At 42.2% G+C, this 1,153,433-nt stretch overlaps 1 protein-coding gene, 1 long non-coding RNA gene and 2 pseudogenes across 2 annotated transcripts; 3 read left to right on the top strand and 1 right to left on the bottom strand.

Moving 5' to 3' along the window:
* The first annotated feature begins 23,419 nt into the window (after positions 1-23,419).
* Positions 23,420-23,537, top strand: LOC126250389 (5S ribosomal RNA; annotated as a pseudogene).
* Positions 23,538-440,375: 416,838 nt separating this feature from the next.
* Positions 440,376-440,493, top strand: LOC126250267 (5S ribosomal RNA; annotated as a pseudogene).
* A 102,136-nt stretch (positions 440,494-542,629) lies between these two features.
* On the bottom strand, positions 542,630-1,054,287 carry LOC126249181 (uncharacterized). The gene is made up of 23 exons (XM_049950836.1): positions 1,054,148-1,054,287; positions 927,472-927,510; positions 844,067-844,124; positions 749,122-750,478; positions 735,074-735,330; positions 732,678-732,950; positions 732,295-732,517; positions 722,976-723,211; positions 711,512-711,628; positions 710,814-711,038; positions 695,565-695,727; positions 685,259-685,601; positions 670,030-670,195; positions 667,471-667,707; positions 650,695-658,959; positions 638,891-639,107; positions 611,585-611,783; positions 606,680-606,956; positions 603,794-603,987; positions 600,102-600,307; positions 592,059-592,307; positions 566,504-570,030; positions 542,630-548,395 (listed from the first exon to the last, which is right to left on the bottom strand). Exons 4-22 carry the CDS (start codon positions 750,404-750,406, stop codon positions 566,510-566,512), a joined length of 16,653 nt encoding a protein of 5,550 aa, XP_049806793.1. The 5' UTR covers positions 750,407-750,478; positions 844,067-844,124; positions 927,472-927,510; positions 1,054,148-1,054,287; the 3' UTR covers positions 542,630-548,395; positions 566,504-566,509.
* Positions 1,054,288-1,139,381: 85,094 nt separating this feature from the next.
* LOC126249743 (uncharacterized) lies at positions 1,139,382-1,140,212 on the top strand. Its single transcript, XR_007545651.1, has 3 exons — positions 1,139,382-1,139,502; positions 1,139,622-1,139,862; positions 1,140,030-1,140,212. It is a non-coding gene; the product is annotated as an uncharacterized LOC126249743 (long non-coding RNA).
* The last annotated feature ends 13,221 nt before the right edge of the window (positions 1,140,213-1,153,433 follow it).

The raw sequence follows: 1,153,433 nt of genomic DNA, 5'->3' as shown, positions 1-1,153,433 counted from the left end.
AACACGCGAGGCAATACTGACGCTACGGCTTATCTTAGAAGCTAGATTAAGGAAAGGCAAACCTACGTTTCTAGCATTTGTACACTTAGAGAATGCTTTTGACAATGTCGAGGGACATGAAAGAGAAGCAGTGGTTAGGAAGGGAGTGAGACAGCGGTGTAACCTACCCCCGATGTTATTCAATCTGTATATTGAGCAAGCAGTAAAGGAAACAAAAGAAAAATTCGGATTAGATATTAAAATAAGAAGAAATAAAAACTTTAAGGTTCGCCGATGACATTGTAATTCTGTCAGAGACAGCAAAGGACTTCGAAGAGCAGTTGAACGGAATGGACAGTGTCTTGAAAGGAGGGTATAAGATGAATATCAACAAAAGCAAAACGAGGATAATGGAATGTAGTCGAATTAAGTCGGGTGATGCTGAGGGAATTAGATTAGGAAATGAGACACTTAAAGTAGTAAAGGAGTTTTGCTATTTGGGGAGTAAAATAACTGATGATGGTCGAGTAGAGAGGATATAAAATGTAGACTGGCAATGGCAAGGAAAGCGTTTCTGAAGAAGAGAAATTTGTTAACTGCGAGTATAGATTTAAGTGTCAGGAAGTCGTTTCTGAAAGTATTTGTATGGAGTGTAGCCATGTATGGAAGTGAAACATGGACGATAAATAGTTTGGACAAGAAGAGAAAAGAAGCTTTGGAAATGAGGTGCTACAGAAGAATTCTGAAGATTAGATGGGTAGATCACATATCTAATGAGGAGGTATTGAATAGAATAAGGGAGAAGAGGAGTTTGTGGCACAACTTGACTAGAAGAAGGGATCGGTTGGTAGGACATGTTCTGAGGCATCAAGGGATCACCAATTTAGTATTGGCGGGCAGCGTGCAGGGTAAAAATCGTAGAGGGAGACCAAGAGATGAATACATTAAGCAGATTCAGAAGGATGTAGGCTGCAGTAGGTACTGGGAGATGAAGCAGCTTGCACAGGATAGAGTAGTATGGAGATCTGCATCAAACCAGTCTCAGGACTGAAGACCACAACAACAACAACAACATACTAGTATAACACATGTTTTTGTCACTCATAAACTACTTTCCCACTTATCAATAATAAGAGAGAACTCTTGCCTTTGATCGTGATGAAGATCATTCTATTGAGAACAAAATAACAACACTAATTATATATATATATATATATATATATATATATATATATATATATATATATATTTACGTTTGCGTATGTAGAAGGTACTTGCAGCAAAAGTAAATGCTTTGGTTGCATAAAAGCGCAGCAGTGATGCGATCATCTAATTTTTATTACTTATAAAATGCAATTTACATTTTGTAAGGATATAAAATACGCAGTGGAATAACAGTGAACGATGTGCGGCTCTAATTATGTTTAATACAAACAAACGAACGAACGAACGAACAAAAAGCAAAGAGAAGTCGTCAGCTCCAAGTTTCTTTCTCACACTTTCATTTGTGTTTCTTTCTCTATCAAATCTACTAATACTAACGGTAACCCTATAAGTTACTACATCACTTATGTACTGTGCCAGAACTTCCAAACCCTAGTTTTGGTAGAGCGCAGCTCTATCCAGTTCTGAATACAGTGAATAGTAGCTAGGGTCACTTGTAGAAGGTCCAGTCTGGCTATTCTTGGTGGTGACTGTAGACACGACGCTTATGCAGCCCTGAGGGATTGTTGATACTCCGGATACTGACGCTGGTACCGGGCCGTAATAATGAGTGAATCCGTGCGTCTCACTGTATCGGATGTGGGCTGTTCTATTTCAAATTGGAAGAAAAATGAGAAAATTGACCTCTTACTTTTAAAAATCATTAATAATTTTATATGCGACAATTACTGTCAAAGAAAACAGTTTTCACGAAGTTACCTCCAATTTTTATTAGTGTTCGATCTAAAATTCGGTAAATGTTGCGAAATTTTCCGACCGCGACAATTTGTCTGCCGTATAACTCGAGAAACACACTTCGGATTTCAGCAAACTACGATTCATTTTGTCTATTCTTATTGGAAGTACATAGCAATAACATAAGAATGATTAATATAATTTTTTAAAACCTTTTATTCATGTATTAAGCAAGAAACCAATTTTCATTAAGGTTAAATTTACCCAGACATGAACCCGTTTTTATTACACAAGGATTTCAGTTTTAACATTTATGGAGCTCCTTGTGCGAAACGTGGAAAAATAATTAAATAATAAAAAATTAGGCTCATAATGTACTTCATAATGCGATGGGCTGCAGTGAAACGTAAGTAGCAGGAGATTGACAATGGACTCGTCATGATTTACGAGTGTTGCCGCTGTTTCTATTTATTTGTTCTTTCTACAGCTCTCCATTGAAGATACCATAAAATATTTACTAATGTGGTTTTTAAATCAAATGCTGTACAATATGGCACTATTTTAATTCCATTTATAAACAGCATTTTTCAGAAAAAATATTAAAAATGATTAAAATTACTATTAAATTTAAGTTCTAAGAATTATGCAAGAATACCACCTCAAAATATATAATATTACCTATATTTTGAATTTTATTTGGAAATTTTACTTCGAATAGTATGAGAGATACGAGTCTCAGAATCGCGCGATTTTATTAAATTATGGTAAATTTGATCCTTCAAAACACCCGAAAACCCTTTAAAACAGCTGCGAGTTTGCAAAAATATCAACTTACAGTGTACTTTTAGATGACAGAAAATTGCGCCCCCACGAAATATGCAAGGTTTCCTGCTGTTCGAAGTGAAATAATAACTGCTCATGTACAGAAATGTACAGAAACTGCACCCAGTGAAATTTGCTCTCGTTCAGAAACATTTGAAATTTGTGTCCAGTATTCCTGGAGACTAGCTGCTCACTACGTCGCGGCCCACCTGCACACCCAGAGTCTCCGCCCACTGGGAATGCTCCCTACGCGCCCACCTTGGTGTTGTTCCGCCCTGTCCGAGGCGAGTCGACGCAGCCATGCAAATGTACAGCAACGTAAACAATTCTATGATATGCCTACTTCAATATGCATATGGTACTATTTTAATTTTCTTTACGTCTTCTCCTACTTTTATGATGCATACTTCTTCCAAATATGATACATCATTCTGCATAATCACATGAAATATTTTCGTTCGTAAATATTTTACTATGCTACTCTGTTCTCTTAAAGTGTATCTCACTTAATATTCACTACTGGCCATTACAATTGCTACACCAAGAAGAAATGCAGATGATAAACGGATATTCATTGGACAAATATATTATACTAAAACTGACATGTGATTACATTTTCACGCAATTTGGGTGGTAAATCCTGAGAAATCAATACCCAGAACAACCACCTCTGACCGCAATAACGGCCGTGATACGCCTGGGCATTGAGTCAAAAAGAGCTTGGATGGCCTCTACAGGTACAGGTGCCCATGCAGCTTCAACACGATGCCACAGTTCATCAAGAGTAGTGACTGGCGTATTGTGACGAGCCAGTGGCTCGGCCGATTGACCAGACGTTTTCAGTTGGTGAGAGATCTGGAGAATGTGCTGGCCAGGGCAGCAGTCGAACGTTTTCTGTATCCAGAAAGGCCCGTACAGGACCTGCAGCATGCGGTCGTGCATTATCCTGCTGAACTGTAGGGTTTCGCAGGGATCGAATGAGGGTAGAGCCACGGGTCGTAACACATCTGAAATGTAACGTCCACTGTTCAAAGTGCCGTCAATGCGAACAAGAGGTGACCGAGACGTGTAACCAATGGCACCCCATACCATCACGCCGGGTGATACGCCAGGATGGCGATGACGAATACACGCTTCCAATGTGCGTTCACCGCGATGTCGCCAAACACGCATGCGACCATCATGATGCTGTAAACAGAACCTCGATTCATCCTAAAAAATGACGTTTTGCCATTCGTATACCCAGGTTCGTCGTTGAGTACACCATCGCAGGCGCTCCTGTCTGTGATCCAGCGTTAAGGGTAACCGCAGCCGTGGTCTCCGAGCCGATAATCCATGCTGCTGCAAACGTCGTCGAACTGTTCGTGCAGATAGTTGTTGTCTTGCAAACGTCCACATCTGTTGACTCAGGGATCGAGACGTGGCTGCACGATCCGTTACACCCATACTGATAAGATGCCTGTCATCTCGACTGCTAGTGATACGAGACCATTGGGATGCAGCACGGCGTTCCGTATTACCCTCCTGAACCCACCGATTCCATATTCTGCTAACAGTCATTGGATCTCGACCAACGTGAGCAGCAATGTCACGATACGATAAACCGCAATCGCGATAGGCTACAATCTGTAGCACGTCATCTTCGTGTTGTAGCAATTTTAATGGCCAGTAGTGTAGATGACAACAGATAATATGCGTATTACTCGTACCTTACGTTGTTGCTGGGGTATGTGCCATATTTTGTTTTATTTTTATTTTAGAGTGTGCATTATCGAGTAGAAGAGAGATAATTTTTAAAATCCGTGTTTGGCAGTACAATTCTTGTTGGAGCGTCTCTAGTGATATTCATCAGACTACCACGAAAGAGCCCTCGGCTCTGCCACCTAGTGGACAAGTTGCAAAGTTCGGACGAGAGGATTCGTGGACTCTACCTGGATGAATGTTCGCTTGGGAAGTACTTGAGTGACATGATCAGAAGTATAAAAGAGATCTCGCTGCATTTTGTCCTCTCTGAACGCCAGCCTAAACTCATTGCTGCCCGTGGCGCAGGCGACATTGCGTCCTGCTATGTAAGGCTGTGTCTTGTATGCCTGGAGGACACAGAAAACTTATTTCTGAGAAATAGACGGGAAGGTCCATTACACGTTTGCCGAACAGTTACTGGATCAGTCAGTCCATTAAATATCTGGGAATATGCGCACTGTAACGACCACTTAAAATCAATCGTGGGAAAGGCAGGAGTCACACTGAGATAATCCTCAGGAAGTGTAGTTCACCTCGAATGGGGTAACTTAAAAACGGCTCGTTGGACCGATACTTGAATGTTGTTCTTCAGTCTGGACTCTTAACGGACAACATTGCTAGAGGAAATAGAGAAGATCAAAAGAAGAGTATCGTGTTTCTTCACCGGCTCGTTTATTAAGCGCTAAAGCGTCACGGAGACGCTCATCCATTTCAATGGCAGATGCTACAAGAGATATGTTGTCTATTCCGGTGTGGTTGCTATTAAAATTCCCAGAGGACATGTTCCTAGGAGAGTCAACCATTAAATTCCTTCCTCCCATGTATGTCTCGCACAAGGATCATGAAAGTGAAATCTATGTTACTAAACTGATACCCCGAAAACCAATCCAGTTGCAGGGTGCCTATCAAACGGCGTGAAAGGGAAACAAATTTTTGATTTCCAATAATTTGCGTAGTTACTGACCGAGTTAAAATATGACCCGGACATTATTCATGGGAGCACTTAGAAACAAAAAGCTTTACACGTAATTTTAGACCTTTACCAAACTTTTTCTCGCTGACACCTCCCTTAAAATGTTGAAAGGAGAAATTCTGTCGCTTACTACAGTTTCGCCGTTCCTACAGCCGAAATTCAGTATCAGGCATGGCGTTTTATTACTTGTTTACTACTAAATGTATTCACGACATATTTTGCAGACAGTATAAAACAGAAACGTATGGCATATGATAAGTATATTGAGCAGTCACAAAACAAACGCAAGGCTCCTTGGAGAATCAGCAGAGCGGAACTGCGTAATTCTAATACAACCGCTTGTGACACTATCACTATCACATCCGATGAAATGAACACCTTCTTTATTAATTCCGGTAACAAAGGACACCCGGATCAACAAAATCACAACTATAAATCAGTCCTTAATAAACATTTAGGAAATACAAAGCTTTCCTTATCGCAGAAGAAACTTGCACCACCCTTTTCAAATTGGCACAAATTTCCGTTCCTGATGTTGCAGTAGCTATAGCAAAATTCAGCAATTCAAAATCAGAAGATTGGTATGGTCTGTCAAATTTTGATATGGAAAAAATGACTGACATTATACTACAATCACTCTGTGTACTAATAAATTGGGTTTTTAATGAGTTGCTCTTTTCCAGCTTGCTTAAAGGTAACAGTAGTTATCCTTCTACATAAAAAATGAGACAAATCATGCACTGATAACTACCGCCCTGTTTCTCTTGTACCAATACTTTCAAACAAATTTGACCATTCCATTGTACCAGCAAATTTACAAACATTTCCCCTGCAATGGAACACTGACAAACACTCAGTATGGCTTCATAGGAAAATCATCTACACTGAAAAATGTTGAAAATGTTGTTTCCACAATCAGCGCCTCTGAAGCAAAATCATCCGTTGATGCTCTACTGACAGACCTAAGCAAGGCATCTCACTCAGCGAGTCATCGGATTCTAATAGATAAAATTAGGTGCTATGGTTTATAGAGTCGTATCTGGACAATAGGAAGCAGATAAGTACAATTTAATGGTATGTGCCCTGGATTCCTAGATGTTTCAAGAGGCGTACTGGAACCATTATTCTTAATGATCTGTATCAATGACTACCTAGTATGATGCCATGTAAAACTGTTCTAATGCTAATGATTCTACTTTCATTGCAACTGGAAATCACATAGAGAATCTAAGGGAACAAAGCAAAACCAATCTAAGAATTTATAATAATCAGTTTAAAGACAGTTAATTAACTGCAAATCCAAATAAAACCTAAAGTGTGATTCTTAGTTTATGCAATACCAGCAATGAATGTACGTTGGTTAAACTTCTTGGTGCACACTTGGACTACAGATTCTATATGCCTAAACTATCACGAGTCATTTACCTGTTACATAAACTTAGAGCATGTGTGAGTGAAAACATGATGCTCTGTTCCTATTCTGCGTGTTCTTCATAGCCACATGACATACTGCAGACTACTTTGGAGCCGCTCCACAGGGGAAAAACGAGTTTTTATGTGGCAGGAAAATGGTGTTAGATGTGTAACGGGCCACTTTTCAAGCAACTGGGTGTCATGACAGTCCCATCATTATTTATACTTAGTTGCCTAGTTTACAAAAAAGAAAACCAAGAGAGCTACAGTTTAAGGCAATCATTTTACTGTCACACTACGCGTCACAAAGAAGAGATTGACCATCCCTTTATATGACTAAGCAAGGCTCACAATAGCTATACGTACCTTGGTGTAAAACTTTTCAGTGCACTGGATCCAGAAGCACACACTACCTAATTAAAAACCTTTGGAAATGTTCTACAAATTTGCCTCAAAAAGAAGGCTTTCTATGCCCTGAGGGATTTTTGGTTGTGCAAAGGAAGATCTAAAATTTTAACGTACACTCATTACGTATTTGTATGCAAATCTACACGACTTAACTGTTATATTTCTTATTATACGTATCATTATGCATTATGCAATTTCTACAAACTCGCAACATCACTAGCATGCAGGATGCACAAAGATGAATTAAATAAATAAATAAACATGTACAACGGAATATACTTGCAAAATCATATCGTTATATGACACGTAGTTCACGAGATATAACTTCATAAACATTTAGATGCGTGAAAAACTAGTTTATGCTTAAAATGTAGCGAAGTAAAATTTCAACATCAGGCATGACGTTTAAATTTATTATTTCTTTATTACTAACTTTATTCGCAAAACGCTCAGCAGACAGTATCGACATATATCACTGAATACATGACTGAAAAATTATATCATTGTACGACACATGATTCTCGAGATATGACGTCATAAACATTGCAGTGGGTGAAAAACGTGCTTTCCATACAGCATTGGCGACTGTAACGGGGAAAAGGGGGGGGGGAGGGTGACAGTGACACGCGAAGTACCCTCCACCACACAACATAAGACGACTTGCGGAGAATCGATGTAGACGTAGATAAATATCTGCCTCCTCATCCTCATGCAATATGGACGAAATGTAGCAGATATTTCGTCTCAGTGCGTTAGTTAGTGAACTGCGCAAGTGTCAATCAGTGATACGCCCTTTGCAGCTTTCAGCTTTCTTTGGACTGAGATGCGGCAGGGTGTCTAATGCCTCGCCGTGTTCTTTGAAGTATGCTGCCAAATCTTGGTTTTGCCGGCGAAAGTTTTAAAGGGCGCTTGTGTTTGTGGCACTCGTGGTGGAACTTCTGAACTCACTGGAAGCAGATATAAACGGAGCTACGGACTGTTTTAATTGGTCAGATCGCCCAATGCTATTGTGTGTAGATAACGCATTGCTGTAATAGTTTTCTGCATTACCTAACAAGTATTTTACTTTCGATGCTTCTTCTAGGTGTAGTAAATTCATTCATTTATTGACATCTCGAGTGAACCGGAAGTCGGCGAATTGCAAATTGAGTTGAGCTTCGCGTCCATGTGGGCGAGGATATCTACTCAATCTTTCATCATCAGTTATTTTATAATACGTTTGTCGCCTTTCTCAGCTTGTAGCTACTCAGTTAATTACCTCGGAAGCTATGTGTCGTGCGTTACCTTTGGGTGTCGTAAAATGATGTCACCTGATAATTGCTGTTTGTTGAGGAACTTAAATCCACTTGTATGAGCAGTAGGTACAATCATTTCCTTGCCCCATGTATTAATGTTTCATAAATTACATATACTGTTATTGCAAACACTACCCTAATATTTGCATATTCATTATCTTGTTATAACGAAATTTCTTCTTCATTTCTCCACTGCCATTGGAATTTCGCATTCTTTTTGTGTGGGTTACTTAAAATGATACCTAATGGGTCGACTTAGCATGCTAGATTTTACTCATAAATTGTTGCCAGCTAAATATAAAGAATCGTAAACAGACTTCTTCCAGGTTTGGGTTATTTTGACAGAGATTTACTTCTGTGATTCTCACTGACCAACTATTCAAGCCCTTCACAAGGTGCTATGCCTACGACCATAGTTAACTGTACTTTCCTCTCCATATGTTTTGCACTAGTAACTGGATAGCTAATTCTTTTTATTTCAGCACCATAAGGTATCTCAACGAGCTGTGCTTCAGGTGACCTCGTGCACAATGTTTCTTTGGATTATAATCAAGTCGCATCTCATCAAATGCTGAATCAGAGTGCTGATATCTTACAGTCAGTGGAGTATAGTCTCTTTTGTTAGCTTTTCAATATTTTCACTTACAGACGCATGCTTAAGAGCAATACCTAGTAATGCATCCGAATTTTTTATGTGAAAACTCTTTAAAGCTTTTTAACTCAAACTAACGATATTAACATTCTACATCCTTAGTCTTCATGTGTAAATATTTATTTCTCAACATAGTCACCCTAGCGATGAATATGTTTCTGTCAACGAGAGACCAGTTTGTTGATACCGTCACTGTAGAATGTTTGACTTTGTTGACGGAGCCACAACATCACCGCTGCCTGCATCGACTCACCACTATCAGTATTAAGTCCTCGATAGTGCTCTTGAACTTTTTGTTACAAATGAAAATCAGATAGGACCAAATCGCGACTGTATGGAGGATGACTGATGATAGTGAATCCAAGGCGTCGGTTATTGCAGATGTCGCAACGTTCGTGTATGATCTGGCATTATCATGCTAAAGGAGATGGTGCTCCATATGTGGGAGAGTTCGTCGAATTCGAAACTCGATTACAGCACGCTGTGTCTCACGCACCGACATAATTAGGTTGCACACCGCCGTATTACACGCTACTATTCGGAGCCCTCTTGCGGCGGAGGGCTCCAAATACGTCAACATGACGAACAAAGGTGTAAAATGTTGATAACGTCTGTTCTTTAAAAAAATCTTTAAGAGATTTCAGACAAAAAAGTCACAGACTTCACTTTTCAGCACGCCCTCATATGTTTGTGTGTTATACGGATTGTACCCACATGTGTAACGCACAAATCATTCCGCTGTGGAAGCATCCAGTTGCATTCGGGTATTCAAAACCTAATCATTCGTATACGTAGTTAACTGATGGTCACTTGGTCTATCACAACACAATGTGAATTAAGTAGTGCTTCCCTTTGAGAAAGGTAGCTATCAAGAATCAAGCAGTCAGATGCGTAGTACCTGTGGTCCACTCTGCCTTAAGGTGTCTTCAGACAATCTTAAAAATGGCGTAAATCTCCAAGGATTCATTTCAAACATAGCTACAGCTACCTCACACAGATCCAAAACACTTCTGCAAATTTTTTATCCTTCATTTACCCACTCACCATTAGGACGCTATATAAGTGATTTCTTATCTCTTGGAAGCCTGCAATGCTTTTGCTCGGTCCATCTAGCATGTTTACGTGACCTGCTGCTATCCATTTCATTTTCATCGCAGTCATAATTATATTTTCCACTCCAGTCTTTTTCCTGATCCATATGCTTCCCAGTCTCTGCTAGTCCTTCAGGTTTTGAAAGGTTATGCTAATAAGTCTGTGTATTACCTCCATAATCCGGAGCTAACTTACAATGCCAGACACATAGAAATAATCCTTTTGAAAATTCTATTTGATTTACAAAGTTTACGTCGTTTTCACTCACCTCCCTTGTTCTTTTGTTAATCATCCCATTGTTACCCTCAACTTCGCTAAATACATCTACCGGCTCTACGATTTCATTTGTACTTTAATCTATTCGGAAGTAGGGAAGTGGTTTTGCAAATGGAAACTACAACAAAATTCCACATAATTGGAGGATTCCTATTTCTAACTAAATAATAAACTTGGTGGAAGAGAAGTGAACATACAGTTTGAAAATACTACAATTACTCACAATAAAACACCGAAGTACCTAGGAATAACCTTTGATAGAACTTTTTCTCAGAGGCATCAAATACAAACAGCCGAGAAACTGAAAACAAAGAACGTCATCATCCAAAGCTTTCTGGTACAATCTAGGGTGAATAGGCATCCACTCTGCGCTCTTATGCACTATGTCTTGTCTTTTCAGCCGCTGAGAATTTTGCTGCATAATGGCTAAACAGCCCACATGCACAAAAAATGGACGTCCAGCTAAATAACATCATGAGAATGACGACCGGCGCTACCGAATCAACCCCTGCACAGCGGCTACCAGCCCTAAGCCACATTTCACCCTATCAACTATGGGGCACAAATTCTCCCACGAAAGAGTACAAAATGAAAGCGGCTAATAGATATCTCCAAATCAATCAATATAGTGACCATGCCAATCATAGCTGATTCTGCTATCGATGATCACTAATAAAAACAGCAAGAGTCGCTGTGGAGGACGAGTTCAACCTTACCAACGCATGGGCTGGAGAACGGACAGGACAACAAAACAATAATATGTTATGTATCACCCAGAAACCACCGGAATATCACCTGCCACGCAGAACATAATCAACGTTAAACGTCATCGGAACGCAACATAAGAGATGTGCAAATTTTTTACACGAAGAGGGTAAGCAACCAATCAACCAACCAACATTAGGAGACCCACATGGTTCAATTGTAGATCCACTGCCCTCCCTTATATATATGAATGACCTTCCATTCAACATTCAACATTGAACAAGCAAAATTGCTTCTTTTGACAGACTATACCAGTGTTACAATAAATCTCATTAGATGGTGGTGGTGGTGGTGGTGGTTAGTGTTTAACGTCCCGTCGACAACGAGGTCATTAGAGACGGAGCGCAAGCTCGGGTTAGGGAAGGATTGGGAAGGAAATCGGCCGTGCCCTTTCAAAGGAACCATCCCGGCATTTGCCTGAAACGATTTAGGGAAATCACGGAAAACCTAAATCAGGATGGCCGGAGACGGGATTGAACCGTCGTCCTCCCGAATGCGAGTCCAGTGTGCTAACCACTGCGCCACCTCGCTCGGTAATCTCATTAGAGAAAAAGCAACAGAAGAACTGGTAAATAATATTTTCCAAAGAATTATAAAGTGGTTTCTTGAAAATGGATATCTCATATGAGAGGGAGATGGAGGTGGGTTCCTCAACGTCTCACCAAATCTCACCAACTAGGGAGGGGGGGCTAAAATTTTAAACAAAACCCCCTGCATAATTAACGGTTGACCCATTCCTGAATTTCTCAAGCAATTAAGTTCAGCTACTTTTGCTCTTCGTGCAACTGCTAATCTTGAAAACAAACGCATCATCCTCCTGACAAAGTTTGAATATTTCCACTCAACAATGTTGTACAGAATAATTTTCTGGGGCAACTCATCATTCAGAAAAAAAAGTTATGAGTGCACGAAAGCGAGCAGTAAGAATAATATGTAATGTTCACCCACGGACATCATTGAAGTACCCCTTGAAGAAACTAGGCATTTTAACTGCATCGTCACGATATGTATATTCGTTAATGAAAATCCTCATAAATAATCCATCACAATTTGATGTGCATACCTACAACACTCGAGGGAAAATGACCTTAAGTACATATTGTCAAATCTGTTGGTGCCTCATAAAGGAGTTCCATATACAGCAACAAAATTTTTTTATCATTTGCCCAATAACAAATATTGTAAGATAATAGTGTGTTCATTAATGTTAACACTAATCGTATCCCTAATACATATCCTGTAAACTAACTCTTTCCACATCATTTCAATAAAGAAATCGTTCAAATGATCTATGGAACATGTAACTAACAAAGTATTCATTTTTTGACTGCGGAAAGCCACAGTCCGTCAGACATATAACAAAAAAATGTCCCATGAGATCATACGATGATGACAAGAAGACTTCCTGCTGGCAACTCCAAAGTCGGTAGATTACATAAATACAACAGATGTTCGTTTGTGTTTATATTACTCACATCATAGTCTGCATTCTGTTACTAGCTCTACATATATATTTTAACCGTTTCAGACCCTCTGACTACAGTTGTGTATATGAACTTTTACTGTGTCTTAGCTGCAGCACTAGTATTTTTCCCAATGGAAACCTGAGGTACAAATTTGTGAATGTTCAGCCTTTTCATCATGCACAAGTGCTGCCAAATGTTGGGCACCACTATGAAAATATCAGCAAGTCAGTGTAGCAGTGTAAAGCAGCTCGCGACCACAAGAATACATGGATGTGGTTGGTTCGCTATATTCCACTGTACAATCGAGAATTGTTATTGTTATTTTGCATCGTAATTCTCGAATGATCATTTTACTATTTATTGCAATAGAGAATATTTCGTAATTAGCTATTTTAGTCCATAAAATGAAGTCAAGTGTACAGAGTATGTTTTGAAACCGGGTACATAATTTTTTATAAATCTTGCATCTAAAATCATTAAAAAGTCACCCAAGAACATTACCACATAAAAAAAATTTCCTTATTCCAGAAAAAATTCACGTCTGAAAGGGTTAAAGTGTCAAAACGCCATACGAATAATAAATAATTATAAGAGACGATCAATTACGAGGGTTGGAACTTTAATAATGGCAACTATTTATTTACAGCTCGTATAAAATAGATACGGGTTTCAAAGTTTTACTGACCTTCAAAGAAGTCACCAGCATCGTGTATAACCAGTTGTCTGCTATGTGGAAGTCGTAGGATACTCTTAGCAGTGCCAGTTGTGTTGACAGTTCGAGGGGCGCGGTCTACCGCCCGACGAATTTGCAGCAGTTCTGAAGCGAATGCCGTGAAGTGTTTCCTTCAGTTTAGAAATCGAGTTGAACTCACGAGGGCTTATGTCAGGGGAGTGCAGTTCCAACCCTCGTAGTTTCCGTTCGAAGGCCGTACGGTCCAGTTCGGTGTGCTAATGAGACCAAACCGCCCTGAGAATTGAGGTAATCATCCCACTGACGAAGAAGGTTGAAAATACACGTTTGGTAAAACACCGTGTGCTGCTGCTTGAAGAAGTCCGAAATTGTCTGCTGCGCATCCTCGTCCATCGACCACTCAAAGCTACTGTTAAAGCTACGAAGGCGTGATAATCACATGGTGCAAATGGCTCTGAGCACTATGGGACTCAACTTCTGAGGTCATTAGTCCCCTAGAACTTAGAACTAGTTAAACCTAACTAACCTAAGGACATCACACACATCCATGCCCGAGGCAGGATTCACACCTGCGACCGTAGCGGTCTCGCGGTTCCAGACTGCAGCGCCTAGAACCGCACGGCCACTTCGGCCGGCGATAATCACATGGGGAGAGATCAAAACTATAGGGCGGGTGCTCGGGTGTCTCCCACTTGAGTTGGCATAACTTATGCGCTACATTTGTGATATGGGGCCTGTGTTATCATGAAGCAGCTGCATCCCTTGGCGCAACATTCCACAACGGTGGTTTTCGGCAGACGTGCTGCCCCATACACAGTCTTCATTCTAAAAGAATAACGACAAGATGGTCCTGTTTGGACACATTTGGTAGTAACGTCCCTACAGTCCACGTTTTCGCGTTTACCGCATGCACGTCGCAGAGACACGGACGCCACACTAATCCCTTGCCTACACGTCAGTGCTTATATAATCGCATCGGAGTTGCACTACGTTGCTTATACGCAGCAGCAACTCACTCTGTCGGAAACTTTTTGATACCTCCTCATATTCTATTTAATTTTTTATACACTGATTATACATCATTTGAATCTATTTCCATCACTCTTTTAAATTCCGAAGCTAGCAGGGATGAAATACAGGCAGCGAAAGGTTATCTACAACCTACACTGACTCCAATTATAAGTGTCGAAAGACATCAACGGGAAGTTGCAGGTGAGAAGGCAGTGCAACAGGATCGTAACCTATCACACATGTTCTTCAACCTGTTCAAAAATGGTTCAAATGGCTCTGAGCACTATGGGACTCAACTGCTGAGGTCATTAGTCCCCTAGAACTTAGAACTAGTTAAACCTAACTAACCTAAGGACATCACAAACATCCATGCCCGGGGCAGGATTCGAACCTGCGACCGTAGCGGTCTTGCGGTTCCAGACTGCAGCGCCTTTAACCGCACGGCCACTTCGGCCGGCTCTTCAACCTGTTCATCGAGAAAGCTGTAAAGGAAACCAACGAGAACACGGGAAAGAAAATTTAAGTTCTGGGAGAAGAAATTAAAACTTACAGATTTATAGATGGCATTGTAATTCTGTCACAGAAGGCAAAAAATTTGGAAGAGAAGCTGAACGGACTGGGTAGTGTCTTGAAGAGAGGTTATAAGATGAATGTCAACAAACGTAAAACAGGGGTAGTGCAGTGTAATCCAATTGAATCAGGCGATGCTAAGGGAATTAGTATAGAAAGTGAGACACTAGAATTTGTCGATGAGTCTCGTTATTGGTCAGTAGAATAACTGGCGGTGTCCTAACAAGGGAACCTCCCCATCGCACCCACCTCAGATTTAGTTATAATTTGGCACAGGGATAGGCCTTGAAAAACTGAACACAGATCAATCGAGATGACAAGAAGAAGTTGGGTGCAACTATGAAAAAAATAAGCAAAATATACAAACTGAGTAGTCCATGTGCAACATAGGCAACATCAAGGACAGTGAAAAGTCAGGAGCTCCGTAGTCCCGTGGTTAGCGTGAGCAGCTGCCGAATATGAGGTCCTTGGTTCAAGTCTTACCTCGAGTCAAAAATTTAATTTTTTATTTTCATAACTTTTTGGGAGTGATTATCACATCCACAAGAAAACCTAAATCGGGCAAGGTAGAAGAATCTTTTTATCCATTCGCCAAGTGTGCAAGTTAGGTGGGTCGACAACATATTCCTGTCATGTGACGCACATGCCGTCACCAGTGTCGTAAAGAATATATCAGACGTGTTTTTCTGTGGAGGAATCGGTTGACCTATGAACTTGCGATCAAATGTTTTCGGTTCCTATTGGAGAGGCACGTCCTTTCGTCCACTAATCGCACGGTTTTGCGGTGCGATCGCAAAACACATACACGAAACTTATTATAGTGAACAGAGACGCCAATGAATGAACGGACAGATCGTAACTTTGCAAAAATAAAGAAAGTAAGATTTTCACTCGAGGGAGGACTCGAACCAAGGACCTCCCCTTCCGCAGTTGCTCACTCTAACCACGGGACCACGGCGCTCATCAGTTCAGATTGTCCTTGATGTCGCCTATCTTGCACATGGACTACTCAGTTTGTATATTTTGCTTATTTTTTCATAGTTCCACACAACTTCTTCCTGTTTTCTCGATTGATCTGTGTTCAGTTTTTCAAGGCCTATCCACTGTGTCATTTTTAACTAAATCTGAGGGGGGTGCGATGGGGAGGATCCCTTGTAAGAAGACAGTACACTGAGGTGACAAAAGTCGTGAGATAGCGATGCATATATATATAGACTACGATAGTACCGCGTACACAAGGTATAAAAGGGCAGTCCGTTGGCGGAGCTGTCACTTGAACTCGTGTGAAAGGTTTCCGACGTGATTATGGTCTCACGACGGGAATTAACAGACTTTGAACGGGGAACGGTAGTTGGAGCTCGATGATTTCGGAAATCGCTAAGACATTCAATATTCCAAGATTCGCAGAGTCAAGAGTGCGCCGAGAATACCAAATTTTAGGCATTACCACACACTAAGGACAACGTAGTGGCCGACGGCCTTCACTTACCGACCGATAGCAGCGGCGTTTGCGTACGGCGCTAACAGACAGGCAACACTGCTTGAACTAACAGCTGAAATCAATGTGGGACGTAAGACTAACGTACACGTTAGGACACTATGGAAGCAGACGACTGATGCGAGTGTCTTTGCTAACAGCACGACATCGACTACAGCGTCTCTACCGGGCTCGTGACCATATCGGTTGGACCCTACACGACTGGAAAACCGTGGCCTGCTCAGATCCGTATCGATTTCAGTTGGTAAGAGCTAATGATAGTGTTCGAGTGTGGCGCATACCCCACGAAACCATAGACCCAAATTGTCAAGAAGTCACTATATAAGCTGGTGGTGACTCAGTAATGCTGTGGGCTGTGTTTACATGGAATGGAGTGGGTCCTCTGGTCAAACTGAACCTAGCATTGACTTGGAGACCATTTGCAGCTATCTAGCATGTTCCCAAGTAGCGATGGAATTTTTATGGATGACAACGCACCACGTTACCGGGCCACAATGGTTCGCGACTGGTCCGAAGAACAGTCTGGGCAATTTAAGTGAATGGTTTGGCAACCCAACGAACATTGTCCGCCCTAGGTAGCTGAGTGGTCAGCGCGACGGAGTGTCATACCTAAAGGCCCGGTTTCGATTCCCGGCTGGGCCAGAGATTTTCTCCGCCCAGGAACTGGGTGTTGTGTTGTCCTTATCAACGTCATTTCATCCCCATCGACACGCAAATCGCCGAAGTGGCGTCAACTCGAAAGACTTGCATCATGCGAACGGTCAACTCGACGGGAGGCCCTAGCCACACGACATCATCACCCAACGAACATTCATTGGTAAAAATTGGGAGGTCAGTGCGTCGACAAAATCCTACACTGGCAACACTGTCCCATTTCTGGACGGCTGTAGAGGCAGCATTGGTCAATATTTCTGCAGGGGATTTCCAAAGACTTTTTGAATCCATGGAGCAAAAAGTTGCAGCACTACGACGGGCAAAAGGAGGTCCGATACGATTTTGGGAAGTATTCCATGACCTTTTCCCCCTCAGTGTATAGAAATTGCAGACTGACAAAATCTAGAAAAGGAATACCGAAACATCTGGTATAAATTTAAGTGTTCGGAAGATATTTGTCTGTATTGTAGCGTAACAATTAAGTGAAACGTGGACGATTTCAGACAAGAGGAGAATAGAAGGTTTTGAAATGTGGTGCTACAGAAGAACGCTGAAGAACAGATGCATAGCTCGAATGACTAAGGAAGTTGGCTGATTTGGGGGAGGGGACCAAACAGCGAGGTCGTCGGTCCCATCGCATTAGGAAAGGATGGGGAAGGAAGTCCGCCGTGCCCTTTCAAAAGAACCATCCTGGAATTTGCCTGAAGCGATTTAGGGAAATCACGGAAAACCTAAATCAGGCTGGCCGGACACGGGTTTGAACCGTCCTCCTCTCGAATGCGGGTCGAATGTGTTAACCACTGCGCCACTTCCATCGCTGAGTAAAGAGGAGACACTGAATAAAAGTAGGGAGAAAAGATATTAACAGCACAGCTTGACTAAAACAAGGGATCGGTTGGTGAGATACATCCTAGGTCATCCATGCATTCGTCTATTTGGTAATGGCAGAAAGTGTATGGGTAGGAGGAGAGGTAAACATTTCAGAAGGAAGTCAACGGTTGACTATAGTAACCGGGTTCAAATGGGTCTAGTTTTCAGTAACTGTGAAAATATGAGCAGGCTTCCACAGTACGGAGTATAGTGGAGATCTCATCAAAATAGTCTTTGGGCAGACCACATCAACAACATCACCGAATTTATTTATTTACATTTTCGTATGGGTCGACTAGTACCATGTTAAGCTTTATTGTACTGTGTAATAACCTTCGGTTTTCTATACACCTACAATTCCAAGTGGGTTTTTTGTACCCCTCTGTCCGTGGGTCAACACGACTTGATTTTGGTGCTGATCTTCATTTAAGTAGTCCCTTACTACCTTTGTTTGAGAGGAGTTGTTTGTCGAAAGTGTCTTCGGGCTTGATTTCGAATATCCGGAGAACTTCTTTGATTCCTGGAAACTAGGTAACTGCGGTTTGGAGTTTTGTGTTGGAAAAGTCGAATATCTGTTTCATGCGGCTGTTTCCTCCAAAGCGTTTGAGGTGACCATGAAATCGCACCCGTCTTTTGCGGATGTTTTATGTCACTTTTTCTATCTTGGAGTAAACATCTTTGTCAGATCTCTTGTTAACTTGCTCTGGTGTACCTCATTTATTGTAAATAAAGGTGGAATTTACTGTGTTATTGGGAAATACGACGTGTAGTTTCATTTGCAATCATATTGCTGCTGACTGAGAATTTCCCTTGTGCTAAATTTACTTTGGTTACTTTGAAAGTTATTCCTGTATTTTATATTTGGATCTTCCATCGGATCATTAATGTTGCAATTTGATGTTCATGGGCACGAGAAATCGCTGGCCAGGGTGAGCAGTCTCCCTCCCCCGCCCCCCCTTCCCAACCCTTATGATAATTTTTCAGCAGTGTCCGATTGCACGTATGATTTAAGATGTGATGGCCTGACTGCTGTGTTTAATGATTTTGAGGGTTCACTAAATTTTATTTTGGTTCTATGTATTGTTGGGACACAGGATTCTGTAGTCATACAATTTTCTCAACCCAGCCGTTTTGTTTTCCTTTAATGCCTGCTCTTTATCCATAGGTGATTAATTTGTGTCGTGGTGTTCATTATGTTTGATGGCAATAAGTTAGCTATTAGTGTTCCGATCCATTATTATACTGAAGGCAGTGTATGAACTGTCTGTGTAGAATGAGTCTTGAGTTTGAGTAGTAACCCACGTTTCTTTTTTCTTTTTTCAGAAGCTTTTAATCGGATTAGGTGTGTAACATACTATCGCAAGTGTCTGCGAGGATGAAATTGTGTTCTTGGTATTACGACAAAATTGTGGTGATGATGTTTTAAGGTTTCCCACCCTAGATATATGATCCTTCTCGATTTGCAGTGCTATTACATCTTAGAATAGTCTGACATCCGTTTGAGATGTTGATTCAACGTATATAAAGTTCATGGGAAGATTATTTTCCGTACTGTGTTTTCATCATTTGTGAGTTACAATCGTTGCCTCTGCTTGTGACACAGCGGGCTATTATGTGAGGTTGAGGTTTGGGTTTGGTCGCGAATGGCGTTTGTGATGCGCGCCCTTCTCTACGCGGACTCCAAGCGAGTTGTCTGAGGCGCAGTCTGTGTGTCGGCTGCTGAGTAGCGACAGCTCCGTGTACTGCGAGGTAGCGGCCCCGTGTCGCCTTTGGCTGGCTGGGACATTTGGAACTGTCAGAATTTGATATGCGCAGAAGTGACGTCAGATCCACTGCTGGTGCACACAATAGCTTGTTACATATTGTTCCTGTCTGCGCTCATACACCGTAAACTGTAATTGGCACAATGAAGGGCTATACGTCGTATTAAAGAGGGAAGCACCCCGATTTTACCGGTGTGCACATATTAATTGTAATCAGAATACGTAAGGTTTTTTGTAACTGTCAATCAGTATATGTTTAATAACTTATTTATAAGTTGATTTACAATAGAGAATGAGCACTCGGACTAGCTGTCGGCAAGGCGCTTCGATTGATATATTCACATGATTTGTGGCCCGATTAAATAAGCTGTGAGACGCAGTTTAACAGCATTTTAAATGAAAATTAATAAGAATTATGACACAAGACAAGCACACGTCCACCAAAGTAGCGTGCACTGGAGGAGGGCGCTGAGTACAATATTCAACCTTTAGCTCTTAAAATTTATTTTGTTCTTGTGTGTTTTTACGATTTGTTAATAAATCTGCGTAGTTTCGCTCATAACTCGAAAATTACACAGATTTCTTAGGTATGAATAAAAGACTGGAAAGAGGAGTGAAAATCCGATCAGAAAGTGGTGCCACATCTGTAACTGTTGCCGCGCGGTATTAGCCGAGCGGTCTCAGGCGCTGCAGTCATAGACTGTGTGGCTGGTCCCGGCGGAGGTTAGAGTCCTCCCTCGGGCGCGGGTGTGTGTGTTTGTCCTTAGGATAATTTAGGTTAAGTAGTGTGTAAGCTTTGGGACTGACGACCTTAGCAGTTAAGTCCCATAAGATTTCACATACACATTTGAACATTTCTGTAACTGTTGTAACATTTATTGGCACGAAGAGTAGGAAATGTTTTCAAGCACTGCAATGAAGTTCTGGAGTTGTTTAAACTTAAATATTGGACGAAGTATTGCACGTAGAATTAAATGTAATATATCGATTTTGCATATGTTATTGAATGGGGTCCGCCCTTAGCAAAACACAGTTATGTTTTTTTTTTTCCAAACATGTTTCAATGCAGTTACAGCATCATCAGTGGACTTTTATTTTATGGACGTTAAAGATAAAGCATGTTCTTTACTGTTTGTATACATACAAATATTAGTTTTTAAAATGTTAAATACAGATTTTTCAAAAAACACATAAAATTATGAATTCATACCTATTTACCACATGGTGTGGTTTTCCTGATGTATTATGTTTTTACAGTAACTGTACAGCATGCGGTACTAAAGTATGAATTCATAATTTTATGTGTTCCTCCAAAAATCTGTAATGACGTTATTAAAAACTAATATTTACATGTATACAAACAGTGAAGGACATTCCTTATCTTTAACAGCGATAAATAAAAATGGATCAAATGGCTCTGAGCACTATGGGACTTAACATCTGAGATCATCAGTCCCCCAGAACTTAGAACTAGTTAAACCTAACTAACCTAAGGACATCACACACATCCATACCCGACGCAGGATTCGAACCTGCGACCGAAGCGGTCGCGCGGTTCCAGACTGTAGCGCCTAGAACCGCTCGGCCACTCCGGCCGGCAACAGCGATAAATTAAAAGCCCACTGATGATGCTTCAACTGCAGTGAAACATGTTTGGGATTAAAAACAAAATTGTGTTTTGCTAAAGGCGGACCCCAACCAATAACATATGTATTGTTAAAGCAAACAGGGAAAAAGAGGTTCAACCCCAAGATGATTATATCGATTTCGACTAGAATTTTAGTGCGCGTCTGATGGCTCATTCTTAATCACAATATGACCAACGTATCAAAAGATGTGAACTAGGCTGGTGAAACTGCGGAACTCATTAAATGATGTACATGTGGAATTTTCGGTGGAGAGGTGGACGGAGACTACTCGTTGTTGTTGTTGTTGTTGTTGTTGTTGTGGTCTTCAGTCCTGAGACTGGTTTGATGCAGCTCTCCATGCTACTCTATCCTGTGCAAGCTTCTTCATCTCCCAGTACTTACTGCAACCTACATCGTTCTGAATATGCTTAGTGTATTCACCTCTTGGTCTCCCTCTACAATTTTTACCCTCCACGCTGCCCTCCAATGCTAAATTTGTGATCCCTTGATGCCTCAGAACATGTCCTACCAACCGGTCCCTTCTTCTTGTCAAGTTGTGCCACAAACTCCTCTTCTCCCTAATTCTATTCAGTACCTCCTCATTAGGTATGTGATCTACCCATCTAATCTTCAGCATTCTTCTGTAGCACCACATTTCGAAATCTTCTATTCTCTTCTTGTCCAAACTATTTATCATTCATGTTTCACTTCCATACATGGCTACACTCGATACAAATACTTTCAGAAACGACTTCCTGACACTTAAATCTATACTCGCAGTCAACAAATTTCTCATCTTCAGAAACGCTTTCCTTGCCATTGCCAGTCTACATTTTATATCCTCTCTACTTCGCCCATCATCAGAGACTACTCACAGGCGATGAACGTCATGCTTTAGGACAATGTTCGGTGAGACCTGGTTGAGGTAGGACGTGTGCTGGTCAGGGTAGTGTGCGAAACGAGTTTGTGTGTGAAACTTCCTGGCAGATTAAAACTGTGTGCCCGACCGAGACTCGAACTCGGGACCTTTGCCTTTCGCTGGCAAGTGCTCTACCAACTGAGCTACCGAAGCACGACTCACGCCCGGTACTCACAGCTTTAGTTCTGCCAGTACCTCGCCTCCTACCTTCCAAACTTTACAGAAGCTCTCCTGCGAACCTTGCAGAACTATCACTCCTGAACTAGAATTCTGGAAACATCCCCCAGGCTGTGGCTAAGCCATGTCTCCGCAATATCCTTTCTTTCAGGAGTGCTAGTTCTGCAAGGTTCGCAGGAGAGCTTCTGTAAAGTTTGGAAGGTAGGAGACGAGGTACTGCCAGAAGTAAAGCTGTGAGTACCGGGCGTGAGTCGTGCTTCGGTAGCTCAGTTGGTAGAGCACTTGCCCGCGAAAGGCAAAGGTCCCGAGTTCGAGTCTCGGTCGGGCACACAGTTTTAATCTGCCAGGAAGTTTCATATCAGCGCACACTCCGCTGCAGAGTGAAAATCTCATTCTGAGTTGGTGTGTGTCCGACTGGTGTTCAAGCCGCATTCGCTTAGGGATATTGAAGTGTTTCAGGTCGTCAGTAGCGGGGCTTACGACTCGATATCAGTCTGGAATCTACATTTTTTTCTGACAGCAGATCGGCAGAACTTGTGATTTTCGTGTGAAGTCAGTTTCGGCTCTGGCTCTCTACAGTAAGGATGGACTCAGTTTGCCTGAGATGGACAGAACATTTCGGTTGGATTCCGTTTATCCATAGTTCCGCGTGTAGTGCATAGTACCGCTGTTTCCATTGCGGCAGGCATTTGTTTTGTGGCTGAACAGCCACTGCAGTAGTTCCAGCCCCCAGTCGAGTGCTAGCTTTCGTTACTGCAGCAGCTCATCAGAAGACAGAGAGTTCGTCTGTAAGTTTGACATGGTTTCTCATAAGAGGCGACATATTTCAAATTTCCTCTGTGCTCTTTAGTTTGGGGCAACGGCCTTGCCGCAGTGGATACACCGGTTCCCGTCAGATCACCGAAGCTAAGCGCTGTCGGGCGTGGCCGGCACTTGGATGGGTGACCATCCGGCACGCCATGTGCTGTTGCCATTTTTCGGGAGCACTCAGCCTCGTGATGCCAATTGAGGCTCCGGTCAAAGAAAATCATCGTAACGACAGGGAGAGCGGTGTGCTGACCACACACCCCTCCTATAGTGCGGCCGCCCCGGGTACTGCCTGAACTGAGGGTGACCCCTCACCCGTAGTGAACGGGATGTTGTTCCAAGGTGGCAGGCTGCGAAAGACTTTCCGAGCGGGCGATCGGAGGGCCTCCACAGTTTACAAGTTGTGGGCACAGTCTGCGGCTGACGAAGTCCCTAAGCGAAAGGCAGTCGCTTGCCCTTTTCCAGAGGCAGCCTCTTGGCCCTGTACCTTTGGTACAGAGCCGAGTGGAGGGTCTGAATCAGAGGCTGAGACGGTTCTGCGACCGTGTGGGCTGCAGATTCCTCGACTTGCACCATAGGGTGGTGGGGTTTCGGGTTCCGCTGGATAGGTCAGGAGTCCACTACACGCAACAAGCGGCTACACGGATAGCGGGGATTGTGTGGCGTGGGCTGGGGTTTTTTTTAGGTTAGATGGCCTTGGGCAAGTACAGAAAGGGCAACAGCCTCAACGGGTGCGGGGCAAAGTCAGGACATGCGGGGACCAAGCAGCAATCGGTATTGTAATTGTCAACTGTCGAAGCTGCGTTGGTAAAGTACCGGAACTTCAAGCGCTGATAGAAAGCACCGAAGCTGAAATCGATATACACTCCTGGAAATTGAAATAAGAACACCGTGAATTCATTGTCCCAGGAAGGGGAAACTTTATTGACACATTCCTGGGGTCGGATACATCACATGATCACACTGACAGAACCACAGGCACATAGACACAGGCAACAGAGCATGCACAATGTCGGCACTAGTACAGTGTATATCCACCTTTCGCAGCAATGCAGGCTGCTATTCTCCCATGGAGACGATCGTAGAGATGCTGGATGTAGTCCTGTGGAACGGCTTGCCATGCCATTTCCACCTGGCGCCTCAGTTGGACCAGCGTTCGTGCTGGACGTGCAGACCGCGTGAGACGACGCTTCATCCAGTCCCAAACATGCTCAATGGGGGACAGATCCGGAGATCTTGCTGGCCAGGGTAGTTGACTTACACCTTCTAGAGCACGTTGGGTGGCACGGGATACATGCGGACGTGCATTGTCCTGTTGGAACAGCAGTTCCCTTGCCGGTCTAGGAATGGTAGAACGATGGGTTCGATGACGGTTTGGATGTACCGTGCACTATTCAGTGTCCCCTCGACGATCACCAGTGGTGTACGGCCAGTGTAGGAGATCGCTCCCCACACCATGATGCCGGGTGTTGGCCCTGTGTGCCTCGGTCGTATGCACTCCTGATTGTGGCGCTCACCTGCACGGCGCCAAACACGCATACGACCATCATTGGCACCAAGGCAGAAGCGACTCTCATCGCTGAAGACGACACGTCTCCATTCGTCCCTCCATTCACGCCTGTCGCGACACCACTGGAAGCGGGCTGCACGATGTTGGGGCGTGAGCGGAAGACGGCCTAACGGTGTGCGGGACCGTAGCCCAGCTTCATGGAGACGGTTGCGAATGGTCCTCGCCGATACCCCAGGAGCAACAGTGTCCCTAATTTGCTGGGAAGTGGCGGTGCGGTCCCCTACGGCACTGCGTAGGATCCTACGGTCTTGGCGTGCATCCGTGCGTCGCTGCGGTCCGGTCCCAGGTCGACGGGCACGTGCACCTTCCGCCGACCACTGGCGACAACATCGATGTACTGTGGAGACCTCACGCCCCACGTGTTGAGCAATTCGGCGGTACGTCCACCCGGCCTCCCGCATGCCCACTATACGCCCTCGCTCAAAGTCCGTCAACTGCACATACGGTTCACGTCCACGCTGTCGCGGCATGCTACCAGTGTTAAAGACTGCGATGGAGCTCCGTATGCCACGGCAAACTGGCTGACACTGACGGCGGCGGTGCACAAATGCTGCGCAGCTAGCGCCATTCGACGGCCAACACCGCGGTTCCTGGTGTGTCCGCTGTGCCGTGCGTGTGATCATTGCTTGTACAGCCCTCTCGCAGTGTCCGGAGCAAGTATGGTGGGTCTGACACACCGGTGTCAATGTGTTCTTTTTTCCATTTCCAGGAGTGTAGGTACAGAAAGCTGGCTGAAGCCAGAGATAAATTCTGCCGAAATTTTTACAAAGGTACAGAAGGTGTTTAGAAAGGATAGATTGCATGCAACCGGTGGTGCAGTGTTCGTCGCTGTTAGTAGTAGTTTATCCTGTAGTGAAGTAGAAGTGGATAGTTCCTGTGAATTATTATTGGTGGAGGTTACACTCAACAACCGAGCTAGGTTAATAATTGGCTCCTTTTACCGACCTCCCGACTCGGCAGCATTAGTGGCAGAACAACTGAGAGAAAATTTGGAATACATATCACATAAATTTTCTCAGCATGTTATAGTCTTAGGTGGAGATTTCAATTTACCAGATATAGACTGGGACACGCAGATGTTTAGGACGGGTGGTAGGGACAGAGCATCGAGTGACATTATACTGAGTGCACTATCCGAAAATTACCTCGAGCAATTAAACAGAGAACCGACTCGTGGAGATAACATCTTGGACCTACTGATAACAAACAGACCCGAACTTTTCGACTCTGTAAGTGCAGAACAGGGAATCAGTGATCATAAGGGCGTTGCAGCATCCCTGAATATGGAAGTTAATAGGAATATAAAAAAGGGAGGAAGGTTTATCTGTTTAGCAAGAGTAATAGAAGGCAGTTTTCAGACTACCTAACAGATCAAAACGAAAATTTCTGTTCCGACACTGACAATGTTGAGTGTTTATGGAAAAAGTTCAAGGCAATCGTAAAATGCGTTTTAGACAGGTACGTGCCGAGTAAAACTGTGAGGGACGGGAAAAACCCACCGTGGTACAACAACAAAGTTAGGAAACTACTGCGAAAGCAAAGAGAGCTTCACTCCAAGTTTAAACGCAGCCAAAACCTCTCAGACAAACAGAAGCTAAACGATGTCAAAGTTAGCGTAAGGAGGGCTATGCGTGAAGCGTTCAGTGGATTCGAAAGTAAAATTCTATGTACCGACTTGACAGAAAATCCTAGGAAGTTCTGGTCTTACGTTAAATCAGTAAGTGGCTCGAAACAGCATATCCAGACACTCCGGGGTGATGATGGCACTGAAATAGAGGATGACACGCGTAAAGCTGAAATACTAAACACCTTTTTCCAAAGCTGTTACACAGAGGAAGACCGCACTGCAGTTCCTTCTCTAAATCCTCACACAAACGAAAAAATGGCTGACATCGAAATAAGTGTCCAAGGAATAGAAAAGCAACTGGAATCACTCAACAGAGGAAATTCCACTGGACCTGACGGGATACCAATTCGATTCTACACAGAGTACGCGAAAGAACTTGCCCCCCTTCTAACAGCCGTGTACCAAAAAAAATGGTTCAAATGGCTCTGAGCACTATGGGACTCAACTGCTGTGGTTATCAGTCCCCTAGAACTTAGAACTACTTAAACCTAACTAACCTAAGGACATCACACACATCCATGCCCGAGGCAGGAATCGAACCTGCGACCGTAGCAGTCGCGCGGTTCCGGACTGCGCGCCTAGAACCGCGAGACCACCGCTGCCGGCAGCCGTGTACCGCAAGTCTCTAGAGGAACGGAGGGTTCCAAATGATTGGAAAAGAGCACAGGTAGTCCCAGTCTTCAAGAAGGGTCGTCGAGCAGATGCGCAAAACTATAGACCTATATCTCTGACGTCGATCTGTTGTAGAATTTTAGAACATGTTTTTTGCTCGAGTATCATGTCGTTTTTGGAAACCCAGAATCTACTCTGTAGGAATCAACATGGATTCCGGAAACAGCGATCGTGTGAGACCCAACTCGCTTTATTTGTTCATGAGACCCAGAAAATATTAGATACAGGCTCCCAGGTAGATGCTATTTTTCTTGACTTCCGGAAGGCGTTCGATACAGTTCCGCACTGTCGCCTGATAAACAAAGTAAGAGCCTACGGAATATCAGACCAGCTGTGTGGCTGGATTGAAGAGTTTTTAGCAAACAGAACACAGCATGTTGTTATCAATGGAGAGACGTCTACAGACGTTAAAGTAACCTCTGGTGTGCCACAGGGGAGTGTTATTGGACCATTGCTTTTCACAATATATATAAATGACCTAGTAGATAGTGTCGAAAGTTCCATGCGGCTTTTCACGGATGATGCTGTAGTATACAGAGAAGTTGCAGCATTAGAAAATTGCAGCGAAATGCAGGAAGATCTGCAGCGGATAGGCACTTGGTGCAGGGAGTGGCAACTGTCCCTTAACATAGACAAATGTAATGTATTGCGAATACACAGAAAGAAGGATCCTTTATTGTATGATTATATGATAGCGGAACAAACACTGGTAGCAGTTACTTCTGTAAAATATCTGGGAGTATGCGTGCGGAACGATTTGAAGTGGAATGATCATATAAAATTAATTGTTTGGTAAGGCGGGTACCAGATTGAGATTCATTGGGAGAGTGCTTAGAAAATGTAGTCCATCAACAAAGGAGGTGGCTTACAAAACACTCGTTCGACCTATACTTGAGTATTGCTCATCAGTGTGGGATCTGTACCAGATCGGGTTGACGGAGGAGGTAGAGAAGATCCAAAGAAGAGCGACGCGTTTCGTCACAGGGTTATTTGGTAACCGTAATAGCGTTACGGAGATGTTTAATAAACTCAAGTGGCAGACTCTGCAAGAGAGGCGCTCTGCATCGCGGTGTAGCTTGCTCGCCAGGTTTCGAGAGGGTGCGTTTCTGGATGAGGTATCGAATATATTGCTTCCCCCTACTTATACCTCCCGAGGAGATCACGAATGTAAAATTAGAGAGATTAGAGCGCGCACGGAGGCTTTCAGACAGTCGTTCTTCCCGCGAACCATACGCGACTGGAACAGGAAAGGGAGGTAATGACAGTGGCATGTAAAGTGCCCTCCGCCACACACCGTTGAGTGGCTTGCGGAGTATAAATGTAGATGTAGATGTAGATGTAGTATCTGGGCATTCATAGAGAGTGGGTTTACTGGTAGTTTGGGGCTCCAATGTTAGGCTCGTAGTCCTCATTCCAAAGGTGGAAAGGATGTTTCTGGGCGCCATGAAGATTGCGGGATGCAGTCAACTCCAGGTGGTGGCTCATGTCGGTACCAACGATGAATGTCGCTTTGGATCGGAAGAGATTATCTCTGGTTTCAGGGAGCTAGCTAAAGTGGTAAACACTGCCGGTCTTGTTTGCGAGTTGAAGGCGGAGCTTACCGTCTCTAAAATCGCCGACAGAACCGACTGTGGTCCTCTGGTACCGAGAAGAGGGGAGTGTCTGAAACAGAGGGTCAGACAGTTCTGCGACCTTGTAGGCTGCAGATTCCTCGATTTGCACCCTCGGGTAGTGAGTTCCCGGGCTCCTCTTAATAGGCCAGCTGCCCAATATACACAACAAGCGGCTACGTGGGTAGCGGGAACTCTGTGGAAGGGACTGTTCTGTTTTTTAGAAGCCGGCCGGAGTGGCCGTGCGGTTCTAGGCGCCACAGTCTGGAGCCGAGCGATCGCTACGGTCGCAGGTTCGAATCCTGCTTCGGGCATGGATGTGTGTGATGTCCATAGGTTAGTTAGGTTTATTAGTTCTAAGTTATAGGCTACTGATGACCTCAGATGTTAAGTCGCATAGTGCTCAGAGCCATTTGAACCATTTTTTGTTTTTCAGGTTTGAGGTTCTCAGGAAACTACAGAAAGGGGGTCAGTTTAAATGGGTGCTGGGCAAACAAAGGAATGTAGACCTAGTAACAATCGGTACTGTAGTTGTAAATTATCGTAGCTGTGTTGGGAACAACCGGAGCTCCAAGCCCTAACAGAAAGAAATTGAGCCCAAATCGTGATAGGTATGTAAAGCTGGCTGAAGCCGGAAATAAGTTCAGCCGAAACCTTTACAAAGGACATAACTGTATTCATAAATGATAGATTGAATACATTTTCTGTTCGAGTGTTTATTGCTGTCAGAAGTAGCTTACCTTGTAGTGAAATTTAAGTAGGTAGTTGGCTGTGAGCTAGAATGGGTAGAGATTATACTGCTCAACCGGAGTACATTAATAATTGGTTCCTTTTACCGATCCCCTTACTCAGATGAGTCAGTTGCTGGGCAGTTCAAAGAAAACTTGAGTCTCATTTCAAATAGGTACCCCACTCATACAATTGTAGTTGGTGGTGACTTCTATCTAGCCTCGATATATTGACAAAAAAACGTGTTTACAGCCTGTGGTAGGCACAAAACGTCGTCCTAAATTATACTGAATGCTTTCTCAGAAAATTATTTTGAACAGTTAGTACATGAGTCCACTCGAAATGTAAATAGTTGCGAAAACATACTAGCAACAAATAGTCCTGAGCAAATAGGGAGCATCATGGGGCATACAGGGATTAGTGATCACACGGTTGATGCAGCTAGACTGAACACCCAAACCCACTACAATAAACGCAGAGTGCATGTATTTAAAGAATAAGATCAAAATTCGTTTGGCACCATTGTAAGATACTGTCTCCACTCCTTTCGATCTGACTATGTAAGCGTATACGAGATGTGGTTTGAATTCAGAGAGATAGTATCGACAGCAGTTGACAGATATATACGAAATAAATTAATAACGGATGGTTGTGATTCTCCAAGGTACACAAAACGGGTCAGAACACTGTTGTTGCAGAAGCAACGACAAAAGCAAGCCAAATTTTAAAATAAAGCAAGATCTCTAACATTGGGGAAGTTTTACAGAAGCTTGAAATTTAGCACAAACTTCAGGGCGAGGGTCCTTTAATAGTTTCCACAACGAAACTCTGTCTCAAAATCTGACAGAAAACCCAAGGAGATTCATCATGGACAGGAGACATCAGCTGGTTAAGTAATTGTCAGTATGAATGAAATTCGCCAACAGCCGTGTAACTGAGATGCTACTTTATATTATTTTGACTACACGTTTCGGCTTTCAGGCCCCATATACATCTCTCAAAATAAATGATATTGTGATACAGTGTCATATGTTCCTGGATGTCTTGAATTCAAACCGTTTCACAAGTGTTCCATTCTAATACTTGATAGCAGTTATAGCACGATTTATTGACAAATAGTCAACACGTATTCAGAAGATATCGCTCTTGTGAAACGCAATTAGCTCTTTATTCTCACAGGAGACTTCATATTATTCCATGATTTTAGATTTTCAGAAGGCTTTTGACACCGTTCCTCATAAGCGACTCCAAATCAAATTGCATGCCTATGGAGTATCGCCTCAGCTGTGCGAGTGGATTCGTGAGTTCCTGTCAGAAAGGTCACAGTTCATGGTAACTGTAATTGACGGAAAGCCATGGAGTAAAACGTTCCCTAAGGATGGACCTTTGCTCTTCCTGATCTACATAAACGACACAGGAGAAAATCCGAGCAGTCCTCTTAGATTGTTTGCAGATGAAGCTGTCATTTTCCGTCTTGTAAAGTCATCAGATGATAAAAACAATTCCAACATGATATCTGAATGGTGCGAAAAGTGGCAAAGGACTCTAAATAACGAAAAGTGTGAAGAAGTTTCCGTTACACAATAAATCACACAAATCTAATGCCTGTGAATTAATCTGAATAGTTAGAGATTACAATTACGACTAACTTAAGTTGGAACGATCATGAAGATAATGTTGTGGGGAAAGAAAACCAAAGACAGAGACTTATAGGCAGAACATAATGCAACAGATCTTCTGAATAGACTGGCTACACCACGCTTGTCCGCCTTCAAATGGCTCTGAAGTTAATAGAATCAGGGGCAAATTTATTTATTTATTTTAGAATTAAAGTCCACTTAGAGGGCAATACTAACAAGCGTCATCCACAGGAATAGACAACTAGAGTAGGTGTAAGTTCGTTCGTATTTATAGCCATCACTCCTTTAGGACCCACCGAGCGAGGTGGCGCAGTGGTAAGACACTGGACTCGCATTCGGGAGGACGACGGTTCAATCCCGCGTCCGGCCATCCTGATTTAGGTTTTCCGTGATTTCCCTAAATCACTCCAGGCAAATGCCGGGATGGTTCCTCTGAAAGGGCACGGCCGACTTCCTTCCCCATCCTTCCCTAATCCGATGAGACCGATGACCACGCTGTCTGGTCTCCTTCCCCAAAACCAACCAACCAACTCCTTTAGGATCCCATTAGAAGTACTGACAGGCTTCGGAGAGCGGGCCCTGACACAACTCTACCAACTGGTGAGCAAGATGTATGAGACAGGCGAAATACCCTCAGACCTCACGAAGAATATAATAATTCCAATCCCAAAGAAAGCAGGTGTTGACAGATGTGAAAATTACCGAACTATCAGTTTAATAAGCCACGGCCGCAAAATACTAACATGAATTCTTTACAGACGAATGGAAAAACTAGTAGAAACCGACCTCGGGGAAGATCAGTTTGGATTCCGTAGAAATGTTGGAACATGTGAGGCAATACTGACCCTACGACATATCTTAGAAAATAGATTAAGGAAAGGCAAACCTACGTTTCTAGCATTTGTAGACTTAGAGAATGCTTTTGACTATGTTGATTGGAATACTCTCTTTCAAATTCTGAAGGTGGCAAGGGTAAAATACAGGGAGCAAGAGGCTATTTACAATTTGTACAGAAACCAGATGGCAGTTATAGGAGTCGAGGGGTATGAAAGGGAAGCAGTGGTTGGGAAGGGAGTGAGACAGGGTTGTAGCCTACCCCCGATGTTATTCAATCTGTATATTGAGCAAGCAGTAAAGGCAACAAAAGAAAGATTCGGAGTAGGAATTAAAATCCATGGAGAAGAAATAAAAACTTTGAGGTTCGCCGATGATATTGTAATTCTGTCAGAGACAGCAAAGGACCTGGAAGAGCAGCTGAACGGAATGGACAGTGTCTTGAAAGGAGGATATAAGATGAACATCAACAAAAGCAAAACGAGGATAATGGAATGTAGTCGAATTAAATCGGGTGATGATGAAGGAATTAGATTAGGAAATGATACCCTTAAAGTAGTAAATGAGTTTAGCTATTTGGGGAGCAAAATAACTGATGATGGTCGAAGTAAGAGGATATAAAATGTAGACTGGCAATGGCAAGGAAAGTGTTCCTGAAGAAGAGAAATTTGTTAACTTCGAGTATTGATTTAAGTGTCAGGAAGTCGTTTCTGAAAGTATTTGTATAGAGTGTAGCCATGTATGGAAGTGAAACATGGACGGTAAATAGTTTGGACAAGAAGAGAATAGAAGCTTTCGAAATGTGGTGCTACAGAAGAATGCTAAAGATTAGATGGATAGATCACGTAACTAATGAGGAGGTACTGCATAGAATTGGGAAGGAGAAATTTGTGGAACAACTTGACTAGTAGAAGGGATCAGTTGGTAGGACATATTCTGAGTCATCAAGGGATCACCAATTTAGTGTTGGAGGCCAGCGTGGAGTGTAAAAATCGCAGAGGGAGACCAAGAGATGAATACACACAACAGATTCAGAAGGATGTAGGTTGCAGTAGGTACTGGGAGATGAAGAAGCTTGCACTGGATAGAGTAGCATGGAGAGCTGCATCAAACCAGTCTGAGGACTGAAGACCACAACAACAACTGTGTGGTGTTAAGTGGTACAATGAGATGTAGTTGTGTTATTCGGGGATTATGTACCTTTGGTTTCAAAAATGGCTCTGAGCACTATGGGACTTAACTTCTGATGTCATCAGTCCCCTAGAACTTAGAACGACTTAAACCTAACTAACCTAAGGACATCACACACATCCTGTACCTTTGGGTTATTGAGTGGAATGAATACTAATAATTTGTTGTTTTTTGAGGAATTTCGCACTTAGTGGTTACGAGTTCTCTTTTTGTGTGGATGTGATGTGTACTTAGGTAAAAGTTGGTGGAAGTAATCTTCTCCCATAGTTAGTTTTGACTTTTGACTTTACGTTCGTTGTCCTTGCATTAAGCCAAGTTATAATTTCGGTAGCCGCAGACCCGGAAGTGGGACCATAAGGATAGTCGATGTAGTATCTGATAGTTCATCTGTGAAAGACATCAGTAATAGTGAAGCTACTCCCAAAGTTATGCATTTAAATGATGTAACTGTCACAGCAATAGAGGTAAGAAGAGACAAGTTTGGTCAGACAACTACCCTAGGAGAGACACATGAGAATGTATGAGGAAATACGTGTTTTGCTAAGTCTTTAGTACTACTTCCGAGTGTGAGTTATCCAAACGGTCATGCCACGTTGCTAACGATTAAAGTTGGAATTTCTTGGCGAAGACCATATCAAGATGTAATGATCCTGCCTCTGCTTCATGAAGTGCTCTGAGCGATGCTCCATAACTTGGATTAAACGCTGTTTTGGAACATATGCGAAAAATTAAATTAGGGAAGAACTGAGAGGGGAAATTAAAAGACTTTTTGGGAGTATTAACGAATTCACAGAAAAACGGGAAAATGGGGTAAAGCAATGTCAACAGACGATTCGAAACCTTGAAGAAAGTATTGACCGTGTGAAAAATGAATGCGTCGTGCAGTTTCAAAATCTTTCCGTGCAAGTTAGCGGAATTCGTGCCAGCAATAAATGGTATCAATGAGAGACTAGAGATAACAGAAACGAGATAAATTAGGCAAAATGACGGAGCCACAGATAGGAAGAGGAAAATGCAGGCGACTCTCAGAGATTTAAAAGAAGGAAAGAAAAAAAATAAGGAAGAACTCCTAGCGAAGGTTACTGGTATATTACTCGTCACCGAGATTTTCCAGCTTAAAGAACAGTAAGGCTGCCACTCATCCCGAAAAAATGGGACAGTTCCGGTTTTTGTGTGTGTGTGTGTGTGTGAGAGAGAGAGAGAGAGAGAGAGAGAGAGAGAGTGAGAGAGAGAGAGAGTGTACCGCGTAACCAGAACTTTTGTTAGAACGCGAATAGCTCCCGTAGTTTCTCAACACAGTCTTCGTAAATTAATGAGTGAACTATTTTTGCCAACTCTTGTTCTGAGAAATGCTGGATCGACGCTTATGCGTCTTACTTTTGTCCTTGTTTACCGCGTTCTGTGAACAATGAAAACGCACGAAGTTTGCTTGGTTAGCGTTGGCAAATTGCTGTGGTGTGTTGTTATTTGCAACGGCTAAGATATTATGCCTATCAGCAAACACGCCTTTTCTTCTAACGTAAAAGTGTAATATCCTTTCCCCGAAACTTTAACGAGTAATATCCTTTCCCAGAAGAGACAAAGACTAGTTATGAAGTTCACTACAAAATTTGCATTCCCACATTTTCGATTACACATGGTGGCAACTTGGATATTGTTCAGCGTGATAAATCAAGCCAACATAAGGTGGCTTCTTCTACTGTTGTTGCAGCAAGTTCTCAAATCAATGTCTCCTTCACGAAAAAAATAATGGGTAAGTTTGTTTCACACAATCCAATTAAATGCTGCGCACGTTGTTTCTATGTGACATGCACTTACACATGTAAAACACTGCAAGCATAAATACGTGATATTAAAGGGCTACCATCAAATCCTTGATACTCAGGAGTACTGATCTTTTACATTAATTATAATAACGAAATATACACTACTGGCTATTAAAATTGCTACACCAAGAAGATGACGTGATACCGACGCGAAATTTAACCGACAGGAAGAATATGCTGTGATATGCAAATGATTAGCTTTTCAGAGCATTCACACAAGGTTGGCGCCGGTGGCGACACCTACAACGTGCTGACATGAGAAAAGTTTCCAACCGATTACTCATACACAAACAGCAGTTGACCGGCGTTGCCTGGTGAAACGTTGTTGTGATGCCTCGTGTGAGGAGAAATGCGTACCATCACGTTTCCGACTTTGATAAAGGTCGGATTGTAGCCTATCGCGATTGCGGTTTATCGTATGGCGACATTGCTGCTCGCGTTGGTCAAGATCCAATGACTGTTAGCGGAATATGGAATCGCTGGGTTCAAGAGGGTAATACGGAACGCCGTGCTGCATCCCAACGGCGTCGTATCACTAGCAGTCGAGATGACAGGCATCTTATCCGCGTGGCTGTAACGGATCGTGCAGCCACGTCTCGTTCCCTGAGTCAACAGATGTGGAAGTTTGCAAGACAACAACCATCTGCACAAATAGCTCGACGACGTTTGCAGCAGCATGGACTCTCAGCTCGGAGACCATGGCTGCGGTTACCCTTGACGCTGGATCACAGACAGGAGCGCCTGCGATGGTGTACTCAACGACCAACCTGGGTGCACGAATGGCAAAACGTCATTTTTTCGGATGAATCCAGGTTCTGTTTACAGCATCATGATGGTCGCATCCGTGTTTGGCGACATCGCGGTGAACGCACATTGGAAGCGTGTATTGCTCATCGCCATACTAGCGTATCATCCGGCGTGATGGTATGGGGTGCCATTGGTTACACGTCTCAGTCACCTCTTGTTCGCATTGACGGCACTCTGAAAAGTGGACGTTACATTTCAGATATGTTACGACCCCTGGCTCTACCCTTCATTCGATCCCTGCAAAACCTTACATTTCAGCAGGATAATGCACGATCGTATGTTGCAGGTCCTGTACGGGCCTTTCTGGATACAGAAATTGTTCGACTGCAGCCCTATCCAGCACATTCTCCAGATCTCTCACCAATTGAAAACGTCTGGTCAATGGTGGCCGAGCAACTGGTTTGTCACAATACGCCAGTCACTACTCTTGATGGACTGTGGTATCGTGTTGAAGCTGCACGGGCAGCTGTATCTGTACACGCCATCCAAGCTCTGTTTGACTCAATGCCCAGGCGTATCAATGCCGTTCTTACAGCCAGAGGTGGTTGTTCTGGGTACTGATTTCTCAGGAACTATGCACCCAATTTGCGTGAAAATTTAATTACATGTCATTTCTAGTATAATATATTTGTTCGATGAATACCGGTTTATCATCTGCATTTCTTCTTGGTGTAGCAATTTTAATGGCTAGTAGGGTATAATATTGTCGTTGACAGTTGACCTGATACTTCACCGTAGTTGCTATAACACATTTCAGTAAAATCGGCTCTATACTGTAAAGTGAGAACAAAACAAGCTACAAGTATGAGCTTTAATTTGTATCAAGATAGAATGGGTATACAGCAAAAGCGTAATTTGTGAAATTCCAGGAAATGAAGATACTACAATGACTGCAGCTGAAGGAATATTTCTATAGCATTTCGTGCGTCATAAACATTGCTACAGTTCCATGGATGCCACAACAAATGTTATTGAAAAACTCTATGCCGTCAAGTTTAGCAGTAAACGAACCGAAGCTGAAAGCACGGTTAATAATGTATCAACTCCTTGGTGCAAATGACTTCTTAAAAAAGATCTTCATCTTTTAAATTTTGTAAGTTTATCCACAGATACTAGTAATTATAAATCAACGAAGTTTCTTGCAGTGTTTGTCAAATATTCAGTTTTAGAAAGCGGGGTGCATAAAAAATATTGGCACTAATTTCTGTTGAAAATGAAATTTCTAATCTAATACCTAAAGATATGGCGTCGGATCTGCACGATTACTGCCTAGAATGAAAGTTTGTTTGTTTACCTGCTGACATTACGAACAGTATGTTTGCGCGAGCAAACAGAAGCAGCAGTGAAAGTGTATTTGCTAAGTTACAAACAAGACTTGGTAAGGATTATCGTATAGGTGTGGATTGTATGACAGACATCATCCACAACAGTGTGGAAAGAGCCGTTGCGAAGTCGCCAATTTATATACAGAACACAATTTCCAAAGTTTACAAGCATTTTCATATTTATAGTGTAGGTGGAAAGACTCAAAAGAGTTATGTGATTTTGTAAATATCAGTTACCACCAATTGCTAGGTTACAGCAGTCCAAGACGGTTGGAATTAATTCCTGTTCTAGAGAGAATTTTGAATTTATATCCTGCTATAAAGCCATTTTTCCTCTCTGAATCAGGTTTTCCTTTACCTTTGAAATCAATTTTCAACAACGAGGAATTTGAATTATGGCTGCGGTTTAGGAATGCTCAGATCAGTCTTTTTGAAACAAGCATTCGAGAAGTAGAGAATCAGAATGCCTGCCTTGCAGACACAGTAATTTGTTATGAATTACTCATAAAAAAAGATAAACAACAGGAAAGAAAAAAATTTTCTGCATACTTGTTGTTCGATAGATTGTTACGCAATAAGCATTTATGCTAGAAAATTCAGTCCAATGAAAAATACAAAAAATTCTAGTAATATCATGGATTTGTAACTGCACTTTACTTAGGGTATTAATAAACATTTTTCTGAAGGAAAGTACATTTATTCATTATTATGTTTCCGTCATCTTAATGTACTTTTAACACAGCATTTCAGAAATTATTAATCAGTTGATAACAGTCTTCTCAGGTACCCTGTACTTTCAGGGGGAAAAATGGTAGGCTTAAAGAACAGGGAGATTGGCATGATTTATTAACTCGGGAATTGAGGCGTGAATTAGAATCCATTAACTAACTCTGAAAGTCAAGCACTAAACCGTAAAGAAGAGTTAAAACAAAGTTACGGGACACGTAGGGGAGCTTGCAGCCACCTTAGTGCAACTTTCCGCTAATTATGACAGAAATTCTGGCGTCACCCACGCAAGTTTCTGGAACTTTGGTAGCAGCAGCTCCAACTCCAACAGCAACTGTTTCCGGCTCCGGAGGAACGGTACCAGCAACCGATGTCACAGCAATAGCAACTACACAAAGAACAGCAACACGCGCTCCTGCAGACCATGACTCATTAGCAGCAACTACGTCAGTCGGTCTCCATGACTACACCCCCACCGCCGTTCGCTTCCGTCAAAGAGTCTCCGGAAACCTGGGCAGTCTACCTCCGCCGTTTAGTTTTGCTTATGGTGTTTCTGGTAGGGTGCAAAGTGCTACGTTCTTGCCTTACAATAGTCTTTTATACGAAGTGTTGGAGCAATACCAACAACTCTGGACCCAAGTGAATTGTCTTTCAGTGATCTTTGCGCTCTGTTAACCCAATACTAGGGCCAGGAACGCTCCCTGTTGCTGCTAGGCTACAGTTTAATCAGAGTCATAAACAACATGGACAGTTTTACGCAGCATTGGCTGCCAACTTGCGGGATCCCGCAAAAAATGGCTCTGAGCACTATGCGACTTAACTTCTGTGATCATCAGTCGCCTAGAACTTAGAACTGATTAAACCTAACTAACCTAAGGACATCACACACATCCATGCCCGAGGCAGGATTCGAACCTGCGACCGTAGCGGTCGCTCGGCTCCAGACTGTAGCGCCTAGAACTGCACGGCCACTCCGGCCGGCGATCCCGCATGTAAATGCAATTTCATGTGCTCCAACTGTCAGGTTTGTAAGCAGAATCATTGCTTCGAGATGTGATTGAGCTCCTTGCCCCTGACAAGATCCAAACTAAAGCTTTACCAAGTCCGATGCTAGCCTTGGTGAAGTGCTTAGAACTGCTAAATTTTTCGAGGTTGCATTGACAGCTCAGCATGGCTTTACAAACGACTTTCAAGTTTCCCAAGTAGTTAGTCGCCGTCGCAGGTAGCAGCCGTCTGATAATTCCGACTCAGCATCCTCTGTTTCTATCTCTAAGTCTCTCGAAAGTTCACGGGCATCCTAATTGCCGGCGTCTCGTGAGAGACGTAAGTACGTCGATCATAACGCTCTTCCCTCAGCGTCCAATGATTTTCTTTTTTTTTTTTTTTTTTTTTACTTCTTCTTCTTTACGTTATCCGGGCGGTGAGGTTCAAATGGCTCTGAGCACTATGGGACTTAACTTCTGAGGTCATCAGTCCCCTAGAACTTAGAACTACGGTCAGGAACGCCAGTAGAGAATCAGTACCAGTTCTAGATTTAAAGGGACGCTTATCTCAAGATAAGACTTCTGGTGATATAGTGTGTCCAGAAGAGGACTCCCTGCTTTCAGAATTAAATATCTATAAAACTAAAATCGCTAGATGAGTGCAAAAAACGGCATGTTAATTGTGAAAGCTGTAAGAATTTTATACAGAAGCTTAGAAATAGTTCGAGAAGCTGCTAACAGACGGCGCTGTATCCTGTGAGGCTCGTACAATATCAGTGTGTGTAATTATAATGGTCCTCTGCAAGCAGTCTTTGTAATCACATTACAATATTTTCGAAACTCCCACCACTAGCAGGACGGAGAGGGCGCAAAAGAACAATCAAATTTGGTCTGGGGCCATATTTACAGTTTGTTCTGCACTGTTATGACCGTTGTCACAAACGCGCGTGAGATACTTGGCTCTCTCGTTTTCTTCTTCTGTGTTCTACAGCTGCCTCTTCCCAGTGTTTTTCTCCAGTCTGTTTTTAAATAAATGGTTCAAATGGCTCTGAGCACTATGCGACTTAACTTCAGAGGTCATCAGTCGCCTAGAACTTAGAACTAATTGAACCTAATTAACCTAAGGACATTACACACATCCATGCCCGAGGAAGGATTCGAACCTGCAGCGGTCGCTCGGTTCCAGAGTGTAGCGCCCAGAACCGCACGGCCACTCCGGCCGGCAGTCTGTTTTTATGGTCCATTAATCAGTTTACTCCATTTTGTGCTCTACCTATTTTTTATGTGAGTTATCATAAAATTTATATTCTGTAAGCATACCACCTCCCATCGTAATTTGTTGCAATTTCACCGATTTTCCAAATACCCGCAGTTCCATCCTAATACATCAATACAATGTTTAGCGTGATACTCAAGCAAATGAGGCCAGTACTCCACGTTAATCAATTTCTGCAGTGTGTTATTAACAACAAATGTGCTCATGCTGTGACTTAAAATGGCAAACAAATAGCACAACACTATACTTAAATGGTTCAAATGGTTCTGAGCACTATGCGACTTAACTTCTAAGGTCATCAGTCGCCTAGAACTTAGAACTAATTAAACCTAACTAACCTAAGGACATCACACACATCCATGCCCGAGGCAGGATTCGAACCTGCGACCGTAGCGGTCGCTCGGCTCCAGACTGTAGCGCCTTGAACCGCACGGCCACTACGGCCGGCCCACTATACTTAAACAAATATCCTCTCACTACATACCAAACTTACGTCATCCTCACATTACTAGTGTGTGAGATATTATAGTGCGTATTAAAATGGATGCATTGTCCTATTGACAGAAATACTATAATACAAAAATATCACGACGTTTCCTGTAAACACTGCAAAGCATGAGCACTACCCAATATTCCAAAACAAATACATATACGAGGTACTTGAATGTTTAACAATCCCATTATTAGTGTGTGACGTCATAATAAAACCGCCCCTAGTAGCCTCTTAAATAACGACTGAATAATCCGCCTATGTACCATCACAACACATCGCTAAATGCACACTGTAAGCAATTACTGCCACCGATATTAAAAAAATGATGTCGTACTATGTTAAAACAATAATGTCACTAAAAGACTATCAATAGCAGACTTTTAAATATAGAGTGAAACTGCGAAGTGTATACACACACTCACGACACATCACTAGGATATATATAGAACATTGGCATTTTCTGTAAGTACTCCAATGGAAGACCACCTCCCATTGCAATTTATTACAATTTTGATTTATTTTCTCCTACTTTTTAAGGAGAGGCGTGTAAATACGAGACTGGACAATTAACACTCAAAATATTGTCGCTTACCAAGTGTACGATGAACTGGAATCAGGTGTACTGGCTCATGGCATACCTTCTAGTGTGCATGAAGTCAACGCCTTATTCCCACCACGTTGTAGCACCGCCAAATAGTAACTTTGAATTCATCCCCAAGAATGAGAGGCTTCTACTCCACATCTTGGCCACTAAACATGATAGCAAACGCTCTGAGATGCCAGCAATGCCTACGCTTATGATTATCACTAGTCTGTCAGCGAAAGGAGGAGCTCAATAACACCGACGTTAAGCGCTCAGTAGAGGAGGAGAATGAAAGCTGTATTAAATGCTCTAAGAAATTTTATTATGTGTCTCTCTCATTCTCAGGGATATTTTCCAGAAATTAATTGTCATTAACATTCTACATACTGTCGAAGGTCACCTGTGCAGTAACAGGTATTTTATTTAACTCGGCTGTAAGAAAAAGTTTTGGGAAATGGCCAATGACAATTGTACGATAAGATATTTCATGGTGAAAGAATGATCTCATGATGCAACATTAAATTTGAGGTTTGTTAACGTTTATAGTGCAAAACTATGATTGCTATATATCATGTCCAGAGTTGCGTTCTGCTAAAACTGTGGTTCGGTAGATTTCGTACAGTACAGAATTGTCGTAGTAAATGGTAGGATTACCGGCATTATTGGTAACATTAGTAAGGAAAGAGACAGAAATGAGTGTGTCCGACAGGAACTGGAAGCCGACGACTACTCTTTGTTTTGTTTTGTTTGTTTGTTTTGCACGTAATTAGAGCTGCAAATCGTTCACCATTAGTCCACTGTGTGTTTTCTATCGTTACAAAATACAAATTGCATTGTAAAAAGTACTAGCTTCTCGTAAAACGTTTGAGCTTTTATGTAACCAAAACAATTATTTCTAGTACAAGTGCAGTTTACATTCACAGATACAAAATAATCTATATATTTATTGTTGTTTATTGTACTCAATAGAACTTTCATCATGATCAAAGGCAAGAGTTTCCTGTTATAACGGATAAGTGCAAAAGTTGTTTAGCCCTAAGGGAAACGTGTTTTATGTAGGCTGAACGAAGTACTCAAGAGATGTTTGATAAAAGTTGTTTAGCCCTAAGGGAAACATGTTTTATATAAGCTGAACGAAGTACTGAAGAGATGTTTGATATGTTTTTCTTTTACATTTTTTATTTTACTATTTTTGGGGGAAATTGAGTTTTCTAGCACTATGTGATAAAAATATATCTCTTTTTCCAACAAAATACCTCTATTTCACATTACAAATCAACAGTCTGCTAATAAAACCTGAATTAAACAATGACAATTTCAATTTTGTCATAAATGCTGTTTATTTTGAAGTAACAGACAAGAGGATAGCTATGTAAAACAAAAATGTTCCATAGATTATGCGGCCCTACTACCGTATATCCACAGTTCACAAAGAACCCCTTGAGTGTGAGGTCGATATAAGCCAGTGATGCTTACGACATTCGACGCCACACGTATTGTCTACCATGCAACCACATTATTGGCTGCTAATGGCAATACGGAGCGAACTGAAGTATCCAATGGTTAGCATGGCATGTGGGTACGGAGCGCAGTTGAACAGCTTAGGCGACGGGTAACTCACAACAATGCTACATTGGTAGTGGTGTTGATGTAAAGCAGAGCAATCGCAACGATAAATAAAGCAAAAAATGAACTATATCCACAACGACAGTTGCCAAAATTGACATTTCGTCAGAAAGGAACCCAGGAAGTTTCGCAGAGTGAGAAAGAAGTGGAAGATGAAATATTAGCGTTCCTGCAAGATGAGTCAGTGGAATGTGTGGTGTCGCATACGCTCGACTGTGCGGACAATGTACATGAGGAATACAATTATGACGATACATGCTTAACAAGTGAAAGTGATATTCAAATAGGTCTCTTGTCAAACGTAGTAAAGATCAACCGTAGTCCATGGAGCGGGTACTAAACATAATAACGTACGTGGAAGATCATACGCAGCATAATAAAACATCAATTACGAACAGGTTTCCAATAAGTCCCGTGTAGTGCATAAGAAAAACTACAGATTTTCGAAGGAGGACAAGGAGCACTTGTAACAAAAACTAGTGTCTGCGCGTTCCAAAGGTGCCCAATACTTCAGTCCGGCACCACGTGGCTGCAACGGTCGCAGGTTCGAATCCTGCCTCGTGCATGGATGTGTGTGATGTCCTTAGGTTAGTTAAGTTTAAGCAGTTATAAGTCTAGGGGACTGATGACCTCAGATGTTAAGTACCATAGTGCTTAGAGCCATCTGAACCACATTATTTATGCTCGATACAATTTACAGGATGTGTGTGATAATGGCCTACTACGTCACGCACATCAAATTGCAACCGACTGAGATTACAATGATTTCAAGGGAAGCAGTAGACGATTGCATAACTTCAAACAATGCTACAGAATTGGGAGACGTAATACAACGAAATTTCAAATAAAACGTCAACTTGACGATGCACAGCGAACTGTGAAATCGGACCCAAAATTTGTAGATGAGATAAACAAACTTATCGCTTCGTTCAGTAAGGAATTTGTTTTCAACTGAGACCAGGATTTGAAGAGGAAATCCATGTGGAAGGTTCAAATGGTTCAAATGGCTCTGAGCACTATGCGACTTAATTTCTGAGGTCATCAGTCGCCTAGAACTTAGAACTAATTAAACCTAACTAACCTAAGGACATCACACACATCCATGCGCTCGGCAGGATTCGAACCTGCGACCGTAGCGGTCGCTCGGTTCCAGACTGTAGCGCCTAGAACCGCACGACCACTCCGGCCGGCCCCATGTGGAAGGAACCCTGGACATTAGAGATATCAAAAGAGTTGTATCAAGATCAACTAACAACAATTCCTTAACGCATTTGTATAAAATTACGGCTACTGTTAATTTGGATGGTAAATTGGCTGGAAAGTTATTTAGTGTGCTGCGGGAAGTTGGATGCGCTCTGCGCCCTACGATTCTCTCTCGTGTATCTTTGGAAAGGTGGTACGGAATATTTAAGTCACAGAAAGCAAAAGGGGGCAAATGGGTCTAAGAGAGCTACAACTAATGGGTACAGCTTCTGACCAATAGCTGGGCAAAATAACTTGCTTTTGCTTGATACCTGGCCTGCGTAAAAAATCATTTTCCGGTACAGCAAACTATCCCTCCTGTATAAAGTGTGTGACATTGCATTTCATACCACGTGGAACCAATGGACAAGTTCAGCTTCTGTATGTTTGTTTTTTCCGTCCCTATAACACATATTATTGCACTATCTGCAGTTACGTCTTAAAAGACAGAAAGTTTCACGATAATCTCCAGGACAGACTGTTTCGCATTCCGTTGCATGTTATCACAGTTCGTCAGTTCTCATCACCCCCTTACACGAATATGATTATTTATGCATTCTTTAAGAGTGGATACCTAGCTTAACCTCCTGCATGGTTTGTTACTCCCACGGGGTTCATCTTCGATCTTGATGATGTAAACCTTTGTGAACAATTTGCCGGGCCATTGTTCATTCGTTGTTCATGGTGCAAATTAATGGTTTCTTTTGAAAATTTTTTGAATGTCTACGATGTCCATTTTGTGAAGTGTAGTACACACATCCCGTGGAAGTTTGATCTTTGCACCTCACGGACACTCACATTCTGATGCACTTCTGATGCATATGGTCAGTCATAAGCAGCTAATATTTATCCAGTGATAATTGTTAACGCAACAATACCAAATGAGCCTTGCTAAAGATTGAACTTGCAACCTCGCACTCAGATGGTTCCTTGTCAGTTTCTAGACAGGTCACTGCTTCTGGTTTTTAGCGGAATTTAGTAAAATACTGATCTCATACGCAAATATAGCGCTCGGAATGAGGTAACGCCCGATTGGTATGCAACACGCCTAAAGGAAAGGTAAAGCAGTTACGATCTTAACTGGCCAAGGATACTAATAGAACTACCGTAGTCTACACTTACTTACAATAGTTTACTGTAGAATACGGTAGCTTTACAACTCCAATTATGTCATTATTCACGACATGACCTCACGTATGGGCAGTGCAGGAGTATGTAGAGGTATTTACGATTTTAGAAAACGATAAATCGCGAGTACCATGTTTTCTATCAGTGTTCATAGCTACCCGCAGCTGTGTCCCTGATTAACGAAATTTCTTATATAGCATAAGAAACTAGAACGATAACGAAAGTTACAACGGGACGAGAAGGACTTTTTATTTGGAGTTGTCATGTACTTGCATAATGTATGTGTGACAAACGAATAGACACCTTCGTATTATACGACAGTGCATGAAAAAGCGTTGGATGTTCGAACTGACATTCCATTTTATAAAGAAGTCAGCGTTTTGAAATTCATAGAGAAAGAAGAGAAAATCAGTCACTCATTCTATGATGTTTGCCATTGTGCATTATTTTGAGGGTGGACTAAAAATAGTAAGGAAGATTTTGAGATAACGTCCCATCTACGACAGTTTCACTGGAGACGAAGTACAAATTAGCAAATATCAGACTCATAGGGACCTACTTAAGTCTGTTCGATACAATGTATCGTTTAGATACAATGGATACAATGTAACTGTCCTCTTTAAGGATATGCAAGTAGATATTCCATAACATTACCAACGGAAAACACCAAGTTCCCTCCATCCTTGTGAAAGATTGCCACATTTTGGTATAATAATTACTCTGCTTTACAGAACATTGGACTCAGATTGCTTTTATTTGCAATATGGCATTGATTTGGTAGCAGTAAATCTACTGTCGTTTCTGGAAATCTGGAATGCTATAACTCACTACTTAAGTACTTATCTCTGAAACTTCCTGACAGATTAAAATTGTGTGCCGGACCGAGACTCGAACTCAGGACCTTTGCTTTTTTCATGCAAGTGCTCTACCACCTGAGCTACCCAAGCACGACTCACGACCCCCCCCCCCCCCCTTAAAGCTTCAATTCTGCCAGTACCTCGTCTTCTACCTTCCAAACTTCACAGAAACTCTTCTGCGAACCTTGCAGAACTAGCACTCCTGGAAGAAAGGATATTGCGGAGACATGGCTGAGCAACAGCCTAGGGGATGTTTCCAGAATGATATTTTCACTCTACAGCGGAGTGTGCGCTGATATGAAACTTCCTGACAGATTATAACTGTATGCCGGACCGAGACTCGAACTCGGGACCTTTGCCTTTCGCGGGCAAGTGCTCTACCAACTTCTTCTGCCTACTTATCTCTGAGTTTATCGAAGGATTCTTCTAACAATGAATGTTCAGTAGGCCTAACGTTTGTGCCTGATGCTGCCATAGAACGAAAGTTGTGAACAAATTGCATCTATAATGCTTTTTTGGGTTCCCTTCATGTCTGTTCCGGAGCGTGGATGTTTGGAAGGGGTTGTTTTAATCTTGCTAGTACGATTTTCGAGTGTGTACGTAACAGTGTTTTCGGCCAGAAATCGGTTATTCTTTTTTTCATTGGGAAACGAGTAAAATTATTCAGGATTCTTTTTCAGAGTATAAGTCTCCATAACATTATTTCTCCCTCTCTACTAATTCCTGATGATCATTTAGAAAGTTTTATGACGGCCATAGAAATACTTTTTCTTTGGCATAAGTTTTATTATTTCTTCTATTTCTTTTTTCAGATATTTCTCCTGACAAAGTATAATACTTCCGTGTAATAGATATGCGTACAGCATTGTAACAGCTAAGCTCTTTTTTATATCATCAGATGACTGTGCTCCATACAGCCTCTCGCAATGATCTTTTATCCCCTCCTAGCTAACATACTGATACTAATCTGCAGACAGAATATAATCTATATATCTCTGTTTACATCTGAAAACGAAAAACAGCTATATGCATTTATATAGCTTTATTTGCTAACTCCACAGTAGCGCCTCTAATGCAATGTAAATTATGCAGAATGTCCTGCATTGCCATTCTGAATTCTTTTTTAAGATATTTCAGCAAATTCTTGCATTATATACGCATCCAAAAGCTGATAAATGTCTGAAGACACTTGATCCATTAGACATAGGGGAATATGGTACTTTCGTCTTCACACCATATCTCTAGATTGTCCCATATTTCTGATATTAAAACACATGCATGTGGTGTCATCCCTCACATCCATCTATCTAGTGGTTACATTAAAAGGCCTATCATAAATTTCTGTTAATACCTCTGTATAATGCTTCTTTCTCTAAGTGTATGTGCATTGTGACTCATCTTCTATACATCCTGTGCTTATACTGCAAATTTCGGTTACTTCCCAAGTATAAATACCGAACATCCTATATTTCCAATTTGTGTCCATATTTGTACAATTTCTTTCATATTCTCCACATTTTTTCCATATTCTTTCATATTTTCCACAGCACCGTTGCAGCTCACCCTACTGCTTCCTATGATCCTGACATGTTGTGGTATCAAGCTGGTTTGTGTTTCGCCCTGCAATTATCACCATATTTCCTGAGTTTTGAGTCCCACTGGCTGCTTCAAGGTCACACCAGCAATGTCGTGTTTGACTCCGCTAGTTATATGAACAGCTGTAGAGTAATAACTCCCAGCGAGAAGCGAGCAGCGACGCTGCAACGTAAATGAAACAAGCCTGCTGGCGAGCAGCGACGTGCGATGTACCAGCAAAGAGCAGCGAGCAGCTGCAGTGTCATCACTTCTGTCTGTATGCTGTTCATTTTCGGAACACAACCTACGACCAGCTTAGAGACAGTAGTGATGACACTTTCTGCAGGACCTGACCATCATTTTGCAGGACAATGCTCAAGCACGTACAGTGCAAGCTGTTACTGATTTGTTAGACTGATGGGGCTGCTAAGTGCTATACCACCTACTGCACTCCCCTGACTTAAGCCCTCGTGAGTTCAACTCGATTTCTAAACCAAGGAAACACTTCATGGCATTCGCTTCAGAACTGCTACAAATTCGTCGGGCAATAGACCGCGCCGCTCGAACTGTCAACACAACTGCTAAGAGTATCCTACGACTTCCAAATCGCTGGCAACAGGTTATACACAATGCTGGTGAATACTTTGAAGGTCAGTAAAACTTTGTAACACGTATCTATTTTGTACGAGCTGTAAATAAATAGTTGCCACTATTAAAGTTCCAATCCTCGTATTTTGCTGAAAACCATTTTTCATGTTTAAACATTTATGTCTACGCAAGTTGTGGGGAAATGTGAATGATGACTGGTCAAACGGAATCTGCACCACAGTCTGTTTTTTGAGCAAATCATTTAATTACGAAATTTCATTTCATAATCAAAACTAATTTGCAGTCCGTTCGCCACCACGCAGAGCGCCGCAATAGACTCACTGCTACTTATAACCACGACGCAGAATTCTGAATTAATATCGAACGCTTTTAATAATGTACTATAAGTAGCACAATTCAGCTATGACGCAGCACTGCTTCGCTGAACGTATGAAATCACATTCACGTAAAGAAAAGGTATTCAGATCGGATCTAAATTGACAGAACAAGGTTTCAGTGGTAATTCACTGAACTGAAGTGATGAAATTTCTTTGCTCTGCTAGTCACAGAAGACAGAAATTTTGTTGCACCAACTTAATTAAATACCATTAAAATTGCTATTTCGTTCTAATTGGTGAATAATGTAAGCAAAATAGTTAAAGTAGTATTGAGAAAAGGAAATACCTTTCACTAACAGTTTTATTGAATATTCAGTCACAATATTTCACGAAAGTTAAAGAATTTTCAGAGTTCCATTTTCAATATATGAACAATTATATAACATCTGCATCAGATTATATAAAATATTATTGTAGAAATGCAATAAGATAGATAATATTTAAATTATTATTAATTATTATATGAACACATAGTGAGCTCAACACTCTTTTCGAACAAAGTGGGCAACTTGAAGCAGCTATGATTTTCGTGTTAAAAAGTAGAACTGGCAGACATTATCAACGTTTATCAACATGGACGTTCATCTGCAGCGTTAAACCGACGTCATTTAATTCTTCACAATATCACCTGTTAACAAGTGATTCATAATGTACATATATCATATCAGATTTTAGTAGCGACTTGATACTGATGTGCAGCTGTCTCTGTTGTTCACCGTATTGACTATTTTTAATACATTTATCACAATTTTAGCCACTTTTTGGGTTTTACTATATCCACTTAGCTTACATGATACTTCGGACATGATGGAACACAGATGATACATTGGGTATTTGGATATTCTACAATAAAATACACATTTGCAGTTCGTCAGAGACGCCTAAAGATGTTGTCCGCGGGAACATCCTCCATATCGCATCGCTGTATGATAGGTCAGGTATGCCTCTGCTGAATCGTTAGAGGCACCTGACAGTGCTATCTGTCTGGCAGCTTGGGAATACATTTCTCATTCTTATGGTTTTAATGTTTATCAGGTAGCACAGTGCGACGAAGAAACTCTTATTATAAGAAGCGCACATGCAGTGCTACTTTCGTTCTTCAGTAACAAGGGCACACGAAAATGGTGAAAAACGCAGTGCTGCACAAAGCATGACTCTTCTAAAAAATAGAATAGCACTGTAAACTACCCCTCGGTGGGAATCTTTGTTACAAATCTGATTCCATTGTTGTACTGAAGGACTGGATAACGTTGTAAGCAAACTGAATTCCAAAATCATAATGGGGTGAACAGTGCCTGGAAAAAAATATGGAAGCACCGCAAGATATGCATGCTTGGAAATAACTGCAGCCGGCCGCGGTGGCCGTGCGGTTCTGGCGCTGCAGTCCGGAACCGCGAGGCTGCTACGGTCGCAGGTTCGAATCCTGCCTCTGGCATGGGTGTGTGTGATGTCTTTAGGTTAGTTAGGTTTAAGTAGTTCTACGTTCTAGGGGACTTATGACCTAAGATGTTGAGTCCCATAGTGCTCAGAGCCAAATAACTGCAGATGCTAGCCCAGACTGCAGCTTGCGCTGCTGTATCTGACCATGAACCACGCCTTTGCAATGTCAGTAAAACGTTTCAAGTGTCTGTGGTTGTTAGAATAGGGTTATGTGTAGTTGTGAGTGCATCATGTAGAAGTCATGGGAATACGAACGTGCACAAATTGTTAGTACTCCTAAGGTGCAAGGTACCATAACAAAATTAGCCGAAGAGTTTGGTGTCTCGAGAGGCAATATATCTAAGATTTATATAGCATACAGGGAAATAGGAAAATACACTCCAGGAAATTGAAATAAGAACACCGTGAATTCATTGTCCCAGGAAGGGGAAACTTTATTGACACATTCCTGGGGTCAGATACATCACATGATCACACTGACAGAACCACAGGCACATAGACACAGGCAACAGAGCATGCACAATGTCGGCACTAGTACAGTGTATATCCACCTTTCGCAGCAATGCAGGCTGCTATTCTCCCATGGAGACGATCGTAGAGATGCTGGATGTAGTCCTGTGGAACGGCTTGCCATGCCATTTCCACCTGGCGCCTCAGTTGGACCAGCGTTCGTGCTGGACGTGCAGACCGCGTGAGACGACGCTTCATCCAGTCCCAAACATGCTCAATGGGGGACAGATCCGGAGATCTTGCTGGCCAGGGTAGGTGACTTACACCTTCTAGAGCACGTTGGGTGGCACGGGATACATGCGGACGTGCATTGTCCTGTTGGAACAGCACGTTCCCTTGCCGGTCTAGGAATGGTAGAACGATGGGTTCGATGACGGTTTGGATGTACCGTGCACTATTCAGTGTCCCCTCGACGATCACCAGTGGTGTACGGCCAGTGTAGGAGATCCCTCCCCACACCATGATGCCGGGTGTTGGCCCTGTGTGCCTCGGTCGTATGCAGTCCTGATTGTGGCGCTCACCTGCACGGCGCCAAACACGCATACGACCATCATTGGCACCAAGGCAGAAGCGACTCTCATCGCTGAAGACGACACGTCTCCATTCGTGAGTGAGGCCCTGCACGGTTTCAACAAGGATGTGGAAACTAAAGTTCCGTGGCAGGAGTGTTTGGTTTCTCAGTTGAGGATCCATGGCGTACACAGCCCTATCAAGGTGGTCCCACAGATTCTCGATTCGATTTAAATCAGGTAGTCTGGTGGCCACGAGAGTGTGGTAAACTCATTCTATTCCTCTTTGAATCGCGCCCGTACACTGTGAGCTGTGCGATACTTTGCATAGATTTGCTGGTAGATGTCGTCGTGCCACGGAAAAACAGCCACTTGTATTAGTGGAAATGGTCTCCAAGGATAGATGCATACTTGTGTTGATGCAATGTGCCTTCCAGAATGACTATACCAACCAGGGAATGCCACGAAAACATTCTCAAGGCCCTAATGCTCCCTCCTCCACCCTGGAGCCTTCCGACGATTGTTGCAGGGCCGTACATGACAAAGACCATTTTCCTGATGAAGCATAAAACGTGGTGAATCTGGCAAGGCCACTCGACGTCATTCAGTGGACGTCTAGCTGCGATATTGACATTCAGATACAGCATTCATCGCCAATAGACAGCTGTCAGCATGGGTGCATGAACCTGGCGCCTGTTGCGGAGGCTCACACGCAGCAACGGTCGTTGAGGAGACACTGTTGGTAGCCCTTAGTTCATATTGGAGGTTAACTATTCAACAATTGCACATATATTCACCTGTACACATCCCCACATCCGTCGTTCACCCATATCATTTATGACCCGTGGTACACCGCAATTGCCTCGGCGCAAATTTTGAATAACCCAATTTCCCAATGTATGGTATACTTTAGCCAGGCAGGACGCAAACAGTTTGCAAACTTAGCCGTTTCGGAAATGCTTCCACCCTTGATCCAAAAACCATCGATCATGCCTTTTTTGAACGTCAGGTGAATCGCTATGTTTCCACATTATGACAACGACTGCATTGTTTTCCGCATCCCCTGACATGCTTCATATGTCCTCCACTGTTGGCATTTCAATCTGCCGTCAGTGAGTGGTTATCGCACGTTGACGTCGAACGTAGGCGGTGGTCATATTATTGTATCTGGACCGTATATGATCTTTTGGCAGATCATGTCCATTATATTATACAATGTTGGTTCCTCCAATGATGACGCTATGTTCCAAGACGACAGGCCCCCTTGCTTACATAGCTCTCATCGTCTACGGTTCGTATCTTTAAGCACCCTGGCCATTACAGTCATCAGATTACAATATTATTGAGCCTTTGTGATCTACTTTTGAGAGAAGTGTGTGTGATCACTATCAAAATGTTCAAATGTGTGTGAAACCTTATGGGACTTAACTGCTAAGGTCATCAGTCCCTAAGCTTACACACTACTTAACCTAAATTATCTTAAGGACAAACACACACACCCATGCCCGAGGGAAGACTCGAACCTCCACCGGGATCACTATCCACTTTCATCATTTTTACATGAACTTTCCGCTCTTTTGAAGGAAGGATGGTAAAAGTTTCCCTTCAAAATCATAGTTTTTTATTTATTCGCTCCCAAAATGACTGGAAGCTGTTTTGGACGCCAGTGTGTTCCCTACTCTGTATAGGGTATGATAATATGTTGTGTTTTTGGTATTTCCATCTCTTATATCCAACCCCTGTGTATGCTATTGGTTTATAATGGAACATCTCGTAATGGGTGCAGGCAGCACAACACACTATAATATTATAGTTTTAAAAAACGACTAGTGACAAGTATATTGTTACCTTCAGAAGAAGAATGATCACATGTAAGTACTATGGGCACCTACCAGACGAGAAGTGGAGCATTTATCATTTATATATATCCCGTCACCACATGGATATCAATGTGTTATCTGGGAGAGGATAAAAGACCAATCCTAGACGCTGTATTGAGCGAAACCGTCTGAAGATACAAGAAAGAGAATAGCTGTTGCAAGATTGTACATATATCTATCAAACTAAAGTATGACTAATTTTTCAAAAGCAATGTCTGAAAAACGAAATGGAAGACATAATATAAATCATGGCCAAACACAGGTATGTTATAAATCTTTCTGACATAACCTCAGGAAAGAGTTCTCTAAGGTAGAGAGTGAGAAACAATGTTCAAAAAATGGCTCTGAGCACTATGGGACTCAACTGCTGAGGTCATTAGTCCCCTAGAACTTAGAACTAGTTAAACCTAACTAACCTAAGGACATCACACACATCCATGCCCGAGGCAGGATTCGAACCTGCGACCGTAGCGGTCTCGCGGTTCCAGACTGCAGCGCCAGAACCGCGCGGCCACTTCGGCCGGCTAGAAACAATGTTACGTGCACTCGCATTATGACAAAGGACATTGAATAATTGTACTCTTTTCCCCCCCAAAAAAAGATGAATATCGGATTTTCTTCCTATAACACTGTTATGCGTACAATGGAGAACCATAGTAGCAACATTAACCCATCATTTATTGTAACTGTAAAAAATATAAAATCAGGGTTCAGAGTTGATGAACTGCTATTGAATTAATAGGAAATTACTTTATTTCGAAAATGATTAAAAGTCGTTAAATTAGAAAAAATGTTCAGAGAACTTGTAAGTCCCAACAGTATTATACAGGTGAAGTACATTACGGGACTAAAAAGTACCGAAAGAATCACATAGCTAGGGTTATTACTTCTGGTAATACTTTCAAAAAGAGTTCTTGTTTTTCACTAATAAACAAAAAAATATTACGCTCTGAACACATAGAATGGGATCTAGATTCCACCTTTGTAGATGAGCAAAGTTCACATTTGCCTCTGTAACTGACAAATATTGGCCAGTAATATCCTACATAAGGAAAACGTACGTCGTTTAGAACTGAAAATAGTGTCTTTCTTCTACATGGAGTTGAAAGAGAAGAATTTTGACCCTTTTTGGGCCCTCCCCGTTTTTTTCACATTCGCTTTCTATGTGTGAGTAGACCAAGTGTAGTTCTACTTTAAAATCAATCAGTGGAAGTATCCCTTTTACGTCACAGTATGAAACACAAAAATTCACTAGGGTCGTTTCCACCATTGCACGAAACAGTCTGTATCAGCACTTTTTCGTCTTTCTGTCTATTTCATAAAGAGACCTCAGCATAGCAGCTTTTATCTACGCCACTCACGTTTGCATTATAATCTTGTAAAATCGTCAGTACCCCCACTTCAATCTTTGTTCCACTGTTGCACCTTTCTGGGTTCTGGATACACTACATACTTCATTTCTATCATCATCCGAAAGAAAATGAACTGCTCCATTGTCCAGTTACATTCTGTAAAGTATCTAACATTCTGCGTGGTGTCTGTTTGTTCTATATCGTGTCTCCCTACCACTTTCGCGCAACGACGCTCTGAGCGTGTTTTTTAGGGAATTGTCTAGTTTGAACCTGGGACCTGTTGCTGGTAAGGAGACGCCAGACCACACATGACATGTAGAATTCAGAAGAGTTCAGTGAGACTAGCGATGATATAACCAAATACTTAATGATTTCAGCATCAGCTCCACTGCACTCCCTGTAAAAGAATCTTAATACTAACTAAATTTAGTGGAAGGGGTTCAAGGCTTTCCTATTTTTAGTTAGCTGGTAAAATAACGTCGAAAAAGCAGTTAAGTTTACCATTGGAAATTTTATTCTACTCAGAAAACATCGTTTATAAATTGGACTGTTGATAAAAGGAAATGTTTTAATACAGGATGGTAAAAACCAACTGCGTTCAACAAAAATGTGAACGAATATTCCCTGAATGGGTTTCCAAGTTCTACAATGGATCGAAGGATGACCTATGCCATATCACATCTATAATCTAGGTTTAAATTAAGTTTCACAAAAGAGAAAACTATCAAAATGGTCTACAGTGACCGTCAATTATCTTTAATTACTTATCTAACTTGTCGTAAATTACAGTGGCTGATGTGGCTTCTCAATAACTATATAACAGAAAAATCATCGCGTTTCAGATTTTTACTTCAAGTGGCAAATGTGAACACCATGAGCCTTAATTGACGATCGACACTAGTATTACGCAAAAAGGGGATGTAACAGATGAGACTTCTGCAGTTCTGAGTGAAGCCTTATGCGCTCAAAAATGCGGCATCGCGTGCGTTCATTACCTTGTCGGTGTTCGTCAGGGGGCGGCGAACAGCACAGCTCCGCTCACCTCGCTGTCTCGGAAGCAACTCTCTCCTAACTTCTCCTTACTACAATTTACCGAAGTTGGTTTAAAAAAAAAACTATCTGGCTGTGTTTTCATCTGACCAATCTGGGTCTCAATTTAACCTTAAGCTCCGCCTACAAAAATTCTGTCTATCCAATGAGAAACGTTATACTTTTAGTGGTGGGGCAATGTTTTTAAAGTTTGCAACGTAACAGAGACGCGAAAAAGTCTCACGCTAAAACTTGCAGTTGGTGTGGTCCTAGCGGTTAGCTGGCGACGTGGGTGTCCGTGCGTCCCTTATCGTAGGGCCTTCCAGCTTAACACGGTTCTGCTCTCGACTTCTGTTCTCCTTTCTCCCCTCGGAACTGCGTCTGTCTCATGGTGGGAAGGTAAGACATGCATTTAGGTATTCTTGTGTTAGTCTGTGGTATTCCATTTCCTCACTCGTTACTCGTATTACTTTGGTTAATTTAATGTCACGATTTATTCGGAGCTATGTGACATACTACTGGATTTGCTTATCATGTCAGGGTTTTCATGGAAGGTGTTGGATTTGCCTGACACCTTACAAGTACCAGCACATACCCGAAAAGATACAGTTTGGACATTTTCTCCATTCTCTGTCTTCCTCATTGGCACATAGTTTAGGTTTTGGAATATTTTGTGAAGTGCTACTACAGCCTGAGGAGTTTTTGCAGTATTTTTCCGGGGAGTACTACGCATCATTTCACCTTCGCTCGCATCACTACATTTAGATGGTGTATCAATATCATCTGGAAAATTTTGTAGTTGAGCACGGATTTGTTCTACCTATTCCGTAATAGGTAGCCATAGCCTGAAAAAAATTCTTACCAAATTCATTACCGTTTTACATCTTTTCAATTGTTTTTCATAAAATGCAATTCCATATTGTCCTGAGTAAGGATATGTTTTTATTCACAAAAGATCCTGAAAACAGAAAAAGCCATAAACATAGTAGCAAAGCAACCAAAAGTCTATGTAACCTCAACTTGCGAAGTTACTGCCCTGAACGTGAAGGGACTGCAAAGACCCAGTCATATTTTACATTATAATTGAATATTACAACGGTACTGTATCGATATTTTATCCAAATTAACATTAGTATGTATAAAGGTAACTGCATAGAAATTATCACTCACATCAGTTCACATATAAATCTTACTTTTATTTACGTAACCTTGCACCGTTGTTTCACACATCAAGCAACCAGTTGCAATGCCGCTGTTCACATTTCAGTCTGATGTGCAGGCTTCGTAATGACGTGAAGGCTGCAGTGACATCCATATAGAAAGCACAAACGGTATGGAATGGGACTTTTCGGTTCCTGCAAGTCTGAAGGGCTGTTGAATTATATAATTCCAGAATCTGCCGGGATTCCTAAGTCCCGCCAGTAAAAGAAAGACAAGACAAACCCTTCCATACATCCACAGGCAGGAATGGGCGTGTAGAATACCCAATAAAAACATTATAGATGTAATTAGTTCAAAGCCTTCTTTCCACAGTGGAATCAGGCGCAAACATTAGGGCTACTGGACATCGATTGTGAGAGAAAAAAAATGGTTTAAATGGCTCTGAGCACTATGCGACTTAACTTCTGAGGTCATCAGTCGCCTAGAACTTAGAACTAATTAAACCTAACTAACCTAAGGACATCACACACATCCATGCCCGAGGCAGGATTCGAACCTGCGACCGTAGCGGTCTCGCGGTTCCAGACTGTAGCGCCTAGAACCGCTCGGCCACACCGGCCGGCGATTGTGAGAGAAATCCTTCGATACAGTTGGCTATCAGTACCTAAGAACTGCGTTACAGCATTTCAGATCTCCGTAAGTGACAACAGATCTCCTGCTACTAATCAATACCAATTGGTTTCCAAAGTGCAAATAAACGGAAATACGCATGCAATCCCAACCCACTGTTCCGTCAGACAGAGTAATAGTTATGTCAAAATGTGGCAATCGTTCAACAAAAATGTTACAAATGGCTCTAAGCACTCTGGGGCTTAACATCTGAGGTCATCAGTCCCCTAGACTTAGAACTACTTAAACCTATCTAACCTAAGGACATCACACATATTCATGCCCGAGGCAGGATTCGAACCTACGACCATAGCAGCAGCGCGGTTCCTGACTGAAGCGCCTAGAACCGCTCAGCCACAACGGTCGGCAATCGTTTAACAGTGTGTAGGTTGTTTGGTATAGATTTTCTGTCGATAATACTATAAAATACGTACTCAGATACGCTTAAGGAGGACAGAATTATATTGTATCTAAATGTACATACTGTTATTCCACAGGTATTAAGAAAATGATGCAAAGCAGTGAATAGACTTTTGTAGGTCTCTGTGACTCGGATATTAGCCGATTTATGTTTCGATTTCAATAACACCGTCCTAGATGGAACGATATCCTACAATCTTCCTTACATTTTTTAACTATCTCTCAAAGCAGTGTAGCCATCATACAGTGGTCGATAGATTTTCTCTTCCCTCACTACGAGTATGCGTAATGCTTCCATTTTTATAAAATGAGCTTCATGTCAGACATCTAACACTGAGTTCATCCACTGTCTTTCGACACCATTTTAGTTTCTTGCCCATCACAGGAAATTTCGTTCTACAAGGAAACGGTAGGGGTAACTACGAACAATGACAAAACCACAGCTCCTACGGTTCATCGTTTCTCTAAAAAAAAGTACCACTACATATATGTGCACAATTACATGTTACATAACAATCATAGTTTACCACTGTACATGTTAACAAAGCTCAAATTTAATCATTACATCATGGTGATCAGCCTTTCGCGGTGAAATAACATATTATACAACTGTCATTGCCCATGTCATAGCAAAATTAAACAAACCTTTCCAGACATTCATGGACTGGAACAGACATGTAGCATGCCCGGTTTTACAGTTGATGCAAATAAAAAGCTGTTTCTGTATAAGCGAACTTTGCCAGTATGTGGATGTTAATAACAATTCACATCTGGTAAGTACCCTCTAGAGTTAGAGAGATATATAATAAATTGTTTTAGCTCGCTTTCTCCTCCAGTTCTCACTGCTTAACATCTGTGTTACTCAGTTCCCTCCTCCGCCGGCAGACTAACGATATTCGCAATCGTAAGTTTTGCTGGCATCGGAAACTGTTTGCTATCACGTTTAACGGCCAAGATGTGAAGAGGAAGTCCCTCGCCGTTGGGGATTAATTCAGAGTTATCGTTTGGCAGTGCTACAAAGTGGCTCGAGCGATGCGTCACAGCTGTGTATTCAAGACAGTAGCGGTATGGCAAGAGCCAGCATACGCGAGCCCAATTCCTCATACACTTGCTAAGTAGCATTACTTTGTGTGATAATTGTCTAGTCTTCTATTTAAATGCATCTTCCTTAAACGTGGGAGGAAATCAGTCAAAAATGTAATAAACTGCAGTTGGAGGTGATCTTACCTTATTCCAGACATTTCCTAGCGATGTGTTCTGAACGTGTGTATTTACTTTGGAGTGTCATTCGATATTTACAAGTCTGCTGCGGCCAGTCTTATAGTGGCGTTATTGTTTTAATATACAGTGTTTTGTTAATACTGGTGGCAGTAGTTGCTTGCAACGTGCATTTAACGAAGTATTGTGATGGTACATACTCGGATTATTCCATTATTATTTACAAGTCTACTTGGGACCGTCTTATAGTGACGGCAGAGACTAATAATGCAGAGATAATGTAAATTTGGTACTTAGCAAGTGCGTATTTGTTGTTAAATAATGCTTATAGAAATTGCTAAACGTTCAAGCGTCTTATAGTTATTTATGTGTTTTGGAGTACTGGGCTGCAGTCATACTTTGTTGGCCGGCCGAAGTGGCCGTGCGGTTAAAGGCGCTGCAGTCTGGAACCGCAAGACCGCTACGGTCGCAGGTTCTAATCCTGCCTCGGGCATGGATGTTTGTGATGTCCTTAGGTTAGTTAGGTTCAACTAGTTCTAAGTTCTAGGGGACTAATGACCTCAGCAGTTGAGTCCCATAGTGCTCAGAGCCATTTGAACCATACTTCGTTGTGCTTACAGAAAATGCCATAACGTTATTATACAAACTCATGATCAGAGGAAAACAGAAGACCTATAACAACTAGAGGTAGTACATTCATATTTACAAGAAATGTACATTGGTATGTTCTACAGAAATGATTAGCATTTGAACCATGTCGACTCGCCGGTTCAAGATTAACATAATATCGCAGCGCTGAGAGGAAAACCACCTACCGGTAAAATGTGCCTGTGGCTCCCGTTGCGGCTATAAACCGAAAGTAATGGATCAGTGTGATTTGAGCAGGCGTGCAGGATGTCTCGCAGACATATGCGCCATCCGTACCGTCAAGTCAGTGAGTCTGAAGAAAATGGCTCTGAGCACTATGAGACTTAACATATGCGGTCATCAATTCCCTAGACTTAGAATTACTTAAACCTAACCAACATAAGGACATCACACACATCCACGCCCGAGACAGGATTCGAACCTGCGACTGTGATGAGTCTCAAAGAGGGCCCATTATTAGCATGAGAGAATATGACGCATCCATCCGGGAAATTGCTGCTCGTGTGGGACGAAGTGTTTCGGCAATTCAACTGGTGTGTGCCGAATGGTTCACGGAAGGCCATAGAACACCACGAGATGGGTCGGGATGCAGCACCCAGACCACCTCCCGACAAGATGGACACCATATCCGAATGGCATTGCAATAAAGATCAGCAATGAAGTTTCCTCAGATTGATACATTCCTCCTTCTCCACCATCCTAGAAAGTTTGTGACATCATCACGGAGTCACCCTGTATACAGGGTGGTCCATTGATCGTGACCGGGCCAAATATCTCACGAAATGAGCGTCAAACGAAAAAACTACAAAGAAGGAAACTTGTCTAGCTTGAAGGGGGAAACCAGATGGCGCTATGGTTGGCCCGCTAGATGGCGCTGCCATAGGACAAACGGATATCAACTGCGTTTTTTTATACAGGAACCCCCATTTTTTATTACATATTCGTGTAGTAAGTAAAGAAATATGAATGTTTTAGTTGGACCACTTTTTTCGCTTTGTGACAGATGGCGCTGTAATAGTCACAAACATATGGCTCACAATTTTAGATGAACAGTTGGTAACAGGTAGGTTTCTTAAATAAAAATACAGAACGTATTTACGTTTGAACATCTTATTTCGGTTGTTCCAATGTGATACATGTGCCTTTGTGAACTTATCATTTCTGAGAACGCATGCCGTTACAGCGTGATTACCTGTAAATACCACATTAATGCAATAAATGCTCAAAATGATGTCCGTCAACCTCGATGCATTTGGCAATACGTGTAACAACATTCCTCTCAACAGCGAGTAGTTCGCCTTCCGTAATGTACGCACATGAATTGACAATGTGCTGACGCATGTTGTCAGGCGTTTTCGGTGGATCACGATAGCAAATATCCTTCAACGTTCCCAACAGAAAGATATCCGGGGACGTCAGATCCGGTGAACGTGCGGGCCATGGTATGGTGCTTCGACGACCAGTTCACCTGTCATGAAATATGCTATTCAATACCGCTTCAACCGCAACGGAGCTATGTGCCGGACATCCATCATGTTGGAAGTACACCGCCATTCTGCCATGCAGTGAAACATCTTGTAGTAACATCCGTAGTACATTACGTACATTGCAACATTTAGATTGCCATCGATAAAATGGGGGCCAATTATCCTTCCTCCCATAATGCCGTACCAAACATTAACCCACCAAGGTCGCTGATGTTCCACTTGTCGCAGCCATCGTGGATTTTCCGTTGCCCAATAGAGCATATTATGCCGGTTTACGTTACCGCTGTTGGTGAATGACGTTTCGTCGCTAAACAGAACGTGTGCAAGAAATCTGTCATCGTCCCGTAATTTCTCTTGTGCCCAGTGGCAGAACTGTACATGACGTTCAAACTCGTCGCCATGCAATGACTGGTGCATAGAAATATGGTACGGGTGCAAAAATGTTCGAATGTGTATGAAATCCTATGGGACTTAACTGCTAAGGTCATCATTCCCTGAGCTTACACACTACTTAACCTAAATTATCCTAAGGACAAACACACACACCCATGCCCGAGGGAGGACTCGAACCTCCTCCGGGACCAGCCGCACAGTCCATGACTGTTGTGCCCTAGACCGCTCGGCTGATCCCGCGCGGCGGTACCAGTGCAATCGACGTTGATGTAGCTTTCTCAACACCGACGTTTTTGAGATTCCCCATTCTCGCGCCATTTGTCTGCTACTGATGTGCGGATTAGCCACGACAGCAGCTAAAACACCTACTTGGGAATCATCATTTGTTGCTGGTCGTGGTTGACGTTTCACATGTGGCTGAACACTTCCTGTTTCCTTAAATAACGTAACTATCCGGCGAACGGTCCGGACACTTGGATGATGTCGTCCAGGATACCGAGCAGCATACATAGCACACGCCCGTTGGGCATTTTGATTACAATAGCCATACATCAACACGATATCGACCTTTTCCGCAATTAGTAAACAGTCCATTTTAACACGGGTAATGTATCACGAAACAAATACCGTCCGCACTTGCGGAATGCTACGTGACACCACGTACTTACACGTTTATGACTATTACAGTGCCATCTATCACAAAGCGAAAAAAGTGGTCCAACTAAAACATTTATATTTCTTTACGTACTACACGAATATGTAGTCTAATAAAAAAAGGGGGTTCCTATTTAAAAAACGTCGTTGATATCCGTTTGACCTGTGACAGCGCCGTCTAGCGGGCCAACCATAGCGCCATCTGGTTTCCCCTTCAAACTAGACGAGTTTCGTTCCTTGTAGTTATTTCGTTTGATGCTTATTTCGTGAGATATTTGGCCCTGTCACTATCAATGGACCACCCTGTATATATACATTTACAGGCCCGGCGCCTATAACTTTGACGGTCTGTAACGCCACTGGATGAAGTTTACGGACATGGATTCCTCTGTAAATCTTGATCTACTAAGTCCCCCCCACAACCTCTAGAAGTGTGTAACATGAATTATGAAACAGCAACTGCCACCTGATGATGCCTCACTTCAGTTGCTAGTATTAAATACGCCGTTCGGCTTACACGGGTACAACCGCTTACCGTCTGGGGTTGCAAGTGCGCCCAACATTTTCCAAAAGTATTTAGAAGAACTGATTCAAGATATTGCGCACTATTTTAATTATTTTGACAATATTCTTGCTACGGGTCGACACACGTAGAACATTGCAAAACTCTTGAATCCCTGTGTCAACAGTTGCAGGAAAATAGTTTACAGTGTCAGTTCGAAAACAACAGTTTTTTCAACTACATTTCAAATACCAGGGACACATTCTTTGTCACAAATATATCAAGCTCATGCGCGACCACACTGAAGCGGGCATAAAAATACTGGCCCCTAGTAACCTCAGACAGCTGCAGTCGTTTCTGTGTAAAATCACGTACTATTAAAATTTATTCCCCATTTAGTGCAGATCGAGCATTCCCCAAACAGCTGCAGAATAAGGGCATCACGTTTGTGTGGTCAGCCACCTGTGAACGGGCTTTTCTCCACCTTAAGGACAATTTCAAGACGGCTCCATGTCTGATGCCTTATATGGCGAACCTGTCATCGTCACTGGCATCGGACGCGCTACAGTACGGCATTGCAGCAGTCTCCCACAGGTTGTCAGAAGGTCCTGAGCGCCTCCAAAATGATAAAAACTGCACAGTTCAGCTACTCCTTCATTGAGAAGGAAGCTTTAGTAATCATTTATGGGAAAAAGAAATTTCTTATGTATTTATAGGCTCAGTGGATGGTTCGCACATTGAAAACCCATTTGCGGAAGATCTTCCAGACATCATCGACTGAGGCCACCGTACACAGCTCCTTCCTGACGTATTCGTCCACCCCGTCAAAGGATCAGTCCAACAGAAATCCTGCACGAGCATCTAGGTCAAAGAAGCAGGACTAATTGCTGGCATGGTCAGAATGGTGGCTGCTATGACGAATAACATTATTCTTGGCGCGAAGACGAACTGCCCCTTAGCATAATCTTTCTCAGAGTCAAATATTCGTAATTCAGTTCGAGAGGTCAGGGGAAACTTGTGAGAAGAACAGTCTTGTTACATCGACTACTAACACCTCTTTTCATCCTGGAAGTTTCGAATGTTTCGACACTCTAGGAATGATACACGTTCACGCACTTGGATAGAAGAGTTGGAGTATTTGTTGCAGTGTTCATGGCCTACTGCTCACAAGCTTTAGATTTTGTGCGGTTATTTAGAATAATGAGCACAAATGCTCAAAATTAAAAAGCATTGTACAATACCCCTTAGACACGTATGCGCTGAACAAAATTATGAGGGATGGGAAAGACCCGCTGTAGTTCAACAGCTGCGTTAAAAAGCAAAGAGAGGTCCACTACAGATTTCAAAGTAGCGAAAGTCTCATTGACAAACAAAACCTAAGCAAATCCAGAATTATATTGAGGAGAGCCATGTATGAAGTGTTAAATGAATTCGAAAGCAAAATTCTATCTACCGATCAAACAAAAAATCCTATGAAGTTTCTCTCTCATGTAAAATCGTTAAACGATCAAATCCACCAGTCTGATAGTTCAGGACATAAATCGCAGATGGTGTTTAGGAAGAAAATTTTTAACAAGACCAAGAAGGTCTTATTGCTGGATAGTAGTCACAGGAGAGGAATCTCAGCACTGGTTGAAAACGCATTGGGAAATGATTACCAAGTAACGGGTATCTTTAAGCCAAGTACAGGGCTCTGTATATCATCTGTGATTTAGGATCTTTGGGGAATAAACGTATATAATAATAGTGAGGTTGCAATTAACAGTTTGGTTCTTAAACTTAATTATTCAACTGAGAATGTCATCAGACACGTCTCCTCACAGTAGTATCAAATTGTTGATGGTGTTAGGACAGCAACCAGCCACAAATTTACTTTCAATTCCTTTATTCAAAGGATACCGTTACCGGTTTCGAATCGTTGTGATTCATCCTCAGACGGTTCACACTCTTCGTTTATGACATGTGGTGTGTATTTTGCAGATTAATTGTCCTAAAATATAAATAATACATAATTATAAACGCGCTACATCCAGATGGTTGCGTTACAGATTTTCGTTGCATGTGACTTACGTGAAACGTCGGTTTCGAGTGTTTGTTTTCATAAAATTCGTCCAACAGATGTAAATGCATTCCCAATGCATCCTTGTTGTTGCACATGTAAATAGTTACGATATATCACAGCATCTGTGATACTCATATGTTTGTAAGCTTTTTGTATGTATCGAAACATGTGGTGCATGGTAGAAATCATCTCAGTGACAAATCTAAAGTGTTCAGTGAGAACTACTTACATGTGCAACAACAAGGATGCAGTGGGAATGCATTTACATCTGTTGGATGAATGTTATGAAAACAAACACTCGAAACCGACGTTTCACATAAGTCACATGCAACGAAAATCTGTAACGCAACCATCTGTGTGTAGCGCGTTTATAATTATGTATTATTTATATTTTAGGACAATTAATCTGCTAAAAACACACCACATGTCATAAAGAAAGCGTGTAAACCGTCTGAGGATGAATCACAACGATTCGAAACCGGTAACGGTATCCCTTGAATAAAAGAACTGAAAGTAAATTTGTGGCTGGTTGCTGTCCTAACACCATCAACATTTGTCTTCAAACAACAGCCACGGTCTCCATCATGTCATCATATGACAAAATTGCAGTATGAAATTGTGTCATTCTGTGCGTGGTGTGGTAAGTCCTGAATCAAGCATTTTGTGGAAATTTTGATACAGAGTTCAGAAAGTCGTTGGCTGAGAGGGACATTTGATTGACGCTTCGCCTCCCACTTGGTCACAGGACACACAGCGTAGTTTTCATCTTAATGTTTCTGGTAAGAGGCTACTTATATGGCATTGTTTTAATGGCATACTAAAGGTATACAAAGTTTGAAGTAAACCAGTGATGCCAACGTCGTGCCCTTCCCTTGTGAGTTCAACGTGTTATGCTCCTAGAAACACTTATTATTGAGTTTATCCAAAAACAGGTGTGTTGTCTTATTTTGTAAATTTTCACTCTGTGTTGTGTTATGGAATTACATACTGGAACACTGCATCACGCTAGTGAAGATATGGGCTGTAAATGAGGAAATCCATTGAGATAAGCAACTTTGACAAAGGCCAGGTTATTATTCCGTACGGCTTGTGAACGAGTATCTCGAAAACGGCGAAACTGGTTGAATGTTCCCGTGCTACTGTTGTAAGCATCTACGGAAAGAGGTAGAACGACAAGGAAACTGCCACTAGTCTCTAAATGGTTGGACGTCCACGACTCTTCACAGAACGTGGGGTTCGGAGGCTTGTCTGCTCTGTAAAGTAGGATATATAGTGATCTGTGACATCTCTGCCGAAAGAGCGCAACGCTCGTGCACGCACAAGTGTTTCGGAGCCTACCGCTCATCGTACGTTGTTTAACATGGAGCTCATCAGCAGATGAGCCCTACGTGTTCACATGTTGACCCAACGACATCGTCAATTACGATTGCAGTGAGCTCGGAACCGTTGGGCTTCGACCGTCGATCAAAGGAAACGTGTCGGCTCTTCGAGTGAATCACATTTTGCCACAGTAGGTCGATAGTTGTCTCCACAAACGACGTCATCGAGGTGAACGGCAGCTCGAAACGTACAGCGCGACAAGGACGCAGGAGGTTGGGAGCAGTATTATGCTACTATAGACATTCTCCTGCACCTGCATGGGACCTGTGGTAGTAATCGAAGACACGATGACAAGTGCGAACCACCTGCATCCCTTCATGCTTGATGTCTTGCCCGACGGCGATGTCATCTTTCAGCAGTACAATCCTCCGTGTCTCAGAGCCAGAACCATGCTACAGTAGTTTGAGGAACATTATAGTGAACTCACATTGATTTCTCAGCGACAAAATTCCTCTGTTGTAAATCCTATGGAACCCATCTGGGTCGCTATCCGTCGCCATCACAGCGTACGCAAATCAGCAGCCCGTTACTTAGTCGAATTTTTCATGACCCGTGTGTAGACATCTAATGCCACATACCTCCACAAACCTATCAACAAACTGTCGGATCCCTGATACGCAGAATCAGTGATATATTTCGTTCCAAAGACGGATTGGGTAATCCCAAAAGTAAGGCTCCTATTGTTTTATAAGTACATAGATCTGTTTATTTCTACAATGGTTTACATCAATTTACAGCCTGAACATTTAGCTATTTTTCGACATAATCACCATTTCTGCCGATGCATTTTTGTAGACGCTGTGAAAGTTTTTGTATGCTCAGGTCATACCAGCTCGCCGCCATGCTGTTCAGAAACTTATGAAACTCTTCTTTAACCTCGTCGTCGGAGCTGAGTCGCTTTCTGGCCAAATGTTCTTTCAACCTAGGGAACAGGTGATAGTCACTGGGCGCCAAGTCAGGACTATAGGATGGGTGGGTGATTATGTTTCACTGAAACTGTTGCAGGAGAGCAACGGTTTGCGGGCGTTGTCATGGAGAACGTGTACGCCCTTGCTCAACATTCCTCTTCTCCGGTTCTGAATTGCCCTTTTGAGTTTTTTCATAGTACCTGTCAGCGTTAATTGTGGTCCCAGCGATTCAGCTCCGACGACGAGGTGAAAGAAGAGGTTCATAACTTTCTGAACAGCATGGAAGCGAGCTGGTATGACCTGGGCATACAAAAACTGCCACAGTGTCTACAAAAATGCATCGACAGAAATGGTGACTATGTCAAAAAATAGCTAAATGTTCAAGCCGTAAACTTATGTAAACCATTGTAGAAATAAACAGGTCTATGTACTTATAAAAAAATAGGAGACCTTACTTTGGGATTACCCTCGTATTAAGCAGGTGATGATAATGGTCTTGCTCATCAGTTCACATCTTGCAGAGGCTTGTTTACACTCACTTCCCGCCTCATTTACTCCTTAATGGTATTTGTTAGTCACAATAAAAAACAGTTTCAACTTAACTGCGGTTTAAAGAGTGACAAAACAAGAACAAAAAAAATTTTCATGTACACATTGTCTCTTTGCCTAGGGCTCAATATGGAGACATGTGGTGGGAAGATTGAAACGTCCCCTTAGAAAAATTTATGAATGACTGTGCTGATAAACCTCTTACATTATTTGATTTTCAAACAGCTGAGTAGAACTGAACGTACTCAGACATTTCGCTCTTTACCTATTCTGATCAACACTAAACTGACACACTATACTTTTAGCGCAACGCGATCTGACTTTCAAAAATCCATACAAAAGAATGGCCCTCAGTAACATTAACCTATACCTTTCACAAATCACTTACCTCACAAAAATCTTCGTTACTCGAACTACTGCAATACAGCGAGCGCCACTACTGCCAGCTAAATAAAAGATTTAAACTACTGAAGGCACTAACTACTGATAGACATAGTTAGCAAATGAAAGATTTTGATAGAGAACAAACAATGTATTTACCTTAATAGTGTTCTAAAGTCATAATATATATAGTAGTTCATGACATCCAGTCTCACAAATTTACTGTCTCTGATGGACACACGTCCAGATCACCCGCTCTCAAAACTCCGCCATTTCTCTCCCCAAATCCACCACTGCTGGCGGCTCACCTCCAACTGCGCAACGCTACGTGCTGTTAACAGCCAACTGCCCAACACTACAATAGTATATAATGCAACAACGCAAACCAACCACAGCCTTCACACAGCACAGTCAGTGATTTTCATGTAGAGCGCTACGTGGAGTTACCAACATAAACACCTAAACAGCCTACTTACATAGCCCCCATGCTCCCCACAAAAAATTTTACAAATTGTTTTGGGCACTGGCCAATACATATTTGTTAAAATTTTTCATGTAAGTAGGCTGTTTAGGTTTTTATGTTGATAACGCCACGTAGCGTTCTATATGAAAATTGGTTTGGTTGGCAGGAGAGCCAACACTGTGTTACTAGAGGAGGCCGAAAGGCACGCGTTTTAGCTCACGCAGGCTGGCGTGAGGTCTGGAACAGGACAAGGAAATTAGAATTTAGAAAAAAGGACGTAGCTGGTGGAATACTTAACTTTAATTCATTAATGAAGAACGTCGGTCTTGACGGTACATGAATCAATATCAATAGTAACTGATAATGGCGCCTTGCTAGGTCGTAGCAAATGACGTAGCTGAAGGCTATGCTAAACTATCGTCTCGGCAAATGAGAGCGTATTTAGTCAGTGAACCATCGCTAGCAAAGTCGGTTGTACAACTGGTGCGGGCGAGTGCTAGGAAGTCTCTCTAGATCTGCCGTGTGGCGGCGCTCGGTCTGCAATCACTGATAGTGGCGACACGCGGGTCCGACGTATACTAACGGACCGCGGCCGATTTAAAGTCTACCACCTAGCAAGTGTGGTGTCTGGCGGTGACACCACATTCCTCCCCAGCAAATCGGCGTACGGTTGTGGCATATGGCTTCCGCCCGCCGTGGGGAGGACCCCATGTTGACGTATGCGACGAGGTGGGGAGCCTAACAACAGGCGAGGCTGTGCCACCCGCACCCTGCCATTCGGACCGCAGGGAGCTAGGAAACGCCTGAAAACCCGCTCCAGGGTGCACGCCAATATGCGGTGTATGCGTCCGCAGACAGGAGGGGCCGAAGGGTCGACCTCCATCGGGTCGGGGCACCCGATGGGCGAAGACGACATATGGTCCGGAGCGGGCAAGAGTTCCATGTCGGAGGACATCCGGTCACGGGAAGCGATCGGCAGCGCGTGACCCAGGGAGGCGCCCGGAGGCTGCAGCGAAGCGTCCACTGCGGGCGTCGCCGGCGGGAGAACAGGCGGCGGCGGCGGCGGCGGTGCGTCGCCATGGGGCAAAACGGAATGCAGCGTCGGTAACACCTGGGGCTGAGGCGAGCCAGTAGATGGGTCCCCAGGGCGCTGACCGGACGGCACCGTCGCTGAAAGCAGACGGCGAGCGGCAGATCCCATGCGACGACAGAGGCGCAGCTGGTTGAGATGCCGGCGCACCTCACCAGAGGCCCCCAAAACCACATACATAGCGCGTCCGAGGCAGCGAAGAATGCGCCCTTCGAGCCAACGCCGTGAACCTCGGTAGTGACGATAGTAGACAACGTCGCCTGGAGCAAAAGCAGGTGTCTGCCGCTGCACGGGAACCTGATGCGGCAGATGTAGCAAAGACATCAAGGTTCGATGATGACGACCGTGGAGCAACTCAGCCGGCGAGCGACCAACTCGGGGCTGAGAGCGATACAAGGACAAAAAGAGCAATAACACGTGCTCCCGAGAATGCGACTCTTTTTACTTCAACATCTGTGACTTGAAAGTCCTGACCAATCGTTCAGCGGCACCGTTTGACTGTGGCGAAAATGGCGCGGACATTAGATGTTGAATACCATTGGCCTTGCAGAATGACTGAAATTCTGCGGACATGAATTGTGGGCCATTGTCGGAGACAATAGTCTGTGGAAGACCTTCAATGCAAAATATAGCAGATAACGCTTGGATGGTGGCAGATGACGTCGTGGAAGACATCCGGACAACAAAAGGAAAATTACTGAATGAATCTACCACAACCAACCATCGAGCATTCCAGAATGGACCAGCAAAATCGATGTGTAAGCGTTGCCAAGGGGAAGTGGCTTTTGGCCATGCAAAGAATTTCCGCGGTGGTGCTGATTGTTGTTCAGCACACACCATGCAAGAAGAGCACATATTCGTAATCGCGGCATCGATTCCGAACCAAGTACAGTGCTGACGAGCAAGTTGTTTCGTTCTCACTATACCCCAATGTCCTTGGTGGAGAATCTGTAAGACAGAGGACTGTAACGAATGTGGGACCACGACCCTGGACTGATCATTATCAGAACGCAACAGCAAAACACCACGTCGAACAAAAAGTCTCTCCTTGTGAGTAAAACGTCGGCGAACCAACGTATCCCCGATCCGTGACTTGGACAAGGGCCATTGCGTAGCAACAAAACGCAGAACGGTAGCAAGGACAGGGTCGGCAGCTGTGGCAGTAGCTACACGACGAAAATCAATCGGAAACGATTCGACCACGGCATCGGTGTCCGAATCAATGAACATGCAAGCAAGTTCGGAGGAATCGAACGCTCTATCCTCAGCAACAGGCAAACGGGACAACGCATCGGCGTTTCCGTGCTTAGCAGTGGACCGATACAAGATATCGTAGCGGTACTGCGAGAGGAAAATAGACCAGCGAATGAATTTCTGCGCTGTACGTGGAGGTACAGGCTTGTTCGGATGAAAAAGCGATGTCAAACGTTTGTGGTCTGTGATGATGGTAAAGTGACGACCATACAAGAAATCATGAAACTTTGTAACACCAAATACGAGAGCCAATGCTTCTTTCTCGATCTGTGAATAATTTCTTTGCGCAGACGAGAGTAATTTGGACGCAAAGGCAAGAGGGCGATCGTGCGATCCATCTTTGTGCGCAAGCACAGCACCGATCCCGAAATCCGATGCATCCACCATCAACAAAAGGGGCTTCTGGGGATCGAATGGCGTAAGGCAAGTATTGGAAAGCAACGCCAATTTCAACTGGCGAAAGGCGCGCTCGCATTCCGTCGTCCAGACGAACGAAACACCTTTACGGCGTAAGCGATGAAGTGGAGCTGAAATGGAAGAGGCATGCGGGCTATAACGGTGATAATAATTAATTTTTCCCAGCACACTCTGTAGCTGCTTCAAATTGCCTTGGGCAGTGAGTACATTTCCCAGGTAGGGCAAGTCACGAGCAAAAAACACACATTTGTCCTTCCGCAAGCGAAGACCATTTTGTCGCAAGACCTGAAATAATGTTCTGAGATTGGCCAAATGTTTTTCGTCCGTCTTTCCGGAGATCACAATATCGTCCAGATAGTTTGCTGCAGTAGGAACAGACGCACAAACAGTTTGGAGATATTGCTGAAACAATGCAGGGGCGGATGCACACCCGAATGGCAGTCGTTTGAATCGATACAAACCAAGATGCGTGTTAACCACCAAAACGCGCTGGGATTCTTCGTCCACCAGTATTTTCAAGTACGCATCTGCTAGGTCCAACTTCGAAAAATATTTACCCGGGCACAGTTTGTCAAAAAGATCTTCCGGGGGGGTAAAGGAAAAGTTGCAATCACTAGTTGTGGATTCACTGTTGACTTGAATCCACACAAAGTCTCAATTTTCCCGAAGGTTTTGGCAAAATTACTAAGGGTGACGCCCAGAGAGAAGCCTGCACACGTTCAATTACACCTTGTGATGCCAAATCGTGTAATGGTTTTGCGACCTCATCACGCAATGCGTGGGGAACATTGCGCGCTCTGAAAAATTTCGGTTGCGCGTTGACTTTCAGTTCCAAATGTGCTTTATAGTTCGTAGCGTAACCAAGGCCCGGTGCAAAAATGTCTGCAAATTCTTCACATAGACGAGAAACACTGTCGGAAGGCACAGTCTGGTTCACTGATAGGATCTGATTTACTATAGACAAGTTAAACAACTGAAATAAATCGAAACCAAACAAGTTCACTGCAGAAGAAGAACGAAGGACGTAAAAAGATGCAATCTTTGTTTTTCCTTTGTGTGTTGCAAGAAGGCTGCACTGTCCTAACACAGGGATCTTTTGACCTGAATAGCTAGTTAACTTAACATTTGTGGCACGCAACAGAGGTGTGCCCAGCAGTTTGTAAGTGTCTTGATTGATCAGTGAAACTGCAGCTCCGGTATCGAGCTGGAATGGTATCACATCGCCGTTAATGTCCAAGTCTACAATAAGTTTATTGTCCTGCTGACGACAAGAGCGACTGTCTCGTGCAACGTGAACTGCCACTGGTACATAATCACTTGCGACTTGACGGGATTTCCGGCGATGTCGACACAAACTATTTGTGGGACGAACACAGTCACTGTTAGAGAGAGTGACACTGAGCGGAGTGGAATGAACTACATGAATTTCCATGGACGAAGTTTCACGAGCCTGAGTATTCTTGGTTCTAATTCGGTGCGAAGCAAAGGGCGTGGAATGGTTGTGAATTTCCGATCTGAGCTTTTTCTGGCAAACACTCTGAACATGTCCTTTTTTATGACATAAAAAGCAAATAGCCTGGCGTGATGGGAAATTCCCACGCGAATGTCTAGTAGCACACTGCGGGCACGATTTTAGCACTGCATTTGCTTGCCTGTGCGGCAGCGGCGCGGCCGGGCGCGAGGGCTGTTTACTGCTCCGTGCAGCTCGCCCGGCGGGCCGGTTAACCTGACACATGGCTGGTGAAGTTTCAAATGATTCCTGAGCAAAGTCAAGTGTGTCCTGCCGATCCAATATGTCCATCACTTGTTGAAGGGAGGGGTTGACTAGTTTCAACATCTGTTCCCTTATACAAACATCAGAAACGTTCTGTGCAACTGCATCACGTACCATAGTATCTGAATAAGGGAGTCCACATTGACACTCAAAAGCACAATCCCTAGTAAGGACTTGAAGGTTTCAACCCACTCCCGATTAGTTTGACCTGCCGTACGTTTTGTACGAAAGAAGGTATACCTTTTCGCAACTACATTGATGATTCTTTGAAATATGCATCTAATGCAGACAAAATTTCGTCGTCGGACAGAGTTGCTACGTCACGTCGGGGAAATAATTTGACTATCACACGGTACGTTTGTATGCCGACCGATGATAACAAATAAAGCTGCCGCTCGTTACCTTGAATTCTGTAGGCAGCGAGATGGAATCCAAATTGGCGTGACCACTTCGTCCAGCTTTCCAGTGCAGCATCAAAAGGTCGAAAAGTTGGTGCAACAGCGTGTTGTGGCGACATTAGCGGTGGAGCGGCGGCTGCCGCATCGTTTTGCATTGCACGTTGACCCTGGACGAGCTGTCCAAGGGCATCCAGTAAGGCCTGCGTCTGCTGATTCTGTAAGCGATAAAATTCGGACAGTACATCTGGAGATTGTGGCGAAGCCATTACACAAGCAAATCAGGGCAATATCGATAAGAACGCGGGATTGCCTCGTCGCCAATGTTTTGGTTGGCAGGAGAGCCAACACCGTGTTACTAGAGGAGGCCGAAAGGCACGCGTTTTAGCTCACGCAGGCTGGCGTGAGGTCTGGAACAGGACAAGGAAATTAGAATTTAGAAAAAAGGACGTAGCTGGTGGAATACTTAACGTCAATCCATTAATGAAGAACGTCGGACTTGACGGTACATGAATCAATATCAATAGTAACTGATAATGGCGCCATGCTAGGTCGTAGAAAATGATGTAGCTGAAGGCTATGCTAAACTATCGTCTCGGCAAATGAGAGCGTATTTAGTCAGTGAACCATCGCTAACAAAGTCGGTTGTACAACTGGTGCGGGCGAGTGCTAGGAAGTCTCTCTAGACTTGCCGTGTGGCGGCGCTCGGTCTGCAATCACTGATAGTGGCGACACGCGGGTCCGACGTATACTAACGGACCGCGGCCGATTTAAAGGCTACCACCTAGTAAGTGTGGTGTCTGGCGGTGACACCACAAAAATCACTGACTGTGCTGCGTGAAGGCTGTGGTTGGTTTGCATTGTTGGAGTATATACTATTGTAGTGTTGGGCAGTTGGCTGTTAACAGCACGTAGTGTTGCGCAGTTGGAGGTGAGCCGCCAGCAGTGGTGGATGTGGGGAGAGAAGTGGCGGAGTTTTGAGAGCGGGTGATCTGGACGTGTGTCCATCAGAGACAGTAAATTTGTGAGACTGGATGTCATGAACTACTATATATATTATGACTTTAGAACACTATTAAGGTAAATACATTGTTTGTTCTCTATCAAAATCTTTCATTTGCTAACTATGCCTATCAGTAGTTAGTGCCTTCAGTAGTTTAAATCTTTTATTTAGCTGGCAGTAGTGGCGCTCGCTGTATTGCAGTAGTTCGAGTAACGAAGATTTTTGTGAGGTAAGTGATTTGTGAAAGGTATAGGTTAATGTTACTCAGGGCCATTCTTTTGTAGGGACTTTTGAAAGTCAGATTGCGTTGCGCTAAAAATATTGTGTGTCAGTTTAGTGTTGATCAGAATCAAATAATGTAAGAGGTTTATCAGCACAGTCATTCATAAACTTTTCTAAGGGGACGTTTCAAGATATTCAACAAGATCCCGTACGACAAAGCAATAAATTGGGAATCCTTATAAGTTCCAGAGAAATTTATAAACATGCCTCGTTAGCCACGCTTGCTACAAATTATCTGAATATCTAGAATAGGGGGTTAAGAAGTTTTGTTACATACATGACAAGTAACAGCATTTGTTATAAATTTGCACGACAAGTAGTAATTAACTTGAATAGGACTCTTTATTAACAGAAGTAGGAAAACATTTTCTTTGATAAATAAACTTCATTTCTAACTTCCTCGATGTAAGTCTAAATACCTGGAAAAAAGTAAGACGCCCTACGTTTGACACCAAAATGTATCAGGCCAGAAGTATCTAAGGAGAATCAGGAAGTGTTCGAGACTCTCTTGGGCGTTGTAGGTTCGTAGATGGCTTGGGAGACAGGTGTAACGTTGTGCAGAAGCTGCAGACAAGAAAAGAGAGAACATAAATAATTCCCTATCAATTTATTCAGCTTGGACAGTCATCCAGATGCGCCCTATGGCGCGGGGTGGCGTTGTCTCCTGTATTCCCTCTTACAGCGTCGGGTGAGGAAGTGTGCAGTCAACGCGCGCTGCCGGGAAGGCGGCGTTCTGCCCTCGCGTAGTCGATATGCCAGGGATGGCTTGACAAGAGGCGGCTAAGCACCGCACGTGGCCCACTGCGGCACGAGGCAGCTGGCGGAGTTGACAGGCACTGCACCGCGAGTGACTAAAGCTGTGAAGTGCGTCTGGCATCCGGCTGAAATCGGAAAGCGGTCAAGTGACTTCCCTCGCAGAGGTTGGAAATGCGCTCCCGGAACTCGGTTTACACTCGCGCGACTGGTACTCTGACGTCATCTTCGAACTCGCCGCCTACGTGTGCTAGGAGACTCGACTGCGCCAGCGTGGAAGGGGGAACGAGTACACTAGTTCGCGAATATAACGGGAGCGCCGCTACACGCATATGGTCGGAAAATAAATCGCAAAAGCAAAAAAATAATTAATGTAGAGTAATGAAATTTCTGGAATACATTTGTCTAGGTAATATACACTACTGGCCATTAAAATTGCTACACCACGAAGATGACGTGTTACAGACGCGAAATTTAACCGACAGGAAGAAAATGCTGTGATATGCAAATGATTAGCTTTTCAGAGCATTCACACAAGGTTGGCGCCGGTGGCGACACTTACTACGTGCTGACATGTGGAAAGTTTCCGACCGATTTCTCATACACAAACGGCAGTTGACCGGCGTTGCCTGGTGAAACGTTGTTGTGATGCCTCGTGTAAGGAGGAGAAATGCGTACCATCACGTTTCCGACATTCATGAAGGTCGGATTGTAGCCTATCGCGACTGCGGTTTATCGTATAGCGACATTGCTGCTCGCGTTGGTCGAGACCCAATGACTGTTAGCAGAATATGGAATCGGTGGGTTCAGGAGGGTAATACGGAACGCCGTACTGGATCCCAACGGCCTCGTATCACTAGCAGTCGAGATGACAGGCATCTTATCCGCATGCCTGTAACGGATCGTGCAGCCACGTCTCGATCCCTGAGTCAACAGATGGGGACGTTTGCAAGACAACAACCATCTGCACGAACAGTTCGACGACGTTTGCAGCAGCAGGGACTATCAGCTCGGAGGCCATGGCTGCGGTTACCCTTGACGCTGCATCACAGACAGCAGCGCCTGCGATGCTGTACTCAGTGACGAACCTGGGAGCACGAATGGCAAAACGTCATTTTTTCGGATGAATCGAGGTTCTGTTTACAGCATCATGATGGTCGAATCCGTGTTTGGCGACATCGCGGTGAACGCACATTGGTAGCGTGTATTCGGCATCGCCATACTGGCGTAACACCCGGCGAGATGGTATGGGGTGCCATTGGTTACACGTCTCGGTCACCTCTTGTTCGCACTGACGGCACTTTGAACAGTGGACGTTACACTTCAGATGTTTTACGACCCGTGGCTCTACCCTTCATTAGATCCCTGCGAAACCCTACATTTCAGCAGGATAATGCACGACCGCATGTTGCAGGTCCTGTACGGGCCTTTCTGGATACAGAAAGTGTTTTACTGCTGCCCAGACCAGCACATTCTCCACATCTTTCACCAACTGAAAATGTCTTGTCAATGGTGGCCGAGCAACTGGCTCGTCACAATACGCCAATCTCTGTTCTTGATGAACTGTGGGTTGGGTTGTTTTGGGGAAGAAGACCAGACAGCGGGGTCATCGATCTCATCGGACTAGGTAAGGATGGGGAAGGAAGTCGGCCGTGCCCTTCCAAAGGAACCATCCCGACATTTGCCTGGAGCGATTAAGGGAAATCACGGAAAACCTAAATCAGGATGGCCGGACGCGGGATTGAACCTGTACACGCCATCCAAGCTCTGTTTGACTCAATGCCCAGGCGTATCAAGGCTGTTATTATGGCCAGAGGTACTGATGGTTCTTGGTACTGATTTCTCAGGATCTATGCATCCGAATTGCGTGAAAATGTAATCACATGTCAGTTCTAGTATAATATATTTGTCCAATGAATACCCGTTTATCATCTGCATTTCTTCTTGGTGTAGAATTTTAATGGCCAGTAGTGTATTAAAGTCATTAAAATTGAAAGATCGCAGGTTAATGCAAGTGCGAGAGAAGACATTGCAAATGTGACATGCTGGTACATTAACAACCGGTGTAACCGCCAGAATGTTGAATGGAAACATGCAGACGTGCATGCATTGTGTTTTACAGTTGCGGATATCAGTTTGTGGGATGGAATTCCATACCTGTTGCACTTGCTCGGCCAATACAGGGACGGTTAATGGTGTTTCTGGATTACTCTGTAGTTGTCCTTCGATGATCTAGTCATCGAGCAGGCCAAGGCTACTTGTCGACCCTCTGTAGAGAATGTTGGGGTACAACAGCGGTATGAGGGCGAGCGTTATCTTCTTGGAAAGTATCCCCTCGAATTCTGTTCAAAAATTCTGCCCAAAACCACCATATACAGGGTGAGTCACCTAACGTTACCGCTGGATATATTTCGTAAACCACATCAAATACTGACGAACCGATTCCACAGACCGAACGTGAGGAGAGGGGCTAGTGTAATTGTTTAATACAAACCATACAAAAATGCACGGAAGTATGTTTTCTAACACAAACCTACGTTTTTTTTAATGGAACCACGTTAGTTTTGGTAGCACATCTGAACATATAAACAAATACGTAATCAGTGCCGTTTGTTGCATTGTAAAATGTTAATTACATCCGGAGGTACTGTAACCTAAAATTGCCGAGGAACATCTCATGTGGCAAATCCGTAGTGTACATGTCACAACAGGCTATAATGAGTAACCTAGTAAAAGTCAATCAGTGCAGCTACACATACCACACCATAAACTTAGAAATGCCCATAAGAAAACCGAGGAGAAACGTCGAGCTCTCAGGCGTTAGAACAACTGCAAGGCAAAATGTGTGTTGAAGTTTGTGACGGGTACATACACTGATGGGAAAAAAATCACAACACCAAAAATAATTAATGTAGAGTAATGATATTTCGGAAATACATTTGTCTAGGTAACGTACTTGAGGAATTAACAATTGAACATCACAGTTTAAAATAAGTGCCAAATAAGTCATTGCAAATGTGAAATGCTGACACATTAATAACCGGTGCAACAGCCAGGATGTTGAATTCAAACGTGCAGACGTGCATGCATTGTGTTGTACAGGTGTCGTATGTCAGTTTGTGGGATGGAATTACATGCCTGTTGCACTTGCTCGGCCAGTACAGGGACTGTTAATGCTGTTTGTGGATGTCTCTGGAGTTGTCCTTCGCTAATGTCCAATACGTGCACGATTCGAGACAGATATGGTGACTGAGCTGGCCATCCCAACATTTTGGCACTCTGTAGAGCATGCTGGGTTACAGTAGAGGTATGTGGGCGAGCGTTATCCTGTTGGAAACACCCTCTGGAACGCTGTTTATGAATGGGAACATAACAGGACGAATCATCAGATTGACGTATGAATTTGCAGTCAGGGTGTGTGGGATAACGACGAGAGTGCTCCTGCTGCCATACGAAATCGCACCCCAGACCACACTGAAGGTGTAGGCCCAGTGCCCACATCTCGTGGTCGTGCGGTAGCGTTCTCGCTTCCCACGCCCGGGTTCCCGGGTTCGATTCCCGGCGAGGTCAGGGATTTTCTCTGCCTCGTGATGGCTGGGTGTTGTGTGATGTCCTTAGGTTAGTTAGGTTTAAGTAGTTCTAAGTTCTAGAGGACTGATGACCTAAGATGTTAAGTCCCATAGTGCTCAGAGCCATTTGAACCATTTGTAGGCCCAGTGTGTCTAGAATGCAGACAGGTTATTTGCACGCCCTCAGCTGGCCTCCTTCTAACCAACACAACAGACCTACAGCCTACACCCGAATAAGTTCTCGTTCCACACCACTAATGTCACAAATGGCGGTAGTTTGGGCTCAGTGAAATGCACGCTACAGGGCCTCTGGCTCGGAGCTGTCGTTGAAGTATCCGATTTGTAACAGATCGTTGTGTCACTGTGGTGCCAACTGCTGCTAAGATTACTGTTGCCATACGCCGAATACAATGGTCTTCCTTCTCGGTAGTGCCACGTCACCGTCCAGAGCCCGGTCTTATTATGACCGTACATTCTAGTGACTATCGCTGCCCGCCATCATCTTTGTGCAGTGTCGCAGAAGGAACATCCAGCTTCTCGCAGGCCTATTACACGACCTCAAATTCAGTGTGATGTTGATAATGGTATCTTTCTTGCCTTAAAGGCATTCTTCACTAACATTTGCACACCACGTGCAGTCTCAAATGAAACTAACGCTCACGACCGTTACAGCTTGTATTTAAATCAAACTTGATTTGTATCCCCATAATGGCGCTACTAGCTCCACTTTTATGGGACCGACGCGAAATTCAAATAGACATCATCTTTCAGATTTAGAAAGACGCCTACCAACTTTCGTTTATGTCGCAGAACTCCTCCTTGCTGTTGTCATTTTTTTTCCGTCACTGTAGTATAATTAGAAGTCCTCCACAACGGTTTTCTGTCTTATGTTATGAAAACTCTCAGAAAATACTGCAGGGATTTTGATAAGGTTTCACTAACAGGTAGACTGATTCATGAGGACGATTTGTGTTTATAGTGTGTTACCGCTATGCCAGACAAGTTTTCCGGTCACAAATAATCAGTGAAGTGGAAATCAGTATGAAAGCAGGGTTGCTACGAAAGTACTAGTACAACGTCTGTAGCAAATTGTATCTAATTTATTATGAAAGTAGTAGATACATATAAGACATAAGCAATCATGACCAAATTACAAAGTTTCTTTCGTAACACGAGAAACAAAATTTGGTGTTTGCATTTCCTAGATGGAAACTGTTATAAAGGCACTCCCTGACCTGTTATGGTATTGTATTGTTAACAGTTTGTCCAACCTCCATTCATTCTAATTACCTCAGAAATTCTCCTCGGTATTAATTTTGTTAGGGTTTGTAGTTCTTTCAGCGAAATTGTTGCCCACTCTACTCGTATCACACTTTTCAGCTCACACGGGGCCTAAAAATGCCTGTCATTGCGGTAAGCACGCCTTGCAAGTATTCCCCAAAGGTTTTACAGGGGGTTAATAACAGCTACGTGCAGGCCAGAGCAAGATATCGATATCTTTATCTTCAAACTACTTTTCGGTTGTAGCCGAAACAGGCACAGATGCATTGTCTTGCTGAAGAAGGAAGGAGTCAAGATTGTGTTTAACGTCCAGTCGGCATCCAGGTCATTAGGATCATATTACCTTGTTGAAACATTATACTTTCGTTCTGTAGGTCCTCATACATTATAATCATTGATGTCCTTAGCATCTCAGTATACATGTTAGAGTTAATTCTAGTGTTCAGCTAAGCAATGCATGATTTAGCTATAGAGCAGTACTCAGCCCAAAATATTTCTGCTCATTCTTTCGTGCTGCTCTGTTCTCAGTTAATGCCAATAATATTAAATCCATTCGGCCCATCTAATTAAACTTACTCTCATCAGTGAAGATCATATTATCCCATTCCGAAGTCCATGACATACGTTTCTCAGCAAATTCCCATCTAGGCTGTTTATGTCTCGGTGTTAAGAGATGATTTCTGCAGTCGTTTCTTGAATGTAAAATGTTTTTCGTTTGACAAAATTTGTTGTACACGTCTAGCAGTTACTGACAACTGGGAATGAACAAAAAGTTGAGAAAAATAACGGTTGGTGGCCCTTCCATGAGGCAAAAAGAACAGTTTCGATGTCTCAAATAATTTTCTACCGAGCCCACATTTTCCATTCTGTCCATATCGTACGTCCAGTCTACGGAATTACTAATCACTGTAGTTGAACGACCTACTTCTTGGCAATTTGCCGATTAGAGAGTGCCATTTTGTTGTACACGCCGTTTTTTTTTATTTTTCATCTCATGATAAATGTTTTTCACGTGTCACTGTCAGAGTCGCGGAGATCCGAAATGTGAAATGATTTGGGTGGAGGTCACGGTTAAAGCAGGCTCAGACATGGTAATTGGATGTCTCTATAGGCCCCCTGGCTCAGCAGCTGTTGTGGCTGAGCACCTGAATGATAATTTGGAAAATATTTCGAGTAGATTTCCCCACCATGTTATAGTTCTGGGTGGAGATTTTAATTTGCCGGATATACACTCCTGGAAATGGAAAAAAGAACACATTGACACCGGTGTGTCAGACCCACCATACTTGCTCCGGACACTGCGAGAGGGCTGTACAAGCAATGATCACACACACGGCACAGCGGACACACCAGGAACCGCGGTGTTGGCCGTCGAATGGCGTTAGCTGCGCAGCATTTGTGCACCGCCGCCGTCAGTGTCAGCCAGTTTGCCGTGGCATACGGAGCTCCATCGCAGTCTTTAACACTGGTAGCATGCCGCGACAGCGTGGACGTGAACCGTATGTGCAGTTGACGGACTTTGAGCGAGGGCGTATAGTGGGCATGCGGGAGGCCGGGTGGACGTACCGCCGAATTGCTCAACACGTGGGGCGTGAGGTCTCCACAGTACATCGATGTTGTCGCCAGTGGTCGGCGGAAGGTGCACGTGCCCGTCGACCTGGGACCGGACCGCAGCGACGCACGGATGCACGCCAAGACCGTAGGATCCTACGCAGTGCCGTAGGGGACCGCACCGCCACTTCCCAGCAAATTAGGGACACTGTTGCTCCTGGGGTATCGGCGAGGACCATTCGCAACCGTCTCCATGAAGCTGGGCTACGGTCCCGCACACCGTTAGGCCGTCTTCCGCTCACGCCCCAACATCGTGCAGCCCGCCTCCAGTGGTGTCGCGACAGGCGTGAATGGAGGGACGAATGGCCGGCCGGAGTGGCCGAGCGGTTAAAGGCGCTACAGTCTGGAACCGCACGACCGCTACGGTCGCAGGTTCGAATCCTGCCTCGGGCATGGATGTGTGTGATGTCCTTAGGTTAGTTAGGTTTAAGTAGTTCTAAGTTCTAGGGGACTTATGACCACAGCAGTTGAGTCCCATAGTGCTCAGAGCCATTTGAACCATTTGGAGGGACGAATGGAGACGTGTCGTCTTCAGCGATGAGAGTCGCTTCTGCCTTGGTGCCAATGATGGTCGTATGCGTGTTTGGCGCCGTGCAGGTGAGCGCCACAATCAGGACTGCATACGACCGAGGCACACAGGGCCAACACCCGGCATCATGGTGTGGGGAGCGATCTCCTACACTGGCCGTACACCACTGGTGATCGTCGAGGGGACACTGAATAGTGCACGGTACATCCAAACCGTCATCGAACCCATCGTTCTACCATTCCTAGACCGGCAAGGGAACTTGCTGTTCCAACAGGACAATGCACGTCCGCATGTATCCCGTGCCACCCAACGTGCTCTAGAAGGTGTAAGTCAACTACCCTGGCCAGCAAGATCTCCGGATCTGTCCCCCATTGAGCATGTTTGGGACTGGATGAAGCGTCGTCTCACGCGGTCTGCACGTCCAGCACGAACGCTGGTCCAACTGAGGCGCCAGGTGGAAATGGCATGGCAAGCCGTTCCACAGGACTACATCCAGCATCTCTACGATCGTCTCCATGGGAGAATAGCAGCCTGCATTGCTGCGAAAGGTGGATATACACTGTACTAGTGCCGACATTGTGCATGCTCTGTTGCCTGTGTCTATGTGCCTGTGGTTCTGTCAGTGTGATCATGTGATGTATCTGACCCCAGGAATGTGTCAATAAAGTTTCCCCTTCCTGGGACAATGAATTCACGGTGTTCTTATTTCAATTTCCAGGAGTGTAGACTGGGAGGCTCAAACGTTCATAACGGGTGGCAGGGACAAAGAATCCAGTGAAATTTTTTTTAAGTGCTATATCTGAAAACTACCTTGAGCAGTTAAACAGAGAACCGACTCGTGGCGATAACATATTAGACCTTCTGGTGACAAACAGACCCGAACTATTTGAAACAGTTAACGCAGAACAGGGAATCAGCGATCATAAAGCGGTTACAGCATCGATGATTTCAGCCGTAAATAGAAATATAAAAAAGGTAGGAAGATTTTTCTGTTTAGCAAAAGTGACAAAAAGCAGATTACAGAGTACCTGACGGCTCAACACAAAAGTTTTGTATCAAGTATAGATAGTGTTGAGGATCAGTGGACAAAGTTCAAAACCATCGTACAATATGCGTTAGATGAGTATGTGCCAAGCAAGATCGTAAGAGATGGAAAAGAGCCACCGTGGTACAACAACCGAGTTAGAAAACTGCTGCAGAAGCAAAGGGAACTTCACAGCAAACATAAACATAGCCTAAGCCTTACAGACAAACAAAAATTACGCGAAGCGAAATGTAGTGTGAGGAGGGCTATGCGAGAGGCGTTCAATGACTTCGAAAGTAAAGTTCTATGTACTGACTTGGCAGAAAATCCTAAGAAATTTTAGTCTTATGTCAAAGCGGTAGGTGGATTAAAACAAAATGTCCAGACACTCTGTGACCAAAATGGTACTGAAACAGAGGATGACAGACTAAAGGCCGAAATACTAAATGTCTTTTTCCAAAGCTGTTTCACAGAGGAAGAGTGCACTGTAGTTCCTTCTCTAGATTGTCGCACAGATGACAAAATGGTAGATATCGAAATAGACGACAGAGGGATAGAGAAACAATTAAAATCCCTCAAAAGAGGAAAGGCCGCTGGACCTGATGGGATACCAGTTCGATTTTACACAGAGTACGCGAAGGAACTTGCCCCCCTTCTTGCAGTCTCTAGAAAAGCGTAGCGTTCCAAAGGATTGGAAAAGGGCACAGGTCATCCCCGTTTTCAAGAAGGGACGTCGAACAAATGTGCATAACTATAGACCTATATCTCTAACGTCTATCAGTTGTACAATTTTGGAACACGTATTATGTTCGAGTATAATGACTTTTCTGGAGACTAGAAATCTACTCTGTAGGAATCAGCATGGGTTCCGAAAAAGACGGTCGTGCGAAACCCAGCTCGCGCTATTCGTCCACGAGACTCAGAGGGCCATTGACACAGGTTCACAGGTAGATGCTGTGTTTCTTGACTCCCGCAAGGCGTTCGATACAGTTCCCCATAGTCGTATAATGAACAAAGTAAGAGCATATGGACTATCAGACCAATTGTGTGATTGGACTGAGGAGTTCCTAGATAACAGAACGCAGCATGTCATTCTCAATGGAGAGAAGTCTTCCGAAGTAAGAGTGATTTCAGGTGCGCCGCAGGGTAGTGTCATAGGACCGTTGCTATTCACAATATACATAAATGACCTTGTGGATGACATCGGAAGTTCAATGACGCTTTTTGCAGATGATGCTGTGGTGTATCGAGAGGTTGTAACATTGGAAAATTGTACTGAACTGCAGGAGGATCTGCAGCGAATTGACGCATGGTGCAGGGAATGGCAATTGAATCTCAATGTAGACAAGTGTAATGTGCTGCGAATACATAGAAAGATAGATCCCTTATCATTTAGCTTCAAAATAGCAGGTCAGCAACTGGAAGCAGTTAATTTCATAAATTATCTGGGAGTACGCATTAGGAGTGATTTAAAATGGAATGATCATATAAAGTTGATCGTCGGTAAAGCAGATGCTAGACTGAGATTCATTGGAAGAATCCTAAGGAAATGCAGTCCGAAAACAAAAGAAGTAGGTTACAGTACGCTTGTTTGCCCACTGCTTGAATACTGCTCAGCAGTGTGGGATCCGTACCAGATAGGGTTGATAGAAGAGATAGAGAAGATCCAACGCAGAGCAGCACGCTTCGTTACAGGATCATTTAGTAATCGCGAAAGCGTTACGGAGATGATAGATAAACTCCAGTGGAAGACTCTGCGGGAGAGACGCTCAGTAGCTCGGTACGGGCTTTTGTTAAAGTTTCGAGAACATACCTTCACCGAAGAGTCAAGCAGTATATTGCTCCCTCCTACGTATATCTCGCGAAGAGACCATGAGGATAAAATCAGAGAGATTAGAGCCCACACAGAAGCATACCGACAATCCTTCTTTCCACGTACGATACGAGACTGGAATAGAAGGGAGAACCGATAGAGGTACTCAGGGTACCCTCCGCCACACACCGTCAGGTGGCTTGCGGAGTATGGATGTAGATGTAGATGTAGATGTAGATATGTACACAACACGCACTGTCACCAAGGGTGTCTGTTTCGTATTTGCAGTAAAGACACATATACACGCACTAACACCATACGGAGCTGATTGCCTTTATACAGAGTTCCACCCTGTACCAACTGAATTGTTGATGTCATGTTAAACAGAGGGAACATTAATAAAACCGACAAACGGCAGGACGGTCTCCTGATTGGAAATGGAGGAAAAAAGGTCCCATGAACACGTGTTCGGAAATACAGAGGGGTCCAAAAAAATGTATCCACTGTTTAAAAGTCCATAACTTGCAAACTAATTGACATTTTTGGTTAAAGTGTAGCTTAAAGTCCAACTTAAATATATCACTGTAGGTGTTCTAAATGGTCACCATTAACATCCACACACAAACGATGCCGCCGAACTGCAGCATGAACTACTGGCTGCAACGTGAATGTACGATGGATTCTCGAAGTACATCCAATGTGCGTGGCTTTTGTCAATAAACGACATCCTTTAGTGTTCCCCGCAGGTAAAAGGCCAGAGGAGTTAGATCTGGGGAACGTGGTGGATACTCCACAGCACCTGTACGGTCTATCGATCTTCCTGGTAGATTTTCTTCGAGATACTCCCTAACACGATTTTGGTAGTGGGCTGGGGCACCATCTTGTTGAAAGTAAACTCTTGGGTCTCCATACAAGTCTCGGATGGCAGGTAAAAAAATGGTTCAAATGGCTCTGAGCACTATGGGACTTAACTTCTGAGGTCATCAGTCCCCTAGAACTTAGAACTACTTAAACCTAGCTAACCTAAGGACATCACACACATCCATGCCCGAGGCAGGATTCGAACCTGCGACCGTAGCGGTCGCGTGGTTCCAGACTGTAGCGCCTAGAACCGCTCGGCCACCACGGCCGGCATGTCAGGTAAAATGGATGTCTGAAGCTACTGAAGGTACACCTCACCGGTAACTGTGCCATCGTACATTCATGTGTAAATATCCAACTGAACACGTTACAGTCAGTAGTTCGTGCTGCAGTTCGGCGGCATCGTTTGTGTGTGGATGTTACTGGTGACCATTTCGAACACCTACAGTGATATCTTTAAGTTGGACTTTAAGCTACACTTTCACCAAAAATGAGACAACTCCGTCAATTAGTTTGCCAGTTATGGACTTTTAAACAGTGGATACATTTTTTGGACCCCTCTGTATATCGTTGCCATAGTAGATGGCGCTGACGAATGAAAGTTCCTCTGATCACGTGCCGTGTGTTCCTTGTGTGTTGCCGTCTGTGTGGTTGACGCATAGTACAGTAGGCAGTATAACGGTCCGGTATTTACTTCCGGTCCCCCAAATCTGGTATCCGCACAGCCCGCCGCCTCCCTGCGCTTTCGTCTGTCTGAAAGGACCCATGGCAGACACCCAAAAAGAGCTTCAAATTTTGTGCGATGCGACTGGTGTAGTGAGGGTAATCGTTTTGGTATAGCCGTGCTGCTTCTCGACCGTTCCCATCTGCTTGGCCGTACACAAACACCATCTCGGCTTGTTCCCGACATAAATATCGGATCATTCTACTGCTTACAGTACGTAGCGTCAATCACACAGCCTGCAACACACAAGGAGCACACGGCACGTGGTCAGTGGGAGTTTCATTTGTCAGCGCCATCTAACGTGGCAACGACGCATTTCTGAACACTTGTTCATGGGACCATCTTTTCTCGATTTCCAATCAGGAAACCGTTCCTGCAGTTTGTCGGTTTCATTAATGTTCACCTTGTATACTGTATAACTGATAAAAAATGCCATGCCATTTGACTGCATTTGTACTGAATCTCATACTATTGCACGTACTTGCTTACACACTGCGCACAACTATTCCTGTCGACAATGTTAATTTTCCTACAAAAGCCATGCCTGTATAGTATTTTCCGTCAAAAAATAACGGAAATGAACTAGGAGTTCCTAGGAACCCGTTGGAAAGAATCATTGCCGGCCGGAGTGGCCGAGCGGTTCTAGGCGCTACAGTCTGGAACTGCGCGACCGCTACGATCGCAGGCTCGAATCCTGCCTCGGGGGTGGATGTGTTGTAATATTTCTGGCTTAGTCAGCCATCATATTAGGCTCCAAGAAGCTGTTCCCAGAGCAGTGGAGATGCAAGAAGTATATAGATGACGAAGTGTGGTCTGAGGTACCTGTGACAGATGTTAGATTCGGTACCATTCCCGTGAGAAAGACCGCCTGCATGATGCTACTGCTCTGTCATTGGCTGCTGTGTTCCGAGCAAGGGCGCCAAAACGTTAAGCTATAGTTATTATTATTAGTTAAACTACTCATTGGAATGACTTCACTTTTTAATATAAGTATCTCTCAACAGCTGACTATCAATCAGTCATGTTGAAATTATTAAAAACAATTTAAATCAAAAACCAAAGACTGACGAAATTGCAGACGAAACACATCGGAAGCGTTCGGGTCACGCCTTTTCTGGTATGGCGCGCGAAGTGTTTCGGGTGTTCGTCACTCTGGATTAAGCAGTCGAGAAGAACAGACGTGTTGTCTACCGTAGAATGTGTTTCCAATTTTTAATTAAGTTCCTGTTCCTCACTCTGGATTAGGCAGTCGAGATGTATAGTCATGTTGTCTGTGGCAGGATGTGTTTGCCAGTAATCAGTATTAAAAGATTCACTCCGGTAGTCATGAGGCACAGACACGTGCCACAAATAGGGTAAAGATACATTTTCGTAAACATTGTGATTGATCATGTACTTTGCTGTATCAGAAGGTGTTGTATTAAGATCATGTAGTCTTCTCGTGTGGCTATATTAAAATGCGCAAGTGGCATCCCAAAGAAGTGATACATTATTTCAGAAGAGAACCTCGCTAAAAGTCAGTTTCAGCCTCAAGATACAGAAACTACGACCTGCGTGCTGTTTTCTACGCTGGGGACATCAACTTGAAGACAGCAGGTTAGTGAACTATAACAGAATCTTTGTATTCCACACAGTGCAGTGGAAACAACTAGGCGCCCACGTATACTGCATGCACAGAAAAAATGTGCTCAGTGACACGTCATCTGCAGTAATGCACTGCAGGTAAAGGAGGATGATCGTTATTAAAACCTACAGCCAATTCCGTAGCGTGTGATGTCCTTAGGTTAATTAGGTTTAAGTAGTTCTAAGTCCTAGGGGACTGATGACCTCAGAAGTTAAGTCCCATAGTGCTCAGAGCCATTTTTTGAAAGAATCATTAAATTAAAAAAAACGTAATGTCGTAATACTACTTTAATATCTTAACAGTATCGACATCAATTAATCTACGTCGGAAGTAGTTAATAGATCGTTGTTATTGTGAACCAATGAAATATCATCCACAACATTAGGGTCCAGAAGACTGCGACATACGGAAGCAACCACACCTGCAACACACTAGTTTCTCTCACTGGATCCACTTGAGGCTGGACGCATGGTATCCTCTTAGCTGCACGTGCCAGAAACGGTACTGTAATTTCATGTTCTTTTCAACACCCGGTAACATCAGTTTCCGCCTTTCCATCTTTTTCGGTAGCGGCAGTTGAGAGGTACAACGATACTTCACTGTGTTTGTCCGTATGGTCCAGATTTCTCGCATATCTCTGGAACTTCAAAGACTGCGGCAGTTTCGATGGGCCCGGTGTACTTTCATGTGAACCAAGACTAACCAGAAAGAACGGATGTCGCAACTTGTAGCAACACTCACTCGTAATCGTGTTCCACGAGCAAAGAATATTAGGTGTATATAGTTGTTCACTCACTTGAAATGTTTGCACTCAGAGCACCAATCTCTTTGGTAATATTGTCTTTATCTTCAGTGCTCACCATCGAAAGACCGCGCTATGGGGGACACAAAAATGTTGCGATCTTGTGGTACAAATGCAGTTTGATCGTATCATTACTTACATACGTGTGACTTCTGCATCTTAAAGTACAGCCATAGCATCACTATTTCATTATGACGCAAGTGTTCATACAGAAGTTTACAAAAAACGGTTCAAATGGCTCTGAGCACTATGGGACTTAACATCTGTGGTCATCAGTCCCCTAGAACTTAGAACTACTTAAACCTAACTAACCTAAGGACATCACACACATCCATGCCCGAGGCAGGATTCGAACCTGCGACCGTAGCAGTCGCGCGGTTCCGGACTGAGCGCCTAGAACCGCTAGACCACCGCGGCCGGCCAGAAGTTTACAACGACAGAGAAGTACTAAATGGAGAGCTGGGTGATTGTCACGTTCTACATCATTACTAGCTTCTTTGAATGGCCTGAGGAACATGGCAAGTTCATTTAGGGTATGTTCATTTATATTCTGAAGTTTGCTTAACTCTTTTTGTGGGAGCAATTCCTCAACCTCGATCAAAGTATCATGCACTGAAAGTAGTATGTCTAACAGGCGGTTCGATCGGACTACGATCTCTTATTTCAGTGATTTTGTGAGTCTCATTGAAAGACCACCTCTCTAACAATATGTCACTAGTGTTTTACACTAGTTCATTGTCTCCTACATGAGTTAGTACCGGATGCAATGTTAAAAACTTCCGACTGAAATATATATGTGAACAAAGTGCTAAGACCATGAAAAGCGCAAGAAGTCTTTTGGCGTCTTTCAGACCTGCCACTATATTAGAACATTCATGTGTTACGAAAGGTTCTGACTTCACCAAGTCCTCAGAAATTGTCAGGGACTCGAAACCGAGAACAGGCTCCGATAAAACGATAACTACTCTTTTTTAGTCATCAGGAAATGGGACGGTGAACATTACTCTGTTCTCCATGTGCCACTTTTCAGTAATAGGCGATACAATCAATGTAATGTATATTATTTTACATATATCCTCAATCGATATACCAGTTTGGAAAAAGGCTCTTTTATCGGTAATAGCAGCAATAGCTCGTGGAACCAGGAACTTCTTAATAGCGACTGTAATTGCAATGACTCTATTCGTAACCATAGTCTGATGAGGTAGCATAGCCTCCACATCAGCGTCACAATCCACTTCAGCTCCTACAGATATGGTTGCTTGGGCTACCATTTTGAAACCAGAGGCGTGAACCATACTGAATGGCCTAATATCTTCGCGGAACGTGAGTGCAACTGTATCACAGGTTGTGCCCTTTTTTGGTTGCAGGGACATGAAAGTGACATTTATCTGTGTCCTGTTTTCTTTTGACGGATCACGTAAGTTTACTCATGGTGGAAACAGAATAAATAACAATCCAACCATTCTGTTTGCACTATACAAACTTCGTATGTTTTCGTCTGCAGCGTACAAAACAGCATCCAACTTTTTCCAGTCATCACTCTTTCTCTGCTGGAGAATATTTGATGTTATGAACTCTCCATCGCGTATTTTAGTTCTGCGTCCTATACAGTCTCAGAAACCGCAGCTTCGTTAAAGTTGGTCATTTTCGCCCTGTCAGTGCTACACAACAGAGCATGATCGTGCGCTCACCTTCCATAATTCGTCATGGCTAGACTTACATCCCCACACTCTTCAGAAAGAGCGAACGAGTCGACGAGTATAAAGCGACCGCAGCACCACACTCTCAGACTCTTCACGCTCGCGGAATAAGAGCGGTAAGGGAGGTAGGAGGTGTAACACCGAAGTAACAGGGGTGCCTTGATTTCTAGCGTATGCAACCCGCGACGTTGTGTTCGTACCCGATCTGTGGTCCCTCCCTACTCTTGAGATGCCATATGACGTTCGTCATATTTGGGTTGTTTCTGTATAATAACTTGCATGTTATGACAGTATGACATTTTAAGGTAAAAGCGCAATAGATATTTTTCACTAGAGGTGCGATTTGTTGTAATTAAATAACACATCGTCTGTAAATGTCCAAACAAAATTCAGTATGAATAATTTTCAAACATCAGCTTACATGCCTTTCATGTGGACCTGTGGTTAGAGAAGTGATGATGAAGAATCGAAGGTAGTAGGTCGAAGCTATGTGCATGCTAACTTTTCATTTTTCACTTTCGCGTTTGTGACACATTCTTGATGTTTCTCATTCATCTAACAGAAGTTTATTCTGCAGTATTCGATGTTATTTACACCTAAGGGTTTGCTTTCTCAGTTATTAATTGCTTCTATTTTGTAACTTCAGTCTGATTAAAAAACGAAAGATGAATTTGCTGTGAGTGAAATAACCAGCAATGACATTTATGTTCCTTTTTGTCACAAATATTTGACAATTATTTCCAAGTATGTTACGATTTCCGATGGTGTGGTTAGGCACAAACCTTAGAGGACAGCTTAAACTGCTGCGAAAAAACGGGGGGCAGTCTTGCTTATAGTGTTGCATGTCGCCAATACTTCGCTGTATTCGGAATACGTCGAGATTTTCGAGGATGCGGTTAGGCAGGTCTAAGAGCACAACTTAAATTCCTGCGAATCGAATGAGTAGAAATCATATTCATGGTCTTGCTTGCCGCAAATATTTAGCTGCGATCGAATCCTCAACAACGCTTTCGTAAATTTGTTGGTCAAGACAGCGATTGAACGATTGTGGCATATCGCTATGCTGCCTAGAGTCTAGCTTTGAACCGATGGCTGGAGAGCGGCGGTGGACTGCCAGGGTCTGGGCAGCCAGGCAATGACCCCTTCTGCCGGCCTGTGTGGCCGAGCGGTTCTAGGCGCTTCAATCTGGAACCGCGCGACCGCTACAGTCGCAGGTTCGAATCCTGCCTCGGGCATGGATGTGTGTGATGTCCTTAGGTTAGTTAGGTTTAAGTAGTTCTAAGTTCTAGGGGACTGATGACCTCAGATGTTAAGTCCCATAGTGCTCAGAGCCATTTGAACCATTTGAAGAATGGGCTGCCACTCCTCCACAGACATTCAGACGTCTCAATAAAACTGTCCCCAGCAGAGGTCTAGCCGCCATAAAGGAGAAGGATGGACACACCACATATTAGCGTCCAGCATTAGGTGTCTGGTTAGGGTACTTCACGCACAAAGTCAACAAGGACGAGATGGGAGACATTAGGGATAGTACAGATTTATTTATTGATTTATTACAAAAATATATTTTACTTATCACACTATTATGGTGCATAATTTAAAGTAATCTGCATTATACACTGAAGAGCCAAAGAAACTGGTGTACCTGCCTAAAGGGTAGGGAGAGCCCCCGTGAGCACGCAGAAGTGTCGCAACACGACGTGGCTTGGACTCGGCTTATGTCTGAAGTAGTGCTGGAGGATATTGACACCATGAATCATGCAGGGCTGTCCATAAATCCCTAAGAGTACGAGGAGGCGGAGATCTCTTCTGAACAGCACGCTGCTAGGCATCCCAAATGTACTCAACAATGTTCACGTCTGGGGAGTTTGGTGGCCAGTGGAAGTGTTTAAACTCAGAAGAGTGTTCCTGGAGCCACTCTGTAACATTTCTGGACGTGTTGCGTTTCGCATTGTCCTGCTGGAATTGCCCAAGTCTTTCGGAATGCACAATGGACATGAATGGATGCCGGTGATCAGAAAGGATGCTTACGTACGTGTCACCTGTCAGAGTCGTATCCAGACGTATCAGCGGTCCAATATCACTCCAACTGCACGCGCCCCACGCAATTACAGAGCCTCCACCAGCTTGAACAGTCCCCTGCTGACATGCAGGGGCCATGGATTCATGAGGTTGTCTCCATGCCCATACACGTCCGCCCGCTCGATACAATTTGAAACGAGACTCGTCCGACCAGGCAACATGTTTCGAGGATTCAAAATGGTTCAAATGGCTCTGAGCACTATGGGACTTAACATCTGAGCTCATCAGTCCCCTAGAACTTAGAACTACTTAAACCTAACTAACCTAAGAACATCACACATATCCATGCCCGAGGCAGGATTCGAACCTGCGACCGTAGCAGCAGCGCGGTTTCGGACTGAAGCGCCCAGAACCGCTCGGCTACTCGCGACCGGCATGTTTCGAGGAGGCGTAAAGCTTTGTGTCTTGCAGTCAACAAGGGTGCACGAGTGGGCCTTCGGCTCCGAAATCCCATATCGATGATGTTTCGTTGAATGGTTCGCACCCTGACACTTATTGATGGCCCAGCATTGAAACTTGCAGCAGTTTGCGGAAAGGTTGCACTTCTACCACGTTGAACGATTCTCCTCAGTCGTCGTTGGTCCCGTTCTTGCAGGATCTTTTTCCGGCCGAAGCGATGTCGGAGATTTGATGTTTTGCCGGATTCCTAATATTCACGGTACACTCGTGAAATGGTCGTACGGGAAATTCCCCACTTCATCGCTACCTCGGAGATGCTATGTCCCAACGCTCGTGCGCTGACTATGACATCACGTTCAAACTCACTTAAATCTCCATCTGCCATTGTAGAAGCAAAAACTGATCTAACAACTGCACCAAACACTTGCTGTCTTATATAGGCGTTGCCGACCACACCGTCATTTTCTAGCTGTTCACATATCTCTGTATTTGAATACGCATGCTTATACCAGTTTCTTTGCGCTTCAGTGTATATTCTACTGCAGTCCGTATTTTACTAATTAGGTAATTAAATTTTCAACAAAACGTGACTTTCTGTATGTCATACCGGTGTAGGCTGTATATTTCTGCAAACTGTGAGTGACATCTAGAACTATTGCATCTGGATCTCAGGAACCAACCGTTCTGGATCCAGAGAGTTTAAATCTGGCTTCAACGTATGATGAGCTTTCCATACTTAATAACCAGCGAGAATCACATAAAACGTACACCTTCTTATTTCGTGAATGGCGCAGGATATCGAAACGAAGATTTTGGCAAATGATAGTAGGCAGAAGAGGACGTAATTTTATTGAATGAGTAATATTCTTGACTCTTGTAGAATATCAATAAAAATATTTTTTAAGGGGACAAAATACTATTTAACAACATTCAAAAGCTCGTGAAAATGTGAGTACAGTGATATAACGCTCGTTATTGTTGGCACTGAAACATTTCGCACAAGTATCCATTAAATGCGCTTAAGTTGAAAGGTGAGGCCACTACTGCGGTGCAAAAACCCCTTTTGGAATCTCATACCAGACACCGTCGTTATGTGCTGCAAGAAGGTAGGCCTACACCATTAACAAGGGGACCATCAGATCTGTTAATCACGTATTCTGCCGAGTCTTAGTTATGTTGGGGCGGTACCTGTCCTCAGTACCTGGCTAGCGGCTTTTCATGCGACGGCTCCTAGTTTCCGAGAAAAACGATGTTGAAATTTTATGCGTATCTCCTACACCCGTAACGTTAGTCATGTTTCGACCAAGCGAGCGTAACTTAGCGGTTGTTCGACACTCGTTCAACCATAGTTGCTTCCATCATCTGAGTAATGTTTTTTATGTCACCATCGTCGCAGGCGGAAAATTAGAGGAAAAACAGGTAACCTGGTCGCTTGTAAAATGGAGGCTGCTATGGCTTGAAGTAAAAAGAAGGAAAAAAGCGGTAAAGTATCTGGCTGGAAACTGAAATATTGTTTCAAAAAAAAAAAAGCTGAGGTTGAGGGTTTCTACGCTGGCGGTACGGGTTCTAATCCTGACTGTGTCCATTTCCTTTTCTGTCAGTTTAATTGTACAGAATATCAATAAATAGTAAATGCAGCGGTGGAAGGATTCCAGATGCAGACCAAAGTACTCGTCCCTAACTTTGACTTCGTTTATGTAATTAATACCAATCGAACTAGCTGCCAGTAACATCGACGTAAATTAGATCCCTTGCGGAACAATGTGTGAAAATCGTTCATGCGCGAAAAATGATTTGTACAAGATTAGTCATTTCTTTACAACAAATTATACTGTAACTACGTCAGGAACTTTATTCCCACATGTTTTCTTATGTATGCAAGAACCATCCGGGAAATTTGGTCGGATTCTTCAAAAAAGAGTTGACGAGTTGACTTACAAACGAAAGAAATGTAATTGTGCGCTGCACGAAGTCAGGGAAGTTGACGAAAATGCTCTACGAGGATTTTTTAAAATCTGTCGCTCTTCTCTGCATGGGAAAAGAAAAATTTATTCACATTTTACTTATGTGGGATGGTCAGACTGATCAGGCACTTCACGACCAAATCTTTGTTGATGGAATAAAGGTACGCACCTGCACCATAAAAATTATCCCATCCAATTGTACTCCAATTTGAAACCCTTACTGTTTACTTTTGCTGACAGGTTAAAATTTTCACGAAAAAATTCACAATGCTCCAGAGTAGCTAAAGACTAGGGAAGATTACATAAAAATATATTAATTCTGCATCAGTTTTGCGCACCTGCTTTCACAGGAAAGATACACGTGGTTCGCATCGAAATTGATCGACGAAAGAACAAGCTTTTTGAACTGAAACGAACTGTGGCTTCCGGTACCGCTTCTAAAAAATCTTTTTGTCTGCAAGGCAGTAGTTTTCATAAAAAGTGCATGGTGCTCTGCGAATTTGCGTTTCTGTTGCTTCTATGACAAATGCCATCCGGAATTCTGTGCTAGCACGGCATACGATGCAATCGATAGCAAGTAAGAAGATTCTATAATCTATTCTGTAATGAAGACAATACACGTTTGAGGACATTTTGCTGTAATTACTGATTTGTTAATGATATTACCACGGCGAAAATGACTACTTTTTAATAATTTTATATGACATGTACAGTTTAATGATATTCAGTATGATAAAATTGAAAGAAAGATAAAAAGACAAAGCACACAAGCAGGACTGTAATCCGTACCGCTAGCCTGGTGGCCGCGAACGTTAACCGCTGCGCTATATTCGCTTTTTTTTTATCGTTGTGTTTGGTCGTTGCGGACGTCACATGACATCCGTTCAAGTTCGTTTGTTCATCCTTCGACTCAGTTTTTTATTACAGAGGCCAATCGGCTCTCTGACCGAACACGCTGAGGTATCGTGCCGGCGATGTGTGCCCCGACCGGGACACTAGCCGCGAACGTTAACCGCTGTGCTATATTCGCTCGGTCGAAAGACGGTTAGCGGTACGGGTATAGGAGGTATGCATAAAACTTCAACATCGATCTTCTCGGAAACTAGGCACCGTCGCATCAAAAGCCACTAATCTGGCACTCAATATACATAAGATTCATCAACATCCGTGATTAACAAGTCTAATGGTCCCCTTGTAAGATAAAACGTATCTCCTCCGGGGTCAATTTACACGACATAGATACAGTTTCAAGTAAAACTGTTGCAAATGGAGTTGCATGCCAACTTCTAGCGCATCGGAATGGGTGAGGAAAACTATTTCAAACATGTGTACATGCTCATGTGTAGGTGAACAGCTTCTATGGAGAAGAGTGAACAGTCGAAAGAATTGCTAAAAAGGATGAGCCTGTTATGAGATCCACCCTTGGCGGGAATTACACCGCGGTAGCTTCCGTGTGCTAGCAAATGTTACTTCACTCCCATATCCTCGTGACATGGCGACTAGTGATCTGTCTTTCCTCAGATAAAGATACCATTCCGTGGCAGACATTTCCATTATTTTCTAGATACAACGTTTTCTGAACAGTCCAAATGCAGATATCAACAATCTAGGTGTCCTCTAAGTCATCCACCGTCGGAAAAAACCTGTCGCATTGATGGATGAATATTCAGAGAAAGACTAAATCCATCACTATGTTTCATAATCGCAAGTAGATTTTTTAAACTTCATGACTATCTTCCGTAGATCTGCATGCAGGAAGGACCTCTCCAGCTAAACGTGCAATTTCAACTATCTGTATTAATAAATAGGTTATGACGACTTGTAGGGATTCCTAAGGTCTTCTGTTCAAAGATAAATATAGAGTCTTACTGTCATGATATATTACTTATCCGAATATTCATACACTTTAAGGTATAACTTACGTAAAGTTGCATATAAAAGGCTACGCTGCATAAATTGCAACAGTAATTCCTAACAATCCGAACTCGATGGTTTGCTGCGTGGGAAGACACCTGCCAACCTTATGTCTTCCAAAGATGCCTTATTATCCCCATTATAACCCTACTCCATAAGTCACGGCTTCTGACACAGCTATTTTCAATAGCGAAAATCAGTATGGTCACTGGGATCAACACTAAACTCACCACATCAGTGTTCAAAATCTGTAATTTGAAAAAAAAAAGGATGATACCGTACCTTACTTATCAGAGCAACATAAAATTGAAACATTTATATACAGAGGAAAAATATGCCAATATGTTCCTGTTTATTTAAAATACTCTGAAAATTGGAGTACCAGCTACCTCGTTCTACCTTCCTCAGCACCTTTAAAATTTTTCCCAAAAATTGCTTTTTGTAACATGCAGCTCACTTCATTCCCAAAACCTCCGCACACTGTAACTCACTCATACCCACTAGTCCATAGTTTTAAGTCGCTCACATCCATCCACTCCCAGTTCACCTTCCTCATTCTCTCATTCAGCTCAACTCATTGCCATTATATCTTTGTATCTCTCTGTCATTGTCTCCCGTATCACAGCCACAGCCCCCTTCATTGTGTCCTCTCAGTGTCACTGTCTCCATCTTGCTCTCTCCTACTTGTAATACCTCATTCCTTCCTTCCTACTACTGCTATCTCTTCTCACTGTCACTACTCACTCTTTCTCGGTCTCATTGTCATATACTCTGTCTCTCATTATCACTGGCTCTTACCTACTTCACCTTTCTCTTTCTCTTTGTTTTTGTCTCCTTCAATCTCTTCAAAAAAAAATTGTTCAAATGCCTCTAAGCACTATGGGACATAACATCTGAGGTCATCAGTCCCCTGGACTTAGAACTACTTAAACCTCACTAACATAAGGACATCACAAACACCCATTCCCGAGGCAGGGTTCGAACCTGCGACCGTAGCAGCAGCGCGGTTCCGTACTGAAGCGCCTAGAACCGCTCGGTCACAAGGGCCGGCTCACTCCTTTCCTAGTACTTTTCTGTCACGGTAAATTATGTTTCACTGCCACTGTGTGCCTCTTTTTCTCTCGCATTGGTTTTTTTTTCTTTCGCAATTTCTATAACACAAACACTGCCTGCAATCTTCCATTGTTTATTACTTTTCCGTCTCTTTGCCACTGCCACTGTCTTCCTCTCTCTCAGCAGCAAAAACTGCAAATATGTTCGCACGACATGCTTTTTGGGAAAATTTTTAAAGGTGCCGATGAAGGTAGAATGAGGTAGTTGGTACCCCACCTTTCAGTAAGAGTCTTTTAAATAAACAGGAACATATTCGTATTCGCATATGAGTATTCTTCATCTGGTTCCCTTCCTTTCCCCGATGCAGCAGGGTATGTAACTCATATGAAAATAAGTGTAGTGGTCAACGACATTTAGGTAGTTCACTGATAAGGAATTGGAATAACGCAAAATTAATTTTGCACCTCAGACCGGCTTTTACGTCCAAAAAAGTTTTGTATGTGCTTCAGTACTACAACACTGGGCTCCCAGATGATGAAGGAGATAGTTTACAGCATATTTTTCGTGCTACGTAACTTTATGAACCACGTTTTTCGCCTCACGCCAGATTTTACGTGAGTATTTTACGTGTACAAGTAGGGTAAATTCTAACTTTTGTATCTTGAAAACGGATGAAAATATGAAGAATATTTTCAAAGTTGTTAGAGATCGGGATCTTAGTAATACGTCTAAAAACTTACTGTGCATAGCCATCTCGGAATCCATGGCTGGGTTTTGATACCCAAAAGACAAGATTTTTTGGTGTTTCTCGAGAATGGACAAATAGTTTTGAATACAGAGAGAGAGCTTTTCTAGATAAACGCCTAAATAATATACCGTTAAAAATTTTGTACTGTGCTGTGGTTATTTGTTATTTATATTCTGCCTCATACCGGATTTAGGTGTAAGAGTAGGGTAACTTTGAACCTCCGTATCTTGCAAACGGATAAAGATATCAAGAAAACTTTCTAGGTTGTTCGAGATCGGGATCTTAGAAAAATATCGTAAAAATTTCAGCCATTTTCTGTGCATAGCCGTCTTTGAATCCGCGGCTGGGTTATGGTCCGCTGGTGACGGAGAAAATATAATAAAAATACCTTTTTTGGCGTTTTCCCAGGAACCGCCCACCAACTAATAGTGCCTCCATAAGTTGCATTAACCCCTCCATAGATCACATATAATGCAAAAATAACAAACCGATTTGCTTCATTTGCTTAGCAGGAGGAAGTGTGTAGTATTTTCTTTGACGGTGTACTGCAGGATAGTGACACTAAGACGATCCTTCTGCTGAATACTCAAATTATCCACAGACCAAGGGCTATCCAAAACACTTGACCCAACCTTTTTATCACCAACATAACCCGAGGTGTGAGCACCGAAAAAACCCGTTTTTATGCGCGCCGTTTTGTAACGTATTATGTATGCATGCTATCAGATTCATACCTATTTCAATACGCAAAATCAGTGCCGTGTGGGAGCCAATAAAAATCCATAAGCCAATTTCATCATCGCGATCATACTATCGTGTGTCGCATCTATTGTACATAACAACATTGTCTGTTCTTAAGAGAAATTTAACATCAAATCCATAGTTACCCGAGGCACTTTTAACAACTATATCAGTTTCAATCGTGGGCATCCGCAGGCAGGGGCTGTGGGAGTAACTGCTCATAGTGGGAATTCATGTAGTTCACGAATGTGAAATTGGATCTTTAATAACTGTAGGGCCCCAAATACGTAAAGTACCTGTACATTTATCAGCAAAATGACCTGAAAATATCTCTAAATGGGGCAAAAAACATATGTAAAGTCGAATATAAAGTGAGCTAAAGTAATGAAAGGCTTTATAGGAGGTTGAAACTGAAATTACAAAAAGGACAATGACTTAAAAACTGCTATGCTTTTCACTAAGAAATCTCATTCTTTGAAGTTGCACGAACGTTGTATAATATTTTACAGTTATCGCAGTGTATGACAACCAGTATGGAGTTGTTCTCGAAAGTGAGGGGTTCAAATGGTTCAAATGCCTCTGAGCACTATGGGACTTAACTTCTGAGGTCATCAGTCCCCTAGAACTCAGAACTAAAACCTAACTAACATAAGGACATCACACACATCCATGCCCGAGGCAGGATTCGAACCTGCGACCGTAGTGGTCGCGCGGTTTCAGACTGTAGCGCCTAGAACCGCTCGGCCACACCGGCCGGCAAAGTGCGGGGACGTATATTGTTGGAGAACATATGTTTGTACTTAGAAGAACACTGAACGTTTGCGGAAACAGCTGGAGTGTTCGTTTTGATATTTGCCTTTAGTTTCAGAAACGAATCTAAAAAATCAACAGACTAATATCGATATTTCACAAATGGACATTACGTTTGATACAATATCGAAACAAAATACAGATGTTTTTGTTTCAGTATCCGTACCTGGCACAAGTTAACAGTTAGTGACATGATAATGACAATAAGCAAATGCACTGTTCATATATTTCCAACAAGTACGAATACATACTTGAGCAACATCATTGCGATTTTCCTACAGTCAGGTGCTTTGTTCATTCTGACCAATATTAAAATAATTAACTGTTGCATTATAAATCGACGTTGAACACAAAAAGGTAATCATGGAAGTAAAATCTGGAAAATGACATCATCCTTGAAAAATTAAGTAAAGTATGACTCCTACGTGGCGAAAAACGCAAAATTATATTTAAAAATGTTATGATGACGACGAACGAGTCGTCGCCAATGTTGACTGGTGGCCAATGCTAAATAGAAACATACACGGTGTTACAAAAAGTTACGGCCAAACTTTAAGGAAACATTCCTCACACACAAATAAAGAAAAGATGTTATGTGGACATGTGTCCAGAAACGCTTAATTTCCATGTTAGAGCTCATTTTAGTTTCGTCAGTATGTACTGTACTTCCTCGATTCACCGTCAGTTGGCCCAATTGAAGGAAGGTAATGTTGACTTCGGTGCATGTGTTGACATGCTACTCGTTGCTCTACAGTCCTAGCATCAAGCACATCAGTACAAGTTAGTGTTCATCACGAACGTGGTTTTGCAGTCAGTGCAATGTTTACAAATGCGGAGTTGGCAAATGCCCATTTGATGTATGGATTAGCACGGAGCAATAGCCGTGGCGCGGTACGTTTGTATCGAGACAGATTTCCAGAACGAAGCTGTCCCGACAGGAAGACGTTCGAAGCAATTGACTGGCGTATTAGGGAGCACGGAACATTCCAACCTATGACTCGCGACTGGGGAAGACCTACAACGACGAGGTCACCTGCAATGGACGAGGCAATTCTTCGTGCAGTTGACGATAACCCTAATGTCAGCGTCAGAGAAGTTGCTGCTGTACAAGGTAACGTTGACCACGTCACTGTATGGAAGTGTTTCCGTACCATGTACAGCGTGTGCAGGCACTATCAGCAGCTGATTGGCCTCCACGGGTACACTTCTGCGAATGGTTCATCCAACAATGTGTCAATCCTCATTTCAGTGCAAATGTTCTCTTTACGGATGAGGCTTCAATCCAACGTGACCAAATTGTAAATTTTCACAATCAACATGTGTGGGCTGACGAGAATCCGCCCGCAATTGTGCAGTCACGTCATCAACAAACATTTTCTGTGAACGTTTGGGCAGGCATTGTTGGTGATGTCTTGATTGGGCCCCATGTTCTTCCACCTACGCTCAATGGAGCACGTTATCATGATTTCATACGGGATACTCTACCTGTACTGCTAGAACATGTGCCTTTACAAGTACGACACAACATGTGGTTCATGCACGATGGAGCTCCTGCACATTTCAGTCGAAGTGTTCGTACGCTTCTCAACAACAGATTCGGTGACCGATGGATTGGTAGAGGCGGACCAATTCCATGGCCTCCACGCTCTCCTGACCTCAACTCTGTTGACTTTCATTTATTTGGGCATTTGAAAGCACTTGTCTACGCAACCCCGGTACCAAATGTAGAGACTCTTCGTGCTCGTATTGTGGACGGCTGTGGTACAATACGCCATTCTCCAGGCCTGCATCAGCGCATCAGGGATTCCATGCGACGGAGGGTGGATGCATGTATCCTCGCTAACGGAGGACATTTTGACCATTTCCTGTAACAAAGTGTTTGAAGTCACTCTGGTACGTTCTGTTGCTGTGTGTTTCCATTCCCTGATTAATGTGATTTGAAGAGAAGTAATAAAATGAGCTCTAACATGGAAAGTAAGCGTTTCCGGACACATGTCCACATAACATATTTTTTTTCTTTGTGTGTGAGGAATGTTTCCTGAAAGTTTGGCCGTACCTTTTTGTAACACCCTGTATACACCACAGCAGGTTTGTCAGTAACGTCGATAAAGTGCTGGCTGCATGGTCTTGATCTGAAACGACTAAAATAATTAGAAGTCGTTGGTAAAAAATAATATATATTGTGCTGAACTGGTTGTACGGAATTTTTCTTGGCTGCATACATATAATTATAAACAGATAGCTATTGAGGCCTGACTTAGGCTATACGTTACTAAGCGCCTTGTTAGAGGTTGCTTCCTATCAGCTGAAGGCTATGCTACTTCACTACTTGACGTCCCGAGCAAGAGTAGACGAGAGCTCGCTAGCGGAGCGGCGGTAGAGGCGCTGGTCGAGACTCGAGGGTCCAACGATACTAATGCGGACCGCGGTCGATAACTGCAACCCCTAACGAGTGTGGTATCGAGCGTTGATACCACAGCTAGAATTTCCAGGTTTTGGTACATGTGTACAACACCTGTCTCATAAGGAAAGAAAGATTACATATCGAGAAACAATAAACAACTGGGGCGCGCTGAGAAGTACTGCCTCTGAATTTTTTATGTGAACTCTCTTAAAGCATTTTAAATAAAACAAACTTTATTAACATTCCACATCTTTATTCTTGATGTCTACACACTTATCTCTCAACATAGCCACCTTGGCAAGGAACACATTTCTCCCAATGAGAGACCAGTTTGTTGATACCGTCACTGTAGAGTGTTTGTCATTGTTGACGGAGTCACCTCTGCCTGCACCGCTTCATTACGATCAAAGTGAAGTACTTGAAAGTGTTCTAATGTTTGAAGGTGTTTTGGAAACGGATGAAAATCTAATCGGGCAAAGTCGGAAATGTATGGAGGAGGATCGATGACAGTGAAACAAAGGCGTCTAATTGTTGCAGATGTTGCAGCGTTCGTGTATGGTGTGGTATTGTCATGCTGAAGAAGAGGTTGCTCCGTGTGACGACGAACCCTTCGAATTCCTGCTTTCAGTTTTCTGGGCGCCTCGCAGTACCTTGCAGAGTTTATGGTGGCGCCTACAGGAATGAATTCCATATGCAACATACCTTGAACATCCCAGAACACCATGAGGGTGCCTTTGCCTCAGTGATACTTAATGACGGAACTCCAATATTATTCTCTAGTTTTTGGGGTCAAAACGGTGAATCCAGCTTTCATCATTTGTCACAAGGTTGTTACGAGACCCACCATTCTCACGCTCAAAATCCAATAGAAACTGTTGACATATATCCAATCTCCTCTGTTTCATATTCTGAGCGAGCATTCGAGGCATCCACCGTGCACGTAGTCTTCTGTAGCTGAAAACTACAGTGATGATAAAATGGTTCAAATGGCTGTCAGCACTATGGGACTTAACAAATGGTTCAGATGGCTCTGAGCACTATGGGACTTAACATCTGAGGTCATCCGTCCCCTACAACTAAGAACTACTTAAACCTAACTAACCTAAGGACACCACACACATCCATGCCCGAGGCAGGATTCGAACCTGCGACCGTAGCAGTCGCGCGATTTCGGACTGAAGCGCCTAGAACCGCTCGGCCAAAGCGACCGGCCAGTGATGATCTGTACACTCTATTGTGATATACCACACTTACCTGATAGCTGTGTCTATGTTATCTGTCAATTTTTTCTGATGAGTTCATCACCCGTTACCAATGACTCTCGTCGACTGCTTTACACGGTCGTCCACTACGAGCTCTGTCACACACATTGAGGTTAAAACCACCGTTTCCCTCATTACGCGCATGAACAACCCGGTGCCGCACGTTACTAATATCGATATAATCATCACTGCACGCAGCTTTCATTTTTTATGTACACTACTGGCCATTAAAATTGCTACACCACGAAGGTGACATGCTACAGACGCGAAATTTAACCGACAGGAAGAATATACTGTGATATGCAAATGATTAGCTTTTCAGAGCATTCACACAAGCTTGGCGCCGGTAGCCACACCTACAACGTGCTGACATGAGGAAAGTTTCCAACAGATTTCTCATACACAGACAGCAGTTGACCGCCGTTCCTTAGTGAAAGATTTTTGTGACGCCTCGTGTAAGGAGGAAAAATGTGTACCATCAAGTTTCCGACTTTGATAAAGGTCGGATTGTAGCCTATCGCGATTGCGGTTTATCGTATCGCGACATTGCTGCTCGCGTTGGTCGAGATCCAGTGACTGTTAGCAGAATGTGGAATCGGTGGGTTCAGGAGGGTAACACGGAACGCCGTGCTGGATCCCAACGGCCTAGTATCACTAGCAGTCGAGATCACAGGCATCTTACCCGCATGGCTGTAACGGATCGTGCAGCCACGTCTCGATCCCTGAGTCAACAGATGGGGACATTTGCAAGACGACAACCATCTGCACGAACAGTTCGACTAAGTTTGCAGTAGCATGGACTATCAGCTCGGAGACCATGGCTGCGGTTACCCTTGACGCTGCATCACAGACAAGAGCGCCATCGATGGTGTACTCAACGACGAACCTGGGTGCACGAATGGCAAAACGTCATTTTTTCGGATGAATCGAGGTTCTGTTTACAGCATCATGATGGTAGCATGCGTGTTTGGCGACATCGCGGTGAACTCACATTGGAAGCGTGTATTCGTCATCGCCATACTGGCGTATCACCCGGCGTGATGGTATGGGGTGGCATTGGTAACACGTCTCGGTACCTCTCGTTCGCATTGACGGCACTTTGAACAGTGGACGTTACATTTCAGATGTGTTACGACCCGTGGCTCTACCCTTCATTCGATCCCTGCGAAACCCTACATTTCAGCAGGATAATGCACGACCGCATGTTGCAGGTCCTGTATGGGCCTTTCTGGATACAGAAAATGTTCGACTTCTGCCCTGGCCAGCACATTCTCCAGATCTCTCATCAATTGAAAACGTGTGGTCAATGGTGGCCGAGCAACTGGCTCGTCACAATACGCCAGCCACCACTCTTGATGAACTGTGGTATCGCTTTGAAGCTGCATGGGCAGCTGTACCTGTACACGCCATCCAAGCTCTGTTTGACTCAATACCCAGCCTTATCATGGCCGCTATTAAGGCCGGAGGTGGTTGTTTTGGGTACTGATTTCTCTGGATCTATGCACCCAAATTACGTGAAGATGTAATCACATGTTAGTTCTAGTATAATATATTTGTCCAATGAATACCCGTTTATCATCTGCATGTCTTCTTGGTGTAACAATTTTAATGGCCAGTAGTGTATTTCCCTCGGGCCTGGCGACGCTATAAACAGCAAGATATCGACACTTACACAAAAAGGTCTACAGCTCAGAGGTTCAAGTGAGCTGTAAGGTGCTTCAGTTATGTCATATTGGCACCAAATTTCGCCAAAATTCTGTCTTTTTTACGGGAAGATCGTCACAACCCCTCTTACCGGCATTTTGCCCATTCTTGTGACACCTCAACGATGGAGATCAGAATCGCGACATACAGCGTTTAAATCAAGAGGTTTTCTTATGGGTGGCTGAAGTAAGCATTTAAGACACACCGCTGCTTAGAATCAACACGAAAACGCCTCAGTAGGTGGTATAACGACGTCAATGAAACCATCCCTTCGCTTAGGGAGTTGATTCCCACACATTTCGCAGTCATACTTCAAAAAGTGTCGAGCTTCAGGACGACGTTCTTCACAACGTTCCACACTGCTGCCAACGCCTGGGCGTTTCAATCCTACTCTAAACACAACGTGGACTCCAACGCCACTGAACATGATTTGACCCCTTTGGAGTGTAGTGTGACCACAATTTTTGCAGCCGGCCGGAGTGGCCTTGCGGTTCTAGACGCTACAGTCTGGAGCCGAGCGACCGCTACGGTCGCAGGTTCGAATCCTGCCTCGGGCATGGATGTGTGTGATGTCCTTAGGTTAGTTAGGTTTAATTAGTTCTAAGTTCTAGGCGACTGATGACCCCAGAAAAAAGTCGCATAGTGCTCAGAGCCATTTGAACCATTTGAACAATTTTTGCTCTACTGTACAACCTGGAATCACTAGGGCTGTTGGAAACCATTTGGCGAAGTCTGAATGTGAACCGAAGTAGCAAAGGGTTCATATCCTTTTTCATGCATCATTTGTCGCACCTTCCTATGGCGTGATCACGGAGGTGGAGGGCGGTGGGCGCAACGTTAAAAATTGCGCGAATAAAACTGCAACGAGCCCCTCTAAGATCCTCATTCCCATCCCTCCCCCCCCCCCCTCCCCCGTACAACTCGTACGGCAAGATCCTCGACTCCACCAATGAACCTTAGTTGAGCACGTTACAAATGTACCTACCAGAAACTTCGACACACATTCAAGCTCGTGGCTCCTCTAGGGCTGGCCCCGACGGAGGTTCGAGTCCTCCCTCGGGCATGGGTGTATGTGTTTGTCCTTAGGATAATTTAGGTTGAGTAGTATGTAAGCTTAGGGACTGATGACCTTAGCAGTTAAGTCCCATAAAATTTCACACACATTTGAACATTTTTTTTCCCTCTAGGGCCTGAGGATTAGGTAGCCCATTAGACATCTTTCAGGTAGTATTTGCCTGCCCTCAGACGTTAGAACAGCCGCAAGGCAAAATGTGTGTCGAAGTTTCTGACGGGTGCATAAACTGATGCAAAAAAATCGCAACACCAAGAAATAACTAATATAGAGTAATGAAATTTCGGAAATACATTTGTCTAGGTAACATATTTAAGTTAGTAACAATGCAAGATCACACCTTAATGTACACTCATGTTCATAAGTTAAAGATAATGCTGATACATGGTGAAACAGCGGTCTGGTGGGCGGTTTGCGGGTTTTAATCACCTCAGGGTATGACCATGCGGCGCATTTGACATGCGGTCGTCGCACGGTGGCGCTGGCAGAAGTCCACATACGCAGAGGTGTGTTGGTGCATGTCAGAGTACGGTGCAGCGAGTAAGTGTGCAGGCGTTTCCAGACGTGCTTATGATGACTGTGTGTTGAAAATGGCTCAAAGAACACATATTGACGACGTTATCAGGGGTAGAATACTAGGGCGACTGGAGGCTGGTCAAACACAGCAGGTCGTAACACGGTCGCTCCGTGTGCCACAAAGTGTGATCTCGAGATTATGGCAACGATTCCGGCAGACAGGAAATGTGTCCAGGCGCTACAGTGCGGGACGTCCACAGTGTGCAACATCACAAGAAGACCGATATCTCACCATCAGGGCCCGCAGACGGCCACGGAGTACTGTAGGTAGCCTTGCTCGGGACCTTACCGCAGCCACTGGAACAGTTGTCTTCAGACACACAGTCTACAGACGATTGAACAGATATGGTTTACTCGCACGGATACCTGCACGGTGCATTCAACTGATCCGTGGTCACAGGAGAGCCTGTAAAGCCTGGTGTCAAGAACACAGTACATGGTCATTGGAACAGAGGTCCCAGGTTATGTGTGTGAAATCTTATGGGACTCAACTGCTGGTTCCAGGTTATGTTCACGGACGAGTCCAGGTATAGTCTGAACAATGATTCTCGCCGGGTTTTCATCTGGCGTGAACCAGGAACCAGATACCAACCAGTTAATGTCCTTGAAAGGGACCTGTATGGAGGTCGTGGTTTGAGGGTGTGGGGTGGGATTATGATTGGTGCACGTACAGCCCTGCATTTCTTTGACAGAGGAACTGTAACGGGTCAGGTGTATCGGGACGTCAGTTTGCACCAGTATGTCCACCATTTCATGAGTGCAGTGGGTCCCACCTTCCACCTGATGGATGATAAACGCACGGCCCCACCGAGCTGCCATCGTGGAGGAGTACCTTGAAACAGAAGATAACAGGCGAATGGAGTGGCCTGCCTGTTCTCCTTATCTAAGCCCCATCGGGCACGTCTGGGATGCTCTCGGTCGTCGTATCGCTGCATGTCTTCAAACCCCTACGACACTTAGGAGCTCCGACAGGCACTGGTGCAAGAATGGTAAGCTATACCCGAGCAGCTGCTCGACCACCTGATCCAGAGTATGCCAACCCGTTGTGCGGCCTGTGTACGTGTGCATGGTGACCATATACCATATTGATGTTGGGGTTCATGCGCAGGAAACGGTGGCGTTTTGTAGCACATGTGTTTCGGGACGGTTTTCTCAACTTATCACCAATACCGTGGACTTACAGATGTGTGTCGTGTGTGTTCCCTATGTGTCTATGCTATTAGCGCCAGTTTTGTGTAGTGCCACGTTGTGTAGCACCACATTTTGCAAAATGGTTCAAATGGTCTGAGCACTATGGGACTTAACTTTTGAGGTCATCAGTCCCCTAGAACTTAGAACTACTTAAACCTATCTAACCTTAGAACATCACACACATCAATGCCCTAGGCAGGATTCGAACCTGCGACGTAGTGGTCGCGCGGTCCCAGACTGTAGCTCCTAGAACCGCTCGGCCACCCCGGCCGGTCACATTTTGCAATTATCCTTAATTCATGAGCATGAGTGTAAGCACAAAATAAGCACTTGCAAGTGTAAAACGCTGGTACCTTAATAACCAGTGTAACCGCCAGGATGTTGAATGCAAGCATGCAGACGTGCATGAATTGTGTTGAACAGGTGCCGGATGTCAATATGTGGGATGGAATTCCATGCCTGTTGCACTTTCTCGGTTAATAGACGGACAGTTATTGCTGTTAGTGGATGACACTGGAGTTGTCCTTCGATAACGTCCCATGCGTGTCCGATTGGAGACCGATTTGGTGATTGAACAGGTTGTTGAGTTACAATAGCGGCACGTGGGCGAGCATTATCTTGTTGGAAACACCCTCTGGAACGCTGTTCATGAATGGCGCACGGCAGGTCACCTCACCAGACTAACGTACCAATTTACAGTCGGGCTGAGTGGGATGACCGCGAGAGTGCTCCTGCTGTCATACGAAATCGCATCCCGTAACGTAACTCCTCGTTCGAACTCAGTGAGAAGTTGATAATGGCGTCTTTGCCGCCTTAAAGGCATTTTTGAACAACGTCAACTCACGACGTCCAATCTCAAAGCTAACTAACGTCCCCGACCGTTACAGCGTTTATTTAAAGCAAACCTGATTTTGTTGTTGATAATTCTTCCGGTTTATATGGCCGTGGTCCATGGAATACTTCTGTTCCTAACGTTTCGTCCAATACTACGTTGGACATCCTCAGAGGTATGGCTGGTCCTGTTGAGTCCTGCCGACTGACGAGTCGGGCGTCGGAGAGCGGCCTAAATCCTGAGGAAAGTGGGCGTGGTCTAGCTTGCACATAGTAGTAGAGAGAAAACTAGTCAAAGATAAAATGTAACTATCGATAATAGTCCGTCATAGATAAAAATCACTTACCGATTCTGATTTTCCGCCTCATAGTGGTGGCACTAGCGCCACTCTTATGCGACTGGTGCGAAATTTAAATAGACATCATCTTTCAGATGTAGAAACAAGCCCACCAACTTTCGTTTATGTCGCACCACTCCTCGAGCTTGCGATTTTTTTTTCCGTCAGTGAATGTAAGACGCTCAACTAAGCTGCGTGAATGGCTGCGAGGGTGCTGCCGAACTGAGGAGACTTAGAGGGAGCCTTAGTCGTTTATCTTAATATCTCATCCTCCCGTGATCACGCCTTAGTAGGGTGCGAAAGAGGATGGATGAAGAAGCATAAAAACGTATTTCTGCTTCGGATCACTTTCAGAGTTCGTCGAATGTTTTTCAATGATCTGTCGTTTTTCCACCCTGTGTACCGGAACAAAAATTGTACACACCACACTCCAAAGGGTTTAGATATTTACACCGGTTTGTCGTCCTTACGATGTCCTTAGCGTATGGCTGACAATCCAGTGGGTGGTACCAGTATCGTGCGTTGTCAAGAACATCGTTCTGTTACTTACCGCACTGCGGACTGTTTCCGACCGCGAAGTGTGTGGGAATCGACGCACCAAGCGAACCTTTATGCAATCTCCTAAGGCGTTTCCGTGTCGATTCCGAGCGGCCGTGTGTCTAAAATGTATTCCTCAGCAAAACAGCGTTGATTTCAACTCTGGTTGTCACGGTTCTGGCTTCCATCGGAGAGGTATCAAAAGAAGGGGAGAAATGTGGGTAAGAGGGAGTGTGACGCCCTTCCCATCGTGTGACACGTGCATTGTGGTGTTGGGCAGAATTGTGGCGAAATTCAGAGTCAAGCCGACTTCATTAAACCACGTTACCGCTCACGTTACTTCTGAGCTGTTGTCCTTTGCTTGCAAGTGTCGACATTTCGCTATTCCACGCGTCGCCGAGCCCAGGGGTGACGTCAGAGGGTGCCACGGTTTTGCACCATTACAGAAGAAGATTGTAGGATCGTTGAGCCGAATTTCAACCGTAGGCGTAGGAGTGGGAGACAATTACGGGGTTTCGATAAGTGATCCTTGAATTTTGTTGCGCAGCGTACCTACCTAGCCAGTATCTCCGCTGGTTTCGAGTGCCTTCATGACAAGGATAGTACTTTCCTGGTCAGTATTTTCGATGTTGAAAATTACGTTGAAAATAAATAAGAGATTAGGGAGTCGTCAAAGTATAAGATTTTATTAAATCCGTAAGAATCTGACAAAAATTATAATTTCAAAAATTGCGTAGATGGTGTAAAAACAACATTTAGATTGTACGAACTGTGTTTATATCCATGGTTGGTTTATTCTAAAACATTTAAAGGTGCGTTTTGTAAGTTGTGTGTGCCGTTTTGGCCACCTATCATGGCGCATTCATTAGCCATCCATTCACCAGTTTCAAAAAGTTTCACGAATCTACAAAAATGAATGTGACTTGCGAATGGCGATAAAGACCCAGTTGAAAAGTCAAGTAATATTGTTAATGTTGTGCCGGCCGCAGTAGCCGAGCGGTTCTAGGCGCTACAGTCTGGAACCGCGCGACCGCTACGGTCGCAGGTTCGAATCCTGCCTTGGGCATGGATGTGCGTGTTGTCCTTAGGTTAGTTAGGTTTAAGTAGTTCTAAGTTCTAGGGGACTGATGACCTTAGAAGTTAAGTCCCATAGTGCTCAGAGCCATTTTGAACCGCTACGGTCGCAGGTTCGAATCCTGCCTCGGGCATGGATGTATGTGATGTCCTTAGGTTAGTTAGGTTTAAGTAGTTCTAAGTTCTAGGGGACTGATGACCACAGCAGTTAAGTCCCATAGTGCTCAGAGCCATTTGAACCATTTTTTTTTTTTTTTTGTTAATGTTGTGACAAACAAAACTAAGACAACAGAAGAACTTGTTCGTGAGAATCCTGCAAAATCAGTACAAACTAATTGCACTAAGTTAAATTTTTTTCTTGCATATTGCTTTGTGCATTACATGACCTGCCTTTAAGAGGAAAAACAAATTTAAATACCGTCTTTGATGATTTGTTGCAGTTTAGAGTACAGTCAGGTGACGAAACAACGCGAAAACTTAATGGAAGTGCCCCTAAAAATATCATTTATATTTCTCTTAGAATCTAAAACGAATTAGATTCGAAGACGAACTGTACAATTTTATGTTGTGCACTGTCCTACAAGTCGTGTGTGAGCGGGAACGCGATGTACACTGAAGAGCCAAAGAAACTGGTATAGGCATGCGTATTCAAATACAGAGATATGAATATCAGGAATCCGATAAAACATCTAATCTCCGTCATCACTGCGGCCGGAAAAAGATCCTGCAATAACGGGACCAACGACGACTGGAGAGAATCGTTCAACGTGACGGGATAAAATAACGTAAATGATTGGTAAACGTAAAAACTGTGAGCGTAAAACCAGGTCTTACGATAAGTATACTGTTACCTTGTTTATAGCATTGACCAGATAATAAAAGTCCACTGTAGACCGAGCGAGGTGGCGCAGTGGTTAGCACACTGGACTCGCATTCGGGAGGACGACGGTTCAATCCCGTCTCCGGCCATCCTGATTTCGGTTTTCCGTGATTTCCCTAAATCGCTACATGCAAATGCCGGGATGGTTCCTTTCAAAGGGCACGGCCGATTTCCTTTCCCATCCTTTCCTCACCCGAGCTTGCGCTCCGTCTCTAATGACCTCGTTGTCGACGGGATGTTAAACACTAATCTCTTCCTCCTCCTCCACTGTAGAAGCCAGTAGGAGACAACGATAAGCAAATAACAAGGTCCTCAAACTTTATAAATCTCATGAAAGGATAAAATGCATTACCTCTACTGACATGAAAAACTGCGGTCGCCCCTGCGCTCAACTAGTTCCTTCGACAGCAGGTTACGTGTTCACATCATTGACCATTGGACGACCACACATAACCCGTTTGTCACTTGTCCACTGAGGTTGTACTTCCTTGAGATCTTTCGCCGTTGATTGTACGTTTCTTTAATCCAATTCAATTGTTATCTTCCGAAAGTTAACTTTTAATAAATTATGTTGCGTTTGTGAAACGTTTATATGACTGAACGGTCCCAGTACGGTCAACTTGATTTTTAATAAGTTACTTGTTAACTGTTATTACTTGGGCTATACTTCTTGCCCCCAATTTTGTTCGGAAATTTCTGTAGCCCGTTGTAGCCCAAGGACAAAGCCTTCTGCCGGCTTAAGCCTTTCCACACTTCGCGCCCAGTTGCGTGGCCGTCTCACATAGCGGAGTGTGTAACCTGCCTCCCTTCCAGCACGCACAGCTGTAGTAGTGAATGCCACGAGCAAACAAATCGTGACCAGCGACGTGGCACAAGCTCCCCAAATTTTCCACTACGTTCGGTACGGCCCCTTTATTTACCAACCACCTTAACAAGCACACCACGTGGCTCAGTTCCGCGTTTGCGTTTCCGATAGCTCCGACGAGAAGGCGTCGGTCTATATATAGCAAAGTGATTCCCTGCAGCCCGAGAACGTGCTGCAGCCGGCGTTACGGTGGCTCCACTGCGTCCAGGCAGATTTATGGAGGCCTTAATATGGGCCAGCCACACGTCTTTTTATCGTTCCGGGCGCGCGGTGAACATGCCGCCGGCTCAGCACGAATATCGGCTACGTGCCGGCCCGTCCGAGTGAGGGATTACGTCAACCCGCTCTGGCCGCTCGCGTGCCGCTTCTAATCTCCCAACGATCGCTCCCCTTCTTCCTACTGTAGACCATTCCAAACATCATTCCTAATGAATCGGTACCAAAATGGTATAAAAAGAACTCTTACAAAATAACAAAAAGAACGTTGAAAGAAGGTGTATAGGGTATGCAGATTTAGACGCCTGGTAGCATGTACATTGATAGACCAGAATAGGATTTGGCGGAATTGCCATGAAAAATTTTCTACTGTCAGAGGTGATTTCCATATGTTTATATGCATCAGGTTGGTGCAGAAGTTCTCATCCTTTATTCATAGGTTAAAGAAATAAGAGAGATTCACATAACAGATACCTTAGTCATCATTAATATATTCTTCTTCACTATTTACAACAGTGTGCCAAGGTTGGGGTCAATTTCGATTCCACCAATGTACGCTACTGGCCATTAAAACTGCTACACCAAGAAGAAATGCAGATGATCGGACAAATACATTATACTAGAACTGACATGTGATTACATTTTCACGCAATTCTGGTGCATAGATCCTGAGAAATCAGTACCCAGAACAACCACCTCTGGCCGTAATAACGGCCTTGATACGCCTGGGCATTGAGTCAAACAGAGCTTGGATGGCGTGTACAGGTACAGCTGCCCATGCAGCTACAACACGATACCACAGTTCATCAAGAGTAGTGACTGGCGACTGGTGAACGAACCCGATAACTTCAGATGTGTGGCCTAGCATTATACCACTGAGCTTCCTTAGTAGCCGTCCTTCTCTCTTCAGTTTTGCCTTCAAAGGCCATGGTTTGTTAACCATCTCTTTCTGACAGCTTTTTCCCTTTCTTAATTTTTCTTGTTTCTCCTCTCCAAAGGTCTTTCTTCTTGTGATCTGACTTTTGAAGTGAAACAGTTCATCCTGCTTAAAAAAGTAAATTAAAAAACAGGATGTCCCTTCTCTGGGACTGGGATTCTCTTTCTGGTCTATTAAAGAGCATTAGCACACCAAGAGCGTCATAGATCTTCGTTGAATCCATATTGCATTTCTCGTTAGTGCAAACCAAGAGAAATAACTGAAAATATTTGCAACTCCTAATTAATTTTCTATCGAAACGTTGTCGCATGATATAGTGAGGCTCTTGCACTTATGATTGAAAGTCCAGTACGTCTGTGATTATACAGTAGTGAGTGAAGTGAGTCACACACCAAATATTTAATAAGCATTTGGTTCCTGGGAACATGTGCAGTTCTGGCTGGAGAATGACATTCAGGTCCATGGTGGTGAGGCTCGTTGTGATAAATAAGGCCATGACCAAGTTATATTTCAGTCAGGGTAAATGAATCTATATCCTAGTGTATCCTGTAACTGACACTTCTTGCATATAATGTCTGGTGTTAAACTAAGGTTGTGTAGCTTCTCTCTTCCCATCCACAAGATGTTCAAATAGTATTACATATTTTAAGAGGTGGTAGTCTGAACCAAAACAAGAAGAAAATGTCCCGTAAACAAAGGCTCTAAAATTCTCACTTTAAGAGCTATGAGCACTTCTTCATCTTCGTTACTGTGAAACACATCGCTTTTATTGCCAGCTCTTTCCTATTACGAAAGACCTAGAGAATGCAGTAAACGAATGAAGAGACATTCCTCGGTTATTGTACAGGTATAAATCATGTAGTAAACACCTGTTAATGTTATTACTGTAAACCTTATTTACCTTTATAAGTAAGTGCAGTTCATATATTAGTTCTAATTCCTGTATGGAGTAACAGGCTTCTATCTTGGTGATAAGTGCAAACATAAAAGTATTTCACAAACTTATCAAAACACAAACTGATTCCATTACAACTAATCTATGCTCTGCCCATATCCAGAACTGTGAACACAGTTAAATGCAACAATATTAACAGATGTTTACTGCATGCTGTAACGATCGATAAGAACAGAGGAATGTGTCCTCACTCGTTTAATGGATTCTGTTGGCTGTTCGTAACAGCAAGGAGCTTACCGTAGAAGAGATGTGTTTTACAGTAGCGAAGATGAACAGGTGCTCATATTTGTTAAGTTACATATTTTAAATTCCATATTTACTGGAGATTTTTTCTTGTTTTGGTCCGTGCTGCCACCTCTGACATATGGAAACTTTTTCTTAACACCCTGTGTTATTAGGTTTGTGGGTTGGTGGGTACGTTCGTAGCGTTTTTGTTTTATTTGTTGGTATTCCGGTTGTTATGGGTTTATTTATCGATTGTCATTTTTAATTTGTAGTTTACTGTTGCTATTTGAGTTTACATATTGTCATTTTGTCATTTGGAGATAGTGCGTGGAGCTGTGGGCGCTAAGACAAGGAGTCCGAAATGGAGAAATCGAAACATATTCAGCGTATTCTTCTGTTTTAGTTCAGTAGAGGAGTGGCATCAGCGGAGGCAGCCAGAAATATTTGTGCTGTGTGTGTGTGGATAATGTCACTGGACAGATCAAGGCAATAAAATACTTTTCTCGTATTAAGGAAGACTGTTTAGACATTAGTGACTCTTCACTATCAGGAAGACCTTAGGGGTTTAATGAAGATCGTTTAAACACATTAATCCAAATTTGGAAATTTGGAAATTTGTGGTAAGGTCTTATAAGACCAAACTGCTAAGGTCATCGGTCTCTAAGCTTACAGACTACTTAATCTAACTTAAACTAACTGACGCTAAGGACGACACAAACACCCATGCCCGAGGGAGGACTCGAACCTCCGACAGGGGAAGCAGCGCTGACCGTGACAAGACGCCTCTGACCGCTCGGCTACCCCGCGCGGCCACATTAATCCACAAAAATCAACGTCAGTGTACTCTAAAACTATCAAATGTGATGAACTGTGATCATTTCACCGTCGTGCGACATTTGTATGCAATGGGGAAAGTTCAAAAATCGGTTGTATGGGAACCGCATGCTCTAAGACAAAATTAGAAAAATCTGCGGGTAGACATATGTGCATCTCTGTTTCCTCGTCATGAACTCGCTCGTGAACAGCCTGCATCGTTACCGGTGACGAGAAATTGTGTCTTTATGTGAACATAAGGCAGAGAAAGGAATAGTTGATCCTAAACAAAGTCTTGCAGACGCAATCTAAGAACAACGACCAGGAAGACTGCCTCAAGTGATGCTAGTCCACGACAACGCCTGCCCGCATTCTGCTAGACTGACAAAATATACTGTACAGGAGTTGGGTTGGGAAGTCATTCCGGACCCACCTTATTCACCTGATGTTGCTACCTTAGGTTTTCATCTATTCTGATCTGTATCGAACAACCTATAAGGAAGTTCGTTTCCGGATGAAAATACCCTCCGAACATGGCTCGACGAGTTGTTCACCTCAAAACCAAGTGATTTCTACACTACTGGCCATTAAAATCGCTACACCGCGAAGATGACGTGCTACAGACGCGAAATTTCACCGACAGGAAGAAAATGGTGTGATATTCAAATGATTAGCTTTTCAGAGCATTCAAACAAGGTTGGCGCCAGTAGCGACACCTACAACGTGCTGATACGAGGAAAGTTTCCAACCGATTTCTCATACACAAACAGCAGTTGACCGGCGTTGCCTAGTGAAACGTTGTTGTGATGCCTCGTGCAAGGAGGAGAACTGCGTACCATCACGTATCCGACTTTGATAAAGGTCGGACTGTAGCCTATCGCGATTGCGTTTTATCGTATCGCGACATTGCTGCTCGCATTGGTCGAGATCCAATGACTGTTAGCAGAATATGGAATCGGTGGGTTCAGGAGGGTAATACGGAACGCCGTGCTGGATCCCAACGGTCTCGTATCACTAGCAGTCGAGATGACAGGAATCTTAACCGCATGGCTGTAACGGATCGTGCAGCCATGTCTCCATCCCTGAGTCAACAGATGGGAACGTTTGCAAGACAACAACCATCTGCACGAACAGTTCGCAGCAGCATGGACTATCAGCTCGGAGACCATGGCTGCGATTACCCTTGACGCTGCATCACAGACAAGAGCGCCTGCGATGGTGTACTCAACGACGAACCTGGGTGCACGAATGGCAATACGTCATTTTTTCGGATGAAACCAGGTTCTGTTTACGGCATCTGATGGTCGCAACCGTGTTTGGCGACATCGCGGAGAACGCACATTGGAAGCCTGTATTCGTCATCGCCATACTGGCGTTATCAGCCGGCGTGATGGTATGGGGTGCCATTGGTTACGCGTCTCGGTCACCTCTCGTTCGCATTGACGGCACTTTGAACAGTGGACGTTACATTTCAGATGTGTTATGACCCGTGGCTCTACCCTTCATTCGATCCCTGCAAAACCCTACATTTCAGCAGTATAATGGACGACCGCATGTTGCAGGTCCTGTACAGGCCTTTCTGGATACAGAAAATGTTCGACTGCTACCCTGGCCACCACATTCTCCAGATCTCTCTCCCATTGAAAACGTCTGGTCAATGGTGGCCGAGCAGTGGCTCTAAGCACTATGGGACTTAACATCTGAGGTCATCAGTCCCCTAGACTTAGAACTACTTAAACCTAACTAACCTAAGGACATCACACACATCCATGCCCGAGGCAGGATTCGAACCTGCAACCGTAGCAGCAACCCGGTTCCGAACTGAAGCGCCTAGAAACGCTCGGCCACAGCGGCCGGCGGCAAGCTATCCTCGGCTTAGATTGCAGCAAGATGTAATGTCCGCCCGCACAGGGCGAGAGTTTCTGCTGCTTGTCTTCGTGCCTGCCAGATCCTACCTTGACCAGCACCGTCTCCGAATTTCTCCCTAGTTGAGAACTTTGGAGCATTATGGGCAGTGGTCAGCAACCACCTTGGGACTTTGACGATATAACGCGCCAGTTGGACAGAATCTGGTATGATATCTCTCAGGAGGACATCCGGAAACTCTATCAATCTGTGCCAAGGCGAGTAACTGTTTGCATAAGGACCACAGGTGGGCCAACGTATCATTGACATGCTCAATTTGTGAATCTTTTTCTCTTGGATAAATCAATCAAGTTGTGGTTGTTGTGGTCTTCAGTCCAGAGACTTGTTTGATGCAGCTCTCCATGCTACTCTATCCTGTACAAGCTTCTTCATCTCCCAGTAAGTACCTACTGCAACCTACATCCTTCTGAATCTGTTTAGTCTATTCATCTCTTGGTCTCCCTCTACGATTTTTACCCCCTCCACGCTGCCCTCCAATACTAAATTGGTGATCCCTTGATCACCCGATTTAATTCGACTACATTCCATTATCCTCGTTTTGATGTTCATCTTATATCCTCTTTTCAAACACTGTCCATTCCGTTCAGCTGCTCTTCCAGGTCCTTTGCTATTTCTGACAGAATTACAATATCATCGGCGAACCTCAAAGTTTCTATTTCTTCTCCATAGATTTGAAGTCCTACTCGGAATTTTTCTTTTGTTTCCTTTCCTGCTTGCTCAATATACAGATTGAATAACATCGGGGATAGGCTACAACCCTGTCTCACTCCCTTCCCAACCACTGCTTCCCTTTCATGCCCCTCCACTCTTATAACTGCCATCTGGTTTCTGTACAAATTGTAAATAGCATTTCGCTCCCTGTGTTTGACACTTGTCACCTTCAGAATATGAAAGAGAGTATTCCAGTCAACACTGTCAAAAGCTTTCTTTAAGTCTACAAATGCTAGAAACGTAGGTTTGCCTTTCCTTAATCTATTTTCTAAGATAAGTCGTTGGGTCAGTATTGCCTCACGTGTTCGTTGCTACGGAATCCAAACTGATCTTCCCCGAGGTCGGCTTCTACCAGTTTTTCCATTCGTCTGTAAAGAATTCGTGTTAGTATTTTGCAGCCATGGCTTATTAAACTGATAGTTCGGTAATTTTCACATCTGTCAACACCTGCTTTCTTTGGGATTGGAATTATTATATTCTTCCGGAAGTCTGAGGAAATTTGGTATGATATCCCTCAGCAGGACATCCGACAACTCTATCAATCTGTGCCAAGGCGAGTAACTGTTTGCATAAGCACTGTAATCATCTGAAATTGTAATCATTTGTTTATTTGTAGATGTATATCACATCTACATTTTTTCTCCTCATTCGGATAATTCCTTCGAGGCATGTATATTCCTGTTTTTCCCTTCGAGTATGTATTGATAAATGCTAGTCATTATAGAAATACGTGTGTAACAAGGATGGTGAGACGAAACATAAATTTTAAATTTCAACACATTTGCAGGATCTCGTGGGTTATTATGTCAGTAATAGTGATTGTGTAAGGACTTGAGGAAAAGTAGTGCAATGAGAAAGAAAAATGTTACTAACGGAGTTTGTATTTCCATTAATAATACACAATACATAGACATAGTGACGCGCCGCGATAACCGCGCGCGTTGGCAGGCCGCTTCCGGATTCAATTCGCCCGGCGAATTAACGACGAGTCCGACTGTTGTTTGTAGGCTGTTTCCCACATCCGGCTAGCTGAACAGAGCGCTGGTGCCTAGGTTCCACATAGTTACAAGATTAGCAAACATTTCGGAAACAATCTCACAGTTTCACATGGGATAACACTTGACGAAGACAGACGGGTACACAAAAGCCGTCCTGGGTGGGAATGGGATTGACAGGAAGGCCATCCGGCCACCACCCTCTACCACTAACGCTGCCAAAATACAAAATAGCATGCCGAATCTGTGAAGACCTAGTATAAGACCAGAATATTTGATACAATTTCCACAAAGATCATCATTTATGTGGAAATCGTATAAAGCATTCTAACAGCATTGCACAAGTTGCGCATTCTTGTAAAAACTTCAAAAAGGTTTCTATGACTAACCCAGTATGAAGAATTGTGAGTATATAAAGGACATAGTGAAAGGACGTTTAGGTAATGTATTCGCTTCGCAAATACAAAGTGCAAAGTGGTGATGGTATCATAACTGTGATTCATTGAAAACCTGTAAGTAATTCCAGTGAAATAACAGTAATCAAAGCTTTCTCTCTATAAAAACACGAACTCACTGACATGTTTCAAAGTTGCTTCACACCAAACCTGAAAATATTAATACGTAAAACCTTTTCGTACAGTTAGCTAATGCTGTAAGTGAAGCTCAAATTTTGGAAATGTAAATAGTTTTTATGACACAGCCATACATATATCTTCAGGAATTATGCTTGTAGCGGTGGAAGCTAACATTTATGTGTATTTGCAACAAATGCTATTACTCATGCATTTTAAGTCACCAACGTGGAAATTATTAATACAAAGCATAGGCATGTATTTTCATACACCGTCCGTCCAAAAAGCTCCCGAAACTGCTTTCATTCCTGGCGTATAAGCGACGTCAGTACAATGACAGCTTGATGTGCTTTCGATCAGTCAGTTGTGAGCAGGCTGTATTAAGTAATGGACGTGCAGCCATAATATGTCAGCAATGATGTATCACAAATCTCAAAGCAGCAGCGACTATAAATCACGTGTCAAAGATATTCGCTAGAATTTTTTGAAGAAGAGAAAAAAGTGGTCAAAGTTTTTCCCGCGTACCTTGATTCCCGAACAAAAACAACGCCTGCCGAAATTTGACTGAAACGCAATACGCAGACAATTCTTTTCTGGGAAAAATCATAGCATCTGACGAGGCTTGGTGTTATTTAATGTAATCAGTACGAACCTACCACAAAATGACAAAGTGCAGAAATTCACATGAACTGTCAACGCTTTGACAACGTAACCTAAATTTACGCCAGTGTGACGAGCGACTTGAACGACACCGCAAAGAGGATTTTTCTGAGAGTTTCGCTTGCATATACGAACGTTCTGTGCATTGTACTCAAGTGGGGGGGGGGGGGGGGGGGGCGGAGGGGGGAGCGGGGAGCGGGGAGAATATATAGAACAAGTGAACCATTAAAGCTACCATCCTATCATTTCTCTATTTTGTATGAATCCAGTCTCGAAGCTAATTGGACTGACGAGTTATTTTGTAAAGTGAAAAACGGGAATAAGAGATTTTCTTGAAAAAATGTTAAACCAATTTTTTATGGCAGACTGTTTGACATTTATGTGAAATTTATGGATTCTAAGGAAACATTTTTATGTATCATTATGTATTATATAGGACTGCTATTGTTTATAAAATATGTTTAAAAAGAGCTTCACGTCAATACAGGAGATATCCTGTCCAAAATAGAAAAAGGTCCTATAAACATATGCCTGGAAACAAATAGTTACTGATATATGGGGGTTATCATTGTGTCCAGAATAGACAGAACCCAGCGGTATGGGCTGTCTTTGTGTTGAGGTTCATCGCATCGCTCATTTTGAATGATAACTGTCGTTTTTTTACTACTGCAAGGTGTCTTTGTGTTGAGGTTCATCGCATCGCTCATTTTGTATGATACCTGTCTTTTTATTTTACTACTACAAGGTTCTGGTAAATATCTCTTTACTGGCTCCCTAACTCCCAAGAATGACTCTTCAAAGAGGCTACGTCTGCTTGCCTGCAACAAGCACCAAACGGAAAATTTATTATTAGTGGGCCAAATTTATTTAAATATTAATTAATTAAATTGATAAAAAGGCGCCACCTAACACATCATTTGATGATTTAATGAAACACCAATCCAATAATCATGATAAAGGTTATTGAAACATTGCTAAGAGGAGGTGCAAACTGATTGATTTTAAGGATCCTGATTAGGGAGCGGAATAGCGCTGTGAGATGTAAGAGCAAAGAATTAACAATAATTCACATTTTTTTCATTAACAATAAAACACACACACACGCAGAAGTTAAAATACAGTTACTTGGGATGCTGGCGCGTACATGGACACATGGCACATTATGCAGCGCAGTATCTCGACCGACATATGTGGCGCAAGACTGCTAAATTACTGGATACGATTTATCAAGATCACACACGCCACGTTCACACTGGTCACTCACAGAACGAAAGACAGAATTTAGGAAAAAGCTTCCCTAATCCACATGTAAGCTCACTGGGGCATAGCGCGACTGCCTTTAACTGTCAATTTTAGGGAACAAAGACAACGTCTAAAATACCGCACAAATCTGTAATTTTGTAAATAAATTTACCAAGCCGAATACATCTACTCCGTTATCAAACTGAGGCTTCAATTGGAACACGAGAGGTGTTTACGTTGAACTGGAGCTTCATGGGGTACAAAGAAACACACGTGGTGTCTTCATCTCATTTACGAGCACTTACGTCAATGTGTGAGCTTATTAACAGATAACACATGTATTATCCTCTATTATGTTATAAATAAATATTCCCATCCTATTCTACTGCCCCTTACAATCATAGCACTATTTAGAAAGCTGTATGATGTCGACAGATTTTACGATGTAAAGCTTATAAGTTGAATCCTTGGTGTGCACTATCTTTGCTACGTGCACAGGCAGTATCTTTAGTAAATGTGATTCGCGCCAACAGACTTAGCTCCACATGTTGTCAGTGCACCTGAGCTATATTTGTGACAGTTTATTAGAACGATGGTAACATTGACAATTCAGCACATCTTTAACAACATTTTACGACGTAATAAGTGTCGTACTCGTCGGATCTTGTGGGACTCTCACATTCAGAAGGCTGCATTTTGACGACGACATGTACTCATGTCAGATAGTTTTATATTCTGACAGAATGTAAGTTGTGTATATTTCTCAACAATTTTTATAGTTACGCTACTATCTTAATGAAATGTTTGTTTAATTATGTATATACACCCTGTGCTTCATTTTTGTATTTAGGTAACTTTCGCTGTGTTACTTGAAAATGGACCTAAGGCCGAAATTGCAATCGTAATAATAAATATTTCATACAGTCAACGGCGACTATGACGTCTTTTAAGAAGTAAATGATTAGAGTTGCAGTTCTCTGTGACAGATAGAACTGCCACCGGGGTGCATTAGTTTTGTTCTCGTTTAGTGCTGCTACCCGTCCTGGTAGAGTATAAAGGGTCGGGAACAGCCTCAGATGTTGAGTGATCAGTGTAAAGGACACTGGGATGCCGCATACTCGTCTGAGAGAGAATTATTAGCACCTGACAGTGTGCAAGAGATCTCATTGTAGGTCTTCCTTTGGAACGCTGGTCGATTCGTGCAACATCCAGATTTGTGAAGCGTTCAGATGTGACAGTGGATCGATGGAGGACTGCATGAGAAATTGAGAGCAGGCATACTCGTCAAGGTTCAGGTCGACCACAAGGTGGGATCGCCCTACCGTCCACCAAGCACACCGCAACCCTTTCACATTTGCGCATGCCATCCAAGAACAAGTAACGTCAATGATCAGAGACTACTAGTTACCGCAATAGGGCATTACCGTCCCACACATTGGCTGCCGTTAATACCACCTAGCATTTGATGTGGTGTCGTGAGCGGGAAGCTTGGATTGCTGATTTATGGCCTCACAGTGATGAATTACGATTCTTCACAGCGGAAATGACCAGGGTTCGCTAGTATGGCGGAGACCTGGGGAGATATTCCATCCTTCCAATGTTTTGGAGATGCGTATTGGTGTTACTCCTGGCACCAGGATGTGGGGGGAGCCGTCGGCTATGGCTTCAGGTCGAGGCTGGTGGTGACGGAGGGAACTATGACGGCATAACGATACCTCACGAACATCCTGCATCCTCATGCGACATTATCGTGGCACCATTTCTCAACAGGACAACGGTCATCCTCTCATTTCACACGGTCCTATGAAAAGTGTCTGCTTGATACTGAGATACTACTCCAATGGCCAGAAAGATCTCAAGACAGATAGAACCGAGCGAGGTGGCGCAGTGGTTAGACACTGGACTCGCATTCGGGAGGACGACGGTTCAATCCCGCGTCCGGCCATCCTGATTTAGGTTTTCCGTGATTTCCCTAAATCGCTCCAGGCAAATGCCGGGATGGTTCCTTTCAAAGGGCACGGCCGACTTCCTTCCCCGTCCTTCCCTAATCCGGCGAGACCGATGACCTCGCTGTCTGGTCTCCTTCCCCAAAACAACCAACCAACCAACCAACCAACCAACAGATAGAACATGTGTGGTACGAGTTCGGATTTCAACTTCATTCCAGTGCCAGTATCCAGCAAATCAACAGCCAGTTACAACAGCTGCGGCAAAGCTTAACTCAGGAGAGAATACAACGGCTTTATGACATCCTTCCCTTCCGAATCAGTGGAAGCATCCAGGCCATAGGGGATGCAACTTCATACTGATATGTGGACTCATACTGCCAAGTTCCTTGTAAATATGACTCGATTTCGTGTCCACTGAAACAACATCCCATACCCCCTCAAACCGTGACTGTCCATATCATTTCCTCCTCCTCTTCTACGTGCTTCATCTTTTTTTTTTTTTCGGGCGGCGTAGAAGACAGGGTGTTCTCCTATAGTTTATCCGAAGGCGTTAATCAGAAACCATGTGTATGTATGCCGAACGACAGCATCAGTGCTGCATTCCACATGAAAGAATATATTTCTGCGACTTGAAGACACAGGATCATTCATAATAAGAATAACTACACACGACTATTTCTCTCACATTTGGCACGCCAAATGAGAAGGAGCAACTGTTGGGACGTGTAGAAGATGAACCTGAAATTAGTGTGCCAAAAATCTAAGCTACTGAAGTCATAAAAACTCACTTTCGTGGTCAATGCTGAACCCATCCACCATCCGTTCACATCTATAGCTGACAGCTGAAGTCTTTCATCGAGACTATCCCTCCACCTCTTCCTTGGTCTTCCTGGGGTCTCCCACCTGTGGGAATGAAATCTACGAGTTTCCGTGGCCACCCGTTGTCTTCCATCCGAGCCACATGTCCAGCCCACTGTAGTCGCTTGCACCAGATGATTCCTTCTATATTGGCTTCTCGGTACAGCTCATGTCTGATCCTCCATTCACCTGTGTCTGTGTCCAACAACGGAACAAAGATCTTCCGCGGCATTTTTCTGTCAAATACGAGAATTTTATGAAAGTACCACGGGTTGGATCAAAGTTTTATACAGTCAAATTTTGGACTGTATCGAGAGACACCTGAACCGTAGCAGTTGTCTTAGGCTGTAGAAGAATCGGTTCCCTGCCTGGATCCTGGTATTTTTCTCTACTTCGTATGATGAGTTCTCGGTGGAAAGAGCTCACACGTATTTAAATTCGCGAAATCTCGTGTTCTTCGCTCACTCACGCGCAGCCACTGTAGTTTCCAGTATCTTGACCTTGTCGACGACTCATAACGAAGTAATCCGTCCTGGCTTCGTTTATCAGTAGCCCTAATTTGCTGGCGACCATCTCCAGTGCTCTAGATTTTTGTTTCAATTCTTCTTCAGGGTTGCTGCTAAAACGGATATCATCTGCATAGGCTAGATATGTCAGGTTCTTCCTTTCGACTTGAATCTCTTAGACGTTCTTTTAAAAGTTTCACGTATTATCTTCTCAAAGACAAAACTGAAAAGGGTAGGAGGTAAACCATCTCCTTTCCTGAGACCCGTCACAATTTCAAAGTCCCCTCTTACTCGGTTTTCCATCTTCACCTTACCTCGTGTTTAACTCAGGCAGATCTTCTCCAGGTTGATGAGTTTCTGTGGCATCCCGAAGTCTCTCAGCCAACTGAACAGTTTGTTTTCCACAACACAGAATTTCTCAGGTCTGAAGACCGCTACACTAGATTACAGATCAGCCAGTAGACTCTAAGATGAAGCACTGAAGATCCATAATTCACAGATCAGTTTCTATTTACGTATGTGGTGCGCTTCACTCAGAGTAAATAACCATGTGTGGAGAAATGTAAATCCTCGAGAAACAAGGCATCAGGTTCACTTTCGTAGTAATGTATGGAGCATGAATTGTGGGTGGCAAAAAGGGTTTTAGTTATCATAAATTTCTTCACGAGAAATTGCCCAGCCTATTGCAGAACGATATGATTTTAGAAATACAATGGATGTGGTTTATGTAGGATAGGGCACCACTTCGGACGATGGTACTTTACACAAACTTGTGCACTGGATTAGTCGATGAGGTCCTGTAGCATGACCAGCCCTGTTCACCTCACTTAGCTTGCTCCATATGAGGACATGTTACAGTGGCGTGTGCCCCACACTTATGACTAAATCGGTGGACAGTCAGGTATGTTCAAACGAGTTTGAGATTCTCTGACCAAGAGAGCTACAGTTTGCGCAAGAATGAATGGATAACCAAACAAGTACTTTTTCTTGTGTGAAAAGACAGAGGGCTACTATAGGACAGTTTTGCCTGTGTCTGAAAGTATATTTGTTTCCGCACATATCTTTGTACGACTTTTTTCTAGATGTTACTGCTGTGGCTGAAAATTCGCAATTTTTCACAAAAACAACTTTTATTGATGTAAGTTCACAAGGTTGATGACTGAACAACAAACGAAAGGTAACAATAATAATGGTGCCAATAAAAGTCTCCTAATTGAGGCAAACAAAAGTTCACTTCTAATATTCCACAAAGGTTCGCGGTAACACACACACACACACACACACACACAACTAGTACCAGTCCAATTCAGAGACGAAGACGTAATCTTCATCGGTCGCAGCACACGTGGTCGGCATCCGGCCTAAACTGAACTTCAGGGCTGGTTTCGGCGTAGTGATACTTCCTGCGGGCCGTGGCTCGAGCTCTCCCTACAGGAAGTAGTGCTCGGAATGTCTGTTTCCATTATCTTGTATGTAAATAGCCGGTGTTTACCATGATGCTTTTGGTACACCTTGGGCACAGACAACCTCGTCCTCTGTGGTGTAATATGGGTTGCCGGTCCTCAGGGGCTACCTTGGCTCCGGTATAAGTTCCCAATACGATTTCCGGTAAAAAACGAGACACTATCTTGTAAGTAACCTGTATAAGCAAGAAGTGATACACACCATGTCAAACATCATGAAAAATCATGTAAGAGAAGTATCACAGGTATCTCGCTTCAGTTCGCCTACCTCGCTCCTTGTTTTTTGCGGTAGCACTAAAGAAGCCTTGTCAAGAACTTTAGGCAACACGTTCACTGTCAATCCCATCCAAAACACAGACGTGTAATTAAAGTGCAGCTGCTCACAGAGGTCCAGTGCGGGCTGTAATTTTTGTATGCTGGCAAAACTTGGTAGATATTGCAATGCATTAACACGGAAAAAATTAGTTTCAGTTTTGGCCACAAGGTGAAAATCTGACACTGTGAAAGCAAGAAAGTTGTATAGAAATGTTTCCGTTCATATTGGATTAGGAACGGGACATGGACGAAATAGGTCAAGAAAATGAGAAAGGCAAAACGTTGATTTCATTATTAACTGCCACTTACACAATTTTTTCAATATGAGCAACGGAGGCGACAAAATACTGTACAGCGCCAACGGATTGGAATATCTAGCCACGCGGAATTAGCCGAGCGGTCTTAGGCGCTGCAGTCGTGGACTGTGCGGCTGCTCCCGGCGGAGGTTCGAGTCCTCACTCGGGCATGGGTGTGTGTGTTTGTCCTTAGAGTAATTTAGGTTAAGTAGTGTGTAAGCTTACGGACTGATGACTTAGCAGTTAAGTCCCATAAGATTTCACACACATTTGAACTTTTTTTTTTTAATATCTACCAAGTCTCGCTGCCATACGATAGTTATAGCCCACATTATGGCTATTTTTTTTTTCAAGGTCCGATTCGTCGCAAAATTAAAACCAGAGTGAAAATCCAATGAAGAAATGCACCCGTCGATCGCATCACGTAAGAGTTTTCGAATCTGAGCATTTTCATGCGCCATCATCTTACAGCGAGCGATTGAGCGGCACTCTGGTAACTACAGTAGACGGCTGGGCAATTCGAGAGTGCGGCTCTCGAATGAGCGTCATGGAAATCGAGTACGGCTGCCCCTCAGGTCAAAGCGGCTGTATTGACATCTGGCGGAGTTACGCGGAACCACATACACCGAGCAATTTGAGCGATCATAAACGTCAGATGAAGACCTGTAGTGCACAGGACAAAGGTAGACAATATAGTTGTTTAAATCTGTATGTATTAGCTATCTTTTGAAGCTGGATCTTTTATTCGGTTCTTTGATATAGAGTGGGGCATCATTCAAGAATCGGATTCTTCCTACTGACAAGAACTTAGAGTAAGTAGAAGCTGAAGTGGGGCGAAAAGGACGTTGCTCTGATGGGAATGAGTGTTTCTGCTATGTTATTCAGAGAACAGCGTTAAGGACTAGGACTGAGATGAGGGAGTGTATACGGTCCCTGATCAAAAGTATGCGGACACCTATTAGTGCATGTTAATATGAGGTATATACACATTTCGCCTTTATGCCGTCCTGAATTCTTCTGCGGACACTTTCAATGACGTGTCTAAATTTATATGAAGAAATAGCAGCCCATTCTTCTTAAAAACACGAAAGCAAAGAAAGTAGTGACGTTGGACTCTGTGGCCTGGAACAAAGTTGACATTCTGACTGCTCCCAAAGGTGTCCCATTGGGTTCAGATCGTGACTCTGGGCAGTCCATTCCATTTCAGGAATGTTGTTGTCCACATATCATTGCCTCACACATGCTGCTTTATGATAATGTCCATTGCCATGGTGGTACAAACATCGTGTGCGAATTCTTCCTGGTACAATACGCAGTACTATTGGACCAGAATTACAAGAAGCAGTGGGGCTGACAGAAAAGGAATGAGATGGCTCAACAGGAAATAGGAGAGAAGAAGGGACTACTGAAAGTCATAGGCTATCACAAAGAAAAATTCGTCGGACACTTAATCAGACATGATATTATTGTACAAAACTTTTTCTAAGGCAATATCGTAGAGAAGAAAACAAGGGGACGACCGATAACACCTGTTCTAAAAGCATGATCAGTTAGATGGGACGTTCATAATATATAGAGATGAAGTGGATTACTGAAGAGAGGAAGCTTGAAGTGTGGAGACAATGCTTATCCTCTTCAAAGAAAAAGAAGTACGCAGGACACAATGCTGTGCATGTGTTCATGCTATGCCCCATTTAGTGTTTTCTTAAGCAGAATAACAGGACCAGACCCTAACCATACTGTAACACCACCTCCGCTGTACTTCACGGTTGGAAATACACATGACGGCAAGTAACGTTCTCCAGGCTTTCGACTGTTATGGCTTCTGCACCACTTGTTAGCAGCAGACACAGTGGCTGCGCCAAAGACTGAGACGTTGTGGAGTTTTACAATTATTTATTGAACTTTCTTTACAATTTCTCCCTCGTCGTCGCTGCTCAGCCCTGCGGATCCCTCCGCCTGGCTGCTGCTGTGTAGATTCTCCGACAATGCGCGCAACGCGCTCCGCCGATCGCACTCGGAGCCTCAGGCGACCAGTGCTCCGCTGAAGCCAGGATGCCCTGTGGTTCAGATGAACTCGTCGCCGCTCGGCGCCCCCCGTACGGGCACGCCCACGGAGCCGCGTCGCCGTGAGGTCAGCTGCCGACGCCTGCTGCACCGGCGGCTGGGAAGCCGTCAGTCGCGATGTCCGCGAAGTCCCGTCACGGACGGACCACGCGCCATGGGGCCGGGTTGCCGTGAAGTCCGGGCGTCAGTCCCCAGCGGCGCCTGTGGCCGAGACCGTGCTGCGGCCGGTCCTGCTGGAAGTTCTCGCTGTAGTTAGTCAGCCACGGTGCCGACCGAACTCGGCCCGACCTCCAGAGCTGAAGTGGACATCTGGCGGGGAACGGATGACTCTTGCGAGCTGGAACAGACTTCCGGAATCGTCACCTACGAAGATTGAACATTCGAACACGGACCACGTCTGCCCTCAGATCCGAACTGCTTCCTAGTTGCTTCTGTCAGTTGCTGCCTGCGCTCCACTATTTATTGTAGTGTCGGCAGACTTGCCAACACTACGCACACTAATTGAAAGAGGCGGCCAAGATGCACGCGCTAACCCACGAAGGATGGAGTGAGGTCTGAAACAGGAGACTTAATGAATGTGATAAAGAGAATACGTATCTTTGGAATATACTTAACTTTTAATACATCCTTGTATACATCGTTCTTGATGAGACATCTGGAGATTGTGGCGATACAAGTGACTCTTTATATACAAGCTATTTAAGGCTAATGGCGCCTTGCTAAGTCGTAGCCATTAACTTAGCTGAAGGCTATTCTAACTGTCTCTCGGCAAATGAGAGAAATGGCTTCGTCCGTATAGTCGCTAGCAACGTCGTCGTACAACTGGGGCGAGTTCTCGTACGTCTCTCGAGACCTGCCGTGTGGTGGCGCTCGGTCTGCGATCACACAGTGGCGACACGCGGGTCCGACATGTACTAATGGACCGCGGCCGATTTAAGCTACCACCTAGCAAGTGTGGTGTCTGGCAGTGACACCACATTTATATCTGGTAGGAGGACGTTTTTTACCCTCGGTGGTAGCTTTTTGTTATTACTCCCACAGTATATTGCAGCGTAACTTAGCGTGCTGGCCTCACTTCCCCTTACTCAGCACTATCCAGGCTTCGCTAGGCGCTCGGTCTGTGTGCGTCCTTGCGTCAGTCTGTTGGTAGACTGCTGCTGTCAGCAAGGCTATCTGTGAGTGCTGATTTCGCAACGCCTCGGTCGCCGGCGTGCCTCTGTTTTGCCATTCTCCACTGCGTGAAGCAACGCTTACTATATGTGGCCGCAACACGACATACTCCACCCTTCCGTCGCATTTCCACAGCTTATAGCGTGATTCGTCACTGCACTGTCCAGTGCCGTCGCGCTTTACACCACCTCAAGGGTCGCTTACCATTGATCACGGGAATGTGTGGTTTATAAGGAGCTCCTCGACCAGTGTAACCCATTCTTTTGAACTTCCTGCGCACATTAGCTGTCCTAACTGAACAGCTGGTAGCATTTTGGAACTCAAGAGTGATTCCCTTCGCTGTCTTCGTGCGATCTTTTACAACCACCCACAATAATGTTCGACGGTCCCTCTCTGTCAAAAAATGAGGTCTGCCTCGTCTTGGTTTAGCTGTGGTCGTTCCTTCGCGTTTCCACTACACAATCATATCAGCTACAATCGACTTGGGCAGCTTTAGAAGTGTTGGAATCTTCCCGATGAATTTGTCACTCAGGTGACATCTATGACTGGCCCACTTTCGAAGACGTCTCCTGGCCGAGCCTGTACTGCTAACACAATACTCTCATCCTCCTTTTCTGCTGGCAGGTCCGCCTGTCGTGACTTACCTTACAGCGTTTGTGCCACGTCGCAGGCCACGATTTAATTTCAGTACAGAGTTACATTCAGTGCTGTAGCTGTGCACTTAGAGTAGATAGGCTGCTTAGACACCCCACTGTGACATGGTTAAGATATTTGGACCAGGAGTGTGGGAAACCTTCAGTGATAGCAGATTTTGTTCTTAAGCAAAAATGCACCGTAGAAACACCCGTAACACTAGCGGTAATATTTATAGCTTTAAATTATAATAATTAAATAGTTAATAACATACTGAAAAAAGTAAAAATGGCTACCGTACTGAAATCCTTATGTGGTGTCACCGCTAGACACCACACTTGCTAGGTGGTAGCTTTAAATCGGCCGCGGTCCATTAGTACATGTCGGACCCGCGTGCCGCCACTGTGTGATCGTAGACCGAGCGCCACCACACGGCAGGTCTAGAGAGACTGACTAGCACTCGCCCCAGTTGTACGGACGACATTGCTAGCGACTACACGTACGAAGCCTTTCTCTCAATTGCCGAGAGACAGTTAGAATAGCCTTCAGCTAAGTCCATGGCTACGACCTAGCAAGGCGCAGTTAACCATATCTGGAGAGAGTCTCACTTGTATTATCAAGAGCGATGTACCGCAGAAGTGAATAAAAGTTAAGTATACGAGAAGCTCCGTTCTTTTCTTTATAGCATTCATAACGTATCCTGTTCCAGACTTAACGCAAGACGGCTTGAGTTGACGCGTGCCCTTCCGGCTACTTCTCGGTGTGGCGTAGCTAGCTTGTTACGCCACAACACCTTACACATACTGACGTTTCATATTTTCAACATTATTTATTAAAAGGAATAATCGGAAGATAAACAAATGAATCAAATTAACGTGACGAATGTTGGCAGAGATATTCCATCTCTGACACAAATACGCCCTGCGCGGGGAAGAGAGAGTATATTTCTGATCTTACAGCCATCGTATTCAGCTACAAGAAGGGCTTCATAGAGCATTTGAGAAGGCAGCAGTAGAAATATGACGTAATGTGGTGCGAGGTACAGGTGACAGATGATTTATTCGGTATGTGCATCATGAGGAAGACCGCCTACATTGTGGTCATTCTCCATGCTGCTATGTTCGGAAGTAGCACGTCAAAATGATAAACTTCCGTTATTAATATTACACTGAAGAGCCAGAGAAACTGGTACATCTGTCTAATTCGTGTAGGGTCCTCACGAGCACGCAGAAGCGCCATAACACGACGTGGCACGGACTCGACTAATGTCTGCAGTAGTGCTGGAGGCGACTGACACCATGAATGCGTAAGACTACAAGGGTATAGAGATCTCTTCTGAACAGTGCATTGCAAGGCATCCCAGATATGTTCAATAATGTTCATGTTTGGGCATTTTTGTGGTCATCGGAAGTCTTTAAAATCAGAAGAGCGTTCCTGGAGCAACTCTGTAGCAATTCTGGATGTGTGGGGTGTCGCATTCTCCTGCTGCAATTACCCAAGTCCGTCGGAACGCACAATGGACACGAATGGATGCAGGTGATCACACAGGATGCAGACTTACGTGTCACCTGTCAGAGTCGTATCTAGACATATTACTCCAACTGCACACGCTCCACACCATTACAGAGCCTCCACCAGCTTGAACAGTCCCCTACTGACATGCAGGGTCCAGGGAGGTTGTCTCCATAACCGTACACGTCCATCCGCTCAATATAATTTGAGACGGGACTCGTCCGACCTGGCAAAATGTATCCAGTCATCAACAGTCTAATGTCGGCGTTGACGGGTCCAGGCTAGGGAAAACGCTTTTTGTCGTGCAGTCATCAAGGATACACGAGTGGGCCTTCGGCTCCGAAAGCCCATATCGATGATGTTTCGTTGAATGTTTCGCACGCTGACACTTGTTGATGGCCCAGCGTAGAAATCTGTAGCAATTTCGGGAAGGGTTGCATTTCTGTCACGTTGAACGATTGTCTTCGGTCTTCTTTGGTCTCGTTCTTGCAGGATCTTTTTCCGGCCGCAGCGATGTCGGAGATTTGATGTTTTACTGGATTCCTGATCTTCACGGTACACTCATGAAATGGTCGTACGCGAAAATCCCCACTTCATCGCTACCTCGGAAATGCTGTGTCCCATCGCTCGTGCGCCGACTGTAACACCACGTTCAGACTCACTTAAATCTTTACATCCTGCCGTGGTAGCTGCAGTAACCGATTTAACAAACGCCCCAGACACTTGGGTCCCCATAGACATTGCCGACCGCTGCGCCGTATTCTGCCTGCTTACGTATCCCCGTATTTGAATACGCATGGCTATACCAGTTTCTTTGGCGCTTCAGTGAAGAAAAACTAAACAGTGAATTTACTCACATTTCATATAAAAGCATCTCTCAATAGCAGGCTATCATTCCATTATTTAAAAAGTGCCAATTACTAGAAGAATAATAAACAACAGCTAAACGAAGAGGCAGACGAAGCACTTCGGAGATCTTCGCATCGTGCCCCACTTGGATGGCGAGCGAGGTGATTCGGCTGTCGGACCAGAGCTCAGTCGGCAATCTCGGAGAACAAACATGTTGTTTGCCGCGGTCGGTATCAGTTAAGACTTAATTAGCAATCCCTGGTTTGTAAATGTTTTAGCTCGATCGGCAGTTAATGAAGACACACTTGTTGTCTGCCGCGATCTGTATCAGTTAATACTTAATTAGCAGTCTCTGGTTTGTACAAGTAAGAGTTCGATCGTCAGTTAAGGAGGACAGACATGTTGTCTGCCGCGATCGGTATTGTTTAAGGACTTAATTAGCAATCTCTGGGTTTTGAAACTTTAGCTGAGAACTAGTTTGATACTAACTACGCAAACAAGCAGTTCATTATTTTGTTTATTCTCTGTAAAAGTTTTAAGAATAGAAATTATTTGTGATTCATACAGTGGTCTATGATTGTGCAGTTTTTCGTATTCTGCTAATAAAAAGCGTGTGGCGTCTCGTTTCAACAATCCAATTCAAAATTTAATTATTTAGACAGCACCAGTTCCTCATTAACAGATTATTACAGCCTCAACATAATTTATTCACGACCTACGCGCTGTTTTCTGTGCAGCAGACAACAACTATAGAAGACTGCAGGTTGTTAAAAATTATTCAGAACTTATGCTTTCTACTGAGGGCTGTGGAAGGAATTAGGCCCTTCGCGTGTACTGCAGTCTTAGTGCAAATCACTCATCTGTGGTAACACGGAGGAGGTACGAAGGAAGGAAACTTTCGAGGAAAGGGGTTTATCATTTAAACGTAAATCCCTCTCGCTGTCTCTCTCTCTTTCACTTGCCATAGTTTGAAGTGTCCATTAAGCACTTCACCTCGGTGCTCTATGACGTTAACGCGTAACTCGTTATCGAAAGAACAAGTTATAGTTTTGATATTAAAAGTGAAATAAACGTTAAAATTGCCTCTGAAAACGTTTGATGAGATGTTACATGACTCACGAGAAAAAACAGTTATTACAGGTAAAATAGTATCTAGACATCGCTATCATAACATTGACTTACGGAATGTAACTCTCTCTCACACGGCAATGGTTTTAGCATATCGCCAGATATAAGTATTTTTTCCTTAATTAACACAAGTGGACAAATAAATAAAGTGGCATTCGTTTTTCTCAAATCAAATACTTTGAACGTATTGTGGTGACAATAGTAACAATCCTAAACACCACACTGACTTGACTGGTGATAACAGTTATGTGAGAATCCGCGACCTACGTAGAGGAGACCGTTAGGAACCCCGCAGTTTATCCAATACAGCAACTTCAATTACGGAACATCTTGCAGACTTAGCATATTCAAGTGGAGTAATATGTCGTGGCAGGAAGAATCAATTATTCTTTTTGCGAGTTCAGGAATTTCTACAGGCCGCGAATTAGTTTGCATGTCCACGAAATAGACGAACGAAGAAATTAGGACATAAACGAAATCCAAAGAACACAAGTAAAGTTAGAATTGCGTAAAAATTTGAATACAGTAGTTCCGAAATCCGTGAAAAATAGCTTCCTATTTTTCTCGGTGGTATCGCATTACCATATTAGAAAATGATGAAGAACGTTATTGTCATTTTGGTACAGCACCTTGCAGCGTTTCCCTCTTAAAAAATTGTTACATTAAAGCAGATAAAGGGTTCCGTCGTGACGTGTTACAGCATTGAACATGGAGAGGTTGGATAAAAACATAGAAACACGATGAGAAATGCATTCTTGGACATAAACGCTAGCCAAGTCTGCAGGTTGTACCGTTGTATTTGACCTTGAACGGCACCTCTGTAATATCCTGAATACGTTGCAAGTGTCAGCCTTGGCCAGAACAGTGTACTTAGTGGCTGTATGTCCATTATGTCAGAGCTAAGTGAATTTGGACGTGTGGCAATTGTTGGTCCTCGTATGGTGGACGCTTCCATATCCAAGATAGTCGAAGTGTATAGTGTTTGAAGGGGTACCGTATCAATGGTTTATACCACATACAGGGAAAGCGGAGAAAAATTAACTGCTAAGTCACAACGTGGACGAAAATGTGTGTTGAGTGATCGTGACAGTCGGCCATTGAAGAGGACCGTGATGAAAAATAAGAGGATGACAGCTGGAAAAGTCACTGCAGAAATGAATGTCGTAGTCGCACCACAAGTCTGTGACGCAAATGCCAGTAACAGGGAAACATGGTGTGGAATCCATAAAACCTGGACTATGGACCAATGAAAGAAAGTCATTTGGTCAGATGAGTTTTCTTTCTCAGTGTTTACAACTTCTGGCCGAGTTTACGTCTGGCGTGCCCCGTTCCAAGCCCAGGATGGAGACAGACTGCTACCAAGAGTGAAACACTGTAGGGTGCCACGCGGGATTAGCCGAGCGGTCTCAGGCGCTGCAGTCATGGACTGTGCGGCTGGGCCGGCCGCGGTGGCCGTGCGGTTCTAGGCGCTTCAGTCCGGAACTGCGGGACTGCTACGGTCGCAGGTTCGAATCCTGCCTCGGGCATGGATGTGTGTGATGTCCTTAGGTTAGTTAGGTTTAAGTAGTTCTAAGTTCTAGGGAACTGATGACCAAGATGTTAAGTACCATAGTGCTCAGAGCCGTTTGAACCATTTGTGCGGCTGGTCCCGGCAGAGGTTCGAGTCCTCCCTCGGGCATGGGTGTGTGTGTTTGTCCTTAGAATAATTTAGGTTACGTAGTGTGTAAACTTAGGGACTGATGACCTTAGCAGCAGTTAAGCCCCGTAAGATTTCACACACATTTGAACACACACACACACACACACACACACACACACAGGAGGGTGCTGCGCTAATATTAGTCTTAGTCGTAGGAAAGAGGAAATTCTATTAAAAGTCAATGAACGCGCGGTTGGACGATGGAATCTGGGGCAGAGTGTTGAAACAGTCAACAGCTAGTAGGCCAGGAAATGCAAACATGGCACTCGCGAGCGCAGTGCTGCGGCGGCGCTATTGTGCGCACAAATTGGTTTGTGTGAAGCAGCAACGAGGCAGCAAACCGCAGCGTTGCTTGGAGTTATTGCAATATGAGGCGAGGAACTATGCCAGAGCCAAGTGAAGAGTTGTAGATGGCTGACGTTTGGGAATTTATGCCTGCCATAGTCTCTGTCTCTCTCTGACACTACGACGGAAGCGAAGGGAAAGGCAGTTAAAATAGTGAGGTACTTCTTACTTGGGACAGAGTGTGCCAGGTCAGTCGAGCGTCGGGACGGACCTGTGCTGATCTACGCTTATAGGGGCCAGTTTGGCAGCGATGTTGTAAATATTCTATGTAAATCTGAACTTTATTTCTAAGTACTTGTTCGGGTTGTATTCCGCCTCCAGGGACGCAACATCTGGGTGGGACGGAACGGCGGAGAGTGTTGCCAACCGATAAGCACCACTAGTGGCAAGTTCCGGCACAGCATCCAGGAGGGCGCGGGTTCGAGTCCGGTCCTGTCCTGGGAGCAGCAGCTGCCGAGGGCCACGGGTGACCAGTGCAACCACCTTCGTCCCACGGTCGGACAGAGCAGGCCAAACGGGGCGAAGGGCGCCGAGGACCGGGGACTGTAGCAGTCTCCGAAATAGCGCGCAGCGGCGCGGCGCCAGCCGCTAGGCCTTGGCAGTTGGCGACCGGGAGAGTGGCGGCCGACTTACAGTGGCGGGCAGCCTCGTTGACACCAGCAGCGGCGTCGGCATACCAGGAGTTGCTGAGCCGGCTGGACTCGCGGGACAGTGCGCTGGCGGCACACCGCCGCCCCGCTGCACTCTCCGAAGCACTGTAAATGATCAGAATAAAGTAATGCCACCAAATACAGCTGTATAACTCTGCACTGCCCCTCGATGCTCTTGATCTTGCTTGACCTCCTGACGAAAGACGGCGGTGGGTCCCGGCTTCAGCTCGGCCATCTAGAGTCCCAGGTTCGACCATCCCGACCACCCCTTAACAAGGGGTTCGGCGATGGCATGGGCAACCATATGGTGGTATTCCATGGGCTCCACGGTTAATCTTCAAGGTCGCACTTTTGCCAAGGATTATGTGACGATTTTGGCTGATCAGGTCCATGCCCTGGTACAATATTTTCTTCCCAATGGTGATGCTGCATTCCAAGACAGGGCCCCTGTTCACACATATCGCATCATCCAGTACTGGTGTTGCGTGCACGGGTCTAAACTGTCGCATCCCACCTGGCCACCATGGTCACCAGATTTCAATATTTTTATCGCCTTCTTTGGAGAGAAGCATGCGTGATAGCGAGCCACCTCCATCATTGTTACCTGAACTTGCCACTATTTTGCAGGAAGAATGGTATACGATACATTGAAATCCATAAATGACCTGTATTATACATTCCGAGACGACTGGATGCCGCTTTGGATGCCAACTGTTTTCCTACACCGTATGAAGCATGATTATTGTGTTTTTCGTGTCCCATGTATTTGTTCCCTGTACTAACTGCGCAAGTTGTTGTCTGGGGAGAGTTGCATATGGAGGGCTACATTGGATGAAGTGCCAAGGTAAATTCTAGCAAACTGCAATCCTAGGTTACCACGTGGAGGCTTCCTTACTTCAGATCTTCTAAATTTGTCTCGATTACGTCACTGAATTTCTTCTCCTTATGTCGCAGCTTCTGGCATGTGATTTGAAACAGTGAAGTTGGGAGTGGCTCTTTGTTGATGCTACAATAATCTTTTGTGTTTCTGGTGTTTCCATATACGAGGGTCGAAACTTAAATAGTGGCAACTATTTATTGACAACCGATACAAAGAGTTACATGTTTGCACCTGTTACTGTCCTTCAGATTGGCGTTGTGTAGAACCCATTGCCAGCGATGTGGAAGGCACATCACACCGTTATCAGAGCCTGTTCTGTTGATGGTGCGAATGGAGCGGTCTACCGCCTGTCGAATCTCTGGAACAGTTCTGAATCAAATGCCACGATGTGGTTCCTTCATTTTCGGAATCAAATCAAAGTCACAAGGACTTAAGTCCGAGGAGTATGGTAGATGGTACAGTACTTCCCAGTCCAATCGACCGAACAGAGCAGCCACAGCTTGCGCTATATGTCCGCGCATTGTCGTGCAAAATGATGGGTGGGTTGCGCATCTATATCTACATCTACATCTACATACATACTACGCAATCCACCATACGGTGCGTGGCGGAGGGTACCTCGTACCACAACTAGCATCTTCCCTCCCTGTTCCACTCCCAAACAGAACGAGGGAAAAATGACTGCCTATATGCCTCTGTACGTGCCCTAATCTCTCTTATCTTTGTGGTCTTTCCGCGAAATGTAAGTTGGCGGAAGTAAAATTGTACTGCAGTCAGCCTCAAATGCTGGTTCTCTAAATTTCCTCATTAGCGATTCACGAAAAGAACGCCTCTAGAGACTCCCACCCGAGTTCCTGAAGCATTTCCGTAACACTCGTGTGATGATCAAACCTACCAGTAACAAATCTAGCAGCCTGCCTCTCAATTGCTTCTATGTCCTCCCTCAATCCTACCTGATAGGGATCCCAAACGCTCGAGCAGTACTCAAGAATAGGTCGTATTAGTGTTTTATAAGCGGTCTCCTTTACAGATGAACCACGTCTTCCCAAAATTCTACCAGTGAACCGAAGACGACTATCCGCCTTCCCCACAACTACCATTACATGATTGTCCCACTTCATATCGCTCTGCAATGTTACGCCCAAATATTTAATCGATGTGACTGTGTCAAGCGCTACACTATTAATTGAGTATTCAAACATTACGGGATTCTTTTTCCTATTCATCTGCATTAATTTACATTTGTCTACATCTAGAGTTAGCTGCCATTCTTTACATCAATCACAAATCCTGTCCAAGTCATCTGGTATCCTCCTACAGCCACTCAAGGACGACACCTTCCCGTACACCACAGCATCATCAGCAAACAGCCGCCAATTGCTATCTACCCTATCCAAAAGATCATTTATGTAGATAGAAAACAACAGCGGACCTCCCACACTTCCCTCGGGCACTCCAGATGATACCCTCACCTCCGATGAACACTCACTATCGAGGACAACGTACTGGGTTCTATTACTTACGAAGTCTTCGAGTCACTTACATACTTGGGAACGAATCCCATATGCTCGTACCTTAGTTAGGAGTCTGCAGTAGGGCACCGAGTCAAAAGCTTTCCGGAAGTCATGCAATATTGCATCCATCTGATACCCTTCATCCATGGTTCGCAAGATATCATCCAAAAACGAACAGTAACACTGTGCATTGACGGTCTGCCGTGGAGGAACGTAATGCGTTAGGATAACACCATCAGAGTCGTACACGTGAATCACCATTACTTTAGACCACTCCATTCGCACCATCAACAGAAAAGGCTCTGATAACGGTATACTACGCCTTCCACATGGCTGGCAACGGGTTCTACACAACGCTAGTGACTACTTTGAAGAACAGTAACAGGTGCAAACATGTAACTCCTTTTTGTGAGTTGTGAATAAATATTTGCCACTATTTAAGTTCCAACCCTCGTATTTATTCCCTGTACTAACTGCGGAAGCTGTTGTCTGCGGAGAGTTGCATGTGGAGGGCTACATTGGATGAAGTGTCAAGGTAAATTCTAGCAAACTACAATCCTAGGTGACCACGTGGAGGCTTCCTTACCTCAGAGCTTCTAAACCTGTCTCGATAATTTCACTGAATTTATACTTCTTACGTCGCAGCTTCCGACATGTGATTTGAAACAAAGAAGTTGGGAGTGACTCTTCGTAATACTATTGGGACGCTACAGTAATGTCCCAGTAAGTGGGATACCAGTTCATTTATTAAACCAAGCCAAAATTAGATAAAACTTCTGTATCAATGTCACACTTATAGGAGAGTCAGCCTTAACTCGTTAATCAGAGTAATGATTATGGAATCTGGTTATAACATTTAGAGCACCACAACATTCACAAAATAATTCACAGTAGCTCTTTTCCTGTTTCTCCCGTTCAGACATAAGTTTCCTTATCCGAAATTATCCTTTAAAGCATTTTCTTAAATTAAAGACTCATGATTCATACGTCTTCACTCCATCTTCAGCACTGCTAGACAGCCTGAGACAGAGTCTTACGTTTCCCGCCTGCTTGCGAAGAGTGCACTTGCGTGGTACATCGACAATGTCCGCCAACGTTTTTATCATTAAGTTAAGTCTTTTGGTAGATTCTGCGGATCAGTTTGTTATACATAAATTTGTACCTCTGTAGCCATCAGTGTGGGTACAGTCTTCAGCACTGTCTGATTGATTCAATAATTAGCTAAACCTTAAATGTTAATAATGCACGCTATGCATCTTGGCACCAAATCCGATACCAGTTTTCCTGCGATCTGTCGTCGTTCAAGGACAATTTATCTTACTCGCATCGCATACCCACACTCCCGGTCAATATGACATTGTCATCTGTCACTTATGGAGTTGGTTGGGTTAAAGATTAAAGGGACCAAACTGCATAGGTCATCGGTCCCTTGTTTCATAAATACACCGAGCACAGTGAAACCATCCATTAGTCAGTCGAAGCACAAGATAAAAATTCCAGGGGAAGAAAATCCCAAAGGTCAATAATAAAGCACCATGGAAAACGGAGCACAGCAACAAAAACAACATAGGTTGGTTGGTTGGTTTGAGGATGAAAGGGACCAAACTGCAGAGGTCATCGGTCCCTTGTTTCATAAACACACAGAGCACAGGGAAACCATCCATTAGTCATTCTAAGCACAAAATAAAATTCCAGGGGAAGAAAATCCCCAAGGTCAATAATAAAGAAACATGGAAAACGGAGCACAGCAACAAAACAACGCAGAGAAGAAAGGCAGAAGGAATTAAAACTGCACAGCAGAGGACTGTGGCTGGCTGATCACGAAAATAATAGGATGAACCAGCCACGCTGCAACACGTTAAAACCTCCAGCCTAAAAGATTAGGGTGGAGTCGAATTACAACACAAAAAGTAAAAGATACAGCACAAAAAAGGGTGATATAATAAAATTAAATGGACCTATAAAAGCCGCTTGCGCGAATAAAACTTAAAACCCGATCTGCCACAGAGACATTGTCACCTAAAAGAGATGATAAATCACCCTGGAGATTAAAAGCACGCCTGAGAGCGGTTAAAAGAGGACATTCCAACAACAGATGGGCCACCGTCATGGTTGCACCACAGCGACAATGAGGGGGGTCCTCTCGACGCAGCACATGACCATGCGTCAGCCAAGAGTGACCAATGCGGAGCCTACAGAGAATAACAGAATCCCTGCGAGAGGCCCGCATGGAGGAACCCCACACATTCGTGGTCTCCTTTACTCGCCACAGCTTGTTGGGCACAGACAGAGTGCGCCATTCATCTGCCCACTTCCCAAAGACCCGACGGCGCAACACCGATTGGAGATCAGTTGCCGGGAGACCGATCTCCAACGTCAGTTTTCGGGTAGCTTCTTTGGCTAACTTGTCGGCGAGTTCGTTTCCCGCTATCCCAACGTGTCCCGGGATCCATATGAACACCACTGAACATCCACGCTGTTCAAGAGCATGAACGGACTCCTGGATGGCAACAACAATGGGATGGCGTGGGTAGCACTAGTGGTTGGGTGGTGCTGGTTGGTTTGAGGATTAAAGGGACCAAACTGCAGAGGTCATCGGTCCCTTGTTTCATAAACACACAGAGCACAGGGAAATCATCCATCAGTCATTCGAAGCACAAGATAAAAATTCCAGGGGAAGAAAATCCCCAAGGTCAATAATAAAGAAACATGGAAAACGGAGCACAGCAACAAAAATAACACAGAGAAGAAAGGCAGAAGGAAGTAAAACTGTACAGCAGAGGACTGAGGCTGGCTGATCACGATAATAATAGGATGAGCCAGCCACCCTGCAACACGTTAAAACCTCCAGCCTGAAAGTTTAGGGTGGAGTCGGATGACAACACAAAACTAAGTAAAATATACAGCACAAAAGAAGGTGACGCAATAAAATTAGAGGGACCTATAAAACCCACTTGCTCGAATAAAACTTAAAACACGATCTGCCATTGAGACATTGTCATCTAAAAGAGATGATAAATCACCCTGGAGATTAAAAGTTCACCTGAGGGCGATTAAAAGAGGACAGTCCAACAATATATGGGCCACCGTCATATTCGCACCACAGCGACAATGAGGGGGGTCCTCTCTACACAGCAGATGACCATGCGTCAGCCAAGAGTGGCCAATGCGGAGACTACACAGAACAACAGAATCCCTGCGAGAGGCCCGCATGGAGGAACCCCACACAGTCGTGGTCTCCTTTACCTGCCGCAGCTTGTTGGGTGCAGACAGAGTGCGCCATTCGTCTCCCCACAACCCAAAGACCCGACGGTGCAAAACCGTTCGGAGATCAGTTGCCGGGAGGCCGATCTCCAACGGCAGTTTGCGGGTAGCCTCTTTGGCTAACTTGTCGGCGAGTTCGTTTCCCGCTATCCCAACGTGTCCCGTGGTCCATATGAACACCACTGAACGTCCACGCTGTTCAAGAGCATGAACGGACTCCTGGATGGCAACAACAATGGGATGGCGTGGGTAGCACTAGTCAAGAGCCTGTAGACTACTGAGAGAGTCAATGCAAATGACAAAAGACTCTCCAGTGCTGGTACGAATACGCTCAAGGTCACGAAAAATGGCTGTTAGCTCTGCGGTGTATACACTGCAGCCTTCCGGCAAGAAGCGCTGGTCTACATAGTCCGCATGAGCATAAGCATACCCCACACGGCCGTCAACCATTGAGCCAACTGTATAGATAGCCTCCGAGTCACGGGATGCGTCGAGGAGAGCAAGAAATTGGCGGCGCAAGACTGCAGGAGGAACTGAATCCTTTTGCCATCGTGAGAGGTCCAGCCGAAGCTGCGACCGACGAATACACCAAGGTGGTGTATGTGGGTGGACCTGAAAAGCAGATGGAAGAGGCAAAGACTCGAGTTCACTAAGGAGTGACCTAACACGGATCCCAATTGTATGGCCTGATCGCGGCCGCCGGTGTGGGATATGGACTGCCGCATTAGCGAAAAGGAGACGGTAGTTAGGGTGATGGGGCGAACAACGGACGTGGGCAGCATAGTTGGCTAACAATTGTTGACGCCGAATGCGAAGTGGAGGAACCCCAGTCTCAGCAAGTAGGCTATTAACAGGGCTGGTGCGGAATGCTCCTGTCGCCTGTCGAACCCCACAGTGGTGAAAGGGGTCCAACAGTTGCAATGCTGAGGGCGACGCTGAGCCATACGCCACACTCCCATAATCCAGTCGGGACAGCACGAGGGCTTTGTAGAGCTGCAGCAGCGTATTACGATCTGCACCCCAAGTTGTGTTGCTGAGGCAGCGTAGGGCATTCAGATGCTGCCAGCACTGACACTTGAGCTGACGATTATGTGGAAGCCAAGTAAGCCGGGCATCGAACAGCAATCCCAGAAAACGGTAAGTGTCAACAACCCTGAACATGGCATCCTGAAGCTAGAGCTCAGGGTGGGGATGGACAGTTGGACGCCGACAAAAGTGCATAACACAAGTCTTCGCAGGAGAAAAGTGAAACCTATGGGCTAGGGTCCACGCCTGCGCCTTGCGTATGGCTCCCTGCAACCTACGTTCTGCAACACTAATGGTGGAGGAGCTGAAAAAGATGCAGAAATCGTCAGCATATAACGTGGGTGAGACAGACGGCCCCACTGCTGCTGCAAGGCCATTAATGGCCACAAGAAAAAGTGGCACGCTCAATACAGAGCCCTGTGGAACGCCGTTCTCCTGGACATGAAGTGATCTATGGGCTGTGCCAAGTAAAACGCGGAATGTCCGAACAGATAAAAATTCTTAATAAAAATGGGGAGAGAGCCCCGGAGACCCCACTCGTACAACGTGGCGAGAATATGGTGCCGCCACGTCGTGTCGTAGGCTCTGGAGAGGTCGAAAAAGACGGAGACGAGGTGTTGGCGCCTAGAAAAAGCAGTGCGGATTGCAGACTCAAGGAAGACCAAAGTATCGGCGGTGGAACGGCCCTGACGGAAGCCGCTCTGGCACGGAGCCAACACAGCCGTCGACTCACCATACGTTCCAGTAGCCTGCACAGAGTGTTTGTTAAGCTGATGGGCCAATAGCTATCCACATTAAGCGGGTTCTTACCAGGCTTCAACACCGGAATGATGGTACTTTCTCGCCACTGCGACGGAAAGACACCATCACCCCATATGCGGTTGAAGATGGCAAGAACACATCGCTGACAGTCCGGGGACAGGTGTTTGAGCATCCGATTGTGGACGCCATCTGGCCCAGAAGCTGTATCGGGGCACTGTGCCAGGGCACTTTGGAGTTCCCAAGAACTAAATGGGGCGTTATACGCCTCAGGGTGGCGAGAAGCAAAAGAAAGCCGTTTGCCTTCCTCCCGGCGTTTTAGCGCGCGAAACGCAGGTGGGTAATTCCCCGTCGCAGAGTCCCGAACATAGTGCTGAGCGAAATGCTCGGCGATTGCATCGGCATCGGTGCATAGCGCCCCGTTGATGGAAAGCCCTGGGACACCTGTAGAGTGCTGCAATCCAAAGATGCGCTGAATTTTCATCCACACCTGGGAAGGTGAAGTACGGGAACCAATGGTGGAAATTTACCTCTCCCAGCACTCCTGTTTCCGCCTTTTGATGAGCCGCCGGACCTGAGCACGGAGACGTTTGAATAAAATGAGGTTCTCCAAAGACGGGTGCCGCTTATGTCGCTGAAGAGCCCGCCGACGTTCTTTAATGGCTTCAGCGACCTCCGGAGACCATCAATGCACAGACTTTCGCCGGGGGCACCCTAACGAACGAGGAATGGTACGTTCCGCAGCGGAAGCAATCGCTGCAGTCAGTGTCTAAACCGCCACATCGATGGTACCGTGGGGGAGAGATTCAACAGTGGCAGCAGAGGAGAAAGTTTCCCAGTTTGCCTTGCTAAATGCCCATCTAGGCAAGCGTTCATGGGAGCGACGTTGGGGTAGTGAAAGGAAGATGGGAAAATCGTCACTACCACACAAATCGTCATGGACTCTCCAGTGGACCGATGGTACAAGCCCTGGGCTGCAAAACGACAGATCTATGGCCGAGAACGTGCCATGCGCCACACTGAAATGTGTGGCGGCGCCAGTGTTTAAGAGGCAGAGGTCGAGTTGGGAGATGAGATTCTCGACATCTCTGCCTTGGCCAGTAATCTTCGTTCCACCCCATAGGGGATTGTGGGCGTTAAAATCCCCCCGGAGAAGAAAAGGCGTGGGAAGTTGGGTGACAAGTGCAGGCAATTCGGTCAGGGAGACTGTACCGAATGGATGGAGATAGACACTGCAGATGGTTACGTCCTGGGTAGTCCTTACGTGGACAGCCACAGCTTCCAATGATGTTTGAAGGGGCACAGGAGCACTATAAATAGCTACGGTTGCAGTAATAACCCCTGTATCCACGAAGGACAGGGGTCCGCATTGCCGGGAACCAGGTTTCCTGGAGGGCAATGCATAAAGTAGGTGTCATGCTTAGAAGCTGACGTAGCTCAGGTAGATGGCTAAAATAACCGCCACAATTTCACTGGAGGATTGTACAAAGCGTATCCTGTAGGGGCATGCAGGCACTGAAAAATCAAATTACTTCGCAGGGTCACATGCTGCCATCGACTGAGAGACGGACGTCGCTACATCCATCGTTTCTGAGAAGACGGCGAGATCTAGGTCATCAGGGGTACGCAAAGAGCTCGACCTCATCCTCAGAGGCTGAGCTGACAGGAAGCGGTGGCGCGGGAACCACTGGGTCCTTAGGCTTCTTAGAGAGCTTCCTCTTCTCTCTCTTGTCTTTTGGGGGAGGGTTTACATGCTGGGAGGGCTTTCCTGACGCATTATCAGGAACAGACGAAGAGCGTGAAGCCCTTCGACCAGCAGCTGGTGGCTTCTTCAGCCACTGGCTAGTGTCTTGTGAGACACTGGGGAAGTCCTTGGAAGGGACTCCCCCAAGGGATCCCTTCCGAACAAGTGAGGCCGGAGGAGGCTGTTGCGTCTCCGGCTGAGGAGCCGGAGAGGGCTGTCGTCTCTCCAGCTGAGAGGTGGGGACTGACGTCCCCGGTTGTTTGGGGCGCACTGCTCCCAAACTGGGTGTTTTGGGAGCAGTTGGAGAGAGAGGGGCCTCCACCAGTGGTGGGACAGGCGTAACGTGACTGTTCTGTGGGCCAACTGTGAAAGGAGTCTTTGCAGGAACTGGTGGCGGCAGTGTGACAGCAGCATAACTCCTCAACATAGGTGTGGGGTTGAGCTGTTCTAATTTCTTCCTCCCCCTCTTGGTAAGTTAAACGGTCCAGGGTCTTAATTTCTTGTATCTTCCGCGCTCGTTGGTAGACTGCACAGTCTGGCGAGCAGGGAGAATGATGCTCCCCACAGTTAACGCAGGTGGGAGGCGGAGCACACGGAGCATTGGGATGTGAATGTCGTCCACAATCTCGACACGTGGGGCTGGCAGTGCATCTGGAGGACATGTGTCCGAATTTCCAGCACTGGAAGCATCGCATAGGGGGCGGGATATACGGCTTGACATCGCACCGGTAGATCATGACCTTGACCTTCTCGGGCAAGCAGTCGCACTCAAAGGCCAGGATGAAAGCACCGGTAGTGATCCTATTATCCTTGGGTCCCCTAAGGACACGACGAACGAAGTGTACACCTCTTCATGCCAGGTTCTCCCGTAGCTCGTCATCAGACTGTAGCAGAAGATCTTTATGAAAGATAATCCCCTGCACCAAATTTAGGGACTTATGGGGAGTGACGTTAACGGGTATGTCACCAAGCTTCTCACAGGCGAGTAATGCCCTTGACTGTGCAGATGAAGCTGCTTGTATCAAAATGGCCCCGCTCCGCATTTTGGAAAGAGATGCCACTTCCCCGAACTTATGTTCAAGATGGGTCACAAAGAACAGAGGCTTAGTCCCCAAAAATGAATCCCCATCAGTTCTGCAGCACACAAGGTATCGCGGTGAATACGGCTCCTGTCTGTCCGCAGCCCTACGTCCCTCCCAGGGCGTGGCTAGGGAAGGGAACGATTTGGGGTTATATGCCACAGCGTTAAAGTCTACTTTACCGTGCTTAGAGACGTTGGTGGTCGTTCGACCACCGGATTGAGACTTCATCCGCTTCAGTGCGGATCATCCGCCCCAATGCCACCCACTCCGACCAGGGGCTCTCCCTACGGGCGCCACCCAGATGCAGCAAAGGCCACCTGGCAGGATGGCCGTTGCCGGGAGTCCCGATGCCCCAGAGAGACAGGCTGCTACTCCTTGGCTTACGTGGGGAGGTGGCAGCTCAGGCATCGGCAGTACGATCCCTGTGTTGTCAGGGGGCTACAACCTAGAGGGTACATGACGATCCCACCACAACGGGCTGGCTACCGTGCTGGATGTTGGGTGCCATGAGAAGTCCATAATTATCGTGGGTGCAGATGGCGACGCACTAAGGGTGTAACTTACGCAACCCACCAGGTGTGTGTGCCCAAAGTGATGGATGGTGGGAGCAGTTACAACGCCAAGACGACGAAGAGCGCCAAGGTCTTAGGGCACAGAGGACTTACGGTGCACCACATAAGGTGTCCTTCCCCAAAAGGCTCGTACTTCTGTGGAATTTGGAACAATGGAGGTCAAACCCTAATGGGGACCAACACATAAAAGGCCGAAGTAGTTGAAACTCCGTCTAGTCGCCTCTTACGACAGGCAGGAATACCACGGGCCTATTCTTACCCCCAAACCCGCAGGGGGGGGGGGGGGGGGTATTAGATTGGGAGGACCACTCACGCCCATCTAGAGAACGAATGGTAGGAAGACACGTCCTTTGAGATCGCCTGTGAAGCCAGAGAAGATGATAGAGAGAGGACAACTCATCCTGTACGATTCAACGATGCTGGGAACGCAGTCGGACCCCATCCATTTGCCTACGTTTGAGGTGGAGAAGTTTTACCTTCAAACGGTGAACGTCGACGACCCTCAAGGGGGCATCACGAGCATTATCGTAAGGATCGCGAAGGACTGCATAATAAAATTCCTAAGTGCGCCTTATTTCAGCCGCTTTTTCAGCGCTAAAATGCTTGAGTGTATTTCTGATCCGGTGTTTAGCAAAGGTAACTCACCATTCGAGAAGTGAGGAATAACGCGTCTGGGACTAGGTTGTCCGCCGCCATACGTCTGCGATGATGCCTTCCAGAGAGGGGTCCGTGAGATGTAGAGTGTTTAGCTTCCATAAAGGGCGCGAAAGATGGACCCGCTGCGGTACGTGGTTAAAAGTCATTGGAACAGCACAGTGATAAGTGAAACTGGCAGGAATTACATCAATCGATAGAAGCTGACTACATATGGGGGCAGATAAATAAAAGCGGTCCAATCGACTACTTGAAGCAGCTGTAAAAAAACGTAAACCGCACCAATGTAGGATATCTGCAAACCCAAGCATCCTGGAGATGCAAGGGCGTCATCATATCATTAAGTTCACGACAAAATGTATAATTGGGGGTCTGATCAACACGGCGTAAGGCGCAGTTAAAATCGCCCCCTAACAAAACCTTGCGCGGGTTCCGTCGGAGTAAAGAAACAACTTATTCAAAAAATGGTTCAAATGGCTCTGAGCACTATGGGACTCAACTGCTGTGGTCATAAGTCCCCTAGAACTTAGAACTACTTAAACCTAACTAACCTAAGGACATCACACACATCCATGCCCGAGGCAGGATTCGAACCTGCGGCCGTAGCGGTCGTGCGGTTCCAGACTGTAGCGCCTTTAACCGCTCGGCCACTCCGGCCGACACAACTTATTCCTTATAAAACCGCGCGCCATCGGACGAACGACCGGATCCAGTGGAAGCGTAAAGAAAAATTAAGGTGAGGTCATAAAAACTACAGCCTATACCGCGACCATCATCTAGCGTTTCGAAGTCCCTCAGCGGGATTTCATGTCGATAAAGCAAAGCCATACCGGTAGAATTTTCAGGTGCGACATTGAAAAACATAGAATATCCAGGAAGACAAAACACATCAAATAGTACCTCTTGTAAACACACGATATCAGCTTGGGAATCGAAAATAAACTGGCGTAACGCAACAAGCCGTAATTGGGAACGTATCCTATTAACATTGAGGGTTATAAATGTAAACGCCTGCATCCGTTAACACATGTAAGATCAGTAAAACAACATTAAGGAAAAAACACTATCACGTCCGTCTCTTCCCAACGTCCGGAGGCGGGGAAAAGAAGGTATAATGCTAGTCCTCCCCACCTGAGGGGAATCCTCGCTTTTCTTTTTACGACGCGCCGCGGCAGGGGCAGGTTGAAAACGCTATTTCACACCACTCCGTGAAAATATACACTCTTGATGTGGAGGGGTTGGGGGCACGTCAAGCTCCGATTTGACATAGGAGCCATCGTCACCGCACTTATCGGAAATCGGGGAACACAACTCAGAACGACCAACAGCAACATCAGGTACAGAAGAGACAGGTAATGCAGTGCCGGTGTCGGATGGCATCTCCTGAACATCAGGAAGAGAACACGTAGAGTCCTGTTGCTCGAACGTCTCAGCGTGGAGGATGGGTGGTACTGCTCTGGAACACTGTAAAGGCTGGCCAGCAGGCGACGTCTCTTCGGGAACAACGGAACCCACGGGAACCGTCACGTCGACGGGTGAAGTGTGGGACGCAGATTGAACGCACATTTCAACATCAACAGAAGCAGCTACATCCTCTCTGGTAATACTGGAATCACAATGAACATCAGTAGACAACGCATTACCGCCAGAAGGTGCACCCTCTGTCAACGCCGTGTCGGGAGAACGAGACTGGAGTGGGGCGTCCTCGAAATCTGTACCGTCCTCAGTCCGCCTGCGTTTGACGTGCGCTGCAGGAGCCGTCGTCCCCTCGTGGACAGAGGCCGCACTGGTAAGCGTCGGTAACGGTGGAAATTCGCGAGGAGTAGGGGTAATGTTGCCCCTACATCGCTTAAGGCTGGAGACTGACTGACAGCTGACTGCGAAGTTACTATGTCTGCTAACGTTAAAGGAAGACGTTTCTGATAAGACGACGTCAGAACAGTAGTATGGCGCGGGCAATCAGGTCTGAGATGACCGCTTTCGTTACACAGAAAACAAGTTCCTTCTTGCCCTGTATACGTAACATGGATGCGGTAACCAGAAACAGTTAAGTGGGAAGGAATATTCTTTTTAACGCACATGTCCACAGTCCGGATACCATTCTAACACTGGAAGCGATGTTGTGCTGACCAGCGTTCCCATCGGATATGCCGTATTACTCCAAACGGAAGCAACGCTGTTTTAAGAAATGAATCGTCCACTTCAGGAGGAAGGTTATAAATTCTAACCGGAGTATACTCGAGTGCCACATTTTCAAAGAGAACTTGACTAACAGAACCATCGCGATGTGTAAACAACACTTTAAAACCAACCCGGGAGAGAAGTCTTTCTACTTGAACGGGACCATAAAACTTCACAAAGGATGCATACAAATTAGAATCAAACTAAGCAGTATCTACCTGATCAGGTGTAACACGGATAACATCAGCCAACCAATCGTGAATTTCTAAGGAGCTAGATTGAACACGACGCGTACTCTTCTCAAACCTGAAATGAACAGTAGGTCGACGAGGAACAGATTTAGGGGACTCGACAGACACCATGGCGCGTGCAGAAATCACCGCTGCCAAGAGGAAAACGACAACAAACTCCGCTACGCAACTACGATGTGACTCCGGCCGATACACCAACAAGACTGAGTAGCTTCGACACAAGCGGCGCTGCGGCACAGGCGGAAGTTAACGACAACCTGCTGGCTCGACGTGCAAGGCGACATTGGAGACACTGGACAGCATGTACGACCTAATATAATATATGTAAGAATATAGGATGAAGATGTAACTCTACGTCAAGAGTGAAGGAATATATGTCATTTGATATCACGCCGCACACGCACACACTACACTGTTACAAAATAAAAACAGCAGTGCAACAGTAGGAGAATTAGGCCTGACACAGAATACAGCTGAAATAATTAGTGTTTACATTTACGCATGATTAGAATAATTAGCGTTTCCATAATCAAATTAGTCCTTAGTGGGAAACTAGCGAGGCCAACCACAAATGATGATCACGTTACATCAAATATGATCCGTAATAGTTCTTTGGATGTGTAGATAGTATAATAGGTGTGAGTAACATAATTTAGATTTTAAGAAAATTGTGCATCACAATTGTGCACAACTTTTATTTAAATGCTGTTTGTTGCTCATATAAAAAACACCTACTGGGAGGTATAAATACGATCATCGCCTACTTTTAATGTTCGGCTGATCATATAACATTTTGTAATCAACAACCACTAACAAATATGTAGTTTTTGAACGGTAACACGACAAGCAACTGCTATTGGCAGAGCTATTACAGAAGAAAAGTATGTCCGATTATTGTCTGAAATTGAATTGAGTGATTTGAAGCCATATTGACCATTAATCGGCCGTGAGTGTTTCAAAAATACTACAAGGTTTTCAGATACCGCTACCAGTCATAAAATTTGTTGACTACAATTTATCTAGAGACGTGTCTCGAGGTGATACCGCATCGTCAGGTTATATTTCCATTACAAATGGAAATATCCGTCCACGGTCATAATTCGAAAAATACATCCTAAATGAAATGACAGTGTTCAAAAATTGGCATGTCTTTACGAATTTCAATTCAGTACTCTTATAATAGTGAGTACATGACATTAAGAATTCCGCCGAAAATAGAGCGATTTATTTTCGCCTTGTTTGTTAACCATTTGTAACTTTCAGAGAAGAGTTACGAGTGGGGAATTTTGAGTAAAACCTACACATTTCTCTTGCTACCATGTTAAAATTTGCTTCTTTTGCCAAAGCTCAGCGGAGTTTACACAGTCTCGCCTCAGTAACATGTTGTGCAGACGCAATTGCGAAAAATTCTGAAGCAGTGGTTTATTAAGTGACGAACTGAGGAAAAGTAAGGTCAACACCTTATAAAAAAGGGCATCCTCGGCACAAAACAAACGTGTAATGACTTCACTTATGTTGTTACAAAATCCACAGCATTTCTCGTTTCACCAGCTATCGATAACCCTTAAAAATTACAATTTTGCATCGGAAAAGTCGCTAGTTAGTGGAATAACATGGTAGATAATGAAGTTTTGGAAGGTAACCATACAGAAAAATACTCTCCTCTTTGTGTGCTGTCATTTGCCAAAATCTGATTTCGATATCTCAAACCATTAACGAAATATGAGGAATGTTGTGGATATTTCACTCTGGCTTTATCGCTGGCGCTATGCGATCGCAAAGGAGTGCACTACGTCAGATAAATTTCCTCGAGGTTGGTGACGGATAGAAACCTAAACCCAAGTCTAAAGAAAAATTCCACATATCGGCTAAATTTCATACGCAGCAACACATTATGTAATATGAACCAGACACAAAATCATAGCGACCCCTATTTTTCATTGCAAACATTTTCGAATTTCGCGCAGTGTTTTACTCCCACGTAAATATCCCAATAACTATGACCATTAACGAAATGTTGGCGCCGGCCGCTGTGACCGAGCTGTTCTAGGCGCTTCAGTCCGTAAGCGCGCTGCTGCTACGGTCGCAGGTTCGAGCCCTGCCTCGGGCACGGATGTGTGTGACGTCCTTAGGTTAGTTAGGTTTAAGTAGTTCTAAGTCTAGGGGACTGATGTCCTCACATGTTAAGTCCCATAGTGCTTAGAGTCATTTGAACCCTTTTTTGAGATGTTGGGCACGTCATAATGGACCTGACATATAAAGCAACAAGTGCAGCAAAAGTGATTTTTTTACCGAATAGTTTCTGTAAAATCGTTTGAGAAAGATTGCTGGGCGTGCGTGTCGATTCTGTCATCGCCGACAGGCCGAAAGGTGGCAAACGCTCTTGGCCGCCCCTCCTGAACAAACGAATGAACTCGTCCAGCTCTTTGGACGAAAACTGTTCACTGCACACCGACAACCGTATCCTGCGCGAGCTATAGCGTGCCTATGTCGGCGCCCTTAGGCAAAGTTGCCGCCATCCCTAAGCTTGACATAAACATATCGTGGTTATATTGTTTACATCTGCCGCATTGTCAACCCCACAGACAAGGCTGTACCACTGGGAGGTTCCAGTGCCCATTAGATACAGCATATTGTTGTCACTTGTCTCAACAGCCCACAGCTCTTCATTAATTTGATGTTCTCTATTTGTTGTAGTCATACGCAGATCCATTCGTCACAATTACTTCATTAAACTGTGATTACAGTTCAAATCTTTGTCACATCCACAATAAGTTACATCAGCACTTGTGGCTATGTTAGTCTAATATGTCTCAGCTCGGGTCCCAACCTGCCCCTCTTGGGATATTGATATTCTAAACTTCCCTCCTTTCGTATTGTGCTTAGTATCATTTGATTTCATTGTCTCACCGTCCATTTAATTTTTAGGATTCTGAAGTAACACCCAACAAGTTCCAAATGCTAGGAAGCACTTCTTTTCTTTTCAGATTTCTCTGTTGTCCGTGTTTCATTGTCATCCATTTCTGTGGCATATGCCAACGGTTTCAGTATCCTGTACCTCAGCTACTAGACACCAGTAGGTTTCCACTGAGGGACTCTTTCTTCACATGTGCTATCAGTTTTGTTGTAACTTCTTAGACATAGGTGTTTTTCACTCATTCTGTGGTACCTCAAATAAATTTCATGTTGTTGGCCATGTAGATAGTTACAAAACGAAAGAAGGAAGTATGAGTTGCAATTTTTCTTAAGTCTTTCAGGCCACCAAATATACTGTTGACTATGACTTCGCAGACTTTCCCGGCGTTATAACTGCTGATACTCTTTGTGTCTCGACGACGACATGATCCGGCTGCATACCCGTGAAGAATATCGTACTGTTGACTACGTGCGAAGTTGAAAAATACATAAATAAATGTTTACTCAAATTAGAACGACAAAAGTCACTAGATAAAGGTATATTAAAAGTAGTATATGATTCGAGACGTTCTACTGTCTAGCCTCTACTAGAAAAGGTATTTTTGCTAATAACTTTCCAGTAATGTGTTATGCACGAGCAGGAGCAAAGGTAGAGTTCCTAATGCGGGGATGGAACTTCAGCAGGGCGTGACACTGATTCCAGAGCATTCGCTTGAAACATAAGGTTTCCTCCAGCAGGTCCTTGTGCTATGCCGTAGCCCAGCCCGGCCAGAATTCACGCGGGCCGAGTGTGCGCGCTGCATGCGGCCCACAGCTCCTTCTGTCTCGGCTTTGCTCGTTTCTTCCCAGAAATACTCGGCACAGTGCGACATTCCATTTAGTGTCTACAATTTGTAATCCTCTGGGCCTGATGGGTAACAACGGTCGTTCAAAGACATAACAAATTTGTTGAGCCACTTACGCCGCTTTGACTATTACTTTTATTTGAACTATAGCTCTATCTCAGCTATACGGCTGCTCGCATGGTCGCGCGGTTAGAGGCGCCATGGCACGGATTGCGCGGCCCCTCCCACCGGACGTTCGAGTCCTCCCTCGGGCATGAGTGCGTGTGTGTTGTTCACAGCGTAAGTTAGTTTAAGTAGTGTGTAAGTCGAGGGACCGATGACCTCAGCAGTTTGGTCCCTTAGGAATTCACACACATCACACACAGCTATACAGCTATCATCAAGCTGCCTGTAATAGAACATTTTATAAATTTTCGAACATTTGTTGTATTACATGTGAGTTGTTTATGAATAATATGATTTTACATACGTTTCCAAGTCCTTCCTTCCATGCAGTACCGATTTCCTGTTATTTGCTAATGATTATATTTTACGTTAATGTAGCAATAATAATTAGTTTTGTAGTATGTTCTGACTTTCCTTTTTTAGTGGTCAGAAATAAATCTCAGTCTGTAGTTGAAATTTAGTGACAGCAGTTGTGACAGATGACCAGAAATTTCGTTATTCCTGTTGCTGTCTATTTTTTTTTTACTGAGAATTCTTTCTTTCGTATTCTAGTAATAATCAGTTGTTTGATATGTTCTCATCATTGTCAATGAAATATCAGAACATGACACACAACTGCCGGCCGGTGTGGCCGAGCGGTTCTAGGCGCTGCAGTTTGGAACCACGCGACCACTACGGTCGCAGGTTCGAATCCTGCCTCGGGCATGGATGTGTGTGATGTCCTTAGGTTAGTTAGGTTTAAGGGGCTCCGGAACGCCCTATACTTACAATGTTAAAATAACGCTTATAAATTACATCTTTCCTCACAAAGTATTTGAGGTAGGAAGTTGAACTTTTTACAGATTATTTATTCGAATATGGGCTACAACTTAACACAGGGATTTTACAAAATTTTAGTTCAGTTATTAAAGATGATTTTTTTTCAATTGTAATGAAAATTCATAACATTTTTTTGCAATTTTTTATTTATATATTCAAAAATATACAGTTTTTTGGAAAAAGGCTGTGTTAAATTATGCAGAAGGTACTGTGTAACATTTACTGAAAGTTTGAAACAAATATGTTTGGAAGATCCTTAGAAAACATGTAATTAGTATGAGAAAATAAAAGTTTTGGGAATCGAGCAACAAAGATTGGAATAACTTTTTAGTGCATTCCAGGTCCATAGGATGGATTATCTTCATCCTCTGCAAACTCCTCCTCCAGCTTCCTTTTGTTCCTCCTCCTGTTTACTCTTGCTTGTATTTCTAGACTCTTTACAGCCCTGTCTGCAGCCCGAAGGCGTTCATTGTCTAAAGCAAGCATCGCTCGTATCATGTTAGAACCTATCTTCATTCCCATATTTCTAAATACCTTGCACCTTAAAATGTTGCCAGCATTGAAAGTCGCAACAGCATCATACACACCAAAGTGAAGTGTTTCTATTCCAACAAATACAGTCTTGGGGATTCTCGACCATATAACACTATTTACACTTTGATTGGGGTTTTGAGTTTTTCCGTGAATACACTTTTTCAACAGTTCAGGTGCTGCTAAGTCTCTGAAAATAGGTTTTATCACCTCCATTATTGCATGAGGCAGACTATGCTTATGAGTGTACACTTCACCAGTTAGCAATCCTTTGTTATATTTACACCAACTGTCTTCTTCTTTGGGACAGAAGCTATGTTGGGGATTTTCATCGTCTTTATTGTTTACAGTAATAACACATACCTTTGGCTTTCCAACATTTCTCCTTTTCTTAAAAGCCTTCAGAGGATTTCTAATAACTTTACTTTTACTCATTATTATACTTCAACAAAACAGAGACTCAAGAAACAGAATTAATTACGAATATTTTCGAGATAACGACAGAGTAAATAAACATGAAACAATCGACAATCACACCATCGATATATATTGAACCATCACAGGTTAGCCACAACACATACTTTATCTCACATCACTAAAATGTACCTGATGAACACGGACGTTAATAATAACACCATTTGACAGCAGTTTAACAGCGCCACAGTGGGTCACGCCTATGTAGAACACATTTCAAAAAAAATTTTAAAATAGTTGTAGTCTTCGGAATTGAATACATTATATATCTATTAAAAGGTAATAGTCTGCAGATTCAGAAAACGCAAAAAAGTAAAAATTGAACTTTTCATGATTTTGAGCCTTTCCGGAGCCCCTTAAGTAGTTCTAAGTTCTAGGGGACTGATGACCTCAGATGTTGAGTCCCATAGTGCTCAGAGCCATTTGAACTATTTGACACACAACTCATTACTACCAGAATAAAAACGAAAGAGTACAGTAAACAAACAGAACGCAACAGAAATAACAAAATCGTTGATCATCAGTCACCCCTGCTGTCACTAAATGTCAACTACAGACTGAGATTTCTTTCTGGCCACTACTAAACGAAAAGTCAGAACACACCACAAAACTGATTATTATAACTACATTAACGTAATATACAGGGTGTTCCATTGATCGTGACCGGGTCAAATATCTCACGAAATAAGCGTCAAACGAAAAAACTACACAGAACGAAACTTGTCTAGCTTGAAGGGGGAAACCAGATTGCGCTATGGTTGGCCCGCTAGATAGCGCTGTCATAGGCCCAACGGATATCAACTGCGTTTTTTTAAAATAGGAACCCCCATTTTTATTACATATTCGTGTAGTACGCAAAGTGATATGAATGTTTTAGTTGGACCACTTTTTTCGCTTTGTGACAGATGGCACATATGGCTCACAATTTTAGATGAACAGTTGGTAACAGGTAGGTTTTTTAAATTAAAATACACAACATAGGTACGTATGAACATTTTATTTCGGTTGTTCCAATGTGATACATGTACCTTTATGAACTTATCATTTCTGAGAACGCATGCTGTTACAGCGTGATTACCTGTAAATACCACATTAATGCAATAAATGCTCAAAATGATGTCCGTCAACCTCAATGCATTTGGCAATACGTGTAACGACATTCCTCTCAACAGCGAGTAGTTCGCCTTCCGTAATGTTCGCACCTGTATTGACAATGCGCTGACGCATGTTGTCAGGCGTTGTCGGTGGATCACGATAGCAAATATCCTTCAACTTTCCCCACAGAAAGAAATCCGGGGACGTCAGATCCGGTGAACGTGCCGGCCATGGTATGGTGTTTCGACGAGCAATCACCTGTCGTGAAATATGCTATTCAATACCGCTTCAACCGCACGCGAGCTATGTGCCGGACATCCATCATGTTGGAAGTACATCGCCATTCTGTCATGCAGTGAAACATCCTGTAGTAACATCGGTTGAACAGTACGTATGAAATCAGCATACATTGCACCATTTAGATTGCCATCGATAAAATGGGGGCCAATTATCCTTCCTCCCATAATGCCGCACCATACATTAACCCGCCAAGGTCGATGATGTTCCGCCGGCCGGAGTGGCCGTGGGTTCTAGGCGCTACAGTCTGGAACCGAGCGACCGCTACGGTCGCAGGTTCGAATCCTGCCTCGGGCATGGATGTGTGTGATGTCCTTAGGTTAGTTAGGTTTAATTAGTTCTAAGTTCTAGGGGACTGATGACCTCAGAAGTTAAGTCGCATAGTGCTCAGAGCCATTTGAATCATTAGCCATTTCGCTGATGTTCCACTTGTCGCAGCCATTGTGGATTTTCCGTTGCCCAATAGTGCGTATTATGCCGGTTTACGTTACCGCTGTTGGTGAATGACGCTTCGTCGCTAAATAGAACGCGTGCAAAAAATCTGTCATCGTCCCGTAATTTCTCTTGTGCCCAGTGGCAGAACTGTACACGATGTCCAAAGTCGACGCCATGCAATTCCTGGTGCGTAGAAATATGGTACGGGTGCAATCGATGTTGATGTAGCATTCTCAACACCGACGTTTTTGAGATTTCCGATTGTTGCGCAATTTGTCTGCTACTGATGTGCGGATTAGCCGCGACAGCAGCTAAAACACCTACTTGGGCATCGTCATTTATTGCAGGTCGTGGTTGACGTTTCACATGTGGCTGAACAATTCCTGTTTCCTTAAATAACGTAACTATCCGACGAACGGTCCGGACACTTGGATGATATTGTCCAGGATACCGAGCAGCATACATAGCACACGCCCGTTGGGCATTTTTATCACAATAGCCAGCCATCAACACGATATCGACCTTTTCCGCAATTGGTGAACGGTCCATTTTCACACGGGTAATGTATCACGAAGCAAATGCCGTCCGCACTGGCGGAATGTTACGTGATACCACGTACTTATACGTTTGTGACTATAACAGCGCCATCTATCACAAAGCGGAAAAAGTGGTCCAACTAAAACATTCATATTTCTTTACGTACTACACGAATATGTAATAAAAAATGGGGGTTCCTTTTTAAAAATACGCTGTTGATATCCATTTGAGCTATGGCAGCGGCATCTAGCGGGCCAACCATAGCGCCATATGGTTTCCCCCTTCAAGCTAGACGATTTTCGTTCTTTGTAGTTTTTTCGTTTGATGCTTATTTCGTGAGATATTTGTCCCGGTCACGATCAATGGACCACCCTATATAATCAGTAACAAGCAGACAGCAACAGAAACAACGATAATGCATGGACGTCAGGACTTGAAAGCCTATGTAAAATCATATTATTCGTAAGTAACACACACGTAATTAAACAAATATAGCAAAATTTATAAAATATAGTATCGCAGAAAACTTGATGATAGCTGTATAGATTAAATAGGCCTGTAGTTCAAACGAAAATAATACTCATGGCAGCTTAACTGATTTTACAAATTTATTATTTCATTTAGTACTACAGTGTGGCAGTAGTCGATCGCCAAAACTCTCTTCACATCAAATGAATTCAAAGTTGCGAATAAGGACTACCCTCAGCTGTAGAATGGAATGACGATAATGAAAATTTGTGTTGCACCGGGACTTGAACCCCGATTTCCCGCTTATCGCGAGCGGTCACCTTACCTCTTCTGTTTTTCTCATTTTGTTCGTTATTGATCGTTGTGCTTGCCCGGGGCAGACGTCCCATGGCGCTTGTTCAAGTTCCTCGTTGACCCATTTACTCAGCTTTTCATTACAGAGAGCAGCTAACCCCTCCGACAGAACACGCTGAGCTTTCGTGCTGGCATACCATGCCGCTCTCCGTGCACCACTCATGACCTAAATGCATGTCATACCTTCCCACCGTGAGACAGACGCAGTTCCGAGGGGAGAAACGTGAACAGAAGCCGAAAGCAGAACCGTGTTAAGCTGAAAGGCCCTAGGATAAGGGACGGACGGACACCCACGTCGCCAGCTAACCGCTAGGACCACACCACCCGCAAGTTTTAGTGTGAGACTTTTTCGCGTCTCTGTTACGTCAAGACCACCCCCCAGCCAATGTTAAAAGCTAGAGCCCGCCAGAAGAACAGTATAGATCTTACAATAACACAAAAAGGGCTACACAACCCGCAAGTTTTAGCGTGAGACTTTTTCGCGTCTCTGTTACGTTAGGACCACCCCCCAGCCCATGTTAAAAGATAGAGCCCTCCAAAAGAACAGTATAGATGTTACGATAACACTAAAGGACCACACAAGCTGCAAGTTTTAGCGTGAGACTTTTTCGCGTCTCTGTTACGTTGCAAACTTTAAAAACATTGCCCCACCACGAAAAGTATAACGTTTCTCGTTGGATAGCCAGAATTATTGTAGGCGGAGCTTAAGGTTAACATTGAGACCCTGATTGGTCAGATGAAAACACTGCTAGATAGTTTTTTTAAACCAACTTCGGTAAATTGTAGTAAGGAGAAGTTAGAAGGGAGTTAGTTCCGAGACGGCGAGGTGAGCGGAGCTGTGCTGTCCGCCACCCCCTGACGAACATCGACAAGGTAATGAACGCACGCGATGCCGCATAGCAGCGCATAAAGCTTCACTCAGAACTGCAGAAGTCTCATCTGTTACACCCCTTTTTGCGTAATACTAGTGTCGATCGTCAATTAAAGCTCATGGTGTTCACATTTGCCACTTGAAGTAAAAATCTGAAACGCGATGATTTTTCTGTTATATAATTATTGAGAAGCCACATCAGCCACTGTAATTTACGACAAGTTAGATAAGTAATCAAAGATAATTGAGGGTCACTGTAGACCATTTTGATAGTTTTCTCTCTTGTGAAACTTAATTTAAACCTAGATTGTAGATGTGATATGGCACAGGTCATCCTTCGATCCATTGTAGAACTTGGAAACCCATTCAGGGAATATTCGTTCACATTTTTGTTGAACGCAGTTGGTTTTTACCGTCCTGTATTAAAACATTTCCTTTTATCAATAGTGCAATTTATAACCGATGTTTTGTGAGTAGAATAAAATTTCCAATGGTAAACTTAACTGCTTTCTCGACGTTATTTTACCAGCTAACTAAAAATAGGAAAGCCTTGAACCCCTTCCACTAAATTTAGTTAGTATTAAGATTCTTTTACAGGGAGTGCAGTGGAGCTGATGCTGAAATCATTAAGTATTTGGTTATATCATCGCTAGTCTCACTGAACTCTTCTGAATTCTACATGTCATGTGTGGTCTGGCGTCTCCTTACCAGCAACAGGTCCCAGGTTCAAACTAGACAATTCCCTAAAAAACACGCTCAGAGCGTCGTTGCGCGAAAGTGGTAGGGAGACACGATATAGAACAAACAGACACCACGCAGAATGTTAGATGTGTAATAAGGTGGACGTTCCCTGCTGTTTTGGGGTGGTATTATGTGGGGCCGACGTACACCGCTGGTGGTCATGGCAGGCGCCGTAACGGCTGTACGATACGTGAATGCCATCCTCCGACCGATAGTGCAGCCATATCGGCAGCATATTGGCAAGGCATTCGTCTTCATGGACGACAATTCGCGCCCCCATCATGCACATCTTGTGAATGACTTCCTTCAGGATAACGAATCGTCCGCAGCTCGTGGTCGTGCGGTAGCGTTCTCGCTTCCCACGCCCGGGTTCCCGGGTTCGATTCCCGGCGGGGTCAGGGATTTTCTCTGCCTTGTGATGACTGGGTTTTGTGTGACGTCCTTAGGTTATTTAGGTTTAAGTAGTTCTAAGGTCTAGGGGACTGATGACCATAGATGTTAAGTCCCATAGTGTTCAGAGCCATTTGATAACGAATCGCTCGACTAGAGTGGCCAGCATGTTTTCCAGACATAAATCTTATCGAACATGCCTGGGGTAAATTGAAAAGTGTTGTTTATGGACGACGTAACCCACCAACCAATCTGAGGGATCTACGCCGAGTCGCCGTTGAGGAGTGGGACAATCTGGTCCAACCTGGACCTTGATGAACTTGTGGGTAGTATGCCACGACGAATACAGGCATTCATCAATGAAAGAGGACATCCTACTGTGTATTAGAGGTACCGGTGTGTACAGCAACGTGGACCACCACCTCTGAAGGTCTCGCTGTATGGTGGTACAACATGCAATGTGTGGTTTCATGACCAATAAAAAGGGCGGAACTGATGTTTATGTTGATCCCTATTCCAATTTTCTGTACAGGTTCCGAAACTCTCGGAACCGAGGTGATGCAAAACATTTTTGATGTGTGTAATTTCACTACCCGTGCCTAGCACCGATTTTGTTTTACATTGAGGCATTCATAGACAAACTTTCTATTTTTTCCTAAGAATTTACGTTTTAATTGCTGTGTGTGTTATATTTCACGAGCTAATCGCCGGTGGCTCCTGTCTACAAATTCAGTATATTGCCTGTTTAGTTTTTCACTTGATTGTTACATTTCATTTAAATAAAGTTTACTTGCTAAAAACCGGTTACTGCAGACTGAATATCTATGCTGATACCAATATGCCAAGCTGTTATGTTATTACGTTGTGAAAAATAAATTTGGTTGTTGAGAATCCTCTATGATATTCACTCCCCACAGCCTTCAGGCCTATTAACAACATACCATACTTCTTCTTCTTCCCTATCCGGGATACTTAAACAAACTGGCTGGGCACATTACAGAACATGGCACAAACTGCTGCTTGTTAGTATGAAAAAAATACGTAGCACCACCACCACAGAGCTATAAATCAAGAGAGGAAAACTATAGTATATCCATCCAAAACAATCATACAAGACACTATCAACCACGCAACGTGATTTTATAGTTAGTACTGTTTGGAAACCATATCTTTCGTGGATAAATTACATTTCTCTTAACCAGGCATTTACTTCTGCCATCCTTCCCACTTTAGGTACGTTATTTCTACCTGTGGTTTACGGTAATTATTGTTTCTCACAGTAGCGTAGTACTAGTAGTAGAACAGAATCATATATCTTTCCCTATGTGTGCTACATCCAATGACCACTCGAAGTCTCTCGGCAATTCGCTACAGTCTACATGCACTACTCCTTCACAACGGCATCTGGCCTCTGTGTGTATTGCGAGAAATAAACTATGTCCTTTTCTAACCTAAGCTAAGCAGAAAAACTATGTCCACTTTATTATTTACCACCACCCAAACCTCTTCCTTGTTTGCAGTTCATTTCTATATTTCTCCCAGAGCAGACTCTATATATCAAGACAACTGAAAATGTGTGCCCCGACCGGGACTCGAACCCGGGATCTCCTGTTTACATAGCAGACGCTCTATCCACTTTTTTTTAGTTGATCTTATTTTGTTCTGTATTGTTCGTGGAATTTGTTGTAGGCGGACGTCCGATGACACCCACTCAGGTTGTTCGTTGATTCGTTCACTCAATTTTTTTTTTTTTTTTTTTTTTTTTTTTTTTTTTTTTTTTTTTTACAAAGGTAACTGTGTGCTGGAGCTCCATCTGAGCCACTGAGGACACTGACGAACAGCGTGACTGCAGGGACTTATCCCTTGCGCGCCTCCCGTGAGACCCACATTCCCAACTGTCCACAATCTACATACGCAATGTTCCTAATAGATATTTGCCCATCCACTCATTACTCCCGCCAACTAAGGTGACGATTCCCGTAAGAGGTATATCAACAACACCTGTCGGCAGCTGAGGGTTTCAATTAATTATCATTTAGTCTAAGGAAGCTGTACGGTCATCAATGGTATCTATTGTTTCGAGAACATTTACTATCTTCATATATAGTCAAAGGCTACCCGGCCATTGACCTTCGTCTGTGCGGATGGGCACAAGTTGCTCGAACTCTTACGGGAATCGTCACCTTGGTTGGCGCGAATAATGAGTGGATGGGCAAATATCTATTAGGAACATTACGTATGTAGATTGTGGACAGTTGGGAATGTGGGTCTCACGGGAGGCGTGCAAGGGGTAAGTCCCTGCAGTCGCGCTGTTCATCTGTTTCCTCGGTGGCTCAGTTGGATAGAGTGTCGACCATGTAAGCAGGAGATCCAGGGTTCGAGTCCCGGTCGGGGCACACATTTTCAGCTGTCCCCATCGAGATATATCAACAACACCTGTCGGCAGCTGAGGGTTTCAATTAATTATCATTTAGTCTAAAAAAGAATGCTCCATCAATCAGTCCAGACTGACAGGTATCAACCTGATACTGACCACCCACCACCACCACTAGGCCGTTGTGACTGGTGGATACCAGTAGGTGTACAGGTATATATGAACCTGTCAGTCCATGCACAACTTAACTACACTGCCGGAAAAAATAGTATACCCTTTTAGAGGTTTCCAATTCACTCAAGATTTATTGTCGCAACAGTGCATATGGAGTACATGAAATGATTACATTGACACATCAATAGCACAAGCGGTTCTAGGGTACCATGTATTGACTCATGCTGAGACACCCGTATTATTATGTGATTAGCCTCCATGGGTAGCAATGCAGGTGTTGACTCTGGCATCCAGGCGATCGTACAGATCGGCGAACTCTGTCTTGGGATTCATTATGCCACGCCTGATCGACCTATTCAAGTAGTATTGTTTCTACTTGAAGCAATTGGTTGGTTGTTGGTTGATGAGTTGCACGAGTCAGTTCTCGTCCCATCCAACAAGTGCTAGGCTGGGGACAGGTCCTGAGATCGTGCTGGTCAGGGAAGCTGCTGCACGTCTTGCAGAGTGCGTTGAGTTTCACAGGCAGTGCCTGGACGAGCATTGTCCTGTTGGAACAACATATCTCCTTCGTGTTGCAACAACGGCAAAAGAAAGGGTATAACAACATTCTGCACGTACCGAGTGCTGGTTAGCGTCCCCTCCAGAAACACCAAAGATGAACTAGAGTTGATGCTTGTCGCACCCCAGACTATAAGGCTTGGGTGGAACCAGTGTGTATTGGATGAATGCAGTCTACGAGACAGAGCTCACCTGGTCTACGTCGTACACGAGAACGACCATCCGTTACAGTCAGGCAGAATCTGCTTTTATCGCTGAAGACCGCGGCGCGCCGTTCCATCTTTTAAGTGATCTGACGGCATCAGTCGAGGCGTACACTTCGATGCTGTGGCGTGAGTGTAAGACAAGCTAGAGGTGTGTGTGCCGGTAGACCACTGCTAATAATCGGTTCGCAGCAGTTCGTGTTTGACACGTTTGGGCTCTTATCTGCACTGTAGTAGCTGTACGATATGCAACTGCTGTCCTTACAATACAACGACCCTGGTGGGCGTCTGTGCTGTGCGGATGTCCAGAACCTCGTCTGTGGCTGTGAAAATGTTCACGTGTCCACTGATGCCAGCATCGTTGCACAACTGACGCAGCACGTCCAACTTGGGTGGCAGTTCTCCGAAAGGACCATCACGCCACTCGGGAGGCCACAATTTGGCCCACTTTTAAACTCGTTCAGTTGGCTGTAGGAAGCACGACTGCGTCTCCATTGAGTGGTTGTTTTCTTGTTTCAGACGTTCGCACAACACTTAGCCTTCTGGCTGAGAGCATTCCTTATTAAAAGCTAGATACAGATGGCGCTCTGATAGCTAGTCACTAAGCTATCTGTTGCAGACGTTGAAATCATTATCAGTATATCTACTATCCCACAGGTTGCATATGCCATCATCAGATTAAAATCGTAAAATCGACGTCGTCCCTCCAGGTCTACTCTTTTTTTTTTTTTTTGGAGGGGGGGGGGGCTGTATAGTACGCCGTCAAAGAGAGATGTGCTGCTCATCAATACCTATTATCCGGAGATTGTTAATGACGTGTTAGCACCTACCAATGACCTCCATTTTATTTACGACGAGGTACGATGGTGGGACTCGTTCAAGAGCGTGAACAACTGTACAACTGTGCAGTAATCTTTAAGCTTTAGTAATGCTCCAAAATTCTACTTGGACAAACAGGTACACGCATTTTTACAGACACTATACAAACAAAATGAAAACGGAAGCCTAAAGCACTCAAGTGACTTGATATAAAAAAATGGAAACATACCACAACCAGCAACATTAATGTCATTTGACGTAGTTTCAATGTACAAACACACTCCAACAGAAGAAACCGTGAACACCATTTAAAGATAATTGCAACTACAAGGAAACATACTTTCAACAAACATACAAGAAAAATCAGCCCTACTCAAGCTCATCACAGAGTAAAACTACTTCACATTCAACAACAAGTTCTACCATCAATAAGGACTAACTATGAGATCCCCAAGGTGTGGCCTCCCAGTTGACATTTTCATCCGTCACATAGAAAATCAGATCTCCGACAAAATAGTTAAACCAAAGCAGTACAAAATAAAATACTGGTGTCGATATGTAGACACGGTGGGCAATATACTAAAGCGGCAATGATTCAACAAAGTACACGGAACCAACAACGCAATACAGAACAGACTTGAAAGAAATACCACCAACACTGACAAATACAGCCAGTCTAGTTAGTATATATCAGCTAACTTGCAACTGCTGTCAAGCCGCCAATGTGGGTCAAACAAGAGAGAATTTTAGAACCAGGTATACAAAACATCTCAGAGCACTGAAACGTAATAGCGCACACTCCATCAAGAGCCCAAGGAAAGAAAGCACGAAACGAATACACATTTGTAGATCCCCTAATGGTACAAAATCACCACCCAACGAACATACAAACTGATATAAAATTTCTTAAAACTAGTAATGGCCCATACTAAAAATTAACAATACAAGAAAACCATCACATCCAAGGATCACGAGCCCAAGGAAAGAAAGTACTAAACGAATACATGCTACTATGCAATAAAACCTTCTATGCCACAACAGAAGTATATAAATAATCACACTCCAAAACTGCGTATGATCATCCAGTACAATTAAATTCCCGCTCCCCCCATGCTTCACACCATTCACTGTACCTCTCTTTCCCTTTCCCTTTCTCTTCCTCTCTCTCTGTTTCTCTCCTTCTCTCTCTCCCACCCTATGTTACACACACGCGCGCGCGCGCGCATGATTTAGAGATCACAACCGTCAACAATACTTCAAATCAGCGCGCCTCATTCCATACAAACATAAAATCTTGTACTTGGCTGCACGTTCAGAGACCGTGAATAGTTACAACTGAAAGAAAATCATCCCTCGGTCACTAATTTTAAACAAATTAACCTGGTTTCGACACTGCTAGAAGTGTTTTCCTCAGAATTTAAAACAAAGAATGATCTATATTCTATAACATGTCACAGAATTATGACTAAACATGTATGATAGATTATAAGTACGGAAAAGTCGTGAAAGACTGGCAGTACTTATATGTCATTTATAAAATAATAAATATGCCAAAAGGGCATTAGTCACAAAGATATTTAAAATAAAGAAAACTGTGATGGCGAGCCACTAAGGGCTGCTCGTTACTTGCGTGGTGAAGGTTGCGAAACGGACTGAGGTACCTCAAAAAAATAGTTCAAAGGGCTCTGAGCACTATGGGACTTAACTTCTCTGGTCATCAGTCCCCTAGAACTTAGAACTACTTAAACCTAACTAACCTAAGGACATCACACACATCCATGCCCGAGGCAGGATTCGAACCTGCGACCGTAGCAGTCGCGCGGTTCCGGAATGAGCGCCTAGAACCGCTAGACCACCGCGGCCGGCTGAGGTACCTCAGAAAGTAAAAAACATTTTGCTCTTTGCGGATGACAAGTCGTAAATTGTGTAATATATCTAAAGCTACCAGCATAAACAACAAATAGCTTCAAGTGAAGTATGTAAACAAATGTATACATCCACTTTATTTCGAAATTTACTGTAAAACTGGAACCTCATAGATATATCGCATATGAACAACATAGAATGCCTCTACTCATTAATGCATGTCGCAACACCTTTTTAAGTTCTACTCGTCAGTCTGGAGCTCTTAACAGCTGAGATTAATAGAAGATTCGACGAGGCGTGACTCTGACGCACTCGTTTAGCCGATGCGACTTGTGTGGTATATGCCACAAGAGAGGTGTTATGCGTTGCAAAGATGCTCTACTGTTAAAAATCCGGTGGAGTACATTCCTGGCAATACATATATTGCCACCTAGCACACGTGTCTCGCGAAATGACGACAAGGAGATGGCTGGCTCAAAATGGCTCTGAGCACTATGGGACTCAACTGCTGAGGTCATTAGTCCCCTAGAACTTAGAACTAGTTAAACCTAACTAACCTAAGGACATCACACACATCCATGCCCGAGGCAGGATTCGAACCTGCGACCGTAGCGGTCCCGCGGTTCCAGACTGCAGCGCCAGAACCGCGCGGCCACTTCGGCCGGCTCGACAAGGAGAAATCACACCACACGACGTAAGGTGATATGCAGGTATTGCACATATGGTTTTTAATATAAACAATGACACCGTCCGGGAAAGCTTTATGGAGCAGGCTCGTGTTAAGATACGCATATTGAACGAATATCGGACAAAACTAATTTGAGACATTTTTATCGAATTAAGTATCATTTTGTTTGTAGTGGGAAACAAACTATCACTTTCCATCACACTGAAGACGTGATGTGCTGTATTTCTCTGTGCTGAGTGCTATTAAAAATTGAAATATCTACCGAATCCCCGCGCGGGAGGTCTATCTGTCTAATGGAACAGTGTTGTCGCAGTGTGATGGGATTTGCAGACAGTCAGCACAGCTCTGTGACCTGGGTAAGGTGTATCTAGAGCCATCATTACATTTCCAATACATCATGCCCTTCCCTGCTAAATACGCCTCTATTATGGCGTACACGACTGAACGGTGTCCTATATTTAACAGTTATTTGTTTGTTAAGAGTGACAGAAACTTTATTTCTGTACAAAAATTATTTATTTATTGATTTAACATGATCTAATTAGATGATGATGTTTGGACTGTGGGGCGCGCAACTGCGCGGTTATCAGCGCCCGTACAAACTCCCAACCTTTGCTCAGTCCAATCTCGCCACTGTCATGAATGATGACGAAATGATGAGAACAGTAAAAGCACTCAGTCATCTCGAGGCAGGTCAAAATCCCCGACGCCGCCGGGAGTCGAACCCGGGACCCCGTCCTCGGGAAGCGAGAACTCAACCGCGAGACCACGAGCTCCGACCTCTGATTAGAGCCTTTAGGCCTTCTCTTACAGGGATCTAGGGTTTCACACATACCGTACCTTTGTCTCACACCGCAGTTGCCTAAGAAATAACGATTTTAATACGACAAGTAGTATAAAATGATCTGGGTGTCTATGGTGACAATGTGAGTAAATAATACTGATTATGCACTAATAAATTTTATGCAGGTGGTACTTCTTTTACTGCTGCTGCTGCCACTACAGCGATAATAATATTATTATAATAATATTATAATAATAACCATTAAATATTAATAATAATGGCAGATATAAAAAGAATTTATAGGGTACAAATACAGATCATATAACGAGTTCTGAGGAGAGGAAATTTGGTGTGGAAATGTTGCTGGCCTGCTCCAAACAATATGTTTGTTCTGTCCGTGTTTAGTTTTAATTATTATGCCTTTATGTTGGTTAATGTGCTATTTTCTCGCTGTGATACCTCTTTACATAGCCAGTAATAGGTAGACACACATCTAATGGAACGGCGCTTTCATAACTTGATGGGATTCCAAGTGAATTAGCACAGCTCTGTGACTTGTCCGGGGACATCTACAGCCAGTATTACTCGTCTTCGTAATGCTAACACTTACAGAAATGTCGGTTGCTGGGTTGGGCCGGGCCGTGCTGTTGCGAGAGGGTAGCTAGCAAGCGCTTCTTTGCCCCAGGCATGGGCTGCCGGGTAGAGTGGGAGGATATCGGGAGGAGGGGTTAATGTTATCCCACGTGCTCTTCGACCGCTTTCGGTGCGGCTGGGACGCAAGTTGGAGTGGGATACTTTTAATCAGGTAGATTATGCAAAAATATAGATTTCACGTCGGTAAGAGCTTGTGCTTTACTCGAATAAATTTTATAATTAAACTGGCAGTTAGCGGGACAGGGAACGACAATACTGTTCCCTTATGGCAGAGGCGTGAAACGAGGTCACGTAATCTCGTGATAACGACGTCAATTAATTGTAGTGTAGGATGCTGCGCTGTGCTATCCCAGGAGGCGGCGGCGGCTGTGGTGCGCCTATGGCCACTTCCTATAATGCCGAGTCAGCAGACGGAGGCGTGGTGTAGCGCAGAGAACAGGCTTATCTTGCTAGCGGGGGTTAATTGGGGGCAAAGAGCTATCTCCTCTGGTGTAAGCCTCCGGCGGCATTTAATGCATCCGGTCACTGCTCCCGTCTACGGAAGTGTGCGGGACACTGATTGGCACGGACGATGGTCAGCACAATAAAAATTTCGAATCCCTCTTATTCCGCAGTGAACCACAGTGTTTAAATGTCTATCGTGAAGAGTTGCGCTCCACCAAATGTACGGATCGGTAGTTTTGGTACAATACATAAACGAAGTAGAAAATGGTAGCATTAGCCGTAGTATTCTTAGCCCTGGCAGTGAAAGAAATGAATGTATGAGAGAGAATTTAGCTGACGACTTCTCTTTGCTTCTTCTTTTTTTATTTGGTTTGCACATACGTTGAACAGCACATCGTCCAATGTTAGTACAACATGCATTCGATATCCTTACACAATACAATTTGCATTCTGTAAGTAATAAACATTAGTTGATTGCCTAACTTTTGTGCTTTTATGAAACCAAAGCAACTGCTTTTCGTGCAAATACAGTTTACATGGGAAACATAAATACATCTGTATTATTATTGCTTTTCTTTGTGCTCAATAGAAAGTGCTTCATCATAATCAAGGACAAGAGTTTCCTGTTTCATTGATAAGTGCGAAAGTTGTTCAAGAATAAAAGAAACATGTTTAATATAATCCCGACGAAGTATTGAAGCGCTGTTTGATTTGGTTTTGGTTGTTTCATTTTTACCTTTAGTTGAGGAAACCGCATTTTCTAGCGAGTAGTAAGTGGGCATGTTGTGCGCAACAGCAGGCTTTCTCGTGAGCCTATTTTCTGTGAGCACAGGAAACAGCTAATTAAAATAATTTGGGACACGAAAGATTGTAATTTCTTTCACAGCGAAGTGGACGGACGTGACTAGGCGGGGTGCAGCAACAGCAAACAGCTCCAAAATACGTCGTTAAAAAGCTACAAAATCGAGGGTAAATTTTAAGTTGAAAAAATACACTAGAAATTCCAAATCATGAAATTCATAATCATTATTTTCAAGTTTCTACATTCCCTTGTATCTCGGCTTAATATTTCCGTATTCAAAAGATTGAAGATCCCAATTTATAATATCTGTTTGGCAAAATATTTTAAAATCGATATTGAGCACTGCACAAATTTTCTCATCAAATCTACTATGCACATCTACTAATGTTATATAAGACATGTACTTGTAGCTCATTAATTATTTTAAAGAAATTAGAATTGCAAGCATTGTTGAGAGTCTATGTACAGTATGCATTTACACAGAGAACATTTTTATTCAGATTTTTAAAAAATTATATGTTGTGAATGCAGAGCAGCGTCAAAACTTGGGTAGATCTCATCAAAAACAATATTATTCAAACTATCAAGTTGTTTAAGCTATATTCTTTTAAAGAACATAATTATTTTGTTGAAAAACAGAATACATTTGCAACTATAACTTGTTTTAAAAAAGAATTACACTGCGATATTGTGGTGAAAAAATAGAAATAGAAAACATTTCTTATTCTCATAAAGAACAGAAAAAGCTCTTAAATGTATTAATAGAAACTTATCAGTAACTGAACACCTTCTGTATATGAAATATGAGTATTTATATAATGATTACAGCTTTGTCCAAAAAGTGTTAGGTAAAGAACGAAGGGAGCATTACAGAAATTCAAGAAATTCTGAAAAATTAAAAAATATTTCTCAGATTTCTGACTTTCTGATCCTGATTTTGATATTTATCATGATTCTCAAAGTTATGAATTATGAAGGGAAAATAGACAGAAATATATTTAGAAAACAGAAAATGCAATAAAAGACAGTTATCGCATCTACATAATTGTTTTAAAAGAAATCACAATACAAATTTTATTTTTACATTAGAAGATACAGGAAACTTATTTAAATTTCATATACACATGGCACTGTATCATAATCTTCTAGAACTACTATTTTATCATACTGAAATGAGAATTCTTTCTTAACTTCACTGTTGATTAAAGTTTTGGTGTCAACATCTCTGGTTGTCCATTAATTATAGCCATTCTCAATTAATCTTATTATAGATTCGCCATTCAACTTTTGAATATTCTCATAGTTTAAGGTAAGTCAATTTATTTTCATCACAGCATTTTTATCATTTTTCTCAAAATAGCAACTTTTAGGTAAAGTTGATGCCCGATTTTTAATACAGTTGTTTTCTAACTCATCAGTTCATACACACAATATAAAACTTGTTTCCACAGTATTTTTCCGGTATATACTATACTGTCTGTATCAAAATATATAACTGATTCTCCAAGCTTATCTAACATATCACACCACCTAAGCTTTGTGTTTGATGTAGTTAATGCTGCGAGATTATCTGAGAATGAAGTGAAATAAAGGACACAATTACAGGTCAACCAGATAACCAGAGATGTTACCACCAAAACTTTAATTAACAATGAAGTTAAGAAATATTTCTTAAAATGGTTCAAATGGCTCTGAGCACTATGGGACTCAACTGCTGAGGTCATTAGTCCCCTAGAACTTAGAACTAGTTAAACCTAACTAACCTAAGGACATCACAAACATCCATGCCCGAGGCAGGATTCGAACCTGCGACCGTAGCGGTCTTGCGGTTCCAGACTGCAGCGCCTTTAACCGCACGGCCACTTCGGCCGGCAAATATTTCTTATTTCAGTATGATAGATAGTGGTTTTATAACATTATGATACAGTACCATATCGATGTTAAAATTAAAATAAGTTTTCTGTATCATCCAATGTACAAATAAAATTTGTATTGGGATTCTCTCTAAAATAATTGTATAAATGTGATAACTGATTTTTATTGTAGTCTCTGTCTTCTAAATTTATCTCCTGTCTAGTTTTCTTTTTTAATTCGTCATTTTGAGAATCACAAAGAACGAAATCTGAGAAATATTTTTTAATACATCAAGATTTCTTAAGTATAAGTAATCCTCCTTTTCTTCTTTATCTAAAATTTTTTAACAAAATTAAAATTATTGTAACAGTACAACACATCAAGGGCGGCTAACCCATCTCTACGCAGTATCATTACTTCCAGGAGTTGAAGTTTGGAAGGTAGATGTTGGACGGGTGGAAGTAAAGCTGTGTTGGCGGTCGTGAGTCGTGCTTGGAGAGCTCTGTCAGTAGAGCACTCGCCCGCGGAAGACAGAGGTCCCAGGTTCGAGTCCCAGCCCGGCACACAGTTTTAATCCTCCAGTAAGTTTCAAGATCAGAGCTATTAAACACACAAGTTCCGTATTTAACTTGGCAGGAACTCTATATGACTCTGGAACTTTATAGATGCAATATTTAGTGAAACATGGGTCTTTCTGTTTGAAATATAGAAGTTCTCTCAAGCGACCCGCTACTTATGGTAAGATTTAATTCTGGCTATGTGGGTTTGCTTCCTTTGCTGCCTCAGCGGCAATGAGTGTCGGGTTTAGAAGTATCTTCTCATGTCACATGTTTTTTACACCAGCGCGACCGTCGCAGCTTCTCTAGGTCGATATGAGTAGCTGCGCCTTGATGAACGCCACCCAACGCTGTACACGTGCCCAAATATTTGCTCAGCAGCCCTGCGTCAGAGCTGCTTGTTTTTTAGGTTTTCTTTTTCAGGAGATCCATCCGTGAGTAGAAATTTGCTGCCCGCATATCGCACCGTGGCAGCTCTCTCTACGGAAATGAAGTTCACGTGAGACTCAGATTTTATATGAGATTTCCTCTTACGGTATCCTTTAACGTTCTGTCGACACGGCTGTCACTTAGATGGATCGTCGCCATCATGGCACGACGACGAGCGGATGAGGTCTTGCAAAAGAAACCACCACGTTAGCCGTGGAGCTGTCGAGAAGTCAGACGACAGAAAGGCATGGAGCAGTTATAAACGTGCCTTCTTTTGGATAAGAACTCACTGACTAACCTAGCATACCTCTTCCAGGTGAGATTTTAAAAACAATAAGTAAACTATTGTTGCTCATATTCGAATTTTCAGCTCATTTTCTTGTTTTCTAACAATAATCCCGTCGCTCTAATAAGTCTAGTACAATAAACAAGTGGAAAAAGTATCATGAAATATCTTCACTGTCTTTTAAATAGCACTAGACATCAAAGGGTCTTCATAGCAATGTCAACACGAAAAAAGTGCGTATCTGTGAGAGTCATCTACACTACATACATACTTCGCAAGCCACCGTACGGTTCGTGACGGAGGGTAACCTGTACTCCTACTGCTCACTTCCCTTTATGTTCCACTCGCAAACAGAGTGAGGAAAAAACGACTGTCTATATGCCTCCGTACGATTCCTATTCTCTCTAATCTTATCTTTAAGGTCTTTGCGCGAAGTGTACGTAGGCGGCAGTAGAATTGCTTTGCAGTCAGCTTCAGATGACGGTTCTCTAAATTTTCTCCAAAGGAACGTCGCCTTCCCTCCAGCGATTCCTATTTGATTTCTCGAAGCATCTCTATAATACTTGAATGTTGTTCGAACCTACCGGTAACAAATCTAGCAGCCTGCCTCTAAATTACTTCGATGTCTTCCTTTAATTCGACCTGGTGCGTTCTCAAACATTCCTAACAGTACTCAACACTGGGTCGCACTATTGTCCTATATGCCGTCTCCTTTACAGACGAACCACACTTCTCTAAAATTCTACCAATAAACCGAAATCGGCCATTCACCTTGCCTATTACAGTCCTTAAATGCTCATTCAATTCCCTATTGCTTTGCAGCGGTACGTCTAGGTATTTAATCGAGTGACTGTGTCAAGCACCATACTACTAATACTGTATTCTAACATTATGGGTTTGTTTCGCCTACTCATTTGCATTAATTTATATCTTTCTACATTTAGAGTTAGCTGCCATTCGTAACACCAACCAGAAATTTCGTTTAAGCCGTCTTGTATCCTCCTGCAGACACTCAACGACGATACCTTCCCACAGACCACGGCATCATCAGCAAACAGCCAAAGACTGCTGCTTACCGTGTCCGCCACATCATTTATATATACAGAAAATAACAGCGGTCCTATCACACTCCCCTCGAGCAGTCCTGACGGTCCCCCTGCCTCTGATGACCATTCACCATCGAACACAACATACTGAGTTCTGTTACTTAAGAAGTCTTCGAGCCACTGACTTACATGGGAACCTATTCCTTATGATTGAACCTTCGTTAACAGTCGGCATTGTTGCAATGTGTCAAATGTCTTACGAAAATAGTGCATTTTAATTGCCATTTCTGAAACTGTGATACAGAATTACAGAAGAACTCATGCAGATGTTTTGTAGGATTCCGTACCGTAACTGGTAAGAACGGAATCGTTATAGGATCACTTAGTTGTCCGTCTGCCGGTCGGTCTGTCCGTCTCACTGTTCAAAAGCCTTTTTCTCAGGAACGGATAGGCATATTAAGTTGAAATATATGTCATATATTCAAGTCAACGGTCTCTTGGCGATGTTAAAAAGTGAAGCTTCTAAATGCAATCGAAAGATACGGCCATTTACGTCACATACGTATTTTGATACTCGCGAACTCACTCATGAAATCCTAAAGGGTACTTCCCGTTGGTCTAGAAGTATGAAATGTGGCAAGAAGCAATGTTTCACACTAAAAGTAAAGGAATAAATACGGAAATTGTTGATTTCTAATTATATCACACAAAAATGATTTTGTTATTTGTATATGAAGATGGTATCTGTTCTTTCGGACATGCCCGAAAGAGCAGATACCATCTTCATATAGTTAAGGCTAACCGGCCATTGAACTTCTTCTTCTGTGCAGATGCACACGTATTGCCCGAACTCTTACGGGACTAGGTATGATTGTCTGCCGCAGGTAATAAGTGTAATGGGCAGGGGCACTACGAATATAGTGTGTGGACATTAAGTTGGGAATGTGGGTCTCACGGGGAGCGTACAAGGAATAAGTCCCTGCAGTCGCACTTTTCTCTGTGCCCTCGGTGGCTCAGATGGACAGAACGGCTGCCATGTAAGCAGGAGATCCCGGGTTCGAGTCCCGGTCGGGGCACACAATTTCAACTGTTCCCGTTGATGTATATCAACGCCTGTCGACAGGAAAGGGTCTTGTATTAATTGTCATTTCATTTGTTATTTGTTGTCAGTCCGTCCGTCTGGTAAGAGCCCTTTTTCTCAGGAAAAAGTTCACGTGTCCCGTTGAAATTTATGTCATATACCAAGGTCTATAGTCACTTGATGTGTCAAAAATGTAAGCTTATTACTCAATGCACCCAGAAGACACGGACATTTATGTAACATATTTTGATACTCGCAATCTTACTCATCAAAACCTATAGGGGTAATTTCCGTTGGTCTAGAATCAAGTAATTTTTCAAGAAGCAAGGTTTAACAATGTAATTAAAGGGGAAAAAATCTTAAAATTGTTAATTTGTAATTATACATCAAGAAAAAGTTTTGTCATTTTTGGCAAATGGTTCAAATGGCTCTGAGCACTATGGGACTTAACTTCTGAGGTCATCAGTCCCCTAGAACTTAGAACTACTTAAACATAACTAATCTATGGGCATCACAAAAATCCATGCCCGAGGCAGGATTCGAACCTGTAACCGTAGCGATCGCGCGGTTCCAGACTGTAGCGCCTAGAACCGCTCGGCCACCCCGGGCAGCTTGTCATTTTTCATCGGCCTTCAAACGCAAAATTAAAACTTACACTAAACCTACGAATTTTGTTAATTTCTTTTGGATATATATTCCCCGAAAAACTGTGACAGAACTAACAGTAATCAGAAAATCGAGTCAAATTTACAAATAACTTGACAGTATAAACCCGATTTGTAAAACAATACAACACCTCTCGCCTGGATGCATGCACTGATTCGGTTGGGAAGAGCGTCATAATGCCCTTGTATCCTCTCTTGAGTCAAGCTGGGCTACAACTGTTGTAACTGGTCCTTGATATCCTGGATACAGGTACTGGGTCAGAGTTAATATCCAAGAAGGTACCACACGTGTTCTATTGGGGATAGCCCTGGTGATCTTGCTGGCCACGCGACTACCTCAACATCACGCAAACAATTCATAGAGGCACGTGCCGTGTGTGGACGGTTGTTATCCAGTTGAAAAATGGCACCACGATATTGCCACATGAGAGGCAACACATGAGGTCACAGGATGTCCATAAAGTACCGTTGCGCCGCCACAGGTCTTGTAATTACTAATAGTCGTGATCTGAAGCCATACTTGATGGCTCCTCGTATTATGATGCCTTGGGTAATACCGCTGTGCCTCTTCAAAACATTGGAAGAATGGAAGCTCTCCCCAGATTGCTGACATACTCACCGACGATGGTCATCCTTTGTAGTACAGAACTGTGACTCCTCGCTGAACGTACTGCGACACCACTTATCAGTACCTCATGCTTCCCGCCTACGGCACCTTCCCAAACGCAGCTGTTTGAGTTATGCTGTTCACAGCAGCCTCTACATGGCATGGTGATTCGCTAGTGCAGCTAGTGCTAGTCTTCTATTAGTGCTGCGGTTTGACACAGAATGTTGCGTGCTCTCCATCACTGATTCTCGCATAGCAGGTGGAGATTTGAAGAATTTACGATGTGCTTGGAGCACTGTATGGTGATGCTCCCTTGTGGTGGCCAGACTTGATCGTTCTGAAACATGACGATGAGTATTTATGCCTGCACGTTCCCTTGCAGTCCAACAACTGACCACTGAAGGTCCAAATGTTCACAGATGTGAATGTTGTTGCCGGCCGGTGTGGCCGTGCGGTTCTAGGCGCTACAGTCTGGAACCGCGTAACCGCTACGGTCGCAGGTTCGAATCCTACCTCGGGCATGGATGTGTGTGATGTCCTTAGGTTAGTTAGGTTTAAGTATTTCTAAGTTTTATGGGACTGATGACCACAGCATTTAAGTCCCATAGTGCTCAGAGCCATTTGTGAATGTTGTTCATTTCGACCAGTTGGCCAAATGGTGGCCCAATATGAGGCCCTTTTAAAACTCTGTCAGGTGCTGAAAATGCTGTCTCACTCGGGTATGTGGCATCTCCGTGAGCTTCAAAGTTATCAGTCAACATCTGACATTGTTCATGCCCCTTATATACTGGTTCAAATGGCTCTGAGCACTATGGGACTTAACTTCTGAGGTCATCTGTCCCCTAGAACTTAGAACAACTTAAACTTAACTAATCCAAGGATATCACACACATCCATGCCCGAGGCAGGATTCGAACCTGCCACCGTAGCGGTCGCGCGGTTCCAGAATGTAGCACCTAGAACCGCTCGGCCACCCCGGTCGGCCCCTTATATACTCCACCTGGCTGGTAAGAGCAGAAACAACACTAATGCACTCTCTCACAGTGAACTGCAACTCTAATCATGTACGTATCCGCAATTGGTGTGTCAGTGTATGATGTTACACTGACATCCGACCATGCATTCTGGTTGCACGCTACTTATGTCAGGCCATGTACCAATCCCATCAAATACGAAAAAAATGTGGAAACATATAGCTAAAGCAAATGTTAAACGTTAAACTGTCTGTAAGAAAAATCTTCTTCTTACTCCTATGTTAAAAGAAAGCATATTATTTAATAAACTAATCTATATAGGTAACTATGTTCAAATGTGTATGAATTCCTAAGGGACCAAACTGCTGAGGTCATCGGTCCGTAGACTTACACACTACTTAAACTAACTTATGCTAAGAACAACACACACACCCATGCGCTAGGGAGGACTCGAACTTCCGACGGGAGGGGTGCGCAGTCCGTGACATGGCACCTCAAACCGCGCTGCCACTCCGCGCGGCAGGTAACAATGGATCTCAACTAATTATAATTTTAAGGAAAATACTGGGAGCTAAAAGAAACGATAATGCTGAATACAGGTTAAGACCAAACAGAGAGCTATATCTGAAAACGGAGAAACTAACTGATGTAATGAGGAAGAGGAGACTACAGTTTTTTGGACATATATTCAGAATGGATAACAACAGACTAACCAAGCGGATATTACGCAATAGCTACAAATCCAAGCCAGCATGGTTCATAGCGACTGAAAAGGACATTGAAAATGCTGGAGTTACAATAGACACAGTAGAAAACAGAACACATTTCAGAAAGGCAGTTCAAAAGGCAGAATTTCAAGAGAGAAAGAAAATAACTAGACGAAAGTGGACTCAAGAAGAAAGGGAACAACACTCTAAAAGGATGAAGGAAATTTGGAAACTAAAGAAATCTAATACAATGAAGAGTAGCCAAAGTTGATTCATCGTACCCTCCAAATGGGTTATTCGAAAGAAAAAAAAAAATACAGGTGTCAGGGATATAGGTATAGATATTGTGATCATGCATACCTTAATATGTACCCACTTCAGTGTGTTAGTTATTTTTTTTTCTCTGTGTCTAACGGTCTTCCTGCAAACACGCCACATAATTTCCTATTTGATGTTTTCTGCATGGTCGTAACTGCGCCATTAAGTGAACTACAATTCTCATTGTAGCCTAACCGTTTTGCACCCATGCATCCACGCTTCTTCACCTGACCTGCTGCCTAGTGGAAAATAAACATTAATGACTTCCTCTTGCCACGTGTTCTTGTGGTTACTAATCAACCTAAAAACATACTACTCCTTATAGCTATAATTATTTGTCTGCAAATGAAGTAAATACTGAAATAATGTTGTTCAGCACAGTTTCCTCAGTCACCAATAAAAATATCTTCCCTTTACATATACGATTCAGTATTGCAGACATATCAAATAAATCGATGTATGTAAGCTGCCTGTGTAGTTTCAAATTCGGATTACATGCAAGTGTGTAGCCGGAAATATACGCTGTATGACATGATGCACTCGTACACACAAAATTTAAGCCCAAAAAATTTAAACCAATGATGATAACGCTATCTGATTATACCCACTAAGAACATATGGCAAAAGAACGGGTGAAGCTTACATTGTGTAAAGTACTAATAATGGACATAAAACTGAAACTTGGCTAAATCCCACGAAGGTGTTAAATGTTGAGAGTTACATGTTCTAACGTCAATAATGCGTAAGAAATTCAGTTATAGCCACATCACGTGCTCTGGGCATGTGTGACCCACTATGTTATCCTAGCCTTTTTATTTAGAAATCTGAACACTCAAGGGTACAAACGATTATATTATATATCAACACGTAATGATCTGCCAGCCTCCTCTGAAACGCTGACGAATGACTTCCCTCTTGTTCTGAAAAAGCATGCAAGCAGAGTAAACGGAGTGTAATGCTCACTCAAACTATTCGAAAAGTATAGATGTTTGTTGCCTCATATAATGCTAGATTTTGTTATCTCACCTGAAGTCAGAATGACAGTTTCATAGAAATAGGCCAATGCCACTTGCAAAGCGCAGCTCGGTCGTAAATATATCAGAATTTTAAGTTTGTAACAATGGATCATGAGTGAAGTTGAGAATCTTTTAGGGAGACAACATTTAATTGCATTTAAACGTGGATACAACCGACACTGACCACACAGCATGAATTCATAAAACACGTGGAAGAAAGAATCACGAGAGATGCAGTCTTTGAGCACAAGGAAATCTATATCCACAAGAAAGTATTTAAAAGTGATTCCTAAGCGCGGATGTGACGAATTCAAATCCGTTAATATTCCGATGGTTATGTATAAACCCGATTCTTTACCATGCTTTTCGGGTTGTATATCTCACAAAACCACGAAAGTATTACCTTACCGTAGAAACTGCTCATTTGAATTCTCTAAATACTGCAAATATCGCCATCCCAGGCGTTGCAATACGAATCAGAAAATAGTCACCCATTAATAGTTCGATGTTTGCGAATGTACGACAGCCTCTGACTGCAATACTACGTAAATCTTACCCAGGTATCACAGCCTCTTCCCATTGCATCTCTCGACCGTCAGCCACCGGCTAGCCATGCTTTGTCCATTCAAACCCAACGTTCTTCACCGGCCACGAGCAGTATTCCGCTCATTGGCTCTCCTGACTTGACTTCTCAAAGAGAGTCTTACAAGCATCTTTCTGAGGATGACAAAGGATAGTTACGATTTCAGAAATCAATACCTAGGTGCATAATACAACTTTGCAAAGGATATCCGATTTGAGAATACGTAAGGAAACATCAGTACTGAAAGTTCTCATTTGACAGACTACTTTCAAGTATAATGAAGCCAAGGTATTATGTCATGTGGATACAGATATATTTATATTACACTGCCTGAAAAAGGTGAAGCTCTCAGAAAATATGGTAGGATGTCATTGTAACTTTGTCACAATTAATAAAATATTCCGGGCTATTATGCCGTGGTCGAAGGCAATTCAATTCAAAACCCGACGTTTCGTCCCCATCGGCGGAAAACATTTTGAAGTGGTATTGTAGCTTTGTTGAACGTCCGATTCACACCCTGGCTCGCTACTGACTACTGCGCGGAAGCTGCCGGAAGCGGAATTTTGCTGTAGTCAGTAGCGAGTCAGGGCGTGAATCGGACGTTCAACAAAGCAGTGATCGGGTATTAAATTGAATTGCCTTCGACCACGGCATAATAGCCGGGAATATTTTATTAATTGTGACAATTCCGCCCGTGAAAGTTTACATTTTACAATGTAACTTTGTACACGTACACCCAATTATCGGGTACGTAAATGAATAGAGTTACAATTCTCTATGAAAAATAGAACAGCCACCACAGTTCGTTGGTATTTTCGTGTTTACTGTCCTTACCGGGAGTGGTAGGATTATAAGGGGCTGGAGCTGTGTTAGATGCTGACTGGTCACTGTGAAGGATACAGAGATGCCACATATTCGTCTGGGACAGGGATATTACCACCTGTCAAAGTTTGAAAGCGGCCTGTATGAGAGTCTCCATTTGGCAGCCTGGTAGATTAGCGAATTATCCATATTTGTAGGGAGGATCGCCATATAGTGCACCAAGCACATCGCAACCCCTTCAAATCTTCGTCTTCCATTCGAGAACCAATGATGGACGCTTGTAAATTGACTGTGGCATCCCGCACCATTTTTAGGAGATTAGTACAAGCCGGACTAGGGAACTACTGTCTCATGCGCGTGCTGCCACAAACAGCAATATACAAACTGCTGCTTCTGGAGTGGTGCCGTCACCAGGTAGAACAGACAGGTGATTAATGGCGTTCAGCGAAGCACCATGCTTCTGCACTATACCATCGTCAGTGAATATGGTAACGCCCTGGGCAGAGGTCCCATTCTTCCAATGTTTTGGAGGGGCACAGCGGTTTTATTTCTGGTGCCATTGGGGAGCCACTGCGCATCAATTGAAATACCGGCTGATAGTGCTTGTGGGTACTCTGACGGCACATCGGCACATCCTGTGCCCTCATGTGTTACCTCTCATGCCGCAGTATTGTGGAGCCATTATGCAATAGGATATTGCTGGATCATACATGGCCTATATCTCCATGAACCGTCTGGGTGACGTTGTACTCCTGTAACCAGCAAAATCGCCAGATTTCTCCCTGACAGAGCATGTAAGGGGACGAGCTGTGACGCAGCTCTGTCCCAATGTCAGTATCCAGGACATCAAAGACGAGTTACAATAGTCGTGGGCCAGCTTGTCATAGGAGAGGACACAATGGCTTCATGACACCCTCCCATTGCAATCAGAGTATACATCCAGGCCAAGAAGGCTGCAGCGACCTATTGATAACACTGGCCAACAATGAAAATGTTTTGGTCTCAAAAATAGTTAATTATTATGTATTTCCATATGCTGAATTAAAATTGACAGATTAACTCTTGCTTTGGAGATAAAGGGACATTTCATTTTTATAGTCAATCTTTTCAGTTTGGGGGAAATTTTGTTTTCGGAATTGGCACACCTGTCCAATAACAAAATAAAAGTGTTTTTAAGCTGTTTGTAAGTCATAAACATAGATACAGTTGCTGTGACTGTGTGTTTCATATAGTTTCTGCTATAATTAAAGCAGAATTTCTGGTTTGAGTGTGCCTTTGTAGTGTAAAATTCGTAAAAATGCCACGAAAATGCTTAAATAAGGTGAATAATTTTTATTACATTTGTGATGAAATAACATTTTCCTCACAGAACCGCAATCTGACGCCTCTTGTGAAGACTACCAATCAGCTTTATTTCGGTATGAAAGTGGGGGCCAGAATAAGTCTTGGGCTCCACATATATGTTGCAACGCATGTTCCGTTACACTGCGAGAATGGCTGAAAAATAAGAAACTAGCTACGGCTTTTGCTGTGCCTGTGCTTTGGCGGGAGCCTACAAACCATACAGATGACTGCTATTTCTGCTTGACTCCACCTATAAAATCAGGATTTTCTATGAAGAAAAGAAGAACATAAAATTCTTCTCGGGTATGCAGCCGGATCATGACGTCTTCAAGACACAATATTTCTGCGGTCCAACTGGCCGCCATCATCAGGTGAGAGCGCTGGTGCACAATCTCGCCGGAACTGACTTCCCAGCGCAAGCGGCAGCCCATATATAGGCCGCAGAAGGCCCACGACGCGTGCGCGAAAAGGTGCCGTAGCTGCCCTCTAGTGCAGTAAACATGCCGCGCCGCCGGTGGTGGAAAGAGGCGAAATCGAGATATCGCTGTCAAAAATAAAAGAAAATTAAAAATTAAAAAATTCTATTCCGACGATTGAGACGCAGACCGTTGTTTTTTAATGTCGGATAACACCGGATCCCAAGTCTTACTTAAAAGATAGCCCTTGTCTCTATTAATAAGATTCTCAGATAAACGAATCTCTATTGATTCTTTTAAAATACAGTCCCAATATCGAGATGCAGGGGCAACCATTTGTGTCGCATCATATTGCATTCTGTGTCCCTGGGTGAGACAGTGCTCCGCCACTGCGGATTTCTCGGGTTGAAGCAGCCGTGTGTGCCGCTGATGCTCAACACATCGGTCCTGAATGGTCCGGATCGTCTGACCAATGTAAGCCTTCCCACAGTGGCAAGGGATCTTGTATACACCGGGCTTCCTCAAACCCAAGTCATCCTTAACAGAGCCAAGAAACGCTCTAAGCTTGGCCGGCGGACGAAAAATACTTTTGATGTGATATCTTTTTAGAATTCTTCCTATCTTCGAGGAAATGCTCCCAGCAAAAGGCAGAAAAGCCACCGATTTGCAGGTATCTTCTGGTGGTTCAGGCGATGGTCCAAACTGGAAAGCACGACGGATCTGTTTATCTGTATAGCCATTCTGCTTGAACACAACGTTAAGGTGGTCCAATTCTTGTGTCAAGCTTTCTCCATCTGAAATGGCATAAGCTCTTCTCGCCAACGTTCGCAGGACCCCTGTACGCTGGAACGATGGATGACAGCTAGAAGCATGCAGGTAACGGTCCGTGTGCGTAGGCTTTCGATAAACACTGTGTCCCAGTGTCCCATCATCCTTTCTGTACACCAGAACATCCAGAAACGGAAGCTTTCCATCACTTTCCACCTCCATGGTAAACTTGATGCTAGGATGCAGGGAATTAAAATGATCTAGGAGGCGGTCAAGAGCCTCTCTCCCATGAGGCCACACCATAAACGTGTCGTCAACGTACCTCCTTAAAACCAACCTGTTTTTGGATCTAAAAGTCATTGTCATACTCTTGGCAATGCAACTGGGGTAAACAACTGGGCTTTTTATGTATGTGTGACAGTAGGGATAGAAAAATCGCATTGTATTAAAGCAGACTGGCTGAGAAGAAATCTTAACCCTAGCGAGAAAATGTCGTTGCCGAGCCTCTCGTGGACTCAAAAGATGTTCTTCTTCCACCCCTGCATATCATGAACCAAGAAGAACGGGCCTTTAAGTAGATAAGAGAGAAATGTCCGAAATTAAATTATGCAAAAGTTAAGGAAGGTATTTTTATTCTGGCCCCAAATTCAAGGACTTGTAAAAGATCCTGCATTTGACCAAGTTTGGAGAGGAACGAAAAGGAAGCTTGGGAAGCCTTCAAGGGAGTTGTTCGTGGATTTTTAAGCAACAAAATAGATGATAACCACAATCAGTTGGTGACTGTGCTCCTGCAAAAATACCATAACCTTGGATGCAACATGTTCCTAAAAATCCAGTGTCTCCACTCGCACCTAGACTTTTTCCCTTCTAGTTGTGGAGCTGTCATTGATGAACAGGGAGAAAGATTCCATCAGGACATTTCTGTTATGGAACAAAGATATCAGGGCCATTGTAATGAAGCAATACCTGCGGATTACTGTTGGTCTTTGTGTAGGGATGCTCCGGAACTCCGTTACAAGAGGGAAGCCAAAAGGCGACGTTCTCATGCAGCCACCAGATGATCCTCTTCAGACCCAACCGTTGTAAGGTATTCTTCCAGCAATTCAGAACTCTTAAAATGTAACTACCATTTTAAAAAATTCAAATACACTCTCAATGTTGTTAGCACATGTAATTAAAATGTATCTTTTCCTTTTAATCCGTTAATATGAAATATTTCTACCTAACGTGTATCACAGAAACTAGAGCTAAGGAAAATTTATCATTTTAATATTCGTTTTTCTCGACCTAGAATTATTTATAATTCACTCAGGAAGTGCAGGAAATATTCAAAAATTGTTTTTGTGGTCCAATATAATTGGTCTCTTACTCCCAACTTCTTTATAAATTTGACTCGATAGCAAAATTATGAAACCAGAAGTACGTGAAGTAACTAAAACTGCATTAAATATCTCAAAATATTGAAATTGAAAACATCGTAAATATAATGCTATAAAAAGTATAAAACAATAAAATTACAAAAGTGCAACTATGTGAAGCAATTAAAATCACAGGGAAAAGGATGTGTGCTGCACAGTGTGTCCACACAACGGCCTGCCATGCCGCTTAAAAAATGGTTCAAATGGCTCTGAGCACTATGGGACTTAACATCTGAAGTCATCAGTGCCCTAGAACTTAGAACTACTTAAACCTAACTAACCTAAGGACAGCACACACATCCATGCCCGAGGCAGGATTCGAACCTGCGACCGCAGCGGTCGCGCGGTTCCAGACTGAAGCGCCTAGAATCGCTTGGCCACTCCAACCTGCCCTGCCGATTAAACGTATGTTCAAGTTGACTATTGGAAGAGGCCTTCAAAGTTTCTAAAAATACACTGGTAACAAAATTGTTTTGCTGGTTACCAATCTCTTTAATCCTATTGGGTAAATTGTTAGATAATTTTATTCATAGATAGAAAACGCTCTTTCGAATTTTGTGTTTATTCTTTCTTGGTAAATATAAGTTGAGTCTGCCTTTCATTCCATGGTCTTGGACACAACTATTTGTGCAGTAATTATCAAGATTACTTTTGGTATACGTAACAATGTATTAAATGCACTCATATTGTGTAGCTGATATCACAAATGTTTTGAACAGATCGTTACAAATAGCCCGATTGCATTTTTTATTACTATTCTTAAGGCCTTTTTTCTGGCATTTGTTCTCCAAATAAGAATTGCATAGCTAAGAATTGAGTTTACATCTGAATAGTGTGTAATAAAAATACACCGGGTGTTACACAGTGATTACATGACTCGTAGGGCATAAGATGCTGATGACATACTTCTTGCAAGTATTTTCGTAAGTTCACACTACTTCAGCTGAGAATCAATATTTATTCTGAGAAGTTTTGTGTTTAGCATACAGTCTACAAAAGCAGCATCTGTAATTAAGTGTCTTTTTCCTTCTTAAAAATGAATGATGACAAACAGCTGGAGACAGCGTCTGCCCTAAAATATCTAGGCTTAACTATCCAGAGCGACCTTAAGTGGTATGACCACATAAAACAGATAATGGGAAAAGCAGACACCAGACTCTGTTTCATCGGAAGAATCTTAAGGAAATGTAACTCATCCATGAAAGAAGTGACTTATAAGGCACTTCTTCCCCAGATTCTTGAATGTTGTTCATCTATCTCGGTTCCCTATCAGGTGGGACTGATAGAGGAGAAAGGGAAGATCCAACGAAGAGCGGCGTATTTCGTCACGAGATCGTTTAGCTGGCGAGAGAGCGTTACGGAGATGCTAAACTCCACTGGCAGACATTACAAGAGAGGCATTGTGCGTCACGGAGAGATTTACTATTCAAATTTCGGGACAGCACTTTTCAGGAGGAGTCGGACAACATATTACTTCCCCCCACATACATCTCGCGTACTGACCACGAGGAGAAAATTCGAGAAATTAGAGCCAATACAGAGGCTTCCGACAATCATTCTTCCCATGCACTATTCCCGAGTGGAATAGGGTTGGAGGGATCGGGCAGTGGTGCCGAAAGTACCCTCCGTCATACACCATTAGGTGTCTCGCCGATTATGATGTAGATGTAGATGTAGAAATTCATTGGATTTTTTTCTCATTGTGTTCAGTGTACCTTTATTGCATATTGACTGATCTTAAATTTCCTTAATGGTTTCATTTGTCCTTTCTCCAAATAGTTCTTTTGTTTTCTCTGTGACTATAATATTGCTGTCGTCAGCAAAGAGAAAGTTTCTCTATCACTAACACTATTGAAAATTCGTTTATGTGTATCAAGGTCAGTATTAGTCCTAATATGCTACCTTGAGGAACTCTTACATTAGTATATTTTGGCTCACTGAGACATTCGTTTTGTAAATAAAAACCGCCTTTTTATTTCTTCCAGATGCGTTTCGCCTTTCACTGTAAGACATCTGCTGTTGAATCTAGAAGGATAGAGTTTTGTTTTGGTATGCGACAAATGTAGATTATAAAATAGTTCACATCTTTTTTATTACGTAAATAAGTGATCACTTACTTTTCTTCGCGTGTTTGGTTGGCCTCTGCGTGACCAGATGAGAGGGAAAGCAAAGGTCAACCAAAAACGCGAAGAACTTTAAGTAATCACTTATTTTCGTAATAAACAAGAAGTGGACTGTTTTATAATCTACAAATATCGCATGCCAAAACAGAACTCTACCATTCTAGATTGCACTGAAGATGCGTTAAAGTAAAAGGCGAAACGTCTATGGAAGAAATAAAATACATTGCAGCAAGAAAAGGTGATTTTTATTTGAAAACGAATATTTCTGTGCTTGCTGCGGATGATGTCAAGCAAACAAACTTGTGTTTCATCGAGGGTTTGACTTTATTTGAGGTTTTTGGTGTCTCTGCTCTCCGTAACAATTCTGCTGGCTATGGTCGGAACCAGTCATTTTGTGCACTTCTTATTCTTTTGATTCTCGCTTACTTAATAGAATCATATGCTCAGCAGTATCAAACGCTTTACAAAGATCTAAGAATATGTCTGTTACGAATTCAACCGTATCAAGAGCATCAAGTACCCCGTTTGTGAGTTCTACTATGGCTGAATCTGTACATCACTTTGTAAACTAAACTATGATTCACTTAGATTGTCTATATTCACGTAATTCGCTGATCTGTATTTCAGAATCGATTCTATTGCTTTTGAGGACGATAACTGCAGGAAAATTGGAAGATACCTGCAGGAAAATTGGCCTGTAGTTTTCTATGTCTTTTGGATTATCTTTCTTTAGCACAGACACAACTCATGCCAGTTTTAAATAATCTACATGTACACCTACATACATACTTCACAAGCCAGCATATGGTGTATGGCGGAGGATACTTTGTACCACTACTAATCATTTCCTCTCCTGTTCCACTTGCAAATAAGGCGAGGGAAAAACAACTGTCTATATTCCTCCATACGAGTCCTGATTTCTTTAACGTTGCCTTCACAGTCCTTATGCGAAACGCACGTTGGAGGCTGTAGAATCGTTCTGTAGTCAGCTTCAAATTTTCTCAGTAGTGTTTCGCGAAAAGAACGCCGTCTTCTGTCCAGGGATTCCCATTTGATTTCAAGGTGAATCTCCATAATACTCGCTTGTTGATCGAAATTACCGTTAACAGATCTAACAGCGCGCCTTGGATTTCTTGTATGTCTGCCTTTAATTCGACCTGGTGAGGATCCCTTGCAAGGTGGCTATAATTTCCCACCTTACAAGCACCCATCCACATACTTTGCCGTAGTCGACAAACACTATTAGGTATCATTTGATAGGTTGTACATCGTATATATGAGTACATAAAGGAGACTGACATTGTCACGTACGCCTTGTAAATAATTATTAACGTTTGTTGCATGAAAGGTGACGGAGTGTCTTTATTATCAGAATGAATGATTGCGTATACTAGTAGAGGTTGGAACGCCAGTGGAAATGAAATGGCAGGCGGACCTCAAGCCCTGGGTGGAAGGCCCACACAGGTGTGTTGGTCCTGCTTAAACACAGGAAGTAGCAAGACAGATGTCATAGCACCTAAGTGCTGGAGCACAATAGAGTCGCGACCGACCGGTTTTGAAGCCGAACCGGAAGGATTACACTTCGGAAACGCTGAAAATCTTGGACGCAGGTGAGAGGAACGAAGAAGCGGCACCTGGGTTATTTCCAAGGATTTTTACGCAGAAGCGTACCATTGTACGAATATAGGTTTTTTCCTCGTAAACTTTCCGCACTGGACGACAAAAGACTAAAATATGGTTGGTCGGCGTTCGGAAGAATCTGTAGAGAGGGAAAATATTCCGTGGCTTTGGGAATATGATTGGTTTTCGGAATGACGATGGTGGGGAGCTGAGCCTTGCTGGGAGGCCAGCGGTGGAGAGACGAGATCTTCCGTGGTGAGCGCCCGTGTGTGACGGTCGCTCGGTATCATCTTTGTTGGTACAGACGGACTTGCTGTCTTTGCTCTCTGGTGAGTTTACAGTTAGAACAGTTAGGCATTGTACTGTTGTGAACCTATACCATTCTGGACTTCACCTCCGGGATGGAAGTCGTCGTTGAGTACGCAACGTTCAGTAATTGAGGGCACTTCTTCTGCCTATACGTTATCTGAACTCTGTCCTTGTGGCTGGGAGTTCGCGTTTCTCGTCTGTAGAACACAGAGAGGAGAAGACAGTATCAGAGTATATTAGTCAGAGGACCGCCTTCTCCCGTCCTAGTGTTTGGAAGATTTTATTTTGTGGCTGGAGTTCTTCCATCGACGCAGACGTGTACCAGAACCAGGACGCTGACGCGCCAGACGTAGTACATACGGTGATATCGCAAATTGCTTCAGCTTATTAGGGCTATAAAACTAAACAGCTGTGATCACGTTAGTTCATTTCCACTGAGGTTGCACATCGCTATAGATCATTTTGGAAGTAGTGTCTTCTAGTGTTTGGTACGTAGATAATGTCAGATATTTCGCGTTATTTATGTTACATCGCGTGTCCTTAAAAAGGGGCAGAGTGGGCAATTGATCTGCAATTTTAGTTAGTAAATATAGAGAATTGTACTTAAAGGGTTGATTTTAATCTATAATAAGAAAATTTTGAGCAACATCGTTTATAATTTAGTACTATTAGTTGCCTTCCACATTCATTTATGTCTAGATTGTAACTGAGATCTTAAAAAAAATTAAGAGATTCTAAGATCTGCTTCAGGGGCTAGTCAGACGGGGCCAAATCATCATTCTAGCGTTTATTATTTTCCGTTGCGCACATTCATTTCACATCCGCCTGGAGTAGCATCTTGGACCCTAACACTCAAGTAGTACCCAAGAATGGGCCGCACTAGTGTTCTATACCTGATCTCCTTTACAGACGCGCTACACTTTCCCAAAATTCTCTCAACAAACTGAAGTCGACTATTCGCGTTCACTACTACCATCCTTACGTTCTCGCTCCCTTTCATATCACTTGGAGACCATATGCCTAGATATTTAATCGACGTGACTGTGTCAAATACTGTATTCGGTAATTGCAGGGTTGTGTTCCGCATTCATCTGCATCGTCTTTGATTTTTCTACATTTAGAGCAAGTTTTCATTCACCATACCAAACAGAAACTGTGTCTAGGGCATCCCCTACCCTTCTACAGTCACTCAACGTTGATACTTTCCCTTCCATTATAGCGTCTTCAACAAGCAGTTACAGATTACTGCTGACCGTCAGGTCATTTATTTATATAGATCACAAGAGCGATCCTATCACACTTGTGTGTGGCACGCCTAACGATACCCTCGACTGAAACGAACACTCGCCGTCCAGGACAACGTACTGGGTTCTATTACTTAAGCAGCCTTCAAGCCACTCTGATGTCTAGGAACTCATTCCTTATGCTCGGACCTTCGTTAAAAGTCTGTAGTGGGGCACCGTGACAAACGCTTTCTGGAAATTTGGGAATATGGAATCTGCCTGTTGTCCTTGATCTTTGGTTCGCAGGATATCACGTCAGAAAAGGGCAAGGTGTTTTTCACACTTGAGGTGCTTTCTAAACCCGTGCTAATTTGCCTACAGAAGCTTTTCTGTTTCAAGGAAGTTTATTATATTCGAACTCAGAATAGGTTCAAGAATTCAGCAGCAAACCGATGTTAAGGTTATTAGTCTAATTTTGTGGGTCAGTTATTTTACCTTTCTTATATACAGGATTCACATGCGCTTTTCTCCATTCGCTTGGGACTTTCTGCAGAGCGAGAGATTCGGGATGAATGACAGCTGAGTAAGTGGCCAATGCCGTCTTTGTAAAACCGAAGTGGCATTTATAACACCCCAACGACCCCCTTAAAGTCAATTAAGACAGAATATCATAATATGAAGTCGGGAAGAGTTGTCTTTGGAAATACGACATATTTGCCGATAAGCTAACACCAAGAAGTTTTGATAACAACAACATTATAGATCACTGAGAGCCGGCCGGAGTGGCCGAGCGGTTCTAGGCGCTACAGTCTGGAACCGCGCAACCGCTACGGTCGCAGGTTCGAATCCTGCCTCCGGCATGGATGTTTGTGATGTCCTTAGGTTTGTTAGGTTTCAGTAGTTCTAAGTTCCAGGGGACTGATGACCTCAGAAGTTAAGTCCCATAGTGCTCAGAGCCATTTGAACCATCACTGACAGTTTTTGTTATGAAAAGAGGAGGAAGAAGCCTCAGATTTAATTAATGGACAAATATCCAAGTGATAATTGCAATTAATATCTTGAAACCTAAGTCCAAGGTGATGTTAGTCAGATATAACTTTTATGTGGAAGAGAGTTGTAAGCGCAACGAAGAAATTCAATGCGCCTACAATACTCTTTCACAGAAGAAATCGCTTGCTCGCTCTCATCCTGTAAAGACGTGCGAGAACAATTCTTGTCTTAGTTATTGAGAGTACGGAACCCGACGAGATTCTTTTGCGTTCAGAAGTGTTCCTTGCGTGACGTGATTCACGAACTTCGGAAACTGATTTTCTAAGCAGAGACAGGAACTGATAGACGCGTTTAACCGTGCATAACGGGTTAATTGAACTTTATTGACGAAACTAGTGAATATTGGATTTGACTTTCAAATAGTTGGAACTAAAAGAAGAGTGGATAGTATATCAAAGGACTACACTCAATTAGTCTCGAGTACGACACAATTACACGACTTCACGAAGATAATACAATTACGCTGAAGAGTCAAGTTGTGGTAATTGTCAAGAAACTTAATTTTAATAGAACTGACTTTACCAAGCAACTGCGTGTGCGTGTGGTGCGAAAGTTATAAAGCAGGGCTTCCCAACCTGTGATCCGTGGATCCCTTAGGGGTCCGCCGGCTCTTTCTAGGGGGTCCGCGGCCACCTTTCACCAAATCGTGTAAAATAATGAGTAAAATTATTGAATAAAAATGTGAAAATCAAATTCATCACTATTTTTTTTCGTGTGAAAAAACGTGTACTTTTACTTCAGGTCGTATCCCCAAGCAGCCTTTGCGGTTCCTAAGGGAGAACGTATACACAGTATAGTGCCGGAGAGTGCGGCTTCTCTGATCGACTGTTTTGCAACAATACGGGGGTCGTTTGTGCGCCGGCTCACGGCACTAGATGCGCAGAAACCTTTTACGCATGCGCGGAGCGAGCTTTGTCGACCAATCACAGCGCTCGCTGGCACGTATGCGGCCTCAGGCGTCATTAAATGTTAAACTTGCCTTGTCAGTGCACTACCTATTTCACGTCCACATCTCGTGGTCTCGCTTCCCGCGCACGGGATCCCGGTTTCGATTCCCGGCGGGGCCAGGGATTTTCTCTGCCTGGTGATGACTGGGTGTTGTGTGTCTTTCATCATCATTTCATCCCCATCGACACGCAAGTCGCCGAAGTGGCGTCAACTCGAAAGACTTGCACCAGGCGAACGGTCTACCCGACGGGAGGCCCTAGCCACACGGCATTTCCATTTACCTATTTCATAAGCCGATTTTTGACCAGTTTATTACTTCTAACATGAATCGGTGGCTGAAGTCAGGATCACTGAAGAAGGGTGCAGTTTCTCCATCGCCTTCACAAGGGAAGCTTCCAGTTGAAAAGAATGAGGAGGGAGGACGATCAAAGGAAGACTTTACATACATTTGAATATTTTTCTTCGGATTTCACGAAAACACACACACACACACACGACTGTTACGAAATATGCATGCTCCTTACATAACAGTAGCAAATAGTGGAAGTGAATAGACCATAAGCGACAGCTTGTCAATAGCGAACAGTTTGGACGTGACGTTGATTGCTCTTGGAGGAAGACAGGTCCATCGTGTGAAATTTCAGTTACCAAGTAATTTTAATCAAGATATTGTGTGTTGAACAAAGGGAGTAAATCCACTAGTAAGTGTCTGGATACAGTTAGAATTCCAATTGGATCGTCAATTTCAAGTTGTTTTCATTCATCTCTAAACAAAAGACTATTGATACTTCGGGGGGGGGGGGGGGGGGGCGGTCATTGGGAACGTGGCACGTGCATTAAGAAGCTTTCAGTTCCCATGGGTTTCGCTCTGAAATTTGGAGTTACTGTGCTCTTGACTGACTAGGGGTCCGCCATGGATTTTCGACTGAAGAAGGGGTCCGCCAGCTGAAAAGGTTGGGATGCCCTGTTATAAAGTATTTAGTGGCCAAGGAACAATAAACTGTTCGTTACAAGTGAAATATCAAGCGTGGACTACATTATTAAGTGATTTAATCAATGATAGTTAACCAACGACTGTTCAGCAGGGACAATTTTATCTGAATATCAAAATACCTACTTCAGTAATTGAAAAGAGAACTTTTGATCTTTTTTTTTTTGACATTACGGCGTAGGCTCACTCAGAGGTGATCAAAGAGTATCTGTGGATCTCGCTTCATGCAGGTTCAACAACTCCATAGCAACGAGCCAACAACGTACGAGAAGACTGATAATTACAATGTTTCCTCGCAATTGGTGGTGTGTACGATGCGGATGAGATAAGATTTAACAACAACTGCATATCCGGGCAATGAATCGTTCAATCTTAAATCAGAAGAAGCATCCATCGTACGAGTTCGCGTTTCTGTCTCCCGTTCACCAACGGGGACCTACGTCAACGCGCGTCGTGTCTCAACTCCACTACGAGAGCTGTGGCAGTAGCAGCTCTACGGCGTCGACGATATCAGCACGCGGTTGGAGTGCGGGGACGCCATACATTCCATCCGGACTCGCCGACTTATCTGTTCGCAGCTCTTTCAGTTTCCTCTACGTGAGAGATGCCTATAGTAACGCCCTCGGTACGGGACTCTGTGCGACGATCAACCGACGGCATATCTATGCGATCCCTTTGGTGAATGATATCTTAAACCATAAATTTAGAACTTCAGCTTTCCTTTTGCTATTTTCTATTGCCACACTGGGCTCGTCGACGAATGACTGGATAAAAGTCTTCGACACAGTGATTTTATGTAGGACCAGAATTTTCTCAAGTTGTCCGCAAGATCTTTCGCTAAGATATGGTAGTGTTAGTTGTATGCTATGCGCACCGATATTTTTATAGACGCTCGAATTTCTACTAATTTTTGTCGTAGATATTTTCACGTTATTTTTTTTAACTTAGTGTGCAACGATCTCTGATTCCTCAGCATTTTATGAATTTTGTTATTAAACAATATGGTTTTTTTCCGTCTTTAACCCACTAACTCGGCACATAGTTCTACAGCGTACGATTTACGATCAGTTTAAACTTCGTCCGTAATTGCTCTACGTGCATCACATTGGAATTGAACAACGTCCATTCATAATCTAAGTAGGATACTGACAACTGCGTATTTGCTCCTGCCAACGTAAATATCCTCCTACCTTTCGCGATGAGTTTATTAACTTTAGCAACTATCATCGCTGTGATGACATCGGGGTCACTAATCCCTGTCTCTACACTGACACGGTCGATGAAGGCAGATCTGTTTGTAGCTACAATTTCTAAAATATTTCCATTGCGTGTGGGTCGTCGCACCAGTGGAAAGTCGTCAAGACTGTGGCAAGTTCCCTGATGCTAATGCCTCATTTGCTACGTTTGTTAACAGGGCTTGTACACTCTGTAGGTATTGTTCCATCACATATATTGATACTCCATCTAACAAGGGAACCATCAGACTTGTAAATCACGAATTTCGATGTATCTCAGGTATGTTGGAGGCGGACCTATCCTGAGGACCTGACTAAGGGATTCTCATGCGACAGCCACCAGTTTCGAGAAATTCGATATTGAAGTTTTATGCTTTCCCCCTGTACCCCTAACGTCACTGACGTTCCGACCAGCGAACGTAGTGCAGCTGTAAAGGCTACCACACGGCTGGTCCGACTTCCAATCCTGCCCGAGATCTTTTTTTAATGTCGTCGTACATAATACCATTAAATGGTATACGTAATGCAAATTATTCAAAAACAATCATTTTCGCCGTAGTAATTTCATTAATAAATTAGTTTTTACAGCAGAGTTTCTTCAGATGTGCAAGCCGTTTGTTACGGAATAGATTAGATAATCGTTTTACACCCTATTGCTTGCATCGCTTCCTGTGCTAGAACAGAAATCTGAATTATACTTGTCGTAGAAGCGACCGAAACGCAAACTCGTGGAGCACCAAGCACATTTAATGAAAGCTACCGCCTTGCTGGCACGCAGATTCTACAGAAGCGATTCCGGAAAATACAAAATTCAAATTCAAAATATTGCTCATCCTTCTTTCAACTTAGATGCGAACCACGCGTATTTGATTGTTCCTGTGAAAGAAGATGCGCTAAACTGACGCAGAATTAAATAATGTATTTTTATGGAATCTCCTACGAAGCGATTTCGATATTAGTTTCTAGCAAGTAGGAAGAATTTTTAATTTTTTTGGTAAAAATTTTAACTTGCCTGAACAAATAAACATCACAAGGTTCGGAAAGTGGAGTAAATTTTGCCGGAATATTTCATACGGTGCAGGTGCTTGTCTTACGAAGGTTTGATCGTAAAGTGTCTGATCAGTCTGCACTCCCCACTTATCAAGGGAACGTTATCGAAACATTTTTCATTTTAACTACGAACCACAATCCTAATACACATATAAAGGAAATGTCCTATAACGATTGGTACAGTAATGAAATTACTATAATGGAAATGTCTACTTTTGAATGATATTGCACAAAATATACTATTTAATGATATTCTATACGATTAAATTGAAAGATGATAAACACCGGGTGATCAAAAAGTCAGTATAAATTTGAAAACTGAATAAATCACGGAATAACGTAGACAGAGTGGTTCAAATTGACACACATGCTTGGAATGACATGGGGTTTTATTAGAACCAAAAAAATACAAAAGTTCAAAAAATGTCCTACAGATGGCGCTTCATCTGATCAGAAAAGCAGTAATTAGCATAACAAAGTAAGACAAAGCAAAGATGGTGTTCTTTACAGGAAATGCTCAATATGTCCACCATCATTCCTCAACAATAGCTGTAGTCGAGGAATAATGTTGTGAAAAGCACTGTAAAGCATGTCCGGAGTTATGGTGAGGCATTGGCGTCGGATGTTGTCTTTCAGCATCCCTACAGATGTCGGTCGATCACGACACACTTGCGACTTCAGGTAACCCCAAAGCGCCGGCCGAAGTGGCCGCGCGGTTCTAGGCGCTGCAGTCTAGAACCGGGAGACCGCTACGGTCGCAGGTTCGAAACCTGCCTCGGGCATGGATGTGTGTGATGTCCTTAGATTAGTTAGGTTTAACTAGTTCTAAGGTCTAGGGGACTAATGACCTCAGAAGTTGAGTCCCATAGTGCTCAGAGCCATTTGAACCATTTAACCCCAAAGCCAATAATCGCACGGACTGAGGTCTGGGGACTTGGAAGGCCAAGCATCACGAAAGTTGCGGCTGAGCACACGATCATCACCAAACGACGCGGGCAAGAGATCTTTCACGCGTCTAGCAATATGGGGTGTTTTTTTCTTGGTTCTAATAAAACCCCATGTCATTCCAAGCATGTATGTCAATTTTTACCTCTGTATCTACATTATTCCGTGGTTTATTGAGTTTTGAAATTTATACTGACCTTTTGATCACCCGGTAAGTACACGGGAAGGACTTAATCCTGTACTGTCAGCGTGACGCCCGTAAACCTTACCCGCTGCGCTACTTTCGCTTAGTTGAAACATTAATAACACAACAGATACACTTATAAGACAAAACTTTATCACGACTTCCCACCACGAGGCTAGATGCCGCCTGTGGCGTTGCGGGCACGTGACGCGGTAACAAAAGTATGTAATAGGAGCAGACACGGGCGAAGAATCGCCCTAGCGGATATATATGCTGTAAATGGGGAATTCCATTGAGATAAGTGACTTTCACAAAGAGCAGATTATTATTACGCAGAGCCTGTAAGCGACTATCCTAAAAATGACGACGCTGGTCGAATGTTTACGTACTACTGTCGTGAGCATCTACGGAAAGAGGTAGAAGGACACTGAAATTTTTAGTGGGAGCTAAGTAGTTGGACGCCCACGACCCTTCACAGAACGTGGGGTTCGGAGGCTTGTCTGCTCTTTAAAGTAGGATAGGTGATGATCTGTGACATCTCTGCCGACAGAGCACAATGCTGGTGCACGCTCAAGTATTTCGTAGCGGACCCTGAAGCAGACCACCCCTACGTGTTCACATGTTGACCCAACGATACCGTCAATTACGATCACAGCGGGCATGGAACCATCGTGATTCGACCGTCGATCAACGGAAACGTGTCGGCTGTTCAGGTGAATCAAATTTTTTGCTACGCTAGGTCGATGGTCTCTCCACAAACGCCGCCATCGAGGTGAACGGCAGGTCGAAACGTACAGCGCGCCACGGACGCAGACGCAGACAGAGCAGTATTATGCAGTGGAAGACGTTCTCCTGCGATTGCATGGGACCTGTGATACTGTAGTAATCGAAGACACGCTGATAGCTACGTGCGGCGCGTCGGCTGGCGTGGAGGTGGCTGGCGAGTGGCTGCTAGACACCGATCCTTGTTGTCGGCCCTGGCGCAGACGCGGCTCCCGCGTGACGGCAGCCGCGAGGCGTCTGGCGTGCAGGCGGCGCTGTGTGTTGAAATGGCGACGGACTCACGTTCACGACGACCCACGTGTTTCACACGTAGCACTCCTAGTGTCCCTGGCCTTCGGGTCTAGTTGCGAAGCATGCTAAATCCTGGACAAGTCCCCAATTGCGACGGTCGGCGGAATGAAATAGAGCTGAAAGTAAGAACCTTCAACATCGCAGCGCGTCAGCAATCGTTGGTTAATATATTAAAAAACTAAAAACCCGCCTCGATTGCGAAAAAAGCACCTAGTGGTAAGTGTTAACCCAGGTTTCGGCGTAGATAACTACACCTTCTACAGAACAAACTAAAACCCACAAATTTGGTTTGTTTCGGGGGAGGAGACCAGACAGCGAGGTCATTGGTCTCATCGGATTAGGGAAGGATAGGGAAGGAAGTCGGCCGTGCCCTTTGAAAGGAACCATCCCAGCATTTGCCTGCAGCCATTTAGGGAATCACAAAAAAAACACAAGTGCCTAAGAAGAGCTTTGTCAATGGCTAAAAGAACACCATGGCTATACATTTATAAACGAAAAAGAAAATGAAAACACAAACAGTACATATGTACAAAGTCAAAACCACTACTTAACTTAATGGTGTACGCTCCACCTCACACCGGCCTATGTTCGATGGGCCATGACCCGCCATAAACTGCAGCTACAAACAAGAAGAAGGGGTAGTTATCTACGCCGAAACCTGGGCTAACACTTAACACTAGGTGCTTTTTTCGCAATCGAGGGGGGTTTTTAGTTTTTTGATATAGAGTTGAAAGTGCTTCTGCTGGCTGGCTCAAGTCGTCTAACTCTGGGATGATCTCCTAGCCCTTCTACCGCCAGACACGTGCGCTAAACACCTGTTAAAGAGCACAAATAAAATTCTCTCGATGCTGCTGACTGTCAAGCACAAATGTTACGGGATACAGCCAAGGAGACTGATGTCAAATGACGAATCTAATGCGTGTGTGAAGTTCATTAAAATTCACAAGTTCTTAGTCATAATTATACACTCCTGGAAATTGAAATAAGAACACCGTGAATTCATTGTCCCAGGAAGGGGAAACTTTATTGACACATTCCTGGGGTCAGATACATCACATGATCACACTGACAGAACCACAGGCACATAGACACAGGCAACAGAGCATGCACAATGTCGGCACTAGTACAGTGTATACCCACCTTTCGCAGCAATGCAGGCTGCTATTCTCCCATGGAGACGATCGTAGAGATGCTGGATGTAGTCCTGTGGAACGGCTTGCCATGCCATTTCCACCTGGCGCCTCAGTTGGACCAGCGTTCGTGCTGGACGTGCAGACCGCGTGAGACGACGCTTCATCCAGTCCCAAACATGCTCAATGGGGGACAGATCCGGAGCTCTTGCTGGCCAGGGTAGTTGACTTACACCTTCTAGAGCACGTTGGGTGGCACGGGATACATGCGGACGTGCATTGTCCTGTTGGAACAGCAAGTTCCCTTGCCGGTCTAGGAATGGTAGAACGATGGGTTCGATGACGGTTTGGATGTACCGTGCACTATTCAGTGTCCCCTCGACGATCACCAGTGGTGTACGGCCAGTGTAGGAGATCGCTCCCCACACCATGATGCCGGGTGTTGGCCCTGTGTGCCTCGGTCGTATGCAGTCCTGATTGTGGCGCTCACCTGCACGGCGCCAAACACGCATACGACCATCATTGGCACCAAGGCAGAAGCGACTCTCATCGCTGAAGACGACACGTCTCCATTCGTCCCTCCATTCACGCCTGTCGCGACACCACTGGAGGCGGGCTGCACGATGTTGGGGCGTGAGCGGAAGACGGCGTAACGGTGTGCGGGACCGTAGCCCAGCTTCATGGAGACGGTTGCGAATGGTCCTCGCCGATACCCCAGGAGCAACAGTGTCCCTAATTTGCTGGGAAGTGGCGGTGCGGTCCCCTACGGCACTGCGTAGGATCCTACGGTCTTGGCGTGCATCCGTGCGTCGCTGCGGTCCGGTCCCAGGTCGACGGGCACGTGCACCTTCCGCCGACCACTGGCGACAACATCGATGTACTGTGGAGACCTCACGCCCCACGTGTTGAGCAATTCGGCGGTACGTCCACCCGGCCTCCCGCATGCCCACTATACGCCCTCGCTCAAAGTCCGTCAACTGCACATACGGTTCACGTCCACGCTGTCGCGGCATGCTACCAGTGTTAAAGACTGCAAAGGAGCTCCGTATGCCACGGCAAACTGGCTGACACTGACGGCGGCGGTGCACAAATGCTGCACAGCTAGCGCCATTCGACGGCCAACACCGCGGTTCCTGGTGTGTCCGCTGTGCCGTGCGTGTGATCATTGCTTGTACAGCCCTCTCGCAGTGTCCGGAGCAAGTATGGTGGGTCTGACACACCGGTGTCAATGTGTTCTTTTTCCATTTCCAGGAGTGTAGTTCGCTAAAACACGATCCAATCCCGAAGGTCTAAAGTTCACTCGACACTAGCGTGAATTTCTAAGTGTGGGATGCCACAAAATACACTACTGGCCATTAAAATTGCTACACCACGAAGATGACGTGCTACAGACGCGAAATTTAACCGACGGGAAGAAGATGCTGTGATATGCAAATGATTAGCTTTTCAGAGCCTTCACACAAGGTTGGCGCCGGTGGCGACACCTACAACGTGCTCACATGAGGAAAGTTTCCAACCGATTTCCAATAGACAAACAGCAGTTGACCAGCGTTGCCTGGTGAAACGTTGTTGTGATGCCTCGTGTAAGGAGGAGGAATGCGTACCATCACGTTTCCGACTTTGATAAAGGTCGGATTGTAGCCTATCATGATTGCGGTTTATCGTGTCTCGACATTGCTGCTCGCGTTGATCGAGATCCAATGCCTGTTAGCAGAATATGGAGTCGCTGGATTCAGGAGGGTAATGCGAACGCCGTGCTGGATCCCAGCGGCCTCGTATCACTAGCAGTCGAGATGAAAGGCATCTTATCCGCATGGCTGTAACGGATCGTGCAGCCGCGTCCCGATCCCTGAGTGAACAGATGGGGACGTTTGCAAGACAACAACCATCTGCACGAACAGTTCGACGACCTTTGCAGCAGCATGGACTATCAGCTCGGAGACCGTGGCTGCGGTTACCCTTGACGCTGCATCACGGGCTGGAGCGCCTGCGATGGTGTACTCAACGACGAACCTGGGTGCACGAATGGCAAAACGTCATTTTTTCGGATGAATCCAGGTTCTGTTTACAGCATCATGATGGTCGCATCCGTGTTTTTCGACATTGCGGTGAACGCATATTGGAAGCGTGCATTCGTCATCGCCATACTGGCGTGTCACCCAGCGTGATGGTATGGGGTGCCATTGGCTACACGTCTCGGTCACCTCTTGTTCCCATTGACGGCACTTTGAACAGTGGACTCTACATTTCAGATGTGTTACCACCCGTGGCTCTACCCTTCATTCGATCCCTGCGAAACCCTATATTTCAGCAGGATAATGCACGACCGTATGTTGCAGGTCCTGTACGGGCCTTTCTGGATACAGAAAATGTTCGACTGCTGCTCCGGCCAGCACATTCTCCAGATCCCTCACCAATTGTAAACGTCTGGTCAATGGTGGCCGAGCAACTGGCTCGTCACAATACGCCAGCCACTGCTCTTGATGTACTGCGGTATCGTGTTGAAGCTGCATGGGCAGCTGTGTCTGTACACGCCATCCAAGCTCTGTTTGACTCAATGCCCAGCCGTATCAAGGCCGTTATTACGGCCAGAGGTGGTTGTTCTGGGTTCTGATTTCTCAGGATGTGTGCACCCAAATTGCGTGAAAATGTAATCACATGTCAGTTCTAGTATAATATATTTGTCCAATGAATCCCTGTTTATCATCTGCATTTCTTCTTGGTGTAGCAATTTTAATGGCCAGTAGTGTATTCAAAGTACCAACTGGTTTAAACACAGTTAATATCCAGTGGCACTGTATCAGAATCAACACTTCTGGAACCGCGAAAACTATCACCAAAATGTCGCGTTGAGCAAAACAGGTCCGTCGTCGTCAAAGGCGTGAAGAAATCTCCCCCTGGAGCTTTGTGTCAGCTCCGCTTAAACACCCTAGATCCGAAATTCCCCAATGTGCGTCACGTAACACCTTTCCATTGATCACTACTTCTTTGCATAACTTTTTATACAGAAGAGTAATCTTAATTCTGTTTGCACCATTATATGTGTGCTCAAAAGCTCATCAAAAAACATGCGGCACACAAATTCGTAACTGCAATAGTTTGCCCAGAATCAATGTTTCACGTTTTAGAGTGCAAAAATAGTTTTTGTCCATTTATGCAACTAAAAAACATTATATGTATTTGTCCTGTATTATTTGTTTTGCTTAAGTATTGGCAACAAATTAATAAAATTGGTGTTTTACCAATGAAATAGTAATACTGAAAATTATACAGGGTGGTCCATTCATAGTGACCGGGACAAATATCTCACGAAATAAGGGTTAAACGAAAAAACTACAAAGAACGAAACTTGCCTAGCTTGAAGGGGGAAACCAGATGGCGCTATGGTTGGCCCGCTAGATGGCGCTGCCATAGGTCAAACGGACATCAACTGCGTTTTTTGTAATAGGAACACCGATTTTTTATTACATATTCGTGCAGTACGTAAAGAAATGTGAATGTTTTAGTTGGGCAACTTTTTTCGCTTTGTGATAGATGGCTCTATAATAATCACGAACGTATAAGTAGGTGGTATCACGTAACATTCCGCCAGTGCGGACGGTATTTGCTTGGTGATACATTACCCGTGTTAAAATGGACCGTTTACCAATTGCGGAAAAGGTCGATATCGTGTTGATGTATGGCTATTGTGATCGAAATGCCCAACGGGCGTGTGCTATGTATGCTGCTCGGTATCCTGGACGACATTATCCAAGTGTCCGGACCGTTCGCCGTATAGTTACGTTATTTAAGGAAACAGGAAGCGTTCAGCCTCATGTGAAACGTCAACCACGGCCTGCAACAAATGATGATGCCCAAGTCGGCGTTTTAGCTGCTGTCGCGGCTAATCCGCACATCGGTAGCAGACAAACTGCGCGAGAATCGGGAATCTCAAAGACGTCGGTGTTGAGAATGCTACATCAACATCAATTGCACCTGTACCATACTTCTATGCACCAGCAATTGCATGGCGACGACTTTGAACGTCGTGTACAGTTCTGCCACTGTGCACAAGAGAAATTACGGGACGATGACAGATTTTTTTCACCCGTTCTATTTAGCAACGAAGCGTCATTCACCAACAGCGGTACGCAAACCGGCATAATATGCACTATTGAACAACGGAAAATCCACGATGGCTGCGAAAAGTGGAACATCAGCGACCTTGGCGGGTTAATGTATGGTGTGGCATTATGGGAGGAAGGATAATTGGTCCCCATTTTATCGATGACAGTCTAAATGGTGCCATGTATGATGATTTCCTTCGTAATGTTCTACCGATGTTGCTACAAGATGCGGTACTGAATAGTACATTTCATGACAGGTTGATTGGTCGTCGAAGAACCATACCATGGCCCGCACGTTCACCGGATCTGGCGTCCCCGGATTTCTTTCTGTGGGGAAAGTTGAAGGATATTTGCTATCGTGATCTACCGACAACGCCTGACAACATGCGTCAGCGCGTTGTCAATGCATGTGCGAACTACTCGCTGTTGAGAGGAATGTCGTTACACGTACTGCCAAATGCATTGAGGTTGACGGACATCATTTTGAGCATTTATTGGGTTCTCAGAAATGATAATTTCACAAAGCCACGTGTATCACATTGGAACAACCGTAATAAAATGTTCAAACGTACCTACGTTCTGTATTTTAATTTAAAAAACCTACCTGTTACCAATTGTTCGTCTCAAATTGTGAGCCATATGTCTGTGACTATTACAGCGCCATCTATCACAAAGCGAAAAAATTGGTCCAACTTAAACATTCATATTTCTTTACGTACTACACGAATATGTAATAAAAAATGGGGGTTCCTATTTTAAAAAAACGCAGTTGATATCCGTTTGACCTATGGTAGCGCCATCTAGCGGCCCAACCATAGCGCCATCTGCTTTCCCCCTTCAAGCTAGACAAGTTTCGTTCTGTGTAGTTTTTTCGTTTGACGCTTATTTCGTGAGATATTTCGCCCGGTCACTATGAATGGACCGCCCTGTATAAGTACGTCAGTCACTGTGTTTCGACGAGAACTTTAAAATGAGCACTCGCTCTACTCTGAATCTTCATTGGTTCAAAAGTTACAAATTATTCAGTAAATTGCATACAGTGCAGATTTAATACCTTTTGTTATAAAATTCGTATTAATCGTAGCAGCGTGTCGGCTGATTCGTCTGTAACTCCTCTTTCATATACCGTACCATACTTTGTCGTACTCCTTTGTTTTTGTGTGTAATCAGTTCAGACGTGGATAAAGCATTGTCTTGAAGTAATGCCTGGGACGCGTGTTAACTTTCGTGAAGTCACGTAACCACCAGCCGTTTGAAACTGACGGTCCACGTGGAGCGATCTGCCGCTGACCACTCACTCGTCGCCTCTTCCATCTCGCTCTCGCTCACTGCCTGTCATTGGTCGCCTTGCGGGCGCCCTTCAAATGCGACCCGCCATAAAACTTCTCTCTCCAAATGACTAAAAAAGACTGTCGTGTGGCAAAACTGAGGACTTCTACTGTCACGGCGTACATCATTGGGAAAAAAATGTTTTTGCCGGCCGGTGTGGCCGTGCGGTTAAAGGCGCTTCAGTCTGGAACCGCGTGACCGCTACGGCCGCAGGTTCGAATCCTGCCTCGGACATGGATGTGTGTGATGTTCTTAGGTTAGTTAGGTTTAATTAGTTCTAAGTTCTAGGCGACTGATGACTTCAGAAGTTAAGTCGCATAGTGCTCAGAGCCATTTGAACCATTTGAAAAAATGTTTACACTTGGGCAGGGATCTTATATAGAGAAGGACTAATATGTAAGATATGAAGGAATAATATGTAAGATATGAGCTTCAGGAATGCGCCTTTGAAGAAATAATAAATATATTAGAGAGGGTAGAGGTCGAAAGTAATGATCCAATTGGATTGTCGCTAGCCTTAGCACGCCGCTTCAGGGATTTGGCGAGTCGCGCCAGAAAAGGGATCAAACCTGCCCGGGGGTTAACGATGAGGATAAGAGTGGCGGCCAGCCTGGATGTGCTTTTCAGGCAGTTTCCCACATCTGACTAGGTGAGTACTGGGCGGGAACCCAAGTCCCGCCTCAGTTGCACGATTCGCAAACATTTCGAAAAACGTTTGTAATGTTGATGCATTAATTTGTTCTGAAAACGGTGCTGATATTCACGACGATAAAAGCAGGTTAAAAGCTGTGAGCTATCTGGGGAAGTTAAGCTTGCATTCTGAGCAACTGTTTCACCAGGTATCCAGTCTAGCTTCGCAAATTCCCAACTAAACTAACATTAATTATAATCTTTTAGTAGTCATCTTACGATAACCGGTGATATATATATAAAAGGACAATTTAAATAAAAAGAAATAAATCAGTTTATATTTGGAAATTTATTTTAACATTGATCATTGTTCTGTTAAAATTTCAGCATATTAAACTTGATTCATAACTAAACTGGTGCCTTATTTAGGATTGTGAAAATGTGAGTTTGTAATCTTACAGAACACATCAAATATGGAGCCAAGATTGGGAGACTGCATACAACACTGCATTCATAAAATAACACACGAAGAACGTTGAAACATATGCAAGAGGAAATTAGCCACAACCAACCGATTCAATTTTCACCCAAAGAAGTTACGTTCGTAACGCAATCCTGTCCGTCATGAAATTACCACACACTGGTACACTAAACTCATACTAACTCTCTGTGAAATCTTCCCGAAAAGAATAGCTGAGGGCTACTTTGATGATTATACCACATGCTTCACATGGTCAACATGGTTTACACAAAGAGTGTAACTCCATAATAATTTTGATAGTTAAAATAAATTACATCGAAACACAAATTACAAAAGAAAAACCTCGAACTGGTTACTATCGTCTTACTATTAACCTGATGGGTCAAATAATTGTATAAGCACATGGTACTGGTCTCACAAAGTACACCCCACATGGTTTGAACATAAAGAAAAGTTGCTATATTGAAAAATATTATCAAGACGAGACGTTATAATCTCACGCAAATTCGCATTTAAGATTGATGATCTTAGTTAGAGTTACGGATCATCCTCACGTGGTTCCACTTTACTCACAAAGTAGTGACAAAGCAACTACTGGAAGATATTCTGAACTTCACACTCGAATTACACTGCGTTACAATTTAAGATAACATTAGATATTTTAGATCTAAACCTGAAATAAAGGTGATTAAATTTTCAGTTAGGCTGAACTTAAGAAATCCATTGTCCTACGGACTTAGCAGAGACGCGCTTAGCCGGAGATCTTACCACTTCAGACGCTCGCCGCGGACAGACTGGCGTGGGCCCCTACGGAGGGTGCTTCCACAGATACAAACGGAAGTGACGAGAGAGGCAGCTTCCTATACCAACATGACAAGGGACGGACCTCTTTGCTTTTAGAAAGCGTAGCTACCTGTTCCGACGTTGGTCCTACTGTTCTCTAGCAGACAGGCTTCTCTGCTACCATCAAGCATGCAACTAGAAATACATTTGCTCATTCATTCTTTCACACAGAAGGGAAGGGGGATGCCAGTATCTTATCATATACAGTATATAAAAGAAAGCGGATGTAGGTTCCGTATGCGAATGTGTGACATGAATTACATATCAACTGTATTTTAAAGTGTAGTAGTGTGACAGATCGTTCTTGTTTATGTGTAAAAGTAACGCGTTCCACTGCTCAGTCTCCTCCCAGATAGAGTCAGAAACACCACAGTAAATTTAGAAGAGGAATTTATGTCGTAAATGACAAGAGTTTTAAGAAATTAACATGAAAGGAATCCAACAGAGACCTTTCACGTTTTCATACTGTCATTTGGGATAACACTAAACGCAGGCAGACAGGGGTACACAAATTCCGCCTTGGGCGATGGGGCAGGGTGTGAGAGGGTGACGTGGAGGGAGGTTGGGAGAGGGGAAAGGGGAAGGGAGAGTGGAGGGGAAACTAGAGTGGAGGGGGTCGGGCTGAGGGGAGGAGAGGGGAACGGGCGCAGAGAGGAAGGGCATCTGGCCACCACCTACCACTAACTAAGCCAAATCCTCATTAACATGCTGATCCCGTGAAGATACGGATTAAGTCCGGGAGAAAGCAGAAAGGCTAGATGGAAAGCAGTATGTGACGTAGCATAATCACACGCTGATCAGCTCGTAGTGGCCGGAGCTGAGGCGGGGTTTCAATGTGGAGCGCTGTTTAACGATGTCGTTCGGTGTCGTTCGTGAAGAGATTAGCGTATGACAGAAGAAAATTGAAAAACAGCATCAGACCAGTCAAAAAGCTGATAGTTACTTAAAAAAAAATACAGGAAGCAACCAACACCTTCCAAATTTTAACATATTTTACAATCGACACACATTTGTTTAAAATTCGTTAATGGTTCTACTTGTATAAATTTCTTCTCAAATAAACTAAAGGCTTCTTGAGTAGGTCTGCTTTGTTTTTTCTCAGTCAGCAAATCAACAGCTTGTTTTGAATATAGCAGGAAGCTCTTTCCTTATCAGCTCCCAAACGTTGCTCTTAAGCCCCAGAAGATTACAATCATCAAACAGTAGTCTATTTTGTGCGTATTTATCCAGAGCGTGTTAAACAGCCTATTTGAACTTAAGACATACTTACTTTACAATTTCCTGAACAGCATATAATGTTTCCACCAACTTGTAAAGCGATTAGCAAATAATGGCTGTCAGATTTTCAAAACAAATGATCTTACCCAGCTTTATAACAAATCGGAAATGATACACGCTTTACAGAAAATGTGTGGGACATACTGCCCAAGGCTAGCACGCTAATCGTCTCGTAATGACACAGTTAAATTATTTTACAGCATCGGCTTACAAAGATAGTTCCATTCTTGCTTTCGACTTCTTAGATAGAGCTTATTAGACGACCTGTCAAAAAAAGATAAAAAATATATAATAAATAAGATAAAAAACCTTCCACGATCAGGCCTTGAAGACATCTGTCTACATCTACATCTACATGGATACTCTGCAAATCACATTTAAGTGACTGGCAAAGGGTTCATCGAACCACCCTTACAAATCACTACTATTCCAGTCTCGTATAGCACGCGGAAAGAACGAAGAAATATATCTTCCCGTACGAGCTCTGATTTCCCTTATTTCATCGTGGTGATAGTTTCTCCCTATGTAGGTCGGTGTCAACAAAATATTTTCGGTAAGGATCCCACACCGCGCAACAGTATTCTAAAAGAGGACGGACAAGCGTAGTGTAGGCAGTCTCCTTAGTAGACCTGTTACATTTTCTAAGTGTCCTGCCAATAAAACGCAGTCTTTGGTTAGCCTTCCCCACAACATTTTCTGTGTGTTCCTTCCAATTTAAGGGGTTCGTAATTGTAGTTCCTAGGCATTTAACTGAATTTACGGCCTTTATATTTGACTGATTTATCGTGTAACCGAATGTAACGGATTCCTTTTGGCACTCATGTGGATGAACTCACACTTTTCGTTATTTAGTGGTGGTGGTGGTTAGTGTTTAACGTCCCGTCGACAACGAGGTCATTAGAGACGGAGCGCAGGCTCGGGTTAGGGAAGGATTAGGAAGGAAATCGGCCGTGCCCTTTCAAAGGAACCATCCCGGCATTTGCCTGAAGCGATTTAGGGAAATCACGGAAAACCTAAATCAGGATGGCTGGAGACGGGATTGAACCGTCGTCCTCCCGAATGCGAGTCCAGTGTCCTAACCACTGCGCCACCTCGCTCGGTTTTTCGTTATTTAGGGTCAACTGCCAATTTTCGCACCATTTAGATATTTTTTCTAAATCGTTTTGCAATTTATTTTGATCTTCTGATGACTTTATTAGTCGATAAACGACAGCGTCATCTGCAAACAACCTAAGACGGCTGCTCAGGTTGTCTCTAAAATCGTTTATATAGATAAGGAACAGCAAAGGGCCTATAACACTACCACGGGAAACGCCAGAAATCACTTCTGTTTTACTTGATGACTTTCCGTCAGTTACTACGAACTGTAACCTCTCTGACAGAAATTCACAAATCCAGTCACATAAGTGAGACGATATTCCATAAGCAAGCAATTTCACTATAAGCCGCTTGTGTGGTACAGTGTCCAAAGCCTTCTGGAAATCCAGAAATACGGAATCGATCTGAAATCCCTTGTCAGTAGCGCTCAACACTTCATGCGAATAAAGAGCTAGTTGTGTTTCACAAGCCCCCATCTCGTGGTTGTGCGGTAGCGTTCTCGTTTCCCACGCCCGGGTTCCCGGGTTCGATTCCCGGCGGGGTCAGGGATTTTCTCTGCCTCGTGATGGCTGGGTGTTGTGTGCTGTCCTTAGGTTAGTTAGGTTTAAGTAGTTCTAAGTTCTAGGGGACTGATGACCATAGATGTTAAGTCCCATAGTGCTCAGAGCCATTTGAACCATTTTTTTGTGTTTCACAAGAACGATGTTTTCTAAACCCATGTTGACTGTGTGTCAATAGACCTTTTTCTTCGAGGTAATTCATGATGTTCGAAGACAATATATGTTCCAGAATCCTGCTGCATATCGACGTTAATGATATGGGCCTTTAATTAAGTGGATTACTCCTACTACCTACTTGAATATTGTTGTGGCCTGTGCAACCTTATGGGGGAGCGTGAGGTCACAACACTCCTCTCCCGGCCGTTTTCAACTTTTGCCGACCATGGAGCAGCTACGTCTCATCCATTTAGCTCCTCAGGTGGCATCACAGGACTGCGTGCACCCAGGAAGAATCACTTGCAGCACCGGGAATCGTACCCGGGTCCTCCGTATGAGAGACGTGCTGACCACTCTACTACGGCGGCGGGCAGCTGTTTAAAAAGAAAGGAAAAATGTGAGTGGGGTAAAAATTCTCTCTCGTATATCGTGCAAATAGTAAATATTCCATCGTGCAAATACACTCCTGGAAATTGAAATAAGAACACCGTGAATTCATTGTCCCAGGAAGGGGAAACTTTATTGACACATTCCTGGGGTCAGATACATCACATGATCACACTGACAGAACCACAGGCACATAGACACAGGCAACAGAGCATGCACAATGTCGGCACTAGTACAGTGTATATCCACCTTTCGCAGCAATGCAGGCTGCTATTCTCCCATGGAGACGATCGTAGAGATGCTGGATGTAGTCCTGTGGAACGCTTTGCCATGCCATTTCCACCTGGCGCCTCAGTTGGACCAGCGTTCGTGCTGGACGTGCAGACCGCGTGAGACGACGCTTCATCCAGTCCCAAACATGCTCAATGGGGGACAGATCCGGAGATCTTGCTGGCCAGGGTAGTTGACTTACACCTTCTAGAGCACGTTGGGTGGCACGGGATACATGCGGACGTGCATTGTCCTGTTGGAACAGCAAGTTCCCTTGCCGGTCTAGGAATGGTAGAACGATGGGTTCGATGACGGTTTGGATGTACCGTGCACTATTCAGTGTCCCTCGACGATCACCAGTGGGGTACGGCCAGTGTAGGAGATCGCTCCCCACACCATGATGCCGGGTGTTGGCCCTGTGTGCCTCGGTCGTATGCAGTCCTGATTGTGGCGCTCACCTGCACGGCGCCAAACACGCATACGACCATCATTGGCACCAAGGCAGAAGCGACTCTCATCGCTGAAGACGACACGTCTCCATTCGTCCCTCCATTCACGCCTGTCGCGACACCACTGGAGGCGGGCTGTTCGATGTTGGGGCGTGAGCGGAAGACGGCCTAACGGTGTGCGGGACCGTAGCCCAGCTTCATGGAGACGGTTGCGAATGGTCCTCGCCGATACCCCAGGAGCAACAGTGTCCCAAATTTGCTGGGAAGTGGCGGTGCGGTCCCCTACGGCACTGCGTAGGATCCTACGGTCTTGGCGTGCATCCGTGCGTCGCAGCGGTCCGGTCCCAGGTCGACGGGCACGTGCACCTTCCGCCGACCACTGGCGACAACATCGATGTACTGTGGAGACCTCACGCCCCACGTGTTGAGCAATTCGGCGGTACGTCCACTCGGCCTCCCGCATGCCCACTATACGCCCTCGCTCAAAGTCCGTCAACTGCACATACGGTTCACGTCCACGCTGTCGCGGCATGCTACCAGTGTTAAAGACTGCGATGGAGCTCCGTATGCCACGGCAAACTGGCTGACACTGACGGCGGCGGTGCACAAATGCTGCGCAGCTAGCGCCATTCGACGGCCAACACCGCGGTTCCTGGTGTGTCCGCTGTGCCGTGCGTGTGATCATTGCTTGTACAGCCCTCTCGCAGTGTCCGGAGCAAGTATGGTGGGTCTGACACACCGGTGTCAATGTGTTCTTTTTTCCATTTCCAGGAGTGTAGTAAATATGCATCTAACATGCCATCGACATGTAAACACCATCCGACGGTTTCGCGATACAACACTAATAGGAACGGTGGTGTATTCCTTCGAAGAGAAAGTCTATATGCTTCTCATTTACGGAGAATGCAAACGAAAGCCGGCCGGGGTGGCCGAGAGGTTCTAGGCGCTACAGTCTGGAACCGCGCGACCGCTACGGTCGCAGGTTCGAATCCTGCCTCGGGCCTGGGTGTGTGTGATCTTCTTAGGTTAGTTAGGTTTAAGTAGTTCTAAGTTCTAGGGTACTGATGACCTCAGAAGTGAAGTCCCATAGTGCTCAGAGCCATTTTTTTTTAAACGAAATTCAGTGAGAGCTAGAGACTTATACGCTGAAAGATATCCTCAACGTACTCACCCTACACGTCGTACATTTAAATATGGGTATGATAAATTGAGAACAACTGGATCTTTAACGCATCGGAAACATATTCAGCAAAGGAAAGTTACTAACGAGGAAACGGCAATTGGTGCTCTTGCCACTGTGGTTCGAGATCCTTGTGTTAGTGCTCGTCAAATTGCAAGGGAATCTGACATGCGCCAGAGTTGTGTTGTTCGTGTTCTGCACCGCCATAATCATCACCCTTACCATATCAGTCTCCACTAAGAATTGACTGGTACGGATTGTATTCATCGCATTGAATTCTGCCGATGGGCTCAAATTCGGATTTGATTTTATTTACTGACGAACCACGGAAATGTTAATTTGCGTAACATGCGTTATTGGCAACTGAAAATCCATGTTGGCTACGCAAGTTGCACACCAAAAACCGTGGTCGGTGAATGTATTATGTTGGATTCTGATGTATGGTGTGGGATTCTGGAGGACAGAATTATAGTCCCCTATTTCATCGAAGGAAATCTTAATGGTAGGATGTACACCCCATTCCTGCAAGAAACATTAGGTCTGTTATTGGAAGAAATACCTTTAGGAACAAGGGGCAGAATGTGGTATCAACACGATGGGTGTCTGGCACGATTTTCGCTGATGCCTAGAAATGAGTTGCAGAGACAATTCCCAAATCGTTGGATTGCACGCGGAGGAGATGTGTCGTGGCCAGCTCATTCGCCAGACTTCACGCCTCTGGATTTTTTCTTGTGCGGATTCGTAAAAGACATTGTTTATAAAGACGTTCCAGCTACACCTGAAGATATACGAGAGCGAATTGTCAGAGCATGTGCTACGATAAGTTCCAATGTAATAAGGAATACTACTCAATCCATTATAAGAAGATTGCAGCACTGCATTGATACCAATGGTCATCATTTCGAACACTTTCTGTAAATGGACGTTCATGCCACCTTTGTGGCCTTCGTTAAACTTACTCTTACACATAATCGGATTCGTCTCGACAGCCGCTATCAGAAAATAAGTACCAAGCTATAGCATCCCATTTGAAAAAAAAAAAAAAAAAAAAAAAAAAAGGTTGACCCTATACATCTCTGAAGCAACCCCGCCTAGTAACAAAACACCAACGTCATACTATGCTCCCCGTTGTCCCATGCAACTTTTGTCCCACAAACTTTTCAGCTCCTATCATACTTTCGGAGTTATTCTTGGTGGCAATAGTTAGTGACTCACCCTGTATAAGCCCATTTGTTCTAGTTTTACTTCATTGATTAAAAAATCCAGTAAAATTTTCAAACAACTTGGCAGTATGAGCCCACTTATCAGTATGACGTTGCATCCCCTTTGCAGGGCCGGCCGCGGTGGCCGTGCGGTTCTGGCGCTGCGGTCCGGAACCGCGGGACTGCTACGGTCGCAGGTTCGAATCCTGCCTCGGGCATGGGTGTGTGTGATGTCCTTAGGTTAGTTAGGTTTAAGTAGTTCTAAGTTCTAGGGGACTTATGACCTAAGATGTTGAGTCCCATAGTGCTCAGAGCCATTTGAACCACTTTTGAACCCTTTGCAGGGAAGAGTGTCATAAAGCAGTTCTATCCTCCCCTGAGGCAAGCCGTTCCAAAGCTGTTGTAACTGGTCCTTGATATCCTGGATACTGACGCTGATACGGAGTTATCATCCGATCTGGTCTCACACGTATTCTGTGGGGGCCAGGTCTGGGCATCTTGCTGGCCATGGAGGTTTCACAATATCAAGCAAACACTTTATAGAGGCACGTGTCATGTTTGGCTGAGTATTGTCCTGTTGAACAATGGCACCAAAATACTGTCACATGAGAGGTAACACTTGAGGACGCAGGATGACCGTTTTCCCGTCAGAATTACAGGGAGTCCCCTAATAGCAAATGCAGGTGTGAACGGGTTACAGCGCGGCTGGGTCACAATATGACGATTATCTTCTTATGATTGTCAGACAGGATTGACCAGAACCTTGACGACGAGTATGCCTGCTCTAAACTTCCTACGCAGTGCAACACTGGACACATGTCATATCCGGATGTTCCACAAATCTGGACATTGCAGGAGTCGCCCAGCTGGCTAAATGCAGACCCGCAATGAGGCACCTATCAAGCTCTGTAAGGTGCTCGTAATGCTGTCTCACACGAGTACGCAGCATCTCCGTGTCTTTCACAGTGATCACTCAACATCTGACGCTGTTCAAACCCCTTACACGCGCTACCAGGCCTGGTAACGACACTAAACATTTACCTGCCCGCCGATGGTTCATACGTGTACGAAGTTACACTGACATCTGACCATGTTTTGTGGGTGCATCACTTCTTTTGCCCGGCAGTGTACGTCTCATGAAGTTTTTCGCTTGGAATGGGATATTCTCTTTCTTTTTAAACAGATCAGCTATTGATGAATTTCCAAGTAGTGTAAACCGTAAATGAAACTCTTTGTATGTCCTTAGGCTCTAAAATACAATAGAATAATACATGTGTGAATGAATTCTCTTAAAACTACTAGAAAATTACTTTCGTTGTGCAAATACAAAATGTGGGGTTCCTCAGTATAGTGAGTTGCCAAAGATCAAAATACAGTCTTATTCGTAAGTACCGCTGCTTTTTCCGAAGATCACTACATAAAAACCACAAGAGACAAAAATGTCACATATCAGTGGACAGAGCATCTCCAAGTTTCGATTCGTAATACGTGCCGTGACGTAGTTGGAGACTGCTCCAGTAGGAGGGGCAGGTGTGTCAGAACATGTAGACAAGTCACCAGCTGCATACAGTAGCATCGAATCAGAACGCATCTGTAGATAGGCAACCCAATCAACAGATTTGCAATGTGAGCTGCTGTCGTAGCGCACACACGGACGTCGCACGCATGTATTGACTTTTGCACTGTCACTAAAGGTGCCCATATTGAGCACCCGTAATGTGAGTTAAAAGCTCGGAGAGATGCTCTATACGCTGATATGGGTCTACTTTATAGGTTCCGCGCAGTCGCCTTCTGAAACCCCGACGGTACTTTGAATAACTCTCTATTACTCTTGAGAAAGTGGATAAAGCAGAAGAGGTACTAAGGTTTACTATCAAACCTCTCTTCATTTTCCACCCACGTATCCATAAAATTGTGCGTGGCAGTATGACGTGAACTGGTAGCGGCCAACCGTGTCGTCCCGCTTCAAGGACTCAGCACGATGACTTACGACTTAGTTCCCAATTACGAGCACGGTAGGGAGAGGCCCCATTCCCTGCCTTCGAATGTCCCCTAGAGTGGAAAGCATGAATAACATCGGAGAGTACTGCGACGCTTAACGTACCACGACTTTGACGTCACCAGAGAAGATTCTGGGATAGTTTGGGAGGAAACGGCCGTGACCGCCCTCAAGGAGAATAGCCTGGAACAAGTTGCCGGGACCGTGACGTCATAAACGGTGGCAGCCATCGAGCGAGGTTTCTGGAATGCGCCGTGGCTGTTCGCGGTGCGGCTTCCCAGTTTATTTGACAAGACGCTTATTACAACAGATGCACGTCTGATCGTAGATAACACGTCACATGATATCAATGGGATGACTTGCCCATTCACTGTAAACAATACCTTTAAAGCACGAGTGTAACGGAGTCAGAAAATCATAAATTTAAACTGAAGGTAGGTAAAGTCTACATACGCAAAGTATGTGCATTTAACCAGACATGACATGTCGTATTAAACACAGAACGAGCTAATGTGAACATACCTGGCAAGGTTTAGAAGCAGATACTATAAGGCAACAAGTATTGTACGAAATTTAAAATGTTGAACAGTGCTGATACGGACACTGGAAAAATATTTAATAGTCACTAGATATAAGGCAAGTGCTTTATTGACGCGTTTAGAATGCACTCTTTTCAGTATATCTGGCAAAGGTTACAAAAATCAAGAGTAACAGAGTGATGATAACTAGAAGACAAAGACAAACAAGAAACAACAATTAAGAGCTCATGAAAAACACGTACCAATTCATGGAGAAGAGCTTCATGCAGGCAGTATAGGGTCATGTGAATACGACACATTCCGAAACGAAAATGAGTGCACAATACATGACATAACGTATAAGATAACGAAGTGGCCAATAGATGGCCTTAGTTGTATCATAACGTAGCGTTGAATGCATTAGAGAAATATAGTTCAACACTACACTACGATTCCACTAGCGCCATCTATTGACCACTTTGTTATCTTAGACGTTATGTCATGCCTTGTGTACTCAGTTACGTTTTTGGAATGTGTCATATTCACATGGCCCCATACTGCCTGTATGAAGTTCATCTCTCTGATTTTGTATGTGTTTTTCATACACTCTTCTTGTATTTTCTTGTTCGTCTTTTAGCTATCATCACTGTGCTGCTCTTGATTTTTGTAACCTTTTCCAGATATTCTAAACATGTGTATATTCAAAACCCATCAATAAGGTAGTTGCCTTGCATCTCGTGACTATTATATATGTATCCAACATCCCTATCAGCAGTGTTTAACATCGTAAGTTTCATAAAATGGGCGCATATCTCTTGCGTGACTACATGTCACATCTTTAAAATATAGCACGGCCAAACACACTTACCAAGCCCATCTAGTGCGCAAAATCCCATCCGTATCTAAATTCACCATCATTATCCTCTTGGATGTTTTAGAAAGAACATAAGAATCTCCAATTTTTGAGGTCTGTCTGGTCACTCATCTGTCTCCTAAGTGCACTGTAAATTTCGACCTTCTATAGGTAGTTGAGTTTTCTTCCCATCTCGCTTTTATAAAAATTTCTGAGCAATTTTCAGGTCATCCTATTTGTCTCTGGCCGCCTGAAGGTGCTTCTCAATCAAAGATATACAATTATCACCGTTGTTAATGTGTTCCCTAAATATAACGACAAAATTTCTAGCTTTTTGTCCTTTATAAAATTTTTGCATTCTCCGCAGTTAATTTTATAAGCGCTTGAAGTTTTGTATTGTTTGGTGTGCTAGGCTCTGTATTGTATGATTTTACCTGGCGTATTGCTGTTCCGAAGCACAGTAGTACTTTCGTGCTGCGGAGCTGTCTAGCTATTTTAGGCAAGTCACTTTATTTTTAACACATAATTTGCCACTTAGCATCAGATGCACGTGTATTTACACATGTAGATTTACCTACTTTTAATTTACCTTTATGGTTTTACTTATGTTAGTCCTGTTACATTGTTCTACATACTTATTAATATGTTGTTCAGCGGATTCCACAGATATTATAAACAAGAACATTGCATAAATTTGTTTTTAATTTCTAAGTGTAACACATTTTTGTCTCTTATTAACCAGCCATATTGCTAGTAATCGCCCTAAATCTTCGAAGACTGAATTAATGTCTTATCCCATATCGCTGCAATAGCCCTCGGACTGTTTCTTGAATGCATAGCAAGTAAGCCAATGTTTGTAATTTTTCTCTGATATTTAAACTGGGTGATTTCTATTTAAAGAGAGTACGAATTTGTTACAGAAGAATGGAAAGCGTGGTAGGAACCAGCCTCGGGAAATATCAGCTTTCCTACCCTCGAAATGTAGGAACACGTGAGGGAATACTGACCCTACAACTAATCTTAGCCGGCCGCGGTGGTCTCGCGGTTCTAGGCGCGCAGTCAGGAACCGTGCGACTGCTACGGTCGCAGGTTCGAATCCTGCCTCGGGCATGGACGTGTGTGATGTCCTTAGGTTAGTTAGGTTTAAGTAGTTCTAAGTTCTAGGGGACTGATGACCACAGCAGTTGAGTCCCATAGTGCTCAGAGCCATTTGAACCATTTGAACTAATCTTAGAAGATAGGCTAAATAAAAGTAACCCTACGATTATAGCATTTTTACATTTAGGGACAGCTTTCGACAATGTTGGCTGGAGTACTCTCTTTGGAATGCTGAAGGTAACAAGGATAAGGAAAAGAATAGGGAGCGAAAATATATCTACAAGTTCCATAGAAACCAGATTCCAGTTGTAAGAGTTGAAGGACATGAAATTAAAGAAATAGTTCAGAGGGGAATGAGGCAGCGTTATAGCCTGTCTCCTATTTTAGTCTGTCTACACGTTGAGCAAATAGTAAAGGAAACCAAGGAAACATTTCGAAACAAAATTAAAGTTCAGGTAGAAGGAATAATACCTTTGCAGTTTGGCTATGAGACTGTAATACTTTCAGAGATGGCAAATGGACTCGGCATAACAGCTCAACGGAATGGAGGGTGTCGTGCAAAGAGGTAATAGGATGACTATCAACAAAAATAAAAAAAGGGTAACGGAAGGCAGGTGAATTAAATCAGATGATGCTGAGAGAAACGTGAGAGTCGTTCCGAAAGTGATGCCTCCTGTTTTTATTCATGGAAACTACAGGAGATACGTAAATCACAACAGCACAGCTAAATAGAGCAATATTTCATATACAGACTGTTATTTTTCCACACAGACACCATCATTCGTTATACACTTTTGGCAACAATGAAGCAGAGCCGGCATGCCGCGCTGGAAAAAATTGGAACCAACTGAGGCTAATCACTTCCTTACAGATTTGACAACAGCATCCGAGTCTTGAAAACGTTTGTCACGTAGTTCTTCTTTCAGAAGCCCAAGGACATGGAAGTCTGAAGGCGCTAAATCGGAACCGTACGGTGGATGTGGGAAGACTGTCCAGCCAAATTTTGTGTTAAGTTTCGTGATCGCAAAACTGGTGTGGGACCTGGCGTTATTATGTTTCAAGTGAAAGTTGGCCTTCTTCTCTGGCCTTACCCTGGAAATTCATGCTTTCAACTTAGTGTCGTCTTCAAGCGTGTTGAACTGACAGTTTCTCCAGGCTCGAGCAAATCCAAAAGAAGCACACCATCACAGAAGACTTGGAACATCACTTTGCCTGCGGACGGCTGTGTCTTGAATTTCTTCTTAGACGGAGAATTCGCATGTCTCCATTCCATGGACTGTCATTTGGATTCCGGCTCGTAGTGGTGACACCACGTCTCATCTCGGGTGACGGTTATATCCAGAAAATGGCTTGAATTCAAAGAAATAGTGTCGACAGAAATTGAGAAATTTATATCAAACAAATTAACAAACGACGGAGCTGATCCTCCTTGGTACACAAAACGGGTCAGAACACTGTTGCAGAAAAAACGAAAAAACATGCCAAATTTAAACAAACGCAAAATCTCCAAGATTTGCGGTCATTTACGAAAGCTAAAAATTTAGCGCGGACTTCAATGCGAGATGCTTACATTTCCACAACGGAACTTTGTCTCGAAACCCCACTGAGATTCTGGTCGTATGTGAAATATGCTAGTGGCAAGACACAATCAATGCCTTCTCTGCGCGATAGCAATGGCGTTACTATCGAAAACAGTCCTGCCAAAGCAGAGTTACTAAACAGAGCCTTCCGAAATACCTTCACAAAAGAAGACGAAGTATTTATTACAAAATTCGAATCAAGAACAATTGCCAACATGAGTAACGTAGAAATAAATATCCTCGGAGTAGTGAAGCAACCTAAATCACTTAATAAAAGCAAGTCTTCTGGTTCAGACTGTATACCAATTAGGATCCTTTCGTAGTATGGTGATGCAGTAGATCCATACGTAACAATCATATACAGCCGTTCGCTCAACGAAAGATTCGTACCCAAAGACTGGAAAGTTGCACAGGTCACACCAATATACAAGAAAGGTAGTAGGATTGGTTTTGTGGTAAGTTTCTATGGGACCAAACAGCTGAGGTCATCGGTCCCCAGGCTTACACACAAAGTAACTTAAACTAACTTACGCTAAGGACAACACTCACACCCATGGCCGAGGGAGGACTCGAATCTCCGACGGGGGGAACCGAAAGGTAGTAGGAGTAATTCCCTAAATTACAGCCCCATATCATTAACGTCGATATGCAGCAGGATTTTGAAACATATATTGTGTTCGAACATTTATGAATTACCTGGAAGGAAACGGTCTACTGACAAACAGTCAACATGAATTTAGTAAACATAGTCCTTGTGAAACACAACTAGCTCTTTACTCGCATGAAGTGGTGAGTGCTATTGACGAGGGATTTCAGATTGATTCCGTATTTCTTGATTTCCGAAATGCTTTTGACACTGTACCACACAAGCGGCTTGTAGTGAAATTGCGTGCTTATAGAATATCGCCCAGTTATGTGACTGGATTCGTGATTTCCTGTCAGAGAGGTCACATTTTGTAGTAACTAACGGAAAGTCGTCGAGTAAAACAGAAGTGATTTCTGGCGATCCCCAAGGTAGTGTTACAGGCCTTTTGCTGTTCCTTATCTATATAAACGATTTGGGAGACAATCTCAGCAGTCGTCTTAGGTTGTTTGTAGATGACGCAGTCGTTTATTGACTAATAAAGTCATCTGAATATCAAAACAAATTGCAAAACGATTTAGAAAACTTATGTGTATGATGCGAAAATTGGCAATTGACCCTAAATAACGAAAAGTGTGAGGTCATCCACATGACTGATAAAAGTAATCCGTTAAACTTCGTTTACACGATAAATCAAAAAAGGCCGTAAATTCAACTAGATACCTAGGAACTACATTTACGGACATCTTAAATTGGAAGGAACACACAGAAAATGTTGTGGGGAAAGCTAACCAAAGACTGCGTTTTATTGACAGGACTCTTAGAAAATGTAACAGATATACTAAGGAGACTGCCTACACTACGCTTGTCCGTCCTCTTTTAGAATACTGCTGCGCGGTGTGGGATCCTTACCACATAGGATTGACGGAGCACATAAAAAGTTCAAAGAAGGGCAGCACGTTTTGTATTATCGCGAAATATGGAAGAGAGTGTCCTGAAATTATACAGGATTTGTGGTGGACATCATTAAAACAAAGGCGTTTTTTCGTAACGGCGGAATCTTCTCACGAAATTCCAACCACCAGTTTTCTCCTCCGAATTCGAAAATATTTTGTTGACACCGGCCTACGTAGGGAGAAACAATCACCATGATAAAATTAGAGAAATCAGAGCTCGTATGGAAAGATATAGGTGTTCTTTCTTTTCTCGCGCTATACGAGATTGTAATAATAGAGAATTGTAAAGGTGGTTCGATGAACCATCTGCCAGGCGCTTACATGTGATTTGCAGGGTATCCATTTCGATGTAGAAGTAGATAGAACTGTCTTCCTGTACGTCTCGCAGCGGTACGCGTTGCGAAAGCTGGTTCTTCAGCGTTTTGACTAGACAGTGTACGTGTTTTGGCAGCTTTCGCTCATAATCTATATGTTAGTTCCAAGGAAACTGCGAGTGCCTCTGAAATAAGTCCGCGCAGCGCTGTTCGCATTTGACACTCTAACGGCTTACATCCGTATCATGTGTAACTTCCTTAATGGATTAACCAACGTGCTTGCAGAAACTAAATGGGATTGGTTCAAAAAGGTTCAAATGGCTCTGAGCACTATGGGACTTAACAGCTATGGTCATCAGTCCCCTAGAACTTAGAACTACTTAAACCTAACTAACCTAAGGACATCACACAACACCCAGTCATCACGAGGTAGAGAAAATCCCTGACCCCGCCGGGAATCGAACCCGGGAACTACATGGAATTCTGTCGCTCAGTTCTGATCAGAAAAAAGGACAATATGTTCTTTCATTAAAGAACTCTCTTTACCGGTGAAGCTACCGTTACAAATTGTGGAAAACTGAATGTAAGACATATGCGTTATTGGGCAGCTGAGGATCCTGACTAGGGCCGTTGAACATCAGAGGCAGTGGAGTTTGAATCGGGGTTATTGGAGACCACGTGATTGGTCCTTAATTCACTGAAGAAGCTATAATAGGTAAAAGATATGCAAAATTTATTTCCATAGTCCTACCGGCTCTTCTAGAAAAAATACCACTTAAAAGACGTGGATGTGCGAGGTACCAGCAGCACGGGTTCCTGGCTCACTACTCGCATGTGGCTAAGAAAACGCTCACCCAGCTCCTTCCCGGTCACTGGACAGGACCTAAAGTTGGTCTGCACGTTCACCTAATTTTACGCCAATGGACTTTTTCCTCCTCTGGAATAAACTCAAAGATGAAGTCTACGCACAAGTTCCGACTACACATGACTGTCTAAAACGTTGCATTGTTGCAGCCTGCATAAAGATGTCCAAGGAATTTCTTTAGTTTGGCCAGAAGTCCTTGCACTAGCGACTGCATTTCGAACGCTTGATGACAAATGAAGTTTTAAGAATGTTTTTATGACCACCTTCTTTGATTTCCTTTTCCTTGCTCTTTCTGATATAATTTTGCAATTTAAGTGTGTATATAGACATTAAACTCGCGACGTGAAGGTATTATTTAACAGTCTTTCCCTGTTTTATGAGTCCGTGCTGAAAAGTAGTGCTCCTGAATTTCTTATGTGAAAACTCTTCGAATTCGAAACTCGTTTACAGCACGCTGTTTCTCACGCGTTGACGTTGCTAATCTACACACTGCCATGTTGCATTCTACAATTCGAAACCCTCTAGGGGCCGAGGGCTGCAAATACGGTACGTAGCTGTAAAGAAAAAAAAACCTTTAAGAGTTTTCACATAAAAAATTCGGAGGTCTTAATTTTCAGCGCGCCCTCGTACAAACCGATTCAAGTTTTGAGTTGCACCTTTCTTTTAAGGCTGTGGCAGAAAAAATAGTTGGACTGCGCCCATAACGGGTGAATTATCCTTACGTGCCATGTACTTTACCTTCCAGTTGGTGCGTCGTTCCAACTACATGTAGCCAAGTGTGATCAGTATCAGTTTTAAATTAAACGTTTCTCCTCTATTCCGCTTTTGTAAGTAGACTGTTAGCTGTGTGAAACTTGAGTGAACCATCAGCCTGACGCGAAAGGCCCCTATAACAACAGGAACATCCGATTAAATAGGAAACGGTTTCATCTTAAAAACAGATAAATCCTAACTTCTACATATTGCTATTCTCCGGAACCATTAACTGTAATTTGAGCAATGAAACACCATTGAATTGGCTTCCTTTAGAGCTACGACACCAGCACAAGATATTGCTATAGTTTCCGTTTAAAAACAAAAGTTGATACCGATAACTCTATAGTTAATGCTGGCGTGAAAAAGGTCTGTAGTCACGTGGTGAGGACTTTTTCATAATTATTTTGGGTGAAAGCAAAGGTATGACATCTTAAAAGGTTCATTAAATACCTGGAGTGAAAAGTTTTGCTGAATCACACCATAAGGGGAGTGAGTTTGTCCCATTTTGTAAATGTGCCAGAGAACATGGGTCAGTGAACTGCGAGACTGCTGTCTACGCAAAATCAAGGTTCGCTCGCCATTGAATGTTGATTTATTTCTTCATCCAAAAGTCTTTCCAGATTTTTGGATACATCACTCAATTATAATTATTGTGTATGAAGGTGTGCATGCATGCATATGCGGGTGCACACGTGTACAACCCCCCCCCCCCCCCACACACACACACACACACTTACTCTTGCATAAAGTTCAGAAAATTTAACGTTAATATTGCTGTAAATAAATGATTTTCAGCTTTATCTACCTGAGGTCTCACAATACTTGCAATAAGAGGAGTTGCAGTTTCTTGTTACAAGTCTCTTGCATTTCATATGTTCTGAAAATACCTCCACTGAATAGAAGTAGTGATCCCGTAATAATATCCTTAGAGCTTTATTAGAAAGAGTGAATGATGAAACAATGTTTATCTTATGTGTGACGTCTATTGTAATTTTCTTTCTGTTTGATGTTATTTCATCCCCTTTGCCCCATATGTCCGGGGTTGGGCTGTCAGCGGTACAATATTCCGCTCTTCAGCCAAAGTCATTTTTAAACGTATAACAAAGACGACAAAAAACGGTTTTTCTTTGGTCAATTAAAAATCAGAGATGGACAGCTAAAATCTGAAGGACCTGCACTCGGAGGGAAGTATTTTGGTAGGAGAAATAGTGTTCCATAGATTGAGTGGTGTGGTTAGAAAAAAAGGGATCTGTTAGCTAGGAAAGCTATGGAGATGGAGGTAAGTGTTGGAGTGCATAATGGAAAGAAATATGGTGGGAGAGACAGAGAGTAAGCAGGAGTTTAGTGTGTGGGTAGGGTAGTGATAACAAGAGGAAAGGGATGGGGATGGATGGAGATGAAAAAGGAGAGAGAAGCCCTGATAGGAGTGGACTGGATCGGAAAGAGTTAATTTGGTAGTAGGGATAAATATTGGGGCAGATCTTCTTGTCTGAGAGAGGTAATTGGTTGAAGCTATGTTGTGGTAGGATATGACGTGTGTGTAGGTGTAGGGACGGTGGGACATGTTTATAAAGCCATGACAGCATATAAGGGTTGATGATCAGAGATGAGAAAATGGGGTTATTCGACTCTAACTTGTGGGTAATATTTGAGATATGGAGTTAGATGTGGGTGATGGGGGTGGGAATTTGATGAGATAGTAGAGGATCCATGTGGGAAAAAGTAAACGGATCTGAAAAGTGAGACAGAGCGCTTGGCTCAGATTAGGATTTCGTAGGTGTCAAGAATAATAGAGGGCTGTAATCCCCAAGTTCGGCCTGTTAGTAGTTTTAATTATCAGCTTTTTGTTGGATGGTTATTAGGTTTGGTTCACATGTTAGTTGTCAGTTGAGGGTTAGTTCAAGGTATTTTAGTGTATTAGTTAACGGGATAGGGCGGTAATAAATGTTAAGGTAAACTCATGGAGACGGAAGATGCGGCTGGTTCGTCCGACAATTATTGTGTGGGTTTTGGGGGGGTTGATCGTGAGGAGCCATTGATTTCACTGGGATGTAAACTGATTGAGGTGGACTTGGAGATATCGTTGGGATTTCTGGAGGATAGGGTAGATGGCGAGTAAAGCAATGACATCAGAATACTGAAGGAAGTGGGCTGGTGGAGGTAGTTTGGGCATATCAGCATTGTAGAGGAGATAAAGGAGAGGAGAAAGGATGGAGCTTTTGGCTCTCCTGCAGTGAGATGAAAGGTGTGGGAATTGATGTGGTTAACAGTGACAAAGGATGGGCGATAAGATGTGGAGGATGTAATAAGGCATACATTGTTATCTGGCAGTGCGTATCTCTAGAAATGGAAAAAGAGACCGAAATGGCGTACACAGTCGTAGGCTTTCTCTAGGTCGAGGGAGTTGAGCGGATGGATAGGTGTGTGCAGGAACTGGTCATCAGAGGAGAAATTGGGACGGAAGCCACACTGGAAGAAGATGGTGTTAGTTCAGGTGTTGATGAATGTGCTAGGAAAGAATGGATTCAAAGACTCTGATGAACCCTGCGGTGAGGCAGATGGGGTGGTAGGAGGAGGCATCAGTAGAAAGTTTTCGCAGTTTGAGGAAAAGTAGAATTCTGGAGGTTTCCCATAGTTGAGGATAGTAACCTGTTGAGAGGATAGTGGTGTAAATTGTTGCATGGGTAATTAGAAAGGAGAGAGGTCATTCTTTGAGGTGTCATTTCAGTAGATAATGCAGTGGTGATCAGGCGGTGGCGGGGGGGGGGGGGGGGAGGATGTGTTGCGCTTTTTGTGGAGTATTTCTTTATGTCATATGATGTGCTGTGACTGGTGTATTTAATTCTTTTTTCGTATGTTGTCCAAGTACTGGAAGCTGGAAGCCAGGGGCCGAACAGCAGTGTATGTACTTTCATGGATGGTAGGAAACAGGGAGTAATCAAAATGTGGATAGAGAAGATGTTACAGAGATAGGGTACAAAGTGGTCAGCCTTGTTCATATTGTCAGGTAAGGGATGGTTGTTGTATAGGAGTGGGCAGTGAGGGATGGGGTTGCTGCCAGAGTCGATGGAATTCTTTCCAATACTTGGAAGAGTTAATGGGGAATGTAGTGTTGAGCCTGCTGGATTTCTAGCGCCAGTCCCAAAGTTTTTCATATTTAATAAATTCTTGATGTGTCTCTGTATTTACTGGTGGCATGTAAGTGTATCCCATACACAAGTCTGCAGGAAGGAGTGGTATGAGTGATGTGATTCTTGAAGAAGGACAAGGCTTGTGGGTGGAGAGGGGAGTGATGAAGATATATGGCCTTGGTAGAAATGTGGGTGGTCTGACAAGGTCTGCTGCAATAAGGACGTGGAATGAAGGGCACCATTAGGTTGCTGGAAGATCAGGTGATAGCTTTCAATCAGTGTTTCTATGGATTTTTGGTTGGCATTCCAGGTGACACAAGGGCACAAGAGCAGAGTTGGAGAACTCATGGGCGGAGACTGGGATGGTGTACATGGGGATGAGGTAGTGTGTAGAAGGTAGTGAGGAGAACAGGTACGTAGTCACTTCCAACTGGATCGAGTATTCCCGCAGTGAGACGGCCAAAGAGATTGGGAGATGCTAGGACAACGTCTTGGTTAGTGTTGCTTTCAGGATTGGTGTAGGAGAGATGGTGACCATGTTGCCCTGCAGGGAGTCCATAAACTAACGCTACTGCTGGACATTTACAGGGGATCTGCTATAGATGTTGAGGTCAGCGGCAACAATAGAGAAGGAAAATCTCTGATCGATATGGGTGAAAAAGTCGAATGGGATGGGGTGATTGTTGGATGTAGGTAGTAGCACAGGTACTGGTTAGGGTCTAACAAGAATAGGGCAAGAAGAGGGTGTTCAGTGGCAGTATTGTATAAGGGCTGTGGCCGAACAGGGATGTCCTTGTGGTGGCCAACTGTGGCACCACTTCAGGCCAGAGGAACTGACTATCTGTATAGTGGAGGGCACAAGGAGATATTCGAATCGCATGAGGGAGAAGCTGGCCTCAGTGTTGAGATGGAAGATATAGTGGGTACCAAGAGAGATGTTTTGGAGGTTGTGTGGACGTTGGAATGGATGAATGTTTTGGAGGATGATTGTCATGATTTTGATGACGTCTTTAGCAGTGGGCGTCAGGTGGAGGGAGTTGGGGTTAATGGGGGTATCAGTGAGATGGATCAGAACAGTGAGTTCATGTTTGGTTAGTTGAGGCTTAGCTTTGCAGTTTGCAGACCAGGTGAAGTGAAAGTCATTGCAAGTGTTGTAGGTAGAAGGGGAAGTAAGACTTGGGCACTGTTTAAAAAATGGGAGTCTTTGCAGCATGGGCAAGTGGGTGCGTTTTTATAATCTGTAGTTAGGTGATCAATGTAGCGAAGGCACTTTTGACAGCAGTAGGTCTGAGGATGGGATTTGAAAAATTCAACCTTATGGTGATTATGGTATATCAGGGCTCCCTCTTTAAGGAGTATATCTATGGTGGGGGCAGATTCAGTGACAACTGGCGAGTGGCACCAAGGCCACTGTTGATCAGAACGGTTTTTCAAGCTTCTAAATTTTTTTCAGTTCAGATTCCACTTTCTCATCTGTGATCTCAACGTCGACTTCGGCGATTACTGCAGGGAGGACGGAAAGTAGGCAGGGAGGATGCCGTTGTTTGTCATGGAGTATTGTGGTGTTAGGTGTTGAGAAGGCTTTGGAACCAAAGGTAATGTGAGAAATTTTGGAAAGGAGATCATTGTGAAAGTAGGTGTTCTGTGACCTTAGTAATACAGAATGTTTTGTTGGGCTAAGTTATTGCTTGTGAATGCTTGGTTGGTATTTTTTGATTTCGAGGGTGAGGGATTTATGTTTGAAGAATTTTGGGTCTCCGTTGGAGAGGGGAAGATGTTGGAAGGGGAGGAGCTGTGTCCACATGCCAAGTGTCATCAGGTTCAGCTGGCGAGTTTTCTGTGTGGTAGTAGGAGAGATATCGGCGTTTTTATGTTTTGTTGGTTTTTAAATGGCTGTTGAAGGGAAGGATGGTTGTAGGATGGGGGTTTGCGTTGTAGAGGGTTACCTGAGAGTTGTGCAGGTCCTTCAGCACGGTAGCAGTGGTGGCTGGTGAGTCATGGCTGAAAGATAAATCTAGGGGGAGCTGGCAACAGTGAGAGATGCATGTTTAGCTGCTGTGGCGGGAAAGGATACCGTAGGTAAGGGAGGATAGATGTAGACAGGTGAGTTAGAAGTCATACTCCATGTGGTGGCAGTGAGAGCAGGAGACGGTGGACAGTGATGAGTATGTTTGATTGGAGTGAGCAGCAGCCGAATAGTGACGGTGACGATCTGCGGTGGAGTTGTGAACGATGAGATTGTCTCCAGTGTGACGGGGATGGCCACAACAATGTCTGGGTGATGTGGTGTTGACGACAAAGAGATTGAGGTGGCGGCGGCGGGAGGGCTGTTGATGGATGATGGATGGTTGACATCATTGATGGCGGCAGCGGTGAGAAGGAGACGGCAGCAGTGATAATGATCCACAAAATAAAGTGACGATGAACACACACGCACACACTCAGTAGAAGTCTCGATGACACAAATAGGACACACAGAAGATAGTCTCAACGACACAAGCAGACCACACAGATGAACAGGTACAGATTCGAAGCGTGGGGGAGTACCCATATCTGTCTATGCCACATGGAGAGTAGCAACAAGCAGACAAGTAATAGAGAGTATCCTAGCCGATCTAGTCAGTTGGTGATGGAGCTAGTGTATCGCACTGTTCGTATAAAACAAATACACCAAAAAAACCGCAACATCCCCCCCCCCCCCTCCCAGTCACGACTGCATTATCTACTGAGATGACACCACAAAGAATGACGCCTCTCCTTTCTAATTACCCATGCAACAATTTACACCACTATCCTCTCAACAGGTTACTATCCTCAACTATGGGAAACCTGTGTGTATCTAGCATGCCTGCGTCAGTAATGTGGGCTTGCCCTCTGCTGCGCCCCTGAAGGAAAATGTTTTATACAAATGAGCCTAAGTTATATGTATTTGCGAAGTTAATTTTTCAGATATGTTTTACATTTTTAATAAAAAGCACTACTTCCGAATAGCGTTTTTTATCAGCTATGCAGTCAGTCTCGTATAGAATTAAAGAAATTATTCCATAAAAAGTTCGTTCTTCCGCTTATTACAGTCTCGTATGGCCGCTTGTTAATGAATCGGCTATATTTTCGGTACTGCCCGTCAGTCAAGTAATTTAAGGATCGATCCTTTACAGTTAGCAGAGGTTGAAAATATCGCTTCAGTTGTAAGGTCCTTTTTATCTATAAAACGACCGGTTTCCGGCTCTTATATGCCCATCATCAGATGTTATACTGAAAATAAATAAGAGATCGAACTAATCTACTCTACATCTACATACATACTACGCAATCCACCATACGGTGCGTGGCGGATGGTACCTCGTACCACAACTCGCATCTTCTCTCCCTGTTCCACTCCCAAAAAGAACGAGGGAAAAACGACTGCCTATATGTCTTTGTACGAGCCCTAATCTCTCTTATCTTATCTTTGTGGTCTTTCCGCGAAATATAAGTTGGCGGAAGTAAAATTGTACTGCAGTCAGTCTCAAATGCTGGTTCTCTAAATTTCCTCAGTAGCGATTCACGAAAAGAACGCCTCTAGAGACTCCCACCCGAGTTCCTGAAGCATTTCCGTAACACTCGTGTGATGATCAAACCTACCAGTAACAAATCTAGCAGCCTGCCTCTCAATTGCTTCTATGTCCTCCCCCAATCCGCCCTGATAGAGATCCCAAACGCTCGAGCAGTACTCAAGAATAGGTCGTATTAGTGTTTTATAAGCGGTCTCCTTTACAGATGAACCACGTCTTCCCAAAATTCTACCAATGAGCCGAAGACGACTATCCGCCTTCCCCACAACTGCCATTACATGCTTGTCCCACTTCATATCGCTCTGCAATGTTAGCCCAAATATTTAATCGACGTGACTGTGTCAAGCGCTACACTACTAATAGAGTATTCAAACATTACGGGATTCTTTTTCCTATTCATCTGCATTAATTTACACTTATCTATATTCAGAGCCAGCTGCCATTCTTTACACCAATCACAAATCCTGTCCAAGTCATCTTGTATCCTCCCACAGTCACTCAACGACGATACCTTCCCGTACACCACAGCATCATCAGCAAACAGCCGCACATTGCTATCCAACCTATCCAAAAGATCATTTATGTAGATAGAAAACAACAGCGGACCTACCACACTTGCCTGGGGCACTCCAGATGATACCCTCACCTCCGATGAACACTCACCATCGAGGACAACGTACTGGGTTCTATTACTTAAGAAGTCTTCGAGCCAGTCACATATTTGGGAACCAATCTCATATCCTCGTACTTTAGTTAGGAGCCTGCGGTGGGGTACCGAGTCAAACGCTTTCCGGAAGTCAAGGAATATGGCATCCGTCTGATACCCTTCATCCACGGTTGGCAAGATATCATGTGAAAAAAGGGCGAGTTGCGTTTCGTAGGAGCGATGCTTTCTAAAGCCGTGCTGATGCATGGACAGCAACTTCTCTGTCTCAAGGAAATTCATTATATTCGAACTGAGAATATGTTCGAGAATCCTGCAACAAACCGATGTTCAGGATATTGGTCTGTAACTTTGAGGATTGCTAATAATAGTTTATACACGCTGTAGTACACATAACACAGCAAAAAAGAAGTTCCACATAACATCTTAGAAACCAGCGGTCGGGCTAGGTGCGTTAAAATAAGTCAATGTCAAAGTGACACCAGACAATACTACTGATGACTGCCTGGGTAAAGAAATATGCAATGAACACCAGGAAACGTATACTTTGTGCTGTGACCCCGAGCGCCGCGATCGACTACTACTGGGCGCGGTTTATCACTTCTTTTTTGCTCTTTTATGTGTGCTATTGGATGTAAAAACCGTTATTAGCCGGTGTCTTGTTTATTTTCAGTATAGCACCTGATGATGGGCATATAAGGGCCTGAAACCGGTAGTGTTGTAAATAAAAAGAACCTTACAACTCAAGCGGTATTTTCAACCTCTGTTATAATGCGCAGTTGCGGATGTTCCTCCGACAGGATTGTTTACCTTTACAGTTAATTTTCATTTTCAATCAACGTTAATTTTAAACTTACAATGTTATCACCGTTTATTTGTATGGAAGATGATCGTATGTTTACTTTCTGTTGCAGCATAGTTGAAACAATTTTTGACAGGTTATTTCTGAAATTAAATAAAAATTAAACAACTCCATTATTTCATTTACAAAGATAAAAACTAGTCGTCAGCTGCACAAAAACTTTACTGAATTCACTTTACCAGTTTCAAGAGATTAATCTGTCATCGTCAGAAGTTTGATTCAGGTTTTAAATCATAGGTAAAGCGACGTCACATAAGGATAGGACGATAAAGGCGTCCTACAAAATATCAGTGAAAAAGTTTAAAAAGTTTGTTAAAAGTAAATGTAGTAGATTAGAATTAAATTTTCACTCTGCAGTGGAGTGTGCACTGATATGAAACATCGTGACAGATTAAAACAGTGTCCTGGACCGAGACTCAAACTTCAGACCTTTGTATCCCGCGGGCGTTTGATCTACCGACTGAGCTACTCAAGCAAGACGCACGACTGCTCCGCACAGCCCTGCTTCCCAAGTGTCTCGTCTCCTAGCTTCCAAACTTCACAGAAGCTCTCCTGTGAAACTTGCAAGACTAGTACTCATAAGTTTCGCACCCACCCAATTCTCGTTAGGCTCTTGTTAAATTACTCCTTGGAGTGACTAGCTGTAGAAGATCAATGTATGCTGTGTTTCCTGTAAAATGTGTGTGTGCGTGTGTGCGTGCGTGTGTGTGTGTGTGTGTGTGTGTGTGTGTGTGTGTGCGCGCGCGCGCGCTTGCGCTCAGATTTATTGTTCGATTTAATATCCAGGCACCCTTTGCCCACAGCTAGGTGCTAACTTCACTACACTGAACACGATTCCCACAGACAAAAAGTGATATCAGTCTTAACCACTCTATTTATACTGCGTTACGCGTTTCGGTCTTACCCAGTCCCGAAGGCTCAAAATATCTGTAACACATTCCCAGGTCAAACGAAACTGAACTTCTCAAGCATGGACACAAAGTATCTGGTCTACAATACTTGAGGACATTTGAGTGCCTTTCGTGGTCGTGCGGTAGCGTTCTCGCTTCCCACGCCCGGGTTTCCGGGTTCGATTCCCGGCGGGGTCAGGGATTTTCTCTGCCTCGTGATGGCTGGGTGTTGTGTGCTGTCCTTAGGTTAGTTAGGTTTAAGTAGTTCTAAGTTCTAGGGGACTGATGACCATAGATGTTAAGTCCCATAGTGCTCAGAGCCATTTGAACCATTTTTTTGAGTGCCTTTGAGAATGGCGTAAGGCAGAAACGCGTGAGACAGTATAAAATTAATAAGTACAGTGGCCAAGAGTAATATTAGTTTTTCATTGCATTACAAATGGCAGTATCATCTCTCAAAGCATCTGTGCATTTTGCTGCTGTGATTCTCGTAGGCCAATTTCAGCTATCATCTCACTCATAAAGGCATCAATAAACTCCTTTATTTGTTTTTCTCATAAAAATATTAATTTTTGTTATTTTGAGTAACGGCAGCAAGAAGAAGAGAGCTTATCACTTGCAAAGAAGATGAAAATCTACCACGTCTCTCTAAGAACCCTGAATGCAAGTTAAAATACATTTTTAATGGGTTTCGACCCGAATGTTATCAGTTTTCGGATATGCACCACTGGATAACGCTAATCTGACTCCAACAACATATACAGGATGTTTCAGAAGTATTATTATAAGCTTTCTTACACCAAAACAAGAAAATAACCTCAAATGAACATATATACAAAAATCGTTCATTTTCGAGTTATTAATGAAAGTTTAAAATTTAGGTGATTGGAGCTCATCAACACATAAACACATAATAAATGCTCAAAATGTCCTCTTATTGCTTCTAAACACTCATGCTATCGTCGAAACACGGACTGTCGCACCCTTTCAGGTAGTTCCTGGCGATCTCGAATGGTTTCACAGGCTTCCACGATACGTCATTGAAGAGTTTCTGCTTGTGGGCGGTCTGCTGCATAGACCAAATTGTTTAAGATGCTCCCAGAGGTAATAATCGAAAGGACTGAGGTCGGAATGTAACGATGCAAGGAGTACCAAATTTGTGATAGAAGTCCGTAAATTTCTTAACTGATAGTATTTCTCAGTACAGGTATTTCGTTCGTTCCAAGCAAGTATCAATTCGTGACGTCATCGTCCAGACATGAGTTGACAGTAATCTGAGTCTGTTCCAGCAGACTAATAGATCCTTTCACGGGATGAAATTTTATTGATTATGAAATACAAGTTCTTGAAGTTTTTTTTAGAATAGGGAATGTTTAATTAGTAATTGCATGTCATAATTTATCTGTTTAATACAAGGGTGTTTTAATTTTTGTATGCATGTAAAAAGTGTAAAATTATGTGCGGCTTTTACTCTTAGACAAGTTACCACTTAGAGTGCTAAAAGTGCGCGTGTGCAGTTTGCTGACCTGTGCGGTAAATTTCATTTTGTGATTTTCAGCCGAATAGAGACAAATCCAGTTTCATTTAGTCTTTACGTGAGATATACACATCACGTTATTACAAAAAGTCGTTAAGCCCATCAGGGAAAATTGAAACCTGCGCGCTCGATCTGAAACATGTTACACGCTAGTGCGTGATTGAGCTTTCCATTAAATCGCATATAATAATTGCAAACGTGCTTGGACTTAATGCATGAAGTTTGAAATTACTTTTCGAGACAGATACTGATTTTTGATAAAAACGATCCGAAAATTTATTCAACATAACGAGGTTCTGTTTTAATTAGGACACACATCACCTTGTTGATCACGTTGCTTAACAACATGGTAATGCAAATCAATTCATTCATTAGAACGATTAATAAGTCCCATTACACGGAATTTGCTGATCGAATGAGAGTATAAGAGTGTTCTTTTCCAGAAATATCAATAATACTCACCAAAACTGCCAAGCAGCAGTTCACATCACAACCAGTAATAAATGCCAATATAACTGAATAGGCAACACTTCATTAAAACAGAGCCATCGGCTTCCAATTCAATGATAAACTGTACCAGGTGGAATTATTAAAATCTTGTGGAAGTGTAATAAGGTTTATCTGCACACTTCTATCATATATCATTATTTCACATTAACTGGACAGACTATTAGTCGGAAACGAATTCACTCACAACAGATTGTCCCACGCCACTAATAAACTTTCATCGCGACTCCTCACAAGAGATCTCAAGAAACCGGGATCAAGAAACAAGAAAAGAAGAGACATCGGTATAGGGGAACGGACAGACCATGGAACTGCCCCTCCTCTACTTATCCGTCTGTCATGATAGATACCAGTCAGTGCATGTCGAACACTGAAGGTTGCTTCACGCACATTAGTGACGCAACAGTGCTGTGACATGACCATTATACCGCAGACGTATTGTTCTCAGAATTTAAAGGGCAGTGTTGACACTCGCCCGTGGCGTGACCGTGACAGCATATACCGTCTTCTGCCGAGGCCGTACCCTCATCGCCTATCTGTTGCAGTCGATATTTTCTCACTTGAGGGCCGTGGTACGGTCAGGTTTTTGTGTTTTCGAACAATATCATGAAGATTGATGACGAGAAACTTACTGAATTAGTGCGCAACTGTCCTGTGTTGTATTATCTCTCCAATTCCAAAGAGACGGACACACAGCTGAAGAAAACACTGGAATAATATGGGAGCAGAAATAAAACCAACTGGCAAGTACATAAGTGTGTATCTCTGAATTTTAAATCGATGAACACAACCAGATAGGTAAAAGATCATTGTCTGCGAGCGTTGGCTATAGCTGTAACATTTTCTTTCCATATATTCCGACGTCAATAGCATTGTGCGTCCACAAGAGGTGACAAAGTTACGAAGAAAATCTTTGTGTGACTAACATATACAACCGTTCGCTCACCGATAGATCTGTACCTACAGATTGGAAAATTGCGCAGGTCGCACCAGTGTTTAAGAAGGGTAGTAGGAGTAATCCATCGAAATACAGACCTATATCATTGACGTCGGTTTGCAGTAGGGTTTTGGAGCATATACTGTATTCAAACATTATGAATCACCTCGAAGGAAACGATCTAATGATACGTAATCAGCATGGTTTCAGAAAACATCGTTCTTGTGCAACGCAGCTAGCTCTTTATTCGCACGAAGTAATGGCCGCTATCGACAGGGGATCACAAGTTGATTCCAAATTTCTAGATTTCCGGAAAGCTTTTGACACCGTCCCTCACAAGCGACTTCTAATCAAGCTACGGGCCTATGGGGTATCGTCTCAGTTGTGCGACTGGATTCGTGATTTCCTATCAGGAAGGTCGCAGTTCGTAGTAATAGACGGCAAATCATCGAGTAAAACTGAAGTGATATCAGGTCCTGGGACCTCTGCTGTTCCTGATCTATATAAATGACCTGGGTGACAATCTGAGCAGTTCTCTTAGGTTGTTCACAGATGATGCTGTAATTTACCGTCTAGTAAGGTCAACCGAAGACCAATATCAGTTGCAAAGCGATTTAGAAAAGATTGCTGTATGGTGTGGCAGGTGGCAGTTGACGCTAAATAACGAAAAGTGTGAGGTGATCCACATGAGTTCCAAAAGAAATCCGTTGGAATTCGATTACTCGATAAATAGTCCAATTCTCTAGGCTGTCAATTCAACTAAGTACCTGGGTGTTAAAATTACGAACAACTTCAGTTGGAAAGACCACATAGAAAATGTTGTGGGGAAGGCGAGCCAAAGGTTGCGTTTCATTGGCATGACACTTAGAAGATGCAACAAGTCCACTAAAGAGACAGCTTACACTACACTCGTTGGTCCTCTGTTAGAATATTGCTGCACGGTGTGGGGTCTTTGCCAGGTGGGATTGACGGAGGACATCGAAAGGGTGCAAAAAAGGGCAGCTCGTTTTTTATTATCACGTAATAGGGGAGAGAGTGTGGCAGATATGATACGCGAGTTGGGATGGAAGTCATTAAAGCAAAGACTTTTTTGGTCGCGGCGAGATCTATTTACGAAATTTCAAAAAAATGGTTCAAATGACTCTGAGCACTATGGGACTTAACATCTATGGTCATCAGTCCCCTAGAACTTAGAACTACTTCAACCTAACTAACCTAAGGACAGCACACAACACCCAGTCATCACGTACGAAATTTCAGTCACCAACTTTCTCTTCCGAATGCGAAAATATTTTATTGAGCCCAACCTACATAGGTAGGAATGATCATCAAAATAAAATAAGAGAAATCAGAGCTCGACCAGAAAGGTTTAGGTGTTCGTTTTTGCCGCGCGCTGTTCGGGAGTGGAATGGTAGAGAGATAGTATGATTGCGGTTCGATGAACCCTCTGCCAAGCACTTAAATGTGAATTGTAGAGTAATCATGTAGATGTAGATGTAGATGAAGAGTAGTGATCCGGTGTTCCGAGGAGCCTCAATAGAAACGTGTTTCCCATCCAAAGCTCGTACAAAGTTGGCAAAATTCCACGCTTTATAAAAACCCTCAGCGATGTCCTTCCACATTCATTTTGTCGGAGTGGGCCTCAATTCGTCAATCACATTGCTTGTGAGAGTGATTAACTTTAGGTTTCTCGTACGATCTTGTCAACTGTCCTATGCCTCATGCGACAGCTAAATGAAATCTTGTTTACCGCGTCTCCTGGGGCCAAATATCTGAAAAAGGTAGACAGTAGCGCTATAACGAAGGAAGATTTCACAGGTGGTCCTAGCAGTAATGTATCAGTATCGCACGAAACAGAAGAAAACACTTAAGACTATACAACAGAAGCCAATAATGAAGAATGTTGATTTCATATATTTAATTACCAACAAACTGTCGAAGTGTGTGTTAATTATACGAGGTCTATTGACTAAGTAATGCAACGTACTTTTTTCTAGGCCAGTTTCATTTTAAAAAACGAGAAATTTGTTGTGGGATATTGTCGGATATTTGCGCTTCAGCCACTATGTTTCATGAAGTTCCGATAGGTGGCAGCGTTGTACTTAACCTTCAAAATGGCGTCTATAGCGGAGATGCGCGCCAAGCACAGAGCTGTCACTGAGTTTCTTTTGGCGGAAAACCATAGCATCGCAGATATTCATAAGCCCTTGCAGTATGTTCACGAAGACCTGGCAGTGAACAAAAGCACTTTGAGTCGTTGGGCGAGCTGTCTGTCATCATCGCAACAAGATCTCGCAAATCTGTACGATTTTCGGCGTATCGGCCGGCTGCACAAGGCTGTGACTCCTGCAATGTTGGAACGTGCGGACACTCTCATTCGAGGTGATCCACGGATTACAATGAAACACCTCGCTGCTCAACTGAACATCTCCGCTGGTAGTGCTGACACACTCGTTCATCATTTGGGGTACTTAAAAGTGTGTGCTCGCCGGGTTCCTAACCGCTTAACGGAAGCCCATAAAGGGCAACGAAAGACCATCTGTACGGAATTGCTTACTTATTACGAGATTGATCGTGACAATTTTTGTCGAACATCGTCACAGGTGATGAAACAATGGTTCATCACTTCGAAGCGTAACGAAACGGCAATCCATGGAGTAGCGCCACACAACCTCTCCTCCGAAGAAAAAGTTCAAAGCCGTGAAGTCATGGCGATGGTCTTCTGGGGCTCTGAAGGGATTATCCTGATTGGTGTCCCTCATGGTGCAATAATCAACTCTGAATTGTATTGTGCTACCCTCAGGAAACTCAAGAAACGACTTCAGCGTCTTGAAAGTCTCTTCGGGTTTGCTGCCGGATCCTAGAATCAACTTGACTCGATATTTCGGCGATCCAACTGGTCGCCATCTTCAGGAAAATGCTGCTTCTGCTGATGAGTCCCACTGAGAACTGACGCCAGGTTGCAAATCGACGTCCTATATAGGCCACTGTTTAGTACACGGCGCATGCGCCGCCCATCATGGTTTCCGCCTTCCAAGACAGGGAGCTGGCGCCGCCTTTAGTGAAATACTGCTGGCAACGATATATCGCACTGAGGGCCGCACCGAAGAACGTTCAATTTTGATGCGAGATAATACAGGATTCCACGTCTTGCTAAGAGGAAACCCATTGTCTCTGTTGATTAAATTATCAGCCAACCTAATTTCAATCGCCTCTTTATAAACACTGTTCCAAAAACCGGAAATGTTGGCTACTACCAAAGTTTCATCAAATTTCATACTGTGCCCCTCATTTAAGCAATGTTCTGCTACTACCGATTTTACCGGCTGTTGTAGCCTCGTATGACGGCGATGTTCCACACACCTGTCACGCACTGTGCGAATCGAACGGCCAATGTAAGCTTTCCCACACTGACACGGAATTTTGTACACACCGGGTTTCCTAAGCCCCAAATCATCTTTCACAGAGCCGAGCAGTGCCCTAATCTTAGAAAGTGGACGGAAAACACTCTTAATGTTAATTTGCAACCTGGTGTCAGTTCTCAGGGGGACTCATCAGCAGAAGCAGCATTTTCCTGAAGATGGTGACCAGTTGGATCGCCGAAGTATCGAGTCAAGTTGATTTTAGCATCCGGCAGCAAACTCGAAGAGACTTTCAAGACTTATTACGCCGGGAAAGCCTACGTAATGACTTCAGCGTGTTTCGTCACCACAAAAATGCAAACGAACATCTCCTTCTCCATGACAACGCAAAGCCTCACACAAGTCTGCGCGCCCTAGAGGAACTCACATAACTAGGCTGGACTGTTCTTACTCAACCATCATACAGCCTGGATATTGCACCTTCCATTTTCCATGTATCTGGCCCAAGGAAGGGTGCACTCCATGAGAAGCAGTGCATGGATGATGAGGAGGCGATTGATGCAGCAAGGCGTTGGAACCGACGTCGACCAAATGATTGGTACCGTGTGGGCATACAGGTCGTCCCGGTAAGATAGCGTAAGGCCGTCGTCTTGAACGGAGATTATGTTGAAAACCAAGGTTTTGTAGCCAAGAGTGGGGAATTATTTGGTGTATTGGAATCCTGAACAAAACCAACCTGCTTTCAGAAAAAAATGTGTTGCATTACTTATTGAACACCCCTTGTATCATTTATTAACTAACTTCAAGCAAACGGCGAGCCGGGCTCTTGGTGTGACGTGTTGTCTCCAGTGCGTGTTTCGCTTTTTCAGATCCGCTTCAAACTTGTTCAGTAGTAAGTTGAATGAATTTTCTGACATTCTTTAGTATTAATATAACTTTGTTCCATCGTTCAGCAATTCAGTGACAGAGTGGAAAATTCCCTCTCTGTTGGTCTATTTTTCCTCACCTGATGTCCGCCCACGGTAGCTGACTGGTCAGCGCGACAGATTGTCAATCCAACGGGCCCGGGTTCGATTCCCGGCTGGGTCGGAAATTTTCTCCGCTCAGGGACTGGATGTTGTGTTGTCCTAATCATCATCATTTCATCCCCATCGACGCGCAAGTCGCCGAAGTGGCGTCAAATCGAAAGACTTGCACCAGGCGAACGGTCTACCCGACGGGAGGCCCTCGTCACACGTCATTTCATTTCCTCACCTGATGAATCCACTTCCATTTTTTCACTTTTTTCTACTTCTTCATCCAAAATAACAGCAATTAGTGTGAGATCGTCATCCGAGAACTGCGCCATCCCGGCAGCTCAAGTGCGCTGTTACACGCAGGAAGAAACACTGACCACTCTGAACAGGCGTCTTGTGGCATCACGGCCAGTGTAATCAGAGGCCGCTCACAGCACAGTCGCGTCACTGGTGTGTATGAAGCGGCCTTCAGACTGAAATTTGCTGAGGCTCCATCACGCATGAATCGCATGGTTCTTCTTACTTGTAGGAGCACATCTTCTACTAGGCCTTGGAAGGTGTTCTGGGGACATGCTGGAAGAACGTATGGACCTACCAGACAGTCAACTATTATTCCAACCCACCCTTTAATCTTAAACTGATGCTGATATCTAGCCTCTACTCGTCTTTAAGGGGGGTAGAACGTCTTCAAGCAGGAGAGGCACTACAGGACATTTTAATTTCTACTGGTTATTCTTTTACAAATAAATTCATAATACTTTGTCAGCATGACCAGGAAGGATTCAGGATTCACATTCACAGCAGTGGAAGCTCAAAGTCACACTAAAATAATTTTTTTACATGTGAAATTTCATAATTTTTTGGCTTATTATTAGCTGCATTTGTTGCTATAGGTACACTTTTCTTCATAAGTAAGAAAGATTCTTCGATGAATTTTGCACAGCATAAAAACTATATTTACGGGCGTATGAAACTATAGAATTTTCCAAATCTATTAAAAACTGTGATAAAAATTGAGATAATTAACTATAACATTTAAGTTTTTTTCTAAACGTGAAGTTTAAAATGTAACAGCTTAAATTATTATTTTCATAAATTAAATAAATTCTGGAGTAAGTATGGTTTGTACGCTGTGCAAAATTCATCGAAGAATCTCTCTTAATTATGAAGAAGAGTGTACCTATAACAATAAATGTAGCCAATAGTAAATAAAAAAATGATGAAATCTTACATGTAATAAAATTATTTTGATATGTTTTTGAACTTCCACTGTTATGAGTGTCAATCCTGAATCCTTCCTGATCATGCTGACAAGCCGCGCGGGATTAGCCGAGCGGTCTCGGGCGCTGCAGTCATGGACTGTGCGGCTGGTCCCGGCGGAGGTTCGAGTCCTCCCTCGGGCATGGGTGTGTGTGTTTGTCCTTAGGATAATTTAGGTTAAGTAGTGTGTAAGCTTAGGGACTGATGACCTTAGCAGTTAAGTCCCATGCTACGGTCGCAGGTTCGAATCCTGCCTCCGGCATGGATGTGTGTGATGTCCTTAGGTTAGTTAGGTTTAAGTAGTTGTAAGTTCTAGGGGACTTATGACCACAGATGTTGAGTCCCATAGTGCTCAGAGCCATTTTTAGTTAAGTCCCATAAGATTTCACACACATGCTGACAAAGTTTTATGAATTTATTTGTAAATTTGGAAATCAAAACGTCCTGTGGTGCCTCTCCTGTTCCAAGTCGGCCTACCTCCATTAGACAAAACTGGAGAGATAGACAAAATAGTTCAAATGGCTGTAAGCACTATGGGGCTTAACTTCTGAGGTCATCAGTCCCCTACACTTAGAACTACTTAAACCTAACTAACCTAAGGATATCACACACATCCATCCCCGAGGCAGGATTCGTACCTGCGACCGTAGCAGCATCGCCGTTCCGGACTGAAGCGCCTAGAACCGCTCGACCACAGCAGCCGGCAGAGATAGACAACTGATTCGTAGTTTGTGCAACAAACCATCGGCAAACGTTCTCCCGTAATGGGTGATCAAACGTAAGGCCACTCACACGTTGAAGATGATACGGATAAATAAGTTGCTCGTGAAGTATTCCCCATGCCGAACTTCGCGATGTACCACATGCCAGGTCATCTTCACTTACGCTGATACCTAGTGCTTTTTCTACAGCTCGTAGAATATGCTCTTCGCAGTCAGTCGTTTGAACAACATGTGGTCTTCCTCGATCAATAGCCTGTGGCTCTACGGATCTTGTTTCGGCAACGGGATAATGCACAGCACTGAAGGTTGAACGACTCGACTCTCTTCGGTCTGGAGACACCGTCTGGTACATCCGTGTAGATTCGCGTCCATTACCATTCGTGCGGCCACACAGAAAACCATGTCTGTCTGCTCACCAAATTAATATCCTCGCATGTGTGATCAGAGCACTTTCAGTCAGCTTGCTCCTTGTAGTTCATGAACACAATGGACACGTTGAGGACAGACGAATGACGAATGTAAACAATTGTCCAAAAAAAGTTCAAATGTGTGTGAAATTTTATGGGACTTAACTGCTAAGGTCATCAGTCCCTAAGCTTACACACTACTTAAGCTAAATTATCCTAAGGACAAACGCACACACCCATGCCCGAGGGAGGACTCGAACCTCCGCCGGGACCAGTCGCATAGTCCATGACTGCAGCGCCTTAAGCCGCGCGGCTAATCCCGCGCGGCAAACAATTGTCACTGGCAACACCACACCATCTAGGATACAATGAGTCAAAACGGTGCGTGGATGAGTGAAGTTATTGGGTTGTACCCGAAAAGCAGCCGAACGTCAACTTTCATTATAACTCGAAAACGAATTACTCTCGGACTATGTTTATATGAACACTTTTTTTGTTTTGGCGTTAAGAACCTGCCCCCAAATTTGGTAAAAGTATCTCTGAAGCACCTTGTGTAATGACGTGCTAGAACCTTCATAAGTACAACTGGTTTTTTTTTCTGGAAAGCATTTCCAACTAGCACTGATTAAATATTATGCGTACTTGTTGCCTAAACAAAGCCTCATGAGCTCGATTCGTGACGCACAAACTTACTTGTATAAAATTACGGTGCAATGAGGTGTAGTTAACCTGAAAATTACTAAGCTAACACTCCAAACTGTGTTTCAGGATCTGCTTCAAGATGTCCTTTCCTGATCGCTGAAAAACGATGCAAAAAATAGCTGCGTGTGCACTGCAAATCGTATAAGTGTTTCGGGACTTAAACAAACTTTCCAGGAAAATGTGGTTAGGTGGCATGAGGCCACATGGTATAAGTGTGTATGAATAATGCCACATAACCATACAGGAAGACAAAGACCTGACTTCACGAAACAGAGAACGAAAAGTCTGAGAAAATGAACAAAATAATCCTTGAAAATAAAAATGCAAAAATTTGAGTCTCACATGGACATGCTAGCTTACTTGTCTGCACAGACTTAAGCGACCCGCCAGAGTCGGTGCCGCCAAATGTGTTCATCGTTTGGTTTCCTAAAGCCGAACAAAAGAATGATACAAAAATTGGACATGGGATGTAGGAAGGATCGGACCCAAGCCAAAGGCTGTGCAGTCTCGTGCGCTATCTCTACGCTATGACCACAACTGACACTAATTGTGCTGGGAAGTTTTTTATGAACCAATGCACTTATACGATTGGAGCGAATGGTGTCGACATGTTTCATAGTTCGAACTGCTAGTGCTAAGGATAAATTATATAATCATTGTCGTTAGATGTGAATTAATTTCACACGCACGGCAATGTCTCCTAGAAGATTATTTCTTCCCCATAGCTACTACCACCGTCTAAACTCCTCACTCCGGCATAACTGCAGCCCGTTCCCGGTACTTTACCACGTGGCGACGCCGAGAACAAAGAGTGGTTCCCCTACGACATAGGCGGTATTGTTGCTGGTAGAACTGGAGCTGTGAGGATGACTCATTCGTTAAGAGCAATGCCCGCAGAAGACCGGGTTTCGGCTTCGAATCCCGTACCACCACAAAGCTTTAATCTGACAGAAAGTTTCAGAACAGTGCACGCTCTGCTGTAGAGCGACAGGTTAGTTCTCAGAACTTTTTAAGTGTTTTTTATGCTATTCAACTCTCATAAATTTGGCTTCGAGTCTATTTGAGGATGTTTGCCTCGACCAGAAGTTGTGCTTTGACCTGTATGTCGAACATGTAAGTCACAAGACACTTGCCTTGTCTAACAAAGTAACAAGGATGCTACAGGCCCACTCCCCAGGAGAAGATCTTAGCGAGCCACACTTGTAGACAGCGTGACAACGCGACCATGGGTACACTGAGCCTAATGTGCACCAGCAGAAATACCCATCTAGCGAAAACAGTGTGCACTCAATAAATAAAAACTTCGTTTTAAATTTATTTATTTATCTCGACAAAGTGCCTCATGTATGAATGTTACGTGTATATGTTCAGCAGGTTATCAGCTTTAAATTAGTTCTTTAGACAATAACTTTGTTAGATTTTAATGAGCCGGCCACTGTGGTCGACCGGTTCAAAGTGCTTCAGTCCGGAACCGCGCTGCTGCTACGGTCGCAAGTTCGGCATGGATGTGTGTGATATCCTTAGGTTAGTTAGGTTTAAGTAGTTCCAAGTCTAGGGGACTGATGACCTCAGATGTTAAGTCCCTAAGTGCTTAGAGCCATTTGAACCATTTTTTTACATTTTAATGCTGTATGTTACTAATTTCCTAGTCACTCTCTCCCCCAGCTCCTCCCGCCCCCTCCCCATTTACCAATATCAATTACGTCTGCATCTTTAGAATACAGAATGGGATCGGTAACGTACTGTAAACAACAGAATTCTGTCATAAGTCTAGTAGCGAAATTCCTATTATTCTACAGTTTATGACTGAGTTCCTTCAAAACAGTTTGTTTTAATTGTCATAACTCGTATGTGAGTGCTTGTCGGAGGTGAGGGTATCATCTGGAGTGCCCCAGGGAAGTGTGGTAGGTCCGCTGTTGTTTTCTATCTACATAAATGATCTTTTGGATAGGGTGGATAGCAATGTGCGGCTGTTTGCTAATGATGCTGTGGTGTACGGGAAGGTGTCGTCGTTGAGTGACTGTAGGAGGACACAATATGACTTGGACAGGATTTGTGATTGGTGTAAAGAATGGCAGATGACTCTAATTATAGATAAATGTAAATTAATGCAGATGAATAGGAAAAAGAATCCTGAAATGTTTGAATACTCCATTAGTAGTGTACCGCTTGACACAGTCACGTCGATTAAATATTTGGGCGTAACATTGCATAGCGATATGAAGTGGGACAAGCATGTAATGTCAGTTGTGGGGAAGGGGGATAGTCGTCTTCGGTTCATTGGTAGAATTTTGGGAAGATGTGGTTCATCTGTAAAGGACACCGCTTATAAAACACTAATACGACCTATCCTTGAGTACTGCTAGAGCGTTTGGGATCCCTATCAGGTCGGATTGAGGGAGGACATAGAAGCAATTCAGAGGCGGGCTGCTAGATTTGTTACTGGTAGGTTCGATCATCACACGAGTGTTACGGAAATGCTTCAGTACAATGCTGCAGTACAATTTTACTGCCGCCAACTTACATTTCGCGGAAAGACCACAAAGATAAGATAGGAGAGATTAGGTCTCGTACAGAGGCATATAGTCACTCATTTTCCCTCGTTCTGTTTGGGAGTGGAACAGGGAGAGAAGATGCTACTTGTGGTACGAGGTACCCTCCGCCACGCACCGTATGGTGGATTGCGGAGTATGTATGTAGATGTAGATTTTAACAGTTTTAAGTATTTGAGATCTGTGATATCTACTTAAAAAGATACTTATTAAAGTTTTATTTTTACTTTTATTTATCGATCTGAAGATAATCATTTGGTGATTCTAACTAGCTATCATTTGTGATAATTTACAACTAAGACTGTTACAATAAATAACATTTAAAGTAATAGCTTTAGATCGCATGAGGGTTCACCTCCCTACCAGTCTCGTTAAAGTGTATCATAACAGCTACCTTGTTTGCTTGCTTCGATTGTAGGTTATAGGGCTAGTATCTGGACCAACAGACACAGACTGTTGAGCCATTCGTGGCTCTTCAGAGAGTTCAGCGTAATATACACTATCTGATCAAAAGTTTCCCAACACCTGTTAGTAGATATCAATATGGGACGTGTCCTCCATTCGCATTTATGATGGCTTGAACTTCACTGGGGACACTTTTAAAGGCCGGTCGGAGTGACCGAGCGGTTCTAGGCGCTACAGTCTGGAACCGCGCGGCCGCTACGGTCGCAGGTTCGAATCCTGCCTCGGGCATGGATGTGTGTGATGTCCTTAGGTTAGTTAGGTTTAAGTAGTTCTAAGTTCTCGGAGACTGATGACCTCAGCAGTTAAGTCCCATAGTGCTTAGAGCAATTTGAACCATTTTTTTAGATTTTAATGCCGCTTTCAAGGAGGTGTCCGCATGTCTGTTGAGGAACAGCAGCCCACACTTCCTCATGAGCCGAAGCCAGAGCAGGTAATGATGTTAGAGATTGGGATCTGGAGTGAAGTCAATGGTCTAACGCATCCAATTGGGTTCACGTCGGGAATCTTGGCAGGTCAGTCGAGTTCATGAATGTTGCCCACAAAACATTGCTGACAGATATTGTTTCATGACAGGGTGGATTGTCATACTGATACAAAACATCTCGTCTTCGGACTGTTCCTCTACTGTACGCAGTGCACAGTGCTGTAGAATACGTTCGTATCCTTCCGCGTTTATCGTTTTGTGTAAGGGCAATAAGCGGACCACACCCTAACCACGAAAAACACCCCCATGTCGTTACACCATGAGAAGCTTCTAGACCATTGTACCCCACTCGTTCCGACTCCCTGCTGACAGTCACTGTGAGAGCTGGACAGCTGTCAGCACTTTGGATCTCACGAGTGATTCTTTTCACTGATTTCTTACGGTGTCTTATAACCGCCTTCGTAATGCTCAACGGTCCTTGTCCGCCAGTATGTGTTTCTGCCTGATCTTGATTTCGCTGTGAATGGTCCTTCGCGTTTCCATTTCTCAATCACATCAAAAATAGACGACTTGGGCATATTTAGAAGGGTTGAAAAGTCCCTGATGGATTTGTTGCTCAGGTAACATGCTATGACTAGTCCACTTTCGAAGCAACTTAGCTCTCTTGACCGATCCAGTCTCCTGTGACTGTTCACTGCTGACAACAGAATATTCCCCGCCTCTTTCTATACAGTCTGGACCGACTCTCATGACATCTGGCGGTCAATTCCACATTATATAATGGTGTTCGGATACTTGTGGCCAGATAGTGTATCTCAGCTCGTGTTTTAACCTCCTCCTCTTCACATATTGCTATCCCACAGAATTCCTTCATTTTGCTCTTTTCTTGATATCATTTGAAACGTCCCCTTTGAACAATTATACATGACTGTGCTTAAACTGACACACAATATTTTTAGCGCAACGCAATCTGACTTTCAAAAATCCCTACAAAAGAATGGCCCTGACTAACATTAACCTATACCTTTCACAAATCACTTACCTCACAAAAATCTTCGTTACTCAAGCTACAGCAATACAGCGAGCGCCACTACTGCCAGCTAAATAAAAGATTCAAACTACCGAAGGCACTAACTACTGATAGGCATAGTTAGCAAATGAAAGATTATGATAGAGAACAAATGATGTATTTACCTTAATAGTCATAATATATATAGCAGTTCATGACAACCAGTCTTACAAATTTCAAAACTCCGCCATCTCTCTCCCCACATCCACCACTGCTGGCGGCTCACCTCCAACTGCGCAACGCTACACGCTGTTAACAGCCAACTGCCCAACACTACAATGGCAGACAACAATGCAAACTAGCCACAGACTGCACACAGCACAGCCAGTATTTTCATACAGAGCGCTACGTGGCGTTACCAATATAAAAACCTAAACAGCATACATACATAGCCCCCATGCTCCCCACAAAAAATTTTACAAATTGTTTTGGGCACTGGTCAATACAGATTTGAAAAAAAATTTCATAATCATAATCGCAATAACAAAGAAATCAAATGCACACACTTATTGATACAATGTTGGTCAAAAGCTAAAATTTTCTCACAGTCCATAAAGACAGTCCTGATCATTCATTACAGTAAAATTGCAGGGTTTTTTTTTCTCAAAGTCTGAGCAGTAAAAGCGAATGCACACGGAAGTAGTGGATTTCCATGCAGTCTTGAAGAAGTAGTGTTGTCCTTCCAAAGGAAAGACAGTGCTGACTCTTGACATGCAGACAGGTAATGCGCCACAACAGAGCAAACCCACAGCAGAGTCATTCGAAGTTTTGAAGAATATTGGTAGGTAGGTCATCACAGAGCAGACCCACTGTAGTCCTGGTAGAGATTATGATATTGGTGGGCCACCAAAGGTGCAGACCCACTGCAGTCCTTGTAGAAATAATGGTATTGATGGATCATCAAAGGTGTAGACCCAGTGTAGTCCTTGTAGAGATGGCCAGCAGCCATCTGCTGCGACTGTGCAGGTGCACAATCACCATCGAAGAGTCTTGCGGACAATATAGCAAGTCCATAAACCACCACTTGTGCACTCACAAAGTTTTTGGACTTGTCCTTAGAACCAGCAATGCTGTTATCCAGCCCCTTGCTGAATTATCAACACACGTGCAAACACTAACAGTCCCTACTTCTCACATATTGTCTATATACTATGACCAACAGAAACGTGTGCAGTGAATTGTAACTTACAAGTTACTTAATTTGATGAACTGGTATCAATTACAATTTTTCTCAAAGTCTGAGCAGTAAAAGCGAATGCACACGGAGTCTTACAGGGTGACCCAATGAGCCCTTTGCTGTACATTCTTGACACTGAAGAAGTACTCCGAATTGGAGAAAATGAAGAAGATGTGTATGTATATGCATACGCTGACGACATAGCCGTAGGATCAACAGATATACAGAAGCTGCAGAGAATCATTGAGAAAATAGACAGATGGTGCAGTGAACACAAACTACACATAAACATAACAAAGACAGAAATGGTAATTTTCAGAAAAGGAGGCAAAACACCCAAGAATGCGGAAATCAGTATCAGAGGACAAAAAATAAAAATCTCATCAGACTTTAAATACCTAGGAGTGACATTGCAACCAACAGCCAAATGCTTCACAAAACATACAACAGAACGCGCAGCCCAAGCAATAATAGCAATACAGGACATCAAAAACATCCGCCTACTCAGTCTAGAATCAGCCATGAAATTATTCAACACAAAAATCTTACCAATCCTGGCCTATGGGATGGAGGTTATATGGGACCACCTGACAGAAAAAAATCTGGAAACACTAGAAAAGGTAAAATCGACCTATCTAAAAAGAGCACTAGGTCTCTCAAAGACAACAAGATCTAGACTAGTGTACCTGCTAGCGAGAGAGACATTCCTAATTGAAGACATCAGACTTCGATATATGATGCCACACACCAGGGCTTCCAGAAAGCAACTGAAGATCATGGAGGACAAACGAGAAAAAATATGGCCGGAGTTTTATGGCACCGAAGCAATGACGAACCGCTCATGGACAGCACCAAACTTCGAACAGCGACATGTCGTAACTAGACTTTCTATTCACGGCTTTCATCATCTAATCTGCAAAAACAAAACTTATCACGACCCAACCGCAACATGTGTATGTGAACTGTGTAACGAAGCCTGTGAACGATATCACATAGAACTGTGCAGTAAAAGAGTGAAATCGATAAATGAATATGCAAAAATGTAAAATGTAAATGTAAAATGTTAAGCAAAGTAACTGTATATGGCTATTTGGCTGCAATTTTATTAAATAAAATTACAATTTTATAACATAAGAATACAATAACAAAGGTGCAAAATACATCATTAAAGAACATAACAATACAGATAACATTTGTGGCAATGCAGGCTTTACAAAAGAATAGAAATAAACATTTACACCAGTGTTACAAGAATTATGACATAAGTACATACATAAAAGATCAGAATAACTTTTGAAACATCAACTGCACACATGAGCATTAAAACAAAACAGAATAAATAATGTCTAACATCTTTACAAAGTAAATAACATATTATTAATGCAAATTATATTTGAGGATAACAGTATTCATCATAGTTCATGTAGCCTGGCAGGGTCGCCATATGAAACGTCCCCTTTGAACAATTATACATGACTGTGCTTAAAATGACACACAATATTTTTAGCGCAACGCAATCTGACTTTCAAAAATCCCTACAAAAGAAGGGCCCTGACTAACATTAACCTATACCTTTCACAAATCACTTACCTCACAAAAATCTTCGTTACTCAAGCTACAGCAATACAGCGAGCGCCACTACTGCCAGCTAAATAAAAGATTCAAACTACCGAAGGCACTAACTACTGATAGGCATAGTTAGCAAATGAAAGATTATGATAGAGAACAAATGATGTATTTACCTTAGTAGTCATAATATATATAGCAGTTCATGACAACCAGTCTTACAAATTTCAAAACTCCGCCATCTCTCTCCCACATCCACCACTGCTGGCGGCTCACCTCCAACTGCGCAACGCTACACGCTGTTAACAGCCAACTGCCCAACACTACAATGGCAGATAACAATGCAAACTAGCCACAGACTGCACACAGCACAGCCAGTATTTTCATACAGAGCGCTACGTGGCGTTACCAATATAAAAACCTAAACAGCCTACATACACATTAAATTCCATTGTTTAACTGCCCGCTAAATTTTTAGTATGGTGCAGTAACAAAAACAAGTTCCAGCTGCTTTCAAGTACTTTTTTTCTGGTTTCTCCATAGTTCATATTTCATTGTCATGCCTTGCTGTGGCACATACCAACAGTTTCAGTAGCTCCTTCGTTAGTTTCTAAACGCTACCACATTATTTTTGCTGAAGCTCGCTTTCCTCGCTTGTGCTTCCTCCTTGGTTGTTACAGTATAAAGATCAGGTTTTTTTTAAAAAAAAAGAAATTCATTCTATGGTATCTCAAATAGTTTTGATGTTGTTGATCGTGTAGGTGGTGGTGGTGGTAAGTTCCTATGGGACCAAACTGCTGAGGTCATCGGTCCCTAGGCTTACACACTACTTAATCTAACTTAAACCACGCTAAGGATAGCGCACACACACACACCTATGCCCCGAGGGACGACTCGGACGGCGGGGGGAGCCGAGCCGCGCGAATACTATGAGTTGTACTTTTCTTAGTTCTTTCAGTCTCACAAATTGACTGTTAAGTATATGTGTAGTTGCAGGATCCAGATATAAAAGTTTGCGTTATGTTAAAATGAGCCGGCCGGGGTGGCCAAGCGGTTCTAGGCGCTGCAGTCTGGAACCTCGCGACCGCTACGGTCGCAGGTTCGAATCCTGCCTCGGGCATGGATGTGTGTGATGTCCCTAGGTTAGTTAGGTTTAAGTAGTTCTAAGTTCTAGGGGACTCATCACCTCAGATGTTAAGTCCCATAGTGCTCAGAGCCATTTGAACCATTTGTTAAAATGATAGATGTCACTAGATACAGGCAAATTAACGCAAAATCTCCCAGAAATGCTGCGTCCGACCCTTCTATAACTGGTATGTTAACTAATAATTTGCTTCCAAAGAAGGTATGTTTATTAATAATTTAATAATTTTCCGCACATGTGGTATCCACCAAATACAGCAATGTTAAGAGTTTTCAACGAAGGAATGGAACTTAAAGCAGGGAGTGACGCTGATTCCAGAGCATTCGTACGCGACGAGCGGTTTCCTCTAACGGATCCTTGTGCTACGCATTACTTCCACAATAGCGATTCCTACGTGCGGGCTTAGATTATTGCGAGAGACAGCCACATGAAGAGTTAGAGTAACTCTAAATCAGGATGGCCTGAACGGATATAAACTTTTGTGTTTTATATTTTTAAGAAGAGTCTGGCTGCCGCCAAATTTTGAAGCAGGCCTAAAAAGGAATTTGTGTTGATGTCCATCTACATCTCCACTCTAGGAATCACTGACATGTATCTGATTTCATCCACATAATCTCTACAAGATCAGTATCTCGGGATCTGACGAATACTCATAATTTTTTGCACTGAAATGCGGCGATCCATTTTTCTAAGCAGATTCCTTTTTTTCAAATGTCTGCCAGCCAACCTTTCTGTTTCCATATCTCGCAAGTCGAGCAAACCTGTAACCATTCACACAGACCTTCTTAAAGCTCGCTTTCTCATTGTAGTTCAAGCTGTTGACTCTTATCAGCCTTTTTTGTAAATAAATTGCAGGTCTTAATAAAACAATTTTAAATATGGCTGTGAGCCAGCAACCGAACAAATACAGGGTGTCTCACGAAAGACGTTCGGGGGCGGTCCGAGGGTAGCGCGGCGCGTTTGCCGGGTGTTGCTGCTGCGTCTGCCGGTTGTCGCTATGCGTATTTCTCGGACACGAATACTTTGTGCGTGCGCCCTACACTCTGCGAATAAGTGTACTGGTGTTTTCTTTTGCGTTTTTTTGTCAAGTTTAATCGCTTAAAATATTGTTGCTAGACGTCATTATTGCAACTGCGTTGAGTCCGGGGCTTTCCTTGCCCGCATGTCGCTGGGCCCGGTCCTCAGACAGAAACTCCGTGCGCGTGTCATTTATACAGGGTGTTTCAAAAATGACCGGTATATTTGAAACGGCAATAAAAACTAAACGAGCAGCGATAGAAATACACCGTTTGTTGCAATATGCTTGGGACAACAGTACATTTTCAGGCGGACAAACTTTCGAAATTACAGTAGTTACAATTTTCAACAACAGATGGCGCTGCAAGTGATGTGAAAGAGATACAAGACACCGCAGTCTGTGGGTGCGCCATTCTGTACGTCGTCTTTCTGCTGTAAGCGGCCGGCCGAAGTGGCCGTGCGATTAAAGGCGCTGCAGTCTGGAACCGCAAGACCGCTACGGTCGCAGGTTCGAATCCTGCCTCGGGCATGGATGTTTGTGATGTCCTTAGGTTAGTTAGGTTTAACTAGTTCTAAGTTCTAGGGGACTAATGACCTCAGCAGTTGAGTCCCATAGTGCTCAGAGCCATTTGAACCATTTTGCTGTAAGCGTGTGCTGTTCACAACGTGCAAGTGTGCTGTAGACAACATGGTTTATTCCTTAGAACAGAGGATTTTTCTGGTGTTGGAATTCCACCGCCTAGAACACAGTGTTGTTGCAACAAGACGAAGTTTTCAACGGAGGTTTAATGTAACCAAAGGACCGAAAAGCGATACAGTAAAGGATCTGTTTGAAAAATTTCAACGGACTGGGAACGTGACGGATGAACGTGCTGGAAAGGTAGGGCGACCGCGTACGGCAACCACGGAGGGCAACGCGCAGCTAGTGCAGCAGGTGATCCAACAGCGGCCTCGGGTTTCCGTTCGCCGTGTTGCAGCTGCGGTCCAAATGACGCCAACGTCCACGTATCGTCTCATGCGCCAGAGTTTACACCTCTATCCATACAAAATTCAAACGCGGCAACCCCTCAGCGCCGCTACCATTGCTGCACGAGAGACATTCGTTAACGATATAGTGCACAGGATTGATGACGGCGATATGCATGTGGTCAGCATTTGGTTTACTGACGAAGCTTATTTTTACCTGGACGGCTTCGTCAATAAACAGAACTGGCGCATATGGGGAACCGAAAAGCCCCATGTTGCAGTCCCATCGTCCCTGCATCCTCAAAAAGTACTGGTCTGGGCCGCCATTTCTTCCAAAGGAATCATTGGCCCATTTTTCAGATCCGAAACGATTACTGAATCACGCTATCTGGACATTCTTCGTGAATTTGTGGCGGTACAAACTGCCTTAGACGACACTGCGAACACCTCGTGGTTTATGCAAGATGGTGCCCAGCCACATCGCACGGCCGACGTCTTTAATTTCCTGAATGAATATTTCGATGATCGTGTGATTGCTTTGGGCTATCCGAAACATACAGGAGGCGGCGTGGATTGGCCGCCCTATTCGCCAGGATGATGATGAGGACAGCACAACAACTAATCCCTGGGCGGAGAAAATTCGCTGACCCAGTCGGGAATCGAACCCGGGCCCAGAGGATTGATAATCCGTCACGCTGACCATTTTATTTTTCAGAATGGTGTAACAATTACAAACATAAACTGCTTCTAGCATTTTTTTAAAATATATAAGACGATGACTTTTATAAAATAAAATTTTTCTGGGAAACGTAAATAAGTGGACCTTTTTTTTACATAATAGTGAAAAAAATATCCTGCTTCTGTCAGTACAAAACAACAACGGTCTACGTACCTCTTTTTGGCTACGGCCACACGAGCGTTTTTTTCACGCGCGTTTCTGCCGGCGTTCACGCCGACATTATAGACCACTGCGTGTTGAATGGGGCTGGCCACACAAGGCGTTTTCGCACGCCGCGGGCCCGCGAACTTCGGCGTTCACGCTGAGCGAACGCTCTCGGGTGCATTCGTTCTGCGTGTTTTTCACGCTGGGCGCTGGCCGCACGGGCGGAGACACGCTGCGGCACAGTCCGGAACCTCAGCCCTTTCCTCCGACGCTTACCGACAATTACCGAACTGAAATCGTAGCGATGCCAACATATGCAACAATGCGTGGAGCGGTATTATTTCAATAGGTATTTCATAATAAAGAACATATGCAGTCTAACAATGTGTGGTGCGATATTGTAAAAAGTAGGTATTTCATAATGAAGTAGCCACACATGTCTTATTTTTGGTATTATAACATGTCAAATGCATGATAAAAGTACGTGGTTTGAAAGCCAAAGTACGAGATTTTAGTTGTTTATGTACGAGGAAAAAAGTTCTATGGTTGGCAACCCTGCTCGGCAGCTCGCTGTTCAGTTTACGGACAGACTTTGCCGTCGTCGCTTCGTTGTCATTGTAGCAGTCTTCTTGTATTTTATAAAGTGCCAGAATGGAGCGTCTGGACAGTGAAATCATTATTATGGAAGTGCAGAAACATCCATGGCTGTACAATACAAGGGATCCGGAATACAAAATTAGAAAAAGAAAAAGAGAACCGTGGCGAGCAGTTACAGCGGCCGTTCTGGGAGAAAAATGGGATGGAATGGATAACAAGCAAAAATCAGATCTAGGTAATTACAGACAGTAAATATTTTATTAATTGCTATAAACAATGTACAATGAAATTGATACATGAATAAAATGTTAAAAAGCCAATACAAAGAATAGTCTTCATCCGAAGAAGTTTGCATAATGATCTTTCCATGGTACAGATCCTTGAGGGGAACAGAAGTAATCAGCAAAATGATCTCTGACACTTTTGCCACTGACCGTTCCTTTTGTCCCATGTGCCGGAATACTTTCCATTGTGCAAGTCAGTGTGTTTGTGTGTTTTCAAAATTGTAACCATCATGTTGTCTCACAAAATTGTGAAGTACACAACATGCTCGAACAATAGTATCCGCCACATCCACGTTAACATCGATTGGACGATGGAAAATTCTCCATTTATTGGATAAAATGCCAAATGCACATTCCACATAACGTCGTGCTCGTGACAGTCTGTAGTTAAACACTTTTTGTTTATTCGTAAGGTTTTTTGCGGGATATGGTGTCATTAAATGTTCACTCATCGCAAAAGCCTCATCAGCCACAAACACATAAGGAATTTTCAGTCCACAAGGATCATTCGGAAGTGGCGCAGCTTCTGGCAAATTCAAGGCTAGTTGGTAAAGTTTTTACCCAATTCAGTTGCTTTGAATATATTGGAGTCTCCTTGATGACCAAATGCCCCTACATCTATGAATCTGAAGCAATATTTGCTGTCTACTATGGCCATCAATATAATAGAAAAATACTTTTTGTAGTTATAAAATTCGCTGCCTGATGTCCATGGTTTAACGATTCTAACGTGTTTTCCATCCATGGATCCCACACAATGAGGAAAGTCTGCTGTCTTCTCATAGTGGTCGCTGATATTCTTCCACTCTTCTGTAGTCGGGGGTTTCATATACTCCAATTTCAGCATCTCCCATATGGAAGTGCAAGTATCTCTAATAATATCAGCAATTGTGGATCGGCCGAGAAGAAACTCAAAATTCAGTGAACGCATCGAATTTCCAGTCCCCAGATGCACGTAAAATCTGATTTCATCAGTTAGAAATGGTTGGGGAAAGCCAATGGATTTTCTCTTTATTTATGTTTCAGGAAATGGTTCTCACTGCCAAACGTATTTTTGTGTGCTATGCTACTTTATCGTGGTTTTTTCCATGTGTAAGGTGCTCCGTTGTCCTGTTGTCTTCATTGTAATATATAAAACCAAGAGGAATATTGAAATAATTGTCTGTCTTTATATATAGTTAATGGTGAAAGTCTGCAAAAACGTCGATCATTAGTTAAAAACTGCACATGGATATATACATTATACTAAAGACAACACAAGACTGCAGTACCGGACAGCACGCAGAAATTCACTTGAAAATGGGAACCATTCATAAAACACGTTGTGGAAAATATAAATGGAAAAAATCGTTCTTGGTAGTAGAAAAATTGGCTTGGTTCAATGGTTCAAATGGCTCTGAGCACTATGGGACTCAACTGCTGTGGTCATTAATCCCCTAGAACTTAGAACTACTTAAACCTAACTAACCTAAGGACATCACAAACATCCATGCCCGAGGCAGGATTCGAACCTGCGACCGTAGCAGTCCCGCGGTACCGGACTGCAGCGCCTAGAACCGCAAGGCCACCGCGGCCGGCAGAAAAATTGTTTCATACACAAACCTGTTAAATGATTTCATTTTAAGTAGGAGAAATTAAATGAGCTCCAGGTAATTACATAAATCTAAAATACTTTTATTCGTTATCTTTTAGGGTTAGAAGTTCAGAAACGGTGGAAAAGTATGAGAGATTCCTATACAAAATATATGAAAAGCAAAGGAAGAAGTGGCGATGCTGCTACATCCAGTAAACCATATGTATACTCCTGGAAATGGAAAAAAGAACACATTGACACCGGTGTGTCAGACCCACCATACTTGCTCCGGACACTGCGAGAGGGCTGTACAAGCAATGATCACAAGCACGGCACAGCGGACACACCAGGAACCGCGGTGTTGGCCGTCGAATGGCGCTAGCTGCGCAGCATTTGTGCACCGCCGCCGTCAGTGTCAGCCAGTTTGCCGTGGCATACGGAGCTCCGTCGCAGTCTTTAACACTGGTAGCATGCCGCGACAGCGTGGACGTGAACCGTATGTGCAGTTGACGGACTTTGAGCGAGGGCGTATAGTGGGCATGCGGGAGGCCGGGTGGACGTACCGCCGAATTGCTCAACACGTGGGGCGTGAGGTCTCCACAGTACATCGATGTTGTCGCCAGTGGTCGGCGGAAGGTGCACGTGCCCGTCGACCTGGGACCGGACCGCAGCGACGCACGGATGCACGCCAAGACCGTAGGATCCTACGCAGTGCCGTAGGGGACCGCACCGCCACTTCCCAGCCAATTAGGGACACTGTTTCTCCTGGGGTATCGGCGAGGACCATTCGCAACCGTCTCCATGAAGCTGGGCTACGGTCCCGCACACCGTTAGGCCGTCTTCCGCTCACGCCCCAACATCGTGCAGCCCGCCTCCAGTGGTGTCGCGACAGGCGTGAATGGAGGGACAAATGGAGACGTGTCGTCTTCAGCGATGAGAGTCGCTTCTGCCTTGGTGCCAATGATGGTCGTATGCGTGTTTGGCGCCGTGCAGGTGAGCGCCACAATCAGGACTGCATACGACCGAGGCACACAGGGCCAACACCCGGCATCATGGTGTGGGGAGCGATCTCCTACACTGGCCGTACACCACTGGTGATCGTCGAGGGGACACTGAATAGTGCACGGTACATCCAAACCGTCATCGAACCCATCGTTCTACCATTCCTAGACCGGCAAGGGAACTTGCTGTTCCAACAGGACAATGCACGTCCGCATGTATCCCGTGCCACCCAACGTGCTCTAGAAGGTGTAAGTCAACTACCCTGGCCAGCAAGATCTCCGGATCTGTCCCCCATTGAGCATGTTTGGGACTGGATGAAGCGTCGTCTCACGCGGTCTGCACGTCCAGCACGAACGCTGGTCCAACTGAGGCGCCAGGTGGAAATGGCATGGCAAGCCGTTCCACAGGACTACATCCAGCATCTCTACGATCGTCTCCATGGGAGAATAGCAGCCTGCATTGCTGCGAAAGGTGGATATACACTGTACTAGTGCCGACATTGTGCATGCTCTGTTGCCTGTGTCTATGTGCCTGTGGTTCTGTCAGTGTGATCATGTGATGTATCTGACCCCAGGAATGTGTCAATAAAGTTTCCCCTTCCTGGGACAATGAATTCACGGTGTTCTTATTTCAATTTCCAGGAGTGTATTTTATACGCAAATGACGTTCCTTGAAGGAGGATGAAACAGTAGGTTTAATATGAAAGGATACTGTTTTAAATTATAAAAGAAAGTTATTTTTTCAGAACTGCTGGGAATATGAACGTCATTGAGAATGACGACAGAACAGAGAGCGTACTAGCACCAGAACCTCGAAGTGCATAAAATATTTCAAGGCCAAAACCAAAAAAGCGGAAACAAGATACGTTCGAGGACGAAATTGTGAAGGTCTTAAAAGGGCATTTGGAACAACCTCCACGTCACGTGCCTGATGCGGATGAGATGTTCCTCATGTCGCAACTTCCTGTTATTAGGAAGCTTAAAACGGAGGACAAATTAGATTTTCAAATGAAATTCCTTCAAATTTTAAGGTCTTACTCAATTCCGACGTCTTCACCTTCACCATCTTCATCAAGTGGTACCGCAATTAATCAGTCTTTTGTACATCACTACGAAAGCTATTCGTCACAGTCCACAGAAGAACGAGAGTCCACAGAAGAAAGAGAAGATGCTTTTGTGACACTTTTTGACTTGTAATTAAAAACTATGTCAGGTCTTTCAGATCTAGATTTTTTTTCCTTGGCATAAACATTTTTAATTAATATTAATGTCTAAACAGAGAAAGAATTAAAAAATAAAACGTACCTTAAGGTTACTGCGAGTTTTTCTTCTGCACTGATACATTCCCTCATGTTCGTGTTCTTTTTAGAAATTTTCTCTCCAATCATATTCAGAAGCATTTCAAATGAGTTAATCGACATCCTGTAGTATTCAAAGAACTTGTCTGGATTTGCCTTCAGTTTGTTGTGTAGAAGCACGAACTTTCCTTTAGTTGATCTGTCGCTTAATATGGGATGAATCCAGTATTTTTTTTTTCCTGCCGTCGTTTCCCACTCCTATGTACAACTAACGCAGCACATACTGCAAGAACCGCGTTCTTGTTTAATGTATTTCCGCTCATAGTTGATACTAAACTGTGCACAGTAGATGTTGTCACAGCTTGCACCAAAGCACTACTGGCGTTTCGCTGGGCTTCACGCCGCGTTAGAGAGGCGGCCATGTGGCCGCGCGTGTTGCGTGAATTCTGGCAGAAACGCGCGTGGAGAAAACGCTCGTGTGGCCGTAGCCTAAAGTCGGCGTGAACGCCGGCAGAAACTCGAGTGAAAAAAACGCTCGTGTGGCCGTAGCCTTAGGCGCGTACCTCGCTAATCCCGTCATACCTCGCGTTGGTGTCGGGTACGTCTTCACGTGTGTTTGTGGATTCTCTCCACTGTCCTGGTCCTTTCTTGTTCTGATACTTATAGACAATAATTACATTCTCCTACCCGGGACACCCCAACTGGGTGGGGGATCAAGCAAGGCACTCCCTAAAAAATTTGCGTAATATGTTCGATATCTCGGATGTCTCATAAGCTGTGAGTGATGATCTTGTAGTAAGGCCCAAAAGTCGAGCACATTCTTACTGCCGTCTCCGAAAAGATAATGCACAGTCAAATCTCGAATCCAAGTCACTGCGTTTGTCTTTGTTTGGGGATAATATGTCCTCTCTGGGAGAAGTAGTATCCGTGGTTCTATTGCTTGCGGCCCCACCCGAAGGAGGAAGGCCATCATTTTTTTGACCAAACACCATACGTCCGCCGAAGGTCCGCATATCGGACGATGCTCCTCTATGTCTATAACATTGGACTGCGGACACAGTGGCTCGTCCGCCACATGAATTGTATGCAACCTGGAACGAGTCACGTATTTCCCATTTACCACCTGATACCACAGTGCGCGCGTTCCCGTATCAAGGTGTGGGTGGTGCACTGTACGCCATACCACTGACCACGTAACTGTTGGTTGGCGGCGCTCTACGGCATTATTCGGCCGTCGTCGAGTCAAAATGTGATACATATCACGTGCCGTTGCCGTCCTGGTAGTCGGTAGTTCCATATGTACGTAACTGTGTTCTACAAAAAAGGTTCGCATATGGGCAAGCGATGGTGAGATGTGAGCCACCGCTACCGGAGCCGAACGAGAAGGTGGAGCGAGTACGTCTATCAAGGTGCCCGTCAGACTTGTCTGGTGTCGTGTCCACATCTTTATCATCGTGGTTACATAAATAGCCACTGCTCGGTCGCGTACGTGGACTAGTCCAAGACCTCCACGACTAAGAGGAAGGGTGAGGGTTTCGTATCCTACCTTAAAAAGCAGACCTGTGCTCACAAAATATCCTAGTGCCGCCAGGATTCGGCGGGCCAACACCACCGGCACGTCCATTCAGCTACCGGGAACGGACAAAAGACAAAGTGTATACAACCAGAACTCACGCGCTCGAAGATTTGGAAGACAGGGTGCGGCTAGTCATTTCGAAGATTTCGGTAGCCGAAATTCGTCGAGTGTTTGCTAATGTATTCAGAAGATGTCAGACTGCTCTTATCACAAGCGACATCATTTCGAGCACCTACTGTAAGTAAAGGTAAGCGTAAGGCAGTGAGACAAAGCCTTCTAGATACAAGGCCTACGCACAGAAGCCATATTGGCACGTGACGTCACAAACTGTTGGCCACCTTATCTGTAGTCAGCAGTCCTGTTGGCGTGTATGTTGTGTTGAAAGTGTGTGCCACGTGAAAGTGATCTATATTTCATAAAGTATTCGCCTACAGTTCTTCGAAGTATGGGATACAAGTGTTGCGTTCCCTTTTGCCAGGGAAATAATAAATCCCAAAAAGGCATGAAAGTGCAAAAAAATGGTTCAAATGGCTCTGAGCACTATGGGACTCAACTGCTGTGGTTATCAGTCCCCTAGAACTTAGAACTACTTAAACCTAACTAACCTAAGGACATCACACACATCCATGCCCGAGGCAGGATTCGAACCTGCGACCGTAGCAGTCGCACGGTTCCGGACTGTGCGCCTAGAACCGCGAGACCACCACGGCCGGCATAAAAGTGCACATGTTTCGATTTCCCAAATGTGTGAAGTTGAGAAATCGCTAGATTACAGCTATTCCCAGACAGGAATTTGTGTCTATGCATCATTCAAGGGTAAGTAAATGACAAAAAATTTATAGCGTGTTATTTGTTTCCATTGCACAACATTTGCCAATTGTTTTTAAAAGCAGTTATGTTTCATGTACCAGTATAATTTGTTTCTTAATTCTGGACCATTGCTGCGAGGTTAATACGAAGCAATTATTGTCACACAGAATAGTTATATTAATTAATGTGGCTCGAAAATGGTTCAAATGGTTCAAATGGCTCTGAGCACTATGGGACTCAACTGCTGAGGTCATTAGTCCCCTAGAACTTAGAACTAGTTAAACCTAACTAACCTAAGGACATCACAAACATCCATGCCCGAGGCAGGATTCGAACCTGCGACCGTAGCGGTCTTGCGGTTCCAGACTGCAGCGCCTTTAACCGCACGGCCGAAAATGTTTAGTATTCCTTTTCATTCATACCGGATTATTGAGCTTCCAGTACTTTTATTTGGAAGAGCTACAGAATGATTTTGTTCAGTTTTACATATACAGCTATTCGGAAATAATTTCTATTTGAGTAAACTACCTTGGAAAATTTCTTTAATGAATTCAGTGTTCGACAGATTAAGCAGTATAGAAAGCAGAATTTTGATGTATGTGCATTGTGATTAAATTAACAGCACTCTTTGACACGAATTTCAGTCAAGGATATAGGAGAAACGATCTTTTCATGTTTAAGGTTCTAAAGTTCTGGAGAAACGGGGAAATAATATATTTTTTCGGGTTTTTTGATTTATTAAGCATTACGTCAGGAGGGGCTCCATTTCGTCGAATGATTTGAGTTTCGTGTGAGGTCAGCAAATCTTGAAGTGCAGAGGAAAATTTACGATAATAACCAGGGAAATAAATTCTTATATTCTGTAGAAGCTCCAGCTGCTTTATTTAAAACCGGAAACGTCTGCTTGTTATTGCATATTGCCGATTTTTTTCTGCAAGAAAACACAGCTCCTGAGGTAAAAGACAGAATTTAAAATTACAGTTTGTATTCGAGCCTAGAAACGCGTATTTAAGGCAAATCTTCAAAATAATTTTACATCTTGAAATATCATAGGGCAGTTTTGTTTAGTTACTGTACGCAGTGATATAAATTTCCATACTTTCATTACAAGGCCATGTAGAAGAGGAAAGCACGAGAATGTCTATGCGGTCTCAGCTCTAAAACTCGTGAAGTATAGCTGCAGAGTGCTTAACAGGAGCGTTCCGATACAGACCCGGCCATCAGTATGTGACGTCACAAGTGTGCGCATAGGCCTTAGTCTAGGTGGTGTTGAGTGAGACGGCAACGTTGTTTATGCACAACTGACGGGAAGCGTGCGCGCAGCCGACTGCCGGCGCACTAGGGTCCGACAGTCGGGCACGGCGGCGGCCGGCCGATGCGGTGGCGGCGGCCGGTTACCACGCCGCGCGACCCGCGGACCAATCCTGGGCGTCATTCGTGAGTAGGGTTGCCATTCGTCGCGGATTTCGCGGGCAGCCCGCGATTTTATGCTCGATGACGGGTGTCCTGGGCGAAGAGGAAAATGCCCGCGAAAAAAGTGGCTAGTAAGTAAAAAAAAATTTACGCAAGTTTTGCGAAGATAACGGCAATTTGGAGATAATGCCTCATAAAAAGTGGGTTAAATTTTTTGAGGATTGTGTTTCTGAAGAGCAGTATTCAGAACTGCTTGCTATTGTGCAGTACTATTTCTCCATTCCAGGGCATAATGCCAATGTGGAGAGTGTTTTCCCTAGTGAATGCACAATGGACAGAAGAAAAAAACAGGCTAGCTTTATCATCAGTCAATGCAACGCTCCAAATCCAATATAACATGAAAAACACAAATTGCACAGATTTTCATAGACTGATTCAGAACCGGGGCGAGTTTCTTTCTTCTGTCCAGGGCTCAGAGAAATATGACTGGTTTAAAGCATAAAGTGAAAGATATATATCAACTGTAGCAGCACGATTGTGTACATGTTAATAATTTGTGTTCAGTGCTTTAAAAAAAAGTTGTTTAATGTCAATTGCAATTAATTTTCTTCATCATTGACCACTCCTTTATATACACCATTAATGCTTGGATTAAATTTCCTTGTTAATTACAACTTCTTTTCTGACAGAATTACTGTTTGAATTATGGTAATTATGAAGATTTGGCTGACGTGCAGAAAGGTGAAACGACATTGCGGAATTCCTGGTTTCAACCACATCCTCATAATTACCACTGTAAAGTAATGATGAAGATTCAACTGAAATGCAAACCAATGGTCACTTGCACAACATATCGGTCCGTGTTTCAACCAGATCTTTATAATCACCGAATTTTGTCCTTGATTTTCGTCCTTCGCTTATGGCAACCCTATTCGTGAGACACCCCGTACTTGTCAGTAAAACTGATAGCTACATGACGTAGCACACTGTACGCCGCTAAGGGGTGCACGAGGAAACAAGAACTGAAGGTGGCATCATACTCAGCTTCTCACAGGCCGAAGTTGCCACAACGTGGACACGAAACAAGTCGCCCCATTTATTGACAATCGAAGAAATCAGCTGCTTGCATTAACAAAAATATTTTAAATAGCACATAAGAGTTCATCTCGCAAGTCAACAGCCAGTATTACGCAAAATAAATTTTTATACAGGACAATGCAACAGTAAATATTCTACACTTTTTTTGTGAAAACTAATTACAATGTAATAAATGAAAATGAAACAGGAAAACTGTAAGTGGGTTGTTTAGGTGTTTATGTTGGCAACTCCACGTAGCGCTCTGTATGAAAATCACTAACTGTGCTGTGTGCAGTCTGTGGCTGATTTGCATTGTTGGAATATTTGCTATTGTAGTGTTGCGCAGTTGGATGTGAACAGCGCGTAGCGTTGCGCAGTTGCAGGTGAGCCGCCAGCAGTGGTGGATGTGGGGAGAGAGATGGCAGAGTTTTGAGAGTGGACGATCTGGACGTGTGTCCGTCAGAAAAATGAAATTTGTAAGACCGGATGTCATGAACTGATATATATATTATGAGTTTTGAACTCTATTAAGGTAAATGCATTGTTTGTTCTCTATCAAAATCTTTCGTTTGCTAACTATGCCTATCAGTAGTTAGTGCCTTCAGTAGTTAGAATCTTTTATTTAGCTGGCAGTATTGGCGCACGCTGTATTGCAGTAGTTTGAGTAAAAATGGTTCAAATGGCTCTGAGAACTATGGGACTTAACTGCTGAAGTCATCAGTTCCCTAGGACTTAGAACTACTTAAACCTAACTAACCTAAGGACATCACACACATCCATGTCCAAGGCAGGATTCGAAGCTGCGACCGTAGCGGTTGCGCGGTTCCAGACTGTAGCGCTAGAACCGCTCGGCCACTCCGGCCGGTGCGCAGTAGTTTGAGTAAAGAAGACTTTTGTGAGGTAAATGATTCATGAAAGGTATAGCTTATTGTTAGTCAGGGCCATTCTTTTGTAGGGATTATTGAAAGTTAGATTGCGTTGCGCTAAAAAAAATATTCTGTCTCAGTTTAGTGTTGATCAGAATAAGTAAAGAGAGAAATGTCTGAGTACGTTCAGCTTTGCTCGGCTGTTTGAAAATCCAATGATGTAAGAAGTTTACCAGCACAGTAATTCATAATTTTTCTAAGGGGATGTTTCAAAACGATATTTTAGAGTCTACGCTAAGGAAAATGAGAAGTCAATTTCAGGCGCTTAAAAGTAAGGGCTTTGCACCAGTAAAGATTTTTTTTACGTAGCTGCAACTGTTCATTCAGAATGAAATCGTCATTAAGAGAAAGGTGTTTGAAAATTTCTAATTCTTCGAGGATATCAAGTCTGAAGCCTTTTTTTCTGTTTTCAGGCTACTGACATCATGAGCTTCTTCAGACTTATGGCCTGTAAGTAACTGATGATCAGCAAAGTACGAGTTACGTATATTTGTACCTTTTCTTCCAAAGAGCTTTTCTTCAAACCTTACAGCAATTGCTCGTTCTGTTTATCCTATGTAATCAGCTCGACATGTATCACAGCTAATTTTTGGATACCTGAATTTTTAAAGGGGAATGCACTGGTTTCAAATTATAAGATTATTTTTCAAACTATTGTTGGTAGAAAATGCTACTTTACAATCGTACTTGTTTTGGAGGAGGCGCTGAATCCAGTAAGATACAGACCCTAAAAATGGTATAGTACTTTTTCTTTTCATTACGTTCTTATTATGAGCAGTGTCAAGAATGGTGATTCTATTATTGGTTTTATCTCTGAAAATATTGTCCGCGATTGACTGCGATAGTCTAAATCAAATTAATCTCAGCATCGCGATTTTCATCAGATGAAGGTGTGGAAATAGCTCAATGGATGGAAAAATGTCAAAAACATTTCTTGTGAGAATGAGGATGTTTTGAACAAGACGGTACTATTTGCTGAGGTCTCTTTGCGAAAATTATTGGAAGAAATTTGGTTACCAACTATTGCTAATATTAGCTCCAAATAGATTAATTGACGGAATTCTTTTTCGAGCTCACACGTGAAAGTAATTTTTTCGTGAATTTCGTTAAAGATTTTGAAGAGATGGTCAATACCGCTCTCAGGCCCCTATAAATAATCAAAATGTCATCTACATATCTGGAGTAAGAAGGAATACCTAGAGTGGCGGCTGAAAAATTTTTACTCAAATTTTCTTCTGAGGAATTTATGAATATGTCTGCGAGAATACCAGCTAATGGTTACTCATTGCAAGACCGTCGGATTGCTGATACAACTGTCCATTGGAATCTAAATGGTTATATTTGACTACAATCTGAATAAATTCATGAAGTCAGTAATCTGCGTATAATAAATCTCTTTTTTATGAAGACGCCAATTTTTTCTGTTATATCTAAGGTTATTTGCACAGGAACTTTCGTGTAGAGATCTCTGACATCAAACGATAGCAGCCTGGCATTTTGTTCACAACGTAGGTCTTATTTTACTAATGAGATTTTAACTGTTGTGAGCTGAACAATTATTTTGAAAAAAAAAAAGACTTTTTTTAACTTCTCATGAAGCAGCTTTGCTTGATCGTGATAAGCACTGTTCATACTATTCCAAATCGGGCGAATCGGATGATCTATTTTGTGGACTTTAAAATGAAAACGTAATTTTGGAGGTTGAGAATTCATGTTAATCGGCGTCTTATATGAAATGGTCTGCGTAGAAATTTAGCATCATTAATGGCAGATGTAATTTATGTTATTTTGTCAGCTGCACTACTGTCCAAAACAATCTTCAATTTGCTTTCAACAGTAATACTGCTGACAAGATGACTCTTGTATATACCATTATTTATATACATTTGACGATGCTGGCGCTGATTTTAAGTTTAGCACTTAACGGTGCCACTATGGCCCCAGTATATTAGGACATGTTTTTATAAAACAGATCAGAAGATGGCCATTATACACAGAAACCGGTAGTCTGATGACAAAAATTTTTTGACCATAGACGTGAAGTAAAGGAAATTTAATCTATGTTTGGGTCACTGTTCAGTTCGTGGCTATGTCGCAGCTTGTGAAACATAATCGTATTTTTGCGCATGAAGATTCTATGTTTGGCAACAGCAGATTTATCAGCTATTAACGTAGCGTCGACGCTGTGTGCCACGTTCTGAAATCTCAGTGATCTTGAAATTTATAAAATTCCTTGTGAATGCGGTAGCAATTACATTGGTCAATCAATAAGAACGATTTCAGAACGCTGCACACAGCATCGACACCCCACTGAAACCGTTATTTCTACAACAGGAGCAAATGTAAACTCACCGAACAAAAGAATTAACCACTACTAGAGAAATCATTACAAGCATCATTTAACATCGTGTAATTCCGACTTAATAACCACCTGGACTGTATTAGTAAATGAGTCCACAAGGTAGTGGAGGTCACGCCGAATCCAGATTCAGCCATTCGCAGAGGATTTGATCGCGCAGCTTCACCAAATTGCGGTGATGTTGATGTCGACGTTTTACCTGCTATTCCAACATGTCCCAAATATTTTCTATGGGATTTAAGTCAGGTAATTTTGCAGGCCAGGTAACATGTAAAAGGTTTGGAGAGTGTTAAGGAAACCAGTCACATAATCTTCCAGCGCGATGGACTTCGCTGTTGTGTTGAAAAATAGGGGCACGCAATGGCCTCTTGCGCAGTGGCCGACTCCAAATTTTCATTATACACAATTCCTGTCGAAATTTTCTCTCGCTAATAGGTTGAGCTGGACCTCCATTCACTGCCTGCAGAAATTTCTGTGAGGTTTTAAAGGAATTTTGATTTATAACCCTTGAAATAAGAACTCCGTGAACCATTTATCCAATGATTGTGCTGCGAAAAATTTCATTCTCAAGTAACGGGAAGAGTACAGAATACAGGGCTAAATCCGGACAAATGAAACTTTTTTTCAAAAGCAAATTTATTAAAACAAAATATAAATAAAAATGAAAATGTCCATTCGTTTCAATTTTTGACAGGAGCAGCGATAACGTCAGTTCCACCGCTACTGCACAATAGCTCCTCACACAATGTTCGCGTTTGCACTCATGAAGCGTAAACTGTAATTGGTACAATGAAGGACAATGCGTCATATTAGAGAGGGGGCGCCACTATTCTGTCGGTGTGCAGATACTAATTATAATCAGAATATGTAAATAGGTTCACCACCGAGAACTTTTTCTAACCATAAATCAGCAAATGTTTAATAACTTTTATATTATTTAATGTTCAAAAGAAGTCTAACACTTAATCTATAGGTCTCAGTGAGGTGCTCCGATTCATGTATGCACATGATTTGTAGCACAATTAATTAAGCTGTAAGACGCATTTTAATTGTATTTTAATTGACAATTGATGAGAATCTGATACAAGTACACATCCAGCAAGGCAGTATGCAGTGGTGGAGGTCATTACACACCACATTCAACCTTTAACTCTTAACATTTATATTATTATTATTTGTTCTTATAACTTGTTTATAAAATTTCGTGAACTATTACAGATGTCTTAATTCTGAATAGTGCACTGTGAAGAGTAGTAAAAATCTAATGAGGAAACGATGTGACATCTATAATTAGTGTAATATTTGATGACTTGAAGAATATGAAATGTTTTCAAGCGCTGCATGAAGTTTTGTAATTGTTTAGACTTAAAAGTGGGCGAACTATTGCACGTAGAAATAAATGTAGGATATTGATTTGGACTAGAATTATAGCGTGCATCTATTGGGGCAATCATAATCACAATGTTAATTATGCATAAAAAAATGTAGATTAGCCTGATGGAACTACGAAACTTAGAAGTTGGATTTTCTGTGAAGGGGCGGCCATCGTGCTTGAGGACAGTGTTCGAAACGACTTGGTTGGGGCGCCGTCTATGTGAGTCTCAGCGGTGATCCAGCCTCGCTCCTTTTGGAGGATAGTTTTTCCGATCGTCGGCAGCGGGACTTGGAATTATTTCGCGCCAACTCACTGTGAACTTAGAACAATTTGCCACTGGTCAGGACTCTGATTATTTTCTAGTAGCAGGTCAGCAGAACTTGCGATTTTTCGCGTGAAGTCTGTCTGGGACTCTGATTCAGTGCACTGAATTAAACATGAAAAATTTAAAGCTAAACTAAGGACTGGTGCACTTTCTGTATGTCCATCCTTGTGATTGGAGGCTTGAGCGACTACGGCCGTTCACTTACATAATAAAATGGAATACCTACAGCCGTCCTTTCGAGGTTATTTATTATATGGCTACCAGTTTCGGTGCTTCAGTACATCAGCTTCTGGCCTCAACTGACGCTGAGAGGGTTAACTCAATCCGTACACATGATTCATCAGTGGCCAACGTCTATGAACTGGTTTCGCAGACTATTTGTAACAAAGATGTTATGTCTCCAACCATCAATTACCAACTGAATTAACTATCAACAAAACGTGTCGGATTTGTTGATAACAGCGGGTACAGCCTGCGAATGTGCAGTTTTACCTTGCGGAAATGTTATCAGTCAGGCTACAATAACAATCTATCAAACAACATAATAGTATTGTGTTAAACGTTGCTTGTAATTTCCACAACTTCTTGCAATTTTCGAGACACTTAGTTTAAATGCTACTTTTTTCCCAAAAAGTTGGCTGTGAAGATTAAAAATTAATTTACTGGATGAAACACCTAAAACTTTCACCGCAAATATTGCGGAAATGCAAACTGCTATCGATATGAGGTTTTAGCAGAATGGATTGATAGTCAGGGGCTCGAACTGTTAGCCAGTTAATAGATTATAATAACATTTAGAAAGTGTATTTTCTGTGCAAACATACACATTTTTAAATGAAATAATGCCTATTGGCATTGTTGCTGTGGTCTTCAGTCCTGAGACTGGTTTGATGCAGCTCTCCATGCTACTCTATCCTGTACAAGCTTCTTCATCTCCCAGTACCTACAGCAGCCTACATCCTTCTGAATCTGCTTAGTGTATTCATCTCTTGGTCTCCCTCTACGATTTTTACCCTCCACGCTGCCCTCCAATACTAAATTGGTGATCCCTCGATGCCTCAGAACATGTCCTACCAACCGATCCCTTCTTCTAGTTAAGTTATGCCACAAGCTCCTCTTCTCCCCAATTCTCTTCAATACTTCCTCATTAGTTATGTGATCTACCCATCGAATCTTCAGCATTCCTCTGTAGCACCACATTCCGAAAGCTTCTATTCTCTTCTTGTCTAAACTATTTATTGTCCATGTTTCACTTCCATACATGGCTACACTCCATACAAATACTTTCAGAAACGACTTCCTGACATTTAAATCTATACTAGATGGTAACAAATTTCTCTTCTTCAGAAACTCTTTCCTTGCCATTGCCAGTCTACACTTTATATCTTCTCTACTTCGACCATCATCAGTTATTTTGCTCCCCAAATAGCAAAACTCCTTTACTACTGTGTCTCATTTCCTAATCTAATTCCCTCAGCATCACCCGATTTAATTCGACTACATTCCATTATCCTCGTTTTGCTTTTGTTGATGTTCATCTTATACCCTCCTATTAAGACACTGTCCATTCCTTTCAACTGCTCTTCCAAGTTCTTTGCTGTCTCTGACAGAATTACAATGTCATCGGCGAACCTCAAAGTTTTTATTTCTTCTCCATAGATTTTAATACCTACTCCGAACTTTTATTTTGTTTCCTTTATTGCTTGCTCAATATACAGATTGAATAACATCGGGGATAGGCTACAACCCTGTCTCACTCCCTTCCCAACCACTGCTTCCCTTTCATACCCCTCGACTCTTATAACTGCAATCTGGTTGGTATTAACAAACTAAAAGTAGGATAAACTAGCATGTCAGCGGTGTTTGTTGCAGGAGTCTGGTGCGAGTTGTTTACGGGATACCGCATTTTGAAAAGTTCCCGCACCGACATTATTGCAATACCTGCGGCAGCACACACTGAAGAACACGAGTTATATGGATTCCGATCAGTAACGAGAAGTTGACCATCACAGGTTGTGTTCAAACTGACCACTGTCAGCGGCAACACACGCATCTAGTCTGGTAAGGAACGACGGCTGCACACCTGATAGCATTTCAGCGGAGATGTCTGAAAGGCTGCAGCAATACGTCGTTGCAGATCATCGAGTCCTTGAAGACAGTATCTTTCAGCTTTCCCCACAAAGAAGTCTACAGGCGTCAGATCCGGTTAATGGGTTGGCCAGGGAACAGGTCCTCTGCGTCCAGTCCAACGATCTGGAAACAATTCCTGAAGACATGCTGTAGTACTTCTTGAAGTATTGGACTATGGGCTGGACAGCCATCGTGTTGGTACTACGGGTTCCTCCTAGTCTTTAGAGGAACGTCTTGTAGCATCCTTGGAAGATGGTGCGGTAGGAGGCTGCGATACATGTACGCGTTCAGTGTTCCGTCTATGGAAATGTGCCTGTGGCCTGATGGCTCAGTATCACACACTACACGTTTACACTTTATGGACGCTGACGTTTTACCTGATAAAGCCAACGGAGGCTGTAAACAGACCAATAGTGTATGTTTCGGCGGTTTACCTGGCCATGAGCCGGCCACGGTGGCCGAGCGGTTCTATGTACTACAGTCAGGAACCGCGCGACTGCTACGGTCGCAGGTTCGAATCCTGCCTCGGGCATGGATGTGTGTGATGTCCTTAGGTTGGTTAGGTTTAAGTAGTTCTAAGGTCTAGGGAACTGATGACCTAAGATGTTAAGTCCCATTGTGCTCAGAGCCATTTGAACCATTTCAACCTGGCCATGACTGTTCAAATGTGTGTGAAATCTTATGGAACTCCACTGATAAGGTGATCATTCCCTAAGCTTACACACTACTTAACCTAAATTATCCTAAGGACAAAAGACATACACCCATGCCCGAGGGAGGACTCGAACCTTCGCCGGAACCATCCGCTTAGTCCATGACTGCAGCGCGTCAGACAGCTCGGCTAATCCCGCGCGGCGCCATAACTGTTGAATGTGGCGTCATTACTAAACAAAATGCATGATACATCTTGAGTTGTTGTTGTTGTGGTCTTCACTCCTGAGACTGGTTTGATGCAGCTCTCCATGCTAATCTATCCTGTGCAAGCTCCTTCATCTCCCAGTACCTACTGCAACCTACATCCTTCTGAATCTGCTTAGTGTATTCATCTTTTGGTCTCCCTCTACGATTTTTACCCTCCACACTGCCCTCCAATACTAAATTTGTGATCCCTTGATGCCTCAGGACATGTCCTACCAACCGATCCCTTCTTCTAGTCAAGTTGTGCCACAAACTTCTCTTCTCCCCAATCCTAATCAATACCTCCTCATTAGTTACGTGATCTACCCATCTAATCTTCAACATTTTTCTGTAGCACCACATTTCGAAAGCTTCTATTCTCTTCTTGTCCAAACTATTTATTGTCCATGTTTCACTTCCATACATGGCTACACTCCATACAAATACTTTCAGAAACGACTTCCTAACACTTAAATCTATACTCGATGTTAACAAATTTCTCTTCTTCAGAAACGCTTTCCTTGCCATTGCCAGTCTACATTTTATATTCTCTCTACTTCGACCATCATCAGTTATTTTGCTCCCCAAATAGCAAAACTCCTTTACTACTGTAAGTGTCTCATTTCCTAATCTAATTCCCTCAGCATCACCCGACTTAATTCGACTACATTCCATTATCCTCGTTTTACTTTTGTTGATGTTCATCTTATATCCTCCTTTCAAGACACTGTCCATTCCGTTCAACTGGTCTTCCAAGTCCTTTGCTGTCTCTGACAGAATTACAATGTCATCGGCGAACCTCAAAGTTTTTATTTCTTCTCCATGGATTTTAATACCTACTCCAAATTTTTCTATTGTTTCCTTTGCTGCTTGCTCAATATACAGATTGAATAACATCGGGGAGAGGCTACAACACTGTCTCACTCCCTTCCCAACCACTGCTTCCCTTTCATGCCCCTCGACTCTTATAACTGCCATCTGGTTTCTGTTCAAATTGTAAATAGCCTTTCGATCCCTGTATTTTACCCCTGCCACCTTTAGAATTTGAAAGAGAGTATTCCAGTCAACATTGTTAAAAACTTTCTCTAAGTCTACAAATGCTAGAAACGTAGGTTTGTCTTTCCTTAATCTTTCTTCTAAGATAAGTCGTAAGGTCAGTATTGCCTCACGTGTTCCAACATTTCTACGGAATCCAAACTGATCTTCCCCGAGGTCCGCTTCTACCAGTTTCTCCATTCGTCTGTAAATAATTCGCGTTAGTATTTTGCAGCTGTGGCTTATTAAACTGATAGTTCGGTAATTTTGACATTTGTCAACACCTGCTTTCTTTGTGATTGGAATTATTATATTCTTCTTGAAGTCTGAGGGTATTTCGCCTGTCTCATACATCTTGCTTACCAGATGGTAGAGTTTTGTCAGGACTGGCTCTCCCAAGGCCGCCAGTAGTTCTAATGGAATGTTGTCTACTCCCGGGACCTTGTTTCGGCTCAGGTCTTTCAGTACTCTGTCAAACTCTTCGCGCAGTATCGTATCTCCCATTTCATCTTCATCTACATCCTCTTCCATTTTCGTAATATTGTCCTCAAGTACATCGCCCTTGTATAGCCCCTCTATATACTCCTTCCACATTTCTGCTTTCCCCTCTTTGCTTAGAACTGGGTTTCCATCTGAGCTCTTGATATTCATACAAGTGGCTCTCTTTTATCCAAAGGTCTCTTTAATTTTCCTGTAGGCTGTATCTATCTTACCTCTAGTGAGATAAGCATCTACATCCTTACATCTGGAGTATCCTGTCTTAATGCCCATTTGCACAAGTTAGCACGATTCTCATAATCGTTTCCATGCAGCTCTTGATGGAGAGAAGTGTGATAGGGATGAAACCTATATCGATGGAGAACGGGTAAGACACTTGCCTGATTCATGCAATTTCCTCGTGCGACTGCGCGAGAGCTAATGTGCGGATCAACTGCAACAGCAGCAAGAACATTAATTTCCCCTCTTCTATCGTCATTTGTTTCCTTCTGCTACTTTTTCTAGTTGTTATACTACTTATTTCACATAACTGGTTGAAGAGGTTCCCAAGTTGATAAATGATTGCCGAGATGGTTGACGTCTATTGGAATATCTTGCGCATACACCGTGCAAGAACGAAATGCGTTCTTCCTACACTCTCCATACACCATGAGCATGTCGGCTTTTTGTGCATTCGTAAATCGTATCGTCCAGTGACGTCCTACTCGTTGGTCTGACACACACTGACTGACTGGAAATCTCAATGCACTCAAGGAACGCACAAGCACACTGTAAGCAAACAACAGCATCATACACTCCTGGAAATTGAAATAAGAACACCGTGAATTCATTGTCCCAGGAAGGGGAAACTTTATTGACACATTCCTGGGGTCAGATACATCACATGATCACACTGACAGAACCACAGGCACATAGACACAGGCAACAGAGCATGCACAATGTCGGCACTAGTACAGTGTATATCCACCTTTCGCAGCAATGCAGGCTGCTATTCTCCCATGGAGACGATCGTAGAGATGCTGGATGTAGTCCTGTGGAACGGCTTGCCATGCCATTTCCACCTGGCGCCTCAGTTGGACCAGCGTTCGTGCTGGACGTGCAGACCGCGTGAGACGACGCTTCATCCAGTCCCAAACATGCTCAATGGGGGACAGATCCGGAGATCTTGCTGGCCAGGGTAGTTGACTTACACCTTCTAGAGCACGTTGGGTGGCACGGGATACATGCGGACGTGCATTGTCCTGTTGGAACAGCAAGTTCCCTTGCCGGTCTAGGAATGGTAGAACGATGGGTTCGATGACGGTTTGGATGTACCGTGCACTATTCAGTGTCCCCTCGACGATCACCAGTGGTGTACGGCCAGTGTAGGAGATCGCTCCCCACACCATGATGCCGGGTGTTGGCCCTTGTGTGCATCGGTCGTATGCAGTCCTGATTGTGGCGCTCACCTGCACGGCGCCAAACACGCATACGACCATCATTGGCACCAAGGCAGAAGCGACTCTCATCGCTGAAGACGACACGTCTCCATTCGTCCCTCCATTCACGCCTGTCGCGACACCACTGGAGGCGGGCTGCACGATGTTGGGGCGTGAGCAGAAGACGGCCTAACAGTGTGCGGGACCGTAGCCCAGCTTCATGGAGACGGTTGCGAATGGTCCTCGCCGATACCCCAGGAGCAACAGTGTCCCTAATTTGCTGGGAAGTGGCGGTGCGGTCCCCTACGGCACTGCGTAGGATCCTACGGTCTCGGCGTGCATCCGTTCGTCGCTGCGGTCCGGTCCCAGGTCGACGGGCACGTGCACCTTCCGCCGACCACTGGCGATAACATCGATGTACTGTGGAGACCTCACGCCCCACGTGTTGAGGAATTCGGCGGTACGTCCACCCGGCCTCCCGCATGCCCACTATACGCCCTCGCTCAAAGTCCGTCAACTGCACATACGGTTCACGTCCACGCTGTCGCGGCATGCTACCAGTGTTAAAGACTGCGATGGAGCTCCGTATGCCACGGCAAACTGGCTGACACTGACGGCGGCGGTGCACAAATGCTGCGCAGCTAGCGCCATTCGACGGCCAACACCGCGGTTCCTGGTGTGTCCGCTGTGCCGTGCGTGTGATCATTGCTTGTACAGCCCTCTCGCAGTGTCCGGAGCAAGTATGGTGGGTCTGACACACCGGTGTCAATGTGTTCTTTTTTCCATTTCCAGGAGTGTATTTAGCAACTACGCATTCTGCCTGACACAAATAAGTGGTGTGGAAACTTTTCAAAATACGATATCTAGTAAACGACTCGCACTAGAATCCTGCAACAGACACCATTGACATTCTAATTTACCCTAATTATGTTAATGTCAATAGGCATTGTTCCATTTAAAAAAGTGTATGTCAGCACAAAAAGTACACATTCTAAGTATTGTTACAGTCTGCATTTTGGCTAACAATACGAGCCCCTGACAACCAATCCGCTCTGTAAAAACCGCCCATAGATAGCACTTTATATTTCCCTAATATTTGGTGTGCAAGTTTCAGGTGATTCACCCTGTACATATAAAAAGATTTATTTTAAGTGTCGTAGGTCATTAGACAATGACACCTCACCCCTTGCATCTGTGGCATTTCTCCCCAACTTCCACATGTACAATGAATGTGATTCCTTTAAAAATTCGCTGAATGGAAGCTCATCTGTCTTCAGTTGTTCTAGTACGACGCCAGTTAAATTTTGGTGCCAGTTAGCTGCCGCCAGTAGCCAGCCCCGTGCAGCAATAATGCAACTGCAGTGCACCCTGTTAGACACGGCGGCGAGGTAGCGCTGCAATATTTAACTCCCTGAAATTATACTCCCGCTCATGGAAATTATGCTCTGCTTCGAGTCAGTTAATATAACGGATCATTTCTACTACACGTGATAGTGGGTCGGGCGGTTAGGGTTGCACGAGTGGCCACGGTCGGTTGCGTTATGTATACTTAACAGTGTGGCTTATCTCTGGCCGTTGGTAGCCGCTCGGGAGTTCACACACACGCACGCAAGCACACACACACACACACACACACACACACACACACACACACACACACACACCTACAAAGCGCTAACCAGAACTGTAACACTCTGTGCAAATAATTTACGAGACAAGAACAGAAAAATCGCATAAACAAAACAGATAGGAAATCTGCTCAACTTCCCATAATTACAATGTCAGCGACATTACATGCGTAGCAAGTCGTAAGCAGTCTGGTCATGGTAACATAACAATGTGGAGTTAGAAAAGGAATATGATGCTGTGATGGCTATTTTTCATAGGAATTGCTAATAAAATACCCTAGAGAATTCAGTCTAGAAACACACATTGCCTTCGTCGACATCAAAAACGCTTTTGATAAAATCAACAGAGAAAAACTGTTACAGATTCCGTCAGATAATCATGTTCCTCGGCAACTTATCGATAATTTATACAAAATTCACAGACAAAAATCTATGTCAAGAAAGACGTCAGATTATCAGAGTGGTGCAGAATACACGCAGGAGTACGACAGTGATGTGGCGTTTCACCATTATTGCTTATTATTTACGTGAATAAAATCATCCAAGAGTGTTGACAGATCCCATACGACTTCATTCAAATCAAGAGAAACGCAAAGTCCGGTGCTTTACTTTTTATAAATAATTTACCTCTTGCAGCATCTTCAGTGGATGACCAGCAGCTTTCTGGACACAATTTACATACTATATCCGAGAAATACAGCATGGACCTCGACACACAAAAAAAACTATGGTATTCTGAGAAAATGTACAAAGAAAGACCTGTTTTAAAAATAAAATCCTGAAAGAGTGAGTATGTCCTCATACTTAGGCTATAGACTATCCTTTCTGGAAGAAACAGACCGAGCTGAAATAGCGATTAGGTATACAAAAATAACGGGAGTCGTTAATAATGCAAAGAAGCCTCCCCTAGTCCCGAATCACGCCACAATATGCCTTTATAAGACCTTAGCAAGACCTGTGCTGTGCTATGGCAGTGAAGCTTAGGTAATAAATTCAGAAGATACCAGAAGAATAACAGTCTGTGAAATGAAACTCTTTGAGACGAACAGCTGGGTACGCCAAATGGGATCACAAAATTAACGAAGATGTGTAAATGGAAATTAAAATGAAACCCATTATAGATTAAATTTAGAACTACTAAATCAACTGGAGAAAACACCTACAATGAATGAGCCCAAAGACGATGCCAAAATCCGTGGTACAATACCACACCAACGGTGTAAGAGCCCTAGCCTAATTCTTGGGTGGGTGGTAGTAGTACTTGGTTCAAATGGCTCTGAGCACTATGCGACTTAACTTCTGACGCCATCAGTCGCCTAGAACTCAGAACTAATTAAACCTAACTAACCTAAGGACATCACACACATCTATGCCCGAGGCAGGATTCGAACCTGCGACCGTAGCGGTCGCTCGGCTCCAGACTGTAGCGCCTAGAATCGCACGGCCACTCCGGCCGGTGGTAGTAGTACTAATAGTAGTAGTAGTAGTAGCAGCAGCAGCTGTTGTTGTTGTTGTTGTTGCGGTGGTGGTGGTTGTTGGTTTCATTCACCCATAAATCACTTTTACAAGGATATTTCACACGTCGTGTTATTGTAATTTAAGAACAAAAACATAATGTAATTCATATATACATGGCCAGCCGCGGTGGCCGAGTGGTTCTAGGCGCTTCAGTCCGGAACGACGCTGCTGCTACGGTCGCAGGTTCGAATCCTGCCTCGGGCATGGATGTGTGATGTGTCCTTAGGTTAGTTAGGTTTAAGTAGTTCTAAGACTAGGGGACTGATGACCTCAGATGTTTAGTCCCATAGTGCTTAGAGCCATTTGAACAATATATACAAGCATTTACATACATAAAGACCTAGTTTGATAAGGGCGGGACGTGTAGGCGGCCGTGACCTCATGGTAGGAACCACACCAGCATTTGCTTGAAGTAATTTAGGGAAACCAAGGAAATCCCAAATGAGGAAGACCAGATTAAGGCCCTGCTGAATACAAGGCCAGTCTTTTTAAAACAGTACTACCTATTTCGGTTTCTCTCTTGTGTACAAGACTGTTTTAGAAAGAAGTTATTTAATAATGTATGAGGCTAGGGCTGCACTGTTTATTAATTTCTCACCTCGTCACAGCACGCACTACACGTGCACACATTGTTTGACAATTTCACAATACACGCACTATCAGCTGACGTTAGGACCATAGCGACGATGTTTGACTTACATTTTATGCACCATAACTTACAATTTGCTAGGCTTAAAAATTGCGTCAGAAATCCTCTAAATTCAATGACACGTTGAACTCAAACAAAGATAAGATGTTTGTATTATACACTGCGTAGCTTTGGGAGTAAGATTGTCCAGAAATCAAAAAAAGAAGAAAAACTTAGTGTGAATGTGTACTGCGAAATGATAGATGATTTTTATTATCATTATTATTCATTTGCGTTACATTTTTTACCATTCTCTTACTGCCTGTCGTCTACGTAATCCTCCATTGTATAAAATATATTACTTAACAGGTACTTTTTCCGCGTTTTTACATAAGTTTCTTCTTGTAAGCTATTCAATATCGTATGGGAATATATTGAGCAGTTTTATTCCTTGGTATAAAATGCTGTCTGGCGTTTCATTTCCACTCATGCTTGGTAAATATAATTTCAGTACACATCTTGTCACATGCTCATGAACAGTGCTGTTTGTGTAGTATTTATAAATGTTATTTTTGATGTGCACAATTGATTGTTAAATGTACTCACACACTGTAGTTAAAATCCCCAGATCTTTATAATGAACTCGACTACTATTTTTGCTTATTCTTCTTATGGATCTTTTCTGCAGTTTGAAAACTATGTTTATATTTTGTGTGTTTGTTCACTAGAAAAAAATTCTTCAGCTAAAAAATGAGTGCATGTGTGAATAATCCTTGTGGTCTTAGTTTCCCCTTTATTCGGCATTTGGCTGGGTTGGTACATTTATGACACTTATCCACTTTCCTCTGTCTTTCCACAATTCTTCTGCTAGAACTCTTCTAATGCAGATTCCTTCTTCTTAAACTCGTCTTTATTGATTCAGTCCATCTTGCTCTAGGTCTCCATCTTGCCCATTTGCCCTAAAACGTCGCCTTCATAATTGGTTTTCGTACTGTTCCACATTCCATCCTCTTTACGTGTCCAATCCGTTCTCAAGGGACGTTATCATAAGCCTTCACTAGGTAAATAAATAGCATCATCAGATCTTTCCCATAACCCCAATGCATTTCCATCAACTGTCTCGTACTAAAAATTGAGTCCACTGTTGATCTACCATGTCCAAAGCCACACTGCTCCTTTTCTGATCTTCCATTTTTTTCTCGCAGTCATCTTTCCTGTAACCTCTCCTTTATTTTCGCCGCTGGCCGCTGTGGCCGAGCGGTTCTAGGCGTTCAATTCGGAACCGCGCTGCTGCTACGGTCGCTGGTTCGAATCATGCCTCGGCCATGGATGTGTGTGATGTCATTAGGTTAGTTAGGTTTAAGTAGTTCTAAGTCTAGGGGACTTATGACCTCAGATGTTAAGTCCCATAGTGCTTAGAGCCATTTGAACCATTTCATTTTATTTTCGCCACTTTTGATATGAGTATGACCCCTCAATAGTTACAACTTTCCTCTCTCCCTTCTTCAACAGTGGAGTTATTATTCCCTTTCCCATCCTTCAGGTAAAGATTTATGAGTCCATATGCATCTTAGCAATCTATATAACCATTGTGTCCCAGAAGGTCCAGCTGCCTTTATCACTTCCACACTTATTTCGTCTATCCCAAGTCCCTTTACTGTTTTCATTGTTCTGAGTTCAGTACTACTTCTAACACTGTGAGAGTATGCAACTATACGAGCCTGGCAATTACACACTGACAGAATAACATGCTGATGACATTCTGTTTGCATTCCTTAACAGAGGCACAGCTCTTGCCTGTTTTAAAAACTCTGGAAATTTCTCTTATGTGGATGACTGATTTATTTTGTTTTTTAAGGGAACATCTATTCCCTGTATGCATTGTTGTCAGTACACACATTGGTACTTCATCTAAGCCTACTGACGATTTATTTTATAGGTTTTGTATAGTCTTTTGCCGATCTCTGAAAAGACTGATATTATTTCATTCGTGTGGCCTGTACTCCCCGGGCAGCTGAAGCTGTGTGCAGCTACAGCCATTGTATTATTTCGTTGGGGTAGTCATCTTATATGCACTCCAGAGGTATATTCTTCAGTCTTTTATGCTGAATGTAAATGCCTCCACCCTCTTCACTTTCACCAGTCAAAGCAGTTCTAATTATATTCATGTATTTCCTGCTGTTCGTCCATTTCGTCCATCTGCGGTGTTGTTATGCATGTATTCGTTAGTTATACTTAATATTTAAGCATACGTTTCTTTATATTTTGGCAAATACTTGTCAAGGTTCGAAGTTTTTAAGAACATTAGTTCTACTAAATCTGTAAGCTTGATTAATCGTATACGATGCTTTTCCTGGATATATGGCTGAGCAAGTGTCACCTCATACGTCCTACCTATTTCGCTAACACTAACCAGTAATAGCATATCCTTCTTCTTAGTCTCCTCCTCCAACTCCGTCCATCAGTAATGTGGTACAGCTGTTTAATACTTTCTGTTGCTAGTTCAAACGTTACAGAGAGAGACTGATGTAATCATAGGGGTCGTAATATGTGGTGAATAGCCTCCTGCATCTTGATGACTTTACGTTTTGTCGACACGCCTTTCAGTCAGTTTTCTCGTTTTATCAATAACCAGAAACCATACTGCATGTGATTCCAGCAATCCCTACACATAATGATAAATTCATTGACTGTTGTATTGGCTCCTATACGCACTTGGTAAATATGTTTCAAATTCATATTGTGCTGTTTGAAAGTGATAATAAGATTAGCGATATCCCTCACCTACTGCTTTGGAGTGCTGTAGTATGATTTGTAGGACCTGTCAGTTACTACGAGGCTATTATGAAGGGGTATTTCGTCCACTTGGTCAAGGTTACATTACATTAATTTAATACTTTTTGCAAAGATCATGAATACGACTTTTCGTAATGATGTGGAACTTGTCAGCTTAATATAAATTTTCTTTACACAATATAATTTTGATTCCTTAATTCATATCTAAAAATTTATCTAATTTCTTCTTTTTGTGAGGGCTATGTGTTTTCATTTGTATATAGGGAATTTTGAAGAGAATTAACAACATACATGTGGCTCCTACTATTTTTTATTTATAAACTCTTACATATAATAGGCCGTATAGCACATTTAAATAACAATGTAGTTCTGTGCTTACATCTGACTCAATTGGTTCATACATTTCTACATATATTGATGCACAATATGAACTGTAAAGTTGGGCAATGGTTTCTTCCGATGGACAAAGAGTTTAGCGCGCTGATTCCGACAGATTGCACCTTATACTCTCGTAGAATCGGTACACACATGGTTGCCAGCTTAATCGACTGTCTGGTGTATGTTGTATCGCATAACTGGTATACATCAGATTTTTAAACAGTATGGTCTTGTAGATCAGTGCACTGTCTCTCGTTAAACAGGTTAACTGTGCGTGGGAAGTCCCTGCGGAGATCATGTGGTCCCTTAGTATAACTGAGGGAGAGTGAGCATTTCTATAGAATGTGGGGGCAATTTGCATATATGTGTCACATAGGTGAATCCACTCATCCAGAGATAATACGACTTTATTATCACTATATCGAGGATTTTCGAAAATCATAAAAAGATAAAACTCTAGATCCAACATCCTTCTGGCACTGACACAGTTTTATCGATGATGTTCAAACTATAAGAAACACTTTCACATCAGCCGGCATCTCCTCAGCTGCAAGGACACTGAAAAAATTGAGTTACACTTATATTTACGATTATATTATTATTCATCATTACTAATACTTCACTGATTGATACTTTTGCTATGCATTTCAAAGTGTTTACGCTTTGAAAGTTCTCACACGACTGGGTGAATGATTTATCGAGCACCTTAAATATATATAATATTAGCAGCAGTGTATTCAACTTAAAAAATATTTATTCATTTATATAATCTTTGCATTTTCTAGTATAAAAGACAAGTGCGCTGGCCTCTACAGTCAGTTCATCACAAAATGAACAAGGTTATTATCCTTCATGATTAACCTGATACATATTGCTAACCCGTGTGAGGGCAGTGAACGTATAGTGCAAGTTATGACCGCTGAAGCATCTGCCTGTACTCTGAATATGTCCATGAACTCACTTTTAAAGGAGAATGGTGACTGCACAACATTGGCGTACTCAAGATTTCTGTTTATCCAAGACATCCTAAATATTGTGGAATTTGTTAATGCTTATTATATGTTCAAGTGGCCTATATCTAAATATGTGTGTAAACTGCCTTTATATGTTTATAAGAAACTCACTGAAGGACGCCATAACCTGAATACCAGTCAGTTTTATTTTATACTCAACTTATACGATTGTCATAAAATATTTAACACGGATTTTAATGGTTACCTCACGTCTGATGACCCTCCTATTAAAATTCGCGGTGAGAGTCGTAAAAAGGAAAAGATAAAAAATTTATTTCTCAACGTCTCTTTCTTTCTTAGAAAAATATTGTAATTGTATTGTCACCGCAGCTTAGGGAGGTGGTTGAACTATTATCTGTTTGTGAATCTAACACTGTACGCACTCAGCCACAATGAGCGTGAGTTTATATTAATCTTATTCACATTTGAATACTGAGAGAAATAATAATTAAGTCGACACCCCAGCTGCAAACAGGCGTTGATATATATCGTTGGGGATATGTTGAATATGTGTGCCCCGACCGGTACTCGAACCAGGGATCTCCTACTTACATGGCATACGCTCTATCCATCTGAGACACAGAGGGTACAGAGGATAGTGCGCCTTCACGCTCCCCGTGACACCTACATTCCCATCATGTCCACACCACTACATTCGTAGTGCGTCTAGTAGATGTTTGCCCATCACACTCATAACTCATGGCAGATTAATCTACCAAGTCCGGTACGAGTTGGGGCATAGCGTGTGCGTTCACACAAGAAGGTCAATGGCCGGATAGCCATATTTTAACTCTATATGAAGGTACTATCTGTTCCCGAAAGAACAGATACCACTGATGACCGTGCAGCTGCTCTAGAATGAAACGATAATTAAATCGATGATTAAATCGATCGGGGTACACATTTTCAACATGTCTCCAATGACGTATATCAACGCCTGTTTGCAGCTAGGGTGTCGATTTAATTCTCATTTCATTCTAGAGAAGCTGCACGGTCATCAATAATATCTGTTCTTTCGGGAACAGATACTACCTTCATATATAGTGAAGACTGAGCGTTCTCAGAGAAGGAAGTGACGTGACTGTTATACCAGTAAGGTACGTGCTGTAGGTGGCTGTTATGCTTCATAGCTCCTTGGGTGCAATGTGGGCGGTGACATCGGCACGTGTCCGTTTCATCGCCTGTTGAGTCATACTCATTCATTGACCTAAATTCAGTTACGTACTAGACAGTGGGGACGGTGGCAGTGCTGGAGTACGGGTCTTCATGTGTATTTTTAATTGTCGCTGTGTGCTAATTGTTTACATTATTTGGACGAAATCGGTAGCATTGTGAGTCTCTCTCTCTCTCTCTCTCTCTCTCTCTCTCTCTCTCTGTCTTAATGAGACGTGGCTGTAAAACATTTTGGTGTCAGGGCAGGGAGGAAATAGAAACTATTTTATAAGAAACATTCATTTATACATTGATATATACGTTGTTATTAATTTGTAGTCATTCTGTTCTCCAACATTTTGCAAAAAATTGATTTCTATATGCCTTAAATTCAGCCTGAATCCTGTTCAGCCCTACAGGAGTAATCTCCTACAAGGGCATCCCATCCATAAATTCTGTTTCTACGGATTTTATGTTTTGGCGTTAACTCTTGTAGACTTTGACGCTGGATGAATACAGGCATTTATACATTGTTCTAACGGGCCTACATTTACACTATGACTGCGTGGGTAGAAAGTCATATTATACAGCTCTGACATTTGGGCGCTAGAGACACAATCTGTCTATAGTGATTGCTAATGAACAGTATATTTCACGTAAATTCATGACAATTGAATGTTTAGTGTAAATGACAGTGTCTCCAGAATTTAACTCCAGAACTACTTCTCCGTACATATCGTCTATGGACACCTTCATTCTAAACATATGGATGTTGACAGATGTGTGTAAGATAGATTGTAATCACTCGTCAGTTTCCTCTCGATGTAATCTATAATACAGCACAGAAAGTCCCACCCTTCGTGCCACGTATATTGTACTCTAGTACCAAGCCAATTAACTCTCTCCATTTCAATAATACTTAAAAGTCATTATCAATTTCCAGGTCTAGGTTCACACATTTAGATCACCTAACAGTCAAATTATAGATACTGGCGAGTAGCAGTATTCTAAGAGGAAGTTCCAGCAGTTGCAGCTGTGGCGGTACAGAATACTCGGGTAAATCTGGAAGGCTGACTGTGGGATACTGCTGTTGTTGTAGCGCAGACAACAGTAAGTCGAACACCTGTGTATCCTGGTCTATTATTTCCAGTAGTGCCACATCCGGGATGTGTTGCGCTATTAGGAGAAAAATAACAATATGTTAATATAAACACAAAGGACATTAATTAATTAATAATGTTAATAATAATATTAATAATGGATGGGTATATACTTACTCTCAAATATGATAGTCTTACTCTTTTTATTTTTGCCAGAGGCCCATCTCTCCTACATCTGCCACTTCATTGTGATTCTTTCACTGCCTCATGCAGAACAACAATGAAGATGCTCATGTAATTAGATCTATAATGAGAAAATGAGAAGTGAGAGTGTAGGAAACTTGATTGCTATTGGCCTACGGGCTTGGGGAGAGAGAGTGACCTCGACATGTGCTAACTTCATTTTCCTGCCAATTTAGTGCCCCAGTCGTGGGCGTGGCCTCGACAAGTGGAGTCTTATTAGTAACCTTGGGATAAGATCGATACCCTACTACCGTCGTCTGAAACAGTAGAGTAGCAACTGCACATAGGACAGAAATAGTGACCAAACTCGCTCTCTGATTCATTGTTGCTACGGCAGCTGTCCTGTCAACAACTAGCTGCCAGTTACTTCGTTTCTCTGATCCAGCGACACAGCACAGTGAGAAGATTGCCCTCTATGAGTCAGTGGACCTGTAACGAAATAATCATTACAATTTAATTTTTGTCGTCATTTTCTGCCATAAAATTTCTTTTCTTGTTGCACTTTCTTCTTTTTTTAGAGGACCTTGGAATCTTTTCTGCAATTAAGTGTTTAATCATAGTCAACGATACACACCATCCCAAATACAAAAATTGTAACTGGCTTTGCATACAAACAAACTTTTAACAATCAAACCATATTTGTCTTATTTTCCATATATAGCCCTAGAAGTCTCTCTAACACTGCCGTTCTTTGTTTGTACTGTGCATGCGCCACTGCACATACACAGCCTGCTGCCACCATTGTAAATTCAGCTTTGAGTGAGGCTTAGTAGAGGAGAGACGTACCACGTTGTGAGACATTGTTGTTGAATTAATTTTATAGAAATATTTTTTGAAGGGTCACTCTTACCTTGGAGTGCATACGGTGTAACTGTTCTTTCGCTGAGTGTGAAGTAAATTTATGAGGAATTGGCACGTAGGAATGACATTTTACTTACGGGAGATCCCATACGGGAAGCACTGTTAGAACAATTCAGTGCCGTAAGTGAATTTCATGATGAATGTGATCCTGCAGCTGAGGCACCTGCAGCAGCTACGGACAACGGAGAAACTGATTAGTCTGCCGAATCTTCAGACAGTGGTGAAGAAAATATAGTCGGTCACGGTAAGAATAGTCTTTGTTGGAATTCAACTGCCCCCGACAGTAGTCAATAACATTGCAATCCACATTCGAAGAGTGTCGAAATAATGTACGGATTTATGAATATATGGAATGAATGGATTTATGAATGATTAACAAAAAATGGCTCTGAGCACTATGGGACTTAACATCTGAGGTCATCAGTCCCCTAGAACTTACAACTACTTAAACCTAACTAACCTAAGGACATCACACATATCCATGTCCAAGGTAGGATTCGAACCTGCGATCGTAGTGGTCACGCGGTTCCAGACTGAAGCGCCTAGAACCGCTCGGCCACAATGGCCGGCTGAATGATTAACACCTCAAAATATTTTTGTAATATGTACATTTCATTAAACTAGTAGTATTTTTATCTAACTAAACTGCAAATAGAGTACTTAGATCTGGATCACTTTCTAGTTTATCATTGTTAAGTTTCCATGATAGATTTTGGTTAGTCTCGAATTTTAGATGCATTAATAATATTGATGGAAAAAATACATGACACAGGTCGAATAAAATGCTTTTAGTGTCTGAGACTCATTATAAAACATCATATATTCGGGAAATTTCTCCAGCAAATAATGGAGGGTCACTGTGACCCTGGTGCACAGCTCAGAGGTATACACTACTAGGGATAGTAATCCCCTGAAACCCACCTATACGCAATACAGACATGCATTGCGGGCTGCATCCTATCCAGGCGCTGTCGACACTACCGCAGATGGAGGGTAAACGGTACGACCGCAAACATAAGCACACAGTGTCTGTCGACAACCGCATCTCCTGCAAGCTACACAGTAACATGTGGTGCCAGCTTATCCACTAGATAGAGGCGCGAGAGCCTCCGCAAATAGCGCTACTATCCCGGGCACGTATTATCCTGATCACGTACCCGCCGATCTAGCAGAAGTATTCTTCCGCCGGGGTGCTATGAAGGAAGTCGTTCGGCCGACAAGAGTCAGTTCGCACTGGGAGGCGTTCCGGGCCAAAGCGCTAACTGCCATCGCCAGTCCCTCAGTCGGAGCTCCTGTTACCCAGCACTGCTGCACGCCCGGAGTCGCGTCCGAGTTTTCACTGCACGTTCCGTCTGTGTACTCCGAATCGGCCGCCGACATCTCTCCGAGCCGCGTCCTGACTCGTCACTCTAGGCCTCGTTCAATTTCTCTATATGGCCGCCGATACCTTAACTCTGGCGCCCCAGTCGTAGCTCAGCGTTTCGTCAAGCGTTCTCCATGCTGAGCCCAACCTCTGCCGCATCCGCCGTCCGTCTGTACACAACCACCACCACCTAGAAACAAGGCCGTGGCGCGAAATACGTAGCAGGTCGTGACGTCACTCAAAGCGGGCCAGCATTTTGTGTTTAGAAGCGGCTGTGTATCTACACGTTTGTTGAACTCCAGTGCTACATTCGTGCTTAAACTAGCGATTTTAGTGTTTACTTCCAGTGAACTTCTAGTGTACCAACGTGTCGTGGGAATTACGGAACTTGACCGAAAGTAACGTTGTTTTCCTTTCCGAAAGATTCAAATCTGCGTCGGAAATTGCTTTCAGCGATTCATCGGGACAGTTTCCAGCTCACTCAGCACACGAAGGTATATAAAAACTATCTACCTACACTACTGGCCATTAAAATTGCTACACCAAGAAGAAATGCAGATGATAAACGGGTATTCAATGGACAAATATATTATACTAGAACTGACATGTGATTACATTTTCACGCAATTTGGGTGCATAGATCCTGAGAAATCAGTACCCACAACAACCACCTCTGGCCGTAATAACGGCCTTGATACGCCTGGGCACTGATTCAAACAGAGCTTGGATGGCGTGTACAGGTACAGCTGCCCAAACAGCTTCAACACGATACCACAGTTCATCAAGAGTAGTGACTGGCGCATTGTGACGAGCCAGTTGCTCGGCCACAATTAACCAGACGTTTTCAGTTGGTGACAGATCTGGATAATGTGCTGGCCAGGGCAGCAGTCGAACATTTTCTGTATCCAGAAAGGCCCGTACAGGACCTGCAACATGCGGTCGTGGATTATCCTGCTCAAATGTAGGGTTTCGCAGGCATCGAATGAAGGGTAGAGCCACGGGTCGTAACACATCTGAAATGTAACGTCCACTGTTCAAACTGCCGTCAATGCGAACAACAGGTGACCGAGACGTGTAACCAATGGGACCCCATACCAACCCCATACCATCACGCCGGGTGATACGCCAGTATGGCGATGACGAATACACGCTTCCAATGTGCGTTCACCGCGATGTCGCCAAATACGGATGCGACCATCATGATGCTGTAAACAGACCCTGGATTCATCCGAAAAAATGACGTTTTGCCATTCGTGCACCCAGGTTCGTCGTTGAGTACACCGTTGCAGGCGCTCCTGTCTGTGATGCAGCGTCAAGGGTAACCGCAGCCATGGTCTCCGAGTTGATAGTCCATGCTGCTGCAAACGTCGTCGAACTGTTCGTGCAGATAGTTGTTGTCTTGCAAACGTCCCCATATGTTCACTCAGGCATCGGGACGCGGCTGCACGATCCGTTACAGCTGTGCGGGTAAGATGTCTGTCACTCGACTGCTAGTGATACGAGGCCATTGGGACTAGCACGGCGTTCCGTATTACCCTCCTGAACCCACCGATTCCATATTCCGCTAACAGTCATTGGATCTCGACCAACGTGAGCAGCAATGTCGCGATACGATAAACCGCAATCGCGATGGGCTACAATCCGACCTTTATCAAAGTCGGAAACGTGATGTTACGCATTTCTCCTCCTTACACGAGGCATCACAACAACGTTTCACCAGGCAACGCCGGTCAACTGCTGTATGTGTATGAGAAATCGGTTGAAAACTTTCCTCATGTCAGCACGTTGTAGGAGTCGCCACCGGCGCCAACCTTGTGTGAATGCTCTGAAAAGCTAATCATTTGCATATCACAGCATCTTCTTCCTGTCGGTTAAATTTCACGTCTGTAGCAAGTCCTCTTCTTGATGTAGCAATTTTAATGGCCAGTAGTGTAGTATTTTTTTTCTAGTGCAATATCTTAAATTTCGAATGCATTTGACTAAAATTGTGAGCCAAAGTTTGCAGTAAATAGTATTCGTTTTCATTCAAGTGGCTTTCTTTTAATTTTTAAAACAGAATATAAATTTGTGGCTCGTGTTACATTCTGTTCGTGCCTAAATTTCTCTGCAATTTCTATTTTGTTACACATTACCGATACGTTTTATTCTCTATTTGTGAGTGGGTGTTGTTTTTCTCTCTCGCATTAGTTAGCATGAGTGCTAACAAATGTTGAAACTGCTGTTTTCATGTTTAAAAAGTCATCTCTCTGTAAAAAGCATATCTACGTTGTTTTTCTATGTGTTAGTTTTTCCCGTTATTGGGAATTCACAATCATTGGCTTCGCCAACTCACAACCTACGCTTCAAATTACGCTGCAGAATAGATGTCATCATAACCAGATTTCAGTGGCGACCTGTATCACTTGAGCCACCTCACATACCGATATTCACATTAATAACGCATCCAGTTACTTAATTTGTCTGGTATCTTAAATGTTCCAGTTGGTTAACTGAGTTGTCAATTGTCGTTTAGTTCACACAGCACAGCATGGTACGGAATGTTTAGTTGATATCTTTATAACATACTTCCATTTGGATGGTCATGACTGTCTTACTTACATGTGTCATTTATGTTGGCATCTGCTCAACTTTATTTTATGTTCGGCATGCGTTTGCTTTGCAGTTGTTCTTCTATCCAAACATGAAATTTGTGCTATATCAAGTCCCTCATGCAGCGTTACCTTCAATGACACAGTTTTAATATGTGCTGGCATAATAACACCCACAGTGAAATATTATTCTGCAGCTGTTGACATCTCATATACCATGACAATAAAGAAACTGTAAAGTCAAAAGTACAAAATAATTGCTATGTTAACATGCAGAATCCAACAGCTCACTGAAATTTCGTGACACTTAATCCATAAAACACTCCTGGAAATTGAAATAAGAACACCGTGAATTCATTGTCCCAGGAAGGGGAAACTTTATTGACACATTCCTGGGGTCAGATACATCACATGATCACACTGACAGAACCACAGGCACATAGACACAGGCAACAGAGCATGCACAATGTCGGCACTAGTACAGTGTATATCCACCTTTCGCAGCAATGCAGGCTGCTATTCTCCCATGGAGACGATCGTAGAGATGCTGGATGTAGTCCTGTGGAACGGCTTGCCATGCCATTTCCACCTGGCGCCTCAGTTGGACCAGCGTTCGTGCTGGACGTGCAGACCGCGTGAGACGACGCTTCATCCAGTCCCAAACATGCTCAATGGGGGACAGATCCGGAGATCTTGCTGGCCAGGGTAGTTGACTTACACCTTCTAGAGCACGTTGGGTGGCACGGGATACATGCGGACGTGCATTGTCCTGTTGGAACAGCAAGTTCCCTTGCCGGTCTAGGAATGGTAGAACGATGGGTTCGATGATGGTTTGGATGTACCGTGCACTATTCAGTGTCCCCTCGACGATCACCAGTGGTGTACGGCCAGTGTAGGAGATCGCTCCCCACACCATGATGCCGGGTGTTGGCCCTGTGTGCCTCGGTCGTATGCAGTCCTGATTGTGGCGCTCACCTGCACGGCGCCAAACACGCATACGACCATCATTGGCACCAAGGCAGAAGCGACTCTCATCGCTGAAGACGACACGTCTCCATTTGTCCCTCCATTCACGCCTGTCGCGACACCACTGGAGGCGGGCTGCACGATGTTGGGGCGTGAGCGGAAGACGGCCTAACGGTGTGCGGGACCGTAGCCCAGCTTCATGGAGACGGTTGCGAATGGTCCTCGCCGATACCCCAGGAGCAACAGTGTCCCTAATTTGCTGGGAAGTGGCGGTGCGGTCCCCTACGGCACTGCGTAGGATCCTACGGTCTTGGCGTGCATCCGTGCGTCGCTGCGGTCCGGTCCCAGGTCGACGGGCACGTGCACCTTCCGCCGACCACTGGCGACAACATCGATGTACTGTGGAGACCTCACGCCCCACGTGTTGAGCAATTCGGCGGTACGTCCACCCGGCCTCCCGCATGCCCACTATACGCCCTCGCTCAAAGTCCGTCAACTGCACATACGGTTCACGTCCACGCTGTCGCGGCATGCTACCAGTGTTAAAGACTGCGATGGAGCTCCGTATGCCACGGCAAACTGGCTGACACTGACGGCGGCGGTGCACAAATGCTGCGCAGCTAGCGCCATTCGACGGCCAACACCGCGGTTCCTGGTGTGTCCGCTGTGCCGTGCGTGTGATCATTGCTTGTACAGCCCTCTCGCAGTGTCCGGAGCAAGTATGGTGGGTCTGACACACCGGTGTCAATGTGTTCTTTTTTCCATTTCCAGGAGTGTAGGAACTTCAACGTTACAGTTCCATAAATATCACAGTACTGCTGTAACACAAGCAGTTCACAGGTATATTCATCATATACTGATGCATGTTGGGGCATGCTCCTAGTGCTTATAGTATTAATTAATAAATAGTATATAATTATTAGGCCTAAATGATTTATGTACTTCCACTAAGGTGTGGCCTGTCAAGTTGATATTGGTGGAAAATGAACGAGTGTCCAGCGGTTTTTACTTTCACATACAGACACACATCTCTAGAGCATGCTGTATTTGTACTGACTCACACTACTTTCTTGTTGGTTTGTGAACTTCACTTCACCGAATCTGACATCTGCCGGCATGCAGAATGCTATAATGAAGTGAAAGGCACAAAGCTTATTATCAACCATTCAGGACCAAGACTTCTACATCTACATCTACATCTACATACACACTTCGCAATCCACCATACGGTGCGTGGCGGAGGGTACCTCGTACCACAACTAGCACCTTCTCTCCCTGTTCCACTCCCAAACAGAACGAGGGAAAAATGACTGCCTATATGCCTCTGTACGAGCCCTAATCTCTCTTATCTTATCTTTGTGGTCTTTCCGCGAAATGTAAGTTGGCGGCAGTAAAATGGTAGTAGTGCAGTCAGCCTCAAATGCTGGTTCTCTAAATTTCCTCAGTAGCGATTCACGAAAAGAACGTCTCCTTTCCTCTAGAGACTCCCACCCGAGTTCCTGAAGCATTTCCGTAACACTCGCGTGATGATCAAACCTACCAGTAACAAATCTAGCAGCCCGCCTCTGAATTGCTTCTATGTCCTCCCTCAATATCCGACCTGATAGGGATCCCAAACGCTCGAGCAGTACTCAAGAATAGGTCGTATTAGTGTTTTATAAGCGGTCTTCTTTACAGATGAACCATATATTCTCAAAATTCTACCAATGAACCGAAGACGACTATCCGCCTTCCCCACAACTGCCATTACATTCTTGTCCCACTTCATATCGCTGTGCAATGTTACGCCCAAATATTTAATCGACGTGACTGTGTCAAGCACAACACTACTGATGGAGTACTCAAACATTACAGGATTCTTTTTCCTATTCATCTGCATTAATTTACACTTATTTATATTCAGAGCCAGCTGCCATTCTTTACACCAATCACAAATCCTGTCCAAGTCATCTTGTATCCTCCTACAGCCACTCAACGACGACACCTTCCCGTACACCACAGCATCATCAGCAAACAGCCGCCAATTGCTATCCACTCTATCCTAAACATCATTTGTGTAGATAGAAAACACCAGCCGACCCACCACACTTCCCTGGGGCACTCCAGATGATACCCTCACCTCCGATGAACACTCACCACCGAGGACAACGTACTGGCTTCTATTACTTAAGAAGTCTTCGAGCCACTCACATACTTGGGAACCAATCCCATATGCTCGTACCTTAGTTAGGAGTCTGCAATGGGGCACCGAGTCAAACGCTTTCCGGAAGTCAAGGAATATGGCATCCGTCTGGTACCCTTCATCCATTGTTCGCAAGATATCATGTGAAAAAAGGGCGAGTTGCGTTTCGCAGGAGTGATGCTTTCTAAAGCCGTGCTGATGATTGGACAGCAACTTCTCTGTCTCAAGGAAATTCATTATATTCGAACTGAGAATATGTTCGAGAATCCTGCAACAAACCGATGTTAAGGATATTGGTCTGTAATTTCGAGGATCCGTCCTTCTACCCTTCTTATATACAGGCGTCACCTGCGCTTATTTTCAGTCGCTCGGGACTTTAAGTTGGGCAAGAGATTCGCGATAAATGCAAGCTAAGTAAGGAGCCAATGCAGTAGAGTACTCTCTGTAAAACCGAATTGGAATCCCATCAGGACCTGGCGATCTTTTTATTTTCAACCCATTCAGCTGCTTCACAACCCCAAGGATGTCTATCACTATGTCCTCCATACGGGAATCTGTACGAGACTCAAACGGCGGTATGTTTGTACGATCCTCCTGCGTGAAAGATTTCTCAAATGCCAAATTTAAAATTTCAGCTTTCGTTTTGCTGTCTTCCGTTGCCAGGCCAGACTGATCAGTGAGTGACTGGATGGAAGCCTTCGACCCGCTTACCGAATTTACGTAAGACCAGAATTTCCTTGGGTTTTCAGCAAGATCTTTTGCTAAGATATGATGGTGGTAGTGGTTGAATGCTTCTCGCATCGCTCTTTTTACAGCAGCACGAATCTCTACTAACTTTTGCCTTTCCTCATTCTCCCGAGTACAACTGCCTTTGCTTCCTGAGCATTCTCCGAATTGCGCTGTTAAACCACGCCGGCCGATGTGGCCGAGCTGTTCTAGGCGCTTCAGCCTGGAACCGCGCGACCGCTACGGTCGCAGGTTCGAGTCCTGCATCGAGCATGGATGTGTGTGATGTGCTTAGGTTAGTTAGGTTTAAGTAGTTCTAAGTTCTAGGGGACTGATGACCTCAGATGTTAAGTCCCATAGTGCTCAGAGCCATTTGAACCATTTGTTAAACCACGGTGGGTCTTTTCCGTCCGTAACCCACTTTTTCGGCACATACTTGTCCAATGCGTGATTTACAATGCGTTTAAAATTTGTCCATAATTCTTCCACGTCCATCGTACCGGAAGTAAATGAAGTCGATTCATTTACTAAGTGGGATGCTAACAACTGCTTATCTGCTCTTTCTAGTAAGAATACTCTCCTAGACTTCTTGACCGACTTTTTAACTGTTGTAACCATAGTCGTAATGACAACATCGTGATCACTAACCCCTGTCTCAACACTGACATCGTCGATGAGGTGAGGTCTATTCGTGGCTACCAGATCTAAAATATTTCCATTACGCGTTGGCTGTCGACTTAGATCCTCAAGACAGTTTTCGGATTATGTGTTCAAAAGTAATTCACAAGACGGCTTGTCTGTACCACCTGTAATGAATCCATAGACATCCCAGTCTATACTAGGTAGGTTGAAGTCGCCTGCGACTAATATAGCATGATCCGGGTACTTCTGTGATACAGAATATAGACTCCCTTTGAATGATTCTAGAACTGTCACGGTGGAACCTGGGGCCGGTAATAACACCCCACAATTAACTTTATTTCCCCTAGCCCTGTTAAACGTGTCCAGATAACTTCACAATCACACTCTACTTCGATCTCAGTAGACACAATATTATGGTCAACTGCAATGAAGACACCACCTCCTACGGTGTCTAATCTGTCTTTCCGGTACGCGTTCCAACCCTCACTAAATATTTCAGAACTTCCTATCTCAGGGTTCAACCAGGTCTCAGTCCCGAGAATAATTTGCGCGCCACACGCTTCCTGGAGGGCAGTAAATTCAGGAACTTTCTTCCGAACACTCTGAAACTTTACTGCTAATATCTTGATAGCTGAAGTGTCTTTATACTGAGCTTGTCCTGATTTCCCTGCCTGCACGTCGACTGGTGAGTGTTCATCAGGCCACCTCGCACTACCGCCTAGCCTAAAAAAAAAACCATGTGCACGCCACAAGTACTCTGCTACCCGAGTAGCCGCTTCCTTTGTATAGTGCACCCCTGACCTATCTAGGGGCGCCCTACAATTCCTCACCCAATAGCGCAAGTCTAGAAATTTGCAGCCAAGACCGTCACAGAGTCGACGAAACCTCTTGTTGAGGAGACCCTCCACTCGGCTCCAAACCAAAGGACCCCGATCCACTCTGGGAACGATGCTGCAAATAGAGAGCTCTGCTTGCACCCTGCGTGCAAGGTCAGCGGTCTTCACCAAATCCGCCAGCCGCCCGTACGAGCTGAGGATCGCCTCAGAACCCACGCGACAGGCGTCATTGGTGCCGACGAGAGCAACTACTTGCAGACGACTGCACCCCGTACGCTCGATAGCCGCAGGCAAGGCCGCCACCCCATCTTGGATGAGGCAGACAAAACGAGTGCACGTTGGATTTCTTTCCAGCCCTGTACGCTATTTCCCTAAGGGGCTTCATCACCCTCCTAACGTTGGAGCTCCCAATAACCAGCAAGCCTTTGCCCCCGTATGCCTGCTCGGGCCCTGCTCAAGGAGCGGCCACCTGCCCACTGACAGGATGAACGGGCGAGGCCAGCCGGCCAGCCTCCACATTGGCCCTCCGCCTCGATCGACGCGAACGCGTTGCAGTCCGCCACTCACCCTGAGGTGAGGCCGGCCCCAACGCGCAGGGTACACTAGAAGGTGCCTCGGCGGCTGAGTCAGCGGACACAGCAAGCGACACCTGGGGTGTCTCAAGCGACGCGCCAGACCCTCCGCCGTCGCTGAACCTCGAGGCAGCAGCCTGAAGGCGGCTGACCGTGGCCAAAAGCACGCTCAGCTGCTCGCGAACCGCGGCCAGTTCCTCCTGCGCCCGCACACAGCACACACACACACCCTATCCATCCTACTGCTAATATCTAACGACTCCGCGAATTTATACTCTACAGCTATCAATAAGCAATATTACTCCTCTCAAATACGAGAATAAGCAAGGATTTTATGTAATTAAATATGCAAGCGCACAAAAACTCGGAAAGAAATTAAGAATCAAACAACAAAACAAATATGAAAGCTAAATATGCGACTCGCTACTGCACTGCTGCTGCACTGATACTTCACCAGCGGCTGCTCAAGGCTCAGAGGGGGCGCAGTTCCATCAGTGTTACCAGGTTGCCCAAGCTATTTGTCTACTCCATCCACCAGCTCTCGAGAAGGTGCAGATGAAAGGTGAGCTGGATTAGACAATGAACGTCTGCTAAAAACAATTAATGATAGTGTAGTGACCAAAACAGAGTATGATTCGAGGAAGTTATTTTCTACTTTTCAAGCATTTCTGCAGTGCTTAGAAAGAGACACAATTCCCAGAGAGTGGACCATTGTTATGAGATGTGACTGTATCCTATTCCTATTGCTTACTGTATTACCTGCTCAATCTGTGTCCCTATCTGTTGTAGTGACAAATGGGTTGCAGTTGTGCACCTATCGAAGTAACACTGACATAAGAAAGACAGACAGTAGCAAAATATCAGACAAACTTTCGAATATCAATGATTTGTTGTCAGTATTAGACAAAGTGAAAGAGTTAGCCAGTGCAAAAGAAAATTCATTAAAAAGCCAGTGCCTTCTTATACAGGACATTATAAATGATATGTGCGGTTTTTTAGATGAAGAAAAACAGAAACACATTCAATTCTTAAGTGAGCAAGTTAAGTTGCTATGTAGCAGTGAGGAACTCTAGATTTAATCCTCACTTTTCTGTATTTTGTTGTATCCTGCATTCTATCTCCCCTCGTGCCTACAATTTTTTCAGGTCTTCTGGCAATCTTATTCTTCCTGATGCAAGAACTTTACAGAAAATGAGTTCCTCATATAGTAATGGTCCTCATAACGAAGAAAATGAAGATGCTATGCTCCTATGTATTAAGGAAAGATTTAAATCTTTGCAGGAAAGTGATTGTACCATTTCTTCAATGATGGATGAAATTCATATTAAACCTTATTTTGATTACAAGGGAGAAAACATTGTGGGGGCAGCATTTGATAGTGACAAGGCTGCTTCTACAGTATATGTCTTTATGATACAATCATTGTTGTCTTCTTTTAGAGACGTAGTGCATGTCCTTCCAGTGAGAAACCTTGTAGATGAACAGTTACACAGGCCAACGATGGAAATACTTTTTTGCTGAAAATACCTTATTCTTACGTTTTGTAGAGGGGGTGGGGGGGGGATCATAATATGATACTTAAAAAACTGTATCACCCACCATTTCTTCACATTTTATAGTTAAATTTATTAAATTAAGCGAATTTTTAAAGAATTTAACAGCTTTTATACAGTTAAAACAATTTAAAAAGGAGTAGTAATGAATGTAGATGATATTGGTAGCTCTGCTGAAAAACATTTGTTTGCAAAAAAGGTCGATTCCATTTTTGTGCTAACAGATGGGGTTTTGTTTACTGTCAATCAACCTCACTTTCCCATTTCCTGCACATGTGCTCAGTACAATGACTAATCGTGGTTGTAAAAACTCTACTGACAGTTCTTGTTATATTTGTGGTGAATTTGTGATTAAAAAATACCAAAGAAACATTGCAGACTTTGTGAAAAAGGTTTATCTATCACACTTTGGATCTAAACTTGGTGATCAAGATAAATCTTGGGCGCTGCATAGAGTATGTTAGGTGTGTGTTGGAGATCTGAGAAAATGGTCCAAAAAGGAGAAAAAAGGCTTTAGATTTGCTGTTCCTATGATATGGAGGGAGCCAAGAAATCATTCTGATGATTGCTACTTTTGAAGTGTTGATATTACTGGTCATAATTCTAAAAACAAGAAGATAATAAGCTACCCTCACCTTCCTGTCCGCCATCCGACCAGTAGGGCGTGGTGTAGATTTGCCGGTTCATGAACCACCAGATGATTTAAATTCTATTCTAACAGAAGTGTTTTCTGATGTACAATCTGATTTAGATGAACCAGATGATGATGAAGTCCATTGTAATACAGAAAGTCTAGAGCCCAAACTGTTTACTCAGACCGAACTGAATTGCTTGGCTCTAGATTAAAAAAAAAGAACTTATTGGCATTTGGAACCGGCATATACATGTACAGAAAGAGAGGGCAGCGATTTTTCAAGCTTTTTCAACGAGAAGGTGATTTAGTGTACTGCACAGACATTCCTGGTCTGATGAATGAGTTTGGTATTGAATACAAAAAGGAAGGCTGGCGACTGTTTATTTATTCATCCAAAACTAGTTTAAACACTGTTTTATTACACAATGGTAATATGTATGCATCTATACCTGTTGGACATTCTGTACATATGAAAGAAAGCTATGAAAACCTAGAAATAGTGCTAAATAAAATAGAATATTCTGCTCATGGTTGGATGATGTGTGGCTATCTAAAAGTAACATGCATGCTCCTTGGTCAGCAAGGTGGGATTACCAAATTTCCATGTTTTTGTGTGAATGGGACAGTAGGGCTAGGGATCAACACTGGTGCAGAAAGAACTGGCCTGTGAGGGAGTCTTTAAAACCTGGTGAGAAGAAAATTCTACGCAAAAACCCTGTAGATCCGAAAAACGTACTCCTACCACCTCTACATATGAAGTTAGGCCTAATGAAACAGTTTGTAGAGGCTTTGCCTAAAGATGGACCATGTTTTAAGTATCTGTGCCAAAAGTTTCCACACCTTTCAGAAGCTAAACTAAAAGAAGGCTTCCTTGTCGGACCTCACATTAGAAAATTGATGTTTGATGTTAACTTTGAATCCACGATGACTTTAAATGAGGAAGAAGCATGGGTATCATTCAAGCAAGTCGTTACAAAGTTCTTAGGACATGAAAAAGACCCAGAATATGTTAAAGAAGTTTAAAACTTTAGGATGTTTAATGAGACTGAAAGTTCACTTTTTGAACAGTCACCTTCATTACTTCCCTGACAATATGGGAGATGTTAGCGAGGAACAAGGAGAGCGTTTTCACCAGGACATTAAAGTGATGGAAAAACGCTACCAAGGCCGCTGGAACACCAACATGATGGGGGGACTACTGTTGGTCACTTCACCGAGAAGTTCAGCAAGCAACTCATCGTAGAAAAAGCTACACAAGAAGCTTCAAAGAAAAAAGAGAAAGAAAATACAAACCAATTCCAGTTGACAAGTGAAACTTCTATTAACACATATCATTGTTTTAAGTAGCTTACTGTAAATACAAACCATGCTTATGTTGTAGCAAAGTATTTCATTAATTTCTCCATTTACCGTATAGCATAGGATTTTTATACTATATTAAAAAAAGCATATTGCTCGAAAACTATGGGTGATACAAAAAAAGCTAACGCTAGATTTGGATTCAGATCACAAAAATCTATAAAGTAAAAAAAGTTTTTCAAAAATTTTTCGTTGGCCTGTGTTATTTTTATGTGGCCTTCATGACATTGGTTTCAAAATTATCTGCGTAGTGAGTGACAACAATGCTATAAATAAGAAATGTGTGGCACTTTTTAGCTCACCTCCTAAACTCAGTGTAGTTTGCCCACATCCAGCTAATCCAACTCATCCACTATTTTTTATAATTGATTCTGTCCACATGTTTAAGTGTATGCGTAATAACTGGGGTAATCAAAAGGACTCAAGTTTTGCTCAAATATCCACAATTTGATGGAAGCAGTGATGACTGTCAGGTGTTAATGGAATCTTTTGAAGCATTGAGGCAGCTTCATATGATTGAATGTAATGGTCTACTTAAGCACTCTTATGGCCTTACTTTGAAGCCTCTTTATCCATCTTTACTTGAGAAACAGAATGTGAGCCTTGTTTTGAAGGTATTCAATGAATATACAGCTGAAGCCGTTTCAACGATAGGGCAACAGAAAAACTTATTACGTTATCATACAACTGCAGAATTTATTAAAATTATACTTACATGGTGGAAAATTGTAAATGCTAAGACAGTTTACAAAGGTATTCGACTAAATGATACCTTCCAGTGTCCTCTGTCTTTAAGTAATAATGATGAAAAATTAGTTTCTCTGGAAAAGTTTCTTGTGTGGCTCGATAGGTGGAAGGACTTAGGCCTGAAAAATAATACCCTTTCAAAGGAAACTCATAAAGCTCTGACACACTCAATCTATGGTTTGATTGAGATGGCAAGGTACTATACTAAAGAATTTGGTTTCACTTATTTTTTGCCTGGAAAAATTCAGACTGATTCTCTAGAAGCAACGTTTAGCAGTTACCGATCAATGGCTGGCTCTCAGTATCTTATATCGGTGAGACAGATTTTTGAGGTGGAAGCCAAAATGTGGATGCAGAACGTGTTACCACTCATGCTGAATTCAAGTACTTTTGGTAAACTGCCTGTTGTTGAAAGGTTCACCTTTAATTGTAATGATGACACAAAATAGACTATACAAACGGACTCCGAGTTTATAGTTGGCGTAATGTATTTGGAATAAGATTTCAGGCAGAAACATACCTTCCAATATTAACATATTTAGCAGGATATTGTGTTCGCAATGTGCTGAAGAAACAGCAGTGTGAGGTGTACAGCAAATACCTTCTCTTAGACAAAGAAATGTGCCTGCATGGTGACCAATATCTTAGTTCAATTAAAAATTTGGACAGGGGTGATATGTTTTTCCCTCATCCTGATGTTGTGAATGTTGTTATTTACAATTATATTACTGCACAGAAATTAATATCTGCCCCTAATGAAAAGAAATTTTTGTCATCCAACAGTCAATAGGTGCTCGTTCAAAATGTAATCATAAATGCTGTTCAGAAGAAAAGTTTCTTCTTAACAGACTATGTTTGCAGTAATGGTCATTCGGCAGACAAAATACTGAAGTTGTTAGTCAAGGCATCCACCAATGCATTGTTAAACAATTACATCAAGAAAAAGAATGACACCTTTACTGCTTCTTTTAAGAAACAGAAGCTTAGCACATTTTAATTAAGTATAGTTTACATGCTAGGACTTTTGTCAGATGTCACAGGAAATTCAGTTATACTGTATTTGGTCCAGTGAAAGCAGAGGAAGGTTCTATGATCCATATTGGTGTAGTACCTTCAACTGAATGCACACTAATTGTCATTTGGTCCATATAGCTGAATTTTTTGGGATAGTTTGCTTCCAGATGTCAAAAAGTCATAACTGTTTCCATGCAGGCTATTCAGCTGAAATAAATACATTGTCCATCACTAATGGCTAGTTTCAACCTCATTATTGTCAAATGCTATCAGATTGTGTTCACATCCATCTGTGCACTTGATATTGGCCTAAGGTTGAAACTGGGCCAGTTTTTCCTAGTAAAGTCTTTATGTCTTCCATCTATTCTGTGCAGAAATATTTACATCTTCCTTTCAATTTGTTGAGCCTGTGCTGCCCAACAAGAAAAAATCTGTTAAATTAATTCTGTATTAAACCTCATGTAGTTCATTGTAACTATGCACGTAATTAGAGGCTATATTTTGGCATGCAGACATATAAAACTTACAGTAGCATATTACAATACTACATAGGGAAACCCAAAAATGGACTGCTCCCATTTTCATGAATCAGAATGACACCAGCGTGTTTCCTAATGTAGTTATTTCTCACAACAGCTGTCTATCTAAATTTTGATACAGACTGTCAGTATTGTTGCATACGTGCAACAAATAGTTATTGCTTTGCTTATATTATTTTACTGAGCACAGTTACATTCTAGTTGTTGCTTTTTCCACTCACAGTTTGGAATAGCTTCATATCAGACACAGTAGTTGGTCTCCATTTCCAAATTTGCATCTCATACAGACTGTGATCCTTAGTTTGTTACTAATCTTATTCTTGTTTTAAAACTTTACTCATAAAACTATTTGGCAGTGTGAGGCTGTGTGCACATGGGTTTAATCTGCTAGAAAATTTCATAACAGCACACGCTTTGACACTGAGTGAAAAGTTTGTTTTTGAACTGCCATATTAGTGTAAGCTGTCATATTAGTGTAAAGTTCGTCACTCTCTTAGTTTTAAGCGACACTCTTTTAGTAGAATGCAATGTAAAAGTAGTTTCTGCCAGTAACTGTAGAATCATGTGTTACAGAAAATCTCTTTGGATCAGTCCCTTCACAGCATTAAAATACATATTATGTGTTCCATACACTCAGTTCAATTGAAACAGTTTATTCTAAGATTTATGCAGCATGAATAAAGTGAAAGAGTGCTACAATTTCTTTTCTTAAGGTGGTGTTTAGATAGTAATTCAGGTAAAGTTCTTCCCACCTATTTACATGGGGAGTATTCTTGCAAACATTAAGGAGTGTTTTGTTGCTGCATTTTATTTGAATGTCTAGGATGTTATATCATACACCACTCAGTTTAATTTGGAATCAACTTAAAATCATTACAGTTTTTATTTATGTTGTACATCTTTAGTTAATCCCAGAATTACTTCCTCTGATTTATTTTGTTTACACATAAGTTCATAACAAGGAAACTGGCCTGCTTCTAGCTTATGGCAGGATTTTCAACAAACGTTGCATAGCTGTACAGCAACGATATAAAAGATTTGTTTCAGTTGTGGATCAGGTATTCAGCTGTAATGTGAGGTTGCTCTGATATGTCATCATACTCAGTATTACCATTATTTATTAGTTCCCAATGACTAGCTACATTTTCACTTTGCTGAATGTCCTTCGGTAGTGCATCATATCAGTGACACCTTTATATCATGGCGCATACATTCCAACAAATATTTGTAGCTCTTTTACTCTGTCTGAGTTACTACACTTGTCAGCAGCATAAGTCATCTTTAGTCACAATTATTAAATTTTATAGACAGTAAGACAGGTAATGTAACTTGTTATATGCTTTTGATATGTTTTGCAAATGTCTCATTTTTTCCGAAATACAATATATCAAATGTGTACAACAAATCAATCATTCTGTTTAATTCCACTGAACGTAGAAAAGGCTTGCTGCCTTTTAAGATGGAAATTGTGACAATTGTATTTCTACAATGGAACCAGGTTGTGCCCTGGATTCTGTAACAGCTTTTTCAGGAAGTACGTGTACATATGTCTGACTTAAATAAATTATTGTTCATTACTTCTAGTGTTTTATACATCCTACATTAACATAAACTATTAATAATCATATTATTTGAAGCATGCTGAGGACGACAATTCTCATGTTACAGCAATTTCTCTACATATTACGTGCTGTAGTCACAAACAGTGATTTCTAATCTATCCCTGGAGTTACTAAAGTGCAAATATGAATTGCAGTGTCTCTTATCCAGAAGTTTCATAGAATTGTTCGTATCATATACAGCATTCCCTTTGTTTTACAGGACGGCTTGATTTCCTTAGTGATTCACTGTCTCATGCAGTTACTTAGATAAACAGTTAATGAAATTCTCTTAGGAAATACAGCTTCAAACAATGGAAGAAATTAATCTAGAAATAGGTTATAGCTTCATACCTTGTCCCATTCCAACTGTTACAAATGTCTGCCGAAGGAATTCAGATTTTCATTGTTGGCTTATATACAGATCCTATTGATAGAACTACTGTTGTCTGCAGTGCTTACAGAATGCATTTTGAACAGCTGTTCATCATGGTCAGGAAGACATCCAAAATTTCACTTACACTTATGTTGCTAATTCTTTTATCTGCAGAGTATTGCCAATCAGGTTTGTAAAGTTCTCTGCAACTCTTGTGAGAAGGTCAACATCTGTACTCGGCTCATTACATGCTCAAAATCTGCTGTATTTTTACAGGAAAGAAAATTTACATACAACAACAAAGCATGATTACTTTTGTTTCTGAGAACAGGTGAGTTAAAAGTGATTGTTTGCTTGAGAATGTCCTCAGCTATCCTGAGGGAGCTGTATAAACAGCTACCACATAAAAAATGGTTCAAATGGCTCTGAGCACTATGGGACTCAACTGCTGAGATCATTAGTCCCCTAGAACTTAGAACTACTTAAACCTAACTAACCTAAGGACATCACACACATCCAAGCCCGAGGCAGGATTCGAACCTGCGACCGTAGCGGTCTTGCGGTTCCAGACTGCAGCGCCTTTAACCGCACGGCCACTTCGGCCGGCAGCTACCACATAAACAGGCAGTGTATTAGCAAGGAATTAAACACAACAATTCTCAAACTTTTGAGCAATACAATTTTTATGTCCGTAGGTTTAGATGCTAACTTTTACGTGCTAACTTATACGAAACTTGCAAATGTAATCCGGCAAAATGAAACAATATTTAATTTAGGATACTGAAGGGAGAAGAATTTAATATTATACACAGTATCAGCGCAGAATGTTTCAACTGAGTGCAAATATTGGTCGTCTGGTCCAGAAAGACTGTATATCGCAATATTGTTTACATCCCGCACTCGTACGTTTTCACTGGCTATTGATAAGTCTTAAGCAATTACATTACCAGTAAAAAAATTATAAACTATAGCTTCTGCTATATCGTGATAGATAAAGATCCGTGTAACTATACGGCAAAGTACTCTCCTGTTTGTGTGGTACCATTTGCCAAAATCTCGTTTAGATATCTCCAGCGATATACGAGATATGAGAGGCGTTATGAATATTTCATTCTCGCGGGCCGACGACCGGAAGTGAACTTGCTGCAGATGCTCAATTTTTTAGAGATTGAAGGCAGATACTGATCTCAAGTTTTACGAAAATTTGAAAATCTCATCTGTATTTCATACTCATCAACAGAATGTATAATATGCACCAAACACAAATTCATAGCGACCACTATTTTTGATTACAAGGTTCTCGAATTTGATACTCATATGTGAAATACCACAATAGTTATGACAGTTATCGAAATGATGGGTACTCCGGCATGAAGTTGGCATATAAAGGTACAAGTATTTCAGAAAGCAATTATATTTTACGGAACAAATTCTGTAAAACCGTTTGACAAAGATTGCTGCCTGTGCGTCTCGATTCTTTCAGCGCAGCGCCACGCCATCCCTGGCCCCCTTTGCGTGACGTCACAAGAGCGCGCTGCGGCCTTCTCTGTAGGTGGTGGTGACGCAACTCACTTTCGCTCCCTCCTCAACCGGCTGCGTCATCGGCGCCCGAGGGAGCCATCTCTTCGCACCCACCACTTTTTTCTCCGACCGGCTACGAACTTCCGCCTCCCCAAAACCTCTTTCCTGGGCCGTCCTCGATCCTCATCTCTCTCCGCCGATACGGCGGCGCCGACATCGCCCTAGTGCAACGCCAGTGACTATCAGTGTATTGGATCCGAATCAATGTTTCGTTGGATTCAGTTTGTGTGTAAATAAAGTTCATTTCTTTCTCGCTATCTGGGCGCACACGACTTGGCGTGGCTTCGTCGGCCACAACTCAAAAACATATTCTAAACATTGTTCCTGGGACAATGACGGATATTTCAATACAGACACATTTTCACATTTCACTTTGCCCACGATTTGAATGTCACTTTATGGTATTTTCACATTTATATGATCATTCAGGTTTTTCTAACAGTTTAGGTGATGACCCATAACAGTTGCTGTGACGAATTTTTGCTACACTGATCAGCCAGGACATTATGACCACGTACCTAATAGCCGGTATGTCCACCTTTGACACGGATAACAGCAGTGAAGCGTCGTGGCATAGAAGTAATCAGGCCTTGGTGGGTCTCTGGAGGGAGTTGGCACTACATCTGCACACACAACTCACCTGATTCCCGTAAATTCTGGGGAGGGGGAAGAAGCTCTCTGACATCACGTTCAATCACATCCCAGATGTGTTCGATCGCGTTCAGATCTGGCGAGTTGGGGGGCCAGTACATCAATTGGAACTCGCCACTGTGTTTCTCGAAATACTCCATCGCGCTTCTGGCCATGTGACATGGCGCATTGCTTTGCTGAAAAGTGCCACGGCCGTTGGGAAACATTATAGTCATGAAGGGCTCTACGTGGTCTGCAACTAGTGTACGATACTCCTTGGCCGTCATGGTGCCTTGCACGAGCTCCACTGGAACCGTGGATGCCCACGTGAATGCTCTCCAGAGCATAATGGAACCGCTGCCAGCTTATCTCCATCCCGCAGTACAGGCGTCAAGGAGCTGTTCCCCTGGAAGGCGGCGGATTCACGCCCTCCTGTTCGTGTGATGAAGAACGTATCGTGATTCATCAGATCGTGCAACGCTCTGCCACTGCTCCAACGTGCAGTACCGATGGTCAAATGCCCATTTAAGTCGTAGTCGCCAATGTCGTGTTGTTAACATTGGTACGCGCATGGGTTGTCGGCTGTGGAGACCCATCGTTAGGAGTGTTCGCTGCACTGAGTGTTCGGACACACTTGTACTCTCTGCCCAGCATTGAAGTCTGATGTCAGTTCTGCCACAGTTCTCTGCATATCCTGTTTTACCAGTCTACCCAGTTTACAATATCCTACATCTGTAATGAGGGCTGGTCGTTTAATCCCACGACGTCTGGACGTGGTTCCACCTTGGTTTCACCACGAGTTTAAGACACTCAGCACAGCTCGCCTCGAACACCCGACAAGTAGTGTAGTTTCCGAAATGCTCGTGCCGACCCTCCAGCCCATGACAGTCTGCCCTAGGTCAAACTCAGACAGACAGCGCGCCTTCCCCATTGTACACACGGACAGTACGCTCACCGATACTACATGCACTGTCCGTGTGTATGACTAGCAGTCAATCCTCACCAGGTGCTGCTGCTATCGCCTGGACGGACTTATACCGATAGTAGGTCGGTGGTCGCAGTGTTCTGGCATATCAGTGTATTTCGTTTACTTTATTCTGATGTCCGATACATTTATTGTATGTAACATAGCCAATTTTAACATTTTAACATTAATTTGTAGAGATGAAGATGTCTTATACCGGCTCAATCTGTTATCCAAAATATAAAAGAAATTATGATGAGGGGAGGGCCCAAGTAGTGTAGCACTGCCGTTTCTGGTCAAAACCGCTGACATCAGAATGAGCACTTTCTTAAGATTATGGGAACCACACATTCCTAGGCCAAGAAAGAAGAGGGGGGAGTGCCCCCACGCCCCTCCTCCCCTTCCCCTGCCTTGCTTTAATGCTCTTGGCATATGATGTGCTATTTTAGATTTACTGATGCAGTTGTGCATGTCATATTTCGCTAAGACCTCCAGCCCCCATGCCAAATGCCCCCAATCAACAGGCAATGGTGTGCATGTTATCAGCATGAAGCACAGCTCAATGTTCGCTTTTCATAGCAATGAGAGGTGACTGTTGGTCGCAGGTGCAACGTGATGCCCATAACTGCTGATGTAAAATGCATAACTTCGTCAGTTCATCATGTGTTCAACTGATGTGATGCTTGTATTGAGCAAGGAAGAATCTGACAAGTCTATTTGCTGCAAACATCAGACAAATGTACTCACAGCTTTCTACATCAAGAATGGAAGGGCATGATAGGAGTGTAAGACTGTAAACTGGAGGAATACTGCTCAGGAAATAATGGCCATGCAGCAGAATGGCAAGAAGATACCATTAAATTTCTTATCCAATCTGCCGCTATGCAAGAAGCATAAGCAACTGCAGTATGTAATCATCTATCTACCTATAACTGTTGTTATTTTTTTATGATGTTTTAGTTAGGGTTTATTTTGTTGCTATTACAGAGCTAATGGAGGTGTTCACAGCAGCAGCAGCAGCAGGAGGAGGAGGAGGTTGCAGGATTTTAAAATATCCATGAACAGCACTCTCTCACTGCACCTGTGTCTTGACAGTGATGACGATTAATGAAGACACCGCCTATGAGTATTTGAAAAAAAAAAAAAAGAAAGAAAGAAAGCCGCCATTCTCACATGACTGTGCCAAGCATCCAGTTTTCTGTATTTACATTGTTCTGACACGACGACGTGATTTGAGTGCTTGCGAAAATACAGCAAAATAATATATATGTTAGTCTGTAATTTCAAATGATGGCTTTTGTCTTCACTAGAGATGATAAATTCAGCTTCCCTTTCCCATGACCATTAGTCATTTAAATAAATAAAATTGATCGTGGTGTTATTAACCAGTAATACAATTAATCACCAGGCATTATCCAGGTGTAAATTACGTGAAATGACAACCCAGAACCTGAATGTTTCAATTTTCAGTAATAAAAATTTGTCTTTAAAATGATCACAAAAACGCAAAGACTGGTGAAACCAACTGGTAAAATCTATTTGAGCCCTCCAAATAGCTGCAGGTAAGCTATCTATGTAAAATTTAATGAACTGAAAAACAGCTGGAAAACAGTAACTATTTTCACTGCCGCACCTAGTTAGTCAAACCGACACACGACGCTAAATTCTAAGTGCTAATCTGCGGCAAAAATCATGAAAGCCCAACGCAGGTAAAACTGAGACAAATTCCAACGTCAGTGTTCAGAAAAAGTCCGAAATCCACATCACAAGAGCACCACAAGTCCAGGCAATCACCTGGCAGAAAATAGATACCTAAGTCCACTTACTGGACTAACTGTAAAACTTTTATCCTCTTAAGGCGTGAGCAGCAAGAATCACCGCTCAGCCTGACCTAGATGTTGCTTCAACTAGAACACTCGCTGAACAGCACAGGTCCACTTCCTATTGAACTCCGTCGCCATCGTTATGGTCGTCACACTTCAATAGCCTCGGTCCATCCCTTCTGTTAAATGCTCATGCGTGTCTCTTAATGAGGTTCGCAGTTTCACCAGCCTCGATCCAAAAAAAATGGCTCTGAGCACTATGGGACTTAACTGCTGAGGTCATCAGTCCCCTAGAACTTAGAACTACTTAAACCTAACTAACCTAAGGACATCACACACATCCATGCCCGAGGCAGGATTCGAACCTGCGACCGTAATGCCTCGATCCATCCCTTCTGTGAAGTTCCCATGTGTGTCTCTTAATGAGGTTCGCAGTTTCACCAGCCTCACTTACATTCTTTGATATAGAGTACTTATGAATGATGTGATTCCACCATTAGCTGCACGCTGAAATTATAGTGTAAAATTACATAGTAAGTTGTACTTGTAACAGTTCGCCAACTAACTAAAGTTGAATAATTACAAACTACGTTGCAGTGTTCAAAAGGAGTTCGTTCTCTTTGTGACGTTAGGTATCAGTTTGACACCTCTTCCCTAAACGGTTGTTTTCTGCTCTTTTCATTGCACTACTCAGAATTTGCATATCTTTAAAAGTTCAGTAGGTATGGACGAAACTAGGCAAAATTATAAACAAACAAAAGCAAAAAACCATAAAAATTATAAATCATAAGCACTAAAGATCGTAAACTGCATGTCACACCTCTGCCAATGCATACTGCCTTCCTGTATATGTACTCGTTTTGCAGTAGATTTTATACAAATTTTCCATTAATTCCCATTAAAATGAATCACTGTTGAATTAATTATGGTATAAATCGTGTGTATGTACCAGTCAAAACTCCTTGCTCAGCTACAATTTGAATTCCATATCTTCATTCTACATGAGCTAGTAAACAAACCGTTATACTTTTCCACACTGACGGTTACAGGAAATCTTCTCCAAGGTGTATGTTTTTATATACGATGATTATAAATAATGTCTTCTCACTGGCAGAATCGTGGTGTTCCACTCTTTCATATGACGTATCGTTCTTCGTTGCATGTTTAACTGAATGCTTTGTATGAGCGCAAACGCGAACATTAGCGTGCGTTCAACAGCAGAGGTGACGTCACGTCCGTACTATTTCAACTCATCAGATACGTGTGGTGCAGTTACCAAAGAGTAGTGGTCAGCACGAAAATGGTGCCAGCCTGTGTTTGTTTTCGGTAGCTTCTCTTTGAAGGTGTGTTTTGTTTGTAGGTGTAAATTGTTTTTGATAAAACTTATATGTAATTTTATTTCACTTACTGACGATTGGTCTGTAGTAGAGAAATAATGTAACAGATAGACTATTAAATAAGGTACTGAGAACATTTTGTCGATTGCAGTACTTTCAAATTTCAATAGAATAGCTACACTATTAAAAACAGTACTGAGAATATTTTTTCGATTGCCATACTTACAAATTTCGAGAGAATATTTGTTCCTGAGTACATGACCATGCTGTAACTTGTAATTCTTTTTTAACTTTTAGAACAATTTTTCCTTGCCACAGTAATTATTGCAATTTCGGAAAATGACTACAGCAGCTAAAAAATTGAAGACATCATTCAAGAATGGAATAAGAAAATACATTGAACTTTGATTACAGGGCTGGCTAGAGGCAAAGTTTGAAACGTGCTGCTCACTATCATTATTAGCAGAGTTAAAATAGGTTATACATCTGTGCTGGATAAAAACGAATGTGTATTCTGTGTCACTGTGCAATGTAGTGTTCTAAAATCTACTGTATGTGTAGAAGAACGGTAAGAATGAAGTAGGATAAGGAAAAGTATGACCACTGAAGATGCTTTGAAATGAAGTTGTAAAACAGCGACTGCTGAAAAGAGGCCTAACTTCAGCACTGTAGCAGTACATACACACAAGCTCAGCCCGCAAAAGTCACAGTGTACGCGCCATACAAACACTGCTCGTAACTAAACCCTATATGTCACACATAAATACAGTCTCTCGTGTCATACGCCGATGTGACTAAGGCATCTTGCAGTTGTTGATGTTGTTGTTGTTATTGTTATATTCTAGAAACTGTAATGATGGTAAGTAATTATGTAATAATCTTCTGTAATGAAATACAAATTGCTCCTATAGGAGTTTGGTGTTTTATTCTGATTGATACATTTCGGCTAGATTACAATCTCCAGACTATCTACGAAAGTTACATAATATTTTTATTTTGTTTCATTATAATGATGCCAGTGGTCGCTGCCACTCTGTATTCTACTACAGTGCGGTGTACATTTAGGATCCTTGCGTTGTAAGCTGTTTTGTGGATTCCAGAATGAGATTTTCACTCTGCAGCGGAGTGTGCCCTGATATGAAACTTCCTGGCAGATTAAAACCGTGTGCCGGACCGAGACTCAAACTCGGGACCTTTGCCTTTTGCGGGCAAGTGCTCTACCACTGAGCTACCCAATCACGACTCACGTCCCGTCCTCACAGCTTTACTTCTGCCAGTACCTCGTCTCCTATCTTCCAAACTTTACAGAAGCTCTCCTGCGAACCTTGCAGAACTAGCACTCCTGAAGGAAAGGATTGTTGATGTTAATCGTCCTATCTCGTACTTTTTATAATTTGACGTTCTATCGTCAGCATTTGACAGATTGACATTTGTGACAGCTGGCCAAAGATTTTATATGGTTGCAGTTACTGTGGTGTATTTATATCATTTTGGGCTGCATGTACGACTTTGTAAGAGATGTCTCTGAGGGTAGCTGTTTGTATCTATCCATTATCTTTGGTTAGGAATTCATTAAAATTTTATGTAAAATGTTTACGGTTTAAATCTGTTTGTTCATTTAAAATGTCGTCAGGGCGTTGTATTGAGTGCATGTAGGTTTCAATCTCTTCAAGTATATTCATTAATAAAATATGTGTAAAATTTTCATTGCTAACTTCATTCGTCCTGCGTTGTGGTTATGGTTCTTTAAGTGAATGGAGAATGTAGATGGATTATTCTCGTTCATTCTCGTATGCTGTCGATATCTTATACAGACGTTGCACCCAGTCTTCCCTATGTAAAACTTATTGCAATCCTGACATTTTATTTTTTTTTTATACCCCAGGGTTTGTGTATATTGGTAATTTTTTCCCTGTGTGAAGTTCACGGCAGATATTTCTGTTGATACTACATTCGAATTGGATATTTGTGTTCTTCGTTAGTGTGTTTAATTTGTTTGATATTGTACCTTAATACATTGTTGATATGTATGTTTGTTTAGTCATTTTTGGTTTCTCTGCATAATTTTACGTCTTTGTAAATTTTCTCTGTGGATGAAATAGTAGTATGGAAAGGATAGATTGCTACTCACCACATAGTGTAAATGCTGAGTCACAGAACGGAACGAGAAAAATACTGGTAAACAAGTATGCTTTTGGTCAAAACCCTTCTGAATTAGACCACACACACACACACACACACATATATATATATATATATATATATATATATATATATATATCGTGAGGCAGCAGAATGGGACGCTCCGCGGAACTCACGGACTGCAAAAGTCGTCAGGTGATTGGGTGTCATTTGTGTCATACGTCTGTACGTGAGATTTCCACACTGTTAAGCATCCCTAGGTCCACCGTTTCCGATGAATTGGTGAAGTGGAAACGTGAAGAGACACGTACAGCACAAAAGCGTACAGGCCGACCTCGTCTGTTGACTGACAGAGACTGCCGACAGTTGAAGAGGGTCTTAACGTGTAATAGGCAGACATCTATACAGACCATCACACAGGAATTCCAAACTGCATCAGGATCCACTGCAAGTACTATGACAGCTAGGCGGGAGGTGAGAAAACTTGGATTTCATGGTCGAGCAGCTGCTCATAACCCACACATAGCGCTGGTAAATGCCAAACGATGCCTCGCTTGGTTTACGGAGCGTAAACACTGGACGACTGAACAGTGGAAAACCGTTGTGTGGAGTGACGAATCACAGTGTACAATGTGGCGATCCGACGGCAGCGTGTGGGTATGGCGAATGCCCGACGAACGTCATCTGCCAGCGTGTCTAGTGCCAACAGTAAAATTCGAAGGCGGAGGTGTTATGGTGTGGTCGTGTTTTTCATGGAGGGGGCTTGCACGACTTGTTGGTTTGTGTGGCATTATCACAGTACAGGCCTACATTGATGTTTTAAGCACCTCCTTGCTTCCCACTGTTGAAGAGAAATTCTGGGATGTCGATTGCATCTTTCAACACGATCGAGCACCTGTTCATAATGCACGGCCTGTGGTGGAGTGGTTACACGACAGTATCATCCCTGTAATGGACAGGCCTGCACAGAGTCCTGACCTGAATCCTATAGAGCACCTTTGGGATGTTTTGGAACGCTGACTTCGTGTCAGGCCTCACCGACCGAAATCGATACCTCTCCTCCGTGCAGCACTCCGTGAAGAATGGGCTGCCATTCCCCAAGAAACCTTCCAGCACCTGATTAAACGTATGCTTGCGAGAGTGGGAGCTGTCACCAGTGCTAAGGGTGGGCTAACATCATATTGAATTCCAGCATTACCGATGGAGGGCGCCATGAACTTGTAAGTCATTTTCAGCCAGGTTTCCAGATACTTTTGATCACATTGTATGTATATATACGATCCGATGTGGACCCATTGCATCGTAAATATTATGATAATAAGTAATTATAGCTTAAATAAGTGTGTACAATTTCGTCGAAAGTACTGGTGCTCGCAGCAATCGGGAGGAATACTGTGAAAAATATGACCCACACACTTTCAGTTTTAACTTTAAATGCATGGTGCACCACTTCTGTATCTTAGGCACTTGTCACCTGCGCAGTGTACGTCAGCACACCACCAATAATACCGTCCTGAAAGTCTTTACCACACAACCATAGACACAGGTAGCTGTACCATAGATAATAACTATAGCAGTAGGGGTCACAAATGTATTTACAGCAACTGATAAATAGTTCAGCCACTTGTGAGAGAAACGTCAAAGGGTATCGACGTCAAGACGTACATCAACACTCCCTGCAGTGAGGCAATGCAAGTATTAAAGTTGGGAATGTAGACGAAGAAAGAAGCCAATAAACTTAACTAATGATTCGCGTTTCCATACAGGCTAAGTGAAGTCATTACAGCACCAGCCACCTAACGTGGACAAAATGCTGTTCAGCCAAACTTCTTATTTGAACACCGGTAGCTGTAAGTTCGTCAGTGTTAGTGTGATATCAAATAGGAGTTCTACTCGGTGGTAGTAATTTAAAATACCCAATTTAGTAATGTCAGAGTAATATTATTCAGAGATGTACGGCGTCAACTACGTGAAATGTCAATGCAGAATGGTTCAAATGGCTCTAAGCACTATGGGACTTAACATCTGAGGTCATCAGTCCCCTAGACTTAGAAAGTACTTGAACCTAACTAACCTAAGTACATCACACACATTCATGCCCGAGGCAGGATTCGAACCTGCGGCCGCAGCAGAAGTGCGGTTCCGGACTGAAACGCCTTTAACCGCTCGTCCTCAGCGGCCGGCTAAATTTCAATGCAGATCGCGGCCTTGTTCCACAGGACACTTTACTCTTTGTCACTGATACTGGATGAACGCACGATCTCTGTAGTGGACTTCCCTGGAAAAGTTAAAACATTGAACAACAGAGAAAGTATACATCTAGAGAAGCAGAGTTTTAAGAGTTTAATTAATGCCAGTTATGCAATACAGGATGAGCTAAAGTGTCGACTAAGATGGCAGTCATGTGTTCACCGATTCTATGAGTCGTTGTGGATTAATCTGCTTGGATAAGCTCGCCAAACTCTCCGCCCATCGGAAGAAACCACAGCTCAAGTCTAAGACCACTATTGTGCGTCGATGGAGATGGAAGCGTATGATTCAACATTACCAGATGAGAGCACGAAACTACTATGTTCTTTGTTTATATAACCAGCTATATGTAAAAGTTTATGAAAAAAACCAGCATCCTAATGTAAACTAACAGTTACCATCATGACTGAGTGGACGAAACAACTTCGCCACAAGAGCCTTGTAGCAAGCGAATGGTCCTCCAGTTATGATGCTGGAAACCGGAAGAAGAAGACAAATAAGTCAGTACTTACCAATAACGTAAGTGCTTCGATTATGTGTTCTCTAGGTTGGGAGAAAACTAATCTTGTTCTAACACTTTTTCCGCATCCTGAGGAAGTCCGCTTAGCGCATGTATATATTTTTTCGAACACTCTGTTTCAGCTTAAATATCAGCTATTTCAGGAGATTTTACATGGCATTGAGGAAATAACACAACAGAAATGCAATACAAACAGTGATATTCCATCGCCTGAAAATAAAGTCAAACAGCGTATTCATAGTTGGCAACGTTACAGCGGAAAATCAGGATGGGATCTGCAGATATTTCTGCTTTGGTCGCCGTATCCGGCTGACTGCAGTACAATTTTACTGCCGCCAACATATATTTCGCGGGAAGACCACAAAGATAAGATAAGAGAGATTAGGGCCCGTACAGAGGCATATAGGCAGTCATTTTTCCCTCGTTCTGTTTGGGAGTGGAACAAGGAGAGAAGATGCTAGTTGCGGTACGAGGTACCCTCCGTCACGCACCGTATGGTGGATTGCGGAGTATGTATGTAGATGCAATTAAATATGTTTTGAGTCAAGCATATGCAAGGATCCCAAAGCGGTTAGTCTGGGATAAGGCGAGCGTTATTATTGGTTTCAGGCAGGATGATCTTAATTTAAAGCTCATTTACGAAGCACATATAGGAACAACATGTCATTCAATCAATGCGTTACCGTATTCAGGGTTTACTGGAATAAATCACGGTATGGGGTTTTGGTGAAAGATAAAGCTAGAAAACTGAATGATGGCCGATATAGACGAAGTTTTGACGAGATTCTGTATAACAACAGTGTATCAAAGTGTGACTTCATCACTGTAGACTATGGACAAATTTGTACTTATGTTGCCCACTCGTTCGGAGTGTGCAAAGCACACGCATCTATACATTGACAGGAATTTCGAGGCAATCAATGTTAATTAATGAAACTGGAAAGTATAATCGAGGATGGGGCTATAAAAGTCAAGTTGTTGATTGCTAGACTACAGCAAGGTGAATTATATTTAAATGAGAAATTTGGAGAAGTCAACGCAACTCTATCAGATATACGTTGTTACATCAAGGCAATAGTTAAGGCACTTGACTCCTATCTTTACCAGTAGTCTGAATATGTAGAGAGTGTGTCTCCTAATCAATATTTGTTATTAATCAATATTTATTATAAAAGTGAGTGCTAAAAATCTGGTGGAACAATTAAGGGAGTTATATGGTTCGGCAGCCCTCTATTCCCCCTTCCATGAAGAAGATTTCAGTGTTTACCTGAAGCGTGTGCTTTTGAAGATATAAGGGCTGGAAAGTTTCGCTCTCTAAAAACTTCTGGAACATTCCAGAACATTCTAGAGTATTCGAGAACATTCGAGAGTATTCGAGAGCATTCCACAATATTCCAGAATGTTCCCGAATGTTCCACAGTAATCCGGGATGTTCTGTAATGTTCGGGAATAGTCTGGTACATTAGGGAGGATTCCGGAATGTTCGGGAACATCTTGGAACATCCCAGATCATTGTGGGAGGTTCCAAAACACACTCTAATGCTGCGAAATGTTATGGGACATTGTGGACCATTCGAAACCTTTTTGGTATGTTCTGGAATTTGCCACTGATGGAGCTACTCATTGTTAGGGATATATAAAGCAAGACCCGCAGTGTGTTAGAATGTCTGGCTGTGTAATGGGTACAAATACACGTGAAATACGTTAAAAATGTGTGAGATATATCTGACATGTGCTCATGCGTGCAAAACCATGGGTAAAAAGTTCATCGTAAACCCCTCGAACGATTTCAATCAAGTTTGGTACACATATTAGTTACAATCTCGTAAGAAATACTGTAGGGTTAAGAACCATCAGGCTTCTTTTTGTGATAACATGGAGAGAAAAGGGAAGAAGAGGAGATGGTCAGACAGCGAAGGGGAAGGAGGAGACAGACATAGATAGGAGGAGGAGGAGACTGACAGTGACAGAGGAGGAAGAGATAGGTCGAGAGGTGGGGCAGAAGGAGATGAACAGACAGAGGGTGAGGAGGAAATGGACAGCGAAAGGGAAGGGGATGGGACGGACAGAGAGATAGGAGAGGAAGACATGGTTACAGAAAGGAAAAGGTAGAAAATTAACAATGAAAGGGGGCAGGGATGGACAGAGAGAAGGGGGAGAAGGTGGAGATAGAGAGTGGGAGAAGGAAATAGAACTAGAGGTAGGAGGAGAAGTTGGACCGAGGGAAAAGCAGCAGATGGACAGAGGGGGAAGGAGCAGATTGACAGAGACAAGGAGGAGGAGGAGGAAGAGGAGATGGACAGAGAGAGGCGCAAGAGGAGATGGACAGAAAGTGGGTGGTGGAGAAGGTCGATAGAGAGGGGGCGGGGTGTAATGGAGACTGACAGAGAGAGGGAGGAGTGGAGGTGAAAGATAGGGCAGGAGGGATAGCTAGAGACAGGAGGGAGGATAGGTAGTTAAAGAGACAGGGAATGGGTAGGGAGAGGAGGAGGTGGAATGCCGTACACGGTCGTAGGCTTTCTCTAGGTCGAGGGATATAAAAATTAAGGACTTGTGAGAGTTAACCTGGCGGAACAGCAGATCGATGAGGTGCAGGAGCTGGTCATCAGTAGAGAAATTGGGACGGAAGCCACACTGTTTAGCAGGAAGGAGGTGGTATTTCAGGTGTTGATGGATGCGTCGGCAGATGATCGATTCGAAAGCCTTGCTTAACACTGAGGTGAGCTAGATGAGGTGAGGTATGAATTAACCAAAATAACGCAAATTTACCTTAAATGAAAGATATGTAAAGAAATACCGCATTGTGTTACCATCTATCGGACTCTAGCTGTTTTCTTTAGCAACGGCTGTAGGTATTCCAAGAGCGAAATGAAGAAACCGTTTTTAGAAAAATCTATTTATTCATTTAATATTTTTAAGGATGTTTTTTCCTGTTAAAAATTTCTAGCTTCTCTTGAGTATCAAGGAACTGCTCTTTAAAATCCTTAAATTTTCCTGAACACCACCAATAGTTTGGTTACTCCGTGGTAAATGCTTTCCAACATTATCTGCATTACTGTGTGCGTTTGTTCCCAAAATCTCTTCTTGAAAGGCCTACCAGTCTTCTCCAGGTAAACGTTTCCACAACCATTACAGTTGTTTCTGTATATGCTTGAGGTTTCGTATTTATCGCCTGTGGATTCTACTGAATGATGTGAGCTATTCCAAAGTTTATTACCGGTTTGTGGCCCTATCTCTACGTTTAGTTATTTAAAGTGGTTCACTAGTCTCTTAACAAAACCATCATGTGTAATACACATCCTCACTCTCTTTTCTTCTATAGGCTTCTGGGTGACGTTATATTTCCGTCTGTTACACAAAACTCGAATCTCTTTGCTATTGTAACAATTACATTTTGCAGGTTGCTCCAGTATTTTCAATTAGATTTAAATATCGTTTAATTTTAAGGGGAATTTTATTAATCTGTTTAACATAGACCGAAAGTAAGCACATTTATGTGTTCTCAGGTGACACGAATCTGCTGGTATGGTAACATCTGGATATGTTGGTTTCATGAAAATGCCAGATGATATCTGTCAGTAGATACAGTTAAACCTAGGTAACTTAAGGACATTTTAACTTCATGTTCTACGGTGAATCGAATGTCTCTGTGCACAGTGTTAAGTTTGTTCTGGTAAATGATGAATTAAATTGTAACCACTGATAACTAAAAGAAAAGTATCATGAACGTATCTACACTCCTGGAAATGGAAAAAAGAACACATTGACACCGGTGTGTCAGACCCACCATACTTGCTCCGGACACTGCGAGAGGGCTGTACAAGCAATGATCACACGCACGGCACAGCGGACACACCAGGAACCGCGGTGTTGGCCGTCGAATGGCGCTAGCTGCGCAGCATTTGTGCACCGCCGCCGTCAGTGTCAGCCAGTTTGCCGTGGCATACGGAGCTCCATCGCAGTCTTTAACACTGGTAGCATGCCGCGACAGCGTGGACGTGAACCGTATGTGCAGTTGACGGACTTTGAGCGAGGGCGTATAGTGGGCATGCGGGAGGCCGGGTGGACGTACCGCCGAATTGCTCAACACGTGGGGCGTGAGGTCTCCACAGTACATCGATGTTGTCGCCAGTGGTCGGCGGAAGGTGCACGTGCCCGTCGACCTGGGACCGGACCGCAGCGACGCACGGATGCACGCCAAGACCGTAGGATCCTACGCAGTGCCGTAGGGGACCGCACCGCCACTTCCCAGCAAATTAGGGACACTGTTGCTCCTGGGGTATCGGCGAGGACCATTCGCAACCGTCTCCATGAAGCTGGGCTACGGTCCCGCACACCGTTAGGCCGTCTTCCGCTCACGCCCCAACATCGTGCAGCCCGCCTCCAGTGGTGTCGCGACAGGCGTGAATGGAGGGACGAATGGAGACGTGTCGTCTTCAGCGATGAGAGTCGCTTCTGCCTTGGTGTCAATGATGGTCGTATGCGTGTTTGGCGCCGTGCAGGTGAGCGCCACAATCAGGACTGCATACGACCGAGGCACACAGGGCCAACACCCGGCATCATGGTGTGGGGAGCGATCTCCTACACTGGCCGTACACCACTGGTGATCGTCGAGGGGACACTGAATAGTGCACGGCACATCCAAACCGTCATCGAACCCATCGTTCTACCATTCCTAGACCGGCAAGGGAACTTGCTGTTCCAACAGGACAATGCACGTCCGCATGTATCCCGTGCCACCCAACGTGCTCTAGAAGGTGTAAGTCAACTACCCTGGCCAGCAAGATCTCCGGATCTGTCCCCCATTGAGCATGTTTGGGACTGGATGAAGCGTCGTCTCACGCGGTCTGCACGTCCAGCACGAACGCTGGTCCAACTGAGGCGCCAGGTGGAAATGGCATGGCAAGCCGTTCCACAGGACTACATCCAGCATCTCTACGATCGTCTCCATGGGAGAATAGCAGCCTGCATTGCTGCGAAAGGTGGATATACACTGTACTAGTGCCGACATTGTGCATGCTCTGTTGCCTGTGTCTATGTGCCTGTGGTTCTGTCAGTGTGATCATGTGATGTATCTGACCCCAGGAATGTGTCAATAAAGTTTCCCCTTCCTGGGACAATGAATTCACGGTGTTCTTATTTCCATTTCCAGGAGTGTATTATAAATGATCACTTTACTCCAGATCTCAGGATATTCTTTGATGAAATTATTCTCAAATTTATTTATTCTGCTGGATAAGCTATTTCCCATCGCAAAACATGATGTTTGGTGATAATATTTTCCATTGAATTTAAAGTAGTTGAAAGATAACCAGAATTCTTACATTTCCATCAATTCGATGATCTAAGATTGGTTCAGCTCGTTGTATGTTAATAAATTGCGCTTGATGAGTACTAAGGTTTCATGAACAGGTACGCTGGTGTTAAGATTCGCAACATCGTAAGAGACCAAATATGTATCCTTAAAGTTAGTACAGTTGGGGGCATTAGTCATGCTCATTTCATCTTTATCTGTTGCATATAAAAACCTCCTGAAGTTTTGTGTTAAGAAGTGCATTGAACTTCGATACTGGGTTGTACTTTTTCATTGACACCATTATTTGCAAAGAATTTAACAGTTTTGTTAATACAATTACAGTCATGTATTCAAATCACTGAACTGCCATATCCGATTTAGTCACGATAATCTCGTTTTCATAAAGTTTCTCATTGAGTTACGTAACTGTTTGTAATAAAACTGGGGCTTTCCGTGTATCCTGTTTGGCTCTTTCTGTTGTCCTATTTAAATTCAAGGATATACGGGCTTGTTGATCTCTATTGAGTTTAACAACATCACAGATAGTTTCCACTTCAGCAACAGTATTTTAATGAGTTTACTGTCAATTTAGGGGGAAGCTCTTCTTTATATTCAAGCTCTTCTTTATATTCAATAGATAAGGATAAAAGAAGAATCACTCTAATGAACCCAGTTGTACAAACTTTCAGGTCACAGCTCAAGCTACACAAAAAATAGCACCGTGTTTGTCCAATAGTTAACAACCGTGCTACGCCTACTTACAAACTAAACAAGCACCTTCATAAAAGGCTTAAAGCTGTTTATACTTACGAAAAATCATTTTCAATGAAAACCTCTTATCATTTTATACAGGAAGCAGAAAATTTGTTAGTGCCGAAGGATGTATATCTGGGCTCTTTTTATATTGTAAGTCTTTACACGTGGATACCTGGTCACCTACCATAGAAATCATCAAGTAAAATTTCTTAACATACAAGAAACAGATCCAAGGTTAAATCGTCGAATTGATGGAAACGTCTGAATTCTCCCTGTCTTTCAATTACCTTAAAGTCATTGAAAAATATTATCCCTTTCTCACAGAATACCCACCCCAAAAGCAATTCCAGTCCTGATGTTAGTCTCGTACCTTCTAACATCGTTGGGTTCATTACTGCAGCAGCCCTATATGGTACCCTACTGGAAGTGACTATATCCCTGTCCTACCCACCATCCCCTACACAACACACACTATCTGTGTACCCACTCCTCCAGCCTTTCCAGTACACATAAAGAACTACTCACATGCCAACTCTGATGCCTACAGAGAACTCATTGCTACCCAAATCGGAGTCTTTCCCTTGTCCTTCCAACACACGAGTGACACCCACCATGCTGCCACTTTCCTCCAACAAAACTTGTCAAATGCCATAACTCACCACATTCCAACGAAACCCATCTGTCCAAACTCTCCCTCCACATGCTCTCCTACTCCTCCGTGAATCCTGTCGCTTATACCCAACCTTTCTGTAAGCACGTGACCGGAACCCACATACACGCTACCAACAACTACAACGACACATCAGAAATCTGCTGAACGCAAAGAAACGAAGAGTTTGGCGCCAAACACGCACCACCCTCAACGCTACAGTGCCCGTAAACCCTTCCAGATACTGGAATGCATTTTCCATCTTACGTCTTATTAGGAACAACCTTCCACCTTCCTAATCCCTGCTGCACAATAATCACGCCCTACCTGACAACCTAAACAAAGCCAACCACTTCCCATTCTACCTCTCCGACACATTCACATCCATGATGACCCTCACTTAGATTACTTATTATTTCCGACAGTCCATGAGCGCACCAATATCTCCCTCCAAACTGTCACTCCTAGATTTCTATACCTTGACAACATCCCACAGGCAGAACGCAATACTCCGATAACAAAGCAAGACGTTAAACAGGTACTCCATAACAGATTCAACACTGATCCTGGTCACGACTGAATAATCTACAGACACTTGAAAGAATGCCCCCTCTCCTTCCTGGAAATCCTAGCCACCCTTTACGGTATAATCCTACACATGGGTTACCATCTTGAGCCGAGAGAAACCATTCGAATCCTCCTCTTCCTCAAATTTAATAAAGCTGACACTGGCACCTTGTTCTACCGCCCCATCAGCCTCACCTCCATGTTTAGTAACATTTTGGAGTCCATCCTATCCAAAGCATCCATGCATACCTTACAACATCACCCACCCATTCCAATCCATCAGTGTGGCTCCTGTCCCAATTTCTCTTCCAATTCCTATACCTTACTGAACTCCTCATCAAAAAAACCGCAAATCGGCCTTTTTTGTCTCCCTTGATCTCGAAAAGCATATTACTCTTATGGTATTCCGACTTCCTCTCTAAGCTCCAGACATATTCACTTTCCATAAATTATGTCTAACTTATTGCATCCTTTCACTGTGACTGCCCATCTGATGTCACCAACAACAACACCAATGCCTGTATCTTTCATCCCACTGCAAATGTGCCTCAAGGATCTGTCGTCTCTCCTCTATTGTATGTCCTCCACACCGCCGATATGTCAAAGCCACCTCGTCCTCTTCATTTCCTGCAGTATGCCGATAACACTACCTTCCACGCTCTCTATGCTACTCTCCAGAAATGCCAACGTTCCTTCCAGCTCAATCTCAATCAGTTCACCTCCTGATGTAACCAGTGGCTCCCGAAAATCAACCCTACCAAAACACAAGCAATACATATGGGCCAAATCTCCTGCAGCTTCCGCTCCTACAACCTTTACCTTACCATTTACGACCATCCTATACAGTCGACTAATACACTAAAAACAACTGATTACTGACTAACATGGAAGCCCCATATACTAAACATTCAACAGAAAGCCCACAATACACTAACACTTCTAACTGGCCAAACATGTAGACTGCACCCTTTCACACACCTTTCCACACCTGGAAATCCCTGATCCAACCCATTCCCTGCTACGCAAATGTGACATGGACTTCGGCTCCTCCCCCTATCACTAGCTACAGATCCTCGAACACCACATTCTCCGTCTAGGCTTTTGGATATGCTTCTCTCCTCTATCCGAATCCTCTACCAACTTATAAAATTCCCCATCTTATTCATCCATCTTCAACACCTCTGTGTATCCCTACATTACCTACAAACTCAACACTAACTACCTTATAGCTTCCTGCCCTGCTCTCTGATTGTGGTACTCAGCTGTATCTCTACCACCACGTTCCCTCAATACCACATCTCCACATCTCTATGTCCTCTCCCAAAGAAACTTAAATCGCCTCCCTTACCCAGCCATGAAACCCATCCTACCACATCTAGGAGAACCCATCCCTCCTCCCTATGTCAGGACTCCCTCCTCACCACTCCCCAGCACTCACGTCCTATAGCTGGGTTCGGAACCACATCCCTCTTCACTCTCCCAAATCACTCCTCCAAACATTTGTCTCACAAATTCCCTTGTCTGAATAACCCCAAATGCTATAATTCACTGACAGCCCCATCCTTGGCAGTCTGCATCCCCTCATCACTTTCACTCCTCTCTGTATCTATTTTAATTAAGCAACACATCGGCTTTTTGTCTTTTAACTTCTACACCTGGCGCTGTCTTTCATATTTGTGTGAAACATTCATTTTCCATTCATCTTGGTATATATATATATATAGAACTCCACCTTTTGTCTTTTAATTTATACAACTGTTCTCCCGTCTTTCAATTCTGCATACCATTCGTTTTTTCTATTGCCATGTACAATTTTATAATAGATATTAAAATTTTATAACCATGTGGCTGAAGAGCGGTGAAATGTATTCGCTGGCAACCCACCTTCACCCATACAGGGTGAGGAGGTTGAAATAACAATGAAGGAAAAAAGATGTATCTGTGTATTTCGGCAGTCGGTTGACATCAAGCAGTTTGTGCTGGTATATTAGTTATTCGTATAGCTCTGCAATATTTTTTGGAAAGTACCTACGGTGGTTTGAATACCGTATTTTCCATTGTTTTCTTGTATTAGACAGCAAGCAGGTATTTGTAAAGTACCTGTTACTTAATATGACACGCAACCACCGTATTTTTCATGATTAGTTTGCCACAAGTCAACGACCGGATTATCAAATACGTGACACCTTACAAAATTTTCGAAATATAAAAAAAAACAGTAAATAAATCAATTTTTCGATCCTTATTTTGTGCAACCTCCTAGGACTTATATGTCACAACACATTGTCACTGTGGTTTATCTGTTGCATCGTACTTTAATGTAGTGCTATTTTGGTGTTACTGAATAGTACTGGTTCTCCCACACACTGACCAAACAGAACTTTGTGACCTCCTACCTAATAGACAATATGTCCACTTTTGGCACGGATAACAGCGGCGACGCGTCGTGGCATGGAAGCAATGAGACCTTGGTAGATTGCTTGAGGGAGTTGCCACCTCACCTGCACACACAAGTCACCTAATGCCCATAAATTCCAGGGAAGGGGCGATGACCTCTGATGCCGCACTCAGTCACATTCCAGATGTGTCCGATATGGTTCAGATCTGGCGCGTTGGGGGACGAGCACATCAATTGGAATTCGCCACTGTGTTCCTTGAACCACTCCATCACACTCCTGACGTTGTGACATGTCGCATAGTCTTGTTGAAAAATGTCACTGCCGTTGGGAGACATGACAGTCACGAAGGGGTGTACGTCGTCTGTAACCGATATACGATACTACTTGGCAGTCATGGTGCCTTGCACGAGCTCCACTCGACCCATGGATGCCCAAGTGAATGTTCCCCAGAGCATAATGGAGCCGCCACCAAGTTGCCAAGTTGCCTCTGTGCCATAGTACAGGTGTCAAGAAGCTGTTCCCCTGAAAAACGACCGATTCGCTCCATCCCATCGGCATGATAAATAGGGTATCGGTATTCATCAGGCCATGCTACGTTCTGCCACTGCGCCAAGGTCCAGTGCCGATGGTGATGTGCACATTTCAGTCGCAGCTGCCGCAGTCGGGGTGTTAACATTGGCACATACATGGGTCACCAGCTGCAGAGGCCCATCGTTAGGAGTGTTCGGTGCACTGGGTGTTCAGACAAACTTGTACTCCGCCCAGGATTAAAATCTGATGCTAGTTCCGCCACTGTTTTATCAGTCTGTCAGCCTACGACGACCGACAACTGTAATGAGGAGTGACCGCCCACTCCCACGACGTCTGGACACGGTTTCACCTTGGTTTCGCCAAAGCACTCCTCGAACACCCGACAAGTCGCGCAATTTGCCAAGTGCTCGTGCAGAGACTCCAGGCCATCACATGCTGCCCTCGGCCAGACACAGAAAGATCGAGCGCCTTCGCCATTCTACACACGGACAGCACGCTCACTGATACTTCATGCACCGTGCATGTGTCTGACTAGCAGTCATTCGTCGCCAGGTGACGTTGCTGTCACCTGGACGAGTTTGTATCGATAGTCGGACGGTGATCTTAATGTTCTGGCTGATCAGTGTAAGTTGAATAGTGTTACATAATACTGCTAGGTTTTCAAATGTGCGCTCACACTGTACTATGGCTTCCAATCTTAAGCCGTTAAAGTAAATATTGCATACTGACCTTTTATTGCTTTATCTATGAGAGCAAATTATTGGCGTTCAAAGCTCGTCATATCAGATCACATTATGTCAGTCATATGAGAACAAAAAACAATAATTTGTGGGTGATTTCAAGATTTCCCGCAGATGCTAATGTTTCACTACATATCACGAGCTCGAATGGAATGTAGATTAAGTACACATTCATCTTCTGTATTCCTATCCTTATATATATATATATTCTAGTTGGCATTATATTTTAAACTGATTATTGTCCCTGCAAGACTGTTACCTAACTAAATACGCATCCTGGCATTTTGCGTTAACTATTTAACTTTGCTTTATGTTATGGTCTATGTTTCCAGCAAACTAATTACAGTGTTTTATATATGTATTTTTGGACACTGAATTTCTTATCTTTCGTAAATCTTTTCATTGAACAACTAGCTGTTCAGTTATTGTACATACATCATTATACATTGACGCCAACGTGTGCTGATAATTTTGCCAAACTCCTTGCATCAGATGAACATTTGTTAAGTAATGAACTGAATTATGTAATAGATATACACTCCTGGAAATTGAAATAAGAACACCGTGAATTCATTGTCCCAGGAAGGGGAAACTTTATTGACACATTCCTGGGGTCAGATACATCACATGATCACACTGACAGAACCACAGGCACATAGACACAGGCAACAGAGCATGCACAATGTCGGCACTAGTACAGTGTATATCCACCTTTCGCAGCAATGCAGGCTGCTATTCTCCCATGGAGACGATCGTAGAGATGCTGGATGTAGTCCTGTGGAACGGCTTGCCATGCCATTTCCACCTGGCGCCTCAGTTGGACCAGCGTTCGTGCTGGACGTGCAGACCGCGTGAGACGACGCTTCATCCAGTCCCAAACATGCTCAATTGGGGACAGATCCGGAGATCTTGCTGGCCAGGGTAGTTGACTTACACCTTCTAGAGCACGTTGGGTGGTACGGGATACATGCGGACGTGCATTGTCCTGTTGGAACAGCAAGTTCCCTTGCCGGTCTAGGAATGGTAGAACGATGGGTTCGATGACGGTTTGGATGTACCGTGCACTATTCAGTATCCCCTCGACGATCACCAGTGGTGTACGGCGAGTGTAGGAGATCGCTCCCCACACTATGATGCCGGGTGTTGGCCCTGTGTGCCTCGGTCGTATGCAGTCCTGATTGTGGCGCTCACCTGCACGGCGCCAAACACGCATACGACCATCATTGGCACCAAGGCAGAAGCGACTCTCATCGCTGAAGACGACACGTCTCCATTCGTCCCTCCATTCACGCCTGTCGCGACACCACTGGAGGCGGGCTGCACGATGTTGGGGCGTGAGCGGAAGACGGCCTAACGGTGTGCGGGACCGTAGCCCAGCTTCATGGAGACGGTTGCGAATGGTCCTCGCCGATACCCCAGGAGCAACAGTGTCCCTAATTTGCTGGGAAGTGGCGGTGCGGTCCCCTACGGCACTGCGTAGGATCCTACGGTCTTGGCGTGCATCCGTGCGTCGCTGCGGTCCGGTCCCAGGTCGACGGGCACGTGCACCTTCCGCCGACCACTGGCGACAACATCGATGTACTGTGGAGACCTCACGCCCCACGTGTTGAGCAATTCGGCGGTACATCCACCCGGCCTCCCGCATGCCCACTATACGCCCTCGCTCAAAGTCCGTCAACTGCACATACGGTTCACGTCCACGCTGTCGCGGCATGCTACCAGTGTTAAAGACTGCGATGGAGCTCCGTATGCCACGGCAAACTGGCTGACACTGATGGCGGCGGTGCACAAATGCTGCGCAGCTAGCGCCATTCGACGGCCAACACCGCGGTTCCTGGTGTGTCCGCTGTGCCGTGCGTGTGATCATTGCTTGTACAGCCCTCTCGCAGTTGGTTGGTTGGTTGGTTTGGGGAAGGAGACCAGACAGCGTGGTCATCGGTCTCATCGGATTAGGGAAGGATGGGGAAGGAAGTCGGCCGTGCCCTTTCAGAGGAACCATCCCGGCATTTACCTGGAGTGATTTAGGGAAATCACGGAAAACCTAAATCTGGATGGCCGGACGCGGGATTGAACCGCCCTCTCGCAGTGTCCGGAGCAAGTATGGTGGGTCTGACACACCGGTGTCAATGTGTTCTTTTTTCCATTTCCAGGAGTGTAATAGAAAATAGCTTATTATATTAATGAGTTGTGTCAATATTTCTGTATTTAAAAATATGACTTTCATAACAGGCATATCGTACTGCCTTGTAGCGGTCTTCTTTACGTAATACTTTGGCGTGTACAGTTAGTTTGCACACAGTCTCATCACGTAAGGTAGACCAGGTACTTCGTATTCATATTTTATAAATCCAGTTTAGGTTTTACACACGATTGTATTATGTATGAGTTATAACTTCCTTCATTTGTTTAGGATGTGTATTTTGTGTAACTTTATCAATGTTCTTTCACTGAGTGTTTGCGTCTTCTGTTTTTACGATGTACATTTCACATATTTTTGTTGTAGAGTCTAGAGAATGGTGTAAGGCCGAAACGCGTAATGTAGAATAAAATTAATAAGTACGGTGGTGAAGACTAACATCAGTTTCTGAGTGGTTAAAAAATGGCCGCAACGTATAAAGCATTTATGCGTCTTCTGCTGAGAGAATACAACAGCATTACAGTACCTTTCCCCTACGGGATGAGTGCGTGTATCTCGGTAAAGGGGGTGCAACGACACACTGATAAGCGGTGTCTTGGATCTATTTCTTGGTAAGTTTGTCTCGATATGTTAATCACTGAAATAACATCACATATTCCCTTAGCCAGTGAAGTTTCATTTTGTTTCCTCCCTCCTTTCAGAATATTCATTGTTTTGGGCATGCAGTTTATTACTACTCACTTAAGAGTTTTTCCTTTGCATATTAAATTTATCTGAATAAATATTGAAGTTATAGCAACCATACCTGTGTCCACTATTATTTCCACAGCCCTGTCTGCTATCTTAGAAAAATAAATATAAGTGCAGTCGGCACGAAACTTTAAACCACTAAAATTTGATGCTGATTCGAAAAATACTCTGAGATTCTGTGAGTCTGTAATATTTCAAAATTTTGGGATTCTTTAATATTATAATGTATATTTTAGTAACATTTCTTCAGATGATGGGTATGTATTGCAGTGGTGTTTGTAAAACGCTATCTTTTGTCCTCCAACATCATTTTAATAAACGGTATCTCTCAAAACATTCGTTTAATTGAATTTTAATATTGCGCAACAGCACCCTTTGTTAACATGTGACATAATTTTGGAATTAGCCAAATAAGGAGGTGTCCCATGGAATCTATTACCATATTATGGTAATGGTGTTTATAGATCCCCAAATCATGGTATCAAAATCTAGGGAAATGCGTTTTACTGGTATCAACATTCGAAATATGAATTTCCTACAGAATTCCCAGACTATACTTTCAGGAGTATTGTACGGTATATATGGAATTAGCAAGCAGTCAATAATGCAGTGATGTTATAAATGAGACGCTAGGGAGCTTGATCACTGGAAGTGGCACGTGCTGGTTTTTAACATGGACAAGTACTAAATCCAATTTATTAGTGAAAACAATCAGAAAAATCACACCCCCTTGCAATAAGTAAATTACAGTCGGCCAAAGAGCTATAGCTCAATAATATGCTCAGTCACATCAGTGGTGAGACAAATTAATTTTGATCTTCAAAACACAAAAGGCATTTACTAAAGGTAAAAGCTTACAGTTCTTTTTACAACAAAGCTTCAATACCAACTCCTTATGCACATGATTACAAGTATATATGAATACCTTTTAAAATCATATAACCGTATTTTGAACCAGTCTTGTGGTAATCATGAGTCAAAAGTGACCAATTCTTTTTAAAACAAGTCAATAAATCCCTCTCTATAACACAGTATGCATATTGCCAGCAATATCAATCTGAATATTTAAAAACCACTTTAAATAAATAATGCCTTTGGTAACATATTACACGCTGAAAGGCACACAACAGGAACGTAAGTAATCAATACTAAAACGCTAAATTCATTATTAATTCATCAGTAGAGTGAGGAACCAAGATCTTCATTTGTCGCAAAGCCAAAACTTTCTGAAATTATGCTAAACACAAAACCAAACTGAGTGTGCAGCTTAAGGATAAATATACTGTTTTATTCTAGGAGGCAACTAGACTTATAAATCCAAGGGAGCAATTAAGAAAATAATTCTGTACGGAAACAAGAATGTTGGATAACAACGACGTTCAGCGCCAGTAAAACACTGAATAACGTTGCAGTCTCACTACTGTGCTCCCACAAGCCGTAATAACGCACTGGATAGTATTACTAGTAAATGGAAACACATGATCACTGTAGCATGTAGCCGTCACTCCCACGCTTATAGCCTTATCGAAAGTGACATGCATAGCCCACACTATCGCACTATCCGTCGACTACAGCCGTGGCCGGATGCCTGTCATTTATAGAGTTGAGCTCTACCTAAGCTACGGTTCGGTAGTTTTGGTACAATACATAAAGGACGTAGTAAATGGTAGAATTGTCGGCAGTATTGGTAGTATTGGCTGCATTGGTAGGAAAAGAAATATAAATGAATGTGTATGAGAGGAACTGGGAGCCGGCGACTTCTCTCTGGTAGTTTGGGTGTTTGTTTTACACATAATTAGAACTGTACATCATTCAGTGTTAGTCCACTGTGTATGTTATTTCCTTACTGAATATAAGTTGCATTTTGTAAGTAATAAAAATTAGTTGTTCGCTTAAATTATGCGGTTTTATCCAACCAAAGCAATTAGCTTTGATGGAAGTGCAGCCTAAACATAAAGCATCTATATAATTGTTATTTTGTACGCAATAGAATGTTCTTCGTCATGATCAAAGGCAAGAGTTTCCTATTATTAATGGCAATTGCGAAACTGGTTTATGAAAAACAAACATTTTTTTAGGTAACAGACAGGAGCATAATTATGCAGAAAAAAAATTTCTGTCTGTTATGCTACCCTTTATATATTGTCAGTCATTTTCTGGATGGTTCAATGCTGCCAGTTTTTAGGGAGAAAAGAAAGCGAACGCTATAAGGTAACGCCCAATAGGTATGCAACACACCTAGTCTACAGGTAATGCAGGTACGACCTTCACTGATCAAAACTCCTATGAAAACTACCGTAGTCTACGCTTACTTCTGATAGCCTATGGTAGCATAAGATAGTTTTACAGTTCTAATGCCACTCGCTAACTCCAGCTGCTGTTTGCCCACAGAACTCCGAGACCAGACCTCTGTCGTTCTTTCAGCATCAGACCGACTGCTCTCGCTGCCACCAGCCGACGTCACGTATGTCCTTGCTGACCAAAGAGAGTCTTCAGCCATAACAGTACTTGCAGCGACACTTCTCTGGAATCGATCCCCAGAGTCGTCCCTCGAATGGCTCAGTAAATATGTCTTAGGTATAAGAAAAAAGTGGTATTCGTATGATATAAATTTAGAATAGGGTCAAGGAGGTTGCTGCTAGGTGTAGCCTTCGACTTTGCTTTCATAATCGATGATCAATTATGAAATTATATTACAAGCAGAGACTGACGAGGAATTATCCTAGCGAGGGTGCGGTCTGCAGATGGGAAAATCAACTGATATCTGACAAAGATGTTTATGGCCTGGTTCATGGGATCGAGCATTTCGGAAACTGCGAAACTGCTCAGTTGCTCCCTCGCTACTGTCGTGAGCATCTGTGAAAAGTGGTGAAGGGACAATGAAACCATGAGTAGGTGACATGGTGTTGAACGTTCACTACTCCCCACAGACGGAGATGCCTGCTCTGTAAAGCACGACATGCGGCGATCTGTGGCAGATCTGACGACAGAGTACAATTCTGGTGCAGGCAGAAGTGTTTCTGTACACTATTCAGCCGACAGGCTTCACCATGATGTTCCTTAGCAATGAATCCTGCCTGTTCACGTGTTAACTGAACCACATGGTCAATAGCGATTTATGGGGCACAGAATCATCGAGATCGGATTGCAGTTACACGGTCCTTCGCCAAAGAAGACGAAGTAAGTATTCCTGAATTCCAATCAAGAACAACTGCCAAGATGAGAAACATAGAAATAGATATCCTCGGTGTCGAAAATCAGCTTAAATCACTTAATGAAAGCTACGATTCCAGTCCAGATTCTATACCAGTCAGGTTCCTCTCAGAGTACGCTGATACAATAGCTCCATATTTAGCAATTATATGAAACCGCTCGCTCGCACAAAGATCAGTACCTAAAGATTGGAATATTGCTCAAGTCACACCAATACCCAAAAAGGGAAGTAGAAGTAATCCGCTGAGTTACAGGCCTATATCACTAACGTCGATTTGCAGTGGGTTTTGCAACATATACTGTATTCGAACATTATGAAGTACCTCGAAGAAAACGATTTATTGACACGTAGTCAGCAGGCATTCAGAAAATATAGTTCTTGCGAAACACAACTAGCTCTTTATACTCATGAAGTAATGAGTGCTATCGACAGGGAATGTTCAAAAGGTTCAAATGGCTCTAAGCACTATGGGACTTAACATCTGAGGTCATCAGCCCCCTAGACATAGAACTACTTAAACCGAACTAACCTAAGGACATCACACATATCCATGCCCGAAGCAGGATTCGAACCTGCGACCGTAGCAGCCGCGTGGTTACGGACTGAAGCGCCTAGAACCGCTCGACCACAGCGGCCGGCGACAGGGGATGTCAAATTGATTCCATATTTTTAGATTTCCAGAAAGCTTTCGACACAGTTCCTCACAAACGTCTTCTAACCAAACTGTGTGCCGATGGAATATCGCCTCAGTTGTGCGACTGGATTCATGATTTCCTGTCAGAAAGGTCACAGTTCGTACTAATAGACGGAAAGTTATCGAGTAAAACAGAAATAATATCCGACGTTCCCCAAGGAAGTGTTATAGGCCTTCTATTGTCCCTGATCTATATTAAGGACATAGGAGACAATCTCAGTAGCCGTCTTACGTTGTTTACAGATGATGCTGTCATTTACCGTCTTGTAAAGTCATCAGATGACCAGAACGAATTGCAAAATGATTTAGATAATCTATCTGTATAGCGCTAAAAGTGGCAATTGACCCAGAATAAAGAAAAGTGTGAAGTTATTCACATGAGTACTATAAGAAATCCGCTAAATTTCGATTACGCGATAAGTCACACAGATCTGAAGGCTGTAAATTCAACTAAATACTTAGGGATTACAATTACAAATACCCTAAATTGGAAAGATCACATAGATAATTTTGTGGGTAGAGCCAACGAAAGACTGCGATTCATTGGCAGAACATTTAGAAGGTGCAACAGACTGCTTACACCACGCTTGTCCGCCCTATTCTGAAGTATTGCTGTGCGGTGTGGGATCTGCATCAGGTGGGACTGACGGATGACATCGAAAAAGTGCAAAGAACGGCAGCTCGTTTTATATTATCGCGAAGTAGGGGAGATAGTGCCACAGACATAATACGTGAATTGGAGTGGCAAAGGCGTTTTTCGTTGCGACGGGATCTTCTCATTAAATTTCGATCACCAGTTGTCTCCTGCTGCGAAAACATTCTGTTGGCACCCACCTACATAGGGAGAAATGATCATCATGATAAAATAAGAGAAATCAGGGCTCGCACAGAAAAATTTAAGTGCTCGTTTTCCCCGCGCGCCGTTCGAGAGTGGAACTGTAGAGAGACAGCTTGAAGGTGGTTCATTGAACCCTCTGCCAGGCACTTTATTGTTAATAGCAGAGTAATCACGTAGATGTAGACGTAGACATGGAAATGTATCGCTTGGTCAAGTGAATCATATTTCTTATTACACCAGATCGACTGTCGTTTCCGAATACTCTTCCATCCAGCCCTTAACGTGTGCTGAGCCGCAGACGCGGGCGGGTGGGGACAGTATTACGCTATTGAGGATACTAACGTAGGCCTCCGCTCGACTTGAGGTACAAATGGCAAACCCCATGACGGCTGCGGACGATGTGAACATTATCGCGGCCTATCTGCATCGCTTCATCCTTGATGTCTTTCCCGATGGAGATGGCATCGATCAGCAGGACAACTATCCGTGTTACTATAAAAAATCGTGTTACAGTGGTTTGAGGATTATGATAGAGAACTCATGTTGATGTCTTAGCCACCGAATTCGTCTGACCTGAATGCGATGGAACGCATCTTTAACGCTATCGAGCGCCAGGTCCGCGACCTCAAACCACCGGCCCCTTTATGTACGGAAGTTGCTTGACAGGAACGTAGACGTCCTGTGCCGAATACCTCTGGAAATATACCAACAAGTAGGTAGGAAAACTAACAATCAGCTAGTAGCGTATAGATTAATAACTGTAGTCTGCCTATTAACCTGTACTGTTACGCTGTCTGTAGCTCATAATAAACACTGTATCATTGTAATAACAATAATAATAGCTGCTGACAATATATAATACTGTAGTAATATTACGACACACTAATCGCTAAGGTGGTGGGTTAATTTTGTATAAATATTATAGATGTTATTAAATAAAGATTTTTTAACGACTTGTCGAACCCACGCCATGCGGATCGCTGCTGTATCGCGAGCCAAAGGTGAAATCAAGATGTGGTGAATATGTTTTAGCTCATTAGTATAGGTTTCTTTCGGCTAAACTTGTACCGATATCTGAGGAAACTCTGGCATAAACTTTTTTCCTTTGCCTGCAGTGTTGTGCATTGGTCTCTGGCTCGACGTCCGACAGACAAATAACAGTTTGAGAAACGCAGCTACTTATTCACATCCCTGAAGGGAAACATCTCACTTAGACACGGGAAGGGCAGATAAAGAATTTTATAACTGGCGGCATCCCCGGTATGCAGATCGAAGTCGAAAGAACGCGAGCAGCTGCTGATGCTAGTTTTGCAAAGAGTTGGAAGTTTTCAAGCTCTTCGCCCAAGTACTTGCCAGACAATGCGGCTAACTTGTTTGATGCTCAACGCTATAAGATAGTGGCCGTTTACTCGAGAGATATACACAGCCTGACGGGAAAATTTTCAGAATAGGTTAGTAGAAAAGCACAAAGCTGTTTACCTAATCACTACATCTGTTACCAAATGCATTGCTATTTTTGAGAAGCCGCTGGAACATATTTTAGAAGCCCTATTTTGGGATGCATTTCATGTGATCGGTCACAGCCTAATTAGTAGCACTCAGTGATATATGGGAATGACTCGATAGTAAATCCTTCTATTCTAATTCATCATTAATTTCAAAATCATCATCTTCAGGTATACGTTACTGAAATATATATTAGTCGTGCACTATACACCCATCGAAAATCTAGCTACAAGGGGCAGTCAAATAAAATCCGAACACCCGCCACAGTGGGACCATGCAATGGTTCAATTCAAAAGTAACCACCACATTCATTAAGACTTTTATTCCACTCGGAGACGAGACGATAAATTCTTGTTTCACATAACACAGTCAGCCACTGATCGGTTCTTAACCACACCCGCTCTTGCATTTCCCCGTCTGACAGAATCTAGCGTCCTCCAATGTCTTTTTTAATGTCGCCAAAGATGTGAAAGTCACACTGTGAAACATTCGGGATGTACGCTGAAGCGTGGCCCTCGTCGGGGCGGGTGATATCGTGCAACAGGGTGATTCCGTCCGACAGCATTCCTGGGCGTTTTGAGTTTATGGTGCCTCGCAGTTGCTGCAAAGTGTCTTCATAGCGCTGCGCTTTGATTTTGATTCCAATCTCGAGGCACTCGACGAACAGAGGGCCTCTGTAGTCGACGGAGGATATCGCCATGACCTTAAGGGAACTTGTGTGAACAGCTTTGGATTTCTTTGACAGGGGAGATGTGGGCTGCTTCCACTGTTGGTCTGCACTCGGGCAGTCGGAATGCTGTCGGGCGGAATCATCCTGTTGCACGATAAAGCCCTCCTCGCAGTACCAGTCGGACGAAGGTTACGCTGCAGCGATTTGGTTGGGAAACGCTGCTGCGTAGTCCATACAGCACATCTTTTTCGACCTGAAGAGAGACATGAATAAGACAGACATGAGTAGACATCGGTTTCAGTCTGACAGAGAAGTGCAAGAGTGGATGCGGCTGTGGATCCCTCAGTGGCGTTCTACGAAACAGGAATTGATCGTCTCATCTCCCATTGGGTAAATGTGTGGTGATTACTTCTGAATGCAGTCATTCCATGGTCCCGTTGTGGCGGGTGTTCGGTTTTCATTTGACTGCCTCTCATAAAATGGTAACGTTAAGTAACATACCTGGTGATCAAAAAGTCAGTATAAATTTGAAAACTTAATACACCACGGAATAATGTAGATAGATAGGTAAAAATTGACACACATTCTTGGAATGACATGGGGTTTTATTAGAACCAAAAAAACACCCCATATTGCTAAACGCTTGAAGGATCTCTTGCGCGCGTCGTTTGGTGAGGATCGTGTGCTCAGCCGCCACTTTCGTCATGCTTGGCCTCCCAGGTCACCAGACCTCAGTCCGTGCGATTATTGGCTTTGGGATTACCTGAAGTCGCAAGTGTATCGTGATCGACCGACATCTCTAGGGATGCTAAAAGACAACATCCGACACCAATGCCTCACCATAACTCCAGAAATGCTTTACACTGCTGTTCACAACATTATTCCTCGACTACAGCTATTGTTGAGGAATGATGGTGGACATTTTGAGCATTTTCTGCAAAGAACATCATCTTTGCTTTGTCTTACTTTGTTATGCTAATTATTGCTATTCAGATCAGATGAAGCGCCATCTGTAGGACATTTATTGAACGTTTGTATTTTTTTGGTTCTAATAAAACCCCATGTCATTCCAAGCATGTGTGTCAATTTGTACCTCTCTATCTACATTATTCCGTGATTTATTCAGTTTTCAAATTTATACTGACTTTTTGATCACCCGGTACTACACTACTGGCCATTACAATTGCTACACCAAGAAGAAATGCAGATGATAAACGGGTATTCATTGGACAACTATATTATACTAGAACTGACTTGAGATTACATTTTCACACAATTTGGGTGCATAGATCCTGAGAAATCAGTACCCAGAACATCGACCTCTGGTCGTAATAACGGTCTTGATACCCACCTCTGGCCGTAATAACGGCCTTGATACGCCTGGGCATTGAGTCAAACAGAGCTTGGATGGCGTGTACGGGTACAGTTACCCATGCAGCTTCAACACAAGACCACAGTTCACCAAGAGTAGTGACTGGCCTATTGTGACGAGCCAAATGCTCCGCCACCATTGACCAGACGTTTTCAATTGGTGAGAGATCTGGAGAATGTGTAGGCCAGGGCAGCAGTCGAACATTTTCTGTATCCAGTAAGGCCCGTACAGGATCTGCAACATGCGGTCGTGCATTATCCTGCTGACATGTAGGGTTTCGCAGGGATCGAATGAAGGGTAGAGCCACGGGTCGTAACACATCTGAAATGTAGCTTCCACTGTTCAAAGTGCCGTCAATGCGAACAAGAGGTGACCGAGACGTGTAACCAATGGCACCCCATACCATCACGCCGGGTGATACGGCAGTATGGCGATGACTAATACACGCTTCCAATGTGCGTTCACCGCGGTCGCCAAACACGGATGCGACCATCATGATGCTGTAAACAGAACCTGGATCATCCGAAAAAATGACGTTTTGCCATTCGTGCACCCAGGTTCGTCGTTGAGTACACCATCGGAGGCGCTGCTGTCTGTGATGCAGTGTCAAGGGTAACCGCAGCCATGGTCTCTGAGCTGATAGTCCATGCTGCTGCAAACGTCGTCGAACTGTTCGTGCAGATGGTTGTTGTCTTGCAAACGTCCCCATTGTAGACTCAGGGACGAGACGTGGCTGTATGATCCGTTACAGCCATGCCTGTCATCTCGACTGCTAGTGATACGAGGCCGTTGGGATATCGGACGGCGTTCCGTATTACCCTCCTGAACCCACCGATTCCATATTGTGCTAACAGTCATTGTATCTCGACCAACGCGAGCTGCAATGTCGCGATACGATAAACCGCAATCGCGATAGGCTACAATCCGACCTTTATCAAAGTTGGAAATGTGATGGTACGCATTTCTTCTCCTGACACGAAGCATGACAACATTTCACCAGGCAACGCCGGTCAACTGCTGTTTGTGTATGAGAAATCGGTTGGAGACTTTCCTCATGTCAGCACGTTGTAGGTGTCGCCAGCGCCGCCAACCTTGTGTGAATGCTCTGAAAAGCTAATCATATGCATATCACAGCATCTTCATCCTGTCGGTAAAATTTCGCGTCTGTAGCACTTCATCTTGGTAGTGTAGCAATTTTAATGGCCAGTAGTGTTATACGTAAGTAACAGCAAAATATATAAACTTCCAACTGCTTAATCTAATTTCAAGTTTCTCATTATATTTGCAACTGCTCAACAGTTCCAAGAGGCGCCAAAGAAAAATATAATAGCCACCAGGTGGCAGGTGCGTTACGTCCAAACGATACCATACACACTACTGGCCATTTAAATTGCAACTCTGGAAATGATAGTAAATAATGAAAGTTGTGCTTATATGGTACAGTAAGAAAAATACATGATAAAATTTTTAGATGATTTGCGGGCATACATGGCGCAGAATTTGGTGTACAGAGCTGCCACCTCTGGCAGCATCAGTGACTCAAATCAGGCGGGCATAGAGTCGAACTGAGTTTCGGTGAGACACACGAGCACGTCATTTAGTTCTACCCCATCTCAGTGCCAAAGTCCATCTATCGTAGTGGCTAGTGAGCGATGGCGTGCAAGTCTCTCGGTAAACCAAGTCCAGCTGCTTTTGGTGGGTGGGAGATCAGTAGAACAGCCTGGACGTGCTAGCAAGGAAACAGTCCAACATCCTCATAATAAGATACGTCAAGACAGTACGGGCTGTATACAGTCTTGAATTATCTTGTTGAAAGATAACGTATCGGAGATCTCGAAGATAGGGCACAATCACAGCGCTTCACACGCCAGAAATGCAATGACTACTGTCCATATTACAGGGTACGTGAATCTGAAGTGATTATGTTCTACACTCAATGCCATCAAGTACCAAGTACCATCAAGCCATGTGGTGAGTGTGACTATGACAGATGGAAACTGGCAGATACGTTGTCCCTCCAAGCTTCTACACACAGGTATGTCCACCACTATGCAGAACTAGTTCTTGTCTGTAAAGGCAAAGTGGTACATTTTTGCGTAGATCTCTCTACTGCAGCATTAAGGAAAGCTGCAAAGAAAAGTCGCCATGTTGACAAACTGTGGCACTCTAAATGTCGTTTCACACTCTGTGTGGATACTTGTCTCGCTACAGACAAGCTCTACATCTACATGACTACTCTGCAATTCACATTTAAGTGATTGGCAGAGGGTTCATCGAACCACAATCATACTATCTCTCTACCATTCCACTCCCGAACAGCGCGCGGGAAAAACGAACACCTAAACCTTTCTGTTCGAGCTCTGATTTCTCTTATTTTATTTTGATGATCATTCCTACCTATGTAGGTTGGGCTCAATAAAATATTTTCGCATTCGGAAGAGAAAGTTGGTGACAAACTTCGTAAATAGATCTCGCCGCGACGAAAAACGTCTTTGCTTTAATGATTTCCATCCCAACTCGCGTATCATATCTGCCACACCCTCTCCCCTATGACGTGATAATACAAAACGAGCTGCCCTTTTTTGCACCCTTTCGATGTCCTCCGTCAATCCCACCTGGTAAGGATCCCACACCGCGCAGCAATATTCTAACAGAGGACGAACGAGTGTAGTGTAAGCTGTCTCTTTAGTGGACTTGTTGCATCTTCTAAGTGTCCTGCCAATGAAACGCAACCTTTGGCTCGCCGTCCCCACAATATTATCTATGTGGTCTTTCCAACTGAAGTTGTTCGTAATTTTAACACCCAGGTACTTAGTTGAATTGACAGCCTTGAGAATTGTATTATTTATCAAGTAATAGAATTCCAACGGATTTCTTTTGGAACTCATGTGGATCACCTCACACTTTTCGTTATTTAGCGTCAACTGCCACCTGCCACACCATACAGCAATTTTTTCTAAATCGCTTTGCAACTGATACTGGTCTTCGGTTGACCTTACTAGACGGTAAATTACAGCATCATCTGCGAACAACCTAAGAGAGCTGCTCAGATTGTCACCCAGGTCAGTTATATAGATCAGGAACAGCAGAGGTCCCAGGACGCTTCCCTGGGGAACACCTGATATCACTTCAGTTTTACTCGATGATTTGCCGTCTATTACTACGAACTGCGACCTTCCTGACAGGAAATCACGAATCCAGTCGCACAACTGAGACGTACCCCATAGGCCCGCAGCTTGATTAGAAGTCGCTTGTGAGGAACGGTGTCAAAAGCTTTCCGGAAATCCATAAATACGGAATCAACTTGAGATCCCCTGTCGATAGCGGCCATTACTTCGTGCGAATAAAGAGCTAGCTGCGTTGCACAAGAACGATGTTTTCTGAAACCATGCTGTTTACGTATCAATAGATCGTTCCCTTCGAGGTGATTCATAATGTTTGAATACAGTATATGCTCCAAAACCCTACTGCAAAACCGACGTCAGTGATATAGGTCTGTAGTTCGATGGATTACTCCTACTACCCTTCTTAAACACTGGTGCGACCTGCACAATTTTCCAGTCTGTAGGTACAGATCTATCGGTGAGCGAGCGGTTGTATATAATTGCTAAGTAGGGAGCTATTGTATCAACGTAATCTGAAAGGAACCTAATCGGTATACAATCTGGACCTGAAGAATTGCCCGTATCAAGCGATTTGAGTTGCTTCGCAACCCCTAAGGTATCTACTTCTAAGAAACTCATGCTAGCAGCTGTTCGTGTTTCAAATTCTGGAATATTACATTCGTCTTCCCTGGTGAAGGAATTTCGGAAAACAGCGTTCAATAACTCCGCTTTAGCGGCACAGTCGTCGGTAACAGTACCATCAGCACTGCACAGCGAAGGTATTGACTGCGTCTTGCCACTTGTGTACTTTACATACGACCAGAATTTCTTCGGATTTTCTACCAAATTTCGAGACAATGTTTCGTTGTGGAACCTATTAAAGGCATCTCGCATTGAAGTCCGTGCCAAATTTCGCGCGTCTGTAAATTTTAGCCAATCTTCGGGATATCGCGTTCTTCTGAACTTTGCATGCTTTTTCCGTTGCCTCTGCAACAGCGTTCGGACCTGTTTTGTGTACCACGGGGGATCAGTTCCATCTCTTACCAATTTATGAGGTATGAATCTCTCAATTGCTGTTGCTACTATATCTTTGAATTTGAGCCACATCTCGTCTACATTTGCATAGTCAGTTCGGAAGGAATTGAGATTGTCTTTTAGGAAGGCTCCTAGTGACACTTTATCCGCTTTTTTAAATAAAATTATTTTGCGTTTGTTTCTGGTGGATTTGGAAGAAACGGTATTGAGCCTAGCTACAACGACCTTGTGATCACTAATCCCTGTATCAGTCATGATGGTCTCTATTAGCTCTGGATTGTTTGTGGCTAAGAGGTCAAGTGTGTTTTCGCAACCATTTACGATTCGCGTGGGTTCGGGGACTAACTGCTCGAAATAATTTTCGGAGAAAGCATTTAGGACAATCTCGGAAGATATTTTCTGCCTACCACCGGTTTTGAACAAGTATTTTTGCCAACATATCGAGGGAAGGTTGAAGTCCCCACCAACTATAACCGTATGAGTGGGGTATTTATTTGTTATGAGACTCAAATTTTCTCTGAACTGTTCAGTAACTATATCATCGTAGTCTGGGGGTCGATAGAAGGAGCCAATTATTAACTTAGTTCGGCTGTTAAGTATAACCGCCACTCATACCAATTCGCACGGAGTATCTACTTCGACTTCACTACAAGATAAACCACTACTGACAGACACAAACACTCCACCACCAATTCTGCCTAATCTATCTTTCCTGAACACCATCTGAGACTTAGTAAAAATTTCTGCAGAACTTATTTCAGGCTTTAGCCAGCTTTCTGTACCTATAACGATTTCAGCTTCTGTGCTTTCTATTAGCGCTTGTAGCTCAGGGGCTTTCCCAGCATAACTACAACAATTTACAACTACAATTCCGACTGTTCCTTGATCCAAGCACGTCCTGCATTTGCCATGCACCCTTTGAGATTGCAGCTCACCCCGTACTTTCCCGAGGCCTTCTAAACTAAAAAACCGCCCAGTCCACGCCACACAGCCTCCGCTACCCGTGTAGCCGCTAGCTGAGTGTAGTGAACTCCTGACCTATTCAGCGGAACCCGAAACCCCACCACCCTATGGCGCAAGTCAAGGAATCTGCAGCCAACACGGTCGCAAAACCGTCTGAGCCTCTGATTCAGACCCTCCACACGGCTCTGCACCAAAGGTCCGCAGTCGGTTCTGTCAACGATGCTGCAGATGGTGAGCTCTGCCTTCATCTCGTAAGCAAGACCGGCAGCCCTCACCAAATCAGATAGCCGCTGGAATCCAGAGAGAATTTCCTCAGATCCAAAGCGACACACGTCATTAGTGCCGACATGTGCCAGCACCTGCAGCTGGCTGCACCCTGTGCTCTTCATGGCATCCGGAAGGACCCTTTCCACATCAGGAATGACTCCACCCGGAATGCACACGGAGTGCACACTGGATTTCTTCCCCTCCTTAGCCGCCATATCCCTAAGGGATCCCATTACGCGTCTAACATTGGAGCTCCCAACTACCAATAAGCCCACCCTCTGCGATTGCCCGGACCTTGAAGGCTGAGAATCATCCTCTGAAACAGGGCAGGCAGCTGCATCTGGCTCAGCCAGAGACAGTGCTCATTTCCTAACTCAAAGTACACTCCAAGAAAAAACAAAGACGACGTACCACAAATAATTATCCGAATCGGACGGAAATCGGTAGATGTGATGTACATGTACAGACAAACAAATGATTACAATTTCAGAAAAACTGGGTTATCTAGTCAAGTGAAAGAGCTGTGAAGATTCATCAAGTCAATAACGTGTTGATCCACCTCTGACCCTCATGCAAGCAGTTATTTGGTTTGGCACTGATTAACAGAGTTGTTGGGTGCCCTCCTCGGGTATATCGTGCCAAATTCTGGCCATTTGGCGAGTTAGATCGTCAAAATTCTGAGCTGTTGCAGGTCTCTGACCACAATGCTGCAAACGTTCTCGATTGGGGAGAGATCTCGCGAACTATCTGGGCAAGGTAGAGTTTGGCAAGCAGTGTATTTTATTTGTTACTTTTAGACAAATAATTTCATTGATTCTCTCTCTTTTTTTTTTTTGTAAGACTTTCTTATTTTCTCGTTTTGTTCAGAAAGCGCAAAATATAATATATTTAAATACCAGTTTTCGTTCTATTGTTATTAAGAGTATATAGGTCAATAAAACGCAGGGAAGTTTAAATTTATGCTGTAATTTGCTACTTTTTCACAATGAAAGAAAGAATTCGACAATTTCTGCACCAACGTAACTTTATATGCGCAAAATAGCTAGTCCATGAAGAGATTAACTTTATGACACTTTATTTACATAACTATTTGCAGACGTTCGTGTAATATTTCAGTTTTCCCTCAAACCACGCGCTGAGTTCGTCTTAATTACTCTTATTAATTTCAAGCAACTAATTACGTTTTTGCAAAACTGGACGTCATGCTGGTCAGTTTGGTACACCATTTGTCCATTACATGGAATTTGCAGGAACAAGAAATCACAGCGGATCTATCAGGTTATAAAAAAATTAATAAATAAATAAATAAAAAACAGGAAACGTCTCTTACAGTTTTATGGTCACTTTTATACAATCTACAACAGAATCACAAAGAAAATTCTCAACGTATCGCTGAAAGATCACAACAAGTGCCTAACAGAAGTTAATGAAGACCTAAAAGAAACTGACATTTATGAATAAATCATTCGGGATAGAATGAAATTTAGTACCTCAGTTCACAAACACGAATATGCTGAGTAGGCTACCGGAGCAAATTCAAGATGGGAGGATAAAAAAGAAGAAACACAGTGTTTGAATCAGAGGAAAAGAAGAAATATTTCTAAATAAGTTCAAACGCTCTTCTTAGTTTGACACAACGCATAAAAAAGATAAATAATAGTTTTTATCACAAACAATAATACTGTACATGGAGTCACTGGGCATCATGCAGTTATACCGCCACGTTCCAAACGGGAGCTGCATCTTCTGCTCCAGGTAGTTGCTCATAGCTTGCCTTTCCATCGTTCTTAGCAAGAAACATTCTTGCCAAAACTGAGAAATGAATCAATGTCCTTCACATGTCGATGGCACATGCTGACGGTTTCAGCTACGTACACATATTATCCATCTATCCACTTCACGCCCCATCATAGAGGGTGGCAGCTATAGGTGAGACACGGGAAATTGGGGCAAGTATGCCGTTAGACGGAAACTGGACTATTCCACATTCCAGTGGTGGTCGGAATGTGAGAAACATGCGATAATAGCAGCACAAATTGAAGAGCTCTCTATCGTGAATCCGCAGGATGCCAGTGGGGCTCCTCATACCATGCTTGTTGTATCTCTTGTTAGATTTGGCTAGCTGGAATGCAGTGAACACAACAGCTGAAACATAGTTCGGACTCACAGTTACCTTAAGGCAAGAAAGTGTATCGTAGTCAACAATGTGGGTCTGCTGAAGAAACAACAGTAAATAACGGTGAGAATCGTTTGGTTATCCCTTCTGAGCAGACAGTCTAACTATGTAATACCTATGTGACTGGAAAGCGCTGTATTGCATAACGCCTAAGTCAGATATCCCATTAATGTTTTTGTTATGAGATATCATTCTTGCATTACAAAACTGCAATTGTATGACAAACACAAGCTAGAAAAGCAATATGAATACAGTATGTGTTACGAATATTTACTAGATTAGAAGTTTGGGACAAATTTCCCTGATATTGATTCAAAATATTCTAGCAGAATATTAATATCCTGTTGTTTTGAGTTCTTACAAATGGTATCCACAACGACAACATTCTCTTCTTCGTCATATTTGCTAATCGGTTATACAAAAAAAAAAAAAGAAAAAAGAAAGAACAGGAAACGTCTCTTAAGACGCTAACTCGGTTTATCAGACATTCAGAATGGAAAATACTAAGAACATCATATAAAGGCGGAAGTATCTATGGTCCTAATTTCAGGCGGTAGTGTGTATGTATCCTGTGCAGTATATATACACACATGAGCCACATAAGACGTAACACACCTTTTACTTTGTGAATGGTTACACATATCGAAATGCGGTTTTCGGCAAATGTTAGCGCGTCGAGGGGAGCGTGTATTTTGTTTGGTTAATGTTTTTAGCGCTCGTATCAACGGAGGTGTTGAAACAAGTATTTTTTTTTTCAAGTGGAACCGAAAATTTTTTATAACAGCATTCGATAGCTCTTGAGAAGACAATTACAGTGTAATAGCGTTTGTTAACGTTGTCGTTGAAACCCGTCGTAAAAATTATGTTTTGTGATTTGGGTGGTTGCCAAATCATTGTTAGTAAATTGTTTATTTCATTTGCCTGTGTACGAAATTGCACTGCAGTGTCAGGTAAGCCGATAGCGTGTATTGCTCGCAGCTGGTAACACTGGCATTATGCGCTTACGTTCAACATGAAACGACGTCTTGTTTAGAAGAATATTTGTTTTTCGGTGTAGAGGTGATCACCAAAGTATTTTCAGTAAAACGTTTTATATATATATATATATATATATATTCTTATTTATTCTTAAATACAGTCGTATTACTACAGGCAGTTTTAGCTGAAAAGGGATTTGCAAGTTGTGTAGAACCGACCAATAGTCTCAAAAATGTTGATACAGTATTTATCTATTTATGCATTTATTCGCACTGCTTTCTCTCTCTCTCTCTCTCTCTCTCTCTCTCTCTATATATATATATATATATATATATATATATATATATATATATATATATATATATATATATATATATATATAGTACAAAAAATACATAAATACTGTATCACCATATTTGAGATTATTGGTCCATTTATTTATAAATGTGTACATCCAAAAGCATTCTACACAACTTGCAAATCCCTTTTCAGCTAAAACTGCCTGTAGTAGTACGACTGTATTTAAGAATAAATTAGTATTTTTAATTACCCTTTGAATTAAGATGGCCGGCTGAAGTAGCCGAGCGGTTCTAGGCGCTACGGTCTGGAGTCGCGCGACCGCTACGGTCGCAGGTTCGAATCCTGCCTCGAGCATGGATGTGTGTGATGTCCTTAGGTTAGTTAGGTTTAAGTAGTTCTAAGTTCTAGGGGACTGATGACCTCAGATGTTAAGTCCCATAGTGCTCAGAGCCATTTGAACCTTTTTTTTAAATTAAGATGACGTGAAAGTGATCTGTGGACTTATCAGCTACTCACACACTACTTAAACTAACTTATGCGGAGAACAGCACACACACCCATGCCCGAGGGAGGACTCGAACCACCGGCGGGAGAGGCCGCGCAATCCGTGATATGGGGCCTCAAACCGCGCGGACACGCCTCGCGGCGGTCATATTGTGGGGTGAAATATTAGCTACGGACCACTGTCAATTTTAAGGCACAACACACAGTAAATCCTATTACAAGCTAACAAATAATGTGTTTTTCCACAATTTGAGCGAATTAAATGCTCTCTTCATTACTGAGCACTCGATTGGTTGGGGTCCATACAGTGACCAGATTAGCGTCCTAGCTAAGAACATAAAGGAATACATTTCATTTTTGAAGGGATCTACGAAGACCCGTGGTCTAGGGGTAGCGTCTCTGATTCATAATCAAAACGTCTTCGGTCCCGGGTTCGATCCCCGCCAATGCCTAAATTTTGATAAATAATCAGCATTGGCGGCCGAAGACTTCCGGCATAAGAAGTCAGCCTCATTCTGCCAACGGCCTTGTCAAAGAGGGCGGAGGAGCGGATAGAGGTTCAGGGCACTCTCTTGTCCTAGGGGTGGGAAATTGGCCCTAAAGGCGGAAGAATCAGCAATGATCAACGACATGAGGATGCAGAAGGCAATGGAAACCACTGCATTAAAGACACGTAACGTGTATCCACAGGACATGTGGCCTGTAATTGAAGAAGTGTCATGATGATCTCTCCATTGGCGAAAGATTCCGGAATAGTCCCCCATTCGGATCTCCGGGAGGGGACTGCCAAGGGGAAGTTACCATGAGAAAAAGATTGAATAATCAACGAAAGGATAACGTTCTACGAGTCGGGGCGTGGAATGTCAGAAGCTTGAACGTGGTAGGGAAACTAGAAAATCTGAAAAGGGAAATGCAAAGGCTCAATCTAGATATAGTAGGGGTCAGTGAAGTGAAGTGGAAGGAAGACAAGGATTTCTGGTCAGATGAGTATCGGGTAATATCAACAGCAGCAGAAAATGGTATAACAGGTGTAGGATTCGTTATGAATAGGAAGGTAGGGCAGAGGGTGTGTTACTGTGAACAGTTCAGTGACCGGGTTGTTCTAATCAGAATCGACAGCAGACCAACACCGACAACGATAGTTCAGGTATACATGCCGACGTCGCAAGCTGAAGATGAACAGATAGAGAAAGTGTATGAGGATATTGAAAGGGTAATGCAGTATGTAAAGGGGGACGAAAATCTAATAGTCATGGGCGACTGGAATGCAGTTGTAGGGGAAGGAGTAGAAGAAAAGGTTACAGGAGAATATGGGCTTGGGACGAGGAATGAAAGAGGAGAAAGACTAATTGAGTTCTGTAACGAGTTTCAGCTAGTAATAGCGAATACCCTGTTCAAGAATCACAAGAGGAGGAGGTATACTTGGAAAAGGCCGGGATATACGGGAAGATTTCAATTAGATTACATCATGGTCAGACAGAGATTCCGAAATCAGATACTGGATTGTAAGGCGTACCCAGGAGCAGATATAGACTCAGATCACAATATAGTAGTGATGAAGAGTAGGCTGAAGTTCAAGACATTAGTCAGGAAGAATCAATACGCAAAGAAGTGGGATACGGATGTACTAAGGAATGACGAGATACTTTTGAAGTTCTCTAACGCTATAGATACAGCAATAAGGAAGTGCAGTTGAAGAGGAATGAACATCTCTAAAAAGGGCCATCACAGAAGTTGGAAGGAAAACATAGGTACAAAGAATGTAGCTGCGAAGAAACCATGGGTAACAGAAGAAATACTTCAGTTGATTGATGAAAGGAGGAAGTACAAACTTGTTCCGGGAAAATCAGGAATACAGAAATACAAGTCGCTGAGGAATGAAATAAATAGGAAGTGCAGGGAAGCTAAGACGAAATGGCTGCAGGAAAAATGTGAAGACATCGAAAAAGATATGATTGTCGGAAGGACAGACTCACCATACAGGAAAGTCAAAACAACCTTTGGTGACATTAAAAGCAACGGTGGTAACATTAAGAGTGCAACGGGAATTCCGCTGTTAAATGCAGAGGAGAGAGCAGATAGGTGGAAAGAATACATTGAAAGCCTCTATGAGGGTGAAGATTTGTCTGATGTGATAGAAGAAGAAACAGGAGTCGATTTAGAAGAGATAGGGGATCCAGTATTACGTAGAATCGGAATTTAAAAGAGCTTTGGAGGACTTACGGTCAAATAAGGCAGAAGGTATAGATAACATTCCATCAGAATTTCTAAAATCATTGGGGGAAGTGGCAACAAAACGACTATTCACGTTGGTGTGTAGAATATATGAGTCTGGCGACATACCATCTGACTTTCTGAAAAGCATCATCCACACAATTCCGAAGATGGCAAGAACTGACAACTGCGAGAATTATCGCACAATCAGCTTAACAGCTCATGCATCGAAGCTGCTTACAAGAATAATATACAGTAGAATGGAAAAGAAAATTGAGAATGCGCTAGGTAACGATCAGTTTGGCTTTAGGAAAAGTAAAGGGACGAGAGAGGCAATTCTGACGTTACGGCTAATAATGGAAGCAAGGCTAAAGAAAAATCAAGACACTTTCATAGGATTTGTCGACCTGGAAAAAGCGTTCGACAATATAAAATGGTGCAAGCTGTTCGAGATTCTGAAAAAAGTAGGGGTAAGCTATAGGGAGAGACGGGTCATATACAATATGTACAACAACCAAGAGGGAATAATAATAGTGGACGATCAAGAACGAAGTGCTCGTATTAAGAAGGGTGTAAGACAAGGTTGTAGCCTTTCGTCCCTACTCTTCAATCTGTACATCGAGGAAGCAATGATGGAAATAAAAGAAAGGTTCAGGGGAGGAATTAAAATACAAGGTGAAAGGATATCAATGATACGATTCGCTGATGACATTGCTATCCTGAGTGAAAGTGAAGAAGAATTAAATGATCTGCTGAACGGAATGAACAGTCTAATGAGTACACAGTATGGTTTGAGAGTAAACCGGAGAAAGACGAAGGTAATGATAAGTAGTAGAAAGGAGAACAGCGAGAACTTAACATCAGGATTGATGGTCACGAAGTCAATGAAGTTAAGGAATTCTGCTACCTAGGCAGTAAAATAACCAATGACGGACGGAACAAGGAGGACATCAAAAGCAGACTCGCTATGGCAAAAAAGGCATTTCTGGCCAAGAGAAGTCTACTAATATCAAATACCGGACTTAATTTGAGGAAGAAATTTCTGAGGATGTACGTCTGGAGTACAGCATTGTATGGTAGTGAAACATGGACTGTGGGAAAACCGGGACAGAAGAAAATCGAAGCATTTGAGATGTGGTGCTATAGACGAATGTTGAAAATTAGGTGGACTGATAAGGTAAGGAATGAGGAGGTTCTACGCAGAATCGTAGAGGAAAGGAATATGTGGAAAACACTGATAAGGAGAAGGGACAAGATGATAGGACATCTGCTAAGACAAGAGGGAATGACTTCCATGGTACTAGAGGGAGCTGTAGAGGGCAAAAACTGTAGAGGAAGACAGAGATTGGAATACGTCAAGCAAATAATTGAGGACGTAGGTTGCAAGTGCTACTCTGAGATGAAGAGGTTAGAACAGGAAAGGAATTCGTGGCGGGCCGCATCAAACCAGTCAGTAGACTGACGACCAAAACAAAAAAAAAACTAAGCATATAACGCTGGATTCTTTAAGATCTATGCAAGCACCACTCTAGAAACGTGCACCTCTCACGAGCATCTCATCCCGGTGATTATAATTTGATTACGAAGGAAGGATCCTTCCTCTGCGATTAATTGGATTCGGTGGAAAGGCTCTACTAAACAGCGCTACCAGACGTATCTGCACTCTCCAGTACAGTTGTAGGTGATGCCGTATCAGATGCACCATTTGAGCACACTATGCGGTTTTGGTAGAAAGTCAGTATCCCTTACTTAGGAGCATATGCAAGGCTTTACACGGGCAAAAATGTATGTTTCCTTGCACATGTATTCGATCAATACCGTAATATATGCCTAGCAACATATAGTATGGATCCTGGCCACAACTAAACTGTACCGTGCTGAAAAGCACATGTGTCTACCCCAGGCGTTTAATGTATGTCAAGATGTTTCTGTACATTGAACTGGTATTCATGGGGGACTTTGCCAACATATTCATAGACACTTGAGAGAAACAACCTGCGAATGTGGCAAGCATTCAGCGACATTAGGGATTCAAGCTAGAGCCTGTAGTTGGTTGTTAACTTGTTGATTGATGCTGAAATAGATGTATGAATTTTTCGAGTGTCAGATGATTCTGGTGTAGGATATGTCTTGGAGGTAGACTTGACATTTGTAAGCGAGCACTACAATTTGCTTGTATGTTCAGAGCATATTCTGCGACATGGTTTCCTCGCCAAGTTGATCATAACGCTGGGGTACTTGAAAAGATGTCATACCATATAGAAATTTCCAACAATACTCCAACTTGTGGGTGCAACTGATTAGAGTCATCAGCAAAATTAAATTCAACCTAAACCCCTGAGTGGAAGAATACATTGATTCGACCACCTGTGAAAGATTTACAACGATATGTAATTTTAATTTCTTTTTTAAATTAAGGAACAAAGCGATATTTGCTAAGACTAAAGTATTCGAAAACACCGTGACTTTAAACTGGTCAGTAGTTCGGATGGGTTTGTGTGTGGGAAGGAGAGGGGGGTGGGGGGGGCGACAGTTCATCGCTAAGCCAAATTTTAAATGGGCTATCCTCTGCCATGGAGAACTTGTGGCTGTCAAGACGATGAAGGTTCCAACACAGCTCATAAAACCTGTTTATCGTGGTTTGTGTGTATTGAACCCATCAACCCTTCACATGTACCGTTTTCATTATGAGTTGGCGAAACTCATTTTGAAGACCCAAAGTGCTTCGTATGAGTGCAGACAGATTCACTCATAGGGTGAAGAACCGCAATCCATATAGCATGACAAGGTACCATCCCAATGCATTCTACATTTGTGGATACAAAGCTGATGAGCTGTACGTCATAAAACCCACCAACAATAAAGTTATCAGCTTCATGAAAGATGTGGCATGTGGCTCACAGACTGTGGAGTTTGTAGGCCTGCGAACCAAAATGTATGCATACGACATGTAATCGGTTAACACCTTAAGGTAGGCTAAAGGTGTGTGACATCCTGCTGCATAGGTTCTTATTGTTCACAGTTACCCTACGAGTCTGCGTGTCTGCATAGTGGAGCAGGTGATGCTCCACACATGGTGCGTCAGGCTAATTTTGCATACAGCAGCATGTGATTCCTATTGTCACCAAGCTGAAAATCGGCCTGTATCAGTATAACGATAAATGATAACGCAGTTGTACTTGCACTATTCACTGAAGTGAGAGAGCGAATGTATGCAGAACAAATGTGCGTAATTTAGGGCCTATCAGAAATAATATGACCTCTTTATCATAGTGTTTCTGTATACAGGGTGGTCAGAAACAGTCTGAAAAGCTTGTAAGGATGTTGCAGAATAAGATGTGCTGAGAAATATTTCTTAAGAAAACATTCGATACGTTGTGCAGTTTTCGAGTTAATTAGCATTGAAATCAGCCAAACAGGTTCGCAGGAGAGCTTCTGTTAAGTTTGGAAGGTAGGAGACGAGGTACTGGCAGAAGGAAAGCTGTGAGGACGGGGCGTGAGTCGTGCTTGGGTAGCTCAGATGATAGAGCACTTGCCCGCGAAAGGCAAAGGCTCCGAGTTCTAGTCTCGATCCGGCACACAGTTTCAATCTGCCAGGAAGTTTCATATCAGCGCACACTCCGCTGCACAGTGAAAATCTCATTCTCAATTATCCTAGTATACACAGCCCTTTCAATAACTTTAGCAAACACCGATGGCACCGATGGCATAGAAACAGGTCTAAAATTGTCTACAGTATTGTGGTATACACCACTTATAACAAACACCGAACAACGCGCTCCAGTACGCGGCCGCCAAATACATCGCTGGCCGCACTTCTCTGGGCGGCCCGCTGCTTCCATCGCTGGCCGTCTTCACACGCACGCTCCCTTACGTGGCCGAGAAATACACTCCTGGAAATTGAAATAAGAACACCGTGAATTCATTGTCCCAGGAAGGGGAAACTTTATTGACACATTCCTGGGGTCAGATACATCACATGATCACACTGACAGAACCACAGGCACATAGACACAGGCAACAGAGCATGCACAATGTCGGCACTAGTACAGTGTATATCCACCTTTCGCAGCAATGCAGGCTGCTATTCTCCCATGGAGACGATCGTAGAGATGCTGGATGTAGTCCTGTGGAACGGCTTGCCATGCCATATCCACCTGGCGCCTCAGTTGGACCAGCGTTCGTGCTGGACGTGCAGACCGCGTGAGACGACGCTTCATCCAGTCCCAAACATGCTCAATGGGGGACAGATCCGGAGATCTTGCTGGCCAGGGTAGTTAACTTACACCTTCTAGAGCACGTTGGGTGGCACGGGATACATGCGGACGTGCATTGTCCTGTTGGAACAGTAAGTTCCCTTGCCGGTCTAGGAATGGTAGAACGATGGGTTCGATGACGGTTTGGATGTACCGTGCACTATTCAGTGTCCCCTCGACGATCACCAGTGGTGTACGGCCAGTGTAGGAGATCGCTCCCCACACCATGATGCCGGGTGTTGGCCCTGTGTGCCTCGGTCGTATGCAGTCCTGATTGTGGCGCTCACCTGCACGGCGCCAAACACGCATACGACCATCATTGGCACCAAGGCAGAAGCGACTCTCATCGCTGAAGACGACACGTCTCCATTCGTCCCTCCATTCACGCCTGTCGCGACACCACTGGAGGCGGGCTGCACGATGTTGGGGCGTGAGCGGAAGACGGCCTAACGGTGTGCGGGACCGTAGCCCAGCTTCATGGAGACGGTTGCGAATGGTCCTCGCCGATACCCCAGGAGCAGCAGTGTCCCTAATTTGCTGGGAAGTGGCGGTGCGGTCCCCTACGGCACTGCGTAGGATCCTACGGTCTTGGCGTGCATCCGTGCGTCGCTGCGGTCCGGTCCCAGGTCGACGGGCACGTGCACCTTCCGCCGACCACTGGCGACAACATCGATGTACTGTGGAGACCTCACGCCCCACGTGTTGAGCAATTCGGCGGTACGTCCACCCGGCCTCCCGCATGCCCACTATACGCCCTCGCTCAAAGTCCGTCAACTGCACATACGGTTCACGTCCACGCTGTCGCGGCATGCTACCAGTGTTAAAGACTGCGATGGAGCTCCGTATGCCACGGCAAACTGGCTGACACTGACGGCGGCGGTGCACAAATGCTGCGCAGCTAGCGCCATTCGACGGCCAACACCGCGGTTCCTGGTGTGTCCGCTGTGCCGTGCGTGTGATCATTGCTTGTACAGCCCTCTCGCAGTGTCCGGAGCAAGTATGGTGGGTCTGACACACCGGTGTCAATGTGTTCTTTTTTCCATTTCCAGGAGTGTACATCGCTGGCCGCACTTCTCCGGGCGGACCGAGCGAGGTGGCGCAGTGGTTAGACACTGGACTCGCATTCGGGAGGACGACGGTTCAATCCCGCGTCCGGCCATCCTGATTTAGGTTTTCCGTGATTTCCCTAAATCGCTCCAGGCAAATGCCGGGATGGTTCCTTTCAAAGGGCACGGCCGACTTCCTTCCCTAATCCGATGAGACCGATGACCTCGCTGTCTGGTCTCCTTCCCCAACACAACCAACCAACTTCTCCGGGCGGCTCGCAGCTACCATCGCTGGCCGCCTTCGCGCGCGCGCGTTTGTCAGCACACAGCAATTGGCTACGCCAGGAAACATTGCGATTGGTTTTCCCTGGAAAACAGCGACCCCAGCCGACGGCTCCATTAACTAGCAAGCCTTATATAAACCCGGCCGCCGCCGCAAACGACAGTTCTCATCGGGAAGTGCAGTACGCCGTGTTCCAGCTGCTTGTGGATGACTCGCCGCACCACTCGAGGTTACCTGGCTGCTCGGCGGAAATCTTGCGACTTCACTTGGAGAGACTGAACTTCACTGGACTTGGGAATAATTACGGGTCGTGCACCCCACCATGCACATTTGGACATTGGTATAACCAAACTTTAATTATGCATTACTTCTGAGTGTGAGCCTGGGTAGACGCTTGGCTAACATAATTGTTAAAAAGTGATTTGTGATTTAACAAACCAGACTGAAGAGGTTATTGTGTTATTCCTGGTTATAACAATTATCACTTTCTTCCTTTTCATAAAGCGGCTTTACTACTGACTACTTTAATCGTCCAGGAAACTTACCATTCCTAAAAGAACAATTACAAATATGGCTAAGTACAGGGCTAACATGTGCAGCACAGGGCTTTAATACTCTGCTAGGCCCTCCATCATATCCGTGAGAGTCCTTAGTCTTCAGTGATTTAATTATTGACTCAATCTCTCCCTTTCCTGTATCACAGAGGAGTATTTCAGACATCAATCTCGGAAAGGCATTTGCCAAGAGAGTTATATGATTCCCTGTAGAAACAAAATTTTTATTTAATTCACCAGCAATGTTCAGAAAATTATTGTTTAATACTGTACATATATCTGACTTATTAGCAACAGAAATAATTTTACTGCAAACTGACTTTATATCGTCGACCTTTTGTTGCTGACCAGACACTTCTTTCACAACTGAGCACATGGGTTTAAGTTTATCCTGTGAATTAGCTATTCTTTTTGCGTACCACATACTCTTTGCCTTCCTAATAACATTTTTAAGCACCTTACAATACTGTTTGTAATGGGCTACTGTAGCTTTATTGTGACTACTTCTAACATTTTGATATAATTCCCACATTGTTCCACACGATATCCTTATTCCACTAGTCAGCCACCCAGGTTGCCTTTTAGTGCTAATACCCCGTTTACAAAGTTCTAATGGAAATCAACTCTCAAAGAGCATGAGAAATGTGTTATGGAAAGCATTATATTTGTCACCCATGCTATCGGCACTCATGTTCCTTGACGAGGTTTAAAAAACTCTCTAGTGACGTTGGATTAACTTTCCCCCATACTTCGTAATTATATGTGACATATGTTTGAGTACAAAAGTCTTTTAGTGTTAAAATTTTTGCATCATGGACTGAAAGGCCATTCACACTTTTACGAGCAGAATGCCCATCTAGTAGTTAAGAATGAAGAAAAATATTGTCTATCGCTGTGATACTGTTCCCCTGCATCCTGGTTGGAAAAAAACACAGTCTGGATCAGACCATATGAATTTATGAGATCTACCAACATCCTTTTTCTTGCACAATCAAATACAAAATTAATATTGAAGTCACCACATATAACTAATTTCTGGTTGTTCTTATAAAGTGAATCAAGAACCCTCTCTAGCTTGAGCAGAAATGCTCTGAAGTCAGAGTTAGGGGACCTATAAACAACAAAAGTTGGAAGTTTAGTTTCACTAAATTTAACTGCCCCTGCACAATATTCAAATATCTGTTCAGTGCAGTGCTTCTGCTAGATACGTCGACCACACACACATAAGAGGCTTTCAGGCTGTAGCGGTGCGCACCCGTTTCAAGACTTTAGACTTCTCCATAGTGGCACTATACTGTCCTCCGAGAACCAAAATGGAAATTGATTAGTGGTATACATTGGTTAATTAGCTCTATTCCCCTTTTCTGTTCTGTGGAGACTTCAATGCGCACCATACGTCCTGGGGATGCGAGATGAACGATCGATATGGCGCAGCTGTTTTGGACAACATAGATGAATTCAGTTTATTTATCCTGAAAAACGGTTATCCAACTCCCATCCTGGCGTTTGGAAGACGCTCATCTGCAATAGAGATGTCCCTGACTTCTTCGAATATCTCCCAAGAATTTAAGTGGGAAGTCTGTTCATTTTGCTATTCGAATAGCTACGATAAAAGAGAGTGATCCTGTTGTGGATTGGCAAGACAGCCAACCCACTATAAGGAAGCCGAAAGTCACGCGTTTAAACTCACGCAGGCTGGCGTGAGGTCTGGAACAGGACAAGGAATTGATACTAGCAAAAAAACCTACGTATCTTCTGGAATACTTAACTTTAATCCATAATTGGTGAACATCGCTCTTGACGGTACATGTTTTACAGCATCAATAGTAACTGGTAATAGCGCCTTGCTAGGTCGTAGCAAATGACGTAGCTGAAGGCTATGCTAACTATCGTCTCGGCAACTGAGAGCGTAATTTGTCAGTGAACCATCGCTAGCAAAGTCGGCTGTACAACTGGGGCGAGTGCTAGGAAGTCTCTCTAGACCTGCTGTGTGGCGGCGCTCTGTCTGCAGTCACTAATAGTGGCGACAAAATGGCTCTGAGCACTATGCGACTTAACTTCTGAGGTCATCAGTCGCCTAGAACTTAGAACTAATTAAACCTAACTAACCAAAGGACATCACACGCATCCATGCCCGAGGCAGGATTCGAACCTGCGACCGTAGCGGTCGCTCGGCTCCAAACTGTAGCGCCTAGAACCGCACGGCCACTCCTGTAGTGGCGACACGCGGGTCCGACGTATACTAACGGACCGCGGCCGATTTAAAGGCTACCACCTAGCAAGTGTGGTGTCTGGCAGTGACACCACAGATCCGGGCCCATACATACCGCCATCAAAATGTAACTTGTGCAACTCAAACTGGGAGGGATATGAAACATATATCAAGGAACACCTTCACGCACGTTTATTGCAAGGGCCCGCGTTCGAACGTTACAATCTGTTCATTTTCCCAATAAACGAGGCTGCCGTATTTTCAAATGCCAAGTCAAACCGATCCGGAGGCCGAAAGGTCTTTTAGTTCCATGATGGAACAAGGACTGCACAAGACAAGTTGTTAAACGAAAGCTAGCTTACAGCATCTATACACGAGAACGCACCTGGGCGAATTTTCTCAAATACAAACATGTGGCCGCCGCTACTAAACTGTTTTTGAAGCAACGAAAGAAACAGTCTTGGAAACAGTTTTCACCAGAGAAACTCCGTTGTCATCGGTTTGGTCCACCATACGCAAATGCTAAAACAGGTCCCAGTTAAGTAATGGTTTACATGGTTGGCTGGATGACTGCAAAACTCACGGCGCCCTCGTCAGTCAGCCCTGAATCACTGCCAAACTCGGATGCTGTTTCTCCTTCGTTCCTGGGTTCGACGCAATCTTAACTGACTCCATTCCAATACTAAGAACTGCGAAACGCCTTAAAAGGTACCAACAATGCTGCTCCATGATAGCACGATATCCACTACAAAATGCTGGCCAATTTGGCGGACGAAGCCTTACACATATTGCTCGACATCTACAATCATTTACGGAAACTAAGCAAATTCCCGGACGATTTGCGCACTTACGTAATTGTCCCCATACTTAAGCCCGACAAAGACCCCGACTTGGCCAGTTGATACTGTCCTATCACTTTTTCTTCTTAAGTGTTTAAAACATTAGAAAGTATTATCAAGCGCCGTTCGGAATGGTGGTTTGAGAGGAACTCCCTTCTGCCCCGCTCTCAATAGGGTCTCGAATAGGAAGAGACACCACAGACAGTTTAAGTCTCTTAACTACCGCTATAGAACGTATTTATGCTTCGAATGGTCACTTAACGGCACTGTTTATCGACGTATCCGGTTCGTATGACAGTGTGGACCTAAACGTCCTGTACAGCTCCAATCAATGGGTGTTCCAGACCTCATTACGTACAACCTTTACTCAGACCTTAGCACAATTTTTGGTCCTTCAATAAAAGTTCTAATGTACGTCGATCACATCTGCATGCACCGCTTGAGGATGACGCTACGGTGGTTGGATCGAGCAGCGTGCGTACTGTATTCGTGGACGTACAGAACTGGACTGAACCTGGCAGGTACCAAATATTCGGCAGTTGTCTTTACATGGCAGAGATGGACGACAACAACGCTCGAGATACAATTAGTACCTTTTAAAATTCCAGTAAGGAGCTCAGCCAAATGGCTTGGACTCTTTGTCGGCAGCAGACTAATCTGGGCAGGCCATGTGAAATATTTGATGTCCAAGGTCGGTCGATCGCTCAACATCCTCCGATAGGTATCTCGCGTATGGCAGCGAGCTGATGTTACTGTTTACCGTGACGTGATTCGGTCTATACTGCATTATGGATGCACGTTGTATGGCAATGCCTCGACATCTCTACTGAGCAAAATAGATACTCTGCAGTACCGTGTCATCTGCTTTAGTCTTAGGGCACTGAATTCGACACCCGTGAATGCGCTTCTAGTGGAAGCAAGGGGGAAGCCTCTTCAACTCCGGAGAACTATTTTGGCTCAGAAATTCTTCCTTAGTAGAGCAACCCAAACAGTTCATCCTCTTCTCCAAAATCTTAATTGCTTCATTGACGACAACAGGTACGTCGATAGGATTCGAAGGGTGAGGGGACCCCTCCTAGTTCAAAGTTTCAGGCAGAAAAGAAATGTGATTGATACCCCTAGTCCTAAAAGACTCTCTGCCACCTGCATTTAGTTTGGAATATGATGTACTAAACTACCAGCCCACAATCTTGCATCAGCCCAGAGGGTCGGATCGAACTTTCACTACTTCTACTGGCGTTTCCAATTTGACTGCATCAACGTGGCACTCATCGGCCAAAATATTCACTTACGGGAGAGAGGGAGTCGCCCTTGCTTATTTCTATGGAGATCCACTATTTTGGGCTATGTTTAAGCTACCAACGGAAGCCAGCATCTTCCTTGCAATTAGTGAAGCCCTTCAATATGGGGAAAATCAGTTCAGCGATATCCTTATTGTCATGGATCCGAGGAGTGCACTAGTACATTGGAAAACCTGGAAAAGCGTTAATGGCGCTCCAGCATTAACCGTCATTTACTCGACATAATCAAGTTACTCTCTCAGTGTGAACGTCCACATAAACGTGTCCTATTATTATGGATCGAGAGACATTGTTATCTCATGTAACAAGATGGCGGACCACTTGGCAAAACAAAGTGTGGCTGATGGCCAACTTTACTACACCTGCCTTCCACATGACGATTTTGTTGCTGGCGTGAAGGAAAACGTTCATCAGGAATGGTCCCATACGTGGGAGATCTCACAGCAGTCCAAAGGAAGACATTATGCCGCAATACAGCCGAGTATTCCGCGAACTACCTGGCTCTCCTAAAAAAAGCTAACTAGACGTCATACCACTACCATAACACGCATCCGACTGAGTCACGGCTGTTGCCCTTCACATCTTTATAGGATGAAAGTCCAGTCATTTCCATACTACGATATCAAACAACTGAAACTGAAAACCTCAGACATGTGATACTAGATGTTCACGCTATGACATACAACGTCCATGTTTCTTAAGGCTTTGGCCGGCCGCGGTGGTCTAGCGGTTCTGGCGCTGCAGTCCGGAGCCGCGGGACTGCTACGGTCGCGGGTTCGAATCCCGCCTCGGGCATGGGTGTGTGTGATGTCCTTAGGTTAGTTAGGTTTAAGTAGTTCTAAGTTCTAGGGGACTTATGACCTAAGATGTTGAGTCCCATAGTGCTCAGAGCCATTTGAACCATCTTAAGGCTTTGAACAGAGCAGCAATTCCTCAACCTACATTTGTGACGGACCTCTTTCGCCAGCTGACCACAACGGACTATGTCGGTATTGCCCAGTTTCTGCAAGAATCGGATATCCAGTTATAAGTCAGACTCAAAAGTTCCAGCGTAAGAAGTTGCGATATGTGGACTGTGTTGAGTGCGTGAATGTACAGCCTGTGCCATGACGTTTACTTATAATTAATGTAATTTCTAATGTGTATGCTGTATGTGTGGTGGTGTATACCAAATCTGTGGCTACTCACTTCTCTGGCTAAGTGATTAATGCCAAAAGCAAATAAGTTACATATTTTTTTAAAACAGTCGCTGGCTACCACGATCACCTCATCTGTCGCCAATCGATTTTTCCTATGGGGAGTATCTGAAGGGTCTTGTGTGTGAAACACCTGTTACATCGCCATACAACCTAGTGGGCAGGATTGTTGCGACAGTAGGATGTCTTCGAGATGCACCAGGTATCTTTGAGAGGGTGCGCCGTTCAGGGCAACGTTGATGTCAGGCGTGCCTCAATGCATTTGGACAAAACTTTGAGAATCTCCCGTAATGATTGTCCATTTGTCGCATGTGACTAAATAACTGCAACGCTGTTTAAGCATTGGCTGGCCTTCGCGACCTCTAGTTCCTATATGATTACCGATCCTTTTTCCATGATGCATAACACAATCTTCCCACAACCGACCACATTTCAAATGTGATTTCTGAATGAGAATCACACTGCATAATCCTTCCATACGCGCAGAATGTCGCACGGGGTAACGTTGCCACGAATCGCGCGGCTGTTCCCGTCGGAGGTTCCAGTCCTCCCTAGGGCATGGGTGTGTGTGTTGTATTTAGCGTAAGTTAGTTTAAGTTAGCTTAAGTAGTGTGTAAGTCTAGGGACCGATGACCTCAACAATTTGGTGCCATAGGAACTTACCACAAATTTCCAAAAAAAAAAAAAAAATTATACGCAGAATGTGCGGGCTGGACAGAAATATGGAAACACCATGAGAAATGCAAGCTTAGACATATCTAGCCAAGCTTGCCGGTTTCGTTGTTGTATTTGACCACGAACGCCATTTGTACAATGTCCTCAATATGTTGCCGGAATGTGTGGGCGAGCGGTTCTAGGCCCTCCAGTCTGGAACCGCGCGACCGCTACGGTCGCAGGTTCGAATCCTGCCTGGGGTATGGATGTGTGTGATGTCCTTAGGTTAGTTAGGTTTATGTAGTTCTAAGTTCTAGGGGACTGATGACCTCAGCAGTTAAGTCCCATAGTGCTCAAAGCCATTTGAACCATTTTCCTCAATATGTTGAAAGTGTCAGTCGTGTTCAGAACAGTGTTCTGTGTAGTTTTGAGTGCACTATATCGGAGCGAAGTGAATTCGTACCTAGGTAAATTGTTGTTGCTCGTATGGTGGGGCCGCGAGGGATTAGCCGAGCGGTCTGAGGCGCTGTGCAGTCATGGACTGTGCGGCTGATCCCGGCGGAGGTTAGAGTCCTCCCTCGGCATGGGTGTGTGTGTTTGTCCTTAGGATAATGTTGGTTAAGTAGTGTGTAACCTTAGGGACTGATGACCTTAGCAGTTAAGTCCCACAAGATTTCACACACATTTGAACATTTCGTATGGTGGGTTCTTCCATAACAAGATGGCCTAAGTATTTGGCATTTCAAGAAGCACAATATCGGAAATTTATACTGCTTAGAGAAAGAGTGGAAAACCATCATCCGCTAAGTCACAATTCTGACGAAAGTGTGTGTTGAGTGGTCGTGACAAACGGCCGTTGAAGTGTATAGTGACGAAAAATAAGAGAGCGACAGCTGCCAAAGTCACTGCAGAACAGAATGTCGCACTCGCGAACCCTGTACCAAATCAACACGAAGGATGCTGCAGAAGCAGTAAATTACAGGGCGAGCTGGAATTCCAAAGGCAACGGCCTTGCCGTAGTGGCTACACCGGTTGCCGGCAGGTCACCGAAGTTAAGCCCTGTCGGGCGTGGCCGGCACATGGATGGGTGACCATCCCGGCCGCCATGCGCTGTTGCCATTTTTCGGGGTACACTCAGCCTCGTGATGCCAATTGAGGAGCTACTCGACCGAATAGTAGCGGCTCCGATCGAGGAAAAGCATTATAACGAGCTCCTATCCGCGTCCTCAGCTGAGGATGATAACGGCGGTCGGATGGTCCCGAAGGGCCTTGTGGCCTGAAGACGGAGAGCTTCTGGAATTCCAAAACCACGCATCAATGATACAAATACGATCTTCCACTGCCTGTGTTGTTAAGAATTACCAAAGACCTTGTAAAAAATAACTAGACTCACTGATGGCGCTGCAGTCGCGGGATAATTTGAACCTTCGGCTGGACGCCATTATAGTGGTTGTAGTCCGATGTGTTGTGTAGTATTGTTGCTTATGAAGACCCTGATTCAACGTTGTATATTTTTTGGGGCGTACATACAGTATTTGTTACTCGTAATTCTACTGTCTGTATGTTCCAATCAAAAGAAGTGCAATGGTGAAGAGTTGTGCAGCGATTAATTGTACAAATAAATTCGAGAAAGGAACGAATATTACATTTCACAGATATGTGAATATTTTAAGTTGTTTGTATGTCAGTGCACTTGATTAATAAATGTTTTTGTAACAGGGTATTAGCATAATGTCTGTGCATCTATTTTCAGGTTTCCTTTCTCAAAACCACAGCTGTTACAAAAATGGTTACACGCTGTCAGGAGGCAAGATTTCCGACCGACAGAATACCATTTTATATGTTCTGATCATTTTGAAGAAAGTTGGATGATCGGTACTGTTTTCATGGTCTAGATTAGGTTGAAACTTGATAATTTGGTCGTGAGTTGCCGAAGCACTATGCCATATATAACGCACTTCTCGTCATAAAATCTAAAGCAAGGTAGAGTCAGAAAATATCTATTAATATAGTGGGGAAATCTTCGAGTATTTTGATGCATTTTGCGTATATCTATCGTAAATAAACTACGAAAAATGCTAGGGGTCCCGTACATAACTTTTAGCGACGGCAGATTCCATGTAGTACGTAAGATAAATTCATAATCAGTGACTAGTTGCTGTTTGTTAATAAATTAAAAAGTATATTGTAGTAACGTATTTAAACGAGGCACTATGTTTGTGACCTAACTCAAGGGAAGGCATTTTATAACCAAAATCGATGTATAAACATTCGAACTCCGCGCGTCAGTTTACCACTCTAACGGCCGCCGCCCAGCTATTCAATTTGTCCGCTCTTCACAGTCGACCACTCGCGGAGTTGTGGGGGCCTGAGAATTACGGTGCAATGTTATCTCGCAGTTGCAAATACGGACAACCGTCAGGTGTATAATGGAATGACGACAATGAAAACTTGTGCCGGACCTGGCCTCGAAGCCGGATTTCCCGCTTATCGCGAGCTGTCGCTTTACCATTAAGGTATCCAAGCACGCTCCACGGCCAGGCCCAAACTTACGAATGTCGTCAGCCATGTGTATAAAACCCGACCACGTACATTCATTATGTATATTTCCGTACAGGGGAGATATTTTAATTGAATGTCGCTTGCCCGTGTCGACGAATAAATACGATATTGCAGTGTCTGTGTTGATCAGAATTGCGGTAGAGGACTGCAGCACCATTCCCCCTTTCATTTATCGAATAAACGCAAGGATGGCTGCCATAGTGTTTAGTGTATCTGGGATTGTAAAACAGTTAAGATCCTTAGACGGCAGGAAGGCATCTGGCGCAGGAGGTATCCCCGTAATATTATATGTTGACTATGCTACAAATATAGCACCATTCTTATCCATCATCTCTCAGAGATCATTGGAACAGCGGAAAGGTCCACGGGACTCAAATGATTCAAATGGTTCTGAGCACTATGGGACTTAACTTCTGAGGTCATCAGTCCCCTAGAACTTAGAACTACTTAAACCTAACTAGCCTAAGGACATCACACACACCTATGCCCGAGGCAGGATTCGAACCTGCGACCGTAGCGGTCGCGCGGTTCCAGACTGTAGCGCCTAGAACCGCTCGGCCACTCCTGCCGGCTTCCACGGGACTGGAAGAAGGCCCAGGTCATAGCAGTCTTTAAAAAGGGGATGCACATCATTACCGGCCAATTTCACTGATTTGTTGTAGAATCATAAAACATATTTTGTGTTCAGACATAGTGACCTTTCTAGACTCTCAGAAGCTCACTTGCAAAAACCAGCACGGGTTTAGGAAATAGCGGTCATGCGAGACACAGATGGCCCTCTTTATGCATTATATACAACAAGCTCTAGATACCAGCTCCCAGGTTGCTGCCATATTTCTCGACTTTCGAAAGGCGTTCTACTGTCGCTTGCTCCAAAAAGTACGTACTTACGGTCTATCCGATGACATATGCGGTTGGGTAGAAAGTTTTCTAACAGACAGAGAGCAGTATGTCATCCTGAGTGGGATGATTTCAACAGAAATAAGCGTAACTTCAAGTGTGCCCCAGGGCAACGCAATAGGTCCGCTGTTATTTAAGATTTACATAAACGATCTGGTTGGTGGTATTGACAGCGACATTAGACTGTTTGCTGATGATGCTGTAGTCTGCAGGAAAGTAGTATCACACGAAAGCTGTGAACAAATCACTGAGGATTTGCAGAAAATAAATGTGTGGTGTAATGACTGGCAGTTATCTCTCAATATTAGTAATTGTAACCTATTGCGTATAACAAGGCGAAAATCCCCATTAATGCACGAGTACAAAATAAATGCCCAGTCTTTGGAAGCGGTAACATCCGTCAAGTATCTGGGTATGACTATTCGAAATGATCTCAAATGGAATGATCATATTACACAAGTAAAGGGCAAGACGAACTCTAGATTGCGGTTTATTGGTAGAATCCTGAAGCGATGCATTCCTTCAACAAATAAAATTGCTTACAATACTTTAGTTCGTCCAGTCTTGGAGTAATGTTCGTTTGTATAGGACGCTTACCAATTGGGTCTGATTCAAGAGATTGAGAGGGTCCAGAGAAGAGCGGCAAGGTTCGTGACTGGTACATTTAGCCATCGCGAGAGCGTAAAAAATCTCACAGGAAGTTTGAAGTGGGACACAATTGCAGATAGACGACGCACTAAACGGAAGGGGCTGCTCACTAAATTCCGAAATCCGATCTTCGCCGAGGATGAAGAGCATATATTATTACCACCAACTTTCAAATCGCGCAATGATCACTGTTCAAAGATAATGAAAACTAGAGCTCGTACTGAGGCGTTCGGACACACTTTTTTTTCCCTCGCGCGATCCGCGAGTGGAACAGAGGGGGGAAATATGACTTTGGCGCGAATTGTGTCCTCCGCCACACATCGATTGGTGGCTAGTGGAGTATATATGAATATGTATGTAGATGTAGATTACAGCAGTTATGAAATACACTAAAGCCGGCCGGAGTGGCCGAGCGGTTCTAGGCGCTACAGCCTGGAGCTGCGCGACCGCTACGGTCGCAGGTTCGGATCCTGCCTCGGACGTGGATGTGTGTGATGTCCTTAGGTTAGTTAGGTTTAAGTAGTTCTAAGTTCTAGGGGACTGATGACCTCAGAAGTTAAGTCCCACTAGTGATCAGAGCCATTTGAAATACACTAAAAGCTTTCGCAGTTGGCTGATCAGATCCATCCCACGGTACATTGTTTGTGTCGATACTTTGTTCTGCGACGACAGGGCTCCTGTTCACGCAGTTCGCATCTTCCAGGACTGATTTTGTGAGCACAAGGATGACCTATCGCATCTCCCTGGGACACCAGTCATCAGATCTCAGTATTATTCAGCCTTTACGGTCTAATCTGGAGAGAAAGATGCATAATCGCTATCTACCCCCCTCACCATTAGCTGAAATTGCCACTATTTTGCAGAAAGAATGGTATAAGATTCCCTTGCAAATCACACAGGACCTGTATTTATCCATACTACAACATATAGTTTACAAAAACAGCTTTGACCATAATATTGTCACCCAACTATATAACAAACGAATAAAGCCAAACCAAGACACACTACACAAAGACATCCACCTAGTTAGAGAATACAGGACACACACTAAATTTAAATACATGCCCACAATACAGGGTGAATATAATTAAACTTTCAAAACGCTGTAGAAACAACACCACTGGTCAGAAGGACGTCAAATTGCAATGGGATATTACCGGAGAAGGGGGGAACGTATGGCAGAAGAAAAAAACTAGTGTTAAAATTGATCAATAGATGGCGCTGTATGTGTCAGAATACGTAAATAAGCCGGCCGCTGTGGCCGAGCGGTTCTAGGCGCTTCAGTCCGGAACCGCCCTGCTGCTACGATCGCAGGTTGGAATCCTGCCTCGGGCATGGATGTGTGTGATGTCCTTAGGTTATTTAGGTTTAAGTAGTTCGAAGTCTAGGGAACTGATGTCCTCAGATGTTAAGTCCCATAGTGCTTGGAGCCATTTCAACCATTTTTGAATACGTAAATGAAAACACCTGTCACGCGCACCACCCACTGAAGCTGGCGTAAACACGCCAGCTTCACAGCTCTTCCTCCTTTTGCGTCTGCGACTTTCGCCATGACTGTCTCAATGCAGGATCGCGCACTGCTTGTAAAGCTGTATTACAAGAATGGTCACTGTGTTCAAAATGTTCAAATGTGTGTGAAATCTAATGGGACTTAACTGCTAAGGTCATCAGTCCCTAAGCTTACACACTACTTAACCTAAATTATCCTAAGGACAAACACACACACCCATGCCCGAGGGAGGACTCGAATCTCCGCCGGGACCAGCCGCACATTCCGTGACTGCAGCGCCTGAGACCGCTCGGCTAATCCCGCGGGGCTGGTCACTGCGGACACGTCGCTCTGCAGAAGTTACGGATACTGAAGGGGTTGAAAATAGGCGTTGGTCCGGTGACTGCCGTGGGTCTGGAGAAAATTATTCGGAAATTCGAAAAGACGGGTTCTTTTCGTGTGCAACCCGGAAGAGGAAGGAAACGATTTGATTCGACGTAAGTAGAAGTAGTGACCACAGCAATCGAGGAAGAGACGAATGGCGGTGTGCAAACGTGTAGTGCACAGAGAATTGCCCGAACACTGGACATATCTGTGAGCATGGTGCGTAAAATCCTACGAAACATCCTTCTTTGCTATCCATTTAAAATTAACCATGTGCACGAGTTGCTTCCAGTTGACCTGCCGGCAAGAGAGTCCATTGATTTAGAATTTCTTGCTCTCATGGAAGTGGACAAAGATTGGCCGAGGAAGATTTTGTGGACAGACGAAGCCCACTTCCATCTGACAGGATATGTCTATACACAGAACTGTCGAATATGGGCAACGTAAAATCCACACGCAAATCAGCCAGTACCACTTCATCCTGAATAGGTCACTGTGTGGTGCGGGTTTACGGAATCATTTATCATAGGGCCATATTTTTTCGAAGAGATAGGTGCTTCCGGTCCTGTTACCTGTACCGTCACTGGTAAGCGGTATGAGTGTCTTTTACGCAACCACGTCATTCCAGGTCTCCAACAGCGTGGATGTGTGGATGGGATCATTTTTATGCAAGATGGCGCATCTCCGCACATTGCAAATCCATTTAAGCAGCTGCTGAAGCGCCATTTCGGAAATGCTAGAATTATCAGCCGCCATTTCCCTACAGCCTGGTCGTCCCGATCACCTGATCTTAACCCGTGTGACTTCTGGCTGCGGGGCTGTCTGAAAGACGTTGTGTTCAGTGTTACGACTGCAAACTTAGCTGCATTGAAGGCACACATTGTGCAATACATTCTGAACGTGACTCCGGAAACACTTTAATCAGTCGTGAAACATGCTGTTTCTCGATTTCAACTTGTTGCAGAATACGGTGGACAGCATATTGAATATGTTTTGCGCTAGTCACACGGAAATTAATAATCCGATTTGATTTTGATTGGAGCTTTTTATGCGGTTTTTTGCATCAGGACAATTAAAAATCGATGTGATTGATGTTTTTTATGCAGTTTTTGTCCTCAGGACAATTAAAAACCGATGTGAGTGATGGTTTTCATGCGGTTTTTGGCCTCAGGACAATTAAAAACCGTTTTTTCCCATCCTATGTGATATGACCTTGCCATGTTGAATGGGCTTATGTAACTAATAGTACCACACCTGAACATCCATGCACACTGAGTAGTTTGAGTTTGAGTTTGTTTAACGTCAAACGTACACCTTACGCACTGTTGTATGATTCATTTGTAGTCGACCACTACTAAATTATGATTCTTACAGCGCCATCTATTGCTACATTTTGTAATTATTTATTTTTCTTCTGCCATACGTTTTCGACCTTCTCCGATAATATTCCGCTGCGTTTTGACGTCATTCTGACCAGTGGTATTATTTTTACAGCGGTTTGAAAGCTTAACATTAATCATAATCACATTGTATTTTTAGGAATCATTTCCAACAAAATTAACGCACTTTTCAAAAACACGTTAATTAAATTCGTTTTACACACTAAGAACAATTTAAGAACGAAACTACATTTCACAACCACCAGAAATTCCCACTACTCTGAACCAGGAATTTACAAACTCACATGCGATAGCTGCAATAACTTCTACATCGCTCAGACAGAACATAATTTCATTACACGATTCCGTGAACACGTAAATGTTAGTGAAAACAGCCAATCACGTTTCTATCTACATCTAAAAACCGAAAACCACTCAGCACAAAACGGAGAAACCGCTCTAACAATATTACATAAAACACCAAAAGGATTAGAAATGAATATTTTGGAAGAACTTGAGATATATATTCACATAAAAGAGTATCCGGAGGAAATTCTTAATGAACACACCGATTTCAAACACAAAAATTATTTAGAAAACTTTGTTGACTTAATTGACAAGACTGAAAGCGAAAGAGTGGATACACATGCCAGAGATACCTAAATACACCGTCATCTCTGACCAAAGTCGGTTCTCACATAAATGTAAAGCATCTGTATTGCCAACTGTCATGAACTACGCTAAATATTTACAATTTACACTAAAAAGTCAAACCCTGCGTTATGAAACCTAACAGCATAAAACCAACGTGACACCGAAGTTTCTCGATTTTCACATGAAATGTGGCAAGAACAGTAACACCAGATATTATTTATATGTCAGAAAAACGTTTACGTAAGTTAAGAACCAAAGATAGGATATACATACTTGAGATACTTAAAGATAGTCATTGTGACCATAATCTGTTACATCTCTAGAGTGAACTGTCAAAAATTACAGGAAATATTTTATCAAAATATTGCACCACACAGTATAAATAGTACAAAATCGACGTGAAATCGATATTTTAGAATTTCACGTGAAATTTAACTAAAAACATTCACCAGTTACAGTCACACCAGATTTTATACATACGTCAGGAGGACATTGACGTAAGTGTCCCTCTTACTTACATAATTTTGAAAAATAAAAATTTTAGTGTACTTCGCGATAATGAAAATTACGACTGCAGTTCCTGTTATACCTCAACAACTCACGAAGTTCTCCACTTATAAAAATTAAGTCTAAAATTCCTGTAAAACCATAGCGCATTTTAATTTTCAAACCTTGTATACGCAGGTGCTTGAAAATGGAAATCTTCCGAAACAGCTGTCATAATGCTCAATAAATGTTTTAAGCTGTGATAGTGGAACCTCATGTATAACGTACCGAATTTATCATGGAAGTAGTAGATACGACTAATACACACATCAAAAAAGGTTTTGCATCACCCCGGTTCCCAGAACTCCTGAACATGGACGTTGACTGTGGATATTCCATCACAGACACAGTCCCTTTGACTGTTCAGAGATGTCACTAAACACACCCAAAGATGTAAACAAGCGTGCATGAGCAGCGTCTATTAGACGAAGGTGGTCCGACAGCCCATCAGTTCCAGTCATTCCACCATGAAGGAGGTACACGGTTCGTGTTGTCTGTAGTTCAGCCATGCCTAGACAGTCAATACCGCGATTCGATCGCGTCCGCATTGTTACTTTGTGCCAGGAAGCGCTCTCAACAAGGGAAGTGTCCAAGCGTGTCGGAGTGAACCAAAGCGATGTTGTCCGGACATGGAGGAGATACAGAGAGACAGGAACTGTCGATGACATGTCTCGCTCAGACCGCCCTAGAACTACTACTACAGTGGATGACCGATACCTATGGATTATGGCTCGGAGGAACCCCTTCAGCAACGCCACCATGTTGAATAATGCTTTTCGTGCAGCCACAGGACGTCGTGTTACGACTCAAACTGTGCGCAATAAGCTGCATGATGCGCAACTTGACTCCTGACGTCAGTGGCGAGATCCATCTTTGCAACCACGATACCATCAGCGCGGTACAGATGGGCCGAACACCATGCCGAATGGATCGCTCAGGATTGGTATCACGTTCTCTTCACCGATGAGTGTCGCATATGCCTTCAACCAGACAATCATCGGAGACGTTTTTGGAGGCAACCCGGTTAGGCTGAACGCCTTAGACACACTGTCCAGCGAGTGCAGCAAGGCGGACGTTCCCCGCAGTTTTGGGGTGGCATTATGTGGGGCCGACGTACGCCGCTGGTGGTCATGGAAGGCGCCGTAACAGCTGTACGATACGTGAATGCCGTCGTCCGACCGATAGTGCAACCATACCGGCAGCATACTCGCGAGGAATTCGTCTTCATGGACGGCAATTCGCGCTCCCATCGTGCACATCTTGTGAATGACTGCCTTCAGGATAACGACATCGCTCGACTAGAGTGGGCAGCATGTTCTCCAGACATGAACCCTATGGAACATGCCTGCGATAGATTGAAAAGGGCTGTTTATGGATGACGTGACTCACCAATCACTCTGCGTGATCTACGCCGAATCGCCGTTGAGGAGTGGGACAAACTGGACCAACAGTGCTTTGATGAACTTGTGGATAGTATACCACGACGAATACAGGCATGCATCAATCCAAGAGGACGTGATGCTGGGTATTAGAGGTACCGGTGTGTACAGAAGTCTGGACCACCACCTCTGAAGGTCTCGCTGTATGGTGGTACAACATCCAGTGTGTGGTTTTCATGAGCAATAAAAAGGGCGGAAATTATGTTTATGCTGATCTCTATTCCAATTTTCCGTACAGGTTCCGGAACTCTCGGAACCGAGGTGATGCAAAACTTTTTTGATGTGTGTACATAAACAGTCAAGACGGAATTAGTTTCTCTCATAACACTATTAACAAAATAAGCCGTTTGCACTTCCTGGATTGAAGTTGCTATAAAGGCACTCATTGTCCTGTTGTGTTATTGCATTGTGAGTACTTGTTCCAATCTCCGTTCTTAGTAATTACCTCAAAAATTCTCTTCGGATTTGATTTGTTAGGTTTTGTAGTTCTAGCAGGGATATCATCGCCCACTCTTCTCATATTGCACTTTTCAGATCACATACGGTCTCAAATTGCCTTCCATTGCGATAAATACACCTTGCAAGTATTCCACAAAGATTTTCCACAGGGTTCACATCCGGGCTATTTGCAGGCCAGGCCAAAAAATTGGTAACTTTATCTTCAAATCAATTTTTAGTTGTAGCAGACACATGCATAGATGCATTATTTTGTCGAAACATTAGACTTTCGTTCCCTAAGTCCTCATACATTCCAATCAGTTCTGCCTCCAGCATCTCAGTGTACATGTTAAGAGTTCATTCTAGTGTTCAGCCAAGCAATGCGTGATTTATCTTCAGTGCAGAAGGCTGTCCAAATCATAACACTTCCATCACCAAATTTTTCCGCTCGTTCTTACCTGCTGCTCTTTCAAATTCCTGTGGAACTATAGCGCATTGTAATTCTAAAATGGTTCAAATGGCTCTGAGCACTATGGGACTTAACATCTGTGGTCATCAGTCCCCTAGAACTTAGAACTACTTAAACCTAACTAACCTAAGGGCATCACACACATCCATGACCGAGGCAGGATTCGTACCTGCGACCGTAGCGGTCACGCGGTTCCAAACTGAAGCGCCTAGAACCGCACGGCCGCACCGGCCGGCATTGTAATTCTCAAACCTTCTATACCCAGGTGCTTGAAAATGGAAATCTTCCGAAACAGATGTCGTAATACTCAATAAATGTTTTAAGCAGTGATTCTGGAAGCTTACTTACAATATCCTTTCAAGACATATATTTCGCTGCAGGCCCAATCATCAAGAAAATTCCATACAGTATGCTACCTACATTGTACTATTACCTTCGTAGGAACCCTGCCTTTGTGCTGACTTCCATTACTGTAGTTGTAGGGGCAACAGTCTGGATGGTCCACTTGTCTGGCCTTGTAACATTAGCGCATATGGATTAGCTATGCTGCTACTACGACCATTATTGCCCCTCCCAACAGTATTTGGCGTATGGGCAGACTCTAAATTGGCAACCTATAAAAACCACAAGAAGGGTACTGTGAAAGGATGAGATAATCCCACACGCCAACTCGGCAACTCTATACGCAGGTAGCAGAACCGCCTGCCCGAGGTACGAGTCGAAGGATCTGGTGTTCCTTAGCCTTAGTTAGTCAGTTCTACGAACGACAGCAGCTTTCTAATTTCTGTGCAGAATCACATAGTGTTCCGTTCCGTAGTTTCTGTTAGTCACTGAAGCGAAAACTATGGCAGAAAGACAGGATTTGTAACCTATTTTTAGTGATTGTGGAAATACACATTTAACCTGCGATGGTTGTAAATTCAAACCTTACAGAAGAGTTCTGGGAACTGAAGAAACTGAATGGCGATGCAGAGGTAAAAATTGGCGGTATTATGTTACATTATGTACAGTAGGTGACGAAAACTTGTTTTCACGTTTGGAAGGCACTCATGACCGCACATCAGATCCAGAACACTTACACTTGTTAAACAGGAGAATGTTATCGAATTCTTTTCAAACAAAAGGTGAAGCCTTGAATGAAAGACCATCAAAGCTTATACGCAAAGAAGTAGGTAGCAAACGGACAACCGTGAACCATTTAGCGAGGAAGGATGTAAAGTACCATGTATTCGCAACAATATTACTCACGTTCGTCTGAAGAGTATGCCGAGACTGCTTAAATCCGCGATGGCAATTCGTGTTGCGGAGTGGCCGTGCGGTTCTAGGCGCTACAGTCTGGAACCGAGCGACCGCTACGGTCGCAGGTTCGAATCCTGCCTCGGGCATGGATGTGTGTGATGTCCTTAGGTTAGTTAGGTTTACTTAGTTCTAAGTTCTAGGCGACTGATGACCTCAGAAATTAAGTCGCATAGTGCTCAGAGCCATTTGAACCATTTGAACCAATTCGTGTTGCCCTATCGTAGATGGAGGCGAAGCCTTTGTCCTTAATAATGACATGGAAAATCGTCATGCTCCTTTTTCAACCATTTCCAGTCGACAACACTCATGTCAGCAGGAACTATATTGGTGGCTGGCACTTTTAAACATGAAGCAAAACACTTTCTTCGGTTAGTCACGGTCCACAGTTACTCTTGAGGTTCTTACATTCCACAGTGTATAAAGGATAAGAAGAAGGAAACATACTTGAAAATTATACAGTGTTCAAAAATACTGGTAATTCACTTCGAACAGTCCATCCTTGGGTTCAAATGGTTCAAATGGCTCTGAGCACTATGGGACTCAACTGCTGAGGTCATTAGTCCCCTAGAACTTAGAACTAGTTAAACCTAACTAACCTAAGGACATCACAAACACCCATGCCCTAGGCAGGATTCGAACCTGCGACCGTAGCGGTCTTGCGGTTCCAGACTGCAGCGCCTTTAACCGCACGGCCACTTCGGCCGGCTCCATCCTTGGGCCTAGGCTTGGTACTACAATTGTAATTGTTACTTTAAGAAAACTGTACTGCTGTTGCACAATAAATGGACATAATTAGTACAGAATACCATTTTCCAGATGTTATTCAATCTGTATATTGAGCAAGCAGTAAAGGAAACAAAACAAAAATTCGGAGTAGGTATTAAAATCCATGGAGAGGAAATAAAAACTTTGAGGTTCGCCGATGACATTGTAATTCTGTCAAAGACAACAAAGGACTTGGAAGAGCAGTTGAACGGAATGGACAGTGTCTGGAAAGGAGGATATAAGATGAACATCAACAAAAGCAAAACGAGAATAACGGAATGTAGTCAAATTAAGTCGGATGATGCTCAGGGAATTACATTAGGAAATGATACATTTAAAGTAGTAAATGATTTTTGCTATTTGGGGAGCAAAATAACTGATGATGGTCGAAGTAGAAAGGATATAAAATGTAGACTGGCAATGGCAAGGAAAGCGTTTCTGAAGAAGAGAAATCTGTTAACATCGAATATAGATTTAAGTGTCAGGAAGTCGTGTTTCTGAAAGTATTTGTACGGAGTGTAGCCATGTATGGAAGTGAAACATGGTCGATAAATAGTTTGGACAAGAAGAGAATAGAAGCTTTCGAAATGTGGTGCTACAGAAGAATTCTGAAGGTTAGCTGAGTAGATCACATAACTAATGAGGAGGTATTGAATGGAATTGGGGAGACGAGAAATTTCTGGCACAACTTGACTAGAAGAAGGGATCGGTTGGTAGGACATGTTCTGAGGCATCAAGAGATCACCAATTTAGTATTGGAGGGCAGCGTGGAGGGTAAAAATCGTAGAGGGACACGAAGGGATGAATACACTAAGCAGATTGAGAAGGATGTAGGTTGCAGTAGGTACTGGGAGATGAAGAAGCTTGCACAGGATAGAGCAGCATGAAGAGCTGCATCAAACCAGTCTCAGGACTGAAGACCACAACAACAACATTCTGTTGTGAGGGTTGACAAATGGTTCAAATGGCTCTGAGCACTATGGGACTCAACTGCTGAGGTCATTAGTCCCCTAGAACTTAGAACTAGTTAAACCTAACTAACATAAGGACATCACAAACATCCATGCCCTAGGCAGGATTCGAACCTGCGACCGTAGCGGTCTTGCGGTTCCAGACTGCAGCGCCTTTAACCGCACGGCCACTTCGGCCGGCCGAGGGTTGACAGCTGTTCGTTTTAATAACGCCGTACGATGGATGTTCACCTTGCTGATTATTGCTATTCAGGTCTCTATTGTCGTGAGTAGTCATCTTACTCTCCCCATATAGGTGTGTCGAGGTGTCCTGCAAGAGTATTCCATATCTGTGTCGTTATTCGTGCTATTCTTGGAACGCTTATTGCGGTCTATGACTGCTCGATTGGGTTGTTGGTCATTATTGGGAGAAAGGTTAATCGTCCACTCGTGTGCCTATGACGTTATGGTGCTTCTTCTTACTCATGACGATATGCCCGTGCAGTAGGTACTGGGAGATGAAGCAGCTTGCACAGGATAGAGTAGCATGGAGAGCTGCATCAAACCATTCTCTGGACTGAAGACCACAACAGCAACAACCATTTTCCTTTCTTAAAAACACAGTATATGATACAGTTATTACTAAACTATACGTCATTGACGTTACCAAGGGTTGTGCACATTGCTCAAGTCACAGATCTTAAAAAACTTTTGCCTTTTAAATTTCAACAAAAATTATTTTTTCTATATATTTCAGGAGGCGAAAAATAGAAACACTTAGTTTGGGTTCGATGTAAAAAATCCAGAACAGTGAGAAAGGTCAGTGGTTGCATTACATCTTTGGGCTTAGTCACTTAAATCTTTAACACGTTCCTGATGTTTTTGCTGACCTGGTCAACATACAGCCACACCAAATTAGACTATTATGTAACTGAAAATTACATTGATATAGAAGCAGATACCCTATTTCCTCCTTACATTTGGGCAGCAGATTGTGCTTCTTTATGGAGACCGACTAACGCTTGTGAAAGCTTTCATTCCCGCTTCAATTCTTCGTTTGAATCCCCTCACCCAAACATCTTCAAGTTTATGAAATGTCTGAATCATGAACGAACTGATATTTACATGAGAACTAACTCTACAAAAAAATGACTACATCATCAAAACGGATTAAAAAACCAGGAACAGGTAAATTTCCTACAATGGCTATGAGCACTATAGGACTTAACTTCTGAGGTGCCGGCCGCTGGTGGCCGAGCGGTTCTAAGCGCAACAGCCTGGAACCGCGCGACCGCTACGGTCGCAGGTTCGAATCCTGCCTCGGGCATGGATGTGTGTGATGTCCTTAGGTTACTTAGTTTTAAGTAGTTCTTAGTTCTAGGGGACTGATGACCTGAGCAGTTAAGTCCCATAGTGCTCAGATCCATGACTTCTGAGGTCATCAGTCCCCTAGAACTTACAACTACTTAAACCTAACTAACCTAAGGACATCACACACATCCATGCCCGAGACAGGATTCGAACCTGCGAACGTAGCGGTCGCGGGGTCCAGACTGTAGCGCCTAGAACGGCTCGGACACCCCGGCCGGCCCTCCTACAACATAAATTAGATGTACTTAAAAATCTGAAACTGGGAAAACTAAAATTTGTAAAGTACCTTTCATACTAAGCAGCCGTGAGCAGAACATAAGATAAAAGAAATGCAGTTATTTCAAGAAATATTTTTGTATGTGCATTTGTAATAAAATATTCGTGTTAATGTATAATTTGTTTTCTTTTAGATCTTGTTCAGTGGTCCAGTATTTAGAATATTCTTTAACAACGATGCAAATATCGGCAGAGGCCGTGCACTTCCTCCTTTCAGATTTGGAAGAGTTTGCGGAGTTGGTGCAGTTGATCTGCCGCGAGCAGGCATAAGTTGCCGAGTTCGTGCGTAAGCTCAGGAGGCGCTTTGGGAAGGGCGTTCTGTTTTCCACCAGCAGGTAGCAGTTGCCGAGTTCGAACTGTGGAGGTTACAGTGAAAAATGAAATGATCGTATGGCATTGTTGGCCGTGTACTATTTGTACGACGGAGGATATAAGGAGACGTTGGGATGGTGTGATAGCGTTGGAGAAAGGTTTCATTGAGGATGAAGATATGGACGTTGTGTTGGGATAGGGTACTAATTAATAACGGTTTGTTATTTATAGGGGGTGGATGTTGTGCAACCGGATGCTGTGTTGCTATCGTGCCATTATGAAAGACAGGGAACGGGTTGTGTGGGCGAGAGGTTGTGAGGGCTTAAGGGGGGTAGGACGTCAAACGGGACGACTTGGAGCAGGAGAGACACCACAGGACATTTTAATTTCCACTGTCTATACTTTTAAAAATAAGTTCATAAAACTTTGTCAGAATGACCAGAAAGGATTCAGGATTTACACTTATAGTGGTGGAAGTTCAAAAATATAAGAAAATAATTTATTTTTTTGACATTTGTATTTCACCTTTTTTTCACTTACCATTGGCTGCATTTGTTGCTATAGGTACACTTTTCTTCATAAGTAAGGGAGATTCTTCGATGAATTTTGCACAGCATACAAACCATACGCCGCCCACGGTGGTCTAGCGGTTCTAGGCGCTCAGTCCGGAACCGCGCGACTGCTACGGTCGCAGGTTCGAATCCTGCCTCAGGCATGGATGCGTGTGATGTCCTTAGGTTAGTTAGGTTTAAGTAGTTCTAAGTTCTAGGGGACTGATGACCACAGATGTTAAGTCCCATAGTGCTCAGAGCCATTTGAACAAACCATACTCACAGGTGTATGAAACTCTAGAATTTTCCAAATCTATTAAAAACTGTGGTAAAAATTGAGATAATTAACTATAAAATTTGAGTTTTTTCTAAACATGAAGTTTAAAATATAACAGCACATTCATGTTTTCATAAATTAAATAATTTCTTGAGTTTCATACACTTGTAAGTATATTTTGTATGCTGTGCAAAATTCATCGAAGAATCTCTCCTACTTATGAAGAAACGTGTACCTATAGCAACAAATGCAGCCAATAGAAGTGAAAAAATGATGAAGTTTCACATGTAAAAAAAATTTATTTTGTTATGTTTTTGAACTTCCACTGCTATGATTGTGAATCCTGAATCCTTCCTGGTCATTCTGACAAAATTTTATGAATTTATTCGTAAAAGTATAGACAGTGGAAATTAAAATGTCCTGTGGTGTCTCTCCTGCTCCAAGACGGCCCGTTTGACGTCCTACCCCCCCCCCCCCCCTTAAACAAGGGTGTCGAGGTGGGTGAATTCGAAAATGGTGCAATACGGATCGGGCTGCAAGGGAAATTTGTTGGAGGGTGTGTAGTCGCTGGAAGGTGTGGTTATTTTGAAGGACGATGATTAGGAATTTGATGATATCTTCAACAATGGGAGGTGGACGAAGGGAGGTATTGGCTTGGATAGAATTGTCAGTGGGTCTGGTGGGCTAGGTTAGCGCTGACACTTCCTGGTAGATTAAAACTGTGTACCGGACCGAGACTCGAACTCAGGACCTTTGCCTTTCGCGGGCATGACGAAGGATAGGGAACGCGTTTTGTGGGTGAGGGGTTGTGAGGGCTTAAACTAGCGTGTCGAGGTGGGGCACTTGCTCGCGAAAGGGAAAGGTCCCAAGTTCGAGTCTGGGTCCGTCACACAGTTTTAATCTGCCAGGAAGTTTCATATCAGCACACACTCAGCTGCAGAGTGTAATTAGAAATTCAAGACTTTATAATCGGGACAGGTGGACGGATTTTTGCGTTCGGTAGTGTGATTGTCGCCAACGGCCTTACCGCAGTGGTAACACCGGGTCTGCCATGTGCTGTGGGCAAGCGGTGTGCACTCAGCCCTTGTGAGGCCAATTGAGGAGCTACTTAGAGTCTTATAATGGCCAGGAGAGCGGTATGCTGACCAGATGTCCCTCCACATCCGCATCGAGTGACACCTATAAGCTGAGGACAACACAGCGATCGGTCATTACCGTTGGGCTTTTCGAGGCCTTTTCAGATGGAGTTTTAGTGTGATAATCATCATAAAGAAGGCACTTTCGAAACGGTAGAAATGGGAGAGGTGTTTTGAAGGTTCGACTTCGTGACGGTGGCAGTAAATCAAGACTCCCACGACAAGGAGGTGAGAGAAAACCCAGTGAAAACGCAAATGAGGAGAGTGGGTCCTAAGTCATTTCAGATGCGGAGGTCCTTGTGGATTTCTACGGCAGGATTGAAATTTACTTCAGATACCACCCTCTCTGCCGTGATATCAGGGTCAACCTTCGTTCTTACGGCAGTATATCGTTTATATTCGTCTACGGAATTCAGACGGTTGCATTCGCTTGCGAAATACGATACTTCGAAATCGTATGTTCCCGTCATCTTCAGGTGATAATTGTAGAATGAGTGTGTTTGTGCCTCCTTTATACTCATGTTGGTCCCCACTGAACCCCTCATTTCCCGGCCGGATGGTGTGGTGGAGTGGCGCGATCGCCGAATGCCAGTCCCTCATACTTCCGCCGCCCCCTTCGAGTGCGGAGTTGCTCGTGATCAGCGCCGTGACTGCCGTTGCCTGAGCGCTGGGTCGCAGCCTTTACTAAGCGGGAAACCACTGCATTGATTTCAGCAGCCTTCTTTAGAACACAATCCCAAAAAGACAGGTCTGTCTCAACACTTCCATTTGTTCACATTTCAATGAGTCCCTTGTAGCTATTCAGTGTTCCGCAGTGTTTCTTGTTAGAGATGGATGTGTCTCCTGTGCTCCTGGAACCTTTCTTCGACTGTCCGTACAGCACGACGCCATTTATGCCACCGCCTAATGCCTTTTCGTGTGAGTTCTGAGCAGCGGTGTGTCTTCTTCGGCCACCCATAAGAAAACCGCGTGATTTCATCGCAGGACATCGTGGTTCTCACCTCAATTTTGGAGGCGTGAAAAGAAGGGATAAGAACTGACGACATCCCCACCGTGTGAAACGTCCAAGGCGTTGGGCATAATTGTCGTGAGACTCGGTGCCAATGTGACACCATCAACCCATCTTACACCTTACATGAACTGCTGAGCTCTGGCTCTCATTCCACATGTGTCCTTGCTGTTTGAAACGTCGCCGAGCGCAAAAGTGACGTCGCAGGGCGCAACTCTTTCGCGCCATTATATACACTCCTGGAAATTGAAATAAGAACACCGTGAATTCATTGTCCCAGGAAGGGGAAACTTTATTGACACATTCCTGGGGTCAGATACATCACATGATCACACTGACAGAACCACAGGCACATAGACACAGGCAACAGAGCGTGCACAATGTCGGCACTAGTACAGTGTATATCCACCTTTCGCAGCAATGCAGGCTGCTATTCTCCCATGGAGACGATCGTAGAAATGCTGGATGTAGTCCTGTGGAACGGCTTGCCATGCCATTTCCACCTGGCGCCTCAGTTGGACCAGCGTTCGTGCTGGACGTGCAGACCGCGTGAGACGACGCTTCATCCAGTCCCAAACATGCTCAATGGGGGACAGATCCGGAGATCTTGCTGGCCAGGGTAGTTGACTTACACCTTCTAGAGCACGTTGGGTGGCACGGGATACATGCGGACGTGCATTGTCCTGTTGGAACAGCAAGTTCCCTTGCCGGTCTAGGAATGGTAGAACGATGGGTTCGATGACGGTTTGGATGTACCGTGCACTATTCACTGTCCCCTCGACGATCACCAGTGGTGTACGGCCAGTGTAGGAGATCGCTCCCCACACCATGATGCCGGGTGTTGGCCCTGTGTGCCTCGGTCGTATGCAGTCCTGATTGTGGCGCTCACCTGCACGGCGCCAAACACGCATACGACCATCATTGGCACCAAGGCAGAAGCGACTCTCATCGCTGAAGACGACACGTCTCCATTCGTCCCTCCATTCACGCCTGTCGCGACACCACTGGAGGCGGGCTGCACGATGTTGGGGCGTGAGCGGAAGACGGCCTAACGGTGTGCGGGACCGTAGCCCAGCTTCATGGAGACGGTTGCGAATGGTCCTCGCCGATACCCCAGGAGCAACAGTGTCCCTAATTTGCTGGGAAGTGGCGGTGCGGTCCCCTACGGCACTGCGTAGGATCCTACGGTCTTGGCGTGCATCCGTGCGTCGCTGCGGTCCGGTCCCAGGTCGACGGGCACGTGCACCTTCCGCCGACCACTGGCGACAACACCGATGTACTGTGGAGACCTCACGCCCCACGTGTTGAGCAATTCGGCGGTACGTCCACCCGGCCTCCCGCATGCCCACTATACGCCCTCGCTCAAAGTCCGTCAACTGCACATACGGTTCACGTCCACGCTGTCGCGGCATGCTACCAGTGTTAAAGACTGCGATGGAGCTCCGTATGCCACGGCAAACTGGCTGACACTGACGGCGGCGGTGCACAAATGCTGCGCAGCTAGCGCCATTCGACGGCCAACACCGCGGTTCCTGGTGTGTCCGCTGTGCCGTGCGTGTGATCATTGCTTGTACAACCCTCTCGCAGTGTCCGGAGCAAGTATGGTGGGTCTGACACACCGGTGTCAATGTGTTCTTTTTTCCATTTCCAGGAGTGTAGGAATGTTGTACGCACCTTTGAGACAAATTACAGTGTTTCGAAAAACCGATTCTTTAATTGTGTTGCGCAGAATGTAACGTAGCAAATTATTACGAGTTGCCAACTTGCATTCAAAGCGTAGCTTGCCGTGGAACCGAGTGGACAGCAGATTTTGGTTCTCACGCTGGCACAGCTCACGCTGGCAACTACGCCGAGCGAGTCGTGTCTTACTTAAATACGTTACACATGCTCTATGAATCTGATGAAATACTATTAAATATTAATCAAACATGGTTCAGATGCCTCGAAGCACTATGGGACTTAACATCGGAGGTCATCAGTCCCCTATACTCACAAGGGAACCTCCCCATCGCACCCACCTCAGATTTAGTTATAAGTTGGCACAGTGGATAGGCCTTGAAAAACTGAACACAGATCAATCGAGAAAACAGGAAGAAGTTGTGTGGAACTATGAAAAAAATAAGTAAAATATGCAAACTAAGTAGTCCATGCCAAAGATAGGCAACATCAAGGATAATGTGAGCTGAGGAGCGCCGTGGTCTCGTGGTTAGCGTGAGCAGCTGTGGAATGAGAGGTCCTTGGTTCAAGTCTTCCCTCGAGTGAAAAGTCTACTTTCTTTATTTTCGCAAAGTTATGATCTGTCCGTTCGTTCATTGACGTCTCTGTTCGCTGTAATAAGTTTAGTGTCTATGTTTTGCGACCACACCGCAAAACCGTGCGATTAGTTGACGAAAGGACGTGCCTCTCCAATGGGAATCGAAAACATTTGATCGCAAGGTCATAGGTCAACCGATTCCTCCACATGAAAACACGTCTGATATATTCTATACGACACATGACAGGAATATGTTGTCGACCCACCTAACTTGTAAACTTGGCGAATGGGTAAAAAGATTCTTCTACCTTGCCCGATTTAGGTTTTCTTGTGGATGTGATAATCACTCCCAAAAAAGTGATGAAATCACAAGAGTTTGTCTCATAAACTGCAACGAATGAATGCAACAGTTTCACAGTCGCACAGTTTTCCCTGTGCTCTGTCAAAACATATGTTTTTAACGTTTTCAAATTTTTCCGTGTGTACACCGTCAAATCCTGCACATGTCCAAGCAAATCTGAACATGTCCTGGAACTTTGGAGAGCGAAGTTGATTGTGTGTGTGTGTGCCTGAACTTTGATAATTGTCTGAAAATAAAAAATTAAAATTTCTACTCGAGGGAAGACTTGAACCAAGTACCTCTCGTTCCACAGCCGCTCACGCTAACCACAGGACCACAGCGCTACTGAGCTGGTACACTCCTTAATGTTGCCTATCTTAAGCATGGACTACTCAGTTTGTATATTTTGCTTATTTTTTTCATAGTTACACACAACTTCTTCCTCTTTTCTCGATTGATCTGTGTTCAGTTTCTCAAGGCCTATCCACTGTGCCAACTTGTAACTAAATCTGAGGGGGGTGCGATGGGGAGGTTCCCTTGTTAGAACTGCCAAAACCTAACTAACCTAAGGACATCACACACATCCATGCCCGAGGCAGGATTCGAACCTGCGACCGTAGGGCGGCGTGGTTCCGGATTGAAGCGCCTAGAACCGCCAGGCCACAGCGGCCGGCAAATATTAATCAGTCCTTTCATACTCAGTATACCAAATTCTATGTATAACACAACTACACTGTTAGAATTAACAATCAATAACTTCAATGCTTTCGGAGATAAATTTTTACCTAAAACACATAATAACCGCGCTGGCATTGTGAAACCGAGTTAGGGACTGTAATGCATTCATCTATAGTATCACTGCAACCAAGAGAATAGGATCAGATAATCTAATTTTGTGGAATTTTCTTTAGTTTCATTACCACAGATTTCTGACGTAATTAAAAGTACTTTTGGAAAATTATTTGATTGTGTTTTGGTTGTGTGACTGTTTTGAAGAGCCTGATACAGTAAATGGAGAATATACGTAAAGTGAGAATGTGATACTTTATTACAGCCGGCCGGGGTGGCCGAGCGGTTCTAGGCGCTACAGTCTGGGTCCGCGCGACCGCTACGGTCGCAGGTTCGAATCCTACCTCGGGCATGGATGTGTGTGACGTCCTTAGGTTAGTTAGGTTTAAGTAGTTCTACGTTCTAGGGGACTGATGACCTTAGAGGTTAAGTCCCATAGTGCTCACAGCCATTTGAACCATTTTGAACTTTATTACAACGATGTAAATATTTGCGCGAGAGAGTTGTTGTGCAACATGGGAATTTGTGACGTATGTCCGAGTGAGGTTGATTCTGTAAAAGGTAGCCAGAAGGGGCATTGAGTATTAAATTTACTAGTAATTTATTTTGTGGAAAGGAATTGTATTTTGATTTCATTAAATTTTCTTTCTAGTCTAAATTACTTGTGGTAATCTGATTGGTTGACAGTAGAAATACCGCGAGTAAAAAGTGCTCGAGATGATCTGATTGGTTGTTTAACATACACAAAAGCGCCAAAGAAACTCGTATAAGCATGTGTATTCAAATACAGAGATATGTAAACAGGCAGAATACGGCGATGCTGTCGGCAACGCCTACATAAGGCAGCAAGTGTCTGGCGCAGATGTTAGATCGGTTCCTGCTGCTACAATAGAAGGTTATCAAGATTTAAGTGAGTTTCAACGTAATGCTATAGTCGGCGCACGAGAAATGGGACACAGCATCTCCTAGGTAGCGATAGAGTGGGGATTTTCCGGTGCCACCATTTCATGAGTGCACTGTGAATATCAGGAATCCGGTAAAACATCAAATCTCCGATCATCTCCGCGACCGGAGAAAGATCCTGCAAGAACGGAACCAACAGTGACTGAAGAGAATCGCTCAACGTCACAGAAGTGCAACCCTTCGGCAAATTGTTGCAGATTTCAATACTCGGCCATTAACAAATGTCAGCGTGCGAACCATTCAACGAAACATCATGGATATGGGCTTTCGGAGCCTAAGGCCCACTCGTGTACCCTTGATCACTGCACGACACAAAGCTTTACGCCTCACCTGGGAACGTCAGCACCAACATTGGACTGTTGATGACTGGAAACATGTTGCCTGGTCGAACGAGTCCCGTTTTAAAATGTATCGAGCGGATGAACTTGTACAGGTATGGAGACAACCTCATGAATCCATGGAACCTGCATGCCAGCAGGAGACTGCTCAAGCTCATGGAGATTCTGTAATCGTGTAGGGCGTGAGCTGTTAGAGTGAAATGGGATCCCTGATACGTCTGGATACGACTCTGACAGGTGACACGCACTAAACATTGTGTCTGATCACCTGCATCCATTCATGTCCATTAAGCATTCCGATGGACTTGGGCAATTCCAGCAGGACAGTGCGACCGCCACATGTCCAGAATTGCTACAGAGTGTCTCCAGGAACACTCTTATGAGTTAAGACTCCCACTGGCCACCATAATCCCCAGACATGAACATTATTGAGCATGTCTGGGATGCCTTACAACGTGCTGATCAGAAGAGATCTCCACCCCGTCGTACTCTTACGGATTGATGGACAGGCCAGCAGGATTCATGGTGTCAATTCCCTCCAGTACTACTGCAGACATTATTCGAGTCCATCCCATGTCGTGTTGCGGTACTTCTACGTGCTCGCGGGGGCCCTACACGATATTAGGCAGCACCAGTTTCTTTGGCTCTTCAGCGTACTAGCCAATAGGAATTCAGCGTTTCCCGCGCGTTTGAGTAAGGCTTTGTGCCCCCGATCTATGAGTCGAAATAGCCGCTCGGAATCCGTCTTCTGGTAAACACTTACGTTAAATCGCGCTGATTGAATTTGTACCAAAATGAAGAAATTCGCGCGTTTGATCGGTTCTCGCGTCTCTGACGAAAAGCGACTACAGTGTTGAATATCTTATGAAAGTTCGAGTTTGCGAGTGGCTTATTTTAGGAGATTATCGCATATGAACATTTCATATCATCCATAAACTCCGCGTGGCGAATTTCCTGCAGATAACGAGACATTTTGGCGAGCACTTCTTTACAAGAAGCCTACTGAACGACTGAATACGTTAACTCGTAAGTAGTCGTGGGTCAGTGACTGTTTAGGACGTTCAAAATATCGGATCGGACTAAATATCTTATGGATGCTTTCGGGTGTGAAGCTGTAACAGAGACGTCAGCAACATTGCACAATTCTACATCTACATCTACATATACACACTGCTAGCCATCGAGCGGTGTCTAGCGGAGGACACAATTCGCGCCAAAGTCATATTTCCCCTCCTCTGTTCCACTCGCGGATCGCGCGAGGGAAAAACGACTGTCTGAACGCCTCAGTACGAGCTCTAATTTCCCTTATCTTTGAATGGCGCACATAGCGCGATTTGAAAGTTGGTGGTAATAATATATGCTCTATATCCTCGGTGAAGATCGAATTTCGGAATTTAGTGAGCAGCCCCTTCCGTTTAGCGCGCCGTCTATCTGCAAGTGTTTCACACTTCAAACTTTCTATGAGATTTGTAACGCTCTCGCGATGACTAAATGTACCAGTCACGAATGTTGCCCCTCTTCTTTGGACCTTCTCAATTTCTTGAATCAGACCCAACTGGTAAGGGTCCCATACAGACGAACAATACTCTAAGACTGGACGAACTAACGTATTGTAAGCTATTTCCTTTGTTGAAGGACTGCATCGCTTCAGGATTCTACCAATAAACCGCAAAGTAGACTTCGCCTTACCCGTTACTTATGTAATCTGATCATTCCATTTGAGATCATTTCGAATAGTCGGTATATTAAATACGGGCTTGATAGCCATCTTCTGTGTTCTTAAAGCCAATAAACCAAATTTTAGACATTTTTTCAAACGAGTCATGCAAGAATCCCGAGCGCTCCACAGTTTAACTAAGTTTCAGCTATGGCCATGGCCTTTTAGTGGCAGGTATTTAGTCGAATTTTCTAAAGCGTTGCTTTAGTCGGCTAAACCAGTATCTACCGTCACAGAGTGAAGGGGCAGGCAACCTGAAACCTGTCCATGTAAGTGGAGTGATTTTTTAAAGGACAGTGAGAGACCAACCCGCCCCGCCGCAAGTGGAGAGTCCTGCATGTCTGACCACTACTTTTTGCTGCTTGCTTATTTTTCACTTTGCCTAAAGGCATAATACCTTTAAGAATCAGATAATGGAATTGTGTCTCCCGGGACCGTGTTTTTAAATTAAATTTTTAAATTAAATAAATCAGACAGCTCAACAACTGGCGTATCATAATCTCCGCGCTGATATTGTGATGCAGCTGAGCTATGGTTTCACAACAGATAAGTAAAACTGATCGTGCTCCTCCCATTTGGGACTTAGAAGTGGTCACATAATTTTCTACTGAAAAGGGAACCTCTTGTAGAGTGTAGCTTCCTGTGTAGATAGCTCAAGAGGTACACAGCAATACCACGAGAGGCCTCCACCACACAGCCGCATCACTGCGTTCCGAGCAGCAGCCTCATCCACATGGCGCTCGACAACCGGGTCTATCTTCAACTTCAGCAAAACGTCAACCGGTGACTCATATCCAACCGCCGATACCGCCGCCAACCGTCTCACGCTGCCAACCTCGGACTACTTCGCTTCCGCCATGTACGGGTGAGGATGGATATCCATCCGCCATAAATACACTACTGGCCATTAAAATTGATACACCACGAAACTGACGTGCTACAGACGCGAAATTTAACCGACAGGAAGAAGATGCTGTGATATGAAAATGATTAGCTTTTCAGAGCATTCACGCAAGGTTGGCGCCGCTGGCGACACCTACAACGTGCTCGCATGACGAAAGTTTCCAACCGATTTCTCATACACAAACAGCAGTTGACCGGCGTTGCCTGGTGAAACGTTGTTGTGATGCCTCGTGTAAGGAGGAGAAATGCGTACCATCACGTTTCCGACTTCGATAAAGGTCGGATTGTAGCCTATCGCGATTGCGGTTTATCGTATCGCGACATTGCTGCTCGCGTTGGTCGAGATCCAATGACTGTTAACAGAATATGGAATCGGTAGCTTCAGGAGAGTAATACAGAACGCCGTGCTGGATCCCAACGGCCTCGTATCACTAGCAGTCGAGACGACAGGCATCTTATCCGCATGGCTGTAACGGATCGTGCAGCCATGTCTCGATCCCTGAGTCAACAGATGGGGACGTTTGCAAGATAAAAACCACCTGCACGAACAGTTCGACGACGTTTGCAGCAGCACGCACTATCAGCTCGGAGACCATGGCTGCGGTTACCCTTGACGCTGCATCACAGACAGGAGCGCCTGCGATGGTGTACTGGACGACGAATGGCAAAACGTAATTTTTTCGGGAGCATCCAGGTTCTGTTTACAGCATCATGATGGTCGCATTCGTTTTTGGCGACATCGCACATTGGAACCGTGTATTCGTCATCGCCATACTGGCGTATCACCAGGCGTGATGGTATGGGATGCCATTGGTTACACGTCTCTGTCACCTCTTGTTCGCATTGACGGCACTTTGAACAGTGTGTTACGACCCATGGCTCTACCCTTCATTCGATCCCTGCGAAACCCTACATTTTAGAAGGATAATGCACGACCGCATGTTGCAGGTCCTGTACGGGCCTTTCTGGATACAGAAAATGTTCGACTGCTGCCCTGCCCAGCACATTCTCCAGATCTCTCACCAACTGAAAACGTCTGGTCAATGGTGGCCGAGCAAACTGGCTCGTCACAATACGCCAGTCACTACTCTTGATGAACTGTGGTATCGTGTTGAAGCTGCATGGGCAGCTGTACCTGCACACGCCATCCAAGCTCTCTTTGGCTCAATGCCCAGGCCGCTATTACGGCCAGAGGTGGTTGTTCTGGTTACTGATTTCTCAGGATCTATGCACCCAAATTGCGTGAACATTTAATCACATATCAGTTCTAGTATAATATATTTGTTCAATGAATACCCGTTTATCATCTGTATTTCTGCTTGGTGTAGCAATTTTAATGGCCAGTAGTGTAACAAAGGCAACGTACCGCCGACACCGGGATCCTGCCTCTCCGAGATAGGATTTGCGACACCGCCAATAGGTTCTACGAGAAAGCGGGCCACTCCCGCAACCGGTTCATCCGAGGACTGGGCCAACAACCTCACCACAGGCCAACCACGCTTCGGCCTGACCTGCTGAGAAATTAAGTTTTACTAATCCCCCATCAGAGTGGGTTTACCTCTTTTTCAGGCTCCAACAGCAAGGACAAATCAACAAAAATGGTAAGATCTATTCTCTCCCCCCTAGGAACCGCGGGAATGACAAATTTTTGTCTAAACTGCATCATCTCGAGCCAAGGATAGGCTCGTCTTCTCAGCGTCAGCCGACACTCGCACATGTCCGTGACCGCTTCCCCACAACTTCTGCAGTAACGCTACGGGGCACAATTCCGGCAATTTCGTACCGAGACTACTACAGTTCCGTCTCTTCTACAGACAGTTACGAAATTCTGCAGTGACTACAGTTCCCAAACCGCAGTCGCTATGTACGGAACAATAGGAACAGTCAACTACGAGTGTCTGCATAGTAGCGGGTGGTTATAATTAAACTTTCGCTACTTGAGCCAATACACACCGAAAACTGTTTACCGCACGGGTACCAGTCTTCGTAAGATTGATTCTCAGAATTTGCGTTGCTGGTAGTATTAGTGTTATAACTTACCGTTTGGCGCCGTAGGGTCGAAACACAAGCATTACAGTTGTAGACAATCAACACGGGTCTGGACATGATGAGTAGGGCTTTACTCTTAAGCTGTTTTATCAAAACAACAGCAACAGTGCCGCTGCTCTTAGCGACTATCGACGTATTAAAGGAATTCGGAGAGTCCTTCCTCCGCCCAGGGATTGACGAACATGATTCGGAAGTTCGAATTAACTGGCGATTGGGAACTGCTCCTGGGAAAGGCCGACGGCCAATTGCAGCACAAATCTTTGAAGAAGTTACTGTTTCCATGGCTCAGAACTGCACGAGCTGTGTCACGTTAGCTGAACATTCTATGGTTGACCGCTCGAGACGTGCTGCTAACAATTGTGAAATGGTATATCTGCTGCGCTTCCAGGCTGTCATGGGTGCAGATGGTCGTTACATTGAGTAACGATTGTAACCTGGAACGTAAACATGATATACAATTAACAACTTTACCCTCCCATTTGGAAATTAAAGCGTGTTTCTTCCAATGTTTTATTCGTTATTTCTCTCCAGTATGTCCTTTCAAATGTTTCCACAAAGTTTCACTCTGAGCACTATGGGACTTAACATCTATGGTCAGCAGGCACCTAGAACTTAGAACTACTTAAACCTAACTATCCTAAGGACAGCACACAACACCCAGTCATCACGAGGCAGAGAAAATCCCTGACCCCGCCGGGAATCGAACCCGGGAACCCGAAATAGTGAAAATATAGGCGGTGAGGAGACAGTAAAGTTATTAGTTTCAATTCTATTAGGCAGTGGCGGTTCGCAGAGGTTTTGATTGTGAATCCACTGGAACATGGTCTACGAAGTTCCAAATAACTGACATAAATCTCTATTCTTCTCCTCCCTTCATCATGAGTCTCCCTCATACTCCCTGCTGCCAGCACTCCTATATAAAATCTGTCTCTTCAATAATGTCTAATTATAACAGTACTTATGATCTACGAATATAAACTCTATATGTATGTATTTTTCCAGGTGTACCTTTCTAATTGTTTATTTCACTTTTTGTACTAGATGTAGTTTAACATGCCTACTAAAACATATGAATGTAAAATAAGTAGATGGTGGTTGGTGGTGGTTAGTGTTTAACGTCCCGTCGACAACGAGGTCATTAGAGACGGAGCGCAAGCTCGGGTTAGGGAAGGATTGGGAAGGAAATCGGCCGTGCCCGTTCAAAGGAACCATCCCGGCATTTGCCTGAAACGATTTAGGGAAATCACGGAAAACCTAAATCAGGATGGCCGGAGACGGGATTGAACCGTCGTCCTCCCGAATGCGAGTCCAGTGAAAATAAGTAGAATGCCTGGTTAGATGTAAGAGAGGGCCTCATGGCCCTAATCTTGCCAGGTTAAATAAATCAATAAATAAATAAAAAGACTAAAAATACATAATAAAATAATTGCTATGTGGAAAATCGCTTATCGAACGACGAATGTTTGTATGAAAAATCCCTCCGCGTCTCCTTAAAGAGCACGGAATCTGTCATTGAATGCTTCAGTTTCAACATTTTTTTTGACAGGAAACCAACAACTGTATTAAATTCCTTAAAGAGTTCATTAACAGTACAGTCAACAGTTGCAGTATGTACACTACTGGCCATTAAAATTGCTTCACCAAGAAGGAATGCAGATAATAAACGGGTATTCATTGGGCAAATATATTATACTACAACTAACATGTGATTACATTTTCACGCAATTTGGGTGCATAGATCCTGAGAAATCAGTACCCAGAACAACAACTTCTGGCCGTAATAACTGGTTGTTGTCTTGCAAACGTTCCCATCTGTTGACTCAGGGATCGAAATGTGGCAGCACGATCCGTTACAGCCATGCGGATAAGATGCATGTCATCTCGACTGCTAGTGATACGAGGCCGTTGGGATCCAGCACCGCGTTCCGTATTACCCTCCTGAACCCACCGATTCCACATTCTGCTAACAGTAATTGGATCTCGGCCAACGCGAGCAGCAATGTCGCGATACGATAAACCGCAATCGCGATAGGCTACAATCCGACCTTTATCGAAGTCGGAAACGTGATGGTACGCATTTCTCCTCCTTACACGAGGCATCACAACAACGTTTCACCAGGCAACGCCGGTCAACTGCTGTTTGTGTATGAGAAATCTGTTGGAAACTTTCCTCATGTGAGCACGTTGTAGGTGTCGCCACTGGTGCCAACCTTGTGTGAATGCTCTGAAAAGCTAATCATTTGCATATCACAGCATCTTCTTCCTGTCGGTTAAATTTCGCGTCTGTAGCACGTCATCTTGGTGGCGTACCAATTTTAATGGCAAGTAGTGTATATTAGGCGACTAGTTTCGAACTTTACAGTTTCATTTTCAAATCTGTTCTACCGACGCTGCACTGACAGTGCCTGATCTTAATAATAAACATCAAAGTGCCAACTAATGCTTTCTAAATGTTTGCAAAAAATGGTTCAAATGGCTCGAAGCAATACGGGACTTAACACCGGAGGTAATCAGTCCCCTAGATTTAGAACTACTTAAACCTGACTAACCTAAGAACATCACACACATCCATGCCCGAGGCAGGATTCGAATCTGCGACCGTAACAGCAGCGCGGTTCCAGACTGAAGCGCCTAGAACCGCTTGGTCACAGCGGCCGGCAAATGTTTGCGTAATGAATTGATTTTGACTTGGTAAAAGGCATGTGCGGATTATGGCATTCATTTTGCAACCATTTAGACTGTATGTATTGCCTCTCTGATGTTTACTACTAAGATCAGGCACTGACAGTGCAGCCTCAGTAGGCCAGACTTGAAAATGAACGTGTAAGGTTCGAAACTAGTCGCCTAATATAAATACTGCAACTGTTAACAGAATAGTTAACGAATACTTCGAGAAATGAAACATTCGTCGAAGTCTACGATGCTGAGTGCAAAGTCTTTCTCGCAGGATAGCACTGCTAGTGCTGTTAGCCGTTCTTGACCCATAATACTTCACAGAAAAGCTTTTATTCTGTTCAGGGTAGAAAAAGATCGCTCCTTCTCCGACATTGTCGTCGCTATAATAGAAATTCCTTCCAGGAATTCCGTTGTTTCAATAAAAAGCTCCTACAAATTATTTTCTCGCAAGGGTTGCAGGAGTGGAACAGCATCTGTGAGAGTTCTAAACCCGTTTATAGTACCTGAAGCTCCGTTATTAGCTTACTGTATTCAAGGAAGGAATGTATTTCGTGTATTTCGCGAGACCTCTGAAGTAACGTGTGTGGAAGCTGACTTGCATACGAAACGAACTTTTCAGAATTAAATAACTTTGCAGCGACGAGATGCTCTGTGAGATCAAAGCGTTTACGAGCCTGAGTGTTCATTGTGTCACACACTTTCTTTGTAGTTACTGTTTTTGCAGTTTTGTTTCCCTGCCTCTGTCTCTTCACAGTATGCAGCAGCTATCTGCACGTGAAAATCGTGTCAATGATACTTCAGTACCTCGGGTATCCTATACAGTTCTTTTGAAATGTTCTAACCTTGTTGTACAACCGGTGGGTCAATTGCTCGTTTTTGTAACTGGCTGTACGATATGTCAGTGCGTGGCATACTATAAGTGAACACAGATAAACCAAAACCGAAATTCTTGACGCTCTAATTTCAGGTGAAGTCCTCTCGCTTGAGTAATTGTAGCAGTTTGCTGAGATGTCAGCTCAATTTGCACCAGGCATTCTGCAAGTGACACAACTTTCACAGACCTTTATTTACAATTCCATGGCGTGTTGGAAATATATTGAATTTTTCTGTTTGCTGTGTCAATTATCATCGCACTTCACAGCAGACTACTATGTAAAAAATGGGCATGTCGCTGAAGTAAGTAAAAAAAAAATAATAACGTCCGCAATTTGAATCGTTGCCTGGGCTAAAATCAGATTCAACCTGCGGGCATAACATTGAATAAAAGAGGCATTTTTGAAATGTTCTCTCAGATGAGTCTGTACATTTAAACACTCACAACTGTTGCACGGCTCTGAGATATAACCTTGTCTGAATTATGTACAATATGCAGTAAAGTTTCTTTTAGCGATTCTGCTAAAGTTTTTGCATCATGTTCACGAGGACTGAGGAAAATCTAGAACCCTTCTACAACTTTACCCTCAGACAAAACACATCTGATTATTACGACAAACTGTGAAATTGTTGAAGTGTCATTATCTTAACTGCGATAACTGATACGCAATCGGTCGCAGCAATTTCCTTTCTTCCTCGGTCATGGTAAACCTCCAGCGTAAAAGCAAGTACATCATTTTGAATATGTCTACATGTTCGTTTGAAAATCGTAGTCTTCAAAAAGTGGTCGTTAAGAACAGCATCAAATTCAGCATTGGAATTCAGAAGACAGCGGAAAATTTCTGGATTTGATGAGTCACTGCATTCGCTACGTCCACGGAGTACGAGCTCAGAACCACAACAAACTTTAATACAAAACACAATTTTAGAAAGCACGTAACGATATTTGCGAATCTGATCATTGTGTCTTTCAATTTACTGCCTATAATCACTATCCGTTTGCTGTCTAATACCCTGTTTCCCTAAAACATCGTGCTCTGGATGTACAGTCATATGTGATACGGACTGTTCACGTTTTATCTTCTGTGATAAATGTTCGAGATAGGCAACGCATCATAGCATCCAAATCGTTTCGCATCCAGCAATTTGTTTTGGAAACAACAAACAAGGAAAACAGTACATTTTGTTTGTAATCTAAAAACTGCATATCCAATTTACTTTCTCGTAAATGTCTTGTCTGAAAAATCCTATAATTTCTTTCCTTTTTTTTTAGTTTTGCTAACTAACTTGATTTCTGGCGGCGGTCTTCTTAAGCACTTGATAGATAGCTTATCTTCATACGACAGGGGAAACAGATAAATATCCCCAAATCTCTGCACAGAAATGTCACACACATTATTTCAGTTTCAGAAATATGACTGCTCGCAGGGCTCAACGAACAACAGATATTAAAATTTGCAGAGGAGTGAGAAAAATACCCTCACGGAAAACATATCTGATAACCATGACAGCCTGTGAAATTCTTAAAAATATCCGTTGTCTCGTCTCAATAATTAATACAAATGCAGCGGCAGCAATTTCTTTCCTTACTCGGTGAACGCTAAGCACAGAATCGAGTTCAGCAGTGAATTTGTAAGATCAAGGAAGATTCCTGGATTTCATGAATCACTACGTTCATGGTGTCCACGGACTGCGAGGTCAAAAGCAGCACAAAAATACAGTCCACAATTTTAGAGTGGCTCAAATCGCTCTGAGCACTATGGGACTCAACATCTTAGGTCATAAGTCCCCTAGAACTTAGAACTACTTAAACCTAACTAACCTAAGGACATCACACACACCCATGCCCGAGGCAGGATTCGAACCTGCGACCGTAGCAGTCCCGCGGTTCCGGACTGCAGCGCCAGAACCGCTAGACCACCGCGGCCGGCACAATTTTAGAGTGCTTAACAATTTTGCGAATATGACCACTGTGTCTTTCAACTGACTGCCTATAAGCACTGTCCAGTTTATGTCTAAAGACGTGTTTCCCTAAAATATTGCGCTCTGCCTCTTAGATTCTGAGTCATTGCACACCCAGCGTTTCCTTTTGCAAATAACGAACACGGAAAACAGTACAGTTTGTTTGTAGTATCACAACCACATGTCCAGTCTACTTTCCCAAAAATATCCGGTCTCAAAATTCTCACAATTTCCTTACTTTTATTTATAGTTTCCTTGCCTAACTTAATATCCGGCGTCGCTCCCTAGATCCTTGCTTATCTTCAGGCGACAGCAAAGAGAAATTAGTTTCCCTAAGCCTCTGCACTGAATTACTACACACATTGACTTCACACTGTAGACACTGCACACTTTAGAACTCACGTCTTCAAACTCACAACTGTATATCGAATTCTCCCTAGTGCCAAACTGCAAAATATGGCCACAGTATTTGCAAATTGACTGCAACAAATAAGAGAAAACTCCTGCCTATCGTTACTGACTAACCCCTTGTTGTTATTGCAGTTTCAGAAATACAATTGCTTGCAAGGATCAATTTGTTTATTTATTTACACATCAATTTCTGTAGGACCAAATTGAGGAGCAAATCTCCAAGGTCATGGAAAGTGTCACTACATGAAATTACAACATAAAAGCAATAACAGATAAAAATAAATGTTTATGAACACGAAAAAAGTCTGTCCATAAGTTTAAGTAAACGCAGTCAACAATACAACGAGAATCAGCTTAGTTTATCAAGGAACTCCTCCACAGAATAGATGGAGTGGCCTATGAGGAAGCTCTTCAGTTTCGATTTGAAAGCGCCTGGATTACTGCTAACATTTTTGAATTCTTGTGGTAGCTTATTGAAAATGGATGCAGCAGTATACTGCACACCTTTCTGCACAAGAGTTAAGGAAGTCCGATCCAAATGCAGGTTTGATTTCTGCGAGTATTAACTGAGTGACAGCTGCTTATTCTTACGAATAAGCTAATATTGTTAACAAGAAATGGCAGTAAGCAATATACATATATATTGAGAGGCCAATGTCAAAACACCCAGATTAGTGAACAGGGGTCGACAAGAAGTTCGCGAACTTACACCACTTATTGCCCGAAGCACCCGTTTCTGAGAAAAAAAATATCCTTTTAGAATGGGAAGAGTTACTCCAAAATATAATACCATATGACATAAGCGAATGAAAATAAGCAAAGTAGACTAATTTTCGTGTCGAACGATCACTTACTTCAGATACCATGCGAATAGTAAAAATGGCAGCATTAAGTCTTTGAACAAGATACTGAACGTGGGCTTTCCACGACTTTGTACTATTTGAGCACCTACAAAGCTGAATTGTTCAGTTTCATTAATCATATGCCCATTCTGTGAAATTAAAACGTCGGGTTTTGTTTAAATGTGTGTTAGAAACTCTAAAAACAGAGTCTTACTATGATTTTGCGTTAGTTTATTTTCTACAAGCCATGAACTTAGGTCATGAACTGCACTGTTTGAAACAGAGCCAATGTTGCACACGACATCCTTTACTACCAAGCTAGTGTCATCAGCAAACAGAAATATTTTAGAGTTACCCATAATACTAGAGGGCATATCATTTATATAAACAAGGAACAGGAGTGGCCCCAACACTGATCCCTGGGGCACCCTCCACTTGACCATACACCACTCAGACACCACATAACAGCCATTCTCAACATTGTGAATAATGACGTTTTGCTGTCTGTTGATAAAGTAAGAGGTGAACCTATTGTGAGCTACTCTCTGTATTCCGTAATGGTCCAACTTCTGGAGCAATATTTTGTGATCAACACAATCAAATCCCTTAGTTAAATCAAAAAATATGTCTAGCATTTGAAACCTTTTGTTTAACCCATCCAGTACCTCACAGAGAAAAGAGAATATAGCATTATCAGTTGTTAAACCACTTACAAAGCCGAACCATACATTTGATAGCAAATCGTGTGATATAAAATGCTCAATTATCCTATTATACACAGCCTTTTCAATAAGTTTAGCAAACACTGATGAAATATAAATGGGTCTAAAATTATCCACATTAACCATTTCTCCCTTTTTAAAAAGCGGCTTTACTACTGAGTACTTTAATTGTTCAGGAAACTGACCATTCCTAAGGGAAAAATTACAAATATGGCTAAGTACAGGCTAAATTGAGCAGCACAGCACCTTAATATCCTGCTAGGCACACTATCGTTACCACAAGAGTCCTTAGTCTTCAGTGATTTAATTATTGACTCAATCGCCCTCTTGTCTGTGGCCAGATGTCCTTCCTGCCACCACCCCAAACCCCTTGGGACGGAATTAGTGTACCCCAGCTGTCTGCATCTAGTGTAAACCGCGGAGTAGTGTAAACGTTTTCAAATGTATGTGAGTCGTGTAACTGAGGCGGAACGTGGGGACCAGCCCAGTATTCACCTAGCCAGATGTGGAAAACTGCCGAAAAACCACATCCAGGCTGGCCGGCATACCAACCTTCGTCGATAATCCATCGGGTGGATTCTATCCGGGGCCGGCGCGCCTACCTGAGTCCAGGAAGCAGCGCATTAGCACTCTCGGTTGAATTAGTATTCTATATAAACTTTCTTCTGTTTTGACTCACATTTTTCAAATTTTAGTATGTTACATAGTAAAGAATATAATTATATGGATTGGTTTTGACTGTTATATGAAAAGTAATCCAGCCGCAGTTCGAATCTGAAGCAATCTTTCACACCATACTGGCGTTCCCATGACGTCTTTAAATAAATTCTTTTAGCCTGTAGCTTGCAAGACAGGGTCGTATTTTTTTAATGGGTCATGTTGTAACAGAAGGTTACTATCAAATCAGCCGAAACATACATGGTAGCAGAAAATGAAATTCCTACTATTGCTCTCTATAAGGTGGCATTATATACAAGCTAACAAATATCTAAACATACACTGTTGTGACAGGATGGCATTACAGTGCAATATGGCAACACCTCTTCCTTGTAGCTTAATGCATGGCGCTATACCTAATACCAGCGGTGGTTCGCAACGTGGCAATGAATATCACAGAAATATTTGTGTCTTAAAAAAATTTACAGTGCATAAAGATTTTAAACTTCAATAAGTCATTCTCCTGCCGATGTGAAATATAATTATTTAGAAACTAGCTGAGCACCTGGTGTTGCCTGAGTATGGATTTATTCCAATCTTCTATTAGTCCATCTCCTTCTTCCCTCTCTCTCCGTCTGTATCCTCCTTCCCCCCTCTCTGTACATCTCCTCCTCTCCCTCTCGCTGTCCATGTGCTGTTCTCTCCTCTCTCTGTCCATCTCCTCCACCCCACTCACTCTGTTCATCTGCTCCTCCACCCTCTGCTGTTCTGCTTCTTCCCCTCTGTCCATCTCCTGTTCACATGTCTAAGTCCATCTCCTCCTGCACCCTTTAATCCTCTTCACCCCTCTATCTGCTCTTCCCTCTTCTCTCTGATTGTCGCCCCCTCTCAGTCGATCTCCTCCTGTTCCCTCTCTCTGTCCACCTCCTCCTCATCCCACCTCCTCGTGGCCTCCATTCTCCATCCATCTTCTCCCTTTCTCTGTCAACTTCTGCCTTCCCCACCCTCTGTCATTCTCATTCTCTTCCCCTTCTCTGACCACATCCTCCACACTCTCACTATGCACCTTCTTATCCCCCCTTTCTCTGTCCATCTGTTCCTACCCTGTCTGTGCACATTTCTCTTTCGTTTATATGTACATCTGCTCCTCCCCCTCTAAGTCCACTTCTTCCTCCCCCCTATATTTTCTCTTCACCTCCTGTAATCCCATTTCCTTATCCCCCTCTTTCAACAGATCTTCTACATCCTCTTCTCGCTGTCCATCTCCTCCTCCACCTCTCTCTGCCTGTCTCCTCCTCTCCCCTCTTTCCATCCATCTCTTCTCCCCTGTATCGCTGCCCATCTCCATCTACCCCCTCTCTCTGCTCATCGCCACTTACATCCTCTCTCTGCCCATCTCCACCTACCCGCTCTCTCTGTCCATCTCCACCTACCTCCTCCCTCTGTCCATCTCCTTCTTCTCTCTATCAATCTCCTCCTCTTTCCTTCCTCTGTCCATTTCCTTCTCTCTGCTTTCTGTGTGCATCTCTTCCCTTTCTGTCCATTCAATACTCTCCCTCTCTCTGTGTCCATCTCCGCTTTCCCATTCTATGTCTGTCCATCTCCTCCTCTCCCTTCTCTCTCCCACCCCAACAGGACGTTCGTTACTGGTCTTTTCACCCACACTACTCCTTCCCAGACAGTAAGTGATATATGTACCAAACTTGTTTGAAATCGATCCAGGGGTTTGGGAGGAGCCTTTTATCCACGACTTTACCAACACACGCACATGACACGTACATTTAACATAATTCACACATATTTGTACACATATTTCATCTGTTTCTGTAGCGAATTTCGCCTTGCAGTTTCGTTTTCACGCAGATGAATGTTTATGACATCATGTCTCCTGAAGTATGTGTCGTACAATGATGTAATTTTGCAGGCACATCCAGTGCTATAAGTGGTTACTTTCTGCGAATAGAGTTCGAAGTAAAGAATAATAAATTAAAAGGTTATGCTTTACGCCACAGTTTTACTACATGAATAGCGAATATGTAGCTTTTCCTTTCATCTTTTGTGGGGGTTGCCAGAGACAAGAGGTCTCGTAAAGCTCTGAAATTATGTGTAAAATTGGTTGCAAGTCACGAAGTGCTCTCATTCTCAAATAGTGGATGAATATAATCTGGCAATTTGCACACCGTGAGCTAGTATTACTTTTCACCTCCCCCCTCCCCCCCCCCCCAACTTTTGAGAGGCAGGTAGTTCTTACCCTCACAGCGGTTCTTATCAGACAGTAAGCGATTTGTGTTTGAAGTTTGGTTGAAATTGAGCCAGTGGTTTAGGGGGAGATGTGTAACATACATACGTATAGACATACACCCACTTTTAATATACGTGTGGATATATATGAACTTCCTCGCCGATATCTACACTCATGTTTGAAATTTGTGGTAACCGTAGACGTGATTGGTTCGACCCAGAATTCAGTTCTGCATCCACGGAGTCCACGTTCCAGGCACTGAGTTCGCTGGAGAGGGTTGGCTAAGGGTGTGAAGGCTGGAGGGGTCACCTATTCTGAGCATTGGAGCAACGCTCCGGTGTGTATCCACCAGAACAACCGCTTCCCATAGTGCTGCTGAACTGCACCAAAGCGTGGTTCCTTATCCTCCCAGTAGTTCCGCCAACATGACACATAAATACCAGATTCTGAATCTAAGTCACATCTGCACTACTCTGTAACTTATAAGATCTGCTGGGTATTCCAGTGGCCGTTTCAATTTTTGTTTTTAGCTAATAATATTGTGAAGTTTTTTTGGTATTGGTATTAGCTATGATGTAGTACTATTAATACAAGTACTTGCTTTCTTAGTAGAAAGAGAATTTCGAAACCGCTATTGTTAGTTCTATAAATAGTTTCACTGGAGTAACTGAACTTTGGTAACGTAGACGTGTAGTTTTTTTTTTTCAGTACTTGTAAAATTTTACCATGAGTGAGAAATGTAGGCTCTGTCGTAGGTTTGTGAGTAGTGGTTTACGGTTTGGGGGAATTTGGGGGGAATTCAGTGGGGAAGCCAGTGGGAATTCTAATGACATCCTCTCCTGGAAATGCAGAATCTGTAGTAGAAATAAGTTGATAGAGGAGCAGGAGCGTAAGATCTGTGCCCTTCAGGTGCAATTACAACACGCAAAGGAGGAACCAGATAGGTTGAGGAGGGTGAAGGGTGGCGGGGAATGGAAACTGGCAGTTGGCAAGAAGGCAGCTAGGAAGAGGAGGTATTCAGACAGTTATCCTTTGCGTATATGCAATAGATTTGACCAACTGTCAGAGTTGAGCGGAGAGGAGCCTCGTGTGGTTGTAGATGTAGGGAACATGTAGCAGTCCTCAGCAGTTAGGAGGCCTATGTCAGTTGCAAAGTCTAACAGAAAGAGGAAGGTTGTGCAGCTAGGTAGTTCGCGTGGTAGAGGTGTGGGCCAGCAGTTGCAGGAAGTGTTGGGGAGTGAGTACCAGGTCTCCAGCATTGTGAAGCCTAGTGCAGGGTTGGCTCAAGTGACTGACAGCATAGGGGAGTTACGTAGGAATTTTAAGAAGTAGAATCAGGAAGTGATAGTGGGAGAGGCAGGGAGCAGTTTTGATAGGGACGAGGAATATGATATAGGTGGTGACCTGGTAAAGATAGCTACTCAAACTAGTGGCACTAATGTGCATTTCGTGCAACTGTTTCAGCATGATGATCGGCCTCATCTGAATGCGGCTGTTATGTGCGTTAACATGGGTCTGGGGAGGGCGCTGATGGCAGAGGGCATGGGTCACATATCAGTGGTGCCAGTTGGGTCTATCAGTAGATTAGGATTCACTAGGCATGGCCTGCACTTCAATACGTATGGGAAGGGGAGGCTGGCAAAGCTTATAGGTGACAGTGTAGTGGGTGGTTGTGGTGGGATCACTCATGGAAAAATTGCTGTAGTAGTTGGTGTTAGAGCTGCACTTCCTTAGATTGAAGTCATCTGATAGGTTAAAAGAAGTCCTTCTAACTAAGTGCTCACCTTCAGAGGTTGTAATGTTTCCAAGCAGAGAAGGAATTAGCATATTTCATCAAAATATAAGAGGTATTAGAGATAAAGTTAGTGAACTGCTTATAGATATTGACTCTGAAATTATCGGTATATCAGAGCACCACTTAAATAATTTTACAGTTCAGAGGCTCCCTTTACCGGGATACAGATTAGCCGGCTGTTTACCAAGAAGTTCCTTCCAGGGTGGGGGAGTGGCTATGTACGTACAAAACAGTATTCCATTTGAGTCCATGGACGTATCACGGCACTGCACTGAACCGATATTTGAATGTTGTGCAGGGGCAGGTGAATTTAGTGAAACTAAACTTCTACTTCTTGTTGTTTATAGGTCCCCTAACTGTGAATTCAGAGCATTTCTGCTCAAGCTAGAGAGGGTTCTTGATTCACTTTATAGGAAGTACCAGAAATTAGTTATATGTGTTGACTTCAATATAAATTTTGTATATGATGGTAGGATTTTGGTAGATCTCATAAATTCATATGATCTGATGCAGTCTCTTCCAACTAGGGTGCAGAGGAACAGTATCACACACATAGACAGTATTTTTATTCATTATTCGTTACTAGATGGGCATTCTGTTAGCAAAAGGGTGAATGGCCTTTCATACCATGATGCACAAGTTTTAGCTCTAAAAGGCTTTAGTACTGAGACAAATGTCACATTTAATTACGAACTATGTAGGAAAGTTAACCCAACACCAATAGAGAGTTGTCAAGGGACAAGAGTGGCAGGGTGTTTACATTGTCGATAACATAGACGAAAAAGATAATGCTTTCCTTAACGCATTTCTCATCCTCTTTGAGAGTTGCTTTCCATTAGAACGTTCTAAACGGGGTGCCAGCAGTAATAGTCAGCCCGGGTGGCTGACTAGTGGGATAAGGATATCATGTAGAACTAAGTGGGACTTATATCGAAATGTTAGAAGTAGTCACAATCAAGCTACAGTATCCCATTATAAAAAGTATTGTAAAGTGCTTAAAAATGTTATTATGAAGGCAAAAAGTATTTGGTATGCAAATAGAATAGTTAATTAACAGGATAAAATTAGAACCATATGGTCAGTTGTGAAGTAAGTGTCTGGTCAACAGTACAAGGTCGACGATATAAAGTCAGTTCGCAGTAAAAATATTTCTGTTACTGATAAATCAGATATATGTACAGAATTTAACAATCTTTTTTGAGAATTGCTATCTGTGATCCTCCAGTATTCTGTTTTCTAATGCAAAAGAAAATAAAACTTAGGTTCGGAAACTCTTTGTACATTAATTTAATCACTGCGGAAAAACTGTCATTGTTCATTTTTTAATATTTTTAACGCTATTACAGTAACAGCATTTTGTTCGCTCTCATGTGTAGCGACTCTAGTATACTCCTGTTTTATGTAACATAGTAAAAGTCATATTCTTTGTCAAAATTTTCCAAATACTTTTTGAGGAAGACAATGCTAACCGAAAATAGTAGGGACAATGTTATAAGTAAACAGTTTTCTAGTATTTACTAACAATTCTTTGGCCTATTTAACAGATTAAATTTCTTTTTCGTAGCGAAAGTTAGAAATAAATCCATTGTAATGAGCGATTTACAGATTTAACCGAACATATAACAAACAATTACTCCAAAGTATGCCCTCGTGAGTTAGCGCTTTCTGTCGCTGGCCCTTTCAGTTGTTAGTTCCAGCTATCACCGTAGTCACAGAGCTGACGGCGCTTGTGTGACAGAAACAAAATCAGTCTCGGAACTTTTTGGGCGGACAATGGTTTTTCCCGAACCGTCATGTTCGTCTCTTTTTCTCGATTTTAACCCTACTTTTGAAGTCTTGTTTTGCTTCGTCGATCGCTTCTTCAATATACAGTTGAAGACACACAACGGAAGAGGACGCATGGTAATTGTTTTGGAGACCGTGACAGAGATATTGCGACTCTGTGGATGCGGTGCAGTGCCGCTTGTGGTACGGCGCAGATCGGCAGATTGAACTGACGTGCAGAGCGTCAAAGGGGTCGCAGCCGGACAACGGCGGACACGAGACATGCAATATCTCACGGCACCGCAGCGGGAGCGCAGCCAATACGGACGCAGCCGCCCGCCCTCTGCTCACTCTCCGTACATACATGTGCATCTGCAACAGCGGAACACTGTCAACCTCTCTGTAATGACACAGCGCTGTTGCATTTGTGCAGAATACACATCTCACTTCATATTCACTAGTGTTATTTAGATCTTGGTTCTTATGCTATGTTTTCTATGAGTTCTAGTAATGGTAATGTATGCTTTGTACCATATCTTTCATTATTTTCGGTATACAATCGCACCAAAAAGTATTGGCACAGTTACATTTTATTGGTTGTAGGTTAAACGTAACATATATTTCAGAACAGAACCCAGACACGTGCCACCTTATGTAGAGAAGCAGCCTACTCACGCTGCAGCAAATTCACATCAGTTTCCATTGTGTGTTAGTCAGTCTGCTAGCTCTGACGTCATAGATGTTGCGCAATACCTTAAAAATCAAGCAAATGACATAAAACTTTCCTAGTATGTCTGGAATAATGATAAACTAATGTGTGTTAAATATCAGCTTGATAACTTCAGCCGTTTCCTTTATTTGGACGTTTTTCTATAAAAATAATTGGCGGCACAGAAAAGAGCTAGAGACTGCAAAATTTGTATTTAGATTCAGCTTTCATAATCATTTAATAAAAATAGTACTTTGGATTTCACAAATTAAGATGTTAGTGTAAATTCATGATTTTGTGGTTTTCATCTCAAAACTAGAGGAAGCAAGATAGATTAAGTGAGCTTATAAATCATACTAGGATGTTTAGATTTTAATAGGTTGGAGGTCCGCTATGATGATGAAGCTGTAAAAAGTTTCTTTCAAATATCTATTAAATTATAGCAATAGCGGATCTCAGAAGGGACAGTTCAGAGCCCATCTGCTGCGTGCAGTGCAATTAAATTAATTCTCTCGCCTAAGTTATTAAAGTTAGCCACGTCAAAAATTTATTATCAATACTTCCCTGCGTGCTGAATGCACAGTTAAATTAGGAGCTTCATCGGCCTTCAGCAAGAGAAGCTAAAATTTATTATGCAACTTGAAGTGGTGCGTTACTAGCACAGCGGCTAGTCGAGACAGCCGATTTGATCGAGCGTTTTCTCAGCGGTCCGCACCCCGGCTTTATATATAAGAGCACTGTGCGAGGAAAAAAGAAAAGGCCCCAGTTCTCTCCAGACGCTGAATGACACGCCATCTGTGTCGGGAATCGCGCCGCGCCAGGATCAGTGCTACTAACAGCCTCGGGTGCCGTATTCTGTTATTCGAGATGCGCGTAACCAGTAAAGCGTTTCAAGTAAAGTGTTAATTCGGGAATGATTTTCATTATCTAACCTCAGTGTGCGTATTGTCGTATTTTCACGTGCCGTCGCGGGACAGACATTCTACTACTTATATAGCGTGGCGTTTGATGAGATATTTCATCAAATTATGGCGAGCATTCATTTCAACAATTAATTCGGACATTTATAGTTGCATTGGCGCAATAGACTCTGAACTGTTCTGTTAGTTAGGTTGGAGGGATATTTGTGTGTATATTTGTGATTTTGAGAATATACTCAACTATTTTGGAAAGTCGTCTTTGATTAGAAATCCCGAACAACTTCCTGACTCTACAGAGCTACAGCTGCAAGCTATAATTGTAATCTCAAGAAAGTGGGCACTAGGAACTCTATTTACAGGCTTCAGGTTTTGTCAAATCGCTTTCTGGGGGTCTACAAAGTAAATAGAGAGCCAGTGTTGAGAACGGCGAAAGACAGTATTAACAACATCCTATAAGCTAGAAACTGACAAGATTTAAACATTTGAACAACAATATTTTTCTCCAATACCATCCGCCGCCCCACATATGGTGCATCGGCCGGGAAATTAACTAAGTGAAAGTGATTTTTAACCATTCGAATTCGCGAGTGGAATGCGACACGCAGCTGAGTAATAGAACAGTGAAAGTGTTACGTGTGCGTGTGAGCGACGCAATTGGATTAACATCGCATCTGGATTCACGGAGCTGGCACTGAGTCTAGCGGTGCAGCCGGCATCGCGAGAAGCCAGTTTCACCTCACCGCAGTCATCCGACGCAGCAGCCGGAGACGCGCCTGCCAGTGCGGGCTACGCAAACACACCACAGCCGTCGGAGTGTCGTCTGCAGTTCAGCGAGTTGCGTCGCATCAGTAATCCTGGTACGCCGCTCCGACAACGTCGTGCAGAAGGAACTAAGTTAAGTGAAAAGTTGTTAAAAATTTTACTAACCTGCACTAAAAGACTGTCGGCGATGGAACCGCCAAAAGAAACCGAGTTTAAAATTAAATTAGAACCTATGTATGTTGAGGGAAATGTAAATTCAGACCACGATTCAATTGTAAATATGCATGGAAGTAATGTTCAAGTAAAATATGAAGTATTGTCTCCTGACAGTAGTGTGGGAAGGGGCAATGATTCAGTGATAGAGACACCTGTAGTAAAGCCGAAAATTGAAATTGTAAATTTATTGGATGATAGTTTCTCTGGTGAATTAAAAATGAAACAGTCATCAGAGATAGTTGAATTTAAACGGAAGAAGTTAGACATGTCTGATCAATCAGATGTTTCATTTAGTTTTGATGGTTCTGGTATTGGAGCTAGTTTTTCGTCACCTGAGTGTGAAAAGAAACCAGCTATTGAGCAACCCAAAGATACTGGGGCTGTTGATTTAAATGTTATATTACAAGCAATAGCAGCCTGTAATTCAAAAATGTCAGCCAGTAATGCTCAAATGACAGCTGATTTAAAAGCTGAAATAACTGAGGTCAAAAGTAGTCATGCAGAAATGTCAGCTAGAATGAATGCTGAATTAAAGTCTGAAATAAGTGAACAGGTCAAAAACAGTAATGCAAAAATGTCAGCTGAGTTAAAATCTGATATAATTGAGGTAAATAACAGAATTGTGGCCAGCCAAACTAATTTTAATAAACGTTTGGAGGTAATGGACGATACCTTCAAGGCTGGTTGCAATAAGTTGAAAGAGGATCTAGACAGTTTGAATAATAAAATAGATTGCAACCATGAGGATATTAAGAAAAAGGTTGCTCAACAGTTTTCTGAAATGTATAAAACAGTTAAATCCGAAGTTGCTGAGGTTCGCAAAGACTTCCAAATGGAAGATGCGAAGCTGGAGCACAAGTTAACAGAAAAGATCGAGGCGGAATCTGAACTGTGCTCAGATAGATTTAAAGACGTTAATATAAAAGTAAACATATGTCAAGCTGACATAGATGCAATCAAAAATGATACTACTCATATTGTACAAAGAGTAGATAATGTTGAGATGAAAGTAGAAAATATCAGTACTAACATTGCTAACATAGAGAGTAAAGTAGCTTCAGTAACTTCTGGTAATGGTAGTATTCAACAAGTGGTAGCTGCAAACGCCGCTTTTATCGGGTGTCGGCAGTTCTTGCGGTTCGATCCAGATAAAAATATCCACCCGCTAGATTTCTGGAACGATTTTGAAGATGTGATTCCACCGACTTGGTCTGAACGAGAGAAAATCTCCTTTATTAGAAGTCATTTAGCAGGTGATGCCATGCGTTGGTCAGCTGATGTCATGTTAAAGTGTAAAACATTAGCGGAATTTAAAACAGCTTTTATTAATGAGTATTGGTCTAGCCATAAGCAAAATGATGTGTTAAGAGAATTTTGGAGTGGGAAACGCTTCAATGCAGGCAAAGAATCTATTAAAGAATTTGCTAGGTCATGGATTTCACGGTTGTCACATTTGGACGAAAAGCTAAAACCAGAAATGATTATACTAGGTCTTGAAGCCAAACTGCCATGGTATTGGCAAACTAGAATTATATCTGCCCCTAGAGACAATCTTGATCGTTTCATTGATTATTTGGAACGTGTGGAACGTGTTGCTGCCAATGAGGAGCAAGCACGTAATAACAGAAATGCCAATAACAATAATAGTAATTTTAGGAACGAGCAAAATGGCAATGTAAACATCAGAACAGTAGGTGTTCGCCATCCTAAGGGAAGTAGAAATTGGGGAAATAATTATCAGAACCAACAATGGCATCCAGGGGATAATAATTTTGTTTCAAACAGAAATATGCATGTAAACCACAGTACGGAAAGTAATGCTGTGCCAGTTAACTATAATGAAACTAAAGGAAATAGCAGTAGGCCGAGGCAGGAAAACTAGTTCCCGTCTATGAGGACACTGGCGCTCACCAGGCGGTTACTTTTCCTATGCCAGTAGTTAAGGGAATTGGTAAGATAGATCAAAATACTCAAACTGAACATGTGGATGAAGAGTCGGTAGCACCTAAGGATACAACAGAAATATTAGATCACTCACAGTATTTGATAGATACCGTGTTAGAGACGCTTTCTAAATGGGAAGAGAAAGAGAAGGCGCAACAGTGTAATGATAGGGAAGAGCTACAAAGTACGGAATTGTCAGGTGAGGAAGCAGAAGAAATTCACGCTTATATTTATGATGAAGATGATGTGCTCTTATCTAAAGTGCCTGTGCAGAATGTTGATAATGTATTAATAGATTTAGGACAGGAGATAAGTGAGAATGTAGAGGGTGGGCTGTTGAGGGTCGATGAACCCAGTAGCTGTGACCAGTTGTCACTTGAGAGGGAAACCGACGAAGATAGTAAAAGTGGTTTAGCTGTAACTAGTGTTATGCCCGGTCTGGAGGCGCAGAATCGCTCAGACTATAGTAATTTGGGTCACGTTCAGCAAACTAAATGTAATGAAGTCGTGCAGTGTTTCGATTTAAAATTAATAGACAGACTGGAAAAGGCAGCTGAAAGTGTAAGTCAGGAAACCCCTACTCACTGTGACCTAAATGTAATGAAGACAGATGTCGATCACTTTAGTTGGAGAAGAATTCAAAAGGAACTATTAGATGAAATTGAGGAACCACCTGTACAACCTAGAATAAGCCACCCTATAATAATAGTGAATATATTGGGTATCAATGTACGTTGTCTCTTAGACAGTGGAAGTGAGGTGAGTGCAATATCTCAGTCCTTCTTTGACGCATTACCTGGTAAGGACAAGCTTACAGTAATGAGGGTATCAGGACTAAGAATAATTGGTGCTACTGGCAAAGTGTCAAAAACGGTAAAGCAAGAAGCTTTACTGCCCTTTAACATTAATGGTAATTTAATTGATCATCCCTGTTTAATTGTAAACAATCTCAGTATTGAGGTTTTAATTGGCATAGATTTTTTGTCAAAATATCAGAGTGTTGTTGACTTTGAAAGAAGTCAGTTAAAAATGGTCTTGCCAATAACAGGAGTAATTACAGTCCCTTTTAGTGATAAACATGTAGTAACTGATGATGAAACTTGGGAGCTGCCTATACGAGTTCTGAAAAATAGGAGGTATTGGGACGAGGATGTTAACCTTAGTACAAATAAGCTAACTACAGAAGAAGAAGAAGCAATTATTTTAGACAAGATTTAAACATTTGAACAACAATATTTTTCTCCAATACCATCCGCCGCCCCACACTTACATTACATAGGTTACAAATATGTTCAAATCACCTGTCCGTAAAGTAACGTACAGTGTTATGAAAATAAACATCGCTCTTCTGCATCCAAAAAAGTATTGGCACACGCGAATGAATCGGACAGTGTGCTCGTTTTCTTCATTGTTGTTCACCTTCTAATAGCTAGTGTGCATCCCTTTAACATCTATAACACCACGTAAACGCCTAGGAATGCTTTGTATTAAATTCCGGGTGATATCAGGGGTAATTTTCCACCATTCCTCCAGGAGCACTTTCTCCAAGTCGTTTTTACCGGACGGACGCCTTTTTCTGACTTGGGTATCAAGATTGAGAGGTTCCATACCCTCTTTTGCATCTCTCCTCTCATTTTCACCAATTTTATTAATGTTCTATGTCATTGCACGGTAGTAACAGACCGAATAAGGTTATTGTTATGAGAGTATTTGTACTGAGAGCTCAAAAAAAATACTTTTCACTTGATTCCGAAACATGTTGGGTTACTTCCCTGGGTGGCCTGTGCGAGGCGAACATCGGAGGACGCGGCACAGTGCGTTTCCGGCTGGGGGCTGCACTTCCCTGAATTCTGAGAGGTTCGTACAATAGGCTTAAGCGCCTGGTGGAACGACTGACGTCGGTCGAGTTTCGCCTATTGTATGCAGGGCGAGACGTCTGAGTGTCACCGCACTTTATGTGTTTACCGTTACGGACACACCGACTAACTGCAGGCCCGCATCTCGTGATCCTGCGGTAGCGTTCTCGCTTCCCACGCCCGGGTTCGATTCCCGGCGGCGTCAGGGATTTTCTCTGCCTCGTGATGGCTGGGTGTTGTGTGATGTCCTTAGGTTAGTTAGGTTTAAGTAGTTCTAAGTTCTAGGGGACTGATGACCATAGATGTTAAGTCCCATAGTGCTCAGAGCCATTTGAACCATTTGACTAACTGCATTGTCCTCTTGATTCGGAGAATACTTTTGGACTGTGCCCTGCTGGGTGCGGCTGTCTGGCGCCGGATGGCCTGTGGTCTAGGCAGGTTGTTTTCGTAGCCGGTCAAACGGCAAGTTCAGTGCCCTCAGCTGAATGGCAGAGGCATGATTGGTCAATTGAGGCTAGCAGAGGCATGATTGGTCAACTGAGGCTAGTTGACGTTATAAAGCCCTGCTGGAAATTGGAGGGAACGGTCGCTATTGGCGCGAATGATGTTCTGAGACAGTGTGGGGGAATTTTGGAATCATAACTGAATGCTGATTTGCAGTTTTCGAGCCGGCCGAAGTGGCCGTGCGGTTAAAGGCGCTGCAGTCTGGAATCGCAAGACCGCTACGGTCGCAGGTTCGAATCCTGCCTCGGGCATGGATGTTTGTGATGTCCTTAGGTTAGTTAGGTTTAACTAGTTCTAAGTTCTAGGGGACTAATGACCTCAGAAGTTGAGTCCCATAGTGCTCAGAGCCATTTTTGCAGTTTTCGAGGAGAGTAGAGCGTAGAGCAATGTTGGCTTCGCTCTTGCATTGCGTAGGCAGGGGATTCTGGATCTGATCTTCATCGGAGTCGGACAGTCTAGCGACTTGGTCGCTCTTTTTCGGAAGAACTTAGAATACTCGGACAGCCTTCGAGGGAGGCCAAGGTTGCTGCACGGCAGAAGTCGGCGCCTACATCATCAGGAAGCTGCCTACCGACGACGTGCTGCATATTTCAGTACTGGTACAGTATTTTGCGGCTCCGGCATTGTAGTACCTTATCAATTTTATACTGAATCCCTCAGCAGCATGCGCGCTCGCTTTGCTACAGGTCCACCTTCCTTGTTTCTCCATGTGATCCCATTTAAGCTATCAGTACTAATTGTGATACTGCTATATAGACAGGAGATTAATGTTTGATTCATTAGGACCTCCAGTCATTATCGTCAATCTATTGCATCACAGAAAGTAGGAGCCCCTTATTCTCAAAAATGGTTCAAATGGCACTGAGCACTATGGGACTTAACTGCTGAGGTCATCAGTCCCCTAGAACTTAGAACTACTTAAACCTAACTAACCTAAGGACATCACACACATCCATGCCCGAGGCAGGATTCGAACCTGCGACCGTAGCGGGCGCGCGGTTCCCGACTGAAGCGCCTAGAACCGCTCAGCCACACCGGCCGGCCACTTATTCTCGATCCAATTCTTATTCTAACAATATTTCAGTAAACCGTATCCTTTAACCTACGGTTTGTGTCAATAATCATGTGTATTTATGTTCTAATGTATAATAAATCTCATTGTAATATTTAATCGGCATATCATTTCGTAGATATATGCAGAATCCCATTTCCTGTTGTTTATTATGATGAAGTTTTTTTGTGAGAAGATTACGATTTTTTTATTAAATTATTGAGTGTGCACTCCTTATTTTACCAACTAGCAGAGTCCACCATCATTTTCTTCTGTTACCATTGTGCGCGTAATTAATTAGGTGGTAGATAAGGAGGAGGTCGTGTGCATGTCTCGTTCTCATACAAAATTCGTCTTAATTAAAGAGGTACAAACTCGTCTCCACCCTGGCACCTTGCAAGATGAGCCCACAGGTTCTGAATGGGGTTCAAATCAGGGCTCTGAGGTGGTGTTAGAATCCTTTTGGGGGCATTGTAATGTAATCACTCCCGGGTTTTCATGGCGGTATGTTTTGGGTCGTTGTCTTGCTGGAAATGAAACACCCCAATAAGGCCCAATGTCTGTGCACTAGCGTGTAAATTACCTCGCAACACGTCGATGTATCTCATATGATCCATTGTACCGTGGATTACAGCTAGATTTCCAATGTCGGACGCCGCCATACAGCCCCAGACCATGATACCGCCCCCACCGTGTTTGACTGTGGGATGCATGTGTTTGATATCGAGGTGCGTATTCGGCTTGCGCCAAACTTTCTTTCTTGAATAAAATGCGAACACATTGAACTTCGATTCGTCGCTAAATATCACAGTGTTCCAAAACTCCATCGGCTTGCTGATGTAGTCCTTGGCAAACTGCAGACGTTTCTGCCGGTTAATTTCCGACATGTATGGCTTTTTCCTGCGAGAATGTCCATGCATGTCAGCCTCATTCAACACATTTCGTATAGTTTGAACACTAACCGTGTTGTCGGACGTTGTCTGAACAACCTCAGCAATAGTTGCTGTACTTGTAGCAGGTTCCTTCCGAGAAAGTGCGATGATATGGTGACGCTCTCGGGTTGTAAGCACTTTTGGACGTACAGGACGACACCTATTCATTATTGTTCCAGTCTCTTTATATTTATGAATGATGGCTCGTACCGTGGTGTAGCTAATAGACACCTCTGCTTCGATTTGTCGATAGTTTCTCCCTCGTGAATGGAGCTATACCACTCTCTCACGCAACGCCACTGAATGTTCCTTCTTCTTCGGCCCCATGCTGACCACTATCGCGCAATACAGCAACATACTAGCGACTGGGCCTTCAACAACACGCAGTGTCTATTGCATCAGCAAATGGCGTTCCGGTACCTGAAAACCCAGCAATATACCGATTAGCCACGCTCTGTGCCAATACTTTTTGTGTGCAGAGGAGATACATGTTAGCCCTTAACACTGCATTTCTCTGTTAATGGCAGGCACTGTGGGCAGAATTGTAATGTCTGGAATGTGACGTAGCACGTACATGTGCTGTGCACCGGAAGGTGCGACGTTTGCAACCAGCAACGATAAATACACACGTGTGCTAATACTTTTTGGTGCGATTGTATAACGATTGAATTTTGTAAACATTTATTATGTACTTCGAATTTTGTAATATTTATTATGTAATAGCTGTTACCAGCAGCTGCACTCGCACGTCATAGTTTTGTTAAGATGAGTGATGGTGGGTAAGTAAGCTATTGCACGTGCAGTAACGTCAGCTGCCCTCACTTGTCTCCCTGTTGGGTGAGCGTATCTTGTGATGTGCGTCCAACCCCTCACCTCCCTCCAACTACCCCAACAAATGACAACGAAACACACACATAGCGTTTCTGCCTAACAGTGCATGTGGACAATTGAGGGCAGGAGCGTGCATTCTACATCATCGTACATTATACAACGTGAACATTATGCAATAAATTTAATAATTTTTGACATAGTTTATGCCGGCCGCAGTGGCCTAGCGGTTCTAGGCGCTTCAGTCTGGAACCGCGTGACCGTTACGGTCGCAGGTTCGAATCCTGCCTCGGGCATGGATGTGTCTGATGTCCTTAGGTTAGTTAGGTTTAAGTAGTTCTATGTCTAGGGGACTGATGACCTCAGATGTTAAGTCCCATAGTGCTCAGAGCCATTTGAACCATTTTGACATGGTTTATGTTCACTGATGTAACAAAGGTGTTCCATTCCTACTGCACACTTTCACATGCCGATTTTTTTTTCTTTTTTTAACTTTCTAAAGTAGCTTATGTTCTTCCTCAGGGTTCAAGCTATCACCATACCATATTTCTTCGAAACGGATCCAGCAGTTTACTAGTGAAAACGTAACAGAGTTACTCTGGCATGTGTTATAGTATGTAAGTACGGATTAAACACAGTCATGATTGTACAATCATTGTATTCATTATGTTGAATCATATTACGTAGAACGTATCAACCAATTAACGCATTTTCAGAAATATGATGAAGTTCAAAATCCAAACAACAAATAACTTCTTCAGAGACCAAATAAAAAAATGGTTCAAATGGCTTTGAGCACTATGGGACTTAACTTCGGAAGTCATCAGACCCCTAGAACTTAGAACTACTTAAACCTAACTAACCTAAGGACATCACACACATCAATGCCCGAGGCAGTATTCGAACCTGCGACCGTAGCGGTCGCGCGGTTCCAGACTGTAGCGCTTAGAACCGCTCGGCCACCGCGGCCGGCACAGACCAAATACTTCTCCCAAATTCGTGTAATATTCTTCAAACCAGTAAATATCTTGGACTACACACTTTCTAAAATAGCCTATATTCTTCCTCAGCACTCAAGCTACGTGCTTACCAAACTGCATCAAAATCCGTTAGGCGGTTTAGTCGTGAAAAGATAACAAACACACTTTCGCATTTATAAAATTTTAAATTACGTTATTTATTTCTGGTCCGCCCCGATAGCTGAGTGGTCAGCGCGGAGGTCTGTCACGCCAAGGGGCCCGGGTTCGATTCCCGGCTGGGTCGGAGATTTTCTCCGCTCAGGGAGTGGGTGTTGTGTTGTCCTCATCATCATCAATGGAAGGCAACGGGAAACCACCACTCGAATCACTTCCCTAGACGCTCATGCCGTGGACCTCTCTGACGAGGCTTCCGCCATGACAAGAGTTGCCGTAAGGCAGAACACAAAGATTTTTCTTATTTTTTCTTGTTATCTGACTTTTATTAAATAAAACTTACATTTGCCCCAACTTATGCTCATGTTACCTGTGAAAACTCAATGAAAATTAATGTAGTAGTTTCGGAGAGCAGCGTGCTCAAACAGACAGACATAATGGTTTAGATAAAATTTTAAATCATGATATCTTTTTTTGCTATCAGATTTTGATTAAATAACACCTACACATTGCCTTAATCTACGCTCAAGTTACTGCAAAAACTCCATGAAAATTCATCCGATAGATTTGGAGATTACCATGTTGAAACAGGCAAATAGATATACACTATGGCTTTAGATAAAATTCTAAAACACTATATCTTTTTTTCTTGATCCGATTTTGATTAAATAAAGCCCATACTTTGCCCCAAGGTACGCTCACGTTACCTATGAAAACCACACGAAGATTCATCTAGGAGTTTGGGTGATTAGCGTGTCCAAACATACATACACAACGGTTTTACGGTTTTATTGTTAATATTGACTTGGAACACTGTAAAAGATGAAACTTCGTGATCTCACTCTGAGTAGGACATTATTTTGTAAATATCTGTATTTCGTATAATGTTTTTAGGGGTGCACTATTTTGATCCATCACTACATTTGTTGTTGCATTGCAGTATCGACGTAATCATTTTGCATTTTTCGTTCCTGGGACTCAGTTATATCCTTATAGATTCCTTTTGAAGTAAAACATGCGAAATAATGCATATGGGTCACGTACATATTGATTGCAGGAGTTACGCTGAAAAACGTTCCCCCGAAATTAATTACACGCTGCTTCTGCCTGCTCTAAGAGAATATGGAATCTAGTCTGCAGCTGACGGTACTATGTGTGCTGCAGTCCAGTTTCAAGGATTTGAGTTGGACTGGCCAGCAGTCCAAAGCCACGGCAATTGCTTGCCAGCTGCGGATGACAGGACGATGGAACAGCGCACTCCGATTGTCGGCGCGCTAATCCAACTGCCAGACCAGCCTGCGGCTCCAGGAGGCACGCTCGGCGTTATTACTGGAACGTCATAGGTGACCTCTAGCCCACGCCCTGGCTCACAGAGGCTAGCAGGTAGCCCCAACACATTACACACACTACGTTATATTTACAGCTCGTGGAGCGAGTGATATACAACGGGAGTATCTACAGTGGTTTGACAAAAATATGGAAACACTGCGAGAAATATATGCTTGAACATAAATGCAGAGGCTAGCGAAACCTGCGGCCTGCGCTGTTCTATTTGACCACGAATGGTATCTACATTGTCATCAATACGTTGCAATCAAAAAATGGTTCAAATGGCTCTGAGCACTATGGGACACAACATCTGAGGTCATCAGTCCCCTGCCGGCCGAAGTGACCAAGGGGTTCTAGACGCTTCAGTCTGGAACCGCGCGACCGCTACGGTCGCAGGTTCGAATCCTGCCTCGGGCATGGTTGTGTGTGATGTCCTTAGGTTAGTTATGTTTAAGTAGTTCTAATTCTAGGGGACTGATGAACTCAGATGTTAAGTCCCAAAGGGCTCAGAGCCATTTGAATTTCATCAGTCCCCTAGAGTTAGAACTACTTAAACCCAACTAACCTAAGGACATCACACGCATCCATGCCCGAGGCAGGATTCGAAATTGCGACCGTAGCAGTCGCGAAGTTCCGGACCGAAGCGCCTAGAGCCGCTCGGTCGCAGCGGCCGGCTACGATGCAAATGTCAGTCGCGGTCATAATGGGTTCTGTGTAGCTGTGAGTGCATTATGTCGGAGCTCAGTGAATTGGATAATGACCAAATTGTTTGTGTTCGTATGGTGAGTGCTCCAGTAACTAAGGGAGCTGAAGTGTTTGGTGCTTCAAGGCGCGCGTACCTCGGAAGGTATACTCTGCTTGCCATGTATCGCTCACATACGCGAACAGTGACTTTTACAGTGCTACAATCACGCGATTGTGAGAACATATTTGGTCTTGATTCATTTGATTTGATTGTCTTTAACATTCAGGACAATGTGCTGTCAGTGTCTGCATTCCATGCAAAAGACAGTGTAGCTAGCTTACTAAAAAAAATCACGATACTCTTTTCTGACTGTTTAGGCAAGGCCGAAATTTTGCCAGGCCAGAAATGTTCCGATTGCATTATGGGACAAAGTCGCTGCTGAACTTAAGGAATTAAAAGATGGGAGAGCTATTGCGCCCATACAAGCTAGACAGTGGGTAAGTCAGCTGGTTTTGCTCCACAAACCTTCAGGTCGCATTCTCCTCTTTGTTGACTTTGAGTCTACAGTCAACCCACAAACTATGATTGATACTTAACCATTCCCACGCCTAGATGATCTCATGGACAGATTAGGCGCTGGTCGCTATTTTTCAAAGGAAAGCGAAAAACATCGTCCGCTAAACCACAACGAGGACGAAAGTCAGTATTGAGTGATCGTCGCGGACGGTGAATAAGAGGATTGTGACGAAAAATTAGAGGGCAACAGATGAAAAAGTCACTGTTGCACTCGCGAACCTTGTCACCACAGTAAGGGAGCTCCAGAAGCAAAGAACTGCAGGCCGGGCTGATTCAAAATCACTCATCAGTGATGAGAGGAAAACGTGGTGCTGAATCCTTTAAATCTGGACTGTGGACCAATGTAAGAAAGTCATTTGGTCGGGCAAATCTTGTTTCACCATGTTTCAAACTTCTTTACGTTCCAAGAGTGAAATATGTGGGGCAGGGAAGAGGGGAGGGGGTGGAAGCGGGGGGGGGGGAGTAGAGGTTCGGTGATGATTTGGACAGACATATCGTGGCATTCCATGAGCCACATTGTTACCCCGCAAGTTCGCATTACCGCCAAGGTTTATGTGACTATTTCGCCTCATCAGGTCCATCCTAGGGTGCAATGTTTGTTCGTCAATGACGATGCTATGTTCCAAGACGGCACGCTCTTGTTCAGCTCGCATCGTCCAGGTCTGGCTTTGTGAGCACGAGGATGAACTATCGCATCTCCCCTGGCTACCACAGTCGCCGGATCTCAATGTTATTGAGCCTTTGTGTCTACTTTGGAGAGACGGGTACGTGATCGCCATCCACTTCCATCATCGTTAGCTGCACTTGCCAATATTTTGCAGGAAGAATGGTATAAGAGCCTCTTTAAAACCATACAGGACTTGTTTTTATCGTATTTATCCATTCTGAGAAGATTGGAAGCTGTTATGAATACAAACGAGTTTCCTACACCGTACTAGGCTTGGTAATGTGTTGTGTTTTTCATGTTTCCATATTTTTCTCCATACCCAGTACATCTGCATACACATTTTGCAAGTTCGCTATAAAGCGTGTGGCGGAGGGTACCTTGTTACCACTGCTGGTCATTTTCTTTCCTGATCCACTCTCAAAACAGAGCAGAGAAAAAACGACTGTGTAAATGATTCCGTACGAGACTTGATTTCGCTTCTCTTGTCTTACATGGTCTTTATGTGAAATTTACGTTGGTGGAAGTAGGATAGTTCCGTAGTTCGTCGCAAATGCCAGTTCTCTAAATTTTCTCAGTTGTGTTTTAAGACGCAATTGTGTTTCGCGGAAAGAACGACTTCTTCCCTCCATGGATTCTGTGGGATTCTGCCCACTCGTCTAATATAGGGTGCCTAAGAAGCTGTTTTCTCATATAGCTAGACAACATTCAAGCAGATCTTATTAATGGAGTTAATTACAGTAAACTGAACTGAAATACTTAACTTTGCCTTTTCACAAACAGGTGTTGCAAGCAATTGGTGACATGCAAATAATCAATGTCCTTCGACGCTTCCCACGCCCGGGTTCCCGGGTTCGATTCCCGGCGGGGTCAGGGATTTTCTCTGCCTCGTGATGGCTGGGTGTTGTGTGCTGTCCTTAGGTTAGTTAGGTTTAAGTAGTTCTAAGTTCTAGGGGACTTATGACCACAGCAGTTGAGTCCCATAGTGCTCAGAGCCATTTGAGCCAATGTCCTTCGATATATACACTCCTGGAAATGGAAAAAAGAACACATTGACACCGGTGTGTCAGACCCACCATACTTGCTCCGGACACTGCGAGAGGGCTGTACAAGCAATGATTACACGCACGGCACAGCGGACACACCAGGAACCGCGGTGTTGGCCGTCGAATGGCGCTAGCTGCGCAGCATTTGTGCACCGCCGCCGTCAGTGTCAGCCAGTTTGCCGTGGCATACGGAGCTCCATCGCAGGCTTTAACACTGGTAGCATGCCGCGACAGCGTGGACGTGAACCGTATGTGCAGTTGACGGACTTTGAGCGAGGGCGTATAGTGGGCATGCGGGAGGCCGGGTGGACGTACCGCCGAATTGCTCAACACGTGGGGCGTGAGGTCTCCACAGTACATCGATGTTGTCGCCAGTGGTCGGCGGAAGGTGCACGTGCCCGTCGACCTGGGACCGGACCGCAGCGACGCACGGATGCACGCCAAGACCGTAGGATCCTACGCAGTGCCGTAGGGGACCGCACCGCCACTTCCCAGCAAATTAGGGACACTGTTGCTCCTGGGGTATCGGCGAGGACCATTCGCAACCGTCTCCATGAAGCTGGGCTACGGTCCCGCACACCGTTAGGCCGTCTTCCGCTCACGCCCCAACATCGTGCAGCCCGCTTCCAGTGGTGTCGCGACAGGCGTGAATGGAGGGACGAATGGAGACGTGTCGTCTTCAGCGATGAGAGTCGCTTCTGCCTTGGTGCCAATGATGGTCGTATGCGTGTTTGGCGCCGTGCAGGTGAGCGCCACAATCAGGACTGCATACGACCGAGGCACACAGGGCCAACACCCGGCATAATGGTGTGGGGAGCGATCTCCTACACTGGCCGTACACCACTGGTGATCGTCGAGGGGACACTGAATAGTGCACGGTACATCCAAACCATCATCGAACCCATCGTTCTACCATTCCTAGACCGGCAAGGGAACTTGCTGTTCCAACAGGACAATGCACGTCCGCATGTATCCCGTGCCACCCAACGTGCTCTAGAAGGTGTAAGTCAACTACCCTGGCCAGCAAGATCTCCGGATCTGTCCCCCATTGAGCATGTTTGGGACTGGATGAAGCGTCGTCTCACACGGTCTGCACGTCCAGCACGAACGCTGGTCCAACTGAGGCGCCAGGTGGAAATGGCATGGCAAGCCGTTCCACAGGACTACATCCAGCATCTCTACGATCGTCTCCATGGGAGAATAGCAGGCTGCATTGCTGCGAAAGGTGGATATACACTGTACTAGTGCCGACATTGTGCATGCTCTGTTGCCTGTGTCTATGTGCCTGTGGTTCTGTCAGTGTGATCAGGTGATGTATCTGACCCCAGGAATGTGTCAATAAAGTTTCCCCTTCCTGGGACAATGAATTCACGGTGTTCTTATTTCAATTTCCAGGAGTGTACAATTTCCACGCAAGCAAAACATAAGTCACGATTAAAGAGTTAGGATGACAGCTCGTCTTCAAGTGTGGCTCTTCTAGTGCGGCCAAGACTAGCTGGAATGGCGCTTACATTCTCTTCGCTCCTGTCGTGGTGTCGACCTAGTCAGCGTTCCATTGGCTGACGTCGTCTGACAGCGTTCTCTATTGGAACGTTTCGGGCCGACGTGCCGGCGCTTGATGGTACGCCGGAACAGATTCCCATCGAATTTCAAATGTTCAAATGTGTGTGAATGCCTAAGAACACACACACCCATGTCCGAGGGAGAACTCGAACCTCCGACGGGAGGGGCCGCGCAGTCAGTGACATGACGCCTCAAACCGCGCGGCCACTCCGCGCGGCCCCTTCTGATGGCACAGAGCATTTACAAAATACTCCTGTGTTGATCGAACCTGCCTGTAACAAATATAAGAGCAAGCCTCTGAATTGCTTGTTGTCTTCCTTTGATGTGACCTTGTGGGGATCTGAAACACTCAGGCAGTACTCAAGAATGGGTCGCACAAATATTCTATACGCAGTATACTTTGTATGGGACCTTAACTTTCCTGGAATACTTCATATAAACTAAAGTGGCCCATTCAGCATCCCTACAAACGATCCTACGTGGTCGTTCCATTTCATGAAACTTTGCAACGTTACACCTAGATATTTATTCAATGCGACTGTGTCAAACATCATTGTCACAAGTAAATCACATTTAATCATCGTCTGATAAATTTATACATTATATAGGTTAAAATGTTCGATTAAGATATACCAAGAAGTTAAAAGTGATTATACGTAGACATGTACCAAATACAGTCAATGGGAATAAACTCTGCCGGGACCAGCCGCACAGTGCATGACTGCAACGCCTGAGACCGCTCGACTATTCCCGCGCTGCTTGCACGATGTCTTCGTCCTGAAATTTTTGTGTCATCAACATATTTGATATATTCCAGGTTTAGTTTCATCATGAACTGTGCCTTCTTTTCTGAATTTTTGAAGAAATATTTGTATATCATTCGGAAGGTTCGTTAGTTTGGCTCATTGTCCTAGATGAGCGTTCATAAGAATATATGGTAGGTTTTTAAGAAAAAGCCGTCGTCTGTCTTTATTGTCTGGGTTGTTGTCGCTAAAGATGACGCTCGAATTTATTCCTGCGATATGAAGATGTCGATAGAATAATGCCAGTGGTCATCTCCTGGTTATTCTGCCTGCTGTATATGATACATACATCTGATCCACAGTATCCACTCCTCTCTTGGTTCTGTTATGGTCCAAATTTATTGCTGATTAACCACTTTCGACGTCAATTTCGTTTCTATAATGCATCGTAGAGAGGAGGATCACAGCTTTGTTTTTTATTTTTTTAGTGACAGTTAAAGATAAATAGAAATCGTTCTGAAAGCCATTGAGTGTCGATTTGCTTTCCCTTGTGTTACTAGCCTGAAATTCAGGCGTAATTTCCTTCTTGTTTTTGTTTTTTTCGAAATGCCGATGGTGGTCAACCTTATCTATTAGATTCTGAGCTACACTGTAACTGGTGTAATAGTTATCAGTCGTAACGTTTCTGTTCGTCCCCTCTATGGAAGTTACCAGTCTTTCGACAACATCTTCAGGTTTATTTGATTTTACATATGGCCCAACGAACTGTTTGTCACAATACGCTTCGAAACTGAGGGTATAAAATGTTTTTGCGTCACTAAGGGCGTATATTTTGATACCATACTTCGCAGGCTTATTTGGAATGTACTGTACACACCCACAACGACCTCTAAAAGCCTGCAGCGTTTCATCACTTGTCACAAATTCACTAACATTATAGTGAGCGATACAATTATTTACAAATTCTTGGTGAAACTCACGAAGAGGTGGCAGTTTATCTCTAGACCTTCGCTCAATTCTTGTTTCTGTATTGCCAAACCCAATTCCTCTAAGAAGAAAACCGAAGCGTTTATAACTGAAAAGCGATCGTAAAATAGTCATACCAGTGCCATCAGGTGCTCACAGTTTAACTGCAGTTGGCATGGTGTCCTTTCTTTATGCCAATCAAAAAATGTGCTCCGAAAAGACCATGAATTTCTTCTGGTGAAGTATCTTTGCAATCTCGAGCTCTAGAATAGCTGGTATCATTAAGTTTTTTCTCAATCCATCTGTTGGTATAAGCTACGATGTCTTCTATCATGTTTTTAGTGATAAAAAGATAAAATGCATCTAAAGGTGTAAGTGCGTTTCTGACAGTCCATTTTGGGCTCGATGATAATGTTTTGAGCACTTGTTTCCCCTGCAGTTAGGGGCTGACTGATCCAAAGAGCTTTGCCGTCTTTTCCAATATAAAATGTATAGTTACCTTCCGTAATATCATGTGCCGCTGTTTCCTAGGAGACTGTCATCTTCTTCCTGTGACTGTTCGGATTCACTACTGTGGTTGTCAACTTCAATAATTTCCTCTTTCATATCAAAGTTGTCTTCAGATTCATCACACGTCAACTCATCTTCTGAAATTTCCGCTACAATTCGTAGGATCTCTTCAGGATCCCTTACATTATCACTTCGCTGGAAATAAATATAGTGTACGCATAAAACAACAAATTAACGCTCTAAACGAGAACAAATGGTGAAATTATGTGCAACAAATCGTAAACATATAATGTTGAACAAATACTTACATGACTAAGCCCTTGGCGGCAACCATATCGCAGAAGCAGAACTGAAGTTAACAATGTTGTTGCAACAGAAAAATGGCCAGGTCTAGTTTCAAACGAGGTTACACACATTCCATCTATGATGATGACTGCATACTAGATTCCATCGAAACCAACAACTGGCATCAGCCAGTGGACACTCAGAAAATTAAAATTTGCGGTGCGTATTTCGCGGTGTGTGCAGCGGAGGGTTAATAAATCTGTGTTTCCCTTGCCATGTTTACATTCTTGTCTATGGACGAAAACTGTGCTATGCCAAACTGTCAACATGGCAGTGACATTGAAATCTTGTACTCGAGTGTGGAGATGGATGCTTGGCGAGGATATAATCCATTTTTGATTACAGTGATGCAGATGGTGATTACGCTCCAGGCAAAACATCCGATGTTGAAGATACTGCAAGTGTGGCTTATCATTTTGCTGTATTGCCACCAGTCTAACCTCGAAACTTTTAGCCACAGCATTTGTTAAAATTTTGCGAATTCTTTAATATTAGAAACATATAAATACAATGCAATAAAAACGTCTGTGAGGCTGTTTCAGTCACTGTTCCGTTTTACGTTGCAAAAATAGGATATGAAGTCGAGTAAGACAAAGAAAAACTGTAGTGATGGTCAAGACATCAACTTCAGGCGTGATGTTTGCCTTAAATGGGAATACATAAACCCCACGTCAGATCACATCAAACATCAAGTGAATACAGACTTTTTAAATACTTCATTCTGAAAATGTGGTAGAGAGGCACTTCCTACTGTATTAGAGCTACTAAGAAAAATACGACACACCACATTCCATCAAGAAAAACTATGTGGTGTAAGGCAAGTACTACCTATACATCATTATTGTTTTGAAACCTTTCAAGTGAATAATGAGGAAAATAAAGTTCCAGAGCTGTTTCATTAAAGTGTGACTACATGTAACCGTAACTTACATAGTTCTTTGTTTTAGAAATACTGAATTATGTTTATTTATCAGAGAAGCTTTGAGTCTTTAGTATTCTGTTTCCTAATGCAATAGAAAGTGAACACTTAAGTTCAGAAACTCTTTGTATATCAAATTAATAATTTCAGAAAAACTGACATTGTAGCTTTGTGAATAAAATTCGTACTAACGGAAGATTTAAAATGATTTTAATTTTGACATAAATCTAGTGTAACTGAGTGGAAATTAAAAGTTTATCTTGAAAGTTATTTTTTTTAAATATGGTGTCACTCAGATGGCGTCCTTGGTTTCGGTCATGTTGACACGGCAACACTATGGCTTGCTGCACCAACCCCTTAGAAGAGACAAGTTCTGCACTGTGTCGTCTAGCCGATTTTCACAGACTTCTTCATGAAGATTTACACACATCCTCAGTATTCCATTGCGTGCGGCTTGTTTTTACACTACCATCTCCTTTCTCTGTAGTGCTACCAGTGATTTCAAAGTTTGTTACCCAAAGGTTGATAGAGTAGGAAGACGGCGTGGGAGACCGTGGGATACATTAAACTCTAGATGGAAAGTGCGTTGAGTTCCAACAGAACTATCAGTGCTGTTGAAATACGCCATTACAGCAAATGTATGTTGTGTACTTGAGCGATGATCCATGGCTACTAAACTTTCCACCTATCTACACAACCAAAGTCAAGTCCCTCACTTCTACAATCCCTCACCGTGGTAGCCAGTCAGTTCTCAAATCTTCCCGTTTCACTGCCTTACCCTTCCTTATGTTCACCCCCACAAAAATAAGCATAGTAAAAAAAGCCTCAAACTTACATGGGATCCCAGTCAGGTAACAGTACCACTGAAAGCATTATTGCTAACACTTAAGTGGCCCAACTGGCACCACATGAGCAAACAACATTACTTGTAAATCGCGAAAATAATATGCACGCATGTAGAATGATAAACTGTAGGCAGAGTAGGGTCAAAGAAAGGTAATGAAGTCATATGTAAAATCGGTAAGAAGCTTAAGTAACATAGCGCAGTCAGTATTACAGCAAATAAGAGAAATACACTGGCTATAATGTGGAGGAGGATTACGGTAGTAAACTACTGCACTTTTTAGAATCAAACAGTATTAAAAGAATTTACTGTGACGCCAATAATAAATTTAATAGACAGCTGAAGAAGACACTAACGATGTGTAACTGTATATTAACGTATGATGACGTCACAGAATGCATTATAGTGAATCTGTAAACACATTCATTTCACGCTCGTGACCACGCTCGTGGTATTGCGGTAGCGTTCTAGCTTCCCGCGCACGGGGTTCCGGGTTCGATTCCCGGCGGGGTCACGGATTTTTGCTGCCTCGAGATGACTGGGTGTTGTTGCGTCGTTTTCATCATCATTCATCGCCATTACGGTCGGAGGAAGGCAATGGCAAACCACCTCCACTAAGACCTTGCTTAGTACAGTGGCGCGGGTCTCCCGCATCGTCCCTTACGCTCCTAGGAGTATGGGACCTCGTCATCATCATCATGCTCAAAAAATAAATAAATAAAAATAAAAAAAATTAACCCAGAACACCTATTTGACCTACCAATAATATGATTAATAGCCCAGTACATGGTGTTAGCAAAAAAACTAATGTATTCCTTGTGAAACAGTACACACTGACCATAAAACTGAAAATATAAAAATTCCACGTAATCGTAAATTTATATAACTTAACACATCAAACTCTTATATAAACGGAAGGAGAGGCACACAGCAATCAGTCGGAATCCCATTAGTTTTCATTACTCTTGTCTATCTAGATTTCAACTATAAATGACCATCTTCAATGATAAAATGCAAGGAAAATTACAGAATCAAAATTAATTTATTTTACGTAGAACAATAAATAAAAGACCATGTTATCCAGTAGCAGCTATCCATTCTGGTCAACATATCATTTGAGTTACAATCCAACAAACTCGTGGCAGTACATGTCACCAAACGATCTTACAGGTGCATAGGCAGAAGGAAACTGAGGCGGTTGCTCACAGCAAGTACAACAGCCTCAGTTTACATCATGTAGTGCAAGAAATGTCCACTGTGTTATGAATTAACTAACAGACTTTCATTTCAATACAATATTTTAAAAATCATTTTTTTTTAATATCTAAGATCAAGAAGTATGTTTACATATCACTTTGAAATATTCAAGAACTGCCAACTTACAACATGCTTGCTCATATATTAGTGGTGAAGCGATCCATCAAAACCTATGCAAAGGATCATTAATAGGTCCACACAATTATCGTATACATGATTGTTACATCACTTTAGAAACAAAAATTTAAAAGATTTTGTTGAAGATCATCTTGATAAAATATAGTTACATAAATATATAAACATTTAACATAAATATATAAATATTTCAGAACAGAGACCATTCAAATCATTAAAAAATAACCACTTCAGGTATAAGAAAATCACTCAAGCTAAAGTTTATGAAACAGTAGAACGCCACGAGTTGATCACTCTATACAGGTACTTCTCATTCCAGAAAAAGATTTATCCCCAAGAGGGTTGAGTGGCAATGGGTTCATGACCTGGTGGGGACTTTGGTTGATATATTATTAATGCTCTGGAGCAAAAGCATTTCAGTAGGCTCACTCGAACAGCCAAGAAAGCAGTTTATCATCAAATGTATGTCAATGACATTTTAGTCTTATTTGACTGCACAACAGATGAGAGTAACATATTATGCGTTCATGATTCAACAGATTGCATCAAAAGGTTATATTCACAATGAAAGCAGTAAAAAAGGAAACAATAATTTTTTATCTAAAAATGGACCAACAATTAAAAACCTTGTTGCTAAAATTGGTACAACATGGGCAAATCAATATTACTTGCGAAACAGAATCTTGAAATGTTAACTTCAGCATAGCATCACCATACAACATTGTTGCTTAAGCTATCAATGTCTCTAGGAAATGGATAATACTCTATTGTCATCATACCCTTGATATATTTTAGTTTGCTGTACAGTTGATCCCATTCCATCTCACTGAACTGCACCATTGTACTGCACTGCACTTTCTACATTCTTCTATAGCTTTGAAGTCTATGACAGGTGCTATCTCAATGTTTACATATTTTGAACCATTTGCAGTAAACTGATAAGTAGTGGCGAACAGCAGCTAGATGGATGAATGCCAAGTGCTATACACATACACATGTAAAATCACCTCCTATGGCAATGATGATGATGATGTGGACTGATACCATATAGTCACATTCTAAATTATTTATGGTAGTGGGGACAGTGGTAATTATTTAAACATTAATCATGGTTGACCAACAGCACTCACAGGAGCAGTTCTTCACACAAGAGGTAATCTTGGACACATGGGGAACAAGATGGGGTAAATCCTTTGTCTGCATAAGACCCGTGTAGAGTGGTGACATTGGTGGAGGGGGGACAAGAGAAATCGTTTGTCTGATCAAGAAATGTGAAGAGGCTGGCAGCGCTGCAAGGAGAAGGAAGTGGAGAAAAAAATCCTTTGTCTGCACCAGAAATGCCATCCATCCCCTAGTGTAGGCTCTCCATTGAAAGTCACATAGGGAGAGAAAGACTGGGTAATAATTCCTATTAAGAAGTTCTTCGTGGATATTCCATGAGATCAACTGGGCTGGAGGGTAGGAAGGACCAATACGGATCACTAGATCTACGTGTTAATAATAAGCTGTTCAGTGCGTCAGTTTCCATGTGCCTTTGTACTGTTTTGGGAGGTTTTCTTGAAATAGGGTGGGGGGTGGTGGAGTTAACACCTACTAATAAGGTTGAAGTGAGCAGCTAAATATATATTCCAGTAAGATCTCCTTGCCTCTAAGAGGCATACAGGATGAGATGGTTAAGATAGGCCGTCCTAAATATATCCCCAGGACCAGTAAATATATGGATGTGATTTTTTCTCTAAATTATAGCAGACAATGTGTCGAATTTTCTGATGTCATATGAAATATCAGCTGCCGACTTTATGAAACCGACTTTGTTTTTTAACGAAACTATATACTTCTTTCTCTGGCGCTTGAAAGAGCCTTCAAAGAGTCCTTCGGAGATATATAATAAGCAGAACAGCGCCACAAACCACTGTCACATCTTCACGAAAACAGGTACCATATTCATCCACCCTACTGTACCCAGGGGCAGACCCAGTGTTCGACAATAATAATAATAATAATAATATATTGTTTACTTATAATACAATATAAAATGTGAAATGTTTTACTGTAGTTGTAATTTTTATACATCAGTGTTTGGTACATTGCTTTAGCAAACTTCCAAGACACTGAAATTCAGGGAACTACAGCATCTGAAAAGTATTCAGCAAAAAGTTTGAAAAGTACATGTCATGCATTTTATATGCAAACTACGGGCGTATCCAGAAAGCAAGTCCCGATCTGTCGCGAAATGGAAACCACAGTGAAAATGCGATGAAGCTTTGCATATATGTGTTGAGCACTGTCTCTAGTACGACCTTCGATCGCGTCACGTCGCTCTTTAATGTTTTGGGAGCACAGTTATCACGTAACGTTGCTTAGCGCAATAACGTCTCCAGCCAAGTATGGGTGCCTGCCGATAGGTTTCGCCTGATTTTATGCAACCCACATAGCGTAACCGTCATGCACTTCCTTCTTCATAACAATTCTATCCCGCACGCTGCAGGAGCAATAAAGACCCTCCTTGTGAAATGTGATGTCCAAATTTACGTAGTATAATGTCTCTTATTCTATCCATATCCAAATAATGATAGAGAAACTTATGTACTTCATATCTCGAACGCTTTTTACCAGGAGCGCAAAGGGGCCATACCTGTGGAAATTAAACCTTTCTACTTTTTGTAACAGATAGTAGAGATACGTCAGCACAACAGGCAGCAAGTACATAACCTTGTTATACTTTCCTGCCTTGCTTCTAGATCACATGATTTTATAATACTCCTTACTTCCTTATTCACTATTCTTACCATGAATCGTCTGTCCCTTCTTGCGAGCTGGAAACATTGTGGAGGCAGAGGATATAATTCCAGTGCCTAACGGCTCACCAGTTATTGAACTGTGTATTTTTCTTGACAAAAGAATAAACACAACAAAAAGGTATACAGATATATGTTAATGAAAATGATTATTTACTAACGGAAAGAAATGGAACGCTTGAACGGCAAAAACGAGAAACGAAACACTACTCACTGACAATAAAATTCAGTACACCGTAAGGCTGATTTTTCGGATGGGCAGTACTTTCGCTGCCCATATGCGCCATGCCGAAGTGAGCATATGACAGGACTACCTTCTCCCACTCTCCGCCTCATCCCTCGCACAGTGCTCGCGTGAGCACGAGAAACTGCCAAAACCACAACGCTGCGCGACCTGATGCAGGCGCGTGTCGCGTCCCAGTCGCGTCGTGTCGCAATTGGCGCGGTCCCATTTGAATCTGTGAAGTTTGCGCGGCCCCATTTGAATCTGTGAAGTTACAAAAAAGCGCGTTGCGCTGTGCCTCGCCACACGCGCTATACGCGTCTCAATTTGCGCCTAGCCAGTGTGGCATTGGTGTCTTCCGCGCTTGTCGCGATAGGACACACGACTCTTTTCGATCGGGAGGCCAGCCTCATTCTTTACATTCATGAGAGCTAGTGCCATCACTGGGAACTGGAGTAGAGATTGTTAACGATTCAGTGGTGTCATCTATCGTTCCTAGGAAGTGAAAGAAGCATACATTTGTTGTAAAAGTGGTGGTCATCCTGTTCTTTGATTAATGGGTCCTATTGCTTGTTGATTTCAAGGGGCCTGGTGTCTCCATCACAAGGGTTCAAAAAATGGCTCTGAGCGCTATGGGACTTAACATCTGAGGTCATCAGTCCCCTACAACTTAGAACTACTTAAACCTAACTAACCTAAGGACATCACACACAACCATGCCCGAGACAGGATTCAAACCTGCGACCGTAGCGGTTTCGCGGTTCCAGACTGTAGCGCGTAGAACCGCACGGCCTCTCCGGCCGGCCCCATCACAAGGGGACGGTACTGCACAACACTGGAAAAGTTGCGACTTGCAATTAAGGTGAAACGTCCGGGAAAACTGCGACAAAGGCTGGTGCTGCTGCTTCATGTTAATCCACATCCCCATATTGCAAATGTCGTAACGCAGGAGTTACGCCAACTCAAGTGGGAGGCTCTCGAGCACCTGCCCTATAGTTCTGATCTCTGTCCATGAAATTATCACGACTGCGGCCTCTTAAAGATGGCCTGGAAGGGCCGACAATTCCTGTCGGACGAGGATGTGTGGCAGATAGTTACAGACTTCTTCACACAGCAGGACACGGTCTTTACCGAACAGATATCTTGGGTGGAATGGTTGCGTCAATTCTCACGGCGGTTTTACCTGACTGGCATTCTGATTGTGGACTGTATGCCCTTCGAACATAAACTGTTTGATCGCAGTTTTACATAATTATAAATTTTTGGTCGAATAAACAAAACCAGAATGAAATAATACTCGTATGAAGCCTAGATTATACCATGCTATTTGCTTAATGAGAAATAATGCGAACTGAGCTTGCCTAAAATGGCTCGAAGCACTATGGGACATAACATCTGAGGTCATCAGTCCCCTAGACTTAGAACTACTTAAACCTAACTAACCTAAGGACACCACACACATATCCGTGGGCGAGGCAGGATTCGAACCTGCGACCGTAGAAGGCGCGCGGTTTCGGACTGAAGCGCTTAGAACCACTCGGCCACAGAGGCCGGCGAGCTTGCCTATGTTTGATGCTAAATTAGGTTATAATTAGAGGTTTTAGGAAAAGATATCTCAAATATTATTTTGAAATATACCTCACTGCATATATCACAAAAATAATTGCATGTTAACAACATTCATAAAAAATCACATGTGTTCATGCTTTCTATGTCTATATCACTCGCTACTACATGCTATGTTTCTCTTACAGTGTAATCTTCAGTCTGTGTAACTGCTAAATACCGTACACGTTGATACAGTCAGCTCAAGTGTCTAATTGCTGTGTTCTCTAATTTCTTCTAGCATTAATGATGTAGCTGAAATCTAGCTAGATCTGCAATAAAATACGCGACTGTTTGCTGCGTTCATCCCTGGTTATAATCATTTCACAGTCGGTGGACACAACGGTTCCTAAACGCATCTAACCATGCGAACAGCGGCGTTTGGAATGATACGGTGATTGGGAAGCATGGGCTGCTGACGAATAGCGTTGCACTGTGTTCAGCAATAAATCGCGGTTCTCCACTAATCCAGACAACTGTCGTCGGCAGGTATAGTGGGAAGCCGGCCGGTGTGGCCGTGCGGTTCTAGGCGCTGCAGTCTGGAACCGCGTGACCGCTACAGTCGCAGGTTTGAATCCTGCCTCGGGCATGGATGTGTGTGATGTCCTTAGGTTAGTTAGGTTTAATTAGTTCTAAGTTCTAGGCGACTGATGACCTCAGAAGTTAAGTCGCATAGTGCTCAGAGCCATTTGAACCAATTACAGACTTGTCAGTTTGCTAAACGCATTACCATACAGAACGTGGCCTATCGGTGTGGCTCGCGCTGCAGCAGATGACCGGGACTTTCAGCTGCAAGGGACGCCACACAGCGGCTGCTGCGTCAGCTGTCACATTGTGGAAGCGGCCGAAACCTCATTACCAGTATGCGTGCGAACCGCGGCACGACGGAGCTGCCTTCCGCCACTGCCGTCACACAGTAGTCAGAAGGTGCGAACAGCCGCTCCGACATGCGGCGCATCTGTAATCTGACACAACTCCTCGTCTGCCGGTGCAGCGTAGAAGCCTGCATTAAGCCTGTTCAGCAAAGGCTCTTCACCTCATCGTCCTTCTAAAAATGCCTGCCACTCAATGGATTCTGCTACATCTACATAGATACTCCGCAGCCCATCGTACGGCGGGTGACAGAAGGCATCACGTACCACTACCAGTCATTTCCTTTCCTGTTCCACTCTCAAACAGAGCAAGGAAAAAACGACCATCTATGTGCCTCCGTATGAGCCTTGATTTCTCGCCTCTTTTCTTCGTGGTCCTTACGCGTAATGTACGCTACTGGTCATTAAAAATGCTACACCAAGAAGAAATGCAGATGATAAACGGGTATTCATTGGACAAATACATTATACTAGAACTGACATGTGATTACATTTTCATGCAATTTGGGTGCATAGATCCAGAGAAATCAGTACCCAGAAGAACCACCTCTGGCCGTAATAACGGCCTTGATACGCCTGGGCATTGGGTCAAACAGAGCTTGGATGGCGTGTACAGGTACAGCTGCCCATACAGCTTCAACACGGTACCACAGTTCAACAAGAGTAGCGACTGTCGTATTGTGACGAGCCAGTTGCTCGCCCACCATTGACCAGACGTTTTCAATTGGTGAGAGATCTGGAGAATGTGCTGGCCAGGGCAGCAGTCGAACGTTTTCTGTATCCAGAAAGGCCCGTACAGGATCTGCAACATGCGGTCGTGCATTATCCTGTTGAAATGTAGGGTGTCAAGGGATCGAATGAAGGGTATAGCCACGGGTCGTAACACATCTGAAATGTAACGTCCACTGTTCAAACGGCCTTCAATGGCAACAAGAGGTGACCGATACGTGTAACCAATGGCACCCCTTACCATCACGGGGGGGGGGGGGGGGGGGGGGATACGGCAGTATGGCGAAGACGAATACACGCTTCCAATGTGCGTTCACCGTGATGTCGCCAAACACGGATGCGACCATCATGATGCTGTAAACAGAACCTGGATTCATCCGAAAAAATGACGTTTTGCCATTCGTGCACCCAGGTTCGTCGTTGAGTACACCATCGCAGTCGCTCCTGTCTGTGATGTAGCGTCAAGGGTAACCGCACAGACATTGTCTCCGAGCTGATAGTCCATGCTGCTGCAAACGTCGTCGAACTGTTCGTGCAGATGGTTGTTGTCTTTCAAACGTCCCCATCTGTTGACTCAGGGATCGAGACGTGGCTGCACGATCCGTTACAGCCATGCGGATAAGATGCCTGTCATCTCGACTGCTAGTGATACGAGGCCATTGGGATCCAGCACGGCGTTCCGTATCACCCTCCTGAACCCACCGATTCCATATTCTGCTAACAGTCATTGGATCTTGACCAACGCGAGGAGCAATGTCGCAATACGATAAACCGCAACCGCGATAGACATTATCAAAGTCGGAAACTTGATGGTACGCATTTCTCCTCCTTACACGAGGCATCACAACAACGTTTCACCAGGCAACGCCTGTCAACTGCTGTTTGTGTTTGAGAAATCGGTTGGAACTTTCCTCATGTCAGCACGTTGTAGGTGTCGCCACCGGCGCCAACCTTGGTTCAAAATGGTTCAAATGGCTCTGAGCACTATGGGACTTAACATCTGTGGTCATCAGTCCCCTAGAACTTAGAACTACTTAAACCTAAATAACCTAAGGACGTCACACACATCCATGCCCGAGGCAGGATTCGAACCTGCGACCGTAGCAGTCGCGCAGTTCCGGACTGAGCGCCTAGAACCGCTAGACCACCGCGGCCGGCCGGCGCCAACCTTGTGTGAATGACTTGAAAAGCTAATCATTTTCATATCACAGCATCTTCTTTTTGTCGGTTAAATTTCGCGTCTGTATCACGTTATCTTCGAGGTGTAGCAATCTTAATGGCCAGTAGTGTATGTTGGAGGCAGTAGAATCTGCAGTCAGCTTCAACTGCCGCTTTTCTAAATTTTCTCAACAGTGTTCTTCGAAAAGAGTGTCGAGTTTCTTCCAAGGATTCCCATCTGAGTTCTCGAAGCATGTCCGTAACACTCGCGTATTGTTCCAACTTCCAGCAAAAATCTAGCAGCATACCTCTGAATTGCTTCGATCTCTTCCATTAAGCAGACCGGATACTCGAGCAGTACTTGAGTACAGGTCGTACTAGCGTCCTACACTCCTGGAAATTGAAATAAGAACACCGTGAATTCATTGTCCCAGGAAGGGGAAACTTTATTGACACATTCCTGGGGTCAGATACATCACATGATCACACTGACAGAACCACAGGCACATAGACACAGGCAACAGAGCATGCACAATGTCGGCACTAGTACAGTGTATATCCACCTTTCGCAGCAATGCAGCCTGCTATTCTCCCATGGAGACGATCGTAGAGATGCTGGATGTAGTCCTGTGGAACGGCTTGCCATGCCATTTCCACCTGGCGCCTCAGTTGGACCAGCGTTCGTGCTGGACGTGCAGACCGCGTGAGACGACGCTTCATCCAGTCCCAAACATGCTCAATGGGGGACAGATCCGGAGATCTTGCTGGCCAGGGTAGTTGACTTACACCTTCTAGAGCACGTTGGGTGGCACGGGATACATGCGGACGTGCATTGCCCTGTTGGAACAGAAAGTTCCCTTGCCGGTCTAGGAATGGTAGAACGATGGGTTCGATGACGGTTTGGATGTACCGTGCACTATTCAGTGTCCCCTCGACGATCACCAGTGGTGTACGGCCAGTGTAGGAGATCGCTCCCCACACCATGATGCCGCGTGTTGGCCCTGTGTGCCTCGGTCGTATGCAGTCCTGATTGTGGCGCTCACCTGCACGGCGCCAAACACGCATACGACCATCATTGGCACCAAGGCAGAAGCGACTCTCATCGCTGAAGACGACACGTCTCCATTCGTCCCTCCATTCACGCCTGTCGCGACACCACTGGAGGCGGGCTGCACGATGTTGGGGCGTGAGCGGAAGACGGCCTAACGGTGTGCGGGACCGTAGCCCAGCTTCACGGAGACGGTTGCGAATGGTCCTCGCCGATACCCCAGGAGCAACAGTGTCCCTAATTTGCTGGGAAGTGGCGGTGCGGTCCCCTACGGCACTGCGTAGGATCCTACGGTCTTGGCGTGCATCCGTACGTCGCTGCGGTCCGGTCCCAGGTCGACGGGCACGTGCACCTTCCGCCGACCACTGGCGACAACATCGATGTACTGTGGAGACCTCACGCCCCACGTGTTGAGCAATTCGGCGGTACGTCCACCCGGCCTCCCGCATGCCCACTATACGCCCTCGTTCAAAGTCCGTCAACTGCACATACGGTTCACGTCCACGCTGTCGCGGCATGCTACCAGTGTTAAAGACTGCGATGGAGCTCCGTATGCCACGGCAAACTGGCTGACACTGACGGCGGCGGTGCACAAATGCTGCGCAGCTAGCGCCATTCGACGGCCAACACCGCGGTTCCTGGTGTGTCCGCTGTGCCGTGCGTGTGATCATTGCTTGTACAGCCCTCTCGCAGTGTCCGGAGCAAGTATGGTGGGTCTGACACACCGGTGTCAATGTGTTCTTTTTTCCATTTCCAGGAGTGTATATGCGGTCTCCTTAACAGATGAACCACACTTTCCTACAATGCTCTCAATAAACAGAAGTCGACCATTCGCCTTCCCTACCACAATCCTCATTTGCTCGTTCCATTTCACATCACTTTCATTATGCCCAGATGACTGTGTCAAGCAGGACACTATTAATGCTGTATCCGAACATTACGGGTTTGGTTTTCCTGCTCATCTGCACTAACTTAAATTTTTCTACATTCATACCTAGCCGCCAGTCATCATACCAACTACAAATTTTGTCAAAGTCATCTCGCATCCTCCTACTTCGACATCTTATTGTCCACCACAGCATCATCAGCAAGCAACTAAAGACTGCTGCCCACCCTGTCCGCCATATCATTTATGTACGCCCATCGCACTTCCATGATGCACTCCTGATGATGCCTTGCTCTGATGAACGTCCGGCATCGAGGACAATATATTGGGTTTTATAACTTGATAAGTGTTCGAGCCACTCAGACATCTGTGAACCTACTCCATGCTCTTGTACCTTCTTTAACAGCCTGCAATGAAGCACCATGTCAAACGCATTGGAAGAGAGGGGAAGAAGTCGATGGGTGCCATGTTAGGAGAATATAGGGGGCGAGACAAAATTGGATGTTCAAATAAACAGAAAATGTGACTGCGTCCTGTGCAGAGTGAGCTGGGCTTTGTATGCAAAATCATCCCTTTGGACAGCTTCCCGCGATGCTTACTCTTGACAGCTCCAAATAAACTCGTCAGGAGATTTCGGTAATATGCTTCTGTGACGGTTTGCCCCTTACAAGTACAATATGTCAGCATCACACCACTGCAGTCCCAAAAGCACTTAGCATCAGATGATGGTTAGGGCATTGTCTTTCTTGCCCATGGTGAGCCCACATGGCCTCGGGCATGGATGTGTGTGATGTCCTTAGGTTAGTTAGGTTTAAGTAGTTCTAAGTTCTAGGGGACTGATGACCACAGCACTTGAGTCCCATAGTGCTCAGAGCCACTTTTTTGAACCCACATGTTTCCCTAAGTTCTCTACTCTGCTTTTTCTCTGGGTTGTGGAGATGCACTCAGATCATCCATGGTGATTAGGCGGCTTAAGAAGCCTTCTACGTTCGCCTCACATAGCTGAAACATTTCTGCAACTACCTCGGTTCGGCAGGCTTCCTCTTCATTCCCGGTTCCTCACAGACGGATGATCTGCCACTTTGTTCTTTGTCATTCAGACTTGGTTGACCACTCTGGAGCGTCTGCACCGCCTAATGGTGTACTGTTGTCGTACCTTTCCAACAACTCAGCATGGATGTAGCTTGTTGAAGACAGCAACCAGCTACTGTTAATAATGCTATTTATTTAAGTACGAGGGCTATTCCGAAAGTAAGGTCCGATAGGTCGCGAAATGGAAACCACGGTAAAAATCAAAAATGTTTTATTTGCAACAGTTAGATACACCTTGCAGCTACTTATCTCCATAGTCGCCGACCCGACTTAGACGTGTATCGTAGCGTTGTACCAACTTTCCCATACCCTCGCTATAGAAGGCAGCCGCCAGTGCTCTCCGCCAATTCTCTACGCTGGCCTACGGCTCGTTGTCTTGTGCCGAAATGTTGTCTTCATAACCAGCGGTTCATGTGACCTGAGCTGAAACTCAGAGGGAGACAATTACGGGCTGTATTGTGGGTAATCTCACATTTCCATTTGAAAACGATGCAGGAGCATCTTCATTGCCCCTGCAGAATGCGGCTGAGAATTGTCTTGAAGACGAAACAGCACGACAGTTATGTAATGTTAGCTGCATAGCTTCAGGGGAAATTTCTCACCAGGCCCCCGTACTTGGCGGCAGACACTATTTTCTAGACATCTTTACGCACTCACTGCGAGCTCAGAAATGAGAAGAGCGACGTGATGCTAACTGGGGTTATACTAGAGACACTACCCAACACATCTGTGCAAAGCTTTATCGGATTTTCATAGTCGTTTCCATTTCGTGACCGATCGGACCTTACTTTCGGAATAGCCCTCGTAAATAGCACCGTAACCGATTTCGAACTGACAAGTTCATCATCAGACGGCTGCTCAGAAGACTTACAAGATGCAGTTTTAAATTATATGCACACCAGCCAGCGTCGACACACAGTTGGGCGGGTCGCGGCTACGGTCTGCGAGCGGTTCGCCCGACCAGTCGGGCTGTGAATCGGCATTGTTACAGAGACTCAGATGGATCAGTCATCAGTATGTGGGATTGCCAGCTTTCGTCCAGGATTCATCCATGGCAGTCCAGTCGTGTGACTGTAAACGGTGCACTCTAAACGGTGCACACTAGGCAACAAAAGCTTCTAGCACTCTGCCGTGGATAGATTGCGCTCGATAGTCAGTCACTTCTGATTTCTTAAAATCTGGTTCTGGCGAGAGTTGTCACTCCTTAAGTCAAAAATTACCAATTTATTTATTTAATCTCTCTTGTTGTTGCTCAGACCATGGTGGTTCACTGTCTGATTCATTAACTTCACTCCATGGACAGTGTACATTTCATTTCATTATTTATTTACAAATAACTACTCTAAGTTTCATACATTAACATATATTCATCACAACAGTAAACTATGAAAACTAGTTTCTAGGAAATTCTTGCCTCTAGGACTTCCTATCACATTCAGTGACTCACAAAGATAGTGGCCCAGACAATTCGGAAAACATATTTAAACAAAACTGAATTTAAATGTGGAATTAAGTTCCACTCTCCTAGGAACTTGAAACGTTCTACTGCTTCACTACGTCTTTATTAAGACTTAAAGTAAACCTAACATCTTATGCCTGTAAATTAATGATCATACCAGCTGTCTGTACAGAAAACATCACCGGTCATCATCAGTTTACTTAAAATTTAACAGAAGCAGACATGAGCCCTTTGCCCTGGCAGAGGAAATAGTAAAGCGATCTGCGCTTAATTGTTTTACATATTCACTGATATGCCGACACGTAAACCTTTCTATAAATAACTAGTATGTCTTGGAACGCAAAAACAAAGAAAACTGTAATGCAAGCTCGTTCTCTCATTGTGATGACTTAGCAACAGCTGATACTACTAATCATGAGGCACGGGAGTACATACTGGGTCCAATAAGTTACTGTAGAATGGCGCGAAATGGATCATTGTGCTAATGAAAGTTTTCTCTCTTCCCTATTGGTTTCTGGACGGTGTCAGTTGAGCAAGGACCCCTCTCTGACATCAGTAAAATGTTTGTAGGCTCGTGTCAGAACGTATTTACGCCATATCACTTTCACAACGTGTCATTTACCTCACGGGCAAAAACATACGTTTTTCCGGTTTCCTGCAGCACACTGGTCTGTTACAACGGTTTCACACATTTGACGGATCCTACACCATTTGGCAGAGTCATCTCTGAGAGAGAAGGACTACCTTCAGCTATTTGGGGTATTTGCTGGAATCTGAACAGTATACAGTACTCTGCCTACTATCACTCATAAACAGAAACACGTTTTGTGGGACATTAACCCTTTCACGACTGGAATTAGTGAAATCAAGTTGGGATTTGCATGACCACCAATGGCCTGGGACGACACAATGGCTGAATTTCAAGACTCAGTCTCACCGCATTCTCCAAGACCTAATGCCTTATAACTATACTTCAAGTAAAATACTACACGCTCAGTGCATTATAGCCCCATTGAAATAACACGTAGATAAATAGACATTTCTTTAAATAAACCATAACTCTAGTGCAATATAGCTAGAGGATAAAAGGAGTATCTAATTTAGATAATTCTTTCTTTGCTTTATTGAAAAATTTCTTCAGGTTAGTTATGTCCTGAAATTCTTTTTCAGAAACGTTCTCCAGATCTTCAAACAAGTTTGAATGGTCAGCTACGACTTTCTTGATTTTGTAAGGATCATCAAATGGAAAACAGAATTTTGCTACTTTGTTCCCAATAAATCGGACCATGGATGGTTCCGAACAAGAACAAATCCCACAAGCAGTACCATCTTCTCCTCCCAATCCATATCAGATGGCTGTAGTGGACCCACCATTTCTCCATTCAGTACTGTAATCTGAGTGATGTACATTAATTTGTCGGGAGGGTACATTGTTGAATCAAGAGCCAACTTGTTAATTATTTCTGCAGGATGAACTCCACCCACTTAGAATGTCGTTCATTGGAACTTATTCAGGCTAATTTTCCAATATCTCAGAAACACCATTCTCGTGGGTTTCTGGCAACATGCTAGAAACTAGTCCTGTATACTATAGTGTTCCATTATAGCATATAATTGTAGGTGCAATTCAAGATCAATATCAGCAGGAACACCTTCACATCAGGCCAGAAACCTAAACGAAAAGCTGAGAAGTACTGGCTGGAATCTGAAGTGATGCTTCTTTACAAAAAGAAAGATCTACTCAACAAAAAACTTATGAACATAAACCTAGAATTAGCTAATCATTTTAACAATTATATTTTACTTACAATTCTAGATGGCAACGGCCTTGCCGCAGTGGATACACCGGTTCCCGTGAGATCACCGAAGTTAAGCGCTGTCGGGCGTGGTCGGCACTTGGATGAGTGACCATCCAGGCCACCATGCGCTGTTGCCATTTTTCGGGGTGCACTCAGCCTCGTGATGCCAATTGAGGTGCTACTCGACCGAATAGTAGCGGCTTCAGTCAAGAATACCATCATAACGACCGGGAGAGCGGTGTGCTGACCCCACGCCTCTCCTATCCGCATCCTCCACTGAGGATGACACGGCGGTCGGATGGTCCCGGTAGGCCACTCGTGGCCTGAAGATGGAGTGCTTTTTACAATTCTAGATTATAATGAATGAATATATGATCACTCTTAATCAGTCCCAATAAACATCAAATTGAAATTGAGCAGCCACACTCTCAAAATGCAAACTACAGGCGTATCCAGAATGCAAGTCCCGATCTGTCGCGAAATGGAAACCACAGTGAAAATGCGATGAAGCTTTGCATATATGTGTTGAGCACTGTCTCTAGTACGACCTTCGATCGCGTCACGTCGCTCTTTGATGTTTTGGGAGCACAGTTATCACATAAAGTTGCTTAGCGCAATACCGTCTCCAGCCAAGTATGGGTGCCTGCCGATAGGTTTCGCCTGATTTTATGCAACCCACATAGCGTAACTGTCATGCACTTCCTTCTTCATAACAATTCTTTCCCGCGCGCTGCAGGAGCAATAAAGACCCTCCTGCAGCGTTTTCGATGGGAAGTGTGTGATAACCCACCGTACAGCCCGGACGTGGCTCCCTCTGATTTTCGCCTCTGCTCACAAGAACCGCTGGCTATAAAGGTAACATTTTGGCACAGACAAAGAGCTGCAGACCAGTCTAGAAAATTGGTGGAAAGCACAGGCGGCTGCCTTCTACGACGAAAGTGTTGGTAAGTGTGTACAACGCCGCGACGAAGTCGGAGTGGCAACTATGTAATGAAATAGCTGAAAGTTTTACCTAACTGTCGCAAGTAAAACATTACTGATTTTCACTGTGATTTCCATTTCGCGACCGATCGGAACTTACTCTCTGGACAACCCTCGTATAACAGTGGCAAACTCTCAAAACTTGAATGTTATTGTCTAGAAGAACTGCTGGAAGGAACAGACTTAATTGCTAAAGCCATAAAAGAGAAAGTTTACAGAAAAAAATTTGATGTATTTGGAAATTCAAGAGCATCCCTCCGTTGTATCTGTCAAATTACTGGCTGGAGAAAGAATTAGAAGAGTCCACTGTAGATTTAGGTTATAAGATAACATTAAGGTGGATGTTATTAAAACCACACCAGACAATAATAAACAAAGAATGGTTTTCTGTGTGTAAATGCACACTCCTGGAAATTGAAATAAGAACACCGTGAATTCATTGTCCCAGGAAGGGGAAACTTTATTGACACATTCCTGGGGTCAGATACATCACATGATCACACTGACAGAACCACAGGCACATAGACACAGGCAACAGAGCATGCACAATGTCGGCACTAGTACAGTGTATATCCACCTTTCGCAGCAATGCAGCCTGCTATTCTCCCATGGAGACGATCGTAGAGATGCTGGATGTAGTCCTGTGGAACGGCTTGCCATGCCATTTCCACCTGGCGCCTCAGTTGGACCAGCGTTCGTGCTGGACGTGCATACCGCGTGAGACGACGCTTCATCCAGTCCCAAACATGCTCAATGGGGGACAGATCCGGAGATCTTGCTGGCCAGGGTAGTTGACTTACACCTTCTAGAGCACGTTGGGTGGCACGGGATACATGCGGACGTGCATTGTCCTGTTGGAACAGCAAGTTCCCTTGCCGGTCTAGGAATGGTAGAACGATGGGTTCGATGACGGTTTGGATGTACCGTGCACTATTCACTGTCCCCTCGACGATCACCAGTGGTGTACGGCCAGTGTAGGAGATCGCTCCCCACACCATGATGCCGCGTGTTGGCCCTGTGTGCCTCGGTCGTATGCAGTCCTGATTGTGGCGCTCACCTGCACGGCGCCAAACACGCATACGACCATCATTGGCACCAAGGCAGAAGCGACTCTCATCGCTGAAGACGACACGTCTCCATTCGTCCCTCCATTCACGCCTGTCGCGACACCACTGGAGGCGGGCTGCACGATGTTGGGGCGTGAGCGGAAGACGGCCTAACGGTGTGCGGGACCGTAGCCCAGCTTCATGGAGACGGTTGCGAATGGTCCTCGCCGATACCCCAGGAGCAACAGTGTCCCTAATTTGCTGGGAACTGGCGGTGCGGTCCCCTACGGCACTGCGTAGGATCCTACGGTCTTGGCGTGCATCCGTGCGTCGCTGCGGTCCGGTCCCAGGTCGACGGGCACGTGCACCTTCCGCCGACCACTGGCGACAACATCGATGTACTGTGGAGACCTCACGCCCCACGTGTTGAGCAATTCGGCGGTATGTCCACCCGGCCTCCCGCATGCCCACTATACGCCCTCGCTCAAAGTCCGTCAACTGCACATACGGTTCACGTCCACGCTGTCGCGGCATGCTACCAGTGTTAAAGACTGCGATGGAGCTCCGTATGTCACGGCAAACTGGCTGACACTGACGGCGGCGGTGCACAAATGCTGCGCAGCTAGCGCCATTCGACGGCCAACACCGCGGTTCCTGGTGTGTCCGCTGTGCCGTGCGTGTGATCATTGCTTGTACAGCCCTCTCGCAGTGTCCGGAGCAAGTATGGTGGGTCTGACACACCGGTGTCAATGTGTTCTTTTTTCCATTTCCAGGAGTGTATATGTAAAAGCTGCTGAAAATTCTGTAGAAGAATGCTTGTTTTCAGATCCTCTCTACCCTGCCATGAAATACAAAAAAGACTTCTGTTTTGATGATCTATGTGTATAGGAGGTGGGTGGTTAGATGATCTTGAAAACTAGTTGTGACTAGGTAACTGAAGGACAAGGTAACCCTCGTTTCTAACGTACGTGACCAATCGCTTGCAAAAGTCCTAAACATATAATTCTATTATGGAAGTTCCAAAGGGCGTACAAGCAGGAGAGGTGTTCACCCAGGAAGATGTGCAATATTATAACAATAGAATTATGCTATAAATAAGCGATAAAATTAAAATCACTGAATGCTCGCATGTAGAAGAACTGCTGGAAGGTACAGAGCTAACATTTAAAACCATAAAAGAGATAATTTACAGGAAAAAAATTAGAAATGTTTTGAAATTCGAGAACATCCCTCCTTTGTATCTGACAAATTATTAGATGGAGAAAGAATTGGAAGAGTCCAATGCAGATTTAAATTAGTAGATAAAAATTAAGGCGGATGTTCTTGAAACCACACCAAACAAAATTAAGAAATAATCGTTTCTTGTGTGTAAATGTATATGTAAAAGCTAATAAAAATTTAATGTAGGAATATTTATTTTGATATTCTTTCCACTCTGCCGAAATATACAAATACAGTCTCCTATTAACGATGATCTGCATGTATGGAAGAGGTTATTTGGATGAGTTTGAAAAGGAGGTGAAACTAGGTAGTTGAAGGCAAGGCAACTCTCTTTACTTACCTATATGAATTTAAATAGCACAAGTGCCTGGATGTTTCCCTGGTGACCTTGATCAATTCCTAGTGGTCCCCAGGGGACAAGAAGTGGGGAAAGGAAGGAGCCCAAGTTTGTAACCCTACACCAGATGTGTGACATCACACCGCATGTGATAAGATGGTTATCTGTGCTTCGATTCCCACAGAATAACTACTATTTATCTGCTGTGGCGTGCCGCATCGCAAGCCAGTATTGATAACATGGCTGCGGGCTACCGAGAGTCTGTTACTTTTCTCGGCGTGCGTCAATGTGTTTGGGAAAGTATCGTCACTGGCCACGATGCGACTTTACGCACCGGAAGTGATGCGTCGTCCCATATTTAACTGTCCTCTTACCCGCCTCCTTAACTACTGACCAGTCATTATATGACGTTGTTACTGTTCGATACTACCATTACTGGTGCCAATATTGTTAATATTACTAGTTGTTTTATCTACTGAAACTTAATGTAGTGGCTTTTTTCTGTGATTGAGTGATGGCGTTCCCAGATGGCTGATTTAGAATCCAGAACAAATGAATTAGCTGAGGAAACATTTGGATCTGGTGTAAATGTAGAGACGGCTAGTCCGCCACAGGATATTTTAATAGTTTTTTTTTTTTTTTTTGCACGAGTTGGACGCTATCGCAAATCAGCAGAATAAACTTGCGACTGAGCAAAGGACAGCTGTAGCTGAGATTACCGGAGTTGCGAATCGGTAAAGTACAATCACAATTGAGTTTACGGAACTTGTGACACAGCAAGGTGACAAAAAGAAAGTGGAATGGCTCAAAAGCGGAACGATATCGTAGCTGAACCTACTGAGATCGCGAAGAGCCAGGATAAACTTGCAGGTTTAAATGATGAAATTAATGTGTTAAATCAGGCTTATGCTAGTGGCCGGAATCCGTGCAGTAGCTCTACACAGAATTAGGAAATCTTCGGAAAACAATAGAACGAATTGTCGAACTCAGTTCAGCGTCTAACAGGTGGCATGGAAAAACTCGCTGTTGGACAAAACAATGCGACTGCCTAGCAAATGTATTTGCAGCGTAAGATGTTGGCAGACCAATACACTATTCGGTCTGCAGTAAAGGAAACACTACTTACGCAGTTAGTAGAAACAAAGGTATAAGAATCAATAGCACAAATCTCCGCTGAAGTTCCCGACACGAAAACAAAGACGGAAACTTCAGTGGAAAGTTAATTACTGAAAGTTAGTGAAAAATGTAACCAGCAATATTCGCGCTGGAGAGAAGTAGTCAACGAACAACTGGGGTAAATGAAAAAAGATCTAGCAGCAGTGAAAGATTGTCCGGGATGACGAATCGGGGTCACGTTTTGAAAGAAACGTTTATGCAGAAACGATACTCGGAAATTTACCACGTACACAGAGCGATTTGTTAACTAATGCGTCAACGAGCGCGGCGCGGAGGCAGTGCCACATTTTGCTTATATGATGCTAGAAGAAAATCCTACTAGGCATTGCCAATTCCAGTCTTTTATTCCGCGTAAGACCCCGTTTAGCCCCGCACGGTCGAGAAGGGTGGTGATATCCGAGGAGGATTAATTTCTGACAACAAAAACTGTGAGACTCGATGACAAATCGTGTTGCATTCGTCTATATATGTCATAGTGGGAAACAGACTGCCGTAGTGCCTTAAGACATGGGTGTTGCAGAGCGCGTTAACTTCCATCTACTTATTTGAACGATTACGTCAGACGATTAAGCTCCCCACTTTGCCAATCAGTGGTTGTACGATTGCAGGAGCTATAGGCACACGATGTCAGATAATTAAATAGCACACCCACGTTTCTGTGATAGTAGGAAATGTAGCTCCATGTTCTGTTCAGAAAAGCTCTTAAGAACAATGGGGCTGATTGATAATAAACCACTATAGACATTAAATGAAGCTTAAAAACTGTGAAATTTAACTGAGTCTAATGCTAACTCTAAATGCAACATATTTCTTAATGCGATATTGCAGTGCCTGTGTTATTTAGAATTATAATGCATGCATGTTCGCAGGAACAAGATCTGCGGCGATTGCAGCCCTTATGAAATACAAGAAATGTCTTCGCTATTGCGAATATGGACAACCATCAGCTGTACGGTGGAATGATGACAATGAAAATTTGTGCCGACTGGGACTTGAACCCGGATTCCACGCTTATCGCAAGGGACGCTTTATCTTTTTTTTTTTAATACCAACAATGAAAATTTTTGCCTGGTCGGGACTCGAACCCGAAATTCCCGTTGGTCGCGAGCGGTCACCTTAGCATTTTTTTTAATTTAATCGAGTCTCCTTTTTATTTCATTTTATTTTAATTTTAAAGGAAGTGGAGCACTCATCTTCAGGCTGGTGGAGGCAGGGTGGGCAGGGGTCGTAACCCGAGGGTTGGCCACAAAGCCTCCCTCTTTCTGTCCCTGAACAACTCCCCTCCTTTTTTAGTGTATGTGGAGTAGGAAGGCAGCTTAAACAGAACATCTGTATTCTTACAATGGTGTCCTTCTAGGGCTGAAGAAAGTAACTAAAAAAATATTAAAGCATAAATAGACCGCCCTACTGACAAAACCAACCTTTGGCACTACATCCGTGTTACCATCGATCAACGTGTCCATGGATCCATCTAACCAGCCATTAAGGCCAGGTAAGTCTTCACGAAGAAAGGGTTCATATGGTTCTGTCACTTGTGCCAGTCCGTTTCGTAAAATTAACATGCACACCAAAACTGTAGAATATGGCCAAACCCTTGAGCAATATCACTGCATTCATCTTAGCATGTGGATGAAACGTCGTATCTGGTATAAGAAGGGATGTCGGCGTCACTGCTATAGATGTTCGTTGAGTGAAGGCCAACATCAGTCTCGTTAAACTCCGCTCCTCCACAGGAGACCCACATTCGAGGCGATGTTCATCTATACCAGGTTTATGGCACTGGGGACATAAAGGAGAATCTGCCATGCATATGGAATGGAGTCTCTGGCGATTCATATATTTATGGTTGACCACCACATACCAAGCCGCTGTGGCGTTGGAGTCTAGAAGAGCACCATGCACTGAACACCAGACCACCGTCCAAGTAACTGAGGGTAGACAACTTTCAATCGGATTTCGGAAATGGCCTCAAATCACACGGCAATAAACATCATGGGCCCTCTGCAGCTGCTCACTCGGCAGATCGGTGTTGACATAACTGAAGTCCACAAAAAACTCCTTTAGGTGAGACAGTGTTGGCGAAATATGCGCCACTGAAGTGGGTGGTTCGTGACAGGTGGGGGTCAGTTCTTCAATCAGAGTTCATGTGAAGCAGAGCTGGCGGTGGTTCCACATTCATAATCGTGCCAAAATTGTGGCTAAGCCATGTCTCCGCTATATCCTTTCTTTCAGGAGTGCTAGTTCTGTAAGGTTCGCAGGAGAGCTTCTGTAAAGTTTGGAAGGTAGGAGACGAGATACTGGCAGAAATAAAGCTGTGAGTACCGGGCGTGAGTCGTGCTTCGGTAGCTCAGTTGGTAGAGCACTTGCCCGCGAAAGGCAAAGGTCCCGAGTTCGAGTCTCGGTCGGGCACACAGTTTTAATCTGCCAGGAAGTTTCATATCAGCGCACACTCCGCTGCAGAGTGAAAATCTCATTCTGGAAACATCCCCCAGGCTGTGGCTAAGCCATGTCTCCGCTATATCCTTTCTTTCAGGAGTGCTAGTTCTGCAAGGTTCGCAGGGGAGCTTCTGTAAAGTTTGGAAGGTAGGAGACGAGATACTGGCAGAAGTAAAGCTGAGAGTACCGGGCGTGAGTCGTGCTTCGGTAGCTCAGTTGGTAGAGCACTTGCCCGCGAAAGGCAAAGGTCCCGAGTTCGAGTCTCGGTCGGGCACACAGTTTTAATCTGCCAGGAAGTTTCATATCAGCGCACACTCCGCTGCAGAGTGAAAATCTCATTCTGGCATAATCGTGCCGTCAAATAAAGCAGCTGCTCTAACTAGCACAATGACTATTCCAAGAGCACCCTTTGTGGCAAGGATGGTTAGCGTGTCGTACCACACTTTGAAAATCTTTCCTACACTGGCAAAATAACCAAAGACTGCCTAACCTAAACTGCATGTTATTGTCTTTGGCAACAAGAGGACGGTGGCCAGATGGGGTACTGGAAGCCAGATAGATGTTGACATAAGTCACTCACTGTACCATGTTCGAAGATCACAGCAAGTTACTACGAACATCCATATGTATGTCTCATAGGAGACGAGTATAGGTAAGGTATACTGTCCATCGACTGTCACTGCATAAAGATAACCCCCAAAATTTGATTTAATACTGGAGTGGGTATGGAGCCAACCTCCCTTCTGGGAAGCCGCTGCTGATGACCATCGCTCCAGACTTCTCCAAGCTTAAGCGGCTTCTGTCTATGGCCCCATATTGGGCACTCCAGTCCAGTGATCTTCGAACTTTGTCTGTCGTGCGCTCTAAAAACACCAAATCATTTGCACATGCACGGCAGACAAAGGAATGGTCTCTCAACTTGAGTCCCTGCAGGTGAGATCGTAATTCGTGTAACAGTGGCCCGATGGCAATGGTATACGTAACGACTGACAGGGGGTAAACTTGCCTCACAGATCGGTTGATAGTGATCTTGCCCACTATAAATCCACTGATGTAACCTGTGAAGCCATGCGACACAGAAGGCGCATGACGGTGTGCACGAGGCCTGGGAGAAGACCAGCTGCTGCAGCACCCTCTCAAGATAATCGTGGCAAACGTGTTGAAAGTACGGTTGAAGTCCACTGACACTAAGGCTCCGCCTGCTTAACTGAGTGGTTACATGTCTGCCTACCATGCAGCAAGCCCGGGTTTGATTCCTCGCGAGGTTGGAGATTTTCTCCGCTCATGAACTGGGTGTTGTGTGGTCCTTATCATCATTTCATCATCATCACCGACATGCAAGTTGCCCAATGTGGTGTCACCTGAAATAAGACTTGCAACCTGGCAGCCGAACTTTCCCGGATGTGGCCTCCCAGCCTTCTTCCTAAGGCTCTGCATATGCAACACGTCACCACTCCTGTATGTTGCTGTTACCGCTGGTCTGTAGGGACGACTTGGTACAGGATACTCTGAATGCGGGCAGCCAGAATTTTCGTAAATATCTTGAAATCGCTGTTTAACAGCGTAAGAGGCCAGTAATGGTCAACTTCTCTTCTGGCAGACGGCTTGGGGACCAATATAAGGATGCCATTAACAAAGGCAGGTGGCATCTACACTGCAGAGTTCATCAATTCTTGGTGCATAGTAACCCATCAGGGAATCATAACATCACGAAAGGTACGATAAAACTCTATCAGGAGACCATCTTGGCCTGTCGATTTTTTTGGTCATCCCTTTCTTCAGGGCCTCGGCGACGTCCTCCGCCGTTATGGCGTTATGGGTTTCGCGAGAGTCGCCACCACGTTTCCATCGAGGGTCCGAGGCAGCAAGTGGAAGACTTCATCCATCGCCATAGCACCCTGGTCTTCTGCAGCATAGAACCACTAGTAATCATCCAAGAAGGCATTGGTGATATGCTTTTGGGCCGTCAGGCACCTGTGATCCAGCATATCTGGCACAGCGTTCAATGCTCTTCGAGATTTGCGACGTTCTCGGATAAGGTGATGCATGACCGGCAGTTCATTCTCGATCTGTTGTTGACTACATGCATGTACAAGCATGCCCGCAAGACAACATCATGTAAGCATTGTGATCCTTGCTTGCAATCGACTGACCTTAGCCTGACGTTCTGGTGATGGCGGTTGGGTGGCTATCTCCCGTAATAATATAAAATAATATTGTATGGTATGCCATTGCCAACACATAGCCTCTCGACCGCAATTCATCATCACATGTCGCAGTGCAGGTTTTGCCAAATTGATCCACCACTGGATCGTGGAAAGAAACGTTGGATGCCATCTCTCACAGTTCCTCTAGGTCTCCACAGTCATCTACCAACACTCTGCATCCCCAAGGAGCGCTACATTCATCTACCATGTGCTTCTGCTCCACCACACCCCTCTGTCGTGGCAGGGAGATGGTGCAGAGTAAGGCATCACGATCCATATAGGCTGCTGGCCATATCTCAGCTTCAAGCGCAGCTGCTGTAAGTCCCTGAGAGACATAGACGTGGTCAAGGTGACTCGCCATATGACCGGTAATGTATATGTATCCCTGTCTGTTGGCATACGTACTCTGCCAGGTGTCGACGAGGCGAAGATCTTGCACCAAATGTTGCAGTTCCCAGCATGTACTAAATTGTGGTATTTCATCCTGTGGTGACAGGACATACTTGAAGTCGCCCCCAAGGTTGGTATGATCATAGAGTCCCTCGACATCCTCCACATAAAATCTCCAACAGTCTCTCCTCTCGTTCATACTGGAGGAGCCATACGCATTCACAATCCTGACGCCCTGATAAGTGATAGCAAGTCTTCATGCTGACAGAAGGTAGGTCACACCATCGATCATAGTGGCTGCTTCACAAGAATGGCAGTACCACAGCAATTATCCATGTATGGCACCTTGTAAGCGCTGTATCTATAAATAGACGGGAACTGGTCGAGGCCCACCTCCTGGAGGAGTGTGACGTTGAGATCTGAGCCCTCAACAGGTCATGAAACATCTGCAGCTTGACTACATAACTGACGGTATTGAGGTTGATGGTGCCAATACGGTAGGCCTGGCAGGGGGTTGCCTGTTGGGAGAGGTGAAGCTGGGATACCTGAAGGAGGCCCCACCATTAACAACGGTTCCCTTCCTATGTCCACTGGCATTTCACTGTGGTGATGTGAAGCAACTGCAACCGCTTTAGTGACATGAGTGCAAGTCGCGCCCTTGACATCGTTGGGCAGCTGAAGGTTGCAGTACATCTGTGGTAGGGTCAGATACTGAATCGATCGTCTGTTCATCATCCAGAAGCATGACCATCATGGGAACAAACAATCATATCATCCAGCTGGGGATGGTAGTCACCGTTGAGATTGTTGTTCTGCTGTTGACATCGTCCTGCAGGTATTGGATGGAGCCAGTCGACATTTCTTCTGTCACTTTGGAGCCTGTTGTTTTCGGACATGAGTGTCAGTGTCCGATAACGAGTGGGGGTCGTTGCCATCAGGGACAAAAGCGTCGGTTCTCATCACCAAATCTGCAGTGGCCAACCTCTCTTGTAGGGCCGCTCCCCCATCGCATTGCAAAACTGATGCAAGGGGCTGCTCTGGTAGTGAAGAATATTCGTCTGTAGTACGCTGACACTGCATATGAGGCCGCTCAGTGTCGACTTAAGGCGTCCTCTCTGTCGACAGTTAGTAATCAGAAGAAGCAGTTTGAAGGAGCCCCACATATGTCAACAGGAGCACCGTTAGAACAGTCGATGACTTCTCCTCTCCTGTTGTCAGTTGTGTGATGCGCCGTTGCATACTGCTTGATCTGAGACGTCCCTCTTGCCCGCATCCTGAACAAACCTTTGACTGGCCGTCATAAATTACTATAGCACGTCATCCACAGATGTTCAAATCGGATGGTACATGTTTAGTAAGTTCTATGCACACCTGGCGCATCCCATTCAGAACTGGGTACGAGGTAAATTGTTCTCATTTTTCCGTCGTATAGCTTATAACAATGCTATAGGGTCTCAACGCTGCGATCACTATCTCTGTTGGCACCTCAAAGAGCAAATCAAACACACAGACCGTCCTCTGGCATAGACCCACATGTTCTACTTTCACGGGGCCAATGTGTCCATCTGAATGTCTGAATTCAAGTTTGGTCATCTTTTTGAGAACCCTTTCACAAGCTGCGCCAACCACCAGTTTCATGTAGACCACGCTCCTCAACATGGAGAGGTGAATCCCTATTAGTCTGTGATAGTCGATGTGAACGTCATCTCGTAAAAACGTGTTCAATTTTCATTGATTTCAGCCGCGCATACTCAGTTGTAAAACTGAACTTCAATGTCGACTTTTGTTGTCAATATGTCATGGTTTGACGAAGGAAGTCAGCTGCACAGAGAAAGCTGTAAATCACACACCGCACGCATACTAACTCGGCATGGATGTAAATATGTCATACAAGCCACTGCCCTGCCAAAGGCAGACTCTCAACTTTTTGGCTATCCGAACATGAGTCACAGCCAGACCCACCATTAAATATGTCGTTAACGATGTGTCTACTACTTGTACTCGCACACCCATTATGGATGTTCCCGTACAGGGGAGATATTTTACTTGAAAGTGACTTGGTCAGTGTCAGTGGACAAATATTATATATGCAAAATTCCTTCAGACATGCTTTGTCATAGTCCGTCCTTTTGTATCTGCACAGTGAGTGTACTTACGTGTGCAAACTTAGCTTACCACTTAGTGCGCAAATGGACAAAACATCTGAACTGTCTTCTCAAGCCCAAGGTGTTAAACAGACATTCTAAATAAATATGAACTTGGCCCTGCAAGGCAGCTAATATCAGGTACGGATCATAACAAACATCATTAGAAATGCTGCTGTCATGTAACTGGAATGCATGAATTGATAAAGGTGAAAGTTTAGGGTCTATTCTAGAAAGACAAAACAGCTATTCCCTATTTTATTCTACATATAATTTATCAACTGTGCTTTCAGGGGTCAAGTCATGCACAACAACCATGTTAAATTACTTTCAACACTCAATAACAAAATATTTAACTCTTGGACATATTGAAATGACGATTATTAAAATCGTTATCTCTATGCATCAAAAATTTTTATCACAGGAAAGAATGCTTAAAAATCTTCATCAGCTCATTTACATCTACGTTGTTGTAGTTGGTCAATGCACTGAGCTGGTTGAGAATAAATTTACTTTTTGTACCAATGAAAAAACTCTCAGGTACTCAATGTGTGGGTAGGTTAGTATCCCAGCTTTTGATATTCAATGCTCAAAGCGTACACAAGCTAGAGTGAACAATTCTAGACTCAACATTTACTGTGGCCTAATGTGCAATGGTACTTTACCAAGCGGCATCTGCAACAGCGTTGTCTCTGTGCTGGATCTGAAACGCTAATTCCCTACTCTGTCCTTGACTGAATTCACTCAGTCTCAACTTTCCTGCGTTCTGTAGAACGTTAATCTTTCCCTAGTCGAAAATGGGTTGGAGCGACATGAACAATTTCTTTGCCTGCAAAAATTACTGCAGCAATAATTATTTAGCTCTTTGCTGTCTGTTGTCATGATATGTGAAGTGTATCGTCCCCACTTCGCAGAAAGCAAAGCTCTCAACACCCTTCTTTATTTCCACACACTTGTGCGGTCTACCATGAGATGAGAGAGAGAGATCTAGACATTTTAATTCTCCAAATGCTTTTATATAATGGGAATCTTCCCACTGTGTTGTGTCTGTGTCGCCCAATATTGCTTCAGCCAATCACCGCCTCGCTAGAGGTGAAATTTTTTTTTTTTTTTTTTTTTTTTTTTTTTTTTTTTTTTTTTTTTTTTTTGCTGGGTCGTAGTCTAGCCCTGTTAATGCCATGGAGCCACTTTCTCTCAGACCTGGCCGTACTTACATTAAAAGGAATAATGTACTGTTTTGGTCTTATCCATTTCTGGGCTGAAGCTCGCCATTCTCTTGTTAAATGGGGTTTTCTGATGCCATTAACCACCTGCTCGGTTCGCCTCCAAAATTCGTTTCACTTTAACTTGTTTATCCATGCCCCTGTCCATATATTAGTAGATATTGTTTTGTTAGTTTTTGGTACATGAGATTAACTGCAATTGCCTTTTGTTGATATAATGTAATTATTATTTTCTGAGGGTCTCATATTGAATCGTACTGTCATTATGGATCAAGCTCATGTAAGGAGTGTAAAATCTGGACACCTTACACATGGGGCCCTTCCGAATTAATTTTGTGCTGTTGTGATCAAAGGTTGAGGCATTGCTCATTGCAGTGCAAAATTATAAATTCAAATAATTCAATCATTGTCCAGTTACTTGTCTATCTTACACTAGATGATGTAGTTTTAACATTATAATTTTTTTTAATTTGAAATGTATTGTTTACACAGCATTTTCTATTTAGATTATAATATGTGGCTTTACAGCCCATTATAGATAGTTCATTGACTAATCTTACAACATTTTTCTCTCTAGTACTAGCGGTTAAATTCTATTAAAATGGTTCATCCACCCTTTAGATTCTCTCTTTACAATAACTTCAGGCACTCCACAGGTCTCAAACATTCGTGATACTGATGACTGTGACAGATGAGTGAAGTTAAAGAAGCGTTTGTTTCTCTTATATCTACTCTCAACTCTTAAATGCTACATCAATAGTACAATTTATTCTCATAGACAGACATGTACTTAAGTGGCATTATCTATGTAAAATATTTAATATTTTTGCATTTTTTAACACAAACTTTATATTCATTGACATTATTTATCATTAAAACATGTTTCCAAAATATCTACAATACACAATTTCTTATTAACATATATTTAGATTGAATGGACATTTGCAAATTACACATAAAATACAAAATGCACAGTACATTTATGAATATAGTTTAACAATTTTCAAATGGAATTATAGAATACAAATGAAACACATAATTTACAAATTCTCAGTGGTACAGGTGCGACTGCATATTTAGGCATCTCAACCCCCTGCTGAAGTGATTATCTTTTGCACTCTTTACAATATTACAATGAATTTTTCACATGCATCACTTCCTTTCTTCATGCACTTTACACTTTAAAATTTGGGCTGAGTTTGCTTCCTGATGCTGCTGTCAATCACTGGTGATTGTTGCTGCTAGGCAGTTGTAGATCCTGCACAATGTTGATGAAGATTTTCGACACGTACAGTTCTGAGTGTTCGATCACGAATGCCATTACATGGTCAATTCCATGTTGCATTGTTTTGATGACAAACTGCTCGTCCAAGGCAACGCCATGATGTGATAACATAGGTGGCATAGTCCTTTATTGGGGTCGTTGCCATCGAGGTTGGTGAGTGTAGCCTCTTAATGGTTGCCGCATTTTGATGTCCCCATCATATGTACTCTGTTTGACGGTTTGACCACCTTTGGTTGGTTTGATAGAATGAAATAATTGCCATGGGTTTGTTGAATATTGCATTGTGTTGATTAGTGTTGATTCTGCCAAATTCCATAATCATTTAAGGTATAGTGTGATGCTACAACGCAGTCCTTGCTATGAATTTTTTCGCTTACTTAACACATGAAACTGTTTGTATACCATGTATTGTCTAGTTTAAATATGTATTGTAAATACTATGTTTAAATTATGTAATATTTAACACTGGCAAGTCAGGGCATATTTAGTTAACGTTGAAGTCAGAGAGATTGTTTTGTCGCGCCTCTGGGCGCGGAAGCGCGTCAGCGGGTTGTAGTAGCAGTAACGCCATGCTCGGAGTAAGACGTACAGTCGAGTGCTGCTAGTCCTAGCTGTGTTACATCTAAAGGCTAGTGTGTGGATCTAAGTACGACGGGAAAATAATGGTCGGCATATCTGGAAGAATGGCAGGGCAATTTATTATGGATTAATTTGCATAGTGCTGAAGAAACGAGGACTTAAATGTGAAGTGCACTGTGGGCCCAAGTCGCAACAGTAAAAGCCCGATGCCACATTGTGCCGTTGCCGTGGACTACCGTCGATCCACCGACAACAAGGGAAGTAAGATATTCGTAATTTTCGTAGGATAAAATTGTAGTAGGCTTGCCAGTGACTGTGCTTTTCTATGAAGTTGAACAATTAATAACAAGCACTTTATAATCGAAGTGTTGCAGTTACATTCCACCCGACAATAACACCAAGTAGGTTACTTCCAGTCCTTACCTTATTGAACCGAGTGTGTCACGCCATTACCAAGAGAAAATATGTTAATTATCAAATTATTTGCATAGACGGTGAAGTGTAAATTTCAGACTGGTTATCGTAGTTAATTGTTGCACTTAATAAGCTTACGCCAACCATAGTAACTTAATAATAGACTGAAGTAATAAATTTGATTATTAAGATTTATTTCAATGCATATTCAGCTGAAGTTAATTCAAGGATATTTCATGAAACTATAAACCTTATTCCACCTGACAATCCCCCAATTAATGAATTATTATCAGTCAAAACATAGTTAATCAATTATTGGCAATATATTTCATTATCAGTAGATTAAACTATGCAAAGCACCTAATTTTAAAGACAGAATGACAGTCCATTATTCAAAATCTCGATAGATAATTATATGTGTTGTCAGCATTGCACTTAGCTGACAAATTATGAACAAAATAAGTGTAGTTAGATTGTTATGACATTATTTTATATGACTACTGAGCCTGACACAGCACTTACGTAAAAGTTCCCGTTCCACCTTCTGCGCTACAAACAGGTCAACTCTATTTTTGACACATTATTCACGTACTTAACAGTACTGTCGCTCATCAGTTGAGCTGACGACCGATTTTTTAATTGCTTTTACAACTTAATCATTTCTTTCGGCAAAATTTCCACCGGCAAAATTTATTTCCAAATTATTTCCATTATTTCATTTACCGATCGTTATTGAATGAAATTATTCATTCAATAACGATCAATTTATAACGTCTCCTGTTTCCCGCGGAATAATCATTATTTACTTCGGATTCGGATGCCTTATCCCGACGCGGGTCAAAATTCATAATTCACGGTCATTGTCAACTTGTAATTTCGCAAATCTCGGGAAGCACGGGGGTGTTATAATAGGATTTAGAAAAGAATCTCGTTGTCTTCTGCCCTCATCTTGGGACTCTTTCTTCTCTTCATTACTTGCAGGGTACTCTTGTGTTATTTCTTGGAACTTGCAACTTCTCGGGCATAGGGATAGGATATGTCATTCAGCGAAAGTTATTCTGAAGGACTACCAGTAATGTTGCTATGAGATACGGTCAAGTTTGAATAGATAATTTCTGGAGTGATATCTCTGTTTTCAGTTATCAGCTTCTCCACGTGGAATTGAGAGAAATATTCTGAGTTCTATTTTTCCAGGCAGTTGTACTAATGAGTTGTTGCCGATGGTTTGCTATTGTGCGTCACTGCTATTGTGCGTCGCCGGTAATGGGGTCGCTTCGCCTTCATCACCGGTGTGCATCTTTTGTCCCTCGCTGCTACTGGGTTTTTCCGTCCTCTCGCTATTGGGGTGAGGCGTGGGACAATATTCTTCAACATACACGTGGCTCGGTCTCCACACTAATGTGAAGCGTGGGACAGTGAATTCCTTAATTCGGTCTCTGGTTTGTCGTCAATGCCATATTGTGCAATCGTATAAACTCTCACACTCAAACCGTAGCTTCCCGTCGACTTTCTGCTTCTGCCATTAGCTTGGCTTCCTTCCCTAGACAATTGTAGTGACATTGTTTGTATGTCTTCTTTGTTTCATTTGTTTACAATGACTTTTACTTAATGCTACTACTTACAAGTTTCTTTATCTAAATTTACAATGAGCTTTACATTTGAATATTTACATGAATAATACAAAATGAATATTTAAGTAGTTTTTGCCAGTAATTTACAGAAGAACTATATCATTTACAAATTAAGTTACTTCATTTTATAATGGTTGCTTTACTTCTTGAATGAGCATGGCTTGATGATGTGTAGGTTAGTTAATTAGTACATCATGAAATTAGTTTTCTTTTATTTTTTCTTTCTAACCTACTTTGATGATTTAAACGATTAGTATTATTGTACCTATATTTGAATATTTACACGTTCGTAGCTCGTCGTGTCTGCCTCTTGAGATCTGCAGCTATCTGAAACATATCTGCATGCTTTTGCTGTATCATCTGTGATCCATTTATATTTTAGTTTTCATGGCTGATTGCTGTATGACTACTTCAAGAATTCCTATCCAATGTATCTGTAGAACAGCAAGTTTATTCTTCAGCAAATAATGCTGACGAATGTCAACCTCTGGATCTTTGTTCTGTTCGAATAAGTCATTGTTACCATTGCAACGATTGACTAACGGCTCTGATATCGCCGTTCACTCACTCCCACTATCTACTATTGCATTACACGAAGTATCCAACTTAACTCTGAAGTACTCTCGACGTCGACTTCCTCCATTAATATGTCCTCAATTACTTCGTAATTTAACCAGTGCATGTGTGTCGGTTCTGTCACAACTGGATGTTTATGAGTATGCATAGTTGCGTCATTTTCCATTAACATTTGATGGTCTACATCGAGAGTTTGGGGAGAAGTACTTCCCTTTTTTAAATTGTCCAACTTTAGTCTCACTGTTTCTAGATCAGTATCTAAAGTAATCAATCTAGATTTTAAATCCTCATTTTCACATCTTGCTACTTCCTTTAAGTTTGTCTCCTAGTCATACATCCATGTAATCGTGTTTAATTTGGTTTTTAGAGCCTTGCAGGCATTCTTTAAGGGTGACAGTACTTCACACTTAGATTCTGGGGAGTCGTCCGATTCTACTTTAAGTGTGTCTGTACTCGGACCCTGATTCAGCTCGTTATCATATTTGTTATCTGCCACTGAGAGTTGTAGATTCAAATTTGCAGCTGTGTCGTCATTTATTACGACTCTATTTTCTGTGTCTGGTGTGATGATTACATGCAGCTGTGTCGTCATTTATTACGACGCTGTTTTCTGTGTCTGGTGTGATGATTACATAGTCTCGGTAATACTGCCGTACTATGTCCTCGTATGTGCCAAAACTGTATACATTTAAATATGATTTATCACACTGCTCACATACTTTATAATCTGGTTCATTTTCCGATCCAGGCGGGATATTTTCCCTGTTATTTTCCTCTCCATTATCGACTTGTTCTTCCTGATTTTGTTCGATTTCCGCTATCCGCAATGCCTCATACTCTTTCTGCTTTTCTTTCAAAGTTTTGTGGAAGGATTTTAGTAGATCCTGTAGCGTGTCGAACTTTTGATCAGGTGTACTTATCCGTACTTTCTTCTTTTGTCTATGTCTTGTATTAGCCGTATTTTGTTAGTTAATACTATCATCTTGGTCAATGGTAACGTCACAGGTTACAGTAGGATATGTATTATCCTGCTGAAAATCATTTTTCGTCTGTGCAGAATCAAACATCTGCACCATATACATTAATGCTTCGTCATAATCAAATGGTTTATTACTAGGTAATGCTGTGAGTTCATCCTCATCGTCAGTGTCAATTCAATCTATCTCGTCCCAACAACTCAGTTGTGACTTCCTCCATATTTGTAGTATCTGTGCGTATACCTTTGATGATCTTTCTGTCGTTCCTGTTCCCAATTCCGACTCTTGTACGTCACACATTAACCTATTTATTGCTGTGGTTGCCTTCTAATCCGTTTCAGCTTGAACTCCTGCAATACCTGACGTCAGTTAATCCTCACGCTTCCCAGGATTTCGTGGTCGTAATGCAACCTCCATCTGTGGTTCGTTTCTCCAGTAATTACCCGAAGTATCTGCATGTGGCTGCGTTCTCGCACCACCTCCACATCTGCTTTCTCTCCATGGACCTGTAGATCGCTGATTAAAGTCAGTCTGTCGGTTATCCCGAGTTCTCCAGTTTCCATTCCTGTTTTCGCCAATATTCCGCCTGTTCCAACGACTATTAAAACCATATCCATTACGCTGTGGTCTAGTGTTTCCACTACTCCCATTTCCGTAAGTATTCCCATTCTGTCCAGAATTCAACCCCAATAACAGCCTACCATCGCTACCATTATTATTATTATTCTTACTATTACGTGTTCATTCAAAATTATTCTGTCCTGAATCGCTACGTCTTTGAGCGTCGTTTCCACACATGAATTCTACTTCTCTCAAAACATCTTTGAAAGTTTCTACATTATCGCCCCCACGACCTATCAAGGCTTGTTGATACTTCGTTGGCAGTTTCATTTGCATATTCCTCTGAGCCTCAGGCGACCAATATCTTGCTATAAAGACAGTTCTGAAGGAATCATACGAATCGCAAGTTTCTGCTATCTTCTGCATAGTTTCAGCAACACTTCCGTCCATATGTGCGCAAATGGAATCTAACTTATGTTTCAATGTCCAATGTGTCGGTATTCCTACTTTAAATTGGTCAATAAATGTACGATTGTGGAGAATATTTGCATCTTCCTTTTAGTGCTGGTATTTCTGCACTGTACGAAAGTGGTTATCATCAAAACCTCTCCCTTCTCTCTATAATGTACCTGCTGGGTTTTGAAGGCTGGAATTCTGTCCTTGGTTTGCGTCAAATATACGCAAACGTGTGTAACGTGGTTCATTCTGTGACATTTGTGGAGTAGAATCACTTGCAGGTCTCACTGCGCAATATGCGTGCATAACGCCCGCTACCGGCTCTGTATCTTGACGTGTAAGCTATTGTGGCTCGTTAGACGACGTACTGTAACCCATCGGTATTCGTCCTACAGGTTGTGGCGTTGCGTAGCGCATCTCTATGGTTTGATCAGCGTATGTCACGCTTTGTGCTTGACGTACTGAACCTTGCTGCAACCCTCGTTAGACGCCGTACTGTAACCCATCGGTATTCGTCCTACAGGTTGTGGGGTTGCGTAACTCATCTCTGTGGTTTGATCAGCGTATGTCACGCTTTGTGCTTGACGTACTAAACCTTGCTGCAACCCACGCTCTTGTATTCCCGATTGAGCCTTTATCCTTTCTTGAACAAGTGATCGCAATTTACACTGTTCCCTACGGTTACCGTGATGTTCTGGCATACGCTGGTTTGGACTAATTTCCCGTTTCGGACTGGCATCCACATGTGCCTTTCCGTCTTACATCACACGTAATTTCGGGTACTCTTTCTGTCGTATTATCGGCAACTGCTGATTTTGCAGTCTTCACAGTAGTATCTACCGACATTAAAGTGGATTCTGTCGTCGTCTGCGACTCCTCACTAACGCACTCTACTTCACTACGACTTTCGATCGAACGTAAAACTTCTGATCTCAGCCGATGAAATTGGTGTTCGTTTTTCTCTTGAATTTTGAAAATACGAGCATCGAATTTCTTTAATGCTACTTTTGTCGTTCTACTGTGAGACATGGTCTCAGCAATAACATGTTTCGCCTTCGTCGTCCCTATGATGGCAACAGCTTCGACCTGTTGTTTAGCCTTTTTGACGCTTTGTTGCGTCACTTCACGCAACGTAATCATGTCTGTTTGGACAGCGTCAATGTCTGTTCTCAATTGTTTGTGCCCTGTAACGAGCGTTTGAAACGTGATTTGCGCTTCCGTAGCTTCAGTTCGCATTTGATGTAATTGGCCTTGAATATTATCACGCGTTTTTTTTTTTTTTTTTTTTTTTTTTTTTTTTTTTTTTTTTTTTTTTTTTTTTGCCCCAGTGTTAGTTGTTTCTGCCCTTGTGTTACGCGCTCTTCTATACGCTTTTTTGATTCTTGAATTTGTGCTGTTTGATGTGTTATGCGCCCCTCTATACGCTTCTCTGATTCTTTAGATTGTTATAATAAACGCTGCAACATTCCAAATATGTTGGCGTTTTCATCTACACCATTTTCGCCAGTTGCCATCTGATGCAACCCTTCCCTGTCTCGATTTTCGTGAACCGTTTCCTTCACTTTCAAACATAGTGTAGGAGCACTAACACTCGTTCTTGCATTCAATTGCAAGCCTACCTGATTCAATATGATTACGTTTGGTTCAATATGCTGTAAATCGCTTTCTACAGACTCAGCGTCTGATTCATTAGCAACTCCGTTCTCATGTCCATTCTTTGGACCATATCGAACATCATGTGCTGCATTTTCTGTCTCACTCAGTATACGGTATTTCTACGTGTTCTGTCTTGTGTTATTCACGCTGATTTATTGTTGCGTGTCCGATTCGATCCTATCAAGATTTTCCATGACTGCTCTTTATCTTAATCGTTTATTTTCTGTCATTTTTCAGCATTTCACTAAGCGTTGCAGTTCGCAAATTTTCCGAACATGACTACTCGTTAACATCAGATCACAAGACTTGATTCTACCCCAAAATATCATCCACTGTTCTATATTCAATATTTGAACCCATTTCCTCGTCTTTTATATAGCCTTTTGGTTAATGGAGTTGAGTCAGAACTCAACACAACGCAATTCAATGATGTGGTGCGCCAGCAGGTTAGAAATACAAGAATACAATTCTATCTACACGTACTACACAGCTGAATCACGTTTACATTTACATTTTTTTCTCCAATTTGCTTCAGCTTACTGTTTACGAGGTTTATGTGTTTTGTGCCTATCGAAATCAAACCCTCAATCTATCAGAATGCTGTAATTCTCTCATTTTCCGACCTTTGTATCTGCACAGTGAGTGTACCAATGTGTACAAACTTAGCTTCCCACTTAGTGCGCAAAAATATCAGGGGCAGATCGTAACAAAAACCATTAGAAATGCTGCTGTCACGTAACTAGAATGCCAAGAACTAATAAAGGTGAAAGTTTGGGGTCTATTCTAGAAGTCAAAACAGCTGTTCCCTATTTTATTCTACATATAATTTATCAACTGTGCTTTCAGGAGTCAAGTGATACACAACAATCGTGTTCAATTACTTTCGACACTCAATAACAAAATATATATCTCTGGCACATATTGAAATGACGATTATTAAAATCGTTATCTCTACGCATCAAAAATTTTTATCACAGGGAAGATTAAAAATCTTCATCAGCTCATTTACATCTACATTGTCGTAGCTGGTTAGCTGGTCAATGCACTGAGTCGGTGGAGAATAAATTTACTTTTTGTACCTATGAAAAAACTCTCATGTACTCAATGTGAGGGTAGGTTAGCATCATAGCTGTTGATATTCAATGGTCACAGTGTACGGAAGCTGGAGTGAGAAATTCTAGACTCAACATTTACTGTGGCCCAATGCGCGAAGGTACTTTACCAAGCGGCATGTGCAACGGCGTTGTCTCCGTGCTGGATCTGAAATGCTAATTTCCTACTCTGGCCTTGACTGAATTCACTTAGTCTCAACTTTTCTGCATTCTGTAGAACGTTAATCTTTCCCTACTCGAAAACGGGCCTGCAAAAATTTCTGCAGGAATAATTATCTACCTCTTTGCGATCTGTCGCCACAATACGTGAAGTGTATCGTCCTCACTTCGCAGAAAGAAAAGCTCTCAACGCCCTCGCTTATTTCCACACACTTGTGCGGTTGCCACGAGATGAGAGAGGAGATCTCGCCATTTTAGTTCTCAAAATTTTTTTATATGATGGGGACCTCCCCACCGTGTCGGGTCTGTGTCGCGCAGTATGGCTTCAGCCAATCACCGTTTCACTAGAGGTGAATTTTATTTTTCTTGCTGGGTAGCAACTTAGCCCTGTAATTGCCATGCAGCCACTTACTCTCTGTCCCGCCCATATTTACGTTAAAAGGAATAATGTATTGTTCTGGCCTTATCCCTTCCTGCGCTGAAGCTCGCCATTCTCTTGTTAAATGTGGTTTTCTGATGCCATTAACCACCTGCTCGGTTCGTCTCCAAAATGCGATTCACTTTAACTTGTTTATCCATGCCCCTGTCCATATATTGGTAGATATTGTTTTGTTAGTTTTCGGTTAAAATCCGGACGCCTTAAAGTATGCATGTATGCTTTGCATCGTAATTCAGAATAACACAGGCTCTGCAGTATAGTATATATCCCCCGACAATGGGCAAGCGACTTTCAAGTAAAATGTCTCCCCAGTACGTAAACATACATAATGGATGTACGAGTACAGGTTGTAGACACGTGATTGACGACAAATGGAAGTTTGGGTCTAGCTGTAAGTCATGCTGTCATAGCCAAATGGAAAGGCGGCCCCTCACAACAAGTGGGAAATCCGGGTTCGAATCCTGGTACAGCACAAGTTTACATTGTCATCATTCCATTGTACAGACATGGTTGTCCATATTCGCAACTGCGAATATATTTATTGTATTTGTTAATGAGTTCGTATCCATTTTAAAAACATTTTTCCTAAAAAGGTAGTTAATTGTAATAATAGTAAGTCAATAAAGAAACCTTGGATCACTACCGGTATTAAAGTCCCTTCACAATGTAAAAAGGATTTGTACAAAATAGCCAGAACAAATAATGGCCCAGAAATACTTCCTTATTATAAAATTACTGCAAATAGTATGCACATCCCTTTGTAAGAAATTGCAGATCAGACAAAATAAAATCAGTATGAGATATTGTTAAAAGAGAGACAGGGAAAGAATTCATAGAAGGCGACATAATTTCTGTTAAAAAGAATGGGACGATTGTAAACGAAAGTTGATGTGTAACAGACTTTTTAACAATAACTTTTTTTAAAAAAATCGGTGAGAATATTGGTGCTCAAAAGATAAATCAAAACAGCACGCTGCAGAAGCAACATATAGAGGAAAAGTAGAAGTTGATATGGGATGGAAAAATCTCCTATAAGAGGCTACAAAGTTGTGGGCTAATAATACGTAATGTTCTTAGTCACTTGACGTAGTGCATCATTAACGCAGGAAGACTGAAATATACCGTTGTCAGGCGTCTCTATAAAAGGGATGACTCCATGGATGTCAATAACTACTACCCAGTGCTATTCCTTACATCATTTTCGAGAAGGTAATTTCCTCCTTGGTTGTCACCAACATGCATAGTAATAGGATACTTAGCCAATCACAGTTTGGATTTCAAAAGGACCATTCTACTGAGTCAGCTAGTTATTCATTTACTGAGCTCATAATAAAATCTTTGGGTCACTTATCAAAGACATCTGACTGTGTCAATTATAATATTCTACAAGGGAAGTTTTTATGGAATGCCTAGTTTAGTTCTTATTTTAGAACAAGCATGCAGAAAATTACCTGAAGCTGTTCGAGTAATAAAAATAGCGACGCCACATCATGCACATGAGGGAAAATTACAGTGGGAGTCCCCCACGTATCGATCATGGACCCACTACTTTTCTTTCTTTATATTAATGATCTGTCATTTTATTTTGATCAGGAGGCAGGATTAGTCCCGTTCACAGAACATAAAAGCATTACTGTGAAGCTGAGCAAAGAAGCATCAACAGAGGTTAATAAATGATGTTTTTTGCGAAAGTTCCTGTACTGAATGGGTTTGCACAAATGGGCTACTTTTAAACTGTGTAAAAACACAATTCACCATGTTTTGCACTGTCAAAAATATCCTCGTTCCTATTAACCTATTACACCAACAAGAAATAATAAACAGAGTAGATAATTGTAAGTTCTTAGATGTGCACATTGACGAAAACGTAAACTGTAAAAGTGGTGTGATAGATCTGCTTAAAACGTTTAGGTTTGGCTACTTTTGCCATAAGAATGATTGCCAACTTTTTGGATACAGAAGTTAGAGAAAGTTTACATATTTAGCATATTTTCATTCATTGACGTCTTCTGCGGCAATACTCTGCGCTAATTCCTCGCTCAGGTAAAAAGTATTCATTGCAGAAAAGAAAGTAACATGTGTGAAGTTCACACCTGTACATCTTGCAGGTATTTCTTGAAGCAGCGGGGAAAATTAACCACAGCCTCGCAGTACAGCTATTCACTTACGACATTTGCTATCAACAGGCCATCTAAGTTTGAGAGTAGCAGAGATATTCACAGGTACAACACTAGAAGGAAAAATGATCTGAAATGTCTTTTAATGAATCTAAATTTGCCATAGAAGGGGTAGAATATGCAACTATCAAACTCTTTAAGAATCTACGTACGTATGTCTGACAGATTGCAGACGTGTTTTCAAACAGATTAACGAGATTCCTCGTGAAAAACTCCTCCTATACCATACAGGAATTCTTGAGTAGAGATAATTAGTAATTTAAAAATTATAAATGGTCAGCGTGCAGCCATATAAATATTTTTTATTTTTTATTTGGCTGTATATAAGTGTTCTATGTTTTTTTATGTTGACACTTTCCGCATCATAACTTTTATCGTGAATCTGATCTATGGAACGAATAACTAAATATCAAGCAGCCTAGACAGATGATCAGGCACTACATTTTCAGTCCTCGACACATGACGCAAATCAGTTGTGAACTGAAAAATATATTGGAGATAACAGATTTTCAATGTTGAAGCAGTTTCGTTCTTCCACCTGAATGCTTAGGTTAATGGAGCATGACGCGTGTAGACAGATATTTGAAACATTTTATTGCTAAATTAATACTGCAAAGTTCTTTGTTATAAGCTGAGTAATTCTTCTCGCCAAGGTAATACTTCTTTGAAAAGAAACCAATAGGCTTCCAGATTCAATTCTGTTTCTGTTGGAGGGCTGTTCTTGCAGCAGATTTTGATGCATCCACACTTGGTAATGTTAATGGTGCAACTTGAACCAGATTTTCCTTGCACTTTTCAAATTGTTCGGTTGCTTCTGAAGTCCAGTCGACTTTCCTTTTGTGATTTTTCTTACTTCCCTTCAGACAGTCATTTATAAGAGATTGGTTTTGTGCAGCATGTTATTAGATGACAGTGACGTAAGTTGAGCGTAGCAAGAGATACAATTGTTTCTCAATTTCTGGACGAAGTGTCTTTGCAAAGGACGTTACTCTCCTTAAATATAGTTTGGTGCCTTTTGATGTAAGGATATATCACAAAAAGCTTATTTTCTGAGTGCCAAACATAAAGTTTCCAAAATTAATCCACTGACCATACTTACCAAGACGTTCGAAAAGTTTGGTTAGGTGCTGTGAGCGTTCTTCTACCAAACTAAATGCAAGTGCAAGGAAACTGCAAGGAAAATCTGGGGCAAGTTACACTATTAACTTTACCAAATGTGGAGTATGAACTTGCAGTGTTTGTGGATGCATCAAAATCTGCTGTAATCATTTCTTTCACATTGCCGATATGGCGATCTCGGCTTTTAGTCGTATTTAAACAGTTTTCGCATCATACGATCTTCAGTGCAAGTTAAAATAGGCTATAGGTGTTGCAAATGACGTTATGCACAGCAGGCACATTTTAACGTACCGTGCTGTGCTAATGAAGGCTAATACAGTGGCAGGCACGAACCACGTCCAAACATAAAGTCCTGTATTTGATAATAGCTATAAGATCGAAATCGCGTTAGTGAGAATTAAATGAATAACATAAAGCGCGCAGTCAAATCGCAGCAATTTCATTCAAGGAGTACATTATGACTGCGGTCCCCAAAAAAGGGGAAAATCATTAAGAAATCTAATCCTTGTAGCACTTCATTTACAAATCTTTAAAAAAGTGCTAGATGTACGAGGGTTGCCCAGTAAATAATGCCCCATATTTTTTTTCTCCAGAAGTATTTATTCCACAACAATCAAATTTACATATGTGAAAGACTGATGTTTTGTCTACTTGCTTTATTTTTCCACATAATCTCCTTCAAGTTCGACGGCCTTTTTCCACCGAGACACAAGAGCGTGTATTCCCTGCCGGTAAAAATCTTTACTCTGCCTACGGAGCCAGGTTGTCACTTCGTGAATCACTTCTTCGTCATCGGCAAAACGTCTTCCACGAATGAAATTCTTCATTGGCCCAAACAAGTGAAAGTCTGAAGGAGCCAAATCGGGGCTGTAGGGTGGATGGGGTAACACTATCCAACCCAGTTTCGCGATGTGTTCACAAGTCCTCAAACTTGTGTGAGGACGAGCGTTATCATGCTGAATCAAAACATCCTGTGAGTTAACATGACGCCCGAGGCGCCGGAAGCGCTGCTTAAGTTTGTCTAATGTTTTGACATAAGCCTCTGAATTAATGGTACTGCCTTTTGGCATCACATCAATGAGAATTACGCCCTCGCAATCCCAAAACACAGTCATCATGACTTTTCCGGCTGAAGGACCTGTTTTGAATTTTTTCTTCTGTGGAGAATAAGCATGACGCCATTCCATCGATTGTCTTTTTGTTTCGGGCTCAAAATGATGCACCCAAGTTTCATCACCTGTCACAATCCGTGACAAAAAGGCCTCCCCGTCAACGTGAAAGCGTCGCAACAAATCGAAAGAAATGTCTTTTCTTTGGGATTTGTGATCGACAGTAAGACACCGAGGAACCCATCTTGCACACACTTTTGAGTATCCAAGCTGATTGATAATCACATCCACACTTCCTTTGCTTACTGACAACTCCAGTGCCAATTGTCGAGTCGTAATGCGTCGATCCCGTCGAATGAGAACATCAGCCCGCTGCAACATGTCAGGCGTGACAGCCGTGGGAGGCCTTCCCGACCGCGGCAAATCTCGGAGCTCCGCAGCACCGCCCTCTGATGCTTTCACCCTCTGTGCCCAGCGACCAACAGTACTCCTATCGACTGCAGATGTTCCGTAGACGTTGCACAAGCGTTTATGGATATTGCCCACGGTTTCTTCCTCTGCTACGAGAAATTCAATCACTGCACGTTGTTTCTGACGGATGTCACTTGCAGACGCCATTTTAGAACATTCCTACACCACCGCTCTCTGTCGGAGGAAATTGAAACTTTGCGTACACACGCGGGAAACTTCAAATAACTCGCACCTAAAGTTTCACATTTCTAATATTTTTTATTTCGGAGAAAAAAAATATGGGGCATTAATAATCAGAATAGCATGAAATGAAATTCATAAAGGCCAAATGGATTGATAACTGCCCGTTTTTTGTTTATCTTCTTCCGGAAGGTTTGATTATAAACTTTCAAGACGTTTATCTCCGAAAATATTTTCTTGACATCAAGGACCAAGTTAACATCATCTATTCGTGGAACTGGATAGCGATCTGGGAAGGTGCGCTCATTTAGGCGGCGACAGTCTCCTCAAATACGCCAGCGGCCATCTGGTTTTGTAATCACCTGTATTGTGAAGAGGACTGGCCCACTGCGAGTAAGGCAGTTGAATATGTATGTGGTTTAACGTATGCTGGAATTTTTGCTTCCCAATACAGAATTTCTGTGGATCTAATATAATCTAACCTCTTTCACATTCAGCTGAGTGTTGTTGTGAATCGATATTTTCTTTTTGGCATTAATCAGAAAGCTGCGTGTTCAAATCACGTCGGTCTCACTACTTAAGGGAGCATGCTCCTTATGTTCAGTACGAAATCTAATGAAACCAAATACTGTTTCCGATTATAAAATTTCTTATTTCGTATTCACAACTCAGTTCTTACGGTTTTACTACCTTTCTTCTTAACAGATAAAATGTAAACGCAGTAACAGGCAGGAAGTTTCATACAATTTTTTTTTCAGGAACGTGTTCGTTAAACAAGTCAACATACAATCTGGAACTGCTTGAAATAAATAATTTACTTTTTTGTCATTGTTTCCTTATTTATACGAGGGTTGCCCAGAATGTAATGCACAGCATTTTTTTTCCTTCAACAATTCTTTATTGAACATAATGAGAAGTACACACACGAAAGAATGGTGTTTTATCTACACACCCTAATTTTCCACGTAATCTGCATCCCGTTCTACGTCCTTCCTCCAGCTCGAACCAAGGGCGTGTATGCCCTGTCGGTACCAAGCCTTGTCCTGGTGGTGGAGTCAGTGCTTCGCTGTGTGAATCACCTCCTCATCGTCCTCAAACCTCCTTCCACGAATGGCATCCTTTAATGGCGAATGACAATATCAGCTTTGTGTCAGGTGTGACAGCCGTGAATGGTCTACCCGACCGCTGCAAATCTTGGAGCTCCTCCGAACCACCTTTTGATGACCTCATCCTCCGTGTGCAGATACTAACTGTACTTCTGTCGACAGCAGATGCTCCATAGACTTTGCACAAGCCTTTGTAAATATTCCGCACAGTTTCTATCTCTGCAGTGGGAAATTCAATGACAGCATGTTGCTTGTAACGTACATCACCTACAGACGCCATTTTGAAACCGTCCTGCAGCTACGCTATCAGTCGAAAGTGACGGAAACATGGCGTGCTCGCTCAGGAGACTCCAAATAATACATACGTAACGTTTCGCATTCGTAGCATTGTTTTCAGCTGAGAAAAAAAGTGCGGTGCATTACTTCCTGGGCAACCCTCATATGTCCCCACATTCATAACCCACGTATTATGCCAGGTTTCCAGACACATGAATTACTTACACTTGAATACGCCCACCACCATACATATTGTTATTGGCCTTCTGTCCGAAGACTGGTTTGATGCAGCTCTCAATGCTACTCTATCCTGTGCGAGCGTCCTCATCTCCGAATGACTACTGCAACGTATATCCTTCTCAATCCGTTTATTCTATTCGTTTCTTGGTCTCTCTCTACGGTTTTAACCTCCACATACTTCCCTCCAACAATAAATTAGTGTTCTCTTGATGTCTCACAATGTAGCCAGTCAACCGATCCCTTCTTTTGCTCAAGTTGAGTCATAAATTTCTTGTCTCCCGAACTCTATTCAGTACTTTCTCATTAGTTACATGATCTACCCAAGGATTTTCAGCATTCTTCAGTAGCACCACATTTCTAAAGCTTCTGTTCTATTTTTATCTAAACTGTTCATCGTCCATGTTTCATTTCCTTACATGGCTACACTCTAGACAAATACCTTCAGAAAAGACTTCCTAACACTTAAACCTATATTCGATGTCAACAAATGTCTCGTCTTCAGAAACGCTTTCCTTGCCTTTTCCAGTCAACATTTTGTATCCTCTCTATTTCGGCCATCATCAGTTACTTTACTACCCAAATAGCAAAACTCATGTAATACTTTAAGTGTCTTGATCCTAATCTTATTCCCTTAGAATCACCTGATTTAATTCGATTACATTCCATTATCCCTGCTTTGTTTTCGTTAATGTTCACCTTATATCCTCCTCTCAAGATATTGTCCATTCTGTTCAACTGCTCTTCGAAGTACTTTGCTGTCTCTGACAGAATTACGATGTCACCGGCAAACCGCAAAGTTTTTATTTTTTTTCCTTGCACCTTAATTCCTACTCCAAATTTTTCTTTGGTTTCCTTTATTGCTTGTTTAGTGAACTTATTGGATAACATGTGAGATAATCTACAACCCTGCCTCACTCCTTTCTCTGGACTCGCATTCGGGAGGACGACGGTTCAATCCCGCGTCCGGCCATCCTGATTTAGGTTTTCCGTGATATCCCTAAATCACTCCAGGCTAATGCCGGGATGGTTCCTCTGAAAGGGCACGGCCGAATTCCTTCCCCATCCTTCCCTAGTCCGATGAGACCGATGACCTCGCAGTCTGGTCTCCTTCCCCGAAACCAACCAACCAACCACTCCTTTCTCAACCACTGCTTTCCTTTTGTACCCATCAACTCTTTCGGCTGCCATCTGGTTGCTGTACAAATTGTAAATAGCCTTTCGCTCCCTGTATTTTACCCCTCCTATCTCCAGAATTTGAAAGAGGGTATTCCACTCAACATTGTCAAAAGCTTAGTCTGAGTCTACAAATGCTATAATTGTCGGTTTGCCCTTCCTTAATTTATTTTCTAAGATAAGTCGTAGGATCAGTATAACCTCGCTTGTTCCTACATTTCTCCGGGATCCACACTGATCTTTCACGATGTTTTCTTCTACCAGTTTCTTTTTTCATTCTTCTGTAAATAATTCATGGTAGTATTTTGCAACTATGACTTATTAAACTGATAGTTCGGTAATTTTGGCACCTGTCAGCAACTGCTTTCTTTGGAATTGAATTGCTACATTCATCTTGAAGTCTGAGGCTATTTCGCTTGTATCGTACATCTTGCACACCAGATGGAAGAGCTGTGTCATGGCTGGCTCAGCCAAGGTTATCAGCAGTTCTGACGAAATGTTGTCTACTCACAGAGCCTTGTTTCGATTTATGTCTTTCAGAGCTTTGTCAAATACTTCTCGCTGTATCACATCTCCCATCTCATCTTCTTCTACGACCACTTCCCTTCCTATCATATTGCTTTCAAGTTCATATCCCTTGTATAGACCCACCATATACTCCTTCCACCTTTCAGATATCCCTTCTTTGTTTAGGACTGGTTTGCCATATGAGTTCTTGACATTCATATAGCTGCTTCTCTTTTCCCAAAAGGCCCCTTTAATTAATTATCGCCATGTGGGGTAGCCGCGCGGTCTAGGGCGCCTTGTCACGGTCCGCGCGGCTCCCCCCGTCGGAGGTTCGAGTCCTCCCTCGGGAATGGGTGTGTGTGTGTGTTGTCCTTAGCGTAAGTTAATTTGAGTTAGATTAAGTTGTGCGTAAGCTTAGGGACCGATGACCTTAGCAGTTTGGCGCCATAAGATCTGACCACAAATTTCCAAAATTTCCAGTTAATTTTCCTGTAGGCGATTTCTATCTTTCCCCTAGTGAAATATGCTTCTAAATCCTGACATTGTCGTCTAGCCATTCCTACTTAGCAATTTTGCACCTCCTGTCAATTTTATTTCGTAAACGTATGTATTCCCTTTCGCCTGCTGCATTCGCTGCATTTTAGTATTTTCACCTTTCATCAGCTGAATACAGTATCTGTTGTGATACCCAACGATTTCTACTAGGACTTGTCTTTTTACCTATTTGATCCCCTGCTGCCTTCACTATTTCATCACTCGAAGTTATCCATTCGTCTTCTATGACAATCCTTTCCACGTTGTAGTCAATCATTGCCTAAGTTTCCTCAAAAACTGTCAAGAATTCCGGTTCTTTCAACTTATCCACGTTCCGTCTCCTTAATTTCCTACCTTTTTCCAATCTCTTCAGTTTTAATCTAGAGTTCATAACCAATAAGTTGTGGTCAGAGTGCACATCTGCCCCTGGAAATGTCTTACGATTTAAAATCTGGTTCCTAAATCTCTGTCTAACCATTATATAACGAATCTGAAACCTTCCGATCTCTCCAGGTCTCTCCCACGTATACAACCTTCTTTTATTATTCTCAAACCAAGTGTCAGCGATGATTAAATTATGCTCTGTGCAAAATTCTACCACGAGGCTGCCTCTCTCATTCCTTTCCCCCTGCCCATATTCACCTACTATTTTTCCATCTCTTTCTTTTCTTGCTATTAAATTCCAGTCCCCCATAACAATTAAATTTTCGTCTCTTTTAACTGTCTGAATAATTTCTTTTATCTCATTATACATTTCTTCAATCTCTTCATCATCTGTGGAGCTAATTGGTATGTCAATTTGTATTACCGTGGTAGGCGTGAGCTTCGTGTCTATCTTGGCGTCGAAACGTGTTCACTAGGCTATTCATAGTAGCTTACCCACATTCCTATTATCTTATTCATTATTAAACCCACTGCTGCACTACCCCTACTTGACTTTGTATTCATAGCCCTGTATTCACCTGACCAGAAGTCCTGTTCATCCTGCCATCGAACTCCACTAATTCCCACTACATCTAGCTCCAACCTATTCATTTCTCTTTTTAAATTTTCTACCCACCTGCCCGATTAAGGGATCTAACATTTCACGCTCCGGTCCGTAGCATCCTCATTTTCTTTCTCCTGATGACATCGTCCTGAGTAGTCCCCACACGGAGATCCGAATGGGAGACTATTTTACCTCCGGACTATATTACACAAGAGACGCCATCATCATGTAACCATAAGTAGAGCTGCATGTCCTCGGGAAAAAAATTACGGCTGTAGTTACCCCTTGCTTTCAGCCGTTCACACTAGCAGCACAGCAAGGCCGTTTTGGTTGATATTGCAAGGCCAGTTCAGTCAATTTTCCAGACTGTTGCCCCTGCAACTTCTGAAAAGGCTTGTGATATTCCTGGCTGTCGCCGCCAGTATTTTATTTTGCTAGAAGTTCGCCTTGATGCAGGTTGAGACACGTGAAGTAGCTTATGGTACAAAAGAGGAGTGAGGTACAAGCGACAGATGGTACAGTATGTATCAATCCCGTGGAAGAGTCCGCCAGTTGTGGTCCGCATCTCGTGGTCGTACGGTAGCGTTCTCGCTTCCCACGCCCGGGTTCCCGGGTTCGATTCCCGGCGGGGTCAGGGATTTTCTCTGCCTCGTGATGACCGGGTGTTGTGAGCTGTCCTTAGGTTAGTTAGGTTTAAGTAGTTCTAAGTTCTAGGGGACTGATGACCATAGATGTTAAGTCCCATAGTGCTCAGAGCCATTTGAATCAAGTCCGCCAGTTGTACTGAACTTGCTTCTGGTTGGTAGGCACGGTCTGGTGCTAGGCGCCAAAACGCCTAACTTCTCTTATTAATTATTTATATACTTTTCGTTGTATTTAACCTAGTTTTTAGTATGACAATCTCTCATGGTTACCCTACGAGTCTATCGTTTTTGTTTATTAAATTTCACTAGTTTTGAGAAACATAATAGTAACGATATTGCATCCGAAGTGCTTCGGACACCTTAGGGTCGTTTTAGCGATAGTCACTCCGTTTCGGGCGTTCTGCAGGGCCGGACACGTATCTCTGCTTCGTGCGTTCTAGAGGGTCGGACACATATCTCAGTATCGTGCGTTACTTAGATGTGAATATGTAATAGTCACTCCGTTTCGGGAGTGGAGTACTTCGTAGCCGGACATGTTGTACTCTATATTGGGCGTAACTTAGTCGTGAATATGTAATACTCACTCTGTCTAGTGCGTAACGGACATGTGTATCATATTTGAGGAAGTTGGATGGAAAAGTTACCATACAATTAAGAAAGCCACGTCGAGTGTTGTAAAAGACAGTGTAAATGTGTGAATATTTGAATAATAACCATTAATAATAAGATCGCCTACCATCATTATCAGTACTACAGTTCTTGCCCTCTGTTCATACAGACACTAGCCTGGGCAAGTGGCATCCCGCAAAAAGCACAATCACAGATTCGAATTAACAGCGTAGCAGCCTCCGTCGAAGAAGATTCCACGACCGATGGTTCCAGATCTGACTTCCAAAGGGACACACAATTTATAGCTTGCTGCCCTTTTCAGGAATCGCACGTTTGTCTGGCCTCTCAAAAGATACCCTTCCGTTGTGGTTGTACGGCTATTTGTATCGCTGAGACACGCAACCTGCCCCACCGCCGGCAAAATCGATGTTCATGGGGTAAGTCAAGTCAAATGTCGAAACAACCTACTTGCATAGAGTCATGTCAACTTACGTGTAAGTAACGAAAGTTAAACGGTGTTAACTTTCTTGTACGATGTTGCTCCTGATCTGCTCTCATTCTGCTCTCGTTGGTTGGACAATACACGTCTTGAATCATTTATTTATGTACGTCAACATTTAGTGTCTTCACAAAATAATGGGTGTGGTCTTCAACTAAGTAACTAAATGCTTCATAAAGTGGCAAAATGTTCTTAAACCGTGTTAGAGGAATCTCATTGTAGCATTCAGCAATTCCTTATAATCACTCATTTTAATAAAGTAACATACCAGTGTTTTAAGTGACGTATGGAATAGAAAAAGATTGTAAATGAGAGTGTGCTACAGTAGAACAGTCAATATTGTAGACCTAAATGGTTTTTTTTATTTCAGTATAATTATTACAATTTATTGCTTTGGTCATTGGGGGTAATATTACGGTTAAGTGGAAATACTATATTTATTTGTGCTTTTAGATATTTAAAACCTACTCTTGACTGTAATTAGTATCTTATGTAATTCAACAGTGTTTTGTCCGCAATCACTGAGTAATGACTGTACAAAGTTTGGTTATAAAATTGAGTGCCTTTCCGGTAACGGGAACGTCATATTTACAGTATTTTTGACCTATCAAAAAAATGGTTCAAATGGCTCTGAGCACTATGGCAACTACTGCGGTCATCAGTCCCTTAGAACTTAGAACTACTTAAACCTAACTAACCTAAGGACATCACACACATCCATGCCCGAGGCAGGATTCGAACCTGCGACCGTAGCAGTCGCACGGTTCCGGACTGCGCGCCTAGAACAGTGACCTATCAGTATCTTGACTATCGCTAACTTAAAGAATAAAAACAAAGCATAACTGTTGAGACAAAATCTCACTTTCCGGTATACCTTCAGTAGATTGTAAATATCAGCCAATTACTTAATAGGAGAGGCGTTCAATAAGTATGATAAAACATTGCTTCTGAAAGCAGGATTCCAATACACCATATTATTCTCCATTCTTTTGGCTGTTAAACCCTATTTTTCAACGTAGTGTCCGTTCAATGCGACAACCTTACGCCGCCTTACTGGGAGGGCGTCTTTGCCCGCATGGAATCATTCTGCTGATCGACGCCGGAGCCAACGCCTTGCTGCAACAATAACCTCCCCATCATCCATGTACTGCTTGCCGTGGAGTGCGTCCTTCATTACGCCAAAGAGATGGAAGTGTTCTGTAAGGTCATGAGAAACCCAGTTGGCACACACCTTTGAGTGTCCGAAGTGATGGACCAGTGTGTCAGCACTACTAGCAGAGACGTTCAGTTGAACAACGAAGTGTTCGAACGTGATCCGTCGGTCACGACGAATTAGAGTGTCCGCACAGTGACCTATCAGTATCTTGACTGCAGGAGGCAGCTGTGTGCGTCCGGCCGGGACGCGGCAGACCGAACAGATTTGCCGAACTTTGTTGCTATGTTGACAGACGCCTCATCCAATTACTCACGGTGCTTTTGTTTACTGTTAGGTCTCCGTAGAGATTCTGCAAGCACCTATGAATATGTGCGATGCTGTGGTTGTTTTCCAAAGGAAACTCAATGACAGCTCTCTGCTTGGAACACACCTCCGTTAAAAACGCCATTTTGAAGGCTACATACAGCGTCGCCACCTATAGAAACTTCATGACACTATAGAGGTAGAATCGAGAATATTCCGCATTTTTTCTACCGAAATTGGCTGAGAGAAAAAAGTGTTGCATTACTTGTTAACAGCCGCTCGTATAAAAATTTAGAAATAGTGCACTCCGGAATGTGATACGTGTCTTGCAGTGATGATAGCGTGTCCAGTTTCCAGTTATCGCAGTGTTAGTCGTAATTTAATGGGAGCTGGCACGGCATTCGCATACGTGTATTAGATTTTAGTCCCGAGACAAAAATGTGGCTAAAAAAAAACTCAAAATTGATTTTAATCATCCGGAGATGGTTTTAGTCCTCGGCAGATAAGTCCCTTATTAGAGTATTGGATGTCTCCAAACGATTCCTGCGAGATAGCCGTCTCCATACCCAACATTTGTGGGTCCGTTTTTCCTTCGTCAGTGTCAGCTTCGGCTAAAAGCTCTCTTACGAACAAGGGAGAAGCGAGTTTCATCCGCAGGTTACTGGTAAGTTTCGGCTGTCATCAGTTTCTCTCCACGAATTCACTTGCCCCCATCTCCAAAATCGCGTAAGTAGCGTTTCCAACTTCGGCGTGCGGCAATGCTAACATCTCTCCAAGGATAATGACTGGGTGATGCACAAGTAAGTAATTCATGCGTGTGGAAAGCCGACTTCAGCTCCAGAGAATAGCGAGTGGCTTTGGAATAAGTCAGCCAATCGTTGTTTTCATTTTGCGCGCAAACTTTGCTTCCACCTTTTTATCTCGAAGTTCGAGGATTTATTTTGAAAAATGTACAAAACATTTACTATTCAAATAATTGGCCATCGCTGACCACTAATTTCTCCCATCTCTCGGGCAGCATACGAGTTCCGCGGCAGCAGAACTGGGCGTGTTTGTGAAGATCCACGAATCGACCCAATTTTGCAGTTTTTCATATGGCGAGAAGTTCTGTTCACCCAGGCCGCGTGCCATTGACTAAAAAAGAAAAAGTGGTAATCGGAGGAAGTATTGTCTGGAGAATACGACGGGTAGGGTAAGACTTCCCATTTCAACGTTTCCAAGTATTTTATGACGGGTTTTATGACATGGGGTGGAACAATATCATGTTACAAAATCAGCTGTATTGTAGCCGTTTGTCTTTCAGTGCCCGGCCCAAACGCATCTACCGATTTCGATAACGATCTCCTGTGACTGTTTCCGTCAGTTTCAGTACCTTTGAAAATCTTCTCTCTTCCACCGCCATGCCGGCCTTTGATGCCAAAATCACCGTTCTTGAACGTTGAAACTTTTCTCTGCCCGTTCTTTCACTAATAGGTACCTCACCATCGGTCTTACCCAGGATTTTATGGGCCTCAGCCATAGCTTCTTCACGTTACAGCAGAAAATTAAATCCTCCCTCAACTGGCGAAAACTGGGCTTGTAAGTTGTCATATTCAATCGAAAATGACTTTATGACGCAATCGCAAATGGACTAATATTTTGATGGCATTATGTTTACCAAAGCATGACACTTACGACCGACCACCTGCACCGTCATTTGCCGCTACTGGCCTCCATTGCGGAAGCAGAGTTGTAGACCTAATACCTTTACAAATCGGGGAAAGCTGACTGTAAGAAACATCCTTTATTGAGTAACTGAAAACCCGCACTGATTGAGGTGGGTTGAACATCAGAGACAGTAGAGTGTGAACGTTTGGTAGGGGATTTTTCCAAGACTACTTGACTGGTCCTTACTTCATTGAAGATCGTAGTGCTACTGGCTCTCCTAGAGAAAGAACCACTTTAAATACGTGTCTATATATGCATGATACCAGCATAATGGATGCTTGGTTTATGACTAGGAAATTACACACTCGGCTCTTTTCTAGTCGCTGGATATGACATGAAGGCACTATCAGTAAGCTGTGGCTGAGCGGTTCTAGGGGCTTCAGTCCGGAACCGCGCTGCTGCTACGGTCGCAGGTTCGAATCCTGCCTCAGGCATGAATGTGTGTGATGTCCTTAGGTTAGTTAGGCTTAAGTAGCTCTAAGTCTAGAGGACTGATGACCTCAGATGTTAAGTCCCATAGTGCTTAGAGCCATTTGAACCATTTGAACTATCAGTAGGCCTTCCTCTTCGCCTGACTTGACGTCACTGGACTTCTTTCTTCGGGATAAATTCAAAGCTGAAGTATGTACACAAGTTCTGATAGCCCAATATAAATTTAAAAAATCTCATTACTGAAGAGTGAGCAGTGATACCGATTTAATCTCTTCAGCCTGTCCAGAAGTCTTTGCACCAGCGATTTCTAAGTTGTATTGCAGCAGACGGCGAGCATTTCGAACACTTATTGACATATCTGGAATTTTAAGGAAGTATTTATGAGCATATTCTTTTGTGATTTCCTTTTGTTGCAGTTGCCGATGACATTTTGCAGTGGAAGTATGTATTTTGACAGTAATCTCTTGACCGAAGTTATTATTTAACAATCTTTATACGTCAATTCCCTGCTTCACAAATCCATTCAGTTTTCAACCTGCACCTATCTTTCAAGGGTCTGGCAGAAACAAGAGCCTCAGCCTGGCGTGACAGTTCCATATAAGAAGAACTTCCGCGTAAGACTGAAAGTGGTTTCATATTGAAAGCAGATGAGTCCTAAGTGCTAAATATTGCCATTTCTCCGAAACTACTATTCTGAGTCTGAAGAGTGAAACGCTCTTGAATTCATCTCCTTTAGAGTTACGATACTAGCAACAGAAATTACTACAGTTCTTTCTGAAAAAGCAAAATTGATACCGAAAACACAGCAATTACTACAGTGGTCAAAATGAATATTACTTTATTCTCAATACTGGACATAATAGGAAACAAAATTGATTTTTTTCTGTCAGGTACAATCATAAGAAGACAAAAATAAAGAAGATAAATACATTTCCACTTGATAACCACAAAGAAAAACAAGAACAAACAAAAGATTCAACTGCAAAAACAGCAGTTCCTCCTCACTGTCATTTTGCATAACACATGTTTACTAACCAACTGCTCCTTCTCCTAACTGGAGACCCTCTTGAATGTGGTTGCGCATTCTCCTTATCAAATTGTTCACAAGAGCCTGCAGGATATTGTCCCATTCCTCCACAGCAGCCTCTATGTTGCCGTGTAATGTCTCTGATGGGATGTAGCTACTGCAAACCGCACGTTTTAGCATAGCCTACGCTTGCACGATGCAGTTGATATCTGGGGAATATGGAGGCCATTCCATTCAACTGATTCTGTGCTCCACTAGGAAGATGTTCAGAATACTCTGAAAATGGAGGTGTGCGTTGTTGTCCAACATTGTCCCACTCCATTATGTTCACCAAATGGAGCCAGAGTGCTTGCAAGGATGTTGCCCTGATATTACACAGCAATTGTTCTCCTATGTATTCGTACAAGGGGTGTCCTGTGGCCATACATGATTAGTAGGCACATTTTGTAGGTTCTGGTGCACTAACACAATGTTAAAATAAATTCCATAATTTATAAGTAAATAAATAAAATAAATTAGTTAACAAAGGTAAATTATCTTAAAATGTTCAGAAATGTATATAAGCATGAAGTAAACACCATTCTAATTTTTTTAAGTTTTTCATTCACTTATATAGAAGCAAATATTAGTAATTAAAAATTTTCAGTAAGTAATCTATGTTGTGCATCCTATGTAAGATTCCTTTTACCACACATAATTACATAAGCAAGTGTATCATTTGGAATTTTATCATTAAAAGTTGCACAAAGTCTCATATTTGTTTCTTGTGTAGTTATAACATTTTTGCTAAGTGTCATATTTATTACATCAATTGGATAATTAGTTATAAAAATAAATGGATTAATATCAATATATGATTTTAGTAATGTAATTCTTTTAAAATCTAAAAATGCATCATATGCTTTTAGAAAATTATTTATTGGATTAATATTCCACATTTCGTGTGGAAAAAATTCATTTTTACTAATTTTTAAATATATACTCTGTAGTTTAATATGATCAAATAATGATGAATCAATTAATTCACTATTTTTACGATGTGTCTGAAATACAAAAAAATATGACATCAAATTGTATAGAGTTACAGTAATTTGTTATAAATAGTTCAAAACTGTTTTTTCCAGATAATCCAGTAACTTCTGTTTGAAGTTCACAAAAAGAAATAGGAATTTTATGACTTTAAAAATATTTTCACATTGTTCAAATTCATAATTTGGTTCATATTTAACAACAGGTACACGAATTTCCAAACATTCTATGACAATTTTTCCTTCTTTAGGAAATATATCTTTTATTTCAACACCAGTATCATTCTTATCACACCAACGTGAAATTGCATCTTCAGAAGATGAACTACGTGTAAAAACTACAGTTAAGTTTCCTTCAAACATAATTTCTTTATAATCTTCAAGAAATCCACCAAGCATTGACAAAGGATAAAGTACTTCATTTCTTTTACTATTTATTTTTCCTGTATTAAGAATATGCCCTTCTAAACTTATTTTGTCAGTAACAGATGAAGATAAATGTAGTAAAACTGTTGATGAAATAAAAGGATATACATATGTAGTACACTATTTCCTTTTTTATTGTTATAAAGTCAAACAATTTATTTACATAGTTATCAATTAAATTTTTATTTGAGTTTCCATCACCAGTTGGATAATATATAGTCATTTCCAATAATACTAAAATTCATGTATAATTGTGCATGATTTGGATGACGCCAACAATCCCCAATATTTACTTCAATTTCTGTATCACTGTTAGGGAAATTTTAATAATTTTTAGTTTTTTCATTAACAGGAAATGGATGAAACTGATAACTTTCAATTATATTCATGATTGTTTTAGCAATTATTTATTTATTAAGGAAAAAATTTATTAACATATATACATTACAAATAACTGTTACAATAGCACCGCTTAAGTCATTTAAATTATCATTTTCATCTGTTACAGTAACTTCTAAGGCTTGCATTGTATTAAAAATAGGAACATTTACAGGATTATTTGCTTCATAAATGTTTGGCCCACCTAATTCTACATTATGCTCAAATGGAACAATAGTATTATTTTCTTTATGAAAATGATCATTATGTTTTACATACTTTCCATCTCCAAGATTAAAATTTATATTTATTAATTCAAAAGGAATTATTTTAGGATCATCTTTAGCTACAGCTTTTTCATTAGCTTGAACAACTTGATTATTAATACCAAGCAAACTTCCAATACTATCTGCTATATCCATATACAATTTTACACCACTTTCAACAGCAATCCTGACTTAAACTCCTTCTGCTTTAATGTGAATATTAGGATTTTTCAAATGTAAAATTTGTTTTTAAATTTTTAAAACTACATTCACCTATAATAACATCTATTGTATCTCCATCACAATAAAGTTTAAAAGATTTTGTTGTAATAATTGTGTAAAGAAGTTGAATAATAACCAACTAATGGAACATTACTATAATTATCATGTACTGGAACAGTTAATCTTTTTCTAAGTACAGAATATTTATCACTAAGTTGAAATAATCTACTCACGTACCTTGAAAAATTATTAATAAATCAAAAACTAATAATAAATGTAAAACATAAATAAATCAAAAAAATTTTAATAAATGAACAAAACCATTTGGGAAACTAAAGTACGAACTCCAGAAAATATTGTAAAAAACAAACATGGTAAACTTTTACCAAATTCTATAAGATGTGCAATAATTGGACCAAGTGGTAGTGGAAAAATAACATCAGTGATTGATAATTATATTTTAGCTCCAGGATGGTTAAATTGGAACAAAATTAAACATTTGTATGTTTAGTCAATAATTTTAGAACAACCAAAATATCAATAATTAATAAAACAATGTACAAAATATAAAGATAAAATTAATGAAAACATTTTTGGCTTTATTGAAAATCATTAACAAATTATTCCCTTAGAGGAATGTGAAGATAATTCAGTTGTTGTAGTTGATGATTTAATTCTAGAAAATGAAGTTATTGTAAGAGAATATTTTACTAAAAGTAGGCACAAAGGTACAGATTGCTTTTATTTAGCACAATCTCATTCCAAAATACCAAAACACTTAGTTAGACACAGTTTAAATTTTCTAAAATATTTTTAGACAAGGCGATACAAATTTAAACCATATTTATTATGAATTTGTTGGTGAAACTTCAATAATTTTAAAGAAATGTGTAGTTAATGTTGGAATGAAAAATTTGGTTTTTTAACAATAGATATTTCTAGAAAATCAAACAAAGGAAAGATTAGATATAAAATACAACATTTGTTAACACCATAAACATAAAATAAAAACATTAAACATTAACATTAAGAGTAACATTAACTTTAAACTTAACATTAACATAAATATAAACAAAAATATAGACATTAACATAAACATAAGCAAAAACATAAATACAAATATTAACATAAAGATACACATAAACATACTTAATACTTTAATTTCATTAATAAATGTTTGCAAAATACAATGAAAAAGTTGTTAAACAAGCTAAAAAATATATAAAAAAAGCTGAAGAACTGAAAGAAAAATTTCAACTTTGGAAATCGCAACCAAGAATATAAAAAGGAAGATCAACCTGTCATTGATGATACTGAAAAAGAGAAACAAGGTATTCAAGGTTTAGGTGATAATGTTTTAAAAGCAGTTCAAGAAAATCGAAATGTTGGAAAACAAATGATTCCATATCTTCAACTAGAAGATTTTGAAGACTTATAACCATATAAAAAAACAAATTGGTCTGATGAGATTCCTGGAAAATATTACTATAGATTAAGTGAATCAGAAATTAAAGCTGGATTTAACAAATATGAAGGAGAAAAGGAATCAAATATTCGTCAAAATGAAAGTAAAAGATAAATGAAACTTAAAAGATAAATGTTACTGAAAGAATGGTAAAGTATATTAATCATAGTGAAGATAAAGTATTTGGTTTAAAACCTTTTGGTATGTTTAAATATCTTGGAAATTTACCTGTAGAAGTAAATGATGGTAAATTAAAAATTGGTGAAAACGCATATGAAGGTACATATGGATTAATGAGACTTTTAAAGCAAAAACAAAGTACAATATATGATTTAAATTAAAAAGTGAATGGTAAAGATTTATCAAATTATGCCGATATATTATTAAATTCAGGAGCATTATATTCAGATAATAACCCTAATAAAAAAAGATCAAGTAAATGTAATAAATTTTTACATTTAATGAAACTAATTGTTCATGATTATTTTCCAAACTTAAGAGGAAAATCAACTATAGATTATTTATAAGTAAATTCTCCTGAAAAAAAATATAGGTGGGGTCAAGTCAGAAAATATACAGATAAATCGTTGAATATATTTGGTTAAATTATCTTAGACGAGTAATTGATAGATTAGCAGCTATTCATGGAGAAGAATTAGCTGGAATTAAAAGTTATCACAATGAAAAATTAGTATTGCACAAATGTTAACAAATGATTTAAGACATTTTATAATAGATAATCTAAAAGGAATTCCATATTTAATTAGATTTTCAAATAATCTTCCACATACATATTGAAAACACGATAAACATGGAAAAGAATTAGTAAATACTTTAATTAACAAATTATCATTGGAAATGCATCTTCCAGGTTAAAATTATTCTGGTCCAGGTACAAAATTAGAAGAACCATTAGCCAAAGGTGATAAAGGTATAAATACATTAGATGAAGATTGTAGAAAACTTTATATTTGTTATAGAGGTAATAAAGATTTAGAAAAAAGACATATAGCTGCAAAAGAAAGGATGTATGCAAATGATGTATCATTTGGCGAAAAAATGCAGCAACCACTGTTAGAGGAATAATGTATGGAAAAAGAAAATTAGGTATGGTAATTAATGTTAATATTGATGAAAATGGTTGGGGATTATAAATATCTTCAAACTATATAAAAATGTTTAGATATTATTAAACTATATATAAAATCAACATACATTTTGAAATATTTAAAAAATTTAATATTTTAAACTATATAAGAAATCTTTATTAATTATTAAATATATAAAAAAATCTTAATTAAATTTTTAACTATATAAATGAACAACCTTAAATTTGATTATACTTTGCTACCTAGTGACAAAACTAAGCCAAAATCAATTACATTAAAGTAAAATAATAAACAACTAATGTTAATTAAACCTTTTTTCACTGAACCACAAGAATGTAAAAAAGGTAAAACACTGGTAGAAATTTACTTATAATATTAAGTATTCATTTTGTAACAAAAATTAGTGAATATTTAACAAAAAAGATAGATCGTAGAGGATTTAAACAACATGAAGTTGGTTTTTTATTGTTTTTATTAGCTGTATTGTCATATTTAGGAACAATTGGTTCATTAGCTGGAGGATCTGCAGCAATTGCGAATGCAGTATTAAACAAAAAGAAAAATGATAAAGAATTAGAAGAACAAAATAGTCATAACTTAGGACTGGAAAAAGTTAGTAATGGATTAAAGACAACAAAGAAATTCTCAAAAAGTAATTGTTTAATATCCTAATGCATTAAGTAATTTTGATATAGAAAAACGTATTAAACAATTAAAAATTAAACATTTTCGTGGTGTATAGATGATTGATGAATTAGTAAATAAACCATTAAAAATTGAATCTGGTATAGTAAAATTAGATACGTCTGATAATCCTGGTACTCATTGGGTTTCTTATTATAAAAATAATGGTAACAAATTGGTTTTTGATCCATTTGGTGGTAATATACCAAAACAATTAGTTATTTATTTAGGAAAAATGAATGACACTACAATGCAGAAAGAACAGAAAATTTTGATGAAGTTATATGTGGTCATTTATGTTAAATTGAATTAAAACTGCTTTGTGAGAATTATAATTTCAATGATATTTTAGATTTGATAACATTTTTGAAAATAAGATACATCTAACTAAACAAACTGAACAAACTGAAGAAAAATTAATTACTACATTCAATTTAGAAAAAATTGAGAAAATTGGAAAAATTGAAAATATTGTTGAACAACTACAATCATCATCAGATTTAAAGTTGACTAATGCAATTAAACAATTTCAAAAAGAATTTAATACTATTTTTAACATAACTAAAGGCTATATTCGTTATAAATATAGAAGACTTGATAATATAAATGATCGAACTCATGTAAAAGATGTAGTTAACAAACAATACAATTAATGGAAAAAGAATATGTTACAAAATACACAAGCATTTTAAAACAGATCAATAATTATTTATCCAAAAACGAAGTAGAAAAAGCATTTTCAGATTTCTTCTCAAAAAAAGATTTAACTCCATACTTAAATAAGTTAAGTAATCTTAAAGACAAAGTATATTATACAAAAATAATTGAATTTAATTTTGTAACCGGTTGTTGTTGTTGTGGTCTTCAGTCATCAGACTGCTTTGATACAGCTCTCCATGCTACTCTATCCTGTGCAAGCCTCTTCATCTCCCAGTACCTACATACTTCTGAATCTGCTTAGTGTATTCATCTCTTGGTCTCCCACTACGATGTTTACCCTCCATGCTGTCTTCCAGTACTAAGTTGGTGATCCCTTGATGCCTCAGAACATGTCCTACCAACCGATCCCTTTTTCTAGTCAAGTTGTGCCACAAGCTCCTCTTCTCCCCAATTCTATTCAATACCTCCTCATTAATTATGTGATCTATGGTGGTGAACAAAAAAATGTACATTTTTGAATATGATTTCGTACTTAAAAGTATTATTGTTATTGGTTAATAGATAAACAGTGATTTCAACATTGCTGATTTTGATATTACAGTAAGTGTAGCTGATAGGTTATATCAAATATATAATAATAATCAATCAATAATGGTACACAAATCAAATTTTGTAACTGTAACACTCAAAGATTTAGTTAAAACTGTTCCTGTAAATGTAAATGTAATTCATTTGGTGAAATATCTTAAACTAAATAAATTTAATATTTATATAATTTTTTTATCTAAATAAATTATTTAATCTATATAAATTTTATAACCTATATCAATTTTTTATCCATATAAATTTTTTATTAATAATGAAAAATCACTATTAACATTTAGTTGTTAAAACGATCATACTTATTGTTTGAAATGTAAAAAAATTACAGAAACACATGATCCACATAGAATAACACCTGAAACGGATGAAAAAGAATTGAAGGTATTTGTACCATTTTGTAATTAAAAAATAGCAGATTCATTAAAAATATATATTTTGATATTGATGATTTATGGCAAGCTGATGTAATTGAAATGGATCGTGGTAATTTAAAATTAAATTCAAAAATAAATGAAAGATGCATTTCCTGTTCCCATTAAAAATAAAACAGCTAAAAATGTAGTTGATGCTTTTCAAATATATTTTATAGTTAGAAAGCCAAATAATTTACAAACAGATAACATTAAAGAATTCTATAACAAAGGTGTTCAAGAATTAATGAAGAAATATAACAGTAATCATTATTCAGCTCTTTCAGAAGTTAAAGCATCTGTTGTTGAAATATTTAACTGGACACTTAAACTAAAAATGTGGATGAAGTTTGTTTACACGAAATTATAAATGGTTAAATTTCGTTAAAAACCTAATTGATGAATACAATTATACAAAACAGTCTACAATAAGAATGTAACCAATAGAAATTAATGAAACAAAATTTAAAAATAAGTAACATTGTTTCGTATGAAGAACCTACATTTAAAAAACGGTGTTAAAATTAGTAAAATTAAATGTCTTTTGTGAAAAAGGATATACAGCAAATATGTCAACACAAATATTTGAAATGAAGATGTTATTTATTCTAATCCAGTTATATACAAATTAAAAGATATAAAAGGAATTTTTTATGAGCAATGACTGCAGAAAACAAAATATCTACATGTATACTTAGTTTTAAGAAAAAAAGGTAATAAAGTCTATGTTACATGGTTAGATTTTGATAATTCACACAACTGTTGGATAAATAACGATAAAGTAATTTTATAGAGAATTAGTTTACTATTTAGTTTAACAATCAATTAGTTTTTAAACAACTAGATTATAAAAGAATTAGATTATTATTTGGTTCAACAATCAAATAGATTTAAACAATTACTTTTCAAAAGAATTAGTTTACTATTTAGTTTAACAACAATTAGTTTTTCAACAATTAGTTTTTAGAAGAATTAGATTACTATATAGTTCAACAATCAACCAGTTTTTAAAGGATGTAGTTTACTATTTAGTTTAACAATCAACTAGTTTTTTAATAAGTATCAAATATTTCCATCAAATTTTAAATTTGAACATCTTGTGATTTAATTATCTTAGCATTTACTTTAATTCTTTCATGTCCTACTTTAATACTTCCATCTATCATTTTAATTTTATCATCTTTTAATTTAATTATTTCGTTGTTTATTTTATTCACTGTTTGTGGTTTTTGTGTACAAAATTTTTTGTGTTTTATTTGATCTAAGAAAAAGGTTTCCATTTATATAGAAAAAATTCTGTTAATTTTATATAGAAATAATTTGATTAATTTCATTACATTTTAAATAGCTTATAATGACCATATCGTACTGTATCTATTTTATTTTCCAATACATATATTTTATTATCATGATGACTTAGTGCATTTTTATTAACTTGAATTGTATATATTTCGTGTTTGTAACTTTTAATTAATTAAATTTTCTGTATTGTTCTATATTGTTAAACAATCAATCTTTGTAATCTTCTAAACTTATTTTGTTTTTAATAACACATTTCTTAATTCCTGGTGTAATGAATAGCTAACACGCCGCAGTACATCTGGTATAATGTCGCCGCAGGCTACCACAATACGTTGTTTCATATCCTCTGGTGTTGTAGGCACGTCACGGTACACATTCTCCTTTAACATACCCCACAGAAAGAAATCCAGAGGTGTAAGATCAGGAGAACGGGCTGGCCAATTTATGTGTCCTCCATGTCCTATGAAACGCCCGTTGAACATCCTGTCAAGGGTCAGCCTAGTGTTAATTGCGGAGTGTGCAGGTGCACCATCATGCTGATACCACATATGTCGACGCGTTTCCAGTGGGACATTTTCGAGCAACATTGGCAGATCATTCTGTAGAAACGCGATGTATGTTGCAGCTGTTTGGGCCCCTGCAATGAAGTGAGGACCAATGAAGTGGTCGCCAATGATTCCGCACCATACATTTACAGTCCACGGTCGTTGTCGCTCTACCTGTCTGAGCCAGCGAGTATTGTCCACGGACCAGTAATGCATGTTCCGTAGATTCACTGCCCTGTGGTTTGTGAAACCCACTCCATCGGTAAACAGGTATAACTGCAACGGATTCTCTGTTAATGCCCATTGACAGAATTGCACTCGATGATTAAAGTCATCACCATGTAATTGCTGATGTAGCGTCACATGAAACGGGTGAAAGTGGTGACGATGCGCATGACACTACTTTGTCTCAGTCCACCGGCTGTCGCAATGTCCCGTGTACTCATGTGTGGGTTCACGGCAACAGCAGCTAACACACCAACTGCACCCACTTCTCCTGTGACGGGCCTGTTACGGACCCGTTTGCGTGCTACGACCATACCTCTTGCATACAGTTGGTGGTAGATGTTTTGCAATGTGCGGCACGTTGGATGCTCTCTGTCCAGGGACCGTTCTTCATACACCCTGCAGGCTTCAGCTGCATTTCGTCGACACTCGCCATAGATGAGTATCATCACCGCCTTTTCACCATGGTCACAGTTCCTACAACACTACACTATCACAGACATCTGGTAACATGGTGTACTACAGTTGGTCTGCATGCAGAGACAAATGCAGCTAGACCAAACCACAACAGTGCACTACAGCCACACTCAAGAACACGGTCTTCATTGTAAACATGTCCCTGCAGATGCTGCTCGCCGACCGTGGCCCGTGTTTGTTACAACACGCAACTGAACGTCGGAGGCTTCAAGCGTCAACTTTAGGTTACAATATCTCCGGATGTAATTAACATTTTACAATGCAACAAATGGCACTGATCACGTATTTGTTTATATGTTCAGATGTGCTAACAAAACTAATGGGGTTCCATTTAAAAAAACGTAGGTTTGTGTTAAAAAACTAACTTCCGTGCATTTTTTTATGGTTTGTATTAACCAATTACACTAGCCCCTCTCCTCACGTTCAATCTGTGGAATCGATTCCACAGATACAGAATTATATATATATATATATATATATATATATATATATATATATATATATATATATATATATTATCTGTTGGATTATCACTTGCATCAAAACAATCAATTATTGATTTTATATCTTCATAGAAATCTTCTGTTAATTATTGTAATTATAACTATCTCTATCTTGATAAAATAATTCAATATTTTCTGAATATCTACATTTCATTGCTCTATAGTGAAAATCATACATTAATTCTTTAGATAAATCATGCATACTTAATGCAACATAAGTAAGTTTATCATATGTTATTGTAGTTTTATTCATATGAATAGCAGCAAGATTCTCATTAAATATAGTTGTACATTTAAGGTTTGGTTTAGCTAATAGTTATCACATACTTTACTATTTGAAACTAATTTTATATCTTGTCTATTTCTTATATTTTCCATTATTTTACCAAATACAGAATTATTCAAAAATATATAGATATCTTTTTCAAAAGTATTTGTAGCTTTAGTTCTTAACTGTGTGGTTACATCTAAATACTTCTTTAAGCAATTTCTTTGTTTAAATTTTTAAACTTTATGTAGTTTTGTAAGTTGCAATCCTAGAGATAAACATTGTTTAAGATTTCTATAATGTACTACATAAATATATTTTTTACCTAAAGTAGTCATTAATTTACTATCATTTCTACCTGGATCAAGTTTTGATTCAGGAGCTAATGGTAAATCTTTATGTAAATCATGTATTTCTTTTAGATATGCTAAATCAACTTCAAATATTTCGCAATTCTTTGAAATTTCATTTATTTTTGTACAAATAAAATTATTTGGTTACTCCCATTGAAATCTACCATATGACAAATATTGATTCATAGCATCTGCATATAAGTTATGTGTATCTAAAAATATTACATAATTTGATATTTCTTTAATATTAAAGGATTTTAAATATTTCTTATTTCCTTTTACATATGTTTTACAACATTGTGAAATTCTTCCTCTTATTCCATTTTCAGCCAGTAAAAGCATATCATACTCATATAATAATTCAAGTTCTTGTTCAGTGATTTTTAACATTGCATCCCATGATAAACCTGGTGCTGTAAAATACCATGAAGGATCTAGATTATACCTTTTAATACATAATTGTCTAAAATTTTCGAAAACTGCACTTAACAATAGCACATCACTTTTAAGATGTTACAATCATTTAACTTATGGTAAAATTTATCTTTTGTTGGTAATTGTGTTTCTTCAAATTTTTCCAAGAATCCATATAATCATATGGATAAACACCTTTTCTAATTACTAAATTAAATAATTCTGGAGAAAATTACTTTTTAATATGTTTTAGTTGATTTTTCTTTAAAGTTGTTGAAAGTTTATCAAATGAAGAAGCCATAAAGTTAAATGTATCAACAAATCTCATTTGACTTGATACAAGTCTAGATAAATTTTTTATATAACAATAGTGTGAATTATTATCTTTCTTGAAATAAAGTAGATATCCATGGTTTTCCTTTTTAGATTTTGTAATTTGTAATGGATACAGTTAATATTTTTTATCTTCATCATCAAACATTAATAGATTCAATAATTATATATTCTATTTTTGGAATATCATCAACTAATACAGGAAATTCAATATTTTCAAGTTTTTTTTATCAAGATCAAGGCCAACACTTTTATATTTTGTTATTCTTTCAGCATCTTTATCTGCAGGAAACAAAGCTTATTTTATAGCCAATGGAAAACATTTTTCATTATTATTTTTTTCATTAATACAAGCTTTATTGTTTTTTTATTATTTTAGGTAAAAACCTTAAGATGATCCTTTTAGTGGAATATATTTATAAAATGCTAGCTGTAAACGAATAATTCTATTTAATGACAATCCTGATCTTGGTGCTTCAAAATTAGATATTTTTTCTAAAATATTTCTTTTACCCATTTTAAATTTTTTACTAAAATCTTTTTCTGTAAAATAGTATATTTTCGGGTTTTTTATCCAAATTCTTACACTTTTTCATTTATTTCATTTGTTTGTAGTTTATACTCACATATATTAATTAAATTTTATCTTTAAACCATGATGTACTTTCAAATCGTATTCAACAGTTTTTTAAATTTTTGTTTTTACTGTAGTTAAGAAATGATTTGGATCAAGTACATCTATCCTATTTTCAAAATTTATAGTTTGTAATCTATTTTCAAGTCCTTTTTCAACTAAGTAATCTCTAATTGTTTTTCTATGTCTTGGTTTCAGTTTTAGAAATAAATTTTTAAAAAATAGAAATTTTTTAATTGTTTATCTACTTTACTTAGAAAAACATCATAAATATGATAATGTGGTAACTTTTTCCGAAAATTATCACTTACTTCAGACTATCATTTTTAATAATATTTGTATGATTTTCACTTACTTCAGGCATAAAAAGTTTAACAATATTTGTATAATTATTGTTTACTACAGTTATATAGTTTTTATGATTTTCACTTACTCCAGTGACAACCGTAGAAGTCTTAGAACTGTGTTCAGGTCTATAATTTCGAACAATATTTGAAAGATTTATAACAATAATTGAACGATTACCAATAACAAATGTAATTACATAATTTTAAATATCCATGTAAATGATTTATTTTGCAAAATTCACGAAGTTTATCAACAGTAAATTGTTGTAGCTGTTGAGCAGCAATGTAACTTTCCATTTTGTTCTTTTATTTATTACAAAAAAAATTCATTAGATTTGTAAAATATATTTTTAATAAAATGACAATTATTTAATAGATGGATAAAGATTATTATTTAATAGGTAATAAATCAAAAAGGTAATTAGTTTATTTTTTAGTTTAACAATTAGTTCTCAAACATTGGTTAATCATAGTTAAAAATAAATGAATTTGTTTTTAAAATAATTAGTTTACTATTTAATTTAACAATCAATTAGTTTGCTATTTAATTTAATCATCAATTAGTTTACTATTTAGTTTAACAATCAATAAGTTTTCATGATTTATTTAATTAATCAAAAAGGATTGTTATTTAATAAATCATAAAGTTAAAGCTTTCTTATTCTTAACATAAATTAAAGTACAATTCTTACATTTATTATTATGTTTATCTTTATGTGAAGGATTTATATTTAAATCGTTAATTTCTTAACAACTTTGAGGGTGTTTCTTCATTTATAACTTCTTCATTATTCAATGTAGATGTAGATCTTTCTTCATTATTCATTGTTAATAATATTTTTGAATATTCTTCACTTGGATTTCGTTGTAAATGTTCTTTGAAATAATATTTAGCAACACTTTTTCCACAGACATCAGGAATTCGATTTTTATTGTAATTTTTCACATGATATTTATTTATTCATGGTCTACATATAGTTCTATCATTTGTATATTTTTGTAAATCAAAATTAACAGTTGATTTCTCTGTATTACAATGTTTACACAATTTAGAATTCACAGAAGGCTTTTGTTGAACTAACTCCATTTATATATAAAAAATTTATAAGAGTAGTGAAAAAGTAAATTTTCTAATTTTTAATATTTTTACATTTTAAATATTTAATTAATCAAAATCATAATAATATGCTGCTTCACCATAATGTGCCACTTCATCTTGAGCATCGAAGATAGCAGTAATACCAATTTTTTCAATTTTTTCTGGTTCTTTATTTTTAATAATAGTTTTACAAAGTGGACAGATTTCTTTTTCCTTTAACCATTCATCAATACATTTTTTATGAAAAATATGATTGTTACTTGTTTTTGCAAATTGATTGTTTTCATTACTTAAACAAATTGGACAATCAATATCTTTTTTATATTGCTCAATTAGTTCATAAGTTTCTGTTAGTTTAGTTCGCATTTCATTTACTTTCTCCATTTATAAGAAATAATTTTTATTAAATTTATAAAAAAATAAAAAATTAAATTAATCATTTAGCTATAAATTCAAATTTTTTTTAAAAATATGTTGAATACAAACAAAAAATTTATTTTTGTAAAACTAATAAAAATTTGTTCTATATAAATGGAAGCTACTTTAATCAAGAAGCTTGACAATGTAAATATTTCTAAAGTAATTAAAAAAGTAAATGAGCTAGAGATAAATGTGTTATATAATATTACAAACTGTGAATATTTAAATACTTGCCTTGGAGAACAACTTTCTCTAGGACTCAATAATAATTTTAAAGTTATTTTACCAAATAGATTTTCTAAATTAATTGATGATTTTATTTTGAAATAGTTAAAAAAGGACAAATGAAACTGAAATATAAAGGAATGAAGAAACTTAAAAATAGAAATAATGAATTGCATGATATAGACTTCACAATATGATTTTTTTTAAATAATTTACTTTTGTTATCTAGTACATTCAAATTATTTACTTATATTCACATTCTGATTTTTTAAAATTATGTACTTTTGTTTTAACTAATATGTTTTAATTAATTTACTTATATTCAAAATGTGATTTTTTTAAAAATAATGTACTTTTATTTTAACTATTACTTTTTATTTATTTACTTATGTTCATAATGTGATTTATTAAAAAATAACTTACTTTTTTTAACTAATACATGTTAGTTTGCTACAATCTCGCTGTAAATAGAATAATGTAGTTAGAAATCAGTTGTTTATTTATTTAGTTTTGTTATTGCAAAAAATAGGTATTTAGTTAACATTTTAAAATCGGTTTATTTAATTAACTATACCGAATTTTTAATTTAATTTTTAAAAATCTGTTGTTTTACTTATAAAATACAGAATTTATTTTTACATTGCGTCAGAGCACCAGAGCGTACAAAATGTACCTACAATGATTCCAAGCAAAACATGACTGAACCCTCTTGATAAGTGTAGCGGTCTGCGACACAGTTGGGGTGTAAACGTTGCCCTCCTTGCCTCCACACGCAAATATCAATATTGTTCGGTGGTGACTGATACGGGTCTCGTCAGAAAAGAGCGTTGTGTCCTGCTGCTGCTTATTCTACAAAAAGTGGTTTCGTGCCCACGTGACACGAGCCCCTCTCCGAACCGAACTTGGAGTATATGCCTTTAGAGGTTTTCAGTACCTAATCCCTGCTCATGGAGCGTATTTCGTATCGTTTGTGTTGACACCTGTACTCCTGTAGCTGTTTGGAGCTGCTGCCGTAGACATGTAGCATAGTGTGGAGGGTTTCTAATTGCTGTTATTCGTAGATATCGGTACTGCACACACGTTTTTCTTCCGCTTCCACTTTTGTGTCTATCCTTAACTGATCCCGTCGCTAGAAATTTGTTCCAGATTCTAGACACATCACATTGCCTCACAGTGACATTCGCTGTGACGTCCATCTGTCTGATTCCCTGCTCCATTAGAGCGACTATTCATACCCTCTGATCATAGATTATTGTCATAGCACTACAGCTTAGTGTCGAGCCCCACGTGCACATTAAAGCCCATGAGCTTGTTTGGCTCACAGACTTGTTCTTTGCTGGTTCTCAGCTATGTCTGCAGCCAAGATCAAGAGCAGTGGCTTCTTCTTATTGGGTCTGTTATACAGCCTTATGGCCGCATCACCGAACCTGGCATCTAGCAGCCCTCTGCAGACTGACTTCATTTCACAGCCATGATAGTCCTCCGAGGCGCACCTTTAATACTGCCACTCTCTTCTCCATACCCAGAACAATATATTGGCCAAGGAGAGACTTGAGAGGCTCATAGTTGGCCCACAATTCCATTAAAACCTCTAGTAGAGCTTCACTGTCAAGTCATTTGAAGCTGATTTCTCCCTTCACGGCGCCTTCGAGTGTGCCAAGAAAGTCCAATCAATCTTCGCCCTGATATTAGGTGAAGATAGATGGTATAAGAAAATCCCGGATACAGATGGTGTCCTTTATATGGTGTGATCGTCGGTCTTCTGTCCGTCCTCTCTGGAGCTGACAGAGGTGTCGATAATGAGTCAGTTGAGTCAGTTGCTATTGGGGCCGCCCAGTTTATCTTCCTGCACTTTACTCTCGGTCGATTCCTCAGTTCGCGCCACCTATGCGCCTTTGGTCGTACTTGCCCTCTTTTGCTTTCCGCCTCTTCCTTTGCTTATGGTGCATGCACACTGACCTAACAATGTGACTTCGATGTTATAACTACAAACACGACAAATTTGACAGGTGTGCGCAACCCACGAGCTCGCCTACAAGCCTTCACACAGTAGTAGTGGCTCTCAGCAATAACGCTGCGACTGTGCGCACCCTACAGCTGCCCAAGCGGAATTGGTCACTTTGTCTGGCTGTCGTGACTTCTTTATGAATTTCTGACTTTGGTGATTTGTTTGTTTAGCAGCTGGACTACCTTTCCTACTTCCTCCTCAGTTTGCTTACTGTTACATCTCTTTGCGGTTTTATTCTGCGTAGGTCACTTGTTTTCTTCGTCTACTTGCTGCTGATGCATGTTGACGCTACTCCCATAGCAGGTCCAGCCATCTGGTCGTCATTCCCCATCGCACCTGGTTTTCTAAGCCACTGACGAGTTAGTTGTCAGAGTTCTGTACAGCTGTGTAAAATTTCCTCACTAACTGCAGGATTTGATCTCTGAGCATCGGAATTCCAGCAATTTGGTGCAGCTCAACGGTGCTGTACTCTCGAGCTACGCGCAGAGCCAGCCGCAGCGCCTTGTTTTTTTTATTGCCTGCGGTTTCTTCAGTGATGTAGCAGTGACCATCCCCGTCACTATGTTGGCGTACTCCAGCACTGGCCAGTACAGAGCAATGTTGCAGTGTAAGGGCAGTGTCGTCGTGGAGTTTAGCAGGGGGTATAACAAGTGTATCGTGCCCAGCACTTAAACCCTGACTTCCCTGATGTGCACCTTCCACGGTAGGCAGCGGTCCAAGGTGAGTTCGAGGACTTTGCCAGTGTTGGACCAGGGTATGTGGTCTCCCATGATCAGCACTGGTAGGAGCTACACCAGAATCTTCTTTCTTGTGAAGATAAAAACCTGACTCTTCACTGCCATTTGGTAGGCCAAGCTCCCAGCTCATTACATGCCAGCTGCAGACATTGTCGCATCAGGTGGACGCTAATACTTCGTGAAAACAGAGCGGTATCGTCCACATAGAGAGCCAGGTGGACACTGGAGTCTTTGGGACGTCTGCAACGAACAGGGAGTACAGGAGGGAGCCGAGGACAGACCCACATGTTACTCCCGCTCGAATGTTGTGAGCTGTCAAGATGCCACCATCTCTCATGAGTCGAAGGTGCGCCCATTCAGATAGGACTGGAGCAGGCAGACATGCGAGACCAGGACCTCCAGCACATGGAGCTTGTACAGGAGGCCATCATGCTATATGCCGTCGAAAGCTCTGGAGACGTCATGGAGTACCTCCCCTAGACATTCACAATGCTCCAGTGCCCCCATCGCCTACTCCACTACTTGAAGGAGTTGCTGCTGCTTCGAGTGGACGCTAAGGCAGCTGAATTGTTTGTCAGGAAACAGGTCTTTCTCCCTGACGTGCATCCCCAGCCACTTTGCGTAGAATCACTCGAAGATCTTGGACATCAATGCCAGCAGGCTTATAGGCTGGCAATTTTGCACCAGCCTGTTGTCCTTCACTGCCTTTGGAGTAGCTACCACCACCGCGTGTTTCCATGCAGGGGGATATCTGCAGATCCTCAGGACGGAGTTGAAGATGGCCGTCGGAACCTGCACTGTGACTGACAGCAATCGTTCCAGCAGTACATTTCCGACCTTGTCGCCTGCCCTGGTTTCCTGGGATGAAGTTGTGTGAGTTGTTGCTGGAACTCATCTTTCGTGATGGTGTCGATAGTGTCGTCTTCTGCACAGTTGTCCAGGAACACCGGTAGCTGCTCCCCGACCAGGTGGACATGGTCATCATCAATGACGTCTTCCACTGGTGTGAAGCCTTACACGCTGGCTTTTATGTCCGGCTCTGAGACGACATCACATCCCACATGGAGTGGAGAATGCACTGGCGTCGCCTCAGGTGCTGCTGTGTAATCTTCCACACACAGCTGTCCTAAGGATGGCAATCTTACTAGTCCAGTCTTGGTTGCGGTGGTGTACGACTGCGGGCAGCCATGATGTTGCGCCGAAATCTGTTCAGCAGGCGTTTTGTGGCTGCGTTTCTTGTGATCTCCCTCTCACGAAAAAGCCAATTTTTCTCCCTGGTGCGTTGCAGGATGACTAAGGGAAAACAGCGAGGGTACTCCTTCTGCTTCCATAGTCGATGTGGCATAGCTGCATCGGCTGGCCCAGGGTATGGTGTGTGAATGCTGTTAGTGCTGCTTCAGTACCTTCGATATACTGATCAAGTGTGGCGGCGACTGACTCAGCTAAGTGCACTTGGAAGTGCTCCCAGTTGCTTTCATGGAGTGGCCTGTGGCTCTCTAGTGATTCCACCCCCTGTGTGTCCAGGTCGAGGATCACTGGCAGGTGATCGGACGCCAATGCACAGCAGGTGATCACGACTGCATTGTGTGCGGCTCCCCTGATAATGGCAACATTGAGGATGCCTGGAAGGCCGCGTGATGGGTAGATTTTGTGGTAATGTGGCTATACCACAATCACATCGTGGTTGTTGGCCACTCCAATCAGCTGCCATCCACTGGTATTGGTGACGCTGGAGTTCAAGTCAGAGTGATGGGCACTGATGTCACCGCCTATGAATACACTGCCACACATGGACAGCAGTGCCTCGACGTCATTTGGCTGCAGGAGACATCACAGCAGCCAATACACAGCAATGAACGTGGTTTGTCCCATTGATGTACTGGTGGTGACACCAGTTACTTCCGTGGCTGCCATCTCTGGGTGGTGGCACAGTGAAGTTCCTATATACACTACCAAAACACTGCCTGCCGTTTCTCGATTGGTGTGGTAGCAGCAAAACTTTACTGACTGCACATTCATGCCACGTTTCAGATCAGTCTCACTGATGAAGCGGATGCTCACAGCCTCAACATGCACCAACTGCTGAAACTTGCCTTCCTGAACCCTGATGTTTGTAGCATTCCAAACGCGAACAGTGAGCCTCAGTATTTGTGCTCTATTCATATCTGGGTGCTGTTGCTGCTGTTGCGGTGATGGCCTGGATGGCCGACTGCACTGCAGATGCGATCATGTGCGGTAATTGGGTGATAAGGAACTACAACTCCTGCAGCACCACCTTGAGCTCAGCAGCATTGCTTGCTGCCAGTGTCTCTTCTTGGTGTGAAGTGGTTGCCATTGCCTCCAACAGTGGACTGTGGGGCAGCAGGTATATGAGCTGTGCATTAGCTCTGACGTCTGCACAAACAGTCAGTCTGGGCTGGTTCAGAGAGTCCTGTCGGTGGCTGGCTCCTGTGCACAACTATCATGGTGGGCACAGGCTGGTCCACACTCCTGGATGTCTGGGAATCCAAATGGCTGTTGCTCAGTTGGTATGACAGGCACCTTTCCACCAGCCGCTGCAGCGAAGCTTCTTCCTGACTGTACCAGCATGAAAGGCGTTGGTCGTCCTCTCTCCTTTTCAGCCTCACGCTTGTGGTTTTTATTTCCAATTATAAGGTTTTCCTTTACTCCTGAAGCAGGGGCAGGTTGGTTGTGGTTGGAACCTCTCTTCGTGTTTTCTGAGACTGGGACACATGACCACTCCACCTCGAAAAGACCGCTCTTTTATCCCTCTGTTTTTGAAGAATTTAGATTGGGCCTACCATTTTATGCCTTCTACTGTGTGTGACTTTAGCTTCCTCGCTTTATAGTTTGACCCCTTTGACTGGATCCACCCATTTTTAGCGGACAGTTGTATCTTACGCAAGTAACTACTTATAAATCGCGGGATTGATGATCTCCCCATTTACTCTCATAATCCCCCTCAATCAATCAATCATCTTGTCTCCGTGGAGAGCCTTTGATTTTCCAGGGTCAAGTAGTTTCAGAGTAGAAGGAGCCACCAAGCTACAAACCTGACAATCATAATCTAGTCTGGACAAAACCAGAGTGTGGTAAAGATGGAGAAGGGTAGCATGGTCTGCGCCCCAAGATGTGTGGGCCAGGAGGCAGACAGTATTAAGGTTCCTCATTCAGGTAGCCTTCAGGTGGTGAATATGGGACAGCCACATCAGCTTTCTATTTAAAATAAGGCCCAAGGAATGGGACTGTGCCACAACATCTAGGCGCTGCTAGCCTAAATAAAGTTCTGGATCAGGTTGTAGTGCAGATCGACAGCAAAAATGCATAATCCGAGTTTTGTAGGGAGAAAAATGGAAGCCATGGAAGAGGGCCCACGCAGTGGTCCGTCAGATGGCTCCTTGGAGCTGGTTTTCAGCAGATGCTACCGAGTGGGAGTTGCACCAGGTTCAAAAATCGTCGACATACAACGCCGTGATAACCAGAGGCCCAACAGAGGTTACAAGCCCATTCATGACGACAAGGCACAGTGTGACTCTTAACATAGAACCCTATGGTTTACTGATCTCCTGGATCCGAGGAGTTGCCAACTCGAACCTTGAAGAGCCAGTGGGATAAAAACTATGGGATAAAAATCGGAAAGGGCCCACGAAAGCCCCAGTCATGGAGAGTAACTAAACAGTGATGGCGCCAAGCCGTGTTGTATGCCTTATGTAGGTCAAAGAGGACTGCAACAAAGTGCTGGTGGTTAGCAAAAGCCTGTCGGATTTCTGTTTCCAATCTGAGTAAATGGTCAGTTCTAGATTATTTTTCCTGGAAGCCACACTAATACAGGGACAAAAGCCCCTGACATTCGAGTACCCAATATAATCAGAAGCTAACCATCCTTTCGAACAGTTTACATAGTACATTGATCAGGCTAATGGGTCGGTAGTTGTCAAGAGACGTTGGGTTCTTATTGGGCTTAAGTACGGGGACAACTGTGGTGTGCCGCCACTGCGAGGGGAAGCCACCTGTGAGCCAAATGCATTTGGAGACTCTGAGGAGATGTTGCCTTTGGGTAACGTCAAGTGTTGGATCGTCTGGCTGTGGATGGAATCCAGGCTTGGGGCCATGTCATGTGATAAGGAGAGCCTACAACAGTTCCCATTCAGTGTAGGTTCATTACAGGATTCAGCTTGGTTAGGTTGAAAGAGAGGGGGTTTTTCCAACTCGGCGTTTCTGCCAGAGAAAGGTAGCAGGATAAGAAGAGGCCACCGATGCTATCGCAAGGTGTGTCACGAGACGTTCTGCGGACAGATGGATCAGTACACAGAGCACCCTGTAGGATAACACCCTGGACAGTTGATTGTTGTTGGTGGCCCAGAAGGCTACAGGGCTTGAACCAAACCTATGATGAAGAGGCATACATGCCCAGGGAGTAAACATGGCGCTCCCAGCATTCCTTTTTACTCTACTTAATAACGCAGCGAACCTTAGCACAGAGACGCTTGAAAGCAATAAGGTTAGTCTCCGAAGGGTGTCGTTTAACTCGTTGCAGCGCCAGTCGGCGGTCCTGGATAGTGACTGCTACTCCCTTCGTCCCCCATGGTACCGGTCGACGACGAGGGGCCCTGTGCGTAGGGGGATAGCAGTGCCATCGGCACGAAGAAGAGTGACAGAGACGTCTTGCACGACTGCAGCAATGAAATCGGAGAGAGAGGTGTCGAAGTGCACAGCAGACGCATGTAATTGCAATTTGGCTCTGTGGAATGCCTGATGTGGGACTCTGTCTGCCTGTTGGAAGCAGGAGAGCGATAGAATCACTGGAGAGTGGCCACTGCCATAAAGATCATTATGGGGTGTCCAATGTAGGTAACCCACAACAGCATGGGAGGAGATCGTGAGATCGATGGCAGAAAGGTGCCATGAGTAGCACTGAAGTGGTTAGGGGAACCGTCACTTAAGAGACACAAACCAAAGTCTGTAATAAGCTAGTCAATTAGAAGACCCCTACCCATCAAACTGGCACTCCCATAGGAGGTGGTGTGCACTGAAGTCACCGAGGAGGAGGTACGGGAGCGGGAGTTGCTGTATTAAGGTAAGCAGGCCAACATAAGGAAGTGCCCTACCAGGATGGAGGTGGACGTTGCAAATGGTGATTGCTGTGCTCGTTCGCACTTGTATCGCTATTGCTTCCACGTTAACACAAAGAGGGATCCAGTCACTAACATCACTAGTGTGAACCAAAGTGCAGACTTCTCCAGACGCTATCCCGGGTCCGGCACAGTTCTGATAGAACACCCGATAACCGCGAAACGTTGGAGGATGGTCTTCACAGAAGTTCGTCTCTTGAAGAGCAAGACAGAATGCAGAATAAGAGGAAATAAGTTGTATTTCCGGTAGGTGATGGTAATATTCGTTGCAATTCCACTGGATTATCGTGTGGTGAGAGCCCAGGTTAGACATAAGGAAGCCAAGGGCAAATCATGTCACCAGGTCAATATTCGTCTCCGACGAGGATAGGATGACATCCACAAAGAAGGTATGAGACTCAAGTTGTGAAGGGGGAGACGGCACCTAAGAGGACACTGGGGGCGGGGGGTGGGGGGCTGGTCCTTATCCTGGGACTTACGTTTCTTCTTCTTCTCTTTTGGAGGTTGAGGGGACAGGGCACAGAGATCCAGAACCGAAAAAGCACGGGCTACCTTGCGGTGCACAAACGATGTGTCCCGTGGCCGAGTTGTGGTAGCAGGCCTCCGGCCTGAGAGACAGCAGGGGAGAGGAGTCCCAAGGGCGAACACCAGGGGCGAGCGGCACCAGGAGAGTTGGGCGTGGGAACTGCAGGAGAGGGGGAGGTGAGAGGAGGACAGGAATGGGGTAAGGAAGAGGCAGGAGGAGGAAAGGATGTAACAGACGCAAAAGTAGAAGAAATGAATAGTGGGTGGAGTCAGTTATATGTTTGGCGAGCCTCAGCATAAGATAGATGATCCAGGAACTTGTACTCTTGGATTTTCTTTTCTTCCTTGTGAACTGGGCAATTTGGCGAGCGTGGAGAGTGACACTAATGACAGTTGACATACATAAGTAGCAGAACACAGGTACTTCCCTCATGGAGCGGGTGGCTGCAGTCACTGCACAGGAGGTCCACCATACAGAAAAAAGACATATGCCCAAAACGCAAGCACTGAAAGCACCTCATGGGTGGCAGTATGCACGGCTTCACATCACATCGGTAACACATAACCTTGACCTTCTCTGGGAGGGTATTCCCCTCGAAAGCCAGAATAAAGGCGCCGGTATCATTGTGGTTGTCTTGACGTCCCTTCTGCACATGTCAAACAAATTGAACACCACGTTGCTCCAGATTTGCCTGCAGTTCCTCATCAGTTTTCAGGATGAGGTCCCTATGAAAAATCACTCCCTGCATCATATTCAGAGACTGGTAAGGGGTAATAGACACTGGGCCGTCGCCAAGGCGATTAAAAACATGAAGGTCTGCAGATTGGGTGGCAGAAGAAGCCTTGAGCAACAGGGAGCTTGACTGCATCTTACTGATAGACTAGACTTTGCCAAAATTGTTCTCGATATTCCCCACAAAAAACAACGATTTTGTGGCGCTAAATGTTTCTCCAGCCATCCTAGTACAGTCCAGGTATTGAGGAAAGTGTTTCATCCCAAGACGGCGAGCCTGGCCCTCCTCCCAAGGTGTAGCCAGGAAAGTGAAGACTGCAGAGTCATACGAAGCATCATTCAATGACCCGCTACCACTCGAAGAGACGGCTGTTTGAGAATGACCAGATTTTTGTAGCTTGATACGCTTCATACGCCAAACATCCTCCCTGCTACCACCCACTCCAGTCAAGGGCTCTCCCCATTGGCGCCACCCAGCCACAGCAATGGCTGTCTGTCACATTGGCCATTTCCAGGAGTTCCAGTGCTCCAGCATGACAAGTAACCACACCTTAGCATACATGGGCAGACAACAGCTCAGGTATCAGTAGTGTGATCCCTGTGTTGTCAAGAGGCTCAGCCAGATGAGTACATAACAGCCCCACCACATGGACTGGCTAGATGTTCTGGTGACGTAGTGAAGCAGAGGGCAGCTATGGCATGGAAGGAAGAGGGGAAGGAAGGGAGTAGAGGGATCCACGCCATAGACGCTAGTGAAGGATTTCTTCCCCAAATGGCTCACACTAAATTCAAAAAATTTAGAAGTTAAGGTCAAACCGTAAAGGGGGACCAAAAACGCCAAAAAAAAAGAAAGAACAATCAAGAAGAACGAAATTGTAAGGAATACAGGGAATCAGGTGGATAGCTAGGTCGACATGAATAAAAACACCAAGAGAGGGGAAGAAGGGGGCAGCGGGGAAGGAGCCATGATGGGGAGGGAGGGATGTGGTAAAGGAAATGCAGCACAGAAAGGAAGAATTGGCTGCAATAGCTTGTGGTTCCGTATGCGACATGCTCGAACTCACGAAAGAACTTTGAGCCCCCTGGGGGATGAGACAAGATGAAGAATTGGCCATGGTGGCCCAGATGCTCCTTTGTCACTCATCCAGGCTCGTCGAAAACTGCTTTCAGAAGATTAAAGGACCATGAAATCAGGTCCCTTCGAGCCCTTATCAAAGAACCGTTGTCTGATGAACAAGCTGCGGATGGGTTAGCAATATTGAGCTCCTGTGAAGATTTCGACTGGAGGAAAAGTCACGTTCTCTGCCGAGTGCACAATCTAGTCCACTAGCAGAGGTCCTACTCTTGTTTACCACAGCGATGAGCAATGATATGACACGCTCTTCGTGGCCATACGCACTAGAAGAGGAAGCACAAGTGTGAAATGTTGGGGCTGGATGTCTTATATGGCTGCAGGAACTTTAGAACGTATCCAAACCAAGTACACTTCAGCATGCTATGAACATTTCCTTAAAAATGTAGTAATCCATGGAGCTCGACCTTGGTATCCCGAACGACGTCTCACTTACCAACATGATAATCATCCCTCAAAGGAGGAAGAATGTTATTCAGTGCCTTCCGTCGCGTCCAAAGTCACCTGATGTCAATCCCATAGAACACGTATGGGCTCAGCCTAAGAAGTCTCGGCCGCGTGGGATTAGCCGAGACGTCTAAGGCGCTGCAGTCATGGACTGTGAGGCTGGTCCCGGCGGAGGTTCGAGTCCTCCCTCGGGCATGGGTGTGTGTGTTTGTCCTTAGTATAATTTAGGTTAAGTAGTGTGTAAGCTTAGGGACTGATGACCTTAGCAGTTAAGTCCCATAAGATTTCACACACATTTGAACATTTTTTAAAAAGTCTCTACAAAACAATTGGCCAGATTATTCTCCAGAAACTGTGAATGCCCTATGAAATTTGGTTCATTCTTCCTGGGAAAGAACTGCCATGCACGATGACTTTTTCCGTAGGCTTGTCAGTTCTATTTCACGAAGGATCAAAGCTGCTCTTGATGCCAGTGGTATGTGGACAAAATACTGTAGCTATACGTAGTCTACTCTTCATTTTGTTTTATTTCATTTCTCCTCTAAAAGGCGTACATAGTTATTAGGACAACAATATTTATTTCAAAATACAAATCTATCTGGTGCTGTATTATTTGTATTTTTATGGGAGTTGAGATGAATGTCATCCTCCAAGGAAGATTATTTTTATTGTTATGGGAGGTCAGATGAATACTACCTTTCAAGGAAGAGTACTTTTAGACATCAAGTTCACAAACTATCATTAGCTATTTACTGAAGAGAATACTGAAAAAAGCAAAAAAAGAAAAGATAATTTAATAACAAAAAGTAAATAAAGCACAAAACATTTGCGAGGCGATTAAAAAATGGCTGTAGTGGGATTCGATCCGACACATACTACAGCTTCCAATACAGTACGTTGACACGATACCAATTTTTTTTTCCAACAGGCTACTGACCTCTTCTTTTTAGCATAATGGTCGAATAGGCCTACCGTACTTGAAGAACTAATATTAAACTGGAAACAATAAGTATTGGAAGGCACATCAACTCGCACGTGTAAACCGCTCGTAAGGACTTAGAAAAATATGCCAGTCAGCTGATATGTTTCTCTTAGCTGAAAACTATAGAGGCACCAGGTGGCGGTCGAAGTAATTACAAATGCATAAAACCATTTTCAACATTTTTAATATGGCCATTTGCCTGTTTGTTTAAAGATTAGACTATTATAAAATGGAATCGTATGAAAGAATGTGAAACATAGAAAAGCCCAGAACTGCACAATCTGCAGCGAATTACGGTTTAAAATATTACTTGTACAAGTCTAACTTTAAAAAAATGACAGCTGACTCAACTTAAATTCGAACGCTAGTCCTCTACGTTCGTAAACCGTCAGCCTATCCACGTAGCCATTTTTCTTCTTCTTCATTTTCTTTGTTGTTATTCGTTGCATCTGATCGGGGTGAAACCCCACAAGATACCCGTTCAAGTCAAGCACTCTAATCGAACACGCTGAACTACCGTACCGCCCAAAGATCAAAGGGAAGACACGCTACTGAAAGAAGAGTTTGACAGAGCACTGAAATACCTAAGTCGAAACACGGCCCCAGGAGCAGACGACATTTTGTCAGACCTACTGATAGCCTTCGGAGAGCCAGCCACGACAAAACTCTTCCGTCTAGTGTGTAGATGTATGAAACAGGCGAAATACCCTCAAAGTTGAAAAAGAATATAATCATACCAATTCTAAAGAAATCAGTTGCTGCAGGTGCGAAAATTACTGAACTATCAGTTTAATATGTCATGGTTGCAAAATACTAACACGAATTCTATACAGAAGAATGGAAAAAAACTGGCAGATGTAAACCTCAGGGAAGGTCGGTTTGGATTCCGGAGAAATGTAGGAACAATACTGACCCTATGACTTATCTTAGAAGATAGGTTAAAAAAAGGCAAACCTATGTTTATAACATTTGTAGACTTAGAGAAAGCTTTCAACAAAGTTGACTGGAATACTCTCTATGAAATTCTGGAGGTACGAGGAGTAAAATATAGGAATTGAAAGGCTATTTACAACTTGTACAGAAACCAGATGGCAGTTATAAGAGTCGAAGGGTATAAAAGTGAAGCAATGATTGAAAAAGGAGTGCAACAGGGTTGTAGCCTATCCTCGATGTTATTCAAATACAATGAGCAAGCACTAAAGAAAATCAAAGAAAAAATTGGAGTAGGAATTAAAGTTCAGGGAGAAGAAATAAAAACTTTTAGGTTTGCCGATGAAGCAGCTGAACGTAATGGACAGTGTATTGATAGGTGAATGTAAGGTGAACATCAACTAAAGCTAAACAAGAATAATGGAATGTAGTCGAATTAAATCAGATGATGCTAAGAGAATTAGATTAGGAAACGAGACACTTAAAGTGGTAGATGGGCTTTGCTATTTGGGCAGTAAAATAACTGATGATGGCCGAAATAGAGAGGATATAAAATGTAGACTGACACCGGCAAGGAAAGCGTTTCTGAAGAAAAGAAATTTGTTAACATCGAATATAAGTTTATGTCTTAGGAAGTCTTTTCTGAAGGTAAAGGTCTCGAGTGTAGCCATGTACGGAAATGAAACATGGACTATAAACACTAGATAGAAAGAGAATAGAAGCTTTTGAAATGTGGTGCTACAGAAATGTACGGAAATGAAACATGGACTATAAACACTAGATAGAAAGAGAATAGAAGCTTTTGAAATGTGGTGCTACAGAAGAATCCTGAAGATTAGGTAGGTGGATCACATAACTAATGAGGAAGTACCGAATAGAACTGGAGAGAAAAGAAATCTGTGACACAACGTGACTAGAAGAAGGTATCGGTTGATACGACATATTCTGTGACATCAAGGGACACCAAGTTAGCACTGAAGGGAAGTGTGTGGGAGGGGGGGGGGGGGGTAAAAATCGTAGAGGGAGACTGAAGGGTCCCAGCTTGGGGCACTTGCGCAGTAAGACAATGATTACACTCACAAATCAATTTATTGACACAATCAGTTTAGCCGGCCGAAGTGGCCGTGCGGTTAAAGGCGCTGCAGTCTGGAACCGCAAGACCGCTACGGTCGCAGGCTCGAATCCTGCCTCGGGCATTGACGTGTGTGATGTCCTTAGGTTATTTAGGTTTAAATAGTTCTAAGTTCTAGGGGACTGATGACATCAGAAGTTAAGTCCCATAGTTCTCAGAGCCACCTGAACCCATGCACAGTAGGCAAAAATTAAAGTCCCATCTCACGATCAATACAAGTAATTCCAGCCTCAGAGTCCATAGCCGGAGCAGCGGGTCGCGATACGTGGTGGTCCCGGGTGGCAAGGGCGACGTCAGTCCGAATGGCGGCGTGGTTCTGGCGAATTTCTGCTTCTGCCGGCGGAAACGGGACTGTCTGCTGCTCGCCGGGCAATGTGTGTGAAATCTTATGGGACTTAACTGCTAAGGTCACCAGTCCCTAAGCTCACACACTATTTAACCTAAATTACCCTAATGACAAACACACACAGCCATGCCCGAGGGAGGACTCGAACCTCCGCCGGGACCAGCTGCACAGTCCATGACTGCAGCCCCTTAAACCGCTCGGCTAATCCCGCGCGGCGGCAGTTATACCCACGTGGCAGATGACTACTAGACAGCTGTTGGTCTAGCGATGTAGATTCGATTTGGCTGAGGAAAATGGCCCCGCGGATGTGCCAAAAGGTCCGTATATGTGGCGCCCATAACTACGCTTGTGTGCTCCCTCGGAACTACAGTAGCTTGCTTCCTGCAGACCAGGCGAAGTTCGGCTGGCTTCGGCCGGTGCGCCTGCGCAGTTGGAGCGATGACCCGCACAGCGGTGCTACGTTGAGGGTTGGTGTTTTTGCAGGAGACCCCGGATACACGACAGAGACCAAGAGATGAATACGGTAAGCAGGCTCAGAAAGATGTAAGTTGCCGTGATTATTCGGAGATGAAGAGGTTTGCTCAGGAACCAGTCTTCTGACTGAATACCACAACAACAACAGAAACAACATGTGTGAAACAATGTACTGAAGAACCAAAATTTGACGCTCACAAAAGTTTATCTAGGGGCCCACGAAATCTATGGATGTCCCTGATGAACAACACAATACAACAATAAAGAAACATATGACTACATCCTGAACGAAATTACAATAAGTCTTAGGACTTCCTTATCAATTTAGATTGTTTCTATCAGTCTTCAGATTATCGGTGTATGTGAAAGAACCATTTTCCTAAAGACATTTCTGTGTTTTATTTTTAAAGACATACACTATGTGATCAAAAGTATCCGAACACCTGGCTGAAAATGACTTACACGTCCGTGGCGCCCTCCATCGGTAATGATGGAATTCAGTGTGGTGTTGAACCACCCTTAGTCTTGATGACAGCTTCCACTCTTGCAGGCATACGATCAATCAGGTGCTCGAAGGTTCCTTGGGGAATGGCAGACCATTCTTCACGGAGAGCTGCACTGAGGAGAGGTATCGATATCGGTCGATGAGGCCTGGCAAGATGTCGGCGTTCCAAAACATCCCAAACGTGTTATATAGGATTCAGGTCAGGACTCTGTTCAGGCCAGTCCATTACAGGGATGTTATTGTCGTGTAACCACTCCGCCACAGACCGTGAATAAAGAACAGTTGCTCGATCGGGTTGAAAGATGCAATCGCCATCCTCGATTTGTTCTTCTACAGTGAGAAGCAAGAAGGTGCTTAAAACATCAATGTAGCCCTTTGCTGTGATAGTGCCACGAAAAACAACAAGGGGTGCAAGCCCCCTCCATGAAAAACACGACCACACCATTCACCACAGCCTCCGAATTTTACTGTTGGCAACTACACACGCTGGCAGATAACGTTCACCGGGCATTCGCCATACCCACGCCCCGTCATTGGATCACCACATTGTGTACCGTGATTCGTCAACCCACACAACGTTTCTCCACTGTTCAGTCGTCCAATGTTTACGCTCCTTACACGAAGCGAGGCGTCGTTTGGCATTTACCGGCGTGACGTGTGGCTAATGAGCAGCCGCTCGACCATGAAATCCAAGTTTTCTCATCTCCCGCCACAGTACTTGCAGTGGATCGTGATGCAATTTGGAATTCCTGTGTGATGGTCTGGATAGATGTCTGCCTATTACACATTACGGTCCTCTTCAACTGTCGGCGGTCTCTGTCCGTCAACAGACGAAGTCGACCTGTACGCTTTTGTGCTGCACGTGTCCCTTCATGTTTCCACTTCACTATCACATCGGAAACAGTGGACCTAGGGACGTTTAGTGACACCCAATCACCCGACCACGTTCGAAGTCCGTGAGTTCCGCGGAGCACCCCATTCTGCTCTCTCACGATGTCTAATGACTACTCAGGTCGCTGATATGGAGTACCTGGCAGTAGGTGGCAGCAAAATGCACCTAATACGAGAAACGTATGTTTTTGGGAGTGTCCGGATACTCTTGATCACACAGTGTGTAGCGCATCGTGATGGACCTATGAAAATAATGAATTAAATAGCTTAATTTCTATATATCCATAACTACACTGTGGTTTCGTAAATTGAGTTGAATGTATATCTGTGGTTAATGCTTGACAAATATTGTGTTTATCTGCAGAATGCATTAGGCTATACCTGCTACAATCTCAATATATGTTATTGACTCCAAATTGTCGTTGCTATGTGGAGCTCTCAATCTTGTGATTACCTAGTCATGAAATTAGCGTTACCGTTTTATATGCCGTTTTCGGACTTCCTGACACTGTAGCACAACAAACTGTATCAAAATCGATGTGTTTTGGAGATATCTTAAATGCGCTTTATCACTCAGACTATATTTTCGTAACACGCAAATGTAAATACGAAATCCACCAAATATGGTACGTTAACTTCGGAAGCATTGAAATGATGCTCGATTTCTTTCTCTCTAACGATCTGGGTACGTGATCTAGTCAGCCAATCGCCACATATCCAGAAATATTATGCTGATAATTATTACAGGGCTACTCACAAAGAAAGAACAGATTTCAAACATTTATTGCTTCCAAACTACAAAAGATAGAAACACAATTACAACGTTCCTGGAAAGAAAAAAGTTCAAATTTTAATGCATTCAATGCGAGCACCATGTGTTACACGACAAGTATCAAAACGGTGCTTCATTTCCTGCAGCACACGAAACCGTTGATCTCTCGTAATCGATTTCACAGCATCAACAATGCGATGTCACAGACCTTCAACAGTATCACACAAGGGGGGGGGGGGGGCGTAAAAACGCGATCTTTTGCGTAACACCACAGACAAAAGTTACAACGTGTGAGGTCTGGAGACCTGGAAGATCACCAGCGACGAAGTTCATCCTCTGCTCCTCCTCTTCCAATCCAACGTTCTGGAATGGTGTCACTCAGGTAACGCCGGACGAGCTTAGAGAAATTCTCTAAGCATTTCCGAAGCCATGTTCTGCAATGTTAAGATTATTCTGCGAAAAAGGCGATGCAATGAAGCAAGTTCACCAAATGTAAGTAAAATGTAAGTAAAATATCCGATTTCGAGTTGAAGGCTACTCACAAATTTTAGTGTGACATTTTATGTGGATTTTAATATTTAAAAACTTCCATGTTATAACTTCGTTGTTCAGTGTTGTATCACTACTAATACTAGTCTGATGTAAAAAAAATGTTGTAATACTTACGTAATCATCATCTTCTTATTCTTATTCTTCTCTGCTGTAAGTTATAACTGATGATTTATGTGGGGAATGTTCTGAACTCATTCCAGTGTTCAGAATACTTTCAGCTGATGATACTGACAAAATTCTCATCATTCTCGATTAATCTGTGTTGAACTTTCCGAAGGAGATGAATCAAATGATCCAGATGAATCTGTTATTGTTGACACCCCAGTTCCTGTAGACGAAAGTGATGACACACAAGATGATATACCTCTCACCACGTTAACAACAACATCAAAACCACCACCAATCCACCAATGCCCATCTTACGGTCAACACCATCAACATCAGCATCTTTCCGATTTCGATGGAGACAGATGACAGATTTCTCGCTTGAACATCCAGAGATTTCCCAACCAACTTTATCTCCAATAAACACAATTGAGTTCAGATGTTTGAAATACTTCGAACACTACGCTGATAAAAAATTCTGGAGTTAACAGTTGAAAAGTCGAATGAAATAGATTGATTAAAGTAAGGCCACCCTCTGAAGTTAAATCTCAAAGGAGTTTTCATTGGAATGAGTATGATAATGAGTCACTTATAGTATTCCCACGTAAGAATGCACCGCTACTGGGAGAATAAAAGACATGTTCCTGTAATTATTGACAACATGGCACGCACAAGATTTTTCACACTACAAACATCTCTGAAAGTAATGTTTTATGAAACTGTTCCAGAGAATGAATGTAAAAAAGATCGCCTCTGGAAACTATTACCACTTATTTGCAGAATCGGAAATGGATGTCTGATGCAAAGCAGAGACCAATATGTGGGTGTAGTTGAGATTATGGCGCCTTTTCTGAGGGATACAATCTCAAACCAATATGTTCCAAACAAACCAAATTCAGTTGGCCTGAAAGTATTTGTTTTGGCCAATTCAAATGGACTTTCCTTAGATTTAATTTTCAACCAGGCCGAAAGTGCTTTCCCAGAATTAACAGCTTCTAGGTTTTCATTGGGAAAATCTTCTGTACTCAAATTTACTGCCTTACACCTGGTAACATTATTTATCACAACCGGTACTTCACAAGTGAGAAATTAGTCAATGAACTTCTGATTCAAGGATTCCTATCTACTTATCCAATAAACAATCTTATCGTTCCGAAAGAAGCATGAGTAAAAACTGATTAATAAATGAGAAAGGAAGAGGTTTCTGTGTTATGTTGGTTCGGTGTTAAGAGAAAATTTGCATTCTGAAGTGGCTGGATAGAAAAAGTGTGACCATGATGTCACTGGTCCATGGCACTGAACCCATGTATCCTTGCACAATATATATTAAGAAACGAAAGAATTCAAGTCAAAAGACCAGCTGTTGTTAAAGAATATAATAGAAACATGGGCGGAGTGCACCTTGCTAGCACAGTGATATCTTACTGTCCATGCGAGCCAGGACCAAAAATATGGGTAATAAGGACTATTTAACATATTCAAGTGTTTCCAATTCATGGCTGCAACTTCGGCAGAATAAATTGCACCAAGAAGTTCCTAGAAAGAAGTTTTCTTCGCTGGGAAAATACAAGCTTTCTTTGGGAGACATGCTTATCTACAGTAATGAGGAAAACTCCCTTGAACTAACTGAAGATCCAAAAATGAAAGCGGACTTCAAGAACCATCTGCCAAAGGAGGTGCAATCGAATTCCCACGCCATGTGACATCAAAAGGAGGTGCAGTGTGGATGCTAGAGGCAGCTCACATAAAGGACTGGACAAAATGCATGAAGCCAATCTACAACAAAAAAAAAAAAACAGAACTTCATGCCAAATGTGCAGTTTTCAAGTGTATGATACTGAATCGAAACTGTATTGACGAATTCCATCGGGAAAACTGAGTATGATTTGCAGTACAGTTGTAGTACCAGTAGTTTATATTCCAATCGGTTTTTCTAGGAAGACGTACATTCATGTTGTATTTGGATAGTTCTGATTAATTTTGATTCGAGTATGGAATATGTTAAGAAAATTATGTTATTTATGTGTATATGTATAGAAATGTAACTGTAAATAGTTCCGATCATTAACAATAAATTTACCACATGAAAAAATTTTAAAATGGAGTTTAATGTTTTACTAATACAAAAATAATGCTTGAAACCCAAAGTATAGTATACTGTACCGCCTTTTCTGGAAAAAGTAGCACTGAAAATCTTTGTTTTCTTCTTTTCATATATACTTTATGTATATTTGGCTCAATAAAGAATATGTTTTTAAAAAAATTAAAGAAAGACGCCTGTGAGCCTCAAGAGTCGAAATACACTCTCTGAAATCATGACATATTCGTCTGCTGCAATTTAAGCTACACTCTTGGATCCCAGCCTAAACACATCCTAGGAAATCGTGACACATTTCGAGAAAAAAGGAATATTTGTTACAAGCAAGATTATAAACTTCATTCCTATTCACTAACCTACAGCTCAGTCAATCACCACAATCAGATTTTTCACTTTAACATTCGTTGGCTTCACCAACTCACAATCAAACTGTTAACTTCGAACCTAACCTAGATCTTGGGATAAGGTGCAGATCAGTCTGTCACAACAACTAGATTTGTTGCTTTCACATTGGTTGGCATTGCCGACTCAAAACAGCAGTTGACCGGCGTTGCCTGGTGAAACGTTGTTGTGATGCCTCGTGTAAGGACGAGAAATGCGTAACATCACTTTCCGACTTTGATAAAGGTCGGACTGTAGCCTATCGCGATTGCGGTTTATCGTATCGCGACATTACTGCTCATGTTGGTCGAGATCCAATGACTGTTAGCAGAATATGGAATCGGTGGGTTCATGAGGGTAATACGAAACGCCAAGCTGGATCCCAGCGACCTCGTATCACTAGCAGTCGAGATGACAGGCATCTTATCCGCATGGCTGTAACGGATCGTACAGCCACGTCTCGATCCCTGAGTCAACAGATGGGGACGTTTGCAAGACAACAAGCATCTGCACTAACAGTTCGACGACGTTTGCAGCAGCATGGACTATCAGCTCGGAGACCATGGCTGCGGTTACCCTTGACTCTGCATCACAGACAGGAGCGCCTGCGATGGTGTACTCAACGACGAACCTGGGTGCACGAATGGCAAAACGTCATTTTTTCGGATGAATCCGGGTTCTGTTTACAGTATCATGATGGTTACATCCGTTTTTGGCGACATCGCGGTGAACGCACATTGGAAGCGTGTATTCGTCATCGCCATACTGGCGTTATCACCAGGCGTGATGGTATGGGGTGCCATTGGTTACACGCCTCTCTCACCTCTTGTTCGCATTGACGGCACTTTGAACAGTGGACGTTATATTTCAGATGTGTTACGACCCGTGGCTCTACCCTTCATTTGATCCCTGTGAAACCCTACATTTCAGCAGGATAATGCACAACCGCATGTTGCAGGCCCTGTACGGGCCTTTCTGGATACAGAAAATGTTTGACTGCTGTCATGCCCAGCACATTCTCCAGATCTCTCACCAACTGAAAACGTCTGGTTAATGGTGGCAGAGCAACTGGCTCGTCACAATACGCCAGTCACTACTCTTGATGAACTGTGGTATCGTGTTGAAGCTGCATAGGCAGCTGTACCTGTACACACCATCCAAGCTCTGTTTGACTCAATGCCCACGCGTATCAAGGGCGTTATTATGGCCAGAGGTTGTTGTTCTGGGTACTTATTTCACAGGATCTATGCACCCAAATTGCGTGAAAATGTAATCACATGTCAGTTCTAGTATAATATATATTGTCCAATGAATACCCGTTTATCATCTGCATTTCTTTTTGGTGTAGCAATTTTAATGGCCAGTAGTGTAGTTTTTAATTTGAGATTTCAGGTGTTATACAATAGACAAATAAACTACTTTATTAAAATTTACATGGTCCAGTCACATTAATATAACCACCGCCTGTGTTCGACGTCAATGTGCAGTTACTACTCGCTGATGACAGCAAAAAATAAATAAATAAAATAAAAATAGAAGTTCAAGTGGCTCTGAGCACTATGGGACTTAAATTCTGAGGTCATCAGTCCCCTAGCTTGGAACTACTTAAACCTAAGTAACCTAAGGACATCACACATACCCATGTCCGAGACAGGATTCGAACCTGCGACCGTAGCAGTCGCGCGGTTCCAGACTGAAGCGCCTAGAATCGCTCGGCCACACCGGCCGGCTCAGATGGCAGCACTAGCAGTGGATCGTATATAAAGTTTGTCGGGGGAGGCGGGGGTGGGGTGGTGGTGAAGTCCGGGGGGGGGGGGAGGGGGAGGTAGTTCATCAAGTTTCTGACAGGTAGTCATATTAATTTGACTGGAACGTGTATAAAAGGCTGTAGCTATCTCTTGCCTGGACGTTTATGTTGATAATGCCTGTCATGAGTAATCATGGAAAAATTAATATAGGGGAGCAGCTGATTTGTATAGCTAAGAAGTAAGGATGACATGCTTTTGTTGTGATCATAGAAAAAAATAGATATTAAATTTTAACATGATAACATCCATAATACCCTGAATTCACATATGATTCTGTATTTACATTCATATGTTTCACCAACTCCCAACCAAGCTATCACCTTACCTGCAAATTGGTTTCTCACAACAACAGAGACCCTGTATTATATACAAATTCATTAATAACTATTTGAACGTTCAAAGTGACATGGGTTTATATACGGGGTGGTCCATTGATCGTGACCGGGCCAAATATCTCACGAAAGAAGCGTCAAGATTCCCGGCGGGGTCAGGGATTTTCTCTGCCTCGTGATGACTGGGTGTTGTGTGATGTCCTTAGGTTAGTTAGGTTTAAGTAGTTCTAAGTTCTAGGGGACTGATGACCATAGATGTTAAGTCCCATAGTGCTCAGAGCCATTTGAACCATTTTTAAGCGTCAAACTAGCTTGAAGTGGGAAACCAGATGGCGCTATGGTTGGCCCGCTAGACGGCGGTGCCATAGGTCAAACGGATATCAACTGCGTTTTTTTTAAATAGGAACCCAATTTTTTATTACATATTCGTATAGTACGTAAAGAAATATGAATGTTTTAGTTGAACCACTTTTTTCGCTTTGTGATAGATGGCGCTGTAATAGTCACAGACATATGGCTCACAATTTTAGACGAACAGTTGGTAAGAGGTAGGTTTTTTAAATTAAAATACAGAACGTAGGTACGTTTGAACACTTTATTTCGGTTGTTCCAACGTGATACATGTACCTTTGTGAACTTATCATTTCTGAGAACGCATGCTGTTACAGCGTGATTGCCTGTAAATACCACATTAATGCAATAAATGCTCAAAATGATGTCCGTCAACCTCAATGCATTTGGCAATACTTGTAACGACATTCCTCTCAACAGCGAGTAGTTCGCCTTTCCTAATGTTCGCACATGCGTTGACAATGCGCTGACGCATGTTGTCAGGCGTTGTCGGTGGATCACGATAGCAAATATCCTTCAACTTTCCCCACAGAAAGAAATCCGGGAACGTCAGATCCGGTGAACGTGCGGGCCATGGTATGGTGCTTCGACGACCAATCCACCTGTCATGAAATATGCTATTCAATACCGCTTCAAACGCACGTGAGCTATGTGCCGGACATCCATCATGATGGAAGTACATCGCCATTCTGTCATGCAGTGAAACATCTTGTAGTGACATCGGTAAAACATTACGTAGGAAATCAGCATACACTGCTACATTTAGATTGCCATCGATAAATTGGAGGCCAATTATACTTCGTCCCATAATGCCGCACCATACATTAACCCGCCAAGGTCGCCGAGATTCCACTTGTCGCAGCCATCGTGGATTTTATGTTGCCCAATAGTGCATATTATGCCGGTTTACGTTACCGCTGTTGGTGAGTGACGCTTCGTCGCTAAATAGAACGCGTGCAAAAAATCTGTCATCGTCCCGTAATTTCTCTTGTGCCCGGTGGCAGAACTGTACACGACGTTCAAAGTCGTCGCAATGCAATTCCTGGTGCATAGAAATATGGTACGGGTGCAATCGATGTTGATGTAGCATTCTCAAAACCGACGTTTTTGAGATCCCAATTCTCGCACAATTTGTCTGCTACTGATGTGCGGATTAGCCGCGACAGCAGCTAAAACACCTACTTGGGCATCATCATTTATTGCAGGTCGTGGTTGACGTTTCACATGTGGCTGAACACTTCCTGTTTCCTTAAATAACCTAACTATCCGGCGAACGGTCCGGACACTTGGATGATGTCCAGGATACCGAGCAGCATACATAGCACACGCCCGTTGGGCATTTTGATCACAATAGCCATACATCAACACGATATCGACCTTTTCCGCAATTGGTAAAAGGTCCATTTTAACACGGGTAATGTATCATGAAGCAAATACCGTCTGCACTGGCGGAATGTTACGTGATACCACGTACTTACACGTTTGTGACTATTACAACGCAATCTATCACAAAGCGAAAAAGTTGTCCAACTAAAACATTCATATTTCTTTACGTACTATAGAATATGTAATAAAAAAGGGGGTTCCTATTTTAAAAAAACGCAGTTTATATCCATTTGACCTATGGCACCGCCATCTAGCGGGCCATCCATAGCGCTATCTGTGTTCCTCCTTCAAGCTAGACGAGTTTCGTCCTGTGTAGTTTTATGTTTGATGCTTATTTCGTGAGATATTTGGCCCGGTCACGATCAACGGACCACCCTGTATATAAAAACATGTTACTTTTTAACGTTCAGATAGTTATTAATGAATTTGCATATAATACACGGTCTCTGTTGTGACAAACCAATTTGCAGGTAAGTATGAGGTCTAGGTTAGATTGGAAGGTGATAGCTTGGTTGGGAGTTGGTGAAACATATGAATGTGAATACAGAATCATATGTGAATTCAGTGTGTTATGGGTGTTATCATGTTAAAATTTAATATCTATTTTTTCTGTGATCACAACAAAAGCATGTCATCTTTACTTCTTAGCTATACAAATCAGCTGTCCCACCATAATAATTTTTCCATTACTCATGACAGGCATTATCAACATAAACGTCCAGGCAAGAGATCGACAGCCCATTATACACAGTCCAGTCAGATTAATGTAACTACCTGTCAGAAACTATCAATGGACCACCCTGTATAAATCAAGTTTTTGTTGAAACGAAAAATTTTAAGCAAAGTTACAAGTAAGTTTTGATTAGTTTTATGAAATGCATGTTTGTTAAGCTTGACACATAGTTAACAACAAAAATGAGAAATGTCCCTTTGCTCATAAAGAAGCAAATTGATATGGTTCTCTGTCATTTTCGTATTTTGACTTTCTGTATGGATTGTCATCTACAAATGAAGCAGAGATTTGGTACACTGGAGAAAGAAACAGAAACATTTCTGATTTTAATTCCTTGCATTTACACAAACTTTCACGTTTTGAAGTTTTTGTCAGTTCACTTTACGAGGAGCCTTGCAAAGGTATATATTTATTGACTGCTGTTTGAAACACAATAACTTCCTTGAGACATTGCAATGTTTGTTAACACAAGTCTTTCAGCACTCATAAAACTTCCTGGTGCCTTTCTCTTGGGTAACTGTATCGTTTGAATGCTTGTCTTAGATTGTTATTAGGTACTGATACCTTTACGACACAGATTAACTTTGTACTCACTCTCAGGGCACTATGGTTCATTGGCAGAATGAGATTTTCACTCTGCAGCGGTGTGTGCGCTGATATGAAACTCCCTGGCAGATTAAAACTGTGGGCAGGACCGAGACTCGAACTCGGGACCTTTGCCTTTCGCGGGCAAGTGCTCTACCAACTGAGCTACCCAAGCACGACTCACGACCCGTCCTGACAGCTTTACTTCCGCCAGTACCTCGCCTCCTACGTTCCAAACTTTACAGTAGCTCAGTTGGTAGAGCACTTGCCCGCGAAAGGCAAAGGTCCCGAGTTCGAGTCTCGGTCCGACACACAGTTTTAATCTGCCAGGAAGTTTCATGGTTTATTGGGTTTGCCTTCTATCAACTCAGCCAAATCATGTTCAATAGACGAGACAAAATATGTTAATTCTATCAGGTTTTTAGTATTTTCGGTATCGGAAGTTAAAAGTCTGCTTTAGAAAGACCTCTAGATCGTTTGCTCTCTTTTATTTTTATTTATTTTTCTGTGCTTTTCACATCTGTTTGTAGAGAATGGAATATATTCTTTTTGCATTTCTACAACAGAAAATGGAAGTGTATCAATATTGTGCTAACATAATATTAACTCAACAAGAAATATCTTACGGTAATCCTGATACAAACATCTTTCTGTATTTTATAACAGTCTTTTACACCGACAGATGTAGTTACTAGAACTCTCATCCTGTTGAGATTTGGAGTTCTGACAATTGCACTCCCTGTTCTGTCAAAATATTATTTAATTATTGTTAAATAATTTCTACTCTGACTTTATTTTTAAGTTGTATTATTTTTAAGCATATTCTTCACTTTCTGTGGAGCAATGACTGCAAGAGTAGCAACCCAGAAGAGATTAATGATGAAAATGGCCAGGTGCCTGTGCACATGTGTGGCATATGATTTGAATTCAGAGGATGCATTGTCCACTGGCAGGGAGAAGTTACTGAGAAACATTATTATTTAATTTTAAAATCTATGCAAGGCTCTGAAACATCGGATTGCTTCTGCCACATTTTGCTTTTGGTTTTTATCACATCTTTCCATTGCTTCAGAGAATGCAGAAATTTTCAAGAAGTATTATGTAACATGTCTGCTTCATGAATTAAGCCGGCCAGAGTGGCCGAGCGGTTCTAGGCGCTACAATCTGGAACCGCGCAACAGCTACGGTCGCAGGTTCGAATCCTGCCTCGGGCATGGATGTGTGTGATGTCCTTAGGTTAGTTAGGTTTAAGTAGTTCTAAGTTCTAGGGGACTGATGACCTCAGCAGTTAAGTCCCATAGTGCTCAGAGCCATTTTAACCATTTTTCATGAATTAGTGAAGCAGGTTGGACGATCCACTAGTAATCACTCCCCAGTTCCTCTACTTTGAAAGAACCAACAGGCTTCTCTGCAGATGTGACTTTGCAGCTGTTCTTACTAGCGCAGCTACTGTTGCCTCTCTTTCCCCTTGGGTAGGCTGTTCGAACGCTGCCCGATTCGGCCAAAGCCTTCTAGATACAAGACCTACGCACAGCAGCCATATTGGCTTCTTATCTGTAGTCGGCAGACCTGTTGTCGTGTATGTTGTATTGAAAGTGTGTGCCACGTGAAAGTGGTATATATTTCATAAAGTATTCGCCTACAGTTCTTCGAAGTATGGGATACAAGTGTTGCGTTCCCTTTTGCCAGGGAAATTATAAATCCCAAAAAGGCATGAAAGTGCACATGTTTCGATTTCCCAAATGTGTGAAGTTCAGAAATTGCTGGATTGCAGCTATTCCCAGACAGGAATTTTTGTCTACGCATCATTCAAGGGTAAGTAAATGACAAAAAATTTATAGCGTTTTCTTTGTTTCCATTGCATCACATTTGCCAATTGTTTTTAAAAGCAGTTATGTATCATGTACCAGTATAATTTGTTTCTTAATTTTGGACCATTGCTGCGAGGTTAATAGGAAGCAACTATTGTCACACAGAATAGTTATATTAATTAGTGTGGCTCGAAAATGTTTAGTATTCCTTATCATTCCTACCAGATTATTGAGTTCCCAGTACTTTTATTTGGAAGAGCTACAGAATGATTTTGTTCAGTTTTACATATAAGACAGCTATTCGAAAATAATTTCAATTTGAGTAAACTACCTTAGAAAATTGCTTTAACGAATTCAGTGTTCGACAGATTAAGCAGTATAGAAAGCAGAATTTCGACGTAAGTGCATTTTGATTAAATTAACAGCACTCTGTGACACGAATTTCAGTCAAGGATATAGGAGAAACAATCTTTTCATGTTTAAGGTTCTAAAGTTCTGGAGGAACAGGGAAATAAAATATTTTTTTGGGTTTTTTGATTTATTAAACATTACGTCAGGAGGTGCTCCATTTCGTCGAATGTTTTGAGTTTCGTGTTAGGTCAGCAAATTTTGAAGTGGAGAGGGAAATTTACGAAAATAACGAGGGAAACAAATTCTTAAATTCTGTAGGAACTCCAGCTGCTTTATTTAAAACCGAAAACGTCTGTTTGTTATTGCATATTGCCGATTTTTTACTGCAAGAAAACATAGCTCCTGAGGTAAAAGACAGAATTTAAAATTACAGTTTGTATTCGAGCCTAGAAACGCGTATTTAAGGCAAATCGTCAAAATAATTTTACATCTTGAAATATCATAGGACAGTTTTGTTCAGTTACTTTACGCAATGATATAAATTTCCATACTTTCATTACAAGGCCACGTAGAAGAGGAAAGTACGAGAATCCCTATGCGGTCTCAGCTCTAAAACTCGTAAAGTTCGTATAGCTGCAGAGTGCTTAACAGGAGCGTTCCGATACAGACCAGGTTATCAGTATGTGACGTCACAAGTGTGCGCGCAGGCCTGTAGTCTAGGTGGTGTTGATTCGGCACGGGCACCCGCGAATTTCCTTCAGCTCACCGCGGGCAGGTGCTGGTACGGCAGGCACCCCGCCAGACGGTCTGATAGGGCAAATTTTGTGCGTGCACGACCTGCCTGGCTGCCTCAGCTCGGCTGGCCGAGTACGATTGTCTCTGCTAGAGAACTAGGTCGTTTACAAATGAACAGTTCGAAAGAAACGGTCCACTGAAGTGAACGGACAGTTTGAGGAACGACTTTTAGGGAATGGCTGTTCACAGTTCACTTCGTTAGCGTTCGGTCTCGTTCCCGTAAACGGTCGTTCACCACCATCTTATACACGGTGACACACGGACGGTTTTTAATGAAATAATACTCAGACAACTTTAAAATTAATGCATGTTTATTTACACAAAATCAAAGCTCATTATTTGCCATTTTAATTAAAGTTATTTGTGAAAAATAATGTCGTCAAGGTGATGTCCATCATTTCGAATGCAGGACTCAAGTCTCTTCTCAAAATCCTCCATCACTCATCCAAATTACGTGGTTTGTGGTTATAGACACAGTTCTTAAGGTACCCCCATAGAAGAAAGTCACATACTGTCAAGTCGGGAGACCTGGGAGGCCAAGGAACATAGCCAAAACGTGAGATAGTCCTGCCAGGAAACATGCGTCTGAGAACTGTCACTGAAGTGTTTGCGGTGTGCGATGTTGCCCCATCCTGATGGAAACAAAAGCGTTTTAAAGGGATTCGTCGCCTTCTTAGTTCTGGTTTCAAGAATGTTGCAAGCATACGAATGTAACGAACCGAATTAACAGTAACTGTGGCTCCTTTCTCATAAAAAAAAAAAAAGTCCAATAATGCCAACAGAGCCAAGAGCATACCAGACTGTTAATTTTTCTGAGTGTAGAGGACGCTGGTGTATAAGGTGTGGATGCTCTGGAGCCCAGTACCGTAGGTTTTGCTTGTTGACGGTCCCGTTTAAATGAAAATGAGCTTCAACGCTCATCAATAAAATTTCTTTTTCATTCGATCCCAAAATCACTTGCACTTCTCGTACAGCAAAATCAGTTTCCTTAAGTAGTTGGACAATGAGCATTTTGTATGGATGGATTTTTAATTCTTTATTCAAAATTCGTCTAACCGATTCACCATTGATTCGTAACTCACTAGCATGGCGTCTAGCTGACCGTCCTGGGCTTCTGACTGCCGCTTGCCTTACACTTTCAACATTTTCTGGTGTCGTTACTCTGCGTCTCGGGCCAGGATGCTTCTTATCCAGTATGTTTCCAGTTGATCTGAAGTTTTCCATCCATCTGAGGATTGTGTTACGGCTCGGAACAGCTCCATGGCGACTGACATTAAACCGCGCACGAAAAAATCGCTGCGTAGCAATAATAGACTCACCACTTTTCACGAAACTGTCATAGACAAACACGCGACGTTGCAAGTCCCACTGCTCCATAGTGACTGAGTAAATGAAATGGCGTCTTGTGTGGTTCAGAACTATTCCCACCACGAGCACCTCCCACCACCGCGCCCTCAGTATTACACAATTCAAAACCGACCGTCTCCCGTGTGCCACCCTGTAGAAATAAACTACTGGCCATTAAAATTGCTACAGCAAGAAGAAATGCAGATGATAAACGGGTATTCATTGGACAAATATATTATACTAGAACTGACGTATGATTACATTTTGACGCAATTTGGGTGTATAGATCCTGAGAAATCACTACCCAGAACAACCACCTCTGGCCGTAATAACGGCCTTGATACGCCTGGGCATTGAGTCAAACAGAGCTTGGACGGCGTGTACAGGTACAGCTGCCCATGCAGCTTTAACACGGTACCACAGTTCATCGAGAGTAGTGACTGGCGTATTGTGACGAGCCAATTGCTTGGCTACCATTGACCAGACGTTTTCAGTTGGTGAGAGATCTGGAGAATGTGCTGGCCAGGGCAGCAGTCGAACATTTTCTGTATCCAGAAAGGCCCGTGTTGGACTTGCAACATGCCATCGTGCATTATCCTGCTGAAATATAGGGTTTCGCAGGGATCGAATGGAGGATAGAACCACGGGTCGTAACACATCTGAAATTTAACGTCCACTGTTCAAAGTGCCGTCAATGCGAACAAGATTTGACCGAGACATGTAACCAATGGCACCCCATACCATCACGCCGGGTGATACGCTATTATGGCGGTGACGAATACACGCTTCCAATGTGCGTTCACCGCAATGTCGCCAAACACTGATGCGACCATCATGATGCTGTAAACAGAAACCTGGATTCATCCGAAAAAATGACGTTGTGCCATTCGTGCATCCAGGTTTAACCGCAGCCATGATCTCCGAGCTGATAGTTCATGCTGCTGCAAACGTCGTCGAACTGTTCGTGCAGATGGTTGTTGTCTTGCAAACGTCCCTAGCTGTTGACTCAGGGATCGAGACGTGGCTGCACGATCCGTTACAGCCATGCGGATAAGATGCCTGTCATCTCGACTGCTAGTGATACGAGGCCGTTGGGATCCAGCTTGGCGTTCCGTATTATCCTCCTGAACCCGCCGATTCCATATTCTGCTAACAGTCATTGGATCTCGACCCCGCGAGCAGCAATGTCGCGATACGATAAACCACAATCGCGATAGGCTACAATCCGACCTTTATCAAAGTCGGAAACGTGATGTTACGCATTTCTCCTCCTTACACGAGGTATCACAACAACGTTTCACCAGGCAACTCCGGTCAACTGCTGTTTGTGTATAAGAAATCGGTAGGAAACTTTCCTCATGTCAGCACGTTGTACGTGTCGCCACCGGCGCCAACCTTGCGTGAATGCTCTGAAAAGCTAATCATTTGCATATCACAGTATCTTCTTCCTGTCGGTTAAATTTCGCGTCTGTAGCACGTCATCTTCGTGGTGTAGCAATTTTAATGGCCAGTAGTGTATTAAGTTGTACATTATATATACAAATTTTTCAGGTAACAAAAAGATAAATCCGCTGTTCTCTTCGTTGTTCTCATTAACTGCACAACACATACTTATTAAAGGCAAGTAATTCTTTTGCTTGACTAAGAAAATGAGCGCAACTATTTCCATATATGTTTTAACGACAGATTTATAAACTTATTGTTAATAAAATTATTAATTTAGTATAACAAAGTTTACATAAAACTTGCGATTTTCGCATTTATTCCAAAAATAAAATTTGGCATTTAGGGAGGCTTTTATTTTTCAAGTTTAGTTGTTTCTTTGTGGTACGTCCTGGTTTGGTTTGTTTCCACAAAGAAATGAGTTGGCTTAGAATGAAAAGGGGAAGCGGTGCCTCTCCATTTGAAATATCGTAGAAATGCATAAAATAGTATTTACGTTTTATCTCAACAATTATTGTTCATAGGTGGTTCGTTAGCGAAATACATTTTTACTTCCAGCTTCATTACTAATACAATGCTGTTGCATTAATTTTAGTAATCGCCGCGCGGGGTAGCCGAGTGGTCTGAGCGCCTTGGCACGGCTCGCGCGGCTCCCCCCGTCGGAGGCTCGAGTCCTCCCTCGGGCATGGGTGTGTGTGTTGTCTTCAGCGTAAGTTAGTTTAAGTTAGATTATGTAGTGTGTAAGCCTTGGAGCGATGGCCTCGGCAGTTTCATCCCATAAGAACTTACCACCATAATTAAATTTTTGTCAGACAACCAATAAACCTACTATTTACTAAGCGTTTGAGGCACATACGATGAGAAAATTATAACATATTTTAAGCATACTTACATTTCGATAAAATCTCTTTTTTACAGTATGTCTGGAATCCTGTGCGAATACGCAGACATAATCTGAAGTATATGTATAGATTCATGCCACTGTGAAGAATCTGTCTTAAGGAATTTGTCACTCAAATAAAATCTGTTTCTAAGTATTTTGTGGTGTTGTGATAGAAACTAACGATTTAACTAGAAAGCCATTCAGCACAGGTTTCATGAATAACATTTTCCTCCCCTTTCTCGTAGTTCGTTAAATGACCAAAACACGCATAAAATTATCAGCTTTGAGTTAGTATTGGATTCTCCTATCCTTTTCTTTTCTTTTAAATACATTTGTGTGTAAAATTTATGTTTTCAGTACATTAATAGGTATTTAGTGAATTGTTTGAATTTCTTTTCACTCTCGGCGGTTAATGGGTGCCTCTGCCCGATCAGAACTTCTCTTTCTCGAATAACTGATGACTGATTCCATACATGAAGATTGGGGCCCCTTTCGACTGCTTACTGGTCAAAAACTGGTTATCTTTTTCAATTGTAAAGATCTTCAAAGCAGTTCTGTGTGCTACGTCATCAAGGTGCTGAAGAAAAACTCTTTTGTTTTCACTTAAGAAACTCCCACAACCTCCGAGCATATTTATGTAGCTGATCTCCGTTACTGATACACTATGTGATCAAAAGTATCCGGACAACCCCAAAAACATACGTTTTTCATATTAGGTGCATTTTGCTGCCACCTACTGCCAGGAACTCCATATCAGCGACCTCAGTAGTCATTAGACATCGTGGCAGAGCAGAATGGGCGCTCCGCGGACTTCGAACGAGCTCAGGTGATTGGGTGTCACTTGTGTCATACGTCTGTACGCGAGATTTACCCACTCCAAAATATCCCTAGGTCCACTGTTTCAGATATGACAGTGAAGTGGAAACGTGAAGGGACATGTACAGCACAAAAGCGTACAGGCCGACCTCGTCTGTCGAGTGACAGAGACCACCGACAGTTCAAATGGCTCTGAGCACTATGGTCATCAGTCCCCTAGAACTTATAACTACTTAAACCTACCTAACCTAAGGACATCACACACATCCATGTCCGAGGCAGGATTCGAACGTGCGACCGTAGCAGTCGCGCGGCTCCGGACTGAGCGCCTAGAACCGCTAGACCACCGCGGCCAGCCCGCCGACAGTTGAAGAGGGTCGTAATGTGTAATAGGGAGACATCTATCCAGGCCATCTCACAGAAATTCCAAACTGCATCACGATCCACTGCAAGTACTATGACAGTTAGGGGGGAGGTGAGAAAACTTGGATTTCATAGTCGAGCGGTTGCTCATAAACCACACATCATGCCGTTAAATGCCAAACGACGCCTCGCTTCGTGTAAGGAGCGTAAACATTGGACGACTGAACAGTGGAAAAACGTTCTGTGGAGTGACGAATCACGACACACAATGTGGCGATCCGATGGTAGGGTGTGGGTATGGCAAATGCCCGATGAACGTCATCTGCCAGCGTGTGTAGTATCAACAGTAAAATTCGGAGGCTGTGGTGTTATGGTGTGGTCGTATGTTTCATGGATAGGGCTTGCACCCGTCGTTGTTTTGCGTGGCACTATCACAACCCAGGCCTACATTGATGTTTTAAGCACCTTCTTGCTTCTCACTGTTGAAGAGCAATTCGGGGATGGCGACTGCATCTTTCAACACGATCGAGCACCTGTTCATAATGCAAGGGCTATGGCGGAGTGGTTACACGACAATAACATTCCTGTAACGGACTAGCCTCCACAGAGACCTGACCTGAATCCTATAGAACAATTCTGGGATGTTTTGGAACGCCGACTTCGTGCCAGACCTTACTGACTGACTTCGATACCTCTCCTCAGCGCAGCACTCCGTGAAGAATGGGCTTCCGTTCCCCAAGAAACCTTCCAGCACCTGATTGAACGTATGCCTGCGAGAGTGGAAGCTGTCTTCAAGGCTAAGGGTGGACCAACAGCATACTGGATTCCAGCATTACCGACGGAGGACGCCACGGACTTGTAAGTCATATTCAGCCAGGTGTCCGGATACTTTTGATCACTTAGTGTACAAAACTTCTAATTTTAGAAACCACTTTCTAAATTTCTTTGTAGGAAATCGTAATTTTTCCAAATAAACTTTCCCTTCCCACATTGATAGTACGGCGTTTTGATGCATAGTTTATTTACATTCCAGCTCAATATCAAATAAAACAGCCATGTCGGTTTGACAGATGACAGTTTACACTGAGGTGACAAAAGTCCTAATATCGTATCGGACCTCCTTTTGCCAGGCATAGTACACAGGTCGATGTGGCATGGACTCGACAAATGATTGGAAGTCCCCTGCACAAGTACTGGGCCATGCTGCCTCGATAGCCATCCATAATTGGTTGCCGATGTAGGATTTTATGCACGAAATGTTCGATGGGACTCATGTTGGGCTATCTGGGCGGCCACGTCACTCGCTCGAATCGTCCAGAATGTTCTTCAAGCCAATTGCGAACAATTGTGGCCAGGTGACATGGCGTATTGTCATTCATAATAGTTCCGTCTTTTTGCTGTAAATGGTCTCTCAGAAGCCGAACATAACAATTTTCAGTCAATTATCTGTTCAGGTGGACGAGAGGACCATTCCACGTAAACGCAGCCCATACCGTTTTTGAGGCACCACCAGCTTGCATAGTGCTTCGTCGGTTCTGCGCCACATTCGAACCCTACCACCAGCTCTTACCAACTGAAATCGGGGCTCATCTGACCGCGTCACGGTTTTTCAGTTGTCTAGTGTCTAACAGGTATGGTCACGAACCCAGGAGAGACGCTGCAGGCGATGTCCTGTTATATAGTGGAGTCGTCGTGTGACAAGGGCCTCCCGTCGGGTAGACCGTTCGCCTGGTGCAAGTCTTCCAATTCGACGCCACTTCGGTGACTTGCGCGTCGATGGGGATGAAATGATGATGATCAGGATAACACAACACCCAGTCCCTGAGCGGGGGAAATCTCCGACACAGCCCCTTAGGATTGACATTCTGCCGCGCTGACCATTCAGCTACCGGGGGCGGACGCCCTGTTAGTATAGGCACTTGCATTGGTTGTCTTTGCCATGGCCCATTAACATCAGATATCGCCGCACTGTCCAAACGGATACGTTCGTCGTATGTCCCACATTGATTTCTGCGGTTATTTCAGACAGTGACAACTCTAACAAGGGAACCTCCCCATCGCACCCCCCTCAGATTTAGTTATAAGCTGGCACAGTGGATAGGCCTTGAAAAACCGAACACAGATCAATCGAGAAAACAGGAAGAAGTTGTGTGGAACTATGAAAACTATAAGCAAAATATACAAACTGAGTAGTCCATGCGGAAGAAATGCAATATCAAGGATACTGTGAGCGCAGGAGCGCTGTGGTCTCGTGGTTAGCGTGAGCAGCTGCGGAACGAGAGGTCTTCAGTTCAAGACTTCCCTCGAGTGAAAAGATTAATTTTTTGTGTATTTGGACCGCAAGTTCAGCAACAAGTGAATAGGGTACTTGCGCAAACGCCGAATGTCATTGTGAATTGCAGTGCGTCAGGAAAAATGGAGAAAAGACTAGTGAAAGACTTTAATGAACGTGTGATTGCTCCTTATGCGAACAAACATTTTGCCTTAATTCTTGACAGCTATACAGGACAGAAGGATCTGGCATTGTACAGTTTTAGTGTGGGAGTAGACGTGATTACCATTCCTCCAGGTTGTACACCTCTTGTGCAACCGTTAGATGTGTTTGGTTTTCGGTAAGTGAAATACTTTGTGAAAAGATTCTCTGATTTTGCGAAGCTGCACAGGTACACAGAGCAGTATGGTTTACGTGATCGTGTGTCAATTATCAAAGTTCAGGCACTCACACATAATCAACTTCGCTCTCCAAAATTCCAGCACATGTTCAGATTTGCTTGGACATATGCAGGATTTGACGGTCTACACACTGAAAAATTTGAAAACGTTAAAAACATATGTTTTGACAGAGCACAGGGAAAACTGTGCGACTGTGAAACTGTTGCATTCATTTGTTGCAGTTTATGTGACAAACTCTTATGTTTTCATCACTTTTTTGGGAGTGATTATCACATCCACAAGAAAACCCAAATCGGGCAAAGTAGAAGAATCTTTTTACCCATTCGCCAAGTGTGCAAGTTAGGTGGGTCGACGACATATTCCTGTCATGTAACGCACATGCCGTCACCAGTGTCGTATAGAATATATCAGACGTGTTTTCCTGTGGAGTGATCGGTTGACCTATGACCTTGCGATCAAATGTTTTCAGTTCCCATTGGAGAGGCACGTCCTTTCGTCTACTAATCGCACGGTTTTGCGGTGGGGTCGCAAAACACAGACACTAAACTTATTACAGTGAACAGAGACGTCAATGAACGGACGGACAGATCATAACTTTGCGAAAATAAAGAAAGTAAAATGTTTACTCAATGGAAGACTTGAACCAAGGGCCTCACGTTCGGCAGCTGCTCACACTAACTACGGGACCACGGCGCTCCTGAGATCACACTATCCTTGATGTTGCCTATCATGCACATGGACTACTCAGTTTGTATATTTTGCCTATTTTTTGATAGTTCCACACAACTTCTTCCTGTTTTCTCGATTGATCTGTGTTCAGTTTTTCAACGCCTATCCACTGTGCTAACTTATAACTAAATCTCAGGGGGGTGCGATGGGGAGGTTCCCTTGTAAGCAAACATCGCTGCTGTCGGTCATTAAGGAAGGCTGTCGGCCACTGCGTTGTCTGTGGTGAGAGGTAATGCCTGAAATTTGATATTCTCAGCACACTCTTGACACTGTGGATCTCGGAATATTGAATTCCCAAATGATTTCCGAAATGGAATGTCCCATGCGTCTAGCTCCAACTACCATTCCACGTTCAAAGTCTATTAATTCCTGTCGGGTGACCATAATTCTGTCGGAAACCTTTTCACATGAAACATCTCAGTACAAATGACGCAATACTACCGCCATCTGTATATGCGCATGTCACTGCACCGTGAGTTTTGTCGCCTCATTGTATATTATAGCTACATTATAACTTACGTCCTACGAATATATGCTGTTCCAAAACACTAGTACAGTGAGGATCCTCGAAAAGGTTCAGTTTGTTGCAGTTAAACGTCAGATAATGGGTTAACGGCGTTTAAGGATTTCAAATGCTTCCAGAATGAGATTTTCACTCTGGAGCGGAGTGTGCGCTGATATGAAACTTCCTGGCAGATTAAAACTGTGTGCCGGACCGAGACTCGAACTCGGGACCTTTGCCTTTCGCGGGCAAGTGCTCTACCAACTGAGCTACCCAAGCACGACTCACGCCCCGTCCTCACAGCTTCGCAGAAGAGCTTCTGTTAAGTTTGGAAGGTAGGAGACGAGGTACTGGCAGAAGTAAAGCTGTGAGGACGGGGCGTGAGTCGTGCTTGGGTAGCTCAGTTGGTAGAGCACTTGCCCGCGAAAGGCAAAGGTCCCGAGTTCGAGTCTCGGTCCGGCACACAGTTTTAATCTGCCAGGAAGTTTCATTTCAGGAGCTGTATGACACAGGACAAAGTTACAACTCGCATCTCATTGCTGTAGTGCAGTGGGTACAGAGATGGAGTTACTATTACGCAAACTCCAGTTCGCGTCTTGCCACCTGTAAAAATTTTATTATTCGCATTCGTGTGTCTGATAGATTGTAGGACTTTTGTTATTAATTTATTACAAGTATTTTCTGTAATATTCGATGTTATTTACATATGAGAGTGCTCTCTCAGGAGCTTGTTGTCATTGTCAATAATTTACAAATCAAGCATGAAACACGGAAATGCGAATGAATATTCAAAACACATTGATTATCTGGTCATCTATGACGTCATCAATGATTTCCTCACTGCCATCTCTACCTTGTCTGACAAAGGCCAATTACACTATGTATAAAGTAGCGTCAAATACAAATTTTGGCAGGATATTCAAATTTTGCAGCAAAATTAAAAAAAAAAAAGCCGGCCCAACTGCGCTAGTGTGTTTACTACGGAAGCAAGGTTGTTCTATATATGAATTGGTGGGAAATGCAAGGTGGTGCATTGCCAAGCTGGCTAACTTGGAAAACTGAGACAGGCTCCGTGATGTCAGAATTTAGCTCAGAACTTGTTGGACTATTCATAACAGTGGAAAATTCTGGCAGACTCCCCCAGAGCTAGAACACTGGCCTGGGCTATGACGACACAATCCGAGATTTGGAATGCTGATGGTGATTGAACATGGCGTCTGGAGCATGCTGGTGCATCTCTATGACATCAGAATCCGAGACCCAGAATACTGATACTATATCTGTGACATCAGAACCCAAGATGGCTGACCTGGAATACAGTTTGTCGATTGAACATGGCGATCGGGGCATAATGGGACAGGCTCTATGACGTAAAAATCCAAGATCTGCAATACTGACTCTGGCTCTATGGTGTCAGAGAACAAGGATGTTTATGCAGGTCCAGGCTTGTCTGCTGTTCACAGGATGTCCTACTGAACATGTTTCCCCAAGCTACTCTACACTGAGGTGTATGATGGCCCCTTCTCCTAACGCAAAGTTTAGATCTCTCCACTAGCACCATTATTTAAACAAACACTGGAAGGGGCTTCCGGACACACCCCCGTGCCACCGCCCAAATTACTCCCCTGCGTCTTTATTTCAACAGATACATTTTCAGGGAAAGCTCCTTTACCATTGTCGAGTCACTTCACATCACTGCTGCTCCCAAAAGTTGGGCAGGGCTGTCAGCCTCCCACGTCTGGTCACCGGTAGTCAACTCACCTCTCTGCAGAGAGACACCACACACATACTACTGATTCGACAATCTAGTGCGGAATGGAGTACAGCGACATTGTAACCAGTGTCTGCATGACCTGAATCAAAATGATGGGGAACATGAAAAATGCAGGAAACATGGAAATAATCTATAACTCAAAATAAAAAAATTACGATATGAACATTTGTCCTCCTCTTGGCGGGCCTGAATCTGGAAAAAAATTATAAATTGAGGTACTATGCTTGTAAAATTCACCATAAAATTTGTGTATAGGATGAACGGTGACTATTTCACACACAGTACCATAACCAACATTACAGTGATAGCCAACACATTAACTTGTGTGTACCAGGTATGTAGCAACAGCATTTCAGAATGAAACATGCTTGTTTACAAGTCGAATCGTAACCATTAAAAATGTGGCAAATACATGTGATGTGTAAGTATAATATTTTTTGCAAGAATAATGGTCAATAATATACTTTCAAATCACATATCAAGACAAAAAACATAAATACAATCACGAGACGAGTCTCACATCATCTTCTGGACGTAATTTGCACCCAAGAGCTTCCACGCTAGCACTGGAAGAGAGAAAGTTACTTGCATCCATAAATACAGGGTGTTTCAAAAATGACCGGTATATTTGAAACGGCAATAAAAACTAAACGAGCAGCGATAGAAATACACCGTTTGTTGCAGTATGCTTGGGACAACAGTACATTTTCAGGCGGACAAACTTTCGAAATTACAGTAGTTACAATTTTCAACAACAAATGGCGCTGCAAGTGATGTGACAGATATAGAAGACAACGCAGTCTGTGGGTGCGCCATTCTGTACGTCGTCTTTCTGCTGTAAGCGTGTGCTGTTCACAACGTGCAAGTGTGCTGTAGACAACATGGTTTATTCCTTAGAGCAGAGGATTTTTCTGGTGTTGGAATTCCACCGCCTAGAACACAGTGTTGTTGCAACAAGACGAAGTTTGCAAGGGAGGTTTAATGTAACCAAAGGACCGAAAAGCGATACAATAAAGGATCTGTTTGCAAAATTTCAACGGACTGGGAACGTGACGGATGAACGTGCTGGAAAGGTAGGGCAACCGCGTACGGCAACCACAGAGGGCAACGCGCAGCTAGTGCAGCAGGTGATCCAACAGCGGCCTCGGGTTTCCGTTCGCCGTGTTGCAGCTGCGGTCCAAATGACGCCAACGTCCACGTATCGTCTCATGCGCCAGAGTTTACACCTCTATCCATACAAAATTCAAACGCGGCAACCCCTCAGCGCCGCTACCATTACAGCACGAGAGGCATTCGCTAACGATATAGTGCACAGGATTGATGACGGCGATATGCATGTGGGCAGCATTTGGTTTACTGACGAAGCTTATTTTTACCTGGACGGCTTCGTCAATAAACAGAACTGGCGCATATGGGGAACCGAAAAGCCCCATGTTGCAGTCGCATCGTCCCTGCATCCTCAAAAAGTACTGGTCTGGGCCGCCATTTCTTCCAAAGGAATCATTGGGCCATTTTTCAGATCCGAAACGATTACTGCATCACGCTATCTGGACATTCTTCGTGAATTTGTGGCGGTATAAACTGCCTTAGACGACACTGCGAACACCTCATGGTTTATGCAAGATGGTGCCCGGCCACATCGCACGGCCGACGTCTTTAATTTCCTGAATTAATATTTCGATGATCGTGTGATTGCTTTGGGCTATCCGAAACATACAGGAGGCGGCGTGGATTGGCCTCCCTATTCGCCAGACATGAACCCCTGTGACTTCTTTCTGTGGGGACACTTGAAAGACCAGGTGTACCGCCAGAATCCACAAACAATTGAACAGCTGAAGCAGTACATCTCATCTGCATGTGAAGCCATTCCGCCAGACACGTTGTCAAAGGTTTCGGGTAATTTCATTCAGAGACTACGCCATATTATTGCTACGCATGGTGGATATGTGGAAAATATCGTACTATAGAGTTTCCCAGACCGCAGCGCCATCTGTTGTTGAAAATTGTAACTACTGTAATTTCGAAAGATTGTCTGCCTGAAAATGTACTGTTGTCCCAAGCATATTGCAACAAACGGTGTATTTCTATCGCTGCTCGTTTAGTTTTTATTGCCGTTTCAAATATACCGGTCATTTTTGAAACACCCTGTACATCACAGCAATATGACACAATCGGCTTGACGCGCTGTTGCTTGGAATGCTATGGCTCCTTATGTGACTCCACCAGCCAGCATCGGTAAATGGTGTGTGTAAAGGCTTGCAGGGTATACATAATCGCTTTTCTAAGGCTTGTATCAGACGTTTCCACTGAATTTCGAAGTTGGATGTCGGAATACTACGAGAAAAGTGGTATCGTTTCTGCAGAAAAAAAAAAAAAACTATATTTGCTGCCAGTTATTGAAAAATAGGAATGGCTGCTAAATAGCATATCGGTATACATTGCAGCGTTGATTCTGTGTTACAGGAGAAGAGAATGTTGCTGATGGCACAGACATATTTCAGACGTGTCAGGCAAAACGTAGAATCCATCCTTTATTGCGTATTATTTTATAATGAAAGTTGTAGTTTACAAAACCAAAGAACTGTGCTATCGTAACGGCGAAAAGTTTCTGTGGTCGTAATCATCTGAATTGAGATGGGACTTCTGTTAGGTGGCAGGCTATGCTTTTGAAGGGGTTGTATGGCAGAAGCAGATGTTATATTTTCAGGGTCGTTTGATGAGCAGGCAAGAGTCTAATTTCAGCTCACTATTCGTACAGTAGCAGTTAGATTCCGAGGCAGGATTCGAACCTACGACCGTAGCAGTTGCGCGGTTCCAGACTGAAGCGCCAGAACCACTCTGCCACAATGGCCGGCGTAGAACAGTTCACACCTCACTAAAGAATCGTTAGATGTGAATGGTAGCAATTGCAGAAGTTATGCAGTTTGCTGTAAATGGTGACTTCAGAAGAATTATAGAAGAAAAATTTAATGTGGCGTTCCACAAACTTGGGGGCTGGTGTCGAAGTGTTAAATTGTCACTAGCACCTCACAAAACGACATGCCTCCTGCTGAAAGGGAACCTAGTAAGAAACCCTAAAAAATTAAATGATTTAACAGTTAGGAGAAATACAGTAACAAGATATCTACCGATATTTCTGGACAAATGTCGTAACATTGCACATCATATAGAGGAAGCAGGCAGAAAAGGTACAAACGTGATGAATAAAATTATAAACATTGAGAATAGGCCATTTCGGCCTCCCTTGAAAACAATCAGAGCAGACCACCAATCTATATTAACATCAATCGTAGGATATGTTGCGAGTGTTAGGACTCATGGATAGCAGCTAGTGAAGCCAGCCTCAGTAGGGAGAAGAGTTCAACGAGGCATGCTACTAAGATTAATGGGCACCTACTGCACTATGCCAAATGATGCTTTCTTAGTAATTCTAGAAATATACCCATTGGACTTTGCAATTAGGAAAAGGGGAGCTTTTTATTTGTTAAAGAAAGGCAATCAAATAGAAGTACGAAGGGTGCTTGGAACTGACGTAAATTCGAAAAAGGCAATAAAAGATCACATATTACAACTGTGGCAAAATGAATGGGACACTTCACGCATAGGCAGGAGAACGTATTAATTTCTCTGTAACATCAGGGAGAGATTAAAAATGTGATTTCTTAACCCATCAAGTGGATTGATACATTACCTGAGTGGCCATGGCCCACATGCTACGTATCTATTCAAATGAATGGTAACTGTGCCTGCAGCAGTTTGGGCACACCAGGACAAACAATGTGGGACTGCGCGCACTATGAAGATACGGTGGGTAATGGACGTCAGGTATTAAGGATGATGCATCCCGAAGCAGCACTAAGGAGCAAGTTGACCTGGGGCATCTTGGCCAATACTGCAGCCTCAGTATCCAGGAAGGCCAAGGAAGACATCACAAGGCATTAAACCATAACTCAGCAGATAAGTGAGATTAGAGACTACCAAATTAAAGTGTTCCAAGAATCTACATTGCATTGGTGCAAGTGATCCTGGAAGTGCAGAAATGGTTCAAATGGCTCTGAGCACTATGGGACTCAACTACTGTGGTTATTAGTCCCCTAGAACTTAGAACTAGTTAAACCTAACTAACCTAAGGACATCACAAACATCCATGCCCGAGGCAGGATTCGAACCTGCGACCGTAGCGGTCTTGCGGTTCCAGACTGCAGCGCCTTTAACCGCATGGCCACTTCGGCCGGCTGGAAGTGCAGACTTTAAGATGTAACAGTGATGACTGGAATGGCTTGCTATAGTGGGAACACTGCTGATGTGCTGCCTGATGCCCAAGGAATACAGCAGACAGTGCCTGTTGATCAGGGCGGATCCAGTAGTGGAAACAACCATCTATTGACCAAAATGAATGAACAAACATAGAACAGATTTTGTAGTGCTTATGGAAGCATTAGTAGTTGGACAACTGGTTAAGGGTTTTATTGTAGTAGTAGTAGTAGTAGTAGTTGTTGTTGTTGTTGTTGTTGTTGTTGTATATTAAAAATGAGTAACAGAAATAAATAGTTAATAAATAATTTATTACTATTCAAGGAAATGTGATTTGTATGGCTTATTTTAGCTTTTCAGATAATAGGCTGTAATTGTGAAGAATAAACAAATAAAACAAACAAATAAAAAAAACTCACCACCTTCTCTTGTTTTGGTCCTTAAGGAAGAGACCTGTACAGACATTCAGGTACCTCATTGAAAGCGTCCCCAACAGAGTTCAAGACATCATAAAGGTAAAGGGTGGGCATACCCCATATTAATATCCACCCATAGGTGCTCAGAAACTTTTGTTTGATTTAGTGTACATTTCTCCACTTTATTAAAACTACATGTCATTTACATTTATCATGTGGCCCTACAAAAATGCCACATCAGTTTCCAGCTGCACCTCTGTTGAAACTTGAATAACAGGGACCTGACTGCCAACATGTGCTGTGACTGGTGATAATTAAGTGAATTGCCAGAAGTGTTCAATAACAGATTAAACACACACATCCCACTAATGAACTTTGTTATGGCACAGTGGCAGTGGTGGACATTGAGAGCATTCATTGGAAGAAAAAGCTTGATGGCATTTAGTTTCAATCACATTATAGTTTCTGTTTGAGATTTAACATTATCGAATATTCAAACACGTACATGTGACGTATTCTGCATCTGAAAACAATGAACCTATAATTTTCTAAACCTACAGCTTACTTTGTAAGGTCTCATCCTACTACTATAATGCAACAGGAAATCCTACGTACTGATAAAAGTATATTCAAACACGCACCTTAGTGTCTGTTCTACGGTTTCTGAGTAGTGAAGATTTATTAGTACGATGTTCAGCAGTACCTGTCATTTCAGCTGTTGTGTGGGTGGTAAGGTAAGTTAACAAATGGCAGTACCTCTACAACAAGCACTCATTTTGAATATTGATGTTAGAAAACATTGCAGCAGTAGAAGAGAATGTTAATCAACGTATTACTGTAAACAGCAGAGATACGGGTTGTAGTGTCAGTTAAATACATCTTACTCTTCATGATGCCAAGCGGGTCCATGCAATGTTTGCAAGATAGGTGGCACATTATTAGACTGCACAGCTAAAACACCATATTTGCTACATGTAAAGAACTTTGTGCAGTTTCCATCGTAAAAGTAATAATGCCTAGGCATACTTGTTATGGGAAATAAATCCTGATCTATTATCATCCACCTGAAATCAAAGGAGCAAACAGGAAGATAAGCCACCGTGATTCCTGAAAAAAATCCAAGAAGTTTCACACTGAACCAACCACTGGAAAATGTATCTGACCAGAACTGTCAGTTAAAGAACTGCCTTGTCAAGTGACACACACACACACACACACACACACACACACACACACACACCTGCAGAGATTTCCCCATCTCTAGATGTCTTGATGGAGGCATCGGGACATGATCTGTACGGGATAAGCTGCACCATAAGCACCCACATACTTAAGAAGCGCTAGAGAACCTGCAGTACATGACTGGCATGATTATGCTGGGAAGTAGTGTAATTACAGTGGTTTTTATAAGTAAGAGAAAACTCACAGTTACAACAGAACTTAAAACATGATTGATATTTCAGCTGTGCACTCCAACGATTAAGACAGCACCCCCCCCCCCCTTTCCTCTTTGGCTATAAGCCTGAACCTATTATCATCCATTAAACTTCCAAATCAGATACTGTCTTCAGTTGAGGCACAGATCTCCATGCATTATCATATGTAACTGTGACAGTGCAGATGACATCCTCAATGTTTATGCATGCCCTTAACCAAAGCAATACGATAATTTCATCTGGTCAATGCATGTGTGCAGACAGTTTGTCTTGCAAACAAATACCTACTCAACAAAAGATTATATATTTTTTAGTTTTCCTTAGTTTATGGAAATAAGTGTACATTAATTCTGCAGGTAAGCCTCCTTCCAATACTTAGAGGTCAATGTGAACATCTGACCACCACAAGTAGTCCACTTGACAATCCTCAGCACTGTCATAGTTTTCCTTAGTGGGAGGACTAGTATCAGCCGCTTGCCACTGTACAGACGTCTGAGCTATTTTGATGAGAAGTAGGGTCTGGCTTTGAAAGCCAACATTCACTACTGGGAAAGCAGTTTGCTAACTACATGCATGTCCAGTGATGTCTTAGGCAGATGTCAGCATCTACACTGAATTTGTTTCTGAAGGAAATGCTAATTGAGGTAGTTGTTTGAAATATCTCCACATTACAAAAAAATATACAAATATAATCACATTGTCGACAGCACTGAGTATTTTGGGCCATAATGTTCAAACAAAACATAAAATACAGTAACAGCTCAATACACTACCGTCTGAAATACTGCAAATTCAGATATAACACTGTGTAAAATTTTATTACAGTTTGGAGGTAACATTTGTATAGTACCATTTACCCCACTAATCTTCGAGCCTTGAAAAGAATAATCAAAAGGGATTGGGATAACCAAACTCAAACTGAGTTTGTCTTACCATTATATTGGGATTGTTGGTGGACAGAAACCCAAATACTTGTCTCACAGTTAACAATTTGGTGTAGTCAATGAAGTGATTGTGTAAAAATGCTTGACAATAAAATGAGTGCTACTGTAATGCGCATCATGCCTGATTCACTCAGTCTACAGATTTCTGTATGCTTGTTACAACATTGCTGAAGCGAAAAATGTATTCTATTTGTGATAAAATTACTGATCATCTGAGGAATAGTGACACAAAAACATGTTCAGCATGTGAGTGTTATATAACTGAAGGAACAATCAGGGATGAATGAGAGACAAGAATAAATTTAGAAGTTTTGTAAGTGGGAGTGGACAGAAAAAGGATGAAACTAAGAAATGGTTAGCACACTGGACTCGCATTCGGGAGGACGACGGTTCAATCCCGTCTCTAGCCATCCTGATTTAGGTTTTCCGTGATTTCCCTAAATCGTTTCAGGCAAATGCCGGGATGGTTCCTTTGAAAGGGCACGGCCGATTTCCTTCCCCATCCTTCCCTAACCCGAGCTTGCGCTCCGTCTCTAATGACCTCGTTGTCGACGGGACGTTAAACAACACTAACCTAACCTAACCTAAAACTAAGAAAAATAGTGAATTTGACAAATGTCTTTATAGACGATTTTTAGTAAAGCAAATTGAAGCTGTGCCACCTTTTGGTCCAACCTTTAAAGCCCAAGCTGCAAAATTTCACTTTGATTTACAGAGCAGAAAGACTTCATTGCCTCCGACAAATGGTTTTCATAGTGGCAATGACACCACGGGATTAGCCAGCATAGAAAGAGACGAAAGGTCTTCAGATGGTGAATGTGCTTCATGATTTCCTAGGATTCTACACAAATTATTACTAGGTGAAAATTTAAATGATGATCAAGTGGATAGTTGAGATGAAATGGCAATTCGTTTTCAACTTCTCACAACCAGAACTCTTGCTGTGAAGCATCCAGGAAATAGGATGGGTTTCAAAATGAATAAAGACAAATTACCCTCCTCTTTCCTCCAAATAAATGGAGCAGTCATACACTGAAATCTCTTTGTATAGGTAAAAGTAAAAGCCCAGAATGTTTTCAGTCTATAAACATGTGTTCATTACAGATCACTTACACGCAGTCAAAGCATGCTTTGATGACATGTGGCAGCTTCTTAAACTAGTTTCAAGTAGATTTTGTTCTGTTAGTGAGGAAGCATCAGTGATCACTTAAGCTGACAGAAGCAGCTCATGGAATCCTTGATCACTGATACGCTTCAGCCAGAAGACAGAAAAGTGAAAAAAATTGTTTTTCACAATGGCATTAATTTGCCCATTGAAGAGCATTTAAGGCTTAATATTGCCATGAACTGCTCACTTCAATAGTACCATTGGAGAACATTTAAGGCTTATTATTGCCATGAACTGCCCACTTCAATAGTAAATTACAGATTTCAATACCATTTCTATCTCCTTATCTGAGACTGTTGCATATTCAACAGAGCTGGTGTGACTACTATTAGGAATTGCTGAAACAAGTGTACCATTGAAGAAAATGCAACTGGTAAGGAATGTAGTGATGCAGGTTTCAACAGTAGTGCATTATGTCCTGCAGTACAGTGCAATACTGATCTCGAAGACTTGAACCATTCTGCAATCACTGACAAAGAGGACTCCATTTCAGAATCAGAGAGACCAAGAAATTATTGATGCTCTATGAAATGAGAATGGTGAAGTGGTTGATGATGATGATCCCAGCACACCTGAAATATTGGATAATGTACACAAAGTAGTTACATGGCTGGAGAGACAAAGTGACGCAAATCATATTAAGTTGTTACGACTGATGAAAAAAAAAAAAGTGAAATGAGCCGCCAAAAATAACTAACTAACTTCTTTAAAGTAGTAGAAGAATGAACCTGCAGTAGCTTGTACATCGTTTTGCACATAATTATGTACTTTGAAGTGTATTTTAGATACCATAGTGAAGTACAGTATTTCATTTGGAACTACTGTAGTATTATTGTTTGGTTACTGTTTGACTGAATTTATTTGATCACTGTATTTGGCATTTTTTTAATGTTTCACTTCTAATATTCTTTAAAATTAAATACTGTACAAAATACAGTACATATAACATTGCATTATTACTCTTCCAAACTTTTAATGTGTCATTTGTCATTATCCAAACTTTAAATGTGCCACACAGAATATACTGCAGTTACACTACAGTGTGAGGGTACAGCATATTCCCCCCCCCCCCCCCCCCCAGACAACCATATTATATCTACCTTTTACTGTATGTTCTTCAACATTACAGTTGCACTAACATGATACAGGCACCAGCTACTTACTAAATGAGTTCATGGTGAAACACTCAGTATCTGTGTTTATAGATGCGAAATATCACTCACTCTATTTTTATAATGACATCTACCTTCACCTGGGCCACCTTAACAGAAAATTAACTATTTAGTCATTTTAGGAAAATGAATTTTTTTTTTTTGTCTTACCAGTATTTCGATACTTCTACAACTGGAAAGCAAAATTCACATTCAAAATATCACATAAATGTTTCTTGAATTATGCATTAGCTTTCATTGCGCTTTGAAGTATTTCTTATGGGGTATGCTGACAAAAATGCACAAGCAATAATATAAATCTCTTATACGGAATTCTGGTGTCATGGGATGACTAAAGAAAAGCATGATGTTACAGTAATATATTCTTTGGCACAACTAAATCATGTTATAAACTGGGGTTTTTGCACCTACGCATCTCAAACAGTAATTTTGAAGTATGTCTTGAGTCGTATTCACACTATCAACTCTGAAATGAGAGAACACCATTGCCAGGTTTGTAAATATCAGTTCAGCTGTTTTCTCACAGCAGGACAAAAATATTTCTGAGTGATAGTCCCTCCCCCCTCCCCCACTACACACATACACACACCACATGTATAACTTCCTTTGTAAATGTCATCATATACACAGAAAATATGAGTTATAGTAGGATTTCTAGCATATAAACTTTATTTTGTTTCTGTACCATAATAATACATCTAGGAGGAATGCACAGACAAAATTAACAGACAGATAAGTGCAGATAGCTATATTTCAGGTTTTTCTATGACTAAACAAAGATTACAGTGAGCTACCTACATTATATACATTTTAGGAGTAATTAATGGAATTATCTTCACAAACAAATACTTAAACAATTAAAATTTCATTCTATCATCATGTGAACACACAGGTTTGTAAATTATGAAAGTCCAGTGGAATATACATTACAGTTATACAGCTCAAACGAACATCAAATTATGAATCTTCAAAAAAGAAAAGCAGTCGAAGTGCTTATACATAGCTTAACAAAGTCCTTTTCAGAGAGCAGTGAAATGAAGTCCACACAGTATGTTACCAACTGTCAGATGATATACAACATTCAGTAACAACATTATACATGGTCATTTCAACATTTTAAAACAGCTGATTCATTAAATGAGAAAGTAGTGTGTGAACTATATTTTGATTCATAAATCATTTTGCAAAGTAACACTCAAATCTGGGATGGAAATACAAACAGAATTCATTCAACAATTAACAAACGTGCCTTGAATGTTTAGTCAAATATCATTAATCTTGTGCCAAAGAAGAGAGCAAACTGCATATAGATCAAATGTTTTCAAATGCAACCCAGCCAATGAATACTAATTTCTCCTGAGGCATTATCTGCAAACTATGAAACATTAACTTTTCCTCATATCTTGACTGAATGGCATTTTTCATATTAATAAACTAAAATAAACTGATTATTAAAAACAATACCAATTTTATTTCATCTTGTTAACTGATAATCCTAAGCAGGAATCACAGCTATTGTTAAGGTTGTAATTTCTTTTGTTCTGTGTATCCTTGGTTACTGTCTGCAGTTTGTCACATAGTTCAGGATGCTGTTTTACTGCCGTGGAGACCTTTGTCTCAAAAAATGTAAGAACTGCACTAACACTACCCAGCATTTGAAGAGATCTTGAGCGTGTCCTGGGAAATAATTAAGAATAAGCAGCAATAAGAAGCAATAAACCTACAACATTTTGCTTTGAACACAATTTTAGCAATGAAAGCTTTGAATAAAATGTGTACCCATGTAGAACATGGATTTGGCAGTCACAAAGGAGGAAAGGAGAGTGATCACAGTGTGACAAAGGGCAGCTTTTGTTCATATATGTGTTATGCATTTTGCATACAAACAGGCTATTTCACCCAGTGAGAAACAATAGAAGAAAACAGCACTGATAACACAGTAAACGATCAAGGTTTGGATCCTGCAGCGTAAAGTCATATATTAGTCTTTCATATTTAAATTTTAAGAAATTTGCAGTGAAACTTGTATGATTCTTACTTAATTCAGAGTGTTGGTCAGCTTCAATATGTGTTACAAGTATGCACAAAACCAACATGAAGTGTTTAAGTGAAGCAAGGATTCAGATCTCTCAATCAACATCACATAAGTGGGCAACAGTGTGTGAAACTGCAAGTGAGCAGGAAAACTATCACTTGTCAAAGAAGGTTCTATCATTTTATTTGAGTTCCTCAGTGCATCCACAGACATCGACAGTGCAGTAATGCAGAGCGAGAGTGCTTCAAATATGCTGACATATTTAGTTATCAATGGTAATCAAGTACTTTTATTTATAATCAACAGTTCAATGAAAATAAAGTAATAAAACACAGAGCACTTATTTTAAACACACAACTTGCACAAAAATCTCAGAATAAAACACTTCTTGGTGTATCATGCAAGGAACTAATCAAGACTCTGACAGCTTTATGCTGCATGTCCCTAACGAAAATTGTCAGCACACTCCTCTCTGCCATTTCTGAACGTATTTTCAAACTGTTTTGTGGTGTAAGTGGAACAGCCCAAACAAAACTTGTTAATCAGGTATTTCATTTGATGCAAGTGGTAACGCAAAATTTGATTTCGGATTCCTTTATAACAATTGTCGTCTGCACTGCACCATTAAGTCTCCAAATTATACAGTAACCTCAAATTGGTCTGGAGCTATATTCAGTTAATGAATATATGATGAAAGTCAACAAAACAGAAGAACAATAAGCTTCTGCAGCATCACAAGAATTCAGCTGCTGACACCATGGCACAGCTCAGTGGCGTAATGGGACTGCAAACTCAGCATGGTGCAGCACAGCTGTCTTATGCAGTTGCTGCTGGAAACACAAATGTTTCTCCTTGTTTCGTGATCACTACCAATAAATACCTTTATAGTTAACACTGTACAACATTAATCCAAGGTTGCTCTAGTGATACAGCAAATCTGCTATCAATTTGGACAACTCTTTGTGTATAATGATAAACTAACTCACATTTTCTGTCAAAATGAATGTTTCCAGGTGAACAAACTTAGACATAACAGAAATTAAACTGCAAATAAGGAAAATGGCACCACACAGCTCTTAGGAGGGACACACTGCAGAAAAAAGGAAAAGGTAGCTTATATTGCATGACTGTTCTCATCTTCGGCATTTTATCAATGTAATATCGTATATAAACATTTCTTGTCTTAAAATATCTTCCCAGTGAAGCAATAGATGCTACAGTATTTCATATCAATCCAATAAATCCTCTGTTTCCATGATATGACTGTAATCTATAGTCTAAGAACACAGGATAGTTTTCATAATTTACCTTCAGCCACATTCTCTCTCTCTCTCTCTCTCTCTCTCTCTCACACACACACACACACACACACACACACACACACACAAAACAAAACAAAACAAACACACACACACTGTCCATACACATATGGGCATAACAAATAGGGTAAAAAATTTAAATACTATTTCAGTAAATGTCCATTAAATGCACTTAGATATCTAATAATACTTAAACATATTCCTTCCATACTTAGACTCTTGCATACTTAGACTCTTGCACTTTTCAGTTACGTTTATATCTGCCATGGTATTGTTTAACTGGACATGAGAATTTTTACAACAAACATCTTCCATTTAGTACATTAATCTATAACCAGAATCTCTATGCCTTGTAGCTTTTATTCACAAATGAATTTACAAACACCTTAAATGTATAATTAACATAATATTTGCACCACAGAAAATTTCTAGATAATTGCCTACTCCTTTGTGACATCAAATAGTTTTACAAAATTTCTAGTTTTCAGCTATTCATTCTGTTCTGCATTACACCCTCCACTGCTTTTATATGTAATGATCTTTCGTAAAAGGCAGAGAGGTGTTCTTCAGTAACAAGGTATTAACTGTGAACTGATATCCAAATGGAAATATGCCACATCAATTCAAACTGCAACAAAACTGACAGCATATTAATACAATATGAACAAGAATGTAAAGTATGAAGGTCTAAAAATACTAACAACAACAACAGCATGTCAAAACAGCTGTACATATGAAATACAATCAAAAGGTCCTGGCTGACTGATACACTTTTAAATACTCACTCAACTATGTGCTTTCAGAACCAAAGTGTCCCACTTCCACAGATGCAGGTTAAGTGTTGTCTGAAGGTAAGAAAGTGGTGGCAGGTAACTGAGAAATACAGATAAAGAAGAAAAGCTCAGGAGATGCAGCAGAGGACAGGAGTAAAATGAAAGGAACACTGATAATACAATATCAGATTGAATAACTGTGAACTTGCTGATATATGAACAGTGAGATGTAATGAAGTGGAGGAAAACATAATTAAGAAATGAGTAGAATAAAAATATAAGTGTATATAGTAAAGATTACAATATTCATGATGGTAGTGGTGATGAAAAATTAAGATATCTGAGTAACCAAATTTGGAGCACAAAAAATGAAGGTTGCGTGAAAGATCTGGAAGCAGTGACAAGTATTAACAAATTTAATGACACATAATTATTATTTTAGGAAGCAAAGACAATCCAGAAAAAGTGAAACAACAACATGGGACATCTGGGCTTAGCTGTCAGTAATCATTGCATTCTTTATTTCAGATTCTTTTTAATGCTCTAGATTTGGTATTGTTTCTAGTAGCCTGACTGTACTGATACAATGTTGATAAATCACTGCACAAAATTCTTCACCAGATTCTTGCTGTAAATGATGTGCATAGCCAAATCATAAGACAGTGTCCAATTTCTACACTATTTTGTAAATCACAGTCAATTACATACTAAAAATAACAGTAAAAAGGGAAAGTGTTCTTTCAACAAATTTTGTAGTGCACTGAATGTAGAGAGAGAAAGGGAAGGGGGAGTAATCACAATAGAGCAGTGCTAATATGCTATGCCACACACTTTTTGTTTCTATACTGGTTTATACATAACTGTACTGAAGTATTTTGTTTTGTTTTTTTATATACATTTCCTTAATTTAAATAACATTCAGCAGTGGAGGTTTAAATAAATACACCACAATTATAAGATCCAATTGACTAAATGTTCGTTCATAACACCACAGTTGACACAGCATATTTTGCTAGATCTGGGCTATCTGAATGTATCCGTAGAACAACTGTCATTACGACTGATTTTGTGAACACTTTCATCCAAAATGGACACATATGGTATAAATTTAGGATTTCGAGAGCAATAAATGCAGCAAATTAATAAATAGGTTAATTTGAAAATTTCACACTTCCCACAACAAATGAGCCAGATCAATCAGGAATTAACCATCATTTTTAGATCAGGTTTACAGCCCAGATTTTGATGAGGCTGGTAATACGGATATTTTGTATATTACAGCCCAGACTTCAATGAGTCTGGTAACACAGATATTTTGCTTATTCAGAAACAATATTTTCTGAAGTATTAGCACCCCTACTACAAATCTCTGGTTGTCTTTAATTACAAAGATTTTTTCATTTGTTGTATTAATACATTCCAAACTTTTTACCAATATTCATCTTACCATCATATTAATTGCACAGAATTTTAGTTTTGTGTATCTGCTTGAAGAGCAAGAATTTGTCAACTTGTTGCCTAAGTAGTTCTGAAGCTAAATGAAGCAATGAGTTCTGGCAAAAAGATAGCATTAACATTAGTCATAAAGAGTCACTCACACACTTCGTATTTGTGATAATTCGCATACCAGTTGCCGCCTTGAAATGTCTTTGTTTACTAAGAGATTACATTTACAGCTTTTCCCAAGACCTGTCCAGCATGAATCATCTCTCATAATTACATAAAATATTACACATTTATACAATACAATACAGCTTTCTCTTTTTAACTTGCAAGCTATTCAAAGTGTTCGGTACCCACTGTCAGGACATTATTTTTTTTCACATTTGCTCTTATAATAATAATTTGTACAAAAGATTCACTAAAATGTTTGTACTATTTCACAGTTTTTTGCAGTCACAATCATGCACCAACCACAAGATTTTGCTGAACTGTTAGCTGCTCTCAGTCTATACCATTTTTATTTACTTGCTTTGCTTCTACTAACAGGTATCATCAGATAGTGAAGAAAGACCAAATAACATAAAATCTGGTGAACATCAAATAGAAATTATTTCAGATATTTCGGTGGGGTTTGCTTCATTCCTTCAGAGAGGATTTTAGCTATCAAATGATAATGGGGATGAAAAATAGAAAATTACATGATTCTTAGCAGCAATGTTTGATGCCGTCACTAACGTTCTTTGTTATACACACTATACTCAACAAATTTCCAAAGTCCCACACTCTACATCACTGTGTAATCCACCATATCCCAATCAATCAGCTACAGGCTTGACATTTTTAACTTCACTGCAATCTGTAAATAAATAAGTGCATGAGTAAATAAAAAGTAAAGTATTACATGAATTATTTACAAAATTTAGAAAAAGTCCTTTTAAATTAGTTAGTCATGGTCAGTAGTTCCAGAGTAATCAACAAGAATGAAATTATTTTGTTCCAAAAATGAACTTTTGCTTATTAAGTGTGAAACCAAATCACAAGATAAGTCAAATAGGTGTTACTGCCAAACAATGCGTACTAAATAATTTTACACTCTTTGTGGAACATTAGTTTGATTAATTGTGCAACTGAGATAATCTGATCTTCAATTCAGTTGTATTCCTCTGTAATTTACACTCTAATTTCCTTGTTCACAAAACATTTCCAACAAGCAAGCTGCCCGACATAATTATAAGCTGAATCATCATAACTGATGGTGCAAGACTGAAGATGATACGTAATCCTCAGGACTGTCTACTGGAAAGGAAATAAAGGAAGAAACAATGACAGACAAAATAGGAAACAAGAGTTGGGAAAAAATTACAATGATAAGGTCTTTGCTTCAAGTCTCTTGATTTACTTTATTTAAATTTCATTCAATTGGGTGGGTGGGGTGAGACGGGAAGGGGGGAGGGGGGCAGGCGGGATTATGCCCAAATGTTTGTCAAAATGTTTTGCCTAATCAGACTAATGCTGAATGCAATTATTTGATAGTAAATTAATATGCGTCTGACCGTTACAAATGTATAAACCCAATGGAAATTTGATACCATATTTAAACATAAATATGCACATAGATCATTTGTGAATACTGGAGACAATGCTACTATTTACATTTTTATGCTCTATTCAACCACATATTGGATATTCTGACAGTGGCAACAACAGTGCTAGCACATCATTGCAGTTTTGCAACTGTGTAAATACAATTGCATCATCCAAATGTGAGAAGTTTCATTCTCACAGTACAACTAAATGACCATGAATTCATTACGTATCATACTTGGTACTTTCTGGAATAGAACAATTAGGAATGAAGAAATGATTAACTAGTCAACAAAATCTAAGCTCATAGTTAAAAAGACAGATACATCATTAATATATAACACAGAAAACACAAGAACAGAAAGCCCTACATACATTTGCCATGAAGGCAATGTTTTGCAAAATGAAAATAAAAACGCGAACTTGCAACAACTAAATCAAATATACAGGGTGTTACAAAAAGGTACAGCCAAACTTTCAGGAAACATTCCTCACACACAAAGAAAGAAAATATGTTATGTGGACATCTGTCCGGAAACACTTACTTTCCATGTTAGAGCTCATTTTATTAGTTCTCTTCAAATCACATTAATCATGGAATGGAAACACACAGCAACAGAACGTACCAGTGTGACTTCAAACACTTTGTTAAAGGAAATGTTCAAAATGTCCATTGTTAGCGAGGATACATGCATCCACCCTCCGTCGCATGGAATCCCTGATGCGCTGATGCAGGCCTGGAGAATGGCGTATTGTATCACAGCTGTCCACAATACGAGTACGAAGAGTCTCTACATTTGCTACCGGGGTTGCGTAGACAAGAGCTTTCAAATGCCCCCATAAATGAAAGTCAAGAAGGTCGAGGTCAGGAGAGCGTGGAGGCCATGGAACTGGTCCGCCTCTACCAATCCATCGGTCACCGAATCTGTTGTTGAGAAGCGTACGAACACTTCGACTGAAATGTGCAGGAGCTCCATCGTGCATGAACATGTTGTGTCGTACTTGTAAAGGCACATGTTCTAGCAGCACAGGTGTATCTCGTATGAAATCATGATAACGTGCTCCATTGAGCGTAGGTGGAAGAACAAAACTAAAATGAGCTCTAACATGGAAATTAAGCGTTTCCGGACACATGTCCACATAACATCTTTTCTTTATTTGTGTGTGAGGAATGTTTCCTGAAAGTTTGGCCGTACCTTTTTTGTAACACCCTGTATATCACTTATGTTATCATACCCTTTAAGAGTTACATAAATCGTACCCTCTTTAATCAAACCAACCCAAAACACCTCAACGTCTCTAGCCCACAGGTGGCACACAAATCCAAGATATAGTAATACTTTGGCTTATCGTGCATTAAAGAGTAAAAGAGGTTCAACCAGTGAGAAACTATCAACTTTAAATTAATTTCCAAAATTGATAGCCATGACAAAAAATAAGAAGGGATATGAAAACCAAGGTAAACTGTCACTCTTGGGTGCACAAGCTGAATATCACCGATGTACTGCAGCACCAGCGGCGATGAGGTCTGTGGCAGGCTCTGTCCCAGCAACCAGCCTCTCCTTTGGTAGTCACCACATCAAATGCCAAACACCAAATGCTGCAAGCTACCCATGGGGCCAGCAAAACAAACTGCCAAAAAGATTGGCATTGAACTGTCACATCAACTGCAGAGGTAATACTACCATCTCGTTGAACCCTTTCATCACCTCCCAACTGTCAAAATGAAAATGCTTTTGATGTGTCCTGCTCACACTATAGCATGGTACATCACAGCATTTCTGTCATTTAACAACAGTGGTTACATAGCACAGTGAAAACATTGGAATGAGAAATTTAACCAAACACTTTTCAAGCATGTGTAAGAATGTTTCAGAAAAAATAAAACGAGTTCTCATAGCTATCAGATTCTTACATGGCTCACAGTATACAACCACTGCCCAAGCACACAGCTGACAGATGGCATGTATTACACATAGGACACACACATACCCGTAATTACAATTAAAGACGTAAACATGTAGTGCACACAATTTTCTGCTTCTAAAGACTGATTTATCAGCATAAAACTATTTTGCACTTGTTAAATTGTATAATGATAATGTTGCTTCATAGTAAGAGATGTCAGTTTAGTGCACAGAGTCTGGTAACAGCAGGACATAGGTGTATGCTAGGCGACAACATAATCAGTCAAACACATCCACTAGAGATGAGAATCTGTGCAGTACTGTCAGTCCAAATCAGGTACACCATCACATTTGCCTTAGCAATAATGCTGGGAACTTAACATAAATTTTAATTTACTACTGAAAGAGATGTTCCAACAGTAAAAGCCACTTATAGATACAATAGTTCACGATTTTTGCCTTTTGCGCTTCATGACATTTTATGAACAAGAAGTGTTACCAGTTACGGAACATTATAGTATCGTGAGATGCTAGAGACAAATAAACCATGGGTGTGGAGTATAATCACATCCCCACTGACAGAAAAATTCACATCATCTCCATCCTTTAAAAAATTCTAGTAATTAATTTACTGAGTCCTTGAGGACATGATCCTGCTTGAATCCTTTACCAATGGAGTGAATGTGAATGCTGACAATTAATATGAGATTTGCCCCATTTACATTGACAACTTTTCCAATGCTTTTGCTACATACAGTACAGGCATGCACAAACACCGTGCGTGCCAATGTAAGATGCCACAAATGCTAGAAGTTCAGTCTCTACCCTCACTTCTCACCTGTAGTTGTGTTCTGGTCCAAAAAACTATTTGTAAATGCATGACTTAACAAATGCCCACAGTGTGCTCTCAGCTATTGAAGTGTGGATGCATGGAAGACAAATGGATAGTCTATACTGACAGGCGTAGTCCATTTTGCAGCACAGTTACAACCATGGGAAAAAACGTCAGATAGTAAATTATGTGATACATTTGCACAAAGACTATTATACATAGATAAAAAGTAACTGACACACTGAATTTGGTACATATTATGATACCAAATATTACAATATCCGTACCTATAATCCTAACACCCTGTTAATCAGGATGCAACCAAAGACTTTGTGGGGGAAGAGAGTTCTGAGTACATGCAGTTCCTTTCTAAAGGAATTAAAGAAAATGTATTAATCAAGAAGTAGAAGATGACTTGTACAAGCCAAGCCTGTGGTATTCTGATTTACTGGTATTTACAAAAGATCAGGAAGAACTAACCAACAGCATTAGTAATATTCACTGCAACACTAACAATGAAGAGCAAGATGCAGAAACAGTGACGGATGAAATTTCCAATAAAGAGTGCATTGGACAGAAGCTAAATGAAAAAAAAGGAGAGAGATACATTGTCGTAACATACGTAAAATTGCATTTAGTTGGTAATGCTGCACCTCCTCCAACCGTATCATCTTTCGATGCTAGTTCGACATCACTACTGAAGTACACCACGTAATCACTGTAACTCCAAATAGTATCTGGCTCTACATAACTTGGTCATATTTCCTCATAAAGGTATTTCACTTTGATATCAGTGGCACAATTAAGTTCGAAATATAGTCAAATCAGGCACCATCCATCCTTAAACAATTTTTAAAATCATCATGATCATTCTCACATAGTTTGCATAATGGAGGCATATGTCTCAGTCTCTGTTCTCACACCTTTTAACCTGTATTTCTCTCTCTTTACATTCTCTGTGTTGAAATCAACATATAATGTGACACAAGCAACCACACAAGTTTTTAACTTTCCCAAAGACACAATGTACAAAACTACACATTCACAAACATACACACAAGTAAAAACATCCTCTGTTAGCTTGGTGCACAGAGAAAACATTATACCTCAGCAGGAAAGTCATGTTCCGCATCAAAACCTGTTGTTATTGGAGCATCCACTCTTCAGCCACAGTATGGCATGCAACCTTGCAGTGGTTTTTGTTTTCTGCACACGTGCCACACACACATTGCTTGTGCTCCCAAGTGTCAATACAGAATGCCGTACCAGAACTGACAGTATGGAGCATGCGCGTAAATGGAGCTATCAGGGTGGTTGTGAGCGTCAGTTTGCTGCAAATGCCCTGGTTATCCCTCGACCCATTTCATGCTGCTGCATAACATCTGACCACTAAGATAATAGCACTTCCTTCCTGCAATTCCCAACTGGCACCCAGATATGAATCTGATAGAGATGTGGATTCAGTGGCAAGGAAGGCAAACGGAAGACTTAGATTTATTGGGAGGATAGTTCATCTGCATCTACATGACTACTCAGCAATTCACACTTAATTGCCTGGCAGAGGATTTATGAAACCACTTTCACACTATTCCTCTACTGTTCCACTCCAGAACAGCATGCACGAAAACATCATTTAAATCTTCCCATACAATCTTTGATGTTCTCTCATTTTATTACGATTATCATTTCTCCCAATGGAGGTGGTTGTCAACAACATATTTTTGCATTTGGAAGAGAAAGTAGATGATTAAGCTGCCCTTCTTTGAACTTTTTCCATGTCCTCCATGAATAGTATCCAGAAAAGGGCCCATACAGTGCAGCAATTCTCCAGAAGAGGACAGACAAGTGAAGTGTAGAGTAGTGTAGGCAGCCCTGTTGGTACACCTCCTGCATCTTCAAGTGTTCTGCCACTAAAACATAGTCTGCGGTTAGCCTGCTCCACAACATTTATGTTATCTGTAATTATAATACCTAGGTATTTAGTTGAATCTACAGCTTTTAGATTGGTGTGATTTATTGTGTAACCAAAATTATTAGATTCCTTTTAGTGCTTGTATGGATGACCTCAGACTTTTCATTATTTAGTCAATTGCCCCTTTTTGCACCAAATAGATCTTTTGTCTACATCATTTTGCAATTGGTGTTAATCTTCTGATGATTTTACTAAACAATAAATGATGGAGTCATCTGCAAACACTCTCAGAGAGCTGGTTGTATTGCCTCCCATATTGCTTACATAGATTACAAACAGCAAGGGGCCTATAACACTTCCTTGGGAAGCTTTCCAGTCTTAAGGTACTGATGTTTTGTTAAGCGGGCAGTTGTATATGATTGATAAGTATGGAACTATTGTATCAGTACACACTGGAAGGAACCTAACTGGTACACAATCTGGACCAGAGGCCTCTCCTTTACTACGTAATTTAAGTTGCTTCGGTACAAAGAGGGTATAGACTCTTAAGTTTCTCATGTTTGCAGCTGTTCTTGACTCGGATTCTGGAATATTTCATTCATCTTATTTGGAGAAGGAATTTCCGAAAACTTCATTTATCAACTGCACTTCAGTGGCGCTGTCATCAGTAATATTACTATTGCTATCACACATTGAGGATATTGATTGTCTTGCCACTGGTGCACTTCACAGACGATCGGAATCTCTCTGCATTTTCTGCCAGATTTTGAGACAGTGCTTTGTTGTGGAAACTATTAAAAGCATCTCGCTCTGATGTCTGTACTACATTTTGAGCATATGTAAAACATCACTGATCTTGGATCGTGTGTTCTTTTAAATTTAGGATGCTTTTTTCATTGCTTCTGCAACAGTGATCTGATGTTTTTAGTGTACCATAGGGTCCAGTTCCGTCTCTTATTGAGCTATCTGGTATAAATCAATTGCCACTATTTCTTTAAATCTAAGCCACATCCAGTCTAGTGGAGAATGTCTCTTAGGGAGGTATTAAAAGATTTTTTACTTGATTTTTCAAACAGATATATTTTGCATTTATTTTTTATGGATATGGATGTTACAGTATTCGGTCTCGCTACAACAACCCTGTGGTCACTAATCGCCATATTTGCCATGATACTCCTTTTTTGTTCATGATTATTTGTTGCTAAGAGGTCAAGTATGTTCTCGCAACTGTCTCTCCATCTATTAAAGAATGACAAATGAGATGCTAAAAGGATCTGTTTTCTAGTACTGTTCCAGTGTTTGAAAACCTTATCAAGCAGTCCTGACAGCAGATGTAACTGTAAGTCAGAACTGTATTTGTATAATTGCAAACTACTGCTCAAGGAAATTACACAGGACTTATGGGTACGACAGTATTGTTATCCCAAAAATCTTTGAGGTAATTTAGAAAACAAGTATTCAAAGTACACACAGACAACAATTATATGATTCAATTCCATCTAGTGTAGCAATGAAGAGAGTAATGTTAAGGGCGATTAGGGCATGTATATAAGCAAAGACGTAGTTACATTGCTTGCCAAGAAAAGTGAAGTATCCAGAAAAGGAGGAAGAAATGAAATGAAATGAAACTTCAGAGGTTGAGAGGGCGTGTGATGTTATTTCAGTGATTGCAAAATCAAGTGAAATGTACAAAGAACTTGGCAATGAGCCCACTTATCAATAAGACAACATATAGGAGATCTGTTCAAAAGATTCCAGAACTTTGTTCACAAAATTTTTCTACGCTTACCTTTTACTTATTTTGCTTGGTCTCCTTCATAATACTCTCCTCCACAATCGATACACCGCTCCCAATGTCATTTCCACTTCCAGATGCAGTCTTGGTATGCCTCTTGCTGGATCATGCAAACCACAATCTAATAATTTTCTTTTATCTCATCTATCATCACAAATCTTTGTGCTTTCAATGGGGGTTTTCAATTTTGGAATTAAAAAAAAAGTACACAACAGGCCAGACCTGGAGAGTATAGAGAATGAGGCAGCATAGTGATTTTGTTTTTTGTCCAACAGTCACACACCAACTGGGATGAATGTGTGAGTGTGTTATCATGATGCAAGAACCATGAATTGTCTCGCCACATTTCAGGCCGTTTCCTTCTCACATTTTCTCGCAGGTGTCGTGACATGTCCCAATAGTACCATCGATTAACAGTTTATCCCTGCAGCACGAATTCACGATGAACTAATCCTTCAAAATCGACGAAAACTATCAGCATGAAAACATTTGACCTGACCTTAACTTTTTTTGTCTTGGAGAACCTTTCCTGACCCATTGTGAAGATTGAACCTTGGTGTCAACATTATAACCGTAGACCCATATCTCATCACCAGTTTTGATTCTCTTAAGGAACATCTCGTTCTCATTTGCCTGATTTAAAAGTGCTTCACAGATTGCAAGATGAAGGTCTTTCTGGTCTTGACTCATGAGGCATGGGCCAAACTTGACAACGACACAATGCACTCCAAGATGCTGTGTCAGGATTTCATTACATGATACAACTGAAATGTTACATTCTTCTGCAATCTCCCAGACAGTCAGTCTTCAATTGGCATATGCAATTTCATTGACTCTTCTGATATGAGCATCATCGGTAGCCGTCGAAGGGCATCCTGAACAAGGGTCATGTTTAACTTCCATCCGGCCATTTTTAAATCATGTGAACCATTCCTAACACTGTCTCTCTAAAGGGTTTCTTGAGTTTCATACAAAATTTAATGCAGATGCATTGCTCTTCTAACTCTGTCATCTCAAAATTTACAAACTGTGCAACACAACATTCTACTCAATGCAGCAATGAAGAATAACTAACAGACATGCAAGAATGAAACTTACAGCAGTTACATATTAAACACAGCTGTATGCAGGGATGACAACCGCATTTCACTCCAACTCACCACTGGTGCGAAATTACGAATGTTCCGGAATTTTTTGAACAGACCTCATACATATCCTGTAAAGTGACTCGTTCCACATCAATTCGAGGGAAAAACAAATTATATATATATATATATATATATATATATATATATATATATATATATATATATATATATATATATGACAGTAGCCCAAATGATCTATGGAATATGTAACTAACTGACATACAAGGTAGTCACACACCTGTTCTACCAGGGACAGGTATGGGGCCTTGCTGCCCATGAGAATAACTCAACTTCATTCAGACAGCTCACAGAGACATGTGGCACACATGGATGAACACTGATCCACTGAAAAATGGAGGCACAACACTGTTGCACAAGGGGTAACACATTAAGATGCTAGGTGTCCATGACGTACCACTGGGCTGTCAAAGTTCCCTGTTAGCAGTGACCTGAAGTCATACCTGATGACTATCCCAAACCACGATGCCAGGAGTAACACTGATGTACCTCTCCAAAAGATTGGAAGAATGGGACCTCTCCACAGGTCACCACCATCCTGGCTATCCGGAGTAGGGCAGAACCCAGATACATTCCTGGACACGACATGGCACCATTCGTCAGCAGTCCATGCTTCCTGGTCATGGTACCACTCCATAATGCAGTTGATAGTGTTGTGGTTTTAACGGTAGCCCATGCGCTGGACAGTAATTCCCTAGTCCAGCTGCTGCTAGCTGCTGACCAATGGTGCACGACAGCACAGAATGTTACAGGGCGTCCGTTACTTACTCCCAGATGGTAGGTGCAGTTGCAAAGTGGTTATTATGCACTAGAGCTATTGTATTTCCCCTTCACTCCATATAAAAAATGGCGTAGAGCTACTTCAAGAAGGAATTTCATTCAGTTCTGCAATGTCAATTAGTGAACAAAATATTAGCTTGCCGAATATCTGACCAGGTTTGTGACTGGAAACCATTATTGTTTACAGTAAATATAAATGATCTAGTGGATAATGTCAGAAGCTCTAAGTGGCTGTTAACAAATGGACTGATGACCTCAGATGTTAAGTCCCATAGTGCTCAGAGTCATTTGTTAACAAATGATGCAGCTGTATATGAGGTGTAGGTATAAAATAATGGGACTGATTCTGTCACAGAGTAAGTACGCATAAGCCAAAAATGAACTACAAATAGCTGGGTTGCATGAAGTCTTCTCAGTTGACTGCGGCACCTCTGGTGTCTGTAGACAAATCAGTGTGGCTGTCACCTTTTTTTGTGTAAGACCTGTTTTTTGTTTTGCTGGAAAAATGTGAAGTGTAATAATAGAGAAACGAATTGTCATGAAGTTTCACATGAAACTTGGAAAAACTGCTACTGAAACCTACCTTTCACTAAAAGAAGTGTATTGGGAAGACTGTTTATCACTTAGCACGTCTTCGAGTGGTTCAAGCATTTCCAAAATGACTTAAATGATGTCGTTGATGACTCATGTGCAGGATGTCCTTCAACATCAAAAATGGATGAAAATATTGAAAAAGTAGTACTCCGATTCAATCTAAGCATCAATTGCATATTCAATCGATTACTGAATCTGTAGGAATAGACAAAGAATATGTAAGGCAAATTTTACCTAACCAGTTTAACACAAGGAAATCGAGTGATGAACTGGTGCCAAAAATTCTCGCAACTGAACAAAAAGAAGCTCATGAAAATGTTTGTACTGACACTCTGAAAACCACTGACAATAGTCCTAATTTCTTGGGAAGAATGATAACATGTGATGATTCTTGGTTTCTCACTTATGATCCAGAAACTACACACCGACCATGCACTGGAAGGGCCCAACTTCACCAAGAGTGAAAAACGCTCGAATGAGCAAATCAACATTCAAAACAACAATAATTGTTTTTGCCAATATTCACAGCATTTTGTATATTCACTGGGTTCCTGAAGGTCAAACTATTAATCAACAATACTACCTTGTGATTCTTGCACAACTCCATGACAAAATAAATAAAAACACCCGGATTGTTGAAGAACAAGTCATGGGTTTTGCATCAAGGCAATGCACTAGCTCATACCACATTGTCTGTTGATTTATACAGGGACTGGCAGTTTTCCTGGACAGAAATATATGTAACATATCACACATAAATAGGTGAAGAAATGCACTACTGTTCAATAACACTACTGATAAAAAATTACTGGAAACAGTAGCTACCATAAAATACCTATGAGTAACCATGTGGCCCTCAAGTGGAATGACCACATATAACAAACAGTAAGAAAATCAGATCCCAGGCTGAGATTCATTGGAAGAATATTAAGGAAACGTAGTTTAGACATGAAAGAAGTGGCTTATAAAACACTTGTATGGCCGATTCTTGAGTATTGTTCATCAGTCTGCAACATTTATCAAGTTGGATTAATAGAAGAGGGAGACAAGATCCAATAGAGAGCAACATGTTTTGGCATAGGATTATTTAGTTGGAATGACAGCATTACAGGAGGTGCTGAACAAACTACAGTGGCATACACATCAACAGAAGTATTGCGTATCATGGAGAAATTTATTGTTGGAAGTTCTCAGAGACCATGTTCTGGCAAGGGTCGGACAACCTATTACTTCCTCCCACACATTTCACAAAATGGCCACAATGAGAAGATCAGAGAACTTAGAGCTAACACGAAGGTTTACCAAAAATCATTTTTCCCATGCACAATTCATGTATTGAACAGGGAAGGGGGAAATGACAGTAATAGCAAAAGTACCTTGCACCACACACTGTCACGTAGTTTGCAGAGATTAGATCTTGATGTACAAGCACAACATCTCTAATGTAGCATTTTCTACTTAAGTTTGATGAGCATCTCTGTGACATTCTAATGTCTATAAAATGAAACTGGGATGAAAGTTACTCTTCTTCTTTGAATCTGCTATATTAATACTATATGGTGATGACCCCTTACAGTACTAAAGAACACTACAAAGTAGCATTGAAACTAGCCTCTTCATGAGTGAAGTACATTTCCTTAGGATCATACAATTCTTGCACCTAAATTGGAAGGGTAGCAATGGTGTACAACAGTATATTAGTACCACTGGGTATGGTATAAAAGTTTTTCAAGGGACATACGGTTTAATTCTTTCAAGAAGCATGTTCATAAATCCCAAATCTCATGTCTGTTCCAAGATTTCAGCAATGTTTTGAGATATTATGGAGCACATCAAAAGAATTATAATAAAGTAAAACCTAGTGCATTACATGCAGCTTTATGTGGTTCTCTGTTCACTTTCACATTGTGATTTACTGATTAAGCCACATACATCAAGCCATTTCTACATAAAATTACCAACATTCAGATATACTAATGGTTGTTCAAAAACCATGTTGCAATGTTGTCAAAGTGCAGGTAATATGGCATGTTAATGAAATCAGCATGAGCATTTGACTGTAAGCAAGCTTTACTACTACTACTACTACTACTACAACTAGTACTACTACAAAACATCTCTGTCTTATGTAATGCGTTTGACTAAACTGACAATTAACACTGAATACATTGAACTAAAGCTCACTGAATGATGGAAAACTAACTTACATTGTGACAGATACAAAGCTGGCCAACAAACACGAAAGAGGAAATATACATGTTTAATAATAAACAGAAGACTGAGTGGAGGGGGGGGGGGGGCAGGAGGACGAGTTGAGTGGGGGTGGGAGTGTAGGAAACAAAAAACAACAAAATAAGAACAACATAGAATTATGAGCAAAATAAGGCTATTCAAGAGAACCATAAATAAATTTCATCTACAAAGTGCCAGCACTAATTCTCTGCCCGTACTGTTTTCCCCAACATCAGCCCTATATTTTGTGCACCCACTAAGCTTGCACAAAGCACATAATTGCTTTTATCTTTCTCAGTAAATGTTTTTTTCCTCTTTATCTTTAGCTTGACACTGTATTATGTCACGATCTGCATTCGAACTTATACTTCCAAAATCTCTCTCTCTCTCTCTCTCTCTCTCTCTCTCTCTCTCTCTCTCTCTGACTGTCAATGCCATCAAAAATTATTCAGTTTGTAAAAGTTTTATGAGAATCAAGTTTGATAAAGATTGATCATTTGCTCAGTTTGGCACATACGGAAGAAGGAATCAGTAAGGTGATTGTTCACAGAACTGTTACAGCATTCAGATAAAGCAATTCTGGGAAACTGTGGAAAATGTTATGACCAGTTATTAGAAATGTATTCCTCCCAAATAAAGGTTCAAAGTCTTAACCACTGCACAACCTTGCTAGTTAAACTGATCACTGGCTACCCTAAGAAGCATTTCACATTATGTCTCATATTCGCGGAATGGAACTACATTAAAATTATGAGGGTACTAAACCAAGCCTACTTAAATGATTAAAAACAATGTATATAACCAAATAGAAACTAAAGTAACTACCATTTACAGTACACACAAACCAGACTAGACCACACCAGAATTGGTCATGCCAGAAACGACTAGGCCTCTGGAGCCAAGCTGTTTGCTGAGCTTCTATCATCATCTCAGTTTCCAATTTCTAGCCATCTACAGACACATTAAGCTGTGTAGTGAAGAACATTATCTTGCAAAGTGATGAAACTCCTCATGAGGATAATGACTGCATGTGGGTGAATGACATCTCTGAAGGAGGAGTCATAAAGAAATTAGTTGAGGAAACCTTTTACACAAATTAATCATTCTGGAGAATGCCACAAAAATATTCACCAGACTGTAACACTGTACCCTTTCACCTCCACCACAATTTGTTATTCCTACAGCAATCGTTGAGGTGTGTTTCACCTCCTATGTTGTTTTGCAAATACTCATCAGACCCGCAATGAATAACACGACTTAGTCGAGCACTGTCCTTGTCAATCGGTAACAGTCCGGAATCAACTGTTTCACAAATCTTAGAGGATGTACGACATCTAGCACCAGTACAGACACAATTAGGCAGCCTTGGATGTCCATATGGAAATGGGCTCAATGAACAGCTGTGATAAGCACTTGTTTGTGTGTCTCCTGGTGTATTTGGAAGGTGGACTGTAACCGTAAGGCATGCAGGCTCACTTTCATGAACAGTAATCAATGTTCACTCCACAGTATCAACAACGGTTATTTATACGATAATGTTATTCAAAATGCAATTTCCCCACAGAGGTGCACAATATGTTCACATACTTTGTATGATCAAAAATACTGCTGCCATTGGTGCCAAGCCAATGGATTATCCCTTCCTGCAATTCTGACGATTTTTTTAAAAAAACTTGAGGTAGCAGAGATCTCCACAAAGGATCATTAACCAGCTTCACAATCAAAGTAATGTCTGCCACTCTTCAGTACCAAGTGGTGAACCATTCTGTATTAAATTTCAGGATTGTTCTATCATATCATTCTTCCTTTACTTTTCTTGTGCATAGTTGGGTTAAATCAGTTATATTACTGTTTTCCTCTGAGCTGCAAATAGTATTCTCATAACCAAATTTAATATACACATGACTGTATTTCTTATTCCAGTCTCACCCCAACTTGGTAAAAGGTCTTGTGGAAAACAATATTTCAAATAACGTGGTCATTTGTGTCTGACAAAAGGAGTCCAGTTTTCAGCTTAACAGACAGTGAGACTTTGTGACAATAAAAACGGTAACTCAAACGACAGTTCTGTAAATGAACCGTGCTCTTCTTCCTCTGGCACAATGCCAGAGGGGGGTTATGGTGCTTAGCGTGCAATCACTGGCGGCTTTCGGAGAGAAAGGACGTACTAGCATACAGGCAGTTGGTGGCAGGTGGCCCGCGTGGACAGCCGCATTTCGCAAGTGAGATTGTATCATATGGTGAGCTGTTTTGAGGTGGGTGGGAAGCCACGCCTCATAGCGGTTTTCGATTGCGACTCATCCAGAAGTGCGGTGAGGCGATGTGCCTGGAGGCACTATGTTCTGCCATTTGTATTATCGAGTTCCTGGCTTCTTGTGGTAAGATTGCTCTTTCCTTATGTATCGTACCCCCCCACCCCCTTAAAGAGGTCTTGGGGGTTTAAACTGTGGTCGTTGCTCTGTGAAACTGTGGTCGTTGGTATTCAAAGCTGCCTCACGCCGACTAGACGCTAGTTGCGAGTATGTGCCGGTCGTTTGCTATTTATTTTGCTGCCCGCCAGGTTGCACTGACGAGATTGCCTCCTGGTAGAGTGATGCTCACCTTTTGACAGTTTCAGACATGCCAACTTTCAAAAGTGAAAAATCAGGAGAATTTTAGCGGTGTACTATTGCTAATTACAACACATCCCTGACAATTACAGTTGCAATAATTCAATACCTGTAACAAATCAATTACATTTGATTTATTATTTACATATAAATAGCAAATAATGGACATACCTGAGCTTCGGACTGTATAATTTATCATTCAACATGCTGAACAACATGAATGATGAGCTCTGCAGGTTTCTTTTGGGTTCACACACATTCAAGTGAAGCACTCTCGAGAGAACTACAGTTCGAAATTACGATCCGAGGAAACAAATTAATGTCTATTAGATTTCTGTTTTGACATTGGCACAGTTTTTGCATGAATAAATCACTGTTAAATGATCAAACGTTTTCATTTCATAATGCAACCCATATTTGCATGGCACCAAAAGCTAGACAGTTTTTTAATGGAATACAGAATTCCCGTAAAGTTGAAAGTACATGCTCAGCGATATTAGTTCCAGTGGCATCCCCTTTTAAATTAGGCACAGAGAGTAGGCAATTTTGAATTTCACAGAGTTCAGGGCTGAAGAACGATATGATAATAGGATATAACCTAATTCCGTTATATTACTACCATCGGTAGCAATAGTGAATGGATTTGACTGCAAATGCGTAATAATTTTCGCTTTTTCTTCCATGCACATTTCTGTAAGGATAGCGGTTGTTTTTGTTCTGGCGCACCCATATCGTTCCACAATTTCGGAACTGGGAAACATTTTGCGAAACACAGGCCCAGTGTGGTCGGCACAGTTTATAGTCAAGTTATGCTCTTCAATAAATGAGGTAAATAAAGCCTCTGCATTCGTCACAGAACCTACATTTTGGGGTTTACACAAGAAGTTGAGTTTCTGGTTCCGTTCTACACAATGGACACTCTCCTTGTGTTTTTTAGTTTGCACATGTTTAAGAAAGTCGCATTTCCCGCCATGAGCCACTTCCTTATACACGTTTCTGAACACTGCATCGTATTTCTTCACCATTCTGCACGAAAAAAATAATCAATACCTCCAAGATACGCAGCAAAAAACCCGAGCGGGGGTGGGGGGGGGGGTACATACAAGGGAGTCAAGAATGAAATTGTCGAGCGGAGGGGTGGCGAGGGGAGGGTAGTAACCCTAAACATTTTTCCCCATCGTGAAACATATATCCCTCTAACTTCCCCCTAGGCAGCTTAATTCCCCCTATTTTGGGGGAAATCCCCCAACTTGGCAACACTGCCTTGTAGACACAACAACGCTAATCACTTCGCTTGGAACGACTATTGACTACTCCTTGTCCACAATAACTTTACGATTGCGCTGGTGCTACCAGAAGCGGATGAAATTAGCACTAGTTGAAAGATATTCATTCGTCTCCAAACACTGCCAACGATAAGTTCCTTACTTCCTTATAGATGCGAAGCGCGAGCACCACCTACTGCCGCTCCCGACAGCCACCGCACAAATATTCCAAGTTAACATAGACAAGTAGCAGCCACACCTTGTCATCCACCAATATATCGAAGCCGCAGGATTTTCAAATAGTACGGAAAGTATTGAAACTGCTCTGAAAATCGGTAGATTGGTCATCACGGTCAGGAGATCGGGAGGAAGAAGGAAAAATCTGGAGTCTCCCGCTTAAATGGGAGAGTTGGCAGTCATGCCTGTTGTTGTTAACATGCACTGTTGAATGACAATTTGTTTAAGCCAAGCAACAAGAAGAGCCTTTCAACAACACGCCATTGAGTGTTCAATGAGCATACAGTTGAAATTACTGTTATAACCAAACATGTTGTTGCTCTGTGATTATTAATAACTTGGCAAGATTACTACCTTTCAACAGATCGCCGCTGATATTTCCTGTTGTTATTAACGTGCACCATTGAATCACATTTTGTTTAATGGCAAGCCACAAGAAGAGCCTTTCGACAGAGCGCTGTTGAGTGTTCAATCAGCACACAGTTGAAAATACTGTTATTACCAAAAAGTTTTACAGCCACTATATACGTATAATGTATGTATATGCTGGGTCGCAGCAGGTCGGGCGACTAAGTATTACTGTTGTTAGTAACACCTGCTATTTGTTGCTTCAATGATTATCTTGTTGTAGTCCTTTATCTATGTCTGTTAATATTTAAAAGGTAAAATAATTCTGCACATTTAATAATCTTACCCGCAGCAGGTTTACCTGGTAGCTTACAGCCATCAGATGTAGTACTCCTGGCTTGTTGCTTGGTTGATTACATTGTTCTAGTTTTATGTACATACGTACTGTTTAACTCTTTTATATACAATCTTCCGACTTAAGGTTTGGGAAGACAAGAAACGTCTGTATTTATGATAATTGCAGGGCCGACATTGGTTTCTGATGTTCTGCACCCAACCATGATCTTGTACCCTGTACCTTGGTCGCATATTTTGATTGAGAGAGAGTTGCCTATTCTGAGGCGTGCCACTCGCTATCTCTGCCTGAGCCCATATTGCTCGATCCCCCGGAACTTGGTGTAGCCCTCCTACTCCCATACCTACTTAACGATAAATCTAGACTTGAGTAGGACTGTATTAGTAAACACACAGAAAGATGCATAAATACTGTATTTGTGATACCAACAGCACTTCTGTCATCTGCAGTGTTTAATATCTGAAATGCTCTGATCAAAATTGTATTCAGTTTTTTATACTTATCACTCCATGACGTGTATTCCATACAATGGGCACTTTTGCTCTACTTATCTAACTTCTTTAAACATCTTCCCCATAACAAAACATCATATTACATATGACGCTTGAACACTCAGTGTTGTTTTAAAATATAAAAACAAGTTTGTTTATAATTTGTTTTAAAATTAAATTTCAGTTTATCTACCTTTGTCAAAAGTTAGACACATGTAATTATTCCTACATTCAAAAGACTTCGGTTAACAAATTTTTGTGAGACAATCTAATACTAAATTACCTGTTTTGTTAATCAAAAACAATACCGAAATGCCATTCCATGTAACATAGAAGATGGAAACTATACAGCTTAAAAACATTATCAACATGATGTTACATTATTATTTTTTGACCTTATCAATACAAAATTACATAACTGAGTACATACAGTTAAATCAATGGCTCCTTCCATTTAAAACAATAGTTTAATTTGTTAAAAACAGGTGCAAATCTACTGAACTACATAAGCAAGCTGAAAACGATAGATTAACACACCAGTTAGAGAACACATGCACTGGGTATTGTCGTGTGAAGCACAACATGCTCTTTACGATGGCATACTGCACATACTAAAAAGAAGGCATGCTGGTCAGCTTATAAAGCATTATTCAATAAATAAATATCTGTCATGCATCTACTACTCTAAATAGATAGTGTCTATAGGAGTTCCCAATGATCAGATAAAGCAATAATTTCCTCCTCATGTGATAAAAAGCAACAACAAATTTCCAGAATTCAGGAAGCGGTTCAATTCAATTACAAAGATTTTAGTTAGCATCTGTGGTAGTGACATGCATGCCTGAGAACAAGCTCACCGAATTTCAGTGTGTTGAGCCCGTTCCTGGGCCTTGTGTGCCAGTAGGAGGAGGCTGCATCGTAGCATATGGATGCTGGTGGAGATGGTGGTTGAGAAAGGGACCAAAACCAGGTGTGGCAGGTCCTCCATAGTATGCAGGATCCGGGCCAGGATAGCTCGGCCGTGGGCCATACGTGGTTGGTCCATAAACATTCTGCGTGTAGAACCCACTGGCAGTACTTGCAGTGTCAGATCCTGTAGCACGCTGATGAGTGCCAAGAGCAAATGTGGATGGCTGTGGTGGTTGTGGAGGTGGTGGTGCTGGGAATGTTGGACCCATGTCAGTAGGAAAGCGCTGAGGCTCTGGTCGGTGAAATGCACTGTACGCAGACGCACTGGTGTAATCTGTGGCACCATAGCGAGTGGCAGGATACCCAGTATATGTCGTTCCCGGTCCTCCGTAGGTTGACGAAGGTCCACTAGGCCTTAATCCTGTAGTTGCATAGCCAAATGGATCAGGAGTAGTTGCTGGACCACTATAACGACAATTTGCTGTCCCCGGATATGCTTCATATGGATTTTGGTGACCACTGTACGGTTGAAAATTTTGAGTTGCTGCCGATACTACAGAACCTTGGGCAGGAGGCATTGGTGTTGTTGTTGTACCAGCATTAGCATATGACGGTGTCATTTCTGGAGCAGGTGTTGAACGAGCACTGTTGTTGCCGCTTCGTGTGCCGCTAGCAGCACCCGGACTGCGAGCGTCATCTACCGTAGACGATGGTGACTGCTTCATGTCACGTTTTGAATCTCTAATCTCTTGATCTTTACGAATTGTTGATACTGCTGTTTGCTGGGTATGACTTGCACGTCCAGACATGTGCTGCATTTGTCCAGCAGGTGACGGCCTGTCTCGTAAAGTGCTATCCTTCACGCTCTGTTGAGCATTTTGAATGGTTCGATCAAATCTGTTGTCATCACCAAATGAACCCCCAAATTGGTTGACGTTCACTGATGATGCTTGTTGCTGACCTCCATAGTATGACTGACTTCCGAGATACTGCCCATAAGGTGCACTGTTATAGGTTTGGACATCCTGTGAGGATTTTGAGGCGTCTAACGTTTGATATGTAGATTTTGTTTCTGAAGAACTATAATTCTGTCTAGTTTGCTCTGATGACTGGAAATTTTGCTTGTTAATGTCTTGCTGAAAGTTGGATTTTGACGCATCCCCATGTGAATAAGACATTTTGGGTGATGCCAACTGCTTGAATACAGGTTTCTTCATCTCATGGCTTTGATAATTTGATTTAGAGTGTTCTGTGCCATGATACATGGATTTTAGTTGACTAGGCACTGAGTAATTTGCTTTAGCTGAATCCGTATTATGAAAATTGGACTTTGATGAGTCAGGTTGGTGTTGCTGATAACTAGACTTGATACTGTCAGTACTGTCAGGTTTTGTTGAGTCAGCTGCACTGTACTCAGGTCTTAAATGTTCACTGTTTTGGTATCTCTGTTTTGAAATACTTAGGGAGCCTGTCTGTCTATCAGTCAGCAAACTAGAAGAGAAATTTGTAGTTGTTCCCATATGTTGTTGGTTGTTTCCATAAGGTCTCATCTGCATTTGAATTTCAGGTTCGTAACTGCCTGTGCATTCTGAGATATTTCTCTGGACAGATTTTGAAACTCTAATTTTTTTATTAGGTGGGCTGTTATCCCCCAGTATTTGTGTACTACTTGGGAAGTTTGTTGCAAACTGCTTACTCTGTGGTTGCTTCCCACATACATATTCTACTCTATCTTTCTTCAGTTCTCTGTCATCACATTCACTTTCTTTGGATTTGCACTCACTCTGGTAAGTTGTAGAATGGGAACTCTGAGATCCAATTTCGTTGAAGTTTTCAATGAGACTATTTTGCATGTGATTTTTATGAGAAGATTCTCCTGAATGGCATGAAGAGCTTCTACTTCTTTCCTGTCCAGAACACATACCAGATTGTTCCTCTAACTGTGGCTGAAAGCCTAGAGATGACCTCATTTGCTCTGTACGGAAGCTTTTTGCAAGTGTTTCAGACATGACAGATTGTATACTGCTATCTAAAGTTGTATCTCTTTCCTTTGTCTCAATGGGTCTTTGTGCTGCAGTAAATGTACTTTCATAGTTTTTAAAAGAACTCATTCCCACTTGTGAACTGGCACTGGTGTTTATTGTGCCTGAAAAAACTTCACTTTCTTTTCTCATGCTCTCTGCAAAGGACTTCGTAAGTTCAATAGAGTCACTGAAACATCCACCATCCTGATTTCTTTTATTCACATACTGATCTTCTTTTCTTCTACCTATTTGCAGAGCATCGCAAGCACTTATTGCATTTTGCAATCTATCATCTTTTTTTCCTCTTTCCGTAAATGCTCTATGAAGTTCTGCAGTTTCACTAAAGCACTCTGAGCTTTGGCTGGTTTTCTGAATATCAAGGTCTTCTCTCTGCCTCCCTAATTCCAAAATCTCATTTGAATTCAATGCTGATTCAAACTGATCATCACCTCTTGTTGTTCTAACTGTCATACCTTTCTGAATTCCAAGAGCTTCACTAAATTCCCGGTCTTGCGACTGTCTTTGCATATTATAATCCTCCCTTTGCCTGCTGATTTGAGAGGTAGAGTTGGCTGGAAAGGAAGCACGGAATCTTTCATCATCGTGCTCTAAAGTGCTAGTGTGTGTACCATGCTCTTCTCTCTGTGCTTTTGTACTAACAGCATTACAGTGGCCATCATCTTTTTGCTTCCGTACTGATTGTTCTCCAATCTGATTACTATTGGGTTTATTGTTATCTGTGGCAAATGAAAGGAAGCCAGCACCATTTGTGCTAATATCTTGTGGTGCCGTTTTCCTAACATCATCTGAACTGGAATTGTTTGGTAAGTTTCTTCTGTCACTGTGCTGATCGTGACTTGATCTCCACAAATCTCCCTCTGATACAGAACTATTCCTTTCGGATGCATTTTCATTGGTATTACTAACTCTTCCTTTACCAGTATTGCCAAATGACAAATCACGTTCCCGGCATATGCCATCTTGATTATCAGGACCAGCCATTCCACGTAATTCTAGTGCTGGTGACGGACTGTTGGATGTACTGCTACTCCCTTCGGCAGGTTCTTCTCCACTTTCACGAAGCACAGGTGTTACCACAGCAGGAGTGCAGGTAGATCCACTGTTATGTTGGGAACGATTTCCAGATCCATCACGGAAGAATGGTTTAGCTGTTGCAGTTGGTGCAGAAGGTGTTGCTTTCTGCTGGAAATATGGCCTCGCTTCACCTGTTGCCACAGGCTGAGTTCTTGGGCGCGCACGTCCTGCCGTTCCACCCCCTCCCCAGGAGCCTTTGCTTCTACCAGCTGAGGTTCGCACCCCAGAAATGCCAGTAACCCCACCAGTTGGACTGACACCCTTTGGGATGATTGTGATGGCCGAGTTGTTCTTCAAGGGCAGCACGTTGCTCACCTTTTGTGCATTACGGTTTGCTTGGGCAGCCAGGTTGGCCTCTGCAACATCATACTAGTACTTCAAGATCTATAAGCATTCACGCAGATTATTGTTACAAATCTCCCATCTTCTTTCTACACGAACTAAAATAATTTCATTAAACTATTTACTTGCACTGAGTTACTGGTAACAGCAAGGAAATGAAAATTTCTGATAATATGTTTTAATTTCACAACTAGAAGGAAAGAACATAACAATAAAAATTAGGCATTGGTAACCTGGTCTGACAATTGGAGTATGTGATAACTCTCACTATTTTACAAATCATGTCATGCATCCCTAAATTAACAATTCTCAGTATATAAATGGTACAAAACAAATTCCTATGATATCACAGAGTAATACTGAATGTTTTCTGTATTTTTGGAGATTCATCTTTTATCTACTGTAAACATTTCTTCAAAACCTGTAGTAACGACTATACACTAATCAACAAAATAACAGGGAAAACTAAATAAATCAATGTTAAACTATAACATCATACACACATAAGAAATTTATTTGCTAAAAACAATTACTATGCAATCTTAAGTTGATTTGTACATTTCTCAAAACCAACAGCAGACTCGCAATCCGATTTAGAATAACTGTTTGAATAAAGATGGTCAATTTTTGCCCATAATTGTCTCACACCCAATAAACGAGCTAGATTATCAGATGATGAACAACAGGAATTAAACATGCAATTGAAACTAAAATGTTGTTACGAGATTACACAGAAATTGGGTATACTTTTCCACTGTCTGTAAGGCATTTGATAACACTCATTCTCTCTTTATACAACATTTCATAAAAAGAGTAAGAACATATCATTAATACAAAGATAATGAGAGAAACACAAACTGAGAATGTAGTATGGAGGGAGTAATTGCTCAAAACCTTACTGAAGGAGCCATAAATATAGTAACGGAAGTTCTGGCAGAATATAAATAATGTAGGCGTAAAGTAGAACACTCACCAAATAGCAGAACCATTGAGTCATCAATTCACACACCCAAAGGGAAAGAGAACTTGCTAGCTTTTGGAAGAAATTCTTTTTCGAGCACACACACCACTTTAGGAAGGGTGTGAAGGATCTTAGGTAGCATATCTCTCGTTTATAGGCATGACAACAGGTAAAGCCCTGACAAACGATCTGCTTCAGTTGTTTCAGTCCAGGATGATATTATGATATATTATGTTATGAGGGAGGGGGGTGGGAGTTGCTCCTTTGTAGCTGGTTCTTGGATGTGGTGAGAAGATTAAGGGTGTGTGACATTATGGAATGGCAAATCTATTTGCAAACTAGGTTTAGGAGGTAGTGTCTGCCTGTGAAAGCCCTACTGAGACCTTCAGCATACTGGGGAGGGAATTCTCATCACTGACAGCTGTCAAAATGAAGGCACTGTTGGTGGATGTAATAATCAGATTGGTGGAGGTCAGCGTCCATGAAAGTGGCATATTGAGTCAAAGAGAACCAGATGAAGCAGAAGGAAGAGATGGTGTTGAGGTTGTGGAGGAATGAAGATAAGGAATCTTGGCCATGAGTCCAGATCATAGAGTTATCATCAATGAACCAGAAAGTGTTTGGGAGGCTATAAAGGTTTCCTTGAGATGATCCATAAAAAGGTTGGCATACAAGAGTAGCACGTGGGTGCCCATGACTGTGCCACAGATTTGTTTATATAACTTCCCCATAAAGGGGTAATAGTAGGGTGTAAGGATTTAGTTGTAGGGTGCACGAGGAGAGAGAGTGCTCAATAGTGACAAGGCCATGGGCATGATGGATGTTGGTGTATAGGGAGATGGCATTAGCAGTGAAGAGTAGGATCCAGGTGGTAAAGGAGTGGGGATGACAGAGTGTTAATGAGGAGGCTGGCCTTGCCCATTCACCCTGTGAGTGGTTAGGTGGCAGCTTCATCAGCAGCACCTGAGCAGATACACTGGCATCAGTGGTTTGGGGTCGTGGGGTGTACTACTTATCGAGAGCTCCAATGTTAGTGGAATAGTGTCCAGGGCTGGAAAGAAACCCATTGTGCACTCAGTATATCTGCCAGGGGAGGGGGGGGGTGAATAATCTGGGATGTGGAGGTCATGCCTGTGGCTATCAAGGGTGTAGGGTTAAGTCTTGTGCAAGTGGTTGCTCATGTTGGCACCAATGATGTATGTTGCTTGTGTCCTGAAGTCACCTTCAGTTCATATGGGTGGCTGATGGAAGTGGTGAATATTGCTAGCCCTGCTCAGAGTGTGGAAGGAGAAATCACAATTTGCAGCATCATTCCCAGAGCCTGATTTGGGTCCTTTGGTTTGGAGTTGATTGGATAGTGTCAACCAGAGGCTCCGTCAATTCTGAGTCTCGGCTGCAGATTTCAAGACCTGCATTATGAGGTGAAGAACTGTAGGACTCCCTTTGATAGGTCAGAGGTGCATTACACAAATGAAGCAGCTTCACGGTTAGCAGAGTACACGTGGAATGCACATGGGCTCTTTTCTTTTCTTTTAGCTAGGCAGTAGTCCTCTTACGAATGCTCACCAGTTAATACACAGAGAGCAAAATCAGACCACTTACAAAGTAAAGACACTTTGACTGTCAAAATTTTAACAGTAAACTGCAGAAGTATTCATAACAAAGTACCTGAATTTATTGCGCTCCAAGAAAGTTGTCGTGCTCAAATTATTCTCAGAACCGAGAGCTGGCTGAAACCCCAAGTAGAAAGTTCTGAAATATTTAGTGAGGCACGTAACTTTATTGAAAAGACACATTAGGTACCATAGAAGGAAATATTGTGTCTATCGAGGTCAAAACTTAGCCTGAATGTGAACTCAAGTTAATTTCACTGTGACTTTTACAAAAGTCTACACTCAGCAGGGGATAAATACCTAGAGAATGCAATATTTGCTGAAGGCAACTTGAACCTACCATGTATAGACTGGTAAGTCTATGGATTGATTGCACACGGCATGGACAGCTAGGCTTGTGATGTATAGGTTGGTGTATAAGTTCTTATCATTTTTGTTTTGCATGTTGGTCTTCTGGTTGCCACAGATTTACTTATCAACTGTCATTTTTTATTTGTAGTTAACTATTGCCATTTGAGTTTAAATTTTGTTGTTTTGTCATTTGGAGATAGTGAGTGGAGCTGTGGATGCTAGAATGGTGTGCCATGTGGAGAAATTGGCACATTTCCGACATATTCTTCTGTTTGAATTCAACAGAGGAATGATAACAGCGGAGGCAGCCAGAAACATTTGCGCCATGCATGGGAATAATGCCATTGGACACAGCATGACAAGGAAATTGTGTTCTTTGTTTTATGGGACATCATTCTGACATTAATGACTCTTCACATTCAAGAAGACCTTCGGGGTTTGATGAAGATCATGTAAATGCATTAATCTGCAATGATCCATGTCACTCCGCCCTAGAACTGGCAAATTTGGTGAACTGTGATCATTCCATCATCACGTAACATTTGCATGCAATGGGGAAGGTGCAAAAATCGGGGGTATGGATACCACACACTCTAAGCCAAAATCACAAAAATCAGCAGGTCCCATATGTACACCTCTGCTTGCTCATCACAGATTGGTTCATGAACTACACTGACCATCCCTATACTGTATCATTACTGGTGACGAGAACTGGTGTCTTTATGCTAACATACGGAAAAGAAAGGAATGGTTTGAGCTCAAAGAGACCAGCACCTTCCTGTACAGAGACCTGTGTGCGTCCACAAAAGATAATCTTATGTATCTGGTGGAACAGTGACAGTGTGGTGTACTACGAATTGCTTCCCTGATGTGTAACCATCATTGCTGACATTTATTGTCAACAACTGAGATGTGTTGCAGATGCAGTTCGAGAACAACAACCAGGAAGAATGAATGAAGTGATGCTGCTCCACAATAATGCCTGCCAGCATTCTGCTAGGAATACAGGAGTCAGGTTGGGAAGTCATTCCTCACCCTTCTTATTCACCTAATGTTGCACCCTCCGAGTTCCACCTTTTCTGTCAAATAACCTTCAAGGAACTTCCTTTTTGGATGAAAATGCATTCCAAACGTGGTTCAAAAAAATTCTTTGCCTCAAAACCAGATGATTTATACAGTCACAGAACTGAAAAATTACCCCTGCATTGGCCAACTGTTGTAAATAGTGAAGAAGAACATATTATTTCCATTGTGTGTATCTGTTGTGCCTATTAAACTTGTGGCAAAATGCTACAAACTTATGCACCAACCCAACAGTTTCGAACACATTTTCCAAAAACTGTCTTGAGCAGTTAGTTCAACAGCTTATACGAAATGGAAATATAACCTTGTAGCTACAAATAGGCTGTCTTTATCAACAGCATAAGTATAGAGACAAGGATTAGCAATCACAACATCATGATGACGATGGTTACTAAAGTTAATAAATCTATCAAGAAGGTTAGTAGTGTATTTTTGCCTGAAAAGCTTCATAGGATCCCAATTGGACAATGAATGGACATCACTCACTTCCAATATGATGGACATAGAGAAATTATGAGAAAAGTTTAAACTGATTATAAATAGACCTCTAATAAGTGCCCGAGTACGTGGAATAAAGACATAAAAAATCCACTGTGGTTTAATAACATAATGTGGAAAATGCTGTAGAAGTACTGCGTGTTGCACTCTCAGTTCAAAAAGGAACACGCGAGTGATGACAGGCAAAAGTTAGTAGAAATTTCGGCATCTGTATAAGGATCAATGCACAAAGCATACAACAATTTCCACTGTCTTACATTAGCAAGAGATCTTGCTGAGAACTTGAGAAAATTCTGATCCTATATAAAATCTCTTATGTGGATCAATGGCTTCTATCCAATTGCTCACTGACCAGTCTAGTATGGCAACAGAAGACAGTGAAAGGAAGCTGGAGTTTTAAATTCCACGTTTAAGAAATCATTCACAAAGTCATACCACCATTCGGCCAATGCACAGACTCCTGTATGGAGGATGTAGCAACAGGCATCCTGTGCATTGATAAGCAACTGAAAGAGTTGGAAAAAAAAGAGTAATCAGGTCCAGTTTCACAGAGACTACTCTGTGGCATTAGCCCCTTACTTAGCTTGCATTTATCAAGAATCTCTCATCCGTCATAAAGGGCTAAGCAAATGGAAAAAAGTGCAGGTGACTCTTGTATATGAGAAGGGTAAAAGAACAAACCCACAAAATTATGGACCAATATCCATAACACTGGTTTGCCACCGAATTCTTGAACATATTCTCAATTAGAATATAATAACTTTCCTTGAGAGGGATAAGATCTGTCTGCACATCATCACAGATTTAAAAAGCATCACTCGCGTGAAACTCAGCTTGCCCTTTTCTCACATGATATCTTATGAACCATGGATGGAGGGCAACAGGCAGATTCCATGTTCCTAGATTTCTGGAAAGCATTCGATACAATGCCCCATTGCACATTGTTAACAAAGGTCCAAGCATACAGACTCGATTTCCAGATATGTGTGGCCTGAAAGATTTCTTATGTAATAGAACACAGTGCGTGTTCCTAAATGGCAAGTAATCATCAGAGACAAAGGTATCATCAGAAGTGTCCTAGGGAAGTATGATATGACTGAACGTGTAGGAGGATACATGAGGATTTGACAAAATTTCTAGTTGATATGATGAATGGCAACTTGCTCTAAATGTAGAAAAATATAAATTAATACATATGAGAAGGATAAACACTCTCATAACGTTTGAACATAGCATTGGTAGTGTGTTGCTTGATACAGTCATGTCGATTAAATGTCTAGGCACGAGGTTGCATGTGAGAGCAGTAGCAGGGAAAGCGAACAGTTGACTTCAGTATACTGGGAGAATTTTAGGAAAGTGTAGCTTATCTATAGAGGTGACTGTGTATAGAACATTAATGTTTAGAATCCCCACCAGGTTGGATTAAAAGAAGACATCAAAGAAATTCAGAGGAGAACCGCTAAATTCTTTACCAGTAGGTTTCATCAACACACAAGTATTATGGAGAAGCTTTGCGAACTCAAATGAGAATCCCTGGAGGGAAGATGATGTTCTTTTTGTGAAACACTGTTGAGAAAATTTACAGAACCAGCTTTTGAAGCCTGCTGCAGAATGATTCTACAGCCACCAACATACATTTCACATAAGAACCACATAAACAAGATAAGAGAAATTAGAGCTCGTAAGTAGGTGTAAGAAACAGTCATTTTTCCCTCACTCTACTTCCCAGTGGAGCAGGAAAGGAAATGACTAGCAGTGATACAAGGTAACCTCCACCACCCACCATAAGGTGGCATGTGTAGTATGGATGTAGATGTACATGTAGAAATGGTTACCATCTTTGATGTGAGAAGCTACCTAATTCATCATACACTTCACTAATAATATCCTTATGCATAAGTACTTTGCCTTTGAGGGGAAGGTATAGAAACAAATCTGGGGCACAGCCATGGACAAATGCATAGTACCCTCCTATGCCTATAGCACCCTCCTATGCCAAACTTTTATGTGCCATTAAAGGGAACATTCCTCACCTGCCAAAACCCCAAACCCCTCGTCTGGTTCACGTTCAATGATGGTATCTTCATGATACGGACTCAGGGACTGGACCTTATCCTCATTCCTCCACAACCTCAACACCTCTTTCACTCATTTCACCTGGTCACACCAACGTGCCACTTCCCTGGACACTGATCTTCAGTTCTTTGACGGCTGCATCCACAGCTCTGTCCATATTAAGCCCACTAACCAACAAGAGTATCCGCATTTCGACAGCTATTATCCCTTCCACACCACAAAAGCTCTCCTATACAGTCTGGCCATATGTGGCTGGCATATTTGCAGTGACAAGAATTCCCTTGCCTAGTATACTGAGATACCATGAAGGCCTTCATAGATAGTCACTACCCCTTAGCCTAGTTTGCAAGTAGAGTTCCCATTCCAAAACATCACACACCCCTAATCTTCCCACCACTTCCTAGGAAAACTCTCCCCAGTAACCCAATATCACACTGGACTGGAACAACTGAACCAGATCCTTTGCCAGGGCTTTCATTATCTATCATCATTGCTGGAAATGATGGGCATACTACCTAAGATCCTTCACAGCCCTCCTCAAGTGGCATTCTGTCGCCAACCCAGCCTATCCCCAAACCATGGTCCATCCCTATGTCACTCCCAACCCAACCCTCTGCCACCAGGGTCATATCCCTTTAAAAGACCCAAGTGCAATACATGCCCAATCCACCCATGCAGCACTTCATACTCCAGTCGTGCTGCAGGCATATCCAATCACATCAGAGGCAGGCCAACTTGTGAAAGAAGCCATGTCATATACCAACTCTGTTGCAATCACTGCACAGATTTTTATCTCGGTATGGTAACCAACCTGCTGTCCACCACAGTGGACAGTCCAGACTGTGGCCAAGAACAAACGTGGCCACCCTGTGGCACAACATGAAGCTGAGCACCACATGTTTAAGTTCAATGGCTGCTTCATAACCCTGGCCGTCAGGATCCTTCCCTCCAGCACCAGCTTTCCTTAACTACACAGATAAGAGTTATCCTTGCAACACACCCTTGCTTCTGCATCCCTCCTGGCCTCAATCTCTGCTAACCCACTGCACCCACACTCTCACCCAACAGCTTCCCCTTCTTTTGTCCTGTCACCCACTCCCTTTCCATGTCCCACCTCACCTTCATCATGTACCAACAGCTTCCCCTTCTTTTCTCCTGTTACCCATTCCCTTTCCATGCCCCACCTCACCTTCATCATGTACCACAAATCACAGGCTCAAGTACTTGTACATTACATGTTTAGCCTGTGCACTTGCCACTATTCCTTTAGCATTCCTAGCCAGCAGACCTGCCGCCTCATTCCCAGCCACTCGGTACCTCCCCCCATCCCCTCCTCCCCCCTCTCCCCCACCTCTACCCACCCCAACTGACACAACCCCAACCCCACCCTAGTCCATCTGCTGAAATGAAATATTGGCATGTATGTCCAACCAGCACAGTCTAGGGTTATCAAGTTTTCTCTCTCTTTTGTGTGTACCTGTTGTCAACTCAATGCCTCCATTATTTGGTGAATGGTCTAACTTACTGCTATTTTATTTATTGCAGGTTCTCTCAATAAACAACAATTTACATAAACAGCAGAAAAAACATAATCAACGTCTTTAGGTGGGGATTTTTAAGATAGAATCGAATCTTGTGGCCATTGTCTCACTTCATATTTTTATCTATTATCTGTGTGTTTAGCAGAGCATAAATGCACACTGGAAATTATCCTTTATGTAGAATTTCAAACTGTCACTGATTTACAAGAAGTGTATGTGTCACCTACTCTCAAAGATGAAAATAACAACTGTACACTTGACAGCACAAAAATTGGCTGGCAGAAGCCACAACCACGGTTAAAGACCAATACAACACTGACATGAAATAAATGTGACATGCAATAATTTTCTGTTTACCATGGGAACATGCAGACAAGGAAATATTACATCAAAAATTACAGGAAACTAATCTTGTCAGGATTCCACATGTGTTCAAAGAAGTCACAAAATCTGTTCTGCAAACACAATATGCTGGTATTATCTATAGATGTAGTGTATGATAACTGAATAGATAGAAGTTTGTAAATGAACACTGTAGCTAAATAAACAGCTTTGTCCCATGCTCAAATCGATGTGTATTTCTTTCTTTTTTGCCATAAGATACACGTCATCTAGTTCAACAATTCATTGTCTATGAAGCTTTCCATTTTATTATATGAAGCACATGCTGATGATGTGCAGCTAATTTGCCACAGAAGACAAGACAGAATATCTAATACAAATCAATGAGATTCACTTCTGGTGGAGAATGAGCTCCCTGGAGTAAAAAAACTGAATCTACTACCTATTTTGACAAAATACGTGAGAATTATTTGCACTGTTTTATTGCTACTAAACATTAATAGACTGACAGTTTGTTATGGAGAGTTAAGTCTGCAGGTGCACCATTCGCTCTATAATAGCCAATCACAGTACAAGGGCAAGGTCAAATATCTGCACCCCATCGCTTTCAGTTCGGTCACATTATTCATGCGCCATGCCTCATAATCAACAGGCTATTTTTCCCGCATCATTCCTCTTGTGAAGGAAGGGAATTTGACAGTGTCAAAGGCCAGAGCACAGTATGGCATTCATGGACATCCTGTGCAACGATGGATAAAATATTATCAAGATACTGAAGTATCAAGATGAGGTAGGGGAACCAGACACTGGTATGCAATACCACCTGTCCAGGATACTGAATTTGTCAACAAATCATGGCAAATCCTTTTTTAACCTCGAGAGTCTAGACTACTGAGCAAGTGTGTAGAACTTGTGTTTTCTGAGGACAATGTCAATCATGACTGGCGGAACATGATATTTTCTGATGAATGGGTATTGTCTTCAGCAAATCATGGTCCAGTACGACTATACACGTGTGTCCATCTCCACCCCCAATACATCCACGAGTCATCTTGCATTTGCACCATTTCGCCATACCAGTTACACATGCATGTGCACTACCAAGAGTTCTGATTGGTGCTTATTTCCGACTAAACAACTGCCAGAGTTGAAATCAAATTGTCATCATGCATTGGCACACCACTACGTCAGAAATGATGAAGCCAGTGACTGATGTGACATCAACACCTGGAGCTGACAACGTCCCAATCCCACACATTCTGTTGAAATATACGGAGGATAAACCATCGGCCATGCTGAAAGCCAACATCATAGCTGCCACACAAAGAGGTTGCAGTGGTGCGCTACTGCAGGGGGTGATGGCAGCCTGCTGACACCGTTCTTCGCCACTTGAGCAGCTCACAACACAGTGAAGGAGCTTCTGTACAACTTCACTGTCACAGAAGGCACCTTCACAGGAACGAAGGTAGGTGATGTGAGACAATCAAGGTCACCATCCGTGGCCTCCCCTGGCTCATAAGAGAAAGAAGTAGTCAAGGATTAAACCGACTTGTCTTCTTCAGAGTTGTTGACCTCCGTCAGGTCAGCAGCAAGACACAAGCACCTGTCTACCTGTCCGTGAACACGGCCTGGCACCAGAAGAGCAGGAGCAGCTATCAAGTCTAGTGGTTTCGGCGTATCGATGTCGCAGTCTCACAGATGTCCTCCAATGTGGATAAAGAAGAGCAATGCTTTTCATGTCAGCAACTCAGTCATGTCACCAAGTACTGTGGCAGCGAAGTGGCATATGTGAAGCGCACACAAGCACACGAGATGCGTGCCTGTATCAAGACAAGTGACATCAATTAACCTAAGTAAACTGCTGCAGCATACAAATTGTAAGCTTTTTTGGCTGCAACTATATCATGGGCTGATACCACGTAAAGAAGAAGATGAGGCAACTGATACACCGCAGAGGGTTCCCCCCTCGACCCAGTAAGAGTAGGGCAGCCCACTGCCACACTAGTCAGCCACGACAACCGAGATGACAGGGTGGTGAGCCCCAGTACACCACAGAGAGCAGCAGCACTGACCTCCACGTAACAGACGTTGGCAACAATGTGCGAGACGTGTGCTGCTGCCAACAAACCCATCACCACCTTCAAAGCAGCCGTGGCAGTGGATAGGAGTGCCCTGACAGCTGCCCCAGCACCAAGACGAACGAAACCTGCCACCAGCTGCAGCAACTGCACTAGACGCTCGCACACAAGCTTTGAGCTGTCACAGAAGAAACATCCCTGTCATTATCCCCTCTATGGAGCCAAAGATAGGGGGTGGATACCACCATGCAGACAATCACCTCTTTGGCCACTGCAGAGATGCAGGAAACTACAGAAGTGACTACACAGACAAGAGAGGGGCCAGCAACCATGCTGCAGGCCATTCCCAATGCCATCTGTGCCCAAGGACAAGAGGCCAGTAGCCTCATGGTGGGTGCTGCCAGAGCCGTGTGTTGTGACATCATTCTCCAGAGCATGATCACAGTGCCACCACCCACCTGCCTCCCTCTCCCACACAAGGAGTCCATGTCACCAATGCTGAAGATGACTGCCACATTCGTGACGATGGTACCTATCCCCATTCCTTCAATCCTTACTCGTTCAATTCTCCTGACCAACCGAGACTTTCTTTGCTCGTCAACCCTATCCATTCTTTTCTGAAGAGCTAGAGACACTGCTCTACATCTTCCCACTGGAGACAGTGAAGATCACCAATTCCTGTGCTGTTTTCACTCATACTGAGTGAGAACAACTTCATCAACAACACAGATGCGACCAGCAGTGATGATGAAAGGCTACCCCAGCCGAAACTTCCATGAGGCCACTTCGGAAGCCGTCAAAAGAAGAAGATGATGATGATGATATGGGCCAGGCTGGCTACTAAACCCTAGTCTTCCCTTCCCACCACACAACCATCAAATCACTCATTCACCACCACCACCACCAACAACAACAACAACAACAACAACAACATTTACCAGCCAAATGACTGGCAGCAAAATTTCATAGGAAACACTTTATATTCATCACCAGAAACTAATTCATCTAGAGAAGCTATAAGAAAATCACTACAACAGGACCTGCAGTAATAACAACAAACTGCTTAACCTGTGGCACTACCAAGCCAAAAGGTTCGTGAATTTCTGTATCAATATCAGCATCTTACAGAGGTTGTGTTTCTGTGACAGTTTGGGGCTGTATGTATTCCCTTGGAGTTTGAATGTTTCACAGGCCAGATGGTTGAATTGATGCTACCTAATACACCCATATTATGAGTAATATTACTGTCCCATCAATGCTACAAATAATCCTCAGGGAGTAATCTGTTTCTAAGAAGATCAGTCTCCTATACACAAGTTAGTGATGGTGCAGGAGTGGTTTGCACAACAGAATGAGATTTCACTTTTCAATTGGCCCCCTGCTGCACCAAACCTAAACCTTACTGTAAACGGATGGCCAGAAACGAAACAAATCTTGCGAGAAAACTGGCCTGACCCCACGCCAAGAATCCATAATGACCTATGAAATTTCACCCTAGCTACCTCCGAGATGGTGACAGAAAATGAGAGATTTATTACCCACCTCACAGATCCCCTTCCTCATAGATTGTAGTCAGTCATTTACACTGGAAGCATTATGATTAAGTGGTAATGAAGCCACATGCTGTGCCCTTTTGAGGGTCAAAAATATCTTAATAAGAACCGTGAACTGTTTGTTTAATTTATTTCACAGTTTCTACTGATTAAACAGATTAACAGAGCTACACAAAACAATTGCACTAAGCCAGATACAAGCCAAATATTGTTGTCAGGCAGCTGCCTATCAGACATTTAGATATTCATTGCCAATCTTGACTCCACACCATGAAATTTAGTGCCTTTACTATGTCTCCAATGTTATGAATTGAAAGGGTTTATGGGGCCGCCGGCCGCGGTGGTCTCGCGGTTCTAGGTGCGCAGTCCGGAACCGTGCAACTGCTACGGTCGCAGGTTCGAATCCTGCCTCGGGCATGGATGTGTGTGATGTCCTTAGGTTAGTTAGGTTTAAGTAGTTCTAAGTTCTAGGGGACTGATAACCACAGCAGTTGAGTCCCATAGTGCTCAGAGCCATTTGAACCATTTTTATGGGGCCAAACAGCTAGGTCATCAGTCCCTGCACAATTGTCCTGCATGTTCTTAGAAGGTGCATCCTTCGCTATCTATGTATCAAAAAGGTTTTAATCCTTCTTCTACACTCACAAGCATTCTTTACTTTTCTGGGCAGATCTGTGCACACTTATAATGTGATTGGCTCCTGCATAACATTACTGGTAAATCAAATTTCAGCCACGGACATTTTTTATGCTGTCAAATGTACCTCGAGGTAAAGAAAGATGTCGACAGCAGTTCAATAATTAGGCCGCTTCATCAATTCAATACTAAATTATTGCTTTCAGTTAGTTCAAATAATAAAATCAAGAAAATGACAATGATAAGTTTTTGATTTGCCACTGAAATAAGGTAATTGTCATGAGTTTGTTATTTAAAATGGAAGTACATCTGAGGAAGAAAATGGTAAAACTATATAATTAACTGGAGATGAGGCATTCAACCAACTAGCATTCACACTATGAGGGAACACATTTGTGTGAAAAGGCATGGAATAACTCATGTTAATTCCCTAAATTGTGCAACAAAAACCACTGCTTTCAGCAAATGAAACAGTTCAACAAGGAGGAGGAGGAGGAGGGAAAAGGTGAAGAAGAAGAAGAAGAAGAAGAAGCTGAATATCACTGAGATTCAAACACTGATTTTATTGAGAAACTGATCATCCTTGTGTACCCAAAGTCCGCCAACATTAGCACACATTTTACACACAAGGTGTCAACGGCAGGTCGCTGGTATTTTAGCTGTGTCATCAAGCTGATTCATACAAATACTCAGAATACAACTTCAAAGGAACAACAACAAATTAAGCAGTAAACTATTATAATGGCAGATAATAATGATGCATAATAAGACATGACACAATCTTCAACATGTAGTTTGTATGTTATCTACAGTAAGAAGACCAACTCCATTAAAAGTAATTATAAAAAATACAATATGCAGATATGAAAGTTCGTAACCTTTAAATCTAAATTGGGAATACAAAAGAATGGCATGGGAATAAAATGAAACCCATTGGAACTATGCCCTTCCAATTGTCTTGAGCTAAGGGGGAGAACCAACTGTCATAAAATGAGTGATCAGAATTCAGTATACTTTCCAATATTATACTAATAAGCAGACTTTCTTACAAAATCACTGAGAACTTGAAAACTTACTCTGGACCCTTCTCAAGAACACACAAACTAAAGTTGGTGAACTGCAGACCATCATGTGGTGCTATTCTGCACATATACTACACTGAAACTACATTCACCCATTGAAGTAAAATTCAGTTAAATGATAAAAACTTCAAAAGAAGTAATCAATTTTACCTATGGCTGGGCACAGAAGCCATAACTGAGTCGAAGTAAATTTGAAAAGCAAAGTTGTGTTGTGTCCTATAGTATAATGAGACAGGAAAAAAGTAATAATTAAAATGTAGATAACAATACATCAAAAAAGCTCATGTACTATGCAAGTACATCATCAGCAATAAATGGTCATAGTCAAACACTTTGTAAGACCACTAAAATGACACAAGAGTTATAGCCTGCAATTCTTTGTGTTAAGGTCACACATCAGAAAACTGAAAGGAACTGTATCTTATGTACAAAAGAAATAACTTATGACACAGTTGTTAAACCTATCCTGAAGCATTGCTTGTCTGTATGGAATTCTTATCGATTTCCAATGATTGAGGCAACTATAAACATTCCAAGGTTAGTGCACAATTCAAAATGGGTGAATGTTGTGTTTCCTTTCTTCTTCCATTCTACAGCACCACAAAGGTTTTTCCTTTTAAATGGTGAGAGCTTGCCTTCACATGGGATTCTAAAAGACATATTAAAACTTCCTGGTAGCATTTCGCTTAAGTATCACAATGATAAAACTGGAGAAATTACAGGCACTCATTTCTCCCATGTGGCACCTGTAAACTGAACAAGAAAGTGACCAAATAATATTAGTACCAGATACACCCTCCCTCCCCCCCCCTTTTCCTGCATGATGGCTTGTAGGATACACATCTAAACACAGAAAATTATTAATTCATACACACAGGACTTCACTGCACCAGTTTCTGAAATATGACACTTCAGATTTTATTTATTCCAGAAAAAAATTCATGTTGCAGTTGACCTCTGCACTGTAAAAAGACATCAACAAGTAGGTCACATACTTGAAAAATAACTTGTTACATTCATTTTCACAGCTTTACATGCATCTAATGTTTCTGAAGCCATTTCAGAGTTATAACCACATTATTAAAAACTGTGAATCTCAAGTTTACTGCATAAGGGTCATTTGGCTACGCACAGTGGCTTTATAAGTTCTATATAGAGTAACCTTCCATGACAGATATTTAAGATTAATAAGACCATTTAATCAGTAGATTTATTCAAAGCCTACGTCACACGCGTTATACAGGGCTAAATAAAAGAAATTCCAAAACTCGTGTAACAAATGAGTCAATTGTTATAAATAGATAAACCCTCTATACAGATGAAGTATGGAGTGGTGATGATTTTACAACACAAATTATGTTCATGGCCGAGTCACAGTCGAATTCGGTGAACACAGGAGGTAAGGTGAAGAGCTAGTATAAATTTAATTATTTATTTTATAAATACAAAATAAATTTAACAAATAGACTGAATTGAAAAAGAAATCTTACAAGTTACTGAAAGAGTTTAATCAAAAAGAAAACTAAATTACAAAAATGCAATTCCAGGCTGAAAATTTCTTCTCTCTGTTTGGATGTGTTCCACATCCCAAAAACTAAACTACAGATGAAAACACTGCGAAAGCAAACTATATGGTATTTTGAATTTAACCGATAATTACATGTGTATTAAACAGATGATGCTACAAGCAAACTAGAAGATAGTACACAGTACAATTTACACCAAGAATTAACTATGAGAAAGCTTTGTGCATGATGAGTGACACACTTGTCAAATGCTGATGAAAAGCACATCTGAAATTGAATTTAGTTATGGGTGAGACACAAACCATTAATTTAACTGAGATATGGTACATTAATCAGTGACACAACACAACAAACTATTCCGTAGAATCAGTTGCTAAAACTTGGACATATACACAGTCATTGCCATTCATATGTCTCTGCAGCACAACAGAATGTCAATCCTAAGGGCACGAGTTCAATTCTCGGCTAGGTTGGAGATTTTCTCCACTCAGGGACTGGGTGTTGTTTTGTCCTAATCATCATCATTTCATCCCCATCGAGACACATAAGTCACCAAATCGAAATACTTGCGCCCAGCGAACGGTCTACTCGACGGGAGGCCCTAGTCACATGACATGTACCTCAGGGACTGGGTGTTGTGTTGTCTTCATAATCATTTCATCCACATCAGCAGCGCGCAAGTCGCCCAATGTGGCGTCGAATGAAATAAGACTTGGACTTGGCGGCTGAACTTCCCCAAATAGGGGCCTGCCAGCCAATGATGCCATATGCTCATTTCCATTTTTTGTGAACTAAATTTTATTCTTTTAAAGAGAATCCTTTGCAGATTGAAAGTCTACCATCATAAAAATTCCTAAGTTCAAAACCTTGATTCTCCAATATTTTACATAGAACGGTTGTCATGTAAAGACCAAAATGTTTGTACAGGCAGATAATATTGTTTCTCCATACTGATGACTACTATATATGAGTAACATTAACTGATGTTAATGTTTCATTAGCACCCTCACAATGCTTGATCCATAACTGGTATGACAGATGATGATGAATTTGGATGCAGGGCACTGAAAATCATGACCATCAGCATCCTGATGAAAAGTCAACATGCCATTCTTTCACGTGTGTGTGTGTGTGTGTGTGTGTGTGTGTGTGTGTGTGTGTGTGTGTGTGTAAGGGGGGAGGAGGGGGATGCAGAGTAATTTACAAAGCTTTAAAGTCTGCCTCCCCTCCCCGGAAATTTAGGAATGATGCTGACAGTTCACAGAATTCCAGGACCCGTGAAACACTGGTGTCATTATTGGCAGGGCTGGTCAGAAGGTCTCCAGCCAAACTGAGGGCTGCTCTGATGTCAGTATATAATACACACACAGCCGAAATATGCAGCACTGAAAATGGCACAGCGCAAACTTCACACAGTGGCGGATTCTCCTAGTGGAGGACGAAACGGTGTGTTAACATGCTGTGTCCTATGTGTAGTCTGGTGCGTAGCATTTCCTTCCATCGGTGAAGTTTGCATGAAGTCCGTCATGCTTGTGTGGTCAACTTGAGTGACCACAGTTTGTTTTCCACCATCTCCAACCATTCAGTTTCCCACTGATGCACAATTTGTCTGTCAGATAATGATAACACAGCTTCCAAGGGGACAGCACATCAATGTACAACAGCGATCCGACATGCTTCTTTGGATGTTTTGTCGACTATGTCATTTCCTTATATCCTGCTGTGTCCAGGTACCCAGCAAAAGATCATCTTCTTGGCACAGTGATGGAGCTGCTGTGAGGAGTCATGGATAAGCTGAATCAACTGGTCCACCAGATACACTTTTAGCACACTGAGCGAGTCAAACAGATGATAAATCTTGTACTGTGAAGCCTGCGAATCCACTCCAGTGCCATTATAATGTTGTGTAACTCTGCATCATAATTTGTAAATTATTCCAGAAGGTGCACTTCGAAAGCCCGATCAGGGAATACAGCTGAACAACCACTGGCATTCTCTTGCTGGGAGCCATCCATATACACAATGATAAAACTGGAGTACATACTTAAAATTGAAGAAACAGAGTTGTAAGAACTTAATTTGAAGTATAAGCTTTCTTGTTCTGTGTCAAGCTTAAAATCACTTTGGGTCTCTGAAGACACCAAGGTGGAAATTTGTTCCATCCCCGGCTGTGTATTCTGAAGTCTGATCAGATTCTCGAGCCAGTGTGAAGCATTTATCCAAATGGTTTGGTTACATGGGGCTGATTTTTGAACAGCTACTCAAAGCTGGAGTGAACTGCTGCACTAAATGCCACTGACTGACACAGCGTTGACATTTTCAGGGCCTTTCAAGTCAAAAGGAGGCACCACCGAATCCAGAGTGGTGTTTCACCAGACAATGCACACAGATTCTGAACTGGGCTGGACCAGTCGATATTTGGGTACCTCATGATAGACAGTGTCTTACACCTTGAGGTAGAAATTTGGCATGATCCAAAAGCCAATCAGCTGTAACCTAACTGTGATTCGACGAATGCCTTATAAAGCTGCAGAAGGCAGGACCTGTCAGCTCCCCATGCCTCCCTGCTTATGTATTTCAAAATATTCAATGATTTGAAGCCCTGTGTTCGCAGTTCATTCAGGTGCAGGAGCCAGGATAATTTCAAGTAAAACAGCTGTCACATAATGGGTATAGTGTACTTACAATGCAACATATTCTCCCGATAATGAGCTCTGGCTGGTTGAAACTTTGACGAGCACAGTTTGAAACACACAGCCTTCTCTGGTACCAGTTTTATTGGTGCAAGCTCCCAGTCTCCTGGTAGTCAGCTGTAGTTGTCTTGTTGTCGAGGTAAGACTGGATGCAGAGTAGAAGACTGCGACATCATCCACAAACAAAGAGAATTTAACAGGGCTCCTGAATGTGGAGAAGATACCACTGACAGCAATGGCAAACAATGTGACACTGAGTACACTGCCTTGCAGGAACCCATTCTTCTGGACACAGCAATCACACAAGGCATCAACAACGTGATAACAAAAGCACCTGTCCTCGAGGAAGGACTGGATAAGAAATGACAGGTGTCCATGTAATCACCATTCATTATGTTGGTGAAGGATGTTATACCTCCAAGGGGGGTCGTACACTTTTTTGAGGCCAAAAAACACACAAACGAAACAGTTTCAGCTTTAGAAGCAATCCTGTATTGCCATCTCCAGTGGAATTAAATTGTCAAGAGCAGAACGGCAGCACCTGAAAATGCACTTGGAGCAGCACAGGTGACCTCAGGATTTGAGGAGCCAGACGAGGTGGCGATAGACCGTGCACTTGAGGGTCTTACCCATACAACTGGTAAGGGCTATGCTCCGATAACTGTTAGGGTCGGCATGATCCTTGCCTGGTTTCCATAATGGAATTAATATGCTTCCTTTGAAGTTTGGGGGGGGGGGGGGGGGTGTTGCTGTCCATCAAACCAGATCTGATTGAAACATGATAGAAGCTTGCCTTTGGTTTCAGGGCACAGATGATGGAGCACAGCATTATGAATCTGATCAGGTCCTGGAGCTGTCTCTGGCCATGGACAGAGTTGATTCCACTTCCCACATGAAGAATGGAAGATTGTAGACCACCTCATTACAGGAGAAGAAGCAGAACATTCTTATCTCAACACACCAACTGAACATCTGGAATGCAGAAGTTTGGCGGGACGATGCAGTAACGATAAAAACAAAAATGTGTTCAGCTAAGACCTGAGCCACTTCTTTCAGCACGTCCACCAAGACCCCATTTCTCAATAAGGCCAAAAGGGGACACGTATACTGCCCTTGCCTGAAATCCTCCTTATTGAATCTCAAGCTTGTGCAGTGGAAGTTGACCGATTAATGGAAACTGCAAAATTTGTTAAGAGTTCCTCTTCTGTTCTTTTATCACTCCCCTAACTTGTGCTCTCACAGATCTGAAGGCACACAGGTTTTCTTTGGTTGGATGGTGTTTGAATTTCCACAAAGCTGCACGTCTAGCTCTGATTGTAGAGGAACATTTGTCATTCCACCAAGGGACATGCTGTCACCTGAGGGGGTTGCTGCTGGACTGGGAACTGGAATCTGCAGAAACTCATTGGATCTCACAGGTTATATGATGACCTTCTCCTGAACACAATACTGTTGTTCAAAAATGGTCTGCTGACGGTGTTGCAACCAATTTGCCCTTTGAACCACCCACCTTTGTGAGTCAGCAGACGAATCTACACTGGGAAGTGGTTATTAGAATGCAAATCTGTGGCCACTTATTGCTAAAGCAAGTCTGAAATAGCTGGGGAGCAAAATCAAAGGTCAGTGGCTGAAGATGAGTAGAATTCAAAAGGCATATTTCTCTGAATGGATGAGTTGCTCAATAATTCAACCTCCAGAGAAATGGTAGCTGAGCCCCATACCACATTGTGTGCACTGAAGTGTCCCCTCCCACCCAAGGTCAATTAGGTGGGTAACTGCCTAAAAGAGTTGTGTTAGTACACAGATCATAAGGTGGAAGATAAAAAGATTTTAACTGGTGTGAGACCTTCCATTGCAATTGCTTGTATGACCATGGTAAAAGGGACAGGAGAGGAGTGGCATCTGCCATCAATGAAAACAGTCATGCTAATCTTAGCCCTGTCTCCAGTAAAATTGTCCTTCCTGTAGTGATGGTGACCCCTTAATGCACGTGTGTCAGTGACTTTAAGATGAGTTTCTTGTAAGCAGAAGCAGAATAGTCTTTCGTGAGCTGCAATTCTTCCAAATGAGATTGGCATCCTTTTAAGTTCCACAGCAACAGAGAAGTCCATGTGGAAGCCATTGATTAGCAATTGTTGCCCCTGTTCTTGGTTGGTGGTGGTGATTTACACACGACATCAGGGGGAACATTAGACAGTGACCAGCTCTCTGGTTCCTCCATGTAGATATCAATATCCTGAACAGTAAAATCACCACTAGAAAGGGAGCATGCTCAGCAATCTGAACAACTTTTTGTGTGACAGTTTTCCTTACTTATGGGAGGAGTTGCAAGCACAGCTAGAGAGAATGGCTTAGTGGGCTTCAGACTGTGTGCAGCAGTATGTGGCCGAGGCCCCAACCCTGTCGTCACCAGCTTCCAAATAATTTCGGGTTCAAATGTAGCTTTTCTCCCCCCAAGTACACTGACAAGTGCATATACTCTTACTTGAATCTGTGGTCTGGAACTGTGTGGAATTATCATACTTAGTGACTGGTTTCTTAATGGTCGATGCAAAAGAGGTATCAAACACTGCAGGTTATATGGTTTTGAAAGCTTTCTTAGCTTCACCGTAGGGTACGCATCTCATAACATTCAATTCTTGAATTTTTCTTTCCTCGTTACAAACCGCACATTTCCTGCTTCACACTGGATGATTCCTGGAGCAGTTTATACACTTCAGAGTAAGTATACAAGAATCGCCCCATTCATGAGCTGCATCTCCACAATTTCCGCATGTAGTGCTCCCATTACATGCCACAGTGGTATGACCACATCTATGACATTTGAAGGATAATTTTGGGTTGAAGAAACTGTCAAACCTTAAGGTGAATATAGCCTATAAGAACACATTCAGATAATTCCAGTGTTGAAAGTTAGAATAAATGTTGCAGTTTTTTCCTATGTGCTACTTACTCTTGTCACATAGTGCTGCACTTCTGTGAAACTCATATTTTTCCAGTCTTCATGTAATTTCTCAGGGTCTATCTCCATTATATAAGAGCAGGTAGCCACGTATTTACAGAAGTTAACAGGGTTACGCAACTAAGCAACAACACGGTATTCACCTAAGGCCTTACATCTCAAAAGTTTAAATACCTGGTTTGACATGGCAGTTTCAACAACAAGTGTTCCATTACAATGTCATATAAAACTTATTAATGATGAGTCATCTACCACTCAGTCAATTTTCATTATGTTGTTGTATACTAAAGAAACAGAAGGGATATTTTCCCTCCAATCCATTTTATATTTATGGCTACTTTAAAGAACTTATTGCACTTTGAGGACAGTGAACCAAAATCTGTTACCTATAACACTAATCTGGAACGAGCATCACAATTTTAAACTAACATGAAACAAGGTCATAAATCTGAAAGTTACAGCGACTTGCTGAGACCTGCTCAAAATTGTTGCCAGTGATGAAAAATACAATCAGAAGTTTCGTAAATCTGAAGTTACACATAACATTTATTAAATAACCATCAGGATATATTTTGGAAGTAAAAAAAAAACTGTGATTTATGACCAAACTAATGATCAAAAGATACCTGATAATTTGTACTAATGGAATTTGCATACAAATTACTGAACAGGCAAATGGGAAAGTGGACAACATAAGTTCCCCATCAAGATGTATTTCTTGAGAATAATATCCAGTAACAGTTCAAGATAATATATTTAAAAATGGAGACAGCTGAAGTATTAGACAGAGACAATTAAAGTGAACACAATGTTTTCTACTTCAAATTAAAGAAGCAGAGAAGAATTGATCTGTTGCCAAAGAATATCCCACAATATATTTCAAATGTATGGCACAACACTTCTGTCTCCATTCTAATGTTTATATAATCTTGAGGAAAAATACCAATTCCATTTTAAAATTTTTCCATGCATTATTTCGCATTATTTGTTTCACTGTGAATAACATCTTTTTATTTATTTATTTTTTTTTTTTTTCATTCTACGTACCTTTCTTTATATCTGCAATTTTTGATTCAATTTCAGCTTTATCTGCCTGCATGGCTGCCGTTGATTTGTAATCTTGGCCAGCCGCACCTTTCCCAGCACCACCAACCTTAAAAGCAGTACGGATTGCAATTATCTTTCCATTTTCCAGCTGCATGTAAATTCCCTTGGGGCTTTTCAGCACCATGACCCTCTGGCCTGCTTTGAGGACTATTGAAGCTCTATCTGGTGAATTTGTGGGTATCACAACATCTGTAAAGGAAAGAACACACAACTGTCATTCCGAAATCTTAATCAATAATTCAACTGAACAAAATAGGATTATAAAGTCTTAACATGCTCTCAATTTTGAAATCACTGGAGAAGAAACACAAAATAGGGGACAGCAATGATGAGGAAAGGAAATTGCTCATGTGCTTTTTAAAGGCATGCAGCTTAATTTTATTTATTTATTGGATATATGTTCAATGAATCCATACAGTGATTATTGGCCATGGATACAACCACAAGTGACCTCAAAAGACTGTGAAACTGTTGTAACTTTACAAGTCAAATAGAAATAGGAAATAGAAAATTTGCAGATGCTGGATGTAGGGAAATCTGTACTACAAATGAAAAATGGCAAAGCTCCTAGAGTACAAGGTATCACAGCTGAAATGGTCAAAGCCACAGGACCTAGCAGAATTCAGTGGTAGGATAGAATAATGAGGACAGTGTGGACATATGGAATGATTCCTGATGACTGGACAAAGGCAATTATTGTACCTATCTTTAACCTTTCGTGAGCCTCGGGAAACATGCTTCCCACTACAATGAACTCGCTCCTAGCCCGGTGGGATTCATAGTTCCCACCTCTGTATGGTGCTACCACCTAGTGAACAGTATAGGGTACTATTTCCAATTGGAAGTTCCGGTCATTTTTGCTGTACCTTCGCAGATACTTTGTATGACTGTGTGTTGCTCTGTAGAGGAGCCTTTCAGTGCTGTTTGCATGACATTTTGTAATTTTTTCCTCGAAGTTATAGTATAAGGTAAATACTTTTGATTTCTGCTATGGTGTCTTATTATTTGGTGTTCCCTGTTTTTTGTAAAATATGTTTTACTTACGTTACTTGTGGACTTGACTTGTAGTATTTGATGTCGGTGGTGGGAAGGATACTTCCCACTGCCTCTTTGGTAGCCCATTGTTTTACGTCTCTAAAACCAATATTTCTATATTTTGTTACATTTATTTGACTTTTTTACTTAGTGGGTTTCAGAAATAATGCACAGATCATTATGTTACTAAAGAATGTCAAGTTTACCATACCAAACCAAGTGCTTGCTTCCACTGAATCTGTCATATTATTTTTTACAGTCTCCAGTTCTCTATTTCTTTGCATTGCTTTCCTTTCAGATGTCTCACTCCATAGACGTCAGCAATCCTAAACATGTTGACGAAATTTACAATATATTATTTTCATTACCTGATGAAAGTGATTCAGAAACTTAAGGAGATGAAGGGGCTGCAGATGAACTGAATGTTCTAGATAACACAGTCACCAGTGATTCAAGGCATGTTTGTATGGAACAAGACATTTATGGTGATGAACATGACAGTGAATCATTCGTGCTTCCGACTGTTGCCAGTAGTGATACGTTAGACAGTGAAAGTGAAGAAAAATGGAACGCCGACTGTTCTTACTTCTAAAATGTAAAGAACAACTTTTTAAACACGAATGGAAGGAAAACCAAAATTTCTCTGTAGTGCCTATGATCGGGAGCTCACTTACTTTTCTAAGTTCTTTGGTGACGTTGCTTTCACTCTCATTGTAAATGAAACAAACTTGTATGCAAAGCAAAATCTTGGTAGTAGATGTCCATCAAAAACCTGGGTGGACACAACTACTCAAGAAATGAGAGCTTATATAGGTTGTCTTATTCTAATGGGAATTCACCAACTTCCTGCTCTCTTTAACTTCTGGAGTTCAGACCCGATACTAAAAGTAGAGCCAATTGCTAATGTAATGACAAGTAAAAGATTTAAAAAGATTGTAGAGAATGTTCACTGTAATAACAACGAAACTGCAAAGCCAAGAAATCATCCAGAATATCTGCATCCGGCCATCCTGATTTAGGTTTTCCGTGATTTCCCTAAATCGCTCCAGGCAAATGCCAGGATGGTTCCTTTGAAAGGGCACGGCTGACTTCCTTCTCCGTCCTTCCCTAATCCGATGAGACCGATGACCTCGCTGTTTGGTCTCTTGCCCCAAACAACCCAACCCATCCAGAATATGATAAAATACACAAATTACGGCCATTGATTGAAAAGCTTTTGCAGAGCTGTAAGAATAATTATGAGCCCTCATCATTTTTGTCAGTGGATGAATTGACAATTCCTTTCAAAGGACGATCATCTATGAAACAGTATATGCCAATGAAGCTGGTGAAACGAGGCTACAAGGTGTGATGCTTGTCAGATTCATCCACTGGATATATAATGAAGTTTGATGTTTACACAGGCAAGTGTAAGGCAGATAGTGACTTGACATTGGGCGAAAGGGTTGTAGTAGATCTAACAAAGGAAATACATAATAAAAATAATGTAGTTGCATTTGACAGATTCTTCATCACTGTGAAATTGATGTCAACACTTTTGAAGAAGGGTGTGTATGGATGTGGAACAGTGAAGACCAACAGGAAAGATTTACCCAAATTTATGAAGGAAAATGTAAAATTGGAACGAGGAGAATTCCAGTTTGAAACAAAAGGAGCCATTTATGCAGTAAAATAGATGGGTAACTGTCCAGTCACTTTCCTGTCCTCAATTCATGACCCATGGGAAACAGCCACAGTGAAAAGGAAAAACAAGGATGGTACTAGTACAGAGATTTCTTGTCCTAAAGTTGTGGCAGAATACAACAAAATAATGGGAGGTGACGATAAGTTTGATCAATTACGAGAAAGGTATGCTCTTGGCAGACGTTCTGTAAAATGGTGGCACAGAATATTTTATTTCCTGGTGGATGTTGCTATAGTGAACAGTTTTATCCTGTGGAAAATAAGCAAAAGAGAAAGTTGACAGCATCATCAGCTCACATACAGGATCCATCTAGCCAGACAATTGATCGCTGGCTTCTCATCCCGAAAAAGGCGTGGACAAAAACCTGTCTTTCTGGCAAAAAGGGGTCAAGTACCTGAAGATGTTCGTCATGTGGCTGTAGGGGAGCATCAACCCATTTTAAGAGAAACCTACAGGAGGTGCCGTCATTGTAGTACCAAAGCTGCAGAAAAGCGTACTCGTTGTGTTTGTACATATTGTCAAATACCACTTTGCATAGACCCATGCTTCAGAAAATTTCATGGCAAGTAATTGTGAACAATCATTGTAACAAAAGAAGTAAATTTATCAAATAAATATGACATATATTGAAAAAGTTGTTTTTGTCATTTAACTCCAAGGAAGGGCAGTGGGAAGAATACTTCCCACCTTGTTGTGTGACCTCACTTTCACAGTTGTAGCAAATTTGATATTCTGTTAGATAAATATACCTATTTGTTAATTACTATCAGCTCTCCATTCATTAAAAAAAAATTTCTCAATAATTTTGCCCACGAAAGGGTTAAGATGGGTAAAAATGCACCCTGTGAGAATGAAAGAGGAACAGCACTACCATGCCACTGCATGAAGATTTTTGGTAAGATAATTTTACAGAAGATCAGGAATAATATAGAACCACAATTAAGAGAAGCACAACAAAGATTTCAACCTGGAATATCAACTACAGATGTCATATTCACAGCCAGACAGGTTGTGGAAAAGAAATGGGGATTTGGGAAAGACATAGGTATACAAAAGGCCTATGACACTATTACAAGGAAAGAGGTATAGCAAGGTCTGAATAGACTGCAATTGTCAAAAAGAAAGCAACTGAGCATCAGAAACATCTACAAAAAACAAGCCCGTATTGTGTTCTAATAGACAGCACAAAATGAGGATGGTTTATAACAGACAATGGGGTTTGGCAAGGAAGTGTGCTCTCACCAGTGCTTTTTAATATAGTCATGGACAAAATCATAAGGGAAGTTAGCAAAGGGTCAACAGCAGATGATATAAAAAGCACAGCATGTGCAGATGATGTGATGATTTGGGAAGAAGATGATAAGAAATTGGAAGAACAACTAAATATTTGGCAGAGAGTAATCTCAGAAACAGGCATGGAAATAAGCTTAACAAAAAGTGAAGTAATGAAAAATGGAAAAATGAAAGATGAAATTGCGGTGAGAATAGAAAATTTTTCATCAGTTTATTATTGTGTATCACACATAATTAAAAGTTGGAAAATACCTGCCAAAGCAAAGATTATGATTTACAAGCCATATTATCTGCCGATTTTGACCTATGGACCAGAATGTTGGCCTTGGACAAAGAAAGATCTGAGCATGATACAAGCAGCACATATGCACTTTCTAGGAGGGATTCTGGGTAACACGAAAACAGACAGGATAAGGAATGACACAATACGAAACACCCTGCAGATCAACTCCCGAAAAGAAACTATGGAGAGTAATAAGCTTCAATTGTTCAGCTGCATTAAAAGAATGGGACCAGAATGACTTCTGAGAAGAGCCCTATGATGGACAGAATCTGGACAAAGATCTATTGGAAGACCATGAACAAGATGGAGAGACCAGGTGAAGGATGATGTGAATCGAACAGGAAAGCAACTGGAGGAGATGCTAAATGATAGACTGTGGGAGGAAAGAGCCGCTTGGAAGAGGCTCTGTGAACGACCTGCATAAGCAGAAATGTTTCGGGGGGGGGGGATGAAGAAGAAAATAAAAACACATGCATACCAACATAATCCTTAAATGGTGCTGACCATGTACACATGGTTCAGGCACATGACATGCTTATGATGACAAATTATCTGATAAACTCACATACACAAACTCATCAACCACTGGAAGAATGGTCCAACAGAACTGTTTCAATTGCAACATGTAAAGGCATTTCTGACTTCTTAGGCTTTTGAACCCCGTGAGAAGTTTTTGGTAGCAGCAAATTTCATGACCATAGACTTTTGAGTTACTTCCATTCCCACAGCGCAAGAGAATACATACTGGGACTACCTAAATTTACTTTCCAACTGTGTGACAATATATTTAAAAATGGAGACAGCTGGAGGAGATGCTAAATGATAGACTGTGGGAGGAAAGAGCCGCTTGACAAGGTGTTCTTTGACTGTCTTCATTTGATTATAATTACTCTTCTCTGGACAATAAAAACTTTCTGTGAATAAGTAGAGCTTCCCCAGAAAATGACTCCATATGACACAACAGTGTGAAAAACAACCAAAGAAACCCATCTTCATCACAGACATGCCCCAATGTAATGTTGTTAACATGAAAGTAGATGAGATTTACCTCTTAACAGTCTGTCATACATGTAGTTCCCAATGCAGTTCGCAGTGAAGAAGGATACAGAGGAACTTGAGCCTCTGTAACTATTGATATTATATGTCATTATCATTATGTTGGCCGGCTTTATGATATGTGTAACTGAATGAAGCTGATGTTTCTAATGTTGGATGAAAGAGAATTAACAGGAAACCAGTTGAGGACTTTTGGACAGGATGTTATTGCTGTCTATAGTCAAAACATTTTCCACCAATGTGTTAATGTCACCAGCAAACATGACAGATTTATATTATTAGTAACTGGTAGAAGGCAGATCATTAATATAAATGTGGAATAATAAGAGTTCAATGAGAGTATCCTTAGGGACTCTGCGGTGAATAACTCATCAGTCAGACACAACAGTTACACACACTTTGCTGTCCACAGCTTCCAGCAATACACTTAGCTTCCTGTTGGTGAGGTTGCTCACCTATTGGACACCTGATGTCATATTGAAAGATCTTCTCTAATAGTAATTTCTGATGAACACAGTCAACTGCTTTTGTCAAATCACAAGAAATGACCCAACACTATCACCCACAAACAAATGTAAAGATTGTGACATTTAAAACTTGTTGAGTGACTGTAGAAAGATATAAGGCGACTTAGACAAAATTTTCAATTGGTGTGGTGAATGGCAACTAGCTCCAAATGTGGAAAAATGTAAGTTTTTGCAGATGGGTATGAAGAACAAACCTGTAATGTGCAGATACACTATTACTAGTGTCCTGTTTGATACAGTCAAGTCATTTAAATATCCTGGGTGTAACGTTGCAAAGTGGTATGAAATGGAACGAACATGTGAGAACTGTGGTAGGGAAGGCGAATGGTCAACTTCAGTTTATTTGGAGAATTTTAGGAAAGTGTGGTTCACATGTAAAGGAGACCACATATAGGACACTGCTGTGACCTATTTTTGAGTACTGCTCAAGTGTTTTGGATCCATACCAGGTCGGATTGAAGGAATACATTGAAGCAATTCAGAGGCGGGCTGCTAGGTTTGTTACCAGCAGGTTCAAACAACATGTAAAGGTCGCGGAGATGCTTCAAGAACTCAAATGGGAATTCCTGGAGGGAAGGCAACAATCATTTTGAGGAACACTATTGAGAAAATTTAAGAGAACCAGCATTTGAAGCTGAAAGCTGAATGATTCTACTGCCGCCAACATACACTGAACGTAAGGACCACAAAGATAAGATACGAGAAATTAGGGCTCATACACAAGCATACAGACAGTCGTTTTTCCCTCGCTCTATTTGCAAGTGGAACAGGGGAGCGAATGAGTAGTACATGGTGCCCTCTGCCTCGCACCATATGGTGGCTTGCGGAGTATCTATGTGGATGTAGACGTAGATGTATGATACATGTTAAACTTTTTTTAATTTGCTGTTCTGGAACAATTATAGAGTTATTGCTTTATTTCATTTTTTACTTTATTTATTTATTTATTTTTACACATTATCTTGATGCCAATGGCTGTCCCTGGCTTCAGAACACATTATTTGCCAGGCACCACGTACTTTTTCCCAAAAAAGTGATAGAATTTCATCACTGAACATGTTAAATTTTGTGTTGACATCTGGCTCTGTATGAATAGGCTCCCAGTCAACTTGGAGAAAGTATTTAAATTTAAAACTGCTGGAAGTTATCCCAGAAAAGGAAGGGGGAAAGAGGGACACCAGTAAGTAAGAGGAGCGGATCTGCATCTACAAGAGGGGGGACAGGGGTATCCAAGAGGAGGACAGACAAGGGCACGCAAGAATGGATACCAGCAAGAGGTGGAGGGGCTACTCGAGAGAGGGGGAGGAGGTACCCGTGACAGGGGGTCGGATTACCCATGAGTGATGTACGCATGAAGGAGGCACACATGAGGGAGGTACACATGAGGGGAGTTCTCAGTATTCATGAGTGGTGTAATGACAGTTGAGGCAATGGTAGTTGGGGGTACTCACAACAGTTTGGGGGGGGGGGGGGGGGTCCAATAACAGGGTTGTTAGGGGTACCTATGACAGGGCTGATGGGGGTACCTATGACAGGGCTGGTGGGGGTATCTATGACAGGGCTGGTGAGGGTACCTATGAGAGGGTTGCTGGGGGTACCTATGACAAGGATCAGGGGTACCCACGACAGGGTTGGTGGGGAACCTACATCAGGGATCAGGGGTACCCACAACAGGGTTGGTGGGGGCGTATCCACTACAGGGTGGAGGGGTACTTATGAAGGGCAGAAGGGGGCTAAACCAATGGAGGCAGTGTGTGTGTGTACCCCTGTGGTTGGGGGCTGGAGGGGAGGGGAGGCATCAACCATGGGGAAGGACGGGGAACACAGACCACAGAGAAGAGAGTGAACTATGTGGAGGGGAACTGATGACAGAGGAGGGGTACAGACATGTCAGAGCATATTTTCCTCCTAATTCTTCTTCTGTAGTAATGATTGAGTAAAACCAAGAATTACATAAAACATGTGCAATTTTAAAATTACACAAGATCCTGAAGTGACTATGTACTGCTCATGACAACCAGGAGATAAAACTCTGGTAAATAGTACTAGTCTATTGTAGTAATTATTGTAACTGAAGTTCAAGATTAACAAATGGCACATCATACCCAAAGGCAAAGTCATTTCTTGTGCACTCATGCCCTGCCGTTGCCACACTTCAGCAGGAATCCAACGTGACCGTCCAGTACTAATTGTTGAAATCGTGGAACGGGTCTGGCTACGCTCCAGCTGTCCACTCAATTCAGCCTGCATTGGTCGAACACTGGCCACAGGTTTTGGCACAGTACCCCCTGTGGCCTCAGTCCGGATTGCTCTGCCACAGGTAGTAAAGAAAAAGAACATTACAACACTTTTAACAAGTTATATTACACTATATAACAAACAAAAATTAAGTTATCATTGTCTTTTAAGTTATGATATCCATAAAATCATAAATAGGCAGAATATTTTTGCAATGCCTCTGAATGTTAGCAGTAAATCACAGAAAAAATTGTGTATAGGTCCCGAGGTTGATGTGAGCAAGATCCACAGACAGCAGGTTATCCTAATCACATTTAAACCTTAATTTTTAAATAGAAATGGAGAAAATTACATAATTTTCTTCAGCAGAAAGTGAATTTTTTCAGCAGGTAGGCAGTGTCTTAATTACTTATCTACACATTTTTTTTTGAAAATACTGACACCTGGTTTTAAATGTTCAGAAATGTTTAATTGTGCACTTCGCCAAATTAAAAATGTAGTACCCAATGACAATACCAATGAGTCATGACTGGAATCTGTCAACTTGTGATAGGTAGGGTAGTAGGAATATGCAGTTAGTCTAAAAAGGAGATTTCCTTACAAAAAACTACTGCCGCTCATTCGAGGATCTAGGATTTTTAAAGGGACCAAACTACGTGGTCATCGGTCCCTTGTTCAGTTGAAGCAAGTCTATGGTATAAAACAGAAAACAAACAGTACATGCCACAGGAGTTCTAGTACTAGGGTAGAAAGCACAGGGAGACAGAGGACAGGAACTACAACTTAAACCGAAGAATAAAAACCGGTGTCAGTAGAAAATGTAAAACCAAGTTAGCTGTGGAGGCATTGTCTCCTAAAATCGAAGGAAGGGAGTCAGGGAGATTAAAATTCTGTCTCAGAGCGGCTAGATGTGGACAGTCCATCAAAAGGTGGACCACTGTCAAACGGGAACCGCAGTGACAACATGGTGGGGCCTCACGCCGGAGAAGATAGCCATGCGTCAGTCAAGTGTGGCTGATGCAAAGGCGGCATAGGACCACAGAGTCCATGCGAGAAGCCCGCAGAGAAGACTTCCACTCATTTGTGCACTCCTTGATGGCGTGGAGTTTATTGGGCGTAACTAAGCTGTGCCACTCAGCATCCCAAATACCGAGAACTTTGTGGCATAACACTGATCAGAGGTCAGGTTTGGGTATACCAATCTCCAGAAGTGGCTTACGACTGGCCTGTTTGGCCAGCCTGTCAACGAGCTAACTTCCCAGAATTCCAACATGCCCTGGGGTCCATACAAAGACCACTGAATGACCAGATCGTTCGAGGGCATAAACTGACCCCTGGATAGTTGCTACCAGAGGATGGCGTGGGTAGCACTGATCGGTAGTGAAGACACTGCAGCCATCTGGCAAGGGGCGCCATTTGATATGCACCGAGTGAGCATACACAAAGCCTGCACAACCATCAACCAGCGAGCCATCGATATAGACAGAACCCCAGGACACGTCAAGGATTGAAAGGAAGTGACTGCGGAGTGCTTCAGGAGGAATGGAGTCTTTATGGAAATGCAATAGATCCAGAAATAGTTTCGGCCGAGGCATACACCATGGAGGCGAATGTTTATGGAACCACACGGGATGCTGTAAAGGAAAGGACTCGAGTTCAGGTAATAGAGTATGGACACGTACAGCGATGGTTATCCATGACTGAGGTCGCCGTTCCAGGAGATGAAACACTGTGTTCGCGAACAAATTACGGTAATTCGGATGCTGAGGCAAGCTATGGATGTGTGCTGCATAATTGGCGAGCAGTTGGCAGCACCTGATGTGCAATGGAGGGACTCCAGCCTCCACTAGTAGACTGGCCACTGGACTCGTTTGAAAAGATCAGAAAGTGGTCACTACCACACAAGTAGTCATGAACCCTCCTGGTCTGCAAAGTGATAGGTCAATGGCCGAATAAATGCCATGAACCACACCGAAGTGTGTGGGGTCTCCTGTATTTAAGAGGCAGAGGTTGAACTGAGAGAGAAGATTCTCGACATCTCTACCCAGGCCAGTAATCACGGCACCACCCCACAAAGGGTTCAGGGCATTGAATTCCCCCAAAAGTAGGAATGGTGGGGGGAGTTGGGAGATCAGAACAGCCAATTCGTTAAGAGGGACTTCACCATCCGGAGGAAGATAGACATTGCAGACGGTAATATCCAAGGTCGTCCTTATCCTCACAGCAACAGCCTCTAGAGCTGTATGAAGAGGCACTGATTCATAATATACAGAGGCAAGGACATACAGACATACGCCACCTGACACGCTGTTACAGTCAGTCCGGTTTTTATAAAAACCCCGACAGCCACGAAGGGCAGGGGTCTGCGTTGTTGGGAACCAGGTTTCCAGGGCAATACAGACAGCAGGTGTTGAGCTTAGAATCTGTCTTAGTTCAGCCAAGTGGTGGAAAAAAACGCCGCAATTCCAATGGAGGATAACACTTTCTGTGATCTGTGAAGGCATGAAGGAATGCAGAAAGCAGGTTACTGCCTAAGGTCAGCTGCTGCCACCAGTGGAGGGCTAACAGGTAGGAGCACTGCTTCAGAGGCATCGGAGAGAGCTAGGTCCTCGGGGAACTCTAGAAGCTCCACCTCGTCCTCAGACGCAGAGCTTGTAGGTAGCGGTGCTGTGGGTCTATTTGGTTTCGATTCCTCGCGCTGTTCCTTGGGTTGCCCTAGCTGGGAGGGCTTCTTTGATTCAGTCTCAGGAACTGAAGAGGACCACGAAGCCCTACGACCAGTGACCTGTGGCTTCTTCAGTCACTGGCGGGTGTCTGCTGTGCCACTGGTAGGAACCTGGGAAGGGAGTGACCCAAGGGACCCCTTCCTAGCGAGAGAAGTCGAAGACGACTTACGCTTCTCTGGCTTAGAAGTGGGGACTGATGTCCCCAATGATTGGCGGGTTGCACACACACACACACACACACACACACAAAACAACAACAACAACAACAACAACAACAACTGTGTGAACTAGCCTGGCAATCAGTGTGAGAAAGGGATACAGAGAGGTCATATTACCGGAAATTGAGGTCAGGAGGATTTGGAAACTGAAGGATGTATTAATGGGACAGTTTTCACATGGGAAATTAGGAAAATTTCATGACAAGGAAAGGGACCAGATAACACGTATTGAGAGGCAGCCATTTTTAACATGATGACACAAATTTATTACAGTAAATAATTCCACAGAAGACGGGCACATGCAGTAATAACAGTCAAAAAAAAACATTTGTTACCTATTCTATGGGCAGAAACATATACGAAACAAATATCTTCAAATTACAAGACACTGACAATCAAAACACACGTACAAATGTACTTCCATGCATAATATGTGAACTGCTTCATTTGGCAGCTGTAATATGATGTGATTCAAAAACCATAAAACACCAATGCACACTGTGCACAGAGAGTAATAAACAAGAAAAGTAAATATTACAAACTGCACACCTTTGTGACAGCTATATAATAAATAATAATAATAATAATAATAAATGTTAGCAACAGATACAATACCTTATTTGAAGACCTGTTTGTAAATTTGTTGAGCTGCTACCACCAGATCCCTGGTAATATGAGTACTGAGGTCTGCTATAATTTATGTTGGCCTGTTTTTCTAATTCATAGCTTCGCTTTGCCAATCGCTTTTCAGCCTGGGAAAGTTTCTTCTCCTTTCGATCAACTAACAGTGATTCATGCTGGAAAGGCTCCTATAATGAGAAGAGGTAACAATTGTTGTAATTGTTTAGACTAAAGTTTTACTTTGTTGCTCGTATTCCCATAATTTCTCATTTTACTGAATGTAAGGGAGATTGAAACTACATTACAAATCCACTGGTTCTCCATTATATTCTCCTAGAGATAATTCCAATAGTTTTGGCCTACATTTATCTTTCATATAATTCGACAGTCCCCATCTGCATTTTGTGTATTAAATGCAACAAGGGTTTAACATCTTGTTTTCTGCATGTCGCAGTATGTGCTAGTTGGTGGGACACTTTATGACTGGATGCAACTCTCTACCATTATGCCACCATCAGCTGATTTAAGAGCAGTGAATTTTGCGACCAAACTGCATTTTTTTAAATATTTGTATGTAAAGAGAAATGAGAGAACAAGCCTGCCATTCACATAAATTGTTCACCTGTAAGAGGCATGATGTCAACAATCTTTAATTCAGTCTACAGATACTATGGATGAAATCACATTTCACCATATGTACTCCCTCATTCAAGTTACAGTGACTTACTGTGCACATTAACTACAGTATACACAAGCAGGCAACCAGTAAGACAGATATAAATTTGGCCAACATTTGGGCATTACTTTTGAGACAGCTGATCTGTAAAACTTCACCAAATACTTTAAAAGCTAGGTGTCATATTCATATTTTGTTTTGATGACTAGTTTTTGCTGAGTACTATGATCCACAACGATGTAATCAGGAATATCATAAAATTTTGTTTTAGGTTTCTATCACCCTGTTCACTGATGCTCTGGATGTGCCATAAACTCTAAAACACATTGTAACTGTTATCAAATAATCTTTCCAGTTTGTAAATCTGGCAGAGGTATTGCTTTCTATGATTTATTATTGAGGACACTTTCCTGACAAAGACTCATGACAAGGACAACCTCTGCTCTTTCCTCACAACCTCAACACCTATTCCCAAATTTGCTTCATCTGCTCCTTTTCTCATCTCAATGAGCCATCTTCCTAGATATCAAACACTACCTCTGAAATGGCTCCATAAATACTGCTGTTTCCGTCAAGCACACCCACCACAAACAACACCTCTACTTTGATGGCTGTCACCAGTTCCATGTCAAAAACACTCTCACAGTCTCGCCACCCATGGACGTGGCATCTGCAGTAGAAAGCAGGAGTTGTTGAACTATACCAATAACCTTACCAGAGGTATTACTAACAGGCAGTATCCCATCCAACTCATCCATAAATCGATCTCCTGTGCCACCTGCTCCTCTGACACCAGTAAGCCCATTAACCAGCAATCGACCAACACTCCTCTGATCACCCATTATCACCCTGGGCTTGTAAAGTTCAACCACATCCTTCACCTGGTCTTCGACTACCTTTCATCGCACCGTGAGATGAGACGTATCCTACCCAAAATCCTGCCCACAGTCTCAAAGTAGTGTTCCACCATCCAACCAACCTACAGAATATCATTGTGTATCCCTAAACCTGTTTAGCTCCCAATCCTGCAACCTATGGGTTATTCTTTTGTGGTTCACAATGGAGAGAGACCTGTCCCACACAGCTACCCACCACTTCCTACCACAGTCCAGTCATCTACATTTCCTAACCTATAAAAGGGACGCCATGAATGAAAGCAGCCATGCTATACAGGATGTTTCAAATATACATTTACAAACTTTGAGGACATGTTCCTTACATCACAACAAGAAAAAAAGTACACATAAATATAGGTCTGAAAATCCTCTTTTTTCGAGTTATGAATGAAAGCTGATGTTCAGTGGCTTGCAAGTTACAACCCGTTTGAGTTATTGTATCCTGCATGGTGTTGTGTTGCCAGGAAGGTTTGTTTACATTTGTCATTCATCTGTGCATGTATGTAATGCCAACAGAACAGAGCACAGAAAAAACTACCAGAATATACAGGGTGGTCATAAACATTCTGAAAAGCTTGTGAAGGTGTTGGGGGGTAGGTTGTGCTGAGAAAAAATTGTTAAGAAAATAATTCAAAATGTTCCACCACTTGAAGTTAGCCAATCAGGCCATTGTGCATGCATATTCAGATGGCCTGCCAGACACAATTAGTATCAGTTGTTTTCATAGCGTAGATTTTAGCAAACGAGACAGCTCAGCCTCTGGCTTGGATTCAATCCTTACTACCATCCCATGTCCAATTGCTGTATTGCTCTCTCGTTAAGTTTTAGGAAACCGAACAAAGAATTTGTTTGGTGACACCGACTCTGGCGGGCTACTAGAATTTGCATGCGCAACAGTCTGACCAGCTAACCTGAATGCTAATTAACTTGGAAAAAGTACAATGTATGAATTTTTTTCTTAACAATTATTTATTAGCACAACCTACCCTGCAACACCCTTACAAGCTTTTCAGACTGTTTCTGACTACCCTGTACATCATTATATCAAATCTTAAGTAAAATACACCAACACTCAAAGGGGAATGGTAGAGTCTACTGAGGGCTCAAGTCAAGAGGTTAGTTACAATAAACACATTATCATTAAAGATATATCTCATTTTTATCCAATACACTTTTCTGTACAGTCCTCCCAGTACATTCATTAATCTTTTTAGCACCAAAAGTATCTATAAAATACAAATTAAGAAAGGTATGTAAGTGAGGGCCCAATAAAGCTAGAAACACAAGTGCAATTAAAGCGTAACTTACCTTCGACAGTACGTTGCTATGTTTGTCCAAAATTTTTTGCATCACTACATCAATATATTTGTCCTTCTCTTTACTAAAATCTTTTACATCTCCATCTTGTTCATTGTCCCAGCACAAGTTAGTCACTTCTTTGATTGATAAATGGGCATCAGGATTACATTCGTCAACTACTCGATCTGCCATACCTTGTTTGTTTATCTGGCGATCGTATATTTTTTTCTCAAGACAGTTATCCATAACAAGACGATAAACAAAACATGGCTTCTTTTGCCCATATCTGGAACAAAAATTTATATACAGTGGACATAACCACATTTACTGTGCACCAAACAATTGAAATATCAAACACTAAAATTCTCCCATTAATCCTCTGTAACATGGTTTGTCACATTTTTACATACCCTTGGGGTACTGAAATACTACAGACATGAATTTTCTTACCAACAACAAAACAGATGTTTTTATTATTTAGTCTAAGGAATGGCCCATAAAATAAACTTTTAAGTTGCAACTTTACCAAACAAATATGTTGAATAGAGAAATGCAAAAATATTTTCTTAAGAAGAGACCAATACTGAACTTCCAGGCAGAGCCTTTGATACTTAGAGAAAAGGAGGAAGATTATGATTTAACCCACCACAGGTGACAAAATCATTAGAGAGTGCATGTGAGTCCAGAAAGGAAAGATGGGGAAGGAAATTGGCCATGCCCTTTTCAAAGGACCAATCCTATCATTTTGTCTTCCTAAGTTTTGGGAACCAACGGAAAACCTAAATCATCAGAATGGCCACATGAGAATCTGAACTACTCTCTCCCAAATATGAGTCACATGGGCTCATCATTGCACCACCGTGCTCATCTTCATATTTGTTATGTACTATAAAAATATATGAGACATGATTTCTTGAGACAGTTCTCAGTTGTTTGTTTCCTTTTTACCCCCTTATTAATGTTTGATATTCTATGAACATCAAGGTTTTGTACTCTACATTATGAAATAATGATTATCAGCACCAGCAGTAGTCATTTATCATTCAATGCTGGATACCAGCCTATTCTATACTTCTCTATACATGACCATCTTCCATCCAATTTTGCACTGGTTGCTCCTTTACGCTGTCAGCCCATGTTTCATTAGGTCATCCTCTATGTCTTTTCTCACCATGAGTAATCCAACACAGAATCTCTTTAGTCTGTCTCCCATCATTTCATCTCACTGTATGTCCAGCTCATTTTCTCTTCCGTTTCATAACAGTCATTATCGCTTCCTCAACTCCTTTCTTTTCCCCTGTCCATTTGTCTGCTTTTTTGTCCCTCCCTTGTCATGCCCAAAATGCATCCTCCAAATACTTGTCGGAAAATCCTCAATTTCTGAATAGTTAAAGTATTTGCTGTCATGTTTCTCTTTCATATGTTAGTACTGACTGTGTAACACACTGGGAATTTACTTCCATATACAGCACCACATTTCCCAAAATGAGCTCAAAGTCATTTTTACATTACTGCTTATTTCTTTAAGTGTCCATACTCATATCTTCTAGTTGTCTTAGTACAAAAATTCTTCATCTGTTTCTGTAACTTGATCATTAATATGTTTGAAATGTCTCTCAGTTATAAACAGTATAATGGAGAGTGAAACAATTCAAATGTTTGCCTATGTCCCCTATGTTAGCATGAAACATTTCTATAGACTTTTCTTTGGTTTCTGTCCCACTTTCCAAAAGATTTATCATTGGTGTAATACTTATTATTTACATTTTAATGTTTCTAATGATATTTGTGAGTCTAAAATTACAGTCTGTAACAAACATGTTTGAAGTCCACACTTTTTTTTTAGTAACAATGAAAAGAGGGCTGTGTTTAACTTACATCTACTACTTAATGACACAAAGGTTTTATGTACAGGCACATTTGTATTCTTAGGTCACAAATGATCTGGCAACCCTACCATGTAGTGTTAAGTTGCAGACAGGCACAATTAAAAGACATTTACACATAAGCTTTTGGCCACAACCTTCATCAGCAAAAGAAACCACACACCACTCATTAACACAAGCGAACATACCCCATACACATGACTGCCAACTCGGGCAGCTCGAGCCACAAACATATATTCAGACATGTCATCAAATTATATGGCTGCTACCAGAGGAAAGAAAGATGTAAGCATTCTTACATAAGGGGGTGAAAAACAGCAGTTTTCCATCATGCTTGCTTGCACAGCAGATGGGACATAAATTACCTCCGTTCATATTTTCAGGTGAAAGACTTTACCGAAATCAGAAGTTTCCAAAAAATGTAGTTGTACGAGCAAGTGAAAGCGGGTGGTTTTCAGAGGACATGGAGCAGGAATGGATTAGGCTTGTATGGAATTGTCATCCTGGTGCAATGCTTACGCAGTCTGCTTGTGTTACATGCATACACAGGCTACACAACATCTGTGGTAAAACGAAAATTATAAGAAAGAAAAATGGACTCTACAGTAATTCCAGGCAAAATGACATTAGTTCTGTGACCACTTGAAGTCTGTTTGAATAAACCATTTAAGGACAAGCTTAAAAGCATGTACAGGGTAACAATTATTGAACTACGTGAAATAAAAGCATCATAACTTCTGAACAATTTGTGTTAGGATGTTCTAACTGCACAGTTGGCCATGGGGCATGATGGGAATTAGTATGCACCGTATGGTTTGGTTTACCGATGAAGCTCAATTTCATTTGGATGGGTTCATTAATAAACAAACCTGGCACATGTGTGGGACTGAGAATACACATTTTGCGATCGAGAAGTCTCTGTGTAGCGTGCAGTTGGTGCTATATTCCTTCATGGCACGGTGACTACCAAATGATACATGTATGTTTTGAAAGATTATTTCATCCCCAATATCCACAATGATCCTGATTTCGACAAGATGTGGTTCATGCAAGATGGAGCTTGACTCCACTGAAGCAGGAGAGTGTTTGAAGTCCTGGAGGAGCACTTTGGAGACCGCATTCTGGCTCTGCAGTACCCAGAAGCTATTGGCATTGGCCGCCATATTATCCGGATCTGAACACATGTGACTCCTTTTTGTGAGACTATATTAAAGACAAGGTGCAGAGCAATAGCCCCAAAACATTGCTGAGCTGAAAACAGCCTCAGGAAGTCACTGACAGCATCGATGTTCCAATGCTTCAGCAGGTCATGCAGAGTTCCACCATTCATCTGTGCCACATCCTCGCCAATGATCAAATATGTCATAACCTAAATCCGAAGATCTGTAGTGATGCTTACATGTTGAATAAAGCGTGTGCACATCATAGTTTATAACTAATTTATTTTTTTCCATATAGTTCAATAATTGTCACCCTGTACAAGGGCTGGCTTTCGAAAAACGACAGACAACTGATACCTACAGGATGCGTTAAGCACTCAAGTTTGTCGCAAGTGTGCCAATGGATTGATGATTCATGGAAGTGTGTTCCAAATTGGATTGTGCAACAAGTATTTCAAAAATGTTCAATACTGAATGCACTATGTGGTATGGAGCATGATGCTGTGTATGAAGAACTGAGCAACAAGGAATCATGTCATTGTGATTCAGAATTATCTAACTGATATTTTAAACAGTTTGTAAAATTTGTACTATTAATCTGATTTCATTTTGTTTTATATCTCCTCTTTTAATTTCTAAAAATTATTTTTATTCTTTTTTTGCAAGTGTTGCTAGTCATACATTTGAAGTCTTCACTACAAATCTACTATGAAAAGCCAACTGGCAACCCCGTGTTTATGATTTACATCAATATGGCCGACACTATGTCTTGGATGTTTTCTTAATAGTGACAAGAGATGGTTCCTATGAACTGTGAATCACATACTCTCTTTGTCATAAGAATAATATGAATGTAAACATTATGCCATGTATTCTTCTGTGTTATCTGTTACCTCATTTAAATCCTGTCCACATAACTTGTTGAGGCAACAGCAAACATGGAAGAAAATTCATACCGTGTAATGTTTTTATTTGTATTATTCTTATGCAGAATAGTGATACAGTCAGAAATGAAGCACAGCAACTGACTTCTAGAATAATTTTTTAAATCTTCTACAACTATAAATTATGTGCAGCCAAGTTATGTGGTTTTAAATGCTTCAAAAGGTAAATTAATATACAAAATAACCTTGCTTAAGCGGGACTGCTACACTTACAACCTGAACCCAACTACTGCAGTCATATTTTCATCCGTTCTATCCAATTTGTATCTTATGTTAGAATGAACCAACTTTATTTCAATTTTGAAGTGTGGCTTACAATTTTTTCCCCCTTGAATTTTAAGTCTCTTTTTTTTTCAGGTGCTGCTTAGGTTCAAATGCAGCTTCGATTTGGGTAAATACAGTAAATCAGCCTCCACTTGTTGAGGAGCTGTGCATGGTACTCCGTGTGTAAGCAACTGAAGCATTTTGCAGTGTTGTTGCATTGTCTTTCTGTGAAAGCAAGTTAAAATGGCTGCAAAAACAAACAGACCTATTGTATGTAAATTATCCTATAAGATTTGATTTCCCAAAGTGAAGGGTATATTCAGCTGGTGTGGAAACAGCATTTCCTTATACTAACATGGAACTTCAAAGGCAAGCTTCAATGGAAATGTTCAAACACATGCAATTGGCCTAGAAAATAATTGTTATAGAGTTTTGAGATAAAAAATGTGTACTGTACACAAATGTTCCGAGAACTCAGAAAATATTTATCTTTCCTTCATTTCATGTACAATATTTCTGGATTACTGGATGAACTGCTTTAATGGATCCAAACATTTATGACATAATTCATTTTTCACAAGAAAATACAAGATAATGTAAGATAGATACAGCACAGAATAAATGTCAACACCAAATGTAAAAATCCAATGTCATACTGACCTGTACACACGACAAACAGCCTGTGTATCATGACATGGATTCCACGATGCATCAAACACTACAACCCTATTGGCTCCAACAAGGTTGATACCTAAGGAACCAGCTCTTGTGGAAACCAGAAATAAGTGTATGTTTGGATTCGAATTATATTCATTTATTAGTTTTTCTCTTTCCAAAGCTGTTGTGCTACCATCCAGTCCTGTAAACACAGATGCAGTTTAGCCTTGACAGAAATAATAAACCTATAACTTTAAAAACAAACTGAAAAATGTTCACAAATAATATTAATTTACTGAAAAAATTGAAAAACCTAATGATAACTGAGCATAGTTGTAATTTCTCTATTCTTGATTGTTGTTGAAAAGGCAAACACACATCACAAAGCAATAGAAAGACACTGTAAGTTAACCTTTACAAAACTAAGTCTCGAATTTTTTATTATTTTCTATATCAAACAGTGGTGAAGGTGTATATTACATTCATGTGTATACCAGGATGGAAACGAATTGGGAAGACATGACAATAAACAGCGTTTATGCAGAGTAAGGTAAAAGGCAAGATTTTAATTTTCACTGGCGGAGAAAACCTAATTATCAGTGTTTAATAAATCTCGTGGAAAACAGAATTAGGTTCTCTAATTTCACTGTGGTGAGCAACTGTTTATTCACATACTCTTTTTATCATTATGGAGGAGGATCACAACATTTCCAAGAAACATGGCTGCCATGTATACACAGGGTGTATACGCGGACAAGGAAAAAAAAAAATTCCTGGATTTCTCCCAGATCTCCCGGTTAAAAATACACTTTCTCCTGGGTGAAAACATACTTTCTCCCAGTTAACTGACAGTACATTTTGGGATGTAAATTTTCTTGGAGTACCAGTACTGTGTTATCTCATGTTTGGCTCTTTATTATGGCATAATGCCATACGTGCTATAAGATGAAAACGTGCACTTGAAATGCAGTGAACAGTTGAAAGTAGCCAATAGTGTGGAATTAAACACTTCGTTTCAAATATATTGACTGCCTCAGTGGAAAAGATTAATAAAAGAAAATTTCTTTCAAACCGACAAAAATAACTTCACTGTTTTGCAAAGGAATTAATGCTGGACTGTCAGAAACATGGAAGTAAAATAAAATCTGAAACTAATAACATATTTTAGCCTTCCATAATTATGTGAATGAATTTTTATTCACTTGATAGCTCCCGGCCATAGAAAACCGTTTTGTTTTCATTTGACGTGAGAGCTGTAAACGAAGAGGAAACAGCGAAACCACTAAATGCAAGCAAGGGCCACGTGGAGACTACCCACTTCCCCACTATAACTCAGACTGCTCTGCGCATCAGCCCCGGATCTACAGTATTTCCAAACCGGGGCAATACTAGATAGTGCCCCCCCACCAACCATCCCTTTCTGGAGCATTTGAGAAAGGACGTCAAAATTTTTAAAAAATCAAATTTTTAAAAATACGTTCATTTTGTAGGGCACATCTTTCTGAAAAGTGTGATGCATAAAACGTGTGTTCAAGGAAATGTAAGACATGTTATTTGGTCTTAAGTGTGCCAAAGTGCAATGCCATGCCTCTTCACACAGCAGTCTTCTATCGCACGTCACTGTATTTTGCTCTGTGGAATTGAAACGTCCATATTTTGTAATGAATGCCATCAAACTATATTCAGGACAGTGGAAATTAAAATGTCCTGTGGTGCCTCTCCTGCTTCCAGTCGGCTGGTTTGACATCCCGTTCTTCTTTTTTTTTAAAAAAAAAAGAACTCTTCAGAAAATTTGCACTCTATATTCCCTATTAGCCAACAACTTGCTGCTTTGTGTGACCAGTACAGACAAGACAGGATCCATTTCTTCAATCCTTAGCGCCTAGACTTTTTTTTTCTTCTTTTTTTTTCCTAATCTTGCTACAGCTTTACATAGCGTGCTTTTCTTTCTGTGAAAGAATCTATTACTTCATCAAAGTTTGTAAATGTTTTGCTACATGAAAAATGGAAATGTCGTTTAATACTGAAAAAGCTGTTAATAGAAATAGGACCCAAGATTGGTGTGGTTTCTTGATTTGATTACGTCTGTTTTGTCACTGTTTGCTGTATAAAACAAAATAGGCTTTTCTAATACTGCAGCTATTGTAACAAACACCAAATAAACGGGACTGTTTTGGCACAAATGGTCATTTTTATAACACGACAGAATATAATTCACAAAGTACCAATATCAAATGTCTATTAGACCTACTACAAACAAAAAGTTTGATGTTAGGAAATAGTTTCACACTTCATTCATATGCTCCAGTTTCTCAAGCACAAGATCGAAAAGTAGTAGTACGAAATTTTTATACAAATTTTAAATCGTCATATTGTTCCATAATTTGTGTGATATTCCCGTTTCTTCTCCTTCCTCGTTCTAATGAACAGTCCTGTCATCACTAATTCTGTAACTATTCCTGCCAATGTCAAAGCTTATTTGCCAGTTGACTTCACTAACTCTGCCAGAATCATCAGTTTAGTTATCCCGCAATTATTCTCCAGTTAGGCATTGTTGCATGTTCGTTCAACGCGTTTTTATTTATTTAGTTTTAGTTTTGGTCCTGTGACATCTTGTACAGATATGGGACAAGTCAATAAATGATACAGAGAGAGTGCCTGGTGAAGGGGAAGGCCACAGGCATAAATACTGGACCAGGTCCACTCGAGTAGTAGTCTCAGGTCACACCTGATGAAGGTAACAAGTTACGCTACCGACATATCGTGCAAGTACGACACTGATATGCGGCAGAACACCCGACAACCCGAGATGTCATTAGATCACTGGGAAAGCCTGAAGAATTACATCTTGTTTGGTTTATAACACAATATGGAATCTCATCAAAACCACATGAAAGTTTCTTTAATGGGCTCATTGCCAGTATGAGTTCACTCTGTGTGACCTGCTTGAGAAACATAGACCCCATGGGAGGTTTACAGTTCTCAATGAAGTGCATATTAGCATCCTGAAAGCTGCTTCGGTAAGATCATTTGCAGCTTTGCCAAAGTACTCATTGAAAATTTTAGCTACAGAGGTAGATTAGATTAGATTAATACAAGTTCCATGGATCATGAATACGATATTTCGTAATGATGTGGAACGAGTCGAATTTTCCAATACATGACATAATTAGGTTAATTTAACAACATACTTAAGTTAATATAACAACTTTATTTCTTTTGTGTTTTTTTGTTTTTCTTTATTTTTTTATTTTTATTTTTTTATTTTTTTATTTTTTTTTTTCTTAATTTATATCTAAAAATTCCTCTATGGAGTAGAAGGAGTTGTTGTTGTTGTTGTGGTCTTCAGTCCTGAGACTGGTTTGATGCAGCTCTCCATGCTACTCTATCCTGTGCAAGCTTCTTCATCTCCCAGTACCTACTGCAACCTACATCCTTCTGAATCTGCTTAGTGTATTCATCTCTTGGTCTCCCTCTACGATTTTTACCCTCCACGCTGCCCTCCAATGCTAAATTTGTGATCCCTTGATGCCTCAAAACATGTCCTACCAACCGATCCCTTCTTCTAGTCAAGTTGTGCCACAAACTTCTCTTCTCCCCAATCCTATTCAATACCTCCTCATTAGTTACGTGATCAACCCACCTTATCTTCAGCATTCTTCTGTAGCACCACATTTCGAAAGCTTCTATTCTCTTCTTGTCCAAACTGGTTATCGTCCATGTTTCACTTCCATACATGGCTACACTCCATACAAATACTTTCAGAAACGACTTCCTGACACTTAAATCCATACTCGATGTTAACAAATTTCTCTTCTTCAGAAACGATTTCCTTGCCATTGCCAGTCTACATTTTATATCCTCTCTACTTCGACCATCATCAGTTATTTTGCTCCCTCAATAGCAAAACTCCTTTACTACTTTAAGTGTCTCATTTCCTAATCTAATCCCCTCAGCACCACCCGATTGAATTTGACTACATTCCATTATCCTCGTTTTGTTTTTGTTGATGTTCATCTTATATCCTCCTTTCAAGACACTGTACATTCCGTTCAACTGCTCTTCCAAGTCCTTTGCTGTCTCTGACAGAATTACAATGTCATCGACGAACCTCAAAGTTTTTACTTCTTCTCCATGAATTTTAATACCTACTCCGAATTTTTCTTTTGTTTCCTTTACTGCTTGCTCAATATACAGATTGAATAACATCGGGGAGAGGCTACAACCCTGTCTCACTCCCTTCCCAACCACTACTTCCCTCTCATGCCCCTCGACTCTTATAACTGCCATCTGGTTTCTGTACAAATTGTAAATAGCCTTTCGCTCCCTGTATTTTACCCCTGCCACCTTCAGAATTTGAAAGAGAGTATTCCAGTTAACGTTGTCAAAAGCTTTCTCTAAGTCTACAAATGCTAGAAACGTAGGTTTGCCTTTTCTTAATCTTTCTTCTAAGATAAGTCGTACGGTTAGTATTGCCTCACGTGTTCCAACATTTCCACGGAATCCAAACTGATCTTCCCCGAGGTCCGCTTCTACCAGTTTTTCCATTCGTCTGTAAAGAATTCGCGTTAGTATTTTGCAGCTGTGACTTATTAAACTGATAGTTCGGTAATTTTCACATCTGTCAACACCTGCTTTCTTTGGTATTGGAATTATTATATTCTTCTTGAAGTCTGTGGGTATTTCGCCTGTCTCATACATCTTGCTCACCAAATGGTAGAGTTTTGTCATGACTGGCTCTCCCAAGGCCATCAGTAGTTCTAATGGAATGTTGTCTACTCCCGGGGCCTTGTTTCGACTCAGGTCTTTCAGTGCTCTGTCAAACTCTTCACGCAGTATCTTATCTCCTATTTCATCTTCATCTACATCCTCTTCCATTTCCATAATACTGTCCTCAAGTACATCGCCCTTGTATAAACCCTCTATATACTCCTTCCACCTTTCTGCCTTCCCTTCTTTGCTTAGAACTGGGTTGCCATCTGAGCTCTTGATATTCATACAAGTGGTTCTCTTCTCTCCAAAGGTCTCTTTAATTTTCCTGTAGGCAGTATCTATCTTACCCCTAGTGAGACAAGCCTCTACATCCTTAAATTTGTCCTCTAGCCATCCCTGCTTAGCCATTTTGCACTTTCTGTCGATCTCATTTTTGAGACGTTTGTATTCCCTTTTGCCTGCTTCATTTACTGCATTTTTATATTTTCTCCTTTCATCAATTAAATTCAATATTTCTTCTGTTACCCAAGGATTTCTATTAGCCCTCGTCTTTTTACCTACTTGATCCTCTGCTGCCTTCACTACTTCATCCCTCAGAGCTACCCATTCTTCTTCTACTGTATTTCTTTCCCCCATTCCTGTCAATTGTTCCCTTATGCTCTCCCTGAAACTCTCTACAACCTCTGGTTCTTTCAGTTTATCCAGGTCCCATCTCCTTAAATTCCCACCTTTTTGCAGTTTCTTCAGTTTCAATCTGCAGTTCATAACCAATAGATTGTGGTCAGAATCCACATCTGCCCCTGGAAATGTCTTACAATTTAAAACCTGGTTCCTAAATCTCTGTCTTACCATTATATAATCTATCTGATACCTATTAGTATCTCCAGGATTCTTCCAGGTATACAACCTTCTTTTATGATTCTTGAACCAAGTGTTAGCTATGATTAAGTTATGCTCTGTGCAAAATTCTACAAGGCGGCTTCCTCTTTCATTTCTTCCCCCCAATCCATATTCACCTACTATGTTTCTTTCTCTCCCTTTTCCTACAGACGAATTCCAGTCACCCATGACTATTAAATTTTCGTCTCCCTTCACTACCTGAATAATTTCTTTTATCTCGTCATACATTTCATCAATTTCTTCATCATCTGCAGAGCTAGTTGGCATATAAACTTGTACTACTGTAGTAGGCATGGGCTTTGTGTCTATCTTGGCCACAATAATGCGTTCACTATGCTGTTTGTAGTAGCTAACCCGCACTCCTATTTTTTTATTCATTATTAAACCTACTCCTGCATTACCCCTATTTGATTTTGTATTTATAACCCTGTAATCACGTGACCAAAAGTCTTGTTCCTCCTGCCACCGAACTTCACTAATTCCCACTATATCTAACTTTAACCTATCCATTTCCCTTTTTAAATTTTCTAACCTACCTGCCCGATTAAGGGATCTGACATTCCACGCTCCGATCCGTAGAATGCCAGTTTTCTTTCTCCTGATAACGACGTCCTCTTGAGTAGTCCCCGCCCGGAGATCCGAATGGGGGACTATTTTACCTCCGGAATATTTTACCCAAGAGGATGCCATCATCATTTAATCATACAATAAAGCTGCATTTAATAATACTAGGAGAAAGGATGATCTTCACTATTCAAGATTAAATCTAACTTTGGCACAGAAAGGGGTGAATTATACTGGCACTAAAGTCTTTGGTCACTTACCAAATAGTATCAAAAGTTTGACAGGTAACCAACAAGTATTTAAGAAGAAATTAAAAGAATTTCTGAATGACAACTCCTTCTAAGCTGCTAAGCTAAGAAATGCAGCTTAGAAGGAGTTGTCATTCAGAAATTCTTTTAATTTCTTCTTAAATACTTGTTGGTTACCTGTCAAACTTTTGATACTATTTGGTAAGTGACCAAAGACTTTAGTGCCAGTATAATTCACCCCTTTCTGTGCCAAAGTTAGATTTAATCTTGAATAGTGAAGATCATTCTTTCTCCTAGTATTGCAGTTATGCACACTGCTATTACTTTTGAATTGGGTTTGGTTGTTAATAACAAATTTCATAAGAGAGTATATATACTGAGAAGCTACTGTGAATATCACTAGATCCTTAAATAAATGTCTGCAGGATGATCTTGGGTGGACTCCAGCTATTATTCTGATTACACGCTTTTGTGCAATAAATACTTTATTCCTCAGTGATGAATTACCCCAAAATATGATGCCATATAAAAGCAATGAGTGAAAATAGGCGTAGTAAGCTAATTTACTAAGATGTTTATCACCAAAATTTGCAATGACCCTTATTGCATAAGTAGCTGAACTCAAATGTTTCAGCAGATCATCAATGTGTTTCTTCCAATTTAATCTCTCATCAATGGACACACCTAAAAATTTGGAATATTCTACCTTAGCTATATGCTTCTGATTAAGGTCTATATTTATTAATGGTGTCATACCATTCACTGTACGGAACTGTATGTACTGTGTCTTATCAAAATTCAGTGAGAGTCCGTTTACAAGGAACCACTTAGTAATTTTCTGAAAGACAGTATTGACAATTTCATCAGTTAATTCTTGTTTGTCAGGTGTGATTACTATACTTGTATCATCAGCAAAGAGAACTAACTTTGCCTCTTCATGAATATAGAATGGCAAGTCATTAATTTATAATAAGAACAACAAAGGACCCAAGACTGACCCTTGTGGAACCCCATTCTTGATAGTTCCCCAGTTTGAGGAATGTGCTGATCTTTGCATGTTATGAGAACTACTTATTTCAACTTTCTGCACTCTTCCAGTTAGGTACGAATTAAACCATTTGTGCACTGTCCCACTCATGCCACAATACTTGAGCTTGTCTAGCAGAATTTCATGATTTACACAATCAAAAGCCTTTGAGAGATCACAAAAAATCCCAATGGGTGGTGTTCGGTTATTCATATCATTCAAAATTTGACTGGTGAAAGCATATATGGCATTTTCTGTTGAAAAACCTTTCTGGAAACCAAACTGACATTTTGTTAGTACTTCATTTTTACAGATATGTGAAGCTACTCTTGAATACATTACTTTCTCAAAAATTTTGGATAAAGCTGTTAGAAGGGAGATTGGACGGTAATTGTTGACATCAGATCTATCCCCCTTTTTATGCAAAGGTATAACAATAGCATATTTCAGTCTATCAGGGAAAATGCCCTGTTCCAGAGAGCTATTACACAGGTGGCTGAGAATCTTACTTATCTGTTGAGAACAAGCTTTTAGTATTTTGCTGGAAATGCCATCAATTCCATGTGAGTTTTTGCTTTTAAGCAAGTTTATTATTTTCCTAATTTCAGAGGGAGAAGTGGGTGAGATTTCAATTGTATCAAATTGCATAGGTATGGCCTCTTCCATTAACAGCCTAGCATCTTCTAATGAACACCTGGATCCTACTATATCCACAACATTTAGAAAATGATTATTAAAAATATTTTCAACTTCTGACTTTTTGTTCGTAAAGTTTTCATTCAATTTGATGGTAATACTGTCTTCTTCTGCTCTTGGTTGACCTGTTTCTCGTTTAATAATATTCCAAATTGTTTTAATTTTATTATCAGAGTTGCTGATTTCAGACATGATACACATACTCCTGGATTTTTTAATAACTTTTCTTAATATAACACAGTAGTTTTTATAATGTCTGATAGTTTCTGGGTCACTACTCTTTCTTGCTATCATATACATTTCCCTTTCCCGGTTACAAGATATTTTTATACCCTTAGTAAGCCATGGTTTGTTACAAGGTTTCTTACAAGTATATTTAACTATTTTCTTGGGGAAGCAGTTTTCAAATGCATTTACAAAAATGTCATGAAATAAATTACATTTTAAATTGGCATCAGGTTCACGGTACACCTCATCCCAGTCTAACTGCTGTAGGCTTTCCCTGAAATTTGCAATTGTTAAATCGTTGACTGAACGTACTACTTTGGAGGACTGTTTAGTATTGCTGAATGGAGCTATGTCATATATTGTAACTAGCTGTGCACCATGATCAGAAAGACCATTCTCAACAGGCTGAGCATTTATCTGGTTAAACTTATCTTGGTCTATAAAGAAGTTATCTATCAGTGAGCTGCTATCCTTTACCACCCGAGTAGGAAAATCAATAACGGGTGTCAAATTGAAAGAACCAAGTAATACTTCAAGGTCATTTTTCCTATTACCCTCTTTAAGAGAATCTACATTGAAGTCCCCACAAATAATAATTTGCTTCCCTCTGTCTGACAGATAGCACAACAAGGAGTCCAAATTTTTCAGAAATAGATGAAAATTTCCTGATGGGGACCTATATACAGTTACAATTATAAATGTGCCTTTATTTAATTTAAGCTCACAGGCACATGCTTCTATATGTTTCTCTACACAAAACTTTTTTGTTTCTATACTTTTTCCACAATGATAACTTTTGACAAATATGGCAACTCCTCCTTTCTCCATATTTTCTCTCATTACATGGGCAGAGAGCTTATATCCACTTACATTTACCTTATCCATATCAGTAACAATGTGATGCTCACATACTTGTTTGTTTTCCAGCTTTAGGTTAATATTTTTTGCCACTGGTTTTGTGTGTGTTTCAGATCTGATAATGTTCCATGCGGCCTGTTTTTTGGTTTTTGACTTGCAGATATATTCATCATTTCCTCTTTTATTTGCCTCTTTAACATCTTTGTGCTAGATCTCACTGTATTCTTTGATATAATTTTGCATTTCTAATGATATATTATTTTGTTTTTTATACGAATGTAGAAATCTTTTCCTTGCACAAGAGATTTTTATGCTCTTAGTAATCCAACTTTTGTTTCTGGTTAGTTTTAATTTACATTGCTTTAGTGGGGAAAACTATGTCAAAATAGTACTTACATGAGCCATGAAAGTTATCAAACATTCTATTTACATCGGTTTCATTGAACACTTCATCCCATGTTTCTCGGTTTAATATGTTTCAAAAGTTTGCTATATTGCCATCGCTGAAGTCCCTGCACTCAGTTATTTTAATGGGAGATATTTTCTCTGAACATAATTCCAGTGATAACAACACAGCCTCATGATCACTGTATCCCACCTTAACTGCTTCACTACTGTATGGAGAAAAGGTTTCTTCAATAAAAATTTGGTCTGGTGCAGTTTTACTATGTCTAGTGATTCTTGTTGGTGTATTTACTGTGGGGATTAAGTTGAAACTCTGTCATATATAGTAATTCATCTTTGTAGTTTGAGGGTTTCAAAAAGTCTATGGTGAAGTCTCCACAAATGATTTTCATTTTCTTCAGTTCGAAAATATTTATCATCATTTCAAATTTACACACGTATTCTTCTATGTCAGCATCAGGGGATCTGTATATAGTCACAGTAACTAGTTGAATGTCAGTAAGTTCAATAGCTGCCATTTCAAAGACTCTTTCTTTATTCAGTTCAGGGTATGTTTGGATTGCTTTATACTTAAATTCTGCTTTGCAAAGATAGGTATCCCTCCATGTTTATAATAAGACCTGCAAAACGAAATGAGTAGGGAAAAACCAGGAATATTTAGTGTTTCTATTTGCGGTTCTTCTAGCCAATGTTCTGTTATGCAGATAACATCAACATTTAGGTCAGAACACAGTATTATTTCTAGTTCTTGCGATTTGTTAGTCAGAGACTGAACATTATGATGCATTATATGAAATGCACCAGAAAATAAGATACCAGAAGATTGTCTCAGAACCATACAGGACCTCCGATTACTGAAGTTATACTGCTCAAAAATATGTAAGCTTTACAAGGGTAAGTGTGAAGAAGAAAATATTTTGCCAGTGAAGGCCTGCATTTACTGTCAGGTGTTCAACTCAGAATTTCATCTATCATTTTATAGGCTAAGAAGTGACACGTGCAATTACTGTGACAGATTAGAAAATTTAATCAAAGCAGAGGAGGACACCATTAAAAGAAACAGACCAATGCTTGAGAAAAAGCTCCACCTAAGAAAGGAAATGCACAAAAATCAAAAGAAGGTTCATCACATGTAACTACTTTCAATCTTGAAAAAAATATTGCCAACTACAATGCTAACATCCAGTGTTATTTACTACAAGATACAGGTGAGGACATTTAATTTTTGGAATACATGAGTATAGCACAGATCACATTTTCATGTACATGTGGTCTGAGAATATAGCCTCGTGTGGCCCTTCAGAAACTGGTTCATGATTGCTGAAGTATGTAAAATCATTGCCACCTGATATTAAACAAGCTAGTGGCTGCAGCAATAGTTGTGGTGGGCAAAAAAGAAATCAATCAATTGCCCAATTTTGGCTGTACATTGTTGCTCATGCATCTATTGAAACTGTTGATCTTAAGTTCCTCGTGCCTGGTCATAGCAATATTGATAATGATTCTGATTTTGGTCACACTGAGAAGAAGAAAAACAAAACCCAGGTTATATCTGTGGCACAGGATTGGCTGAAGTTTGCAGAATATGCCAGGACGACGTTTAACGTGTATGAAATGATATATTGAAGACTTCCTTGCAAACAGAATTCAACACGAGATAATGTGGTTGTCTGTAACAAAGTTGCAATGCCAGAAGATAGTAACGATTTTCAGAATGACCACCAGAAAATTTATGAATAGTGCAGGCTCTGGCAGTTAACCCTGAACATAAATAAATGTAACATACTGCGCAAACACAGCAAAAGAAATCCACTACTGTGTAGCTACACTATTGATGACAGACTACTAGAAACAGTATCTACCACAACATATCTAGGAGTAACTATCAAGAGTGACCTTAAGTGGAATGGCCACATAGGACAAAGGGAAACGCAGATGTCAGACTCAGATTCATAGGAAGAATCATAAGGAAGTGTAACTCATTTACGAAGGATCTTATGAGGCACTTGTACAACCAATTACTGAGTATTGTTCATCTATCTGAGATCCCTTCCAGATAGAACTGATAGAAGAGATATAGAAGATCCACTGAACAGCAGCACATTTAGTCACGGGATCAATTAGTTGGCAGGAAAGCGTTAAAGGAATACACAAGAAACTCCATTGGCAGACGTTACAAGAGAGGTATTGTGCATCATGAAGAGATATACTATTGAAATTTCAAGAGAGCACTTTCCAGGAAGATTCGAACAACATATTACTTCCACCCACATACATCTGATGTAATGACCATGAGGAGAAAATTCGAGAAATTAGAGCCAATACTGAGGCTTACTGACAATCATTCTTCCAACGCGGATTTCATGAGTGGAACATGGTTGGATGGTTCAGCTAATGGTACAAAAAGTACCCTCAGCCACACACCATTAGGTGGCTTTCAAATGTAGATGTAGATGCACAAAATGATTTCCTATCCACAGAATCAACTGCAGAACTTCTGAACAACAGAAAAATAGACACTGAGAAGCAAAAGGTTAACTGGTTGACTATGAGACGGATGCAGCACAGGGAAGTTGAGCCAAGAGCTTTCTTCTTCACGGAGATGTTGAATTAAGACATGCAATTTCGAAAAGTAAACCTTGCGCATCCATGAAGGCCTGGTACGATACCTGCGCATCTTCCACCTACTTGACATGGACAGGGTGTTTGAAGAAAGCAAATATTGATGACTTGATGTCATTACTACAGTTTATTCCGCCTTTGTGGTGGTGGTGGTGGTGGTGGTGGTGGTGGTGGTTGTTAGTGTTTAACGTCCCGTCGACAACGAGGTCATTAGAGACGGAGCGCAAGCTCGGGTTAGGGAAGGATTGGGAAGGAAATCGGCCGTGCCCTTTCAAAGGAACCATCCTGGCATTTGCCTGAAACGATTTAGGAAAATCACGGAAAACCTAAATCAGGATGGCCGGAGATGAGATTGAACCGTCGTCCTCCCGAATGCGAGTCCAGTGTGCTAACCACTGCGCCACCTCGCTCGGTCCCGCCTTTGTACAACAACTTCTAAAGAAGTCTAACACTGATACAGAAGTCTCTAGAAATCCAACCAGGATGTCGTGGTCATCCTCATGGTTGCAGTAGAAGTCAACAACATGTTTCATACTTTCCTCAGTACATTTTACAGCCAAATGATTCTGCAAATTCAAGTGATGAAGAATGCTACTCTGCTAACTGTAAAAGTAAGGAAGTGAACGAAAGTGAGTATGTGGAAATAGCGTATCCTTTAAAGCTATAGTGATGCAAGGGACATTTTACAGATACAGAAAGTGCACTTGTACCATGCATCTATTGAAACTGTCGATCGTAAGTTCCTCGTGCCCGGTCATAGCAATATTGATAATGATTCCGACTTTAGTCACACTGAGAAGAAGAAAAACAAAACCCAGGTTATATCTGAAGTGAAGGATTGGCTGAAGTTTGCAGAATTTTTTATGCAATAATGCCTTACACAGGACCTCCAGCTACCTACCTTATACACTGAAGCACCGAAGAAACTGGTATAAGCATATGCATTCAAATAAAGATATATGTAAACAGGCAGAATATGGCACTGTGATCAGCAAGGCCTATATAAGACGACAAGTATCTGGTGCAGTTGTTAGATCCGTTATTGCTGCTACAGTTGCAGATTATCAAGATTTAAGCAAGTTTGAAACTGGTGTTATAGTCAGCGCACAAGCAATGGGACACAGCATCTCCGAGGTAGCTATGAAGTGGGGATTTTCCTGTACCACCATTTCACGGGTGTACCGTGAATATCAGCAATCCGGTAAAATATCAAATCTCTGACATTGCCGCAGCAGGGAAAAGATCCTGCAAGAAAAGACCAAAGACAACTGAAGACAATCATTCAACATGAAATAAGTGCAACACTTCCGCAAATTGCTGCAGATTTCAAACTGGCCCGTCAACAAGTGTTAGCATGTGAACCATTCAATGAAACATCACTGATATGGGCTTTTGGAGCCCAAGCCCCACTCATGTGCCCTTGATGACTGCACTACACAAATCTTTATGCCTCGTCTGGGTCCATCAACACCGACATTGGACTGTTGATGACTGGAAACAGAGTGCCTGGTCAGACAAGTCTTGTTTCAAATTGTATCGAATGGATGGACATGCACAGGTATGGAGACAACCTCATTAATCCATGGACCCAGCATCGACATTAGTAAGTGGTTTATAGCTAATTCACTGTCATTAAACTTTGAGAAGAACTATATGCAGTTCAGAACCTGTAAGAAATTTCCTTCCAGCATGTGTATAACATATGAAGACATGCAGATCGAAGAGGTTGACAGTATTAAATTTCTGAGATTACAACTCGATAATAAATTCAGTTGGGAAGGGCATACCACAAAATTGCTTAAGCGCCTAAACAAGTCTGTATTTGCTGTGAGAATGATGTCAGATGTAGGAGATATAAATGTAAAAAAAAACTTGCATACTTTGCTTACTTTCATTCTATTATGTCATATGGGCTCATATTCTGGGGCAGCTCATCAAATCGAGCAAAAGTTTTTAGGGTGAAAAAGTGTGTGATAAGAATCATTTGTGGTGTAAATTCAAGATCATGTAGAAACGTGTTCGAGGAACTTTGTATTCCAACCACTACTTCTCAGTATATTTATTCCTTAATTAAATTTGTTGCAAGTAATACATCTCAATTTCCAACCAATATCTAAATACATAGTATCAATACTACGAACAAGAACAATCTACATAAAGGCCTAAAATCACTAACACTGGTCCAAAAAGGGGTCCAATATTCAGGAACACACATTTTCAATAAATTGCCAGCAACCATTAAAAACTTGGTTTCAGATAAAGCACGGTTTCAACAGAGTTTGAAAGACTTTTTTATAGGCAACTCCTTCTGCTCCATAGATGAATATCTTAACAGAGACTGTTAAGCCAGCTTAACCCTTTGACTGCTAGGGACATGTTATCTTGTCATACCTTGCCGTTCTGATGGCGCACCCAACTTGTTTAAGCACAGCCCTTGGGTCTTCACTACAGCGCTAAGGATGTGTCGACGCGTGCCGTGCCACCAGCCTTCCCACACTAGGGACGAGTTTAAGTGCACCAAGTCCCACCTACTTGAGTGTGACAGACGTATAAACACACAGAGCTGTTTTTCTGCCTTGCTCTTCCAGTAGCTGTTCAGTGGTCTGACTGTATTGTTCCAGAGTGCATATATGTTTGTTGCTGTGTTCCCTCTTTGCAGAATTCTTGCACAATTCGACTTCACTTCCTGTGTTTTCATCAGTTTTCTTGTTCTCTACGGGAGAAATGTCACATCATCATGTTTGCACAGGTAGTAGTGATGAGTCTTCAACAGAGTCTCGAAGCTGTAGTCCTCAGCCCTTTATACCAGAGGGAAGAGCAAGAATTACAGTCAGCAGTTCCTCTGAATCCAAGGAACCAGAAAGTGACTGTGAAACGGTTCGCAAAAGAGCGCACTTAAGTGACATATTTGACTGGAAAGAAACCAACGGTTCGCAAGAGAGCACACTTAAGTGACATATTTGACTGGAAAGAAACCAATTTCCAGCTGTAAAACCATTACTTTGAGGACTCGAGTTCAGGACACAAATGTCAACTAGATACGGACCCAAGCGTTCTTTCATTTTTTGTGATATTTATGTCTGAAGAACTGTTGCAATTTACTGCAGACAAAACAAATCGTTTTTACGTTCACACCAAAGAAAATACTACAGAATCTATGAATTCTTGACTGTCAGAGTGGGCAGACAATGAATTTGAGGAAATGTATTGTTTTGTTGCTATTTGCCTTCCAATAGCGCAAGTTAAGAAGTTAAAATTAAGTTATTATTGGTCCAGAGATACACCAGTTTTCAGTGAAATTATGTCCCCAAGACTGTTATTGTCTACTTCTGAGAAAGTTACACTTCAGTGATAACTCTGTGAGTACTGGAGGTGACAGTCTATTGAAAATTAGGACGATTGTTGACAAAGTTCGTAAGACATTTTATAATTCATTTCGTCCACATCACAAGCTTTGTATAGATGAAAGTCTCTTGCTGTTCAAAGGATGATTATCTTTTAAGCAATTTATTCCAGCCAAGCGCAGTAGATTCAGAATAAAGACATTTGTACTGTGTGACTGTCAGAGTGGCCATATTTTGGATTTTATTGTATATACAGGCGCAACAACAGAAATTGGGTACCACAATTTAGGAAAAAGTGTTGTGGCAACTCTTATGGAACCATATTTGAAACAGGGTCATATTCTGCGTGTCGATAATCGGTACTCCAGCACAAACCTGTTCCTCTGGCTTCATAACCATGGAACAGCCGCATGTGGCACTGTTCCTAAGAATAGGCACAACATGTCAAAACTGCAGAATAAATTAAACTAGGAGGAAATGAGTTTAAGTCCACTGACAAGATCCTTGCTATCAACTGATGCGATAAGAGAGAGGGGTGGGTGTTGACCACAAGTCACGGAACACAAATGGTTGAAACAGAGAAGACTGACAGAAATACTGGCAAAAAAAATAAAGGAACCGAAATGCAAAATGTATTGTAGATCACAATTCGAGTGTGGGTGCAACTGACCATTGTGACATGTTACTGAGCTCAGTGGGATCAGTGAATAAGACTGCGAAATGTTACAAGAAATATTTTTTTCACATTCTGGATCTGTGCATTCTAAATGCTCATACTCTCCGTCGGATGGTATCAGGGCGAAAAATGGCACTCACTGAGTTTACCTTTCTCTCGTAAGGGAGATTGTATAAAAATATGCTACAGAACAGAAAAAAAACTGGTAGGGGAAGGCACAATGACAACGAGAATCCTCTGAGATTCACAGGAAGACATTTTCCGCCTGTTATCATGAGTGAACATTTGCAGAAAAGTATGCTAATGCGCAGATGCATGGTTTGCACAAAACAGAAAGTTTCCCATATACCAATGGAAAACTTGCAATGTTTCCTTATGTGCTGTATCCTGCTTTGACACTTATCATACAAAGAATCATTACTGATCATTGAGAACTAAAGGTGAGAAAATTTATTGACACTTCTGAATGAATTACAAATAAAAAAGGCAAAAAATAAAAAAGCAGACTTTCGCTTGTGTCTGTGTATGTGCGGATGGATATGTGTGTGTGTGTGTGTGTGTGTGTGTGTGTGTGTGTGTGTGTGTGTGTGTGTGCGCGCGCGCGCGAGTGTATACCTGTCCTTTTTTCCCCCCTAAGGTAAGTCTTCCAGCTCCCGGGATTGGAATGACTCCTTACCCTCTCCCTTAAAACCCACACCCTTTCGTCTTTCCCTCTCCTTCCCTCTTTCCTGATGAGGCAACAGTTTGTTGCGAAAGCTTGAATTTCATGTGTATGTTTGTGTTTGTTTGTGTGTCTATCGACCTGCCAGCACGTTCGGTAAGTCACATCATCCGTGTTTTTAGATATCTCTTTTTAACTTTGCCAGTGGCAGTCCAAAGCCCAGATCGAAAAGAAGGAAAGGAAATGGATGCAACAGGTGTAAAATTATTCAAACAATGCCTGACTTTTTCATATGATTGAGATGGCACAATATGTGTACAGTGGCAAATGTAATTACGGCGAGTACATTGCGAGAGTATAACAAAACCCATATAATCTACGTACGATACATTTAAATTATTAACACGTAACAGATATAGTTATGTTCTTTTATCCTTAGTAGTACAAAAATAGATCACATTCGGTCTACTTGTACAAAACCTGTTTTCCATAACTGATTTCAAATGCCCTTGATCAACGAGAAACAATATGCCAAAGTAAAAACTCTGTTCTCAGTGCAATTTTTCTTGCTACTTTGCCTCTGTTGTTAGCCAATATTGGAAATTAAACTCACTGTTCTGGGGAGGGAGGGTGGGCTTAAAATTGGTTGTTCGAAACATTGCATTAAAACAAGCGTTCAGTGCATAGTGCTGCGGAATGCGGAAAAAACAGCAAATTGGCGCTCATAGGAATTCAAATGTTTTATGTATTTATGTTATACTTTCTGACATGTTCCACACCCGCGAGAATCCTCTCATTTTTTGGGTCGATGGAACGAAAATTGAATCTAATCTAATCTAATCTAATCATGTCAGCATAAGACTGTTAAAGCTGGTGGAAGCTCTGTAATGGTATGGGGCATGTGCAGTTGGAGTGATATGGGACCATTGATACGTCTAGAGATGACTGACGGGTGACATGTACATAACCATCCTGTCTGGTCACCTGTATCCATTCATGTCCATTATGCATTCCGATGGACTTACGCAATTCCAGCAGGACAATGTGACAACCAATACCTCCAGAATTGCTACGGAGTGGCTCCAGGAACACTCTTCTGTGTTTAAACACTTCCGCTGGCCATCAAACTCCCCAGTCATGAACATTATTGAGCTTACCTCAGATGCCTTGCAACATGCTGTTCAGGAAAGATCTCCATCCCCTCGTACCCTTATAGATTTATGGACAGCCCTGCACAATTCATGGTGTCTATTTCCTCCAGCACTACTTCAGACATTAGTCGAGTCCATGCTACGTCATAATCTGGCACTTCTGTGCGCTCGCGGGGGCCCTACATGATATTAGGCAGATGTACCAGTTTCTTTGGCTCTTTAGTGTATATGTACTCGAAGTGAAAATCATTGTGTAAATTCGTTGTTTCATTTAGTATAACCTATTACTATATATTAACACTGAAATGTTTAAAATTGTTTTTCTTGGAATAAACTCCACGCTACCTACACCGTTCTGATTTTTACCCTTTCATTTATAAATCAAATATTTGTGAGTATGACAAATGTGATTGTATGTTATCAAATGGCTCCACTATTAAATATTTGTGTCTTTACAAAAAAAAAAAATAAATAAATAAATAAATAATAATAATAATAATAATAATAATAATAATAATCTCTTAAAATTACAGAAAAAAACTGTGGCTGCTAAACTCTGTTTCTTCATTCAAGATGTTTTCTGAAGATTTTTCTTTGTGTAACATTATTTCTAATGGTTCGAGTAGATCAAGTGTTTTACCATGTTTCTCTATGTGGAGTACCGTTAGGCTGTTTTGGATGCCACTTAGCCTGTGCCCGTTAAGATACACATGGTTAACTATTGTGGATTTGTCAAAGTGATGAAGTCTAAAAGCATTGGTGTGTTCTTTGTAACGCATATGAAAAGTTCGTGCTGTTTTACGTATGTAAAATGCCGGGCAACTGTTACATTGTAACTTTATATTTCACTGTGTTCTGCTATTGGGGCGTTTGTATACACTGTGTTAGAAGTTCATCAAGTTCATCTTTTGTGCCATCAAATGTTTCTGTAATAAACAATTTTTATCAAGTTTAGTTTTCCATTCAAAAAATTTATTTTCCAAGAGGCTGATGAATATCCACCCACCACTTGATGAAATTCTTACATTATTCAGTTCACTTCACAATAAAATGAAGTTCACAACTGAACATGAAACAAATCAACCCATAAATTTCTTAGACCTCACAATTGTTAATGAACAGCAAGAACATACTTGTTTTGTAAATAAAACTGCCTTTTCCTTCTGCTACTTAATTTATTTTGCCCAGACGTGTTTCACCTTTTCCTTGCTCTAAGGCATCATCAGTGGGATTTACGATTTGCTGTGATCTGTGTTTCCTTTCATCTGGTCCGGAGGTCGCACTACCGCTTTATTAATGACATGTAGGCACAATTTTGAGTTCTGGCCTTTTTCACACTGTTTACCATGTTTCTAATTCTTTTTCATGCTGTACTATTATTCTTTTGCCACTCAATGTAACTATTTCTTCAGACACTGTGCTTTTAATAATGTAAATATTGTAACTTCATTTCTGTGCTTGCTGTGGAGGATACGACGAAAACAAACTTGTTAGCAAGAACATAATTTTTACATTTACAGGAAACCAACCTACACTGATATCACAATACACATATCATCACACCATCCGAACACACAAGCATGCTGCATTTAGATCCATGTTGAGCAGAGCACACACATTACCTATGAAGCCCAAAACATAAACATAAGAAGTAGATACGATCAAAACAATTGCAATAAATAGTGGATATTAAGAAAAGTCAATTGACAAACTAACCAACAAAATACAGGCCAGCATCAATAGTGGAAGCACTACTGCAATAACAACTGACACAGCACATATCTTCACAATTATTCCCTATTTATTCGCACCATTATAAAAAATTTCTAACTCATTTACAAACACCAATATTACAACAGCAAACTTGGACATCACTTACCTCACACTGTAAACACTAGTATCCCAATAACAGAACACAGTGGAATACATAAATTATGATGCAACCGTTGCCCTCCATTTTACATAGGCAAAACAGAATGAACTTTCCATAAACGTTACCAAGAACACACCGATTCTTTTAGACTTAACCACTTTGACAAATCTACAATAGCTAACAACATGTACCTTAATGGATACAGACTAAGTGATATCCACAACAGCCTAACAGCACTCCACACAGAAAACCATGGTAAAACATTTGAGCTACTAGAACAATTAGAAATAATGTTACACACAGAAAAACCTTCTGAAAACATGTTGAATAAACAAAGAGTTAAGCAGCCACAATTTTTCAATAATTTTAAAAAGTTTATTTTTTCATAAAGAAACAAATATTTAGTAGTGGAACCACTTGATAACATGTAGCCACATTTCACACACTCGCATGTATTTATTTTATAAATTAGATCTCTGTGTAATTAATAATACAACAACTTTCTATCTTCTTTGAAATACTAACAACTGGGTATTCAAAGAAATGCATCTTTACATTCAAAAGTCTTTGACTTGATTTGACTTGGGTTTACAAAGGAGATGTAGAATGGAAAATGTATACATGTAAATTAACATGTCTCCTCATACTGTGCTTCAAAACCATTTATCCACTACTGGAAACAGTAAGTTATTTTTCGTTCTGTCACAGTTTTGTAACTTACATTCACAATGTGCCACTTTGTAATACACAAATGTAGTTTTACCACGACCAGAATTAACCTCATTCTGGAAGAAAATTGATGTAGATAGTCAATGCACCTGAAGATGTGCCCCCACAGTTCTAAAATGCATCATGCATTGAAATAAAAATCACGATTGTGACTGAAGATGGTTGTTCTTTATTTTACAAAAGTAATACAGCCATAGAAGAAACACTGACAGCAATGGATAAAATTAGGCAAACAAAACTGATTTATATGCAGACGGCTACAAGAAAAACACTGCTACTAAATTTCACAATAGAGAACACCACAAAAAATCACCAGTTACATCGGGAATGACATTCAGTTCTGTAAATGCAGTCAACTGTGGAAACATTTTGCTGAACTAGGCAAAAGTGACTTTTCTGTCTCTCAAAAACGAGGGGTGGTGGAGGGGGGAAGGTGAGATACCTAGTGATCATGCTAGAGATTTAAAAAAAACTACAAATGTAATCGTTATTTTCTGCTCCACATTATCATGGTTTACCAGAATGGTCAAGTCTAAATAAAGTAGTAGTTACTTCAAATAAAGAGGTACAAAGCATGTGTGATTTAAGAACACACAATGTGTTAACAAGAGTAATTTAGCAAGAATATTTCACAATGCCCATGGCCTCAATCTGAACACATTACAGAAGAATTTTGCGATTACAAATGTTTCATAATAATGGGTAAGAAGTTAAATTGTCAGTGTGACAGCAACACAATTCATTCTTCTTATGGAAAAGAGCCATGTATTTTGAGGACAATAGGGTATGCAATTTTGCATCACACATGTGATTTTTGTTGTGACCAGCAGAGTTGTTTAAACACAACAGTTTTAACCAAGATGGTTTGAATGTGTGTAAGTCTCACGTGCCTCAAAAACACTGACACATTTGTTGCTTGTGACTATAATTTTTTTGGGTTATAATGTACAAGGCGTAGAGAGCTGAACTGAAATTTTTGAAGTCTTAATTATGGAACTGACTCCTCATGCAGTTTTGAAAGAGTATCAGCAATCTGTAGGTAATAGTAGTTCAATGTAATAAATTTTAGACTAGCCACATTTTATAGGATAAAGCTGTTGGTAGCTTTCCCTTTTACTTAAGGAAAACATAGAAATAGTTCCATCGGTATCCCAGTTTTTCATCCACAAGGACTTGGAAATTTTAGTACTTAAATTATATTTCCTTCTGTTCCTTCCTTTGCAACCTGGAAGCAGTTGATGGTCACAGAACTGCAGCTGCTGTGATACTGCGAAACCTTAACATCAATATGATTCCTCCATTTCTCCTGGTGTAATTGAGGACAAAATAATTATTGGATACACAGCCAGATCTCAATGTCCAACAGACACAATATTTCGAACAATGACCAGGTGTCATTACCAGATGACTGGCACCAACATCTGACCATTCTCCCATTAATCATTTTTCCTTCAATTACACAGGGAGACACACATTTTATGATGTCCCATGATTAATTTTGCCTTTAATTATGCTGGGAAAAACATACTTGATTATAGCAACATGGTTGTTTGCTGAAATATCGTGGCTGTTTGACAGCAAGATCCAGTCATACACCCACAAATTAATTTGTTAGTATCAGTATTTTCTATGATTATCTGGAATGCAATCATTTTATGGACTGGATCCTCAAATACAGGTCTACAGATTTCCCTCCTCTTGTGTCCACTGGAACCTCTATTATACATAACAAGCTGACAGTTCATGCCATGACTTTGTTGAGCAGATGGCATAAACAAAGACATTTCATATCATTTGGTAGCAATTTTAGTACTAAAAGAGACTAAAGAATTTAAAACAAAATTGACAAATGAACTTCAGTGAATAATGTCACAGAGGAATGCTGCCATATTAAACCAAAGTTTAAAACAGGTTTCTGAGGACTTGGTCAATAGAGCTGTTGGAGTCAATGAAAAATGGAAATTTACTTACAGGTTTTAGATTTTCATAACACAATCACATTAAAGAAGGTGAATCTCCATTAGAATAGGGTATTACAATCAAAATTTGATGCCAAAATTAAAGATATGAAAAAAATGAAAAGTGTACAGCTCGCACAGACAAAATTCCAAAGATTTACACAGAGAAATCTGCAAGCAGTAAAAGCATCAGTTTTGGAAGGAAAATAAGACACTGAAAGTATGAGTCATAAAACACAAAGTTCATACAATGTTTAAAAAACCTGCTGGTTTGCAGTAAATGACAGAAAAGAAAATGTAATCAAATCTAAATTAGTGGGATGACAACTGTTAACAGTGACATTATTTGAGACCCCTATTGTGTTAAAAAATTCCAATTATTAATTTGAAAATGCTGTAGAAATTGATGTCTGCATAGAACAAGATATAAATATCGATATGAGTTCGGTAGGGAAGCAAAATCCAGTAAACTATCAGCAGTAGGAATTAAAGACACACTGAATCTAATTGACAGCCTAAAGAGCAAAAACACTGCTGGCTGGAAAAAGCCATCTTACAATACTATCATTACTTGGCCTTCATTGAACATCTTACAAAGGCTACAATTTTTGAAAATCATCACTAGATGGCAGTCCGTACATCTGCCCAGTCAGTTTGAACTAGATGATGTCTGCTCAATGGAAGGTGATTTGTGTACTAAAGTTTAGCAAAACATGAGTCAGCAATTACAGTCCAGCTCGAGTTTCGTTGGCATTTTAGGACCAACTTGGCTTTACTGAAAATCATTCTCATATTAGTGTTAAAGTGGACTGACGGAAAGTGCACAAGACCGTCAGAACCCTCGCGCAATTGTTCAGCATGAAAGAGACTCATCTAAAGTGAATATTTTTTGCGCCATTTCTTTTTCAAAAGTTTATGGCCTCTTATTTTTTGAAGAAAACACAGACACACAAATGAGCCATTTTCGAATACTGCAGACTTTGCTTTTCACACAACTTGAGGAGGACACTATTGACTTCATATTCCATTGGGGTGGAGCACCACCACAGTGCCACTATATTGCACAACAACTCTTTAATGACATCTTGCTTCAATGCCTAATAGGGTGCACAAGACCTGGAGTCACTGCCCTACATTCTTGGCCTCAAAGATGTGCAGACATGACCCCAGGTAATTATTTCTTGCGGTGACATGTGAAGAAAATTGTTTTCATTCCCCCTTTACCTCATGACACCGACGAGCTGTAGAACAGAACGAGAGCTGCAGTGACTTTGTAGATATGTTACATTGAGTTTATGATGATGTCTAGATGTTATCTGTGCTGATGATTATGAATACATAGAATATTTGTAATTACACAATAAAAATTTTAATAATTCGTGAGTATTTTTCAATCTGTCTCTATTTTGTAATACATTTCCATCAATAAATATTGTCACAGAACAAACTGAGTAGCAGCGTGGTGTAGTGGATATGATACGAAACTGTTGCATCGAGGGTCGTGAGTTTAAAACTCACCTAGACTGTACAATTTTAATTTCTATATTCGGTTTGAGTACATTCTAGAAGTATCCACAAATGGCAAGAATCATTGTACTGGAATGTTCTGTAGCTCAGTCGGTAGAGCACTTGTCCGCAAAAGGCAAAGGTCCAGAGTTCGAGTCTCGGTCCGGCACACAGTTTTAATCTGCCAGGAAGTTTCATATCAGCGTACACCCCGCTGTAGAGTGAAAATTTCATTCTAGAAACATCCCCCAGCTGTGGCTAAGCCATGTCTCCGCAATATCCTTTCTTCCAGGGGTGCTAGTTCTGCAAGGTTTGCAGGAGAGCCTCTGTGAAGTTTGGAAGGTAGGAGACGAGGTACTGGCGGAATTAAAAGCTGTGAGGACAGGGCGTGAGTCGTGCTTGGGTAGCTCAGTCGGTAGAGCACTTGCCCGCGAAAGGCAAAGGTCCCGAGTTCGAGTCTCGGTCCGGCACACAGTTTTAATCTGCCAGGAAGTTTCATGAATTTTTTAGTTGGACAACTTTTTTCGCTTTGTGATAGTTGGTGATGTAACAGTCACAAACATATAAGTACGTGGTATCACATAACATTCCGTCAGTGCGGACGGTATTTGCTTCGTGATACATTACCCGTGTTAAAATGGACCATTTACCAACTGTGGAAAAGGTCAGTATCGTGTTGATGTATGGCTATTGTGATCAAAATGCCAAACGGGCATGTGCTATGTATGCTGCTCGGTATCCTGGACGACATCCTCAAAGTGTCCGGACCGTTCACCAGATAGTTACGTTATTTAAGGAAACAGGAAGTGTTCAGCCACATGTGAAACGTCAACCACGACCTGCAATAAATGATGATGCCCAAGTAGGTATTTTTGCTGCTGTCGCAGCTATTCCACAGATCAGTACCACACAAATTGTGTGAGAATCGAGAATCTCAAAAACCTCGGTGTCGAGAATGCTACGTCAACATCGATTGCACCCGTACCATATTTCTATGCACCAGGAATTGCATGGCAATGACTTTGAATGTCATGTACAGTTCTGTCACTGGGCACAAGAGAAATTATGGGACGATGACAGATCTTTCGCACGCGTTCTATTTAGCGACAAAGCGTCATTCACCAACAGCGGTAACATTAACTGGCATAATATGCACTATTGGGCAACAGAAAATCCACGATGGCTGCAACAGGTGGAACATCAGCAACCTTGGCGGGTTAATGTACAGTGCGGCATTATGGGAGGAAGGATAATTGGCCCCCATTTTATTGATGGCAATCTAAAGGTTGCAATGTATTCTGATTTCCTATGTAATGTGCTACTGATGTTACAACAAGATGTTTCACTGCATGACAGAATGGCGATGTACTTCCAACATGATGGATGTCTGGCACATAGCCCGCGTGCGGTTGAAGCGGTACTGAATAGCATATTTCATGACAGGTGGATTGGTCGTCGAAGCACCATACCGTGGCCTGCACGTTCACCGGATCTCTTTCTGTGGGGAAAGTTGAAGGATATTTGCTATCGTCATCCACCGACAACCCCTGACAACATGCATCAGCGCACTGTCAATGCATGTGCAAACATTACGGAAGGCATACTACTCACTGTTGAGAGGAATGTCGTTACATGTACTGTCAAATGCATTGAGGTTGACGGACATCATTTTGAGCATTTATTGCATTAATGTGGTATTTACAGGTAATCACGCTGTAACAGCATGCATTCTCAGAAATGATAAGTTCACAAAGGTACATGTATCACATTGGAACAACCAAAATAAAATGTTCAAATGTACCTATGTTCTGTATTTTAATTTTAAAAACCTACCTGCTACCAACTGTTCGCCTAAAATTGTGAGCCATATATTTTGTGACTATTACAGTGTCATCTATCACAAAACGAAAAAAGTGGTCCGACGAAAATATTCATATTTTTTTACATACTACACGAATATGTAATACAAAATAGGGGTTCCGATTTAAAAAAAAACACAGTTGATATCCATTTAACCTATGGCAGGGCCATCTAACGGGCCAACCATAGCGCCATCTGCTTTCCCCTTCAAGCTAGACAAGTTTTGTTCTTTGTAGTTTTTTCATTTGACACTTATTTCATGAGATATTTGGCCTGGTCGTGATCAATGGACCACCCTGTGTATATATTAGAAAGTGCCAGATGCTCTTTAAGACTATTTGCAGACAATGCAGTTGTCTATAACAAAGCATCAGTGCCAGATGATGATAATGATTTGTAGAATGACTTCCAGAGAACTGCTGAATGGTGCAGGCTCTGACAGCTGACCCTGAACGTAAATAAATGTAACATATAGTGCATACATAGGAAAAGAAATCCACTACTGTACAGCTACACTATCAATGACAAACTACTGGAAACAGTATCTACCATAAAATATCTAGGAGTACCTATCCAGAGTAATCTTCAGTGGAATGACCACATACAACAAAATTAGATGCTAGACTCAGATTCACATGAAGAATCTTAAGGAAATGTAACTCATCCACAAAGAAAAAGGCTTATAAGGCATTGTTCGACCAATTCTAGAGTCTAGTTCATTTATATGGAATCCCTTCCAGGTAGGACTGATTGAAGAGATAAAGGAGATCCAATGAAGAGCAGTGCGTTTAATCACGGGATTGTTTAGCTGGCATGGGAGACTTACGGAGATGCTCAACAAACTCCATGGGCAGATGTTACAAGAGAGGCAGTGTGCATCAGCGAGAGATTTACTATGGAAATTTCGAGAGCACTTTCCGGGAAGAGTAGAACAACATATTACTTTCCCCCACATACATCTCACGTTATGACCACAAGGAGAAAATTTGAGAAATTTAGAGCCAATACAGAGGCTTACCAAAAATCATTTTTCCCACGCACTATTCGCGAGTGGAACAGGTGTGGAGGGCTCAGTTAGTGGTACAAGAAGTACCCTCAGCCACACACCATTAGATTGCTCAAAGGGTACGATTTAGATGTAGTTGTAGATACTTAGCCCCAACCAACAAAAGATACTTATAATTACCACTTGGAAGATATTTAGTATTGGCAATCTGAATGACGTCTGCAGTCCCTGCGATTAACTTTTCTGCATGCACTACCAAAACTATAAAGGCTGAAAATACTTACTGTAGTAGTTCCAGTTCCTTGCCCAAGTTTCCTGCCGTCCAGGAAGATTTGTTCTTTGAAGGAAGTCTTCAATTAGGTTTAAAGTAAATAATGACTGACTGAACACTAAAATACGATCACCAAGTGCCATTGATTCTTCAAGAATGCAAAAGAATACTGCCATTTTTGCTGAGCTTTCTATAGATCCTGGAACATAGTTCTTCAGAAGCTCTGTAGCCTGTAAGGTAAACAAAGATTCAAAAGACTGAAGAACACAAAAAGTGGCTAAAACAGTATTTGAAATATGATAATTAAGACAATATCTTTTTGAAACAATAAAATACCTGTATATAGGATGGTAATTTTATTCCATCAAACAATTTTCCTGAGATTTCTATGTCTGGTCAGACTGAAATTCCAAATCTCCAAGAGCCAAATTTTGTTGAGTGAAAGCAAGTTTTGCATGAGCATGTACAAAGTTTTCATTTAACGCACTGCTAGCTACTAGTGATTATTCAGAGTTCAGGCAGGATTGGAAAAAGGTAAGTATTAAACTGATGTTCAAGAAATAATATTCTGTTGTAAAACTGTATCAAAGCTACTGCACAAAATTTAAAACCTTATGCTGCAAATATTTTCACTGAGAAAACTAACTAGATATGGCATTCTCAGAATTGTTGATATGCCACTATTCAATGATTCTTCTTTTCTATTCTCTCACACAAATATTCTGTGTTCACAGAGATACCACACTCTTTGTAATACTATGTAAGGAGCAGGAAACCATTTTAACAGTACCAATGAGGTATGAAAATTGTGTGTTCCCCCCCCTCCCATGATGCCTCTCCTGAAATGACTCAACTGTGTCTGACTGTAGGTTCTCCACTGCATCACAGGACTTGTCCATTACTGCATCAACTACGTAATCAGAAAATCAGATCTTTTATACAGATATCGAGCAAAGTTTTATCCAACTGTTTCTGGTTCAGACTAGGATTGGTTCCAAAAAGGTTGAGAAGAAGACTACATACGGCTTTTGTCAACAGATGAGTCACTGAAGATGGAAAGATTATAAACAATCTCCTTGAAACCAAATTGCTTCTGCTGCTTCAACATTTTTAACCATCTTCCATTCCTTACGAGTTTCAATTCCTACAGAAATAAGCCTTTCACTAACTAAATTACTGTTGTTTTGAACATCTTAACTGAGTTACCAATGTAGTGATCACCCATATTTCCAACTTCAGGAGAGATTCTATTAAATTTTTCAAGGTAGAAGCCAGGGCAGGACGTAAAAACGGCTAACTCAACCGAAATTCTAAGAGAAAAGGTTCCACATCAGATGTGCTGAAATATACAAATTTGTATTTAGAATGCAACAGTGGAACATAAGCAAACTTTATGAGTACAATGTAGCTATTCCACTTACGTTCAGGTTTGCTCTTCTTCATTCCCTTGACAAATCTCACTGCACAATGTCACAGCCATTATCCTTTGCATAAAATTTCAATTCTCTAACCATCTGATACAACAGAACTCGGGACAAAAACAGTATCAGACCCAAATTATTAAGAAGAGCAGCTTCCCTACACTAGTACATCTTTGAATACTTTGTAACATGAGCGTGTTGCACAATAAAAACAGTCAAGCAATGGAAATCCACACACAATATTTCACACTTCCCTGAATTTTCCAGGTAAAACATAATTATCTAAAATACCTGGTTTTTCAGACAAATTGAAACCCTAGTACACTAATAAAAACTAAACACACAGCTCAAAAATTTCAGCAATGTGTTTCTAGAGGCTTACACACACGCACTGAATCTTTAGAAAGAGCCATGTTGGTACCCCACCACTGTCCGAAGTGTCTCCAGATGCATCTTCGGCCTGGGATCTTACTGACTAGAGAGGAACTGTCTTCAGTGATGATCCCCACTTCGAACTGAGTCCCAATGACTAGCAAAGGTGTTTCTGGAGACACCCTGGACAACAGTGGGATACCAACCTGACTGCTGGCTGCCATACAGCCCAACAACCAAGACTGATGTCTAGGGTGCCTTTTCTTTTCATAGCAGGAGCCGTTTGGTTGTCATCTGCAGCACCCTTTCAGCACAGCAGTACGTCAATGATATTCTAGACCCCATTTTGTTGACCTTCATGGCAAGCCATCCTCAGCTTACATTTCAGCAAGATAATGTCCACTAGCACATGGCAAGAGTCTCTACTGCTTGTTTTTGTGCTTTCTGAACCCATCCTTAGGCAGTTAGGTCAATGGATCTCTCTCCCAAACTAACAATGTCTACATCATTACGGGCAAAACCCTCCACCCGCTCGGGATTGTGACTAACATTCCAACTGGACAGAATTTGGCATGATATCCCTCAAAGGGATGTCCAGCTACTCTGCCAATCAATGCCAAGCCAAATAACTGCTTAAATAAGAGCCACATGTGGACCAACATGTTATTGAATTCCTCTAAGATCTTTCTCTTGAATAAATTACCCTATTTTTCTGAAATTGTAATTTTTTTTTCTTTTCTTTTCTGTACATGTACCATACATCACATCTACCAATTTCCATCCCATACAACAAGTATCCCATGACTCCCATGACCAACTTGGTTATCTAAAAAGCCATATTCGTCCTTGGAGAGTGCAGATGCAACCAAAATAATAGCTCGAAATTGTGGGCCACACCATATCCGTGTTTAATAGTAGAATGGTATGCAATCTAATTCACAATTGTATTAAGACATCTGCCATAAATAAACCTAAGGCTGTCTGAACAAATGTCTGGACAGTATCACTGTCTTCCACAACAGGTTATTTCATGTTGTTTCATCTTAACAATATCTGCAGTGTTCAAACAAGGGATGGGCAATTTGCTTTAGATCTACATCCATACTCCGCAAGCCACCTGACGGTGTGTGGCGGAGGGTACCCTGAGTACCGCTATCGGTTCTCCCTTCTATTCCAGTCTCGTATTGTTCGTGGAAAGGATTGTTGGTATGCTTCTGTGTGGGCTCTAATCTCTCTGATTTTATCCTCATGGTCTCTTCGCGAGATATACGTAGGAGGGAGCAATATACTGCTTGACACTTCGGTGAAGGTATGTTCTCGAAACTTTAACAAAAGCCCATACCGAGCTACTGAGCGTCTCTCCTGCAGAGTCTTCCACTGGAGTTTATCTATCATCCCCGTAACGCTTTCGCGATTACTAAATGATCCGCTAACGAAGCGCGCTGCTCTCCGTTGGATCTTCTCTATCTCTTCTGTCAACCCTATCTGGTACGGATCCCACACTGCTGAGCAGTATTCAAGCAGTGGGCGAACAAGCGTACTGTAACCTACTTCCTTTGTTTTCGGATTGCATTTCCTTAGGATTCTTCCAATGAATCTCAGTCTGGCACCTGCCTTACCGACGATCAACTTTATATGATCATTCCATTTTAAATCACTCCTAATGTGTACTCCCAGATAATTTATGGAATTAACTGCTTCCAGTTGCTGACCTAATTTGTAGCTAAATGATAAGGGATCTGTCTTTCTACGTATTCGCAGCACATTACACTTGTCTACATTGAGATTCAATTGCCATTCCCTGCACCATGCGTCAATTTGCTGCAGATCCTCCTGCATTTCAGTACAATTTTCCATTGTTACAATCTCTCGATACACCACAGCATCATCTTCAAAAAGCCTCAGTGAATTTCCGATGTCATCCACCAGGTCATTTATGTATATTGTGAATAGCAACGGTCCTATTACACTCCCCTGCGGCACACCCGAAATCACTCTTACTTCGGAAGACTTCTATCCATTGCGAATGACATGCTGCGTTCTGTTATCTAGGAACTCCTCAATCCAATCACACAATTGGTCTGATAGTCCATAAGCTCTTACTTTTTTCCATTAAACGACTGTGGGGAACTGTATCGAACGCCTTGCGGAAGTCAAGAAACACGGCATCTACCAGTGATCCCGTGTCTATGGCCTTCTGAGTCTCGTGGACGAATAGCACAAGCTGGGTTTCACACGAACGTCTTTTTCGAAACCCATGCTGATTCCTACAGAGTAGATTTCTAGTCTCCAGAAAAGTCATTATACTCTAACACAATACGTGATCCAAAATTCTACAACTGATCGACGTTAGAGATATAGGTCTATAGTTCTGCACATCTGTTCAATGCCCCTTCTTGAAAACGGGGATGACCTGTGCCCTTTTCCAATCCTTTGGAATGCTACGCTCTTCTAGAGACCTACGGTACACCGCTGCAAGAAGGGGGGCAAGTTCCTTCGCATACTCTGTGTAAAATCGAACTGGTATCCCATCAGGTCCAGCGGCCTTACCTCTTTTGAGCAATTTTAATTGTTTCTCTATCCCTCTGTCGTCTATTTCGATATCTACCATTTTGTCATCTGTGAGACAATCTAGAGAAGGAACTACAGTGCAGTCTTCCTCTGTGAAACAGCTTTGGAAAAAGACATTTAATATTTCGGTCTTTAGTCTGTCATCCTCTGTTTCAGTACCATTTTGGTCACAGAGTGTCTGGACATTTTGTTTTGATCCACCTACCGCTTTGACATAAGACCAAAATTTCTTAGGATTTTCTGCCAAGTCAGTACATAGAACTTTACTTTCGAATTCATTGAACGCCTCTCGCATAGCCCTCCTCACACTACATTTCGCTTCGCGTAATTTTTGCTTGTCTGCAAGGCTTTGGCTATGTTTATGTTTGCTGTGAAGTTCCCTTTGCTTCCGCAGCAGTTTTCTAACTCGGTTGTTGTACCACGGTGGCTCTTTTCCATCTCTTACGATCTTGCTTGGCACATACTCATCTAACGCATATTGTACGATGGGTTTGAACTTTGTCCACTGATCCTCAACACTAACTGTACTTGAGACAAAACTTTTGTGTTGAGCTGTCAGGTACTATGTAATCTGCTTTTTGTCACTTTTGCTAAACAGAAAAATCTTCCTACCTCTTTTAATAATTTCTATTTACTGCTGAAATCATCGATGCCATAACCACTTTATGATCGCTGATTCCCTGTTCTGCGTTAACTGTTTCAAATAGATCGGGTCTGTTTGTCACCAGAAGGTCTAATATGTTATCGCCACGAGTCGGTTCTCTGTTTAACTGCTCAAGGTAATTTTCAGATAAAGCACTTTAAAAAATTTCACTGGATTCTTTGTCCCTGCCACCCGTTATGAACGTTTGAGTCTCCCAGTCTATATCCGGCAGATTAAAATCTCCACCCAGAACTATAACATGGTGGGGAAATCTACTCGAAATATTTTCCAAATTATCCTTCAGGTGCTCAGCCACAACAGCTGCTGAGCCAGGGGGCCTATAGAGACATCCAATTACCATGTCTGAGCCTGCTTTAACCGTGACCTTCACCCAAATCATTTCACATTTCGGATCTCCGTCAATTTCCTTCGATACTATTGCACTTCTTATCGCTATAAACACGCCTCCCCCTTCACTGTCCAGCCTGTTTCTGCGGTATACATTCCAATCTGAGTTTAGGATTTCATTACTGTTTACGTCTGGTTTCAGCTAACTTTCTGTCCCTAGTACTATATGGGCGTTGTGACCGTTTATTAATGAGAGCAGTTCTGGGACCTTTCTATAGACGCTCCTGCAGTTTACTATTAGCACATTAATATTGTTATTCCCTGTTGCATTTTGCCTACTCCTACCTTGCCGTGTCTGAGGAGGCGTCTTGTCGGGCCTAGGGAAGGAATTCTCTAACCTAAAAAACCCCCATGTGCACTCCACATGTACTCCGCTACCCTTGTAGCCGCTTCCGGCGTGTAGTGCACGCCTGACCTATTCAGGGGGACCCTACATTTCTCCACCCGATAGCAGAGGTTGAGAAATTTGCACCCCAGATCTCCGCAGAATCGTCTGAGCCTCTGGTTTAAGCCTTCCACTCGGCTCCAAACCAGAGGACCGCGATCGGTTCTGGGAATGATACTACAAATAGTTAGCTCTGATACCACCCCGCAAGCGAGGCTTTCCGCCTTCACCAATTCCGCCAACCACCTGTACGAACTGAGGATGACCTCTGAACCCAGACGGCAGGAGTCATTGGCGCCGACATGAGCAACAATTTGCAGTTGGGTGCACCCAGTGCTCTCTATCGCCGCCGGTAGGGCCTCCTCCACATCTCGGATGAGACCCCCTGGCAAGCAGACAGAGTGAACACTGGCCTTCTTCCCCGACCTTTCCGCTACTTCCCTAAGGGGCTCCATCACCCGCCTAACGTTGGAGCTCCCAATAACTAATAAACCCCTCCCCCCGTGTGCCTGCTCGGACCTTGCTGAAGGAGCAGCCTGAATTTTTCAAAGAGCTAGTGCACATTTCAGTGCACACAGCTGGTCACGTGGAGAGAGAGAGGGAGGGAGAGAGAGAGAGAGAGAGAGAGAGAGAGAGAGAGAGAGAGAGAGAGAGAGAGATATTCAGTCACAAGTTGATTCACTGAGTCACACTGTCAGTTTCTCTTTGCACTCTTTGACCTTCAAGCGATCCTCTCAACTCCCAGTTACTTCCACCAGATAGATATGTAATGTAATTTACCTAGGTTGGTAATGTCCAAAGGGACAAAATTAGCCAATCGTTAAATGGTGAAGTAAAGAGGTTATTTCAAAATAAATAGCCTTTGTAGAAAAATGATTTCACTCAAAATATTCAATTAGGTTCTTTGTAATCCTGACTCAGTTCTCTCTATTCAAGTTCGGCTTGTCGAGAATATTATCCATTACAATAATATTGATACATATCACACATGTTTATTTTACTTATACGTCAGTGCATTTTATATGTATGTAGACTATGGAATACATTGAGCATACATTTATTGGAGATTTTATGTTTTTGCTTTGACACAATGCTAATTCATCCCACAGCAAATACGTGAACTGTGGAAATACACTACTGGCCATTAAAATTGCTACACCACAAAGATGACGTGCTACAGACGCAAAATTTAACCGACAGGAAGAAGATGCTGTAATATGCAAATGATTAGCTTTTCGGAGCATTCACACAAGGTTGGCGCCGCTGGTGACACCTACAACATGCTGACTTGAGGAAAGTTTCCAACCGATTTCTCATACACAAACAGCTGTTGACCGGCGTTGACTGGTGAAACGTTGTTGTCATGCCTCGTGTAAGGAGGAGAAATGCATACCATCACGTTTCCAACTTTGATAAAGGTCGGATTGTAGCCTATCGCAATTGCGGATTAATGTATTGCGACATTGCTGCTCGCATTGGTCGAGATCCAATGACTGTTAGCACAATATGGAATCGGTGGGTTCAGGAGGGTAATATGGAACACAGTGCTGGATGCCTAAGACCTCGTATCACTAGCAGTCCAGATGACAGGCATCTTATCCGCATGGCTGTAACGGATCGTGCAGCCACGTCTCGATCCCTGAGTCAACAGATGGGGATGTTTGCAAGACAACAAACATCTGCACGTACAGTTCGACGACGTTTGCAGCAGCATGGACTATCAGCTCGGAGACCATGGCTGCGGTTTATTAGACCATCATGCTGAAACCAAATGGCAGAACACATAGCAGCGCGTATGTGTCTGTCATCCAATAGCTATATGGATACTTGCTGAAGAGAGATGAGATAGGTTGCACCTGTCAAACAATTGGAGGCAACAAGTATGACCTGTTGAGGTGGTCCCTGAGAATGCTGGCCCACACATGAACTAAAAATTGTCTCTGGGCTCCACAGGTTCTTCTTGCACTTGGGTGTTGTATGTCGTACATTTCCTCCTGTGTGAGGGTCGTCGCATTGGTGAACAAAATGGTGGCTGGGAAATGGGGATTGTATCTGTAAATGTCACTGTGCAAAGGCAACTCATGGACCAAAATCGTCTTCATCAAGGAAATGCACATGCTGAGTGTGATACGGGTGCATGGAGTTGTCATGCAGGATCCGCCAGACGCTGTTGTTGGAAATGTCAACAGGACAGGTGATAGCTCACGTACTGGCAGCGGGGCTGTTCTGTACCAGCCCCAGCACCGTCTCCTTGTTGGCTACCACTGTTACTGTTTGCTCATGTTGATGTTTCTCCTCGCTGATGGAGCCCCTTTCAGAAAACCTCCTGCGCAAATATGCAAAGAAGGTATGGCAGGGACATTGGCTTGTGGGGTTACTTTGCCGTACAACTGCTGTGTGCCTTGCCCACTGAAATCAGAGGCCTCGTATACCAGACACATATCAGCGAGCTCTGTCTTTGGGTAACATGCCATTCTACTTCCCCGACATCAGGCAAAATGAAGCTTAACCACGAATGTGGTCACAACTGATCATGCACATCAAGGGTGCCCATATGATACTTTGTGGCGAGGGGGGCACAAGACTTAGGAGCGTGGAATTTTTTAATATTTTGAATGATGAATGGCGGATTGTAAGTAGCCATAAAAAGTTCTATTTCTGACCCTATAAAAAGCTGTTTTTTCTTCCCTCAGAGCTCGGTAGAGGGATGGGGGGAGGGGGGGGGGCTGCAGCCCCCCATTGCCCCAGGGTATTGGCACCCTTGGTGCATATGCTGCATCATATGAGGGTTGTTTTTTAAGTAAGAGCCGTTCGCGCGTATAGTCCCGTAGTTCGCGCGGACGCCGCAACAAACCACCGTGCCACTTGCCGGCATCCTTCCCGTTCACACTGCTGCAAGTTGCAGCTCTGTAGCTGACGTGTACGCATCACTGTGCTACTTTATAATGTTTACGATTATTGAATCGCCCGCCGCATTTGAGATACGGTCAGTGATACGTTTTTTGACCGCGAGAAGCCTATCAGCTGCAGAAATTCATCGTCAGTTAACAGAAGTTTATGGCTTGAATGCAATGAGTGAAGGTAAAGTGCGTCAATGGGTTAGAGAGTTTAAAAATGGCCGTCAAAACGTCCATGACGGAGAACACTCAGGCCAGCCCTCTGTGATCACTGATGATTTGGTGGCTGCAGTCGTGAGGACAGAAGATTCACAATTTCCACTCTTTCTTTGGAATTTCCACAAGTTTCAAGATTGGTTTTGTACATAATTGTGTCTGAAAACCAAAACTTTAAGAAACTGTGTTCTCAGTGGGTACCCAGACTCCTCACAGAGGACCACAAAGGGAAGAGATTTGCCACTTCATTGGACTTTTTGATTCGTTACGAGGAAGAAGGGGATGACATGTTGTGTCAAATTGTCACTTGAGATGAAACATGGGTATCCCATATCACTCCCGAAAGCAAGCGACAATCAATGGAATGGCGACACACAACCTCACCCATCAAGGTCAAAGCCAAACAGACGCTGTCAAAGCGCAAGATTATGGTAACTGTGTTCTGGGACGGGCGCAGTGTTTTGCTAGTGGACTTTATGCCACGAGGAACAACAATCAACTCAGATGCCTACTGTGCAACTCTAAAGAAGCTCCGCAGAGCAATTCAAAACAAAAGGCGCGGCATGCTGCAAAAGAAGTTTTGCTCCTGCATGATAACGCTAGGCCTCACACCTCTCAAAAGACTCTGGATTTGATTGATTCTTTTGGCTGGGAAGTTTTGGACCATGCACCATACAGCCCCGACCTTGCTCCTAGCGATTTTCATTTTTTCCGGTACCTGAAACATCATCTTGGCGGGCAGCACTTCAGTGACGACGATGAAGTGAAAGCGACCGTGAACTCTTGGCTGTCGGAGCAGGTGGCCGAATTCTTTGAAGAGGGAATTAAAAACTTAGTTGTACTGTATGACAAGTGCTTAAACAAACAAGGCAACTATGTAGAAAAATAGGTAAAAGTGTGTAGAGTCAGAAGATAGAAGTTTCTTTACAAAATTATTTGTATTTTTTTTTTTTTAATAAAAGCGGCCCTCACTTAAAAAACAACCCTCGTATGATGTTCCAGTGTGCATAGTGCAATCTACCACCTACACCAGCCAAAGCCGTCCCAGCATTTTAGCTTTACTAAATATAATTAACATGTTTTCGCTCCCTGTACATATACTTCCTTTCCTGTGTTTTGTGATGTCACTACAGAGCTGGAAAAGTAGTTTCCAACCATGCACTGCTCTGTGATTTTCCATCCCCTAGGTGGACTATTTCTCATGAAAGTCTGTAACTGCTGTGTTGAAACACCCTCTACATAGAGTTTATATTATAGAATCTGAAGAAGAATTAGGTGAAGATGAGGTAAGCAATATGATACTGGGAGGAGATGTTTACAGAACACTGGGAGACCTAAGTGGAAACAAGGCCCTTGGAGTTGTTGACATTCCCTCAGAATTACTGACAGCCTTGCGGAAGACAGCCATGACAAAATTATTCCCCAGGTGTGCAAGATATATGAGACAGGTAAAATACCCTCAGACTTCAAGACAAACATAATAATTCCAATTCCACAGAAGGTAAATGCTTAAAGGTGTGAGTACTATTGAACCAACTGTTTTAAAAGTCAAGGTTGCAAAAAACTGACACAAATTATTTACAGATGAAAGGAAAAAACTGAAACGAGCTGACCTTGGGGGAGATTAGTTTGGGTTCTGGAGAAATGAAGGAACAAGCAAGGCAATATTGGCCCTACAACTTATCCTAGAATACAGGTTGAAGAAAAACAAACCTTTGTTTACAGCATTTGTAAATTCGGACAAAGCTTTTGACAATGTTGACTGGACTACACACTCTGAAATTTTGAAAATAGCAGAGATAAAATATAGCAAGCGAAAAGTTATTTACAACTTGTACAGAAACCAGACTGCAGTTATAATAGTAGATGGACATGAAAGGAAAGCAGTAGTTGAAATTGGATTAGGACAGAGCTGTAGACTATACCCGAAGTTATTCAATCTACTGTATCCTGAGCAAGCTGTGAATGAAAAAAAGGATAAATTTGGAAACCAAATGAAAGTTCCAGGAGAAGAAATAAAAACTTAAAAGGTTTGCTGATGACATTACAATTCTGTCCGAATCAGAAGAGCAGCTGAATAGAATGGATAGTGCCTTAAAAAGAATTTACAAAATCAACATAAAAAAGAAGAGTAATGGAATGCAGTCAAATGAAATCAAGTGATCCTGAGGGAATTACATTAGGACACAAAGACATTAAAGGTAGAATACAGTGTTGCTGTTTGGGCAGCTAAATAACTGGTGATGGCCAAAGTAGAGAGAATATAAACTCTAAATTTCAACAGTAAGAAAAGCATTTCTGAAAAACAAATTTGTTTACATCTGATATCAATACACGGGCTAGGAAGTCTTTTCTGAAGGTATCTGTCTGCGGAGTAGGCTTGTATTGAAGTGAAATGTGGAAGACAAACAGTTCACATGAGATGAGAGTAGAAGCTTTTCAAATGTGAGGTTACGGAAGAATGCTGAAGATTAGATGGGTAGATCGAACAACAAATGAGGATGAAAAAATAATTTTATGGCACAACCTGATTAAAAGAAGGGATTGGTTGATAAGACACATCCTGAGTCATCAATAAATTGTCAGTTCGGTGACAGAAGAAAGTGTGAGGAGGTAAACATTGTAGGAGGAGACCAAAGCTTCAATACAGCAAGCAGGTTCAAATGGATGTAGGTTGCAGTGGTTATGCAGAGATGAAGAGTCTAACACAGGATAGAATACCATGGAGGGCTATGTCAAACAAGTCTTCATACTGAACATGACGGCCACAACAACCAGAACAGATCCCATTTCTTGTGGTGATAAAATAGTCACACAAGTGATGTAACACATCTTGTCACTAAAGTTGCAAGCAATTTTTTTTATCCAACTTAATTACTACATAAAAATTTTCAAATAACTCACCCAGTCATAAGGAATGCCAGGATCATCTTTAAAGCTTCTTCCTAAGGCAGACTCGGTCATTTTTGCTGCATCTGGCATGTACGTGCCTTGGACTGGTCCAATTTCACCATTTTCTGGTTCCGTTGACTTTTCAGTTGGTTCACTCTGCTTCTCCTTATTCTCACCTTCGCCACCACAGTCCTTCTTGGAAGAAGTATCAAAGTTACTGGATTGTTTTTCATTCCCTTTCTCACTTTCCTTTCCTTTCTCCAAAACACCAGTATTTGCTATGGGCAATTTGCTGTGGGAGGAACTATCAACTGTAGTATGAGAATCATCATTTTCAATCTTCAGTTTAGTTGCAATATCATCAGATGCTTGCTTCATTTCATTTATATTACCTTCCATTTTTAGCTTTGAGTATTCTGTCCCTATTGTTTCATGCTTTAGTAGACTGTCTTTAGAACACATATCACTAAACTTTATTTCAGAATATGGGCTCTTATTTCTGAAACATTCTTCAGATTCAGTTTTCAATTCACATTTGGTAACTGGTGAACAATTATTTTCGCTTTGGGTATTAATTGGTCCACTACTGTCAACAACTTTATCCGATGATTGAATAGTGGAAGAATTCTCTGTCGTGGGTGTCTTATCAGAACTGGAAGACTGCTTCTCAACGTCACCACCAACCAGTCTTTCTCCATCACAAACATCATTTCTCTGCTGTCCCCACTGATTCAAAGATTTATCACATGTCTGAGCACAAGGTGAAAGTGTAGGTGAAAGTGTAGTTGCAAACTGATTGAAAATACTACCAGATGTAGAGTGGAAGTCTGGAAACATCAGATCCTTAGTTTCTTGTTTTAGTGTCTCTTCACAAAATGATTGCTCTGCTGATGTCGAATTGAACACAGGGCTGTTATTTTCACAAATCTTCAAATCGATAAAATTTGCAGCATTAGTGCTAGTTTGTATCAGTTTACTACCATTACTGCTATTAGTGTCAAGACTTGTACTGCTTAAGGTACCACTGCTGCTACTGCTGCTGCTGCTACTGCTGCTACTACTACTGTTATGACAGCTAACTTCAGAATGCACACTGGAGTTCAATGCGTTGGTATCTTCTATGTGACGATTTTGTTCTATCCCAGCAACAGACGAATGATCACAATACAGTGACTGTATGTCATTCAAATCATTACTTTGATCTGGACATTCAGAATATGGGGGCAAAAGTTTACTATTTAAATTTGTTGACATATCTTTCCTTTCATCTGATGCCTCATTACTTACACTGTGTGCAAGGTCTCCCACAACTTCCTGTGCATTAGTAATGCTGTTACCAGCATTTTTTGCTACGATATTATCTAAATGAGTTGTACAGTTTTCAACATTTCCTTGACTTTCAGTTCCAGAATGATTTTTTATAGATTCTATCTCTGACTGGCAATCTTGAGTCTTGCTGGATAATTTGTCAGAGGTTTCCTGTGAGTTTTGCACACTTGTAATTTTATCATTAAAACCTTGTATCTGACCCATCTGGCTTGTGACAATTCCATTTTCATTGCTTATCTGATGGTCACTTATGATGACATTCTGCAAATTCTCTACCTCTGTTACTTTACTGTGATTTTGAACTGAAAACTGATTACTTTGAAGTATCTGAGTTTCCAAATTAATCAACTCACAGTCTGACCCACTTAAGTGCAATTGAGGTGTCGCACAATTGTCGTGATGTGAATTTTCATCTTGCTGGTTCTGCATGGATTTTTCCTGGTTTCCAGTTACCAGACTAGATTGGCCTACAGCTTGACTTTGTTGCCCAGGTGGTACAATGTTTTCTGTGCTGGAGCCAGTATGTTGTTGAGACTGATTAACCTGACTGCCCACTGCTGACTGCTGAATAGTCCTCTGATTTTGTTCCTCACTCGGGTGGCCAGGTGGTGGTGGTGGCACAGGCTGCTGCGGCTGCTGCTGCTGCTGTTGCTGACTGTTCACCTGCAGAGGTATGTGCAGTCCGGCAAGTGGCTCACAGTGATCAGTTTGCTGCTGGGTCTGAGTCCCTTCTTGATGCTGCTGCGTGTGTGTGGGGGACTGATTGTCACACACTTGAGACTTCTGGTTCACTGAATGTGTATTCTGATCAACAGATATGGCTTCTTGTGACTCAGCTTGTGATTGGAGGCCTGTCTGTGTTCCCACCTGTGAATGCTGATTCAGATTTGGTTGACAATTCATAGGGTTATCAGAATTAGACAGATTTTCCAGTGACGTCTGCTGGTTCATGTAATTTCCCATATGTGAATGATGCCCCATTTGCATATCAACGTGAGGCTGCTGCTGGTTTGTGTTAGACTGCTGACACGTGTACTGATGCTGGTTCACTTGGCTCTCCAACTGGGTTTGCTGGAAAATATGTGTTTCAATTTGTGACATCTGACTAAGGTGAGTATCTGCTAGTGGTTTTTCACATAACTGCGAAGTCTGGTTGCTTTGGTTTCTAACACAGTTTTGTGTATCTACTTGAGTTCCTTGGGAATGTTGGCCTGTTGGTAATTCTGTACAGTGTTCATTATCTGCCATTCTTTGATGACTTGTTAGAGGCTGCAGAATTTGACTACTTGCCTGGGACTGCTGACCCTCAGCTTGAGGTGTCATTTCAGGCTGCTGAGCATCTACAAATGCCCCCATAAGTGGTGATGTCTGTTCCTGCCTTTGGCACTGCTGGCTTTCCACTGGATTGTGCTGTTGTGACTCAGATATTATTCTATGCTGGTGGTTATCTAATTGAGTTTTCATGCTAGAATGTGATGCAAGTTTTAACATCTGTGACTCTGATTCTGTTATTTGTTGTGATATTTGGGAAGAGTGGGTTCCAGTCTGAGTTGCTCCATTAGATTGGTGAGAAGCAATTTGTCCTAGTCTTCCATGCATATTTGATTCCACTGGAGGCAGCTGAGAGTCTGCTTGAGACATCTGCGATCCCATTTCAGATGCACTGGGAGACTGGCATTTCGTCATATCGAGCGTTGTCCGATTCTGCAGTGTTCCAGTCTGCTGTGTCACTGGAGCTTCCTGAGATTCAAGCTGTTGATGATGTTGGGAGCCTTCCTGGACTTCTGTCTCCAGTTCTCTCTGGTTACTATTTGCAGGTTGCTGACATGTCATAGGGGCCAGTGACTGATCCTGTTGAGATCTGACCTCTGATGTAATACATGACTGATCAGATCCCACCTGTGATGTCAACTGAGCTGGCTCAAATTCTATTTGAGAATGTTGTTGAACAATTTCTGTTAGTTGGCACTGCTGTGTTGTCAGGTGAGATGACATTTGTGATGGCTGTGATCCCACCTGTTGCAACTGTACTTGCTGTGATGATACCTGAGAGCTCATTTGAGGTTCTGGGGTGGTAATATGTAGTGACTGTTGACAGTTCATTAATGGTGTGATTTGTGACTGCTGAGAATTCATCAAAAGTTGCATGTGAGAATGCTGAGAGGACATCTGAATAGCAGCCTGAGACAACTGTGAGGTCATCTTCGGTCCGGTGTCCCCATCTTGCACTGCCCTCTGAGATAATGTTTGAGGATTCTGACACCCAACTTGTGTAGCCACAGAACCATGCTGTGTTCCTGGTATCTTCGAAGACTGAGATTCAATATTTGAAATCATTTGTGAGTGATGAGACCCTGTATTAGATGTCATCTTCGAATTCTGATGTCCCATTAAAGCTGGCAGCTGAGAATCCTCAGAATCAATATCGGATGGCAGCTGTGGGTCCTCAGGACTCATACTGTGTGAAATCTGCGAATCCTGACAGGCTCCCTGATGAGGCACCTGGGAGTTTTGAGATCCCACTTGCTGCAGCTGTTGAGTGTTCTGTGGTCCTCCTGAATGTGATGACATAGAATTCTGAGGACCTACAGGTTGGGACTGCTGAGTGTGCTGGGGCATAGTCTGACAAGGTGTCTCTGCATTCTGAGATCCACTGAGATGTGATGACTGAGAGCTCTGTAGTCCCATTTGAAGCTGCAGCTGAGAATTCTGAGATCCCACATGATGTGCCACACACGGTTCCTGAAGTCCCATATGATTTGGTACCTGCGAGTTCTGAGGCTGCAACTGATGTGTCATCTGTGACTCCTGAGGGCCTACCTGGTGTGCTGTTTGAATATCCTGCGGTCTCATCTGATGTGGCAACTGAGTGTCTTGAGCTCTCATCTGATGTGACACCTGGGAGTCCTGGTGCCCCATTGGATGTGACATTTGGGAATCCTGAAGCATCATCTGATGTGGAGGTTGTCCATCCTGAGGTTGCATCTGGGGAGCTGCGTGTGAATTATGAGACCCCAGCTGAGGAGGCAACTGGGAATTAACAGATCCTATATGATGATGCATGTGGGAATTCTGAGATACCATCTGTGGTGGCATTTGAGAATTCTGATGTCCCATCTGAAGATTTGACTGAGTATTTTGAGGCATCATCTGATGTGACCCTTGCATGTTCTGCGATCCCATGTGATGTATTAGTTGGGTGTTCTGAGCACCTGACAGGTTTGATGTCTGGGGGTTCTGACCTCTCGTCTGATGCGAGATTTGTGTGTTCTGAGATGCCATCTGATGCTGCATTTGGGAGTTTTGTGTTGTCATATTATGAGACATCTGGCAGGTCTGATGTCCCATGTGGTGTGGAACTTGGCAGTTTTGAGATCCAAGCTGATGTGACATCTGTGAGTTCTGATGTAACATCTGTGAGCTCTGAGAGCCAATCTGATGTGATACTTCAGAATTCTGTGATCCCATCTGCTGTTGCAGTTGATTACTTTGAGATCCCATTTGGTGTGGGATCTGGGAGTTTTGTGGAGCAACTTGATGTGGCATCTGTGTATTCTGGGGTCCCATCTGATGTGAAATTTGAGTGCTCTGGGGTCCCATTTGATGACCCTGTAAATTCTGTTGCACTGTTTGAGATTGCACTTGCGTATGTTGAGATACCATTTGAGGTAACATTTGTGACTGTGAATCTGGCCGAGGTAGCAGCTGGGACTGCTGATCACTTGGATGGGGAAGTATCTGGGTAAACTGAGCTCCCATATGACATGAAACCTGATTCTGTCGTTCCATTTGCTGATTTCCAATATGAGATGATTTCTGAGATTGTTGAGGTGCCAGCGTCTGTTGATTTCCAATCTGAGAGTGAACCAGAGAATTCTGAACAGTATGTGTATGCATCTGTGACTGCTCATTTTCTGCCTGAGTGGGGGCATGCTGTTGCTGAGACGCTGCATGTAAAGATAGCTGTGTTTGCTGAGATGTCATATGAGATACTTGTGAGTAATGAGATCCCATCTGAGAAGAAACCTGAGAATGCTCAGATACCATTTGTGACTGTTGAGATCCCACTCCTGGAGCCACATGAGACTGCTTCAGATCTGACTGTGGAGACAAATTAGACTGCTGCGATCCAGCCTGAGACTGTACCTGGTGCTGCTGGGGATCCAGGGATGGCATATGGGACTGCTTTGAACCCATCTGTGTTGGCATCTGTAGCTCACGTTGTCCAAACTGAGATGGGCCTTGAGTTTGGTGAGATTCAGTTTCAGAAGTTGTTTGTGACTGCTGTTGCCCCATCTCTGGATTATTCTGAGACTGAGTAGATCCTATTTCTGAAACTATTCGAGAATTCAGTTCTTCGATCTCAGATGTCATTTGGGTTTGCCTAGAACCCATTTCAGAATGTGATGACTGCTGAGACACCGACTGTGTTAATATGAGGGTTTTTGAAGTACCTAAATGGGGAGGCACCTGTGATTGCTGAGATGCCATTTGAGACTGCATATGAGTCTGCTGAGATCCAATCTGAGACGACATCTGTACATTATGGGAACTTGCTTCATGTGGCATCTGGGAGTGCTGAGTTCCCATCTGCAAAATCTGATGCCCCATCTGTGAGGATGATATCTGACAATGCTGATGTCCCATTTGCATTGGCACTTGCAAATGTTGTGGTCCCATTTTCTGAAGCATCTGGGAATGCTGTGATCCAACTTGTGAATGTGACTGGGAATGATGGGGTTGCCTCTGAGATGAAATCTGTGATTGATGACTCTCCAACTGAGACATCATCTGGGACTGTTGGACTATAATCTGTGGTGATGGTTGCACTTGCTGTGATCCTAGTTGAGGTGACACCTGAGGCTGTAGACTCCCAATTTGAGACATTCCTTGATTCTGCTGTAGTCCAACATTTGGCTGCATCTGTGAATGCTGTGATCCAATTTGACTTGGCATCTGAGGCTGCTGAGATCCCATCTGATTTGACATCTGGGGCTGCTGAGATCCCAAATGATTTGATATCTCTGAAACTTGTGAACTCATATGGGTTGCAGTTTGAGACTGAGGATTTCCTACCTGATGTGTAGCTAAGGGCACCTGGCGATTCGTTTCATGATTAGTGAGGTTCTGTTGAGAACCAGACTGGAGGTGGTGTGTTTCCAACTGAGACACAGATGGTGATAATTGTGACTGCATATTTTCTTGGGTTTGCCGGTTCATCGGCTGGGTCTGTTGGTGACTCACATGTGTTTGCTGCCCAGACTGACTAATCTGTCCAACTTGTGTTTGTTGTCCACTTTGGTTCTGCTGACCACCAATCTGTTGTGATACAATTTGCTGTTGTGGGATAATCTGATGCTGTTGACCACCAACCATATTTGGATGAATATTTGACATATTTTGATGATTCTCTGTTTGTGGTATTACCTGCTGCTGTTGATTTAGCATCTGGTGCATTCCCATTTGATTCTGTTGACTTGTCTGATTTTGTTGACATCCTGCTTGATTTTGAAAGTTATTCATTTGGTTTTGGTTCGTACCTTGATTTTGTAAATTAACCATCTGAATTTGCATCTGCATCTGCATTTGCATATTGGTGATCTGGCTTTGATTTGTCATTTGATTCAATTGGTTTCTCATTTGCATCTGCATTGTTCCAATTGTACTATTTATACTCCCTGTTAAACCAAGTGAATTCATTTGATTCTGTCCGTTATGGGAAACATTTAATTGGGGCTGGGTAGTCATTTGATTTTGCTGATTCTGCATAAAATTTTGTGATCCATCACCTTGTGTCTGACTAGAAAGTTGACTGCTCTGATTCCTCATAAGGGGCTGTGGGCCACCAATATTTGCAATCTGGTTTGAATTATTATTAACAGAAGTGACTGAGTTCATTACTTGATTCTGAACATTCATGTCTAATGAACTACCCACGCCATTCCGCAAATCTCTCATTTGGTTTTGTGATGTTTGAGTTGGAACCTGCATTACCATTTGGTCACTTTCTCCCATAAAATACATATTTCTGTCACGATCTGAGTTTCCTTGGGTCATATAACGGTCCCCATTCACTGTATCAGTATAACTGGAGCCTAAAAAGTATTGAGAATTATTAGATGTTCCATAAATATTATTATCTGTGTTCCCTGTACCATAATACTGACTCTGATTATTCTGTTGGAAGTAATTTGGCTGAGTATTTTGCCAATACGTTGACCCTGCTGTGTTAGAACTACAGTGGTATGAATTACCACTAGTGTTCTGTTGGCCTGGTGCATGCGAGTAGTATGGTGAGCTGAATGTTGAAGTCTGACTAGAACTATTCGTCTGGTAATATGATACACCTGGGTTATTTGCATAAGACACAGCAGTATTTCCTTGATCAGGGCAGTTATTGTAGGCAGTCTTGACAAAGTTTCCAAATGATGCATTAGTTGCATTGGGCCCAAATTCTGTAACTCCATAGTTTCCCTGTGAACCATAAGAATGCGTAACATTATGACTAGAATTATGGTACTGCATATCGTGATAGGAGCCACTATGGTCATTTACAAAGGACTGGTTCTGGTTCGCATGCCCCATCATGGCAAAGTTCTGATTATGAAGCTGCTGCTGCTGTTGCTGTTGTTGATGATGTTGTTGCTGTTGTTGCTGCTGCTGCTGCTGTTGCTGTTGTTGCTGCTGCAGCTGTTGTTGGTGTTGTTGGTGGTGTTGTTGTTGCTGCTGCTGCTGCTGCTGCTGCTGCTGATGGTGGTGGTGTTGATGTTGTTGTTGTTGATCTTGCATCTGAGATTTGTGGTCAGATGGTGCTGCACCACTGACTGAAATTCCAGATGACAAGCCCAAGTTTGATGGGTCTGTACTACCGATTTCTGTACTACTTGGTGTGACAGATGCAGCTGGTTTATTTGGTGATCCACCAACATTTTGCTGTGCTGCACTGGTCTACAAAAGAGAAAAACAAGAGATAATACAATTATGATAAGATTCTCGTTTGTAATGTGTGTTCATTCTATTAGTTTCAGTGGTGAAAAAATTCACTGAGATTATTGACACCATCAGATGATAATGTCAGTTTGTGAGGAAGTATTCTAATGCTTGTTCTATGAAATTTTGTGTGAATTACCAAATGTCTGTAGCTCATTGCCATGATACTTTGGCACAGAGTCTTCTGGCCATCTTCAGGTGAATACTTGCAAAACTATGCTAAGCTCACCTATCCTCCTGACACATGTGTGAAGTGGTATAGTCAGTTGTGACTGTGCATGCACTGCTTGAGCACAGTCCTTCTGCTCCTTGTCAGTGCGCTGTGTTGCATGCCCTCGTGGTGAAATCTACAGGATTCTGTGTAGACTCTTAACTGAAAGCCACCATTCCAATTGACAAGGGACTGAGACAGTCATATTTTCACTGATTCATTTATGATGGAGCTCCAAAAATTTGGCGTATGGGGCACATATTTTTTTCATTGTATTTCACTCAATGACCAGCAGAAATAGTGTTCATTAATAGGAGATCTGCTGGCTTGGAGGAGGCAATTACACCACTGGTGGTCAATGACACATATCTAAACAATGTACGTTGTTTGTCATACATAAGATTTGCCCCAATAACAGAATCCTATAAACGTCTGTCCAATGTAACTCTGAGCTGTATTTGGCCGATCTCACAAACATGAACATTTTGGATGTAGAATTTGTTCGAAGTATTTTCATTGGAGAGAATGCAATGGAGAAACCAGTGGGCATTCTAGTGAGATCCTCTCCTGGGACTGCAGAATCTGTAGTGGAAGTAAGTTGGTAGAGGAGCAGGAGCATAAGAACTGTGCCCTTCAGGTGTAGTTACAATATGCAAAGAAGGAACTAGATAGGTAGAGGAGGGTGATGGGTGCTGGGGAATGGGAAATGGCAGTTGGCAAGAAGGCAGCTAGGAGGAGGAGGAGGTATTAAGACAGTTGTACTTTGTGTATATGCAATAGATTTGACCAAGTGTCAGCACTGAGTGGAGAGGAGCCTCTTGTAGCTGTAGGTGAAGGAAACCTGCAACAGTGTTCAGCAGTAAGGAGGCCTAGGTCAGTTGCAAAGTGTAACAGAAGGAAGAAGTTTCTGCTGCTAGGTAGTTCACAGAGTAGAGGTGTGGGCCAGCAGCTGCAGGAAGTGTTGGGGAGTGAGTACCAGGCCACCAGCATTGCGAAGCCTAGTGCAGCATTGGCTCAGGTGACTGACAGCATAGGGGAGTTACGTACGAATTTTACAAAAGAGGATCAGGTAGTTACAGTGGGTGGAGCAGGGAATAGTCTTGATAGGGACGGGGAATACTATGTAGGTGGTGACCTGGTAAAGATAGCTACTTAAACTCGTGGCACTAATGTGCACTTTGTGCAACTCTTTCAGCATCATGATCGGCTCATCTTCATGCAGCTCTTAGGTGCATTAACATGGGGCTGGAGAGGGCACTGATGGCAGAAGGCATGGGTCACATTTCAGTGGTCCCAGTTACGTAAGTCTATCAGTAGATCGGGTTTCACTAGACATGGCCTGCACCTCAATAAGTATGTGAAGGGGAGGCTGGCAAAGCTTATAGTTGACAGTGTAGTGGGTGGTGCTGGGATCACTCATGGAAAAATTCCCGTAGTAGTTGGTGTTAGAGCTGCACCTTTTTTGGATTGAAATCAGCTGATAGGTATGCCTGCTTAAAGCAAGTCCCTCTAACTAAGGGATCACCTTTAGAGGACACCATGTTTCAAAGTAGAGAACGGGGTGGGGGGTTGTCATACCTCCTTATAATACACTATTTATAATACAATGTTACATCACATACAGTCTTTGCTGTCAGGCTCACTATTAATGTACCCTGTCTACTCCTTTGCTGTTCTCGTAATGACATAAATACAACACCTCGCCTTCCCCCTTGTAGTTTATTACATACAATTGTATATGTGTACCTCATTAATATTATTACAACACTATGTGATTAAAAGTATCCGGACACCCCCAAAAACGTACATTTTTGATATCACGTGCATTTTGCTGCCACCTACTCCCAGGTACTCCATATCAGTGACCTCAGTAGTCATTAGACATTGTGAGAGAGCAGAATGGGGTGCTCCGCAGAACTCATGGAGTTCAAATGTGGTCAGGTGATTGGACGTCACTTGTGTCATACGTCTGTACGCGAGATTTCCACACTCCTAAACATCTCTAGGTCCACTGTTTCTGATGTGATAGTCAAGTGGAAACATGAAGGGACACATACAGCACAAAATTGTAAGGGCCGAACTCGTCTGTTGACTGACAGAGACTGCCGACAGTTGAAGAGGGTCATAATGTGTAATAGGCAGACGTATCCAGACCATCACACAGGAATTCCAAACTGCATCAGGATCCACTGAAAGTACTATGACAGTTAGGCAAGAGGTGAGAAAACTTGAATTTCATGGTCGAGCGGCTGCTCATAAGCCACACATCACGCCGTTAAATGCCAAACAATGCCTTGCTTGGTGTAAGGAGCGTAAACATTGGGCGACTGAACAGTGGAAAAACGTTGTGTAGAGTGACAAATCACGGTACACTATGTGGCGATAGGGACCGATGACCGTCACAGTCTAGTCCCTTTAATCCCCCAAACCAACCAACTATGTGGCGATCCAGTGGCAGGGTGTGGGTATGGCGAATGCCCGGTGAACGTCCTCTGCCAGTGTGTGCTGTGCCAACAGTAATATAGGGGGCAGTGGTGTTACAGTGTGGTCGTGTTTTTCATGGAGGGGGCTTGCACCCCTTGTTTTGTGTGGCACTATCACAGCACAGGCCAACATTGATGTTTTAAACACCTCCTTGCTTCCCAATGTTGAACAGCAATTTGGGGATGGTGACTGCATCTTTCAATATGATCGAGCACCTGTTCAGAATGCACGGCCTGTGGCAGAGTGGTTACACGACAGTAACGTCCCTGTAATGGACGGGCCTGCACAGAGTCCTGACCTCAATCCTACAGAACACCTTTGAGATGTTTTGGAATGCCGACTTCGTGCCAGGCCTCACCAACCGACATCGATACCTCTCCTCAGTGCAGCACTCTAAGAAAAATGGGCTGCCATTCCCCACGAAACCTTCCAGCACCTGATTGAATCTATGCCTGCAAGAGTGGAAGCTGCCATCAAGGCAAAGGGTGGGCCACCAGCATATTGAATTCGATCATTACCGATGGATGGGACCACAATCTTGTAAGTTATTTTCAGCCAGGTGTCCAGATACTTTTGATCACATAGTGTAGGTCTTCAGTGTTAAAAAGTAGTATAGAATTAATTTCTTGCTTTCACTGTAACATTTTCCAGAAGAAGTTAGATTTCACTGCGAATCCATTGAATAGCATTCAGCTATTCCAGGAGTTATAACGTAACTCATGGTCCTATGAGCCAATGTTCCATTGAAGGTACAAATTTACAGTAGCTTCTATTTGATTAGATCATATTTTATAAAATGGTTATAATTTCTCCCCTGTTGCTTTACATTTAGTATGTTAAACATCCAACGATTCTATTTTTAACTTTTATTATATTTGACATGGACTTCTACTCTGAGATGTTGTTCTCATTTAAATGAGCAGTGGGTCATATGTTTCCTTCTTAATTAAAACTGTTATTGTCAAATGCTATTATATGCGTAACTTTCATGAAATGATGTATTAGATAAGTCATCTGTAGCCTGAGGTCTACATTCTGCTTAATGTTTTTTATGTCTCTAGACATGCAAGTACATATTTAGTTTAGTAATCACTTTCCTGGATTAGGTGAAAAGTTTTTTTCTATTTACCTCTCAAAATACACCCTTAGTGGCTGAGCCTATAATGCTTTTTAACTAAAGTTTTACTTTGGCAAAGAAAGTTACTCATCACTACCACTATTTTGTGGTTATGGATACGATTGGTTATGCTGTGGTTATTTACCCTCCTCCCCTTCTTTATGGTATTAGTATTACTGATATACTGGGCTTCTAATTAAGCATGTTAACTAACCTTTACTTACATACGACATTTTCCTCTAAATGTAGTCAATATTTTACCTTAATGGTTCACTACTGTAGCTCAGATGTATATGAATGTGGGGTAAATATTTCAAGCTATTTCTTAACACTCTATTTTGGCTTTTTTATGTTATGGATATTATTTTCAGTATGTTTATGATAAAATTGACATTTGATTATCTACATTTCATCGAGTATATGCAATGATTATGCTACTGTTTAACATTAGGGTTTTATAATGATTTCTACCCTATATTGAAAGAGTGATGTTATTCTACATTTTGGGGATAGCAGCTTCTTTTCTCTTTTTACGTGTGAAGCTATACCAAAGATGTTCACCAAAGATACTCCAGTCCCCTTTATTTAACATGAAACTTATCAAGATTTTTTGTACCATATGACGAAAATACTTTCTAAAGATCTTTGACCAACTCCTCAATATTTTGCACAGTTGTAAGACTTATCCCTCTGATGATCTCTTCAGTGCTGCTCTGTTTGCACACATTAGTGGTATGTTTGCCTTTAAAAGTCGTGTGTGGTATACTGTGACGTGACCATTATTTAAGTAATAACAGATGTGATGTTTTGGCTTTAACTGTTTCAACCCTGTAAGTACCGAGGTATATTTTACACTTCCTTGGAAAAAAATTTGTAAAATTTCCTGTATACTACATGTATTTTTTTGTATCTTTGAATAGAATCTGTGAAGATGGTCTGTGACTGAAAAAAAAAAAAGAGCAGCTGATGGTCAAACATACATTTTATACATTACTTGACGACTGTTAATGGTCACCTTCCAAAAACGTTTAAAGTAATTTCCCATCCTCCACCAAAAATTGACATTTTTGGAATCTATCGAAGCCAAGTTGCTAAAGTCAAGTGTTTATAGGATTTCATGTGAGTGCAGCAAATCTTATGCAGGAAAAATGATGTCTCAGTCCCTTATCAACTGAGATGGAGGCTTCCAGTTTCATTCCTCACTGCAATTTTATGCAGTGAAGATGATTAATCTGATATTGATTAAGTGAGCTTTCACCACAGATGTTACACAATGCAACACACTGATACGCAGCAAAAGTGCATGTGTTCAAGCAGCACATGCACAGAGACAACTGGGTACAAATGCAAATGCCAACAGGGTCTTATAAAGGCAAGTTCAGTGTATTTTTGCCAGTATTCACCAGAAATTAGGCAGAATATTCTGCACTGAAACATCGGGAAGCATTTTAAATACATTCGGCAGTTCATCCAAAATTTAACAGAGTAATCTATACACCCAGACAGTTTTACGTTTCACATTCCAGTGCTGCTTAACATACATACATTACTAACAGTTTTAAAATACATTATTAATAATGCATAATACTTTTCTCATGAATAATATGCACAGAAGTCATATCAACAAACCTGTGCAATGAAAATAAAAACTTCATTAACATAACAAGAAATGCTTTCCCACAACTTTTATAACTTTTTTCACAATAATATTTACTAGTTGCATAGGATTTACGACCTATTACAGCCACAATTCATGTAAGTACAATTTCTTATTAAGTAAAATATCATGAAAATAGTAACAACTGAATATAAATGGAGAAGTAAAGCTTATAGCTCATTACATAAAAAACTATGGATCAAAAAATGTGGAAAAATGACGAATACAGATCAAACAGTTCTTTTTTTAACACTGCCAGCTGCAGATTGTCAATATAAAATTGAAGTGCAGGTCAACACACATTAATAACAGGATATCAGTATAACACGTAGTACTCCAATTCTGCAGCACAGGTTTCACTACTGAACACATGATAAATGTCAGTGAAGGTTTCCTTCAGTTGTTGGTACACAAGAGTCAGTTCTTTCAGTTCCATCAAAGAAACAGTCTACAATACATTAATGACAGACTTCTACCAGGGTAAGAACACACAGTTTAAAAGTCCCATCACCAAGAGACTAAGCACGAACTCAGACTGGCCAATGATGGAGAATAAAATGGGATATGTCCTCTTTTGACAGGAACCAATCCATAAATTCACCAATCCGATTTAGGAAGATCATGGAAAATGTCAGTCCACCTCCGTAGCTGAGTGGTCAGCGAGGCTGACTGATATACAGGGAACACCTGTTCAATTCCCGGTACCACCAGGAATTTTTCCTCAGTGGGAGGACTGGTATTGGGTGCACTCAGCCTTATGAGGTTAGCTGAGGAGCTACTGGACCGATTAGTTGTGGTTCCGAGGTCAAGAAATCCGATGACAACTGGGAGAACAGTGTGCTGCACCATGTGCCTCCATACCACATCCAATGATGCCACCGGCAGAGGATGAGCCCAACTGGCCTGACAGGGCCAGAGCTCAGAACTGCATTTATTTTTTATGGAAAATGTCAACTGTGACAACTTGGTAGCAATTTGAAAACTGATCAGCACAAAAAAGAACTCTACATTTTAGCCACAGTGGTGACAGGTGAAGTATAAGGGACAGTCAAATGAAAACATGATGGACAATATAACGAGCACAGTGCTTTCGTTGGTAGTGCAGGCAGGTGTGTGTATAGGAGTGCCCTCTGTTGGGAATTAGGAAGGAACAGCACGAACATTCACTGCTGTGCCATTTGTCTGTTAGATAACGTGAGGTCAGCATCTGACTTCACTGTGGAGGCCAGAAAAGAGAAACAGTGAGATGTAGTGTGGTTTTTGACTATGAAAGGTCACTCAGGAAGTGAAATTCATGCCCAAGTTTGTGCTATGTATGGAGAACACAGTATGTCACATGCACACATATTTGCACAGAACAAACAACAGCTGGCACCAGTAGTACCATGACTGATGCCCAACATGAGCTGAATTACTTCCACCATCTGCTGTCAGTCATTTATGATGGCAGCATCCACTGTAGCAATGACAGAAGGGGTAATGAAATGAGTATATCCCGCTTGGCTGCTATCTTTCAGTGACATCTGACCACCTCAACATTGTTTTGTTCTGTGAGGGAGTGCTGTTCACTGATTTCCAGGAGCACGGTGCCACAATTAATGCACAGCAGGATGTGGAACTGCGAAACATTGAAGTGTATCATTGAGTCCAATGGCCAAGGGATGTTCACAGAGAGCAACTTTCTGCTGCAAGGTAATGCTACCCGCAAGTTGCCAAGGCTGTTTCATCTAAGCTGTAGAAGTTTCACTGGGAAGCACTTCCACATCCTCCATGCAATCCCAATCTCTCCCCATGTGATTTCCATAATTTTTGAGCCCTGAAGAAAGACATTAGGCAAGCGCAAACATTTTTCCATGAAAAGACTGACTGTCTTGTCTCAAAGTGGGATAAGTGTATTAACAGTTTTGGCAATTACTTTTGAAACCATAAACAGTTTACTTGATTTTTTCCATCTGTCTCATTTTCATTTGACTGCCCTTACACTAATTCGTAATTCCAAAGTGACACATTTACCTCCCTTTGATGACTAAAAAATATGACTGAAAGCAACCAAATTACAATTTCATTTGTCCAAAAACCAACAAATTAGCTGCTCACCCCGCCCTTTTTTTTTTTAAAAAAAAGTTATTGCATGAGATAGGAAATCATATACTATATGATACTTGAGTTGAAATTTACCCAAACTAAGTTAAAAACAGCAACAACAGTAATACATGCACATTAAAATCTAAAGCAGGCATAAATAGTCACCTTCTGCTAGCAAATAGTAGAACAGGGCACTATGCACAAACCCATATGCGGTAACTGATTGCAACTCCAGCTACAGAGTAAATAAATCATTAAAACTATAAATTAATGGTAACTCTCATTTAATGTCAGCACAAATTATGGAAACTGATACACCTCCTTCCTGCCAGATTATTACAGTTAACACATATTCAAACAACTTAAAAGATTTTCTAAACACATGAGCAAAAAAACTTTGGTTCAATAACAGTGACTGTTCTTTAAAAACATGAATCACAGTATTTCCTTGAATCCAATCAAAATTCACTCCAGCTGACATATTCGTCCCTTGAGAATCAGCAACTGCATTGGTATTTAAAATAATTCTCATTTACTGTTCAGTCTCAGTTGCACACTTTTAATTAGATTACATGTGCTGGTTGCTCAGGATCATCTACAGGTCTAAATAGCCGTGTCAGCACTGTCTTCTCTATTCAGAACCACATGTTGGAGTAATCTGATATGTGGTTCTGAACAGACAAGACAGGTTGCTAAGCATCTACTTAGATCTGAAGATGATCCTGAGCAACTTAAACTTATAATCTAATTAAAATTGTGCAACAAACACTCTGTAATAAATGAGAATTATCTCCAATCAGAATTATTCGACTACAAACACACACTATGAACTACATTATTTTAGTGATACACAGTTTTCTGTAACTTTTACAGATTCCGTCAACCTAAAATTATCAGGTAAAGGAAAAAACTTACCTTCTTATCACGTTTATTTGCACGGCTGTTAGGATTGGCATTTCCACGTACTCGTCCCCTCTTTGCTGGTGGTCCTCGTGGAGAACTCGGCTGTGTTGCAGTTCCAGAGTTGCTACTGGGAGTTCCAGGTGCTACATTAGCTGCTGCAGCAGTTGCTTCATCTAAGTCTAAATCCACATCTTCACCACCAGCACGTTTTTTCAGAAAATAGTACAAAACATCTGGATGGTTCCATATCTGGAAACAAGAAAATTCTTTTCAAGAACATTCAACACATGTCGAGAAAACTCGAGGAACAGAGTAGTTCAACCAACAGTCAGACATAACAGTACTGAGCTTTCTGTTGTTTGTCAGACTGTAAGAAGAATTCTAACAATGTATTTGCGGTGTTGAGCACTGTAATGAACACCACTGCAGATGGAGAGTATGTTATAAGTAACCACACATGTGTATACCATCACCTGTTCAGTTCCGTTCCTAGCACTTTCATTCTTGTGATAATATAATATACTTTCCCATCAGCATACCATTATTTATTTTAAGATGGAAAGGACAAGTGTAAAATATTTGCTTGAATTGTGTAAACTTACGGTGTTTTTGTGTTTCAACTGTTTGTGTTGTTTCTCTGAGGTGGAGGCTGACTGTTTATTACTTGTTTAGTAGTGTACTGTATTTACCCAATTTGAAGTCTAGGATTTTTTCAAAACTTGTCATTCAACAAAGACTTTAACTAAACTACTGCTGCTGAGATCAATGGTTGTATGTTGTGTAATAGATTAATATAGGAGTCGTCTTACATTTACAGCTGAAGCTTTGGCAATAATGGTCACATGCAGATTCTCTTAGTGGCGCGTTTCATCACAGGGTTATTTGGTAAGCGTGATAGTGTTACAGAGATGTTTAGCAAGGTTTGAAGAGGGTGCGTTTCTGGATGAGGTATCGAATATATTGCTTCCCCCTACTTATACCTCCCGAGGAGATCACGAATGTAAAATTAGAGAGATTCGAGTGCACACAGAGGCTTTCTGGTAGTCGTTCTTCCCGCAAACCATACGTGACTGGAACAGGAAAGGGAGGTAATGACAGTGGCATGTAAAGTGCCCTCCGCCAACATTGTTGGGTGGCTTGCGGAGTATAAATGTAGATGTAGATTCATTGTCAAGAATTCAGAAAAGTTGGATGGGAAGCCGTGATGCCAGCTTGGCTGGGGACTAGGATGAATGAGCAACTAAAATGAGTATGGTAGAGCTGGGATTCAGCTGAATTTGGCAATGTTTCATTATGCTGCCAACTATACTGTGTATCTTGGCTTTTTATGAACATCTACCACATTTAATACACAATCTGCCTGAATCCATTTGTAGGTGCAATTGAAATAACTTTTAAATTGGACAAATGTTCAAGGATAGTATGTATTTTTGCAGGATATGTTAAACATCTAGATACATTCCACTAGAATACTTACATGATCATGCAGCTATGATGTCGACATTCGCTGCAAGGTATGACTAGAACGAAAAGGATCTGTCAGCTGTTGGTTCTATGCAGCCAGTGAAAGAGTAGAGGGCAGACAACAAGTTTGGAAGTGAGAAAAGAAGGAATACTGTCACATTCTCACATCAATGTAGGTGCAAAATCTGATATGTATTTGGGGTGGGGTGGAAGGGTGGGGTGTACTGTGTCCTCAGTTCCCACAGTAACCACATCGGAAATTGCAAACGTATTTGGAAGAAACAGCCAAATATTTGTGACAGCCAAGATTATAAATTTTACTGATGCTTCTGTATAGAAATAGATTGCCCTTTGCTCACCTTTAATTTTTTAGGTGAAACTATCATGGTAATGATGATAAGGATGATTAAAAATAGTGATACCACAAATAGGCAAAAGAAGGGAGTGAAGATAAAAATTAATGTAACTTCTTTATTTTCATTGCTGTTTAATTTTCTCCTTGTATAATCAAAATGTAATGACACATGCTACTTTGTATCAATAAAACAGTTTGTCATTTTTATTGGCCAGAATACCTGTGAAACAAAACTTTCCCATGGGACCCCTTCAATAAAAGGGACTGCCTTACTATCGGTTAAATAGGCATATGTCTGCATTGTGTGTGTGTGTGGGGGGGGGGGGGGGGGGTCCTTATGTGTGGGGGTGCGCGTGCGTGCATGTAGATGAGCACACGCACGTGTGTGGAAGGGTGACTGCATAAATTCATTATGTATAGTTTGAAGGTACCCTTGGGTCTTCAATGATTCTCATGGGGGCAGTGGTCTAGGTTTCATAGTGTTCATTTCTGTCCCTTGGAAGTTTTCCTTCACAATAGGCTCTGCAGGGAATGAATAAATCAAGTCATATTTTACCTCACTGAAATACTAATTCTCAGAAATACTTTGCGAATGTATGTTGAGTTTGAGGGATTCTAAAGTTTATAATAACTAAACATACAGTTGAAATTTGTGTATCAATTTTTTACCAAACGTATCAGTTAAGTACAGATATACTACACTGCATCACATTAAGAATTCCTTTTTATTGCAATAATGGCAGATAACCCACCTTACAACACACAGCAAAAGCCTTCAATGGGTTAGGTACAGCTTTCTTTCTCACAACTTCATTCATAAACGTGTCATACAGCTTACGCTGAAATGGAGTCATTCTGAGAAGCAGTACATACTCTTCTTTTTGCGGCAGAGACACTTGTAATACAGAATGACTGCGCCTAGAATGAACCATACATATTATATTCTCATCAATTATTCATACAAAAGACAACATTAAAATCTAACCTCTACACTTCAAATTTTTCTTCTGCAAGCAATAAGTATAGAGCAAGAAGCTAGCCTGTGGTTTGAATTCCATGTGAAGTTGGCAGAAAAAGCTACTTTTTTTCAGATCTTTAGCTTCAATAAGCTAATGAAAGATTACATTCATTTTTGTCTCTAGAACAGTAATTTCCTGAGATAATTTCTTTACTCATGAACAGCTATACATCAGTATCCCTTTATGGTCTGTAACAACAATCTTGAATGTCACATCATATTACTTATAGGTTTACAATTATTCCACCTAGCAACTGTTTCACTGCACTATAGTGTAAGGAATTGAGATTAAACACACCCTTTCACCCCAGCACCCTACTGGGCTCTATCTACACTAGCCTTAATCTCTCCCCTGCCCCATCACCCTCCATGGTTCTGAGCAAACTGCGAGACATGGTTGGCATTGTGCCCAAATTTAAAACACTTTCTAACTGAAGGAACCCACTATTCTCTTTAATATAACTTTGTTTTCCTGCAACCACACTGTTATTCTGAGAAATACATATCTCCTTTTATCTTTCAGCTCACAAACGGAGGTAATATGCAAGATATTAATAAATTGAAGGCCAAGTCACAAGCCTCCCTCAAAATGAAATGTCTACCCCTGCTTATAATGTTTTCCGACAACATCATTATTTCAGCAGTCTGCTTAGTTATGCCATCATGGCAACAAAGAGGCTGCTTTGGATGTATCTCACTTCAGGATCGTACTCCTGGCACTGTTTGGCAACAACAGTTAACCATTTTATTCAACTGTTTTAATATTTCTTGCACTTCTCCTCTACTGTTTTGGACATCTGTTACATATACGACATAATACATTGATCTGGAATGTGTCACAAAGCAGACCTTTTATCTTTGTTAGCAGGAGTACCATGCATCAGATAGTGACTGGGCCAGAACAGAGCAGATGAAATGCACACTAGGTCATAATATTAATGAGGACCACAAAAATTAAAACTGTCATTGCATGGCGAGAGATACTATCAAAAGCCATCAAACATTTTCAATGGCTTGCAAAGTCATCAGATTTGAAACTGGGGTAAAGCTGAATCAGTTGATACTGATCCAGCATGTCAGGGAGACTATGCAGCCAACATGGTCACCCTGCATAAGTTGTCAAGGAGGGAATTATTGGACTCTGACGTCACCAACAACCATAGTTTGTCCAGTCAATGTCACAGAAAATGACAGTAAATCATAGTATTCAAATAAGCTTATCATTGTTTCTTCACAAAACAAAACAAAATATAGTATCCTATAACTAGAGTATCAATGGACCACAATTAGAATCAGTCAACTCGAATACATAGATGCAACAATATGTAGGGATATGAGGCTTCAGCATAGATAAGCCAGACTTCAGTTCATTGACAGGATACTAGGAAAACGCAGCTTGTCTACAAAGGAGACTACTTACAAACCACTTGTGTGTCCTATCTTAGAATATTGCCCAAGTGTGTGTGACCCATGCTGTATAAGGTCAGTATTAAGTGAAGAACCTAGAGATATTCTTTAGACTCTTTTAGGAACCATGACTACAAAATAAGACTGTCTGCAGGATGCACAGAGGTATTTAACCATAAACTCTTCCCACAATCCATATGTGATTTGAAGGGTAAGAAACTCTAACACGTGGTTCCGTGCTAAGTACTAGAGCAGGGCAACAGCGTGCCCAATCCATATTGCGTGCACACAGCTACAGAGAGAGAGAGAGAGAGAGAGAGAGAGAGAGAGAGAGAGAGAGAGTGCAAGTACACTTCAGATACTTTGGCAGAAGTTGCCAAAGATTACTGACATTGCTTTGCCTAATGGCAGTTGAGTGAGCACTTGTATATGGCCACGTGAATGGCACATCTGAGTGTGCGGATGTCACGCATTTGCGTTCACATGCACATAGGCATCGAATCTGCAGTGTGCACGTGTGCAATGCAGTTAGCGTACCACCAGAATTGGACAAAATTTATTTGAATGCAAATAACGAATACAGATAAAAATTGTTATCCATGCATAACATGTTATTCAAAATATTGTTCACTTATTTGAACAAAAACATCTATTCATCATATGTGAATAAAACGTGTTATGAATACTAGAGTAATTGGAAATTCAGTGACATTTATTACTCTAATTCTTTCTCATTTATTAACTAAAAATACTTTTTGTTGCTTTTAAATTAGTTTTCAGAACAACTATTTTTGTCAAAAACCTCATTAAAAACTGTAATTGATTTTCGAAGATTTGTCATTGTGACACAACAGAAAATACATTCACACAAGCAAAGAGGATATTGGTGCATTATATTCTCTGACTTCATCTTCATTTCATGACATCATCATATGACTTTCAACTAACAATCTTCTAAAAACACAAACAGGAATCATCAGTTCCATTGTACTTTTTGGCAAATAATTTGTTGCAATTCCATGTTAGCTTCACTTCACAAATTACATTAAAAACAAAATTTTCTTTTTATGTCATAACATCATTCAAAATTCGTGATCCAATGTCTTTGAAATTTCTTTGGCTGTTATGTGCCTGTAGCTCGTTGTAAGTCTCTCTCGGTCATGGACAACAATACAAGTGAGCTATCTGTGTTTAAATCATGGGTAAGACATCACTGCAGTAATCACATTTGGTGTAGAAAGACAAGGAAGGCTTTCCAATCATCTCTTGACACTTTCTCGATAAAAAAGTTGCCAGTGTCCTGCGACATTATGAACTCTTTTATGGACTCAAACCCAGTGTCTCGTCCAATATTTTTGAATCCTAAAGTTCAATGTAACTGCATAGAAGCATGGAAGATAAAAAAAACTATTCCATATTCTAATGGAAAGCTTACTAAGGGTTAATCCAAAAACACTTTCGGATGGATTTGGACATCCAGGAGGTTTTTAGATTTAAAGTCTGTTGACATTAGCCATCATCAACTGGGTTCTAACTTGTTCAAAGAGATTTTGGGGTTGCAGCCGATCATCGTAAACTTCACTCCACGATAGTCCAACTGGACACTTGCCAGTCATCTTCAGGTGAGCCACCAAAGACGGACGAAGATGTTCTACGCTCCGCCTTATACAGTGCACTGATAATATTGCCACGCACGCATAACAATCATACTGACAAAAGGACCATACCACCCAGTGGCTCCATCTTCACTGTTGGAACTGCGAAGATCAGCTGTTTGAGCAAATCCCAGAGATGATGGGATTCCACACATTATCCAGCTGATAGCTGCTGTCACGGTTCGTCAGATTTTCTGCAATGCATATTTCAACAGATTCTTTTATAATGGAGTCCCAAAAAGATATTACTGTGGCCAAAATTAAAGTGGGGAGTTTTTTTTTCCTCCTCCCCCCCCCCCCCCAGGCTTGTGGGGTTGCAGAAGGCAAGTACAACATTTACATTTTGTGCAAAGTTCTTCGACTGCGCGTGTTATTTGTCCTATACGGGCCATACAACACTGGAAAGGTATTTTGTAGGTTCCCACCTTCCGCAATAAGAAGTCATCCTTTACTGATCCCAGCAGGTCTGAAATCTTAGAACGACACCAGAACAGTCCAATGACAGTGGCGAGTGGCAATGTCGATGACAGCTGATCTTTGCAGTTCCACCAGTGAGGGCACTGTCACCGGGTGGTGTGGTCCTCCTACCGCTGTGGCTCTGACGCATGCTTGGCAATACTATCAGCGTGCTATATAAGGCAGAGCAGAAAACACTGATAGCTCACCTGAAGATGACCGGCAGGTGTCCAGTTTGAAATATCGTGGAGTGAAGTTTACGACGACCAGCTTGAATACCGAAATCTCTTCAAACATTTAATTTGCCAGTAAAATTTTAAGTTTCACATCAAATGCCTTTAAGGAGAGGAGATGCCCTCACATTGAAGAAGTTTTGACAAGCTACGTGGTAAGAGAGCAAAACTTTCAAGTTCTTTAAGGTTTTTAATGAGCTGTCGGGACCATGGCATAAATACCAAAATATGCCAGAGTTGCACACTGTATTAAGACTGCCACTACATGGAAGATAACAGAGAAGGCCAGTCATGCTACTGTTGAGGAGAGAATCCGTTACACGAGACAAAAGGTGGGATTCCATTTCAAAAGAACTGTTCCACCTACATCTGAAAATTGCAACTCTTGTCTCTCCTGTATCATGAGATTGAGCTGATGTGGTGCCTTCAGGTGAGCTTGACTGGATATATAAGAATGCAAATTTGATCGTTTGGCACCACAACAACCATCGCCAAAGGGAATAACTGCACAACGATCCATTGTTAACTTCACGAAGAGGAATTTGGACAATATGACACGGTCTGTTTTGCTTAAAGGACTCAATTTTGCACCTACACCAAGTGTACTACCTCTGATAAGTTTTGTGAGTGGTTGTGAAGAAGCCGCACGACACCTTCCTATGGATGCTGCCAAAGAAATAAGAAGGGAAACCTGTAATGCTCTTTTGATAGCTGCTCCTCAACTCAGTAATATAACAGAAATATAACCTCTGAAAAAAAAGGCTGCATGACAAAATCTTCAAGAGGATCCGGACATGGTGGTGCCGAAGGCTGATAAAGTTAACTAAACTGTTTTGTTACCTCATAGTTTGTATTTGGAGAAAATGCACAGCCTACTCAATGATATTATATACAGGATTAATGATCATGACCCTACAGCACGTGTGCAATGGAAGACATGTACACTCCTGAACTCTTCCTTGTTACCTCCAGGGACCATCAAGTTATTGAAGACCACATGACAGCATGCCACTCTATGATCTTCCTAAAGTGCAGAAAGATGGTCTTCCCTTACAGCCTATAGTTAGTAATGTTGACACACCACATATGATTTAGCCAAACAGCTTGCTTCCTTGCTCAGACAATTGGTTTGCAAATGTTTGCATCATATATGGAATTCAGCAGATTTTATAAACAGATTGATAGGTTGGTTGGTTTAAAACGGGAGAGGGGGGAGGGGGGGGGGGTGCGTGGACCAAACCAAGAGGTCATTGGTCCCTTGTTCCCAGTAGAACAATTACCCAAGGGAAAGAAGAAAACAAAGAAGATGTACAGCACAATAACAGGAGAAAGTGAGAACCAGAAGAATGAAAGAAGGATTAACAAACACTACAATGGACAAAACAGGACAAGAAAACCACAGAGAGATGCAATAAACATGGGAGAGAGATTAAAAACAAGAAAGCAAATTACCGTGACTGGCTGACCCTGAGAATTTATTCATTTTTATTTATTTATTTATTTATTGTTCCATGGGACCACATTAAGGAGAAGTCTCCATGGTCATGGAACGAGTCAATACATGAAATTATAACACGATTGTAGAAACAGATAAAATGAAATATAAGAAACATATTCAGGCGACACGTCGTTAGTTTAAATAAAGAAAATCAAGAATGTAACACTGGAATTTGCTTAATTTTTTAGCTCTTCCAGGAGCTCCTCGACAGAATAGAAGGAGTGAGCCATGAAGAAACTCTTCAGTTTGGACTTAAAAGTGTTTGGGCTACTGCTAAGATTTTTGAGTTCTTGTGGTAGCTTATTGAAAATGGGATGCAGCAGAATACTGCACTCCTTTCTGCACAAGAGTCAAGGAAGTGCTTTCCACATGCAGATTTGATTTCTGCCTAGTATTAACTGAGTGAAAGCTGCTAACTCTTGGGAATAACCTAATATTGCTAACAACAAACGACATTAAAGAAAATATATACTGTGAGGGCAATGTCAAAATTCCCAGACTATTGAATAGGGGTCGACAAGAGGTTTTCGAACTTACACCACACATAGCTCGAACAGCCCGTTTTTGAGCCAAAAATACCCTTTTTGAATCAGAAGAATTACCCCAAAAAATAATACCATATGACATAAGCATATGAAAATATGCGAAGTAGACTACTTTTCGTGTTGAAATGTCACTTATTTCAGACACTGTTCTAATGGTAAATAAAGCGGCATTTAGTTTCTGAACAAGATCCTGAACATGGGCTTTCCACAAAGAATAAAAAGAAGGAGAAGCCAGCCGCTCTGCAACACATTAAAACCTCTACCCTAAATGTCCTAGGGTGGAGGAGACAGAGGGACAAGAACATGCGCTAAAACTCAGATCAAATGATAAAACCCATCCTCATGAATCAAACGTAAAACTAAAGCTGCTGTTGAGGCATTGTCGCCCAACACCGAATGTAGGGTGCTAGGAAATTTAGAAGTGGGCAGTCCAGCAAGAGGTGGACGACTGTCATTTGGGAGCCACAGCAACACTGAGGTGGGTCCTCGCGATGGAGGAGGTAACCATGTGAGAGCCACATATGGCCAATTCAGAGACGACAAACAACAATTGATTCCCTGCAATAAACCCGCAGGGAAGACTTTCACACATTCACAGTCTCATTATTGACAAGCAGTTTGTTGTGCATACTGTTATGCCAGCCACCTCCCAAAGCCAAAAAAACTTGCGGTGTAAGACAGAACGCAGGTCAGTTTCAGAGATGCCCATCTCCAGGAGCAGTTTCTGCGTAGCCTGTTTGGCCAGCCTGTCAGCAAATTCGTTGCCTGGGATTCCGACGTGTCCTGGGGCCCACACTAAACACCACTGAGCGACTGGACCGTTCCAGGGCAGAGGGGGACTCCAGGATGTTGGATACCAAAGGATGGCAATGGTAGCACTGGTCGATAGTTTGTAAGCTGCTCAGGGAGTCAGAACAGAGAAGGAACGACTCACCAGAACAGGAAAGGATGTACTGAAGAGCACAAGATACGGCCACAAGCTCTGCAGTGAATACACTGCAGCCAGCAGGCAAGAAATTCTGTTCAATATGGTCTCTGTGGACATATGCGAAGCCAACATTACCATCAGCCATTGAGCTGTCGGTGTAAACAACTTCAGAGCCACGGAACACATCAAGAATCGAGAGGAAGTGACAGCGGAGAGCGATGGGGTTAACGGAGTCCTTAGGGCATGCAAAAGATCCACACGAAGCTTCGGCCGAGGTGTACACCAGGGAGGTGTATGTGAATGGACCTCAAGTAGAGGTGGTAAAGGGAAGGACTCCAGTTTGGAGAGAAGGGATCGCACACGAACCGCAATAGTGAGCCCTCACCTGGGCCGCTGGTGCAGGAGATGAACTGCCGCAGGTGGGGGAAAAGGAGACTGTAATTTGGATGCTCAGGAGGACTACAAATGTGTGCAACATAACTGGCGAGCAGTTGCGCATGTCAGATCCGCAATGGATGGACTCTGGCCTCCACCAGGACACTGGTCACCGGACTCATTCTAAACCTGCCACTAAGCAAAAGCCACAGTGGTGCACTGGATCGAGTAAACTCAACGCTGAGGGTGCTGCTGAACCATAAACCGGACTCCCATAGTCAAGGCGGGATTGGACAAGGGCTTTGTAGAGCTGCAGCACCGTAGAGCAATCTGCACCCCAGTTGGTGTTGCTCAGGCAATGGAGGGCATTGAGGTGCTGCCAGCACTTCCATTTAAGCTGACAAAAGTGAGGTAGCCAAGCCAATTGGGCATCGAAAATCAGTCCTAAGAATCAATATGTCTCCACTACAGTGAGAGGATCGTCATTAAGATAAAATTCTGGTTCCGGATGAGTGGTACGATGCCGACAGAAGTGATTGACACATGACTTCGCGGCTGAAAACTCGAAGCCGTGGGCTAGAGCCCATGACTGCGCCTTATGACTGGCTCCCTGTAGGTGCCGCTCAGCAACACCAGTACTGGAGGAGCAATACATAATGCAGAAGTCATCCGCATACAGAGATGGGGAGACCGACGGCCCTACAGCTGCTGCTAGGCCCTTAATGGCCACTAAAAGTAGAGATACACTCCATACAGAGCCCTGCACAACGCCATTCTCGTGAATACACCGGGAACTATGGAAGGCACCAACTTGGACACAGAAAGTACGGAGCGACAGGAAGTTTTGGATAAAAATCGGGAGGGGGCCCCAGAAAGCCCACTCATACAATGTGGCACGGATATGAAGGTCATGTCGTATGCTTTACGTAAGTCAAAAAAGACAGCAACTAGGTTTTTGCATCTGCAAAAGGCTGTTCGGATGGCAGTCTCAAGGAACACAAGATTATCAGTGGTAGAGCGACCCCGGCTGAAGCCACCCTGACAGGGAGCCAGTAAGCTACATGACACCAGGACCCAACCCAACTGCCGACACACCATATGTTCCAGCAGCTTACAGAGAACACTGGCGAGACTGATGGGCCGGTAGCTATCCACAACAAGCGGATTTTTACCAGGCCTTAGCATCGGAATGATGGTGCTCTCCTGCCACTGTGATGGATAGATGACATCGCACCAGATCCGGTTGAAGATGACGAGGAGATGTCACTTGTAGTCAGATGAGAGATGTTTAATCATCTGACTGAAGATCCGATCTGGCCCAGGAGCTGTGTCGGGGCAATATGCCAGGGCACTGAGGAGCTCCCACTCTTTAAAGGGGGAGTTATAGGGTTGAATGTGGTGTGTAGTGAACGAGAGGACTTTCCTTTCCATCCGCCATTTGAGGGTGCAAAAGGCTGGGGGGTAGTTCCCTGATGCAGAGGCTCGAGCATGGTGCTCAGCAAAGTGCTCGGCAATCGCGTCTGCGTCGGTAGAAAGCACGCCATTGATGTTAAAGCCGGGGACACCTGGTGGGGTCTGGTACCCAAAAAGATGTCTGATCTTCGTCCAGACTTGGGAAGGTGATGTATGGCACCCAATGGTCGACACATACCTCTCCCAATACTCCTGTTTCCGTCGTTTTATAAGCAGGCAAACACAGGCACAGACCTGCTTTTAAAGGATATCAGGTGCTCTAGGGAAGGGTGGTGCTTATGTCACTGTAGAGCTCACCGACTCATGGAACTGATGGGGTTACAACTGTTCTCGTAGCGACGGCATAAGAGGAGGTCACAGCCACATGATGTCGTCACTCAAATTTCCTATTATCCCCAGTGTAGGTCACTCGGTCCAGGGTCTTGTATTCCACGATTTTCCTTTCTCGCTATAAAATCCTGCAGTCTGGTGAGTGAGGGGAATTATGCGCTCCACAGTTGACACAGATTGGAGGTGGGGCACATGGCATACCGGGATGGGATGGGATGGGATGGGATGGGATGGGATGGGATGGGATGGGATGGAATGGGATGTTGGAAGTACAGCGGAAAGACACATGGTCGAGCTTCCAGCACTTAAAGCACCACATGGGGAAAAGATGTATGGCTTGGCATCACAGCAGTAGACAATCACCTTGAACTTCTTGGGTAATGTGTCACCCTCGAAGGCCAAGATGAAGGCACCGGTGGTAACCTAATTTTCCCTCGGACCCCAATGGATGCACCATAAGAAATGAACTCCTTGTCATTCTAAGTTGATATGGAGCTCATCATCTGACTGCAAGAGAAGGTCCCTGTGGAATATAATACCCTGGACCATATTTAAGCTCTCTTGAGGTGTGATGGTAACAGAAACATCCCCCAACTTGTCACAAGCAAGTAATGCCTGTGATGTGGAGAGGATGACATTTTTATAGGCTGCGTCAAGACAAAAGAGTCCCTTATCAGCTCTCGTACATACAAGGTATCGGGGCAAATAATTTTCATTGCCATCCTTAGCCTGGCATTCCTCCCATGGTGTGGCCAGGAAGGGGAACGACATAGGATCATACTTCCTTGCATTTTACTGAGACTTGGAACGCTTAGAGACTGTTGGCGTTTGATCACCAGCAAGCGGTGACGTGGTATGCTTCATCGTGCATCATCTGCCCTGATGCCACCCACTACGAACAGGGGCCCTCCCCACAGGCGCCACCCAGCCGCGGTAAAGGCCACCTGGCAGGACGGCCATTGCTGGGAGTCCCGATGCCCTAGGGTGATGGGCATGTACGTCTTGACATACATGGGGGTTAACGGTGCAGGCATCAGCAGAGCAATCCCTGTGTAGTCAGGGGGCTACAACCAACAGGGTACATGGTGGCCCCATCACAACGGACTGGCTACTGTGCTCGATATTAAAGAATTCTGTGTTCATTATCGGCACAGAAAATGACACTGCACAGTGGGTGGAGGAAAGGCCAAAAGGTGTGAGACTCCTTTTAGTCACCTCTTATGACAGGCAGGAATACCTCGGGCCTATTCTAACCCCCGGACCGGCAGGGAGGTTTTATCAATGGACCGGGGGCTTTCCACCTAGGTAGTTTGGATCTTTTAATGAGTTTTGATGTAGTATCTCTTTTTACAAAGGTACCTCTTGTTGATTCCTTGGCACTAATTGGTAAACAGTTTCAGTCGGGCTACACTGCTTTGTTTCGGGACGCTCTTTCGGCAACCTATTTTATGTTTAACCAACTCTCTCCTTTAACCATTCTGCCTGTAGAAGGAGCCACTGACTTCAAAAGCTTGACTAATTATAACCTTTCTTTATGTGTGTGTTCTGCCACGGCTTGGTGAGTAGACATTCATTCAATGAAGTATGACAAGACATTAATTTTAACCACAGAAACATCTTTTTGGGACTCCATCATAAAGAATCTGTTGAAGTATGCATCATGGAAAATCTAATGAACCACGACAGCAGCCACCAGCTGGATAATGTGTGGCCCGTCATCAACGGTATTTGCTCCAGATGAAGACGCCAGAATGCTATGATGATTGTGGCGAGCGGCAATGCCCAAGACAGCTGAGGTTCCACCACCGAGAGCGCTGCTGCCATGCAGTGTGGTCCTTCTGTCAACATTACTCTGACGCATGCGCCGCAATACTATCAGCGTGCTATAAAAGGCGGACCGCAGAATACATTTGTCAGTCTTCGATGGCTCACCTGAAGATGACTGGCAGGTGTCCAGTTGAAATATCAAGGAGTGAAGTTCATGATGACCACCTGCAATCCTGAAATCTCTTCGAACATTTAATTCACCGTGTTTTAACTTTGTTCACTGATTTTGTGACACAAGCAAACTATGTAATTATATCAATGAAACACCCATATCCGATAGTGGTAGCAATTTTGGTGCAATGTGGAAGATGCTGCAGATTAGGAGTTTCTGTTGGCTGCATTCTCACCTTTCACTACTTATGTACCATACTTACACAAGTTGGCAAGATGAAAGGGGAATTATTGGCAAGTGCAGATCAGTTAAATTGGGTCACGTTGGTAGTGCAACTGCTAAGGCCATCCACGTATGAAGCATTTTCGTATTGCATTTGTTATATTGTAAAGCAAGCACAGCTGTGTTTAACCTGAAGGTTGGTTTAAAGGCTGCAGCACCTTACTAGACATGGTGGTGGTCCCCATACATTCCTCCCACCTCTGAAGCAACGTAATACACCCAATTAGAAGAAGACCTACAGTTCAACATATACTCTAAAACATAGTGCAACTTGACTTGGCATTTATCTCATTTTTAGAGATGAAATAAGCAATAAGTAACAGAAAAAGTCATAGAAACAACAGGGTACTGAACCAAAACCTTTAGCTTTTTGGTGTGGAACTTAACCTATCTTTTTTTTTCCTATCCTCTGTCTCTTGACCACTTTTCATCAGCATTTCTGTGCAGATGTCACTTGACATTTCTTTTACTCTATCCATGAAAACTTCAAAAACTTCACTCAGGTTCTTTTATTACAGAGGGTGGCCAGCCCATCTGCACACGCTGAGCTACCGTGTCCGTAACCAGCTGCTTACTAACTCACCGATCCACTGAGGCACATTAAACTTTTTTTTATACCATGTTTGACAATGTGTCTTGGGATAATATTGTCACAGAAACTAAGAGGTATGCAGAAAAAAATGATCAATGAAAATACAAAAAAGAAAACTGATGAGACAAGGATCCCTGTTAATTGTAATGAAATGAAAATATCCTCTGTGTTATGCATAATAATGGCTGAAGTAAAAAAAAATTAAAAAATTCAGATCTACTGGTCTTAAAGTGTCATCATGCCAACACACAGATTTTTGCATATCACTACATTTTTACATTTTGTAAATACCAATATGACTGACAAGATGGATAAATTATGCGAAGTCACATCACGTTCAACTATTTTAATAAAAAATTCAAAGAAGTATATGTAATGGAAGAGAACATTGCAATCGATGAACCGTTAATGAAATTTAAGGGACATGTGTTATAAACAATTTAATTCCTCAAAGAAGGTGAGATATAGGGTAAAATTTTATAAACGGTGCAAGTCGGCAACTGGGCTATTGCCATAATTTTAAAATATATTAAGGAAATGACGAAACACATCATGCTTACAGTTCATCTGAAACAGTTGTGATGAAGTTATCAAAGTCAATACTAAATGAAGAACGAATTTTGTACACAGATAATTCAATTCTTCGCTGAAACTATTTCTAACTTTGGTTGAAAATGGAAAAAATGTTGTTGGGACAGTACATTTCAATAAAACAAATATGCCAGCAGATTTTGTTAGAGGAAAATTTAAGAAGGGGGAATGCATAATGAGAGGCTGCAATGGCATTTTAATGCTGAAGGATAAACAGGACGTCCATATTATTTCTACACAGCACAAAAGAGTAGAAATGACTGAACGTAATGGAAGACAATGAAACCCTACTTTCAAACCAAAATGTATTGTTGATTACAACAGGGGAAAGCCTTGCTTTATGTTTAATATTGCACGATACAATTCATATATTCTGTACAACAAAAACACTATGAAAATGAAACAGAATTACCCCGGATATAGACGGCAAATAGCAGAGGCATTATTAGAAAATGTGTAGTCCCAAGTTGAGATGAGGACTATTTTTGGAGATGTACCAATGAGACTACATGCACAATATTGGAGTCACTTTCTGAAACCTATAGATCCCACACCAATGAAAATTCATCGAACAAGAGCTTGCAAATTATGCACAAAAAATAAGAAATGGAGTGAAACAATGTGGGACTGTGAAAATTGCCGTGTTTTGTTACATGTACCCCATTGTTTCAAAAAATATCTCACAGTTGAAGATTACTAATTGTCTAGAAGTTTTCTCTTCACATTTCATCTGGGAATTCGAAACCAACCATTATATCAGTTACATACCTTTTTGAAATGTGTTCTAACTGCCTTTCAAGTATAAATTTACAAAGAGTTAGTGATGTATTATCCACTTGCAAATGACTAATCATTTTTGTTCACTGATGAATCAATCACATTTACTACCCAGACATCTTAAAATTATTGGTTGTATCCAAATGACATTTATTATTTCACAATACCTTATGTTGTGCTGAAATATACATGTTATACATCACACACATTTTGCACAGGTTCGAGCAATGACTAAAAAGCTCAATGGCTCAGTCATGCGAATGACTGCCTGGCTTACTGTGGTCCGAGCAATGAGGTAACCTAAAATTTCGTTCCAAACCTTTACAGCTCTTTCTGATGAAATTGTCAGTCACAACCCACATTCAAATACTTGTCCCATTGTCAGTAGTTTGAATGCTAAAAAGGTTGCACCCAATTTTAAATTTCATCCAATTAATCCTATTGAATCTACCCATGGCAGTGATTATAATTCTCCAGTGTTGCCAGGACACTTATTCGGAATAAATTAATATTTTAGGAGAAGGATTTCACCATTTTCACTATTTACTTCACATTTCATCTGGGAATTAAAAACCAACTATTATAATAGTTTCATATCTTTTTGAAATATTGAATTGCCTTTAATGTACATGCCAGAAGACAAATTTTCCACAGATTCCAATGTGTTTTCCAATTAATGCACCAATGGTTAAGAACAGTTTGTATTTAACAACAAATCTTTCTGCTTGGCTTCTATTCAACATAAAATTTGGTTTTCATTCCATTATGTGATGCTGTACTCTAGTTCCACAGCTGACAAACATTCTATTTCATAGATGAATACTGATAGAACTTGCATTTCCTTCCTCTTATTTCAGTCATAACAACTGATATTAACACCTGCTCAGGTACCCGAGCCCATTAAAGTACCCGCTTCCAAGACATGAGGAGGTGCACTAGCCCCCCCCCCCCCCCAAAACGAATACACCTGACAAATTAACGATGGGGACCAATATGCTGGCCACCTTGACATTTAGGCAGTTTTCCACATCCATTTACGTAAACAGGTGCTCTGCAAATACATGAGTGAGTGATGGTATTAAATTAAGACAGTCTGTGACTATGATCATAATTACAGACCATTACATTAAGACCATCACTTACTTATGTATTTACAGAGCACCTGATGGTAGTAATATGCTGAAATGAGCTCACTGTGAATGATATAAAATAAAAACAATTTACAGAGCAAAGTAGCTGGCTGATATTCGTAAGAATCATATAGATTGATTTGATTTGGTTTATTTATTCATCCAATTATCACCTCAGAATGATATAGGATTTGTCACTGTAATACAATGAAAATAAATAACTCTAAATACATACACACATAGAATATATAAAAATGTTTTCATGAGAACACGGCAAGTGGTTGGCCGTGGAATTTCTGAAGGAAGCATCTCAACATTTGCCAGAAATGATTTAAGAAAACCATGGAAAACCTAATTTAGGGACCCAAACAGAGCATACTCCATGCTCCTGAATATGAGTTCACTGTCATAACAACTGCACTTCCTCATTTGGTTAGTCCCTATGGTCAGACAACTTATATTTACATTCGGAAAACATCATCTACATTTAAGGTTACCAGGATCACAGGAAAGATAGAGGGTCATATCCCCTCATTTTTTTGCAAAAAGACACTTGTATTACTGTATTTGTGACATTTTACTATAGAATGAATTGTGGTAAATACTCTAAATCTGATCAGCTAAAACACACAACTATTACGTCAGTAATTATTTCATATAAACAATACTTTTTTTACTGTTTATGAAAGCAGAACTTTTCTATTACTTAGCAGAACTACAAAAAATCCACAACATTGGTTGAAAGCACATACCTCTGTACAAACCCCTCCAGTAAGGAATGTAAGACGTGAGCTCGGTATCGCATCAATCGGATATCTTGTGGTGTTGAATCGATACACTGGCCATTTTGAATGGGTCTTTCAAACATATTGCAAAACTCAGTTCTGGACCCTAGATAATTTGGGCGCACAAAGTCAACCATGCACCAGTATTCCAGTAAATTGTTCTGGAGTGGATACCCAGTTAACACTACTCGCCGTTTGCTACGAATTTGTTTCAGGGCTTGAGATATAGACGCATGGCTGTTTTTGATACGATGTCCTTCATCACAGATGACTAGGTCTGGTCCAGGCTTCACCAATGCGGCCTGCATTTCTGAAAAGAAAAGTACCGCTGTCATATATTTTCTTTAGGAGTGAAAACAATGTGGTTAGGGAAAACAGATCCAGAAGAATACTTATGCTGGCACAGGCAAGTGTAGCAGCATGTTGTAAATGGTAAAACAGACTGTGAGGATAGGGAGGGGTGCTGTAGTAGTGGTGGTAGTAGTTATGGTGCTGGTGTTGGTGGTGGTGGTGAAGCTGAAACTGAGTAGGACTGCTGGGAGATGGACATTCACAGTTTTACAATACACACTAAAGTGAGGGGTAAGAAGCTGAATGGGAGTGGAGGGGGATTTTCGGGCAGGAAAAGCAGTGGAGGAGGGTGAAGGACAGGGACATGCAGAGATTCAGACCAGTGAAATAGCAAATCTGAACAATATGTTGGAGACATCCACACATTTCCGAGAAGCTAGTGTCAGCAGAGTGGCAGAGAATCAGATGCGAAGCAGCAGTTGACAATGATGGTGGTGTGGTCAGTAGCCTGCTCACCCAACAGGTGGTCAATCTTTGTCTCACACACAGTTATGCTGTGGTCATTCGGCAATATACAGTTGAGTGATCCTCATGCCCACATAAACGGCAGTGTGGAAATTGGAGTTAAGCTGATATATTAAATGGCAGCTTTCATAACGTATGTTGCCTTTACGCTAGGTGACTGCATCGGTTACATCTCGTAACTGGGTCTCTCACACGGATATAGCTCATAGCGGAAGGGATTACAAATGGAAATGGCGTAAAGGAGGAAAGGTATCTTTTAGGACAGGTGAACAGCAGGAAACAATTTTAAGGAGATGCAAACAATTTTGGGGAAGATCTTTCTCATCACAGGGCATGGCAAAGGAACTCAAAATCCTGACAAAGGGTGTGGTTCAGTTGTGGTAGTCCATTAACATTTTAGTCACAAAATACATGTAGCAGGAACAAGATTGGAATTTATTCACTGTAGTAAGAAACCCTCACAGTCATAACAGGAATTGGTAGCAAACTTATGAGGGTAAAGCCTCCACTGCAATTTTCATTGTGGAAATCCCAAATGCCACCAGTCATACATAGCGACTTTAATAACTTGGTACGCGACATATCAGCCCTGGGCAGAGAAGTTTACTCACAGCCTTTAATATCAGGAGACTCCACATTAAAAAGACTGATGAAAAAATGCTTGTTGTTTCAAATTTGCTCAAGCAGCATGAAAGTACTTGTCATACAATCAGGAACTGTCGACCCTACTTACAAAACCGTGCCTGGCAAGTAAACAAATACTGCCATTGCAGCCAGTGGAGTCACGTTGGCACCGTTTCAAATCAGTATGTTGTACACAAGTGTTTCTAGGGTGATACAATTCTTTGTAATACAGTCAGCTAATACAGAAAAACACTTTTGGTTTGGACACTTAACTCAATTGTCATGCACCCACCTGATTCTACATGTGTTGCATGAATCAGTCAAAGCAAAACTCATCTGTTTATAGTAGCAAAATGTAATCAGTTCAATCTTTTCAACTTCTTGGTCTTCATCATTAGAGGTTATTAAAAAACATAACAGGTCTCTCAGGCTTTATGGTGGTTTTATAGCAGTGAATGTGTGAACTGAAGTCAAATCTTTTTCCAACATTGCAGCCAGAAGATCTGGTATCACATCCAAATCATAGCGAATTCTTCTGGAAGACTGACTTATGTAATGCACATCAACAATTCTCATTAGACATTGTCTCTCCAGAATGTAAGGTTCTAAAAATTTCTTTCGGGTTGTAGAAGTACCTCCCTCTACATTGTGGCATTGTAAGTGCTACATCAATTTTTTGAAGATTTTTAGAATTGTTAATCAATGCTGTTCTAATTACATTTACATGGGGTCAAATTTAATCACTTAACAGACCATAAAACCCTGATCAGTTTTCAGCCCTAAATAATCTCTCCCCAGTCAAACAGCTTGAAGGCTCCAGTGGCAGGCCATATTACTAAGCGTCTATTTATATTCAGTTCAGTACATACAGGGTAGCCAATATCTGGGTGCAGATACCTCCTATCAAACCATTGGCCCAAATCCACATTTGGACAAAACCATATTAGCATGTTTTGAGAAAGTTAACCCAATTGTCAATGCATTACAAGAACTCCAGATTATCACATCCAAAATAGTATCAGAAACTTCCAAACATCTTACTGCAAAGTTGTACAATGGGTTCAAAGAGGAAAGCCCAATCATCTGTCCTCTTGCAAGGACAAACGCAGTGGCATACTGCCATGTTTACATATCTGGAGGGAGGGAGAAAGGAAGGAAGGTTAGCATTTAATGTCCTGTCATTAGAGGCAAAGCACAAGCTCAGATATGAAAGGATGGGGAAGGTAAACTGGCTATGTCCTTTTCAAAGGAATTATCCTGACATTTGCCTAGAGTGATTTAGGGAAATGGCAGGAAACATAAATCTGGATGGCCAGAGGGGATATGAACTGTTGTCCTCCCAAATGTGAGTCCATTGAGCTAACTGTGCCACCTCACTCAGTTCCACTGCTCTGTAATAGTCGAAGACATCAAGTGTCCAGTCAAGAAGTGAACAATGCATCTCGCAACAAGCAGCTCCATATAAAATGTTCTCCTTTTGGCCCCAAATTACATAACTTTGGTACAACTTAAATTTGAATTTTCCTTTAGCATCTACTGATGTAAGTGACCTAATGCAAGGTAGCTGTCAAATTACAAATTCAACTTTTGACAAAACTGTGGAAGTTAAGTTCTATGACAGGCAGTATTCAAAAATGTGACACTGATTATACTGCAAAGTGCAGGCTGTAATGCTGACACAATAAATGTACTGTAATTGCTCTATGATGCAGCCAGTATACCACATTTACCTGATTATAAGACAAGGTTGTTCCCAAATTCATCATGTGAAAAATACAGGGTCATTTTATATTCGCAGACTAAACTATTGCTGCTGAGGTTAACACATTTACATTGTGTAAGGGAGTATTGAGGGATCATCATCATACATGTAGAACTGAAGCTTTGGCTATCGAGGTTACATGAAGATTTATTTTGAATAATTCGGAAGGGCAGGACGGGTAAACGTTATGTTTGAACAGGCTCAAAGCTTCCCAATACACCGAAGCACTTGATACGGTATCAATGTTGCTCGAACAATCACATGACATTTGGCTTGCATGGCACTAGTGGAAGGATACATCAAAAACTACAGACTGGGCACTACAACAGTCTATTGCTCTGCTTAAGACTTGTCAGTTTTGTGAAACACTGGAGGAAATACCACTAAATTCTATCATCTTACAAACTCTTGCTGTATCTGAACAGGTTTGCAATAAAAGTTCTCATACGTGTATGGAAACCGTGTACAAACATTAATGCTGCTTTTTAAATAAAGGTAACATTCCAAAGTGGAAATGTTGTGCTTCAAAAAACATCACTTGATTCTGAATCCAGATCAATATTTTATTTGACTGTGAAAGACTGAAATGATTTACTAAGTGGGTTGCAAATGAGAAATTTAGTCGCTGTTCACGTATTAGAATAACGTAAAAATATGACCAGCTTTTAATCATTTTAGTATATGATGGTTACATTCAGATGAAACAAGAAGGAATATTAATTCATAATGACATGTCTAATAAACAAAATAAATCATATTGAACTGACTGAACTGTTGCCATGAGATAAATTACAGTGCCAATACATATCGTGGAGATAATACTAAGAGACATCAATTGATCATGGGACAAGCAAAAGTTTGAGAACTGGACTGAATAGCATTTGCAAATATTTTATTTATGTATTAGTTGCTGTTGTTACATATCACTTGTGCACCACAGTAGATACCACAGTCAGTATTTCATAGCTGCTCAAGCACAGCACTATGGAAGGGCTGGAAGGGGAACAGTGATACCACCTTGGCTGAGAACTAGATAAGTCCGGGGAGGGAGTCATGAGCGGACAGCAAGTTATGTCATGCGCCAACAATGGGAATGAATACAATGTATTTTGGCTTTTCATGAACACCTACCATGTTTAAACTGCAGTTTTCCTTAATCCATTTGTAGTCAGAATTGAACTGACTTTAAATTGGACAAATACTACACAATATCAGTCATTTCTGCAGGGTACGGTAAAAGTCTAGATAGGGGTCAGAGTGTACTTATGTGTTTCATGCAGCAATGTTGTTGACACTCGCCGTGACATTTGATGGAACAAAATGGGGTATGTCAGCTACCAGTTCTACGTAGCCAATGAGAGGGCAGCGGACAGATGATATGTTTCGAAGCAAGAGACATTGTAACATTCTCATGTCATATAGAAACAAAATTCAAAACGTATTCAATTAAAAACAGCTGAATTCTTAGGTCCTACAGTAACCAGAACCTCAGAAGTTGCAACATATCAGGAAGAAACAGCCAAATATTTGTGAGAAATAAGATACAGATTTCACAGCTGTGCTAACAGGACGATGGTGATTAAAAACAGTGATATCACAGATGACAGAGCTAGTATGCAAAAGAGATAGAATAGAAAACAGTCCACAAATTAATGTAAACCATTTCTTTCCATTTATTTCATTCCTCTTTGTATTATCAAAATGCAGACAATCAATAAATGGCATAAATTTAGAATAGGTATAACAGGGTATGGGTGGGGGACAGTAAAGTGGTGTCTGAGGTAGCATAAAGGGGCAAGATGGAGATGGAGGGAAGGTAGGACACCTAGGATCAGTCGGGAAGTTAGACGGATGGTGGGGAGAGGGGGCGGAGATAGCACAAAGGACATGAGTAAAAAGACTGTGGGTTTTTGGTGGAATAGAGGCCCATGTAGTGCTGCAATAAAACAGGGAAGGAGCTAGATGGGTAAGGACAATGACTCACAAAGGTTGCGGCTAGGAGGGTTATGGGAATGCACGATATATTGCAGGGAGAGTCCCAGTCTGCACAATTCAGAAAAGGTGGTGTTGGTGGAAGGATCCAGATGACACTGACTGTGAAGTAGTCACTGAAATGAAGAACATCACGTTTGGTGATGTGTTCAGAAATGGGGAGGTCCAGCTGTTACCTGGCCACAGTTTGTCGGTGGCCATTCATGCAGACAGACAACTGGTTGGTTGTCATGACCACATAGAAGGCACCACAGTGGTTGCAGCTTAGCTTGTAGATCACATGATTGGTTTCACAAGTAGCCCTGCCTTTGATGGGATAGGTGATGCTTGTGACCGGATTGGAATAGGTGGTGGTGTGAGAATGTATGAGACAGGGTCTTGCATCTAGGTCTATTACAGGGATATGAACCATGCAGCAACGGATTGGGTAGGGGTTGTGTGGGGATGGACAAGGATATTATGTAGATTTGGTGGGTGGCGAAATACCACTGTGGGAGAAATGGGAAGGATAGTGAATGTGGCATTCTTCATTTCAGGGCACAACGAGAGACAGCCAAAACCTTTGTGGAGAATGTGATTCAGCTGCTCCAGTCCTGGGTGGTACTGAGTCACGTGGGGAATCCTCCTCTGTGTGTGGATGGTGGGACTCTGGGAGATGGTGGGTGACTGGAGAGGTAAGGTACATGAGATCTGTTTGTGTACAAATTCCGAAGAGTAATTACAGTCTGTGACGGCCTCAGGGAGACCCTTGTGGCTAGGCTGTATTGAAGGGACTTCTTGGTATGGAATGGGTGGTAGCTGTTGAAATGGAGGTACTGCTGGAGGTTGGTTGGTTTGATACTGATGGAGGTACCAATGTAGCCATCTATGAGGTGGAAGTCAACATCAAGGAAGGTGGCTTGTAGTGTTGAGGAGCACCAAGTGAAAAAATGGGGGAGAAGGTGTTGAGGTTCTGGAGGAAAGTGGATAGGATGACCTCACCATCAATACAGGTCACAAATATGTCATCGATGAATCAGAACCAAATGAGGAATTTGGGATTCTAGGTGCTTAGGAAGGATTCCTCTTGGTGGTCCATGAACAGGTTGGCATAGGATGGTGTCATGCGGGTATCCATAGCTGTATCCCAGATTTGTTTGTAGGAGATACCTTCAAAGAAGAAGTAATTTTGGACAAGGATATAGTTGGTCATGCTGACTAGGAAGGAGGTTTTAGGTCAGGAATGTGTCAGGTGTTGGGAAAGGTAGTGTTCAATAGCAGTAAGGCCATGGTCATTAGGCATGTTAGTACAAAGGGAGGTGGCATCAATAGTGACAAGCAGGGCATCATGTGGTAGAAGAACAGGAACTGTGGAGAGTCGGTGGAAGAAACAGTTGGTATCTTTTATATAGGATGGCAGGTTGTGGATAATAAGCTGGAGGTGTTTGTCTACAAGAGAAGAGATTCTCTAAGTGGGGGCACAGTAACCAGCCACAACGGGGCATCCTGGGTGATTGGGTTTGTGAACTTTAGGAAGCATGTACAAGGTAGGAGTCAGGAAGTGGTAGGTGTGGAGAGGGAGGGAGGGAGGGAGGGAGGGAGGGAGAGGAACACTCTGGGGAATGGTTCTGCGATGAGCCTAAGGATTTGAGGAGAGACTGGAGATCCTGATGGATTTCTGGAATGGGGTCACTATGGCAGGGTTTGTAGGTGGATGAAGCTGACAGCAAGCAGAGTCCTTCTGAAAGGTAGTCCTTGTGGTTAAAACAACAGTAGTGGAGCCTTTGTCAGCAGGTAAGATTACGAGCTCTGTTCAAAAAATTCCAAAACTTAAGTCTATAAAAATTTTCCACGTTTACCTTTTACTTATTGTGCATGTCCTCCTTCGAAATACTGTCCTCCACAATTGATACACCGCTCCCAATACTGTTTCCACTTCCAGAAGCACTCTTGGCATGCCTCTTGCTGGATCTTGCGAACTGCCATCTGAGAATTTTCTTTTATCTCGTCTATCATTGCAAATCTTCATCCTTTCAACGGCGTTTTCAACTTTTGAAATACAAAGAAAGTCCACAGGGACCAGGTCTGGAGAGTACGGAGGAAGCAGCACAGTGACTTTGTTCTTTGTCAAATAGTCACGTACCAACAGGGATGAATGTGTGAGTGCATTTCCATGATGCAAGAGCCATGAACTGTCTACCCACATTTCAGGCTGTTTCCTCTCACATTTTATCACAGACATCACAACATGTCCCGACAGTGCCATCGATTAACAGTTTGTCCCTGTGGCACAAATGTGTGATGAACTAATCCTTCAAAGTCAAAGAAATCTTTTAGCACGTCCTTGACATTTGAACTAACCTGACAAGTTTGTTTGGTCTTGGAGAACCTTTCCCAATCCACTAAAAATATTGAACCTTGGTCTCAACCTCATAACTATAGACCCACATCACATCACCAGTTATGATTCTCTTAAGGAACATCTCATTCTCATTTGCATGATCCAAAAGCTCTTTACAGATTGTGAGGCGGAAAGTCTTTCTGGTCTTGACTCACGAGTCGTGGGACGAACTTAGTGGCAACACGATGCATTCCAGGATGCTGTGCCAGGATTTCATGACTTGATCCAACTGAAATGTTACATTCTCATGCAATCTCTCAGTCAGTCTGTCTTCAATTGGCATACATAATTTTGTTGCCGTTCCTGACATGAGTGTCAGCGGTACACATGGAAGGGCGTTCTGAACAAGAGTCATCTTTAAACAGTTTGAGGCATTTGTAACACCAAGTATGGCTTACGCACACACACACATCACCGTACGCTTCCTGCATCTATTTGTGTGTCTCTGTAAAGGTTTTATTGAGGTTCATGCAAAATTTAATGCAGATGCATTGCTCCTCTATCTCTGCCTTCTCAAAATTTGCAAACTGTATGACCCAAAGTTCTAGTCAATACAACACTTAAGAATAACTAACAGGCAGGCAACAATGAAACTTCTGGCAGTCACACATTAAACACAGGAGTGTGCAGGGATGCCAACCACGTATTGCTCCAACACACCACTGGCAATAAATTACGAATATTACGGAATTTTTGAACTACCTCATATACTGTCAGAATCAATTTTTAGGTGGTGGACTGCAGTTCTTTCTGCAGATGTAAGGTTAGTTTGCAGTTGAGGAACTCAGGGATGAAGCTGAGGCAAAGTTCAAGGCTAAAAATTTCTGCAAAGTTTACAGGGGGTGATTTGGGAGCAGTGGGGTGGATAACGGTTAGATGGAGGTTTAAAATGAGCCAGGCAGGGTTCAACATTGGTCTTTGGTTGAGTCTCGTTGGTAGGGTTGATGGTGAAAAGTGTTTCCACTGCAAAGAGTAGGAGAAGAACAGAAGGTCTTTAACAAATCCTGATTGAACTGGGGAGTGGGGCAAAAGGTGAGGCCAGGACTGGAGCAGCTGAATCACACTCTCCACAAGGGTTTAACTACCTCTTGTCATGGCCTGAAATGAGGAATGTCATGGCCTGAAATGAGGAATGTCCTACCCAATATTCTTCCCACCCCACCCACAGTGGTATTCCACTGCCCAATGAACCTACACAATATCCTCATCCATCCCTACCCAACCCCTGCTCCTGTCCCCTCACCTCATGGCAAGGTAACAGACCTAGATGCAAGACCTGTCCCATACATGCTCCCACCACCACCTACTCCCATCCGGTCACAAGCTTCCCATCAAGAGCAGGGCTACTTGTGAAACAAGTCATGTGATCTACAAGCTAAGCTGCAACCATTGTGCTGCCTTCTACGCGGGCATGACAATCAACAAGTTGTCTGTCTGCATGAATAGCCACCGACAAACTGTGGCAAGCAAACAGCTGGACCACCCCGTTGCTGAACACATTGCCCAACATAATGTTCTTCATTTCAGTGATTGCTTCTCAGCCAGTCTCATCCCACCAACACCAGCTTTTCTGACTTGCACAGGTGGGAACTCTCCCTGCTATACATTCTATGTTCCTGTTACCTTCCTGGCCTCAACCTTTGTTAGTCATCGTCCTTACCCTCTTAACCCCTTCCCTGTTCCCACTCCAGCACTACACAGCCTTCTATTCCACCACACATCCAGTATTTTTACTCATCTCCTTTTCCACTACCCCCAGCCCCCACTCCCCTGCCATCTGCTTAAGCTCCCAACTGTGCCTAGCTGCCCTAAGCTCTCTCCACCTTGTCCCTGTATGCTCCCACAAGCAGTACTTTACCGTCCCCCACCTTTTCCCTGTTATCTGTCCAACTTCCTGCACCAACCTCCTCCTTACCCCCACCACCCAGTTGTTTCTCCCATCATGCGCAGGTTCTCGCACTCTGGCCTCAGCAGCCAGACACTGTGGTCATGTGTCTGCGAGTTGTGTTTGCGTGAGTGTATATGTGTATGTTGTCTATTTCTGATGAAGGTCTTGTTCGTCAAAAGCTAAGTTTCTGACGATTTTTTTGTTGCGCGTATCTGTGACTCAGCATCTCTGCTATATGGTGAGTAGCAGCTATCCTTTACATAATATTGTCACATTACATCCTGGATTTTCCACTGTTTGATTTTAGACAGAAAATGAAAAAATTAGACCTTAAGACGAGGAACAATAAACCTAATTTGTTTTGAAATACCTGAGAATAAATTACAATTTAAAATAAGCAAAATGTACAAGTAAGATTTCATTGCATACTTCAGCAGAAATATAAGAACATCAGTTAAAAAGCATTAAAATAAGAAATTATGAAAGCAGTTGCAGTTATAAGTGAAATTTTAATTTCCCAGATATCACTAGAATTTTTTGATGTACGCAATAACAGAAGCTCAAAAAGGCAGAATTCGTCAGAGTTTCTTAAAATTATAAATTAAAGCAAGAAACAAAGAAGCAGAAACAATATTGATTTACCGTACTCTCCAAAAGCGTTACTCGGGGGAGGGGGGTGAGATCTTAAATTTATTATCATGATGTTTTTTAATATTATTACATAATGTCCGCAGAAGTGATTTGCTCCAAGCAGCAAAACATGAACATCAAAGAAGCCATTATTTTTACCTTATGCTGATAAGGAACTTACCATCCAGTAACACTTTAGTCTTGTCATCTTCATCAACATCAACAATATCTGCAGACTTTTTTCGACGCTTTTTTGTCTTATGTGCACGTTTCAGACTTAACTGTCGATATAATTCATAGCCAATGAGTAGAACACCACCATTCTTCGACCATTCTTGTATAACCTGCAAGGAATTGATAAAATTACTTTCAAAATAAGCAAATCAAAAGATGTATTTCATTTTGATGACTTTTTAACTGATGTAAAGCAACTCAAATATGAGATCAGCCCCATGTTTGTGTTGTGTGAAGTAGCAACATACCAATGTTTACTGCCAAGTTACCATTTCTTTCTTAGCACTGACAATTTCAATGTTTTGACAAATTCTACTATATGTAAAGATCAGCCAGAACTCATGTTAACAACCAAATGATGGAAAGAGTACAGAATGCTGCTTTTATATTTTGTAGTCAACTTACTTGAAAATGAAATGGGCAATAGAACTGTGCTGTATCACCTTCTATATGTAGTGGATGTTTGTCTGTGGGACAGAAGCCAATTATCTAGTGTGAAGGAAGGATAAATTAAGCCTCACAAAAGAAGTCAAAGACAGAAAAACTACATAAATTACATATGTCCATTGTAAAAGGACAAAAGAAGACAGGACAAAATTCTCACTGATTACACAAGCAGAAAGTGGATGTGAAGACTTAAGATATAAACTCTCCAATGCAAAATGTTATAGCATCCAGTTTTCTTTCCCCTATTACTGACATGAAGTGAAGTAAATAAAAACCTATGGTGAGAGGGAAGGAGGACGAGAGTGTGAGTGTGGGTGAGGAGGTGAGGGGTAAGGGCGGGGAGATGTGAGGTGGGACGGGACAGGTGAGGGTAAGTGCAAGGCAGAGTGGGAAGGGCAGGGTGAAGGTGAGGCAGGGCGCTGTGGAGCAGGGTGAGGGGCGGGACGCGGCGGGCCATGGGGAGGGCGGGACGCGGCGGGCGGGGTGAGAGCGGTACGCGGCGGGTTAAACATGGAGAAGGAAAGGTTGAGACACAAATGGAGAGGACGAGCGGGGAAGGGCGGCAGGGGTGAGACTGAGAGGACTGGATCGGCAGGGGGGGGAGGAGACAGAGAGGGTGTGAGGGGGTCCGAGAGGGGGGTGGGAGAGGGGAGTTAGAGGGGGGTGGAGAGGGGAGTTAGAGGGGGGTGGGAGAGGGGAGTTAGAGGGGGGTGGGAGAGGGGAGTTAGAGGGGGGTGGGAGAGGGGAGTTAGAGGGGGGGTGGGAGAGGGGAGTTAGAGGGGGGTGGGAGAGGGGAGTTAGAGGGGGGTGGGAGAGGGGAGTTAGAGGGGGGTGGGAGAGGGGAGTTAGAGGGGGGTGGGAGAGGGGAGTTAGAGGGGGGTGGGAGAGGGGAGTTAGAGGGGGGTGGGAGAGGGGAGTTAGAGGGGGGGTGGGAGAGGGGAGTTAGAGGGGGGTGGGAGAGGGGAGTTAGAGGGGGGTGGGAGAGGGGAGTTAGAGGGGGGTGGGAGAGGGGAGTTAGAGGGGGGGTGGGAGAGGGGAGTTAGAGGGGGCAAGAGGGGAGTTAGAGGGGGCCAAGAGGGGAGTTAGAGGGGGCCAAGAGGGGAGTTAGAGGGGGCCAAGAGGGGAGTTAGAGGGGGCCAAGAGGGGAGTTAGAGGGGCCAAGAGGGGAGTTAGAGGGGGCCAAGAGGGGAGTTCGAGGGGGCCAAGAGGGGAGTTAGAGGGGGCCAAGAGGGGAGTTAGAGGGGGCCAAGAGGGGAGTTACAGGGGGCCAAGAGGGGAGTTAGAGGGGGCCAAGAGGGGAGTTAGAGGGGGCCAAGAGGGGAGTTAGAGGGGGCCAAGAGGGGAGTTAGAGGGGGCCAAGAGGGGAGTTAGAGGGGGCCAAGAGGGGAGTTAGATGGGCCAAGAGGGGAGTTGGAGGGGGGAGAGGGAGGGGGGAGGGAGGGGGGAGTTGGAGGGTGGGCGAGAGGGGGAGAGGGGGGAGTTGGAGGGGGGAGTTGGAGGGTGGGCGAGAGGGGGGAGAGGGGGGAGTTGGAGGGGGGAGTTGGAGGGTGGGCGAGAGGGGGGAGAGGTGGGAGTTGGAGGGAGGCCGAGAGGGGGGAGTTGCAGGGGGCCGAGAGGGGGGAGTTGGAGGGGGGAGTTGGAGGGGGGAGTTGGAGGGGGGAGTTGGAGGGGGGAGTTGGAGGGGGGAGTTGGAGGGGGGCCGAGAGGGTGGAGTTAGAGGGGGGCCGAGAGGGGGGGTCAGAGGGGGGCCGATAGGGGGGGTCAGAGGGGGGCCGATAGGGGGGGGGTCAGAGGGGGGCCGAGAGGGGGGGAGTCAGAGGGGGGGAGTCGGAGGGGGGAGTCGGAGGGGGGAGGCTGAGGGGGGGAGTCAGAGGGGGGAGTCGGAGGGGGGGAGGCTGAGGGGGGGAGTCAGAGGGGGGAGTCGGAGGGGGGGAGGCTGAGGGGGGGAGTCAGAGGGGGGAGTCAGAGGGAGGAGGCTGAGGGGTGGGAGTCAGAGGGGGGAGTCAGAGGGGGGAGTCAGAGGGGGGAGTCAGAGGGGGGAGTCAGAGGGGGGGAGTCAGAGGGGGGAGTCAGAGGGGGGGAGTCAGAGGGGGGGAGTCAGAGGGGGGAGTCAGAGGGGGGAGTCAGAGGGCGGGAGTCAGAGGGCGGGAGTCAGAGGGCGGGAGTCAGAGGGCGGGAGTCAGAGGGGGGCCGAGAGGGGGGGAGTCAGAGGGGGGCCGAGAAGGGGGGAGTCAGAGGGGGGTCGAGAAGGGGGGAGTCAGATGGGGGCCGAGAGGGGGGAGTCAGAGAGGGGCCGAGAGGGGGGGAGTCAGAGGGGGGCCGAGAGGGGGGAGTCAGAGGGGGGCCGAGAGGGGGGAGTCAGAGGGGGGCCGAGAGGGGGGGGAGTCAGAGGGGGACCGAGAGGGGTGGAGTCAGAGGGGGGCCGAGAGGGGGGCCGAGAGGGGGGCCGAGAGGGGGGCCGAGAGGGGGGCCGAGAGGGGGGCCGAGAGGGGGGCCGAGAGGGGGGCCGAGAGGGGGGCCGAGAGGGGGGCCGAGAGGGGGGCCGAGAGGGGGGCCGAGAGGGGGGCCGAGAGGGGGGCCGAGAGGGGGGCCGAGAGGGGGGCCGAGAGGGGGGCCGAGAGGGGGGCCGAGAGGGGGGCCGAGAGGGGGGCCGAGAGGGGGGCCGAGAGGGGGGCCGAGAGGGGGGCCGAGAGGGGGGCCGAGAGGGGGGCCGAGAGGGGGGCCGAGAGGGGGGCCGAGAGGGGGGCCGAGAGGGGGGCCGAGAGGGGGGCCGAGAGGGGTGGAGTCAGAGGGGGGCCGAGATGGGGAGAGTTAGAGGGGGGCCGAGATGGGAGTTAGAGGGGTCCGAGATGGGAGTTAGAGGGGGCCGAGAGGGAAGATGGAAAGGACGAGAGGAAGTGTGCGAGAGTGGATACGGAGAGGTCGAGAGGAAGGGGGTGGGGGGAAATGGAGAGGACGAGATGATGCAGGAAGGGGGGAGGGGAGGATGAGAGGAAGGAGGGAAATGGAAGAGTGCGAGGAAATGGGACAGGGAGATAGGAGGAAGAGGGAAAGAGAAAGTGAAAATGGACAGTGAAACTTTCAACTTATGGTGGCTTCAATCTACCCTCCATATGTTGTTGAAAAGACATACCTAAAGTCGGTGATAGGCATAAAACTTCATCTAAAATTGTACTATATGCTTTGTCCTAAAATGCAGTTGAGGAGCCCACTCGAAGTGCAAATAGTTGCGGAAACATACTCAACTTCTTGGCAACAAATAATCCTGAGTAAATAGGGAACCTTATGACAAATACAGGGATTATTGATCACAAGGTTGTTGCAGCAGGAGTGATACCGTAACATTCAAACCCACCAAAAATAAATTAAAAATATATCTATTTTTAAAAACCGGATAAAAATTTGCTTGGTGCCTTCCTATGAGACAGTCCCCATTCATTCCAAACTAACTATGAAAGTGCCTACCAGATGTGCCTTAAATTTAAAGAAATAGTATCAACAGCAAGGGAAAGGTTTATGACAAATTAATCATAGATGGTACACAAAACAAGTCAGATCACTGCTGTAGAACAAAATTGCACATCTAATTTAAAAGAATGCAAATCCCCATGACTGGCAAAGTCTTACAGAACCTCATAATTTAGCATAAACTTCAATGTGAGATCCTTTTAATAGTTTCCACACAAACTCCGTCCCAAAATCTGGCAGGAACTCAAAAGATCTTTTCGTCGGATATGAAGTACTCAAGTCGCAGGACTCAATGAATACCTTCACTGCAAAATAGCGACGGTAAAATCACCAATGACAGCACCAATAAAGCGGAGTTACTAAATATAGTTTTCTGAAATTCCTTCACCAAAGAAGACAAAGAATAGTTCACTTAGCACTGCTCATTGTAACCTGTCTACTGTGTGCTTAAGTATCTGTATTATCATTTGTATTATTAGCTATGGTCGTTCCATGCATGCCCACATAACTGTAATCAATCACTTACGAGGACAGATGGTTTGACAGTGGACAAGCCCAAAACTATTCAGCATCAATAAGTAAAGGAGACATCCTAATGCAACTTACAATGGTATTCCAACCATTTTGTTCTTTAAAGATGAATCTACTGCCCACTTCACCTCCACCATGCTGGGGATCAGTAAACAAGTAAATATTCCACAGTTCGAATGAAGAACTGCTGCCAAGATGAGTAACTTAGAAGTAGATATTATCAGTCTAGCAAAATATTTTACATCAGTTAAGGCAAATCCTTTAATCCAGACTCTATAAATAAGATTCCTTTCAAAGTATGCTGATATAATATCGCTGTACCTAAATATCAGATACAACCACTCACTCAACGAAAGATCCATACCTAAAGACTGGAAAATTGCACAGCTCACACCAATGCTCAACAAAAAAAAGTAAGAGTAATCTGATGAATTACAGACCCATATCATTTACGTTGATTTGCTACAGGATCCTGGAACATATATTGTGTTTGAATAATAAGAATTACCTCACAGAAAACAATCTGTTGACACACAGTCAGCACAGATTCAGAAAATATCAATCTTGAGAAATGCAACTAGCTCTTTATTCTCACAAAGTAATGAGACTTATCGACAGGGGGATCTTAAATCAGTTCAATATTTCTAGTTTTTCAAAAGGCTTTTGATACCATTCCTCAGAAGTGGCTTCTAAGCAAATTGCATGCCTTTGGAGTATCATCTCAGTTGTGCAATTGGATTTGTGATTTCCTGTCAGAAAGGTCACAATTCATAATATCTGAGGGAAGTTGTCGAGCAAAACAGAAGTGATATCTGGCATTCCCCCACTAAGTGTTATAAGCCCTCTGCTGTTTCAAGTATTTATAAATAATTTAGAATACAATCTGAGCACCCCTCAGATTGTTTGCAGACGATGCTGCCATTTACCATCTAGTTAAGTCATCAGAAGGTCAAAAAGAATTGCCAATCAAGGAGAATTGCCAAGTGATGTATACAATATATCTGAATGGTGAGGAAAGTGGAAATTGACCCTAAAGAATAGAAAGTTATGAGGTATCCACATGGGTACTAAAAGGATCCAATAAATTTCAGTTAGACAATAAATCACACAAATGCAAAGACTGTCAATTTAACTAAATACCTGAGAATTAAAATTATGACCAACTTCATCTGGAATGATCACACAGATAATGTTGTGGGGAAGACAAACCAAAGACTGCTTTATTGACAGATGGCTGAATAAGAATTTGAAGCGCCAATCTCCTCCATGTAAGTCCACTGTCTTACCGCTATGCCACCCCACACGGTGACAGATTTACAATCTTTATATTGAAGTACACAGGCAGCCATGAACTATAATTCGACCCCGTATTAGTAATGGACCGTGAAAATTTCCTGCTAGTTTTATGATGAACAACTGTGAACCTCTACGCACATTCTAAAGAACCAGTACTAATATTCACATAGGATTCAATTGTATTACTAATACAGGGTGTATACACGGATAAGGAAAAAAAATTCCTGGATTTCTCACAGATTTCCCGGTTAAAAAAACACTTTCTCCCGGGTGAAAACATATGTTTTCCTTGCTGACTGACAGTATATTTTCTCTCGGAACTGTATAACTTGTCAGTCTGTTGAATGATTACAGTTTTATACATGGGTGTAGAATTTCCTGGTGGTTTAGAAAACTAAACACAGGAAAAAAAATGCATTTTGGAAAGATCTTTTAAGTGCAGCAAAATGTACGCTGCATATTTTCGTATTATGGAAGTATAAATTCGAATTCCACCAAACACCGCATGTTATTTTCCGAAACATTGAAATAGAGATTGTGATGCGCTTTTGTAACCCAGTCATAGCTCATGTCAAGTGATCTCTCCAGCCGATGACAATGGGTATTCTGAGCTTAGGATGTGTGATGTAGTAAGCCAATAGCAACATCACTGTTAAGTAGCGTGAACACATAAACAGAAAAAGTTAAAGGTTTAAATTAATATACATAGTGTTGCTACACGATACGCAAGGCTTTCACATATAATGTTGGTCTTTTATGCGCGTATTACAATTTAAGATATATCACACAAATGTGATCGTAAAATTTTTAATAACTACATTAATGTCTGACCTTCTGGGTTTGAAATTCATCTAAATGGCTCGTCATCAAAGAGTTGATTTTTAAATGAGTCAAACGCTCTGAGATTTAAGAAATTCATTGTACATTCTCGCACATAGCTCCAGCGTAACTGCCAGAATGGTCGTTGATGGTATCGCTTTTCAAACCACTATTCGGAATATTTTCCCGCAACCTGTTAGAAAGAGGTTCGTTTCTGCAGTTGCCAGAGAGCACCAGATGACAGGCGTCACCACACTTGGGCAGCTACGATGTCGGTATCGTAGGGATCCCGTATGTTCGTATGTGTAAAACATTAAAAGATCTTACATTATGTCACAAAAGAAACAAGGCATCAGAGGATACTCGAAGAGCATCGGAATTCCGTGACCCATACTAAAATGTGCACATTTAAAGTGCACATTTGTATGTCCAGATTCCTAGTGAAGTAGGTCACGACCTGATATTAAGCTTTTTGATGTGGTTTTCGACATGTAAATTTTCTTGGAGTACCAGTACTGTGTTATCTCGTGTTTGGTTGTTTATTATGGCATAATGCCATACGTACTAGAAGTTGAAAACGTGCACTCGAAATGCAGCAAACAGTGTGTGGAATTAAACACTTCGTTTCAAATATACTGTCTGCCCCAGCAGAAAAGATTAATAGAAGAAAAATTTCTTTAGCAAACCGACAAAAATAACTTCATTGTTCTGCAAGGCAATTAATGCTTGACTGTCAGAAAGGTGGAAATAAAATAAAATCTGCAACTAATAACACATTTTAGCCATTTGTAACTATGCGAATGTATTTTAATTCACTTGATAGCTCCCGGCCACAGAAATCTGTTTTGTTTTCATTTGACGGGAGAGCAGTAAATGAAGAGGAAACAGCAAGATCACTAAATGGAAACATGGGTCACATGGCGGCTACCCACTTCCCCACTGTAATTTTGACTGCTCTGCACATCAGCTCCAGCTCTACGATATTTCCGAACCAGGGCAATAACCCGCCATCCCTCAAGCATTTGAGATAGCACCACAGAAAATATATATATTTTCTGTGGTGCCTCTCCTGCTTACAGTTAGCCGGTTTGACATCCCGTCCCTCTTTAAAAAAAACTCTTCAGAAAATTTCCACTATTTATTCCCTATCGGTTCAGCTTTACATGACGTGCTTTCCTTTCTGCGAAAGAATCTATTATCTCATTAAAGTTTGTCAAACGTTTTGCTACATGAAAAGTCGAAATTTCGTTGTCTAATACTGAAAAGCTGTCAATACAAATAAGACCCAAGATTGGTGTGGTTTCCCAATCTGATTACGTCTATTTTGTCACTGTCTGCTAGATAAAACAAAATAGGCCTTCCTAATTCTGCAACGATTGTAACGCACACCAAATAAACGAGACTGTTTTGGCACGAATGGTCTTTTTTGTAATGACAGAATATAATTCACGAAGTACCAACATCAAATGCCTATTAGGCCCACTACAAGCTAAAAGCTTTACGTTAGGAAATAGTTTCACACTTCATTCCTACGCTCCAGTTTCTCAAGCATGAGATCGAAAAGTAGTAGTAGGAAATTTTTATACAAATTTGGAATAGTCATATTGTTCCATAATTTGTATTATGTCCCCGTTTCTTCTCCTTCCTCGTTCTAACAAACAGTCTTGTTATCACTAATTCTGTAACTATTCCTGCCAATGTAAAAGCTTATTCACCGGTTAACTTCACTAACTCTGCCAGAATCACCGGTTTAGTTATCTTGCGATTATTCTCTGGCTAGGCGTTGTTACATATTCGTACAACACGTTTCCCGCGCTTCTTCCAGAATAGAACTTAAAGCGGCTCCTAGCCAGGGACTGTACAACTGGCCCTTACTAGTACAGCCATCTGGCCAAAAATTTTCGGTAAAAAATTTCATTTTCTTGGATACACTGGGAAGGTAATATGTAACCTTTTTTACCTCTTATTCGTTTATTTCCATTCTGGTAGTCTGAATATAATTATAACAACGCTGATCATTCGCAAACCCAAGCAACCACACAATCAGACAGCAGTTGGCATTCATCCATTTGGCCTTAATCCGTTCAGTTCCTATAGCCCCGTCCCCTTTTGTCTGTAGGAAAGTTTGTTTCTACATGCGACGAGGATTCCCCTGACGGAGACATCATGTACACTACGAACGCATTCACAAATCAACTTACGATTCATTCAGAAATCCACATATAATGTGTTCAAAAATGTTCAAAAACTGATAGGAATGCGTTTCAAAGTCATATGAATAATTGATAGACCCCTCCTAGATCTGGACCTGATGTGCATGCATGGATCTGACAGCTTGGGCGCTCCAGTAAAATTTTCCCGGTAGCATCTAACTGCTTGCTGTGACTGATTAAACAGACAACAGCCACATTTCTGTAGCCAGAAGCGGGAGAAGGTACTACTCAACTGCGGATGCGCATATTCCGCTCGTAACTGCTAATACATATCTAATGTAAACAGTTGTGAAGTCACGCTCATCGGAGGCAATTTGTTTTTACGAAGCATTGCATAGTCTTCCTAAAGCCTTTGACACCTTTTGCTGTTGGTAGACACTTGTATGAGCACTGTGTTTTGTTGCTTTATATGGTGCATTTCCTTTGAAATCTAAGTTTTATTTTCGTTTTTTCTCTCATTCATGTTTTATTGCTGCAGTATTATTCTGCAGTAGCGGAATACATAATATCCTTTGTCAGAGTATCGGTTCGTACCAGTCAAAATTACAAAAATTTAATTGAAAACAAAAACAATGGAAAATTCCCAGGTTTCTCCCAGTTTTCTCCCGGATGAAAAAATTCCTGGGTTTTTCCCGGATCTCCCGGTTGTCCCAGGTCATATACACCCTGTAATAACACATCTTGCCTCAACCGGATATCTGTCATCACTGTAAATACAGTAAAATGTCAAATGCTTGCAACATATTTCAGAATAAATACAGTTATGGTTTTCTTGACTGCCTCATCAACAGTTACCAAAACATTCTCCATATTCTGCAAACTGATAAAATGATAAAAGCTTATCGTCATCTCTCTCATGTATAACCAATACTGCTACACTAATCTCTCTCAATTTAGCTTGCAAAGTTACACTGTGTTATTTCATTAATATTACTGAGTCGGAGTCTGACAAAATAACAATGAACAAAAACTTCCTTGTTTTATTTATTTACTTTATTACATTTACAGATGCATAGTAGCAGGTATTGCTCTGTTCACAGTTCATTATAAACAACTTAACTACAAAGCTGGAAGTCAAACTACATTCGGATTATCAATTATGTCATCTCTCTAGCCTCAAAAGACATAGGTTTGGAAAAAAATAAAAATAAATTAAAAAAATGGCAACATATACACAGGGGCTTCAAGTCACGCTAATGAATGTGAAAACAGATTATCAACAGCAGTTACAAATGGCCTTATTTTCATCAATTGCTTGGATTAATCTGAATATGCAGTTTTATGCTACATATGTAAAACCACTTCTGTATGCAGTGCAGGATTGTGTAACTTCATGTCATGTTGTTGTTGTTTGTTGTTGTGGTCTTAAGTCCTGAGACTGGTTTGATGCAGCTCTCCATGCTACTCTATCCTGTGCAAGCTTCTTCATCTCCCAGTACCTACTGCAACCTACATCCTTCTGAATCTGCTTAGTGTATTCATCTCCTGGTCTCCCTCTACGATTTTTACCCTCCACGCTGCCCTCCAATGCTAAATTTGTGATCCCTTGATGCCTCAAAACATGTCCTACCAACCGATCCCTTCTTCTAGTCAAGTTGTGCCACAAACTTCTCTTCTCCCCAATCCTATTCAATACCTCCTCATTAGTTACGTGATCTACCCACCTTATCTTCAGCATTCTTCTGTAGCACCACATTTCGAAAGCTTCTATTCTCTTCTTGTCCAAACTAGTTATCGTCCCTGTTTCACTTCCATACATGGCTACACTCCATACAAATACTTTCAGAAACGACTTCCTGATACTTAAATCTATACTCGATGTTAACAAATTTCTCTTCTTCAGAAATGATTTCCTTGCCATTGCCAGTCTACATTTTATATCCTCTCTACTTCGACCATCATCAGTTATTTTACTCCCTAAATAGCAAAACTCCTTTACTACTTTAAGTGTCTCATTTCCTAATCTAATTCCCTCAGCATCACCCAATTTAATTTGACTACATTCCATTATCCTCGTTTTGCTTTTGTTGATGTTCATCTTATATCCTCCTTTCAAGACACTGTCCATTCCGTTCAACTGCTCTTCCAAGTCCTTTGCTGTCCCTGAAAGAATTACAATGTCATCGGCGAACCTCAAAGTTTTTACTTCTTCTCCATGAATTTTAATACCTACTCCGAATTTTTCTTTTGTTTCCTTTACTGCTTGCTCAATATACAGATTGAATAACATCGGGGAGAGGCTACAACCCTGTCTTACTCCCTTCCCAACCACTGCTTCCCTTTCATGTCCCTCGACTCTTATAACTGCCATCTGGTTTCTGTACAAATTGTAAATAGCCTTTCGCTCCCTGTATTTTACCCCTGCCACCTTTAGAATTTGAAAGGGAGTATTCCAGTCAACATTGTCAAAAGCTTTCTCTAAGTCTACAAATGCTAGAAATGTAGGTTTGCCTTTTCTTAATCTTTCTTCTAAGATAAGTCGTAAGGTTAGTATTGCCTCACGTGTTCCAACATTTCTACGGAATCCAAACTGATCTTCCCCGAGGTCCACTTCTACCAGTTTTTCCATTCGTCTGTAAAGAATTCGCGTTAGTATTTTGCAGCTGTGACTTATTAAACTGATAGTTCGGTAAAATTCACATCTGTCAACACCTGCTTTCTTTGGGATTGGAATTATTATATTCTTCTTGAAGTCTGAGGGTATTTCGCCTGTGTCATACATCTTGCTCACCAGATGGTAGAGTTTTGTCAGGACTGGCTCTCCCAAGGCCGTCAGTAGTTCTAATGGAATGTTGTCTACTCCCGGGGCCTTGTTTCGACTCAGGTCTTTCAGTGCTCTGTCAAACTCTTCATGCAGTATCGTATCTCCCATTTCATATTCATCTACATCCTCTTCCATTTCCATAATATTTTCCTCAAGTACATCGCCCTTGTATAAACCCTCTATATACTCCTTCCACCTTTCTGCCTTCCCTTCTTTGCTTAGAACTGGGTTGCCATCTGAGCTCTTGATATTCATACAAGTGGTTCTCTTCTCTCCAAAGGTCTCTTTAATTTTCCTGTAGGCAGTATCTATCTTACCCCTAGTGAGACAAGCCTCTACATCCTTAAATTTGTCCTCTAGCCATCCCTGCTTAGCCATTTTGCACTTCCTGTCGATCTCATTTTTGAGACGTTTGTATTCCTTTTTGCCTGCTTCATTTACTGCATTTTTATATTTTCTCCTTTCATCAATTAAATTCAATATTTCTTCCGTTACCCAAGGATTTCTATTAGCCCTCGTCTTTTTACCTACTTGATCCTCTGCTGCTTTCACTACTTCATCCCTCAGAGCTACCCATTCTTCTTCTACTGTATTTCTTTCCCCCATTCCTGTCAATTGTTCCCTTATGCTCTCCCTGAAACTCTCTTCAACCTCTCGTTCTTTCAGTTTACCCAGGTCCCATCTCCTTAAATTCCCACCTTTTTGCAGTTTCTTCAGTTTCAATCTGCAGTTCATAACCAAGAGATTGTGGTCAGAATCCATATCTGCCCCTGGAAATGTCTTACAATTTAAAACCTGGTCCCTAAATCTCTGTCTTACCATTATATAATCTATCTGATACCTTTTAGTATCTCCAGGATTCTTCCAGGTATACAACCTTCTTTTATGATTCTTGAACCAAGTGTTAGCTATGATTAAGTTATGCTCTGTGCAAAATTCTACAAGGCGGCTTCCTCTTTCATTTCTTCCCCCCAATCCATATTCACCTACTATGTTTCCTTCTCTCCCTTTTCCTACTAACGAATTCCAGTCACCCATGACTATTAAATTTTCGTCTCCCTTCACTACCTGAATAATTTCTTTTATCTCGTCATACATTTCATCAATTTCTTCATCATCTGCAGAGCTAGTTGGCATATAAACTTGTACTACTGTAGTAGGCATGGGCTTTGTGTCTATCTTGGCCACAATAATGCGTTCACTATGCTGTTTGTAGTAGCTAACCCGCACTCCTATTGTTTTATTCATTATTAAACCTACTCCTGCATTACCTCTATTTGATTTTGTATTTATAACCCTGTAATCACCTGACCAAAAGTCTCGTTCCTCCTGCCACCGAACTTCACTAATTCCCACTATATCTAACTTTAACCTATCCATTTCCCTTTTTAAATTTTCTAACCTACCTGCCCGATTAAGGGATCTGACATTCCACGCTCCGATCCGTAGAACGCCAGTTTTCTTTCTCCTGATAACGACGTCCTCTTGAGTAGTCCCCGCCCGGAGATCCGAATGGGAGACTATTTTACCTCCGGAATATTTTACCCAAGAGGATGCCATCATCATTTAATCATACAGTAAAGCTGCATGTCCTCGGGAAAAATTACGGCTGTAGTTTCCCCTTGCTTTCAGCCGTTCGCAGTACCAGCACAGCAAGGCCGTTTTGGTTAATGTTACAAGGCCAGATCAGTCAATCATCCAGACTGTTGCCCCTGCAACTACTGAAAAGGCTGCTGCCCCTCTTCAGGAACCACATGTTTGTCTGGCCTTTCAACAGATACCCCTCCGTTGTGGTTGCACCTATGGTACGGCCATCTGTATCGCTGAGGCACGCAAGCCTCCCCACCAACGGCAAGGTCCATGGTTCATGGGGGGACTTCATGTCATAATATTTCAAAAACTGGCATCAGTTTTCATATATAACACATGTGAGAAAGACAACTTGCTGGTAAAAGCACATGTTGCACTATATGTCAATCACACGTCTATCCAAGTCGAATTGACAATGAAGCATACACTGAAGTCCTGTTACAGATGAAACAGCACACACTGCAACTACTTTTTTAACTTTTGAACAAAAGCTCATCAAATCATGAGGCAAATAGCTACAGAAGATAATCTTTATACAAAAACAACTAAGAAATCTTAAAATTCATGTTCAGCAAATTCTCTCTCCAACAGCTCACATAACATTTTTAAAAACCTGTTAGGCCTCACTCTGTCACAATGGTTCGGGGGTGTTTGGATTAAATACTACAGTTTATATTGTTGTTTGTTCATTTCAAATATCTCCCCCCCCCATCCCCCCCCCTGTCCCACTGAGTGTGGGAAATCTCGTCAATGATGTGCATGAAAGCTAGGGAATACAATCATTAAGTTGAATGATTCCAATACAAAACGCCTGCCTGTAAAATCCAGGAAACAGGTGAACTTACTTATGACAGCGAAGACTGCTAGAATGTAATTGCTCACAATCAGCAGCAGACAGAGGAAGCACCAAAACGGTTAGTACAGCATGCTACATAGTGAAACAAGTATGTCCATTGATTACTAGTTAAACAACACACAACTTCAGTGCATTGTCAAACATCTAGAGATGAAATGAAATTAACCTTACTTAAAAAAGACTGGCTCAGACCAGCACAGAAGCCATTACATAATCAGATTTTAGCACAAAGTCACCCATAGCACATTCTACCGAAAATAAAATCTCAGTCCCATTCAATTAGCTGTAGAGCACAAGAAAAACTTAAAAACAGTAAACAAGCTACATTTCTCAAGTTAAAATATGACCATTTTTCTGTTATGCTACAGCATACATTAGTCAGCTTTTGCTTGGGGCAGTGGCTAAACTAGAAAAAACAGTAACATGCAGCGAGATATGACCTCACTAGATTGAAGGTATACACAACTGGTAGGAACACGTAAAAACAGTATGCCCATTTTATAAAGCGCAGCAAAGAATACCAAAGTCCATACAACAGGTTAACATCAAAATAAGCTACTCCATAGTCATACACAGAGAAACAGTGTTGTCATCAGAAATCCAACTTTATATTTTACAGAAACATCAATACAGCAGATATATGATTTAAAACATAATTTAACAATGTAAGGAAGAGACAGACTGCTACTTACTGTAAAGCAGACATGTTAAGTTGCTGACAGGCACAATTAAAAGACACTTACAAATCAGCTTTCAGCCACAGCCCTCATTAGAAAAAGAAAGAGAACCACACACACACATTCATTCACACAAGCAAGCATACCTAATGTGCAAATGACTGCAGCTTGGACCAGAATGTCAAAGTTAAAGTATTATTTATAAAGTATAGTTTATTCACATGACCAAAGCTGATAATGAGCACAAAATAATAGATGCCGTTGGATGATAATCTTTTCTTCGAATTATACAAAAATTTGAAATTTAATTCAAAAATTCTGACAAAGAAATGAAAACAAAAGACCTGATTCTGCCACTGATTACAGTCAGATATTAATACAGCATCACATTTTGTCGACATATACTGGTAAGCCGATTACCTGTATTTAATCACTCAGCTGGCACACACTTCGCTACCATCTGAATACGTTACTGCAGTTTGAAAGTAGAATAAGTTATCCACAGCAGGCCAGAATAATAGTCACGAAAACTCACCTTGCTGCGAGCTACCATTGATTTATGAGAGTCATTCAGCACATGTAACGGGAAGTTTCTGGTTCTAACTTCTCCATGAACAGCCAACGGGGAATTTTCTGGATCCTTTTCTGGCAGCCACATGTTGAACTCGGCCAACCAGTTTTGCAGAGTATTAATTGGCATGATGCACAGTACTGTTCGCGCATCAGTGTGTCGTAGGAATACGTCACAGAATGAAACCACCTGCCATGTACAAGCAAAATGTTTTTCAAGAATAATAATTCATTTTAGTATGACTATTTGAATTAAAATCCTGTCATGGTTTTGCCAGATATTATTTCTATTCACATTCATTCTATTAGTTATTTATTGCAGTGTTTAAACCGCATTTTTAAGTACAAGGAAGAGTAGTCGATATATTGTTGTTTGAGGATGGTATCGTGAACACTTTGAGGAAAGAAATGTGTGTTCCGATTTTACAAGTTGTTGTAAATGTACTCAAGAAATCTAAAACACACACTCAAATAGTGCCCAGCATAATCACATAAAAATAATGCCTTCTGCAATGTGGAAAAGTGTTTCTGTGACTATAATTTTCCAAATATATATTTGTGCATTGCAAAGCACATTACATAGAGGTTTTAGATTTGGAATTAATAATGTTTATCAACACATAGTGAAATTTATAAATGGAGCAAATGAGGATGAAGATATACCTGTAATGTCTTTCCAAGACCCATTGAATGTGCCAATATACAACCAAATCCAGTTGATGTATTGAAGCGATCAAGAGATTCAACAACATTGTCATACAAGAATCTCACACCACCAATCTGAAACAGGAGAAAAAGGGCATATGATAGCAATTATATGAACTGAAACATGATGCAATACAAAATGCTGTACAGACTGATGTGTAGCACATTTGCATGTATGGAAGATTAGGGTTCAATGTGCCCTCAATGATCAGATTAGTCATTCATCTGTTTATGGAATGAGTCCATTTATAAATTAATTGAAAGTAGTAACCACTGAAGCCTGCTTCCATGAAGTATAGTACATAACAATTATGACTAGTAGCAAAACATGCTTGCACATACCTGCCTCCCCCCCCCCCCCCCCCCACACACACACACTATTATGTAAATTATTTCAAGATTACTCCATAACCAGAAAATCAATAACTTTAACATTATTTGGCTACTGTTTTTATCTAACACTAGATATAAGAACTTGTGTACTTTTACACACAACTGGTAAAATTAATAGGAATGCAATGGAAGCTTAAGGTTTAACCTCTCAAACAATGACATCATCAGAGACAGAGCACAAACTTGGATTAGGGAAGGAAATGGGCTGTGCCCTTTCAAAGGGACCATCCTGACAGAATATGCCTTGGTTGGTTTAGGAACATCGCATAAAACCTACATATGACTGGCCAGATGGGGATTCAATCTGTCATTCTGCCAAATAAGAGTCCAGTGGGTAAAATCACAGCCTATTTAATAGAAACATTGGTGTTAAGTGGAATTTACTCCCCCTCTACCAAGTTAAAGCATTATAGGACACGGAGCTAATAAGGTACATTATTACTTTGGTTTTGAATATCTGGGGATTTACAATTTTCTGTCTGGCATCTGCCAACAGCCTGTTAAGAGACCTTTGCAACAGAATGCAGAACTCCTCTATGAACCCTACACAGGGATATACAGTCTACATGGAATATTGTTATTACATAGACTTTCTCAGCATAATGACTGACTCTTCTTGGATATGCAGCCAGATATTTAAGTCATCTTGACACAATATTTCAACGAACCAACTGTCCACCATCTTCAAGTCAGTACACTGATGCACAATCTCGCCGGAACTGAGTTTCCTACAGGATCAGTGGCTCCTTTATACACCGCAGTTGGCACACCTTGCATGCGCAAGCAGCAAAACTGCTGCCATCAAGCGTAAGTGAAATAGTAGTGCACTAGTAGAAGGAACAAGTAAAAGGCAAAATAGCAACAGATTTTAATGTTTACTGGGATTATATCCTCAAAAATTTCAAGAGTTTTAAGAAGATATGGCATCGAAGGTGTTTTTATGCCATCAGCTATGATAAGAGTCCTTTTTGGATCAGTAAAGGATGACTTGGGATGGAGGAAATCTGGAGTATACAAACTATCTTGTCATTGTGGGATGGCTTATATTTGCCAAATTATCCCCACTATTCAAGACTGATGTGTAGAACACCATTGCCACACTCGTTTATTCCAGCAAGAGAAATCTGCAGTGGCAGAACACTGTCTTAATGAGGAACATGAGACAATGTGTAATGGGACGTAAATGATCACTCCTGCTTCCCACTATTGGGAGTGTGTTCTAAGGGAATCTATTGAAATTCAATTATCTGTTAATATTATTAACAGTAATAAGAGTTTCTCTTTAAGTAAGACAGAACAATATCCCTAACTTCATTTTGCTGCAGAATACTTGAACATATTCTTAGTTCGAATATGATAAACTTTCTTAAGGCTGAGAAGCTTATGTCCACCAATCAGCATGGTTTTAGAAAGCGTTGCTCGAGCAAAACTCAGCTTGCTCTTTTCTCACGTGAGATACTGTAGGATGAAGGGCAACAGGCAGCTTGCATATTTCTACATTTCCGGAAAGCATTCAAGACGGTGCCCCACTGCAGGCTGCTAACAAAGGTACGAGCATATAGAATAAGTTCACAGATATGTGAGTAGCTTCTGAAACAATAGAATCCAGTATGTTGTCCTCGATGGTGATGGATCTTTGGGGATAAGGGTACTGTCAGGAGTGCCCCAGGGAAGTATGATAGGACTGGTGTGTGTGTGTGTGTGTGTGTGTGTGTGTGTGTGTGTGTGTAAACAAAGATGATGTGACTCACCAAATGAAAGTGCTGGCAGGTCGACAGACATACAAACAAACACAAACATACACACAAAATTCTAGCTTTCGCAACCAACGGTTGCCTCGTCAGGAAAGAGGGAAGGAGAGGGAAAGAGGAAAGGATTTGGGTTTTAAGGGAGAGGGTAAGGAGTCATTCCAATCCCGGGAGCGGAAAGACTTACCTTAGGGGGAAAAAAGGACGGGTATACACTCGCACACACACACATATCCATCCACACACATACAGATGGATATGTGTGTGTGCGTGCGAGTGTATACCCGTCCACACGCTTGTGTCTGTATATGTGTGGATGGATATGTGTGTGTGTGTGTGTGTGTGTGTGTGTGTGTGTGTGCGCGCGCGAGTGTATAGCCGTCCTTTTTTCCCCCTAAGGTAAGTCTTTCCGCTCCCGGGATTGGAATGACTCCTTACCTTCTCCCTTAAAACCCAAATCCTTTCGTCTTTCCATCTCCTTCCCTCTTTCCTGACGAGGCAACCGTTGGTTGCGAAAGCTAGAATTTTGTGTGTATGTTTGTGTTTGTTTGTGTGTCTGTCGACCTGCCAGCACTTTCATTTGGTAACTCACATCATCTTTGTTTTTAGATATATTTTTCCTACGTGGAATGTTTCCCTCTATTATAATCATATATATGATTTGGCAGACGGGGTGGGCAGCAATCTGCAGTTTTTTTTGCTGGTGATGCCACGGTGTACGGTAAGGTGTTGAAGTTGAGTGACTAGGAAGGTACAAGACGACTTAGGCAAAATTTCCAGTTGGTGTGATGAATGGCAGCAAGCCCTAAATGTGGAAAAATAGGAAGGTCAAACCTGAATGTTCGGATACAGTATTGCTAGTGTACTGCTTGACAGTGTCAAGTCATTTAAATATCTGGGCGTAACGCTGCAAAGCAATATGAGGTGGAACAAGCTTGTGAGAACTGTGGTAGGGAAGGCAAATGGTTGAATTCGGTTTATTGGGAGAATTTTAGGAAAGAGTGGTTCACCTGTAAAGAAGATCCCATATAGGATGCTGGTGTGACCTATTCTTGAGTAGTGCTCGAGTATTTGGGATCTGTACCAGGTCGGATTGAAGGAAGACGTCAAAGCAATCCAGAAGCAGGTTGCTAGATTTGTTACCAGTAGGTTTGAACAAACCACAAGTGTTACAGAGATGCTTCAGGAACTCAAATGGGAATCCTCGGAGAGAAGGCGACATTCTTTTCGAGAAACACTATTGAGAAAATTGTTAAGAGGAGGCACTTGAAGCCGATTGCCAAACGATTCTATTGCCACTAACACATTGTATGTAAAGACCACGAAGGTAAGATACAAGAAATTATGGCTCATATGGAGGCGTACAAACAGTTGTTTTTCCCTCACTCTATTTGAGAGTGGAACAGGAAAGGAAATGACTAGTAGTGGTACAGGGTACCCTCCGCCATGCACCATACAGTGGCTTGCAGAGTATCGAAGTAGATGCAATTGTAGATGCTGAAACCAATTTTATTGGATATTAAACAAAAACTGTCTTCATTTATACCAGCAGGTTCTTTTAATTAGTAATCTGCTAGTGATGTATCGTCTGCCTATTTCTTCCACTGGTGGGCTACTAGTTCACATGCACTCAAGGGAAGCATTGCACCGATTCTGTTGGAAACTCAGTTCCAGCAAGATTGTGCATCAGCACACTTATCAGAATATGGCAGCCATTGAAATAATGTGTCAAGATGACTACATTATCCTGCTGCATACCCGAGCAGAGTACTATATATGGAGTATTACTTTCATTTTTATTATTCTGGTTGGGAATTTTACACTTCATGTTAAATTCACTGCTTTAACTGTAAATATCATTAGGGAGTAAATGTACACAGCCTGACAAAAAACGTAAAGCACCCTGTGGTCATTGTCGGATGTTGAGGTAACTTTGTACACGTACACACAACTGGTGATTGTGTAAATGATCAGAGTTGCAATTCTCTGTGACAGGTAGAACGGCCACCAGAGTGCATTACAGTTATTTGTGTTTAGTGTTGATACCAGGTGTGGCAGGGAGTATAAGTGGTGTGAACAGTATCAGATGTTGAGTGATCACCGTGAAGGATACTGAAATTCCATATACTAATGTGAGACAGCGTTATAAGCACCCGACAGTGTTTGTAAGGGGCTCATTGCGGGTTTCCATTTGGCCAGCTGATCTAATCTAGCAATATATAGATTTCTGCTGCATTTGGATATGACAGTGGCCTGGCGTTGGACTTCATGGGAATATGATGGTAGGCATACTTGTCAAGCTTCTGGTCAGTCACGTCTGACCACTACAATGGATGATCACCATATTGAGTACCAAGAACATCACAATTCCTTCACATCTGCTATTGCCATCCGAGAACCAGCAATGGTTTCCCTGCAACAACCTGTGTTGTCATGCACCACTGGTCGAAGGTCAGCAACACCGGATGAGGAAATTACCATGTCATGTGTATTCTTCTGTTAACACCATAATAAAAACTGCTGCATTTGAAGTGATGTCATGACTGGGAAGCAAGTACTGCTAACAAATGATGTTACATTGTGTTCAGTGGTGAAACACAGTTCTGCACTACACCAGATGACTGTCATCAACTAGTATGAAAGTGACCCCCTTCCAATGTTTTGCAAAGCACAGCACTGCTACTCCTGGCATTATGATGTGGGAAGCCATTGGTTATGACTTCAGGTCATGGCTGGCAGTGACTGAGGGAACTTCGACAGCACAACGGTAGATCACAAACATCCTGCATCCTCATGTGTTGCCTCTCATGTGACAGTATTTTGGTGTCATTTTTTCAACAAAACAATGCTTGTCTACATATGGCACGTATCTCTGTGAACTGTACGTGTGATGTTGAGGTACTCCCATGGCCAGCAAGATCCACAAATCTTTCGTCACTAGAAGATGCGGGACCAGCTCGGACGTTAACTCTGTCCGACTGCTTGTATCTATTACATCAAGGGCCAATTATAACAGCTGTGAGCCAGCTTGCCTCACGAGATCATACAATGGCTTTATGACACCCTTCCCAACTGAATCAGCGCATACACCCAGGCCAGAGGATGTGCAACGTCATAGTAATAAGCGGGCTCAGACTGCCATGTACTTCGCAAATTTGACTGATTTAGTAATCACTCAAATAACATCACACAACCTACCAACCCGTGAAGTTTCATCCTAACACATTTGGTTGCATTACATCACACTAACCCTATGAGCGTTAAAAGATTCTTCTGAACACTAACAAAGATATATATTCTACCACTCATTCACAGACCAGTCTTGGTATTGTTGACTCCATAACAAACTGACTCATGTTTGTATTGCCACAAACGAGGCACACCTTATTAGGTGTCTCGCATAGAGACCATTGCTCAGAAAATTAGATACCCAGTTTATTGGGAAAGTGTAACTTCTGAGCCTATTAGGACAATGAAATTGCTAGCATCACAGGATTTCGGCGGTCAGGTAAGACCATACATGAGTCTAGCTGTGCATCAGTTACTCAGTCAACCTTGTACGTACCTACAATGAATATTTCCTTCCTCTTGGAATGGTTTCCAAAGCATTGGAATAACACTTCATAATACGCTCAATGACGTTGAGACTGTGGTCTGTGTCAGACATGCTTCCAAGCATTTGTGGCTTCTACCCTGCAAAATAATGTCCAAACGGCATCTTTGTGGCACTGCACTGTGCACTGTACACTGTACACAAGTGTGACATTATGATCATAATGCACTGCTTTTTGTTACCCTTTTAATCACGTGTCTACACGAAGGAAGAAGAGCTCAATTCCAGTTTCCATGGAAATCTTGAATTCATTTACAGTGACTGCTCACTTTTCCTCTTTCTGTTTTCCTCTTTTCTAAATTTAGTACAAAATATGGACATTACTTACACTCTGGTTCTGAAAGTTATGTGAAAGTCCGTCTGTCAAGGGTTGATATTTTAAAAATGCATGCTGGACTTGACCTTTAATCTAAACTTTTCATTTTCCACTAACTAAGCCACAGAAGCTTGCCTCTAGCACCTGCACTAAGGTTTGTACTAACTCTAGCGAATTACTGATGGAGTTATCTGTTATATCCAGCACAGAGCACAACTCTGTAAGAAGCACCCTAATGGAATCAAAGTCTTGACCATTTCACTACCAGAGAGAGACTAATATGTACCGCAAGGTGGTTACAAATTATTGCTAGAACAGAATTCCATAGAACTATGTAAAGATGGATTCAATATTAAAACTATTTGTAGTGTCAATATCGCAGATGACATCAACAACACATACACAAATTTTATCAGTGTCACAAAAGATGGTAAAGGAAAGCCATTTCTAAAAAAAAAAAAGTTCTGCTGATTTCTGTTTTAGATTCACAAAATATCTCACTCCTCTTGCTGAGCAGATTATAATGAGGGTTAAGGCCAATGCCTACACAAAAACAAGAGTATGTCTGGTTGAAGTATTGCACCTCCAAAACTTTTCTTAAATGTTGGAGATCACTAACTAGTTGTAGGCAGTACCAGATGGAGATGTGTGAGGTATTCCAAACAACAAATGGAGACAAGATTGAGAACCATATGCACAATGTGCAGCAACTACACTCCTGGAAATGGAAAAAAGAACACATTGACACCGGTGTGTCAGACCCACCATACTTGCTCCGGACACTGCGAGAGGGCTGTACAAGCAATGATCACACGCACGGCACAGCGGACACACTAGGAACCGCGGTGTTGGCCGTCGAATGGCGCTAGCTGCGCAGCATTTGTGCACCGCCGCCGTCAGTGTCAGCCAGTTTGTCGTGGCATACGGAGCTCCATCGGAGTCTTTAACACTGGTAGCATGCCGCGACAGCGTGGACGTCAACCGTATGGGCAGTTGACGGACTTTGAGCGAGGGCGTATAGTGGGCATGCGGGAGGCCGGGTGGACGTACCACCGAATTGCTCAACACGTGGGGCGTGAGGTCTCCACAGTACATCGATGTTGTCGCCAGTGATCGGCGGAAGGTGCACGTGCCCGTCGACCTGGGACCGGACCGCAGCGACGCACGCCAAGACCATAGGATCCTACGCAGTGCCGTAGGGGACCGCACCGCCACTTCCCAGCAAATTAGGGACACTGTTGCTCCTGGGGTATCGGCAAGGACCATTCGCAACCGTCTCCATGAAGCTGGGCTACGGTCCCGCACACCGTTAGGCCGTCTTCCGCTCACGCCCCAACATCGTGCAGCCCGCCTCCAGTGGTGTCGCGACAGGCGTGAATGGAGGGACGAATGGAGACGTGTCGTCTTCAGCGATGAGAGTCGCTTCTGCCTTGGTGCCAATGATGGTCGTATGCGTGTTTGGCGCCGTGCAGGTGAGCGCCACAATCAGGACTGCATACGACCGAGGCACACAGGGCCAACACCCGGCATCATGGTGTGGGGAGCGATCTCCTACACTGGCCGTACACCACTGGTGATCGTCGAGGGGACACTGAATAGTGCACGGTACATCCAAACCATCATCGAACCCATCGTTCTACCATTCCTAGACCGGCAAGGGAACTTGCTGTTCCAACAGGACAATGCACGTCCGCATGTATCCCGTGCCACCCAATGTGCTCTAGAAGGTGTAAGTCAACTACCCTGGCCAGCAAGATCTCCGGATCTGTCCCCCATTGAGCATGTTTGGGACTAGATGAAGCGTCGTCTCACGCGGTCTGCACGTCCAGCACGAACGCTGGTCCAACTGAGGCGCCAGGTGGAAATGGCATGGCAAGCCGTTCCACAGGACTACATCCAGCATCTCTACGATCGTCTCCATGGGAGAATAGCAGCCTGCATTGCTGCGAAAGGTGGATATACACTGTACTAGTGCCGACATTGTGCATGCTCTGTTGCCTGTGTCTATGTGCCTGTGGTTCTGTCAGTGTGATCATGTGATGTATCTGACCCCAGGAATGTGTCAATAAAGTTTCCCCTTCCTGGGACAATGAATTCACGGTGTTCTTATATCAATTTCCAGGAGTGTATTTTGCATTATTATATACATGACTTTTTTTACATTGCATTTTGTTTACCATACTTTGTGGATTATATTTTGCCATAAGTGAGAGTTGATATTTCTCAAAATATTACCACTAGACTGCATATATTTCGAACAAAAATATCCCAACTTCCCCCAAGGACTCAGTACCACTGCAGCCCTGAAATTATGTACAATACTAGGTCATACCAAGAAGTAGCTACAGTAGAAAAGTACTCAACAGAAAAATAAAATTGACAATGAAATGGTTAATAATCCATTATTAAAAAGATAACCCTCAATTTAAATACCGTCCAAAATAGTAAACCTCATTACAGGAAGAGTGGAGTGTACCAAAAAGAAGACTCCACAATATTCTATTCCTTGTGAACACTTTCTCCTGCATGCACTAGATCTCCTGGTGATTTTAAACAGGCTTGTGGAAGCTGACATTGGATGATGCAAGGAACTGGAACTTTCTAAAAATAAAACTCAACAAAAATATTTTATGGACAGGAACCGATTGATTTTAGCTTGTCTTTTAAAAGACTATAACGCAAATTATCAGTGCGTCGTTTAAGATTTTGTCAGCATAATAAATGTTTATGAGGGTCTAATAGTGCCAATTAAACTTTGCAATACTTTGGCAGAGCATCTGCTCATCAAATTTATGTACTGATGTTAACTGTTGGTGGAAGATACCCAATATGGCAGAGGTTCCCAAGCTTTCTGAATCTACAACTCCTGCCCACTCTTGCACTTGACTGAGTACATTGTGTGTGTGTGTGTGTGTGTGTGTGTGTGTGTGTGTGGTCAGTCATTAAAATTTATCAGTTGTTCGGCACATATGTTCATAGATGTAGTCAGAAACATTTTCTAGCTAATATGTGGAGCAACAAAATAAGAGATTTGTAGACTTCGGGGAGACAAGTCTGCCCCAGAGCGAATCTGTCACGCAGATTATCGATGAGCGCTGGTGAGCTGGCCATCCTGGGTGCAGTTTCTTAGGCAGTTTTCCACATCCAACTAGGTAAATATTAAATTGGTAGCCCTGTCTCGCCTCATATCACGCTACACAAACATTTAGAAAACATTCTCACACTTGAACACAAAATGTACTCTAGATGCAGACACATGTGGTTCACAAATTCTGCCCTGGGGGGAGTGGCAGTGTCAGAGTGTCAGAATGAACTTCCTGTAACCAACTGTACTGACATTACCAAAACCTGTGTAACAATGCTGACCCTGTGTAGAAACGGGGAAAAGGGCAAAGAAAAATAATGTAATAGACTGGAAATCCAATATCATGAATTTTTAACACCACTAGATGATCAGGAATGCAACTTTTCAAACACACTGAAAACAATGGACAAGAGTAGGGAACATATCCAAAATGTCATTTTGAACACAGGTGTTTTCCCCCCAAAAGTGACAAAGTTACGCGCTGAGGTTATAGTAAGATAGATCATTTTAATCAAAAATCAATATTCTTGAAACTGTTACAGGGTGGTCTTCCCCTCATGAAAAAGAACACACATTGCCTGAACACAAACACACTGTAATACCTTGCCTTTTGAAAGGTATCTAAAATCGGAGGAGGAGGAGGAGGAGGAGGTGATGTATTAAACACCCACTTGCTCAAATAGGATCTTAAACACTCCCAGTTTCAGAAGCTTTGTTTCGTGTTCACAAACCTCTCCCTAGTCTGTATCCCTTCATGTATGGATTAACCGAGTTCTTTTGCTGAAAAAGCCTTCCAATTCATCATACAGCGAGTGCTTAAAAGTTTCCTGAGCCACAGCTTTATCTTTTAGTTGTAACCAGTACAAACCAAAGATACTGTATGAGCACTATCTACACAAATTCCAATATATTTATCCCAAAATATTGGACTTTCTGTATTGAAAGTACCTAAAACTGTTTCAGCGGTTGTTTTTGGAGTAGACCAACAGAACCAAAACTCTCTCCACACACAGCTCTCATAAGTAAAACAAATGTCTTATCAAAAGAATGTAATTAAGAACATGTCACCTCATGCACTTTAAAGGGACAGCAACTGTTGCTTAACTTCTAAGTCAACTGCTGACATAAATCTTCTGAAAACAATGAAAATCTTGCACTGACTGTCATAGGAGAATGGTATATTCATTTTACTGTTGGAAGAAGAGTTATCAAACATTGTCAATACCGTGTCAATAGCTGCATGAAAGGTAATAGTTTTCCCTGTTACATTGATTTCTTTGCATTTAGCATTCTGTAAGAAAAAGGGTAAGAGATTAACAGTATCTTATATGACCTTTACTGAAGGTTTTTTGTGTGCACTTAACTGTAAGCAGTTTTGCTATAAAAACAACTTTTGAATTATTTGTGAATCTTGTATGTTTATGTGATGATTTTATTTTGATGATACAAACATTTGCTAAAGCTGTGAATTTATTAAAAGTTGGTTTGGAAACAGAGTGTTCTACTGCATGGGCATCTGAAAGTTGGTTTTAAAACTGCTTTTTAAGTACAGTAGGGCAGTGTCTGAACTTTACAGTGTCTGTAGAGATTGATGCAATGTTCATACATGCATGTCCAAAGGAAGATTGCAGTGAACTACACAAACACTGTCAAATACAGACACTGCCCTACTGTATTTCGTGCCAAGCAAGGCAATATGATGAGCAAAATAATGTCTATCTGTGTGTGAAACTCACACTATTTGTGTGTGAGCATTATGGGTAGGAAATATGGAAGTTTGGGTCGGTCCTCAAGGCATGCTCGGATGGTCAAGGCACTCAAATCGATTGCTCACTTAAAGTGGGAAATCTGAGTTCAAGTTCTGGTACAACATAAATTTTCACATGTTACTAGTAAATCGTATAGCTGTTGTACAATCTCATTCGCAGTTTGTAAATGAACTTCATACACTACAAGTATCATAAGAATGTTTTGGTAGTGTTATTCTAGAGCAGATGCTCATTTTATTATAATATCCTTGAGTAACGAAGATATTCAAAGATGAAACAACGTTCCAATGTCCCCTTCTAAGCACACATTCACAAATTCTCATGTGACGTACATTTCACCAACAGCATTCCGTTTCTCACAATTCTACTGATTAATTATCTTTAAAAGAATTCTAAATAAATGGAAAAACATGTCTAACTTTCAGCAATGAACATTCCCGAATACTTTTTACATATACGTGCTATAAAACAACCAAAAGATGGTTTGGAGCTGCACACCTGATGTGGTTTGATGACTCTGGCAATCTGCGGTGCCAGGAAAATATCTGGCTCAGTAGAAGGATGCCCCACATTCACAAGAACACGGCCTTGTTCATCAGGAACATTGTAAAGGTCATTTGTATGCATTCCTGAGTTAGTAGGATCATCCACAGGATCTGCTTCATCTCCACTGGAAGGTTCCGATAGTAATATGCAATCATCATCATCACTGCTGCTGCTGATTGTAACAACATCTGAAAATAAGAGCTTTTGATTAATTTCTCATTACTTACGGAAAAAAAGGATTACTGCACAAAAAATGTGCAAGTCACTTGGTAATCAGAGAGTAACAACTACCTTTCCTTCAAAATTTACAGAATTAGCTTGAAACATAAATCTACACATAGCCATTAACACAATATAGAAGAACTTGTTCTGTGAACAGTATACTCAGAGACATTCATTTTAAGCACCAATATATGTTGATATTTACCAGATTTGGGTTTTGCATTAATTACATTTGTGCTCAATCCAGAGTTGTCAAAAACATTTCTGTAATATCTCAAAAAGGTGGAGTGTAGTAACTGGAGAACAAGAGGGAAGCAGCAACCTAACGTGGACAACAGGTAGAAAAATTTAAGCCCTGGTCAAATAATAATCTTTATTCACCCACCTGTAGCAGGTGAGATCAATATTGTGGCATCCAGTGCTCGAACCCTAATAGTCGGAAAGCCCAAGACAAAGAAAGACTCTAGCTAAATCTTAATGCATTATTAGCAATATATATTGTTGATAGAAGAAGTCAGTAAGTATCTAACTGGGTGCAACACCATCAGAAACATTACAAAGATGTCAAAAAATGTATATGGTGCACCCATTTTACACACTTCAAAACCTTTGTCTTTCGTTTCATTTCTCATCATATTATTCCCAAAAAATTAGAAAAAAAAAATTATTTTGGACCTGGAGAGTTAGAAATGCTGGAAATGAAAATGAGCGCACGATGCATGATGCATGATCTGCAATGCACTAATTGTTTACTGTTTTTTCTTCTAATATTTTTATTTATGCAATACCTTTATTCCAAGTTTGAGTGTTTAAAATATTTATGATAAAAACAAATGTATATTATTAATATAATTTTATATTTATATTTGATGATGAACAACAGTTTCAAATATTGAAATTTGTTCCTGAAATTCAACGTAACTGTAACATGTATAGATGTACTGCTTAAAACAACATATGAGAACAGCCCCGGACTGGGACTCGAACCCGGATTTCCCATTATCGCAAATGGTTGCTTTACCACTTAGAGGCTATCTGAGCACGTGATAAGCAAGAAATTCAGATTAAATTCAGATTCAAGTTCCGGTACCACACAAATGTTCATCTGTCGCTTTAGGTAGTAAATTGATACTATTACAGTTTAGTTGACTTTCAGAAACAAATTTTAATATAATTTTATCTTTTAATATTTACAATGTAATATTGCTATTAACAATAACATTAATACCTGTACCTTTGTCTGCGTGTTTGTGAGACAGGGCAAAGGGTAAAACAGAGAAATATGGTCTTGTAAAGTGCTTCGAAGGGGCATCAACAAAAACATCACCAGCCACTTTGGTGTTACTTTAATTGATGGTTTTTTCATTTACATTACATGAAAAATGTGCAACAAACTTTCAGCTCTATTTCTCAACTAGTTTTACAAATCATAATGTCATATTAGGTAAATGGTATCACTATCATTTTTATTGGCACAAAATGCCTTCCACAGAAGATATGGAGCACTGTCTTCACAAAACAGATGAATTACAAGACTGCCACAACAGCAGAGCTGATCAAAATCGTCCTCCAGATTTCAGCATGGAACTGAGGAACATTGAATTCAAGGAAGCATTTGTTAATTTTTTAAGTAATCATTGGGAGTACAATGAATAATACCATTCCTTGGTATGAAACGAGTCAAAATCAATTATGATAAATCCTATTAATACCACATATCTGAAGAATGAATTGTAAAAATGGTACTAGACAATTTTGAACGTAGTGCACACGAACAAGCAGACACTGGGATTGTATATCACACATGCAATATTAATAGTGACTCTAGTGTTTTGATTTGTTATTCAGAAACTAATTTTTTTACAGTCACGTTACGTAACATAGCCAACGCAACAAGCAGTTCCACTATTTGAATGGAAATAGGTGGGAGAAACACACAGAGATAGATCAACTTCACTAAATTACACAAGAAACAGGAAGAGTTGTTTTGTAGCACACTTGCTACTGGTTACACATTCACCGGGTGTAATTTTAACCTTGTATTTTACAGAAAAGGGAGAAAAAGGCACTTTAATATATAGATAAATACAGAAAAATATCAAGTGGCATTAAAAAATCTAGGCCATTTACCTGTGGAACTTGAAGTTTCTGAAACTCTGGAAAACTTTGTATGCCATCTGTACAGTTTCAAAAATCTCAGCTGCATTAATGAAACAAAATTATAAACCTTTTTGAAAATGTATAGCTTTAGAAGTACCAGCGATAGTTTCAAAATTAGAACCTGGTATGCTAATACCTCAGATTTTCCAACAAATTGAAAGAGCTACATATATCTACTGTATATGGAGAAATGCTAATTTGAAAAGCCCAACACTTCAGTCACCTTTAAAAAATGGATCGCTAGAAGTTAATAATTTATATGAATGCCACTGGTTCGAGGGGACCAAATACCGACCTCAATAAACTATTTTGTCATTCAATCCGGTCGACAGTTAGGTAAATATTTTCACATAACAGAGTTATGAATATTTGTTTCATACATATCTTTAATTTTTCATAATTATATTTTCGCAGAAGATTCAGAAACAGTATGCAAAGAAGAAAGTGAAAGCCTTTGCAGTTCTAGTAATGATCAGAGTGATTCTAGTGGGGGTGAGAGCAATTAATTATTACATATTTTTACAGATAAGTCAAAAACGTTTACTTATTGTGAAAATTACTATTCTAGTTTTTTTGTAAAACAACATCTATATAAACAAAAACTGGAATGAAAAAACATGGCATGTGCATTTCCACTTACAGCTTTGGTGACTTTCCAGGTCCCAAAAAATTTCTGTTTCCTAATTCTTTTAGTGTGATATGATGGAAATGAAGTAAAAGACAAAGGTTTCAAAGAGTGCAAGATGATAGCGCCATACACATTGTTTGACACCTTTGAAACATTGCTGACGGAGTTAGTCCCAGTTAGAGACTTGCCAAAGTTTTCTATCAACAACTTATATTGCTAATGATGCATAATAAAGTTTTAGGTAGTATAAGGCAGTTTTCAGACATTACATTTCATGACAAGTTTGAAACTGAGTGGGCACCATACGTTCCTGAATAAAAACTTTATGGCAGCAAGCATTTTTTGTTAAGTTGTCAAGAACAACGACGAGTAGGATAAAATAGGTGCACCTTTCTGCCATGAGCTACTAGACTATAAGACTGATGATGAGACCGTGTCAATGGTTAGACCACTGACAAACATGACAAACTACTATTTTCCTTTCCATTTAGCTGTATTTATTGGTGTTAATTTTACATGCTATAAATTTCAAAGCTACCTAGCTGCTTCTTTGGTTACCTCAATATGGGGTGTATGAATCAACTGAAATCTGCAGTCTTGTGCTGTCTCAAACAAACCTGGGATATACACACACTCAATCCACGTGTACCCATTTCACTTGAAAAATGATATAACTAGAAAACTACTGAACAACCTCCAAACAAACGAACTATAACAGAGCATGTGTAAGAAAGACAAAAAGTATTTCTGTCCGTATGAGCCAAAGCTACTCTGGTGTGGAATGAGTCACTTCATAAATAAAAAATGCTCATAAAAAAAAGAAAAACAGGATACCAAAATTAGTAACAAATTACAATGAAAGGTTCTGAATTACTCTGAGGAACTACTGCACCAAACAAATGGTGTGTTTCCTAAGAAAGCCTCCCAAGTTTTGTTTCGAAATATGAGGTGTCACATTCACAATTTAGCTCTGCTAAAACATTCCAAACCTTACACACCTGTCTGAACAATGGATAAGAAAGTGTTAACTTACTACAGATCATTTTACTGCCTAATGTTTATTGAGTGAATTATTAAGCACAAATAAAACAAGAGTTTACACATACACTGACAGCAGAGTTAAAATTCCAAAACAGTGTGTAGAAAGTTTGTGAAGTCATACCAGGAATCATTCTGACTACGCTTTTCCCCACTAAGAATATTCTTTGTGAAGGCACAGAGTTTCTCCGAAACATAAGATCAACATACATAATAAAGTGAAAGTAAGACAAATAAACAAGCTTTCAGATTTGAGTACCAACAACAGTGCAGACTAATATTATTGTGAAGACAGCAGCACTATTTCTGAACAAAATTTTGAATGTGATACTTCTAGGAAAGCTTTTCCTCTTCTTTTGCAGTAGGAATGTTAAAAGTTTTGTGCAGGAAAATGTGTTCACTGTGTTTTGTTACAGTTAAAGTGACCTTGTGTTCTCTGTCAGCCGCAAACATTTACATCATATCCCACTTCTTCTTTGACAATGACAGTAGGGTAATCTGCAAATAGACGTTTTCGAATCTGTTGGGTTTACTGACAGAAGGTCCGCCCCCGGTAGCTGAGTGGTCTGCGTGACAGAATATCAATCCTAGGGGCCCGTGTTCGATTCCCGGCTGGGTCAGAGATTTTCTCCGCTCAGGGATTGGGTGTTGTGTTGTCCTAATCATCATCATTTCATCCCCATCAACGCGCAAGTTGCCGAAGTGGCATCAAATTCAAAGACTTGCACCCGACGAACGGTCTACCCAACGGGAGGCCCTAGTCACACAACATTTTATTTACTGACAGAAGATTTATATATACTGAGAAAAGCAGTGGACCAGCAACACAAACTGCAGTACTCCCCCATTTTACTGCCACATCCCAATCAAACCTGTTGCCTGTTTATTTGTACTGGAGAGTAACATTTGCTTCTGCTGTGCTATATATGAAAGGCATTGTTAGTGTGTGTTTCCCCCAATTCCATAATGCTCCAACTTCTGCAAAACTATAAACTGGTCCACACAATCAAACGATTTTTGTTAAATCAAAGAAGATACCTAATGTCCTCGATTTATCATTGAGCTCTCAAAGTGTCTCACATGGAAAAGAAGAAATTACAGTTTCTGTTGATGGCCCCTTTTCTGAAGCCAAACTGTCAGCCCTGCCTGGAAATTACTTGTATGTGGGTTCATCGTTACCCTGCTTTATATTGCCTTCTCAAAAACTATCTCAAACACCAGTACACAAGAAGCTGGTCTGTAGTTGTCTACTCACTCACTCTCTCTCTCTCTCTCTCTCTCTCTCTCTCTCTCTCCCTCTCTCTCTGCTTATTTATAAAGCAACTTTATGAATGAGATTTTACTCAGTCTGAAAATGTTCTGTATGCATAAGGTATATTACACAGGTGACTTAATAATGCAGTAATGTCCAGTGCACTAATCATAAGTGTTTTTGTATGACCGTCCTTTTAGCACGACGTCTCTGGGATGACAGCCATTTACTATCGTGACCTACAGCTGTCCTTATGATTTTATTTCATTTTGTCACTACCAGTTTCAACGCTTCATTGCATCATCTTCAGGCTGTTTTGATGCGGTACACGTTGATACGATACCCATGCATAACCATCAACTCATGATGGTTGGAGTGCTGACACAAAAGTTTCATATTATCTGCGAATCCAGTAATGCTGGCAACTGATGAGTTATGCGTGGGGATCGTATCAACCTGTACCGCATTAAAACAGCCTGAAGATGATGCAATGAAGTGTCGAAACTGGCAGCAACAAAATAAAATAAAATCAGAACGACGGCTGTAGGTATTTTATTTTTGGCACAATCATAAGTGTGTTCAATATTTTGCCAGAGTCATTTGAGTCTTTGTCCTACAGGAAATAATTTAGTAATGGACTGAATTTCACTCTCGCTTGTTTTTTTGTGTCTGCATGAAAATCTGTCTGTACCATTACCAACAAAATTTTCATCTACCTTCCCAACTACTCCCATGAAGTAGTTATTAAATTCTTTGCCTGGCAAGTCAATGACAGTTCCCTTCTCCCAAGAAAGAAATGAAATATGCTAGGCACCCACTTTATGAACTGATATACCACATAACTGATTCTGTTCTGAGAGCTCCATGTTCTCTTGGTGTGCTGTGTGCTGTTTTAACATTTCTGATTACATTCATAAGTACTTTGCAATATTGTCTGTAGTGAAATTCTGTGACTGAGCTACGACTTTCCTTCATATTGACTTTGAATAGATAGACAACAGAAACAAAAAGAAGAGTCTGATGGAAGATTTTTCACCAAAAACTACTGAGAAATATACATTAAACATAATTGCTGGCAGCATTTGTGAAGCACTGAATGCAAGAATTTGCATTAATCTGAATAAAATATTGAGATTGTGATAAACAACCAAATTCTTTAAACTCTAATAAGGAAATGAATCAGGGTGGCCACTCTACTGGCTGATTATATTTCCCTGGTTTGTTGAGGACTTTTCCAGAGTTTTATACTGTATTTTTCCTCACATCTTCTTTCTAGGTGTGGAAACTGAATGTTGAGCATGCTTTAAATATTCAGTATTTTTATTTCCTTTTAAAAAAGCAACTGCTCATTTTATATGTTAATGCATAACTGAAAATATCTAACATACTCAGGCCAATTGAAATGTCAGTGTACTGTCAAATGGCAAAATGAACTGCAATACACTGGGTATAGCAAAACATATCAGACAAGATATGTCGTGCACACACTTCGAACTGATCCCTAAAATAAGATTAAATTAACTGACTTGACCATCAAAAACAGTGATAACAATTGAAAATAACACATCTATTCACTGTGTGAAAACAGCTGAGGAACGACGTACACATAAATTTTATGTTTAACTAATGACTTACTACTTAAATACAAAAATTCTGAGAAAATACTTACAACATAAAGCAAATCCAAAATTCACACACTTTTTGGAAGACTTCTTATGAATTGGTATTTAGTAAACTGAATCCGAAGTTTGATGATGTGGAAAGTGTAATTCCTTATATTTTACAGTTATACAAATGAATATTCAATGGAACAATATACTAGTCACATTAACACACATTTAATTCTGTTATGTGTATATAATCTTCTCCATACACTGATTTAAAGAAAAACTTGAACACAATTTTTAAATTACTCTTCAGTAAATGCCACTTCCCTTTCAGTGTCTGCAGATATCTATAACTTTTTCATTGTAAGAAATTTTATTTCTTCAGTGGCTCTGCCATTACCTTTTGTTCTCTCTCTTTTTTTTTCTTTTTTATATCGTGTTCCAGTGACCCCACACAATGAGAATGAGCATTTTTCACTGCATGTATCAATCATTGCATTATTTCAACTTTTGCTATCCCTCCGGAGGAAATAATAGCACCAAGACATGCTGTTGAACAATCAGCATTTTTTTCTTTTTCATGTTCTATGATGCATTCTGAATTCACAAAAAAAAAACCGTCCCGATGATGCACGCCCATGAGCAAGTACAGATATATCCAGCCAAAGATCTGAAATCAGAAAATTCCTCTTCTTCAAATGAGCTTAAAAGTTTGATCCAGTGATGATCCAGTTTACTTTCCTTTTGTTTGTGCAGGGGCATTTCTTCTTTTGTTCTTGGTAGTGAAATAAACTCTTTGCTTAACATTAGCAGGCTGCATTCCAGAAAGCCGTTTTTCCTCAACCAGAAGTCGAAGATGTAAGTTAAATTAGTGTTTGCTTCTGCTGATTTGAATGTCATCAAATTTGGATCTAAAAATGAGACTGCCTTCATCAAACGAAATTTTAATGGTGACTTCTACATTAACTTCTGTAATGGCATCTTCATATCGGTCAAACAGTTAATTCGGAACTGCAGCATATGTAAATTAGTGATGCCTTTAACCTTATTTTACTTTTTGAAGGAATGAAATTATCTTTCTGTGTCAGGTCAGTTGACAGGAAAGAAGATATGCTGTTCAAAACACTTTCTTTTATGATACATTCCATAAAAATCTTCACAACATTTGCCAATACACCATAAAGAAATGAAGCTAATGACAAATCCGTCTGGAATTCTCTTAAAAATGGTTCAAGGTGTGAAGCAACAGATATAAAAAGTGTGAATTTTGTGGCAAGTAATTTAACTTGGATGTGCTCGAAAACTAGTATAAAACTATGACTAGTCTCTGACACTTTTTGATTCTGAACATCTGTAACAGACACTGATAAATTTGACAAGATAGAAATAGCTCACTCAGCTACATTTACATTTCCAGCCACTTCACTGAACACAACCTAAATGGAAATGTTTTGGAACCAGTAGAGTTAATTTAATCAGTTCTTCTTGCTGACAGATCCTCGAATAAATAATATGATACTCATAAAAACTCTGTTGTATTCCAAGCAGTGTTTTGAAAGCCTTCTTTAAAAGCATTATGTAGTGTGTGTAATCCACAGGTACCAATGGTTAAAAGCACTGTAACCTGAGATATCTCACGCAGACCTATTTTTTTCCAGTATTCCAAAGTCTAAGTACCAAGTACACAAAAAAAACTGAAATTCGAAACTTATCTTTCAACATAGACTGAAAAGAAAATGGTGATGTGAAATAATGAAGCACGGACCACTAAGAAAGGTTTTGCAAAGTGCATAAATTGGGTATACTGTCATGTCACCTGGTTCAAAAAATTAACAGATGCCAGCCACACTGCAGAGCAAATACTTTTCTTCACATGATGTGATATGGTTGGAAGGCTCACATGTACAGAGTATTTTCATTTGCCACTCAGAAAAATCTGTCTTGATGAGGCATGTAACGTGAACATTGTTTAGCATCTTTTACACGAGATCTGTATGAAATTACAAAAGCACGTTTTCTAAAACTACAAACTAAAATCCCAGAAATATGTGAAAAAGCCCTGATTTACAATTCTTTGGTATTTCCCAGTTTTCCTGGTTTCCAGGTTGAGTGGCCACCCCACAAATACTTCATTTTGGAAGGAGAATATTGATGCTGATCAACTACATGTTGGTGAGTCCTCAATCACATAATATGTTTCTAAAATAATCTTAATGCATTTCAATCAAATAAGCTGTCAAAAGGACAAAGGCTTCTGAAATCAAAGTAAAAATGTAATTGACGATTTGTATAACCTTATTAATATATATTCTTTTCTGAAATGCACAGATCTAGTTTATAAACAAATGTTGACACAACACTCACCTTTACCTTTCGGCTTGCCAGAGACCTTGCGTATAGCTGTCTCCTCACGATCTGAATCGTCATCAGCCTCTGTGTCAGTTCCTGACTGCTGCCGGCCCGACACGACAGGTGCAATAGACACTGAGGGTGTCATCATATGTACGGGTGCACGTGAGCTGCTGCGAGACATTGCACGAGATCCTGCTGCCGTTGCTTCTTTGTGCACTCGCAGCAATTCATAAACCTGAAGTCATTGCTCTGATTAATGAAACCCTTGTAGACATCGAGATGACTAGATTTAGAGGACAGTAAGACTACAGAATGCATATAAAAGTCTAGACTCAGTCACATAACTGGTAGATTATTATTTTACTAATGTAGCTTACTGAATATAAACAACCAACCTTCTTCGTTGCAGTAGCAGTTTGTGAGCTACTGGCAGATCCAGAACTGGAGGTGGAGAGAATGGAGCCCGATCCAGACTGTTGGGAAGCAAGCTTGACCAGGACAGTACTAGGAAGCCGCAATTGTGTGCTGCCACTGCTGCTGCTGGTTGTCGTACTTGTACTTGAACTGGACGATGTTTGTCTCAACAGTGATGTGTTGCCTTGAAGTAGTGAAATAACTCTCGTCTGAGTCTTATTGTTTTGGCGATTAAGCACAATTTGGCGCTGAACCTTAGGGTAATGAAATTCAAGATTAAGGCTAAGTTACTCGAGAAATGGAACAGAATTTAAAAACTAGCTCCTACTTCAAAAAAAAAGTGAACAATCAATCCTCATAATACAGAAGTGAAATATTTGAAAAAGAAAAAAAAAATCATGTATGAACCAATGAATCTAAAGGTTACCACACTTTTAACGCACTTTCCCTGAAGTGGTTAGAAAGCACATATGAACCATAAATGAACTTTTAACACCTAGTCACCACAAAATGGAAAAAAAACATGAACTATATTCAAAAATACATATAAAACAAAGATTTATCACTTTTTAGTTTTCTGCAGTGTCGTGGTACTTTTCTGTGGGAAGAATTATGTATTTCTTACACAACCTACATTAAGAATATTGATCATTCCCAAGTAATCAATAATGACCACACAAATCTATCAAACAATGTGAATTCTTTCCTTCAGATATTTTTAAGCAACTCTATCCTAATAGCAATCCTACAATCCACACGGTATTACAGAAACTGTCAGAATTTGTCCTGTATGTAGCCTCTTCTGCAGACATTCTTTTCACCTCCAATCTTGTTTACTTATTTTGAACTGCACTTCAACAATTATCATTAATATTATTAGTTAATGCTACAATTTTGTTTTAGAAATACAAGCACAATCTCAATCCTACACTTATGTTTGCATACAAAACACTACAAATATATGTGCAGTAGTTTGTTCAACAATATGCAAAACTTCGTCAACTACGAAAAGTATCGCACTTTCCCATATCCCATTTAGTAGGAACATTTTCATACTAAGGAAGCTCAATGTTATTATGAATGCCTGAAAAAATATTATCAGTGACCCTCAAACCTGAGTTGAGCAAGGACAGTAATCACTATGAGGCCTGATATGGTTTCCACTAACAGTGATCCATTCACAACCTAATTAAAAAGTATGAGAGAGAAGCACCATTATCCATTTTTCCCAACCAGGTTGAAGACAGAAATTTGCTACTGTTGGTGACATCAGTTTTCTGAGAAATTTGTAAGGGTCTAAGGTATATTTTTGTGTATAATGTATCATCCCTACCTCAGGAGAGATCCTCAGAGGTAATGGATGTGTAGTTAGCTGAGTCACCAACATAAACCTGCTCAGCTATCCTTACTGTTTTGACTAGCTCAGCATGTTTAGGTTAGAGAATCAAATAACGACATGTCCGTAACCTCTGACGATATCTGCTGCAGTATGAGATCCACCATTAAGCACAAAAGATGGCTTACACCAATGCCTAATTACAAGAATACCAATTTCACGTAAGCAGAGGCCATAAAAGTCTACAGTATATGATTTGCTGCTGTTCCTAGAGCAGAATGTGCAGAGTTTGTTGATAGTAATGCTTTATACTGTTTTGCTAGTAGTACATACCAGAAATAAAGGGATTCTGTGACAGGAAATCTGATGGGAGTTTATTTTTCTATGTGTTAGCAGTTTGTTGCTATTTGTTGTGTATCTTCACTCGTGTATGAAGGATGTCAGAGAAAGTACATCAGTTCACCATCACAAACTGCCTCATGCAACAGATGCAACTGACTACCATGTTATCCATGAATGGTCTGATAGCCTCCCCCAAAAAACTGAATTTGCAGCATAATGAGTGGTTATAAGAACTGAAGAAAAAAGCAGCTGAGGTAATTGCAGAAAACATAAAGACTGGTAATCAGCAAGAACAAGTAGAAGTATATCATCTAATTTAATGATAAGCCAATGGGCAGATCACCAAATCCAGCTACCTTGGTACACTCACTGGCTCAGCTGGGGAAATGGAGGTTGAGAGCACTGTAAGAGTAGGAGTGGTAGCTCATCTATTCAGTGACAATGGAAAAGAGTTTGCACAAAACTAACGAAGAGGGGAGGGTGGAGGGGGGTCAAGGAAACTAAAGGATTAAGACAACTGTAGAAGATCGAAGAAGCTGTAACTCACATGAGACTGAAGTGGTGAATGTCAATGGTGACAGAAAGCTTCTGCAAATGCAGACAGTAAAAACTGAAATTCTTTGTAACCTGTGAGGTACAAAAAAGAGGGTTAGTAAACAATGTAATTAATATTTAAGTAAGTAATGCAAAAATAATTACCTCTCTAATAATACGCTGCTGTTCTTGTACTCTCCGTAACCTCTCCATTTCCTGGCGTTGAGCTGCTAAAGTCTCTTCATCTAGTTGACTTTCACTCATCACTTCACGGATATTTCGTCTCATATTTGAAAATTTTCTTTCAACTGCTGTTTTATTCTGCGTATCTTCACTTTCTGATGAGGAGGCAGATGAAGATGATGAAGAAGATGATGATCTGCTTCTCGATTTACTGACGTCTTTGTTACTGCTATCCACACCTATCACAAAGACAAAGCATTTTTTATCAATGTAAGTTTATTGTAGTCAGCATTTGTCCTAATAAATTTAACATGTAAAGTAGGTGCAAAACTTCTTGAAACCTATGCCTCCACTTTATTTCCACACAAAATATTTCTCACTTTTATACAATTAATCACTAAAGTATGATGCACTTCAGCATGCAAATAATTACATACATATTTCCTCAAGTATTAGAAACCAATCTATAGAAAGAAAATACTATATTTTAATTTCCTAGACATTGGTGTTATTTTCTGTTAGTATAGTCAAAAACCTACTTTTATTCATGTGAAAGAGCTTTCCAATTTCAGATGCATAGTTCATTATAAACACAAATACTTAAATTGTGTGAATAAATTTATGCAAATAACTGAAGTGGTCTGTGAAGCTTTTGCTTTCTCATCTTTCACAAGATTTTCAATATTCTTACTCAAACATCTACAATTATAGATAAATGAGTATGAAACAGATTGAAAAATGTAAGCAAACTTTATTATTTCAGACGTAATTGCCATAACTGTTAATACATTTGTCCAACTGTGAGACAAGGTGCTCAATGTCTTCGTAGAAAAATGTTTGCAATTACCTATAAAACCACAGTTTTACCCTGGCATGCACTACTTCATCTGAAGCAAATTGATGGCCACAAATGTCTTTATTCAGGGAACCAAAAATGTGACCGAGCGAGGTGGCGCAGTGGTTAGCACACTGGACTCGCATTCGGGAGGACGACGGTTCAATCCCGTCTCCGGCCATCCGGATTTAGGTTTTCCGTGATTTCCCTAAATCGTTTCAGGCAAATGCCGGGATGGTTCCTTTGAAAGGGCACGGCCGATTTCCTTCCCAATCCTTCCCTAACCCGAGCTTGCGCTCCGCCTCTAATGACCTCGTTGTCGACGGGACGTTAAACACTAACCACCACCACCAAAAATGTGAATGTCACATGGGGAGAGATAGGACGTGTAAGGGCTCCCCAGTGAAACTTTTGCAGCGCAGACAAAACAACCTTTGCAGCATGTGGATGGGGATTATTCTACAACAGAATGATGCTGTCCGTCAACACTCCAGGGCCTTTGGACCTGATGGTGTGCTTTAATTTTTGCAAAGTGTTCACGTTCTGCTGTGCATTAACTGTGGTGCCATGTTGCAGGAAGTCGATGAGCAGTAGGTCCTTGCAGTCAAAGAAAAATATCATAATGATTTTGCCAGAGCTGGCGTACCTCTTGTTCCAACGATGCTGCAGAATTTTCGCTTAGAAGCCTTTACACATCCTCTATATAGTCTCACTCTCCCCCTATGCAATTTCCATATTTTTGGAGACATGAACACACACATTTGCGCCCATTGATTTACTTCAGACAAAGAGGAGCACAAATGGGTACAATTGTGGTTCTGTAGGCACCCACAAACATTTTCCTGTGAAGGCACTGACTGTCTTGTCTTACAATGGGATAAACTTATAAACAATTATGGAGATTATTAACAGTTTACTTACTACTTTTCCACCTGTCTCATTTTAATTCGAATGCTCCTGAAATGACATTCCACTCATCAGACATTGTATCTCATAGAAACACAAAAATACCTCAAATTGAAAGTACACTAAGTATTACACTCCCATTTGAAAATCACTTCCCTTAAGTTAAATTAAAGTTAAATTATGGGGGTAAAATTCGCATTAATTTGACAAACCACAAACGTAATGATGATCAACTATGGGGATGCAATGCATATAAATTTTACTGTCATACCACAAATGTTACTGGAATCTTTTAAATACCACAAGCCACTTAAAACATACAACAATGAAGTTTTTCCAATCATTACAATAGAAATGCATAAAAATCAAAAAAGTAACACGCACAAAAGAGTGAGAATTCCTTCAACAAAATATAAATGGTGGCACCATTTATCATGTGGCACTAAGCAGAAGAAAAATACTGAGTTATTAGCACATATAATAATAAGAAATAAGAGATAGCTTTCACATCTGAGAGACAGTACTTTCCAAGTAGATTCATTCAAACAATCCAAAGGAAGCGTGATTCCTCTTTGAAAGAAATCGTTAATGAACAGCCGATTCTTGGGCACTGTTTGACTATCTGGGTCACTAACCAAATTGCAATGAAGGAAATGGCAGGGAAAATTTAGATTATAACTGTGTGTTTCATTATGGGTTTGTTTATGATATGTGGATGCATTGAAGAAGTTCTCAAAGACCTTCAAAGTGGGACACTACAGTAAGCACAAAACATAAAATGAATTAGGGCTTACACAGGGGCTTACGAACAGTCATTTTATCCCCCAGACCATCCAGAAAACGAACTGGGAGGAGAAAAATAATACCACCACACCGTCAATGTTCCTCCATATACTGCATGATGGCTAGAGACAATCCCACACACGATGGGCAGAAATCAAGAACACAGCAAATTTTATCACAGCTATTTTATAGGACAACGAGTATGAAAAACAATCTCATCAAATCATGTAACCTTTAGTTACAGCATCTACAGTGAATTTTATTAAAGCTACTACTATCACATTCATGTTTCATAGTCACCAATATAAAGACAACAGGGACAAATTTGTATACACAGGATAAACTGATACCAGGGGTGCAAAATATCCACCACCTCAGTACTACAAAACAAAATATGCAAGCAGTTTTATAATCCTGAGCCACCTTCTTGTTACTGCACACAGACGTTACTATTCCACATAAGTATCCCTGAGGTACCATCATATCATTGGGGTACAAATTATCATGGTTGCACAAGTAATGCCAGCGAGTTGTCTAAGCATAAAAGAAGTCCACATTGACCAGTAAGTTGCAATACTTGTTGTTAAAAGCTAATGGCAGTTAGCCGGAGTGCAGTAAGTTGGTCCAATTGTTATGAAGATAGTGGATCTGTTAGCTACACGAATTGAGACAACAATGTCGGAGGTATTAACAGTATACACAAAAACTTATAAACTGAGAGGTTCTCAGTGATCAAAACTGCCAGGCACTGAAGTAGGAAGGAAGATAGATTAAGGTTTAAAAGTCCCATCAATGAGAACTTTATTAGAGACAGAATAAAAGCTCAAGTGGGATCAGGAAAGCAATCCGTTGTATTCTTTATCAAAGGAATCATACCAGCATACAACTCGATCGGTTCATGTAAAGCACAGAAAATCTAAATCCATCAAGCCAAACAAGTAGTCAAACTCTGCTCCTGCCAAATGTGAGTAAAGTACCTTAACAACCAATGCAGTAAGTGCTGATAAAGATTGTCACAAGAAACCATAGCTACAAAGCAATATCAGTGGAATCTTATCTCAGTCTGCATCTTTAAAAACCTGCCTGTGTTTTCACTAAATAGCCAGTACAACTTTCTCACCAATGTGTAAACCAACACAATAAAACTAATAGCAGAAGCACAAGATTTTTGCTGTAGTGTTAACAAGAACAGGAGATCGTAACTAATTGTCAACCTGGGCCCTCAGAATGTAAGACTTAACTATAAACATTTGTAGTTCAGGATTTAATGTGTTTCAGATATTTGTGACACAGCTCTACTATTTGCACATCGTAAACAACAGACATGTTAAGAAACAACAAACAGAAGCAAGGATCAATCCTGTATCCAAAGTGTCTCATTCATTCAACAAATTACAGACATTCATATTTTTTCAAGAGAAGCTAAAATAAGGATATATAAAATGTAATCAGACCAGTGTTACGATATGGGGCAGAAATACACAGAATAGATAAGTAAACAGAGAGAAAGATACAGGTTTTTGAAAATACAATCTTGTGGAAGACATTTTGACCGATCTGTGAGAGAGGAGAATGGCAAAGTAGAAAGAACAGAGAACTCGGAGAGATACACAAGTATAACCAGATGTTATTGCAGAGGCCAAGGCAAGGAGAATGAGTTGGGCCAGCCATATCTATAAAGGAAAGGAGGGCTCAAGATTGAGAGAAGTGCTAAAGAACCACTGCGAAGGATGAAGTCATTTAGACAGACTAAAAATAACATGGAAAGGCCAGGTGACCCAGGATCTTCAGATACTAGGAGCAAAGGAAGAACATTGTGGACAAGCCTATCTGACAAGGACAAAAGCAGACTGTGGGTTGTCGAGCCAGAACAGCAATAGTATTCTCTTACACATCATATAGATTGAAGCAATTTTTACTCTTTTTTCGTCACTGAGCTGATGTACAAAATCGAGAGAAATTCCTTATTGTCTATGAAAACTGCAACACTGTGAAGAAAGTACGTAAATAATACGAATGCAACAGAAATCACAAACCACAGTATGACTCGCAAATAACTGGATTATGCAACATTAATGTGTGCATTAAATGAATTCACAACTGCAAATAGGCAAAAGTATCACCTGTAGAATGGAATGATGGGAATGAAAATCTGTGCTGGACCTGGACTCGAACCCAGATTTCCCACTTATCACGAGCAGTCGCCTTACCATTTGGCTATCCGTGCATGACTCATGGACAGACCCAAACTTCCATATGTCATCAACCATGCGACTACAACCTGTACTTGTACATCCATTATGTATATTCCTGTATAGGTTACATGTTGTACCTGAAAGTCACCTGCCTGGTATCGGCAAATAAATACGACATTGCAGTGCCTGTGTTATTCTGACAAGCATGCATGTCCAAAGGAATTTTGGATCATAATCAGAACAACACAGGCAATGCAATATTGTATTAACATGTGCATGTCCATTGAATAAAAGTCTATCACTGCCTGGCAAAACAAATGATGCATGAAAGATCATCATGTCTTTTTGACAACAGATGAGACTATATTACCTGGGCATGGAGTTTTGGACTCGTTTGTTGAATCAGTCTGTGTCAGCTAAAGTGGTACTATAGGAAATGTTTGGATCATAGCTGAAGAACGGAAAACAACAGTTACATCACACAACTTCAGCACAAAATGACTGGTATCCATCCAAATGGTACTGATAGGATGCACGACTCCACTGCATGTGTTGACACAATTCTGGAGCAGCACTTAAGGTATGCCACTGTCTGCCTGAAAGTTTCCTATCTGCTGTTGGAGTTGTGAATAGATGAATGCAATATCAACAATGCCAAGAAAAGACCTCTCTACCTGAAATGTGTTCAACAATACAGAGTTAGAATGCTGATTAGCAATCATCTTGGATGTTGGGTATCACATTCATTTGGATTACATGATGAGTAACTACACGAAAGATACTATGCAGATGAGCACTGTCTCACTGTCTATTTCTTCTATGGTTGTATAAAATAAATGTTTAGCATGATCACCTCTGGACTATAGGTACTCCACAATAGTAAATCTTAGAGCAATACATAATAAGAAATTAGGACCACCAGCCAAGAATGAAAAGGTGCCAAATGCAAGCACACAGGCATATTAATGCAACAGAAATATAGGAAAAGGAATGGTCAAGTACCATCCTGTGTGGAATGGAAGATAATAAGATTAGAGCAATTCAATGTGACAAGTACACAAGGGCAGTTGTCACATACTTTTAAAAAATAAATGCAACATATATGCAAAGGGCTAAAACTGGTAAGTAAATGAAACAAGATAATTAAAAGAGAGCAGGGAGGAGGAGGAAGAATTTTGAGACTGTATAGAATGTTTTACCTCCTATTTTAAGTAGTTAAATTTGACTATAATTTGTGTGCATAACAAATACAGGAAGCAAGTTGTCACAAGATAACACATAGTTAATTGATCTACTTTTGATACATTTCAGTCAGTGTCTCAATGGGTTAAGTTAATAATAACAAGAAATAAGAGCATGATAAATAGAATGGTCCAACGGAAAGGTATTTTGGGAATGAGAAAGTAACAAACATACAAAAATTAAAGTACATATGTACATCACAAAACGAGAAACACGTACTTTGTGAATAGCAACAATGAAAACTGGAAGACTGGGCAAGGAAATGAAATTACGGAGACAGAAAGAAGTATGAACATTACATGAGCATCAGGTGACCTGTCACACTTGAGGCACTTTGATAAAAAGCCAGCTATATTAGTCACTTATTTACAGCTTCAGCACTGTGTAGCTTTTTTCTTCTGCTAACAATAATATCTAACCTGATAATCTATTCATCTGTCAATATTTCTGTTAGACAAGCTGATAAAAGAACAAGAACAGAGACTGGAGAAAATTTATGCAGAGTGGAAAGACAGAAAGAGAGGAGTACCTTAAAACATACTTTCTCCAGTTGACTATTAATAACACAGATTTTTTTTCTCAGGTGGTTGGGCATTTGAAAAAACAATGTAGCTGTGAGGTTGCTATAGAAGACAGCAGTAACATTTGGTGGAAATACACTCGGATATAAAGCGAATGGCACACACAAGACAATCAACCAATCGCGATCACTGAAAACTGTCATCATGTCACAAAGCGTCACAACATGGAAGTCTGTCTTCCTCAAAAATCAGTGATGCAAGAACTGCAGAAACTGATTAGTCATCTAATTATATTCATGTCAACATCAAGACTGAAAGAGTGTAAGAAACAGTGCACTGCAGAGATTATTAGAAAGTGTTTTGGAGAACTTGGACTGTATGAAGAAGCCCTACTACTGTTGTTGGGAAGTAAGTATCATACTGGCAACAACTTTTCCAGTAAACAGAACAGTGATACCAGGAGCTTGCACAGTATGTTAGAATACATGATTCAAGAGGGCTCTTGGTTCTTGAATGTGGATGAACCCATTAGACTTGACTGACAAGATGACTGTGTTATTTCTGTCAAGCGTATACAAGTCACACATTATTACTCCCTGCTGTTTTGGAATAAGGCAGTTCATCAACAAGTAATCCCGTATCAACCTGTACATCAACATGGACTGTAAATTCTTTATCTGCCATTAACACCATAAACGCAGAGCAGCACTTGTGAGCAGTTGGTTTCACTGTCTGCACAGTGCTAGAATGACTGAATTTCTGAACAGAGATGTCCCAATGAGACTGCATCAAATGATGTGTAACAATGGTTAAAGCACTAGAATCTTACTCAGAAAGAGTGGACCATAGGAAATTCATTACAAGGCATGTTTTCTGAAGCACATGTCCATTTCCTTCCCATTCTTGCCTGGTTCAGTCCTGAATTGGTGACAAAGCAAGGCTCTCTATGTACGATTAGCACAGCATTACAAATGTGAGGCACGAATATGTAAATCCCAAAGCAAATGATTCGCATTCATATAATCTAGGACAACAACTTGTCCATGAAATTCTGCAAAAAAATGTAACTCGCCCTAAAATGTTCCTCTAACATGATAATATATGCCCAGACAACAACCAAATGAGAAAAATATTAACAGATTCTATGGGATGCTTTCCCAAACCCCCAGACTCTGCTAATCTTGTGTCCTTACACTTCCATCTGTCCCATTTCTTAACAATCAATAACCCATTACAACTTTCTGAATGGTAGAAATTATCTTAAGACTTTTGCTGACAGATCACCTGGCGATGAATACCACCTCCAAAAATTGCCACAAAAGGAACAGATGGCATAGTGAACACCAGACACCATGCAGGCATCAATATGGGACCTGGTCAGCTTGTTACAGAAATTGTTTTGAATATGTAAAATTACTTCAACTGTGCTGTAATATTTTGCTTTATATCCACAGTTGTTCTCCACCTAATATACTGGGACATCAATAAAAGTCTAGTACATCTGGGGCAGCAGTGTAAGATCATTTTTCAATGATACAACACAACTGACAAGAATTCTACAAAAGACATTGTGATCTTATACAAACAGAATTGGAATTTTGTATGAAACTCCAGAAAATTAACAAGAAAAGAATTACTAAATGAAAAATTTAACATGAATCTCACTCTCCTTCTTTCACTTGAGCTTTTGTCCCGCAGTTTGCGAAGGGTCGGAACTGTTACAATCGGATTTGGCATGGTTAATTCAAAGGGGTGGCCGGATGCCCTTCCTGCTGCCAACCCGTACTCCTCAGGATGGAATCAGTGTATCCCAGCTGTCTGTGTCTAGCGTAAATCGTGAAAGAGTGCGAATGTGTTTCAGATGTCTGTGAGGCATGTAACTGAGGCGGGAAGTGGGGACCAGCCCGGTATTCACCTGGGGGATGTGGAAAACCACCTAAAAACCACATCCAGGCTGGCCAGAACACTGGCCCTCGTCGTTAATCCGCCACACGGATTTGATCCGGGGCCGGCACGCCTACCCAAGTCCAGGAAGCAGCGCATTAACGCTCTCGGCTAACCTAGCGGGTAACATGAATCTCACTCATCTTTCAAAAATTTCTGACACTCTCTTAGAACAGATATGAAAAAACTTGTTACATGGGTCAATTCAAGTGAAGTGATCCAACAAAAATGAAGTTGGCTGCTTGGCCATTTTTAAATATTTTGGTTTTTTATGTGTGATTACCGTGTAATTGAGAAGTTCAAAACAGTATTCAAAAAAATTTTTACTTTGCACACTTACCCACTTACTGAATGGTGGCCATTTTTATTTGTAAGTGCACAACATTTTTTCAATTTGGAGACAGTAGAATTTATCTGAATATCTGCGCTGGGTTAGGGCATAACATTGCAACTGACATGACTGTTTTTAGGAAAGTCTCCTCTACAGCATTGTTTATTACCCACAATACCCTACATTCAAAAGTAACCAGTCAAAATTACCTCCAAAGTTTGGTATTGAAAATTTGGAAAATCCACTTTTTAGAGCCAAAAACAACAACCAAGGAATGGTTTGTCAGAGTATATTTTTTATCTCTAGTTAGATATCATACACTGCTAGCCTTATGACACGCAAGAACACTGGCAAATGTTTCCTTAGGTTTTTTAAGTTTGGGGCTAGTTATTTCTGGTGGGACTGAATATAACATTTGATTTTTGTACACCTATATGATAGCAAAGTAATGTAAAAACTTCAACATTGATATCTGACTGTGAACAAAGATACGAATTTTTGAAAACGAGGAAATAATTCACATTATACTACAATTGGTGTTATTACTGTTGCCTAACTCGTATGTGATACTGACTAGTAATCAATTATTATTAAAGTTAAGGTCCTAAATTATATGCAAAAGTTCGAAAAATTACTGAGCTAAACATTTTTATTTTTGTGACAAATTTAAAATAAATATTTTCAATTAATACATTTTCGAGACATGGTGCTTCTAAATTCTGGTGGTGATTAATTCTTCGGACAGCTTTTGTGACATAGAATAAGACCTCCCAGTTGCTGTGGTTAGTTCAAGCACTGAAAACTTCCTTAATATATTTTTCATTGGTATCCAAACTTGGTCAACAGTAGATTTCTTGAATGACATTCTTGGATCAGGAGGGTGGCAAAAATGCACAAAAACATTACCATTTTCCATATTTATTCTTTCAACCTGTGCAAGCCACCACTGTCCATCATACACACATGCTACCATGTCATTCAGTGTTTAAGATAGATAAAATTTTACTGACGCAATGAGCCTCGTAAAATTCGGTTTCTGATGTTACATAGCATCAAACTAAGTTTTTCCTGCAATGCCAAGGAATTTGTGGAATTACTTTGTTTCTTTTATTAATACACTGTTTTCAAATTGGGTTTAAAGTGTTTTTTGATATGAAGCGCTACCTCTTCCTTCTTGATGAGTAAATAAGTGATGCCTTTAATATTAACCTTGCAAAAGGCATACATTTCCTCTATTGTAAGAATTTGGTCTGTTGTAAGAATTTGGTCTGTTGTCGTTCTCAGCAGGCTGGCTTTCCTCACTTCACATTTTGTTGTACCTGCTACTCCATCGCTTGCATTTTTACAATGGCAAGAGGCAAAAAAAAAAGTGCCATTCAGCCTCCAATCCGCAGTCTACTTTGTGGTTGCAAAGCTTTGAAAAATTCTTTTTGTACTTGTATTGACTATCACTTCCATCTGAAAAGTATACGAGCTTCTCAACCTAGAGCAACTTTATTTTTCTTTTATGTAATTTTTTTACATACTTTTGAAATACATGGACAAACAAAGTGTTGTGCTTCAACTCTTCACTTAGAATGCAATTGAAGAACTGCAAACTTTGTCTTTCTCATTTTCGAAGTACAGAACAAATGGACGCACTGTGTGCGTAGTCATTGACCCACTGTTACCCTTGTATTTCATTCTGAACCACAAATGTAAAGTTTTCTGCAAAATCAGCTACGACTATGGATTTAGTTTCATAAAGTTTTGCTTTTTTGTCCTTAAAAAAATTTACTTTGGATAGTGGTGATTTCTGAGATTTTATAAGTTATCAATTAAAGATTCGAAGTTATCTTCCTGACATTTAACCACTGTTATTGTTTCAGCCCTGTTGGTTGTGACCCACTGTTTGAAGGTAACACTGTTGGTCATTTCCTCCTCAGATTCATTAAACAAATCAAGGGAAGTTCCTTTACCATGGCATTTATCAGGCAAACTTGTCATGCAGTCATAACTGTTAGTGTCACAGACCATTAAATCTAGTATCTCTTTGTAGTTAACATCGCTGAGTCTTGCACTCGCAGTCATCAGTTTCACATTCAAATAATATACACAAACCCATACTCAGTGTTTTCCTGAGGTGCTGGCCAAAATACGCAACTTAGGATGACAGTCACAAAATTTTGACCTTCAAATTTTGCATTCATGATGAGCATTTTTGAAAGCTACATAACATTCATTTAAATTTGACAGTACTGGTCATTTCTGCTTTGTTACTTTGGCTCCATTTATAGCAGTCTTTTGTTACCTTTGCTATCTGGTCACATTCTACTGTTTTTATCACCTTCAAAAAAGTGCTGGATCTTTTCAATTGTTTCTTCACTTACACCTACTCCTTCCTTCTCTCCTAAAACTGGTAGAATGCCTTGCCCTTTCACTAATTTTCGGCTTAGCCAAACCAAATGATCAGAAATGATGAACTTGTGAACTATTTTTTTCTGTTGGCCACAAGTCAGTGAGCAAAATTAAAATTTTAACTTTTTCCTCTTTAGGTGTCACTGAGCACTTACATTTTAATTTCTCAATTAGGCTCAAATATTCAGTGTCAGATGATTCTGGAGGTAGGTTTCCTTCTTTTTTAGAAACACTGTTGGTATATGCATTATTAAAGCATGATTCTAAGTCTTTTCTAATTTTGTCTGAAATTCATTGTACCTTGCTTTCAACAGCTGCTTTTGTTTTTCCACTACTCAATTTTCTTATTTTTCAAAGCAGGAGACCTCTAAATTAGAGCAAGCAAAATCAAATTTGCTTTCTAATTAGGAATATAAATGTCACTAACAAGGTTACATGATTCTGGTCCTGTATTCATGATAAATACTCTTGGGTAACAATTTGGGCACAGGGAATTTCCAGGAATCACATTAAGTTTCACTTGGGAACCTGTTTTACTAGCACTAAACAAGTACAAATGATCAAGTTTTATTTCCCTCAAACCTTTAATAACTGGCTTTTTATGAACTTTGGATAGATCGGAGCATTTTTTCCAAAAATGTGACTGTAATTGAGAATATATTTTTTCTCATGATACTCACAAACTGATGATACAGATGAACCAACTCATAATTTAAACAAAGTTTGCCTATCTTCACCAAAGTCATTAACATTTCTTAATTTTTTTGAAACTGAACCATAAACTGTTATGTGACACACGACTTACTATATGTCCAACAGAGCACTGTTCATCCATTTTATTGAATTCGAATTAGTCTTTCAAATTTATGTATTATTATATTTTTATGTTATTTTAGTTAATTACAAATTACACTCATGACAAAAGCACATAAAATATTACACACTCTTAATGAAGAATGTACATCCACTCTAACAGTCATTTCTGAACAGACTGACTACAACAATGCCACACCCAGCAAATGTAGTGGAGGTACACAGTTTATGTACAGACTTGTCACTGACTACTGGGCTCCTTTGTAGAATTGTAACTCTCTCCACTGAGCTCCTGTACACACTTGTCTTGAGGGCTAAACTCATGCACAAAACTGTAGCCTTCTCAACAATAAAAAAATTTCTCATGTTTATTATTTCTCTTTTGTCATTCTGAACTTGTAATAACGTGCTACTCAGTTGAGAATAAATCTAGATGTAAATGGGCTATTTTTTTTTTAACATAGACTCAAAGCAAGAGTTCCTATTGTTTAATATTTTATTACTAAAATAAATAATACTAACTAAATGTAGGAGGACAGTGCTAACAAAACACAAGTTACAACTAAATTTTACTACAATGAAACAACAAACCATGTAAATAGGCAACAAACATAAGATCAATTGTAGTGTAATGGGAATTATTTCATCATTTTCAAAAATTGATAGCTTTGCTCACAGTCAAACATCAATGTTGAAATTTTTACAGTTCTTTGCTATCATGTAGGTGTACAATATGTACAAAAATAAAATTTTTATAATCAGTCCCTTCAGAGGTAATTATCCCTAAACTTTACAAAAAAATAAAGATTTTTTAAATTTCAAAAATTAATAAAAATATCCAGGAAATATTTGTTGGTGTTCTTGCTCTATATAAGGATACTAATTTATGATATTTAACTAGAGATAAAAAGGTAGGCTACTCTGATAAATCACTCCTTGGTTGTTATTTTAGCATCTGAAATGTGGATTTTCTAAATTTTCAGTACCAAACTTAGGAGGTAATTTCGTCTGGTTATTTCTGAATTTAGAGTAATTTGGGTAATAAACAACGTTGCAATGTTAGGACTTAACCCATTGCAGAGATATTCAAATTAATGCTAATGTCTCCAAATTGAAGAACCATCGTGCACTTACAAATAGAAATGGCCGCCATTCAGTAATGGTGCAAGTTAATTTTTTTAAACTGTTTTGAACATATCAATTACAGGTAATTACATGTAAAAAAATCACAATATTTAAAAATGGTCAAGCAACCCTTACTGGATCACTTCATATGGGTTGACCCACATGGAATATTTCATTACTATGGCCATGAAAGAAGTACAGATATCTGCCAATTTTTAAGTGGCATGCTTATCACTACCTCTCTAAAACAGTGATGCATTGTCACATCTGCTTACAATAAATTCAACTTTCAAAATAAACCAGATCACACAAAGAAACATTCTATTCCAGAAAATGTAAAATAATAGACTATGGCCATTGGTGAGGACACAGCCTTAAAAACACACTTGGAACTAACTCATGTTTACTCTACATATCTGTGCAGATGCTTTTAAACATCTTTTTTTCTGCTACATATGTGGAGTCAATCCAAACAACACTACTGACTGAAGTGCTACCTGTGATGCCAAAATGTCAGCGGATATGTACTTTTGTCCTCACTACAATAAACAAGCCTCACATTAAGTACAGATCAATATTCATTTCTAGGAATAACAGCTAAACACTAAGAATATTCAGTATCTCTATCAGCAACAAATTACAGTTTCCACGTGATAAGACGGGATATACTTCTTAGCACAAGCTTACTTGTTTGCTGCTGGAAACACTGACTCTTTTCAGTGGTTTCTTATCACTGCCAATAAAATTCCTTGAACCGTATATCACACCAGACTACCTTGTGGCCAAGTTAACTCCACACATCTTAAAAAGCATTTTGTCTGCAATAATAAACAAAGTGACTTTTCCACTGACACTTGAGCATTACATGTAACGACCCCTGAGTATTCTTTGTCCGGACTGACTCCATACTGAGAATTCTAAGCGAAGCCAAGTCTTACCTGAACCTTTATATTTCTTTTTGCTGTGACCAGTGGATGATGAATCTGGTGCCTTACGCTTTACACTACTGTCTTTGACACTAGTTACTGTAGTATCTGGTACCTTCCTTTCTTGATGTGAAGAACTATCCCTTGTGCCTGCCACCTCTTCCACATCACTTGCACCTTCAGCTGTCGTAAGAGGCCTAACTTTCCCTACAGTACCCTTATTTCCCATTTCTGACAGTTCTTCCACATCACTACTTTCTTGTTCACTTTCACTATCATCTCCTTCCATTGTTTTGTCAGTAATTCCCTGCGAGTGGTGTACACGACTTGACTGATTTTGATGACTTTGTTGCTGAATCATTTGCATGTGGGATGGTAGCGCACTGTTCAAATGTCCATGATTCATATTTGGATTACCACTTGGTATATTAGTTAACTGACTGTGATTTAGCTGCATGTGGCTCATCTGGGATGAACTTACAGTCAGCTGGTTGATTTGTTTGCTCATCTGGTTCTGCCCATATGGAGCTTGATTTTGGTTTGCCTGATCCTGACAACCCATATGTCCCGGATGAGTCTGCTCTTGCTGGCTGCTAAGCTGCTGACTAGAGCTAACCTGATGCTGACTAAGGGGCTGGTGGCTTTGCATTTGTTGCATCTGATTAGACACTTGTTGTGGCAGATTCATCTGCATGTGATTTTGTTCATGCTGGACCAGCTGATGATTCTGTGTAAGCTGTGCATTCAGAGATTGGTTAAGGCTTTGGTTTTGCTTGATGCTATCTTGCAAATGACCCATACTCGACTGATGCTGTTGGTTCACTGGGTTCGGCATCATGTGACTGTGTTGATTATGGCTGATTTGTTGTTGGTTCACATGTTGCTCACTCTGTGTCATTTGATTCTGCCCCTGTGATAACTGTTGTTGCATTAGAGTTTGCTGGTTTTGGTTTAACTGCTGAAAACTGTGGGTTTGCAGGTGCTGATTCAGTTGTGAATGCTGAGTGTGCTGCTGATGGAAGCGGTTTTGTTGCTGGATATGTTGCTGAGGCATATGGAACTGAGGTTGACGCTGCAGGAGTTGTTGATCTCGTAGCATTCCTTCAGGTGGGGGCTTTAAAAATATTTGGAGGTCTTCGCTGACATTGATGCCCTCTGCCAAAGCCTCCTCACTCCCATTGGCTTCCCTCTTCGCGAGGCTGACGGATGGTACCGGGATGTGCCCATCCTTTGCACATCCTCGTGGTACCACCCTTTCAATCGTAACATCGCCGATGCGTGTGACAAATGGGTCCATTGCACATGTATGACAGCTCTCAGGCGAACCTGAGGTTCTGCCTTACTTATCGCGTTCCACACCACACATGACCTGCAAAAGAACCAAATTATAATCAAAAATATGAAACAACACAGTACCTTAAAATGCCTAAGATAAGGCTATGATGTCTACATAGTAATGTCCATATCTTTTTTGCTCATTTAACAACAAGTAATAGTCCCAACTCTCCAGAATAGTGGAATGTATTAACATAAATCTCAAAATATTAATTTTTAAATGCACTTTAGATTTCAAAGCCTATGAAGAGTGGCACCTTTATTTACATGTACAGAAATGTAAAACTGCCCACTTCAGGAAATACAGAGAGTAGTTTCATATGAGCAGACAATAAATGAGTCACAACTGGAATCAGTCAACTCACACAAACATCTGGTTGTAACAGTTTGTAAGGACATAAAATCGAATGATCACATATGCTCAGTGGTAGGTAAAGCAAGTGACGGACTTCACTGATAGGATATTGGGAAAACGTTGTCAGTCTAAAAAGGTGCAAATCGCTTGTGCATGGAATATTGCCCAAATTTATGGGCCCCATGCCAAATAGGGCTAATATGGAATATTGAGCATATACAGAGGCGTGCAGCACAAATGGCCACAGGTTTGTTTGACTCGATGAATGGAGTCTCAGAAATACTGAAAAATATGAAGTGGAAGACTCATCAAGATTAACATCAATTATCCCATGAAAGCCTACTTACAAAGGTTCAAGGACTGGTATTAATCATTTAACGCCTATACCAGTTATAAGACAGAGAGAGAGAGAGAGAGAGAGAGAGAGAGAGAGAGAGAGAGAGAGAGAGAGAGAGCATGTCATCATTACGAGACGAAACAAATATTTTAAGCTGTTCCGCCTAATCAAAGTTTTGATCCCTCCCATCTTTTATTCTTGATTTTTTAACTTCGTTCTGACAAGGGAACCTCCCCATCGCACCCCCCTCAGATTTATTTATAAGTTGGCACAGTGGATAGGCCTTGATAAACTGAACACAGATCAATTGAGAAAACAGGAAGAAGTTGTGTGGAACTGTGAAAAAATAAGCAAAATATACAAACTGAGTAGTTCAAGGGAGGATAGGCGACATTAAGGACAATGGGAATGCAGGAGAGCCGTGGTCTCGTGGTAAAGTGAGCAGCTGCGGAACGAGATGTCCTTGGTTCAAGTCTTCCCTCGACTGAAAATTTTACTTTCTTTATTTTTGCATAGTTATTATCTGTCCGTTCATTGACATCTCTGTTCACTATAATAAGTTTAGTGTCTGTGTTTTGCGACCGCGACCGCACCGTAGACGAAAGGACGTGCCTCTCCAATGGGAACAGAAAACATTTGATCGCAAGGTCATAGCTCAACCGATTCCTCCACAGGAAAAAACATCTGATATATTCTATACGACACTGGTGACTGCATGTGTGTGTCACGTGACAGGAATATGTTGTCAACCCAAGTAACTTGTACACTTGGCAAATGGGTAAAATGATTCTTCTGCCTTGCCCGATTTTGTTTGTGGATGTGATAATTGCTCCCAAAAAGTGATGAAAACATAAGAGTTTGTCACATAAACTGAAAATAAAAAATTAAACTTTTCACTCGAAGGAAGATTTGAACCAAGGACCTTTCGTTCCGCAGCTGCTCAAGTTACCACGAGACCACAGCGCTCCTGCGATCCCAATGTCCTTAATGTTGCCTATCTTCCCTTGAACTACTCAGTTTGTATATTTTGCTTATTTTTTCACAGTTCCACACAACTTCTTCCTGTTTTCTCAATTGATCTGTGTTCAGGTTTTCAAGGCCTATCCACTGTGCCAACTTATAACTAAATCTGAGGGGGGTGCGATGGGGAGGTTCCCTTGTGAGTGAAATGGCATACAAACACGTCTTTATTGAAACCAACTACTGTGACCATACTTATGTTAAATTTTCTTCAGTTTCTAGACTGTAATGAAATGAAATAATAAAATCATAGTTATGATGGATTTACAACAGTGCATATATAACACAGAAAAACTAGTGAGTCAACCGCTCATCGCATAATAATTATGGAAAAACATTTTTATAGTTGAATGTTCTTCTTTCAAAACGGAGGTGTAGTGACATGTACTCGACTATGTTACGCAAAACTAATTCTATATTTCTTGAGAAGATTAATAATATTTAAGAATTTATAAGTTAAAATCATAACAATCCACAGAGTAATTGCTTTAACTTAAACAGCGTCGGTCCCGTACCCGGAGCCAAAAGTATGATGGAAAATATGAACTTTATTTTGTAGCACCTAGTCTCGTTTCGAACATCCACTCGTTATCGTTATTTCCGCGTACAACGGATTTACCAAGACTGTCCCGGAAGTACCATACCTGATCTATGGCGGTTGTTTTAAACAATTGACTACGATAATAAGTACCAACCTTATAAAGCTTAAGTTTTAACTTTGACGATGTTACTTTTTTTTCCCTTTTATGTCGGGCAGCCGTTAAAAGTGAACGCTCTCAGCGGATTTGTTAACATGGATAAAACTGACCATTTGTGTGTGATACATTTGAAAGGTCTTAGCCCAACAAATGTTAATGCTGAGCTAGATTACATTCTGGGAGAGTCTGCTCCCTCGCTTACAACAGTAAAATATTGGGTGGCAGAGTTTAAGCGACGCCGTACGAGGTGCCAAGATGAACAGCGCAAAAAAATTGTGTTTGTTCAAGGCAGAATCCTTTTTCCAAAACATATTTATTTGAAAGCAAGCAGGGGCAAAAAGTGAGCTTTAACCTCAAGCGAATATGAGCTACAGTGCTAAGTACCCCCTGCTAAGCACTTCACACTCGTTTGAACAATATTTATGCGGATGTAAAACTGTGTGTACTATCTTGCAATCCCACATCTACATCTACGTGACTACTCTGCAATTCACATTTAAGTGCTTGGCAGAGAGTTCATCGAACCACAATCATACTATCTCTCTACTATTCCACTCCTGAACAGAGCGCGGGAAAAACGAACACCTAAACCTTTCTGTTCGAGCTCTGATTTCTCTTATTTTATTTTGGAAACAACGTTCAAACTCGACGCACCGCGTTCCACATACGACGCGTCTCAGGGTCCAGAACCTGAAAATATCTTTAAGCACACTATTCATAACAATTGTGAAATCTGGTAGAAAAATTAATTACAAACAATAAATAAGATTAAAAATATTAAAGAATTAAGTAACTGGCTAGAATACAATATTTTCAAAGACGTTCAACTGTGCCCTAACACTGAAAAGATTATCTAAATCTGTCAAAACTCCGTGTCAGTGGACGCGTTCTTACGCTTCACGGGAAAATATGCATAAGATCTAGCAAACATGACTAGGGACTGATGTCATACACGTGTATACATGTGCATGACGTTCAATCCGAGTAGATGCCACTCCAGACTAGAACAGAACTGCTCATACAGTGCACTGACAAAGGGACCTTATAGACTGACCCTGTTCAATATTTTTCAACTGTCTACGTTTTCAGCTTCTGTGCCCGGACATCGACTTGCTAAAGTAGTACAACGTACTTTTCAGAAACAGCCAATGAAAAGCAGACTTAGAAGGTCTCCAAGCGCAGTTAAGAATTTAAAAAGTGCAGAATTTTAACAGAGCTGTACGTAGTTGCGTGCACTGCATTCCAGTCTTTTGTGATGCTGATGGTTAGATTCTCGTTAGACGCAACTTTTCTTACGTTTATTTCAGTTCTACAATGCATGCAGCTCGTGGTCTAGTGGTTTGAGTCGTCATCTCTAGCTCGCGTTTTTAGTGTTTTTAATATTATGTTTGTATTTATTCGTAATCTCCAGAAATAAAGCAATTATTTTGTCTTTGATGTTTCGCTTGTTTGTACCAAACTTAAATTTATTAAGAGTAATAGAACTGTCGCGCAATTAGAAATAAAGAAAAATTACAAAATTTGATCAATATTTGTTAATTTACGTTTCTAATCAATAATAAATGAAGAATTCAAACGAAATCCACAAAAAGTGAAAGTTGCATGTTGCTTGATTCTAACCATTTATCTCGCGATCACAAGCCTGGAACGACCCGCACGCAGCTACGAATAGCTTGAAATTTTTTTCCACTTAAAAGCTTTCGGAAATGTTCGAATACTATTTCTTCGAGTGTTTTTTTTTTTTTTTCAACTGCATCGCACTGCTTTGGTAAACTGATGTGCGGGTACTGTCATTTCAATCCTTTAGGTATGGCGAGCATCTAAGGGGTCAGTCAGTCAGTAACACACCCTTGCGACACAATCAACACTGACGAAACCATACCGGTCATTTTATAATTTCTGTAAAAGAGAAACGTCTGTTACAAAAACTGAACGAATTATAATCATTTTTACCTTAACGGACGGCGGCCGGTCATTCTGACTAGTGACACAGTTTTTGCGTTCCATGTCTGTAAAGGCGTAACAATGGATTTCTATTATCTGCTTAGCTTACTTTATTTTATTCTTGTGATATCGTTCCCTCTGTATCTCCTTAATTTTTCTTTATTTAGTGGAAGAATGGACACACTTTAGTTGCTGTTCTCTGTCAATAAGCTGTTGTGCTCTGCAGAAGATAAGCACTCTTTCTCATTATTACTGTGCGGCAGTGTTTCCTTTCAGATGAAAAATTATTGAATTACGTGAACAGTTTGCCACAAGAAGATATACTGAAGGAGAAGATATTTTTGAATCTGATGAGATGGACGATGAAGATGACAAAGAGTATGAAGATGACAAAGAGTATGAAGATGACAAAGAGTATGAAGATGACACGTAATATTAGCCCCACGAAACAGAACATCAGAGTCGTAGATGAAAATTCAGAACTTGTACAACAACACATGAATAACCCAGTGCTTACACATTCGATTCCAGTGGCACCACAAATTTCTACTCGCAGCCGAGAAAAAAAAAACGGAAAAAATCTCTCCGTCTCAGCAGCTGGACGTTGGAAGTGCAGACACTGCAGCCAACGGAACAGTGTGGACTCGAATTGCGCCAGGACACGCATTTGAAAGATTAGGGCGTCACAACGTGATGGTAGAAACTGCTGAGCCTACGTGGAACGCCAAGAAACTTATAGTCGCAGTAGTTATTTGAGTGCATGACGAGTGCTGATAGACAGTAATAGTAATATTCTACAGAACGTAAAAAAAAACCTTAAAGAAATTAGGATGACATATGGATAATTGATATTGCCCAATTAGAAGCTGCCGTAGCTATAATCTATACATGTGGAATGCATGGAGGAAAGAATCTCCCCGCGAAACTTCTGTGGTTCAAGCGTGGGGGCCAGCATTTTTGTAGTTCATAGAAGTCACGCAATTTTTAATATTGGATGACAAGCGCACTCGTGCCGAGACTCCAAGACCGATGGCCTCTAAGCAGCTATGCCAGTATGGAATTCATTTGTAGCTAACTGTATCCCGAACTATAAACGAAGTGCATTTACAACCGTAGATGAGCAACTCTAACCATGCAAAGCTCGGTGCCGGTATGTACAATACATTAGTAATAAACCACACAAATTCAGTTTGAAGTTCTGGCTTGCAGCAGATGCCAGTAGTAAATATATGGTGAATGTATTTCCTTACTTGGGTACACAAAGTGAGAGACGCACTGACATACCTGTTGCAGAGCATGTGGTTACACGTCTCATGCAACCTTACACTTCGAAAGGAAGACGTGTAAAATGTGGCGATTTCTTCACAGCCAAACACCTTACAGAGTAGCTGAAGCAGGAAAACACAATCGTGGTGGGTACACTGAAGAAAACCCGAAGAGAAGTTCCTCCATCAGCGAAGTCTACTGCCGGATCTTTGTATGATACCATTATACAAATCTGGTGACCCGACAATTACTTCTTGTCTGGGGAAGACCAAGAAAAATGTTCCTCTATTGAGCACAATGCACCAGTCAGTTGCAGTGGACGAACAAACACAGGAGAAACTCGCTGAAACTCCATTAAATTTGGAGTTAATATTCTGGACCAGATGTGTCGTCTGTACACTGCCATGTTTGCCTGCCGCAGATGGTCTATGTACAGCAACGTCCCAGACCTTGCTGGAATCACCGTCTGGATCCTTTGTAGAGACACAACGGTAGAAAAGTTAGCCGGCGAACGTTTCTTTTCAAATTAGCAGAAACTGTCTGTACAGTCAAGGAAAGAATCTATTCATTCATTCATTGCGACCACTGAAATATGTAAGGTAATCGGTATGGAAGACCTGCCAGATAGGAGGATGCAAAAGTTCGGACTAAACTGAAAATCTCTGGGTGCAGTGCAAGCAATTCGTATGTGGACCATGTGCTGGAAGCGCTCAGTATGTATGTGCGAAGTGTTTTGGCGAAGATGGTGGCTTTGACTGAATACATGTCACAGAGAGAAAATGTTATTTTCCCGTTATTGCTACAACAGTGCTTGTCCATTTTACTTTATTTTTCGTACTAAATATGTGTTTATGACTTTTTTTGTGATTTGAATAAGTACAAGTCACACAGATAAAAAATATTATTGTATAATTATGTATTTATTTGCATTTATGAGTTTAGTTAAAATTGATTTTGTATTTACAATGAGTTCTTTACTTCGATCATTTTATTTAATTAAATATACTTTCTATATAAATTTTCAAGCATAACGCATTTGTACAGTAAGCATAATGCACTACTGACCTACAAAGACGCCGTACTGAAGTAACTTAAGAAGTAAAACTGAAAACAAGGAAGTAAAACTTCACCGATCAAAATGAGCGGTAGCGGTACTTATACGTAGTACGCTAATGCCAGTCCTCCTGGTGTTAAAACGGGCGCATGTGCGTGTGTTGTCATACAATGAGGTGACAAAAGTCATGAGATACCTCGTAATATCACGTCGGGTCTCCTTTTGCCCGGCGAAGTGCAGCAACTCGACATCGCATGCAGAAATATTGCGCTACGCTGCATCTACAATCGTCCACAATTGCGAAAGTGTTGACGATTGTAGATGCAGCGTAGCGCAATATTTTGTGCACGAATTGACCTCTCGATCACGTCCCATATACTCGATGGGTTTCATGTCGGGCGACCTGGCTGGCCAGATCACTTACTCTAACTGTCCAGTGTGTTCTTCATACCGATCTGACATTTCGCATTGTCATCCACAAAAATGAAGCCCGTGAATGGCTGCAAATGGTCTCCAAGCAACCGAATACGACGATTTCCAGTCAATGATCGGTTCACTTGGACCATATGACCCAGTCCATTCCATGTAAACACAGCCCACACCATTATGGAGCCACCACCAGCTTGCACAGTGCCTTGTTGCCAACTTGAGTCCATAGCTTCGTGGGGCCTACACCACACTACAACCCTTCATCAGCTCTTACCAACTGAAATTGGGATCCATCTGCCCAGGCCACGGTTTCCCAATCGTCTAGGGTCCAACTGATACGGTCACAATCCCAGGAGAGGTGCTGCAGGCGATGTCGTACTGTTAACAATTGGCACTCCCGTCGGTCGTCTGCTGCCACAGCCCATTAACATCCAATTTCGCCGCTTTATCTTAACGTATACTCGCCATACGTTCCACATTATTTTTTGCGGCTATTTCACGCTGTGTTGCTCGTACGTTACCACTGACTACTCTGCGCAAACGCCGCTGTCATCGGTAGTTAAGTGCAAGCCTCGGCCAACGCTTTGTTCGTGGTGTGAGGTAATGCCTGAAATGTGCTATTCTAACGCATTGTTCGTGGTGAGAGGTAATGCCTGAAATGTGCTATTCTAACGCATTGTTCGTGGTGAGAGGTAATGCCTGAAATGTGCTATTCTAACGCATTGTTCGTGGTGAGAGGTAATGCTTGAAATGTGCTATTCTCCGAACACTTCTGACACTGTGGATCTAGGAATACTGAATTCCCTAACGGTTTCCGAAATTGAATGTCCCACGCGTCTAGTTCCAACTACCATACCGCGTTAAAAGTCTGTTAATTCCCGTCGTGCGGCCACAATCACGTCGGAAATCTATTCACATGAATCACCTAAGTACAAAAGACAGCTCCGCCAATACACTGCCCTTTTTGCCCTGTGTACGCGATACTACCGCCATCTGCATAAGTGCATATCGCTATCCCATGACTTATGACCTCGGCGTACAGTTAAAGTTTTGAACTGCACTTAATACAGTGGTCCCATGAGTAATGATTTTGCCTCTTTTCAAGGCAAAGCTTTGTGTGTACCGACGACCCAATCAAGTGTTTAACCCGCAGCGTGACGAAGGCTTAGTTCAGGCTGAAGGTGGTTCTGCAACGTTCTGGCGATGTTTCTCTTATGACGACTTGGGTCCATGCATTCAGTTTACAGTGAAATCGAAACAGCAAGTTTATCTCAACATTGTCTGTGAACGAGTGTTAGTCTTGTTTTCATGGAGAGCATGCTGTGGATCTAGCATTTCCTAAGATGGCAAAAGTCATGTGCGCAGGGCAAAAGGGAAACGTCGTTGATTTGACAAACACTCAGGTATATTATTGCACCTCGAGTGGTCCGCTAAATCACTCAAACTTATCCCCACACATAATGTCTGGGTCTATTTGGTACAGAGTCTGAAACGTGGCAGCTAGAGGCGGTATTAGCGTGATGTCTCCTAGGGCGGCCTATTTTTTGCCCAGTGCATTTACACACTTTGTAGGCGCAGCACTAAGGAAATAACAAGTTTCCGTGCGAGACGTTATTACATTTACGTGTTCCCTCCAATGAGCCCCAAACAGAAGGTCAAACATTGCAGACGTCTACGGACTCAGATTCGTATATTCAATAATGACGTCCCTAAATTGAGACTTGCTGGAAGGTTACGATAATACATTTATTTTTCAACATATACGCTTTCCCTACTGTAAACCAATATTTTCATGTTATGCCTCAAAACTCTGTTTCCGTTATGAAAACACTTTCGTACTTAGGTTACCATTCAATGTCAAACAGGGGCTTTTTCCTCACAAGATAACATTTTTGGTGACGGGCAGAAGCTCAGAGATGATTAACTCGTGAGGCACGGAAAATGGAAGTGGTAAATCTACTGTGGCAGTTTATTTCAAGACATTCAACCTCTGGAGTGAAGTATTTAGCTAATAATATTATTTCACCTCGATGTTTTCAACAAATATGAATTCTTCGAGAAACTGTTTTACTTGAGTCCATTATTCCTGCAATTTTACAAATTTACCTTTCATTATTGATAAGTTTCACTGTCCTGACTGTGGTTCATACTCCCAGCTAGGTTGGATACGCCCACATAAGGCACGCGATCTCCACACGATGTGCTTACTTCATCGATTTCTTAGCCACTGGTGCCCCCAATACTTATCTTCTCACATTAAACACCTATCATCATTCCACAACCGCAATACCAGATCGGATACGTCTAGCATCTTGGCTGTGCCTTTACATAACACAAAATCTTTCTCCGTGTCCTTCTCCATCTCAGCCATACGACTATGGAATGCGCTCCCCTGTGATCTGCGTCTTATCCAGAACCACTCAACATTCAAGAGCGAACTCAAGACTTACATACTAGGGACGGTATAGCCACCATTGTTGTGCCCCTCTCATCTCTTTCTTTCTCCTCTCCATCATAGCTTCAAATTTTACCATTCTATTTCTCTTCCTCTAACCTATCTACCTCTTCTATATCTCTTTCACCCCATTCTATCGCCTTATGTGTCTGCTTGATGAGAATAACTCACAAGCTGCAAGAATATAACGAGAAAATTCCCAACTAGCAATAGGACTGACATTCATAAAAGAAAAAATATGTTTACTTTCATATACATAGTCATTATTATTATTATTATTATTATTATTATTATTATTTATTCTTGACTGTTATACTTATTTTTTGATTGTTATAATTATCATTGTACTACGTTTATAATCTCTATTTTTTTTTCTTTAACATTAATACTGTATAACATGTTATATGTCCTTAATGTTCTGTAGAAACTGAAATTTGTTGAATCTGAGTATCCCTAGTTAGGTGTAAGAGAGGGCCTGAAGGCCCTAATCTTGCCAGGTAAAATAAATGCATAAATAAATAAACTGTGATGTGTAATATTTTTGGGTGACTGTTGTAATTTCATGAGCGCAAATACAGTCTTTTTCAGAAGTTTAAGTGTAGTATTTCAAGTTATTTTGAATTTTATAGGTATACTTGCGAACACGGCAATGCTTCGCAATTGCTAAATATGTCTACGACTTGAATGCACGTCCCAATCTCCTCCTCCTCCTCCACCCCCCACCAACTTTCTGGCGCTGAGCCTTGTTTATTGTTATTGCAAACGAAATTTTCACTGGGAACCGAAGTCGCCTTAAAAAAAAAATGGTTCAAATGGCTTTGAGCACTATGGGACTTAACTTCTGAGGTCATCAGTCCCCTAGAACTTAGAACTACTTAAACCTATCTAACCTAAGGACATCACACACGTCCATGCACGAGGCAGGATTCGAACCTGCGACCGCAGCGGTCGCGCTGTTCCAAACTGTAGCGCCTAGAACCGCTCGGCCACCCCGGCCGGCAAGTCGCCTAAAATGAATGGGTAAATTGGTCGTGATGGGGTATGAGAGACACTTCTCCAGCTGCTGGATCTGTGAGGATAGTTGCGTCAGTGACAGTATTTCGCGAAGTTTTAATCTACGAACGGGTAGAATTATAAAGTTTCGGACGATTCAGATTATGTAGTAGCATTTTAATAACAAGCCGATGAGCCATAAATATCAATTTCTTATATTCTGTTACAACCGATAAAACAAAACAGTACATTGGTATATTTTTGTTTAAAATTATTTATGAGGAAGGACATGGTTTAAATAACCCGATATCGTGATTGCGAGAAAGAAAACTAAACCGGAATATTTCACAGAATGGAATTTTTTTTTTTCGCAGTCAGTTTTAACAGAAAACCTGTACATTGTTGCTTAAATGGTTCAAATGGCTCTGAGCGCTATGGGACTCAACATCTGAGGTCATCAGTCCCCTACAACTACTTAAACCTAACTAACCTAAGAACATCATACATCCATGCCCGAGGCAGGATTCGAACCGAGCAGATCCAGACTGAAGCGCCTAGAACCGCTCGGCCACCACGGCTGGCCATTGTTGTTTAAAATATATAGCCTCTGTCCGTCTGAATAGTTACTACAGCATCGCTTAAAATGATGAAGTAAAAGGTCAAGAACTTTAAGAGATTTTCGGTAAAAACGTTAAACAATAACTTGTATTTGTATGACAATATAGATTACTATTTTTTAATATATACGTATTTATATATAATACATATTACAAAGATATGTGCCCTATGTCCGTACGAATATTTATTAGAGTACAGCATACAAGTTTGAAGTAAATCAGTCAAGAACTTTTCGAGGTTTTTGCTAGCGATGATTTTTTTATATAACACGGCAACGCTTCGCAATTGATAAATATGTCTACATCACGTCCTCTTCCCCGCCCTCCACACACTGTCCACTTCCTGCCGCCCCCCTTCCACCCCATTCGTTCTGACATATATGAGATCAACGCCAGAACGAATGGTGAGTAGGGGGGGGGGGGGGGGGCAGTCAGTGGACAGAGTGTGGAGGGCGGGGGATGAGGACGTGATGTAGACATATTTAGCAACTACGAAGCACTTCCGTGTTCGCAAGTATACGTATAAAACTCTAAATATCTTGAAATACTACACTTAACGGAGTGCCATGTGAAGAAATCGGAAGATATCCGACATATTCTGCCGTTCGAGTTTAACAGAGGGGTGACAGCAGCGAAGGCAGCCAGAAACATTTATGCCAGGTTTGGGGCGAATGCCAGTAGACAGAGCACGACAAGAAAACGGTTTTCTCGTTTTCAGGAGGATCCTTTTGACATTAGTGACTCTCCATGTTCAGGAAGACCTTAGGGGTTTCATGAAGATCGTTTAAACCCATTAATCCACAATGATCCACGTCAGTGTAATCGAGAACTGCCATCTGATGAACTGTGATCATTCCACCATCATGCGACATTTGCCTGCAGTGGGGAAGGTTCAAAACATTCGGGTGTATGGGTACCGCATGCTCTAAGCCAAAATCACAAAAATCAGCAGGTGGTCATATGTGCAACTTCCGCTCGCTCGTCATGAATTGGCTCGTGAACAACACCGACCATTCCAAGGCAGTATCGCTACTGGTGACGAGAAATTGTGTATTTATATTAACATAAGGAGATGGCAGCAATGGTTAAGCCCAAACAAAGTAACAACTCTCTGTAGAAAGACCTGCGCGCATCCAGGAAAAATGTTATTCATATGGTGGAACGGCGACGGTGTGGTGTACTACGAATTGCTTCCCAGAGGTGTAACCATCACAGCTGACATTTACTGTCTACAACTGAGACGTCTTGCTGACGCAATCCTAGAACAACCACCAGGAAGACTGCGTGAAGTGATGCTACTTCACGACAACGCCCGCACGCATTCTGTTAGACTGACAAGAACACTATACCAGGAGTTGGGTTGGGAAGTCATTCCGCACCCACCTTATTCATCTGATCTTGCGGCCTCAGATTTTCATCTTTTCCGCTCTCTATCGAACAACTTTCAAGGAACTTCCTTTCCGGATGAAAATGCACTCCGACCATGGCTAGATGAGTTCTTCGCCTCAAAACCACGAGATTTCTACAATCGTGGAATCCAAAAGTATCCCAAGTGTTGGCAAACTGTTGTAAAAACTTAAGGAGAATATATTATTGATGACTAAAGCCTCTGTTGTGTTTAAGCCGGCCGGTGTGGTCGAGCGGGTCTAGGCGCTACAGTCTGGAACCGCGCAACCACTACGGTCGCAGGTTCGAATCCTGCCTCGTGCATGGATGTGTGTGATGTCCTTAGGTTAGTTAGGTTTAAGTAGTTCTAAGTGAAGACTGCCACGACCTTAGAAGTTAAGTCCCATAGTGCTCAGAGCCATTTGAACCTTTTTTTTTGTTGTGTTTATTAAACTTCTGGAAAACACTACAAACTTATGCACCAACATAAATAATAGTATTCATCAACGTCCTTTCTGTCTTGTTCAGTAAGGGAAAATTACTTCTTCTGCCTTGTGTTTTTCAAAATATTGTTTGAATTTCATACTGCGTATCCGCGTCTAGGTCTGAATTTTCCTTTCCACGAATCGATCAACTCCCTTCTTTTTAGTCGTCTCGTGATTTGATAGCTTTACACGCCACGTACTATATAGCTCAAGCGCTGACTGTAGTGTACGAGAGGCGTTGGATAAGTAATGCAACACTTTTTTCTCGGCCTGCTTCGGTTGAAAAAAAATGTGGAATTTGCTATGGGACTTTCGCGGAATATTCCCGTTTCTGCCACTATAGTTTCATGAAGTTCCGACAGGTGGTGGCGCTATACGTAACTTTCAAAATGGCGTCTGTATCGGAGATGCGTTCACGCCAGAAAACTGTCATCGAGTCTCTCTTGGCGGAAGATCAGAGCATCGGAGATATTCACAGGCACTTGCAGAATGTCTACAAAGACCTGGCAGTGAACAAAAGCACGGTGAGTCGTTGGGTGAGGCGTCTGTCATCATCTCAACAATGTCACGCAAACCCGTCCGATGTCCCGTGTGCCGGCTGGCCGCACACAGCTGTGATTCCTGCAATGGTCGAGCGTGCGGACACACTCATTCGAGGTGAACTGTTACTCCATGACAACGCAGGGCCTCACTCAAGTCTGCGCACCAGAGAGGAGCTCACAAAACGTCATTGGACTGTTCTTCCTCATCCACCCTAAAGCCCGAATCTCGCACCTTGCGACTTCCATTTGTTTGGCCCAATGAAGGATGCACTCCGCGAAAAGTAGTACGTGGACGATATGATGCAGCAACACGTTGGCTCCGACGTCGACTAGTAGAGTGGTGCCATGTGGGGCACACATGTCCTACCGGTAAGGTGGCGTCCTCACATTAAACGGAGATTATGTTGATAAATAGGGTTTTGTGGCCTGTATGAAACCCACCTGCTTTCAAAATAAATAAATATGTTGGATTACTTATTGGACGCCCCTCGTTTAGTAATTTACTTTCCTTAGTTGGTCCCGATTTCCATAATGCTTGTAAACAAACTCATGTTTGTGTTTGAGCTGCCATAGTAAAGTTATTTTAGGACGTGCATGACACGTAGCGGTTTCGGTCATCGATCATCTTCACACTATAAAAAAATCTTATATTAGTAACGTTTCATATCAATCCTCGACATGACAATGTTATTAATACAGTCTGGTATTTCATCCGGAATGAAAAAGGCGATATCCAACAGGCAATCCATAATCAAGAGAAAGTACAATGATAGTGTATTAGATACGAAGGTAAAGTTACAACTGGGCGAAGGGAACATCATATTCATATTATTTTTCTTTCCCATCAAATGGTTCAAATGGCTCTAAGCACTATGGGACTTAACATCTGAGGTCATCAGTCCCCGTCTTTCCTATCCCAATCGCGTATTGAGTGGGGGAGAAGTTGCTGTCTATATGCCTCTGTACGCGCTCTAATCTCTCCTCTGGCCAGTAAGGTGCCCGAGATAAGAAAGTCTCATTGTGGCCTCTGGCCACTCGTTATGGAATTATGCTAATTAATCGACTACACTATGTGGCCGAAGGTCTCAGTCTTGTCGTTCATTTCAAGAACTACAGTCACGTGACTAATACTGCGTATGATCTCGTTTCGCCACAAACACAGCGATTAATCTGCTGGAAGGCTTGCTGTTATCTAGTGCACAGAAGGCGGAACTTTTATCCAATCTTCTCGAAGAATAGGAAATAGTTATTGCTGGGGTTTTGGACCGCCAGTTGTGCTACAGCTAGCTTTAACACTAGCCCATCTTTACAGGTGCCTTCTTAGTGCTGAGTTCAGGAGAAGTGTGCAAATCCATCAGATTTTCTCCGAACAACAATACAACGATCCGGTGAATCGTTAATTTTTTTTCCTCCTCAAAAACGGCCAGATTTTAAATTGTTGTCATAGACTGGGGCTGCTACTGGCATTAATAAGATCAGACCACGAACTAAGTCAAACAGCCCTAGACCGCCGCAACATAATTCGGGCTTGTACCAGGATAGGTCCACACCTACACCTGTGGAAGTGCTGCCAATCATCGTTTCACAGCTTCACAGTCCAACGACGGACTTTTGCGAAGTGGCAGCCGTGTTTAAACTCGCATTCGTGAGGCCGGACATCTGAATTTAGGTTCTCGAGGGTTTCCCTAAATCGCTTACGACAGTGGTCAGACGCGGTCAGCCGGAATCTTGACAATTATGCCTCCCTCACGTTACCATGCAGTCCAACATCAGGCCATTTTCACGTCTAAATGGACCACGGCTGTGGATATTTCGAGCAGCCGACCAAATGAGGACCCTTTCAAACTGTCAAGTGCCGATAATGCTGTCTCGGTCGAGTACGTGCCCTTCATAGTGACCGAGCGAGGTGGCGCAGTGGTTAGCACACTGGACCCGCATTCGGGAGGACGACGGTTCAATCCCGCGTCCGGCCATCCTGATTTAGGTTTTCCGTGATTTCCTAAATCGCTCCAGGCAAATGCTGGGATGGTTCCTTTGAAAGGGCACGGCCGACTTCCTTCCCCATCCTTTCCGAACCCGATGAGACCGATGACCTCGCTGTTTGGTTTCTTCCCCCAAAACAACCAACCAACCTTCATAGTGATCAATATTTGATGCAGTTTACGCCCCTTATATATCCTACCAGGCCCGGTAGTAAGCCCGATTTTCATGCAGTAATAATCCCTGAAATATGTATGTATTTATGCACAAAAAATCTAAAATATGCATTTAAACTATTCACATAAAATGATATAAAAACTGAATCGGCATAGTACAAAAACTACTTAGGTACATGCCTGTAAATGACACACAAAGAAACGTTAACAAAAAATATAAGAAAACTAGTATTTTACATTAATTTACGGAAAGCTGTTGTACCTACAATTAGTTTTCCACTTTCCTTGTTACATTTCACAATCACTATATGTTTCAGGTGTTCCAAAGTAAGCCATCTGACGATGTCTCGCAGAACGTGCTTGTAGCGGAAGAAACTTCTCTCTACCTCACAGGAACTTAAGTGTGCGTGTACAAAAGCAGCTACTTGCTCCGCTGTTAGCAACGTGTTGCTCGAAAGTTCAGTGCGCTTACCGGTTAAAATTTCAAGATTTGTTCGTATCCTGGATTTTTTGAAAGTATGCTCTGATTTCTTTCCTTCACTATTTCACCAATTCTTCCAGGGACAGAATCAAGTTTAGAGGCTGCACTTTTGAACACAATAAATCTCAAGGAACAGAACTGCCTGCCTCCATAGAAACTACTGTCGCCGGAAGATGAGAAAAATGAGCAGATATGCACGCAAGACTGGCTCCTATTTCTGAGGAGTTCACATCATCTTGTGCACTTTTAATGGACGCTGCACTTTTACGGTCAAATGTATAAATGTTGCTCTTAATAGTTTCTAAATGTTCGGTATAGTAAATCACTGCAGCCAACCGTGCGCCCCTCGCGGTATGGCTGGTTCTGGTGGCACGGGAATGTCAGGTGTTGCTGCTGCGAAAGCTTGTTTTCTATAAGGTGTTTTAACAAATACCTTCTTCACAAAAGACAACAACTTGTCAACACGATGAAAATTTGCACGAATAGTTTCAGCGACGTAATGTAACCCATGAGCAAGACAAGTCAAATGTATCAGATTGGGAGATATAACATTAGAGAGCAGTACCAGTCTTGATCATGCAACTAGATGCATGAGTCACACATAACAATACACTCGTACTGAATGCCATTTGGCAATAATAAATTCATGGAATCAATAAAAAATGAGGAAACTGCGGAGCTGTTGGTCATTTGAAAGTGCTCCATTGCAAGTACATACGGCGCAGACCATACATTTTTGTTAAGAGACAAAATTATAATATTTCAAATAAACCGTCACTCACATTTTGTGTTATGGTTGTATGTAAAATATGCTAGCCGCAAGACACAGTCAATGCCTACCCTGCGCAATAGCAATGGAAATACTATTGATGACAGCGCTGCCAAAGCAGAGTTACTAAATACAGCCTTCCGAAATTCTTTTACCAAAGAAGACGAAGTAAATATTCCAGAATTCGAATCCAGAATAGCTGCCAACATAAACAACTTGGATGTAGACATCCTCGGAGTAGTGAAGCAACTTAAAATAGTTAATAAAAACAAATGTTTCGGATCCAGACTGTACAACAATTAGGTTCCTTTCAGAATATGCTGATGTAGTAGCTCCATACTTAACAATTATATACAACAGCTCGCTTGATGAATGATCTGTACCCAAAGACTTGGATGTTCCACAGGTCACACCAATATTCAAAAAAGGGAGTAAGAGTAATTCACTAAATTACAGGCCCATGTCATTAACGTCGATATGCAACAGGATTTTCGAACATACATTGTGTTCGAACGTCATGAATTATCTCTAAGAGAATGGTCTACTGACACACAGCCAACACGGATTTAGGAAACATCGTTCTTGTGACACATAACTAGCACTTTACACATACGAAGAGTTGATTGCTACTGACATGGGATTTCAAACTGATTCCGTGTTTACAGATTTCCAGAAGGCTTTTGACACTGTACCTCACAAGCGGCCTGTAGTCAAATTGTGTGCTTAACGGAATACCGTCTCAGTAACGTGACTGGATTAATGATGTCTGTCAAGTACCTAGTAATTGACGGAAAGTCATCGAGTAAAACAGAAGTGATTTCTGGCGTTCCCCAAAGTAGTGTTATAGGCCTTCTGCTGTTCCTTATCAACATAAACGATTTAGGAGACAATCTGAGCACCCATCTAAAGTTATTTTCATACGATGCTGTCGTTTATCGTCTAGTAAAGTCATCAGAAAATCAAAACCAATTTAGTAATGATTTAGATAAGACATCCATAGGGCACGAAAGTTGGAAATTGACCCTAAATAATAAAACGTGTGAGGTCACCCCTGTGAGTGCTAAAAGGAATCCATTAAACTTCGGTTACACGAGAAAATCAATCAAATCTAAAACAACTTAAATTGGAAAGAACACGCAGAAAATGTTGCGAGGAAAGCGAACCCAAGACTGTGTTTTATTGTCAAAACACTCAGAAGACGCAACGTATCTACTAAAGAGACAGCCTACACTGCGCTTGTCCGTCCTCTTCTGGAGTACTGCTGCGCGGTGTGCGATCCTTACCAGATAGGATTAATTGAATGCATCGAGAAAGTTCAGAGAATGACAGCACGTTTTGTATTGTCGAGAAAGAGGGGGGAGAGTGTCACAGACGTGATACAGGATTTGGAAGGGACATTATTAAAACAAGGGCGTTTTTCGTTGCGGCAGAATCTTCTCACGAAAGTTTAATCACCAACTTTTTCCTCCGAATGAGAAAATATTTTGTTGACGCCGACGTACAGAGGGAGAAACGATCATCATAATAAAATAAGGGAAATCAGAGCTCGAACGGAAATATATAGTTGTTCGTTTTTTCCGCGCGCTGTTCGAGATTGGAGTAAGAGAGAATTATTGTGAAGGTGGTTCGATGTACTGTCCTCCAGACACTGAAGTACGATTTGCACGTAGATGTAGATTTCCACCTACATAAAATTATTTTGAATCAGATGGCTTGTATTTATAATGGTTTGGTCCTAGCACTGCTGCAATTAATTTTCATGTATAGTGGATTCATCTGGCACTTTACAATCTGTATATTTCTCAATGAAATTTCTCAGAACAGAATTAGTTAATTTCCACAATGGAATATCTGACGACAAAAAGGCTTGCACAAAATCAACCACAAAAAGCACTGTTAGAACATTCACCTAACAACATCTGGACATGGTTTCACGTCTTACTTTTTTTTTTGTTTATTTATTGGTGTCCACATCATGAACGACTTGGAAGCGTTTTTCACTGCCATCTGTTTTTTTCACACGCATGACAATAAAGTATTTTGCCATCTGTCGTTGTCACCTCCCCTTCGAAGTCCCACTCAAATTTTTGCAATCTACACTCATTACTTGTTTTCACTTTTAGCATTTAAAACATACCAAGCCAGCAGTCACCCGCTCACCATAAATATGAACACATTTTTTGTAGACAGAACATGCAGTCAACTGACGATAGGTAACGGGGGGGGAGGCTTCGAAAATGAGTCATCCGTCACTTTAGTGTTGTATTAATTTAAATGTAATGAATGTTATGAAAATAGTTTTAAAATCGTGCACAAATTAAATAATAATGTTAAAATTGTTGCTTGGTGTTACATTCTAAACAGCTCCGAAAGGCACAGTTCCGACTAGCCCCTTAATACCCATGTTGGTGCAATTCTGCAGGAAGACCGGGGAAGTCCAGCAACAAAGGCCACGTACTACGTGAGCAAGCGCGAAGGGTAACTCCTAACAACGAATCGGGAAGAAATAAAAACAATAAATAAGTACATAAAAATAAGCTTTCACTACAACCGAAAATGTCAACAAACAATTTAAGATGTCCGTATGTTTAAAGAATAAGTATTTTAATTAAAACTATGCAAAATATGCAGCACAATTAAAAGTTTTCGAAAGTATTATGCCTATTCACGAAAAAAGCAAAAATGCATCTATATGCACTACCTCACTATGCCTAAACATAAGAAAAGAATTAATTCGAATATATCCAAATATCATAGTTCTTTTCCCCCAGGCAGTGTATATGTTACATACCTACAGGTCACTGTACAGTAAACTGCGGAGGGTGCTTCTGAGCAAAATTAGAGATTTCATGTGGTTCGTGGTCGATACATGAAATTATTTACTAACGTTGCGTCGCCCTCTGTAGTATACATCTTCAGAGACTAACAACTGTCATCTCTGGGGATGTCTCCTGCAAGTTGGGAAGAAACATTAGTAAATACTTTCAAACATCTACTACTGAGTCTCGGCTCGTAGGTGTTAACTAAAGTGAACACCGGCCGCAAAAGTCTTCGTACGGGAAAAACGACACTACGCGCCCTACTCGTTCATTTTTTCTTCTCGTGTTCCGCCGCCAGATATACAACGGAGGCAGAAGAACTGTTGCACGTACTTCCATCGAATGCAGTTTCTCTAAATTTACGCTACAGGGTTTTAGGAGTACGTCGCTTTCTTCCAGAGACTCCCATCCAAGTTCCTTGAGCATCTGCGTTATGGGTTTTATACTAATCTAGCATCCCGAGTCCTTTCGACATCTGCTGCCAGGCCTACTTGATAAGGACTTTAAATACTGTAGCAATACTCTAGAATTGCCGGTAATGGCACCTCGTTTCCTGCTTTTTTGCGCACTTTCCCAACACTCTTCCAAACAATTCAAGGCTTCCATTCACCTTCCCTTCTGCGTGTTTTACATGTTCGTGCTGGTTACGGCGATAGGATCTAACCAGGAAGTATTAAATCACAGAATCCAGAAACACGGACGAAGGGCAGCCAAAAACGATAGAAAATAAATGTATTTCCAGATACCAGGGAAAGACTGACACCTAATCCCTTTAACCCGAAGAATAGCATGGTTGATCTCGTCATTAGCAATAGTACCTACACGCGACATTTGTTTAAAACTGGGAAACAGCATTAGGAAATGAAACTGGATAGATCGGACTCTTGAGCACGTAGTATACGTTCTTCCTTATACGACAGACGTTACGGATCACGTTCCTTCAGTAGATGTGCGTAATCTTTCCAGGGAACCTTAACTATCGTCTTCAGTTACACAATGTCGCCGAGAGTTTCGAAAAAGAGTTCCGTAAATCCCTTTCGCGATCTCTTCCCACTGATACAGGCGGAAGTGGACGTGAAACAGTAACGAATACAGCACATGAAGGAGTAACTACGAGGGATACCCATAGACATATGTAACCAAGAAACATTAAACTACTGTTAATTCATATTTAAATGTTGCGAGTACATATTCGTTTTCTGTAAACTGGAGGGGAGGGGAGGGGATTATTGATATCACTTGCCTCACGACTTCGTGTGGGATCAGCGGTGACGAGTGAAAATGTGTGCCGGATCGGGATTCGAAACCGGAATCTCCCGCTTGCTTGGCAGTTACGTTAACCACTGCGCCATCCGTACACAGTGTTTATCGCAACTGTGCCGACTATCTCGGCACGCCTCTCAGCCGACCCACATTTCCAACTTAGCGCCACCTACCCGCAGCCCCTGCCCATGTCTTCTATGCTCACTACTTACTTGTTAAGAGATTCCAGCAGGAGGTCGGACGTAACTGTGCATCGGCTCTGAATGTGGTGGATACACTGCCCATCGAGGTGAATCAGTTATATGAATGCGTGGTGTCTGTTCTTTTGGACAGACACAACGCATTCAAAAAATGGTTCAAATGGCTCTGAGCACTATGGGACTCAACTGCTGAGGTCATTAGTCCCCTAGAACTTAGAACTAGTTAAACCTAACTAACCTAAGGACATCACAAACATCCATGCCCGAGGCAGGATTCGAACCTGCGACCGTAGCGGCCTTGCGGTTCCAGACTGCAGCGCCTTTAACCGCACGGCCACTTCGGCCGGCAACGCATTCATATAACAAATTTGTTTGTACAGTGTTATCGTAAGTAGTTTGTAGACTTTAGTACTAAGATTACAACAGCGACAACCCGCGCGGATATAGGAAGGCTCAAATAGCGCCGAGATATTTAACAGCATAACATAATATAAAGTGCAGTCACTCTGGTTGTGATGCACAAAGTACTGGCAATAGCCGAGGCGGTTCCTAGAAATGGTTCAAATGGCTCTGAGCACTATGGGACTTAACATCTGAGGTCTTCAGTCCCCTAGACTAAGAACTACTTAAACCTAACTAACCTAAGGACATCACACACATCCATGCCCGAGGCAGGGTTCGAACCTGCGACCGTAGCAGTCGCGCGGTCCCGGACTAAAGTGCAAAGAAGCGCTCAGCCGCCGCGGCCGGAGCGGTTTCTAGAAATCCATGAAACCTGTAAGGTGTGTAGGATAGAAATCAGTCTGTAGTACACAGTAAAGGTTTTGATTCCTGTCTTTAGTATATGGAGGTTTTATACTAATATCATTTATTTATTTATTGCGAGTGAAATTTATACAAGAATGAGTTGTTATACTAGGTGTACCTGTAAATATTTTAGGACGGGGTAGTATACACTGATTCGAATAAAAATTTCCACCCAACATGTGTTCAATTTTTATTGGTTACAGAGATATAGCTGTTCGAATGTAACACGAACTACGAGAGGCGTTCAATAAGTAATGCAACACTTTTTTTTCTGAAAGGAGGTTGGTTTTATTCAGGATTCCAATACATCATATTATTCCCCACTCTTTGACTACAAAACCCTATTTGTCAAAATGATCTCCGCTCAATGCGGCGGCCCTACGCCACCTTACTGGGTGGACCTGTATGCGCGCATTGTACAACTCTACTGGTCGACATCGGAGCCAACGTGTTGCTGCGTCATCCACGTACTGCTTCCTTTCCGCGGAACGTGCGAAATCTGGGCAGTAGGGTGGATGAGGAAGAACAGTCCACTGAAGTTCTGTGAGTTCCTCTCTGTTTAAAAACACACTAATGTCGTTTTTTCTATTTCTTGGCGCTACAGTCTGGAGCCGAGTGACCGCTACGGTCGCAGGTTCGAATCATGCCTCGGGCATGGATGTGTGTGATGTCCTTAGATTAGTTAGGTTTAATTAGTTCTAAGTTCTAGGCGACTGATGACCTCAGAAGTTAAGTCGCATAGTGCCCAGAGCCATTTGAACCATTTTTTTTCTATTTTTTGAGGGTAGCATAATACACTTCAGAGCTGATCGCTGCATCATAATGGAAGACATCAAACAGAATAACACCTTCAGAGTCCCACAAGACTGTCGTCATGACTACCGGCTGAGGGAGCGGCTTTGGAGTGTTTCTTCGGAGGAGAGGTTGCATGGCGCCACACCATGGATTCCCGTTTTGTTCCGGTTCTTAGTGATGATCCCATGTTTCACCGCCTTTGACGACGTTCAACAAAAAATTGTCACTATCAGCCTCGTAACGCGCAAGCAATTCTGCACAGATGGTCCTTCGTTGCTGCTTATGGTCTTCTGTCAGCCGGCGAAGAGCCTAGCGGGCGCGTACTTTCTAGCACCCCAACTGGTAAACAAGTCTGTCAGCACTACCAACAGATATATCCATTTGAGCAGCGAGGTTGATCATGATCCGTCGATCACCTCGAATGAGGTGTGTCCGCACGTTCCAATACTGCAGAAATCACAGCAGTGTGCGTCCGGCTGGGACGCGGGAGATCGGACCTTGCGATGTTGACAGACGCCTCGACCAGCTTCTCACCGTTCTTTTGTTCACTGCCAGATCTCCGTAAACATTCTACAAACGCCTATGAAGATATCCGATGCTCTGGTTTTCCGCCAAAAGAAACTCAATGACAGATCTGATTGGAACGCACCCCCGTTACAGACGCCATTTTGAAGGCTGCCCCTATCGGGACTTCATGAAACTGTAGGGGCTGAAATGGAAATGTTGAAGTATGTCCCACAACATATTTCGCATTTTTCAACCGAAATTGGCCTAGAAAAAATCTATTGCATTACTTATTGAACGCATCTGGTAATATCCTCTGAACGTGTTAAGAAAAGGCAATTGATTAGTTTCGAAGTTCTTATTCATAAAGTCCACCTCTGACATAAATGCACTTTTGAATTCTCTTGGCAACACCAATTCTTTTATGAGACCAACAATATTCATAAGCCGAAAGACCAATTCGTCTCTTGTGTTTACCTTCTCTTTGCAGAATGCTGGGAGCTATTTCGCAAGAAAGTCTAGACAACGGGGCCATATAAGACGATGCGGTAATGCAACAGGCCCAGTCAACTATCATACCACACCACACATTTGGAGAGAAGCGTTCCTTAAAATGTGTCTTCACAAAGGTATGAGGGTTTAGGTCGAACCATCAACATCAGTTACGAATGTTATTGGAACAGTCAAGAGTCTACGTCGCTTCATCAGCAAACAGTATTAATGGGATTACACAGTGATATGCAACTAGGCAACGACAAAATTCCAATAGTCTACCCTCGTTGAACAGTCTGTACATGATAAGGATGGGGGCCGTGCGTGTGTAACGTTCACCTCAAACTTGTATGTAGAACACAGATACGTTCAAGAAATTCTGTGTGCGCTTTCTGAACGACTACGTTCTATCGCCTCACTAATGACTTCTACTTCATTCACACACTGTTCATTTGCAAATTCAAATTAAATATTACTTCTAGACACAGCACCAATCTCACGCAGTTTAGTGAAAACACGAGTAAACACTCTTGAATCTTCCGCTGAGCGGACAGGAAATCATCTACTGTATTTTCTGCGTATTCCATTATAAACGTCGTACAGAAATACCTTATCTGCAAACTCACCATTTGAAAATATGTGCGGTATTCTGAAACGATACACCAGAATTGCCCAACAAACACTATGACAGTTGAAAAATTCACTTCTGTAAACTCAACCAAAACTAAACAAAAATGACAAGCGATGAACAAACCCATAGCAACTGCAGTACCAACACGACAAATGACAACTTTTCCCCGTAATCAAGTGTATCTCTAATTGGTCACATGTTATACGGAACGTGTTATTCGAATTATTCTACACTAGCACCTCCTAAAATGTTTACCATTCCTCCTGAAACATCTTGCATAGTAACACTGTGTGTTACTACAATGAAGACTCAAGAGATGAAACAGAAATAAATAATAATAAATAATTTTACGTTCCAGTTCATATTGCTTTTTAGGAGTGTCTATAAATAGTTAAAGGGTGAGACAGTTTCCAGAGGGTTACCATTAATCTTTTAATCGGACACTACTACTTTCTCTCTCTTTGCTATGGGTATTCGGGGTTCCGATAGTAGTACGAGACAATATCCCCTAGTCTCCCTCTCTCTGTGTCAAAGTGGATGCATTACATTACTCCGTACTCTGAAGTACTCTTTCTCTGACAGAGCAAATTTCTACAATGAATCTTGTGAGTGATTTCATTTTGCACGAAACATTTTGTGATTTTTATAGCAAATATCAGTAATAAGCATCGTGAGGTTAGTTGGAACTGTGTATGACGTTATCAGGCTGCAAATATTTTTCAACGTATTCACTCTACGACGATAAGCCTCATGCGTCCTTTAAACAGTTCGTCAATTCGAAGGACTATAGTGTACCTTCGACTTAACTAGAATGTAGCAGATTACAAAGTTCCAGCTATCTTGGATTTTCTGCTCAAAGGTGCATAATATTTGTCCAGCGGCGTTTGTCGGGTTGTAGTCTGATATATATATATATATATATATATGGTTACTGTACTTTAGTAAGATTATATAGGCGATAGTTTCTGTTACAATAAATGTTTGTACAGCTGTAACGGACCAACAGAAATAGCTACCAGCTAAGTGCTTTTAATCGAAAGTGGGCAGTTCGTATCGAGGGCTAACGCGCGCGCGTACGCTCTCTCTCTCTCTCTCTCTCTCTCTCTCTGTGTCAAAATGGATGCATTAATTACTCCGTACTCTGAAGTACTCCTTCTCTGGCAGAGTACTAAAATAGTTCGTGCTGTTTTTGAACATAAGCTGATCAAACTGAATACGTGTAAGTCAGTAACATTTCGAGCAATACAACTGCGCTATTACCACTAATATAATGGAGGTTTCTAATTTTCACACTTCAACAGACTTACAACGTTCCGTGGCTCCTCGGAAAAACTACTGCAGATTCACGTCTGGGACATATTTTTTTAGATTGACCAGATCAGTAACAACAAAATAAAAGGAAATCGTGCTTTACTTTAACCTCTGACAGTTTTGCGATGGCTTCATATTAGCGAAGTTGCTAAATTTCAGGCAAAATCTTGTTAGACGTTACTCCGTAGCTAAACATTCGCGGACCTATGTTCATATGAACTTTTTTCTTCAGTTTTACTAGTAGAAAACATATTAAAATATTTGCATATCTTCGTGAATCCTGTGTATTGCCTCCTAAAATATTGTCTGACGCCTTTTTATGTGTATCTTCCCTCTAGCAAACACATGTCGATGTTCTGACGACACACTTCCTGTAGTTTCACTTCTCTGAGTTTACAAAGCGATTTCTTCCGACAATTTCCAAAAAATAATGGTTCAAATGGCTCTGAGCACTATGGGACTCAACATCTTAGGTCATAAGTCCCCTAGAACTTAGAACTACTTAAACCTAACTAACCTAAGGACATCACACACACCCATGCCCGAGGCAGGATTCGAACCTGCGACCGTAGCAGTCCCGCGGTTCCGGACTGCAGCGCCAGAACCGCTAGACCGACAATTTCCATTTAAGTTCCTCGTGCATTTGTGTTTTATACCGACCAATTACGCACCTAGCACCGCATCACTGAATTCGTTCCATGACTTGTCATGCCTACTTGATAGGGACTCCAAAAACTGGAACAATATCAGAAATGGTCGCATTATCACCCTGTATGAGATATCCCTTAAAGGCCCAATGCATTTTGGCAAAGCACTTCCAACAAATCGAAGTCCTCCATTTTTCCCTCCTGTAATACTGATTTTGCGTGATCGTCCCATTTCGTATCCCTTCTTAGGACACTGGGGTGCAAAACTTAAGGAAGACAGTAACCTCCATACGATGTATCATGCCACGTAAAATTCCTCGATGAAACTTGGACCACACATAGAAAGATGTGCTACAGTATAGTACAGAAAGTACATGAAAGTAACGTTCAATGAGACGAACAGAACTGGCCGTTTTATTCAAACACAATAATTACACTGAACATTACAAAAGGCGACACATGGTTCTTAATCGGTTGTGTGATCACCACGGACAGAAATGCATACTCTGCAACGTGCTCCCATGCTGGCCAACAAGTTTGGTATGAAATTCCTGTGGGAGGGCATTCCATTCCTCCATCAACGCGGTTGACAACAGCTGCATAAGCATTTGTGCATGTGGACGGGCTGCAATACGTCTCCCGAAAGTATCTGACACGTGCACGACACGATTAAATGGGGGAAACAGGAAGGCCAGTCCATTCGCCGAATATCATCTTGTTCCAAGAGCTGCTCCACTTGCACTGTTCAATGCGGTCGTGCATTGTCATCCATAAAAATGAAGTCAGTGGCGAATACACCCCTGAAAAACGCGCATGGGGAAGAAGTGCAGTGTCACAATAACGTTGACCAGTACCGTGTTCAAAGATTTGAAGGTACGTACGCCCATGTAACATTAAGCCTCTCCGCAGCATAACACGTGGACCACCAAAACTATAATTTTCGACAATGATAATGAGTGCATTACGTGTTCCCACCTCTCGCCATATAAGGATACGTTCAGAATCACTACTCACACTGAATCCGCTCTCATCCGAGAAGAGGGCGCGACCCTATTCCTCGTTGGTCCAGTCACTGTGCTCTTTGCACTGTCGCGAACGGTGCCGCCGATTTGCGGCTAGCACCGGAACACAGTGTACAGGTCGTTGGACAGATAGATCAACCCCCATGCAGCCGCCGTGCCACTGTGGAGCGTGAGAGTGTGCGTCTTGCAGTCCTGTTAAAGATTTCTGCGGTTGCAGCCGATGTTTGACCTGAGTCCCTTATTGCCTGTTGCACAATGTGACGGTCAGCTGTTGTAGTTGACAGTGATCGACCACCTCCTCCCCTTAGGGCAGCAGTACCTATTAGGATCGCTCCTCATGCGCGTGAAACAATTCTGTGAACAATACCAAACTACTCGGCTACACTCGTCACACTTCGCCCTTCCTCCAGTTTCCCGACCAATCTTCCCGTTTGAAATCATCCAAAAGCTGTCTTCTGATAATGTTGTAATGAAGACTACCACCACCATAAGGCACAGAAACTGCTCGCTGATGGAAATACACATTTTTTCGTTCCTTTTAACTCCTTCGTATTGCGGGGCCATCCCCGTTTGGCGCTATAGTCATGCTGGCCTTATGCCATGTGACGTCCAATTTTCTGTGCACGACTGAGATATCTCTGGCAACATGCTCCCGCACTTTCTTTCTTTCCCACCAAGCACTTAATATGTTACGTTACTTTATCCAGATCGTTCTTAAGTTTTGCAGAGCAGTGTATTACCCCTTAACACTTTTACGATGTAACAACTTTATGATGATCTTGTAAACGGACACCATTGTGCTCAGCTTCTCTTATAAGCATACATTCATCCAAATTTAGAGAGCTGCTGGGTGAAGACCTGAATTCATGTTATGTAACAGCGATTGGACGGTCGTATTTGAGAACAGAATAAAGCAAACGACATTCCTATACCGCTATGTACACTGCTGGCCACTGTAAATGCAACACCCTGAATGAAGCATCCGAATCAAGTGAAATTTACACCATGGGTTTGCAGCGATGAGATATGCAACTGATTAGAATTTCAGCGCAGACGCACATCACGCGCGCCTGTGGCGCCACCTCATAGCGCCATTTAAGGCTTGGCGATTTCGACGAGTGTACGTTCGGCACGTGTGTTTACCTTGTGGTTGTTTCACAAGACGATCAGTTATGCCTCGTAGACAACAGCGAACATCGTTTGATCAAGTATCCGAGTTCGACAGAGGAAGGATAGTGGCTTACCGAGATTGTGGATTATCATACAGAGAAATCGCTAGTCGTGTTGGACGAAACCAAACAACTGTAATGCGGATATGTGACCGTTGGATGCAGGAGGGTATGACGGACCGACGTGGTCGATCGCATTCACCTCGATGCACCACTGCACGTGCTGATAGGCAAATTGTGCGCATGGCAGTGACGGATCGCTCAGTGACATCCCGAACCATAGCACAGCACATTGCGTCTGTAACGCATCATCCAGTGTCTGCGCGTACCATTCGACGCCGTTTACAGCAGAGTGGTCTGTCCGCAAGACGTCCATTGCTTCGTCTACCATTGACGCAGAACCACAGACGTCTCCGTCGCCAATGATGTGATGACAGACGAATGTGGACGGCAGAATGGAATGACGTTGTCTTTACGGACGAGGCACGCATCTGTCTGCAGCACCACGATGGTCGGATTCGAGTGTGGAGACACCGTGGAGAGAGGATGCTGGACAGCTGCATTATGCACCGCCACACTGGTCTTGCACCGGGTATTGTGGTATGGGGCGGTATTGGATATTACTCTCGCACGCCTCTAGTACGCATTGCCGGTACTTTAAATAGCCGGCGCTACATATCCGAGGTGCTGGAGCCAGTTGTCCTTCCTTACCTTCAGGCCTCGGCCACAGCCATATTTCAACAGGATAATGCGCGACCACACGTGGCACGCATTGTCCAAAGGTTCTTCGTCAATAACCAGATTGAATTGCTTCCCTGGCCGGCTCGCTCTCCGGATCTTTCGCCGATAGAAAACATGTGGTCCATGGTTGCTCAACGAGTGACCCAGATTACATCCCCAGCTGCCACACCAGATGATCTTTGGCAACGTGTGGAAGCTGCTTGGGCTGCTGTACCCCAGGAACACATCCAACGTCTCTTTGACTCAATGCTGAGACGTGTGGCAGCGGTGATCTCCAACAATGGCGGCTACTCTGGATACTGATTCTGGCAGGAACCACATGTCACAGACGTCTGTAAACGTAATCATTTGATACTTGGTCAACATGTTATCTACAAAATAAATTTTGTTGTGCTACCTCTTGTCTTTCTTGGTGTTGCATTTACGGTGGCCAGCAGTGTATTTAAATGTGAGCGTAAATCAGTGTGTCGGAAAACTGTGTAAACGTCCGACGAGCGGCAGAATTAGTTAAATATTAGTCACGCAACTGGATGCTCTGGAAATAAAATAATAAAAGAAACAGGACACGAATTATGTTTCATTTGTTTCTGAATAGATATCATCTCCATACAAAGTAATTTCGGTTATCTTTGTGGCGTTAATAGCTTGACGTACAACAGGAGGAATCCAAAAAACGTTTTGATGCACTTAACATTTCGAATCGTTGAAACATGAGACTCTTGATGCACTTCCACGTATCGCCAAATGTGATAACAAGAAACCAACGAAGATATAATTATACAAGTCACAAATGTTGTCATTATGCCCATGGATATATTAAGGTTGGTCATAACGAGGTTTGGCAAGATATTCTCCAACAGAGCATTAGTTATCTATAATCTTCATTGCGTTAAGCAGTTAAAGAGGAACGGTTTCAGCTACCTGTCCTAAGATTACAGTACATCTGTTTGGAACAAAAATATGGATTACTTTTTAATTATCGGTGGTGAACACAGCAATCAGTCGCGTATCAATTTGTGTGTGAATTGAGCTATGGCCCGTTTAAGGTCATTTTAACAGCACGTGCTTCTACGAGCTTTCTGGGTCTTTATCACTCGTTACTAAACGCACTGATGATGGCTATATAATAACTGAAATCTAGCTAGATATGCTATTAATACATATTGACACGCGATTGGTTGCTGTGTTCATGCCTGGTTATAATCATTTGACAGTCGCTGAGCACAACGGTTCCTAAAGGAATCCAATCAGGGATTTATTTTTTATTCTGTTAGTAACATTTGTACACCAAACCATAACAAGTTCTTGAAATATTGATGCTATGATACACTTCTGGTACTTCATTACTGACATCGTGTAGCACGGCATAACATTTCATACAGAAAGAATTTATTTGTAGCTTTCCACATAGTGCTGTTACAAATTTCGTCTTCTCGTTTAACAAACATAGTCCATTGTTTCGGTACGTGCTAGCTCGAAACACATACATCATTAAGTCACCTCCAATTCCACTTTTGCAGCCACCTGTGGAAAAATCTAATTCGCAAAACCTGACTTAGAGCGTTAAACTGTGTAATGTGAAACGGCCAATGAAAGCAGAATTGCGGCGCCATTAACAAAACTTCCACATACAAATGACGTGTCACAGAAATTGCTATTCAAAGCGTCAAAATGTTCTACAACAGTACTTCACACCTTGCACTAGTCGAAGCAAACACAAACTGGAAAAAATATGGTGTTCTGAACAGCCAGCTAATCAGAGACAATACACAGATGAGCCAAAACATTATGACTGGCTACTTAACAGCGCGTTGGTCCATTTTTTGAACGCAATAAAGTAGCGATTCTGCGTGGCACGGTTTCGACATGTCGTTGGTACTTTTCCGGAGGTAGGTGTAGCCAGATGACTACACACGGATCACGCAAATCCCACAGATTACGGGCCGGTGGATTGTGGGTACGCGGCCCGCGCCTGGTGGCATACTTGATATATTCCATGGGGTTCATAGCACGACATCAACGTGATCTCACAGTCATCATCATGAAATCACTTTAGCACGACGGGCATTGCGACAAGGGCAATTATCCTCCAGGAAGACACCATCGCCGTCGGCGAACACATCACGCACGAATGGATGTAGGTGGCCCGTAATAACGTTCGCGCACTCTACTGCTGTCAAGATACCTTTGAGTACTACTACAGGTTTTATGGAAGCCCAGGTTAACGCCTCCCACGCCGTAGCCCTAATATTGCACCCACCGGCCTGCGTTCTTGGTGCAGCGCATGTTTCGAGCAGCTGTCGCCCAGGACGACGGTGTATCCGAACACGAACATCGACCTGGTGTAACAAGATACGTGAGTCATCCGCACGACGACATGTTACGATCCCCGGTTCAATCTTAATGATCCTGTGCGTATCGAAAGAGGAGCCGGGCGTATGGTCACAGGTTTGTTTGTATGGCGAATGAGTTTAACAGAAATGTTGAAAAATCTTAAGTGGTAAACACTCCAAGAAAGACGTCATACATCTCGCGAGAAAACTGCTTAGACAACCACCAATAACCTCCCATGGCATAAGCTACCACTATTCATCTACTCCAGAGAGATTGTCCAGATAAGATTAGATAAACAACGACTCGCGTGGTGGCGTACATGTAGTCATTCTTTCCACAGCACATCCGCGAATGGAGTAGGATGGAATCTTACTACACTAAAAAGTGTCCTTTGGCACGGGGTTGACATAGAATCGGCGAGAATATCTGTTGGTTTCCTTCCCGATACCAAATTGTCATGATCCTGTGTCGAGTAGAAAATGTGCGTACGAAACATCTAGAGTTGTTTCAAATTTGCCTAACAACAGATTGGGCGATGTACCAAACCGAACGTCGTTATTCTGATGCGTGATTTCTTCCTAATTGTTGTTCAATTAAATATCTTGCACGCCGAAGTTGCCGAGTTCTGGTACGCTCGAAGGCCATACGAAAATGTGAAAGGTAGTGTCACCGAATGGGAAATTGGATAATTAATACCCTCTTCCAAACGAGTCCTGTCGACAGCTACGGATAAGGAGCACAAATCAGGTGGACAACGATGGGGGCGGAAAGGAACCTTTCCAGCATTCTCCTGAAGTGAGTTAAACCCCCCCCCCCACACACACACACACACACGAGTCCACGTCCGCAGCTCGTCGTCTAGTGGCTAGCGTTGCTGCCTCTGGATCACGGGGTCCCGGGTTCGGTTCCCGGCCGGGTTGGGGATATTTTCTCTGCCCGGGGACTGGGTGTTTGTGTTGCCCTCATCATTTGTATATGGCTCTGAGCACTATGGGACTCAACTGCTGAGGTTATTAGTCCCCTAGAACTTAGAACTAGTTAAACCTAACTAACCTAAGGACGTCACAAACATCCATGCCCGAGGCAGGATTCGAACCCGCGACCGTAGCGGTCTTGCGGTTCCAGACTGCAGCGCTTTAACCGCACGGCCGGCCCCTCATCATTTCTTCTTCTTCATCATCATCATCATCATCATCATCATCATCATCATCATCATCCGTGACAGTGGCTGGACTGGGCTGTGTAAAACAATGGACTGTGTAAAGGATTGGGACTTTGTACAGGCGCTGATGATCGCGCAGTTGAGCGCCCCACAAACCAAACATCAACATCACGAGTCCGCCTTGTCTGCCAACACTAAGCAAAGGCGGCATACTAGCTTTCACATGACGGCTTGGTCATACAGATTTGAGTTTTCCGTGGTTTCCCTAAATCACTTTGAGGCAAATGCGCGGATGATTCCTTTGAAAAGGGAGCGGTCGACTTCCTCCCCCAATCCGAGATAGTGCCCAGTCTTCACTGACCACGTCGCCACATATCGTTCAATATCTATCTTCCTCTCATCTTCTTTGAGTCCACGTCATGTCCGCTTAATCTTTTGGAGCAACTCGTGATGATTTCATAAGATGGTGTCTGGGTAAGAAATATAGCTTTATCGCCTCCAACAAAACGAGTTCCTGGACTTACTAGCAAAGAACAACGGGCAACACGGCAGTCTTACCCGGCTTCAGTGCAACCGACCACATCCCTGAATTTAAATGAGTAGTATAATAAAGCGCGGAAAGAGGAGTTGGTCGTCGATACTGTAATATTAAGATTTCCTTTTATTTAACCTTATACATAAAATTCGCGACAGCTTTCATTCTCTTTCCAAAGGGTAAAATATATGGCAAAAAAATAAGGAACCCAGGTGCGCGGCTCTGTAGCACTTTACCACCGCCCCCAGTTATCTACATTGTTTTGCTTGACATATATGTTGATCAGGACAAAATGCATATTCGTAGCAACGTTAATTAACAACATAACCTATATAAAAACATCTGTCTATGAGTTACAGAAATCATTAGTAACACCGCAGATCAGTTACACAGCCTCGACTGTACTGAGCTAAATCCTCTGCCTTTAAAATGATTTTTCAAAAATGTAACAAAACATACAAATGGGGTTGGATAGGTAAATTAAATCACAGACGCATTGCAACACAGATGAAATAATTACCTAAATTTGACTTCCCCAGGGTGGTGGGTGACGGTGGAGGGAGGGGGGGGGGTGAGTTAAGAATCACTTCCACACTTAGTACTCTTCGCGTCACCCCCCCCCCCCCCCCGGGAAAACTTGCCTTTCCCATCTTTTCACCTTACGTCGAACTGAAAGCCGTCTTACAAAACATTTGGTCACACTGCCCACCATTTTTACAGTTCCTCACAATGAGGGCAACTTCAACACAATAGCAACAGCTGTCTACAACATGTAGTTACCAGAATACAGAAAATAGGTCACAGAAATGCATACAACTCAGACATGTAAAGACTTATTTTCAAATACAAATAAATAACTAAAAGTGAATTCATCCCCACACAATGACTGATAGACAAAACTGACTGCCACTTCAAAAAAAAATAATTGAAAGGACTGGTGGAATAAAGTGCCAACCCTTTATCTTGCAAGGTGCTTAATCTGGCCTTTTAAATACACCATATTCTGGCAACAAGTAGTTTTATTTGCACCACCAGAAAGAACTGTCTACTAAATGAATTGCTTTGTCTTATCTCATTTATGTTCTTGTAACTCCAATAACTCAAAATGACATGGTCATGGATTAGCAATTTCTTCCACAGACTCCTTCAATTTATCGCTGAATATACATGACAAGTAAGTGTATCTGTAACGAATGTGAGAAACACCTTCAATGGTGTTATCTTTCACCAACCCAAAATAAAATAAGAGAATATCGTACCAGTGTAACAATAATGCAAATACTTGTGCTTGGGTGCCATACAGTAGGTCTATTGACTTCAAATAGCCTGTAAACCCAATAATATGTTAAAGCAGCATACAAAAGTGGGAAATTCCTGACCCTTTGGGCATATGGACGCAAACAAGTTGGTGGGACACACATAGTCCCACCGATTATAAAAGGGTTAAGTTTATGCTACTTAACATCTGAAAGAAGCAAATACAAAGAATGCGGGTTGTCACATAGTTTATTATCTATGTTATCAATGAAATGTAGATTGCAGAACACAGACGACAACATCTCACTAATCCTAAAACTATGAATACATTGAATAAGAGTTATAACATAACTGTCCAGCAGCATAAATACACTTAGAGCTATCCTGGGATAAAAATGTGTCACAAAAATGTGTCTGATACTCTACATATACCCATCCTCAGAAGTGGTATGCACTTATCCTCTGAGCCAGAAACCAGACTATCCAAGCTGTTCTGAGATGTTGGGGAAGGAGGTAAGCAAACAAATTTCAATCATATCTCCACATTTTTCAACTGCACACTATCTCACTAATGGTGAAAGTCCAGTTAACTCTCATAATGGCCTACAATTCAACGAAGACACCTGGATTACTAATCGGATACTTAAACTACCAGATAAGAAGTTGCCACATTAACTTTAGTACAAAAACTGACGTTTCACTGGCATATAACTGTAATTTTCTCTAGACAAAAGTGAAAACACTGCATTGGTTTTAAATGAAAATAACAACACTTTGATAATGTGGTCACATGGTAATTCTTTCAGTATAAATGAATCTAAACTTTGAAATTTGCTGATATTGCAAGATGGTCTCATGCACGAAACATTAGATCGAATTTACATAATTCACTGGATCACATTAAACATCTTCCTCACATCTAAAACATAATCATTGCCACGTTAAAATGAAATTGATTAGCTGACTCCACAAATGGACATGAGCAGTATGAAGCTGGAACCATCTCTAAATCCTAGTCACGTGGATAAATCTCCATGAAATGAGTTGTCTGTCACTGACAACTGCTACACTCTCACAAAACCTCAGAAAATTACTACTCCAAAATGAGAATATCAGGATATTTTATCACCCAAAATGACCAGACCATAACATATTTTAGTACTTGCCGTGATCACACGAGTCTACATTGGGTGTCTCCGTATTTGTGTGTGTGTGATTGTGTGTACTACAGCTAGAAAAAGACATAGTGCTCAGAAGCCAGTGTGAATGCTGTTTTCTGTTAATGTGTTTCTGTGCTGCACACATCAATCCGTTACAGGTGAGTGGTTGCCTTTTGCTTATTTTACATATTAGTGCAAAACTTATTTTCAACATATTACCACATTTAATAAAATATAACAATATTTGGCTTTCTCTATATCGTAATTATCACAAATGACCAAATTAATAAACAACTGAAAGAAAGTCAGACACACATAAGTTTAAAGTATTTCTCAGTGTAGCAGAAGTTGATGATAGAGCAATAACTATGATGCATAGAATGAAACAATATTGGACAAGGATAAGGACCAGAAGGAATTGTGCTAACTGAAATTAACATGGTCTTCAGGTGGCAAAATAAAAAGAAGAAAAAATAATATTTATAACAATGCTCATTATTATACATAACAATCCTACATGGTACAACACACTGAGAATACTGGGTGGTCCAAAGTTTCTGATTGCAATACATTTATAAAAGTTGCACTGTTGTTTATGAACCATAATAAATGGAAGGTCCCCCAACAACTGCCTGGATAACAAAGACAAGGATATACAACCTGTAATAGTCTACTGCCTAATACAGCACTGTGATGTTCATACAAAACTTTTGGTTGATGATTGCTTTACTGCTCACAAAACCCCAGAAAATCAATGCAGGAAAACATCACCTTTCGGATGCACTGTCAAACGCTACATAGGAGGAATCACATAAACATGGCAGCAATTTCTCTAGAGGGATAAATGTCATTCTGAGGATACAATTCAGCAACACACTTTACTAAATGCTGTAAACATCACAAGAAACCTAATCATTTTCATCTTTCAGAATACTGTCTACTAAGCAATCTGTGTGATCAATTTATTTGTATTTTAACTGTTTACATTAAGCTAAGCACAGTTTATATTTTCTTTTAAGGTTTTGCATACTGGAAGAAAATAGCATATTGCACTCTTTACATGGTACTTACATGGGGAGAGAGAGAGAGAGAGAGAGAGAGAGAGAGAGAGAGAGAGAGAGAGAGTATGAAGCTATTTATTTTCATTGTATTGCCATGATAAATTCCATGATAAATTCTATACCATTGTGAGATGGTCCTTGAATGAATAAATAAATAAGTAAAAGAAATATAAGTTTTATGATGCATGGTCTCACACATACCCATTTTTGTCATCTCTCAATCTAATGTGATGCAAATAAAATATAGTTTTTTACATTATTATTATTATTATTATTATAAACATTAGACAATGGACAACAGTGTTGTTGTTGATGTTGAAGGTGCTGCACTAAATAATAATAATAATAATAATAATAATAATAATAATAAAAATTTCTCCTCAGTTGACAGTGAATTACACTGCTCCAGTGCTCTAGCAAACACAAAACTAAGAGCACACACATATCTCTACAACACATTTAGTGTCTGTAGTACATGACAGTTTGACAGAAGAACCACTACACTGTAGAAATCCTGCCATGAAAGTGTAGCAGCTTCAAAATATGATTGTGCTTTTTTTCTTTTTTTTTTTTAGGCTACACATCACAAATATGTAATATCACTCAATTTGAGTACTAAGAGGAGGAGAGAGTAACTGATCTCTAATATTTATGACCATATCCTGACTATCACAATGTCCAATGACATGAAATCAGCTATGACAGAGTTTTATCGAAGTGTCCAAAGCTAATTATTGTTGGAAATGGTGGGTTCAAAACAATATTGCAAGTCATTTTATGTTTTATTCCTGTTTAATTTTACAATCTTGGATAAATTTCACTGCGATAAGCTGTGATGTTACAGCCTCAATGAAGTAGACTGACTGACATCCAGTAAACTGGTGACATTTTTACATGATGTACACAATTTCTTGTTGTCCTTGTTACTACATACTCTTATCACCTTTTAAGTAATATTATGAATTTTTGTACATTTTCAATTTATTTTCACCAGCTGCTAAGAAAAACTGTTTTCAGCCATCTGTCTGGAATATATCTATTAAGGATTCAACCAGATCCAGCATGGGTAAAATAACATTGGTACATATATCTGCCTGACAGAGTTTTCCTCTGAAGTGGTGAAAAATGTAACACTTATTAGATCATGTAGCAACCTTATTCACACTATGTAGTATTTGGTTATGCCTGCTTTTAAAATGCATGCAAGGGTTAACCCCATATCGCCCTGTGTTTTAACAGCAACAACAAACAAACATGTTGTAGTCCTTGTTATCAATTTCTCCTGTATTACATATTTTACAATTCTTATCTGATATATATAATGTGTCAATGAATGAGTATTGTGAACTATAATTACAAACAGTAGCATGCAATATACTTCCAAGTATCCAAGTATATGACAACTACTGTTTTAATATTCCATGCACACTGTTAAATGCTAATGTCTTCAGTGTTTAGTGTAACATACTAAGTAGTACACCATTTGTTAATGATGAATCCTCCTCTGCATAACAGATGAGTAAATTGACCAATGTGTAGTAGCTGATATCCCTAAACACTTTGACAATGAAATTTGTTGACAAAGCCTAAATTTACTTTTATCACTTGTTTGTGGAAGGCACAATAACTGAGTGATTCCATTTCTTACATATTCTTAACTACCTATAACACATTATGTAAAGCAGCCATGTTTCCTGAGCATTGATAATGCCACAATAAGCATTAATTTCAAGAGTACTGTTTCACACCAACTTCTACACCTTCACCATTCACAGCCTAAGATGTCAACGATATAAAATACACAAAATTTTAAAATAATCTTTTTTTTCTCTGAGAACTCATAATAATTTGTGTTCATGTTTTATCTGTACAAGAGTCATTCTTCTGCACAAGAGCTTGAAACCCCAAGAACCTTACAAGTAACATTTTCGGTAATTCTGAGCTCAAACAACAAAACATTTTAGCGCCTTGTAAATTATTTTAAATAGGCTACAAATATTTGCTGATTCTTCTGAAGCTGCAGACTATGTACTTAACCGTATATTTTTGTTATGGACACTGAACTGGCTTCTGTCTGTCCTTTTATAAACATGTTGGATTTTTAAAACAGCAGAAATCAGTCAACGACACACTGTATCAACTTAACAGATATCAAACTACTTCTACATTAACTGTAGTGAGTCCACCACACCAGCATCCACTAGGAGGTTTGTTCACAAACATGTGACAAGTTTTATTTATAAATTCTCTCTTGATAATGTACTTTTTAAGTCATAAATAGAAATTACTCAGATAACTGGGCACTGCATCCTGCCAAGCATTCTTCATATTGACATCTACTTCAACACATTTTCTTTATATCATTCTTTGTAGATTAGTCAAATTGCAGAACTAGTCAGTCATCAATTTAAAACTGAATACAGCACGCCTTAAGAATGGTCTCTCAAGCTAGTGTAGTAACATGCATATGGTGTCACAGTTCACTTTATAGATTTAACAGTGAAGAAGTTTTTAAATAATCTATATAACTCTTAGAAGCACAACTTTGAAACATGTTGATGTAAGTGCAGATTCAACATTTAGAAGCAAAAATAGTAGCTGAAATGTAGTCTACAGTCACGAGATAATATCCCTGCATTTCAAGGTGTAGCTCCAGGTAAAGTTTATAGTTAGTTTCATTAAAACTTACTTATAGCGATAAAGATTTGTTTTTCTGTTACTTGCACTAATGAATGTAGAGAGAAAGAAGATGGTACAGAATTGTTAACATGTGCCATGACTACTACTATGCCAGAATTCCCTCAACTGAAACCATTCTTTTCTAATGAATAAATAAATAAATAGAAAAACACACTATGAATGCTACAGATAAAACTATTGCTTGCACTTAACCCTGGCATTTACTGTTATTTTTTAAGTGGTTAAGAGTTTAAAGGACGTATTCGAGGGCTGCACGTTACACTACACAATTAATATACTTTGTTTTCTTTAAAGAAGGTAACAGGGCTGCCTAAAGCACATTTCAGCCCTTGTGATGAACATAAATCAAAGTGAATTCTTATGTGAAAGTTAACAGGAACCGTAAGTGTCGTTTAGCCTGGTACATGATACCATAAATGCGCTTGTACCATGTGACGTATGTCCGCTGTCATCTAAAATCCCGTCAGGGATTGAAGTATATGTAATGCCTAAGAACGTAAGCGTGTAATACTTATGAGCAGCACGTAAGTGTCTACGAATATGATGTCAGTAAATATTATTTACAATAGATCTTCTAATCCCTAGCTGCTGAACTTGGACATTTATGGTGGGTTTGGTGGTATCCCAGAACCACAGCTAAATCTAAAATGTTGCCTGCATAGTACAGCTGTGAAGAAATGGCCAGGCGCCTGTGTCGCCATCTCTGCCCCCTCCCAATCACCCCGTAACTGCCACACCAACTAAAGATCACACCCAACACCAGAAACCTGCAGTTTAATGGTATTCGACTTGAAAAATTCAAACAAGCGAATACAAATTACATTCGTAAAAATATATATTCAAGAGCTCACGTATAATATTAAAGTTAACGGAAATTATATGAATTCTAAGCACTTTTGTGTTTCCTTTTTCTTTGGTAACCTGAGAGCAGTAGTCACAATGATACAGGAAAAGTAAATGTGTTATAAACGCTTCTGTTTCCACGTCTTCCGCTAACGGTACACTGGGATGTGCATGCGCATAGAATTTCTTACATCCAGTCTTTAGGGAAGCATTTACTAACGAGATGTCTACAAGCATGCACGTTGCCGTCTAGCGACGATTAAAGAAAGAAAAAAAAAAATAATACCTGCACAGATGAGGCTTGGACTGTGTGCAATTCATGTATCCGAGGCCTGAGAAGAAGCTACATTCACTGAATGCAGCCGACATGACACACTCGTCGCAAAGCCTGTCCTCCACTTTTCCTCACTTCACAGTTCATTCTAAATACGAAACGCGCACGTTTTTCACAGCTCGGTAACAGTGATTCAAATTCTCCGTTGGCCAGGTGTTGCTTATAGCAAGCACTCGGCAGCAGTCAGATAAATCACAATTGTATTACACACCAATTCCAAACGAAATGTTGCAGCAAGTACACAACACTCTTCAAACACTTCGATGAGTTTAACCTCTGTTAGGTGAAAAGATTGATGCACTCTTCCAGAAATTAATATCTCTAGTTTACACTAGGCGTAAGTAACATACTTCCACAGTTCTTTTCTTTTCTTTTTTTTTTAAACTCAGACAAAGGTTTTCTCCGAGGAGTTCAGAGACCGAGATGGGTGCGAAAATGGTAAAGCGACGGTGTGCTTCCGTACTCGTTGGCGACTTCTAAAAGGTAGCTCCCATGCTCGTTAGTTTCATTCAATAAGACTTCGGTGGAGCTGGAATACGCTAGCGACGCCATAAGCCGTGACAACGCACTGGCACATCGTCTGCTGTGCTGAGCGCTGGAGGGGGCCACAAGAGTCACAAACGCGGGCGCGGAGGGGCGGCGCGACCGATAGCGGGTGGGGGCAGGAGGGGAGGTAGGCGGCAGGCGTAACAAAGCGCCGCGCGCCCGCCCGCCCTTCCCTGCCCAAATATACGCTGCCTTCACGCCAGCACACTACACACCACTGTCTAATCATTATGTTAACGTATCTATTAACTTCACATTATTACACAACTACGAAACAATGCGGACTATGCTGTTGTGTGCAGCATCGTCGATGGACGATAGTAAGGAATTGCAATAAGACTTAACGAAACTTCCATTAGTTGAAATGTGATGGGCAGTACTCTTCATATTTGACTAAATGGTAATAACCATAAGCAAATAGAATGATCCCGATGGTATCCAATAACAGGATTAGTGGCGAACATCCACTGGTGTGAAACACAGGTTGCTTTAGTCACACACGACATTTTGCAAACGAAAACAATAGCTGCAGGTGAACAGGTAGATTTCCGCCTCCCTAGATTTTAGGAATGCGTTCAACATTGTACCATATTCTCCACATAGTACGATATCCTCGACAACTAATCACAAGTCGATCATACGAAAAAAATTGTTCGAGGACTATTTGATTAACAGATAACAGTGCGTTATACTGGACGGCAATATGTTCCACAGATACTAAAGTAACGCCAGTGTTTCCCCAAGAAAGCGAACGAGACCTATTATGTTTCCAGTAAACACAAGCGGTTTATCAGATAAAATCAGTGTGCTATAAAATTGTTCGCTGACGACGTTTGTACAAGAAAGGGTCGACTTTGGATGATCGTACGGAAATTCAGAAAGACTTTGACAAAATTTTCACTTTGTATAATGAATGACACCACTCTTTAAATGTAGATAAGTGTAAGGTAATGCCAACAACAGAGAGAAAGAAACCAGTATACTGGGTGAGTCACATAAGACGTAACACCTCTTTTATTCCGTGAACGGTTCCAGGTATCGAAACGCGGGTTTTGGCAAACGATAATACGCTAACGGGCATGTACTTCGGTTTGTGATCAAGTGCCCTACCTCTTGTATCGATCTAGATACTGAAGCAAGTATAATGTTTTCAATATAATTATATTCCTTTTTAACGGCATCCGAAAGCGCTTGAAAAGACGAGTACAGTGATATAATGCTCGTTAATGTTGAGGTTGAAACTCTTCTTACAAGAATCCTAGACATTTACTAAACCTAGAAAGAAATATGGCCAGGGTCAGCTACTGCGATGAAAACACCGCCAAGCAGAGTTCTCATACGAGCGTGCGTCGTGAGATACAGCAAGACAATCCTATGTTAAGATAAAACCTCATTTCCTATACAAAATAGATACCGAGTCAGCTTCACGTCGTCCCCAATTTTCACGAGCCTCACATATCTAGGAGTTTAATATAACAATAATAATTTGATTATATCAGAGCTTGGTACATTAATCTGGCATAACGTCAAGTAATTGCAAGACAGAGATACACACCATCTGAAAAATATTAGCCCAAAAATTTGAAAGGCACATGTATCACACAACGGATTTGAGAGCTATAATAGCAAATACTCGAAATACTTTTGCCATCGTCGTAATTCGCAGAATGTAAAGTGGAAGTGCACACCCACCATTATAGGAGATGACCCACGTGATTATTTCCCTCGCCCCAAGATATCAACCTGAGTTCACTACCATCCGCCTCAAACCACTGCAGTTGTCCTGTTGGAAGATGCCGTCGGAGAAGACAACAAGCATGAAGGGTTGCAAGTGGCCCCGCAAAAATGTTCACGTCGTCCACAGTTGTCATCAGGCTTCTGATTACTAACCCAAGGCCGACTGAAGCCTTGGTGAACGTCTAACGTAGCATAACACTGCTCCCACGGGCCTGTGTCCCAGATACGGTGTATATTTCGAGCAGGTGTTCGCCTGGATGACGTCTGCTGAGGAGCCCCATGTTCAACAATGTGCGCTGAACGGTGTGCTCCGGAACACCTGTGCCTTCACCTTCGTCAGATCAGTCAGAGATCGACCGACGCCTTTCCTGCTTTACTGAGCGGGCAAGCGTCCGACTTCCACATTCTGTGATGATGCGTAGACGTCCAGTACCCTGTCATCTACTCGTGGTTTCACGGAATTTCAGTCACTTCCCATTAATGCTCACGACAGCAGCGCGCAAACAGGCGACGAGCTTTGCCGTTTCCGAGATGCTTGTCACAGGCGCCGGGCCATAAACATCTACTCTTCGTCAAACTCGTTTATATCCGTGGATTTCCCCGACTGCACCCCTAACGTCGCTAGAATTATTCCCAATTCGTCTCTGCACCCCTGGTAGACCTACAGCTTCCTAACCGCGCCATCTGTCCGCAGCGTCAGCAGATGGCACCAGTCTTGTTGTGGGAACGGTAATAAAAGTTTAGGTTCATCGGTGTACACCTCGCCTAATGACATTAGAGGAACTGGGGATATTATGGAAGTGTACCCCCCCCCCCCCCACACACACACACACACACAACAGCGCGCGCGCGCACCATCCGCGAGTGGAATATGAGGTAGAAGACGGAGTGATGCTACTGTTACACTTAGTACATTCAAATATTCCCCTACTGTATCTTGCGGAGTGTGGGTGTAACATTAATATTACTGAAACTTCCTGGCAGATTAAAACTGTGTGCCGGACCGAGACTCGAAGCGGAGTTCGAGTATTCATAACGACGCGCACTCCGCGGCAGAAAGAAAATCTCATTCTGGATCAATATTGCAGTTTCTACCAGTGAGTGTTTCGAAACGTTTAGCTTTATAACAAATAACATATTGGTCAGTTTTACACAACTAGTCAACTAGCTTAACACGTTGCGGACGAAGATCGAGTAGGGCTCTCAATAGCCGAAGTCAGGCAGAAGGCGCCCGAGTCTTGTTCGTGCTGAGAGTGAAAATTCGTAACTAACGTAGCTCCTCCTACCCTCTTGTGGTAGCCATGTAGACTGCACAAGGAAGGGGTTCAAATGGCTCTGAGTACTATGGGACTTAACATCTGAGGTCATCAGTCCCCTAGAACTTGGAACTACTTAAACCTAACTAACCTAAGGACATCACACACACCCATGTCGGATGCAGTATTCGAACTTGCGACCGTAGCAGCCGCGTGGTTCCGGACTGAAGCGCCTAGAACCGCACGGCCACAGGACAGATTATAACTATCGAACATGTTCAGTCCAGATCTCTTACGTGAGTAGACAAAATAACTTCACTGTGACCGTGTTTATATGTGCAAATGTGTGTGAAATCTTATGGGACTTAACTGCTAAGGTCATCAGTCCCTAAGCTTACACACTACTTAATCTTAATTATCCTAAGGACAAACAAACACACACACACACACACACACACACACACACACACACACACACACACACACACACACACACACACACCCATGCCTGAGGGAGGACTCGAACCTCCGCCGGGATCAGCCGCACAGTCCATGACTGCAGCACCCTACACCGCTCGGCTAATCCCGCGCGGCCTCGTGTTTATATAATGGAGTTCTGTCATTTTACACTCCTGGAAATGGAAAAAAGAACACATTGACACCGATGTGTCAGACCTACCATACTTGCTCCGGACACTGCGAGAGGGCTGTACAAGCAATGATCACACGCACGGCACAGCGGACACACCAGGAACCGCGGTGTTGGCCGTCGAATGGCGCTAGCTGCGCAGCATTTGTGCACCGCCGCCGTCAGTGTCAGCCAGTTTGCCGTGGCATACGGAGCTCCATCGAAGTCTTTAACACTGGTAGCATGCCGCGACAGCGTGGACGTCAACCGTATGGGCAGTTGACGGACTTTGAGCGAGGGCGTATAGTGGGCATGCGGGAGGCCGGGTGGACGTACCGCCGAATTGCTCAACACGTCGGGCGTGAGGTCTCCACAGTACATCGATGTTGTCGCCAGTGGTCGGCGGAAGGCGCACGTGCCCGTCGACCTGGGACCGGACCGCAGCGACGCACGGATGCACGCCAAGACCGTAGGATCCTACGCAGTGCCGTAGGGGACCGCACCGCCACTTCCCAGCAAATTAGGGACACTGTTGCTCCTGGGGTATCGGCGAGGATCATTCGCAACCGTCTCCATGAAGCTGGGCTACGGTCCCGCACACCGTTAGGCCGTCTTCCGCTCACGCCCCAACATCGTGCAGCCCGCCTCCAGTGGTGTCGCGACAGGCGTGAATGGAGGGACGAATGGAGACGTGTCGTCTTCAGCGATGAGAGTCGCTTCTGCCTTGGTACCAATGATGGTCGTATGCGTGTTTGGCGCCGTGCAGGTGAGCGCCACAATCAGGACGGCATACGACCGAGGCACACAGGGCTAACACCCGGCATCATGGTGTGGGGAGCGATCTCCTACACTGGCCGTACACCACTGGTGATCGTCGAGGGGACACTGAATAGTGCACGGTACATCCAAACCGTCATCGAACCCATCGTTCTACCATTCCTAGACCGGCAAGGGAACTTGCTGTTCCAACAGCACAATGCACGTCCGCATGTATCCCGTGCCACCCAACGTGCTCTAGAAGGTGTAAGTCAACTACCCTGGCCAGCAAGATCTCCGGATCTGTCCCCCATTGAGCATATTTGGGACTGGATGAAGCGTCGTCTCACGCGGTCTGCACGTCCAGCACGAACGCTGGTCCAACTGAGGCGCCAGGTGGAAATGGCATGGCAAGCCGTTCCACAGGACTACATCCAGCATCTCTACGATCGTCTCCATGGGAGAATAGCAGCCTGCATTGCTGCGAAAGGTGGATATACACTGTACTAGTGCCGACATTGTGCATGCTCTGTTGCCTGTGTCTATGTGCCTGTGGTTCTGTCAGTGTGATCATGTGATGTATCTGACCCCAGGAATGTGTCAATAAAGTTTCCCCTTCCTGGGACAATGAATTCACGGTGTTCTTATTTCAATTTCCAGGAGTGTATTAAGTGCGTGCTTATTTGCAGTTATGAAGTGAGTTTCTACATAAAATAGGTTTCTATTAACTACAGCTGAGAAGTGTTTGATTTCTCAATGTGATATCGGTGAACTCTGTAATGTCTGTGGGAAAGGGATTGGACTGGTAAATCCAAGTTATATTAGAAAACATGTGAATGCAAAATGTTCCACGAACAAAAACATAGTGTTTTTAATGCATCTTGCAGGAAACAGTAGGCCTCTTTCAGAGGAACAGCCTTCAACATCACACTGAGTTTGCGTTCAGCTGAAGTGAAATTTGGTTTTTAAACTAAGAGTCTGCTGTTTTCACGAAATTATAATTACCAACTTTCTCCTACGAATGCCAAAATTTAACTGATGTTAAGTGATGATTTTTATATGTGATACCTTAATATGTAGCCAAATCAGTGTGTTGGTTGTTCTTCCACTGCGTAGAACAGTCTTCCAACAAACGTCACAAATTTTACTAGTTGATGTTTCCTGCACGGTGAACTATACCTGTCAGTACAGACTGATCCTTTTACGCCCACTTGTCCACACACCAACACCTGACTTGCTGTCCAGGGAAAAATAAGCATCAATGGCTCGCTCTTTTCACATGTACTTGGAGGTATTAACCAACCTAAAAACATACGACTTGTAATGGCTACAATTATTAGTCGGCAAATGACGTAAATACTGATGTAATGTTGTTCAGTACGCAGTCCGCAGCCACCAATAGAAATACCCGTTACACCCTGTATTTATTTATTTTTTATTATTATTTTTATTATTTTTTGTTGACTTCCACTCACATAGGAAGAAATAACCATCATCATACAATACGAGAAATCAGAGCTCGCACCGAAAGAAAGATTTAAGTGTTATTTTCCCCACCCTCTATTCGAGTGGAACGGTAGAGATATAGGGGGAGAGTGGATCTATCCACCTTCTGGCAAAACACTTTAATGTGAATTGCAGAGTAATTATGTAAATATGGATGTAGACACTTAAACACGCCATAGCTTGACATATTTCGCAATCATAAATAAACTCAGGAGGTGACAAAAGTCACGGGGTAGCGATATGCACATACGCAAATGGCGATAGTATCGCAGACACAAGGTATAAAAGGACAGTGCATTGGCGGAGCTGTCATTTGTACTCAGGTGATTCATGTGAGAAGGTTTGCGACGTGATTACGGCCGCACGACCGAAATTAACAGACTTTGAACGCGGAATTGTAGTTGGAGCTAGGCGCATGGGACACTCCATTTCGGAAATCGTTATGGAATTCAATATTCCTACACCCACAGTGTCAAGAGTGTGCCAAGAATACCACATTTCAGGCATTACCTCTAACCACGGAATACGCAGTGGCCGACAGCCTTCACTTAGTGACCGAGAGTAGCTGCGTTTGCGTAGAGATGTCGGTGCTAACAGACAAGCAACACTGCGTGAAATGACCACAGAAATCAATTTGGGACGTATGACGAACGTATCCGTTAAAACAGTGCGGCGAAATTTTTCGTTAACGAGCTGTGGCACCAGACGACTGACGTGTGTGACTTTGCTAACAGGACATCGCCTGCAGCATCTCTCCTAGGCTCGTGACCATATCGGTTGGACCCCCGACGACTGGAAAACCGTGGCCTAGCCAGATGGATCCAGATTTCAGTAGGTAAGAGCTGATGGTAGGGTCGAGTGTGCTTGCAGGCCTCACGAAGCCATGAACCCAAGTCGTCAACAAGGCACTGTGCAAGTTGGTGGCGGCTCCATAATGGTATGGGATGTGTTTACATAAAATAGACTAGGTCCTCTTGTCCAACTGAACCGATCGCTGAATGGAAATGGTGTTGTTCGGCTAAATGTTCCCAAACAACGATGGAATTTTTATTGATCACAATGCGTCATGTCACCGGGCCACAGCTGTTCGGATTGGTTTGAAGAACATTCTGGACAAGTCAAGCGAATGATTTAGTCACCCACATCGCCCTACATGAGACATAATCGAGAGGCCAATTCGTGCACAAAATCCTGCGCCGGCAACACCTTCGAAATCATAGACGGTTATAGAGGTAGCATGGATTAATATTTCTGGAAGAGGCTTCCACAGACTTGTTGAGTCCATGCCACGTCGAGTTGCTGCACTACGCCGAGCAAAAGGAGGTCCGACACGATATTAAGAGATGTCTCATGACTTTCATCACCTCAGCGTATGACAAAATAGGATCGACCGTGGATCGAATGCTGCACCTCCCGTAGACTGGCACTTACATTCTTTTATTACATTTCATTCAATAAAGGTTTAACTGACCGTCCGCGGTAAGAACGAGCTTGTATTCCGGAAGAATCGAGAACGGAGTTGGAAACTTTAAAGATATAGTTCTTTTTCGCCATGAACTTCAACTCATTTTTCGAAATTTTCCTTGGTGTCGTTTACTGTTTGCTCAATGTACAGACCGAATACCATCGGGGATAGGCTACTAGCCTGTGTGACTCCTCAGTCACTGCTTTCCTTTGATGTCCTCCCACTCTTATAAATGCTGTCTGGTTTTTGTGCACATTGTAGACAACCTATCGTCTCCTGTATTTTATTCCTGATAACTGCAGATTTTGAAAGAGTGTATTCCCGTCAACATAGTTATAAGCTTTTTTTTTTCTAAATCTACAATTGCTACAATTGTAGACTACTCTTATTTCAACGAATCTTCTAAGATAAATTGTACGGTCATTTTTGCATCGAGTGTTCCAACATTCCTCTGGAACGTAAACCAAGCAAAGTGGCGCATCGTTAAGACACTGGATTTCAGGAAGACGGCGGTTCAAACCCCAGTCTGGGCATCCAAAAGTATATGTTCCGTTGTTTCCTGAAATCGATTAAGGTTACGGTCGATTTTTTCCATCTAGCTCCCCAATAAGAGTTTGTCCTCCGTCTTTAATGACCTTTCTTCGCTCTGGAACCCAAACTGATGTTCCCTTATGTGGGTTTCTACCAGTAGTTCCATTTTTCTGCAGAAAATTCGCTTTTGTGTTTTGAAACTCGTAATACTCGCTAGTTATTATTTTAGTCTCTGCAACGCAATCCCAGTAAACACTGGCTACAACGTTTTCGTCAGAGAAAATCGGCTTTGCTTTATTGTGCAGGCGACCTGCTCCCCGGCAACCGCTATGACTGCCAAACGCCGTTTCGTTTCTAGCGCAAAGTGGTGGACACAGGTTCCATCCATCGTAACAAACCGGCGTACAAAGTTAGTTGAATTATTTTTAAAATAATCCAAATACTGTTGAGAAACATGCTCCCGCATTCTTTGTTGTTCAACGAATAACAATTACGGCAGTATCTTGGATAGAACTAATTCTTTGTGTAAAATCTATCGCACTATTCTATGTAACATACATATGGCGTCATGTATTTCATTAATCTTCAATAGCCTACCAAATAATACAGTTCTGAAACTTTCTCTATGCTTTCGTATGTGGTTGCTGTTGTGAGAGGTCACGGTCATACACTGGCACTAGCTGCCACCTACATCTGCCATACATACTCTGCAAACCAACATGAAGTGCATGACACAGAGTACTTAGCATTGAAACACATTTTTGCACTTCTTCCCGTTCCAAAAGAACATGGAGCATGAAAATAATCGTCGCTTAAATGTCTGTGTGTGAGCTGTAATTAGTATAATCTTGTATTCACGGCCCCTATGGGAGCGACGCGCAGGGGGATGAATACCTCTACGTTCTTCATGAAATACCAGTTACTGAAGCTTTGTCAGTAAGCTTGTGTATACAGACGCTGGTCAGAAACAGTCTGAAAAGCTTGTAAGAGTGTTGCAGGGTAGTTCTGTGCTGAGAAATGATTGTTACAAAAATTAGATAGATTGCGCCGTTTCCGGGTTAATTAGCATTAAAGTTAGCCAATCAGGCAATTGCGCACGTAAGCTCAAGCGGTCCGCCAGATAGAATTGTGTCAGTTTTTCTCACAGCGTAGTTAATAGCGCCCGAGACTGTATAGTCTTCGCTAGGATTCGATCTTTACTACCGTCCCAAGTTCATTTTTTGCATCGCTCTCTTGTTCGATTTTAGGAAATCAAACGAAAAACACGACACCGACTCTGGCGGGCTGCTTAGATCTGCGCGCGCAACGGTCTGTCTAGCTTCCACGCTAATTAAATCGAAAACTGCACAGCGTATCAGATTTTTTGTTAACAATTATTTCTCATCACAACCTACCCTGTAAAACCCTTTCAAAAGTTTTTCCGACTGTTTCTGACTAACATTCGTGACGATCTTTCCTTGTATGCGTTCACTATCATCTATTTGTCCTATTTGGGACGGGTCCCACACACATGACGAATATTCTAAGATATGCCGCACAAGTAATTTGTAAACAGTCTCCTCTGTAGACAGACTGCATTTTCCCAGTACTGTGTCAACGAACGCAAGTTGCTTTCTCTACGACTAAGTCAACGTGATCATTCCATTTAATATTCCAACGATTTGTTACATCCAGCTATTTATCGAGTCAACAGGTTCCAACACTAACTTATTGACACCTTTCGGTGTCGCCTTTCTGAACATTTAAAAAAATCTGCCAATCCTTGCACAACTTTGAAATCTTATCAAGATCTGACTAGATATTTGTGGAACTCTTTTCAGATAGTACTTTGATGTAGATAACTGGACCTCCTGCAAAATGTCTGAGGTTCTTGAACTTTTTTCTCAGCGCTGCACCATAGTATCTTCCATCTAGTAAAGTTGTAGAAAGAGGAATTATTTTCTTCTTCGATGGCGAACGAATTACAGGCGGTGCACTTGCTCGGCTTATGCAACTATCGAGAAACAAGTCGGCTACGACTTGGTTGGTTGGTTGATTGATTGATTGATTGATTTGGAGTTTGGGGAACGAACAGCGAGGTCATCGGTCCCATCGGATTAGAGAAGGATGGGGAAGGAAGTCGGCCGTGCCCTTTCAAAGCAACCATACCGGCATTTGGCTGAAGTGATTTAGGGAAATCACGGAAAACGTAAATCAGGATGGCCATAAGTAGGTCTGAACCGTCGTCCTCAAGAATGCGAGTCCAGTGTACTAATCGGAGCGCAACCTCGCTCGCTGGCTACGACTTGCTGAAAGTCACATGGTAACAATGATGTTTGTAGGGAGCCACGGAAAAATACAGCAGCCGCACCACAGAAGATTCGAACCACAGCCTTTTCCGAGTGCCATTACAGACTGATTGTTACACTGTATAGCTCGGCATGCCTTTGCAGTTGTGGTCAAACGTCCTTCAGTGGCACTATGTATGTACTGAATGTCATCCGCCACTATTTCTTCCTTAACCGTAGTCCACTTTCTCGTTTACTTTTCATTTGGACCACACTATGCGAGTTGCACCAACAGTCCAGATAAACGAACAGACGAACGTCTAGCGGTGACGTCAACAGGGAAACGTAAAACAGGTGCGTCACTGTGACTTAACTAGGGAGTCTGATAAATAATTATTTGAAAAGGACAAACGATGCGATTAACAAACGAAGCAGCAAGCATTAACAACAGAGCAACAATGAGACATTTAGCGGAAGGAAGAGAGAGTTTTACAGGCGCAAAAATTCGTTGCTCAGTCTGTTTTTAATGACTTTATGCAAATACGAGCAGTAGGATGAAAGCATTCCTCATTACGAAGGATTCGTCATATCAGTGTATAATATTGAAACGTCTGTACTGAGGATTTGTGCTCAATAAAATAGTCATATATATATATATATATATATCACGTATTTTATGTCTGATGCCAACGAATTGCTCTTCCAGGCCGTATTTATGATACTATTTCGATTTGATGATTATTATTACTGATACTAATCATAAATTTAAAAATATTCAAAAATATTCGTATAGCTGCTTTTGGCGGTTTGAAGATTTCAACTACATGGAAAAAATCAATGCTGTACCCCTTGCTGCCCTGTTGCTGAAGATTTCGCACAAACATTCCAATTGGGCAGTATTGTTTGGAAAGCAAGGTACAGTGGCGAGGAAAGGTGGATTTTAACAACAAACTTCGAACGACAAAGACTAAAAAAAGGATGTGATATATGAATATTTTCTTGTTTTCCGTCCTATTTCTCATTACAACATACTTCCTGACACCCACCTAGCAAAATAAATAAATAATAAATAATAAAAAATTAAAAATCTGGAAGCATCAGAAAGCCATTAATGAAAACGCAGCCGGAAAAAGCACGTGTGTTTACGTAAGATGGCAACGACTTTCTTAGGTTTTTTTTTCCAAATTTCGATGAATCAATTTCTGTCATACGTGAGAGCAACCTAAAATTAATTGAGAGAGGAAGCATTCTCAAAGTAAAAACACTGCGAATATTCTTAATAGCGCATTTGCGAAATAAGTGTTAGCAACTTTATACACTGTCGAGTCACATTAGTGTGACCACTTGTCAAAAGCCTGCACAACCACCTTCTGCAGCGCGGACCGCTGCGAGACGTGAAAGAAGAGTGTCAGGGGCGTCGTGAAAGGTACCGGCAGGGATGTGGAGCCATGTCGACTGCAGTGCCGTGGCCGGTGGCTCTACGTTTGTCCGTTCAAGATCCTTGGCGCGAACAGCCCGATCGAACTGGTCCCACAGATTCTCTACAGGGTTGAAACTCTGGGAGTTTGGTGGCCAGGGGAGTACGGTAAACTAATGCTGATCTTCGAACGACGCACATACATTGCAAGCTGTGTGACACGTTGCATTGCCCTATTGGTAGATGCCATCGTGCCGAGGAAAGAAACTGCACGTAGGGGTGGTCATGGTCCCCAAGGATAGAGGCATACTTGTGTTGATCCACTGTGCCTTTCAGAACGATGAGATCACTCATGGAGTGCCACGAAAACACTTCCCAGACCATAACGTTCTTTCCTCCGGCCAGCACCCTTCCGACGACTGTAGCAGGGAGTACGCTCTCACACGTTTGACGCCGTACACGCCAACGGCAATCTGTCCGACGGAGCATAAAGCGTGATTCATCTGAAAAGGCCACCTGTCGCCACTCAGTGGACGTCCAGTTGCGGTATTGGTGCGCAAATTCCAGCCTTCGTCGCCGATAAACAGCAGTCAGCATGGGTGCATGAACCAGGCGCCTACTGCAGAGGCCCATACCCATCAACGATCACTGAACAGTCGTTGAGGAGACACTGTTGGCAGCCCCTTGGTTCATCTGGGCGGTCAGTTGCTCAACAGTTGCACGTCCATTCGCCCGTACACTTCTCCGCAGCCGTCGTTCACCCCTGTCATTGCCGGCCGGGGTGGCCGTGCGGTTCTAGGCGCTGCAGTCTGGAACCGCGTGACCGCTACGGTCGCGGGTTCGAATCCTGCCTCGGGCATGGACGTGTGCGATGTCCTTAGTTTAGTTAGGTTGAAGTAGTTGTAAGTTCTAGGGGACTGATGACCTTAGAAGTCAAGTCCCATAGTGCTCAGAGCCATTTTTGAACCCCTGTCATTTATGACCCGGGGTGCATCATAGCTGTCTAGACCCCGGTTTTTGATAGCGCCATTTTGCCATGCACGGTACACTTCAACCAAGCGGTACGCGAAGAGTTTGTGAACTTAACCTTTTCGGTACTGCTACCGCCCTTGACGCGAAAGCCAATGATCATGCCCTTTTGGACTTCACATAAATCGCTCCGTTTTCGCACTACGCCAACGACTGCACTGTTTACCCCCCCCCCCCCCCCAAACAAACAAACAAACAAACAAACACACACACACACACACACACACACACACACACACACACACACACACACACACACAGTTTGTTCCCCTCCACTGCTAGTGGTGCCTCTGCTGTCTGTGAGTGGTTATTGCATGCTGACGTGTAACATAGGCGGTGGTCACATTAATGTAACTGGACCGTGTATTATGTCGATAAGTATGGCCCAACAAGCAGAGCGCAGATGTGTTTCCATTGTGAGCGCCTCTCCGGGCCTCTTCAGGTGACGAGTTACTACGTTTTGTATCTATATAGGTTGCGTATCCAAGTGAGATTTGTAATTTAGTTTCTTTTTATTACAGTGTCAACGTTTTCTTTCTTTTTAAATAGGTCGTCTGATGACGATCTGAAGCAGAAATACATAATAAAAAAATTATATGACGGAGACTGTTTCCTTACGGCAGTTTTTTTAGTCTGTATACTTCCGTTATTGAGCTTCCCAAGTAGAAAAATTCATTTACTTGCATTACTATTGTGTTTCCCGTTTTAATGTTTGCCCTTACTGGTCTGTTCGAGTCATCGATCACCATTATTTCAGTCTTGTATGCGTTTATTTTCAGTTTATGGTTTTCCACGGCACCAGACAAAATATGAAGTTTTGGAAAGATCAAAATCTTCAGTGATTTTTTATTTATATTCAAAGAAAGGTACCGCAATTTATTTTTTTATATTGGTGGTGACGAGTTTCGGTTATTACAACCGTCCTCAGACCCAGAGCCGGTTTAAGGCCCAGGCAACAGAAACTGCTGCTTGGTGCTTCAAGCTGAGAGGAACGCCACCGTTGCCCAAGTGCAAAATGTTTTTTGCATTGTTTATTATAATTAGTAGCGACAACTAATACAAGTGTAAGTATACGATAACAGGAGAAAACGGCCCAGTAAACGCGTGTCCGCGTGTGTGGCTACGAATCGCCACTGACTTAAGTATTAAGCATCGCCTCAGTTACTATAAATGTATTTGAAAAGTAAACTTTTGGATGGAGTACCCAAAAATTGGGCGCTAATTTCGCCCTAGGAATACCTTAGGAAAAATCACACAACTACTTCAACACCTTGCATGCTACAATTTACTGTACATTCGTACCTGTTGAAGGTGGTGATCCACGTGCCGTCCTCTCATTTGGACCCAATACTGCACTCGTCTCTGCTAGTTGCGAATTCTTTCAAACGCTAAAGGTGCATCTCGTAAATCCTGTCAAGATGGTGCAATACTCTGCTCCAGTTCTTCAACTAAATTACACTTCACTTTTGAGATAACCCAGACAAAAACATCCAGAGGGTTGAGGTCAGGCGATGTCTGAGGCTAAGGTACAGGATGTGCTCAACCTCTCCATCTTAGACCATACTCGCGCGTTAGATGTCGTCTTGTGTCAGCAGCAAAATACGCCTGTGCTTCATCATGCATGTACCACATTCTCCAACGTTGCAGAATGTAAGGCAGGCCATGGCTGAAATTTAGCCCAATTAAATGGAGACTTAATTAAACAGCTTAAATTTAAAATACATTTGTACTGACAAGCACAACATTTTGTATTGAACTCACTGGTGGCTTGTAACCGCACACTGGCAATTATCTCGCGCAGACGGCTCATTTGCGGACCCATATTTACGGGAACGCTCTTGATTCTGTTATCGTATGCTTTCATATGTGTCAATTTTCGCTATTAATTGTGATCAATCCTGTATCGACAATAACAAAATTTTTATAATAGCGTTCATAGATAAATAAATAATAAATCTTGTGTGGCTCACAGCGAGCGGGATGGTGCAGTGATAAGCACACTGGACTCGCACTCCGGAGGACCACGGGTCAACTTTCGGCGATCCTGATTTAGGTTTTCCTTCATTTCCCTAAACCGCTCCAACCAAATGCCGCGCTCCATCCTTTGAAAGAACACGACTGATTTCGTTCCCCGCACTTTACACATTCCGAGCTTGTGCTCCGTCACTAATGACTTCGATGTCGACGGTACGTTAGACCCTAATCTCCGTTCCTACTTTTTCTTGTTGCTCACAGCGAGGTACAAATATTTTATTCTGGCGCCATTTCAGTGAGGGGAGTTACCAGTTTAAGTTCGTGTTGTCAGCACTAATTGAACCCGCTACGGAGCGGGTTATAATATTTGTGACTTGAGTAAAATTCTTCTCACTGGATATTATTAACTTCACGGCATTCTAACTAATAAACTGGAACTACTCTTCACAGCAAAATACCGAATTCTTCGCCAATGATAAGTTCAGTGAAGAGGAATAAAGTGTTTACAAACACACAATTACACTAACTAGCCAGCTGTGGCCCGCCTCCCCTCTGCATGTGCATAGCCGACAATAACATCCAAATAATGTAGTAGTAACACTTGAATCCAGGCTGCAGTGTTCAATTTATCTCCTAGACTGCTCTTTTTCCACGCTAGTACATTCTTCTGTGTACTTTGGTTCAGCACTTTTGTGAAGTTACTCTGTATTTTTACTCTCTTCATAACGTCGAACTCATGAAAATACACCTAAAAAAAAAGAAACTATCTGACCCATATAACCGAACAAAGGAAAAAGAAGCTAAGGATATGAAAGTTTTTTTTTAGGTCGCTTTCCACAAGCTGCGGAAAATTTTGTGAAGATGTTATTTATCCAAACGGACATTCTTTGAAATTAGGTGGTGACCAGCTATAACTGCCTTTTCAATAGTTGAACCATTGCGAGTTCAGATAATGGCGTATTTTATTTAGCTGTCGCCCAACTTAAATTTTTTTTCTAAAAAATTACTAATTTGATATAAGAACGTGATTTTTTTTATTTTTTTTTATTTTTTTTAAGTCGTGTGTCATGAGGGGCTGAGACGCCGAAGGGCAGTTTCAGCTGCGCAACTGGAAAAGTTTTCCCTATCCTTTTCACATGCAGGCACCCTTCCTTCGCGGAGTATGAGAGGCTCTGAGCACTATGGGACTTAACATCTATGGTCATCAGTCCCCTAGAACTTAGAACTACTTAAACCTAACTAACCTAAGGACATCACACAACACCCAGTCATCACGAGGCAGAGAAAATCCCTGACCCCGCCGGGAATCGAACCCGGGAACCCGGGCGTGGGAAGCGAGAACGCTACCGCACGACCACGAGCCGGGAGTATGAGAGCTGTGTGCTTAAGTATCTGTTAAGTGTATTTGACGGTAGAGACTGTAATGTATGTATGTGTGTGTGTGTGTGTGTGTGTGTGTGTGTGTGTGTGTGTGTGTGATGGAGATGATGAAAGAAGGGGAGAATGAAACCCGTTGCCCATACATTGACAACTCCTCTCGAAAAGCACCATAGGGGCCATCGAGCTTGAAGTCACCACCATCCGACGGAATGATCACCATCAGAAATGCCACATGCCTTCACTTCATGAGACACGGCGGAGATGTTTTGAATTTAACGCAAGACCAATGATCAGGAACTTTACGCCATCACCTGTCCTCCTCTTGCTGGCCAAATACTGGTAATGAAAATTGCATCCACAACCAGCATTAGAACCGGCTTACCTCAGAGTCTAGCGGCTACCGCAAACGTGTGCGTTAGCAACCTCCGCTACAGAGACGGGTAATTTCATTAGTGTAATTCTTTGTTACTGCAATCAGCAGATAGATTTGCAGTCGAAGACGTAATAGCAATACGATCTCTAAAAATCAACGAATACACGAGTGTCTTTACTATCTGGCTCAAGGCTAACCAGCTCTCCATACTATACAGCCTTCACAAAAACGCAGGCTTGTGAATACGTTCCATCCCCGTAAGTACCGTGTGAAAATCTCTGTTCCACAATGAAAAGTGGAGATTTCCTTCTGTACAATGTGCATAATTTCGCGTCTCGTGCATTAAGTTAAACATTACAAGATTTGTCTTAAAGTGATCTTACCAGGAGCCCAAGGAAAAGCAACTAATGTCTGGGTGGGAAGGGGGTGGGGAGGGAAGGCTCCAAGTGATACGTCGCTTATGTAAGACAACGTTCTCGAATTGGTCCTGATTAGACCATTTCTCGATCAGCTGATGATGAATACCAAACGGTAGAACAGCAGCTCAGAGCACTGGCTCCTCATATTGTCAGGGTAAATTAACTGTGGACTCGTGGTGGTTTTTTTTTAAACTTCGGTCTTCTGACACGTTTGGTGGGGCCCAACATCCTCAGTTATTTGAAGATAATGCTTCAATCTGTCTTCTGCTACGGTTTTTACCCTTTAAGGCTCCTTCTAGTAACAGTGAAGTACTTCCCTGATGTATTCACCATTCTGGCCCTTTTCCCTATCACTGTCTTCCACATGTTCCTCTTCTCGCAGATTCTATGGAGTAACTCCTAAGCGCCAAATTTCAAACGTTTCGATTCTCTTATTTCTCCGTTGTCCCAGAATATATTATTCACTTACATACAACGCTGTGCTCCAAACGTACATTCTCAGAAGTTTCTATTCTTCAATTTAGGGCCGAATTTTGATGTCAACAGATTTCTTTTGGCCATGAATGCCTTCTCTGCTTGTGCTAGTCTGCTTCCTATAACCTCCTTTCTTCGTTCGTCGTGTGTTATTTTCCTTCCAAGGTAGTAGTATTCCGTCACTTCATCTACCTCGTGCTCCGCGATTTTAATGTTAAGTTCATCGCTAATACCTTTTATGCTACTTTTCATGTCTTTCGTCGATTTACTCTCAATCCATAGTCTGCTCATTCCATGTAACAGATGCTGTAATCCTTCACCATCACTCACGAGATCAACGTCAACAGCGAATCTCGTCATTTATAATTATAATTTCATCCTGAATTTCAATCCCACACCTGAACCTTTCTTTTATTTCCGTCGATACCGAGACTGCACAGCGCGAAACACTACATCCCTGTCCTATGCCCTTTCTAATACGAGAACTTACTTCCTGATCTTCTATTCTCATTTTTCACTTTCGGTTATTGAACATATTGTATAATGTCCGCTTTCCCTACAGTTTACAACTATTTCTTTAGAATTTCGAGTATTTTGCACCGCTTCTCACTATCTCTTCTTAGGGCGACAAAGCCTATGATGGCTATTATAATCGAAACCGGTCACCAACAATAGAAAGAAAATAAACGGAGATTTTCTACATCCACACGATTACTCCGCAATTCACACAAAGGTTTTTTGCAGAGGATTCAAAGGACCCCTTTCAGAGTATTTCTAGACCCCTCTACTCTCGAATAGCGATTGGGAAAGACGAACACTTAAATCTTTCCGTGTGAGCTCTGATTTTTTGTATTTTATTACGATGATCATTTCTCCACATGACTAACTTCTCATGGTCGGGGTTCACAATCATGCAGAATTTTCAAAAGGACATCATATTCGCTACTGACTGTAGAAATTATTTATGTCTCAATAGCAATTTAGGCCTTTGGGCCATTTTCAAGTGGGACAGTAGAAGATTTTGCTTCAGCACATGTCAGACTTTAAAATCTTCCGACATGTATACATGTTATCGTCAAAAACAGACCTTTTGACTGTATAAATACAGTAACATCAGAGGCGTGCGAAGTTCTATATATTGTGAAATGTTGTACATTTCGTCGAATGTTACAAGGGCAGACATCGTTCACGTAAATCGCTACAAACCAATGGTCTAGCACCCTGTTTACGTTTAAATCGTTACAAATCAATAGTCTACAATCCTCTTTACACATAAACAGGGTGCTAGACCATCGATATGTAACGAATAACGTGAATGATGTTATCATTCACGAAATTTACAACATTTCACGACGTACATAGGTACTCACTCATCTGATTTTACTGTATTTCTAAAGTGAAAAGGCGTATTTCTGACAATGACATATATAAATGTCGGAGGATTTTGAAGTCTAACATGTGCCGAAGCAAAATCTTTTGTGGCACCACTTCAAAACGGCCCAAAGGCCGAAACTGCAGTCGTGAAATAAATAATTTCTACAGTCAACAGCGAATATGATGTCCCTTAAAAAATTTCTCCCTCTGTGGCTGGAAATCGACAACATATTTTCGCATTCGGATGAGAAACATAGCGATCGAAATTTCGTGAAAAGATCTCGGCGCAACAAAAAAAAAAAAAAAAAAAATAATAACGCAGTTGTTTTAATGATTACCACCCCAACTCGGGTATCAATATTCGAGATTTCTCTTCCTATTTCGCGATAATACAAAACGTGCTGCCTTTTTTTTCGCTGTCCTGCATCATTCCTATCTGGTACGGATCCCATACTCCCAGAAAAGGACGAGAAGTGCAGTGTAGATTCTAGCAGATTTGTAGGACCTTCCAAATGTTTCTCCACTAAAAAATCCAGTCTTTGGTTCGACTTCCCCACATTTTCTATGTGACGGTCCCAATTTAAGTTGTTTGTAGTTGATATCACAAGGCAACCTTAAAAATTTCTGTTATTTTTCGTGTAACAGAAATTAAATGGAATGTTTTTAGTTCTGATGTGGAGGACCACACACTTTTTATTGTTCAGGATCCATTGGTACTTTTCGCACCACGCAGATATCTTGTCTAATCTAAGAGGGCTTCTCAGATTGTTTCTCACATTGTTTATACAGATTAGGAACAGCTACGGGGCTTAAATTCTTTCTCCGGGGAATCCCAGATCTCACTTCGGTTTCACTACACGACTTCCCTTCAATTATTACGATCGTGACATTTCTGACAAGAAATTTTGCGCGGTAGTTAATATTCTTAGAACAACCGACCAATCAGATACGGCTGCGGCTCACGTGATAGGCGGCGGCAGGGAGGCAGAAAGACATGGCGGGAGTGGCCGGTCGCCCGGGCCAGCTCGGGGCGCCCAGAGCCCGGCCTGCGCATTTATTCGCGGAGGCGGCCGCTGGAGGCGCGGCTAATCAATATCGAATGCCGGCGCGCCGCGAAGCGCTTTAATAACGCGGCCCGTGCAATCCGCGACGCCAGCGCCTCCACCATGCCGCCGCCGCCGCCGCTGCCGCTGCCATTAACGATCTCTCCCCTGCGCCCCGTGCGCGCTCAAACGATTTCTTTTCCGCAGAAGCGCACGCGCGCACACACACACACACACACACACACACACACACACGAACATTAACGCGTGCGTTTGCGTTTTCTCCGACGACACTTGACCGCCGCCCCACGGGCGTAGCGTAATATTTCCTCCGTTCAGAGTGCCGAGTTCAGATGTTCGTAATTAATGGGAATGATTTACGTTTGTAGTAGGTAGAGCGCATGGTGGTAATCTTTAAGATAGCGAAGTCCCTCAACAGGACGGAATAATTCAACCCCATTAACACATTAGTGCCCGGCGTTGCATTAACGGTACACGTGATGACTAGAAACTTACCGATTTTGTGAATAACTACGAACTTATTTGTTATTCTTCTTTAATGACTGTGGAATTCTTGCGGTAGAAGTTGTGAGAAGCAGTCCACTACTGGGAGCAACTGATGATTGAATTTATTAATTTATTTTCCTACAGCCTGAATCTTATCACACCATGTACTTTTAAGTACTACACTGAGGTAACAAAAGTCACGGGATAGCGATATGCACATCTACGAAAGTTGGTAGTATCGCGTACACTAGGTATAAAAAGGCTGTATATTGGCGGCGCTGTCATTTGTACTGACATGATTCATGTGACGGTTTCCGGCGTGTTAATGGCCGCAACCGGAAATTGACAGGCCCTGATCGCAGAATTGTAGTTGGAGCTAAACGCATGGGACATTCCATTTCGGAAATCGTTTGGGAATTCAATATTTCAGGATCCATAGTGTCAAGAGTGTGCCGAGAATACCACATTTCAGGCATTACCTCTCACCACGGACAATACAGTACCCGACAGCCTTCACTTACCGATCGACAGCAGCTGCGCTTGCGTATAGCTGTCATTGCTAACAGACAAGCAACATTGCGTGAAACAACCACAGAAATCAATGTTGGACGTACGACAAATGTATCCGTTGGGACAGTGCGGCAAAATTTGGCGTTAACGCGATAAGGCGGCGGGCGACTGACTTGCGTGCCTTTGCTAACACGGCATCGCCTGCAGCGTCTCTCCTGGGCTCGTGACCCTAGACTACTGGAAAACCGTGACCTGGTCAGATGAGTCCCGATTTCAGTTGGTAAGAGCTGATAGTAGGGTTCGAGTGTGGGGCATGGAGCCACGTTGTTTAACTGGTGGAGGTTCCATGATAGCGTGGGCTGTGTTTACATGGGACTGAACTGGTCACTGGAAACGGTCATATTCGGCTACTTGGAGACCATTTGCAGCCATTTATTGACTTCATGTTCCCAAACAACAATAGAATTTTATGGATGACAATGCGCCATTTCATCGGGCCACAACTGTTCGCGATTAGTTTGGAGAACATTCTGAATAATCCGAGAGAATGATCTGACCACTCAGAGAGCCCGTCATGAATCCCATCGAACACGTATTTGACATAATGGAGAGATCAGTTCGTGCATAAAATCCTGCACCGGCTACACTTATGTAGGACTAGAGAGGTAGCATGGTTCAACATTTGTACAGGGAACTTCCAACGACTTGTTGAGCCCATTCCACGTCGAGTTACTGCACTACGCTGGGCAAAAGGTGGCCCGACATAATATTAGGAGGTAACCCACGACTTTTTTCACCTCAGTGCATAACAAATTATTTAATCACTGGGGTTCAAAAAGTGTACCTTAGTGCACTAACAATCAAATGCCGTTTATTTAAATTTATGCCCCATTATTTGTATCGCAGGGACACATGCTACATTCTCAGCGTTACATTAAAATAACGCTAAGCACTAATGAGAACACTTCCATAATTTTTACGCGGTGTTCTATTACGCCTACTGCTGTTGTAATGATGTGTTATTACGATGGCATTGGGACTGTAAGAGAATATCGTACCCCCAAGATTGCCTCCTTCCGAGGAAGAAAGATGAAGGAGCTCCTATTCATTCTGCTACACCAAATAAAATTGTCTGTTTCTGTGTAAATATCGTGACAACTCAATTGTTTCTGCGCCATCAAATACAAATGGTGTGAACCCAGTGACTAATGTTAAAAGCTATCCTAGGCCATTTAAGAAACGCATTGTAGTTTCTCGACCCTCCACCCTGACAGAATACAGCGACTACTAGGGTGGATCAAAATGTGGATCAGTATAAGATAAATATCTGTAACAGGAAACAGTGGGCTCCTTGCAGCTGGTTACTGGATATCACTGCACACAATGCCTAGATACTCTACCCCACAAATGGAAATACAATCTCTCAGGAACATTTTGGAAGAGACAATACGCGAGTATAAGTGAGCAGGTATGCGATGCCATCGAAAGGGTATGGACGATCCTGCACTCCAGTCTGCAGCACGGGAGCTGCGGTTTGATGAAATGAAGTACCTCACTGTGAAAATACAGGACTTCAAAAGACGACCATGCAATGGAATAAACTATTACACATTAGCACGTACCCAGTGCAAGAAATGTAATGTTGGACTCTGTGTTGAATGTTTTGCTGCTTATCACACCAACTAATTTGTTTCTTTCAACACGAAAATGTGTAACTTTCTCATGTATGTTTTGCTCTGAGTAGTGCTTCGGGTTACACCCATGGTACGGTATATTATATTAAAACTGAGACGGCAAAAATGGCTTTCCCACTTTAAATGCAGCTTTCCCAATGTAACTAACAAGGTAAACGTAACAAATGTAAAAAATTAACAAAAAATAACTCTGGCACTAATGGGTTTATTACGGAGAGTAGCATTCGTCACAGCAGATCAGATAAAATGTTAGTACCACAAATCGGCTAACCCGGTTCGGGGGTCACTGCACACGGTCCCTCCTGCACGCTGCGCATCTAACGGCTTCGAGGGACTACAAACATTTGATTTTCTATTTTTCATACAATCAGTGACCGAATTTAAAATGTCATAATCTGCTCATTAAGAGGTATAATCTTATGTTATATATTTACCGCAGTACCACAATATTACAGTTAGAAACTGTGTGTATGTCTTGATCCAACGTAATTCACGGTGCGCAAATTACGCAGACTATATCTATCCAGTATTTGCGAATGAAATCACTTAGCGACTTCCAACGAACTTTACTCATAATTCCAAAACTTTTCTACACTTTTCCTTTCTTTCATGTTTTCAAAGGTCAAAAAGTTAACACATTAAATCATTTATAACGTAATCAGAACTTTAAGTGATTTTATACAAGGGAATTCGATTCTTTACAGAATCGGGGTTTAATGGTTGTATTACGAAATTCCTTCAGTGTGAATGGAACGCTCCCACACCTAGTCTCGCTCATAGCCGGTAATAATGCCGAATTTATTAGAAGGACTGAACAAGTAGCAAAGGAAACCAACGATAAATTCGGGAAAGGAATTAAAGTTCATGGAGAAGATATTAAAACTTACAGGTTTGTCGGCGAAACTGCGCTCTTAATCTGTCAGAGATTTTAAACGCGTTGGAAGACCAGTTGAACTAAATCTATAGTGTCGTAAGAGGTTATAAGACGCATAATTACAAAAGTTAAACGAGGTTGGTGGAATGTAGTGGAATTAAATCAGGCGATGCTGATGGAATTAGGTTAGGAAAAAGGGAGGAAAAAATGCTAAATGAGTTTCGCTATTTGTGCAGGAAAATAACTGGCAATGGCCGAAGTTGAGGTGACATAAAATGCAGACTGACAACAGCAAAAACAGCTTTTCATAAAAGTGTACCCTTGTACGGAAGTGAAACGTGAACGAAATACGGTTCACACAAAAAGAGAATACAAGCTTTTTAAATGTGGTGATGCAGATGAGTGCTGTAGATTAGACGGGCAGATCGAATTCATAAAGAGGTGGTACTGAATCATATTAGAGGAAAAATAAATTTGCGGCACAAATTCACCAAAAGAAGGGATCGGTTGGCAAAATAGACCCTGCGGCATCAAAGAATATTAACTTTTGTTGCTGTAATTATTTAGAGATGAAGTTTGCATAGAATAGACTGGCATGGAGAGACTGGTACGGAGAGCTACATCAAACCAATCTTCGGGGTGAGGGCAATAACAAACGTTAAGTGCTGGCAATGAACATACTGGAAGAATTCCTGAATGACAGAAGTACAGTATTTCCTTACTCGCTAAAATTCACGATGATACAACCTGGGTGTATATCTATCCTCATCACACGCCCTTAACTGACTTGCTACGTACGGTGTCAAAAATGTTACGAGTCACATGAAAGACAAGAGCATTCCGTAATAGGGTGGTTCAGCGTAATACCGATTGCCTGGAGTAATTTCTAGACGTTGGTAGATGTGGCGTTAAGCAGTACTTTCAAACTCATTCTTCCCAGTTTACAGTCACCGCAGAGGGAGACCATGGCTCGAATATGGCTAACAGGTTCTAATGGTTGTATGCTGCAATAGTTGCGAAGATATGCTGCGGTCGCAGGTTCGAATCCTGCCTCGGGCATGGATGTGTGTGATGTCCTTAGGTTAGTTAGGTTTAAATAGTTCTAAGTCTAGGGGACTAAGTCTAAGTCCCATAGTGCTCAGAGCCAGTTGTGAAGATATGAAGACGCTTGCACCGGATAGTTCAGCGTACATAAGTGCTGCAAAAATTCTCTGGACTAAAAACCACAACAACAACAACATTATTAGGAGGAAAAGCCGTCTGAAAACCGGTGTTACTAACAATGAAACTCTAACTGCCGACTGGAATATTTATCGCACAGACAGGCTAGACGCAGGTGGTGTAGCAGTATTTATAGCCGTAAATAACACAATAATATGTAGTGAGATTAGTATAGATTGCGAAGACAAAATAATTTGGGCGAGGATAAATGTTACATGTGGATCAAACATGATAATCGGATGATTTTATTAACCACTGCCTCAGGAGCAGCAGTGACGGAACACTTCAAACTAGGAGAAGGTTGGTACTGGGTACCCGGAAGAGATTTCAACTCACCAGCTACAGACTAGGAGATTCAAATGAAGCAGCAGCAAACGTAGCCAGAGCCTCGTCAACAAACAAAAAACAGCGTAAGGAGACCCTTGAGTGAATCGTTCAAGGAATCCGAAAGTAAAATTCTGTATACCGATCTGACAGAAAAACATAAGAAGTTTTGGTCTTATGATAAATGAGTAACCGAATCAAAGCCATCTGTCCAGATAATCAGCGACCATAATGGCACAAAATGGCTCTGAGCACTATGGGACTTAACTTCTGAGGTCATCAGTCCCCTAGAACTTAGAACTACTTAAACCTAACTAACCTAAGGACATCACACACATCCATGCCCGACGCAGGATTCGAACCGCAGCGGTCGCGCAGTTCCAGGCTGTAGCGCCTAGAACAGCTCGGCCATCCCTGCCGGCTATAATGGCACAGAAATAGAGGAAGACAGAAGACCGAAATACTAAATTTCTTTTCCCAAATTTGTTCACTGATGAAGATTGTACTGCGGTTTCTCCCTCCAAACCAACCGTCGAACAGAAAATCAGCAAAAATCGCTCAAGAATGGAAAGGCCACTGGACCTGATGGGATACGTACACGATTCTATGAGATTATGCGATACATCTCGCTACACACACACACACACACACACACACACACACACACACACACCGAAATCGCTGACGGCAGTCTGCTGCAAAATTTTCTTTGTATGCTCGCGTATGATGACCTTTCTGGTGAGCAAAAATTTCCTCTGTATGAACCAACGTGTTTTCCGCAAGAAACGGAACGTCTGAAACGTAGCTCGCTCTGGTAAGTCCACGATAGCAAGAAGGCAGTAGATAAGGGCGCCCTGGTTGATGCCGTGTTCCTTGATTTCGGGAAAGCGTTTGATACATTTCCGCACTGTCACCCAATGAACAAAATATGGGCATACGGAAAATCAGACCAACTTTGTTATTGTATTGAAGGGTTCTTAGCAAATAAACAGTATTGCATTTATACGAACAAAATTCTTCAGATGCAAAAGTAACATCGGGTGTAGGCTAAGGGAGTGCGATACAACATTACTGTTAGTAGTATGTACTCTGAGGTGAAAAAAGTCAAGGGATACTTCCTAATATCGTGTCAGACCTCTTTTTGTCCGGCTTAGTGCAGCAGCTCGACGTGACATGGACTCAACAAGTAGTTGGAAGTCCCGTGCAGAAATACGAGTACTGAGCCAGGCAGCGCCTATAGCCGTCCATAATTGTGAGTGTTGCTGGTAAAGGATTTTGTGCACGAACTGACCTCTGAATTATGTCCCATAAATGTTCGATGGGTTTCATGTCGGGAGATCTGGGTGGCCAAATCATTCGCTCGAATCGTCCAGAATGTTCTACATACCAATGGCGAATAACTGTGGCTGAGTTACAGGCCCATTGTTGTCCACAAAAATAAAGTCCACGAATGGCTGTAAATGACCTCAAAGTAGCCGAACAGAACCATTTCCAGTCAACGATCGGTTCACTTGGGCTACAGGACCCCGTCAGTTCCATGTCCCACAGACCACACCATTATGGAGCCACCACCAACTTGCACAGTGCGTGATTGAAAACTTGGGTCTTGGCTTCGTAGGGTTTGCGCCACACTAGAAACCTACCATGAACTCTTAACTGAAATAGGGACTCATCTGACCAGCCCACAGTTTTCCAGACGTCTAGTGTCCAACTGAAATGGTCACCAGACAAGGAGAGTCAGTAAAGGCACTAGCGTCGGCCCTCTGCTACCACAGCCCCATTCACGATCAATTTCGTCGCATTTTCCTAACGGATACATTCGTCGTGCGTCATACATTAACTTATGTTGTCATTTCACGCAGTGTTGTTTGTCTGTTAGCACTGAGAACTCGACGCAAACGCCACTGCTCTCAGTCGTTGAGTGAAGGCCGTCGGCCACTCCATTTATTGTCCGTGGTGAGAGGTAATGCCTGAAATTTGGTATTCTCGGCACGCTCTTGGCGCTATGGAGCTTGGAATATTGAACTCTCTAACGATTTCCGAAATGGAATGTCCCACGTGTCTAGCTCCAACTACCATCCCGCGTTTAAAGTCTGTTAATTCCCGTCGTGCGGCCATAATCAAGTACTAAACCTTTCACCTGAGTACAAATAACAGCTCCACCGATGCACTGCCCTTTTATAACCTGTGTACGCGATACTACCGCCATCTGTATACGTGGATATAGGTGTATCCCATGACTTTGACACCTTAGTGTATATCAATTACCACGTGGATAACGACGGCAGCCCCATGGTGCTAATCGCTTATGATGCTTTTGTATATAGAACAGCTGCAACGTTAGAAAACTGTTGCAAAGTGCCAGAATACCAGCTGTTGACCAACATAAACAAATGTAAAGTACTAAGAATAAATAGGCGAAAAAGTCCGTTATTGTATGATTACAGCACTGCCGAATAATCACTGAAAGCAGTCACACTGATTAAATATCTGATCTGAAGCGTACGGAGCGATTTAAAGTGGAACGACAACATAAAACTAATAGTGGAAAATGCTGATGCAAATCGAAATTCATTGGAAGAATTCTCAGTATGTGTAGTTCACTCACGAAGGAATTACCTTACAAAATCCACGTTTGACCGATATTTGAATACTGTTCGTTAGTCTTGGACCTGCACAGGTAGGATTGAGAGAGTAAGTGTGGAAGTTTCAATATGAGTTATTATCAACTGGTGACATTATACGCTAAATTTCGATTACGTATGTATATCTTGTCACATTTCACGGTACCTGACACGGAATACTTTTTTTAATTCTGTTCATGAACTTCTTGACAGTGAAGAAATGTAAGAGAATATATTAAAGCTAACTGTGGTGTCACCGCCAGACACCACACTAACAGCATATCTCTCCTTTATTATTCGTGCAAGCTATCAATATTTTAATTTCACGTTCAAATACAATGTGAATATTTTTTTTTATAATTTACGAATAATACTGAAATACAAAATTGTTAAGGCTTTCGTAGCTATTTGTTGACAAACTACCTGTTGGCTTCCGTCTCGGGTCCTTCGGCTGACGTTTGTTTGATGATTTTTCTGACGTTCCGTCAGCACGAGCGGCTAGAATTGTCAAAGCTTCACACTCCATTGCTGGTGGTGGACTGGAATAGAGCTCGCGACCGCAGATTATACGTAACTTGTGCGCCAACGGCCAAGGCTTTTCCGTGGTCATTTCCGGTATGGTATGCTACCTGCAATGGTCGTCCGCTGCAGCAATGAAATCCAGTACCCGTTCAGCTCGAGGCTTTCTTCTTTCTTGTTGAAGCTATTCTCGTGTTTGTGTATTTCTATAGCTTCTCTGAACAAGCGAGTGCGATAGTTCTTCTCTACAGCTAGCACTTTCGTATTGGCGAATTTTACTACGTGCTTGGCCCCACAGAGCGCGTGCTCTGCTATGGCCGATTTCTCTACCGCCCGAACCTGCAATGCCGCTTATGTTCTGTGATCCTGCTGCTGATTGATCGCCCCGTCATCCTAACATACACATTTCTGCATGCGCGTGGTATGCGGTATATTCCCGACATTGTAAGTGGGTCCCTTTTCTCCTTTGTCGATCTGAGACACTCTGTGATCTTCTTTGGCGGTTTATAAACAGTCTCTACCCCGTGTTTACGCAACATACTGCCAACTCTGTCCGTCACTCTGAGAAAGGCTGTACCCGACATTTCTCTTTACGAAGGGTCACTTCACCGAATGTTTGACTCTGCTACACTTCTTATATAACTGGTGGAGTACCCATTGCTCCCCAGACCGCTTTCCAGATGTTGCATCTCGCGTCTGAGGTGCTTCGGCTCACATATTCGTCTTGCTCGCGTTACGAGCGTATTAATCATGTCTCTTTTCTGTCTCGGATGGTGGTGCAGGTATCGGTCCGCGTGTGTCGGATTTCGATACATGCAGCACATCTAGACCGACTGTTAGCGCCTTTGGCTCACCGACGTATAAACTGGCAAAACACTTGGCCTTTCCGGTTCAGCTGCATGTGGGGAAGACTGACACATACATAAAGGACTCTGGACATTTCACTGAGAAGCTGAAGAAACAAAAACTTCGACCAAGCGCCGTCCCGGTCAGCCTTGATGTTGTTTCTTTGTTTACCAAAGTGCCACTCAGTGACTTTCTGGAGCACATCGGCTCCATTTTCCCGCAAAACATCACCAAGCTCTTTCATGCACGTCCCGCCACGAACTGTTTCTCGTGGAGTGCAACTTCTACGACAGCTGGAAGGCGTCGCCATGGGTAGTCCTCCTAGACTAGTGGTGGCCAACTTCTTCATGGAACATTTCGAAGCACAGGCACTGGAACTGGCAGCTTGTAAACCTAAGGTGTGGTACGGATACGTCGATGACATCATCGTTGTATGGGGCCATGGTTAGGAACAGCTCGGTGACTTCCAAAGACACTTGAACAGCCTCCATGCCAATATAAATTTAGCATGGAAGTGGGAAAGGACAAACAGCTGCCCTTCCTAGATGTGTTGGTCACAAGGGATGGTGAAAACCTGGGTCACAGCGCATATCGAAAACCAACACACACGGATCGATACTTCCACGAACTGTCAAATCACCACCCGAGCCAGAAATGAGGCCTGATTAATATGCTTGTAACGTAAGAAAGTCGAGTATGTGAGTCGCATCACCTCAGACGCGAGATGCAACCACCTGGAAAGCGTTCTGAGGAGAAATGAGTACTCCACCAGTTATACAAGAAGAGTAACAGAGTCAAACAGTCGGCGAAGTGACACTTCGTAAAGAGAAATGTCATGTGTGGCCTTTCTGCCATACATTCGCAGAGTGACGGACAGACTCGGCAGTATATTGCGCAAACACGGCGTAAAGACTATATATAAACCGACAAAGAAGATCACAGAGTGTCTCAGAGCGGCAAAGGAGAAAAGGGACCCACCTACAATGTCGGGCATACACCGCATACCAAGCACATGCGGAAAAGTTTATGTTGGAATAACTGGACGATCAATCAGTACCAGGATCACAGAACATAAGCGGTATTGCAAATTGGAGCCGGTGGAGAAATCGGCCGTGGCAGAGCAAGCGCTCTCTGAGGCCGATCACGGAAGTTTTAGCTGTAGGGAAGAGCTGTCCCACTCGCTTGTTCAGAGAAGCTACAGAAATACACAAACATGAGAATAGCGTCAACAAGAAAGAAGAAAGCCTCAGGCTGGACGGATCCTGGAGTCCCGTGCTGCAGCGAACGATTGTTGCAGGTAGGAAGTGAATAACTGCACCGGAAATGACCACGGAAAAGCCTTTGACGTTGACTCTCCAGGTACGTATATAATCTGCGGCCGCGTGCTCGACTCCACTCTACCACTAGCAATGGAGGGTGAAGCTTTGACAATTCTATCCACTCGTGCTGGTGAACCAATTTCGGCCGAAGAACGCGAGACAGAAGCCAACAGGCAGTCTATCACTATTGAAATAGATTCTGGAACCGTGGGAAATCTCTGGGAAATGGATACAGGACTTGAAAAGAACCAAAAGTTCAGGTACAGAATAGGTCAATTTTTATTATCTTCTTGGTTACAGGCACTTTTTGTTATTGAATGTTTGCTTCTCTTCCATTTTTTGTTTTAAAATTTACAGCTTGGTTCTGCGGGTATTTTTCTCTTTTCAATCGTATTCTTCTGTTGGTTAAATTAAATTCTGAAAATTTATACCATTAGCTCTAACATAAACTTCTAAACGCCCTATCATGGCTTGTATCTACTGAAATCCTCCTTGAACACGCTGACGCAGAATACTACGGCTTGAGATCACTAGGTCGAGCAGGCCAAGGCGTTACTGCCCCACGAACTATCCATTTATTTAGGAAACGTTGAATTAAAATTGTTCTTGCTTTCAAAGCAAAATGATGTGGTGCCCCATCGTGCATGAACCACATATTCTCATGCAAATGTAGTGAAACGACCTCCGGCAAAACTTTTAAATGTTCCATTACAAATTCACTGTATCATGCTCAAGGCAGTATCCAATGGAAACTGAAAAGCCCGATTACGCCAGTTTCTAGATTAATGATAAACTGCTGCTGATCTCCATTTTCCATAACCGCAAAAGGATTATCATCTGTCCATGCATCATTGTTGTAAAAATTTCGCTCTTCGTTCCGGTTAAGATTTGCTTCATTATTGAATAGTATGGTGGACAAAGTGTTGGTTCTGAGCACACACACCTCACAACCGCGTACAAAAAGCTCATCTGGATTTAAAATCTGTTTCAACAAGATCTTGCACTCTCTGAAGACGGTATAGATAAAAGAGTTGTCCTCTTAACACTTTCACACTGTCACAGAACTCACATTCTCAGTTTCTGCTATTTTTCTGGTATTGCTGTCATTATTGTCCTCAGTAAGCTGAAGTGCAAGATCTTCTAAATCAGATGTTGTAACACTATTTGGTCTTCCACAATGAAATTACCTTTTCTCAAAAGAGCCTGCCTCCGTAAGATGTTCATGTATTCTTTGAAAGGTCTTATTGTTCGGTAAATGTCTATTAGGAAATCTTGCAGCATACGAATGTCTGGCTTCAGACGCACTGCAATTTACTTAATCCATACACCACGCCCGTGACGAAGTCGAACACGACACTCCGCCTTCCAGCTGAGGTCGCTAACGCACGCTTGTTCTGTGGCGCCCCTCCCATAAATAGCCGATTCGATTCGTGATGGGAGAAGAATGTTCAGCACACAATAAACACTAGTCCAACAAAATTTCTGCTGTTCAGTATTAAATGGATTTGTTTATTTAATAGTACCATGGAAACTGAGATAAAAATAAGAAAGCTTTGACTTAACACTTCCCAAAACAAGCAACATTTGAAAATAACAAATACTTACAGAACCAAGCTATAAATTTTTTTAAAAAAGAGACATGAACTAAGCAAACATGCAACAACTAAAAAGTGTCCAATTACTACAAAATACTGACCCTAGGTATATATTAACCTTCTTACTTCTTTTTAGATGCTCTAGTCATGCACCAAAGGTTTCCCCCATATTAGTTAACAACCTGTATAGTTGTATGTGGTTTTGTTCAATGGTAATCTTTATATGTGTATGCACCTGAATTGCATCAGCGTTGTGCATGTTCTGTTACAGTTTTATCTTCACAGCATTGTTAGGAAATACACAGCTAAGGAATTAATGCTTTTCAAAAAGCAGGCAATACTAGGTGGATGGGATGGAATATGTTTTCCTATATCAGTTCAAAATCAGTCTGTCAGAAACACTTCAGTGAAGGAGGACACTTATTTCTTGACTTGTAATATTCATGGCGATCAGAAAACAGCCGTTACAAAAAAAGCTGGAAGGTAGCACTTTAAGCAAGCAAGTGGTGAATATTTGGTGAACTCCATTTCTGACTGGCAATCATTCAAATTACTGCTACAATTCACTTATCTGAAATTTGTGCAGCCCGCTAAACATAGCATTCTCACACTTCACTGTACACGTAACTTTATTACTTCATACATTTTATTATTAAATGATGCTTACGTATGCTGAACTACAGAATGATTAGAATGAAACTTTCGCTAGATGAGCCGGTGTAGACGGAAAACTGCGCTCCGCAACACAATTTAAGGACCATTTTTTCGAAACCTGGTAATTGTCTCCTGTCACGACGCATAAGTTTGAAATCTGGCTGAATGGTGCCTACAACCTTCCCCTGTAATGGTGCAAAAGCGTGGCGCTCTGCGATGTCACCTTCGGGCTCGGCGCCGCTTCAGACAGCTAAGTGTCGACACTTACAAAAAAACACACAGCTCGAAAGTTCGTATGACTTGTAAGGTGGGTTAAGGATACCAGAATGGAACCAAATGGCACCACAATTCCGGCCAACCCCACCGTGGACGTGTCACACGATGGAAAGGTCGTTCCATCCCTTCTAAACCACATTTCACCCCTTCCTCTGAAGCCTCTGCGATGGAGATAGGAAACGCGGCACCCAGCGTTGAAATCGCGTGGTTTTCTTATGGATGGCTAAGGAAACGTTTCAAACACACTGTCGCTCAAAATCGACATGAAAAGACCTAATGGGGCGGCATAAGGGCGACAATGAAACCACCCCTTTCCTTCTGACGTTGACTACCGCACATTTTGCCGTCGAAACCGACAGTTCTCAGTGCGACAAGCAACAATAGGATGGCGTTCTTGACAACCTTTGACGCTAATAACATCCCCGGAAATTTCAGCCCCTCTCTAAGGAGATTGTGGGTCTATATCTCCTTTGGGCTCCAGAGCGAGCGCAATTTTTGCTCTCATGCACAGGTCTGAACTTGATCCAAAGCAGCTAGGGTCTATATCTCCTTTGGGCTCCAGAGCGAGCGCAATTTTTGCTCTCATGCACAGGTCTGAACTTGATCCAAAGCAGCTATGCATTTTCTGCTCTCCTGTGGCGTGATCTCAGTGGCGGCAGGGGGGGGGGGGGGGTGCGACATTGACACATACGTTGATTAAACGGCAAAGAGCCCCACCAAGACTCCCCAGTTCGGCAACACTCTCAGTACCACCCACTCAGCGTTAGCGAGAATTTAAAAATGTAGCTTTACAGAGATTATCTCTAAAGTAGTCTTAGGCTCCTGTACGCAGGCAACTGGAATCTGAGCAGTGTCAAGTGATGACCTGTCTAGGACTACTTCACAAGTAATGTCTGTAAACGTGCATTTTTAAAATTCTCAATAAAGTTGGGCGCATGTCACCGAGGGTGTTGCCGAAATGGGGGGGGGGGGGGGCGGGGGGTAACTTAGAGGGACCTTTCGCCGTTTAATTCATGCATGTGGCAATGTCGCACCACCTCCCACACCCCGATCACGTTCGATGAGGATGCAGCCCCACAATGTCCTTAGAGAGGGGTTGAAACTTCGGGGAGGTCGGCAGCGTCAAAGGTTGTCAAGAACGTCATACTGCTGCTCACAGCACTGAAAACTATCGTTTTCGAAAGCGAAATGTGCGGGAATCAACGCCCCGTGAAAAGGCGCGATTTCATGAACTCATTTAGGCCTTTTCGTATCGATTCTGAGCGGCGATGTGTCTGAAATCGGTTTCTCGGCCACCCAAAAGGAAAACGCGTGATTTCAACGCTGGGTGTCGCCGTTCTGACCTCCATCGCAGAGGCGTCCAAAGATGACGATGATGATGATGGGTTGGTTTGTGGGGTGCTCAACTGCGCGGTCATCAGCGCCTGCGTCCCAATTTTTTTCACAGTCCAATTTTTTACACAGTCCAGTGTAGCCACTGTCACGAATGATGATGATGAAATGATGGGGCAATACAAACACCCAATCCCCGGGGAGAGAAAATCCTCAACCCGGCCGGGAATCGAACCCGGGACCCCGTGATCCAGAGGCAACAACGCTAGCCACTAGACCACGAGCAGGCGTCAAAAGAAGGGGTGAAATGTGGGCAAGAGGACTGTGACGCCCTTCCTACAATGTGACAAGTGCACCGTCGCGTTGGGCAAAATTATAGTAAAAGTTGGTGCCAATGTTACATCATTAACCCAGCTTACACGTCACATGAACGCCTGCCGAGACAAAAGGAGGTAGTCCAAGTCGCTGGGAGATGCTTAATAAGCCGGAGCTTATCCCCGTGAAGGGAGGACCATTGGCGATGCCAAAGGGACACCACCTCCTGACAGACGGCAACACAAATATCAGCAGAGGGAATATAGGTACTCGTGGGCTGAGGTTATTTTCAATTTGTTGATTGAGTACTTATTTAGGAATAATACTAAGAAGCGATATAAATTGGTCTGAACCAATGAAATCAACAGTAGGGAAGGCAATTGGAATACTCAAATTTGTGGGATGATTTCTGGTGCAATGCAGCGCAACAGTACAGGAAATCGCATGTAAGACAGTAGGGCGACAAATACTGGAGTGATGATCCAGCGTTTGTAGCTCTTTTCAAGTAGGCATATAACAGAGATTGTCGGAAAACTCTAATGCGACTCATTGCAACGAAAGAGATGTTTTTCTCGCGTAACTCATTTCGCTGAATTTGGAAAACCACTAACGAGCAAGACTGTGCAATCAGTTTGCCGCCGCCACAATACACTGATGAGCCAAAACATAATGACCACCTGCATTATCGCGTATTTGCTCACCTCTGAAACGCAATACAGCAGCGATTATGGGTGAAGTGGATTCGACAAGTCCTCGGTAGGTTTCCGGATGTGTGTGCCCAAGGAGTTCACTATCACACTCCTCGCACCACTATAAGACGATTCTGGTCTTGTGACGCGGATAGATATCCTACTGGAAGCTGCCATTGTCGTCAGGGAAGACATCAAGCATGAATAGATGCAGGCATGCCGCAACAATGTTCACGCAGTCCACCGCTGTCACGATGGCTACGATCACTACGACAGGTCTCATGGACGTTCAGGTGAATGTCCCCCACCCATCGGTGTGCGGCCGTGGGGCGGTGCACGATTGGAAGAAAGATTAAGGTTTAACGTACCATCGACATTGACGTCATTGCAGACGGAACACAAGGTCGGTTTGTTACAAGGATGGGGAAAAAAATCGGTCGTACCCTTGCAAAAGAATCATCCGGTTTTTTGCCTGGAAGAAAAACTTAAATCAGGATGTTCGGACGTGGATTTGAACCGTCGTCGTCCTGAATGCGCATGTGTCAAGCAGTCGCTCGCCTGGACGACGACGTATCCGGACACGACCATCGACCTGGCGTAAAAGGGAACGTGACTCTTTCGACCAAACGACACGTTTCCACTGGTCCAATCTCGATGATCCCGTACCCACTCCAATCGTAGTTGACGATGACGAGTCAACGTAGGAACACGTACAGTAAGTATACTACGAAGTCCATCTTCAAGAGTGTGGGCTATAATGTGTGCTTCTAAACATTTGTGCTTGCTCCAGCATTGTACTCTGTCGTCAGATCTGCCACAGATCGCCGCCTATCCTCCGTTACAGAGCGGACAAGTCTCCGACCTCCAGGTTCTGTGATTAGGCATGGACTTGCAACACTTAACCGTCTTTCAAAGTCTTTCCACAGGTGCTCACGACAGGAGCACTCGAACCCGACCAGCTTCGCAGTTTCCGAGAAGCTTGTTCCCAGGATCTGGGCCATGAAATATGCCCTTTGTCTACGTCACTTACTTCAGTGGATTTCCCCATTTGCGATCCGTATCGTCTATATAATGATTCTACATTTGTCTGCACTCTGTTTGTATACACGGTCCAGTGCCAATGTGACCACCGCCTATGTTCGACGTCAATGTGCAAATAACCACTCTCAGGTGGCAGGTGGCAGCACTAGCGGCGAAGCGTGTTGCGGGACGCGGAAAACAGTGCAGTTGTTGTCGCAACGCGGAAACAGGGCAATATATCTTATGTCCAATACAGCATGATTATTGGCTTTCGGGCAAGGGTGGAAGCGTTTCCGATACGACTAAGTTTGTAAACTATTCGCATGACGCCGAGGTTAAAGTATACTGTGGACGGCAAAATGGCGCTATCTAGAACAGTCGCCGAGACACCTGGGGTGCACCACGGACCATTTATCGACATGGTGAAGGACAGCTGTCTCTCCTCAACAGTCTGTCTCAACGACCGTTCAGCGGACGTTGCTGCTTATGGACCTCCGCAGCAGGTGCTTGGTTTATTCACCGATGTTATTCAGGCTTTTGACAGGTGGTCACATTAATGTCACCGGACAGTGTATTTTCCTCACGGCGTCACGTGCCCACAGCGCCACCGGCGGCTTTCAGTCTCGCGGTGGCAGTGGTCATAATTTTCTGGTTTATCAGTCTATATCTAACATAGGGATCGTAAGAATACAATACCAGAAATAGGGCGCATACAGAGGCATACAGGGCGCCATTTTCCCCTCGCTTAATACGTGAATGGAATAAGAGAGAAAATCGCTAATATTTGTACAAAGTGGCCTTAGCCACGCACTGTACAGCGATTTGCGGAGTATACATGTACATATTCAACTGATATTTAAAAAAATCTGATTTTGTACTAGTATCATTCGTAAAGTTATAACTTAATTTCCGTTAACAATAAGTGCTAAATCAGAGGCACGTTTGAGCTGTTGGAAGGATGTAGAGTACTGTTGGACGTCTCGTGGACAATGAGATCATTAGGGACAGAGACCAAGCTCGGAATGGTCAGACAGCGGGTCATGGACTCCTCCAATAAATGGTTCAAATGGCTCTGAGCACTATGGGACTTAACGTCTGAGGTCATCAGTCCCCTAGAACTTAGAACTACTTAAACCTAACTAACCTAAGGACATCACACACATCCATGCCCGAGGCAGGATTCGAACCTGCGACCGTAGCGGTCGCGCGGTTCCAGACTGAGAACCGCTCGGCCACCCCGGCCGGCCTCCTCCAATAAACCATCCAGAAATTGGCCTTTAGCGATGTCACGGAAAAAAATCATTCTGAAGCGACGGACGCGGATTATTTTGCGCTTCTCACGAATGTGGGTGCTTCTCTTAATCACATCTCTTAGCCCACTCTAAGCAGCGGAATAAGAATGGATGTCAACGTCGAGAAGCCGTGAATTCGCGTCTGTTCCGTGGCCTCCTCCAGTTACGACGAGCTCTACGAAAGTTCAAATTAAGCGCGTTAGACCCCGGAACTCTGCAGCGAGAAGTACGGGAAAATGCCTCTCTCGCTCTCCATCCACACCCGCACAGTAATAGACACCGAGGAACGCAGCAAGCAACGAAACATGAAAAGAGGAACAGGGATCAACGCAGTATGTATGGATACACTTCGAAAAGCTCTCTGTACGTGCAGAAGAAAACGCCCGGCGCAACAATTAATGTTACGTCAGGAGAGAAAAGTGCTGCGTTTAATGAGACAATGAATATAACAGAAAGGAAGGAGTTACCTCATTTTATACATTACCAAATGTCTGCAGGGGTTGGTGAAAGCCTGCGACTGTAAAAAACAATATGTTTATTTATAAAAAAACTTTCTATCTTCTTTTGAAACCCGCATCACAAAAAAGATAAAATACTGAATAACTGGAAAGTGACTCAGTGAATTCAGATGCTCCAATAGTATCCTCAAATAAGCAAATAAAATAGTGATTCATAGAAACAAGCTTCTTTGGTAGTACTTCTTAAGCAAATAGTGCTTCAGATTGCCGGTCGCTGTGGCCGGGCGTTTCTAGGCGCTTCAGTCCGGAACCGCGCTGCTGCTACGAATCCTGCCTCGGGCATGGATGTGTGTGATATCCTTAGGTTATTTAGGTTTAAGTAGTTCTAAGTCTAGGGGACTGATGACCTCAGATGTTAAAGTCCCATAGTGCTTATAGCCATTTGCTTCAGATTACATACGAAAAATACCGTCTGCACGAAAAAAATAGTATACATACCTTGGGAGACTATAATTACGTGAAATACCTATGTGACTGTTTTTATTTTACGTTTGCTGTTTACTTTGCACTGTAAATTACAGGATATTTAATGTGTGAGTTTCCGCACACGAACACAACAAGAAAACTTCAAGTAAGGTTTTTTCTCCAAATTCGCCAGTAACCAATGGTGTGCAAAAATTAAGGGCAAAAATTAAGGAAGAAATGAACTTTCGCAGGATGTCACTGTCAAGTAACATAGCTCGTTGAAACTTGGACCAAAGAAAGGACTGCTATAGGACAGTACAGAATATAACTGAAAGGAATACGCTATAAGACGAACAGAAAATGCCCTTTTAGTCAAAGAAAATAATTACACCGAAATCGCTACGATTCATCCCCTGGATATAACAAAAGGAGGGACACGGTTCTTAACAGGGTGTCTGATTACCAAGGACGACTCTGCAACGTGCTTTCGTGCTGGCCACGAGGTTGGTAACGATATTTTAGTATAATAACAAGTACAGTTCTCAAATATAAAAATATGATGTAAAATAAAGGGGCCGGCCGCGGTGGCCGAGCGGTTCTAGGCGCTTCAGTCTGCGGTCGCAGGTTCAAATCCTGCCTCGGGCATGGATGTGTATGATGTCCTTAGGATAGTTAGGTTTAAGTAGTTCTAAGTCTAGGGGACTGATGACCTTAGATGAAGTCCCATAGTGCCTAAAGCCATTTGAACCATTTTTTTAAAATAAAAGGATATAAATGCGTATAATAGATGCGTGATAACCAAAAACAAAAAATAGTGTTTACGATGAGCTCAAGGAAAGATAAGTGTTTCACAACCAGTTAACAATGAGGTAGTTACAGACATTGCGAAACCAGGGTTAGACAAGAACGCGGAAAGAAATTGGTTATTGCCTTTTAAAAGAACCATTCCAGCATTCGCATTTCATTCTGTACTATAGTCACATCCGCCGGCTATAAACTTAATCTAGTAGTATACTAGTATCAAAGGCATTTGGAAGGATTAATTACAATAACCAATAATTTTTTCATTTTTTGAGATTCCACAAAGTAATTTACGAGTGACATCTTCAACTATACTGTGAAAATCATTGTGAAGTGTTACTGTGTCTCTAACGTAGTTTCCGAAGATCCTACCAATGAACCGTCGCAAGACATTACCTTCACCTATAACTGTGCCTATGTGGCCGTGCCATCACATTTTTTGTTGTTATGATTTATGAAGTCGTCATCGACTCCTGCTGTATTTTTCTAGTGAATCTTCCGTTCTCATGATAAGTCCAAAGAACCTTAATTTCATCTGCATTATTTTGGTCACAAAAGATATTTTTGGTTTTATGTTTTCCAGGACTGTTTTATTTTTAACTTTTTTTACTTTTTCTACACATAGAAACTCCCAAATATTTGTATTGACTCACTGACTTTAGCCGTGATCCATTAAAATTCTGTAGTCAAAGTCTACGTTTTGTGAAGTGCCCAACTCTGTATTTCTCTAAGCATAACAGAACTGAAACAGTAAAACTCGTATTCAATTGCAAATGAACAAATTAAGATTAGATTCTTTTTCTCTGGGTTTAGTAAAGGCTGTGGTGATAATTTTTCAAGTTAAAGAAAGTTAACTAGACCGAAGACTGGTATGTCGCTCATGAAATAACTGTATCCTACGTCCTCTATCGGTAGAAGGAAGCTTAAGAGTCACCTGCCCGTCGACAACGAGGTGATTAGAGACGGAGCATAAGCTCGAATAAGGGAGGGATGGGGAAGGAAACTGGCCGTGCCCTTTCAATGGAATCATCCCAGTATTTGTTTTGAGCGATTTAGGGAAATCGCGGAAAACCTAAATCCGGATTGCTGGACAGGGATTTGGACTGTTGCCCTCCCGAATGAGAGTCCATCTATCGGTAGAGGTCTGCGCGGATGCAGCGGATTGCCGCAGTAACAACCACCCTACGGAGGAAACGTGCGCCCGACGCGGATTGCAGCTAATATCCCAATTAATGGACATTTTTAAAGTTAATTACTATTATTACGATTTTCATCTGTTTGCATTACATGCAATCTATAGTAATCACTATTATCGTTCTAAGTGAATACGAGGGTTTAGCTACCCTCCGTGATAAAAAAAAAAAACTGAGTGAACGGATCAACGAACAACCTGAACTAGTGTCATCGGACGTCCACCACGAACGAAGTCAACGAACAATATAGAACAAAATGGAAGAAAACCACACACACACACACACACACACACACACACACACACACACACACACACACACACACACGCCTGTAGGGGATAAAGATGGCGACTAGCTGTTCTTAGTGGTTTCCCGCACAACTACACGTACATCTTGTTTCCGTCGTTCCAGCAGCTGCTTTACGTCTGTGTCCGTTCCGTTTTTAGTGATATCGGTTACATACGCAATTACCGAAAGTTGTCACAAAGTTACCTCACGGCTCTTATGGGATACCCTATCCATCAGGATCTTCCTTTGGGTTCAGAATCCTGCTTGTTATTACTACGGCACCAACAATGTTCGGTATAAAGTTAGTCAATCTACCAAGGCTCGTCTTGGATACAGTGCCTGACGATAAAAGTGCAGCATCCAGAAGGTAGGAGGAAACGAAATGAAAGTACGCGGGTTTAGAAGGTATGTGATGTTATTGCAGTGATTATAAAATCGAGACATACTTACAAAGAACTTGGCAGTATGAACCCACTTATCACTATGACGCCGGGCACCCTCTGGCCCTCATTCAGTTTGGAGGGTGTCAGAGAACCGTTGTATCCTCTCTGACGCTAGCTGGCCAACAACTGCTGCAACTGGTCCTTGACATCGGGGTTAATGGCACAGGGACGGCGTTGATGACAGATGTAATCCCATGCTCTATCGGGGGCAGATCTGGGAATTTTGCTGGCCACAGGAGTACCTCAAGATCACGCAGACAGTTCACATAAGGAGGAAGGAAGATTAAGGTTTAAGGTCCCGCCGAAATCGAGAGCATTAGAAACGGAGCAGAAGCTCAAAATGTTTCAAGGATTGGGAAGGAAACTGCTTGAGCCATTTCAAAGGAATCGTCTCGGCATTTGCCTCAAGCGACTTAAGAAAATAAGGGAAAGCCTAATAGCAATGGCTGGGCACGAATCTGAACCGTCGCCCACCCGAATGCGAGTCCAGGGTGCTAATCTATACGCCAGCTCGCTGGGTGACAGTTCACAGAGACACGTGGTTTAAGTGTGTGTGTGTGTGTGTGTGTGTGTGTGTGTGTGTGTGTGTGTGTGTGTGTGTGTGTGTGTGTACATCAGCATTATCCTGTTGAAAAGTGGTACCACGATACAATCGCATGGGAGGCAACACAAGAGGACGCTGGATGTCTGACGTACCATCGCGTCCCTCAGTCACTACCAGCCGTGACCTGAAGTCATACCTGATGACTGTCCACACCGTCACGCCACGTGTAACACCACCATGTCTCTGCAACTTGAAGAGTGGGGCCTCTCTCCACGTCTCTGCCGTACCGTGGTCATCCGTGGTCGCGCAAAACTGCGATATACCGCTGAACACAAAGCAACGCATGCACTCAACAGTCCATGCTACCAGGTCATGGCATCACTCCAAAGACAGCTGTTTGTGTTGTGGTGATAACTGACACCTACACGTGGGATAGTTTTCCCTAATACGGCTGCTGCTAGTCTCTGGCCAGTGGTGCGCGATGACATACAGGGTGTCCCACATAAAACCGGTATTCCTCACGACGGCTAATTATCTCTAGTCGAATGGCTTGTGAAGTGGCAACACTGTCTCAATAGTTGGCTATACTGCATTTTATCGGAAAAGCGAGTGCAGCTGTGTGTTCAGTCGGTCAGTTGTTGTGAGAAGCTCGTATTGTTGAGTTGTTACAGTCATGGGGCAGTTTGCATTGGAACAGTGATTTGACATTGTGGAGTGTTACATAAAGGCAGGCTTCATCAAGGACTGTAAAGAAGTGTTTCAAGCAAAATATTCTGGTAGGAAACTCTCCATGACCAGCAATATTCAATACCTGTACAAGAAAAAGATGGCTGTAGGAACCGTTCAGAATGTATTTACGGGAATAGGCGACTAACAGTGAGTACCCCTGAAACTACAGACAGAATTCGCATGGAGCATGGACATTAGATAAGTTCCCGCAAGCCGGTAAGGTGTTTATCGTAGAAAGTTGATGTATCTTGTACACCGTGTCATCTTGTACTAACAGATGAAATTAAAAGCCTATCGTATGAGGGTAGTGCAAGAGTTGAAATTTGAGGATCAGAAAAAAAGGAGTTAATTATTGTAGCTGGCCATTAACATCAATTGTTGACGGTTACCCGCCCCCTTTGATTTACAGCATGCCAGATGAAACCTGGTTTAATTTGTCAGGTTATGTAAACTCCCAGAATTGCAAACACTGGTAGCAGGACAACCCACATATTCTGCGTGAAGAACCTGTCCGATCAGAGAAGATAGGTTTTCAGTGTGTGTTGTCCGGTATTCACATTATTGGCCCCACATTTTCAATTAAACCTTAAACAGTGTCGGATATCTAGAAATCTTTGACTCTTCCCATACACAATTAACAGATGCAGAGAGGCTGTATGCAGTATTCCAGCAAGATGTAGCGTCAATAGAGGCTTCTGGCCCGCAAGGTCCCCGGACTTACCACTATAGGGCACACTAAGAGGTGAAGCGTATGCTGACAATCCTCGCACCATTGACGATCCTAAACGGAACATTACTAGACAAATTAACATCACGCTTGCAGAATTACAGCGTGTTGCTGGTAACGTCATCACACGATCAGCGATGCCTGGACTGCCATTTCCACCACCACATCCAGCACCTCTTATAAACAGGATCTACAGTTTTTTAACGTTAACGTTCTCATCCAGTCCAACATCGGGCAACTGTCACATCTGAATGCCCCAACAATTGCATGATTCGATCAGCCTACCAAATGGAGACCCATAATGAGACCACTTTCAGACTGTCAGGTGCTGATAACACTGTCTCACACGAGTACACAGCATGCCTGTGTTCTTCACAATGATCACTCAACATGTGTCGCTCTTCACGCCCTTGATATATCCTACCAGGTGAGGTAACAAAACTAGCCGCGAAAAAAAAATTAAGGTAATCTGGTGGCCATTCTACCTGTCACAGAGAATTGTTATTCTGATGATTTACATAGCCACTGATGGCGTGTACGTTTACGCAACTATATTAAAATCCGACCATGTCTTCTGGGTGCCTCACTTTTCTTTAGGCAGCGTATATTTACACACAGACAATGCAGTGCTTAGCAAACTGAGAAGTTTAGCACCTACCATGTGGCAGCTTGTAACCCGGCGTCATCTGACTAGCCTATGTTGCACCAATTTTCCGTAGAAAATTTAACAGAATTTGTTTAATTAATTATGGCACTAAGGTGTAACTGACAGAATGTATGAAGAATGTGACAACTTAACGTTCATTAAAATCGGTTTCTAGTTTGTCAGTCAATGTAATTTTCAGTATGACGTCCGACATCAGAAGACTAAATTTTATATCAGATGCAATCTCACCGTCAAAGCTTCTCGGCTACAGCACGGAGTAAAATGGTAGAAAAATCTTATGTCCGCGGATGCGGTGCGGATCTCGCTTTCTTATCCATGCACATTTCTTATCAGAAACCTATTCCTGAGGTAGTTCTCCCGAGTTCCGAATATGCTGAACTAATGCTTTTAAGTCCCCATCAAGAGCAGTGGCTTCAGAAGCTTTTCCACTAATGTAGATTTACTCCAATTCAACAGCATGCTGTTGAGGTGTCAGTAACATTTACTGACTGTTGCTTGGACTGTTGCCTTTGCCGGCATCTTCTGAAGTTCAAGGTCGATCGCTGCGCTTGGTGAATCCACTAGTATACGTTTTTCCTTCCGGGAATGCTCTCCGAACAGAAAATTCTCCTTTACTGTCTTGAGCTGAAACTAGGAAATACCCGAGAAATTTCTACTATTCTCCGACTAGTTCACCGCAGATGATGCTGTTGTATACAGAGAAGATACAACGCTATAAAATTGTAGCGAAATGAAGGAAGAGCTGCAGAGGGTTAACAGTTGGCGAGGGACTGACAATTGACCCTCAACGTAACCAAGTGTAACGTATTGCATATAAACAGGCAGAAAGACCCATTATTGTATGACTACACGATTACAGCGATCACTGGAACCAGTCACATCCATTAGATATCTAGGAATATGCGCATGGAGCGATTTAACGAGGAACAGCCAAATAAAACTAATCGCGGGTAAGGCAGATCGAGGAAAAATGAGCTGTTGGCGTCCCTCCGCGTCATTACTTAATCAAAATTCTTCGCATGACTTTGAGAGAATCATTTTACTAAGGTTTGAAGCTCCTCTTCACTTTTTCCGTGTTTGATATTTAAAATTTGGGTTGTTTTGAAAATCCGCCTTACGCAATCACTGTTGTTTCTTTTTATTCACAAAGACCTATGTGTCATCTTCTGTGGGTCAAATTTTATTTCTGAAAGTTAAGTTGCTAATGAAACTACGTTATTACAGCTGGGCCTTTGTGCCCTTTTTGTCGTTTTTGACGGCATGTCATATTTTCCGTCTTATTGCGTATTTCTGGTAGATATCTCTTTCTACTGCTATTGAGTACAATCTTTCCACACATTTATTTATATAATTTCGTACACAACTTTACTTCAGACGTATTTTCCACAAAAGAGACAAAAAATTATTTGAGCAGACACTTCTGTTTCCATAATCCCTGGTACCTCTCAATCACGCATTGTCAGTTTTCTGGAAAATGCGTGTGAAGTTATGAGCGAAATTTTATAAATAACAGCGTGGAAACAATGTACTCAATAGCAGAACAAAATTATATCCACTAGAGATACGCAACATAACTGAAAATATGACATGCTGTCAAAAACGACAAAAAGGAGCACAAAAATCCACCTATAATTACGCAGTTTCACTAGCGATGCAATTTTCAGAAATAAAATTTTATCCACAGAAGATGACACATTGGTGTCGAAGCTTGTCTGGGTGAATAAGAAAGAAAGAAATGAAATAGTGTATGTGTAACGTGGATTTTCAAAACAATCCCAATTTAAATCTAAATAATCTCCTAAAATTAAAAAAAAAATCTGATCCAACTAATGGTTGGGAATAAGAAAAGAACAGCATTTCCGTGATCTTTGTACCCTTTGTTATTATCAACAAAGTTAAAATCGTCATTAGACATTCTACAGGATTTTGTGCCACCAAAACAACAAATAATTTCCACATGATTCTCTAACGAACGTAAAATGTAAATTTCACAGTAAACTGTAAAAAGTAGTTTATGAACAGAAGTTTACTTTTAACTGATGAAAACATATGTTTCTCCGATTGACACCATCTACTACCAGTTTTTTTCTTCTCGATTTTTACTTCCTTCTTAACATTCTGCCGCACAACACTAGAAAAGCAGCTGCACTAACTAGGAGTGCCGAAATGCTGTCCACTCCGTAGTGCTACTAAACGGCAAATATTCTTTGTTTTAACAGTGACATGATGTACGGTAGTGTGCGCGTATCTCGTACAAGGCGCTTGCCATCTTGAGGGTACTCATCGACACCTCGCCTATTCGGCACGACCTCGTTAGGTGCTGACCGAATGCAACATGTCTGATGTCGCCGTAAGACGTTCAGTAGAGAGTTAATAGGAAGAGGATAGTACTTGTTCTGACTCCACTTTCTTTCTTTTTCTGGAAAGTCTAGTGTGAGTGAAACCTGTCGAGACTGAATGGGCTCTCCTGGGAACAAGTCTCGCTGCCGGTGACAACACCGTGGTGGTTGGAACAGGTTCAAAATAACTTAGCACGACGACGTCACGTGCACAGAAGTTGGGGGCCACCACTTTGAAGAACTGTTGTGAGCGTAGCAACTTTTTTGCAGCTAAAATAAAATTATTACAAAAATGTTTCATCATCCGGAAGCACCATGTACAGTGAGGTGACAAAAGTCATGGGATACCTTCTAATATTGAGTCGGACCTCCTTTTCTCTGGCGTAGTGCAGAAGCTCGACGTGGCATGGACCCGACAAGTCGCCGGAAGTCCCCTGTAGAAGTCCCCTGAGCCATGCTGCCTCTATAGCCGTCCATAATTGCGAAACTGTTACTGTTACTGGTGCAGGATTTTGTGCACGAACTGACATCTCGATCATGTCCAATATATGATTGATGGGATTCACGTCAGGCCTTCTCGGTGGTCAAATCATTCGCTCCAGCTATCAAGAATGTTCTTCAAACCAATCGCGAAGAACTGTGCCCTGTGCCATGGTGCACTGTAATCCATGATAATGCTATCGTTATTTGAGAACATGAAGTCCATGAATGGCTGCAAATGGTCTCCTGGTAGCCGGACGTAAACATTTCGAGTCAATGAAGGGCTCAGTTGGACCAGTCCATTCCGTGTCAACAGAGCCCACACCATTATGGAGCCACCACCAATTGCTTGCACAGTGCCTTGTTCACAACTCGTGACCATGGCTTGGTGAGGTCTGCGCCACATTCGAACCCTACCATCTGCTCTTACCAACTTATCTGACAAGGGCATCATTTTCCAGTCGTCTAGGATCCAACTGATAGGACCACGAGTCCACGAGAGGCGCTGTAGGCGACGCTGTGCTGTCAGCAAAGGCACTCGCGCCGGTCTTCTGTTGCCATTGCCCATTAACGCCAAATTCTTATGCACTGTTCTAACGAATATGTTTGTCGTACGTCCCACATTGATTTCTGCGGTTATTTCACGCAGTCTGTTGCTTGTCTGTTAGGACTGGCAACTATACGCAAGAGCCACTGCTCTTGGTCGTTAAGTCAATGCTGTCAGCCACTGCGTTGTCCACGGTGAGAGAGAATGCCTGAAATTTAGAGTTTTCGACACAGTCTTGACACAGAGGATCTCGGAATACTGACTTCCCTAATGATTTCCGAAATGGGATGTCCAACCACCATTCCGCATTCATAGTCTTAATTCCCGTCTTGTGGCCATAATCATGTCCGAAACCTTTTCTCATGAATCACCCGAGTACAAATGCCTGCTGAGCCAATGTACTGCCCTTTGTGTACGCGATACTACCGCCATCCGTATATGCGCATATCGCTATCCCTTGACTTTCGTCACCTCAGTGTACAATTTCACGTGCATCCACAGTAAGTGATGCCCTTCGGGAATGCAGCGGTGGACTAATGACCTATACCTGCTCACGTGCTCTAATGTCTCTGGCCTCGCCCTTAAAGATTTTATGCGAAAGGTATCAGGGATAAAATACAATAAGACAAAGGTTATTTGCAACTACTACAGCGACGTGACTGCATTTACAAGGAAAATAAGGATATTGGAAAGAAGTCGAATTAAATTTAGCTATTCTGAGGGGATTAGATTAGGAAATGAGACACTGAAAGTAGAAGACTTTTTCAACTTGTGCAGAAAAAAAAAGCACTTGATGGCCGAGGTAAGTACACTCCGTCCGAATAGGCCCCGGAAGGCCCAACGGTAACTACCGGCCGCTGTCATCCTTAGCCGATAGGCATAATTGAATGTGCATGTGGAGGGGCATGTGGTCAGAACAGTGCCCTCTCAGCCGTTGTCGGCTTTCGTGACCAGGGCCTCTACTTCTCATCCAAGCAGCTCCTCAGTTGGTTTCATAAAACTTGGTTCATTGAAATGGATAGAAGTAGAATCACAGGTTAGCATATGATTACGCGTTCCGATACACCGTTCACACTCCAAACCGATGCACGAATAGTGCGAGAGCAAACCGCACAGTCTCTGCACAGGCACTCGACACAGTCTCTAAAGACTCAATACATTTTTCAGTGCCACAAATGTATTTCTGAAACAGCTATACCATCAACTAAATTGGTGAAATATTTAGAACACTTGTTTTGTATGGAAATGGCGACCTAGCAACGACGGAGAGGCTTCGTCCCGCCGTAGCCCTCAGTGGTTCACAACCCCGCAACAGACTACAGCAGCAGTCCACTCACCCCGCCGCCGCCACACACCGAACCCGTGCGGTTCGGCCCACAATCGACCCCCCACCCCCCACCACCACCACCAGACGAGTGTAACCCCAAATGTTTGGTGTACGCGTACTTGGAGACAGTGTTTGCACAGTAATCGCCGACATAGTGTAACTGAGGCGGAATAAGGGGAACCAGCCCGCATTCGCCGAGGCAGATGGAAAACCGCCTTAAAAACCATCCACAGACTCGCCCGCACACCGGACCTCGACATGAATCCGCCGGGCGGATTCGTGTCGCTTTCCCGCCCGGAAAGCAGTGCGAAGGACCGCACGGCTAACCGGGCGGACTAGGTCACTTTATTGCTCATTGCGACTGCTTGTTTAAAAAATAAATAAAAAAAATAAAAAACGTGTACCTCTACATGCTCCCTCTCCATTATATTTATGAGAAGACTTGTAATGAGGATGAAGCTCTTTGCTATTGGCAAGGGACCAACACCGGAACAAACATTTCAATAGACTTTTATTTCATTACGTCTAATGATTTTTCACGAAAAGTTGTACAAAGCAGGCTACTGATAAAAATAATATTCTATATGACAATGGGAAACTGATGGGTGAGGGACTGAACTGGGCTTGTAACATTAGCTATCATGGCCTTGCTATGTTGGTACTGTATGTATGAAAACACAATGGGACTAAAGCAGCTTTATTTACCGAGGACAGGCAGCGTTACTGTATGGCGCAATGATGTTGGCATTCACTTGAGTGAAATCATCAAGAGGTAAAATAGTTCCCCATTCGCATCTTCGGGCGGCGACTACTCACAAGGGAACCTCCCCATCGCAACCCCCTCAGATTTAGTTATAATTTGGTACAGTGGACAGGCCTTGAAAAACTGAACACAGATCAATCGAGAAAACAGGAAGAAGTTGTGTGGAACTATGAAAAAAATAAGCAAAATATACAAACTGAGTAGTCCATGTGCAAGATAAGCAACATCAAGGACGATCTGAGTACAGGAGCGTCGTGGTCCCGTGGTTAGCGTGAGCAGCTGTGGAGCGAGAGGTCCTTGGTACAAGTCTTCCCTCATGTGAAAATTTTACTTACTTCATTTTTGCAAACTTATGATCTGCCCGTTAGTTCGTTGACGTCGCTGTTCACTGTAATAAGTTTAGTGTCTGTGTGTTGCGACCGCACCGCAAAACCGTGCGGTTAGTAGACGAAAGGACGTGCCTCTCCAATGAGAACCGAAAACATTTGATCGCAAGGTCATAGGTCAACCGATTCCTCCACAGGAAAACACGTCTGACATATTCTATACTACACTGGTGACGGCATGTGCGTCACATGACAGGAATATGTTGTCGACCCACCTAACTTGCACACTTGGCGAATGGGTAAAAAGATTCTTCTACCTTGCCCGATTTAGGTTTTCTTGTGGATGTGATAATCACTTCCAAGAAAGTAATGAAAACATAAGAGTGTGTCACATAAACTGCAACAAATGAATGCAACAGTTTCACAGTCGCACAGTTTTCCCTATGCTCTGTCAAAACATATGTTTTTAACGTTTTCAAATTTTTCCGTGTGTAGAGCGTCAAATCCTGCATATGTACAAGCAAATCTGAACATGTCCTGGAATTTTGAGAGCGAAGTTGATTATGTGTGAGTGCCTGAACTGTGATAATTGTCTGAAAATAAAACTTTAAACTTTTCACTCGAGGGAAGACTTGAACCAAGGACCTCTCGTTCCGCAGCTGCTCACGCTAACCACGGGACCACGGCGCTCTAGAGCTCAGATCACCCTTGATGTGGCCTATGTTCCCCATGGACTACTCAGTTTGTATATTTTGCTTATTTTTTCATAGTTCCACACAACTTCTTCCTGTTTTCTCGATTGATCTGTGTTCAGGTTTTCAAGGCCTATCCACTGTGCCAACTTATAACTAAATCTGAGGGGGGTGCGATGGGGAGGTTCCCTTGTCAGGAGGAAGTCACCAGAAAAAATAAAAAAAAATAGCTCTCCCCCTCACTGTCATTATATCTCTCTTCCTCATTGTCATTTTCATACATTCTGTCTCTCATTATCTTTTCATCCACTTCCACTTTCTCTTTATTCCTCCCCTCTTGGCACTGTCTCGTTTACCCTTGTGCTATCGCTTTCTGTCAATGTTATTTACTATTTAGATTTCGTCTCATATCGAATTTTACGTGTAGAGGTACGGTACCTTTGAACCTCTGTATTTTAGAAACTGATAAAGAAATCAAGAAAATTTTCAATGTTATTAGAGATGGGGCTTGTAGGAATACATTGTAAAAATTTCAGCCATTTGCTGTCTAAAGCCGACATCGAATACTCGGCTGGGTTTTTGGCCGCTGCTGGCGGCGAAAATACAGTAAATAATGCTTTTTTGGGTTTTCCGACGAACCGCCCATGAACCAATGGTGCCTCCATAATATCTATCAAGCTCACCGTACACCACACCAAACGCAAAAAGAAACAACCCATTTACTATATTTCCCTAAGCAGGACGAAGTGTGTAATATTCATACGTTGACCCTGTACCGTAGGATCGTTACAATGAGACGATTCTTCTTTTGGTTATACAAGTGGATTCGAACTCAAGGGCTATCCAAAACTCTTGACCCTATCTTTTTATCATCAACAGAACCCGAGGTATGAGCACCAAAAAAATCCCGTTTTTATACGGACTTTTTCGAACGTATTTGGTAAACAGGCTGTCGCATGCATACTGATTAAGAGGCGTGACCTTATGTTAAAAATTTAACACAATAAGACAAGTATTACAGTTAGAGCCTGCGTGTTTGTCTCAAGTCAGCGTAACTGAGTGCGCGCAAATACTCGCATTTTATTCATTCAGTATCTGAGAGCAAGAGCACTTAGCATCTTCCAACAAACTTTCAGCATAATTTCAAACATGTATAAAGCTTTTTCTCGCTGACGCCCCCCACAAAATGATGAAACCAAAAAATTGTATCGTTTACTACACTTTCGATATTCATGCAGTAATACTTCGTCATCAGGCATGAATTTTTAATATATTACTTCTTTCCTAGGAACTGTATTCCCAACACATTTTGCAGACAGTATTTACATGTATCACTGAATGTGCCTGTAAAATTAAATCATTGCACGACACACAGTTCATGAGATATGATGTCATAAACATCGACGTACGTGAAAAAAGTCGGGGAACACTTTCAATCATTTATTGCATAACAACTAAACTTTCTACAGATGTCATACATATTGCATTTTGAAGAGAAACTCAGAAAGCTTTTTTTAAAGACATTCGAAATGCAAACCATGAGTGACCCGGCAGACGTCAATACGGTAATCGAGTTCTTGTCATACCCGCCCCAGCATGGCATCGTCGACTGTGGCAGTCGCTTCCCGTATTCTCTCCCGGAGCTCTGCTACATCATCACGTGGTAGAGGCGGTACAGGTACCCACAGAAAAAAGTCACACGGAGTGAAATCTGATGATCGGGGAGGCCATTTCATGAAACAGCTCGCTCCGCACCTGAACTCGCCATGTTTGCGACTAGCGCTGACTATCGGCAAATTACCAATCTACGCTGTGGCGGTACACATGGAGGAAAACTTTCAGGATTTCTCTTCAAAATGACATATGTATGATATCTGTACAATGTTTGGTTCTTGTGCGATAAACAATTGAAAGTGTTTCCGGACTTTATGTACACCCTGTATTTCATCCACAGTTTCATAATAAGAGCACTCAGCGACTTAGAACAAAATTTAAGGGCAATTTCAAAAAATTTCTAAACTTTTTCTCGCTTGAATGCTTAACCTCAAAATATTTAACACCATTTGTAAAGTAATCAGACGTTTGAAGATGTTTTATACATGGGATTTCGATTCTTTAAATAATCGGGGTTTACTGATTTATTTGTAATTTGTGCGCATATTATCGCCTCGTAGCACGGTTCGTAATATAAATGGATGACATAGCGAAAGGACAATGAAAGTAGGGCGAGTTTTGAGAGTAGAGTGAGAGCTATTGAGTTTTAGCGACCTTACCTGATTTAGAAACTTTTGCTGGTGTTAACGATATTGACCAGCCGCTGTTGCAATTCGGCTGTAACAGAAGAGAACAACTGTTTCAATATATGGGCACCGAAAAAGTGAACACACAGAAAAAGTACCCAACTTTAACAGCAGATACGGCAGTCCTGTGGATGCCTTCAAGGAAAGAAAAAGGAGACTATCATCTTCCATATATTCTTTTTCGTGTATTAAGCACGGAGCCAGTGTGTGTCATTAACTTTGACACAGAAATAATTTGTGAACAAAGAACCTCTATCCTAGCCTTCTTTCTGTCATCGTCTGTTTCGCTGCCAGAATGGGCAATGCGCAACAATATAGAAAACAGTGATCCGTTGACAAAACATCCTACGGTTCTTCGTCAGTACAGGAGATAAGATATTAAAACTTTTATCGACTGTGGATGTGGAACACAGTGATTGTGATAAATCAACGTTTTCAGAAATGACTGCTACCAGCCGCCTTTCTCGATGATAGAACGTTTTAGAATTTTTATTTTCATATTTGTAATTATTCTACCATAAAGAAAGGCGACCGATTGTGGTCATTTCTGAAAACCTTCAAATAAGATATTGCTTTCAAATTCACTGAACATTACCCGCATCGCTCTTCTATTGCTAATTTTGGCGATAGACATTATTTGCTTTACACCACATTTATAGCAATGTCTTAAAGTAATAATAGAATCTTTTAAGTTAAAACAGAACTTGACCCTTTTATCCCGAAAATATGTCTGTTCCTTCGTTGCATTGTCCTACGGTGTTTGAAGAATGACTTATGACCTCAGAAGTTAAGTCGCATAGTGCTCAGAGCCATTTGTTTGAATAATGGATACACAGAAATACAAACCAATCGCTAATTTCCGTCTGTTGCAAATATCTTAACATATTCTAAGCCAAACACTTTGACGTTCCTGGAGGGAAAGACACTACTTTCGAAGAAGCGAACGAATACAGGGAAACACGGCTTGCTTTTTCCACGCACAATATCTTACTAATAGAAGATTCACGTGAACATTTAGAAAAATCGGTACACATGAACTGCCAAGAACTACGTAACAAAGATACAATACATGAAAGACAAAATTACAAAGTTTCTTTTTTTAATATGTTCGTCTGCATGGTTATCTTCCGCAGCAGCTGTTAAAATCAATTATTATTGCGTTTTTCGTCTCAAACTTACTGCAACTGATTGAAGAGTATTTTACACTAGACACGTTTCGCTTTTATTTACCAAAGAAAATTCTTTGTACACAAAAGCTAAACGCAGCTGGTGTGTAATTCTCTTTAATTAATTGTATTAAGCTTAAGACAGATTACAACATTGTGTTCAGCCTTACGGCAGGTTTTGTCATGGGGGAAGCCTCGTCAGAGAGGTACACCGCATGAGCGCCTAGGGAAGTGGTTCCAGTGGTGGTTTCCTGTTGCCTTCCACTGATGAAATGATAATGAAGACAACACAACACCCAGTCCCTGAGCGGCGAAAATCTCCGACCCAGCCGGGAATCGAACCCGGGGCCCATGGCGTGACAGACCGCCGCGCTGACCACTCAGCTATCGGGGCGGACTAAGACAGATTAAGCGATAATAATTGATCACTCTTTATAAATGTTGTGTGCGCCCATCCTTCGTCGCAGAGCACGCATCTAATTGGTAGTCCAAATTGCCCATACCCAAGCCAGCGCATCAGAAGTGACGGTAAGAAAAGCTGCTGCCATGCGATGTCGTTGTAGTCTTCGAGGTTCTGTGGCAGAAACGGTATTTTATTTTCAACATGGTTCTGCATATCGATACAAAACTGCAGAACGCGCAGTTTGTGCGGCTTCATTCTTAATCACTTACGTAGAATTTTCCACACGGTTGGCTGAGAGGTGTTCAGTGCTGCATCAATTGGTAGGAACATTTTGTGGAACTTCACAACATCACGTTCCTCACACGTTCCACTGTGTCTTCAGATACGCCCGGTCGCCCCGAATGTTTCGCATCGCACAACCAACCATTCTCCTCGAATTTCTTGTAGCACTTCACTATGCTGTTGTAAACTGGCGGCGTCTTGTGAAACTTGCCAAGGAAAGCTCTTCGCACAGTAACTATCGATTGATAAAGGGCAACTTCTAGCACACAAAATCCGTTCTCTGCCTCGTTCGCCGAAAACATCGGTCGATGGCGCTCTTGTCCAACGGTTTTCCAAACTGACTTTCCGGCACTTCGCTTAAAACACACACACACACACACACACACACACACACACACACACACAGAGAGAGAGAGAGAGAGAGAGAGAGAGAGAGAGAGAGAGAGAGAGAGAGAGTTTTACTTTCACAAGAGCGCATTATCTGTGACGTTATGTTTATCCATTTACCTACACCGATCTAGATACCCCCAAGGGAATTGACATTGTAACACAACAAAATACAATCATGTGGTGTATCCTCACTGATGCGCGACTGGCACGAAGAATTTTGAATAATGGAAGCTAATACGTTGTGCTGGACGGCGAATATTAAACAGAAATGGAAGTGTGATTCTTGAGTTTCTCCCGGCGTATTTGATAATCAAAATATCCACGGGTGTACTGCCGGTCTACAGTTTCCAACGGGCACAATATTTCGGCGATCATACATGTCGCCATCATCAGGTGAACTGACGGACTGAGCTCCTGTGAACGTGCCGGCACGGAGATCCGTACACTATGGCTGCTCAGGGGGAACTGGGTTCGGTCGCCGCGGCGGCCGATTTAAATACCCTCCGCCCGCGGCGCTCACTCCGCCGTTCGCGCCCCGCGCCACGGTCGCGCGGTGGAACAGATTGCGACGGCGTCTGAGATGACGTCGGTGTGATGGCTCTGTCCGCCGTGGTCGTCACAACTATACATTTGCTCGATTTACTCTTGATTAACCCAATCGCTGGTTCCCAAGCCTTGCTAAGATTATAGCCACAGTCACGGTTTATGAGGTCGTCATTGGTGCGAATTTCGATGGCCTCTCTAACAACGCTGTCCCAGTATCTCGACGTCTGTACCAGAATCCTCGTGAGTTCATACTCCATAGCGTGATTTTCCGACAAACAATGTTCAGCGACCGCCGACTTGCTCGGATACATCAGTCGAGTGTGCCTCTGGTGTTCACGGCATCGATCCTCGACGGTACGCATCGTCTGACCAATATACGACTTGCCACATTGACACGGAATCTGGTACACGCCGGCCTTCCTCAAACCGAGGTCATCTTTGGCGCTCCCCACCAGTGCACGAGTTTTATTCGGAGGGCAAAACACAGTTCCGAAATGCGGGCGATTTTCCCCGAGAGTGCGCCTGTATATGGGATAAACGCAGTGCCTACCTCCTCCCTCGTGATTTCATCCATCTCCACAGGTTGTGCTGTAGTGGGTGGGCGGAGAGCACGTTGAATCTGCCACTCTGAGTACCCATTTTCTCGAAATACAGTTCTCAGATGTTCCAATTCCTGGGGTAGACTCTCTGCGTCAGAGATAGTGCGCGCCCTATGTACTAGAGTTTTAAGCACCCCATTCCTCTGTGAAGGGTGGTGGCAGCTGTCTGCGTGCAAATACAGATCAGTGTGCGTTGTCTCCCGATACACCCTATGGCCTAGGGTGCCGTCAGGCCTTCTCTTGACCAAGACGTCAAGGAAAGGTAGTTTAAAAAAATGGCTCTGAGCACTATGGGACTCAACTGCTGAGGTCATTAGTCCCCTAGAACTTAGAACTAGTTAAACCTAACTAACCTAAGGACATCACAAACATCCATGCCCGAGGCAGGATTCGAACCTGCGACCGTAGCGGTCTTGCGGTTCCAGACTGCAGCGCCTTTAACCGCACGGCCACTTCGGCCGGCTAAAGGTAGTTTACCCTCCGTTTCAGTCTCCATAGTGAATTTGATGTTGGGGTGTATGGAGTTTAGATGTGTAAGGAAGTCAAGGAGTTTATCCATACCATGTGGCCAGATGACGAACGTGTCGTCCACGTAACGGAAAAAGCAAGTAGGTTTCCATTCGGATGACGACAGGGCTTCCTCCTCGAAGTTCTCCATGTACAAATTCGCTACCACCGGTGAGAGTGGGCTACCCATGCCGACTCCCTCCGTTTGTTCGTAGTATTCTCCATTAAAAAGAAAATACGTGGAAGTCAAGACATGCCTAAAAAGTTCAGTGGTCTTCTCGTCAAACTTCTGACTAATCAATTCTAGTGACTCTCGCAGGGGTACCCTCGTGAACAAGGAAATGACGTCAAAACTCACCATGATATCTGACTCACCCAACGTGAAGCTATCAAGGCGTTTAACAAAATCCACGGAATTACGGATGTGATGAGGGCATTTACCCACATAAGGACTTAATATTCCCGTCAGGTATTTGGCCAACAAATATGTAGGTGCCCTGATGTTGCTGACAATGGGGCGTAATGGTACCCCCTCTTTGTGAACCTTCGGGAGTCCATATAGTCTAGGCGGTACCGGACCTTGGGGTAACAATTTCTTAGCGTCACCCTCCGGTAAATCTGCGTCCTTGAGAAGCGACCTCGTCTTGTTGTCCACCTTCTTTGTAGGGTCAACGCTGATCTTCCGGTAGGAATCGTCATTTAGCAGGCTGTGCATCTTATCAGTGCAGTCCTTATGGGAGACAACAACTGTAGCATTGCCTTTGTCAGCCGGTAAGACAACAATTTCAGAGCGCTCCCTCAGATCATGAATGGCCGCCCTCTCTTTACTAGTGATATTTGACTTCATCGGCTTGGATTTCGTCAACGCACGACAAGTTTCACGACTTATTTCCTCAGCTGATTCAGGCGGAAGTCGAGCTGCAACCTGTTCAACAGCACTAACAATTTCTGCGACCGGAGTGAACTTGGGGGTGGGAGCGAAGTTGAGACCTTTCTGCAAAATCGAGACCGCATCATCACTTAACACCATGCCACTCAAACTGATGGCAGTCTTGCCCGGAACCTGCAGAGATGGTTTGTCAAGGAGACGTGAGAACTTAGCTGTTTGACGTCCCGTTGCCTTCTTATGGGCGGAATCAGCCGCAACCCAGGTGACACCATCAATCCAATCCCAGGAAAAAGAAGTGAAATTACTAGCCAGTTGCAAATGTAGTTTGAGTAATTCCTGTGAGATAAACTCAAGGCTCCGGCGGGTGAATTGCACTCTCTCACGTACCAATGCGATGCTGGCTCGTTTCTTGATTCTCTTAGCTGCTGCATAATCGATGTGATGCATAACCTTAGCAAAATTTGGAACAACATTCTCGGAACGACATCTCTTTAAAAAGGCAAGAGTACTTAGCAAACGACATCTACGGTGGCGCAACTTTTCAAATTTCTTCATGCTGCGGTACATCTCCTCCCCGTAAAGATGTATGATGTGACTCTTGAGTTTCTCACGGCGTATTTGATAATCAAAATATCCACGGGTGTACTGCCGGTCTACAGTGTCCAACGGGCACAATATTTCGGCGATCATACATGTCGTCATCATCAGGTGAACTGACGGACTGAGCTCCTGTGAACGTGCCGGCACGGAGATCCGTACACTATGGAGATGGATGAAATCACGAGGGAGGAGGTAGGCACTGCGTTTATCACATATACAGGCGCACTCTCGGGGAAAATCGCCCGCATTTTGAAGAAACACCGGGTAGGAACTGTGTTTTGCCCTCCGTGCACTGGTGGGGAGCGCCAAAGATGACCTCGGTTTGAGGAAGGCCGGCGTGTACCAGATTCCGTGTCAATGTGGCAAGTCGTATATTGGTCAGACGATGCGTACCGTCGAGGATCGATGCCGTGAACACCAGAGGCACACTCGACTGATGTATCCGAGCAAGTCGGCGGTCGCTGAACATTGTCTGTCGGAAAATCACGCTATGGAGTATGAACGCACGAGGATTCTGGTACAGACGTCGAGATACTGGGACAGCGTTGTTAGAGAGGCCATCGAAATTCGCACCAATGACGACCTCATAAACCGTGACTGTGGCTATAATCTTAGCAAGGCTTGGGAACCAGCGATTGGGTTAATCAAGAGTAAATCGAGCAAATGTATAGTTGTGACGACCACGGCGGACAGAGCCATCACACCGACGTCATCTCAGACGCCGTCGCAATCTGTTCCACCGCGCGACCGTGGCGCGGGGCGCGGACGGCGGAGTGAGCGCGCCGCGGGCGGAGGGTATTTAAATCGGCCGCCGCCGCGACCGAACCCAGTTCCCCCTGAGCAGCCATAGTGTACGGATCTCCGTGCCGGCACGTTCACAGGAGCTCAGTCCGTCAGTTCACCTGATGATGGCGACATGTATGATCGCCAAAATATTGTGCCCGTTGGACACTGTAGACCGGCAATACACCCGTGGATATTTTGATTAGAAATGGAAGTGATGTCGGGAGTGCCCCAAGGCAGCGCAACAGGGCTTCGAGTGTTCTACATCTACATCTACATTTATACTCCGCAAGCAACCCAACGGTGTGTGGCGGAGGGCACTTTGCGTGCCACTGTCATTACCTTCCTTTCCTGTTCCAGTCGCGTATGGTTCGCGGGAAGAACAACTGTCTGAAAGCCTCCGTGCGCGCTCTAATCTCTCTAATTTTACATTCGTGATCTCCTCGGGAGGTATAAGTAGGGGGAAGCAATATATTCGATACCTCATCCAGAAACGCACCCTCTCGAAACCTGGCGAGCAAGCTACACCGCGATGCAGAGCGCCTCTCTTGCAGAGTCTGCCACTTGAGTTTGTTAAACATCTCCGTAACGCTATCACGGTTACCAAATAACCCTGTGACGAAACGCGCCGCTCTTCTTTGGATCTTCTCTATCTTCTCCGTCAACCCGATCTGGTACGGATCCCACACTGATGAGCAATACTCAAGTATAGGTCGAACGAGTGTTTTGTAAGCCACCTCCTTTGTTGATGGACTACATTTTCTAAGGACTCTCCCAATGAATCTCAACCTGGTACCCGCCTTACCAACAATTAATTTTATATGATCGTTCCACTTCAAATCGTTCCGCACGCATACTCCCAGATATTTTACAGAAGTAACTGCTACCAGTGTTTGTTCCGCTATCATATAATCATACAATAAAGGATCCTTCTTTTATGTATTCGCAATACATTACATTTGTCTATGTTAAGGGTCAGTTGCCACTCCCTGCACCAAGTGCCTATCCGCTGCAGATCTTCCTGCATTTCGCTACAATTTTCTAATGCTGCAACTTCTCTGTATACTACAGCATCATCCGCGAAAAGCCGCATGGGACTTCCGACACTATCTACTAGGTCATTTATATATATTGTGAAAAGCAATGGTCCCATAACACTCCCCTGTGGCACGCCATAGGTTACTTTAACGTCTGTAGACGTCTCTCCATTGATAACAACATGCAGTGTTCTGTTTGCTAAAAACTCTTCAATCCAGCCACACAGCTGGTCTGATATTCCGTAGGCTCTTACTTTATCAGGCGACAGTGCGGAACTGTATCGAACGCCTTCCGGAAGTCAAGAAAAATAGCATCTACCTGGAATCCTGTATCTAATATTTTCTGGGTCTCATGAACAAATAAAGCGAGTTGGGTCTCACACGATCGCTGTTTCCGGAATCCATGTTGATTCCTACATAGTAGATTCTGGGTTTCCAAAAACGACATGATACTCGAGCAAAAAACATGTTCTAAAATTCTACAACAGATCGACGTCAGAGATATAGGTCTATAGTTTTGCACATCTGCTCGACGACCCTTCTTGAAGACTGGGACTACCAGTACTCTTTTCCAATCATTTGGAACCTTCCGTTCCTCTAGAGACTTGCGGTACACGGCTGTTAGAAGGGGGGCAAGTTCTTTTGCGTACTCTGTGTAGAATCGAATTGGTATCCCGTCAGGTCCAGTGGACTTTCCTCGGTTGAGTGATTCCAGTTGCTTTTCTATTCCCTGGACACTTATTTCGATGTCAGCCATTTTTTCGTTTGTGCGAGGATTTAGAGAAGGAACTGCAGTGCGGTCTTCCTCTGTGAAACAGCTTTGGAAAAAGGTGTTTAGTATTTCAGCTTTACGCGTGTCATCCTCTGTTTCAATGCCATCATCATCCCGGAGTATCTGGATATGCTGTTTCGAGCCACTTACTGATTTAACGTAAGACCAGAACTTCCTAGGATTTTCTGTCAAGTCGGTACATAGAATTTTACTTTCGAATTCACTGAACGCTTCACGCATAGCCCTCCTTACGTTAACTTTGACATCGTTTAGCTTCTGTTTGTCTGAGAGGTTTTGGCTGCGTTTAAACTTAGAGTGAAGTTCTCTTTGCTTTCGCAGTAGTTTCCTAATTTTGTTGTTGTACCACGGTGGGTTTTTCCCGTCCCTCACAGTTTTACTCGGCACGTACCTGTCTAAAACGCATTTCACGATTGCCTTGAACTTTTTCCATAAACACTCAACATTGTCAGTGTCGAAACAGAAATTTTCGTTTTGATCTGTTAGGTAGTCTGAAATCTGCCTTCTATTACTCTTGCTAAATAGATAAACCTTCCTCCCTTTTTTTGTATTCCTATTAACTTCCATATTCAGGGATGCTGCAACGGCCTTATGATCACTGATTCCCTGTTCTGCACTTACAGAGTCGAAAAGTTCGGGTCTGTTTGTTATCAGTAGGTCCAAGATGTTATCTCCACGAGTCGGTTCTCTGTTTAATTGCTCGAGGTAATTTTCGGATAGTGCACTCAGTATAATGTCACTCGATGCTCTGTCCCTACCACCCGTCCTAAACATCTGAGTGTCCCAGTCTATATCTGGTAAATTGAAATCTCCTCCTAAGACTATAACATGCTGAAAAAATTTATGTGAAATGTATTCCAAATTTTCTCTCAGTTGTTCTGCCACTAATGCTGCTGAGTCGGGAGGTCGGTAAAAGGAGCCAATTATTAACCTAGCTCGGTTGTTGAGTGTAACCTCCACCCATAATAATTCACAGGAACTATCCACTTCTATTTCACTACAGAGTGAACTACTACTAACAGCGACGAACACTCCACCACCGGTGGCATGCAATCTATCCTTTCTAAACACCGTCTGTACCTTTGTAAAAATTTCGGCAGAATTTATCTCTGGCTTCAACCAGCTTTCTGTACCTATAACGATTTCGGCTTCGGTGCTTTCTATCAGCGCTTGAAGTTCCGGTACTTTACCAACGCAGCTTCGACAGTTTACAATTACAATACCGATTGCTGCTTGGTCCCCGCATGTCCTGACTTTTCCCTGCAACCGTTGAGGCTGTTGCCCTTTCTGTACTTGCCCAAGGCCATCTAACCTAAAAAACCGCCCAGCCCACGCCACACAACCCCTGCTACCCGTGTAGCCGCTTGTTGCGTGTAGTGGACTCCTGACCTATCCAGCGGAACCCGAAACCCCACCTCCCTATGGCGCAAGTCGGGGAATCTGCAGCCCACACGGTCGCAGAACCGTCTCAGCCTCTGATTCAGACCCCCCACTCGGCTCTGTACCAAAGGTCCGCAGTCAGTCCTGTCGACGATGCTGCAGATGGTGAGCTCTGCTTTGATCCCGCTAGCGAGACTGGCAGTCTTCACCAAATCAGATAGCCGCCGGAAGCCAGAGAGGATTTCCTCGGATCCATAGCGACACACATCATTGGTGCCGACATGAGCGACCACCTGCGGATGGGTGCACCCTGTACCCTTCATGGCATCCGGAAGGACCCTTTCCACATCTGGAATGACTCCCCCCGGTATGCACACGGAGTGCACATTGGTTTTCTTCCCCTCTCTTGCTGCCATATCCCTAAGGGGCCCCATGACGCGCCTGACGTTGGAGCTCCCAACTACCAGTAAGCCCACCCTCTGCGACCGCCCGGATCTTGCAGACTGAGGGGGCAACCTCTGGAACAGGACAAGCAGCCATGTCAGGCCGAAGATCAGTATCAGCCTGAGATAGAGCCTGAAACCGGTTCGTCAGACAAACTGGAGAGGCCTTCCGTTCAGCCCTCCGGAATGTCTTTCGCCCCCTGCCACACCTTGAGACGACCTCCCACTCTACCACAGGTGAGGGATCAGCCTCAATGCGGGCAGTACCCCGGGAAACCACAGTCGTAGTCCGATCGTGGGATGCGTGGAACGAGCTGGCCGTCCCCGACAAACCCCCATCCGGAACCCCACAGTGATGCCCATTGGCAACAGCCTCAAGCTGTGTGACCGAAGCCAACACTGCCTGAAGCTGGGAGCGAAGGGATGCCAACTCAGCCTGCATCCGCACACATCAGTTGCAGTCCCTATCCATGCTAAAAACTGTTGTGCAAAGAACGTCTGAACTAATCTACAGAGAGCGCAAAGAAATCGACACAAAATTTAAACGGTTATTAAAATACAAGATTGCCTAGTAAATGCAGTAATGCTGCTACTTGCGCACTACTGACACACTGCTCGGCGGCGGAAGGAGACTACGCGATTTTACACTATTCAGGTACTAAAACGCGATGCTACAACTCTCAAATACTATAATACGCCCGAAATTTATGAATTAAACAATGCAAGTACCAAAAACACGCAAAGAAATTAAGAATTAAACTATGTAACAAATGAGTGAGCTAGGAGTATACGACTTGCTGCTGCAGCTGCTTATCCAACGGCGGCACGGAGTGTTCCAGTCTACAATAAACGATTTCTCGGACAGAGTCAGTAATACTATTAAGTAGCTTGCTGACGATCCTGTAACATACGGGAAATTATAGTAGTTGGACGATCGTAAGAAGATACGCAAAGACTGACAAAATATCCACTTGTTTAAATCTTGACAAATGCAAGGTAATGACATATGATGACCAAGTTAAGAATGCTCTCTGTATAGCGTAAGAGTGGTTCTGGCTAAATGTCGGGGGAACCATAAAAACCGATAAAACACCACAAAGCCATAAAAACGGCTAAATAGAGTCCTAGTCTGCTTAAGAGTATTCACTGCAGGCTTCGTACTCTTACACAGGCTTGAACTTCCTTAGCTATGCAAACGTGTCTACGGCTTTACGGTGTCTACGGTTTTCACTGTTTTCCAACATTTGCGCTATACGGTGGGCGCTCGTAACTTAACAACCGTATCAAGCACAGTGGTTTAACAATATGTCAGTTTGTTGGCATCAAATGGATTCCTATCTTCCGCCTGTACTTTTGATGTCAATGCCGGCCGCGGTGGTCTCGCGGTTCTAGGCGCGCAGTCCGGAACCGTGCGACTGCTACGGTCGCAGGTTCGAATCCTGCCTCGGGCATGGATGTGTGTGATGTCCTTAGGTTAGTTAGGTTTAAGTAGTTCTAAGTTCTAGGGGACTAATGACCACAGCAGTTGAGTCCCATAGTGCTCAGAGCCATTTGAACCATTTTGATGTCAATGAACCGTTCTCCAATGTTATGTTAATATTATTTTGTCGACCTCGTGATGTTTTAGAACCGAAATTATTAATGTAACAGCTTTTGGCTGTTTTAAAAACATTTCTTCTGAATCATTGGAACGCTGTGGAGCACTGATTGCAAAAAAGATTTTCAATGGCAATCTTTGTAAGAAAGACGACGTAGTTTCCGTGAAATACTGTTGGGAAAATTTCGAGAACCGACACTGGAGGAAAACTGTGCGAAAACACTGCTGTCAACATGGAATATCTCTCGCGGACATCCTTAGAATAAGACACGATAGATTCAGGGCGCATAAAGAGATAGAGACATTTTCTCGCCACTCAACATGCACACTGGAAAGAACAGAAACTGGTTGATAAGCGTACTAACTACTGCCAACCACGCATCAGCTCCCAGGAACTTGAAAAAAGCACAATATCTGGTGAAACATTCGTAATGAAGTATCTAGTCGGCATAATAGTAATTCGTGTCCATATTGCGCCACTTATATAATAAATGGAAGTGTCAGATAGCCTACGAGATGCTTACAGCCCGAAGTACCGTTTATCGGAAAGCAGCACAGTAAGAGCTCAGACATTGATATTGCAAGAGTGTCTTCAAAAGCCGGCCGGAGTGGTCGTGCGGTTCTAGGCGCTACAGTCTGGAGCCGAGAGACCGCTACGGTCGCAGGTTCGAATCCTGCCTAGGGCACGGATGTGTGCGATGTCCTTAGGTTAGTTAGGTTTCATTAGTTCTAAGTTCTAGACGACTGATGACCTCAGAAGTTAAGTCGCATAGTGCTCAGAGCCATTTGAACCATTTTTTGTCTTCAAAATCCGCATGGCTTGTGAATGAGTCACATCTCTGAGAAGTTCGATAAAATTTTGTATTAAAAAGGGGGATTATTTCGTTCACATATTGTCCAACAACAGTCATTGTGGTTTCGACGAAACTACAATTTTGGCTATTACAGTTGCTTCACCAGGAAGGATAGCAAACAACGAAATTTTACTAATGGTGCGTAACTGCGTATACAGTATAGCAGAAAGAACGGAAGAATACATGGTTAAATTTGTGATTTGAGAGTGTACAAGGTGCAAAATTTAGTACACACAGCTGCCCTCTCTGGCATCAACAACGCCTCTACACTGGCTGAGCATCGGGTCGAACTGAGCTCTGATAACAGATACTATTACGTCGTTCCATGTTGCTTCGACCGTACGCCAGTTCGCCAATCTTAGTGGCTGGTGAGTGGTGGCGAGACAGACTCACGGCAACCCATGAACAGATATTTTGGATGGGTGAGAGATCTAGAGAACGTGCTGACCAGGGTAACACTCGAATAATCTATGTATTGAGGTAAGTTAGTTCAGAACAGACATCATTCTGTCTTCGACTATCTTGCTGAAATGTGTCACGGAGACCGCGAAGATAGGGCATGGCCATCGACCTTAACATGTCGGAAACGTAACAGCTGCTGCCCTTATTACCGGCCATGTGAACCATAGGTGATCGTGTTGTCTACCCAACAGCACCCCATACCGTAAAACCACGCGCCGGGAGTGTATGACGATGCGAATGCCTTCTAGCAACGTTTGTTGCCCTCGGAGCATCTCCAAATGGATATGTTCATCGTGAAGTTGGAACACCGTGACTAGTCTGAACTTCTGCGGTTATTTCATACGGTACTAGTTATCTGTTACCACTGACAACTCTATGCAAATGTCCCTGCTCTCCGTTGTTAAGTGAAGGCCGTCGGCCACTGCGTTGTCTGTGGTGAGAGGAAATGCCTGAAATTTGGTATTCTTGGCACACTCTTGACACTATAGATCTCGGAATACTGAATTCCCTAAAGGTTTTCGAAAATGAATGTCCCATGTGTCTAGCTTCAACTACTATTCCGCGTTCAAAGCCTGCTAATTCCCGTCGTGCGGCTATAATCATGTTCGAAACCTTTTCATATGAATCACCTGAATACAAATGACTGCTCCGCCAATGAGCTGCCCTGTTATAACTTGTATACGCGATGCAATACTACCGCCATCTGTATAGGTTAATATCGCTATCCCATGAGTTTTGTTACCGCAGTACATATAAACAGCTGTCGATAAACACCTCACCCAGTCGTGAGAGAACCAGTAAAAGGGGCGATGTCGATGGGCATAACATCAGGCGGCGTGGTGAAGCAGCAGCAGGAGCAGCAACATGGCATTGTAATTATGTTGTTTAACGTTAGCTACAGTCTGAAGTGACATTATCTGGAGATGAATGATATAGACTATGTGAGACATCAATTCATATTTCTGCTTTGTTCCACAGCAACATTCACTCGCCATCAATAATGCCGAGAGATCATACGACTCGCATTCGGGAGGACGACGGTTCAATCCCGCGTCTGGCCATCCTGATTTAGGTTTTCCGTGATTTCCCTAAATCGCTTCAGGCAAATGCCGGGATGGTTCCTTTGAAAGGGCACGGCCAACAACCTTCCCCATCCTTCTCTAACCCGATGAGACCGATGACCTCGCAGTTTGGTCTCTTCCCACAAATCAACCAGCCAAGAACATACGGTCACAGCAGGAGACTTCCCTGGTACAATTAAAATATTTAACAGCAGAGTCTGCGGTAACTGACTAGTGCTATGATATTATGATGATGATGATGCATGTCGGAGGAAAAAAACTGAATCATTACCATGCAATAATATACTTGCTTTAACTATAGGACCTTCAGGTAGCAGGACGATTGATCTTGTTCTAACACTAGGCCAAAATATCAGCTAATGCACGAACTTTTGCGTGACATTCCACACAGTGGTCTCATATTAAAAAACTTCGCAGAGGAGAATCAGAATGGGATCCGGAAATATTTCTGCTTTGCCTGCCATATGCAAGTTGATATATTTTATTTGAGCCAGAGATACTCAAGGATCCAGAAGCGGTTGGCCAGGGATAATGAAAACATTATCGCTTTCAAACAGGACAATCTTAATTTGAGGCATATTTAACGAAGCTCATGTAGGAACCAACATGTTATTTAATGAATTTGTCACCATATGCAGGGATTGCTGGAATAATTCGCAGAGTGGTTTTCTGGTTACTAGAGAAACTAGTGAACTGAAGGAGAGACGATATAGACGAAACTTTGACGAGATTGTGCATAAAAGGCAGTGTACCAAAGTGTAACTGTATCAGTATATCGTAGGCTATAGTTAAATCCCCACGTATGCAATACGCACTCATCTCGTTAGGGTCAAGCACAAGCCATACATACATTTATACATCGACAGAAAAATTGAGACAATCAACGCTAGATTAATGGAACTGGATTGTGGTGTCATGGCAGTGACCGCGAAAGATGAATCTCAGCTGAATGGTAGAATCCAGCAGAGAGAGGAAGATATCAACACACAGTTAACAGAATTGGATAGCAGTATCTATCAGGGCAGCAGTTACAAAAGTCAAAGAGTTCAACGACAAAATCCAAAAAAGTGAGCCGTACGTAGAGGGAAAAAGTGAAGCAGTCAACGTAAGTATCAATGCGAGGCTAACAGAACCGTATGTGTTTATCAAGGGAATAGCTATGAAATTCAAGTTGGACGAATCCCTGACGGGGGAGACGAATGAGAGTCTGTCGAGATGAATCTGAGATAGAAGACTTAAGAAGACGGACAACTCATCACCCTCAGAGTATATAAGATGTGTACTGTAGTGTTAGCAGTTAGCCAACACTACGCACACTACTTGGTTGAGGAGGCCGAATGCACGCGTTAACTCACGCACGATGGCGTGAGGTCTGAAACAGGATACGTAATGAATGCTATAAAGAAAAGTACGTAGCTTCTGGAATACTTAACTTTAATCCATCATTTGTATACATCGTTCTTGATGAGACATGCTTCATACGATAACTATCAATTGCTATGGCGCCTTGCTAGGTCGTAGCCATTGACTTAGCTGAAGGCTATTCTAACTATCTGCTCTGCAAATGAGCGAGGCTTCGTCAGTGTGCATCGCTAGCTAAGTCGTCCGTACAACTGGGGCGAGTGCTAGTCCGTCTCTCGAGACCTGCCGTGTGGTGGCGCTCGGTCTGCGATCACTGACAGTGGCGACACGCGGGTCCGACATGTACTAATGGACCGCGGCCGATTTAAAGCTACCACTTAGCAAGTGTGGTGTCTGGCGGTGACACCACATGTACTATCTCTAAGTGTGAGCAGTATGCAACAGAATATCGATAAAATGCAAAGTCACAGAAGCGTGGAATGCCATTCGCCACAAACTGAGACTGTTCAAAATGGGGCAGCTGGAGCATGAACCGTCTCCCTCTGAAATGTCTAGACCCACAGCAAAACATATTAAACAGCTCTCACACATAGTGGTGTCAGATGGTGGAGGAGGAAGAGGAAGAAGAAGAAGAAGAAGAAGAAGAAGGAGGAGGAGGAGGAGGAGTATTAGACCAGTGATGTACAGGGAACATACTGAAGGTCAGCATAAAAAGCTAAACACATTACCTGTGGAGTACATTTATTATGATGACACTAATAAAATCATAGACGACTATGCCCTCTAATAGCCTCAGCTGCAGCAGGGAATATAGCTCCCACAAACGAAATATCAATCATCTCTGAGTTTTGAGAGAGACGTATTACTGAATAATGGAGATGGTCGTGCGTTAACACCACAGGCCTACTCTCAAAACGTTCCAGTACATATGAGTCATATACGTGGCCTGCATGATTTATGGTAGGCAGAACTAGTGGGTATGAGAGAAGACAACGTACTCAAATGTATTTTAATGATCCAGATATGAATTCCAAATTCACCTGAGCCCTTCCTGTGAAAGCAAAGACTGGGAGAGACGTTAAGCAGATTGGGTCTAGCAGCAGCGGCAGCACCCACAGCCACGCTGTTACGGATCCTGCAGCCACACCGGAAAACTCTATGATTGTTGGCGCATTTGGTGGCAAGATCTCATGTGGGCATGTGAGACCCTGTTACCAAATGCGCCAGCAATCATTGAGTAAGTAGTCCAGTGTGGCTGCAGGACTTCCCCACAACGGTAACTCGAAAGCAATCTACCGAGATCTGGTCACTTTCCTTAACGCTTGTCAAGCAGTTCTGGAAAGGAAGCTCCCTGGATACATCGACAAAATGCGGTGTTCTACCATTAAGTGAAATGTAGTTCTGTACTGTGTAGTGATGCATTCCGAAAGAGGGAAGTGATGCCTGTGCTGAGGAGAAAAGCATTGTCCAAATCTGGGGGAGAAATGATGTGATACCACAGCGTGAGTTGCTCATAGATTCGAAACTACCACCAAGAGCATCATACTAGGCCATTTTTCCAAAATGCAGGACAGAGGGTCTGGTAAGGCACTCAGCTGTGTACTCCATCTCGATATATACTCGTATCTCTCTAATCCACTTATTTGGGGGGGGGGGGGGGGGTCCAGTTACATTAATCTTCTGAAACATATTTGCGATGTATGTGGTTGCGTTAATGTCCAAGTTCTAACAGATACTTATTGCTTTGCATGGTCACTTCTGGCTAGCGATAGAAATCACACTGAACATTCCTCTGATCCGAGAACAGGTAAAACATGTGATGTCCGCTGGCGTTATAATTTCCAAGGCCTCTCATTCCCCGTAAAACTCCAGGTTCTACCCAAATTCAAGAGGCAGAACCCTGATTATTCAATTCATTTGTACACCGTGGTGTTGTTGAGCCAGAAAGTGAACACATATGAACACACAATGCAGAACAAAGAAGACAAGCATAAAGTAATTTGACCCTTCTACTTTTCAAAATTAGCCTGTCAGCATCCCAGGCATGTAGACCTGTTGCAGTCCCAACGAGGGAAATGAAAAGCAATAAGTGTGCTTCAAAAACACGTCCCACCTACTTTCCACCCAAATGTGCAAACATCATGATGCTCAGCATTCTTTCTGTAGAGGCAACTCATTTACCATAAGTATCTAGAAAGGCACTTCACTGGCAGCTCAAGCCAGGAACTTGTACCTGTGGAAATGCCTACCTAGGATAAAAAGGTCTTAAAAGTTTAAGAACACATACCACGAGGAGCGATGTCCCTTTGTCGTTCACACCAACTTGTAGTGTCTCCTAGCTCCTGCGACGCATTGTGAAAGCAACTCCTCTACCTCCCAAACTACCTTCAAATAACGGTACGTACTGAATTTGATAGCATATCAAGCTGTATGCTGGTATGTCACAGTTGCAACAAATTCGAATCTTACGTCAGGGATAGTCCCACAAATATACGTCCGGTGAGCTTGAAATACTTACTTGGGAAGTTGATGGAATTTATCTCAACAACGTCCCCATGACCAACTCAGAGGAGAATAATGCCTTGTGTGAGCAGGCATTTGAGTGTCATATTTGTGGTGTGCCACTGGATACAGACGTGGAATATCCACGTAGAGATCACTGTCATCTAACGGGAAAGCTCCGCAGTGCAGCTCACAATGCATGCAACGTGAAGCACCTACTGCAACGGCAAATATCCGTCTTTTTCTATAATTTGAGCTGGTATGATGTCCAGTTCCTCGTTCGGCACTTGGGTGATTTCGGGTTGAAGGATGATAAGGTCACCATCGTTCCTGACACTGTTGAGGAGAGCATCTCCCTTCCCAAGAGAATCACGCCAAGAATATGGATTCACTCAGTTTCATGCACATGTATCTCTGGAAACTTGCTGAGATTATGTCTTAGGAAGATATGCATATCACTAGAGCTACATATCATCCCAATGATTCAATGAATCAGCTAGTGATGACGAAGGGGGGGGGGGTTTCTTTCCCTACAAATACCCGTATTATATAAGAGACACTGCACAAAACCACATTGCCCGAGATAACCATATTCTCTAGTAAACTAAGAGGCACTAACTTTAATGGTTGCAGAGCATGAGCACACAGACAATGTTTGACAGGAATTTGGCACATACTATCTGGTTCCTGCCTTCAATTTCACTGCACCAGAGCTTTCGTGGGATGCAATGTTAAGGAAGACATGGGTCAGTGCCAAACTGTTGACTGCTATTGATATGCTGCTCTTCTTCGAATGCAGGATTTGCGAGGCACATTGCCAGTGCCTGTACGGGTATGCCACGGTGAATAACCCGCAAATGAGTGAGGAGGAGTGCAAGCCATTTGACAATTTCAGTTACATCCTTTACTGTATTTCAACGACCTATACAGGTCGTGTGTGTGTGTGTGTGTGTGTGTGTGTGTGTGTGTGTTTGTGTAGATGGATCAGAAAGAAAATATAAATATTGTATAAAAGATTAAGGAGTATATATACAAACAAAATGGGAAACATAGTATTTAAGTTCCTTTTCAATATCTTTGTATTTATGTACATGTATATATGTAATCTTTTAAATTACAAGAAGAAATAAATTATTGTAAATTAACCTTATAAATAAGCCGTAAATTAAGAAATTACTATTGTTAATAAACACACAAAAATTGTTAACATTATGAAAGAATTATTGTCAATAAACAATAAGTTATTCTTATTATTAGTGTAATTATTTACAGAAGAACCTGACCCTTTCTCTACCACAGTACAACTGACTAGGGTCACGCAACTGAACTATAGAGAGAGAAAATTATTGTTGATAATCCGGAACTTTATTTGCTATTGTTTATAGCAAAACCAGAATCATGCCTTCCCTGCATGATGCTCAGACCCTGAATGAATGGGCCTACTCAGCTGAACTACTGATGAAGAGTGATAAAGGAGAGCTCGAATCTTATTGGCCCATGGGTTTACCACCATTTTAATGTGCTCTCACTAGTCCATGGGTTTCTCACAAATTGTATAATACGTGACCAGTATCGGGTTACGTTACGACCATGAATACACGTAATCCACTTGCCCAAGTTGCTTGAGTATGTCAGGGGGATGCCCTGGATAACCTTGACGATAATTCACCGAATTACCTAAGGTGTGTGGGGTTTCCCTGGGTGACCTTTATCAATACCTGGCCAAGTGTGTAACCCGACACCGGATGTGTAATTTGATACACTCATTTTGTTTTATCATTGACTTTGAGATACGATTGTTATCTCGTCTGAAATGCCACTGTTATCCTACTTATATATCCCATACTGACAATCATTATTCAAGTGTTGGTCGAACGATTGTTTTGTAAGCTACTTCCTTTGTTGATGGACTACACAGTTATCAAGTTGACTGTCCACATTGCTCCAGACATCATCACACCATCTGTGTGGATACTTGTCTGGTCACAAGTTCATTTCCTGGTGTGGCTATACGATCCTGCACAGCTGAGTGAACAATATGTCTGTCCTCTGATGATGCAGAAGTAGAGAGGATATAAAATGTATAATGGCTACAGGAAGAATAGCGTTTCTGAAAAAGAGGAATCTTAGCATCTCATCTAAATTTAAGCACTTGGTAGTCTTTTCTGAAGAAATTTGTGTGAAGTGTAGCTTTGTACAGAATTGATAGTCGACGACAAACAGTTCAGACAAGAAGAGAATGGAACCTTTGAAAAGTGGTGATGCAGAAGATTAGACAGGGTGCAGTAGTTATTTCGAGATTAAGACGATTGCAGCGGATAGTATAACGTGGAGAGCTGCATCAAAACAGCCTTCGGACTCAATACGGTAACAACAACAACGACAACAATACACTTAGTACAATATTTGGCCGAATTTCAACTCTTAGGAGACAGTTTTTATAATCACAACGGTATGTTTAGGCAAAATATATTAAAAATCAAGTTTTATAAAGTTGATTTAAGTTATACATTTGATTATAACGGTGATACAATGAATACTAATTGTTATATTTAGACTAACTCCGCAAGAATTTAATGTTGTGATCAGAAAAGCTTATTTCATTACTGTGCAACTGTACCCGTTTAAATCGTGTTTTATAATTTAACTTAGGAGTATTTGTATGTGCCACCCCAAAAAGCGATGGCAGCGTCTCTCTTCTTCCCCTAGCGCCATCTATCGACTAGCAGTTATATTTCTGGAAACGTTTGAGCAGAGTTGGCGACTGACGTCTCGCTTAAGTGCTCGTTTTATTTCATTTGATAATGCGCATTGATTTTCCAGTTTTAATTTTTGGTAAGTGGAATGTGATGGTAGACGCTGAAACCTCATTATAAATAAATGTATTAAGCGATCTATATCGCTTCACTCACAAAATAAAATTAAAAAACCATTTCGAATGTGCCCAGACTACCGAGTAATGAGAAACACTCTGCTGCTGCCTGTAAGGGAGAAGAAAAACTATTCCAGCCAACATTCCCACGCTTCAATAAAATAAATTCTAACATACAAAATTTTCCTCTGCCTTTCATGAAAATTTGAAATGACGTCCGTACGCACGGAAGGACATGTTAACTCAATGCACCGTCGACGCTGAGCATTAGCCTCTCATACAGGTTTACGGCTAGGATCGAAACCTAGGGAAGGACGCGTCGCAATTCTGTTTTTTAAAACACATTAATTTGAAAATATCAGCCAATAATACATATAGTATGAATGGCGAGGGATAACGCTGCGAGACATGCAGGTGATTTTGACTGTCCATTGTACGGAGAAACTCAGTGGAAATACCTTCAACAAGACTACTGAAGCACGACTGGTAATTTTTAGTATAACGTACACAGTTGTGATTCCATCCGAGATTCCGCTTTAACGCCGACACAAAGTCCGGTAGAAAGTGAGAGCATGTAGGAAGGCGCAACCACTGTGAAGTAAGGCTGTGTTACTTAACGGAACAGAAAGTACGCCCGTTAATTCTTCAGTCCAATTAAGGAAATATTACGTTCTATTTCTTCGCACATTTAAAGGTATGCTGCTTCTTAACTGGGGGAGTTATTCACTAGGGAGCGAGGCGTGTAAGTTTTTCTGGATTTATTTTGTTTACATCTAGCACTTCATATCTAGATAATTTATGAAGTCTTCCGCCGCGTTTGTCTGTCTGTATGTTATGGCCAATTTCACGAACTATTGCACGAACTTCGATATGGTTTCCAATAATGGGCAGACTGATACACGAGAAGGATTGTATATGTAATTTATTGTTGATAGTAATGAGTGGGTAATATATGTATTGCTATCTCTTCCATATTTTTTGATCCACATCCCATGAACCACGCATCTTGCCGACATGGTTGTGGCTTGTGTGCCTCAACGATACTGATACCCGTACCGTACGAGCAAACACAACAGAGAGCTATTCGTGGAGAGGCCTGACTAACACGTAGTCCCTGAGGAGCTTTTCGATAGTCACGGGGGCAAATCTGCATCCGGCCTTGTAGCATCAGCTAACATGGCCTTCCTGTGCTGGTACTGCGGACGGCTGAAAGCAAGTGGAACTAAAACCGTTACTTCTTCCAAGGACGTGTAGATGTATGGTTAAATCATAATGATATTCTCTTGGGTAACATTCTGGAGGTAAAATAGTCCTCAATTTCGATTTCCGGTACGGGACGGGACGGGGGTTACTCAGGAGGGTTCTTCTTCAGGAAAAACAAAATTGACATACTACAGGTCCCAGCGTGAAATGTTATAACGCTATATCGGGTATGTAGGTTAAAAAGTTTAAACAGGTAAATGTATAGGTCGAAGTAGGATATAGTGAGAATTAGCAGAGGGTAGTGGTAGAAAGAACAGGACTTCTGGCCAGTTGAGTATAGAGCCATAAATATACAAAATCAAATAGAGGTAATACAAGAGTAGGTCCAATAACGAATAAGAAAATAGCAATGCGAGCGAATTTCTAAGAATAGGATACTGAACGCATTACTGTAGCCAAGCTAGACACACAGCTAACTCAACACAATAACATAAGTTTAGATGCCAACTAGCTTCGCAGATGATGAAATTGCAAGAATGTGTGATTAGGCAGTAGAAATTATTCAGATGGGTAAGGGCGACGAAAACTTAATTGTGATGGGGGAATGAAATTCGGTAGTAAAAAAAAGGAAGAGAAGGGTGACGTGAATTTTTTTGTGGGGTTTTAGGGCGCAAAACATATGAGGTCATAAGCACCCAGTATAGGACCATAGACTGCTGGGACCGCGAGAGAGAGAAAAAAAAAACCTACGTTGCGAGGTCCAATACAAAAAGGAAGAAAAAACAAATCTAAAACGTCAAGACGTTACGGAAGAGTATCTAAAAGACGTCGACAAGACATCGGAGTCACCAGGTAGAAATCAAATCTCTTGTGTCATATTACTGCCTTTTAAAAAGCTTAAAACGCGAGCCATTGCTCGTACGTCATCCAGTAAAATGTCCGGTAAAGAGGGTGGCAGCCCGACCCTGAGACGTAAGTGGCTAAAATAGGGGCAGAGGATCAGGAAATGTTTGACTGTTAATGGCTGGGTGCAGAAAGGACAGCTGGGTGCAGGGGCGCCACTCGACAAGTGGCGGTGACTAAAGCGGCAGTGCCCTATTCGCAACCGAGCTAACATTAGTTCCTCACGGCCAGACGGCCGGGAGGAAGTCGACCAGGCTGTTGGGAGAGGTTTGACTTCTCTGAGTTTGTTCCCATGAAGGGAGGAGCACCAATGAAAGTGACGTGACAGGCCGATAGAGAAAAATACATATATCTTGTGAGGGAATAGAGTAAGAGGCTGGCCGACCGAGGTGGACTGCGGCCTTGGCTGCAGCATCAGCAGCGTCATTCCCAGGCACACCAACACGGCCAGGAACCCACATGAACATCCCTTGGACTCTCCCATCCGGGAACAAATGGAGGCAGTAATGGATCCGTCGAACGATAGGGTGGACTGGATCGGGGTCATCTAGACTCTGAAGGGCACTGAGGGAGTCAGAGCAGATCACACAGCGAGTGAGCTGGTGCCTCCGGACGTACTGAACAGCCCGATATAGGGCAAAAAGCTCTGCTGTAAAAATTTTGCACTGGTCGAGAAGCCGGTATTGAAATTTATCAGCCCCCACGACAGAAGCACAGCCAACACCTTGGGCGGACTTTGAACCATCAGTGTACAAAAATATAGCCGGCCGAAGTGGCCGTGCGGTTAAAGGCGCTGCAATCTGGATCTTCGGGCGGCGACTACTCACAAGGGAACCTCCCCATCGCAACTCCCCTCAGATTTAGTTATAATTTGGCACAGTGGATAGGCCTTGAAAAACTGAACACGGATCAATCGAGAAAACAAGAAGAAGTTGTGTGGAACTACGAAAAAATTAGTAAAATATACAAACTGAGTAGTCCATGCGAAGATAGGCAACATCAAGGACACTAACAGTCAATGAGCGCCGTGGTCCCGTGGTTAGCGAGAGCAGCTACGGAATGAGAGATCCTAGGTTCAAGTCTTCCCTCGAGTGAAAAGTTTAATTTTTTTATTTTCAGTTTATGTGACAAACTCTTATGTTTTCATCAGTTTTTTGGGAGTGATTATCACATCCACAAGAAAACCCAAATCGGGCAAGGTAGAAGAATCTTTTTACTCATTCGCCAAGTGTACAAGTTAGGTGGGTCGACAACATATTCCTGTCATGTGACGCACATGCCGTCACCAGTGTCGTATAGAATATATCAGACGTGTTTTCCCGTGGAGGAATCGGTTGACCTATGACCTTGCGATCAAATGTTTTCGGTTCCCATTGGAGAGGCACGTCCTTTTGTCTACTAATCGCACGGTTTTGCGGTGCGGTCGCAAAACAAAGACACTAAACTTATTGCAGTGAACAGAGACGTCAATGAACGAACGGACAGATCATAACTTTGCGAGAACAAAGAAAGTAAAATTTTCAGTCGAGGGATGACTTGAACCAAGGACCTCTCGTTCCGCAGCTACTCACGCTAACCACGGGACCACGGCACTCTTAAGCTCAAATGTTCCTTGATGTTGCCTATCTTGCGCATGGACTACACAGCTTGTATATTTTACTAATTTTTTTCACGGTTACACACAACTTCTTCCCGTTTTCTCGATTGATCTGTGTTCAGTTTTTCAAGGCCTATCCACTGTGCCAACTTATAACTAAATCTGAGGGGGGGTGTGATGGGGAGGTTCCCTTGTGAGTAGGATGTCGCACCGGTATGACAGTGGTAGCTCACCGGCTTCTGCGTAGAGACTCTCAACAGGGCTAGTACGGAAGGCACCAGTGGATCCCCAAATGATGTATTGTATTTAGACGGCGTAAGATAGACGGCCGTGCGGAGGAATAGACAATGCATCCAAGAGATCGATAGAGGCGGAGGAGGACAGTCCAGTCAGCTCCCTAAGATGTACCACTCAATATACGAAGGACATTTAGGGACCAGGTGCAGCGTGCAGCCAGGTAGGACACGTGGGGAGTCCAACTGAGTTTCCTATCGAATGTCAGCCCTAAGAACTTCGTTGCATCCACGAACGGGAGAGCATTTTGGCCCAGTACCGCCTTGTACCGCCAGAAGCAGACGCAAACAGATTTGGTAACAGAAAAGCGGAAACCATGTGTGACACTTAACGAATAGAGACGGTCCAGACAACGCTGAAGGCAGCGTTGCAGGAGACACGTCCGCTGGGAGCTGCAATAAATAGCAAAGTCGTCAACGAAAAGGGAGCCGGAAATACCAGCTGGAAGGCAGTCCATAATGGGGTTGATGGCTATGGCGAAGAGAACGACACTCAGTACGGAGCTCCGAGGCACCCCCTTTCTCCTGTGAAAAGGTGTGGGATAAGGAGGAACCCACACGTACCCGGAATAAAAATTCCCGGATGAAAGTGGGAAGACGACCGCGAAGGCCCCATGTGTGCATAGTGCGTAGAATGCCTGTCCGCCAACAGGTATCATAGGCTTTCTCCAAATCAAAGAAAACGGTCACTGTTTCTCGCTTTTGTAGAAAATTATTCCTGATGAACGTCGACAGGTTGACGAGATGATTAACCGCTGAGCGGCGCTTTCGGAACGCACACTGAGCATTAGTGAGAAGATGGTGTGACTCCAGCCACCACACCAATCGACCATTGATCATGCGTTCCATCACCTTACAAACGCTGCTGATAAGGGAAATTGGACGATAGCTGGAAGGAAGAGATTTATCTTTACTAGGCTTAGGTACGGGAACAATAATAGCTTCACGCCAAAGCGTGGGAAATACACTGTCAGTCCAAATACGGTAGTAGGTATCGAGGAGAAAGCGTTTTCCCGCAGGAGGAAGATTCTGCAGCATGAGGACGTGGATTGTATCGGGCCCAAGTGCATAAGACCTGGATGAGGTGAGAGCACGTTCGAGCTCCCTCACAGTAAAAGGAGTATTGTAGCATTCTCGATTCAAAGAGAGAAAAGAGATTGCACGAGCCTCCTCCGTCTGTTTCCGAGGAAGGAAGGCAGGATGGTAGTGGGTGGAGCATGAAACGACAGGGTCGACTATGACGTTTTCCGCCACAGTCAGACAAGGGATCGGGGAGTGGGCGGTAGTCCCAGAAAGCCGGCGCAAGCTACCCTAAACGAAAGAAGACTGAGTAAAACTGTTAAACGACCTGGTGAAGGAAACCCAGCATGATTTCTTGTTTTCCTTAATAGTGCGATGGCACTGCGCACGTAGTTTCTTTTAGCGTATGCAGTTCGTTAACATAGGATGACGGTGAAATACGAGAAGCGCACATCGTCGGGCACGAATCGCATTGCCGCACTCCACAGTCCACCAAGGGACCGGTACCCGACGGGGAGAAGTAGTAGCACGAGGGATAGAGGATTCGGCAGCCGAGAAAATAACGTCCACGAGGTGCTCGACCTGATCATCACAGCTGGGAAACGGCCGTTAGTCACAGACTGCCAAGGAGGAATATAGCCTCCAGTCAGCAAGAGAGAATTTCCAATGAGCGGGCCGCTGTGGTGGGATATGAGTGTACAGGCGAGTCACACAAGGAAAGTGGTCACTCGAGTAAGTATCTGAAGGAGCACACCACTCGAGACGTCGAGCGAGCTGGGCACAGTAGATCGATAGGTCTAAGTGGGAAGAAGTGCGCGTGGAATCAGAGAGAAACATGGCTTCGCCGGTGTTAAGGCACACAAAATTAAGATGATTAAGAAAATCCGCCAAAAGAGAACCTCTCGGACAGGCGACAGGCGAGCCCCAAAGAGGATGATGGGCATTGGTGTCACCGAGGAGCAGAAAGGGTGGAGGAAGCTGAGCAACAAGCTGCATCAGGGTCTGCCCTAGTGACAGCAAAAGACAAAGGGATATGAATGGTGCAGAGGGAAAAGGTAAATTCGGGAAGGAAAACACGGGCAGAAACTGCTTGCAGGTGGGTGTGCAAGGGGATAGGACGATGACAAACATTATCTCGTAGAAGCAGCATGACCCCACCATGAGCAGGAATCCCCGCCGTAAGGGGAAGGTCCATCCGGAGCGCAGTAAAATGGGAGAGAGCAAAATGGCTTGAGGACGTAGCTTGGTTTCTTGGAGACAGACGACAAGCGGACATTGCGATCGCAGGAGCAGCTAGAGGTCCGCCCTCTTAGACAGAAGGCCACGGATATTCCACTGTAAAAGGGCCATAAAACTTAGGAACACCGGAGAATGAAGAAGAAACTCACCTCGACAGCCGCTTTGGGCGAGCTGTCGAGGAAGGACGGCCACTGGAATCCACAGGTGGAGGATCTTCGTCCATCAACTCAGCGGGATCAACGGAGCTTCCCCCGTGTCGGTCAGTTGCAAAGGAGCGACGAGTCGAAGAGGGCGAAGACTGTTTGCCTTTGGATGATTGTTTTGGCTTTTGGTGATTGGCAGAAGAGCAAGACGGCTGCGAACTTGAAGTACACAAGAAATCTTCCCGGGAATAATCCTTTTTGAATTGACGGTTCGCTGGCTGCGTTGCAACCGTCTTCGCTGGTGAGGGCGAAGATTGGGTAGCAGAATCTACCGCCCGGGAAGCGGGAGACGGAGTGTCAGCTTGAAGGCGAGGAGACTTTGCCACCATCGAACTGAACTGTAAGTCACAAGTTTGCGTAGCCATGTTTTTTGTGGGACGGGGAGAGGCTAACAAGGTGCTTTAACTTCCAGACGAAGGGGCATTCGGTTTATGGCTCGCCAACAGTTCCCGGGCAACAGGAAAAGGTACCTTCTCCTTCACCCGTATCTCCTGAACAGCCCGCTCGTCTTGATAGACGGGACAAGAACGAGAAGAAGCAGCATGTTCTCCATGACAATTAATGCAGCGGGGGGAAGGAAGTGGACAGGTGCCCTCGTGTGCATCCCTGCTACAAGTGACACATTTGGCCGCGTTTTTACATGACGTGCTGGTATGATTGAACTGGTGGCATTTGTAACACCTCAACGGATTGGGAATGTAAGGGCGCACAGAGACGACTTCATGGCCTGCCTTGATCTTGGTAGGAAGCGTTAACCGATCGAAAGTCAGGAAAAATGTGCGAGTGGGCACCAAATCGGCAGCTTCCCTCTTCGTAACTCGATGAACAGCAGTAACGCTCTGATCCGATACATAATTAGTTATTTCGTCCTCCGTCAAGCCATCCAACAGCCGGGTGTAGATAACACCGCGAGACGAGTTAAGTGTCCTGTGAGCCTCCAATTTTATAGGATATTCGTGGACGGTTTGGGCCTTGGGTAGTTTCTGGGCCTGGAGAGCACTATCAATTTCCAAAAGCAGAGTACCATTGCGGAGATGAGAGCATGACTTCACAGGGCCGGCGATGCCATCCACGCCTTTCTGTATAACAAAGGGGTTAACAGTAGCAAAAGTCTGGGTTTCATCTAAACGTGAGACTACTAGATATCGAGGCGCAACAGGAAGAGACATTGAGGCAGGAGCCTCATTCCACTTTCTTTTATGTGGAACACTCGGAGAAGGAGAAGGAAAAATCAGTCATTAGGAAGAAGTCCTCCATGACTACCAGCGTCTCCGATGGCGCGCTCCTTCCAGCAGGGGCCCTCCAAAGGGGAGCCCCCCGCCTTAGGTGATTGTTCACACCTTAGGTCACACCTCCCGAACGACAGACGGAGGGACCAATTGGCAGAGGAGGAAGGTAACAGCTCAGGTAATCACCCCTCCCTGGGCCTGGCCTGTACCAGGGGGTACGTGCGGGCCCTACATGCCAACCCGGGGCTGGGAATTACCCGTTACCCAGTCTCCTGCTACGCGTCAATCAAACGCGTGGGTGGCCGTCAGGCACACGCAGGGAGGAGAAGAAAAGATAAGAAGGAATTGAAGAAAGGAAGGAAGGCCTCAAACGCCACAGCGGAGAACAAGGAACGAAAGGAACAAGGAACAAAAGGAACAAGGAACAAAAGGAACAAGGAACGAAAGGAACAAGGAACGAAAGGAACAAGGAACGAAAGGAACAAGGAACGAGGAAACAGGGAAAGAGCAAAACGAGGGAAGAGCAGGACAAGGAAAGGGTTGTTGTTGTTGTGGTCTTCAGTCCTGAGACTGGTTTGATGCAGCTCTCCATGCTACTCTATCCTGTGCAAGCTTCTTCATCTCCCAGTACCTACTGCAACCTACATCCTTCTGAATCTGCTTAGTGTATTCATCTCTTGGTCTCCCCCTACGATTTTTACCCTCCACGATGCCCTCCAATACTAAATTGGTGATCCCTTGATGCCTCAGAACACGTCCTACCAACCGATCCCTTCTTCTGGTCAAGTTGTGCCACAAACTTCTCTTCTCCCCAATCCTATTCAATACTTCCTCATTAGTTATGTGATCTACCCATCTAATCTTCAGCATTCTTCTGTAGCACCACATTTCGAAAGCTTCTATTCTCTTCTTGTCCAAACTATTTACCGTCCATGTTTCACTTCCATACATGGCTACACTCCATACAAATACTTTCAGAAATGACTTCCTGACAAATCTATACTCGATGTTAACAAATTTCTCTTCTTCAGAAATGCTTTCCTTGCCATTGCCAGTCTACATTTTATATCCTCTCTACTTCGACCATCATCAGTTATTTTGCTCCCCAAATAGCAAAACTCCTTTACTACTTTAAGTGTCTCATTTCCTAATCTAATACCCTCAACATCACCCGACTTAATTCGACTACATTCCATTATCCTCGTTTTGCTTTTGTTGATGTTCATCTTATATCCTCCCTTCAAGACACCATCCATTCCGTTCAACTGCTCTTCCAAGTCCTTTGCTGTCTCTGACAGAATTACAATGTCAAAGGAAAGGGTAGTCTTGTCATTATGTAATCTATTTGAAAACTTTCAGTATCCAAAGCCATTTCCACGTATACACGCCCCCAGGGGCCTGACCGCTCTTTGCTGAGTATGCGCTTGGCGACCACGGGGCCCCAGCCCTCGCAGCACCGCTTCTCTTTCAGTGCTGCTTGTCTCCTCTACTTCTGTACTTTTCCCCTCTCATGGGGAGATGTCTCGTGCTTCCATGGGCTCTTGAAGCTCATTTGCGTTGATTTACTTGTAGGTCTCTTCTCTCTTGTACTGCTCTTTCCCTATACTGTCCTTTCCCTGTATTGCTCTTTCCCTACACTGCTCTTTTCCCGTATCGCTCCTTCCCGGCACTGCTCTTTTCCTGTACTACCCTTTCCTTAGTACAGGAAAAGAGCAGTGCCGGGAAGGAGCGATACGGGAAAAGAGCAGTGTAGGGAAAGAGCAATACAGGGAAAGGACAGTATAGGGAAAGAGCAGTACAAGAGAGAAGAGACCTACAAGTAAATCAACGCAAATGAGCTTCAAGAGCCCATGGAAGCACGAGACATCTCCCCATGAGAGGGGAAAAGGACAGAAGTAGAGGAGACAAGCAGCACTGAAAGAGAAGCGGTGCTGCGAGGGCTGGGGCCCCGTGGTCGCCAAGCGCATACTCAGCAAAGAGCGGTCAGGCCCCTGGGGGCGTGTATACGTGGAAATGGCTTTGGATACTGAAAGTTTTCAAATAGATTACATAATGACAAGACAGAGGTCTAGAAACCTCATTTTAAAATGCAAAACGTTTCAATGGCCAGAGGTGGACTCCGACTGTAAATTTTTTGATTAAGAATTGCAGATTAAAATTGAACAAATTGCAGAAATGTAGAAAAATTAAGGATATGGTACATGATAAATTGAAAAAACCAGAGATTTTTGAGATTTGCAAAGGGAGCATTAGACAACAACTGACTGAAACGGGGGAAAGAAATACAATAGGAGACGAACAGGTAGCTTTGAAGCGGAGAATCAAATCTGCAAAAAGATGGAGCGCAGTAGAAATCCTTGGATAACACGTGAGATATTGAAACTAGGAGAAAAAAGAAAATAAAAAATGCAGCAGTTGAAGCAGTCAAAAGCGAATACGCAAGTCAAAAAAATAAGAGGAAGTACAAAATAGCAACGCAGGAAAGGTTAGACGATAAGGATGCAGACGCATGAATATGTAGGGGAAAGGCAGATGCTGCCTATTGCAAAACTAAGGACACCCTTAGAGAAAAGAAAAGCAATTGTATGAATATCAGAAGCTCAGAAGGCAAAACAGTACTAAACAAGGATTTGGATTGTTGGATTGTTTGGGGAAGGAGACCAGACAGCGAGGTCATCGGTCTCATCGGATTTGGGAGGGATGGGGAAGGAAGTCGGCCGTGCCCTTTCAGAGGAACCATCCCGGCATTTGCCTGGAGTGATTTAGGGAAATCACACTAAACAAGGAAGATACACTGGAAGGTGGATGGAATACACCGAAGAGCTATACAAGGGAACTAGAAGGTGGATGGAATACGCCGAAGGGCTAAACAATTGAAAAGAACTGGAAGTAGATGACGACGAGTTGGAATATAAAATGCTGTGAGAAGAATTCGGCAGAGCATTGAAAAATTTAAATCGAAACAAGGTCCGTACAGTAGACGACATTCCCTCAGAACTACTGCCACGCAGAGTGGCCGCGCGGTTAGAAGCGTCGTATCACGGATTGCACGGCCCCCTCCCGCCTTTGGTCTCTTAGGAATTCACACACTCACTCAGAATTACTGACGTCCTTGGGAGAGCCGGCCGCGACAAAATTACTTCACCTAGAGTGCAACATACATGAAACAGGCGAAATATCCTCAAAACTTCAAGGAAGATATAATAATTCCCGTCCCAAAGAAGGCAGACGCTGACAGTTGTGAAGATATCCGAATCATCAGCTTAGTGACTCATTCTTGCAAAATACTTCCGTGAATTATTTATAGAAGATGGCGAAAATGGTAGAAGACGACTTCGGGGAACACCAGTTTGGGTTCCGAAGAAATATACGAACACGCGTGCAGTACTGACCCTACGGTTTAGAATATGCGTTCAAGAAAGCCAAACCTTCGTTTATAGCAACTGAAGCTTAAGAGAAAGCTTTTAATAATGACTGGAATACATTCTTTGAAATTATAAAGGTAGCAGAGGTAAACGGGAGCGAAAAGGTATGTGCAACTTATACAGAAACCGACCTGCAGTTCTAGGAGCTGAAGGGCATTAAAGAGAAGCAGTAGTTGCAAAGAGAATGAGAAAGTATTGTAGCATATCCTCAATGTTGGTCAACCTGCAAATCGAGCAAACAGCAAAGGAATCCTAGGATAAATTTGGAGAGGGAATTTACGTTCATGGAGAAGAAGTGGAAACACTGAGCTTTGCCGATGACACTGCAATTCTGTAGAGTCGTAAGAGGTGCTGAATAGAATGGATAATGTCTTCAAAAAAGTTTATAAGATGGAACATCGGCATAAGTAAAACAAGAGTAAAGGACTGTAATCGAATGAAATCGGGCGATTCTGACGGAATCAGATTGCAAAATGAAGACATTAAAAGTAGAAGGTAAGTATTGCTATTTGGGCGGGTAAATAACTGATGATAGTTGAAGTATATTGGCCATAGCAAGAAAAACATTTCTGAAAAAGAGGCATTTGTTACCGTATGATATCAATTTAAGTGTCAGGTAGTCTTTTCTGAAGGTATTAGTCTGGACTGTGGCCTTTTATGGAAGTGAAACGTGGTCTATAAACAATTCAGGAAAGAAGACAGTAGAATTTTTTGATATGTGGTGCTACAGGAGAATTCTGAAGATTAATGGGCAGGTCGGATAACTAATGGAGAGACAAAGAATCGAATCGGGAAAAAACGAAATTTATGGCATAACTTAACACGCATGCCGGCGTGTACCACCGGTGGCTCTCGCTAGGTCCTCCCATCGGGCGGCGTATACCACAGATAGCTCAAGCTCGACTTTTCCTATTATGCTACCAGCAATACACTATCGTATGATGTATTACGTATCAGTCAGGCGCCACGAACATCTGTGCGACCCTTCTACGCGAGTGTCTCCTGAACAAATGAGATGTCACATAATTTGCGATGATCTAGTTTCAAATTATTTTCTGTGATTTCTTATTTTTTAAAAGAATGGACTTACGCCACTTTCAAAATAAAAGATCAATGTATTACAATAGCAGCCTAGAGCGCTTGAATACGACCGCCGCCCCCACGGCGAGAAAAAGAAAACGCAGTGCCGCCAGGTGACGGGAAGTATGAATACACCCCAAAGCGAGAAACATTTCTCAGAACCGGTGTGAACGTATTAAAAGAAGATACATCCTGAGTTATCAAGTAATCGTCAGTGTGATAATGGAGAGAAGTGTGGGGAGCAAATATTGTAGAGGGAAAGCAAGGGATAAATACAGTAAGCAGATTCAAAGGTATGTAGGCTGCAGTACTTATGCAGAGATGAAGAGGATTGTTCAGGAGATACGAACGTGGAGAGGTACATCAAACCAGTCTTCGAACTGAAAACAAGAACATTAACTACAACAATACACCACTCTCCCGAACGTTAATTATGATTCGAGGCTGGAACCACTGCTTCCCCTTACACAGATCCTCACCTTTCCTCGCGACCATCAGTGGACCCCGTGCCAGTGCTCTTGGAATGGAAATATCTTTGTAAGCCCTGCCGTTTGAAACCTCGGCCAGATGAGACCAGATCCAACACGAGGCTTCGCAACTGTATCGACATGTTAAACATTGTTACATATTCACTGATTCTTCCTTCGCTTCTTGGTTGATGTACTTCACAATCACAAATCTATTTACAAAATGGCTCTAAGCACTATGGGACTTAACATCTATGGTCATCAGTCCCCTAGAACTTAGAACTACTTGAACCTAACTAACCTAAGGACATCACACACATCCATGCCCGAGGCAGGATTCGAACCTGCGACCGTAGCGGTCGCTCGGCTCCAGACTGTAGCGCCTAGAACCGCACGGCCACTCCGGCCGGCTTCTGGACTAGGAATCTGTAATGTTGGAAGTAATCCCGATCCAGTGAAAGTTTTGGAATTTCAAGAACAACACGTACAATAACAACAAGTACAATCAATTCATACATACCTTAAGTTCAGCGCGCGCGCGCACACACACACACACACACACACACACACACACACACACACACACACACTTTTTCGATGTTCAGTTTAAACGTTTTTCTGGTGTTTTCCCTTCACATTTATTTACTGTTTCACTGTGACATTTACAATCACTACAGGAAATGTATTCGCACTTGCGAATATGAATCACCTTCGTGTGTATATTAGAATGACGATAGTGAAAATATGTGCCGGACAGGGACTTCAAGCCGCATTACCTGCTTTTCGCGAGCGGTCGCTTTAACCGCTTCGGCTATCCGTGCACGAATTTTCAATTATGTTAGCACTGCAGTATTCAAAATGACATTTACTCTGTCCTTGCACCTCCCTCTCCACGTGTAATATCGTTCTCATTGTTGTTCACCAGTATTGTATCCTCTTTGACAACAATAGTCAGCTGAAGTCTGATGATAGGCCTTGTAAGCCAAAAACCGGTAAAAGAGATAAACTAATACTGTACAACATCCACACTTTTGTGCTTTTCATTTATATTGCTACATATCTGAATAACTACAGATCATCATCAATAATAATCGCTCCGTATCAGATCGACTAGGAGGTAGTAGGTTCGAATCCCTTGTTGGAAGAAATTTTCAACGCCAGTATTTGGCCGGCGAAGGGAGGTGAGGTGGCGGTGTACAGCTCCAGATGATCAGCAGTTGGGCAAATGTTCTGGGTTAAAATCCAAACCACTTCCCAGTGTCTCGTGGAGTGAGGCCATGTGACACTTGATGGTGAACCTCCCACGGATGGGAACAAATTACCAGACTGAACCACGGGTTCTCCATGTAAACACTGCCACACGAAAATTTTTCTCTCTCTTGCGTATGAACAGAAAAAATAAATAGTGATAACGAGCCCCTTAAACAGAACTGACGATGCGATCGATAGCAACAGAAATATTCCGCCAGCAACAATATTTACTGACAGAGTAGATCAAGCAAGACCTCGCAGTAATTCCGAAACGACCGGGAAAGACGATATTTAATCGACGGAAAAAGGGCAACGCTATCAGGTTGCGTTAGTATGTGCGGGAATGTTGGTACGATTCCAGTTCCGGCAATTTCGGCTTCTATTATCAGTTCCTTGTCTTAGGGCGCAAGTCTTTTACTGAGAAGTGGGGCATCGTCAGTCCCTGTTGTAATTATGAATCACATACAACTTTCGTCCGACTATAACAAGGCTGCGAGAAACTGGTACGAGAAACTGGTACGTTCGCTATTAGAAGGGTTGACTGTGGTGCTCCATGGACGTGCCACACTCTTGACTTTGAAGAGGGCGTCCTTCGTCACGCAAAAGAGAACCCGACGACGAGTACTCGAAACATTGTTTATGCCATGAGCTCCTGTAGATCACACAGGTCAGAACGCACTCTCTCCACTGTGTGCGTAATGGGAAGCGGGAGATTTGGAAGTGATCGTTCCTGAGTTGGGTTCCACATCAAAACTTTGTCTCCTAGGTCACGACTACAATCCCTGGAAGCACGTAAAAGGAAATATCTAACAGCCTATATACGTGTGGCTTCAATGTGCAGAACTATTGAACCGATTACAGAAGGAAGCGCATAACCTTGAGAAAAAATTACAGTTCGTCGGCGGCCATTGTCTCAGAACTGCTTTAACAAACAGTAAATCAGGATTGCTAACTCGTTAATGTTTCAAGTAAAAAGCAGCACACAACAAAACATATCGCGCAGTTTTTACAGAATTTGACGGTTATAGCACGGTCAACGAATCAAACCGAAGCCTTAAGGGGCTCCGAAAAGATTCAAAATCATAAAATGTTCAATTTTTACTACAGACTTTCCCGTTTCAATTGATATATAATTATTCAATTCAGAAGACTACAACTATTTTTAAAATATTTTTGAAATACGTTCTGCATTGGCGTGACCAACTGTGGCGCTGTTAAACTATCAAACGTTGTACTGATACTCACCAAGTGCATTTTAGTGATGTGAGAGAAGTGTGTGGCTAACATGTGATAGTTCGATATACATCGCTCGCTCGATTGTCGGTTGTTTCATGTTTGTTTACTCTTTTGTAACGCTGAAAACATTCGTAGTGAATTCTGTTCATTGAAGTCTCTGTTTTATTGAAGCATAATCATGGGTAAGCGTAAAGTGACTAGAAATGCTCTGAAGGCTTTTAAGAAAACGAGAAATGTTGGAAAGCCAAAGGTAGGTGTGACTACTGTAAACAATAAAGACGATAACCAAGTTTGAGAACCTAACCTCGCTGATACACCAGTCAATGGTTCAAATGGCTCTGAGCACTATGGGACTAAACTGCTGTGGTCATCAGTCCCCTAGAACTTAGAACTACTTAAACCTAACTAACCTAAGGACATCACACACATCCATGCCCCAGGCAGGATTCGAACCTGCGACCGTAGCAGTCGCACGGTTCCGGACTGCGCGCCTAGAACCGCGAGACCACCGCGGCCGGCGATACACCAGTCCACTACAATGAAAGTGAGGAACAAAGTACTTCGCAGAGGAAGTTTGGTTTAGTTAGTTAAAAGTATGAATGTTTTATGGGCGAATCGGATGTGAATGAAATATTTCATATGACAGTTCTCAACGGAATTTTTGCAAACTGTGTGAGATGTATTCATTGTAGTGAAGTCGGTCTGGAACACACTACAAAAAAAATCACGTAGGACTTGCCAGTGAAATGGAACTGAAGTGTGGCAAGTGTTCATATATGACCACCTTTTTGAACAATGTTGCAGTAATTCTAAATTAAGAAGTAGCAAAATCTATTAACACAACATCAGATTTTTTTATGCCTTGCGTATAATTGGTAGAGGTGCTACTGCGGGCGCAGTTTTCTGTGGCATGACAAATCTTTCAAATCCCCCAACCAAGTTTACGAACTATAATAGATTTATAGGGTCTAAAATAGAAGATGCCTGTATAGAATCTGCAAACGAAGCTGTGAAAGAAGCAACAACACAAAACAGTGTAACTGGGACCTGGCATAAACGGGGACACACACATCTCTTCATGGTGCAGTATCTGCCACCAATATGTATACAGGGAAGGTTTTAGATGAGGCAGTAATAACTAAATATTGTAGGTCTCCACAAAAAAAGGTAGTCATGAAAATAATTGCAGAGCTAACTATAGTGGCAGTAGTGAAGGAATGGAAGTGGCTGGTTTTGCTAGTATAGTTCAACGTTCTGATGCGTGTGATAGAGCCTAAGCCCTATGGCGATGATATTGTAGTGCAGAAATCTGAGTGTACTGGACACGTACAGAAACGAATGGGATCAAGACACCGCGACTCAAAGCTTCGTAAAAAAAAAAAAAAGTACCCCCCTCAGTGATGGTAAAGGGTTGGATGGGAAGGGAAGGTTAACTGACAGTGTAATTGATAAAATACAGAGCTACTATGGAATGGCTACTAGGCAAAACACGCACAGTGTCGATGAAATGAATAAGGCTGTTTGGACTCTTTTTTCACTCTTTTTCAACCGATGAAAGTCCCCATCATTACGTGTGTCCCTAAGGAGAAAACAGTTGGTGTAAGTAGAACAAGAGATTGCTAACTGGTGAAGTGTACACTCATAAACATAGTCTCCCTGGTGCGGCAATGGAAGTGATAAAACCTATTTTCAGAGACTTAGCAGCAGCACCTGAACTGCTGAAAAAGTTTGTTCACGGAAAAACCAAAAACCTAATGAAAGTGTAAATAGTGTTATATTGTCAATAATCCCCAAGACTGTGTTTATTGGAATAGAAACACTTCACTTTGGTGTGTATGACGCTGTTGCTATTTTCAATAAGGGCAACGTTGTAAGATGCAAAGTATTTCGGAATATGGGGATGAAGATAGGTTTCAACATGATACGAACGATGCTTGCTTTAGACAAGGAACGTCTTCGGGCTGCTGACAGGGCTGTAAATAGCCTAGAAATACAAGCCAGAGTAAACAGGAGGAGGACAAAGAGGAAGCTGGAGGACGAGTCTGCGGAAGATGAACATAATCCACCCTATGGACCTGGAATGCGCTAAGAAGGTTTGCTTTGGCCATTAATAGACTTCAGCTTCGTTAGTTCGTTATTTCCCATGCTATATTTCCATTTACTGAATGTGAGATGGTTTCTCACAACCTCAGTTTCACCGTTCACTACTGAGCTAAGCGAAGTGCAGTTGTGCAGTATGAACACCAGGGCCGTATTTAAGAACTGTAGATCCCTAGGCTGACCTCTGGAATGGGCCCTAAGAGAAGAAATTTTCTCTCTACCCAGCAAAAATAGTTTTTCAGATCCAGAATTTAAAGCCTATAAAGTAGTATGTAGGGCTTCATATTTAATTCTATAACATTTTATTAAACAATTTCTAAGTTAATGAATTGATGTGACTTCAAAGAAATTAAAAGAACTGTAGTCACATTTAGGTATTCAACGCTATTTATTGACTGCGCTATGAACAACTATTTTTAAGAGAAAAAATTGTAATACATATTCACGCAAAATCAGTATTTCAAGTTCATAAAGAACATTTTGCAATTGTAAGAAACCATGTTTGTTAGGCAAATGCAATATAACAAAAGGAATGTAACAACGAAACAAAATTTACATCTGCCTAATTCAAATACAATACTTTCTCAAATAATTTGTGTTTAAATTGAAGTTTTAAACAATCATACTGTCTAATCGATATGCAATTTTACTTCATACTAACGAAGTTACTTATAATCTATCTTTAAGCAGACAGTATTTCGTTCGCCATTCTCTTAAAAGGTTAGGGGTTTCTGACAACTGAAGCGATACGCGTTAGGCAGGGCATCACTGCGATTTTGAACTGACGAAGAGCGAGGTTTGAAAGATGGCCTGCACCACAGTATTAAAACAAAGACAAGTTTTATTTCAAATTTCTGTAGTGCGACCAGTAAGCTGTAGCCTACATAGCCTGCGTGTAACCGTTGCACCGGTGAGCAAAGTGCCAAAGGGCGGCGCCGTTGCCTGCCGAACGTTGGCGTCCAGTGTGAATCGACCGTAATAGTCGATGAGCCACACTACCTGCGAAAGGTGAATACTGTTGCCTACGCACGTCGTGCTCGTTTGTTCCTCGTGACCTTCGCAGCTATTTAGGATTAGGGTAGGGCGAGAAACTCGTGGCTCGAGTAAAAGAGCTAATGAGCGACGCGAATGTCGTACTAGCAGTGGACAGGAAATCGGCAAAGTGTGATAATGAATGACCTGCAATGAAAACTGCAGACATGATAATCAAACCTTTAATGAACACATTATTTCATCAGCATAACATTTTTATCTTTGCATTTTCTTCCTCTCTTGCAACACCGTTCTGTCAGAAAATAGCTACAATTTTCGTTCGTTGAGCATGTGCCTAGAACCAAAACTTCTGTCTGCTATACATTGAGGTGATAAACGTAATGAGATACCTCCTAATATTGTGGCATGGACTCAACAAGTAGTTGGAAGTCCACTGTAGAAATACTGAGCCATGCTCCCTCTACAGGAGTCCACAATTGCGAAAGTGTTGCCACTGTAGGATTTTGTGCACGAACTGGCAGGTTGATTATGTCCCATGCTGGGCAATTTAGCTGGGCAAATCATTCGCTCGAACTGCCCAGAAACTCCTTCAAACCAATCGCCAACAATTGAGGTCCGGAGACTTGGCACATAGTCAGCCATAAAAATACCCTCGTTGTTTGGGAACAAGAAGTCCATGAATGGCTGTAAATGGTCTCCAAGTAGCCGAACATATCCATTTCCAGTCAATGATCGGTTCAGTCGCAACAAAGGACCCAGTCTATTCCATGTAAAAACAGCCCGCATCATTATGAAGCCACCACCAGCTTGCACAGTGCCTTGTTGATAAATTGGGTACATGGCTTCGTGGTGTCTGCGCCACACTCAGACCCTACCATCAGATCTCACCAAGTGAAATCGGGATTCATCTGACCAGGCCACGGTTTTCCTGTCGTCTACGATCCAACCGATATGGTCACGAGCCAGGAAAGGCGCTGCAGCAAATGCACTCGCTTCGGTCGTCAGCTGCCATAACCCACTGACGCCAAATTTCGCCGCACTATCCTAAAGGATGTGTTCGTCGTACGTCTCACATTGATTTCTGCGGTTATTTCACGCAGCCTGTTGCTTGTCTGTTAGCACTCGCAACTATAAGCAAACGCCACTGCTGTTAGCCGTTAAGTGAATGCCGTCAGCGGCTGCGTTGTCCGTGGTGAGAGGTAATGCCTGAAGTGTGATATTCTCAGCATACTCTTGACATTGTGGAGCTCGGAATATTGAATTCCCTAACTATTTTCATAATGGAATGTCTCATGTCTAGCTCCAACTAGCAATCAGAGTTCACCATCTGTTAATTCTCGTTGTGCGTCCATTTCCGGTGCGGTTCTCCTCTTGCTACCTGCAATGGTCGTTCGCTGCAGCACGGGAAGCCAGGATCCGTTTACCATGAGGCTTTCTTTTTTCTTGATGAAGCTATTCTCGTATTTGTCTATCCCAGAAATTGCTCGTCGGCGAATTTTACTACGTGGGCGGTCTCACATAGCGCATGCTCTGCCACGGCCTATTTCTCCACCTGTCCCAACCCGCAGTGCCGCTTATTATCTGTGATACTGGTGTTGATTGATCGTCCAGTCATTCCAACATAAACTTATCCGCATGTGCGTGGTATGCGGTATATTCCCGACATTGCAAGTGGGTCCCTTTTATGCTTTGCCGATCTGAAACACTCTGATCTTCTTTGTCGGTTTGTAAATTGTCTTTACGCCTTCCTTGCGCAATATACGGCCGATTCTGTCTGTCACTCTGGGCATGTATGGCAGAAAAGCTGTACCTGACATTCCTTTTTCTGACGTGTAACTTCGTCGAGTGTTTGACACCGTTATACTTCTAATATAACTTGTAGAGTACCCACTGCTCCTCATAACACTTTCCAAGCGTTGCATTTCGCGTCTGTGGTGCTGCGGCTCAGATACTCGTCTTGTTCGCGTTACGAGCGAATTAATCATGCCTCTTTTCTGGCTCGGTTGGTGCGTAGGTTCCTGGCTTCCCGTGCTGCCGCGAACGACTGTTGCAAGTAACAAGAGGAGAACCGCACCAGAAATGACCGCGGAGAATCCCTTGGACGTTGGCGCGCCACGTACATACAGTCTGCGGCCGCAAGCTCGGATCCAGTCCACCATCACCTATGGAGGGTGAAACTTCGACAATGGCAGCCAGTCGTGCTGCCGAAACGTCAGGAAAATCATCGGACGCACGTCGGCCGAAGAACCCGAGACAGAAGCGAACAGACAGTTTGTCATTTACTTATCTGTTTATAAGAGACGCTGGAAATGACGGCCATGGGCATCCAGACATCACTGACTTCGTGTGATGATATCACACATATTGTTGGGGACGCAATGTTGTTAATTTCTCTAGTAATGTTCTCTTTAAGATCGTCAGTTGTGCGAGGACAGTCAGCATACACTTCACTTTTTAGTGTGCCCGTAAGTAAAAAATCACACGATGTTATTTTGGCTGAATGTGTGAACGTTTGCAACAACTTGTTGGACTACTGCATACAGCCTCTCTGCATATGTTAATTGTGCGTAGGAAGAGCCAAAGATCTCTAGATATCCGGCAATGCCGGACAACGCACAATGAACACTTATCTTCTCTGATCGGAGAGGTTCTTCATGCAGAATATGTGGGTTGTCCTGCGACCGACGTTTGCAATTCTGTGAGTTTACATAACCAGACAAATGGAATCAAGTCTCATCTGACATGCTGTAAATCAAGGACTCCGCATAATCGTTAACAATTTATGTTAACGACCAGCTACAATAACGAACTCTTTTTTTTTCCCGATCCTCAAATTTCAACTCTCGCACCACACACACACACACACACACACACACACACACACACACGCGAAAAGCTTTTAATTTCAAATCTTCGATGACACGATGTACAAGATACACCAACGTGCTGCGATTAACTCCTTACCAACTCGCGGGGACTTCTCGTAATGTCCATGCGAATTCTGCCTAGAGTTTCAGGGGTCTTCACTGTCGGTCGGTCGCCTATTCCCGTATACATACTGAACGGATCCTACAGCCCTTCAAATTTTGAATAGTGCTGGTCGTGGGGAGTTTGCTACCGGGATATTTCGCTTGAAACATTTCTTTATACTACTTGATGGAGCTTGTCTTCACGTAACACTCCACAATATCAAATCACTGTTATAATGCCAACTTCCCCATTTCTGTAACAACTCAACAATATGAGCTTCTCACAACAACTGACTCACGAACACACAATTTCCGATAAAATGCAGTGTAGTCAACTTTCGAGGCTGTCTGCCACTTCACAAGCAATTCTACTAGAGATAATTACCAGGTACATGAGGCGTAAAGGTTCTATGTGGGACACCCTGTACTACTGTCAGTCATTGGGAGCCTTTTGGTGCCACAATATTATATTAAATAGCCTTCATGCAGCTCACGTAGGAGCATTTCTGCGGTAAGATAGGCAATCTTGCGCAATGGAAATCAGACGAATAAAGCCAAAGCTCTTTTTCCCTCCGAAGAACTGGGTAGGTGAAACTTCCTCCTTGCATAGCTTAACACGCAGCGCGCTAGCTTGCGGAAAGGTAGGTTAGCCAGACCCGAATCTATAAACGGTCGTTGGTCTGATTACACAGGCCAGCCTGAGTGTGGGTATTAGGCGGTTTTCCACGCTCGTCTATGCAAAAGCTGGGCTTATCTCCACATCAGAAAATACGGCACACAAATAGTTCACACAGTTCACAGACAGATGTGCGCATGACTTCCCTACCAAAGTTTAACTGACGGCTATGGCGGCAGGAAGGGCATACCGCCAGAGTTAAAATAAAAATCTGCCAAATCATGAAAGGCCGGCCGGTGTGGCCGTGCGGTTCTAGGCGCTTCAGTCTGGAACCGCGTGACCGCTACGGTCGTAGGTTCGAATCCTGCCTCGGGCATGGATGTGTGTGATGTCCTTAGGTTAGTTAGGTTTTAGCAGTTCTAAGTATAGGGGACTGATGACCTCCGATGTTAAGTCCCATAGTGCTCAGAGCCATTTGAACCAAATCATGAAAACAGCGGACCCCGTACGACGGAATGAACGAATGGGCTCGGGGGGAGAGGAGGAATAAAGAGGGAGGGGGAGGGGGAGAGGGAGGGGGAGAGGGAGGGAGGGATGGGGAGAGAGAGAGAGAGAGAGAGAGAGAGAGAGAGAGAGAGAGAGAGAGCAGGGAACGTAAAATCGTTTCGGCGCCGAGCAAACACACGCTACGTTTACAGAGGCTCCGAAATCAGGTACACCGAAAAGGTATTTGCCAATGTCGCTGGTTGTACATTTAAACACCCCCATGCAGATTCTGGTAATGCCATTCTGGCTGTCGGATTTCAGTTCCACAATCGGTTTTCGCTCCATGTGAGCGCTCCATCGCTTTGAGACGTAACTGGGTTGTCAATTTGTTTTTAAAATGTTGCTATGTGGACGAAGTGGTTTTGTGTGAAGTGTAGGAAGAGAAGATGCACTCAATTGATCTTAAAGTCAGTCACTTCATTTTTTCGACGATAAAGACATTTTATATTTAGCAGATGGAAAGCGGTTCATAAACACTCCTAAACTTATCGAATCGACAAAATCGAACTCCTTTGCAACATCCTTACACTCAGTGCAGCCGCTGCATTTGTAAATTGCTACGGCCATTTTAGTGGCAAAGAACTTCATAGACTGTTAATGGTTGGTGACAAAATATTCGTTAATTCTGTGGACAAGATTAAGAAAGTGTCTTTCGAACGTCTTCTAGCCATTACAAGTCTTCAAAATGTTGGCATGTAATAATGTTCCACCATTACTACGGTACTGATAATCTTATTCATTGTGCAGACGTAATCTGAGCAACTGATTCACATACTCCGTTCGTGAGAGACAAATGACGTTCGGTAAACCAATATTTGTCCGGATTGGCATTACCGATTCAGGCCTATCATTTTAACAAGTCAGCGATTATCGATTCCCGAAATTAGATTTTCGTCTACCGCAAGTTATGTCGCACATCAACACGACGCACCGCATGTACGAATGTGGTACACCAATCACTTTCGTCGTGGCATGTCCTGTACGAGCCCAAGTGTCTCGGTTAGACGTACTTACGTCTCAGACAACAATCATTCAAATGGTTCAAATGGCTCTGAGCACTATGGGACTTAACAGCTGAGGTCATCAGTCCCCTAGAACTTAGAACTATTTAAACCTAACCAACCTAAGGACATCACACGCATCCATGCCCGAGGCAGGATTCGAACCTGCGACCGTAGCGGTCACAACGGCCGGCCAACAATCATTCCACCCAGCTGATACTGTGCCCTTTGGCGTCAGCGTGGCACAATGATACTGGCTCCCAAAATCCTACCTAGTGTTACGGTTATTTACGAAACAAGCTACGCGTATCAAAGATCCAGATACGACTGTAACACACCTCCGTAGCCCCGAAAACCATGACCTGCAGAGCCAAGGAGCACCCGGGTGCGGGTTCCTATTTGCTACACAGTTCTAATCCGTCAGGACTCATCCACTTTAGACTTGTGCAACAGTCACCCATACGGCACCGTGTACACGGCCATGACATGGAGAGCCGTATATCGGTTTTAATTCATAGTAGTGGAAATCAGTGAAAACGCATTATCCTTGTAGGAAAATTAACAGTGTCGATTGCAATATTCTTTTGATGTCAGTAGCACAAATATTGCAAGACATCAACAATTCAGGTGTCAAGAGTGTGGAACTTGGTATAAAGGCAGTCGGCTCTTTGCGGTGTTAATGGGTACGTGCCTTTCTTGCAGACAGGAAACAGACACCATTAATGACAGTGCGTATTGTGCACATAAGCCACGACTGTGACACTGCCACGCAGAACACAGTTATCACGTGATGAAAAAGCAAAATCGGAGCGTAAAAGGAAATCAGATACTCTAATCGTCATATAGCACAGAAGTTTGACCGATCAAGTACAGTGAGTTACAATTTCGTTACAGTGGACGCACGATATGAATAGAACGGAACATATGAACAAAGTAGAAAACTGTCTGAGGCATCGATACGGTTACTTTTGGGCAAAGCAATGGCCACAAAACGTTATTCTTCTCAACTTGTTGCTGAATTACTGACGACTGTAACTGCCAGACGTGTACAACGAAGTTATCAGATGAGAAACACGTTGCATTCAAGACACGACTGCGGAAACCTGCTATAACACCCAAAGATAAACAGGCTACATTGGAGTTTGCTGAAAAACATGTCATGAACTTGAGATTGGGATAAAGTGATCTTCAGTGATGAGAAGAAGTTTAATTTAGATGGTCCGGAAGGATTTCAGTATGATTGCCATGATATGAGAACAGAGCAGCAAGTAAGAACGAGCAGAAATTTTTTTGTAGTGGAAGTGTTATGATTTGGGCAGCGTTCTGTACTAAAGGTAAATGATGCACTGCTTGGTTGAACGTTAGAATGAACTCTATGTACACTTAGATCCCAGGAACAAAATTGATTAGAATCAATGGGGACCTAGGGGACGAAAGTCTAATGTTTCAGAACGATAATGCAGGAGTATATGGTTCTGACAGAGCCAAAAAGTGGTTTGAAGATAAAGACATCAAGGTCTTAGCCTCGCCTGCACGAAGCCTGAATTCGAACCACTTAAAATCTTTGGGGAATACTTGCAAAGGCGTCTTAATCGCAATGAACGGCAATTTGAGGCAGTATGTGATCTGAAATGAGCGATACGAGAATAATGCGCTGCAATTTCACTGCAAGAACTACAAACTCTAACAAAAGCAATGCCGAACAGAATTTCTGAGGTTATTAGGAAGAACGGAGGTTGGACAAAGTACTACTAACAATGCAATAACACAACAGGACAGTGAGTGCCTTTATACCAATTTCCATCCATGAAATGCAAACTTATTTTCTTACTCGTGTTAAGAAAGGAACTATGTAATTCCGTTGTTACTGTTTACGTCATATACACTACTGGCCATTAAAATTGCTAAACCAAGAAAAAATGCAGATGATAAACGGGTATTCATTGGACAAATATATTATACTAGAACTGACATGTGATTACATTTTCACGCAATTTGGGTACATAGACCCTGAGAAATCAGTACCCAGAACAACCACCTCTGGCCGTAATAACGGCCTTGATACACCTGGGCATTGAGTCAAACTGAGCTTGGATGGCGTGTACAGGTACAGCTGCCCATACAGCTTCAACACGATACCACAATTCATCAAGAGTAGTGACTGGCGTATTGTGACGAGCCAGTTGCTCGGCCACCATTGACCAGGCGTTTTCAATTGGTGAGAGATCTGGAGAATGTGCTGGCCAGGGCAGCAGCCGAACAGTTTCTGTATCCAGAAAGGCCCGTACAGGACCTGCAACATGCGGTCGTGCATTATCCTGCTGAAATGTAGGGTTTCGCAGGGATCGAATGAAGGGTAGAGCCACGGGTCGTAATACATCTGAAATGTAGCTTCCACTGTTCAAAGTGCCGTCAATGCGAACAAGAGGTGGCCGAGACGTGTAACCAATGGCACCCCATACCATCACGCCGGGTGATACGCCAGTGTGGCGATGACGAATACACGCTTCCAATGTGCGTTCACCGCGATGTCGCCAAACACGGATGCTGTAAACAGAACCTGGATTCATCCGAAAAAATGACGTTTTGCCATTCGTGCACCCAGGTTCGTCGTTGAGTACACCATCGCAGGCGCTCCTGTCTGTGATGCAGCGTCAAGGGTAACCGCAGCCATGGTCTCCGAGCTGATAGTCCATGCTGCTGTAAACGTCGTCGAACTGTTCGTGCAGGTGGTTTTTGTCTTGCAAACGTCCCCATCTGTTGAATTAGGGATCGAGACGTGGCTGCACGATCCGTTACAGCCATGTGGCTAAGATGCCTGTCATCTCGACTGCTAGTGATACGAGGCCGTTGGGATCCACCACGGAGTTCCGTATTACCCTTCTGAACCCACCGATTCCATATTCTGCTAACAGTCATTGGATCTCGACCAACGCGAGCAGCAGTGTCGCGATACGATAAACCGCAATCGCGATGGTCTACTACCCGACCTTTATCAAAGTCGGAAACGTGATGGTACGCATTTCTCCTCCTTACACGAGGCATCACAATAACGTTTCACCAGACAACGCCGGTCAACTGCTGCTTGTGTATGAGAAATCGGTTGGAAACTTCCCTCATGGCAGCACGTTGTAGGTGTCGCCACCGGTGTGAATGCTCTGAAAAGCTAATCATTTGCATATCACAGCATCTTCTTTCTGTCGGTTAAAGTTCGCGTCTGTAGCACTTCATCTTCGTGTTGTAGCAATTTTAATGGCCAGTAGTGTATATACTACTGCTTTCATAACAAATTCCATACATGTACGCTTCAGACACTGTATATTACTTCCGTAGGAGCCCTGCTTTTATACAGATTTCCAGGACTCTATACGCGGTATGTGTCGGCGCCGTCCAAACGGTGCACGGCAGTCGGCAGCCGTGGAGCTATCGGAAAGCCCCACAGCAGTGGATGGCCGGCGAGTAGCGCGGTGACAGCTAGTGGGGCCTTAATAAACCTTCACTATATTTACACGGGGCGCCCAAAACCGGATTTCGTAAACCGATTTCCCGATACCGCTTCGGTTGGTAGTGTAAACACTCCAATACAGATTCTGGAAAGGTGGTTCTAGCTGTCAGCTTTCCCCTTCCAGAATCTATTTCCGCTCCAGTGTAAACGCACAGCCGTTTTCGAAATGTGCATGCGTTATCAGGTTACATCTAGTTTTTTAAAAGGTTTCAGTTAATCTGGAAGGAGTGACTTTTTGAGCAGTGAAGGAGAAGCAGAAACATTAAGCTGTGCATGAAGTTGTCTACCTCTGGTATTTAACTCAGGAAAAACAGCCATCGCGCTAACTAAATCACAAAGTGGAACAGTTTACTTATAGACGCCGTTCCTCACAAGCCTCTTCTAATCAAACTGCGTGCCTACGAAGTATCGCCTCAGTTGTGCGACTGGATTCGTGATTTCCTGTCACAAAGGTCACAGTTCGTAGTAATAGACGGAAAGTCATCGAGTAAAACAGAAGTAATATCCGGTGTCCCCCAAGAAAGTGTTACAGGCCCTCTATTGTTCCTGATCTATATTAACGACACAGGAGACAATCTCAGTAGCCCTCTTAGATTGTTTGCAGATAATGCTGTCATTTACCGTCTTGTAAAGTAATCAGATGATCAAAACGACTTGCAAAATGATTTAGATAAGATGCTCCAGACTAAACGCTGAAAGGCATAGTCAGTCTTAAATGATGATGATCTGTATGGTGCGAAAAGTGGCAATTGACGCTGAATAAAGAAAAGTGTGAAGTTATTCACATGAGTACTAAAAGAAATCAGCTAAATTTCGATTACGCGATAAGTCACACAAATCTGTGGGCTGTAAATTCAACTAAATACTTAGGGATTACAATTAAAAATAACCTAAATTGGAACGATCACATAGATAACATTGTGGGTAGAGCACACCAAAGACTGCGATTCATTGGCAGAACACTTAGAAGGTGCAACAGGCCTACCAAAGAGACTGCTTACACTACGCTTGTCCGCCCTATTCTGGAGTACTGCTGTGCGGTGTGGGATCCGCATCAGGTGGGACTGACGGATGACATTGAAAAATTACAAAGAAGGGCAGCTCGTTTTGTATTATCGCGAAATAGGGGAGATAGTGTCACAGACATGATACGTGAATTGGAGTGTCAATCATTAAAACAAAGGCGTTTTTCGTTGCGACGGGATCTTCTCATGGAATTTCAGTCACCAGTTTTCTCCTCTGATTGCGAAAACATTTTGTCGGCACCCACCTACATAGGTAGAAATAATCATCACGATAAAATAAATCAGGGCTCGCACGGAAAAAATTTAAGTGCTCGTTTTCCCGCGTGCCGCTCGAGAGTGGAACGGTAGAGAGACAGCATGAAGGTGGTTCATTAACCCTCTGCCAGGCACTTTATTGTGAATAGCAGAGTAATCACGTAGATGTAGATATTTGACGTGTCTAGCAAAACCGCTTCAGATTTTAACGTGCTAAGACGACAGTAAAAACAGTTTCGGTTTTAATCTTCAGGAAGTTGTGTCGCATGTAAATGTAGTGACTGACACCTTCACATATTTCAGGCACGGCACGAAACGGCAAGGCAATCTTCAACGCAATAACAGCGTGTACATCAGTTCATTCGTTCTACTGTTATTTATCTTTCTTTTTCTGTTCCTACCTTCTCGTAGGCCTGTACATTGCTTGGGAAATAAGACGTGAGCGATAAATTTCTTTAGTGAAAGAACGGCCAGTTTTGTGGGACAAAACTGTAGAAAATTGCAAGAACATGATTCACACCAAAAATTCGTGGATCGAAGTATTCAGGGAATTGAGTGGATCATTTCAGAACATGAACGACAAGGAAAAAATAAATATTGCAAGTGAGATGTTCGATCCCTTAAAGATATTTTATAGTTCCATTTTAAAAATTTTGTTTACACTGAATGGAATAATCACTATCTATCTAAAAATTCAAATTCTAAAGGTGGCAAGGGTAAAACACAGGGAACGAAAGGATATTAACAATTTGCACAGAAACCAGATGGCAGTTATAAGAGTCGAGGGACATGAAAGGGAAGCAGTGGTTGGGAAGGGAGTGAGACAGGGTTGTAGACTATCCCCGATGTTTTTCAACCTGTATATTGAGCAAGCAGTAAAGCAAACAAAAGAAAAATGCGGAGTAGGTATTAAAATCCATGGAGAAGAAATAAAAACTTTGAGCTTCGCCGATGACATTGTAATTCTGTCAGAGACAGCAAAGGACTTAGAAGAGCAGTTGAACGCAATGGACAGTGTCTTGAAAGGAGGATATAAGATGAACATCAACAAAAGCAAAACGAGGATAATGGAATGTAGTCGAATTAAATCGGGTGATGCTGAGGGAATTAGATTAGGAAATGAGACAAAGTAGTAAAGGAGTTTTGCTATTTGGGGACCAAAATAAGTGATGATGGTCGAAGTAGAGAGGATATAAAATGTAGACTGGCAAAGTCAAGGAAAGTGTTTCTGAAGAAGAGAAATTTGTTAACATCGAGCATCGATTTAAGTGTCAGGAAGTCGTTTCTGAAAGTATTTGTATGGAGTGTAGCCATGTATGGAAGTGAAACATGGGCGATAAATAGTTTAGACAAGAATAGAATAGAAGCTTTCGAAATGTGGTGCTACAGAAGAATGCTGAAGATTAGATGGGTAGATCACATAACTAATGAGGAGGTATTGAATACAATTGGGGAGAAGAGGAGTTTGTGGCACAACTTGACAAGAAGAAGGGACCGGTTGGTAGGACATGTTCTGAGGCATCAAGGGATCACAAATTTAGCATTGGAGGGCAGCGTGGATGGTAAAAATCGTAGAGGGAGACGAAGGGATGAATACACTAAGCAGATTCAGAAGGATGTAGGTTGCAGTAGGTACTGGGAGATGAAGAAGCTTGCACAGGATAGAGTAGCGTGGAGACCTGCATCAAACCAGTCTCAGAACTGAAGACCACAACAACAACAACAACATCTAAATTTTTTTAAAAAAAAAGATGCCAGTTTACCGGCCCAGCTGAAGTCATAAAGTACTCCATTATTATTTTCCTTACATTATTTGCTGGAATTCCTCCTAGTACAGCTGTCTACACTCGGTTAAGGCCAATTATCGAGGATGTACTTTCAGTTTCATAGCAGTCTTTCGCACACAGAAAGTTATGCAAAACGACACTGGTTTTTACAATATCCACAGAAAAATTCAGGACTCAAGTTCAAAGATGTCTGAAAACATTAAAACCCTTGCTAGAATTTGTTCACGTTCCGTCTCACTGGGACTGTGCTGAGAGACTGGAACGGAATGAAATGAAATGTAACCACCGTATCGTACCGTGCACAACTGCAGCCGAAAACATTTGAACCCATCTCGGCGACATGCCTTACACACGATGTCGTTTAGACAGCTGCCGGGCAAGTGTGAAATGGCCTTTTGCTTCGTGGTAGATTACAAATGAGTGCCGGATACAAATTCCAGCTCAGATCCTTGCCTTTCGCGGTTAATGCTCTTACCAACAGCGGAATCCAGGTAAGTAGCTGTGAGGGCGGATCCACAGTCGTGCCTGCGTAGCTCAGTCGGCAATAGTACTGTCTGCGAAAGACAAGGTGCCGGGTTCGAGTCCCGCTCCGGCACGTAGTCCCAATCTGTGGCAAAAGACGAGTAATAGTTATTGCTCAAAACGGCACTACATAGTCTGATGAGAGTGCCCTGACCAGTGCCACTGTTTTGATGGAACTACACGTGGATGCTTTCGCAGCTGCGGCCCCCATTGCGTACGCGAGACAGCTGCCAGCTGTCGGTTATGGGGCGCTCCCCTCGGCTGGCGCTCGACCGCCAGTAAAATGTTTTTACGCTCGTGCCCTAAACACGTAAGCGTGGGCAAGGTCACTGTCGCCTCCTCCCGGGCCCCGGCCGTGAAAGGCGCAGCCGCCAGCCGGCACCTGGCTCCCCGCTCACCGGCACCGCTCCCGTTTCTAAATTCCTTGCCCTTCCTGCTTTCCAGGCCGTCGTTCCCCTACGATCATAGAACCACGTTTACTTCTCCGCATCTTAGTTGCTAGGATGATGCTTCGCAATGTACTGTGACGGGAAAAACACCGCAGCAGCAAGAAGGAATTCTGCGACCTAAAGGAGAGTTGGCACGCGTGTTTCTGCATTTGAAACATGATGTCTATTCAAATTTCGCCCCAATCGCATAAGAGTAGTGTTACTAGCGCCACTATGAGGATGCAAATCAGATTTGCTTTAAATAAACGCTGTAACGGTCGTGAGCGTTAGTTACCTTTGATGCTGGACGTGGTGAGTTGATATTAGTCAAGAATGCCTTTAAAGCGACAAAGACGCCATTATCAGCACCTCACTGAGTTTGAACGAAGTCGTTTAGTAGGGCTACAAGAAGCTGTGTGTTCCTTCTACGATATTGCAGAAGGACTTGGCAGGAATATAGTCACTGTACATTATTGCTGCCAGCGGCGGTCACGGGAATGTGTGGTCGCAAGAAGACGGAGCTCCGGACGGCCAGTGACACTACCGCCAGGGAAGACTATCGTATTCGGTGTATGGCTCTGACGCATCGTACTGTATTTGCGGCAGCTATCTGAGTAGCAGCTGGCATCACAGTGACGCAGTGAACTGTTATAAATCGGTTAGTTCAAGGACAAATCCGAGCCAGATGCCATGTAGCGTGCATTCCATTGACCCTAAACCGCCACCATTTGCGACTTCAGCGGTGTCAAGCGAGAGCTCATTGGAAGGCAGGGTGGAGGTCTGTTGTGTTTTCAGATGAAAGTTGGTTCCGTCTCGGCCACAGTGATGACGGTGTTGGTTAGGAGGAGGCCAGTTGACGGCTTGCAACCAACCTGTCTGCGTGCTGGACACACTGGAACTACACCTGGAGTTATCGTACAGGGTGCGATTTCGTATGACAACAAGAGCACGCTCGTGGTTATTCCACGCACCCTGACTGCACATCTGTACGTTACTCTGGTGACTCGACCTTTTGTGCTGCCATTGATGAACAGAATTCCAGGGGGTGTTTTCCAACAGGATAACGCTCGCCCACATACCGCTGTTGTAACCCAACATGCCTTACTGAGTGTCGACATGTTGCCTTGGCCCACTCAGTCACCATGTCTGCCTCCAATCGAGCACATATGGGACATCATCGGACAACTCCAGCGTCAACCACAACCAGCACTAACCGTCCCTGTATTGACCGACCATGTACAACAGGCACTGAACTGCATTCCGCAAACTGACATGCAGCACCAGTAGAACACAATGTGTGCTTGCATTCAACACTCTCGAACTTACACTGTTTATTAATGTACCAGCATTTCACATTTGCAACGGCTTATATCACACTTACATTAACTTGTGATCTTGCAGGTCATTACAGCCTGTATTAAAGTGCAACAGCGATGCTCTGGTGACGCAATTGCGGTTATTGGAAGTAAGATGTCTCTCACGACGTCTACTGCAAGGTGACTACTGAGTATCGGTACTGGTAAATGGTAATATGAATTAGGGTCTAATATACCGTCAAAACCGACATCATTACTTGTGGTTTATATTTACTGACTGGACAAGGATAGGGAAGGAATTCGATCGTGTTTTTTCAAAGGCAAAGTCGCTGTCCGGTAAAAAAATAAAATAAAATAAAAATAAATAAATTGCGCGCTTACGGCCTCAAATTTCGTCCAACACTGGACGTAAATGGGACGAAATAAGCGCATAAAAGTTCATATTTATAAGTAAATAAAATGTTATAGGCATGTGCCACAAGCGGTAAGTGTGTTCTCATTTAGTAACAAGCAAACTAAAACTTTTCTCTCTTCCATGCCATGAAGTTTAGAACAGGGAGGAAAATTTAACCTCATAAAATTTTCTGCTTCAGCAGTAAAGGAGTACAAATGCCTATTATGAGATTAAAGCAGCAGAATTTGCGGCTCACCATACACAGAAAAAGTAATCCATACTTACCCGGTAGCACATATCCTTCACATTGTACTTAATAGAAAAGATTTTGACAATGTTGACAACATTATGAGCCAGAGGCAGTAAAAAATTGGGCCATATAAAAATATTTTACCACTAATCAATTACTAGCAGTACCAACAAAATTCATTTTCAAAACAGCATCAGCAACTTCCGCCAATGCTCTATGTGCGAATCAATATTCAACTACGTTATATACACCTACACTACCAACACGAATTTCCAATCTGCAACAAACTTCACAGAAGTTCTCCTATATGCGAGGACGTGCTGAAAAGTAATGTCATCGAATTTGTATGTGAAAACTTCTAAAGCTGATTCAATAAAACAAACTTCATTAACATCCTGCATATCTATTCATCATCCCTACATATTTATTTCCCGGCATAGTCACCCTGGCAACGAACACATTTCTCCCAACGAGAGACCAGTCTGCTGATACCGTCACTGTAGAGTGTTTGACTTCACTGACGACCTCTCCTCTGCTTGCACCGCTTCATCACTATCAAAGTGAAGTCCTCGAAGGCGGTCTTTACGTTTAGCAACAGATTAAAATCGGATGGCACCTAGTCGGGACAGTATGCATGACACTTGCAGTCTAAGACGTCGAGAAAGTCACAGGGTACGCGCGTCGCCCGCGATTTTCAGTAGTCTCGCACTCTCTTCGCGGAGACTATTAGTCCTAGAAGAAAAATGAATAGCATATTTTTGTAAGAATTTTAATGTACGAGCTTCATTGGACTGCAAATAACAGACAACCAGTCGCAAAATACAAATTTATTATACCTTGACCATGGTTTCGATTATTTTCAAATCGTCTTTGTCATACGATATTGTACTTATGAACAAGATTACAACATGTGCGTGGAACAAAAAATAGTAACATTGCAATAAGCAAAATTACAGGAAATACATTTTTTTTAGTGAAGTATACTCACGTAGAATCACATTATTTTTATAGCCGATGTGGCAATCGTTGACTGCCTAGTACATCTCATCCACTTAATCACCATTTAAAATACATTATTTAGAAGTAGTGGCCGTGTACTTTAAGGCTTCGTCTTAAAACTTTTTAAAATTTCGCATATTTGACGCTGGGTACAAATACATACAGTATGCCACTTGAAAGATTTGTATAAAACTGACATGGAAATATAAGACGGGCATCGGATCACTGCTGAAGAGTAGAGACACTAACCTGAATTCACCTCTGGTAGGTGGAGCTCGTGCGCATCCTATGTGCACGTAGCTGCAATGAGCATCGTATGTGATTTCACAAGTACATATTATTAACAGAATTAATATATTAACTAAATAACTGAAAAGAGGGAGAGAAGATCGGGTAAAAGCGTATCATTAAAGTCATATGGCTTATAAAGAGCCTGCAGGTTCAGGTAAATAAAGCACACACTTTACAAAATGTGCAAACCGCACGAGAAGCACTCGTGCGTGAATTCGCAACCGCAACAAGAATGGAAAATCAAAGCAAAACCGCTTCAAGGAACACAATAACAGTATAATAGGCCCAACGCTAGACGTATTCAGTTGACCCCCGTCATGTTGGACTACCGTAAAAGGTCACACTGCGACAGAGAAACTGCAAATATTAAAAGACTAAGAAAAGAGATTTCTTTGGGGGTGGGGGGGTGGGGGGGCAAGGTAGGGGGTAGATCATCACTTTCACTCGTGAAGCATCATGCTAAGGGGAGTGGTCGTACTGATAAAGCATGCTCTATGGACAAATATACTAGAAGAGGGATGTTATAAGATAACCAGTAAAATAATAAACGAAGCCTTACTAAGCAGTGTAAACATTTCCTGTAATTTTGCTTACTGTAATGTTACTATATTTATTTCAACACTATGTCAAATCTTGTTAATAGGTACAATATCTTCTGAAGAAGACTGTTTTAAAGCCGTCGAAACCATGGTCTAAGTTTAACAAACCTGTATTTGGCAACTGGTTTGCTGTTATTTCTAACCCACTGAAGCCCTTACATGCGCAGTTGCTGAAGAGCAGCCATGTTCAAAATCTTGAAATTTAATGTAGTTTAATTTTGTACTGACATGTTTTCACTGAAGGGTGCGATTTTAGAGTTGTTCAAGAAAAACATACAAAAGTGACATTTACTGTGTTCTATCTCGGAATTCATTCAGAATAGGGCATAAATGGCATTTTTCGTTCAGAATCACTCAAAGCATGTACCTTTCCTCCTGACACTCCCTGTATGCAGACATGAAGAATGAAGGCGTAGAATGTAAATAAAGTTTGTTTCATTTAAAAAACTTTAAGAGTTTTCACACACAGAATTCGAAGGCTTTACTTTTCAGCACGCCCTCGTACCTTGCGGGATTCGCATTCGTGAAACAAGGCATACTGCAAAGAAATGGCTTAGCGACAGTGCCTTACGTGATTTTTTTACTAATATCCTTTCTGCCGGGAATGCTGGTCCCGCGAGGTTGGCAGGAGCACTTCTGCAGGAGACAGGTAACGGTGGAAGCGAAGCTGTGAGGGCGAGTCGTGAGTCTTGCCTGGATAGCTGAGTCTGTATAGCAGTTGCCCGCAAAAGGCAAAGGTCCCGGCGTCTAGTATTGGTGCGGCACACAGTTTTTTTACCCTTTCACTGCCACTGTTTTCTTTGGAGTGAAAGACATTAATGTATGGTTATTTTAAATAATGCCGTAGTCATAAGTAACAATATGAAAAAATATTTCTCGCCGTTTCGTTCTTTAATTCGGAGAGAGGTGAGACACATAGGGGCATTCATAGGTACCTCCGGGTTTCAGAAGACGACTGCGCAAAACCACATGGCATACAGAAAACAGACACATATCAGTGTATACAGCATCTCTCCAAGTTTTTAACTCACATACAGGTGCTCGATACGGGCACCGTTTGTGATGCGTCGTACGTCGTTACGTGCGTGCAATTCATTGACGCAAATTGTACTGGAAGACGCGACAGGAGCCAGCTTTGCTAAACTGTTGACTGAGTTGCCTATCTACAGGCTCGAACTATTTCGATGCGACAATATGAAGCAGAAGGTTAACAACAGAACTTAAAGTCAACACAATGCACAGCTGTAATCTGTAAGTATATGAATTCAGAAAATCATCAGCAGTTTTTCCTTTACCAGTGGGACACTGATACATAGCAATAACATGCTGCACATTGGCACTGGTTCCCTGGTAACCTATCGTGGGACACACACGTCCCAGTGGTAGTGAAAGGATTAATCTGCCAGAAGATTCACTAGCTCATGGTGTTTTAAAAACATCTGGCAGTGAAATCTAAAAGTGACATTACTGACAGAACATTTGCTACGATTAGATGTGGGGCAACTAATCAACATTAAAACCAGTTTTAAAGAAAATTATTCTCTCGTTCGTACGAATGATTTACAGAAAACCAGAAACAGTATATCCAAAAGATGATCCTTTTATGAGTTATACATACTACGGCAGGAGCAAGTAGTTACGTTGACGGCTGTAGTTGATACCGAAAGGTTAACGAATAGAAGACTTTTTCCGTTCTTAAATTTCCCAGACAATGAGAACAAAGCTAATATCGTGCAGAAATCAAGCAGACGTCAACGTTACTACAAATTGGTAATTAGATTTCGAAATTCCGTGTACAGTTACTCTTCGCCGTAAATCTGAAGGATGGCGCAAAGATTCTACTTTCAGAAACGTGTTACGGTATTTTACAATCACAATGCGCTTCATCAAGAGATATGGAACTTTGATGAAAAGTAAGCCATGCAGCATCTGCTCATGATGTACTTAGTTTAGCGGGAAAAAATAACGGTGCAAAATTCGACTAACGGTACATGAAATCATCATAATGTTTCAGGTAGTGAAAATAACATAGCCTAAAAGCAATTAAAATTTCAACCATGTCCACTAAAATCAATTACAGTGGGACACAAACAGACGAGCAAATCGGTTTCTATAGTTTTTCGGGAACTCTTGACTATATAAAAATAAACTACTTTAATCGCAGCTCACTCATAAGCCTTCAATTTATTAAAACCATCACTAAGCAGTGTTATTCGGCTACGTATCTGAAACAAATAACAAGCGGTACCTACGAAGCATTCAAATACGACCAACATGTTGTTTACTTTGAATACAGTTTCAATCGCTTGCAATAGCGGCACTAAATCTGTATTCTACTGGGTGTTCGGACGAATAGGAACCCATGTCTGCAAACGTACGACGATTACAATTCATATGTTGAACCCATCCACTCTAACTTGAAGAATTGAATTAGGCATGACGCAGTCAATTATTACGTAAAAATTCGAAAGAAAACATAACGAAACATCCATTTATCACTTAAGCGCAATTGTATTAAAACTGAAACATTACGTGTTTGCATTATTCCAAAACACAAAGGAACCCAGCATACGTACAGAACATTACTGACGCACTACAGCAGCGGCTCGATGTGGCAATCACCAACGTTGTTAGAGACTTTGTACCTACGAAGCATATTCTGGTACACACTCTCCATCCCTCATGGTGTCTCTTTAATTTCTAGCGCAGTGGCCAGAACTCGTGCCAGCAGATTTTCCTCTGTCTCAAAATGTTCAAATGTGTGTGAATTCCGAAGGGACCAAACTGCTGAAGTCATCGGTCCCTAGACTTGCACACTACTTAAACTAACTTATGCTAAGAACAAAACACCCACCCATGCCCGAGGGAGGACTCGAACCTCCGGCGGGAGGGGCCGCGCAATCCGTGACATGGCGCCCCAAACCGCGCGGCCACGTCGCGCGGCTCCTCCTAGAAGTCTGTAACGCGAATTTCTGAACATCCTGTGCTAACCTTCAAACTCGGTGTGGCCATGCCAAGTGGAAAAAAAAAGAGCCGAGACACATTCCAAAAGGACTTATCAGCATCTTTACAGTTTACCGCAAAGATAATACCCTCTTTACTTCTGCCATCACCAGTTAGTCTGCTGCCTATATAATTAAAGTCGTTTACTACTTTCAGCGTCTCATTTCCTAATCTAATTCCACCAGTATCACATGATTTAATCCGACTACACCTTGTTATTCTTCGTTTTACTTTTCTTGATATTCATCTTATAATCATTAAAGGTATTAAAAAGTCTTTGCCGCCACTAAATAATGTTTATTTACACTACTGGCGATTAAAATTGCTACACCAAGAAGAAATGCAGATGATAAACGGGTATTCATTCGACAAATATACACTCCTGGAAATGGAAAAAAGAACACATTGACACCGGTGTGTCAGACCCTCCATACTTGCTCCGGACACTGCGAGAGGGCTGTACAAGCAATGATCACACGCACGGCACAGTGGACACACCAGGAACCGCGGTGTTGGCCGTCGAATGGCGCAGCATTTGTGCACCGCCGCCGTCAGTGTCAGCCAGTTTGCCGTGGCATACGGAGCTCCATCGCAGTCTTTAACCCTGGTAGCATGCCGCGACAGCGTGGACGTGAACCGTATGTGCAGTTGACGGACTTTGAGCGAGGGCGTATAGTGGGCATGCGGGAGGCCGGGTGGACGTACCGCCGAATTGCTCAACACGTGGGGCGTGAGGTCTCCACAGTACATCGATGTTGTCGCCAGTGGTCGGCGGAAGGTGCACGTGCCCGTCGACCTGGGACCGGACCGCAGCGACGCACGGATGCACGCCAAGACCGTAGGATCCTACGCAGTGCCGTAGGGGACCGCACCGCCACTTCCCAGCAAATTAGGGACACTGTTGCTCCTGGGGTATCGGCGAGGACCATTCGCAACCGTCTCCATGAAGCTGGGCTACGGTCCCGCACACCGTTAGGCCGTCTTCCGCTCACGCCCCAACATCGTGCAGCCCGCCTCCAGTGGTGTCGCGACAGGCGTGAATGGAGGGACGAATGGAGACGTGTCGTCTTCAGCGATGAGAGTCGCTTCTGCCTTGGTGCCAATGATGGTCGTATGCGTGTTTGGCGCCGTGCAGGTGAGCGCCACAATCAGGACTGCATACGACCGAGGCACACAGGGCCAACACCCGGCATCATGGTGTGGGGAGCGATCTCCTACACTGGCCGTACACCACTGGTGATCGTCGAGGGGACACTGAATAGTGCACGGTACATCCAAACCGTCATCGAACCCATCGTTCTACCATTCCTAGACCGGCAAGGGAACTTGCAGTTCCAACAGGACAATGCACGTCCGCATGTATCCCGTGCCACCCAACGTGCTCTAGAAGGTGTAAGTCAACTACCCTGGCCAGCAAGATCTCCGGATCTGTCCCCCATTGAGCATGTTTGGGACTGGATGAAGCGTCGTCTCAGGCGGTCTGCACGTCCAGCACGAACGCTGGTCCAACTGAGGCGCCAGGTGGAAATGGCATGGCAAGCCGTTCCACAGCATCTCTACGATCGTCTCCATGGGAGAATAGCAGCCTGCATTGCTGCGAAAGGTGGATATACACTGTACTAGTGCCGACATTGTGCATGCTCTGTTGCCTGTGTCTATGTGCCTGTGGTTCTGTCAGTGTGATCATGTGATGTATCTGACCCCAGGAATGTGTCAATAAAGTTTCCCCTTCCTGGGACAATGAATTCGCGGTGTTCTTATTTCAATTTCCAGGAGTGTATTATACTAGAACTGACATGTGATTACATTTTCACGCAATTTGGGTGCATAGATACTGAGAAATCAGTATCTAGAACAACCACCTCTGGCCGTAATAACGGCCTTGATACACCTGGGCATTGAGTCAAACGGAGCTTGGACGGCGTGTACAGGTACAGCTGCCCATGCAGCTTCAACACGATACCACTGTTCGTCAAGAGTAGTGACTGGCGTATTGTGACGAGCCAGTTGCTCGGCCACCATTGACCAGACGATTTCTATTGGTGAGAGATCTGGAGAATGTGCTGGCCAGGGCAGCAGTCGAACAGTTTCTGTATCCAGAAAGGCCCGTACAGGACCTGCAACATGCGGTCGTGCATTATCCTGCTGAAATGTAGGGTTTCGCAGGGATCGAATGAAGGGTAGAGCCACGGGTCGTAATACATCTGAAATGTAACGTCCACTGTTCAAAGTGCCGTCAGTGGGAACAAGAGGTGACCGAGACGTGTAACCAGTGGAACCCCATACCATCACGCCGGGTGATATGCCAGTATGGCGATGACGAATACACGCTTCCAATGTGCGATCACCGCGATGTGGCCAAACACGGATGAGACCATCATGATGCTGTAAACAGAACCTGGATTCATCCGAAAAAATGACGTTTTTTCCATTCGTGCACCCAGGTTCGTCGTTGAGTACACCATCGCAGGCGCTCCTGTCTGTGATGCAGCGTCAAGGGTAACCGCAGCCATGGTCTCCGAGCTGATAGTCCATGCTGCTGCAAACGTCGTCGAACTGTTCGTGCAGATGGTTGTTGTCTTGCAAACGTCCCCATCTGTTGACTCAGGGATCGAGACGTGGCTGCACGATCCATTATAGCCATGCGGATACGATGCCTGTCATCTCGACTGCTAGTGATACGAGGCCGTTGGGATCCACCACGGCGTTCCGTATTACCCTTCTGAACTCACCGAGTCCATATTGTGCCAACAGTCATTGGATCTCGACCAACGCGAGCAGCAGTGTCGCGATACGATAAACCGCAATCGCGATAGGCTACAATCCGACCTTTATCAAAGTCGGAAACGTGATGGTACGCATTTCTCCTCCTTACACGAGGCATCACAACAACGTTTCACCAGGCAACGCCGGTCAACTGCTGTTTTTGTATGAGAAATCGGTTGGAAACTTTCCTCAAGTTAGCACGTTGTTCGTGTCGCCACCGGTGCCAATTTTGTGTGAATGCTCTGAAAAGCTAATCATTTGCATATCACAGCATCTTCTTCCTGTCGGTTAAATTTCGCGTCTGTAGCATGTCGTCTTCGTGGTGTAGCAATTTTAATGGCCAGTAGTGTACTTTACCATACGCGTTTCGTTTACTGATTTAAAACATCGTAAAGGCAGTATTTTTGTCAGATTTCCTCTGATATCTGAAACTTTCGTCTGCTTGAACATTATCCATTTATTCTGCGTTTGTCACCGATGTGATCGGCTTAATTGGGAAACGTGCAAGCAGACAAAATTTCCAGATAAAGACGAAAATGACACAAAATTGCCGCCACTGACGATGTTTTAAATCAGTAAATCGAAACGCATATGGTAAATCAAATACGCATTATTTAATAATTGCAAAGACGGCTTTTATATTCTTTTAGCAACTTTAACGCAACTACGGACACTGTGAGCAGACAAATGAAGAATCTTACAATCTCCTTTGGAGACACTCTCCATTCTTTTCACCTATCCATCTAACGATATGGAAACCATGGTAAATTCAAAGACAAATATCTAATCACGCTTTTATCACGTCTAAAAATTACGAGAGAACACTCACACCTGATTCCCACACGCAGAGATTAGAAACGAAGTACAGTGCGAGATGCTGAATAATATTTGCTTTACCATAAATTAATTCCGCTAGAGTAAAGCCCTGCTAACCTTGTCGAGACCCATGCTGACTGTCTGCCTTTGTAATGAACACTGATGCTTGAGTCACAACCCTACGTCGCCGTACCAGTGCCGGCGCCTAACGCCAATTCATAACACACATCTAACTGCATCATTGCTACAAAGTCGGGGTAGCCATACGATAAATAGTTTCCCGTCTAAATGGCTCAAGTACCGAAAGTATAATTATAACTACACTATATATGAATGATCGGGTCCGGATAGCGTCAGAAATTGTATACTCTAGGAGATTATGCTGTTGTCTACAGGAAGGTTGCAACCCAAAGTGCAGGAAGGCCTGTGGTAGATCGATGATTGATGCAGGCACTGGAAGTAAAAAAATGTAACAGCTTACGCGTAAATAAGCGAAAAGTCCCATTACTTTTCGATAACACAGTTTACGTCAAAACACTGGAAACAGTGGCAACAGCAAAATACCCACCAATAACTATCCGGAACAACCTATAGTGGAATGACCATATAAAGCAAACTGTAGGAAAAGCTGATGCCAGGATGACATGCACTGGAAGAATCTTAAGGAAACGTAATTCATCGACGAAAAAATGGTTTACGAAAGATTTCTTCAGCTGATTTTTGGCTACTGTTCATTCGTCTGGGACCATTACCACGTAGGACTAACACAATAGATGGAGCAGATCCATTGAATACCTGTACGTTTCGTCACGGGATCGACAAGTAAGCACGAGAGCTCAGTAGGAGTCGCTGCAACTTAAATGATGCCCATCACAGACGAGGTTACTTTTGAAATACCAAGAGCGTACATTCCAATAACAGTCGGGTAACATATTACTTCGTCCCACGTATATCTCGCGAAATGACTACGACAAAAAAAAAATCGGAGAAATTAAGAATTCGTACCCAAGTTTATCGACAGTCGTTATTCCCACGCGCCATTAGGTAATGGAACAGGGAAGGGAAAAACTGGTGGTGGTACCAGAGGCACACACTGCTACACACCGTAAAGTGGCTTGCGATGCATAAATGTAAGCTGGGGCGCCGCTGCTGCAACGCAATCAGTCCCACCTGCATGTACGCAGCTGTTAGAAAGTACAGTGTTCGCGAGGCTACGATTATCTCGGCAGTGCTTCTGTCTACCGCTAAACAATTTGACTTCGCGATGTTCTACCTTCCCCAGTGAGAGAGGTCGACCACATGATGTCACCCTGAGAAAGCGTGTCCACTGATGTCTTTTCTCACGCCCTCGAGGAGTTCGAGCTCTCACACTGAGCACAAGCGGTTCACAAGACATCGGACAGACTCTGTTTCTTTTCCATCGGTTTCATTGCGGGTATGTAAGAGCTACCCACACCCTCAAGCTCTCTAGGATACTAAAAGCATCCTCTTCTTATCTCCAGACTATTTCCAACCACAGCACACAGTGTCCTGCAGCCGCGAAAGTGGTTAGCACGTATATGACCGCTTTTTCAGCTTCCATATTAACACCATTTCCTATCAGATCTAACCACAGTGACAGGACATGTTCCAAATTCACGTCCACCATGCCACCTCTACCTTATAGTTTATTACTTTTTCTGCTAGAAAGTGTCACAGTGTTCATGCAAGCTTTTTACTTGTGCGCTAGGACTTATAAGAGGCGTACAAGATACTACACGCGCTAATGTTTTAGGAACAGTTATTTCATCTGACTGTCCATTTGTGTCGAGACGGTATCGTGCAATTATTTGTAGTTCAGAACCTACATCAGATATATCCTATCATACTTTCTACAATTGTACTCATAGTTTCCCTTCTTTCCGAAATTCATATTCACGATCTGCTTCATATTCCTTTCAAGCGTAAATGGAAATAACTAACAGGCGAGACTAACGGAATTTGTTTTTATGTCCTGTACCGTACAGGCAGATGTTTTACGGAAATACGCAATTTAATACATCCAAGAATAACGTACCTCGGCACTACAGCATCTGATAGTTACATAAATTGTAGAGCGAGTTAATAACAGCTACTCAGCAACGATCGTCATATTAGCTAAGCGTCACAACTAGCATCTCATGTTATCTATTTCGTCATTTTCTACAACACGTAAAGGCATACAAACATCCAAAAAATTGTGTACTATCAATTTCTGGGAGAAAATCTTAAATACGTACGGTGTTAGGATCCGGAAACATACGATCTGACAGATATCTAGCCTATTCCTCGACTGCTAAGTGAGAGCACCCAAACACAAAATACGGTACCGAATTGGTGAACAAATCGACAGCAAATTACAAACAAACTGGTTGCTCCCAGCTTTACTTTTTTGCACACTTGTTCCGTTTTTCCTTCTCTATCAAACGTTGGGGACAATTTTCAAATTTACATGTGTAAAATAAAAGTCGTCTACGAATGGACATACCCTAAGACAAGCCATAAGAATCTAGAGCGGGCAATTATTCAGAAATGTTAATTGTAATTATAAACTGGTAAGCGCTAACATCATCTCATTGGATCAAATCGCGTGTTTTTCCTGTCTTTCCGAAAAAATTCATAATATCAAATTTAAAGACTATACAGCATAGTTGGTTCACAGGTGCGAGAAAGAGCCCTTACGACATGTTAGTCCTGGAAATGGAGTTACAAAATAAGATATATTTTGTGCAAATTACTCTGAGTACATCTACATCATAATGTCCAAGTTATCCTATGTGTGTGGTGGAGTATGCCTCCCGTACCATCATCCTTTCCCCAGTTTCCTGTTCCACGTGCTCAAAGAAGACCTGTCATTAAGTCTCCGTATAAACAGCAATTTTTATGATTTTCCCGCGGTATCGCATGTCATTCTTGACAGACTGTTGCTAGATGCACTCGTCCCTCCAAGCGACATGTTTATTTCGGCAGTTGGCTAATCCACAGTATTCCTGAAATATGTTTCTTAACGTACCACACAGCACCGGCTGATACGTAAAATTTCTCACAAGATAGCTCCTTTTCTACCCTGTCCCTACAGAGGAAATAAGCTGTGTGTGGTGAGCATAATCCATTTCAGTTAAACAACGGTATTCTTGCATCGCTTTGGCAAAAGTAAGACCTATATTTTTCGTGCTGCTTGTCGTACAACGTTCAGAATACAGTCCTCACTTCCACTGAGAGACTGCTTCTTTTATACCCAAGCTATTGTAGACGTAGAAGTTCACATTTGTTAAGTCTCGCTTGACCTTCTCATACCAATAAATCAACTCTTTTGAAACATCGTTCATGATTTACGTGATTAAAGCGATGTGAACTTGAACATGCTGTCTCTATTATGTATCCGCAGTTATGGAGCACACTTGAAAAACTAACTAGGAGTACCAGGGAGAAGAATTGATTTTTACTCGCATTGGCCGAACTCTTGTTTCACTGGCTTCCTTGCAACGTGTAATTGCAGTCTGAAGTCTTATTGCCGCACAGTAATTGTTTCTATAAGTGCCGATCTGATGGTGAGATGACTTAAGTAAAGAATTTCGCATCAGATAATTCTTATGCGTTGCGACCAACTCCGTAGCTTTACGTATCATGATGATATAGAACGCCAGCTATGCTTCTCTTTAGTGGCTACTGCCACTGTGTTCCTCACATTACACATGACGTTAGCATCATATCGTCTGCACCCGCCAGCATAATAGATCACGTTAACACGCAACTTCCGGGACACGGAGGGGCGACCCTTCCGAGCCCTACCCGGATTGAATCCGTCTCGTAGCTTAACCACGAGGGCTGGTGAACCAGCCAGCTTGGATGTAGCTTTTAGGTGCCTTCCCACGTCCCACTACGTAAATACCGCGCTGGTACCCATGTGCAGCCCCAGATACACGCTACGCAAAAATTCAGAAAGCGATCTCACGCTTGCACACGAAGATTTACTCTAAACAGAGCTGGAAGGGGTACACAGATTCCGTCCTCGGGTAGGGTGCGTGGAGTAGGTGGTAGGGGGCGAGTAAGAACCTGATGACCATAGACATTTAGTCTGTTCAAACCTACAATAAAAATAAAGAAGACGATCATCATCATCATATCGTCTGCTGGTGTCGTGTCATATACTGTTCAAATGATCCAATTTTTTTATGAAGGCATGAACTTAGAAGAAATCACACACTAAATCTAAAAGCATTAACGCATTTCTTCTCGTATAACACAGCTGTGCTTGCCATAAAATCACTGCATAATTTTATATGCTGTTCTTTGCAGACGAGCCGCGTGAAACTGAAATCAGACCCATGCTTTCGAGGAGAACATACCACGTCGCCAGCATAATAAAATCTGACTGGAAGTCTATACGTAGACCACCGAATGTTCAAAGAGGGTTTTACTACCGTTGATGGTTATGCTAGAGCAGATACTCGAAAAATTTTTCACAGGGTGTTTGGCTACAGCTAAAACCATTCAAACATCTCGTGGGAATTAGTTAAATCGACTACTGTGATTACTTTCCAATGACAGCAAGGGCACTCATGAACAAGACACACAAACGGATACGCAGTTTTTATCTACTGCCTACGAGTGACAAAAGGTTTAATTTTAATTTGAAGTAACTTATGTGCAGAGAACTTTTACATTACTGAACCCCATTGAGATAAACGACGGAATCACTTCATACTTTGTGCTCACGCTATACAAACAGCATCAGACATTTAGTTAAGAACACAATGTCGAACATGTCACATTAACTTGCCGTAAAGCATGTACGTGGTAAACAAAACAAAACTGGCCCGAAAAGTGATTACGGTATTTCGTGCTAGCGTAAGCTCAATACGATAGAGGGCATCTGAAACCATCCTAAATGAGACTGAAAACCAAAAAGTATTTCTGAGAGTAAAGACATCCTAGAGAAAAGTGTTAACTAAAACACTATAAGGAAGTGAAACGTGGGCAAACAAACCGTAACAATAATAAGTTGTTATAATAATAACAACAATTTCTTTTAGCTCAAAGGCCGGGTTCAAGTATTCCGATTGGACGACACTTCGGCGACTTTCGTGTTCCCAATCTACCCCAATTATCCAAACCTGGAATCCATACCTAGTATCGCACCTGGCGACTCCTCGCATCGTTGCAAGATGGCTAGATTAAATACAGACTGAAAATTTTCGTGGTACGAGCGGAATTCAATCCCACGGCCTCCCGATTTCCAGGAAAGCGCTTTATCACTAGGCCACACAGTACACACAACAGGAGATAAAAAGCTTGGAAATAAGGTGCCGCAGAAGAATGCACATTAGATGAGTAGATCGAACAACTAAGGAGGGCGTAGGAGTGTACTTTACGTTAGGCACTGAGTCATATTGGGGAGAATTGAACTTTATAAGCCGGCCGAAGTGGCCGTGCGGTTAAAGGCGCTGCAGTCTGGAACCGCAAGACCGCTACGGTCGCAGGTTCGAATCCTGCCTCGGGCATGGATGTTTGTGATGTCCTTAGGTTAGTTAGGTTTAACTAGTTCTAAGTTCTAGGGGACTAATGACCTCAGCAGTTGAGTCCCATAGTGCTCAGAGCCATTTGAACCATTTGAACTTTATAACACAACCGGAGTAAAAGAAGTGACAGGCTGATAGGATACACCGTGTGGCATCAAAGAGTGGTTTATTTTGTTAAGGAGGAACGCGTGGGATTGCTTGCCTATAGTAAGCAGGTAAAGGGGATGCAGATATGAAAGGACTTGCACAAATCGACTAGCCTGGAGAGCTGCATCGGACTAGTATTACGACGACGACGACGACAAGAGCAGCAACAATCCAAAATATGGAAGTGAACTGATACGCTGACTGGCAGTTGAGGCATCGTGTTAGGGCCGTTGTTGCCGGCGCCAGAGCACCAAAAGCTGGCCACGAGCGGTAATCGCGCCACAGCCAGCCGGCAGCCGGCTCCCAAGGTCACCCACTCGCCTCACGGCTCTACGATCGCCGCGCTGGCCGCCTCTCTTCTACATCACTCATCGTAGCCGCTCTCTGGCAAGTACACTACAATTCCTCAACAGCGAGTACTGCGTACTACTAAAATACAGCGAAGCACGGTAACGACGTCGTCTGCGGACCAGTCGTACTCTACATCTACATTATGCAAACCACTATGCAATTCATGGCAGTGGGTACTCCTCATTTTAACACTTACTAGCAATTCTTCCCGTTCCATTCGCCTATAGCGCGAGACAGACGACTGCTTAACATCCTCAGTCGTTATGTAGCATCTACACTACATCCAATTTTTTTCCCTCCCAAATCCAGGAAAGAAACTGAACTCGCTGTGCCTGATTGGCATATACGTTAGACCACTGTCAGTGCATCACGTTTTGTTGTTTCTGCATGTTCACAGAATGTGGCAGCACCTGCTTAAAGAAAGTGGGTTATCGCAGTGTCAGCATGTTTTCGAGAAATAAAGGTTCATTGTTTGCTTTTAGTCATTCTGGACTATAATTTGTTCAGAACATGCTGTAAAATGCTAATATGCTCCACACTATCGAATAACTTATTATTTATTTCATCACGACAGTACAGTCTTACAATGACGTGACAAAAGTCATGGGGGGGGGGGGTGTACAATACACATGTATACAGATGGCGGTAGTGCCGAGAACGCAAGGTGTAAAAGGGCAGTGCATTGGCAGAGCTGTCATTTGTACTCAGGTGAATCACGTGAAAAAGTTTCCGACGTGACTATGTCTGTTAGACATCGAACGCGGAATGATAGTTGGAGCTAAACGCATGGGACATTCCATTTCGGAAATCGTTAGGATATACATTCCGAGATCCACAGTTTCAATAGTGTGCCGAGAATACCACATTTCAGACACTACCTCTCACGACGGACAACGCAGTGGCTGACGGCCTTCACTTACTGGCAAGAGCAGGGGCGTTAGCCTAGAGTTGTCAGAGCCAACAGACAAGCAATACTGCGCGAAATAACCACAGAAATAAATGTGGGACGTGAGACGAACGTATCTGCTAGGATAGTGAGGCGAAATCTGGCGTTAATGGGCTTTGGCAGCAGACGACCGACGCGAGTGCCTTTGCTAACAGCACGACATCGATGCAGCGCATCTCCTGGGCTCTGACCACATCAGTTGGACTCTAGACGACTAGAAAACCGTGGCCTGGTCAGATGAGTCCTGCTTTCATTTCGTAAGAGCTGATAGTAGGGTTCGAGTGTGGCGCAGACGCCTCGAAGCCATGGACCCAACTTTTCAACACGGCACTGTGCTAGCTGGTAGTGGTCCAATAATGGCGTGGGCCGTGTTTACATGGAAAGAACTGATCACTGACTGGAAATGGTTACGTTCGGTTACACTGAGACCATTTGCAGCCACTCATGGACCTCATGTGCCCAAACAATAATGGAATTTTTATGGATGACATTGCGCCACGTCACTGGGACACAATTGTTTGTGACTGATATAAGAACATTCTGAACAATTCGAGCGAAAGATTTGGCCACCCAGACCGCCCGACACGGTCCCATCGAACATTTCTGGGACATAGTCGAGCGGTCAGTCCGTGCTCAAAACCCAGCACGGCAAAACATTCGCAATTTTAGACGGCTATAGAGGCAGCATGGATCGGTATTTCTGCAGAGGACTTCAAACGACTTGTCTAGTCCACTCGACGTCGATTTGCTGCACTACGCCGGGCAAAATGAGGTACGGCACGTTATTAGGAGGTATCGAAAGACGTTTGTCCCTTCAGTGTATATTTGTTTTATGTAGCACAGGGACTACATTCAGCCACTACCTACAGTTTCACATTCCAGTGGCACTGTTTTCGTAAATTTTAAGTGTTTCAGTATCGTGTTTTCTGAGTATTGTTCATATTTCATTTATTTTCTAACATAAATAGTATTCACATTGAACGTGAATTAAAATTTTGTTGAATCACACCCACTAATATTGACTTCCCATTCCTAAATCTAAGCTCAGGACTGAGCAGGATGCGTGTCCCTGTGCTGTGCGTTCTGTAATTGGTCGTATCTTGTGTTCGTGATCCCTACAGGAACGATAGGAAGGGGACTGTAGTATTGATTTCTCACTTGAAGTTGGTTTTTGAACCTTTGTAAGTAGGCTTTCGCAGGATAGTTTACGTCTTTCCTGAAGTGTCTACCACACCGGTTTTTTCAGCATCTATGTGACGCTCTCCCACGAGCCATGTCGCCATTCTTTGTACACTTGCGATGTCTCGCAGTAGTTCTATTTCGTACGTGTCAAACATACTTGAGTAATATTTTGGGATGAGTCGCACGAGTATTCTGTAAATAATTTCCTTTGTATATTGATTACATCCTCGTAGTATCCTACTAATGAACTTGCTTTTCCTGTAACTTAGCCTACGTGGCCGTTTCATTTCACATGGTTACAGTTTGTTACATCCAGGTATTTGTATGAGTTGACAGATTCCAACTGGAACTCATTGTAGTCACAGGATACCGCTTTTCTGCGCTTTGTGAAGTGCACAATTGTACATTTAAAGCAAGCTGCCAGTCTTTGCACTATAAAACTTTATCAAGACATGTATGAAGTTTTCACTCTCTGCCAGGATATCCTCAATCCAGTCACAAATGTTGTTTAATAACCCAACGTAGCTGCCAATTTATTTAAGTATGTTGACATCTTTCAAGGATTGTGTGTTTTATTTCTTTGTTTCCTCGCGGATTTTGACAATAGTTTCATCACATTATAAGTGGGTTATCATGTGGTGTCCGGGCTTGTCTTTTGACAGTGTTTTGGAGATTTATTACTAATCATGCATGGTTCGGATCGGATGCTATCTGCCGTTTCATACAAGGTATTACTGAGGAATGGCACATTTTTATGTGCACTTGCACATGAAGTACTGGTTTTATATGACCTGAAGGTATACATCCAGCCTATGAAACTGGTCGTCATACAGTGGAAACACAATAAACAGCTACTGCAGATTTGGACTTTCACTCAATTCAATATAGACTTTCTTACCATCTCTGGTTTTAAACTGTTTGTTTGTCCTTCACGTTACAGCCTAAATTCCTATTGCACTATGGACAAAATAATAAAGATGAATATTTAAACGAAAGAAGGGATTATAAGTAAAACGAAATTCAAGGAATATGAGGAATAGATATAATGAATGCAATAATTCTGTCGAAAAAAATAGGACGATAAAACGAAATAAATTAAATGTAAATCAATTCATAAAATTAATTCAAATCACATTTTACACCAATGACGATGACAGGACGAAAAATAAGAGCAAATGAGGAAGCTGATATGATTAAAATTGTATGACAAAGGAACAGAAATAAAAGAAAGTACGTCAATAGATTCGAATCCATGATTATCTGCACGTGAAGGCCTTACCCTATCCATCAAACCACAACCCAGGCATTATTATACTACTTCTTTAGTGCTGTTGAGTATCACGCAAAATTCAGAAAATGTTTTTCGTCAATTACTCGCAAACGAAGACCCACCAGGATGCATCTTAATCTACCTCACCGTATAGATGGTTTCAAAAAGTCGATTCCACCGCTGATGACCTCTCTTTGTAAGTAAACTTACTCGACATGTGAAAGACACGACAGCCACGCATCCTTCATTGCAAAGTCATTAATAGATGATCTGAAACTGTCTGCCATCGATCATCGGCAACTTAGTTTTTTCATGTTCGAATCTCATATTAGCTCCTCGCAACGGCGTACCTTTGTCACCTTCGAAACTAGAAGACAGAAGACTAATTCTAAGAATTATATCAGCGCATATGAAAGTGACCATTGCTTCAAACCTCAGCCTAGAGTTCCACAAGATATTAGGAAGATGGTATATGCTCGCACACTGCAGTTAGCTGATACACAGGCTGATTCTACGCGGTAAGGAGCAGGGAGGAATGGGGAATTATTCTAGCGACTACACGCGCCGCAAATGGAGATATCTACTGGCATAAGCGACTTTGACAGAGGGCAGATTGTTATCGCCTTGCGCCTGGGAACGAGCATCTCGTAAACAGTGAAGCTGGCCGGCTGTTCGTGTGCTATTGTCGCGAGCATCACATAAAGTAGATGAACTATGGTGAAACCACGAGTAGGCGACAAGATGTTGGACGGCGATGCCTCATCAAATGGTTCATGGCTCTGAGCACTATGGGACTTAACTTCTGAGGTCATCAGTCGCCTAGAACTTAGAACTACTTAAACCTAACTAACCTAAGGACATCACACACGTCCATGCCCGAGGCAGGATTCGAACCTGCGACCGTACCGGTCGCGCGGTTCCAGACTGTAGCGCCTAGAACCGCTCGGCCACCCCGGCCGGCGACGCCTCATCACAGGACATGGAGGTCGGCGGCTTGCCCGCTCTGTAAAGCGGGACACGCAGCGATATGAGGCAGATTTGACAGCAGTGTACAATGGTGGTGGAGGCAAAAGTGTTTCGGAGCACACTGTTCAGCGAAAAATGTTGAACATGTGGTCTCCGCAGCAGAAGACCCCTACGTGTTCCCATCTTAACCCAAAGATACCAGTTACCATTTGCTGTGGGAGCGAGATTATCGAGCTTGGACGTAACGTGTCGTCTGGTGGGATGAATCACGTTTCATATTACACCAGGCCGATAATCGTGTAACGACATCGTCTAAGCGAACGGCTGCTCGAAACATGCACCACGCCACGGACGCAGGCCGGTGGGTGCAGTATTGCACTATTGGAAACACTCACATGAGCTTACGTGGGGCCTGTGATTAGTAAATGAGGGAACCGTATCACCTGTGAACATTAATTCGACCATCTGCATCTCTTCATGCTTGGTGTCTTCCCCGACAGCGATGGTACCTTCCAGCAGGATAACAGGCAGTGTCGCAAGGTCAGAACCGAGCTACAGTGATTTGAGGAGCATGATAGTGGACTCACGCTTATGTTTCGGCCGTTAAATACGTCTGATCTAAACGCTGTCGGGCGGGACCTTCGCACCCACAAACCACCGGCTCACAATTTACAGGAAATGTGTGACGTCGCGTAGATATTTGGTGTCACACACCTACGGATACGTACCAGTACCTTTTCGAATCTATTCCACGCAGAATCGTTGCTGTATTGCGATTAAAATGTGGAGCAATGCATTCAAGTTTAATATCAGAGACTGTTTTTCAGGTAGCTGTCTGTCGTCCGCAGTACAGCCAATATTTCTGAAAATAACTACAACACAGCAAAAAAATGGTTCAAATGTCTCTGAGCACTATGGGACTCAACTGCTGAGGTCATTAGTCCCCTAGAACTTAGAACTAGTTAAACCTAACTAACCAAAGGACATCACAAACATCCATGCCCGAGGCAGGATTCGAACCTGCGACCGTAGCGGTCTTGCGGTTCCAGACTGCAGCGCCTTTAACCGCACGGCCACTTCGGCCGGCTACAACACAGCAAACTAACGTTGAAAGAGTATTAACATAGCGATGCAGACAGCAGAAAGCAACATATAAATAACAGCAGTAAAATAATAGAATATTAACAAAGCGCAAAAACAACCCAGGCTCTTGTGTTTCATTTTAGGCCTAACTTCTTTCATTCCATGTATGCAAAGTACCACAACGAAAACCTCATTACCTGCAGATGACGAACTGTATTTAAGTATCAGCTGTATTGCAGAGTACAGACACCTATATTAACAAAAGTATTTTCTATTAAGGTATAAACTTTGTTAAAATGTTGTGAAAATAATGACCACAATCCTGAGCCTATATGTATTATCATGCAAATTTCTATCTCCTATTCGACTGAAAATCCGGGGAATGTATTGATGACGGTGAAACTGTATTGAAACAAATGTGTGTGAAAAATGATGAAAATTGTGCGCGCTCAAGATAAAATCCTTTTGCAAAACATATGGGGCAGATTTAACTGTTCGAAAGCGTAAGCGAAATAACGACACTTTATTCGGAGGAGAGGTAGTAAAAGTTTAACATTAGTGTTTTCTTAAGAAACCGTGAAAGTGTGGGATGACTACAAAGTCTGCTAACTGAGAAGACAAGCGTCTGCTTCCTCCGCCCCCGCCATTTACGCTTCAAAAGCTGCTCCATCTGTCCCTGCAAGTGACGCTTTCTGCCTCAGCCGTTAGACGCACCCTGCAGAGGGCCTTTTGCTGCTACGCATCTATTACATGTAGGGCGACGAAAATTGCATTAGCTGCGGAATTCAAATAAAGATCGAACAATATTCATGTACAAACTACAGGCAATGCCTTCCACGTAATGTGTACGTATTTACCATTCTGTAAGAACAACTTAAAGATAGCCCGAAAAACAACAGCACGCATATCAGAATCACTGAAAATGTAACGGCTCTAGGCACAGTCTACATATAGAAAAACGTGTCACCATCCTTTGGGCTCGGCTACACGTGGGAATATTTTGCTCACAGACAGTCTGGTACTCACTGGATAGTACTCGCAAAACTGCTTACACTACGGGCGAGCTTTTGCTGATAGTTACTTGCGAGTACTTCTGTCAGTCTTGCTAGAGCAGATGTCGGAACCATTTACAAACAGCAGGGTGCGCGCGCGCTGTGCTGTGTGTGTGTGTGTGTGTGTGTGTGTGTGTGTGTGTGTGTGTGTGTGTGTGAGGAGAGAGCTGAGCGGTCACTCTCCGCGAGATTTTTCAGTCATAGTTCTGTGCGTGAAGGAAGAAAATGCGATGGAAGAGCATCGGGCTGCAGCTGGATTTTTAATACTTTTAGGGGCTATGAGAACACGTAAACGATCGCGTTCGTGTTGGATAACGGTGGATTAGACGGAGTGATCATTTTGGAGCATACAAGAATATCAATGTAGAGCTTGTGATGGAAGATTCACAACAATATCGCTTTCATTCTAGTAAAATTTCGATAGAGAGGGAAGAAATACATCTTACAGTGGAACCCAAAATTGCCAAGCAAGACACTATTATGCCTAAATCCAATACTGTTAAAAGGCAAATGGCAGTTTTACGAGTTGCAAAACGTTTATTTTCAGACACACCTTCACATGTTTGTCTATGTTAATTAATCTATATCACAGAACTACTTTGCCTGATTCCTTACATTACGGATATTCTGGTAAAGTCTTTCTGTGAAGTTGTTAAAAACAAAAGCCATTTCAGCTTTGCTTCTTATCTCAGTTCCAGTAACTATACATTCCATGACGCCTATCTTCCCTCGTAAAAACTAATGACATGCACAGCTTCGTGCTGAGTCCACTTCCTGGCAGCTTTCTTCACCTCTTGTTTGCCGACAAATCGCTGACATTCCTTCGCCGCGCGTATGCATCGCGACCGTCCCGACAACGCCGGTACACGTTTATAGAGCAGTGAGTTGCAGTGTTTAGGTGGCGTAGTGAGTAACGCGCTGATCTCTCATTCACATTTTCATATGGGCACAGGATCGAGTCTCCTCGGTGACAATTTTCTTCGTTTAAACTCTGTATAACATGTCTATGATGTTTTTATAAGTTCTTTGCTGCGTTAAATTGTTTAAGTCTAGAACTTTCCAAATAGGACAACTGCTAGAGCTGTGTGGGTACGAGGTGAAACGGGAATTCTTTTTTTTTCTCTCAAAATCATGCCACGGCCACAAATTATGGTTCGCAACACGCAGTTTCGTGAATACTTTCATGTAATGTGTGCTTTAGAACAGGCAAAATATATTATCGAGATGCGGTAGCGTAAAAACTGAAATACGGCACAAATTCTGGACGCAATATGGCCGCCGCAACGTAAACGGAGTACTCCCTGCCCTCCCGACAGTGGCGGCATACTTTTTCTTGTATGAGAGCTGCGACGAGCGGCTATCGCGAGATGGAGGTTGCTATCTACACGAGGTCCAAACTCGAAGAGCGCGACTATCCGAGATCCTGCCCCACAGTCAGATTCTGCCCGTGAGCTGACTCCCGGCGCCGTTTATACGGCACGTATTACTCACACAAGTCCTCGGAGAGTGAAAAACTCTTACTCTTAAATATCTATCAACATAGGACGGAAGCTTAGTGCCACTCTCTGACTTCCACGGACACAAAAAAATGGTTCAAATGGCTCTGAGCACTATGGGACTTAACATCTATGGTCATCAGTCCCCTAGAACTTAGAACTACTTAAACCTAACTAACCTAAGGACATCACACAACACCCAGCCATCACGAGGCAGAGAAAATCCCTGACCCTGCCGGGAATCGAACCCGGGAACCTGGGCGTGGGAAGCGAGAACGCTACCGCACGACCACGAGATGCGGGCTCCACGGACACAGTCACCCGAGAAATACACTGTTAAATCTGCTACACCAGGAATCAGAGCAAATAATGAAATTTGCCTTACTCTGTAAATACAGAATAATCTGAAGGAAACATGATTTAATTTATAGGTGATTTGGAGCTATACAGGTTGCGAAATTTCGTACACAGAGCTGAAACCCCTGGCAGCAATAACGCCTCTAACACGGCTGGGCAACGAGTCCAATTACGTTTGGATGACAGAAACCGGCCCGCATCTCGTGGTCGTGCGGTAGCGTTCTCGCTTCCCACGCGCGGGTTCCCGGGTTCGATTCCCGGCGGGGTCAGGGATTTTCTCTGCCTCGTGATGGCTGGGTGTTGTGTGCTGTCCTTAGGTTAGTTAGGTTTAAATAGTTCTAAGTTCTAGGGGACTTATGACCACAGCAGTTGAGTCCCATAGTGCTCAGAGCCATTTTGACAGAAACCGGTACGACTTTAGCTTCAGTTCTGTGTCACAGTTCGCCTATCTTAGTGGCCAGCGAATAAAAGCGTGATACTCTCTCAGTATCCTATGAGCAGATGTTCTAACGGGTGAGAGATTGTGAGAACATGCTGGACAGGGCAACAGCTGAACTCCTCCTGCAATGCGGTATGTTACGTCAGCACACGTCGCATGGTGCCTTGCATTTTTTTTACTCTCGTTTAGGCCCATTAGTGGTCACGTCAAGTAGCTATAAAGCAATAATAATAATAAAATACACGGTCCAGTAACATTAATATGACCCCTGCCTATGTTTGACGTCAACGTGTAATAACCCAATCGCAGACTGCAGCGAGCGGCACTAGAAGTAGCGGGTATTATAAAACGTGTCAAGGGTACGCGGAAAAAAGTGCAGTCGTTTCGTAATGCAGAAACGGAGCGATTTATCTCACGCCCGAAACGACATGATCAATGACTTCTTTCGGGCCATGGGTAGCAGTTTTTCCGAAACGGCTAAGTTTGTAAACTGTTCGCGTGCCGCCGTGGTTGAAGTATACCGGGATGGCAAAACGGCGCTATCCAAAACCGTCGCCGAGGCAACTGTGGCGCACCACTGACCATAGACGACTGGGGTGAACGACGGCTGCGGAGAAGTGTACGAGCGAACGGACGTTCAACTGTTGAGTAACTGACCGCCCAGATGAACCGAGGGGCTACCAAGAGTGTCTCCTCAACGAGCGTTCAGCGCACGTTGCTGCGTATGGGCCTCTGCAGCAGGCGCCTGGTTCAGGCACCCACGCTGACTACCGTTTATCTGCGAGGAAGGTTGGAATTTGCACGCCAATACCGCAACTGTACGTTCAATGAGTGACAACAGGAGGTCAATTCAGATGAATCACGTTTTATGCTCCATTGGACACATGGCCTTTGGCGTGTACGTCGCGAAACGTCTTAAAGGAAGCACCCTGCATGAGTTATGGTCTGGACGAATGATTTCGTGGCAGTCCCTGGATGATTTCGTCATCCTATAAGGCGCAATGGATCAACACAAGAATGCATCTACACTTGGAGACCATGTCTACCCCTAAAAGCAGATTGATTTTCCAAGGCACGGTGGTATCTACCAGCAGCACAATGCAACGGGTCACACAGCTCGCAATGTACGCGTGTGTTTCGAAGAGCACTAGAATGAGTTCACCGCACTCCCATGGCCACTTAACTTCCCGGATTTAAATACAATCGAGAATCTGTGGGACCGCCTCAACCGAAAAACCTAGCGGAGCCGGCCACGGCACTGGAGTCGACATGGCTCCATATCACTGTCGGTACCTTCCAGAACCTCACTGATCCTCTTCACGTACGTATTCGCAGCGGTACGCTCTGCAAAGGTTGAGTGTTCAGGCTTCTGACATATGGTCTCTTTAATATGATTAGACAGAGTAATAATAATAATAATAATAATAATAATAATAATAATTGGTTCGGATAGATGAAACACACTATCCACGAGAATTTACAAATATGTCAACCAGAAAAAACCTCTTTGGTGCCAATGGCTGCAAGAAACTAAAAATGGACTGAAACAGATGATGATCGAAGACCTTGAAATTCTAAACAGAAATAATTTCGAAAAAAGTGGTCAGGTGATCTGAAACAACACTCATATCGAATGATACACAAACGGAAAAATCCGAAGCTAAATCAGAACTACACTATGTGATCAAACGTATCCGGACACCCCCAAAAACATACGTTTTTCAAATTAGGTTATTTGTGCTGCCACCTAATGCCAGGCACTCCATATCAGCGACCTCAGTAGTCATTAGACATCATGAGAGACAGCAGAATGAGGCGCTCCGCGGAACTCACGGACTTCGAACGTGGTCAGGTGATTGGGTGTCACTTGTGTCATACGTCTGTACGCGGGATTTCCACACTCCTAAACATCCCTAGGTCCACTGTTTCCGATGTGATAGTGAAGCAGATACGTGAAGGGACACGTAGAGCACAAAAGTGTACAGGCCGACCTCGTCTGTAGACTGACAGAGACCGCCGACAGCTAAAGAGGGTCGTAATGTGTAATAGGCAGACATCTATCCAGACCATCACACAGGAATTCCAAACTGCATCACGATCCACTGCAAGTACTATGACAGTTAGGCGGGAGGTGAGAAAACTTGGATTTCATGGTCGAGTGGCTGCTCATAAGCCACACATCATGCCGGTAAATGCCAAACGACGCCTCGCTTGGTGTAAGGAGCGCAAACATTGGACGATTGAACAGTGGAAAAACGTTGTGCAGAGTGACGAATCACGGCACACAATGTGGTGATCCGATGGCAGGGTGTGGGTATGGCGAATGCCCGATGAACGTCATCTGCCAGTGTGTGTAGTGCCAACAGTAAAATTCGGAGGCGGTGGTGTTATGCTGTGGTCGTGTTTTTCATGGAGTAGGCTTGCACCCCTTGTTGTTTTGCGTGGAACTATCACAGCACAGGCCAACATTGATGTTTTAAGCACTTTTTTGCTTCCCACTGTTGAAGAGCATTTCGGGGATGGCGATTGCATCTTTCAACACGATCAAGCATCTGTTCATAATGCACGGCCTGTGGCGGAGTGGTTACACGACAATGACATCCCTGTAATGTACTGGCCTGCACAGTGTCCTAACCTGAATCCTACAGAACACCCTTGGGATGTTTTGGAACGCCGATTTCATGCCAGTCCTCACCGACCGACATCTATACCTCTCCTCAGTGCAGCACTCCGTGAAGAATGGGTTGCCATTCCCCAAGAAACCTTCCAGCACCTGACTGAACGTATGCCTGCGAGATTGGAAGCTGTCATCAAGGCTAAGGGTGGGCCAACACCATACTGAATTCCAGAATTACCGATGGAGGGCGCCACAAACTTTTAACTCATTTCCAGCCAGGTGTCCGGATACTTTTAATCACATAGTGTAAGTCTTCACATGATACATAGGTGATCCAAAGAGGAAAGTAATAACAGTCCGAGAAGGGGATAGGTTTCAGATACCTGAATGGCTCTAAGAAGTTTTAAATAACAGAACACAGTAATTTATTCCGGACGGCTAGAGTTCATCACTAAGTTATCGCCAGCAGTGCCACAGGGGAATGTGGTAAGACCGTTCTTGAAACGTCCTGGCATATTAAAACTGTGTGCCTGACTGAGACTCGAACTCGGTACCTGTGCCTTTCGCGGCAAAGTGCTCTACCGACTGAGCTAACACAGCACGACTCGCGACACGTCCGCACAGCCTTACATCCGACACTACCTAATCTCCTACATTCCAAGCTTCACAAATATTCTGCTGCGAAACTTGTGGGACTAAAACTCTTCTAAGAAAGGATATTGTGGAGACATGGGTCGTGCGTCGTGCGTGGGTAGCTCATGTGGTCGAGTACTTCCCCGCGAACGGCAAAGCTCCCGAGTTCGAGTCTCCGTCCAGCACAAAATTTTTAATCTGCCAGAAAGTTTCATATTAACGCATACTCTGCTGCAGAGTGAAAAAATTCATTCTCAGGACTGTTCATGTTTCCCATATTCATAAACGATCTGAGGGATAGCATGAGCAGCAGTAATCTGAATCTGTTTGCTAATGACGCTGTAGGTTATGGGAACGGACTGTAGGAGAGTACAGGATGACTTGGACAGAATTTCTATTTGATGCTCTAACTGTCGAAAAATGTAAAGTAATGCACACGAAGAAGAAAAACAATCCTGTAGTGTTCGAATACCGAATTAGTGGTGAGCTCCTTGACACAGTAAGGTCGATTAAATATCCAGGCGTAACGTTGGAAAGTGACATGAAATGGAATGGGCGCGCAAGGTCTGTACTACGGAAGACTCCTCTATAAATGACATTACCTACGGAACACTAGTGCGACCCATTCTTGAGTCCTGCTCGAGTGTGTACCATATCCATTAGGTCGGATTGAAGCAAGACCTAGCATCAATTCAGGGGCGTGATGCTGGATTAGTTACTGGTAGCTTGGATCAACACCCGAGTTTCAAATGGGAATCCCCGGAGGAAAAACACGTTCTTTTCGCGAAACACTACTGAGAAATTTTAGCGAACCAGCATTTATTACAGTCTTCAGAACCACCCAACTGCCACCAAAATACAACTCTTGTAGGGACCAAGAAGATAAGATAAATCGGAGGTCGCAATGAAATATATGGACAGTTTTTTTTTCCCTCGCTCCACTTGCGAGTGAAACACGAAAGGGAAAGGTTAACAGTACAAGGTATCATCTGCCACGAACCATATGGTAGCTTGGGTGTATGATGTAGACGTAGATAATAACAGCAACAATAATCCTGCTAGTACTCATTTTTATGCATCAGACTTTCTTATGGTTAACACAAACATTTTATTTCCACAACGATTAGCTAATTTCGACCCTTTGACCACTATTATTGTATTAACCATCAGACTTCGTGACAAAGATTCAAGAAATAAGGAGAAACAACAAGTAAAGCAAAGTACAACACAACAGCCTTCAGTCACGCATGTGATTTTCTTTCCTTTATATGAATGAAGCTCAGTGACGGCCTCAACAGTAGCTACTATGGATAAATTATGTAACAAAATAAATGGCCTAGGTACACCACACAAAAAATGCGTTATATTATAAGGGGCGTTCAAAAAGAAACGAGCCGGAGGCCTAATTACAGAAACCAGTATCTGTATGTTAGGAGTATTGAGCCTGGCTGTTGATACACTTGTCCCACTATGACACAAGGCGTCGAATGGCTGTCTCATAAAATTCCCGGGGCTGCGATGTTAATCAGTTCCTCACGTACAGCGGGACGTCGTCGTCCACACGAGTGCAGGAAAGGTTATGCTGACGTCGTTCTTTGACCAAGTTGGCCCCCTTCTGATTCACTTCCTGCAGCAGGGGACAACAGTGAATGCCCGACGTTACTCCAACACCTTGACTACCCTTCGCCAAGCGATCAAATCAAAACGACCAGGCAATCTCACCCGTGGGGTCATTCTGCTCCACGACAATGCAAAGCCACATACCTCCAACACAGTCGCGGCACTCCCGCAAAAATTCAAATGGGAGGTTCTAGGCCACCCTCCATACAGTCCGGACCTCTCCCCCTGCGATTACGCCATTTTTGGTCCCCTTAAAAAGGCTCTGAGGGGCAAACGATTCACCTCGGACGACGACGTCCAGCTATACGTGCTCAACTGGTTAACATTGCAGCCCCGGGAATTTTATGAGACAACCATTTAGCGCCCTGTGTCACAGTGGGACAAATGTCTCAACAGCCAGGGTCAATACTTCTAACATACTGGTACTGGTTTCTGTAATTATGCCTCCGGCTCGTTTCGTTTTGAACGCCCCCTTATATTTCATTCGTCAAAATGCCATGGCCTGTACAGCGATGTGGGAGCGATCAACATGTAATAGCATCTCTAAGAAGGAACACCAGAAAAGTAGCTATGGTCACAAACTATACGTACACGAACACTAAAGAACAGAAAATTCAAACGTCTTAAAATATTCCTGTCGAGTGGTGTAGTATCGTAAGTTCGCAGATGTTAGGCTTTACATCCAGAGCCACGAAGTGCAAACGTCTTACTTGTTTGAAACATCACGTAATTATCGTTATGATGCTAACCACTAGATTGCTTCTTACTGATTAAAGGAGCGAAATAAGCTAACCCCCTCATTGGAATAATAAGTTCCAGAACGAAATTTTCACTCTGCAGGGAAGTGTGCACTGATATGAAACTTCCTGGCAAATTAAAACTGTGTGTCGGGCAGAGACTCGAACTCGGGACTTTTGCCTTTAGCGAGCAAATGCTCTACCGACTGAGTTCGAGTTCAATCCGGCACACAGTTTTAATTTGCCAGGAAGTTTCATATCAGCGCACACTCTCCAGCAGAGTGGCAATTTCCTTCTGGAAACATCCCCCAGGGTGTGGCTAAGCCATGTCTCCGCAATATCCCTTCTTCAGGGAGTGCAAGTCTTCCTAGTTTCGTAGGACACTTCTGTCAAATTTGGAAGGCAGGAGACGAGGTACTGGCGGAAGTAAAACTGTGAGGACGGGTCGTGAGTCGTGCTTGGGTAGCTCAGTTGGTAGAGCACTTGCCTGCGAAAGACAGACGTCCCAAGTTCGAATCTGGGTCCGGAACACAGTTTTAATCTGCCGCGAAGGTTCAAATAATACGTTAGTTTCAAGTAAAAGTCTGTAGCTGGAAAACTAATCCTTCCAAGAAATTGATTTAAATGATAATAATAATAATAATAATAAGAAATTAACACAACTAATCGAAATATCCATACCCAATACAACAAATATACAAAAGAAAACAGGAGAAAAAATTGAAAAGTACATCCAACTGGCTGAGGAAGTCAAAGACATGTGGCATCAGGATAAAGTTGACATCATACCAATTATACTATCAAGTACAGGAGTCATACCACACAATATCCACCAGTACATCCATGCAATAGAGCTACATCCAAACGTATATATACAACTACAGAAATCAGTAATTATTGATACATGTTCAATTACCCGAAAGTTCCTAAATGCAATATAACACATACCATACAGTTAAAAGGAAGTGACGCCTGATCAAGGTCCGCGTCACATTCCATTTTTAACCAGACTTAACGTCTGAGAAAGTAAAGAATAATAATAATAATGCTTTATTTGAAAAGTCCTTACTTTAAAGGTCACTAAACGAATAACCTCTGCTGCTTGGTCCTGTAAAAGTAAGAAAACTGTTTTAGATACACAGCATAAAATGAGTTACACAGCAAAAATAATCAAAAAATGAAGCGGCTGTTACCGCAGGTGAGTCATTTGAACATTACAACAGAATTTTTACGATGCGGATAATCAATCAAAATCAAAAGGCAAGAAATACCTATACATGTATTGTATGAGTAACAAGTGGTGTCATAGTAAAGGTACAGAACTCTTGTATCGGGGCACAAAATAGATTTAGGTTTTCGTATATTCTGCGACGGGTAAGGCCAAACTAGGCTAGTCGGAAGTGATTTAGTGTACAGCTACCACACGCGGGGACTCCCGAGCGCGCATTCAGGGCTTAAAACGCACACTCAAAAATGCTTCGAAACCTGGATTTGGAGCAGTGCTTATCGAGCGTGGAAGGAGGCAGTAAAATGGAAAGAGAAGAATTCTGGCACGAGAAAGCATCAGTCGAGGAGATTTGTGTGGAACCGTCACACAGCTTCTTATACGAGGGTTCCTCAGCAGGTAAGTTACACATTATTATGGCAGGCCATGTAACTTTCATCGAATGTTGCACTACAAATCAAAGTGTCACAGATATACGACACCATTTTTCAACATAGTCACCAAGTCTCCGCGAATAACGGTCAGAACGTTCTATCAATCGCTCTGTTCTCCAACGACAGAAATCCGCTCATTGATCACGGAACCGTTCTAGAACAGCTGTGCGAACGTCCATCTCATGGCGCAAGATCTAAACTTCCCGATGGTCATCATCCACGCCTCTTCGGGTTTGGTCAAATTGTTGGCACCATTTCACAATGGCTAACCACGACATTGCAATTGGTCCATATACCGCCAGAATTTCAAGATGAATCTATGTCCTATTTAGACGTTTTGCTCACAAGAATCGTACTGTCCCACGCTGGAGGACATTTCCAATTGCCACGCCATTTCACTCCCACACTGCGATGCGCCTGTTACCCCAACGCAGCAGAACTGTCTTTGCTGGTAACTCGGAACATGTACTCTCATCAGACAATGTGCCACTCTTTTCGCGGAATAATCTTAGCGTCAGACGAAATGTGTCAATTTCTAAACTCCTTATGCAGGACTAGCAGTTGAATACGTTCCCATGCTGACAGTGTAATAAGTTGCGTTAGTTTTAATTATAATGTGTCGCTTCAGCCATTTCTGCAAATTGAAAAAAAATAATAATAATAAAACTTAAACTGCAGGTAATGTTATACCTTTTTGCTACTAGGCATAGTTTAACCAGCTCTTGCTCTAGTATTTGCCTACAAATGGCAATGGATCTGGGTTCGAATCACGGCCCGTTCACTGTCATCATACACTGAAGCGTCAAAGAGACTGGTATATGCGTGCGTATTCAAATACAGAGAGATGTAAACAGGCAGAATATGGCGCTGCGGTAGGCAACGCCTATGTAAGAAAAGTGTCTCGAGCAGTTGTTAGATCGGTTACTACTGCTAAAATGGCACGTTATCACGATTTAAGCGAGTTTCAACGTGGTGCTATAGTCGGCGCACGAACGACGGGACACAGCATCTCCAAGGTAGCGATGAAGTGGGGATTTTCCCGGACGACCATTTTACGAGTGTGCCGTGAATATCAGGAATCCGGTGAATCATCAAGTCTCCTACATCATTGCGGCCGGAAAAAGATCCTGCAAGAACGGGACCAACGACGACTGAAGAGAATCGTGCAACAATTCCGCAAATTGCTGCACATTTCAATGCTGAGCCATCACCAAGAGTCAGCGTGCGAACCATTCACCGAAACGTCATCGATATGGGCTCTCGGAGTCGAAGGCCCACTTGTGTACTCGTGATGACTGCACGACACACAGCTTTATGCCTCACCAGGGCCCGTCAACTCCGAAAATGGATTGTTGATGATGGGAACTTGTTGCCTGGTCAGACAACTCTCCTTTGAAAATGGATCGAGCGGATGGACTTAAACGGATATGGAGAGAATCTCATGAATCCATGGACCCTGCTTGTCACGCGGGCACTGTTCAAGCTGGTGGAGGCTCTGTAATGGTGTGGGACGTGTGCAGCTGTACTGCCATGGGACCTCTGATACGTCTAGATACGACTCTGACAGGGGACAAGTACGTAAACATCCTGTCTGATCATCTGCATCCATTCATATCCATCATGCATACCAACGGACTTGGGAAATTCCAGCAGGACAATGCGACACCCCACACTTCCAGAATTGCTACAGAGTGGCTCCAGAAACACACTTCTGATTTAAACATTTCTGCTGCCCACCAAACTTCCCAGACATGAACATTACTGAGCATATTTTGAATGCTTTGCAACGTGTTTTTCAGAAGAGATCTCCACCCTCTCCTACTCTTACGGATTTATGGACAGCCCTGCAGGATTCATGGTGCCAATTCCCTCCAGCACTACTCCAGACGTTAGTCGAGTTCATGCCAAGTCGTGTTGCGGCACTTCTGAGTGTTCGCGGGGGCTCTACGCGGTGTACCAGTTTCTTTGGCTGTTCAGTGTACGATGTGTGGCGGAAGGCACGTAATATATCAGTCTCAGTGTCCCTCTTTTCCTGTTCCATTCGAGTTTGGTACGCGGGAAGGATACTATTGATGCTCTTACACGTGAGCCCGAATCCTGATCGTTACGCAAAATATATATGTTTCTTGATCCATTTTACAGCATGGGCTCTTCAAATTTTATGAAGCACAGGGTCTTTCTCGCAAAGTTTCGCATCGCAGTTCGTTGAGCCTTTCTGTAACTCTCTCACAGTGACTACACTACCCCGAATTGAGTAGTGGAGCTCTTCTTAGAATCTTTCCCATCTCTTCCGTTATCCCAACACTGCACGAGTGTTAGACCAACCAACAGTACTGTTCAGCATGACCTTACCTTAAACGGGGCTGGATGGTTGTGACATCTGACTCATTGAGTATCTGTACTCAAACCAAGCACCGTCATTGTGCTAGCTGGACTGCAGGTAGCATTTTGAAATTCACGAGTGATTTCTTCCGCTGATTTCATGTGATATTTTACAAGCACCTTCCGGAATGCTGGATGGTCCGTGTCTGTCAGAATATGAGGTCTGCCTGGTCTTGGGTTAGCTGTGGTTGTTCCTTCGCGTTTTCATTTCACAATCACATCAACAACAGTGGATTAGGCCCTGATGGATTTGCCACGTTACATCCAGTGACTAATCCATGGCCACCGTCACTACGCTCTTCTAACCCATTCTGTCCTCCTTTTACTGCGGGTCCTCCGGCCATACTCCCAGCCTCCTTTTTACTGGCGGGTCCGCCTCACGAGACCACTAAAGATCAATTCCGCATTACATAGGGCTGCCCGGTTACTTTTGATCAAGATAGGGTATGCAGGGTGGTCACAAAAAGTCTGTAAAGCTTGCAAGGGTGTAGCAGAGGAGATTGTGCTGGGAAGTGACTGTTAAGAAAAAATTCGATACGTTGCGCCGTTTCCGAGATATTTAGCACTGACGTTAGCCGATCAGGTCGTCGCGGACGCAGATTCAAGCAGCCTCCAAGTGTGTGTCGCCAGGCTCGTTCTTCGTTTGGTTTCCTCACACGCAACAAACGTAGCTTTCGTTCACCTAGCTTAAATTCATCACTTCTGAAAAACGCACATTTTAACTTTAACTGGTAATGAGTATTCTAACAAGTGATAACTCAGACACCCACAGATGTGTGTGCCTTAGCGTATTTTAGCGTGTGCGATCTGATTGGCTAAACTGAATGCCAGACACCTCGGAAACGGCGCAACGCATCGAATTGTTTTCATAACAGTTATTTCCCCACCGTCTTTACAAGCTTTTCAGACTGTTTCTGACCACCCCGTATAAACGCTGATATATCAGATGAACTAGAACAATCTAACTGCTCCGCAACAATCCATTTTCTACTACGCTGTTGGTTAAGTGCGAAACAGCTAGGGTCAAATCTCTCTTTTGGAGCTAAGGCTTGTGAAGCCACATTCGCTAATTGTGTGTACAGTAATGGTTGGGTATCTTCACTCATTCGACAGTTTTGTAGTCAGTTCTAGTTTCTGAAACTGCAAAAACCTTCCTCCTCTGATAACCTTGTAATTTTTTCCTCTAAACGCGTGATCTAGATGAATGTAATAGAATAGTTTCGCATACATTAGTTTTCATGGACAAGATTTTTAAACGTGTCTCCTCCCCCTCACGACTGATGACATTTGCAAGTAAATCGTTCTGCCTCTCTATGAATAATATTACGGCGGTATTGATAATCTCGTCGCGAACGCTTGCGTGTGTGCGTGTAACATTCGGCCACGAACGCAGCTAATTACAGACTTCTTGATCGAAAAATATACCCGATCTTCTGATTGGAAGCTTTTTGGTATTTTATTGCGGAGAACAGGCACAATTTATTCACCTAATCTGCCTCCAATCAGCAGTGTCCATTGTCTTCTGTCTATTTGCGATCAATTTCGAAGCTCTGAGGCTTCACCTTTAGCCCTTCATTTCTCGCGCAGATGACACTCGTTATCCACATCATTTTCCTGCTCTATTTTCTCTCACTGAGGTATATTGAGTTCGCGCCATTTTCAGTACCTTTCCGTTAACTCTCCATCCGTTAGCTTCAGACATTATTGGCTTTCAGTTAACGCAAGTTGCATTGTTTAGCAAACATTATCATAGTCTGGAGAACACTGGTCATTCGCACGAGCTCTGCTGTTACAATCTGAAACAAAGTAAGGGTATGTTACTTCATTGTTTTCCCAGATTCAATGCGATTTTCAAGTACGTAATTATCGACGAACCGAAATTCACTGCAATTAATTTGCCTTTTACCTAGAGTAATTACCGAAGAAAGGTAAATATTCTCTGAGTTTTAGTTTGTGGGATAAATATCGAAGGTAAAAAAAAATCTAGAACGGGGTTTAGCAGAGATCCTGATATATGGCTTGAATGGTTCCATGAGCTGAGTGATCGAGATCCTGAAAGTGATATTGCTAACTCAGAGAACTAGGATTGCGTACATGAGATTTAGGAACAGATCATGAAGTGTCAGGAAATTATGAATTTGAATCACAGGAGGATGTATTTCTTCTAGGAAGAGACGCAATAACTAAATGGAGGGAAAGTAAATATCCTACCAATGTTAGAAGATGGTCTCGTAATATTATTACACATCTACCTGGATCCAAAAATGAAGATGGTATAAGAAAGACAGAAACAGCTATTCTGAAGTTATCATTGAATGAAAATATAATTCGCATTATTGAAGATGTACTAATATTTACATCAATTAAGTTCGTGGCGATTTTTCTAGGGAACGGATGCTAAAGAAACAGACGTTACAAAGATCAGAACTTTCATTTGTTTTTAATATCCGTATATATCTCTGAGACGCTCTATAAAAAATTTATCGAAGTTGTTGGAGAGCTCAAAGTGCAATGGACTTGAATCGTGTTACTTTTGCTTCAGTGAAAACGATTCTGGTTGGTCTCGAGATATCTTAAGTTTGATAGTATCGTTGACAGAGGTGTTCACAGAGAGACTGACAAGTTAGCTGCTATCAGAGGGGTACTGGAGCTATTTATGAACAATTGCCAAAAATATTTCTCACCTAGTTTATACCATAAGTTAGACGGGTATTAAATGTGTTATATTTAGATTTAAATAAAACACTCCTAAAACCATTCACGTAAACTGTTCGAAGTGTCCAAACACACCGTTAATGTTGTGGATGACAGCTGTCATCCGCGCAAGTGACCGAGTCAGGAATGATCGTTCTGCTGCCTTGTATTCTATGGATGAGCGTAGTTGCCGATTTGAAACAAACGCATATTTTGTTCTGATCCGCAAATATCGTGAAACGGTAATTTTTCGGACATTAGTGTTAGAACGAAATCTTATTAAATAACAGCATATAAGGGGTTCGTGACTTAACATCATACACAGCCCAGAATGCACGCCTCTGAATAGAAACTATATTTTGCGCATACACTTATTTTTCCCAAAATATTACCTCATACGACGAGGATGACTGCTTAGTTGCAATTCTAACAGTACGTTCCACCAACAGGTGTTTATCACAAACCTAAGCAACTGTAAATGAGTAAGATGTGTAAAGAAATTTTGTTTCCTGTCTTTTTTAATCTCTCCTGTTTGCTTCTGAAGGGAGAGGGTGGGTTGATAAAAAAAAAACCTTACGCCCTTTCGTTGTCGCCAGCCATGACATGACGCGTTCTTACAACATCCCATTCCTTCTCTAGATTGTCGTACAGATGACAAAATGGTAGATATCGAAATAGACGACAGAGGGATAGAGAAACAATTAAAATCGCTCAAAAGAGGAAAGGCCGCTGGACCTGATGGGATACCAGTTCGATTTTACACAGAGTACGCGAAGGAACTTGCCGCCCCCCCCCCCTTTTTTGCAGCGGTGTACCGTAGGTCTCTAGAAGAGCGTAGCGTTCCAAAGGATTGGAAAAGGGCACAGGTCATCCCCGTTTTCAAGAAGGGACGTCGAACAGATGTGCAAAACTATAGACCTATATCTCTAACGTCCATCAGTTGTAGAATTTTGGAACACGTATTATGTTCGAGTATAATGACTTTTCTGGAGACGAAATCTACTCTGTAGGAATCAGCATGGGTTTCGAAAAAGACGGTCCTGTGAAACCCAGCTCGCGCTATTCGTTCACGAGACTCAGAGGGCCACAGACACGGGTTCACAGGTACATGCCGTGTTTCTTGACTTTCGCAAGGCGTTCGATACAGTTCCCCACAGTCGTTTAATGAACAAAGTAAGAGCATATGGACTATCAGACCAATTGTGTGATTGGATTGAAGAGTTCCTAGATAACAGAACGCAGCATGTCATTCTCAATGGAGAGAAGTCTTCTGAAGTGAGAGTGATTTCGGGTGTGCCGCAGGGGAGTATCATAGGACCGTTGCTATTCACAATATACATAAATGACCTTGTGGATGACATCGGAAGTTCACTGAGGCTATGGTGTATCGAGAGTCTGTAACAATGGAAAATTGTACTGAAATGCAGGAGGATCTGCAGCGAATTGACGCATGGTGCAGGGAATGGCAATTGAATCTCAATGTAGACAAGCGTAATGTGCTGCGAATACATAGAAAGAAATATCCCTTATCATTTAGCTACAAAATAGCAGGTCAGCAACTGGAAGCAGTTATAAATTATCTGGGAGTACGCATTAGGAGTGATTTAAAATGGGATGATCATATAAAGTTGATCGTCGGTAAAGCTGATGCCAGACAGATTCATTGGAAGAATGCTAAGGAAATGCAATCCGAAAACAAAGGAAGTAGGTTACAGTACGCTTGTTCGCCCACTGCTTTAATACTGCTCAGCATTGTGGGATCCGTGCCAGATAGGGTTGATAGAAGAGAGAGAGAAGATCCAACGGAGAGCAGCGCGCTTCGTTACAGGATCATTTAGTAATCGCGAAAGCGTTACGGAGATGATAGATAAACTCCAGTGGAAGACTCTGCAGGAGAGACGCTCAGTAGCTCGGTACGGGCTTTTGTTGAAGTTTCGAGAACATACCTTCACCGAGGAGTCAAGCAGTATATTGCTCCCTCCTACGTATATCTCGCGAAGAGACCATGAGGATAAAATCAGAGAGATTAGAGCCCACACAGAAGCATACCGACAATCCTTCTTTCCACGAACAATACGAGACTGGAATAGAAGGGAGAACCGATAGAGGTACTCAAAGTACCCTCCGCCACACACCGTCAGGTGGCTTGCGGAGTAAGGATGTAGATGTAGATGAGCTTCCATTACGTGAATAATTGTTTTTCTCTGTTTTCTACTATTTGGCTTCCCCTTCAGAACCGAGATAACTGTTACAAACCCATTATCGCACAGGCTCCTCACTGACAGTGTGCTTGCTTGCTTCAATCCTCTCTTCAATTTTGTTGTCTTCGAACTTTTCTGTTCATTCTTTGTTGCTGCGCGAACTGCGAACTATTTCACACACACACACACACACACACACACACACACACACACACACACACACACACACACACAGAGAGAGAGAGAGAGAGAGAGAGAGAGAGAGAGAGAGAGAGAGGAGAGGGTGTTATTCATGGTAACCATCAGTTACATGACGGAAGGTATACCCTGTAGTACTTGAATAAAATACCTGCGAAGGCTGCGCATTCTAACGACGCGACTGCTAAAATCGAACGTTGGGTGCAAGGGCTGCGCTGCCCCATTCAATCCTCTCCCTCTCGGCTACGGCGCAGGGCAGGCGCATTCCGGCTTACGCGCCCCTCTCCCTCCACGAAAAGAGCCGCTTACAAGAGCGCCCGCTCACCTGACGCAAAACCGACGATCAATGGCCCTAACGAGTTCTTGAAACATCTCGCATCTTAAAGAGGAGCCATTCACAATTTCCGAGCAAAACTTTTCAATGGCACGTAAACACATCTTTGCACAAAAATGTAACGGTGAATTACGAAGATTAAGAGCTTTATGAAAACATCCGCAGAGCTCCTCTCCATCTCTACAACTGAGAATAGCACAAAAAGAAATACAGAATTAACACTACTTCCAAGTATTACACGGTATCTTAAAGAGTACGTTTACCGAAGTATTAAATTACATGAGCTGCTGCAAAACGGGGTAGCGGAATTTCAAGACAAACGTTCTAAATCGGGAGTTCGCTTTTTTCCTCTCCTGTATGGTAGATCAAAGACCTCTGAGAATGCTCCCTGCCGGCCGCGGTGGCCGTGCGGTTCTGGCGCTGCAGTCCGGAACCGCGGGGCTGCTACGGTCGCAGGTTCGAATCCTGCCTCGGGCATGGGTGTGTGTGATGTCCTTAGGTTAGTTAGGTTTAAGTAGTTCTAAGTTCTAGGGGACTTATGACCTAAGATGTTGAGTCCCATAGTGCTCAGAGCCATTTGAACCATTTTGAAGAATGCTCCCTGAGGTACACAATCGAAGCAACATGTTGCATCTTCGTGCAAGACCAGCTGCATACAATTAGCAGAATCTTAAAAACAGAAAATAATATTTTTTTCGTCATGGTTTAAAGTTCTGTGTTTGTCTAGAAATGAGGTGGAACCACGGCAGAAAAGGTCTTACATTTCGGAACTGTAGCAAAGATAAACTTCGGGTTCGATGTGTGCAGCAAGATATGCCGTTCGTGCAGTCTTATAGGAGAAACTCCCCATAGCATCCCCCCCCCCCCCCAGATTTAGTGGTAAGATGGCCTAGTGGATGACCCGCCAAAAACTGAACACAGATCAAGCATGAAAACAGGAAGAAGGTGTAAGTAAACGTGAGAAAAGAAGCAAAATAGAAACAGTGAACGTCCAAGCTCAATATGTGCAACATCGAGAGCATTGCAAGAATCACGGCGTCGTGGTTATGTGACGGTATTGGACTGCGAAGCGGGAAATCCCTGTTCAAACTCCCTCGTGCCTCTCTTTTTTTTTCACAAATTCAAGAAATATCCGTCTGGTCATTGACGTGTGTGTTTTCCTCCTGTCGTCCTGGCATCTGTCATATTACACACTGCTTGTAGAACGTGAGTCATGCGGTAAGAATGTATTACCGTCGCTAACAAATGTGATGAGAGCAGGTAAAATAACGCCTACAGCTCTCACAGATGTGAAAACAACAAATAAACAGGTGTGAACTATGTTACAACACAGGAATTCAAGAGTCAAAACTTCCGAATCGAAACACAAGTCATAACATGAGGCAGTTGTGTAGAACAAATAGAAGGTAAGTACGTGTGGAGGGTCCTTAGTTACACCTAGCAATTGGAAACGGACTTTCAACCACGACACAGAAACAAATTTGAATACAGCGAACAGACACGTCAACGACCATACGGACAGCTCATAATATTGTGATCAAATGGGACACGAGGGAGATTTGAACATGGATCTCCACCTTCGCAGTCTGACATCGCGACCACAGAACCATGTAACTTGAGCTTGGACCGTTTGCTGTTTGTATTTGCTTCTTTTTTCACAGTTCAGCACACAGTCTTTCTGTTTTCATGCTTGCTCTGTGTTCAGTTTTCAACACGCTGCCCACTAGGCCATCTTACCTCCATATCTGAGGTGGTGCAAAGGGGCGTTCCCTTCTTAGTCGCCGGCCAGAGTGGCCGTGCGGTTCTAGGTCTACAGTCTGGAACCGAGCGACCGCTACGGACGCAGGTTCGAATCCTGCCTCGGGCATGGATGTGTGTGATGCCCTTAGGTTAGAAAGGTTTAATTAGTTCTAAGTTCTAGGCGACTGGTGACCTCACAAGTTAAGTCGCATAGTGCTCAGAGCCATCTGAACCATTTTGAGCCTTCTTAGTGCCACACCGACACATAACGGAGCAGCGTTTTTCTCCCCGGAGCAACTGCTGCCAAGCACTCTCTCTCTCTCTCTCTCTCTCTCTCTCTCTCTCTCTCTCTGTGTGTGTGTGTGTGTGTGTGTGTGTGTGTGTGTGTGTGTGTGTGTGTGAGTGAGAGAGAGAGAGAGAGAGAGAGAGAGAGAGAGAGAGTGGTAAATAATGTCGGCAATACGAGTGAAATGTTGCCCTATTTGGTGACAAATATTTATTTTGAGCGTCGGCAAACTTTCATTCTTAAATGCAGCAGTTACTGCACACCACTTGATTCTCATCCATGTTATAATAAAAACTTTAGAGTGGCAACTCAGGGAACTTCAATTTTTTGGTCTATATTTCTTTCTCTATTTGCACTTAGAACCACAAAAGCTGCGACAGTTATTAAGGTTGATACTCATACCAACCGTCCACCTGGTCTACGCACCTAACCTATTTGATTTCGGGAAGAATAATATCTTCAAAGGAGGTTGTACGTTAACGTTCAGTTGCGTACCCACATAAAAAACATCACGTCTTGATATGCGCATAAGGCTAGCGTCGAAATCGAATGTAGAGGAAGAAATGTGAACCTCATACGTAAGTCTTGGCCGTAGCACGTAACTTGAGGAAGAAGAATGAACGTATGCATCGTGTCAGATGCGTTACAACAGCAACGAATATGGACGATCCGTTCAATGTTGAGACGCAGTCAGCTGACCCTGGAACACCTGTTTCAATTTACTGAGTGCCACTTCCGCTGTCTTTCTTCCGGCAACTAATCTCACTTTATTTCTTGGCATCAGTCCGTCAAGCTACACAGCTAGATTCTTTAACAATTACTGAAGCAGTAAACTGAACATTAAATATAACCATTAGACACTAAAATATAAAAACACGTAAGTGTTAAAACATAGTGTTACACGAACGATGACGATTAATGAAGCTCCTACACACTCATTTTCAATGGTTTGCTATTTGAATAGGTTTGGGTAGCGCAGTTGGTTTTCTGTTTTTTAAATTTACGAAGCAAATGAGAACTTAAAAGTTTTGTAGATAGTGTTTCGTTGTCAGCAATAAAACAGATAATAAAATGGGAATGCGACTCCTAGTTTCTCAAATTCCTTCTATAGTTACTCTGTTTCCTTAAACTGCTTTAATTGCTAGAATGATGTGGGTAATTGTGGCTATTCGAAATTCTTTCTCGGTGCAATACGAATTGTGCTTAACATTTACCCCCTAAAGAGGTTTTGGATAACATGCGTGTCTGAAGTGCATCCTAATAGATAAAAGCACGACTTTCGCGGTACGATGAGTTTCACTTGGGCATAAAATCTTTCTCTATCCGTTAGCGTGATGAGCCAGTAGGTGGGCCACTTGTAATGAGCAAGTTTTTGAGTAAATGAGTAAAATCGGTGAAAAGTGGAACAATGCCTTGAAAACGACTTTTTATAATCATCATCTCCTTCATTGCGGCATCTACGGTTTCTTTGAGGTGAGTCCCAGAGGGCGCTTTAATCCATGTTAAATTAACACCTTCATGTTTAGCCTTGGCAATCCAAAGTCAACCTTATACACGGTGAATCCGAACTTCACGGAAAGAAAATTTCGGAGTTCGTCAGGGGTATTACCTGAGTATGCGGTGTAAAGAACCTGTGGTATCTGCTGGCTAATTGGATTTCGGTTGGTTTCTTACCCACATTTATCTTTGTACCTGCACTGCACTGAACACAACTGCACAACAGTGTAAAAATGACAGCGCCTTGCGCTGTGTATCTTGTTTGGAAGCGAACTGTTTCCATTCACCCACGGTGTTTGCTGATGACTACGCAAGGATAGAGCGGAACAATGACGCTTAGTTGTTTAAGCAGCGACGGCAACCAAGTCAAAGTGCAGTGTCTAGTCGGAGGGTTGTTGCATTACTCCGTGTTACGTGTTCTATGTTTTTATATTTGCGTATTACAAGCTTTTCCACTGGTGAGAAGGTATTTTCACAGAAAAAAGGCAAATGTGGTAACACACCTAGTAAATAGTGGCTACATTATTATGATGTAACGAGCACCAGAGACCAGTGGTCCCTGGCACGAAAAGTAATCAGAAAGTTTCTCTGAAAAACTTTCCAAATTTTGTCAGTGGAGTTCAGGTTCACCCTGTACACGAGAACGGTCTGCAAAAGTGTCCACAGTTGTAGAATTCACCAATAATAACCTGAAAATGCAACGGTGTAACTCGGCAGAACCCCGAGAGTAATTTAAATTACAAATCCGCCGAGAAAATCTACGATCTCAGTCATTTATCCCACCAAGCATTATAAACGAGGACAGGGTGATGAAGAGACGGCAGAGGGCTAACCAGATGCACTGTCCAAGTGTGTTATCTGTCACCTGTTAAAGGAGACACAGGCTGTTCTCAGCATCAGGTATTCAACAGCGGTTGTCAGTGGTACAGTCAGGTCCACTGAAACCGGCAAAGGGGCTGCAGGCGGACAGCTGTGTCAGAGCCTCATAATCTAACGGTTCTCGCTGTGACAGCGACCTGCTATCTTGAATGGCACACTTATCAGGACAGTGTGTCAGTGGCGACCGGAAAGGGTGAACAGTGGTAAACATTCACAGGCATAACCACGCGGCCATTCACCTTCTAATCGTTGAAGTGTTTTATCCCCGTCACGGATTCAAAGCATATAGCCCTCACTGGTTACAACTCAATTTTACCTCTACCTCTTTTCCCCTTCTCCATCTCATTTCCAACTCATTTCCCTTACCCTACTTTGCATTCACTATTCACCGCCTTACAATCGTCTTTATCTCCGCACCCTTAGCCACCCCCGCCCTCCCGCCACCTGCTAGACGCCATTTAGATCATCAGCTCTCACACCACTCTTTCGTCTCACACACATACTTAAATAAACACATATGAACACGAAGAAATAGACATAATATGGCAAACCAAACATCAAGAGAATGTTTTTTTAGATAATGTGAAAATCAAAACTAGCAGATGAGTTGGCAAAACTACGCACTCACGCACACGCACACACACACACACACACACACACACACACACACACACAACGCCTGCGCTTTTAGCCAAGATAATGTAAATAAATACTAGGGGTGCAATAAAAAAATGTTCAAATGTGTGTGAAATCTTATGGGACTTAACTGCTAAGGGCATCAGTCCCTAAGCTTACACACTACTTAACCTAAATTATCTTAAGGACAAACACACACACCCATGCCCGAGGGAGGACTCGAACCTCCGCCGAGACGCAATATTTTGTCGTATTTCACGTCAAGAAATGTTTAGTGCTAGAAGTCATCGTGATACGTATTAGGCCAAAAAAATCAGTTCCAAACGCAGGAATACCTGGAAAATGAGCAAACAGGCTACATTTCCAAATGTAAGAGGAAATCAGACAAAAATGCTGTTATCATTTCGTAACTAAAGAAATCACACGAATATCTTTTGTTACGAAATGATTTTAGATCTAGAAAGCAAATCAAAATTGTAATTATGTTTCATTCCGGACCACTGACGATGGTTTAAATCATTAAAACGATACGCGTATCGTCATGTATACGCATGTTTTTTTGTTATTTATGTTTTTTTTAATTGCGAAGAAAGGTTTAAATATCTGTAATAAATGTAAAGCAATTACGGACATTACTGACACACAAATGAAGAATTGTCCGTAAGTATATCCTCACACTTCTCGCCATCACTACTTGTTGGTTACATTTTTCAAATGGTTCAAATGGCTCTGAGCACTATGGGACTTAACTTCTGAGGTCAATCGTCCCATAGAACTTAGAACTACTTAAACCTAACTAACCTAAGGACATGACTCACATCCATGCCCGAGGCAGGATTCGAACCTGCGACCGTAGCGGTCGCGCGGTTCCAGACTGTAGCGCCTAGAGCCGTTCGGCCACCCCGGCCGGCTACATTTATCAATTAAATTTGTTGTACTGTGTGTGTCTCGTCTGTGGTGCAATGGTATATTACAGGTGAGGCTGGCTGTGATTAAACAATAGGCCTGTGCTGATGTAGCCGTCTTGAAGGGAGGCTTCTTCAGAGCTGCGGCAGAACTTGAAAAATTGAGGACCTGCATATACTTCCTGAATTCATACAATGATATGCACTTGATGTACCTCTGCCTCTGAAATTTTCTGCGTCTTCTGTTGCGCAAAGAGCTACAGAATACTCTGAATAAAACGAAGGTGCAGTATAATTCACGCATTACACGACACGGGCACGCATATTTCGCATGATGGTTGCCTGTTTATGCGAAGTTTTCTGAATTACTAGGATTCCTTTAGGAATCTGATTAAGAGAAAATATGAGACACGCTTAAATAATCCTTTCTGGATGTGACAAACGGGGACACAAATAACGCCAAGGCGATCGCTGTTGCTGTAGGGAAAACTCTAATGGAATAGGAATGGTACAACACGTGTATACGTATCAGGTACATTTCGCCATTCAAAAGATGTCGCCATATTCAAAGAAACAGAGAACAACAGAATTAAATATTACTATCTCTGTCTTGCACAAATTTCCAATGAAATCTAGAAACGTAACAGGGTAAAAGAGATGCCAGTGTGTTCAGTTTGAGCGTTATCGACATATTCCTCTAAGTTTAGCTTAGCAATCACTATGGAATATTGATGATATTACAAATGTAAAGCTAAAGTAAAGGAACTGACAACTCGTGAAACTGACTGAAATTTATGCACAGCCATTTTCGTCTGTCTCTGTTAATAGATTGATCTGATAATAGATTTTAGGAACTCAACAGTTGTAACGCTTATGGAGATTACGATGACAGCTGTAAAACAGAGTGAGGGTAAAGCACGAAACTGTAACGGCTTTCATTCAGAAAAAGACAGAACTACGAAGAGGTTACCAGAGCTCGCTATTTTACTCTATGAAAAAACCAAAAGTGCGGAAAAAATGTTTTGCAATATGGTCAGAAGTATGGAGCTTAAGACGAAGCAGCGTAAAGGAGGGCGATGTTGAAACACGTATTTCTGAACATCAATGTATCATCCAACTGTGAATGTCGTGGATAGTCAGAAGAGGATCACTTGAGGAACAGACCTTTACTCTCACGTCGATGCAAAAAAATGTACAACTATTCGAAAGTTCCTACTAGGCAAGGATTACTTTGACGACTCTCAAAAATGAACACTGCAGTGTGACACGTATCAGCGCCACGAGGAAGAAAATGGGTGTATTCCATTTCTACCACGGGATTCTCCAAATGAAAACTACTGTCTCTTCAGGTCGCTGTTGTAGGTCTCACAGTAATGTAGTGGCAACGAAACAGTCATTGTCTGTAACTATTGACAACCCTGCTAGGTGGCAACTACTTTCGTTGCCAACAACGAGAAAAAAATTACCAGTTTGAGGTACAAAAGGATTTACCTCTTCATAGCTTAATTAAAGATTATAGAATTACACTAAACAATCTGTAAACTCAATGACAGTACGAATAAATGCTGCACGAAATGGTTTTATGTTATGTCCGCATGTCAAAAACATCGTCAGTAATGTGGAACTTAGCAATATTTACGAAGGAAAATGTGAAGTAATATTCTTGACGCTATGAATTTTATACACTAAGTGAGCTAAGTTATTTTTCACTGCGTAACTATTTAATGTGACATTACTGTGATGTGTCTTCAGAACTATCACCAACTGCTAGCCATTTGAATTTTCTGCAACGAAATTACTTGGAAAAAGAGACGAAATTGGTAATTTATGCGTATCTTCAATCAATAAGAATTTCTGGAACCAATCTGTCAACCACAGTACAGATTCACATGCAGAGTTCGAAAAATGGAATGTCGATGGCTCCTTCCACATTCATTATACTTAATGAACGACATTTGTGTTACTGTCTTGCAAATCATCAACTGAGTCTTGCCGAATTCATGTCGACGGCGCACACCGTCGCAAGTATCTTCAGTATACAGTACTGGTGTAGCTCCTGCTTCGATAGCAATGACCTTGCATGATTTATATCTCTGCATAGAGGAAGATATCAACCAGTCCATGACATGTCTGATTTTTATCAGGTACACTCTCTTGTGAACCAAAAGCTGTTACCACTGGTAGTTTCAATGGCGATGGTACCAACGTTACGCATAACTGAAACGTAAGCATCAAACATAATTCTAAAAACCATATACTGCCTTTTTTGTGATCGCCAAGTTCCGTGTTTGGCTACGAGATTGTCTTCCGGTACTGAATCGCACGTATAACAACATAAAAATGGAAATAACCTTAAAATGATACAATTGATAATAGCGAAGATTCTGAGAGTGAAAGCCATAGCTTGGAATCGATTTCGAATTGTAATATTTCAGATATTTTTATTTAATCTCAACGAAGTGAACAATAAGCTACATGATAAAAAAAAATCGTTTCTCCATTCACATTTTGGTTATCTGTCACTTGCTAAAGTAGCTTCATATGAATCCCCATTCTTGTGCAGCGGAGGCACTACACCGTTCCCATTACCATTGATTTCGACAAAATATTAATCTATAGCCTTTCTTCTTTCGTTCAGAATTCACGTATTTTCTAGAATAAAGGAGTATGTAATGAGAACTGCTTTTTATCTATGTTTTGTTTCCTTTGGTTTGCGATCTGTACAGTGTTTTATATTGACTGTCTTCTTTCTGCTGTACAGAACATGGCATACAGCAGTAGTGGGTGTTACTACTGGAGACAAAGAAATTCACAGAAAAGCATTGTAAAAATTTCTAGTACCACTGCTTTTCATGTGCGTCACTTCGATGTTTAATGGACTTAAAAACACACCCATGACTGAGCTTAAACATTCCAGAAGCATTACGTTCTCTCACGTATCCGTTATTTTTGTAAGACTTAGCCCGTTGCGAACCATTCGGTATCAGCAGATGTCTAAACTGCGCTATCGGAATTTGAATTTAAATTTGCTATTGTATCTCAATCTTAAGGTTATTCCCAAATTAAAAAGTAAATTTATACTGTTATAAAGTAGAAACAATAATCACAAATATAACATATGTGAGCTCTTTAACTAGAATGTGATGAGTGATGAATACAGAGAGCATGAAGCTTGAAGTCAATCAAAGAAACTGTTACCAAGAAGAAAATTCTCGGCATCCGCACTGATTACGAAAACTTGTATAGACCTACAACTGAAATTGGTAATGGTTAGGAAAAACATAGTGCTGCGTTGATGACTAGAGTCCACGCTAAAACAATGGCAAAATTTCTCAGATTCTGACAAGATTTTAAACATCTTCCTTCCTGCGTAGTTAGAAATGGGAGACCAGAAACTTTTCCCAGCTGCATAATCAACTTTTAAGTCGCGAGGAGCGACGCGTTTCATCGTTCGTAAGCTGTATTATAAAGATTTTTCTATATCAGTAAGTCTGTGATATTCCTGGCTGTGGCCGCCAGTATCTTATTTTACTAGAAGCTCGCCTTGATGCAGCTTCATACAAGCGACAGATGGTACAGTATGTACCAGTCCCGCAGGAGAGTTTGGTAATTGTACTGAACTTGCTTCTGATTGGCCGGCACATTTGGGTTCAAATGGCTCTGAGCACTATGGGACTTAACTTCTGAGGTCATCAGTCCCCTAGAACTTAGAACTACTTAAACCTAACTAACCTAAGGACATCACACACATCCATGCCCGAGGCAGGATTCAAACCTGCGACCGTAGCGGTCGCGCGGTTCCAGACTGTAGCGCCTAGAACCGCTCATTTGGGTGCTAGGCGCCAAAACGCCTAACTTCTCTTATTAATTATTTACATACTTTTCATTGTATTTAAGCCAGTTTTGAGTATTACAATCTCTCATGGTTACCCTACGAGTCCATCCGTTTTTGTTTATTAAATTTCGCTAGTTTGGGGAAACATAAGAGTAACGATATGGCAACCGAAGTGCTTCGGACACCTTCGGGTCGCTTTGGCGCGCCTGGGACACGAAGTACTTCGGCTGCGCTAGTCACTCTGTTTCGGAACTAGGATAGAAAGGTTACCGTAAATTAAGAAAGCTATGTAGAATGTGTGTGAATATTTAAATAATAACCAAACAGGATACATTAGTGAGAAGAGTCGCCTAGCATCATTGTCAATACTACAGGTATTGCCTTCGGTAGATAGAGAGAACTAACCTAGGCACGTGGATCCAATATATAAAAAGGACGTATAATTTATAAGTCACGTGAGAGTTGCGTTGAGATACGGTAGATTTCAATAGAAAATACTCTCGCCAAGTACAATTTTACTATGCTTTATCAAACTGATAAGCGTAACTCCATCTTTTGCAACTGAATTTATATGTATCTCACACACAGTGCCCCATCACGCAATCTCTCCCTCCATCCTCGCACCAACACCTCACTCCACTGCACTCTCACCCTCCACATCTCAAACGATCCCTCAGTCAGCCCTAACGCAAGTAAGTAAGAGCATGTGCAATGTGCTACAGAACAGGTTATGTGCTGAGAAATAATTAATCTATACGATAAAACATAAATGAAGCTGTCAGCTGAGAAGAAACGGCTACAAATGTTAACAACAGTACGAAAATACGTGTTCATGATTTACGGCATGCTGTCTATACAAGTCATGCAACCTTTGACTTTTTCAGTTAATGCGCACATTAGAACCATCGGCAATTAAAATTCTGGCAACATAATCATAGCAACAGTATATAATACACACTGTTTTTCGTCCATTGTCCGAACTGATTTTCACTGTTCCCTGAAATTTCAGAAGCTATTTCTGCTCCTAATTTGCTATTAACAGTTTAATTATTATATATTATGTTTCAAGTACACGACCTTTTATAATAAAGGCAACGAATCAGACAGTGACAAAATACGCAAAAGTCTTATAACGCACAATTTTCGACAGAGAGAAACTGTATTTGTAAACAAAATGCTGCACTATATCAGTAACCTGCCCCCTCATCCAACATTGGGTAGGGACTTTATTATAAGCAAAAACCAAAAACATTCTTGCTTGTGGAAAGGCTCAACGATATGGACACACACAAGCAACCAGACACTACAGTTGGCAATAATCTCAAAAAACGGATAATATTCTGCAATTACACTACAGCGGCTATATTATTGGAAATTAAAATAAATTTACATGAATGTGGCCGCAAAAGTGAGAGAGAGGGAGGGGATTGGGGCAATACCTCCTCCTTTTCTGTCGTACGCGGGCGGTGTGAAATGTGGATATTCGAAGGCTGAAAAACAACCAACACTGCTTTTATATTAGTCTGTCCGCCAGCTGATGCTTCCTCTAGTACTGTGGAGTGGTTGTCGTGCTTCATCCACATACCAGTATTTATCGATGCGTGAAATATAAACGTGCCCGGTTTATAGATTTATGTCTCCGGTAGAGTTAACGCAAGGCCTCGAAGGCCAGTAGAGTTAACGCAAGGCCTCGAAGAAATTATCAGAAAAGAACAAACTTTAAACTACATATTATTAATACAAGTACAAGATAATTAAAATAAAATTGGCTCATATTACGTTCATAGGCCTGGCACGAAATAAGTTAACTCCAGTTTTATGCTCGCGTTAAACGACCTTGATGAAGATAGAAAATTTCCACTGTCAGAATCAACATGGATTCCGCGAACGGAAATCGTGTGAAAACCAGCTCGCTCTGTTCGTCCACGAAATCCAGAAGGCAGTAGAAGCCGCTGTCCAGCTTGATGACGCGTTTCTTGGCTTCCGGAAGGCGTTCGATACAGTTCTGCGCTGTCCCATCCTGGACAAAACACGAACATACTGAATATCAAACCAGCTTTGTAACTGGATTTCCTAGCAAACAGAACATAGCACATCGTTCTTAACGGAGAGAAATCTTCCGAGTAAAAGTAACTTCGGGTGTCCCGCAAGGGAGTGTTAATATGAACGAGCTGGCGGATGACGTAGGTGGCTCTACGAGGCTGTTGTACAGGGTGTTACAAAAAGGTACGGCCAAACTTTCAGGAAACATTCCTCACACACAAAGAAAGAAATATGTTATGTGGACATGTATCCGGAAACACTTACTTTCCATGTTACAGCTCATTTTATTACTCCTCTTCAAATCACAATCATGGAATGGAAACACACAGCAACAGAACGTACCAGCGTGACTTCAAACACTTTGTTACAGGAAATGTTCAAAATGTCCTCCGTTAGCGAGGATACATGTATCCACCCTCCGTCGCATGGAATCCCTGATGCGCTGATGCAGCCCTGGAGAATGGCGTATTGTATCACAGCCGTCCACAATACGAGCATGAAGAGTCTCTACATTTGGTACCGGGGTTGCGTAGACAAGAGCTTTCAAATGCCCCCATAAATGAAAGTCAAGAGGGTTGAGGTCAGGAGAGCGTGGAGGCCATGGAATTGGTCCGCCTCTACCAATCCATCGGTCACCGAATCTGTTGTTGAGAAGCGTACGAACACTTCGACTGAAATGTGCAGGAGCTCCATCGTGCATGAACCATATGTTGTGTCGTACTTGTAAAGGCACATGTTCTAGCAGCACAGGTAGAGTATCCCGTATGCAATCATGATAACGTACTCCATTGAGCGTAGGTGGAAGAACATGGGGCCCAATCAAGACATCACCAACAATGCCTGCCCAAACGCTCACAGAAAATCTGTGTTGATGACGTGATTGCACAATTGCGTGCGGATTCTCGTCAGACCACACGTGTTGATTGTGAAAATTTACAATTTGATCACATTGGAATGAAGCCTCATCCGTAAAGAGAACATTTGCACTGAAATGAGGATTGACACATCGTTGGATGAACCATTCGCAGAAGTGTACCCGTGGAGGCCAATCAGCTGCTGATAGTGCCTGCACACGGTGTACATGGTACGGAAACAACTGGTTCTCCCGTAACACACTCCGTATAGTGACGTGGTCAACGTTACCTTGTACAGCAGCAACTTCTCTGACGCTGACATTAGGGTTATCGTCAACTGCACGAAGAATTGCCTCGTCCACTGCAGGTGTCCTCGTCGTTCTAGGTTTTCCCCAGTCGCGAGTCATAGGCTGGAATGTTCCGTGCTCCCTAAGACGCCGATCAATTGCTTCGAACGTCTTCCTGTCGGTACACCTTCGTTCTGGAAATCTGTCTCGATACAAACGTACCGCGTCACGGCTATTGCCCCGTGCTAATCCATACATCAAATGGGCATCTGCCAACTCCGCATTTGTAAACATTGCACTGACTGCAAAACCACGTTCGTGAAGAACACTAACCTGTTGATGCTACGTACTGATGTGCTTGATGCTAGTACTGTAGAGCAATGAGTCGCATGTCAACACAAGCACCGAAGTCAACATTATCTTCCTTCAATTGGGCCAACTGGCGGTGAATCGAGGAAGTACAGTACATACTGACGAAACTAAAATGAGCTCTAACATGGAAATTAAGCGTTTCCGGACACATGTCCACATAACATCTTTTCTTTATTTGTGTGTGAGGAATGTTTCCTGAAAGTTTGGCCGTACCTTTTTGTAACACCCTATATACAGAGCAGTCGCAACGCAACAGAGTTTTAGGGGTGCGCACGATGTCTTGACTTACAGTGAGTGGGAAACACAATGGAGGTAAATACTGTGTGTGTTCGTGTGTAACGTGCAAAATGTATATTATCAAAATGAATTTACCACGTATACCACGATACAGGATATTCACCACGACCAAAGCGTCTAGCTGCACATGGTCCAGGCAATGTTCCCATAACAACTACATCTGATAAGGAGCCTGCAGTGGCTGGAATACTAATTAATGGTACAGAAAATAAATTGTATCACAATTGAAAAAAGAGACTGGTTGCATACTGTGCCCAGACAAATTAGAAATTTAAATCACATTTTTCAGTTCGCAATCTACAACGGATATAGTGAATGCAGAAAGATCTGATAAAGATTGATTCTTCGTGCACACATTGACTGTTGACCCTCAACACAAATAAATGTAACGTGTGTGTATAAATAAGCGAAAAGATTCATTATTTTATGATTACGTGAGTGCCAAATTATCACTGCAGCCATTCACATAATTAAATATCTGGGAGGGAATATGTGCGTACGGAGCGATTAACGACCATATAAATGTATTCGCATGTCAGGCAAATGCTAGACTGAGATTCATGATTCATTGTAAGAATCCTCAGGAAGTGTAGTCCCCCCACGAAGTAGGCAGCTTAAAAAACACTTCTTCGACCAATAGTTGAATACTGTTGGTCAGTTCGTGACCCGTACCAAAAATGAGTAACGGGGAAAATTGAAAAGATCCAAAGAAGAACAACGTGCTTTGCCTGAGATTCGCGTAGTACGCGCAAAACCGTCACTGAGATGCTCAGTCAACTCGAGTGGAGCATCGCGGGATAACCGTGCGGTCGAGGCGTCTTGTCACGGTTCGTGCGGCTCCCCCCCCCCCCCCCGTCGGAGGTTCGAGTCCTCCCTCGGATGTGTGTGTGTGTGTGTGTGTGTGTGTGTGTGTGTGTGTGTGTGTGTGTGTGTGTGTGTGTTGTCATTTGCGTAAGTTAGATTAAGTAATGGGTAAGCCTAGGGACCGATGACCTCAGCAGTTTGGTCCCATAGCCCTTAACACAAATTTCCAAATTTTTCCAACTCGAGTGGCAGACGTTACAAGAGAGGCGTTGGGCATCACTGTGTGGTTTACTGTTAAATTTTCGTGAGCGTAAGTTACCAGAAGATGCAAATTGCTTCCTCTTGCGTATATCTCGCGAAATGAGAATGAGTGTAAAATTAGAGAGATTCGAGTTTACATGGAGGCTTTCCAACAATCGTTCTACCCGTGCAGCATTCGCCATTGGATCAGGAAAAAGGAGCTGGGAAGCGAGGATGGTACATAAAGTACCCTCCATCACACACCATAAGGGGTCTTGCGAAGTAGTATGATAGTATAAAACAGGAGTACTGCCTGCTCGTTACAGAAAATGCGGGAAATGTCCACCGTTGACTTCAGAGTCTGCGCTGAGTGCAAGTTATCGAACAGCGAGTCAGTTATGCCGGGGGTATGGCAGCAGTAGTGCTTTCAATGTTCTGCTATAGTGCGTGCGTGTGTGTGTGTGTGTGTGTGTGTGTGTGTGTGTGTGTGTGTGTGTGTGTGTGTGTATGAGGGGGGGATACTATCTGAGTACACCTGATCACTTTGTCCCACACACAATAACAATCCCAGGGAGAGAGGTGAAGGGGTATTTTAGGCCATGAGACTTTACAGCCAGTACACATCTCATAAACTCGTAGCAAGGTTGCCCGTGCGGCGAGTGCCGTCTACTATTTTGTTGAAAATATCCATACGGTCTTACGTCTGGCCAGATTTCTACTTCTACCTTCGCTGTTTACATCACGCTGCCACGATATTATAAAAACACTTTTGAGAAAAAAATTTATTGTGCCCACGCTATAAAAACTACCGCCTTTAGTTTCAATATATTTAAGACATTAAACTATATAAGACGAACACGCTCTTGTTGGACGTATTGGTCAAGTATAGCCAGCAGACCTGTTCGATTCGAGTCCACAGACGTGTAAGTTCACTGATGGCGAATACTGACGGTTCAGTCACCGGGAGAGACTACTTTCCACACTCGTCTGTCCGGGCAACAAGCGGTATACGAGGGCGGCAGTGATCAATGGCTTTCCGAGTCGTCATGGCTGACGATCGGGCGTAAAGCAGAAAACTGTTTCTGGAACATGACTGTCAATCAATGGTGTTTTAGATCAAAAGTGACAAAACCATGCACACAACCGTATGTGATTCTCTTATCAGACCTGTCAGACAATGAATAACAGTCAGTAGCAAAATACGAAGTATTACCAAACGAACACAGCATAAACGTCCAAGTTTTCACAGTCTCAATTCAGAAAACAGCAATGCGAAGCACGTAATGATGATAAATCTTACACCGGTGGAGCCGTTTCTACCTGAAGAGTTGCACATGGATAACAATAATAATAATATTGCAAAGTCAAGGCCAGTTTTAATCGACGAGAATTTACTTTTATTCTAACGAGCGAAGCGAAAAATTGCAAATTTGTCCATCGGAATTTCAACTCAAACGGAAGAGTAAGATGGACTGCACAGTAAGATACAGAGAAACATGGACCCAAATGCAGCAGGGTATGAGATTGATGTTTAGTCTCGTTCTTGCGCAATACGAACTTAAACCTGCTGCAAGACAGCGTAACTTCATGAAATTCGGATTCCGGCAGCATGAAACTGTCAATATGAATCCACATTGCACTGTCAACAAGTGATCGAAAATATTCAAAAGCGGACTGCTCAATTCTATTAAATTAAAGAGAATAAATAATAGTGACTTGTTGGTACCTTGGTTTGAGATGGATGAGTACTGAGACACTTTGATCATACTGCATGGATAGCCTTGCGGTCTTAGGCGCCTTGCCACGGTTCGCGCGGCTCCCCCCGTCGGAGGGTCGAGTCCTCTCTCGGGCATATCGGTGTGTGTGTGTGTGTGTGTGTGTGTGTGTGTGTGTGTGTGTGTGTGTTTTGTCCTTAGCGTAAGTTAGATTAAGAGATTAAGTAGTGTGTAAGCCTAGGGGCCGATGACCTCAGCAGTTTGGTCCCATAGGAACTTACCCCAAATTTCCAATTTTCATTCTGCATTTGGAGACCTTACACGCCTGCATTGACAACTGTCTTTCAACAGCTTCTTTAAAATCAAAGCGCTCTGTTGTATGCACTAAATTTACATGGAATGGGTTCACAGCTTTCTTGTTTAAATTTAGTAGCCTTGCTTCAATATCTTCGTTTCTCTATAACTGGAAAAACCTGTCGCATATCTAAAGTTGTGCCCAGTCACCAAATATTGTGTGTTATCACTTCAAAGTGCCCTAGGATTGCTAGAAACAATCTTGAAAACTAAATGAAGGAAACCTTAACGCATCACAACTGGAAATCCAGAGGGAAGAACTGCTAGGCAACACAAAGACTATGCCCCATGCAGTAATGAATGTTCGAAATATTTTCTCCATGATTTGTAACTTGGAGCAAGTCTAGGGATACGCAACAGAGTACCAAGAACATAACAGCACTGAAAATGCGTTTTGTGGGAAAATTAAATACTAGCTGAGATCTTACACAACGCTCTCCAGCAGAGTAGCAACTCACGCCCGTCACAGGAATTGAATGAACACCGAGTCAACTTGGCAAAGCATTCAATAACTCACACGTCATAGCGACTGGCTCTGGGAATTTCACAAAATCAACATGACGCAAAACTGCAAAATAACTTTTAATGTAACCTTGTCAAGTAACGCCTACGTCAAGAGACGTTAAAATGAAGCAACCTTTGAATACACGATTAATGAGTTAGAACTTCAGACAGTCGTGCCATACAAGTACCTGCGAGTAACAAGGTGTTGGGACATGAAGTGAAACAATCACAGACTCGGCTGTAGGCAAAGCAAATGTCAGGCTCCATTTCATGGGTCGAATACTAGGAAACTACAGTTTGTCTACGAAAGGGATAACTTCTGACAGATCAATACTGCCAGTATTGGAGAGCCACTTAAACCGAACGGCACTCATATAGAGTCGGTCTAGCAGCACACATCGGACATAGGAAGGGCGAACTCTATCTCCAACGCTTAAATTTAGAAGGTCGCTCAGGAAAATTTTCTGAGTTTTTTGGTGTAAAGGACCCGTGGCCTCGGGTGGTTTCTTACACAGTAATTGCACTATGTTTGATTTATTATGCCTATTTATCTTTGAATCTGCATTGCACTGAAAATGCCTGCACAACGGTACAAAGGCGGAGGTATGCGCTGCCCGTCTTTTTTGAAAACAAACGTGTTCCATTGAGTCCCCAACCACGGTTACCACTGTTGACAACAGTAATGCCGACATTACTCTTTGCCCTCATTCAGTACCGCTTGTTTCCGTCTCCGATGGTTTTTTTTTTTTTTTTTTTTACAAATGAAACCACAGTAATATTTCTACGAAGACAGCTTTCGTGAAGTTTTACAAACACGGAGTGCCAAAAGTCATGAACGCAACAAAAGAAAAAGCATGTTCCTAAAATACGAAAAATCGCAAATGGTGAAAGGGCACAAAGTCTTTTATTCCGACTTGAATCTTCGCAAACGAGGGAACAACTTGTCGACTTCAGAAGATGTAAAATAGAGGAATAAACATTGTAAATAAACTGTACGCAAAATTTATAAACAAAAACCATGCCTTTCATCCATAAATACCGGCAGTAAAATGTACACACTTATTATGCATGCAGTGCTATATTTTCATAATGATCACTAATGATCTGGTGGAAATTTTTAATTGCAGTTCGCTGTTGGTGTTGATTATGGGTTTAAGGAAACCGAAGATTGACGCCGTCAGTCTCCTAGCCGGGCGGATTCGAACCGTGACAGGCATGCCTCCATGTTTCCCGGCAGGAAACGCACTCGGCAGCAGTACGAAAAAAAAAAGTCATATTGCAACTGCTGCTGCGGGAGATGGATATGCAAGTGAATATAACTCGATATTGTTTGACTGGCATCAGTCGCAATCTTTGAGTGGAAAAGTACCGAGCTCGTGACTGTAATAATTTGAAGTAGTGCGACCACACAGACCTAGCCATGGGGAAGCCAGGTGCCGCTCCCAGATTCGCTGAAAGAATCGTGAAGAGGTGTAGCTTTTGCAGGAAAGCAATCACCTGTAAGATCCTCGCTCGCCCAGTACTTCAGTATTATCCAAGTGTCTCGTGCACTTACCAAGTTGGATTAACAGAAGAGACAGAAAAGATTCAAAGAGGTTGTGCACCACGCCAAAGCCTTACAAGATTTCGAGAGTCTGGGATCCAAAACGAGTCAAGAAGCATAGCACTATCGCGTAATCATTACTCTACTAAGCCTACAGAAAAGCCAGCCCGTACGAAGGGGCACAGACTGTAGAAGGGGAGAACGGAGAGGAGTTTATGGTGATAACTGAGTATACACTATGTGATCAAATGTATTCGGACACCTGACTGAAAACGACTTACAAGTTCGTGGTGCCCTCCATCGGTAATGCTCGAATTCAATACGGTGTTGGCCCACCCTTAACCTTGATGACAGCTTCCACTCTCACAGACATACGTTCAATCAGGTGCTGGAAGGTTTCTTGGGGAAGAATTGCAGCCCATTCTTCACGGAGTGCTGCACTGAGGAAAGGTATCGATGTCGGTCGGTGAGGCCTGGTACGAAGTCGGCGTTCCAAAACGTCCCAAAGGTGTTCTACAGGATTCAGACCAGGACTCTGCGCAGGCCAGTCCATTACAGGGATGTTATTGTCGTGTAACCACTCGGCCACAGGCCGTGCATTATGAACAGGTGTTCGATCGTGTTCAAAGATGCAATCGCCATCCCCGAATTGCTCTTCAACAGTGGAAAACAAGAAGGTGCTTAAAACGTCAATGTAGACATGTGTTGTGATAGTGCCATGCAAAACAAAGGGTACAAGGCCCCTCCATGAAAAACGCGACCACAGCAGAACATCACCGCCTCCGAATTTTACCGTTGGCACTACACACGGTGGCAGATGTTCATCGGGCATTCGCCATTCCCATGCCCTGCCATCGGATCGCCACATTGTGTACCGTGATTCGTCACTCCTCACAACGTTTTTCCACTGTTCAATTGTCCAATGTTGACGCTCCTTAAACCACGCGAGGTGTCGGTTGGCATTTACTGGCGTGATGAGTGGCTTACCGCTCGACGATGAAATCCAAGTTTTCTCACCTCCCGCCTAACTGTCATAGTATTTGCAGTGGATTCTGATGCAGTTTGGAATTCCTGTGTGATGGTCTGGATAGATGTCTGCCTATTACACATTACGACCCTCTTCAGCTGTCGGCGGTCTCTGTCAGTCAACAGACGAGGTCGACCGGTACGCTTTTGTGCTCTACGTGTCCCTTCACGTTTCCGATTCGCTATCACATCGGAAACAGTGGACCTATGGACATTTAGTAGTGTGGAAATCTCACGTACAGACGTATGACACAAGTGACACCCAATCACCCGCCCACGTTCGAAGTCCGTGCGTTCCGCGGAGCGCCCCATTCTGCTGTCTCACGATGTCTAATGACTTCTGAGGTCGCCGATACGGAGTACCTGGCAGTAGATGGCAGCACAGTGCACCTGATATGTCAATATATGGGGGTGTCAGGATACTTCTGATCACATAGTGTATATGCAGACGTCGACGTAATATGACATGATAATTATGACTACTACGGTGCACTAAACATTACAATAAATGGCATGGAGTAAAGAAAAAGCACTAGCGTCCAACACTGCTCGCTTTATTCAGACACGACATCCTGAAAACAATAGAGGCAGATTACGTCTTCCCGAATTTCGGAAAGGTGTTCGACAGTATACCATATCGTCTGCTACTAATCACGATACGATCATACGGAGTATCTTCGTAAATGTGTTGATTGGCTGGAGGAATATTTGAATAACAGAACCCAGTGCCTTATAAGCCTACATGGCAAAGAATGTTCCACAGAAACTAAAGTAACGTCGGATGTTCCCGACAAAGCCTAATAGGATGTCTAAAGGTACGGTAACATTTTTTAAAAATATATTGGAGTTGTGAAATACTGCTCAAGCAAAATATACATTAATTTTTGTTCATCATAGTGAAGCGCACAAGCCTGGCTGTCTTGAGGCGTGGCGCCACTTCGTGCAGTTTTTCTCTGTATGGATTAACACTGGGACAGGAAAATAGTTAATTGCTGTTTGCGTTACGTAAATTTTAATAATTTTATTTAAACCAACTCTCTGATATAAAAATTAGCTTTTGCTTCTTGAAAGGTAAAATCTGTGTTCGTTATAAAAGGGAGGTTCTAATAGTAAGTTGGACACCATTATGACAGGTCAAGTAACTTTTATTATATCCTGCACTACACATCGAAATGATACAGTTACATCGCACTATTTTTCAACACAGTCACCGAGTCTGCAATAACTGTCGCAAGATTAATACCAACCGTTCAATTCCTCAACGATACATATCCGCTCCTTGATCATGGAGCCATTCGAAAACCGTTGCGTGAACGTCCCCATTATTGGAAACTCTCCTTCCTCCAGATGTTCTAGGGGCTTGCCGAAAAGAGACCTGAACTTCTCGAACAGCTCAGCCACGTCTGCGCGGCCTTGGCCAGAATGTTGGCACCATTTCACTACGGCAGGACGCGACACTGCATTTGGTCCATATACTGTCAGAATTTCAAAAATGGTTCAAATGGCTCTGAGCACTATGGGACTTAACTTCTAAGGTCATCAGTCCCCTAGAACTTAGAACTACTTAAACCTATCTAACCTAAGGACATCACACACACCCATGCCCGAGGCAGGATTGGAACCTGCGACCGTAGCGATCGCGAGGTTCAAGACTGTAGCGCCTAGAGCCGCTCGGCCACTTCGGCCGGCAGAGACAGTATTATGAAGAAGTGAGAAAATACAGATTCTGTTACTTCAGTACTAGTTACTTTTAACTGTGTGATGTAACTGATATCAAGAACAGTTTTTGCTAAAGCACAGTCATCGGTGTTAGAGATAAAACTGAATAATTATCAAAGTGGAGCATTCTACCACAAACCGATAGCAATGACTGACGTTTGTGGTAAGGATGTGTTTCGTTTCCTTTTTACATCCGCGTAGCAATGAACAAATATTTGCACGAAGAGTTAACAGTGACGAAAGCCGTAATATCGCAGCTGGGTAAGTCATATCTTTGAACCAACATCGACGTGTTTTAATAAACGCATCTAAGCCGTCTGAAGATGATCAGGTAACTGTGCTTGTATGATTTAAATTAACAAACAATGCCCCAGTTCAATTTTTTTCATGCGTAACACGACGCATTTCGTGAATTTATTGTCATTATATACGCACAGCTGTTTTATGTGATGTTTGCATCTGTGGTTTCCTGCCTCTCTTACCGTGCAGTCGTCTTTTATTTGTTTACTGCAATCGGGAAATGGGACAACATGAATCTTATGTTTTTTACGTGCTATTGCTATAATACAGTATTTTTGTCTGTCTACTTGTAGACGTACAGTACCTCCCTCATTGTTCAGAAATCCAGACACACGCAAACCATCAATCACAATGCTTGTTTGTGTGAAATCAAATTATGGCATAAAAGATATTACGACAGCATGGCTTACCAAAGAGTTTGGACGCTGTCAGTAGTGTTAAATTTTTTGTGGATTACATTTTGACATGTAGCTGCCACTTGTAACTTCTATCTTAACATTGCTGACTTTTACTTTACCGATTATGCTTTATATTCTATTTTATACTATTTTGTTGCAAGTACTGAGTGCAGGATATCAAGGAACGACAATATTTATGGATTTGGTACTGTTATTATGCAGGGCGGAACTTCATTCCCGTTACAGATTCTGAGGATAGATTTCTTACACTAAGACAAGAAAAATAGTCTAGTGCACGTGGGCTCTAAATGCATACGTTAAAAGCCATGAGCGCTTGTTCATTTTGCAATACTGCGAAATACACCTCTTCCACAGCATGCTTTGCTTTCTATATTTTGAGAGGTATGGATCAAACCAATCAAAAAACAGTTTTCAGTAAACATGCGCTCTAAGGTGCGTACTTCAAGAGCTATGAGCACTTATTTACTTTCGATACTGACAAACATACCTCTACCACTGAAAAAGTACTCATAACTTTTAGGGTATGCATTTTAGAGTGCATGCTTTTTCGACCTTTTTCTGTTCTTGTTTTGGTTCATAATACTTCCTCCCCAAATATGGGAAGAAAAGAGCTTGCAATAGAAGATGCGTATTTCACAGTATCGAAGATGAATAAGCCCTCAAAGATCTTACGTAACGCATTTCAGAGCCAATGGTTACTCGGTTTTTTTCTTGTTTTGGTAAAAGAAACCTTTCCTCAAAGTCTGTACATGGGATTTAGTTGCACATTGCATACAGGAGAAACATTTGAAGAAATTCATCGGGTCACAACCTAGTTTGACATTGAGAATACACACTGAGGTGACGAAAGTCATGGGATACCATACTGTGTGGGACCTCCTTTTGCCGGACGTAGTGCAGCAACTCGAGATGGTATGGACTCAAAAAGTCGTTGGTGTCTCTACAGACGTCCGGAATTGCGAAAGTGTTGCTGGTGCAGGATTTTGTGCACGAACTGACTTCTCGATTATGTCCCATGTCGGGCGATCTGGGTGGCCAAATCATTCGCTCGAATTGTCCGGAATGTTTTTCAAGCCAATCGCGAACAATTATGGCCTGGCGACAGGGCGCATTGTCGTCTATAAAAAGTCAGTCGTTGTTTAGGAACATGAAGTCCATGAATGGCTGCATATTGTCTCCAAGTAACCAAACATAACCATTTACAGTCGATGAACGTTTGAGCTGGACCTGAGGCCGCAGTCCATTCCGCGCAAACACAACCCACATCATTATGGTGCCACCACAGTTTGGCACAGTGTCTTGTTGACGACTTGGGTCGATGGCTTCGAGGGGTCTGCGCCACACTCTAGATACTAACATCAGCTCTTACCAACTGAAAGCAGGACTCATCTGACTAGGCCACGCTTTTCCAGTCGCCAAGTGTCCAACCGATATGGTCACGAGTTCAGGAGAGGCGCTGTAGGCGATGTCGTCTATTAGCAAAGGCACTCGCATCGGTCGTCTGCTGTCATAGACCATTAACTCCAAATTTTAACGTATACGTTCGTCGTACGTCCCACATTGATTCATGTGATTATTTCACGCAGGTGTTGCTTGTCTGTTAGCACTGAAAACTGTACGCAAACGACGCTGTTCTTGGTCGTTAAGTGAACGCTGTCGGCCACTGCGTTGACCGTGGTGAGAGGTAATGCCCGAAATTTGGTATTCTTGGCACACGCTTGACACTGTGGCTGTTTATACCCGTCGTGCAGCCATAATCACGTCGGACACCTTTTCACAGGAATCGCCTGAGTAAAAATACAGCTGCGTCAATGCACTGCCCTTCTATAGTTTTTGTACTCGATACTACCGGCATCAGTGTATGTGCATATCGCTATCCCCGTTATTCAGTTACACTGTGTACTCCTATCATCTTTAGCAATCTCCTGTAGCACCGCTCTTGAAAAGCTTATGTTCTCTTGTCGTCTGATCTAATTGTCGTCCACTTTACACTTCGGTACAAGGCTCCACGTAAGACAAACTGTTTTAAAACTACTTATTAACATTTAAATTTATATTCGAAGTTAACAAATTTCTCTTTTCCAGAAATATCTACTGCTTTTAGTGTCTCATTTCTCAACCTAATCCTCACAGCTTAGCTTGATTTGGTTCAATTACATTTCATGACCATTGTTTTACTTCTGTTGATATTTTGCTGCCATTACAGCATGGCTCTGAGCACTATGGGACTTAACATCTGTGGTCATGAGTCCCCTAGAACTTAGAACTACGTAAACCTAGCTAACCTAAGGACATCACACACATCCATTCCCGAGGCAGGATTCGAACCTGCGACCGTAGCGGTCACGCGGTTCCAGACTGAATCGCCTAGAACCGCACGGCCACAGCTGCCGGCCATTACAGCATGCTCTGGCTGCATACAATATAATATAAAGCAGCTATATAGGCAACTCACTGTATTTTCTCCTCGCTTTTTTGGTAGACACAAACTCCCAGCTCCTCCATCAACACTGTATCCGATAGCTGGAAATAGAGTATTTTAAGATTTTCTTCTATGATTGTGAATGGGCAGCGTTTGTTGTGTGTGCTGGTATGGCTGATTCTGTGAATTGGTTACGCGTGTAAAACTTGATGTAGTCAGTGTATCTCATACGAAAGGTCCTTCCAATATGTCCCTTGTAGTCAGAGCAAATTTTAGCGTGATTCTGTATATCCCAGAGACTTTTTATTGTTTAAGGTGCGAACAAATATCTGTTGTTGTTTGTTGTTCTTTGGAGAAAGCCACTTTCATTTTATGTGACTTTTGTCACTTCACTGCATTTTCTCCTCGCTTTTTTGGTGGACACAAATTCTCAGCTCCTTCATAAACTCCACTGTATCCGATAGCTGGAAATAGAGTGTTTTAAGATTTTCTTCTATGATTGTGGATTGACAGTGTTTGTTGTGTCTGCTGGTATGTCTGAGTCTGTGAATTGGTTACGCGTGTAAACGTTGATGTAGTCAGTGTATCTCATATGAAAGGTCCTGCCAATCTGTCCCTTGTAGTAGCTACAGCAAGTTTTAGTGTGAATCTGTGTATCCCCGAGACTTTTTTATTGTTTAAGGGGCGAAATAATATCTGTTGTTGTTTGTTGTTCTTTGGAGAAAGCCACTTTCATTTTATGTGACTTAAGTAGGTTCGCTATTTTTTTGGAACGTCGCCTAAAAAAGGTATGCTGGCCACAAATTTGATGGTACCATTAGTTTTTCCAAATTAAATATCGATTTTATTTTAATAAAGTAAACCGAACCTAAATTATGGCAGGTTGCTACTGTGTACCATACACAGCCGCGGTTGTCTAACAATGTCGTTATTTGCCGCATAGCGCCGCACTGCTTTGGCCTAGAGGTAGGACGACTTGCGGGACGCAGTGTAGAGCTGCTAGGAGAAGAAAAACATATTCGACATAAAAATAAATTACGGCGGCGGGGGAGCGGTGCGGGCGCGCCATTTGCAGAAAGGCGGCAGGCGGCAGGCGCAGGCGATAAGCGGGCGGCTGGCCGGTCGATCAGAGGCAGCGGCGGAGCAGAGGCGCGCGATTTGGCAACAATGAGAGCGCGGGCAGCCCAGGCACAGGCGGCGGTGGCGGCGGCGCGCGCGCAGGCCACTCATCAATATCTGTCCGGCGCCCGCGCAGCTGCGAATTACCCACCGGTGCCTCGCCTCCACGCACCCCCCTCCCTTTCGGCGCTAAATTGCCGCTCCTGCGCACCACCCCCGACCGGGCGCCGCGCCGGGGAAACGCCCTGCGCACTTTTCCGCGAGCCCCGTAAACACCCCTCGCCCGTACATTCCATATTTCTCCTCTCGTAATACTCTTCAGTCGAGAGTAGCTTACTGCCACAACTTTACTTCAACCCTCTAGTTCTGTTCGAATTTACTACACGGCTATGTTGTTCGGGTCATAACCCGACAGGTGCGCACACAGGGGGCGGGGGTGGGAGGGGGTGTATCGTGAGACCCCAGGCCCTCTTCCCCCACCCCACAAAAACAGTTCGGTAAAAGCGTTTGTATTTTTACATAATTAAATTTATACTAATTTTCCCGCTAACTTTCGGGGAATAAGGACTACTTTGTGAGAGCTCCAAACTCTGGAGCAATACGCTTGCGTCTTGTGGGTGAGTTCGTTTACCGATGCGCTATATTATCCCAGGTCCTTGCCACAAATCAAAGTCTCCTACTGTCTTCCCTACTATAGGCTTAACTTTAATATCGCTACTTACTGTTTCCGCTGAACATTTAAACAATTGCACGTGCTCCAGATATTGGAATCGGACAGTGTCTTACTCTCTGTTATGTGCACTATCTTACGCGCAGCGTCCAGTAATTAATGCAACATATTTTGCTATTCAATCTGTATATTGAGCAAGCAGTAAAGCAAACAAAAGAAAAATTCGGAGTAGGTATTAAAGTCCATGGAGAAGAAATAAAACCGTTGAGGTTCGCCGATGACATAGTAATTCTGTCAGAGACAGCAAAGGACTTGGAAGAGCAGTCGAACGGAATGGACAGTGTCTTGAAAGGAGGATATAAGATGAACATCAACAAAAGCAAAACGAGGATAATGGAATGTAGTCGAATTAAATCGGGTGATGCTGAGGGAATTAGATTAGGAAATGAGACACTTAAACTAGTAAAGGAGTTTTGCTATTTGGGGAGCAAAATAACTGATGATGGTCGAAGTAGAGAGGATATAAAATGTGGACTGGCAATGGCAAGGAATGCGTTTGTGAAGAAGAGAAATTTGTTAACATCGAGCATCGATTTAAGTGTCAGGAAGTCGTTTCTGAAAGTATTTGTATGGAGTGTAGCCATGTATGGAAGTGAAACATGGACGATAAATAGTTTAGACAAGAAGAGAATAGAAGCTTTCGAAATGTGGTGCTACAGAAGAATGCTGAAGATTAGATGGGCAGATCACATAACTAATGAGGAGGTATTGAATAGAATTGGGGAGAAGAGGAGTTTGTGGCACAACTTGACTAGAAGAAGGGATCGGTTGGTAGGACATGTTCTGAGGCATCAAGGGGTCACCAATTTAGTACTGGAGGGCAGCGTGGAGGGTAAAAATTGTAGTGGGAGACCAAGAGATGAATACACTAAGCAGATTCAGAAGGATGTAGGCTGCAGTAGGTACTGGGAGATGAAGAAGCTTGCACAGGATAGAGTAGCATGGAGAACTGCATCAAACCAGTCTCAGTACTGAAGACCACCACAACAACAACAACAACAACAACAACAACAACAACAACAACATTTTTTTCTCGGCCAGTTTACAATGAAAAATGCAGAATTCTTTGTGGGACATTGTGGAATATTCCCGCTTCAGCCCCTATACTTCCATGAAGTTCCGATAGGCGGCGGCTCTATACCTAGCCTTCAAAATGGCGTCTGTAACGAAGGTGCGTTTCAAGCAGAGAACTGTCACTGAGTTTCTCTTGGCGGAAAACTAGAGCATCGCAGATATCCATAGGCACTTGCAGAATGGTTGCGGAGGCCAGGCAGTCAACAAAAGGACGGTGAAAAATTTGGTGAGGAGTCTATCACATCTCACATAGTCGCACAAACCTGTCCCGATATCCCGCTTGTCGGCCGGCCGCACACAACTGTGATTCCTGCGATGTTCGAACGTGCGGACACTCTCATTCGACGTGAACCAATTCTTAACGACAACGTAAGGCCTCACACAAGTCTGCGCACCCAAGAGTAGCTACCAAAACTTCACTGTACTTTTCTTCCTCATCCAACTTACAGCCAGGATCTCGCGCCTTCCGACTTCCACCTGTTTTGCCCAATGAAGGATGCACTCCCCGCGGGAAGCACAACGTGGACTATGGGGAGGTAATTGATGTAGCAAGGCGTTGGCTCCGACGTCGACCAGCAGAGTGATGCTATAAAAATGGACATATTGACCCTCACAGTAAGGTACCGTAAGACCGTCGCATTGAACGGAGATTATGTTGACAAATATGGTTTTGTAGCAAAAGAGTGGGGAATAATATGGTGTATTGGAATTCTGAATAAAACTAACTTACTTTCAGAAAAAAATGTGTTGCATTACTCACTGAATGCCCGTCGTACATGTATCGACAGTTAACGCAAGCTACTGATCATTACACCAAATGCAAATTATGTACAAAAGCCTTTCTGCATTTTCTTACAGTCATCCAACGACGTCACTTCCTACAGACAACAGCTTAGTCAGCAAACAATGCGACAGCCAGCATGACCCTATCTTACATGCTGCTGATGTATACTGAGAACACTTGAGGTCATACCTTCGTGTCCGTCCGATGTTATTCTACGTTCAGTACAAATTATTTGTCAAAAATTCATCGAGCCAATCACAAATCTGTGAAGACAAACGGGGCATCCACCAGTGATTCATGACTCCATTCCCTCCCACAACGGAAGACACGTTAATAGAAGTGTCTGTGTGTTCACATATATCAGTTACCATATTTCATTGCAAACTTTCGGAGACGGCGTACCATGAAAACTAAACGCATCGAAAATGGCCAGGGATTCTAGTTATTACAAGCTATGTTTAACACACGATAATTTTCAGTTGCTTGCGTTAGGACATGGCCACACGAATGGACTTTCAAAGGTGTTGCTTACCCACTGTTAACAACAAATTCGATAAGGTTAATGAGTCTTCGGGTAGCAGCAGCGAACCACAGGAAGGTGAGTAAAGCAAGACTAACAGGGGAAAGCAGTGCACTAAGAAAAATTGAACGGAAGGCTCACGTCCCAAACGTAGGTGGAAACGGCTGAAAGAAACAGCAGTACCCCATGGCCCTGTAGGCATTATCTACATACTTGCGTTCACAGTTTTAGTGCTAACGAGGAGAACACGGCAAGTGCCATCACCCGATTTCCCAAGAACTTCGCTCGGTGCAAGTGAAATCAAAGTAAGGAAACACGTGTCTCGGCTTATCCGTAGATACTCGACCGTTTCTGAGAAAACGGCAGTCAAAATTTTCCAGAAATTTTCGAGGTACTTTGTTTTTTTTTCTTTTTTTTTTTTTTTTACCGCGCGATATCCTCAGACGAAATGGTGGCTCAGTGGTTAGCGTCGCGGCTTCTTAATTTTGCGCTCCCTATTCGATTTATTGTTTTTGTTTGTTTAGTTTTATCGTTTTCATTTACCTACCCATGTCCGCGGAAGGTTACTACACGAATGTCTCTTATCAAATCAGAGGTAACATGGGTGTCATATATGAGTGTATGGTACGCTGAGGGGTTACATTCTTTTTAAACTCTCATATTCCGATATTACTTCATTCTCATAAAAATTCTTCTATTTCATTCACACGTTTACTCTTCAGGAAGATTTGGTGCATGCCCTTTGATGTTACCGATCGTGGAAACATTCGAAACACAGATATTCCTAAAACCACAAGTATAGCGCGAAGAACGGTTTGCCACAGTGACATTTCTTCGTTACGTATCTCACTCGGGAAAGAAACGTCGTTACCACTGGTGAAGATTTTGCGCATTGGCAATAATTTCGCGGTAACAGTTCATAACGGATCACTTTTCCGAAAACTGGCGCTTGCGACTGATTATGAATCAAGAAACACCACAGAAATTTCACTGAAAACAGTTTCAAATAATTCACTTTTTTCAATTCATTCTTCTGACATATAATTAGCAAACGAGTAAGGAACGTCGATATATCAGTATACACTGGAAAACATTCGTTGAGAAACATGCTAGAGACAAAGGCATATAAATAAAAAAAAAAACAAAAACAAAAAAGTAATAATCGGGGCTCAAAAATTAAGAAGCCGCGACGCCAACCACTGTGCCACCATTTTGTCTGAGGATATCGCGCGGTAAAAGGAACATAAATTACCTCTAAAATAACTCGAAAACTCTGAGCGTCGTTTTTTAAAAAACGGTCGAGTATCTACGGATAAAGCGGAACACAAGTTCGCTTATTTTGACCTCTCTTTCACTGAGCGAATTTTCTGGGAAATCGGGTTATGACACGTAACGTGTTCTCCTCGTAAGTGAAATACTGATAATGATGAGTGCAAACTAAATTGTTTGAGATTTTTGCTGTTATAGTTGTTGAATATTGTCGAATGTTTTCAGATGCTTTATCTCTCTGAATCACAATCTTCGAAGTTATGCTACAGCGATACAACACTGTACTAAGTGCTAATGTAAATAATTTATAATAATTATTATTATAACTATAGAGAAAGAGAGAGCCATCAGTTCCACAGGTGTAATTGAACTACGAGTTCTTACTGACTCGTTGTACCTAATAGGTGGATACAGAGGGAATCGTCAAAGTCTGGAGGAACTTTGGGGCACTGAAGGAGACGGCGTTGAAAAATTCAGTCCCGTGATGAATCTCTAATGGTTTAAGAGTCTCACATATTGCCTTCTTTTTGACGAGCGAATTGCAACAGCCCAACGGAAAGACTTTGGCCGGCGAACTCCTATTCGCGAAGTTTTCGATTCCATGCTTTCGTGGTAAATGTGTTTTTCTGCAGAACATACCCTCTAAACCAAACAAATATCCTCTTGATAATGCTAAAATGATATACGCAGTCACCATGGAGATCTATGTTGGACTACAGCCTGCGGGTCCTTTCTGTGACAGCAACAAACCAAGGGAAGTTGTCACGAGAATGGCTCTGTCTGTATTTGGCTCTGGCTCTGAGCACTATGGGACTCAACTGCTGTGGTCATAAGTCCCCTAGAACTTAGAACTACTTAAACCTAACTAACCTAAGGACAGCACACAACACCCAGCCATCACGAGGCAGAGAAAATCCCTGACCCCGCCGGGAATCGAACCCGGGCGTGGGAAGCGGGAACGCTACCGCACGACCACGAGATGCGGGCGTCTGTATTTGGAACTTGTCGCAATGTCACTGCTGATTTTGACCTCATCGACTATTTGAAGACTAAAAAGCTGTCGTATGTTGGACCTGTTAGGAAAAATAAAAGGCAGTTGGTATCAGATTTTGTAGAAGTGAAAGGGAAGAAACAATACAGTAGTATGTTTGGCTTAAATGACGGGAAGGTTGTGGCTTTCTACATACCGCGTCATATCAAAAATGTGATTGTTGTATATTCGCTTCATAATGACAATGCCACTGATCCCGAACCTGGAGAGAAATATAAGCCAGAGATAGTCACTTTCTACACTTCAGCAAAACGAGGCGTTGATACAGCAGATAAAATGTGATCTACTTGCAGTGTGAGCCGAAACACCTACCGCTGGCTCAATGATAATTTGTTGACTGTGAGGAGTATCAACTCCCAAGTTATTTAACTTGGAAATCAACTGTGGAAACTGCGTAGAATAATGTACCAAAACTCGCTGGCACTTAACGTTGTTCTTGGAGAGTTACGCAGAAGAAATGTGAAGATTGGAATCCCCTCCAGCTTGCAAAGCCGACTCAAAAGATTTATTCACACAGAAGACAGAGGGAAATCACCACTTCTACCACATCCCGAAAGACACAGATGCACCACCTGCACTACAGAAATGAGTCGCAGAACGTCAAACTACGAATGCAAAACTTGCCACAACGTGATCTTCTTATACCACGCAAATATGGTCTGCCAGCTTTGCTTCTCTGTGCGCTATTGTGTTTCTTCTGGTAATTCTGAGTGAGTTTGAAAGACACCAGTACCAAAATAGTGCCATGGAATAGGAGATTTCTTGCATAAATTAGCTGCTTACTAAAATTTATGTATTGAAAACTGTAACTCTTCGGCGGTGGCGTTAAAATTTCGGTCCTCTATATTTTGTTTATTTTGTGTTTAATAAAAGTGTTTTTTAGTATCCACTTTCATAGTTCTATTTCTACACATTCTTATGAAAGCCACTGATTACGTTTAGGGCACTAAAGTTGAAAATCTGAAATAATAAGCGATTTCAAATTCTGTTAAAAAATTATTCAAATGGCTCTGAGCACTATGGGACCTAACATCTGAGGTCATCAGTCACCTAGAACTTAGAACTACATAAACCTAACTAACCTAAGGACATCACACACATCCATGCCCAAGGCAGGATTCGAACCTGCAACCTTAGCGGTCGCGCGGTTCCAGACTGAAGCGCCTAGAACTGCTCGGCCATATCGGCCGGCTTTTCAAATTCTGCGTTTCTCAGGCTCACTGCGCCCTAGCCCGTGAATTACGCCTAATGGAGGTTTAAAAATAACTGTACCAGATCATTATTTTTGCTAGTCAGCCAGTCTGTGTCTCTGTCTTCCATTATTACACTTTCCTGTAGTTTCTCTCCCCCCACCCCGTTCAAGTTACTACATTCTAGTAACAGATGGGCCACAGTTTGCTTACCTCCAGTGTAAGGACACACAGCGTCGTTAGTTACTCTGGATCGATGTTACTATGTCTTGCGCTGCACTCGTGGAGACTGGAGAGGGAGAGAGAGGGAGAGAGAGGGGGAGAGAGGGAGAGAGAGAGAGAGAGAGAGAGAGAGAGAGAGAGAGAGAGAGACTGGTAATTTAATCGTTAGTCTTTGGTAGTCCGCCGGAAAATAGTCTTTTGTAATCATTTCTTTTGCAGTCTATTAATAGTCTGTCGCCCCCATCTTGCAGCGTTGCATTTCGTAAGTTTCGTTGTACAAATTTTCCATTAAGTTTACCATATCTAATTTCTTCTTGTTAACTAAATACCTCTGTGGCCAGCTGGCCTGCCAGCTCATTGCCATAAATGTCTGCATGAGCTTTAAAGCCAGCAACTCATTTCTCCATTTGCAGTATTATTTCTTGCTCCTTCAGTTAGACTTATGATGGTGTGCACGCCTCAGGAAATAGAGTTTTTTTATCAGTCTGTGTTACTGCACATTTTTTGTTAGCCATCCAACGGCTCATCATCAGAAGTCTTTAAAATAATAACCTTAGCAATATTTTCTCAGTTTGTATTTCAAAAGGTGGACTGGTTTTTTGTCAACGGAAGCTTCTATTTCTCATTTTACCACTTCAGCGGTTTAATTCCAGTCAGTGAATGTTTCCATTAAGAACTGTCACTTGTTATTACTGTCGTTAAGAACCACAATATCAGCTGGCAAGACATGTTTTTACCTTACACCGAATTTCAGCGTTTGTTCAGTATGTTCCTTCTTAACTAAATTATATGATGGCAATATCATGCATTTTCTGGTATGAGTAACTTTCGCTAGTAATATAATAAGCTAAACACTAACATTTCTTTAAAACCTTTTTTTTTTGCATTTTAACACCTAAATGGTTGGAAAAGGCTTTTCTCTCGATAATCTTACATACTAAAATTTCACGTGCCCCTGTGATGTTCAAGACAAAACAAAACTCGTGGATCATGGTACATCACTAACTAAATATGTTTACGTTTCAATAATGTAGAAAAAAGGTGCTTGCGAAAAGTCGAACTACTAATTACTTATGCCGAAAGCACAAAAAAGCAGAGCTACTGGAAACGATTATTTGACACCTAGGACAAAAAAATTTGAACACAGTAATCTGTTGCTGCGAGTCGCCAATATGATTACTATTATGTTAAGGCAATTCGTGCCTAGAATACCGCAGGACATCACCAATTTGTCTGAGATATAATGTAGATAAATGTGGTACTAACGGCGCTGAAAAATGAAGTTCCATTATAGAACTACGCTACGGACAAAACAAAGTGCGAACTGAGGAAAAGCGTGTCGAGGCAGGGGCTCTGTGGGAAAGCCGAGTGCCCCGGCCTCAGGGGACTGGGGCACTCAAGCAGCTCATCACATTTACGACTAAACTTTTTGCGTCCCACAAGGAATGAGGAAAGTGAGAAGTAGGTCCAAAGGGAGTGAAAGTGAGGGGGTGGGAGTAACGCGGTTAAGTCTCACCCACGAAGGAAAGAACATCTTCTGAATGAGACCAAGAAAAATTTAGTAGAGTTCAGACTGGGAGGAAGAGATGACTTTAGGAGAATGTGCACAAACGAGATTAAATCGATAGAAACTGGACTTATGAAATACACGTTGAAGTAGGTCAAAGTGTTCGTGAAAATATAAAAGCAAAAAGGATATTAACAATGACAATGTTTCTCTAAGAACAAAGAAATTGTACTCATATCAACCCGCTAGCCGAAGGTTAATGGAGGAAGCTTCTGAAGTGTATCTAGAACGAACTGAGAGTAAGGTCTGTATACATGTATCGAAAAACAAAACGTGTGCGAGGCGCACGCTGCGGATTCAGAAATATGTAACTAGGTGAATGCGACGGAAAAGAAATAGACTGTGCTGGGTAAGGCATCTGTAACAAAAAATGTTTTCCATTTAATTTTGACAAGACGTGACATTCAAAAATTTTTATCTTAAATGTTATATTTCCACAAGACGTGTTTCATCTTCACTCCGAAGACCGGTTTGATGCAGCTCTCCACGTTCGTATCTCCTGAAAAAGCCTCTTCATCTCTGAATAACTATTGCAACGTACACTATGTGATCAAAAGCATCCGGGCACCCCCAAAACATACATTTTTCACATTAGGTGCATTCTGCTGCCACTTCTACCAGATACTCCATATCAGTGACCTCAGTAGTCATTAGACATCGTGAGACAGCAGAATGGGGCGCAACACGGAACTCACGGACTTCGAACGTGGTCAGGTGATTGGGTGTCACTTGTGTAATACGTCTGTACGTGAGATTTCCACACTCCTAAACATCCCTAGGTCCACTGTTTCCGATATGATAAGTCAAGTGAAAACGTGAAGGGACACGTAAACCACAAAAGCGGACAGGCCGACCTCGCCTGTTGACTGACAGAGACCGTCGACAGTTGAAGAGGGTCGTAATGTGTAATAGGCAGACGTCTATCCAGACCATCACACATGAATACCAAACTACCAAACTGCATCAGTATCCACAGCAAGTTCAATGACAGTTAGGCGGGAGGTGAGAAAACTTGGGATTTCATCGTCGAGCGGCTGCTCATAAGCCATACATCACGCCGGTAAATGCCAAACGTCGCCTCGCTTGGTGTAAGGAGCGTAAACATTGGACGATTGAACAGTGGAAAAACTTTGTGCGGAGTGACGAATCACGGTACACAATGTGGTGATCCGATGGCAGGGTGTGGGTATGGCGCATGCCCGATGAACGTCGTCTGCCAGTGTGTGTGTAGTGCCAACAGTAAAATTCGGAGGCGGTCGTGTTACGGTGTCGTGTTTTTCATGGAGGAGGCTTGCACCCCTTGTTGTTTTGCGTGGAACTATCACAGCACAGGCCAACACTGATGTTTTAAGCACTTTCTTGCTTCCCACTGTTGAAGAGCAAATCGGGGATGGCGATTGCATCTTTCAACGCGATCGAGCATCTGTTCATAATGCACGGCCTATGGCGGAGTGGTTACTCGACAATAACATCCCTGTAATGGAGTGGCCTGCACAAAGTCCTGACCTAAAGCCTGCAGAACACTTTTGTGATGTTTTAGAACGCCGATTTCATGCCAGTCCTCACCGACCGATATCGATACCTCTCCTCAGTGCAGCATCACAGTACATATATTTGAACCTGCTTACTTTATTCATGTCTTGGTCTACCCTTACAGTTTTTGCCCCCATACTTCCCTTCATTAATAAATTGGCTATTCCTTGATATCTCTGAAATTGGCCTATCAACCGATCTCTTCTTTTAATCATGTTCTGCCATAAATTTCTTTTTCTCCCATTTCGATTCAGTACCTCTTCATTGGTAATTCCATCTGCCTGTCCCATCGGTATTCTACTGTAGCACTACAAATCAAAAGCTTGCTTTCTCTTCTTGTCTGTACTGTCTTGTCGTTCATGTCATAAGAGTTCAGCCATAGTCACACGGGACAAGTTAGCTACCGTGACATGGCGCTCTGCAACTTTTCTGATGTCGCTTCCAGCTATTTCACGTTAAACAGTCATTTTGTCTTTGATGAGCTATTTTGTCAGTTCTGCGATATTTCGGCAACGTGTCACCTAAACGAGAACCGATAAGAGGCAAGGTCGCTCTCTACGTCACAAGCAGAACTTGCGGGACGCCACATATTGTATTTGTCGTGTTCAGCTGAAGCCCATATTTGGTGGTGTTTGTGTTATAACTTAAATGCTATGAATATATGCTGTTTTTATGCACCAGCACAATAACTCTCTGAAGAACGCGTCGTTATTGGTACGATTTGTTACAATACAGTGACAGGAAACGTCAAAGTTATGGTTAAACAATTTTTGTATTTAGTTATTTTCGTGTTATAACTAGTGTGTCATGGAAGTACGCCGTTTTACGGCAATGGTACATTGAAAATTTATCAAAAACGTGTCGTTCTTGGCAGGATTTGTTATAATTAAATGTCAGTTAATGAAGTATCACGTATATTTACTTTTTGTCTTGTTTCATGTTCAAGGATACTGTAGTTTTTATTTACGTATATTACAGACAGAACAACAACTGCAGTGGTGACTAAGGAAGACGCATCGCATTGTGAATGAATTCAAGTGTGTTTTGCATGTACTATCATATTAGAGATACTAATTACTTTTTAAAAATTTCATTATGATTTCTGTGTTATCAGTTACGAGTTGAAATTGAAGTAGCACTTAATGAAACACGTTTTTCACATTTCTGCTTAAATTGTATTAACCTTCAAAATAAAGGTGTTGAAGGTGCTAGGATTCTCAGCGTTTTGTCAGATGAAAAATTTTGGAACCCCAGATACTGAGAACAGCATCGTCTGCGAATAGGGTTATTGCGTCTCCAGTGTTACCCACTAAATCAAAATAATGAACCAAATAACGAAACTCATTTGCTACTTTTTGTGTCTCGTTTCCTAATCTAAATCCCTCAGCAGCACGCGATTTGAATCTACTTTCCATTACCGTTGTTCTAATTTTGTTGTTGATCATCTTACAAAATCTTCACGACACTATCTAATTCAATGAACTGCTCCTGTGAGTTATTTTAGCGTCTCTGACGGAACTGCAGTGTCTTCGGTAAATCTGAAAATTTTTATTTCTACCGAGCGAGGTGGCGCAGTGGTCAGCACACTGGACTCGCATTCGGGAGGACGACGGTTCAAATCCCCGTCCGACCATCCAAATTAAGGTTTCCGTGGTTTCCCTAACTCGCTTAAGGGGAATGGCGCTGCGTTTCCTTTGAAAGAGCACGGCCGATTTCCTTCTTTATCCTTCCATAATTCGAGCTTGTGCTCCTTCTCTAATGACCTCACTGTTGACGGGAAGTTAATCACTAATCCTCATTCCTTCCTAATTTTACTTGCTTCTCCCTGAGCTTTGCTTCCCCTTTACGTATTTATCCTTGGTTTCTTTTACTGCTTGCTCAACGTAAAGATTAACTAACGTTGGGAATAGGCTACCAAGCTGTGTTACTTCTCAACAATGGCTTCCCTTTCATGTCGCTCGACTCCCGCAACTTCCATCTGATTTCTGTACGAGTTGCAAACAGCCTTTAGCTCCTTATATTTTATCCCTACCACATTCAGAATTCCAAGAGTGAATACCAGCCAAAACTGTCAATAGCTTACTCTAAATCTACAAATTCTATAAATGTAGGTTTGTCTTTCTTCAACTAACCTAAGATAAGTCGTGAGGACAGGACTGCTTCTAGTGTTACAGGCTTTTACCAGTTTCTTGAGAACGGCGAGTTGTTCCTTCTGTTAGTTTCGCGTTTACTGCAGATTGAACAAATTAACGCTGTCAAACAAAAAACAACTGCCGAAAGGGTAATTCTATCCTAACTCTGCAGCATGCAGTTGCGATCAGTCTGTCGACTACATCACCTAATTACGGAGTCACTATAGTGAGTGCTAGGATATTCATGTTTTTCTTACTGTTGTTCCGCCCTTGACTCCACCTCACGACTTCAAGTACCTTTTCCTCGTCCGAAATCCCGGAAAAGACACGGAGTAAATTTTATCGTATCTTTTGAATAGGGTGTAAATCCCTGCATTATGAGCGGTACTGCAAACTCTGTAAAATCTCGCGGGTAACATAATAGGTAATTCAAATTTCAGCCACAGTAGCTTTTTGTGCTATCAAATGTGCATACAAGCATGTAGCAGGTGTGATACAGCTGCTAAATGTTGTAGGTATAGAAAGGGTCGAAGTGATAGGAACATGGAATACACGACGTTACTTCTGTAAGGAGCGGTCATAGACGCAGTCCAAACAGAAAGTGGTACGGTCTGCAGTACGCAGCGACCTCTCCGCTGCAAGGAGTACAGGCCATTGGGGAAAAGCCAAGGGGAATACATTCACGTCCTCGTCATTAACGCCATACTCCTTTCACTCATCAAACTTGGCTAGAGAGCTTCTAAACAAGTATCCACTAACTACACAACATATTTATCTGCCAGTGAACACAAAAAGTTCCTGCTGAACCACTATTTTCCACAGTGTGTATAAAGATACTTTCTTCAACTTACGGATGCTGGAATACCATTCAGACTCACGCTTCAAAGTTTACGGCGTCGTCATTCACGTTATTATATCACAACCGAGAATCTCATAGCCTAGAAGACTTACCACGCTTCAGCTACTGACAACTGAAAAAGGAATTAAAGGCACACTTCGTGAAGCTGTACAGATGTGTTGAGTTGGGCATTCAAAATAGTTACTGTAAACAAAAATAAGGGCTCGTATGGTTAAAAAGAACATGCAAAAATTGTTCTGCTCATCAGTCGTTATAGCTATGCCGCAAGAACTGGGAATAAAATGACAGTCAACGAGAAACGAGTCCTAAAGGTAGCCCAGCTGCCGTGGAATCCACAATTTTAATCGAAACAGCAAGGACGCAGAACTTAGAACACTGCCATCAAATAAATTAATCGTTTAGCGAAATTCATCTGACACAGTGTCACCAAACTGGTGTCTAAATCTCGGAGGGGTGGAGAGGGGGGGGGGGGAGAGGGGGAGAGGGAGAGAGAGAGAGAGAGAGAGAGAGAGAGAGAGAGAGAGAGAGAGAGAGAGGTTCGCATAACGATGTGGAGACACCCATCGTATGCTATGTCTTCTGAAGAAGAATTTTTTAGTAACTGATGCCAAAAGCGAGTGCGTAGCTTCCTGAATTCTAGAATCCAGACATGACAGCTATTAACTATTCGCTCCAGTCTTTTCCTACATGTCTACTAAGAATAAGAACATAGAAAGATTGAAGCGATACACACACTCTGCACACAAACTTATTTGAAAATTGGAGTACAGAGAGATGGATTTCATCCCGCGTAGCCTTGGAAGCAACACACTAGATCCTTACTACAGTAGTGAAACAAGCTGTCAATTGTTACACCAATTAATCAGGGTTAATCGTGGGGATATCGGCGAACGGTAGCAAAAATGGTAAGAGGCGTAATTTCACTCTGTGACTGAGATGCATTGTGCATCAGATTTACATGTCTTTAAGAAACAAATCATTTTAAAATAATTTTGAACTGATATTGAAGGAAAATAATGCTTCTCATCTACATCGACATCTATACACAGAAAGTCACCTGATGTGTACCACCACTTCCCTGGTGAGCCTCCACGGGAGCTTGAATATCTCTAATTTTACCTCTCCATGGTCTTTCTCGTGAGATATACGTAGGAGGAAGCAATTTATGGGTTGAAACTTCTAAGAGAACGTACGATCTCGGAATTTTAACAGTAAACCACACCGTGATGCTTAACGCCTCCCTTGTAGTGCCTATCACTGAAGTTGGCTGAGCGTTTCCGTGACGCTTTCGCACAGCTAAATGAACCTGTTATGAAACGTGCTGCTCTTCTTGGGATCTTGTCTATGTTCTGTAGCCATCCTATCTCGTACGGATGCCAGACTAGCAGCAATATTCAAGTATTGGTCGAACGAAGGTATTGTAAGCCACCTCCTTTGCGGTTGGACTACACTTCCAGAGGATTTTTGCAGTGAATCTCAGTCTGGCACTAGCCTTTCTTACGATTACTTTTACGGGATCGTTCCACATTAAACCGCTCCGTACGCATACTCCCAGATATTTTATGGATGTGACTGGTTCCAATTATTGTTCTGCAAAGGTGCACTCATACAAGAAAATGTCTTTTCACATCGTTGTGAGCAATCGTTTGCTTATGTTGAAGATATAACGCTCACACAATGTTCTCCTGCTGTACGCCCAAATTTACTTTTACGTCTCAAGATTTATCTCCGTAAACAATGACATGCTGTGTTTATTTGCTAAGAACTCTTCAATAGAACCACAAGGCTGGTGTGATTGTCAGCTCGTATTTTGTTCATTAGGCGACAGTGAGGAACAATGGCAAACGCTTTCTGGAATTCAAGGAACACGGCATCAACCTGGCGGCCGATATCTACTGCTTTCTCATTCTCAAGAACAAATAAGGCGAGCTGGGTTTCACAGATTGTTGTTTGCGGAATCCATGTTGATTCCTGCAGAATTTTTCGGTCTCAAAAAATGTCATAATACGCGAGCACAAAACATGTTCCAAAATTCTACAACTCGTGACCGGTAAACGTTACGGTCTATATAGAGTCTGTGAGGTCTCAGTACAAGACTTGCTCAAGATGTCCCATAACACGAGGAGGGGAGGAGGAGGTTAGTGTTTAACGTTCAGTCGACAACGAGGTCATTAGAGACGGAGCATAAGATCGGATTAGGGAAGGATGGAGAAGGAACGCGGCCGTGCCCTCTCGAAGGAACCATCCCGGCATTTGCCTTACGTGATTTAGGGAAACCTAAATCAGGATGGCTGGACGCGGGTTTGAACCGTCGTCCTTCCGAATGCTAGTCCAGTGAGCTAAGCACTGCGCTACCCTGCTGCATAACACGAGGTCCATTGTGTCTCATACCGACTACACGACGCAGACGTTACGTGTTGGCTACTTCAGTACACTGCCAAAAGTGAGCGTATGTGATTCTGCTGGGTCCTGTTTAATGAACTGGTCCCAGCAAGAGAAAAGCACACCGTCTTGCTTGAAAATACGAATTTTCTATCAAAAAACGGTATCATTTTCATTAGCAAGTTCTAAGATAATTCTACAGTGGCAAATAACACTGAATTAAAAAGTACTCCACATCAGTACGAAAATAATGGTTAAATTTCAGTTCTACGATAAATAATGTAAATTGAATGGTTGTCGATTCAACTAGATACCTACGGATTATAGGTGCGAACAACTCTCAATGGAACCATCTCCTAGAAAATGATGTGGGAAACACGAACCAATGATTACCGTGTTCATTGTTCCCACTTGATATTAAAAAGTGGAGCAGTGGAGAAATATTGTGAAAGCGGTTCTATGCACTTTCTGCCCAACACTTACGTGAGAATTGTAGAGTGTGATGTAAATGTAGATGTAAAAGAAAGCTATATCCATAAGAGTCATCTTTCACACGTTGAACAACGTGTTTTTAGATATTACGTTTTACAGAAAACCACCTACACTAACGGAAATTAAAGCTCTTCCTAATAGGCATCACTATTTGTCAGGAGGCGAGCACAAACGAAAATGAGGTATCTTTGCCTTAAGCCTGTGACTTCGTTAAAATGAAATGCCGAATCAGTGGATTTGGGTAATGCAATTCGTCAGTCTGTAAGACATTTCAGCGTTCTTACTGAAGCACAAAGTCATAGGGGAAAAAAACCACCACGTCGTCGGTGTTCCTAGAGTATTTTTTTACTTCAATCAGCGCTCGGCGCGCAAGAATTCGCTTTTTCTATACTGCCAATCTAATCACCCACACTCCTTTCTTTTGTTACACCTCAAAGAATTTAGACCATAGGCTCACAGGTGCAATGTTAACTGCTTGTTCAGATAGGAGTTTTGACTGTTTAGTTCCTGATCATATATTTCCTTCAGTTTGCTTGGCAAATCAAAAATAAACAAGTAGATCTGTAACATAATTCGTGCAAAGCGCATTCATCTGGCTCCAGAATGATGTGTTACTTTCAAACGGTTTTGGTCTTTACTTTTAGGCGGACTAAAAATATTGACGGAGTAAAATTAATTCCCGCGCCACCAAAATGTCTACGCTTGACACAAAACTTAAAGTAGCAACGCTACATAATACTGAAACAAGACTATGCGATCGTCAGGAAGATGAAAAGAATTGAACTTCTGCGTGGGATGTTAACACAGTCGGCAGCTGACTTGGCGGATTTATACGGCAGATAGAATGACTGCGTAATACGAGAAAACTTTTCTGTTCTGCTTGTTTATCAGACGCTGACAAGCGGCTCCGTGACGCAGCCTGTAGGTTTCGGAGTAGGCTGGTTATCTGTACAAGGACTGATTAATCATATTACTCAGTTTACCGCAATTGCTTCAGCGCGAACAGCGGCATTAATTTCCACTGATGGAAATGTTCGAAGCTATCGACGCAAATAGCCTATAAACTGGCCATTACTGCGTTCGAAAGTGGCGAATAGAGACAGTTGTATATGGTAGTACGCCAACATAAACAGCTACTTTACTAAACCATTCACTGAATTATAACCCAGTTTACGATTTCCACTGCTAAAATCCTCAGATGACTGGTAACAGGAAGAGGTCAATGGCGCTACGAGAGGTTATCTGCCAAGACGAGTTAACACCCGGTGGCGTTTCTACTCATACGTAGATACTTATCACTCAGTAACTTCGTAAACTCCACACTACTATAAAGTGTCAAAAAAGGGGAACAGTAATAAAAACCTAAATAAAACAGCAACGTTTCTGATTCAGTTTTTTAATGTAAGTAACTGAAACACGAACTTCGCATTGTGGTTGTTCTGGCCAAGTTATGTGTTTTTTATCTCGGTAATGTAAAAGCCCAGTAGCAGACAATTGTGTTATGGGTAGAAAAACTAAAGGAGGCGACAAGTGGAAACCGGTGCCAGCTCGTTGCCCACTTTCGTCAAACACACTTATCGGCAGACCCATTCACTAATACTCTCCACAAACTGAAAAAGAGAAAAACACACCACAGTACAACTTACGACTATAATGGTGATAATGGTGCTGTGTTACCAGGAAGCAATTGAACCCTACAGCAGACCACAATATCTGTGTGCCGAGTCAGCAACATATCTTAAGTCCGAACAGAAAAAAAAAAACAACTACAACGCGCTTCTAGTAACAGCTGTGGTCATAAAATTTTCTAAGTGAACCAAAATGCATTTCACGTTAGAGTTTGAAAACATGATGACAACCTATTTCAGCATTTGACAACGTTCCAGAGTGGAAAAGAAGTCACCGAGATTTCACTAGGCCTTCCTCAGAACCAGGCGCTAGCAAATAAACGCTCTTTACCAGCTCCAGCTGCGGTAGTGCGCCCGTACCAAAGACGTTGTCTGTTTGAACTCATACGAAGATATTTATTTCTTTTTATTACAAAGAGGGTGACATCACTGAGCAGGAATCCTGTGCTTGTGTGGTGTATTAGATACGTTGCAGTGCACTACTGCAGGAAAGGTAGAAGTTAAAAACGGTTGAAGTTCTGTCCAGATCAATGTACGCTTGCGATTATAATACAGTTCCATATACAAAATACCATTTGTGTATCAGTTCGGTGTCGTAATCAACAATGAACGAAGGAAGGCCACTTCCAGATTGTTACACACAGAATAATAATAGAGAGAAAAAAGGAATTTGGGGATTTATTTGAAAACTCTATGTTGCATTTTAAATATACTGCTCATTTTCACACGGAGCGTCTAGAGTATAGGCTGCCGTCAGGACGATAAACTGAACAGCGACTTCTTATCCAACCCATTAGTACATGTTTTCCTGGTTTTGTATAGTTTTCTTTCACGAGACAGTCGATCACATACAAAACATTCGCACTCAGGAAGTAATCATAAGCATCACGGAAGCCATAGAGGCTATTCTTGACAAAACCGAGGAAACTCCGCCTGGTATCTCTTATAGAGTGCCTATGCACGAGTTGAAGTCAGAGTTTCATTATCAGGGATTCAGTTCTAATGCAAGGACCTTCACTGTGCTGTCAACTTACCAGAAACGTTCATCTGGAATTTTGCTAGTTTCCTTGGTACACAACTTGATGAAAGGTATCCGGACACCCCTATATATTGAGGAATTAATCACGCAAGAGGTGGACCCGCAAGTATAGAAGGAGGTGGGGAGTATTGTGTTGTCAGTAGAGTGGTTAACACCTGATAAGGTCGGTCGGGAGAGCTCAGTGGCTCCGAAAGTAGACAAGTCATAGGACGTCACCTGAGTAACATTTCAATCTTTCCAGCGCTGCGTAAGTCCACTGTTACCACGATATGGCTGCCTAATTCCTTCACTCTCACAACAGATTTTGTTTTTTAGAATTGTATTAATTTCAGTGAAAGAAATTGGCAATACTTCTACTTGCTTAAAATTTTGTGGAATGACTTTTTTATATATTCAGTTGCTTCTTCACCTGTGCCATTTAATGCTTTACCTGCTGCTACGTTTAGAAAGTGATTGTTAAAAGTACTTGCAACTTGTGAATTATCAGTCATAAGATTGTTATTTAGTTTAATTGTAATGTTCAGAACTGCAACTGCATTAAACAACAAGTTTACTGTTTTGTGCGTGTGCGTGAGTTTGTGTGTGTGTGTGTGTGTGTGTGTGTGTGTGTGTGTGTGTGTGTGTGTGTGTGTTTAAATTATTAACAATATATCTATCCGAATATATTATTTTATATCCTACTGTGTTACTTCAACCTTCACTTAGGTTAACATAATTATTACACTTACTTTTTCTAACATGTCACCTGATTACTTAAATGTATACGAAGTTATGTAAACTTGACGTAGAATAATCTCTGACCACTGGAGATATTTACACTTACATTTCTACTCCTCTAGCATTCAATGACCTCCACAAGGCTTTCAGATTAGCTCCTAAACAGTGTTTTGTAACGCTATTACGCTCTTTACATTTATCATTACCTAGACGCCAACTTTGTTACCTCAAAGTTTACAAATTGCGATGAAGTACGTGAAGTCGAGGGGAAAGGAACCTGTGAGTCCTGAAGATATTTTTATTTTATTCATTTTACTTCTACGTTTATATTTTCGTTCAACCTTTCAGTAAGAGACCACCGCAAAACTATGAACCATGTACTGAAATAGTGTTTTGCTCTCTCCATTTGACAATGCCACACGTTACTCCGAAGTCTTAACACGTACATCGCATATTAACCGCTACTACATTCATGAGGTAATTTATTACCCCACGCATCACTCTTTTGTTTCCAATTCAGTTCCTACCGCAACGTTGTCACACCGCTTCTATGTAATCTTAGTACCGGCTGTGCTTTTGCACTGTGCAGGCACGTTGTAAGTACGACAATTATTTCCGTAGGTACGTACCGGTTCGGATCTACACCAGGGAGCTATAAACGATATTTTTCTCATTTATCATCACTAATTGTTTTAAACTGATTTATACAGAATGGAGCGACGTTAGACCATTGATACAATTTTTGAGTAATTGTTTGCTAGTGAAGAGAGTGACTCATTGGACACACCAGATTCTTTTCAAGATGCAGCCGAGTTTAGTGAGTATTAAACGGAAATATGTGCTCATAAAACTGACAGTGAAATAGAAAACGATGAAGGGTCAGAAAAAGAGAACGTCCACGAAGAAAACCAAGAAAAGGTAGGGCAAACTGTCTGTTTTTACGGGAAAAACCATCGTAAATCAGAATAGCAAGTTTGTGCATTGAGATTTTGTAAAACTAGGCAGGGCATTTATCAAAGCAAATATCAAAGAAAGGAAAACTGATTCTAGGTATTTTTCCAGGGACTTGCAGACTACAACGGACAAAGTACTTTGTAAAAATTTTGAAAATTATAGCAGGGTCAACAAATCAGCAGTGCAATTCCAACGACGACCCATGCCTTTGCCAATGTTAACACCACGACACCGGCAACTACGACTGAAATGGGCACGTGACCATCGGCACTGGATGTTGGCGCAGTGGCAGAGCGTTGCATGGTCTGATGAATCCCTATACCTCGTCCATCATCCCGATGAGGCGGGGGGGGGGGGGGGGGGGGGACGCACGAATCCGTCGTCTTGTAGGGGAACAAGGCGGGGGGGGGGGGACGCACGAATCCGTCGTCTTGTAGGGGAACAGCTCCTTGACACCTGTACTGCAGCTAGGAGACAGACTGGCGGCGGCTCTATTATGCTCTGGGAATATTCATCACGTGGGCACCCATGGGTTGAGTGGAGCTCGTGCAAGACACCATGACGTCCAAGGAGTATCGTATACTGGTTGCAGAGGACGTACACCCTTTCATGATGACCGTGTTCCCGACGGCAGTGGGCTTTTTCAAGAAGATAATGCGCCGTGTCACAAGGCCAGGAGTGTGATAGAGTGGTTCGAGTAACACAGTGGCGTGTTCCAATTGATGTGCTGGCCGCACAACTCACCAGACATGAACCCGATCGTTCATATGCGGATTGTGATTGAACGTGGCGTTAGAACTGATTGCTCCACCTCCCCGGAATTTACGGGAATTAGGTGAGTTGTGTGTGCAGTTGTGGTGCCAACTCCCTCCTGCGAACAACAAAGGCCTCTCTGCTTCCATGGCACGACGCTTCGCCGCTGTTATCCGGGCCACAGTTGGACATACCGGCTACTAGGTTGATGGTCATTATGTTCTGGCTGATCAGAGTATGAATGCTTCAGGGGCCTTCCTTCCAATTAGTCCTTCCGGCGCACTGCCTGATTCTGAATCTGTGTCGTATAAAATAGGGTCAGAGGAAATTGTTGCATAAAAAAACGAAGTCTGGCACGAGAACCCATCACTTGGCCCACTAACCGATTTCTGCTGCCTTGCCTTTCTATTCTAGCACATTTCTCGAATACTTTCGGGAACAGCTTGCACTCCTACATCAACGAGCGTTATATCACTTTTCAAAAGCTTTCGACTACCGTTAATCGTCGCTTTAAAGAAAGTTGTTGGTTTCAGAATCTCGGTTAATGCAAAAGCTAAGGGCATTAATTATGCAAGAAAACTGGCTTCGCACGACTTGCCTGATGCAGGGGTGATAAATAATATACAGAAACCTTTCTTGTGAATCAATCTATTAGTGAAAACCGTATCGACATTCCTGCAGTAGTTCCCAGGATTACTTTTCACACACAGACAGAAAAACACCGCGGGGAAAAAAATGGTTCAAATGGCTCTGAGCACTATGGGACTTAACTTCTGAGGTCATCAGTCCCCTACAACTTAGAACTACTTAAACCTAACTAACCTAAGGACATCACACACATCCATGCCCGAGGCAGGATTCGAACGTGCGAGCCGGCCGGAGTGGCCGTGTGGAGTCTACAGTCTGGAGCCGAGCGACCGCTACGATCGCAGGTTCGAATCCTGCCTCGAGCATGGATGTGTGTGATGTCCTTAGGTTAGTTAGGTTTAATTAGTTCTAAGTTATAGGCGACTGATGGCCTCAGAAGTTAAGTCGCATAGAGCTCAGAGCCATTTGAACCAGCGACCGTAGCGGTCACGCGGTTCCAAACTGAAGCGCCGGCACCGCGGGGAAGTTTAATTTATAATATGTAGTGATTACTTGCCCCTTCGCCGAAAACTCTGTTCCGATATATTGAACCTTTAGCGAAGTAAAAGGTTTGATAACGTCTAATGCAACTCACGCTGTAGATGTGGATGTATATACCTGAGGCTGGGTAAAAATATGAAAACACCAGGAGAAGTGCATACTTCAGCGTAAATGCAGATGCTAGACAAGCCTGTTGTGACCACGATCGGTATCTGCGCAGTGTCCTTAATAAGGTGCAAATGTCGGCCATTGTGAGAATAGTCATCTGTGTAGTTTTCAGTGCACTATGTCGGAGCTGAGTGAATTCCAACATGGGCAACTTGGTGGTGCTCGTACCGTAGGTGCTGCCGTAACCAAGGTACCCGAAGTGTCCGGTGTTTCAAGAGGCACAGTATCGAAGATTTATACTGCATGCAGGGAAAACGGAAAAACATCATCTGTTAAGTGAGAATGCGGACGAAAGTGTGTGTGTTGACTGATCGTGACAGACGGTCATTGAAGAGGATTATGACCAAAAAGGGATGACGAAAACTGCAAAAGTCACTGCTGAACTAAATGTCGCACTCGCGAACCCTGTCAGCACCAAAACAACACGAAGGATGCTGCAGAAGCAGGAAATTACAGGGCGAGCTGGAATTCCAAAACGACTCACCAGCGACAGGAAAAACGTGGTGTCAACGCCAAAAAAAAAACAAAAAAACAGAAGTACGCAGCAACGGAAGAAAGTCACTTGGTCAGATGAGTCTTGTTTCACAGTGCTTCCAACTTCCGGCCGAATTTACGTCCCAAAGGTGAAAAGAGGGTGGTGGGGATGGTTCGGCGATGATTTAGGCAGCCATATCGTGGTATTCTATGGACGCCATGGTTATTCTGCAAGGTCGCATTAGTGCCAAGTATTATGTGACCATTGTGGTTGATCAGGTCCATTTCATGATACATTAACGTGGATATGCAGCAGGATTTTGGAGCATATATTGTGTTTAGGCATTATGAATTATCTCGAAGAGAACGGTCTGTTGACACATAGTCTACACGGCTCTATAAAACACTGTTCTTTTGAAACACAATTAGCTCTTTATTCACACGAAGTGCTGAGTGCTGTCTACAAGGAATTTCAAATTGATTCCGTAGTTCTTGATTTCCAGAAGGCTTTTCAAACCGTACCTCACAAGCGGCTTGTAATCAAATTGCGTGTTTGTGGAATATCGTCTCAGTTATGCGACTGGATTCGTGATTTACTGTCAAAGTGGTCATAGTTCATGTTAATTGATGGAAAGCCATCGAGTAAAAAGTTCCCAAAGGAAGTGTTCTAGACCCTCTGCTATTTCTTATTTATACAAACGATTTTGGAGCCAATCTGAGCAGCAGTCTTACGTTGTTTGCAGACGGTGCTGTCGTTTATCGTCTAGTAAGGTCATCAGAATGTCAAAATCAACTGCAAAACGATTTAGATTAGATATCTGTATGGTGTGAAAATTGGCAATTGACCATAAATAATGAAAAGTGAGAGATCGTCAACATGAGTGCTAAAAGGAACCCGTTAAACACGATAAATCAATAAAATCAAAAAGCAGTAAATTCATCTACATAGCTACGAATTACAATTACGAAGAACTTAAATTTTAAATAACACCAAGAAAATGTTGTGGGGAAGGCGAACCAAAGACAGCGTTTTGCCCGCAGAACACTTAGAAGATGCAACAGGTCTACTAAAGAGACTGCGTACACTACGTTTGTCCGTCCTCTTTTGGAGTACTGCTGCACTGTGTGGGACCCTTACCAGACAAGATTAACTGATTACATCCAGAAAGCTCGAAGAAGAGCAGCACGTTTTGTATTATCGAGAGATAGGAGAGAGAGTGTCACGGACATAGTACAGGATTCGATGAACCCTCCTCCAGGCACTTGCGTGTGATTAGCGGAGTAGCCATGTAGATGTGAATGTAGCTGCTGCTTTCCAAGACGTCAGGGCCACTGTTCATATAGCTCTATCGTCCAGGACTGGTTTTGTAAGCACGCAAATGAATCTTCCTTGCCGTGATCGGTACCCAGCTCCATCTTCGTTACCTGAACTTGCCACTATTTTGCAGGAAGAATGTTATAAGATTCCCTTGAATACCATACAGGACCTCTATTTATCTATTTTGAGACAACTGTAAGAAGTTTTCAATGCCAATCGTTTCTCTACACCGTATTAGGCACGCTAATATGTTGTGTTTTTTGGTGTTTCTATATTTTTGTTCAACCCCTGTAGTGCCAAAACTGCCAGTTGCTTATGTTGGTGACACGACTTCACTCTTGCCGTTTGGAATGATGCACGATTAATTGTAAAAGAGGCAAAGTACGTAGTGTCGTCTACTGCTCCGGCGAGGAGCGGTCCCAGCGCACACGGGGAATAATTAAGGCGGCTGCGTGAAAGCAAAGCAACTCCGGCGGCGGAAAATCGATCCAGGTCCGGCCACTGCGCCGCCTGACCGCGGCTCAACTGCCGCGTCACGTGGTACACACGCCCGCAGCCGCTTTACACGGACCTATTGCGTTGCCCTGTTCGGTTCGACTCTCTTCTTCTCTGCAAACCAGTCCGAAGTGTATGGCGGGGAGCACTTCCCGCTGTACCACTTGGGCTTCTCGTTCCATTCACGCATTGAACGCGGCGACAATGATGGTTAAAACACCTCCGTGAGCTCTATAATCATTCCAAACATGTCTTCTCGGTCTCCACGGGAGTCCTACGTAGAAGAGCTGTAGTGTGTCCCTATTAAGTTGGTGCAGAAGTTCATAGCGTTTTGTTTGAATATAGGTATTCCGGTTGCTATTCGCTTATTTAGCGAATTTGCTACGTAAAATCGCGAGTGAGGTGTGATACTAGATAGGAGTACGAGATCAGCTATTATTGACGCTATGATAATAGTGAAATAGGCACAGGTATTTTTGTGACCACTCTTTAATGCCACGTTTCCAAAATATCACCAGAAGGCTCAATTAAGGGAACAGATACCATACAAAATGCCGGCCGGGTGGTCGAGCGGCTCTATGCGTTACAGAATGGAACCGCGCAACCACTACGGTCGCAGGTTTGAATCCTGCCTCGGGCATGGATGTGTGTGATGTCCTTAGTTAGGTTTAAGTAGTTCTGAGTTCTAGGTGACTGATGACCTCAGAAGTTAAGTCCCATAGTGCTCAGAGCCATACCATACAATGTACTGAGTCAACTTCAGTGTGCCATATTGAATAGGAACTCATTTCCTATTCAATAGCGCACACTCAAGTTGACTCAGTACATTGTGTCTGTTCCCTTAGTTTTATGTTACTTTCCTCCGTATATTCTGCATTGGCAAACGAGAATGGTAAACTGCGCAAGCTGTGTTTACGGTTGAAAAATGGTATGCCATACCAGTTTTGTTAGTCTCTGCAGGCAGAATGTATCCAGATTTGGCTCAGGTCTTTGATCCGGGAACACTCGCCACCACATCCCTTCCCGGATATTACTTCCGCCTTTAGGTTTATTTCGAGTTTACAACTTGAGTATAACTGCACTTAATTGAAAGGGAACAAAATCACGATTACTGTAACCGTTACCAGTTTTATATCCTCACATTATTCTACGTATTAAATAATTGACCCATAGCGCAAGGTCAACTTCAGATACACGATGGGTCAACTGTGTTTTATCATAATTGTGTTTTGTTTTCACTCTTGACAGTGCGTCCGCTGCTTAGCTGAGTGGTAACGTGCTTGCCTACCATGCAGCGGGCCCAGGCTCGATTCCCGGCCAGGTTGGAGATTTTCTCCGCTCGTGGACTGGGTGTTGTGTTGTCCTCATAATCATTTCATCCTCATCACCGGCACGCAAGACGCCCAATGTGGCATCGACTGAAATAAGACTCGGCGGCCAAACTTCCCCGAATGGGGCCTCCCGGCCAATAATGCCACACGCTCATTTCATTTCATTTCTTGACGGTGCATATCTTGGCTATACTTTTTTATGTTTTGATTACTAGATTACGAAGACAGATCTGATGATGATATTCTAGACTGAGACCAGTCAAGAGATAAATAAAAAAATTGCGATCAAAGACGGATTTCAACTCTGCTAATTTCGAAAATTGGATCGCTGTATATTTCAGTACGATGATTTAATACTTCATTTCTTGGATGTGTTGGGTCACGGTTTTACTCGACGAACATCAAGCGTTTAATTTACAGTTGATTAGTCACGTTTCCGTGCTTACCAAGAGAAATACTCAACCGGTGCTATCTGCTTACATCAACTTCCCACCAATCTTTTCAACGCATAAACATACGCATGGCGTTCGGAACTGATGGCATCGGGCACGCAAGGGAAAGGCACGTTTCGTGTCGAAGCCTGACACAAACTGCCGCAAAACACGTAGAGTAAAGAACCAAGATCGACTACACAAAGCCAGCCGGAGTGGCAGTGCGGTTCTGGGCGCTACAGTCTGGAACCGAGCGACCGCTACGGTCGCAGGTTCGAATCCTGCCTTGGGCATGGATGTGTGTGATGTCCTTAGGTTAGTTAGGTTTAATTAGTTCTAAGTTCTAGGCGACTGATGACCTCAGAAGTTAAGTCGCATAGTGCTCAGAGCCATTTGAACCATTTTTGACTACACAAGGCAAACGGGCAGAAATTTTAAAACCCGTCTTGAAGACCAGATTGACTGTTTCAGACTTGATAAAGCTGTGTTGCAACAAATAGCGATCTTAAAGTACTGCATACTTTAGAGAAGAGGTGGAAAATGGACATCTTGGAGTAAACGGAAAAATTTATACACTGTCAAAAGTGGAAAAACGAATGTCAGAGCTCACATTTCTTCACCAACTTCATTTCAATATCGTTAAAACAGAAAATACGTAAAAATTAAGGATACATATGAATTTGTGTAGCAGCAATATCTTTGTAATTCTTCAAAACAATTTTTATACTGTAATTTTTAACATCAAATAGTCACAGTATCTCTTACTGTAATATATTTCGTCGCTCAACACCAGAGATGCAACAGTAAGATATGCAGAAGACATTGCCAGTGACTGACAAAACCAAGATCATCATATCGACAGTTAAATCGAAATTAGCTTTGTTCTGACCGCCATCTTGTTTTACGTCACAGTAGAACCGAATGTGATTTGTTTTTAGTGTCTTCTGCGGCAAGTTTATGAACAGTTGTTAATAAGAAGGAACGAATATTAGTGTTTAACGTTCCGTCGACAACGAGGTCATTACAGATGGAGAATAAGCTCGGATTAACAAAAGATGGAGAAGGAAACACGCTGTGCTAATCACTACGACGCTCGATAGTTGTTAAGGGGACATTGTACGTCCTTTGCCGCCAATGTTAAATTATCGAATTTTGTGATCCATGATCTTGAAAACTTTTTAAGACACCAACTTACTATTTTTCATAATTATTGAATGCAGGTTTCTAGATACACTGAACTAGAATTATTACTAAAATTGTCTTGTGGGGCATGTTATTTTTTTTCTTTCAAACATTCCATTTTTGACAGAATTTTGTAAATAAGTGAACATAAAAACAAAACAACTCAGGACATTTTAATTATTCTAGTTTCATGTGTGTTGAATCTCACACTTGACATGCTGTGAAAATTTCATATCTCTACCATCAGTACTCTTTTGGAAAACTGGTCATTTACTGCAAAAAATGTAGTTCAGAGATATTGAGGTTTAAAACTTTTTTTATTACAAATTCTTATAGAGACTTACATTTCTGCGTCTTTTATGCAGTAGAACTGCCCTGTATCATACTCTGTCTTCTTCAGTGACACAACAGCCCAGTGCTTGCCTCCTCCTTTTCTTTCTTGCTTCTTTTGTCATTTGCTGAGCAGCTAACTTCACGTACACGAAGTTCATCCAGTTCCCGCAGTCCTTTAGCTGTGTTCTGTCCAAACCTTACCCCTAACTTCTCCAGAACCTTAAGGCTTTCATAGTGCTCACCATTCAAAGTATTTACAACATTAGACACTGCAAACTTTAGACTCATAAGGCCAACAAATCCATTTTTAGGCACACGGCACCACACAAAATTATTGCAGTACGCATTCACATTCTGGGTCTTCCCATGTAAACAGTTCTTTAGAAGCTCACAATTTGCCAAATCTCTGTAAATAGGTTTTATTGCCATAATATCTTTACTTTTACCACTGTCACCCGTTTCTACTTTCCTTTTCGATGCACTATGGGGCGTGGTCACTTCAGAAACATTATCGTGGTTTCCTTCACTGCAGGCACACGTGCTTTCAATTATTTCAGAAGAAAATGCAGGTCTCACATATCTGTTACTCGCAATTTTGCGTTTCTTGAAGTTATTTTTACGCGTAGTCATTTTATTTACTATAAAAAGCAATAGAAATTAGCTTACTACAAAAATAGCCGATAATCACACAACTTTCAACGAAAACTAGTATCAGAAACAGTGGTCTGATTTGTTTATTCGTAATACCAACTTCTGAGATGTAGCAGTAAGCACAAAACAAAGGAATTTACAGCCTTCTAGACTGTAGTTCCCAAGATATAACTGCTCAACTGTGGCAGTATATGCGTAGCCGCGAAATTTGACAGTCACATGACAACATTCAAAATATTATTTGAAGGTCTCACAATTGCCTGATTCTAATGTATTATATACCAAAATGTTCAGGGAAGTCCAAAGTACATTATGGGGTAGAAAATAAAAAATGTCAAATTTCAACGAATTTCACGTGCGATGTTCCCTTAATAAGGTCCAAGAAGGCACCACAATGGAAGGAACCAAACAAACCACAAGAAGACCATCATTTCATATGAACAAAGTGAGTGATTATTTAAAACTTGTATGTGAACAGCAGATCAACATAAGAAGTGAATATTCCCTCATATTACGTTATCCCTCTCCTTCTCCACAGGATGCCAAGACTGTACAGAAAAAAAATTTTAGGATATGTGTGTACTTTTGTTAAATGTTTTTATACTATCAGTGTATCCTGAAAATGAGGCTTATACATCGGAACATGTTTCATTATATAACTTAAGTAGTCATCAAATTTTGTGACTGGTAGCGATCTATAAAAGAAAACCTTATCATAGGTCTGCCAACTTTTTTTTAGAGAGAAATAAATTTAGTATTTCAAGGAGAAAAATTATATTTCTAGAAATGAAGTATTTTCAAAAACTAAGTATTTATTTACATAAATACGAATTTTTCGTACTTCTGGCATTTAACGTAAGATTGTGGTTGATTTTAAAAGCTTAATAACTTGTGTTTCACCGTATATTTATGTTTAAATAAATGAATAATTACTTTTTAATTTAAATTCGTTGAAGCACTTTCTTCCCGCTGGTTTGCACTCATCATCGATAATTGTCTTTCGGTAAATGCTGAGGTGACTGAACAGAAAGCACACGGGATTTCATCACTTCTTTTTAAGCATATACTGCCACTTGTTGAACGTTTTCTTATTTTGTGAAAAATATTTCGTCATCATCGGTTAGTTTTCTTTAAATTGTTTTAATTAATATAGTTTCAGAATATAAATCATCCTTGCAGATATTGTATATCGCAAGAAATTTGAGGATCACTTTTTATCCAGCCATATGATTTCTCCCATTCCCACGCTACAGCCAGTTTAGGTATTTTGCTTCGTAAACGCATAATTCATGAACACTGAGGAAAAACTGAACTATTGGCACTAAATAAAAAGCAAATATCGGAACGACAGTAACAGAGGCCACAAGCGATAACGGAGTGCAGTCAACAATGATGAGTTAACGACACCAAAACGATCGATTGGTTCCGCTCAGTAGTGAAAGCACCGGGGCTCAGGCAAGTCCTGTACTGTCGCATACAGCGTTTCAGAGAGGTGCTAACTTCGTTATTTGTTCCAGACTGTTTACACTCTATATCGTTACCTGGAGACAGGCTTAAGTGTGAAATTGATGCATCAATGTGTGGATATCAATAGCACTACTTCTGATCCGTGAAATACTGTAACTGCTACTTTTCACAGGCTGTGAAATGTATACAGGTTTTTATGCATTGGTGTTATTTGTACGTATATAGCCCGTGACAGTGTTCTGCACAAAATCTTTACCTTCCACAAAAATAAATGACTGAGTAAGCGTTTAAGGGCAAGATTCAAGTGATTTTTCATTTATATCAATGACCACAACGTTTCAATAAAATGGTAATGTTCCTTTCTTCTTCACGTACCAATAAAAGAGCTTTTACACTCGATTTTGTACCCCCAACAACAGATCCGCTTATTATCAGTTGCGCGTTAACTTGCACCTGGAACAACTTAATCCACAGTAATACAGCAATCAGTTTTGCAAGATTAAAAGAAGAATCAGTGTATTCATTAGATAAACAAACGAATATGTACAACGCTTATTTTACATTCGGCGTACACCTGGGGATGGGTACTGTCCTAGGGTATGAATGCCCCGATAGTATACCACTGCTTTAATTCACCCAGTGAAAGTACTACAGACTGGTTTACTCAGAAGAATGTATGACTAATTCTACTGATAATAAAACCAAACCGAATGAGTCGACTGATTTCCAACAACCGACTGAATCGATGGTTTTCGTTATGTTGTTTCCATCATTAGCCTCGCGCCCTTCCACACAGCTTCTGAATGACACCATATTCTACCTGATCAAAACTGTCCGGGCATACCTACGTAATGCGAAACTGACCACTAAATGTCACGAGAGGCGAGCACATGATTATAAAAGGAGGCGAGTAGTGTTGTGTTGTCAGAGGACAAGCAGTATGGGCCGATTAGGAGGGCACAGTGGCTTCTACCAACGACTAGTCGTTGGATGTCGCCTGAGTAACAAATCCATTGGTGACAATTCAACCCTTCTTAAGTTACCCAAGTCCATTGTCGTCGATGTGAGCGAAAATGCGAATGCACAACCACAACTAAATCAAAACCACGCAGACCTCATGTATTGATGGCCAGGGACCGTAGAGCATTGCGGAAGATGATTGTAAGAAATAGAATGAAATGAGCGGAAGGAATCACTTGTGAGTTCCAAATTGCAACCAGTAGTCCAACTAGTACAATGACTTTTCGTAGGGAGTAAAATGAATGGAGTATAATGCTCGAGTAGCTCCTCATAAGCCATACGTTTCTGCAGTCAATGCTAAGCGACGGTTGAGCTGGTTTAAAGAGCGACGCCATTGGACAGTGGATGACAGGAGAAGAGTAATTTGAAGTGATGCATCGCACTATACTCGGTGGCAATCTTATGGTAAGGTTTGGGTTTGGCGGATGCCATGATTACATTGCTATCATGTGTAGTGCCAACACTGAAGTACGGAAGAGGTGATAATACAGTACCGGGGTGTTCTTAAGTGTTCAGCGTGTGGTTCCCTTATTGCGTTTAAGAAAACGCTAAATGCTGAAGGATATGAACACATTTTACTGCATTGTGTACTGTGTACAGGAAAAGAACAGTTCGGAGACGATGGTTAATGGGTCGTGGGCAACAACATTCCTGAAATAGGTTGGTCTGTCCAGAGTCCTGACCTCAACCAAATGGAACACCTTCAGGATGAGTCAGAATCGACTTCGCTGCACATCCCAGCATCCACTATCCCTACCTTCTCTAGTTTCGGCTCTTGAGGAAGAATGGTTGCCATTCCTTCCAGATACTCAGACACCGAATTTAAAGTGTTCCCAGCAGAGTTCAAGCCTATAGAAAGGCGAAGGATGGAAAGACCCCATATTAATATCCACTAGTAAGTGTCCGGATACTTCTGATCAGGTAGGGTACGGCAAAGAATGATACGGCGGCCGGTCGGCATCGCACAGTCTCTGGGCCTGATAGCGGAGTTGAGTTTCTAATTTTACCGCATCAACGATCATCCACGCATGAGGTGTTTATCTCGACCTCAGGATTCGCCACTGCCCTAACCGGAACTATCTGCTACACAGCTAATGTCGCCACCACTCTCTGAGTCGGTTCCAATTTCGCGAGTAATGGAGGCAGATAGGGACAAGAGTTGTAACGCTGTCACAAGAAATGAGGCCCGGAGAATACTCAGGTGAGATTATCGATAAACGAAGATGTAGGAAAAGTTCGGTTTCGAATCTCTCCACCTCCTGCATAAAACGTTGTCTAATTTGACATAATATTTTGGATCACCATTCTTCCTCCAAGTCCGAATTGACAACCTCATCATACGTCAGACAGAGATTTCGCATTAAGGCCAACTTGCTGAATATCTAGTTCGTGACAATATGTTTCTATTTATTTCTGCATATATTTTACAATTTTATACTTTTTGGATATTCTAGGCTTGCTTACTAATTGTCGAAACACGATATTTTACGTATCAGAAAGGACGTCACATTTACATACAAATACGATCTCTGAAATAACAGAAGACATGTAATGTAAGACTCTCTGGCCTATCTGTCAGTTCTGTGTTTACGTTATTGTGCCAAATGTGACCACGAAATGTCACTGCCTAAGATCTGACTGCAATAACATACACGAAAACTTGTGTACTGCTAGGTAGCACGGGTTTGACATCCTAACATATTAATATAAATATACTTTTAACTGAGTTCTAGGTATCCACATGGTCGCTTGCTTTCTAGACGAACATCAAGTTGAATATCACTAAGAATTTACACTACTAGCCATTAAAATTGCTACACCAAGAAGAAATGCAGATGATAAACGGGTATTCATTGGACAAATATATTATACTAAAACTGACATGTGATTACATTTCCACGTAATTTGGGTGCATAGATCCTGAGAAATCAGTACCCAGAACAACCACCTCTGGCCATAGTAACGGCCTTGATACGCCTGGGCATTGAGTCAAACAGAGCTTGGATGACGTGTACATGTACAGCTACCCATGCAGATTCAACACGATACCACAGTTCATCAAGAGTAGTGACTGGCGTATTGTGACGAGCCAGTTGCTCGACCACCATTGACCAGACGTTTTCAATTAGTGAGAGATCTGGAGAATGTGCTGGCCACGGCAGCAGTCGAACATTTTCTGTATCCAGGAAGGCCCGTACGGGACCTGCAACATGCGGTCACGCATTATCCTGCTGAAATGTAGGGTTTCGCAGGGACCGAATGAAAGGTAGAGCCACGCGTCGTAATACATCTGAAACGTAACGTCCATTGTTCAAAGTGCCGTCAATGCGAACAAGAGGTGACCGAGACGTGTAACTAATGGCACCCCATCCACGCCGGGTGCTACGCTAGTATGGCGATGATGAATACACGCTTCCGATGTGCGTTCAACGCGATGTCGCCAAACATGGATGCGACCACCGTGATGCTGTAAACAGAACCTGGATTCATCCGAAAAAATGACGTTTTGCCATTCGTGCAACCAGGTTCAAAATGGTTCAAGTGGCTCTGAGCACTATGGGACTCAACTGCTGAGGTTATTAGTCCCCTAGAACTTAGAACTAGTTAAACCTAACTATCCTAAGGACATCACAAACATCCAAGCCCGAGGCAGGATTCGAACCTGCGACCGTAGCGGTCTTGCGGTTCCAGACTGCAGCGCCTTTAACCGCACGGCCACTTCGGCCGGCCGTGCAACCAGGTTCGTCGTCGAGTACACCATCGCAGGCGCTCCTGTCTGTGATGCAGCGTCAAGGGTTACCGCAGCCACGGTTTCCGGGCTGATAGTCCCTGCTGCTGCAAACGTCATCGAACTGTTGGTGCAGATGGTTGTTGTCTTGCAAACGTCCCCATCTGTTGACTCAGGGATCGAGACGTGGCTGCACGATCAGTTACAGCCATGCGGATAAGATGCCTATCATCTCGACTGCTAGTGATACGAGGCCGTTGGGATCCAGCACGGCGTTCCGTATTACCCTCCTGAATCCACCGATTCCATATTCTGCTAACAGTCATTGGACCTCAACCAACGCGAGCAGCATTGTCGCGATACGATAAACCGCAATCGCGATAGGCTACAATCCGACCTTTATCAAAGTCGGAAACGTGATGGTACGCATTTCTCCTCCTTACACGAGGCATCACAACAACGTTTGACCAGGCAACGTCGGTCAACTGCTGTTTGTGTATGAGAAATCGGTTGGAAACTTTCCTCATGTCAGCACGTTGTAGGTGTCGCCACCGGCGCCAACATTGTGTGAATGCTCTGAAAAGCTAATCATTTGCATATCACAGCATCTTCTTCCTGTCGGTTAAATTTCACATCTGTAGCACGTCATCTTCGTGGTGTAGCAATTTTAATGGCCAGTAGTGTATAACTGACAAGCGTGTCATTGAGACAGAGATACATAATGGAAATAGACTTACGTTTCTGCTCCTATGTAAAGAATTATTATGTTGCAGATAACGTTGCACGTTGAACTGTTTGTTGGCTCCCTGTATCTGATGCCACTGATGATTCACCCCAACACTGGTTTGGTTATTAATCATTTAAGTGCAGCTCATGGTGTCCAGAAGCTATCCTTTAACCAAGATGTAGAACACGCGTAGGTGAAGATAGAGCGACACGAGGAAGTGCAAGGGCAAAGTCATCCAAGAACCAGAATAAGAGCTGGAGTGGAATATATATCCTGCGACTCCTTTTCCTCCCGCCCCCCCCCCCCTCCTGCATCGACACTAAGAGAGGATACAAAAAAAAGGGTTTCCATATCGCTGGTGTGATGGTATATTAAAGCACGTACGTAACGTGACCACTTATTAGTAACAGCTAGCGTTGCTAATTTAATTGATTGTGTCTGAGTGTACACATGCTTACGAAATCAAAATGCTCTTATTTATTAAGTAGAGATACTGGACAGATGACGAAAAGCGTTGCCATCATCCCGTTTGGGTCAGCTAGGTCACCGACTCACAGCAGTCTGGATGTGTGAATTTTTATATAACTGCTACCGCAGTGTCAGTGAACAAAATGTCAGAGTGTTTACACCATTCTTTCCTCTCTTGAAAAAAAACTTATCACGTAATAAAACGTCAGTTGGCACATGAAACAATTTTAACAGTTCAACTCTGTCACTGCTGCCTGAGCCAATTCCTGAACTCAGACCTATGCAATAATGTGACTAAGGACTTTAAAACATACATAATACACTATGACCAGTATTATAACCAGAAAGGTAACCTTTCATGTTAATTATCAGAGGTAACATTTAACCTATTTCAAATTAAATCATATTCTGACTTCAATTTACGTAAAAATTCTGTAACACTCAGCTTCAGAATAACATTAACTACTGATTATAACGTGAAATGTGTATTTCTATACAGGGTTTTATTTCTGTGCAAAAGCTGCGTGAAATGTGAGGTAAAGCTATTCGAATTATTTGTGAATATATCCACATTAACAAACACGGTGTTTCATAATTCGTATTACGGGCTTCTAGGGGTTGTAGAGGGATCTTAGTAGACAAGGTTCTAATAAGGAACCTATGTCCGGGAATGTACCATTTGGATATAAAATAAGTTTGAAGATGAGATCACTACATACATACATAGACAGAGGACCAGCCTCAGGGTAAGAGTGCAGGAGGAGGAATGCTGAATCGCCGTCCTAGCCAAGGTCTTAGTGGAGTCGGCATACCGTTGTTTTAGTACGACTTCTTGTTGTGGTGGTGGTGGTGGTGGTGGTGGTGGTGGCGGCGGCGGCGGCGGCGCGGCTATCAGCGCCCGCACAAATTCCCAATGTTTACACAGTCCAACATCGCGACTTCCACGAATGATGATGGAATGGTGAGGAGAACACAAACAGCCAGTTCCCAGGGGGAGAAAATCCCCAACCCGGCCGGGAATCGAACTCGTGATCCAGAGGCAGCAACGTTAGCATCTAGACCAAGAGTTGCGAACTGTATGTGTCGTGTGGATGACCGTGATAAATGCTTGTGCAGTGTAATTGTGAGTTTGTGTTGTTGTGGGCGAAGAGGAAGGAGAGACTGAAAGCCGGTACCGGCACATGACCTAATCCTCTCGATTAGCACCGAGGGTGACGCACGACTTAACGTCCACATTCCGACGGACGTATCACCATCAACGTGTTCTCATTTCACGTGACACAGTGACGAGGCTTGGAATTCGATCCGTGACGCTGGTGCAGAGTCTGGTGATCAGGAACTTTACTACCACAGCCTCACCTCCCCTTGCCTGTTAAATACTGGCAGTGAAAATTCTCCACCGCGAGGATTCGAAACCGTTTACCTCCGAGTCGAGCGCCACAGCAAAAGCGTGCGTTAGCGACTTCGGCTACGGAGGCGGCTTTCTAAAACCCCAGAAGTGTGCAATAGGAATTACGAAACATCCTGTATTGTGTATTTGTACGAACAGTAACGTACCCCCTCGATTATCTTAGACCAGAGATTGCACCAATAACCGAAAAACACGTATAATACAAAATATACGTCATTTTAAGAGAAAATGCTATTTACTGTATTTATAAAAACATTTTACATGTCACGATTGACAGCCCGCTGCATTACTTCCACGACACTCGCCCGAAACTGACAACTTATTTACAAAATTACATAAAAACACGCCGCGCTTCTTACAACTTGTTTTCACTTCACTTTCAGAAAAATAATAATCCAATTATTTTCCGTTCCCGTCTTTTACTCACTTTCTTCCTGATAACTACTCCAGTTTTCCGGAGGTTCAAAACACTGGTACAGTCAAAGGAATTTTGTCCTGCATACTCTAACAGGTCAACGTATACTGCGACCACAAAAGTCATGAGATAGCAATATGCACACATACAGATGGTTGTAGTGTCGTGTACATTCAATACTCCTCCACAGTGTCAACAGTGTGCTGAGAATACCAAATCTCAGACATTACCTCTCACCACTGACAATGCAGTGGGCGACGGCCTTCAATTAACGATCAAGAGCAGCGGCGTTTGCATAGAGATACACTAATATGCCACATTCACGCGCATTTCATTAATGTTCTTTAAATTTTATTTCGATTTTGTCCGTTTCCAATCTTCAGACTTCATTTCAAATTAAATTCAACTTCTGGACAATCAGTGGAGATTCACACAGAAGTTGTGAGACTAACTCCTCTGGAGAAATTTTTATTACCATTCGCAGCTATGGACTTAGCGAGGTGATAGCACTTCTAAAAACAGATATACCATGTACCAATATTTTACTGTCACAAATCACACCAAATATGGCGCGTTTTTGATAGATATTTAATTCGCCCGTGTGTTAAAATAGCATCTTTTTATAGCATGCGAATTATAATACACTAACATCAATTGCGACATTTTTGGCTTCGGAAAACTGAACTCCAATATGCTGTCGACCTGCGACGTGAAAGTTATCTTGAATCTCATTGTCTCACATTTAGTATCATATCGGCAAAATCTAACTATCTCCATTTTGCTGTCGACACTCTGAAATACTTCGCAACGTGGAGTCTTCACATCCACGGTCCCTTGCGAGAACTGCCCCTCCAGATGTCACTGCATGCTGATACAGGCGTTTGGAACACATTACCAGGTAGATATCAGTCCACTGAACTTTTTGACTGCACTTTGTATTACTGAAACTGACAATGAGGAGTATGGACGCCTACTGTCCGCTTCCCGCTGCGTATTGCCGCCATGTTGGTACGTCTAACTGCCAGGGGCCATGGATACACGCGGCTTCTTTCCGCGGCTCGTCGAAACAACACAGCTGTCTTGTGACACTGACCAAAAAATAGTCCATACAGACACCGGTCGTTGGAACAACTTTTTGTCAACGCGTTTATATTTTTACATACACCCAATTCCCAAGTTTCTCAACGAACTATCGGAGAATAACGTCACACGAAAATTAAGTCTAGAAAATGGCGAGGAATTGCAAAAATTACATGTAGTGTTTAACGCAGGATAATTTTCAAGTGTTTGCCTGTGCGTCTACCCGCTTGGGTGGATGGCTGAAGAGAACATTCCAGCCAGATAAAAGCGGCCACTCGTAGAGTGATCGTACCTACCTCCGACACGGTTCGCGAGGCCACAAGTAGGACCGACGAACCCAAGGAAACTGATTACGCGAAGACGAAGGGGAAAGACGCACGTCATCCCATTCAGAAGAAAGTAACAAAAATCTGGGTTCCCGAATGAAGGCGGAAATGACTGAAAGAAACAGCGTTCCCCTCATTTACATGCTCGCACGGCAGACACGTGTTCAGTCTCTCCGTTTTAAGTGAACTAATGGTAAGTGAATGAATAATCCGATAATATAGTGTAAATTTTGTTTTTCTCAACGTTGTCAGTGTTTGTTGCTATTATATAGACCGTGAATCATCTAAAACTTCAACCGCAAATATTGCGGAAATGTGAAGTGCTGCTGGTATGCGGTTTTCACAGAAAGGATTAGTAGTCAGCGGCTCGTATTGTTAGCCAATAAACATATTGTATTAATACTTAGGAACTCTATTTTTTGTGCAAACATATACTTCTTTAAATGGAACAATGCCTGCTGACAAACTATAAAAGTAGGGTAAATCAGAATGTCAGTGGTGTTTGTTGCAGAATCCTAGTGCGAGTCGTTTACGAGATACCGTATTTTGAAAAATTCCCACGCCGACACTCGCACAATACCTGTCGTAGCACAACACAAGTGCATACACTAGTTACTGTATTCTGATCAGTAATGAGACAACTGACCATCACAGGCTGTGTTAAAAATGACCACCGGCAGCGGCAATTCACGCCTCTAGTCTGGTATGTAACGACTGCTGCACACGTGCCAGCATTTCAGCGGAGACGCCCGAGCGGGCTGCAGTAACACTTCGTTGCACGTCTTCGGGTGTAGTTGGTGTGTGCTTGCAGACAGCGTACTTCAGCTTTCCCCACAGAAAAAAGCCTAGAAGCGTCAAATCCAGGGAACAGACCGGCCACGGTACAGGCCCTCTGTGTCCAGTTCTACGATTTGGAAACAGTGCGTGAAGAAATGCTGTAGTACTTTCTGCACTATGTGCTGGACAGCCATCATATTGGTACCACAGCTTCCCCCTAGACTGCAGAGGAACCTCATCTAGCATCCGTGGAAGATGATTTGTTAGGAGGCTGCTATACTTCTACGCGTTCATTGTTCTGTTTATGAAACACGGGCCTATAGGCTGCTACTTCACTATCCCACACCATACGTTTACACTCCATGGACGCTGACGTTCCACCTGACGAGGCCAACGGGAAATAGCGAATGGTTCAGTGGTTTACCTGGCCATGATTAGTAACTGTGGCTTCAGCACTAAACAAGATACATTAGAATATCCTGTATTAATTCCCACGTACAAAAGTTAACACGATTCTCATAAGCGTTTCCATGCAGCTCTTGATGGAGAGAGATGTGATAGGCATGGAATCTGTGTCGATGGAGGATGCGCAGACACTTCCCTGACTCATGCCATGTCCAAATGAGATTGCGCGGGAGCTAACGTGCGGATCAACTGCAACACCAAGAACATTAATTTCCCCCACTTCTGTTGTCACTTGTTTCCTTCCGTTACGTAGTCTAGGTATTACACTACAACTTTCAAGAAACAGGTTGATAAATATCTGCAGAGATGGTTGACGTCTATTGGGCTATCTTGTCGCATACACCGTTCAAGAACAAACTGCATTCTTCCTCAACTCTCCATACACCATGAGCATGTTGTCTTTTTCTGTATTGGTAAATCCAATCGTCCACTCACGACCTACTTTTTAGAATATCACACACTAACTGACTAGCAGGTCGTAATGCACCCAAGGAACACACAAGCGTACTGTAAGCCAATTTAACAGCATCGTACCAAGCATCTACGCAGGTTGAATTGCACAAAAAATTGTCAGTGTGTAAACTTTTCAAAATACGTTATCTCGTAAACGACTCGCACTACAATCCTGCAACAAAAATCACTGACATTCTACTTCACCCTGCTTTTAGTTTGTTAATGTCAGTAGCCATCGTTTGATTTTAAAAAGTGACTGTTTGCACAAAAATATGGTTTCTAAGTATTATTAAAATCTGTTTATTGGCTAACATTACGAAACCGTGACGACTAACCCATTCTGTGAAAACCGCACATACTTTACCCTGCTTTTAGTTTGTTAATGTCAGTAACCATCGTTTGATTTTAAAAAGTGATTGTTTGCACAAAAATATGGTTTGTAAGTATTATTAAAATCTGTTTATTGACTAACATTACGAAACCGTGACTAACCCATTCTGTGAAAACCGCACATCAATAGCACTTTCCATTTCTGCAATATTTTCCGTGCAAGGTTTACGTAATTTTTAACCTGTACAGTTCTTACATGACACATGTAATTCTCAAATTTTCATACATATGCTTTATTTATCTTAAATGCAATTTCTCGCTAATTATGCTAAAGTGATGAACAAAGCACTGATGTAAACACACTATCATTATAATTACAAACATATTAAAACATTTCAACATTTTATAATAATTATTATGATCGTAGAATTGTGAGACATTAGTCTGTCTAGATCCTGGTACTACGCGTGAAGGCAATACACGAAGTAAACGAATTCAAACATCAACATGGAACGAACTGTTCGCAGTAATGTTTCCCTCTTCGCACACTACTAAACACAGTGACAAGTCCAAACATTACGTCCACCTGCTTTATAACATGTTGGTCTGATCTGAAAAGAAATACAGCAGCAATCATAAGTGCCATGGATTCAACAAGTCTTTGGCGGGTTTCCGGAGGTACGAGGCACCAGAGTCTAGGCACAAGTCAAGCGATTCCCGTGTATTAAGGGCGCCCGACAGCGTCTCAGATGTGTCCCATCGGGTTCAGATAAGGCGAATTTGGAAGTCAAGATATTAACCTGACTGTGCGACAACCTCGGTCATGATCCGATCCCCCCCACATACACCAAGATGATATCGTGAGTTCACTACCACGTTCCTCAAACCACTATAGCATGATTCTGGCCTTGTGACACGGACAGCTATCCTACTGGAAAACATCCTGCATGAAGGGATGCATGTGGTCAGGACATCACATTTCAGTGACTTTGACAACTATGTTGCAACGTTTTAATGTTTACATTGACTTCATTCCTCGTAAATGGAAATGTAAAGTAAACACAAGCTTCTGTTACAGATGATGTCATTATTCAAAATAATACAGATGATCTCCGAAGATCAGGATACCAACTGAACAAAATATACAAGAAAGATAACTTTAAAATTTCTGGTAATAAAACAACAATAATGGCATTACGAGGAAAATATCTAGTCAGATCAAAAATTGTTTTGGATAATTCACCTTTAGAACAAGTCTCTCAGATCTCTTATTTAGGCTGTGATTTAAGTTATGCTTTTGATTCTGATGTTGAAAATAATACACACAAATTCGAAGCTGTCCGTGGTACCATCAGCAGAACATACGGCCATATACACTCCTGGAAATTGAAATAAGAACACCGTGAATTCATTGTCCCAGGAAGGGGAAACTTTATTGACACATTCCTGGGGTCAGATACATCACATGATCACACTGACAGAACCACAGGCACATAGACACAGGCAACAGAGCATGCACAATGTCGGCACTAGTACAGTGTATATCCACCCTTCGCAGCAATGCAGGCTGCTATTCTCCCATGGAGACGATCGTAGAGATGCTGGATGTAGTCCTGTGGAACGGCTTGCCATGCCATTTCCACCTGGCGCCTCAGTTGGACCAGCGTTCGTGCTGGACGTGCAGACCGCGTGAGACGACGCTTCATCCAGTCCCAAACATGCTCAATGGGGGACAGATCCGGAGATCTTGCTGGCCAGGGTAGTTGACTTACACCTTCTAGAGCACGTTGGGTGGCACGGGATACATGCGGACGTGCATTGTCCTGTTGGAACAGCAAGTTCCCTTGCCGGTCTAGGAATGGTAGAACGATGGGTTCGATGACGGTTTGGATGTACCGTGCACTATTCAGTGTCCCCTCGACGATCACCAGTGGTGTACGGCCAGTGTAGGAGATCGCTCCCCACACCATGATGCCGGGTGTTGGCCCTGTGTGCCTCGGTCGTATGCAGTCCTGATTGTGGCGCTCACCTGCACGGCGCCAAACACGCATACGACCATCATTGGCACCAAGGCAGAAGCGACTCTCATCGCTGAAGACGACACGTCTCCATTCGTCCCTCCATTCACGCCTGTCGCGACACCACTGGAGGCGGGCTGCACGATGTTGGGGCGTGAGCGGAAGACGGCCTAACGGTGTGCGGGACCGTAGCCCAGCTTCATGGAGACGGTTGCGAATGGTCCTCGCTGATACCCCAGGAGCAACAGTGTCCCAAATTTGCTGGGAAGTGGCGGTGCGGTCCCCTACGGCACTGCGTAGGATCCTACGGTCTTGGCGTGCATCCGTGCGTCGCTGCGGTCCGGTCCCAGGTCGACGGGCACGTGCACCTTCCGCCGACCACTGGCGACAACATCGATGTACTGTGGAGACCTCACGCCCCACGTGTTGAGCAATTCGGCGGTACGTCCACCCGGCCTCCCGCATGCCCACTATACGCCCTCGCTCAAAGTCCGTCAACTGCACATACGGTTCACGTCCACGCTGTCGCGGCATGCTACCAGTGTTAAAGACTGCGATGGAGCTCCGTATGCCACGGCAAACTGGCTGACACTGACGGCGGCGGTGCACAAATGCTGCGCCATTCGACGGCCAACACCGCGGTTCCTGGTGTGTCCGCTGTGCCGTGCGTGTGACCATTGCTTGTACAGCCCTCTCGCAGTGTCCGGAGCAAGTATGGTGGGTCTGACACACCGGTGTCAATGTGTTCTTTTTTCCATTTCCAGGAGTGTATTACAACGGATGATCATGAAACTCTATAAAGTGATTGTTTCTTGTTTTACCTTATGGAAGCGAAAGCCGCGTTACCACAAATAAACTAATAAATAACATAAAATTCAAACAGCAGAGATGAGGTTCCTAAGAGAGACAAAGGCCTGCACAAGAAGAAACATGATTAGAAATGAAGATATTATAACAGAGTTAAAAGATATTATAACAGAGTTAAATATTTTAATTGAATTAAAAAGTTTAAAAGTATCGTGGCAGACACCACCTCACGAGAACGCCAGGTCACAGAATTTTCCAGAAGATCCCGATCTACAAGCTGAATGGGAAAAGGAGATATTGGACGACATCGAAAAAGATGGAAATGATTTTGTTTGTAAGTTCGGAACAGGCAACAGCCTTATCCTTGAAAGGATGATGATGCTGTCATGTTTAAAGCATAAGCTTTCCTTCTTAAAAAAGTTAAATTCGTAGGAGACATTGTAGAAGAATTCTTAGCCGCCGTCTGACAATATGCCAAGGCCGGAAACTACTTATGGCGAAGTAAATCATTTGTTCAAAAGCTTTTGTATGTCCATCCTTTTAGCAGGATGTCTCTGGGACGTCCGTTTACTATCTTGACGAAAAATAGAAACACCTACAGCCGTCCTTATGATTTTATTTTATTTTATTTTGTGGCTACCAGTTTCGACGCTTCATTGCGTCATCTTCAGACTGTTTTGATGCGGTACAGGTGGATGCGATCCCCATGCATAACCCATCCGTTGCCAGACTTACTGGATTCGCAGATAATCTGAAACTCACGTGTCAGCACTCCAACCATCACACGTGAGTTTCAGATTATCTGCGAATCCAGTAAGTCTGGCAACGGATGGGTTATGCATGGGGATCGCATCCACCTGTACCGCATCAAAACAGTCTGAAGATGACGCAATGAAGCGTCGAAACTGGTAGCGACAAAATAAAATAAAATCATAAGGACGGCTGTAGGTGTTTTTATTTTTTGTCAAGAATTTGTTCAAAAAGTGTGGCTGATTGCAGATTTTCCTTCAGTAATATTTACGAAAACAGCCGCGGTGTTCTCAAACCAATGTGGATAAAACAAGGTAGATTAGGGTTTAACGCCCCGTAGACGAGATGGTCATTAGACATGGAAATCGTGAGAAGGAACTCGGACGTTACATTTCCGAAGAAAGCTATTCCGGCATTTGCCTAAGAGATTTAAGGAAACCACGAAAAACATAAATCTGGATGGCTAAACAGATATATGAACCGCCGTCTTCCCGAATCCGTGTCCAGAGTCCAACCACTGCGGTATCTAGCTCGGTCCCAAAATCAGACGAGGGTTCTCATAGAAATCCAATTTTGCGAGTCCTTTCCCGCCGTACTCACCGTACACTGCAGCCTACACCACAGTCAATGGTGCTACTTTCACCTGAATGTGGCTGAGGCCGATGGTATGAGGGACATATGGCGAGTAAACGCTTCGGAAAAAGTGTTTACTGATGGTAATTACTCTGGACACATCTAACAAGCCAGAATAATACATTTATGCCACGATCAGAATGGGCTATTGGTGGTCAGTGTGGATACACGTATTCGCAGTAATATTGACTCTGCGGACGGCCTACGCCGATGCAGATATCCGCGAGTGTATCTGTCGATATCCGCAATTTGTGTTTACAAGCTAAAGGCCATTGTCAATATTACGCTTTTCGTTACAAGTGATCGATATGATAATAATAATAATAATTATTATTATTATTATTATTTCTTTCCTTTCTCAGACCTTAGGTCTGGTTCGAAATGAAAGTGACGCGGACCGTGATCAAGCGTGACTTCCTTTTAACTGTACGGTATATGTTACATTGCGTTTAGGAACTTTCGGGTAATTGAACATGTATCAATAATTACGGATTTCTGTAGTTGTATATATATGTTTGGATGTAGCTGTACTGCGTTGATGTACTGGTGGATATTATGTGGTATGACTCCTGTAGTTGATAGTATAATTGGTATAATGTCAACTTTATCCTGATGCCACATGTCCTTGACTTCCTCAGCCAGTTGGATGTATTTTTCAATTTTTTCTCCTGTTTTCTTTTGTATATTTGTTGTATTGGGTATGGATATTTCGATTAGTTGTGTTAATTTCTTCTTTTTATTGGTGAGTATGATGTCAGGTTTGTTATGTGGCGTTGTTTTATCTGTTATAATGGTTCTGTTCCAGTATAATTTGTATTCATCATTCTCCAGTACATTTTGTGGTGCATACTTGTATGTAGGAACGTGTTGTTTTATAAGTTTATGTTGTAAGGCAAGCTGTTGATGAATTATTTTTGCAACATTGTCATGTCTTCTGGGGTATTCTGTATTTGCTAGTATTGTACATCCGCTTGTGATGTGATCTACTGTTTCTATTTGTTGTTTGCAAAGTCTGCATTTATCTGTTGTGGTATTGGGACCTTTAATAATATGCTTGCTGTAATACCTGGTGTTTATTGTTTGATCCTGTATTGCAATCATGAATCCTTCCGTCTCACTGTATATATTGCCTTTTCTTAGCCATGTGTTGGATGCGTCTTGATCGATGTGTGGCTGTGTTAGATGATACGGGTGCTTCTTTTTCCAATTTACTTTCTTCGTATCTGTTGATGTTATGTGATCTAACTGGTTGTAGAAGTGGTTATGAAATTGCAGTGGTGTAGCAGATGTATTTATATGAGTGATTGCTTTGTGTGTTTTGCTGATTTCTGCTCGTTCTATAAAGAATTTTCTTAAATTGTCTACCTGTCCATAATGTAGGTTTTTTTATGTCGATAAATCCCCTTCCTCCTTCCTTTCTGCTTAATGTGAATCTTTCTGTTGCTGAATGTATGTGATGTATTCTATATTTGTGGCATTGTGATTGTGTAAGTGTATTGAGTGCTTCTAGGTCTGTGTTACTCCATTTCACTACTCCAAATGAGTAGGTCAATATTGGTATAGCATAGGTATTTATAGCTTTTGTCTTGTTTCTTGCTGTCAATTCTGTTTTCAGTATTTTTGTTAGTCTTTGTCTATATTTTTCTTTTAGTTCTTCTTTAATATTTGTATTATCTATTCATATTTTTGTCTGTATCCTGGATATTTATAGGCATCTGTTTTTTCCATCGCTTCTATGCAGTCACTGTGGTTATCCAATATGTAATCTTCTTGTTTACTGTGTTTTCCCTTGACTATGCTATTTTTCTTACATTTGTCTGTTCCAAAAGCCATATTTATATCATTGCTGAATACTTCTCTTATCTTTAGTAATTGGTTGAGTTGTTGATTTGTTGCTGCCAGTAGTTTTAGATCATCCATGTATAGCAAATGTGTGATTTTGTGTGGGTATGTTCCAGTGATATTGTATCCATAATTTGTATTATTTAGCATGTTGGATAGTGGGTTCAGAGCAAGGCAGAACCAGAAAGGACTTAATGAATCACCTTGGTATATTCCACGCTTAATCTGTATTGGCTGTGATGTGATTTTATTTGAATTTGTTTGGATATTAAGTGTGGTTTTCCAATTTTTCATTACTATGTTTAGGAACTGTATCAATTTAGGATCTACTTTGTATATTTCCAATATTTGTAGTAACCATGAGTGGGGTACACTATCAAAAGCTTTTTGGTAATCAATGTATGCGTAGTGTAGCGACCTTTGTCTAGTTTTAGCTTGATATGTCACCTCTGCATCTATTATCAGTTGCTCTTTACATCCTCGTGCTCCTTTGCAACAGCCTTTTTGTTCTTCATTTATAATTTTGTTCTGTGTTGTATGTGTCATTAATTTCTGTGTAATGACTGAAGTTAATATTTTGTATATTGTTGGTAGGCATGTTATGGGGCGATATTTCGCTGGGTTTGGTGTGTCTGCTTGATCTTTAGGTTTCAGATAAGTTATTCCATGTGTAAGTGTATCAGGGAATGTGTATGGGTCTGCAATGTAACTGTTAAATAATTTAGTTAGATGTGAATGTGTTGAGGTGAACTTCTTTAGCCATAAATTTGCTATTTTATCTTTTCCAGGGGCTTTCCAATTGTGAGTAGAATTAATAGCTTGGGTGACTTCATGTTGCAAAATTATCACTTCAGGCATTTGTGGTATCATCTTGTATGTGTCTGTTTCTGCTTGTATCCACCGTGCATGCCTGTTATGTTGTACCGGGTTTGACCAGATGTTGCTCCAGAAGTGTTCCATGTCTGTTATGTTTGGTGGATTGTCTATTTTAATGTGTGTGCTATCTATTGTCTGGTAAAATTTCTTTTGGTTTGCGTTGAATGTTTGGTTTTGTTTCCTTCTATTTTCACTTTTTTTGTATCTTCTAAGTCGTTTGGCCAATGCTTGTAATTTCTGCTTCTTCTCATCTAATTGCTCTATCGCTTCTTGTTGTGAGATTTTACCTAACGTTTTTCGTTTTTTTCTGACATTTCATTTCTTATAAATTGTGTTAACTGTCCGATGTCCTTTCTCGGTTTTTCTATTCTGATCTGTAGCCTGTGTTGCCATGCTGGTTTTGTGGGTTTCTTCTGTGTATTGGTTGGTTCTGATCTCTGCCTAGTGTGTATATTTAGTGTAGTGAGTGCTCCTATATAAACCAGTAGTTGTAACTCTTCCATAGTTGTGTATTCATTTATTTTGTTGTGTATGATTGTGTTGACAGTTTTTATTGTTGTTTCGACTTGTGGGTTACTTGGCAGTCTATGCAAGAATGGTCTAATGTCTGTATTTGTGTCTTTGTATTCTATATATGTCAACTGAAATTTTTCTTCTATATCTAACATGTGTGTCACTTCGTGTTCTATTTGTGCTTGTTCTGGTGGCTGTCGCAAGATTTCGTTTGATGCGTGTTGTTCTTTGTTTGTTTGCTCTGGGATGTTTGAGTCCATTACTCTATTTTCTTCTTCTTCTGTTTGCACATTATTTTGTTCCAGTATTTGTTGTACTTGTTGTTTGATGTTTTCTAATTCTGACTGGGGTATCCTGTTATTTTTGATTATCACACGGATCTGATCAGCTACTCGTTGTTCTGTTAAAATTTTTAATTCTCGGTATCTGGCAATAAATGTTGTGTATACTTGTGATCTGTATCCAGTTGTGTTGGTTCCTAAGTTTGTTGCTTGGTAATAACAGAACATGAGGTGTCGATTAACTTCATCTGACCATCTCATCCTCTGCCTTTGTTTTCCTTCTAGGGTGGTTGTAGGAAGCATATCCTGCAAAACACCTCTATTTGGATTTAAATCATTTTCCAGTTGGCTAGCAGTGTCGTTACCATTGTGGGCGGGCATAGGGTTCAAGCGTCGTCCCCGACCATGACGGCGCTTGTCCGAGGCTTCTTTAGTTCTGTCCTGAACCAACTCATCACACTAAAAGGGGGTTAGCCCTATTAGTGGTTTGTTCTTTTCGTCGCCTTTTACGACTGGCAGAACATACCGGAGGCCTATTCTTTTCCCGGGCCTCCACATTATTATTATAATTATTATTATTATTATTATTTCTTTCTTTTCTCAGACGTTATGTCTGGTCAAAAATGGAAAGTGACGTGGACCTTGATCAAGCGTGACTTCCTTTTAACTGTACGGTATATGTTACATTGCATTTAGGAACTTTCGGGTAATTGAACATGTATCAATAATTACGGATTTCTGTAGTTGTATATATAAGTTTGGATGTAGCTGTATTGCATTGATGTAATGGTGGATATTGTGTGGTATGACTCCTGTAGTTGATAGTATGATTGGTATAATGTCAACTTTATCCTGATGCCACATGTCCTTGACTTCCTCAGCCAGTTGGATGTATTTATTATTATTATTATTATTATTATAATTATTGAAGTCATGATTATTACCCACTCAAGACGAACTACCTCTATACTGGCTTCAATGCTCAGTATCCTACAGCACGCCCAACAGGTATCTGCACATGAAATGATACTGTCTTGAAATCGATAGTATATACAGTATGTTCCGAAACTATTCGTTCAGATTAATAGAGGAGATAGAGAACATAAAAACAAATACAGTTGTGGTATATATGGTCCCTGACGGAAATTTCTGGTGCTAGGGGCGATTTACACAGAAGGTCGTTTAGCTTGCTAATTACAGCAGTGGCGTTCACAGAAACTGCTCGAATGCGTGACCACTGGCCTATACGCAAGCGCACATCGTCGGACCATTGGACTGTCGTGTCCGTTCGACGATTCCTGCCATATCCACAATGTTAGCAGCAGCAGCAACGGCAATTCTAGCGCCGAGGTCGTCTTCTGCTTACAGAGCTGCTTCGTACACCCCCAGAGGAAGAAATCAAGACACGTGAGGTCAGATAACTTATGTGAGCCACCTCCGTCGAGCCATCGATTCCCGAAGTTGGCTCCCAGATTATTCATCACAGCAGTGCTGAAATAGGCTGGCATCCCATCGTGCTGGAACTACACCCTTTGCCTAACATTCAGAGGTGCAACCTCCAGCAGTTCTGGCAACCCATGTTCAACGAAGTAAATATTGGAAATCTTGTAAATCACTTTTACCCCCTTCGGTACGCTGAAGTGCTGAACTTTGGTCTTGTGAAGTGAGACATTGTAATTCACATTCCATAGGCTGACAACGTAGATTCTGATCACCACCGCACTTTAATATAGCGTGGTCTCTGAGGTCATTGAAACGTTTCGTAAGTTAAGTCTTTGTTTTAATTATTGTGAAATATTCTGCAGAATATAACCTACAAATTGGGAAGTTAACGAAGTTGTGTTACAAATTGTCACATCCTGCATACTGCTAAATATTAGCCGTATATTTCGGTTACCAAATTTACTTTAACTCATTATAATGTTAAATTATGATAACGTGCTACTCTTCTCAATTTAATACACGCTGAATTGTGTTTATGAAAATATTTTTAAGAGAAACGTTGATAAGATCTCTGATTTAATACCAAAAATTATTTATGACGTATGTGATAAACACAGACGGGAGTCGCACGATAAAGCACACGATGCAGTGAGAGTATATCCATAGCGTCTTCTCAACCGACAGGTTCAAAACAACTGACATTCGGACGTCTACACTGCGGTTCAAGACATAACCTTGGGTGGAATATGTTACATGACCAGCAGCTTCACCCTTTCCATCGCGTGGGCCCTCAGGGGCTCAGCATTCGTTTGCTGAGTACGGGCTTGGCGACCCTGGTTTCCCTGAGTTGGGGACTGATAAGCGACGCCAGTCCCCTGCCATCGTAAGCTCTGGGCATGCTTCAGAGTGCGGCAGTGGAATGTTCTGTGTTACGGGGAACAGAGATCTTGGCTTGACTGCTCGGATCGCTAGGATGGAATAAATCTCTGTAAGAAAATCCTCAATCTCAAGGTGTGCTATGCGCTGATGAGATGCATGGCTGTTGAGATGGAACAGTCGTTAGCGGGCAGCCTCTGGGGAGCCTGCCGCACCTCAGTTGTATAAGGTTTACTTAGGCACGCGGTGCTCTGTCTGAGTGGACCCTTATTTCCCTTGCTGCTCGTGGGACCGAGATGGAACCCTCGAAATCTCCCTCTTCTCCTCCCAACCTCATGGGTGTACCGCCTGGGAGTATTCACAACCATTCACCGAAAACAATGACAGAGGCTAGCCGTCCTGTTAGTAACAATAATTTGAACGAAGGTAAGGGCTCTTGGAGCCATAAATAATATGTTTCTGGTGATAAAACGGAAGTAGGGGACATTCAAAAAAGTGTCCCCTTTCTATATCCATAAAGGCTTGGAGGGATTTGCTGGCACCTTAAAGTCTATTAAACGCTTACGTAGTGGTTCCTTGATAGACGGAACTAACCAGCCAAAGCACGTTGAGCTTGTTAAGAAATCGCATAAATTGGGTGAATATGATATCGTTGTTGAGATGCACACCTCTCTCAACTCCAACAAGAGCTAGGTAAGTGCCGTCATATCTCGGACGTGGACGTAGCAGAACTAAAGCAAGAAAGGGCATCCCAAGGCACAGTCGATGTGGAGCAACGAACGCAAAGGAATAATAGAGAAACTGAAATGACTGCCATTTTCACTGTCACATTCAATTCTCCAACTGTGCCTGAACAAATTACGGTAGGGTTCCTTCAACTTAACGTCATACCTGACATATCAAACCCTATATGGTGCTATAAATGCCAGCGTTTTGGCCATACAACCGTGAGTTGTGGAGGTGATGCGATCTGCGGGACGTGCGGAAAAGCAGCCTACGACGCAGGGGGTGACTGCCCATCTACAGTGATCTGCATCAACTGCTTTGTGATCCGCCCAGTCTGGAGCCGAGACTGCCCTGTTTTTGCTGAGGAACGCAAATTAAGGGAAATAAAAGTGACCAAGCGGATCCCCTATGCGGAAGACAAACAAAATATAAGACTATGAAACCCCCTGTCTTTGCCACTTCGTATTCGTCCGTGATACAGAAATATTTTTCCCAAGGTGGACTCTACGAACAGTTGATCTCTAGCGTGCAACTATCCACCAAAAGCACCTGTAGCTGCGTGTGCGCGTGCCAAGGCAAAGTGAATAAAGGTAAAGCAATCCAAGCAGCTGCCACGGAAGAGACCAGCTCTAGTTCTGCAGTGGGCATCAAGAAGGCACACGAAGAGCAGAGTGGCTCTCAACGCCTCCTTTCCCCCTCATCCTCGAAGTGACAGGGTGCAGGGGAAGGATCACGATGTTCGGGTCAAAAGCTATTCTGGGCGCCGTCAGACATTCTGGCGCGTCTGAGGAGGAGGAGGAGGAGGAGGACATCATGGAGTTTGACGCCTCGGATTCAGGCAGCCTCTCCACTCCCCCTCGTTCTACAAGTGTTTCACCTTCCAAGTGCAAAGGTATGGTTAAATTAAAACCACACGGGTGAAATGGCTCCCATACTACAGTGGAACTTGAATGGGCTCAGGACTCACGTGGAGGAACTGAAACTACTAGCACAGGCACGCCCCTACTGCTTGTGTTGACAAGAAACACATTTTAAAGATACTGATGTCCCTCTGCTATGGGGCTATACGCTATACCGCTGGGGTGTCTTATCAGGGGATAGAGCCAAGGGAGGGGGGGGGGGGTCTGTGTTTGTCACTAACACGTACCACTCTCCCGTTCTCCCCCTGGCTACTGACCAGCAAGCAGTTGCCGTTGAAATTCACACACAGTTTTCTCACTGTATTTACCTCCGACTGGTGGCGGAAATTCTGAGGCTCTCACAGATCTTATGGAACAACTCCCCTAACGATTTCCCCTCCTGGGAGACTTCAATGTCCATCATGTCTTGTGGGGCTCGACTTCTACTTGCCCTCAAGGTCGCGTTTTGGAGAGCCTCATGACGTCTCGCGAACTGTGCATCCTTAACACATTTCTGCACTGCTACTTTGTCATTCTCGGCCATCGACCTCTATCTCTGCTCTCCAGCTCCCGTCGACTCTATTCAGTTGCAGGTCACTGTCGACCATCATTCCAGTGAGCACTTCCCACTCCTCATTCACCCACTGGATGGGGCACTACCTGAAGAGAAGCCACCAACATGGATGGTCAGCAGGACTAACTGAACGCTGTTCAGCAAGCTGGCTGTGTTTGAACATCGCAACAGTGTCCAGGAATGGGTGGACCCCATAACCCGAGCAAGCCGTCATGCTGCTGACTTATCCATCCCAAAGTCCTCAGGTTCTCTTATGAGGCGACCTGTACCTAGGTGAACACATGAGTGCCGTTCAGCCATCCGAGACAGACGTGCGGCTCTTCGACGATTTAAATGCCGCCGTACAGCGGACAACCTCGCAGCCTTTCGAGTCGCGAGAGCCAAGGCACGACACGTAATTAAGGAGAGCAAGAAGAGATCGCGGCAAGCGTTCCTGAACTCTGTAAACCTTTCCACCTATTGTACAAAAGTATGAGAAGTCATCAGGAGAATTTCCGGTAAACATGGGCGTTTACAAATAGCAGAAGTACTGAAACAGGGATGTCTCCAAACAACGCCAGGAGTTATCGCTCAGACGCTGGCAGAGCATTTTGCAAAAACTATTGCCGATGCCAGCCAGGATCCGGCGTTTCGTCGCTACCGTGCGTCTGTAAAGAGGGGAAAACTGGACTTCAGATTCAACAATTCGGAGACTTACAGCTACCCTTTCTCCATGTGGGAGCTGGAATCGGCCGTGTCTTGGACTAGTGGTACTGCATGCGGTCACGACCAAATCCGATACTGCGTTGCCAGCAACGTCAAAGAAAATCTTCCTCGAATGTTTTAATCTTATATGGCAGACAGGGAACTTCAACTCGTGGAGAGAGGCACTTTAGACACCTCTCCTCAAACTAGGAAAGGACCGCACATGTCCCAGTAGTTATCAGAGTATCACCAAAACGAACTGTGTAGGAAAGAACCTGGAGCGAGTGCCTGAACGTCGTCTGGTCTGGTTGATAGAGATCAGGCAATTCCTTAGCCGCTCTCAGTGTGGCTTCCAGAGATGTCGGTCGACTGTCGACACCCTGACCCTGCTGGAAGCGCTATTCAGTAGGATTTACTATATAAAAATCACTGTATCGGAACATTCTTTGAGATCAGTAAGGAGTACGATACTACTTGGAGTGCTGTATTCAAGCACAACTACATCGATGGGGCTTTCGTGGCCACCTACCCACCTTCATACAGTCTTTCCTCTCAGCGGTTTTTTAGGACCCTAGTTGGTGACTCGCTATCAGATCGCGTCGAACAGGAGAATGTTCTCCCTCAGGACAGTATTTTAAGTTTTATCCTTTTTGCCATAGCCATAAACAGTATCACGTCTATGGTAACGAGTTCTGTGCATTGCTCCTTATTTGTGGACGATTTTGCTGTTTTCTGTTCCTCCTCCAGTGTTGCAACAGCGAGCCGTCAGTTGCAACTTACAATGCAAAGGATAGAGTAGTGAGCTGCAAAGACGGGTTTTCAGTTTTCTGCCGATAAGTGTGTATGTTCGTTTTAATAGTTCTCTTCGTATTTTTAATTTACGTGTCCTGCGTACGAGGGACACCATCCTACATTTCAGAGACTCAGTGAGGTTTCTGGGCTTCATTTTGACTCCAGATTGTCGTGGTTGTGCCACACTTGAGACACCTGAAAGCCAGAACCTTGAAGGCACTATATACCTTAAAGTGCCTTAGCCGCAGATCTTGGGGAGCAGACAGGGCGAGGCCTTCTTATTTGAATATCATTGATGTCCACCATGAAAGGATTCGGGCGGCCACGGGTGCTTATAGAACCAGTCCCATACTCAGTCTCTGTGCTGAGGCTGGGGAACCGCTACTCACCATACTGTGGCAGCTCCTCATGGTGTGTAATGTAAGCTCCAAATTCACCCGCATGCCATACTATTGCTCATCTGCCTCTGGAACACATTATATCCTCCAACCATCCACGAGCAACAAGGCCATTTGGGATCCGTGTGCAGCATTTGCTGGAGTCACTTTGAGTGGAACAGGTTCAACCTCAAATTCAGGGTTTTTACTGTCTGCCACCGTGATTGCTTCAGAGGCTCAGAGCCACTTTAGATTTAGTGCAGTACAGGAGAGATTGCACTCCTGTTCCTATGTTTAATGCGTTATTTTCTGAAATTTTATATGAGCACCACGACTATGTAGCTGTCTTTATGTATGGGTCTAAACAGGGGGCTCCGTTGGTTCGCCGTCCGGGGTGGCCGAGCGGTTCTAGGCGCTACAGTCTGCAACCGCGCGACCGCTACGGTCGCAGGTTCGAATCCTGCCTCGGGCATGGATGTGTGTGACGTCCTTAAGTTAGTTAGGTTTAAGTAGTTCTAAGTTCTAGGGGACTGATGACCTTAGAAGTCCCATAGTGCTCAGAGCCATTAGAACAGTTTTTTGAATCCGTTGGTTCCTATGTTGTTTTTCGGCGTCGTGTCCTCAAGAATCGACTGCCTCACGACTTTACTGTCTTCGGGCACTGGAGCAAATGAGACGTTCTTCCAGTGCTAAATTCGTTGTCTGTTTCGATTCGCTGAGTGCACGACACACACTACAACGCTTGTACCCAACTGATAAAGTCGTCCAGAACATCAAGGAAGCTCTTCCTTTCTGCTGGGTACCAAGTCAAATGGGTTTTTGGGGGGGGGGGGGGGGGGGGGGACGAAAGGACGGATTAAGCAGCCAAGGAGGTGAGTCATGTTCCTCAGTTGTTTTAGTATGTCATTCCCCATTCCCCTGATTGTTACAGCCTCACTGTTGAAGTTCAGAGTCTTGCGTCGGTGGGAGAATGAGTGGCTGGAAGTGACAAACAATAAGCTCCGTCTAGTAAAGCGCACAGCGCGCCCGTGGCGTACTTCCTTCCACCCAAGTAGGAGGGACGAGGTCCTTCTTACTCGTCTTCGCACAGCCCACAGCCCTGTGAAGCATGGCGTCTTTCTCCGGCGAGAGGAACCTCCAATGTGTGGGGCTTGTGGTGTACAGATCACTGTGCGCCACATTTTATTGGACTGCGTTTTATTTTCCGACCGGTGGGCCTAGGCTGATGTGCGACGGATCTGCTCTCTGTTTTAGATAACGTTCTAACGAATGTGGTTAGAATTTTAAAGTTTTGTGAATTGTACAACATTTTTTCCAAGATTTTGGGGTGATCATTTTAATGTGTTAACAGGGTGACTGGATCACCCATATTTTACATAAGTGGTCAGCCAGTGACAATTTCCTGTGCCCTCCTTTTAGGTACTTTGTCGGTTTACTTGTGTTTTAGTCCCCTGTATTCTTTTCCGTTGTCTTATAGTATGTGATAACATTTTGGTAATTTTTTCCACATTCGTTTCTTTTAATGTGTGTAAGAGCGCTGATAACGTCGCCGTTGAGCGACCATAAGCACCAAACACACACACTTCAGCGCGCGGCAGCACTAGCACCTGAAGATTCGCCCCAGGGTGTGAAGCGCGCACAATAGTTTTTACAACAGACTGCCATGCACCCCTTATTCCGACAGGAGTCCTTTACACCGACGAGGCTTTGTTTACTCGTGATGGCTATTTCAATATCCACCGTTCGCGTGTTTGGGCACATGTGAATTCATGTAGAACTCTGCCTTGCGCCCATCAACAGCGATTCAGTGTTAATGTGTGCGCCGGCATTCTCGGTGATATATTGAAGGTTGACTGGACTATACATTCTTCCATTCCGCCTCAACGGACGGAGATATTGCATCTTCATTGTATTTTTCTTTTCTACGCAAAACTCTAGCTATAAGATGCCCTCGTAACTGTCCTGTATGATATGTGATAAATGCTAACTACCAGTCACAAATAGCATACACTCCCTCCGAAGGCAGTGGTGTGCTCGCATTGAGCCTCGGCCAACCTTTTGTTTTATGTGGTTCAAAATCACGAAGTGATTAACAGGAATGGTAGGAGCAATGTTCTCGGTACCGCGCCATATGGCAGTCGCAGCAACAGCTGTGCGACTGAGAACTAAATCCGTTCACACGTTTCCGTTTAACTTGCAGTACTAGGATCGCGTTTCACGAGCGTAATGCCTGTATCAGTTTTCTGCTCATTTCCACTGCCAGCTTCAAGACCTTCTGTTGTACTAAATAAGAAAATAAAATCAGTACAAACAGAACACAACACGTAAACAGACCGCAACAATTACGTTAGAGGGATCTGAAGTACTGGAGGGAGATCCAACCATCCGTCCTCGGAGCTTCCGTAGAGTCAGGTGAAAAAACACACTAGCGGCTGCGGCCAAGAACCACGCATTCTTAAGTCGAAAAACTGGTCGATTTGTGAAGTCACAAGGCGGAGATTTGACGTTCTACAACACTTCGTTTCGTAGAGAGGATAATGGAGCCAATGATACACAAGACGCGTTCTATGTCACAGGTAGAATTTAGGAGACCATTGTTATCAGTCACAATTATCACATAATCCTTGCCAATAATGCGACCTTGAACAGTAACCATGCGAGACATGGAAAACCACGATGTGGCTGCCCACGTCACCACCGAACCACCGCCATGTTTCCATTCTTCGGACGTGAACTCTGTCAGAAGTTGGAAACTGTGTGAAACAAGACTCATCCAACAAAATGACTTCCTTCCATTGTTACAAAGTCAAGGTTTTATCACTTCGGTACCACGTTTTCTGTAAAGGGCATTTGCATCCCTGATGAGTGGTTTTGGAATTCCAGCTCGCATGCAAATCCATGCTTATCGAGCTCCCGTCGTGTTGTTTTGGTGCTGACGAGGTTCGCGAGTGCGACATTCAGGCCTGCAGTGGCTTTTGAGCTGTCGCTCCTATATTTTTCGTCACAATCCTCTTCAATGACCATCTGTCACGATCACTCAACATATACTTTCGTCTGATTTGTGACTTAGCGGATGAGGTTTTTCCTCTTTCCATGTATGAGATATGAATTTTCGATACAGTGCCTCTTGAAACACCCAACACTTCGACACCGTTGCTAAAGCTAGAGGAGGTTCTTGGTTCACTTTATAGGAAATACAAAAAGTTAATTATATGTGGTGACTTCAATATTAATTGTATAAGTGATTGTGCAACGAAAAGGATGCTGGTAGACCTCCTTAATTCATACAATCTTATGCAAACCGTATTCTTTCCAACGAGAGTGCAAGGGAACAGTAGAACAACTATAGACAACATTTTTGTTCATTCCTCATTACTAGAAGGGCATTCTGTTAGCAAAAAAGTGAATTGCCTTTCAGATCATGATGCACAAGTTTTAACTCTAAAAGATTTTTGTGCTGCAACACATGTTAAATGTAGTTATCAACTTTTTAGGAAAGCTGATCCAGTTGCTGTAGAGACCTTTGTAAACCTTATCAAGGTCCGCAGCTCGTGGTCGTTCGGTAGCGTTCTCGCTTCCCACGCCCGGGTTCCCGGGTTCGATTCCCGGCGGGGTCAGGGATTTTCTCTGCCTCGTGATGACTGGGCGTTGTGTGATGTCCTTAGGTTAGTTAGGTTGAAGTAGTTCTAAGTTCTAGGGGACTGATGACCTCCGATGTTAAGTCCCATAGTGCTCAGAGCCATTTGAACCATTTTGAAGGTTGTATATACAAGGGTACTGGAGCATTAAAATTCACATAATTTGCTGTCAAATGTACAGTTTGGTTTTAGAAATGGTTTAACAACTGAAAATGCTATATTCTCTTTTCTCTGTGAGGTTTTGGACGGATTAAATAGAAGGTTGCGAACGCTATGTGTTTTCTTTGATTTAACGAAGGCTTTTGACTGTGTTGACCACAAGATATTACTGCAGAAGTTGGACCATTATGGAGTAAGGGGAGTAGCTTACAACTGGTTCGCCTCTTATTTCAAGAACAGAAAGCAGAAAGTAATTCTCCGCAATATTGAGAGTGGTAGTGATGTTCAGTTCCAATGGGGCACTGTTAAGTGGGGCGTTCCCCAAGGGTCGGTGCTGGGGCCACTGCTGTTTCTTATTTATATAAATGATATGCCTTCTAGTATTTCAGGTGATTCAAAAATATTTCTGTTTGCTGATGACACCAGCTTGGTAGTGAAGGATCTTGTGTGTAATACTGAAACATTATCAAATAATGTAGTTCATGAAATAATTTCGTGGCTTGTGGAAAATAATTTGATGCTAAAACACACTAAGACTCAGTTTTTACAGTTTCTAACTCACAATTCAACAAGAACTGATATTTTGATCAGACAGAATGGGCATATTATAAGCGAGACGGAACAGTTCAAGTTCCTAGGCGTTCGGATAGATAGTAAGCTGTTGTGGAAAGCCCATGTTCAGGATCTTGTTCAGAAACTAAATGCTGCTTTATTTACCATTAGAACAGTATCTGAAATAAATGACAGTTCAACACGAAAAGTAGTCTACTTCGCATATTTCCATACGCTTATGTCACATGGTATTATTTTTTGGGGTAATTCTTCTGATTCAAAGAGGGGATTTTTGGCTCAAAAACGGGCTGTTCGAGTTAGATGTGGTGTAAGTTAGAGAACCTCTTGTCGACCCCTATTCAGTAGTCTGGGAATTCTGACATTGCCCTCACAGTACATATTTTCTTTAATGTCGTTTGTTGTTAGCAATATTAGGTTATTCCCAAGAGTTAGCAGCTTTCACTCAGTTAATACTAGGCAGAAATCAAATTTGCATGTGGAATGCACTTCCTTGACTCTTGTGCAGAAAGGAGTGCACTATTCTGCTGCATCCATTTTCAATAAGCTACCACAAGAACTCAAAACTCTTAGCAGTAGCCCAAATGCTTTTAAGTCTAAACTGAAGAGTTTCCTCATGGCTCACTCCTTCTATTCTGTCGAGGAGCTCCTGGAAGAGTTGAAAAATTAAGCAAATTCCAGTGTTACATTGTTGATTTTCTTTATTTAAACTTACGAATTGTCGCCTGAATACGTTTCTTGTATTTCATTTTATCTGTTTCTACTATCGTGTTATAATTTCATGTATTGACTCGTTCCATGACCATGACCTTAATTTGGTCCCACGGAACAATAAATAAATAAATAAATAAATACGGAAGCACCCACTATACGAGCACCAAAATTTTGCCCACGTTCGAATTCACTTAGTTTCGACACAGGGCACTCACAACTACACAGAAAGATGTTCTGACGACGACATTTCATCATGTGTCGTTCGTGGACAAGTAAAAGAGCGCAGCCTGCAGGCTTCGATACAATCTGCATTTATGTTCAAGCCTGCATTCCTCGCGGTGTTTCCACATTTTTGTCCAACCACTGTATGTTCTGTGTGTGGTCGAGCGTCGTCCAGTGGCCCACATGAGCGTGCACTATGGCTGTGACGTACAGTAGCCCTGTCAGAGCTACCTGAACCCCTACCAGAGGTGACCCTATAGTTCTCAAAATCATAATACCAGTGAGACTCCGGAAAACGTTGGTACTATACGTTCTCTCCATTTGGAGCCACAACATTCGCAGGCATTGATCATCCAAGGTTGGGTAGAATTATTATATGAATGCGTGGTATCGCTTTCACGTAACTGATTCACCTAGATGGGCAATGGATCCAACTTCTTCAGTGCAGATGCACAAGTACGTCCGACCTCGTGCAGGAATCTCTCAGCAGCGAGCATGGAGGAAATGGACAGCAAGAATGTGAGTCGGCCGTGAGGCGTGTCGAGATAGTCCGCGCAGTTACGATAAACACTACGTCTCGGATGGCGCAGTAAGCAGGAGAGCCCGGATTCAAATCCCAGTCCGGTAAACATTTTCACTTGTCGCCGCTGATTTCGCGTACTGTCCCGATGCAGCTGACATCAGTAATCCCTTCCCTTCCATCCTCTCCACCTTCACTTTACCTAAAGGGTAGAACGTTGATTCATCGCTGTAAATGATGGAATGCCATTCGCTAGCAGTCCATACTTTCCACTTGTCGCATTACTCCAAACGCTGCCGTCTGTGTTGTGGTGTTAACGGCAGCCTTCTCATGGTATGGCACAGTATCCGCTGGTCTCCAAACAATGGTCCGAGAAGACAGGTGATATTGCGGCGACTCGATTACTCGTGTCCTGATGGCAAGTGCAGACGTGGAGGTGTTACGAAACCCTTCGCTAGGTGTGATCAGATTCGGTCGACCAGAACCTTGAATCTGTCCAATACTGGGCAAATGTAACACCCAAACGCCCCACATGCCTGGATGCTGCACAACTGAACAGGTAACCAACTATATGTAGATCCACAATGATACCCCTTTCAAACTACAGGTACGCCAAGTGCTGGAAACCTTGCCTCTTGAAAGTACGTAGCATTCTGTGTGGTCATTCACAATGTACACTAACAGTCCGACGTACTGGACGCACATAATGTAGCTCATCAGATCCGATAACATAGTCATGTTGTGGTGACAACGCTAATGCACTCTGATCATCGTTGTAAGTCACAGATGATTACCATTCTAAAAATGTTCAAATATGTGTGAATTCCTAAGGGACCAAACTGCTGAGGTCATCAGTCCGTAGACTAACTTATGCTAAGAGCAACACCCATGTTCGAGGGAGGACTCGAACCTCCAGCGGGAAGGGCCGCGCAATCCGTAACATGACACGCCTCACACTGCACGGTCACTCCGCGTGGCTACAATTCGAATCTTTTGCGTATCTGCTGATTATATAAACGTGTACGTAATAGCGTCTGTTGTTGTTGTTGTTGTGGTCTTCAGTTCCAAGACTGGTTTGACGCAGCTCTTCACGCTACTCTATGCTGTGCAAGCCTCTTCATTCCGAAAAACATGCTACAACCTGCATCCAACTGAACCTGCTTACTTCATTCATCCCTTGGCCACCCTCTACAATTTACCCCCCCCCCCCCATCCCCATCACCACACACACACACACACACATATTCATTTCCCTCCAAAGCAAGAATTCCTTGATGCCTCAGAATGTGTCCTATCAACCGATTCCTTCTTTTAGTCAAGTTGGGCCATTCATTTCTTTAAATGAAATTATGACAGTTAAAATTTGTACTGGACCGGGACTCGAACCCGGATTTCCCGATTACTGCGAGGGGTCGCCTTACCATGTGGCTATCCGAGCACGACTCACGGGCAGACTCAAACTTCCGTATGTCGTCAACCATGTGCGTACAACTTCTACTCGTACATCCATTATGTCTGTTCCCGTACAGGGGAGACATTTTACTTGAAAGTCCCTTGCCCGGTGTCGACGGATAAATACGATATTGCAGTGCCTATGTTATTCCGAATGACTACGCAATGTCTCTTCGGGCATGTTCATATATGTTGTTGATATATACTTATCATTTTGTGCATATTATTATTATTATTATTATTATTATTATTAGTAACCTCAAGACTTTTTGCAAATGATGCAGTTATCTGTAACGAAGTACTGTCTCAAAAAATCTGCATAAACATTCGGTAGGATCTTGATAAGATTTCAAAGTGTTGCAAAGATCGGTAACTTGCTTCAAATGCTCAGAAATTTAAAATTTTGCACTCCACGGAACGAAAAAACGTAGTATCCTGTGGCGAAAACATCAGTTAGTCGCAAATGGAATCGGTCAACTCATACCAGAGTGTAAAAATTAGTAGGTATATGAACTGGAACGCTCACAGAGGCACTGTCATGCTCTGACCAACTTTTTTCTGTTGACTAGTCATACTTAGCAACGATGGTGTTACACCTCATGTTGTGCATACATACTGATTCTTTAGTAAGCGTGATCTGAGGAGGATTGTTAATCGTCCGAAAACGGTAAAAAAGAGACTGGCTTTCCCAAACGTACTTTGTTTCTGATCAGTCACCTGTGAAATATTTTAATAAAAGGAAACAGCGCGGAGATGTGGTGAAATACATCAACGTAACTGCGCGAGCTATTGGACTAGTGGGTGGTCTCTGATATAAGAAGTGTTTATTTTCTCCTCGCACTCTCTCTCTCAGAGCATGCGTAGGAAAAGGAGTAGCTTGCGTGCCTCCGAGCGTGACCTACACGCTCTTATCTTGCCCTTGCGGTCGTAACATGAACCTTACCAGGGTGAAGGAGACAGGTTTCTCAATCCTCGTCAAGCAGGGCTCTAAAAGAGCCTAACCGTCCTCCGCGACAAACCATAGTCCTTCGCCCACTGCAGTTAAAAGATGGGACGTCTATTCAAAAACAATTAGGTTGCACACTTTCCAATGTCGGCAACAAGTCTGTTCCAGAACGGTAAAAACACAGTTCACTATTTTTATCTCGTTTTATTAATGCAAGTGCATGGGAAGCCTGCGGTTTTCTAAATTTCTTAAAAGTGTTCCACCACACTGTAGACATATCATACAGAGTATCTTTACAAACATGCGATTGGATAGAAACTTTAACTAACAGAACCCATCAAGACATACGCATGACAAACTTTCAACGGAAACGAAATTAATACAGGGTGTGTCAGATCAAAACGTAACACAGCAGCTATTGTCCTCAATAGACATCAAAAATTTATCCGATTGTGCAGGACGACTGGGGCAGACTTTCATCTTAGTATAATGAAGGAGAATCTCTTCAAATGTGGATAAATTCAAGTTAATGTCCAGAACTAGAACAGAGAAAGCAACAGTACCCAACTAATAGATAGTGCCGCGAAACTATATTGTGTAAGTTTATCAGGACAGCCAAAAGCCGCACTCAATATTTTTTATTGATCAGTTTCGCTCAAACTAACAAGACATCGTCAAAAATTGTGGAACTCAGACTGTGGAATATACGAAGTGTTAGAATATGGAATATTATATTGATATAAATAACATATTCAGTTTACAACATAACTTCCCTTCCAAGTAATTGGCTGATTACAATGCCGATGCTAGAGATTTTCGTAGAAATGAGGAAAAACCAGCAATATTCACTAGATGAAAAAATGAAATCTTCCAGTTATTCGATGCAATGTTATAGATAAGCAGTCAAGGCACAATCTCAACAACTGGCGTTTTATCCTTACAGAAATATTTTCAAAGGCGCCCTTTTTAAAGGTGTATTTAACGATATATTTGCAAAGACATTTTCAAATATGTACTTTAAACAGATTGCAGCACAACGAAATTAGTCTATACATACACCCACAATGGGATCAGGGATTTTCTCTGCCTCGTGATGACTGGGTGTTGTGTGATGTCCTTAGGTTAGTTAGGTTTAAGTAGTTCTAAGTTCTAGGGGACTGATGACCATAGATGTTAAGTCCCATAGTTCTCAGAGCCATTTGAACCATTTTACACCCACAAAAGCGGCGATTTAAACGGAAATTTTTATTTCCTGCAGCAATTTGAACGTATGTGAAGTGACAAAAGTCTAGGAAACCTGATACCGTGTCGGATTTCCTTTTTTTACAGCGAAGTGCAGTAGCTCGATGTGACATGGACTAGCCATACTCTCTCTATAGCCACCCGCAATTGCGAAAGTTTCGGTGCACGAATTTGTTCACGAACTAACCTCTCGTTTATGTCCCATAAATGTTAAGTGTGATTAATGTAGGTTGATTCTCACAAAGAAGAAGACAGCAACAAGTCACTATTAATAATACTATTTATTTAAGTAAATAGCGCCGTAACCGGTTTCGAACTGACAAGTTTATCATCAGACGGCTTTTCACAAGATTCGCAAGACGCACTTTACATAATCGTCTAATGCTGAACTTGTCAGTTCGAAACCGGTTACGGCGCTATTTACTTAAATAAATAGTATTATTAATAGTGGCTGGTTGCTGTCTTCTTCTTTGTAAGAATCAACCTACATTAATTGTACACAGCCACGGTCTCACCATGTCAGTTTTAGACAAAATACCATTGAGTGTGATTCATATCGTGCGATCTGGGTGGTCAAATCATTCGCTCGAATTGTCCAAAATGTTGTACCAAGAGGCATTGTCACTCACAAAAATTCCATCGTTGTTTGAGACCATGAAGACCAAGAATGGGACAAATGGTCTCCAATTAGCCGAACATAACTATTTCCAGTCAATGGTTGATTCAGCTGGACCAGAGGACCCAGTCCATTCCATGTAAACACAGCCCACACCTATATGGAGTCACCACCAGCTAGAAACCGAGCGAGGTGGCGCAGTGGTTAGCACACTTGACTCGCATTCGGGAGGACGACGGTTCAATCCCGCGTCCGGCCATCCTGATTTAGGTTTTCCGTAATTTCCCTAAATCACTCCAGGCAAATGCCGGGATGGTTCCTTTGAAAGGGCACGGCCGACGTCCTTCCCCATCCTTCCCAAAACCGATGAGACCGATGACCTAGCAGTTTGGTCGCTTCCCCCAAAACAACCACCACAACCAGCTTGCACAGTGCCGCGTTGCAAACTTTGTTCCACTGCTTCGTAGGGTCTGCGCCACACTTGAACCCTACCATCACAAGCTCTTATCAACTGGAATCGGGACTCATCTGGCCAGGCCAGGGTTTTCCAGTCGTCTAGGATCCAACCGATATGGTCACGAGCCCAGGAAAAGCGCTGCGGGCGACATCATGCTGTTAGGAAAGGCACTCGCGTTGATCGTCTGCTGTCATAGCCCATTAATGCCGAATTTCACCGCGCTGTCCTAACGGATACGTTAGTCGTATGCCCCACATTGATTTTTCAAGGGTTATTTCAGGCAATGCTGCTTGTCTATTAGCAATAACAACTCTACGCAAACGCCGCTGCTCTAGGTCGTTACGTGAAGGCCGTCGGCCACTGCGTTGTCCGTGGTGAGAGGTAATGCCTGAAATCTGGTATTCTCGGCACACTCTTGACACTGTGGATCTCGGAATATAGAATTCCTTAACAATTTGCGAAACAGAATGTCACATGCGTCCTACCTCCAACTACCATTCCGCGTTCAAAGTCGTAATTCCTGTCGTTTGGCCATATACGTCGGAAACCTTTCCACATGAATCACTTGAGTACAAATGACAACTCCGCCAATGCACTGCCTTTTTATACATTGTGTACGCGATACTACCACCATATGGGTATGTGCATATCGTTATCGCATGACTTTTGTCACCTCAGTGTGTATCACATTGTAAACTGAATAAGTACTTCCAGAATGAGATTTTCACTCTGCAGCGGAGTGTGCGCTGATATGAAACTTCCTGGCAGATTAAAACTGTGTGCCGAACCGAGACTCGAACTCGGAACCTTTGCCTTTCGCGGGCAAGTGCTCTAGCAACTGAGCTACCCAAGCACGACTCACGCCCCGTCCTCACAGCTTTACTTCTGCCAGTACCTCGTCTCCTACCTTCCAAACTTTACAGTAGCTCTTCTGAGAACCTTGCAGAACTAGCGCTCCTGAAAGAAAGGATATTGCGGAGACATGGCTTAGCCACAGCCTGGGAGATGTTTCCAGAATGAGATTTTCACTCTGCAGCGGAGTGTGCGCTGATATGAAACTTCGCAGAAGAGCTTCTGTAAAGTTTGGAAGGTAGGAGACGGGGTACCGGCAGAAGTAAAGCTGTGAGGACGGGGCGTGAGTCGTGCTTGGGTAGCTCAGTTGGTAGAGCACTTGCCCGCGAAAGGCAAAGGTCCTGAGTTCGAGTCTCGGTCCGGCACACACTTTTAATCTGAATAAGTACTGGTACGTCAGTTTAAAATTCCATATTGTGACACTTTATATGTTCCAGTTTCAGATGATGCTCTTATTAATTTGAGCGAAACTGGTCAATAAAAAGTACTGAGTGCGACTTCTGGCTGTCCTGAAAACTTTATTTCAATAATTGCTGTTTCCCGTACAGGCAATTCTATTGCCATACTGAATAAAATTGAAGAACCTCTATTCGAGCAAGTACGCTGATCGAAGGTATACAGACAGCCCAATGTAATGCGGAACTAACCTCTACATATCACGAGAGGCGAACCCGCCAGTATAAAAGGAGGCGGGGTACAGTGTTTCCAGTGGAGAAGCAGTTAACAGCAGGATGGGTCAGAAGAGTTCAGTGACTTCGAACGTGCACTAGTGATAGGATTTAACATTAATAACAAATCCATCATGGACATTTTAAGCCTTATAAAGCTGTCCAAGTCGACTGTTGGTGACGCGACTGCCAAGGGGAAAGGCGAATGAACAACTACAGCTAAACCAAGATCAGGCAGAACTCGTGTTCTGTACGACAGGTATCGTAGAGCATTGCAAATGGTGGTTAAAAACAACGCATGAAGTCGGCAGAACTAATCACTCGTGACCTCGGAAGTGCTAACAGCAGTCCAGCTAGCGCAATGACTGAGAATAAATGGTCTACAATGGTTGAACAGCTTCTCATATGCCACACATTTCTGTAATCAACGTTAAGCGACGGTTGAGGTGGTCTGAACAGCGATGCGACGGAGTAGTCGATGGCTGGAAATCAGTGATTTGGAGTGATGAATCACGCTGTCTCTTGTGGGAATCCGATAGAAGGATTTGGGTTTGGCTTATGCCCGGAGAACTGTATCTGCCATCATTTGTAGTACCATCAGTGAAATACAAGAGAGGCGGTGGTACAGTATGATAGTGTTTTTCGTGGTTAGGGTGTTGTTCCCTTACTAAGCTTAATGCCGCAGGTCATGAACACAATTTACAGCATTGTGTACTGCGTACAGTGGAGGAACAGTAAGGAGACGATGATTTTACAGGCATGACAATGCACCCTGTCAAAGTAGCATCTGTGAGGCACTGGGTTGTGGACAACACTATTCTAGCACTGGAGTATCCTGCCGAGTCCCAGTTCGACACCTTTGGGATGAGTTAGAACGTCGACCTCGCTCCAGACCCCAGCGTCCCTACGTTCTCCGGTTTTGCTCTTAAGTAAGAATGGGATGCCAATCCTCAACACACAATTAAACGCAACACTGAAAGTGACCCCACCAAGTTCATGCCGTTATAAAGGGGAAGTGTAGACACACCCCACATTAATTCCTCCCCCCCCCCCCACACACACACCCCCCTCGCCTCTGCGAAACGTTAAATTCCTCGGCCAGAATATTAGACAGCTACTGGAAAATTCTGCAACCCAAGGAAAGGTAGATGGACACCGGATGTTGGACACTGGGGTCTGAAGCGAGGTCTAATTCATCCCAAAAGTGTTCCATTTGGTCCAGGTCACGACTCTGGAGAGGCGATTCCATGTCAGGTACCTCGAGCGTCGCCCAGCCTTGACTACAGAAACGTGTAGCTTATGATGAGGTGCTCTACCACTGTATCCCATTCTTCTTAACTGCCTGCACACAGTCTCATGCTAGATGGACTGCTGGTAGCACTTTGAAACTCACGAGCGATTCTTTCCGCTGATATCATGCGATTTCACACAACCACCTTCCGAAATGCTCGACGGTCCCTCTCCGTCAGTATCTGAAATCTTTCTGGTCTGCCGGCAGCTGTGGCCGAGCAGTTCTAGGCGCTTCAGTCTGGAGCCGCGTGACTGCTACGGTCGCAGGTTCGAATCCTGCCTCGGGCACGGGTGTGTGTGATGTCCTTAGGTTAGTGAGGTTTAAGTAGTTCTAAGTTCTAGGGGACTGATGACCTCAGAAGTTAAGTCCCATAGTGCTCAGAGCCATTTGATCTTTTTTTTTTTTTTTTTTCCTTCCTGGTCTATGACTAAGTGTTCCTTCCCCTTTGCCACTTCACAATCACATCACCAACAGACGACTTAATTAGCTTTAAAAGAGTTGAAAAACCCCTGATGGATTTCTTATTGAGGTGACATCCCACGACTAGTGTCCCTTCGAAGTCACTGAGCTCTCCTGACGAACCCATTCAGCTGTCGCAGCTTTCCCACTGAAAACGTAATATCCCCCGCCTCCTTTTATACCGGCGGGTCCGCCTCTCGTGATATCTAGTGGTCAATTCCGTATTACGTAGTGGTGTCCGGATACTTTTGCCGGCCGGAGTGGCCGTGCGGTTCTAGGCGCTGCAGTCTGGAACCGAGCTACCGCTACGGTCGCAGGTTCGAATCCTGCCTCGGGCATGGATGTGTGTGATGTCCTTAAGTTAGGTAGGTTTAATTAGTTCTAAGTTCTAGGCGACTGATGACCTCAGAAGTTAAGTCGCATAGTGCTCAAAGCCATTTGTCCGGATACTTTTGATCAGGAGTGTACGACACGTACGGGTACGACATTCCACGCTGTTTCAGCCCTATGTTAGAAGTCATAAAACGTAGGGACTGGAGAATGATTGTGTACTAGGTTCTCTGAAAACCATGCTAGATGCTTACAATGGGTGAGAGAGCTGGAGAACGTGCAGGCAGGGCAACAGTTGAAAACCCTATGCATTAATGTAGCTGATGACAGGTAACATGCAGTATTGTCTTAGCTTGTGGAAAGATATCGTCACAGAGATTTTAAAGATACTGCACAGCCATTGATCTTAATACGTCAGAAATGCAACGCATGCTACTCAGATTAACCAGATGTGATCTTAGATTAACCAGATGTGATCTTGTTGTATGCCCAATGGTACTCCTTATTGCCACGCCAGGTGCTGGGATCGTATGACGATGAGTAATCTGGCAACATTAGTTCTCTTTGGAGCAAGCGCGCGCGCGCGCGCACACACACACACACACACACACACACACACACACACACACACACACACACACACACACACAGAGAGAGAGAGAGAGAGATCTCCATCTTGATGCTATATGCAGAATCGGGACTAGCCTGAAAATATGACGTGGTGTCTCTCTTGTGTACAGCTAGCTCTGCTCCTCCATGAGACCCATAGCACTGCAGACAATGGCGCTCAGGTTGATGACGTATTCCCTGACTTCTGGAAGGCATCTGACACCGTCCAGCACTACACTTTCGTGAAGAAATACGAGCTTATGAAGAATCGGACCAGATCTGCGAATTGATTCAAGACTTCCCTGCAGATAGAACTCAACACATCGCTCTTAATGGAACAAAATTGACAGATGTAAAGGTATTTTCCGAAGTACCCGACAGAAGTGTGACAGGACTATTACTATTTACATAGGAATGATCTAGTAGAAAGAGTCGGATGCTCCTTAAGACAGTTTGCAGATGATGCGATTGTCTATTAAAAAAAAAGTAGCAACGCCAGAAGACAGTATCCATTTGCAGAATGACCTGCAGAGGTTTGATGATTGGAGTAGGCTCTGGAAATTGTCCCTGAACGTAAATAAATGTGACATATTGGGCATACATCGCAAAAGAAATCCATTGCTGTACAACTACACTATTGATGAGAAACTACTGGAGACAGTATCTACTATACAATGTCTAGAAGTAACTATCCATAGAGACATTAACTGGAATGACCACATAAAATAAACAGTAGGAAAAGCAGACGCCAGATATAGTCATAGGAAGACTCTTAATGAAATGTAACTCGTCCACAAAGTGGCTTATAAGGAGCTTTTTTAGAGCGATTTTTGAGTACTGTTCATCAATAGGGGATCATTACCAGGTATGTCTGATATGAGGAAGGGCGGGGGAGAGGGCGGAGAGAGCGCATCAGTGCGTTTAAGAGGGGTCACACCAGAAAACTTCGAGACAGACAGGACTTCGATAAGGGGATGCTCTCTCATGTGTTCTGTTCAATGTCGTCTTAGAGAAACTAATGTAGGTAACAGCTATGGGCTGAAGTACAGATGAATATTAATTTCTATTGTCTCGCATATGCAGATGATATAATTCTGCTAAATGAGTCAAACCATGACTTGAAAGAAATGTTCCAGAAAACAGACAACTACGTACGGAAGGTTAGGCTAAAGGTGAATCAAGACAAAACCGAGTTTATGGAATTACGAAAATGGCAAGAGCGGCAAGAAAGACTTGCGATGGATAGCATGAGGCTCAGGAGTTTTAACCAGTTCGAATACTCGGGATCTCGGTTTACCAGCAACAACAGTATAGAAATGGACATCAAGGAAAGAACAATAGTGGGAATGTATGCCCTTAGGGAGACGCACAACTCAGAATCAATATAAGCGAATACTGCGCCGAGAACATATAACACAGTGATATGCCCAGCAGTCATATACGGTTCAGAAACCTGGAGCATGACCAAACGAGAAAATGCAAAAATATTAATATTTGAAAAAGAGTAATGAGGAAGATACGGGAACCGATCATACATAAAGGAGAATGGAGGAGGAGGAGGAAAAATGAGAAACTGTTCCTCTTGATGCAAGAACCAACAATACTATAGACGCCGAAGAGCAAAAGAATTCAGTGCGCAGGCCATGTAGTCCGTATGCCAGAAGAAAGAAGGGTGAAGAAAGCGCTTGAGGAGAAACCATACACCGGACGCCCCGTAGGACGATCGAGACAGGCCTGGATGGACGAACTGGTGAAAGACCTGGCAGCCCTGGGGATTGATGGAATTGAGCACAAAACAGAAAGGAAGGGCGGCATTATGTGGAAACAGCGCGTGATCCTCAGGGCCTGCGACCGCTGGATGTATGTATGCTAACAGACGCTTCTGCTTCTTTCATGAAGCATACTCTTCTCACAAAAAACGTACATTCATTGCTAATACTGAATGAGAAACACAATCCGAAACTCTTATCTACAGAACGTAGGTGTTCTTACTCCTACCTACTTGTGCTGACATAATTGTAATTTGCACATCCAAGCACGTAACGCAGTTCATGCGATTATGACCCTTACAGTGTTGCTATTTTACTAGCCAATAGTGCAAGGAACAGTGCAGGCTAGCGGTTGCAAACTGTTAGGCTCACGGCACACACACACACACACACACACACACACACACACACACACACACGCTGACAGAGAGAGAGAGAGAGAGAGAGAGAGAGAGAGAGAGAGAGAGAGAGCTTAATGTGCGGTGAAAGTGCGTGCAGTAGGAAGATTAGGGTTCAACGTACAATCGACATCTAGGTAATTACAGATGGAGCACAAGGTCGGATTGTTTCAAGGACGGGAAAGGAAATGCGCCGTGTTCCTATCAAAGGAACCATCCCGCCATTTGCCTGGAGAGATTTAGAGAAATCACGGAAAACCTAAATAGGATGGGGACGGGGATTTGAACCGTCGTAATTCCGAATGCGAGTCCAGTGCACTAACCACAGAACCACCTCGCTCAGTGCACGCACAGCATAACTTGCTTGAAGGAGAGATAAGAAAGAGTGAAAGGTATTGCGCAAAAAGTAAAAACAAGCATGGAGTCGAAATGAGGCAGTGTTCCAGAAGAAAGGAATTTACAGAGTCCACATTCCACCGGGAATTCACGAAGGGCGTTAGTTGCGTAAGAAATTGACACAGAAAACGCTGAACTAACGAAATTCATGCTGGAAGAAAGAGCGGAAGGATGCACACGAGAAGATCAAGTAAAACGAGAAAAATAATCTGAAAAGCGGTGAGAAGAAAGAGGAGGAAGATGGAGATAAAACACAAGAGACTGCAATGTTAGGGCAGGTTTCGCCAGCTACACCAGTAGGAAAGCAACAGGTCAAGAAAAATCGCACGGAAATAAAGCTGACATTGTGAATCTGGTAGAGATGGTAACAGGAGAAACGTTGTGCGAAGGGGGTGGCCAGCTTAAATGAAAACACACACACACACACACACACACACACACACACACACACACACACACACGTGCAGCGAGCGACGTCGAGAAAAGCATGGAAAGACTGGGGAGAAGGTTACCAACTACAAAACAAGTGAAAGATTTGACACGCTTAGAGGTGTTGGGTTTACAACATTACATTTCTGCAGAAATTGCAACTAACTTACATACATGAAGAAGGGAAAGACACTACCTATTACATTTGCCACCGACGTAATTCTATAGAGTGCCTACATAAACCAAGGAGTGCGAGAATATACGAACATATTAACTTCACGCACAGACACAATATCAAAACAATTAGATTTCGAACCTCTTTTAAGCGCACATGAACTACAGCGCATAAGCAAGCCAAACACAAACGCATAGCTACCCTGCGATGTCTCCACACCGAATGCACGCTCCGTTTGCCGCTGAGTTCCGACGTCAGGCCCTCCCTTCACTTGTCCGTCCTGTCCAGAAGTTAAACGCCAGTACATCTAGTTGGCAGCATGTATTTGGTCTAAAATAGGAAAGGGCTGCGAAAGTTTCGCCCGGCAATACGGGGCCTGCCAATGGAATAATCAACAACACTGGAGCGGTCCAACAACGGTCCAGTGTTAACACATTCTGGATATCACGTTTGTTTTAACCCAAAACACCACTCACACTGTTTCAGGTAGGTTACCCATTGCATGGTAATTTCCCCCACTATTGCAAAATGTTTTAGTCAGTCCAAATAATTTCATTATCTCTCTCTTCCTCTCTGAGATCCTGACTAAAACGTTATTTTGCAATAGTGGAAGAGGTTGCTATGCACTTGCTGTTGTGGTGCTCACAGAGAGAGAGAGAGAGAGAGAGAGAGAGAGAGAGACCAGAACAGTTCCTTCTGCCATTCTGTCGTGTCTCCACGTCAATCCATGTCACTGCGATGACACAAAGCGCTTCGAAGCAACTAGTGTCCTATTTTAAGTGGGTTACTCATATTTTGTTCGGTGAGCTCAGATCTGTCTTCTCATTAATATGACATGTGAGCTAGAGAGAACTGATGCTCAGTAAACCGTCTTCAATGTCATGGTGACACTGTTTGTACGCAAAGATAACAGTGGAAAGTAGAAAGGAAGACGGGGGGGGGGATTTGGGTATACGGTCCAGTAGATGATGAGGTCGTTAGAAAAGGACTGAACTGGGGAAGGGAACGACCGGATCATTTCCAATGATACCATGCCAACATTTGCCTTCAGCAACTCAATGAAACCTCAGAAAACCTAAATCTGGGAAGCCCGACGGGAATTCGTGCCCCCCTCCTCTCGGGTACGAATCCAATGTCGTGTCACTGTTCGACAGGTGACTATGTTCGTCCTTACGGTGTTCACAGACTGTCGCTAAAGGTTCGTTCAACGGTTAAGACGTCCACCGCTTCTACTCACCGCTCTGTTCTCAATTTGTTGTAGCTAATGGAGGGATGATAGGGGGCGAGAAGTGCTTCGCGAAAGTGGTACGCACCCAAGCCGACGAGGTCCTGCCCGCCCATCCGATCTCGGGTGGGTGAGTCTCGTGTTGCAACTTACATTCTGCGTTTAAAAATGTACTCACAAGCGACGATCCACCGTACCAATGTTTGACTGGTGTACAAAACTACAATGTTCACGCGTGTACAATCTTTGAAAATTTGAAGGTAGCAGCGATTAAACACGAGGAGAGAAACGTTATTTGCAACTTATACAGGAGCGGAGGAGAGTGAGGTAGGCTTGTAGCCTATCCCCAACACTAGTGAGCATATACACAACCGGGAAAAAACCTCAAAACAAAACAAAAAAATTAATGAAGAGTAATGACATTTCGGGAATACATTTGTCTACGTAACATATTTAAGTGTGTAAAGATGCAAGATCACATGTCAATGTGAGCACGAGATAAGCCTTTGCAAATGTGAAATGCTAGTACATTAATAACCGGTGTAACTGCCATAGTTTTGAATGCCAAGCATGCTAACATTCATGCATTGTGTTGTAAAGGTGTCGGATGTCAGTTTGTGGGATGGTTGCATTTGGTCGGTTAATATAGGGACGGTTAATGCTGGCTGTGACTGACGCTGGAGTTGTGGTCCGATGATGTCCTATATGTGCTCGACTGGAGACACACGGTGATCGAGCATGTACTGGTAGGCAATGATGACTCCTGTTGGTACAGCTATCTTTGAATGTCCGAGCATCATCATATTTGAAGCAAGTTCCATACGATGGCTACTGCCATAAGAGTCAAGACAGACTTACTTAGCCGCGCTGGATCAGCCGAGCGATCTGAGGCGCTGCAGTCATGGTCGGTGCGGCTGGTCCCGGCGGAGGTTCGAGTGTCCCTCGGGCGTGTGTGTGTGTGTGTGTGTGTGTGTGTGTGTGTGTGTGTGTGTGTGTGTGTGTGTGTGTGTGTGTGTGTGTCCTTAGGGTAATTTAGGTTAAGTAGTCTGTAAGCTTAGGGACTGATGACCTTAGCAGGTAAGTCCCATAAGATTTCACACAAATTTGAACATTTTTTTTTAAGGCTTACTTAAACGTGTAGCATCTGTGGTTTATAACTATCAAAGAAAGCCACTAACCGACGCATGCAATCACATAACAGCCAACAAGATGTTTGGCCCATCTCGAAGAATCGTCCTCAAAGAATAGGATATTTGACTGTTTTCTGGAAACTGACTTAAATTATTGTCATTTCATGCCACTGGAATTTTCCCTTGAATTTCAGTATTCTTTTATAAAAATGGAGATGAAATTAAAATAATTTGAAAGCCCGCTAAAACGTTCTATTCCGAGTCATGTGGTGCCTGTGACGTCACTGGCTAGCTCGCTGCTCCTGCTGACATCATGCTAATTTACAGTGATGTCTTGTTTTGGAACGCACGTTTCGCAAAATGGATTACAGATGCTGTGCCATACAATACTGTACAAATAAATCCATAAAAACTCCTAAAAAGTTGTTTTCGAGTGTTCCAGATAATGATAATATGCGTAAAATGTGCTTAGAAATGCAACCATGGTCAACTTAAAATACGCTGTCGTGTGGAGACCAATAACTAAATACAGCAAATGAGGCACTTTAACCGACGTAAGATATATCGGGCATTAGCACCACTACAATTCAGAATTGTCTTAAGGCCCCGAAACACGGACTGCAAATAACACAACTGAGAGGTTAAAAGGAGAAAACAACCACAACAACACTAACACATCAACAGACTTCGTCTCCAGCTGGATACCACAGCAACAGCCCTGCTAAACAACTTCGAAAACCAGTACCCCCCCCCCCCCCCCCCAGATAAACCCAATCTGGAAACCCACTGAAGCACAGACAATTACTCAAACTTAGAGGCAAAGCAATAAATATGAACACCAACGCCTACTAGATAAATACGGTGAACTAAACATACTCAGTTCTGGATGCGCTTTCATATAACCGAGTGCGGTGTCACCCTATTACTATTTACTAACACGCAATTTAAGGAAATACCTGCAACCAAAGCCAATCTACTTGAACGGATGCTTATACGGGAATGGAACCCTTTCCTAATGAATATTACTTACACCGACGGACCTGTACATTGTAAAAATGTCAACGATGTATCATCAGCACACCAGACTTAAAGTACCTACTCGTATTCCCTCAACAACACCTAACACAGGCAGAAACACACATCAACGAACTTGCAAACATCGACGGCCGGAAGATAATCGAGGTGACCAACGACCTGTAACTACCCACTTCTTCAAAGAACCAAAAACACAAAATATTTAAAAAAAACGTAACCACTAGTCGCATCTCTTCAAGACAGCAACGCGTCGATGGCCCACCGCACACACCACCACGGAGGCTCCTTCCGCAACGGTTTGATGCAGCCGCTCCTATAATCAACACTGTAGCCCATCACGGCCGAAGACGAAACAAATGCTCGCAGGAAGTAACCTAGGGCACAATGAATTTCAATAAAAGTAAAACAAAGGTACTGGAATGCCGTCCAATGAAATCAGGTGATGCTGATAGAATTACATTAGGAAATGACACACTTCAAGTAGTAGATGAGTTTTGTTACTTGGGAAGCAAAATAACTGATGATGGCCGAAATAGGGAGAATATAAAACGCAAACTGATAACAGCAAAGAAAGCATTTCTAATAAAGAGGAATTTCTTAAAATATAATATAAATTTTACTGTTAGGAAGTCTTTTTTTCAAGATATTTATCGTGAGTGTAGCCTTGCACAGAAGTGAAAAGTGAACGATAAGCGGTTTCGACAAGAAAAGAATGATTAAGATGGGGAAATTGAATATGTAGTGAGAAGTTACAGAATCGAAAAAAAAGGAATTTACAATTCGACTAAAAGAAGGGATAACTTGATAGGGCACATCCTGAGACATCAAGGATTAGTTAACTAGGTGATGGAAGCAAGTGGGTGGGTGGGGGGGGGGGGGGGAGGTAAAAATTGAGAACGGAGGTCTATGTATGCAAACAGTATGCAGACTCAAATGAATGTAGGCTGCAGTAGTTATTCAAATATGCAAGGCTTACGCAAGATAGACGAGCATGGACAGCTACATCAAACGAGTCTCCGGATTTAAGACGACGACGACACCTCAAAGTGAACAAGATACCAAGCTGAGACGGAATTCCTGTTTCATTTCACGAGAGCGATTCAAATGAAAACCTTAATTATTTATTATTATGAAACTGAGGTAGAGCCTATTACCGAAAAATTATGGATCTAGCATTTTTGACGTTATTTCCACGAGGCGTAATGCACACATTCCACCGTTTCAGATATGCAGGGATACCGCGAAGAATTCTTTTGGTTGTGCAAGCAGATACTCGTGCAATACGATCTCCCCCCCCCCGTCTTCTTTGTTCCTAAATGCTTGCCTCCCAGCGTTTCTCTGAGCTGCCCAAACACTCGGGGCGAGGTCTGGGAAGTAGGGTGGGTATTCGAGTAATTTAAATTTCATGTCCTGTATTGTTGCTACTATTGAACGAGCAATATCTTCTTGTTGCAACAAAACTCCTGCACCCAGAAGTCACCGTCGTTTACTTCTGATTGCAGGGCGAAGGTAATTTCGTAGCACATTTGAGTATGAATTACTCTTTACTATTAATCGCATTTTGTATGTAATGCGCCAAAATCACCCATTTTGCATCCCAAAAGAGGGCGAGCATAACTTTTGCCATCAGATGCTCGAGTGCGGGATTTTTTTTTTTTTTTTTTTGGACTTACAGAAAATCGTTCCCATCAAGCCACCTCGCTTTATTTACACAAGTCTTCCACATGGTAGATGCACGTAAACGGATGGACTCTGTCTTCCTAGACTTCCAAAAGGCGCTCGACATTATACCATATCGTCAACTAATAAACAAAATGATGTCGCACGGAGTGTCTTGATTAATACGGGATTGGCTCAATGTTTTCTCTCTCTCTCTCTCTCTCTCTCTCTCTCTCTCTCTCCCTCTCCCTAACAGAATGCACTGCGTTATGCTGGACGGCAAACGTTCACCAGAAACGAAAGTAACATGGGCTCCGCCCCGAGGACTCGTAACAGGTCTCCATGTTCGCAATATACAAGGACGATTTATTAGACAGTGTGAGCAACACTACCAGACTGTTCGCTGACGATGCCACTGTCTGTATGAAAGTATCTTTGATGGACGGTAGCCAGAAAATGCACAAAGACTTGGACAACATTTTCAATTGGTATGACTTACAGCAATTATTTCTGAATGTCGATAAGCGCAAAAAAAGCTCTACAATAAAAGTGAAACATTCTGACAATATCTGATTACAATACTAGTGGCGAACATCTGGGACACGTCAAATCATATACATGTACTAGGTGTTTCGCTACTACAGGTTCGAACGAAATGGGTCTGTAGACAACAACGATCCTAAAAAATAAGGTTTGGAAACCTACGGTTCCTCCGATACGACGCAGTATATGAACATCTCATGACAAAGAGTCCCCGATGATCCGAAGTGGTTCAAATGGCTCTGAGCACTATGCGACTTAACTTCTGAGGTCATCAGTCGCCTAGAACTTAGAACTAATTAAACCTAACTAACATCACACACATCCATGCCCGAGGCAGGATTCGAACCTGCGACCGTAGCGGTAGCTCGGTTCCAGACTGTAGCGCCTAGAACCGCACGGCCACTCCGGCCGGCGACCCGATGATCCGAAGTGTAGATATGTACGAGGGCGCGCTGAAAAGTAATGCCTCCGAATTGTTTATGTGAACTTTCTTAAAGTTTTTAAATAAAGCAAATGTTATTAATATTCTACATTTTTATTGTTCGTGTCTTTCTCAGCACAGTCGCACTGGCGATGAACACATTTCTCCCAACGAAAGAAAGTTTGTTGATGTTTGGCTTTGTTGAAGCAGCCACGACCTCGCCTGTGCTCACACCGCTTCATCGCTATCAAAGTGAAGTCCAAAAGTGTGTTAAGTTTTGAAAACAGAAGAAAATAAAAAATGGTTGAAATGGCTCTGAGCACTATGGGACTTAACGTCTGTGGTCATCAATCCCCTAGAACTTAGAACTACTTAAACCTAACTAACCTAAGGACATCACACACACACACACACACACACACACACACACACACACACACACACACACATGCCCGAGGCAGGATTCGAACCTGCGACCGTAGCAGTCGCGCGGTTCCGGACTGAGCGCCTAGAACCGCTAGACCACCGCGGCCGGCAGAAGAAAATCGGATGGCGCCAAGTTAGGACTGTATGGAGCATGTTCGAGGACAACGAACCCCAGGCGTCGGATTGTTGCTTATGTCGCAGCGTCATGCTGAAGAAGAGGGTGTTCCATGTGTGGACGAATTCTTCGAATTCGAAACTGTATTACAGCACGATGTTTGTAGCGCACCGACAAGTTACGTTACACACCGTCACGTTACACGCTACAATTCGGAGCCGTCTGGCGGCACAGGGCTGCAAATATGTAGACATGAAAAATAAAGATGTAGAATGTCAATAACGTTTGTTTTATTTAAAAAGGTTTACGAATTTTCACATTAAAAATTCGGAGGCATCAGTTTTCAGCACGCCTTCGTGTTTCAGGATAAACACGTTACAAGCGTCCCACATGCCCACCGTTCAGGTGAAGGTAGGTTTTAGCACGCCTTCTCATCGATGCCTATTTACGTTCAAAAATCCCATACATGTTATGAATGCACTGCAACCATCCACAATGTGTTCCCGGAGTTCATGTATACCATCAACAGGGCTGGAATCTACCAAAGCTTTTAAATAATCCTACACAAAGAAATTCAACAGGTTTAAGTCGGGGGATGTGGGAAGCGACCCACGTTCGATTCACTTGGTGTCATAGATTCATGCTACGTTTACGTGTGCCGGTGCAACATCATGCATTTACCACACATGCATTCACTCACCAAAAGGAACGTCATCCAAAAAGCGTTTAGCTTGTGTTGCAGGAAACGAAAGTATTCACGACTAGTAAATCGGCCAAGCAGGAAATGTGGCCGTATCGGGGAAACCGTTGGTTTCCAGACCTATGTTTGTTAGTATTACAGTGTGGTAACAAAAGTCATGGAATACCTCCTAATATCGTATCGAACCTCATTTTGACCGGTGTAGTGCAGAAAGTCGACGCGGTATGGACTCAATAAGTCGTTGGAAATCCCCTGCAGAAATACTGAAAACTGCAGAAAACCTCTAAAGCCGTCCATAACAGCAGAAGTGTTGGCGACGCAGGATTTTGTGCACGAACTGGCCTCTCGAATATGCCCGATAAAAGTTCGATGGGATTCATGTCGAGCAACCTGGGACGCCAAAACATTCACTCAAACTGTTCAAAATGTTCGTCAAACCTATCGCAAAAAACTGTGGTCCAGTGACACGCCGCATTGTCATCCACAAACATGGCTGCAAATGGTCTCCAAGTAGCCGGACATAAGCATTTCCGGTCAGTGATAGGTTCTGTTGGACTAGAGGACCCAGTCCATTCCATATAAACATAGACCACACCATTATGCAGCCACTACCAGCTTGCAGAGGGCTTTGTTGACAACTTGGGTCCGTGGCTTCGTGGGGCCTGATTCACAATCAAACCATACCATCAGCTTTTGAAAACGGGATCCATCTGACCAGGCCACGGTTTTCCAGCGTCTAGGGTCCGACAGATATGGTCACGAGCCCAGGTGAGACAATGACGTCCTGTTAGCAAAGGCACTCGCTCCGGTCGTCTGCTGCCACACTCCAATAACGCCAAATTTCGCTGCACTGTCCTAACGCATACGTTCGTCGTGCGTCCGACATTGATTTCTGCGGCTATTTCACATTGTGCTGTTTGTCTGTTAGCACCGACAACTCTACGCAAACGCCGCTCCTCTCTGTCGTTAAGCGAAGGCCGTCGTCGGCCACTGCGTTGTCCATGGTGTGAGGTGATATCTGAAATTTGGTAATTCGGCACACTCTTGATCTCGGGATTCTGAATTCCCCAACTATTTCCGAAATGGGCCCCATACATTTAGCTCCAACTACCATTCCGCGTTCAAAGTTTGTTAATTCCCGTCGTGCGGCCATAATCACGTCGGAAACCTTTTCACATGTGTCAATCATCTGTGTACAAATGACAGTTCCACCAATGCACTGCCATTTTATACCTTGTGAACGCGGTACTACAGACGTCTTTATATCTGCATATCGCCATCCCATGACTTGTCATCTGAGTGTATTTGGTTTGTTTCATTGTTCTCTACTCACTTCTGTCGTTTGTACCTGTAATACTCAAACATAATATATACGAGTAATACTAACAAGGGAACCTCCCCATCGCACCCCCCTCAGATTTAGTTATAAATTGACACAGTGGATAGGCCTTGAAAAACTGAACACAGATCAATCGAGAAAACAGGAAGAAGTTGTGTGGAACTATGAAAAAATAAGCAAAATATACAAACTGAGTAGTCCAAGTGTAAGATATGCAACTTCAAGATGTATATAAGCTGAGGAGCGCCGTGGTCATGTGGTTAGAGTGAGTAACTGCGGAACGAGAGGTCCTTGGTTCGAGTCCTCCCTCGAGTAAAAATTTTACTTACTTTGTTTTCGCAAAGTTACGGTCTGTCCGTTCATTCATTGACGTCTCTGTTCACTGTAATAAGTTTAGTGTCTGTGTTTTGCGACCGCACCGCAAAATCGTGCGATTAGTAGACGAAATGACGTGCCTCTCCAATAGGAACCGAAAACATTTGATCGCAAATTCATAGGTCAACCGATTCCTCCACAGGAAAACACGTCTGAAATATTCTATACGACACTGGTGACGGCATGTGCGTCACATTACAGGAATATGTTGTCGACCACCTAACTTGCGCACTTGGCGAATGGGTAAAAAGATTCTTCTACCTCGCCCGATTTAGGTTTTCTTGTGGATGTGATAATCACTCCCAAAAAAGTGACATAAGAGTTTGTCACATAAACGGCAACAAATGAATGCAAGTTTCACAGTCGCACAGTTTTCCCTGTGCTCTGTCAAAACATACGTTTTTAACGTTTTCAAGTTTTTCCGTGTGTAGACCGTCAAATCCTGCATGTGTCCAAGCAAATCTGAACATTTCCTGGAATTCTGGAGAGCGAAGTTGATCATGTCTGAGTGCATGAACTTTGATAATTGTCTGAAAATAAAAAATTAAAACTTTTCACTCGGAGGAGGATTGAACCAGGGACCTTCAGTTCCGTAGCTGCTTACGGTAACCACGGGACCACGGTGCTCCTCGGTGTACACGTACCTTGATGTGGCTTATCATTCACACGGACTACTCAGTTTGCATATTTTGCTTATTTTTTTCATAGTTCCATACAACTTCTTTCTGTTTTCTCGATTGATCTGTGTTCAGTTTTTCATGGCCTATCCCTGTGCCAACTTATAACTAAATCTGAGGGGGGTGCGATGGGGAGGTTCCCTTGTAAGAAACGAACACGTAAGATCAGTAGTAGAGAAGTCTAATACAAGCCATGGATTTGTTGCAAGGGCTCTTTGAAAGCGTTGTGCACCTGTAAGGGAAATTGGAATATTGCTCCTATGTTTGGAGTCCCTGTGAAGTACGCATGGTAGCAGAAATCGAACGAATTCAGAGACGCATTGCTAGGATCATGACCAGTTTGTGTAGCCCATACGAAACTGTAACTGAGGCGCTCAGGGAACTTAATTGATCGTCTTTGGGAAAAAGAATGGCGACGTTGTAGTCACGAAACACTGTTGGGTAAATGTAGAAAGCCAATATTTGAGGTAGAGTGTGCGACGATTATACTACCACCAACGTGAGAGAGATTATACAGCAAATAGCTGTTCTCTCATTTTACGCGAATGTAATACATCGCTAATATTGATACAAAATACTCTCTGCCAAGGTCTGCAAATTGGGCTGCAGAGAATATATACAGGGTGATTTCGCTAAATGGGACAAACTGCAGGGCACGATTCCTGAGACGGTAAGGAGTAAAAATGTAAATGTGTTTCACACTTAACGGTAGGGATAAGAAACTTTTGGCAGCGTAGGTTTGAATGACTGACAGCATATATGAGAACACACCAACCATGTGGGAATGTTCTTCCTGTATTAGTGTTTTAGGTCCACACTAAAGAGGGCAGTGAGCTGGAGCATTCACGTAGCAGCCACATTACTCTCGGTACTACCAGAGGCATGTCTTCCAGCAGGGAAGGCAGCGTCACCCGCAACAAGTCCAGATATGCCTTGTCTGTGAGGCATTGTGGAAGGATGGGTGACCCCACGAGGCGGTCGCCAATAATCACTGCCCACACACTGAGGCTGCTGCACGGGTTCTGGCGGGACGCTGTCACCGCACCATGGGGATTCTCCATAGCCCACAGGTGAAGTTAGCCTCATCTGTTAACAGGATGTATAAAAGATATCCCAGTACCATGGTGGTCTGTGCGACGAACCAGAGATAAAACCGCAGCTGCGAGTCATGTCCGTAGGTAATAATGCCTGCACGCGTTGTAAATGATACGGATAGTGGTAGCCGTCGTGTACAATATTTCACACGATCTTCTGGCTTACCCCATGCTGCGGGCCACCTGCCGTGTGCTGATACACGGGTCACTGTCAAAGAACTTCTATCTCCACTTTAAGTGGGTGTACCTCCCTTGCAACGCACTTGCAGCCATATGTCCGTACGACCTTTTTGATCCTTGTCCTCTCTGGGGCCCTTTCCTGCAGTTTGTCTTCATTTAGCAAAATCGTCCTGCACGGGTACAGAAGTAGGACACTCAGAAGTTTCGTCCATGGGCTACAATGCGGACTGGTCACGCGGACGGAGCTTTCAGCTGTTTATATAGCTCCCCTGTGACACACTCGTAATTTAAATGTCGACGATTTCGCCTCGTTGGGTTCTATCTACAAGTAAGTTGTGAATCCATTCAAAAAACTAGTCCGATATCCATTACCTGGAGGCCCCTATATACGGTCCACTGGATCCAACAGACCAACAGCTAGCCGAGATGCACAACTTTTTTGTTGCGGAATCCATCTTGATTCGAAACTGGAATAGGGTATAAAAGGTAATAACAGAATAGTCAAATGACGACAGTGTTACATTTAGATAATTCTACATGAAAGATTCCCAGGAATGGGAACATAATCGAAAATAAGCAAATCCTGACTTTTCACTGTATACTTTTTTTTCCAGAATCTAAGGAATGTTTCAGCACAGAACATTGAGTTTACCAGTGTCTCGTAATAGCTGCATCATTTTACGAACACAAAGGCGTTCATTAATGCTCATAAATGTGATCGTCCAAATCAACGACGTGTCCTAAAACCTACATACGTTCAGATCATACACAACTTTTAGTGACGACACTTCCCACACTCAGCATCGTAATTACAGGTCCCAGAACCATAATACCATGATGTGTTTAGTTTGAATGCGACTTCACTCTTGCAAAAAAGCATACGTGAGGCAGAGGAAATGCCTGCTTAAGTTTAATTTATTAGTCCCCCTCACTTCTTTTGTATAAGAGCAAGGACTAAAGTCTTATGTGGTCTATCTTAGGCATATGTGGTACTTGAATACAAACAAAATGGCTATCTACGAGCAGAATGCTACAACGATCAGACATCACTGCTTAAGAAAATAAGCTTTTGCCACAAAGAAAGGAAAAAAAGAAAGCGAGACATGAACCGTGGTGCCAAGAAAGTGTGTATAAAATAATAATAAACAATATTAAAAAGGATAACACTTTCTAAAGTTCTGCAAAATTAAATTTATTTGACCACGAAGCGGCTTTCGGCTTCTCATGCCATCTTCAGCTGACAAGTGACTGTCGCAAACATAGATAAACATGGTGTGCGACTTACACAGATATTATTTCTACAGACGATACAAAAATGGCAAGTTGTTTACACAGAAAAATATTACAGTTATTACATTAACTAAAATGGGAGTTAACAAAGATTTTATGTACAGATACATACAACAACTGACGAGAAATAAAATGAATTTACAGTCAGAATCTAGTATTTGTAACGAACACTTAATTTAACAATACTAGATTCTAACTGTAAATTCATTTTATTTCTCATCAATTGTTATATGTATCTCTACACAAAAACGTTCTATACCCCTTTTTTAGTTAAAGTAATTAATGTAATATTTTCCTATGTAAAGAATTAGTCATTTCTGTATCTTCTGTACCAATATTATCTATGTAAGTCGCATATCATGTTTATCTGTATTTTCGACAGTCAGTTGTCACCTGAAGATGGCCTGGTAAGCCGAAAGCCGGTTCGTGAGCAAATAAATATAATTTTACAGAACATTGGGAAGTGGTAACATTTTAATATTATTATCATGTTCTGTCAAAAACCGATGGAAAGTTCTGTTAACGTTGTAATAAGAAACATTTTATATTCTTGTGTACGTCTTTGTCAGCCTCTGGAATCACAATAATAGCCCTGAACCAGTCTCATTTTCATCAAGTATATTCCAATCCTCCGAGAGACAATTGGCTGTTTAATAACTCTTCAGAAGCGTTTAGTACCGAGTCTTAAGTGCTTACAAACTGCCCTCTCGCTTTCAGATTCTTGAAATGTTTGATCTCGTTTGTAAGTTAGCGTTCAAGATGCTATCGACAAGCATATCACACGAGAACACTAACCTACTGAGGCCCTATCATTCGGCAGGAATTACTAGCGGAATCCACGAACAACCGCAGCAGGATGGGTGTGATTCAATCCTCGGTGCTTTCAAATACTACCGTACTTTTGTTTTCCACATTCTTTACCAGCCAAAATTCTTCAGAGCTGTCACTGAGGGGTGTTGGGATGGAGGAAGGGAGCTCCAAAGGACTATGGACAAAAATGCGATATATATGGTGCATACAACATACTGCAACAAAATGTTGCTTGTGAATTGAAAAACTGTGTGTAAGGTGGCCCTCTAGCCGGAGGCAGGTGGTTCAAATGGTTCTGAGCACTATGGGACTCAACTGCTGAGGTCATTAGTCCCGTAGAACTTAGAACTAGTTAAACGTAACTAACCTAAGGACATCACAAACATCCATGCCCGAGGCAGGATTCGAACCTGCAACCGTAGCGGTCTTGCGGTTCCAGACTGCAGCGCCTTTAACCGCACGGCCACTTCGGCCGGCGGAGGCAGGTGGTTCCAATCCTGTCAGATGAAGTCTTTTTCATCCCTAACATGTATACCAAATACCTGGTTTACATTCCAAATCTTTCCGTAATCTCTCGTAAAGGGAGAGCATGGCATACTACTTATGGTGAGCCATCGGCCGTATGGGTGCGTTAGGCGCGGTGGTTCCCTTGATGCTCCGTGCCATTATCAGATTTCACACACTCCCTTCGTCTCATTTCACACTCGTGCTCAACAGGGACATCATACTATACTCTCACAGTACTCAACACAGTCAGTCATATGACGCACGAATGACTATGTATACGTACTAAGGCAGTCGAACGAATTGATGTTACCTGATACCTTGTAGGAGTGGTGTTTTAACATAACAAGCGGTAAAGTTTACGGTTGGTTGATTCGAGGGAGGGGGGCAAACAGCGAGGTAATCGGTGCCACTGGATTAAGGGAAGGATGGGGAAGGAAGCCGAACGTGCCCTTTCAACGGAAGCATCCCGGCATTTGCCTGAAGCGATTTAGGGAAATCACGGGAAACCTACATTAGCATGACTGGACGCGGATTTGAACTGTCGTCCTCCTGAATGCGGGTAAAGTTTACGCCACTCATTATAACGTTACTAGGAATGAACACTAGCTCAAATCAGACGATGGTGTGCAAAGAATATTCGTATCCTCTCCGAAAGAACCCCATCTGCACTTTCTTCAAATAACGAAGAGATTTTTCGACGATGTAAATGTTGGTCGAACAAATTTCCATTAAAGGACCAGTATTGTTTTAGGGTTATACCATCTCATTCGATAAAGAAACACACACGCAGTACCGAATCGAACCTATAGAAGGAATTAGTGTTACAGAAGTTCAGGAGCAAACGAAGATTCTTTAAAGATATGCGTGGAAGTGCGGACGGTAACGAATCAATATCACACCGCAGGTTGATCTTCTGTTTAGCGCACCTGCTTGTGGGCATATCTAAAGAAGAGTACGACTCATATGGTGAACTAAAACGATGGAGGAGCTGGGTGAACACTTGAGAGAGACAAAACGTCGAGTTGTGGAACGCAAATTGCGCCTTCAGGCATTGTACTGAAATTAGTAAAATAGAGGACAATATTCAATGGTGATCCAAAAACATGCGTGTTCAAATACGTATCAATATTTACATAGTATTAAAATTACTTTTGTGCCAACGAAGACTTCACGGGTACGTGACATTTTCATGCGTATGTTACACACTGTGCCCCTCTGCAGCCATGCCACGGGAAACGGAGCCCGAGAACCAACGGACAGTAACGAGGATTACCGAGGCCAACAAACAACGAAGATTACAATAATTAAATGTACTTCCGCCTTTCCTTATGAGACTCCACAGCCGATTATTTACAAAGCACAATCTCAGAGCGATTTGTAACAAAACGACTCAGTACAATTACTTCCGCCATCAAAAAGTCCAACTCATCCCGGAGTCTCTCGTAATTAGCGATTTTCCAGGCAAGTCGCCAATTTCGTAATAGGAAAGTGATCTCGGCAAGGAAGGCAATCGAACGTAGCATTTCAGAATTTTTTTGCTCTCTCGTATATCGGTTATACTGATATATTTGACACTCTGTAAAAGAAATATTATGGCAGTTGCGGCAGGGATCCCAACGGCCGAAAACAATATAAGTAGAAAAAGAACACATCTAATGGACAAAGATTCTATAAAAGGGCGGTCGAATTCATTTCAACAAAGCGGCTCAATTTCTAAAAAGCAAATATAAACACAGAACAGTATATAACGAATTGATTTATATGTAAGAAAGTTCCTGCTGCTGAGGTGCTTTTTACGCTGTTGTACATTTTAGTCTTTCGTGTTTCAACGTAAACAAATGCTAGTCGTGTACATAGGTTGTGGGATGTGAACTACGATTGTGTGCATTAAGGCTCGTATTAATTCTCCATATTTCATATAATTCTGCACGTACGGCGATCAAAACATATATTAATTCATAGGTTTTTACATTATAATACAATAGTTATCCTTGGATCCAACGGAATGTAGATTCTGGGCTGTGTAAAGAAGTTAAATACTTACATTTCTTTAAATGCAGTACTTGAAATGTTATATCATTACTAAAGGCTACTGTATTACAGCGCCAATTCTAATTTTAAAATAGCCCAAAACTTTAAATTTGTGTGTTTCTGCAAAGATATTCTTCAACAGTCTAGGAGTTGCCCAACAGAAAGTTCTTTAGTTAAGTATTAAACTCAGCCACATTAACCACCAGACATTCAATATACATCTAAAACTTTTCTGTACCAATGTTAAGAGTTCATGAAGTTTTTATAGAGACTGTTTTTTATGCTAGTGTTCTATTGTTTAAACTTTTTTGAGAAAGGCAAATATTGGGAATGACAAAAGACATTGATAATAACTGCACGGGGATCATTGGCTGAGTGCATGAATTTCACCAGGATGCCACTTCGGTGACTTGTGCGTGTATAACCTACACCAGTGATCAAACCTAGGAAAGGGGACCTACAACTTAACAGTGAATCCGAACCATGTGTCATTCCTGGTGACTTTTCACATCATTGTGAAGTGACGGCTAGATTAAAGGCATACTGAAAACTTCCATGGTCCAGCCGGGATTCGATCGTGTGACGTCTCGGTTTTCAGCCACACACTTCACTGCTAGACCACCAGGCAGACACAAAGGAAATTAATACATACCAACTTCTTAGATGATGTGTCTGGAGGAGTTCTAAAAATAGCATCAGCTTATATATGAATACATGTGTCCACTCCAGTACGTATTTTTCATTTAGTGGCGTGGATGATACTCAGATGTTTAACATTAAAAATGAAAACACTGCCACAAAAGTGTGCAATATTGTTTACACAGAACTGCCATGAACTTCAATTCTGTGGTGTATGTGGCTTTTGTTTAACTACAGTATTTAAAATATGACAACAAAAGTACTTTTGGAAATCCGTAGATACAGAAGGTTGCTTCTGGAATGAAACTGTATGGGTGGAAAGGGAAAGAACTCCTGTACATTTTGTGCTTAGTGACTTTTTTTGTTACAACTAAATATTATCAAACTAGAAATATACTAGTCAAGGGAAATATGGCAGTACAGATTATCTATGAAATTGTCTACAGTCCTCATGCACAGAAGATTCAGTGTTTTAACATCCAGTAGATGTTGAGGGCATTATAAAATGAACAAAGATCCAGACTGCAAAAAGATGCAGAAATAACTAGCTTTGGTCTTGTTTAAGGGGAGATCCTATGAATTTTAAAAATCGGTGAGCAACCTAAATCAGAAAGATATCTGAGTCGTTCTTCTCATGACCAGGAGTCCAATATCTTAAATACAGTTCCACCTCTCCCAGTAATTATCGTAGAACAGAAGTTGGAGAAACAGGGTGTATGTAAAGACCTCTGCTGAAGACAGTAGAATAATTTGACATGAACAACAAAGCATAAAAACATTTCAGTTTCTTTCAGCATAATGTTGGGTTAAAAATCTGCACAACTAATTATTTCTTCTGACAGTCACTTTTATTTCTGGAAGGACCTAAATAAGTATTTTTGTCAGTCACTCTTCACATTGCAGTCAAGTAACACCAGAGGTGAAGAAACATTAAAAATTGGGCTTAGACAAAGAAGAACCTCTCACTGACATGCATATTCAAAGAATCTCTACAGAATATAAGATAAATTAGTGCAACCTCCGAGGTGAGGGAATTCTAAGAGGCTGTATCTTGGCTGCAAGAAAATTATATTTTATCAAGACTGCTATCATTCAAAGCAGCTAATACATTATTTCTCTAATACAAAAATTAAAAAAACTGACACTAATATTCTTATTACTGTAGAATTCAGCCTATTCACTGAATCTTGTCTTCCTTGATTGCAACATACCAAGTACTCTTCTGCTAGTGAAAACAGTGGAGTAATTTGATAACTAAAAGTTACTCTGAAAAGGAAGGAAGGAAAGTTTCATGGCTCCTAATTCTGTGAAGTCCAGCACATCCTCATGCCAAAAAATGCATGTGGTAGACCAACAGCCTTTTACCAAGTCACAGGAGGGAGAGCTAATACTCTGTGATGTAGTCTCAATCAAGTTAAAGATTAAATAAAAGAAAATACATAAAATGATCATGGTTCAATTTGTTCTATTTTCCTTTGCATCTGCCTCACTCAGCCAATTCAAGTAACTTTTTTGGAACTGGCTATTCTAGACTCCCATATTTTTCTCAAGTACAGTCTATTCTACCACTTTATATCAAACACTAAATCCGAGGTTCAAAGAAAATAGATCATAATTAAATTTGGACAAAACTAAGTACAAATAATTCAGTAACCGTTGCCTAACACTACAAAAATACCTTACTCAAACAATGTAATGCAAGAAGCAGAAAATGTTACTTTTTTGTGTAATACACAGATCACATCTTAACAGAAAACCCACCCCCTAGAATGGTATAAGTGTACTGACTTAGTTCAGCTATGTTTGCAGTACACAATTCCTGTGTAACTTAAAAATGAAGAAACTAGTTTATTCTGCCGATTTCAATGCACTACTGTGTTAGAGAATCATATTTTGGGGGAACTCATCTTACAGGAAAAGTATTTTTAGAACACAGAAGTGTGTTATAAGAATTATATCTGGTGTTAAGTCTAGATGAAGGCTTCAAGGGGTTAATATTGGTACACAAGGCAGCCAGATACATGAGGACACACAAATCTAACAAAGTCTATAAATGTTTGTTAGGTAATGTGGTAGAGTTTAAGACTGAATTAAAGAACTTGCTATAGTGCAACTCCTACCACAGTGAACAGTAGTTTCACATGAGCTCTTAAAATTAATCTTTTATGTTATTTTTAGAATCACTGAAATACAATAATCTTTCATAATGTTCAGCTGCTTCATTATACTGCACTTAAGCAAAATGCTCATCTTTGACTACTTTTCATATCCTAGACATACCACACAACTAATTTAATGTAATTCAAACAAATGTCTATCATTGTTCATTTATTCATTTGTACTCTTGGTGTCAATATTATCTGCCTCATGTTTAAAACAAACAGAAAAATAGTATCAGCTCTGCTGAATATATCACACATATTTTGTACTTAATATTATTAAACAGAGAACGCAACAGAAAAAAAGGTCTAGAAATAATACTATTAATTTGGAAGCAGAAATTCTTGGGAAACTAGGTGGAAATCACATTTCACTCTCTACTGACGAGACTATGCTACACAACAATGATCAAATTACAACTACACTGTTTACAAAAATTAATCATTACTTCCAATGAGAAACTCCTAGCACTTCGTTAAAGTACAAGACAGACAATATATTAAGCCATAAATTTACGTCTGTTGGTGAACATGCACCATTATATCCTGTTTTCTTTGTGTGTTCAAAACTCTATAGCTGTTAGATACATGTGAATGTACTCTGAATTGTCAACAGCGCACCCTATGACTGTGGCACCAAAAATCTGCTCTGTATAATCAGTTAAGCTTTGAATGAAGATTAATGCTTAATCCTTTGTACAACAGTCAAATATTAATCGCCACAAAGAGAGGTCAAACATTTTCTATGCAGCATGCCTTGCAGTCAACTAATATTTCTCAAACGACATCATTTTCACAAACAGCAACCAATATGTTATTTATCAACACCAGATTTTTTTTTATAAACCTATCATCATCAGTCAAATGTGGATATTTAGAATTAACAGAATTTTCATACATATGCCACAGTACAAGTACTTCTCAACTGTCTTACATTTGGGAAAAAAAACTGTCTATCACATATTCAGCAATTCACACAACAGAAGATGTAAGCTAAAAACAAATGACAACATGCACCAATCAGTATACTTCACAACAAACTATATGTAAACATAGTCAATTCTGCATATTTTGATGTCTTATAGTTCAAAATATTTTTATTCTCAAACAGGTCCCCATGCTAATAGATAAAATATTGTTCCAATTCTATGTTTAGGTCATTATCAACCCTTCTTCACATGTTATCCTTGTAATAAATATGTGAAGGAGACTATTTTGGACACTGCAATTCAAGCTATGCTGTATGTATGTCACCACAGTACATTGTGAAATATAATACACTGCATGTCATTGCCGTAAGTAGCTGCAAGAATAGCTTTACAACCTCTGTACACTGCAAGATGCATGTAGAAGGTTAAATCATAACAAGTAAGCTGCAGCATGTGTGCTGTTATCAATATAGGGCATAAATCATTCCACTTTTCCAGTTTTGAAAAAGAACACATAGCAGAGATATGGGAAACAAAATATTTGTGTACAGTTTGTACAGGAAGTTCCATATAAACAGAAGAATTTCTAGTGTTTCTATGATTCCGCTTAAACTCCTTCTAGGTCGTTGTCTTATTACTGAATTTGATATCAACAGTGTCTGAATGAACGTATATATCAGTACTAATTAGTCTTTCTCCATACGAAATGCTTGAGCTATTCAATGGAAAGAAATAAACTAGTTATCCTATACTAATGACATAAACAACGGGCAACGGGAAACAACCCATTAGTAATGCATTGTATTCCCTTTGTTGAACTCTCTTTCCAAAGCTTCACGTATTCAAGAACACTTATACAACAGATACATAACATTTATTAACAGTGGGTTAGTACACAAATAGTTTGACAACTTTTAACTGCCTATAATCCGGCTACGAGCAGGCTACTCTAACACACGTGTGAGTGCAGGGACGCCAACCACGCCAACAAATTATCATATTTTTACCACATTCGTGTATATTTTAGAATAACAACTACAGGTAAGGGCCCCAGTATATATCTGTCGTTTACGTGAAGCTTCCCTCTTCCTTGTCAGAAAATCAACACAGGTTTACTTACTTTTTCCTCAGCAATCTCGTACGAATGTTCGTTTACTGACATTCTCCTAACCTCTTGAATTTCGAAAACACATCCATGAATCCTACCGATGCACTAGTATTTGGCGAAACAATTGAAATATTCGCCCACTAATTACTTTTCAGAAGCCATTATAGTACACTGAACGCGAAAACAAACGATAAACGATAATTTTCCCATTATTTCTTACATCTATCACGAGATACCGCCACATACAAATGCCACTACAGTTCTGGCAGCTTTTACCCCGCGCGTTTTCAAACTGAGAGAAATTTACCACTTAAGCGAATTTTTAGTCTACGATGTGAACAAAGAGCAGTTTACTCGTAGGTGAACAGTTTTAGTTTCTGCTACGTAACTTTCTCAGTTTGCTACGTAACGGGCAAAATTGGCCTTTTTGCAAAAGAAAATCTCATATTTTCTCAAGCGGCAACGTAACTGTGTGGCAGACATGGTAACTTTCTTGAATTATTATAATCGGTCAGTTAATTTCACCACACGTTTACTAGTTTTGAACACATTAGTAGGTTAAAATTCTGTGATAAGAAAAAATGGAACGACACTATTCCCGAAAGCCACAAAATATAAGGCGAGATACTGTTCCGGAAACATTAACAAGTGGAAAAATTACTGCAATAAACTGTAAAATAGATGTCAACTCTTCATAAATAACAATAGAGGGCAAAGTGATACGACAACATTACATATCATAATCCTTGCGAATTTTCAAGAGCTAAATAGTTTTCTTAGTTGAATATTATCTCGGTGTTGGGCACAATGCGATATTTTTGAAGTTTTGTTTCAATAGGCAAAGTCGGGATTATTCACATTGCGTTCTCCATTAGTCAATTACATTGTTTTCCAACTTACACTCTATGTGTTCCATTACGGCAAGTGCACAGTTTCAAATGCATGAATCATTTTCTAGATTTTTTTTTTTTTTTACTAATTGGATATGAATCCCACGAAAAATTAGACAAAGAAGGACGTCTATTCAAAAAGAACACAGCATTTTCAAACTGTCTGATACTTTTAATGTATGCACATTTGTCTATTTCATTTTTGTTATAATATTATTACTGTAGATTTGCTGTAATGTAAACTGCTGTAATCAGATTTGTCGGTTCAATGAATAATCTTCTTGTGCTTTCCTCATCTTCTGATGACAGACATACATGATCTATGACAGCGAAAGATGTATGGTGCAGGTTTTCTTGCTGTTCACTGCACATAAACAGCATTAAAAACACCAAAGACAAGGTGTCTCAGGATTTGGAATTCCAAAACTTTTTTCCCATTACTAGTGCCCTACACCTTTTCTTGGGTATATTTTTTCTGCATCACAGCTATCTGTGATAAATTCATCTACTATAGCTATCGCAGACGACTACTTATAGCATTTTTACATTACAACACTAACTCTTGAAGAAATAGCAGCGCAGCATTTCGTCCGTTGCGATACGGGTTTCCGCGTAAGCAGCTACCGACTGCAAGAGCCATCTACTCGTCGGACTAGGAACTTCTTTTTACGACCAACTCCCACTAAGGAACTTCCCCGCACTATATTTGACACCATCGTGGAGTCCAAGATTAAGCATATCGGTACTGCATTATTTTCTTAACGAAGATTAGTGTTAAAATGAGTACACTTTCTGTGATGCGGAATCTGCAGTTAATTTGTTGCAGTTACTGCGGTCTTCAGTCCGAAGACTGGTTTGCAGGAGCTCGCCATGCTGGTTTATCCCGTGCAAGCCTCTTCATCGCTTCATAACTACTGCAACCTACGTATATTTGAGCCTGCTTACTGTAAACAAACCATGGGCTCTCTCTCCATTACCTGTCTCCCGCACGCCTCCTTTCATCATCGAATTGACGATTCCTTGATGAACCATTTAGTGCCCACTGACGGACGAGACAGGAACTGAAGCTGAAGGAAGCAAATCAGAAATGCTGAACTACGTTCGCAAATGTTTCAAAGGAAAATCCAGGGATGATGCCCCAATTTTAATTCTCGTACCACTGCAAAGATGAGTGATATTTGTAGATATTAGTGTCAGTAGTGCTCAGAAACATCCGAAATCGCTACAAATCAACAAAGCTGCAGGGATCAGTAGAATCTCTGTCAGATTCTATACCGAATTTGCGGCGAAGTTCGCACCTATTTTAAACATTATCTACCGTAGATCATTCGAATAAAAATTGTACCTAGTAGCTGGAAGAACGTACAGGTCATACCCGTCTACATGAACGGCAGCAGAAGTAGGGCCGGCGCCAGGGTATTCGGACCCCCGGTAAGATTTCTTAGCCCGTTCCCCTTATTGCTTTTATTTTAAGCTTTGGTTTCTTGGATAAAGACAGAAAATTTCAAAGCAAAGACAAAAACAACGCCCTTTTTTAAGAAACTTTTTTAATGCTCGCAATTTACGTACATTGAATACGTCACAGATTTCTACTTTCTTTCCAGTTTTTTAAGATGCGAACTCTTCTACATTGAAGAGCCAAAAAACTGGTACACCTGCCTGATATCATGTAGCGCCCCCGCAAGCACTGAGAAGTGCTGCAACACGACGTGATATGGACTCGACTAATGTCTGAAGTAGTGCTGGAAGGAATTGACACCATTAATCCTTCACAGCTGTCCATAAATCCGTAAGAGTGGAGGGGGTGGAGATCTCTTGCGTACAGCACGTTGTAAGGCATCCCATATGAGCTCAATGATGTTCATATCTGGGGAGTTTGGTGGTCAACGGAAGTGTTTAAACTCAGAACGGTGTTCCTAAAGCCACTCTGAAGCAATCCTGGACGTGTGGGGTGTCGGTGTCGCATTGTCCTGCTGGAATTGCCCAAGTCCGTCGGAATGCACAATAGCACTGAATGGATGCAGGTGATCAGACAGGATGCTTACGCATGTGTCAGAGTCGTATTTAGACGTATCATGCGTCCCATACCACTCCAACTGCACACGATCCACACCATTACAGAGCCCCCACCAGTTTGAACAGTCCCCTGCTGACTTGCAGGTTCCATGGATTCATGAGGTTTCCTCCATACCTGTACACGTCCATCCGCTCGATATAATTTGAAACGAGACTCGACCGACCAGGCAACATGTTTCCAATCATCAACAGTTCAATGTCGGTGTTAACGGGCCCAGGCATGGCGTAAGGCTTTGTGTCGTGCTGTCATCAAGGGTACACAAGTGAGTCTTCTGCTCCGAAAGCCCATATCGATGATGTTTCGTTGAATGGTTCGCTGGCTGACACTTGTTGATGGCCCAGCATTGCAATCTGCAGCAATTTGGTGAAGGGTTGCACTTCTGTCACGTTGAACGATTCTCTTCAGTCGTCGTTGGTCCCGTTCTTGCAGAATCTTTTTCCGGCCTCAGCGTCGTCGGAGATTTGATGTTTTACCGGATTCCTGATATTCACGGTACACCCGTGAAATGGTCGTATGAGAAAATCCCCACTTCATCGCTACCTCGGAGATGCTGTGTCCCATCGCTCGTGCGCCGACTATAAAACAACGTTCAGACTCACTTAAATCTTGATAACTTGCCAATTGTAGCAGCAGTCACCGATCTAACAACTGCGGCAAACACTTGTTGTCTTATATAGGCGCTGCCGACCGCAGCGCCGTGTTCTGCCTGTTTACATATCTCTGTATTTGAATACCCTTACCTGTATCAGTTTCTTTGGACCTTCAGCGTATAATACCGGTGTAATGTAACGAACGGGTTAACTCTGACTTTCTTGCAATAATAGCTAATCCATCAAGCCGCGCGGGGTAGCCGCGTGGTCTTAGGCGCCTAGCCACGGTTCGCGTGGCTCCCCCCGTCGGAGGTTCGAGTCCTTCCTCGGGCATGGGTGTGTGTGTTGTCCTTAGCGTAAGTTGGTTTAAGTTAGATTAATTAGTGTGTAAGCTTAGGGACCGATGAAGTCAGCAGTTTGGTCCCATAGAACTTACCACAAATTTTTAAAGAATAATAAAATAATAATCCATCAATCCGCTCTCACCTTATTGTATTAACCACATGAAAACAGTAGGCAAGCAAAACAGAACAATGCTTGCTTTTCTTTTCCCCAAACAAGCCCCATTTTTTTAAAAGATACGCTCAAATACACCTAAATGGAAAGGCTGATTACTTTTTCGGTCCCGTAGCAGTCTTTTTGGTTTTTGCTCAAGTCCGCGCCTAATAGTTTCTTCTACCTCTGAACTGGTAAGCGCTTTTTTCCACTCCACAGACCTATACTGGAATGTAAAAATGTCTCATTCTTTGTCGATCTAGCCGTTAAAACATGTTCAGTTTCCGGAACGATTCCGTCACTGTTGCTGTCGCTTCCTCCAATACTAATACGTTCTTTTTTTTTTTTTTTTTTGCGTGCACTGCTCCTCAACGCAAATTGCTCCCATTCTGTCGTCTCTCTCTTAATCGATGTGGTCCCATCTCTGCACCGCCGATGCAGCCTACACTTCGAAACAACATCTTTCTTGTATCTCAACATCTGGAAAATTAAAAAAAAAATGGCACTAATTTTTGTACGAGAGGGTCGTTCTAAAGTACCTACACCACAAAAACTGCTATCAGTTATAAATGGAACTCTCTAACTAGTACGTACCTTGTCTCTGATAACCCTGATTCTGGTCACCATCAATTAAGAAAACCTCAAGGTCACCTTCGCGTCCTTCTGGCTCCCCCGCCACTGCTAGTTTAGCGACTGGCGCAAAGTGTAAAAATGTCTGTCCCTTTTCGCAACATTGTCTTTTTCAGCCTTACTTTGACGAAGCACTCATTCTTTTCGCCACTCGGGCCATTCCTTTCCACTACACTGGTGGAAATCAGTATAGAGGCATGGAGCAAAATTAACATTGCCGGTTGGAATAGTTCTGCAGAATGTATATGCAACAGTATGAAATCCAGCATACCGACAAATGCAATCAAATGGTATCGCGTTTGATGTCAGTAATACAATACACAGTATAACAAGACATCAACGATACAGGTGGTAGAGGGTGGAAGGCGGTCTGCTCTGTGCGGTGTTAGTGCGTGCGTATGTGCCTTTACTGCAGACAAGAAACAGACACTATTAGTGACAGTGAATGTTGTGCACATAAATCACTATTGTGACAATGCAATACAGAAGACAGTTATCATGTGATGAAAAGTCCGCCCCCGGCAGTTGAGTGGTGCCAGCACGGTAACTCAGCGTGTTCGGTCAGAGGGTTAGCTGCCCTCTGTAATAAAAAAACTCAGTTAGCGGATCATCGACGAAATGAAAACGGATGTCTTGCGACATCCGCCCCGAGCAGATAAAACGAACAAAATGAGATTAATAATTTTAAAAAAAGTGGTCGGCGCGACGGACTGTCAATCCTAAGGGCCCGGGTTCGATTCCCGGCTGGGTCGGAGATTTTCTCCACTCAGGGACTGGGTGTTGTGTCGTCCTAATCATCATTTCATCCCCATCGACGCGCAAGTCGCCGAAGAGGCGTCAAATCGAAAGACTTGCATCAGGCGAGCGGTCTACCCGACGGGAGGCCCTCGTCACACGCCATTATTATTATGTGATGAAAAAGCAAAAATTGGTACGAATTTGAGAATGGGATAAAGTGATCTTCAGTAATTTAGATGGTCTAGAAGGATTTCAGTATGATTGCCATGCTCTGAGAACAGAGCAGCAGGTAAGAATGAAGAGAAACTTTGTTAGCGGAAGTGTTATGATTCAGATAGCCTTCTGTGCCAAATGTAAATGACGCATTGCTTAGCTGAACACTAGAATGAACTCTATGTACACTGCCGGCCGGAATGGCCGAGCGGTTCTAGGCGCTACAGTCTGGAACCGTGCGACCGCTACTGTCGCAGGTTCGAATCCTGCCTCGGGCATGGATGTGTGTAATGCCCTTAGATTAGTTAGGTTTAAGTAGTTCTGAGTTCTAGGGGACTGATGACCACAGCAATTAAGTCCCATAATGCTCAGAGCCATTTGAACCATTTTCTGTGTACGCTGAGATCCTAGAAACACAATTGATTAGAATGTACGAGGAGACGAAAGTCTATTGTTTCAACAAGATAATGTATATGTCTATAGTTGTGCTAGAACCAAAGAGTGGTTTGAATATAAGGATATCGATGAGTTGCCCTGGCCTGCTCGTAGCCCAGATTTGAACCGCGTGTAAACCTTTTGTAGAATCCAGAATGAGATTTTCACTCTGCAGCGGAGTGTGCGCTGATATGAAACTTCCTGGCAGATTAAAACTGTGTGCCCGACCGAGACTCGAACTCGGGACCTTTGCCTTTCGCGGGCAAGTGCTCTACCATCTGAGCCACCGAAGCACGACTCACGCCAGGTCTCACAGCTTTACTTCTGCCAGTATCTCGTCTCCTACCTTCCAAACTTTACAGAAGTTCTCCTGCGAACCTTTTGTAGAATGCTTGCAAGGCGTGTTTATCGCAATGGAAGGCAATTTGATGCCGCATGTGAGCTGAAAAGAGCGATACGAAAAGAACAGACGACAAATTCACTGCAAGAACTAAAAATCCTAACAAAGTCAGTGCCAAAGAGAATTAATGAGGCCGTGCAATTCTAGGCGCTACAGTCTGGAACCGAGCGACCGCTACGGTCGCAGATTCGAATCCTGCCTCGGGCATGGATGTGTGTGATGTCCTTAGGTTAGTTAGGTTTAATTAGTTCTAAGTTCTAGGCGACTGATGACCTCAGCAGTTAAGTCGCATAGTGCTCAGAGCCATTTGAACCAAGAATTGGCTCTGAGCACTATGGGACTCAACTTCTGAGGTCATTAGTCCCCTAGAACTTAGAACTAGTTAAACCTAACTAACCTAAGGACATCACAAACATCCATGCCCGAGGCAGGATTCGAACCTGCGACCGTAGCGGTCTTGCGGTTCCAGACTGCAGCGCCTTTAACCGCACGGCCACTTCGGCCGGCTGAACCAAGAATTAATAAGGTAGTTAGCAAGAAGGAAGATTGGACAAAGTACTAACACAATGCGATATCACAACAGGACAGTAAATGCCTCTATATCACTCCTTCCAGGATATGCTAACGCCTTACTTTCTTACTCGTGTTATGAAATAAACTTTGTAATTCCGTCATGATTGTTCATGTCTACTTTCATAGTAAATTGGATACATGTATGCTTCAGACATGGTACTATTACTTTCGTGGAACCCTGTCTTTATAATGATTTCCACAACTGTATAACAAAACTCTTAAAACTGTGTTATACAACGATACAAAAACAACTTAAAATTGTGATGCGACGGTACACAAAAGTAACTTCCTACACAACCATAAAAGAACAATAGCGAGCAGCAGGCTATTCAGCTCGACTGACCTCTCAACAGTACAACGACAAGCCACAGTACAAAACAAAACAGAACAATACAAACTTTTGCATGTCCATACTCGCGCGAATTCGATGCTTTAATCTCGGCCCGTCAAAACTTGCCTTCGATTTTTGGCCCGAACAGCAGCTCATAGCAGAGGCTGACGTGCAGCTCGGCCTGCCGCCGGCCTTTTCAAGTAAACAAAAGTGAAAACGTAAACATTTTTAAAATGGCCGAAACGTAAACATTTCTGTCTACAATGTCGTCCTAGTGCTTTAAAAGGCGAAAATCGTTTCGAAATGACGAGAAGAAGGAAATAACAAATTTAAAACTTCTAGACGTTAATTAAACTTCTTATGTATTTAACACTTTTATCCGGAGGGTAAATTAAAAGCTACGCAGCACAAAAATCCTTTTAAGACACTTCATTCTTTTGCTAATGAATATGCTGTAAAGAATTACATTAATAACAAATGAAAGTAATAAAAAGTTTTAAACTTGTCGAAATGTTCGCCGCAGCTCAGATAGTATGCGGAACCAGAACTTAACATACTCGTACATACAGGATGACAATTATTGAGCTACATGAAAAAAAACGTAAATTAGTTACAAACTGCCGCGTGCACACACTTTACTCAACATGTAAACGTCACTACAGATATTCGGATTTAGGTTATGTCATGTCCAACATGCCTGTCATCATTGGCGATGATAACGGATAACAAAATTCTGCATGACCCGCTGAAGTGTCGGAACATCGATGCTGTCGATGACCTCCTGAATGGCCGTTTTCAGCTCAGCTTAGTGTGCATAATACTTGCACGTATGTAATGATAATATTTTTTGCTCTACAGTGTTTGATGTATAGGTCGTGTCATTCATGCAAATCATAGTATTTTGCATTAATTTAACCACTAGTTATATATGGAGATGCTTTTTTAAGACGGTCGCTCAAGTTTATTGGAGGCCTCCAGCGCTCAGACCATTTGTTCAAAACCGTAGGTCCAGATTTTAAAACTTGCGTTTGGCTGCTATTTACAGTGGTGCAAATATTTATTGCATCACTATGAATTACTTCGTCTTTTTGTCTTTTGCAGCAGTTTGCTTCAGGTTATACCAGTCCCATTGTTGCTAAACTTTGTTAACATATTCTTGCCTTGGTAATCTGACTTCTTCACGCATGTTTTCCAACAATACACAACTCTTTGTTGTTGTCGTTTCGTTTTACAATGAAACCAGTGTTTATACTGCCATTTTGAGTTGAGACTTTGCACTGAGAAGATGGGCAGGTCAGTTGAATTAACGCCAGAAAAGAAAGCTGCTATACTTGCTTATTCGTCTGTTGGTCTCAGCACCAGAGAGAAATCCTCTAAGACAGGATTTAATCAGTCTATGATTTCGAGGTTACTGAAAAAATACAGGTAAAAAGGAAATGTTGATTGTGAGAAAGGAAGAGGTCGGAAAAGGGCATCAACTGCCAAACAGGACAGGGTATTGAAAAAGCTTTCGGTCAACGATCGTCTCCTGTCATCAACTGAACTAAAGCGAGACTGGGAAGAAATGTGGGACATCTCAGTAACCAGTAGAACTGTAAGAAATAGGCTACTGGAGGATGGACGCTTAGCTCGTCGTTCTAGAAGGAAGCCTTTATTGACCAAGATAATGCGACAACAGCGACTAAAATGGGCAAAAACACATGCGACATGGACACCAGAAATGTGGAACAAAGTAATCTTTATCAGACGAGTCCAAATTTAATCTGCATGGCTCAGCTGGAAAAGTGTTCGTGCGTCGAAGAAAAGGTGAAGAATTTTTGCTATCATGCATAACATACAGTCAAACGCCCACAAGGACGGACTGGGGGTGCATTTCCAGTCACGGAGTAGGTCGTCTGTACTTCATCAATGGCACTGTCAACGCAGGTGCCTACATAAGCATCCTTGAAAGGAAGCTTATGCCGACCATTAGGGACCAGTTTGGAGATGTTTCCAATTGCATTTTTCAGGACGACTCCGCTCCTTGCCATAGAGCTTTGAAGGTGAGTCCTATGACTAACATTTGTACCAAGCACGAAGCAGATTACTTTCTTGGTTAATTCTACATTTCAGGTAAAATCTTTCCTTCGACAAAATGGGGTTCGAGTATTAGAGTGGCCTGGAAACAGCCCTGATCTCAATCCTATTGAGAACTGTAGGAAGTTTATGGGAAATGCTATCACCAGAAAGAAGCCACGCAATAAACGGGAGCTGTTGGAGACCCTTGTGCGTGTGTGGTTTCATGAACTGAGTGAGGAGTTCATTAAAATGTTAATTCTTTCAATGCCTTCACGGTGCCAAGCAGTGATTAAGGCGCGTGGTGGAGCAACAAAGTATTAAATGCAACAGTGTGTTCGTATGAGACAATACAAACACTAAAATCCATCAGTGTTATGTTACAACATTAATATACAGTGTTTCTTTCAACATTAGTATTCATATTTCAGAATAGCAAACAGAATAGCTGACATATCCACTTACACTCATTTTTGAAGAAAGTGTTAAATTATTTAAAAAAAAATTATACAGGGTGAAAAGTATTTAAACCGACAAACTCTGGGAGGTTGTAGGGGACATCAAAACAAATATTTCTCCCTAATGTCATTTTTTCCTATGAGGAGTATTTAAACCGGTAAAGGAAGATTTCTCTGGCGGCAAATTAATTATACCAACAAACACTTTTCCATTTTTTATGACCAAGAGACAACACATTAACACAACCCAATTTCAATTACAGTAGATTTTCAAAAATGCCGAACCATCGGTCCAGGAATCGACGCACACGACGACTGAAACGTGCCGGCGCCCCGTCATGTTGGAACCACATGCGTTGTCTTGTAGGGAGCGGGACGCCTTCCAGCAATTCTGGCAATGCTCTGGCGAGGAAATTGTAATAGTGGTCATTTAATGGCCTAGGTAGCAGATACGGCCCAATTAAACAGTCCCCAACAACACCGACCCACACATTAATGAAAAACCGCACTTGATGAGCGCTAATAACTGTGGCATGTGCGTTATCCTCACTCCAAACATGCGAATTGTGCATGTTGAAGAATCCATCACGCCCGAACGTTGCTTCATCGGTCAACAACACAGAGGATGGAAATGTAGGTTGCGTTTCACACTGTTCCAGGTACCACTGCGAAAACTGTGCTCTGGGTGGATAATCAACTGGTTCCAGGTTGTGGACACGCTCTAAGTGAAACGGACGTAACAATTGCTCTCGAAGGACTGTTCTTACATTCGTCTGATTCGTCCCCATGTGACGTGCAATTGCACAAGTGCCGATTGAAGGATCCCGCTCCACATGCTGCAAGATAGCTTCCTAAAATTGCAGCGTTCTTACCGTGCGATGGCGTCCCTGTCCAGGTAACCTGCTAAATGACCCGGTCTCACGCAGACGTTGGTACACAGCAGCAAAGGTCGTATGATGCGGGATACGGCGATTAGGATATTGTTGTTGATAAACCCGCTGTGCAGCTCGTCCGTTGCGGTGCGCTACGTAGTACGCACCAGCCACATCAGTGTACTCACTCCAGGTGTATCGCTCCATTAGTAAACAGAGACAATTCACTACTACACCGGTGGATTGCTATCCACCTACAACTGAAGATCGTAATACGGCCTCTAACAACGGAAGAGCGTAATACGGCCTTCACCGGTTTAAATACTCCTCATAGGAAAAAATGACATTAGGGAAAAGTATTTGTTTTAATGTCCCCTACAAGCTCCCAGAGTTTGTCGGTTTAAATACTTTTCACCCTGTAGAAATAAAAATTAAGATTAAAAACAAATCGACAAAAATTATTGTGTATATTCATTTCTGATAGAAATCAAGAGAAATCAGGTAAATTTAGCTCAGTTGTTCCATGAATGTAACAAAAATTGTTAATTGTAAGAGGTGATGCAATACATATTTCCACTACTGTAGTTAGTTACCCGGTCCTTCGGGGGGTCTGCGACGGGCGCACTCTTGCCACCTCGTTTGGTGTGCAACACCGTTGGACCAGTAGTGGCCGGAAGAGGCCCCGTTCCAGGCTAGCAGAGGAGGGAGGCGCAAGGCCGTGTCCTCATATGCAAGTCCAAGGCGAAGGTCCAGCCCCACTGAGCAACAGCCTAAAGGTCGGCGCAGCGCCGCCGACACGCAGCAGAGCACCGGAAGAAGTCGGTACATATTTAAGCAAATCGTAACAATTGTAACTGTAATTCTAAAACTGTTAGTTGTTAATCTTTGCCGGCCGGGGTGGCCGAGCGGTTCTAGGCGCTTTAGTCTGGAACCGCGAGACCGCTACGGTCGCAGGTTCGAATCCTGCCTCGGGCATGATGTGTGTGATGTCCTTAGGTTAGTTAGGTTTAAGTAGTTCTAAGTTCTAGGGGACTTATGACCTCAGATGTTAAGTCCCATACTGACCGCAGCTCGTGGTCGTGCGGTAGCGCTCTCGCTTCCCGCGCCCGGGTTTCCGGGTTCGATTCCCGGCGGGGTCAGGGATTTTCTCTGCCTCGTGATGACTGGGTGTTGTGTGATGTAGTTAGGTTTAAGTAGTTCTAAGTTCTAGGGGACTGATGACCATAGATGTTAAGTCCTATAGTGCTCAGAGCCATTTGAACCATTTTTTTTGTTAATCTTTTATAATTTTACTATGCACCTCCCCCCTACCCCCTAGCGAAGGTACCTCATCAGTAAACAGTAAAGTAAGTGCTAGGGAAGCGATGAAGCTTTGTATGTTCTAGGGAAATCTTTTGACGGCAGCAAGAGGGACCTGAGAGAAATCAATGTACATTACTGGTCATTAAAATTGCTACACCAAGAAGAAATGCAGATGATAAACGGGTATTCATTGGACAAATATATTATACTAGAACTGACATGTGATTACATTTTCACGCAACTTGGGTGCATACATCCTGAGAAATCAGTACCCAGAACAACCACCTCCAACGGCCTTGATACGCCTGGGCATTGAGTCAAACAGAGCTTGGATGGCGTGTACAGGCACAGCTGCCCATGCAGCTTCAACACGATACCACAATTCATCAAGAGTAGTGACTGGCGTATTGTGACGAGCCAGTTGCTCGGCCACCATTGACCAGACGTTTTCAATTGGTGAGAGATCTGGAGAATGTGCTGGTCAGGGCAGCAGTCGAACATTTTCTGTATCCAGAAAGGCCCATACAGGACCTGCAACATGCGGTCGTGCATTATCCAGCTGAAATGTAGGGTTTCGCAGGGATCGAATGAAGGGTACAGCCACGGGTCGTAACACATCTGAAATGTAACGTCCACTGTTCAAAGTGCCGTCAGTGCGAACAAGAGGTGACCGAGACAGTCACAGTCACGCCAGGTGATACGCCAGTATGGCGATGACGAATACACGCTTCCAATGTGCGTTCACCGTGATGTCGCCAAACACGGAAGCGACCATCATGATGCTGTAAACAGAACCTGGATTCATCCGAAAAAATGACGTTTTGCCATTCGTGCACCCAGGTTCGTCGTTGAGTACACCATCAAATGGTTCAAATGGCTCTGAGCACTATGGGACTTAACATCTGAGGTCATCAGTCCCTTAGAACTTAGAACTACTTAAACCTAACTAACCTAAGGACATCACACACATCCATGCCCGAGGCGGGATTCGAACCTGCGACCGTAGCGTTCGCGAGGTTCCAGGCTGAAGTGCCTAGAACCGCTCGGCCTCACTGGCCGGCGAGTACACCATCGCAGGCGCTCCTGTCTGTGATGCAGCGTCAAGGGTAACCGCAGCCATGGTCTCCGAGCTGATAGTCCATGCTGCTGCAAACGTCGTCGAACTGTTCGTGCAGATGGTTGTTGTCTTGCAAACGTTCCCGTCTGTTGACTCAGGGATCGAGACGTGGCTGCACGATCCGTTACAGCCATGCGGATAATATGCCTGTCATCTCGACTGCTAGTGATACGAGGCCGTTGGGATCCACCGATTCCATATTCTGCTAACAGTCATTGGATCTCGACCAACGCGAGCAGCAATGTCGCGATACGATAAACCCCAATCGCGATAGGCTACAATCCGACCTTTATCAAAGTCGGAAACGTGATGGTACGCATTTCTTCTCCTTACACGAGGCGTAACAACAACGTTTCAGCAGGCAACGCCAGACAACTGCTGCTTGTGTATGAGAAATCGTTTGGAAACTTTTCTCATGTCAGCACGTTTTAGGTGGCGCCACCGTCGCCAACCTTGTGTGAATGCTCTGAAAAGCCAATCATTTGCATATCACAGCATCTTCTTCCTGTCAGTTAAATTTCGCGTCTGTAGCACGTCATCTTCGTGGTGTAGCAATTTTAATGGCCAGTAGTGTAAATGTTGATTCAGCATCTGAATTAGTGGACCCAAAGGGTCATGGAAACTATTTTACATTTGTTAAAGTAAAAATTACGAGTGAGGCAATATCGAGAGGGCAAGTACGTGAGAAAAAGGGTACATGAGAAGAGGTAGAACAAATTTTAGAAGAGAACTACGCGAGTAAGTGGACGATCGACTAATATGCGTCTAGGACAAGACAAGGCCATGGGGAATCATTCTCTTCATGGACCAATAGGACTGGCGAAATTTAGAGAGAGTTTAGGGAAGGTATAACTAGAGTCACAAGTAGAGAAAACAGAAGAGATGACATAGAGCTTTTTAGGTAGAGCAAGCTTTATACAAGGGTTAAGTAATGTCAGAAGCTTGAACGTGGGGTTAAGTAATGTCAGAATCTTGAACGTGGTAGGGAAACTAGAAAATCTGAAAAGGAAAATGCAAAGGCTCAATCTAGGTATAGTAGGGGTCAGTGAAGTGAAGTGGAAAGAAGACAAGGATTTCTTGTCAGATGAGTATAGCGAAATGTCAACAGCAGCAGAAAATTACAGTCAACATGGGTTTAGAAAGCATCGTTTTTGTGAAGCACAACTAGCTCTTTATTCATATGAAGTGCTGAGTGGTATTGACAAGGGATTTCAGATCGATTCCGTATTTCTGGATTTCCGGAAGGCTTTTGACACTGTACCACACAAGCGGTTGGTAATGAAATTGCGTGCTTATGGAATATCGTCTCAGCTATGTGACTGGATTTGTGATTTCCTGTCAGAGAGGTCACAGTTCGTAGTCATTGACGGAAAGTCATCGAGTAAAACAGATGTGATTTCTGGCGTTCCCCAAGGTAGTGTTAAAGGCCCTTTGCTGTTCCTTATCTATATAAACGATTTGGGAGACAATCTGAGCAGCCGTCTTCGGTTGTTTGCAGATGACGCTGTCGTTTATCGACTAATAAAGTCATCAGAAGATCAAAACAAACTGCAAAACGACTTATAAAAGATATCTGAATGGTGCGAAAAGTGGCAGTTGACCCTAAATAACGAAAAGTGTGAGGTCATCCACATGAGTGCTAAAAGGAACTCGTTTAACTTCGGTTACACGATAAATCAGTCTAATCTAAAAGCCGTAAATTCAACTAAATACCTAGGTATTACAATTACGAACAACTTAAATTGGAAGGAACACATAGAAAATGTTGTGGGGAAGGCTAACCAAAGACTGCGTTTTATTGGCAGGATACTTAGAAAATCTAACAGACCTACTAAGGAGACTGCCTACACTACCCTTGTCCGTACTCTTTTAGAATACTGTTGCGAGGTGTGGGATCCTTACCAGATAGGACTGACGGAGTACATCGAAAAAGTTCAAAGAAAGGCAGCACGTTTTGTATTATCGCGAAATATGGGAGAGAGTCTCATAGAAATGATACAGGATTTGGGATGGACATCATTAAAAGAAAGACTTTTTCGTTGCGACGGAATCTTCTCACGAAATTCCAATCACCAACTTTCTCCTCCGAATGCGAAAATATTTTGTTGACACTGACTTACATAGGGAGGAACGATCACCAAGGTAAAATAAGGGAAATCAGAGCTCGTACGGAAAGATATAGGTGTTCATTCTTTCCGCGCGCTATACGAGATTGGAACAATAGAGAATTGTGAAGATGGCTCGATGAACCCTCTGCCAGGCACTTAAATGTGATTTGCAGAGTATCCATGTAGATGTAGATGTAGAACAGGAGTAGGATTCGTTATAAATAGGAAGGTAGGGCAGAGAGTATGTTAGTGTGAACAGTTCAGTTATAGGGTCGTTCTTATCAGAATCGACAGCAAACCAACACCGACAACGATAGTTCAGGTGTATATGCCGACGTCGCAAGCTGAAAATGAAGCGGTAGAGAAAGTGTATGAGGATATTGAAAGGGTAATACAGTATGTAAAGGGGGATGAAAATCTAATAGTCAATGGGGACTGGAATGCAGTTGTAGAGAGTCCGCAGCTCGTGGTCGTGCGGTAGCGTTCTCGCTTCCCACGCCCGGGTTCCCGGGTTCGATTCCCGGCGGGGTCAGGGATTTTCTCTGCCTCGTGATGACTGGGTGTTGTGCGCTGTCGTTAGGTTAGTTAGGTTTAAGTAGTTCTAAGTTCTAGGGGACTGATGACCATAGATGTTAAGTCCCATAGTGCTCAGAGCCATTTGAACCAGTTGTAGAGGAAGGAGTAGAAGAAAAGGTTACAGGAGAATATGGGCTTGGGACGAGGAACGGGAGAAGAGAAAGACTAATTGAGTTCTGTAACAAGTTTCAGCCAGTAATAGTGAATACTCTGTTCAAGAATCAAATGAGGAGGAGGTATACCCGGGTGATACGGGAAGATTTCAGTTTGATTACATCATGGTCAGACAGAGATCCCGAAATCAGATACTAGATTGTATGGCGTACGCAGGAGCAAATATAGACTCAGATCACAATATTGTAGTGATGAAGAGTAGGCTGAAGTTTAAGACATTAGTCAGGAAGAATCAATAAGCAAAGAAGTGGGGTACGGAAGTACAAAGGAATGACGAGATATGGTTGAAGTTCTCTAAGGCTATAGATACAGCAATAAGGAATAGCTCAGTAGGCAGTACAGTTGAAGAGGAATGGACATCTCTAAAAAGGGCCATCACAGAAGTTGGGAAAGAAAACAGGTACAAATAGGGTAACTTCGAACAAACCATGGGTAACAGAAGGAATACTTCAATTGATCGATTAAAGGAGGAAGTACAAAAATGCTCCGGGACTCAGGAATACAGAAATACAAGTCGATGAGGAATGAAATAAATAAGAAGTGCAGGGAAGCTAAGACGAAATGGCTGCAGGAAAAATGTGAAGACATCGAAAAAGAAATTATTGTCGGAAGGACAGACTCAGCATACAGGAAAGTCAAAACAACCTTCGTTAACATTAAAAGCAAGGGTGGTAACATTAAGAGTGCAACGGGAATTCCGCTGTTAAATGCAGAGGAGAGAGCAGATAGGTGGAAAGAATACATTGAAAGCCTTTATGAGGGGGAAGATTTTTCTGATGTGATAGAAGAAGAAACAGGAGTCGATTTAGAAGAGATAGGGGATCCAGTATTAGAATCAGAATTTAAATGAACTTTGGAGGACTTAAGATCAAATAAGGCAAAAGGGATAGATAACATTCCATCAGAATTTCTAAAACTATTGGGGGGAGTGGCAACAAAACGACTATTCACGTTGTGTGTAGAATGTATGAGTCTGGCGACATACCATCTGATTTCCGGAAAAGCATCATCCACACAATTCCGAAGACGGCAAGAGCTGACAAGTGCGAGAATTATCGCACAGTCAGTTTAACAGATCATGCATCCAAGTTGCTTACAAGAATAATATGCAGAAGGATGGAAAAGAAAATTGAGGATGTGGCAGATGACGATCAGTTTGGCTTTAGGAAAGGTAAAGGCGCGAGAGAGGCAATTCTGACGTTGCGGTTAATAATGGAAGCAAGACTAAAAATTAAGACACGTTCATAGGATTTGTCGACCTGGAAAAAGTGTTCGATAATGTAAAATGGTGCGAGATGTTCGAAATTCTGAAAAAAGAAGGGATAAGCTATAGATAGAGACGAGTCATATACAATATGTTCAACAGCCAAGAGGGAATTATAAGAGTGGACGACAAAGAACGAAGTGCTCGTACTAAAAAAGGTGTAAGACAAGGTTGTAGCCTTTCGCCCCTTCTGTTCAATCGGTACATCGAGGAAGCAATGATGGAAATAAAAGAAAGGTTCAGGAGTGGAATTAAAATTCAAGGTGAAAGGATATCAATGATACGATTCGCTGATGACATTGCTATCCTGAGTGAAAGTGAAGAAGAATTACATGATGTAATTCTTCAATTTCTCCAGGCGTATTTTCTGACGAAATAAATCTCGGTTGTTCACCCGAGATTTATTTCGTCAAGAATTACATGATCTGCTGAAAGGAATGAAAGTCTAATGAGTACAGAGTGTGGATTGAGAGTAAATCGACGAAAGACGAAGGTAACGAGAAATAGTAGAAATGAGAACAGCGAGAAACTTAACATCAGAATTGATGGTCATGAATTAGATGAGGTTAAAGAATTCTGCTACCTAGGCAGTAAAATAATCAATGACAGACGGAGCAAGGAGGACATCAAAAGGAGACTAGCACTGGCAAAAAGGGCATTCCTGGCCAAGAGAAGTCTACTAATATCAAATATCGGCCTTAATTCGAGGAAGAAATTTCTGAGAATGTACGCCTGGAGTACAGCATTGTATGGTAGTGAAACATGGACTGTGGGAAAACCGGAACAGAAGAGAATCGAAGCATTTGAGATGTGGTGCTACAGACGAATGTTGAAAATTAGGTGGATTGATAAGGTAAAGACTGAGGAGGTTCTGCGCAGAATCGGAGAGGAAAGGAACATGTGGAAAACACCGATATGGAGAAGGGACAGGATGATAGGACATCTGTTAAGACACGAGGGAATGACTTCCATGATACTAGAAGGAGCTGTAGAGGGCAAAAACTGTAGAGAAAGACAGAGATTGGAATACATCCAGTAAATAATTGAGGACGTAGTTTGCAAGTGCTACCCTGAGATGAAGAGGTTAGCACGGGAGAGGAATACGTGGCGGGCTGCATCAAACCAGTCAGAAGACTGATGACCAAAAACAATTAATGACCGAATATCAACAATTGTGAAAAGTCGAGGTGACGAATTTGGATTAGCTGCCACAGTAGAATTATCATTACAGGAAGAAAGCGCATATTGTCAATGAAAGAGCAGGGAACAGCCCCACGAACAAGGAAGGAGTGAGTGTGCTAACGGAACATTGAAGGAGATTAGTGTTTAATGTCCCGTCGACAACGAGGTCATTAGAGACGGAGCACAAGCTCGGATTAGGGAACGATGGGGAAGGGAATCAGCCGTGCCCTTTCGAAGGAACCATCCCGGCCGGCCGGGGTGGCCGAGCGGTTCTAGGCGCTACAGTATAGAACCGCGCGACCGCTACGGTCGCAGGTTCGAATCCTGCCTCGGGCATGGATATGTGTGATGTCCTTAGGTTAATTAGGTTTAAGTAGTTCTAAGTTCTAGGGGACTGATGACCTCAGAAGTCCCATAGTGCTCAGAGCCATTTGAATAATTTTTTTGAACCAGCCCGGAGTTTGCCTGAAGTGATTTTGGGCAATCCCGGAAAACCTAAATCTCGATGGCCGAACGCGGGTTTGAACCGTCGTCCTCCCAAATGTGAGTCCAGTGTGCTAACCACTGCGCCACCTCGCTCGGTACGAAACACTGAAGTCAACTACGGAAGCAAAAGAGTTAACATGTTTTACGTGTGGTTTATGAGGGTATATAGCAAGTAAGTGTAGGAAAAACAAGGCGGAAGGAAGAGTTCCCACTATCCAGGCAAAACAGTTCACAAATTTCTGATATGATTGTGGTATATCAGGCCACACATGGTCGGAATGCAAGGAAAGTGACGGAAATAGATCCCAGCACAGTAAAAGGGAATTGCAGAAAAGTCAACGGATTGCATCCATTGCGTGAACGGAGATGGCCAGTGCGTAATCTGCCAGGTAACTACGGTGCACCGTGCACCGCGGTATAAGACGTGACTTGTTTTAAATGTAAACGGCCAGGGCACTACGCCAAGGACTGCTGCAAAGGGCCTTTGCATGCATGGAGAAAAAATAGAGTTCCAGTGTCAAACAAGACAGCGAAACAGTTCGGAAAAACTAAAGGGTGCCTAAGCCGTATAGGCGGTCATTCTCGCGGTAAACAAGCTCACAATTAGGGTAGTAGACTGTGCCACAAAAAATGGTGTCAGTGTTATATTGTGTAGAACTAAGGGTAATGTTATACTGTGTAGAGCTAAGGAGGAAATTAAAGCTGTTAATAGATACAGGTGGACAGCTATGTTTGTTAAAGAGCAGTATTTCCGTAGACAGTACAACCAGAACAGATGAAGCGGAAAGGCTTCGATTAAAGCGTGTTACCGACGAAGCAATTAGTACATTAGAAGAGGTGCAAATACGCCTAGGTGTTGGAGACATGGAACACACGTTTCATGTGTACGGGTCAGGGTTAGACATCCAATACGGCGGGTTGATCGGTATGGATTTTCTAAGGAAGCATAAAGGTAAATTAGACAATGCGAGAAAAGTATTAAGTTTACAAGGGAAAGACATATTTTAACAGTGGAAATGGAACCGAAAGGATATGAGCTTGAGACCGATCAGGAATCCGAAAAAGCAGTCGAACCACGCGAGGAAAACATGTAAGAGGAAATTTCGAAACGAGTGTACATTCCGGAATCGTGCGAAATGGTTGTTGGATAGCAAGTGCAACATATCTATCAGAGGTCAAAGTACACTTAAAGAACGTCAGATTAGCGACAGAAGGATCATCGCAACTAAGAAAGGTATGCGAAGTAAAAAGCTGTGAGGAAGTCATAGAAAAAACAAGAAATCGTTGCAGCATTTTGCAAAAACAATTGAGAGTGGATCATTTTAATGCCGAAGAAAAGAGTGCATTAGTAGAAGTTTGCACAGAGTTGTTGTTGTTGTGGTCTTCAGTCCTGAGACTGGTTTGATGCAGCTCTCCATGCTACTCAATCCTGTGCAAGCTTCTTCATCTCCCAGTACCTACTGCAGACTACATCCTTCCGAATCTGCTTAGTGTATTCATCTCTTGGTCTCCCTCTACGATTTTTACCCTCCACGCTGCCCTCCAATACTAAATTGGTGATCCCTTGATGCCTCAGAACATGTCCTACCAACCGATCCCTTCTTCTAGTCAAATTGTGCCACAAACTCCTCTTCCCCCCAATTCTATTCAATACCTCCTCATTAGTTATGTGATCTACCCATCTAATCTTCAGCATTCTTCTGTAGCACCACATTTAGAAAGCTTCTATTCTCTTCTTGTCTAAACTATTTATTGTCCATGTTTCACTTCCATACATGGCTACACTCCATACAAATACTTTCAGAAACGACTTCCTGACACTTAAATCAACACTCGATGTTAACAAATTTCTCTTCTTCAGAAATGCTTTCCTTGCCATTGCCAGTCTACATTTTATATCCTCTCTACTTCGATCATCATCAGTTATTTTGCTGTCCGCAGCTCGTGGTCGTGCGGTAGCGTTCTCGCTTCCCGCGCCCGGGTTCCCTGGTTCGATTCCCGGCGGGGTCAGGGATTTTCTCTGCCTCGTGATGACTAGGTGTTGTGTGATGTCCTTAGGTTAGTTTGGTTTAAGTAGTTCTAAGTTCTAGGTGACTGATGACCATAGCTGTTAAGTCCCATAGTGCTCAGAGCCATTTGAACCATTTTTTTTTTTTTTTGAGGCTCCCCAAATAGCAAAACTCCTTTACTAGTTTAAGTGTCTCATTTCCTAATCTAATTTCCTCAGCATCACCCGACTTAATTCGACTACATTCCATTATCCTCATTTTGCTTTTGTTGATGTTCATCTTATATCCTCCTTTCAAGACACTGTCCATTCCGTTTAACTGCTCTTCCAAATCCTTTGCTGTCTCTGACAGAATTACAATGTCATCGGCGAACCTCAAAGTTTTTATTACTTCTCCATGGATTTTAATACCTACTCCGAACTTTTCTTTTGTTTCGTTTACTGCTTGCTCAATATACAGATTGAATAGCATTGGGGAGAGGCTACGACCCTGTCTCACTCCGTTCCCAACCACTGCTTCCCTTTCATGTCACTCAACTCTTATCACTGCCATCTGCTTTCTGTACAAATTGTAAATAGCCTTTCGCTCCCTGTATTTTACCCCTGCCACCTTCAGAATTTGAAAGAGAGTATTCCAGTCATCATTGTCAAAAGCTTTCTCTAAGTCTACAAATGCACAGAGTATGTAGATGTATTCCATCTGCCAGGTGACAAACTGTCACATATCTCCACAGTGGTGCACAGAATCACAATACCCTCGGAACATGCGGGAAAAGTGACAAATACTAGACCATACAGTAGCGATCACCAAACATTTTTGCTCAAGAACCAATAATGGTAGCGCAGTGGTTAGACACTGGACTCGCATTCGGGAGGACGACGGTACAATCCCGCGTCCGGCCATCCTGATTTAGGATTTCCGTGATTTCCCTAAATCGGTCCAGGCAAATGCCGGGATGGTTCCTTTGAAAGGGCACGGCCGACTTCCGTCCCCGTCCCTCCCTAATCCGATGAGACCGATGACCTCGCTGTCTGGTCTCCTTCCCCAAACAACCCCCAACCCCCAATAATGATACTGTGGGGCGGCACTTCGGGCCGTATATGTACCGCTCCTGTTATTAATTAACTTGGGTGAACCCATCCTTGCTATGTTGGATGGAGGGACAACGGTTGATATGCATGTAAAAAATCCATCAGCCGTAAGTTCATCTCCACATTATTTCATAGGTTCAAATGGCTCTGAGCACTATGCGACTTAACTTCTGAGGTCATCAGTCGCCTAGAACTTAGAACTAATTAAACCTAACTAACCTAAGGACATCACACACATCCATGCCCGAGGTAGGATTCGAACCTGCGACCGTAGCGGCCGCTCCATTATTTCATAGGCTATCGGTTTCGGTGATATCATAAGCCGTCATCAGGCCCTCTGTTCTACATGGTGGCTGAAGTTTTCAGTGATACAGTTTTGGAACGTCGCACCACCTTATGTCCGCACTACTTGAGCACACGCCACATATTGTGTTCTAGCTATTGGCGTTTGCTAATGTCGTGTGCAGATAACATTTTTGTTTGTTAGCGAGCAGGGAAACTACACTCTTAAGAAGCTCTTAACGTTAGTTGACGATTCTGGATTCGGCCTATTATTATAAAATACCGCTTAGAACGGCGGGCCGTACGAATACTTCATTCGAGCTGCATACGGTCTGTGGGCCGTAGTTCGACGACCACCGCCATACAGAATACCCGAGGCACAGAAAGAGGTTTTGAAAGAGTAGGTAGAAAAGATGTTGAGCGATGACATAATTCTCGAAAGCAAGAGTGCCTGGAACGCGTATTTATTGTTTGTCCCAGCAAGTGGTGAACAGAAGTGGAGAATCGTAGAGCACTGCAGGTAATTGCGTGGCGTTACTGTAGGTGATGCATTTCTGCTACCAAATACAGGGTGTTTCAAAAATGACCGGTATATTTGAAACGGCAATAAAAACTAAACGAGCAGCGATAGAAATACACCGTTTGTTGCAATATGCTTGGGACAACAGTACATTTTCAGGCGGACAAACTTTCGAAATTACAGTAGTTACCATTTTCAACAACAGATGGCGCTGCGGTCTGGGAAACTTTATAGTACGATATTTTCCACATATCCACCATGCGTAGCAATAATATGGCGTAGTCTCTGAATGAAATTACCCGAAACCTTTGACAACGTGTCTGGCGGAATGGCTTCACATGCAGATGAGATGTACTGCTTCAGCTGTTCAATTGTTTGTGGATTCTGGCGGTACACCTGGTCTTTCAAGTGTCCCCACAGAAAGAAGTCACAGGGGTTCATGTCTGGCGAATAGGGAGGCCAATCCACGCCGCCTCCTGTATGTTTCGGATAGCCCAAAGCAATCACACGATCATCGAAATATTAATTCAGGAAATTAAAGACGTTGGCCGTGCGATGTGGCCGGGCACCATCTTGCATAAACCACGAGGTGTTCGCAGTGTCGTCTAAGGCAGGTTGTACCGCCACAAATTCACGAAGAATGTCCAGATAGCGTGATGGCAGTAATCGTTTCGGATCTGAAAAATGGGCCAATGATTCCTTTGGAAGAAATGGCGGCCCAGACCAGTACTTTTTGAGGATGCAGGGACGATGGGACTGCAACATGGGGCTTTTCGGTTCCCCATATGCGCCAGTTCTGTTTATTGACGAAGCCGTCCAGGTAAAAATAAGCTTCGTCAGTAAACCAAATGCTGCTCACATGCATATCGCCGTCATCAATCCTGTGCACTATATCGTTAGCGAATGTCTCTCGTGCAGCAATGGTAGCGGCGCTGAGGGGTTGCCGCGTTTGAATTTTGTATGGATAGAGGTGTAAACTCTGGCGCATGAGACGATACGTGGACGTTGGCGTCATTTGGACCGCAGCTGCAACACGGCGAACGGAAACCCGAGGCCGCTGTTGGATCACCTGCTGCACTAGCTGCGCGTTGCCCTCTGTGGTTGCTGTACGTGGTCGCCCTACCTTTCCAGCACATTCATCCGTCACGTTCCCAGTCCGTTGAAATTTTTCAAACAGATCCTTTATTGTATCGCTTTTCGGTCCTTTGGTTACATTAAACCTCCGTTGAAAACTTCGTCTTGTTGCAACAACACTGTGTTCTAGGCGGTGGAATTCCAACACCAGAAAAATCTTCTGTTCCAAGGAATAAACCATGTTGTCTACAGCACACTTGCACGTTGTGAACAGCACACGCTTACAGCAGAAAGACGACGTACAGAATGGCGCACCCACAGACTGCGTTGTCTTCTATATCTTTCACATGACTTGCAGCGCCATCTGTTGTTGAAAATTGTAACTACTGTAATTTCGAAAGTTTGTCCGCCTGCAAATGTACTGTTGTCCCAAGCATATTGCAACAAACGGTGTATTTCTATCGCTGCTCGTTTAGTTTTTATTGCCGTTTCAAATATACCGGTCATTTTTGAAACACCCTGTACCTCCGATCAGCTAGGATAGGCAAAGTACTTCTCAACGCTTGACCTTGACTACCAAATGTTGACGGACGAGAATGATTGAGAGAAAACTACGTTCAGCTCAAACTATCAACATTATGAGCACAAACGAATGCCAATGGGACTGAAGGGAACCCCAGGATGTTTCCTACGATTAATGAACCCAGTTTTTGTAGGTCTTCAAGGTATTAATGCTTCGTGTAGCAAGACGATATAGTGTGTCGTGCAAGAAACCTGCAGGGGGATAATCGGAAGCTTCGTTTAATTTATGATAGGTTGCGAGAGCACCAGTTAAAGCAGCGACCAGATAAGTGCAAGTTCTTAAGAAAGGAAGTGATTTTCTTGGGTCATGTCTCACAGATAAGGGATCGCGCCGGAAACGGCAGAAGTGGAAAAAGCGAAGTTCTTTCCAGAGACAAGGACAACGAAATAATTGAAAGGGGTCTTAGAATTAATCGGGTACTACTGCTAGTCTCTTGCTAATTTGAGCAAAATCGCGAAGTCTCTACACGAACTGCTAAACAAAGGTGTAAGATACGAATAGGATCAAAGACAAAATTATCCTTTTGTGCAACTAGAGACGAAATTGGTTAACTCACCACTATCTCAGTACCCAGATTTTACAAAATCGTTCATAGTGACCAACAGACGCTAGCAATTCAGCTATAGTAGCCTCCTTGTCGTAAGGCGAAAAAATTGGTGAAGATTTGCCCATTGTATACTCATCTAGACCATTAAACAAGGCAGAATTATAGTATCACAGAGAAAGAATTGTTGGCTATAGTATTTGCAGTTATGCAATTCTGAAAATACATATACAGATGACGGTTTACAGTGGCAACAGATCATAAGCCATTAACACGAATATTCAGTGTAAAGGATCCTAGTTCAAGACTCCTGAAGTGGAGACGTAAACTTGTGGAGTATGACTGTGATGTAATTTACAAGCCGGGTAGGTTGAATAGCAGTGCAAACGCTGTTATTAGGATACGGTCCAGTGAGAGTACCATATTGACAGAGGTCAGCTGGAAGGAAAGAACGAGAGTAATCAGGCGAACGTGTGACAAATCCAAGTGAGCACTGAAACAGGACGTGATCAGAAGATATCAGTAGACAAACAAGCAGAAAGCGAGATTAGTCCTGAGAAAAAGCAACCGATACTACATGAAATGCACGATAATCCGTCGAGAGAACACCAAGGCATGTATAGACCGTTCGAAAGGATAAATGATTATAAGCAGAGAAAGGGAATGAAACTCAATACAGAAGAATATATACGTAAGTGTCCATCATGCCAGAAGAATAAGCTTACACAGGCAAAAACAACAATGACGTTAGAAATAGCAGCTATGACGGAAAGTGTATTCGAAAGGCGTTCAATGGACATTTAGGACCTTTAAATGTGTCAAGCACAGGTAAGAGATAAATAATGACATTTCAAGAAAACTTAAGTAAGTTTACGTTAGCCGTGCCAGTAGAACATCAAGACTCTGACACAATAGCAGAAGAATTTGTGGAATACATAGTTTTAAGATACGAAATTCGCTCATTACTTCTAATTCACGAAAGACCAAACTTTTTAAGTGATCTTTTCAACCATGTTTGTAGATTGTTACATATTAGTAAGATACACATAACGGTATACCATCCACAACCGAACGGTGCGTTAGAGAGAAATCAGTGGGGGCAAGTGGATACCATACGCAATTTTCGTATTAAACACAACAACACACAGCAATACAGGCTAAACGCCCTTTGAATTGATGTATGGCAGAAAGGTAAATACACTACGAACATTGCAATGAGAATCCGCAAAGGTCAACAGACTGAGAGCTAGCCTGCAAGAGGCACTTAATGTAGGAAGACAATCTATAATACAAAACAAAAAGGCTAACAAGATAAAGTATGATAAACGACAAAGTATTGCTGTACGATGAAACAGTAAGACGTGGAAGATCTAGGAGACTCGATTAACAGTGACAAGAGCCATATGAAGTAGTTAGAATAGGCACGCCGAACGCAGTCATAAAATTTAGAGGAACCAAAGAAACAAAGGTACATGCAAACAGATTAAAACAGTGCTCCTAATTTCAGGTATGATACAGGCAGGAAGAGTACTACGACTACTACTGCTACTAGCAATCACAGCAAGAGCTAAACCATTGACAACGGATTACGAAGGTTCAAAAATAGATAAGTCTTCAGGATTGTACTAAGATAGTTTAAGAGAAGTAGAAATATACACATGGAGGACTGTAACAAAGTAGTAAATTCACATGCTGTAACTGAACGTTTTCAGAAGGCTGAAAGGTATGGCAAACTAATAGCACAGAGGTCTAGCGACACTCTAAAAGAACTTAATGTAGATTTAATAGAACGGGGGCCACATCACATAGAAAAGGTAACAGAGTTACAGAGGCTGGTACACCAGCTGACAAGGCGTGAGACAAGAAAGAAGAGAGGCCTGTTTTATTTTGTCAGTGAGATACAATTTATTACGCTAGATGAAGATGATGCTAAGTGTGGCAGGGAACACGTAGAGGAAATGGAGAGGGATTCCAAAGATCTTTTGAGGTTAACTAAGGAACAAGTGGCAATGGTAAGAGCCACATTATCAGGAGTAAATAGGGCAGTACGTGCGATAAAAGAAAACCAGGATAAGTTAAAATTTGGGATGGAAAGGCTAGAAAGATTCAATAAGTCATATGTTAAGGAGACAGACATAGGATTTAAAAGAGTTGCAACATTTGTAACCGTATGTGAACAAGCACTGAAACTAGCCAGATGTATTTGGGTATATAGAATCAAAGTACGAACAAATGATAAATGCTACAGTTAATGCACAGAAAGTTATACTGCAGCCTCATATCATAAACATGATACAAATTTGAAATTCCTCAGCCTAATAAGAGGTAACTGAAACATTTAAGGTTACCTGTCCCTCTAGCCAAATCATGAGGATACCTCTTGTTAAAGTTAATCGATGTACATGTCTTTATAGCAGGAAGCATATTAGGATATGTGATAAATGTCCTCTTAGTAGATAACATGTTTACCTTATACAGACTGTTCCCTTCACCACAAGAAATCCCTCAGTGAAAAGGGATGTACATTTTCCTTCAGCCAGAAAATGAGTACTTACTCATAGACGAATCTGATAGGCAATACGCCAGTTATAGGCAGAGAAATTATATTGTAAGGATCTAAATAAGAATTAAACACTTTGTAGACAAACATTGGCTCCCTTGTCTACTTTTGACCAAGAAGAGTATGAGGTAGAGTTGCTTCAGCCAACAAGTATAATGCCAGATGATTGTGAAAAAATAATTATAGTATTAAAGCAAAGAATATGGACACCTTTAAACAACGGTGAGTGTTTACACAAAGCATAGTTCCTAAGGAGGAAGGTCTGACAGTACTGCGTGGGAAGCAAGCCCCAAGGGATGTAGTGCTAAGAGGAGCTGGAAAAATAAGTTTCTACAGTAAATACAAGGGATATGGCCTTTATACAGACAGACTAAGTAGTAAGCATCAATACAACTAAAAATGATGTAATACCACAAATAGAGTTTGAACTCAATTTTTGCACTGTTAACAAGGAAAACACAAACATTTGTTTGCTAGAGTCACCATTAGATCATGTGCTCACTAGACGAATCAAAGGTTACTGGAAAGCATCTAAACGATTTAGATTATATGATTAATGAACAGCAGGAAAGGATGAGACACTAATTAACTGACATACTATTCTACCAATACATATGTGTTCATATTGATTATGCTAGCTATAATAACGTGTTGCTGCAGACACTGTAAATGTTGTAAAGAATGTTTTCGATTTATATGAAATTACTTCGATGATGGTAACTATTGTAGTAAGATATGTGTAAGAACTACCATCACAAATCAAGGTGCAGAAAATCCAGTGGTGTGAAGACTTCTTAATGGTGTTCCTGAGAAAATAGTATTACAGGAACATAAAGACTCAGTACACTTAGAAACAAACGATAAACGTAATTGTAAAGTATAAAATGTAGTTATCTCAGGTATGAAGTAATTGTTTCAGATGAAAATATAATGTAAATTTGATTGAGAATAAAATAAATTGCGTTATTGTAAAGAAAAATAAACTGAAAATCTATGTTTCTTGAAAAAGATAAATGAGGAATTAGAATACATCAAACTATGCAACTAATATCTTGTTGAAAAGAAATTCTAATAAAAATTTTAATTGACGCTACTCTGATGAGTAACGTCAATTACATCGGCAGAGAAGATGTCTTGTATCCACGGAAATGACAGGCAAGTCTTAAGGGAAAGGCTTCACGAGCATAATAAGGGAAAAGTTATGACGCAGGCAGGCAGCACCAAAGCACGACAACAAGCTTACATAAAAAGTCAGATGCTTAAAGTCACGTAGAAGGAATCTTTTCAGCTGGTGGTGCCACAGGGACGCCAGCCACGCTTAAGAAATAACACTGTAAGATGTAAATATAATTCAGAGTGAGAGTAAGAGAGGGATAAGGGAGAGTGTCTCTAGAAGGCTCACATATACGTAATGAAGAGTCTATACCAGGTTCAGGACATGAATTTACAACAGGCGCTTTCCTCCCTCCATTCACATTCTGAAAAACAAAGCATAGTAAGAGCCAATGCGATGGCGATGGTCCTTCAACATTACACCAAGTCAGGGACTGGGTGAGGAGAAGGAGAAATTGATTAAAACTAGGATGCAGTCGCTCTGAAGAGAGAGTCATGACAGTTAGAGCAGACAGGAGTAGAGGTTAGATGGGACAGGCAGGTCCTAGTGGAAGTAGAGAGTTAACAGTGTTGTGGGAAACAATCTAAGTTATTAGATAAGCAGGGCTGAGCCGATTTATCTGCAGTTGTTCTTCTCTACATCTACATCTACATCCATACTCCGCAAGCCACCTGACGGTGTGTGGCGGAGGGTACTTTGAGTACCTCTATCGGTTCTCCCTTCTATTCCAGTCTCGTATTGTTCGTGGAAAGAAAGATTGTCGGTATGCCTCTGTATGGGTACTAATCTCTCTGATTTTATCCGCATGGTCTCTTCGCGAGTTAAACGTAGGAGAGAGCAATATACTGCTTGACTCCTCGGTGAAGGTATGTTCTCGAAACTTAACAAAAGCCCGTACCGAGCTACTGAGCATCTCTCTTGCAGAGTCTTCCACTGGAGTTTATCTATCATCTCCGTAACGCTTTCACGATTACTAAATGATCCTGTAACGAAGCGCGCTGCTCTCCGTTGGATCTTTTCTATCTCTTCTATCAACCCTATCTGGTACAGATCCCACACTGGTAAGCAATATTCAAGCAGTGAGCGAACAGGTGTACTGTAACCTACTTCCTTTGTTTTCGGATTGCATTTCCTTAGGATTCTTCCAATGAATCTCAGTCTGGCATCTACTTTACCGATGATCAACTTTATATGATCATTCCATTTTAAATCACTCCTAATGCGTACACGCAGATAATTTATGGAATTAACTGCTTCCAGTTGCTGATCTGCTGTATTGTGGCTAAATGATAAGGGATCTTTCTTTCTATGTATTCGCAGCACATTACACTTGTCTACATTGAGATTCAATTGCCATTCCCTGCACCATGCGTCAATTCGTTGCAGATCCTCCGGCATTTCAGTACAATTTTCCATTGTTACAACCTCTCGATATTATTATTATTATTATTTATTTTATGGCCTTCATTGGACCACTGTAGTCAAAAATACAAAGTTCTAAACAAGTTGTTACACAGCGATACAATTTGGTTCGACAATAACTTAATATGATATTTAGGTAATATACACTCCTGGAAATTGAAATAAGAACACCGTGAATTCATTGTCCCAGGAGGGGGAAACTTTATTGACACATTCCTGGGGTCAGATACATCACATGATCACACTGACAGAACCACAGGCACATAGACACAGGCAACAGAGCATGCACAATGTCGGCACTAGTACAGTGTATATCCACCTTTCGCAGCAATGCAGGCTGCTATTCTCCCATGGAGACGATCGTAGAGATGCTGGATGTAGTCCTGTGGAACGGCTTGCCATGCCATTTCCACCTGGCGCCTCAGTTGGACCAGCGTTCGTGCTGGACCTGCAGACCGCGTGAGACGACGCTTCATCCAGTCCCAAACATGCTCAATGGGGGACAGATCCGGAGATCTTGCTGGCCAGGGTAGTTGACTTACACCTTCTAGAGCACGTTGGGTGGCACGGGATACATGCGGACGTGCATTGTCCTGTTGGAGCAGCAAGTTCCCTTGCCGGTCTAGGAATGGTAGAACGATGGGTTCGATGACGGTTTGGATGTACCGTGCACTATTCAGTGTCCCCTCGACGATCACCAGTGGTGTACGGCCAGTGTAGGAGATCGCTCCCCACACCATGATGCCGGGTGTTGGCCCTGTGTGCCTCGGTCGTATGCAGTCCTGATTGTGGCGCTCACCTGCACGGCGCCAAACACGCATACGACCATCATTGGCACCAAGGCAGAAGCGACTCTCATCGCTGAAGACGACACGTCTCCATTCGTCCCTCCATTCACGCCTGTCGCGACACCACTGGAGGCGGGCTGCACGATGTTGGGGCGTGAGCGGAAGACGGCCTAACGGTGTGCGGGACCGTAGCCCAGCTTCATGGAGACGGTTGCGAATGGTCCTCGCCGATACCCCAGGAGCAACAGTGTCCCTAATTTGCTGGGAAGTGGCGGTGCGGTCCCCTACGGCACTGCGTAGGATCCTACGGTCTTGGCGTGCATCCGTGCGTCGCTGCGGTCCGGTCCCAGGTCGACGGGCACGTGCACCTTCCGCCGACCACTGGCGACAACATCGATGTACTGTGGAGACCTCACGCCCCACGTGTTGAGCAATTCGGCGGTACGTCCACCCGGCCTCCCGCATGCCCACTATACGCCCTCGCTCAAAGTCCGTCAACTGCACATACGGTTCACGTCCACGCTGTCGCGGCATGCTACCAGTGTTAAAGACTGCGATGGAGCTCCGTATGCCACGGCAAACTGGCTGACACTGACGGCGGCGGTGCACAAATGCTGCGGAGCTAGCGCCATTCGACGGCCAACACCGCGGTTCCTGGTGTGTCCGCTGTGCCGTGCGTGTGATCATTGCTTGTACAGCCCTCTCGCAGTGTCCGGAGCAAGTATGGTGGGTCTGACACACCGGTGTCAATGTGTTCTTTTTTCCATTTCCAGGAGTGTAATTATTAGAGGCTATTCTTATATGAAAGGTGTTATGCTCTTCTGTCTGCCCAATATTTCTTCATTCTTTCAGATATTTCCTTTCTTTCTTTCTTCATCTGAGACAACTCTTCCTGTACTCCTTTTATTGATTTTCATTTGTAGTCTGGTTCGCGGGTCTTGCAGTATTCTGGTTTTCTCTGTCTTGTTTTTAGGTCATCTACTGTAATTTGAAGTTCTTTTATATCTTCCTTAATTTCTATGCTCCATTTAATGTCGCTCTTGCTATTCCACAATTTTTGTATTATTTTTTTACTAATTCTTTTTTCTGGAGTTCTCACCAGATGTCCAAAGAATGAGATCCGTTTCTTCCTGATTGTGCTCATGACTGGTTCTATTTTCTTATATACTGTTTCATTTGATGCTATTCTCCAATGTCCATTTATTTTATACTGTTTATTTATACATGTCCTAATTATTCTTCTTTCTATTTTTAGTATTCTGTCAATTTCTGCTGTATTAGTTGTTTTGAAGATAGTTTCAGCTGCATACGTTATTTCTGGTTGTGTAACTCTTTTATAGTGTTTTAATTTTGCATCTATAGATAGGCTTTTTTTGTTGTATGTAGTTTTGGTAATGTAATTTGCATAGTTCAGTTTTTTTATTCTATTTTGTCTTGATGGCTTCTCATTTAGATTGTATGTTATTATTTCGCCTAAATATTTAAATTTATCAACAATTTTGATTTCCTGTTCTCCTATTGTAATTTTGTTTGCAAGTGATGGATCAGTTAGCATAATCTCCGTTTTTTCAAATGATATTCTAAGGCTTACTTTCTCTGCTATTTCTTGTAGTGATTTCACTTGTTGCCTGGCTTCTTGAACGGTGTTGGCTAGGAGAGCAAGATCATCAGCGAATTCCAAGCAGTTTAAGCTAATATCATCTTTTGCACTTCCAATTCTTATCCTCTTTGGATTGTCCTTGTACCATTCTCTCATTATGTATTCCAGTGCACAGTTGAAAAGTAATGGTGATAGGCAGTCACCTTGTCTTAAGCCTGTTTTTATGAGAAATGGTTGCGAAATTTCTCCTCTAAACTTCACTTTTGATTTGGTGTTGGTTAGAGTGAGTTGTATTATTTTAATTAGTTTTGGATGGAGTCCTAGATTACTTAAAATTTTTAATACTGAAGGTCTGTGGAGACAGTCATATTCCTTCTTAAAATCTACAAATATTATTGCCAGAGGTTTGTTCTGTTTCTTGTAGTATGCCATAATCAATTTTAAACTAATTATCTGCTCTGCACAGCTTCTCCATGGTCTGAAACCTCCCTGATATTCCCCTAACTCCTGTTCTAATTGCTCCTTGATTCTTTCATATAGGATCTTGGATAGAATTTTATATGTGCAATCTAGGAGAGAGATTCCTCTGTAGTTGTCTGGGTTGCTCTTATCTCCCTTTTTGTGTAGTGGGTGGATGATAGCTGTGGTCCAATGTTCGGGAAATTGTTCTGTTACCCAAATTTTTGTTAGAGCCATGTGTAAGGTGGTCTTGACTGTGTCACTTGCATATTTCCACATTTCAACAAAAACCTGATCTTCTCCACATGCCTTATAATTTTTTTGTTCTTTAAGAATTTCTTCTACTTCTTGGAAAGTTGGAGGGTCTAGTTTGTTAGGTTTGGTTTTTATTGGGGTATTTATGTTGATTTGTAAGGGTTCTTTGGGTTCCTCGCAATTCAGAAATTTGTTAAATGCTTTTGCCATGATTTCTGCATTTTCCTTGTTACTGTGTGTAATTCTTCCATCTTCATCTTTCAGTATTAGTGTAGGGGCCTCATATTGTTGTAGTTGCTTCCCAAAGATTTTGTAGTAGTTCCTGGAGTTGGTTTTATGATAATTACCTTCTATAGACTTTATAATATCTTTATGAAATCCTCTCTTGATTCTTCTAATATTTTGAGTGAATTATTTTCTTTTATTTTTTAGGTTGATGGCATTTTCTTCAGTTTTATGTGTTTGAAACTTTAACCATGCTTGGTGTCTATCTTCATGGAATTTGTCACATTCTGATGTCCACCATGCATGTTTCCTTCGTGGGTTCAAGGGAGCTAGATTCTCTGCTTCTTTTTTAAGATTAGGCACTAGTTGTTCTAGATCATCTGTTAATTTGATGGTTTGTGTTATTTGTTGGTACTTATTATTTTTAATTAGCTGATGTGGGTCAAACCTCCTTTTTATTTTATTAGTTTTTCCAGTCCTCTTCTTTAACGGTGTGAATTTGATTTTAATTTTAACCATATAATGGTCTGAGCTTGTGTCTACTCCTCTCAGTACTTTAACATTGTGGATCTCCTTATGAAAATTTTTGTCCATACAGACATGGTCTAGCTGCCACTCGCCCTTCCTCCAGTCTGGATGTTTCCATGTTTTAAGTTTACTTGGCTTCCTCTTAAAGTATGTTGATTTAGATATAAGGTTGTGTTCTCTGCAGAGTTCTAAAAGTCTTTGACCGTTTTTGTTTGTAAATTCATGTGGACTCCATTTACCAATTATATCTTTATATTTCCTTTCTTTTCCCAACTGAGCATTGCAATCTCCCAATAAGATGTTTACATTCTTTTTATTTACTCTGTTCACAGTTTGTTCTAGAAGGTCCCAAAATTTATCTAGCTCTTCCTTTGTTTTTGTTAGACAATTTTTTTCATTTGTTGGGGCATGAGCATTTATTATTGTATAGGTTTTATTCATTGTTTTAAAGCTTAGAGTCGCAATTCTTGGTGATACTGCTTGGAAATCCGTTACTGAATCTATTATTTTTATGTTTACTAAAAACCCTGTTCCAAACTGGGGACATTGTTTCCCATTATAAATTCTGTATCCTTGTGATTCGAATGGGTCCTCTGTGGTGTTTCTCATTTCTTGGATCCCTGTTATTAAAATTTTTTGTTTATTTAGTTCATCTGTGAGCTCCTTGAGTTTTCCGGTCTGAAGTAGTGAGTTTATATTGTGTGTTGCTATATAATTTATTTGCTCATGTTTAATCTTCTTTTTGTGTTTTAGTGTGCATTTGGATGGTTGCAAACGTTCTGATTCGTTGCTGTCTTCTAGTTGACTACCCACCGAATCTGATGTAGCCTTTTCCTGCCTTTTTGAGCAGGACGGTGGAATTTTTTTCCTAAAAGACCTTTCCATTTTTGACTGTCGAAGGTTGTCAATCTTAGTTGGAGCAAGTTCCGATTTACAACTACGGTTGTTAACCGCAGAGGATGTGTTTGGTCCGCGAGAGCTATTTTATTTCACTCAAGTCCGCCAGTAAACTGGTGAGGACTTCCCTATCCGCCACCTGGGACGCGCTACGTAGGAGTATCACCTCTCCTCCTACTATGACAGCATAGTAGGTTCGATATACCAAAGTATAATCCGCAAAAAGTCTCAGTGAACTTCCGATGTTATCCACAAGGTCATTTATATATATTGTGAATAGCAACGGTCCTACGACGTTCGCCTGTGGCACACCTGAAATCACTCTTACTTCGGAAGACTTCACTCCACTGAGCATGACATGCTGCGTTCTGATATCTAGGAACTCTTCAATCCAATCACACAATTGGTCTGATAGTCCATATGCTCTTACTTTGTTCATTAAACGACTGTGGGGAACTGCATCGAACGCCTTGCGGAAGTCAACAAACACGGCATCTACCTGGGAACCCGTGTATATGGCCCTCTTGAGTCTCGTGGACGAATAGCGCGAGCTGAGTTTCACACGATCGTCTTTTTCGAAACCCATGCTGATTCCTACAGAGTAGATTTCTAGTCTCCAGAAAAGTCATTATACTCGAACATAATACGTGTTCCAAAATTCTACAACTGATCGACGTTAGAGATATAGGTCTATAGTTCTGCATATCTGTTCGACGTCCCTTCTTAAAAACGGGGATGACCTGTGCCCTTTTCCAATCCTTTGGAACGCTACGCTCTTCTAGAGACCTACGGTACACCGCTGCAAGAAGGGGGGCAAGTTTCTTCGCGTACTCTGTGTAAAATCAAACTCGTATCCCATCAGGTCCAGCGGCCTTCCCTCTTTTGAGCGATTTTAATTGTTTCTCTATCCCTCTGTCGGTTATTTCGATATCTACCATTTTGTCATCTGTGCGACAATCTAGAGAGGGAACTATAGTGCAGTCATCCTCTGTGAAACAGCTTTGGAAAAAGACATTTAGTATTTCGGCCTTTAGTCAGTCATCCTCTGTTTCAGTACCATTTTGGTCACAGTGTGTCTGGACATTTTGTTTTGATCCACTTACCGCTTTGACATAAGACCAAAATTTCTTCGGATTTTCTGCCAAGTCAGTACATAGAACTTTAATTTCAAATTCATTGAACGCCTTTTGCATAGCCTTCCTCACACTACATTTCGCTTCGCGTAATTTTTGTTTGTCTGCAAGGCTTTGGCTATGTTTATGTTTGCTGTGATGTTCCCTTTGCTTCCGTAGCAGTTTTCTAACTGTTTTCTTAACAGTAAATGGAGTTCTATCTGGGTAGTTTAAAACTCCTCCATGTCATATCATGGGCGCAGATGCAGTTAGTACTGACAGGTTCTTTTAATAGATGAAATGGTGCTAGATAGTCACCATCTCTGTGTAAAGACTTGACCTATTGTGGATACAACTCATTTACAACAAATGTATACTATGTTGACAGTATTCTCTGAATAACGTCAGAAGTCGTAAAACACTCAGTGTTAGTCATTCAGTACTCATTCCGCTTCTTACCTTTTGTAATAAAGGAATTTTAGCAACACAGTCAGGTCAAGACTCTCTTTTAGTTGGGGCAACCGACTATTTTCTTTTCTCCCTGAACCCTCTCACCCTGTCTCAAGCAACACTTACGTCTGGGATGCAAAAGTACACATAATTAGCATACTTAAAAGGTATAAATATCTTATGTCACACATATAAGTAATATGTAATGAAGTTATAGGGTAGTATCAGGTAGTTCTGGTTTTACCCCATTGCTTCTACCTGGTTTTACCACAGCTGTGATTTTTCTGTAAAATTGCTTCTGCATAAGAAACAAAGTGAACAACTGATTTCTAGGGACCAATGACCTAAGCAGTTTTGTCCCTTAGGAATTCACACACATTTGAACATATTTTGAACAATTGATTATCATGACATATGTTCATAAGGTGTGTTAAAAGTATTAGTCATTGTAGTTACAAGCTTCAAAGTGTAATACAACACTATAAGTTTGTTACTGAACACAAAAATAAGAGACACTGGAATAGGGAAAGGTCTTGCAGCTTTCATATTTTATAAAGCAATGTGTGACAAACTTAAACTGGGTCGCGCTATCAGTTTCTGACAAGTTGTGAGCACCACTCAGTGTCCACATAGAAGAAGAAACCCGTGAGATGTCTAAGAAATTGCATCGGATCATCACTGTCAGCAGCTCAAAGTATCCTGAAGCAGAAAGGAGTAAGAAGGAGAAACATCTCGGGTTCTACCAGTACTTAAGATATCAGGTGGAATTATCCCGTTTCTAATTCCTTCACTGGCGGGACTTTCAGCTGTTGGATCATTGTCCAGAGAATAGTTAGCCACCGCCCAGACAGTGAAAATGCACAAAGTGCTCAAGAACATCTTGATGAGTCGAAAGGGCACAATAGTATGATGGAACCTGTCGTTATCTGGAAAATACTATATTTAAAACTGCACACGAAAGAGCCTGGGCTGTTCAAAAAAAGCCGCTAGCTCGAATACCTGAGGATTTCATAGAGTGTTTATGTGGAATACAATGCCTAAGACTATGTGGAAATCTAGAGAATATGGGATTTTAAATTTAGATGTTGTAGGAGGATCTGGAACTCACTGTGTTGCATATGTAAAAAGAAAATTGAAGAGCATCTACTACTTCCATCCGTTCAGAGACTCACCTCTGTCAAAAGAACTGCACATTCTCATGTGTACTACTATTTTCGACGCTACCGACACCTCAGTACATATCTCTTTGGATTTCCTCCAGATGACTGCATAAAAGCAAGCAGCACGCACATTGCGGCATTAGATGAGGTTTAGCTGTGATGTCGTACACTCTGACTTTAAAAGACTGACCGTCATTTCTACGTGTCAAATACTTTCCACCAACTAATCTAAGCTTTCATCGGTTTGGAAACATACAACAGCATTCCAAACGTCAGTGATGTGAATAATAAACCACGTCTTGGAAGTGATAAACTGCAAAAATAATCTCGCCAAAGAATACTTTTGTAAAGCAATCTGTAGAACGGTTTAAGTTATGCACAAATGTTAATACATTTAAAACCAAAATAAAGATGGCATACTAGACAATAGGCTTTAGCCATAGCGTTTCAATAGGATGATTGCTAGGTTTCTTAAGGAGTCAAGTTGTGGAGAAGAATACTAGAAAATTTTACAAGTCGGCACAAATGGTGGATTTACTACCAGTTAGCACGATTTGCGTTGAGTGTAATATTGCAAGGAATTCATGTCTCAATGACAGATTGATTCACACAATCTACAGATTCTTTCCTACAGTGGACCCAGAGCAATAAATCGTTGTGGTCCTGCCAACACCACATAACTTCCAGTGATCATCCAGACATTCGACTATCTTGACTTGCATATTGTGTACCTGGGCAGGAAGCTAGTGGATTTTCGAGGTAAAGAAATCATAATATGGCTACAGTTGAAGCAGGAACAACAACATGGGTGTAAGATATAAAGCAGATGCACACAGCCATCGGCACATCACGCTGCAGTGGAAGCATAAGCGATAATATGGAAGAATTGCTAGTTCCTTAAATCGGTAGGTTTGAAACCACACAGTGTCATCACTTAACTCCAGTTCAGTATGATAAGCGAATTATTTGCCAGGAATATTTCTTCCACAAATCTTTTGCTCCAGGGATGTTTAACAATAATGATGAGATAAGAACTCTTATTCAGCATCAAGGTGCTTTAACAATTCCAAGCAACAGTTTTCTGTAGTTGGAAGGAAAATTTATGAAAAAGGATGGAGGCCTTATAACAAAATCGGAATTTGCACATAATACTTTCACCTTCCTATTTCAAGAAATTAGATACAAACTGCATGGGATCGGGATTGACCTACTAGAAATGTTGAAATCACATCAATCCTTAAAACATATATTAACTGCTTACTTGAATGGTTCACAAAATGCAGAATGGTTCACAGATGATTGATAAGTGACTATGATTGCTTTAGTGTGAATATGCTACTCAAGATACTTATGGGATTCCTCAAAGACACGAAACACATCATCATGAATGCAAAGCGAGAACTAATTCTGGTAGGAAGTCCGACATATAGGAACTCGTACACTGAAGATCAGACTAACCTCCAAGAAAATAAAATTTTGATTTAGAAATTAGGATGGAAAATGCCTCACATCTCTGTAACGGACAAGGAGCATTTAAAATGTTTAAAGACATTGTACGCTGATGTTCAGCAGCCATTAACTTTCTATTCATGGTAACTGTTTGACTATCCTATTATACTGACTACATCGATACAAATGTGTTATTAAAATGGCTGTTCAATAAGAAATGCCTTGATTCATTATACTGGTACGGTATACCCACAGAAAGGGGAGTCCAAAAAAATATTGCAGCGTGTTTACCAACTGTAAACTAACCAGTGCTAAAGTTTACCTTAATTCAGAGTTTTACCAATATGACATTTTACAGCTGGATTGGGGTAATAACATCTACAGCCTAGTGTTTGACTTTTAGCGAGGTTTCACCCTTCCCACTATGAGGATGATGAATACAGATGCATGCTCAGCCCACAAAAATTTGAGGAATTAGCGCCCATCAAACCATAACAAAACTGTGGAATCAGGACTGATAGATATCTGTATAGAATTTAAATCATCAGAAAATGTACCAACGGATACTGCAGCGTACACATTATTACTACATGACTATGAGACTGGCGCAATGAGTTGTATAAGTTAACAGGAGCAACATCATCCCTAAAAAGTTTCACGATGACATCTCAAAGCATGAATATCATTAGAGACACTCAAGACTTCTACAATAAATGAGGAGAGTTTCTATCTATTCTTCATCACATTCACAAAGGTTGAACATCTTATCACGACGTTCACCACAAATGTTGCACTACCAAAACCTTTCAGTGATGTGAAGTGTGGCAAGACTCAGAAAAGTATGTTATGGTTGATGCATAATTTCCATAGAGTATGCTGGCATGATCCTGGGATGGCTTACAAAGATATGGAGACATCACTTCGAATTTTTGTCCATGTCGTGTAAATTTACTGATATCATTCAGACTGTGTATCATATCACTCACCCCTCTACTTGATCACATAACTAATCCATATGCAGTGATACTTTCTCAATGCTCACTATTAAGCAGGGGCAGCTACAGTGACCACTGTATGAGGTCAGCATGAATAATTCTGCACTATCTTTCCTCTTGAAGCACGACTCCGTGGATTCATGTTGATTTGGTGATTCTCAGTAGACTATTTACAAACAAGACTCAGGGATATGATATCAGTCACTAATTTGAAATAATTTCCACTGTAGCACATTGTCTCTTTTGCAGATTAGGGGCACAAACGTTTTGACTAATACTGATTGGCAAAATTTAGATCAGGTCTCAGCAGTTAATTTTAATTGAGCCTTAATAAATCTCCGTTGTTATAGTTTTCACAGATATCAATCATAACTCATAAACTTCAAGATATTATCTTCATAATTTTATGTCATAATCAAGTATGCAATGAGTTAGTGAAGTGTACTATTCCTCCTGACATTTAAATAAAGTTACCTTTCTTGCAGTAGACTCACTTTTTGAAATAAAATCACACAACACTGATATGCTTTTTACGTTACAATATTTTCACATTATAACAAATGAAGAAAAGCAAGCTATATAGTAGTGTTTAAAATGATCTACTCTAGATATGTCAGTACCATTACTTACCATATAGTGTAACGTACTATAGAGGCATTATGTGCTGCAGTCTTGATAAATATCAGCACATAATCCCTTCCCAGAGTTACAGTGTTTGATGGGAATCTAAATGTTAAACCTCTATGCTATTACTTGGAGACATTTCTCCATTACTAGCTATAATGTGTTATTCACTTACTAAGAAATATTTTACTATGATAAATATTTTGATAAGCATACACTCTGCATAATATGGTGTATATTATTAAATATTGCCACAAAGTCTTTATTTTTTTTTAATTTGCCAGTTTACAAAATATCAGACAACGTTAATTTGTTGCATAACTAGTGAGAATATAGGTCAAAGGCTCTTCATGAAAATTACTTTCATGTGTACTATCCCAAGAACTATGAATACATGTAAGTGTCCTGTATTCTGCAGTTATTGTTCTATCTTGATTATTTGGATGCATTTTTCTGTTAAGTGATCATTCTCATTAGGAAATCCTCTTTTACTTTTACTGCATCCCAAAATCTCGTCATATATGATGGCACACAATTTACTGTCTAATTACGCTGGTTACGACATTTATGGTTAGCTATAACACTAGAATCTTTCACATAGTATTCTTCTTTGATTAAATTAAGATTATTCTTGTTCAAATAGCACTGTTACTCGACACCTTGCTAATACGAGCTCATTGTTAATTTCTTTAGGGACAGATGGTGGAAGTTCATTACAGTAGCACCAAACTTCATGGTTCTTCTGGATGTCAGCCTAAGGACATCATATACAATTATATCTTTTTAGTTGTTGGTATTTTTAAGTGGTAAATCTACATTTGTTCCCATGACCCCTTGTGGCCTGCATATTAGGACACAACGGTCATTATTTGATGCTTTGTCCCCGCAAATGACGCCATAGGATATGCCTCCTACAGTCAACTCCGATCTTCTTTTATTCTACAAACGTTAAAGTTAGTGTGCGCAGTCCCTTTGGCTCGCTAATTCTCCTATCTATCATATATCCCTCTCACAGCTATTTATTTCGCTTCAAAAACTCCAATAATGTAATATGAAGCCACTTCTTATCCTTAAGTATATATTAAATACAACAAACCATCTACCGCTACTTTACTTACAAAGGTCTAAACCCATATTCTAGTATTTCATAGTGTTAGTGGACTTCCATAACTTGACTGTGAACTAATTAATTGTTGCTTACTACCTGTGTTTAGTTATTTTACGCATGTGACAGCTTAATATCATTATTAATATTGTGTAATGTTTGATATCTGTCCATACCAATAAAAACAGCAAAGCACTTGTTATTTTGATAAATGTCATCGTCACAGAAAAGAGATTCTCCATGATGAGTATCTTTAATATTAAGGTGCAAAATTACTGAACGCTGTAGAAATGGATATTTAGTCTTTCTGTAATAAAATGAAACTTTTACAATTGCCTCCACAATCAGCACAAAAGTTATAGAAGTACACATCACTTCCCCTTAATCTTTATAGTCATTAGGATAATTACTATAGTGTCACTACCCAGTATTTTATCAAAAGTAATAAAACGTATTGAGAAAGCTGCTGTGTAGCTACAGAGGGGCTATTTGTTGGTCAAAATAACTTGCGTGTAAGAGGATTGTGGGATCAGGCTAGCTGCTCTCAGCAAAAAAACTTCACTGTGCAACGGTAATAACTCTAGCAGGCAAGTTGATGTCACCACACCAGGGCAAGCCTCTTATTACAGGAAACAAATGCACCTCAGAGCAATATAAATAGGTCTGAATTTTGAGGCAGAGACACTTCCTCTCGCCGGAGTCCAGCGGCACCATCATGACGACATAGCCACAATGTATACCCTTGGTATCACATATATCTTTCTCTCTATCTCTCTCTTAGTGTGTGTGTGTGTGTGTGTGTGTGTGTGTGTGTGTGTGTGTGTGGACTGCAGTATAGTTACCTGATGTAATGATTTTTTTCCCCTTTTAATTTTCGGTTATGTTGTGGACAATGGTGGCTGCTGTGTACGTGCACCAGAGCATGTGAACACCTTAACTTTTGAGTAAAAATCTCTCGGTGTACATGCCGCGTCAAATCAGGATAAAACTCCAAGCTTTCGACCACTACCTCCATGGTCGTCGTCAGGGCTAAAACTGACTGTCGTGAACTAGCGAGGTTCCCACATTTATATGCAAAGGACAGCTTCTGATTGGCTGGAATACGTCAGCGATATGGCGCGTAGTGAAGTGATGCCCTCTTCAAATAAAATCTTATGCTTGTTAAGCAGGCTGTGTTCAGCCACCGCTGAAGAAAGCAGAGTAATAGCCCACACCTCCTGATTCAAGGGATGGCGCTGCAAGCAACGCGGGATAGCAACTACATCTATGGAAGTAGGGGGCACCACTTCACTACGCGCCATATCGCTGACGTATTCCAGCCAATCAGAAGCCGTCCTTTGCATATAAAAGTGGGAACCTCGCTAGTTCACGACAGTCAGTTTTAGCCCTGACGACGACCATGGAGGTAGTGGTCGAAAGCTTGGAGTTTTATCCTGATTTGACGCGGCATGTACACCGAGAGATTTTTACTCAAGAAATACGTCGCGAAAGACTTCGTAGCCATATTAGTTTCCTCTACGGGGAGGACATAGCGCGCAGCGTTTGTCACCTGGAGAAGCTGCGCCTGAAACAGTCTCAGTTGCTGAGCAATCTGGCTTTTTTACAACGCTGTCGTGACAAGGAGGTAGTACCGAAGTTTGCAGTCGTCAAACACCACATCAGAAGCGCTGCAGTAAACAGAATTTTACGAAAGAACAGCCATGCTATTGTCAAGGAGAGGATACGTCATACCAGGTATGAACTAGACATGAACGCTCGCCTGTTATTTAGTTGCCATTTATTTCTGGCCGAAGTCCTCTCACCATTGGACTGGGAATGGGTGGATATGACTTTGGCGGCACACCAACGAGCCAATTTAAGCAGGACTACGGCGAAACAGGCCGATAAATTTGAGCGGCTTAACCGTGATCAAGGAACTACTGGGTCCAACGGCATTCACCGCACTGTTATCAACTTCTCTGACAAGGAACTTGATGAAGCTACCATCTCGGCTCTCAGTAAAGGATTGAACTTTGCCCCAGCTCCACGTAAGTTACCGGTGGTTGAGATCATTAGTGGAGTGGAACAAGCAGTTCGTCATCTTCCTCAAGAAGCAGCGGATGACGTAAGGCTTGCTACTAGCCGGATTTTAGCGACATCCAAGCCGCCTAAGTCAAACATCAGCAGAGAGGAGAGACAAGGACTGAAATTGTTGCAGAAGGATGAAGATCTAGTTGTTTTACCTGCTGACAAGGGGAACGCCACGGTAATCCTCAATGCCACAGGCTACCATAAGAAAGTTGGATTATTACTGGAGGACATCACATACCGGGTTCTCAGACGGGATCCCACATCGGCGCTCAGCAGGAAGACAAGGGAGCTACTAAAAAACTCTGGCCTCTCCGACGAACTGGTGAAGAACTTACGACCGAGAGCACCTAGGCCACCAAGACTGTACGGTTTGCCAAAGGTTCATAAGGAGAACGTCCCATTGAGACCGATTGTTAGCGCTATTGGCTCTCCTACGTACAAGCTTGCAAAGCACTTAACTAAATTGTTGGCGCCTATAGTTGGTCACTGCCCACATCATATTAAAAATTCAAAAATGTTTGTTGATATCATAAAACAGATGAAGATAGGCCCAAGTGATATCATGGTCAGCCTCGACGTGGTTTCTCTGTTCACCAAAGTACCTGTGGATGACACATTACAACTGTTGGCTGCTCATTTCTCCTCAGAAATTTTGAAGTTGTTCCGGCATACCTTGACGACCACTTATTTTTTATACAGTGGAAATTATTATGAAATGACGGATGGAACAGCCATGGGTTCTCCACTGTCACCAGCAATAGCGAATTTTTTCATGGAGTACTTCGAAGAGCGAGCCCTGAGCAGTGCTCACCTCCGCCCATCATGCTTCTACAGATACGTCGACGATACTTTTTTAATCTGGCCACACGGCAGCGACATGCTGCAGCAGTTCGTCGAACATCTGAATGGTGTACATCCAAACATAAAATTTACATTGGAGGTAGAGAAGGAAGGGAAGTTACCTTTTTTAGATGTGTTGGTAGAGCGAAAGCCGGATGGACGACTGGGCCATTCTGTGTACAGGAAGCCAACCCATACAGACTTATATCTGCATAGCCATAGCTTCCATCATCCGTCTCAGAAGAGAGCTATGCTGAATACTTTAGTACACAGAGCCAGGACTATTTCCGACAAGGACCACCTCGGTCCCGAGATTAACCATTTGACGACTGTTTTCAAGAGGAATGGTTATTCTGCCGGTGAAATTAAATCAGTATTGTCCAAGAAAGTAAGACACGATGCCGGCCACATACAAGAAGAGGACCAACACATAGCGCGGCTTCCTTTTTGCGGTGCTACAACGAGCAAGATAGCCAGAGTCCTGAAGAGGCAAGGAATAAAACCAGTTTTCCGACCACCTAGGAAAATTAAGGAAATGTTGAGACCAGTCAAAGATAGTCTCGGCTTAAGAGTGCCGGGAATTTATACTATTCCTTGCGAATGCGGCAAGAATTACGTGGGCCAGTCTGTAAGAACCGTTGTCGACCGCTGCATCGAGCACCAACGCCACCTGAAATACAGGTATTTGGAAAAATCAGCGGTGGCTGAACATAGCCTGCTTAACAAGCATAAGATTTTATTTGAAGAAACCAGAGTAATAGCCCTGGGACTCTGTGATCCGGGAAGCAGTCGAAATTAGACTCAGCGATAATAACTTTAACAGAGACAACGGCTATGCACTTAGCAACACTTGGAAGAGTGCACTGGATAAAGAAAAATCGCAGAGAAAAACTTCTCGCACTTTACCTCCTGATTCAAGGGATGGCGCTGCAAGTAACGCGGGATAGCAACTACATCTATGGAAGTAGAGGGCACCACTTCACTACGCGCCATATCGCTGACGTATTCCAGCCAATCAGAAGCCGTCCTTTGCATATAAAAGTGGCAACCTCGTTAGTTCACGACAGTCAGTTTTAGCCCTGACGACAACCATGGAGGTAGTGGTCGAAAGCTTGGAGTTTTATCCTGATTTGACACGGCATGTACACCGAGAGATTTTTACTCAAGAAATACGTCGCGAAAGACTTCGTAACCTTAACTTTTGATATCTTGCGGATTTATTGGTTATTTTTCTTTGAATGCTGTTAAACATAACGTAGGTGCGGTAATCTGAAATACATGGAACTAAATCTACTGCGCTCTGCTAAATATTGCTCCAATAGACTCAGCGATATTTGGCAATCAGGGTCTTGAGCACACCTTCATTTGCGGAGTTTCATGGAGCTTCTGCGCATGCGCAACTGGCGTAACGTAATTGCCTTACGGACCAAGTACATATGGATTTGATAAACAGTGTGCACGGTTCATGGCGTGTGCTGTTAGTCCTTACCACTCAACTACTAGTTTATGTCAATGCCACTAGGTGGTAACACACTGCGGCAGACTTCTACCTATTTTCACTTGGCATAAATCCCACTAGGCGGTAACACATTCCACAGATGCGAGAATTCAATCTGTACAGTAAAATTAGATCGGATATCAGTATATGTTATACCAATAAAAAACCTGAATGAGGTATAGTTCATTAAGTTTTGGATTTTATCATACAGTAATCCATTTGAGGCGGTGAGATCCATAAACCACATAATTGTCGATTGTGAGACTGCAGCATTTACTCATGCTTCTTCAATGGCTCTGAGCACTATGGGACTTAACTTCTGAGGTCATCAGTCCCCTAGAACTTAGAACTACTTTCTTCTGAGGTCATCAGTCCCCTAGAACTTAGAACTACTTTAACCTAACTAACCTAAGGACATCACACACATCCACGCCCGAGGCAGGATTCGAACCTGCGACGTAGCAGTCGCGCGGCTCCAGACTGTAGCGCCTAGAACCGCTCGGCCACAACGGCCGGCCTCATGCTTCTGACATCTGCTCATCGTATGGTGGGTCAGGTTTATCTGTACTGTATGCCCACATTGTATGTATATCTGAACATTCACAAAAAGCTGTCTCACTGGTTTCTCTGATATTCACTTAAATATGAGAGGTCGAAGATGGTGTGCTTTTGGCTCTTACGGCTCTCAGCAGCTCATTAGTATTCTGGTCAAATGACCTTGTTGGTAGATAGGACTACTTGAATTTAATTATTTCCGCAAACGGCAGTTTGTGTCTGGAGTTGCTTGTCTACTGCGCAGGAATCGGCTTTCCTGTAGAGTGTCAACATGAACTCTGTTGAAGCACGAACAGAAAAGCAAATTACCAGGAAAAGTTAGCCACAACGAAACTAGGGAATTCCAGACCAGATCCGTTGTCTGGAAAAGTGACGAAATCAAATAAGCGTGACTACAAGTGTACATGCAACAAAAAAGTGTATAATAAGCGTTAGTTGTTGTGTGGGTGCAACCTAAGAATGTCTGAAGTTAATTCGTTAACTAATGCATGAATTAGGGATCTTGCAGATTTACATAAAAAACCACGGAAACTCACACTTATGCAAAAACGTGAAACAGAGTAGCGAAAGCTTAAACATTATCGCGCTGTTGCCATAAAGTGTACTTCATTATGTATAAAACAAAATTCCATAAAAACTAGCCTTCATTTTTTCAGACAAGTTATACATATTATTATTATCATCATTATTGTCACTGTTATTATTATCATTGACAGCAGCTGAAGTTGAATAAATATGCTGATAAGCATAACTGTTCCACAGCGGATTCTATTAACTTCAGACTCTCTCATATTTATCTGAATTTAAAAATTTCTGAACACCCAGAATGTATACCTACGAGCCGCCACTGGTTGTGGAAGAGGTTGAGTTTAGTCCTCTGACTATGCCCTCCCATAGGGTAAGCCCGCTACCTAGCCTCTCTGTGATGTCCACACATAGGATGTAGGCACAACGCCTTGTCGACAGGTTCACATTAAGGAGAGGATAAAAATTATCCTCTCTATCCATCTCTCTCTCTCTCTCTCTCTCTCTCTCTCTCTGTGTATGTGTGTGTGTGTGTGTGTGTGTGTGTGTTTATGCTTCTTTATACGACACTGTCTGTTGTGTTTTCAGAAATACTGCAAGCTGACCAAGTCCCCTGTGGGATGTAAAGCCCTTGTGTAGATTATGTTGTGCAAGCCATGATGGCATTTTCAGCTCTATGGTCCCAAGGCTTGACTTAAATTATGAATGAGCACATACATATGTAGTGATACGTATTTCTTCTTATACAATCGCTATTATTGTTATTTACACTTGCATTCATAGCTTATGAGATGTTCTTGTTGCTAGACGTTACTGATACTGAGAATCACCCAGCTCAGGCTATGATGCCCATCTCCAGCATAAGCTCACAGGGATGGACTTTTATCATAGACAGGCTGATACTTAAGTAGTAGTAATAATTCTTTTTTTCATCTACATTAATTTTACACTTGCATTTCTATCAAGGTGCACTCGATAAGAGATGTCGCAATGGAGGAGAACCTGGATACAATCCCAAGAGGCAGCACACCATTAGATGATGAAATGAGGTCTGTATTTAGCGATGCAGATGCTGATGAATAGGTACAAAACTACCAGAAATTGTAATAATTAGAACTTCGAAATGATTCTTGTTGCCAGCCGGGATGGCCGAGCGGTTCTAGGCGCTACAGTCTGGAACCGTGCGACCGCTACGGTCGCAGGTTCGAATCCTGCCTCGGGCATGGATGTGTGTGATATCCTTAGGTTAGTTAGGTTTAAGTAGTTCTAAGTTCTAGGGGACTGATGACCTCAGAAGTTCAGTCCCATTGTCTCAGAGCCATTTGAACCATTTGATTCTTGTTTCGAAATCGTTATGCACACAAGATGCTTTTTAGTCTCATTGTTTTCTCCGTCGTCGTTGCCAGAGTCTGAGGAAGGTCAAATGGTGGAATAGCAGCAATAATATCACTCCCTGACAAATCGGCAGTGCATTTTCTGTGCCTTGGCCCGCCAATTCAGCTACCCCCAAGCCCAGGACCATCAATGCCTGTGCTGGCTCCCACAAAAATGCCTTCAGCTTGCCCTGATCCATCAAAAAAGCATTTACTGCACTGTGGACCTTCAGTCACAAGCTCATTTCTCGCTAGGCCACCTTGTTCTCCTTGTCCTGAGCCTTGTTATAGTAATACTTTGCTTAGCAGCAGTCCTCTTACACATCCTGTTAACAAGCACAAGATTAGTCATATGTCAGCTTTAAATTACTCTGTGATTGCAGGAACATTTGGTGACCATATGTTGTATGCCCATATAGCTAGCTCTACTGCAAGTTATTGAGACCCTAAGATTTTTCTAAATGCATGTCTACCTGTTTTGAAAAGGGAGGGCCTGAAAATCATTAATCTTCTGCGGTATCTCATGATTAAGTGTAATGCAGTTCTACACTCGAGTTCATATAGCCCCCAAAAGAAGTTGGTGATGCAGAGCAAAAAAGCATTATCCATATATGGGGGAAAAAGGAGTGGTATCACAGAGCACTTCAACTGCAGAGTGGTTCAGAAGTTTTACTTCGAGTGTCATACTAAGTCAATTTTCCAAAATGAAGGAAAGAGTTCCTGGCAAGGCACTTAGCCGTGTACACCACCTTGATGTAAGCTTGCATGTTTATGACTGAGTTAGTGGTGGGTCCAGTTATATCTCTCTTCCAGAGGATATTGTTACTACACTGGCTTATATTAGTGTCCAAAATCTAGGTGAGGATGGCGAATTTTGCTTTGCATGGTCACCTCTGGTTTCCAAAAAAATTACAAGAAACATGTATGACTACACACAAAATAAGCCATGTTTGTGAGCATTACAATTTCCAGGGCATCTCATTCCCCATAAAACTCCACAACTTACCAAAATTCTAGAGGCAGAATCCTGATTATACAGTTCATGTATAGCTGGCTGTTGTAGCTGAGCGGTATTAGGCGCTTCAGTCTGTCACCCCACGACCGCTACGGTCGCAGGTTCGAATCCTGCCTCGGTTATGGATGTGTCTGTGATGTCCTTAGGTTAGTTAGGTTTAAGTAGTTCTAAGTTCTAGGGGACTGATGACCTGAAAGTCCCATAGTGCTCAGAGCCATTTTTGAAGTTCATGTGTATCGAAGGGGTGTTGATGGTAGCAAGCAAGATGAAGACCATGAGTGCACTACGTAGAACAAAGAAATAAAGAACAAATTAGTTCGATCCCTCTACTTCTCAAAAGTATGCTCTCAGTACCCTAAATGCATGGATTTGTTGTTATTCTCTAAGGGGGAAAAACAACACTATGAATAGATCAAAAACGGGTCCCATCCAAATTCCATCCAATTGAGTAAAAGGGAACATAAATGGTATTTTCTTTCCTATATATCTCAACATGTTTATAGAAAGTGAGCAACTAGAAAAGAATCTCATAGACTGCTCTAGACAGGAAACAATAACGGTCAAGATGCCGACCAAGGCAAACAAGTTCTTAAAGTTCAAGAACATCCACCAACAGAAGTACTGCCTCTTTGTAGTATACACTGATTTTGGGTGCCTCCTAGCTCCTGTGGAGCATTGTGAGGGTGACCCCACTGCCTCCAATAGTACATTCCCAGAACGACTTGTACTTTATGTGTGGTATATCATGCTGTACGCTAATATGACTCCAGTCTTAGCCATTTTGATTCATACTTTGGGGATAATCCTGTGTTATGGTAGCTGTCTGATGAACAGCTACCAAGGTATGTTGATGAGAATTATTACACCAGTATTCCCATGACCAAATCACAGAAATATGATGCCTTACACAAGTGTGCAGTTGACTGTCATATTTTTGGGCTGTCATCCGAGATGAAAGTGCAAAGTCCAAATAGAGACCACTATAATCCAACAAGGAAACTGCAGCGCTGAACACAGTGCAAGCAACCTGAAATACCATCTGCCATATGATATGATACGTTCTAGACATTTCTACAAAAGATTGTAACAGATGGTGTCGAGCATGTGCATCATGATGTACACTATCAGTGAATATTATGACAACAACAGAACGAGTTTTGACAGCTGAGGGGAGCTAGATGAGCTTTGGAACTTTAATGCACAATGATTGGTAGGCCGATAAGTACAGGAAATCCCGAGTGCAGATCAGATTGCTGGAGACACTTGCCATGTCATAGGAATAAACTGACCTTTTACATGGACTGGGGTTGGGGGGTAGCTGGCATGGCCGAATCAAGTGAATAAAGAAAATAAGAAATAATGTTAATTCTAAATCAAAACTAACCGAAACCAGTGACAGAGAAACCTGTCACATGATCTACCAGATGAAAAGAAGATGAATGCGTGAATAAAGATATGTCCTCTTTAAGAGATTTACTTTTCAAGTTATTTAATGTTGAATATTTTGGACGTAAAGTGATTTTTAAAAATTAATAACTCACTAATACATTAAGTCATTCATATAAATATTGTGTCAGTGGATAGGTCTCAGTAAGTACTATCGACCTGTTTGGTAGATATTTTGTGAATTTTATGTATTTTAAATTACAGGTCAGAATATATATTACACACTCGAAAAAGTGAATTGTCTCATAAATAAAATAGGAAATAGTGAAAGTAGCGGCAGCATTAGTAAATGGATGTAATTGGATATATATGACTGTAATTAGTTAAACTGTTTACCGTTTATTGGTAATAAAATGACATAAAATAGCAACCATATGAACAAAAATCCTATTCGTAACAAAATCATTAAAACTACATGACAAGTGCGAGTGTCATAGACCACCCGGCTAGCCACACCATCTAACGCACTGCTTCCTAGCGGGAAGGTGTGCCGGTCCCCAGCACGAATGCGACCAGTGGATCAGTGTCTAGGTCCGGTGTACCGGCCAGTCTGTTGATGGTTTTTAAGGCGGTTTTCCATCTGCCTCGGCGAATGCAGGCTGGTTCCCCTTATGTCGCCTCAGTTACAGAATGTCGGCGATTGCTGTGCAAACACTGTCTCCACATACGTGTACACCATAAGTACTCTACCAAGCAAACATTGGGACTACACTCGTCTGGTATGAGATGTTCCCGGGGGACTCCACTGGTCGTCAAACTGCACAAAAACCCTGGGTTCGGAGCAGGGTGGCATTGAAGTGGGTGGACTTCTGTGGCCTGTTGTGGGGTTGTGAACCACTGAGGGCTACAGCGGGACAAAGCCTCTGTCATTTGTAGGTCCCTGGTGCAATACAGACACACAAGACCAGCATTGAAAAGCTGATAAAATTTGTGTCCAAACTCATGTTTAATATTTTAATAAAAATTATCAGTTCATTTATTATAGGTATAATTATCAGTACCCTGATTATAAAGTTCAGTATTTCCTTTATATTTTGGTTTCATTACATTATAGAGAAAATAATACATAAATTCCTTTGATAAATCAAATATAGCCATTCCAACATAAACAGGTTCATTAAACAAATTTTTTGTTTTAATCATATGGACAACAACTAAATGTTTATTAAATGCTTTTGTATTTTTAAAATTTGGTTTAGCTGTTAATTTATTATATTTTTCAGCATATGAGACTCAGTTTCTTATATTTTTCACAATTCCTCCAAATACAGCATTATTTATCAGTTTGTAGAAACCTTTTTCAAAATAACTCTTTTGCTTTCATTCTCATCTGTATTTAAATCTATTTACTTTTTTAAAGTAACAAATTGTTTATATTTTAAAACTATATAAATTTCTTTATTTTTATTTCCTAGAGACAGATAGCAGTTTAAGGTTTCTAAAATGAACAACATAATTCAATTTATTATCTAAAATTGTTAATAATGTTTTCATTATTTAGAGAAACAGTTTTATTTTTTGGGGCCTAATGGTAAATCTTTATGTAAATCACATAAATTTGTTGGATATATTTAATCTACTTAAAAAGACATAAACATTTTTAGAAGTATAATAAAATACAACACCTTTCGATATTACTTATTATATGGCTACCAATTTTGGTGTTTCAGTACACCATTTTCAGACCTTAAGTGTCATTTAGGTGGCTAAATCCAATTGTAACACGATTACATCAGTCACCAGCATTTATGAACTGGTTTTAGCAGACTAGTTGTAACAACAATGTTCTATCTCCAACATCATTGTTAACAGGTAGTCAACAAAAACCAGTTCAAATAAATGAGAATCATGTGCTGATAAATTATGTAAATAAAGTGGTAGAAAACTAGGATTGTTTAGTTGTAGATTACAATTATTGCATAATGGATTTCTATATCATCCAGTCAAATGATCATGGAGACAAACTTTTTATTTTTTTGTATAATATTTTCCACATAAAGAACAAATTGTAGATTTATTATGTCTAGATTGTTCTTCATTTATTAGTGGTTCCATTTCTTCAATTTCAGAATAAATTTCAGCAGTTCTATCAACTTCTCTTTTCATACGTACAACAATTTTTTTTATTTGAATTTGGTCATTTATACATAACATTCTTTGTAGGAACCATTTATATATTTAATATAATAGCAAAAAGCACTTTGTTCTTGTTTTTGATATTTTATAGTTTAAGAGAAGTAATTTAATTTTAATTCTACTGTATTTATTTTCTCATTGCTAAGTTTGTAACTATCTTCTAATATTTCTTCCTATACCTCAACATCAAAATCATTCTGTGTTAATACTGGATAGTTCTGAACTACTTAAAATATTTTTATCATTTTCAGATTTGGCTGTCAATTATCCATCGATAATAACAAACATTCAGAATCAGCATAAACAAAAAAGGAACTATTTGAGTACAATTATAATTTTTAAATTCTATATATGCATTTTTTGTTTTAGTTCTACTTTACCTGGATGATTATTTAAACAATTGTTTATGTAATCATCTACTTTTCCTTTAATATTAAAATGTAATAATCATATTTCACAAATAAATTTCGATTCTTTATGTTTTTACATTTAAAGTGAAAGAAGTGTAGAAAAATTTTTTACACAATAGTAGTGTGAATAATTTCCTTCTCTCTCTAACATTTAATAAATTAATAAGTTTTCTACCTTAATTTTTAATTTTTGTTATGTGTAATGTATATACTTGGTACTTTTTATCAAAAGAAAAAGTAAATACATATATTAATTTTAGTCCCAATTATTGAAATATCATTAATCTTAATTGTTAATTCAAATATTTAAGTTTCTGGTCAGTAGGGATTCCTACATTTTTCTGGCTTATAACTCTTGTGGATTTTTATTTACAGGATATAATGCAGTTTTTAAAGCTCATAGGAAACATTTGTGATCAGTATTTTTAACATTAATGTAAGTGTTTTTATTTTTTCTGCTAATTCGATATAAGATGAGCCTCTTATGGAACATAACTATTTATTGCTATCTGTATTCCATTAATTATGCTGAATATCCAACCAGAACCATGAGCCTGAGAAGTAGTTATTTTTGTTAAATATCTTGTTTCAGATTTTTACATTTTTTAATTGTATCTTTTTCTGTTGTAATCCTATAATTTGGTGCTTGATGTCCACATTCCTTCACATCGTTATTTTTTTGCATTTGGTTCTCACAAGATAAATTAAAATTTATTTTTAAACCTTTAAATAATTTAAAATTTTTTTAAACTGCTTTCATACTTTTTGGCTTTGTTGCATTTAAGAAATTATTAGGCCCAACCGACTTATCATTATTTACAAAAAAATACTTTGTAATCTTTTTTTAAATGCTTTTTCAACTACATAGTAATTATTACTTAACTGCTGTTCTAGAATGTTTACTTTCAAAAATTTCATCATTCTGATTTTCGGTATAAGAGAAGTATAACAGATAGTTAAGGATTCTCGATGTTTATATTCGTTGTTAAGTGTTTCCTCCCCATGAACCATGGAACTTGCCATTGGTGGGGAGGCTTGTGTGTCTCAGTGATACAGATAGATGTATCACAGGTACAGCTGCAATGGAGGGGTATCTGTTGGGAGGCCAGACAAATGTGTGGTTCCTGATGTGGGGTAGCAGCCTTTTCAGTAGTTGCAGGGGCAATGGAATATTATTGGAGAAGGGGAGAAACATACGAAATTTTTTGGAGTCTTCATATTCTTAAAATTCAGTTATTTATTCCAGTTAAATAAACTAGGCAAAAAAATTGGCATCACCTTCATATCCCTGAACATGAGTTGGCTTACATTTAAGAGAGTGGATGGGATGGCTTATGAAATAAAAAAGGAAACTTTAATGCAAAATAAAAGCAAAGCAATATGAAAAAAGTGAGTCTGTTCATTAGTGTACAGTTTTCTATACCTTGGAAATTAAAAACTACAGCTGGATTCGACTTGTTCTCCACGAGGAGGTTGTGTCACTGCCGTTCAAGCGTATACCACTCATCTGTGACAACAGAATGAAAATTTCAGTTGATGCAAAGCATCCTAAATCTGACTGATATCAGCGGATACCACAGGTGCTTCGATTCAGTTGATTCCTGTCAATTGGAGGGGCGCTTCCTGAAAGACGACAATATAGCCGAAATGTTGGAAGCAAGGTTTGACAATATGCTGGATTATTCTGCCCCGAGACTCCACAGCCCTCAAATTACTCTTGATAGCGTTGAGAGGTATCTGGTATCAGTACACAATAAGAGTCTAAAATATGAAAGTACCATAATTCCACTGAACCCTTGGAAATACATGCAGAGTTAGTTAGTTAGTTGATTAATTACATGTTTCCCATTTCATTTTAACGCTTCTTGTGTCGAAATGATGTGGAACGAGTCAAGTTACAGGATATGTATACATGATTGATGTGAACATTAATGAACGTATACTTTTCAGTTCTAATCATACAGCTACACTTAAAAACCAGTTCTCTTTTACTGGTTACCAGCTATTAACTAAAATTCCATGATGGAATAGAAGAAGTTGTGTAGGAGAAAAGAATCTAGGTTAGAATTAAAACTCGCTTTGTTACCTGTTAGAGATTTTATGATATTGGGAAAATGATCAAAAAATTTTGTTGTTTCATATTCAACTCCTGCCTGAGTCACTAACAGCGTCAATAGTGGGCAATAAAAGATCATTTTTCCACCTGCCAGGGTAACCGAGAGGGTTCATGCGATGCTCCCTGGACTCGGATAGGCGCGCCGACCCCGGATCGAATCCAGCCGGCGGATTAACGACCAGGGCTGGTATGCCAGTAAGCCTAGATGTGGTTTTTAGTGGTTTTCCACAGTTGGCTGGTGAATACTGGGCTGGTCCCCACATTCCGCCTGAGGTAAACGACTCACAGACATCTGAACATGTTCGCACTATTTAATGGCTTACAATAGATGCAGACAGCTGCAGTATACTATTTACTCCCCGGGGATTTGGAGTGGCGGTAGGAAAGGCATCTGACCACCCTCTGCAACTAACACTGCCAAATCCGACCCTGTGTTGGAGAGGGACAAGCCCCAAAGAAAGAAAAAAAGGTCATATTCACTCTAGTGTTTTAGGTAACTGCATGGATATTCTTCTTGAACTGTGATGCAATATTTATGACAAATTTCATTGGGGGATACATATATTGCTTTGGTACAACGTCTCACTCCTTGAAAAGGGGCCAACATGACAACCACAGGTGAACACCACATGTTATTCTTACTGATAGCTTTTGTGCAACCATACTTTATTTCTAAGCAAGAAGTTACCCTAGAAATATATTCCGTAAGACACTGTTCAGTGGAAATATACGAAATATTTCAGCAGGTTCACTCGTTTGTTTCGAATACTAGCATTTATATCAAGAGCAAAAGTAGCTGAACTTTATTGTTTGAGTAACTCAATAATATTTATCTTCCATTTCAAAGTTTTTTCATCATGTGACCAAAAAAATTTGTGGGATTCTACCCGTTTGCTCACTTCTGTTCATGTGCTTCATCAACTCTTAGTATGTCTACTAGGTCACAGAACTGAATATAGAGTGTTTTTCAAAATTAAGGAAGAGTCCATTCTCACATACCCATTTAATAATACTTTGAAAGAGAAACATAAACCCTTCAACAGTGTAGTAACTGTAGTGTAGTGAAAAATGGTAGCGTGAAAATTGATCAATAGATGGCGCTCTATGTTCTACCTTAATATTCCATTGAAATTTGACGTCATTCTGACCAGTGGTATTATTGCTACAGTGGTTTGAAAGTTTAACTTTAATTATAATCACCCTGTATATATGTGGGGGAGTTGGAATATAAGTTTCACCTGTCGACTGTGGTCAGAGTTGTGTGTGAAAGGAAAACAAAGAGAATGAGGCATTAAAGATAAGACATATCTTTACTTTTCTATATTGAGACATTTGTCATACCATTTTATAAGCTTCAAAAATCCTTCCATGAAAAAAATCAGGGCATTGCATACGGAAGACATGTTGAACGGCTTGTCTGACATCAGCATGGCTGCCAAAGCGCCTTCCACCGAGTGTCTTGTTGAAAGCAGGAAACAGATGAAAGTCACTTTGTGCGAGATCCAGACTGTAAGGCGGATGGTGTAGGCGCTCCCATACAAGAGTTACAATATGGTTCTGCCTGAAACATATGAAAATATTAATGATGCTTTCTATTTTGGAAATTACAATGAAAAGAGCTTTTCAAATTTTATTCATATTATGAGTTTAAAAATTTATTATGAAGCTGGGAAAAAAGCTTAAGAATAAATGGACATATAACTGAATCTTTTTAATGGAAAATATGTATACATTAAATATGAATTGTATAAATATGAAAACTCTATTAAGATAAATTTTATGTAATAATGTAACTTTATAATGTTCATATAGTAATGATGTACTTTATTACCCAAAACATATCTTTTATCATCTTGTGGACTTTCCATATTAACCTCAACAGAATAAATTACATCGTTATTACTTGGAATAAAATTCATATTTCTATATTGTTCAATATTATAAAACAAATCATCATTATAATCTTGTATGCTTATTCTATTTTTACAACATATTTCTTATCTCCTTTTGATGTTTTCTCCTCATTATCACCAATTATTTTATAAACATTTTTTATCTTATGCTACATAATTCTTCCATTATTTTTCCATTACATTTATTTTTCACTTTACCTTTTACTTTTTTAGTTAGTTAAGGAAAGCCAGAAGTATTACATTTTGGATACTTGTATCAAATTTAGTAAGAATTTTCCTCATATCTTTATAAAAAAATCTTCTGTTTCTGTATTATAAAGGAACTGTCAGTATCTTAATAACGAAATTAAATTCTTTCAACAAAACGAGTATGCTTATTAATTTGTAAATCTTATCGTTTGGTATTAATTTGTCTTATTCATGTGAATTTCAGAAAGATTTTCATTAATATTTTTCATCTATTGAAACTAGTTTTCTCCTATAATTTTTTCAGATTTCAGTGAATTAGAAATTAATTTTATAGCCACTCTCTTTCTAACATTTTTCGTGGTTTCTCCTAATACTAGATCATTCATTAAATTGTAGAATTTTTTAAAAAATCATTCTTCTTTTAGTTCACATTTCCATATTTCATCTGTGTACTTTTTCAACCAAGCACATTGTTTAAATTATAATTTTTTTGTATTAATGCTATCTTCATTCCTTGAGAAAAATATTATTTAGTGTTTTCTGTATTGAATTACATAATTTTTGTGACATTTAAAGTTGTTAATTTTTGCTTTAGTCCCAGTCACAATTTTGTTCTCAGGGGCATAATACAAATACTTATGTTCATAATGCCAATTTCTTGGATATTCTAACTCAACTTCAAAACTATATCCATAATCATACTTGTTTTGAATTACTCTTATTTATTTAGAATCAAAATAATTTGTTGTATCCCATTCGAATCCATCATATGCCAAATATATACTGATCGCATACCTGATAAGTTATTTGCATCTAATTATGGTAAATAATTTATTTCTTATTTTTCTCTTAATTTGTAAATACATATTATTTGCTGTGACATATCTTTTGCAATATTGAGATATAACACCTTCAATTTTTCTCATTCATTAGAATAATATCATGAACATATAATGAAAGTAGTTTAAATTTCTTCATTTTTAACATCGAATCCCAGCTTAAACCTGATGCAGTAAAATACCAAGATGGATCTAAATCAGGTGTTTCTATACGTTTTTCTAGTATTTTCGGGACTTCATCAATTTTAACATACACATCATAAACTTAACAAAGACTATTATATGAAATGTTTCTGCAACTAAATTTACATGTTTGTAACCTTTATCACTAATATCATATTCGTTTAATTTAGTACAGAATTTTTGTTTTAATGGAAGATCTGTTCCTTCAAATTTTCTCTATCTATCTATACAATCATAAAGATGATCTCTTTTCTTAAATACGAAATTAACCAAATGTTTGGAAATTTTTTAAAAATCTTTGTCATTTGTTATTTTCTCAGAGTTGATAAAAATTTGTCAAGCCATAAAACTTAATGTATCAATAAATCTCAATTACAAATTTAATGTTTTTTACCAAAACCAACATGTCTATCTTCATTATTTAGTATTAGATGGATTTTTCATTGTAACTGAGATCTTTTATGAACAAATAGGAATCACATCTTGATAAACCGAGTAAATAAATAGATACAAAACTTGAATGTTTCAGTTGTAAATTCTAAATATGATGAAGTGTATTTATATATGCGTATATACATATAATCAATGCAAGATGAACTTCTTCAACTGTTAACTGTAGTGCACTAATTCGAGCTTATCTCCAATGTGATCCTCAAGCTTGTAATTCAGAAATACATGGTATAAATTCTTTGTTCTCAGTTTTGTAGCATTTTATCAAATCTTTTTCACTCATGTATAACTCTTTCACTCTGAATCTTATTATTTAATCTTACAGACACAAAAACGTATAAAATTTATTTTCAATCAATTATTTCATTTTAAATTTTCTTCACTATTTCCATAAGGTTTCTTTTAATAGTTTAATTTCATTGTTATCGAAAAACTCATAATTTTCAATTTCAAAATAAGGTTATTGTTTCCAAGTATTTGTCCTAATACTAGGATGTTAATTTATAAAAGCAATTAAATCATTTCTTCATAGTCTAGTATATGCAGTTAACTTATTGCTTTTACAATAATCAAGAACCTGAACAGCTGTAATGTGTCTCGATTATGTGCTTATTTTCGAGGGAAAACGTTTTATTAGAAGTATAAAAATAGACAACATTAAAAATGATACAGAATTGTTCAGTATGCATAAAATACAAGAAAAATTAAGTTTTATATTGTTTTTCCTTTGTTAGAAGCTGGCTCTTTTTATCACAAAATGTGTTGTGAGAAATTAGAAAATGAAAATTAAAGATTTATAAACAATTATTAATTATAAATTAAATTGCATACAAACAGTTTTTTATCATCAGGTTACTTATTTCATAAGAATGCAAAGTGAGATTTGTCTTGAAATAAAGTATCTTACCTCATGCTAAGCATGCTGTTTTGTTTCTGATGCTCCAACATTCTCGAAAGCAAAATGAAATCAGCAGATGCAGCAGCTAAAGAAAAAATTAACAGCTCACTACAAAATTGGTTTTTTGCTTGTCAGAAACAATCTGTGGTTTAGTGTGGCGAAAGGTGTAATGCACACAAAGCAAAATACTTCATTAAGTATGATGGAGTAGGGTTTTATTTTAAACAAAGTAGTTTTTCAAAAATTAAACTCTGGTTGTTGCCAAACAAGGCTGTACAACATAAAAGATCCTAACAATTAGGAATTTCTCTCAATACAAAAATTACAGACATTCCAACCAACTGCATTGTTTATGACACAATAAAAAACAAAGAGATCAAGTTAACACTAATCATAAATGTTATTAGTTTTCTGAAGAACAAGGATTTCCTTCCATTAATATTTCTGAAAAACAAACATTTCATTCTTATGCATACATTGGTTACCTTGAAAACTTCCTCAAAAATGTTTCTATCAGTACAAGGAATAACATATGTTTACAAACGAGTTTTCATCTCCATAATGCAGTAGTCCAGATAACTTCCTTTAAATTCACAAATATCAAATCTCCTCCTTTAAAAACTCCTTTGGTCACTGTTATGCATCGAATAAGGATGCCCCAACCCTGCACAACTAACTGGCGACCATTACATTCAACACATAGTCAAGGATCTTCTTCACTGTTTGTGCAGAACACTCATTCATCTTTGTCCCAGTACACAAAGGTAAATTATTTACAATGACAGAAAACATATGAAAACCTCACATTATCCCCTGTCCCCCAGATAAAAATTTTCTTAGCTCTGGTAAGGCAAGGCAAAAGAAATTTTTTAAAAAATTATGCAGAAGCAAGTGCAATTAGCTACAATTATAAATCACGTGAGAAGTGTTATGTTTTTAGGTTATATTATCTACAAGAGAATGCTCTGATAGTGTTTTACATATGACTATTGTCTTTACACGGGGAGAGAGCACACAAACTACACTCCTGGAAATGGAAAAAAGAACACATTGACATCGGTGTGTCAGACCCACCATACTTGCTCCGGACACTGCGAGAGGGCTGTACAAGCAATGATCACACGCACGGCACAGCGGACACACCAGGAACCGCGGTGTTGGCCGTCGAATGGCGCTAGCTGCGCAGCATTTGTGCACCGCCGCCGTCAGTGTCAGCCAGTTTGCCGTGGCATACGGAGCTCCATCGCAGTCTTTAACACTGGTAGCATGCCGCGACAGCGTGGACGTGAACTGTATGTGCAGTTGACGGACTTTGAGCGAGGGCGTATAGTGGGCATGCGGGAGGCCGGGTGGACGTACCGCCGAATTGCTCAACACGTGGGGCGTGAGGTCTCCACAGTACATCGATGTTGTCGCCAGTGGTCGGCGGAAGGTGCACGTGCCCGTCGACCTGGGACTGGACCGCAGCGACGCACGTATGCACGCCAAGACCGTAGGATCCTACGCAGTGCCGTAGGGGACCGCACCGCCACTTCCCAGCAAATTAGGGACACTGTTGCTCCTGGGGTATCGGCGAGGACCATTCGCAACCGTCTCCATGAAGCTGGGCTACGGTCCCACACACCGTTAGGCCGTCTTCCGCTCACGCCCCAACATCGTGCAGCCCGCCTCCAGTGGTGTCGCGACAGGCGTGAATGGAGGGACGAATGGAGACGTGTCGTCTTCAGCGATGAGAGTCGCTTCTGCCTTGGTGCCAATGATGGTCGTATGCGTGTTTGGCGCCGTGCAGGTGAGCGCCACAATCAGGACTGCATACGACCGAGGCACACAGGGCCAACACCTGGCATCATGGTGTGGGGAGCGATCTCCTACACTGGCCGTACACCACTGGTGATCGTCGAGGGGACACTGAATACTGCACGGTACATCCAAACCGTCATCGAACCCATCGTTCTACCATTCCTAGACCGGCAAGGGAACTTGCTGTTCCAACAGGACAATGCACGTCCGCATGTATCCCGTGCCACCCAACGTGCTCTAGAAGGTGTAAGTCAACTACCCTGGCCAGCAAGATCTCCGGATCTGTCCCCCATTGAGCATGTTTGGGACTGGATGAAGCGTCGTCTCACGCGGTCTGCACGTCCAGCACGAACGCTGGTCCAACTGAGGCGCCAGGTGGAAATGGCATGGCAAGCCGTTCCACAGGACTACATCCAGCATCTCTACGATCGTCTCCATGGGAGAATAGCAGCCTGCATTGCTGCGAAAGGTGGATATACACTGTACTAGTGCCGACATTGTGCATGCTCTGTTGCCTGTGTCTATGTGCCTGTGGTTCTGTCAGTGTGATCATGTGATGTATCTGACCCCAGGAATGTGTCAATAAAGTTTCCCCTTCCTGGGACAATGAATTCACGGTGTTCTTATTTCAATTTCCAGGAGTGTATTTGTCAAATTTTGTACATTGCTGGTAAATATTGCATCACTTATAACCATCGAAGAATTAGTTAAATCCCTGGTAACTTCATTGAATTTATGTTTTGTTTTGCAATACATTACAAAAATCTGAACTGCACAAACAATATTGTCTCCCTAAAAATGACCTATCTATGTGAAATATACAAAAATTTATGAATTGTTCATAGATAGTAAAAATATGACCTTATTCCTAGCAAATATGTGAAATCGTACAAGAGCATTGTATGAAGTGTAAGATACAGAACATGAATATGTGTAGATTACAGTAATCAGTATGATCAGAAAACATCTGTATACACAAATAATTATGCAATGTTCTGTGCAAGATACAAAAATAAACTTGAGCAAGTGGAGCACATAACAAAATATTAGTACCATCTAATGGTGATGAATGGCAATGAAAATGTGCAAGAAAATCTAGTGTGCACACAATAAAAAATCGTATGTTAGCTAACCACTCAGAATATGTGCAGTTACACAGAACTAATGACTAACATGTAAAACATAAAACCAGCGGTAATAAAAAATACATACATGAAAAGCACACACACATTGTAAGAGCAAGAAGGTGTTCAAATCAGATATAAAGGACAAGCAAACAAATGTATCAGGGCTCATATGAAGGGAAAGGAAGGAGAACTGAGTCCACTTCAGAGTCATAGTCTCAATCTGTGTGGTAGTTTATCCTAGTGTAATATACTACTCTAATGTACTGATCAACTTTCTAACTTCTATACTGCATGCATACTTCATTAATTTATATTTGCACTGAAACCTAATTATTTCATACTATCGTTTATCTCAGTTTACCTGCAAAAATATTATATTCACATAATAATACGTTTCATATCAATTTATCTGCCAAAAAGTTCTTTCGAATATTTCGTTAAAACATTATCATAACATGTCATAAATCATAACCATTATTCAATATCCGATACTCATTTATATTTCCACTTTGCAATCCAATAAAACTATAGGAGCCACTTTATACATATATTCACAAAAATATTTCATCAAATAAGCAATGCAGCCAAATTCATTATCATATACATACGAACATGACAAGTATTTCATCAGAGAGGGAATGCAGCAAAGTATAGTATCCTACACATATACTGCAAAAACTCGAATGGTAAACCAGTATACAAAACGAAGTATACATTCTTAAATTATCTCAAACTAAATACAATGTGGTTTATCATAAAACCAAAATAATGCTGCAACTAAAGCAAAGTATGTCTTCACAGAAATGCAAAATACCAATGTCATCTCAAAATGGCAATAAGAAATCAGTATCAAAAAATATGTTGGTGTACCAATAACTGTGTAAAGCAGAAATTCACACAAGGCAATAGCTATGTTAAGCAATAGATATATTATGCAACAAAATTAAATACATTTCACAACAGTAGCCAAATCAATGCCAAGAAAATTAATTAATATGTGCTAAAAATCTAAAAAAAATTTCGCTTAATAGTATATTACTCATTAAAATACGCATTTTATCACAAAAATACAAGTGTATTTCAATCAGTAGTCTTCCCATTCATGTTTTCCATCTCTGCCTAGTGGCATCAACATATTCAAGACATACGAAATTTATTTCTTCAGCAGTGATTTTTTCAGTCCTGCTTATAATATTGGCAGCTGCCTGTGCTGCAAGTCATTATTGTGTGTTACTTCCATGCCATTGGTTGTTGGCTGGGATAGGCGGTTTCACTTCAACTATCTCAATGTTCCATGGCAGGCTTTATCTATTAGCGTTTTGCCAGTATTGACTCTGTTGTTGTCTGTTATTGTTTTGATGATATTCCCCAGTTTGATGACTGTCGCAGTAATTCCTGTTTTGGTATGAGTTTTATGGACTTGATCTACCAGAATTGTTTTCTTAAGAATACGAGTTGTGCCTGTACTTGTTCTGATTACTGTGATAGTGTCTGCACTCTTATTCGTTGTGTCTGTTCTGTCAATTACTGTGATCATAATCGTTACTACATAAATGGCTTCTGTCACGATAATTGTTTGGGTTTTGCCAGTGTGTATAATGTGCATGATGCATGTTTCATCATCTGTAATTGCCTCTGTGGTAATTAGTTTTGCGAGAGTGTTCACCATTTCTATGATCGTTTGGTGGTAATCAATGTCGCAAGTCAAGATTTCTGGTGGCATGTTTTCTATGGGTACAGTTATCAGTGTCTAGTTCCACTTCTTGTAGCATCTAGGTCATCCTGGCATCTTCCTGCTAATATCATGTGTTGCAAATGTGAAGGCAACTGTACTGTACTGTATGGGTTTATGAGATATTGGTTGCTATTTAACATCTTCTCAAAATAACTGACTGGCCTAGAAAACTTGGATTGATTAAAATTTTTCATCATTATGATACTATGGTTTACTCGATCTTGAGTAGCTTGCGACTAATACACAGACAGGAAAGTGTGTTAAAAATCAAATTCACTTTGACAATCTCTGATTACAGACCAAATTCTTACAGCTGACTCTCTTTCGAGATAGCCACACACGAATTCCAGTTTGTGATCTAAAAGCCAATTTGGTGGTAGTGAAAAAGGGCCAGGCTTAGGGGTGGATACCATTGCTAAAATTTCGAAAAAATTTGAATATATGAACAGTGAGAAAGTACCTGTAATCGAAATTGTGATTTTGGTGAGGGCAGAAATATTTTCTGCTGTGCCTGACAGGAGGCTTGCTATCATATCTTGGTGAAAAGTATTGTTCACTGGTAAAAAAACAAAGATGCCACAAAGTGTTATTTTCGTTGCAATTTCCTGATCATGGGTGTGAGTGAATGTGTAAAGTCAGTGATGTCGTCATTATTATTTAGTTTGCAATCAATATGTACCATCTGTCCTCAATGCTGTTTACGCCTTTTTTTCTGTAGTTAACTGACTTTTAGTCTGTCTTCCTTTAAAATTATTAAGTGCCTGATATTCTGCTGTGCCAGAAAGTGGCACAGGATGTGTGAAATCAGAATCATTGTTTACGTTTGAGAACATATTTTTCAACTTTTTGTCATCAAATCTTCGACATTCTCCGTTAACATACAAAGTTGCTCTTTTTGTTCTTCAGTATTCAGTTTTAAATCGTCTACTTACTATCAACAGCATTAATAACATATGTTTACAAACAAGTTTTTACCTCCATAATGTAGTATTCAAGATAATTTCTCTCAGATTCATAAATATAAAATCTCCTCCTCTAAAAGCTCAACAGCTCGCTATTCTGCCTCAAATAAGAATTTCCCAGCGCTGAACAACTGATTGGTGACCAAACGCACCACAGATTACATTCAACACAAAGTCAAGTTTCTTATTCACTACTCATGCAGCATCTTTGCTCTAGTACAGTAAAAGTGAATATTTTACCACCACAGAAAACGTATGAAAACCTTACAGTTTCTCATGACGAATGTGCAAAACGAGCAGCATGCGCATCAATGTGTCAGCTGAGCCTGAGATGTCGTGTTACACACTCTGACTCTAAAAGATTGCACAGCTGCATGAAGAGCAAATTAGGTACCCCACTGGGTCTGTGTGGGGATGAGTGGTGTGTTGCACTGATCAGTCTAGAAACCTACAACGTCATTCCAAACATCACTGAGGTGAACGATAAACTTCACCCCGGAGGCAGCAAAGTTGTAAGAATACTCCTGGCTCATACGACTCTGCCGATCTAAATGAAATTATAAAACGATCTGCAAAAGGCTTTGATACATGTGTATATGTTAATATGTTTAAAACAAAGATAAAAAACGACAAAACACACAATAGACTTTAGCCAGGAAGGCTCAGTAGGATCAATTTCCAATTTCTTGAGGAGTCAGGTTTTGACTAACAATACTGAGAGAATTTACGAGTCAGATCGCCAGTGGACATTCTTCCTCTTAGTACGATCCGTGTCAAACGTACTATTACTAGGAATTCATACGTCACCAACCAATTAACACATACAATCTATGGGTTCCTTCCTACAGTGGGATCAGGATACAAACTTGTTGAGGTAACAGGTAGTCCAGTATATGACAGTTCACACTTCAGACCATGACGACTTGAACATTGTTGACCAGGACGGGAAACGTTGATTTTCGAGGAGAGGAAGTCATGGTACATCTTCATTTGGAGCAGCATCACGGGATTAAGATATGAAAACAACCCACATACCACTCTGTAGCAGAAGGACAAGGCGACAATATATATGAATTACAAGTCACTCAAGTCGATGAGACTGAAACCATGAAATGGCGTTACTCGAAAAACAACACGAGTTCACTCATCAGGATTATGTGTCACACAAACCATTTGCTTTGATGACATTCAGTTATAATAATGACAGGCAAGTACTGTTCAGCATCAAGATGAGGTAACACTTCCAAGCAGCAGTTTCCTATTCCTGGAAGGCATATTTATGGAGAACGATGAAAACCCTCCAGCAGGAACATCAGGTATTATACATAATGCATTCGCCTTGCTGTTTCTGGAGTTACGATATGTACTTAATGATGTCAAGGTCGACCGTACAAGAAACAATGGAATCACATCAACACTCAAAACTTACAAATCCACATTAAATTTGGAGCTGAATGTTCTACAAAACACACCCTGGTTCATTCACAGATCAATAAGTAATCTATTTAGTATGTGAACTCTTCTCAAAATGCTTATAGTGAACTTTGAGGACAGTAAGAGAGCCATTTTCAATGTCAAACAGGAACTGATTTGAAGTGCAATGATAATAATGTGTATACTCAAGAAGCGCAAACAGCAGAAAATCAGATTTGTTTTCTTCTTCTTCTTCTTCTTCTTCTATGGTACTACAGCCCTTGATGGGCCTTGGCCTCCTCCACAACCTTCCTTCTAACATCTGTATTCTCTGTGTTCCTCTTCCATCCTCGGATCTCTATTTTGGTAAGGCCAACCAACATTGCCCAGTCATCTAGCTCTTGTTTGGCCCTTCCTTCTGGTGGAATACAATTTGCCTTCCATTATTAGTTTTGGCACCCTGTCATCTGTTATCTTGTCCATACGTTCTAAACAGAGTATTCTTTGAGACTTAAGAAATTTCATGGTTGTACTTTTACTCCAACCCTCTGCCTATCTCAAGGGTTCATAAATTTTATGAGTTGTTCGTATCTGTGATTGTCCAGATTTCTTACTCATACGCAACCACTGGTCGCTCAAGGGAATAGTATATTCTTGACTTTGTTGATCTTGTAATTCAACAATTGTTGAATAACTGTAAGAGTCTCTGCTTCCACTTGTACCCTTTCTCTAATGTATTGCCTCATATTATTATCGCTGGTTTGAGAATACACCTAAATAATGGAAGCAGCCGACAGCATTAGAGACATTCAGGACATGCGGTGTTCTTCTTCCCGTAGGATTGGACATCACCGAGTATTTGGTATTGCTTTTGTTTACTGTAATTCTAATTTTTGCACCTTCCTCTTCCATTTTTTCATACATTTGGTTAACGGTGTTTACATCGCTTGCCACAATTGCAATATCATCGGCATATTTTACATATCTGACTATTTCATCATTATTGTTCCTCTCTTGCCTATTTTTTGTATCAGACTATGCAGTGCCAATTTGTAAAGTTAAAGCTCATGGTCATTTTGTTGTTCACTTTTACTTTTGCCTTTGTGTTCTTTGTTGTTAACTCGACTAAACTTGTTAACTTGCCGCAAATGATGAATTCTTTTAGTACATTACACAATGCTGGCCTGTTAGCACCATCAGAAGCTTATTTAAAATCAAGAATCAGGATGTGGATTTCTATCTTATATTCATAAAATTTCTCCATTATTTGTCTAACAGCATACAAAAAATAAATGGCTCTATTTGGCTGGAAACTAAATTGGTATTTTGGTATTCTCTGAGGATATTTTCAGCCCACTTCTTTATCCTTCTGTTCAGCACTTCAGAAAACACCTTGTGGGCTGTATTCAATAAAGTTATGCCTCTATAATGTTCGAAAGCTAAATTTTCTCCTTTTTTATATATAGGGCATATTTTTACAGTTTTCCAATCCTCCATGTGATTTAATTTTCTCATATGTTGTTTACTGATGCTTGAGTTTCATTTTTTAGAGGATGGCATCCAAATTTTATAAGTTCTAACACCATCCCATCTACTCCAGCTGCACAGTTACTTTTCAATTCATATATCTCTCACTCTGCCTCCTCCAATGTTCGTCTTCTTGCTTCTTCTGTTTCGTCTTCTCTTGCCTCTATATTCTAATCCTGTTCTTGTGGATCTCTTGATATCTGGTCAGAGTTGTTATCGAGCATATCTTCAAGATATTCTGCCTATCTCTGATTATCTTAAAATTTCTATTTTTAAATGCATTTTGCGTGGGACGAAAATTTTTTCTTATCTTTCCTGTTGCATGGTAGTCTTTCCTTGTCTTATTTTGTTCCTTTAGTTCTTCAATATCTTGAAATTTTGCTTTCAACAATTCACTTTCTTTGTCTTACATGTTTTATGAGCATTAATTCTTTATACACCTTCATGTTTCTTCTTACCTCTCTCTAGCGTTCTCAGTTTTTGTCCATTTTTATGCCATGTTGTTAGCCTACATTCATCATCAAACCTTTCGTTTCTATCCTTTCTTCTTATTCCAGTTGTTTCTTCTACTGCCTCTTTCGCCATTTTCTTGATCTTATTCCATCTGTCTTTATTTCCCAATGTTTCCTCGCTAACTATCAGGATATCTTTAATTTTTATTTCTTATGCTTCTACAATTACAGGATCATTCAGTTTTGCTATATTCCAATTTGCTTGTTTTCCCTTTCCAGTTTCATATATTACCAATGACGTTTCTCTCACTATAGCTTTTACAACAAAGTGGTGTGAATCACAGTTTTGACCTCATCAGCTACATTCATCTATGACTGATGCTGCATATCGTGCTTTTACTAATACATGGTCTGTTTGGTAAAGTAAGCCACTTAAACTTGATTTCCATGTTCCCACTGGTAGTCTTTTGTGTGGAGAACACATACTCTTCATGAGAAAATTATTTCTAGCAACAAAGTGACATAAAATATCTCCATTCTGATTGCTGCCTTCATGTAATGTGTATCTCCCTGCTACTCTATCATATTCATGCCGTCCAGCATGTGCAGTAACATCTCCCACAACCAGTTGTTGGTTGTAGTTTTGTACTTTACTACTTGTACCTTCAAGGTCTTCATAAACCTGTTCTTTTATTCTTTTTTTCTGCTTCCTCTGTTGGTGCATATGTTGTCATTGTTAAATTCCTGAATTTCCCTTTTATTCTCTGTCTGCTGAGTCTTTCATTTATAGGTTAAAATTCCAAAAGAAATTTCCTAATCTCTTTTTTTATTATAAACCCTGTTTCAGATTGCCCTGTTCCTGTTTTTGATCCACTGTACAGCAGGGAATGCTGATTCATATCTGTCTGCCTTGCCATTGGCGTTTCAGGTCTTGTAATGGCAGTATTGTACTTCATGATCTCTTCATCTATTTCTTCCATATTTCCAGGTTTCAGCATTGTTTGTATGTTCCAAGTTACTATCGCCAAATCTTTTGTTCTTTTTGTTTTACAAAATCGTGTTCTGTATGTCCCATCCATTATCCAACGTGGTTCTGTAATATGACATATTTACAGTGTGGGGTAATTGGCCTCATGCCCAATCTACACCCTGGAGGACATTGACATCTTTAGGGTTTACTGCAGTAGGAAAGTTGGCTTTCCTGCATCTTTTGATCCCTCCTCCCTGCCATATGCTGTAGGACAGACGTTGTCTGGGCCCTCATGAAAGAGGAGCTTCCGTGACCCTGCCAACGGCTATGCTACCAGTGGCACAAACCTTGACATCAATGGAGAACACAAACCCTCCTACCTGGCATTTAAGGTACCTTCAATAAGGCAGTGTCCCCTGAAAGGAGAAAAATAAAATTGTTTTGGATAAATTAGTGTGAAAAATTCCACACATTTCTGTATTAGAAGAGATCTACCTGAAACTTTCATGTGTAGTGAACTCAGGAGTTCAAATATCCTTAAGTTAACATTCATGGGAACTCTATGAGTATCTAGCTCTAAACACTGTTGACCGATTAAGACAGGTACTCAAACAGAAATGCCTCAATTCATTTTTCTGGGCCTGCAGACAGAAAGGGGAAGGGGTGTGAATAAGGATTCTAGGGTATTTCACAACTGTAGTCAAGCCAATGCTGAAGTGTTCCTAAATTCAGTATATTAGAAATGCGATAATCTACAACTTGACTAGAATATGACAATTTTGGTCTACTGTACATCGTGTATCTAAGGTTCTGCTCTTCTTCCTATGAGGGTGATGAATGGGGATGTATGCTCAACCCACAGAAGTTCAAGGAATTACCACCAGTTGTTGTGACTGATTGCATTCCATCCCAAGATAATCCATTTACAGTGAAGTACCAAGATGGTTGCAAATTGCATGCTTTTATTTAAGTTTTTCTAAATTTTCAAAATATCAACCAATAACAAAAAAATAGTTTGAAGATACATACAAAGATTTTTTATACTAAATTTTCTCAAATTAATTTTATATGGTTATAATCTTCATTACTTATTTCACAGTGATTCAGATTATTACAAAATTCTTTTCTTGATGGAGGATGTGTTTCTTCAAATTTCTTCCAAATACCCATATAGTTATCAGAATAGACACCTTTCTTGATTACTAGACTGACTACAGTTTCTGGACAAACATTTTAATATTTGTCATGTGACAATTTTTCAAATTTGATGAAAGTTTGTCAAGCCCCGAAGCCATGAAGCTAAATATATCAATGAACCTCAACTTGAAATTTTCTGTCTTCTCGCTAAAACTACTATATCTGTTTCATTATTTGACATTAAATCTATTTTTTTATTATAATAACCGAGTTCCATTACAAAGAAATGGTAATCATATCCTGAGATATTATGGAAAAAAACTGGCGCAGTATTAGTATCTTTAAATTACATCTACTGCTCAATGGATTTATATATTTATTTATTTTATTATATTGTTATATTATATATATATGTATATTATATATAATATATTATACTATTTATATATTGTTATATTATTTTATTTATATATTTCCGTATTAAATGATCATGATGACGAACTTTTTTATAAATTTTTATATACTGATCTCTATACAATGATCATATTTTAGATCTTATGTGACTTGTGTGTTCTGCAGGCATCAATGGTCTTATTTCTTCAATTTCAGTATATATTCTTCCAATTTTCTCAGCCTCTTTTTTCATACATTCAATTAATTTTTTTATAACAGTTTGGTCCTCAATATGTGAGTGGATCTTGATAGCTCCATTGATGTACCTAATTTAGTAACACAAACGAATTGGTTCATGTTTATTGATATATTGTACTGTAAGAACCATCATTTAAGTTTCATTTTGTTCGATTTATCATTTCATTGCTCAGTCGATACCTATCTTTTAATATTTCCTTATACTAACAATTACGAAAATCGTACTCTGTGAATACAGGATTTAAATACTTTTATCAGTTTAGGATTTGGTTCATAATCATACAACTTTAAAAACAGCTATTCAAAATCTGTATAAATAATGAATGGTAATTTCTGTGTATGTTGGTTGGGTGTTGTTTGAGGAAGGAGACCAGACAGCAAGGTCATCGGTCTGTGTATGTTGGTAAGTTTTAAAACTTCTATAGAGGCCTTTCTCCGATAGTTCTACTTTTAATGGTTTGTTAACTAGGCATTATGATGTGTGACTATCTAATTTGTCCTTACTGTTGCAGTAGAGTAGACGCATATCACAAGTAAATTTTATTTTTTGTGCATTGTAATTTGACTAGAAATAAGCCTACATAAATTTTTTACACAATAATATTGTGAATCTTACCATTTTTGAAGTAAAGAAAATCTACACACTTTGTTTCTTGCATTTTGTAACTTTTAGTAGATACAACTGATATTTTACATCAAATGAATAAACACTAATAGATGTATTAGTGTCAGTCTGAATTTTTGGAAAATTGTCAACCACTATTGGATATTCAAAATTTTCGTTTGTTGTCACTATAAAGACCAACATTTTTTATTTTGGGACTCTCAGAATTTTTACCCACAGGAAACAAAGCAGATTTTATAGCCTGTAGAGAACATTTTTGATTATTAGTTTTCAGATTAATACAAACTTTCATATTTTCTATTGTTTCCGACAAATCAGTATAAGATGAGCCTCTTAATAGAACACATTTTTTAATTACTAATTACCAGCCAATAATTCTATTTAATATCCAACCTGATCCTTGTGATTGAAAAATCGACGTTTGTGATAAAATATTCTGTATAACATTTTAAGTTTTATTAATTAACTGTCTCTCTGGTAAGTCTATACTTTTGTGTTTGAAATTTAAATACCATGGTATTTCCACTTGTCTGCGTTTTATAGTAACAAGAAATTTACTCAAAAATTTACTTTCAATACTTAATGGATTTTAAATCACTTTCCACTACTTTCATAATTTTTGCCTTCGATGCATTCAAGAAAAAATTGGTCTTAATTAAGTTCAATTATTTTCGGAATTTATGTTCAGCCTGCCAGCAAATGCTTTATTAACCGAATAATCTTCTAACTGTTGTTCGGTCTCTTGATTTCTCAACTACATTAGTAGAAAAAGGAAATATACCTTCGGATGGTTTAGGTCTGTTGTTTCAAAAAGTTTCATCATGTTTTCCAATTTTAGAATAAGGCAATTGTTTCTAAATATTTTCCTGATGACCGTTAACCAATATAATTACATCAGCTTATTTTAATTTACTATTCCCAGTCAAATTATTTTTTCTACAATAATCATAAAAGTTATCTATTGCCTGAATTAATCAATTTTAGGATCTTATTTGAGAGAAAGAAAATTTAATACATTAAAATAAAAGTAAATGGGATTTGAATTTGAAGCATGATTTTGCTGACAGAGACTTTTAAACTAGCTTTCTTATTTTTGATATTTTACAGAGTCAATTTTTATATGTATTTGCATGTTTCTTTTTACAAGACTGACTTGAATAAAAATAAGCTGCATTTTTAATTTCATGCCAAGTGGTATTTTTTAGTGTTATCATATTCAGTTAGTTGTTAATTTTTTTCATCGATAATAATATCTTCAAATGTTCATTACTCAAATTTCGTTTTGGGTGATTAATGTAGTGATTCATAGAAACGTTTGTTATTATACATTCTTGTATGATATTCATTTGTACATTGTCTACATACTGCCCTATAATAATATTTTGTGTATTAATGTGAAGTAAAATTATCAGTTTCCCAATTTTACAGTATTTACACATTGTGAATTGGTACTGCTAGATTTAAACAGAAAAAAATTAATAGGAAAGTATGAAATGTATACACTAGTGCAATTTTCTAATTTCTGCATTGTACCTTTATATTTATTACCTCAATAGCAAATACCATTATCACAGCTCCAACTATTGTTTTTGGTAATTCATTGTACTCAGACTATACTATCCCTGAAAAAATAAAATGTCCATTAACGTATTGCAGAGTTTGTTCCTGAAGCCAGTACAGAAAATCTATTTAACTCACATTTTACTTTTAAAACTACATTCATCGATATCTGCATCGAAAAAATCATTAAATATTATATATGAACTACCAGAATATGTCTATACTATTCCATTTACTACAACATCTTTATGCAAACCTGTACTAGATAGTGGTTTTGAATATTCTGGGGTAAATTGTTCAAATGGCTCTCAGCACTATGGGACTCAACTGCTGTGGTCATTAGTCCCCTAGAACTTAGAACTACTTAAACCTAATTAACCTAAGGACATCACACACATCCATGCCCGAGGCAGGATTCGAACCTGCGACCGTACCAGTCGCACGGTTCCGGACTGCGCGCCTAGAGCCGCGAGACCACCGCGGCCGGAAGGGTAAATTGTAATGAATGTAAAATTATTGTATATATCTCATGTCAACAAATAATATAACCTCACCACTTGGTCATTGATATACTCCATATATTTTTTTACAGCTTGTGGTAAAAATGTTAACCAGAAGTTAACTGCAACTTCAATTGACTACCAGTCCACATCCACTTCTGATAAAAATATATTTAAAATTCTATTCATAAACAATAAGGGGTCAAATTTCTTAATATGATATAATGAAACAACTGGCATGCTTTTTGGTACAGATGGCTGTGTTATTGGTACTGAACGAGACTGTGTCTATATTTTATGCCATATAACCTTTGAACTGCATCAATACCATATCCATATAATTCAAAATTTGAACCATTGTAATAAAGATGAATTATTGCTCCATAAACATCTGAATATTGCAAACCTAATACATGACCAATTTTCAAATAGGTTTGTTTGGTAGTTTGGCATACTCCCATCAATATCCAAATATCATATCTCATCATTATCCTTATGTATCTCTACTGGATCATTATTCATATAACCTAAGAGATTATCCTTTCCATCTAGATCTTTTGAACATTGGTTTCTATATGTTTCATTTCTATATATTCGTATTTTACTTGTAATATCACATGTATTGGTGTCACAAATAAAGTGAATATCAATATATTTTTGCTCTAAATGAAATACTGCCTTTACTTCTAATACGTTTTTATTTGTTCCTTTGTAGCGCCATTTTTTATTTTGTATTACATTTATACATACTGGTTCTACAGCTACGAGATGTACATTTACACCACATCGTGGCCGATTGATAAATTTTAATGTCTCTTCACTTAACGCACCATTTCTCTCTGTATTATTGGTTAACTGAAATAACATTAACTTTTTTTTGAATACATCATCACTCACATCAGTTGATTCTGCTGTTGGTGGAATATCAAAATAACCAAAATCATTCAATTATGTTATTCTTTTATTCTTCTCATCTGTCAGTGCTACTAGTATTTTCACAAACAACAATAACAGAATTACCTTCATTTACATACACTTAAAACATTATAAGGTAACTGTATTACATTAGCATATCTATTAAAAGTAATGGGCATCTCCAAGATGCTCCCTTATAATATACAAAAAATACTATATTTATCAATGACCTTGTCTCTAGTCTTTATTTAAAATCAAAAACTAAAACTTCTAATAAAAAATTTTCTATTAAAGTCATAGATCTCATCAACAAAAAGCTTGCATTCAATGGTAAGCACGTTTTTATGATTATTTATCTAAAGAATAATCTTTGGTTGTATGGAAATCAAGTTCCTAATGTATAAGGATATGAATGCACAACGGTATTATAAAGCTCCATGTGCAAGATAATTTTGTAAAAAATATGAAAATTTCAATAGTTGTCAAATACCACTTTCTAAAAGTATTCATCCTCATAAAAATATTATCAGTGAGACTGATCCTTATTATCTACCTAGGGGTTCCAAGAGTCTTTTCCAGAAAATTTCCAAGATTGTACTTACAAAGAGGTTACAGCATCAATTCGAAAACATGGAGAATATAAAATTAAAAATGAAGTGAAATAAATGCATCTAGACCAAATAACTCACTTGGAAAATATAAATACAATTCGAGGAGAACACATACAAAGTTTAAATGGAATGGTTGATAATGCTATGGGAATAATACAAGAAAGAAAATGAGAATTAGATGGATGATTGCCTGATGCTGTATCTGAAACAACTGATATGGATTTAATACCAGCTTACATTCTTCTAAAATTACTCAACGATGATTATGAATGTAATTAGGATGCAGAACAAAGACAGTTGTACAATATTAGAGGTATACATCCTGATTCTGAAGAACTGTTAGAACTTAATTATGATTCCATCTCAACTAACTTGTGCCAGAATATGAAAGAAAGATCTAATATTGATTATTGACACAATTATTTTCATCTTGTGGATGACTACACACAAGATTAGTTGATTAATGATACGTTCAATCTTCATCAGCTTTAGTTTGAATAACAGCAGCCATGACACTGGCCTCAGAAAATTTCATGTTATTTTCATTATGGTGCTTCAGGGTTCTTGAAGCCAAACCATGGAACATTTAAATTGGTTAGGAAATTTCAGGTGCCAAATCTTTTGCTCCTGTAAATTTTAAATATGAGAATATTTTTCTTATAACACTTCTACACACTGGAGAAGAACAATGGTCAGTTATCCATTTATCAACACATCCTTTATGAAACATGATTATATTTCATTTTCACTAATTGACGATATTAATTGATTTAAGATATGGTCTCCACAGTTATCTGCTTCGTTATTTCGTAAGTCGTTATTATCTTTTGAATGGATGATGCTGATAAATATTCGCATCCTAAAATGGTATCACAATTAACTTTGTTTTAGAAACTCTTCAGACAATACTTGATCACTTCATAAATAATTAATTTGTCCATTAAATTCTCTCATAAAATCTTCAGATAAAATTGGTGTTCATAATATGGTATTTCAAAATATTGTACCTTGAAACTCTCTCATAAAATCTTTTGGTAATTGTTGTTCACTTGATGTATCATTCAAATCTAATTCATAGTATAATTCTGTAACAAAATTTTTTGATACTTTTTGATTAAATGATATATTTTTCCAGCTCATTTTCTTGCGAAGTTGTCTAAAAATTACAGCTGAATTTTGAATAGTTCAACATTGAAAATAAAATATTTGAAACAATAGTAGGACCCAAACAACAGCAGATACTATATTGGCATTGTTATGTAGACGATATCATATGCCTTCTAGATAATACATCCAGTCGCATTCAACAACTCCATAGTGATGTGAACAATGTCCACCCATAAATAAAATTCACCATAGAAACAGAAAGCAACAAAATGTTAATTTTCCTTGACGTCACAATATGCAGACACAACAACCAACAGCAGTTCTCCAAATTCAGGTATGTAAGCACCACCAGCACAGCCATTCACAAACATTCCAATCATCCGATTACACAGAAATTAGCCGGTTTCCAATATATGCTACACAGCCTGAACAAAACTCCACTCACTGAAAGCAACTACAACAATGAATTACAGACAATCAGACAAATAGTTGTAGAGAATGAATATGATACAAACATTATACACTCCTGGAAATGGAAAAAAGAACACATTGACACCGGTGTGTCAGACCCACCATACTTGCTCTGGACACTGCGAGAGGGCTGTACAAGCAATGATCACATGCATGGCATAGCGGACACACCAGGAACCGCGGTGTTGGCCGTCGAATGGCGCTAGCTCCGCAGCATTTGTGCACCGCCGCCGTCAGTGTCAGCCAGTTTGCCGTGGCATACGGAGCTCCATCGCAGTCTTTAACACTGGTAGCATGCCGCGACAGCGTGGACGTGAACCGTATGTGCAGTTGACGGACTTTGAGCGAGGGCGTATAGTGGGCATGCGGGAGGCCGGGTGGACGTACCGCCGAATTGCTCAACACGTGGGGCAAGGGAACTTGCTGCTCCAACAGGACAATGCACGTCCGCATGTATCCCGTGCCACCCAACGTGCTCTAGAAGGTGTAAGTCAACTACCCTGGCCAGCAAGATCTCCAGATCTGTCCCCCATTGAGCATGTTTGGGACTGGATGAAGCGTCGTCTCACGCGGTCTGCAGGTCCAGCACGAACGCTGGTCCAACTGAGGCGCCAGGTGGAAATGGCATGGCAAGCCGTTCCACAGGACTACATCCAGCATCTCTACGATCGTCTCCATGGGAGAATAGCAGCCTGCATTGCTGCGAAAGGTGGATATACACTGTACTAGTACCGACATTGTGCATGCTCTGTTGCCTGTGTCTCTGTGCCTGTGGTTCTGTCAGTGTGATCATGTGATGTATCTGACCCCAGGAATGTGTCAATAAAGTTTCCCCTTCCTGGGACAATGAATTCACGGTGTTCTTATTTCAATTTCCAGGAGTGTAGATAAACTGAATCACAAATTTTAAACAAAATTAAAAACCACATCCAGCACACAAAAAGCCTTCTCACTAACTTCCAAACACACAGAACACACAAACGAGCACACATGAACAAGAAACACCCACAACGACTAACAAGTGGTTCACTCTCACCTACAACAACAAAGCAGCCAACAGAATAGGCAACATACAAAAAACAAGAGCAACAGCCTACAGGACTGACGACTCAACACAGAGGAAACTAAGGAAAACCAACTCAAACACAGACAAACCCAACACATCTGGTATTTACCAAATAACGTGTCAGGACTGCAAATCAGTTTATATAGGACAGACGAGCAGAACCTTTAATACCAGATACACAGAAGAGCATTAAAAAGTAACAGCTGTTATTCCACATTTCCTGAACACCTTATTGACAATAAACATAGCACAACAGACATCAACACTGATATGAAAATTCTCAAATGCAGCAGCAGCCTCCACAAAAACTAATAATTGAAGAAAATTATCAAATATAAAAAGATATAGTTGAAGGAAAAAAAGCACTCCATCTTCAGGCCACAAGTGGCCCGTCGGGACCATCCGACCGCCATGTCATCCTCAACTTAGGATGCGGATAGGAGGGGTATGCTGTCAGTACACCACTCTCCCGGGCGTTATGATGGTATCCTGTGACCGGAGCCAATACTATGCGGTCGAGTAGCTCCTCAATTGGCATCATGAGGCTGAGTGCTCCCCGAAAAATGGCAGCAGGATATGGTGGCCCAGATGGTCACCCATCCAAGATTAGGTTAGTGGTATATAACGTCCCATCGACGAGGTCATTAGAGACGGAGCGCAAGCTCAGGTTAGGGAGGGATGGGGAAGGAAATCGGCCGTGCCCTTTCAAAGGAACCATCCCGGCATTTGCCTGAAACGATTTAGGGAAATCACGGAAAACCTAAATCAGGATGGCCGGGGACGGGATTGAACCGTCGTCCTCCCAAATGCGAGTCCAGTGTGCTAACCACTGCGCCACCTCACTCGGTCACCCATCCAAGAGCCGGCCACGCCTTACAGCGCTTAACTTCAGTGAACTGATGGGCACCGGTGTATCCACTGCGGCAAGGCTGTTGCCAGTTGAAGGAAAGCAAGTAATAAGTGAATACACAGCTCTCTGCAATGGAACCCTGTTCTCTGCCGTATCTATAGAACTCCTCCACCCCATCCCACTCTCACACAATATATATATATATATATATATATATATATATATATATATATATATATATATATATATATAATACTAATGATAAATTCTCAAACCTTCTCTCTCTCTCTCTCTCTCTCTCTCTCTCTCTCTCTCTCTCTCTACACACACACACACACACACACACACACACACACACACACTTTCACATAAACTATTAATCTCGGGCATAGCAATAAATGGTAATTTTTGGTTAAATATTTTGCCTACATTAAGTTGTAAGTAGTTGCAGGTGACAAACTGTAAAGAAAAACAGATACTGTAAAAATGTAATACAGCAGGAAAACCACACCACGTGGTAAGAAGGTATGAATACACAATTTTATGTGCTCTTCAAAAATCTGTAATTACGACTTAGCTACTAATATATACATGTATTTAAACAGTAAACAACGTTCGCCATGTTTAACAGCCATAATAATAAAAAACCCACTGATGATGCTGCAACTGCAGTGAAATATGTTTCGGTCAAAAAACAAAATTGTGTTTTGCTAAAGGCAGACCTCACCCAAATACGTATGTTATTGTTAAAGCAAAAATAGACCAAAGAGCTTCAACCTCAAGATGAGGTCCTAAAAGCTTCAGTGAGCAGTCACAGTAGGTCATTCTGTATCTGTTGCTTGACCTGTGCCAATCCGCCTTGAGGTGTTGTGTAGCAAACTCGACTTCTAAAAGTGATAGAATTTGGGCAGCAAGTGGCCACTCGCCTACTTTAACATTCTTTTGCACATAGAAATATTCTGAATGAAATGGCACATAGCTTCTGAGAATTGGCTTAAACCTTAACATTTTGCAGGGACTAGACGATGTTTAATACTGTACTTTAACTTATTTCAGTTCCTTTTTGGAATTATACTGGATAGCGTGTGAGAATCTGCTCTTGACGTCAAGAGTTTGTTTTATGTTGATCACCATAGTGCAGTTTATATATTTGTGAGTTGGCGCATATTTTGTGTTCAGTTGAATGATATAGGAATCTGTTGCATACTAGTTGTAGTTACCTGATATTTGAAGTACCTGATATTCTAATTATGCATACACACAATCTTAATTTTACTTGAGAATTAATATTATTTTACTTCATGTTTAAATGAATTATTGTGGGACCACCATTCTATACAGATTCTATTTATGACTGACTGAATAAATCTCTTTATTCAACTTAAGCCCTTTGGTGCCTTCTACATCAATTATTGAGTGAATTTTTATTACTGCCCCATTTTATTTGAACTTATTGCTACTTGAACAATGCTTGAACAATAAGACTAAAGTACCACACATTAAAACTATTTATGCAGTGACTTTACCCACTAAGCATGGAAGTAGACATCTATCGCTCACCTCTATGACTATATCAAGACAATTCTAAATGTAGCCATGTATCACCATACTCTGTCTAGTACTTCATCTCGTCTCAGAGATTTTATTTACGTAAAAGCATTGGTACCACTGGGTCACAACTGGGGTTTTTCTTATCCAAGTTATGAATTCAGTCCATGTAAAATTGCAAGTTTGATCCAACAGATTACTATTACTTTGCAATCCACATCGAAAATCTAAAGTGTAGTCGGCAGTTTTATGCTGCTGTTCTAAGTTAAGGGTTCTGCAGCAGAAATTAGGTATGGAAAAGATAGGTGTGGAGCAAGATTTCAAGAAATAGGAAGACAGCAATGCAAAGGTTTGCTGGATATTAGACTTTCGCAGCCAGCAGCGGAGTCACAGACAGTTGTGCAGGTTTTGGCAACAGCTACAGCATCAGGGGCTATAACAGCAGCTCCAAGATCCTCATCATTGGCATTGGCACCAGCTTCACCAATGACAATGACTTCACTTTCGGCAACAGCAGCAGTGTAAAGGAAACCAACATCACTGGTAAGTACTGGCATGGAAAGTGTAAAATCTCCGAACTTGCAGGTTACTGTCAGAGATGGAGGCTAGCATGATTAAATGTGCATTCATTTAAAGTGGTAGAGAAAACGTTAGTGGGTCAGAGAGTTCAACATCGGAGTGTAGAAATGTCTTGGTACAGAGGACTTGTAGGAGTTGTCATTTCAAATACTGTTACAAATACGTTCTTAATTGGAAAAAAATTGGTAGCTATGTGTAACAGCTGGTATACAGGAATTTATGCTAAAGCAAGGAATTCAAATCTTGAAATCATTTCTACTACTACTACTACTACCACCACCACCACCACCACCACCACCACCACCACCACCACCACCACCACCACCACCACCACCACCAACAACAACAACAACAACAATGTTGAAACTGAAATTAAGGAAAAGACAGACAAAGTGGAGAGGATTTCTAAATTGAAGTTGGTGAATTATTGGAACAAATTGGTAGTATTGATGGCATCTGTTAGGGGAACCATTAGGAAATGGAATCAATGAATTACTTGATGAAATATGCAGCAGTGCGGAGAGATGTCAACCAAAGCAAAGTAAACTCAGGGAAGTAACTAAGCAGGCAAGCAGAGAACTGATAGGAAAGGTAGTAAACTAACAGGTTAAAAAAGTATACTGTAAAAATAATGTTGAGAGTGGAGCCAGAGGAAAAGCAGCACAGCAGGACAGCAATTAAAGATTACATGTTCCTCTGCTGATCAAGATGTTAATTAATCTGGAAGAAATAGTTGATTTCCATATTAAAGATGTAAAATGTAAAAATGATTTTGGAAACAAAGACAGTGGTGAGGCACTGCAGCAGGAACAGCAAACAGAGATTGCATGCTGCACTACGGATCAAACATATCGTTATATGTCGGGAAAAGTAGAGAATTTTCAGGTTAAGAATGTAAAATGTAGAGACACCATTAACAGCTAGATCAGTGAGCAAGCAGTGGAGCTGGAACCGCAAATAGGCAATAAGTATTTTTCTGGGGAACAGATTTGTGATGCTAGTAAGAATTTTCAATTTAATAATGGTTGTAAGTTTAGATGTAAGGTTTGTAAGCATTTGTTTGAGGAAACAGCGATATTTGGAGGATATAGAGGTTTGGAAAACTAAGTTACACTGATGTGGAAAACTAAACTGGTGAGGCAACGGACAAGCGATTGATGGAGGTTTGTTGTGTATAATAATGTTATAGATGTGGCCGAAGTGTCAGAAGTGGATAGCGTTTGGAAGTTAGACAAATTTTAGGGTAGTCTGAAGTGGTGCAGCAAAAAAAGAGAGTGGACTAATAATGAAAAGTATGGTGATGAATTTGATGGTGACGAAATGAGACTGTACATTTAACTTTATTCAAAAGAGGAAAAGGAACGCATGATCAAAATACTGGAGTGAATCTTGCATCCAAAAAGACAGAGGTAGAACTGAACTTGGCAGAGACTGAATATATTGTGAATCCTGTTGAGGTGCAGGGCAGTAATGGCAATTTTTGTGATTTAGGTTGTAGTTTAATTGGAGAAAATATCTGTGAATGTGGAGAAGCTGTGATCTACTAGTCTGCTGGAGATACCTTTCGCATTGTACTGGCGGATGTAGGAGAAAATATTTGTGGTGAATTTTAAAATGTATTCGTGTATGTAAGGGAAATCATTTGTGAGGTATTTTATAATGCATCGGCGAATGTTGGTTAAGATGTTTATGGAGAAGTTTACGTTGTATCAGCGATGAGAATGTTGTTTAAAGTGGTGTAGTTAAGTATGACTATGTTACTTTGGAGGAAGGAACCAGTATATTCATTTCTGAAGAGGCAAGTAAAGCAACAGTTCTTGATAGAGACATAAATTCGTAGCATGCATTGGAAAAGGGTGAAAAAATAAGTTGGATCAGAGATTATGGGAGAACAACAGAGATAATGTGGTGAGGAAGTTTGAAGGGTGGCAAGGTGATAGAAAGTTGAAGAATGTACTTGTTGATTCGTTTAAGAGAGAGTAGGATATGAAAGAAGTTTGTAATTAGTAGGTTGGTATGTTAGTTCATAAGGTTTTTCTGTAAGTTTAGTAAACACAACAGATACACATAACAGAGACTTTAGTCATCTGTAATATATTCTTCTTCACTATTTACAACAGTCTGGCAATGGTGTGGTAACTTTTCGCTTCCATGACTGTAGAAATTACATGCTTTTGAGGCAAAGAACTTGTTGAGCCATATTCAGAACGCATTTTCGTCCAAAAAGGAATTTTCTTGTATGTTGTTCGATAGAGAGCGGAAAAAGTGAAAATATGAGGGCTAATGATCAGGTGTATAAAGTGAGTTCGTAATGACTTCCCAACCTAACTCCTGTAAAGTGTTTTTTGTCAGTTTAGTAGAATGCGGGCGGACGTCATTGCGGAGTAGCATTACTTGACGTTGTTCTTGGATTGCGTCTGCAAGACGTCTCAGTTGTTGACAATAAATGTCAGCAGTGATGATTACACCTCTGAAAAGAAATTCGTAGACCACCACACCATCACTGTTCGGTCAGATGCATAACATTATCTTTTGTGGATGCATGCAGTCCTTTTTATGGCGAGTTGCTGCTTTGTTTGGGCTCAACTGTTCCTTTCCTTCCTTTATGTTGGCGTAAAGACACCATTTGTCATCACCAGCAGCGATACAGGATATTTGTTGTTCATGAACCAATTGATGACGATCAGGCACAGATCCACATATGACCACCAGCTGATTTTTGTGTTTTTGGCTTAGAGCATGCGGATCCATACAACCGATTTATAAACTTTCCGATTGAATGCAAGTGTAGCACGATCGTGGAATGATCACAGTTCATCGTATTTGCTAGTCCTCGAATACACTGACGTGGATCATTGTGGATTAATGGGTTTAAACGATCTTTAGCGAACACCTAAGGTCTTCCTGAACTGAAGAGTCACTAATGTCAAAACTATCCTCTTTAAAACGAGAAAACCATTTTCTTGCCATGCTCTGCCCAATGGCATTACTCCCATACATGGCGTATATGTTTCTGGCTGCCTCCACTGCTGTCACCCCTCGACTCAACTCAAATAGAAGAATAGGTCGGACTCTCCATTTTCTAGCGTCCACAGCTCCACTGACTATCTCCAAATGACAAAATGACAATATCTGAACTCAATAGCAACAGCGAACAACAAATAAAAAATGACAATCGATAAATAAACCTATAACAACCGGAATACCAATATGCAAAACAAAAACGCTACGAACTGATACACCAACCCAGTGATCTCAATAAAAACAGGATGCACTACTGCTGTGCTTTGGACCCTTGGAAATCGTGACAAGCAATTTTTGTTAGGTTGGCAACTCCATACGTATAGGTCGTGTTGTTTTGTGCTTTCTGTTATTTGATAATCATTCATTTGTGAGCGATTTATTAAGTTTGTGAAGCTGTAATAGTGAAATATTGTGTAGCTTATGGTTGTAAAGAATTCCAGAGGAAGAGCAGTGGAGTTCAGTATCATAGGTAAGTTATACCTTTGTTTAGAACTAGTGTTTCTGCCACACTGTATTTCATGTATAAATTGCACTACTACAGACAATATTTCTCGGATTCAGTTCTGTATTTGCCTCTTGCTTATGCAGGTTTCCATTTTCTCGTCCGGAAATTCTGAAATTATGGGTGCAAGCAATCGTAGAGTCAAGTGGTCACCTACTGTGTACAGTACTATATGCAGCAGACACTTTACCGAAAGTGAGGCCAGGAGCATCATTAAGACCGTTAAAAGAAGATGCCGTCCCATCTGTCTTTGATTTTCCGAAACATATGCAGAAAAAGATTACTGCAAGGTGACAGTTGGTTCGTAAAGAACCTGCTGGTACTCAAGTAAGTGGAATAGATTACAAGCTTTGACTTACAATTGTGTAGGCCTAAACAAAATAAACGTCAATGGGCCTATATGTATAATGATTGTTTTAAGCTTGCTTATGAAGGTTTTATAATTCTGAACTGTTGTGATGTATGCGAAATTACAATGATCACCTTTCTTGCAGGATGTAAATCATGCAGGTGTACAAATGGAAAAGTCTCCTGAAGCAATTGCTGAAAATTCAGGCAAACCTCCCTTCATCAACAAAAACAAATGTAAGAAAGAAGATGAGACGATTGCAAATGGCTGTAGGCTTATGAAACAAAAACATTTCGACAATGGCACAGCTGATCAATGAACTTCAAAAAGACACCTGAACAGTGATGTAGAGAATTACTGAAAATTTAATTTTAGTGGTTTTCCTTTGCACTTCATCGTTAATGAACTGAAGAACTCCTTGTGTGACAAATAAGCTAGAAGATACTCAGATATTTTAAAACAGTTCACTCTGACACTACATATTTATTCACCTAAAGCATATAGATATACTAGATCATTATTTAGTTTGTCCCATCCAAACTGCATCAGATCTTGGCTCCCATCTGTCAACTGTGAGCCTGGTTTCATCAGTGAAATGTTCAGTTTCTTAAAAGAAAATGTAGAGAAAAAATCGTGCTTAAAAGAATGTGCTTTAATTTTTGACAGTATGATGATTCATAAACAATTGTTATGGGACTATAGTAGAAAAGTTATCAGTGGTTGTGTAAATTTTGGTGGCATTAAGCCAGTAGATTCGAATGAAATAGCTAGAGAAGCATTAGCATTCCAAATTGTTTCCTACAGGAAGAAATTTAAATGTCTAGTTGAATATTTTTTTGTAAATAGTATTCAAGCTGAACTTTTAGCTGAATTAATCCATAGAAGCATCCTAAAATTACATGAAGTTGGTGCAGTTGTATGGTCCATTACTTGTGAAGGCCTAGTTGTAACCCTGCAAGCTTTGAAAAAAATAGACTTGTGGGGCGGCGGGTGGAAAATTTAAGAACTGTTTCTATTGTTTGTATTGCCGTTCTCAACACAGGATCTCTAACCACAATGTTGGCAACCAGAAAGTGATTAGCAGAAATGTGAGGCCTGTAATTAGAGTTCACTGTGCCCACTCTGATAGAGAATTAGAGTTATTGATTATTGAAGTTCATTACTCTGAGGATTTAGGATGATGTCTAGGATTCGTAAAAAATGCAGTTTACTATAACAATTTTCACTTTATTCTGAAAACGATATAGCGTAAAATTCGAGACAAATCATTACCCATATCAGCTACTGTACTATAAGAGCTTATCCCTAGATAAAAAAATGTTGAATAATCGTTATCGATGTAAATGTTCAAAGTGAATGCTCGCCAAAATTTGATGTTAATACTCATCAAATGCCATGCTAGTAATGGCAAAAGGTCTGTCCTGCGGCGACACATGAAAATGCGACATACGCAAACTGAGAATGAATCACTACAGTCGTTCCGTTATTAACTCTTTACCCCAATGGGAACTCATTGTTACGTGCATACCGAGTTACATAATTCCTGCATCCAAGGCCGTTCCTGGCAACTGCACAAACGCGACATGGCTTCCGACACGGAGTGCGTGCTGATACTAATCTAGAAGAGAACTGGGGCCTTACTCTAGCTCGCACGCTCTTATTTATATAGCCACATTGCGGACCGCCGAAGGCGCAGCCGACAACATTTGCCTTCTTCGCCAGCCTCTCGGGCTAGTAAAACACCACTTCAAGTTATTAGACAATTAATTGCTTCATTCGCTGAAGGCCAGTGAAGCTCTCGATTTAATTGTGCAATCAGCACACAGGTAAGTCTCTATAATAAAATTCTAATGTAGCTAGGTTAAATACTTTTGGCGAGAGAATTATTTTAGTTGTACTGCACGCAATAGATGAGCTCTGAATTTGCCCTTTGGAGAGACGCTACAGTTATAGTTTTTAGCCACCTTTTTGAAACTTCTCACATCTTTGTTATTATAGCTTATCTCCAGTCTACCTAAATCGAAACATCCTAGCTTTATCTAATCACTTAATCTATCACGCTTCTGAACTTTCAGGGCACAAAAACAGAAAATCATGAATTTCAACCAAAATATTACTTTGTGAGATCCAGCATGCTCTTTCCATTAAATTACAATGAAAAAGGAATCTGAATATAAATTTTGAAGTTTCTAGCTCCTTCCTGTTGCGCCGATGATTTTTACATAAAATGTCCAAATTTCGAAAACTGTTAAAGTTACTAAACTAAAACTTAACACATTATTATTTTAGCATTACTCCTGACATCGTATTAACGTTTCAGATTATTTAGTTTATTTTTAAGGTATTGCGCAACATTTGTGACATCATAGCTAGTTACAGCGGACTAGGCCGGCACACAATGGAAAGTATAGGAATTTTATACGGCATTAGTAGGCTGCTTCCCTACAGGCTGAAACTATGAACCTGATAATATTATTTCGTATTTTAAGCACCCTTCAACTGAATGCAATGTTTATGTAGTTTTGGACCCTTGCCACATGCTTAAATTAACAAGAAATACTTTGGCTGACAAACAGATTTTGCATACAGTTGATGGTGAAGTACAGTGGAGCTACATAGTTAATTTAAATGAACTACAGGAGAGCTAAGGCTTTAAGTTTGCCAATTCAGTCACAACCAGCACATTAAGTTCCATAATAAGAAGATGAATGTCTCTCTTCCTGCTCAAACTCTTGAACTCAAGTGTAGCAGATGCTATTGAATTTCTTGAGTCTCATCAACATACAGATTTTCAAGGTTCAGCTGCAACTGTTTTTTTTTATCAGAAAGTAGACAAACTTTTTCATTTGTTAAATAGTAGAAATATTTTTGCTAAAGGCTTCAAAAAGTATTAAATATGTTCAACATTAATTTCTGCCATAATTATTATGAAGAGATGGAATATTTTTTGAAGTCTATCTCCATTGAAAGTTTACCCATTCTACGGTATCTGTGTAAGACATTTACTCTGGGCTTCTTGCTGTCGATTAAAAGTGTAGGAATGCTTACTACAGAATTTATTTTCCATGACACAGGCCCATTTCAGTATTTTTTAATGTATAAAGTGTCTCAAGATCAACTGAAATTATTATTTTCACATATGAGAGGTAAAGGAGGCTGGAACAATAATCCAAATACTATTCATTTCCAGTCAGCTCTCCAAGCCCTATTATTAAAAAACTCACATAAGCTCTGGATGTAAGACAAATGTACTTCATTTTGAATCAAACACTGTGTTTTCAGTTGCTCTCTTTAGGTACCACCATGTTCAAACAGAAAATATTAATGTAAATGATTCTTCACTGAGACAGTGTTTAGATTATTGTAGTAGACTGATTGGCGTAAACCTCAATAATTCTGTTAATAATGCTTAGTATTTCATAGCAGGATTTGTAGTTAAAGAAATGTTAAAAGATTTGAAGTTTTGTGAGTGTGCTAGTTTCTTAATTTTTGATAATGACAAAGTAAATGACCACACATATTGTAAGAAGCCTTTGTCAAACCCAACTGCTTTAACATAGCATTATCATTGAAAATTCTTATGATACTAATTTTTTAGTATACTATAACCAAGCTAAATTTTCCTATTTGAAATATTTCAGTATATTTATGTTCAAAGAAATTTCAGGCTATTGGACACTATAAACTACACTCCATATTATTTCAACTGGGCACCAGACAGTCAGCTACAGGTGAGCCATCAAGTACCGATAATGACTTCCATTGTTCCACATGCGTGAAATACATATAGCACTCTAACGAACTGCAGATCAGTGTTAGTCTTTGTGAGTCCTTGATGACACACTCCTTCGCAGGAGAGCTTCTGTAAAGTTTGGAAGGTAGGAGACGAGATACTGGCAGAAGCAAAGCTGTGAGTACCGGCCGTGAGTCGTGCTTCGGCAGCTCAGATGGTAGAGCACTTGCCCGCGAAAGGCAAAGGTCCCGAGTTCGAGTCTCGGTGGGGCACACAGTTTTAATCTGCCAGGAAGTTTCATATTAGCGCACACTCCGCTGCAGAGTGAAAATCTCATTCTGTATTTTGACTTTAATTATGTACTAAACAAAAGTTTAGTTTTATCTTCAGGATAATCATTGCAGCATTACTTTCCTAATAGTGAATACTAAAAACTGTATTAGTAATAGTCTCGAAAATGCTTAATACTATTACTATATACTGTGCCTAATTATATATAAAGTAAATATAAAAACAGACATTTTGATTTCCTAAATGGAAATACTGACAAGATTAATTTGCTTTCTTATTTTCTGAATCAGCCAGAGAATATTTAAGTTTACTAAACTACATGTAAAAATATTCCACAACATTTATATAGATAGATTCCAAATATTTGTCCCAGCTAATGTATATCATGAATACCACACTTAACATGGAAACAAGTAATTAATAAATTAAATCTATCTGAAATGGAAAGTACACAATATTAACATCAGTAATTGCAATTGAAATCTTTAATCCATCTTCATTGAAGTTGTGATAAAGAAAAAGTTTGTAAATTATCTTTCTATTCCAGTGATTAATTTTACTTTGATATTTAATAAACTTCTAATGCTATTTCAACACTAGGTTGAATACTTTAATTTGTTTATTTAGCTTTTATTTATGAATAAAATTATCCCAGACATACTGTAGCTAAGTTAAATATTTTAAATCCAGTTATTTATGTTCCTATATAATATTTTAAATCAAGCTATATATGTTTATTTTGTGATAAGTAAAATTTTTCTAACAAAAATGTAAACAGGTTTAGTATAATCAATTCAGTTTTAAATTATATTTTCATATTTAATCTTTATTTTCAATATTAATTTTGTTACAAATATATCCCAATGGTACTTAAGAGGGGTTATATTTTTCAGTAATAATTTTCTTTTATATCAGAGTACAGCCAGAACAACAGTAAAAAGTTTCTCAGAACAATGAGAAGCTATAGAAAGAAGTACAGAGCTAAGCCTGTGATAATGAAGGATGAAAATGGAAAACTTATCATTACAAATGAAGGCAGATACTGCAAAGAACTGTTGAACAATCCAATAGACGCCCACAACAACGAAAATAGGGCAAAAAACAACTTGAACACACAACCATTAGTCGAAGAACCAACTCTGATGAAGGTGAAGGAGGCAATAAAATAACTAATGTTTATAAACTATAACAAAGCATATGATAACATAATGAGAGAGTAGATGTGGGGGATAACAGCAGAGTGTGGGACACTAGACAAGCTGATAAAACTAATTAAAATGTGTGAGTTGGAATCAAAGTGTAGAGTGCAAGTGCAAGGGGAGGTCTCAGAAACATCTGAGATAAAAACAAAAGTGAGACAGAGAGATATTATATCACCAACACTGTTGAGTTTGGCACTTAACACCCTGAAGAGAATAACAAAGTATGTGCAGGAGTTACCATAGGAAAAAAGATAAATGCTCTGGCTTTCACATATGATATTGTGGTGATAGGAAAAAGCATGGAAGACCTCAAGAAAATCGAAACTGTACATATGGAAAATACTAAGAAGTTAAGTCTAAGTATAAATAAAAGTAAAACAAAGTTCATGGTAATAGGAAGAAGAATTCAGTTATGACCAAAGAATCTAACAATCAGGAGCCTAACAATACAGAACACTGACACATTCACGTATCTCGGTGTCAACATCAACCCATAAAACCTTGTAACACAAGAGATTGTCATTAGGATTCAAGCCAGGGGAAGATGTCTAGGAGGTATACATAACATCTTTGTTGCTATCCAGGCAGGAAAAAATAAGAATATCTCAGACTATCATGAAACCCATAGTGTGCTATGCAACCATGATATGGACAGTGACAAAAAAGAAGTGAGAAAAAAACTGATCATTTTTGACAATGAAGTATTGAGAAAAATATGGGGACCAGTGAAAGGTAATGAACAGTGGAGAATAAGGAAACACAGATAACTCAGAAAATTATACACACTACCTGACATTGTAGTGAGTGTGAAAACCAAAAGGCTCAGACAGTATGGACATGTGAGAAGGAGAGGCGAGATTATGGAAATAAAGGCAGTAATGAATGGAGAAGCAGAAGGGAGGAGAACACTAGGGCAGCCAAGAACGAGATGGAAGGATAATACCATGGGGGACATGCAGCTACTGGGTCTCGGAGATGGATATGCGGCTGACAGGAAGGTGTAGAAGGTTGGACTGAGTGAGACCAAAGACCAGTTGCAGTTTGTGGGAACAATATTAGTAAGTATATCAGACTATTTTTATTAACTGTTTAACTGCACATTAATAAAATTATCCCAGAAATACTGTATGTGATTATATATATATATTTCTGATCCAATAATTTACATTATATTTGATTTTATTTGTATTCAGTTTAGTAAGCTCTGTCCCACTGCAGCTGTATTCAGTAATTTCAATGAAATTACTTATGTTTATATTTCAATGAATGGTATCACATTATCTAGTTTCATTTGTACATCGAGACAATTAACCCAACTATGTAATATTAACGTTAAATATTTTAAAATCGAGTTATTTTGTTAGCAATTAATAATTGTCAATGTAGCAAAGAGTTGTATTTTGTTAAATATTTAATTTCTGTTTTCAACTAATATAAAAATTTTAGGCTGAATTGTTGGTGGCGTTTTTTTGTATTAAATAAAGTTATTCCGTCTACATTTAAGCTGAATTAGATATTTTATTTCAGATTAAATTTCAGGGGATTGAAATTGAAACACTGACACTGATAACGACTAATCATACACTTATCCAAACATATAGTCTACTTCGTGCCCATTTGATATTTGTTGCATCATGCCTTTGAGATACAACAGTTTTGTAGAAATCAGTGTATCTAACCATTATAATAGGTGGGATGCCCCACTTTCCACTTTTTAGTGTTTGTGAACTGAAGTATATTTTTTAAAATAATGACTTCCGTGAAACAGTTTTATTCTAGTCTGTTTACTTTTTTTATATTTTATCCATGCATATTTCGACTCTTATGAATCATGTTCAATGAATATTATATTATTTCTATAAAATATTACATAAATCTTTTGTTGAATTTTATTTCAAGCCAAAAACTGTAATATATGCATCTTGTGTAAGCTCCCACCTGAAAATCCTATAATTTTAAAAATTTTATAATGAAGGTTGACTTATTTTTGTGTGTTTTACACTAATACACAGGTCACTGGCAAAGTAGTTGGAGTTATACATTTATTTATTTTTGGATTATTATGTTTATAAACTTATTTCCAGAGTTACAATGGTGAATTGCGTTGTCCACGGTATTGTTTATCCTTGGTATGTTTCTTTATATATCATAGCTGCACACACGTTTTTCCACAACTTATGAAGTTCACTCATACCTCGAATCACAAATATTGATACAAAAAAACGATATTTAAGATGGCGACGGTGTTGTTGTTGCTCACTTATTCATTGCATTGTGTATGTCCAATGTCTTACCTAAACGATGTATCGAAATTAAAAACAAAGCCAACACTATTATTAGATCAACAGTTATGTTCAAAATGTATTATAATACCACCTAGTTAATGCAGCATAGATGAATGTCAAAACAAACCTTCAGAGGAATTAAAAATAAGGGCATCAACATTAAGACTGCGATAGGGATTCCACTGTTAAATGCAGAGGAGAAAACGGACAGACACTGTGATACCGCAATATAATACACATGGCACTGCTGAGTGAAATTAAGGCATCGTCCTTGGGTGCTGCAAGACTCCAGAGAAGTGTGTTAAGCTAGCCAATCAAGTTACACAGTACAGCATGCTCATTTGGGGCGAACAGCTGCCTTGGCACTGCTTTCACCAAACTGAGTAGCTACATGTGCAGAAGTACTAACACAGCAGAAAGTATTTATCATTTTAAGATACAGGAATCTCTCTCTCCCTGCATCCAGCTATGAGGAGGGACCTACGATAGTCCATAGTCTTCATGTCTACTAATCTTCGAGTTTATGGGTTTACATGTCTCCTGTGGAATTAGACGGTGCTAGCCATGGCGCTGGACTCATGGGGAGTCCAACGCTGGAGACTTGGTGCTCTGCAATATAGCATAATGAATGATAGAGTCTATTCTTTTGGTATCTGTCCATTCAGATGCAATCATGATATCTATTCTCTTGTTGGTAGCAATATGGGACAGTTCTGCTGAAGACAAACTGAACTAGCATCTAAGGTTGTCAAACGTAGATATTCATCTTCTTCTAGGACATTTGCTGTTGATTTGGCTTGAAGAATTTTTTGTGAGAATTTCGTATCTATTTGTGTTGCACATGGTATGTCCTAGGTATTGCAAGTTTCGGCATTTCACTATATTGATACATTTAGGTGTTGTGATCATTCCTTTCAAAACCTCTCTACACTCTGGGCCCAAGGCTTCTCTAAATATGAATCCAGTGTATATATTAAATAGTATGGTTGAAAATATACATCCCTGTCTTACTCCCTTGAGAATTATGACTGTTTCAATGTGTTCTCAATCAATACACAACACCACTGTTTCATTCCAGTACAGTTTCCTCCATTCCGATATTTCTCAAAATCTCCATCAATTTGTTATCTTTTACTCTGTCAAAAGCCTTCTGGTGACCTATTACGCAAGCAAACACATTTTATTCACATCTCTACATCTCTGAAACAATATTATTAGACTGAATAAGGATTCTCTCATACCCACAGCATTAACAAACCCAAACTGATTATGGACTATCTGTTCCTCACATAGTTATATATTGTTGTGTGTATCGGTTTCAAAAACAATTTCAAGATAAGTCTTATCACATGATAATCTCTGCATTATTTTGCATTAAGCTTGTTGGGCAAAGTAATGAACTTTGGTTTAAGCCACTCCAATGGAACGTTTCCAGATACATGAATTTGACTGAAAACTTGGGTTAACCATTTTACATGATTTTCATCTATCAGTTTCATGATCTCTGCTTCAGTTTTATCTGGTCCCACAGCCTCTCTCTTTTCATCTGATTGATGGCTGTTTAACATCTAGCAAGACGCAATGGCTGCAGAACAACAGAATGCAGCCTCACTCAAAATTACTTGTGGACAACACACAAACAGGATATCAATCGTTATGTAAAAATGTGTGTCCCATGGGCTCAAAGGGGAGAAATATCGTCAAAGAATTACATTTCAGCGGTTACCAGAGGCAGATAAATCATTTCCAATGATTGGCATGAACATGCTTGGACCATTTGTTCAAACTCCAGCAGGAAATTGTGTGTTAACAATAACTGTACTTTTTTAGTATTTCGTGTCCATAACAGTAATACCAAACCAGCGGGCAGAGAGTGGCACAAGTGATGATTAGCCAATGGGTACTAAATTTGGAACGCCTGAGACAGTGACAATCGACCAAGGACGAAGTTTATGTCTGACTTAATAAAGCATTTGTGCCGATTATTACGAATTAAGAAAATTAGAACTAGTGCATTATACCTACAGGTAAATGGATGAGCTGAAAGAGATCATCATATAGTAGCGAAAATGTTGAGTTACTACATTAACAATCAGCACAATGAACTCAATACCTTAATCCCATATATATTAGCAGGGTATAATTAAAAAGTCCATGTCAGTAGAGGGTTATCTCCTTATAAGGTAGCTCTTAGTCAGAAGATGCTGTGGCCTGTCCAGGAAAATATATATAATCAGTAAAAAAAATTCTCGAAAATGTTGAAAAATATTTGGCACCATGGCTAAAAAGATCAACACATGGGCCAGGAAACATGAGCCTTCCTTCCAAGGCAGCAGTAGTGGAGAGGCATGCTCAGTGCTTTCATCTATCGATATTGTGCCAGAGATGCTGTGACGTGTATTAGCCTCACTTGTCATCGATGCTATCAGTTTCAGAGTCCAGTGACTGTAAACAAATAATAACAAAAATTACTTGTATCTATGAACTATTTTGTCCCGGTGCACTTGCATCCATCTTCAGTAGAAAGCTTCTGTTCAGACCCAACCAACCTTGAAACCCCATTATAACTGCCATCAGAAGTATGCCTCCACCTTGTTCCCCATAACCTCAACCATCACCACCAACACCACCATACGACCAGTGAACTCGGCCTTACAGCACTCTGAAGGCCTTTATGTGGGGGAGGACGTGCCTGATAATGTGATAGAAGAATAAATTGAAATTGATACAGAAGACATATGGCATCCAGTGTTAAAATTAGTGTTTAACAGGCCTCTGGAAGATTTGCGATCAGGTAAGGCAGAAAGCAAAGCCAACATTGGAGAACTGACCACTTAGTATTATGCTACACCTTCATTTTGTCCTCTGTCTGGAGCATTCTCTGTTTTCGATATTCCTGCAAACAGCCAGTTGCTTCTGTTCTTCTGCCCATGGTCTTCCAGTCCTTTTAGACCACAAATTCGACTTGAAACCATTGCAAATTTTGTATTCCATTTCGAAACATCTCCTACTCTAACATGATGGCTCAAGGTGTGTACAGCATCTCAGGGTCTTTCTGTACTTCTTTAATCCATGTCGTGATTGTTCTGTTGTTCAAAAAAAATGGCTCTGAGCACTATGGGACTCAACTGCTGAGGTCATTAGTCCCCTAGAACTTAGAACTAGTTAAACCTAACTAACCTAAGGACATCACAAACATCCATGCCCGAGGCAGGATTCGAACCTGCGACCGTAGCGGTCTCGCGGTTCCAGACTGCAGCGCCTTTAACCGCACGGCCACTTCGGCCGGCGTTCTGTTGTTCCATGGGTAATCAAATATTTCTTTGGGTAGCCTATTTCTATCCATTCCGTATATATGTCCAAGAAACATCAGCCTCCTTTTCCTCATCGTCTCAGAGATCGGCTCCATACTCTGGTAGAATTCTGAAGTTTCCATCTGCCACAGTCTAGATTGCACACATGACTTTTTGTAGCATTGTCTCACTGTGCGAAAGTCTGCTGCTCTTGTTAATCGCTTCCAAAATGAGGCGACTGTTGCTATGAGGAAATTAAATTGCCCACAGAAAGGTTTAGGCACAAAGCTTATTGCTGTGATTAACTAGAATGTGATGAGGCTGTGTTGTGTGCGTGATACAAAGGTGTTTGTTCATGCTGTTCACATACTGCTGAACAGTTCTTTCAACAGCATAAATTATACTTGATTTAGAATCTGACAATGAAAGTTGGTAAGTTTCACTTAATGAATTAACACCATCAGGGCATGTACATATTCCAGCATCGCCTGTCCATCTATACCGCCACATTTGTACCCCCAAATGTTGCTGCAGGTCGCTGTCTGAAAAAGCCACTCCATGCTAGTTTTTTAACTTCCTTTTTATTTATGGAATTGCGTTCATTGAAACCATTATAATGATTAGTTATTTTCTTATTTACACTTAACGTAGCAATCTATTCTAGCGAGTACTCCTCGACAATTCTCATATGAATATTCTGCTTACCAGGACATTAAAACAGAAGTAATAGGACAGCTATGATGAGGAAGGCCATCGATTTAATGTTCTCTGTTCTTGGTTGGTTGGTTTAAGAGGGGGGGGGGGGGCCGAGGGGAAGGGACCAAACTGCATGGTCATCGGTCCCTTGTTCCTATAAAACAAGTCCACAAGGGGTAGAATGAAACAAAAGACATGTACAGCCCAATACCGAAAGGAACGAAAAACCAAAAAGAACGAAGAAAAGGCAACAAACACTTAAAGGAACAAAAGAGAACAAGGAAACAACAGAGATACCCAAGAAACAATTAGAAAAGTGTAAAGCAAGAAAGCAGATTACAGTGGCAGGCAAACCACGAGAATAAAAATGCGAAGCCAGTCACTCTGCAACACTTCCACCTTAAAAGCACCAGGGTGGAGGACACAGAGTGACAAAGGATATGCGCTAAAACTCAGATCAAATGATAAAACTCACTCTCACAAATAAAACGTAAAACTGAAGCTGCTGTTGAAGCATTGTTGCCCAACACCGAAGGTAGGGTGCTGGGAAAGTTAGAAGTTAGCCACAGAGCGGCTAAAAGTGGGCAGTCCAGCAAGAGATGGACGACCGTCTTTTGGGAGCCACAGTGACACTGAGGTGGGTCCTCACGATGGAGGAGGTAACCATGTGTGAGCCATTTATGGCCAATGTGGAGTCGACAAAGGGCAACTGATTCCCTGCGAGAAGCCTGCAGGGAAGACTTCCACACATTTGCAGTCTCCTTAATGACATGCAGTTTATTGTACATACTGTTATGCCACTCCATTTCCCAAAGCTGAAAAACCTTGTCGCGTAAGAACGAACACAGGTCAATTTCAGAGAGGCCCATCTCCAGAAGCAGTTTCCGCCTAGCCTGTTTGGCCAGCGTATCAGCAAGTTCATTTCCTGTGATGCCACGGAACGACTGGACTGTTCCAGGTCACTACTGAAGGATGACGAGGGTAGCACTGGTCGATAGCTTGTAAGCAGCTCAAGGAATCAGTACATTGGAGAAAAGATTCGCCAGAGCATGAACGGATGTAGTCTAGTGCACAAGATAGGGCCATTAGCTCTGCAGTGAATACACTGCAGCCATCAGACACAGAAAGCTGTTCAGTATGACTGCCGTGAATGTAGGCGAAGCCAACGGGGCCATCAGCCATCCAGCCGCTGGTGTAAAACACTTCAGAGCCCCTGAACACTTCAAGAATCGAGAGGAAGTGGAAGCAGAGAGCCGCAGGGTTAATGGAGTCCTTAGGGCCACGTGAAAGGTCCAGGCAAAGCCTCAGCCTAGGGCTACACAATGGAGGTGTATATGAATGGACCTCAAGGAGAGGTGATAAAGGCAAGGACTCCAGTTCAGACAGAAGCGATTGCAGGCGAAATGCAATCGTTAGCCCTGACCTGGGCCGCCTATGCGGGAGCTGAACCGCCATGGTTGGGAAAACAAGACGGCAATTAGGGTGTTCAGGAGAGCTATGAATGTGCAACGTAACCAGCGAGCAGTTGTGCACGTCTGATCTTTAATGGAGGGACTCTAGCCTCCATCAGAACACTGGCCACCGAACTCGACCTAAAAGCTCCTGTCGCTAGTCGAACTCTGCAATGGTGTGATGGGTCGAGCAAACGCAACGCTGAGGACCCCGCCGAACCATAAATCACACTCCCATAGTCAAGGCAGGATTGAACAACGGCTCTGTAGAGCTGCAGCAGTGTGGAGCGATCTGCACCCCAGTTGGTGTTGCTCAAGCAGCAGAGGGCATTGAGGTGCTGCAAACTCTTCCGCTGAAGCTGACGAAGATGGGGAAGCCAAGTCAAACGAGCGTTGAAAGCCAGACCTAAGAATCGATGTGTCTCCACCACAGGTAGTGGATTGTCATTAAGGTAAAGTGCTGGTTCCGGATGAACTGGTACGACGCCGACAGAAATGAATGACACACGTCTTCACGGCTGAAAACTGGAAAACTGGAAGCCATGGACTACAGCCTATGACTGAGCCTTGTGGATGGCTCCCTGTAGGCGACGCTCAG

The sequence above is a fragment of the Schistocerca nitens genome, chromosome 3 (genome assembly GCF_023898315.1).
Source record: "Schistocerca nitens isolate TAMUIC-IGC-003100 chromosome 3, iqSchNite1.1, whole genome shotgun sequence".
NCBI lineage: Eukaryota > Metazoa > Arthropoda > Insecta > Orthoptera > Acrididae > Schistocerca > Schistocerca nitens.
The sequence above is the reverse complement of the archived record's forward strand: the minus strand, read 5'-3'. Positions and strand labels throughout refer to the sequence as shown.

Excerpts from the sequence above, each read along its gene's own strand:
- LOC126249181 (XM_049950836.1), bottom strand. The coding sequence starts at position 750,406 with ATGGACCCATTTGTCACACGCATCGGCGATGTTACGATTGAAAGGGTG. Across the intron at positions 723,212-732,294 it reads TGGCAAGCCGAAAGGTAAAG|ATGTTGTTACAATCAGCAGC; the intron begins GTGAGTGTTGTG and ends TCTTATTTTCAG. Across the intron at positions 603,988-606,679 it reads ATAGCAACGTACTGTCGAAG|GAGCCTTTCCAGCATGAATC; the intron begins GTAAGTTACGCT and ends TTCTCATTATAG.